This window comes from Lichenostomus cassidix, chromosome 2, assembly GCF_008360975.1.
Source record: "Lichenostomus cassidix isolate B80296 chromosome 2, HeHo_3.0, whole genome shotgun sequence".
Lineage (NCBI taxonomy): Eukaryota > Metazoa > Chordata > Aves > Passeriformes > Meliphagidae > Lichenostomus > Lichenostomus cassidix.
In genome coordinates this window covers 16818790-17972222 of record NC_139482.1, presented here as the reverse complement: position 1 = coordinate 17972222, position 1153433 = coordinate 16818790, and the positions used below count along the sequence as shown (strand labels likewise).

At 40.3% G+C, this 1153433-nt stretch overlaps 12 protein-coding genes, 4 long non-coding RNA genes and 1 other non-coding gene across 53 annotated transcripts; 9 read left to right on the top strand and 8 right to left on the bottom strand.

Moving 5' to 3' along the window:
- Positions 1 to 51715: 51715 nt before the first annotated feature.
- On the bottom strand, positions 51716 to 51789 carry TRNAN-GUU (transfer RNA asparagine (anticodon GUU)). Its single transcript has one exon. It is a non-coding gene; the product is annotated as a tRNA-Asn (tRNA).
- Positions 51790 to 81088: 29299 nt separating this feature from the next.
- Positions 81089 to 84691, top strand: COMMD3 (COMM domain containing 3). Its single transcript, XM_085050543.1, has 8 exons — positions 81089 to 81261; positions 82231 to 82342; positions 82449 to 82512; positions 82594 to 82628; positions 82930 to 82990; positions 83073 to 83129; positions 83231 to 83290; positions 84332 to 84691. Exons 1-8 carry the CDS (start codon positions 81129 to 81131, stop codon positions 84389 to 84391), a joined length of 582 nt encoding a protein of 193 aa, XP_084906669.1. The 5' UTR covers positions 81089 to 81128; the 3' UTR covers positions 84392 to 84691.
- A 1349-nt stretch (positions 84692 to 86040) lies between these two features.
- BMI1 (BMI1 proto-oncogene, polycomb ring finger) lies at positions 86041 to 97016 on the top strand. The gene is made up of 10 exons (XM_085050542.1): positions 86041 to 86709; positions 91789 to 91922; positions 92335 to 92431; positions 93163 to 93218; positions 93341 to 93391; positions 93653 to 93761; positions 93852 to 93897; positions 94456 to 94554; positions 94922 to 95002; positions 95092 to 97016. The coding sequence occupies exons 2-10, from the start codon at positions 91811 to 91813 to the stop codon at positions 95419 to 95421; spliced, it is 981 nt and encodes a 326-aa protein (XP_084906668.1). The 5' UTR covers positions 86041 to 86709; positions 91789 to 91810; the 3' UTR covers positions 95422 to 97016.
- A 9018-nt stretch (positions 97017 to 106034) lies between these two features.
- SPAG6 (sperm associated antigen 6) lies at positions 106035 to 143683 on the top strand. Its single transcript, XM_085050541.1, has 11 exons — positions 106035 to 107311; positions 107404 to 107499; positions 118234 to 118400; positions 121808 to 121991; positions 128602 to 128807; positions 129666 to 129839; positions 131669 to 131821; positions 134154 to 134345; positions 135548 to 135664; positions 138425 to 138570; positions 140761 to 143683. Exons 1-11 carry the CDS (start codon positions 107287 to 107289, stop codon positions 140825 to 140827), a joined length of 1527 nt encoding a protein of 508 aa, XP_084906667.1. The 5' UTR covers positions 106035 to 107286; the 3' UTR covers positions 140828 to 143683.
- Positions 143684 to 158497: 14814 nt separating this feature from the next.
- Positions 158498 to 168268, top strand: LOC146440890 (uncharacterized). Of its 2 annotated transcripts, none has more exons than XR_014849711.1 (3): positions 158498 to 159233; positions 159645 to 161719; positions 162217 to 168268. It is a non-coding gene; the product is annotated as an uncharacterized LOC146440890 (long non-coding RNA). The 2 variants fall into 2 exon arrangements; XR_014849710.1 differs by lacking the exon at positions 162217 to 168268 and having other exon boundaries at positions 158498 to 158821; positions 159175 to 159233; positions 159645 to 162017.
- Positions 168269 to 200296: 32028 nt separating this feature from the next.
- Positions 200297 to 308526, bottom strand: PIP4K2A (phosphatidylinositol-5-phosphate 4-kinase type 2 alpha). 2 transcript variants are annotated; one of them, XM_085050539.1, is made up of 10 exons: positions 308187 to 308524; positions 250648 to 250745; positions 249469 to 249565; positions 232954 to 233106; positions 221091 to 221237; positions 218421 to 218459; positions 209147 to 209260; positions 205379 to 205622; positions 204371 to 204474; positions 200297 to 202602 (listed from the first exon to the last, which is right to left on the bottom strand). In XM_085050539.1, the coding sequence occupies exons 1-10, from the start codon at positions 308325 to 308327 to the stop codon at positions 202522 to 202524; spliced, it is 1218 nt and encodes a 405-aa protein (XP_084906665.1). In that variant the 5' UTR covers positions 308328 to 308524; the 3' UTR covers positions 200297 to 202521. The 2 variants fall into 2 exon arrangements, with proteins under 2 accessions (XP_084906665.1, XP_084906666.1); XM_085050540.1 differs by lacking the exon at positions 218421 to 218459 and having other exon boundaries at positions 308187 to 308526.
- Positions 308527 to 350082: 41556 nt separating this feature from the next.
- Positions 350083 to 414808, top strand: ARMC3 (armadillo repeat containing 3). 16 transcript variants are annotated; one of them, XM_085050525.1, is made up of 21 exons: positions 350083 to 350403; positions 356470 to 356576; positions 357070 to 357113; positions 361504 to 361549; positions 367330 to 367420; positions 369968 to 370085; positions 372059 to 372184; positions 373263 to 373331; positions 373657 to 373832; positions 375156 to 375350; positions 375972 to 376155; positions 381545 to 381697; positions 381823 to 381928; positions 394680 to 394929; positions 396093 to 396229; positions 399635 to 399803; positions 400695 to 400795; positions 404856 to 404924; positions 410110 to 410307; positions 412684 to 412846; positions 414299 to 414808. In XM_085050525.1, exons 4-21 carry the CDS (start codon positions 361545 to 361547, stop codon positions 414497 to 414499), a joined length of 2511 nt encoding a protein of 836 aa, XP_084906651.1. In that variant the 5' UTR covers positions 350083 to 350403; positions 356470 to 356576; positions 357070 to 357113; positions 361504 to 361544; the 3' UTR covers positions 414500 to 414808. The 16 variants fall into 16 exon arrangements, with proteins under 16 accessions (XP_084906651.1, XP_084906650.1, XP_084906653.1 ...); XM_085050524.1 differs by lacking the exon at positions 356470 to 356576; XM_085050527.1 differs by lacking the exon at positions 367330 to 367420 and having other exon boundaries at positions 350084 to 350403.
- Positions 414809 to 416413: 1605 nt separating this feature from the next.
- Positions 416414 to 428141, bottom strand: LOC146440887 (uncharacterized). 2 transcript variants are annotated; one of them, XR_014849708.1, is made up of 3 exons: positions 428026 to 428141; positions 416664 to 416847; positions 416414 to 416543 (listed from the first exon to the last, which is right to left on the bottom strand). It is a non-coding gene; the product is annotated as an uncharacterized LOC146440887 (long non-coding RNA). The 2 variants fall into 2 exon arrangements; XR_014849707.1 differs by having other exon boundaries at positions 416664 to 416850; positions 428026 to 428113.
- Positions 427749 to 437828, top strand: MSRB2 (methionine sulfoxide reductase B2). 2 transcript variants are annotated; one of them, XM_085050520.1, is made up of 5 exons: positions 427749 to 428001; positions 429204 to 429310; positions 430287 to 430363; positions 434271 to 434418; positions 436900 to 437828. In XM_085050520.1, the coding sequence occupies exons 1-5, from the start codon at positions 427914 to 427916 to the stop codon at positions 437005 to 437007; spliced, it is 528 nt and encodes a 175-aa protein (XP_084906646.1). In that variant the 5' UTR covers positions 427749 to 427913; the 3' UTR covers positions 437008 to 437828. The 2 variants fall into 2 exon arrangements, with proteins under 2 accessions (XP_084906646.1, XP_084906645.1); XM_085050519.1 differs by lacking the exon at positions 427749 to 428001 and adding an exon at positions 428121 to 428250.
- A 22206-nt stretch (positions 437829 to 460034) lies between these two features.
- On the top strand, positions 460035 to 461250 carry PTF1A (pancreas associated transcription factor 1a). The gene is made up of 2 exons (XM_085050518.1): positions 460035 to 460845; positions 460961 to 461250. Exons 1-2 carry the CDS (start codon positions 460221 to 460223, stop codon positions 461161 to 461163), a joined length of 828 nt encoding a protein of 275 aa, XP_084906644.1. The 5' UTR covers positions 460035 to 460220; the 3' UTR covers positions 461164 to 461250.
- A 10705-nt stretch (positions 461251 to 471955) lies between these two features.
- Positions 471956 to 474251, bottom strand: LOC146440884 (uncharacterized). The gene is made up of 2 exons (XM_085053939.1): positions 473735 to 474251; positions 471956 to 472604 (listed from the first exon to the last, which is right to left on the bottom strand). Exons 1-2 carry the CDS (start codon positions 473792 to 473794, stop codon positions 472266 to 472268), a joined length of 399 nt encoding a protein of 132 aa, XP_084910065.1. The 5' UTR covers positions 473795 to 474251; the 3' UTR covers positions 471956 to 472265.
- Positions 474252 to 496850: 22599 nt separating this feature from the next.
- On the bottom strand, positions 496851 to 511548 carry LOC146440883 (uncharacterized). The gene is made up of 4 exons (XR_014849706.1): positions 511481 to 511548; positions 503911 to 504045; positions 500204 to 500258; positions 496851 to 497112 (listed from the first exon to the last, which is right to left on the bottom strand). It is a non-coding gene; the product is annotated as an uncharacterized LOC146440883 (long non-coding RNA).
- A 6825-nt stretch (positions 511549 to 518373) lies between these two features.
- Positions 518374 to 520198, bottom strand: LOC146440882 (uncharacterized). Its single transcript, XR_014849705.1, has 2 exons — positions 519746 to 520198; positions 518374 to 519643 (listed from the first exon to the last, which is right to left on the bottom strand). It is a non-coding gene; the product is annotated as an uncharacterized LOC146440882 (long non-coding RNA).
- Positions 520199 to 526495: 6297 nt separating this feature from the next.
- On the top strand, positions 526496 to 529224 carry OTUD1 (OTU deubiquitinase 1). Its single transcript, XM_085050517.1, has one exon. The coding sequence runs from the start codon at positions 526723 to 526725 to the stop codon at positions 528016 to 528018; it is 1296 nt and encodes a 431-aa protein (XP_084906643.1). The 5' UTR covers positions 526496 to 526722; the 3' UTR covers positions 528019 to 529224.
- A 75749-nt stretch (positions 529225 to 604973) lies between these two features.
- KIAA1217 (KIAA1217 ortholog) lies at positions 604974 to 959297 on the top strand. Of its 12 annotated transcripts, XM_085050510.1 has the most exons (22): positions 730036 to 730270; positions 787612 to 787898; positions 855859 to 855939; positions 865386 to 865581; positions 881717 to 881915; positions 886620 to 886713; positions 910033 to 910865; positions 918190 to 918294; positions 918720 to 918772; positions 926012 to 926172; positions 932574 to 932749; positions 939260 to 939390; positions 939630 to 939777; positions 941433 to 941916; positions 942732 to 942912; positions 947282 to 947436; positions 948032 to 948178; positions 951473 to 951592; positions 954529 to 954606; positions 954713 to 956389; positions 956845 to 956967; positions 957691 to 959297. In XM_085050510.1, the coding sequence occupies exons 1-22, from the start codon at positions 730051 to 730053 to the stop codon at positions 958183 to 958185; spliced, it is 6144 nt and encodes a 2047-aa protein (XP_084906636.1). In that variant the 5' UTR covers positions 730036 to 730050; the 3' UTR covers positions 958186 to 959297. The 12 variants fall into 12 exon arrangements, with proteins under 12 accessions (XP_084906626.1, XP_084906636.1, XP_084906624.1 ...); XM_085050500.1 differs by lacking the exons at positions 730036 to 730270; positions 855859 to 855939; positions 954529 to 954606 and adding exons at positions 604974 to 605134; positions 626143 to 626240; XM_085050498.1 differs by lacking the exons at positions 855859 to 855939; positions 954529 to 954606.
- A 4693-nt stretch (positions 959298 to 963990) lies between these two features.
- On the bottom strand, positions 963991 to 1078236 carry ARHGAP21 (Rho GTPase activating protein 21). 5 transcript variants are annotated; one of them, XM_085050511.1, is made up of 26 exons: positions 1077994 to 1078236; positions 1076410 to 1076730; positions 1031661 to 1031843; positions 1025783 to 1025807; positions 1014813 to 1014905; positions 1011021 to 1011099; positions 1005512 to 1005566; positions 997203 to 997232; positions 993751 to 995701; positions 978873 to 979031; positions 978616 to 978718; positions 978491 to 978527; positions 977883 to 978008; positions 976826 to 977110; positions 975669 to 975733; positions 975439 to 975587; positions 973794 to 973936; positions 973554 to 973709; positions 973368 to 973446; positions 972833 to 972906; positions 972658 to 972747; positions 970577 to 970702; positions 970342 to 970383; positions 969909 to 970014; positions 968121 to 968152; positions 963991 to 966568 (listed from the first exon to the last, which is right to left on the bottom strand). In XM_085050511.1, exons 2-26 carry the CDS (start codon positions 1076494 to 1076496, stop codon positions 964835 to 964837), a joined length of 6009 nt encoding a protein of 2002 aa, XP_084906637.1. In that variant the 5' UTR covers positions 1076497 to 1076730; positions 1077994 to 1078236; the 3' UTR covers positions 963991 to 964834. The 5 variants fall into 5 exon arrangements, with proteins under 5 accessions (XP_084906637.1, XP_084906638.1, XP_084906640.1 ...); XM_085050512.1 differs by lacking the exon at positions 1077994 to 1078236 and adding an exon at positions 1077850 to 1077865; XM_085050514.1 differs by lacking the exons at positions 1076410 to 1076730; positions 1077994 to 1078236 and adding an exon at positions 1047337 to 1047441.
- A 25534-nt stretch (positions 1078237 to 1103770) lies between these two features.
- Positions 1103771 to 1147778, bottom strand: PRTFDC1 (phosphoribosyl transferase domain containing 1). Of its 3 annotated transcripts, XR_014849704.1 has the most exons (10): positions 1147707 to 1147778; positions 1143928 to 1144034; positions 1141733 to 1141916; positions 1124549 to 1124614; positions 1109647 to 1109664; positions 1108175 to 1108257; positions 1107712 to 1107758; positions 1107345 to 1107392; positions 1105671 to 1105747; positions 1103771 to 1105031 (listed from the first exon to the last, which is right to left on the bottom strand). XR_014849704.1 is itself a non-coding variant. In XM_085050496.1 (9 exons), exons 1-9 carry the CDS (start codon positions 1147749 to 1147751, stop codon positions 1104984 to 1104986), a joined length of 675 nt encoding a protein of 224 aa, XP_084906622.1. In that variant the 5' UTR covers positions 1147752 to 1147778; the 3' UTR covers positions 1103771 to 1104983. The 3 variants fall into 3 exon arrangements, 2 of the variants coding, with proteins under 2 accessions (XP_084906622.1, XP_084906623.1); XM_085050496.1 differs by lacking the exon at positions 1107345 to 1107392; XM_085050497.1 differs by lacking the exons at positions 1107345 to 1107392; positions 1109647 to 1109664.
- Positions 1147779 to 1153433: the final 5655 nt, after the last annotated feature.

Genomic DNA, 1153433 nt, shown 5'->3' with positions numbered 1-1153433 from the left:
CGCATGTCAGTGACAGATCATTTACGTGCCACCAGCCAGCAGAGACTGCAGTCCTATGAAGCCCCGGGCTGGAGATGGTCACTGTGAAGCCAGGAGGGTCTCAGCTGACGGCAGGGCGTTGCATACTCTTGTGCAGACACAGCAAATCGAACACGGGGCAGGTGAAGCAGGGAAACTGAGCTGCTGGACTGGGACTGACTGTACCTGACCATCATACAAACATCATATATTCCCACTCAACTTTCCTTTAACAAGTTATCTTCTCCTTTGGACTTCGGGGCAAACCTGCCCTATTCTGTCAGTAGATCCAGCTGAGAATGGATCAAGTACTTTTGGTCTTGACAGGAAAAACAAGCCAAAACAGGTCGGTGGACCAGGAGATGCATCTGTGATCACCTGCCCTCTGAAGACCTGACAGAGGCGAGGAAGAGCCCTCTGGATGCTGTAGCTCCTGGTAGCAAAAGAAAGAAACCTGTCTTTGTATTTTTCTGAAATCTGGCATTGGAGGTTGTAGTACATTGAAACACAAAAGGTAAAAAATAGTTCGGTTTTCTGCTTAAAAAGATTGCCTTTTTTATCACTGTTTTTGATTTTGAATAATTTTTACTTATCCCTTGAGTGCATATATGATTGTTAGTGTTGTCTGGTTTCCCAAGAGTATTAAAAAATGTAGCCTAGACTTTTCTGCAATTACAAGCAAGTAAACAGATGTGTGCTGTGTTCAGGCCTGGTAGCAGACTCTGCCCCCACTCCCCACACTACTTTTCCTGTTCACATTGGGCACAGGACTAAAATACCCCAACATGACAATATTTCCATAATTACAGTACTTCCTGCTGTGCCAAAATCCCAGCATCTTTGCAGTCATTTAAAAGTACAGGAATATTGAAAACAAAAACAATCTGGAAAGAGGCAGAAGTGCAGCAATGGGCTGGAATTTCTGTGTGTCTTTGTAGAAAATTTTAAATACTGTTGTACTCACAAAGCTACAGCTGTTGTTCTAAAATTTCACTCCATGGCTCACTGTTGAAGATAATAAGCTCTTAATTTACATTAAAAGACATATTTGCCTATGGAAAAGAATATTCAGTGAACATTTAGCAGCAGTATGTACAGGAAAACACTATGTACACACATGCCATCTCCTCCATATTAAGGACTGTACAAAATAGCAGTAGCACTCAAAGTAAACTGTAAATGGTACTCTCCTGGCCATTGTTTAAATAGGCCTCAGTTATTGTGTTGTTGAGTCTTTCACTCTTTTACTTATATTTTTGAAGGCTGTCTCCTGAAACTGGACCCCACTCCAGAAAATCTTAGATACGTCATCAATCTACATGCCTGCTAATAGAGTGATCTCAGCCTAAAAGGAAAGGAATTAGACTGGTCAGTTTAAATGTCTAAATTGCCTTTAGCCATCAGCTCTCTCAGCCAGAGAGCTGTAATTACCATGAAACACCCGGGGAGGCACTTACCATTGTTGCTTTCTTTTTGTACTAGTCTGTTATATTTGGAGTTATGACAGATTATACTACAGTTACTATAAAGTAGTATTTCCCAAGTGAAAAGACTCTTCACAAACTATTGTCTTTCCTTCTGTTTTCATTTTTACCAGTAAGACACCAAAACATTTGTTAGAAGGAGAAAGAAGCAGCATAAAGATTTATTTTGGAAAAAAGATTTTCTAGCTGAGGAATAAACAAATTGGATCTTACTGTTTTCTGGTTACATTTTGCCTTTTCACAGTAAGTGAAACAAAATGGTGGTTTCTCAGCTATTATGATTTTAGAAATACACTATTTAATTAAATCTTATAGCAAAGTATTGTACCTGCACTCTTTGTGCTTCATGTAGATCTGAGGCTTGCCAAGTTTCACTCAATTAGAAGGAGATCAGTCATTCCAGAACTGAAAACAGTTTTCTGAAATATCTCCATAAAAAACAACATTGAATAACTTAACTGGATGTAAGAACTTCTAAATAGTAAGGCATTACAAGCCAATTTTTAACCCTGGTCTTTTAAATTTGATGCATAAATATACTGTTTCATTTCTTCCTCATTTAACTTCAGAGACAGTCTTAAGTACATAACACCTCTGAACATTAAATAACACTCATGGTAAAAGGCACTTTAAGAAGAATTTTGGTCTGAATCAGCTTTTGCTACACTCAGTCAGTGCTGAGCACCTGATGGAGTAAAACACATGGATCTTTCCCCAGCATTAGTTTCTCTTTAGTTATGATAATGATTTATTGTACTTCTGAATCCTGATTTGGAGCTCTGTTTCACTGCCACCTAAGAAGACAATGCAGTACCAGCAATGGAATAGACACACAAGTAGAAGAAAAGGTAGTGAGTAAAGGATATCTTTCAGAAAGCAGTAAAAACTGCACTATGCATCTAACGTTTCAGAAAATCCCTAGAGAACTGAGCAAAGCAGGACAAAATTTTCTTTTCTATTTCTGAGAATCTTAAAAAGTGGCCTAAAAAATGCTGCTGCTCAGATGCACCAGATCAGACAAATGGCCTATGTGCAGGTGAGAAAGAGCAAGAGAGCTGTTACATAGCACTAAATAAATGAAGGCTATTCTTCAGTTACAGAAAGGTAAAGCTGCAGAGGGTTCAGTTTCCTCTAAGAAATCAAGAAGGAGATGTGTGATGCTGTATTTGGATCAAACTGTAAATCCATAGAGAGATGCAATGGCAAAACAAGACTGAAGGCTTATAGAAAAGTCAAAAAAATACAATCAGAGTAGATTTACAAGAAGTCACATGGAAGATTGCACAAAGGCTTGAAATAAAACATAGACCAAAGCAGCCTTTGGGCAAACCTGTTATATTTGTAACAAGTAAAACAATTCTGCACAAGTCTGTGGACGACAGAAAAGAGGCAAAGAAGGGCTAGAAAGAATCAATTGTAGCAGAAATTTTGCAAGAGCAAAGTCTGGATTATCACTTTGGATATGAAAAGACTATGTATAATTTACATTTGGACACAATACACAAGTGATACTACATTTGAAATCACAGAAAGTCTTTTGAAATTAAATTCTAATTATGTTGAGTACAAACAAGCAAAGGTCATCTCATAGGAGTTGTGCTGTGGGGAATGTGGACTGCAAGTATAGGCAAGACGAAGTTCAGAAAAGCTAACATTTGCAGTGGTTTCAAAAATGAAACACTGTGTCTTTTTTAGGACTGGAAATTACTAAATGACAACGCAAATTCTGAAGAAAAACGCAAGTCCAGAAAGCAAAAATATAAAGTGAAAGCAGAACATATTGAAATAGAGCAGAGAAATAATATAGGAGAGGTAGCTAATCTGAATCTTTTTCTTGGAGATGTGGTTGAACATCACTCATACTGACAGTGTAACTGTATCCAAGCACAGTTAGCCAGAGAAATTATGTCTTGGTGCAAGACACAGTATCAAAGGTATGCCAGACAGCTTGGTCCCAGAAGCATGTAGCTTAGGAACAGCTGATACAAGTCACTCTCCCAAACAAGAGAGAATTCTGACACTATTTGGGAAGGTATTTAGGATGACTATAAAGCATAAACTATAAAAGATGTAGTCCACAGCTGTCTGTTAATTAAGGCTACTATCTCTTTTTACCCTCCTGACTGAAATAACCATGAGGTTGATTTCACTGAGAGAGCAAGAATGGAGAAAGATTTGGAAAGTGTATTACCAAAGATATAAAGACAAGATCGCATGACAGTGAGGACCAATACATCGATGGGAAGAAACTTCGTGGAGTTTCAAAAGTATTCAGCAAATCCAAGTGGAAAACACTTTCCTTGTTGACACAGTGTGGGTATGTCTATGAAGGTCATTCCAAACAAGCTGATCAAAACATCCTGTCCTATAAATCATCATCACACATCAGTACTCTTACTGCATATTCAGCAGGCATGCTGCATGTACCTGCTGAAATCTTCACTGTTGTTTATCAGGGTATCATCAACCAGAGTAAACAGGTAAGCTGCAATCCAGGGAACCATTGCCTACTGCTGACTAAAAGCAAACTCAGCACTAGGAGGCTGTGGCACTGAAAAGAAGTGTTTTAGGGAACTGTACTAAAAGTTTAGGAGTAGTAGAGAAAAACTGCCTTAAGCTATGGAAGAATCACTACAGTCATACATTGGGTTTGTCAACCTGCTGGATGACTATGGTCATGGAAGAAACTTCCATGAGCAAATACTCCTCTGAAAAACCAAGAAATTGTCTATCAAGAGCTATAGAGATAAACAAACTCCAGGGCAGAAAGACTGATTCTTCCACTGGACATTGAAGGCATAGGAGACAACCTCTGCCAGGTGGTAGAGGATATTCACCAAACTGATTCAGTGGACATCTTTAAAAGGATGTAATTTATCATTATGTATCAAAGAAAGACATATATATACCTATATAATAAATTAATGACAGGTTGAGGGGACATGGTCTACACAAGGAACAAGTCAATCTAAGTTCATACAATGTCCCTCTAGCCATGTTAGGGTGGAGGAGTAACATGATAACAAAGCTCTCTCATCATAAAAATGAGTGAGAGACTTTCAGTTTGCTCTTGCGTCTTGAACAACACTGAGGAAGCAGAACTATTTCAAAAGGACAGGTCAATGTTTAAGAAGCCTATGAACTTTGCTTTGTTCATTTGCTTATGGAGTTTGGAGTTTTTCCAGGAATATCTAACAAAAGAGTGGAAAGCCTTTTTGACATCCAGGAAAATAAGGAACAGATTACGAGTCCTCTGATTTCTCTTCTGAAGAACTTCTCAGTGTAAAGGAAGTTACAAGGTAAAGGTAAATGCTGTTGAATAATTGACCAAGTCTCATGATTATATAAAGGAAAACTTCAGCACACAAATAGAAGCTATTTGAAGAGAGAGTCGGTATCGAGGACTTATCTATGAACGACTCCAGAAGGAGCAAAGTGAGTACCATTGTGGATCTCAAAAACGTGAGAGGAACAGCTGTTCTGGAGAGTCTCATGAGTTGCTGTTTCAAACCAGAGGGTCTTTGGAAGACATGGCCTGAGCTAAAGGTGAAGAGCCAACCTTTGTAGACCTACATCTGACCAAACCACATGTTAAGACCCAGCAGTCTCTTTACCAAAAGCTTATTTCTTCTTTCTGGTTGTAGAAACATGAACAATGCAAGAGCTGTCAGCCAGACAGTTTGTTCTCCAAGCTGTTTGACCTTGAAGAACCTTTGGATTTCCTCATTAAGTGTACTCAGAGATAATATCAGTGATCCCCACATGGTCTGAATCCAACTTTGAACATCTTGCCAGGGATGTGCACTTCCCTAGGGCATTTAAGACAACAGCCATCAGAAGTGGTAAAACTGGTTCCCTGGTGATAAGTCCATCAGTCTATGCAAAGTATGGGCATCAGGTAACAGCTGGTGGAGTTCTGGCCAAAAAGAAGCTGAAAGATTGCCCAAAGTTTATATCTACATGCATTTATATTGGTATGGAATTTAAAAAATCCATACTTCATATTATTTACATATGCCTTCTGCCTACATGCATATACCTCTGTATGTATAGGGAAAATAGGGAAGCTATTTTTATAAAAAATTATATTTGTACAGAAATTTAAACAAGGATTTGGGGGCTTGATCCAAATCAGATGGACTACTAAGATGGGGCAACAAAATCCTTCAACACTGAATAACTGAAAAGAGGACAGGACTGCCCGCATTTGTGCATCTCCCACGTGGATGATTTTGCTTTCTCATCAGTACCATGAAAGAGCAGAGACATACATAAATAGGTACTCAAAAGAGAACGCCAAGTTCACAGCAAATTGACAAAAACATAAGACATAATAAGATCATAAAAATACTTGTAAAGTATGCCCAAGAAAAAGAAAGACCAGAACCTGATGCTGGAGACCAAAACGCTGAACACAGCCTTTTCACATTATAATCCCTATTGATTAGGAAATTATATCAGCATTGTTAGTCCTTTATAATGACCAATTAACCAACCACGAGATAACATGCAATATATATACAACAGCAAACAGAGGCTCAAAAGACAGTACTTTCTCACAGAGATAGCACTTGTCACACACAGACTGCAGAAGGGTGAGAGAAATCCACAGTTTCTGACGGAAAAGAAGGAGGAAAATTAGTAAGATCCTAAATTTACAAATTCCAAAGCAGAAGAGACAGTGAAGAAGTCAAAGGATGATCGGCTAATATGAGGAGAAGACTATGCACAGAACAACACATGAAGTGAAACCCTGGGGGTGTTTGCTCTACAAGCATTCAAGTGCAAGCTTGTAAGATGGACACCAAACCAACATTGACTGAGAATTGTTGAAACACACTTCCTTCTTTTAGAAGGGTAAGATATTTGGATGTCAGGCACTGTAAAACTTTCAGCATCCTGCTTTCAAATCGTAAGTTAGGGTCACTGCTCATTAGATGCCTGACAGAATGGGGTTATTTCTCTCTCCCTTGCAAATTTCTCGCCCTTCTCTGTGATAGTTTACTTTTACTTTCAATAAGATCTAAATTCTTCTCTCTTTCGCTAGCACATAAGGATATGGATTAAGTAGCGAAATCTAGTACACCAAAAAATGAAAATATCAACTTTCACTTTTGTATTTCTTTTTTCATAGCTGTAAAATAGGGATAGTAAATTTAACAATACAGCTCACATGATTCATTAGGCTTCATTAAGATTTCCACAGATTGCATTTTTTAGCTACTTTATTATTTTTATCTTTCTGTCTCTGATAAAGGGATTTAGAAGGTCTTTCAGCGTATTTCTTATCACATTTGCCTTTTTTTCTTAGACTCAGACATTCAGAATCCTGATTCTTGAAAGCTCTGTATAATATCTGGTTTGATAAAGCATCTTAAGACTCCTCTAGGATGGTTCCAAGTAATTTACGCATACACAACAATTCAGTTTAAATTACAATACAACCCCAAATCCTGCCTCCTCAGCTGAGAACCACAAATGCATTTGTGCAGATACTCTGGAAGGGCCTGCAATTTATGAGTCTAAATTCACATTCGCTAGAAGATGTATGTAAGGTACATGGTTAATGTTGTAAAGGCAAACATTCAAAAGTTAAATATCAGAATTAGCACCAATTCGGAAATAACTTACTTCCTGTTAACTTGACATTAATGTCTGGATACAAAAGTAGAAGTTATGCACTAGTCACTGAAAAGTTGTTTTATAGGGCTTGCTCACCTGAATATGACAGTACCTTCGTGTATCAGCACAGATTTTTCAATTCTTGGCTAACACTTCTGCTTAATTCAACACACGCACACCCACACCCATGAATGCCATGACAAGCCCACTGTATGCCCTATATATGCCTTTTCTCAAATAATTGCCTTTATTATTTTGATGCCAAAATGAGCAGATACCGTGGAATTTTTGCAGTGGAGTTTTCTTTTGTGCACAATAATATTCTAGACAATGTAGACAATTTTAAGGCTTTAAATCACCAGAAGAACAACTAACAACTCTTTATGATACCACAAAATGACTGTATTGTGTTCTGGCTGTAAAAAGCTGATGTGAAAATTATGGCTGAGGTTTTACCTTGGTTAGGTTTTTTTCATTTGTCTGTTTTCAGGCTAGACTGAGATGATTTTCACCACGACATAACAAGCAGTGACAGCAGTTGAACAGAACATTTCTTTACAATGAAAGTTTATATCCTTCAGTTTTGGCTAATTTTGAACTCAAGGAGTTTCCCTAGCAAAATAAAAATCACAAGAATTTTTTATTGAAACAAGTAAAAAGAATTATAAATAAACATTTTATTAAATATTTTGAGCTACTTTTTTCCTGCTTTCTTTGCTTATTTTGATCTAGTAAAAGCCTTTCATGAAGGAAGCCCTAGCAGGCTGCAGGGATAAAATATTTTCCCTACTTACTGGTCGCCCTCTCAAGCACTATCAGGCTACATTATCAGTTACAGCTTCTCTTCCCCTGCTGTTTTTAACCCTAAAATTTTCCCATTACAGAGCATCCAGTGATGCTCTATGAACCATTCATACTCCAAATTAAGCTCTGCTTCACATGCTTTAGCAGGTCTTAAATGATATACAGACGCCAGCTTGACCTTTTGCCCATTCTGTCCATGTGGGATCACTGGGTGGGTGGATTGTAAAAGAAATCACAAGGTCCCACAGTGCAGAGGACCTGACTCACCCTCCCTCCCCAGCCCAGGCAGGAGCACCCTGAGCAAGCTCCTTGTGTGCTGCCTTGGCATCCTACCAAAGGCACCAGGAAAGGGACAGTAAATACTTCACAAATGGCTGTAAAAACATGATCCAAACTGAAACTTGGAATGTAACATTCAAATCTATATGGCATTTCTTTTTTTTTTTTCTTTTTTCTTTTTTTTTTTTTTTGGCAGGGCGAGGGTGGAGAGAAATCAAATTGCCCACATCTCCAAATCTGGGTTGCTGAGTAAAAGCACCTTTTTGGCATTTTTGAATTTAGATTTTTTCAAAATGCTGATTTCCATCCCTAAATTTATAGGGCAAACTAGATACTTCATTTAGATGAGCAGCTTTTGGGCATGAATGACAACAACTGTTCATATGGATTTTTATTATGCAGATTAAATACTCTCTAATTACACATAGTGGAATACTTCATAACAGTCTGCTGTGTTATGTCAATAATCCATTAAGATATGAATAGATGCTTGGTAAAACTTCTGCTGAAAGCAAATGAGCGTTTATAATCTTATTGGAGAAAGCACAACAATCCTATTGACAAGAGCCTGATGGGATTGCAGGGATGCAGTCTCACAAGCTGCACTTGAAATCCAGAAAAAGGTCCTGTGGTGCTGACAAACTGTAAATACTAAAGAAAGCACAGAATTTCAAAACCGAACTTCTTTTCTAGATTAGTTTCTCGTGTGAGTAGGAGCAGCTCCACTGAGCCTCATGATGCTTTATCTCTCCTTCCCATAAACGTTTAGACCTAATTTTCAGTGTTTTCTGTCTTCATCACATAGCTAATAGCCATAACTTGAGTATCCCTCAGTTCAGAGCTAGAACAAGGACAGTTTGAGTCAGGGGATGATTCTGGAAGAAATCAGAAGGTATCAAAAGGTACCCCTGCTCTCTTCCACTGTTTCACAGAATCACAGACTATCCTGAGTTGGAAGGGACACACAAGGATCACTGAAGTTCCTCTCTTGGACCTGCACAGGACACCCCAGGAATCCCACCATGTGCCTGAGAGCATTGTCCAAACACTTCTGGAACTCTCAGGCTTGGTGCTGTGACCACTGCTATGGGGATAGCATAGTTCCAGTGCTCAGACACTCTCTGGGTGAGGAAGCATCTCCTGATATCCAATCTAACCCTCTCCTGAGGGTTCCTTCATGCTGTTCCCTCAGGTCTTGCCACTGGTCACCAAAGAGACCAGCATTTGCCCTTCTGCTTCTCCTTGTGTCTTCTGTGCCTGCTCTTGCCACCTCTCTGATACTGAGTCAAGCAGTCAGGGAAACCATTTTAAAAGGGTCAGGAAGACTAAATCAGAAAGGATTTAGAAAGGATGGATGATGTTCAAAATACATTAGAATCAGAAACAGATATTTTAGATCACTGACCTGAATTCTAAGCATGAAGAGGTACAAAACAAACAAATCAAATAAAAAGTTATTTGTAGCTTATATTGTCTGACCCAATATCAGCAGAAGACACTAACTTTAAACTTGTCAGCTGCTAATATAACTATCCTGTAATTTATGAAGTCACGGCAAAGCTGCTCTACTGCACATTATTCTGGGCTTCTCCACAATCCTCCTTGCCCATCTAAAATGGGCAATTCCTTGGGAAAATTTTCAGAGTGAATTACTGTGCTACAGGTTAAACATCATGGGCTGTATCCCAAGGAATATTTTTGCCATGAGTAGTTATCTTAGTACTGGTGTAGACACAGGGCCCCAGATGAAATTTTACACTGTAGCCACTTCCTTGGTGATCCTGAACCAGATCACTGCTGTGAACCAGCTGACAGGATGATTCTGTAAGGACTTGTATCAGCCCAATGTGGGGAGCAGTGAATTTGCACCTTGGCAGGAATGGATGTCTGGAGATCAAAAAGCAGGGGAAACAGCAGGAGCATCTTCTTAATGCAACTTTGCTTATGCTTTTGTGTTTGTTTTTTTTCTTTTAATGAAATTATAGATCTAGGAATTCAACAGATCTACAAAAACCAAACATTCACTTTGCAAACTGAGTATGCTCCATCTGCTTATAGCTCCACTGTGACTACAACATAGAAAATGCCTTCCCTCCATGCCACAAAGTATTCTCCTTTGCTTCCAGAAGTCTATGTGGCTGTCACTGAGCATCTAAGCATACTTTTCCCAACTAAATATATGCAGGGAATGTTGTACTTTCTCAACATTAGTTGCTCTGAGGAGGTAGCAAGAAAAAGCAGCACATCCTTTCTGTGTCTACAGTGACTTGAGTTGCTTTCACAGTAGCTGCAAGAGGAAGGAGCCACTTGACTCAGGGCAGAGAGAGACAGCAGCTGGTGGACCTGGCACCAGCCAGACGAGAAACCTGAGGGCAGAAAGTCATGACAAAATGGAGAATGGGAAGCAGGAGAGACTGGAGACTAGCTGGCTTTAGCCTGTGGAGAACATACTGGTCTTTGATGAAGAGCTACATGGAGTGACTAAGTGCTACACAGATTTCAGAGGTGTCACTAAAGGCTGTAAGAAATACTCATGAAGTGAGATTTGCAGTCACAAGTAGTGCATTTAATTAAATCAAATTATGATTGTTTGGAGAAAAAGGGGTTGGACAGAGAGACTCTTCTTTAAATAGAGCAATCTTCAACATTAGGTGTAAGTGCTAAGATTTACTGGACACCCTAGTCAAAATTTAGATACAAGATAATAAAAGACTGAAGTTACACAAAACCCCATTTGTGGCACTTCCTAATTTTAGGGAGCTTGATTTTTCAACTTAGTAGTATTATCATTATTTATGTGTGTGTTATATACCTGTAATACCTGTGTGATCTGCAAAACAGATCAGTGTAAATGCTTAGAGGATACCCCAATGTTTCGAAGGGCTAAATTTGTGATAGTTCTTGAAAAAGACCCTTCTTCTTTGATAAAAGCACTCAGTATATTATGCAAAAATAAAAGGGGGAAAGAGATGATTTGTCTGTTGATCCATCATTTATTGGGTCCCTTACATGCAGCTGCTAACACATGTCAATCGTATTTTATTAGTTGGAAACACACAGCAGTTGGGTGGATCTTTTCACCAGCGTTAAGGTAGGTTACATTTCTGCTCTTACCTCATTAACCTTCATTGCTAGGGCTTTAGTTTAGCAAGACAGAGTTTTTCACTCTTCAATCTCATGTTAGATTAAACAGGATGCTTTGTAGGTTGTCTCATTTCACTGTATTCCTCTCTCTAGCTCAGTATTTTAGTTTGTTACTAATTTTGAATAACGCAGTCTCCAGATGAAACAAATAAAACTTATTTACAATCTATTAGCAATAAAAGTCTACACAAACAAAAAATTCACAGGTTGCTTTTATTTGTCTTTTGATTTCCAAGTCTTTAGAGCATACATGAACATGGCTTGTAGCATTGTTCCACAGGCAGGGACTTCAAATTTAATTAAAGTTGGAATTCCCGCTGTAATCACATGAATTTAAGAGTTGGGGCTGTAAAAAAATTACTAAATATTTTCTGACTCTCAGCTGAATCGTGAGTTATCAACACTGAACGGCAGAGCTGCATGATTCACTGTGAAATTGATTTTATCACATGGTTCCACAATGCATCCTATGGGGGTTTTTTCATATTTTCCCATGCATTTTTAATGTGTTGCCTGATCTTTGGGTACAAATTCCTTTCCCTTCAGCAAATTCTAACTTTCTAAACACCTGAGCAGTTTCAAACACCAGATATTTAATTTTCATGCACCCGATATTTAATTTTCATCGGTCTTCTAGGGAAATATTTTTTCTTCTTGTGGATATTTTTCTGCTAAAATGACATACTTCTGAAGTACGCTATTTCATCTCAAAACATGAGTTGCTGAAGGGCTAAAAGTTAGATCTCTATCATTACAGACAGAAGTAGATATAATATTTTATAGAGCTCAGTCCTTGCTTCTGTAACTGGCAAGACAGTAACAGGTATTCACCATTTAAATGTTTCCACTTTCATTAACAGAAGAACCATAGAAAGTTCTTTTAGAACTTTAGAACTTTTAGAACCATAGAAAATTATTTTAGAATTTATTTGTCTTCAAGTTCTGCTGCTTAAATTCACTCACAGGCCTTAAATGCATCTCTTCAGGCACATTCATTTTATCGACACCAGTGTAATTCCACACTGTAACATGTTCAAGTGCTTTGCAAAATTGTGACCGTAAAAACATGGCCCTATAGGTGAAGAATCCCAAATCATCTTAACTCTAATGTGGCTAAAATTTTGTTTTAAAAAAGAAGTGAAAGTGATTCCAGATATGTGTGTGCATGTGCGTGCATGTGCATAGATATCTATAGAGGTCATATGCCATCAGTTCCTTGTTTATTGTTCCTTGTTTGGAAGGATATACACATGCACACATGACTAGGTGAGTTTTATAGAGGCTCTATCTATTGTCCAATCATACAGTTGGCAAAACACAGCTGTTTTTCAACTATCAGGATCAGGACACTCCCTATTTACTTGGGTAATTGGCCAAATGACATAATTCAGCTTCATGTTTTAAAAAATGAGTGGTCTATGTTAAATAATTTGAGATAAATCATGGACTGCTTGAAGGACTGTAAACAATTAATAATGATAAATAGGCTGCAATTTGTTGAAATAGATGCAAAGAGGTATCTGGGGAGATGCTGAAGACATCAGTGTTGAAACAAATTTACTATAAGCATAAATGTTCTAAAAGGGGCAGTTGATTAAATGAGTAAATGATATACCTTTAAATTTCAATGTAAGCAAACAGAGGGGAAAGAACCCCAGTGATCGAAAGAAAGTACCAGCATGGGGTTACTTCAGCTGAAATGTAAGATAATAATATGAGAAAGATTAAATGCAACCATAATTATCTTCCCCTCACAAAATTATCTTCCTATATAGTTATTGATTAAAATAGATTCAAGAACTTAAGGCACTGCTGGCTTCAGGAGCCTGATACACAGTCTGTTAAAATGAAAGGAAGCCTTTCCCTTAACGTCAGTAACTTTGGATCCAGCCTTACAAAAACTTCTGAATTTGGGATGGAGTTATGTAAAGAGTATTAGAACCCAAAATACATTAAGGAATAAAGTTAAAAGTGAGGTGATCAAACAGCGGCAAAATGTCCCTGTAGTGGCACAATAACACAATAATTATAATTAAGTCACATCACATTTGTGGACATGGGTTGGGGTAAAATGCTTAAAGTAATCTTATATTGCTTAATTTCCTTCTTCCATCATAGCATGAATACACACAGTGTCACTTCTGGGATTATTACTTAACATGCACACTTCAGAAAAACAAGCAATCTTTTTCTATGTATTTTCTTCATGTTGGAGGACAGAGCTACAGGAAGTCAAACAGCTGCAGAGAAGCCTGTGTTGAAATACGAATGTATGAAATTTAATTTTCAAATAATATAATCTTCCCGAGTCTGATGTGCTAAGCATAATAAATGAATAAGCACACAGTACTTTATGCATAAGCAAAAATAAATCAGTGCAAAGTCCCTGCAATTCATCTGGTCAAGAAGACTTATTAGACAAGGTCAAATTATATGAAAATCAATCTTTGTAGACTGAATCTGATTTGCATTAGTAGATAAATGTTTACCATAATTCCAAATCAAGAACAAGACTGTACAGTAATTCCTTCATCCACGCTTATGGTCCATCATACCTAGGGACACATTGGTACTTACACAGGCTGTGCTTGTGCTGGGCTCAGCCAAGGAGAGCTGTGCAGGAATGCATCTCTAAGCAGAGATATGGAAATCATCTTTGTCTGACTTTGGAAAAAAGCCCTGTCCTGAGTTAACCTAAATCTATTTTTTAATCAATTAAAAATAAGTCTAACAAAATGGGTTGTTTTCCTGTGTCCTCTCTTATATCTCCAACAGTAAGGAGATCTGCTCTCCAATCCTTCTCACCTGACCAGATGAGGAGTTTCACTTCATCTCCCATTTCAGAGGACTATCCTAGACATTGCCTTCTGTCCGTCATCCTGCAATAGACCTCATCTTCCTCATTTATGTGGGCTGTACTCAGGTGTGCCTATGAATCTAGTCTGAAAAGGATTCAGGAATAAGTTCAGAAAATGCCAAACTGATCTAATTCAATTTTTTTGTTATTTCCTTTCTATCTTCTTCTTCTTCTTCTTCTTCTTCTTCTTCTCCTTCTCCTTCTCCTTCTCCTTCTCCTTCTCCTTCTCCTTCTCCTTCTCCTTCTCCTTCTCCTTCTCCTCCTCCTCCTCCTCCTCCTCCTCCTCCTCCTCCTTCTCCTTCTCCTTCTCCTTCTCCTTCTCCTTCTCCTTCTCCTTCTCCTTCTCCTTCTCCTTCTCCTTCTCCTTCTTTCTCCTTCTCCTTCTCCTTCTTCTTCTTCTTCTTCTTCTTTTTAATCCAAAGCTATTTGCCCATTTCACCTCACATTTGCAAATAACTTTGGTTGTTCTCAAATTTCTTTTGGTGGCTGAATAAATAATTGAAAATCCTAAATCTCAATCTTAGTTCTAAACACATATTTATTCCCTCATCCTCCCCTTCAGTCCTGGTCTAGGTAAAGGCAAAACCAGCTTGTGGTATAACTCTAGTATAACACCAAGATCCCATATCGTAAACTGCTCTGTATTATCCTGCAGCAAAAGGCTGAGTTCTCCGTTCCAAGTATTAAATTACATTGCACAGAAGACAGAGGGCTGGTGAGGGATACTCATGTGAAGAAACAGCCTTTTTAAAGAGAGCTTCAGCACCCAGGCAGCCATACACCAGGTCCAGAATAAAACTTCCACATCTGAAGTGCAACTGGAGTAAGATTTATGACCACTTTACACTTTCTAATTAGTTTTTCCACATTGGGTTTGATTCTGATTTTTCCTATAGTGGCTTTACACTGATGTAACTCTACTGATGGGAAAAAGAGTTGCTCTGGATTTCACCTGGCATCAGACCTCTCTGAATGATGCTCTTTCCACAGCTGTAACAACGTCCTGGGTCACAGGCAGGCATCTACCCTCTTGAGTTGTAAATTCAACTTGTCACATGAGGTTAGTGCTAGGAGAGATTGCACACTTGCTCTTGGGAAGCCAGCAGGGCTGGAGGGTGCTTATCACCCCCGAAGGATGAGGGTAGCTGGAAGCACCCCCCTGCTGAATGTCTACCATCCAAGCCCTGTCTGGATTCAGCAGTAACAGCTGTACTGAATTTTCTGTCCTAAACTTTTATTAATTAAAAGGCTTTAAAATCTGAATGCGACTCCTTATTTCTCAAATTCAAATAAGAAGGCTTTTCACATTTGGGCCAAACTCTAATGCAAGCTGTCTGGCTGTGACACAAACAGTGGACCTACGCCAATGAAATGTGGTGTGTGTCGCGCTGCAGTCTGGGCTGTCTTCTTGGGAGGCTGGGAAAGCCTGCAACAGCTGTGTCATTTTAATTTGCTTACTCTTTCCAGAGTTTTTCTAGCAGCATAGCTACTTTCTGCTCTATCAAAAACATGATAAATTATTAGAAACTACTTTTAAAATTAAGCAAAAAATGTAATGGACACTGGAAAACTGGTGCCAGAGATCCCAGTCCACTGCAGGAGCACAGATGTTGACCTGATCAGTACTTCCTTGCCACTTTTACCCTTTTTTCCTCCTCTTGTCCCTCCCTCTTTACTCTTTTCTTCTGTGTGCCAAAGAATAAAGTTGATGGCTTGCTAGTCAAACTCACCTCCCTGTCTTGCTCACCTCCCACATCAAAGTCCATGGGCCCTGCCAGGGGTCATGCACTAAACAGAGCCACCTCCTCATGATCTGGGGGGGATTTCTCTGCCTCCATCTCTGACTGACACTCCACAGGATGCTGTTAGATTACAGTTCTATCATTAATGGAGCTAGAAATTGCTTAAGAAAAGACAGTTATCACCTACAACCTGCAAAGTACCCCCTCCAGAACAACCTCTGTAATTAAGAGCCTCCTTTTTTAGCTATGTAGAAGACCATTCCCAAAGCAGAGGAACCAATCCATTTCACCTTGAAAAACAGGCACCTTGTGAAAAACTAGCAGGTCTGGCACAGGAGCCGAAGAATATAGGACATCTGTGCTGCTCTGCTAACAGTTTCTGTGCCTCCTCTTCCCCATGCCACAAGAGAGAATTGGGATGGGCAGGGTTAGAGCAGAAAAGTGGAAAAAAGCCATTGGCAGGGTTAATAACGGTGGTCTCACCCATTTTCTGCTTAGCCCAGCCATCCTGGCTACATCCACTGTGTTTAGTCGCTGCAGCTGTATTCAGACTTAGGTGTGCTGAACCAAATGACAAGGATCAGGTACCTGCAAACCGACACCTCAAATTGTCTTTGCTTTCTCTGGTTGTATCCATGTGTCCTGGTTTTGGCCAGGACAGAGGAAATTTTTGCAGCAGCTGTGAGGAGAAAGGAACCTGGAACTGTGTGTTTGTGTCTAGGTTGTGATTCTATACCACTGACATTGTTGCCAGGGGTGTAAGTAAGGGACTCTTGCTTCCAAGGATGGGGGAATGGCTTTGGGCTGAGAAAAGCGTGGTGGGAGTGGGAAACCTGTCTGCCACTGTTCACTTTTGCCGTGGGAAAAGCATTTTTCATGTAAATCACCCTCTCTTTTTGTACACTTTTGTTAGTAATATTATTGCTGTTACTCTTTGTTTTTCTTATCTCATTGCTGTTTCCAAAAAGTTGTTCTTAACTCATTATCTTTGCCCTTTGTCTCACTCACCAGAGAGGGGAGGGGAGCAGCTTGTGGTTTTCTTTTTAGTGGGAGTACTAAATTGGGAAATACCATTTCTAAACCATGACACCATGCTATATTTTGGCAGAAACAAACCTAGGCTTATCAGTCAATACACTTTTGTATGACATTTGGTACTCACACTATTTTGAAAGCATTGTTGAAACTTCTCTGGGTTGGCTGGAGAAGGCAAAACTCTGCCAGATGTCTTCTTAAACAGAAGGTTGGATATGGCTTAACATCTCCACAAAATCCTTACAGCAGGGAATACACACCTTGCACTACAAGAGGACAATTTCAGATCCTGAGCAACTTATGAGACCAATTTATAACTTTCATTTTGTATTTCCACTGACCAGACAACCTTTGAGGACCGTATCTGTCTTGACGATGAGATGCCATGGGTTTGTTCACATAGAACATTTATCCCAACAAAAAACTTCCAGACAGTGACAGAGATTTACATCTCCTCTGTTCTCCAGATTCTCACATTCTGGGCAGCCAGCACAGCTCCCAGAGATGAGCTCTGGAGAAGGGTTTAAGGGAAAAGCACAGAAGAGATGTAACACTCCAGCCAGTGTACATAGCTGTGAGATGCTGAAGCAGGACAGGGCTGGTGGGTGAGTTATTGACAATGAGTGCAGATGTACCAAGGCCCAGCAGCACACTGGCCAGGCTGATCCAGGCCCTGGGGAGATGGAGCTGGGCTGGGAAAACTGAGCTCTGCTCTGGGGTGCTACTCAGCCTGTGCCTGGGTTTCTTGACCAAAGAACTCTCAAGTTCTCTCTGCCCTGGGGCTAGACTGCCAGCCAGGACCATGGGCAGTTCACCATGTCAAGTGAACTGCCAGTGTAACTCTCTGTATTTCAGGTATTGTTCTCCCAGATCGTCAGCTCCTTCACAAAATATTGAAATAAAGAAGTTTTAAGAGGATACAGTACTAAACCAGGACTATCTCCTTAAATTTAAATCATTTGGCAGCTCTTTAACTAATCCATCCAGAGAGAAGCAGATCAAAAATCCCAACAGTGTCAATGCCCACCTCTGACCTCACCCCCCTGCCACTTCTTTCCAGTTAATTTATGTAAGAGGGAAGGCCCTTGGGAACTGGCCTTTAATACCACAGCTGTAATCTTCTCTGAGGCTAGGGGAGAATCCTACTCAGGGATTTGATGTCTGCAGAGCTGTGTGGTAGTCGTGTCTGGCCTTATATTGTCTCTATATTTTTTAAATTGTTTTATAGAGTCTTTGTCTTATTTAAAAAAAAAAAACAAACTTTTTTTCAAATGAAAACTAAAATGTACATATACATGATTTGCCTAAATAAGAGATCAATACAAATTAATAGATTAAATTTCTGATGCATGTTAGAAAAATAAAGAGGGTGATTAATTTTCTTTAAAGTAGAAGAAAGAGAAGTTACTGACAAATTAAAAACTAGAATTGATGACTTCCTATTGTTGAGGTATCAGAGCACAGGAAGAAACCAGAATTTTCCCCAGACTTCAACATTTTAAGCACTGCAATTGCATTGCTGAAAAATTTGCTGTTCAGCCCCACTGTTTCCACTCTGAAACACAGTGAGTGAGCCCACCATTAAATGTTTAAGACATAAATACTTTATCTTTTTTCCTTTTCAACTAATCAAGAACATTCTGGTTGAAAACCCACATAACTCTCTAACAGTAAAAATTCTGTTCAGATGTCTCGAGCTTCTGCCATCTCCTCCAGATTTTCTGCATGGCTTGAGTGGTGGGCTGTATATTCAAACCATGTACAACAATATTTCATACAGATGTCAAACATATGCAGTAGGAAAATGAACAGTATGGCAGGCTTAGTGACTGTATAAAAGTGACTTTGATGTTAAAGGAAGTCCCCTTGTACAGTGAATAGAAAGAACTGGTAAAGGACTTGGAGCTACAGAAAAAAATATACCACTGCTTGCTGTCACATTTCTGCTGTGTTCAGGGATCAGGACTGTCTGTGCTGGAATTTGAAAAGAATCATAACAGCATCAAAGAAATACATGATTCCATCAGCAATTTCTATTGCAACAAAATACTCTTATGAGGCTGATTTTTGGTTAACCACTCAGGTCAAGTACATGAGTAGTTTTTTTTCTAGGTCATATCTTATTGGATGCCAAAATGTCTTACTTGTTTGCTCCCTTTGACCACAAGTAAGGCTTTTTGTTTCCTTGCTTTAGTGATAAACAGAATCACCGAATATTCTAAGTTGGAAAGTATCCACAAAGATCATTAAGCCCAACTCTTAAATGAATGGCCCATGCATGGATCAAACACATAACCTTGGCACTATTAGCACCAGCCTCTGACCAGCTGAGTTGATCTCAGGGTCTGGAGTGGCTACATTTCTTCACATTCTTGTGAGAAGAACATAAGCCTGGAAGCAATTGCCTGGGGAGGCAAGTCATGCTTTTACCTCTGATGGCTGAAAGTTCACATCCTCCTTGAGATATGGATACAGTGACCTTGGCCAGGTGCTTCCCTGAGGTCTCATGCTGGATGGAACGCGGAAGAAAAAGACAACCAGCACCATACTGGACTTTGAGAGTGAATGCAACGACTTTTAACCTAAACTTGTGGTTTAAAAGGTGGAGCAGAACAGCACAAATTAGCATGAAGTTTCCACAAGTAGGTAAAGGTATTACTAATGTTTTTTCCATAGATTCTGAGTTAAGGTAGCTCAGTCTTTCTGTCTTTGAGCCTTGCATGTGGTCCAGCTTCTGCTGCTCAGTCAGGCTAATCCTCAGTTTTATACACACACCTTAGAATGTATTATGAATTATGTGCACCTCTTTATAAGGGTCTCTTATTCTCACTCTGATTTTAGGCCTTCATCACCTTGTAATTATAACAGGGCCTGTATTGCAGTTTGCTACTGTATTTCCAAACTGCACACAACTTGCACACTATACAATTGAATTTCCTTGCAAATTCCTGCTCCATTTTTCTTAAAATAGTTAATTCAAAGAGAAACAGAAATACAATTTTTGCAACATAATATAATTTATATGCATACATATATTACTTGACCCTATTGCATATCTTTTGTGTGCTAATGTGCAGACTGTACCTCAATCATGGCCTTATTTTTACGCAACAGGAAACAAACTGTTGAGTGCTACACATTTGTGTGTTTCTCTAATAAGTGATTAAGCACAGGATATTACTGATACCTATTTCATTCATATTGGCTCGTAATTAATATCCCACTGCTGTTTATACCGAACACTTGTCTGCTGGTGATTAATTTTAGAAGATTCCACTTGAAAATGTGGTGTTTGCCATGACAGAGTGGGCAAAAAGGCAGTGCTGCTGGAACCCACATTTCTGCTCTAAGCATCTCTGTTCTCCTTCAGCCAAGGACCAGGAACAAAACCTTCATTGCAAGACCCTACACAATCACACCCAATCAAGATGACACAACTCCCAAGCACGGATTATGGAATACATACAGAGACCTCTCAAGTCACTTCATAGCGATTACATGAGTTATGCAAATACAGGGGAAAATGATAAATTTATCAACATGTTTGAAAAAAATGGAGCAGTTCTCATGAGTGCAATGAAAAGGCCAGATCAAAGCAGCAGCCCATGAGCCAGAGTTGGCTGCCAGAACTGTGTCAGTTGGCATATTACCTCCCCAAGCACCTCCACATGCCCAAACACTTACTCTGTAAACTGTCAGCCCACCTGTGCTGGAGGAGAACCCTGCTCTGATGGAGCTCCAGAGATCAGCTTACAGAGGTGCCCCAAAGCTGACATTTGGCTCACAGCACTGAAAAGGCTAAGCTAGCCTAGGCCGGATTTTTATAAATGACTGGCTTACTTTCCACACCTCTTTGTCACCTCCAAATCAAGAATTACTATAATCTTTAAAGATTATTTATTATTAGTGCAACCAGAACCCCTGTTTAGAGACCAAGACCACCTGGCACAAACACAGAACAAAAGACAGTCCCTACTCCAAAAGTTTCTCTGTTAAGCATGTTCCCTGGAAACGGTCTTCCAACTGGATGATTATCAACAAGCTGACTTGTGTTTCTCTATAAATCACATGCTCCCACAAAAAGAAAAAGAGACCCATAAATGATCTGTATTTTGCTATCTGTCAGTGGTGGAATTCTATGACCAACACAGCTGACAGCAGTGAGACCTGATGCAAGAGTATTGTACTTAAGGAAGAACTAGAAAATACTAGAAATGCAAAACCTGGCCAACATTTTTTACATATTTATGCTCTTTAGATCTTTATTTCTCTGAGGTGGCAAAGGACATATGGTGAATCAACATAAAATTTAGCTCTTTACATGCAAACCGTTCTTTTTTTCTTTCCTTTTGCCAATTTAGTTGGAGCAGCATATTTTACATGGTTACAGCTGATAGCAAGTGAGTCAGCTTGATCTGATACTTGTTAATCTGTCAGAATCTCACTAATAGTTATGTATTTTATCCCAACATTATCCTTGTGCAAACAATGGTTAAGCATTTTATTCTTCCCAGTCTCTTTTCTCTCTCCTCTGACCCCACCCCTACTCTACTAGGTACTGCAGTCTACAGTGAGCTTCTTTTTCCTCCTCTTCTCTACTTAGTACTGATGTCCTGTTCTATATTCTTCTTTCTCAGTTTCTCTCTCTTGTGGAGTGCCCTTTCCACTCTTCTTAAAAACGTGAGGGTTTTTAGGCTGTAACTGAATTGATAGTGATGCTTTCATAACTTGCTATCAATATGAAATATACCTTTGCTTTTTGGATTCTAATGAGATGTGGGTAAATAAGGTATGTGCATTATTTTATCTCAGGGCTCAGGCTTCTCTGAAGTTTTAATTTCCTAACAGTTGTTCTTTCAATACCCTCCAAACAGAAAGCTATTGCTCTGGGACTGTGACATTATCTGCACATCAGTAGACTGTATGACTCCAGCACCAAATAATGGAGACTATGGTGATAGCGTTAAGTTAAAATAAGTTGCAAATAAGACTGTTAGCTTTCAAGTACATTTCAAGTTTGGTTTTATGTTTTTGTCCTCTTGTCCAATAGCTGATATAACTGATAAAACCTCATTCATATGCAATTTTATGAATTTGTTTCCATTCTTCCTCTATATCCTAACACCTCCTATTTCAAATACTTCACATTCTATTTTCTCCAAAAGTAATGCTTAGGCTTATGGGAAGTTATTAAATTTGATTGTACATAAAATTTTAAGGCACGGTAATTGTTCAAATGGAAAATAATCAACTTTGTAGGAAGTTATCTCTGATTTTAAGTAATGTTTTAAATTTCTGTGGTTTAGCTGAAACTCAGCTGCATCTCAAGTTCTAAAGGTGTAAAATTTTCCCCATAGCCAGATGAACGTCAGTTATTTGTATTCTTTATGGAGTAATTTATGGTTGATACACTAATCCAATTATCATGACTAGGGAAGTGGTACTGAAAATCTCCTCAGCTGTAGCTCTGGTCATTCAATAGTGTACAAAACAGATGTGCTCCAGGGAATGCTCTCAGAAAGAACTGTCACTGACCTACCCAATCTTCTCCACAGCCAAAGTCGAGGGAGCAAGAGCTTCTATCATCCTAACCAGGAAAATAAGAAATATAATCAAGACAGGAAAGACTTGTATTTTCTCAATATTAAATTAAATGTATGTATCTACATTTTCAGTTTCCAACCTGCCAATCTACACTGGCTGCAGAAAACATCATCAGAAGTTAATAGGGTGGAAACTGAAAGTTAACTTCTGAACTCAGGTCATGATCATGACAGAGAGAACTGATAGACAACTATGTCTAGTTAGAGCTCACGTTTTTAACATGCTGCTAAAATGCTCAGGTACTGAAATAGTTAATGCAAATGCAGCTGTCACAATTAAGTTCCGATTTTATCATTCTGCTGAAATGAAAGCTCCCTATTTTCATACCATCTGCAGGCTCAGGGAGACAATGCAGCAACTCTGCTGTCCGCTGGTGTTTTGACGATTTCCCTCCCAGGAGCACAGAGACAACATCCAGCTCTCTGTGGTTGCACCATGAGTGACAACAGCACTGTCATGAAGCTTGGTTGAAATCCATTGAATGTTCATCAGTGAAAAGCAGCCAGTGAGTAACTGTGACAGGCATCACACCGGTAGGCAGAGAAAAACACCTGGGAAGTTTGTGACCACACCTCAGGCTCTGTTGATTAAGATAATGCTGTTATCTGTCAGGTTGCAGCTAGCAGAGCTCCTCAACTCCTTCTTGAAGTTCTGCCAGGGATGGATTTAGAGCAGCGAGAAATGGAGTAACAATTAAGGGAGTCTCAATGCCTTCATGAGCCTCTGTTATAATGCTGGAGCTGTTTGTGATGTTGTAACAGAAACGAGCTACCTGCCACCACCTCTTTCTCTCCAAAAAAACCCATCTCTGGCCCATGCCCTGATATGTGATAACACTCATGTGCCCTATCTGTGGCTGGTGCTCTGCCACTGGGGTCACCCCACAGCAGCCAGCATGGAGCTGAGGGTCAGAGCTGTGCTCCCTAGGAGGAGAGGGAGGTTACAGGGTGTTTGGACAGAAACAGTCATTGTGGTATAATAGCCCAAGCTGAGAAAAGGGGGCTGCAAACTACAGGGTTTTTTTACTTAAATGAGATTACAAAAGATGGAACAAAGTTCTGCAGCATGATTGGATTCTGCAGTCAGAGGCCCTGAATACTTAGGAGATGCTTAGTACAGTTCCTGCCTCAAGAAAGATCTGAGTGACAATGAAGATGTCACTTGCCCACCTGTAAAGAAATGTTTCTCCATCTTGTATAAAACTCCTCTCAAGCAAAGATACAAACAGCACCAAGCATGAGCAGGAGGGTTCTCAGCAAAAGGCTTCATTTGCAGAAGGCAAAGTCCTTCTGCCCTGCCCAGCTGTGCACTAGTGACCAGGGATCAGCACGTGCTCAAATCTTTCTAGTGAGATAGAAGAGGCAGAGCAAATCTATGAAATAAAAATTATGCCCATTTTATCCCATAGCTTTTCCAAGTACCTTGCACTGTAATATCAGCACATGCATCCTGTGCTCACAATCTCTGATTTAAAGGTCCTCTGGACAGAAGACTCCCTCCAGACCTAACCTTCTTTCTTTCTCCCCTCCAAGCCCTTTTTTCTCTCTTGATCTGATTCGAGGACCCATCCCTCAGTGTTTGTCATCAGGCTCCATCCTGTATCCCTCAGTGCCTTCAGGGTGTCTTCTTTTTTCTCTGTTCCAATGGCGCCAAGGTCATTCACTGCTCCTAAGGGAACCTGGCTTTTTTCTTCAATCCCCAGACATCAGACATCTCTGGACCCCTCTGTCTATTCCTCTGTCTATCTTCCTTCATGGTTCTCTCTTTCAATTTGCAAAACCTTCACTCTATCAAGTTTTAAGCAACAATATTTCAAGGGAATGGACAGGAAATTCCCATGCCCATAATTAAATTTCACATGTAGGGCTGTGTGTGCCTTAGTGCCCACACTGACAAATACTTCTCATAATGAGCCACAGCTAGTACAAATCAAGTGACACAAAACCTGAAACGATCGGAGAGAAAAGAATGTGACTCAAATACGTAGGACCTTTCTTTTAGCACAGAGAGCTTTTCATTGTTAAAAATGTGCTTGAATACAGCATTCAAAACCTGAACAAACTGATTAACCAGGGACCAAGTCAGTAAAGGAGCAGTGGCGCTCTGTGTTATCATGTGAGAGGCCCCGGGTTGGGAATGACAGAGGCTGATGACAAATGGCTGCAGCACGGCCATGATGCCACAAGTCTCTGTGGAACAATACTGGCTCTGCTGCCCTTCCTTGACAGCTGCACTCAAATCTCTGCAAACAAGGATTACTCCAGAAGGCCATTTGCCCTTCTCCTGTTGAAAAAGTTGTCTGGGGAATACACGTGGTCACTAGCTATGGGGATACACTGAAGGGATCTCTGGTGCACAGCTTCACTGCATGACCCTGTCCCCTCCTATTGGGATTAGGGACCTCTGTACCAGGGAATGAGCACAGAGACATTACATTGCCAGTGGAAAATGTGTCTGCCAGGTGATTTAGAAAGCAGCCTGTTTGGTTGTGCCAGCAAAGGCAAGATGTCTCTTAATACATCCCCTTAGGAAAAGGTCATGATTGTCAGATACAGTGCTGGAAGTGAGAGGGCAAAATATTAGTCAACCAATGAAGTTTTCCATTTTATTTTCCCTGAATGATACTTTGTATTTGAGTTCTTTGTGAGCAGAGGCAGGAGGAGACAGAGTAAGTGCTCAAAGTCCACAGCCATCCAAGGGCCATACCATCCAACCTACGGGGCTGACCAGAAACAATACTTTCTTTAAAAAATAATTACAAAGTTTACAAAAGTTTCTGTTTTCTAGTTTTAAGAAATTTTGTCACTTCTCCCCCTCCCCTGCCCTTGTTTTAAATAGATGACAATTATTTTATAAAACAAAAGGACTTTTAGAGAGTCCTGGACTGTGCAGGGTCTCAGCAGAGTGATGTTATGGAGCCCTTTACAGGGGTGCTGTTTGCCCCCTTGCAGATTAACACTCTTCAGACCAGCTCTCTGTCCCAGCACCTGTGTTATCACATGGCAGCCTCAGCTACACCTTAATAACATATTTTCCACTCTTTTAAGTTCTTCAAGTTGCATCTTAAGAAGTACATGGCACCCTATACAGGGATTCAATTGGTGGGTTTAGGCATAGCCAGTGATTAAGGTGGGCATTTATGGCTTTCTCACAGGCAGGAGCCAATCTGTAGGAAACCAATCTGCAGCACAAGCTCTACAGACAAGGCAAAGTTTGATGCTGTAAACCAAACCCTATTCTGTTGTTGTGTTATTCAAGGAGCCCCATCAAATTATTACCATTATTTATACCCTAATAAAATGTAGAGGTCTCTTTCAGGTTTCAGGTTCCATGGTTCTTAATTCCATCCAAACACACAATGAAACATGTCTCTAAAACTAGTAAAATGAAAACAGTTGGAAGAGTTGAACAGAATTCATAATGAATTCTTTTCTGGCATATGGTTGTTTTAAGTGTTTTCTCATAGTTGGTAGTATTGCATGAAAGAAAAAAGACATGAAACCAACAAGGAAATTCATTGTCACTAAGTAGAAAACACAACATAAATCTGATTTAGATAATCCCATGTTACAGTGATGGTGGTAACACTAGTCCTATCCCAGACTGTCTCTCCCACTCCGAAGATAGGGACAAGACACTTCATTCCTCCAACAAAACCGAAGGAAGGATGGGTGTTCCAATTGTGGTATGGCCCACATGCCCTGAGGTTTTACACAAATGGCAACACTTTCTACAGGTGCTTGTAAACATGAAACAATTTATTACTGTTTCTCCTACCCAGTAAACTAGAATCAGAACACTCATTTTGAGACAATGTTTATTTTTTTCCTAACATCTGCAACGCTTAAAAAAAATAACTGTAAGCTTTTTTTCCTTCTCATTTCCAGAACTAAAGCTATTCCCAAAAGTAAAGACATGCACCCCTCTTTCCATTCACTTATGTATATGAATACACATAGCATCTTTTCTGATACCTGGTGCTTCTGAAGAATGTATTAAGAATCTCTAATACTGAACAGCAGCTTTCTCTAAACAAAGAAGCAAAGACTTCTTCAGAAAGTCTTATAAGCATTGAGATAAGTATTGATAATTAAACTACATTTTTTATAATGTTTACAATCTTGATGAAAAATAAAAAGAAAGATAAAGATAATTTTAAAAAAATCAAATATCTCCATAACGTTTAATGCCTTTTTCCAACATCAGGAGGAAAAAAACCACAAACAAATCCAAACAAACAACCAAACCTAGTTGCCACTTTCTCTTCCTTTCCAAGGTTATTTTAGAACATTAATGCTAAATGTTTGTTTACAATTAGTGCCCACTTAATAGGCAGCTTACAAAAATATAGTCGGGGTTTAGCTTGATTTTGGAATATGAAGAAAATTTAAGGAAAGCATGGTGGAAATATTTGAAAATATGAGGGAGTGGGTCAGCTAGAGGTAGCTGCTGGGTCTGCATTTGCACCTTCTGGTTGATATAGCTCCCCAGCAGTATCCCAAGAGGTCTTGCATCTTTCCATTATGTGACACATCCTCCAGGCACTTTAGAATTTAGTTGAGGTACCATGAATGGGGTGAGACACAAAAGAGGCAATTATAAGAAAGAATTATAAGATACAATTATAAGAAAGAAGGCCAGCAAGCCAAAGAATCACATTTGCCTTTCCTGCATTTATGTTAGATCTGACTGGCACAGTGCAGAGCAGGAACTCAGACAGCAAAGGACTCGAAAGTCCTGGTCCCACACCTGGGAACTGTGCTTCTCTCTGGCCACTGTCAGGTGGCCCAGCAGCCACAGAAAGCTGTGGCACAACAGCACAGCTTTTTCTGGCTACTGCAGGAGTAGAGGAGCTGGAGTATATTTTAAAAACTAAACCCTAAGAATATAGAAGTCTAGGCTGTTGAGTGTATATGCTCCTCCAGTGCTGACCTTGTAGCTATGACTGAACCTTCAGCCTCTGATCCACAAAGTTCTTGTTGATGGGTTTGAGACCAGGGCTCCCCACAGTCCAGAGACCAGGCCAAGTCCACCACAGGATCATTGCTCAGCAAGCAAGGTAAGGGCCCAGAGAAGGGCTACACTATGGACTGTACTTATCAGAAACCACTCCTGATACCAGCTGCAGGGAATGCTGGCACGGCGAGGAATGGCAGTTTCCATGAAAGTCTTGCTTTGAGTTCACTCATTGAAAGAGCAACAGAGGAGACCATGGCCATCTCTGCTTAGGAATTGCTCCATGCTGCAGTCAGCAGCTTCTGGCAGACAAGCACCACACAGGGACAGTATCCAGGAGCCAGGCCCAGGAGTGGGAAAGCCCTGCTTCCCTCTACTGCATGCTGGCTACACATCAGAGGAAGAGTGAGAAGCTTATCGGAGACCATCCCAAACTCTGTTAACCTTGAATCAGCTGGGGACCTTTCAGCTATGAAGTAACTATAGGTTGTCTTGCCTGAGGCTGATCCACAATAAAGTAAAAAAAAAAAAAAAAAAAAAAAAAGGGGGGTACAAGATGCTACTGAATAAAAAATGGCCCTGACTGGGATTAAAAAACAGCCATGCACTGGGTGACCACTACCACCAGAGTTGCTTCATACAACATGTGACATGGCTCCACATGCAAAATGGCTCCAAATACATTAGGAATATGTTTCCAGCTTGTGTGTGAGTGTGATCAGTGCATAAGACAAGAGAGCCTGCAAGAATGGCATTGCAGAATCTCCCCACCAGTGTATTAATGGTAGAGTTATGCTAAATTTGTTGTCCAGCACTGATGCTGAATATCTTCCTGTCTGAAACATTCCGTGCTTAAAATAGTGCACGAGGAAACTTGTGTCTTTAAAAAGATAAAAAACACTAAGCAGATTTAATTGTTTCTACAACCTTGTGTACTAGGCATGTTTATCTTAATATAGCTGGGGTGAAGCCTACATCAGATGGATGAAGAGGGAAGTCTAGAGTTGACTGAGAGCACAGATTGCTACACTACCACAGATTTTATTCCCTTTTCAGGAATAAAATTTAAGCAATATGCTGTATGAGTACCTGAGCTGCTTAGCTAGCTGATATAATTTGCAAGCAAAAGACTTGCAAGAGAGATCAGCAGAAGGACTGATGCTTTCTGGTTTGATGCAGAACAATAGTTTAACATTCACAGTTTCTTTTGCACTTTGCTTCTTCAAAGGAATAATCAGTTCCTTCAGCAGCTCTTCAGACCATGTGTTGCCAGTGCAGGGACCTTGCTATCCTAAGTTTATTAAGAAAACCTGGTTTGTCAAGAATATGCCTGGGAAGCAGCTAAGCAAACAAAACAAAAGCATAATGCATTTCTGCCTGAAAATATGCTGCAGTTAATGCTTGCACAGAAAAAATCTTGTAAACGGCAAATACTTTATGACTTTTTTACCTCCACTTGCTGCAGCAGTTGTAGCCTCCTGTTGTAGCATCACCCTGTTGGAATATTACCAGCAGTGGTAGCCTGCACTGGAGCTTTATCCCTTTTTCTGGGCCAGTCCTTTCATCTTTTCTTTTTTTTTTCACTCTGAAGGTTATTTATGCAAGCGTGACATGCAGTTACAGTAAAGTTCCTTGCAATGAATGGAGTGCAGGGCAGTGGTAAATTCCATTCCAAAATAATTTTGAATTCTAAAGGTTCCATTTAAGGGATAATGATGGGAGCAAAGGGCATTTCTCCAGGATTAATCACTGGCTGGGTGAGATGATAGCCCAAGGCAAAGCCACGGGCCATTAACCCCTGCAGGTCACCTTATCCCTACAGGAAATGCACTGGGTCAAGTTCACTGTTGCTATTATAAACTCTTTTTCAAGAAAGGGGTTACACTTCTATGTTTATATATGTCTTCCATTCCCATGTTTGTAATGATAGTGGATAGCTTTTGGCAATGCCTCTATATTGTACCACTGAGAGATGTAAAAACAAGTTCTATGGTTATATTTGATGCCAAAGACACAAGTGGATTTTTAATGTTTACAGTGAAACATTTAAGATTCTTGGAAAAGAATGAAAAATGAAATGACAGGATAATACCACATGAAAAAGACCCAAGGAAATGACATTAGAAACAGGGAATCTCTTTTCAGCTGGTATAAATCATCACATCTCTAAAACCAAAGGAGCTACATGAATTCACACCAGCTAAAGAACTCAGACAGAAGTGGAGGTCGAAATGCATTGAAGAATAAATTTTAGGCTTGGTTCCTATACCATCACATAGGGAACATCACATAAAGGAGCAGTTTGACAAAAATACTTCTAAATAGGATTTATGTGCTTATGAAAACACCATTTTAAAATGCTGCCTGAATCCTCTTATTTACATAGCTCCCAGTCCCACAAACTTTAGTCAGGTTCAAGAGTTTCTAGTCAGAGCGCAAGGCAAAGGCCTTCCAATCAACCCATTGCAAGGGAAAAGCTATCATTGTAGTAGCTCTGTGGGTTGAAGCAGCAGGAATTTTGCTCACTGTGAAGTTTTCCTTTGCTCACATGAACAGTAGCTCCAGAGTTCAAACTCAGATCCAGAATGAGACTGTGCAAAATCTCCAGGATATACACATTTGAAGATCCTCCTGAACAAAGGAGCAGCAGACCAGGTCAAACCAGAGCTGTGTTTATGAGCTTTCTCATGCCTTCCCAGCCTTTCTTGAAATGTATTAAACAATTTTAACTTTCATTAAAGAGCAAATAGTTCTTAGCCCTCTGCTAGAGCAGTGCACTGAGGACATGGGCAGTTCTTCTGTCTCACTGCTCGTGGCAGCTCCTCTCTTCCCTTGGGGCTGTGGTACCTCTATCCTTTTGGGATGCACTGCCTGAAACTCCCTCTCTGCCTCCAGCCTCTCTGTCCAGAGGTGGAGCAGGGATCACTGGTTTTATGATGCCCCTGCAGTTAGCAGCAGTAATCCCTTCTATAAAATCGTTTCCTGACTGAGGACTGGCACAGGAACAGCAGTCTTAGACTACTTCTCTGCAGACTGAAGGGAGTTCAAACACTCTTAGATCCCATCTACAGGGCAAAACCATGGGGGTGCATTTAACCCCTTCGTTTTGAAGTTGTGCTGAAGTTCAGCAAAGTGAAGATGCACTGAGCCACAGGAAGTGGCCAAGAGCACATCTCCAATACCTAACACTGAAGGTGCTGCCTAAAACAGGAAGCCCTCAAGCCCATCAGCTACTCCTGCAACATTTCTGCATTTATCCAGTTATGATCATACTAAAAATAGGTAAGCAGTCCTGTAGCAGCCAGGATGTTACCCTTTCCCTAAAGTAAATAGAAATTTCACTGCAGTACAGGATTTTTCTCCAGCAACACACCTTTCCCTCAGAGACTGTGTCCTGATATGCCTTTCACCCCTGGGAAAGGATCACAGAGCTTCTTGTTGCAAGCTGCAGGTCCTGCACTCACCAAGGAAGCTCCTTCTGACCACAGCCAGGACCTCTTCTGGAGAAAGATCAGATTTCAGATGGAGCCCTGTCTCTCACACTCCCAATTTGTGAGTGTAGGCGGCTTACAGACCAGGAGTTTGTTTAAATCCCACTCAGAGGTGGTTGCCTCTCCTCACGCCCTGTATACAGTGCCCAGACAGCTAACCTGCAGGTCTGATTTCTCTAAAGAGTTTTAAAGTTGCATGGGAATATGCCATCATTTCCTAATTTCAGGATACTACACTTTGCAGCTTTAATGTTCTTTTAATGGAGTTTGTAGGTGCAATACTAAAGGACAAACATTTTCAGCATATGGTAATAAACTGCAAAGTAAATATAATTACAGTAGCTCTCACCAAATTGAAACCTTTTTATTTTACTGTTAATTGACTAAAAGGATTTGCAAATGCTGAAAACAAAACTTTGGCATCAATATTTAATAAAATACAGCAATAAGATACTAATCATCTGGAGGGATCAAGTAGCTAGTTTTTAGATTACGTGATATATTATCAAGTATAGAACTGCTTATGCCCATTGCTCTCTAATTAATGCCTAATCCAGCATCTAAACAACATGAAAGATCTGGATTAGAAAAGCTGTTATAGCCAATCATTTTCTTTACATGTTATTTTGAGGAAAGACCCATTATGTTAGTGAAAAGCAATTTTTCTCATGGCCCTGACCCCTGTGAAGATGCAGACAGGTGTAAGTCAGACTTCAAAAGGAAAAGTCCAGCAATCTCTCTAGAGAGCCAGTCAGGAGGAGCAGTGTAAGGCTGCTGGCTACCTGAAAATGAACACAGGGAGTTTCCCACTGCCTGTGCTCCCACAGGGAGTGCATGGTGATTTCATGGCACCAATGCCTCCAACACAGGCAGAAATGTAGCTTGGGAGTAACTGAGGTACCAGACATGATGTCTCCTCCTTCCCCCACCTTCCCACTTGCTTAGGGAGAGCAAGGGAAAATTCTTGTGGAACAGGAATGCAAAAAGGCCATTGCTGCCAAGCCTGGGCTATCTCCAGCACGTGATCCAGCATAGGAGAGGAAGCACTGGGAGCACTGGGCAGGGTGTTCCAAGTGCTGCTCACAGGTACAGCTGGCATCAGGCCTAGGGGATTTTAAGATGCTGCCATGTCCTGTGCCTGTTCCACTCCTCACCCAGAGATTACCAAGCAGTGGCCAATCTCACCCTGCACAGCTGCACACACAATAAGTGATACCATTGCAACATCTGCCCTGCTCTGCTGTGCCCACATATCCCCTCTCTATATTCTTGTATTTGCCAGCTTTGTGGAAGAGATTCTCTTTTTTGTTATGTGGAAACAGTAACTGAGTAACAGTAACATCTAGTGTCTCAGTGCTACTGCAGTACAGAGCAATCATTATAGTAACAGAAAACATCATGCTTGGAAGATGAAAAAGAAGCTGAGAAAAAAGGTATTATGGTCTTAAGTCTAAAAGAGTTGATAAGAAAAACTGAGAGAAGCAGAATGTAGTTTATTGCATATTTGGATGGCCAATACTTGGAATGCTCACTTCAAACACTCATCTCTTGCAGAGTTTTATTTTTATTTTTAAAAAAATACATCTATATATATATGTATATCAGCAGTTTTTCATCTAACTGTTGAAATACTGTAATGATCACATGCTTCATTTTAAATACAAACTCCTACTGAAAAAAGATCTGGTAGGTAATTTTCTTTCACATCTGTGATGGGAGATGTATTATGCATTTGAAGTTTGAGCCAGAAATTTTGCTTGCTTTTTTTTTTTTCTCAGAAGAGCCAGCAAGAAAGAATGCTTCATTTTACTGCTCTGCAGTTTTGAAAAATGAAATGGGCTGGACCATCATGAAAAGCTGAATAGTTTGATCTGTCTGTGCTTTGGCTAGGTTTTGCTACAGCATGAGGAATTCAGATCTCCCCACAAATAGCACTCTAATGATAGGGTACCACAGCCCAGCCCCAGTGACAGGGGAGCTCTACTTTGGCCCTTACTCACTCTGATGTGTTTAATCTAAATTTTAATTCTTTCAGGAATAAGAGTAGAAACTGTGCAAGCCCGCATCTCTGCCCCACAGCACCAGCTTTATGCTGATTTAACTGTGTTGGATGTACAGATGTTACATCACACCATAGGGTGGGGGCTGAACAGGATCAACACTTTTTTTTGGCTGCCTCCATTTTGTGTTATGTTTGTTTAGCCTGCAAGTTCAGGCTGCGTTCAGAGGAGCAGTTCATAACCTTCATCAAAGTTGGGTTTGTTGATTAACTATTTCAATTTTAAATGAATACAATAAGGAATGTCATCCATATGTTCAAGCAGCAAAGGAAAAATTCTGTGGAAAAGGCAGATCAGCAGTTTTAGCATATACAGAAGGAATTTCCTTCCCTCTTTTCTAGGAGTTCCAAAGTCTTCATTAAAGCATTTGGCCCCATCCTTGACTCACACCCACTGGTACAACCTCATGAGTGGCAGTGGATGTCAGGCCAATTTAAACCAGCCCAAAATCTGGAAATGAGAAATGGCTTCTTTCTATACTGTGAATAACAGCTGAGGCCCAAAAAATATAGGTAATAATTTATGTAAAATGCAAGACTAAAAGAAAAATCCTTTTACATGGAGTACTTGTTTGTTGTTTGTTGCATTACTTATTATGTTGCCAGATGATGTCCAATTAAAATAGCCCCAAATATATGTTTTATAAATATTTTCTGTCCTGCTTGTAAGACCTCTTTTTCTCAAATAATTAATGTGCTCATTTTAATCAATAGGTAGTGTGGTAGAGCTGACACAAGAGATTATTATAGCACATGGCAAAGGAATTCTGCTGCTCTTCAACAATGCTTCTAGGTGATCTTTGTCTTTAAAATGTTCAAGAAAAAACCAACAGTGATAAAGAATTGCATTTTCATCACTGTATTTAGGTTTATATTCCTACTCACCAAAAATGAGAACTTTGTATCTTCAAACAGTTAATGTGAGCCAAATACTTTATCTTGAGTTACTACATAAAAATATTATAGATCATCCAACAACATGACAAAATGTCACCGTATTCATTTAAAATAGCTATCTGTGAAATGTGTGTTACCCTGTTTTGCTTGGGGCAATATATTTCCATGCTTTATGAAATTATTAATTCTCATTAAATTCTAATGATCCCGTCTGAAAAGAGCAGAACTAATTAACTGCTCCATTAAAGTTATTACTTACTCCTGATGAGGCCTGTAAATGTTTCTACTTTGTTAGGCCAGTGAAAGTTTTCTGAACCACAACTCCTTACAAGGAAAATTCCCCATTATTCCATAACAGTAAAATTACCAGCTTCTAACAACACCCATGTAGCCTCTAAGATTGAAGTCCTACACCCTGAAATAAATATTTTCCTCCTTTTACAAAGAAAGGACAATGAAGCTCATGCTGGCAGGAAGGATCTGCAGAACCTGCATCAGACAGTGATGTCTACTCGTGGCCAACACCTATACAGAAAGTAGTTGTTTAAATATCTTTGAGGATTTGGACTGCAGTGGCTCTGTACCTCTGCTGTAAAGCCAAAATGACTTTGCTACCTCACCAGAAGGCTGTGAAAAATTATGCCATCTTTGAAGTTCTCATACTCCAGACAAGTATCAAATGTTTTAATCCATCAGGTAATAATTAAAATGGAGATATATAGTCAAAGAATTTGAAAAAATTATTAGGTTTGTGATCTATTACATTAATTACATTCAATGAATAAATTACTTTTAAATTATTTGCTCAGCTTCATTATTAAAATATTTTTCAAAGTTTGATTTTTTTGAGTTTTTGGGGGGGTTTTGTTGGGGGTTTTTTTTCTGAGTTTACTCTTTTCTAGATAAAGGCTTAATTTTTTTTTTAATTCAATAGTTCTTAATAACGTTCCTGAGATAGTAAATAAAAAGTTTTTTTTAGCATTCAACTCCCACCACTCCCCAATAAACACTTCAGTTTTCAAGGGCTTCTGCCACAAAAACAGTTTTTATAATGGCCATTGATATTTGGGAAAGGATCAGAAGCAAGATTTGCAACCTAAATTGATAAATATACACTGTATTTTGATTCATTCTATGCCAATCTCTGCTATTGAAGCACTGAAGTTTGGCTGAGAGTTTTGGATGCTTCTCTGCAACAAACAAATACAATCTGAAATACTGACTGCTCTGGAAACACTTTTTCCTCCACAATATCATCCCTTCCAATCACAATAATAAAAAGATCAATTCTTATAATTAGCCCCTCGTTCCAGCCCCTTGGAAAATGTTTTGGCAAACATCTGCAGCTGCAACATTTGACAGCACAAGCTCTCCTTACACCCCTCACCCTTCCCTGCTGTCTCATTGCCTCCCTGTGCACTGAGCATCCCGAGGAAGGCACCTGATCCACCATGGGCACAATCGCAGCAGGCTGGTGACCAACTGCACTTTGTTCAGTGACAAACCACACCGAGGGCAATAATGCTATTTTGGGCCCCAAGGCAGCTGTGTGAGGAAGTGTTTCTAAGCAAGGAAATTCCAATTGATTTGGATTTTCTCAGCAGCAGAAAGAGCAGTAGGACCTAAACCACACTCACATCTATCAGGCTGGACTCCTCTGTACAAGCAAGCACCACTCACAGCCCCAGGCTCAGCTGCTTCCTGGGAGAGGATTCAACATTCCTTGGGGGGACCTGGCTCCATCACCCACACCAGCGAGGCGTTTCCACCACCCACATACTCCCCGGAGAGCTGTGCCACTTGCCGAGAGCTTCCAAAATAGCAGCTTCCCAGCCCTTAACGTTAGAAGCTTTTGAAAACATTTGCAACCAATTTTACAGTTAATTAAACCCAGATTTGCTCTATTCAGTCATTTGTTCTATAACTTTTAAATCTTTTTCGGTTTAAAGTTTAGGGTTTTTTTCTAAGCCATGTGCAAGCTTTTGCTGTAAATAGGTTAATTGCAGCTCTGATCTTCCTCCAGCATCTGCCAGTAAAGACAAACAGTTTTCAAACACCCAGGCCTAGCATGGATCACAACATTTCTAGGTGGGACCAATCCCATGGCGCTGCCAGCAGAAAATCCAGTGCCAAATCATACAGCTAGTAAATACTATGGCATCAGTTCCTCAAAGATTTCCATGGCAAGAGTTTTAGGAAAAGATCCAAATACCCCATCAGTAAATCTCGCAGAGTAGGTGAAACCTTTGCAGTTGCCATGTATTTCGAGAGGTCTTTCTCTCACATGTGGTTGCAGTCTACAAATTCAAAGCTTACACAAACTAGATATGCCACCAAGTTTGAAGCTCTCCTCTTTCCTCTGCTCAGAACAAATGTAGGAAAATTGTATGACTCAAAATCATCACTTACTTTTTCTCAGCAAGACAAGAAATCATTATTCATGCTTTTCTTTTAAAATCAATATTTCTACCAAGAAAGAGAAGTAAGTTGTTGTAAGAAAGACTGTCTGGCTTGAGTTTAAAGGCAGGCTTCTCCTAACTAGAGAACAGTTTCCCCAGCAATGTGCATTTCTCTAGCTCCAAAGCAGAACCTCTTATGACTCTTACATTGGGTATGTAAATGAGGAAATCTCAGTTAAACTTAAGCTCTGGACCACCAGAAACCAATTACTGATTTTCTTCCTCTCTTTACTCAATGAATGGAACAGAGAAGATTTTAAAAACCTTTGAGGGAAAAAAAAGCTGTTTAAAAACGTCTACAGTGAATTGTAAATATTAACAAAAGAACAACCATGTCTTGCCTCCATTTCTGGTGAGTGCTGTAATTTTTTCTGAGAAATGAGTGATCCACATTCACTGAATAAGGTCATGCAAACACCCCTGTGCCTTGAAGAGCAAATGGAATCACAAACATCCTTGGCAGCTATGGGCACCTATACTTAGCCCTAGCCCTGGACAAAGGAATTCATCCTACAAAATGTGAGGTAACCAAGTGCATAATATGCTGATATGTCTCAGAGACACACAACAGGTGCTATGGGAGTCACAGGCTGTCCTTTGCAGAAAATAGTCATTGATTTACTAAAAATGAGAGCTTAAATCCTTCCTATATCAACTTGGAAGGTGTGAATTGATGTCCAGTAAAATCAAAAACCATCACGTGAACTCAGAATAATTATCTGCCTGGTTTTGAAAGCAAGCAGTGATTAATTTATTCCTACAAGAAAAGCCTATTTGTGTATTAGAATTATCTCAATGTCTTAAACAAAGTTTCAGAAAAGCTTTCCTCTGTAGCAGCCAGTAAAGTGAAGTGTTGGAAATTTCATTTCTGACATAAAAAACCCCCAAAACTTCTGGTGTCTGGTACTTTCAAATTGTTATTAGGTATTATTATAATTTTTTTTTTTAAACACTGTGAAATTCCTTAACACAATGATATTGGTGTCACTTACTGTCATCTGCTGCTGCTGGTAGGAGACCACAGGGAAAGATCAGAGATGCCAGGAGAGTCAGGCTCAAGGGCCAAAGCACCATCCCTACAATCCTGCCTGTGACAACCACCAGGGTGAGATTTCCCAGACCACATCCAAGCACTGAGGATCAGAGATCACTTTTCACTCATTACACACATTGGACACAATGCCTACTCTCTGAAAGCTCTGCTGCATTCTAGCAGTTTTCTTTCTTCAGTAGCACACCCTCACAACCCCTTGATTTTACGATAGTTGTCTGTATTTTGCAAAGACACCCTTTGTATTTTGGGCAAAATTGCTCTAATAGACCACAAGTACGAGTCAGACAGAATCCCATCCTTCTGTGTAAGTACAGACCATTCCCTTAACTGCTGGACTCAATGCTCCTTGCAGCTCCCTCCCAGTTCAGAACGTTCTGAGTGTGTGTGTGAAGCACACACTGTACACATTTACAGCAGCTAATGTAAAATGTGCTGGTTATACAAAATCCACATCCATCAATAATATTGCCACAATCCTGATATAAATCAACATCCACAGCTCAAGATCCTGGATTACAGTTTAAATAAATTGGAGTTCTGTACAAGGATTAGGCTAACAAATTTTCTTTCTTCCCCTCATTTGAGGAAGTGTGTAGGGCTAGAAGGAAGAATCATATAGAGGGACATTTAACCTTAATTAACCAAAAAAGAAGGAGGAAACCTTCAGATTATTCTATCCAGAATAAACATATTATGTCACTCTCACAAACATTCCCCTTCTGAACCCATTCCAAAATTCAGCAGAACTCATGCTAGGTTTTTCTCCATCTTTCTGCATCAGTGAGACTCCTGACCTCACACACGGCCACTTTCCTCTTTGACATTTTGACATCATCATTTAAAGGCTGTTGTAGTCATGGCAGGTTCTTTACAGCTGGAACAAAGAAACAGTATGGTTTTACTTCTTAGGAAGAACATTTACTGAACATCCTGCAACCACTCTACTCCTAATCTGTGGAAACCAATGGCTTATGTTTTGGGGAAGTCAAAGGATTTGTGGCAAGTTACTGTACAAATCAAGAAGGAAAAAGAATGTAGAGGTTTTTGCTGAAACTGTCACTGATTGCAATTAGATGTGAATTAAAGCAGGGAGACAAACCAAGAATCACCAAAGAGTGGAGTATCAAGTAAAAGAAGAGGTAAAATGTGCATTTTTTTTAAAGAGAGAAGTATTCACATTGCCTTCAAGCTGCTGACCAATATTCCTCTGTAAAATGAATTATATTACTGTAACCTGTTTTAATTCCTGCTTAATTAATAAGAATTCAACCATTCTTCAAACACAGCTTTAGTGGGTCTTTCTCTTCTGTTTTGGATTCTATTTCTGATCAGTGGAAAAATTATTAAATTTTGAAAAATAAATAACAGTTTTATGGGGCATGCTGCATGAAGTACAGTTTCTTTTTAATTCAGAAGAATTTAATTAAATAGAATTTAATTAATTCTATTTTTCCCAGTTTCATTGTTTTCAAAATATTAACAATTTCTATCAATCAGAGATGTGCAGAATTCAAGTTGCTGAACTAATTTTAAATGCTTTATTTTAAAACAAAAAAAAAAAAGACACATCTATAAACATGATTTTTCAGGGAATCTGATAAAAGGAGATTTTCTTCAAAGGATTTCCTGGAATCATTCTGGCTCATTTAGATACATTTTTCTTGTTAATAAGTTTCAGGTACTATGGCCTAATTTTAATTTAACCAAACACCTGCTTGATAAAACTAACATCAAGAGCTGTCATCAAAACTTAAAAACTAATTTTTTAAAAAGCATTGTATTTTTAAATTTAAAAGTTACATTTAAAAGCACAGGAAATCCAAACTGTAGATAAATGCAAAACTGTATTCATTCATGACTATGTTATTTCTAACAAGGACAGGTAACATAATTATATAGTTGTATTTTGAGGTTATCTTTTAGCAGCATCTCTGCCGTTAAGACCACAATTGTGTCTGGAAAAATTTATCAGTAATTTATGCTGACATTAGTAATTAAAGCATTTCACAGGAATGTTGATTTTAATTTTTGTCATACTGTTTTCAATCTCCCTGGTACCCAAAAAAAAAAAAGTCTAGAGAAAATGACTTCTTACCCTATTGCTCTTCAGTGTGTGTAACACCCACATTTCTGGGCACTGTCATATAGCCAGACATACAGGAGCTATGAAATGCACTTACAATTTATTGCCTATAATTAATTACACTCACAATCCTTTACAAGGAAAAAATTGTACCAATAAAATGGAGACCTTATAAAAAGAACTGCATATTACTTCGAAATGACAGGCTTCTCTAGCAGTTTCCCTACTGCTTTTTGGCTAAAATGGTTCTTGTTCAAATAGTGAATTCTCCGCCTGGGCCTGTCCCAGCTCTCTCAGGAGCTCTGACTCCAGGCTGGCAGCAAAACCTGCATTCTTCAGCAGCAAAGTTAGCAACCCCCAGCATTCTCTTGCAAGTCTTGGTATAACATGGCCTTGTGATTGATTTTATTTTTTTTTAAAGCTTCATATCTTGGAATTAACAGATTACATGAAAAATTTAGCTTCCTTTTAAGAAAACTGCTTTTCAACTTCACCAGAGAAAAAGTTGAAAAATATTTTTGTAAAAACTTAGAGATGCAGAAGGCGAATAAAGCCAAGGGGTTTTTCTGCATTAGAGATTTTCTAGGCTGGCATGTTGAGTTTATGTCCTATTTCATATTTTTAATGTTCAAGATTGTCCACATTAATAGTGAGGTTTTATATCAAATGTTAAACACAGCAGAGGAGCAGCCACCCCTCAGAGCCAGAAGGATGTTTACAGATTAGAAGAGACGAGTTCCTCCTGCATCCCTATTAATAACCAGCTAAAAATTCCATTGCTTATATAAATAGTTGTTAAATGGGGAGGGGATTTAGCATAGTAAGGCATTTGTTTTGGGGGACTTGTTCAGTGGAAAGCAAAATCGTAGTTAGTATCAGCCCACTTACTCAAGAAAGTGAACTGGGATAACAGAAATCCCCAAACCAGGAAATCTGTTTCCTAAATGATTTTTTTTAATCTAGTTACAATTTATTTCTAAATGTAATTCCTAGCTTCCCTACTGCAAACCCTGGGCAATCTCAAGCCCCTTGCTGTTGTCCTCTGAGTCTGTAAACAGGCAGAATAAAACAACAGCATCGCTAAGTGCGAACTTTCTCCATTCATCTTAATGGACTGTTAATTATGACCACTTAAATGCCCACAGTGTTAACCCTGTCACCGCTGGCTGCACTTCACCCAAAAAGGCAGTTTATAGATGGTGATTTATCCACAGGCAAGTAGATGTAAAACTCTCCATCGACGCACTGCTAAGTGAACCAAACGATTAATAAAGTTATGAATATGAATTATGCAGCCAGTTGAAAAATCTAATATTCATCTTCTGAAGTTTATTCCTTTCAAGGACTGGAGCAAGGTGCTGCTTTCAGTGTCAACACTGCTGTGCAATTGTTTGAGGGTTGAAGAGTTTCAAATAGGATGTAGTTGGGCTTGAAGTGAGTATTCATGAAATGAAAAGGCTGGTAAGGTGTAGTTAACTGATTGACTTTGCACATCCCAAGAGATGCAGCAATATGTAATGTCAGGATGTAATAAGGCTAGTTGATTTTTTTTATTTCAGAAATTTTTATAGAGCTATAAAATATACTAAACTATTTATTTTAAAAAGTCAGTCAGGCAAATCTTAAAAAAAAAAAGCAATAGGTTTTTTATATTGCTGCCTATAAAGATAATGCAATTAACGGAATTAACAGGTATGACAAATGGAATCAATTCTTTGGACACAAATACATACACCTTTGGAGGGGGCACAAAAATCACAGGGGTTTTGAAGAATTTAACAGAACAGTATTTGGAGTACAGTCACGACAAGAATTGTATTTTTAGTATTGTATCTTTAACACTGTAAGTACTGCAAAAATATTAATTCACAAAGCCTTAGGCTTCATTGCCTCCCAGGTTTTCCATTGGCATCCCAGACTATTTGAGGAAAATCTTATCACCAAAAGGGACCATGTCCATTTCTTCTGCCACACCCTAAGTTTTTCAGTCACTCCTTCCATCAGATCCTACGGTTGTTCCATGCTTGTAACAAATGCCAGCACCTGGGGGTCTGTGGTGGGCTGGATAGCATGGGGCAAAGCAAGAGCTCACAACGTTCCTGACATGCAAACCCCTTGTAATTGTTTTCTCACTCTGTGCTGGTGGTTACAACTGGCCACACATGAAATGCAGATACTCATTTTTGCAGCATAACTGTAGTTTCCACAGTCCATGAAACAGACAACACACCACTCACACCACATCACTAACAATGATTGGAAAACAACAGCAGATCCACCAAGTAAAGCAGCTCTGAAACCAGAAACCATTTTCCAAACCCTGAGAACCCAACAACCATTTGTGCTTGAGCGTGGAGTCTGTTTTCCCCATTTAAGCACTTTGGGGTATCAAGATATATTTTTAAAATAAGAAGTAGTTATAAATGAGCAGTCAGGCCCATGTGATCAGCACATAACGCTGGCAAGAACAACAGTACATGGGCCCATGCATTGGGTCTAGCACCACCCTGGAGACCCCCCTGATAGTTACCATAGAGATAGTAGGAGCCACAAAGAGCTTCGATCACATTACTGGCTGGGAGGGGGTCAATTTGTATGCGCGAGCCCTGCTGGGATTGAAAGAATGCAGAGGAGGACAGGAAAGATAATAGAGAGAAAAATAAGTGAAGGGAGAATGCAAGAAATGAGAAAAATGAAAGAAAGAAAGGAAAGGGGGGCAGGGAGAGATGGGAAAGCAACCAAAGGGAGTGAGGGCTCTCAGAAGAAAAAAATCCAGCAGAAAGACCAAGGGAAAATGAAGAGACAAGGAGAGAAAACACGAGTGAGAAAATTCATCTTGTGCAGACAGCACTCGTGTTGCTGCCTGACAGGAACTGCTGCTCCAGAGGAGCAAAGCCAGTGGCGTGGCCAGCTGCAGGAGCAGCAGGGATGGATGGATGGATGGATGGATGGATGGATGGATGGATGGACGGATGGATGCTTACAGCACCTGACCCACACCAGAAAAACTGCTCCAAACACAGAGCAGTGGAAGGAGACAGGATCACAGAGGGGAGAGGGGGGGTTTGTTTCATATGCCCACATGTGAACATCCTGAAGCTCTTGCCAACTGCACCAGCACCACAAAAGCAAACAAGTTTGTATCTTTCTTCATTGTACTCTTCAATGGAGGGCACTGGGGGCTCAGGGCAGGACAGCTTTTGCCTCTGAAAGCTGTGGCTGCCTGGGCTGGGGGGGCTGGAGCTTCGGCAGATGCTCTGGGGTCTCCGTGAGAACCACGGCAGCCTCCACATTCCCAGCTGCCTCCTGCAGACAACGCCTAAATCCCTACTCCAGAAAGGCTGAGAAGAGTAGTTTGAATCACTAAATTGGCAGAGTATCCCAAATACCAAACCTGGGAAATAATCTCTTAGGGATGACTGCAACCACTGTCGTTCCTGTGCAGGTTAGTAATGCCACAGGCAAATCTGCTTGTCTACCAACAGGAATCTTAGCAAAGCTAGAGAGAGAGAGAGATTTAATATATAATCAGTGACAGTTAAAGAAAAAAGCCTCATTTGGTGGTGTGCTCCTCAGCCCTGTCCCTCCCAGAAGGTAGGGGTGACAAAGAATGTCTTGCTTTGGTGGCCTTACCAATGCCACTGTGCCACAGCAGCTCACCTTGCAGTTCCCAGGACACACACAGCTACACAGCCTCATGCTGCTGCTACTCAGCTGGGATTTCAGTTTGCCACCAGAGGAATGCCCCAGAGGTTGGCAGAGCAGCAGACTGCTGCACTGTACTGCAGCCTCAAGGCTGAGTGATAGGAGAATTTTTGCTGGGGAGAATGACCATCTGAGTTTTTCTAAAACACACCTTTTCTTTTTCTTAGCAGGAGCACCAAAATACTTCTCACCCTGAGGGCCATCCCATTCAGCCCTGGGAGAAAAAGACAACATTTTCTTACAGAGAAACAGGTTTAAATATGCTCAGTGAAAATTTAGCATGGATTTCAGAGATGATCCCCAACTGCCAACAGCTCCAAATGCCCCAGCTGCAGTATCATGTGCTCAGTACACATAGACCAGCCTAGAAGTGAATGTGAAGGTGTGTTGTTTTTCTTTTTAATGAACCAATACTGGGTTTGTATTATTCCACTTTTAAAGCCAGCTGCCAGGCTGACCATAAAGTAGATTTCTCCCTTGCATATTAACACCAATGTCAAGTTACCCCTAAGATCAACAGCATTGCCTTTGAGTTAAAAGCACACAGATGTCTGAATAACAGTAAAATTACTGAAGTATGTAAAAGCCTCTAGAAATGCTGGAAAGCGGCTTTTCCGTGTATAACAGTATCACCACTGTTAAGTCAAATACATTGTGATTTTAGCTTAAAAAGCCTTCTAAAGCAACACAAACTAAATTGAAAACACTTTCCATTCAGAGGAATATACTCTTTACATAAAGCTGCAAACTAAAGCAAGAAAATGGCATGTATAAAACTGCAAAGTGCCTTTGTAGGAAAACCTGAATAGTTTTATGCACAAGTTTCCAAACTGTCCTATGCATTAGAGCTACTATCTTTTTTCCTGCGATTTATAATACAGAATCATTTTTAAAAGAGATGGTGTCAGTCCAGCCACAGATACACTCAAAGATTTCAAAGCCTTTTTTCAGCCCTTGCCTTATCACCACCACACATGTAGGGAGGGGACCCTCCAGTAAGCCAGTCCTGCAGTTCCCATCCAAGCCCAGCCCAGCCTCAACGGCCTCAGGCTGCTGAAGTCATTAAGATTTTTATGAACATCTACTAGCCAGATGAGTCCTCATTTCCAAATCCTTTACAAATTTTTCCACCACAAGAATACTTTCCAAAAGCTGGGTAATAGGCCCCAAACAATTCTTTCAGCACTAATGTGAACTAGAAACTAAAAAACCGTCCAGCAGGTAATTTGTACAAGTCTCTTAAATCTTGAAAATGAGGCTATTCATTTTCTAATAATAAATCTTTAGTGCAGATAATCTTATCTTCCTTCCACAATAAACTCCTAATTATTACCTTTCCAGCCAGCATATCTGTGATTTTAAAAGTATGTGACAGCAGTAAAAGCAAGTGCTGCATCTTAGGACTGGGAAAAAGGGAATAGTTAGGTTAGGCATAAAGAAAAGCCTTTTTTTTCAAGATCTGGACAACGTGATAGAACAAGTTACAAGCTGAGAGTGAACTATTCATACAAGAAAAGTCAAGGACAGCCACAGCCCTGCCAGCTTTGGGGAAACTCCACCTTTGGTGTGACCAGACCTGTGCTGCCCAAAGGAAAACAAAAGAGGAAACGTTCTTTCTTTTTTTTTTTTTCCCCTTCATTTTAAGTTAGACCAGGTCAAACCCAGAATCCATTGCTAAATATTAAAGGAAAACGAATAAAACATTTTTGCAAATATTTGTCTAAACCCAAAACTTTGCACATCATTAATTACAAGTTTTATCTCTCATTTATACTGGAAGTACTTCAGGGCTGGCAACCCTGTGAGGCCCAAGAGTACCAAAAATAGTGTATGGCATGGCACAGACCTTTTCTGCATCACTTTCACTCTGCTGAGGCTAAGCAAATTATGGAGAGCATCTGCAAAGTTAATTTTTGAATTTCAGAATATTTATGTCACCTAAGAAAAAAAAATCAGATCAAGTATATCCTCATATTAAACTGAAGATCTTAATTTTGAGTAACTGCTTGTCACTGCCTATTTTCAATTGAACTATAGAAGAGGAAATATTTAGCAACATGATCTGAAGAACACATCTGTCTCACAAAACCAGAAACGTTTGCAGAGCATCTGTAAAGTGAAAAGGAGACCAAAAATTATCACTGTAATCCTGCCATTTTACTTCACTGCTTTACAATCATATTTTAAACAGTACAAGGGATTCAGTGGCACTGATTTTTAAGCAGAAGTATTTACAAACAACTCTCAGTTTGTTAAACCAATTATTCCTTATCAATATATGCACTGTTGTAGCAAACACTTAATGGTTGCTTGCAGAGCCTGATATGTCAATGATGCAACGAGAAAATAAAATAACCAGAATATCCTGTCCAGACAGAATAAAATCACCAGGCCCTTGGCCTCAGTTATTTGGAAATTCACAGATATTCCTTACTTTTCTGGAAGGTGTAGATGGAAGTATTCCCACACCTTTCCCTGTCTGTTTAATTATGAAGGTGCAATTTAGCTCTCAGGTTTTGTCAACAAAGCAATGATGATGACAAAGGAATACAATACTTTACAGAGAAAAATAATCCTAGCCTATCTTATGTAACAATGTTTTAAGTATATTAGGGCAAATGAACTTCATGAATCAAAGTCATATTCTTTACAGGAAAATATTATACTGGTATTTCTCTTCTTGTGAGTACATTTCTTTGGGGCAAAATATATATTTTGAGTAATCATAAAAATAATTTTAAATTAATTTATATTTTATTGATTTATGATTTTTAATCTACAAATAAATTTATTTATTCAATTAATTTTGACAAAATTTCTTTGTCCTTCAAATCTGTGGCACAAAATACAGTGTTATATCTCCTTGGTCCTTCTTCACACCCTGTTTCCTCCCTGGAACCCCACAAACCTTTCCCATAAATCAGATTTCCATGACATTTAAATGCAGTTCCTTAAGCTTTCAGCAAATGTGACACAGCTTTCCTCTCTGGGCCCTATAGCAATCCCCGGTATTACTCAATCTAGTTGAAATCTTCCTGTTTCTTAGACAGTATTAAAAATTTGAGCTGAGTGTCACTTTCATTTTTAGAACAAGACCTGCCCATTAAGAAGACAATACCTGCTTTTCTAGTTTATTTTTTCTAGTCTATGCATTTTTTTCTCACAAGTGCAAGTTTGTAATTTTAGCCTTTGATGGAGCTTGTCGTTTGCATTTTAGTAATTTTGCTCACTCTGCTTTTCACAAATTTTATTCTTTGGAGATTCCTCTGTGGTACAATTATAAAAAAAATAACTAGGAAGCTGCTTGATTTCATAGTGCCTTTTGATTCAAATAGTCTCAAGAAATGCTGTACAAACTTCAGGATGTCTATGAAAGCGATGCAAAATATATTTTTATGTATCAGTCCATGGGGAGAGTATGGAACTGAGAAATTAAAGCAAAAATGCTCAGATACAGAAAGGAAAGCTGTATGAAGATGTTGAAATAATCAGGAACTGCATGTGGAGTATCTCAGAATTTCCTTGAAAAATTAGAAACTTTAATAAGAAAAATACAGTTCTCAACAGGAAGATTATCCTCAACAACTAGGATTAGAACTGCTGCCCAAATTGACATTAAAGAAATCAGTAAGTGAATAAAATCAAGCAGTTCTGTCTCAAAATCCTATTCTTTAATCTTCAGACAATGCTCTCCAGCCATCCCTGCATTATATTTTTTTAGCTGTCTTTGTTTTGGGTTTTTTTGGGTTTTTTTAAGTGCGTTGTTTCTGCTGCGCTTATCTGTGAAGAAGTGGATCCAAAGTAAGCAAACATCAACGAGAAAAGAAATAAATAAATAATCCCGGGGAAGGAGCCTTTCTGAGCCTGTGGAGCTGAACCACTGACTTATTGTCTCTGCTCTCACCACACCCCCCACTTCAGCCGGTTGTTCCTCTGTAAAATAATAAAAAGAAATCCCACCAAAAAAACACCAACAAAAAAAATTAAAATTTGTGAAGGCCTAACCATATTAACAGCCTTGCAATTCTTCGGGGGAAAAAAAAAAGGATGAAAGAGGGAAGGGAAAAGCTATTTTGCAGTTACATGAAAACAAAAAGCATCTGAAATCAGCATGTTGTATTTGTTTTCACCATCAGATTGAGGTGGGGGGAAAAGGAAAGAAAAAATAAAGACAGCTGTTAAACCCGTTTTAGTAGAAGTGGGGAAAAAAATCCTGGGGACTTTTTAAGCCTAATTTCAGCCTAGAGTGATTTTTATGGCCAAACAATGAATCCTTAGAATAATTGGTTCATATCATGAATACACAACAAACTCTGAACCCAGGGCCTGATTCAATTTCCAGGGTAATTGGTAGGAATACCTCCTTTGACTTTGGTGATGGTAACAACGTACGGTATCATAAAAAATAAAAAATCTTTACCTATGTGTTCTGGCTGAACACAGACCAATTGTTTCTTTATGTTGCATGAGCTCTAAGAGTGTTTTTGCAGCATTACATGTGACTTATGTCGATGAAAACAAATCGATATAAATCGCGGGTAAAAAAAAGCACCATCACTTAGAGAGGTACTAAATTTCCAGACCACAGTATTCAGATTATGATTATTTATTGCCATTGTAGGTGGATGAAAGGCTGTGGCGTTCCTTCCAGTCTCCCTGCTTCGTGCCAGCTGAATTCTGCGAGAGGGATGGTGTTAGAAATGGAAGGCTACAGTAATGTTAACTATGCTGTTTCCCTCCAACATCCATTTTGTTCCAAAGAAACACTTGCCAGAGATTAAAATATTCAAGATGGCTGTTTTCTGCACCCTTTCTGCGAGCTGTACAGTTTTTCATCTTCCCAATACTCCGGGTCCCCGTCTTTATTGAGACCATGAATATTTTATTCCCCATCTTATCTGCCTCCCAAGTCATTAAATATTGGCCAAAGTTCAAAGGGAGTTGCTTCACAACGGCCTCGCTGGCAGCCCGGACACGGCGCAGCGCTCCGGCCGCCGCTCCGCCTGGACGCCGCTCCCGCACGGCCGCTCTCCGCCGAGGATGCTCCCCCGCCCCGGGACACCCCCGGCCGAGCCCCGCTCGCCCCGCGGCCGGGAGGCAGGGCCGGGGCAGCGCCCGGAGCGCGGCGGCTCGGCGGGGGCGGCGTGACCCGCGCCCCGCACCTGGACTTCCGCGCGGCCCCGCGTCCCTGCCGGGCGGCGACTGAGCAGCTGCGGGGCGGGGCGGCCGCGGGGCCCGGGGGGGTGGCGGGGCCGCGGTCCCGCTGCCGCCGGCGGCTGCCGGGGACCCCCGGCTCGGAGCGGCCCCGCCCGCTGGCAGGAGGCAGCGGGAAGCCCCAGCGAGGGGCGGGGGCGGCGCGGATCCCCCCCGCTCCCACGCGCAGCCCACCTCCCCCTGGGGCTTCCCGTGGCGGGGGAAGAGTATTCTTTTGTCCCCGCGTGTCCCCGTGCTCGTGAGTGTCCCGAGCAGCGGCGGGGGTCGGCTCGGGCCGGGGTCTCCAGCAGCTCGGACAGCCGTGTCCTCCCCATCCCCCAGGGCTCCGCTGGACGCGGCGGGGAGGGGAGCGGGACCGGGACCCGCACCCGCGGGGAGCGCCGGGCTCCCTCGAGTCCTCCATCCCGCAGGGCCGGGCTGCGGGCGGCCGGCGGCGGCTCCCCCTCCGCCGAGTGCGGAGCCCCCGGGTGCTGCCCGAGGCGGGGCACCGCGGCTGAGCTGTCCCCTCTGTCCCCAGCCCGAGCCACCGGCAGCCCCCAGCCCCGCGTCCCCGTCCCATCGCCGCGCGAACAAAGAGCCGCGGCGCGGTGCGGGTTGCTGGGGCTTATCCAGGCGCTGGGGATGCCAGGTTGAGACAACAGGCTGTCCGCTGGTTCTGGGTTCTCCCGAACACCTCGACAGCGAGTCTTCCCCAGATGCCTTAGAAATTGGTTGGAATATCGGTTGGAAATATTTACTCCCGAATTTATCTCGGTGTTTGTTAAAGGTCACTTCGAATATGTCACGTCTTTTTCCTAAAAGCATCAGACGATGCAGTCCCCCATTACGTTTAGAAGAGCGTTTATCCTAGACTGCATATAGATAAATGGATTAAGGCAAGAACCGGCTGGTTTGTCTGGGTACATTACACAGCTACGAGAAGCTTTTTTCATGGCTGAGAACTGAAAGCTTCACTGACCCCTGAAAAAATTTTACTTCATACAAAGAAAGCTTCGATTCCCTATCTAGTATCCAAAATCTATCGGGTTTCCCGTTCTCCACAACCTTAATTGTAATTTGTTAGTGAGCAGATGGGATGAGGCACTTCCCATGCACGAGCTTTCCACTTGTACAAAATGAGTTTATCAAGCACTGCCTAAACGTCGCTTTGTATTACCGAGCCCACGATGTGCCTTTGGAAGAGCCTCCTCCTGTACACGTGTCGCAGGATCGCGCTGTGGATGCTCACACCCTGCACCTATTTTAACAGGTTTGACGGCGCACGTTTGCACAGCGACGTGCAGCAACTGGAAGGAGTGTTAACAAACGCCGTGGTCAGCAACAACCAGCCCTATGAAGCGCATCTGTGACTTGCTAAGGAGAGCAAGACTTGCTTTGTGGGAGCAGAAACGCCTGTCCTTCCTCATGAACTACCAGCTAGTTTTAGTTTCTAAATCGTTACTGCATTTCCAGCCACTGCTGCTTCAGACTGACAAGACCAATTTTTTGTTGTTGTTGGTTCCGGTAAGCTCTTGATGCCTGCCTGCTAGCGCGACAGTCCAAGCCCTGGCAAATGCAGGTTTTTAGATTTCATCCCCTGTGAGGCTTTTCTGGCTGCGGTGGATGCAGTGCTACCTGGCTGAATTCATCCTGCACTGCAAACAGAGTAGGAATATCGAGGAGGGAATTTACCTGAACCACTTGAGTTAAAATAAAAATCTCCCTGTCAGCAGGAAATATTTACGGGTTAAGTGTGGCTAACGGTGATAGGTGGGTCCTGCAGAGAGCTACACCTCCCCTGATGCTCAGCACACGGCTGCCAGTTTTTCAAAATGTTTTATGGAAATGAAAAAGATGTGGATGACGAGAAAAAATATATGCTACCACGTCAACGATTTAAGGTTTACTAGTTTCAAAAGATTTTTCAGTGTTTCTAAATACATGTATTTTCTGTGCTCTCTTGGCTAGCGAGGGCCGTATCTTGTCATCGATGGTAAATCAATGGCTCAGCCTGACCTTTAAGAGGGTTGTATCCCTTATTCAAACCAGGCGGGTTGAACAGAAAGATCTGTGAAATACAGCTTCGCTGGGGAAGGGGCATTTTAAATACGGGTCCTGTTTTCTCTAAACTGTAAATAGATCCTCTCAGTGCTGGCAGAGGTCGGGCTGGAAGGCAGCCGAATTTCACGCGACCGGAGCGCTCGTTGCAATCGGCTCTCGGGCTCGGATACGGCGAAGGTGCCAACTTCTAATTGACACGTTTAGGCGAAGCTCCCAGCGTAATTGCTTTTAACATTCATTTATGCAAAGCGGCTTCGTGCGGGCAGGGCGAGCCCGGAGCGGCCGCGCCGCCTGCCAGCAGGGAACGGGCCTGGAGCGCGTCCCGCCCCGGGCGGAGAGGGACTCGCAGGGCACCCCGGCGTTCCGCTCCTGCCCGCCGGAGCCCTGGACGCGGCGGGAGCCCCGCAGCCGGCTCTGCCGCCAGGCTGCCGTGCCCCGCCTCGCTTCACCCGCCTGCGCGGGCTTCGTCCGCCGCGGAGAGACGGGGCCGCCGCTCTGGGCAGTAGCACCGTGCCGGCCGCAGTCGCACTCGGCAGCGATCACATAATCCTCCTCGCAAGCGGCGTTTGTCCCCGAGGCTCGGCTCCCACCCGGACTGTCCGCTGGCGATCGCTCGAGTGCCGGAGCGCCCGTAAACGCCTCCCGGAGCAAACCCCCATCGCCTGGCAGCATCTCTCGTTATCCCGGAGCAGCTCGAAGACCGTATTTTCCTTCGCACCTCCCGCCGCGGGAGCAGGGGGTGCAGAAACTCTCGGGCACTCGGGTCCCCGCCAGCCTCAGGACCGAGCCGGCCGCTGCAGCCGGCGGCGCTGGGGGGCCGCTCACAGGGACCCCATCTCCGCGGGCCAGCAGGAGCAGCTCTCGGGTGTCCCGCACCCCTGGCCCGGGAGCGGCAGGGCACGGCCCTGTGGCCCCGCGGGAGCTGGGGCGCCGTGGGCAGGGCAGGCGCTCCGCGGCGGTGCTCAGGGCTCAGTGCTCAGGGCTCGGTGCTCAGGGCGGGCCCCGCCGCAGCTGGGGCCGCCGCGCTGCGCTCCCCGCCGGGGGCCCCCCTGTCCGGCAACACGCGGCGCCTGCAGGGCCGCCGGCGCTAATCTCACATCCTCCCCCGGCGCACACGCACAAAACGACGGCCGGCGGCGGGGGCGGCGCCGGGCCCAAAAACGGAGCCCGTCCCTGGGTGGGCTCGAACCACCAACCTTTCGGTTAACAGCCGAACGCGCTAACCGATTGCGCCACAGAGACTCCACTGCACCCGCCTCCGCCCTGCTACCCAAGTACTGCGGCACGGCCTCTCCACCGCCTCCGAGCCGCGGTGCTGGCCACTGTCAGCCGCCACGGACACGCCGGTGCGAGCCCGGGATGCTACACCGCGAGCCTCGCCGCACGCCACAAAACCACCGAGGAAACAGAGAAAGGCGGATTTTCTTCTCCTACCTAATAGGAAAGACTAATTCTCAAAATCACTGTTTGCAGCAATGCTCTTTATTTTAGGGAATAAATTCACCAATCAGACTTAAAATTGCTTCTTCTTGGATGCTGTTAATTGATGAGTTACACATGCAACCCAAAATATAATTTACAAATATCATGGCAAGATTGCCCTATTGATATATAAGGAAGGTAATTTTAGATGACTGCAGGGAACAGTCAGACTGTCTAAAACAGGCAGCAGTCCTCTGTGTGTGTAGATTAAATGTATTTACTGTTCTAAGTACTGGAAACAACCGTGAAGAAAAGCTAACGTTCCTATTTGTTATTTTATCAAAATCTTCTTCTCAGAGAACCTTACAGTAAATCTATACCTATGGCTCTCCAAGTATAAAGTTTCACATCCAAACCTGGCCAAATGTTTCCCCTTTGCTTTCACAGACTGATAATTTTTGAACCTGTTTGAAGTCTTACAATATTGTTTGCTTCATGCTGTCCCTATGTCTCCCTGAAGCTCTGCCTGGTGGTTCTTTTGCCCATTAAAAGCCCTTGGAGTCAAGCAGGCACATGGCACCCACAACACCAGGACTGGCACTGACTGCTTTCCAAGCAGCACTGGTTGCCTTCTGGTCTCTGTCCATCCACTGTCAAGAAGTCTCAGCTCACTCCTGAAACCAGGGAGTCTCGAATTTTTCACAAGCCTTTGCTCATCAACAGTCTGAATTCATTCCTCATCCCAGTGAACAACTTTAGACTGACCATTTACTGATCACAGCTCAGCCTTTCCAGTTTTTCCAATACTTTGAAAAGACCTACATAAATGCCAGCGTTATCTCAGGGTGGCTCAATTTTCTTTTACTGTGTATTTTTGGTACCTTTCTGATATTTACTTACTGGTACTTACAACACATTTTAAAACCTGGAAGACAAAGACAAGATATGCCAGCCCTGAAGAGTAATTAAGATAATTATTTTAAATATTGCTTTTTGGGCCACTATGCATGCTGCTGCATATTTTCCAGCCCAGATATCTGCTGTTCTCAGAGTCAGAAGAATCAGTTCACAGGCTGGACCACTTCTGTTTTCTCTGTGCAGGAGGACAAGCAAACAGCTCTGTGACTTTATTCACAGGACCTTAGCCAATGTGTGTTTAGGGGAACAAGCAAGATTTTGGTCTGACTAAAGGCCTAACCCATAGATCCATAGACCTGTAGATCGGGTGTGGATTTTGGGCCCTGAAATGTTTTACTTTATACACGTGAATATTCACATGGTTTTTAATGAATGTAGGCTATTTTCAAACTGTGTCTAGAGGCCAGATCTAAAAAGGATCTTTGCTGTGCTAACACTGAGCACAAGCTCTATCTCTGAGCTGTCTGACCTGTGTTAGACATCCAAGGCTGCCTACTCAATGCACTTGGACAGTGAGAGGAGTGCTCCAGGTGAGGCTACACAGTCACTTGGCACCTTTCTTCTCAACAATCTTCCTCACTGAATCTCAGAGTCTGGCATTTAAAGTCACACAAGGTAAAAAAGAAAATTAAAAGAACAAACACAACTGTGAGTATTACCCCTTCAAGCTTGAAACCCACAGATCAGCAAAAGATCCAAACATGGATGACTTGTTTGACTGTCGAAGCACAAACCAGTGAGACATTGTACCAGAGGGCAACCTTATCTAGCACTGCTCTGCAAATGGAAAAGATTCACTATCTACCCTTGGGAGAAGGTTTCTGACTGTATCTTCAGTAGAAAGGAAGAGCCCAAGTAGTGTTTAGGCATTCAGAAACCAGAAAGGGCTGCTGCTTCAGAATAATCATTCTTCCTATCAGTGTTTTGTTCTTTACTCCTGGACAGCTCTGTTCATTGATATGCTGTTTCTCGTGGATTGTATCTGGAAGTGCTTAGTTCTTTGCAATATCTAGTGTATATAATTGAAATACCATTATTGCATTCACTAATTATGAATCATATTGTGCTCTAGATTTTATTAAAACATAAATGTATAACAATATATTACATATTAATATACTAAAATATAATACTATATAATGTGAAATAATTTATATTTTAGGTAGTAATTTTTTTTATCCTTAAATCTGGGAGCTTAAATGTTCATTGCTTTGACATCTGTGACCTTCTTCAGATACAGTCTTTGGTTCTTAAATGTCAGAGAAAGTTACTGTGGGACAGAGGGTGAAGCTGGTTTTGTTTATGAGATTTATAAACATATCATATATTCATCTGCTGTTCAGAAAAACAAATCTAGTTTTTCACCCGGAACAATTCCTGAAATCAATTCAACAGGATATAGGAGAAACAAAAGAATCTTTCCATTTATATCACAGAATTAGTCATTAATGACCCTGTTTCTACAATTTCTCATGGGAAAGGACCATTTTCCCCCAACAAGCATATCCACTGACTTTATTTATTATCCTGTGTCATTTTTGGTCAGCAATGTATCAGCTCTCAAGTTACAACTCAGCCCAAACTACAACAATTCATAGTCGCAAAAAAATTTTGCAACAGTTGCTCAGTTTCTGCCCAAATATTTTTCTGATGGTTTACTTTGTAACAAAAATCTCTAGCTTACCATTCAAAGATTTCTAGTGTTTTCCTCAGAAACATATGATTCTAGTCCTTACAAGAACTGGGACATTAAGATAAATGGACAGATAATGAAATTCAACATTGCTATTAGAATTATTACAGGCAGATAATAAGATTTCCATCACAAAAGGTTTTTCTTTATGGAGCTGCAAGCATCAAACCATGGAAAGTATTATTCCTGAAGAAGGATTCAAAAGGTTGGATGAAGCAGGTATTGACAGTTTTTTCTTGACCAGATGCAAGACTTCTGTTCTTTTATTCTTCCAATAAAATACACTTAGATTGCTTTTTTTTTTTAGTTGTTTGTATACAAATTTGCTGCTTTTCAAATACAAAGATGGCTTACATTTCTTTAAAGACTTTATCAACTAAAAACTTCTATTCTTGAGTCTGCTAATAAAATCAGAAAAGTGTTACAACTGAAAGGACATCCCTCCAAATCTGATCAACTTACCCTTAAAGCAAAGAACAAGACTAAACAATAGTACTTTACTGAACTGTCTAGTTCAGTCAGGTCTGGCTTCTCTTCTGATGCAAGTCACGCAAAAGATGACTAGGTGAGAAAATCTGGAAATCTTGGGTTATTGTCAACTGCAGACTGTTGGGTAAACTAAGAGTCAACCATACTCCCAACCTCCATGTTTACCAAAAGGAAATGGCATAGGCTGCCTGGTTCTGGATCAAAAAACATATAGTTGTATTTATGTTCAGGAGAGACAAAAAGCTGTTTCACAGTGAGTTGTGACAGAATTAGAGCAGCCATTACTACTATCAGTAATTTGAAATACAGCCTGCAATTGTGGATAAAAGCACCAAAACCCCAAAACCAACAACAGCAACAAAACCAAACCAAACAAAAACAAACCCCAAACCAAGCAGAGAGGGCTGCATTCAGAATTGATCTTCAGTTCTCAACTGACATACTTTAAGGGGAAATTTACTTTGCCATCCCCTGCAATGAATCTGTTCTGAGTGACTACTGAGAGATTGCAGTAATTGTGGCACTCAGTTCAATAGTTTACACACATACACAGACACACACACACAAACCTAACCAAAACTAAGAAAAAAGCAAACAAAAAACCCCATACACAATCAAAAGTGAAAAGAAGAAAATTTTACTGGCAAAAGAAATGAGAAGGGCAATAATGATGCTTCTCACATAGCACTTATTTATCTCAAGCACTTCTTATTATCATGGTAAGAAAGGGAGAAATTTCCTGTCCTTGCAGGTTTTTTGAACTACACCTGCAAGGAATGCTTAAGAGTTTTCAAAATAATAGTGAATATCATGAAAATAAGAACAAGTCTTATGCAACTGAACTTTAATATTTTCTCTATGTAACACACAGAAATTTCCAGCCTGTGTTTTCAGAAGCAGCAACCTATTCTAGCATTTTCTGAAGTCCAGAATTCACATTTAAGTTCTCAACATAGGCCTCAGTACACAATAGCAGCTGTATTCAGGGTAATATGAAAGCATGTGTTACCTTCAAGTACAATCAGATTACTACATGGTATAAAAGTGTTTCCTTAAATAGGTACAATTTCGGGGAAAAAAAAATAAAGGGCAAATTTTATAGTAGACCCAAGCCCATAGTTAGTTAAAAATTGAAAAGAGTACAGGTTTAGTGTCCTTGCAATGCTGAGGAAAACACATCTCCTTAAAAATCTCACCAGAAAACACCAGTTCTAAGTTATTTTGCAGGTGATCACAGTAGTCAGGTTTACATCTAAGTGCTATAATTCAGCCAGAATGTCTGAAGGCAAGGCAGTGAGAAAGGAGAACCTGGGTAAGCTTTGTGGATCCAGTCCAGATATTTCCAAACAGGAATCTAACGTGTTTGGCCAGGCTGCAGTCTCAAGAAACCTGTGCTGACAGGTTGTATTGGCAACACCACTTTTCAAAGAGTAAATAATGAATCAAATTCCGGTATCAGTGCTCTTTTCAGGATGCATTTACAGGCTCAGAATGTTCTTGCATTGACTTCTAGAAGAGCTCTGTGTGACAGATGGCACAGAGGGTTCAGAGAACCATGGAGAAGCCAATATATTTTAGTTTCTCCAGCTACATTTATTTTCAGCTGGCAAAATATCAGCAAAGGTATCTCATCCAATAATTCTATTGCCAAAAGGGAGGGAGGTTATGATACCCCATCCTGAAAACAAACTTGAATTCCTATGGCTACCATTATCTCCAGTAGAATTCTAACTCTCTCAAACACCTCTGATGCAATGAAGATTCTTCCATTGCTGTCCCCTGGCTGGCCCTTGCAACGTGAGCAACATCCTGTAGGACCTCAGGATATCAAACACGTTGGTGGTCTGAATCTTCAATGAAAACCTCCTTCTTGAAGTTATAAGAAGAATGGTATACAGGAGATTTATCTTATTCTTTGTAAATACTATGTGAGTGATACTCAGAATATTCTTAGTAATACACAGCAGAGAGAAACTAGAGGGAATATCTCTCTATATACATTATAACAAATCTCTTTTCTTTATATGGTCTAGAACATGGACAAATGCCACAGTAATGTGGGCCTCAAAAACTAAAAGCAAAGCTAAAACTAGATATTAGTCAGTCTCCTACAATTCAGAGGGAGAGAAAAAAAATGAGGAGGTTTATATTTACATGGGTTGAAATAATGGACTATGTACTTCTACTGTTCTACGATAGTTTATGATCACTTAGCATTGACAGGAATTCACAGGGGTGTTTTAAAGAATAATTTTAAAACCCCCAAATCAATCACCTTTAGGCCCTCAAATTAAATACACCTATCCTAATCCTAAATCCTGGAAAGTATGAGGTAGAGGAAGATTAGGGTAGAGAGAGTAAGGAAAGAAGAGACAGATTAGGGAGAAAAGAAAGAGGACAGCACTGAGTGGGAGGCAAACAAAAGGATTAAAAATCAGAAAAATGAAAGTAAATCTGAATTAGCTAATTTTTGAGTCAGGCCATATTCCTGCTGCTTTCAGAGATTTTTCAGTGGAAAGGAACCACCATATTTTTGCAGCTTCAACAGCTTGCAGTGAGACTGAAGGCAAAAGGAGAACACTGAAGGAACTGACCTGTCTCCTGTTGCTCCTGTCCTAAAGGATGGTATAATCTCCACTACAGCAAAGGAACAGAGAAGGCACTTGGAGAGTTACTCACAGCCTCCTGTCCCCTCCTCCTCTTGGCCCCCAGTTTCTCAGATCTTTCCATTAAACTTTAATAGTGGGGACCCCCTCACTCAGGGCAGCACTGCAGTCATTCATTAGTGTCCACCTAGGGAGCAAATAACTCTTTAGCTGCACTGTAGGTGTCCAGCTTGCTTTGTGCCTGGAGGGGGATTTGTAATCGAAACAGGGAAGTGCAGGAGCAAAGGGAAAAAATGGGCAGTAATAACCCATGGACTCGCCTTTCATTCAGGTAACACACAAGACACATGTTAATGATTTCAGCTTAAGTACCAGCAGACAACTAACTGTACACTAACCAGGCAGAAACCACCTGCATGTGCCAACGACCCTCCTAAGCAGAGACTTCCTGGAGAAGGGACAGCAAGAAGTAACTTCCTAAATTTGCAGGGAATTGTTTTGTTGCATATTTCACAGGACTGCATTAGCAAAGTCCCTTTTCAGCTCTCACCTGAATGGATCAACAAGCTAAGGTTTTTCTCAAGCTAAGATTTTTCTCAGGTCTTGCATTTTAGCCTTTCTGCACAGTGTTCCTGTAACCAGATTAGGAGAACCCATGAGTCTCCAGACAGAATGTGCTGGGATTTCAGCAGCTCTGTTGTCTGATGAAACTAGAATATCAGCCAGTTATGTGCTATCTTAGGCAGGACTGCTTCAGACCTCACAGCCTGGATCATTAAGATAATTTTAAAATACAAATCAATGCAAAGATAGACAAACAGGAAATTGGTTTTGCTTCCTATAATTTCTGTCAAAATGCATGTGTGTGCCAAAGCAATCAAACAGTCTTTATGCAAGCACTGCCTTCATTTGCCTGTTTCAGTTTTTGGTGACTGGCAGCCCCAGCAGGGTGAGGCAGATGTTTGCCCACCTTCCCCATGCCCTTGGATGAACACATCATTGCAGTGTACTATAGGTAGAAGACAGACAGAGAAATACAAGAGAAGAAAGATTTCTAAGAGAGAAGACTGCAAATACCTTTGAGGACAATGTTTCCCTTTTCATCCCTAAATATTTGCAATCAATACAGCTTCAGTATTTCACAAGCTAATCAATAATGCAGTGACAGTGAAAGAGATGTGAGGGTCTTCTTGGCAGCTACAAACTGGCAATGATGCTTTGATGGCTCCTACCGAGGATTTATCATTTCTTGGATAATCTCCTGCAGAACACTGTGGGGTCTGAGAGTATAATGCACAATATGGCTGTAGGAAAGAAACTGGACAGATGATTGCACTTTATCTTAATTCCCTATAGAATCATCTGCCAAGGAAATGAAAGGTAAAATAAAAGCATGATAGATGTCTAAAAGTATGACTACAGTGTACAAAGACTGTTGTTTGGACATTTAATATAGCTAAACTGGTCCATAGAAGGTAAGACAGAGCAAGAGTGTTATGAGGGACCACAATCCTTTTTTGCCATTGTCCTTGTCGTGAGCAACTTCAGAAGGCCTTTATTGTAACTCATATTAGACTATACTAACAATTGTTTCAGAAACATACACAAGCTAGTTGTCTCTTCTTTTCCATATGCATGTAATTCACTTAGTGTGAACAAGATTAGAACTTGCCCCTAAATACAGAATTACATGCACTACTTAATAAAAAAGAACAGAAGAGTTCACATCTCCAAAATTTAATATATTTTGGTCAAAATGACCCTGGTTCAAGTGACCAAAACATTTAATGAGAAGTGCCACCCCTGAGGGGAGGGATCTTCCATTCAGACATCTCTACTGCTGTGCAGAACACTGTCCTTCACACACAGCATAACCCTCCCAGGAAAAGGAAATACAGGCTGTGCACAGCAGCACCTTCTGACAATACCAAAGTCCTCCTCCTTCTCCTTGAGGCAGTGATGTAGGGCCCTAATAATAAGCCCAAGAACAGTCAGACAACATGTGACATCTCTTCATTTCACCTGCCCAGGAACCCTCCAGGCCTGAAAGGTCTAAAACTATTCCTTTTCCCTTCTCCTTTCTCCCTTTTCTTTCATTACATAAAAGCCTTTCTAGATTTCCTCAAGTTTGTTTTGCAATTATTTACTGTCTCCAAACCATTATTGTAAATATATTAAATTCTACTTCAAGAAAAAAAAAGGTATTTTAATAAACATCCACTGTAACACATCCCAGGTACTACTGAAGAGACTCCTAATGATCCAGCATTACAACTTGTTACAGCTCTGTGTTTTTCGAAAGAGCACAACCCAGCATTTTCAGTTTTCCATACAGCCAATCTGTAATTGTAGTACCATGAGCTTTTTCTGTATTTTCACACTATCTGCTAATACCTTGTACATTGGTTCAATTTCCACAACTACCTACCTGAGTGCAAATACAAAATATAAAGAATGCATGATAGCATACAGCATATTTCTAAGGCTTACAGCCCTTCCTACTCTTGTCGTTCTCACTTTAGCTTTAGAAAATTCTGCTAACACTTGGAACATGTTAGCAATTGCTTTCCTTATGTATTCATGTGATTGGCATTTCCAGATTCTCAGAGGTTTAATCTTTTTATTTCTTGCAGTTTATTTAAAAAAAACACAAAACACAAAACCAAACCAAACCAACCCAACCAACCAACCAACCAAAACCACACCAACTAACCAAACACACAAAAAACCCACACTGCAACCCCCCCAAAAATTCCCACAGGTGCACATGAGCCTGTCAATGCTCATGGAAATTTTCAATTTTTTAAAAAATTAAGATAACCAACAAAATTTTAATGTTAAAATCAGTGAGTTCTCAATTAAATTGTCAAGAAACTTTTAAGATAGATTATTTTCTGAAATTCTTCCAACTTTAACTCAGGATTTTTTAGAGCATGTTAAAATATTATGCCAAAACCATCAAGCTAAAGCACATCAAAAAGAATGATGATATTAAGATAAAAATTGTATTTATGCCCTTTTACAAATCACAGTATCCAGTTTAATGACACACAAGAAGATTTATAACAAAACTAATCTCACAAGACTGCAGAAGCCTTTAAAAGCAGCATTTCTGCCATCTTCAACAGGCTTTTGCAGCTTGGTAGGTACAGATAATTTGTATTTCATCAGCTAATGGTCATTGAAGACCCCCCCATATTTTTCTTAAATTGCATAAATTAGAAAATTGTTCATTTCCTCTTCCTCCAGCTCTGTTTTCATGTATGATGAATTTAGGGATGTTTTGCTGGAAATGGACAAGAGATTATGCTACATAGAGATATGCCTGCTGAAAACAATTCAATAAATTAAAAATAACCATGCACTGCGACTGACCTTTCATATAAACCAGGTATCTCTATATTTTTTACATGCCTTAATGATTATTAGAGTTTGGCTCAATGAAAGCAACCAAAGAATAAAATATTTAGCATGTGTTTTAATATTATTTATCATTTCAGTGTTCTGTTTACAGATGTTTACAATCCCCATCCTGGCGATGTTACTCAGACAAGTAATCCAATCTCTTGATTGCATTACTGAATGGAAGATGAATGCTGAGGTATTCTGAATGGAAGGCGCAGGAGTGGCTCTTTCATTCCGATATAAACACGAGGCGAACAGGCAGACACGCCGTGTACATCAGCCTAGGTGGGGGATGCCTCCTTGCTGGAGACAGCGTGTCTGTGCCTGGGCAGGGCTTGCAGGCAGCCAGCACAGCAGTGCTGAATCCTGACATGCTCCGAGAGCTCTGCAGTGCTTCTGATGGACACCCAGTGCAGTCAGCTCTGCGCTGCCTGTGCCCTCCTCCACCAAGACAGAAAGTTCACTCTCTCCAGCACCACTGCGTGCATAAACACATTTTTCAATATTATGCTTCAAGTGCTACTTCTACTCAATACAACGATGACAGTCTAGGATGTATTAAATGTGGGTTTACCTCTAGGAGGAAAAGGAATAGCTATAACATCGTTTCCATCCTAAGTCCAGCTTTTAACTAAATTTGCTGTGGAAATGAATGTTTTGGTCATTTTGATATTAGATGAATGGAAAGTCACAGCTGTGAAAAATAATTAGGTGCCTAGCATCTAGTTTTGGTGCTTAAATTAGTTGTGAAAATTAAATTCTGTAAATATCTATTAAGATACTACTCATAAGGATTTTTAAATAACAAATCCTAGCAACACATGGCATAAGTGGATGTATAAAAAATGTAATTGAAGTATTATGCATTTCTAGTTCAGAGCAGATGCAACTATTGCTGCATCTTCCTCACTGATGATCTTCATTTGTTTGAAGGTTTGCACATGAGTTTCATGCACATGGATCTTCTGACATTTTCAGGACCTGGCCTTACAAACACTCAAGTAACTTTCTCCAGAGGTATAGTCCAACTCTGCTCCAAAGCTTCTCATCTTAGCCAAGCTGCTTACACGTTTGCAGAATGAAGCCCCTGCTATTGACATGGATACACGTGGCTAAATGAGATTTGGCTGCCAATTTCACAATGTGGTATTCTGTATCAGACAAAGCAACAAAGGAAAGGTGACTTGTTCCCCTGTGTGAGCTGTAAATACCAACCATCACACCGCTTAATAGGTTTATTTTATTAATAGCATATATTTAAAGACTTCAATGCAAGTTTCTTTTGAACGATGAAAGGCTGGCAAATTCTTAAAAGATAATAATCAGCAGTGCAGCAGTTCTTTGATGGTCTGTAATTACCCAACTGTCCACTATTTGAATGACAGCAGCAAACTACCACTCACTGTTAGTTTATTTTTATTTATAACTTGTACTTTAGGTAAGAATCCATTAATTACAAGCCAAACAAATTGCTTACTCAAAACACTTCCCACAGAGGCTATTTTTTTCACATGCATTAATCTAGCTGAGATATACATGACATTTTAAATGGAGGTTAAACTGATGTAAATAAATGCAATTATTTGAAAGCAAACAGGATTCAGTTCCATTTATTTCTATGCAGGATTACTGTACTTTCTCCCCTTGTGAACAAGCACTGAACCGCAGGAATTCTGGAAGGCTAAGGGTTTTAAAACTTCCTACCAACATGAAATTCGAGGATATATCACTGTACCCTTTCCTTTATTTTTATGCAATTTGCCTCAGGTGGCATCTTGTGTAATTGTTTTCCAAACAGAACCACTAATCTGGAGAATGGCAAAAGGTTTGGACTTCACACTCTTTTGTTCTTTGCTAATAAAAAAGGCACAGATGAGCCCCCTGAACATCCGAGCCCCAGGCATGGAACTTCTGGTCCCTGCTGGGAGCACACTCTGGTGGTCACCACCACCACGGGAACCCCCTAGGGGAGTCACATCCTGGCCAACCTGCAGTGCCCACCAGTGCCCACCCCACCAGGCCATCATGGGAGCCTGGCCTTCACCCAGCCCTGGAGCACACCACGGCCCTTGACCACCTCCATGGACTACACAACATCAGGGCTCCTTCCCACTGTCTTCCACAGGCTCCATCTGGCACCACCCACCCCATCCCATCCCATCCCATCCCATCCCATCCCACCTGGCAACCTCCGAGCAATGCAAAGCAAGTTCCCCTGACCTAAGGCCATGGTCACTTCAGAGGCAATGGCCAACCCAAGAGACGTGCCAGAATTGGTAGCTGTAATCTTGCCACCCTTTGTAAGGGATTTAAATTTCCAAAGTGAATTTGTACAGTGTGTTTTGTTCCTGCTCTGAGCTGTGGAAATTTCACTGCTGTGGAGCAGCACTTTATGCAGCTCTTTGAGACAAAGAAACATGAGAAATCACTCTACACCCACAGTGACTCTCAGGAGCCACCCAATTTCTGTGCTGGAGGCACTGGGCAGCCCAATCCTGATTCTGACAAAGACAGACAAAAGGGATTTTGCCACTAGTATCACTGACAGTGGGATCAAGCTGCCCACAGCAGCAAGGATCCAAAAACCAGTTACATGGTATGATAAAGACTCTGAGACATCATGATCTTATTGTAGTCAGTAGGGACAAAAAAACCCACCCAATTTAATGCACCAAACCATTTCAACCACTAATTTTGCCTTTTGCTCTGGCAGAGGTTAATAAAATTATTTAACATAATACATAAATATGAGTTCCAAAATGTTGACTTTACATCCTGCCAATTTCAGTTAACGGAAGGGACGATGGATAACCTCATAAAATCTAAACAATAAAATCAAAGTACAGTCAGCCTGAACAACCAGCCTTCTGCTGGTTCTGCTGACCAGCAGTCTTGAGCATGGTTGTTTCAAACTACACAATTTAGGTGTAATTGCAAAAGGGTCAATCTTTCTATGATCAGACTGATGTAGGGATATTGCTGGCAGGTAGCACCTTTAGGAAGGCTGCTCTCACTCCTTTTGTGTCACTGTAGAGGCATAAACATAATCCTGCTGTATTGTTCTGTTGGTGAGGCTATCCAGAGGACTGGGATGCTGAGCTCCCAGAAGCAGAATCCTGTGGGACTGGATCTCACTTGCATTTCCAGCAGTGTTACTGGGTAAGGAGTGGTCACAGGCACAGCCTGGCCCATATACTCCATTATTCCATTAACTTGGGAGAAGCCTATCCCATTTTTTAAGAATTACTTTGTCGCCAGCATTGTAAATCCAGCAATAAACTGTTGCGAAATTCTATCCTCTCTCACAGTTAAAGAGCTTTGCAGAAAGTGGATCTTGAGGGATAGGGAGACACAGGGATATTATTCTCCAAATATTTCAAAGAGGAGATTTTCTACCTGGGACTAAAAACATTTTTGTATTTTTGAATATTTAAGTAACTAGTACATTTTTGGAATGTTATTTTTATCATTATTTCAATAGACCATGGCTTTGTATTGTCAATTCCAAAAAATACAGGCAGGAGTATCTTTGTCAGAGTTCCATATTATCATCAGACATACATATTTATAACTCTCCATTTCCTAGAATGCTCCACATAAATAGATGCTCAGTGCTTGTCATGTAACATGTCTTGCAGATAGTAAGAACAAAAGAAAAACAACAAAGAAACAATACCAAAAATAATTTTTAAAAAATCTGAGCTGAAAACATAAAAGAGAAATGCTCAGGCATTCACTGGTAACAACCACACATTTGAAGCCAGCTAGACTGAGCAATGTTTTGCTTTCCTCATGCTTATGAATATGATTGATGTCATGTGAATGGGAAGAAGATTATTTAAATCTAATATTATTCTTTATGTAAGTGTATTTTATATTGATAGACTAATTCAAAGCACAGTCACCTTTACCTGCATTATTAAGTTCCAGCCTACAGCAGCTCTAGTGACAGGGTAACCTTGATTTCTGTGCTTCAGTCACATGAACATGGCCAGGGTCATGAAGAGTACCTACACCCTGTCATATGGCACAAGGGTCACTATCTACTAATTCCAGTGGCTACTGTTACAATATGCAACCACCAAAAGTTTCAGATCAGAAGCTGGAAGTTTGAGACATTTATGAGTGAGAACAGAGGATCCTAATTTAAAACGTGTGTGACCTTAATATAGCATTTGGGGGTTCAGAATGTTCTTGTGTACTTTGTCTAATACTGCAGTTTTACAATACTCCCTTGCTTCCAGTCGTAAAATCTTATCTGTAAATTTTGTAAAGATGTCTGAGAAAAGCAAATTTACGTGACTATGTGAACCAGTAACAGGCAAAATAGTTTTTCTTACTGCAAAGGCAGAATAAAGAATATGCATCTAACCCTTAATTCCAGGCGTAAGTTGGCATTTTTCACAGATGCGTACATTTTTCAGAAAGTATTATAAATCAGAATGATTCTGTACTTGTCAATGATAACTCTGTTAATGTAAAATAATCTTATAACGGGACACCAGAATAATCTATCTTAATCAAAGACAGATTTATATCCATACAGTCCAGTTACTCACAGACTGTAACAAAACATATAAAAATGTAGATCTGACATCACTGTAGGTCTTGCATACACAATTGCCTTCTTCATGTATGAAATAACAATGAAAAACTAACACCTACTCCTGCTCCCATTGAAATCAGGGACACATTCCCATTTACATCACTGCCAATTGGATGAGAGATCAAAACTAGTGTCCAGCTTTTGAAAACTCCTTAAGGCTGGGTATCACATGTACTGGAATAACTCTGATTTTTCCACAACTCACTGGAAATATAATTTTTTCCTTCATAATTAGCCCAAAGAATTAAAACAAAATTCAGAAAAGGATGGACATGCATAATATTTTCCATAATTCTATCCATACATTTTTCCATAATTACAGCTTAGGTTACAAGAAACCAACTCAGAAACCTGGCTCATCTCAGCATTTTCTTGAGGAAATTACTTAATAAATGACAGTATGAAATAGAAATAGAAAATCTGTAAGCTGTGACATATTTCATTTTCTCTGGTGGGAATTAGTATGTTGCAAATGAACAATATTTGGAGCAAAATCTTTCTTTATTTAATCATGTGTACTCTTTCTGAAGCCAAAAGTCAGTGTATCTACAATACAACTACAAAAACTGTGTCATCAAATATGACCAAACCTACACTCCTTATTCAGCCAAAATATCCATTCTTTACATTATGATTTTGCCTATGGTTCTCAGTCATAATGTTTCTGCAGCTTTTCTGATAAAAGCATTAATAGATGAACTGACAATGGGATCATTAAAGAAGCAAACAAACATATTTTTAGCAGTATGCAAAAGTTTAATGTGGATATAATGATTACCTGGTCAGGTTTCTGTATTAATGTCAGTGAGATTTCAGTATAGGTAGGTAAAGTGAAGAGCAATCTGAATTCTTTATACGGATTCTGGTTCAGATAAAAACAGTTACATTTTATTCAAAGTATTAAAAAAAACACAATAAAGTTTTAGAGAGACAGAACAGTGCAATAACTCAAGAAAATTAATGCCATGAGCAGTTTTTCCTCTCTTTTTGACGGCAATGGTCAACAAAATAAATGAAGAACAACAAGAAAGAATCAATACGAAGGCCTAGAGAGTAACTCCAATTTTTTTATCTATTAATTTTGTGCTCGGTGTCAAAGGCAATGACAGTAAGCACTGAATAAATACAAAACTTCTTTGGGATTGCTGTTTTTTTCAAGATGAAAAATGCACTGGCTTGGAATGTTTATTTGAACCAGCTGTACGGTATTACTATAGAGAGTCAGGAAGTTAATATATTCTTTGGAAGTCCAGTATGATAACATGTTATTCTAGCAGGCACAGTGAATGAACAGAGGACATGCAATGTAACTTGGCAGCCCAGGCTCAGACACTGCAGATGCTCTTATATCCAAGCTACACAACAGCTATAAGTTACCAGCACCATGTCTTGCTGCTGATTAGTAGAATAACTGGTAGAAAGAGGGCAGAATCAGAATTAATATCAACATTTCCTGGCAGACATCATGGGACTGATCCTGTCTGAAATTTACAGAATGAAATCTTCTGAGATCTATCACATAACAGCATCAGGCTCATAACATACTATACCTTCTTTCATTTATTGTAGTACTTTATTCTGGGCATTTGTCTCCTGTGGTTTATGCAACCATATCCTCATTGTTGTAGTCCTGGCAATACAGCAACGTGTTTGATAAGAAGGGCTGGAAAATCAAAGAGATCTCTATTCTGCCAAAAATTTCCATGGCAAGCTGAGTGTTGCAGAGACGGAAGGGTATATATTCAGATATTCCTGTTAAGAACAGCCATGAAACCTGTTTATATTCTGACTCTCTCTCATAAAACCATTAATTGTGAAATCCTTCATAACACTACAATCAATCTCTCTGTAACCATTTAATAGCTGTGTTGAGGCAAATCAAATTATTCTCATAATCAGGGATAAAATGTAACACATTTTGCAATCTATCAAGGAGAAGACCACTTACTTGTACAATTAGTGTCTAAAGATTGTGGTGGGTTGACCCTGGCTGGTTGCCAGCTGCCCACCCACTTTATCACTCTCCTCCTCAGCTGGACAGGGGAGGCAAAATACAACAAAAGGTTCATGGATTGAGATAGGGATGTGGAGAGATCACTCACCATTTACCATCATGAGCAAAACAGACTTGACTTGGGGAAATTAGTTTAATTTATTACCAAGCAAGTCAGAGCAGGGTAATGAGAAAATAAACCCTAAATCTTAAAACACCTTCTCTCCATCCTTGCTTTCTTCCCAGGCTCAAATTCATTCCACATTTTCTCTACCTCCTGCCCCCAACACAGGGACACAGAGAATGGGACTGTAGTCAGTTCATCACATTTTCTTCGCTGCTCCATCCTCCTCAGGAGGAGAGCTCCCTACACTCTCCTCCTGCTCCAGCATATGGTCCCTCTCATGGGAGATAGTCCTTCACCAGTTTCTCCAATGTGAGTCTTTCCCATGGGCTGCAGTTCTTCACAAGCATCTAGGGCACGAGTCCCTTCCATAAGGTGCAGTCCGTCAGGCACAGGCTGCCTCAGTGGGGATCCTGGTGGGCTCACAAGTCCTGCCAGCAAACCTGCTCCAGTGTGGACTTCTCTCTCACAGGATCACAGCTCCTGCCAGGAGCCTGCTCTGGGGTGGGCATCTGATATGGTCACAGCCTCCTTTGGGCACTCACCTGCTCCAGCATGGGGTCCTCCACGGGCTGCAGGTGGGTCTCTGCTCCACCTTGGACCACCATGGTCTTCACCACAGACCCCAAGGCAATCTCTGCTCCCACACCTATAGCTCCTCCTCCACCTTCTTTCTTCACTGATCTTGTTGCCTGCAGAGGTGTTTCTCTCAGGTATTCTCAAGCCTCTCTCCAACTGAAATTGCCCAGGATTTCTTTCCCCCTTCTTAAGTATGCTATCCCAGAGGCTCTGCCATCACCACTGATGGGCTTGGCCCTGGCCAGCGGCAAGTCTATCTTGGAGTTGGCTGGTGCTGGCTCTATTGGACATGGAGAAAGCTTCTGGCATCTTCTCAAAAAATCCCCTCTGTAGCCCTCTCACTACAAAAACCTGGCCAGGCAAACCCAACGCAACAATCAACTGCTGTGTTGCAGAATATTAATGTTATTAAATGAAGTTTTAAGCAAATAATTTAGAGTTGAATTTCAAAGCTAGATGTATATTTTTATGGCAAGATGATGTAGGAATGTAAGTTATGACACCACAACAATTAGAAATAATAGGGTAAGTTAAAGTTGCCATAACAGATGTTTTGATTTTAAGTCTGCATTCCCTTACTCTAGCTAATGTTGTCACAATCTTCTAGTTGCCTAAATATGGATTATTACTATCAGCCATATCCCATCATCCTTAGGCAACTTTCCCAAAAAGGGAAAGGGGAATTTTCTTTGAGTGACAGATGCAGAATAGTGACAGATGCAGAATGCACCAATTTTTATCCTCTGTCTGCCATGTAAAATACAATGTGGAACAGTTCTGGAATGCCTCTTCATTGTAGACAAGGATGAAAACCTCTTCCACAAAGCACCACTTTTACCTAACTTTTTACCTTCATAGAGCAATAGAGACATTAAAAATTAACTGAAATTTTAGAATGTGTAAAGGACCTGTCTGAATTTATTTATGCCTAAAAGTGGGTTAAGCTCTAAGCTGCTCTATCTTCACTTTCTTTAAATTACAGAAACAATTTATTTTCCAAAATATGAACAGAGACACAAAATAGTTTAGTTATTTAAAGCAGTCTAGCCAATAAATGGTACACCTACAGAGATCCCAACAGGGCTTCACCAGATTGTGCTTGGAGAGGCTTTGGCTGATAATTTTAGTCTAATACAGTCCTGTACATAACAGAGTAAGTGAGCAAGTACTCTGGTATGTGCTTACATTTTAAAACACATATTATCTACCTGATTGATATAAGAACACTTCTTAAGTTAATCAGGTATTTTACTATATTCACATATTATTTAAAAACTGCACTAGATAACAGTCCAGTACAGGATATTCTAAATTCTGCCTCTATTTCTTTCTAGAGAACTACAATATCACAATACTACCTCAACTTAAATCATTAGATTACTGTCACAAAATGTGTGCTTGTCTCCACTTCTGTATACAAAATTCTCATGACATTTTTCCAGTATAATGTGGCACAGTAGTCATAGTGATGAGAGTGGATGGTGGGAAGTACAAAGCAGGACTCTATCTCCAAGCCTGAGCAGCATGACTTGCCCAGCCTAATCAGCTCCATAACTTCCATGGAGTGAACAACTTTCAGCATTGAGAAGTTCCAGCACTAGCACAGCTATCCCCAGCATTCATTCTGGGCTAGTCATTCAACCCCAGCATTCTTCCCTTCTTCTCTGACTCCCATTCGTCACAGCCACATCCAAAATATCTTGGACTTTCCGCCAAAAGGTGCTCTCCAGTTTTACTCTGCCTTAAGAAAACCAGGAGAAATCAGGCCAATCCTAATACTAACTGGGGGGTTTTGCCCTCAGAGTCAGGCCAGTGGCTGGGAAGTGAAGGTCACAGTGAAACAGGGCAGAGGGAAAAGGTTTCTGACAGTTTTCCCTGACACTGGGAGAACTCCACAGATGAATGCACTCTTTTCAGTCTCATCATACAGCATGAGAGAGAAAATCCTACCACAGAACCTCCCAGGGTTTCCAGCCTCTCAGATGGGCTTTGCCTCAGAGAGGATGCCTTGACAGGAACAGATGTGATAACAAATGACCTTTAGAATTGCACCCTGAGAGCTGTTGACCATTTCCTGAAAGCTGTTCATCCTCCTGAGTTCCTGGCTTTAGTTTGGAAGCCTTGAGATCCTGGCATGTATAAAAAGGGTCAAGAACAAGAAATAGACAGAGTGTAATACCAAAAGAAAGCAAAGACAAAAGCAGAGTACATACATACTTAAAGACTCTTTCTTTGTTTTTAAAGAGGAAAATAATAAATCTAAATGCAATGCCAAATCTCAGCATCATCTTCATCCCCAAATGAAAGAAAAAATTCTGAGATGAGCAAAAGGCTACCCAATGATAATGCAATCAAAATTGGATTCAAATCTATTTAAATTTTATTCCAATACAAATTAACCCAAATATATAATATTAGATAGTATAATACTTGTATATTTGTGTGAGAGTACTTAGATTTGCTGTGCAACACCCAAAACTGTCTTTCCCAATGACAGCTTGCAGGGTAAGTGGAGCACACAGGGTGCAGTGCACCTCAGGAAATCCAGAGGAGAGGATGTAGATCCAAATGAGTGTCCACAAGAATGAGAGAAGAAGATGGGAGATAGTTTATTTGTCCCTCTTTGACTTCATCAACCAAGAAAGTGACAAATTTCTCAGCACTGACCTCTTGAAAAGCTCCTCAAAATCAAGACTATGACCATATCCCATGCCTGGCATGCAGCAGAAGTCGCATTTCACTCTTATGCTCACTTAGGTTTGTGCTGAGGATTTCAGGCTGTCTCCACTGAGTCTTGGGGGGGAAAAAAGGGGCTGAAAGAATAAAAATATACTCACTGGCATTTCATTTTTAAGGCAAGTTTGGGAAAAACCTGGCCCTGCTAATACGCTGATATGCTACATCTCGTTCATTGCCTGTGAGAGGCAGAGAAGAGAAAAAGGGGAGGAGTAAGCAGGAGACGGAATGAGACAGAAAGCAGAAGCAGAAACAAAGATGCAGCGCTGGGAGACAAAATGAAAGGAGAGATGGCATAGCGGAATGTGCACAAGATGCCTCTTCTTGCATTTGTTAAAAGTAAACATGCACACATACTATAAAGCTGAAATGAAAAGCACAGGCAAGCTTATTTGGTTTAATCCTTTCAAGCAGTGAAATGATTTTCTCTATGATTTTTTTCCCTGTCAGTTCCTGTCATTTCCTTGCAATGCCTTCTCCTTTCTCACTTGTCTTTCCTCCTTTTCCTTTTCAATGCCATCTTGCTTTGTTCCTTTTTCTTTGCTTCTGTCTGCTTCTTTCTTCCTCTTCCTTTCTTCTCTTGCTCTCCCTTGTCTTTTTTGTCTTGCTCTTGCTCTCCCCTGTGTTCTATGAGCACATGAAGAACATGAGCACAAATAGTCAAAAAGCATTTCTTTTCCTGATGCTCTTTTCCTATCCCCATGTGGTTTTGACTGTTGTAGCTCTGTTAGGTTTTAAATGCACGTGGGGAACCCACTTGTAGTCCCATGTGTTTTAGAACTATCTACAGTAGCACACTGCAGGAAAAACATGTGGGAAGGGAATGTGTCAGAAAAGTTTCTTGTACTCCCTCCAACACGTGGGCCACATTTAACAAGGTCAAGGGACAAGTGTGGCTCACAGGCATTAGTTTGACCGGTACTATAAAAAGGATCCTGCATTCTACTTTCTTTTACCTGCACACTCTCTGCAGTTAATCACTCACCCAAATGCAGCTTACGGAGTCTCAATCGATCTACTTTTATTTTTAGGCTAGATGATCAGCTTAACATATTTTAGGAAGAGGTTATTGTATCTTTTTTCCTGATTTGACGATTCCAAGACAATGAATGATATAAATGTAACAGAATCTTTTTCCTTTCCTTCGTCTCCCCTCCTGCATGAGAGCATCATGCACGCTGTGATTGAGCAGACAAGGGTCTGCCTGTTAAGCTGGCTGCTTGGTCCTAAGGCAGATAATCTCTGCTGAGGGTTCCTTCTAAACTTTCCTGACACAACACCAAATTCACACAAAATGTCTGTGAACTGTTGGTTCATGTTATGCACATTTTGACACCTTTCAGCTGGCTTTCACAGATTTTCAAAGCACCTGTTCCAATACAACCTGTCTTTTTGGCAGCAACCAGTACCAGTAAACCCCTGATTTTCTTTCCTCTCTTGCTTAACAATTTCTAAAAACGTACATAACAAAAAATACAATTAAGTGAAAGAAGGCAAATGCTGTCCAGCTCTCCTAGATATCAGACCACACTTCCTGCAGGAAAAGAAATTTTTTGCATTGTTACATAAACCAACTAAACTGTTCTTCCCTGTCACTCATTTCTTAGGGGAAAGGTCCAGCTCACTTGCAAGTGGGCTGCTTGCCATGTGAGCAGATGGGCACGGGGTTTGACAGCCAAGAAATGATGGATCAAATTTTGAAATTTGTTGCTCAGTCTCCACTCTAGTAGTTCCTAATTGGCCTCAATGGAACTTTATTGCTGTAAAAACGGTATAATGGCAGCAACATTTGACTGAACAACCACACGTCCCGTGTAGGTGCTGCAAGCAGACTTCCTGGCTGACAGAATCAGAATGACGCCGTCAGCGAATATCTGCCGCAAGCTGACGTAGCTCTCTGAGCTTAACGTGTTCCTGGGTGAGCAGAGAGTGGAGCTGAAGGGAGCATCTAATACTTATTTTGAAAGGTGGTTTAAGATACAGTCTTTTGTCTGTGAAGATCCTTTTAATAAAAATAGCCATATAAACAAAGAAAAGGTTTAGTTATGTTTTATAATAAGCATAAGGCAAGAGGAGGGAGAGAAGAGTTTTTTCCAGCAATGTGCTTTTAATAATACATTGTCTAAAATTTTTATCACCTATATAATAAATGTAATTCAGGATTTTACATAGAAAATTGACAAAAATTAAATTATATTTGACTGCTACTAAGAAATGAAGAAAATAAATTTGCCTTTAGAAAAACACTGTTTCCTAGATTTCTATGAGCAGCTATGGTAGTATACATTCACCTCAAATTCCTGTGTACTCAATGAAAACATGGGATGTGAAAACAACACGTATGTATCATTGATCTCATTGATGGACTTACATAGTTCTGGTTTGTATCATCAGCAATTTGAATTATTACTGAGTAAGTGTTCACTTTACCTGTGAAATAGAGGCTTCTTAAATTGCTTCACATTGGTTGTACATAGTGTTGTAATTTTAACTCTGCCTTTCTGTTGTCATTTTACCTGTGTCAGCATCGTATTAACTAATACCTGCAGCTGCAAGAGACGATCTTAACATTTTGTTTGTAATTGGAATTTCTTGCCTTGTAACACTTTCTGCTCTACATTTTGACAGGTTACTGATGCATTTGCAAAAATAGTTGAATTCTATGACTGCATAAATAAGAAGTGATCATGTTTATAATTAGTGTTAACTTTAGAAATTGCATTATATTTTTAATAAAATTGCAGATACAGAAAAGATTGTAAAAATCTTTCTAAGAACCTACACAACACATTTCATTAATTTTTTTTCAAGGAAAAGAAAGCAATTTCCCAGGGTCTCTTCCAATTTTTCTCCACCACCTTAGGCCCAGTGGTATTTGGTATGGGCAGATTAGGGTAGCTGATGATTCCTATTGATTTAAATGTCGTGCTAGGAAGCCTAAATCCCCAAGAGCAATAGAATCTCCCCTATCACTATCCTACTGCTTATTGACCTAATTCACTAACCAACCATCAGGGTTTTCTCTCACAACAAATAAATCTTGCATGAAACAGAGAGTACAAGGACACTCATAGTTTTCAGTGCTGTTGCCAGTATAATAAATTTAGGGTCACCAAAACATTCCTCCTTGTTTTCTCAAAGTGATCATAATGTCATTTACCATTTAAAATTAGCAGAAACCACAACTGTATTTTTAATAGCACAACTACTTCTACAGTCTGAAGTAAACTTGATGTCATGTAAATGATGCAGTCAATCCAGCATGTGTAAAATTCCATGTACTTCAATGCTTCAATTTGCCTATAAGTAATTGCTGGAGCAGCTGCTGAACAGGTTTAATGGTTGCAGCATTATATCCACTAATTGAGATACTACTTAGTCCTAGTGTTTACTGCTCAAAATTCTGATAACTAGTAAATGTCCTTTTTTGTTAATTGAGCCAACCAAATGAAGAATGAACCAGAGTTTGTTGTGTTACTCTGGGTCTCACAGGGCAGTCATTTCAACTAAGACTTTTAACTTGGAGCTCTGCAGATGCCTCTGCATCTGAATTCACTCTTGGTGATTTTACTGAGTTGAATAACACATTTGTTTATATGTAAAAGCCAGGACTCCAAACTTAGTTGTTCTGTAAAATGTGACTGTCACAAGATATTAAATACGTGCAGCAGGAGAACACAAAAAACCCCACTCTAGATATAAAAAAAAATTTAAAAAGAGAAAAACCAAACTACTTCATACTACTTTGATAGGCAGATCTGTTTCAGAGGAGAGGCCTAATTCTTCTCACAGTAAAGTTAATTAGAGCAATAGAAAGGTCCTAAATTACTAGTCCTCTCATCAATATCAAGTTAAGCTTTTATCAATGTAATTTGAAGCAGCATTAAAAGCAATAAGTGCTAATTTATAATTGTTGATATTATCAAAGCAAGATCCTTTGCAACCACACGTAACAGTGCCAGATTTTTATCACACTATAAAGGTTAACATAAGTGTTACAAGAAACATCAATGAGCTACGTACACTACGTTTGCTTTTGGTTAGATAAGTATGCTTTGTAGTAGTTGATATTCCCTCTAGATAATGGATATGGGCCAGATTCTCTGCTGACACAAAGCAATGTAAGTAATTTGAAGGCAGATATGCTGATTCACACTAGCTGCAGACCTAGCCCTAAGATCTTTAGATGCAATAAACCATCTTAAGCAAGTCCGGTTCCTATTACTCAGCCATTCCTCACTGTTGCCAAAAGGGAACTGTGAATGCCAAGGTCTGCAGGATTTTATTTATCAAAGCTTCTTTTAAGGCATTTATCATTTTGGCATGCAAGCCTTGCTTTACAACCAGAATCAAACATTTTCACGAAACAACAGGACTAATTCTAGCAAAAAATGCCACGTAGTACTGGTTCTTGCTGCAATATTACAACATCTGTTTCAACAATTTTTTTTATAAAAACTGTTTATTACATTAGCAGAATTAGATACTTTTGCTGCTTGATACTGTGGAACTGTATAGAGAGAATTAAAAATGTTATATTATGTACCTCTAAAGACTGGATTACTGATAACTCATTTTCTGTATTTCTGCTTTTATCTAATTTGATAGGTAACTAAGTGCAGAGCTAAGAAAATCACATTTCTGTTTGTCATATAAGTATAAAATTATTTTACATAGCAAAATTAGGTGTTATGCTAAATAGCATTTTAGTGTAATGACATTAAACATCTGGAGACAAATAGTACCTAAGCTATACAGCTTAATTTTCCTTTGAGGTTCACCTATTTTTACTTACATATCCTGGATGTCAGCTTATAATAATTACTCTTCTACACACAGCTCTAGCACGAATGTGACAGTCTGTGAATGCTTCTTGAAAATAGAACATAATATCCTCCTTACATGTTTCCACCAGCAAGGCTACAATCTTACCATCACATGTATAAACATGTAAAAAGCCTTCCTTAAAACAGTAACAAATTTCAAATGCATTTGGTTTACTGCTAAAAATCCCATACAGATTAGACTTCTCTCAATACATCTAAAACATAAATCTAGATGTAAAGAACTTTGGGTACAATGTGTGACATCTGTATCTGAGAGCTGCCTCAACTTTGAAGCATCTGTAAATTATGTCAGGTCACTTGAAAAGTAGGAAAAATTTCCATTTAAGACCTGCTTCCAATAAATGCTGCTTACAAAGACAGAATACCTATATAATAACTGAAAAGCATTTCCTGGTATTTTTGTGAATATGACAAACTGTTCATCTGTGACACAGGACTAGACGTGGAATTACAATAGTAATTCCAGTAACGCAGCAGGAGTGTTTGTATTTCTCCATCTGACATTAAAAGCAGCATGCTTTATGTAGGCCTCATTTATAAACCTCCATGAATTTAATCAAACATAGGAGAGTTTTATCCTAAGAAAGAGCAAACACATTATGAACTACATAGCCTTATTTCTCTGTAAAAGAAAAAGAAGGAAAGAGAATGACTGAAAAATCAGAAAATACAGGATTTTTTTTTTTTTGTTTAATTATAAAGACTGCAAAATAAGTCAAAAGACATAAAATGACAAAGCTGCTATCCTGGAGGATGTACTATCTAGTATCCTGGAAAATGTACTATCTAGTACCTCACAGTGACTCCAGCTCACATCCACAGATCTTTAAATTCTTTTATTACTCAGTTTTTTGCATGATCTTAGACATAAAGTATGCAAATTATCCCTGTGATTTTTTTTTATTTGGCCAGAAATTATAAAATATAAATCCAAATAAATTTTTAGGGTTTTGAACTGCGTTTTCATAAAATAAGGGTGTAATGGAACTTTCATAATATGTAAGATTTTCCTGAATTGTTAGAAATCAGAGGAACTATGATATTTTAAGCAGTGATATTTCTCTGGTTGCCTCTATTGCTGAATATTTAGATAAGGACTGAAATATTAATAGCTAAAGAGTGGATAATTAAAACGTGAAAGCTCTGTATTTTTTCCTCTTTTTTTTTCTTACAGCCTAGGAATATATGGCTTTTTTCATGAATGAAGGGAAAATCAGAAGTTTTGACAAACAGAAGCTAAAGGCAAGTTGAATAAAGCCAATTGAAAGGTAAATAGATAAGACCTACTTCTTTTTTAATAAATTAATCTCACTTAACTCAAAAAATACTACCTAGTAAAAAAAATGGTTTTCAAGTTAAACAGAACACAAAAAAAAATTAAATACCTGGAAAAAATGCATTCAGCTACTGTAGGTTTTACTTCACTGAAATAAATCAAGGGCTTTCACATATTTAAATAAATCTAATTTCCTTAACTGTTAATCAGAACCATTTGTAAGCAAACAAAGCATGTTTTATTGAATAGTCCTTTTCTCTAGACAAACAATACATTTATTGAAATTAATACACACAAAAAAATTATGAAAGCAAATATTTCCTTTTTAATATGTGACAAGTACTGCACTCTCAGCAGATATGAGGACTGTCTATAATAATCATACCAATTAAATAATCTACATAACTGCCTGGTTCAAGGCAGTATTTTATTTATTCTATTGCACTTTTGTGCCTGCAATTATGAGAGAAATGTTCCTAGATTTTCTCGGGTATGCAGACTCCTGTTCTCTGATTCTATGATCAAGTCAGTGACTGGTAAATGAATATCATGTTTTCTCTTAAGATATTAATCCAGCAAGAAACAAAATTTGTAGAAAATACTTATTTTTACTCTTTTGATCTGTTTAAAACATTTTATTCAGAAAAATATATTTTATAATAAAGAAGACTTGATACTGACTTAAAAGAAATGTTCTAGGGGCATTCCATTAATGTGTGGAAGAAACTCTTGGAATTCAGTAATAATTTGGCAGAAAATTGATGTTAGAATATTGTCTTATATTACTGTCTCTTAACTCTGTGAAAAGCAATACACAGACACAAAAAAATGCTAATCTGAGACTTTTCAGAAATACTTATGCCAAAGCTTAAATATTATGAATTAGTCCTCTAGAGATGCTAATGATTTCCCTTCACTTTGAACAGTTGCATTATTTTGTTTTGACTAACAAAGCTCAAGCTATAAAAATTACTACCCGGCATAGGCTGAGGTAGTTTGTTTCCTTGATTAATTACTATCCAAGTATTTATGCATTTCCTCCATAATTTCTTTATTCAATGTATAGTTTAGATTTCTCTTGGAAATTTTAATGAACAGTTCTTTAAAAAGGGTATATGTTCAGAACAAGTAGTAAAATCTCAAAGCAGTCTGACTGTCTGAATCCATCTCATGTCCTTCTTGGAGGAAAAAGAAAGAAAAAAAGTCTGGCTGAGAGACTAGGTAGAGGACTTGATAATACAAATTTTGTGATGAAATTGTGATGAGTCTTACATGTACTACATAATCTTGCAATGACTCTTCAGCAGTTCTTTTGCCTTTAAAGCTAGATGTAAATTTATAGACTTCAATATGCTATAAATGATAAGGGAATGTCGAAGAAGAAATTTCTGTAATGTCCAATCATACCCTGGATGTACATTTTAATATATTTTAGGAGACAACCCTTTTATATAGCCTTAGTCTCTTTATCTTAGTAATTCTACAGCTCAGAACTCTGTCCTCTCTTGGAATGGTTTTTCTTCTCCTCCATTTTATGCTCATTTTTCTTAGGTATCATGTCTGTATTTGTCAACCACACCAAAAAAAAGAGAAAACCTTATTTTGTCAGCCCTCCTGCCTGTCAACATCCCTTTCTTGTGTATGGCAAAAAAAAAAAAAAAAATTACTGGGACTTCTGTCTGCCAGATTCTGAAGCTTGGAGTTCGTCAATTCAGTGGTATTAATTTTTCTGTATCAGGACAGAGATAGTACTTCAGATCATATTCCAAAACATTCCATGTTCATTCTTCACAGTCTCATGAGGCCTAATATTGCACACGAGAGTTAATTTGAGCTTAATTGGGCACATTTAAGACCCAGGTATACAAATGAGGGCTTTTATAACACCGTGGCCAGACAACTCACAGGAGCCAGGGAAGTGGAGGTAGAATCATTTGATAGCCCATGCTCTGCATCCATACTGAAGGAGATGCTTGCGCTGTGCTGGGTGGCTGGGTTTTATCAATATCAAAAAAATATTAATATGACAAAAAATGAAAAAGATAAAAAAGCTGAGGGATGTTCTCAAATGTAGCATGATTCAAATAAATATAAAAGGTGTTGTGGTGAGATATCTTACCATCCATACCAGGACAAATCTTGAACTGGCCTGCAAAGCTGGATCAAGCTTGTAGATGGCAGATTGTAATTAGTGAGAGAGATGGATACAAAATTCCAAACAGCTTTTTGATTAAATCAGCTACCAGTCAGTTACCATGGATAATTCAGATGAAATTTAATTTTTTGCTCTTTTTGACATTACATAGACATTATTTTAAAATCATGAATCTGACAAAGGCCTTTAGCTTTTATTCATTTTTTTAGGGTTTCATTTTTTAGCTTTCAACATTGGATTTCCCTTTAAGAAATGTTCAGCAGAAACGTTTGTTTAATAAAGAAGGCCAAGTAACACAGAAATGTTCTTCACCATTCAGAATAAATGCACACAAAGAAAAAATGAGATCTAAAATGTTTTCTGTACATGAACTCCAAAGGTCGTATACATCATGACTCATGTAACACACTAAGGCCTTTGCCTTTTTTTGTTACATCAGTCCTAATTTGGTCCTTAGCTGAGATATATCCACACACTATTTCATTGTTTACTTGGACGTTATTAACTCTAGTACTTTTGAGGACTATGGCAATGTTTCAGTATTTAAAGAATAAAATGGTAACATAAGAGGTTAACTGCTCATGGGAGGAATTTATTAGATTTTCGTGGAGATGTTTTCAGATCGCAGTTGTATGCCTTTCCTAAATCACCAGAAAAGGCTGATTTTTCTATTTGTAACTATTTTTTGTATGTCAAAATGTGCAAAGCCTTTTGCCAAGATGCGACGGCAATCCTGGTTAGAAAATTAGTTTAGGAAAAAAGAAATTAGTTTAGCAGTAAGCTCACATTTCAGCTGGCCATAACCACAAGTAAAAACCGTGGTTTGATACACAAATCTATAACCACGGGGAGGGGGGGAATGACTGGTGATACACATGAACATTTTGGAAGCAAAATAACATTCTTTACTGAAAGAGTGGCTAAGCATTGGAACAGGCTCCCCAGAGAGGTGATGGAGTCACCATCCCTGGAAATGTCAAAAAACCCGAGTAGATGGTGGCACTCGGTGGTATGGTTGATCGGCCATGGTTGTATCCAGTCGAGGGTTGGACTTGATGATCTTGAACGCCTTTTCCAACCTCAGTGGTTCTATGATTCCATATACCGAAGGGATAAGACTCTGCTCCTGAGGATGTGACAGCCGGCAGCACATTCATGGGCTGTAAAGCTTCACACCAACACATGCCCTTTAGACACCTATTGAGATGCAAGCGCTTCAGGCATTTCGTGAGATACGAGCTCTTTCGAGATTCATTAAGAGCTAATTACACCCCAAAACACGCCCTTGCGACGCATCTCCCCCGAAAACAGCATCACCTCCATTTCAAAGCCCCAGGAGCGAGCGGGTACACGCTGAACTCCCGTGGAGAGGCCAGCAGCGGTGGCGGGAGGGGCAGGGCAGCGGGAGGAGGCGCGCACCGCCCGTGCTCCGCGGGCGCGCCCCGCCCCGCCCCGCCCCGCCCCGCCCCGCACCGCCCCGCACCGCCCCGCCCCGCCCCGCACCGCTCCGCACCGTCCCGCCTCGCCCCGCACGGCACCGCAGCGGCACCTCCTCCCGCCCCGCACCGTTCCGCCCCGCACCGCCCCGCACCGCACGGCACCGCACCGCACGGCACCGCAGCGGCACCTCCTCCCGCCGCCGCCCCGCCCGCCCGCGCGGCAGCCCCGCCTCGCGCCGCGATCAGCTGCGCGCGCGTCACGTGGGCGCGTGTCGAAGGTCACGGCGCTCACAATGGAGCTGTCGCCGTACGCGCAGGGCGGCTGGCGGCTGCTGGGCGACCCCCGCCGCTTCCCCCGCCGCCCCTTCGCCGCCCTGCTCCGCGCCGCCTTCCGCAGCCTCCTGGATCACCCGCAGGCCGGGTTGGGTGAGGCGCGGCGCGGGGGGCTGGGGGTGCGGGCCGCGCCGCTCCGCGGAGCGCGGGAGAGGGCGCGGGGCTCCGTCCGCCTCCGCGCGTGTCCGCGCCGGGCCGCACGGTGCCCACGCACCCGCGGGGCGCGTTCTGCCCGCGGACGGCTGCGGGGTGCCGCTGCGCGGGGTGTCATCGCTAATGCGCGCCTGCTTCGCTAACGCGCCGAGCTGTCCAGAGCAGAGGCGGCGGGTCGGGAAGGGAAGGGTTCCCCCGAGTGTCCGTGTCCGCGGCGTGCGCTGCGCTAAGGAGGCGACATTCCCTCTCAGCTCCGCTGCCACCCTGGGGGGATTGTCGCGCGTGGACACGTCCTACGGCAGCCCCGGCGCGAGGGTGCACGGCCGTGCAATTAATTTTGCGGTGTTAATGAGTCCGCCGCCGCCTGCGCGGACGGAGGGAGCCGCCGGTGCCGGGCGGGGCGGCGGGCAGTCCCGGTGTCCCTCCCGGTGTCCCTCCCGGTGTCCCTCCCGGCCGGTGGCTCCAGCCCCGCTCCTCGCCATTAAGAGGCTGCTGAGCATCGCGGACGGGGCTCGCAGAGGAAATTGAGGTTTTCCTTTTTTCTTTCTTTTTTTTTTTTCCCTCGCTTTTTTTTTTTTTTCTCTCTCACTCTCTCTCTATTTTTTTTTTTTTTTTTTTTTTTTTTTTTTAAATGGGAAGGAGCTGTAGAGGCGGCGGGGCTCCCGCTCCCCAGCGCCGCGCAGCCCCGCCTGGTACGGCTTGCCCCAGCCAGTGCTTCAGCCCCTCACCTTCTCCTCCGCCTCCTCACACCTTGCCTACTTGCTCCGTCCTTTCGCTCTGAAACACCAAATGTGTTTCATTTGGAAGTTTTTGTGGGGAAGATAGCGTTCAAAGGGCGAGCAGCAGCCTTTGGTACTGTGTGCTGGGGTTTGGCAAAGAAGTGTGTCATCAGTAATTCATTTATTTTAGACGATCCAGACCTGAAAGATATTGACCCTACAGTATTAAAACATTGCCATGCTGCGGCTGCAACATGTATTCTGGAGGCAGGGAAGCAGAAAGCTGACATATCTGCTATAAGGTACTCATACTCATAGAAGTTACACCATTTTTCTAGCAGTTGTTACTTAAAAGTGTACTGCTGAGTTAATGTTAACAGAAAACTAATAAATTCTTTTTCCCCATAGCACATGTCTAGAAGACTGTAAACTGGATAAAGAGAGAATAGAACAGTTTTGCACCGAATATCAGGTTTTTAAACCCATTTTAACATATTAATTTTTTTCCTTTCATAGGAATTTATTGAACCTAGCATTTTTTTTTTCTCTCCAGAAAAACAAGGATGCGTTGGAAATCCTGTTGGGAAGGTAGGTCAGTCACTCAGCAGAGACATGGTTTCACTTACAGTTAGTTTGAAACTGTCCTGGAAAACACTTCTGTAGGTGATTAAAGTAAGTAATTTTTCCTTTTTTTAAAAGTGCATTTTTAACAAACTCTAGAAAACAGTTATTGAAGCTTTTCTTCATTTGGAATTCTACTCTAAAAAAACCTTTTTCAACTTCCCAAGAAGCATTACCAGCATCATGAAAAAGTTCTTTTTTGATGGAGAGCTTGAGAAAATGACCTTTTCTTATTGCATAGGGAACTTGTAACTGTTGTGTCTTTCAGCATAGGCAGATCTCCTCTGCATATTACTGATGTGTCTTGGCGCTTGGAATATCAGATCAAGGTAATTTTAGCAGATCAAGGTGTTTTAGTCTGTTTTAATGCTGAGACCTGACTTTTTAATGTGTTCTTTGTTTTTAATTTAGAACAATCAACTTCATAAAACCTACCAGCCTTCCTATTTGGTGACCTTAAATGTAGAGGTACAGTACTCCCAGCATCCTCAAAGGAAAAAATGCTTTTTCATGGTATTTTTACAATAAAATAGTCATTGCTGTTTCTTTGCTTTTTTTTTCCCCTTCAGAACAGTGATTCAGGATCCCACCCAGATGTTAGTTTTAGTTGTACAATGGAGCAGTTACAGGTACTTTTTTCCTTCATCATTCTATGCTTAGCCCCAGTTGTGGATGCACATGTTTGTAACAACTTGCCAATCAAAATGAAATAATATATACTATTACTTAAAAAAAAAAAATCCAGTACTGGAAGGGTAAGAGAATTTTCCATAAAAGTTATCCGAGTGTATTTTTACTGTCTTTTCAGATAAAGTTGCAAAGTAACCGAATTTAGTTGCGTGGGGAGTGTTTTACATACGTGCATAAATATTTTGTCTGTTTTCATAACTGTAATCCATATGTATATGTGGGAGGAAATTCATCATTTTCTGAAACTCTGATTTCCCGTGCTTTAGAGAAATGACTAAAGATGCTGGTTCAGTGATTTAAATGTCATGATTAAAAATAGAGAAGGAACTGAAGGCTCTTCAGTGGTGTTAATGACATGTAAAAAATGTCCTGAAACAAACGTTGATCTTTGTTTAGCGATTTAAATGTGTAACTGAACAATAGAGGTATTGTAATGCTTGGAAGTGACCAAACTGTGGAGGATCACGAAGAGGGGTTGGTGGGAGAGGAAAAGCAAGATATTAAAACTTAAGGTTTACACCTCCTCTTTTAAAATGTGTTTCAAAAGTTGTCCTTTTGTTACTAAAGAGTGTTTCTAGTTGGTTTGCTGGCATAGAGAAATCTGACATCTTTGGCTGGAGAATGGTCCTAGTACAAAACTACACTCAAAATGTTTTCAATGCTCTAGAAATGTGTGTAGTACTTCAAAACCTGAAGCAAATGTCACATGAACCATTGTGGCAATACCAATAAAATATACCTGTTAATAGTACTGATCTATTTTAGGAGCAAATACGTTACCTTCAGTTCCCATTTTTCTGACTACATTGTAAAATACAGAGCTCTTTAATTACTTGCTTGCACTGTTCGGCAGTTGCAATATTTCTTCGTGTTACAAGGTGCTTGTTTCCCTCGTGTCTCCCTATTTAAAAAAAATCCTGTTCTTCTAGCTGACCTTTTAAAAAAATATGCTTATTCTAAGACAGTATTTCATCTCTTAGGACTTAGTGGGAAAACTAAAAGATGCTGCAAAAAGTCTAGAACGAGCGACTCAGATGTGATTGAAGGAAGGTGTCAGCCTGCTGAAGCACTCTCCTTCCTAAGTGTCTCCTAAATGACAAATGTCTTTCATTTCTTGATGCAAACTGGGTTTTTTTTAAGTCCTTGGATGTGAATTAAGTGAAACAACTTTTTTACACCCGCACTGGGTATTCCTGAGTCATGTAATTTTTTGTTATTAACTCCTGTTAATTATTTGCTGAACTGTCGTGTCATCAAAGTATTCTTTCTGTCTTATTTTGTATATTTTTACAACTGTCACTACTTATTTTTCTCTGTGATCTAATAAAAGTTCATTCGTGCCTGTTGTGCAGTTTCTATGGATGAATTAGCTGTACCCAAAAGTAAGATGCTAAGCGTTAGATCAGCTCATTGAGGCGAAAGTGCCTTCTTCCCGTGCCGCGGCTACGGCGCGTTTGCTAGAATCGCCCGCCGCGCTTTGTCATTTCCAGCCGATCTTAACATCGCTCCTACGGGTAAAGGTCGGACCCCGGCGCGGGGGGCAAGAAAGGATTCGGTTTAGCCGTGTGGACCCGGGGCGCCTCACGGAAAGCCGGCAGGGTCCGCGGAACGGAGCGGATCCGGGTGGCGGCTCCGGCTCGACGGCGGGGCTGCTCCCAGCCTCTCCCGATCGCCTTGGGCCGCGCCCGGCACCGCTGGTCTCCGCGGGGCCGCTCGCTGGCGCCGGCAGGTGCGGACGGGCTCCGAGGTGCGGTCCGTCCGCACCTGCCGGCGGGGGAGAGCGGCCCCGCGGAGGATGCGCGGCGGCCGCCGGTCCCTCACCGCGGAGCCGGGCTTTTTCCTCTCCGCTTCTCGGCGCCCGAGCGGCGTCTTGTCCCCGCCGGAGGCGAGCACCGCGAGGGTTTCCCCGGCTTCCTCCTTCCCGCTCCGGCGGCCGCCCGTCCCGCCCGCGGGGTGTGGGGACACCGCGGGTCCCCGCGAAACCCGCTCGCTCCGCCGCTCGGAGCGGAAAAGCGGCCGCGGGCCCTCGAGGGGACGCGTCACCTCGACGCCGACGGCTCCGCGCGGCCCCGGGCGGGCGCGGAGGCGAGAGGGGCGCGCTGCAGCGCGCACGCGGTGGCGGAGGCGCGAGGCCGCGGTGCGGGTCCCGCGGGGTCCCTCCGCGGCGGGACGGGGCGTGCGGGGCGGCCGCGGTGGGAGCGCGCAACAAGTGCGCGGAGGGAGGCGCGGGCTGCGGGGGCAGGGCGACTGTCGGCGTGTGGGGCCGGCGGGTGTGCGGGCTGTGGGGCTGCGGCGCGGGGAGGATGGAGAGGGCAGCGCCGGGCAGGGCGGGGGGCGCGGGGCGAGAGCGGAGAGCGCAGGGGCTGAAAGGGAGCCGCGGCGCGGGCGGAGGTGGCGCGGGGAAGGAGGGCGGGAGGCGCTGGAGCTGCGCTGGGCGGGGGGAGGCGGGCGGGAGCCGCGGAGCGGGGCCGGGGGTCGGGGCGGGCGGGCGGGCGGTGAGGAAAAGGAGGAAAAGGAGGCATCGGCCGCGCGCGGGCGAGCGTGTGCAGGGCCGGGGGGAGGGGAGGGAGGGAGAGAGGGAGGGAGGGAGGGAGGAAAAGAGGAGGGAGGGAGAGAAGGGAGGGGGGTGGGTGGCGGGCGGGGGAGGGGAGGGAGGGGGGAGGCGGAGGGGGAGGAGGCGGCCGGGTTGCGGGATTGGGTCACGGGGAGGCTGCCGGGCCCCGGCGGCAGCGCCGCTAATTCCCAGGCCGCCCTTAAGGAATGAGGCGCCCCACGTGACGCTGGCGGGGCGGGCGAACTCCGAGCCATTTTGGGGACGGTGTCAGTTTCCACTGTGTGCCTTCAGCGTTGCATTCTTCCCTCCTCCGCCCTCCTCCCGCCCGCCCGCCCGCCCGCCCTCCTTCCCTCCCCGGGTCCCCGCCACCAACTATGAAATAACAACAACAATAATACTCGTAATAATAACAATAATAATAAAAGAAGGAACGCGAGCGAGGCCGCGAGGCGGAGCGGGGGGCAGAGGGAGAGACAATGGGCTGGTGGAGAGAGGACCCATCCGGACCGGGGCGACTGTGCGCTCCCAGCGCCTGAACCGCCCGGGCGGCCAACTCGGAGGGAGCGAGAGAGCGAGGGAGCGAGCGAGAAGGGCCCGCGAGGAGCGGAGGAGACCCGGGCGTTCTGTAACTAAAATGAGCGGAGCGCAGCGGCGGCGGCGGCAATAAGCTTATTGCAATTGACAGCGTCTGCAGTTCATTTCAAGATGGCCGCTTGGCTCACATTCATTTTCTGCTGAACGACTTTTAACTTTCATTGTCTTTTTTGGCCGCTCCGATCATCACCCACCGGCTCCGTTTTCCGGGTACGTATGAAGCGAGGTGTCGCCTTACCAAGGGCGGGGGGCGAAGGGGGCTCGGCGGCGGTTTTCGGCCGGTTTGGGGGCTGCAAAGGGGCGCCTAGGTGTCCCCCGAGCTCTCCGTATGGGAAAAGCGCTGACAGGCTGCTCTAGCCACACACACACATACAGACACGCAGCAGCAGCAGCAGCAGCCTGTGCACTCGCTCGCGTTACGCACCCACATTTGCAAATTTTAGTTCCTTTCTTTCTCCAGACGCCCCCTAAAACCTTTCTGTGCACATGGCCCCCGAGGAGAATATTTATATTTCCCGACCCTGCTGCCAGCCCGGCCCGATCGCCCTTTGTTTAAAGGCAGATTTTGATTAAACAGGGACGTTCGTGAAATCTGGAGCTGCCTGGGTCAAGTGATTTCAGTCCTCCCCGAAAGAAATGTGTCTGGGGGAGGTTAAAATGTCAGATAACGCACCCATTTTATAGAGACGGAGCCAGCGGGGGGTAGCGATCCTCCTGGGGGGGTTGTTAGGCGCCGGGGCACCCAGCAGAAAATGTTATTAACTTAAGTTGGACAAGTACTTCTGTGAAATTGGATGGGTTGTAAGATGGCGGTTCCCAGTTGTTTCCAATGTCTCCTCTTACATTTCTGCTCTAAATGCTAAACTTTAGGGGTTTGTGCCTGCTGGGAGAGGCAAGGGGTAGCCAACGCCGAGAAATAACTTTTTTGGGGGGTAAGGATAGCACTTTGAAAGCGATCTTGGGGAGCTGGGGCGTGCGGTTTGCTGGAGCCTTTGGAGCAAAGGTGATGCGTCTGCGGGACGCGGAGGGGGGGTGGTGTGTGTGAATTTCTTTTCTCTGGTTGGTATTTTTTTTCCCCCTGAGCCCGGGAAGGGTAAATTTACATGAAATCCTTTGTCAGATCTTAAAGATGTCACGAGTGGGCTCCTCGTGCTGCTTATGGGCAGCACTTGAAAGTTGCTGGTGTTATGTTTTTATAATTGAATGGCCTTGGCAATATATTAAGCGGGATGCTTCTGTGTGTTTGCTGTAAACATTTGCAAATAATCAGGTAAAAATAATCAGGAAAAAAAATCGCATCTCCATAAAAGTGAGGTAGTAACTTTTTAGCCTCCAAAAACTTTGCTTCATTCCTCCACTCTCCAGAAAAGTCGAAGAAAACCTGGGCATGTGTGCCCACTTGTGTGTTTGGCGCTAAAAGAATTTTTTTTTTTTTTTGCGTAGTTTGTAGCGGTGAGAGCAGCCTCTTTTGTGGGACTGTCCCTAAGACCAGGGACGTTCTGGAAATACAGTCCAGTAAAGCTACTTTGAGTGACTCTGTTCAGCCCGTCCTGGAAACTGAGAGAGACTTGTGTTGCACTATGCCAGAGACACGAAGCCTTCACCTACCTGATCGCTTAGATATTACAAAGTTAATATTTTAGCGTCTTTTTTTAAGTAGACATATTGTGTCCTACGCCTAGTCCCGGGGAGGCGATTTGAGAGACTGGGGTCCTTTTGCAACACTGTTGCCAATATTCAGGTCTTTTCTCGCTGCAGCGAGCTGGGCAGAGATACTTGAGCTTCGTGTGCCTTCTCTGTAAGAAGTACGGTCCTCTCCTTTAAAACATATGTGGCCATTCTTAAGCGAAAGAGTAATAACAGGCTCGATAGTACAAGTGGCTCTGGCTGATAATGGGTGAAGATGTAGAATGACGGCTGCTTTATTCCTGATGAGAGTTTTCCGAGAGGAGATGGGTGCAAAGTACACAAACCTACCCGAGAGATGCTTCTATTTTTTATGTATGTATTTTCTGTTAGAGACCTGTCGAGCAAGGTTTGATAGCTTATTGCCTTTATAGATTTTTAATAACGTAGCCGATTCTTAGCAGGAGAATGCACTTCTGTTTTTCTTCATTTTGACATAACTGGTTTAAGGCCTCTGTATAATCGGTTGGCTGGCAGTGTTTACTTCTAGCAAGTATTATCTACGTATATTTTACGTTTAGTTGTTCCATGTGTCAGTGTGTAAATATATATTGTCCTGGCTAAGAGGCTGTTTGTATTTCTGTGAAGTGTTGGCATTCACCATGCGATCAGCAGGAGCAGAAAAAAAAACATCTGAAAGGGTTTCCCTCGTACCAAGATATTAAACTCAGGCTGCCGTAGTAAAATGTGCTGCGTTCATGTTACATCCCCGCAGGCACGGACACGCGTGTGCCTGTGCGGGTGGCTTTTGGGGAGAAATTAGGTGCCTAGTTCAGCTCGCTGGGGAAAATCACTGATTTTCAAGATAGCTCATAGAACGTTGAAAATGTGCTAACTTTGGGCAATAAATAATCCGCATTTAGAGGTTGCTTCGACAAAACAGGTTTCACGGTTGAATTTAATCCCCCTCCATTTAGGAAGGGGCTACGCCTGCGTGAAATAAACGCGTTAATGTCTTGAAGGGTTTGTCCCAGTCTGTCAGGGCTGGGAAGGAATTCTCGGTCAGCCAACTTGTGTGACCTCGGTCACTGCTGGGGTTTTGTGGGGTTTTTTTTTGGTTTAGATATTTGTGAATTATAAGGTAGTGACTTGAACAAATAAAACACAGAACCGTGAAAGCAGCCTGTCCATGTGGAAGTACCTAAAGGGGCTCCAGAGCCGCCAGCTTCAGGGCGCTGGGTTCTTCAGAGAGGCGTGCAGAAACCCCGTCTGTGCCTTTTCTGGGAAAAGCAAAACCTCGGTATCAGTTTAAAAGGAAGAAGCGGAGGGTCAGGGACCCTGGAAGCGACATTTAAACTGCAGTACAATGCAGCGGGGGTCTTGCTTTCCCGCATGGTGCTGGGAACAGCTTTGGGGACCTGGTCTGGCTTGGTGCTTCTGGCACGTTGCTTTTCTGTGTGCTAGCCGGCTGTGGTTTGATGCTGGGGAGTTTTATCTGCTGCTCACTGGAGGGTTCTCCTGCAGCAGCCAGAGAAGTTTTCTGGTCGGGGTCGCTCGTTGGCGCTGTGCACACTACTGAGGAATATTGTACCCCTGTCCTGGTCAGTTTGGCCGACGTTCAAAGCTTTTAGAAAGCTTGGTGTGTTGCCTTTTTTTTTTTTTTTTTTTTTTTTGCTTTCCCTTTTTTCTTTTTTTTTTTTCCCCCGCTGCCTTACATTGAAGTTTGCGAGTGGCTGCGGGAAGCCTCGCATCTTAAGATCTTGAGCATACGGTGCTGCGGTGAGACGTGGCTCGCAAGCTTCGCAAGCTCTGCCTCAGGAGGAGAGGGGACCAAGGACAGGAGCTGGTGTGCTGGGAGCACTGACCTAGGGAAATTAATAGCTTGGACTGGAGCAACGTTGTGACATTACATTTTGCAGAATCCGGTTGACAGAAAATAATTTACTCTGCAATTGACGTGGCTGACAGGGTTTTTTCCCCGTGTGTACTTTCCCTTTTATCTCTTATTCCCTCTCATTTTCAACAGTATGTGTGCATCTAGCGTTGGTGCCAGTGCATCCGATGGGGTTTTATGGGTTTCAGACTGTGAAAATGACATTTGTTTTTCACTCTTGTCGCTGCATTGTGTTGACAAGGTGTTGATTTAGCTTTAGGAATGATCTGGTCACATGGTCCTTCGCATGTTGTCACTAATGTACCGTTTAAAGTCGGTTTGGGCTTTTTCCCCCCTCTCGGTGTGCTTTATTGCTGAAAAGAGGAGTTGCTGAAGGATCCGGAGACTTCTTTTCTCCCGTCCAAGCACCTTACTCTGGCGCTGCAAATCTCTTTACACCTTTTGCAAAACTTTGCACCGCGCTCGCCTCGTCCACGGGATGATTTTCAAACAAGCGTTAAAAGGTGGGAGAAGGAAAGAAAGAGAAAGAAAATGAGCTGGGGGAGAGAGAAAGGTAGAAAGGAGAAAAATGAGAGAAGCAGAGAAGGAGGGAGCGGGGATGCCGGCGCGGTGGAGCGGGAGCTGGGCTCGGCACCCCATCGGCGATGCGGGGGGCTCGGTCCCCGGGAGCGCGGCGCGGTTCTGCTCGGCGGAGGGAGGGAGGGAGCGGAGGGGGAGAGGAGCTATCTCAGACCAGCTCCTCGCACCGAGTCGGAGTGGAGAGAGGCCCCTGAGAGGATCCGAAATGGCCGAGGCTCGGGAGGAGCCTCTGGCACTCGCCTCCGCCAGGCTGAGACCCCAAAGCCCGGGGCCGCCCCCGCCGCCCGGGCTGCCCCGCACCGCGCCCGGGCACCCTCCGGGCTGTGGCACCCGACCCCGCCCGGGCCGCTCCCGCCCTGCCCCCCTCCCCTCCCTTCGCGGCCGGGCTCCCAGACCCCCGCGGGCTCCTTGGCTCCTCCACCCCCTCCGCCAGCCCCCGGGCCCCGCGTCCCACCCCCTGGCCCGGCCCGGCCCGGCCCGGCCCGCCCCCCCGGCCGCCCCCCGCCCGGCTCTCGTGTGTTCCCAGCGGTGGCAGGATGCCAAGTGTAAGTGTAAGTTGCTATAGCAACCCCCTCGGAGAGCGGAGCAGATCCGGATCGGCACCGAGCCGCAGCGGCAGCCGCCCGGACCCCCCCGGCGGGCCGGCCCCGCCGCCCCGGTGCCCGGCCCCGCTCCGAGGTGCGTGTGTCCCCCCCCCTCCCTGTCCCTCCCCCCGCCGCCCCTCCCCGCGCTCCGGAAATGCCAGGGCAGCCGCACCGGGAGGCGCTGGTTCCCCTTTGTGCTGCTCGCCGGCAGCCCGGTGCCCGCCGTGTCGCCCCCGGAGCTCCCCGCCGCATCGCCGCCGAGCCGCCCGCGCAGCCCGAGCCGGCCGGAGCCGCCGCGCCGCGGGAACGGCCCGTGCCCGCCGGGGAACGGCGCGGTGGGTGCCGCGGAGCGACCGCCCCTCCGCGGGGCTGCGCCCAGGCCGGCCCGGGGCGGTGCGGTGCGGGGACGCCCCGCCGGCCTCGAGACCGGCCCTCGCCCGCCGCCCGGCCCCGCGCCGCCGCCGCCTTCGTCTTCCGCGCTCGGCGTTCCCCTGCGCCGGGGGATGCGATGCGATGCACGGGGGAAGGGGACGCGCCGGACCGCGGCACCTGGGACGCCGCCGCGCTCGTCGCCGCTGACCGGTCCTCTGTGTGTGTGTCTTTCAGAGCCTCTCCTTGCCACGCCAAAATGCACCGAACAACAAGAATCAAAATAACCGAGCTAAACCCCCATCTCATGTGCGTGCTCTGCGGCGGGTACTTCATTGATGCAACAACCATCATAGAGTGCCTCCACTCCTGTAAGTACGACCGGGCGCTCCGCGTTTTTCCCTTGCCACTTCCCTCCTTTCCCGGCATCCCGGGAACACACACGAAAAAAGAGAAAATCCTCCCAAGCCCAAACCCCCCGAGGGGCTCGGGACCGCTGCCCTCCTCCTCCCCGACGGGAGGGGAAGTAGGTGTTCCAGCCGCGGTGCAGATTTTCTGAGGACGTTCCTACGGTCTTTGTTAAAGTAATAATATATGTACTATAAGCGTCTCCTTTTCATGGTAATTGCAGCTTATTTGGGTAGTTGTTTAGCTTAAGCAGCGCGTTGCTGACAATGGACGATTTGCTCTAGCTTGCATAGTTTAGAAAATCGAACCTTTATCTATGCATATCTGAGCGGCACCTACGAGCATCACTAAAAGCCTGTGGTGTTTGACTTACAGTCTGTAAGACCTGTATCGTGCGTTACTTGGAGACCAGCAAGTATTGTCCTATCTGTGATGTCCAAGTTCACAAAACTCGACCGCTTTTGAATATAAGGTAGGAGAAAGTTACGAAGTGCACACTGCATCTCTCGTTTTGCTTTATATGGGGAGACCAGCAGTAGTCGGTGTCAATGTTATCTCTTCGTCTGCAATTTAAATCTGAAAGGGCTTGTCAATTTACAAGCTAACTCCTGTGTATGTGCTCTCTTTGGCGTTTCCTCACTGATTGAAACTGAAGATGCCTCTAGATGTGAGACAGAAAGTTTTTGTTGGTCGTTTTTAGCATACACCAGTCATTGATGCCTCTTCCCTCTCCCCCATTCTCACGTGTACCACCCCGACAGTTCTTGCCTCTACTTTCTTTATCTCCAAGGCATGCATCACTCCAACCATAGCTCCTAGTCATGAAAACTCCTGCTGCAACTTTCCAAACTAAGAGGCAAAAGCCTTTAAAGTATCATTTGCCTTTCAGAAACCTTTTTGTTGTCAGCACTGCATTTTGCTCTCCGTATTTTCTAGGGAGGACATATAGTTTTTAAGGCCTTCCTTGAGTCTGAGAGAGTTCTTTTACAGTTGTGGTAACACAGATGAGTTTTGGTCCAGAGTGGTATTTAGAGCAGGGTTAGTTTGATTACAAGGTCCTGTAAGTTAACTTTTTATGACTGGCCTACCACTTTTTAGTAGGTGCCTTGTTGTTGTGAAAGTGTATAAATGAGGATCTGCCATTTGGATTAAAATATTGCTTCATCTACTTAATTTTATGTTTTGGGGTTGTTCTTTTTTCAGGTCAGATAAAACTCTGCAAGATATAGTATACAAGCTAGTACCAGGCCTTTTCAAAAGTAAGTAGTTAAATCAGGTATTTTCTTAAGAGCAGAAAAACACAACCAGAGCCACTGTCCTATATCAACACTGTGAGTTACAGAGTAACTACTAAAAGAAAAATATATGCTTTTCCATCTAGATGAAATGAAAAGAAGAAGGGATTTTTATGCTGCTCATCCGTCGGCTGATGGTAAAAGCTTCTCGTTCACAACTTTAATATATGTAGCATTGACCTAGATGTTTTCCTGTTTCCTTTTTAACTTACAAGTGACGTATTACCGTCACAGAATTTTAAGAAGTAAAGTCAGCATAATAAAAGTTTATTGTTTTAACAGTCAGGTAGCTTTCATTCATTATCTTACTGTGAAGATTTTTTTTCTTGTTACTGAGAATTGCCATTCTTCCTGATTTGAATTTCAAAATGTAAATTATTGTGGAAATTTCTGTGCAGCTGCCAATGGCTCTAATGAAGACAGGGGAGAAGTGGCTGATGAAGACAAAAGAATTATAACAGACGACGAGATAATAAGCTTATCCATTGAATTCTTTGACCAGAATAGGCAAGTTCCAGAATGGCAAAATTTTATCTTTACCTGTTTGATAGCACCTTTATTTATTATTTGTTGTAATTGTGTAATTTCTTCTCCCAGACTGGAGCGAAAAGGAAATAAGGAGAAAGAAAAATCAAAGGAAGAGGTAAATAACTTTCCTTTACTCCAGAGGAAACCTATCACACACACACACACACACACACACACACACAACTTTGGCACAGGTTGTAGCTGAGAAAAGTATGTAGGTATGTGCATCTAGAACAAAGGAAGCACACCTCCTATTATAGCACTAGGTACAGAAGAGGTAAAACATTTTCATACTGCTGTATATGCAGGAAACTTTTTAAAATTAAAAATGCCCACAGTATTATTTTTAAAGCATAATCTGATTTTTTGTCAGAGTTGGGGAATATATTTAATAATTCATTAAAAAATAATATGTATTGCATATGTGACCTAAAAAGATGTTAAATATAACATAAATATTTATATATAAATTTAGTTACCATTTTAACTCACTTTCTCTATAACTGTAATTTGCCACTTATTTCTGGTGTGCCCTCTAAGACAGCAGGCATTGTTGTATTACATTTTATAATTTAGTAAGGTGCACTTTTTAAAATATGAAACATTAGAATACAACATTGGTGGGAGTAATTGCTTGTTCTCCATAGTCTGATTTTCTTTACTCTGCCATCAGGTGAATGACAAAAGATACTTGCGCTGCCCAGCAGCAATGACAGTGATGCATCTAAGAAAGTTCCTGCGGAGTAAGATGGATATACCTAACACTTTCCAGGTACCCATGGGGAAAGAGTGGTTTTTTTGTTTGTTTGGGGGGTTTTGTTTGTTTTTTTGGAGGGGTTGTTTTTTGGGTTTTTTTTGGTAGGACCCATTTTCTCTTTACAGCTGGTCCCAGCAAGTGGTAACAGCCAAGTACTTCTGGTGTGTGCCATACCTTATTTGGTTTATTTTTAAAATATCTGTCTGTAAAACTTGGTGACACTGTAATTTTTTTACTGCTGTAAATACCAAAGTATTAAGAAATTGCTCTTTGATGTATTTGTGATATCTACGACAGTGGGGCTACTTTTACCTTAGAGCAATCATGTGCTAGGGGTAGATGCCTGGATGCTCCTTAACGCAAGGGTTCTTATCTTGAACAGATCGATGTGATGTATGAAGAGGAGCCTCTGAAGGACTACTACACCCTAATGGATATTGCTTACATCTATACCTGGAGGCGGGTGAGTATTTCCAGTGTGCCTCCTGTCCTGGGAGGGTGCAGGTCATGGCCTGGGCAGGGCACTTACCAGGGTCTCCCTTTTGTTTGCAGAATGGGCCTCTGCCCTTGAAATACCGGGTCCGACCTACTTGCAAGAGGATGAAGATCAGTCACCAGAGGGAAGGCTTGAATAATAGTGGGGAGCTGGAAAGTGACTCTGGGAGCGACAAGGCGAGCAGCCCAGCAGGAGGCATCCCCTCCACCTCCTCCTGTTTGCCCAGCCCCAGCACGCCAGTCCAGTCTCCTCACCCCCAGTTCCCTCACATCTCCAGCACCATGAATGGCACCAGCAGCAGCCCCAGCAGTAACCACCAGTCCTCCTTTACCAACAGAGCTCGGAAAACATCAATAAATGGCTCCTCAGCCACTTCATCTGGTTGATGTGCTACCATCAACCACACCCTCGCCCCTCCTTTATATAGATCTCTCCATGCCATTACAGCTTTATAGATGCTAATCCATGTGACTATCATCCAAATTGCTTTCTTTTGTAGTAACACTGAACTTGGCTATAAATGGCGGACTAGGTGACATTCAGGATGGACGTTAATGGAAACGCAAGATTGAAATGTAAATTGTTTTCAGAGGACTGGGAAGCAAGCAAAAGTTACACCTGTACTGAATGATGTGGAGTTGTTTCTGTCCCCATCTTCTGGAGACAGGAGTCTCCAGAAAGTCAATACAAATCCTGGGAAGTAGTTTGTTAATCCAGACTAACTCCTCCATTGCGTTCTCTTCGATTGTTATTGTTCTTATACTGTTTTGTGAACCTGTAGAAAGCAAGTGCTTTTTCATCTTGAAATCCAACAAAATTGAAAGAATATGCATACAAAAATGCATATATGTAGCCATGTCACTGTGAATAACAATTTTTGCGTATTAGCCATTTTGATTCTTATGTTGCATCTTTTAATTCTCTGTTGCTGCGCAGAACCGATCAAAAGAAAAGTAAACTTCAGTTTTACAATCTGTATGCCTAAAAGCGGGTATTACCGTTTTATTTACTGACTTGTTTAAATGATTCGCTTTTGTAAGAATCAGATGGCATTATGCTTATTGTACAATGCCATATTGGTATATGACATAACAGGAAACAGTATTGTATGATATATTTATAAATACTATAAAGAAAATATTGTGTTTCATGCACTCATGATATGGTTGTTAAATTTCTAAACTGGTTCGACCCTTGCAGATGCCGCCTGTTTGAGCTTTGCTCATACTGCAAAAAACACGTTGTGTGTGAGAGCTACAGTATTGGGAAAGCACATTCAAGTCTCTGATAAGCTGGAGGCAATTGGCAATCTTGAAAGGATTTTACTTGCTTTGTCTTTTTTTTTTTTCCAAATGGAATATTTTTACTTTACCAAATGTTGAAGTGATACAGTGAAAAAAAAAACATGGGACATGGAAGTTTTAGACCTGTTTGATTACCTTTTTATTATTTGGTGTGGTGGGACTGTGTTTTTAAAAGCACATGGAATCATTACAGAAGCCATAAACTATTTGATATAAATTTTAAGGAACCAGCAAGTGGCTGGATGAAGGCATTTTATCTAAATTTGTTTTAATATATATGTATATGGTACAGTACTAACTTCATTAAAATTTAACAGGTACTTTAATATTTCCAATAAATTGTGGAGAATGCCTTCTCTTTAATGGCCTGCAAGTAGGTGCATTTTATTAGAGGCTTCTAAGGGTGGGGTTTTTTCAATAGGAGGAACTTTTCCACCATAAAATATGAACAGCCCAGAACACTTTTCAGTTTGTGCTTTGCTTTGGTCGAACTTTGTGTGTGTTCATCACCCATCAGTTATACATTTGTGAGGGTGTTTATTCTATATGGATATTGTTTCATGTTTGTACGGAAAAATTGTAGTTAAACATTTCATTGTCTCCAGTCTGCAAAAGAAGCACAATTCTTATTGCTTTGTCTTGCTTATAGTCATTAAATCATTACTTTTGCATATAAATTGCTGTTACTTGTCCTGCTTGTTTTTATAGACCAGGTGATTGCAAATCCTCCACAAGGTTATTGCTTATTGATGTATATGTCTTGTTAAACAAGAGTTGATATTTTTTCCTGTAGTAAACATGTACAGTTCAATTTCAACAGTAAAAACTTCAGTTTTATATACACGAATAACTTTCATTTATAGCTGATCAAAGAAATAAACAAATAAAAGGAATAATTCATTGAAAAGTAGCAAATTAGCTCTGTTGATAATATGGTGTTAAAAGACAAACATCTTGTTCTCATGGAAAGTATTTCTGGGTGTACCAAAGATTTTAGTGAGCAGAACAGGATAGCACACTAAAATAACAAAGAAAAAAAAAACCTAGAAATTGCAGTGATTTGTTTTGGTTGCCTGCCTTGAAAACATTTGCTCTTCTTTATTTGACCCCGATTTATTCTTGAAAATAAGCAAATGGTGCATCCTCACATCCCAGTCAGCCACAGGCTTTACCTCCTATCTGTTCAAACTTAGCCCCTGTTAAGTGGGAAGGGAAGAACTTGATTTTTGTGATAGCAAGTGCCATGTGCCTGCGCTGCTCTGGGTCACTTCTTTAAGCCTTAGTAGAACTAAGTACGTTTTAATATAAAGATACCTCTCAATGCGACCAATTGTCTACCTTGGCATGATTCCCTCAGCTACATGAGTGAATCACACTGTACTGGTTGAATTATTTCACCCACAAACTAGCCCTGAACCTGCAGCAGAGGCTTGTACGTTAGCACACTGATCAAAATGTGCTTAATTTTACTGGAAGTAGCAGTTAATCACGACTTCTAGCATTAATACAGAACTATTCTCGGTCTTTGTGAAGTGCCCGTGAAGCATTAGGCAATTAAACAGGAGTTGGATAATTCCCTTCGAGATTTAGTAAGATCTTAAAGTATTTTCGACATCTCCCAGTTTGACATCTCCTGAACAAGAACAAACGCTCTAGTAGCTCTCTTGCCGAGCTGCAAAAGCCGCTGAGGATGTTTGTGCTGCCATGTGAAACTTTTGTTTTGCTGCTGGCCCTGCGCAGATGGCACTGCGATGCGTGTATACTGCTAAGCTCAACTGGGAGGACGATCAAAGATAGCATCTTGGTGTTCTGCTTGTGAAGCTGCTATGTCAACCTTCCCGGTTTCACAATATTTTCCTTTACATATACATAGTGACAGGTTTGCCTTTCAAATGTACCTAAATTCGCCCTGATAGGAAAGAAATCTCCGCGCGGTACATGTAAGGGGAATCTTTTCATTATCCGACGTTGAGTTTATATAGATGGAGGGTTAAAGGCGAAGTCTGCTGCGTTTTCCTGAGGGTGTTCAACAAGCAATCTGGTCAAGAGTAGAAGCAGGGGTGGTCTGTGCCCGCTGGAAAAGGATGTTTTTCTGCCTTCGTCCGACCAAATTTTCCGCCCTGGTTCAGTTGCCTACAGCTCCAAGCAGAGCTTTTGTGTTCGGCAGGAATGGGGATCCAGCCCCCGAGAAAGCAACAGAGAGGGAGCATGAAAAGCTTCATACGCTTCTGGAGAAGACGGGCAGAAACACGGAGAGGGAATGCAGAAATACGCAGGGAGAGAAAGACGAGCATGACGGGCTTGGTGAGCCGAGATGGTCGTCCCCCAGCACTGACCATTTCTCTCAACAACCTGCGCCGATGACTTCCAGAAAGCCGATGCTGGCGGGCGGGTACCGCCGGCAAACTTCCGACACTGACAGGATCCCGTGGGCAGGAGAGGGGAGCGGCGGGCGGCACCGCCGCGGCTCCCGGGACCCGGGCAGCAGCGGGGGAGCTCCAGGAAACGTCGCGGGAAGACGACGCTCCCCGATTTTTGAATGATGGAGAGCACAGAAACACGACGGCGGAGGCAGCGGCAGCGGCGGGCGCCCTGCCCGACGAGGCGATGTCTTTGGTCCTCTGGCCACGGCCGCCGGGGACGCACCGCCGTCACCTCCGCCGCCGCACCGCTGCCCCAAGAGTCGCTCGTTTCGCTGGGGATTTTCAAAGCGCGGCCAAAGCAAGTCTTCCCATGGCCGGTACCGGGGCGAACTCTCCTTCTTTCCGCCTCCGCCAACCTTGAGCCTCTTTTCTTCTTCGCCGCGGCCCCGAACCGCCGGTGTCTTAGCCCCGGCGGCAGAGTGCTTCTGCCTTCCTAACATCACTTCTGGACTGTTCATCTCACACCGCACAGGAGCTCCTGCAGTTCCGATCTTTGCCACCAAAGCGGCTGACGAGGATCGGGTTGTCTCGCTGCGCCGGGCTCCGGTTTCTGGCCCCGGCGCGGGGCGGTCGGCGGCGGCCCCCGCCGCAGGTAGCGCAGCGGGAGGAGGGCGGCCGCGGCCTCGCCGAGCACCTCGCGCCCTCCCAATTTTAAAACGGTGAAATTCTGAGACAATGTTTACTCAGATAAGTGTTTCCTGTTTCCGCTGTTAATTTTTAACGTTCTCGCTCCTACTCTGGGTACTTGAAACGGATTTCCTTTATTTTACTATAAACAGTTTCTTTTTCATCTTTTCTGCACGTCTCCTAGCCGGAGGACGCCTGGAGAAGAACCTGCCCTCACTTCCCAAGGGCTGCCTATCTCGTCTTTCCGTAGTTCAAAGTCGTTGTCCCGTTCCGGGAGCTCCGACCCACAGTTGATTTGTGTTTTATTAACTCGAGGATGGCAAGGATTCTGACAGCGAGGATTTTTTTCAAGTCCGGCTCCCCCGCTCCCTTTTCCCCCGACCAAGAGAGGACACCCGCCAGGACAACAGAAAAACTTGCAAAGCCCGGTGCGGACTAGGCAATTCTTGGTCTCGCCGTCTTTGGGGATGGGATATTTGTTTTTATTTAAGAGCGACGATGTGGGACAAAGAAAAAAAAACATCAGTGTCGGTAACGGGTAGAACACGAAGGACACGTAACACCCACGGCAAGGGAGGTTTTCCTGGCGGGATTGGGCCGGGGAGAGGGACTTCGTGCCCGCTCGCTGTCGCGAAGCCGCGGCCGCGACGGGCAGGACAGCGGCAGTCACAGAAAGGCCGCGAGCGGCGGTGCCGGAGGCGGGCGCTGCCCCCGGGGTGCGAGGAGCCCGCGGGCCTCCCCGCCGCCGGCCGGGCGTCCGCAGCCCGCCCCGGGAGCCCGGCCGGGAGCTGCGGTTCTGCTACATTTCTCTCCGCGTCGCCTCCGCCGGCGGGAACGCGGCTTCTCGTGCCGGCGTGGAAACGTGGCGCTCGGTGCCGCCGGTGCAGCGGGCGCGGCCGGGCCCCCGCCGGCTGCCCCTCCACGGGCGGGCCGCCCCGCTCCGCGCCCCCCGCGCCCGGGCAGAGGCCATTTTGCGCCTGCGCACCGCTCGCGCCCGCGGAACTTCCCCCGCGCCGCCAGATTCGAACGGCGCTGCGCGGAGCGGGACCCGCGGGGCTCTAGCCGGGCGCTCCGCGCCGCGCCCGCCGCGCACGGGCCTCGCCAGCGCCGCCCCACCGGCCTCCTCCGGCGGCCGCGGCGGGTGCGCCGTCGTGCCTTCGGCACCGCTCGGGCCGTACTGGGTCCGGCCGGGGGGCAGAGGGCACTCCCGGCAGGCAGCACCTCCGGCCGCAGCCGCCCTCCGCCGAGGCGCAGCGGTGCCGCCGCGGGCTCCGCACCGTCCTGCGCCCCGTCTGCCTTCCCCCGCCTTCCGTCCGTTAGGTTGCTTCAGCCAGCCCGGACATTTGGGGATGTGCGCACCGGGACGGGTTTTCCAGCTGCGGGGCTCCGCGGTCCCGTATCTCCGTTCGCCCTGCCGCAGGCATACGGGCTCCCGCTGCGGCCGGCCGGCAGCAGCCCTTCCCGGGCACGGTGCTGCCCCGGAGCTCGCCCACCTCCCCGAGAGATAGGAGGGGGTGGCGGTAGCCATTTGGCGTATCTATTTTCGTGGCCCGCAGCTGAATATCGCACCTCGTCTAGAGAGACAAAGGGCTGTATGTTCCTATGGCCGGGGACAGGCAGATGACTTCCCGGTTCTCAACGGGGGTACATTTTCAGGGGAGCGGCCGGGTGAGAACTCCCCAGTGGCACAGAGGCACTTTCCAATGGCAGAGGCAGCCAGCAGCCCTCCGCCTTCAGCGCCCACCGCCGAGCTCCGCGCCCCCGCTGTCTCTCGGCCGCCGCATCCCCAGTGGAGGAGGCCGAGGCCGGGAGGAGCCGCCCGGCATCTTGGGGCCTCCGCTGAGCGCAGAGCTTCCAGGCACTGCTGCAGCGGTGGCATTTCTTACTCCTCCTCCATGTGTTAGGGATGCCTCAGAGTTGCCTTCTCGACGAGGCACTTTCTAATGTGAGACAAAATCGCACAGTTGATGGAGGCCTCCGAGGTGGACTGAGTCTACAAAAAAAAAAAAAAAAAACCAACAAAAAAAACAAACAAAAAAACCCAACAAAAACTCAACCAAAAAAACCCCAAAACCCAACCAACCAACCAAAACCCAACCCAACCCAACCAACTAACCAAAAAAAACCCCAAAAAACCAAAAAAACCCAACCACAAAAATACCAAACCCGAAATCCAAACACAAAAATCAGAAAAAAACCCTCAACAACGTGACAACAAAACCCCACACTGCATCAAAGAACCCCCAAAAACCCCGCATACACAATCCCAAAACTTTGAAGGAGAAATTAGGAAAGAAAACTCCTACAAAAAAAGCAACAAAATAAAACCCAAAAGACTGCCCAAACAACTAAAACCAAGATGTCCATAAAGCTATGCTAACAAGACACTGAATGGAAGGTGTTGGTATGGCCAGGGTGCAGGGATGCTGAGTGAGTGATGCCCCTGCTACGCGGCTCTCCCTGCGCGGGGTGCGGAGCCTGCGCACACCCTCCGCAGGTTCCCGACGCCGCAGCGCGCAAGCCGAGCTGGGCTGCGCGGTGCGCGGAGCCTACAGCTCCGCCTGGCCAACGGTGCAACGATGCGGCCGGTGGGGACGTGTCCCATCCGAAGGGATGGCACTTCGATTTCTAGGTTGGGTAGGCTGACTGCGAAGGGGAAGGGCTGCGGCTGGAGCCCCGGGGGACACCGCGCTGCTGTTCGCCGGGGCTGGGGCTGTGCTGCCGGGCAGGCGGGGAAGGCCCCCGGGCACGGAGGAGCTGGCAGCAGGGGGGACCGCCGGAGGCGAGACAGGGGCTCAGCGCCGGCAAGGATGCCTACAAGCCATGAGCTGCCATTTTGTCTCTTTTAAGAGGGTTGGCTTTCCCCTCTCCTGGAGCGCAGTGCGCGGCTGTGGCAGCATCTCCCCTTGCCCTGTCCCTCCTCGGCATCCTGCAGGGAGGCGGCTCGGGGTGGCACGGGAGATCCCCTCGGGAAAGCGCCCAGCAGCCCCAGCCTTCCCAGCCCCAGCGCTCTCCCTGCCACCTCCGCCCTAGGTGCTCGGGGTTTGCAGGCTGTTCAGCTGATTTGTTGCTAATAGCAACCACACGACAGCGATTTGCAGCCTTTGCTGCTGCCAGCGCGTCTCGTTACACCTTCTTCTGCAAACCGGGATACGGTCGTCTGGCTGCTGCCTGTCCCCACCCCTCTAACCGCAGCAGCCGGGGACAATAATGGTGCAGGAGGACGGGACGGCCGCGGGGCGAGCTCCGGGCTCCGCTAGGCACCGCGCGGATTTGGTCCTTCCACATCAAGAGCTAAATACTGGTCTGCATTCAGCCGCAGCCGCGCAGGCTCCGCGCATTTCGCTTTGTGTGGTAGCATTGTTGAGAGCTGCAATCCGACCGGCGCGGGGGGGGAGAAGCGCTGCTGGGTTTACATATGTAGATGCGGGCAGCGTTCAGAGCCAAGCCAACACACACCCTCCCCCGGAGCATCAGACACAAAGGAAGACCTCGTTCCTTTCAAGTCCCCAGAATAAATTAAGCTCCGGCTTTGAGTTTTGGAACGTCCCAAAAAAATATATATAGTTTTAATGGCACTGCACAAGCTCTGACGGTTCCGCAGGAAACCAGAGGTGTAACCATATGCACGTGGTAAAAAGGGCTCAGCCCTACCAGCTAATATTTCCTGGTCCCATCCTGCAAGTCAACCTGACATGTTTTGCCCTTTTCCGGTTTATATATCACTTAAATTTTTTATTCAGCCTTTTCTAGTGTAATGGTGACTCACCAGTCTCCACTAGCCAAATCTGTACCGTTTACACGTTTACAGTTACAAATATCTGCTCAAATGCCAGCGTAGTCCTCTTGGGTGAAGAAAAAAGAAGTCCTCTTTCTAGTGCGTCTGAAGTGCCTCGACGTTTCTGTCTTCACCTCACAGAAATAATTTACTCTGTAGGAAGGTCTTACAAACTAAACTCGCCACCGAAAATCCGGAGAAGGGACCTCAGAATGGCGTGAGTCCCTGCAGCCCCGAGCCAAGCTCAGGGAGAAAAAGGAGAGAACTCTTAATTCCTACGGTCTCTCTGACAGAGTTTTTGCTAAAATCAGGTAATAGCACAGCCCAACTTAAATTTGAAAAATAAACTATTCAAGGATGCAAATTAATTTTAGTAGAGGCTACATGTGGAGCTGGAGATTCTTCACTCAGTGTACTCTCTTCGAGAGAGCACTTCAGTTGCCTACCTCCCATTCACTCCCATTAACCTTTCCACGTTCAATGTCCTGGCTTCCAAAATCCCAGCGCTTCCAACTCTGATCCGTGGGAGAGTTTGCGCGGTGCTCTTCCCACCAAATGACTGGAGTCGTGCAAATACGGGATTAAAAACCCTAATTTCTGTAACCCTATGAATATCTCCTCAACGCCTTGAACAATTTGCCAGGCGTGTGGCAGGAGGAGCAGACCCTCCACAGGCAGCCGGGGCGACCCAACGCCCTGCCGACGGGCGCGGGGGGCAGCCGGGGGCGGTCCGACTGCAGCCCGGCTGACCCGCAGCCTCCGCGGGCTGTCCCGGGGCTCTCCCGAAGCCGGTGGGGAAGCCGCCGCACCACGGCACGGGAAGACCTCACCTTTTAATGGGCGTCGTGCAGTTTTAAACCGTAGTGGAACATCCTCGGCTTGACCAGCCGAGGCACAGCGGGGCATGAGCCGTCGAGGGGCAGCGAGCCCGGCGCTGGACGTGCCACCCAGTGCCTTTCCAGCCGGGGTGTCCTGCGGGGGTGACCCGGCAGCTCCCGGAGCTGAGTCACCTGTTGCCTCGCCCCGGCAGGGACGAGACCGAGCCGGGAAAACCCACACCCTCGGCACGGCTCACCCCACAAAAAATTCCAGGAGCAACTTCTTCCTTCCCAGTCTTGGGGAACATGATGCTTCCCCGCCCCGTTCCGGGCGTATTTCCGAGTGGATCCAAGTCTGAGATTAAAGAACACCCACCAGAAAGCGAAGGCACATTATTCATTTTGGATAACTGTTGTCTATTCCCCCGGTGTCCGGTTTATTTTTTAAGCTGACGTGTGCGGTAACGCAGTCATTACTAACACCACCCGCTTAAGGATACAGGTTTCCCACTAATGAGCACCCCTGCAGTAGGCAATGAAGTCTCACAACTACGTCATTTCCATAAATGATTTTCCGTCTTCAGTACTTTTGCGAGAGCTGGTGACATTTCCGTAGACCACATTTGCATGGTGTTTATTCCTCATTATTATTATTAACCATGTGAACAGACTTAGTATCAAGCAACGAAGTGTAACAGCAAGTCTTGGTGGAACTCAGGGTGGGTTTTGTTGTTCCTTATCCAAACATTAGACTTAATTAGACAGATAAATCAATTTATCTGTAATCGACACATCTGCTTTTTTATTTTTTAAAAAAAACCCAAAAACCTCTGGAAGTAATTAATCACCATTTGTTTATTTTTTATTTAACTTAGGAACAGAAATAAGTATAAAGAAATGTGTTTAACAGCTGTTCCCTTCTCAAGTACACATGGTGATAATTTCCCAAAATATTTTCTGTGGCAAACGACCTTCTCACCAATCTGATTTTATTTGTCTTCTTTATTTATAAAGAATAGCACATCGCCTGCTTAATTTGTTTGCTTAAAGAGGTATTTTTTTTTCACACTAAATACTCCTGGAAACACGTAGCTCATTTTAGACCATGATATTGTGTATGTTAGCCCCTCTCTTTTCAGCTGAGCAAACACAGACATTATATTTTTTTTTAATTTGGACTTCTCTCTTACACTTTTCTAAACTTTTAAAAGGCAGCTGAAGTAACTTCAGCCTTCCAACTTTGAGGTATGAGACAAAACTTTATATTAACTATCAGATAATATGTTTTTATAGAGTCAGCTGTCTGATTTTGTACATCTAGAGCTTTGCAGGACAAATTACCAACCTATGAAATTCTGAAGCCACTATGCAATAATGTGTGTCTACAGAAAGCGACATTCTTAATTGAATATTAACTCTGATTTTCTGTTGTGGATCACAATTTCACTTGGAGTAGCCTGATCGATAGCAGAGCTAACTATTACCTTCGTCCACGAGTATCCTGCCTCTTGGGAATCGTCCTCAAAAGATACTGAGAGAGATGTAGAGTCTACTTCTATTCAAACCTTGATAGCACTGATTTCATTTTCCAGCCCCATCGTTTGCATTAGTTGCTATACAGACCTCCAAGGTTGTGCTTACTCGTAGATGCAACCATGTCTTTGCCGACCGGTTATGGAGAGAATTATTGATAATTAGTCCTTATGGCCGGACACCAAGATGGGAAAGAGTGGAAGGCGGTGCGCGGCTTATCTGCCAGAATGATACGCTGTTGGGGGAAAAAAAAAAAAGTAACCCCCCGTATTATAGGGCACAGGAATAACTTGTGTCTGTGCCAGGCAGAGTGAGAGGGCTGCTGCAGGACCATCCTTCCCCTCCGTGCCCCTTCCCGCGCTGCTGCCCCTGCACGGAGAGAGCGGATGCTGCTCCCGGCCACCTGCGGCCGAGCGGGGCGGGGAGCTGCAGCTGCGCGGATCTTCTGCGCGGATGGGTGCGCTCGGGCGGATAACTGCGCTGTGTATTGTCTAAGAAAAGCCTTCCCTTCCACCGGGGCACGGCGTCTCTCCGGCCGCACTTCCCCCGTGGCTCCCGGCGGAGGCGGTGGCTGTAGCCCTTGGGCTCGCCACTGCGCGTCCGCGCTGCCCACACCGCCCCGGCGCCGCCGCGCTCCGCGGGTGGAGAGAGGCTCCGCGGCCTTGCGCGGGACAAGTTCATTCCCCGTGCAGTGCAAAAACCCCCTGCGTGGGTCGTCGCGGCGGCGTAAGGCAAGAGCGGAGATCCCCGAGGGGGAATCGCGTCGGCGGTGAGAAAGGAAAGAAAAAATTAAAATCAAAGGACTTCACTTCGCGAAGAATAAAGGCGCGACGGGGGGCGAGCATCTCCGAGCTGCCCTTTTTTTTTTCGTTTTGAATTTTTATTTTCTCTCCGCAGCCAGGGAGAGGAGGGAAGCGGAAGCCAGGCAGGTGGACCCCAGAGGACCTGCCGGGATATGCGTCGGATTCCGCCGGAGAGAGAGAGATTCTCCCTATCTGCCCACCGGGCCCTTGGCAAGTTGCGCAGCAGCGGAGCGGGACACGGGACGCGCCCCCGGCGGAGCAGCACATCCCACCGCTGCGCATCGGCGAGGCGGCCGCGGCGCCGCTCCCAAATGTCAGCGCGGGCGGGCAGGCCCGGGACCGGCCGTCCGACACCCCTCCGCCAGCCTCCGCTGCGCCAACGCGCCGCGGCTGTGGCCCGGACACGTCCCTGCGCGGAGCCTGGCACCGTCCGCGGGCGCTGCGCCTTCCCTGGCCATCGCCATCCTGCCCCGGCGCTCCCGGGAGCAGCAGCTGCCGGTGAGAGGTGAGTGCGTGCAGTCGCTGTACACTTTTCCATGTCACGTCGTGTTGATACACCCTATAGACGCTGTGTGTGTGCTACAGAGGTGACACAGCGGCGGTGTCCCCTCCGCGGAGCTGCCCGTCCGCACGCCCCGCGAACCTCCGTAGGTCCCGATCCCTACACCTGTACTGGCAAGGAATATGTAAAACACGCGTGCGACGCGCCGCCAGCCGGGCACAGCCCGCCGGGCCGCCGCTCGCCCCGTCCCGCCCCGTCCCGTCCCGTCCCGTCCCGTCCCGTCCCGTCCCGTCCCCTCAGGCACGGCCGAGCACGGCGCGCGGAGCCCCGCAGGGCGGAGCGGGCGGGCGCATGACGTCACGGCCCAGGCCCCGCCCCCGCCGCTCTGCTTCCGCCCGGTTGCCGGGGCGACGCGTCCACAGCGCGGAAATCCCCGCGGGCGCGGAGCCCGCCCGGCGCCGCCATGAGCCAGCGGCAGGTCCTGCAAGGTAGGCCGGGCCGCGGGCCGGGGCCGGGGGAGCTGGGCTGGCGCGGCGCTCGCCCGCCCGCTGACCCGGCGCCCCGGCGCTGTCGCCCGCAGTGTTCGAGCAGTACCAGCGCGCCCGGTCGCAGTTCGCGCAGGCGGTGGCCGACCTCGCCTCCCGCCCGCAGAGCGCCGACAGCCTCCAGAGCGCAGGTACGCGGGAGCCGGCGGGGCCGGGCCGTGCGCGGCCGCGGGGTTTTGCGCGCCCCGGGGAGAGCGCGGGGGCAGCGCGGGGCCGCCGCGGCCTTTCCAGGTCTGCTTTTTGTTATCGCCCTCCTCCCCCGTTGGCCGCTCAGTTTCCGGAGATTTTTTTCCAGTAGGATTTGGCCCCCAGCCCTGCTTGCCGAGTTCTCCTCGATGCGGTGGGAAACTAAGTCGCGCTGGGCAGCTGCAGGTGCCCCGCGTGTCTGTGCGGAGCTGCATGTCTCTGGCTGGGACCTCATGCTTCTTTCAAGGAAGATTTCTCAGTATAACCCTTTTCAAAATTTACTTCCTCACACTTTATGTAAAGTACAGACATTGGAATTCCCGGTGAAGCCAGCACTGAGTTACCAAGGAAATCCTACTTTTAGAATAAACTATTTTTACACTGGCTTTACAAGTTGTTCCTAAATTTTTCGATGCCTTCCGCCGGCAGATTGGCTCATTTTAGGAGGGATTTGCTTTTGTTATATTGGTGTCATGGGACCTCGTGAACCAAATTGAACATTTTTAGAAAGAGGAGCTGCGGGAGCACTTCTACCAGCTGTTGTGCTGCTGGCATCTGGCAGACCCACTCCGCTCGGCCAAAGTTCCTGAGCTTAAAAGAGGAGAAAGAAGTGCTTGGTAATGGATTACTTGAATGATAGTTTGAAAATGTGCTGTAGATCAGTGGTCGTTTGCCGTGTCATATTCATTAATTGATTATGTTTTGGTGTGTCTAGATTTTTTTTTAATACTTGTTTCCCAGATCTAGTAAAGCTGTCAGTCTTTTCTCAAATACAATGACATCTAACAAGCAAACGAAAAGAAAACCAATAGTGTAAATATTTACAACTTTCTGTTATTGTATTTACAACTATTTATTAAAATTGTTCTATTAAAAATTTATCACTTAAATTCTTGCTAAAGAAACATTTCCTTTCATTATGGGAGTGACACATTGACACCAGGCCTTTTGTATTACCTTGCTGTGGCTCTTGATTTTTTTTGTTTTGTTTTCCATCTTTTGGTGAGTTAATGCCATTGCTGTAGTTTATACAAGTGATCTCTGTTTGCCAAAGGGACATCTTGGCTATAGGAATAATTTATGCTTTATTTGTACAAGAGGTCCCTCTCTGTCCTTTTACAGTCCTGGTTTTAGCAGCTCCCGGAGAGAGATCCCAAACAGGCAGGCTTCTTGCAGCTCAGCATTTTGAAAATGCAGGAAGTTTCTATTTTAAGAAAGCAATCAAAGTGCCAAGCTAACTTTAATTGCATTGTATTTATTTTTAAAATAACTATTTTGATGTAATCTGGTTGGTAAGTTTACCTCAAAACTGATTTGTTGCTTGTGCAGAACAAATAATCTGTTCAGAGGCCTGAAACTTTCTTCTGCACACAGCTGGTGTTGGTCTGAAGGTTAATTTTGCAAGGATCAGGCTCTGGATAGTAATGTGGAAATGTACATTTGTGTAGATCATCCTACTTGGCTGTTTCTGGTTCTGAGCTGCTTTTCCATAGGCTTTCATTTTTCAGATGCTGGAAAAGAGGGGAATGTCTGCAAATATGGTTATTACAATTGATTTGGATGGCTCACAAATATTTTACCATCTTGCCCTCATGTGTCTTTAAAAATACTTTGTAGTTATATAATTGCAATGAGAGGTGTTCATTTCAGCCTTTTCTGGATGTGTTAGATACAAATTTTAAAACTGCCTCCTAAATTATATGTGGTTAAGTGTTTTTCTTCCAAACCTCCCATCAAATAAAATGTGATTTGGTCCTTTTATTAAAACACTTATACAAATATTTTGGGACATAGCTGTCTAGCAGATAACTGGTGTGCCTTTTATGGTCTTATTCTAGTGAGCACTGGAGCAATGATTTAAGAAAGATGTCTGTCTGTACTTGAATCTCTATAAATACATATTTAAAAGGATTTGGGCTTGTTTCTTATTCTGGTGAATAAGATTTCCAGCCATCCCTGTTTTAAGGAGACGAGGGAAGTCTTTGCTTGCTGTCATTTTACATTAGCTATAGGAGTCGGGGGCATCTTGCAGGGTTCTTTTGTTGGATCTCAAAAGCTGTAAGGGTTTACTCGCAGAAGTGGAAGGCAAGATTACAGTGACTTGAATTTGAACAAAATTAAGTCTTTAAAATGTGCTGTGAAGTACTCTTGTATTAATGGTCTCAGTTTATATTCCTGGAATAAGAATGAAAGATGAGTGCTCAAGGAATAAAGCATCTGATCCCATTTTAGAAGTTCTTTCGATAAATACTTAATGTCTTATAAGGAAAAGAAATACTAGTTTGAGACCTCATTCTTTGTGGAGGTGTCTCTGCACACCATGTTAACATGATAAAAGAAGGAAGTGTTGAAAAAGTGATTCTTTACCACGCTCTAAGCCCTGCTTTTGTGGTATTAAACCAGGTACAAGCAGTGGTATTGTTGGAAATTTGGAGTCTGCAGCCTGGAGGGGAGCAAGCAGCCAAGATCAGAGGTGAGAGTTCCTCACACTGGCTTGACTGTTGGGAAACCTTAAGGTACCGTTATTGTGGAGACTCCTATGTATGACCTGTAAGGAAAACTGGTGGGAAGCTGAAAAGAAGGTCAGAAGAAGGAAGACTACCTTTTCTTCGGGCATCTGTCTTCTGAGGCTTCTGTGTCTCATCAAGTTCTGGAGCTGCTTTTCCCATTGCGCAGAAATCTCAAAGATGTTGTAACCAGGGAGTTGGAATCTGGCTCTGGACTTTGACACATTTGTGTGGCACTGGCTCTCTCCTGGTCAGGAATGTCCTGGGGGGCTAGTGCCTGGGAGCTTAACAGCTTTCTGGTGGCAGGAAAGTGCAAGGAATGATCAGAGCTTCTTTTGTCAGAACTCGTTCCTGTGTGTTTTCCAACTCTCTGATTTGCTTTGATAAAGTTGTTCTTTATGATTAAATACTACCATGAGTAATTGCCGGATTTGTCATTTGAATGTTTAATTAGTGGATACTTGGGGAAAAAAGTCTGCTCCAAAACTCCTAAACCTTTTCCATTCCGTAACTACACATGTGAAACAATTACAGACATTTTATCAAGTCTTGTTTCTTGAGGGCTGCTGACTAATGGAAAAAGCTACTTTGATAGTAACGACTTTAAGTATACTCTTTAAAAATAAATCTATTCATTTGGCAGCTACTGCTTTCGAAGTTTGGTGCTGAAATTCATTACTCAGCTCCACACCCCCTCATCCTTCCAAAATTTAAAATCCCGGAAACAGGCTATTTTCAGTTATAATGGCAGATGAACTAGAGCTCTTGCTCTTGCACAGAGATTTAGGCAGCTGCCTGTCTTTTAAAAGATTTAGGTGAAAATCTGAAGTGGTTCTAGTATATTTATAAGAGTGGTAGTCACTGAGGGTCTAATTCTTCGTTCTTTTCCTTGTGAAGTGCAGCTCTCTGTAAATAAACAACCCCTTAGAAACTGCATTTTGTTTTGATTTATTTGGAGGCATTTACAATTCAGGATTAATACATGTATCAGAATATTTACATCTGGACATTTTTTAAAATTGATTATTTAATTTTTTTTTATTTATTTATCTTTCGTTAGGACATATGGTGATGAGAATGTTGCTTTTCATATGTGAGTTATTTAAGGCTATCATTGTGATTGAGAAACAGTTTAGTCTTGCAACTTTGACTTTAATGATATTACAAGATCAGCTCTTTAACCCCTTTCTTGGGGCCAATCACATTCTTAAGCATAACGGCTGTGGAAGTTATAGGGAAAGCTGAGTATGGAACATGTAAAACCAAATCTGAAGCTGTGTGGTGCAGCAGCCTGTGTGCTGGGCCCTGCACACCTGGGTTCCCTTCACATTGCTGCTGGGGTATTTTTATCATCTTGGGCAGGTAACTTCAACTGCCATTCCTCTGCCTTGCTGACTTGGTGGCCAGTCTGCACAGTTCCAGGAAAGTTCCAAAATGTCACTGCAAATGAAGATCCCCTCCCAGTGAATCCCTTCCAACTGTCCTTTCACTCCATCAGCCCACAGCCCTGAGCCCAGGTCTCCCTTCCACTATGCCTGGTATCAAGCTGCTTCTCAGGCCTTATACTTCATGACTGAGCCCTCTCCTTCTCTTTTATCTCTGGGCATTTCCTCCTGTACCTGTTCCTCACAGTTCATGTTGGCAAGAGGCTAAAGCCTGGAGGCAGTGCTTGTCTGAATCAGACTAGGGCTCCACCACCAGCCCTTGTGGCATGGCAGATTCCCCCCTATTTTGCGGTCTGTTTTTGTGTAGGTAAAGGGTGATGTCATCAATATTAGTTCTCTCCTGGCTCCAGGAGCTGGTGACAAGTTTTAAAAGCTGTATTTCCAGATCTCTGGGTTGGTCTTAGGAACCTTTATTTTTAAGAAAAAGCTGTTCAAATTCATTTCCCTCCTCCAACTACGTTGAGTCTTTTTGCCCATGCTTTCCTCAACTTTTCTTTCTGATGTATGTATTTTAAATGTACCTTTTTTGAAAGTGACAATTGGACACTTGGCCCAGTGTAATTACAATCAGACTGTGGGAAGGGATTTTAGGATATAGTTCCATATTTTATATAATATCAAAGAATGTGCATTGATAGCACAGTGCTTAATAGAAAGCCTAGTGAGAGCATTTGGACCTTGCAAGTGGATGTGCATGGACAGACTCCAGTGCCTCCATGTAGCCAGTTTCAACACTGGGGTTCACATACCCTCTTTTGTAAAGGATACACACAGCTTTGGGTTGGTGTTTTATTTTTCCTTGGTTTTTTTTTTTGGTTTGTTTTTTGTTTTTATTTTGTTTGTTTGTTTTATTTGGTTTGTTGGGTTTTTTGTTGTTTGGTTGGTTTAGTTTTGTGGGTTTTTTAAAATTATTTCTATTTTGTGTTAAAAGCCTTACTGAGCTTTAGCATCAGGAGAAGTGGGAGAGGATTATGCAATATGGCATGGAAGGCAAAAGGCTGTCTTTGCAGTTGTAGTTCAGGTGTGGAGAATGGCTTTCCCTAAGGCTTGATGACATGGTGGTGCCTGATGAAGGGAAGAAGGAAGCTGCTTTAAGGAAAGTACAAGAGATATGACAGAGGAGAAAATAAATGCAGCTGGAGCTGGAGGATTGACTTTTTCTGTAACTCAATCAACTGAAAGATCAACTGCTTCAGGATACCTCCTCTTCTCAGTCTCCTGACCTGTCTGGAAATTTGCAAGTAAAATGTCAAACCCAGAATTTTTTAGAAATTTCAGTCTCATCTTAGCGAGTGGACATTAAAAAGAAGCAGCTCCCTGTGACCACCTTGGTTTTGGAGTGTCTGTGCATGATTGCCAGACACAATCTGGCAATGGTGGCCACTAATAGCCCTGTAAGGGGTATTTTCAGAAATTTGTCCTCTTGTAACAGGATTAGTTCTGCTTCATTAATGCAGAAACAGGGTCTGGCATCTAAGGAGGAGAAACTTACTGTTCCTCGATCCTTCAGGAATCTTCAGTGATACTGTCAAACTGAATCTGCATTATGTCCCACACCATCTGGTAGTTGCTGTACGAATTACTTGATTACCCAGTCTCTGTTACCAAACTGTATTTATGTTCCCTTTGATCTTTGAAGGATTGTAGTTGTGCTGTGCATGGAACTGTCACAGTGAGGAGTCCCTTTTCGTGACGAGTCACACTTGAGCAGTATGTACTTGAGACTTGCATACTCTGCTGTCTCTGGAAGAGGCTGTGTCAAGATGAGTGTGTGAAAATTCTCTCTCGCTGCTCTTCTGGGAAATTTGTTCTAAGTAGGAAACTTAAAACTCACTGCTATGCAGCTCCTAGAAAAGGGTAGTTGAAGATAGGGTGTTGGGGTGAGGCAGAAATAAATTTCTATTTTATTTCCTTGTTAAGTCAGCTGAATTTGACATGAGGAGCTCTGAAAAATTAAGCTGGTATGATGAATCTTTGAGTGCTAGTGTTAGCTCCGTGAATGTTCTAAATGTAACAGGTAGTGCACAAAAATGAGAAGATGTTATCTTGGTCCAAAGCATAAATTAGCAGGACAGCATCTTCAAGACAAGACTGTGTCCAGAGACAACAGTAGTGTAGAATGACTTTTTTCCCACATTTTAAGCCTGAAATTATTTTTCCTTTAAGGAAGGAGGATAAGGTAGGAGTAGTCATCCTCAGATGTAGCAATGGAAAGAATTTCCAACTAGTGATATTTCTCTGATTTGTGACTAGTCAAGTTTGACAAGGATTTGATGGGGATGTGAGGAGGGTGAAAGTATTCTGCATGAATTCCAGGTTGCTTTCCCCAAGAAATCAAAGTTGCCAAGCAAAGATTGCTATCTCCAGAACAGTGACTGTTTGTTTGCCACAGAAACTCAGAATGAAAAAATTGGAACCTGCTGCTGCCCTGAGTGATTTTTTTTTTGTTTCCCAGATAGGCAGCAGCCTGCACTAGCTTGCTAAAAGAAAGTGTATCAGGCCTGTATGTAGCAGCTCCACTTGAGAAGTGTGTGTTAAGAGTGATTCAGCTTCTAAAGTGTGTCATTCTTTGAAACAAATTTGAGTGGGAAACTGAGGATAGAAAGGGGAATAGTTCCTTGTCCAAGGTCAGTCAAGGTTCTGTGATGCAAGAGAGAATATTTGGCAGTAATTCTCTGTTACTCAGTTTCTGAGTGCTAGTGGGAACTCTTCCAAAACAAATCTAGTCCAATAGTCTAAATGCCTTATTTTGTAGTTTACTTTCTGTGTGGTTGCTTTTGAATTAGAGTTAATGAATTTCCTACTTCTGTCACAACAGACTTATTTAGAAGAAGACCAAAGAGTTCTAAAGTTTTCAGCAGCAAGACACTGCTACTCCCTGATCTGTATGGCTCTATTTGCTTGAGTGAATGGTCAAGATAAAAGGAAGTTGTTGGAAGGTTCTTGCCTATTTTCCTGCTCTAAGTAATGTTAAATACATTTGAATTTAATTAAAAATGCTGATAGGAATCCTGGCTTGGACCTCTTTGGAGGAGTAGACTTTGCTGTAAACAGGATAGATGAAAGGAAGAGATCAAATAGAGGAGGTCACCAAATACAGCTGTCTCTGGAACAAAGAGCTGGGTTGGGCTCAGTGCAGGAAAGCCTTATCCTGTGTCAGGCACATCTGTCCTTTTCAGCACTATGCTCAAAAGTCATAGAAGGAAAGGTTGGATATCTTGGCTTTCCTATTGGTGTTTTAGTGGAGACTACAGAATCTCTATATAGCTGTTTTTACACTGTCAGAATTAATTCTTTTTTTCATAAGTGCTGTAAAGAAAGAAATACTAGGTTTGCTGAAGATGCAAAAATGATGACAATGGTGAAAACTCCCCAAGCAGTTGGTCTTGCAGAGTAGTTGGAGGTGGTGGAAAGCATTTTGACACAGAGAAAGAAAGCAGTTTTAAGAGAAGGTGGGAAGCTTTTAATTATGTTCAATACACAGGCATAATCTAGGCCTATACACTTCTTTCAAATCTCAGTTAATTTGATGTCGATATAAGGCTTGTACAGCAACAGGAATTGATTTTCCTTTGTCTTGTTCCTCTCAAACTCTTTCCATTATAATTATTTGTCAACTGTGTCTTCTTACATTCAAATGTAATTTTAAGAAAATATAGTCTCCCTAAAGACCAGCACAGTTGCTATTATTTCTAAACATGTTTGTTTCTTTCTAACCCTCTTCTAGCATCTTGTGTTCTTTCTTCAAACAGTACCTCCCATTTAATTTTTCATCTCATTCCTCACTAAAAGTTGTACCAGTTAAAGTAATTAGCAGTAGAACATTTTGTGCTGATGCTTAAATGTCATCACCAAACTTTACATGGTTTATACTGTCATGAGATGAGAGGCATTGGTCACGGGGAGGCATGCTGCTTGGAAGCATTTTCAGATTCAAGGCTTTTTGGGCTCTTCTAAAAGTGAAAGCTGTATCAGCTGATCTTGAAAATACGAATTATATAGATCTCACACTTGGAACAACTCAAAGCATACATGTATGGAAACCTTGTTAAATGTGATTTTACATTTTGCAGTGCCTGGGTATGTCACAAAGGTCAGAAACATGTCATATGGTCTGGACCTAGCTCTTGGGTAAAGTGGTTCTAGTCTTTTTAAATTTCACGGGATTTGAGACCATCAGAATTGAACTGTCTGACACATCCTGGCTTAATGTCCCAGCCATCAGGCTCTTGGCTTTTTTAGGGTCAGGACACTGCATGCTAAAGTTTTCCATTCCCTTTCCCACAACCACTTCCAACAGTCTCTTTTATATTAATAAAACTACTTTCCCCCCTTTCTTTTTTTCTTTTCTATTTATGAATATTTTTGTTTTCGTGTTATCTCAAGTTAAGGGCTCAAATGTAGTATCTGTACAGTAAATACTAGTGAACTACTTTTAACTGTTCCTGCTTCACTGAAATACCTTCAGTGTAGATAGTAAAAACAGTGTGAGGTTCCCTTAGGAATTTCAGCAGCTGTTTGATGATGCAACTGATGTTAGAGGGAAGAACAAGAAAATACCCTCCCACAGAGGGTGCAGATGACTGGCTAGAAGATAGCAGATGATACATTGTGTTGACCCCAACTCATATGTTTGTTTTTATTTTCAATTTGTCATATAAAGTATGTAGTGGTTTTTGATATGAAACATAACTTGCTAGTGAGACCATACCTGTTGTGGAGAGTTTGTGAGGAGATGTCACTATGATGACCACATTCTGCACAGTACCACATGAACTCACATTGATCTTACAATACTGATCTTACAATCTATGTTTTGTCATTCGGTATAAAGGAGGCCTCTTTCAGCTCCCAGTGGGTTTAACAGAAGGATAAGCAGGCCCCAGCTATATTACAGACCTCTTTCCATAGGTTCAGTTTACTTTTCTGCTTTTGTTATGTGTCCCCCCGAAACCTGTGTTATTTTGCCTTGTGAACATGCTGGGAGGGTGTATCTCTCATGACAGTGCAACTTTTGTCTGGAGCATTGACCTTCCTACAAATTTGTTACTGGATAGCATGGCCTCCATGGTTAGTTTTTGTGTGTCCTCCTTCTCAGCCCCTGCAGAGCCATATATAAATGATTTGGCTATTTTCTTCTTGCTAGGAGCAATTTGGTTTGGATGTAAAATAAAGGTGAGAATTCTACCGTTGCTCAACTTACTTTTTTCTTTTCAGGGAAAGAAGTATGCTACGGGTGTAACTTGTTATAGCCTTTGGACTATTCCTTCCTCTGAGGTCTTCAGCTTTGCCTTGTACTAGGGTGCCTGTTGAGCACTGGGGGTTTGTTACTTGCCATTAGGCAGTGATGCCCCTGTTGTGGGACTGTCACACCAAAAAGCCTTTGTTCAGTGCTAATAACTATAGGAGCCCTTGAGAAGGGAAGTCTTACTTTCTTTCACTCTCAGTCAACTAGATCTTTGTATTTGTGAAAAAATGAAGTGGAAAAGACTGAGAGAGCTGATATGAAGACACGTGTAGCTCTGAGTGTTCAGTGTTCTGTTGTAGCACATCTCCATTTTCAGAGACCTCTGCTTTCTGGCTGAGGTATAAAGCTCCAAAGTGTTAATTCATGCAGCTGACTTCTACAGGGACAGCACATTTGACGGATCACAATAAAAGTAGTTTTCCCTTCCCAGACCTTACAAATCACATTTTTAATGTAACCATTTGTATCTCATTTCTATCCCTACCGAAGAGTCTTAGTTTAAGAGCTTCCACACACAGATTGGTCATCTTTGATCATCCTTGTTTCCTTTCACTGAACCTTTTTCAGTTCTACATGAGTGGAGGGTATTAAATTGTAGGATACTGATGATCCCTGCTTGGCTTCTACCCCTTTCCAAGTAATCCTGAGCACTCTGTATACTTCTGTGGGTAAAGTTTCTTCTCTACTACTGGGCAAGAGCTGGGATCTTTATGGAACTGTCTGTTCTAACATTGAGATCTTTCTCCTGGTTGGTAGTAATCTCTTTGGGGTCCATCACTGCATGTGTGAGGTTGGAGTTGGGTTCCCTACATGAGCTCCATTTCACTTGCCATTTTGTCATCCAGTCATTCAGTTTGTAGCTTCTTACAGTTTTCCTCACTGCTACTTTCATATTCTTTATGCTTAGCTGATACACTGTGAACTCATCAGTGAAAACACATAATAAATAATAACACTATAAGAAAATCTACAACTCTTCTATGTGGAGCATAATATATTATGGGTATTGGTCTGCAAATCAGTCATTGCTTATAACAGATGAAATGTAATTTGGTGTAATTCAATATAGAGGTTCTGCTGGCATGATGAATGAGGGACATGCCAATGTCTTCTCACCAGGATCTCCAGATGGAGTTTCCTGTGCACATGGTAACACGTGCATTTGAATATGTTTGAATATACCTTATTTTCTCGTGTAAACTTTAAGACATATTTTGTAGATATTTGAATACATCTTATTTCTACATGTGATTTTTTTTATATTTCAGAATTGTTTTGTACCTATGAAAAATGGGCAGAAACATTGCTATATGTCAGCAGTGCTAACCAAGTGTCAGCTCCATGTCAGTGGAACACCTGGATTTCCTACATGTTTTTATTACCTGGAAGAGTAATTTAATATGTTTTTATGAGCAAAGGCAAATGTTTTAAAAAACTTCTGCTTACCAAATCGGCTTTTCTCTCCATGCCGCAATTCAGGTGTAGTGTGTTTGCTGAGACCTCTTTTGCTGGATGTCGTCCCAAGTATTCGTCAGACTACTGCCTTGGCTCTTGGGAGACTTGCTGAATGTGACGTGGACCTTGCAGAGACAGTTGTGAAAGGAGACATTCTTCCACATCTCATATGTTCATTGCCTGAGGAGAATGTAAGGCATGATTGTTCTCTTAAGTAATTTTTTTTTTTTTACTATTACACAGGGAAAGGGAAATCTTTCTGTCTCAGCATCTGCTGTTATTCTAATAGGACATTAAATGTTCTGAAGTCAGAGCAGCATGTATGTTTGAACCCCTGAGAGATCACTGTGTACTGTATGCCTAAGTCTGACTTCAAATAAGCTTGACTTTAAAATATCATATTACCGTTTAATGCACTATAGGAACTACATTCATTGCACTGTAACATTTTTAAAATGTTGAGTGATGCTTTGTAAAAGGTTCCTCTTCAAAAAGGCGACAGTTTGGAAGCTGTGGTGATAATTGACTAGGTTTTGTCGATAATACCGGACACTTGTAAAATACATATAAAAACCCTGAACTTCTGTAGTGAAATACTTAATATCTCCAAACACAGGCTTTTGGAAATCTGTAGCATGAGAAATAACAAATCTCTGACACAGGAAAATATGCTGAAAGGTTTTTATCTTTATATTTGTCAAAACCAAACAAAGTACAGTCACAACTGCAAATCTGGTGGTCTCTTTCATTCCCTTCCTCACATTTTTCTTCAAGCTTTGTGTCTCTTTCAGCTTTTATTTTCCAATGATGCTGACCTAGATTAACAGAAATACTTTCAAGTGAGGTTCCTAACAGCTGGAAACTGACAGCTAAAGGGTTAAGTGCACTGATACCACAACCATACTTAGGCTGCAGCTTTGATTTAGGAAAAGTTGGTTTTCAATGGAAATATAATTTGGAAGACTATATGTTTTCATTTTCAATCTTTTGAGGAAAACAAAGATGTAAGTGTACTCACTGCATACTTTTTGTGCATATAGAATCATTGCCTGCCTATACAATTAATATTGCAAAAGGAAAAGCTAAAGAAAAACTTTGATGGCAAGACACTGGTATAGTATGAAAAGAAAGTAAAGATTTTAACTAGACCAGGTTATAAGCATTTTGGTTATTTTCTTTCTTTTTTTAAGGAAAGATGCAGAACAAAACTCTACCCTCTGCTGGTTTGGAAACTACCCCCTGCTACAACTTGAAATCCTCACTAAATTAGCTTGAATACCCTGAGATAGCTGAAATTAGGGGAAGCAGCAGCAAGACTTGTGTGAGGTCATGGAAAGCCTACTATGCCTTGGTGACTGAGGGCAGGTGAAGGAAACTCATCCAGTTCATGCAGAGTTTAGCAAGCAGACCGTTTGTCGCTTCCCACAGGCAAAAAAACCTTTTCTATTCCACTCTCAGTGTATCAACATCTATATTTAAGGATGAGATTATTTGAGCACACAATGAATACTATTTCTTTTATGGAGATTTATGGAGAGTGGTCACAGGGTAACATCCCAGATCAATGTTTTATCAATTAAACTGAGCAAAATTCAATTTTACAGTGTTCTGACTGTGCCTGTGAATATGGTTTGTTTGTAAATAGTGTGTTTTGAATAATGAAAACAAAGAAGTGTTTTTCTTTGCCAGGAGCATAATTACTTAACAGAAATAACATACTTATATTTATACAGACACAGACTTATGTAAACAACTGTGGATCCATAGAGTTCAGCAAAACTTATAGTAACTTACATTAAGGATTTGACCATTTGTCTGTACTATTTCCCTTAACTTCTGTTTCCCCTAAAAGAGGTTGAATGCTTTGCTTGTAAATTCTGTTTAATGTATCTGCTTGTAGGCCTTAACTTAGAAGACTGGATTTTTGACAATAAGGAATTATGTCAGTACTGGTAAACTAAGGAAGGTCAGAGTATGTGTGGGAGCTCTGGAAGATGACTGTGCTCATTAATCATTAGCATGCTCTCTGATGTGGTTTTACCCAATGCCAGCCATCAAACTACTTGACAATGCTTGGACATGGTTTAAGGGATAGCACAAGGCAGGGACAGTTTCCAGTAGCATAGGTGAGGCTATTGTACTTTGAGGAAAGAGAGTTTAGGTGGATGGATGTGTTATGCTGTGTCACCTTCCTTTAGGGCCAGGGAGTGGGTCTGGGTACATTTAACTTCCTGGGGCCCATTGCAGGTACTGCTCTGTTGCCATAACTTAGTGCTTTAGATCAGGCTTTTGAAGGTGTTTGGGCACCTTACAGGATGCACAAAAGCACTCACGTGGTTCTTTGTTTTTCTGGACTTGATCCAGAAGGGATGTGGGCTGTTCATTGTTTAAATTTTGGGTACCTTGACAGTAGGAGTAGCACTGTAAAGTGCCCAGGCTCCCTATGCAGAGCAGGGAGGAATCAAGCATCTTGGGATGAGACCAAAGCCAGCTGGCATACGGAAAGAGAGCCCTCTAGAGCTTGTCCATAGGGGTGATCTGTCAATGCCCGGGCTGGAGGGCATACTCCAGGCACACAGACACAGCAGTAGGTCACTTGTGCCCCCATGAGTCTTGCCCCTTCCCATGGGAGGGGAACTGTCTTTCTCGCAGCATGGTTTTCTCTGGCCAGAGTGCTTTAGCTGGGCTCTGGATTTTGAAGCTGTAAGGCAGTAGAAGAAACTTAATCTTCAGCTTTCACACCCTACCAGTGGCTATAAAACTGCAGGAGACTGAAATGTGACTTTTTGAGGGAAGACTTAACGGTGCTTTTAGAAGAAATCAGTGCTGCAGTTTACATGGGAACCCCATGATGTGTGCACTGTTGTGTATTATATATGCATGCTGAAAACATGTATTTGGTCCAGCACTAAAGGCGATGGACAGAATTGAGACAAAAGCTTAGACTTTGCTTGCTCTTATGACAGAAGTGCCAAGGTGCTTAGTCCTGTTTAAAGTGAGCTTTTTCTGGACATACGCAGAAGTAAAATTGCAGGATGCTTGGTCGAAATGGAGGGTTATTCAGTATTGGGTGTTTGTGGGATGGGTTTTCAGTATCCTAGCTGTGAGTTTTAGTCAGTATTTAGGCATTTCAGGATTCAGATCATAAGCTCTTTTATTTGATCTAGTTCTTTCTGTCTCAGTTTCCTGTTTGCAAATGTAAGCAATGTTTTCTCATCGGGATGTTACAGATGGGTAGAATTATTTTAGGAGCTTGCCCTGCATAACTTGTGTAATCTGGTTAAATATGTTAAGAGTTACTGTTTTTGCAGCTCTTGTTGTTCACTACCCACTTAAATTTATCTAGACTACTATCTTTTTCCCTTATCCTCTTAGCTCTGACTTTTTCTATTTGTTTATGCACTTACTGCAGATTTGAGATCATGAGCTGTCCCAGAGAACTGTTGGTTCATTGTGTGATGTCTAGTGGTCCTGATTTGGATCTGTATGAGATATTACTGCTACTAAAAAAGTCTAATTTAGGCATGTCTGTATTATATAATGCTTTGAACTTCCTAATGTTAGTGAAAGTTTGTTTGTTTGTTTCTGATTTGTCCAGCGTTACTTCAAGAAAACAGTTGCATTTGTGCTACGAGCAGTTGCTAAACATTCTCCGCAGCTAGCTCAGGCAGTAGTTCAGTGTGGAGCACTGGAAATGCTGATTAATAGCTTGGAAGATTTTGACCCTGGAGTCAAAGAAGGTGCAGCTTGGGCGCTTGGGTATATTGCCCGACACAATCGAGGTAACAAGTTTCACATGTGTTATCTTTTAGCTTAATGTTATGTGATAATTATAATAAACTGCATTATTTTGTTAAACAGAACAAGATGCTTTTCCTTCTCTACTGTTACAAAATTTTAAATTTGGGGTAAAACCCTAATGTAACTGTACCATTCCAGCAATGCTGTACCTTTTTGTGGGAAACCCTTTTGTGGCATACCTGACGCCAGCAGTGCTCAGTTATGAGAGGTGCTTTAAGAGGAGATGTGTTGGGCCTGTGGCCAGGAACAGACACTCTGCTTTATTCCTCTTCATGAAGAGATTTCTGAATCTTTATATATTGTGTATTACTGCAGAATCAAGTTTCTTTTGCTTCACATTAGTTCTTATTTTGTATACACAGTAGAATGGAGAAGCCTGGGGAGAAGCAAGTTTCATTCAGCTTACAGAAGTGTCTGCAGGATAAATAGGCCAAATTTATTGCACTGACTATGTTATCATTAGCCAGTAGACCACACTACTCTCTGAGAGTCAGGAATAGATCCTAGGAATCCAATATTGAGCAGTTCACTGCTGTCTCACAGGCAGTTGTATAACTCACTGGTGGTGTCATGTTCCTATTTAAAAGCTGATCCACGTGGTTGATGGTTCTTTTACCAGCTATTTATATAGTTCAAGTAAAAGTTTAGAGCTGTGAATGAAAGAACTGAGGGAAGAAACTGCTGGCTGGAAGGGGTGTGAGAAATGGTTACTGTTGATATTGTTTAAACTAATTTTAGGATCATAACGTTAACTCATGGTTTTATATTTGGTTTTGGCCCTAAAATGTACATGGACTGATTTTGGAAGTTATTTTCTTTGTTTTTTAATCAATACAGAATGTTGGACTGCAGAAGGCATGGGGAATTCCCCCTTCCCACTTAGAGGGTTAGCTTACTGGGACAGTCTCCAAAGTTGTTAGCACCTGTCTAACAGACTGCATTTTCTGGGGAACAAATTAATTCTTGGGACACCTCTCTGGTAAAGATCTTTTGTCTTTTGGTCACCAGGATTGAATTCCACCCTTGGTGGAAAATAATTATTCCTTCCATCTGAAAGGTATTTATTTAAATATTAAAAGCATTCATTTTTATAGATGTGTCTAGTGTGTGTGTGTCTGTGTTACTCTTAACATAAACATTTCTGCAGTTTTGTTATGTCAGTAAATCAATATTGACTCACTTCAATTGCCCTTCATGCTATTCACTGCATGAATGCTGACTGAGCTTTAGGGTGATCCAGTTCACTCTGTGACAGCATTGTCTGCAAAGATGGAGGTGATGTGGGGGTATTGAAGACAACAAATTCCTTATACAAATTTTTATTCCATGGTTATGAATAATTTATTTGCTGATGGTGAATGGGTGCATACCTTATGTCAATTTACAAAGACAATAAGAGCAGCATCCTCAGAAATCAGGTTGCAATTGTGAGTGCTACCAAGCTGCAAGCATCAGGGCATAAGATCACTAGATAAAATTGGTAAAAAAATGCCTGAACGCCAACAAAAACCCACCAAAAGATCCCTGAAAAAATTGCCCAGCTACAGACAATTTAGGGGATTTACCTTCCTTTATAACATAATCACAGGATGTCTCTAAAATGATTATTGAAACCAGAAGAATTATACTTAAAAAAAGATCCCTCTCTGCGTGATATGTTTCTTACACTGCTACAAGCATGCCTTTGCAACGGATATTGTTGGAGATGGGATACAGACATAGAAAAATGAGATACAGAGACTTGTTCTTATCAATAGCTGGTGTTTACTGTTCAAGAAACTCTGGATTAGACTGACAAGCTTGTGTTGGCAAAATTTGGCACTTATGATTTTCTGTCACTGACTGTCTATGGACACATAATGCAGCTTTAACTCTAAAAATAGAGCTGGATGTGAAATGATTTCCCCCAGCCACAATAGGTTCTTCAGTTTCAAAAATTGGGACAATTCTCAACTGGGACAATATTAAGACAAGACTTTTTCTCTCTCCTGAAAAGATTGGGGGTTAGGAAGATTTGTTTGCCCCAGCAAGAAAAGTTCAATAATTAGGGCATATCTCTGGGATTAAAATCCTGATCTGTTTTAAGCAGGATGTGAACCTTTGTCTTCATGAATGCAATCAAAGGCTGTCACCATTCAGTGATAACTGTTTGCAATGGTGAGGATCTCTCTGCTTTTAATCAGAAATTCCATCCATGATCTAGTAAAGCTACTAAGAACTGCAGTGTATGTTCCCATGAAAAGACTTCCATTTTGAGAAATCAAGGCTTGTTTTTTTCCCCTGATGAAAACATTCTCTGGTTAGCAACTTCTGTACTGACTTCATACAAAAATCTCTTAAAATGCAGTTCCTCTGTGAACGGATGTCTCCAGAAGGCTGGTGAAATTTTAGGTCAAGATGAATGTCTCATGAGTTTTCAAGACACTAGAAATCTTGCCAGGTCAGAGTCCAAAATTCAGGAATCACTCTTGCAGTTTTGCTCTTTCTTTCACTTTGAGCTGAATTTCAGATCAATATGCTGTGATTTTGCCATTCATTATTCCTACTATTTGTGTTAAAAAAGAAGTGTAAAGTCTTTCAAATACCATACAATCAGGTCCATGAAAAATATTTTGTAACATTTTACTTACACCATATTCAGTTACTTCTGAAGTGCAAAATTCTTTTCTTTGAAGTATGCAAATAATTTGCTTTCCATTTTCTTTGTCTACATTAAAGGTGCAATTTATTAATTGTCTCATACCTTCTTCAGTATACTGTAAATTAGCTGGAAAACAGAAAGAAACAACACTGTTTATACTAAAGCGCATTGCTGAGAGCAGAGTTTTGCTCATTTTCTGTCATACAGTGGATCATAGCTCAGCTTGGAAGGGTCCTTGGGAGATCTCTAGTCCAGTTTCCTGCTCAAAGCAGCATCAGCTACAAGAACAGGTTGCCCAGCTCTTCAGCAATTTGAGTTTAACCTCCATCCTCCTAATGAAAGGTTTTCTACTGGTTCCAGTGGAATCTTTAGCACTGTGGGTGTGTGGCCTGCATAAACCTCTGATTTTGAAGTACAGCCTTTGGGCTACTTGTGGGAATTTCTAGAGGCTTTCTTTGTGACCATGACATGATCATACAGTTCTCAGAAAAATACAATATTGGTGGTTGTTTTTGGTCAAAACCTGCTGTTTCCTGTGGATGCACCTCCTACCACATCAGGGTCTGTTTGAGAACCCTGCTCTGAACTCAGACTTATCCTTCCAGCCAGGGGTTTTGCTGCTGCTTCAGTATGTGCATGTAATATTGTATATTGTCAATGTAATATTGAGCTGATTTTCTTTCTCTGAGGATGACATGCACATTCACTTTCTCACCTTCATCTTTTTTCCCTCATCTGTTTTTCTTTAATCCATACTACTTTTGCCAACATGTTAATGTTAGTATGGGGTTTTTTTTAGCCCCTTAAACCAGTTTAGAATAATCCTGTAAGACTTCCCTTTGTTTTCAGTGGGTGTGTAGGTAGAATCTTGACTCCTCTTTGCTGGCTTTCCACTCCTCCTGATCACATTAACTCATGATGAGGTTTCAACTTACTTTTAATTAATTTCTTTGTCCCTGATGATTACTTTTCTATTGACACACACCAGCACAACTGTACTACAACTTCTAGTTGAACTGATGGCGTCTCAGACTTCAAAATCTGTCTTTATTAGTATTTCTTCTACATCCATTTGAGTCTTGCCTGCAGTATCTCCAATAACTAAAATCTTCCTCACGTAGAGCTGGGTAAAAGTAATTATGTTATGGTTGTTTTTGAGCCACAGTTCTCTTGTCTCTGAACTTAGGGAGAGTTAGATTTCCTATTTCCACAAGGAGAAGTTTGACTTTATCATCATGTACTTAGTCAGGTTTCTTGAGCTGTACCCCAACGTGAGTTCCAAGCCTAGGGTTTTCATAACCTTCTGTGGAATTAAATGAGGTCATACATTAGCTTTTCTCTGCTCTCTTTCTCCTCTGCAGCTATGGGTCTTGTCTTTGCCCTTGCAATATAGCCTTGGCATAGTATTTGGAAATTTGTTCCAGTTATTTTAGTTTTTTTTGACTGAACATACGGTTTTAAATTTTTTTTCCTGACAAGTTTGTTTTCTCCTCTCTTTCTCCGTCTTCATTTTTTCCCACCTCAGCCTGTGTTTCTAATTGGATGGCAAAGTTTCACTAATCCTGTGGTGTATAGACTGCATTAAAGAGATTCTACCCATTAGGAAGGTTAATTTAGCCTTTTCTTGAGGAGAAAAAAATACAATTTATAATAGAATCATTAATACTTAGAATTGTAATTTTGGACTGAATTTGCAAGGAAATGTGATGGGAAGTCCTGTATTGTCTTTTTTCCTTGCCTCGGCTTTTCTGTTTTTCTGACAGTCCATTTACGACTTGTCTGTCTTGACACATGGTCCAGCCCTCCATGTGGTAAGTTATTAGCCATGAACCTTATAAACACCACTGGAAGAAAAACCATTTAATTACCCATGACCAACAGTAACCATCAGTATTTAAATGATATCAGACTTCTAACAGCAAGAGCTGACCTAAATTGAATCAGATTTAGTTTGCTCTTCTGAAATAACTTTTACAGTTACTTTTGCGTGCCTGGCTGTAGCTGTGACCTGAAAGTATTGCTGTTTCTCTGTCTGCTTGAACTTCGTGATTTTGGCTCATAAGACATCAAAGAAGCCCATTCTTCTAGTACTGTATCTCTCTTGACATCACATTCTTGATATTAGCATCTCCCAGCAGGCTGTGGGCAATGGAGCTGGTTGGTCTGAGGTTCTGAGGCACAATCAGATGGGTTAATCTGGACTGTTGGTCAGTGTACAGCAGCAAAACACAGTCTGAAGAAATGGAGCATGGCTTTTATCATGAAAGCTGACTGCAGCTTATACCACTTAGATTGATTAGCTAGTTTTCAGATTTGTTTTTACATACATTTCAGGTACATTTCACTTCAAATTTGTAAAACTGAAGATACAGCGTTTGAGTTTGGTTGAAATCTTATGATTTGTGTGTGTTCTGAGGATGCACACGCTACATTTTCAGTCAAATAGTTATTTGAAAAATGAACTTCATAGAGTTAATTTTACAGATTCACAGAATGTTTTGAATTGGAAGGGACCCACAAGGATCATCAAGTCCAACTCTTAAGTAAATGGCCTCTACAGGGGTTGAGCCCACAACCTTGCTGTTATTAGCACCATGCTCTAAACAACTAAGCTAATGTCAGGGTATTGTATTAGTTTAAACGTTACTGCATTATTTAATTTTTTAAAATGTAATATTTATATTTTCTTTAAAATATTGTATCATAACATACATAAATATCATAAATATTTGACTTATCACATGTAGTGTGTGGCTATAACTCACTAATTGAAAACAAATCTGGTTTGGAACATTATTTGGATATTAACAACGTAATGATGACATGACTTACAGATTTCATGAAAAACTATATTAGTCTATGTATATTTAATGAAGTATGCTGTATTTTTCTTAGTATGAAAATCTCTTTATGGATGGACTATAAATCAAAAGCTAAGTTAGAGTCTTGAAATACAACAGCCATATGTTGCCATGGTACTGTAAGTCAAGATAAATGTTAAAGATAATAATGGATATGCATAATAAGGTGTAGCAAAACTGAACGAAGAACCTAATAGATTATTGAATCCCCCATGATTTTTACCACTTTTTCAACACTATTTTAAAATAGCACAGCTTGGTTATAATATAAATTTTGCTCCTGGTATCCAGTAATTCTCAGTCTGATTAATGCTGCATACACAGAGAGAGATAATGAATTTCTAATAGTGTAATTTTTGTCCATGTCAGCTAATCACATGCTCAGATTTTTTTTTTTTAATTTAAGGTGCAGTTAGTTAAGGATATTGTGCTAATCTCAGACACACAATATCCCTGATGGTATTTCTCATTGGTCTAATTGTGTATGATAACATTTTCATGTCATTAAAGTATAAATTCTGTCTTATCCCATGTATGGCAGCAAAGACCAGTTTTGATCAGCAAGTTCCATTTTTCCAATCTTTTATGTAAGATAAATCTTTTATGTATGTTTTTTGTATTTTTTGGTTTTGGCATTTGATCTATGCTAATATCTGCTTATCATTTAAAGAGGGTAAAATGCTCTCTAATTAGCTGGTTGGTAAAATTTTGGTACTTTGGCTTTCTGTGTTGTTGTTAGCCATGCATAAAATGCTTTCCTATTGATCAGTGTAGAATAGCCAGGGTTTAAACAGCTGACATCTGCTTACTTTAAAAAAAGAAAAAGAAAACAGAATAACAAACCATTTCAGCCTAATCTACCTCAAATGTGTGCATGTAAATGGGGGTCCATCTATTGACCTGCATTCTTTTCAGTTGTGGATTGGTCCACACGGTTTATGAAACCAGGAGGGCTGATTTGAAATGCAGATGTCGAGACAGTGAACTACACCCTCCCCTTTTTCCTTTGCTGTATCTGTCAGGGTGAAAAATGGCTTGCACAAGGGTCAGTCACCCATACTCACTTAATTACTTTGCTTGGACCTACAGAACTGTCACAAGCTGTGGTGGATGCAGGCGCTGTTCCTCTTTTAGTGCTCTGTATCCAGGAGCCAGAAATTGCTTTGAAAAGGATTGCTGCTTCAACTCTCAGTGATATTTCAAAGCATTCTCCAGAGTTAGCACAGACAGTAGTGGATGCACGAGCTATCGCTCACTTAGCTCAGATGATCCTGAACCCTGATGCTAAACTGAAGGTACATTTAATTTTTTTTTAAATCTCCATTATAGCAGTCATTACTTGATATTGGATCAAAGACAGGGATGTGCATATTTATTTAGAAGCTCTTGTTTTGGGTGTTAACAAAATGTAATTATGTAGTTAGTGACAAAGAGTTCTGAACATAATTACAAATTTCGCTACTGGATATAAACTGTAGCTCTGTGAGGAACAGCTAAACTAATCTTTAAAGTGAATACTGTGGGGTTTTTTTAGAAATGTATAGTATATGAAGAATGCAACAGATACTTTTAATAGATAAAATTTGCACATTTCAGTTACAAAAAAGGTTTTGCTACTAAAGATGATACAATAAGCTGGTTAATAGTGAATGTATTATTGTGTTTTAGAATGTACTATCTGATATGAATGTCTGTTGTCAAAGGTTTAACCACTAGAGTTTAATTGGCAAAAAAATTGTTTCTTATTATAAATTTTCTGCCTTACTCTAACAAACAGAAGACAACATGAAAATACCACAAAAATTTAATAATATAAGATCTGACAGATCCAACTTATGCAAATAAAGATACTTCCTATAGATTTTACTAAATTTGAAATTGCAATTTTAAATGGTGTGTATATATATTTTCTTTTTTAATACATACAAGCTTGAATGGGATAAAACAAAAGAGAAACTTTTATTCAGGGACCAGTGAATGTTCTGTGCCATTATATTTGTGCATGAATTGACTCAGTGAATTGTAAAATAGCTGTAATTGTTTTCCCTATCCTGCTTTGTTTTCCTTGATGCAATAGATTTTTGTGTGCAGGGGCAGTGTGTGTTGTGGGATGTTTGTATACTATTGATTTTATAACAATTTTTATTTACTAGCGTCAGGTGCTGTCAGCTCTAAGCCAAATAGCAAAGCATTCAGTGGAACTTGCAGAGTTGGTGGTTGAAGCAGAAATTTTCCCAGCTGTGCTCACATGCCTGAAGGACTCAGATGAATATGTCAAGAAAAATGGTGCAACTTTAATTAGAGAGATAGCAAAGCATACTGCTGAGGTAAAACCTTGAAAATGCAAATACAAGGTCATATCATTAGATTTTACACTTTAAATAAAATACAGGATTATTCTGTCATTTGCTTTTCGAAAGGGAGGGCAAATAGCTGTTTGGCATGTTCATTGGAAAATATGGAAATGCTTGCTGATATTATGAGGTGTGTATTGAATATGAATTGGGTTAGGAAACTGGGAATCATAAAATGTATAGCTAGCTACTTCATTCTATGAGATATCAGCACAGAGAGGGAGTTCTTGGCTGACAGTACTGTCAGTCCTAGATATTAAAAATATTATGAGAAAAGCCTCACAGAAGTCATGATACCAGCTAATAAATTGCAAGATCATCCTATAACAATAATAGATGGTGTGTGTCTTTTAAAAAATCTTCAGGGGTGCTGGGATCACATTTTAATTATTTTTCCAATGACAGCAAAGGTCAAAAATTCTCTTATTTATTATTAACCTGAATGTAACTTGAGTTTGTAATTTGATTTTGAGTATTTACAGTGTCTTTGCCCATAGGAAGGTGGGGATGTTTGGCAAAGTCAATAGAAAATAAATAGGAAAACCATATAATTATAACTATGGTAATCTGCCAGACCACAGAGATAATTAAAAAGGCTCTAAATATGACTTTGGAATTAAACATAAGCCATGTATTTGTGGAACACGCTAATGCTGAGCATAGTAATTTCAAAATCATGATACTAACTTAACAACTGAGAAGCGTTTAAACATGAATGTTGTGCAGTTTCTTCAGCTTGCTGCTCTTTAAGCCGGTGATAAAAGTTTATACTCTTGGCACATTTCCTGCTTTCTCTCTGTACCTCATGGGCAATGCAACTTCTCTTCCTCAAAAAGTGAAGGGATTATCATTATCAAAGGTGGGCCTGAGAGTCAGAAGCCAGAGACCAAACTCAGGACTGCAGGTAAAGTAAGAAGAGCTGCCTCAGTTTCATTAATTTAATTTTGACTTTTGAAAACATGTTCCTTTTGCTTTAGAATCTGTAGGGGAAATGGGATACACCTAAAAATGTGGAAGAAAATAATAATAATGATAAGAAATAATTTTAATTTCTATGTGTTATCGATGTCATACATATTCTACTGCTGTCCCTTAAGTGATGTGAGAAGTTTCCTTTTGAAAAAAACTCATTGGTGCATAGCTCAATTATCATTTATAAGCAAGACTATGTAATTTGGCATTCTGGGGCAGACTCCATTGCCCATCAAGTGTGTTCCCTAGACACTTCCGTCAGAGCATGCTGACATGGCAGAGTGGTGCAGCCCAAGTCAGTTTTGCACATCCAGAAAAGGTGTCCTTGGCTTCATGCCTCAACGTGAGGATTCTCAAAGGATTTTACACCATGGAGGTAATTTAGAATGTGGGTGAGAGGAGGAATGGGCCTTTCCCTCTGTCAGTGCACAGAACATAGGATGTTATCTTGGGAATGAGGGGGCACTAGGATGAAGCAGTATCTGGCTCAGTAGGTGCATCTTCCATATCATTTATGTGGTAGACTGTCATTTGCACATTTCTCTGGTGTATGATGATGGAGTTGAGAATATGTCATTCCATGCTATACAGCATCAAAAATTCAGAACCCTGATTTCCTTGCAGTAAAGGCAATCAAAACCAGTAGCAAATTAGCTTCATTCCTGAAAACTTCATGCTGCACTTAGCTCCCAATAGTCTGTACGATACATCACTCTTATTCCAGCTTTATTTTGCAAATCAGGAGCAGTACATTAAAAGACTTCTCTGATGTAGTGCTTTATGCCTGTTGATACTCCACAGTATCTAATCTCTTCTGTTTATCTTTTCAGCTTTCACAGATTATAGTAAATTTAGGCGGACTTGCTGCTGTGGTTGATTGTATTGACAGCTGCAGAGGGACTGTCAGACTGCCTGGCATCATGACACTTGGTTATGTGGCAGCTCATTCGGAGGACCTGTCAATGGCAGTGATTGTCTCCAAGGTTAGCTATCACTTCGTTGTCTTTGTATAGTTCTTCAGCAGTATTCTTTGGTAGAGATACAAATTAACATAGGCAGAGAATGTATTTGGTGACAGGATTATATACTTACTCTTGATGAATGCACTTTCTCTAGTATTGGTGCTTGCTATGACTGAAATTATGTGGTAACCTGATAAAAGGATGTTTTTATGGTGTTGAACCTTTTACAAAAGATCCTGGATTAGTTGGTATTACAGTGCATGACTTTTCTGTGTTGCAATTGCATGGATACAGAAAATAAGTCACTGAATTTCTGTATTCTGCTTCCTCTTAAAACAAATATTTGTGGCTACATCAAAACCTTCTTTGAAACAACTCTGTTTAACGGCATGTTCTTCATTGTGCTAGCATGACTCTGCTAGTACTGCTTGAGTATCTTGCAACAGCAGTCTTCAGACTTGAAAAGACCTCAGTTTCTAATGTAGTATCATTTAATACAGCTGTGCAAGTGACATTTCAAATGAATAGAGTTTTACATTTTCAGGTTTAAATAAATTCTGCTGGGCAAAGATACAGAAGAGGGAGAATTTGCAATGTTTGCAGTAGGTGAAATGAGTGCCTGGCATAGTAGTCTGATGTGAATAATGCTAACTAATCACAGAAGGCAGGAAACAATTTTGCTAACATTTTTGATCCATTTTCACACCCTGTCAGTCATTTAAAATATACTGTATGAGTGGAAACAACAAAACAGTATGAATGGAGGAACAGAAATGTCTTCTAGTAGAAATGCAAGTCAAAAAATGAAAGTTGCTACAACATAACGTATAGTGAGCAGGGAAATTAGGAGTGATCAAAAAATGTTCTTCTGTATTTTAAAACTAGAGAAACAGACACTTTTTGCTTGCCCTCTGTGGAGGCCCTTCTTCTCTGGATGTGTCTGTCTTTCCACTTTCAGGGATGCCTAGAGCAAATATGCTCCTGCTCTTAAGTGCTTGACATTGTGGGATGAAACCAGAATTAAGTTCTGGAGGAAGCTCCTAAGTGTTAAATTTTTGGAGAGTAATAATAATTCCTATCATAATGGAATGGAACTGCAGTGTAGGGATCTGGGCAAACTTTGATGAAATTAAATATGTTAATGAAAGATCCACAAAAGAAATAATAATAAACCCAAATAAACACAAAACCCATTTTAAAAAACTGCTTCAGGAAAAACTAAGCTTGTGGAGTGGTACATAGTGCTGAGGACAGGGCTTGGTAAACTGGAACCATTTAAAAGAAATTCACTCTGGCATAACCATATGCAGTTACACACTGAGGATGTTATGATGTAAAGTGATAGCTCCATTCAGTCATACTATAACCTGGAAAGGATGAATTTTGAACAACGATTTTTAGGATCATACTGGACAAACACTTCATTGTGGCCTTCTGCTGTAGTGCACTGGCAAAAAAAACCACAGCACTTTATTCCTTTGTGGTATGAAAGAGTAGAAGATGAAGAAAAGAGAAGATAATCTATCTGTAGTAGTAATATATGTAGTTCCACTATCTGTATTTGAAAATTATTTTGGAAAAAAAAAGCAAAAAACCAAAGCAGAAAAATGTGCAGAGAAGACTAAAAAAGGATTCATGGGATGGAGAAAAAGATTTTGGGAATAGAGGTTTAGTAGGCTTGCCTTATCTCAAGTAGCATGAAATGTTTCCTATTGGAGTGTTTTGACATAAAATACCAACTACTAAGTAATTGTGAAGAAAATATGAAAACTGTGATCCTGAACCAGAACAACTTTAGTAATAGCTGGATGTGAGATCTCCATCTCTTGATGTCTGCAACTCAAGAGTTGAAACCTTTCTGGAAGTGATTGGATGAGTCAAACATGAACTACTGGAGTCAAGAAGAGGTTGATAAGTTGAAATTTAATGCTGTGGATAATAAAAAAAGAAAAACTCTGTGATTGAGCCCTTCTGGTCTTAAAGTGATTTCATAGAATCATAAGCACTCATATTCTTTTATTTTCAATCTGAGAAAAACCGCAACCTTTACTCAGTACAGGCTGAATTATATTGTATATTCTTTTTATACCTTAAATTTGCATGTATGTTCATACTGCCTTCTGACTTAGAACATTGACTCTGTTTCTCTTTAACTATATTTATTAAGATTTATTAAAAATTCTTGCTAATCATGATGATGTAAAAATATGACACCACTAGCATGCATTCTCTTACAGCTTTTTTTAGAAGAAGAGTTTTAATAGAGAAACATTTTCTAAGTATCTGTGTCTGTTTCGTATTGTCATTCCCTGGTCTACATTTGTAAAGGCTGTGCTTTTGATTAATGCTACAGGGAATACCACCACTGTGTGTCTCCTTGATAGAAGAACATGAAGATCATATTAAGGCAGCAGCTGCTTGGTCCTTGGGACAGATTGGAAGACATAGTGCTGAGCATGCACGTCATGTTGCAGTAGCAAACGCGCTGCCCACAATGCTTGATATCTATATGGATCCACGCAGCTCAGATGATCTTAAAATGAAAGCAAGTATATTTGTAGTATTTGCAGTATGGGATATTAATTGTAATCAAGAGGTTTAAGTGCTTAAAAGCAACTAAATTATATGTGTTTTTATTGATGCCCATTGAGTCACAGCTTTCCTGGGTGCAGGGTGTCTGAAGGCTGTGTCATTTATTAGGGGACTGGCTGGTCCTAAGGCATGTACATATGGTGTATACCAAATCATATGCTACAGCCACTGCAGTCTAATCCCTTATTTTTTTCCCCAGTTTAGATCAGAGTTGCACAGACTCATAAATGCTGTAATTTCTTGTGACTCATTTCTAATTACCTACTTCTTTTTTTGCAAGTATAAGCTCTTGTAGAAAAATATTATAGTCCTTGTAGTAATTTTGCTTACATTTTTATTATTATAATAAAACTGTAACAGCTAATCAAGGCTCTGCTCTTTGAAACAAGTGACTGCTCATGTTTAGGGCAGTTTTTCCTGGTGTGGGAGGTAGTAGAGTTGCAGTTCAGTGAAGAATATTTTTGAGCAACAGTAAGTAAACCAACTCAAGAGTACAATAGGACAGGATATGATCTCCCATGTTGCGCTATGCTTCTGTACATTCCACTGAAATACCACATTCCATATCTGTAAAGTAACTTTTATATAGTAATTTCTAGTGGTCCCAAAAATATTGAAGCCAAGTTAGCTGTACCTGTAACCCTGCCCAAGAAGGTCACTACTGCTTGTATCAGTCAACACTGAGTTTGTTTTCAGAAATGTATACCAATGCACAGTTGTTTCACTCTCTCTTTTCCCCCCTGCCTGGACAGTACTGCACTTTGCTATCCCAGACCAGCAGCCTCTCCTAGTAAGCCACTTCTAAAAATACAATCTTTTAAAATGTGTTTTGATTTAACTTTCTTATTAGAGTATTTCAATTTACCTAAAGGGTCTACTCCACCTTTCATTAGAGTAAAAGAACAATTGCCATTACTTTGACCATAGATAACATAATAAGAATATGATGCACTGGAGGTTTTGAGCTTTAATAAATCTAAGTAGAAAATTGATTCTTCATTAAGTGACCTGATAGATATCATAGTTTCTATTCAGAAATCGCTTGTTGAAAATTCTGATCAATTTGCTTTTTTGATCAGACTTCAGTGATACATATAAATTCTTGTTATTTTCATTGATGTCTTACTTGAGAAATTTTATTTTGTATTTCAATAGACTAAGAGAGCCTTAAAGGTCGTTCTTCAGAAATGCACATATCTTCCAGCACTTGAACCATTGCTTCATGAGGCCCCACCCAATATTTTGAAGCACATTATTGGGCAGTTTAGTAAGGTAAGAAAAGGCTCTGCTTGACGAGTAATATGTTAATTGTTTCCCATTTAGCGAGGAAACTATCTTTCCAAAGAAGAAGCAGTTGCTCTAAAAGTGTCAGTTGTTTTCTCAGGATCCTCAAGCATCCCCTTCAAAAGCAGTTTGGATCCTGTTGTTTTGTCTGATACAGCTGGATACTGTTTCATTTGGAATCTGCCATAATTCATCCTAAAACTGGGAAAACAGTTTCTTATAAGCAAGGTGTTTTTTTCTTCCTTGCCTCTTGAGATTAAGTGGAATATTAACTCATGTGCAAATATTTTTGCTGAGCCAATGTATCACATAAATCCCAGTCACATCTGTTTTAGATAAAGTACAAGCTGTCTGTACAGCAGTGACTTAAGTCAGGTATTTTACAATAATATAAAGGCTTCACTCCTTTTATCCTGATTAATTTTTGGGCTCAAATAAGTGTAAAAATTTCAAATCTTTTCTCATCCCTCTCAAAATTTTGGAAGTTAGTTGTTAATTACATGGTAGATTTGAATGCAGCATGTAAAAGTGATACAATTTAATAAAAATATTTCAAATTTGTAAATAATTGCTAAGTAATTGGGTGATTTGCAGTGTCTGTCATGTTCCCATGTGTTGGGAATACTGGTCAACTATAGACTATGTTTTGTGCAATACTCTGCTGTGTAACCTGTTAGCAGGGTGTACCAAGCTCCATGGGTGAGATGTTCTTTCTGGAAATGGCCAAGTAAAACACTCTTGATACTCAGTTCTGATTGTGCCAGATCTGGAAGCACCACTGTTGGCAGTGCAGATTCTTAATTACATTGCCACAGTTTAATTTGTCCTGTCTTCTTGCTAAGTCTGTACAAAGACTGGAGATTTGCACAGAAACCAGTCCCTTTTGCTTCTCCATGCTGACTGGAGCTATTAATGAGCCAAACGCATAACAATTGGTTATCCAGTGTATATTTGAACATTGCTTGCTATTGAAATGGTTTTGTGCCCTTCATATCAGTTGATGTTTTGTTTTGTTTTGTTTCATTTTTCTCCTTTGCCTATACATTATTAAACTATACTTGTCTGGCATTTGCTCTTCTGAAGTATACTTTTAAAATTAAGTTCTCTGTAGTAAAAGCATTTTTGTCTCCTTTACCATAGCTTGGGAATTTCCTATTATTAGAGCTGTGGTTTAAGAATTACTTTTGTGGGCTTGTTTATAGCACAGTAAAAGTCTTATTTCCAAGCTGTGCTTTAAAGTGGGGTGCTATTTGTTTTTCTTACTGGACTGTGCATTTTAGCATTAGCATTTTAAGGGTTTGTGCAATTCTGTGCTGTCTCAGGTTGGACTGGGGGAAGGGACTGAGTCTCAGAGGTGCTCTCTGTCTTTAGGGCCCCTTCCAAGTGAGTTTTCTGCTGTCTTATCCAGCCTGGAAGTCACAATGTGGAGGAGGAAGGCAGGGAAAGGGCCATATCCTGTCTCCTTGCTGGCTCCTCCTTGGCAGTTCTTGTTGTGGAAGATATGTGAAAACAGACGTCTGTTCAGTTCCCACAACAAAAAGATCACAGTTGTTCCTGACACTTCTGTGGTGCATATAATAGAGAGAAGTCTCTGTGCTCTCCTCCTTTTTCTTCACCTGTCTGTTGATTTTGTACAGTGTAGAGGGACCACAGAAATGAAGGTTGTTTGCCTGTATGCATGGAAGAAATCATGTTCTTTTCCTTCATCCTTTTAGGCAATCTCTTCCTCATTTGAGGATCTTGTTTTACACTGAAATACAGTTAAATTTATGGCTCAATGCCTGACCAGTGTGGAAGCTTACAAAATGATTTTGCCCTAATAATCTGCAACCCTCAGAGTTGGTTTTAAACCCATCTGGTTATGCTGTAGATGCAGCTGATATCTTGCATTATCTTTCTGTCTTTTTCTCTTTCTTTTTTTTTTTAATAATATTGCAGCCCTATGGGCCTATGGACTACACGCTGTCATTCTCCCTTGCCTGGCCCAGCCCCCACCTCCCTCCCTTCATCCCTCCCTCTCTCCCTCCCTCCCTCCAGTCCTCTGGACAGAGCTGCGTATTGGCATCACTCAGGGAGCACAGAATGTTATTGTCTGATCATTTCTGCTTCTCATCCCCTTTGGCTGCAGAAACTTCACGTTTTTGCTTTGTGTGTGTGTTTGTAGAAGGCTTCCATGGCTACACAGTGTATTAAAGGATTTTAATATCTAGGAATTTAATAGTAGCATGTAATGCTTCAAGGCTGTATTGTTCACTTGCAACAATTCTCAGTATTGTTTTCATGCGCTAATCTATACTAGATCATTATAATGATATAAAATTTGGCTCTACAATTAAACTGTGGGAATTGACATAAAAGACCTGAATAACTTGGCTTAAGTGGAACAGATGCTGCTGTTATTCCATGGTAGTGTTCTGTTTTTATTATCTATTTATTCTCCGCAATCTTATTGTCTCTGTAGAATTAATTCAAGAAATCTTACTTATGAAAGGATAAATATTAAATGAATTATTTTATATATGTTATGTATTAAAGTACATGTTAAATAATTTTGTAATCATAAAGGGCTGGTTTATGGGTTTTTTCCCTATACAACTGAATGTTACAATACAGTAGTCATTACAGATGTTGTTTCTCTGATTTTCCATTTTATCTGTCCTCTGAATTAAAAACAGATAAGCAATATTTGAGCCTAGTGGCATATAGATTCATCTAAAATAATTTTTTAATGTACTATTCTGTGTGTAGGTGTTACCACATGACCGTAAAGCACGTCGTCTCTTTGTAACAACTGGTGGACTTAAAAAGGTTCAAGAAATAAAAGCAGAACCTGGGTCAATTCTTCAGGAATATATCAACACTATTAACAATTGTTACCCAGAGGAAATAGTAAGGTAGGGAAAATGAAATTAAAAGAATTTGTACTTATAACATTGTTAGATGTTTTCTACAGGAACAAAACAAAGGAAGGATTTAAAATAGTAATTTAACTCCTATGTGAGTTGAATAAACCAAAGCATAACATTTGGTTAATTGCCCCAGTGGTAACACAACCTCTGGACATATACATTAGAACACTTTCTCTTTTTGTACTTGTAATCAAATTTCTTTGTCTGTAAACAAAGCCCAAATAATAAGGCTCTTGCAGGAAAGTGTGAAGAAAAGTCAGTTCTGCACTGCCCAGACTCTGAGTCTTCAGTACAACCACTCATATTTATGAATGTGTGTGGGAAGTTTAGTTTATTTTGGTAACTTATTTATGTATTACTTAGGCTCCAAAATACAGGTATTGGTGAACCTTTGCATACTTGACTTTCCTAATAGTGTATCTGAACTAGTGTATTCAAAGGCTCCTTTGAAACTTCCTCTGATGTACAGAGGGTCCAGAGGCTCTCCTGCACAATTGGTCTGCCCACAGCTGCCCTTCCTCCCTGAGCCTCATCACGAGGCTTAAGTGTTATATAAAAGGACCATACACCAGCTGTCTGCACCAAGTTGAACTTTGCCCTTAATGAATACAGAAACACTATTAAATAGCTTACAGTCAAAATGTCACCATCCTAAATTGTAATAATGAGAGAAATGCCCTCCTAGATTCTAGATATCCATTTACCAGTCCTTCACTCCATCAACACATCAGAAGGATGTTGTACTCCTGTACTCCCTCTACAGGCTCTGAAAATCTGCATCATCAATTTTAATTATAGCAGCAGAGTTCTTCAGCTAATAGTAGCTGCTACAAACTAAGCCACACAAAATGAAGCCCTGTTTGTCTCCACAAGGAAAAGCCAGTGGCTGTCAAATGGGTAAAAGCAAAGTCATAAGGAAATTTTATTCTGCAGCTAGTACTTCAGAGGGAAAGAGGACATTTGCTTATGCTTTTCTGGATATTATTAATGTTTCTTTGTTATAGGTATTTTTCCCCCTGTAAATGAAAAAAGGTTACTCATCTAGCCTGGGATGTAATAAAGAAAAAGGCCCCTTTGAGCATCTCCTGCATGCCTGTCTGTGCTGCTGCCTGATGTTAGTTGTGCTGCCTGAGGCACAGCAGCTGTGATAGAATCCAGCTCTGGGTTTGTCCTGGAGACCTGTTACTTTAGGCTGTTTGCAGAATAAATACAGTGATGCGTGTAAAGTTAATTTTACTATCAGAGAAGTAATATGAAGTTTTAAAAGAGTTAAATTATATGGAAATTTTCCAGAAAACAAAAATAAAAGTTAAATAGATTTTCCTATAAGGGAAAGCATTGGGCATTTTTTTTTAGCATATTTTAGGCGTACATTACATGGAGGTGTGTTCCTCTCTCTTTATATTTGAAGCTTTCAGGGCTCAGAGGTGGCAATTTAATGTCTGCAAAACCAGAAATATACTGTGATGTTTGTTTTTAGAATAATACAGTATTAAATTTCAGATACTCTTAAACTGGAAAACAAGAACTAAATGCAGCTTTGATGCTTGCATGTTGGATACATGTAGTTGGTCCATTGTGGAAAACCAGCTGAATAACAGCAGGACAATAATGGCACCATAGAGTCCTACTCTACTGAAAACCTACTGGATAATGTCCATTCTTGAATAGCATTAGAGAGAGAAGGTCACTGTGACATTTTTTTTGTTCCAGAATCAGTGTCTCTCACGTGGATGTAGACTTCACATGAATTTTGGGGTGTGTGCTTATGTCTGATGAACAGCAGCCGACTATTGTCATTTGGCAGCCCACAGTTCTGTGTAAACTCATGCTCTTTTATTAAAGGCCATAATTTCAAAAGAAGCCAACACCTACATTTCTCAGTAAAGATAATGCTTATGGCAGGTGAAGCTGAACCTATCTAAAATGTAGCCACTTACCCCCATGCCCTAAAAGAAGCTAAATATATTTTTAGAAACTTGACTTCCAAGTATAAATGATAATGTAAGCTGAAAAGCAGGTTCTTAAGGCATTATAAGGGAGTAACTGTAGAATTCCTTTACTGGTGTTTAATGCTAGGATTTTTTCCTGATCAGTAGAAATATGCATAGTTTCATTACTTTGCACAGAACATGCCTTGTAGTCTAACACACAAACAAAATGTTTCTCTTTCAGGTATTATTCCCCTGGATATTCTGAGACACTTCTGGAAAGGGTGGAAAATTACCAACCAGTTTTATAAACTTCAGTGTTTTATTAAAGCTGCATTTCACATTTATGCCTTTATGACAGTAATACAAATACAGCTGTTGAAAGCTTTGCTTGATTCTGAAATCTTCTACTGTTTGAACTACTGAAAAAGCTCAGCAATTCCAGCAAGCTATATTTTGTTCTTTATAAACTTACTTGTTGCTAAGTTTTTGTTCCTTTCTGCTTTTCTTTAACATTACTACCAGATATTGCCACATATATGAATGGAATTTCATGCAGGGGTGATGATTTATCACAGAGGCGTTTTTAGAATCAGTCATTTCCTTTTCCTTCCACAAGAAAGGTTTGTTATTATCTCATTCAAATTTTAGCCTTCTCAGTACTATTACCATTTTCCCCTTTTGCCTTTGCATATTGTTTAAAGCTTCCCAAGTTGATGAGAGGAAAAAAGCTGGCCCCTGTGCTTTTTCTAATTATGGAATTCTTTCTGCACTGAGATATCTCCTACTGCTGCCTTTGAGGAAGTGTTGTGATTTTACTTCTCCAAAAATGTTAGTAGGAGCTAAATAAAGAAATAATCAGATCTGAAGATGATACAAGGGCTGAATTCTGCATGATATGATAGTGTGGCAATCCTGGCCTGGTAGATAATGCATCTTCTGCAAAAGTCCTCCTAATTAAGGCAGGATTCACTGTGGAGGAAAGGAGCAATACACTGTTTGGCCTGTGCATTGTTGTTCCTCCTGAGAAGGACAGAGTGAACTCAGAACTTCTGTGGACACAAAGGGAAGGACCCTAGGAAGTTTGGCTCCGTGGGGATCAGCAGCATGTTTGTGTGGCTTGGAAGAGAGGAGATTTGCTTGGCAGCAGGAACACTGTTAGCAAAGTTCTGAGAACATTCAGAGGAAATCTGAGGACACTTAGGTCCCATTGATGGGAGGGATGGGGCTTAGGTGGCTTAGGACTTACTCTTCAAGAGCTGAAATAGGTGCAGAGTTGAAACACATTTGGAACTTATGTCTTGAAGCTGCAGATCACATCGACTTAGAGGTATGAGCTCTTTCCCGTTTGTAGAACATCCTGAAACTACTTTTACCTTCTTGTGGAGAGTGAAAACATTTCTACATTCTGCTTACTCCTCTGGTGTATGCCACAGCAAACAACCCTCTAGTCTTCCCTAATATGTAACTGTCATTTACCATTTTTTGTTCTAACCATTCTTCTTTTGCTCATATGCTGCAGTTTTGGGGTGGGGGGAGGGTGGGGGGAAGCGGGTGTTTCTTTTTTTTTTTTTTCCAAAGACTATGAAACATTTTTTGTGGAATGGGATATTGAAATACTGGCAGCCACAAGGAAAGACAATATTTGAAAACCTCCACAGGAGAGAAACTTGCTTACTTTCCTAAACATGTAACTGAATTGGTTTATAAAAGGATAGTCTCATGTATTACTTGTAAAGCAGGAGCTAAGACTGATTGCAGTTGGAAATTATTTAGAATGGCTTTTCTTTGCCAAATTCCAAATGACTATTTTTTTTTTTATTCTTGTCAGCTTATTTTTCAGCGGTTCACAGAAACGTTGGTGGGTTATCCTGTGTTTAAATTTATTTCTACGGAGGGCTGTGCTCCTGCTGTGAAGTACTTGCTGCTGTCAGATTCTGCTTTTCAGGAAGAGCAGGGGACACAGTACCTTACTGTATGGAGACTAAGACAGAAACTGTTGGTGTCATGAATGTTGATACAGAGTCCACACCAGCTGGATTCTTTCCTTAGCCCACAGCTAAGTGAAAAAGCCTTGGAACTGGCTAGCTTCTACCAACTGCCTTTTTGGCTTGGTGTTTGTATTCTGACATTATTAATGCTAGGCCACTAGTGGAACAACTTTGGGATGGACTCTTAACAAGATTGTTTTGTAGTACTCAGTAATTTTCTCACATGTGTTGTGGATATTTAAAAATCAAATCTTGATTTTTACAATCTCTGAAACAAAATGTAATGGGAGGGCTTCAAGACAGCCTGGAAGGATCTGAAGCCTCTATTTTCCCTAACAGAGCTGAAGTGGTGCAGAGGGCTGTGTGCAGATGGGAGGCAGCAGAGGCATGGAGCTGTGTGTCCCCATAGCTGCCTCGTGTGCTCAGGAGCACACCCACACCACACAATGCTAATGTATATGTTTTGTGCAGAGAGAGCAAAGAGGCTTCAGTCCCCTGACAAATGTGCTCCTGCTGTGTCACACTGTGCTACACTGTAAGGATTCCACAGGGTTAAATTTCAATGCCTAAACAATTTGTTCACAGTCTTTTCACAGTCTTTTTCTGATTCCTGACAAAGGAAATGATTGCACAAGGCAAACCTTCAAAGCGATCTGATTGTGTAGAGCACAATCTAAATCAGACCTAGCATAAATACATCTTTACATCGGCTGGGCAGCTCTGGCCTAGGCCAGTGGCTGTTTGGCCTCTTGTCACAAGACTCCTGGTCGATGCCACATCCCGTTAGGCTGTGGCAGTGCAAAGTCCTCTCCCACGTAGTTTGAGACCCCTGCAGTTGTTCTTTGCTGGTAGGCTGCTTCCCTGCCTTGCACAAACACCCTGTGGCTGGAGGCTTCCCTGGAGGTACATGTCTGCACAAGACAGATCTAGCCCTTTACAGCAGAATTATTGCTAATTTGTATTTTACTAATGTAGCTATGGCAAGAGTTGCTTTTTTTCCTGTAGTGTTTCACAAGGTGTTTCTGCAGTGTTTCTATTCCATCTTCTCATCTGGTTTAAGTCATCATCTAAAACTATATTAATGTTTGTAATAGCTACTCTGGCAGGCTTCAAGTGTGTATCATTTGTCTCAATTTCATATAATAAAATGTAGATTTGCATTTTAATTCATTCAAATGCTGTTTTCACGTGAGTATGTGACTGTGGTGCTAGAGAAGATGAACAACAGGCTCATTTTGCAGCTTGTCTCAGCTTACCACTCAATGGTGCCTACTTTGGAGCTTAGGACATATAGGCATTTCAAGTAAGAGTCCCTCTCACAGAGGTGGCTTATTAAGACACACAAAGAAAATTAAGCCAGTGCTTTGGCAAGAAATAAATGTAAGCCCTTAAATCATTTTGCCTGTTCCTTTGACTGCAGCACTGGGACTTTTCAACTCAAGTCTCTAAAGATCTTCTCTGGGGGCCCGAGCCATGATTTTTGTCGACATTACGACAGTTATTATTACATCTACAGATGTAAACCAGGGCCTTGAAAGAACATGTGGATGTGTAGAACTTTTACCATATTTCATTCAGCGGATGGATTAACTGGCCCACAAAAGCTCCATTCTTTATCTGAATGACTGGAAACCTAGAGGATCTGAAAAGGGGAAATTCAAGGAGTTCAACTCTTGTGCATATAATATGTTCTGCATGTCCAGAGGGATTTACCAAGGGATTGCTTTGTCTCATCTGAAGTGATCAATCTGCTGGAGATCTGCAACTTAACAAACAAATGAACAAAATGTTGAAGGAGTTGAATGGAACTGGTGGAGGAAATTAATCTCATTTTGTGAAGTAAAGCATAAAGTTACTGTAATTAGGAAGTGGATGGAGTGTGAGTAGATCTTCAAGTGTTCTTGATTTGGTCTAGGGGCTTGTGAATTAGCTTGGCCAAAGGGCAGATTTAGGCATGGAAAATGCCATGGGATGCCTTCAACTTTGTTGTAAATTGGAGCCCTCTGATTTCTGGGTAGGTAGGAGTGGCAGACTATTGTCTCATCATATGAGGAATCTGTGAAAGCATGCTTGTCTCAATCTCTTCCTTAATGGCTTCTTGGTTTCCAGTATCTTGGTTGCTGGAATTTTAGATCTCCATTCGTGGCCGGGGGGGAAAGGAAATATAGAGTAGAACTGGATTGTAAAGCCAGTCGTTCCACTTCTTGCACTGACATTGGATTGCTTTTATGGTCTTGGATAATTATTACAAATCCCAATGATTCATCATCTTCATCTGTGAAGTATCTGTTGTACTCCTTTGTTAACTTACAGAAATGCTGGGAAAATTAAATTCATATGAGAGATTGATGCAGCAGAACTTAAGTTCTTTACAACTAATACCATATTCAGAAGGAAATATTGTTCAAGAACCTACAAAAATTTACCTAAGAAATCTTGGAGATGCTTCTTTTTAGAACTGGAGTTAAACCAAAAGTCAGTGGATTTTGTGAGTTTCCTCATCTGACACAATTTAAAGGTATCATGGAGAAAGAGGAAATTATTATTTCTTGTGATTATACTAAAACTATTGACATTATTTTTGTATAATACTTCAGTGATAATATTGTTGCTACTATGCTTTATTCTGCAGCCAGCTCTGTAATTTAGCTAGTGAAAATACTAATTACGTTATTACCGCTGCACTGTATTTCTAGATATGGCACAAAAGACTGAGTTAGAAAATACGTATAAGCAATACTAATGCATATTTTGATGATGAGAATGCCTTTTAAACCAGGAAATGGTTTTGTGCTGCCTTTGACGAGAAGTTACTCCTGCTTGGGTTAAACACATTTCATGGCTGTGTCCCTCCCAGCCGGAGATCAGGTCACAAGGCTCTCTGAGTGCTCGGTGGCGTGCTGAGGGGCTGTGAGTGCTGCCCGTGGCACAAACCGGTTGTGTTCACTCTCATGCATCAGCAAGCTATGGAGAGGAACAATGCAAGGGTGCTAATGACAGCCGTTTAGCATATTTCCACGGAGATTTTGAAGGCTTGCTTTTCTTCATATATGCTTATTACTACTTCGAAACTGAGTTAAGGAATAGGTTCCCGGATTAACATTAGCTGTTCTGTATTTTATTCCTTTTGTAACAAAAATTAAATTTCAAGAGGTGAGAAAAGTGCGTTAAGGTATTTCTTTTGATTCCTTTATTGGTGGCAAAATTAGCAACAAAACTCTTCATAATCTTGTGACAAGATCTGTGCCCTTTGCTCTCAAGAAAAGTTTTGTCTTCACTGATGCAGACTAGTGATGTGTTTTATCCCTGTTGTCCTATTTATAATTAGGTCTGATGCCCTCAGTACATGTTCACCTTTCAGTATTAGGTCAGTGTTAAAGCCATTATCAAACTAAAAGGTTGGATTACTACCAGGATCCAGCCTTTGTTGCCCCACAGTGCTATAAATTATATTACAATCTATTGTTAAAATTAATAATATGCAACATAGAGGTCTGATGGAATCATGTTAATGAGAACACTGAAGCTTCATTGACTTGCAATATCATTAGAGCTCTGAGACAGGTTTATAGCCTTGTGCAAAGTATATTTGTGTTGGTTTAGACACAGTATTTATTTGGTCACACCCAGCCAAATGTTTCCTTACTAAATTAAAATAAATGCTGGCTAGTTCAATGAACTACAAAGATATATAGTATAATTTCAGGTTCTTAAGTCACAGAAAATAAGCCCCAACAATGGAAATCAGTAGAGAATCAAAAATTATGGATATACTAGAGTGAATATGAACAAAGAGGGGGAAGGGATTTCACTGGGTTGGGTGCAGTTAATATTTTGTGACTCGAGTAATGTATAAAATTTGGAAAGAACAGCTCCCATTTGTAGTCTGCCCTGGTCTTTATGTAACCCCTCCCTGTATACACGCACGTGCACACTTGCAAGCGTAGTCAACCAATATGTAATCAAAATTATTTATGTCTGTTTTCACAAGACTTGCCTCTCTGTAAAGCAGCTGTAGGGGCTGGTGGAGATCAGGTCATGGGCAGCTCCTCTGCTCAGTAATGCCAGCTTTATGGTACTAATATCCATCAAGGCCAGCAGCACACATCTGATTTCCATTGCAGCGGGAAGCAGGAGCTAGATCTGCATCACCTGTGCTCTGAACAGCTCCAGTTTTTGCTGGAAACAAAGCAAGAAAATACTTCCCTGCTTTCTTCTCCAACAGTGCTTCAAATGAGGGAATGGTAGAGAAATCTTTCTAGAATTGGGGAATGGCTCATGCTGTGTTGGAAACATGCTCTGCAGCCATGCAGAGTATGAGATAGAAAGAGAAGTTTGAAGAATCAGTAACATGCTGGTGTTGCAGCCCTTACCTGCTTTGGGAAATGGATACTAAAGAAGCTTCGAGTTTCCCATCTACTTTCATGGCTAACACCTCCTTGCTGTAGCTGTCCCTGAGTTTGGTCGTGGGGCTCTGCCTCCTGCTCTGGGGACAGGCAATTCCATCAGTGACACCGTGGCAGTGCTGCTTGTGCCAGCTTAGCACCGGATGTGATTCCTACAGACGTTTTTATTTTATGGAAATGCAAAGGAGGATAATTTAAGTGATTCAATAAGCAGTTTAACAATATGAAACTTTGTTCCAGTCACTCCAGAACAAATCCTATACCAGCTTGTCTGTGAAGGCTACAAGGTCTTGGAGCCACAAGAGACAGGGAAATTTGGCAGTGGAAGTCTGAAGAGGGTTTAAGGAGAGTGAACCGTGTGCCTGTGCTGCTGTCACAGCCAATAGAGGTGGAGCTGAAATCAGTCTGTCCTTAATTGCATGGATCAAGATCCCACCCTGCCTTGGAAAAGACAGAGTATATCCATCCCCAGAGCATATACCTACAGGGCTGAGAGATTACAGAGTCCTCTCCCTCCTTCCCATCCCCTATCCACTTGGCATCAGAGCACCAGCCTTACCTAGCAGGGTCTGGCACAGTGAGGACTTCCATCTCCTCAGGATGTCCCAGGGGTAACATTCATTAATGCTTTGAAGTTGAAAACTGCTATGAGCGCTAAGTGTTGTTACTGTTCACCAATGCCATCGATGTGTAGCTGAGCATAACTCATTCTCCTGTGATAAGTCCCTTGGTTAAACTGAAGAAAACAAACTGTTTTGATGACAATGTTTTAAGAAGCTGCCATTTCAGACGCTATAGCTATGCCTGTGCTATATCATTATCACTGACAGAAAGAGCAGAAACCTGGCTTTCCCTCTGAGGTGTGGAACTGGACCATCTCCCCTTATTTTGGGTTTATTTTTGGGGGGTTTTTTTGTTTGGTTTTTTTTGTTTGGTTTTGGTTTTTTGGTTGTTTTTTTTGGTTTTTTTGTTTTTGTTTTGGGGTTTTTTGGTGGGGTTTTTTTTTAATATCAGACATGACCTACTAATAACAAAATCTGTTAAAATTTTGCCATGGACTCAAATTATCATGAGGTCATGAATCACTACTTTAGGCCTAGCCCTTCCACTCCTAAGTGTTTTTTAAAATCCAGATTTGTGTTTATTCTAATGTAGTCGTGCAGTGGGAATGTTTGGTAAAATTGCCATTTAATTTACAATAGAAGACTGCTTTAGCAGCTGTTTTATAGCAGTTTAACTACTCTGACCTAAATGTCTGTTCTTAAGAGATTGAAAAGTAATTGAAAATGTAAAAAAGTCCAGGAACATACTTTTTTTTTTTTAAAAACATCTTTCAAATGGCTTACAAACAATTTGAAATCCTCTGCAGAATTCAGACTAGAGAGGAAAGAATGTTAGTTTACTGGGAACTGTTCTCAGACCACCTGAGAAAAATGAGTTTTTCATCCTCTTGAACATCATCTGGAGTTATAATAAAACATGCTCTCAGCTGGATTCCTTCTGTGTGAAAATAGACAGAGCTACATCATTGAACACCTAAAGGAAGGACACAAAACTACAAAAGCAATCTAAAATCTGGATTTTTCCTTCTTCTCCAAGGCCACAAGTAATTTTCTGTAATTTCAATGAATATTATTTGAATCTTGAAAGGAGGATATACCTCTCCCTTTCCCTCAATGTGAGCAGTCTCAATGAACAGAACTGGAAATCTTTTATACAGAGATAAGTCACCTGTCAGGATCATAGTGTGAAAACCCCTAAGCAATAGCTATTGAAGGAACTGCAAAAAGCCACAAAACTAAAAGGTAATTTGTGAAAATCCACAAGTAAGTTAATAAAACTTCAGCTGAATATTCATTCCAATCTGCAGCAGATGAATGAAATGTGGTGCTGGTGGTGTTGGAATCCTGTGGTGACAGACGCATGAAGAATAGATAAAAGATGCTTGTTAGTTAACTTATGGTGCAGACAGGCAATCCTACTTGTCTGGGGAGCTGGTCCTGAAAACCCTGAGCCAGGCAAAAGCTTTTATTGATTTGAGGGTGACTGTGCACTGAGGGAAGGTTCCAGGCTAGGGCATATGGCAGTCAGATGACAATGGTGCAGCTCCCATGATGTGCTCTGGACTGGTGGGATGGTTTGATGACAAAACTCTGCAACTTCACACAAGTGTGGTGTAATTTGAAGCTGTTCTGCAGGGAAACCTAGGCAGCAAGAGCAATTTCTAAGCCTGATATAAATTCCATACTTTTAAGTGCCACCAGTTCTACTGCTGCAGATGAGCAAACCAAGTGAAAGAACAAAGGAATGGAGAGAATGGAGGCTTCATACTGCAGTTGAAAAACTCCCCATTAGAAGAGCATTTGCCATAGCCCCAAAAGCACAGAGCTCAGGTCTTTGCTGTCCTCTGTTGCCATATTGCTGTGCCCTAAGTGGGCAGCTGGTCCATTTGCTTCCTTCACTTTCTCCAACTGAGCAAAATAGTGGTTCAGTCACTGTCTTCTGGATTTCCATCACCTCTTCTCTGTCTCTTTTTTTTTCTCTTTTCCTTTCTTTAACTGAAATTTACTGATGCAGATGTCTCCTACATGATTTTTTCTGTGAGACAAATGCAGGAATCTCTACTTTAGCTCCTTCCAATGTTTTTCCAGACCTCACTTACTCCCTCTCAGTTCCTTGATTCCAGATTATGATGCACTTAAATAATTTGTCCCCTGTTTTTGTTTATTTGGCTAATCACTCTTCACATCTCCTTCAGCCCTTCTGAATTACCCCTCCACACATTGCTTGTCATAGTTCACACTCCTTTTGTTTGACTTTGCTTTATCCAAGGCTAGTTACTGAGTGTTGGCAGAATTGTTACAGCATCTCACAAACAGCTGGTTTTGCTGTGACAATAGGCTGATGTATGCTCCAGAGAAAACACACAGGCTGCATATTAAACACTTACAGTGTCGTGACAAGCACAACCAAGTTTTTAAATACTTTAAAAAAAAAAAATTAAGATGGAGATTCAAAATAGGAAAAAAAATGGAATGAAATATCCCCAAACAGAGGAGCTGGCATGCTTGAGATGAGACACACAGTATCAGCTGTCAGGCAAATCTCAAATAAGATCTCTTGCAGTAAAAGACTTTGAGAGAAAAACACTGTGGGGCCCATGATGTCCTGTGCATAGGCAATGCAGCATGTGGATACCTGCACAGTTTCTGCTGGGCTGTATCCGAGTAAAGGCATCATGGAGCAAATGCAGCTCTGCTCACCCAGCAAGACAGGGTGTTCTTATTTTACAGAATTGATTTATTTCTTCGAACAAAGTTTTATCAGACAACTATGTCACGATTACACTGAGAGGATATTTTAATGACTGCTTTGGTTTAAAGCTGTGTGGAATACACTGCTGCTTTCATCCTTCTTTCTTCTCTCTGTATCTTTCCTCTACCTCTCCATTACTTTTCCCCATTAGTGTTCGATGCACGCTCTAAGGTATGGCTGTCGGTGGGTATTACTTTCACCAGCCTTTCCTTGCAGTAGTATGTCTATAAATGGCAGACAGCATCATTCCTAATTACATGTTGCCCCCAGATGCTCCAAGGGTGATGCTGATGGATTGCTGTGTGGGTGGTGTTGAAGGGGCTGGGGGAGGGGAGCTGGGCTGCAGCTCCTCTAAGTGGTAGCAGAGGTCTCTCTTCGGGCTGGGCTCATCAGTCCTCCCTCGGTAAAGTGAGCTCAAGAATCACCGAGATCATATCACTGGGCACTGGAAAAGGGGACGCAATGCAGGGAAAGCTTCACAGTACAGCCCCAACAACCGGGGAAGCAGGAGGATCTGGGAGAGACAGAGAAATCACCCTTTACCTATCCCTGCAGGAGGCACACAGCACGGAGGGCTGACAGAGCTCACACGCGGCTACATCTCGCTTCCCTGATGTGGCTTTCCCAGCCCCGGGTTCCGCGCAGGGCGCGGGGCTCAGCTCCTTGCCTTAGAGCTGTTTCGGACAGGGACTCGCGGCGTGGGGTCAGAGATCTCTGGCGTGGGAGAAGGCAGACTAGGCTCTGTAACTGAATCAGGCCGAGTTTGGCTGGCAAAAGTGTGGCTATGGAGCTGGTTGAGCCGCCGGCTCGTACGAGATCCGCAGCCTCTGCCCACGGAAAGCACCGCCCTTCCCCGGCCCAGGGACGGGCATTCCTGCCCCGGCAGGCTGAATGGGAAAAACGGAATGCTGAGTGATCCCGGACCTTAAAAGGATGCTCACCAAACCCCAGAGAAAACCAGAGAACAGTGAGGGGGCGAAAGCCGGCATGTCCAGTCAAGTGTTTGGCTGTTTTGGGCAGACCCTTACTCTGCAAGGTCTGGTAATGGGAAAGGAGGAAGTGAGAGAATGCACGTGTGCGAAAGCACATCTGCAAGATCTGTTTCCTTCTCTCTTTAACTGTTCTGTGGTCCTTGAAGGTGTTTATATTTAGTGTCCCTGGCAGGTCAGCCGGCCAGCTGGGCAGCTGCTAGGAAGACATGGACAGGAATAGGCAGTACCGGCTTTGGGGACTGAAGCAATTGGACTCCCTGGGTTTTTACATCTCAAGCTTAGTGCCAGGCTGAGAATTTGCTCCATCACGATGTGCACTGAAACTGGGAACTGTCTTGGGATGGCATACAGAAGCACATTTAAGAATGTAGGACATCAACTGCTGCATCAGACCAGTGGTCAATCCAGCCCTGAATCTTACAGTGCTGCCTACAGAGAGCAGGCAAACCTGTCCTCTCTGTACTCCCTCAGCATCCCCAGTGGTTGGATTTGGGTGTTAGAGGCTCATCACCACCTAAGCTTTCTAGTGTCTGCTTATAGAGCCATTGCCAACCCATTCAATTGTATGAAGTCCTTCTGGAGTTACTTGCCTGCAAGAGCTTTGTGACATACAAATTTAAGGACTTCACTGTTCACTCCCCTGTTCAGGTACTCACTGAAAACTGAATAAAGCCAGTCCCACCATCAATCCCACAATGTGGAGATCTTGCTGAAGCCTGTTTTCCACTGAAAAGTGGCTGTTAAGCCTTATCTTTTTCTTCATGTCCTGCCTCCAATTTTGTATCTGTAAAGAGTCTTCCCATCAGGTGATGAGTTAGTTTCTCTGTTAAGCTTTGGTATAGAACCTAATCAAAAGTTTTATCAAAACTGGACAGTTCTGTGACTGCTGCACTCACTCTCTGTCTTTACTGGTGCACTCTGAGGGCTGTGGTGGGTTACTGAGGCAGGGTTTCTCTCTGCGGAAGCCACACTGCTTGCTCCCAACAGACCATGTTTATCCTCGTCTGTGTGACTTTATTTTTTTTAGTCCCTACTGCCATTAGTAAGGATGGATGGCAAACTTCCTGGTCTGCAGTTCCCAGAGCCCCTTCTGGAGTCCTTTTTGTGGCTGTGAGTTTCAATGGCAGGTTGCCAGCCTACTGACAGCCTGGGCTACCCTCCCCATCCCATGCAGCCTCAGACTGAGGGGTGTGAATGAACAGTAGTCAGGGACAGAGTGGAACTTCTCTCTGGAGTGGAAACCACCATCCAGAGAAGTGTAGTAACTCATTTATTTTAACTTCAAAACACATTTGCTCAACTTCTGAAGGGAGTACTTAGATGCCAGTTATTTTTCCCTCCTTCCCTCCAGAGGGACAAGGCATTTTACGTGGCTCCTCATTAATGGTCAGCAAAATACAGAGAAGATGTAGAGTTTGGGTGGCAATACAGCTACTGTCATTGGTCTCTTATCTGCTATTGGTGTATAATTGGTACTTGGTGGGATATTCCCTACAGTGTGATGGAAATACCTGCATTGGCAGTGTATTGGAGTGAAGGGTGAAGTGAGAGACTGTAGCTATACTCTGAAATAATGGAGATCAGGATTTAGCAGAAAGCATGAACACAAAACTGAGTAATATAGCTAAATACAGACCCTTTGGGCTACAGAAACAGCACAATGAAAATTTTTTTACTTGACTATTAAAGCAGGTGTCTTACATGATACCTGATGAGGGACAAATGCTGCTAAGGAGCCTCTGAGAGGATACAGTTTGTGAAATAGACTGTAAAGCAGCAGTGTCTTGTGCCTGCTCACTGGCAATGCAGTTTTGCAGGCTTTTTTTTTTTTTTTGTGATCATCACCAAAATGGAAAGAAATGAAAAAACAAAAGCAAAAAAGCAATAGTGAACAGTAAATAAAAACACAGGAGGCAGCAGTAAAATGTCAATTTTTTGTTGTCCTCGATGCAACTGCCAAGGAGCTTTGTTCTGCGAAGAGAAAGTGCCACAGCAGGATGGGAATGCTTGCACTGGATGGGTTGTCATATCTGTCATCATTATAAACATGGACAGATGATGATGATCTCTCCATTCTGTTTCTAGTTTTTCTTAGTCTCCAGAGATGCTCATCCAGCTGTTTTCACCAGAAAATTTATTCAGCTAATTTGTCCACTTTCCTTTCTTGTTTTCTTACAGTGTTCCTTTCCTCCATCAAGCTGGTAACATCTTCTCTGTGCCCACTGCTGCATTAAGCCCTTCCTGTTCCTGGAGACACTGACTACTTTCCAGTGCCTGGAGATGTGCTAGTCTTCCTCCTTCACTGCTTTTCCTGCACAACATGGCATCCCACGCTGCTTGAGGAGGGGGCAAGGTGGGAAAAAAGAAACAGGCAGTGGCTGGGGCTCTTTAAGCAGGTCACTTCTCGTAGATACAGGCTCCTTCCTCTCCTCTTACAGACCAATCCCTCGGGTACTGACCCTACGTTTATTTTCTAGCCTGCAGCAGCACTGTGTCTAAACCCAGGCAGCTGACAGCACAGCTTGGGAGTTCAACTACTGCTGTAAGATTTTGAAGACATACAGGTTTCACAAGGCTGCAGCTTAAGGGAAAGTATTTCTAGAAGCCAGTTCCTCTCCAGAGGTTTCTGGAAAAATGTATATGATCACTGATGCTTTCCAGTCTCAGTTTTTGGTAAGTGAGTCGAAGAAAAGTACTCTAAATTAATTTTTCTTTTTTTCCCCAAATGATAACTAGGATATAACAATTCTTCCCAGTTATGTAGCTCTCCTCACCCTGAGCTTGTCACAGCCTGTGTCTGAGGAGGACTACTTAAAATGAGATTTATGTGCATTTGGTATAATTTGAAACAGACTGAAACTTAATGTCAGGGCATTTCATGGCATGCAGAGCCTTAAAATTGTGACGGAAGTCATCTGGGGCCCTGTCTTGGCAGTGTATAGCCCTTCTCACTGGAGTTGTTCCTACCTGCTTACCACAGCCTGCAAAACAAGCAGCCACCCATGCAATCGCAGTGCAAAGAAAATGCTGCGGTGATGGATGATGTCCAGGTGTGACCTTTCACCTGCTACGGTAGCCAAAAATCTTCATGGGAAGAGTGCTTGATGGAAAATTATGGGACAATGAAATAAAAAAGGATCAGTCAGGTGTAGAATTCTGTTGTTAAGAAAGTATGAACTATTTTTGAAATACCCAGCCATCTGACAGGCCAAGCCACACCTGAAAGGGCGCCTGGTAAAGCCCTGGTTGGCTGAAGAGGTTCAGTCCAAAGGGCAGCTTGCTGCCAGTGGGTGCAGAGCGTATCGTCAGTGAGCTGCTACAATGGATGCAAGAAACCAAGCACACAGTCTATTATCGAATGCATGGTGGAAACTTGACATTTCAGCAGTGTAATGTGCTTGTTTTTCCAGCAGAATGAGACTAATATGCTCCTTTTCTATGCTTGATGCAGCGTCATTCACATCTGAGCAAAATAAATGGGGAAGAAGACAATTTTGATATCTATCCTAGGGATTGCTAATTTTATTGCCACTAAGGAGAGGGATGTTTTTTCCCTTTTTTCCTTTTTTTTTTTCCCCTAAGAAAATATAACAAAGCACATGATTCTTAGAATAAAAATAATTGTGGAGGGCAACATCTCTGCTGGTTCTTTAATACTGGCACTTTGATAGATGCTGTACATCCCTTATGTTGTCTGGAATGCAAACCAGCCATCAAACTCTGACACAGTGGAGTTATGAAATCTTTCCAGCTTCTCTGAATCCCCAAAGCAAACCAGCGTTTGTGTAGCTGAAATAAATAGACAATCATCATGAATGAAACCTTCTTAATTCAGTGCCATCAATACAAAAGATTACATCTCTAGTCTGTGTGCAAGAGGTTTTGAATCCCAGTTTTTGAATCAGTCACCTGTCTCCCTGTGCAGCTCCTCCTTCTACTGTTGTGGTAATTCATTAAAAAACAGGTCTGTGTATTGAAGGAAAACAGTGGAGAAAGGCTTGTGCTTGGCCTAGCTTCTTTGAAATGCATGCAGACATATTTATTTCCCCTATGATATAGCTTCTATTATGTGCTTTGCATCTTTAAATGTGTGAAGCATCATGCCTGCCTGGCAGGACCCTGAGATTCAAGACAGAAGAGAGACAGGCTTTGTTTTCTCTCTCATGGAGATTTTGCTTTTGGTCTTTCTTTACCATTATGTTGGTTTGTTGAGAGAATTAGTAAAAAACCCTATTGTGTTTTCCCAGTTTCTTTACATTTTCTGTGCAGAAAGAGCAAGATGCCCATTTTCCCCCTGCACAGGGAAATGCTAGGAAAAGAAAATGTACAAAACCTCAGTGGAAGAAGCAGTGTCTCCACAGCAGAGCCTTCTCACAGCAGACAGGCAGGCTGCACGCTCACACTGGAAACTGCAAAACAAAGAAAAGGAACTCACAGGCACACATTCTGGAGTGCCTAAGGACTATTTCTATTCCTGCCAACCTGCTTCCAGCCAGGACAAAAATGAAGGCATGCTGCTGCTGGAGACCCCATACATGCCGCTGCATTTTGCTGATGGGGCATTTGCCATCACGTTTTCAGATCCTTTCTTTTTTCTATCTTGTTCATCTATATTCTAAAGTACAAGAAAGTAAGAATACTATGGAAGTAAACCTTTGCCTGAGGTAGATTACTAGTTAAACTGGTTAAGCACTGATCTGATTTTGTGAGTTGTTCCACATGAGCAAGCGGAGGGGCTGCAGCCAGCAGGGAGTGAGGTTTGGCTGCATCTGGTGGGGGTGGCTTTCCTGGCAGGGTGACAAGTTTGAGCCCTGAGTTTTTCAAGAATAAGTTTCCTTCTCCCCACACCTATATGGGCTTCAGAAGCTGCATGGTGGCTGCTTTCTGAGAGGAGGTGAGTCTAAAGCAAGCCAAAGTGAGTGAAGCCACATTAGCCTTTGGGTTTGTTTGTATGGTCAGAGGCTTAACCATGCTGTCAGTTCGGATGAGTTCATGAAGAAGTTATGGCAATTTGTGGGGAGGCCTCCAGGCTTTCACATGAGGTGTGGACTGGCTGTGGTTGGAGCTGCATTCTTTTTTCCCCCTGTGTAAGTGACCTCCTTGGAAAATAAACCCCAGGACTTATGTCAGAGGAGTATTCCGCATGCATTAAACAGTGACACAGCTGCGGTGTGTGTAGCTGTGTGTGTACAGGGAATAGTAGTGCTCATACCAACATCCTCCCTCAAGAATCCTGTTGCAGGAGGACAGTTATAAATAACTCTTTGGCCACTATAATTGTTCTGCCAGTGCAGGCTGCCAGAGAAATACATTGACTCAGCACATGCCTGAACAAGGTCCTTTCCCAGGCAGCACCTCCCACCACACAAACGTCCCTGCAGAGTCGTGTCAGTGCCTGGTGGGGCAGAGAGCCCCATCTGGCTGCTGCTGCAAGCTGGCATAAGCCCGTGCTGAATCAAATTAATGTTTGTAAAAAATGCTGAAGACAAAACAAGCACTGCTTATGCACTAGTTAATATTATTTCAGCGTCCCCAGTTACAATTCTGTTGTTGCAAGAACTGCAGGTGCCTTTCCCTTCAGTGGTTCTCTGGGTGTTTCCTGTGGAGAAATGGACTTCTTCTGCCACTCTCACAGAGCTGCATGAGACTTTACTGAGCCAAGTAAGATGGCCTTGCATGTGTTCACTGACAAGAGGAGCAAAATTGTCCCTCGTGTTTGCATTCTTAACATCTACTGCTGTGATGGTTTTGATGCCTCTTCTGGCTGCCACAGTCTTACCAAAGAAAACTTCCTGGCCCTGTACCAGGTAGGAGGTTACAGCTGAATTTTTATGCTGTTGTTCCTGAAAGGATGTGAATTATTTTTGATAATTACATGGGAGACTCTTTTTCTTATTTTAAAAATTGCTTTCAAAATAGTAAGTAGGAAGCCATCATTGTTCTTTATTTCAAAGCAGGTTTTACATGGAGTAAAGAACCTAGAGATGTGATTTTCGTTTTATCACTTGGAGTACCAAAATGGCTATAAATGAATCCAAATGTAATTTTCTTGGGAAAATAATTCCTCTGTTATACAGGCTCTTTTTCCTGTACATTTCAGGGCCTGTTTTTACCTGTGTAATTTGAAATTATTCAGAAAAAATCACTGCCTTTTTTGTTCATGCAAATATCGATTCTGCATTTTTTATTCTGCTAATCCTGTCTCTGAGACTGCTTTTTTATTAATGTCTACAAGTAATTGCAAAAGACTTACCACCTTCAGAATATCACTCTAACTTTCCAAGAACCTATTTGAAAATACACACTTCCCTTAACTTCATGGCTCCACTTAAACCAGTGCAATTGCTTGGAGGTACATAGGTCTACTAGTGTGTTATTCTTACACTGCTGTATCTCTTTCCTGAAATGGTGATGTATCATACCTTTATGTGAGTAAAAGTGCATGTACAGTATATATTTTAACCAGTATAATTACTTTGGTAAAATAAAATTATACCCTCTCTAATTATAATGGAAAAAACTCAGGGTGTTGACCGAGACTCACCAGTTAATTCTTTATTACAGTATGTTTCCAGCTGTAACAGAATTTAAATATCATATTTTCTCTTGTGGGTTATTTTAATTTTTTTCCATAATGTCACGGATTTATTATTTCTAAATGCAATTACAACATCAGTTACAATGGGAACATTTTTATCTTTGCCCTGTGTCCCACAGAGACAAACCTTGAGAAGTCAAACAGTAAGCTTTCAAAAATGAGCTTATCTGTGAGGTTAAACAAGGTGTGGCAACCCTGACATGGGGCTCCTGCATCAAGAAAATGTAATTTTTCCAGCCCCTTGTAGTGGTCCTTATTCTGTAATGTGAAAATAGTTCTATAGGTGTATTTATGTATTTTTAGCACTGTCATGTACTGTGTTTTCAATGGAGATGTTATATTTAGAAGTTTCTCAAAATGTGGAGCATGTGTTAAGTTTCTTTTGCGTAATCCATCAAGACTAATTTGATTTGAGACCGGTGCCTTTTTTTTCCCCCATCTGTTTGGAAAAGTGCAGTTGTAGAGACATCAGTCATGTAACACTTTCTGTAAAACAGCTTTACTGACAGTTGGGAGTTGTCAGTAACCATGTGGATTTCAAGCTCTCAGTCTGGCTATGATGAGAAAAACCCTCTGACACATAATTTCCACAGAGCCACGGAATTTAAGGCGGGAAAGACCTAGAGTGCTCATCTAGCTGACCTTCTGCCTCGGCAGCCCAGAGGTAAGTCATGTTTCAAGCCTGAAAGCTGCAGAAAATGCCAGCTTTTGGGACAAACATACACTCAATTTAGTAGCATTTGCTCACCAATCACCATTAATTTATTTCAGTAGTTAACTGCCATTATTTATTTCATATATATGTTGTGTACCTAACTGTGGCTTATTTCCTGTTTCAGCCAATCTAGCTTCGACTTCCAGCCTTTGGGAAAGCTTTAAGAGATGCTGAGTCTGTGTTCCTTGTCTAAATATGTAGAGACCAAGCTCTGTGTTGGGAGAGGGTAGGACTGGCAGATGCCCCAGGAAAGCACATTGCTGGAAGCAGGAAAACAGTTCTGCTGAGGTAAAACCATGTCCCTGCTGCCCTTGCCCACAGTCCACTGAGTTTGCTACCCAATGCTGGGGCAGAGGCAGGAGCAGGGGCTTGCAGGACTTGGCACAGGCTGGGTGATCTTGATGTGGGCTTGCAGGGCTCCGCCTTTGTGTAGGAGATGGAGGAAAACACATCAAAGTGCCCATAAAAGCTCTTTTCTTCTCAACTAGGAAGCAGGAAAACTCAGTTTTGCCCCTGTGTTGTTGAGAAATGTGGGATTGTCTCTTCAGAGCAGTGCAGCAATCTGCACTGTGTTCACCTTTAGGAAGATACCATACTGAAATGTTTCCATCTCTCACCGTAAGACATTCTGTACCCTCTAGGACTCTCTCCTGTTCATTGTGTCCCACTCAGGAGGTGGCCAGCAGAACAGCCCATGAGGGTCAGTGTGAGAAGTGACATAACTTACTGCATCATACTTGACATATATCCAAGTCTTCTCCCTAACCTCTGCTCATCAGCACGGGCTCTCCTCTTTCAATTGTTCTGCGTGGCTGAGCTTGCTTTTGGCTGCATTGGAAAGCTTTTGGTCTCAGTGTACCCATGCAAATGATCAAGTTGACTCTTTGCGTTACAATCTTTCCTACTCGTTGCTTACTGTTGCCCCGATTTTGGAGATTTTTACAACATTACTCAGGAATCACTGTATCACATTTTTTGTGCAGTGCAAAAATATGAAATCGTGCATATTAAGCTACCTTCTTGCAAATTGGAAATGAGTCCACTTACTGTTATTTATAATAATATTTTTCTATCATTTAATACTGTTATCATTTTATTTAGTTACTTCCAGAATCAAGGGGTTCATCTAGATCAACATCCTGCTTGCAATGGGGCTGTGACCACCAGTGGATGAGGTCAGCCACACTACAGCTAAATCCTGAAACACCTTCAGGAGCAGAAGTTCCACAGCCTCTCTGGGCAACCTGTTTCAGCAGCCCTGAGCCTTCCCTTGTTCAGATTGAACAGGCTCAGCTCCCTCAGCCCCTCTCATGTTGCTCCAAGCCTCTGATGATCTCAGCAGCGCTTTGCTGGTCCCTTTCCAAATTGACACATTTGGCCTTATGCCCTCTGTAATCCCCAACTCCTTTTAACCAGGATGGCTCCTCAGCGAGGTGCTTCCCAGCCTGGAACAGATCATGTTTCCTTGTTGAACATCATGAGGTGTCTGTTGGCCCAGATCTCAAGTATATAAAGGAGCCTCTGCATTGAAGCTTTGCAGTTTGTCAGTGCAGACAGCTTAAGTCATCAACAAATCTGACTGCGTCACCATCAAGGTATCTGATGAAGATACTGAACAGTGTGGATTTTGGTACTGACCCCTTGGGTGCACCTCTGGTTGCTGGTGACCTGTCAGGCATGAACAGACAGTTTTCAGTCCCTCTTTCAACATGTCTTTCCAGCCCACACCCTCTAAGCTTCCAAATGATATTATGTGGGATGATGTCAAATCCTTGTAGGGTATTTGACACCCAGCACTTTCATCCTCACACATTCAGTAATTTCATCTTAGAAAGCAGGCTGGTCAGCTGAATTCAGTTTGCCATCACTAAGTCCATACTATTTGTTCCCAAATACTTTTTGTCCTTTATGGCCTTAGAAGTGCACCCCAAGAGGGGCAGCTCCCTCATCTTCCAGTTGACAGAGATGATGGTCATCAGCAGATAGCTGCCCAGTTTCCTTTCTTGCCTTTCTAAAGATAGATGAGATGTTAGACTTTTTCCAGACACTGGGGACTTCCCCAATCTAGACAGCTGTCACAGACAGCAGGGTTACAATCCCATTGGCCAGTTCTCTCAGGAAATGGGTATTGTCCCTTATGTCCATCTCTTGTATGTTCCCTTTTTTCATCTGGTTTCATCAAGAAGATGCTTCTGTAGCCAATTAAGTATTCTGCTGGAATTCCACCTTCCTGCACAGCAGGATAATTTTTTGCTGAGCTACTCAGTAAGCTGTATTTAAAAATCATTCAGAACTTCTGGGCACATGGTTGCATCTCAAGGGATTTTATTTAGCAACTCTGTGAGTAAACTGAAGTTTCTTTTTCTGAAATCCAGACTAATTATTCTGTAGCTTACCTTCCAAGCCTTGTTCTGGATCCTGAATTTAATAATGGTGACAGAAGATAAATCCAGGCTGATACTGTGACCACATTCACCACTGGAAGTTGAGTGTAATCCCCAGCTGTCCCCTACAGCATTCACATGATGGAATTATCACTTGTGCAGTATAAGGAGCTCCTGGATTGCCTGGTCATTGCTGTCTTACCCCTCCAGCAGATGCCTGGATGTTTGAAATTCTCCATAAGGATGAGAGCTGAATAGAAGGACATTTCTGTCAGTTTTCTGTAGGAAGCCCTGTTCACAGGCTCCTCCTGGTTGGATGTGCTGTGAGAGGCTGTCCTGTTTCCAGCAGGTCTGTCCCCTCTGCTTCTCATCCAGAGGTTCCCTCCAGTCTCAGCTTTCCTGCTGGAGCTTGGTACAGTCAGGGAAATCTAACACAGAGCACAACTCATATTGTTCATGTTTGATTCACTGTGATTCACATCTTCTTGATTAAGTTTGAATCTCTTGATTCATATAATTTTTGTTGCCTAATCAAGATGTCACTGAGCTCTAACCTTACAGTCAAATGCAGTGAAAGATAAGAAATCGAATTCATTTTCTTATTATCTGGGCTTGGTATAGAACTGTAATAATAATAATTACATGTATTTCTTTATCCTCAAGCTCTTTGAACCTGACCTGCACAGAATTTAGTGTTCTCCAAGTCAAGCCATCTGCACACAATGACATCAGAAGATGAAGTTCTGTTTGCCATAGAGAACTGCATTTGCACCTTAGAATGCTACAGCTGTGAAGATGGAAGGTATTAGAGGGGCATGTGAGCAAATCTTTGTGCTAATGAAAATACTGCGCCAACATTAACATCAGGCTGAACAAGCAGAATTTTTTTCTTTATTGTTTAATCCTCCAGAGCCCCAATCATGGAAAGAATAGACTCTTTTGAATGAAAGTCACACATTAACTTTATGTTTTATATTTTGCTCCCACGCCAGTTGAAAGTTTTTTTCCCCTTTCTTTTCCCATTCATTCATTTGACCAGGTTTTTTCCAAAATAACTGAAGTAAAGTTGGTGGGAGTTTTTTTGTTTTGTTTTTAATGTTGTTGTTGTTTTGGGGTTATGGGGTTTTTTTTGTTTGTTTGGTTGGGTTTTTTGCGGGCTTTTTGGGGGTTTTTTTGTAAGCAGAAAGCTTGATGCAGATCTTGGGCTGTTCCTGCAGCCAGAAGGTGCAGCAGCCTGGCTGCACGGTGACTCATGGCCCTGTGCCACATCGCAAATAATGCTCTTATTAATCTCTCCAGGCTTTGTTCTGGCCCCCCTCCTAGCGGTGTCTGATTTCATGGTGTGGCATAGCCAAAGGTCAGATAAACTACATGATGGCCAGAGTTGCTACTGCAGAAGGAAATCGGAAATGCCTCTCCCAGCAGTTTCAGCAATGAGGATGGAGAGAAAAATAATTTCTTTTAGTACTAACCTGCCTGGTGCATCATTTTGTGTTGCTGTTTCAGTAGAGGAAAGCTGTGGTATAGCAGCAACCCAGGGAAGCAGCCAAGCCCAGCTGTGTTGCAAATGCTTCTGGATCTGCCTGGCGCAGTACATTTTTCAGCAAATATGTTCTTTCTTTAGGTGTTTGATCATTTGCAACAAATGACAGTCCCAAGCTTGAAGAGATACTGAGCTTTGTCCCTAACTGAGCTGGTGTCATTGACTGATTCATTAATTACCCACTTTTCCCCAGATTAGATTCAACATACTGTTCACAAAGAGATAACCAGTCACGAATTAGTCAAGCTGAAGTTTGATGTGCTTGGCTACAGCGCCATTTTTTTGTTACCAGTTTCAGATGAGTGATTACTCATGTGAAACTAGCAAGTGCTTCTTGCAAGTTGTTTCTTTTCCTCCATGGCTACCCAAAGTGTTTTTATTCAAATGAAATGGAGCCCATACGCCCTGGGCTGGGTGCTTTGTGAGCAGCTAGCACAGCCAGATCAAACATGAATGCTTACTGTAAACTGGTGCGTGGTTTTCCTTGCTCTCCTTTGAACCAGGCTGTTTGTGGTTTCTGGTGACTGCTGTCTCCATTCTATGGGCTCTGGCTAATGCTGACACATAGAGGACTTTTCTGGAAAAAGAGAGGGGAGAACAAGACAGCATCACTTCCTGCACACACAGTCCTGCCCATTTCTATCAAAGGCTGAGACCTCGCTGAAGCTCATTACAAGAGAAGCTTCCTGGGTCACATTTAAATTATTTTGGCGGCAACAGAACCTGCTGCTGGCTAGACAGATGCAGGAGAGCAATACGATTGTTCTTCTCAAACCTCATAATTTCATGGGCAGGAATTGCAATACCAGTCTCATATTATGACTTTCAAAGTTACATTTGGGCCAGACTGCAGCATTTGGGACTCTGTTTTTCTGTGATGCAGAGGCACGCTAGCCCTGATCTCCATTGCTGTGCTTGGGCTTTCCCTTGCAGCAGGGCTCCCACTGCCCATGTAGGCACAGGGCTCTGTTGGCCAGAGCCAGCAGTCATATGTTCCCATCTGGAGCAAATGCCAGTAATTGCATAAAGCACAGAAAAGGGGAGAGACTGATCCAAGTGGTCTGTGTTAAACCTGGCCCCCACGACCGCCAGGGCCAGGTGGGGCTTTGCACTGAGCAGGTTTGGGACTCATCAGTCTGTCGCCTGCTTCCAAGGGGAGCAGCCCCCAGCTCATCACCCTGTTTTCCAGCTGCCAGCAGCTGCCCCAGGCCCGAGGCCCTGTGGGATCCTCACCCCAGAGCTCACCCTGTTTGATCCTCACCCCAGAGCTCACCCTGTTTGATCCTCACCCCAGAGCTCACCCTGTTTCTGCACCTCAGCTCACTTGCTGCACCAGGGACTATGGCAGGCACGGAGGAGGTGACAGCCAGGGCCAACCCTCCTGTCTCAGCCTCCAATGTCCCCTTTGTCACTGCCAGCCCCTGGCTTGTCTCAGATTAACCTGATGGCTGGCTGGTGGCAAATTGTGCGGGAGCCCTCCCCTCTTTGGCTCGCTTAGCCAGGGGGGGGTTTTTTGCGGAGCGTGGTTATTACTGCTCTGCTTTTGTTCTTTGTCATCAGTCCTGGCTTATTTTTCTGTGCATTAACTGTTAATAACGACGTGAAGCGCTAAGCTTTGGCGACCAGCAGAGCTCTGCACAAATGCGAGGCCAGCACGGCCGCTGGCACAGGGCTGCTCGCTGCCAGGGTGGGCGGCCGGACACGCGGGGAGCTCGCTGTGGCCACCGCGGGGACCGGACACTTGTCAGCATCGCGACACGGCGGCGGGAAGGGCAGCCCGGCACATGGCGGCACAGGGCTCAGCGCCGGCCTGGCTCCCCTGCAGCCCGGGCTTCTCCCAGCACTGCCCCTTGCGCTCCTTCCCGCTCGCCCAGGCTCCTCGACATCCCTCAGGCAGGCGGGAGGAGGGAGGAGCAGAGGATGAGAGCTGGCTTTACTCACAGATGCTGCTGCTGCAGAGGGGGAGGCACCACCGCGGGAATGTAGACGGACAGGCAGAGGTGATTAATAGTGATACATATTATTTTAATTGAGTCATGTTTGGCCTCTTGCTTTGCCAGTACTCAATTTTTTTTTTTTTGCTATTGTTGTGATGTGAATTTGGAATTAATTTAAAGTATAATAAGAATCCCTCAGCTGGCAAATGCAGGCAAGACTGAAAATTAAAATGCTATGTAAATCTCACAAGATTAGGGCATAAACTGCAGCAGGCAGTGGAATGGCTGAAGCTTCAAGAAGCTGGAAAAGCCTCTCTCCACATTATTCCTGATAATACAAAATCAATTTACGTTGAATGCATTTTTTCCAAATAGCCATCCACCACATTCTATTTGATATTACTAATGAATGCAGAAATTGGATCTTAATACATTCCAGGGAAATATTCTGCAGAGGTTTTATTAGTTCTAAAAATACTTGGTGGCATCGCGGTACTTTGTCATTAAAATTGCCCGCTTTTGTGATATAGATATTGTGGAATTGTAATGAGAATGCTGCGGCGCTGGCAGTGGCAGCATTTTGTTTTGAAATCGCAGGTCCTTTCCGAAGGTTTTCGAAGCACCGTCTGTGAGATGCTGCCACCCCCCTGCTTTCAGCTCTGCCACAGCCGAGAGCACGGCAGCAGAAGGGCAGGGTGGGGATGGGGCACGGCGACAGGGGAGGTGTCAGCCACACTCACGGACAGCACTGAGCTCACAGACACGGCTCTGCCTCGGAGCTGCCTTGTCCTTCCCTGAAGCCGCTGCAGAAAAGGCAACAACAAACAATTCAGTGAGTTTCTCCCAGCCGGGATGCAGCGGAGGCTCAGGGCTGCAGGGTCCCCCCGTGGCAGAAGCTGCTCACCTCGTGCTCTGGGGGGCTGCAGGCGCAGCAGGCTGGTAGAGGCTGCTTCTCCCAGGAATCCCAGCAAACCCCATCCAAGGGAAGGCACCTAGCATGTGGAGGGCGGGAAATCCCAAAGAGCCTGACGAGGAGCTCAGCCCTGCAGCCCTGCAGCACAGGCCGGGCTCACCATTCCTGTGACCACCCGGCCGGCTGCTGAGATTGCCAGGATGGCACAGAGAATCGCTGGGAAATCGCTGCCGAGCCCTCTGCGTGCAGGGCACCCGCTTCGATCTGCCTCCGGTGAGGAGGAGGTGAAGTCCCTGCCGTGGCTGTTGCCTGGAGCTCCATCTGCAGCACTCATGAGGAACGTATCGCTCCTCCTGCGCGGAAGCCATTAATTCCCAGCTGCAGGAGAGGAGCCTGCATGGGGCAGAATGCAGCCGCTGCCTGCAGGAAGGTGCTGCCGAGCGGCCTGGGGCTCCCGGCAGCTCTGTGCCACCGCACGCTATTCCTGACCTGCCCAAAAGCGCTGCTTATCTCTGCAGATTAAGGGCAGCCTCTCCGCGGGGCTGGGCGGCCAGGCAGCCCCTTTCCCTCCCTCCCCTGCTCAGCTTCCTCACCTCGGGAATCGCGATAATCATATCTGCCCCTGGGAGCTGCATCACTTACAGCCAGTGGCTAAAACTGTTAAACCAAGGGAGAGAAAAGGGCAGAGCATTGTTAGGCTTCCCATAAAGATTCTTTCCCCCCCACCCCACCTTTTATTGGTAAAAAAACCTAAGTGAACTGAAAATGAGACATCTGGAAAAGAAAAAAAGCCCTGTGGGATCTAAATAAGACTCTGTTTGTGTGAGGCTTCCTGCTATCTTTAACTATTCTATTGTGCATACCGACAACAAGGCAGCTCTGGTCCCGAGGAAAGTGAAGATCTCCAAAATGAGGGCTGTTGGGGGCAAGGTGGAGAGCTGAGTTACAACAGCAGCATTAATACTTTTTTTGACATCCTTTTCAGATGTGGTTACAGCTCCCATTTATTCTGCTACTGATTAATTTGATCAAACATTGTGAACAAATAATTTGTATTAAAAATTGTGTGAGTTCCACCCTTCCTGTAGTTGGCTTCAGGCAGGTATTTATTGGATAACATAGTCTCAGACTAGTGAATGTTGACATTTAATTAATATGGAAGCTTAGCATTGTGAATACGAAGAACAGAAAAAAGGCCCAAGAAAATCCTGTGATAATGAAAGGAGATGACAACCAGGTTCTGGTAGTCAGACGTTTCTGTTGACATTGAAGGGTCAAACGTAGATATCTGGTGGAGGGCTGCAAATAACACACTGTGGGTCAGGGTTTGCATGTACAAATAGTTCCACACGATGCCTGACTTACACTCGAGCTGCCTGCACTTGCACTGGCAGTGCTAGGGTGGATATTTTCGTCATGACCTTACCAGGAAGATGCTACCAAAATAGGGAGAGTGGCATGACAAACCATTGCAGTCCTGTGAGTGCCCACTATACAGCATATGGGGTTTCTTTCCACAAAATTTAGGGGTTAAAACCCCCCAAAATCAGGCTAGTAAAATTGAATCTATGTTGGGGATTAGGTACTGTGACCAAAAAAAGCAAAATTAGGCTAGTAAAACTGCATTTATGTTAGGGGATTAGCCACCATGACCTACACACCTATGCCAGCAGAACTCTGGAGTATCTCAGAAGAACTTGTGTCCTGTCCAACTTGTGACAGGTAACATCCGTGCCCACAAAAAGCAAACAAACTGCAAAGAACTTGATTGTAATAAAAAGAGAGTGCTTTATCACAGCAATGTACCAGAAATGTTTCTCTTGTCATGCATAAATCACGAGCATGGGGTTGCCTGAATTTTCCATTCCATTAACTCTGCACTTTTTGAGTTGAGATGAAAATAGCTGGAGAAAGGAAATACTCTCTGCTGTACACTGAGAGAATCACAAGACATGTTAAATTGCCCTGTTACTTTGTTGGGCATTAGCCTGCCACTAACTTCTGTTTATTATGTGGTTTACCTTACAAAGTAATTGGGCTCAGAATCCTGTTTATTGCATGTGCAGGAAGGACATTATTTTTTTCTTACATTATTGGGTTTTATCCCCCATACTTTCATCTATTTCATGCTGAAATTTGACAAAAAATAATTTAAAAAGGTGAGAGTGAGTCTTTTTCTCTGTTTCATGTTTAGATTCAACAGAGAGGTTTCCACTTAGTGGAAACAGATACTCCATTAAAAGTCCACTGCTGCTGTATAATTTAAATGCTTTTTCAACACCACAAACTACCTCAAGCCAAACAGCTGGTGTTGACTAAGAATGGTATTTCAGCCTGTTACATGCTGTGATTATTACTTCCCAAACAAGAGTTTATACTTCATTTTCAGTGAAGATTAAATTAATTAGGATGTCAATGTGATATGGGAATAAGGAGGTGAGTGAAATTAACAGTTTTCACCTACTCTGAGGTTTGCTTAATTAACAATTTTCATTTGGAAGTGGTGGTCTGGGACTGTGTTTTAGCAGTAATACCTCTTTTTGGGCAAATAGTACACTTCACAAGTCATGCAGGAAAACACAAGCTCATCAGAAAGCTGATCAGTACTTCCATTTTGACTACGCATGACATACTAAAAGAAAAAAATCCTATTGAACAGATTTAAAAATCTACCTTTTCATAGCATGTATTGAAAATGAGCAGTATCCTCCTATATAAGTACAAGAAATTGTAATGTATGAAGAAATTGTATTCTGCTCTTTTATTATATTTGAAGAAATTATTTTCTCATGTTGCTGCAAAATTGTCACACTAGAGAAAGCTACTAGTTTCTCTTCTCTCCATTAAAATGTAGTCAGCATTCTCCTAAACCATCAATATTATTGCAATGTTTCTCTCTCCACAGATCAGGGACTATTTCTCTCTCATCAATAATAAAGTTTAGTGTTCAAATTCTTATCTCTGCATTCATAATTAATTGTTGATATAAAAAAAAAAGTCTTCACTATCTTTTCAGTTGTCTCAGGATTTCATAAGTCATTTAAAAAAGAAAGAAAAATGGAAAACATCTGCTTTAGAGACCAACCGTTAAGAATGTGATTCTACAACAACGCTGGTTGCCCTCACATGCCCTTAATGACCACTTATTGGCAGTAACATAACTTAAGGTTTTAATTGATGTTTTAGCCAGGCTTTTGACTTCAGAGTAGTATTTGTAAAGATTCTAATTATCATGATATAGTAGAAATTAGAAGGCAATTTGTAAATGTTTAGATCAACGTGATTAATACAGTAAAACTAGAGCAGCCTGAACATGCATACAGCTTTACATAGGGGAGCAATCCGTGCTTAAAAAAATACCTAAAAATAACTGCAGATTCAGGTCTTAAGTGATAAAACACCATCAGTCTGACCAGATTTTCATTTCCACAGAAATGTGGTGTGTAGTATGACTTGTATTCCACCAATCCCACAAATATAATTTGTATTCCATGAATTATATAAACAAAATTAATCTCTCCTCCTATTTGAATTTCAACCACAAATGTATATTGGAGATCTGAATATATTTGTTATTTTAAAATATATAAGCAAGTAAATCTTAGTGTGCAGTTTCTTCATGAGTTTTTGAGAAGCATGTAGACATCTGAGGTATTTTGACTGGACCTTGAGGAATGTTTCTTTCCATGAAACGCATCCCTGGAAACCTGAATTTCCACCATGCACCATAGTAAATTCCAGACTCTCTTTCTGTGCTGATTTTCTCACTTTTGATTAAAAATGTCTGTATCAGTGACTGTCTCATCAAAACTGGACAATATTTTGTCCCTCCGAAGCACATTTGAAAACACTGGATACAAAAGGAATGCAAACAAACTGAAAACAAATTAATTAAATAGCAGAACTGTTTTGTTGTAACATTCTAAGGCATTCTCAGCCTTTTGCCTTAACACTCACCATTTAAGAAAAGCCCAATTTAGAGGTTGCATTTGCTGTTCCAAACAAGTGAGAAAAGCTTTAATTGTGCATTACTTACAGTCATACAGTTCCTTAAAAAATATAGTCATTTAACATTTCCTGACCATAGCATTTTTGCTTATCTCCCAAACTGTGCTCTTTGCATGCAAAAGCCAGCCATCAGGGTTTAAATAGGCTTCCCCTACAATTCTTCTAAAAATTAGTTTCCTTTCATAATTTTTGTACAACCTGAGGCACCTTTATTTCATAGAGGCAGAGAGGACAGAAGCAGTTTGTTTCTGGGCAGCACGGAGTACCTGTTTTGAGTTAGCTCTTTCTTGTCTGACTCCCCTGAATGATTCTATTGATTTCAAGGGGTCCACTTGCATGAGAAAAGTGAGCAGCAGAGACTGGATGCTCGTTTTATTGTTTCATCCAACACAGATTCATTTTATAGGATCAGTTATTCTGTGTGATGAATGGGAAGTGCAACTAAAAAATTGAGCCTAGAAATCTAATGTTAGCAGTGAGCGTATGAAAGTCCGATTGTGAAATATGATCCAGAACACATTTACTAACAGACAAAACTCAGGACTCATTTCTCACACAGGCAGGACTGTTAAAGTCAGTAATACTTTGCTTTTCCATTACAGCCAACAGGATTTCTGCTGCACAAAGGCTAAGCAAAGCAAAGATAGAAAGATCTGGTGCTTGGAGCACTAATGCTTTCATTTACTAAAACCTCTTGCGTGCAGAAGGTAGAATTAATTTAATTGCAAATAAATGTCAAGAAATAAATTAATAAAATAATATTAGATTTTGCTACAAGAATATGTTATGGGTAAGATATTCTTTTGTGTCAGTCTTCCTAAAGAGAGGGAAACAAAGGAAAATGGGTAGGGGAAAAAAAGGCTGTACTGAAAAGCACATACAGAAATCAAACACAAGAAAACTGTTGGGGACTTAATAGTGCTAGAGGTAAATTGGCCACTATTCTTTCTATCAGAAAGAGACTAGAGTATTTGATTAAGTTAAACAGGAGCCAGTTCTTTGTTCCTGAGAACAGAGAAAGCGGCATTTCAACCAGACAACTGAGACAGAGAACCCAGGAAAAAAAATCTATTAAAGAGATAACAAAGGAGAAAAGCACTTATACTAATTCTGTCAAAACTCATGAAGCATCCTGAGAGATTTATAAAGGTGATATTCTTCTAAGGCACGTAGAGACTGCTATGGCAAAATATTTGAGGTAGGTCCAAAGGATTGGTGATTTCTTTACGAGTTAAAGGCCCAGTAATGCCTGTAAAATAAGCTAAAATGCTACATCTGCAAGGGCCAACAAAACGGCACAGCTCTGTGGCTTAGAAATTAAATGTCATAAAGACAAAAGCACTCAACCTCTGTAACACTGAAATTATTTCAAGAGGCTCTGTAGAAAGGCAGGCCAGCAGATTTGATGAATATTTTAGTTGTTTTACCTAGAACAGGCACCCCTCATGTCCTAAAGAAGGGGCTGACACTAGTGTTGATATAAATAAGTAGATAAAAAGGTGTGATTTCTTGAAGTTGGTCATGTCAAATCAGTATCCTTTTATCTCCATGATAATTTATAATATTTAGCAGAGTGTAAAATAGAACAAAATCCTCGCCTGAACCTATATTCACTTAAATCAATGTTCATCTTCAAGCAAAAAATTATTCTAGCTGTCTACTGCTACATATTTGTCAGATTTTCAGATGTGAAGAAACTGCCAGTTATCCTGTAAAAAAATTCTCCTTTTTCTGATAAATTCACACAGAATGTATTTTACAACAGTTCACAAACTAAACACATTTTGTGCAAATACAAAGGTATCTTAGTAGGGCTAATTTAGGGTAGATACTGATTTGAGAGCAAAATATGGCCCATCAGCTTCCATATTTAAGTTAATGCAAAGATTTATTAGTCCTTTAGGTAAACATTGACCTTGGCTTCACCTTGGTCAATATTTACTTCTCAAGTTAATAAATCTTTATATTAACTGCAATTGAAGTCACTCTCTGCTTAAAAGATAAAGACCAAACAGGTCCTCATATGAAGACAACATTCATCAGATAAACTCTGCAGTTTGATTTATCTTTTTGCCCACTTGTCTTAAAAAAATGGTAATCCATAGATGGTGAAAGATGTTCCTCTCTGGAAGGAAAGAGGTTAGGTTTTTTGGTTTTGTTTTTTTCTTTAACCTGCAGTTTTGTGCATTTTACTTACATTTTAAGGTAATGGCACCAGCTTTTTGTCTCTTGCACTTAGGAATCTTCAGAGTTTCCAGGATGTTATTCCAAAGGTTGTTACATCCCTACTCAATCTATTTCCCTACGGGCAAGTCTGGAGACTATTTTACTTAGTGGACAGCCCTCTTAGTCACTGACTTGGCTGCTATTTGGTTTCAATGAGGTGACAGGTTTAACTTTTTGAAATTCATAGCAATTTTGGAAAAAGGTGCTGAGTGGGGGCGATGAGAATGGCGCTGCAATGAAACACCAATAATAAACAAATCAACCAACATGTGAGGACCTTGGAAAAACAGGAAACCTTGAACCTATCAGAAGAGAAAAGACATCAAAGACTTGACTTAATCCAGCCACCAGGAATGGGAATCCAAATTACTGTAAAAGAAGTTGTCTTGAGGAACATTTGGATTAGTAGAGGATGAAGTTACAATTAGAGATTTCCTTGAAATTAGAAGTGAAAAGGAAAACCAGACAATAACAGATTTACACATCTTCTTTTTCCATTATTTTAAACATTATTGCACTGATTAAAACCTCACCATGCTGTTTTCTCCACTATTTAGTTGTGCTTTTAAAAGCCAAATCAAACAACATATGTTTTGGCCATGGGACTCTCAGATTGAGTCCGGGTTAGATTATACCAGATTTCACCAGATTGGATTCTGAACAATACCAAGTCTTCCTGCTTGCACAAAAATTGAGGACTTGCTGAGAAATACTCAATTACAGAGAAATTAAAAATTGAACTTTCTGAGAGAGAATCAATGCAGCAATAACTTCAGAAACTAAATGGCAAAGCTGTTTCTTTTTTTCAAACATATTTAAGATCTCACTTAAATAAACAGCAACCACTTCACTTATGCAGGCATTCCCTTTGAAGTCAATGGGATTAGCCATGGATAAAATTCATCCTAAATTCTGTGTAGAAAGACAGGTACAAAGTCACTGAATCACTTAAATCCCACAGAGTCTCAGGCTTAAAAGCTGCAAAGGTTTCTTGTTAGTCCTTTGGACCAGAGTGCTTCAAAATGTGGAAATCTGGGGGGCAGGATTTGTCCTCGCTGGAAGATGTTTTAAGTCTCTCCAGTTACATTCCTCTCTTCCATCGAGTTGCAGTTTCAACATGCTCTTGTTTTCTCCATGCAGCACTGATGAGTTTACAATGATGCTGTGATGCCTTTCTGCAGGCAGTGCAGGGAAATGGCATGCAAACTCCATTAATAAATCATCCCATTGGCACAAACTGTTTGAATGGCACAGCCAGCTCTACAAGCAAGATAATGTATTTGCATGGTTGTGTGTGTGTACAAAAGTATATATACTCATCTTTCAACCCCCCAAAATCCCTATCCACGTTTTTATTGTTTTCCCCAGCTTCGTTGAAAACTGCAGCTTAGTCAGTAAATGAGGAGGCATACAAAGGGATACAAGCTGTAGAAAGCCAATGGTGACTGGTGTACACCTCTGACTTTCATTGTAAATGATGTAACTATTCAGAGCTGTATTTCTCTCTACATGTTCTTATTACCAGTTCATGAAAATAAAACACAGATAGAATTTCAACATAGTTATAAAATCTGCCAGGATTTAAAAGAATTTTTAAAAGAATAAGCGTGAATAAACATGGTTTAATTTACTGGCATGAGAACTGAGGGCTGGGAATGGAGCTGTTTGAAGGCTATACTGCGAGCAAGTGGAAGTCCTCAGAGAGGGAAAACCAAACAAATTATGGCTGCTGACTCCCAATATTCCACTTTAATTGGTGGGGGTTGTCCTGGAGAAAGATACATGAGCCTTTCCCGGCGGCAACAGGAATTTGTCATATATAAATCCAGGGGCCCATTTGCGTTTCAGTCATTCCCGCACCCGCACGAGAGGCTCGCGCTGGGAGGTGGCCCCGTGTGCCGGCGGTGTCGCTCACGCCGCGGTGCCCGCAGAGCTCGGAGCCCCGCTCGGGATGCGGGACCACCCCGCACCGGGCGCGCTGCACCGCGGCTTTCCCGCACCCGCGGCCCGCCCCGCCGGGGCTGCTCCGTGCGCGGCCCGAGCCCTTCCGCGGGCTGCGGAGCGGGGCTGCGCCGAGCCCTCCCGCCGCCGCGGGCTCGGCCGCCCGGTTGCCATGGGATCCGCTCCGCCGCCGCCGGGGCAGCCGCTCTGCTCCGCCGCCGCGGCTCCGCTCCGCGCCCGGCACCCGCAGCCCTCCCCGAGCGCCGGCTTGCGGGAAGGGGGAGGGGGGCTCCGGGGCGCTCCCGCTAATTTTAACAGCCTTCTCCTTTCTCTCTCCCCGAAATCAAGCGGCCGAAATTGCCGGAGAAGCGCCCCCGCCCCCGCGCCGGGGCTCTCGCCTTTGTTGTGCTGAGCCCGGCACCGGCCAAGGCGCCGCTAAATGAATGGGAAATTGTCTTTAAAAGGCGCTGGCGGGCGATGCCCGCTCCCTGGCGAGCCGGCTGCGGGGGCGGGGGGCGGCCGGTGCCTGGCGCTGGGACACAAGAGGCGCGCTGGGGAGCTTTCAGACACCTTTCTTTCCCCATTTAATCCCCTCTCGCCCTGGCGTGACCGGTTCCCCGACACACTGCGTGCCGAGCGAGCTGGACACACGGGGTAGGCAAGGGCGCATGTGTGTAATTAATAAAGTAAATTAAAGGGTTTTAAAAATTAATTCTACTCATTTAGTCACCAATCTGTTAATGAGGCATGGAAAGCCCCCGGGATCGATAGTCGGGAGTAAAACCGAAGTAGGTGAAGGAGGTGCCTGCTGAATGGTAAAAGCTTTATAGAGGAAGTATCCGTATCTCAAGCGATATAAATATATATAAAAGGATGTGTATAAATCTTTGCCTGCTCCGGCGGGGTCTGGATTCCATCGACGCGATGGAGGCAGCCGCCGTCTCCCTGGTTTATGGGGCTCCGAACTTTCCCTCCGCCGGTACCGCGGGGCTTCAACCTTTGCTCCGCCGCATCCTCCCAGCCACAGGAGCCTCTGGCTCCTACCATAAATATTAATACTCTGCGTTAGTGCGAGGCATAATTATCTCCCCTTAATTGCAAATTCAACCAAAAATTGAGCCTGCTGTCATTCAGGCACCTCTAAATTATTGTAATTAGGGCTTTTTTTATGTCAAGTGAATCCCTGGGCTGAGTGTTAGTTCTTGTATGCAGTAGTGCAACATGTAAACCATATGCTGTGCCGCTGCTCTGGAAACCTCACTGCCGGGAGAAGCCGCCCCCCGGCCCCGCTCCCGGCGAACGTCTCGGCTCCAGGCAGGGTCCGGGCGGAGCGGAGCAGCCCCCGGGGAGCCCCGCGGGGTCTGCCGGCCAGCACCGGGGCGATGCTCCGCGCCGGTACCCACAGCTGCCGCAGCCCCGTTCCGGCACCGGCGTGGCTGCCGCCGGGAAATTCCCCCTCGGAGAACCGACCGGCTCCCCGTTAGCCCCGGCCCTTTGCTGGGGGGCCGGAGGGGCCCGGGGTGGTGTCTCCGAGCCAGGCAGGAGGGCTGAGGGGCGCGGGTTCCTCAGCTAGGTGTTGAGCCAGCTCTCAGCGCCGGTGTGGGGCTGCCGTCCGCAGGTGCTGCCCAGGCTCGCCTCTGCTCCCATCGTCTTGTGGGAGTGAGAGAATGAGTCGACCTCCGACACAGATCCCTTGAGTGACCTGGCGCCGTGTGAGCCAGAGGTGAGGCTATGGGAGAGCACAGCGCAGTGCCAGCGTGTGCAGATCAGCGCTCCAGTCACGCCTCTTTCCTCGCTCAACCTGCCGGCCGAGCAGTGGGCAGAGCTCCACTCCTGTGGCCTGCAGCCCTTCCCGAGGCACCTGGGCTTAGGGCCTTCTTCAGGCTCGTGAGACAAGCTTTGTCTTTCTCCACAGTGCGGTGGTAGCTGAGGACGCTATTCCTGACCGAGCACATGCACCATTCTGTGTGAAGCTGGGGTGTTGTGCAGAAAGGAACACCAGGTTTGTCCAGCCAACAAGACAGACAATAAGAAGGGAGCCCAAAGTCTGTGCTGAGGACCTTCTGCCAGGATGAAGGGAGCCTAGGTGTCTGTCCCCTGTCAGATTCATTCACTTTGAGCAGTAATTCTCATACAAAATACTTAAGCAGCCTTTATGTCAGAAGCTGGAGGTATCCACTTGTACGTGGGCTGCTGTCTGTGAGCCTTAAATGCTGCCTTCCAAGCTGAAAGGGTGAGAACTAATAATTTGTATGGAAACATCACATCAAGCTTTCAGAAAACTGCTTAAAACCACAAGTTTTTAAATTAGTGCTCAGGAAATGACCTACCACAGCACTAGGTACAAGAGCTGTGTGAGCACAACACGTTACCCAGATGGGAAATGCTCCTGCCTCTGGTTGTGATCTCATGTTTGGAGGCAAGGCTGTGTAAGGAGTTCTTCTCCTCTTATCTCCAGTTTATTCATTCCTGTCCTTGTGGTGCCTGCTGTGCTGGACTTGCAGAGCTATTTGTGTGGCTGTCAGTGATGAAGACTGAAGAATTGTTATGGCTATTTTTTATTCCCCCTCAATTCTAGTAACTCGGAACTCTACTGGGAAATTGTGCCCCTCCCTTCCCTAGGCACACTCCTACACTGTGCCTTCATTAGCACAAGTCACACAGGACTCACCTGCAGCTTCTGATTTCCTAAGCCATATGGTGGAGTGCAGGATAGATGGAATTATAATCAGTGAAAAGTTTACTTTTTGTGATGTGTGGCATTCTCAGTGGAAGGGTTTCTTTCTGAGTAAAAAAGTCACACAATAGAACATCATCAAAAGAGAAACTGTATTTAAAATGGAGCACTCAAAAGTAGCAAATGACAGGATGGAACTTCTCCCTGCAAGTTAATGTAGTCTTACTATAGAGGGCTTTTGGTCCATTTAGATGTTGAGATTTTACCTTATCTTTGCTGCAGGACTCTCCCATTTAATGCAAAAGATGCCTCCTGCCCTGCAAGTGAGTTTAGATTGTGTTTCAATCCCCGTCTTTCCCTGCCAGGGACTGCAGTGTTGGGTGGGCAGCTGGAGCAGACAGTGCTTTTCCTGAGGGGAGACCCCACAGGCAGCAACTTTGCCTCTGATGAGACAGCTCATCTGTCCCTTGGGCTGGCTTCTGCCACAAACTTTTCTGACATGGCTGTTCTGTGCTGTGCTTAGTTCTGGCCCTCAAAGGGCAGTTGAGACCTGAGCTGAAGGGGGTCTGATTTGGGAAAAGCTTCTGTTGTTGAGAGCTCTGCTGTGAATTCATGAAATACTACAAAACATGAAGACAACACAAGAATCAGCTGCGAGGGTTTCCAGTTTGGAGATCCAAAACTCCAGGCACTGCCATGTCTCACTGTGCCTGCCCAGCCTCACCTAGGGCCTCCCTGCCCCTGCCCATGGCCCAGGATGCTGTGCCAGCCCAGCCTGTGGCTGTCAGTCCCTGCCCCTGCCCTGCTGGCCCCAAGGGAGCAGCCAGCCCTTATTGCTGCCATCCGAGAGATCTGATATTTCAGGTTTCATTTTTCTCTTTCATTTTACGTCTTGCATATACAACTAAGAGAATAATGCCACCTTGCCTCACAGTGATGTAGTGCAAATAAATTTGTATTTCTAACAAAATGAGTTGGCAAGGTGGGAAGGCCAGAGAAAGCCCCACAGAGAAACTGATGGCAAAGTGAGAGTCTGGAGAGCCCCCACTGGAGCACAGCTACAGCAGCTCCCATCTTAAGGCAAGCACGTGGGAGTGAAGAACTGGATGCTTCTCATTTCACCCTTTGTGGTTGTCTTGAACAGCTAAATTGCTTAAAAACTAAAAGGTCCTTTGAAAGTCACCAGACATGTTAGCTGCTCTGTAAATCTGAAAATAATGTTACATGGTGATATTTTTCAGTCCGTAGCCTGTTACTTGCCTCCTCCCAAAATTTTACTTGCTGACGCAGTTTATGGTGGCAGAGGTGACTCTGTTCTGGCCCTGTTGAAGTCAATGGGAATTTCCCCCTGACTCATGAGTGCCAGTATTTCCCATGGGGCGAAAAAAATTTGCATTCCTTTGCCTCTTGAAATTCAGCCCAGGTCAGTGCAGATTTGGTGAGCCCTAGATGTTGCAGAAAGCTCTTTCCTTGAGCCTGAAGATACTGCCCCTGTTTGAGGTAAACTGACTTGTGTTTTAAGTTCCAATTTTAGAAGCAAACACAGATGTGATAATTACCACCTATGAGCAGGAAACCAAGATGGTGTAAATGGGTCAACATGCTGCCTGGTCTTGAGCCAGAGAAGTGTTTTATTTATGTAACAGAAACCATAATTTGTTTAGAAGGGAAATTTTACACTAAATCATAGTCTTTTAGAGACAGGGATAGTCAGTGAAGCTTGTGTTATTGTTAGTTCTCAATAATTCCGCAGAGTTAACATCTGCTGTGCATTTTATTTGTTTTGTATATTATTTGCAACGTTGTTAATAACATTGTTTGCAAGATTAATAATAGAAGATTTTGGTGAACTTGTGCTGAACTGCATGCAGGAAAATGATTTGGGATAGTACTCATGGGGCCAGTAGCACACCATCTGTGAATTAGCAGTTATTAATTAGCAGGTTTGGTTGGAAGGGCCACCATGCAGGAATGACTGCCCTTGCCCTCTGAGCTCTGCCCCGGGGCAGCATCCCACCCCGCGGGCAGGCAGGGCTGCAGGAGGAGCCCGGGGGAGCCGTCACTCTGACCGCATGGAAATGGCACTCAGATGTCTCCGGCCTGCTTGGCGATGGAGGAGGATGTGAGGGTGATCTTCCAGAGGAAAGAGGACGCTTTCCCGGAAAATATATTTGTGCGCTGATGAGGAGTTTCCGCTGAGTACGTTCGCGGCAAAGCAAAGCGGTTAATGAGATGCAGAGCTCCTCTCCGCCCGAGCTCTCCCAGCGCGCTCCTTGCCAGCATCCAGCCCTCGCTCGCTGTGCTAACATCGCCTCAACCCAGATTTTCCTTGTGCCCCAAAAAAAATGAAAAAAGAAAAGAAGCAATTTTGGGAAGCAAGCCTTGTGCCCCGCAGCTCAGGAGAGGAAGGCGGGAGAGGGACCGTATCCCATGGAAACTGCAGGGGGCACAGTGTCATTACTAGAGGGCCGGGATAATTAGATGCTGTGAACTTCCCCAACGGCGAGCTGAGATGGGCTGTGAGAGGCGGAAAATGCAGCCCCGGCTCTGATTCCCCAGCCCGTACAGGTGCCGTGCTGTGATGCCAAGGCAGCTCCGTGGCTCCCTGGCACGCTGCACAGCGGAGCGAGGCCATGGCACGTCGGGGACACAGCCCGGGCCGTCCTGTGTCACCTTCGCTCCCTCCCTCAGCCGTGCAGGGGGATGTGCTAAACACCCAGCGCTGAAAATCTGACGGAATAGGTTTGCTTCGCCTTTTCAAAAATGTTAAAAAGCACGGAATAGAAAAGAATTCTTATTAACAGCATGCTTTCTGCTAGTACATAAATTGTATTATCATTGAAATATATTAGTTTGGAAGCCGAATACACTCACTGTTAGCTTTGGTGTATTTTTCTTACATGCAGCTGTGAGGCACAGATCCCTCTCACCTGTTCTGGGTCAGCAGGATGAGGCATTTGCTTTCAATGCAGGGACACAGACAGGGCCATTCTAGTGGTATTTGTGGGGTTTTTTCCTCTGCAGAAACGCCTTGTATAGCTGACATCACCAGTTCAGCAGTCTACAGTGCTGAATAATCGTAGACACTTTTGTCCTAGTTATTCCCCTGGAGGATTTTTCCACCTAAGGTATTTAAAGGAACATATACTTGCTATTTTAGAAATGCTGTCATATTATAGTACTGCTAAAGTTCATAGATTTAGTAATTATTTCCCCACAATTAAAACTCCAAAGGTTTTGCCTGTAGATACAGACTTCTTTACCAGCTGAAAATGTTATAGTTGTCTAAGCAAAAACATTTATTTTATTTATATAAAAACATCCTCTCATATTTGTGATCTTAGAACTGATAAATTAGCCCTAGAAATATTTTTTTCTCTGTTGTAGCATCTCTGTGAAATATAGCTGGGTACATAAGGAGTTTGATGCTGCTTGAGCACTTGCTCTTTCTGTATACTTGGAATAGTGTTATATTTTGTAACCTTCCCCCCTCTAATATTTGTCTCAAGGGATCAGAAAAAAACCACAGACTCTTTTTTTTTTCAAATTATATCCATGAAAATAAAAAGTTAAACAAGAGAAAACTACTAACATTTAAAAAACAATATAAGGATTGCTTACTCTTATGTAAGCTTAATCTTTAGGTAAGCAGAGGAAAAGAGAAAATGATTGGGGAAATGATGTTTCCAGAGCTTCTAGGAAGAACTGTTATCAGTTTATTAGAATAGCAATTAATATAATTTCAACAAAATATTAATATTATTTAATAATAATTATAGAGTGATTAGTAATTATTAATTTTAGTTATTTACTCGTTTCATTTTTATCTGGTACCAGTGTTATTTGCAGATTACCAGTCAAATAGAGCATTAGGATTTATTCAGATACTTTATTGCAAAGCTAGTCAATTAAGGAAGTTTATTTAATATTATCCAAAATACACTGTTTATAACAGTACAGTGAGTTGGACCATATATCCTTCTAGTAAAAAAAAAGGGATTTTTTCCCATGTATCTAGTGCTTCTGCATATATTTAACAGCAGAATGATTCATTTAAGTTGGTAGAGGTTTCACCTATATTTAGGTGACTGCATTTTTAGCTGGTAAAGGAGTCAAGCAGAGAAGAACCTGCCAACTACTTTCATAGATGGAATTAGGAAAAGAGTTCAGTGGAGAAGAATCTGCTGAGTACTTTTCATACATGGAGTCACTTATAATCCATTTTCCAGCTCAGCAGGTTTCTGTGATGAAAGGAAACTGATCAGAGAAGATAAGAGCTGAGGATTCCCGCAGGTGAAGCTCAGCTCAACTGCAGGGAAGATGAACTTTCCCCATGATTTCTTCCCTCTGACTTGGCAGCTCCACCTTGCCCTGAGCTAGCCTGCTCTACCCTGGTTGTCCTGGAGCAGTTGTGCCAGGCACATCCCCAAGAGGCAGCTTTCTTCCCCTCCCTTGACTTTTGGCCTGCCAGCACCTTTCTGCATCTGGGGCTAAGCTCTGCTATTTCTGAGGGGAACCAGAACAAATAATTCTGCCTGTCTGCCTTCACCCCTTCCAGCACTTCCTACAGATTTGTGTTTTATGATTGATGCTGAGCTCCTAATGGAACTTTGCTCTGAGTAAACCTTCTCATGGTGTCTCATTTAGTGCCTCTTATCTTGAGGGATTTTACTTCCCCTTTTTCTTGTGCAGGGTGATTAGTCCTCCTTTTCTACCCGAACTCCTGTTCCTCTGGAGATGTATAGGAACCTTGTAGCTCAAAGCAATCTGTACCTCCTTGTTAAATTTGGCTAAAGCTGGCCAGAGAATCTGGATGAGAACTGGATCATACACATACAGAGACACATGGTGCCTTTGCATCTCAGTTTCCTTAGGAAACAAAGTTAAAAAAGACATCCGTATTTTTCCTAAGATCAGAAGCCAAATTAATACATCTGTGTCCATGGGAAAATCCTTCCTTTGTGACTCCTGTACTTAATAGCAGAAAGCTTAAATGCCATACTTGAAAAAAAAAAAAACCAGCTGGCTTTATGGGAGGCTACAAAACTTAGGGGTCTGGCCAGTGTCCATAAAAGAGTTGGGTGGAAAACTAGTTCCAGGGTCAGGAAGGACAACAGCTACCCTGCCCAACTTAGGCATGCAGCTGGTCCTTGGCTCACACTTTTATGAATTGTTTTCCAAAATTTATCACTTTTGTACAGCTGTCTATAAGGAAGATGAGAGATTAAGAAAAGTGGGCATCAGGATTGCACATAGTAGTGGTCTTGGGAGTGAATTGTACTGTAGCAAAACCAATTCCTTTCACTCAATATATCCATTTGCACCTTATGCCACAGGCTTGTGTTCTGGATGGACTTTTCAGTTTCCCTCTGAGAAACTGATTTTCAAAGTAGTCTTCTGTCCTTCCAGCATCCCCTGGATTTCTGATTTCCATTTGACTTTTCTGAAATGTCCTGTAGGGCTGTGTCCATTTATCAGAGCTCATAAGAGTAACATTAACATGTAAGAATAACATAAGAATAACTTTCTGCAGACCTTGGTTTTAGTGCCATGCACAAGCTCTACCGACCAAACTCTCGTGTCATTGAGTAGACCATCAATGAACAGATAAAAAGACTGAGAAAATACTCCCGGGAGCTTCTCCCAGGAGAGGCCCTTTCAGATATTTTCTCATTAAATGACATCTTACGTTTCAATATTCTCCATTAAGATATCTTTTCATCTATATGTGCCTTATTATCCTCTTTCTACTCAGTTGTCCACCGATCAGGCAAAATGGTCGATACCTTCTGAATAATTTTCTCGTGTTTTAAAATAAGGAGATGCAATTTGGCATTTTCTGTACTTTTAAGGGAACTAGGGCTGTCCTGGCAGAGGTTGAGGTGAGAAGCTTGGTGTAGGTACAAGGGCTGTGTGTGGGCCTGAAACACACACTGGAAGATGGGGCAGAAAGGGGTCAGTCCCAGGGAGAAAGACTGGAAGTCTGTGTTGATTATTAAAGCAGGGATAGGATCTGTGGTTTCTAAATCTTGCCCTTCTTTTGCAATACTAAAATAGCTGAGAAGTTTTCTGGTGACTTGTGCCTTGTGTTCCCTTCCAGTGCTGGTCCATGCAGATGTAACAACCTCCTCCTGCTGCCAGCTGCTTTCTTACCTCAAATGGCAGATGTGTTTGTGGTGAACCTAAGGCTGTCAGTCCCAGCGGTGAGCCCTGTGGTTCAGCATCCATCCATCTGATACAATTCCTGCTTTGTTGGGGGTTTACCTTCAGTAAAATGTCTTCATTTGCCGTAGAGGTGGTATAATCATTGTTTAATGATTAAGGCAGCCAAATGATGGTCTGGAGAACTATGACCTATCCTTGCTGCTGCTGCAGGGCTCTACATTTTCCTGGTCAGATTACCATTTAAGACAAATCTCTAGGCAAGCACTGTTTTCATGTTTGTGAAATAAGACCCCTGGGAATGCAAGACACTCAGAGGTGGAGTTGGCATGATGAGAGCTGTGCTTTGAATCTATGAAGTCCTATATAATGTCCAATGCTTTGAAAATAGGTTGCAGGCATCACAAAATGAATATTTATTTTTTGTCCCCTAATCCATCTCCAGTTCATGGTGTGTAAAATGGGAGTAATAACAATGTCTCACATTTAATGTAGGAGAAAAATAATACAAAATTAGAGTAATGATAATTTGATGCAGTGATGAATGTCCATAAGGAAATAAGTCATTTCTTTAGGACAGGAGAGTTTCAATAGCATGTACAAAAAAAGTCTTGGATTATACCTTGAATAACAGGAAGAAAACAGAATGCTGGGCTTCTGTTTGCTAAATTAACACTGTCTTCTCTGCATGGAATAACATAAAGAGCTTGTGGCTGAACAGTGTGCAACCATGTAATCAGTGATCATATACAAAGATCTGATAAACAGATATGCATCTGGAGGCAAATCAAAGTGGCACAGATTTTTTAATTCTATTATTTTCCCAAATCTTGTGTCAGAAATCCGCTAATGTGTTAAATACATTTATTTCAATACGCTGCCCAAAAGATTATTTACCAGAAAAACAACCTAAAGAACATCTCGAGCCGTTCTGTGTGTCTGTCTCGCCATCCTCCCTCCCTGCCTGTTGCCTTATACATGTCGTAAATCCTCTACATTGTTGCTCTCTAAGGAACTGTGCAACTGGTTCATTGTTCGTTTGTCAGTTTGCATATGCAAATGGCACAGCGCCATACATTTCAGCAGCAGAAAAAGCTGTTTCTATAATCAGGAAAACTAGCAATTAATGAGGTGGGAGTAGGAGCAGATATTGCTATAGGCAGGAGCAGCAGGCTTTTGTGCCGTTCCTCCATGACTTTCTGTGTCTGTGCCTGGGTTTTAGAAGTGTGACGTAGTGAGACAGCCCCTGGCCACTGCCTTTCTGGTCAGTTCTGCCTTCCAAGGGCTCAGCACTGTGTAAACATGCAATTGAAAACTCATTCGCTCTGAGAATGAATTTGAAGGTGAGGAGACTTGGTTTGAAAAAAATGGCATAAATGAATGGCTTTTGGAAATGCCATTTTCCCGGGGCACATGCTACTTCCTGGGCTGCCTCACTGCTCAGGGGGGAAAATAACAAACTGCAACAATCAAGGCAAACAATCAGCAGAGGTGAGCATGGGTGTGAGAGCTGGGAGACCCTGCCTGGAGGGACCATGGACAGGAGATTCTTCATTCTGGACATTTGCTCTGCCGTATTTTCAGTGTATACTTCCACATAACCCCTGTACTTATCTAGTAGCACTCTACTCTGGTATAAACTGACATATTTTACAAATGGTTTGGATTGTAGCATGGTATTTAAAAGGAAACACAGATGTTAGAGAGCAATTCAGAGAGGAAATGAAAAGAGGAAGAGCATCTGGAGACTTGAGTCTGGTTCGGAGCTCTGGTTGTTGGTTGATTTAGTACTCTGGGGTCTTTGCAATCAGATCTGGCCTTTCTGCTTTTAAGTAGGTGCTCCAAAGTATTCCCCAGCATACCTGACTTTGTTCTGGGTAGGGGACTATGCACAATGTGAGTTTGAAGCTCTGGAGAAAGGACAGACAGTGGAATTACTTTTATGCCAACTCCATTGCAATATTCACAGCCACGAGTTTTAGATCCCTTTCAGATCTTATCAATTTTCTAGTAACACTGATGTCCACAAACAGTAGTCTGTCTTATGAAAAGTTTGGCAAAGGGCAATCACCCAAAGAGAAGAGATTCTGGGGACTCTACCTAAGGGTTTTGTGTTTCAGTCACTGCTCTGAGTCCAGGTAAAACTGGCAAACCTTCTCCTTTCATAGGTTTACTAGACAGGCCTGTGAGCATCTGCACAACAAACTGTTACACCACCTGTGGCAGTGATAAATATTTTATACTGTGCAGAATTTGTGTCTTGGTTACAATTACTTGCATATTTCTGTTGTGCTTGTGTCTGTTTGCTGAGTTTGTGCAGATGGTATCTGTGCATCTGAACAGGCTTGACAGAAAATTTTTGTGTTATTCATCTTCTCCCAGGCTAAGGAATAGAGAGCTCAGGAGCAGTTTTATGTTGGAAATGTAGTGGTGCAACGTTATTGTAATTCCCTGGTATTTGTTGGGAGAGGTGTTTCCTTAACATCCCCACAGCCCTCTACTTGCTCTCCCTCAACCTCTCTTTGTCCTCAGTGAAATGTGAGATTTAATGAATTCTAAGGCTTATACATAGCCAGTCTCTTTTCTCAGCTAATTTTATTATTTAAATAAACATTTTTAAATTTTGTACCCTTCCATTGACTTTGTCAATGCATAACCCTGGAAATACTGAGCAATTTATCTTTTACTATCAGGGATGTAGTTTATGTCTCCTAATACGTAATATAGCTGTTATCTGTGTTTAATGTAGAAATTTCTTTCTTTCCTTGAGCTTTGGTGCTGTATATTATATGCTATCTAAATCTAGTCAAACTTAAAAGCATCACAGAAGACATTTGATGGAGATCAACCTTAGGGTCAGTTCTTTGTTGTCTTTGGAGTTTAGTGGGAACAGTGTGAAGGAAAAAGTAGAATCAGTGAGATAAGGAGATACAGGGTTTGTTTCTGCAGACTTTTTCCAATTTATATTTAAAGTTATCAGAAAGTAAATTGCAAGACAGAAATTCCCTTTTCTTTTCTTTTCTCTTTTCTTTCTCTTCTCTTCTCTTCTCTTCTCTTCTCTTCTCTTCTCTTCTCTTCTCTTCTCTTCTCTTCTCTTCTCTTCTCTTCTTTCTTTTTTCCTTTTTCTTTTGAGGTAATTCTTCCGTTTTATTTTTTGCTGGAGGAAGATTTTATTCTGCTCTGGGGTATTGACCATTTTAATCCTCTAAACACAATATTCAAGCCTCCTGGAGGTTTCTGCCAGTGCAGGTAATTCAGGCTCCTAGGACTGCAGTGAAAGAAAAATATGGGAATACATGCAACACTTGTGGAGGCCAAAGGTATTAAAGGGTTAGGGGAGGGGTGAGTCCACTGAGGGCTATTAAACATAATGACCCAGATGCAACTGTGGTGTTAGTGGAGATGTGGACTCTAAATGCAAGCTCTTTGGTTAGATCAGAAGATTTTGTAGTATTATATATGTGGGTTTGGAGATTTTTTTTTTATTATATGTCTGTTTTCTGGATAACTAAGTCTCTTGAGTGTTGCAAGTATATCGGTGTTTTTATTTCTCAAAGATAGAAAAGAAAATGTATCCTTTACATAGCTTCCTTTAAACGATACAATATGTAGGAGAGCATAATAGATTCAGCTCTAGGCAGGCTCCACAACACTTGTTTTTGAGGGATTTGTTTTTGAGGGACTTGTTTTTGAGGGACTTGTTTTGTTCTTTTTGGAAATCCAGCAGAATATTATCAACATGAATAGGATTGAACCTTAAATGCTTAAAATTATCAAAGCTAAATACATGCAAATTACATACAGTAATGAAAATATCCCCAGCAGCATTGTGAAGAACTGTACATATGGGTTATGGTGAGCTTTAGCATTTAGAGGAAAAATGATGAAAAGAAAGAAGAAAAGCAATCTGCTTATGGAAATAATTTTCTGGCTATCCTGGGTCATAAATAATCTGTGCCAAAATGCACAAAAAGCACTAAAAATATTTCTTCAATGCAGATTTGAATGTACTAGTATTGGACAAAGCAGCTAAGTTTGCACAACTGCACAACTGCTGTGTGCATAATAAGTTGCCTAATTTTCTTCAATTGTTGTTACCCCTTCTGGTATAATGAAGTCTCTATAGCTAGGACTCAGAAAAGTTTGCAGCCTTTAACACTTTACAGAATTAAAAATAAACTGCGTACATTAAAAAAAAACAATTTAAAAAAATCTTAATTTCTTTGTAAAACCAAATGACACTATTGTTGACTCCATGTCAACAGGAACACGTAGGCTGTTTTTACTCCACGTTCACTGTCTTTTAAAGATAATGCAAGTTTTGATGGTGCCTTTATGTGCCATCATTCTCTTCATATTGTGAAAAATGCTTTCATGTTTCTGATAGGGAAATGATAATTTGCAATCTTGAAGAGATTGTCACATAAAGGAGATTGCATGTACTGAGCTGCATATGCTGCACAGATGAGGTAATGTCTGTGGTGCACACTCGAGATTAACCTGTTTGAAGCACAGAATACCATTTTAATGATGAATTAAAAACCAAAGGGGGGTGTGTGTGTGAACATATTACTTTGGGCAAAAAGGTGAAACCCTTCTCTAAGAAGGTTAAATGTGGAAGAAAAACACTATGCTGCAGAAATGAGCTGGAGAATTAATCCATTGTCAGAGGAAGTTTGGAGAAAAAAAAGAGTATCTTCCCAAGATGACATATGACTCAATGAAGGGCTGAAGAAATGTAGTGGAGGTGTAGAGGGGAAATAGATAAAAATAATTCCTGTTTCCTCTTACCATCAGACTTCCAGGTGTTACATGTTTTCTTTGCCTCTTGAGTCTAATAAAAGACTTGTGGGAGTCAATGAAAATATTTTTGTCTCTGTATTTTATTTTCTCCCAATAACAGAAATTCTGAGAAAAAAAAAATGAAACACCATGGTAGTCTGAAAGGCATTTCTTTAGAGGATGTAGATTGTAAATTATTTCCTTACAGGACAAGCAGTACAATCTTGGGTCATAGTTCATCTTTTAAACCAGTTTTGATCAATTTTCACAAAAAACAAGGCTTTAAGAAAAGTAATTGCCTGACAGATTAAAAATCTACTTACTATTGCATGTGATAAGCTATGTTGAAACATACCTATTTGAAAATATTTGAGATATCATCAGTCCATATGCTACCTGAAATAAACAGTTTTAAATACAAAGGGGGGAAGAGCATGTTTTGTAAACTACTACACTGAAGCTTTAGAAATGCAGCACAGTATTGAATATCTAGATAGATTTAGTAATTGCTGAGACTTTGTAGCCTAATAATTGAGAGTTTTTTCATTTTCCAGATGTTAGGAATTTCAGCCTCTGTTGTGCAAAGAAACTTCTTGCTTTAATTATTATATTTCTTTTAAACTGAAATTGTAAGCTGCTTGACTGACATACTCCATTTATCATGACAGTCTTAAGAGTACACCTTCAAAAATGGATTTTGTGTAACTGCAGAAGTGGAAAGCTGAGAGGTAGTTTTAGTAATTGAAGAAGGTTAGTCTTGTATAGTGAACTTCTCATGTGGGTAATAACAAATGCCAACAAAACTTCCATTGTTTGCTAATCTTCCATTGCCACTAGTTGTAATAATATACATTCTATTAACAGGACAATTATATTAATATAAAAGTCCTTAGATAATTTTTTATAATGGTAGAATCTAATTCTTGATAAACAAGTGGAAGAAACACGTATAATTAAAAAACTGTACATAAATGTTGACAGTTTCATGCCAGGCAGCAAGAGTCTTTCCCCTGGAAAGGCAGCCAGAATTCCAACAGAAGCATGATGCAGGTCAGGACTCTAACTTGAGGATTAATGATATGAAAGTGTGACAGGGGAGGTTTAGGCTGGATATTTGGAAAAGGTTCTTCCACCAGAGGGTGGTTGGACACTGGAACAGCTCTCCAGGGAAGTGGTCACAGTGTTGAGCCTGACAGAGTTCAGAAAGCATTTGGACAACACTCTCAGGCACATGGTGTGACTCTTTGGGATGGTTCTGTGCAGAGCCAGGAGCAGAACTCGATGATCCTGATGGGTCCCTTCCAGCTCAGCATATTCTGTGACTCTTTGTTTGCTGCTTGAAGTCAAACTGCAGCTGCAAGTGATAAGTGATTTCAGTTGATGCACCTTCCTGTACAGCATCTAGAGGAGTGGAGGGAGGAGTTCTTCCTGGATTTGCTTCACATTACCCTTTGGAACAGGGATTAATGTCCTTGTGTCTCACAGGCCTCATCAGCCGCAGCTGCCATGCTCTGTTCATCCTTACCATGGAGCAAAGGCTGCTGTGCCACACTGTGCCCTGAGTGTGAGAGCTTCCCAGGCAGACACTGCTGCACTTGTACTGTGCTTTGTCGCTGTTGAGCCACTAGCAGAGAAAAAGACTCGGATTCTCAGCGTGGCATGAAAAGAGCTTTATTATTTTGATTTCAGCTTATATAGATTTTTCAGAGGTCACCCAGATTGGTCAGTCAGAAACCTCCCCCAGGCCTGATTGGCCAGGCCTGAACTGTCCAAATCTTGAGACACTGTTTCAACAACATCCAAACTTTATCTTTGTTTATAAAACACAGGAAGAATTCTCATGGGAAAGACCTGTGCTAGCCACAGCGCTTAGCCCGTGCAATGAGCCTGAAGCTTCTGGAAAGTGTTGGATTCACTGTAAATGTGCGGTAAATTTAGCACTCAGGAAGTATTTTGGGCTGACAGTGAATGTGTGAATCAGTTGTGCAGCCTGTGAATGGCAGAGCTGAAGCTTCCAGGCACTGTCTGCCCTGTGGGTGTGAATGTGCAGTCAGAGTCACTGACTGGTGGGGTTGGCTTGGGAAGGACCTTTGAAGATTGTCCAGTCCAACCTGCTGTCATGGCAGGGTCACCTTGCACTAGGCCAGGCTGCTCAGAGCCCCTCTGGCCTGGCTCTGGACATTTCCAGAGATGGGATATTCTCAGCTTCTCTGGACAACATGTTCACCTCCCTCATTGTATAAAAACCTACTTTTTATTCCTCATCTAAATACCCCCTCTTTAGAATAAAGCCATCACCCCTGGCCTTATGACAGCTGATGTGGACAAAAACGTCAGGAAATGCATTTCATTTCCTAATGACAAGTAGCTGGAAGAGGAGCCTTGTTTGGGAAACCTGGGCTAAGGCAATCCAGCACAGATCACTGCAGAGCCGGTCAGTGCCTCCTGACAATCAGGGACACTTTAGGCCTTGCCTTAGGTTTGTTGTACCTTTGAGAGGGCTGTGTAAGGCCAGAAAAAAATTTAAAAGTGTTTGGTTTTTTTTTTTCATTACAGCTTTGCATTGTCTTCCCATAAACTGTATATGTGGCAGTGATGGAATAGAGAATGTGGAGCTCCTGGAGACAAAGCATTTTGGGAAAACAGGTATAGGTGTGCATCCAAGAAAGCAAAGTGTGCTTTGCCTGTTTCAATGAATCAGCAGAAAAACGGATTTTTTTTTTTTTTTAATCTCATTGGGAATAATTTTGCTCTCTAGTCTTGAACCTGGAGGCTATTTTTAATTTTAAGAGGATTTCTCTCTTGATGAGGTGATGACTTAAAGTGGCACAGGAGGATCTAACGCAGCATGTTTTCATTCAGGGGCTCTGTTTTAAAGTCAAGCCTAGTAATACAAAAAGGAAGCCTGAAAAGAAATTGTTAACTTTATAGATCCAAAGTTGTTCACTTTTCTGCACATGTGTATTTATGGTTTTGAACATCACACTACAACTTACATGCCAAAGAAATACTTGGATCCCATGTGGTCCTCCAACTGCTTATGTATATCAGGAATGTTGTTGTATATGTAGAAATACACATATTGCATAAAAAGCGTCTTGGAGAAGAAACTAGGGAAAGCTGCCCAGCACAGGACAGGAGGGGATTTGAGGATGGACTCCTAACAAAAAATGAAGAAAGTCATCGAGTCATAGAATTGTTTAGGTTGGAAAAGACCTTTTAGGTCATTGACTCCAACCATTAACCCAGCATTGCTAAGTCCACCACTAAACTATGTTCCTAAGTGTCACATCTACATGTCTTTTAAATACCTCCAGGGATGCAGCGTTGTGAAAGACTATTTGTTAAGCCATAACGACTCAAAACACTCCTCCTCTGGAGTGTTAGGGTGCTTTGTTGAGATGGAGGTGAGCTTTTGGGTGTGTAATGGCTAAACCTCTAAACTGAGAAGACAGGGTGAAAGAATGATGGGCTATGAGTGAGACAGGAGATGATCCTGTGGAGACAGATTGTGCCTCTTGTCCTGCTAAATTGCCCTCTCTTGCACAAACTACTGGGTTGTGGGGCTGCCCCTTGTCCTGTGGGGAACTATTGGGACATTGACTGTGGCCTGAGGGTGTTCATCTCTGCTGATGGCCATAATGGGCCATAATCGACGCAGCTGCTGATGTGATGGGCAGCTGTGCTGCCTTAGGAGGTGTCAAGGACTCCCAAGTGTCTCATGATTAACACTATTGCATCAAGCTCCCTGCCCCAGGGGAGGTACCTGGGCGTTCCCACCTGAGCCTGACTGAATATAAACCCAACAGATGGGGTGGCTCAGAGATTTTTCCCCACTACTTCTGCGGGACTTCCTCCACCATCCGATGGATCCTGCCTGTGATGAGGACTGTACTGCAGCTGAATTTCGTTGTGGGGCCTCTGGGTGGTGAGAGCTTCTGGTCCTTTCTCTTTTTCTTTATTTTATGCTTCATGCTCCTGTCCTTTCTCTGTCTCTTCTCCCGTGTGTATGTCCTTGGACGGTATCGTTGCCCTTTTATATTGCAATGCTTTTATCTTGTCATATTACAATAGATAATAATAACCAAAATGGCTACATACTTGCTTTCCTTTGCAATCAAACTGTTCTACAATAAACCCTACATGTGTATGTTCACAGACACTGGTCATTCAGCATTGTTTCACTCTCATCTGCCCCAAGGGATCTATTAACAAGAACCTGGGCTACCCTCACCTTCTGTGGTGGGTTGTAACAGGACTCTACCACTGCCCTGGGCAGGCTGTTGCAGTGCTTGATAACCCTTTTGGTGAAGATTTTCATCCTATTAGCCAATACATAAACCTCCCACAGTGCAACTTCAGGCCATTTCCTCTTGTGTCACTTACTACTTAGGAATAGAGACCAACTTCCACATTGTGAGTTGCAGTGCCCCAGGAGAAATATGACTAGGAGTTACAGGACTTCTCCCAGATGCTTATAGAAATTTTCATCTGCCTCCTCATCCTGGCTGGGAGCTCTGTAACACACTCCCATCATGATATCTGCCAGGTTCTTAACCATAAACACCCAATCCTACTTGCTACCATCATTAAGCTCCAGACAATCAAAACTGCCTCTAATCTACAGGGCTCCCCTACCTTCTTTCCTTCTTTATCCATTCTGGAGAGTTTATACCCATCCATTGCAGCTCTTCAGCTGTGTGAGCCATCCCACCATGCTTCTGTCACGGCAAACATGTCCCAGTTTTCCTGCTGCACAACAGCTTCCAGCTGCTCCTGGGTGTTGCCTTGGTGCAGATAGATCTGCACTGGTCACAAGGTTAAAGCCCAAACAAAAGCCAGAGGGCAGAAGGAATGTCACCACGTTGGGAAATATGCACTCACAGCTAATGCTGCTGCTGCAGAGGGATGTTTCAGGCACAATAGCTGGTAGCTGTCCCAGAACCAGCACAATTGGTGCTTCTGCCCTACAAGCAGCTGATTGTGGGTGGTGAAATTGCTGCCTTAAAATCAAGCCAGGCCATGAACATCCTTTTTCTTTGCCCTTATTGTTTCTCTCTAGAGTGACTTCCAAGGCATCTTTAATAACCTTTCCCTGGCACACACACCAAAGGTATCTATTTTTTTCACTTTGTTACCAGAACAGCTGCATATTTCCTCCTGTTCGCAGCCCCCACCCTTGCCCCATGGACATGACAGTAGGTTGTGAACTTCTGGAGTCAAGGATCAGTCCCCTAACTACTATAAAAAGTAAGAAAAAAAATCAATCTCAATGAACTTTAGCATATTTTTCTAATTGATGTAAATGAGATGAAAGGGATAGCTGACTTCTGTGACCTCTGCAGGATAATTGTGTATCATGTGTTGCATGAATAAAGGGGTGTGCCATAGCTGCAAAAATGGGAATTGACACCATTCTGCTCTTTACCAACATCCATTGGTGTGTGACATCCAAGTACATTAACAACTCTCACCCTTCATTTCTCTTCTGTTCATCTCCCACATACTTCGTTCAATTGCATGGTGGAACTTGGTGAAAAAGTTTTACAATCGTTGAGACTTTTGTTCCAACCTATTTTCATCAATGTAACTGTAATTATTAGTCTGCTGGTACTCTTCCCATTTTTACCAGTGCAAGACAGCAGGAAAGTCAGCAGAACATCTGAGCATGTTCTTCCTTATCTTGCTGTAGTGGAACTTGGAGGAGTGCATCAACATAGGTCTACATTACAGATAAGACACTTAGCAAAGGAATAGGTTCTTCAGTGGTGCAAACTGCCATTGTTAGGACTCAAACTGCTCTCCAATGTTTTTTTCAATGAAATTATTTAGAGTTGATTTTGTGGTATTTCTTTCTCAATCAAAATTGAGTAGTATTGAAAAGATTTTGAGAAAAATTGGTTCATATTATACGTTTGTGATTTGAAACACTGCTTCTATGTTTTTATTTCATTAAAGCTTTTGTGTCTGGCTGTAAACCAAGCTTCTGCCATGTCTTACTTCTCATGGAAGATTGCATAGCAACTAAAGCTGAAGAGCATCATCTTACTACACCATTTCCGTCAACGTAGAGTTGACATGGTCATGCTTGTGTTTTAAATTATGTATTTAAGCATCTTTTTGAATTGAGGTCTAACACAGACAGTGTGAGCTTGCTTTCCCTTCCCTTTGTTAGGATAGAGAATTCTCCTGTTGCACAGAGAAGCTGCATGGTACTAATTACACTGTAGGAAAACTAGCACATACTCTGTGTGTATACTGGAGCTGGATTTGTTCTGCTCTCATCTGGTCTGTGGGAATTTATTTGACAGTTGAAAGGATGTTTGAGCTGGCTGTTAAGTACTACAGGAGCATCAGACAAATGGAACTGAAGATTCTGTTCATGAGAAGGTCTGCTCAAACATCTGTCTTGCTAACTAATTAGTTATACTCATTAAACCTTTTGGTGAGAAGTTTGACTCTCCTTTTAAAGCTGCAGTTATGCTGTAAAGCTTTTAGTACAGGTACACTCATACTTCTTATGCTGGTACAAAACAGAATAACTTCAATAAGTGTGCTAAGGAAATACTGGGATATGGGCTAACAACATAAGTACTTTTTACCCAGATATACCTACATCCATGGTAAGAAAGACTGGAAATACGAGTTTATGCTGGCACTGTTAAAACAGCAACACCTTTTAGTTTCACAGGGACTAATTTGCTTGAGTCATGGATGATGAAAAGGTTATGCTTGAAGAACCTGGTTCAATAACTATTGAATTTTGATGGAGACTTTCCTGGGCTTTGGATCAAGTTATAATTTCCAACTCAAGTTATTTGTAAGTTAGAAAATATTTCAAATGCCTCTGGATTTCTTTTGATGTGTTGAATGTGTTCCAAAGTGAATAATGGTTTGAAGGAATAACATGTGCTTGACAGAGTGAACTTCAGAAATAGTACAACTTGTTTTTTACCACGGTAAATCTTTGCTATAGGAAAGTAATAGCTGAAGCCAAACCTGATTGTGACTGCACAGGGGGCAGTGAAAAGCAAGTTGGTGAGAGCATTTGCTATTACTCTGATTAAAAACCAGAGCAGTGCGCTCCAGGCTGTGAATTAGTTTGGAAGGTAACATTTTGATTTGTGGAATAAACAAGAAGGAGCTAAAGCACTTATTGTGAGCAGCTTGCTCAAAAACCACATTAAACTACATAGGAGGTCTGTTTAAAATTACTTTGTTTAACAAAAAAGCAACAATTAGAATTAGAAACAGTTTGGCTGTAAACATCTAAAACTAATTTCCTAGCTGAGACTTCATGGCAGTATCTGTATTATATGAAAGACCTAAACCCAAACATTGGTCAAAAAAAATCCTGAAAATGTCCAGAAATAGGTTTATATGTGATCCTTGCCTGGTTTCTTTGAACTAGCTGAACTTTTCCACCTTTTATTTTCAGGAGAAATGGTGAAATGTCGCCCTCTGGTTATGCTTGGCTGTGAAATTGTGTTTCTAGGAGCTGGCAAGTCCCCTAACTCTCTTATGCAAACTCTCTTCTTTAGTTGCCCCATGTAATGAGAAGATGTATGTTTGGAAACATCCCAACAGTTTGAGTACATGGACTTTCTTTCACATCTCTCCTTTCTCCCAGACACAGCCTCTGTATTTATTTATGTGGGTTGTGGCTGCCTTGCAAAAGCTACAGCTGCCCTGGTGCCCACGAGATCCAGCAAGCACAATTCTCTCTGAGCAGGGTTTCAATTCCACTCACAGCTTGTGCAACTCATTTACTCCCTGACTTTGGTTACCCTGATCCTATTATGTCCCAGCTGCATTCTTCACACTGTCTGCCTAAAAAGCATGGATTAATTTAAGCTGGTAATTTTGATCTATAAAGCATTTAACAGCATAAAGCTTAGCTGTTTGAAGATCATCTTCAGCCTTCACCTTCTGGGTATCTGTGGTTGGCCATGGTTCACTGTGCAACATTTCCCACCCTCTTGCTCTAAATTAGGGATGTATACACCTCCTTACAAGGGTGAGACCTGCTTTGTTTCTCATCTGTTTGAAAGAGCTTATTTTTTTAGTTTTAATATGTAATGGAATTTGATTAATAGCAACAGCTCTGTAACTCCTTCCTCTTCTTCTGTGAAGCCATGTTTGTCAAGAATCCAACAAATGCTGTTTCAGTAATAATCTTGGTAGTAAATGTAGAGTTGCTCAGTGGTAATGTAGGGCACTGTGCCTTTGGAGAGGGTTTGGATCACAAATCCTGTTCACCAGCACAAGAAAATAGATGACAGCAGCTCTTCTCTGGATGTTTTTAAGTACAGAACCCCATTCTGGGAAAGCATTTTGTATTTAAAACATTTGTTTTCTAATTCTTCAGAATAACCATATATTTAAAGAATGACCCTTCAGCTGCAATCTATGTATCAGAGTGGGTGACTTCTAGGATATTAGTTGTGATCTGCTCTTCCACTCCAGCATCATCTAATGAAGAGATGAGACAAATGACTTATCTTCTGCAAGAAGGCAAGTTAGAGCCCTGGCTGATAACCTAAAGGCTGAACTGAGGGTTCAAAGCTAACCCCCAATACTTGAGAGGGAAGACCTGCTTCATAGTGGACCTCAAGAGAATGAGTCTTTTCACACCCATCTTCTCATCTGAAGAGCTGTTCTTTTATCAGCTCTCCCGTGCCCAAATGTACACATAAAACCAAGTGTGTTATAGGCCAGACAACTTTGTACTCTGAATGAAGCCACCAGGTGTGTCTGTGGGGACAGAGCCTAATGAAGCTGAGTTAAAAAGGTGGGAGGTACAGGCTACACAATGCATGAGGAAACATTTCTGTCAGAAGAATATTCCATCCAAAGTGTTCCCACAGCCTGGTTTGGGTCACAGGAAGAGCTTATATTGATGACAATGTTCAATGTGGCCATCTTCCTGCTCAGTCTTTTCTGTATTAGCATACTATCATGTGACTCAAGTCCAGCAGTTTAATTATGTTTTACACGGGTATCTCCTTGAATCTTTTACTGCATTGCTTTTAAATACGCTGGGGGTTTTTTTGTTTGTTTTGTTTTGCTTTGTTGGGTTATTTTGGTTTTGTTTGTTTGGGGGTTTGGTTTGTTTTGTTTTTTTTTTTTTAAGTGGTGCTATCATCTGCTCTCTAGGCTGATCAGTTCTCTCTGACTTGCTCTATTTCCAATCTTATTCCATAGTACTTTCCCCACTATTTCAGGTGAGAAGGGAACAATTATAAAATGCTTTTATGGTGTGGTAAACATAATATTTTACGCCTTTCCTTTTGCATCATAATCTTCATGGTCTGAGATTTTTCTCTGCTCCCATATGGGACTGTCCTCCCTGACCCCAGAGCAGATGCAGATAATGCCAGACCCAGGGAGTATGTTCTCTGTAGCTTCTTTGTATTTTGTTTCTCATTCTCAGCTTTATTTCTTTACTGGCCTCAGTACTGTCTCTTTCTTGCTGCTTTAGAAAAGGTTTTTTTGGTTTATGCTCTCCTCTTACCCTAAATTCTTGTTCCTGTAATCTGCAGAACCCCACAGTGACAGGTCCCCAGTCTGATGTCACCCCATTCACTGTAACCCTCTGTGCCCAACCCATGAGCCACTTGCTCACCCACCACATGATGTACTTATCCAGCTGTGAGCTGGACATCTTGTGCAGAAGGACATTGTGAGAGACAGCATTGAAAGCTTTACTGAAATCCAAAAATCTTGTTACATCAACTGGCTCCCTTTGATCAGCTGGGTAGGTTACCAAGGAAAGGAAATCAGGTTTGATAAGCAGAACTTTCCCCTCAAGAAGCTGTGCTGCCTGTGCCCAGTCACTGCGCTGTACAGAAAGCACATTTTTCTCCCTCCAGACCAGGACCCCCAAAAGCACCATTGTACTGCTGTGTCCAGTTTTGAGGCCACAAATGCACTCAGCTTTCTCCCTTTCTTTCAACTGACCCACTGGCATCCCAGTCTCCTGCATCCCAAGGTGAAAGAGCAGCCCAGCACAGAGATGCTGCAGCTTGTGGCATGTGAAACAACTTGCAGACTTCTGCTCCAAAGCACTTTACAGTGTAATCAGATAAAACACTGTAATTCCTCCCACACAGATCTCTGCTGACTGAAGCAGCAGAGCAGTACTGAGCAGGCCAGCAAGCATATAGCTGCTTAACTAAACGCAGATTCTTTCCATTCTGCCCTATGAAGAGATGATGATCATTGTACACTACAATTTGATATTTTAACACCTTAAATACAAAGTCTTTGGAGCAGCTGATGTACCAACAAATTTATATCTAAGATTTACTTCTGAACTAAGAGAAAAGAATAAAACCCTTTAAGGCAGAAAATATTCTGTTTTATTATGCAATTCCACAGTGTGAAGGAAGATAGGGCCCTGAGCCAGAGGGTAAAGCTCAATTTAGCATTACGTGCCTGGTTAAAGTAGGCACTAATTAATCAGACCTACTTGGCAGAAAGGATTCTTATGCATCACTCGAATCCAAGCTGCTGGGATCAACAGGTACATCTTGGAAACACAGGACTTTCTCTTAACCAGAATCAAACACGACCCTGTTATCCTCAGGTGGTGGAAGACAAACTGGGATTGTCAGCCCAGCAACTGGAGCTAGCCCTTCTCTCCACCTTGGTACGACACATGCACTCTAGACATCAGAGGGACTGAGATATTCTTGTGACAAAATAGCTTTATGCATCCACTTAAAAATACCTAAAACGAAAAAGAAAGTAGAGTGCTTTGGCCTTGGGCAAGGTGAAATACCAGAAATGCAATGAGTTAATTACCTTCCAGGCTTGTGTGGAAGTGCTAAACCTCTTCATAACACAAGGCTCTTACACAAACGCTATTTATACCAACAGGACACACATTGCTAAACAAAATGAGTCACTATGAATGAATCAGGTTGAGTTGGAACAAAGTAGGTTTTTATAAGCTCAAAGCATATTGGGCAATAACTAAAATGCCTACAAATATTCAGAGCATTGGGTAAAAATGAATTTATGCCTCCTTGCAAGAAGTATTTTTTGTATCTTAATACTTACAGCCTAATAGTTATTTGATTATCACTAACAGAGATGACACAGGAAGCTGTCAAAAAGGAATATAATGAGAAAACCTAAGATCATGATATGGTTTATGCTGGGAAAAGAGAAAAGCAGTATTTTATTGCAGTTACAGCAACAACTACAGCCAAGCATTAGCTGTGCTTATTTTGAAACTGCATTTTGTGCAAATAGCAATTATGACAATTTTTTTTATTAGATGGTAAATGAATGGCTAGGAAATTCTCAAAACAGAAATTCAAGAAGCACCATTTCAACTTTTTTTTTTAAATTAGGTGTTATAGAAAATGGAACAGGCAATTTTGCCTTGCTCAAACCCTTCTGATAATTTTGTTAAATAAGAGAGAGAATATTCAATTTAGTATGTGCAAAAGCTAATATTTACATTGTTCAGTTCATAGAGGCAGGATCACATTAAGAGAAACTGGAAGAGGAAGAGAATAACCTGTTCTTAGGGTCCACCATAGAACAAATATTAATGAGCTTAAAGTGTAGTAATGCAGTCAGGTAAGGTTTTAGAAAAAAAAATCTCTGTAATGACAGACCTAGTGAGGCATGAGAAGCGACAGCACAGGGAAGCCATGGAACTACCCTCCCTGGAAAAGATTAACCCAATTTACACCAATGTTTATTTACAGTTGAACTTCCCTGGGACAGACTATAACTACTTCTTCAAGTCCTCTCCAGACCCGGTTTTTAACAGTTTTAACAAAGCAATTGTTAATAATTTCATCTCACACAAATGCCCTTTGCCCCTTGGCATTGTAAGGGACATGCTGATTGCCAGAAACAATTCTTGCCATAGACAAATCAGGACAGACTGAGATGAAACAGATTTCTACTTTAAGTTAACTGCTCTCTATTTTTGTATTTTTTCCCCATTAAATATATGAGTTTGAGAGAAACCAAATGGACAGCACATATAGAGAGCAGATATTGGATAAAGGCAGGCTTTGAGACCACTGGAATGAAATAATCCCATTTGATGCAGGGACTTGCTAACTAGTTCTACTTTGGAAGTAGGCACAAGGGAGGGAGCTGGGAATTCATATTATATATTCAGGTTATATAGCTGACACAGCAAATTACTGTTTCCAAGAATTTTTAATTTAATTATTTCTGTTGTTGCAGTCCTTGCATTAACAAGCCAGCTGGATCTCCTATGTGGAACATCCCCACTGCCTTCAGGAAAGAGAACCTTTTCTTTACACACTGCCATACACACACTTCTGCTAAAGCCAGGGTCCTGCAGCTGCTTGCTGCCCACCGTGGCTAATGGTCCTTGTAACTTGAGCAGCATTCCTTGAGCACCATGTTCACACTAAACCCTCAGCAGTTGGAGCAGCTGTGTGAAGTGCAACCTTAGATTACTAGAGACATCATTAAGGGAGTAATTAAGAAGCTGAATCTCTCCTATCACTTCACCTACTTTTAATAGAAGAGCTCCTCAGCCACCTTGTCTTTAGGGTATACCTACATTATCATTAATTCAGTCATGTATTTTACAGGTGATACTGTTGAAAATATTGTCTTGCTACATTTGTGCAATAAACTGAAAACACAAGAAAATGACAAATGTATTAAAAAAGTTAAAAGTTATGACAGAATAAAGACAAAAAGACACTTTTTTGCCATTTGCCTACAATGTACAGCACAGGCTGTATCATGCACTGAAAGTCCTGACAATCAGTCTGGAAATTCTTGAACAGAAGTCCCTCCCTCCCTTCCCATGAAAGTTTGGACTTATTCCCAAATACTTTTTAATAATTGGTCTAGCATAAGATCACAGCTAGCAAAGTTCTGCCAATCCTTCTATCAATTAACTATTGTGGATGATCTTGTTTTGTTATCAACACCAGGATTTAGTCCATATTTGCCAATTACAAATCTCAGTATTCACTCTCAGTGCCAGTCTTGGCCCAAAACCCCAAAGATTAAATGTTTCAAGCTCCTTAAAGTCAGCATGGAAGAAGCATGTTAAAATCTAGTGGAAAAGCTTCAAGTTTAAGTTTTGTTTTACTTTTGTCCTTTGTGACACAGGCATTTAACATCCAAAATTCATCTGTAAGCAATCAAAACCACAGGTGAAACACAAGAACAAAGGATTTACCAAGTGAGTCATCAAAGTGCTTTATTTTATAAAGCCTTGCTCATGTTTGGAGTGTAATCTAAGCACTAACATACACAATAATCAGTCTTCCTTGCCCTGTCCAAAAAACCAGTTTATCAACAAGAATGAGTGACAAAAATGCTACACAGACAAAAAGAATGCTTTGCTGTAAATGTCTAAAATGGTCTAAAAATGTACACTCATTGGCCGCAATTAAATATGTACTCCAAGTACCTTATTTTTACTTCAGGGTCTCTCTGTGGCCTCATACCTTCAGAAGCTTCAGAAAACGAAACTTGGGTGAGAACGTAGACAACCAGGGTGTTTAGGGAGAGGACAAAAAAAAATCAAGCCACAGTACCAACTTATTTAAATACATACAATACAAAAGTATACACATACATTACAGTGCTGCAGACATCACTAAGTCAAATGTAACAAAAAATCCTGTGGGAAAGGTTGGGGAGAGGAAAAAAAATTAGTACACAACAACAGGGATAGTATTGCCTTTGGCCACTGAAGAGAGTGTAATTAAGGGGTTTCTGTTGACTGGGCTCCTCTGAAGTGAACCACTACATAGGTTATGCACAGTTGCAGGCTGAGCAGCACTGACATTAGTTATGGAGAAGGCATGCTGGCGCTCCTGATCCCAGTTAGAAACGATGAGAGGGAGGTTTGACTTCTCTTATGTTGCCTACAAAATCTAACAATTTCAATAAAGAAATTTTAAAGGCACAGCTTTAGCACAGTGTATAAGTAGATAAACTTTTAAGCATATGTAAATTTGTCTCTTTCAAGCATGGAGTCTTTCAGGGAAAAATACAAGAGGAGAAGGAATACAATGTTTAAAAATTTTAAACAAGTTAAACATGATCAGCACAGTTTCAGGCAATGTACTATACAATCAAAACTGAGTAAATGGTAGGACAGGTCATTTTGATGCTGAAAGACAACCTTGGGAAAAATCCCTCTGAAACATCCTTTCGCATTTTATTGTAAAAGAGTCTATCACGGAGGTGAGCGAGACATTCACTTTAGTACACTACTGCACATTACCTCTTGGAAGATGACAAACATTACTTCATTTGTACTGCAAAATAACTTTACATGTAAACTCAAAAGTCATATATTGTACACGGCTCTGAAATTCAGAAATATCCCTGCTTTCCTAATAATGTAAACAGTAAAATTCAGGGTTCATTTTTCAAGGGATAATCTATAATAAAATACCGCTGTTTCAACAGTACAACATAAGCATTTAAACTTCAAATTCCCAGTAAATTACAAGGGAATGGAATTTCTATCAGCGTGCACATCTTTCAGGATGGGTAGAAGATGGAGCTACTATTGCCCAAAACTATGCGCTTCTTCAGATAAGCTTTTTTTCACTTGTAACATTATTAGTTCCTATATTGCAAGAATACAAAACAAATGAAAACTTCAGGTAACAAAGTGAAATAAGCAAAGTTTTCCCTTAATGTAAGTTTACTACAGCAAAAGTGTACACATAGCATGAATTATGTTAGCTCTTTGTAAGGTAAGAGATGCCAGCTCTCAGATGCCTGAGAGGCTGAACTTCCTGACGCAATGTGCTGAAAAGAAGACAAAAACGGGAGAGAGAGGAAAGAAAAGGAAAAAAACCCAACTGCTAGGAACCAAATGGGAAAAGCCTCTGGCACCAAGGGCTGTTGCAGCTGCTTTTTTAAGGAGTGCCAGTGTGCAGGGTAAGTGTAACATTCGCAGTAAGGTCTTCATTATTATCATCATCATCATGAAGAATACTGTCATGTATCTTTTTTTTCAAAAAATAAACTGATCCACAGTTTACAATTTGATATCAATATTGTAGATTTAACATGCATTTACTCTTCCCCACCCCCACCCCACGCCTCTTTGCTCATTAATTCCGTTTCAGCTGGTAGCATCAGAGTATTACTGTCACAGTGCACTCTGAGTAAGCTGTTGTATTTATTTAAATTATTTTAGTTTTTTTTTTTTTGCACACACAAAAGAGTCAGAAATAGCTAGAACTATGCTGGGAATATCAGGCAGCTGTTAAAGCGAGTACTCCACCCCACTTCAGTCATCTTTGCCAGCAGATGTAAACAAAGGGGCTGCTTTCTGTAAGATGAGCGCTTCTCTGAGTTCCTTTTTTTCCCTACACTTGTAGCCACTGCTGCTGTCCCCAGGTCTCGTGTCTGTCCTATGTAACATGAGAGGTTACGTCAAGATGTTGGCAATAAAGTCCAAGAAGCGCTTTGAATACTGTTCTGGATTAACAGTTGAAATTTCTGCACCAGCCTATACAGAGAATTGGGAGGAGAGAAGAAAGAAGAACCAGTGCTTTATTTGATGCTTTTGTCACTGAGGATGTTACTCAAAAAATTTCATGTGCAGTTTCAGAACCAGAGACTAGAAACACAAGCTGTAATGGCCCTCAAGCAGAATCTTACTGGTGCCTTTTCTGGCTTCCCAGGAGTACACTGATAGTCAGTACTCACCACTGTAATAGCCATCTTCCATTTCTGAAACATATTCTTTTTATTTTCCATACTTCTCTTTCCTTTCATTGTACTTCAGTCTTCTAAACGAATTTTTACTGCACAATTAGTCATCCCACCCACTGATTCACCAGCAGATTCTGGTCTCTCGAGCAGCAGTGCCTTCATACAGAGAAGACTGAATTGCCACACTTAGATCTGCCATGTCAACACTTGTGTAATATGTATTGTTATCTGAATGCTAAAAAGCCTGGTTTGAGATACATGGTAACAGTAATACTTTTTCAACATTTGTGCATTTAAATCTGGACTCACTGAATAAGCCATATGATTGCTATTTCAATGAAGTCATGATTTCATACGTATTTTTACTTGAGTTTTTCAGAGCCTTACCCACATTTTTATTTATATTTTTCCTGGTTTACAAAAGAGGGAAGTTGCATGCATGCAATTAATGAATGAACTTCAGTGTCATGTGGCTCAGGATGGAGATAGCAAAATAAACAAAATCGATGTATGAAAGAAATGTTCTGCAATAAGTTTCAATCACAATCAGCTTCAATAATTATAGCTGTTACTCACAATGTATTTCTATCCCTTATTTAAACCAGAAGTGTGAGTTTTTAAAGTCTACTACTTTCAAAGTTCAGTAATAATTGCCAGATAATGGCTGCATATGGTCTGCATCAACTTTCAGCTGCCCAGAGAGCAGAGAGAGTAATGAGAGCATTGCTTTAGAGAGACAAAAAATACCTCCTACAGGCCTTTGCAGGTCACATCCTTCTGTACTGTAACTAAAAAGCCCTGAGCCCTTTTGCCTAAAACTTCCCACAATGCCCTGACCCTTTAGATACTCAGACACAGGAGGGATTTTAGCCTCATGAATGAATACGCTCTTTTTAAAAAGTTTATGAAATTTGAACCTTAAATCACCACAGGAGTTATAATGGTAGATATAAATCTGGAAGACTGGGCTGTTTCACCACAGTTCTTTGGTGTCTGCTGCTAAGCAGCTATTTCAGTCAAAATTAAATAAAGGCAGTCAAAGAGAAGCCTTTTCTGAACAGTCTCTGTGTATTTAATATGTACATTTTATTTTTATGCCTGATTTTGTAACTTGTACTTTTTTTTTTCTGAAGAAGTCTTCTAGAGTGAGCCACATTATATGCTGAAGATCTAACTTTCAGCAGGCTGTACCATATAATGAAACCATCATTAGGGCCCTGCACCTGAAATCAGAGTCATGACAACTGTCACAGAGCAGTGAACAGCTTTTTTTGCAAGAATAAGGTGCATCTCACAAATTCAGGACAAAACCCTAAAAAGGCATCTCTCTAGAGTTCTTTATGGGTGAGAAAGCTGTGCATACAGCTGAAAAAGGAGTTCCACTCTCAGTATGTCATGTGTAGCAGTTACTCTGTACATTTTTATTGCACATTAAACTTGAAAAAAAATCTGATCTATTTCCCCTTTCCCTAGATTTACTGAACTGTCCTGTATCAGGGCACTGAACAACAAACATGCATAAATATAAATGGAGTAAAGAAGAAACCAACCCAGATACTTACCCCATGCTTTACTGTTTTTGCAGCATGGGCAGCTTTCTTTTTTGCATCATAATGAGTAAGAATGTCAATAATGGCCATAAAGTACACTTCCTTCCTGGGTGCATCTGCAAATGGCAAACACAGGGCAGTAAGAATGACTTCTGAAACATTTTAATAATGAGTCCTCTTTCTAACAAAGGAGACTTTGAAAGACTCAATCAGCAGCTAAGACAGGTCAATGTCAGTCATAATCAAGATCTGTAAAAACCACAGGCTCAAGCTGTCCTTAACTGAGAGTTTAACTGCACTCATATATAATGCAAAACCCCCTAAATGAGTGTAAAATGAAAAAATAGCATACACAAAGAGGACTTACTACTAAGTTTAAGTAATGTGGATTTTATCTTTCTTTGTAGAAAAACTATGAAATTTTATATGAAAGGTAATGCTTCTGTGTCAACAAACAAGATCATGTTTTCTTTATGAACAAAACCATGTATTTATCCATGTCAATGAAATTATGGACAAAAAAAAAGGTAACTTTCCTGTCTTGAACAGCCACAAGTAACTAGCTATACTCAGTTTTACACACTAACATCAAACTCAGTTTCAGGCTTCTTACACACTCCTTATGACTCCTTTCTTAGCTGGAACACAGAAATTGGGTATGAGTGTAAAAATTTTCAAAAAGCAACCAAAAAAGTGAAATAGAACTTGGAATGCTGTTTTTCTCATTCTTTTTAGACTGTATTTAATGGTGTTCTCTGCCAGAAAAGACCACTTATAGATACTGGACTTCCTGAAAGGATTGAAAACCCCATGAATTAGCTGCTGAAGAACTGGTAAACCTGAATAGCTAAGCATTATAGGAATCTTCTCCTTTCTGCTGCACCAAAGGGCAAATTTCCTTTTCCACAGAGTGAACTTGTATTTTTCAGTTTACAATTGCTTTTACATGGTTGTGAGGACTTTAGGATTCTGAAGCAAGAATCAAACCATCTTAACATAAAAATATTTCTTAATGCTTACTTTCATGGGATTTTATTCCATAAACATCAATAGCTGGATCAAATTCCCCTGGAGCCAAAGGCAGCGAGCTGTTCAGTGTATTTCCTGGACTGTCTGGAGGGGTTCCAATGGGATGGGTCCCATCACTTTCACCTTCCTCTTCTCCATCATTCTCTTCAAACTCTATTTCTTCCTGTTCAGCTCTTTCAACATCATGAATTCCAACCAGCAAGCTGTAGTCCATGAGTTTTAACTGAGCAAGGAACTAGAAAGCGATAATAAGCAATCTATCAATACTGCTGAAAAACATAAGCTCCACTTACAAACAGAAGTTACACAAAGGTGTCACCAGTTGAGAAAAACTTCTAAGGCACGTCTAAGAGAGAGCAAAAGGAAAGATTAAGTGATAAAGCTGGCAAAGAGATACTTGATTTTATTAAGATGCAGTAACAGCACACAAATTACTTGAAACTTATACTTTAGTCCACTCTTCTAAAATCCTCAGGGAAAAAAATCTGTGTAGCGAAGAGCAGTGCACTTGCAAGCTGATGACTGTTACTCCTGTCTTGTGTTTCAGTTAAATTACAGAATCAGAGAATATTCTGGGTTGGAAGTAACCCCCAAGGAACATCGAACAACTCCTGGCCCTGCTGCACAGAAACATCCCAAGAGTCACACCATGTGTCTGAGAATATTGTCCAAACACTTCCTGAATTCTGTCAGGCTTGGTGCTGTGACCACTTCCCTGGGAGCTGTTCCAGTGCCCCTCCTCAGCTGGCTTCCCCTCAAGGCCATGCACCATCCTCTCTGCCCTCCTTTGGACAGCTTTACATCCTGCTTCAGTTGTGGTGCCCCAGAGCACACACAGCACCTGGGGTGGGGACTGCTCTGTCACTGCTCAGTGTCCAGACCAGCCTCTGTGCTATCAGGTGTGTGGCACGCTATGAGCTGGTGCTGAACCCACCCTCCCACTCCATTTCAAATCTTATTAATCATGAAAAAGTGTTCAAATATTCGTGCAGTGGAAAGCTGCGAAGTTTTACACCCTGAAGACATGAAATGGTGTTGTATTCTCTTCACAGCAACAGGCTCATGATTTAAATCACATAAGCAAAACATGTATGTGAATGAAAGAGTAGTTTTGAATAAAGACTAAGGATGGGAAATTTTAGAATATTGAGAGATGAATACACTCTATGTACAAACAAAGAGTTATTTTAGTTGAGGCAAACAGGATAAGGCAAAAAGCTAAAAGGATGGAAATAAGGAAGGTATAAAAGCAGGAAAACGGGATAAACAGCTCAAGGGGGTGAGGGATAGGCAGGACAGAGCTGTGCTGCAGCGGGAAAGCAATACTGTGATTTTGGACTTGTGAAGTTCACCATGCTTATGATATGCAGAGAGAGTGGCTGAAAATAAAAATTATTTCATTTTTTATAAACTCTAAATGGTTATCAAAAGGAAGTTAGAGCAGACCAGGGAAGAAGGGATTTAAGCAAGTCTTTGGTACAGCGATAGTGATGGTGATGAAAAAGATGAGCATAAAATACCAGGGAATCAGAAACTCCCGTTTGTCAAAATCAGATTCTGAGAAAAGAGATGAACTGGAGATAACTGTAAATTCAAGTGCTAGAAGAAATAATGTGAGATTGAGAAGAGTTTTTAAGAAGACGAAACTGTTTAATGATTTCAGTATCATTTATTTCAATACAATAAAACAATAGACTCTCCACAAGGCTGGAAGTGACCTAAGTTTGAAGAGATGATGTACAACAATATATAAGACAAACAGATGAGACTGGCCAAAGGCGATGGGGTGGAAGAACTTCAGGCATATTATTTGCTACTTGGTAAATACAGAGAAAATAAATCTACCAATAATCATACAGAACAGCATGAAAGAGAATGGACTTTTGGGAGAAAACAGTGAGCTACAAATTAGAAGAGAATGGCTCTTGGAAAAAAGTGTGCTGCTGCCAACAATGAAAAGACTTAAGGAGCTCAGCACAAGGAAAAAATAATTTGATTTTAAATGGAGAAAAATACGTGTTTTTTCTCAGGATACCTGCAATGGAATAAGGAGGCAGAAAAATAGACAAGGGGACATCAAAACAGCAGTAATAATTTGTGTTTGAACACAGGAAGGGGACATGTGACTTGATCAGGAGAGAAATATAGAAACAAAACCTAATGAAAAACAAAAAAAAAGGTATAAAGTCGTATAGCTCAGATTACTACTCCATAATATGTTTTAACTGTAAATACTGTCTGATAAAATTGTAATATACTAAGTGTTTTGCATTTCTTTTCATTGTAATGAAATGTGACCATTTACACATTGATTACAAAGTATGTCTATAATTTATCTAATAAGAGCAGAAGAACCAATAAAAGAAAAAGAAGATTAAAGAACAGCTTGCCATTGTCAAAATCAGGAACCAGATCACTTCGCACTAGTGGTTTACGTGGATATTAAACAATTCTCTGTATAAACTTAAAACCCATAAAACAGCCTCTCAGGACATAATCTGGAATCTGCTGTTATATTCCCAGTCTGGTAAAATATAGATCATACACAATCTACTTTTCAGGGTAAGAAAGTATCTTCCACATTCCTTGCACACACTTAAGATATTATCTGCAACTTACTTACTGTAAAAGCAGTAGTCAGCAACAGCAGTACATGTTAAAAGAGCACAAAATTTTAACCCAAATAAACTTATCTCTAGAGCTATGACATCGGTAGAGCATAATATTTTAAATATAATATAAACACACACTGATATTTCACAAAATATTTATGTTTCCATCATCCTCACCACCACAAATTTCCCATTGTTACTATGATGGGAAATGAGTTTTCCTCAGAAGCAAATTATTGGGTAAATTCTAAAGTAACAGTATTTTGTTTTGTGCAACTAATGAGATACAGATCTGAAGAATTTGAAAAGTCAATTCACAGCGCTCTTTTGATATAAATAGCTGAAAGTCTTATTAAGTCACAGACACAATTTGCTACCAAGCCTCTCCCTTTTTACTTGAAAACAGATTTTAGGCTTTGAGTATAAAGCTGCAAAATACTGTGTTTAGGAAAAATATTTTCAAATACGCAAACTAAAGGCAAGTTGTGTGAGCAAGTTAGTCTGGTATTTATTTTATTAACTGAACAAAATCAGTAAAAATATTACATTAAATTCATATATTAACACTTTTCTTTCAAGTATTTACTATATTCAGCCAATTACAAATTTATATGAAAGACTACATTAAGATGAGAATTCAGTTGCTGTATTCAGATTACTGAAGCACTCTACTGTTGTGGTACTGAGTGATTTAAAACTGGACTACTAATATAAAACAAAAAGGACATGCACAGCAGTGAGTGGGGTGGTGCTCCATCTCTGTTACAGACTACAGACCATGTATAGCCTTCACCCTGCTGGACCTCCATCTGTAAAATACAACTAACAATACTCACCTCTGTCTTGGGGACATTTGGAAGTACTAGGCTTGTAAAGCATTTAAGTACTAAGCAGTACCATCATTTTAACATCACATCATCAAGGCAGGAACAATGTATGGCAACCAGCTATGGCAGCAAGCCATTTATCACATCAGCAAAGCAGTGAGCAACTCCTAAAAGTTTAAATTGTGTTTCATTTAAAACAGTCAGTGCTTACAGAGTTATAAACAAGAGTTTTCATTAATGAATTACATGTATAATTTCTAGGGATATTCATAATTTGCCACACATTTTAATCACAAGTAACTGAACAAGCACATTCTTACCTCAACATCCTTTTTGAGTTTCTCAAGGAACATCTTTTTGTTATCCTCATCAATATGAATCTTTTGGCCATCATTAATAAAATCATTGTCTTTGAACGTCGGCAGCTCTTTGGCCTAAAACAAACCAAAATTCCTGTAAGAGCAGGATTGCAAAGAGGAGTGTGCTGAAGCTGCTGGTCTGGTGCAGCCCCCGCTGGCAGCGGGACATCCAGAGATCCCCTGTGCTCAGAGGACACCCCCGAGCTGCCCTTCCTCCATGGCACACAGCTCTCCTTAATGCACCCATGGAGCTCCTTCCTCACCTTATCCCCCCTGGAAGTGGCCTAGAAGGTGCATGTTGACTGGGCAGCAAAGGTAGCTAGGACAAAATCTCCACTCAATACTGGATTTGCATTGAACGCTGATTTGCATCGAGCTTCTTCCCAGATGTCATTTGTCAAAGCGACTGGCAGTAAGTGAGGTCAAAACACAATCTATACTTCATAACAAAGGCCCTGCATCAGATCTGACAGAGGAAGTCAAACTGCATTGCATTTTGCACAGCTATTGTGAATGTTTACAAGTGCCTAATATCAAATAATTATTGAAAAGCATCAAAAGAACATGAATTACAAAATTCTGCTTAAAAGTAGCAAATGCCAGAGACCACCATTGCCTCTTTATATGTAATTAAATATTCTTCATGTTGGAGCAACTTCATTATCTTCACCTTCAGCTCCCCCATGAAGTGATTTGCAACAGCACTAAGGAAAGTCAGAGCAACCACTGGATTCGGTACTAAGACACCTCAGATGGGCTCTATTTTTAAAGGGTAGTGACAGGAAGTTTACTCAAAAACCCCAGCACACTGACAAACAAAAGAACAGTTCCTTCAGGGCATTTGGTCAAGCAAACTAGAAGTAATAGTAACAGCTGTAATCAGAGCTTTAAAAAAATTGGTCTATTAAGAGCCTTTCTCCCTGCCCCATCTTTAATCAATAGTAGGGAAAAACAGGTTTTCCTTACAAAGAAAATGCTACATAACAACCAGTGCTGCAATTCCTATGAACTGTCAGTGGCCATAAACAGTGAGTACCCTGAATAAAGTGACTTCCCCTTATGCTAGGAATAAAAGGCAGTTAACATCAGCCTATGGGAATGCCCTCTGTAAGTTTAACTAGTCAGACATTGCTTATAGTCTTACTGGAGATAGTATTTTTCACAAAATTTATTTTATTCCTATGACACAGTAAGGAAAAGAATCTGAGAGGTTCTTTCCTCTGCTCCAAAATATATATAATGGAAAGCACAGCACTAAAATGTGAGCACCGCAGCAGACCCTGAAAGGCCGTTATACATCTTCACAATGGCCAAAAGTTCTTTTTGCTGTTGAGCAGTGTGCACTGTGGTGGCCAAAATACTCAGTTCCCCATTAATTAATTTTTGTCTGAATTAATTTTCTGGACCTGGAATTTGCAAATTGCTTGTGATCCCACAATGCTACTTTTGTTTAGAAAAGCAATCCTTTTCTTTCAATAACTGCTTAAGAATACTTAAGAAATCCGTGGCATGATGATACCTGTGAAAAAAATAAGGTCCTAGTCTGGCTGCTCTGAATTATCATTATCTTGCACCTAGAATATTGTGAGATATTAAAATACCCTGGAATACAGTTCCTCTATTTATATTTAAGACAAAAGGAAAACAAACACCCCGGCAGCTGAGATGGAGCTACAACCATTCATCCATCCCAGACTCCACTTCCACGGAGGAGTCGTTCAGCAGTGCTCTCCTGCTTCACTCAAAACCAATGCTGGACACTTTCTGAGGCTCACAATGAATTGTTTACCACAACATGACTGCACAGCAGGCATTGATTTTCTTTCTGGCCTACTCAGTAAGAGGTTTAGAACACAAAAGAGCAGGGGTAACATCAGATAAGCACTCCAGGCTAACAGCTGTAGAGATTATCATACTCAATCAAGCATACTGTCCCATGGACAGGGCTAATTCTGCAGAGGAGGGACTGTGGATCCAGGGATGTTGCCAACACCAGAGGATGGAATCCAGTGCGTGGGATGCTTAAGAATGGAGGGGAGATTTGGATGAAATAATTTCAGATGAAGCAATAATGAAAAGAATGCAGGAAACCAAGCTTCCTTCATTTTTAGCACAAAATCACAAAAAATCCCCCCAAAACCCAGATTACTTTCCCACCTAGTATATCCAAGTTATTGATTAAATTAGGCAGAGGTTAAAGTGAAACAAACCCATTAACACAGCAAAAAAACCCCTACTAGTGGTGTTTAAAGCTGGGGGGTGAGCACGGAGGAAGGATATGCTTGTGGTTAAGAGGCTGAGATGCTTGTTTGCCTCCAGGCTCTGCCGCAGGCTTCCCGCGGAGCACAGCACCAGCCACACCGGCAGGGCTGCGAGGGGAAGCTGCCTCGCCACTGAGGACAGTCCTACGGCAGCAAAAATAAACTTCAATCACAAGCACTGTCTTTTTTGAAAGATGCCAGGGCTGGTAAGCCAGTTGTGCAGGTGCCATACTTTGCTTTAACCTTGTCTCTGATCTATTTTTAATAGAAGCGAGCTAGCGAAGCTGCCGCTGCTGCAGTTCTTGCCTGTCATCACAAGACCCAAGGGGTTCTCCCAAGGACGCTCAGGGCAGTGAGTCAGCACTCCCAAAAAACCAGACTCTTCACTGCCTTGTGTGCAGGTTCCCCCAGTCCATGGTCATCCCTCTGAGGATAGGTAGCTGAGGTAATTTTTATTCATCCAAATACCCAGAGATGGAAAGACTTGGCAAATGTAGACCCACGTAAGTTAAAAGCCAGTTCTGAAGCATGTGAAGAAAAAGGACAAAGTAAAAGCAGTGGATCCCATCTATGAAACTGAAGCTAAAGAGCTCTGTGCCAGTGGCTGCCCTCATCACATTATTTCATAATTTGCATGATGCATCCCAGCCTATTCTCTTCCCTCTTTTTAGGTGTTATTAGACAAAAGCTCTTTTTTTTTTTTTTTTGGTGGGTGTGCTAGGCAATATTATTCTCCCTATTTATTTAAAACTGAATAGTCTTAGGATACTGTTGCAGTCCCATATATGACTAATGACAGCCAGCAGTAGTAGTGATTCTAGTAGTACTTTAACTGAAGCCTATCTCAAAATTGATTTGTGAATTTAAGAATCAAAACCTATAAAATATTCAGCTAGGAGGGGCTCTTGTAGTTACGCAAAATAATACATTCATTCATGTTGAAAAATCCTACTATGTTCATTTTCTTACATACTGAAATAAATAAACAAATAGAATCACATTGTGGCAGTTTAAAACATTATCCGAATGAAAAAAATTGAGACTTTGCTTTAATGAAATAATTGATACGGTTAATTTTTTATGAAGTCTAAAATATTTCCAATGAAGCAAAACCCTTGTTGGAAAAAGATTCTCCTGGAATGTAATTCATTATAATGAACATATTACTGTCATTAAAGAACTAAATATTTTAAGAGCTGCACAGGAGATGAGCATCTAACTACTTCCACTAAATTAATAATAGATTTTCTTTCTGAACCACCTCCACTGTTTTTAACCCTCTACTTAAAGATGCAAGAAAGGCACAACAGATTTTACAAATATAAAATATTTATTAATTAAAAAAACCATGTTATCAGCACACTTCAGATTTGCATTCCAAAGTTTGCCATGGTCACAGAGAATTTTAATGGCAGGAAGATTTCACTGCCTCTGAAAGGCTGAAAATCAATACAGATTTCTTAGTAACTAAGATGACAGAATGTGTAAAGCCTCATTCAAAATAAAAGTATCGTGTAAGAAATGATACTGCTTTGAGTTAACAAAAAATCTTGGAATGTAAGAACCGGGTGAAGTTCTATTTCTAGACAAACATGGGAATAATTTTCATGTATTTCTTAGCACATCTTAATTCAGCATCCTATCCTAATGAGTTGAAATGAATATTTAGCAATTTTGTTTTCCCAGAAGAATTTTGTGTGCATCATGACATCAACAATAATGGTCATAGCTAACATTAATGCTGACATTTGGAAGCAGCTTGCTAAAATAGTCGCAGGTCAGGTAAGTTTCTGAGCAAGTGTTTAATTGTCCTCACAACCTGGCAGCAATTTCTCATCTCACAAAGGCAAAGTTTGGGTTTTAGGAGAAATGTTGCATAGCAGGCTTATTTTTTGTTTGGAACTAGCCACAAGTCACATTATTTGCACAGCTAATCATGGAAGAATTTGGCTTACAATTTAAAACTTTTGAAAATTATATAAAACATCTGCCAAGAGTGGAGGAGGTCCACACCCTGGACTTCTTTAACAAGTGGCCTACATACACCTTAATTTTTTTACGTACTGGGCTTAAAATATATATAGAAGGAGATTTCAGCATATATAGAAGGCAGTATTTGGGAAAGAAAAAGGATATAATGCTTAACATCGTTTGCAACAATTTGGAACGGGTGATTTTGAACTGAATGAAAAGTCTGGAGTCACTAGATCTACAAGATGGAAGAATAACTTCATTTGGAAGGCTGAATTATGCAGCTTTTCCCCTCCAACAGCTGTGTGAGTTGAGTCCAAACTTTTGTTGTACAAATTGCCTTGCCCTAGACAGGGGTTTCTATACAAACAAGGGTCTGCAGCTCCATTTGACTTCACAGGTCTGTAAAAGGCAATGGAAATAGAGCTGTAACCCCAAAATAGGGTTTGAGGGGAAACACTGGAATGACTTTAGTCAGTACAACAAGCATTTTAGTAGGACAAAATAAATTGTGCAGGAGGCTGTGGAAGGGTTAGGTATTTAAGCATGTACTAAAATAGAAACTGTCTTTTCAATGCTCAAGGAAATGCATCCAGAATTATCCCTAGCACTAATGTCTTCCTGCTGCAAAATGAACATGCAACATATAAAATACAACACAAAATTCCCCTTTTCTTTTTTTAAGTTATTTTTACATATGGAAAGCAGACTTCTAAACAAAAACAAAACACCCCCACCCCCCCAAACCAAACAAAGGCAAACTAGTGATTTGTTCTGAGAAACTGTAATTGGGTTGGAGTCATGAGAAGGCTAAATGCTGAAATCAAACCCCTGTATGTCTATTCCTATCTTTGCAGTGTGATGTCTCGAAAGTTATAATCTCTATACATTGCAACCTTGAGATTTGTTTCACAGATAAATCTAAGACACTTCACAAGTCTGTTGTGTGAGACCAGCACATGAAGCAGATCGAAATCACTAATAAGAGATAAGTAAAAATACGCTGTTCTGAAATTAGTAATTCTAAAACAGCAGGAAAAAAGTAGCTCATATTTTGGAACGATCGAGAAAGATGAAATGTGGTGGGCATCAGTTCAGTTAGGTTTTATTTTTCTTCTTCAAATTTCTTTCTGAGCTGCTCACTCACAAGCAACAGCTTAAGTTCTTTTATCAGTACAAGTAGACTCAGCTGTTACTGCTAATTTGATGTCGTACTGCAAGTATGGCATAATTGTGAGCAGCCAGACCACCAGGGGAGTTCTGCATTATCCTCCTTTCACTTAAGAGGGCAAAATTGTCCACAGAATGAATAGAAAATGCCCACTATTAAAATTATGAAAATAAAAAAAGAGTAGTAAAGTCTAAGAAATGAAAAGGAGCAGCTGTCAGAATCTGACTGTTGAAACATACCATTCTTTTAAAATCCAAGGCATCTGTAAGTGCATGTTATGATACACGTTGCCAAGAAAGTGAGGCCTTTATTATTAAAAGTATCATTTGTAACACAAATGAAAGGAATTGTGTGTTAAGGTGAAATTTAAGGGAATGGTACTTGTTTCTACACTGATTTTGACAAAATATTGAAATGACAGTTTTGGAGCTTCTCATCAGTATGTTAGGATATTAAACAGCTGAAGACAGTCAAACAGGAGGTAAACCGCAAACAGGATGGAAAAGTACTATTCTCAATCAGAAAACTTTTCTTCCTAAACACTGATTTAAAAAAAATGTTTGAATACAAATACCTATTTTACATTACCAAACCAGAATCACATTTCTTTCTCCAGTTTCTTATCCATTGAATCTTTTTGCATGTTTGTCTCTTCTTTATTAACTGAGTAAATAACAACTTTCCGTTTGATAGGAAAAAGATTCAAGAACATATATTTCACCAAATTTACCTTTACAAAGTAATTAATCTAAAATTTACTGTCTGCATTAGAATGTGACTGAAAGACTTGCTCTTTTGTTTTCAGACTTTAAGAGAAGTAAACATATTATTCTTGATATTCTGAAAACCATTTGATTACTTGAATGTTGTAATTTGAAATTCAATATGAATTACTTAAAAGCTCATTTAAAAACTAGCCATTGCCAGACATTTTAGCCATACATTTTAGCACCAAAAGCTTCCTTTATTACTCTTTCTCAGATGAGAATAGCCATACCTTTATAATAAGTAATTGAATAATACTGCCATTAATTGAAATTCTATTAAAATTAATGTCATTTCAGGATAATATTAATAAATTGATGATTTAGCTTGCATCTGGCTAAAAATTTGCTAATAATTTACTGTACCAGCTAAGGTTTTCAGATTGTCTGGTTTTGCTTAATCCCTCAGGGCAATTTCTTCTATAATAGGAGACTCCAAAAACTCTTCAGAGAATTTGCTAAAATGCCTTTCCCCCCCACCTCCTTTTCAAGTGAAAAAATTCTAGTTGATTTCAAATCTTAAGATTGACTTGAGATTCTCACAGATAACAAGAAGTTTTAAATACTGACATCTACTTAAGAGAAAACAGAAGTAAAAAAAACATGTTACAGGGCTTCACTTGCCACTTAGGAATAATGGACCATTTACATATTCAGGTCAAGAGTCCTCAAGGTCCTGAAATTAGTAGCACATGTGCAGAGACACATCTCATGACAGCAGCTCTTTAGAACTGCTCAGAGCTTCAAAACCAAACTTTCCTTGTCTATTCATATAAATATACAACACCCTTTTTAATTAAGCCTAGAAATGGTGTGTTAGAAACATTTCAGTAGTTTAAGTGAGTAAATTTGTTGTCATGCCTACTGGAGGAGATTCAGAGCATAGAGATGAGAAATGTTCTGAATATCTGCAGTCCACAGGCAAAGTGTATTCTGGCCCTTTCAAATCAGAGAGCAGACTCCAAAACTTAAACAAAAACCATATAATGAGGAAAATACTAACTTCCCTTTGCATGACACCCTATGAGTCTCAAAGTGTAAAATGTTCCCTCTATGAACGTAGACACCTACCCAATAATTCCCTTTCTTACAAATCTCTGTTCTGAATGCAAGCTTGTAACTTCCCTGCTGCATTGCACTGGGGTTTGAGTGGAATGATGAGTGACAGAAAGCTGTTCTGAAAGCCTCAGACTGTCTGCTTGCAACATCAATAAGCTTTGTGCAGTTCCATCCACAAGAAATCAAACAATTAAAATTGCAGAATAAGAATTAAGAAGATGAGGTTTTTACGTATTTCTTACAGAGAAATACTCAAAATCAAAGGGAAGGCTCTGGATGTGAGGTTGATAAGAATTTTTGTTATCTGCCTTACAGAAGTTATGATTTCACATTAAATTAGAGAATAATTGTTGCATACAGTTATACAAAACTACACAGTTTTGTTTCAACTTAGCTATAAGCAAGTTTAAGAGTAATTTTGCCATGAACTTACACAGGAGCAAATTAAGGCACTGATACTTTGAGGTTCTCACTCAATGTGTTAACTACAGTATACGTCTACTATTATTAACCAATTTATTATTATTAGGTATATTCCTAAAACTGTTCAAACCTACTTCACTAAACATCCGTATAGCATCAGCTCCTGTATAGCTGACTATACATAATATTGTTGAATTTTATGTTCTATTCCAAGCATTAATGTTGCAGCCTGAAGCAGTCCCATCCAAATAATTTGTGCTCCTCATTTCTATCAGATTATTTTAATATTACAGCAGAGGTTTTCAGTGACATTAGGTATTGTTTGTAAGAGACTGAAGGGTTAATTCCTCCACTTTAAAAACACTACAGTTGCACCACTAAACAAGAACAAAAACAGATGAGAAGGAAAGAATGGAGACCATTCAAGACATGATCTTGAGGGCCCAGGACAGCAAAGGAGAGCTAATGCTGGCAGTTGTAACTGCAGCTGGCATGTAGGATGTGGTATTGCCCAATGCTGGAAGAAGAATTTTAAGTGTTCCATCAGTTCCATCATGGCTTAGGAAAGGTGAAAAAACTTGGCACAGAGTTTTGCATGCAGCAAGAACTGATGGCTACTGCATGTCCCTTACCCCTCAGTGCAGTTGTGTGATCTGTAGAAGACTCAGAGTAGGCAGGTGTGGTACAACTAAGGCTTAGGAGAAAAACAAATGATCGGAACGGAATCTGGGGACAACATAAAATGAAGTCTCTTAAGTGAACTGTTGAATGATCTTATGCTAATTCAGGAGGAATGTGCCTGGACAAATTAAGAAAACAAGAGCCATGGGTTGTTAGATTTTACCCAAATTTGAGATGTAAGAAGTCTTAGATGATGGAGACTATGTTCCACTTCCAATTATCTGTAGAATCTCCAGAGAAACCTCTCCTAAAATGCCATCTGGCTATTTCACTAAAACCACAAAGAAAAAGTGATTTTCAGAACATCATATTTTCCAAATGAACTGAAGTTGAAGGTGAAGAAAAACAAAGCGATCTATTTCCTTTTAGAGCAAAGTTTCATCCCAGAATTAGAGGGAGACTGTCTCTCATTATAGCTACATGTACATCTGTCAGTCATTTGCTCATTTGTATGAGCTTTACATACCCAAAGGTTCTCACAATTCAAGGTTTGGTTCATCCTTGCATTCAGTTTAGAAGACATCATATAATTCCATTAACTGACATGGAGTATTCATAAATCTCAGTATTAAAAGAGGAAGAGAAAGAAGATGAAGCAGGAGAGAAGGGAACAAAGTTCTGATGTTTTCCTACCTTCAGGGCAGGCCCTGAATAAACTAAGAAGAGAAAAGGAAAAGGAGGAGGAAGAGGATTGGCTCACTTACCTCTGAAATTTCAACACCTTTGCAAACCAATATTCAAAGGTCTGCAGGAAATAGAGGAAAGATAAAAGAGGGATAAGGTAGAACTCAAGAGGGAAGAATATGGCAGAAAAAAAGGAAAGAGGCAGAACAGCAGTGGTTATGTTGGTTCTGAGTCTAGCTAGCAGGTTAATTAATTGAAAAAGAAACAGAAATGCACCATACCTTTTCTTTGTCACTGGCTTCTCGAGCCACAGTAGAGCCCTGAAACAGAAAAAATTGATCTAAAAATGTGCATATGTCAGAAACTAATTTGAAAATCTTATGATAACAGGTCAAAAAGTGGATGAACTGTATCCTTCTGAACTTGAGAAATGTTTTAAAGAAAGGTGATACAGTAGGTAGAATGTCCAGGACTGCTGAACTGCTGCAATCACGTGAAGAAGATGCATCATGAGAGAAGAAAGATGGATTAAATCCTCCAATGCTCTACACATCTATTATCCTCCTAATTCCTGGAGCTTTTCCTCATCTCTCATCCTCATTTTGAGTATATCACGGTGGAAGTTCAGTTTGCTTGGCAGACTTCTCATCTTTTTGTGCCAATTTAGCTGTATGGACATGGACTAACCTATTCTGTATAACTGTTTGGACATTTGTAATACACATTTGAAAGGAAGTCACACAATATAAACACAAAAAGTATTTAAAAGATCATAAAGTACAAACAAGAACAATGCATCTCACAGCAAAATGGAGAGAAGAGACCCACTGTGGATTCACAAGACTTACAGTGTGCTTGCTGAAGACATTTTGGATATTCTTTTTTAATTTATTTTTTAATTAAAACTAATAGGCAATATTGTGCTTTCTGAATAAGCTAGAGCTGACAAAAAAAAAGACTGTATATATGTCCATACACATTTCTTGGAGCAGGACCACACCTTTAAATAACCAGCATTTGTTTATCACATAATGGCACTGCAAGAAATAGTAACTAGAAATATGGTAACTGGATATTGAAAGATGGGTAGATTACCTCTACTGTTTGTTAGGTGTGCATTGTGTAAAGGAGTGGAGTCCCACTAGTTAAAAGAATGTGAGGACCCTCAACCACATCCTTTTATAGCACATTTTATTCTGTTTACAGAAAGAAACTTAGAAAGGATGGAGAGAAAAGATATATAGGACAGTATCTCTTAGTTATTGTGTATGGCCCAGCAAGCAGGGATTTAATTATATTCTTATCTGATAATAAAGCCTGGTAAAAGCCTAACATTTTTGTTTACTCATGAGACACCTTTTATATTGTATTCTCTGCTCCAACAGACTATTAGGCCAGCAAAAAGATCAGCTGAAAACCAAACTGAAGGGAAAGAAAAAAAAGAGATTCACAACAGTAAAAATTAGGGAGAATGCCAAATTTGACATTTGGCAAAAAAAGTGACATTGAAATAATTTTAACAAAATGCATCCATGGCCAAGAAAATACCTTTGAAATCCTGTGCTGATCTGTGGTCTATTTGTCTTGTATCTACAGAGGTAGAGACTTGTGCTATGAAGTGAGTTCTAAGTTGGTGTCAAAAATATTCATATACCAACAGGGACTCTAAATCTACAACTGCAGATGCCATAGCAAAGAATAACAAGAAAAAATTTTTTATAATATATGCAGTGTCACTATAAATCTGTTCAGTGAAGGAGATTGTTTTGAAGAACATGATATTGATGGTAAATTTGAATTGCATGAGAAATTAAAGCAATGCTGTCCAGCTGGACAAACTGAATAGAGTACAGAAGCATTCACAGAGGTAAATAACAGCAAGAGCTGTTGACACCAATGTTAAGAACATACTATATAATTACTGTTCCTTTCTGTTGTGCTTTCATGCCCTTTTTAATGCATCTGGACATTATGATGCTCTAAACCACAGTTCTCTCAAATTAAAAAAACCCTGACTTTCTCTGGTAGTTACTGCTGCCAATAATACTAAATAACAGAAAGTAAATTGTTGACAATCTAGAAATCAGTTCTTATAAATCAAGTTCAGTCAACTAGCTAAGCAATTGCCAGGGAGACTTGACAGTAGGAAGGGATTGTGCACTACATAGCATTACAAATCTCTTAATAGAGAATGATAAATGAACATCTTAAAACAAGATGCAGATGCACTTAGTGGTTCAGCACATAGAAATCCAATTTATTAGAAAGAAGTAGGTTTCCAAGGGGTTACTTTATGGAGGAAATTAAAATACAATCCTTTAGGTAGAAAGACTAAGACTTCGGAATTTTGGGTATTTGTTGTAAGCACTGTATGTTAACTACTGTCAAAATTACAATGAGCAGATAGAGCTGCTGAAACAAAACTAAAACAGATCTTTTGATAAAAGAAGATATTTTGGTTTTTTTAAGACTCTTCTCCTTTTCACTTGAATTATTTTAAAAATATTGCATAAATTATTAAGCTTTTGAAATAGTGATGTATTTCATTAGTAGCATTTATTGGTTTAAATAGTAGTATTTAGTTGTTTTATAAAAGCCCTCTGCAGAATCAATGGTGGCTTTCCATAATGTTGATAAAAACCTATAAGAAGCAGAATTATTACTGTACTAGTGTGAAGAGTTTTACCTTTAACACTAGCAATGTTTAACAAACATATCTGACTAAGTTGCTGCATTTAAAAAAGCACAAAACAAACAAATTTGTATAATGTCTATAAAACCACCCTTTGGTTTTGCTAAACCTAGGTGCAGAATTAAATCAGTTAATGCTGGCTTTTGCACAACACAATTTTAAATTAATTAAAATTCTAAGCAATATTCAAGCATCATCATAATCTAACATTTATAGTAAAGATTTTCAGCTTTGTCAGTTATCAGCAGTTATTTCTCACCTTTAAATCATATTTTCTATAAACAGATAAACGATGGCTGAACACATTTCTTGTAACAACCATATATACTTCAACTCCATCAACAGTAAGCCGGTACATGCCCAAAAACTGGGGAAGAAGTGTATTCCCATGACACTCCACAATAAACTGCAGAATGAAAAGAAAAAAAACAGAAATGAGGATTGACATATACAATATAAATATATATTTAGACTTTAGATATAAAATACCCAGAAACAACACATTTATTTGCTGAATACTTGTGTGGCCACAAATCTTCAAAAATTATGCATAAACAACCCCCATTACCAGAAGTCCATTCTGCTTTTAGGCCAGTGATTAAAAATTGAAATATTGAACTGCTTAACTTAAAACTTTTTACTTCCACAGACAATCTCACAGAAAGAGGAGACTCCATTGGACAGACCTTTTAACTTCTAGGTTAACATAAAAAGCAAACCTAAGCAGATAACATATTTGGTACTTATGTCAAAACCCAAGTATTTTTTTGAACATCACACTGCTGTAATTTGTACAGTGTTGTCCCAGACCATATCTAAATTGTATGTTCCTCCTCAATACTTGTTTCTTATGATGAACATTTATGGTGTTGTCACCTGCAAGGGGTGTTATTTATTATCACCAACTTTCTGCTACTTCCTATGTGGTGGTTGCATTTCAGGGTCAATAGAGCTGAGCAATGAAGTGCAAATTCCGCGTATTTTTTTATTTACCAATCCTTATATTTCCTTAAGGTCACTATATTCCATTACAAATGGGCTATCAGCCTTGAAAAAATTTGCCACCTGCAACCTGTCTTTCTTTTTTTCCAATCACTTGCCTTACAAGTAATTGTTCTATTAGAAAGTCCACTGGAGGAAGCAGAAAAAGCAGACACACACTGACAGTGGTAACTACTGAAGGATGAATTTTTATTCCCAGAATAAAAATGCCCACACTATAGTAATCCTACTCAAACACATTCACATAATATATTTTGTGGAACCAAAGGAAAAGTTAAGTCACAATGATGCAAACCAGAAAAGGACTTGCCAGCTTTCCTTTCTGTTAGCATCAAGTCTCAAACAGAGGAACTTGGAGAAAATGTAAAAAATCAAGGCCCAAATTTGAAACATGAAATCTAACCCACAGCCAGCTTTTAAATATTCACTGAATACTGAAGCTGCCATTTCTTTTGTGCCAAAGTGACCCAGTTATTAGAAACACAGATTTTAGAAGAATTTAGAAAAAGTTAACTGAGTAAGCCATTCAAATTGTTTAAAAAAGGCAGGTAGTATTTGGTATCAAATAAGGTAACAAAGCTCTTGGAACCCTGGAGATTTTGCAATTTTGGGCTTCTCTGCTCATTTTAAGGATTTTTTTGTCACTAACTTTATACTGGAATCTGCATATATCACAGAGTGACTTTTTAATTGGCAAAATAAAAACAGCAAGACTTCAGAGTCCTGAAAGCAATCCTGTCCACCAAGAAACAAAGAAAATTAACAACAAATATGGAAACTGTTGACTGTGATTTGAAACCAATTTGGACTGATGTGTGAGCCCTGTAGAATCTTGCTGGCACATTTTGGGCTGTAACTCCCCTTTCTGCCTGCCCTGGAGCTGTACTGCAGATTCAAACCCTGAAGCAGAGAACAAAGACACCATGTAGTCGTGCCACTTCACAGCAAAGCATTTTTAAGCTCAAACTGCCTATGAATAGGCAAAACATCCTATGGTGCTGCAGAGACTCAGTGAATACAGATCAGAATGTTAGGAAGGGAGTATGATTATATGCCTCAAAATGGAAACAAAAGTTTGGCAGTAAAAGGCCACAAAAGCAATGTCAGTCGTGAGCAGTGCACAAAGATCCATCAGTTTGCACCTGAGAGGATTCCTGTACTTAAAAGATACAGAAGTTTTAAGCTGGAGTTCTCAAATGGGAGGATTTTCAGTCATAGGGCTGTTACCAACATCACAAAGCACTTAAAACACATTACAAGATATACAGCTTATTTTGACCATGATTTCTCTTAAAGATCCAAACATTAAAGTACTAATCCATACTAGCAAAAATACATTGATTATTTTTTTTATAAACAGCAAGTACTTGGCATACATCCTAAAGGTAAATACTTTTCTAAAGCTTTATAAAAGGTAGGAAGGGTTGTTCCTATAAAAACATTTGCTAAGTGACTTCTACTTTAAGAAGATTATGTTCTACAAGGATGATCAAAATGAATCTAGCTTCCAACAAGAGTTTAGTGTCACAGAATTTCTAGCTGCTCTTTAATGGATTCAGCCATTCCTAAACCTATGGCTTTTAATTACAGAATTTGAATTAAAAAAATACTATTGCTCTAATTTTCCATATGGGGATCTGAGATGCAGAACCTTTATCTGAAATCATACAGTTTGTGCCCTGTGAAGGAATGCCAGCTAGGCCTCTTGAGTACCAGACTAGGAACCCCCTGCCCTTCCTCTCAGCTGTGACTGCCAGTCTTCACACTTAAATCATCTCTTCAGCCCTAGCTACTGCTAACTCTCGGATTTTAACCTTCCTGGTCACAAGCATACCCATCTGTAAAATGGCAATGCCATTAACAGAACATGGGCAGCATACCCACTGTGATATCATAAAATAAATCATCTGGTTAGCATTATACAACCCCCTCCCAAACTGTTCTCTATTATGTAATAAGGACAAAAAGGCCACTAATGAGAGGTGCTTCACTCCTATTTATAAGTTAGGGTTTGCCATTTGCTAGCGCTGTTGTTTCATTTCCATAGTGTGCAAACAAAGCCTTGCAATAAGGCAGTGTTACCAGCATGCAACACAGGCCATGGAAAGCTCTGCTAATACTACTTCTCTTGATAAAAAGGGGACATGGCTGTGTTCTTGCAAGCTTCTAAGAGACCCTCTCAAAGCAGACCATGTAGTACTGCACAGTTGTTTCCCATTTGCTGCTGACTGTGGACACACATGTCATTGCAATTTAAAGAAAAGCCTCTAAAATAATTTCAGTGTTTCCTATGATGTTATTTCTTATCCTGATGGGGAGACAAAGGAAAGAGGGAAGAATGCCACTTGCTTTCAGCATCTACAAGGTTGGTCTAGAACTTCCTACCTTTGAAACTATCAATCCCCCATATCTGCATCACAGAGGAGGCAAAACGTGTCATCTGTTTGGGTGGGAGTCCAGCAGGACTTGCACTGGTGACTGTGGTTGGCAGATTTTCAATTTGTCCATCTTGACATAAAGGAAGTAGCAATTTAGTCACCTCAAGGTGCTTTTAAGGAATGATTTCCTGAAGTTTCCCACTCACAGCTGGAAAAAAAGTGAGCCTAGAAAATAAGCCAGTACATGCTTAACAGGACTGCTAAATTTCAGTGAAAGACCTTCACTCCTTTATGTTAATTTTTTCTAAAAAGAACATTAAAACAATTCTACTAAGCAGACTTGCTAAATAAAACTATAATACTCAGCTAATACATTTACAAGTCCTTATATGCAGTAACAAAATCCATCTTTTTTAAAATGAGTGTTGTAATAAACACCCCATCACTTTTTGTTAATTCAGACAATTTTCATGTTTGTGCACAGCATGAGGACAATATCATTAACATAGTAAAGTAATGTCAGCATATTGACACATTTTGTCAGCTGTGCAGCACAGGTTTCAAATAAGGAAGTTTCTCAGTTGTCTTGAACCCCATGCTTCGAGTTGAAAACTAGTAAGAAATTCTTCATGATCCTATTTTCGCATTAATTTTTGTATAAATACAGCTTCAAGATTCCTTAGCAAGAACAGAGCTTTTCCTATCTCATTAGCTTCTTTCTTCCCTATGACAATGCGAGTCAGGTATCAGATACATAAAAAGATAACATAATGAATTTATTGACGAAGAGGTTTTACTACTTTTGGCTCGTTTTAGAAAAACACAGAGTAAAATTTCTGTTTCTACCATTTCTCCTCCTCCACTTGGAGATCATGTGTGGAATGATTTGACATCAGTGAAGATTAAATCCTGAATTATACCTGTCTTGGTTCTATGTGAAAAGTCAACATTCCTATTTCTCACAGTTAGCCCTATTTTGCAAACATTCAGAAACACAACATGCTCATTCTCTGTTACCCCTTTATATATTGTTTTCACAGTTTTCTATATCATGATTAAGGAAACAGTTCTTGAATTATTCAATGCTTATGTGACAAGCCTACATACATTCACCAGGATACTTGCATTAAAGAAATTGAACAGCAAGTTACATAATTGTTTAAAACCATTTGGGGATGTTGTGCAGGACTAGACATTTATAATAATTTTTGCATTCAACTTTTTCTTTTGTATTCTCTTGTCTGTAATCAGAAATGTCCTTCACCAATGTATTTTGTGCACAAGCATCAACATGTGGAATCACTCCCTGCCAAAAAGATTGAGAACTTGTTCAGAGTTATAAATATTCCACTTATTGCTATTTTCCTGTGCCCTAATAATTTCACAGACTATTATGCATTGGGTACTTACATGATACATTGCAAGGTTTAATTAGCCAAACTACAGCATACCCGAGAAAGGTACAGATTTTCAAGGCATATAAAGCTGTTTTCTTCAAATAAGCCATGTAAGAACATAATTTCATTTAAAGAAGTATTCAATAAATATACAGGTTTTTATATACGAGCCCTGTGATTTGCAGCCTTACATTTCACATTGTTTTAGACATGGCCAGTTATTTTTCCTTCTAAGTGCAGTGTAATCTCAATGTTACCACCACACATGATTATCCAAGCTGCAGGTCTGTTACCAGGAATAGTATACTTGGTATTGCTACAACTGAGCCACTGTGTGGACTGATCTCTTCTGAAAAGTGTTGTGCACAGCATCAATAGCTTACAGACATAAAAACCAACAAATATACAGAACATATCTGCTGGTGAAACCCAGGCCTGAACAGATTGAGTGCAGCCAAGTCCATTCTGCCGTTTTGTGTAGTTATTTATCTATGAAATGTCACACCTTTCAGGGAAGACTTTCAGTGTGTTTTTTGGTTAGAGTTCCAGTTGTGTGGTCCCTTTGCTTATCACCCTTCTGCAATTCCATTTGATGACCACACTAGTGAGTTTCCCATTTTCAGGGTCACCTCTTCTATAGGAAGAGTGGGCCCACTGGATGCAGGTGAAACGCACACTGTTTGCATGAGAACACATGTATTCTCATCTCTAGTTTTTCTGCTTCTCCTGTTTTTTCAGATCAAAGCTGCTTCACAAGTCAGTTATCTTAGCACAGGGCAGAGGCTGTGTTCTGTGCTGCCTCTTGATTCTCACAAGGAACTGCTGAAAGGCTTTTTTCAACTGCATTTCTTTGCAAACCTCACAGAAATCTTCACCTCTTCACCATTACACAGCATAAATCCTTCTTCATTCACATTTGTGTTTAAATAACATTACATTATACTCTCTTGCTTCGCCTTTTTACCTTTTCCCTTCTTTTTGTGATACATATTAGTACAACTCATGCAGGAAAAGCAGGGATGGGGGTTGGGAGGGAGCCACTGATAACCTGTGCAAGTAATGACATGGAGGGAGGATGATACAATCTGAAATGTAGCTCTGCTTCAGCGTGTTAGTGCAAATTCCTAGGCACCTAGTCTCCACTTTCATTTCTGGGATATTCTCCAGACTATGTTGTCACCAATTCTTGGACAAAATTAGTTTTAGCCTACTACAATGTATTTCTATTTCAATATCTACCCATTTAGGATTTTAATTTTTCTCCTATGTTCCACACAACAACCTTGTGCTGTTCCTCGATTCCCATGTAGCCCTGAACTCTGTTTTTGGTGCAATTTCTCCTGCTTTCACCATATTGCCTACATTTTCTCCACTTTCCTTTGCTTTCCTGTTTGTTTCATATTTTTTTTTCCTCTCCAGCAGCTAAGGCCATATTTTTCTGCTTTTGTTTTGTCTTTTATGCTGTCATTTCCCCTTTTTTGCTCATTCTATTCTTTCCTTTCTTCCCGTTCACTTCCCCATCACTCCACTGTTTGCTGCCTCTGGTAAAGGGGCAGTCCCTCTCCTTTAGCACCATTCACTATTTCTGCTGGTTGCCAGGGAGACAAACAGGCAGTGCAATAGGTGTCAGTTCTGCATGCAATTACCTGTGCAGGGAAGAGAATTGTGCCATCAGCAGGGACAGCAGCCTACAGAAAACCTAGAGGGTACCTGCACTCATCAGGAGCATTACGCTGGAAGGTTTGTGCACTAACAATTCCCTCTTGTCCCCTCCTTGGAGATGGCTTCCCTTTGCTTTACTAAAGTTACTTGGGTGTCAGCACTGAGGAATAAGGCATCCCTCTTGAATTCCATTTTAATGAAAAAGGAAGGAGGTGTTTAAAAGGTGTTGGTTTACCTGAGACACTAAAATTGCTTTTGTTTATTTTTTAAAAATTTTTATCCTGCCCATCATCTGTTCTCAAAGAGCCAGGACTCCTCTTTTACACCAATTTATACCAATTTAAGATTTAAAGCAAGTTAATATCACTGGAAAGGGCAGGTTGTCTTGATTCTGACATTTCAGATACTGTAAAATCTGCTGTCAGAATTTTACTAAACTGTTACTGATTTTTGCTCTTGAAAATAATATTCGTACTTTAGAAAATGTCTACAAATACAGTAACATCTACAATATATATTCTATATTTCATATAAATTAATAAAATTTTTGCACAGGACAATATATCCAAAAGAAATATATAAACATAATTTGAATATATTATGAAATAGAAAGTTTTCCTTTAGGAGGATGCAGGTTATTACCCACTCCTTAAACACAGGGTGAAATCCTGACAATGCACTTATCACAGATGACTCTGCTGAACCCTCCCTTAGCAATGCCAAAAGGAGTAGTACGTTTAATTCCATTTTTCTGGTCCATGTTCTTGGGGTCAGGAGACTAGGTTTAAAACAAAATCACACTACATTTGGAGGTATTTCTAATTAATATTTGACTTTGCTCTCAAATACTATTTAGTATAAACATGCTTAACTTGCACAATTTTAAATGGTCCAGCTACATCTGTGTGCCAATAAAGCAATAGTTTTTCTAATATTTGAAACTCTGACCCATTTGAGCATATCAATGCTTCTGATGCATTTGATAAGTAAATGACATTCAGCTGAGTAACACCTAAGAGTGGTGAGAAGAGTTCTACTAATAACTGACAATATACCAATAATACAGGGAGTCCAAACAGATTGCAAACTATCATTAAAATGTGACTAAAAGCAGTATTTCAAACTATGTATCAAAAAATATTACTGTAGTTAGAAACTGGCTAGTGTGGAGACTCACAGAATAAGAACCTAGCATGCCATATATGTATTTGTATTTACCACAACACTTCAAAACCTAGCTCTAGGCCATTTTGTCTTTCAAATGTAGATAGAAGGCTGATGCATACATGATGGACTTTATAGTCTAGTCATAAAACACAGGATGCTTTGCCACTAAAAACATCGAGAAAGGCATTATTCCTCCTGTTCACTTAGTGGTTTGTTTTGCTCAGTGTTTTGCTTTTTTTCTCTTAACTTTGGAAAAGAAAATAATTATCTCTAGTGTTTCTACTCAATACTAAAAGTGTCAGACTCATCTGATGAGTTGACAGAAAGTGTCAGTATTTAGACTGAAGTGTTCACCATCTGTCTGAGGTTGTGGGCCTGACTGCCACTATAAAAAAAGGCATATCAGACAGGGTAAACGAACAAATGCAACTCAATTTTGGATAGCAAGTATAATTTACAATTCTCAGGATTATTATTTACAATTCAACAATTTTAAGTTGGAATCACTATATATACATATATGCTATTTCTATAACTTGTCCTGATACTCCTTCAAGCTCAGTTCACTTTCAGTTATTTACACACACACTTCTAGCATGTAGCCCTAGGCTTGGTATTTATCTTTTATCAGATCATCTTTGATGATTTAAAGAGTACCAATTTAGATTTGGGATTTTTAAACTTAAAATTGTCTACAGGCAATGAACTATTCCCACTCCTTTTGTAAACTCCTACATACACAGACCATGTAACTACAAGCTCAGTTCCTCTGAGCTCCAAAGAACAGACAGGTTATTATACCTTCAGACAGATGGAGACATGAAGGACTAAAAGAACTGGATGGGCTTGTGAACTATACATCTCCATGACTTCCAGTTACTGATAACATAACCTTTATTTCTACTTGACAGTGGCAGTCCACATGTCTCTATCTAACCCTTTGGTGACTTCACCAAAAAATAACTATTACTTGGAATTAGATTTTGGAGGTTCATGGGAAAAGCTGCTGTGCTACATTTCTCTGCTAACCACACAAACTCCCAGATGCCTCACTGGTAGCTCTGTAATTCAAAAAGGTGCAAGGAGAACAACAGTTTCTTTGCAAAAGCCAGGATAAAAACTATTTTGATGAATGAAGGACACATCAAGTATCACTCTTCTGCCTAGTGCTGGTTCCCTCTCCAGCATTCTTTGTTTCAAGATAGCTGTCTCCTCTGGTGTTTATTGTTAAGCAGTTCAAGCAGTCTTGGAAAACATTTGATAAGGTTTGTTTGGTCCCTAAGCAAGGACAGAGGTGCTTTCAAGGTCTAGAATGATTCTATCAGCCTGGTGCTGTTAGCCTTAACAAGGAAACAGGTGAGTAAATATTATGGGTTAAACGAAATTCATTCAGAGTTTCAACCTGGGAAAGGAACCTGGAATGAATTTGCAGAGGGGAAAAAACAAAACCTGAAAGAGATGATCTGTCATAAATGGCATGAATTTCACTCATATTTATGTCAGAAGTAATGCAAGACAATTACTGCCTTCTTGGGCAGGTGAAAGAGGGTGCAAGATGTTGAAAATTAACAAGATACTGTTCTTAATGGACAGATTATCTAATTTCAGTTCCTTTGGGGGGAAAAGGGAGAAAAAGCCTTCTAAAATTCACAGGAATCACCTCCTTAGCCTTCATGCACCTGAAAAAGGCTGGTCTTTCCAGGATGATCCCTGCACTATGTAATTGGGTCTGCACACTCCCTTTTTTGGAAGGCTGAGCCTTTCAAATACAGCTCTGTTCTCAGAGCAGACTGGCACAGGGTAAGCTGCAGGGGTGAGCCACCAGAAGTTCCAAACCATTCCAATCACACTAGGGCTGTGGGCTGTGAAGCACAGTTATCTGGGCCAGGAGTTTTCACATATGTGGTGAGTGCTGCTGGCAATCAGTGAACTGAAATTGGAGAAAAGCTAGCAAGCAGACTTTTCCCAAAAAATCCCATATTTGGCATTCCAGTGGGCAATTAACAATCAAGAGAGATACTGGACAGTAAGGTATGAAAATCAATAGAGGGAACTTGACATTTGCTCCATTGGCAAAAGAGAGTATGCCACAATAAAACCGAACTGAAGAGAACTTGTTTTACAGGAGTACCAGTGCAGCATCTGAAAAGTCTTGTTCTACTGCACCTGTGTCATCCTACAGAAACCAGAAAGTTACATCCACACTGGTGAATTAGAAGGTTCTTGGACTGTCTTCAGGCATCAGTTCCAGCTGGAATGGAGCAACTCACATCTAAGTTATTAAGCTCCCCTCTATAAAAAGGTTGCTTATGTTAAAACTCCTAAGTAGGAATGTAAGCTCATCTTAATTAACACCTTCATTCTTGCAAAGAATTATCTGGGAGATGGTGAGCTAGCCCAAATCAAAACCACAGTAGAGATCATTAATGAGCTCAGGTGCCAGTGGATGGTATCCAGCATTGCATTGTTTGCTAGCAGAAAGGTAGGCTAAGGCAAATCTGCATGGGACAAGGGAATTATCAATACCTTTCCACCAGGACAATGGGTTTGCTAGACTTTGGAAAACAGGTGAAGATAAGCTGCACATGCCTGAAAAACACCTAGAGAAATGGAAGGACAAGCTGCTCTGCCTAGTGATCCCATTCACTTTCCAGCAGCATTCACTTTCCAGCAGCAACACAGAGGACACTGTCAGTTGTCATTAGAGCTAGTGGATTTAATTTAGATCTTGTTCAGTACATTGATGAAGATACTGAAATAAATTTATTTCAATTAAAAAGTCCAATTATTAAACTGTCTTTGTACTTGAATGCTTCTATGTTTACAGTTTTGTCAAGTGCTCTCAAGTTCTGAGAAAAAGAAATACAAGTTGTATCTTTATGAATCTCTTGGCGGCACCAATGAGATCTTTTTTATATGAAAGATTTTCCACTATAAAGTGAAATTAGGCACCTGGTAGAGATAAATTTCAGATCATTATTCCTCGTAACCTAGCCTATTATGAACCCTGATGTTGGAAAGCATTAATGAAAAAAGACTCCAAATTATTAAGTTCATTCATTCAATGTTAGCACTGTCTTCACTGACACTTGAAAGATTACTGTTTTGAAAACAAAATGACTTTTCAGATGGATTAAGTATCAAAATCTGGATCATTAATACTAGCTTCTAATGCCAAATATGAAACAGACTAAAACTTTAATTCTGCTGTACTGCTTCACAGATCAAACCCTTTCAGATCAAAGCTAAAATTTTATGCTTGAAAACTCACATAAAAATTAACCCCAAATTACAGTTAGATAATAGCTTAAAATTTTCTTTAGTAAAACTGTCATTAGATTTCCAAATAGTATTTTTGATAGTTACATTTATTCACATTAAAACAAACACACGATGGTCCTACATGTTATTTAAACATAAGAACACCACAGGAAGAGAGAAAAGAGTTCACATCTAACTTCCTGAAGGCTTCCCGAGTTACTCTGGACTTGGAAGGCCTTCAGAGATCTCCCTTCATGGTGCAGAAACATGGCTGGCAAGACCTTTAATTCCAAGCACCCTGAAAGAATGCTTTGGCCTCCCACCTCAGAAGTTAAAACTGGTTTTACAAAAATAATGTATTTAAAAAAACCCTACAACAAACAAAAACATCGCGAAACAAAAAATAAGCTACGTAAACAACAATTAAAAAAACCCAACCCCAAACATCCTTAAATCTTTACCTGGAATTCCAATCCACAGAAAGTGAGAAGGAAGACTGAAAGAGGCACAAAATCCCCCTCCTATTGTGCAGCATATTTTAGGCGATTTTTTTAGAGGCTTTTCTGACTTCTGCAGCTTTAGAACTAATTCTGAGAGATAAGGGGCTAAGAAAACTAGCACTCATTTTATGAAGGCTTTTTGTAGTTCCCAGGTTCTGCTCCCCTCTGTGCCAACCACACAAACTGTACAGCAGCACAGTATGGCAGCTATCAAGGCTGATCTCAGGGATCTCCACTGCTCACTTTTAACTTCACTGTTGTGTACGAAAATTCACATAATCAAAACAAATTTTTTTAATAGCAGGATTTTAACATTTATTATATCCAACTTTCAATTTCTCGTATCTGTTGTGAAACACAGAACTCTCATTGATCAAACCAGAAAGAAGGTCACCTGCAGCATTCATACACATGTACACAGACATTTCCAAACAAGCCCAGAATAAAGTATCTTCAAGCCTGGGAGTCCACTAGCCAAAAGAAAGACCACCTTCCTAGTAAGGCAAAGGAGCTTATAACCTCCAAGTTATCTTTATCGTGCAGATACACCTTTTTATGAAAAGCCAGCACAGATTTTTAGAGAAGTCTGTTCTTGTGAATTACAGACATACAATAAATTGCTGATGCAAATGGGGAAAAGTCTGAAGTGACTATTTTTCTGTAATTATTAATTTAAAAATTTTAATACTCTAAAGAAGATTGGCATTATAAAATTTAAGAAGACAACCCACACCTCGGTAGAGTTCATATATTACCTGATGGTACTTCTTCAGTATGTTGTGCATTTCTGCTACATCTTCACTTGTTATAGTTTTGATGATATATCTTTTGTCGTAAGATGTATGAAAGCGGGCACCACTGCGTGCTTGGGAATCATTGGCAAGGGGTGCACTTCTTGTCAATGAATTCTGTCAATTGATTTAAAACAAAAAAAGCATCAAGTCAGACAAAAGCACGTAAATTTTATTTAGAGCAAATAGAAACAATTTACATTTATTTTAAAATATTCTCCAATACATCTGCATCAAGCTGAATTCCGCAAAGCTTGTATTCAGACTACATTATCTCGAGAAAATACTTCAAAAATATTCTAAGAAGAAAAGCATGTTGAGGAGGAAGATACAGCTCATCAGTGGTTCAAAACTCATTCTCAACGTTTAATGAGAATTTATTGGACTGTGATACATATACATTATAAGCTTTTGGGAAGAAAACACACAGTAATTAGAAATCCAGAAGGAACACCCTGTTTCGCCAAAATAAATATAAATAGAGGATTCATCCATAGTTACAGTTTCACTTTAAAGCTAGCAGAATTTGCTCTTGAGACAGTGCAAGATCACAGCTACATTTCTGAGTTCTAGTAACAGAACTATTTGACTGATTTCATATCTAGAGTTATGCAAATAATATTGTACAGTGCCTCCTTCTGTAAAACAGGCCTACCTCCATACTGTCTCAAGAGAGGAAAATAAGTTAATCACTATACAGCATTTAGAAGAAAAACTGCCAGACATTAAGGACCATTTTTGACTGAAGTTTAAAATTACTAGTTCTTCAACAGAAGCAAGAGAAGCCCTCTGCTTCTTCAGAGAATAAGCAGTATTCAGGTTAGATTTCTTTATATTTATACAAACAAACAAAAAAAATTAGACTAAGTGGAACAACTTGGTTTTGCCTGGAAACATCTTTCTTTACCTGTAAGAATTTTTGCCAATTGTTATATACTTGAATTGCACCTTAAAAAAAAAAAAACAAAAAAAGTAGTAACAGCAGTAACACAGCCATGAGAAAACAATGACGTTTTTGGACCCCTCATGTATTTCCATAAATATGGACATAGTCTGTAAAGGTTAAACAAGTTAATTATAGACTACTGGAACATTTCTATGTTTATGAAACACACTTGCAGTAACCATCTGGTATATCCCTACTCATAGCAGAGAACCCCAGCTCCTGCTATCATCCCTCATTGTACCATGCTGCACAAACAGCTCTTGCTAAATTGAAATACACCTCCTCTCTTTCCACATTCACATAGCAAAATGTTCTCCCTGCTAGGTGAAAAGCCATTTTATTTTCAAAGAACATTTTAATAAAATTTTATATATATAAATGCAAACTTTGCATATTCCTAAACAGCAAAAGTTCAGCTCCAACAGTTCCAGAATGAGATGTTTGTGTGGTTTGTTAAGGCACCATGAACTAAGTCACAAAACAGATTTACACTGAAAGAACAATGATGCTTTAAGACAGCAACCACCAATAGACTTCATCTACCACACTCAGGTACCAAACCCACACAATTTTATTTTTGTACAACCTATGTTTTACTTGAAGTTTTAACCATTGTTAAATCTGTTCACACACCCTATGGACTTCAGCAGGAGCTGGACATGCAGATTCAGCCCCTGTGACAGAAGGTCAGTAATTATTATAAAGTAATAACCTCAACCAAGAAATTAGGACAACCATAGCCCCCAGTTTAAGAAGACACTTGAACACATACAATTATGTCTCTGTATTTTGGAGATCCATTGATTTCAACAGGCCTTCAAGCACTGTAAAATTTATCCCAACTCTAGGGTGCTTTCTGAAATCAATTTAACATGAAACAAAACCATTTTCCCATAAGGTTACTTAGTTCAACAGAAATACTCATGAGTAGCAGGAATAACAGTAAATCATCTAAAATCACACAGCTCTACAAGGGCTTATTAGAATGAAAACCTTAATTATGACATGTAGGAGAAATAAATCTTTTGCACTTCTTTCTGTATATTTCTATGCTTGTACAATGAGCTAGAATAATTACTAATGTCTATGATAAAAAGTGACATCTTTCTCCATTATCCCCTCTATTCACCAGTGAAAGAAAGGAAGTGGATGCTTCCCTAAGGTTTATAAATCAACAACTTTTCTAGACTAATCAGAACAGAGCTTTAAGGACACCACTGGAGACATTACAGCTCCTTCTCTGTGCTGCTTTTGGACAGCCAATTTTAACAGATATAAGTCCTGGTACACCATCACCACACATGGTATAGAAGAGCATAGAGAATTTAAGTATTACAGCAGTCTTCTTTGCCTGTTTTCAGATATTTTCTGTTGAAATTCATTTCCCACCACTCTACCACTGAAAAGTTTTTACGTACTGAATTCCATTAAAGGGAACAAGTATCACAAACCAATTAAATTTTCTTAATGCTACACTTGATACTGGTACTCCATTAATTTTCAAACTGAATTGTAGAGTTAGTGGTAGAAACCCTTTGTGCTCTAGAGTCACAACTTGGTTTTGCTTCTAGGCCTAAATTTAATAGTTCAAGATGAAGAGCTGATAACAGAAGTTAAAAGCCAAAAGAGAATACAAATTCAGCCTTCATCACAAATTGAAAATATGATGTAATATAATAATTACTTTTATTTTAAAAAAGTGAACACATGGGTAACCATTAGTGTATGTAGTGAATTCCACTACTGCTAAATTATTAGGCTATAATTCAGTTAGTAATAATAAAGGCTAGTGAGTAATTACTTGTTATTGTTCCCAGCAGAAAAGGGTACATTATTCTGAGGTTAACTATTGCAATAAAGCAGTAACCACAGTTTTCTGAATGTATTTTTCACACAGAACTCTAGTCTTCAAACTGTAATCCATATAATATAAACCTTGAAAGTAATTAACTTGGCAGGAGACTTAAGTTGTTTAGCTATAAAAAGCTGCAAAAGAGGGTATTTGGCTAGTCTGCCATGGAACATCTGAAGGAGGAGAAGGAGGAAAATGTGAAGGACCTGAACTCAAATTTTCTAATATTTTTAAGGTGTATTTTAATACCCGTCATGAAAAGATTTTCATATTTTAGTGAAATACAGGCCTGGGTTGTACTGGGTATGAAAGAGATGCCAGCTGACTGGAAGTTAGAAAATGTGATGCCCATCTACTGGAAGATGCAGAAGGAAGATCCAGGGAACTACAGGCCTGTCAGTCTGACCTTGGTGCCAGAGATGGTCATGGAGCAGATCCTTTAGAGTGCTATCACATGGCATGTGCAGGACAACCGTGGGATGAGGCACACTCAGCACAGGTTTGTGAAAGGCAGGTCCTTCTTGACTGACCTGATCTCTTTCTGAGACAGGGTGACCTTCTTAGTGGATGAGTGAAAGATTCTGGCTGTGTCTACCTGGACTTAGTAAAGCCTTTGACACCATTTCCCACAGCATCTCCTGCAGAAACTGGCTGCTCATGGCTTGGCTGGGTGCTGTGTTGGATGGGCAGAAAACTGTCAGGACAGCCAGGCCCAGAGGGTGTTGGTGAATGGAATTGCATCCAGCTGTCTCTGGTCACCAGTGGAGCTCCCCAGGGCTCAGTGTTGGGCCCAGGTCTGTTTAATACCTTTATCAATGATCCAGATGAGGGGATCAAGGGCACCCCCAGTCAGTCTGCAGACACACTGAGTTGGGTGGGAGTGTTGATCTGCTGGAGGGCAGGAAGGCTCTGCAGGGGGATCTGGACAGGCTGCATTGATGGGGAGAGGCCAGAGGTCTGAGGTTCAACAAGGCCAAGTCACAACAACCCCTGCAGTGCTACAGGCTGGGGACAGAGTGGCTGGAAAGATGCAAGTTGGAAAAGGACCTGGGAGTGCTGGTCAACAGCAGCTGAACATGAGCCAGTGAGTGCCCAGGTGGCCAAGAGGCCAATGGCATCCTGGCCTGGCTCAGCAATAGTGTGGCCAGCAGGACTAGGGCAGTAATCGTTCCCCTGTGCTTGGCACTGGTGGGGCCACACCTTGAATCCTGGGTTCAGCTCTGGGTCTCTCATTACAAGGACACTGAGGGCTGGAGAGAGTCCAGAGAAGGGCAGTGGAGCTGGTGAGGGTCTGGAGCATGAGTCTGGTGAGGAGCAACTGAGGGAGCTGTGGGTGTTTAGCCTGGAGAAGAGGAGGCTCAGGGGTGACTTTATCGCTCTCTACAACTGCCTGAAAGAAGGTTCCAGCCAGGTGGGAATCATCTCTTCTCCCAGGTAACAAACAATAGGACAAGAGCAAACAGTTTTAAGTTGCACCAAAGGAGATTTAGATTAAGCATTAAGAAATATTTCTCCACCAAAAGACATTAATAAAGCCATATCTTAAATCATCTTGAGAAAACCTTGAAAAGAGAGACTTTTTACACATCCCTGTTTTTCCAGCAGTAGCTTTTTTTCCCTAATGAAAATTTATTCTGTCTGATTGCTAACTATAATGACAAGTCAATTTGCAAGTACAACTATCATACTGAAATTGTTGCTAACAAGAGAATATAATTTATCTCTGGGTAATTATTTAGCTGCACTTTACTTTTTCTTAGTGTTTTAATGGGTGACAAATAGTGATGCATTTGTTTTTTAGTTGATGGCTATTTTATTATTAGTTATCGGTATCAAGATTAATTAAGAATGCACACAGTTATCATTTTACCACATGCATATTAATATGTCAGAATAAACCAACAAACTTTATGCTAAGGAGCATCTTTCCATACATGCACAGATAACCCAAGTGCCCTCTCTACAATACTTCGACTCTAGTACTAAATTAAGATCAGATGTTTAAACATTAAACATGTTTAAATAAAAAACAATCTCTAATTAAACAACCTCTTTGACACTTTATTTTTACTAACTCCCCACTCTTGTGATAACTTTCTTAATACAATGCACTTTTCAAATACAGAGTGTAGTTACTTTGAACTTTAAAAGCATGTGGAACATGGAAGACACTTAATCACTTAATATTACTATTTTTGATGGTTTTTTTTGATACTTGCCCAAGTTTGTTAAATAAGTGTGGTTTAAAAAGCAAAAAGCAAAAAAAAAAATCTATCATATTGTGCAGATTATTGATAATTGCCCCTTTCTTGCATTAATACATAGCTGAATTTTGTATGTGGACAGTTTTATTTGCAATGGTTAATTCTCACTTCTGTGAACAAACAAAAATTCAAATTCCTTCTAAAACAAAGCTTCCAGGTACCTTGCAAAATACCCTGTCTCTCAACTATACTAGTTATATTTGTTTATAGATAGAAATCAGTCTTCAGTAAAATACATCTACTGTTGCCTGGTGATGACAACAATGAATCTTTAAGTAGAGAGATGACAAGAACTGGCTTGTACTGGTAAATCATCATTAACAAGTATGATCAAGAATCAGCTTCACTGAAAGGATCAAACTAGGAGATTTTAGCACCTTCAAAGAGGAAATTAGATGGCTTTTTAAACCCACTATGATTCCTCCTTTTTGACATAGGTAAAGCTAACTTACTTGTTTGACTCAGACTGTTCAGGCATCTCATGGAGCCAAATACTAACAAGTTAATAGTAGAAATATTGGAATTGAAAAGATTCTTCATTGGAAAATGTTTATTTTGTAAGTTAAGATACAAAATGGCCAAGAAGGTCCTGCACTTTAGCCACTTCGAAGCACAGCCATTAAAAAACTGTGGCTAGTGAGAAATATCAGGAACACCACATGCGGCGTCAAATTTCACTTTTAAGTTAGACTTTAGATATATCCAGATAAGTAAAAAAGTTTAATTTATTCTGGGGTTATTCTGTGCAAGTTTTTAAGTCAATGGACTTCATCTTAATGCAGCCAATGATAAGAAAGTTATGCAGTAGTGCTCATTAGAGATAGTAAAAATATGCATTTATTTGAAATGTACTGCCCTGTTGGTTCACACACCTATTGGACATATTGTACAGACTTTTACTGCTGAATGCAGTTTTGAGATAATATATAGCAGAACACTCCTAGGGATCCAGAGAGCTTTTGCCAGAACACATAGATAAATTTCAGTGATGATTTGTACAAAAAGTAAGAAAGATAAGTTGCACTGTAGACATCTGTGCACAAAATCCTTGGAAGCAAAGCTGATCAAACCTGTCTAAAGAGAGCAGCATAGGGCTGTTCCTCTGCTTCCTTGTGTCCAGCAGTAAACTCATTGAAGAGAGACCCATTGGGGGTCCCTGGCAACAGTATCTCCTTCTTAAGTGAGGCATCTATAGTGAACTAGGGAGGAAATAAATAATGAAACTTAACCTCCCTTCTCCAAAAGGAAAATAAAAACAGGGTTGAGGGAGGGGTAATGGAAAGACACAGAGAGAGAGAGAGAGATCATGGCAAATACCAGATTGAATTCCCTCTGGCTCTGCTTCTTAATTAGGGGAAGACTAAGTGGAATATGAACAGATGGGAAATGAGCCACTCCTCACTTAGCACAGACAGATCTATGAGCCACAAAGCCAGAACAGGGAGGATATCCTTCAGACAGAGACAAATAAATGCCCAACTCTTACCCTCCAAGAGACACAGGTTTGATGCTCTAACCACCCCTGCACCATCCCTTACTGCTATGACACAGCACTTCCCTACCATGCCAGGAGCCAGCAGAGCAAGTCCCTAGCTGTACAACGTTGGAGGCATTAGCCCCATTAAGTTAATAAAAATCAGCTGTTTATACAATTGCATTAGGGAGCTCAAAATTCACAGAAATGAGGGTCAGACTGCCCTGTCCTCTTCAGGTTTTCCCAGCCTTCTCCAACTCTTCCACGGTGTGCCTTGGTCCTCTGGCACAATTAAAACATCTGTCAGCCACGCATACCCTGTTCCACTTAACAGCTTCACTTAGCAACTCACTGCAAGTCTCCTGCTCCGAGTGTGCGTGTTCTGCCAATTCCCCATTCACTTCTCATTTGTGAAGCTTTAATCTTGTGCCTGCTGGTTTTTTGGTCTCAGGAGAAAGAAAAGGTTTTGTACTTTTAAAGTGTGAATACTTTTATGAGGTCACTTAAAGACTACCCTAAATTACTTGTGTAATTACTTATACAACTGAAGACACATTTAACATGCCAAGCTCACAGATACCTCTACTAGTCAAATTTCTCTTTTACATACTTCCCCCTCTTTTCCAAACAGTTGCCCTCTGACAAGTCACTGGCTGGAAGCTTAAGTGCCCTTACATAAATGAATATAAAAAATATCACCCATACTGCACTGAGTAGCAGGCAACTAGAAATATTAATTTGATCTTCAGTGCTGAGAGGCTACAAATCACAAAGAATTTGTCCCATGACACAAAATTAATTTCTGATAAGATAATAGAAGTAAAAAGAAAAAAGTTTTAAATATAAATTACTAAAAGCTACACCATTTACTAGTACTTAACTTCCCAGAGAGTTCTTGATTAAAAAAAAGTGAATCAGCACACGGAAATTACATGTCATCATTTCACCCATGAACAGCATATTCTTTACCAAATTACCTGAAAGGTTGTTTAATTTCACGATAGGCCCACACTCTATCTTCTTTCCCAAACTCTCAGCAATCTGCACAAAGTTTTATTTCCTACAATAAATATGGATTAAGTAATGAAAATTTTCTTTCCATAGGTGCTCTTAGGACCTCATCCACAATTCTGTGACATTCATAGGAGCTTCTTCTGGAGATTTCAACAAAAATTCATAAACTAGCATCCAACACAACTGCTACCCATCAGAAACTATTTCATTTCACCCAGCAGCTCCTAAACTGAACTCCAATCTCTACTTTTGGATTAAGTAAGTTCCAGAAAGACAGTCTTGAATTTTTTCTACCTTCAAAAGAGCATTGTAGTTTTTCAAGTATTTAGCCACTTGTGTTATTGAAAAGGTGAGTCTAATTTTGAATTTTAATTATTTCTTTTTCTGGTCATTCACATTTATTTTTCCTAGTACCTAGTATTCTTCTGCAAAGATACTCACACATTACTTATTTCTCAACTCTAATGTTCTATAATTGCAGCAGGTCAGACTCTGTCACTCCCAACCACATGGCATTCTCTATGTCCTTAAATTCCTTTGACACTTTTTTCATATTTTTCTATATCCAAATTTCAACTTTCCTTTTTAAAGACTACTAGCATCAAAATTATATATAGTATTAGCTTCAGGTATAAAATAAACAGATGTCAAAAAGAAGTTAGACCTCTTTCTGATCTTCTTTTCATGCCTTCTAATTTATCTATCCTAGGGTGCAGTTACTCCTATTCTGAAAGTCTCACTAGTGCTAAATTCTTGTCCTCTTTGTCATCTTATTCCTTCTCAGAGCTACCATCTCCCTGAACATAGCCCTCACCTCTGTAGTTCTGCAAACCTCTTTTATCCATGTAAGTATTCATCTGATTGTATTAGAAGGATCTCATTTGGACAGGGTCAGAATGCCAGGTGATCAAAGTGGGTTTTGTACAAAATCCTTGTCTTTATTCCACTTTGACATTTAAATGGATTTTTCATCCTCTGCAAGGTTCACTACATGAAATGTCAATTGCTCATTGACAATTAAATTTTGACTGTTGTCATTTAATCATCCATTATTTATATAATTTGGGGTTTTTTTTCTTATAAAGCTCTGCAATAATTAGCATTTTTAAAATCCAAGACACAAAATATCAAGGCAAATCCTTTGTAAGAAGCATCCTCAAGAGTCCTTAGAAGCTAGCTAAAACACTACCTAATGCTTTATCCTTTGGAAGTCTATTTTTACCTTGCACATTGGTCAATAAAAATAGCAACCTACTGTAATTAAATAACAGTAATGATACTATTCATAATATTAGTTATACCAATAGCATATATCAAAAAGTGAAGCTAATTTACAGAGAGGCTTTGATTGTTTCTAAGAGCAACAAGTCAAGCTGTTTGGAGCTATTTTTTCCAATTAAAACTATTTTTGCGAAGAAAACACATGGAGCAAAGCCACTAAAGTACAGGAAGAACTTGTCCCCCTACTCACACCATAACTGCAAGCTATATTTATAACTGGAAAAGTATTGCCCCCCTCTTCAAAGACAAACTGCTGGTAAGGCTCTTCCTCCTCTGCCCACTTTGCTTAAAATGTTCACAGCACGAATTTTTATCTCCACAGTGGGAGGCCAAGGATTAGCCCCAGTCTCCAAGAGGGTGGAGAGATTTAAAGGTCAATTTAATTAGCTCATTCTAATCTCTCGCACGCCTAATGTAAATGTCATTGTTTTCTAACTGCTACTTCAGTAGACAAGATTGTATTTTAGAAACTCTGAACACATGAACTATGTGTTGGATGTAGTACAGATACTCTGTGTAACTAATTTAAAAAGGGAGCCTAATAAAAATTGTCATTGAGTCAGAGCTTTCCCTGAGAAAAAGGGTAATAGGAAAATTCTGGTGGTAAAGCATAGAGAGCTTTGGAAGAACAGTAATCTTTCAAACTGACTGGCTTAACAGCTTCTCATTGATTTAAATCTTCCCCATTTCACAATGTCTGGACAAAGGCAAACAACGGTTTCTGGTACTGTGATCTCATCCAAAAGCCACGGAAAACTAAAACGAGCTTCACAAGCTCAACATACCCTAAAGACAAATCAGATCACATCCCAGACTACTTAAGAGTGCCTCTGGGCAAGCTTTGCATGAACAAATAGGCAAAAACAAGTGCACAGATGATGCTCTGTAATGACTGAAATCATAGGTCAGCGGAGAAGCCTGGCAGTGGCTCATCGCTGTTGGAAGATGATGTACACATGGCCTGGCTCTTCTTCTGCAGCAGCAGCAGTTACAGTGGTGCTCTCTGGCCCATGCACAGCTTTCCAACATGACAAGCCTGGAGCTCCCCTCAACCTTTTTTTTCTTTTTACAAGACTTCAGGAATCATGCATATGAAAATTGGACCTGGACTATTGACTAAGAAGCACATCAGAGAGAATGTCATACAACTGACATAGATGCTCCAAGGTTATTTGCTGTAATTTGGAACAAGCAGCCCACTTCTGAGATGATTTTCAGAACACTGTTTTGTCAGTGACTTGTACAGGGAAGAAAGACAAAGCACTGGTGTTTTAATGTAACAACAGAAGCACTAAACACAGAGCTGTCTGGGTTGTCATATAGGGACAGGTAGGGAAGACTTTTGGGTCTATTTTGTATGCTGGCACTGTGCATTCTTGCCATTAAGCAGCCTCCTATCTGGAAACACAGTTGATGAAGCATAACCAGGAAACATTGCTCTCTGACACTGGAAGGTGTGTAAGGAGTCTGATGTGGAGCAAAACATACCTGAACTACCAGTAAGACACGTTACAAGCACATTCAACCTCCCCCCGCCTTGCCAGGTGCATGGACAATTTTGCATGATCATTTCTTGTCAGCTCATAAGTATGGCTCTCAAAAGACCTATGGTGAATGTCATGGGAGCTCCAAAAGATGAAAACAGGACACCACTGGTCCTGTGGTGCACCCATCAGAAATATGGAGCTCCTCCTATGATCTTGTTAAGATGTGGACGTACTACTCCAAACACCTATGAACATTTACAAGAAAATTGTATTCAGGGAGTGATTACTATGGTGAAAGACTTAACTTTGACAGAGAAAGGAGAAACACCACCTTTTTTGCATTGAGCTATCCTTCCAGGAGAAAGGTTATGGGTTCCTTGACTTTGCTGAATGAGAGTTAATGAACAAAACATGAGAGTCTTTCCTAAATCAAGTTATTCTGTTGAGACTGCAGATCTGGATTTGGAGCTGTCAGCTTAAGGCATGCACTTGCTTTGGAACGAGTTAGGGCTGTTTTTCTGGGAGCCTTTTCCCTTTAGCCCTGCAAAGCTTGGCTTGATGCCCTCCTTTCAATAGCTTTGTCTTGTTAGAAATTGGGGAGCACCTATCAGGTTGTTGTTTTGATGTTGCCAGAACATGCCAAGTAACTCTTTTCTAGTTTGAATGCCTGGTTGTGAATAATACTCAGTTTACGCAAAGAAGGGCCAAAAGCAAGGCAAATTAAATGTTTTCTAGGGAAAACTGAGAGAAACCACAAGTTAGAATTTCTGTTTCCATATGTACTAAGGTTAAGTACCACCATCACCGAATAATTATTTGTGCTGACACTTAAGGAACTAAGTCTTAGAACATTAGATTTAGATTGCAAACTTCATTTTTCACATGCTGGAAGGACTACAGACAGCACAGGTTTTGTCACTATAGCTGGTTCAACACTTTACTACCACTACTGCCTGTGCTTATATCAAACAAGATGTCAGCAGTTCTGAATGTCTTGGAGTCAGTGTCATTTGGGATCCACAAACTCTGCTATAGGAATCTCATCTGATAGATGAGCCCAAGAACTTTTCATGCACTGACAGACTTACCATGCTAAAATAAAATGACCAGCACTGGTATTTTCTTTTCAAGACAGTTCTTGCTTCCACGATTTTTAATACACTTTATTAAATTAATTGAAGAGATTGTCTTAGGAATAAGCTCCAACTTTTAACATAGTTGTTGCTGACCTTGCTGTCTGTAGTTTGATGCTAGAGGTGGCTTGTTCTTTCCCAAAACAAGGTGCAAGAAATAAAAGTGTGAATTTCAGTGCAGAAGCACCAGTTGAGAGCTCTGATTAATATTTGTCTGACTGAAGAAACATATCATCTTGGATTGCAAAGTAGTTTTTAAATTCTTAAGATGATGTCTTAGGACTGGGTAAGTCATATAAAATAAAGAAAAGTATTTAGAGATTGACAAGAATTTTGATGATCTGAAGTTTAGATACTTCAGATGAAAATTATACTGAAGGCTGAAATCTAAAAAACAAACCTAGAATTTGCATTGTTTTCCTGATGCCTTATTATGAGTCTGGTCTACAAATCCTTCTGCACAGAAAGCTCTGAGAGATATTGAAAAGTCTCCTTCACACCCTTACCAGAAAAAGGGAAAGATACTGAGTTCACATGGTTTGTTATTATGGAAATTGCTTAAAAGCAGGATTTCTCAATTATTATTTTAGATTTCAATCTTTTATAAGGAAAAATGTTTAGAGGAAAATCAAGCACAGGTAGACAAAAACAAAAAAAAACCCCAAACAAACAAAAAAACCCCAAACAAAAAACCAATAAAAAACCCTTACAGACCCATCTGCTGAAAGGTCTTTATGAATTCTTTGCCCTGTACAGAGAATCTCTACAAACTGCTCCTGCAGACAGGAACAGTCAGATCTGAGCCTGTCTCCTATTACACTGAGTACTAAAACTTCAAGGGAAGTCAGTTGTGCTCTCCCTCATCCCCAGTAGAAGGCTCATTAGGTACACTGGGATGTTGGTGCCCTCTGGTATGAGCAATTGTACTTTATTGGGCAAGAACCCAGTCTTCCTCTTCTGCCTAGCAGAATCCAGATGTAGGATTCAGCAATAACTTTAAGCAAGAACAGATGTGTTGGAGCATAGTAAAAAAAAAAAGTTTCCCTTCCCACAGCAACAGCGGCAGAAGCATTTGTAACAGCAGTAGATCCTATTTTTCTGCAGAGTGTTGGGGGGTGTTAGGTGAGCTGCTTGCCTGTTAATCTCTCATAATTTTGAAGTTTACAGAAGCTAATCCTATAATTCTTCTAACAGAACTGTACTCTTGGATTTTCTAAGGTAACAAAGTATGTCAATTGAGTTGAAAAGAAACCCGGAAGAAAAACAGCTATCCCATTAACTGGGGAGGACATGGGCTGCAGGGGGGAGGAGGGAGAAATTTTTCTGTAGAATAACCTTTACAATATCTCAAGATGAGGGAGAATGCAGAAATTAATATTAATTTAGTGCTGTAGTGAGGGACTTTACAATATCTGTTTTCTAATAATTTTTTCCTTTCTACTAGAAAATACCCTCAAGTATTCTCCTGTGAATGTTAGAAGGATTCTTTTTCAATTAAACAAGAAAACACTAACAAACAAAAATATGTAATTTACCTTATCAAGGCAAAATCTGTCATTACTTAATGCTCTGGCTTTTCGAATTATTTTGACACTTTAAAAAGTTATCTTCAGTCAGAGATCCATTTGCACATTCTCGTAACATCCAACAGTACAAAGCAAAACAATAGTCTCTTTCCCTTTGATAATTTATAGTCTTTGTAAGTGGTTAAAATGGTTTTAAAGTTTTTCCATCATTCAAATGCACTTTTGATTCATACTGACTGATCATCACTTGAGTTCTCCCTTTTAAGAAAAAACAGCCAAACCAGTTTTTAATTTGATGCAGTTACTGTTTCAGAATTTTTTAATATATATGAATAAAGTTTCTTAACCTAGATTAAAGACCTAATTTGTCATAATAAGTTTGTATAGGCAATCTTTGAATAAAACTCAAGGTTTCACTAACTTCATACTGTATTTTCTACATTGCTGTCCGTAATAAAGAATGAATCACAAAAAAAAAAATAAAAAAAATCCACACTCAGTATTAGCAGCCACACATGTGTATCTCCATGAAACTTCAATCCCACTTCAGTACTAAATGTCTCATGGAGATACCCAACTATGAAAGATAGACAGATGCAGGACAAATTACCAAAAATGTCTCAAAAAAGGGAGTTGGTTTTTGTCATGTGAATGAAGGGAGTTCATTCCAGGAACTGTAATTGCCATAAACATTACAGGCTTCCTGTAAGGCGTGACCCATGTACAATTTAAGGAATTCCTCTGACTCTGAAGTAAAGACTACTTGTAGGAAAGAAGAGAGGCAAAAGGAGATCTCTGTAAGAGAAGTTCCTTATATTAACTATTCCACACGTGAATTAAGTCTATGTGTTATTCAGTCCACAAAATTTCTATAAAACAAGAAACACAATGTAAAGAATTAAAATTAGTATAGCACAGTACTTAGAGCTACCTTTTTTTCATGAGGTAGGTTTTGTTTTTTTAGTGCTTACTCATAAGGAAAGGCTATTTGCCCTCTGGAGTAACTAATCAAGGGTATCAGCAGAACACTCTGAAAAGAAAAGCATTTAAAATGAATATTCTTTGAGACTGTGACTGATGTGTCTGACTAATGAACAAGGTAATTGGGTTTATTTATCTAAACCAATCCTATCTGGCTGAATAATAGGAATGACATTGTTCACAATTGACTAGAACTCCCTTCCTGAAAATCATTATATAAGAAATATAATAAGCTATCCAGAGAACGTAACTTGATATTTCTTCCATAAGCTTTCCCTTACTTCTTCACTGCCAAGAATTTTTCAATTTCAGGTTTGATTTTAAAACTATAATTTTAACCAATATTAATTGGAGTAACTTCCTTGCAGATAAAAATCATCTGAAAAAAGTATATATAGTGAAATTCCCTCTGTTAAATTAGATTCCCTTTTTAAATCACAGAGATTGAAACATTAAAATGAAAGCAACTTCTACATTTAATAGGGATAATCCCTATCTTACACATGGGGTGACACAAAATTTTTTTAATGCATAGTTGTGTAAAAGTAATTTAATTTTGAAAATGAGTTCAAAATACATTAATACTTTGAGCACTTAATTTCTTTTCTTTTTAATCAGATTAGTCCAGTAGAAAAAGAATCCAGAGTGATAAATTGCTTGGGCTGAGGAAAAAAACAATAGTGAAGGCAGACATTGCCTTCCCTTAGGTTAAAATTAACTGTCTTCTGTTTTTCACTAAATATACTTTAAATACTAAATAACATTGAGATTTTTTAATAACTAATACATAATTTTGTTGTATCAAAACCCAGAATGTGGCTACATGTTCTGATTTTAGATTGTTGATTGGTTACATTAACAAAAACCCCAAAATACATAGCTACAAAGAAGAATTTTGGTCTTAATATGAAAATACAGTTTATCCAGTGACAGTTCCTTAATGCTGTTTATCATTGTTATCATTAATAAATCCAAACAGCTGTATAACATAGTTACAGCAGGAATTTCTGTTGCAGAACAGCAGTGCAGATGGAAACATTTTACAGTGCTGTGGAATGCAGCATTTTTGATTATGCCAAATTTGCCAGTTTTAACTCACTATAGTATCTTAAGTTTTCTAACATATTTACTGAATTTTAACTTAGATTTTCTAGTAGTGTCAAAAGCCCATGTTCTAAAGATAGGAAGCATGAGTGGACAATTTTAAGAGCATTCATATGTCCACCTTCTTTGACACTCATCCTTTTCCTTTGTCAAGAGAAATGAAAACTTGAGATAAAGGGATCAAGTAACTTCTCAAAAAGAGGATCCTCCTTGGTCCATCAACAAAACTGAACCAGGAATGCAATTTGATGCATCTGTTTAAACTGCTGGCCTCAGTCTCAGTGCATTTCCTTTTCAAGAGTTCTCCATAAACAGGATAATGAAAAATTGTGCAATATGATCACAGCAGCTCCAAAATAAACCAACAATCCCCTTCTCCACTGGCTGGCAAAATGTCTTCGCAATGTTACAGTAGCTGCATACTGAGATTCATAACCTAATCTCCATCTACACCCCCTGCACATTTTAATCCACCTATACATTTCTAACACATTGATCCTAAAAAGGGGAAAATATGTAAAAAGGATTGTTGAAGGAAACAGATACAGATTTTGGCTGCTGCACTTGGTTTGCTCTATTAGCAAGAATGGGAGTGTTATTGTACAAATGCATTTTGTACCATTTGTTTAGCTACTTTAAACCATTAATTAAAAATTCTCTTAATATATCTTAATGGCACTGTAAATGTAACTGCAGCTCACATCAAAATAGTTTAAAGGAGCAAAAGAGCATGTGAGGAAGCAGTGCTGGGTTACACAGCAAGTATTCCATAGGACAGGACATCTTGCAGTGTGACTGCAGAAGGAATTATCCCTGTGACTGAAACGCTGTGCATGACGAACTGTTAACAGAAAAGGGAACTGTCAGTGAGAACTGGCAAATCAGGCTGAAGCAGAGTTCAAGGACTTTCTTTTGCAGAGGCAGAAAGAAACTCTGACTGCACAGAACAACCCTGCTAAACATAGAGCAATTTCTTGATTTGCAGTTTCTGCTTTACACAAGCGATTTGCTTCCAGATCCTACTAACAATGGCAAAATGAGACATGATGAAGCAGGATGAGGCTGGCAGGCCATAGGTCACCCTCTTCTAACCAAAAAGAGCATGAGGGAAGAAGAAAAAAAAGGCTGTAGTCATTTCCAAACCACATCTCATATAGACAGACCACTGAAGCAACTGTTATCTAAGTAACTCAGCAGAATATAGAAACTCTTGTCAGTAGTATCCAGATATTATTTTCCCTCCTTGTTGCAAGAGGCATTACCCTGCAGCTTCAACAATGTGGCTTATGTGGAGGTACTCTAATGGGAAACACAGAGGACTAAAGATGGCAGAAGGGCAGGAACCAGAGAAAGCTGGGGCAGGCCAAAAGGTAAAACAAATATTTCATCAGTCTAGGCTTTTTTGAAGTGAACTTACCTGAAAGTCTTGATCATCAATTCCAAATCTCTCTCTTAGATTACGGAAAACCATTGGACAATATTCCTTAAATTTGAAATGACTTGGCATATTTTCTCTGAAAGAAGATAAAACCAATTCAACTTCATTATTGTGCATATATAATAAATAACTCTAGAGAATTTTGTCTCAATGCTGTTCATAGAAAGCTGAGAATAATCCTCTTACAATCTCTCTTCAAATGCTTTCTTTTTTTTCAATGAGATTGGGTTATTTTGTTTTTCTTCACAATGTTTAATGAATGTTTTTTAGCTTGTTATAACATTATTATGTTTACAACAACGATGAAATGAACACAAACTGTATTTTGACAATTTTGAAATATGGACTCAAAAGCAGAAAAGAATGCTTTCCCACTGCTCTAAATTTACTTCAAAGGTGAAATCTTAGATTGGATTTTACAAGAATTATTATACCATCTGTGACATCAAAAAGTACTAACAGTGCCAAAACGTCGAGAAAATTTGACTCATTCAATACTAATTTTATTTAGACTTATACAAGAGAAAAGTTATTTTGACCTTTGTCACAGAGCAGGAGACTTAAAGCAGAAGACTTTTTCTTTTCCACATATATTCTTGAATAAAATTCAGGTTATACACACACCAACATTAACAGTTTTGTATGTCTGTACATACTGCTCATGGAGCATTTTATTTTTAAGAGACAGTAGATATTACATGAAATGACCTTAATACTTTTGAAGCTTCTATATGATTGGTATGATTTTGTGTTATGGAAAAAAAAAAGCCAAATAAAAAGCCAAATTTGCATTTGACATATGCTTCAGATTCTCATTCTTATTCAAATATTACACTTAAAGAGCACATGCACATGAATTATGTTTTTAAAAATACACAAATAAATGCTTATATCAGCCATAAATAATCACAGCAAGAAAGGCTCACCTTCAATATCTAAGATACTCATAAGGCAATAATAAACCATATGGAGGAAAAATTCTACCCAGCAGCCCTTGCTGTTGCTTTTTAGAACAGCACAGATGGTTATGTTTATCTCAGGATTAACTTAATCATCAAACTTCAGTCCCATGCACTGAAAAATAACAGAGCTCATAGTACTTCATAAAAATATCACTGCCACTATCCACTTCTACACAAAATTGTTACTTGGACTTACTTGTTGAAAAGGTGATTGTCCACCTTTATCTTTGAGTACGCTTTGAAATCATCTGGCATCAACATAACAGGGATTTGAACATGGCTCAGTTCATTGATCTAGAGAAAAGAGAATATATTTAGTTGCTGATGTCTTTGCAAAGATGCTACATATATGTCTTAATTATGAAAGTCTACTGTTTCTTGTGTATATATCCCAGGAGCGAACGCAAGTAACAGAAGAACACAAAAGCAGTTTTATTCTTTCCAGATGAAATGCAATCTCAAGAGTGACACTCTGGAAGAGAAGAAAGAGCATTCCGTATTATACTTGTTTCAGAAATAAAAAAAGGTGCTTCAAAGCACACCTGGAGTGTACTTTTTATGGAAGGTCAACGCGGATGCCAGCAAAATGGTCTCTATACCAACACATTGTTCTTGTTTTGTCAGTCAAGCTATGCTTTCCAAAGATAATTCAACTTCTTCATTTCCAGTGACTATTTACCCCTGCAGCTTATGAAGTAAGCAGGTCTTACATGCCTGTGTCTTGAACCGTTTATAGAAGATAAAGTGAAATTTTGCACCCATGTGAATTCACATACTTTGAACTCAGTACGTACAGGTTTGCCTCTTACAGTAGTGCAAAACTCAGATGAGTTTTTGTAAGTCACAGTATTCAGGCATTTTTTTCATTGTTCAAGTCAGAGAATCTAAATAAAGAGATATATTTTTGCTTAGGAATATATATGTGTGTAAGTCCTAAGGTTTTCCTTATTTTCTTACATTTACTTGGACCATCTACTCTTTGTGGCTTTGAAACAAACATTGTTCAAATCTGGAGTTTTCTCCAGATTAGGATTTTTCCCTTATATTTGAAATTCACTTCTGATCACATCTCTATCATAAAATGTAGATAACTTCACCATAACCTAGGTTGTAGACACATTTTTAGTATTGCATGTATTCATCTACCCTTAATTTACCTAAGTTTAACTAAAACATGATAAATACAAGACAGAACTGTTAAGCTTGCAATGGTCCTTTCAAACCAGGAACGAGACACCCATTCCCACAACAGTCACCCAACACCCATGACACACACATTTTACCCATGTTTTTACGGCACTCTACACCCTGGTCATGCATCTCAATTTACTCAGTCAAATCTTTTTGCTCCTTCAGAGCACATTTTTTCTCTGCAGTTTTCGACAATGTTTAGAGAGAACCCCCAACTATGGATGGAAATGCACACTGGGGGCTGGATGTAGCAACATAGATGTGCTCCTCAGCTCCTAGCACTCCTTATCCACCACTCTTTTCCAACTAGGAAGATGTTAACTGCCTGTAAATGCTACCCTGCTTAAGAGAAGCTTTTGGAAAAACCTTCACTGAAGCAGCTACAGGTTAAAAATACTGTAAGAAAATAAAAACCTCACTCCCTGCAAGTATGACCTTTAGCAGAATTGAAGTCAAACAAAACATGAGAAGAGCAAAGAGTCTTCTAGCTCATAAGCAGAAGAAACCAACCAACACGGGCAGGCAGGTCAGGTGGTCTCCTGACTTTCAATACTTCAAAGCCCCAGTAATGTTCCCTGCCACATCTCATTTTTATCATTCAGATCCTCGCAGCCCACATGGAAACTGCTAAGATATGTTGAATGTTACAGAATGCTTCTCTGGAAAGCCCTGAAAAGTTCTAGACAGAAGCATGGCAGCTATAAGCAGAGTAGAGAAAGGAAGGAGAAAGATGTCTGGGATGAGCTCAAAGTGCTCTACTCCTTGGAGTTGTAGGGAGAACGCTCTTTCCTCATTCCAAAGGGAGAGAAAGAAGAAACTCCAATAAATTTTTGAAAACACAGCTGTACAAGCCTCATAAATCATGATGACACCTCATTAAATACAACATAAAATAACAAAACACTGATTGAAAAGTCACTACATCCAACATACATGCTCTCTACTGAATTTGATACAGCCGTACATCAATCTCACCCTGAAGCCACAAGGCAGTTCACGAGTCTGCAGAACCAGTCTAGCTGCTGTACAAATAAAACTAGGGACATGTAAATATACTACACAGAGATATGAAACTTTGAATTTGTTTTACAGAATTACGTTCTCTTTCAGATTGCCAGATCACACAACAAATTTCACACTTGAACAAAGAGTAGTAGAAACGTACAAGCAGATATATTCCAGATAACAGTGATCCCAAGAACACCTGCTGCTCAACACCATCAAAAATGCTGAATTCAAACATCTTCAACTATCTACAGCAACAGAAAGTTTACTTGCAAATTTGCATTTTAGATTATCAAAACTGCATTGATCAAATTTTTATGGGTACTTGCTTTACTAATTTGCTGATATAAAGTTTCTCTGCATACATCCATAGATTAGCTTTCATGCTGTGAGTACTTAAATTTGTGCTACATAAGGGCACAGTTTAACTTGTACCTGTAGGCCTTACAAGCAACATCTACACAGCAGAATGAAAAAGCCCCACTTTGGGGATTCGTTGATTTTAAGCAAGAATTCCAAAATACTTCTTCTACGATGTTCCCTACAAGATGTGAATGTACACTCCCCCCATTCCCCAGTCAAGTGGAAAAATGCAGACTAACAGAAGGTTTAAGGATTTTGTGTTTTCCAGGAGTGCTGAATTTTTTCAGGGTTTTTTGGCTTGTTTTGTTCTTTTTTGTTTTGTTTTTTTGTTGGTGTTTTTGTTTGTTAGGTTTGGTTTTTTGTTTGTTTTTGGGTGGGGGTTTGTTTTGTTTTTTTGAGATTCATCCAACACTGAAGCAAGTAAAAGTAATTTCTCTAATATTTTAGGGAATTCCTCTCTAGGAGAATAGGAAAATAAAAAAGCAGGTGATGAACACACAGTAGGAGTGACCTTTGGTATAGCACACCAGCTGAGTTATGGCATATCCCAGCAGCACAGGCCACTAATTAATTAATTTAAAGCTTTCAAGTATAAGGTCTGGTTCTTTGTGCAATAGTACATTTTTGGATAGATTTGATGAGGCCAGACCGGAAAATGCACACAAGACAGAAAGGAATACCCATGTCATTAGATCTTGGTGGAAACTGGAACCACATTGTGGGGGGAGGGAGAAGAAACAATATCCAAACTCCCCACAAACAGCTCTTAAAAAGCTAAAAGAAAAGGGAAAGGTCAGAGGGATCAATTCTCCACTTTGCCATCACTGCGTGAAGAAACAGTCACATCTGAAAGACTGTAAATATGAAATGCAAAGAAGACATTTTGAATCTTCCAACTTATCTCAAATGAGTATTTTGCTTCTTTTAATGTGTTTGAAATTTAAGCACAACAGAAAATGTGTTAAGATGCATGTGATACCTTTGACAAGTATTACGCCCATCTCTTCATGTTACCCATTAAATACAGCTAGCTCCCTCAGCAATAGTAAATGGGATGTGTCTGTGAGGATGAAAGTTCAATATTCCCAATTACAACAGAAACTGTGTTACAACAGCTGTAATAATTACATAAGAAATGAGAAATACCCATTTTCCTCTAAGAAGTGCTTTTGAATGTAATGAAATAATAAGCAAGAAACAATTTCCCACAAGAGATAATTGCAAAGCATAAATGAAGCAAAAAAAACAAACCTCACTGGACACAGGACTGAGGGCTCAGGATCAAATATTCATTTAACTACAATTAAATTCTGAGAACCCACATGTATAGCATCTCTATAATAAATGCATGTGCATCATATTGAAAAGGAAAATTCTTTTAGTCCTGCAACCTACATCCTTTAACTGGCTTGAATTATGGTTGCCAATGCAAAATTTTGCTGCATGCAGTTTGTCTTATTTGAAACAGACAATGCTTGCTGTGTCTTCGAGGAATTTAAATCCCACTATAGTCTTAGAGAATGTATTGTTTTAAATACGAATGACTAAAATTTTAGTTGCACAGTAACCATGCATATTATGTATAAATACCTCATGTGTATTAATAACATTTGTAAACACATGCACACACGATATTAGTAAGTGACCCAGAAATCTCCCTTTAAGTAATTAATTCAGTATCTTCTGCGATATTAGTATAAAGGTGGGTGGTTATGTGAGTTGGAAACAGCCCCCAAAAACTTACAAGCTTTAAGACAGAAGAATTTTGAAAGCCTTAGACTGGCGTCGCCCCTTTAAACACATACAAAAAATTGTGGCTGTAGGGATCTGCTCAGAGTGGTGGCTTGGTCATGGGAGGTAGCCAAAGCAAAAAGAAGCTTTCAGGCAAAAAACCGACTGATTGCAACTCATTTTGCTCCTGCAGGTTTAGGATTGAATTCACACTGTCAGGAAAACAGAGGTTGTAATTAAACTGCAAATAAGGGAATAATAAAAGCCTACTGGACATTGAATAAATAGTCAGACTCAGCTGGTAATGATTCTGAAATTAGCACACAGAGAGGTGTTCCCACAAAGCCATCTTATATTGGTGACATTTCAAATAAGCTTCTCTAATTTATATGATTTGAAATCAAGCAATGAATATATCATAAATTGTTAGGCATTATTAATGGCCCTTATTTAATTCAGATACATTCACCCTAAACACCACATTACTAGGGCAATGCATAATTAAGCATTAGTTTTAATTCTGTCAGAACATAAGCAGCAATAAATTGCTTGTATGCAAAGCAGACAATGAGATATTTAAACAGCATATAATAAAGGCAATTTACAGCATATATTGCATGTTTAGCTAGAGGATTCAGAACAAAGATCCTGTTTTCCAACAGATACAAGCTCATGCCTATTGCTATGATGCTACAGCAAGAAACCTGTGTAACACTGCTGGTATTGCTCATTAAAAAATTACTCAGTAATTACTGCTCATATTACTCATTAAAAAACCCAAATCACCCAACCAACCAAAAAAAAACCCCAAAAACCAACCAACCAAACAAAACCAAAAAAACCCCACCATAAAAAACCCCCAAAGAAGCCATGCACAATGTCCATATTTTAATCCCAAGCAAATCACAAATCAGACTACTTAGAAATGCCTAGTGGCTTCTTTTGAAACTTTCTTCCTATTTAAAGCCTTCATCCTCTATGGGGTTTCATGCATTTAACGTTGTAACTTTAGCATAGAGCATAGATACTGTTTCCTTTTAATTTAACATATCAGCCCGCCAGACTCACTGAAACTATGGAGGGATGAGGTGTTTTCACGCTGAACAGCTTGATAAAACATCTCAATTGCAGTTACAGCTCCTGGCAGTTTCACACACAGGAAAATCCCTGCTGCTCCCGATGCTGGATGTGGCTGAAATTGTGGAAGTGCTACTTTCTTTTCAGCTGTTTATCTCCCAGCTCTCTTTCTGTACTGAAAGCTAATTCACAGCAGTCTGGTCTGCTGAGACAAACAAGCTACAACCAGTTTGTTACCCTAAGAGAAAGTCAAATGCATTTTTCACAAATTTATGTATTTCTAAACACTAATTTTGGAAGAAATGGGAGTGGCAGAGACTTTGGAAGAAATAAATTATTTGGGTCTAAAAATAGAACTGAACTTTTAACACCACCAGCAGTTCTGAGATTTTTATGTTCATGGTTTTACTTTCTGCATCACAGTTTCTTCTTTGGCAAAGAAACTTGCACAGAAATCTGAAGAGAAAAAAAAAAACCCAAAGAATATTTTGGGTTCAGACACAGAGTCACCATTTTGAACATGCCACAGACTTCCTCAATGGCACAGTTAATTCATTTACTGGTAGGCTAATGCTTACAAAAGCCTACAGGCTTCTAATGGATTGCTCTTACAAAACAAGGCTGCAGAACAAGAACACAGAAGAAAACCATTTGGGGTATAAAATTTCACATTTAGGAGACTATTACTCCTTGTTCTTCCAGCACCTTCTTGATACTGAACACCCTGCAAGTCTTACCAAACAGAGCATTTTCCCCATCACTAGAGCACAATCACCTAGAAGACAAAGCTTCTTAATCTTATTCATTCCATTGTCCTGTAAAAAGTCATTTCCAAAGCTGCTCCTGTTTTGCAAGGAGGAGAGGTTTAGGTTAAAGCACAACAGGCTGAGTGGTGACAGGCAGAGCTATAGGCACCATTTACATGCTCTCCTCCCCAGATGTGGAACACACTGTGGTATTGCTACCAGGACAGTAAACGCCTTGTGCTGAAGTATAAGCTGAAAGTGAAGTGATTATTTTACAACTCTTTGAAATCTACCTTGAAGGGTCTGAAAAGGGTGGATGAGGTCAGCAGCTAATCAATTTTGTGGAAGACATTTGCCTGTTACAGGGCAAAACCATCATTTGATAAATGTCATTTGACAGTTTAAATTACACTCAAAACCATTCTTGCAAGAGAAATAAAAGGTTAAGCTAAGTTCTGCTGTAGAGAAATAAATCAGTTCAGAAAAATACTCCTTAATTTATTTTAAATGAGGTTTTCATCATTTCAATCACAAAAAAATTCATCTCTTTCCCCTACCTTCCCCCCCTACCCTGCAAGGTAAAAACTAACTATTCAGACTTTTTTTTTTTAAATTTTGCAATGTGCTAGACTTTAGAAGGCACAGAAGACTTCTATATAAGGAATTTCCACTTACCTATTCAGAATCAAGTCCTGAAATTAACGCAATTATATGACTAAGAAAAACAAAGTATAGAACATTTAAGTTTCTCTGAGTCTTCAGAATAATTTCAATTTAAGGTATATGAAGAGAAAAAAGTTAAAAAAAAAAAACAATTTAAACCACCTAGCTGCCAGGCAGCTATATAAAAGCATCTAAGTTTTACAAGTCTCAAAACATCTACCACTAATTACCAGAGCAGCTTTGTATTTTTACAGTTCAGGCAATGCCTGTTATTAGATTTTTGGCTTTCGATGAAATTCAATAATTTAATACTAGAAAAGTAGGCCAACTAAACCAAGAGTATTTCAAACTGCCTGAACGTATACTCTTCCTAAAGTACTAACCACAGAATATCTGAAATACTCTGCAAAAGTACTAAATACAAATCATATATTTAGTAATGTTGAGAAATAAGCACCTCAATTACAGCTCTTACTTTTTATCAAAAAGAGTAGCAAGATCTTTCTGAAGTCTAATGGTCTGCCTTCAAATTAGAAAAACCAAATTAAAAAAAAAAATCACAGTAAACCCCAGATATTTTCATGAGACTTCTTAGCTGCTGTTTTCTACAGCAAAGGGATCTGTTTGGGCAGGGAAGGTCTGTAGTACATGCATCCATGTGGCAAACAGGATATTGTGACATATTCGAGAAAGCTCTGAACAGGATATTGTGACATACCAAATACAGTCCTAAAACAGAACAAAAAAGTGGTTTACAAAGAGCATATATGTTTGGTTTTAAATTTGGAGTATCAGGGTCCAAAAATTCAAACAAAGGGTTTTATAGCTTGGTTATCACTCCTGTTCTGAGAGCTTGGAGTGACAGGGTTTAAAGAAACTGAAGGAACTGAAATTGTGTTCCCTTCACAACCATTTTGATGCAAGCTTTTAAGTCTTTCAAGTCTCTTGGACATTTGCACACTCTAGAATATCCAGACCAGCTGCTGTATACTGTCAGACAAGTGTAAAGTCACATTTGTACAGATTTGGTTAAAGTTCCTGTAAATCTCCTTACACCTTTCAATGAGTGCAAAAATTAACACTTCATAATGTGCCAAATAATCAAAGGCCAAAAATAAATTAAGCAGCTCAGATACAATGTCTGCTGTGATAATCCCTCTCCTAAAAGCTAGGTCAAATGCCATAGTAGGTACAAATATATTAAAGCCCATTGATGATATAGAAAATAGAATAATAGAAATACTACTTACATGTCGTGGAAATTTTTAACAAGCTAAACACTTCTAGTAGCAAATGGCACACAAAAATAAAGTGCAATCTCAGTCCAAAAGAAAATTGTAAAGCACTGTAAGCCCTTCATATTTGGATGAGTTCTGAGGTACACTTTACACATGAGCTCATCCTTGTTTGCAAATGCAGTGGTTAAGAAAACAAGACAAAGCACACAGCTCAGGCAACAAATTGCAAGCTATTAGCTAGTGGGCTTGCCACAAAACTGATAAAAGAACACTTTATTTTTTGAGCAAAAATATCAAATCATCCTCTTGAAACTTCAATTTGTGCTGGGAAGTTGATGCACTTTGACAATCTTTCATACCGTTAGGCATCCTCTATTATTTGGAGTACTGATTTAAAATACACACTTGTCACAAGGTCTGATAGCCATCTGCTCTGTATTTTTCTAATTAAAGAACAAAATGCTTATCTGGCAACAGATAAACTTTTAGTTCACTTGGCTTTGTCTTAAAAGCTTCACCAGAGAATGACTAAAAAGAGGAAGATGGTAGGAAGCACCTAGTATTTATTACGACACAGAGAAAGGTTTAAAGATGGTAAGTTCCATTCTGTATGCAAAGTAAAATATAAAACTCACACACAGATGTTCTGCTAAGTTTCTAAATTAACTATTTATTGTGGGATCTAGAAGAAAAATTCAACAAGGAAGAACAAAATGAAACAAAATTACACTTATATTCCATGGATTGTGTTACTCAGATTTGGAGAAAAACTAAACCTGCCAACCAACCAGAAAACAAACCTAAAGGAGTCGATTAAATAATGCTCATCTCATAATAGCTTTTAAGACTGTATTTTTCAAGTATAGTATTTCTAAATAGGAAAAATGAATCCATGCAATTAAACATAAAATTCCAGTAAGCAGCTGAACAGAGATGCTGTAGCCTTACATGGATGCTATAACAAAAATATGAAAATCAATAGAAAAAAAAATTCTCTTCAACAAAGAAAAGCAAAGTATAATGGGAAAAGAAACCTACAGAACCATTTTGCCTGTAATATTCATCTGCTTAATAAAGAGAAAAGCTTTAAGAGCATCCTGCCTAAGAAAAACAAACTGGGATGTACACAGAACAAATTCCATAAAACAATTTGAGGCATCAGATGGACCTCATTTTTCACAAGTAACAACAAATGTAGAAAAGCCAATTTTTTTGCCTATTTTTACATTGGTATGAAGGCAATGCATTTCACGTTATTACTATTATTAATAGTAGCAACAGTATTAAAGAAGGAAGACCACTTGTGAAGAGGCTTTAATGTGCTGTCATATATTTCAACCTCACAAATACGTTATTATTTAGAAAACCGCTGACTTGTGAAAAGATGACATTAAAACATTATTCCTTCTGGCCGTTTCTGAGTTATGCATTAGGTGAAGGCTGGAGCTGTGAGAAAAATTTTCTGTAAACAGCAGCATTACTATTTGCATTATATAAGTCTAATTTTAAAAGTTAATTAAATGACCGAGAGCAAAACTGGAAGTACATGAAGGTCACACTACCTGCATTTCCGTGCTCTGTGCAGTGGCACAGCAGCTGTTCTTGGTAACATGGACCAACAGAGTAATTGGAGAGCACCAGGGACAGAACTTGCTCTGCCAGCAAGCATTAGCCTGCAGCTAAGTGAACTTTTTTTTTTTACCTCAACCTACATCCTTCTACATCCTTCAGGAGAAGTAATAACTTTCTATGTAAGCACCATGCAAAATATTGTCCTAGAAGTCCAAATGGGTAAGAATTGCATTTCCTTGGTTTAGAGAAATCCCTCCATTCACCTGTCTGATGCATCTTGGCTGCACTATATTCCTCTTGCATTTACCATATAATCTTTTACTTCAAAGTAGCGTAATGCCTGAGATTGGGCTAACAGGTCTGTAGTCACCTGTGAGGGTTACCTGCCTCAGCCTGGAAAACAGCACCTGGGCTCAGCTCTTCCTGGGCTGATCAGAAACACTGTCTGCTCCCAGGAGCTGCTAACAAGCTCCTGTTTTCCTTACGAACAGCCTTGGAAAATTTTTCTTCCTTGAATGGCATAAGGTTCCTGTTCTCAGACTTTTGAAGAAAGTGCCAACCCAAAGTGTGGCAAGGATGAAACACTGCTCTGACTAAAGCCCACTGTCTTGTGACCCTATAAACAGTGGTCCAAAATGGGCCCTTTGAGCTCTCCTGGGCTGCAGCAGGCTCCAGTCAGCAACCTCCCTGTGAGTGGAGCCTCTCAGAGCCAGACAACTCATGTTAGCTATACCTGCAGGATCGCTGAACCATGACCAGTCCTGGGCTGATATCCTCACTCCTCGAGGCCCAACCCTTTGCCCATCAGCAAATGCAGAGCATCCAAAGTGAGCATTTCACTGACCTCTGAGGGGTTTTTTTCACTGGTACCTTGCACTGACTCTTTACACCTGTGTGCATGCAGGTGCACATGTGCTACAGCAAATCTGGGAGAAATGCTGCTCTCTTAGATGTTTAAGTACCTTGGATATCAAAACAAGTTAGGCTTGTAAATAAGCTTGTGACTTACAATTTAAGCGTAATTCTTTTGCTAAGTTGTTCCATTCAATGTAAGTTATAAACTAAGTTAAGCATTGCTCTTTTGCTAAATTGATAAGTAAAACTTCAAAGCTATAAGTTAGGTTAAATGCTATAAGTGTTATTCTTCTGTTAAATTGTCATGGTTAAGTCATAAATTAAGTTTAAGACGTAAGTTAGGTATATATTAAGTGTTGTTCCTTGTTATATTATTAGGCTTAAGGTACAAGTTAAAGCATTGTTAAGTCTGAAAGTGCTGTTAAGTGCTGTTTTAGGCCATGTTCCTTTTTATTCTTGCCCTCACTGTCCTTTTATCACATGCACATAAAGACACACACACACATTCCCCCTTCCCCAGACAGTTCTCAGTTCATTTCTGATATGATTGCCTGGATTTTGTTAGGTTTTGTTGTTGCTTGTTTTTCCTTGTTGTGCCTTAACTGTCCTGTAAGTAGTAGAGTGAGTCTTGCCAATGAACTTTGTTGCGCTGTCGCTTAATATTAAATCTGGCTTTTGCTGACACCCTTGCCAATGATTTCTTTAAGCAACCTCAAACACTAGTTTGTAACAGGATGCCATCCAGACAGTTTCTGCTGTATGAACCCACTGTATGGGTTCTGTTTATGAAAATGCTGTCAGAGCAAAAGCAGAAGCTCTTGCTGGTCAAGACACTATGACATCTGGGAGGAGACATGAAAGGCCTTAAGTCCCAAAGAAACCAAAAAGAGCCCAAGCTGAGTAGCAAGCTCAGAACAGACATCTGGGATTGTTTAAGGGCTGTTTTAGCACTTTCCTGTCCACTTCATGGTCACTAATTTCTCCTATGTATAGTTTCTAAACATACATTAATCTCCCCTTCTCACAGACATTAAAATACACATGCATTCAGATATATTCTCTGCAGCTTCTGGCTACTGAAGCAATGAGTTTATGTGCCCCTTTTTCAGTGTTTGGGAAAGACCAGTATCCTGGTGTGGTTACAGTAAGCTGGGTTTTGCTTCTGCTCTGGATATCCTTTTTCCTCACAGAATCCTAATTTATTTTGGCAGTAATACTATATACAAAATTTTATTAATTTATTATCATTACTTATGAGACATTAACTGCTCAGATGTAACAACTGCAATGTTCATTTTGCTGAAGGCCAAATATTTAAATTACTGCACGTTATTTCAAAACCCCAGAAAGGCTTCCCAGCCCTGCAGAAGAAAAGGGGTGTAAGGGGAGGGTGTAGCAGAGCTACCAGGGGCTCAGTGGCTCCCAAGTCCTGTCAGCCAACTAAACTGGGAGTTGAGATGATTATACAACTCAAGGTAAGCATCCTTTTTATCCCTTAATGTGAAATAAAGTATAATTTGTTAAAAGCAACATAATTGAACAACCTTTCTCCTCAGTTTACAGCTCAGAACTTTGCTACCAGAGGATTTCATAAGCTTAGGGGGACAATAGGACTTGTTCAATAAGCAAGATGACATAAATCCGCTTTCTATTTATACTTTTTATAGCCCATTAATAAAAAGCAACCCCAGTGGTTTTAGTGCTGTTAATCTGAACACACACCAGCATCACAGTGCCTCTGAAAGGAGATCAAACAGAAAATGCCAAACTTGGCCATTCGGTAAGCACGGCGACAACAAAACATCGTTTTGAGTGTAAAGACACACCAGACTGTAATGACACTAAGTTTTCTGCAGCAGTTTCTATTATGCTAGCCATGGTAACACTGCTCCAAATCCAGTCAAAAAGCATTTCCCATGATGAGGTGGTTGGGGACAGTATTTAATCAGCTGCCACTCATTTCCTCTCCTGAACTCAGGAATCACATTTCCAAGACTCAGAGAGCAGAATCAGCCCCCAGAAACTCTCTCTCATCCCTGACATTTGACTCAGGTTATGTATTGCTAATGAACAGTATGAGAAAGAAAATCTAGCTTTTTGATTACCCCATATATGAGAATCCAAATTAAAAACATTTAATGATTTAATTTATCCCATAAGCAAGAATTTCATATACATACATACATATTTTACATATACACATAAATAATTTAATAATAAAAGCCCTGAGCTACCAACACCCATTTTCAATCATTAATGCTAATCTGAACACAGGCAATCCTCCAATTCAAAATTAAAAAAAAAAACTAAGAGTACTGAATAATGCACCCACAGTGAGCACAACATTGCATTTTTGAAGAGCTCAAGCAACGTGGTATCAAACCAAGCAGTATTTTTGCGAGCAGAGGCAGGAGCAGGCTGCCTGCACAGCACAAGGGCTGGCTAACTCAACTCACAGCTGCTTTGCATCACTGCACCAGCACAGGCGATCTGGAATGTGCACCCTCATGCCCTCCACGTTCCTCTGCGCACACATACTCATTTTTCCATTTTCAGTCTAAGAAATATTTTCTGAAAAACAGCGTTAAAAAGGAAATACTGCCCTTAGTTTCCATTTCAATACAAAGACCTGAAAAGCATATTTTAATTTTTTTTTAAAGCAAAACTCACAGTAAAAGCCACTGCCATTTTTCTCAATGCAACTGAGACCACAAGCTGCCATACTTTGTAAAATACATCATAAAATGAGAAGCAACAGTAATCTTCACTAATGACAACACAGCCGCTGATTTCTACTATTAATTTCTACAGCAGCAGAAAAATTAAGGAGCTGCAGAATCAGGTGTGAGGTGTTGACCCTCCAAACCATAAGGAACCAGAGGGAAGCTCACAAGCAGCAAGTTAAGGATAGTGCTTGTTGCTTTTAATCCATCAGGAAACACATAAAACCCATGATGGATTAAAAGTTTCTACTTCAAGCTTGTAAATAAAAGCTCAGGCTTTTATCTCTTGTATTTGATCCCCCTGCTATTATTTATGAAAGCATTTATAATTTTGTACAAATTTGACTGCAAATACACTGTAAACAATGGGGCACTTTCCAGAAAATCTAGAAGAGACACCTCTGTCTAGTTATAAGAAAGCTTTTGAGAAGAAAACGGGCTCAGTGAGCCACTGGTGTTTTCAGAAAAACATAAAAGCCCACGGTTCAAAGAAGTCAGTGTGCCACCATCACCCACAAATGTAACACTTCAGATCTGCCCCATTTTGTCTGCTTTTGCACCAAAATCTTTCCCCTTCTGACCTATGTGAGTGTAGTGGTCGATTGTGTGACAAACCAGAGCTAAAACCCAAACTAAACCTGTCAAAAATGGATTTTTGCTCATTTGGATGTCTTGCCAAACCTGGTCACTGAGAGGTCGCAGGGAAGCAAAGGCAGCAGAAAAATGTTTCCTTCTGCAATTCCTTAACTGAAAGTGTTTGGACTATGAGCTAAAGTCCCTCAAACTGGGAGCACTGTCTGCTGTCTGAGATGTGATTATTATAAAGTGAATAAAAATTCACCCAAAAATGCAATTTTGAAATTTAAATGAAATTTTAACTTCAATACCCCGTAAAACATATCACAAAATGAAAAATAGCAGTAACCAGAACTAATGACTGAACTTCCTGCACATAAACCTACTTTGACATTTGATTTTGCTGCCAACATTTAAGTACTTTAAAAAACCCCAGAGTTTGCTGAACTGCAAAACCAGCTTTGGGTAACTAACTTGTTTTTCAGGTGCAGACAGAATTTTTTCTTCATTTCTGCTAACAAAGTTGAACAGATAGGTCATTCAGAGTTGAGAAACCAACTGGGAGTCAAAAAATTTTTAAAAATTACTTGTTTTCATTTTCTGGCCCTCCAATTAAAAAATGTTATGGAAGATGAGATTTAGTTTTGAAATCTTAAGGCATGTTTGTGAGTTGAACTGATTATAGTCTTCAGATAATACTCCCTTTGTTTAAAAAAAATACTGTGATGTCAAGTATAAAACGTGGTTTGATTAACTTATTTTCCAGTTTGTGTATCCAGGATATTTAAGGCTGCTTTATTTAACTTAGGAAAAAGAATGCTGGTTGAGCGCATTGCTTTGCAATTAATCAGATGGAGCTTGACAAAGGGGATTTAAAAAAGGATCTTTCTTAAAAAACAAACTCTTGCCTGCCAGCCCACTGTCAAGAATCTTCAAAGAAGACTGGCACACAGATAGTACTGCCTTCATTAAATACAAATACAAAACAGAATTAAAATCAGTTACATATTAGTACCAATCAGTCGCTTATCAATTTGAGCTTAATTTAAATTTAAACTTCTGCTTTAGAATTCCCTACAGTCTTCTGCCTCAGGTTTGCTTAAGGAGAGCCTTGTTTGACATGTTTTTTTTTTGTCTCATGCTACCTTTTGGAACCTAAATGGATGGTATTTCTCTAATTCCCAAGTAAACAGAATTTTATCTGTTCACAGCAAGAATATGTACAACTGCTAAGCAGTCATAAGAAAATAGAATAATCCTGAATTCTTGGCTAAGAACTGTCATACCTAAGCATCAACAAGACTGAAAAAGTATACATCATTTAAAACATTCAATTTCTTTTTGCCCTTCTTTAATTCAAGTCTATATGACAAGTTTTCAATATTTACATATCTTTCCCAGGTAAATTTACTGTCTCAATATAAAGGAAAACTTGTAAAAAATTTTGCATATTTATCAAATGCAAGACAAATGTATCCCTTCTTAGACAGCCATATGTAAGAAAAAACCCCACATTTACTCCAATGATTTTGAAGTTCAACAAACCTACATTAAGTTTTTCTTTTTAATACTTAAAGTTCGATGCAACAAATAGTGAAGGACAGTCTTCCTCTGCTTAGGCTTACAGAGTTATGTCATAAACTCTTTATCAGCCAACCAACTTTATATCACAAACTCTAAAACTTGAATTCAAACAGCAGTGAAGCCAAAAGCTCTGCTGAACTTTTGCCTAGGATGATTATCTTTTCAATTCTCATCTCTGTTTCCCATAGACTGAAGACATCTTTGCAGGCTTCAAACATAGGAAGCCTGCCTGCACTGTAAGGATGAATTCTTGTCTTCAGGCTGCCTGTACTGCCTCCCTCCCACCTCTACTGTCTAGTAGTAGATAAGCCCAGAAGGCAAGACAGATCAACTAAAGCCAATTTTCAGAGCTGCACTTGGCACAACGTGAGGAATATGTTGTTTTTATAGGGTCATAATCCAGGGGGAAAAAAGAAAAATGCCAGAAAAAAGGAAAAAAAGAGGTAAAAAGAAATGTTTTGGACCACAACGTGTAAATTCAACGGGATAAAAATGACTCATACAGCCCTGGCTGGTTCAAGTGACCTCAAATACTAACACAGATACCATTAAAGAAAACACCAAGTAAATACACATTCTAAAATAACATACCATCAATCTGCCAGTGCTAAGAATAGCCTTGTACTAATCTCTTGAAATACTGAATGATGGATAAACAGATGCTGTTGTACTGTGATCTCTCTAACCACAGCAGCGATTGTGCTTACCAGACCCAGGACTGAAGGATTTAAAAGCAACCACAAGTATTTTGTTCATGTCTGCCCACTGCCTGAGAGGAAAAGTTCTCCATTTTCTCCAACACAAGGGCTCCTGAGCATCATCTGCAGTGCAAATAGACTCTAGATGAACCAATGTATAGGTATTCACAGAGAATCAAGGTAATTTATCTCTCTCGGTAGAAGCAGAGGTTTTGTTTCTCAGTGTCTTCTCAATGAAATAAAACATGTAAAGAGAATACAGCTAGCTCAGACAAATCCCACATGGAAAGCAGCCCAGTTTCCTCAACAGTAAGGTGGAATTAAGGACTAGTACCAACCAGGAAGGCATTTGAGTTACTTCTTTTGAAGTTTTAGTACACTTGAAACATATACACAGAATATTTTATTCTTATATTTCAGCTTGGTTTACCATCTGGAAATCAGTTTTTTTCATGTTGTAATGCAGTTAGAGCTAGCTCTGCACTTGACAGTGTCACCAGCAAACCACAAAGTAGGCCTAATTTAAGACAGCAAAAAATTGCACCTCTGCCAGCATAGCTTACTTCATCTCACGTGAGGTGGAGACATCGGTACAAGCTGTTTTGGAAGGAGTGCAGTTTCACAAACAAATGGAAAACACAAAACAGCTCTTGTCTATCAACTGTGATTGTCAGAAACCAATTCCCTCTGAAAGGATGGCTGGTGCCACCGGGTCTTTTGCACCCAACCTTACACGGATTTTTGGGTGCCCACATTAGGGTACTTCTCACCTGGTTTCCAGGAGAGCGCAACAGAAACAGCTCCCACTGATTCACGGTGAATTTCAGAAAATCTGTGCTTCCAAGAACTAGCTAGACAATCTTTCTAATTGAGGTTTGAACATGAAGAAAAATAAATCTCTGCTGATAAGGTTTAAGTCAGAGATTTCAAACTGAGGGAGCACTAATTATTGTTGAGATGTCTCTAAATTACAGTCAAAACAAAAATCCACTACAGACAAAAGCTAGCATTAAATGATCAATTTACTATTGATTACTGGTACTGTAAAAGCCATGTTTTATCTGTAAGAGACAGACCTCTTACAGCCTAAAAAATAATAAAAGGTCAGCGACATAAAACAGGAACAACTTTAACTTAAAGTATGATTTTTACTATTTAAAGAATCTCCTGATAGAGCAAAAGCTGGAGAATGTGATGTGAAAACAACTGATGTCCAATTTCCATTTCAGAACCTCTAACTCACAAACTGTCACCAGCTATAAGTTTTCTTTGTTTTTGAAAACACAGGAATAATTTTTTGAACTAAAATCACCGCAAAAACCTCTTTCAGCTCCTGAGACCATCTCATACACCAGACATTTCAGCTCTGTTTTAACGAGTGCTCTGGAGGAAGCAAAACATCCAGAGGGCTTAAGGCTCCATTCAGAGATAAGAAATGCATTTACAGCAAAATTATTGAAATGCTTAGATGGTTCTTTAACAGCATCTATCCCATCTTTATACAATTAGTAATTTTAATATTTTTTATAGTAGATTCTTTGAAAAGAGGGTGCTTAAAAGAAAAATCTTCCTGAGCCCACAAATTACTATAGAAGCTAGGGGAAAAGTATAATTTATCCTTAAAGCATCCACTTCGTTGTTAACACTTTAAAAGTACATTGAAAGCATTTGGTACAACAAAGAGGAAATAATATTCAAAACATTAAGTAAATTGTTTCAACGAAGAAATTTATGCAACTTGCTTTTTACCTTAGTAAGAATTACAGATTGCCCTCTTTCCTTGTGCTACTAATGCATTTAAATAGCAGGCTGAATTTGGCCACAAAGTGCTTTTTAACAGTCCACTTATGTGCTCTGCTTACATTAATGCCTCCAGGCAAGCAGTAAAACCAAAAGCAAATCTGGCCTTCACTAGCTGAGGTGTAAGCACTTCCAAAGCACTTTACTTGTGTGTTTTTACTAAAGAAAAAACCCCAAACAAACTAAAAAACCAAAAAACAAAACATCCCAATCCCAAAACAACCATGAGACACTTCACTAGAATCTACTTACCTGTCAGATTGGTTGTTGTTTCAGTTGCCATGAAACACTTTCCATTCACATGAGTACATCAAATCCAAGATCCAACCAGCCAGAGCATGTTACTGCTCACAGCTATACAGTGACCAAAAGCACCTGAAGTGTTCAAACCAAGTTGTTAACACCCTCTTAACCTCCTCTCTTCTTCATCCATCCAACCAAAATCAGCTTTTAACAACTCCTAGTGTACAGGAAATACAGCAAACACCTACATAATTTTTCACTTGCTTCACTTTCCTTCATCTATCTATCTTCAACAAACTTTGGTCTTCCCCAGACAGAAACCACATTGATTGAAGAACTTAACTGTAGGCTGCTTTAAGGTTCAATGCAACCATTTAAGTTTTAAGTAGTTTTCTGCAACTATAAATCAAGCAGAATTCAACTGAGGTAGATGAGGCACAAGGCTCAGCTGCACTTAACAACTTATCATAGTGGTGACCTAGTCAAAAATAAGCTGGGTCCAGAATGATCTTGCCATGGTCAAGTGTTTAAAACAGACCATAAGATATAATGCCCTTATTGCAGAGAAAGAGATGCTTTAATTCCCAGTGGCATCGAGGGTGACTAGTTCAGCTCTAGACATCTGCTATTGTAGAGGCACAGAGGATTTCACTTATCATTCCTTTGCTGCTCTGCTATTCAAATATTTGCAAAGCACCTACTTACTGGGAACTATTATGTAGTATGAACAGTTTTTGGAGACCAAGGATAAAGATTGTTGACTCTTATGCAAAATACATTTTACCTCGCATAGAATATAAATACACACAGGCAAATAGCAAAGGGGACATAATGAAGGTACTAGGAGAAAAAACCAAACCAGACACACAGCAAGCAGAAGGCCTGTGAGCAGCTGCTCTTTTTGCACGAACTAGACCTCTGCAAGTGCTTCGAACTAACAGTAAGGCTCACTGCAAGCTGAGGAGGGAGAAGAGAAGAAAGAGAGAAAATACAAAGCAGCCTTAGTTTTGGTTTCTTAAACTTAATTTGATGAGACTTTTATAAATAAGCATGTGTCTTGTCAACACATTTCAACATGAAATATGCAGTGTTATTGACAAAAAATATTTTCCTGGCTCCAAGTCTGAATTATCAGTCATTTACACTGTAACTAGTTTGAGATCTGTTCCCTTTTTAAATAAGTGTACTATGTTTCCTGAATATTTTTCTGATGATTTTAAGCCATATTTTACAATTAGTCACAGTTTATTAACTGTTCTATAATACAAGGACAGGTAGGGAAAAGGGAAAAAAAAGTCATTAGCTAAAATAATCCTAGACTAGAAAGAGCAAGTAACAAACACATTTATGCCACCAAAAGCTATTTACTCTTTTTTGAAGTCTTAACCATGCCAGACTTTCCACCTCATGTAGAATGAGTCTAATTTTTTGATTAGTATATAATCATTACCATATGTAATTTCCATGTGAAATCTTTCAATTTCATGCACTAATTTGCCCCTACTTTCACTGTAGAAAGACTCCTAAACACTTCAAATATAAAATCCCGGGTGCACTATTTAACCTATAATCACATAAATTTCCTAACTAAAAATCTGACAAAATCAAATTTGAAGTTATTAAAAAGCAAGAGTGCTGCCGTTCAAGGACAAACCATGCTATTCTTATCAGTCACTGCCTGAACGAAAATATTCAGTTGTAGCCAAAGCTTTGAGAAATGGTTAAGGAACTGGAGATGCTTAACCATACTTCAGGAAAGAGCTGACAGGCCTTAGATCAACTCTTACAAAAAGTAGCACATCTTTATCCTAAGAGCACAGAGACAAAAATCTGCTGCCACATTGCTGAGGAGCCATTTAGCAACACGGTGACGAACAGCACCCTGGAAAGCAGACTTGTGCTAAAAATATCCACATTTTCTTTTTCTGGAAAAATCAAAACACGCTCAATGTCCAGAAGCGCTAATCTGCTTTACAAGAAAAAGAAAAATTCAACAACAATAAAAGTCATAAATACAGCTTCCATATGCAATGCAAATAATTAACTAATTACAGGATGGATATGCTTTTTGAGAGGACCAAAACAATCCCAGGAGGATGCTCTGTTCCCAGCAGTCGCTCACCTCCCAGTGTTACAGCTCCAGTGAAGATCTCTGCTTTTGGGCAAAGCAGCATTTAAATCCAAGATTCTTCATTTCCTTCCCCCCCTCCCTCTCAAACTGTGATCGACAAGAAGCCTTAGACCAAGTGTGACATAAATCTGTGGCTGCAGACATAATCAAGTTGAGCAAGCAATTATTATAAAAGTGCATAAAAGTTTACAGTTGCAAGAAAGTTTCCTTGCAAACGATTTTGGCAGTCAAGAATGGGGAATCATCTCAGTGGTGTCTTTCACAAACGCATGTCAGGGTTTCTTCCAAAATAATCTCTTCTTTTTCTGCTGAATCACCAGTAGCCAAAGAAAGCAGAACAGACTAAACTAGTTTCACAGCAGGTTTTTTGTGGGTAGCCTTCCTCTCTGAAATGCCACACCAAGACACTGGACTAATGACAAAAGAAGCCAGAGCCTTTAAAACAGAAAGAACAAAACAATTCTTTTATCTAGAAGCAGGGAAGGGGAGGTGGAGTGGGGGAGGAAGCCACTGCTGTTTGCACAACAGAATTAATGCTGATGTCAATATTCAGTTTCAATACAAACTAATACTGTATGGAACCTCCCAGGTAGGACAGATACTTTAAAGACAAGACATTTCAAGTGCCTTTGACTTGAGTCTTAGGTGTTCAGACAGATAAGCAAGGCTGAAGAGACCCTTAGTGTTTCTGACTTTGACATAACTACAGCCATGAGTGTCTCAGCCAATACGTAGCAGACTGGTGTCTCCCAACACCAGACATTATGCACAGTCACCACGTTAGAAGCTGCTGCTTGACTTTTTATCCCAAAGGCTGTGGATTAAAAATATCTACAATGATGTCTGTGGAGCTGCCTCATAAAAGCACTGACATAAAAAGGTGAATCAGATGCTCAGTGTTTGCCTTCCCTAGATCCAAAAGAATGAGGGCTGCAGAACTGGAACTACAGTAACTTAATGGCAATGCCCACTGACACTGACAGGTTAAGAGGAAGAAAAGCCAAGAGCTGTATAGACAGAAACTAAATGAAGGAGAGAGAAACACAGCAGTAGGAAGGAAGAAAGAAAAAAAGACCCAGGCAACTCCCAAGGTATCAGCATGACGCTCAACCTAAACTAGCTATTTTTGGAATTACAAGTTGTTCTGGCCACATCATCTGCCCAACTATCTTTGTAGTTGTGCATGTTTCTAAAATAAACATATCAACAGAAGGTTACCTGGCCTTTCATACACAGTGACTTGGAAGGGAAACAAAAGACTGAACAATAATAGGGATAAAATGGAAATTCTGCATTGCGAGTAAAGCACTGCAAATTCAACAGTGTTATTCTTGTTCCAATCTTTTCTGACCCAAATCTTGTTATTGCAAGGAAGAGCTAAGTCAGCTGCTTTCTGAATTAAATTTAACTGCTTTTCTATAAGCTGAACAACAAAAATTGTAAAGCCTCAGTAGGAAGAAATGGCAGAATGCCCTCAATATGGTATTTCCTTTTTCCTGAAAACCACTTTTCATAAAAATCCTAATGTCAAAGCAGTTTTTTTGGTGGGGAGCTATGAAGAACCTGACAATCTAGTGCATGCCCTCTTTGTGCCTCTCCCCTTGCTGAGCCAGAGGAACAGCTACTGTGATTCCTCCTTCTCCTTTCAGTAGGTTAACTGGCTGAAATGGCTCACCACTGCACCACATCAGTGCCACAGCCAGCATGAGAGCTGCATGGGGTGATACATGGCATGATGGCAAGCACTGAATTAAATAGAATATTATACTGTTATACAGTATTTCATTCTGAGCAATGCACAGCATGACCCCATGACAGTCCTTCTGTCCATATCAAGGATTTCCATTCATTCCTGTCAAGTTATCAACTGTATCTAAGCAACTGGTGTCTTGCCTCAGACTGAAGGGGACTTTTCCAGGAGATCAATGGGACATAAGTGTGAGAGTCTAAATTTTTGGGCCACAGTTATAAATAAGCAAATGACATAGCATGTATTTTGAAGCTCCAGAAGTCTGCTGAGCTCTCAAAGCTTTCAAAGACTGAATTAATAAAACTAATTATTTTCATATTATCTTGTATTGCTTAGCTATAACTAGGTTCTAGCATCTGATAATTCTAGGGTATCTTCAGTTAACCAGGAAATGCAGAAATGCTTTTCCTCAATTTAAAAAAAAAAAAAAAAAACCCACAAAAAAGCCCATACAAGCCCCCAGTGAAAACCAATGTTTGTAGCAAATCACTCTATAGCCTGCTTAAACAGGGGTATCTACTACTCTACATGGAGTCAACAGTGTGTTCAAATTTTTACTTTATCTCTTTAGATAATTTCTGCTTACTTGAAAGGCAATAAAAAAACCTTATGAACCACTACATTTATTGTTTGATATTAGCTCATGTAGTAACTACCATTGCACTACCTACATACAGCCATAATGAATGATTAGTATTAGGAAAATCACATTTTGTTAAACAGTTATGTCTCACTGCCTGTTTAAAGACAGCTTTAACACCAAAGAGTGTGGAACTGCACTCCCCAGTAGTAAGCTACCAGTATTTTCCCTGAAAAATACAAAAATCGGGATCCTCATGAGAAATTATGTATTTAATTATAGCATTCATCTTTCTGAAAGTTTAAAAATTAGTTTAAAAATACTGTGCCCCAAGCTGAAAACATGAAATGCATTGAAAGCCCCACAGGTGGCTCAGATCCAATAGATCAGTCCAAAGCAGGTCTTCAAGATATGGAAACACAAAGCAAGTTTTTCAAGTTTCCTCCAGCAGCACTTAAGGAAGCAAGCTGCAAAGCTGAGAACATACACACAAGTAATTTCAACTTTATCAGACCTGAAATTTTACTTAGGTCTACACAGAGGCAATAGGAACTCACACAGGTATATATTTAATTAGACCCCACTGGCAGAACAGTGAAACCCTGCCCACTTAGAGCCTCACCCAGGCCATAAAACCCATCCCAGAAGCTATAAAGCTTGCCCTTCTAGGAAGCACAGAACTATGTGCTGCTCCTGCAGTAGCAACAGATTAGTCCAAGTAAGTAACACCACTGTCAGTGTCTGCAACAGCATTAGAAATCCCTAACCAAGCAAGGAGAAGTCTTGGAGTTAGATGCAATCTTACACTGATGGTTAAACCTCAAAGCAAAAAGAATTAGGACAAAAATAGAAGGGTTGAGCCTTCCTTCAACTGTAGTTATTATTTTAGCACATTTAAAAACCAGTAACAGTGCCTCCAACTCAAGAACTTGAAACTACACAACCATTTTGTTCTAATATTTATCACTGCAGACAGATGCAAGAACCTTAGAGTGGACTATTCTAACAAGTCCTTCTATTCTCACTTAATTCAGTCTTGTTTTGACTTTTGAATAGGAGTTTCTCATATATACAAATCACACTACATTTCTTGAAGATCAGTGAAAAATTCAGCATAAATTCAAGACCAGCATATTTTTTTTCCCCAGAATTGCTAGAGAAGATAACAAGCTCATTTGTGCAAGTCTGCTGGAGCATATTGGCACACACTCTGCCAACTCCTGACTTTTACGCATCCCCACTGTGCTTTTTGAGAACTACAGGGTGCTGCAGCAAAACATGGACTCTCAAGGAATTAAAGGTTTAAGGACTTTTCCTTAAAAAGGACCAAATGCTAAGCTTTGCTAATTATCCCAAAGACTGCAAAGTAACAAAGATATATCTAAAATAGGAATAGTAAAGTCATATCACAAAATACTCTTCCTCTCGCCTTGCATACAGAGATTAGGATTAGAGAAGATGTAGTGCAGCTCTGTGTTTGGCCATACTTTACTGCACACTTTCAAACCAGTGCCTGATAAACAGGAAACTGAAGATCTAGAAAACCTGTATTTTACCGATTTTAATACATTCATTTTAAAGTGCAACATATGAAATTTTCATCAGGCAATATAACAAAATACTGCAGACCTGTTTTTTGTCCTGTCTTACCAAATAACTGTTAAAATATAACAAAGAGCTTCTGTAACTCCCTCACACACTTTGTTTGATAACTAGACACATCAAATGTAAGAAGCTGACTGTTCATTACATGAATCATTTCTTCCAAAGGGAGGAAATTCCTTGATTCCTTTCTGAAGCCCCATCACCACTGCAGTTTGGTACCCCAGGCTTTGCAGAGCTCCTCCCAGTCCTATCTCTTTGCTTCAGCTCCCAGCAAGCACAACACCTCAGGGCAGCAGTTGCTGTTCTAGTTATGGGCTATTGGTCTGACCGATCTGTTTTTATTTTAGAGGAGAAAGCACCATTTTCCAAACTGCTAAGATGACTACAGATGAGATTCCTGTTCCTCCTACAGTAGTGATGACAAGGAAAATGCGGCGGCTTGTGCAGCTCCTGTGAAGCTGTGGATGAGGGCAGTTTTGGGAGATTAACTCCCACGCCACAGAGCACTGCAAGTTGCTGGAATTGTTTTGGAACAGACTGGGCCACTGCCACCTGCCTTGCCACTCTCTTGCAGCTTGTCTTGGTACAACAAGAAAGTGAATCATGACAAGGTCAGTGACAATATCCAGAAATTACCTTAGAAAGATGCAGTGACTTTTTTTTAAAAGCATCAGAGATGAGCGTGGGCTAACAGAAGCAGACTATGCTGCTCTGATCAGCTACTGTACGATGCCAGAATGAAAAGGAGCATTTTTCTTCCCTTCTGCACAGTCCTGAGCTGTAGAGATCACACAATACCACAAGAATCTCTGTTCTGTTTCAAGCCAACTATCATCAGCTGACAGCATGGTAGAAATCAAAGGATCCATTTAATTGCTAACCACTTGTTGTCAGATCAGCTGTAGATACTGCTCTGACAAGGATTTATGTAATTTAAAAGAGAAATATACCGCAACAGGAATGACTTGATATTTTTCAGGGAGATGATGGTGCTTGTGCATGACTTTTTCATTGAAACTACCGAATTTGTTATTTTTGATACATCCTTCAGCCCAAGAAAACAGAGGTCTATTTTGTTTGCTCTGGTGCTTAATCAAACCATTACACGTTCCAAACACTTCCATGGAAAAATGCAAATTGTAACAGGAGCCTTGCCTATTTTTCTTTGGAAGTTTACAGCTCAGTAGCAGCTTACAGCAGCATTCACCTGCCCCAGCATTCCACGTTTTGTCCTTCGAATCTCCACTTATGTTCTGCAATCAGATAACTAAAGAAATCTCTTTACTGGTGATTTGTATCATATAAAGAAACCAGCTTTTACAGACTGTGATACAAGTGTATGGAAGAGTAGCAACAGCAAAGAGAAACCAAGAGGCTTGAAACTCCTGAGGTCTGAAGTGAATTATAAACATGTTATTTGATAACATGTTTGTATCTCAGGGCAAGCAAGGTGTAAGTACTCATCTCAGGGCAAGCAAGGTGTAAGTACTCAAGTCTTAAGCAACAAACACGTCCTGCTAAAACACAAACTACCATTACTGAGTGAGGTTATTCTCCAAAAAGCAGATTCACTCCTAAAAGACCTACTGCTGGTAGTGGAAACAATACCCTTTGTCATTTACTCAGTCTTTTTCATCATGCATTATATTCTCGTAGAAAAACTTCAGAAACAAAGACTAACATACTGATTTTTTCCCTGACTTCACACAAAAGGAAAAACTATTAAACACTCCACTGATAAAACTTCATATGTAAGGAGAAAGCTGCAGAAATAACATAATTACTGAGACATGCCACTTGGTTAATCAATGTTTTTAACCCCTAAAGAAACAGTAAAAGTGGAAATTGAGTGCTGTTTCTAAAGCACCAAGAAAGTTAGGCTGAAAGTGTTTCTTAGGTGTTTGCTGCTCAGCAATATGTATCTCCAAGATGCTTAACCAACGAAAACCATCTTATCATTCATCTAATTCAGAAGTAACCACAACCAGATATCAGAAAAATGAAAATGATTTTTATTCCTTTTTATAATTAAAATAGATATTTACGATAGAGAGCATAAATGCAACCCATCACTAGGATTGCAAACAGACCTGGCCACTAAGGTATATCATATGAGAAAAGACCATTTGACTAAGGAAAGTCTTGGGAGCAAGTTTCTCAGCTGGGAACAGCTCGTTCTTTTCTTTCTGGAGGTGTTTGAAGGAGGGAAGAGGGAGTGCACAAATCTGTTGCACAAATCTGGAATCTCCCACTGAAATCCCATGCACATTGTCACAGCTGCATCAATTCCTGCTGCAGGAGCCCCTGCTATTGCTATTTTCTTCAGAAACGTATTATCCTGAAGACAATATTCACTCTCTGAGCAAGCAGTAACTGATATTCCATTCCACTTCTATTAGGCTTCAAGTCCCTATAAGCTATTTAATTTCATATCCCTAGAATTTTAAAGTTTCCACGGAAACTTGTGAACAAAGGGCTATATTCTAAAAACCAAATAACTTATTGAGTAAAGGGTATGCTACAGCTGGCTTACTATTGTTTCCTCTGGGGCCTCAATATTTAGGGTTTAAAACAAGATTTCAATGGAAATTATTGTGAGTTTGATTTCTTTCATGAAATCAACTGCCTCTTTACACAAGGATGTTTTTTCACAGTAGGAGGATCTGTACTAGCCATTCCCATCTCGGGAGGAACATGGTGTCATTAACTGTCACACACAGTGCTCTGAGGCTGCATAAACACTGCCAGGCTCAGCCAGTTTCTGTTCTTTTCTCAGTCACTATAGAGGCAACTGTTGGATGAAGACTAATTTATGAGTAAAAATATTTAAGTGCTGGTCAGTAAGCTGTATTTCTTTTATTTTTCCTGTCACAAAAAGATGTTTTTCTAAACATTCATCATTTGCAAAAAGCATTTAAAAAGAGAGGCACGATAAAGTTGTTTAGAGCTGCTATTTATGATGCATTTAAAAGTTCAGCAATATTATTTCAATTGAAATTGTAGGAAAAACGTGAAGATGAAATTCCTTTTCATAACTCAAAGGCATGCATTATGAACAGTCAGTAACAAAACTAGATTGAAATGTTTTGAGGGCAACCACACAGAACTGTAATCCTCCAGTCCAAAATGGCAAATTCCAATGTAAAGTGATTGTAATCCTAAGTAGAATCATGGTACAGTCTGACTTTTTCTACTGACAGGGAACACTCCTACCCCTGCAATCCAGTCTTGTCAGTTTGGAGTCAGATGCCATCATAAGAACAACCCTGTACGGACAAGAATTTTGCAGGAAAGCTTGGCTGAGAAAGTAAAACAGACTGCGCTGCTGGGGTCAAGGTGCAAAATTTCTATTCAGTAACACCTTTTTAGGTTCTAATGCCTGTGGATTAAAACGTACAGTTGATGGCAAGTGAAGATACTAGACCCCCCACACCAGTACACCCCAGTTTGTACCAAATCCTTCCCTGAGATTAAGTGGCTAAACTCTGGCTTGAGCAGCAGCATGAGGACCTGAGCTGCAATGGTACTGCAGCACAAATCCTGCTCTACCTGCAGCCCAAACATCTGTAACTGAGTAACCATTGCAAGACTGGGAATTCTCTTTCAACTGAGGGAGCAGTTTAAGCCTGATGCAGGTTGTTTGATAAACCAGCTCTGTGGTCTTTCAGACTTTTTAATAAAAAGGCATTATTAATATGAGGAAATGAAAAGTAAAACTTTCACAGGGCTATAGAGAACAATGGCTAATAATTTTGTTAAAGATTTTGGATTACTTTATTCTTCTCATTTCTCAAATCGTGGTCATGATTTCTTTTTTGCTCCATGGTGGAACCAGTAAGAATTATCTATGTAATCAATCACGAATAATTAGCTATGCTCATAAACCATCTTTACATATTTACACAGTAATATGGATATTTTTGGTTCCACAGAAGTATTAAATACTGCTAAGTCTCTGCTTTCACAAGAAAAAAAAAAAGGTTATTTCCCAGAATAAGGTGCAGGTTTCCTTTCTCCCTGTCCTTATATTTGGCCACATACTGTCTTGCAAATGCAGATCCACAGATAGTGTTTGCTCACTCAGCCATCAAGAACCACCTCTTCTCCCCTGCAAATCAAAGCATTGTTTTTTGGTTTTTTTCTTTTTTTGGAGGTTGGAGGTTTTGCAGGTTCCTGCATCCACTTTAATTAGTTCACAGTTTAATGTGCTTCACATGCCAGTACATCTGGCACACCTCTATTATGCCCCTTGGCATTCCTCACTGCTTTCAGCATGCTCGAGTAATGCTCTAACTATGAGGGCAGAAGGACACCCCTTTGAGAACTCAGAGCCCTCCCATGTTTTACTGCAAATTGTTCTCCAAAAATCTTTTAGAACCAACATACTCAGGCAACAACTTAGGTGCTCTTAACCTCAGTCTTATCCTCAGCTTTTCATCATAAGTGCTGTCAAGAGAAACACTGAAAATTCACCAGGAGCACTAGGATAGTCCATTTCTAGATAAGAATGGCGGAGAAGGTGCTACTTCCCTGTGGTAAGTGCTATCAGCATAACAAGGAGCCCCAAATGTAAGATAATTTCCTTTTTTTGTATAACAAAGACCATAGAGTTCTTAGCTATCCTCCTGTGTATCTACCTACCTCCCTGCCTGCAGAAAGCTGGACTGTAAGTAAAGATATCCAATATTGTATTGCTTTTCCAAGTCTAGGGGTCTCTTAACCCGTTTTTAGCCAACTTAAATTTCACTAACCACTTCAGCTGTCAAAAATAGTAAAATAAAATAGCAGCAAGTCAAATATTTGTCTTCCAAAAAGCTATTGTAGGGGAATTAGCACCATGCAGCCCAAGTACAGTACAAGACTACAGGAAGGATAAATGAAAAGGAAAAAAGCAAGTTGATTTTACACCTTCACACTTTCAGATTTCACTCACTCTCACTCCCACATAATCCAAAGTACCAAGATGTTGTTTCCACCACAAGTTTTGACAGAGGGAAAACAACTATCTAGTCCTCCTGAGATTTTTGGGTTCCCCAACTGGTAATAAAAAAAATTAATTTTAGGGGTTTTTTTTTGTATTCTTTAGGGGTCGCTGATTAATACAGGGTGGTCCTTTGTCTGAAAATCGCTAACCTCAGTCTCAGTGAGGATTAGGTCAGGTTGTTTGTCCATTATCAGGTTTTCCTCCCCAGTTCAGAGGAAAGAGGAGCACACAGGGCATGCTGCTCCTTCATGACTGTTCTCCTGACACTGGGCCTTCCTTTTAGCCTTTTGGTCTTGACATAAACAGTACATTCCTCACATTTTACTGCTACGAATGGTGACCTTGGTTATCAACACAGACCATGTTTTTAACCCTTTTTCCTGCAGTTTCTAGGACCCTTACTATGCACACTTCTATTCATATTGCATTTGGATAAATCTTAATGTTTCTTTTACATAACTTTAATTCCACAACTTTTTCAAATGACCACAGAGTTCATGCTTACATATGCTTAAAGGATTAAGTCTCTAAGATATCTTCAGACTTTTCTGTGGTCTAGTTTTGCTACAGAACACAACACATCTTGCTCTTTCTCCTTTTGCCTCTGCACGCAAATCCCCAATAGCATATATGCACTATTTCAAGCTGAAAAACAAGCTTGGGATGTCACAACTAACCATTTGTAGCCTTGAAGCTTGTTCAGTAATAAAACAGCAAGAGGTCAGAGGAAGAGTCTCTTTCAGGACAGAAGACTACTATTGCATAAAACAGAATGGGTATAACATGAAGTGATGCATCACCTACGTCAAAAACCCCTTGGTTTATATAATACATATTAATCTTAATGCTTGAGCTTTAACTATTATTTTTATTTGCCAGTGACTAAATATACTTTCCACTATATTTATTTTGTTTATGTTTTGAGTAATAAGGTATATGTAAGTACACACATAAACCTGTAGAACAGAGAGAAACTAAAGACTTCCTTGGCTTTTTAGAATATTAGAAAATAGCAGTTGACAATTGTTTATAAAAAAAGCAGCTTTTAAATTCAGAATTTGTATAGTTTACTAAAAAACAGCTTTAAAATGGAAACCACCTAATGATAACTGCTTAAGTTACTTGAGCAAAGTTGCTTTTTTAAAGTTTGCTTTGCTACCCAACCCAGTTACTTTTAATCACTTTCCTTCAGTACTTTCGAGGTAGCATATTTCATTCTCTTATACCTCAGTTTTATTCACACATGGAGCAAGAAAAGAAAACTATCATAATTTTAATCACCAAGCTAAAAATAAGCTTAAATTAAAAAAACCCTCTTGACACCTAAAAATAGACCTCTGCCAGACGAAGTTAATTTTAACAGTTTAAAGTTTGAATCAAGGCACTTGCTGTAAATGAGCATTTATTCCAGTTTAGCATTCTGATCTTTAAAATCTGAAAAAATAAGCATACAATACTTGAAATTTCAACTACTGTAGCACTACTAGCTACAGTAACTACTAACACTAGCTACAGTAACTACTAACACTTCCAGCTTCAGAAAAAGACTGACAATGTTGTCTATTAAACCAATTAAGCATGGAGAATCCCAATTTAAAAAAGGGTTTTAACCATATTGTGTAAGAGATGACTGCTTGCCTGAGCAACTTATTGGCACAAAGGCATTAGATGATGCCTTCATTGGCACCTCCTTGTGAAGCTATTTTTAAAACCCTAGGCAAAAGCTCTTTTAAAATTATTTTTATTCTTCAACCATACATTTCACCTCTGGAAGTATTAGGACAAGTTCCTGTGCCTAGCTGGGGGATCTGGTGAGCACTAGGCTTGAAGTAGAGAGCTCACCTTCCCTAGGCAGCTGGGAGGCACAGGGGACACACAGAAGGGATGTACCTTCACATCTCTGCTTTAAATAAAGCAAATACTCATCCAAGCCACACTTTGCTTTTGCAGTCCAAACTCTGGGTCCAGACAAAGCTGCTGCTAGTCCATTTGGCAGCAGAGTCAGATTTGGGATGAGAAGGGAGTGCCAGAAATAATTTTTACATTGAGTTGGGAGGGAAATCAAGTCCCTTGTGTTCCCAAAGCCATCAGCAAATGGACAGAGTGAGAACCAAAACTCCATTACGATCAGTTAGTCTTATTGATTTAACTGGAAACTAGATAAAGCCTTAGACATCTGATTCTATAACAGTGCTTTCCACTGCGCTTTAGTCAAACCATGGTTTGTTCCCTCAGGAAGCCATGGTACAGCTTCTCATAGGAATCACTATTTTTCTGTCATTTCAATTCTTACTGTATTAATCTCCAGTAATGGTCAATGCATGTCAAATGGGAATATAAATTCATTAGAGAAAATAAACCATATTTATGCTCTTACCACACTCTTCATTCTGCTACTTTAAAATGAATTTATGAGATTATTTGCATGTTCAAGAATGTTTCTTTAATATTAAAAGCTGAGACTCTACTGCTACAGTTTAAAACTGATGGCAACTGTTGCTAAGAAGACCCAGCAGAGCTGGCAATCAAGTGAATACACACTTTCTGCCAAAACACACCCATGGCAAATCCTGGACAAACCAAAAACCATTGCTTGCTGCAGTTTATTCCACTGTTGTTTTACCATGAGCACTACCCCCACCATCTGTTTTGTGCATTCATCTCTTGATAGGTATCTAAAATGGTATAGTTGCAAGAGGTTATAAAACAGTTACTGTCTTCAAAAAGTATGAAAAGTCTTTTTTTTTCAAAGAAAAAGAAACTGCATCCACTATTCCAAAGTTTTAAAGAAAAAACCACAATAGCTACATATACCATACATTAAATACTTACTTGCTCCAGTTACATACAAAAATCCATTACTATTGAATTTTATGGTGCAACAACATTGGTTTGAAGTTAGTAGCTCCTGATAATTTATAAAAGTATTATCAGGAAGTTCAAGTTTCTAGGATCATTGCTGGCATCTGTTTCTATATAAGAGCAAAGTTAAAATGTCTAGTCCACATGGTTACAGAAAGTGCCCATGTACAGAACCCACAGAAGTTTGAAGCTAAAAACAATTATTGAATGAGTTTTAATTTTTTTCCCCAGATCTCATTTTCATGTATCTTGGAACTGACAGTGGTTGTTCTGTCAATACTTAGTCTTTCACATTTTCCACACAGAACTAACCAGTTGATACTGCTTTGTAGGTAGTGGGGACATGAACTGAACTTAAGCCTTGCAACAATCTCCCTCCAGGTTTTAAAGAAGCACTTACTTAAAAACCATTCTGTTAATTTTCAAACAGACTTCTTTACCTCTTGCAACTCAGTCTCTCTCCCAGGAAAAAGCCTGAGCTTCTTGCCTTGTTTGCCTGATGCATTCGATAATCAGCTGGATATAGCAGGATTAATGCAGACCCTCAAAACAACACTACTGTTTTGTAGTTTTGGAGGAAAGGATGTCAGGAAGAAAGAAAAAGTCACATCCCATGCCCCCCCCCCAGCTTCATGTGATATCAGTTAGATTTCTCCACATCACCCTTTAGAAATACGGTTATTTGGAGCAGTTGCAGGGAGGGATTTAAAATGAGCTGCCAAACCATTCTGCTGGGCAACTGCTGGTGCAGCCAGAAGTAGGATGGAATAGATGAGACCTTTAATGTCTTTTCTCATGACAATATGTTTAAAATCCCTACACTATGAACACTGGTACCTAGATGTTCATAAATGTATTTAATGCACTCTCTAAAAACTGAAAGAAACCATCTGAGCTCTTCAGCCATCTGGCAAATGCGATGGACACACTGTTGAGAGGTCTGTGGCATGAGGGGCAGAGCCCATTCTTAGAGAGAAGAAGCTCTCCTTTACAGCAGCACCTCAGCTCACCTGGTTCTGACTTTGCGCATTTTAAGAAAGTTTCAAGGCATCACAAAGCTCTTAAATTTCCTTTTATTTTTGATGCTTCTGTTGGTTTGCTATTCCCCTCTAGACAATGCAGAGTTATTTTGCATTTTGAGGGTGCACTGACAGCTATTATTGCTTGATTCAGGCTGCAAAACATTACAGGGAAATTTTAATTCAACAAAATCTCAAGTGAAAGTATCTGCAGACATAATATCAGGCTTAAACCTTGCAATTGCATGCCTTTGTACATGTGTCAGGGACACAAAAGACAGGAACATAACTTGCTTTAGTATCAGGAAATTATTTTGAAGTTTCCTCCTAAAATTTTGTTGGTATGATTAAATTTAGGACTAATTTGACCTGTCTTATTCTCTGCAACAGATGTTTTCAAATAAAACAGTTTGAAACAGGTGTATTTCTCCCCATCATCCCTGGCCCCAGCAAACAGTAACTAACAGCTGAAGACATACTTGGAATCTTTCAGAACGCAAGAACAGCTTTCTTTTTCCTTAAACTAAAACACATTTACACTTCTAAGCTCCTCAAAATTTTTTCTTAGTACAAAAATACTTGCTCCTTATTGAGGTCAGTTCTGTTGGGGAATCAGTCTTGCAACATCTTCTCCCACACACTTTAGCCATCACTCAGTGAGAGTATTCTACCCAGTCCAGCACTGTTAAATAAAATGTAGCTTGTGTTCCTTCTAGAGAACTCATCAGATCAGACTGTACACACAAGTCACTCCCTTTTCTTAATTATGATAAATAAACTTACACTAAAATGTTTTTCCTTCAAAGCAGCAGAATTAAGTCAAACATAGGAGTTCAACACACTTTTCAGGGATGATAGTTCCTGACTGGACCAACTTTGTCAAGATAGGATTCCCTAACCAGAAAAACAGAGCTGGTATTGCTTCTACCAGATACTGATAACCTTATTGATTTTCAAGAGTTCAACACCTTCTAAAGGTATTGCCAGAATTTGAGACCAGATACCTATTTTTAAAGACAACTCTATTTTCTTGGTTTTTCTTCCTGCATAGATGCAAGAGATAGAGGCAAATAGAGAATAAAACAAAACCTTGTATGGGTGGAAATGATTATAAAGACTTAATGTTACTGGACCTAACTAAATGCATCAGCATATGAGTAAACTACAGGAGTTAGAACTATAGCCCAAGTTCTTTCATATACTTTGAAGCCTTAAAGCAATTTACATCAAAGCGCAGAAACGTTATCAGCTAACTAACAGCATAACACATCAAACCTGTGTGAGGCAAAGGTGTTGCACAACCATAAACTGCCTTAGAGCATCCATTAAGGGGCAAGAGAAAGGGATGAGACTCTCATGACCTTAAAACATGCTCTAAATATCCTCAAGTGACCCTAAAATACACTCTAAATACCCTCAAATCAAACTAGAGATTACAAGTCTAACAATGCAGACAGTATTTTTTCAGGACCACTAAATGGAACAGTTTTGCACATTTCAATAACATTGTGATGCTACTTCATCAAGGAACAGAACCAATGTTGTCCACATCCATGAAAGCTGATGCTGAGGAGCTTGAAGATCCAACTGATAAATTCAAAATAAAACAATAAGTGGGAAACACAGAAAAAAGGGAGAAGCTATCACACAGGAAAAAGCTTAAGTACATTTTTATCTTCTCTCAGGCACAGCAATTAGACTGGCAGGCTGCTGAGAATACATGGAAGTTTATTTATAACAGACCACATATGGTCATATCAAGGAGATTTAAGAGGTTTTATATCAAAGTATGTCTAACTTCCAGCAATATTAATTACTAGTTTTAAGTCATCTTTTCCTGTAAGCTCAGTCTAAGCAATTTATAGTCTTACAGAGCACATAAGATCTACTTTATGATAAGTGGGCAAGTGAATCTGATAGCAAACTATCCAGAAACTACAAGTCCACCAGAACATAATGAATGCAAGGCATTTAAATGTCATGTTGCCATACGAAAGCCTTTTTTGTTAAAATATTCATGTGAATAATAAAAAAGCCTTTCACATTAACAAGACTACACTGAACAGAGAGCCTTTAACTACACATCACGTAGAGGAGTAGGTAAGTAGTCATTAATTGATTTCCTTTAATGCTTTGATGTTTTATGTCATAAAGTCATGTTAGTAACTGCTCAGATCCTGTTAAAGCCAAAGTAAAAGCATCAAAGCAGTTTTACTGTTTTTGTTAGATACTGTAAAGAGATTGCATAGTTTTCACCTCTGACCACTCATTGTAGTTCCTTTATTTCACTTCATCATTACATTTTTTCATTAAGACTCAAACAGAACAAGCAGCAACCTCAGACTTTGATAAAAGGTCACTTCTCATAATTTTGTCCTTTATTCATCTCCTAAAAGTTGTATGAAAAATTAAAATTACAGCTCATTCGTCTATCTCAACACAAAGTAAATTATGATATCACTCCATGCAAGACCAGATTTTAGTTATGTTTTCAAAAAATGGTATGAGATGAAACTAACACAGCACAAATACATATATGCCAAAGGAAGCCAGTGGTCCATGGAAGCAGGCACTGCCACTCCTGGATGATGCAGCACTTGAGGTGAAGTTTTGAAACTCATCAACTGTAAAAATCCTGTATTTAAAAAAGCTAATTAACCAAACTGCCATTTACATGAATTGAATAAAGAAAGCAATCTTTATTGAAGCAATCTTTAATTTTAGCTGACATGGTGTGTCGAGGACAAGGGCAAGATTTACTTCTTATAATAAACTCTTCAGCAGAGCTTTCCCTCCATCTGTCCATTTAAAAGGGTCATCTCTTCAATTATTCAGAATTGCAACTGAAAGCACCAAGATTAGATGGTGAAGTAAAGGTCTTGATTATCAGCTACCTTCCTCACTTTTTGTACAGCATCTAACATAAAACTGACTGAAGTCTTGCAGCTTAAACTGAGGAAGAGAATATTAAGCTTGATCAGAGTAGCATTCCCATGTGAACTTATACAAGTAACTACAAATCAAAATGCTTCTCAACCAGCAGTGGTTTTTTGTAGATTATTTTAACAAATATGAAACACATAACCAAACTTCAACTAATTAACTACGAAAGCCTTTATGGCAAGCAAAAAAGCCATTAAAAACAAAGATAACATTATTTTTGGATTGGTTTCAAATTCACTACAGTAAAAACATTAGAATTCAATTAAGTTTCTGCTGTGATATATTACATTTAAGAATGAACACACAAAATATGATTATTTTTGAACTGGAGCAGCAGCAACAGCTTGTCATTGACAAAGTAGATGTCTATCACCTTGATAGTTTAAAATTCAGTCCTTCTCTTGCAATGTAGACAGCAAGTCTATAGTACATCAAAGATTTGCGATCAAAGATTAAATAAAGAGTGTTAGCTTTTATCTTTTAAAGTCTCAAATTTGCTGCATGAAGAACCACTTGGTGATTTTGAACCCAACTTCTACATCTTTCATGGAAAAAGGCAGAAATTACTTCCTGCCCAGTCCTCAGATTAACTCATGACTTTTGGGACTTCAGAGCTCCTTCAATTATCTATTTTCCATGCTGATAATTCTTGATGCTTAATCAAGTAACTACACAAAAGCTGTTCTGTATTTTTCAATATTCTTCTGGCCCTCAACTGAGCTCTAAGCTCTACTATACCTTTTAGCAGGAGAGGACCACACAAAGTATTCAAAACGCTGATATAAGCTGGATTTACACAGTAACACGGCAACCTTTTTCTAGTTCACCCTGTATTCCTCTTCTGGTAACTGACAACAATTGCTTGTTTGACTCCTACTGAATGATGACACAGTACTAAGACCTTGCTCCTGCATGGTTATGGCCAGTTTAGCATCCATTTCTATACATAAAGCTGGGGCTGTTCCCCTCAGGTTAGCTATCTAACAAATGATAGCACTAGAAATTCAGTCACATGTCTCCTCCTGTGGTTCTCTGCAGCTGCACCTCACCCTTACTACCCCAATTAATTTAATAGCAGTAGCAAGCTTTCTTCCCCACTGGTCATCAGGGCTTTTCCAAGGATAATATAGTGAAGTCCTAGATTCCCACAGCAATTTGTCCTGCCTAGAAGTGACTTTCTCTACTGATACAGCCAAGCATTTATTTCCACCTTATTTTCTCTAGAAATTAAGGAATGATTTATCAGCACCTCTTACGCTATGTCTTATTAACTGCCTTTAAAGCTAGTGAGGGACCCTCTCAAAATTCACATAGAAGTTAAGACACCCAAATCACTTTAACCACATGGTTACTCACCCTCCATCAGCCTCCCTAAAGTTGCAAGAAGGTTTCACTGACCATAAGAGAGAAGGCAGAGACTATAAGAACAGAAGTATTGGATAGCTGCATAAATAACACTACTAACTGGACTGTGCCAAACATTAGTATCATAGCCTTACAAGTGCTATAGTCTCCCTTACCTAAATTTTGGCACCACACCTGCCACAACACAGTAGATTTATACAAAGAATTCAAACTTCATCAGCATTCTGCTATTTCATCTTTGAGTATTTAGAATCAGAATGAATACTACCTTGTCCTTGTACTTTGCTGCTGATAGTATTATCAGCTACATCCATAAATTGTTCTCCTGCCTCTACCATGTTAGACCCACCAGATAAGGAATCCCCCACAAAGAAAAGTTTGGAACCCTCCAGTTTCCTCCCCACTGAACAAAGACACATGTAATTTAATTTCCCTGCAAAAGCTGTATCTACTAAATATGTTTTGTTTACATCCTGATCATCAGCAATTCCTACAGGCAGTGGAATTCTTCTGTAGAAGGAAAGCATCATTATCAGTTTTGATGCCTTTTGTTAGCCACAAACTTTTCAGTGTGTTTCTACTTCTATTTAGATTACCCGACTCATGTTTTAACACACTTGAACATTCCTTCTGCTATTTTGTTTATTTTGAAGGCAGTTGTCTCCATGCTACCCAGGTTTCTTCTGCTCTCTTTTAATTCTGCTAGATAGAACACACTGACACTCTGTTTCTCAATCGATCTCAATGTTGTACCTCCGTCAACTCTGCTCCAGGTCACCTTGAGAGATTCACATTTTAAGGGCTGTCTGGTTTCCTTCCAAGAAGGATATTTTTCCTATTTTTTATACCATGTCTTTGAATGAGATGGACTTTGATACATATATTTGATGATGCACAAAAGACTAGAGTGACTTAAATCTCCCTTTAAATAATGCAAATTAGTCTGTTCTCACCTACCATTTCTTTGAGCCATGCTGTGCGGTGATAAGTGTGTAATAAGCACAGCTGGTCCACACCACATGTGGTGAATGTTTAACACAAGCAGACACTTCCACTGACTGAAGTTAGGCCTCAATACCCTTAAAAAACCAAACCCAAACTTGGGGCAGGGTAGACAATACAAAAAAAACCAAAAACACCAAACAAAAACCAAAAGACAGACATGGCTTTGATAAAGTTAGATTTATAGCTCTCCTAAATCTCTGCCAAAATGTTTTTTGTTTTGTTTAAAACAGAGTGGTAGCTGAACTTCATTTGTTCACCAGCTTACTCTCTCATAGCAAGATACCAGCAGTGGAATAAACCCAGTTTCCACATAAGTAATTCATATGTACCTATAACATTACATTCAAATTATAAAACAAAACTTGTGCTGAACAACAATTTAAAGTCTACAGGATGTATAAAGAACAGTATCATTCAGACTTCATTTCACTCATTTTCCCACCCACAGACTATGCTTCTTATACAAAAAGAACTATTTTTTTTGTATAAAGACTATCACTTCTTATACAAAATATATATGAATAGCTATAATTTACACCACAAGATTGAATTTACATTACCTATAGAATGAGTTCTCATCGGTTTCCAGAAAAAAAAGTGTGTAGAACAAGGCTAAAGCATTTCAAAACAGGTTACTGAGTAGCTCAAGATTACTAAGGCAGGACCTTGATCTACCCACAAGAGAAGATGGAGGTTCAGAAGTATTAGTTCTTCCATCTCCCTCCAAAACCTCATTGTTTAAAACAAGATTTTAGTACTTGGCATATTTAGCATCCAACTGACAATCACATTTGACTTCCAAATATTCAATAGTCCTTCAGAGTAGAACACTTGCTTTAAAACACACTGAAATAGGTGTATCTAATGGTCACCACATCACAGCAACTAACAAGTCACTTAACTACATTTTTTCAGTGAGGGACAGAACATAGCTCCCTAGTTTCACCTCCCTCAGATTTAGTGTTAGTCTCAAAATAATTGATTTTTTTCTAGCTCCTCTGAACAATAAACATTCCCATTTTTGTAAGAATCAAGGTACTATCCTGCACATAATAGCCTCCCCTCGCTACAGAGTCTTCGTTAGTCTCTTCAGCATGAAAAAAAATTCACAGTGAAGACAAAGGAGTCTTGCTTGAAGATATGACACAGTAAGTATTGCTGGAGTTTCATCAAACTCTGGGAAGTTTAGTGGGAACTTTGAAGCCTCGCTACACAAATAGACTTATTGGAAGTGTTGTTGACTTCCAACAATTTGCAAGTAACCAGTGTAAGTAACAAAACTAAGACTGGAGAAAGAAATGCAGCAATAAATCAGATCTATTTTTTCATAACTAGAAAGTAATTATTTAAAATTCATAGATCTCTATAACTTATCACATGTAATGGCACACTAAAACATTGCAAAGATGACAGAGTTTAACAAAACTGAAGGTATCAAAAGGCATTTGAAAGATACTAAAACCTGTCTATATGACATCACTGCAGTTACATCACTGTAGTTTAGCAATGGGAACAAAAATCACCTAATCAAGAACTTAAAAAGGTTTTCCAGTCATTCAGGTGGGTGACTTCTAGTTCTCTTACAGATACAGCCTTACTTGAAGGTTTCTCATCAACAGTTCTGTAAAAGAATGTTACTGAGGCATAGCCATTCATTTTTGTAGACTCTTATGCAGTTACGTTCTTATATTAATTGTCTTAAGATATTTTCTATGAAAAGTATTACCTCACCTTTTACTGCTGAATTAGATTTGACTCTGTGACCTGAATAATTCACAACAAAAAACAAAAAAAAAAAAATCCCGACGTACTTCTACGTAGAGAGCTGAACTAATCCTATATATAGCCACCTACTCTGTGGGATCATACCAGCACTCGCACAAATGCTACAGTAATCTACTTTCCCCTTGTCCCAAACTATTTGTGGTGTCAATGTAAAAAAACATTTGTAGCCTTTTAACAGGAGTGCTCTTGCAGAACTGAACTTGCCTCTAATATGAGCATAGCAATTCTTATGTGTTTATTCTTTGGGGTCTGAAGTTTAAAAAATTCCCCATTTCTTCCAAATTAAATGAAAAGAATAACCTCATCCTAAAGCCACCTTGCTGTAATATGTTCTTCGTTTCACCAGCATGTCTGGAAGAATAAGTGAATGCCCCACCATTCAATTTCTTTGCAACATTTTCAGCTATAGCAAAATGGATGAACAGCCAATCCAGTGGGCTCATGTCCAAACTACCACCCTGAAGTCTTGTCAAAGGCCCCATTGACCACACTACAATTCTACTATATTAGATTTTTTTTTTTTTAATCAGTTAATTATGTCAACTATAGAACACACTTCACAAAACTAATGCAGCAGTGTTTCTTGGGAGACTGCAAGGCTGCCAGCAGAAATATTTCAAGGCTTTTACAAAAGCTAGTTTTTATGGTAGGGCCCTAGAAAGTGTGATGTGGTAGACTGCTGCCTCTCACATGCTGCTGGTGTTTCAGTCTTTACTGTGCTTAACATAAAGGAGAGATCTATGCTGTGAGGATACTGTAGAGCTGCTTCTGAGCATTAAAACAGATTTGAAAATTAAATATTAATTGTTAGAAAAGCGTGCATTAACACATACAGAGACAAGCAGACTGAGACTCAGTGGCCACAGCAAATTTAATCAGAACCCACACTCCATTAACAGCTGGAAGAGTTCCAGAAGCTGCCTGTGCCCTTGGCCATCTGCCAAGACCACTGATTGTGTTTTAAGTCCCCTGAAATTACAAGGATTTACTCGAATATGCCATTCTCCACTCTTGGTACAGTATATACAATTTTCTTTTGTGGCACATATAAAAAGTAGCCATCTACCTCACCACCATTACACTTGCATGCTACAGACGTACACAGTCAGACATCCTTAATGCCACCTAAATTGCAACTATGTTTGGTACTTGTTGCAAATGAACCGTAGGAAAGGCACTAGTGACACCTAACATCAACACACTACAAGCAGCATCTAAGATTTGAACTCAGGTATGAAATTTAATCTGTTGAGACAAAAATGAAAGCTTTCAAGCATTTACCAGTGCTATCTACACATGTTAGAGACAAGCATCAAAATTCTTGTACCAAAAGCTTCATTCAAGTCTACTGCTCATTAGAATCATGGCACGCACTAATACATAGCTCTTATAATAGAATTGTGCAGAAAACCCTGAAAGGAGGAAGAAGTGTTAAAACTAATCCCAATACCTGCAAGTCTTTAACATCAAAATGAGAAGTTAGTTTAGCCACATACCAAGACATCTAGTGAGTATAACATCTCCCAAGAGTATCTGCCATGCAGTCACAATTCTCTTTGGAGACCTACATATGCTACAGCATTTTACTTAGGTAAGGTTTCAGATTATATCCAGATTATGAAAAGAAATAAATAAAAATCCAGGTAGGTAGTGATGACTAAAAACTCTTGCAGAAACAGGGGTAGAAAGGGAACCAGGAAACACCCTACAAAGCACAATACTGATTCAGTTGCACGTCTAGAATATTCTGCAAGTATTTGATGCACATGTCATATGTGGAGTCAATTCAACACTGAATTCCTCAAGCCCACACCAAGATCTGCCATCACTACAGGACGAGCCAGAATATTTGCATAAAGTGTGTGCATTACAACTCACACAGACTGGAAGCTGCTCTTGAAAGCACATCAGTGCAAGTACCTAAGTACTGCCCGGTATGAGGTTTGATGTATGGAAGCCTAACAGCATAAGAAAGGGAAAATACTAATTGTGAGAATAACTCCTTCAAACTCAAAGACTGCTGTACAATACGATGCAGCACTACAGTGCTAACTTTGCTCATTGCCTTCCCCACTGTAGCTCCACGGCAGAGTAACCCAGCTTGTCAGCCAGATCCAGCCTCCCACCCCCTGGCATTCAACACGCCTTTTGTTGAGCTCAGCTGGTGACCTACCCAGACAGTAGCCAGCAGCAAGACCAGCTCAGGCTGTGGTTTTTCCAGCCTTTTGCTTCTCAGCTAAGCTGAATTACATGATTTGCCACTTGGCAAGTGGGAATAGTCCTGCCTCCTTTTCCCCTCTCTACCAACAACCCCTTCGATCAGAAAGCAAGTTGATTCAGCCTGAGAACCCAGCAAAAATGAGAACAAAACAAAAGCCCAAAACACAGAGTTTTTACCAGATTAGTCTCTGGTCTTTTAGCAAGCTGAATTGATTTACTGGATCATCAGACAAATACTAGAGCCAGCATAAACTAAGCAGTAGGAACTCAGCTTCCTTTTATTAAAGCCACAGACACAGCTGAGAAGGGCTTGATCAGAGTTATTTATCCCTGTACCTTAAGCCACAGGTAGCACTGCTGCTCTGCTGCAATTCGTACTGCTGGGACACAGCCCAGCAGAAAGATCGTGTAAGAAAATACAAATAGGTCACTCAGGAGAGAAACCACTTGAATCTGAAGCATGTCTCTTATTGAAGCAGCAGAGAGAGGAGACGTCAGTCTCTGAACAAAGGCAAATTAAAATGGTATGTTGGACCAACAGGAGATGCTGAAGGTCTTTTTTCGTAAGCCAGTTCACAATTAGGTTTATCATGAAAACACACGGCAGTGCACAGTGGCTGCACAAACATATGTAATTTCAGTTAGAGTTCTCTCACTTTTTCACCCATGTAAATATTATACCTGCTTGCCCAAGACACCTATAGAGTAGCACTGCTGTGAGAGTCTACAAGTGTACTCAATATGAGTGAAGTTAAAACTGGGAAGGATGAGACTGAAGGGCTGAAAGACACTAAAGCCAACAGTTCGCTCCTATCACAAGGGGACAGATTCATTGTTCCTGCATCCTGTCAGGCAGCTCTGCCTGCCCTTTTTGCACTGACTGCAGTATTTGTCAGATCCCACCAGAAACTAAGTACTTAATTTCCTAAAGATATTTTCTCCACCCCAGAGAACAGTTTGGCCAAAGGTACAATACTGAGAACAGTGAGGAAAAAAAAAAAAAAATAGGACCAAGACCAACAACAACTGCTGCTGAAAAAGAGGTAAAAGTGAAGCAACATCTAAAAATGAACCACAGGTTATCCCTTCCAAGACACCTACTTAGGAGCATGCAGTCAGAGTCCCTAAAGACACACAGATGCATGCAAGCTAAAATAGCACTACCTATCTGGCAAACTGTAATTCAGCATAGGCATAAATTGTCCCTCAGGGGAAAGATTTACTAGAGACACAACCCTAGACTGGAAGGGGATACAGCAATGGAGGTATAAGTGATGTACATTCAAAAACAGAAGGAAAGAAACTCTAGGCAAGGAAGAAAGGATATAATTTCTGTAAAGACTTTCCATAGTCTCATATAATGCCAGGAAGGAGTCTCATCAGAGGACTAATTGAAAGAAGTAGAATAATTTTCCCATTTCTTGACGAAGAGGCAGGGGAACAGTTTGCTCAGGTTTCCTTATCACTTACTGCAAAACCCACAACATTAAAGCCAGAACAATGTGATGGACTAAGTCCAACACATTCATTTTTAGGTTCAGCTATAGACTAAAACTGGTGTCAGTGTCTCCCATTGGGACAAACAGAAGCATTTCCAAGATACCAAAAGCTACCATGGATGTGGACTATTTGTATTCCACAGGGATTTTTACAAAATCCCATACAGAGACTATACCTTCATTTCCTTTAAATTTTAGTTGCCTAGCACTTGCTGCATATACATTTGAAAACATTTGAACTGCCAATATCAGAGTTGTCAGATTTTACTGCTTCTTAACATAGAAAGTACAATATTGATAAAATCTTAAGAGACTTGGTATCTGTTGTTAGAGGACAACAAGCTCAAGAATAAAGAGGCTTATTAGGATAAGACCGTTGGTAAAATCTGTAGAAACAGAAACTTTAAGCAGCAGCTGACAGATTTCACTTTTTCATCTATTGCTCATCCTCTTGTAACAACCTTCCAAATTTCAAAATCACTATCCTCCATGCAGGGAGAGAAACCAACAGAGTCCCAAAAAGGATCTGGTTCACGGCTGGCACAGACCAAGGCTTAGCCTCACCTCTGCAGCAAGGCATCACACAGCTCAGCTCCCAGTGTGCTCTCTCACCCACTGCTCCCAGCAGTGCTAGCATCACATTCCTGTCCTTTCTACTCCTCCCTGCCTGCCTTCACACAGGCTTAATTTTCAGCAAGCAAGCAGCTGACATGGCTGACCAGAGACACACACTGCTGGCAGCTGGGCTCACCCGTGGAAAGGACAGGTTTTAGGGAGACCCACTCTCACAATGAAGCCATGCTTTTATTTAACAACTTGGCCAGAAATCAGGGAAATACAACTGAAAACCATGTAAACTCCCCAAAGAATTCCCCTCCGTAAGACACCCTTCCTCTTCCACACATGGAAAGTGAAGGTGCAATGCCAGTTTTAGATCTCTGGAAATCTGTAGGAGTGAAGGCATTACACTGCAGTGTCAGGTTAAGTTATTTCATACTTCCTGTCCTTAAGTACACCTTCATGGGGGGGAGAGAAGCTAATAAATAATTTAAATAGTTCATTAGTAAACCCCCATGGAAAATTAACGAGATTAAATGTCCTGTTTCATACAGATGGAGCTAAGTGACAAGGGTAGTGTCACTTAGGTAAAAGATGTTTATACTCACACAGGATATGTTTTATATTTACAATAGAGTCATGCAACAATTTTGCAGTCGTGGCCTGGATAACCAAAGATGACTAACCATGTTGTGGAGTCTTCCTGGTGGTTAAGTTAACTTGGCTTTGAAGTAACATTGCACTGTTTTTTGTTTCATTCAAATTTGTGGCGGCAATTATCATTCCAAAACTTCAGACATCCACAGCATGGGCACCTCTCTCTGATCAGACATCCTGGATGCTTTAAGAGCAGATTTCAAAGTCCATGACCTGGGCCAGCTTGACTGGCCCAAGAGTAGAGCTCCAGGCTGGATTTGTTTGACTGCACTTCTATCACTGTTCCATTTACCATGCCACTCCAAGGTGGCTGCAAAGCTGTCTGCTCACTGGGGGAGCTGTGAAACAGGTACCTTGTGCAACAGTGAGTGCTGCCAACTCCACCAGTCAGATTCTCCTGAGCACTTTCCTCTGTGCATTACTTATGCAAATACATGTAAATACACAGGATCTCAAGGCTTTAGGAAACACTTCAGAAAGCAATAAGTTAATTAGGCAGGAAATCAGCTTTCCTGTCCTGGAAGATACAGTAAAATTCAATCCTTTGGCTAGTCCATTAAAAAAAAAAATTAAAACCCACAAGCTCCCCTCAGTTTTGCAGGGGCAGTGCTGTGACTCACTGCACACTGTTTATTTTATGTTCAAGGAGTCCAAAAGCTGAGCATTTTCACTCCTGGTTTGTCTGGCGCCTTTTGTCCACCCTACCTCAAGTTCTGAGACATTAGATATATCTGAAAACTTAAATAAAGCTACATGTTTTTCAAAGAGTGGTTAAGAAGTCTAGCACAAATCATAGAGAGACTGCTGTATAGCATAACTATATCAACAATTATGCTGCAACAAAGTTCAGCATGCTTGGACTAAAGCTTGAACAACTGAGAGATCATTTCCATAAACTAAGTACCCTATATTGTTACAGCCCACAGAAATATATTTCAAGTATTTGACATATCAAGCACTTGAGGAGAGAGAAAAACATGACTACCCAGACAATGCCTATTAGCCCATATTGCATGGTATGGAAAAACAGGATACATCAAAAGCATGAACCAAAGCTCCAGACACACTCCACAGTACCCAGAAAGCTGAGTATTTGCACCCCTCAGCAGAGCTGCCTGGCATAGAAGGTTACACAGCAACTTCTGTGAAAAACTTACATTCTATCAAGTAAGGGGAAAAACATAGCAAGCATGAATCTGACAAACCAATTCCAAGATCAGACTTGTCAGCTAGGAAAGCAATGGTAAGTGTACAGAAAATGTAGCTCAAGGATCGTGCTTTACTATCTTGGCTCTCAATTGCTTCTTCTGTCTACCTGAAGCCATAGTATTAAATTTCATCATCCAAATGACCCATGCCAGCTTGCACCACTATTTGAAGTCTATTTGCAATAGCAGGTGAAGAAAACCAGGGAAACCTTTGCAGCAAAAATACTTGTCTTCGTAAGTAGCTATACAACTTCATCTTGAGAACTCCACACAACCAAATCCATGTTCTTCCTTTAATGAACGGCCTAAGTTTTTTACTTTTTAAATACAGTGCTTCCCACGTCAGAAATTAGTGTGTCCCAAATTAATTCTTTTCAAAGTCTTTTACCAGCAAGTCCAACATTCACGGAACATTTCAAACTCCTGCACTTTTTTATTACTTTTTTATTTTTGAAGAACAGGCTATATATATTTCAAGACTATCAGCAAGACACAGATGATCCAGGTTCCCTTCAGTTTTGCTCATCAAAAGGCCACTATTAGTCACAATACAAGTCTGACTGAAGAACAAGCAATCCTGAATTATGTGCTCATATGTGACACAGATCTCCTGGATTATGTCTTCATCTCAAAAGGGATCCCATGGCAATACAAGTAAAAACATGCAGGTTACTTCAGGTGTTACTTTCTAAACCTGAGTACAAGGATGTCTATGCCCTTGTGCCCAGGTCTCAGCAGACATCTTGGCCAACTCAACTACATAAAGTAACACACATTAGAATATGATAGTTTAAATCAATTTCACCTTCTAAACAAGAAACACAGGATCCCTTAAGCAGTGAGTGCCGTTTTGAAGTGAATTTTAGCCTTGCTCTTGAGATAATATGATAGCAACATCTACTTCAGTGACTGAATAACTGTCTGCCAGCTAGACATATTTCTATATCCCCCATCTGTTTTTCATTTCTGAACTTTTCTGCGTTGCGCTGCCACGAGAACAGTATGCTATCTCGTGACAAAATCAAACAAGAAGAATGTTTTGATGACCCTAGTAAGTCTTAAGGCACATGGACAAACAAGCATTTTTACATGTCAAATACTGTAAAGGAAGGCTTAGCAACTTCAGCAATACAAAGATACCCTCCAAACTACCATCATTACATACATTTCACTGTCAAATAGTCAGAAACATGGCTTTTCAGGAAAGGGTCTCTGTATTTCCAAGGGCATTTATAACAGAGTGAAGAAGACCTCAGGCACATTGCTCCAGATTAGTTAGAAAGAAGCAGCCCATTGTAAAAGAGTCATCACCCATCAGAATCCAACGAATCTTCATCTTTCAGGTGACCAGCACATCATGCAGGAGCTACCACTACTTTCAGGCTCTTCCAGTAACTTCTTAGGTGCTTAACCTTTAGTTGTGAAGCAAGACATGTTCAGCCAGGAACTTCAGGAAGTCATTCACAGGAAAACGAAAAAACTTGACTTAAATATGAAAGTGGGAGATTTCCTCAACAAGACAGGAATATTAAAAATATCCTATTGAATGACATCTTCCAAGGAGAAACTTGCAATATACCTCTCTGAAAGATTCATCAAGTACAAAAATAATATCTGAAGCGTAATTAGCTTGTAAAGTGAACTAAAAACACCAATACCAACCCCAGGTAACTATTGTAACATGGGGGAAAAAAAACCTCAACAGGTGGGAGAGACCGTGGAGAAGGAAGAGAAATCCACCCCACTCACACCAAGAAATAGGCAAAGTGCACTAGAAATAGTTAAGATACTCCTTAGTTCAAGACTGTTTTGGTTTGATGTACTGCAACAGAACAAGCAGAGGAGGGACAAGGGGTGCAGGATTCTGTGAGCTCAGAGACATCTGAACCCTATTAACATCCCTGAGCCAACACAGCCTGAAGGACATTGCTCACTCACATGAAATAACCAGCCACAACTGCCTGCAGCTGTAGGTAGAAAGAGAAAGCAGCATTGTTGAATCAGCTGAAGCCCAAAGTAACAGCTGGAAAAACTGCTGTATCAGGAACAGAATGGGGAAGAGGTTCCAAAATCAGTGGTTGCAGTGCATTTTGCCTGCAAGTAGGTACAGGGGTTTGTTGACAAGCACTAAGGTTTTGTTTCTATAAATGACTGTTACCACTTTTCTTCTGTGAGTCTGAGGAATACCCAGAAAGCTTTTCTTCTTTGGTCCTGGCCACTGTGTAAGCACAGCAGAAGGCTGGTTAACATGCCACACACTGCAAAGCAAATCGTGAGTCAGACTGAAAACGCATTAACCTGACAATTCTGCTTAAGACCTAAAAGAATTACTAAACCAGAAAATTTCTTTTCAATTCTCCTCTGCTACTGAGGGCAGGGGGAAAACACACATTGAGAGCAGCAGGGAGACCCTAATTTGCATCAACCCCAAGGCACTGCACAGGAAGTTGGTGTGGAGCATCTGACACTTCGTTTCAGTACTGCATTTCAGTTTGAGTGAGTCATTTCTGAGTCCTCTACCTGCAAGTTTGCAGTGACTGAAGAGGTTTGCTATGGGCTTTCCAGTAAAGTCAGCTTATCTGAGACTGCTGTCTTTCCCAGAGAGCCAACCATCTCTTTTAAATAGCCAGCTGAGACAGCATGTGTTGCTAAGTCCTTCCTCTTCCAGAAGTAAAAATAGATACTCCACTCCTCAGTTCAACTGCTTTCTCAATTTTTGGTATTTTGCAACTTTGCCTCCCAAAGCTAGCTCTATATTCAGCTCAAAATACAACAAGTCAGAAAGACCAAAGTGGGAAGCTCAGAGATTAGCAACCTTGCTTTTGTTATGTCAATCTTCTAACTTTAACTCAGCTCCAGGAAACCATAAAACATGAGATTTGCACACTGTAAAGGGTCCAACAACCACACACTTAAACAAGTATTTCTCTCTTAGCTCCTCTAGAAAGTTTTGTTACAATCACCCAGAATCCAGCCCGCAAGAGTCACACCACACCACAACACCAATAAACACTAACTACAGAAAACTTACATTTCTGAGAGAGAAAAAAGGCACACTGAACAAATAAAAAGCACAGCCAGCAACACTGACATCGTAACCTGCTGTACCAAAAATACTTTTGGTACCCACATGACCTAGCAAGGGTCTACAAAACACTGGGCAACATGATTATTGAGGCTTGGCATCACAAGCTAATCAGATATTTCTCAATTTCATTTCAGTATAGTAAAACTATTAACAAGCTACTTTCTTTTAACTGATCTTAGGCTAACGAAGTTGGGTATTTTCCTCTCTCCCCCCTCCAAAAAAACCCCCAGAAAGTCAGTGACTGCTACAGCCACATAGTTGATAGCCTGCAAGAGATTATTTAAGGTAGGATTCTCAAGAATTGTTATTGTTTAGAAGTTCTTCCAGATGTTGGCATTTATCTCGAAAAGCAACCTCAAACTCTAGCCCATAGGAAACCACTACAACTTTTCTGAAGACATTTAGCCTCTGGATACGCAAGTTATGAAGTTAGATGGTTTAGACCATGTTCCAAAAAACAAAGACTGAAGAGATGACCAGAAATCAATGGATACAATATAGACAGCGCTGTTTTTTTCAAAATACATGACTATTTCAAGAAGTTAAAATAGTTGAGAAACGTCTCCTCCTTGAAAGTGCACAATCCATGGTGAAAGTTCTCTACTCAGGTGGGTTTTTTTACTATGGACAACCGTTTAATTTGAGGTTGCTACACATGAAACTGAGCTATAGACAGGAGATCCGTGGTCAGTCAAAGAGCTATGCAAGTCCCTGCAATTGTCCTAAGCTACCATAAAAACTCACCTCAAAGTACACACGCATCACACTCTTCCCCTTACGCTCCCTGCAGTGTTTGCAGTTCCTCTTTTAAGCTGGGACTGACATGAACATGGCCTTTTGTGGTATAAAACCCCTACCCCATTTACTTTTTGCATTTGTTTTTCTGTTCGCATATCTCCCCAAATGAACTTGCCATGGGATCAGATCAGCACCAGAGTGAATGAAATCCAGTCAAGCAGCCCCAGCTGTAGTAGGCTTCAGTATCATGGAGACTGCAGTTTGTCTAACCTTATGCTAACTTAAACTGGCACTTAAAAGGAAGTTATTTTCCTCCATCTCTTCTATTTTTGCATCAACTCCTCATTTTTTGTGCTGGCGCAACTCTTGGCATAGCTGGACCACGAATTTCAATGAATTATGGTCCATCTAAAAAACTCCACAAAACGTATTATTTTTGCTGGATTACTACTTTGGAGCTGAGTAATAACCAATAAGGAAAACAGATATGGCTGAACTTGTTAGCCAGGGAGACTGAAATGGCAGAGACTTGATTGATAAAATGCAAACACAGGTATAGCAGAGCTGTGAGACAGCATATGACTAAGACATCAGGAGGGAGATGAAGCAAAGTGAAAGACTAAATCAGTTAGCACAAGCAGTTGAAAGGTGGTTCTGTACATCTCAATCTCACCAAGGAGCTCCACAGGCTTTCTAATAATGCCACATAAGGGAATGTGATTTTTTTCAGTTTTATCTTACAATCTAAAAGGATCATGCTTACAGCTGTTTTAAGAATATTAGGATTGCCTTGGGAACTTACAGTGCACACAAAAGAGCTGGATTAGACTAATTACCTTGCCTCAGTACACAAGGTAGCTATTCACCAAGCTAGATGAAAATCAAGTACTCTAAAAGGTATATAGCCATTAAGTACTTCTACTGCAAACTATTCAACCCCATCCTTTGAAGACAGAACTAGTGTTTTCTTTCCAGTTTGAGATCCATCACTACAGCATTCAGCTACTTCAAACAATGTTCACAACACCTTTATTAAGCAATTTTTCAACACAAAATGAATTAACTTATTATAGAACAGCCCAGGCTCTACAGGAAGATCATAAGACAGATGATCCCATAGCAAACTACACGCAAGAAGTCACCACCTCAACAATTCAAAGCTAACCCATTTCACCACATACAGGGATGCAGACTATGAGAACTAAGAAGGTTTGTCATTTCCATCCCATAGCAAGGCAGCAATTTCTTGAACTGCTTCAACTATTTTGCTAAGTGCAAACACATGGTTTACCAACAGTGCAAATGTGGAAGAAAAATCAGAACTTGTGTTAGACATTTGTATAGTAAGTATTGAGAGTACAAGAAATGGAAACATGTGGACATATGCCTTGGAAGCAAACATAAAGCAAGGAATTCGTACTGGAGTACGGAGATGAATATGTACTAATTTCAAACCTTTAAAACCTCACAGTTAGTCATCTTGGTTGTTAACCTCCCAACAAATCAAGAGATCCATAAGCCAAAATTACTACAACTCTGAGTGCTTAGTTCTGGCAAGATTACACTGAAGAGCTGTAAATAATTAGTTTTACCTTACTCTAAAATTGTCATGAGCTTGCACAATGCACAGCTAGTGTACAGATCCCTAAGGCACAAGATGTTTTCAAGGAAGAACAGAAAACAGCTCTGTAGAGCAGAAACTGAATAATGGGGTGAGTCAGTTATTGTAAACAAAGTTTGCCACCCTGAAACTACAGGAGGAAAATAAACATTTACCAGGCCCAGGCCAATGGGCATAATACAAGTGTCTGCTTTAATGAGCAAGGAATTCAAAACAAATACCCTAGAGACTCTTAAGGCATCTTGGCGCAGGATACTCAAATAAGACAACTAAAATGAGGCAATGAAACAGTCATGCTGCCTATTTTCTTCACAGAACATTGTCCAGCCCTCTCTGCTGAGGTCAATGAAATTCAGTTTCAAAACCCTACAGGAAAAAAAAATGACCCTAGCCTTTGCAGCATCTTATCTTGTAGATTGGGAGAAACTACACAAAGCAGTTTTGAAACTGCTGTTAGAGCTCTTTCATAGCTCTTCCACTCTCACCCCTAACAGAAGCTATTGTATGTGTCCCTTTCAATAGTTTACAGAAAGATATGAAATATCACTCCCATTTGTATTTCATGGAGGCATGTTTACTCCCTTAACCTAACCATAATATTTACAATTTTTTATTTTTACTAGTCCATTCACTCAGCTGCAAAAGCAGTATCAAATTAACTTCTGCAGTAGACAAAGCCTGACACCCAAAAAAGAGCCAAGTTTTCAATAAATAGCACTTCCTGTTCTGCTTCCTTCTATATGCAAACATCTGGGCTGAGTGCCCAACGGACTATTTTAAAATAGTTTTAATTGCTTTATTATTTGCTCTGATGTAACCAATGCTTTTTAATACATTGTTTCTCCCAGCTTCTTAGAAAGAGCCTTCTCCCACATAGTCTAACACCACCTCCATTAAACAATTCATAAGATGGGTTTGTTTTTTTTTTTTTCCAAGCTCACTGTTTAAAATCTTGATTAGTATCTTTAGTTTTACTTTGCCTTAGTTTTGAAAAGCCACTTAGGACACAGCTGCAGCAGTGATGTTCTGCACTAAATACAAATAGTAAGAACATAGCTGGTAAGTGATGAGTATCCCTTCCCACCCCAAGACAGTTTCCAATCAACCTGTTGTGCTGACAGGCAGTGCCATGAGTCAACATTATGGTTCCATATCCTCAGGGTGTCACCAGTCACATCATCATTTAAGACTATATTAAAAATATGGACACAGAAGTTATCAACTCCTGTTAACTTATGAAGGCATACCACTAGTACTAGTACTGTGGGCTTGTTTTTGTCAACTGATCTCACCCTTTCTTTAATGAAAACTAATCATAAACATGTATTTATTTATTCTAGTTTTCGACTATTTAGGCTTCGTCTTTCTACCGAACAATTCAATAAGACCTTCCAGTGTCACTTTCCTATATGTACAATGTTCCAGGATAAAAAGTTCTTAGGAGAGATGCTAGGTAAGTCAGGACTAAGAAATATGATTTATGCCACACCCAAGAGATTCCACTTTACATAAGAAGCTCTCCAGTGACATGTTAAAACATAAGGACAGGCATTAATAAATGAGCTACTTGTGTATTTTTCTGGATAAAGGTTTATAACAGGAAAGACCAGTATACTAGCTAAGAAAACCCTCAAACTGAAAACTGACTAGTACAGACATTTTATAGCTTTCTGCAGATACGGAACCATTCTTAATGTGATCAAATATAGCTTAGTGCATGAGGCAGGGAAGATGCATTTGCTTGTCATGTTTTTCCCACCCCTCCCCATTTCTTACTCTAAAGCTGAAGGAATCCAAGAGGCACACTGATAGATAGGAGTCCCTGTGCTTTTTATTATTCTATCCTGGTGTTGTTCCACTTCTGTTCAAAAGATCAAGCGAGATTACAAGTGAGAGTGCAACAGCATCAAGCTCACAGTAGGTCACGTGAGCAGCTGAAAAAGGTCATGGAGTTTATTATGTGTTGAATTCTTTACCCACAGAAAGTACACTCTTTCTGATGTACTCCACAAAATGCTGGGGTGGGGGAAGTAATTTCATCCACATATTCTTGTTGCACCACTTGTTTATTAGGCAGCAAGTGCCATTGAGGAGTCAGGCACTGTTAAATTTTTGGATCAGCTTGTAATCATGCAAGAAACAGATGGTGATTACAGATTCCAGGGGCTGGGGGGGCTGTTTGTTTTTGGTTGGGTTTTTTTTAACTTATACAGTATGCTCAATAACTTCATTAGGCATTCATGCTCATCTCCTAAATACATTTAATTTAATAGTTGACACAGTAGGCAAGCTCTCCAGCAGCCTGTTCTTTACCTCAAAATTAGTTACAAAAAAACCCCACTCATATTAGTCTTCTGCAATCTTTCAGGGTGATCCTTTGAAGGACCTAAGCCTACAAATTCCCAGCTTTCCCAACAAGCTCCTAACAGAAGCAGGCAACCAGTTTGAGGGAGAGCACACCCACCATCATTGTGCCTGGGATGATTGTCATAGGATGCAGAAAACAGAATCTTGTGGCTTTCATTTTTAGGCACAGAAAACAAAGATGCAAGAATTACTTCTAAAAGGACTAGGTAACAAGTTACATTGTCACCTTCCTTCCTCTCCTCCTTGCTACGGTTATTGGAAATCCGGCAACAGTGACAACGTAGAGGTAAGAATAAGGATTTATTTGCCACACCAGTTGTAAATTAAATACTACAATTATGTCAGCTAGTTAAAAATATAGCTTTAAGTCATACTAACCACTGAGTTTAAATATTTATTTCAGTAGCATAGACAGATTATCTTTGACACAGGCTAAAAGACTGAGATAAAATCAACTGTTAATGATGCAGATGCCTGCATGATCCAAGCACTGACAATTAGTCTTTGCTGCTACAAGTCATCAGTATTATAATCAGATCTACAAAATGGGACACAGTTGCTTTCCCTTTCACTTAGCAGCAATCTTCATTCCACAGCATATGTCAGAACACCAAGAAATGAATTTACAGCTCCGAATGTGAACACACTTTTTCTTGCTTTGTAAGACATTTGGGTAATGTTCACATGTTTTCCTCTCACATGCCCTCTGAAGTTATTACTGAATTTGACTCCACTACCAAGCAGGATTTTGCATTAGGCATCTCTCTACTTCTACCTAAACAACTGCGGGTTGCTTACAGTTTCTTGAATGGGGGGTGGTGGGGGAGGGCCAGTGTAATTGATAACAACCTTGGGTAACAGACACCCCTCTGCAAATTTTTTCCCCCCTTTAAGAATTCACACCTCTGCTGTCAGCCCTCAGGTTCGTGGCACCAATGTCCAAGGCTTCCCTTTAGAGTCATGTTTAGAGTCATGTTCCCTTTAGAGTCTCCTAGGACTGGAGAGTTAAGAGAACAGTTTTTATAATTTTTTCCTTAACTTCTTCACACATTAAATTTCAAACTCTGAAAATCCTCCAAAACTCAACTATCAAGTATAGTCCTAAAATTAAAACATTAATAAACCTGCAGAAAAAAGAATATTTTTCCTTTTTATCTTCACAAAGTGTTTCCTTCCAAAACATGCAGCAATATCAGAAATGTAGGAACTGCATCTCAGCTCCACTGTTTCAATATATACTTATTCCCCAAGACAGTTAGTAAGACTCAGAGACTTCTATTGTCTCATTAATTGATAGGCACTGCAGGCAGTCTTAAATATAATTTTTCAGATGATTACTATATTCTAAGTTTAATTACTATCACCATGAATGATGATCTGTGCTCAGTTCCTAGTCTAGTCTTTGCTTATGGATTTCTGGTTATTCTGCTAAAATACCAAAGGATCCTCAATTCCTGTTCTTAATTAATCCACACACATTGTTTGTATTTCTCCCATGAGAAATTCTTATTTGTGATAACAGAGTTAAACCACACTGCACACTTATTTTCATTTGCTGGACAGTGCCACATGAAGCATTACGAAATGACAGGAAAAGCATCTAACAGAGGAACCTGGAACACTTCAATGCTGCATTCTTGGCCAAGAAAAGATGTTTAATTTGGATGCATCAAAATAACTTTTTTTTCCATGTTCTCGCATTCAGAGGGATTTTGCTTCTACAGAGCCTCCAAGCATTACTCATGACCACATTTTGCAGCATGGTAAAGAAATAGAATGTTATCTGCAGAACACAACAGATATTCACATCTCCAACCCTCACCTTCATGAGAATGTGAAGCCTCTTTTCTCTGTCCCCACTATGCTGCTGGTGCTGTTTTTTGAGCCTCTCCAATGAAAGGATTTCAGTTCACAATTTTGAATCTTCTGTGCATGAACCAACACACTTTATTACCTTTCCTGCAAGGAACAGTTATGCACAATACAGCACATGATTGCAGGATGGTGACGATCACATATGGTGTTGTGTTTGTCACTATTTACTTGGTTATTATTTGTACTGAAGAAGTCTTTCCTCTAAAAGTAGTGATATTTCCAGGGTGAACTCACAGAGCAATGAGCTGTTGCAACAGGAAGATCTCTGTTTTCATCACTGATCTTCTCCCTCTCTCCTCAGGGAGACAGTGAACAGCTAGCACACACTGCCTTTCAGTACAAGTCTCTCACCCTGAAATTGCCAGCTTGCTTTCTTTCATTAAAGAGGCTTGTTTTGGAATTTTTCTGCGAATAACACTAGCCGCTAAAGAAGGAGCAAAAGAAATTTGTATATTTAAGCCCGGTTCTGGCAAACAGAATATCATGCACTTCCACAACTAAAGATATTTCTGCTTTACAGATAATTAACTACTGTCTTATCAGTTCATGACATAGGATGTCACTGCTCACAACTGACCTACAGAAAACTTGAAATCCTTTGTCACCATTTCCTAGTGACTCCCAGTGCTACCTTAAGCAGACTATTCAACTTCACTAGAGCTTCTCCTCTGTCTGGCACATACAGCAAAAAAAGCTGTACGTACAGCAAAAGCTGATCCCCATGATCCTCACTTCATGCACTGTGCTGTTTAATGCAGCTCTAAGAGGGCTCAGTCTTGATGCAGAGACTCCAGACTTTGGGCAAAAACTACTGAAACATCCACAAGGGGAAAAAACTCAGGGGATATGGATGCGTAGGAAACAAAAGGAATAGCAAGTTAATACTACACGCTGCTCTGCCGGTTTCATGTGGCTGTTACAAAATTTGTAGTCTAATCTCAAATTGCACATTGACATTCTTACAGGCTCGTCACATAGCAGCAGACGTAACCCATGCAAACCCGACACAGGCATCCAGGCTTCGCTCCGCCAGCAGAAGGGAATGCGTTTTTTTCTCAACTGCCCCGATACCCGATTTTTGGCGATCTTTGGGCTCTACACTTTTAACCTGCCACGGCGGCTATTTAAAGATGCAAAGCTGCGACCTGAGCCTCATAATGCCCCAACCATGTGACATCTTTACCAGGCTCCTAATTTTAACGCAGACCAGCGCCCGGCCGGGGGTTCTCTCGGAGCCCGGGCCGCCCGTCCCCGCAGGGTGATGGAGCACTTCGCAAATGGTGCAGTTCTGCCGCCTTACCACGCCAAGCCCTCCCTCCTCCCCTCCCCCGCGCACACCGGCAGCGGACACTCGCCGAAGCGCACCGCACGGACACGGGACGAACTTGGCCACTTCCCATTGATAACCGGGATTTTTCCCAACTGCAGCACATCCACGAGACGCCCGCGCGCGGCCGGCAGCAGGAGCGGAGCCGCTCGGGCTCGGCTCGCAGCACCGTCCCCTCCCGGGCACCTCCCGCCCGCTGCCACCGAGCGGAACCGCGGGGCGAAAGGGAGGGCGCGGGCTACCGCAGGCACCCGGCACGGCCCGCGCATCACCCGCGCTCGGGCAGGGCACCGCAGCCGCTCCCCGCGGCACTGCCTGCGCTCAGTACCGCGCTCCCGGTGCCGCCGGGGCGAGGGGCGGCAGCCGGCGGGGGGCTGCCGGCGGCATGTGCCTCGCCCCGGTCCCGCCCGTGCCCCCGCAGCCCCCGGGTGCGATGCCCCAGCGCGGCGGGCGGGCTCGTGTGGGTCGAACCGCGGCGCTTACCGAGTGGTTGACCCCCCACATGAGGACGCTGAGCAGCGGGTCGCTAGCCCGAAACAACTTCACTTTTTGCGCCACGAAGTGCTTTTTCTTGGTCTTGGTTTTACTCGCCATGACGGGCACGATGCTGCTGGGGGCCGCCATGGCGCCGCAGGCGGCAGAGGTGGAAGGGGCCGGTGCGGGGTAGAGCGGCGGGCGGGCGAGAGCGAAGGGCAGGGGCGGTCAGCGCCGCAGCCCCGCGGGCAGGCGGGCGGCGGGCAGGCAGCCGCGGGACGCCGGGCGCATCCCGGCCTGGCGGCTGAAATGGCCCCGCTCGGCGCGGCGGCCCCGCCCCGCCCCCCCCGCGGGGAGAGCCGCCGCCCGCCCGCCACGCACCGCGCGCCGCCCCACCCCCGCGGGAACCGCGGAGCGCCGCTCTGCCGCCCCACTGCGCATGTCCCCGCGCGGCGCCTGCGCGGCCGCGGGCGGCGGGGAGCGGGGCTGCGGCGCCTCCCTCCCCTCAGGGACAGGCCCCGCCGAGGTGAGCCGCGGCTCGGCGCCGCCCGCGGGAGAAGGTGCTTCTCGTCCGCTGCCCTCCGGCCCTCACACCCATTTCCAGTCCTCCGGGAAACCAAGCCTGCCGTGGCCCTAGGCTTCAGCTTGCTAGTCGCTCGCACCGTAACTTTGTATAGTTTGTCTGATAGTAACTCCCGTTTCCAGTTCCCTCTCTGTAAAGGGACCTGTAGAAATGAGAGGGATCTGCGGCAGGACTTTGCCAGCTTCTCCCCACGCAGCTCGGCTCCCTGAGCAGAGCGATTCCTCACAGCTGGCGTACGGCAAATTCGAAAAGCTCGGTGCCCTGCAGGAGTACTGCACCCCTGTGACCTCACTGTCCTGTTATACCCCCAGCGGAATGTTTCTTGACTGCCTCCATGGCCACAGAGGATGTGGTCAGTGACAGGCGACATCCTGTGAAGGCACATCTGCCCAGCTCAGAAATACCGAGCACCGCATAGACTTTGCTCTGTTGTATAATGAGGAACCTCAGTGACATCTGCCATCACTGTTCGGGGTCAGTACCCACGGGTAACACAGAGCACACATCTCCTGTGCCTTTACAGTAAGTCATCCATCAGTTTCTGAATCATACAGACTGACCTGCCTGCTGCAGATCTTGCTTTGTTCATCACCTGATACCTCAGCAAGGTGACCAGATCCTTAGGGAGAAGCACGAGCAGGGCTGCTCCATGAGGTGAACAAACCACCAGTGAGGGTCATGCCAGTGCAACCAGTGCCCTCAGTGACAAGGCAAGGTCCCAAAGGGCCCACGCTCAGTGGGCAGAGTGCTGGCAACAGCACGCATCTACAGTGCTGGAGACAGCTATTCCTGCAACATAGCTCAGGCAAGCACCTAAACTATGCCCTACCTGAGCTTTAGTGGAAGTCCTGGGCAGAAGTTGTTCCTGAGTGTGGCTGTTCAGGGCAACTAAGGTCAATACATGAGTATGGGACTCCAACGCAGACTTCCATAAATTTAAAAATGTGTAGCACCTCTGCATTTCTCTTTTGGCATTGTGATCTCAACAGCAAAGCTGAAAATCATGCTGGAACCCAAACCAGTAATGTTTAATCTCCCTCCTGCATAGAAACAGTTACTGGGATTTATTTTATGATCCCTTCATCTTATGGAGGGTAGGACAAAACAAGGATCTATTTATTTTTCTGTCCTTTTTCCCCTTTTGTATTTTTTTTAGCAGAATTACTTAGGACTTACAGAGATACTAAACTGTAATTTTTCTTCTTGAAAATAGATTCAACAACAAAAAAACCCCTTATATTCTGCTGCAGTCAATGGAAGCAGCTGAGTAGTCAGCACCTTTGAGTAAAAGCAGGTCACTTAGATGCCTAAATATAGATTTGAAGTCAGACTTTCTGAAGAGTTCAGTACCCATTTTATCCCTTACCTTATGCTTAGAACATGACATCTGAGCATCGTGCAATGCTGCACACATCAACATGACTAACATCTGCCACATACGTATCTTTCATCATCTTTCCAGAGTAAATCCATATAGTGGAGCATTTTGGTTTATAAATAATAAATAATAAATAGCAAACATTTTTAGTAGGTTTGTTATAGGGAAGGCTGAGGAAGGAGGTTGCTCTTTTTTCCAGAAGACTTTCTTGTCATCTTGGCCTAGATTCTAAAGAGCTCTTCCCTGCAAATAGGAGCTCTCACTAAAGAAGGTTGTTTTATCAGAAGAACAAAAGATGTTGACCATAATAATTACAGCAGAATTAAAAAAAATTAAGAGCCTGGGCTACCTTCCTGCCAAGGTCTGAGGCAAAGATTTGTCCTCTTCAGTTTTAAATACCATGAACAAAGATAGTTGCCTGTAGTTGTCTTTCCTGTAGGAACCACTGTGGGCACAGGTTTCCCACTGAATCCTTGATATAGATGCAGCTGGACACAGGGGTCACTTGAAGAGACAAAACTTGATTGCACTTGCAGCCTACAATCCTCTTGGGATGTCTCTTTTCCTCAGCTGTAATCCTACCCCTTAAAATAAAACAGAACACAGGCTGAGGAACCTTCCAGCCAGTGCCCACATTAAAAATTTTCCCAGTCCACTTCTTGCAGCCCAGATTTCCCTTTCAAACCCCATTTAACTCACCTTCAGCTGGAGCTCCAGGGCTCTCTCTCCCACAGTTCTAGAACTAACCCTGAGGGCAAATGTAATTTTATGCTGAGTCACAATGCAGGGTTCCCAGCCATTGCCCACACCAAAACATTGTCACAGCCACGTTCTCCTCACAGTCTACCCTTTCCTTTGAAATGTTCCCTTTTAAGCCCCCTCCATCTGCAGCTCTAGGCTCTCTCGGTCCAAATGCCCACTTTAACACTAACACAGATCTTTAGACCAGGCCCTCCAGCATGTGCCCATAAAAAAAAATTCTCCCTGCCACATTTTCTCTACCCCACACCTTTTTTTAAGAGCTCCTGTCTAACTGTATTTCAGCTGCGGCTCCAGGTCCTCTGTGTCTCTCAGCTGTAACCTTAAGTCTCAAACAATCCATATGCTGGATGTGCTGCCAGTGCCCACACCAGGAAGTTCTTGCTGCCAAGTTGTTCTGGCAGCCTACACTATCCTGGGACAGTCACTTTGTAGCCCTGAGCCAGCTGCAGCTGTTCTCTCTTTCCCTCTGTCAAACATAACCTCAAACCTCACCCTACACCTAGAAGTTATGTTGAGCCTTGGACCATCAGCCATTGCTTCCACCTACAGGTTTTTGCAGCCAAGCTATCCCTGCGGCCCAGCCTTTTCACTAGCAGCTGCTCTCAAGCCTCCCTCCACCTGGAGCTCTAGGCTCTCTTTGGCTCCCAGCACTGGCCCTAGCACTCACACGAGCTGTATGGTGGGCTCCAGACGAGGACTGCTGAGCACCACTCACAACAAAAAGTTCTTCCAACAAAGTTCTTCCTGAACCCCAGGTGTTCTAGGCCTGTTCTAATTGCAGCACTACATTCTCTTGTGATGTCAAAAATAACCTCACCTGTAACTCCAGCCGTAAGAGTAGGCCAAGCCTCAGACCAGGCAGCTCTGCCAAGCTCTCCTTGAATTTAGACTTCTCCTTAAAAGCTCCTCTCTAATTCCCCTCCTGCTGGCTAGGCTCTTTCTTTCTCCCTTAACTCTAATCCTGATGTAAAAATAATCAAATGCTGTCACCCCCCCTTTTAATTCCCAAGCAAAACCAGTCTCCCAGCCAAGTCCTCTTTGCAGCCCACCTCCTTTCTAACTCTCAGTGCAGCTCTAGGGTCTCTTTCTTTTAACCCTAATCATAACCCTAACTTCTACTGGATTTGCATGGCAAGGTTTTGATAGTGTGGGGAGCTATAGGGGTGGCTCCTGCGAGAAGATGCCAGCCCACCCTGGAGCACTCCGCTCCTAAAGGACTTGCATCCTGCAGAAAAGGCCCATGCTAAAGTGTTTGTGAAGAACTACAGCCTATGGGAAGGACTCATGTTGGAGAAGTTAATGGAAAACTGTCTCCTGTAGGAGGGACCTCACACTGGAGCAAGGAAGGACGAAGGAGAAAGGAGCAGCAGAGACAGTGTGTGATGAACTGACTACAGACCCCCATTCCTCCATGCAGGGGGGAAAAGGCAGATAAAATTGGGAGCGAAGTTGAACCTGGGAAGGAGGCTCCCCCTGTCCAGTTGAGGAGGGGAGTGATAGCATAACTTGATGGGCACCTGACGTCCAGCCAAGGTCAACCCATCTCAGCCACATCAATAAACCCAACCAAAGGTTCAGCCTTGGGCTACAATTCACCTTGGGCTAGGTCAAACAGAAAACTTCTGGGAACCAAATTCTCCTTGCAGCTAACACTTCCAGTTATCCATTCTTTCACAGTCCCACTGCAGCAGAAGCTTGTGGCTCTCCCTCTCAAGCCTAACCCTGACTTTGATTTCAGAGGCTGAGCTTCAGACTTGACCCTCAGCCACTGCCCACAGCAAGAAGTTCTTGAAGCCAATTTGTCTTTGCAGCCCACCCTTAACTTTGAGAGCCCTCTTCTAGCCCCTTCCAACTCTAGCCCTTCCCTTGGCTTCACTTTTTCTCAGCCCTAACCATGACCACAAAGTGAGCCTTAGCCCAGGGTACCCCACCAATGCCCACACCAAAACACTTTCCCTTCCAAATTCTCTCTGCACTGTTTTTCTCCGAAGCTCCTTTGTAAACCCATTCCAACTGCAGCAGCAGGCTATCCTTCTCTCAACCCTAATTCTAACTGTACCCTAATCCTTACTGCAGACAGGCTCTCTCCAAAAAGAGCACACAACCCAGGTATTTTTTTCGTTCCTTTATGCCTTAGGGACATTTTTGTGCCGGTGTGAGGGAAGTTTTGTTCATACAGCCTGTCATAACATGGAAGTTGTATTTCAGTCCATTAACAGTTTTTTTACAGCATGACACTGTGAGTATATGTCACAGTCAGCATTCAAGGTGCCTGTACAGAAATGGGAGATGAAAGAACTTCTGGGACAGTATTGAAACGCTTCAGAGATAAGACTAAACCTTGTATTGTGTTGCCTGTAATGCCTATGGAGAGACATCTCCATTAGGAACATGGTTTAGTGATGGACTTGGCAGTGCTAGGTTAATAGTTGGACTAGTTCTTAGAGGTCTTTTTCAACCTAAATGACTCTGTAATTCTATCTCTTTGGTCACATAACTCCACAACTGCATTGATGCTGCATTGCAGGCAACACTGCTTGTTTCACTTCACAGATAACTGGTGAGCAAACTAACTTAGATATTGTGATGATAGTCCAGGCACTGACAGAAAAATGAAGGGCCAAGATGTGACAGTACAACCACTTTTGAGGTTTCAGTGGGTCCTTAGCTGCCTCTTAGAAGTCCAGTCAGGATCTGGTTCCCATGTAAAGCACTTAGAAAAACAGAGAAGGAGATGAATTCTCTGTGCATTTCAAATCCTGACTGGCACTTCCTACTCAACTATAAAGAAATCCACCCCTCAATATATACAAGTATTAGAGACTTGGAATGTCCAGTTTTTTGATAACCAAATGTAAAGCTTTTGTATTCCACAAGGACTGAATAAGAGGGCACAACCAGGCCCAACTCACAGTGCTTGGAAATCTTACTAAAGAGGTGTGATACCACCAGTGGACTAAGCTGATTGTTTTGCAAGCACAGAACATGCTCTGCCTCTCATGAAGTAGTTCACTGTCCTTAATAGAACTGAGTGTATGTAGAAGCATCAATGGAGACCAAAAAGAAAAGCCTCTAGGCTTGTAAAACATTACGAAGTAGGCTTGGGGTAAACTGTTTATTTTGTATTGTCCAGTCTGCTCCATTTTTTCTGCCATTAGTACTAAAATTTCTGCTTTGCCCCATTTTTTGGTGCAAGATACTACCAACTGGAAGCTGGTGGACAAGGGAGAGAGAAGAATTGTAAACAATCTAGCAAGACTATGCTAATGAATGGCTGCCCTTGACTGACTTCATCAGTGGTTAAAATAAATTAAAACAAGAGTGTGAGCTTTCACCTTCAATTTTTAAGAAGGCCTAGGATTAACCACGATTTAGCAAGCTTGCTTCTAAAACCTATGTGCTCTTTTTGATGCTTGCCACAGAGTTTTGTTTAGCATTATTGTTTAAACATAAAATTAATTTGTTACTTTATTTCAGTATGAAGAAGTATATGAATCACTTGCTTTTTCTCTCACTGGTCACCCAGAGCATTTCTGCTGGTGAGTTAGGGTCTCCAGTTTGAAGGTCAGGGATATCACATAGCTTGTGAGGCTTTGCCTAGCTACTGGAAGGTAATATTTCCCTTTACAATTATTTTCTGCAGCTGTAAAGAACAGAAGGCTCACAGAGTTTCCCTGGGCCAACTGCCATAGAAACTAATTTCAGCTAAGGCAGACTCATAAATTGTTCCATTACTCCATAAATTGGTCTGGGCACATGTCACTTCAAGCCAAGCTGGGTTACTTTAAATCTACCCTGTCGTTCTAAAATGCTGCCACTTTTTTTAAAGAACATGTCTTAAAGACATGATGAAAATAAATAATGTCTGAAGTGAGTGAATATTCTACAAGAGCACAAAACATACTAGGATGTCAAATTATTAACCATTCCATTTTTTTGGAAATGCATAAAGACCAGACCAAATATTTTTAATACAAATACTTTCCTTTGTTTGTAAAACAGAAAAGGAGAAATACAAAACCAGTATGTACCAACTATTTAAAATGCAGACTCCTTAACTGCTCCATATTTAGAAGAACAAATGAATCTGTATGGGGGAATGATTACTGGATACATATGTTTACGGGCAGAAAGCATCACCTGCACTTTTCAGATATGCCATCAAGAGCTACAGCATTCACAGAATTTCACATTATTACAGAAGATTCCAAATGGTCTGTAGAACAAAATTTAAAATACAAATTCAAAATTGTTAAAATTGACTTGCAAAGATAAACATAATAGTTTCTTAAGCCAAAAGTATTCTGACATTTAATTTTAAGCACTACCAGTTTATTTTTGTTCCTCAACAGGAAGCACAGTACAAAACCAAAGCCCTGCAAAGAGATTATCAGCTCCAATTTGAGATCAGGCATCTAACATAAGACATGCTTTCTTTTTTTTGTTTGGTTTTTTTTTTCAGGGCGAAAAAATAGCATCCCACTTCAGCCTAGGCTTGGGAAATTAGTACAGCCAGGTGCAGCTCCTGTAGTCACAATCCTAAAAGCAGTGGAAGCCAGAACAGCTTATTTTCACCTTATTTGGCTCTCCATAAACAAGCCAACTAAGAGTGTCCCTACGATCAGCATTCAGCAGTAGCAGCGTCCATTTTAGTTCAAACAAAGTCAATTCTCCGAGGCAGAGAAACACAAAACCCAACTGTCCTGCTCCCTTTGGGGCCCTCTGCTTCCCTTTTATGACTTCCCCACTTTGGCAGCACAGCTGCCGGTTCCACCTCCCAGCAGTTTAACAAGCCACAACTGCCAGGTTTTGCAGCTTATATGGTCTTTAAGGGCTAACCTCTTCCTTTTTCTGTAGAAAAGGCTTTTAACCCTTTTTAGGTTCACACGGCCTACAGTTCAACCTTGTGAGGTGTTTGTGTGCAGCTTTGTAGAGTAACTGGGATTTTCTAGTGTCTCTCGATTGATCCCACTCGTGTTTTATCAGGTGTTATCATCTAGGACGTTGCAGAACTGTTGCTCTACATTGTTACTCCAGCTGGGGGATTAGAGGGCAATATATACAATATATAAACCTTTTTTTTCTCCAGCAAATTCCTCAAACTTACTAGATTTCACTATTAAAATAATTACATTTTACAAAGGGCATCAAATATAAGCTTAATAAGGACATTCTGTATATACATTTTCTTGTTTACTCTTCAACTTGAACGGTGTTTTACTCAACAGGTAATAAATGTCATTTTGAATAACCTATTTAATTTCTCTCATGCCTGTCTAAAAACTTTCTTTTTTTTCCAAAATATGCTCTTTACCTAATTGAAAAGATTTTAAGCTTCTTCTATCTGCTTTTAATAACCCTTAAAACATAAAAGGACACACAATTGAATAATAGATTAAGAAATAAGATGTAGCATTTAATTCTTCAATTGCACATCCCTTAATAAAAAAATGATTGGTGCAAAGTTCATCTTAGTTTGTAAGAAAACCCCTAACACTGTAGGTTCCATTTTCCTCTAGCTGTTATTTTTACAAGTTTCAAAATTTCAGAAGAATTTTTAATTCATAACCCAGAAATACAGGTTTCTTAGCATATGCCATTTCAGCATTTTGTGCCTACCAACTTTTGTGGTTAATCACAGGAACTACAATAGCTGAAGAGCTGTCAAAGAACTACAGGAACTACAGTCATTCTCACATGTTCTAATTTAGAAAATTGTCCCTGGAACTGCAGGTTTTGTTTTGAGAAAAGGTTATACTTGTGCATTCTTTCATTGTTGCTTTAGGACCTTTTAGCATTTGCTGGAGACCTTGAAATGCTATGCTGATAACAACTAGGTTAGCCCTGGAAATTCTCCTGAAAGTCAGGGAAAAGTAAGATAGAGAGTTTTCAAAGCTCAGTTTACAGAAACATCCTTTATTTTGGATGCCTCCATTCAAAACCTCAGATACCAAGACCCTGAGTACTGCCAACAATAACTGAATGCTGAAGCTCTAGCAGACCTTGTGAAAATCAGGTCTTGCACATATCCATACAGTATCTAAACAAAGTTACAGGTAAACGTCTGTCCTACCTACATGTAAAGAAATCCCATGGCCACCATTGCACCACCCATCAGTTTGATTCATTCCCATTCTGAAATCTCCTAAGAAGGACATCCTACAGCCTTTCCAGTATTTGGCCACCTGCACAAGGGAAATATTTTTCAGTATATCTAATAAGAATTCTGAATGGTCCAATTTGTGGCTGCTGCTGCTTGTCCTGTCACTGGGCTCCTCTGCAAAGAGCCTGGTTCTGTCTTCTCTATGCTCCTCTCCCATCAGGCATTTGGAAGCAGCAGTAGTTCCTTCCTTCCTTCTCTTTGCCTTCATTTCTCACAGCTGAACACACCCAGGTCTCTCAGTCTGCTCTCACACAGCACGTCATGCAGCTCCATAGCTGTCCTGGTGGCTCTCCACTGCACCGGCCTTTCTCATCCTGGGTACCCTGAAAAGACACTTCAGATACAGCCTCAGAAGTACTGAACAGAGGGCAATAAATGCTCTCCAGACAAGTGGCTACACTGTTGTGAATATAAACCATTTAATCTGTCCCAGATGCAAGATCCCAATCCCATTTGCAGTTGAACTTCATGAGTTTCTGTCAGATCATTCTCCAGTCTGTCCAGATTCTTTGAACCACAGCTGCTCCCTCCAAGGTCATACTGCCTACAAACTTGCTGAGAGCGCATTCCATCCCACCACCCAGGTCATGAATAAAGATACTAAACAGTGTTAGGAATTCCCGAGGGATGCCGTTTGTACATCCAGTCACCAGTTCTGCCTCATATTGTTGATTGCAACTCTTGCAGCACGGTGGTCCAGCTGATTTTCTACCCCTGCTATCATCCACTTACAGAATCCATAACCCACTAATGTGGCTCTGAGGAGATAATGGGAGACCATATCAAAGGCCTCGCTAGAATCAAAGTACACAACATTTACTGCTCCTCCCTTCATCCCAGAGCGAGTCAACTCATCATAGAAGGCAATCAGGTTGTTCAGGTATAATTTACCCTTGATAATTCTCTGCTGGCTGTTCTCAATCACCTTCTTATCTTTCCAGTGCTTGGAAATGCTTGTAGGAGATTCAGTATGTGACAGTATGTGACATTCCCAGGGAGTACAGCTGAGTGGCCTGTATGGCCTCAAATTCTCCTTGTCCTTCTCAAAGATGGATGTGTGTTTGCCTTTTTTCTTTCTGGCTTCTTTGTAATACATTAGTATTTCAGTCAATTAAAAAAACCTACAATGGGACCCTAATATGTTATCAGAGGGTTAAAATCTATCAGGTCTCTCTTTTATGGAAATTTTTTATACTAATGTAAAAAACTTGCAATATTTAGGTTTCAATAAATTGTGATGTGGTTCTGCTAGAGAAAGTTTTACCCTAGCTAAAAATCTTGTCTCAAATTCCTTTGATTTATATGACAAATACACATTTTCCAAGAAATATTCTGTAAGAAAATGAAAACTAGACATAATAATTTCCTTAAATCACTTTTCATTACTAAAAAACCTTCCCTGATGCCAATAGATATTAAAAATACTACTTTTTATAAAATAAATGCAAACAATCAGCTTGGTAAATACCAGAATACAAAAGGAGAGAAAACAAATTATATATTTGTCCATCTAACTACTTTGTAATTACTACATAAAGCTCAAAGCATTTCAGAGAAGATGAAACGGATTTCTCATGAGACCGGAAGGAAGACTGGTGTAAGAGCTGCTCAGGCAGAAGACCAAAAGAGATTCTAGTGACATCTCCAAGAAACTGCAGAAAATGCTGTAGACCTGAATAAAGGGAAGGGTGTTTGAGCGCAGGTGCTGAAAACCTGTGCTTGGACTCATCTTTGAAAGTACTAAGCAGCTGCAAGCCACAAGGCCATCACTGCTTTATGTGAGGCCATGGCAATGGTTTTGTTCAGTTGACTAAAACTCTTTGCTCTTGTACATGTTTGAAAGCACACATGCATGAGGCCTGATCTACACATTTCTTTTTTTGCTAATGTTTTGTCATTAGATGAGTAGCGTCACTTTTAATGTAAATAGTTACCCAGGTGCAGAGGTGACTGCAGCTGTTTACATGAAACAATTTTACTAGCAAAGGTAGGTTATTTCCTGTTCTTAGGAGAAGTTGCTACACTGTAAGAACACCATTTTACATGGATGACATCTATCCTCAGACATTGTAGTGCTTTGCCTGTTCTGGTTTTAAAAAGTATGCTAAACAGAATGATTACAGCTATACTAGAGCTGAGGATGTGCCTCTGTGCCCAAGGTTTCTTCCTTGATAAGCTTTTGCACTGGACATGGCACTTCCTGGTGATTATGGGGATGATAAGATACTGCTCAGTCTGCATATGTGGCTTGGTGTCAGTAACCAGAGTCCTGGTATGAGATTAATTAGCAGGGATTATCAGTGTAGTCAAGCAATGTGACCTGTGTGCAGACCAAGCTTTGATCATTATACAGCATGATAGAAAACTTCAGAGCAGTCTTCAGCAGCACATCTCCGAGTTCTGTTATCAGAGCTTACAGGTTTAACTTCTCTCATTTTCACTATGGAAGCATGATAATTTCCAGGAATTCAGCTTTGGAGAAAGCCAGTGGTTCTACAAGAAAAAAAGAGCCACTGTAGGTAGGAGCTGGATCTGTTTGTTTGCTCCAAATTGGTTATGTTACATCACTACCAAAATGTAGTAGAGGACTTGGGAAGGTAGATATGACCAAGGCTTTGACCAGCACCATTAACATTGCAGATATTGTTTTGACAAGTAAATGGAAGTAGATTTGTCCCATTTTTCACTGGGGACAAGTTGTAAAAATGGTAAAAATATGGCCAAATAATATGAGTAGTTTGATTTTAAAGTGACACAATATAAGCATGTGATTTATTATAGCTTAAAATTGGTTATTAGTGTATTCTGTTATTTTTAACTACTTTCCTTACTTTTTTTCTTCTGATGTTCAAGAATTCAGTTTGTATTTATTTTGCATGAGAGCTAAATCCAGCAGAGTGGGATGACAATTGACATAACACAGAGGAAGTCAGGGTATAGAATTATCTACGTGAGTTACTATGAGCAAAAAAAGAATGTCTTTTCTAAGCACAGAACATATTTTAAACCCGACTAGTTCCTTTTCTCACAAAAGAGAAAAAAAAGCATAGCTCCTTTAAAATCAAAGAAGCTACAATGATTAGTACCAGGAGAGCATCTTATCTGTGATTAGACTTGGTGATTGATTCATTGGGGAGGTGGGGGTTGTTGAAGGGGGGAAGGACTGAAATCACAGGTGAACAAGTGATATATGCCCAAAGCTTGCTCTCTAAAGTAAATGGGTTTACATGTGTGAGGTTGGTACGATTAGAGAGGAGAAAATGGAAGCAGAAGAAGAAATACCACAAACCACAGTTAATTTGGCCCTCAGCTTTCTTACGCTGTCATTGTTTCTGCAGTGGGAGATGAAGCTGCAGCCACATTTCCTCTGCAAGGCAAGCAGAAAGGGTAGCTGAGAAGCTTGCAATCTGCAGAATCAAGTGCAGTGCTGCAGGAGTTTCCATACTGCTGTTAATGGCAGCTCTTTGATGTTAGGTACTGCACAGTCCTGCAGAATTTAAGGCAGAGTTCCCATCCTGTGTTGAAGAAGACAACAAGGAAGCCAAGAGGCTTTATTTTGCTTTGAAGCAAAGATAAATAGAGGCTGTCTACAAATGAAATATTCACATGTTCCGGTGTGTTTTTCAGTTCCTTGAATAACTATAGTTTGGTTTCAGCTTAAGTTTAAGAAATATCTTAAACTACCACCCCATGGAAGAAAAAGGCTCCAAGGCCTATAGGCTGTGCTGAGTACAGAACCAGAGTATTGGTGACACTGGACCAACACTACACTTACTGCTGCAGACACTACTTGTCAGTTTAGGACCAATATTTACTCACAGAAAATTGTGGGGGGGAAAAAAAATCAAACATGCTTAAATATTTGTGATGGGGCAATAAACCTTTTCCAGCCTACTCACTGTTTGCATCCACTTGGTTTCTGTTCAGGTCCTGCAGGGAGGGAAAAGGGGAAGAAAGAAAACCTGTGACAGATTGTGAAGTCTTTTCTCTTTCCAAAGGAGAAAACAGTAAATATAACTATGTCATCTGACATTTTTTATCCCTTTCTGTATTATTTTGGTGGCTGAACATTGCAAAGGAGAGGCTTTAGCTGTTTTTACACACAGCAAACAGGCCAGCTCTTCTCACTAATTGGCAGGCAGAATCTATTTTTCAGGATCATTATCTGAGTACCAAAGAATAATGTTAAGATGCCATTAAAAATTACAAGAAAATATTAGTCCTTGTCCTTTAGTGCTTGCACAATTAGGCAGAAACACACACACAAATACATGAGTCAGAAAGAAGGACTGTTGCAGTGAAGAGCTCACAAAAAGGGAAATGGAGGAGAGACAAGTACATAATATAATGAAGAGGGAGGGAGGAAGCAGTGGGTGTTTTCTTTCCTCTTCTGCATGCTCTTTGTGACAAGAAAATTACTTTGGAGGTTTAGGCATTAGATATTAAACAAAAAGTAGCAGAGAAACCATGACTGAGACTGTTCTTTTGAAACAAGAATTGCCTTATAAATGAAATCAAATAGCTTCTGCTGGGACAGCAGGTGTCATGAAGCATGTCATCAAAGTGACCTACTCTGTCAGACAGCAAGTCATGTTTCCCCTTTTGCTCAGAGAAAAGAAACAATCCGTATGGCTTATCATGTCAGTATTTTATTAATTTGCTTTCTTATCCACTACTGGGATGTTTTCTATCAGTTACCAGGTTCCTCTTGGCTCTGTCCTTCATTATGTTCATTTGCAGAAAGTAGTGTTAGCTTGAAACAAATCTCTCAAGGAGAAAGGTGTATTTCTCTAAGCATTCAAATAAGCCTGAAATATTGTTGCTTCCAACAGTCTCTAAGGAGAAGTAGGAAAAAAGCCAAGTCAGAGTATCTTTTGGATGAGGAACTATTTAAAAATATTTGTAGTCTTTTTTACCCTAATTTGGTTTCTATGAGGAAAATAGTATTTGCATGCCAGGAAGCACAGTGTAAGGTACAGGAGTGGCGTGTGCTGTCATTAACCCTGGAAAATGTGACTCCCCTCTGTCCCACACATGGAGAGCTACATGGGTCAGCTCTTTACTATGTTTTAGGAGTATCACAGGCACCATTCTCTGACAGGACTCCCTGTCTAGCTTTAGAGTATCGCAGCTGGTACACAAGGAAATTATATGATAAATTCCTAACATTCTGCCAAATACCACGCCACTTGTTAGGTAATAATAGCAGTAATACCTAAGTAGTAATTATGAATATAGCAATACTAAACATTGAAAAGATAAAAATATTCTCCTATGAAATTTATAGGAGAAAGTACTGCAGCCCTGAGATTATTCCCAAGTGTTTCAATAACGATGCTTTAACAATTTTAGGCAACAGTCTAACAAAGTGGATAGATACATTAAATATAAGATGACTGTAGGATACGTGTGAAAAGTTACAGCCATGTAAATAACATGAGCATAAGGCATTAGAGTTGATGGCTGAACCAGGTAAAAGCTTCAGTTTCTAAAGGCACCACTGCTGTCCTGGAGAGTTTCATGACTGATTTTCACATGAATAAAAAAATTTAAGATTTAAAATCTCATGCCTGAGAACTGTCCACAAATGCGCAAGCATATTTTCCATGATGTCCAGGTGAATTTTTTCAAGCTCAAAAGTAATGATCAATCTTAGAAACCAGCCTCCAAATTGAAGATTCCTTTTCTCTTTTTCCCCACTTATCTCTGACACTAGAAGTTCAGCAGCATAAATGGTACCCTCATTGACTTCCCCTGGTGAACTGACTGGACTGGACTTCAGTAGAGTTCTGGTCACACTCAAAGTCCTTTCACAAAGATGAGCTCTGCACTGCAGGAGGCAGTGAAGCACTGTAACAATATTTTAGCCACTTCAGTAAACAGACATCTCACCAAATATACACAAATATACAAAGGAGGGATCTGAGTAGGAAGTGTCATTGATTACATATTTATCACCTGAGCAGAAGTGTACTTGAAAAACATTCAGATAAAAAGAACTACCTGAAAAATAGCTATCCTATGGTAAAACTGCTTCAAACTGGTACCTAAAGAGAAGAAAATGTGAATAATGGCATCTGAGGACCCGTTCTTTAGATTTTTACTCAGGAAAACCACTCTAATTGAGGAGAATTTTATCCAAAGAAGCATGAGATCCATTGGGATTTACTTACACTGGCTTTGGCAAAACTATTTTGCCTCGGAAATGAAAATGGATGGCTTAAAGGAAATGCCATAGTCCAAAAGGAAGAAAGGCCTGGGGCCAGTATGAAGTCAGATACAGCAGGGTCTTGGTGCATAGCAGGTGACCACAGCAAGGGAAGCTGCCGCAATGGAAAAAGAGGGAGCAGACCACAGGCAGCCTTAATGTGTGAAATTAAATGAAACCATGCACCTCCCACCTCTAAGACTGGAAACAACCAGTTTGGGCATTGTTAGCTTCCCGATAGGAAGAAATTTCCAACATTTTAGCCCTTTCCAGAATGGACATTTGCCTGCTGAGCCTTGCTCTGCTGAGAGAAACCTCAAGTTTTAGCTGACAACACATACACAACCTATTGTTAGGTTTTGAAAAGTTTTATGAAGTATCCCAAAGGAAGTTACTAGCATTATTTAGTATTTATGTATCACATTAGCTTTTTAAAGCCTGGAACAAATTACAGTTGACTTCTTAATTAACTGATTCTTAGCAGATGGGGAAAACAGACATTGAGAGGTTAGAATGAATTTGCCATACAAGTAAATGGCGCTCAGGAACATGAGTCAGTATCTTCTGGCAAACAGGACACAAGTCTTTGCCAGTGTGGGACAATATGGGCTAATCTGGTATCCTGTGCTCACTCACTCCTGTTTGCCTCCTGCCAAGAGGCAGTGTTTTATGCTTGCTGGGAGGCCTCGCCCTGGCATGTGGGATGGGCTGGCCACAGTCACTGCTCTACCCCAGTCCTCTTTACACAGTGAAGGACTTCATTTTTCATGTACAAGAAAGCCTTCACTGTTGACTTTTCAATACTTAAGTTCAAGCTTCTTTCTTCATAACACTCTAAAAATCCTGGAGACCTGATCCAAAGTAATTATGATTACTAATGCATTTTAATTCTAACCCCTTTTAATAATTTTCTAAAAAGTTATCTAAAAAGTTTATGAGATAATTTATGTGATTCAAATTCTTTATTTCTTGAGATCTCTGAATTTCAGCCAATGCATTTTGGGTACAATGGACAACTGTTCAATACAATAATCTCAAACAGTGTAACCTATGGCATGGTCTGCTGTCGCTTTGTTAAAATCTGTCAAGTTTTCCCCTTTCAGGCTGGAATCTGTTTTTCAGGTCTTTCTCTGGATGGCACACAACTTTTAAACACCATTTTAAAAAACCCCTCCAATGCCCTCCCTTTTTCTGTAGGGGATGCTCACTTCATTGCCATCTGGCGACACCAACACCAACACTTACCCACTGCTAGGAGGGATGTCATGTTGCAAGCTCAGCTCCTTAGACTTGATTTCTGCCCAACCAGCAGCAGGTCTAATTGTACCTACAGGGACAATTGCTGATGTTAGAGCAGGACTTGATTTGGAGTTCCAAAGCATTGTTGTCTGGATTAAAATCTAGATCTTTGGTAACAGTTTTCCTGAGCTAAAATTGGACTACTCAGTTGTTAGTACACATCCATGTGAGAAGCCCAACTTCTGTGAGTCCCAAATCTGAAGGTTTCTGCAGACATTCAAAGCATTCCACATAAAACCACTCATTACTTTCAGGGAAACAATATACCATCTATCTGTCAGTTTCACATGAATTCACTTTACTCCTAGAAAACCTAATACGGCATAAAAAATTACTCTTGGCATAATTTCAGAAGAACTTCCCTCTTGGAAATATTCAGAAGCCTTTTGGACATGTTCCTGGGCAACTGGCTGTTGGCATTCCTGGTTGAGCAGAGGGGTTAAGCCAGATGACCTCCAGAGGTCCCTTCTAACCTTAAGAAGTACAAAACATGTCACTAACTAATCTTTTATCTTAACTTTCCCTTATGCTGCAGTTCCATCCCAATTTAGCAACTCTTTATCCTTCACCTCTCCCACCCTGTTCCCCCCTTTCCACCCTTGTGCTACCACTGCTGCATGGCTCAGCCTGGGGAGACCCGGTTCACAAAACCAGCATTTTTTCTGCTTGTTTAAGTCCCTGAACTGGTACACTGTGGATCAGATGAGCACCAATGCCAGCATAAGAGAGAGGCGAGGAGGCAGGCAGGGTAAATTTATCAGGGAATCACAACCCTAGGCATGCTCCGAGGTGTGTTTTGGCCACAATAGCCAGGAGCTATCTCATCAGCACTACACCTCTAAAACACCATCTCTAGGAGTATGTTCTCTTTCAGTAGACACATATTCAAGTTGTTTGCTGCCAGATATGCAGAGAGAGTCACCACTTTTTTTTGAGACCCTTCTGTTTCTCTAGAGACACTGTATTTCTCCATCTCTGTATCTCTTTGATTATACTGTGATTAAAGGTGTGGATTAGTTGCTCAGCATCTGTGAGAAGGAAATGGAATAACCGGAAATTTGCTTGAGTGCCTCTCCTGTGATGTGCAGTGTTCTGTTTCTTCCACTCCTTTGTCTTAGGAATAGAAATTTAGACATATTTCACTGTAATTTCACTAATTTTGAGAATCACATGTAATTAAAATGTTGTTACTGTGTGGAAGTTTCAGCCTTTTGAGATTACTGGCATCTTACACATATCATGCACACCATGATGATATGCCAGTTTTGGTTTCATAGGCCAGTGTGGCACACTGCCTCTGCGTCCCATTTGTACTCTTTAAAACATTGCTGCTTTTTTGCACATTCAGAGGATTGGATGCATCCTTCCCTTGCAAAGGGCCAAATTTGGATACATCATTCTCCAAATATTACTATTAAATTCAAAGAGTGCTAATGGCTAAGTAAGGTACAATTCAACATTACTAAATTAATGAGAATATATCCTCTATATTTAGAAATATAGGAATCTGCTGCAGTGCTGGCTACAAAATTGTCAAAAGAAAAGATACTCAAAAGGCATGAAAACTGCATTGATACAAAACTAATCGGAATCTGCCTTAGCCACAACAAAGCAAAGAAGTTTTTTCATGTTTTATTTTGAAGAAATGGTAAAAAGAACCACAAAGACCTCCTTCCCCCACCACACACAGAGTAAGATTATTCCTTACCCTTTCTAAAGATTTGGGAAAAGAACCCAGGGAATGATTCAGTATTAACTGCCATATTTGTGCTGTATAAATTGCTACTGAAAGGGCAGCTCATGGAGCAGATACTCAGGACACTCAAAGGCACTGAGCAGTCACTCATATGCTAACTGTGTTTTTTCCTTCATATTATCCTGCACATGAGTCTCTAGCACTCAAATCTTACTTCGTCCTTTTGTTCTGTTCAGGTCTGATCCCAGTTTTCAAATGGAAAAATATATTAAGAGAATCATAATCATAATGCTCCCTCTGGTTCCACTAGCTTTGGAAGAACTGCATTTCATACATTATACGTAACCAAATTAAAAGGCTCAAATTTTTTGTGTGCAATTCCTGGCTCACAGAGGCTGGGTATAATTATTTCTCCTAGGGTATTGCATTATACTCTAATTTGCACAATGGCCCAAAAGCCTTCCAGTGTGCCAGCAAAATCAAAAACTCCACCACTTTACAGTCAAGTGCAGTGCTGCTGCTCTGCTTGTTTCAGCATGGGTAGACAATTAGATAAATAGGGTGGAATTAACCCCCTCATCCCCAAATTAGGGGTTGTACTAGTATATAAAAAGAAACACTGAGGTTGGAACATAAACCTATTGATTTCATTTCATCAAAAGTCACCAACATCATATTAAATAACATATGAATTAATTATTTTGAAGTGTGCAACTTGAAATGTTGAAGAGGTTCTGCAACAGATTTTCATACTGAGATTCATGAAATTGTTTCCCCCACAGCCTTCAATAACAGAAACCTTTCTGTTCTTCTGTACGTGTTCCTTTCTGTTCTTCTGTATGTGTAAAATTAGGTACCATTGAGTCACAGCTGTCTCGGTGGACAGAAAACATTTTTATTGTGACAAAAAGTACCCTCATATGAAGCATTTCAGTAATGTCATCATTTCAGCTGTCAGCTGATATTCAGCTTGACATTTACAAGGTGACTTCAATGACATTTCTGTAATTTGACTAACTAATGAACCTGAATAATCAAGCGATGATAGCTGAAATAAAACCCAAGCATCTCAAGCACATCTTCTACTTACATTTATGTCACAAATTGCTATGAAATTTTGATGATTCTAAATATTTTTGTGGTCTCTTTAAATCTTGGTTGGATAATGAATATCACAAAAACAAAAAATGTAAAGGAAAATTAATCTCAAATCATTGTTAAATTTGTACACCTGGGCTCACCATTTGCTTCTTACAGAACAGAGTATCTTATTCTTCACATCACAGCCATTTTTAATAACTTATAATAAGCTCAATAGTTTTTCTGCTCCCAGATTAAGTTGTGCTTTCTTGAGATTAGATTCTTGCTGTGAATTGCCACTTCCATTGGTTGAAATGGAAAAGGTAATTGTACCAAAGAGAAGTATCAAAAACGTAAGTTTAACTTTTTTCTTTACTTGTCAAAGCAACTATTTAAGCTCTCATTTAATGAATTTTTGAAGCATTTTCAGTGTTTTCATTATATTCAGAAAATAGGCCAGTTATCCTGCATTATTACCTTTTTTGGATATAGAATATAAATGGTCAGGGAAGCATATAGTACTTTATATTTCATATACTGAAATACATAATTTCTTATAGATTTTCTGTTAATGTTGTGAGTTCATCCAGTACTTACTCTGCAAGTATTATTTTAAGAATGTCTGGATCTGGAAAATTAAGGCATGTCACCATAATGAGTTGCTGTCAGTCATTCTTTCTCTTGTCATAGCATGGCCAACGTCAACACAGCAAGACATTACATCTATTCTCTTAAATATGTTTATTCAGATGTATCTATTTTCTTTTTTCCTTTGGAAGTGTTGGAAGCAAAATATATTCCTCATTATTACAATTTTCTAAAGAAATGCAGTTGCTTTCAATAAGTCAAAGAAACTTCTTATCTCTTCACCACTTTCCTCAAGTTCGTCCCCTCCCCTCCCCTCCCCTCCCCTCCCTCCCTCCTTCTCTCCCTCCCCTTTCCCCTTTCCCCTTTTCAGTTGGAGAGGTTGCAGCTCTCTAAAAGCCTTGCTTTTATGCTTAGAAACACATTGATACTAAAATTTATAAAATAGCAAAGAATAGGGAGATTTCAGCTCCAGAAGAGGGTGCTTTTTTTCAACTCATAAGATGACTTCATCTGAACTAGTACTCTGGACTCCTTTCTAAGCACTGAAAATCCAATGATCACCTTAGCAGGACAGCTGGAGCATACCTGGAAAGTTTCTGTTTCCTCTCAGTGGAATGTGAAAGGAGGTTAGGATGACTTGGTCTGACAGTGACCTCTTGGTGTTGCCATCCAAAGTTAGAGATTAAGCTCTCCCAAAGCCCTACCTCTACATCAGCTATAAAAGAGCCACTGGAAACTGTCAGTTCTGGCTATGAAGAAAGATCAGCCTGCTTTAAAAACAAAACCAAACCAAACCAAACAACACATGGGGAAAGATTTGTTTCTGATGAGGCAACCAAGAAAGAGTAACACTATTAGGCATCTGGCATTTGGTTCCTATTAGAGGGAACAGTATGGACAGGTCAATGATACAACCAAGAGAAATTAATTTCCTCACAGGAAGTGTACTGGCTGTCTTTATAATTACTTCTGTTCCAAATGCTTCCAGTTTATGACTTTGCAAATGTGCACTTTATTTTTGCACTTTATTTTTATACTTCAGTGGGTGATCATGCACCTCTCTAGATGGGTAACTAGAGTGTTATCTGAAGTGTTTTTTCAAGGGTGAAAAATACCCCAAACCTCACAGCATTTTGGAAAACTTATAGTTTGGTATTTTGGGTCATATAGGCATTGTATGGAATAGTCTATATTGGTGCAGAACTTTTAGGACATCACCCCAAACCAATTTGCATGATTATACTGGAATGCAGCTGCTTTTATGTAGCCACCTTCATTCTTCTTGTATCTGTCTCAAAAGTGCAGTGACTGCCTCAGCTAACCAGATATTATAACCTGAGAGAAAAGAGGCCTTGAGTAAACAGAAGAGGCTCAGAAGTCCTCCTGACTGGGAATATTATTTATAGGACTGAGTGGGGATTTTCTGAACATACTGTTTTGCCATGAAATAGTTAATGAAAGAAAAAAAAATTTGCAGGCATATTTGTACCATATTTGTAATGGTTTAGACTGCTAGTCTCCCACTTGCCTCTTGGTTGTTCTGTTGGGTGTTTTTGGTTCATACTTTCCTATCCTGTTGTGCTTTTCTGGCTCATTATCTTTGTCCACTGAGATACATGCCTGGAAAATTGTACAAGCACAGGGCAAGCTTGCTGTCACTCTACAAGTTCCCTAGTAAAATACTCTCAGCTGTCAGTACTTCTTAACCCAGAATTACATATGTTTTGTTATTTATTGTGTATCAATGGATTTCATATAGACAGGATCAGTTTCAAGTTCAGCTTTACCTCTTCGAAAGTATAGCTCATCATAAAGAAAGTTCAGCTTTGTCCCTCAGTCCTCAGGTTGCAAAGATGATCTTGTGAAGTCTTGGCAGTCTTGGGTACTGTCAGACATGTGAGTACCCTAACAAAAGTGGAATTTGCATGATTTTAGTTTCAAAATGCAAATTTCTCTACTGAGCATAAGCAATCTGTGATTTTAGAAGAATTTACAAATCTTACAAGGAGGGAAAATTGTCTGTCTGAATGTGCAAGATGGACAACTTTTTTCTGTGCAAGATGGACATTTTTAGCCCAAACTACTGGGGATGTGCAAAGCTAAAAGTAGCAGGGGGAAAAAGTCTATAACAGAAAGTATCAACTGACCCTGACAACTGTGCTCCTCTCTGCCCTACCTCACAATCATCTGCTGACCTATAGGGCACAACACTTGTAACACAATGAATTAGGTATTTGAAATGTTGTTTATCCATTTGCTATAGACAAAACCAACATTGTGCCACCGTATTAGGCATGCATATTACTCTGCTTCCTTCTCTGTAAGTGTTGGATGTATGCAACAGCTTGACTTTCCCTGCCATCCCCTGTGATCTCTGCTCTTTCTGCCCTGGTCACTCAAAGCTCAGGAGCAATGCAACTTGTGTTCACTGGAAACTTCAAGCTCTTGCCACAAGCTCATCCTTCAGCTTGTAATGTGGGAGGCACACTAGAGTCTTAGATCTGGTCATAGCAGTTTCCTATCCTGGCCACTTCAGTTGATGTTTCATGCATGAGAGGCTACACCTAAGTCTGCATTCCTATGAAGTATCATTTACTGACCCTGGAGCTAATATGAAATCAGCCTTGAAACCAAGGTGGAGCAGATCCAACAACCCTCATCTCTATCAGGGGACACTTCATGTACTGCCAGCATGTAGACCAGAAATGTAGACATGGACAGGGAATGCTGGCATTCATGCTGATGTCACAAAGCAGCATAATATTTGGGGAAAGTATCACAACTAATAACTGATACATTTTCAGGGTGGGTAGGGGGGAGTTTCAATAATGGTTTTCATCACAAATTTTGTAATCTGTTCTCCCAGCATTTTGAAGAGGTTTTTCTAGCATGTGCAGTTTTGGACACCACAATATAGAGCTATTAGAAAGTGTCCAAAGGAGGGCCATGATGAAGGGTCTGTAGGAAGAACCTTATGAGGAGTAGCTGAGGTCACCTGGTCTGTTCAGCCTGAAGGAGAGTGAGGGGAGACCTCGTGGTCTTCAACATCTTCACAAGGAGGAGAGAAGCAGCAGACACTGATCTCTCCACTCTTGCAACCAGTGACAGGACCTGAGGGAGTAGCCTGCAGCTTACTCAGGGGAAGTTTAGATTGGATATCAGGAAAGTTTTTCACCCAGAGGGTGGCTGAGCACTGGAACAGACTGCCCAGGGAAGTGGTCACAGCACCAAGCCTGACAGAGTTCAAGAAGCTTTTGGACAATGCTCTCAGGCACATGGGGTGATCCTTGGAGCGTTCTGTGCAGGGCCAGGAGTTGGACTCAATGATCCTGATCAGTCCCTTTCAACTCAGCATATTCTATGATTCTGTGATTCTGAGATTTTATGTTCTTATCCCTCACATCCCTGCAATATCTTAATTAATATTTTTGTAAAGCCTTATAATTTCAACAAGGTCTACTTCCATGAGTATACCCCTTATTACTCTTTATTGCAACCTGCAAATCAAAGCCAGGCAGCTAACAGAACACTGTACTTGCTTTTAGCCTTCCTCCTATACACACAATTGCATGTAGAGAAACAATAATCTAAGGACACAATGGATTTTTGTCTACTTCTATGGAAGCCTGTACAGCTAGCTAGTAAACAGAAAGCTTTAAACTATATTAATGTCTCTGACAGTCTTCAGAGACTATGTATGGTTATTACAATGAAATATCAAAATATACTACATTAGTACCAGTGTGAAACACTGTAGTCCATGGTCTGATAATATTTTATTTGGCTAAAAAAAAATAAATAAAACCTCACTAAAGACTAACCAAATTCACCCAATAGCTCAGTGAGTCTCAACTTCAAACTTACAATCACTGGTGTTCTACTGAGGCAGGTACAGCCCATGCCTTTAATCTTGTTTGATATTAGCAGGTAGCTAATATAATTCTCCATAGGAAAAGTTTTTGCTTACATTAATACAAATATGTTAAGTAAAGAGAAAGAAAAATGGTGATGCAAGAAAGCAGCATTTAGGAAAAATATGAAGGAGAACATTTGTTTCTCAGATTTGGACAGTGATAGCTTATCACATTTATGAATAATTCCTTACAGTTTTTTATCACTTTCTGCCCCAGAAGCTAAATTAGTTTTACAACTATTAATTGAATTGTCTAACTTCACTACGCACTGGGTGATAGAAAGGATTATTAACTCCACTTTACAGATAAGGAAACTGAGACAGGGAGAGGAAGTGATTAGATGGAGGTCACACAGGGAATCAGAGACAGATAAATCCCAGATCTCTCCATCCAATGTATTAAGCACTGAACATTGCTACTTCTCCACACAAACAGCCATCAGAAATGAGACACATTTCAAAGAGAAACAATTAAAGCAACATTTCATCAAAGATAAAAGCTTCTGAAATTCATCCCACGCTGGTGATCCCAAACGTTGTTCTCTTTTGTCTCTGTCACATTGTTTTAAGTGCAGATTATCCCTCCTTCCTTGCTTCCTGCACCATTAGGCCAGCATGTGCAGCACATGCACTCCCATCTCTCCTGTAGCCCCCCTGCAAATATATGCCCTACCTACCCACTGCACACTGCTGTGCATGCACGTAAGCACCATTCCTATTGCACAAAAGCTGTTTCCAAGTACAAAAGCTGATCATTCCTTAGCACTCCAGTGCATGAAGCACGTCTGCCTCTCCAAAAAGACATTCTCTACACAGATGTAGGACATTTTTTCTATTAAGAAGTTAATGGGCAAGTTTAAACTAAGTTGTGCCAGGTTCAGTTCTCTGAGAGGATGAGGAGTGAGGTGTAACAAACAACAGAGATTTGTTTGGCCTGACCTCACTCACACTCTGGGTGTCCAGGAGAGCTCTGGCATATTCAGCTTGCACAGCACTTTACAATTTCAGCTATCACTACTCTGAATAAGGTACTTGATTAAACAAATTAAGGTGGTGTTTATTAGCTGACAGCCATTAATAAGCAAGCTGGTTAAACACTTCCCACAATGTATCAATCAACAGATTAGAATTTTCTTTGTTTTACTGTAAGCCTACATGTCTTTGTTATAATTATCTTAGTACTTAGATCTAATCCTGAAATTCCATAAATCAACAGATACGTTGCCATTAATTTACACAGAAAAAACACCAGGATCTCTATAAAAAACATTTTATAAAGCACTGTATGTCAGTAAATCAGGTGTCTATATGGTTTAGAAGAACTTTAATTTCTACCTTTAGCACTTCTAAGCGTACTCTTGTTTCAAATTACTACTTGTACACAAATTATTTGCTCCATTTCTAACAGAGTGAATGAAGTCTAGTGACTTTAGTTTAATGGGTCATGTCTAGGCTACTAAAGAAAAAAACAGAATTATTATATAGCATTAGGGCAGGTGTGTAGATTCATATCCAACAAAACAAAATACTTCAAGAGATTGCATTAGCTATTAAAAAAATCTTGTTTGAGATACAGCATTTTTGAAAACCATTCAAGTTTTGTTGTGCAGCATGAATCAAAAATCAAGATATTTTAAAAACAGGTCTTAATGACTGCTAATTTAGTGTGGAAACAGCCTTCAGAAATTTTCAAAGTTAAATAAAAGTATGTTGGTCTGGATTGGTTTCACTGGAATCACTGGGAATATGATCTGATGAACAATTTTCTTAGTATTTGAAGATTCAGCTTAAAAAAACTATCTGGAAATCAAGAAAATGCAATTAGATAAAATTAGAATGACTTACTAATCATTACTGACACTACCACAGTTGTCTCTTCCTATTGCTTTATGTAATTATGAATAGTTTTCTACTGGATTGTCCTGATGTCTCATACAAGGCCTAGAACATGAACACATTCTAATTTACCTATGACATTCCTTAGCTAAAAAGTACAATGCATTCAATTTTAATATTTGGTCTAGATACATAGAAAAGTCTTTATTTTGCTTGTGAGGTCAATACTCTGCCAATTTATTTACAATTGTTCTTGGGGCCAGTTATATTTTGTCAGAACAAACTATAATCTGTAAAGAATGATAGATGAATACTTTAAAAAAAGCCAAAATGAGTTTGGTTTATAATAAGACTTTTTCAGGCAATCTAAGAAAAAGGATTTGTAATAAAAAACTTCTGTCTTCTTAACAACAGCTTTAAGAGTCCTTAAAATCAAAGCCACATGTTTAGATTTCACAGCCATTACACACCTGTGACCTTCTCCCACCATCAGCTGAAGAACTTTCATATTGAATCTTTACCTAATAGCAACTGTGTTGTAGAAAGAATGCAACCCTAAAACAAAAACCAACAACAACAACAAAAGTAACCAAGCAACCAAACAAAAAAAAAACCCTATACCCAAAATTCTGGAATGAAGCACTCCCCCTCTTCCAGGAGGCACTGCCCCTGTTCTTTCAGGCTAGAAGGGGCTCAGAAGCCCACGAATTCTTCCACCAGTTTTATTCTACAGAGGGAAAAATTCATGGTGTATGATCTCATTAAATGCCTAGGGCTGTGTCAAGGCACTGGATGGTCACGTCTGCACACAGATTAATTTTCAAACCCATCTCCAGAAATCCTTCTCATCCTTGCCTCCCAAGTCCCAGTGCAGAGGCTCAGTCTGCTTCAGTTCCATTTTAGATGCCAAGAAGAACTGAATGTTCTGCCACAAAATCCAGGCTACAACTGAATCTCTATTAGTACTGTGTTTTGAGGCAATGCAATTACTAAACACTGGTGCAGTCTACAGAACAGTGTTTACACTAACTGGTTTCCTTTCTGGGATGTCTAACCTGATGGTGGTGCTCAATGTGACCACCAGTTTCACTTCAGCCCTGCTGGGGACACAGAAGCCTGTAACAGTGCTTGCTGCTCCAGGGCACAACAACATTGCAGTGAGTCAGCTCCCATCACAAGTGTGTGTTAGAAGCAGATCTCCTGGCTACCCCACTCTTTGATTTGCACTGCAGAGGGGTCTCAGAGAGACTAAACTGGATTCCTTGTAGGTGAAACTAAACTAGAAAATGCATCTCAGTTTCACCTAGGGCACTGCAGCTACTAATGGACATTCAGTGCATAAGATCAGATGAGATCCAATTTGAAATACACTTTCTGAAACACATAGAGTGTGGTCCTCAGCACTGGCTAGTTCTCTCTGCAGGCCTGCTCGTCTTCCAGCACACTATGTGCTAACTTAAACACAGCCTCGGAGAGTCTCAGACCACATATGTGGTGATGATGATTGTGGGGGTTTGGGAGTCCAATTCAAAAGTGCTCCACAGCAAAACCCTTGGACTGCATATAATGTAGATGTACAGGCCTCAGAACTGTTCAACTGCTCTTTTTTTTGCACCAAATTACTTGCTAATGTAGACATAACAGAGAGCTCTTTGCCATTAGACAGTAGCCTCTGATGCTTAGTCATGCCAACCAGAGGACAGGTGTTTTAGACCTGTGAAAAAATATATGCACTTTTATCATGATTTTTACACCTGAACACTAATGTTCATCTCTCTGTTGCTTTGACTCCATGGCACTACTGACAGTAAGGCTTCAAGTAGGAAGAAGTAGGAGACCTGCCATAAAGACCCTGGAATGGGTTGATAAGGACTGTTGGATTTCATAGCTCTGCATAGTTAAGACTAAAATTCCATCATACAGCTTTTACTGATGGTTTATTTTAAATCCTGCAAATGCAGTTTTATTTTATTAATGTACTGTATATCAGATTAAATTTTGTGTGGTTTTTTTTAGCTCTGTATATGATCTAGAATTAAAAGTAGAGTCACTGAAATATAAATAAATACATAAGTAAACTCAAATCCACCATAATTCTGCTGATTCTGATTTCATGCTAGCATTAATCAGAACTAAAACAACTGAAAAAAAAATCAGAGCCATATACTTCCAGAGCTCATGTAGTGCATCTCACAGAATCAGCATGTCATCTAGCAGCCCAGCAACTTCTGCTGTTGCAGATTGCAAATACCAGACTAAGGAGGAAATCATGATGGAGCCTGATGCAAAGCCCAAGTGAGAACCTCCGTGGTCCTTGTCAAAAGGCAACATGAAAGATTCAACCAAGTATTATTGGTCAGGATTTAAAAAGTGGAAATGAAGGTTTCCACATACCTCTGACCTCTGTCTTGTGATTTCAGTCTGCAATGGAATCAACGTACAAAAGAAAATAAATTATGACAGAACTACAGACATAGACCAAGGCTGCTTTAGATTAAGTTACATCAGGGATCTGCACCAGCTGTTGTGTATTGAAAAAGAATAATAATGTAAGGCACATTTATTTCAATATATTAAGCTTCTTAAGAGCTCACATAGTCCTTTAAAATATGTATTGCAATTAAAGACAAAGTTCAACAGGGGAAACTGAGGGTCCTCAGCATCTTTCAGGAGATATTCAACAATTTCATGATAGCACTGTAAATGGAAAACAAGGCTAATATATATGATTCTTGCCTGAATCCTGTAAAAATAAACACCATTAGTTACACTGTGCTACTCACATATTTTACATTCATATCCTGTAAGTTACAAAGAATAATCTTCAGTCATAATATTTACAGATAAAATTCTGTTATACAGTTTTATGGAGAACTTTAAAAACCAAAATATTTGTTTCTTGTAAGTCATGGATGGACCTACTGAATTTTCATACACTAGACTTCATATAAAGTGGATTTAAAATACATACAGCTTTTTATTTATTCACTGGATATGAAATTCACTTTTTTTGTTGGATTGTATAACTTTTCTCTTATTATTCAGATTTCACAATGTCCTTGCATTGTGTGCCTTGGTGAATTCAGGGGTTTTTTAGCAAAAAAAAATTGATGAACCACCACATATTATCCTTGAGCATTGCAGTTACAGTTTCCTTTATACAATTTAGGCAACTCATCCATGCTGAGACAAGTCTCAGTTATCCTTTTAAATGAGTTACCCAACATCATGATAGATATAAAAGGATCCTAATGGGATCTGGGTTTTTTTAATGATTCTTAGAAACTAGAGTTACAAAGACCATTTCTCTGCAGCTTCCCTGTTTGCTGGCTCTGGCTGTCAGTGCAGCAGCAGTGCTGATGCCATGGCAAGCCACATGAGCCACAGCACAGCCATCTGGCTGACAGAAGGGCGTGGCCCCTCTATTTGACACTCATGTCCAGTTTTGGCAACTCCAGTACAAGAACAGCAGAGCCATACTGGACCAAGTCCTGCAGACAGACACCAGGATGCTTAAGGGACCAGAAACACAACATTCAAGAAGAAGCTGAGGTATCTGGGTTTGTTCAGTCTGGAGGAGAGATGATTAAGTGAAAATCCCATTTCTGCTTTGAACTGCCTTACTGGGTTTACAGAAAAGATGAAACCAGACTCTTCTCCAAGCTGCACAAGGAAAAGATGACAGTCAGTTTGCAATAAAGGGAATTCTGAGTGGATACAGAAAAAATTCCCCCGTGACAGTACTTAAGGACAGGAACGGGTTGTCCAGAAAGAGCAGGAATCCACTCTTGAAGATACTCAGACTTCAGCAGGACTATCCACTGTGACTTGACAGCCGATTCTGCTTTGAGCAGGGACTCTATGTGGTGACCTCCAATAGTCCTTTCCAACTAAATTCTAAGCCTATGTGCATGGGTTGCTACTCCTGCCACAGTAATACTTCTCATATCTAGCTTCTATATCTGCATCTATACACTAAATCTGTCATCTAGATCCTCATAATCCTGCACCCTGATTAATTCAAAACTGCTGCTTCCAGGCCATCTGTTATACATATTCCTTCTGCCCTCGCTCCACAACTGAGTATATATAAGATACAGTGGTTATGATATTCTCTGACCACAATTCTAACATTACTGAATTTTTGTGTCTCATCACAGCATTGCTTATCTCCCCCCACAGCACAGCAGATTTGCTTGCCCATTTGTCAGATTCTGCCACTGGGATCTGCCTGTGCTGGCAGATCTGCATGGCAAATCATAGGCCGTGACCAGTCCTTCTGAACTGGTGCATAAATGCCTTCCAGCCTTCCACATTCTTCTGCACAGAGTTCAATTATTGTGATTTTTTGAAGAAGCTGCCAGATGATGCGTAACTGCAAGGGTTGTGGTGCTTGTCAGTATCTTTCTTTAAAATGATGTGATACAGATTAGAAGATTAGGGAATATGCAGAACATGGTATGTCAGAAACTAAATTCAATTAAATAATTACATGTGTCTAGACAACAATATAAATAATTACAGCAGTTTTTCAAAGTATAGGAGTTCCTACAGATATGGGACATGTTTGGCAAGAGTCTAGATAACAACAATAAAAATACTGCAAAGGATCCTAATTAACCTAAGTTTGTTTTCATTCCGGTGTTCTTTAGGCATTTTGATGATTGTGTTCTGAAGAAGACTGTGGGACATTGGGTTCTATATAGATACATAAATCTACAAAATAAATTTCATCACAAAAGTTTAATTCACATACTTGTACAGGCACATGGTGATCTCTTTGAGATGTCCCAGTTTCTTGCATACCCACCATGGCCTCTACTTGGGCACTACAGAGAGAAAACTAATCATACACTACATTTTGCAGCTACCTGAGGATGCCTGAGATTTGCTGGGATGTCTGAAAAGATATGGAGTACCTTCAAATACGGGCAACTAAATTGGAGGCCTTAGTCCCTAGTTTGTGTGTAACTTGTAAAATAATACAATAACAAAGGAAATAATTCCACAAAATAAACCACAAGTATTAAAAGACAATTTTAAGAAATCCAGTGGAACAACAACAAAAAAATCACCATCAGGTATTCAGTTTGAAATGTTGGATGTATCAGTACTTGGCAAGCCGGAATGGAAAGTGTTGGTGAGTTCAGTCTCTGCCATCATTGGCACAACCTATAATCCTCTGCAAACCCACAAGTTTTGTCCTTGAGCACACATCACCTGTTCTGCCAACTAGCAGCCAAACCTGGTAATCAGTTATAACCTATAGGTATATGTGATACAAATATGGGTTATATTTTCCTGGAAAGATCTACATTTTGATTGTTTCTCACACTCTTCTGGAGTGTGTTTAGGCCATGATTTTAAAGAATTATATCAGTCAAGCTGGGTATCAAGCTGCAAGTTATGAATACTTGTCTCCATCTATCTGGCTACAATGTTGTTAGAGAAAGTGGAAGTACTTGCTAGACAACAACCCTATATTTCTCATGTCTTTAAGAGAAAAACTACAAATAATGACATCTCCTTTTGTACTGCCTCTGCCCATTTGACAATTTGCCCGAACTGACAATCAGGTGTCTAAAAACTGATGTTTGGTTTATAGTATTCCATACAAAAAGAGAGGAAATAAATTCAGGACTGATACATCAACACAAAAACCCAAATTCCTATTTTCAAAGTGGTCTGACAACAGCTTCAGTAAGGGAAGATAAGTAATGCAACTAACAAATTAGGATTTTACTAGACTCTGCCTAATGGGAAGTTAAAAACTTAGAAAGTTAGAGTCTGGACCTCAAACTACACAGCTAAACCTCAAACTACACAGTCAACAGAGCTCAAACCCACTGACTGGAACTGAGATGTGGATTTGATTCTCTTTGTAAAGAAAGGGAGCACTGCTAACTTCCATATTTTTGGTTATCTTTTTACTTGAAACTCTTCACTGGAAAGTTCAAAATAAGACAGAGGAGGAGGAGGAGGACTACAAACTTAGTGCTTCAAAAAAATTAAGGTACTATTCATCAAAACTGTAGAAAGCCTTGTCTACCAGACAACTATGAGGTGCTAGACCATAAATAACTGCATAACTGTGAATATAACCACGGGAAAAATCTTTAGTAATACTGTCTACATTGGTCAAACTATTTGCATATTGAATTCACCAAAATACCCCCAAATGCATCCACATAATCATTATTCAGTACAATATATTAATTACAGATTGAACTTGACAGCTGTGACCAGTTTCATAAAAGCATTCTGACATGAAGTTTAACCCCTCATTTTACTTATAGTAAAGGATTCTTGTCTGGATTTAGGTGACTTGTTATAACCGTCCCTATCTTTTTTTGGGGTATGATTACCATATTCTCTCCTTCCTTAGCAGAGATATTGAAAATATCTGATGGTGTTCATTTTCTTGCTGTATGTTGCTTCTGGCATAATAAGCACAAGGTGGTTACAACCTTCTATCTTTTTTATCCAAAAGGTGTGAGTGAATGTACAAGATGCCAGTCTGTGGTAATCACATCCATTACATAAGTCAATTTAGACTTCAGACCTGCCAAGTATTTCACACTGCTTGCAGGGCTTCCGCAGTTGGCTCCTGCCTGGCCTTCCCTTGCAGCTGGGGATCCAATGCACACATGTACTCAGCACTTACACAGATCCTTTCATTTGGTACATGAGATCATGGAGCAGGAATGAAGCTGTCACAAGCCCATGCCATCTTAATGGAGCCTTCTGCTCACAGAGGTGCTGCTAGGGGATGTGCTCTCTGGATGCAGCCCAGTTTCCCAGCTGCGTGTTAGCCCATCACTCAGCGCTCCCTCTGTCCACTGGCCTCGCACAGCATTCTCACAGGTACTGAAATAAATAGGACTGAAAGCACTGATATCTGATACCACACAATGCACAGAACTTGCAGTTTATTATGAAGCAGACAGTGCAATAAATCCCTCTGTACTATATTTAGCAATGGTATCATTTGTGTCATTCAGGAAAGTGATCTGGATAGTTTTGTAAAACCCCACGGCTTTGAATATATCACTTCCAGAGTGAAGTATTTGACTGATGAGACGCTAACTGTCCTACAGCGAGAAAATTATTCAGGCTGAGAAGATGACAGGTTCAGAGCCTGAAAAACAATAAGCCATAGAGAGGCTGGAAAGAACAACATGTACAAAAGACCAAAGGGCAATTGTCACTATCCCTGAGTAATGACCATAACAACAGGTGCTAAAACATACAATACAACTATATAGTACTAGCCAATTTCTAAGCTGGCAGAAAGCTCAATAGCCAAGTGAAACGCTTTCATAAGCAAGAGAGTCTCATTAGCACAATGAAAGGGACAAATAAAAATGACTAGGTTTTGTTTGCAATACCCATTACAGTCGCCTGCAATGTGAAAGAGCTTCCTGTTTTCTATTTATATTTGATCTCCCTATGCCATAGCTAATATAATGGTTGCCAAGTGGAAAATAAGCAGAATCTGTAGTTAGAATTGTCTATGGCCTTGAAATTGTTACAATTTTTTCATCTTTCTTTTCAACTCTCTTACCAAGTACAATATATAACTATTCCAATTCTCCCTCTCAAAGATGTTTATCCTTTCTTATCTAGCCTGCCTGTCATATCTTATTATAATTTACAGAAATCTGAAATATGCTGTTCTGATAAACCTGTCAGAATAATAAGAGAAACACATATAGTTAATCACTGTGATAGGGGATAGGGTTTCCATATTATTCTGAGAAAGACAGAACTGAATATTATCAATAATGCTAAATGTAATTAATATGAATATATAAATCCTTACCAGTGGTTTCATTTTTCTAATAAACTTTAAATTTCATCAGATACTAATTGCTAATAAGCATGATTCATTATGACATACTACACACAGATTTACTATTTGTGACAGTGAAGTAAGACAACAGATATGGGCATGGAGTATTCCTGAAAATGAATAAAAAGTTGTAGCTATCTATAGGTCTGTCAAATATAAAATAATACTTGTTTTAAAGACCGTCAATATGTCTGTGTTCTTCTTTAGTAACTATGTTACTCTCAGCCTTTTTTAAAATAGAGTATGCAACCAGGCTGAGGTAGCTAGAGATAAGGGTTGGCATCAAGCTGTCATTTGGGGAAATATTGCATCTAGATTCCTTAGGTCCAGTCAGGGAGACCTGAAGGGAGATTTATCTTCTCCTGTAAATTGGTAATGACTTCAACACTGGATTCACGAGTTCTGAGAACAGAAAATATAAACCCCAGAGGATGACTTTTTTGTTTGAAAGGCACATTAGTTGTAATCCTAAGCATATGTCCCTGCCCCTGCACAAATATAGGAAAATAGAACAGAATAAGCAAAACCATTCTTTGATTTATTTCTCTGACTGTTCATGCTCCAGCTTTGTCATCAAGCAATCCATTTCAGCCTCCTCTGTGCACCTTGCATCTCTTCCCATTTTGCTGTTTTTCACTGCAGCTCTTCTTGCTGCTGCCTCTCAAGTAACACACAAATAGATTTAGGCATGAACATTTAATAGCAAAGGCCTTTGAAAATGATAGAACTAATTTTTTTTTTTGTCTAGTTGATAGCTTGCAGCACCAAACAAAACAGAATCATTAAATGGTTCAATGGACTAAGATCAAAGGGAGACACCTGTAAGCAAAATCCTCTATTATCCTTTCACTGTCAAAAGTAATTGTTGCTAATTGAACAAGTTTGTCTAATTGTAATATAGCTCAAGAGACCATATCCTGAGCTGCTGGAAATAGATCTGGTTCTGCTGAAGTCAGCTCTGCTAATCTATAGCAACTGAGGAACTGTCACAAGGAAACAGTTAACCCATTGCTTAACTGCATAGGCTGCATGACCAGCTACTGCAACCAAAAATGTCTCAAAAGTTGGGCTGAACAAGAAAAAAAAGATCACATTAATCTTTGCTCAAGTTTATGTGAGAAGCTACTACATACACACTTTGGTATCAGTAGACTAAAAGATATCCAATACAATTTTACGAAGGCCAAATTTAAAATATGTCAGAAAGTCTAAAATCAGACACCAGCCATCACTTTGTAAATGCTTTTAAAATCTGATTTCCCTTTGCAAGAAAGCAGGCTTCTATCCTACTTGGTCAGGTTTAACACACTACCACAATCAACGCGCAAGCAATGAAAAGCAGTGCTAGTGTACAGATTTAAAAGTTTAGAAAGTAAATAATCCCAAATCCAGCACATCTTCAAATCAGTTATCTTTATAAAAAAAGCTCAAAAAAAAAATGGAATGCTTCTGAGTACCATGGTTTGAGTGTGCTCAGCTTCATATGTCTTGTGTCAGAAACCAAACTTTAGGAACTCTCTGGCTTGCATCCTTCCCCTTCCCCTTCCCCTGCTTTAATTCTGCAAGACAGTTCCTGAAACCCAGTAGTGAAAAGAACAAGATCCCAGGGTACCACAAAGACAGACCTTGTTCCTATGTACAGTCATTTGTGTCTCTCACTAATGATAGGAAGGTAAGAAAACACAATTATATACTCCAAAAGCCTTTTCCAATTCCATTACTCTCTGCATTGGAAAACATATCCTCAAGTCTGGACTTCCCAAGATCTTTGAAAGGTTCCTGCTCTGCTCTGTAAATGAACCACGTAAGGCAACTGATCTCGAATTGTTGCTGTTCTGGACAACAGTTATTTTGCAAAATAACACAGCATTTAGTCCTATTCTGATTTAAGCATAGCAAAAGGTGCATTAGTATGTATCTACTCAGAAATTAAGAATGGGCAAGTACAAAACCTGCAGTTCTTCTGGAGTCAAAGGGAGTGCAAGATACAACAACGCCTAACTGAAGACAGGAAAAGCAGAAGACAAAGAAGGGCTATGTTGCAGGACACGTTAGTTAGCATCTTATTCAGTATCCTAAACTAAACACAGCTCTGAAACAATTCTGTGCAGAAAGCCTACCAAAACTCCTGAACGCACCCTGACAAACACCTAAATTGACTGGACTGATGATCAATTTCCTAACATCCAGAAATAGGTAGCATTTTGGTAGGCTGACAATATGCCAAAGTAATTTTCAACACAAATAATGCCAAACCAAGAATTGGATAGTAATCAACCTGGAAAATGTGTGAAATTCAAAATAGTTTAAAGTAAAAACAATAGTCTCATTCATTTCCATGCAGTTTCAAGGACACTGACTAAAGCACAGCTTATCTTGCTTTTTGTGCTCCTCTTCCACTTTGTCTAGCATTCATAGAAGCAAAAAATATAAGAAAAGCTTGGCTGATTGAAAATGTGAATTACACTATTATACCAGTAAGGCCTGGCACTGCAACCAGGCTTCAGAGACAGCAGTGCTGGCTCCTTCCAAGTTACCCATGGGCTCATTAAGCAGTTGGCCAGCAAGATGCTGGATTCTCATATCTGCTATGAGTCTGGCCAAAGCCCTCCAAAACAAGTATTTGTAGGGTGTGGGAACAAATAGATGCTCTGAATCTTACAAAATTTCCCCTAACTGACTGTGATGGGAAAAGGGAAGAAAACAGCTTGAAGACATTTAGAGAGCCCTAAATACATGTGTCTGACTTTTTGCAATAGTAACAGGCTAATGACATAGTCTCACAACTTAACACCAGAAATTACAATAGAGGTAATAGTAAAGAATGTAATAAATAATAATTAAAAGTAATATATACACCGTCTGCTTAAGGAATATTAAATAAAGAGATAAAATTTCTCTTTTCTGAACCCATTTTCTAGACATAAAGGGAATTTCCAGTTGAAAAAAACCCAAACAGCACAATGAGACTTTCATCCAAACTAGTATCTTTCTCAGGAAAATTTACCTATATGACTCATGCATAACCTCAAGCTTTAAAAAGTTTGTTTCTTTTCTGATATCCAAATTAAAAAAAATCCTTACATAGGGGATTTCTTTTCTCTCAGCTGCAGGGATATTTTGCCTGACGTTTTTAAAAGTTGCACAGTAAGAAAAAGGAAAAATCAACTGTTATTGTGTACTCTGTATTGTTTTTTGAATTGAGAGGGTTGGGTAAAGTACAAAGCAGATTAATGAAGAGGAACTGAAGAAAAGTCAAAAAATTACTCCATTTCCCCTATGAACCTGAAAGAAACATAGGGAGAAAAAGAAAGGGACTAAATCCTCAAATTCTGAGAATTTTAAATCTATAATTAAAAGATCAAAGACTTTGATAAAGAATAATTTTCATTTTGATTGCTGCAGTATTGAATCAACTTAAAAATATTCATTAAACTGTCTTCTTTGTTTTGCGACTCCAGCCTTCAAATGCAAAATAAGAACAGAGTTGTCACTCCTTGCTGAAACACAGCCTTTGGCAAAGCTTCAGAGGATCGGTTCTGTTACAAGAATGGAAACAATGCAGCACAATTTGTCCTGAGGACACTACAGAATATTTCATCTTTAAAGAATGAAGCTGTACATTGAAATTTAGGCAAGTCTTGGGTTTTCTAAACACAATCTGTGTATTTTTTCATTGGTAGAGGAGATTGTGGCCTCTGAGAACACCTGATATCAAACAATCTGTCCAGGATGACACTTAACAGTATCCCTGAGAACTGATTCAGTTTAGCCTTCAAAAGGATCCATGTCTTGGGAAAACAAATTTTAAAATCTATTTGCTAAGAGATGTGAAAATATTTAGGCAGAATTATCTGATCTGTGTTAGATGTAAGGTCAAAAATTTCCTCAATTTCTTCCCTGCCTTCAGTCATTCCTTGCAGTCATCCTTTAACATCTCTGATAACATCTACAGTTTTCAAATACCACTTTAGATAAAAACCACGCTTGTATATGTTCATTTATGTTGGCTGACAGTGGTCATGCCTAACCTACTCTTTTTTAAAACCAAAAAATGTGATAGTCATGGTGACATAAAACACAACCTCATTTTCTTGGGATACATATGCCCTAAGAAACAAGTGTGCCACCTATTGATTTCCCAGGTACTGATTAAACATCCCCTTCCTGATTTTGTAATGCTCCTATGCTCCAGCAACACTTTTTGACGACCTTAATGAACTTCATCTCAAAACACTGTGTATGATGAGAACTTCAGAAGTTCCCAGTTTCATAGGCAGAAATTCAACAATAGAAATACCAAAGTATTTGGTAATTTCTGTTAAACAACTAAACTGATTTAATTTTATGCAGTTTATTCAAGATTTTACAGAAATTTTTGTGGTCTCAACTCCTGGCTTAAAGCTTTCCCTGCTGAACCACCTGTCCTCTTCTAAGAGTCTCTGAAACTATTAAGCATTGATGTGACATACCATGACCAGCCCTCAGAGGACCAGGAGCAAGCTGTGGCTGCAAGGCATCAGTTTCTGAATGATAGTGCTATGCAATTTGCCATTTGCAAACTATGATCACTATATTTGCTTAAAATTATAATTAATTCATTAAATTTAATTTAATTGCTTATAGAAAAGAATACAACTACATTGGGGGAACATTTTTCAATACTCCCCCACCATACACTTGATTCAGGCAGGGTGCCTATGAAAAATGAAGACTTACAAATCTCACTTGCAAGTCAAAAGAAGGAAAGGCTTGTTCTGTGGTTTGATTTCCTTTTTCTTTCTTTCCCTAGAGAAAGAGGTCCATTTACATTGATATTGAGTAATTTAATGTGTGAAGTAATACAGAAAACTGAAATGCCAAGATGATGTGCTGTAAATTCATCACTCCTTAAGCCAGCTGCTTCTTGTCAGAAAAGGAAAGTTCCTTTTAAGTGTCTTTTGAGACTGATATAAAACAAGTTGTATGACAAGACTGTTTGTACTGTATGTCATCAGGTATTTCTTAAAGCATAAATTATGACAGATTTTTTTTAATGGAAAAAAAGAATTATTTCATACAAGCAATCCAGCAAATAGTAATTCTACTTCTGATGTTTCAGGAAATGAGAAATGACTCCCCCAGTGGCACTTCCAGTAAAAGCAGAAAGATAATTTCAAACACCTCAACATGCAAATTTCCAACACTTAAATTCAACAAGTACTTTGATTTGGCTGTAGCTTATTCATTTCAATCACTTTTGAAATGAAATATTTAAAATGTTTTAAAATGTTGTTCCCCAACACTCTTTCAAATATGTTTCTATCCATGCCTGACTTTTTTTTCAGAAGCTTTAATTTAATCAAACTGATTAGCCCTGTCCCTTCACAGGACAGCACACAAATTCTGTAGTGGCTTTATCAAAAGCTTAGTCACAAAATTTCATTAAAATGTGTAGTTAATGAATGTGTAGTTAATTAAGTCCTTTTTCACTTTATTAGGTATTGAGTCTCTAGAAAGTTCTTTTACTTCATAATCTCCTATCTTTAATACAATACGTATTATTTTGGTTTGTATATTTTTTTTGTTTTAGAATAAATGATATTTCAATAAAATATTGAGTTCAAGAAGTGTTTAGACAATGTTCTCAGGCCCATGCTGTTATTCTTGGGGCTGTCCAGTGCAGGTCCAAGAGCTGCACTCAATGATGCTTGTGGGTCCCTTCCAAATCAGAATATTCTGTGATTCTGTCATTTGTGACTATTTGTCTGTCGTGAATCATCATGACATTTTGTAGCTGTTCTCATCAGTCCTCCCTCTTTGCTACCTTATTAGTAAGTTGTTACTTAATGACACCTTCAGAATATCTTCACAAAATTAAAAAAATTTTTTTGATATATTTACATAATTTTGCCAAAATACAGGTAAAAAAGCTGCAATTATTTGTCTCTCACACAGGGCTTGATTGCCACTTCTCATAGCAAACACAGATGAAAATAAAACCAGAAGGTTTTTATTCTGTCCCTGCAGGCTCAACTTTCTCCTGGTCATCTGCTGTTGTTCATCTTCCTTTCTGTCTGTTTCACAAAACAGATTCACACTCTTCACAAAACGTGTGAAAAGTCCTGGCTACTAGTTTGAGACTACCTGTGCATTTCCTATCTGTAGGAGGCACTTTAACCTTCAAGGACAACCAAGCCCATTGCAGTGTGGGTACACTGAAACCCAAGGTGAACATGCACCTGATTACCATGTCCCTCTTCTTCCACAGGCAATCTGCATCATCATGTGCCTTTTTATGTGATCATTCATATGAAACAAGGAAACCATCTAACCAACTAACAGTTGGCCAGAATTATGTTTGAAATAGCAGTAAGAACTACCATTACGGATGACAAGAAAAGGACAAGCTTTCCCAGTAATGGATATCATTGGGTTTGGGATAAGTAGATCCCAGGCAGCAACTAAGCACCAATGGGCTGCTTGATCAGGGTATCTCCACACCCACAGCAGGATGCGGGGCAGAATTAGAAAAATAGAAGTGAGAAATCACCAAATGGCTCCAGACACAGACTGCTTAATAAATGAACAAAAAGTTTTAAAAAACCCCAAAGACTTTCAAAGTCAACCATTCGACACCTCCCACCTGCAGATAAGCCCCCAAGCAACAGCTACCTTGAGAAGACCAGCCTCCACCCCCCAGCTTTATTGCTGAGCCTGATGTGATAGGGCATAAAATAACCCTTTGGTCATTGGGGTCAGCTGTGTCCCCTTCCCAAACTCCTGCCCACCCCCAGCCTACTCCCTGGCAAGGCAGTGTGAGAAAACAGAGGTGGCTTTGACATTGTGCAAGCACTGCTTAGCAATAGCATTATCAACACTGTTTTGGTCACAAACCTACAACATGACAACATACAAGCTGCTGTGAAGAAAACTATCTGCAGCCCAGCCACACCCAGCACAGAGTTAAAACTAAACTTTTGCCTTTACTATTTACCTTCATCTCTCACATTTACAGCACCTACCTGTCACTGTGGTGCCTGAGTCTGTTTAGAGAAAAGTCCATTAAAAGGTTTGGGAAGCTGGTGACTTGCTTCTACCAAAAGTTTTTTACTTCCCTTCCTGCCAGGGTGAGACTCTACTAACCATTGTAAGCCCGAAACATCCATCAGCCAGGCTTTATGGAAAGTTAGTCAGCCAGTCACAAAGTCAGTGTGATTTCTTCTGTCTCTGGAGGTACCAGCCAGTATAAATGGTTCTTGGGTTGTCACCACAGTTGCATTCCAAGGAAGATGACTAAAAATGTCCATAAATTTTGTGTAGGAGTTATGATGTTAAAAGTGGAACGAGATGCCTTCACACGTGGCTCGCCTATGGCTGAAAATGACCCACTGGCTCTTCTGTTATGATGGCACACATTTGTCATAGTGTGAGGCCAGGACCTGCTTCTGTCATGATCTCAACAGAATGATATGGCTTATAAAAACAGAACTAAATTTATCCTTGCAGCATAACATTTTAAGAAATATGGGGAGAATGCAATGATATTTGTGATTAAAAGGAATCACAGGAGAGAGATGATAGCAGCTGTAATTTCTTTGCCTATTACTACCCAACTTTGAGGCCCCAAAATGATATTATTTGCCTTTTTTTTTCTGTTACTTCTGCAGCTACTAATAGCAATTAAGCTGCATTTCAAGTAGAAAATATTACCTGATTTCAGAATTCAGCTTAGGATTCCTTCCAAAATAGCCCTGGGTGGCAAAAGAGAACACTGGAACGAATTATTATTCTGAGATTAGTGCAATTCTCCCCAGGTCACAGCTTCCTCCATCGCCAGCCTGGGGCTGAGAAGAGAGGAGGGCACCCTCGGGCCCTGACAGGCTTGGCTGCACCTCACACTATCTCGTGGAGAGGTTTTATCCATTGCTCTGGAACACTGTTGGCTTCTTCAACTGCTTGGGTTTTTTCCCCTCCATGAACGCTCTCAAATAGTCAGTGAAACAGGATCAAGCAAAATCACAAAAGGAAGGTGTGAACATAGCAAATCGTAATTTTTAGACTGACTGTACACATTTGTTAATTTTCAGAAATTGTCCCTTTCGGTGAGAAAGTAGCCTCTTCCTTTAGTCTGCAGAAACAAATGATTCCTTTTCCCATCGCTACCCAGGGCCCATCAGCATTAACGACTTAAAAGTTTCCCTCTAAGCAGCGTCACCAGCACTTCGGAGTGGGGATAAACCGTGAAGAAATGAACTATCAGCTCGTATCACTGCCAGACCTCTCCCCGAGGACTGCTGGGAATTCACATGAAACGCCCGAAGCCGCAGCCCGGGGACAACTGGGAGAGGGGAGGGAAGGAGCTGCGGGGGCGGCGGGCCTGGGCTCCCTCGGCCCCGGGCTGCCTCAGTCGGGCCTGGCTGCCTCGGCCCTGGGCTCCCTCCGGCCTGGGCTCCCTCGGCCCCTGGCTCCCTCGGCCCCTGGCTCCCTCGGCCCCTGGCTCCCTCAGGCGCGGCCGTCTCCCGGCAACGGCGAAACACGGCGCGGGCGGCGCTGCGCGATCGCCCCCGGGCGGCGCGGGGGCTGCGGGGGCTGCGCTCCGCCGGCTGCGGGGCAAGGGCAAGGGCGGGGAGCGGCGGCGGCCGGAGCTGAGGGCGGCTGGGCCGGGGCAGTGAGCACAAATCGCCGGGTGCAGCCCCGGGGTCGCGGCGGCCGGAGCTGAGGGCGGCTGGGGCGGGGCAGTGAGCACAAATCGCCGGGTGCAGCCCCGGAGCGGCGGCGGGCGGGCGGTGCGTTAGCGGCCGAGCCCTCGGGCCGTGCTCCGCTCCCGGTGGGTCCTCGGCGCTTGTCAGTGAACTGAGGGCCACGTGCCTGTAGACCTTCAAAGTAGTAAGTTAAAGTTTAAAAAGAACCTTTTTTGTTTTTCTTCATTAGTAGCATCCTTCCAGCTACCCGAAGGGAACCTACAGAAAGGATGGAGCGAGACTATTTACGAGGGCATGTAGTGACAGGACAAAGGGAATGCGTTCAAATTGAAAGAGAGTAGGTTTAGATTAGATATTGGGGGAAAATTCTTTCCTGTGAGGGTGGTGAGACACTGGAACAGGTTGCCCGGGGAAACTGTCAATGCTCCATCCCTGGAGGTGTTCAAGGCCGGGCTGGATGGGGCTCTGAGCAACCTGCTGTATTAAAAGTGTCCCTGCCCACGGCACAGGGGTTGGAGCTAGATAATCTTCAAGGTCCCCTTCCAACCATCATTCTGAGATTGTATAATTTCTAAAGGCATGCATTGAAGTTTCCTCCAACCACAACAAAAAAAGCCCACTAAAAACTGTCTGCATGATAAGGGCATCTACCCTTTTAAGAAAAGCAGTTGCAAGATTTATGTTAAAACTATGGTGTTTAATAACAGTTGAAGTGTACCAGTATGAACATAAAATAAAATTTAAACCCAGACAGAGTAAATCTTGCAGTGAGGGGCTCCTGACACTATTTTGTACTAGACACTGGGAGTTTAGGAATTGGTGTCAGCAAAGGTAGGATAAGACATGGGTGGATGTGTTCAGCAGAGGATAACTGCACCAGTATTTTTAGATGTGAACTGGGAAACAAGAAACTGCAGTAGACCTGCCATAAGGAAACTTAGATGGTAGAGGAAAAAGAATTTTATTTAAAAATCTGGATAGATAATATGGAAAAAGAAAAAAAAAACAGTTCAGTTCAGGTGAGATGTGTAATTTTTGTGTGACAGTAACATGAAAGGTATGAAATCTAACTTGTATGTATAATAGATGAGAATAAAAAAGTTGGATATGGAAGTTTTCTCCTAACGAACAGTAACAGGTGATTAGGTTATTAGGTGGGAAACCTCACCTCAATTATTAATATTTCAAAGGTTTTGGGAGTTTTGTAGACAGAAATTTCAAAGCAAAATATAGATTGGCTGGTAGAGAAGTACTGTTTAATACAGAACTCTCTTAAAATTTCTTTGGTAATCTGGAATTATCATTTGTGTGAGGTAGTCTGGTACTTATGCAAGGTAAAGACATCTGCTTTCTATTGTTCATTGACAGTGGGCAAGATCACTTTCACATTTATTGATGGAAGGCACATTTCCTTTTTTAATTTCCTTTCATTTTGTGATTCTTATTATGTGGCCATTTTCTGATTATCTAATAGTCCTCTAACACAATGAATGCCAACATGGGCTTATATGTCCATTGCTTCACTTACATTTGCAAATCTGACCTGTATATTTGTCTTAAACATGGGGGTTTTTTTAACGGTTAACATAGCAAAGCCTGGTAAATGAGCAGTTAAAATTAAACAAGAGGGCTACCCTTGCAGAAATAACCATAAAAATCATGAACGTGATAGCAACACATCTGAGACATTTCCCATGCCGACAAAGAAGTATGAGTACAATTTTGTTCAAGGCAGGAGAGGCTTCATCTGGGACGCTGTGTTCAGCAGAGGTCATCCATGGATTTCAAAAGGTTGACTTAAAAAATGCTTATAAGAATGATCTTTCTAATGCAAAACTGTAGAAAAGGAAACAGCCAATACATTTCTTTGAAGAGAAAATTATTAATAGAAGCGATTTCCATATCCCTGTATTCTTACCGAGTCTTGGAAAAGTAAGGGCTAAACTTAGAGTTTATCTCATTTCCTGGGGTTCTACTTATGTTGTAGTGTTCTTCACTCATAATTCATGTGTGTGTGTGTGTATGTGTTTTGTAGTTGCTGTCTTTTTTTTTTAAAGTCCCCTTTACAGTCTGCAGAAACTCTTTTGTTGCCTTTGCTATGTTGCATCACAGCCATTTCTCAGGAAGTATTGATACTGTTTAAAATAACTTAATTTTCCTAAAAATACTTCATACTTTTCAGCTATACTTTAGTTAGCCAGATGGTGACATATGGCCATGTCTCTTCTTGCTCTTTTGTTTGCACATGCATAAACTACATATTTGCGGTGGTGAACTTCTTTACCAAGAAAGGAAAGAACATAGGTGTTTCAGTGTGAGAAATCTTTTGATTAAGGTTGCAGTTTTGCATCCTTACAATAAACAGAGACTATTATATGTATTTTAATAATATATGTGTTAAAATTATATATGTATAGTATTAATAATTAAAATAGAGATGAGGATAAACATCCTTTTTGTGTTCCATTTAGGATTTTTATTTGTTAAAAGCCTGACTAATCTGTAAAATTTTACTGTAAGATATAATCCTTATAATGTTTTAAACTTTTGATTAAAAGGTTGTTCAATGAATAACATGCTGGTGGGACATGATTTTTCTTTCTAGAGCAATCTGAACACTTCAGTCAACAGTATGTGTCTTCAGAAAGTTTGCGAGGCCCCGTTTTTGAATGTCTTTTTATGTAGATAAGTTTTTAACATTCTGGTTGAATTTAGATACATATTTCTGTAGTTACTTAAATTAAAAGAGGCCCTGCGGAAAGATCTTGAGCACTTAGAGGGTTTGGCAATCACAAGATATATGAAATTGAAGAAGGGCAAGTGTCAGGGATGGGGCAGCCCTGGATGTATGCACTAGAAAAGGAATGTAGACTAGGAAAGGGACCTAGCGGTCCTGGTCAATGGCAAGTTGAACATGAGTCAGCAGTGCCCTGGCAGCCAGGAGGGACATCCCTGTCCTGGGGACGTCAGGCACAGCAGCACCAGCCAGGCAAGGAGGGGATTGTCCTGTTCTGCTCTGACCTGGGGTGGCCTCACCTTGAGGAGTCCTGGGGTAGTTTTGGGCACCACAACATGAAAAAGATATTAAACTATTAGAGAGTGTCCAAAGGAGGGCCATGAGGATGGTGAAGGGTCTGGAGAGGAAGCCGTGTGAGGAGCTGCTGAGGTCACTCATCTTGTTCAGCCTGAATGAGACCAAGAGGAGACCTTGGTCTCCTTGGAGTCTACAGCTTCCTCACAGGGGGAAGTGGAGGGTCAGGCACTGATCTTTTCTCTGAGGTGACCAGTGACAGGACCTGAAGGAATGGCCTTATGGTTTGTCAAGGAAGGTTTAGATTGGATATTAGGAAAAGTTTCTTAGAGGGTAGTTGGGCACTGGAACAGCTCGCCAGGGAAGTGGTCACAGCATGAACATCACAGAGTTCAAGAAGTATTTGGACACTCTCAGGCACATGGTGTGACTCTTAGGGTGGTGCTGTGCAGGGCTAGGAGTTGGACTTGATGATCCTGGTGGGTCCCTTCCAACTCAGTATATTCTATGAGTCTACGTGGGAAATAAGGAATCATTTTTTGCAGGAAATTAGAATTCTCTAAGCTAACAAAATGAAAACTGAGTGGGGGCATGTTTGTTATCTTCAGATAGAGGAAGGGCATGATCAGAGGGCTGGAGCACTTGTCCTATGCGGACAGGCTGAGAGAGTTGGTGGTTTTCAGCCTGGAGAAGAGAAGGCTCCAGGGAGACCTTAGAGCAGCCTGCCAGTACCTACAGTGGGCCCAACAAGAGAGCTGGAGAGGGCCTTTCTACACAGATGAGTAGGGATAGGACAAGGGGAAATGGCTTTAAACTGTAAGGAGGTAGGTTTAGGTTAGATAGTTACCCAGAGGGTGGTGAAACATTGGAACAAGTTACCCTGAGAAGTTGTGGATCCGTCACTGGAAGTGTTCAAGGCCAGGCTGGATGGAGCTTTGGGCAGCCTGGTCCTTGCCCATGGCTGCAGGGTTGGAATGAGATGCTCTTTAAGGGCCCTTCCAACCAAATCATTCTATGTTTCTAAATGAATTCTTATTCTATATTTGTAAATATATGTGGAATTAATATAATAATTAATATAATATAATATAATATAATATAATATAATATAATATAATATAATATATAGTATGTATGGAATATAGTAAATATATATTGTATAGTATAAACATTTCCTATAAATAATGTTTTCCTACGTGCCTGCAAAGAAAGCAATTGATGAATATTCAGACATGACACATATACATCAAACTGTAAACTGAACATTAAAAATTAAGAAAAGGTCCCTGACACTCTGAGCAATTGCTTGTGGAACAACTTTTTAATGAGAGAGGTGAGAAGAAAATATCTAAGGCTTTAAGACACAGTGTAATAGGTATCTGGTGGGATTAACGACACAGTGGCTGTGATGGGGAGGTGAACAAGTCCACTTTTTCATAATGTCCCTTTCCCCTGATGTCCCTGTGAAACTGCCAGGAGGAGGCATTCATTTTAAGACATGTAGATTGGCACAGCTGGCTAAAATCTTAGGAGTGTCTTTAATTTTTTACTAGTATTTCTTCCTAAGTCAGACCATCTTTGCCTTCTGAATGGGAAGTGTCCTACTATTATAGCTCAGATAAGGGTTGTGTAACTACTGTCTCTCATCTGGTTTAGATTAAGTCAATTTTTCTTTAGCCTCTTTCTCATGGGATGAGGGATTTCACTATGCATTTCAGACATTTAAAATCACACATGTAATTTCTAAAAATCTCTTTAATTCAGGTTGTCACAGCTTGGATTCTCCAAGGACAGATCTTAGGTCTGATGTTATTTAATATGTTCATTATAATTTGGAAGTGACCAATAACATAGAGAAATAAAAATTTTCTGGTGAAATAAAATAATTTTGTTACAACTAAGGAAGAGTTGTAGAAACTTCTGAGAGCTCTTCTGCAGTTGGATGAACTGGTATCACGATGACAAATAAAATTCATTGTTGATGAAAGCAATGTACTTTATACTTTCAGGAATACTTGGAACAGTATACTCTTCAGTAGTAAATCTAAATTACTTGTGATCGACTGAGGAAATGAACCATTTTCTATATGTGGATAATGTAGTGAAAATCTTCACAGAGGACATTGGGTAAAAATAAATACCCTGGGAGTTACAGTGTCACTTGAATAAGTCAGTAGTGTTGTAGAATTGATTATGGTAGTTCTGCTTAGGTACGTCATATCTGAGAAAGGTTTAACAGTCACAGTGGGACTCTGAGACAGGAAACATACATGTCTGGAAAAGCTATATGGAAAAAAAAATATTAAGACAACTTAGAAAGGATGTAAATCAGTATGTACAGTGAGTTATAAAGGTAAAAAAGATCAAGGCAAGGCATGTAACTAAAGTTGTAATAGAAAAACAAAGGGTCATTGTGTTGAATTGAATAACACATTACAACTATTTGCATATTTTTAAATCTAAGGAGTAATTCCTTTTACAGTACACTTGACAATTGGACCTGTGCTGTTGCATGTCTGACTAAGAATGAAAAGGATTAGGCATTTATGTGGACAGTAAAAATAGCTACTATTGTTAGGAAGAATGTAAAAACTTTAGGAGATCTAAACCTTGGTACTTTTTAGGGAAATAGAAACCCTGTAACAGATGGAGGAAATCTGACTTTTGGGATTAGTTTCATGCATTTATCAGAAACATTTGTCTGTTGCATTCTGGAGGCTAGATACTGATCAGCCATGTGGAAGACTGTTCTTGTTCACAGAATCACAGAGTGGGTCAGGTTGGAAGGTGTACACAGGGTCATCTGGTCCAACCTCCCTGCTCAAGCAGGGCCATCCTAGAGCACATGGCACAGGATTGGATCCAGGTGGTTCTTGAATCTCTCCAGTGAGGGGGACTCCACACCTTCTCTGGGCAATCTGTTCCAGTGCTTGGTCACCTGCAGAGTAAAGAAGCTCTTCCTCGTATTCAGGTGGAACTTCCTCCTCATTTTTTGACAAATATGCACATGGACACAGATAAAACAGTGGGCAAATTCAAAGGCCTTGACTTAATTGGTCTTTCATATAATGTATTATTTTCATATGGCACATATATCTATATCTGTATCTGCAGGAACTGAATATTAAATTGGACCCCCTATCTCTTTTTAACTCTCTTATTCTATGAAGCCAAGTTTTTTAATAGTGTTCTAATGCTTGCACTGTCATTACAACACAGGGAAAGGAGAGTCTGTTGATCTACATTTAAGGAGTTAGGCAGAAAAAAAGATGAAAGAAGAATTTGGGAGAGAGAAAGGAGTTTCAAGACTATTCCACATTGTTCTGGTAATTAAGACAAAGCTGTCTGAGAGCAATGAGGAGAGTATTTAAGCTGACATACAGAGAACATACTAGTTTATAGAAAGGAGTGAGATTGTCTGCTGATGATACGATTATCTTTTGATTGTATTGGAAAACTGCAGTACTAGAAGGTCCATACAAAAAACAGTTGAAATAATCAATGCTAATGATCAATTCATAGAAAATTTTCACTCTTATCAGAAGAAAAAATTGTTTTCTGTGAGACAAAAATAAACAGCCAGGCTTCACCTAAACTTGCTCAAGTAAATTGATATTATGTAATGATCACCTGTAAGGCAAAAAGAATCTCACTTGTGCATCATTTTCACTAAGAACCTGAAAATTGTGGCTAGGATGTTATAACATGAATTCAGACTGTCTTAAAACATTGGACTGTTAATTTGAAAAGCGTATCATGTAATAAACAACTGGTTAGAAGCTATTTCTAAATCCTTCTCTTTGCACTGCTTTTCCACAGGGGTAATTGCACTCAGAAGAGACCTTTGATTCCTTGATTAAGAAGTAAGTTCCACAGCTGGCTATGCCTTTGACTTATTCCTGTTCTTCATCTCAGCTCTCGCAGTATGTGAAGGGTCCAAGGTTATTGCATCTATTACTTAAGGTTTTAGGAAACAGAAGATGCAAATGGAACAGGTAGTATTTTCTAAATGCATTGTCTGACTTAAAACCAGGAAATATTATGTTCTTTAAGTGTGTGCAATGGGGGTCTGATGGTGTAAAGGAAGTATTTATAAGACTTCAGTATTTCAAATACAAAAACAACCACAAGACTTTTGTCATATTTTAAAGTAAGATTTATAGATTCTTTTTTTATTAAAGCTTACTTGCTAGCCATCATTCTTGTGTTTTATTGGGTTGTTTTTTTTAAGTGTAGTGACTAGAAATAAGTGGGTATCTCAGATTTGCAATCTAAGAAACTATTCACACTGAGAAAAGCAACTATTCACATTAAAGCAAGACAGTAAAATTAAATAAGTACAGGGATAAGGGCCATCATTATCTTATGATCTAGTACTTGGAATCTGCTCCTCTGAGCAGGCATCTGCAGCAACCCTTTCCAAAACGAAATAAATTTTCCTTATTTTATTTGACATGGCAGAGATGTGAGTTCTTAATAAAATAGTCAAGAAGTTAGAGGGTTCCACTTTGAACCAAAAAATCCACATTTATGACCTTACTCAAAATCATTTTCCACTTACAGGCAGAATGTTCTGGTCATAGAGATATTACTGGAGATGTGCCTGTTCTGCAGCCATTTCAAAAAAGACAAGGTGGCTGTGTTTTATTGTATGCCTGGTTCTGCTAATGTTCAGATTGCTATGATAGTGTCTGCCAGGCCTGGCCTGGCATGTGGATTCATGTGGAGAAATGGGGTGATAAACTTAGCTCACAAACTTAGATGTCAATGTAAATGTAAATACATGGGCTAACCACTCTAAACTCTGATTTTAGTCCAAGCAAAAAGTAGTTATTTTTAAGGTGCAATGCCATTTTGGATACCTTCTTTAGGATGAATCTGCCTTGAGAGCTGTTGGATATGCTGACTAGATCTCCATCAATTATCAAGCAGAGTGACTAATTTAGTGCTGATGCTTAATTAAGTTTAGCAAACACTACTCATAGATTCTGGATACAAGTTTAACTTAGAACACTCACACTGGTGGGATTCTGGTCCTATGGGAAAGCTGGAGGTCCTAAAGCTCAGAGTGAAACAGGGAAGTGCCTACTGAGCTCAGGCACTAAGAATAGCCAGAGCTGAGAGAGAGTGTTGGGGATTGTGGTTTTGGAATGGGGATTTGGTTAGACATAATGACTGTCCTGCTGGTTGAGAGACACCACCTGATTGCACCACTGCACTAAAACTGGGTTGGAGGAAAGTAAAGCAGGCTAGTTTGTCTACCACGGAGGCAATAAATTCCAGGTGAAGGACAGGAAGTAGCATAGGATGATAACTTCATAGATTGCTTGACTATGCATTGGCTACATCTGTTAGGTCAAAGTACTTTATTACCTCTGGCTCTACATGATTTAAAACAATCAACCCTTTAATCTCAGAAAACATATGTAGAAAAGGTGTGCTTCTATGATTCTAGCAATATGCAAGACATGAAGTGGAGGATATTGCTCAAATGAGAATTCTATTTTGTCTTTAAGATTTAGAAACATAGAATTGTTTCATTTGGAAAAGACCTTTGAGATCAGCGAGTCTAACTGTTGACCTAACACTGCCAAGCACACCACTAAGCCATGTCCCTAAGCACCACATGTGTTTTAAATAGCTCCAGGACTGGTGGCTCAAGCACTTCCCCGTTCCAATGCTTGACAACGCTTTTGGTGAAGAAATTTTTCTTAATATCCAATCTAAACCACCCCTGGCACAACTTGAGGCCATTTCCTCTTGGGGGTGCCATTGATCTCCTTGTCCAGATCATTGATAAAGATATTAAACAGAACTGGGCCCAACACTGAGCCCTGGGGAGCTCCGCTGGTGACCAGAGACAGCTGGATGCAATTCCATTCACCAACACCCTCTGGGCCTGGCTGTCCTGACAGCTTTATAACCAGCAAAGTGTAAACCCAGCCAAGCCATGAGCAGCCAGTGTCTCCAGAAATTAATTAATTTAATTACACCTAATTACTAGTGAATAGTTTTCATTTTTAAAATAAGTTTTTCAGGTAACATTGAATCAGCATTTGATGGATCAGAAAATTTAAGCACTACTACAATTGTTTTCCAAATTCTAAATATTGAGATTAGTAAACTGAGAATCAAAGATAGTCATACAATAAGCCTACTGAGAAAAAGACAACATGCAATTATCGTGGAGAGAAAGGGATTTGAATAAAAAAGTTTTTTTGTGGATCAATACCTGTACACATTGATTGTCTGTGATAATTACAGTTCAATGAAGAAGACACATTTTTAATTATCAGTAAACCAAAGAATTCTGTGTGCATAATTCCATCAAGTCAGAGAATGATGACTGAATAAAGAGAGCTTTATGGAAACAAAAAAACATACTGCTTTTTAAATTAATTTTTTAATGGAACCAAATATTTCTGAACATTTAAAAATATGTAAAAGTTTCTGAAAAATGTGCTCAGAAGTTGGATGTAATTATACAGAGTGAAGAAACATTTGCCATTAAAATCCTTAGTTATTCTTGGTCGTGAAATATATATAATTTGAATCTGAGAACATTAATTATACGGCATTATAAATAATTTTACATTAATTAACTTTTAAAATTATTTGGTTTAAACTTAATTAAACTCACTCAGAATTAAAGTTGCCTTTCATGAGTGCGGCTTAATTTATATATGAAATTAATTGAGCTGAACTGAGTGATTCTAAGTAAGTGTTCTTATCTCCATACCAGGATTTAACACAATTTAAATAACCCAGATTTCCTCAATGTCTGTCCAAATCTGATTCTTCTATTTGTGCATGATTCTTACTTTCTACAGCAACTGCATAAAACAGAAGGTAGTATGTCCATCACACTTACTGAGTATTACTTACTGTTAGTAATTTGTCGTTACGCTTTTTCTTATATAAGTTAGTTTGTCTCTTGCCAAAGCTGTGCTTTCTGAAACACTGAATTTGTGTGTTTGTGGTTCATATGTGTTTATAATGTGTACAGATGCACAAGGGTAAGCAGATTGGAAATGAAAAATCTTTGGTTGTATGGATATTTCTCTCAAAACTGTTAGTTACTAGTGACCTGCCTATGAAGTTTTAAGTTTCAGATCTGTTTTTAGAATATGCTTATCAACTGCTTTCATTAGTGCTGTGTTACACTTTATTTGTAGAGTCTTGTAGAGGAACAGTACCTGGAAAATTCAAGAAGAGCTCCAAATTTTTGTTGAACACAGCAAACAATAGCCTTGACTTTTGTAACCAGCCAGGCTACAGCTCATGCTGCACTAGAAAATAGTTTCTTATACCAGAGGGAGGCTCTCAGCAAACCCTGAGGGTGAATGTGTGGTCTCCCTTTGAGAACTAACCTGCTATTAACAAGGGGTTAACAAGGGGTACTAACGGTGCACATTTCACTTTTACACAGTGTTAAAACAAACTTGAGTTTGGCATAACTTGGATTATGTTCTATGCATAGCTAGTGCTAGTGGCTCATGTTGCCCTTTACTTTTGCTTGTACCTTAACGGGAAGGCTCTGCTGAAGTTTTGCAAGCCACGTGAAATTAGGTCCACATGAGGTATTACATCCATATGCTTCAGAAGCTGCTATTAGATGCAGCTGAGAAGTTCTTTTTGGTTATGTGCACATGTGCTAATAAAAAAAAAAGTAGAAGAAAAGCTGGATTTTGTGTAAATAAATGTAACTTTTTTAAATCAGTGAAACTTATACTGTGCAGAACAGTTTCTTAATATCTGCAGACCTGAATTTTGTCTCCTGTGAAATATGAACAGAGAATTCAAATTGTATTTGAATGATGTTGTCAAGGCAGAACTTACTTGTATATTCTGCAGTTGAATGGAATTTTTGCCAACATAGAATGTATAGACAAACATGGGGAAATACCCTAAAAGGACTTTCAAGTTCATATATGATTTATAGATGCAGATAAAACTAATTTACAGAAAGGGATGTTCTATGTACTTGGACCACATTGCAACCTGAGCCTGCGATGTCTCAGACCTTTTTAGCTATGTACGTTGTTGACAGATATATTTTACCAAATGCTACAAACAGGCACTACTTTCTGTATAGAAATTACTATGTCAAAGAAATCTTCAGACTGATTTGGTGGGCCAAACGAATAGGCAAGTCTGTCTTACAAGCTTTCCTAAATCACTGGTAAACTGATTCCTAAAACACAGAAGGGACTTTGTTTGTCTGCTTTTATTTTTTTGTTTGTTTGTTTTTAGAATGGGTAAAAAAGTAAAGAAGGAAGAGTCTCCACCCCAGGATGTGGTAAGTTTATAAACAGCTATGTGCTATAAAATAAACATTACACAATTATAGGCCCAGCTCTACCATCCTTACATAGTTCCTTATTCTCCTAGTTTACCCACATTATTCTAAAAATGGCTTTTAAAGATGACTCTGTTTCTGCTTTTCTTGGACAGCATACAAACCAGAGTGACTGGGCTTGTGTAGTTCTTTGTAGAGATTGTTGTCTTTGGCAGGCATTGCAAACAGCAATGTATGAAACAATCCAGGCTTCTTATTTGAAGAACAGTGTTAGCTTTCTCTTTGTAAAAATCAAAGGAGAAAGGAGAAGAGTGACCTGAAATCTGCCTGTCTTTTCAACTGTGAAGACATTCTCTTTCTTTAAGGATGAAAGAGTTAAGAACCTAGATGGATCTGCAGAGTTTTTTACTGAATACAAAATTTGACAAATATTTTGAATAATACTACATACTCTGGCTCTTTTGCAAATATGCACAGTCTTTACAGGCAATTTAGGTTTTTCTGTTGTCATTGGAAGTACAGTGAAAAATACAAGAGTTGAAGCCAAATATAGAATGATGGTGATAGTGTAACTTTTCATTTTCAAAAGGTGGAGGTTAACAGTCTAACACTAGCACACTTTTCAAGAGTTTCTGTAAATTCATAAGGTATTAAGAGACCCCCAAGAAGATAAATGTTCAAAATAGAACTATTTTTTACAGTTTAATTGTTCTATTCAGAAAGAAGTAGAAGAAATGCAGAAACATTGAAAAGAGTGTAGTATAAATTCTGTGCCAAATAACAACCAAATTAATGAAAATGGGGACCTCAATGAGTCCCACAGAGGGAGTCCCACTAAATGCAAAGTTCAGTATACTGTTTGTAAAAAACAATGGATTTATGTGTAAATAGTTGTAGTACTGCAAGAGCTTTTTCAAAGGTCACAGGAAAGTTAGTCAGCAAAAACTACATTACAATTTCAATATTAAATAAGCTAAATAGTTTTGACTGAGACAATAATATCCAATAGCCATGATGTCATGGAGGCATAGCAGTTGACATCAGATTTATCCAATTGCTCTGTGGAAAGGTGAAAATTACAAATGTAATTAATAATCTTAAATCGATAATAAATCCTTATAAAAGGAGATTATATAAAACTTCAACTTATCTGTATAAAATCATCTAGAAAACCAGGAGTCACAAAGAAGGTGTATGTGGATAAGGCTAATTTAAACAGGCCTGAAGAATTAAAACTAAGTATCTTTGCAGTCTCAGAAAAGGTTTGAAAGGCATGAGACACACTTAAGTCATACAGATGAAGTGAAGTAATAGAAGTTGACTTTTTCAGTAAATAGCTAGAAAATCAGTAGATGCAACCCCACAATTTCTGTATCCAAAAGATACAATTAGATTTTCTAGAAAAGAAGTGTGGTACAGCCTACTAGGTACTACCTAAGAATACACAGAAAAAGTCAGTAAAACTATTGGAAAGGAACTAATTTGAAAGAGTGAATTCCAGATGGCATCTACAGCTTTTGGCATAGTTTTTGCCCTTACTGTATTTCAGCCTAGCGTATCTGTTCTGAGAGTCCTAGCAGGAGAAAAAAATCCTGCACATTGTATATTAAGACAGTATTAAACATGTAAATAGATAATTGATTAATTGTAACTGTTAATAAAGAAAATATTACCATGATGAGAATATTGTTAAAAATGATTGTGTAAAATCAAATCTGAAAACTTTAAATTTCACCTGGGTATGGCAGGAAATGAGATGCAGACAAAATAAAAGATGTATTAGCTGTTATCTTCTGATTGATAATCTGTTTATGAAAATGTCAAGTCCAAGAAAAGAAGCCTTGAGATAATGTGGATAGGCTTATAAAAGAGGGCCTTTGTGCACATGGAATGCTCTGAGAATATATGGTATTGCAGATGACCACTAATTTTTAATAGATTTCTAGGAACAGGTGGGAAACACATCTCTTAGCCTAGCCACTGCTTACATGTTTCAGAAAGTATTCCTAAAGATTCTGTTTTCTCTGCCTTTCATAATTTGTCTTTTACTATTCTCTGTTCTGAGAATTGGTCTGTGACAGGAAAAACATTGCTTTAAGCCTCTATCTCTATGTGAATGACTTAAGACAGTAATTCAGTCAGATAAAATATGCTAGATTTGGCATAGATTGATAGGAACTCTTCATATGATATCTGCATTAAGTTTGGTCTAGACAATATTATTATTCAGTCATCAGCTAGGTCATAGACATTGAAAGGGGAGCCTAAAATTATCCCTAGAGAAAATACTGAAGTGTTACCAGTTAAAGAAAGCTATAGATACCTGAGTATTTTTGAAAATGGCTTCATTCACAAGACTGATGTTAAAAAAAAGTGGAATGCATGAATTGGGAGTCAGCTCCTGAAATTGTCTGCACATCAGCACCTTCTTTGGATTAATGCCTAAATATTAATTTGACCTGACTTTAGTGAGGCTTTCAATACTGTCTCTTGTAACATCCTCATAGGTAAACTGGTGAAGTACAGACAAGATAAATAGATAGTGTAAATGAACTGAGAAATAGCTGAAGTGACAGGCTCAAAGGGTTGTGATCAACAGCATGAGATGCTGTCAGAGGTCAGGCACTAGCAATGTGCTCCAGGGGTTGATCCTTGGGTGGATAGTTTAACCTCTTCATTAGTGACCTTAATGTTGGGACAGAGTGCAGCCCCAGCAAGTTCGCAGAGGATACAAAATTGAGAGGAGTGATTGACAGACCAGATGGTTGTGCAGCCATTCAGGGGGACTTCAACAAACTGGAGAAATAGGAAATTGGGAATTTAATTAAGTTCAATAAAGGGAAATGGCCAAGTCCTGCACCTGGGGGAAGAATATCCGGTACAGACTGGGTGATGACCAGCTGGAAAACAGCTTTACAGGAAAGAACCTGGTGATTCTGGTGGACGTGCACCAGCAACGTGAACTTGGGACAGAAAAAGCTAACAAAACCCTGGGCATTTGGCAGAGTGTTGCCAGCAACTTGAGAGAGGGGATGCTTGTGTTTCTCTCAGTGTTGGTGAGTGAGACCACACCTGGAGTGCTGTGTCCTGTTCTGGGTTCTCTGGTACAAGAGAGATGAGGTCTTACTGCAACAAAGTCTTGGAGCATTTGTGGTAGGAGGAGAGACTGACAATTGGGACTGCTCAGTTTCCAGAGAAGGCTTGGAGGGGACTTGTCAGTGTAAAGATTGCTGATAGGAAGAAGTAAAGAAAGCAGGCCAGGTTCTTCTCAGTGGTGCCCAGGGGAAAGATGAGAGGCAGTAGGCACAAATGGAAATGCAGGAAGTTTCATTTTAGCATTAGAAGAAAAAAACCTCTTTTCCTGAAACAATGATGGAGCATTGGTTGTCCAAACATGGCATAGGTTGTCCAGAGAGCTTGTGGAGTCTCCATCCTAGGAGACACGCTAAATTAAACTGTGCACTTGGCCTGAGCTCTAGCTCACCCTGCTCTGCACAGGGCAGTGGGACCAGATAGTCTTTAGAGGTGCCTTATAATATCAACTGTTTGTGATTCAATGGAGTATCTTGGGTTTTATTGTTAGTACTGGAGATCAAACAATCACAGAACTGAAACAATCAGCATGTCCAGGTATCTATTAACTCTGATATTAACTCTGATTATTTTCTAGGTAAAGGCAAAGGAATTAAGAATATCAAAAATATCGGTAGGACTTCTAAAGATTTTATGAGAGGTGTAGGGTTAAAACTGACCTTAAATCAAATTTAAGGGATTAAAAAAACCCCCAGCATGATTAAACAATAGAATAATAGCAGATAAATACGTCCTTCAAAAGGTGGAATTTTCATCCAAATGGGAAAACAAAAAACTGTTTCCACTGCCAAATGAGAAGTAAAAGTACTATGTCACCAATGTCACCCAGCATCAAAATATTTTGGGAGAGAACTAGCAAAGATAGCAATAACTAGCAGCAAATCTTTTTCAAATTTACTAGATGCCAGAAGCTGCTTAGAGGGACACTGACAGTTGATTGCAGTCATGAAAGAAAAGCAAAATTGCTTATTTTTGTATCAAAAGACAAAGCAATGTGGTAATCACTGAAATAAATGTTATAAAATTGCCCAAGTAGGAATAAATAATAATTGCGCAGGTATTGTGCTAAATGAAAAAATAGCTAACATCTGAAACTGTGGTACTGTTACCTATCATATTTAACATGTACCCTTTATACTAGAAGGAGGGTAGAAAATTTCATTTTTGAAAGGAAATACAGCAGTAATTATAGAAAGTTTATCTTCTGTGTTGTGTTAATTGGTAGAAATAATTCTGGAAAACCCCCCCCCAAAACCAAACTCATGGATAAATATTATAGTAATGAGGGAGAACTAATAGTGCTTGTGTAGAGCAAAGTTTGAGCTATGAAATCTACTTGAGTTCTTTGGAGGAATCAGTGAGCAAATAGATAATGGTATTCTGATTGATACAGTTACTTAGCTTTTTCAAAAGTTTTCAGACCAGGCTTTTTACTCACATAAACTTGAACAAGTAAAAAGAAATTCCACTCCTAGGAATAATGTCTGGTTATAAAATAGGAAGCAAAGGTGAGAAAACAAGTTATTGTTCAGATTTCATAATGGAGAGAAGTTGACAGTCATGGGGTTTTATTCTGCAACTGTGTCATCCAGTGTATCAGAATTAATGTGGATATTTTCATGAAAATGGCATCCAGTTCCTAAGTAGGAAAGAGTGAATAAGTACAACATTGCAAATTCCAGAAATAAAAGACAAAACATCACATTACTAGCAAATGCATTATGCATGCACACGAATGCCATTAACAGTTCTGATGTTTCCATCTCAAAAAGGGACAGCTGAACTATAGATAGACAATAGAATGAACTAAGAAAGACAACAAGAGCAGACAGAGTGTCTTCTGTTTTAGGAAAGATCAAAAGAATAGGTTTCTTCATTCCCAGAAGGAATCACTGTGAAGGGGAATATCATAGAAATTCACAAAATTATGAATATACAGGGAAGGCAAAAGGATGTAATTTATTTCACTTTTTCTTATGGTGAATGAACTGTGGAGGACAAATAAAGTTATCAGATGGTATTTTTAAAATGAAGAAGAGGCACAGTTATTTTATGACTCTTGAACTGTGATACTTGTGTCTCAGAATGTTGAGGGTGATTAAAATACAGATGGCTTCAAAATTTATGGACCAAATTTTTCTCAGACTTTTTGAACACAGAGATAAAACCACTAGGCTCTCCAGTTCTCTAGGTTACAGAGTGCTGGAATCTGAGAGGAAACATAAGTAAGATTTAATAGTCTTCTTGCCCACACCTGTTACCCGGCCTTTGTCAGAGACAGGATGCTGAGCTAGATGGGTCCTTGGTCTGACTGGAAACATATTTTGTACTCCATTCAATTTCAACTAAATTAAGTTGATGGAAACAAAAAAAAAACAAAACCCCAAACGAAAACCAAAAGACCCCAAACCAAAACCAAAAGACCCCAAACCAAAACCAAACCCCAAATACTCTTCAGTTTCTAATGGCTTTGAACTCAAGTGTACACAAAAGTCAAGATCAAAGACATGTAGAAGCATTTGAGTTATAGCTTTCTTTTTCATTTAACTTGCTTTTTTCTTAATACAAACTGAATGTTTTAAATGTTGTTGCTTATAAATTAGTTAAATTTCTATATTTAATTCAGGGTTGTTTGTAACTTCAGGTATATTATTTTAGCACATAATGTCCTGTATGTGCCATTACAGGAAGTCTGCAATGATGTATGAAGATTTAGATGCAAGCCTTGATTTAAAAAAAAAAAAAAAAAGGTGGAACAGTAAATATGTTGGCATTATGGTAAGAAGAAGTCATAACCAGTCCTGTGATAGTTTTGATGAGCAGGGTTACTTCCCAGCAAATCACAGAATCACAGAGTGGGTCAGTTGGAAGGTGCTACACAGAATCATCTGGTCCAACCTCCCTGCTCAAGCAGTGCCATCCTAGAGCACATGGCACGGGATTGGATCCAGGTGGTTCTTGAATCTCTCCAGTGAGGGGGACTCCACACCTTCTCTGGGCAATCTGTTCCAGTGCACAGTCACCACTTAGTAAAGAAATTCTTCCTCAATCACTCACCTACTCAGGTCTCTGACTTCTTAAACATACATTAATTTCAGAGACTATTTTTACTGTGTTTTCAGCACAAGACTGCTTTTAATAGGAAAATGCTTATTGAATATTTCAGACAGTATAGTGAATCTAATGTCCAATCAAATGGGTAGAGATCAGACGAATTTCACTCTGCTCATGTGCCAACCGTCATTAAATCCTAGGAATTTTCATTGAGTTGTGGTTTATACAATTACTTGTGAACATGAGAAACACTGAAAATAGAGCAATGCAATTGTGACTTTGGTATTAGATCGATGTATAAGTAACTGAGATTTAAAACTCCTATTTCACCTTTCATTTCTTATTAAACTTCGTCTGAGATCAGTATTGGTGTTTATTTTTCTCTGATGAGCTAAGAGCCTTTTCTAAAACTTGGAGTTTTATCCCACCACCAAGTATTTGACCAGACTCAGGAGATATGACTGTACTTAAATAATAGCACTTAGCTTGAGGATCATCTGTGAAAAGACACAAATGTGCCAAAGTAGAGAAGTTTGAAGGAGGCTAAAGGGACTTTCAGTCACCTCTAAATTCTCCCATGGGTGGAATGAGCTCTGATAAGCTGAGTTTTTTTGCCTCCTTACAGTCCAAGAAGAAAATTCTCATAAAGAATTCCATCATTTTAGGCCCATCATTAAGATGTAATTTGCACCACTATGCTATTATTTGATTTAATTCCTGTTGCGGACTCATTATCAGGCAGAATGACTTATGGTACCATAAGCTGATTATTTTTTCTTTAGAAAGGAGCTTTGTTCCCTGACTTGGCCCATGCCTCCAGCTTGTCACAGAAAACATGAAGTTGGACAGTGTCTTCAAATTTTCAGTCTTGATTGAATCTAGGTAGACCAGCTACGCACATTAGGCAGGCCACCCCTTAATGAAACTTGTATGTTGAGCTTGCTGCCGGCTAAATTGTGTCTTCTGTCTCGTGGAAGGTTAATTTAAATCTAAATTACTTAGATTTAAAAACCTATCAAAAATATGAATTTAAAAGTCTTGGTACTAGTGTTACATTTTGCCTTATTTTTCAGTAAGTCAGATAAGGGAGAAGAAAAAAGCCTTCTCTGTGTTCGTTTTTCTTCTAACACACTCATAACATTTTTTAAGATTTGCTCTCCATAATTTCCTTGCGTGACAACTGATTTGTATCCTCATACCTATCTTGATCAGCTACCTGTGCCTCTGTTGTAGCTATTGGAAGTTTTTTTAATGAAGTAAACCAAATAATCAACGTTTGTAAATATGCATGTATATATATAAATAATATTTTAATTAATTTATATTGCTATCTTATAATCTGCTATATTTTAAAGAGAAATACATTGTTTTTGAGAAACTGCATGGCTCCAGTATCTAGTAGTTTCTGTAGGTAACACAGATGCTCTATAAGCCTGAAATGTGAGGACAGAAGACAGTTTTTCCATAGTAACTAATTACTTTAAATCCGAGAAAGCTTAAAACTTTTTAATTAGTAGAATTTTCAGAAATCCTTGAGTCTTCTTAAGAAACAAAAGGCTTTTTTACAAGATTCCCTTACTCAAGTGATGTTAGTCCTAAGGAGTCTATTAAGATGGTGAAAACTGTCTGATTTGTTGGAAGATTTCTTTCTGCATGAAAGAGCTCAGAAATGGAAGTGAAACCTTTGTATCATTTCTAGCTGGGTGAGCAGGAATTATGTTTTGGAAATACTTCATCTAGTACAGGATCGTGATGAGCTGGTGAACTCAGCTGACAAAGGCACAGAAAGTGTTCTGTTATATTTTAAGCAACCACAAAGTGATACCGGCACAGAGTAACCAAATTCTCTTCCTTGTGCACCACCTGAGTTCACAGGCTCTGTGTAAAGCTGCTCAAGAAAACCTTCTCGTGTCTGGTTCTGAAGCCTCAGAATTCGCTTTTATGTGTAACAATTGCGTAGTTTGTTACCTTCAAAACTTTCTAGATTTGTAGGGAAGTGTCAACGTTTTCCCAAAAGCTTCATATGTGATGAAATCATGGTTGTATTTATTTGGAAGTCAGTTATTCTTTTGTATTTTTTAACAATGTCTCTAATTGTTATTTAAAAAACTGGGGTTTTTTCAGGTTAATAGCAACTCATTAATATTTCTAATTCAGTGTAGATACCAAACAAGATTTTATTTTTTATGAAATGTGGGAGTCTACTGCAGCACACATGAAGACTCAGTATAAATCAAACTTTTCTTTCCCTTTTTTTGTTTTGTTTTGTAGTTTGATCCCTTATTGATTGAAAGCAAAGCACCAGAAACAGTTGTGCTAATGCTTAGTTCTCCTGAAAATGAAGTTTTGGCCAAAGCATGTGATGCTCTATATAAATTTGTATCAAAAGGTTAGTCTCTTTGCAATGAGCTTTGTTTTGCACTGCTTAGATTTTGATAGTAGTTAACAATTCTTCAGTTTCCTAGCATTAAAATCTTACTTTCTTCTCATATGTGTCTATTAAAGTTTTGGGCCTTTTCTGACATGCCTATCCGACCTTTACTTGAAGTAATAAAGAAGTCTTGCAGATTGCATGAAGGAAAATTTTATCATTTTGTTGGAGAATTTAATGTTCACTGTTTAATAGGGCTTGTTTTAAATACAACATAGATATATATTTTTATGAGCAACAGATCTGCATTTGGGAAAGAATACTCTTTTTTTTATACTACTGTTTGAAACTGCTGTACCAGTGTAGTTATTTTAAGGTTCAGTTTTCAGTTAAAAGAGCTTCTTAGCTTTCTTTGGGGTTTTTTTTTCACGAAGTTGTTGTGTCATTATTTCTGTGCAGATGATTTATTGGAGACTGCTCAGTCTCCTTTATCAAGCTTATTTCTGTATGTGTTGGGAATATAACAAGTCTCCAAGATTCCAAATCTTCCAAAGATCCCTTTATAATCTATAGGTAAATGTCATGTTCAAGGTACTCAGGAGATAAACAACTGTATAACAAATTAACTCAAATTTATGTAGCACATTATTTCCTCAATTGTCTCCTACTTATTCCATATTGTTTGATGTTAGTCACTCAAATTGGTATACACTGGTAGTATTTTTGTTCTGATTAATCTGGTTTAATTTTAATTTCCATTTAATATACATTTTCTTTAAAAATTATGCATTTGTATATTGATTTTTATATTGATGTAAATTACCAACACTGCTGAAGTTGTGAGAGAAGAGCTGAAGTCTTTGACACTTCGCATGGGGTCACATGGGGTTTAGGTTCAGCTTAGTATGGCAACCTTGGCTGGGGCATGAAATCAAATTCTGAATATGTGCAGAGAGAATCTGGAGTGTTGGGATACAGCTACGAACCATAAACTCTTGCTGGTTCCTTCCCTCCTGTCCACAGTAAAATATTTCACACTGCAAGAGGACAGATGTTTATTGATTTTATGTTTATACTAAAAGAATAATCCTTTAAATTATTAATGTAGATATTCCTGCAATCTTCCAGAAGACTAGACTGTAACTCTGCAATGTGGCACAAGAGAAGGAGTTGTTTTCAGTTAATTAATTGCAGTTAATCTATCTTTTTGAGTGTTGCAAGTAAATTAAGTCCCATCCCTCAATAAAAAAATACTTCCTCCATTTTAATCATGTCTTGGCCTGAGAATGAGCATAGATCTCCAGTTTCCTCTCACATTGCTCTCTTGTAACCAGGAAGGGCAGGTATGGTTCATTAGAAAACGAATTATAAAGCTGTTGTGGGAACTGAGAATAGGAGTAGGGTTGGGATTTTGTTTCTTGGGGTTTGTGTTTTGCATGAGTAGGAACAGAAAGCTGTAATCACACGAAACTCCTCTGTTCTTTGCATGTCCAGCACCTATTCAACTACAAAGCACTTCATTTTCAGGTGGTAGAAATCTCAGGTAGGAATTAATGATACAAATCCTGGTAGTTGCTTCCCTTGAGGGATATTAAAGATCCACAAAATTAATGAACTGTTATTTTGAGGAAGATGAAATTGGGAGGCAAGAAAAGAGGAAAATAAAATGTATTAACCTGATACTGTTCACCTGTACTTTGCTAAGTAGAAAGCTTTCCTTTGTACTTCCACTGCAATCTCCAACAAACTATTGGAGTGTCCAATAGACAGAAGCATCCTTTGCTTTAAAAATGTGAATTAATCTTAGATACTATTAATCCTTGAAACTGTTTGACACATATTTATTTGAGGTGTAAATTAAGTGAACCTGTCAGTCCTCTGTTCTTTGATTCTACTGTCCAGGAAAAGACTGGAAGTGGTTTTACTTTGATACATTAGAACTGTGAGGTTGCTGGCACTTTTCTTGGACTTTTAACCCAATTGCTTTTCAGGTGATGAAAACAAAGTGACACTTCTTGGTCTTGGAGCAATTGAGCATCTGTATAAACTCATTTCACATGAAGATCCAATTGTACGCAGAAATGCTGTCATGGTATTGGGCATCATGGCCTCTAATCGTAAGAGTCTCCATTTTTTATTATTTTTCAACGTATGGTCATCAAAACAAGAGGTTGATCATGTGAAAAAATCCTATATTAATGCCCCAGAATAAAGATTAAGTGATGAAAGGTTGAATTTCAGTGGCTGTTATTTTTCTAGTGCTTTATAGACCTATATCTGATTATTGTAATTAAACCAGTCTTAATTTGGTGAATGTTCTACCCAGTTGTCTTCCATGAGGATATCCCAGCCACTCTCTAAGTCTTTTCATCAACTGCTACCTGCTTTTCATACTGGACTGGACCTTACCCTCTTAGGTTACTTCTAATTTGGCATTAGCATATAGTCAATGCTGCTGCACAAACATGGATTTGAATGAACAAAGATTTTCCATTTATATTCACATCTTAATTGTTTTTTATTTAAATGTAAATTAAACTCATACATTTTTTCCTTACATTTCAACATGTTGAATAAGTTGATAATAACAACACAGCTCTGTAGGATTGCATGAAGTCTGTCCCGAAGAATATTGTTTGTTTTTTCTGTCCAGTGGTTGTGGTTTTGCTAGTTTGCAATTGGCAACAATAAAAATACCATCTGAAAGTCTTCACTGTGATTTTAGTGAGACCTGTGAAATTCATGTTTTCCATTTGCTGTGTGGGCTGGTATTAGCATAAAATTGCAAAGTGATGGCTTGAAAACAAAATAACAGAAGGATTGCTTTTAGTTTGATAAGTTTAACCACAAATAATTTTAACTATTGGGGTACAACTTTTTTGGCAATTAAAATCATGCAATATTTAATCAGAACCTGCTAGATGCAAGTATTTTGAATAAAGTCTGAATGAAATATAGAGGAACCTCGTATGCATCAAATGTCAAAGGATGTCATCTGCTATTTGAAAGTCTCTTCTATTTTTTCTGTGCCCATTATGATCTTGGTCTAACTTTAGTTGTGTGTCTTTCCCAGTCAGATCTCTTTGTCACTCGGGGAGTAACCATAAGTACATTTTGCTTGGAGCAGATTCTGTTTCTTTACTCAGCCAACATTGCCAGACAAAAGACTTCACATTTGTATTTACTTCATTTTAGATGATGTCAAGAACTTACTGAGGGAACTGGATGTCACAAATTCACTTATATCACTGCTGGCGCCAGAAGGTACCTTACAGTGTTCATTCCTTGAGCAAAACTACAGTCAGAAATAATTCATGATTGCTGTTTTAACAGCCCATTTAATAAAATCTTCCCTGTAACTCACAATTTGTCCTACTGCATGTTAAATAGGTAAATGCATTTATAGGAGTTGCTCTGTAACTCACTGGGTAGTTTTATGTTACAGATGGAACAAGATGTTTATGGACACATTGAGTATGGTTAACAACTATTATTTATTGACTTCAAATAAAGTTTTAGACCTCTGGTTTAGTGAACATGTTCTGTGCTGAATAAAACTTGGTGAAAGTGTTTCTTTTTTTCCCCACAGAAGATGTAGTTATCCATGAGTTTACTACTCTTTGTCTAGCATATATGGCTGTTGAATATACTACTAAAGTAAAAGTATTTGAGGAAGGAGGTTTGGAACCACTTATCAGATTGCTAGGTAGCCCTGATCCTGATGTTACGAAGAATTCGCTCGAATGTATCTACCTTTTGGTACAGGTAAAGTTTGCTCTTGTTTGTTGTCTTAAATTGCAGAGGCAGATAAGCATTTGCACCCCCACCCCTGACATTCTGTGTGGAGTTAATAATTTTAAAATATTTGTTTCCTTTACTCCCCAGTGTTCATCAATGTGTTTGAAACAAGTCATTGCATGTTAAATTCTGAATATAGCTGATTTGACTTTAATTCTGTTGAACTTAATGCAATTAGCTGTGCTGTACTGCAGTATAAGTAAAATCGAGATGAGATTCAGATTTTTAAAATTAAACAATAATTCATCTTCTTAGTTGAAAAATACTAATCTTGGTAATGATAGTTGTAATCTTTCTATCCAAAAGGCTAGGATAATCCTGTAAATTAAAGAACTACCAATTGCATTTTGTCTTATTTTGACCAGCAAGTCCATAGCACATATTTGAACATCTTTTTAATGATAGGTGAATGCTGTCAACAGCTACTTTCCATACTGGAAGGAATAGATTTGTTATTGGCTACTTTCACACTCTGCACTAATGTCATCCATATGCTGCTTAGGAAAAGAATGGTGCATTTGTATGGCAGTTCTCTCCCACGGCTTAAGCGAATCAATTCAATAATGAATTCAGTTTATAACTCTATCTCTTTTGGGGCATCAGAGCATGTCTATTCAGAATCACATTTTACTCTTTCTCCTTTTTTACTATCTCGCTGTCTTTGTTGCAGGGTATATCTGGATAACTGCACCTGGTGCTTGCTTATATTGATAAGGATAATTGCATGCTGCACATGTGCAATAAGCTATTTAAAAGCAAATTGTAATTTATTTATTTATTTTCTTTTTTAATATAATCAACTACTGTCTTTTTATTAAGCTGCACATTCACTGTTTAAAGTTGAAATTTTGAATTGTCATTTTATAATTACTAAAACAAAAGAAGATATAACCAGGCAACCACACCAGAGTGCAAAAACTATTTTCCTCCCACTGAGGTAAATAAATATGGTGAAACTAAATTTAAAAAATTTTCTCCAAGAAACATTTATGTTGAGACACACATGGCAAAATCAAGAATAAATAGGTATCTTTGGGCAGGACTAGATTCTGTAGTGTATACTTCAGTCATGCAGAAAACCCCTAGAATTTAAGGTTTGCTGGGCTTGATTATATTCAGTTTGGTTCTTAGCTTAACAGAAAGAAATCTTCAGAACTGGAAGCTCTGAAGTATTGACTCATTTTTTAATGTCTGAAATCAGATGTTTGGTCTTCTTTCTGTAAAGTGAGGAATTGATGTATTGTTACATTCTCTATCACTAACATTCTTGGTTGGAATATTTTATTGTAGGATTTTCAAAACCGTGCTGCAGTTCGTGAACTGAATGTAATTCCACCCTTGCTGAGACTACTGGAATCTGAATACCCAGTCATTCAGTTGTTAGCCCTTCGAACCTTAGAAGTAATTAGCAGAGACAGAGAAACCAGGATAATACTGGAAGAAAACGATGGATTAGATTGCATTCTGAATATACTGGAAAATGATGTATGGTTTACTTGCCTTACAAGTTTTTTTGTTCTTAATGCTGATGTTTGTATGGCTAATGAGAAATATTACTTATTTTATGGAAGAATGATGTAAGAGAGAGTTCCTTACTTGGAGTGAACTATGATAGAAATAGGATGAGCTAGGATATCTAGCTTACTAAGTAAAGAAGCAAAGACATTCCTCAAAGTGTTTATTATTAAATTTTTATATTGAATTTATATATCAATGGCCTTAGACACAATTCCATACCATTGTTTTTGTTACTATGAGACTCAGTTTAGTGCTTCTTGAGTTCAGGTGTTACAATGGGAAGTATAGTGTGTTGAAATTAGTGAAGTTTTTTAAGTTTCAAGATCACAGGCCCACTCTGAGTATCTGTCTGACCCACTTTGATGTAAATGAGAAACTTCTGGGCATTTTAATGTTTTCAATAAATTGTGTTCCATCCTAAGGCATCACCAAATAAATTATATGAAAATATGAATTTGCAATTATGTACTTTGCAGTATGAATAAACTGTCAAAAAGAAAGTTAGAACAGTTATTGTACAAACTTAAAAGCCAAAAATATTTTAATCCTGATTTCAAGGTTGTTTGTTGTTTGTTTTTTTTTAATTAGGAACTCAGTGACCTACATATTGATACACTTGCTGTGTTGGGAAATTGTCTCAATGATGTGCATACTTTGCAGCTGATTCAGATGACAGGAGGCCTTAAAAAACTACTTTCATTTTTAGAAGAATCTACTGTTCCTGATATTCAGAAGAATGCAGCAAAGGCAATTACTAAAGCAGCTTATGACTGTATGTGACTTTCCAATAATCCATGGACATGAATTTGTTTATGCAGTGAATTTTTATCCAGAATGAGGCCATCTCTGGTTGAGGGTAGTACTTGTGCTGAGGAAAACACTGGCAAGAATTAATTACAGTGATGAGTCTTGCTAATCAGAGCAGCAATTGGATGGTAGGAGATATATATATATATGTATATGTATATGTATATGTATATGTATATGTATATACACAGATGTATGTATATGTGTGTGTGTGTACATATATATAAATGTTAAAGCTTTGCCTCAATTTACTTTTAAATTTATATATTAATATATTCTTGTAAAATGCTGTCCTCAAAGAAAAAAGGAGCTCTCAGAATATGATCCTTGTCTTTTGTTTAGTGATGCCAGCTGACTGCCATCTTAAGCCACCTTTGCTGGCACTGTTTCTTGCTGCTATCTGTTAAGACTTCATTGCAAGCTGACTTCCTTTTGCATTCAACTGCTCGTCTAAATGTCAGGCAATTTCAAATACAAATTCCTTTAACGGAGGCATGAAAGGAAACCTTTCAAATGGCTTGCAGATTAATATTCCCAGGGGAGTTAAATAGTTTCATTGTAATCTTTTTATAATTATTCATCCTATAGTTCTTTTTTATATACTTTTCTTTAATTCACTGAGGAATTCTGAATTAGGCAGAACATGCTCAGCATTTGTGCCCACAAGGATGCTCTTTTAATCAAACTACATTTCAAATTTCTTCGGTATATAAGCTATTGAGTTGCAACATGTGCCAAGTAGTGTTGTGTAACAAAATGCAATGTAGTTAATAACATACTTCTGACTATAGAAGATGTTACTTCTGTCAAGGCTTTTTAATGACAGTAGAATTTAAATATTTCATTCATATTTCTGGCACCTTGTGGTTGAATAATGACTTTAACTTATGTATATTTAAAAAATATGTACTTTAATTTAATACATGGATAAAATAATCTCTCCTTTCTGCCATATTTCAGACTTCCTTTCTTCTCTCCCCATGCTATCTTTCCAATTCTTTTGTCACCTTGCTTAGTTTGATGTCCTGAATATTTGTAATTATTTGGATTGAAAATGATACACAAAAAGAGTGTCCTAGTATTCTGTGGGGGTTTCTGTGCTTTTGTCATTATCTATTGGAAGCTTGGCAAGTCACTGAAAATTGTTTTCATTAATGTTCGGGTATCAAAGATAGGAAGGGACCTTCTTATGTCAGTATTTTCTTTGTGAATTTTCCTATGTTGTTATTTTATTATGCTACTTAGGACTGTCAGTATCATTTTTATAGTCCTGTGACAGGCTTGTAAGTTGTATGCTAAGCAGATTTATATTTGCTCCTACTTCTTTCTGCTGCATCTTACTCCTTTATCATATTTATTTTCAAATAAGCATAGGCTTCTTTTCCTCTTTCACACTTTTTTTCAGTTTTTGTGGCCTAATATTTTAGCAGCTGTTAGTAGAAACATGTCTGAGCACATTTTTAAAGCACGGTGGCAAGAACCACACATAATATATTACAGTACTGCCTATGATCTTATATCATGGGATGTTACCGTCAGTGAAGATGCATCTTCTTGTCATGCTTCTTTACAAATGGAGTCAATGAGGTTTCATTATAAAGGTTTGCTCTCTTCTTCAGCCTATGACAGTTAGTATGGATGCAGCAAGCCAGGAAAATACATCAAAAGAAGATTTAAAATATTTGCTTTCAAGCTGTAGAATTTTGGGGACAAGCAGTTAGACAAAGGGGAACTTGTTGTTCGGTGCAGTGGAAAACACAGTCCAGTAAACTTGCTGCTCAATGTGGGCCCCAAAAGTATTGAATTTTTCAGCTACATAGAGCTACTGGTCTAAAGTCAGCCTTGCAGTGGAAAGAAAAGGCCATTATCAGAAATAGCCCAAGTGCAAAAAGAAAACAGAAATATTTTCAGTTTTTATTTGGTTGGTTGAATTCTGGTTGTAAGCTAATACTGAACAGCCTATCCGAAATGAAACACTAATGTGTGTTATACTGGTAGTTGCCTTGATGTAAATGCAGTGTAGTACAACACAGCTTGAAGTTCTGTAATGACCTTTTCATTAAATTTGTGATAGCCATACAGTAACCCACATTCTTCAGGTTTGATAATCATGATTGCAATTCACCAACATTTCTTCTATACTTGGAAAAAAAAATACTGCTTTTCATTGGAATGAAAAACCTACTTCTGAGATGACAGAACAAGTATCTAGCTGTTTTTTTAATCCTGGCAGCTGAGTTTACAGCAGTATCTGGTTTTGAAATTATTATTGTTGACAGATGGAATTTAGTTTTGGATTGGGTTTTTTTTTTCCTGATAGATGTGATCATAGCTAGTAGTTTTATTTTATGTCCCTTTCAACCCTATGGAAAGGGACTCCTATAACTTGGTGTTGTTATAAGATATATTTATCCCTTAAGGGCTATTCTCAATATCAGAATAAATTACATGTTATAAACATGATAGTCAACTTTAAATAGCATCTTTAGGATGCTGCTCTGTTTAAATACATTAAAATGGATCTTATTCCTATGCATAATCATTATGCCTTTGCCCCTGAATTATTTTTTTGTTCTGTAACATAATTTTGAATTTAATATGTTAATTTATTGATTATTTTGTTTTGTATGCTCAGAATTATAGTGGTGAATTATACTGTGATTCCTGCCTTGCCCACCAAATAATGCAGTCATTTCAGAATGCAAAATATAATCTAATGCTATAAATTATTGAATGTCTGTGAGTGGATTATCTGGACTGTTGATTAAGGAGGGCCTGATTTTCCCCTGACAATGTCAGACACACCAGCAGCAACAAAATGCTGTGGAGTATGTATGGAGAAAGTGATGATTGTGCTCGCTCTGCCAAACTTCTGGTTTGAAGCTTTCCCCGTTTTTTTTTTTGGGTTTTTTTTTTTTTTTATATCTCAATGCATCTCATGCTCAAAGGGAAAGACACTAAAAATGCTCTTTAGTCTGATTAACATGTGCATTTCATTATACAGATCTTTGTTTATCTAGGTTTTCTCAACTCAAGATCAGTGAGAGATCATGATACTATTAAACATTAACTTTTTTTCATTTGAAATTGGTATAGATAATTCCTCAAGGTTGTGACAGTAACCTGAATAGGTAATCAATAGAACTCAGATCATGACTTTGGGGTAAGAAGGGAAAATAGGAAAATATATTGAAAAACAAAAGTTATATCACCATGGGGTCAAGGCATGAAAAACTGGTCACAACGGTTGATACTCCAAACTCTTTTAGTTGTGTGTGCTTTATTTTCCTTCATGTTAAATCAATGTATTCAAATTACTTAGGGTTCAAGAAATTCATCACTGTAAACATGGTGTTGGCACTGACATATGAAGTACTTCAGTATAAACGATGCTTTTCCACTGTGCACTCTTTCTTGTCTGTAGTAAAGGAAACAAAGGAAACAACTCATACACACAGAGAGAGGATCAGCAGAAAATGTTCATCCCTTAAATAGAGTTGGCACCTGGGTATTGAAATATTAATAATTTTCATTGATCTAGCTACATATATATAGCTACATAAATACACATGCATACTCTTTACCATAAGCTGAAATTCAAAATCTGTTTTTCCACATTATTATAAATTATTTTTCTGTTTAAAATATTTTAAATCACTATTTTAACTCATTCAAATTAATTTTTCATATTATTGTTACATATAGACATAAATTGTCTTCAAAATAAAACACCCATCATCATAGCTGCCTTTAAAAGCAAGAATAATTTTTAAGAAAATCTGTGTATTAATAAATAACTTGCTGTACAAAAAAAAAAAATACTGAGGTGTGAAGAACCTCTAGAGATCATTATTTGGGATTATGGACTACTTTTCAAGGAACAGGCCAGCAACATATTTGATAACTTGTCAAACTGGTCTCTGTCCCAATCCCAGTTAAGTCCTTCTCTTGAGAGCTGGCTGATATACATCAAGGTTGTGGCCTAAGTTCTGCTGATGCTTAAAATCCTCTCTGTTTTCATTTGTTGCGTCTTTGTTTTGTGATATCACCTGTGTATCCGAGGATTCTAAGAAAGTTTAAAACTGAGCTGAAGAGAAAGCAACTGCACCTGTCTCATCTATATGCTTTGAGTAATTTCTGCTTTAATTATATTTTCAATCAAACTTGTTTTCTATTGACTTTGCGGGCTTGTATTTGCATACTTTTATTCACCACAGATTCCAATTTATCTAAAAGAATAGTTACAATGTTTTTTCTTTCTTTCTAATTTTTTTATTTATTTTAAGGACAACAATCCAATCAAGGGAATGATCCCTCAGAACAGTAGCAAGCACTGGTAAAATTTCTAAATATGTTGAAGTCCCACTGACTTCTCACTTCCTGAATTTCCTTAATACATTCAAAAATTCTACCATGTAGATATAACTTCCAGCATCTAATTAATCTGGCTTAAATTATCTATATAGTTAAATGTTTATTGACTCTCGTCACTGTGGAGCTTCTTTGCAGTCCAGTGGCTTTCTGCATGAGAAAGTTTCTTTCAGGGATCTTTCTAAGAAACACCTGCATTTCTGACATGATGTGTTTTGGGAGGAGGGAGTTTATCAGTTTGTTATCTACATACAGATGTCTGTAGATACTTTGTAGGTACTGTGTGTTGTTACTTGTGTAGAGGAAGGGGCATCTCTGTCCTTCTGCAGCTGCTGCTGGTCAGTGCAGTCTAGGTCAGCAGTGAACCCTGTGTCAGCATGTTGAACTACAAAATTCAAGTTCTCTGCAAAGGGGGGCATTAATGAAGAACTGTAAGCTGTACAGAATTTAAAATTTTCTTTGTAATTCCCCTTGCCATTTTTTGGCTGTTTTAGTATGTTGAGTGGTGTTTCACCAAGTTCAATTGTACATTTACTGGTATGTTCTTCAATTTTATGCATTTAGACTTCGTTAGCATAACCTGAGTTTAAGCACAATCCTGAGCAAGTATGATCTGTTGCATTGGAAAAGCTGTTTCCATCAATCTTGTATGCATTCTGTGGTTTCAAAGTCTTACAGAGAAAAAACTTTGCATTCTGCTGGGCTATGTGTGTTTATGCTGTGTTTAATAGTCATCATTTGGGCTTGATTCAGAGTTCAATGAAGCCTAATCCAGGAGTTGGACTTGGATGAGCCTTGTAGGTCCCTTCCAACTCAGGATGTTCTATAATGGGATTTGGCTCAGGTCCTTTGTGCACATTTCTTAATGGCTGGTGCCTCTGTTACCAAAATATTTCCTACAACTAAATGAAATCAAATTCATGTCCTTTCACTGATTTGGAAAACAAATGCAGATTAATGCTCTTTTTATTTCTCATTTAAAGCTGAAATCCGAAAAATCTTACATTGGGAAGAGGTTGAGAAATTTCTTGTAAGCCTTTTGGAAACTAGCAATGATGAAGTCAAAGTTGCTGCTTCCCAAGCCATTTCTGCCATGTGTGAGAATATAGACAGTAAATGTGTCCTTGGAGTCCAGGGTAAGTAAGGTGGGAAGGGATGAAATGTGAATTTGTGTTTTTTCTGTTTATAAGGGGAATATTATAATTTTGCAGACTGCCATGGTTTATTTAAAGGTTTATATATACAATTATTTCTTTCAAAGGGATTCCTCAGCTAGTACAGTTGCTAAGCAGTGATAATGAAGAGGTAAAAGAAGCTGCAGTGACAGCATTGGCTAATTTGACAACAGCCAGTCCTAGAAATATAAGGTGAGTCTGCAATAATTAAATTATTATTTAAAACAGTAATCTGAAGTGATAATATTTTGATTTTTAAAGAATGCCTCATCTTGTCCTTAGCCTACAAGGCAAGTCTGTTTGAATTGGACTGTAAGGCGCTTTTTGGTGTTTATGAGTCACCTGGAATAGCTTGGTTCTCATCAGTGTTACAAGAGTTGTGCTGTCTCTACTAATGTTTGCTTCATCAAGGAAAGGTATGAAGCAGATGTAATGAAAGCAGAGATACAAATCATGTTTTGAAGAGAACATATGAGCAAAATATGCCTTATAATCTAAAACATTTGTTGTGCAGTTCTTTTTTTAAATCAAAAACGATTGAGATATTTTAAAACTGATGGTTCATACAACCTTTTTGTCTGGTCTAAATCCATTCTTTGAGGGAGATAGATCTCCTGAATATTGGCATTGTTTTGCTCTTCCTTTTTTTTTAATTGTTTCCCAAGTAATAGAGAATGCTTATAGTGCATTCTCTGAAAGAAGCATAACTTTAGTACCCAAAATTACTGACAAAGGTAACAATGGTTAGCTCACTATATGTTCCAAAACAATGGTATCAACTAAATTCTACTGTCAGCTGCAGTGTTCTTTTATCCCAACACTATTAAAAGTCCTGTTCAGGGAAAAGCAACAGAGCAGCGTGATGTATATGAGCAATCACATTAAACTTACAAAAAACAAAAAAAGAAAAAAAGAAAAATTCCTTAAAAGTTTCCTGGAATATACTTAAAGAAGTTGTAATTGATTCACAGGCATTCTTTGAAGTGAAAAAGTAAAATAACTCACGAAATAAATTATTTGTTTCAGTTTATTGATTCAGCTCTAATAGTCCCTAGTATTCATTTAATGTTACCAGATGGAGCCATAATTTGACACCAGAGAATAATACTCTGTTCTCAGATTCACATAGTACATTTTTTTGTCAGATATTCTGCTCTCCTCATGTGCTGGACTCTTCAGTTGGTGTCAGTGGGAGTCACACACACATAAAACGAGCACAGTACTGGAGTCCAGAGGTCAAACTTTCAGCTCCACTACAGCTGTTTTTCGTAGTGCAGCCCTTTGAGGTTTCACATTGTGAAAAGGGGATCTCTGGGGAGTTTTGAGTTGGTATAGCAGCTTATGCCAACTCATTCCATTTCTTTTGCTAAGGAGATAGTCAGGACATTGTTTAGCTCAACTGCTGGAACAATTCTCTGAGACCTCAGGCAGGGAAATAGCTGTCTCTGTTCCTCTGCATTATAATGAAGTCCGTATTTGTTTCTTGCTGGGCAGAGTCAGGAAATTGTAAAGGTGGCTTACATATACTTCTCTCTCCTCGAAATCCAGCTTCAAGTACAATATGGAAGCACCAGATAATCTAATCACAGGTCTTCTCCGAAAATCAGGAAGCAATAATTTACATTAAATATGTATATTGGATGAATTCCATGTGACTATATAATTACTTCAAAGCTTCATTTCTAAACCAAAACCATTAGTAAGTCATAGAAGAGTCTGAGTGTGACTAGGATCTATAAATGAATATATAGTGTTGAACCCTTAGCTGATACAAATTGGTATAGTTCCAGCTCACTGACTATCAGGCCCATATTTATTTTACATTCACATAACAGGAAAAAAAAATAGTTAGGAGAAAATTCATTCCAGATTGAGTTACCATAATCATATTTCATTCTAGAATGTTTCATTTGTATGTCCTGTAGATCACTGAAAATAAGTGTATAAATAATGAAGATGCTGATATACTCTTATAATAATGTGACTTTGCTGTGTGATTATGTTGGCAATATTCTGATCTCACATGAAACTGATTAGGCTAGTGCCCTTTTATCAGTTATGTATTAGATTCTTGTTATAAACCCTCCAAGAATATAAAATCATAAAGGTAGTAGCAGCAGGTGGACCTTATGTGGCAAGAACAAAATGGGTCCAGCGACAGGGAAAACTATTTGCTCTAAGTGCTTTCACTTTTTACTGGCCAGCAAAATATTCAACCTTGTTGCAACCTCATATGTGTTCTGCTGTATTTCATTTCATGAGCAGTTTTTTCTATGTTATACTCATTGAAGGATATGTACCTTGCCCTTTTATTTGGTACAGTATATACTTGAGGATATAAAGTGAGTACAAGATGTTGCTATTTTTGCTGGAGATTTGTTGTTCTTGTTAAGAATATCAAAAAGTGCTGCCAGCTTTTCATATAATATGGAAAAAAATGCAATTTAAAACAAATTGTGTGTAATTAAAACTCCCACCATAGGTAGCTCGTAAAGATAAAGTCTTCCATTGATTAATAGCACGAGAACAGCATAGGCAATAGGCAATACTACCCCCCACTAATGTATATTAACCTTGACCTTTAGGTGCTTCCCCACAGCAATGAAAGGCTAGTTCTATAGCCCTACCCAATCAATCCTTTGTTTCTCAACTGAGGCAGCTAATAAAGGTGTCAAATATGGTGGAGGTTTGGTAATTAGAACACCTGTTCACGATGAACGGGACAGAGACCAGCTTGTCATTTGACTCAAGTCTTCAAGCAACCATGATTTGGCAAAAATAAATAAATGAATTAATTACTCTGCTTCCCATAGTATTTTAACCAAAAATCTAGAGCAGAAGAGGACATGAGTACCATACAAATGGTTTGAGTTTTCAGGTTTACTGGAAAACATGGATTTTCAATAGCATCTCTACCAGAACACATAGCAATTAATATAAATAACTTCTGAAATATTCCAGCATTTTAGTTTTTGCTGCAGAACTGATGTTGTGTCATACTTAAGTAGCACATAGAAAAAACAACAGTGGTCAAATGCCTCATTAGTTTACAGACTGACACCCCCAGAATATACTTTTATAAGAATTTTACCATAAGGACAAAGTTTTAATGCTGTTCCATATTGATGATAAATCTTTGTAAACTTGTTAATAATTAGGCTAAGTAAAAATAAAATTGCAGAGTACATTGCAGTTTAAAATGCCATGTACTTATTCTAAGATGTTATATTATTATATGTGTGTGTAGCTCTGAGGTCATCCTTGACATATATGTCAGAATTTGTTTCTGTGGTCTGCTTCTGGAAAAAGAGAGAATTTATGTTCAGCTGGGTATTTGCATCCATCTTTTCTGTCACATTTTTTTAATCCAAAGCAATAATTTGCTTTACTGAAAACAGTATACAGTTATGTGGGCAGCAAAATGCCATTTCAAGAATCTGTGGAGCTTTCTGGTTCTGCTGTGTCCAGGCACCGGGCAATGTGGGCGCAGTCACCTCAGTAATGGATGTGATGCACAAATGGAACAATTACACGCGAACAAAGAAACAGCAGCGTCATCTGTTGGGCAGGAAAATAAGTGATTCTGTGCCACACATCTAATCCTGGAACAAATGGCTTACCTCAGCCTCTGCCTATTTTTTCTCATTTAAAGTATAATCAATTATTTTCATTTTTCATGTGTTTAAGATAAGATAATCATGTTAATATAAATATGATACTAAAAGTAGCACATAGAAATAAAGTCTTGAGTATACCAGTTAGTCAGATATTAATTTGATGAGCTCTTCAGTATTGTTGTAGCACAAATGCCATTTCTAATAGCTGCCTTCATAAATTTGGCAATGTCTGAATTCTGGGCACCTAATGGATTTGCCACTAAAGAAAAACATATGCTCTGGTATTTAGAGCTTTGTTCTGGACATGAAAACTAATTAACAGCCTCAATAATATTGGTCCTAAATTGTTTGTTTTAAGTGCAAAATTTATAGCATTCAGTTAGAATTTAGTCTGGGGGAAGAAGGAAAAGGGTGTTTTTTCTTCATCTGTACCAAGGGCTGCAGTAAGTTGTGGTACATGACGGACTTATGACAGAAGATTTATTTTGGGATTGATAATAAGTGTCAAGTGACAAATTTCTGTCTTATATCTGGATTCAAGATAGTAAAATATCTTGAAAATTTGCAAAGTCAGCAAACTTGATGTTACTTATTTTATTTTTTTAATTCTTAAATTCCTCATAGGATTCAGAGAACCTACATAAATTCCCAAAGGTTATATCCATATAGGCAGTTCCAGGCATTAGCACAGCACCTGAATGTATGCCTTCTCAAATGGATCAAGATTGCCAAGATTTGAGAGTAGGTTGGGATAGGGGGAGAGGTTGTGAACTCATTGGTTATGGGCAGTGCCCAGTGAGGAGAAAGTCAGGTGTTCCCTTGACTTTAGTGGATGTTCTAGTTATTCCAAACTGAAATTCATACACTGATCTAATGGCTCAAAATACAATCCTCAGTCTGTTCCAGCTGTAGTGAGGGTGTCTCACCTTTTTAAACTGAGATTTTCAGTACACAACAATTTTTTTATTGTTTATAAGATGAGTATGGCTGTCAAGGAATAAATTTGAAGAACATCCAGTTTTTCTCACATTCCAAATATTGTTGTTATTACTAGGAAGTAATGATTACCATTGCTACCATTAGGTAGTAATATCACTAGGTAGTAATCTTCCGTATTCAAAAATGGGAAACTTAGTAATAGCTTTTCTCTTTCAAGACTGTAGATGGAACCTAATTCACATAAATATTGAAGTGTCAATATAACGTAAGATGATATATTTGCATGAATATACATGTTAACCTCTGAGAACAGGAACACAAATTTCTAGTACAAGAGCTACATTTAATAGCATAAATAGGTGATAATCCATTGTAGGTTTTGCCTTTTTTATGGTTTAATTGTTCTTTATGACATAAGTTTGTTTTTCTGAGGGAGGAAATTAACAATAGAACGCTGCTGGCAGTATTGTGTAGATGTACTATGTTTTAATACTGACCCCTAGTGACAGAATTATATTTTCGAGCTAATGTACTTCAAGGTAAAGGGATTTTTTTGAGTTTTGTGGGTTGTGCTGTTATTTTTTGCATTAGCATCTGTGTCTAGTGCACCCAGTAAAATGCAGTTATCTCATGCCATGATCAGATTTCTCTTTTTGTTTTCTCTTACTATATATCCATATTGTGGGAGGTACTTTGGGGTTTTTTGGGTTTTTTTTTTTGTTTTGTTTTTTGGGGGTTTTTTTGTTAAGTCATTACCCATTATCTTAGAGCTCACAAGATTTTCCTTGCAAGTTACATCTTCACTTCCATTGAAAACTGCAAAATGTTTTGAGGCAAATTTCTCTCTTGGCAGAAAAGCTGAATTAAGTCCTGTGTCTGGGATGTCACTCAGAAATGGGCTCCCACTAAGTCTTTAACATCACATCAGATGACTGATAGACAACCCACGGTCATGGGTCTGTGCCCTGCTGGCAAGTGAAAAATCTGTCATACAGCTAGCTGTTGTATTTTTCTCTTAGATTCGGGAAGGTGTGGCTGCATGAGAAAGTCCTTCTGTAGGCTTAGACACTTAACCTGTGTATTCTTTCCAGTTCAGTTCTTTCACAAAAAAAGAAAAAAGTGAGAGAAAAAGAAAAGAAAAAAGAAAAAAAAAAGTTATGCATTCTCCTGGGTCGATTTTTTTTTTCTTTGCTGTTGTTTTTTAACTTTGGGGTTATATTCAAGACAAAGACCAGTACAGAGCATTTATCTCTAACACAGATCTCATATAACCACATCCTAAAGTGCATGGAAACCTGAGAAGAGCCAAAATACTTACAGACAGAGCACAAAACATGTCTGATCTGCAATAATGATAAGTACATAGAAATTTTACTCCTTGTTGATACAGCAGAATCTTTTGGCCTGTTTGTACACATCTACTTTCAAAGCCTTGCAGTATGACCACTGTTTATCATAGCTGGGGAAAGCTGGAATTTCACTCAGAGCACGTGTGTTGTCACCTGTAACTTCCCATGGTAGATTTCTGTGGGATCAGGTGAAAACTTTTTCTTCCAGGATGGAGCCTCTTAAGCCCAGGAAAGAAAACTTTCTTTTGTGTAGTGGCACAAATACCATGATTACTCTTGAGTGTGCATCCCTGCAATGTCATTCAGTGATATGCACTGAGATAAATTATGCTTTTTATGAATTAAAAGTGGCAAGGGTTATTTTACATATGACTAAATATTTCAGACAAATATATTGGTGCTTTTGCATGCATATTTTCTTCATAGTAGATTTCTAAATTAAATTATGGAAGTGTATGTTTTAACTTATTTTAGTATAGTGTGAAGCTGTTTATTTGAAGTGTCTGTAAGGAAATTTCAGGGTTATGGCTGACCATGCAAACTTAATTCTGCCCTGCTGTGAATTTGACCTGTGCACTGACTGTGGCATGTTGTCTACTTGGACTATCACCTGGTAAAAATAAGCTTTCACAAGTAACCTTAACATTTTGACATGCAACCTTAGTAATTTTATCTTAATGTAGTAGTATAGGCATATTTTCCTAGAGGTGTAATTTAAAGAGAGAGAGCTAAAAGGATGAATTTCTATACTCTCAATCATTGTAAGAGCTTGAGCTTTTAGCAAGGCAAAACAGACTGCTGCCGTTTGAGATACGTTCACAGTTGTCCAGAAAAGAGTTATCCAGAAGTGAAAGCTGAAGTTCACAGTCCAAAGTACTGTGTGTAGAGACTGACTTGGCACAGCTTTTTTATCCTTCCTCCACTCATGCTTCTAAAGATGAAGAAGAACCATGGTCTCCTCACTCCCTGTGTTCAGAGGAATTGGGAAGACCCTGATTTGGCTTTTTCTTTCCTTCCCTTATGCCTCCATGAAAGCTGCTCTGGCAACATTTGCATGTTCCCCCTTATTTTGCCACTGTAACAGTGTGGATTTCAGATTCTGGATATTTGTGCTTAGTTACTGATTGCATGCACTACTTCTTGGGTCAGAAAAAAGAGGGAAGGGGGATTGTGTCATTTTCATGAGCTTATCCTGGCTGAAGGTATATGGGATCTTTCAGGAGCAAAAAGCGTTTCTATTCAAAAAGGGTTGAATTTCAAGCCTTCACATAATAGTGGAAATATCAGAAATTCTTAACAAAGATTGCAAACACTATTATAATTGAAAGTCTCAGATACCATGAACAGATAGTTCATTACCACTACAGTTTTAGAACTGAGATCTGTGTAACTTTGTCAGATGACTTTAATGATAGACATTAAATCTCTGTGAATTGCTAAATGAGAGTCAGGTATTAGAGTCTCTGCTAACCCAGACAGTTTCAGGTTTTATTGCTTCCAGACTGTGAAGTTTATTGAGTTTTGGTTTAGTTGCAGTTTTAACAAGATATTTGTCATTAGAAAATGGGAATAGAGGGTTCAGTTCCTGAAATGAAAAATTAATATGGTTTGTTGATGTAATCAATATTTTTTTTGGAGCACAAAAGCCCCCGAGATTGTAGATCAGAGTCTCTTGTTCTAGATTCCCTTACTCAGAATAAGCATACTGACATTAATTTCCCTTGCACAGTGACGAAAACGAAAGTAATATTAGTCTTTAAATAAAATACGAGTGACTATTTACAACAGTCAATTGCTTTTGCAAATAATTAAATCACAAAGTGAAATTTTTGGTAAGTGCAGAAGACATTTATTGGATGTGATTATTCTGATGGCATAACAAGGCTAATGAAGAATACTAATACATTCAAGGAATAAAATGGAAGCTATTTCTTGAGGATTTTTTAGACTTCTGGTTATGATATTCTTTCTCAGTCAGAAATTGCATAAGAGAGCTGGATCAAAAATGCCATGTGTGAAAAAGAAGTCATGCGATTTAACACAGATAGAGTTGATTTTAAAAAATGTGTGTAATTAGATACATAATTCTTATGCATAATTTACATGCAATTATGTATGAAAATGAGATATGCACAGGCATAAATGGCTAGCTAAGCACCTCACACACAATCACAGTAATTTTGCACAGAAATTAAACATGCAGTTGCAAACACATTTGAAAAAAATGAAGTCCAGTGAGAAGGAAAAATTTGAATTTTTTCTGAGCAGAAATTGTGTTAAATCCTCAGTCAGAAGAGGGGGAGTAAACAGCATAGAAATCAATAAAAATATGATTGAATATAAACCAGTTTATGTTCAGTTGTGGTAGAAGGAACAAAACCAAACATACTTTACCATTTTTATGAAGTGTCAATCTCACTAGTGTAAATTTAGCACAATCCAGAGTAAACGGTGGTGTCAAGCTGTACCACTGCTCTTCCCCTCTATCTCCCCTCCCAGGGAGGTTAAGTTGGGGGTTTGGGGGGCAGTCTCAATGATTTCTAGCAGCTCTTTGAACACTCTTAGTTGCTTTCTCCCTTAGGCTAGACCTTTTCTTCAGGAGGAAAAGCTAGCTGGACCATTCCCAATGCTTTAAGTAAATAATCTGTTATTTTTCTTGCTGTGGCTAGAAGGCTTGGTTACAGACCAGAGCTTTTATGCTGCTGTGATGCCCACAAAGAGGTGGTTCTTGCTGCAGAGTGCATATAGTACTAAAAATAAAATAAAGTTTAAAAAATCTAGAGTTTTCATCAAATATTTAACTGCTGATTGTTTTCACAACACACTCCCAATATCTGAGCTTTCGTATTGCACCCCAGACAACTAAAGCAATCAAATGTTCACTTCAGTGACATTCATACACATCTCCAAAGTGTCTGTTAAAAAAAGTTTGTATTGTGAAGTTTTTGCTAATGGTTTTATTGTAAACTTTTAATTTATTTTTGCAGTAAAAGCAGTAAAGAAAGTGTTTGCTTTTCTCAGCCTCTCAGCATTTATTCTTTTAGTCTTGAATTATCTTTTAGAAAATTTTTCCATTAATAAGTTGTTACAATGTATATCAAAACCAAATAAATATTTATTATCTGAACTTGTAATATTTTTCTTCCTAGTGACAGTTGAAAAAATATTTTAGCTATTCTTGAATACAGTAATTTGAATCCAATTTTAATCAGAATTTTACTGTTTCTCTAAAGAGCATGGTTAAGATCCTTAGAGTACCTGAACGGTGTATACAGTTTTTAAGGTAGATGCTTAACCTTGTTAGGTTAGGCATTCTAAGGATCATAATATGTGCTTATGATTCAAAACATTTGAATTATTTTAACTTTATTTAAACCTTGCAGTTCCTACACCTATCTTGTCCTTTTTTTCTTGTTTGTAGCTCAAATAGGCAGCTTCCACTTTTAAGCAAAAAATGGTGATGTTGCTAATGCAACATCCTTCCCCCCCCCCTTATCATTGTCATCTTTCCTTTTCCCTGACCGTTTTTTTTCATGTTTAGGAAAGTATGTATTTTGAATATATACACAACATGGAGGAAAAAACTTGTGTATTTCTATAATTTACTCCTTTTCCACATCAAAAAGTGTATACTTTTTTCAGCTAAACCAAGGCTCACTTCTTCCTTGAGGATGTAGTTCTGTAGTGGAAGCACTGATGAATTCCACAGTCTCAATAGGATTTGTCTGAAGGAGAGTGTTCTGAAGGCAGGGAGGGATTCTTGTGCTGATCTACATTAGGCAAAGATAGTGCTGGTAAAAGCATTCTCTGACTTTCATTGCCTTATAATAAAAAAATTACACAGTGCATGTCTCTGCCCAAGATAGAAGGGAACAAGGGAACAAGATAGAATACTTAGTGTTTCAGCACTTCAGTGTAGTATTTTAGCACCTTAAATGTGTTCATTCTCTCAGCTCCCTTCTGAGGCCAGGTTCTGTGGCCCAGGGTGACATTTCTGTGCTATACAGAGGCCTGTGGGGTAGGAGTGAGTTGAACTGTGGATTCCCCAGTTTTCCTTCTTCTGTGTTCATCTTTGTTACCAGGGCACAGCACTGGCCTCAGATGTTCATGCCCTCTTGAAAACTTATTCTTAAAAAAACTGGTTACCTTCAACTCTTGTTACCTGCCGTTGTCACTTCCAACAAATTCTTTTTGCCTTGTGCTCAGTTGTGCTACTTGATTAAACTACATGCATGAAACTGTGATTCAAGATGAGTCTGCGCAAAAGTGGAATGCAGGATAGAAATAAATATGTATGATCTTCTAAATCAGTGGTTCTCAACCTTTTCAAAGTTGAGTGGCACTTGAGAAAATTGGCTGTGCTCTGTACCTTGCTGAGGTCAGCTCTGAACACACGAGGAGCTGTCACCTTGCTCTTTTGTTAAGTGCTTGTATACTTGCTGGTTTTATGGAAATTATAGTAAATCTGCTTATAATGTGATCGGCTACGTCATTCAGTGCTGTGTATAATTTTGTAGGCAGTCTGTTAGTGACTATATGTTTACTAGGAACTCCAGTGAGAGAATATGTATATTCCTGGGTGTAGTATAGGAATAGTAAGTTCTGTACTTACTGCAGAAATATTGGAGGCACCATACCTGTGAGATGCAGTGATGCATTTCATGAGTAGTGAATCTACCCCATAAATCCTGGAATTTCTGTGTATGCGTTGTAAAGGAGAAACTGCTTGATTTTATTTTTGTTCTTTTTCCTTCCTGGATAATGTGTGTGTGTATGCACTGCATAGTGCAGTAGATCTGAAAGCTTATGGACACTGTGCCTCCCTGTGTACAGCCATGTGTGTGTGTGTGGTGAGTGTACCCAAGCTGTGCCAGCAGGTACATCATGGCATTGTTACACATTCTGTGTGGTGTTTTCTAGCAAGTCTGCCATACATGTGGTGTATAGCTGGTTCTTGCATGTGCAATCAACATGTCCAGTATTTCTTCATATACAGCAGCCTGGATAGGACTACAGCAGTCCTGAGGCTAAAAATTGGATAAAATTTCATGGGCAGGATAAGACAGTATTAACCAAAGAAGTACATTGGCCTTACCTAAGTAAAAAAACCCAAATCAACCACAAGAAAAAAGCCACCCACCAAAAAAAACATTTTCAGCTCTTCTTCATCTAGTTAAGGAGGAAAAGGGAAGGACAGACAAAGGGAAATCCAGCTACTTGAAGACAGTCAGAGGAGTGCAGTGTGGGACTTCTGAAAACATGGGATTTGCTTCTGAATAGAGACCAAGGTGCTTGCGTTAAAGCTAGTGGTGCACCAGGAGAATTAATTAGGCAACACCAAACTGACCCTTTATCTTAATGCTGGGCCCAAGCTAATAATCCCACTCACCTCCATCCCTGGATGCCTTTTCCCTGGTTTTCCAAGCAGGTAACTACTGCCTGCCTGCCAGACTTGCTTAGATCCATGCTCCAACACTACTTAGCTGCCCCTGCCTTGCACCTGAGGTAGACATGAGAGTAACAAACCCCGTCAGGCTCTGCTGATTCATTCCTGGTATGCTCAGGAGCATCTGTATCCCCCTCTCTGATGATGTGGAGATACTTGCACTAAGATAAGTTCACAGTAAGACCTACATCATGTTGCCCATGTAATGGGATTGTGTGGCACAGGTTGGCATGTATCCTACACTCTGTCCTGTTTGCATAAAAGTGTGACTGTCAGCATTCCTCATGGCGTTTTTTTAATCAATGCCTGACAGTCTTTGATAGTATAACGGTTTCTTTTATATGTGATACTTCTAAGCTTAGTTTATTTTGTAACTGTGAAAGTTATCAAAATGTTAGTCAGATTTTGGTAAGGCACTGTTAACAGTAAAAGTTTTTAATATTCAGCGGTCTTTTATTACTGTGTTCACAGGAATTTGGCAAAACTTACAAAAAGTGTACTCTTTTGTTGAAGAGTTTTTTTTGTTTTTGATGTAGACAACATGTACTAAAAGAGGATATAAAAAGCAGTTGCACTGAAAATTCAACTTGCCATCTGTGCATTCCCATTGCTAACAATATTGCCAACTTTTGTTTAACAAACACGAGTCTAAAGTAAATTTATGTGTCCTCTAACAGTGCAGCTTCTTGCACCTTCTCTTGTCTCCTGCCCAAAGCTGCTATTTCATTAATAATGCTTCTTGACCTGGCTTTTTTTCCTTGACTGTTCTCTAACCTAAGTCCATGAAATTATCCTTAGAAAAAAATCCCAATGATCTTCTCCAATATTATTTGGAAATAGGTTATTTTCCATGTTGAGCTTAGAACTTGGCCACACCAGCATTTGTCCCAGCACTGCTGAGGGGTAGCAGCATTCAGCCATGGGTGCAGTATCATCTGGCAACAGAGGAAATATTTAAACTGGGTCTGCTATTGATAGACTAGTTGATCTGGACTCATAGTCATAGCCAGCCCTGGGCTCTGTTCTGATGAGTTTGCTGTTATCCTGCTAACTCAACTTGTATAAGTCCAGCTCAGTAATTCCTACATTGCACTGAATTGGACCATGTACACTTACACTGTAAGAACGACAGAAACTTGGTCTATGTGTTTATACCACCTAGGTACCTGATCACTGAAATTTACAGAGGCAGGACAATGAAAAATTTGATATTCTGTGCACTATAATCCTCCTTAGAAGTAGTGCTAGAATGTTTATGAAGGGAGGTGGTAAGAGGCTGCAGAAGCATTTGCCTGGAACTGAAGATACAAAAATTCTACACCTTTGAAAACATGCAGGATTTAACTGACTTGTTTCAACACCTCAGAAAGAATCCATGTCCTAGTAAGTTAAAGAATCCAGAAATTTGTCTACTTAGGTTGTACCTCTTGAACTTCACACTGTAAGTCATATATGAACCACACATGTACAGATATATATATATATATGTAAATCTTGAAATGTAATACTAGTTTAGTTGGTAAATACAGCAGACTAAGAAGAAAAAATGGTCCTAAAATAACAAATATTTTTTCTCCTTCTTCATTTGCTAGTATTGTTGCTGAGGCTGAAGGAATTGTGCCATTAATTGACGCCTTGAATGCCCAGAGAGATGGAGCCATTGCCAATGCCATTGTAGTGCTAATAAATCTGTCCACACAAGAGCCATCCCTCACCACTATCCAGAGCTATGGCATCATGAGTGCCCTTGCAGGGCCACTGCGCTCAACCAACAGCCAAGTGCAGAGCAAAGCAGCGTTTGCTGTGGCTGCCTTTGGTTGCGATGCTGGTGGACAAACTGAGGTAAAATTACTCTTTGAGGTTGTGGTTATTGATAATGTTTCTAGATCCTGAGGTGCGAGTTAAATTAATGTGGAATCTGTTGTGTCTGTCCTAGAAGTCCTGAGCTTTCTAGGTAGCTACTTATTTTTTACTTCTGTGATACCTGTTCTGCTGAATTTAGCTCAGTTTTTGGTGAGGTTTTGGAAAAGGGTTTTCTTTAACTTGTATGTTCATGACTGTTTTTGCTTGCACCAAATTAATGCTTTGCAGCTTTTCAGTGCTTCAATGAGCTTTAGCCAGGGCTGTATCTTGATCCGTGTATTTAGGAGCATTAAACATCAAGGTTTCTTTCTGCTGCAACTGTCGGCTGAACTTTGAAGATGAGAAGTTCAGTCCTCTTTACTCTCCCTCAGTGTTCTCTTGCCCACTTTCATGGCCTGAACGGCAATGTCTGACCTTGATTAATGAGATACTGAATGTGCATGGAGTAAATGTATTTCAGACAAAACTCAAAATATAATTAATCCTTTGATCAGTGACATCCAGCAAGTTGAACTCTTTGCTGTTTATGAATTGGTCATAGTATTTTCTTCTCATAAATAAGAATGATGCTATGTACATTCATAAATCATAAGCTGGGGTTTTCTCATGGGTCAAGGCTGTTAATTAGGACATGAATAAGGGGCACAGATAATTAATCTACCTCTTTCAGTGTCCTTAAAATGTCTTTCTCTTCAAAAATCCAAATGAGCAATATTTCCTCCAGCATGTATAGGAAAGATACTGTAGCACACAAGAGAATAGGATGTTAATAAGATTGTCTTACATACAATACAAATTCAAATGTATTGTGATGTAAATTAGTTGCTAGGAGGCACCAGAACACAGAAAAAACTGTATAACTCTCTGTGGCAGCCTTGGGTTGTGTATTCTCTTTGGGTTCCACACTGCAGCCTAAGAACTGGAAAGCAGAGCAGAGCCAGAAGGGATGTCTGCCTTGTACCACTCTGAAGCTTCAGCCTATGCAGAGTTCACAGAAACACAGAATCCCCATAAATTACCTTTTTTCCAGCCCAGTGTAGCTTGTCTAGAAGGCTTGAATATTTTGGGAGGTGAATTTCATGGGCTGTTCTTGCTGGGATAGATGAAAGATGTAAGTAGCAATGTCTTCATTGTTTTTATAGTTAAGAACTGCAGGTGGACTGGCACCACTCGCAGCATTGCTGCATTCGAAGAATGAAGAAGTCAGAAGAAATGCCTGTTGGGCTGTTACAGTCTGTGGAAGTGATGAACTAAATGCTGTTGAACTATGCAGGCTAGGGTGAGTAGAAATAGTATCAAAAGTCAGAGGAAAAGTTTTGATGGGAGAACTCAATTTAAGTCAATCTTTGCATATTTATAACAGAATAACAAAGCTTTCTGATAAGCTGAAACTACGTTGCACCACAGATGATACAGATGAAATGGTATTATTTTTACGAACAGAATTCTTCTGACAAAATAAGCCTGTAGAGAGAACTGTCTGGAATTATAAAAAATTTATTGTTTCTGTGACTGAATTATGCTTTATATTGAAGATAACTTATTTCAGTCAATATCAGGAACACAGTGCCCCATACATTTGAAACTGGAATAAAGGTTTCAGACTGGGTTTAATATACAGTAAATTGTACTTATTACACACAGACTAGATTTGATTTACAAGCTCTTGTTAACTGCAAGTGTGCTGAAGTGTCACGTAAAAGTGGCACTTTTATTCTTTCTTAGAAACTCCCAGTTCCATATATTAGTACCTGAATTACACAAGCTGGTTTAGGTTATAAGAATTATGACACAGGACTCCTCAGACAGGGTGACTCTTTCAGTTACTGTTAAATTAAAATATACGTAATTGCCCTGCTCCCTCTGCTGGGCACTTCTCTGATGACTGCACGGATACTTTAAATCCATCTGTGAAGGGATTTCTGAGACTCTCAGAAATTCGGATCAAGAGGGGACCTCAAAGGTGATGTTATCCATCTGTCTAGTGTAAGACAATAAGGCACATTAACATATTTTGGCTTGTGTAAGCACTGATTCTGAGAGAGTTTCACAACTTTCCGAGATAACCTGTTCCAGTGCTGGCGTATCCTTACATTTAGAAGGGGTTTCTCAGTTTTAAATGTTCCTTAAAATAGGTCATTTTGTCCTGCTTTCAGTGACATTGAATAACCCCTTTTTATAGCAATTTAACTCACCGAATTTTCTCTTTTTCCATGTCCCTCTCTGTTTCTTTTTCATGACACAGTAAAAATGCTAAACAAGTTTTGTTTTGAAATCTTGTATAATTTCATCATACATCTCTTAAAGTCTCTCATTTTTTATGCCATCTCCCAGCCTGGATGAAGTACGTCAGATGAGGTCATACCACCATCAAATAAAGCTCAATAATTATTTTCTGTATCTTGCATATGGCACTATTCTTATTTAATCCCTTTTTGTGACAGTATTGAAATACGACTCTAACTTATGTGTCCTTTGAGTTTGGCAGCATGTTACTGATAATAATACACTAAGCATAGTTTTTCAACTAGTCGGGCACTATTTCATGTTATTTTCATGTAGATCATGTTTCCCTGACTTGCTCATGAATATCCAAATAGGAACATGTGAAAAGACTTGTTAAAGTCAAAACATATATCAAACTCAGCTTGTATCTCACATTTACTTTTTGTGCCTATGTGTTAGGTCAGTTACCCTATTGCAGAAAGGATTAGAGTGACTTTACATGATTTATTATTGAGAAATATATAGTGGCTATTTCTCATCTCTTGTTGCTTGCAAACTGGTTGTTTAATAATTTGATATGATGTTCTTTGGATACTGAAATTTGGCTGAATGGTCTCTATTATAATTTCCTTATTCTTAGTTTTTTCAAATCTAGATAGTATCTTTGCCCTTCTCCACTCTCCATTCTAGGCTAGGCATCTAGCCTAGAATTTTCCAATACAATTATAAAAAGTTCTGATGTTTCTTCTGCAAATTCATAGAGTATATGAGGTAAGTGTCCTCAGGGACTGCTAACCTTGTCTCCTCAAACTTACTCTAAACACGTTAAGACTACTGTTTCTGCCTCCTTGTTAATATTACTTCTAGGCATCTACTTGAAATCTTTCTATGAAAACTGAAGCAAAAAAGGCATCAGACACTTCAGTCTTTTCTGTGCCATCTGTTATGAGTTTTCTTCCCACACTGAGTATTGGGCCTACGTTTTCCTTTCTGACTTGTAGCATATTAAACATTTATTTTTGTTTTGGTTGTGTCTCACTTTGCCTGTGCATCTTTTGGGTTTGTCCGTTACTTTTTCTATTCTGTTGGTAGAGTCACTGTTTCCATTTCTGTTTGAATCCTGGTGGGTTTTTTTGTTGTCGTCTCTTCATGGAATTTTTGGTGCAGCTGTATTTGTCTGGTTTTAGTTTTTCTTTCCTACATATGAGGGTAATGTGTCATTGTGCCTGTAATGTTCTCTGGTTTAGACCCTGCTGTACACACTGGCATTTCTTTATTCATTTTCCCCTTTAAAATTCTTCCCTGTGTTACTTGCTGATTATCTGCAATGTGCTCGAGACATATAGCCTGAACTGCTCTTCCACAATCTTCTCCTGATGCTCTCTTCTATACGAGAATGTTGTCATTTGCCTTTCCTGGAAAACCTGTTCTCTGGAATTCATCTGAATTCAGCCCTTCAGAATTCTACATTGTAGGTGTCCACAGCTGAGGCTCCCTGTGTTGTTCACAGAGAGAAATGAGCAGTCTAAACATGGAGATCATTATATAAATATATATAAAATGTATGTATGAAGTTGATTCCTTGGGATGCGAAGAATGTCTGCATATGTACATAGTCACACACACAGAAATTTGAATATGTACACACACACACACACACATATGAAGATATCATAATGTTTTCATGTTTTCTTTTCATTCCTAAACAGCCCCACAACTGCAGTGTGTGATGTTCTCCTGATCCAGTTTAGTTTATTTTCTTAGTGAGCTTTTCCTAAGTTTTTCAGGTCAAAAGTGGTCAGTATGTGGGTTTCAGCACAAGAAACAGCTTAAGAAATTTATTCCTGTCCTCCGATGTCCCCACATTACTATTTGTTTCTATGTCCATGCTGAAAAAATCCTGCCATTCTGGTGGTGTTGATACAACTGCTTGTGTTTCCGTGCTCATTCATGTTTAGCAAATATCTGTCAGCTGTTTTCCCCTAAACAGTCCTAGACCAGACAGATTCACACGTTCCATAATGCAGAACTGGAATCTGCAAATTGCATTGCAGCTGAAAAGAGAGAGAGAGAGAGAGAGAGGGAGAGAGGTTGCCTGAATGTATCATGTGGTCAGCTCTGATCATTATTCCTTTTACATTTTTTTTTCCTTAAGTTCTCTATGGTGCATTATATCCTTCTGGATAAAAGGTTGTGGCATCCTGTCTGCATTTCTTTATGTAGCATTTAACTGCCTAAAGGAATTGCTTTTGCTTTGGAGCACCACAAGGTATTTTCCTTCCCTAGAGAAAGAATTCTGTGCAGCACAGCCAGTTCCTTGCTGGCCCAGAGGGCACAGGATCAGCACTTGGAAGTGAATCTATCTTGGTCTTGGTAATGCTGAAAACTAACTCTGAGCTGTATAATAACAGTGTATTAATATTTAATGATGAATTAGCCTTTGTATTTTATTTATCAGTGCTTTAGATATCCTAGAAGAAATAAATCTGTCAACAAAGCGTAAAAGTAAGTTTAGTGAAGCTGCTCTGGAAAAGCTACTTGATAACCATCTTTCCCAAAAGTACAGCCGGATGGGATATTTATCATCAAGTAATATCATTGCTAATGGATTCTATGATTGTGGTCAGGTAAGCTATTCTAAACAAATTACTCTGTTTAAAATGAGTCAAATTTTCCTCTTAATTTAGAAAGCGTACCGTAGCAAAAGCCAGAACCTGGCTACAGAAAATTCTTTGTTTTCTTGTCTTCAAATTTCACAGCTGTTATACAGATCTCTTTTGATTATCTTTCTTCATGGATGAAATCATCTTCATGCTATTCCCTAGTTGTGATCTTCCCAATGCTATCTGAGCTGTTCAGACCTCATTCCTTTTCAGATTCTTTCTCCAATTTTAGCTCTTCTGATCTCTCTCCCTGCACTACATTTAATACTAACTTGACATTGAATGACCTATGGACATTGTGTTTATTTATTTTTACATGAGGAAGCAAAGAGTTTGTATTTTCACCTTGGTCATGACCCTTTCTCTCACAAAATAAGTGTTTGTATATATAGACTGACTCCAGTATCACTTGTTAGTGCTGTGTTCAGTTTAAATCTGAGAAGGACTCTTCAAAATACCCAAATGAATTAAAAATACCAGTCTTACTGACAATCAGTGAAATACTTGCTCCTAAAACACTTGGTTGCTTTTGAAAATTCCATCCTGTATTGTAAAGCTTTCAGAGGCAGGAACATTTCCTTATTCCGGAACTTTCTGGAATGCCTTAATAACAGTAACAACAAGCTAAAATATAAAATATTTATAAACAATCTCTTCTAAGAAATATTGATTAAGAAAATGCATATTAAGAACAAAATCATTTCAGATCTTTTGAATGGCTTTATAAGTTTTTACACAGTCTTTGGTTTAATATTAGAAATCTTAAATTACTGTTTAGGTATCTTTTGAATATGTTTTTTCTCTGCATCTTTAACTGACCAGAACACCTTCTATTTTATGCTAATTTTCTTGTAGACAAAACGTGGAGGGAAATTTTTTTCTTTGGAAGAACTAAGCAAGCAAGGGCTTACTGACCGTCGGGCAATAATCTTCATTAATGCTAAACCCCGAGAAGAGTGAGTCATGTTAGATCTACTAGCATTTGTTGTAATAGCTCATCTTTTTAATGGTTTAAATGTTTCCAGTCCCAACTTCATTTTGTCTGTCTATCTGTCTATCTGTCTATCTATCCACACACCTGTATAAAGTAGAGACAACTATTTTATTCCCAGCATAGTGCTTTTATGTCCTAGAAGGCAAAACATTGGTATTTTATAAAATAAGCATTTTGAAAATAAGTTAGTCAGTTGAGTTGCTTTTTTTTATCTTGGCCTTAAAGACTCATTCATTTAACACTCTTTGATTCCTGATGATGGGACACCCAGTGTTTTATTAGTTGTAACAAAGCTTGTCATCTGCTGTAGTAATTATGTCATCTAAGCTGAATGTCAACAGTTGACAATGAAACCTAAGGTTTGATGGTCCTGTTGTACAGACAAATGCATAGAATTTTAAGCACATCATCCCAAGGCAGGGGGCAAAGCCAAGCATTAAGCTCTCAGGTTTGATAAAGAACCTGTGTTCATTTCTTCTCTGTTTAAGTTGAAGCCAGCCTAACAAATCTTCTAAGATTTGAATGCAGGAAGTTGGTATTGGGCTTGTTTAAATGGGAGCCATTTCCTGTAAACAGTCTCACAGATCAAAGATCACTCTACCAATATTTTGCAAGTCCAAAAACTTCTTCTCTGTCAACACATCACATATTTGGTTTACAGTATCATTAGCTTCCCTTTTAAGCTTGTATATGACACCTTAAAGATGTCTGGAAATATCTATGACAAGTTAGACTTCCATACTCTTTGTTGATCCCTAGAGTTGTCTTTAACTATCAGGTTTTCTTTCTTTGACTTTGATACAGCTTCTTGCTTTTGCACTTTGGCAGCAGACTTACTCCCCAGTAACTTTTGTGTCCATCATTGGGTATTCACCGATTTCAGAGGGGAAAAAGAGCTCTAGCACAGGGGCTAGCAGGGCTCATTGGCAGAGCTTTAAACTAGCCTGGAAGGGGGGAAGAGACAAACCCAGTCTGGCCAGTGATAAGCTGTGGGATGGTGTGTCAAAACTTGAGGAAAGAAGCACTGCTGGGATCCCTCAATCTGCCTCAGGATGTGTTAGCTACAGTGGGTACACCTGAAATGTCTCTAAACTAATGCATCCTGCAGGAGGGACAGGCAAGGGGAACTCGAGGCTTTGGCCCAGTGCCACAGATTTGACATCATTGGCACAAGTGAAGCCTGGTGGGACTGCAGTGTCCTGTTGGATGGTTAGAGGCTCCTCAGGAGGGAAAGGCATGGCAGGAGAGGTGAGGGTGGCACTGTCAGTGATACAAGGGATAGAAGGTGTGGAGCTCACAGCTGGCAATGGCACAGCTGAGAGCCTCCAGATAAGAATCAAGGCACAAACAAATAATGCAGATGTGATCCTGGCAGTCTGCTATAGACCTCCTAGCCAGGATGATGACACTGACTAGTTATTCTCTGAGGATCCAAGGCACATTTCCAAATCAACTGCCCTTGTCCTTATGGGGGACTTCAACTTGCCAGAAATTAACGGGGAGCATCACACGGCTGGTACAACCCAGGCTAAGAGATTCCTAGAAAACCTGAATGAAAACATTATGGAACAGGCTTGGAAAGATGCCCTCCCTGATCTACTCCTTGCCAACAGAGGATATCTTGTGAGCAAGTGAAGATTGACCGCCGTCTTGGCCACGGTGACCACAAAGCAATCAAATTTGAAATCTCTGTTAACTGGAGGAAAAGTGCCAAAACCTCAACTCTGGACCTGAGGAGAGCAGACTTCAGACTGTTCAGGGAATTAGTGATTAAGATCCTCTGGGGAAATGCTTTTGCATGTGCTGGGGTTCATCAGTGCAGGTCACTTTTTGAACATCACCTCCTCTGTGCTCAAGAGCAGGCAATTCCCAAAAGTCAGGAGTCAAGCAGATGAGGCAGAAGGCTGGCTTGGTTGAACAGGAATCTTCTCTTGGAAAAAAGGCAAAAAAGGAAAGTGTATGCCCAGTGGAAGAAAGGTTGGGTGACATGGGAAAAACACAGAGATGCTGCTGGCCACTAGGGAAAAAAATTTTATGGCCAAAGCTCAATTGGGGTTGAAGCCAGCCAGAGCTGTGGGGGACAACAAGAAGAGTTTTTTCAAATATATTAATGGCAGTAAGCAGTGTAAAAACAACATTGTCCCATTACAGGATGAGGATGATCTCCTCACAAACAGGGACAGAGACAAGGCAGAGCTGTTTAACACATTCTTTGCCTCTGTCTTCAACAAGGATGATGGACCAAGGGTGCCCTGAGCTGGAGGACCATGACTGCAAGAATGATCAACTCCCAGTCCACCCTGAAATTGAGTGGGATTTGCTGCTCCAGCTGGATCCTTAACAATCTATGGGCCCTAATGGGATTCATCCAGGAATCCTCAAAGAGCTGGATGATGTCATTGCAGAACCTCTCTCAATGATTTTTGGGCAGTCTTGGGAATCCAGAGAGGTCCCAGCTGACTGGAAGCTGACAAATGTCCTGGTTTTCAAGTGGTACAAGAAGGACCCCAGAAACTAAAGGCCTGTCATTTTCACTTCACCAGCACCTGGTAAAGTTATGGAGAAGATTGTTCTAGGAGGTGTTGAAATACACCTTAAAGACAACACAATCACTGGTCACAGCCAGCACAGCTTCATGAGTGCAAAGTTCTGCTTATCAAACCTGATTTCCTTCCCTTGGTAACCTACCCAGCTGATCAAAGGGAGCCAGTTGATGTAACAAGATTTTTGGATTTCAGTAAAGTTTTCAATGCTGTCTCTCACAATGTCCTTTTGCACAAGATGTCCAGCTCACAGCTGGATAAGTACATCATGTGGTGGATGAGCAAGTGGCTCATGGGTTGGGCACAGAGGGTTACAGTGAATGGGGTGACATCAGACTGGGGACCTGTCACTGTGGGGTTCTGCAGGGCTCCATCCTCAGCCCTGTGCTCTTCAGCATCTTCATGAATTACTTGAACCTGTGACCGGAAGGGATACTAAGCAAGTTCACAAATTATACAAAACTGGCAGGAACTGTTGACTCCCTCAAGAGCAGGAAGGCCCTGCAGAGACACCTCAACAAATTACAGACCATATGAAGTTCAACAAGGGCAAATGCTGGGTTTTGCACCTGGGATGGGGCAGCCCTGGATGTACAGACTGGGGAATGAGAGGCTGGAAAGCAGCTTCATATAAAGGCACCTGGGGGTCCTGGTCAATGGCAAGTTGAACATGAGTCAGCAGTGCCCTGGCAGCCAGGAGGGACATCCCTGTCCTGGGGACATCAGGCACAGCATCACCAGCCAGGCAAGGGAGGGGATTGTCCCATTCTGCTCTGACCTGAGGCAGGCTCACCTCAATTCCTGGGGGCAGTTTTGAGTGCCCCAATATAAGAAATATATTAAACTATTAGAGTGTCCAAAGGAGGGTCATGAGGATGATGAAGGGCCTTGAAGGGAAGCCTTGAGAGGAGTGACTGAGGTCACTTGGTCTGTTCAGCCTGGAAGACACTGAGGGGAGACCTCATGGCAATCTACAACTTCCTTATGAGGGGATGAGGAGGGGCAGGCACTGATCTCTTCTCTGAGGTGACCAGTGACAGGACCTGAGGGAATGGCCTGAGGTTCTGTCAGGGGCGGTTTAGGTTAGGAAAAGGTCCTTCCCCCAGAGGGTGGTTGAGCACTGAAACAGCTCCCCAGGGGAAGTGGTCACAGCATCAAGCCTGACAGAGTTCGAGAAGGATTTGGACAATGCTCTCAGGCACATGGTGTGACTCTTGGGGATGGTTCTGTGCAGAGCCAGGAGTTGGACTCAAGGATCCTGATGTGTCCCTTCCAACTCAGCATATTCTGTCATTCTGTGATTCCATACTTCATTTTTGATTCCTGAATTAACGTCTGGTTAATTAGTAGCTATGTTATTTCTTCAATTTATATACCACTATGAATATATTTACTGTCCTTTAAAATCCAAACTCCATAGCTTCACATGCAAATATTAACTCTGCAAATAACATGCAAAAATATTTTACTCTTTTTCAGGGTTGTAGCAGATAATGTACAGGATGTATCACCGCCTGCTTCAATAATAGGCACTAAAGAAAAAGCAAGGTATGGTTTTCAGATTTACTAGTTGTCAGTGTTCTGTTACTGCTCTGATGCTAGAAATGGAATTCTGGCTGAAAATAGTAACAGTTTCTGAACGGAGTACAAATACTTAAATACAATGTTAAACACGTTTTTGGAGTCTTTTGTTCACCTCCTATTTGCAGTAATATTCCTTTGTCTATCTTAGTGATTATTTGTCCTCCCATTCCATGCTGTATTTGAACAGCTCTCACTTAGTTACTCTCTTTTCCCTTCATTATCCCTTGGAAGCAGAGAAATGCTCTTCTTTTACAACTTGACAGCCAAGACACAGGGAAATTGCAGTAGGAGCTCTTCTCAGTTTAGAACCTAGACTTATAAAATGTTCCTACACAGCCTACATGCCTCCTTATTTCTAGATTAAATCTTTTCCAGTGAAATTCCATAGATGACTAAAAGCTGAGAAGGCTGTGCTCAGAGCTGTCCTGATTTTTACACAACTAGCCTAAAAATGCTTCACTCTTGCCGGGCTTGTCCTGACCCATATGATACTCTAGGTACAGTGCTGCAGTCTGTCTGTTCATACCAAGTAGATCAGAACCTCTACTCTTGTAGTAAAAAATTAATTACCTTCTCTTACAGGAAGAGGATTTGAGTCTGCCCCTCACACCTGCAGATAGCTGTCCACAAGATTTTTGGGGTTTAGCAGTCTCTTTGTGGTTTGTTGCAGCTGATCGCTAATGATGAGGTGTAATGAACAGGGCTTTCAGCTTCTGCTGAAAGTGAAACTGGTGAGAGTAACTCTCCTTACTCTCACCAAGACCAGGCTTCTAGTCCTTGTCTAATACAAAACACTTAACCTGTAGTTTGTTCCTGTGGAAGAAGACTGAGCCATGGTCTCCCAGCTGTCCTTCCTGTAAAGCAGCAGCACAGTCATGACCACAGCAGTGGTTTTTGGAGAAGGTGGGTGTACATACCTAATTCCAGGGGAATCCAAAACCAGTCCAAACAGAGCCTCCTTGCCATCAGTGAATGGTCTCTAGTCCTTGATGGGAATGTGATATAACCTACAACACTCCTTGGCTTTTCTGTTGGCTAACATAGTGAGCTGACCATTTATCATGCTGGTTTCTGTGGGTCCTAGTCCTGACTTCCTAGTTTTACTTTCTTTATGGTATAGGGAACCTTGTCAATGGCTCAGAGCTGTGAGTTCTAGTCAGTGGTGGACACTGGAAAAGGCTAAGTGCTGCAGGGCTGGAAGAAAAGGAGAAATGGTGTTTCTGTTGTAGGAGCTGATGTACTGTGTTTCCAGTTTTTATCTTGGAACTCATCTGTGAACTGTGACACACTACTGTCTGTACAGGCATTTTGTTGACAGAGATAATGGCTGATTTCTTACACTGCTTGTATATTTCTGTGTACATTTGTATCTGTGCTTGAGAGAGAAAATATGCAGTCAGAATGCCGGGACAAAACTGAAACCTGCTTTTGATCTCAATAGTTCAGTGGTGTCTCCAATGGAGGAAAAGCGGGAGTTATCTGAACAAGGATGTTCACTCAGTAAAAGCAGCACTGGACAAAAAGGCTTAAAGTATTATACTTTATATTTTAACATGTTTGAGTTATATCAGTTTGTTTAGAACTGACGTACAAATTGTTGACTGATAGTAGCTACTGACTATGAATGGTTGAGATTGTGACTTAAATTAGAACCCAGATTATCAGACTAATCTATCCAAAAGTTACTGACTTACAAGCCAGAGATTCCCATTTGACTAGTTATTTGGACTGCAAGCACTTCTGGAATTCAGTTTAAATAATCTTGTAGTGAATACCTGAAATGGATCATAAGAATTGCGTTGTGGAAGGTTCCTGTTTCAGGATGCACCAGAGTAGACAGGGCAACTTGAGTGTCTTAGGAGGCTTGTCCCAGCTTCTGCTCCCTTGCAGGTCCTCCTGCTGCCCTGCATGCTCTGCTTGTGACCCACTGTGCCTATGCCAGCTTACTCAAAGGAAGCAGAGGCAAAGGGAGATACTGAGCCCCAGTCATGTTTTCTCTGCTCCAGTCAGGGGTTCCTTCACCTCAGAAGATGCTTTAGAGTCATAGGCCATTTTGTATAATCTCAGGAGCTGAGAGACCTGTTCTGACAAGATAATGCATTTGTTTATTACAGTGTGTGATGGGGATACACTTGGATAGTTGCTTTTTAATGTAATTTGTGTCAATTACAGAGTAAATGCTCTGTTTGCAACCATAACTCTTTTGGAAAGCAAAAAATTTTCTTCAGGAAAAAACAAATACCTGCCTCAATTTCCCATAGTAAACCTTGCAGGGATACAAGGACTCCTTTCTTCAAGTATGAAATAATTGCTTTTGAATGTCATGATCAAGTTCTGTGATTTATAACCCCATTGTCATTCATTTTGAATCCATAATTCATACATCATTATTATTATTAATTTGTGAGATATATGGGAGTTACTTGAAGGTCAGTAGCTGACTCCAAGTCTCAAACATGCCTAGACTTTTTCCTACATATTTTTTCCTTTGATCATATGTTTCTGTTCATCATTATTTTGCAAAGTACTACTGAACACGGTTTAAAGCCATTGTTTTGAAAAAGTGATACTACTTTATGTAAACCATAGTTGAAAGCCAAGAGAAAGGGCAGTTGTAATTGTCTGCTGGAAATGTTTGAATTAGATGTAGAGGAAGTGCCTAGTAGATAGTTTGACATTTATTTGCATTGACAGCAACATTTTTCATCAAGCAGTTTCATGTCTGATATACACATTAACAGGGTTAAAAGATTGTATTTAATGTAAACTAATAAATGTGTATTTGTTCCATACTGTGTTCCAGTACAGCATTTAAGGAAATACTTCCCAATGCTCACTTATTCCTTTTCAAAAGAGAACCAGGGCATTTAAGCTATGCAATAGGGGAAAGAAAATAGGTGTCATGGCTGTCTTTTGATGGTAGAATATTGTATTGGCTGCCTTATTCCTCCAGCTGATGCTCTGGTGACCTGTTGGACTCTTGTGCTAAAGTTGCAAAGAATCAGAAACAGCTTGGAGACTATTAAGTGCCATGAGCTCTCCTTTGCAATATTCCTCTGCTTTCACAGCAAGTAGTCTCATGACTAGGAAGACAGCTCTGAGAAATGAGAGTGATTTTTTTTCTGATGTCACAATTCCCACTGGTTAGAAAATGGGGATTTAAAAAGGAGGGCAGGGAAGAAAGACAGTAGAAGTCTGCTGTAGTGGTTACTGGTTATTTTATAGCACTGAGCTGTAAGGCAGCAGCTCCACACTTCCTTATGAGATAAGGATTAGACAGTTATGATGAAGAGTTGAGGAGGAAGGTAGAGACAAGTGTGGAAGACAACCTTAAATCAGCTATTCCACCAAGGAACAGAATATAGTCATACCTAAGAGAAATAAGCAGCAGCAAAAACCCCAAACAAATCACAGTTCAAACCCATCTGTCTCAGATGTTTTCTTCCTGAAAACTGGAAAGGAGGAGAATAAGTGTGATTTGAGTAGATAGGAATAGGGAACAAATTCTCCTATAGCACTGTATTTTAATAGAGATTATTATTCTCATAGAGAAAAGAAGGTACAGAGAGGATAGAAAGGAAGAAGGGGGGAAAGGACAAATGGTGAAGAAACAAGAATTATAGCATTTGTAAAAGTTGTTCTTTTGAAAACCTTCTAAGCTGGACACCAGAGAGTTGGGAATAACTGAGGATTTTTTAAACACGGTATTTTTAACCATAATGGATAAATGGATGAGCAGATAGCTATTTAATCTAACATTATAAAATTCTCTGCCATAGTTAGATAGAGTCAGATTAGATAAAGAAAACTGTTTGTCTGCTTTTTTCCAAGTGTAAGTGTAATTAATAACCAGAACAGTTTATTTAAGAGGTTGGTGAATTTTCTATAATTTTAAGATTAAATCTTAATTGGTTATCCTTCTAAAATAATGTGCTTTTGACACCTATGAAAAGGCCTTTTCTGTGAATATGGTAAATCTCAATAGGTTAAAGAAAAGTTTGCAAAGTATTCTGAAGACAAATTGCTTGAATTCAACTGCTGATAATGGTGTATGCCCTTTTGCTTTGTTCAATGCCTTCCATCTTAAGAGTGCTATTCATATTAAAAATTTTAAGAATAATTTGAAGAGCATGTAATAATGATAGTGTGTCCTGGAGCCATGTACTCTAGTGGTCCTTTATTTCTTTTTTTCTTTTTCCTTCCAAGATCACCAGAAGTATTACAGATTTTAAAAAATAAGTGAGAACTGTTAAATGAAGAAATTTCGTTGTATTTCACAGAATTGTTCAGGATATCTGCTGAAAAAAGACATAATGCTTACAAAACACTAGGTTCATGTGTTCTCACAAATGGAAGACCCTAAACTGTGTGATTGTATAGACCTTAATAATACCTCTGATAAGACACTGATTTTGTAGTTGCTGCACAACTGGTGAAGTGCACAATATTTAATCTAAGCAGAACAAGTATTTCACTTATACTTCTACTGGGTGCTTAAGATGCCTGTTCAGATCACAGTCATTTTTCAGATCCTGAACATTAGTGAAATACGAAGCATATGCAATGAAAAAAAGTCAGCAAAAACACAGATTTGTTATAAAATCTTTCTCTGACAAGCCACGTTGTAGTTTGTGGAATACTTGAAGTACCTGAATTTGCAAGTACAGAGACTGTCTTTTGGAATGTCCTGTCAAGTTTTCATCTGTGATTTTGATACTGTTTGTTCTTTTATTTGAATTCAAGATTTTTATCGCTCATTTGAGTTCATGATTTTTAGTTCATGCCCATACAGAACTAAACCATAACCAAAAATATGTCCTATATGTATATAGTAGGTAAATGTCTCCTCTCCTAGATAATCCATATATGGGAAAGGCATATCAGAGCCATTAACAAAAAAATTAAATGAGAATTTACAACCATATTAATATGGAGCTAGTGGCACTTGCTTCCTAACCACCCCCTGAGGGCATGTTCTCTGCAGCTTTGTAGATTTTGGATATTTGTTATCAAGAGAAAAGATGTCTCCTACCTTCTACCTCTCCCCAGTCAATTTGTCTAAATGCCCTGTTGGAGAACGAATGTGTTTGAATTTGAACTTTAGAGCTAATAATATTCTAAATAAGTGTATAATTTTTTTCTATGTAAGAAAAGGGAAGGGGAAAAAAGAAGAGGAAAAACCAAAAGAAGTTATTCATGTTACAACTGAAGTCCAGGAGGAAATAAAGCCAGAAAATTACAAGTGGGAACCACCACCTGACTTCATTTTAATGGATTACATTAATGATGCTTTCAAAACAATTCTACCACTAACTACTACCCGGGAACAGGTTGTGGCTCTTGCACAGTGAGTACCAAATTATATTTCCATAAGCTGAATTGGTAAAATAACTGTTTTCTTATCCAAGGACAACTTTTCCAAAATAGTTATTTTTCCCATGCTTAAGTGGAATCCAAATCCGTGTTGGCCCAGAATGCTGACATAATCTTAGATTTTAAGCTTCTTGTTTCTAATTTTGTTGCAATTGATTTAATATTTTTAAATAAAGTATCACTTGCAACAAAAGGGTATCAATTTCTCATTTCAAAAATATTCTTATAGGCAATTTCAGGTTCTTTTTCACATTTATACATCTGTACTGATTCTTTCCAATGAACACATCAGCTGCATATAGCATCTGTATGATCAAGGAGCCCCAGAGACCCTGGTTTTGCAAAGCCTAAAAGCGTAATTAGAACCCAAATCTAATAGTCAAGATGGTTGCAAGTTACATGTATCATGTCCTTTCTGTTACCATCTTTCCTGCCTGCTTGGTTTTGGAGCCCCTTGGGACAGCAACTCTGTTGTATTTTGTTTTCTATACAGCCGAAAGCATAAGACAAGTTTTCTAACTTAGCTTTTAAGCGCTCTTGTAATTAATATCCTGATGATTTAATAGTGCCAGAATATTGCAATAGTGCATGTGCAGACTTGTTGCTAATGTGTAATTCACTGACTACTCAGCCTGGGCACCAATCACTGTCACCTCCAAGCAGTGTGTCTGTTTTAATTTTCTCCTTAGTTTAACCTTTATATCTTAGTAGTTTCCTGTCTGCCTTCTGAATCTGGAGAGTTTGGTGTCTGATCCCACTTACTCTCACAAAATTTGTTACTTTTACTAACTCTCATTTTTAATGAACTGGTCTAATGTGATATGAGGAATGACTTTTCCATTGATTGGAGAATTTGACAGGACAGATACTCATCCTTAACTATCCAGCTGTGTATAAATCATGCTTCCTTCCTCAAGGTGGAATCCATAAAATTCTCTTTTAAATCTGCTCCTCTAACACACCAGTGAAATACTTCCAGACACACAGCCCAGTGAAACAATCATAGGAAATTTGAGTAGAATGTTTTCTGTGAGGATTTTTCTGTTTGTGTTCCATTTTGAGTGGCTGCCTGAATAGCATGTGTTGAATAGGAAGTGGGGGAAAAGGCAGCTGCAGCATCCCTCAGCAGCCTGGCAGCCTGGGCAGAGTTCCTCTTGTGCTCACTAGGGAGGGGATCATGCTAGATGAGGGAACATCAGTAATGCTTGATGTCTCCTTTGGAACAAACCCAGCTCACCTTTGTGTGGTGGTGAGCATGTTGGCTTTGTTCTCTTTAATGAGGGCTGGCCGTGGGCACACACAGGACAGGGGACTGCCTCGAGTTCCACACTTTCTCACCTTCACCCAGCAATTCCCAGCTTCAAGACACCACGTCTGACACACTCAGTGACAGCTCCCTGTGCCCATGCTGTTGCAGCCAGTGCCTCCTCAGCCCTAAGTTTTGAGAAGTGAGGCCTTGGAGGTTGCCTTGTTTGTGCTGTGCAGACAGAACATGTTCACAGCTTCTGCAGAGGAGGGGATGCAGGTTTTAGCTCCCTGTCTGAAGCAAGGGCGTTTGATTTTCATGTCAGCCCTGCAACATCTTGTCCAGAGTGAGAGCCCTTATACTGAGGGGAACAAAGGTCTTTAGGCACAGTGACCCTGCCTAGGGGAGGTGAGGATGTGTGTGTATGAGGAGACTTAAAAATCAGGGGTTGATCCTGTGTGTGCAGTCACCCAAAAGTCATGCTTTTTGTCAGAGTTTGCACTGACTGTGAGTTCTGATCTGTTTCTGTTTCTGAGCCATTTGTTTTAATGGAAAATTACCTCTCACTACCAAAGTACTGACTTCAATAAAAGAAAGCACATAGAGAAGATAAGTACCTTCAATGAATACAGCTGCTTTCCTATGCTGGAATCATTACCTATGGCTTTGTCATACATGTTATCATGCCTTTATTACTATTTCAAACAAATTATAGGTGTGGGGACTGTAATATGTAACTCACCTCATGTTACCTGTAAATGTGAACACCAGCTTCTGTAGTTACTTCCTCAGTAATTACACTGTTATTAATGACTTTTCCTGAGGACTTTATGCCTACACTACACCACTTCAGAATCTCTGGTTTTCACCTTTTTTAGGTCTGTGACAAATATGACTGACCTATGGTTATCTGCATTTATCAGTAAGCATATTTAAAATATCAAATACTGAATTAGAAAAAAATAATTAAGCAAACATAGAAAAAGTTTTACAGTCTCACAGGTCAATCACTTCTTGCTTGTATACATTCCATTTTGCCAAATTTTTGTGGTAAGTACAAGAGAAATTATAGATGTAATTGATTCCAGTATGCATTTGGAACAGGTTTGTCGCAGACAAGATGGGTGGCCCTGTTGAAAAAGAGAAACTACATAACTTCTGGTGGGAACTTCTCATGAGCGAAACAGAATTTGAACTGAGATCGAACATGGTGCCTATTGGGAAAATAAAAAAAGGGACGTTCTATCACAGGGCTTTGCTTTTCAAGGTACATTATCATTTATTTTGCAATATAACATATTGATATTAAATGGATATTCTAAACTAAAATCGCATCAGTATAATACAGTATTTATATTTATGTAAAATCTTTTGTATCTAGTTTTAATAATTTTTCACCAGCAAAGTTGATTTCCCAGTGAATCAGAAGCCAGCATCGCTTCTTTCTGTAAACATTCTTGTTGTCATTAAATTGTCTTAAGTGATATCAGCAGAATACTTGATAAATGGCAAAAAGCCAAAGTATCTGATTTGCAGTCAAAACATTTTACATTTTCTGTAAACTGTAAAATATTGAATTATGCAGCTTCCTTCTTTTCCCATGCTGCAAGTGTAAACTTGTTGGGACAATTTTTATTTGGTACCTATCCAGTATTCTGTAATAGTATGCAACAACTTTTATGTTCTAGTTACTTAGACTGGGAAGTTTTATTTCTTCTTTCTTCATATGAAGATGTACTGGTGCAGCCTGGTTATCTGTCCCATCCTTTTTTCCTTGGCTGAATTTTTCTCTATCTTGAATGGAAAGAAAAAGAGAAACAAGGGCCTAGCACATTAAGCAGGGAGGACCTAGGAAAGAGTACACAGGAGAAAGAGGATGACTCTAAATTTATGGTATCCATAGGGAGAGAAAGTTTCCCAACTTATTTTATGAAGTTCTGAGGGCGTGGATTAATTTTGCTCCACTGTCCTAAGAATCTTTTGTAGGTACAGATCATCTCTCTTAAATCCACAGCACTCTAAGCAATGGATATCCATGTCCATTTGTAACAAGTTAAAAATCTTCCAGGATTTCTTTCCTTCACAGCAGATGTATGGTGAGAAAGCAGTTTTGTAGCTGGAAACCATTATAGCTCTGTCTTGATAGTGCAGCCCAGAGGAAAGGCAGGTGTTTCATCTAGTAGGCACTTGCCTCGCATTTCATTGCTTCCCACATTTCCAGGGCTGAAAAGCAAGGAGTAAAGCAACAGTCCTAAACTTACACTAATAAAAATGGTACATTTTTACACCTAATATTTCATACTAGCTATGTATGTGAAGTGTGCCTACACCTCATTGCTTGAATAGATTTCAAAATGTTATTCAGAAGTAAGTCTTCCAAACAGAAATAAACATTGCTGGGTACTGTGGGTGTTGCACATCATTTGAGATCTGAAGGACTGGCTGATGAACAAAGGTATCACTGTTTGAAAAGAGTTAATATTTTTCATGTTGTGCATGTGATAGCAAGAAATAACATTTAAAAACCTACAATTTCTAGGCAGAACCAACAATAAAGGTTTGAAGTTTAGAACAACTGAGAAATTTATAAAGTCTGTTTCAAGAAAGCTCTAGGCCTTTCACATTTTTGTTATGTTTTTAAGCATCTCTGGGCTTTGTTATATATCACAGAAGCTACATGGATGAACAGTGATTAACTACTTTATCTTTCTTCTTTTAGGTGATAGCAGACAGAATTGGCATTGGCTGTACTTTAGTTCGGGGCAGGTATAACAGAGCTTGGAATGAAGTTTCATTGGTTGATGACTCTCCCAAAGGGCATCTGTTTCCTCCTCAAGAGTATGTTGTAGATGTAATGTTTGAACCAGGCCGTTTGATGAAACAAGGAACTGCAAAGGCAGATCAATACAAACGTATTTAATAATCTTGATGAATTTCACCAAAATAAGTATTTTAAACATGTCTGCAGTGCTGTATTTATGAAACATAAAGGGGTTCATATCCAGCTATCAAAAATAAGCATATCTGGTATGTTCTCTTAAAGGTGTGATTAAACATGTTTTTGGTATCTCACTTCAGTGCTTAGAAACTTTGTTAATTTTTTGTTAATTTTGTTAATTTTTTTATTTTAAGACCAAACTGCAAAACTACAGATTAAAAATTGATAATAATATTTGCTGTGTACTAACATTACAATGCTTATTAAATGGGTTTAAATACCAGTACAGCATCGTGGGGTTTTTTTTTATTTTCCTTCGAATCCCGTGCACATTTGTAGGAATTTCATGTCCATAAAGAAAGAAAATGTGACATCTAATTATCTGAAATAACAAGTCACCTATAAACAACTGGACAATTTTTGTGTGAAATAACCCAAGAACTGAATTAGAACTACAATAATGGTATACTTCCAGCCTCTGTAGAAAAAAGTCCCATTTATATTTCTTAGAACCTGGCAGAGTTAATACCTACAGATAATAAGATACTCCAGGTGAAAGTAAATACTGTTTGTCCTGGCACAGGGAAGACAGATGATTGATAAGTTAATGCTTGTGATCTCTGTTTAGGTTCTTTATTTTTCATTTGAAGATAAAATGGACTCTGAGAAGGCAGCAGTTTTAGACAGGGAATTTGTATTTCTTGCAGCCTTGGGTAATATGGTGTTGCTGAAGAGTGGTGATGCTTCTAAGAGAGGTAAAATACTCACTAGAACACTCTGGTAAACACTTCCTGGTGAAACTGTCAGGAATGTACTGGAGTATTTCAGAGAGCACCACTATCAATTGAGTTTACCCTGGAAAACTGTGAAAATGTCCTGTACAGCAGTTAAGCCAGTGCAGGCAACATTGTACAAAACTGAATTTCAGAAGACCAGAACACCTACAACAAGGCATTTACTTCCTGCCCACCAAAAATGTGATTAAAAAATTTGGGGTCTGTGTTCTTGTAGCTTTTTTAAGTTTGTGTAAGCACAGTCACTTGCCTTGACTACTTTGGGTTGTGCTTTGTATCTGTTGTATTCATTACTGCCCATGAGCATGATCCCACCACTCCCTCTCCTTCCTCCTCTGACATGCAGCATGATTTCCTGGTAGCCCTTAGGGGAACGTTTTATCTTTATGTTGTAAATTCACTTATATGGCCTCATGTTCATTTTTTTTTACCTTATGTTCAACAGTCCTCTAGACATCAGCATGAAAACTCTGGAAACAAAATGCAGGATGTTCTGGCAGAACTGAGAGAAAGGGGAGGATGTGTTTCTTATCATTGCTATGTAGCAGGTAGGGGACCAACGGAAAGTCATATGCTCTCACTGACAGGTATGATTCAGTATAGAAACCCACAGCTTTGAAAGTCCAGTAAAATGAAGTAAAATCAGAATTAATTTCCTGCTAGCTATCATTTTGTATAGTTTTCTTACATTGGAATTTCATTATTTTGTATTGGAACCATAATGTTAAAGCATGACTTACTATGTTTGAGGAGGTCTTGAAAAGAAAGCAATTTCTATTGTTTCTAATAAAAATTGATATTTAAAAAAAAACAAACCAGTTTTTCCAAATAAAAATTGGGAAACTTCTAGACATATAAGCTCACTTTACATAAAATAATTATCTAAACAAATAAAACCAAATACTATACCCTCCATTGTAAAATGCAAAATTTGATGATCCAAAAACATGGGATCGAAAAATGTTTTATGTCTTTCACAGTTTTGAACTTTGTACTACCTGAGTTCTGTCTCTTCAAAATTGTAATGCACTTGGATGTCAGAATTAAGATCTAGGTAGAATATAGACACTTCAATCTCAAACTGTTACTTTGAAAACTGCACTTTATTTGTCAAGTTAGTCAAGAGATGGCACACTTTTTTATTTGATGTTAATCAGGGAGTTGTGTCCATGGCCTGGTGAAGAATTTTGCCAGCCTTGGTAAGAGCAGCTCAGCTCACACTCATTCCAGAACTGGATCAGAAAACAAAATGTTTGAATGTTTCTACAGGGCTCAGCTGGGTGAATATTCCCAGGACATGCCCAGCACACACCATTTGGCTTGGGCCATGCCTGAGGGATTTGATCACCTACCTTCATTTAAGGAGCAGATGGGGAAGGGCTCATATTTCCTTTTACATAATAGTTCACTGGGCAGATCAGTCACACAGAAGGAGTCAGGCTTGATGCCTTCCTAAGCATGAACAAAACAGTCTGCAGCTACCTCATTGCAGGATCTGTTCTGGCCAGTAAGCACTCTGCGTCTCTTTTTGAAGATCTGCTGCCATGTAGAAAAGAATGCAGGATTAATAGACTACAGAAACAGAAAGGTTGAACAACCTCTTCAGCTTAATATTTGGGGGTAGCAATGAGGCTTTTCCTTTGGGAAAAAAAAGTCTGGGTCTCCAGTACCCACTTTAGTTTACTGCATAGACATGTAAATTTCTACTGTAAAATGTAGAAACTGTACCCTACCTAGAACAAGATCCTCATAATTAGGTGCTCTCCTGCAAGGTGAAAAGCTGCCTTAAGCAAAGGTAAGAACTGAGACAAGGTTCATTCCTCCACAGCTGTAACCACTGGGCAATGAGACAGAAATGAGCATCACAGCCATCAGCTGTGCAGAATGAAAACCAAATGAGATGTGCTCAGCTTCTTGACAGAGAGGGCATGTAGATGGTTATCCCAGGACAGGGATGGAGACTGAAGATCCTGATTTGAACGAGGCACCTCTGAGTCATCCTCACTGTAGTGTCTGTGCTTGTGAGAGAAGTTGACATGATGTAGTACCCTGCTCAGCTTCCTGCATGGTCTCTTCCAAGGCTTGTGCAAGGGATACGCCACACATGTGCACACATATCCCCCAGACACACCCTGCTACCCCCACTGCTCATTAAAAGGAATTTTCATTTTGATTTGGCATTGAAAAGCACAATGATTAATATATAGCACATCTGCATATGAAGAAATACAAATCTGGACTGTGTTGATAAAAGTTCAGGTATGATTCCTACTTTTCTGATGAATGTGAGCCAGTAAAGCAGCAGACCAAACTGGTGGTGGTGTCAATGGGATTGCAAGTTGCAGTCGAGGTTTTGGCATGGGAGTGTCTAATGCTTTGACCCTGCACCCATCTGCTTTTGCTTCTGTGTGTGCTGGGACCAGTGTGGCTAAGGGAATAATTCCAGGCTCTGCAGATGAGTTTTTGGCTGAGACCTGTTTCTGAGGGGTGCTTCTGGTAAACACCTTGCTTGCAGAAGTGGTCTATCCTTCCCTCGGCAGGCACTGAGGCTGTACAGATTGCTGGCAGCAGTACCACCAGCACTTCCATGCTTCCCTTCTGTTGCCCTTGATCCCTAAGCAGTAGGAACACTGAGGTTAACTTACACTTGTTTTATCTTTATGCTAGCAGGGAACAACTGCAGTGTAATTTATAGAACTGGGACGTTTCAAATAGTTTCTGTTTACCCACTGCTAAACATTGTCAGGACACACTCCCTCAAACCATGCACTACAGTGCATTTAGAAATTGAAATGAGCCCTTTCTCCAGGAAATCTCTGTTGGTGATTAATTTTGGATCCTGAAAGCTCTAGAACAAAATAGGTGTTTGTTTTCAGAACCAAGAGCAACTTTTATTCTGTTACTTTTCTCACTAAACTTGTCTTCAGGTGAAAATAAGTCTTTTATTAATTAATGTGGGCTTTGAATGATAACATATTATTTCATCCATAGCTTCTTTGCATAAATCTGCACCTCTTCTGCTACATGATTCATTTCTCTGTAAATCCAGCTCATTATCAACACAGAGTGTAAGAATGGAAACTGCACAGGCAGTAAACATTTACTGTCCAGTGTGTCAACTTACTTACAATAGAAAGTGCACTGAAACATTTACTATATTCATAGCCTTCTTGCTGGTTTATACAAGAGTCTTCCTCCCAACAACTATTTGGCACTACCTGCTTTCCTTCGGAAGACTGAAAAAAAGAAAAAGAAAAGGAAAAAAAAAAAAAGGCAAAAACCCCAAAAAAACCCCAACCCTCCAAAACCAATCAACCCATCAAACAAAAAAAAAAAACCTCCAAACAAATTCCTATGTAAATAAAAGCCCAAACACATTACAACAAAGTAGAAGAAGAAAGCATAAGAATGGACAGACAGGCTCAAGCCAGAAGTCCATCCAAGCAAGTAACCCATCTCCAGCAATTGTCAGTACAGGAAAGGTAAAGAGCATGGCCCAAATACATTTCTGCATTTCCAGAGTACTCTGCTAGGTTCAGCACTTCACAGCTGAGGGGATTTCTATGTGTCTAGGGATTTAAAAATACTTTTAGATGGAGATGAAATCACATAGCACAGAAATGCATGTAGAGCTGCCCACTGGCACATCCAATACACAAATCCTCTAGCTCTACAGCTGTGCCACTGCTCCTTCTCTCCTCCCAGGCAGCTGCACCTCTTCCCAAATGGCACAGAGGGAAATGACTAAAAGACTCTGCTCTAGCTCTTTCTGTGGCCTTTGCAATACAACTGTGTATATGGGACGTGATTTTTTCAGTTCACCAGTACTGACATTGCAGCAGATCTTTGCAGATAAATTAACAGTCCTTTGGCCCTCTTAATGAGCTTATTATTTTTCTATTATAAAAACACTGTCTCTGACACTGAAAAATATCGGAAATAGTGGAATAATTTTATCTGGCCTTCCTTGTCCACTGTTACCCACACAAAATTTAGAATTCATGTACAGGTAGGGTATGCACAGGAATTAGAGAAATGCAGGGGGAGAGACATACACATACACACACATCCGTGTCTTTGACCTATAAAAATGTTATTTGTAGGACATGGAAGTAAATGGAGTATTGGAGGTACAATGAGCTAGTAAAAGCTTTTCTTTCATGAAGGAGTGAGCTTATTTGCATGCTAATGAACCAGCTAGTTCTTCCAGCTCACTGATGTTTTACTGACATGCTAAGATGCCATCTATGGAAATCTTGTACGAAACATAATTTAAGCTAGTTCTTGCTCGAAGTTGCATAGATGTTGGGGGAAATACAGCAAGATGAGAAGAGCAATCATATCAAAGTAGGCAGCAAGTCCTGTTCTCATGCAGCCCTTTGCCCAGACTACACCCACCTACTCAAATACTGTCCACAACCAGCTCTCCTCAGGCTAGTCCTGCCTTGCAAGTCAGCACAGCCCAGGGTTTCTTTGACCTTGTCTTTCAGCAGACCAAATATTTGGGCTCTGGAGGATCTCTTTGCCTAATTTAGAATAAGAGACAAAAAAAAGCTCTTCAGCAAGAGGTATTCGCTGCTGTTTTTCTCTCCCTCATCCATGCTGCATAAACATAACAAACCTCTCCATAGGCTACATAGTGTGTAACATCTTTCCTTTTTGTGGTGCCAGGGCTGTGCCAGTGTTGTGCCAGTTTGCTAAAAACATGGTGCCAAGTTCTTGTGAAGGAGAAACAGGTCCAAAGTCGTTTCACCTCTTTGTTGCAAGAAAGGTTGAGCTAACCACTGCTGGTCCCACAACTTGCAGTCTCACTGTTCCCCATTTCTTTGTTGCTTTCCTTTGCTGTTTCCAGGAGGTATCCCTAGATTGTCTTACTGTGTCTGGTACTCATCTCTTGTGTTTTCTAATCTACATCCTGTAGTGGTTTAACATCAGCCGTCAGCCCCACAAAGGCACTCATGCACTCCCCGTCCTGTAAGGGAAACGAGAGAATCAGAAAAGTGAGAAAACTCAGTTTAACAGGTAAAAGCTGCACATGCAAACAAAGCAACACAAGGAATTCGTTCACCCCTTGCCATGGCCAGGCAGGTATTCAGCCATCCCCAGGAGAGCAGGGCATCATCACATGTTAATGGTGACTTGGTAAGACAAACACAATCACAATCACAATCACAGAATCAATTAGTCTGGAAAAGACGTCTGAGATCATTGAGACCAACCTTTGACCAGACACCACCACATCTATTAGAACATGGTTCTAAATGCCGTGTCCAGTCTTTTCTAAACACCTCCAGGTTTTTAGGAGCTCCACCAAGACTCCACCACCACCATAAACGACACCACTCTGAATTGTCCTCCCCCTTCCTGCTTCTCCCCCCAGTTTGCATATGGAGCACAATGCCATATGCTATGGGATGTCCCTCTGGTCACTTGGGATCAGTGTCCTGCCTCTGTACCCTCACAGGTTCTTGTGCAGCCCCAGCCCACTAGCTGGTGGAGTGAGGAGCAGAAAAGGCCTTGGTGCTGCACAAGAGCTACTCAATAGTAACAAACACATCCCTGTGTTATCAGCACTGTTTCCAGCACAAATCCAAAGCACAGCCCCATATCAGCTACTATGAAGTAAATTAACTCTATCCCATTCAAAAACAGCACATCTTTTTTCTACAGATCAGCAGTGCTTCCTAGTTATAAGAAGGATTTGAACAAAAAAACCCACACCATGGCATGTTTTTAATTCCTTTTTAGTATGAGCTTCTCTGAGCAAGGTGCTTTTAGTGACACAGTCTGAAAGAAGATTCCTTAAAGGCCAGGTGTCAAAAAGATATTAAAGAGTCAAAAGGCTTTTCAAAATGTCAAGTCATTAGTTTTAATTGGCATTAGGGAACATATTATGAAAGACTGGAGGTCTGCTCAGTGTCCCAAGATATAACAGATGTTGGTAATGATATCTAATTTCCAAAGTTGGAGAATTCTGTGACAAATGGGCACTCTTAAGACACAGTTTATCCACAGTAGATCATACAGAAGAATCACATGCTGTGAGTGCCAGTTTCTTTTCATTACACTATTTTTGCTGCAGACTTCTAATGTAAGTGGGTTTAATCCTACATTCACCTGCTATTAATGGGAGCTGCATTACCAAAGAGAGAACTAGGAGAATAAAGGCTGGCTTCTAGGTATAAATATGTGCAAAAAAGTCAGGGACTGTAAGCCCAAACATTGGGCTATTCAGGTACTACATTTCTTCAGGAATTCCCAATGACAAGAAATTACCAGGAATTGACTTTGCCAAATTTACAGCTGGGTCTAAGTAGCTCACTGCAGTTTCTACAAGCCAAAAACTGTGTGGCATGTGGTACAGGTCTAAAACACAAATAATGTGAAATGCAGGGTGAGCTCAGGATGCAGTGTCCCATGTGCCAAGGATCACACTTGTCCAGTGCTCAGGGTGTCTTCTTCAGAGCAAAACCTCTGGTCAGAAATCTGCAGTTATTTACACAGGGATTGTCTGTAGCTTTTGTTACCTTGGGATAGAGGAGGAATGGGAGTCACAGAATCATAGAATGGTTTGAGCTGGGAGAGCTCCTAAAGTTCACCTCATTCCAACCCCCCACAATAGGCAGGGACACCATCCACTAGGCCAAGTTGCCCCAAGCCCCATCCAACCTGACCTTGAACGCTTCCAGGCATGGGACATCCACGGCTTCTCTGGGCAACCTGTTTCAGTGCCTCATCCAGGGTCTACCACTGATTCAGCGTGTTTTTGTCACTTGCTGAGTATTTGCTGACCACTGAAATTCAGTAGTAAAGAGTAGCACAGAGTTCAATCATGTCTGTGCTCAGTTTTGATACTGAAACACTGCTGAACATTAGATATGGTGGGAAGGTATCTGCGCTTGGCACTCAGAAATTAAAGCAATGTCCTAACAAATGTGCTAACAATACCTGACCTACCAGTATTTTCTCTTGCTACATGAATCTCAGTATGGTGTAGAAATAAGAGGTCCATGTGAAATCTAGAGCCTGCTCTGATCCTTTCTACCCTCTTCCTATATAGCAGATATGGACAAGACAAAAGCATTTACCACAGCAGCACTGACTCATTACACTCTGCCTTTTAAAAGGCTCCTCACCTGAAGGTCCCACAGAATTAGGTTCTCCCCAGAGATCTGGACAGACTTGATATCACATGAATCTGGAGAAGTTTTTGCTCAGCTCAGAGCTGCTCAGATAGGTCCTGGATAGGAAACCCCAACTCCTGTTCCTCTGGGAGCAGGATGTGCTGGGCCAGACTGCCACCAGGCACTTCATTTTCATGAAACGGAAAACCAGATCATGCCTTGAGAACAGATTGCCAGTTTTTCCAACAGATATTTGGTGAGCATACTGGAGACCAAGGACTATAACTGAATCTTGAAGTACTGCTACAAGAATGAGTTTAAGGCAGGCAAAGCACTCAGGTAGTGCAGAACTGCACACTGTGCACCTGCACACCCCTTAGGCAGTTTTTTGAACTAGAGTCTCTTCCACTGCTTCTACCTTAATACATCTTTCTTATTTTTCAGTTCACACATCCATTTGATAAAATCAAAATCTGGTTTTATGTAACTGGGAAAATAAAATTAAAACAAAAAAGCTCCAAAAACACAGATGTCAAATTATTTTTAGATATATAATCCCCTCTACTGTCCATCAACTTTATTAACAGTGCTGTTCCTTACTCTGTAATTCCTTCCCTAGTGAAATCAAGAGGTGAGTCCAACATCCATATCTGGCCACAAGGCAGGTGTCCCTTGCAGGGAGCCACAGAGTGTTTGAGTGCCCCATCAAACCCCCCCAACCCAGGGCACAGCCTTTAGGGGTGCCGAAAGCTCTGCTGCAGACTCTGAGCACAACACTTCGCACTGGTAAGAGGTGCTGGTGGCAGGCAGATGTACCACATAAAAAAACATAACAAACTTCTTAGCCTCTTAACTTTTTCAAATGCATCGAGATTTCCGGAGGACAGATGTGCAAAGAGGTCTTACACAAGTCAATCAGAACTAGAACTCCCAGCTAAGCCATTACCACCACTGGTGACTGGGGCAGTGGCAGTACAAAAGAACTTAAGGTCCTTTGTAGGAAGTGGAGAATGCACACTCAGCTCCCTGCTTTCTGCTTATCTTCTAACCAAGAGCACTGCAGTGAAGGTGAGTTACCTGCACAAAACCAGTGGGTCACTCTACCAGATGTACCTGCATCTCAGCAAAGGTGAGATGGGGAAAATGCAGTCTTTGGGGAATTTTTAAAGAGCATGGTTTTGTGCTTTCCCTGATTAGAAAAAACATTAAAAATAAATCTTTGTGGGCTCACAAAAGAGAGAAGGAAATAAGATTCATAACTTCACTTACATGAATCCCAAATTTAAAAATAAATCTAAGATTAATGAGTGGGACTAAAACTTGTTCTAGCAAGCCCCATTCTTCAGTAATTCCCATTTTTCTGGGGGAAAAAAGGCAATCTCTATTATCACGGAAGTCACTCTACTGAAGAGAGCCAATTTCCCAATCAGAGTGTGAAGCATGACATACCCTACTCTTAAATCATTTATATTTTACTTTTTTATGATGCAATCATGAATTAACTTTTTCTGCATTTGTAATGAGAGAATAGAACAGATGGTCAGGGCTTAGTTCAGGGTGGTAAATCCTTTGAGATAACCTACAGAAAGCTGCTGCTATGGCAGTTGCTGCCAAATAAGTGTTCATTCAGTGCTCTGTTCAGGCTTTGGGTACTGTGTGGAAGAACCATCTCCATTCTGCACTACTTTGGGACACAAGGGATAAGAAATCACACAAAGTTTGTGGAATGTATTATTGCTGTCTGTGTGGCTCAAGAAACTTGGATGGTATGACACATGGGATGCATAGGGCAATGCAGGGAAATAGCCTGGATTTGTTGCTTCCCAATAGCTGCCCCTGAAGATACACATACTCCACACCAGACTGCATGTCTACTTTTAGCTGAACCAGGGGCTCAGTTGCAGAGTAGAGTTTTCTGTCAAGGAGTGATTGCAAACTATCCATTTCACTTTGAATTCATGCCTTCACTTGTTTTGCAAGAAATTTCTCATAGCATTTAGAATCCTAGAATGATTTCTACTGGACAGGACCACCTATGGAGGGCATTTGGTCTAATGCAGCTCAAAGCATTTGTCACAGTGGACCAAACCTGTAGGTCCCTTCTAACTGGAACTATTCTATTCCATTCTCTTCTGTTCAAATTCCACCCTTAGACTCCAACAGAAGGCTCCCGCTTAAGCTAGTCCAAAATATGACCTCTTATTTTCTAAAAATAAAGGTTAGAATAATCAGGTATCCTATAGCTTATGATTAGCAAAAAGAAATATTAAACCATAAAGCAAACAAAGCAAGAAGATGTGTGTTCATTATTTCTGATGATGTCTTTGACCTGAATCACATCAGGCTGCTCCAGAAATGAACCTAAGCAGAATGCATAGATCAGCTTCAGGGGGGTTCAGATCTGCATTCAGTCTCTGTGTGTCACTGGAAACCAGCAATATCCTTTTCCAAGGTATTTTGACACTTCTGCTTCTACCAAATTTTGCCAAAATATCTTTCCATCACTGGAATTCAGCACCAGAGCATTATCACATATCTTTAGATAGTGTTTCCATGTGGAAACACTCCAAGAACTCAGAGTTTCATCACACCTGAGTGGCTGGAGGCTGGCTGTGGAGCTGGATCAAGTCTATTAGAGGAGAGGAAAGAGCCTGCTGAGGAAGGATGTGGAGTTACTGCAGTATTTCCCACAAAAGCATTGAGGATTTCTGTGGGGGCAAACAGAGCTCCCCACAGATAAAACCTATCACTGAAGGGCTTATGCCAGGCCCCAGTTCTTCACTCCCCAGGGACCTGGGCACACAGCACCACTACAAGTGACAGGTCCAAGACAAATTCTTGCATGTTGAGCTCCCACACATTTCAATGGAATCACCCCATAGGTGCATTAGGTATGACAAAGTGAGCAGAGCAAAACTGATTGCATACAAATGCCTACAAAATAAAACCACCATAATTTCAGTGTTTTCTCCCACACATAGTAATGTCAAGGGGCTTTATTAACAAAAGCTGTGTAAGCAGAGGTTTGAATTTGATCAGGGTTCATTTGACTTCTGCACCTCACTGCTTCCTGGCTGACTGCTCAGTATCTGCAGCGTAGGCATTACGTGATGCTCTGCTTGTCCCCAAAGCCGTCAGTCAAGACAGAGCCTGAGCCAGGAAATGGTTAAGGCAGGAATAAATATTAGCAGGATAATCTGGACTGTGACTGCTTCCCTCTTCCCTCCTGCTCTCGCCTGCACATGTGCTGCTGCTGCTGCTGCTGCCTCGGCACAGAGCCACGCTATGGGAGGAGCTGAGGAGCTTCTCCCCATGCACATGTGTCTAATGGGATACTGTGTTTTGGATGAGGATCCTTCCCTGGATGCAGCTCGTGTACGTGCTGGAGTCAGGTGACATTCTTAACAATAAATCTGCTGAATTACAACTCAGGGAGAATTTACTTGAAAATTTACATAATGTAGCTAGGGGAGATTTTTAACTGCTTCCCTTTGTGCATAAGGGAGAAAAAAATAGGATGAAAATTAAGTAACAGCTTAATTGGCTTTTAGAACAGTCTATGGGGAGAAAGGCAGGCCGGATGTCTGCCTAGCTACACAGCTTGGTGTGTGCTGTAACCATGGGAGGCAACATTACAAGCATGACAGGACAATGATTTGGTTTTTCAGCACTGAAGATCTGAAAAATGAATTACATCCAGCTGGGGGGGTTGTTTTCCACTTGAAGAAGACCTGTCATGCTGGTTTGGATGACTGCAGGTCAGGCTTCTGTTGGAGGGGAAAATGGAGGATCTGCTGTGCCATGCACCACCTCAAATGTGGATCACAGCTATTGGGATGAATGGCATCTTCCTCTTCCACCATCACCCTCTTTTTAATCAAGGAGTGATTTGCAATGAGCTGGGTAACTGAGAGGATGATGAGCCTGATGCCTTGTGCTCCTTGTGCTCCCACTGCCCCCAGCTGCATGACCCAGGTGGTCACTTCCCTCCACCAGAACCTGAGGAAAATGGCACAGTAGCAGACCTGTGTTGGTTCAATTCCCATTGCGTCCAAACTGCTGCATTTTGGGATGGTAACAAGAGAGTAACAGAGAGCTGCAAAGAAGATATTGACAGTTCATTTTTTATTTAATTTTGTCTTTAAAAAAACCACCAGTTAAATCAATGTCAATTACATTAAAAGATGCAAGTTTCAGGACTAACCACTTTCTCTCACCCTCCTTCATTTCTCAGATAATTCAGGGAGAACTCCATTGATTACCTGTCCTCCTCAGGACCAAACACTGTCTGAGATCAAGACCAGGAATGTGAGGCCTGTTTTCCACAGATGAACCAGAGACAGAGGCCTGGAGTGACACCATCACCTGCCACCACTTTCCAGCCCTAAGCCACTTGCCAGAACTGGGGGAGTGCCAGATGGGGTCTCTCCTCTCCAAAGGCTCCCTAACATTTCCCAATTCCCTCCTAAACCATGGCTAAATGACTGATACAAGATACTGTAGGGGTAAGCTAGAAAGTGTTCGGAAAAATCACAGGATTGTCACTTCCCAAAACAGCTGAACATGGAAAAATATTGTCCCTCTGCCTATAATATGGATGCTGCCCTCTGCCAGCACCAAGAGCCCTGGCAAAGCCCCCTCTGCCCTGCCAGCAGCACTGTTTTCCTAACACCCTGAACCACACTCCTGAGGACTCACAGGCATCACATCTCCAGGATTTTTATCCAGGTACTCTGGCTTCACTCCACCGTGTCTTATTACACAGGACAAAGCCATAAATCAGCTGTGTGCTGCACTCCCCCCTGCCACTGCAGACAGTGAATGCACCATGTAGGAGCCTTGCTGATATCCATCCTTTAGTGCAATACTCCGTGGATCTGAGCAGAAGCAGTGATTACAGCCATGGCACTGATCATATGCTGTCTTGGATGTCCTCAGCTGCCATGGAACTCACTGTCTTAGGCACAAGGATGGTTCAGTAAAAATGTGTGTATACAGGCCTGATAACACAAGACTATTTTTTAGCTTTGATTTTAGAATTAGGCTAGAAGAATTAGACTAAAAAGAGAGTAATTTTGTATTAAACACCATTATTAGCTTTGTTATCCAATGTAATAAAAAAATTTCCTTCCACATCCTTCGGAAAAGATAAACTAATTCCAAATAAGAAATGGAACTATTGGGGAAAAGCAGACAGTAGCATTAAGGCTAAACCTGGAAAACTAATTTGTGTTGAGGTCTACTTTTAAGGACAGGCTGCCAAGCTAAAACACGTGTCCTATTACAGGTATATTTATAGGCCAAGCCAAAGCAGCTGTGACTGCAAATCACCCCAGGAAAACAGGAAACCCTCAGACAGCACAGCCCCTTCACCCCCCCTCGATCAATAGCAAGAGAGCAATGCCTGTAACATGCATCCAGGACAGCACGAGTATGGCATGCAAGTACCAGACCAGTTCTCCTTAAAAACAGCTTAGAATGGCTGCAAGCAAATGTCTCAACAGGATTTCGTTATGCTTACGGCCGCAGCGAATGCTCATTTTTAAGCTGGTCTCTTTGCCTCTCGGTAAGAAGCGATCGAAACCTTTACCTGCAAATGCCGCATCGGCATTTAAGCGGCTGCTTTATTCATTGCTTTTGTCAGGTGTGATTGTTTAGGTCGAACGCCGGGATTGCACGCTGCCGGCGTCTCCCCGGTGCCGCCCCGGCGCTATGGCGGCTGGCCCGCTGCGGAGGATGCTCGGGAGCCGCGGGCTGCTCCTCCTGCTCCGAGCGCCGCTGCCGAGCGCCGCCCGCGCTGCGCACAGAGCCTCAGGTACCGCCCGGAGCGCGGCAGGGGAAAGGGCATCCCGACCTTCCGGCCGCTTGGAAAGGGCTGCGTTAGCGTGCTGTAGGGGTTTGGCTTGAACTGCAGGGTAAACTGTAGGTTTTTTGGTTAAACTGTCATTTTCAAATTCATCCCCCGCCCCCAGTCTTATCTCTAGCTTGTAAGAGATGAATTCAGGCAAGCGTTTATTCCTCAGGAGCTGTTTGTTTCTCAAGGATCCCGTGCTGATGGGAGGCAGGCTGGGAGGTAGTTCCCCACCTCGGTTTTTTTATTAGGAAGGTATTAAACTATTTTACTCGCTGTTTTTCAGCCAGTCTATTAATTCTTTGCCAATCTCATACACCATAAGTGTTCCTCATGGTGTGTATGGACTCAGAGGATGCTGGAGGTTTGCACCATGGTGGGTGACTTCTGCTCTTCTGTTGTGTGTTCCTCACTGAACTGTGGCCCCATTTCTCTTGGGCTGTAGGTGTTGCTTTCTTCCAGTGCTCCTTCTTAGCACCACTTTTCACTGGAGCCTGTGAAAATTGCCAGTGTTCAATAGCCCATGGATGAACATTAGTTTGAGTTTCTGAGGGTTTCCAAGAGATTTGCCAAGCCTTTCAGTGATACCCAGGGATGAAGAAGGAGCACCAGCAGACCACCAGTTATCCTGAGCCAGGGCAGAGGGCTTCGCTGGGAGAGTGGGTGGTACCTTGGGTCATAGGTACCCATTTCCTTTACTAGCCTTCCCAAGCAGTTTGCTGGAGCTGCTCTCTGGACGTAGCACACCAAATGGAGAGCAGATGCAAAGTCCTGCACTCACCCCTGCTCATGTCCCTGAACTGCCCTCTGTGCTCAGTCTGTACCCCTAGAGCCTTTGGGAGAACTGAGATGATGATGAAAAGCATCAATGGAATCTAACTTATCTTACTAAATTATCTTTCTGTATCCAATTGAAGACACAGGTTCTCTGACTAAACAAGCTGAAGCAACTGTTGCTACAGACTGGAAAAAAAAATTGACTCCGGAGCAATTCTATGTTACACGAGAGAAAGGAACTGAACCGGTGAGCAAAAGTGCTAATGCTGTCCAAGGGTGAGCCACCTCCTCTGTCTGCTGGGCACTGAAAAACCTGCCTTGGGAAGCTGTCACCACTCAGTTTCTTCACAGGATTTCCCCTGCCTTCCTGTGGGTGAAAGTTAGACTCAACATACGGAATGGGGTGGATTTTGTTCTGACCCAGACTGTTTTGCAGATGAAAAACATTCTGCATTCTTTTCATATTTTATTGAGTTTTTTTTTTCTGGGATACTTTGCTGCCAGATCAGCCATCTGTGTAGTAGGAGTAGAGGCCCCTCCAGAGGAGAGTGAGATCATGTTTTTGTCCTGTAGGCTCGGGTTTTTGACCATATGTAGATTAACCATGGAAATCTTAAACACAGCACTCCCTTCAGGAGATGGGTTATCCCTCATGTGCCAGATCACACACCCATATGTCCATGCCTTTCCTCCTTCTGTGATGGAGGCCAGGTAGCATTGTGGGTGGAGTGCTGGTTGTCCCTAGCCCAGAGGCAGATCTTCTGCACACGTGGAGCAAGTACCATGGGATTAGGCCATGTGAACTTTGCCCAAATCCATATCAGTGAAACAAGGATCTTGGACCATGCAGGAAGGAGGAGAGTCCCTTTGTAAAGCCACTTTAAGGTTGTGGCAGTCCATAGCAGAGCCCTGGCCTTTGGGATGCTGCACATTTCACCAGTTCCTTGGAGGTTATGACTCCATGCTTGGTACCTGGATGATTTATGTATCTGACTGGTCTCAAAGTTTGTGGGGGTAGGGGGTAGTCTTCACTACTAATCCAAAGGCATCCTCCCCTTCATTTCTTTGGGCTGCTAATGTTTGTTCTTCAAAGCCCCCCTGCAAAGCCTACTTTTTATGGTTTTTCTCCTGTTTTGAGTCTGATTCTTACATGCTTGTTCCAGATGGTGAGCTTTTAAAGACCTGCATTATTAACTTCTCTTTTTTCCTTCCTATTGTAAAAGCCATTCAGTGGGATCTATCTGAATAACACAGAATCAGGAATATACTGCTGTGTGTGCTGCAATGCCCCACTCTTCAGGTAACATCCTTTGGATTTCACAGCATCTTTAACATGTACTAATTGTGGCAGGAGGGGCAATGTCTTTTCATGAATGGCTTGGAAAGTGTTGGTCCAAAGAACAATCCCTTGGTGCCCAAGTGCTGTGTGTAACTCTTCCAGGATGCCTGGAGTGATACAGATACATGGTAAGCCTTTTCCTTGAGCTCATGAGGATTGCCAGTAGCCAGCACATGATTGTTCCAGTAGGGTCTGCCTGTTTCTCCTGACACACACTGCTCTTTTTGGTTGATAATAATTCTCTGTTTAGGAGGTCCTTAAGCCACAAGCTGCCACAAAATATGTGTATTTATGCATGAGTATCACTGTGTGTTTGCTCTGTTCGTGTGCTCCCCCATACTCATTTCTTCCACTCATGCTGGAGGGACCTTGGTCTGCCTTTTTTCTACTGTTGTGATGTTCTTATTACTTGGTCCCTCACATTGGAGCTGAGGCCTTTGCTTCACCCCCACCCCCTCTTTGTTCCCTAAATTAAATTCCACTATTCTTGCCTTTTTGTTTACATTTACTTTTAAAAACCTGGCTGCAAATGACTGCACGGTTAACCTCTGTTCTCTTTCCAATACTATGTATTTTGCAACTTCATTAACATCTAAGTAAAAGGAAATAGAGTGCCTTGGACTAGGATGTGCAGAGGGTGTTTTGTTCTTGGTGACTGAACCAGGAAAGACAGTTTTTCATATTTTTGGTCTAGAAAATAGCCCTTATTTATTCCCAGCTGGGAGTTGAATGAAATGTGGCTGATATGCCCAAGTTTATGAAGACTTTAAAGGATGAATCACAAATCAGAACTTCAAATGGGATGCTAAGGATCAAGAGATCTGGAGAGTAAGAACAGAGGGGAAAATATAAGGGATGTATTGAAAATAAACCTAAACTAAGCAATTAAATGATAATTGTGTACAATTAGTTTTCCTTTGGCCTAGTGCAGAAAACTATTGTTATGCAAACATACATTTGCTTAAACATCTAATTTTCTGTAGACGATTGCTAATGAACACTTATAAATAAATTTATTTCTGATGTTAGCTCAGCATTACAAAATATCCTGAAGACAAATATAAAACCTTAAAATACCTCTGGAAAATTCAGATAAATTAGAGAAATTTTAAATTATGAAGCTGTGGAAGAATTCCTTCAGATTTTTCCTCAATTTAGGCATCTTTTATATTAGACAATTGATATTGACAGACCAACACGAAGAGAGAGGAGGGAATTGCTTCTGTTGTTAGACTAGTAACAAAATAGTAATATAACCAAGCAGTCAGGCTGCCTTTTCCACTGTCCAGCTCTCAGAGAAGTACTTTTCTTCACAGCACAAGGTAACACAAAGCCTTGTAGACAAAAAAAGCCAAACTTTCGGGAAAAAAAACCCTCAAAACTTGTAAGAAAATTGGAAGCTATTAAATGTGCAACGTGGTCTGAAAATGTATTTTCCATGGAGGTATTATGCTGTGGAGAACACTAGCAATGAGGGGGAGAAAGGGTATTGGATAAGAGATTCATTCATCATGTTTATTTCCTAGTCCATTAAAAATGTTCTTTCTTTTTCAAATGCATTAGATCATTAGGTTCAGGTAAACATGAAGTATTTCTTCCTTTCTTTGAAACATGGGTGTATACATTTATACCAGAATTTATTACCTTCTGCTACCAAATATTCATTTGAAAGAGTTGGAAATACATGGAACAAACCCCTAACCTTTATAGATAGCAAATTGTGGTGCTTTAATGAAATCTCAAACCTTCATCAAATCATAAACCTACCGCTGAGATTCATACAGCAAAAAGCACTTTTTAGAATTATCTGGATTCCATCCAGGACAACTGAAATAGGGATCAAAGTAAATGACATGTGTTGGAGGAATGGTGTGTCGAAGGCTAATCTAATGCATATGTTTAGGGAAAGTCCATTTATCCATAAATTAAGTGGTGAAATACTTCAAAGGACAAATATGATCTTGAACAGCAATATTTTTGGGTACTAAAATGTTTCTATTAGGGAATCTAAGGGATATTACTGTTAATAAAACCACACAGAGACAATTTCTGTTGAGAGCAAGTTTAACAGCTCAAAAGATCATTCCTTTAGCAGTGCAACACACCTACAATAGGTATTGTGAGTGGCATGTAAGGGACAGAGTCAGTCAGATACAAACCCCACACAGTGTTAAAGACCTTCCTTGACTCTGTGTGTTTTTAGAGAGGATCTTTTTGTCTACATGTGAATACGCATAAGGATCCCTGTGTCAAAAAAACAAAGAGTTTTGATAAAAAAGAACAGAGCAGATGTATGTCAGGGAAGCTCAGAAGTCATGTATGGATATGTGTACCCCAGGTTACTCTTGGGGGCTCTGTGGCTGGCAGGTACAGTGCTCATGTGGTTTTGTGGCAGGGAAAGCAGGGAGCTCTCTTTGGCCTGGAGCCCTAAGGCCCTTCACAAACACAGAGTCTGCAAACTGCTTTTGCTTCAGAGTAGGCTGCTCCTGTGCTGTGTCCTGTTTCTCTCTGGATTTATGGAGAGGAGAGGAAGGAGAACATTTCTCATGGCTATTTGTGCATTGATGTATAGGACTAAGCAACAGCTCACACTAAAACTAGCCTTTGGTCATTCTGTGCTTGCAAATCCTCTTTTATTTCCACAGCTGCATTGCTCAACAACAGCCCTGTACAGATGATTATGAAAATGGTGGCTCATGCACTATTCTTTGGGTTGGATTTTTAAAACTTTTTGTCCAGCTTGTTTGTCTTGTCTTTATGAAAGGCGTTGAAATTAAGATTTTCAGATTTTTCTTCACGGTGTTAACAGCCCACCAAAATATACATTATACATACTATATACTTTGTTTAAAATTATGTCTTAACTAACGTTCTAATCCTTTGCTCGAGCTGCTGCTGGTGTTGATGTCTCCATCCACCACTAGATGCCAGTAAGAGCATTGGATTTGGGAAAACCCGTGGGAAACCGAGAGGAAATGGCTGTGGTGAATCTCCAGACCACTTATCTGAGTGACCACTTACATTATGTGAACCGACCTTCATTTCTTGCTCTAACTCACACTGGGTCCCTCTTCGATAAGAGAAGGTTCATATTGCTGTCAAAGCTTGCACAATTTTAAGTAGGAGAGATTATCTCATTTCTATACCAAATCCCAAAAATATCTTCTGATCATATTTTCCAACAAGGTGTAGGTTTTAATATGCAGCTAAACAGTGCTGGTCACCCTGCATGTTAACAGGAGGCACCCACAAGCTGCCAGGCTCTTGTGCTGTTTCTTATGGCTGTGATTATCTCTTGGGAAAAGTAGATCTCTGTGCTGTGAGGATTTGTCATTGGTTGATTGATGACTTGAGCAAGGCTCTGTGTGATTTTCCAAACCAGCTTGATGGCTGACTGCAAGACAAAGCCATCACCATCAGGCACGAGCCTGGTCTGGTGGGCCAGCCCAGCCTTTGTCTACTTGTTTCTTCTTGTAAACGCTCTTCTCTGAGATTGCTGGATTGGGCCAGGCTTCAAACTGCAACTTTGTAGGTGTAATTCAGCTAACCACTATAGCATAGTGTTAGTATAGTGTTAGTATAGTACAGTTATCAGGAAAAACCGTTTCCCAAGCTTTATAAAATACCAACCTGTCATTGAAATAGAAACAGTGAGGCAAAATCTCCTGTTGTGAGTTGATCGAGAATTCCCTTTGGAAAAGAGTTTCCAGCACAGTTTGATGTCAGTGAGAAAACTTCTACTGTGCCAAATATTATTAATAGTGGTACAACACAGGAATGAGGAAAAAAGCCTATGTTCTTAACAGAAGCAGACTCTTTTGTAACATCTCTGTTATTAATTAACAAGAAGATCTGGTTTCCACTGTAGCTCAGAAAAGAAGTACAATTCTGGGACTGGATGGCCATCGTTTTCTGAGGCTTATGGTACTTGTGGCAGAGATGAAAGTAACACCAATATCACGAGACGACCAGACAACTCACTGGGATCAACTAGAACTGAAGTCGTCTGCAAACAGGTACATTTATTTTGGAGATGATGCACAAAGACACAAATCTTAGTAGAGAAGGTTTATTTATGACCATGAATGAATCTACCTAAATACAGCAGTGAGAATTACAGGATCACTGGAGCCATTCTGTCTCAGCCTGGGATGAAGAAAAGTATGTGGCTGGAGAAAGCAGTTGTGTATGTACAGCCAAGGGCTGGAGTTTGGACAGAAAATTTACTCAAGGTGTATGGCAAGGTGTGAAAAGAGACAGTAGAAAGGACTCTGAGATAGGGTCCCTGCACCTGACCCATCACAGGGACAGTTCTTCCTCATTCAGTCCTGTTAAATATTTGCTGTACATGTTCTTAAATTATGCAGAGATTGAGACACCAGCCATTGAAGCCATTTGCAGCCATTACTATTTGCCTTGCAGGGTGGTGGTTGTGCCCTGCATCTCCAAAGCTATTTTCTGTGGATTCTCTTGTTTCACAGAAGTCACCCTTCTATTCTTTCTAGCTATTTTGAATCCCTCAGTCATCTCTTTTCTACACTAGAAAGGTCCAGTTCCTTCAAGTGTTCCTTTTTATGCAGTGTTTTTTAGTGTGCTGATCATCCTATTGCTCTGTTTTGCATTCTTCCCAACTGACTCTTTTCCTTCTGGAAGCAGAGTGCAAAGCTGGACATAGCACTGCAGCTGGGTGCAGCCTGCAGCAGGGGTTAGAGGCTGTTCAGGTGTGTTAGAAATGGTGTTCCTGTCCTTACACCTTTACCTTTCCACAGCCCATATTACACAGACACATTTATTTTGGGATCTGCTGTAATACCCAAAGAATTTCCACCCCTAACCATTTCTTCCCAATCCTGAATCTTTCTTACTTTTGTTAAGGTATAAAAGTATGCAATTGAATTTAATTAATTGCATCTGGATTTTGTTTTTTTCAATGTCTGTGTGTGTCTGGTTTTCTAAACAGTTAAAATTATTCATGCTGTCCTTCAGCATGCTTGCAGCAGGATTAGGTACATCTGCAAATGTAACAAGAATTTACTACAGTCCATTATCTTGGTAGAGTTCACATTTGCAGCCATATGCAGTGAGCACCTTCAAGAGCCCCAGCAGAAGACAGCCTTCCAATTTTATAGTGTCACTGATAGCTATACTGAGTCTAATATTTTCACCTCGCTAGTTTGAGGGGGGAATCCTCAGTTGATCTGTGAGAAGGACCTACAGTAACTTATTAATTAACTTGAAAATTTCATGATATATTGAAATGTCTAGATCCTCTCACTCATTTCCTGAACTTTCTGGCATTAATGCCTTTTGACTTGCTCTTCTGGGATCTGCTTGTTTGGAGGCAGATATTTGCCCACTGACCAGATGTGATTTCTTGTCACTCCCCAGGACTCCCCCACTCACACAACTCAATAGTGATTTAATCATAAAAGTTTCTTTATTCAGGATATCACAGTAGATACCAGCATAATGTTGGTCCATAATTGCAATGGTAATAATGCAGTAACAATGGTTTCTGGTCACCAGTGGAGCTCCCCAGGGCTCAGTGTTGGGCCCAGGTCTGTTTAATATCTTTATCAATGATCCAGATGAGGGGATCAAGGGCAGCCCCAGTCAGTCTGCAGACACACTGAGTTGGGTGGGAGTGTTGATCTGCTGGAGGGCAGGAAGGCTCTGCAGGGGGATCTGGACAGGCTGCATTGATGGGGAGAGGCCAGAGCTCTGAGGTTCAACAAGGCCAAGTCACAACAACCCCTGCAGTGCTACAGGCTGGGGACAGAGTGGCTGGAAAGATGCAAGTTGGAAAAGGACCTGGGAGTGCTGGTCAACAGCAGCTGGACATGAGCCAGTGAGTGCCCAGGTGGCCAAGAGGCCAATGGCATCCTGGCCTGGCTCAGCAATAGTGTGGCCAGCAGGGTCAGGGCAGTGATTGTTCCCCTGTACTCAGCACTGGTGGGGCCACACCTTGAATCCTGGGCTCAGTTCTGGGTCCCTCAATTCAGGAAGGACACTGAGGTGCTGGAGCATGTCCAGAGAAGGGCAGTGGAGGTGGTGAAGGGTCTGGAGCACAAGTCTGATGGAGAGCAGCTGAGGGAGCTGTGGGTGTTTAGCCTGGAGAAAAGGAGGCTCAGGGTGACCTTACTGCTCTCTACAGCTGCCTGAAAGGAGGGTGCAGCAGGGTGGGGGTTGGCGTCTCTTCCCAGACAGCTGGAGACAGGATGAGAGGACATGGCCTCAAGCTGTGCCAGGGGAGGCTCAGGCTGGACATCAGGGGAAATTTCTTCATGGAAAGGTTTGTTAAGCATTGGAATGGACTGCCTAGAGAGGTGGTGAAGTCACCATCCCTTGAGGTGTTCAAGAAGCAACTGGACATGGCATTAAGTGCCATGGATGTGATCAATCACCACTGATCTTTTCCTGAGAGGTCTTTTCCAACCTAAATGATTCTGTAATTCTGTAGCAATACAATAATAAAATGGTAATAATTTCTGTTGCAGTGTGATGCCCATTTAGGCCATGTGTTTGATGATGGACCCACACCTTCTGGGCAGAGGTTCTGTATCAACAGTGTTTCACTAAACTTCAAACCAGGCTCTGGTCAGTGAGAAGTGTCTCTCTCTGACTTGCAGAATGTTCTTTCTCTGTTCATACAGCACGCTTGTGAAAAACTCTCATGCTTTTAATATATAACTCAAATTTTAGTGTTTATTATGTAGTAGCTTTGTTTTCTAGCTGTTATCATTGTTGATAAAATACATATTTTTGTTGCAACTCTTTGGCAGTCTATCTTTTCGTGGCTAATGTGATGTGTTGATCTGCTTATTGAATTTTTTAAATTAAAAAAAAAATCAACCTGTGCAATAGTTCACATTCACAGCTATCATCATTAATGGTATTGAGGCTGCTGAAATCAGGTGCTCTCCTGAACCTGACTGCCTATTCTGAGCAGTACTTGTAGCCCTCAGGAACACAGATATATATGGCTGATCACGGCAGAGCCTGTACTTCTGTAAAATCATCATATCCTTCTAAAGGAAAGCAAGAATAACGTGACTCTTCAAATAAGGTCTGAGGGGTTCTTCCCCCTGATGTGAGAGATCTTTAGCTGAGCCAAGTGACTTTTCTGTGAACCCATAAAAGCAAAGTCCTGAAGCAGGACCTGATTGAAACTATTTCAGGCAATGGAACCAGTGGAGACATGGAGTCTTTCTTCTTTTAAATAAATTATTTTGATTCTGTGTCCAATAGCAGAGCTGAAATAGGGTTAGCTCCAGAAACTTCTCTTACAACAATTATATGATTATAATGCAATGGTATGTGTAATATTTTCAGACTTCTGTTATCACTTGTGTATTTCAGAATCCAAAAATAAAAATGAATATGAAATTTACTGTCTTTGAGAGAAATAAATCAGCATCAAAAACCAGTTTTGGTAAAGTGATGCTTTTGATGCCTTGTCTGTTCCTCCTTGTACAAGTTTGTAAATACTTCTGCATTCCCCCCAGTATTGTCATTATGGTTTGTCCTAACAGCAAAATAAATCCTGTGTCTATTAAATTGAGCTTTCTTTCCTTCAGAATTTTTTCCAGAGAAAATAATCTCTGACTCAGAACATCAGCTTCACTAAACTGGCTGGGTTTAAATGCTTCCCTGCTGAGAGTTACTAGGCAACATCTCATTTGGCTTTACCTACAACAGACTGTTTCCATTCTCCCCACTTTGGTTGCCTCAGTGATAAAAAGTGTGTGTTCATTTACCAGTGTAGTCTTAAAGCTGTTTAGTGTCTTCAGAAAATGGACCTTTGCTGCACTGAATTTACTTCTGCTCCTTCTGTCTTGGAGCTCTGTGGTTTTTCATTCTCCTGTGTATTCTACAGGAGAACTCTACAATTCCATAACTTTTAAAAATATCAAAGAGCCAATGATCACTACAGTCAACCTAAACCAGAATGGCACAAGGGCCACCAGAGGTGTGAAGCAGCATGACTGAAGCAAACACTTGGTGCCACTGATTTTAAGTAGGGTCATAGGTGGTGACAGTCCCATTGCCATCAGATGTGTCTGCTAACAGCCCCAACACAGCTTGCTGTGCTTGTGCTGCATCATGCTCTGCCTCTCAGGGGTGCCCTTGCATTACCCCCTCTATTGCCTGCCTGCTCAGATCTCTGCTCTCGAGCCTTCACAACGTGTACAGAAATCAGTCTTTGCAAGCTCTGAATTCGTCTTCCCCCCTATTCTGATATACTTTCATCCACTGTTTGGTTGTTTGTTTTTCTTGAAATCTACTGCACAGCTACTGAAAGGTTATTTGACCTTTAAAAGCCCTTTTTAGTCAGGAGCTTTCCCTGCTCTCCTTGCCTTTCCCAACAGGAGAGGGCTCTCTCAGAAAGGGGAAGGTGTTCCCACGTGGACTTCTGTGTTCAGCCAAGTGCTGGTGGGAGAAGCCAGCGTCTGCCTTAGAACAATGACTTTTGGCTGGGAAACCAATGGAAATGCTCCTCATTTCTCCAAGTGGCTGAAAGTTGAACAGAACTGGCAAAACACGTTTATTTCCTTTTCCCAGAGATTCCAGGTCTTGCTGACACCTTTTCCAGGTGAAAGTGCCGTACAAACAAAACAGCCCACGAAGCTGACAAAACAAGTATCCACACAGAGCTGTGTGCAAATCACTCTCAGTTTAGTACCTTGGATGGATGTACATGGTTGGTGGAGATAAAGTCTTAATGAACTGGCAGCTTAGTAGCTGCTACTGACAGAGGGAGCTTGCCAGAGAGTACAGAGTAGATTTTACATCTACAAACATCACTACATGCAACTGGACGTTTGGGGTGAGCAGCAGCTGCTGCCTCCTCACTCATGCAGCAGGATGACCAGAGGGAAGAGTCCTGGAATGCCCCAGTTCAGCTTGGGCAGTGTTACTGATACATAATCCTATGAACAGATCCATAGCTTCAGGAGCAGCGCCTGACCTGCACTACACTGATATGTCACCAAGAAAACACAGTGAAGACCCTGAGAAACAGACAGTGAGATAAGCAGCCTTGTTCTGCTTCAAACAGGGAAAGTGGATTTGACCATGTGTGTAAAATCCGAGTAAAGGCACATCACCCTTCAGTGTGGTGTAAACTGTGGGGCATTTGGGACCTCTGAGCAAAAGCTCTTTGGGGCAGTGTACTTTGTTATCTTCTGTGTCTGTGGTGCCAACCACACCAGGACATATCCCAGCTAAAGGCCCACAGTGTTACAAGATCATGAAAAATAAAAAACAATAATACTGGAAGGCATTCTTAAAGAGTGTCATAGGCTACAAGAATTTCCTCATGTATCTGCAATTACTTCGTTCCACCATAGTGAATAAAGAACAGCTACTTTTCTGAGCTGAATATACTCTGCCAGGCAACTGCAGATTTATGTTCCATCCTTCATATCTGAGGAGGTTTTACCATGGTTATTTCATTAATTAGTTTCAATGATGATACTTTTTATCCCATTGTGTTTTTAAATAGCCTTTTTATAAATCGTAATTGGGGTTTCTGCATAATTCTTAAGAGATTTTTACATCTTAAATAAACTATTTAATGACTTTCTTAGTCTTTACAGCATCTCTACAAGCAAGTAACTATTCTCAATTTTACTAAGGGAAGACTTGATGAGAAAAATTTAATTGACTTGCTCAAGATTTCAAATTACATTTGCAGCCAAGCCAGAATTAGACTCTGCATGGCTCATGACTGCATCCATAGATCAGACACTGCTTTTTTAAAACTTGTCTTGGTATTTGATTGTTTAGGGTGGAGAGGAGTGTGAATTATCAAAATAAGGGAGGTAAACTTAGCATAAGGTTTTCCAGCTATGGTATTAAAGCCACATCTAAGCCAACACCGGCAACTTGGCTCATAAAGAGCAACACCTGACCTCTTTCTCGGAGCAAATGTAGTAAGGGCTTGGTTCAAAATTAGAGAAAAGATAGAGAGAAAATGGGAAAGAAGGAGCAGGTTTCTCTTACTAGAAACTTCACTCAGAAGAAAATCAAAATGGGCAGAAATTGTAACGCCCATTATTTTAGCCATGTGTCCACAGAATTGTAGTGATGCTCTTTTCTGTTGCACCATGCTGCAAATAATTTGGGTTCCTTTTTATGCTTGTGGACAGCCTAGTCTGATTTTGGTCAGAACACAAAAAGAAGGGAGACTATTCTCAGTGCAAATACAGGATTTTTGCCATCCCTAAACATGTCCAGCATGAGGTGGCTCCAGATATAGCCTTCATGAGAAGGAGATGGAAAAGTCTCAGCTTGGGTTTCACTTTTTTTCTGAGTATTTAGCTAGTACTCCTAAGCATGTTTGTATTTTCCTGTCTTAAACCTTGGCCTGATGGTGTAGAAGAAATAGGTCCTGTCACCACAAGATTCCACTGCCTCCTCTTTCATTCCCTTAACGACTTTTTGCTTTGGACAGTGAAGTATTTTAAGCCATACTCCTGTGCCTGCCCCACCTCCGGCCATGCCCCAGCGATGAGCTGATGGTAACACTGCCCTCACAGCATGTCATGTGCTGCTCAGCACTCCTCATCCTCACGGATTTCACAGCTCTTCACACACAAATGATGCCTCGCCCCAGCCCTTTGGGGTAGTGGTGAGCCACATGTCACAGAACTGGAAGCTGGGGGACAGCTGTGGGAAGTGACTCGCCCACAGTCCCCTGGGGCAGGGCAGGAAAATCTGATTACAGAAAGAGTTCTCAAAAGCTCTCCAAGTGTGAGCTGCTGCCAAAATTCACAAAGGCAAAGTAGTTTAAAAGCAAAGCTCTTTATTGAAGAAGTGCCCAGATTTTTTCAAGACTAAAAGAATTTGTCTCAAGGCAGGTGTGTCCATGGGGACTGGTTTTAGTAGCACTGAGGAATTTGTGTGGAAGAGATTGGCAGCTTGCCACGGGGCAGAAGAAAGAGAAATGCATGCCCATTATTGCTCTCCCTTTTACTTCTCTTTTGTTGCGGTGTTATTTTTTTCTGTTCCCCTGTGGTATCCTTCCTCGCTCCTCCTCCCTGATCTCTGGCTTTCCTTACTAAACTCATTCTTACCTTTGTGCCTGAACCCTCCAAGCTCCACACTCAGTTCGCTCCCCTTGGTGCCCGAGGGATGAGCAAGCGCAGGGTTCTGCAGCCATTCCGAGTCGGCAGCTCCCTGCCTGGGCCGGGGGTGGCTGCGGGGATCCGGCCGGCAGGCTCCAGGGGATTGGATCTCCGGCAGGCTCCAGGGGATTGGATCTCCGGCAGGCTCCAGGGGATTGGATCCCTGGCAGGCTCCAGGGGTTGGATCTCCGGGAGCTTGGTTCCCCTGCCAGAGCAAACGCCGGCTTTGCTCATCCTGCTCGCCTGCTTTGCACACACAGTTTGACAACATTTACAAAGCGGCTTCCAGAAAAACTCATCAGGGGCAGAGGAGTTGCCACAGGAATCAGGAGGAAGGCAGTAAAAAAGTCATAAGGAATTCTTGCATAACCTGCTTCATTTAGGACACAAAGGCTGTCTGCCCTGCTGTATTACTGATGCATGAGATCCAGAAATGTGGACCACAGGCAGGTCATCTTTGCTCAGGTGTCATTTGTGGAAGATCAAAAGATGGATCCAGACATCTCGTAATAGCAAAAAAGGGAACGGGAAAGAACAGCAACTGTTGTCCAACTGCTAAGAAAGAGGCACAGGCAACACAAAGGAAGGTGTTGGAGTCAGAGACAACGAGAATTCATGTTTTCCTTTTCAGAGGAGTCAGCACTGAAGGATGGTGACACAGCTGGTGGATGTTAGCTGAAGAACTGACTGTGAGCTCTTGGAAATGGGAGAGCTGAGATCAACCCTCCCCGGTGTGAAAGTCTCTTGGGGATAGCTCTGACAGAGACATGGGATGCCTCTGCATTTTCTGGGATTACTGAAGGAGAAAGCCTTGTGAAGGGCTAGGATATGAGCAGTGCAAGAAGCAGGTGTTCACGCTTGGGAAGTTCAGGAGATTGACCTCACTGTTAATCAGAATACCAGGTGCAAAATGAACCCACATACATTCACTGCCCCAGGAATGACCCTATCCCAATCTAGAAAATGTTCCCTCCCTATTTCAGGCTTTATATTTTACCTCTTAGTCCTGGGCCTCTCCTGAATGCACTTGGGTATTCAGGCTTGGATCCATTATGAACAAAGATCGTTAAACCTTGTCATGTACAATATGTCTAGCTGGAGTTTCCTTAGGCCCCCAAAGAAGGAAAAAGGGGCCTCCATGACACTTCTCCTTGGCAATAGCTCAAATAACCTCTGGGCTTGGTCTGTAAGAAGGGCATTTTCCAAAACTGGATCACATGTAACTTTCTATGACCTTGTAGCCTTCACTTAAGTTTTATGAATGAATCTCTATTAAAAGCAGGGGGTAAATGTTTTTCCTTTGTCCCTCTTTCAGTTTACAAATTTGTCTTCTCCTATAGCCAGCTGTTAAAAGATTGGTTCTGCCCCTGCTTTCACCTTTCCTGTTTTATCAGCTGAGACGTCAAACTGAGGGCCTGACCACTTGGTGTTAAAGATCCATGGCTTTTTTTGTAAGGCAGTGGCCTGGCCAACTCTAGACTCTAAATGCTGCCTTGTCTTACAGTTTGAGTTAGCCTCTCACACCCTAAATCGTGAGGCGTCGTTGCCTTGAGCAATGAACAGCTTCTCTGTCCTAATTCAGGGGTGACAGCAGTGAAGCAATAGGTGAAAGAAACCGTGTATTTCTGGTGTATGAGCACTGCTGAGAGGCTTGATTCTTTTAGCTCTTGCAAATTGTTTGACATGCACAGATGAAAAGGGCTGTAGAAATGCTTATGATGGCTTATTATTTTGGTCCTGTTGCTATTTTTATTTCTATTACCCTCGTGCCAATTTATCTTTTCTGCAAGATTTCACCTTCTTGCCCTATACCTGCCTCAAGAATAGCCAGAAATTGCCAGTTGATAAACATTGATTAAATGGAGGAAGCAGATCAACTTCTCCAAAGAGGCTGTAAAACTCCACTCCACACATACTATAGTATTTAACAAGGTCCCTTAAGCACTTCTCCACAGATAACTACACTGATCGGAGGTATTCAGCCATGCTTGTGATGACTTCCCAGCCTGTGGCAACAACTGCAAGGACCTATCCCTACCTCTCATCAGAACCATTCTTCTGGATGGAGAAAGACAAACTAACTATTTGATGGAACCATGGCAGGGTGAGGGGGGCAGCTTGTGTGTGCTGCAGAGAGGTGACACAGACAGGAAGCTGAGACTGGGCTACTCCACAGCAGGAATACCTCGTGGGGTGAGGTGTGATATAGGAGTAGATGGGAATATGAGGTGGAGAGTATTGCATGGAGGAGATGACATTCTGACTGAGAAAGGTAACAGGGTGGAGTTTTGGGATCCTGTCCATGGAGGTATGGCATATAGTTGGGTGGTTTTGGGAGAGATGGACAATGACTACTCAGAGTCACCTCAAAATATATTAAAAAATAAATCTAATATTCCAAAGTGTCTTGACAGTTTTCCCTTGAAACACGCCGCGACTCAAATGACTGCTCTGCAGTGACCTCTAGGGTACGTTTGATTTCAAACCTCCAGCAACATGCAATCGACTCGAAAAAACAGCTTCCCCCAAACATATTATATGGACCTACTTTCTCTTCTAAGAGTGGCTTGTGCCATTGCCAGGCTCAAAGTCCTTCTTCACATAATGCCCAACACAGGGCATGCACAGAGAAGAGAGGCTTGTTATCTCCAGTTTGCTGGTGCATCAAAGGAAGTTGCAGATGGTCTGCATGAATCTGATCCAACACTCTTTGAAGTCAATGAAACCCCTTCGCTCGACCCCTCATTCAGTTCTCCTCTCTCATCTCCTTATGCAAATCATAGTCTATTTTGTGTGTCTCTCCAACAAAACCAACATGTTCCTCCCAAGCATATCCCTTTGTGGAACCTGATAGCAAACGTTTCAAAATTCTTGGTGTTCTCTTTTTCTGATGAAGCGTGACTTGAAAGTAGATTGGTGCTATCCAAAGCAGGGTGGAAGAAGTAAGCCCCGACCCTACAAACCTGTTTAAGTACTAATTACTGACAGCTATTATCACTGACTGCAGCAGGACTGCTCACCTGGGTAACAGCCAGGAGGAATAGGCCTCAGAGAGGAATCTGCTGAAAATCAGACACAATGCCAATGAATGCAGGCCACTTGACAGCAGAAGGTTGTCAGGAAGCCAAACTGGAAAGTGCTGTCCAAGCCTGAAATGAAATTGTCTGCACTTGCTACAAACAAACAAACAAACAAACAAACAGAGTTGATGGATGGAAGGACAGAATGCATAAGTCCTGGAAAACTCAGGAGGAAACTGTTGAAAAAATAGGCCAAAATTCACAGAGGAGGCAAAAACTGGAAAATGGGCAGCCCTAATTGTGATGCCTGGGATACAATCTAATGCTTTGTGCCTTGTGAGATAGTCCTCATGTATTCATGTGCCAACTGCCCCCCCATAACAATTAAAAATCCGGGATGCGGATTAAAGCGATAGCAGGTGGCAATCTAATTACTATCAATCTTACATCTGAATCTCTCATTTGTCGTATAAGCCCAACAACAGCTGGCTCTCAACCCTAGTTATCCTCGTGGCTATCACAACAGGTTCAAAGAAGGTACGGAGGGATGGTCCCTCCTCTGCACGCTGCCGAGGAGCACAGGGAGCAGGGGGTGTCCAGGTGCTGTGGTGAGATGGAGGGGGCACCAGTGAAGCCCCTTCTTGGTTCTCTTGGCAGGAGTCGTCCAGCGGGACTCGGCACAGGGTACCAACCCAGCCTGCACCCTCAACCAGCGCGGGCTGAGCGGCATCCCCCAGGGCTGCGGCCGCGCAATAAAGGCGCCGTTCTTAGTGAGAACAAGAGAGAAAGCAAATTTCATGTTTTCAGTGTCTCACGGTGCTCCAGGCGGCGGAGCCATCCTTCCCAGCGCCGCTCCCGGCCGGCTCCGAGCGGCGTCACGAGGTGGCGGCAGAGCCCCGAGGCTCCCGCTCCAGTCCGGCTTTTCCCGGGACGAACCTGGGGAGCTGGCCTGGGAAAGGTGGAATAAACTGTTGTCTTGGGAGTTTGGGGATGTCTGCGTTCACACTTAATGGAAGCTTGGCCTATTTTTGTATAGTTTCATTATGAACAGGTCACACTTCCATCCCAGATGCAAGTCCAGGCACAAACTTATTTGTAGTCTTGGGAGCTCTGGGTGGCATTTGCCTCTGGAATTCAGAAATGAAAGTTGGCTGTGCCATCAGTATTTCTCTGCCGGCATGTGGTGAGAGACTAACGTTTGAAATGAAGAGGGGTGGAGGGGCAGGGAAGAAGTAGCAAAAGATGATGACTCCAGGGAAAAGGGAGTAGAGAGCAGGGGAGAGAGGGAATGAGATATCCACTGAAGTGAGGTGGTATGGACAAGGGTTTCAGCAGGTAGCTAGGATGAGTGAGGGAACAGATTGGGGTCACATCAAAGAATCATTGAATGGTTCAGGTTGGATGGTACCTTAAGGATCATCTAATTCCAACCCTCCTATCATGGGCAGGGACACCTTTCACCACACCAGGTTGCTCTGAGCCCCATTCAGCCTTGTGCACTTTGAGAGATGGGGCATCCACAACTTCTCTGGGCAACCTGTTCCAGTGCCTCACCACCCTTGCAGTAAAGAATTTCTTCCTGAGGTCTAATCTAAATCAATACTCAGTTTAAAGTCATTCCCTCTTGTCCTATCACTATATGTCCTTGTAAATAGTCTCTCTCCATCTTTCTTGTAGGCTCCATTTAAGTACTGGAAGGTCACAATTAAGTCAGCCTTCTCTTTTCCAGGCTGAACAATCCCAACTCTCTCAGCCTTTCTTAATAGGAGAGATCCTCCATCCCCCTAATTATCTTCATGGCCTCATCTGGACTTTCTACAGCAAGTCAATGTCCTTCCTGTGCTGGGGACCCCAGAGCTGATGTAGCACTGCAGGTGGGATCTCACCAGAGCAGGGCAGAGCAGCAGAATCCCCTCCCTCACCTGCTGCCCACAGTGCTCTGGATGCAGCCCAGGACACCTTTGGCTTTCTGGGCTGGGAATGCACATGGCTGGGTCATGTCCAGCCTCTCACCCACCAGCACCTCCCAAGCCCTTCCAGGCAGGGCTGCTCTTGGTCTGTTCATCCCCAGCCTGTATTGACCCCAGCTTGGATAAGAGCATCTCTGAGGACTCATAAGAGTGTGTAACCTGGATGTGTCTTGTGGCTCAAGCTATTGTTAGTAACATGACCCTTCAACGAAATGGAGATATGTTCACCAGGTAAACTCTATTTGCATCTGATAGCAGTGAAGAACTGGCAATGTTATACCCAAAAAAACACCTTAAAATGTGTATTGTCCCTCAGCTGCTATTCCTAAACAATTGCAGTCCCCAGGGATCCAAAATAAAGGAGACAGCATCTCTGCCCTCCAAAGAGATGACAATCTGGTGTGTGAAACACCAGGCAGAAGCCCTGGGAATGCAGGAGCTGAGCCGTGAAGACCCATGGAGGATTTGCAATCAATGCTGGCATGGCAAAAAGAGGGCACTGAATTCACACGCACTGCCCTAAGCCTTTGTGTGCCAGTGCACAGAGCCAGCTCTGGCTGCCCAGTCCCACAGCCATAATTAAGGGATTCCCACTCGCCATGAACAGGTGCAGCCCCACCCAAACAACGAGGCTGCAGACAAAAGATTACAAATAAGGCCTAAATCCCTCTACTGTACATTGCAGTGGTGAGGGGGGACAGGTGGCCTAGGGTAATTCAGGTTCAGTCCCCATGCTGGGGTGGGAAATTGCAGCAGCTCATTTGGATCTGATAACTCCTTGTTGGCTCTGTTGATTGGGAAGCCGATGGAGGCATGGATTAAATCAAACAGCCTGTAAGATACTGGCAGTGGAACTTTTCCTACAGATTTCTGACAGCTTGCAAATAAAGGCACAGATGATGGAAAAGCTGCTTTCTCAAGCTATCCCTTTCTCACCCATATTCTCTGTCATTCATTCAGCTATAATTGGTCATAAAGATCTTGTACATCACATGAACCCAAGTCTGTGCATGCAGGGCATTTGCAGTGCTCACACACTTTTGGGTCTTGCTATGTCCAGAAGTCTGAAGAATTTTGGTAACAAAAATAATAATAATAATAATAATAATAATAATAATAATAATAATAATAAATTCATCTGATGTGATATTTGCTGTTTTCCAAATTTATTGCATATGTGTATTGCATATTGTTGTGTTAGGTATGTCTTGCCACTGGTGTCTGTCTGTAAATTTGGAGGGAGGTCTGACCCCAGCTAACCCAAATTTCCATTTTCACAGTCGATACTACATCATGCATCTGCCGTGGGTGTATGTGGCTCTCTTACCACAGATCAGAGTGCCCTGCAAGCTTTCCTCTGGTTATCCTCACCTGAGAGTGAGCCAAAGGCTGTTTTCTGCATTTAATAGGTAGGGCTGGATTATAAAATCCTGGATTCCTCTGAATCAACAAAAACACCCGAGCTAAAGTTTAATCAGTGCAGGTTCTCTTGGTAATTGCTAGAGAGCTGTAAGCATGTAAAGATGGTCCAGAAGTAATTTGAAGTAATTAGATTCCTACATAGCATATCTTCAATAGTGCTGAAAAATCAGCCAGACTAAGCATGGACCAGACTGAGTGCAAGGCACTTGAGTACTTCAAAACTCTTTCTAGGCATTTGAATCATTTAAAGGGCAGAATGCCTTGAGAAACATGTAGCTGCCTAAATATTAGTCCTTTAACTTGCAGGTAAATTGTTGTGGTTCCTTCTGTTGCCAGTGAACAAAGAGTGGCATCTTCAATGGCCACCAGACTCCACCTTAAGAAAGTTCCCTTCTGAGGGTGTTTTATTGTACACATCTTTTCCCCTGGACTATTAATGAACACCTTATACTTAGGAGGGTGGTTACTTCAACATTGATGCAGATGCCCTACCTTTTTCTAGATGTTCTCAGGTATCCCACACGGATAACCTGCATGGAAGTTCCAGCTGAGCCTCCAGAAAGGTGCAGGTCTCCTGTTGATCCTGTGTCGAATCTGCATGTCCCAAGTACTACACAGTTTTGGATATTATATAGTATTAACATGGCATTAGACCATACATGTCATGTTGCTCTGCGTAAGGGACTGAATCCCTCTCCTAATTACTGTCCAGCTCTTGGCTGGATGAAGCTAATGAGGACTCACACCCTAAGTGACTTGCTTGAGGACGTTGATGCCAGAGGCATGTGTTTACAAGCCTAAAAAAGAGCAAAGAAGAGGATCCTGGGAAGTATAAATCCATCAGCGTAACCATGATAATGAGAGTCAATTATTAATCAATTTGTAAGCACATAAGTGATAAGAAGGCAGTAAAACATATCAGCATGGATTAATCAAGAACATATCACTTCAAATTAATTCAGTGTCCTTATTTGAAGGACTAACTAGCCAAGTGTATAAAAAGATAGATGTGATATATGTCAACTTTGTTAGTGTCAAAAGAATTTACTCTTTTTATTAACAAAGTTATTTAATGAGATCTAAATAAAATAGGGATTAGAATGAGCATATAAAGTCTGAATCGTACAAAAGTGCTCATCCACCATTCACTGTCAAATCAGGATGTGCCAAGTTGTACCTGCAGGTGTCTGTTGCAGCCCAAATATTTTCAACAAAAAATAGGCTACTGGGAAAGAGAGTGCTTAATTCCTCTTCAGAGAGCACTGGCTGGGAGAGGCTGGGAGAGGATTTGGAGAACAGGATCAGGACTCACATTGATCTTCACAGATTGAAGAGCTTGTCTGAAATCAATAAGCTGCACTGTAATATGACAAGTAGAAAATGCAATCCTGGGACAAAAGACAGATCAAATGCATGATTTGTGAATTAAAGAATAACTGATAAGGCAGCAGTAGTGCAGGAATGGATCAGCTGGCTGTTGTGAACTATGCACTAGGCAAAATTGGAGATGCAGAAAAACAAATGTAATTTGAGGGTATACTAGCAGCAGTGTTTTGGGTAAAACATGGAGGTAATTATTCTGCTCTACTTGGCACTGGTGAGGCTTAAACTGAGTACAGTGTCCCATTTTGGACACTACACTTGAAGAAATGTGACAGGGAAATCAGCAGCTAACAGCATTAAAATGTTAAGATGTTTTAAAAGTGCACACTTGAAGGGATATGCAGTTGCTTAGTCTCAGGAAGAGGTAATTGAGAGGAGACAAGAAAACAATCCTGGTTGAGAGAAAGTTCTCACAGAGTTCTCCCATGCCTACTGGAAGGTGAACACAGGAGAAGAGCTACCAGGCTAGGTAAAACAGTACTTTTAATGTGTGGACAGCTTCCAAAGGAAATGCAGCATCTCCTTGTGTAGATGTTTTTCATGTCCCTGACTTGGTTAATAATTGTCCACAAAGATAAAAGCCTCAGGGCTAAATGGATGCAAAGATGTGATTTTGCAATGCCTAAATTGTAGGTGCTGGGCACACAGCCCCAAGGCACCTGGTATAGTGAGAGGCAGGTGATCAACAAAGAATGTAGGAGAGACCCAGTGGGCTCAGTGAGGAGCCAACAAATGTCTAACTCTGGGCTGCAGAAAAACATAACTGCAATTAGAAGTAGGGTTTGAGGGATCTGCAGTGAAAATCCTTTCCTGGAACTGAACGGCCATGGCAGGTCAGCCATTCTTGTTTAAAGTCATCAACATTGTTTTAACATCATATTACAGTCAAGACTACTGAACAAAACATTAACGATGTAGAGCATTTCCTTGCAAGAGACACTTGTGGGGCTAGATGGCAGCTGATGGGAGATTCCTGAGGAACATGGACCCTTAAGGTGCTTTTTAACCTTTGGTTTTTCCTGCATCTCTAAGTATTATTTTTCCAAGACAGGAATCACTAATTTAAAACTCAGCTCTATTAAATAATACCTAATAGTTTTTAAAAATTACTTGAGTTTTAAAAGCCATTAGACAAATTCATGGAAAGGAGAGAGATGGAAATGTATCAAGAGTTCTTAGACACGTGGATCTGTGCCATGGCCCAGGATAGTAATCTCACAGCTTTCCTGGACTCAAAGAAAATTTTTCATGAAGAATTGTGAACAAAAGAAGGACTTAAAACAACATTTCTCAGTCACAGAGCAGGACAGGCATCCCAGAATGGAAGTGGCTTGAAAAATCATCAGAGGAAGCCTAGGACCATGAGTATCAAAGTAGAAAAGAAAGAAAGAAATACAGTTTTAAGAGGTCACACTTTAGGAACATGTGTTAAGAACCCGTGCTATGGCTTTGTCTTGATAGTTCTTTCCAGGAAGAGGAGGAAAAAGACCTTGGGGCACTAGTTAACGACAAAGTGGTCATGAGACACTGAAGGAACATGGCCATGAAAAAGGTAAATACAACACCTACAGTAAAAAGTGAGAGATTTTGGCAGAAAGGCAAATACTGACGTAATTCCCAAAGGAGCTGTGAGAACTCTCCTGGACAGCTGTGCACCATTACGGTTGTGGTTGTCCCAGAAGATTAACTTCTATAGAGAAAAGGGCAGGGAAAGGTGATAAAGAAAGGGGGAGTCCAATCCTGAGCTTGCTTTGCTTGCCCTGGCAAAATGAGACCTGGGAAGGAACGCAGTGACTGCATATAGATCTAAGGGAAAATCCCACGAAGATTGAGATCTTTAATGGGAACAAACACCCACACCAGGGCAGATGAGCATAAACCAGGGGGGAAGAATTCAGGGAAGGAGGATAGAAAATGAGTGGGGTCTCTAACCACCAAAAAGGATCAATGACTGGAAAGCTTTGTTTCTGTTTAATCTAGAGCAGGTTTTCTTTATAGAAGAGACAATGTAACACGGATGCTGAACAGACTGAAGAAGTGCTCTGTCACCCATTGGGATAGGACTCTTAGCTGCTGGAAACTGTCAGAAATAAAAAATTAAACCCAAATCCCAGCTCCTCCTGCCAGCTGGTGTTGGGGAGCCTTACTGCCCTTGTTACACCGTAAAGCACATTTCTAGCGTTCCATCAGCTGTGCCCTGCCCTGCTGTTTTTCAGCGAACCCTTCTGCTCTTGTGGGGACGGTCTTGCACGGTGTTTCAAAGCAGTGGTCCCGAGTCAGAGCAGGGTGCTGGCAGGACTTGGTCTCAAGGAACTACTTCCCCTTCCCATGACTGGTTTTGTGCCTTGAAAGAGACTCCTTACCAAACATGCTTTTTACATCCCGCTTACCTCCGGAGGCCCCTTTTATAAATTGCCCACGGGGGAGCTGGAGGGACTCCACACCGCCCTTACTGCAGGGCGCGGGATGCGGGGGACACTGGGAGGGTTCTGCCTCCGACGGCTCCGGGCAGCCCGGGGAGCCAGGCCCTGCTCCCAGGCTGCCCACGCCTTCTGGGGCAGTCATGGCCCCATAGAGGACCCGTTCCCTGCGGGGACTGGTTGGGTTTGTTGCGGTCTCATTCCGCTGCGGTGCACCAAAGGAGTCACAGCGCTGTTCCCGTCCTGCAAAACCAGCACCCTCCCGACATCACCCACCCTGCACCTTGGCTGCCTTTTCCTCCGGCTTCCCCATGTCCCGGGCCTGGCAGGGCAGCTCCGGCTGGCCCCGCAGGCTGGGCATAGCCGCCCGGCTCGCACCTGAACAGCTCCCGCAGGAGCAGCCGGGCGGCAGCCTCGAGCGCGGCCATCTCCGTTGATTTAAACGTTATTAACTTTAAGCCCTGCTATTGAAGGGTCAATTTAGAAGCTGATGAAACGGTAAATTGTTGGTGGAAAACGTAGGCAGCTTTGTGCTTTGCCAAGCAGGTGCCGGGCGGTTTTAGTCAAGGATTGGTAAATTTACACGAGCGCAGTGAACGTGCCCTCCCCGGGCTATTGTGAAATTCAGGGGCGAACAAAGGAGAACGTGAATATTCACACAGACGCCTTTCAGCGTGTGGCATTGCTTCGCAATTTTGGAGCGCTGCGCTTTTTTTAATGTTGTTGTTTTGTTTAGGAAAAAAACTACCAACACTCCTCCCCCTCGAATCAGAAAGTACCTGTTTGCGTTTTAAAGGACATGGAAATCATCCGTGAGCAACCATATAATTTGATTTGCTAAGCAATCTGCGAGGCGATTGCACATCATTTATAATGTTCATTGAGCATTTTGCTTAATTGTGTCTCTTTTTGTAAAGGAAGCACAGCCCCCTCCCGGCTGCGGCCGGCACAAGTGGCCAGATTCCCATGGACCCGCAGACAACCGCCGGCCCTGCGCGGGGTTTTTCCCAAGCGGAGCCGTCCCCCCACGCACGTCTGGGGGGCGAGAAAAGGGCTCAGGTACGAGCTCGCTGTCTGAACCCCCTCTGCTCACAGCCCGCGGCTGCGGCAGGTGCTGCCCGTGCAGGCTGGCGGGTGCCCGACTCGCCTGTCGCGGGGCGGTGCGCTCCCCGGGCGGCGAGCCCCGGGCTCCACAGGTGCGGGACGGGCCCGGCCGCAGCCATGCCGGGAGGGGCTGATTCCCTTTGCCAGCCCCAGGCCCGGGAGAGGAGTTCGGAGAGACCTGGAACCGGCACCAGGGGGAAAGGAAAGCCCTTTCATGCACCACTTCGCTGCGGTCCGCCCCATCCCGTTCCCTCGCACGAGTTTTGCTGTAGTCGGTCGCGCCTCCGCACGCCGGGGTCCCTGCGCAGGACCTCGGGGCAGGGAAGCATCGGCCGGGGCAGCGGCGTTTAGAGGGACCAGGGCGAGCCCCTCGCAGCCGGCGGCCCCCGCCTTTCAGGCCCCCGCCCGGAGCGGCAGGCGAAGCCGAGCGGGGCTCGGTGGGAGCGGGGCTGGGGCTGGCAGCCCCTGCGCTCTCGGGCGGAGGGAAGCCGGCAGCCCGCCCGCTGCCCGCCCGCACCTTTTGCCGGCCGCGGCCGCCCAGCAGCACCATATAATTTGATTTTCCCCCGTGCCCGCAGATCGATTGCAGCTCATTTGTTACATTCAGCGGTTCCTCGGGACGGGGAGGGGGGAGAAGGGCGGGCCGGGGGAGCCGGCGGCACAAGTGTTGGGATTCCCATGGGCTGTGCCTGCTCTCCAGCTTGCCGCACTGGCACCCCGGCCCGAGCGGCCGAAGGAGGGGGGTTTGCAGACACGGTGACCTCCGCGATCTCGGTTTGAAAGAGCCTGAAAGGCAGCCCGCTATGGTGCATTACCAGCCCAGCGCCCAGGTACCAGCTCGGAGGGGAGGGCGCGCAGCCGGACCGACCCCGGCTGCAGGTGCCGCCTCCTCCGCCGGGCGGGCGAGGGCCCGGGGCCGCCCCGCCGCCTTTGTGGGGCAGCCGTCCCGCCGCGCCGCGCTCGCCCCGGTAGCTGCGCCGAGGGGGGAGAGCATTTCCCCGCCTTATTTATGAGCCTCACGTGGCGGAGGGGGAAGGGGTGGGCTCGCCGCGGCCTGCTCTGCTCCCTCCGCACCCTCCGGGCCAAGCCTTGCTCCGGGAAAGCCGCCCGGGTCCGGGGCACCTCCCTCCGGGGATGCTTGCGCTACACGGCCCGGGGTGCTGTGGACTGGTGGGGTTTTGCTGGCCCGCGGGAAGCAAACGAGCTCCCGCAGAAGTCTTTGCAAAGTGGTTTTGCGTCTCCAGTACCTGGCAGCTCAGACTTGCCTGGTGTCTCGCCTGCGGAACTCCTCCCCTCCTCTTCAGACCACGAAAGTTGTGTAAAAGTTTCTTCCCGTGAAACACGCAATCCCCCAAAGGTTGCACTGAACAAAGTTTGATTTAAGTTATGCTTTCAGTGGTAAAAAAATCCTAGAAGTTGTTCAATTAAAGTGCCACTTTGTATCGTGAACTGCAATAAGGTTTTTTGTTTGTTTTGCGTGTTTGTTTGGTTTTTTGTTTGTTTTCTCCTTAAATCCTTTCCTGGTGGATACTGGGCAAACTCTGGTCCAGTCTTTTAAAATGCTCCTGCTTCCTCTCTCCATCAGACATTGCATCTCTGAATGAGTGCAGCACGCCAGGGCATCCCAACAGGTGAGCTGCTGAGTTTTATAATCTTGAAGGGAAAAGTGGTCATACTCAGAATTTGCTCCACTGAGTAAATGGACCCGAGACCTCTTGTTTAACTAAACACTGACAGGGTGAGTATGATTATTTGGGAAGAACAGTGGGTAGTGCCTGCATGGATGAAGGTGGAACTGTCCTGCCTTGTTTTCCCATGCCTGTGGTATGACCCCCTTGAAGGGAATTGGATCAACGATAGGAGTCAGGAAAATATGCATGTAATACAAGAGTTGGATGAGAAACCAAACACACCTAGGGACTTCTAGGGACCTGGGGTTTCGCCTGAGTTTTAGCGAGCAGGATTCGTTATTCTGGAATATCACAGGAGTTCGGAGCCACTCGGCAAGACTCCGAACTAAAATGCAGGGTGCACGGTGTGGATCTCGTCCGTCACCTGTGCCTCCCCTTCACCTCGGACCTCATCGCTCGGACTTAATGACACCTGTTATCCATTTTCCGTGCCCTAAATGTTGGGTAGAAGGTGGCAGAAAGTAGAAGCTGGGGTACATGTGGGTTGGGGCTGCTCTGGGGCAGGGGGGGGCCAGCAGCTCCACACGCAGCACTCGCGGGGGCTCTGGGTGAGAGGAAAGACGAGGAGGAGCCCTGCCGCTTCTCACCGTGTGGCTCATCCCCCGGCGGAGGGGCTGAGGAGCAACACCCGGTCCCGTGTTCCTGCTTGTGTGCCCGAAGGGAGACGCTTGCCGCAGCGCCCTCCGCTAAGACAGCCAGGAGCATGGGTGTGCGAAGGTGTTCCTGGGCATCGGGGCAGACCCTTGGGAGGTGCAAGGCCCGCCTGGGCCCGAGCCCTCGGGGACGGCCCGACGTGCTCAGCAAGCGGGCGCTGGGACAATCAGTGAGGCAGGACTGGCGTCCTGTCGCGCTACGTGCAGAGCACCGCAGGGCGCCGTGCGCGCCTTGCAGCCCCTCCGGGGAGAGGGACTGGCCTCGCTTCCCGGTCCCGAGAGACCTCGAGGGGCAACCTAGCAGTGGGAAGGGATGGGTGGCGGCGGGCCAGGCGCGCTTCTTGGCCTAGACAAGAAGAGCCTCTGTGGACTCTCAGTGGTGCTGGGGGAACCCCCGCCCATGGAGGAGATCTTTACCACCTTCCCGAGCCAGGGTCGAGCCCCATCTCTAGATGAGGGCTCGGTTTACTGGGCCGGGGCGTGCACAGGTCCGAGCACCCCAGCAGAGCCAGGGACGAGTGTGCTCTGGGCTCCCTGCATACAAGGTTTGCGCCCTCTCCTTATTCCCCCGGCGAGGGGCTTTGCGAGGTCCCTCGTGATGTCGGGAGTGGGTGCTGGTGGGCCAGACTCCGCAGGCAGCCCCACCCTGGCCCCGTGTCCCGCCCCATCTCTAGACCTTTGGCGAGTCCTGGCCCCCGTAAAGGTGGCTGCCAGCTAGATTTGTCTTGTGGTGATTGATTCTGAAGGAAAGGCGACGCACTTCTTGCCGTGTCGTTCGTTGCTCTCCATCCTCTTCACACTTGTTACTGCCCTCGGTGAATTGAAATAACGAAGTGTCAAGCGCTGTTCACACATACTCATTGCTGGAGAGTGGTGCAGAGAGGTGTCCTCCCCGAGAGCAAAAAGGGGCCCGGTGAGACATCCGTGCTGGACAAATATTGAAAGAAGGGAGTTTGCGACACAGGCGGGGGCGGCCCAAGTGCCATGCCGTGGCCCAGGCTCCGCTTGTACCAGTTCCTGGTTTTTGCAGGTTTCCTTTCGTAATATCTTGGGCAACCCCAGAGTAGCCTTCCCGCTCCTCAGGCGGTTCCTTCGGGGACGGTCGGTACTCATTTCCCGAAGGCAGATGCACAAAACTGGAATCGTTCATCTTTAAAGCCATCACTGGCGCGGGGACGAGGGCTGAGTTCGGCACAGAGAGGGAATCGCTTCTGCCGGGAGTCGCATACAGCGCTGAGGAGCCGGGGAGCCATTAATGTTTCGTTGCCTGCGCATTCCAGCGCACAGGCAGAGCTCCAGCCATGCCCGTAGTGGGATTCTCCCTGCATCGCTTTTCTCCCTGGGACACTGCTCCCGAATGTTCCAACCGTCTGCTAGGTCTGACCGGTTTCAAGACAAGCTCCGAGCTCCCAACAGTATGGAAGCTGCGGATTCTCAAAGCATCCCTCCGCTTCTCTTTGCAACGCACTCTCTTCGCCGACGGTCCCGACGGAGCTGCCTCTCGGACAGACAGCCAGCACAGACTGACTTCCCAGACTACCTGCCTGCGTTTTGTCGTGCCACCTCTACGGTGTGACATTCACATCCTAGCGCTGTAGGACTCACCCTGGCTACACAGTACTGTGGTGCGCCAGAGCAAAACGGGCTCGGGCAACCATAGGAAAGAAGGAAAGACTGGCATGGTAAATGAACTCGGCTCCCCAGTCTCCCTGGATACATGTGGTGCTTGGATCAAAAGGAGAGATCCTCTTCTGCTCTTTCTCACCCCCCAACGCCTTCGGTTAAGGCTGTCGGGAGGATGTTTCAACCACCGCGTTAACGAGAGGTGCCCTGGCGCCTGTCGCGCTCTTGAAGACAGGGACACACTGTGGTCAAAATGCTGCGCTGGGAGAAGGCTGGTGGCAGAGGTTTTGGGGCAAAGAGCCTGCTTGGGGGTGCTACTCCCCCTCAGGATCTGGCGCCACATAGCCTGTCTGCCCTGGGGGAAACGTTGCAAAGTGGGCTATGAGTGTGTGTATGTGATGTGTACGCGAGTGTGTGTGTCTTGAGCGGGGGCAGCGGTACCAGGGGCCACTCGACATGGTTTGCTCATCGGCTTTAAGTGTCCGCCTCCAGACAGAACGCGAAAGGATCAAGGACTCGCACCCCATGGGTGATGACTCCTTGGGCATGCAAGGGAGAGAACAGAGCCAGCTCTGTGGCCAGGAAATTCCCCCGAAATCACCTCAGTGCTGCCACGGTTTTGCTTTCTTCTTTTTCCGTGTGTTTTGCGGCAAGTGTGACATGGATCTGAAAGGGATGCACAGTATGTCTTAAATTTATACTTGTGCTTTCTGGCTATGGTGCTCCACACGTAGCGATCATTCCGTGGCTGCACTCAAGCCCATTTGCATTTGGAAAAGGACGTTCTTCAACCTCAGGCACGCTCGTCCTGCCCCTGCTGCGCGGGGCCACGGTGGGGAAGGAGCAGGCTCGCGTTCAGGTGTGTCCCGGTGGGACAAGAGGGACCGCGGACAGAGCCCCTGTCCCCCGGGTCTGCACAGGTCTGGAGCCCGGGCTGATGGCGGTGACACGAAACAGGGGCGCGGGGACTGCACCTCGGCAGGGCAGCACAGCTGTGGGACCAGCTGTGGATGAGCTGGAGGCTCCTGGGGGCCGTGGGGCTGCAGGAGTGGCCGTGGGCTCCCCCGGACTACCCAGCCCTTCCACCCCGCACAGCAGCCTCAAGGGCTGGGCACGGCAGGTCCCTGCCCTCCACCAGTCCCTCACGCCCGGCTGCCGTGGGGTCACTAAGCATTTACGCCACCAGCGCTGAGGAGCACAAAGGCGGGACAGGGATGCTCGCAGTGTGAGGGGGCAGCGAAGCCCCCTGGGGAGCCCCGGGGTGGGGAAGGGAGAACACCACTGTTCCGTGCGGTGCCGAAGCTGTGTTTGCTCTCCCAGGTGGGTCTTTCGGCTCAACGGGACAGGGCTGCTTCGGAGGAGTGATCCGAGGGCGAGAGATGCCTCCGCCAAGCTACGGCTGGGAACGCGGAGGAACCTCCCTGCCGCCGCGCTCAGCGCCGCTCGGAGTGGTCCCTGCCAGGCTCCGGTGGGCAGCGAGCTGGGCGAGAGCCAGCCGTGTGTCCCGGCAGCACGGAATGCCAGCAGCAGCTCTGAGCAGTATGAACACGATCACAGCCCAGGACACCGAGGGAAGGGATTATTCCCCGCGCTCTGCGTTTTAAGAGACAGCACTCGAGACCGCATCTAAGACTTGCGGGCGGTTTTGAGACAGCCGGTGCAGAAAACAGTGGTGAGGGGCCAAGAGCTGACGGGGCAGAGGAAGCTGGAGCAGCTGCCTGGGGCGGGAAGGCTCTCCTGGAGAGGGGGTGGTTCGGCCTGGGGCAGAGGCAGTGTCGGGGGCACCCGGCAGCGCCGCGGGCATGGGCATCCAGAAGCCTGGCTCTTGACAGAGGTGCATGGTGGGATGTTTAGGGACGGCGGGCATGAATGGAAACAGGAGTCCGGACGCACTCATCCCAGTCGCCTCCGAGGTCCCCGCTCCCGCCTCGCGGATAGACGTGAACGGGGAACCGCACTGTCGTCGCATCGCCCCTCTAAGGGGACACTCCCCTAGTTTCCCCTTTCCGGGACGGTGGAAGCAGTCCTCCGGCCACGCGTGGGCGCGTTCCTGGCTTCGTGCAGAGGTCTCCGCCTTCCCTTCTCGTTTTTTTCGCGTGCTCCGTCTGCAGGCGGGACTTTCCAATAAGTCGCTCTTGCAAAGCTCTTTGTTCCCTCCCGTGACTCACGCGTTTCCCTGCCGTTATCACGGCGATGTCAGCGGCTTTGAAGTCGAGTCATTTATTACCTCCCCGGAGCTGGCCCTGTCTTGCTCTGCTGATAGACCTGGGTACGTTTCCACGCGGAGTTTGATCTCTGCCCGCGCTGGTGGCACACTGGAAAGTCACTTTCGATAAACCTCGACAGACTCTGCCGAACAAACCATTGCAGCGCTAATGACAGAGATAATCCTCTCCTAATCTGGCGGGTAATCCATTTCACTCCAGTGAGAATTTTTAAGGCTTTAATCAGTGAGAGTCAGTTAGGGAATTATTAACAGAGCCTCCTCCGAGCGAGCTGGTCCGGAGAGGGGCAATGGGAGTGGGAAAAGGGAAAACGCAACGGGGCCCGATGAGGTCAAAATCGATGCACGGCCGGGCGCAAGAGCTGACGTGATGTATTTTGATGTTGCGATAGAATTGCCTTCAGTGCGAACGCCGCGAAAAATCCGCCCCATCGATTCCCCTATGCCCGCTCTGACAGCGGCTCTGCTGCCGGCGGGCACCGACGGTCCCGGGAGAGCGGGAAGAGCGCCGGGGGTAAGACGCGCAGGGTGACGCTTCCCGGTGCCGAGAGGGAGGCCGCGTCAAAACCGAGAGGGGCGTTTCGGTGGCGGCTCCTGAGGAGAGGTGCCGAGGCGGTGCGGGGCCCCTCGCCCGACGTGCGGGGAGCCGCGGAGGTGCCGGGAGGTGCTGGGCGGGCCCGGGGGGTGCCGGGGGGTACCGGGCTGTGCCGGGCTGTTCCGGGCTGTGCCGGGCTGTGCCGGGCTGTGCCGGGCTGTGCCGGGCAGTGCCGGGCGGGGCCGGGCGGTGCCGGGCGGGGGCTCCGTCGGTGCCGCCCGCTCCCCCCGCCCCGAGCGGCGCCGCCCCCGGCCGTGCGGCGGTGTCCCCGGCGGGCGGCCCGGCCCCCCCGGCGCGCACTGATTGGCTGGCGGCGGCGGCCCGCGGCACGCGCCCGGGGATGTCGTTATAAGACCCCTCGCGTGCCGGCCCGCCGCGCCAGCGGCTCCGGCCTCCTCCCCGGAGAGCGGCGGCGCGGCCCGGCCTCCCGCCACACAGCGGCGGGCAGGGCAGGGCGGGGGCGGCGGCCCCGCCACCGCCGGGGCGGCTCGGCCAGCGGGCCGGCGACAGCGGCTGCGGGAGCGTCCCGGCGGGGCTGCCCCCCTGCCCCGTCCCGTCCCGTCCGCGCCGGGACCGGGAGCGGCATGGAGACCGTGCTGCTGGAGCACTTCCCCGGGGGGCTGGACTCCTTCTCCTCGCCCCCCTACTTCGACGAGGAGGACTTTTTCTCGGAGCCGCCCCCGCGGGACGTGCTGGCCGCGGACGGGCTGCTGGAGCCGGACGTGGATTTCCTCAGCCGGCAGCTGCAGGAATACTACCGCGACGGCGGCGACCCCGAGGGCGGCTACCGCTGCCCGGCGCCGGCCGCCGCCTTCCCGCCGTCTCCCGCCTCGCCCGGCTTCGCCTACGAATGCTGCGGGGCGGCGGGCGCGGCGCTGCTGTCCCCCGGGGGGCGGCTCCAGGCGCTGGGCTCGGCCAAGCGGCGGCGGCGGGTGCGCTCCGAGGCGGAGCTGCAGCAGCTCCGTCAGGCCGCCAACGTGCGGGAGCGGCGGCGGATGCAGTCCATCAACGACGCCTTCGAGGGGCTGCGCTCGCACATCCCCACTCTGCCCTACGAGAAGCGCCTCTCCAAGGTGGACACGCTGCGCCTGGCCATCGGCTACATCAACTTCCTCAGCGAACTGGTGCAGTCCGACCTGCCGCTGCGCAGCGCCAGCAGCGAGAGCCCCAGCCAGACCAAGAAAATCATCATCTGCCACCGCGGCACAAGTAAGTGGCGGGCCGGCACGGCCCGGTACGTCCCGGCGCGGCCCGACACGGCGCTCCGCAGGAATGCCGGCCCCAGCAATAACCCCCTGCCTTCCTTTTCCCCCCTGCTCTCCAGGATCTCCCTCCCCGAGCGACCCCGACTACGGACTCCCCCCTCTGGCCGGTCACTCGCTGTCGTGGACTGATGAAAAGCAGCTCAAGGAACAAAACATCATCCGGACAGCCAAAGTGTGGACCCCCGAGGACCCGCGGAAGGTGAACAACAAACCTTCCGTCAACGACATAGAGAACGAGCCCCCCTTCGACTACGTGGCGTGAGGCGCCGCGCGGGTGGTCCCCGCCCCCGCCCGCTCTGTACATGCTGTATGTAGAGACCTATATTGCAAATGTAATTTAAGATTCAGACTCTAAGGGCAATCAACTTTATTTATCTATTTATTACGGAGTAGTGATAATGAGGTAGAATCGTCTGTTTTGAATATATAATTTATATAATTTATCTTGATTTTTTTAAAGATATGCAATAGTCTTATTCCACCAGCACCTTTTTTGTTGTTGTTTTTGTTGTTGGTTTTTTTTGTTTGTTTGTTGGAGGTTTTTTTTTAATGGGGGAAATATGTCAGAACCTGTGAAAATAATTTATTGCCGCACGTGGACTCTCCCTGTGTTTGTTAATAATAAAACCCGAATTGTACCTTGTGGAGCAGTATATATGTGGGAAGCGGCTGCCCAGAGCCCCATCGCATCCCGAGGAAGCCTTGCAATAAAAGCCTAGACCGGTGTCCAGGCGGGGTGAGCCCCGAGACCCAATGGCACCCTCGGCCCAGATGCTGGCCCCACTCTGCCCCATTGCCGGCTCAGGCTGCTCTTATAGCGCTGTGGGGACGGGGACGGGCGGGGACGCACTTTCTCCTTCTCTCCACCCCTTTTGACGTCCTCTACTGAAGTGCTTCCAACTGATGTCTTTGTCTATCTCTAGAAGGTCCCCTCCTTTCAGTGCCTGTGCACTGCTTGTGGTTTCCAGCTGGAAGATCCGAGCCCCCAAACACAAACCTTGCCATGGTGTGTGTCTCCCTCCTTGTACCCACGACCCCGCCGCCGTGGGAATGGGCGCGCTATCCGGAGCCGCACAGAGCTGCTCCCGAAAGTTGCCGGGGAGGGAAGGACTAGCCCGGGGCCCGGCCAGGCTTGGGGTTCTGCAGGCTGCCCCTAGCTTTCCGCGGTTCTCCCACCGGCGGGGCCTGGGAAAGAGCCCCGGCGCTCCTCTCCCTGGGGATGCCGCTGGGAGGGGTCGGGGGAATGGCAAAGCTATCGTGCAACTGGTGGTAGAATCGCTCTGGTAGCCCCAGCTCAGCGTGCCCGGCTGCGGAGGGGACGGCTGGGCTGCACCTGCCCGGGGGCGAGGGGTGGGGGCGGCAGGGGCCGGTCGGGCCGGGGGCTGCAAGTGCTCCGGCGGGGGCGGGGGGGCGGCCCGGGGCTGGGGCGGGGGGCTCGGCCCGACGCCGCAGGTGCTGATTTTCCCGTGGCACCCGCGGCTCAGCCCCGACGGCTCAGCCCCCGGCAGAGTCCCAGATGCCCAGCCCGGCTAGCGGCCGGAGCAGAGCTGTCCCCGCGCGGTGCCCAGGCGGATGGGAACGGCCCGGGTGAGCCAAGGTATAATTATAACTCATCATATACTGTACATCTCTCCCTCTCCTTCCTTTTTTTTTTTTTTTAACTGCCGGAAAGTGGGAGCAATATGTTGCATGCATGCTAATTGCATTAACCTAGTTAAACACATTTAGTTCCCTAGCGCGGATGGCATGGATCTATTCCAATAGCAATTAGAAGAGCTACTTACACACACAAACACGCCGAGGCTGGGCCGGGGCGGGGGTTGGGTGGGGGGTCACTGCTTACTTATTTGCTCACTTTTCGTGCCATTCCGGGCTGCCGCGGGGCTGACCGGCCGCAAGCCTCGCCCCGTCCGGCGGCAGGCGGGCGGCACCGGTGTCATTGAACTTAAACGGGGCTCTTTGAGACAGAAAAAGAGCCGACCTATAATTCGATCTTGTCCTGTATTAGGACCTCATTAAACACAGAAAGTCGCTTTTTCACAAATGCTTCCATCAGGCATGTAATCTCATTACACTCATTAGAAAGTCAAATGTTAGTCGGACTTCAGCTTAATTATAAGTTATGGAAGTGTTGTACCGTTTCCTTCTGTGTATAGCCTCGTTCGTCTCAATTGGCTTTGGTGATGCGATCCCCCACAATTAAAACACTACAATCATTGTTATGTGGCACCTTTTCTTTGGCGTGCCACTTTTTTTGTGATTCAATGCTTCAACACATCCTTTAGTATGGTGCAGATGAAGCGGAAGAGCCGGCCTTCGCATGTAAAGCACCAGGGTCTCTATCTTGTCACTCTCCCGTCTTGACTTGGCAAGTCCCTTTAAACGCAATCTTCAAAGAGACTGACAGCTCCTTTTGACTGACTCATCATCCATTCACCCCAGCGCCGCGCTCCTGCGACAAAATCCGCCGCACAGGGCAGGAGGGAACCGCCTGTGCAGGTCCCCCGGCCCAGAGGGACCCGGCGGGACCCGGAGGCTCCCGCAACGCCGGCTCGCAGCTTTTCAGGCAGCTTTGGGGGGTTTGCTGGTGGGGAGCACGGCTCGGCGCGGTACGGACCAGCGTGGGGAAGGCGTGACTGGCAGCCACGCAACCCCGGTTCCCAGCCACCTGCCCCCTCCTCCCCGCCGCCGTGAGCTGCACCTTCTAGCGCTGCCCCGCGAGGCCCCGTGGGCAGTGGCTTCTGCCTCCCTGTCCCGCTCCCAGAGCCCCCGCTGCCCGCCTGAAACCCGCGCCGGCTCTTGTGGGGCCGCCCCTCCGCCGCCGCACTGCCCCGACGGCGCCCCGCGGGGGCGGGGGAGGCCCGCCCGGGTGCTGGGACTGTCCCGCCTCCCTCCGCCGCTTCCCCCAGCCCCGCATCCCCGCGGGAGTTGCGAAGCAGGGTAGAAGAGAACAAAAAGAGGGGAAATCGCCAGCCCCGCTTGGGGTAGGAGGGCGTGTTAGATGCACTTGCAGGCAGTTTGCTTTCCGCAGGCTCACAGGAGGGAGGTGCGGACTCTAGGTGTGCGGGCTGCTGCTGTCCTTCCGGAACCAGAATGACTCGGAATGCCCCAGGTGTAAAAACAACTTTATTACCCAAACGGACAACCCTCCACAAAAAACCCCAAAACCCCTAAACCCCAAACCCTAGCGAAAAAAACCCCTAAAAAACAGCCCCAAACCCGAAACAACAAACCAAACCCAAGAAACAAGCAGCCCCCCCACCCAAAGGACGGGAAGCATTAGACCGCCCGCCTGCACAGCCAGCAAGGGGATAGGAAGGCGTGCGTGACTTCTCGGCGGAGCTGTGCGCAGGCAGAGGCTGCCGTGGGCACTGTGAATCCATCCCGCCGCGGTTCCCAGGGCCTCTCATCTGCCGGCAGTCGAGGGAGCGCCCTGCGAGGCGCGGGGCGTGAAGCCTCCCCAGCCCGGGATCTCATCCCTCTTTCATTCACGCATCTCTCGCTGGCACCGAGTACCAGCTGCGAGGTCGAACAAACACCAGTTGAGTGTCCCCTGGTAAACCTCTCGCTTTCCAAAGCATCCCGCAGCCGGTGGGAATGGTCCTAAATAACTCCACAACAAACCGCGCTGCTGAGACCTGGAAGCGTGGGCGGGAGGCGATTCCCACGATGGGGCCGGGGTCTGGCCAACAGGTGCTCGGGTTTGGCGGAGGGCGCCGGGGGAGCCCGGGGAGGCAGAGCCTCCGCTGCCAGAAAGCAGCCTGCTCCGGCGCCTCCGGCTTTACATGGCGTGGAAGCCGCAAACAATCGCAATGATATCTTTATTGCTAGGTTCATGTCCTGGGCTATAACATATCAATCCCTGTCGTGGTTCTCTCGGATGCACCTGGTATTTCAAACTTGTTCTTTTTGTGCTTCTGGGTCCTGGACTGCAGCTGCCTAAAGCTAGCAAAGAGAGAGGCCCTTACAATGTGTCCAAGACGTGTTGGCATGGTTTGCTTGTCTTTAATGTACCATTAACTATTGTCTTTACACAATATGGGAACTGTAAAGCATGACATGTGTTATAATAAAACACATTTTCAACGATACACTTGGACTCGGCGCTGGGATGCAAGCAAACAAACAGGCCCAAATCTTGTTTTGTCTCCCTCGCTAAGCCTACTGGCAATTAAACTTAAGACCATGCTTTCCCCTGATCAGCCAATTAAATTTTATGTCTCCTAATTTTTCACATAGAAAAAAAGTCTCGGTGCCGGCCCCTAAAGACATTGATTTTCTTGCTATCACCTGGCGCTCAGACCTTAGTTCCATTTATCAAGAAGGGAAACGTCAGGCGTTACATAAAGTGACTCTGTTACCATAAGGCTCTCACCATCCTGCCCTATTGTTTTCCCTTGTTAATAACTCATTACCAGGATTTAACAAATCAACCATTACATATGTTTTGTGTCTCCATATTTTGATCCGTACGATTAAGCAGATGTTACGATTGAAAATTGAAAAGTCCAAGGCTACTCTCGTCTGAAAGAAAGAGGGCAGCCTCAAACAACGAGCTAACAATGAGATTCAGAAGATCTTCAGAAAAACATTTACGACCAATAAACAGACTCCAACCTGCTCCATTTCAACCATTGTGCGCCTTGGGGGAATAATTAAGTTGAATAGGAAGAGGTCCGCGGGGTTTTCAATGCCAAGCCCACAGGTGCGGGGTGGCACGATGAATGATCCGCCTGATTTTTGCCAGGCTCAAGGGCCCTTCTCCTGGCCGGGCGAGCAGATACGAAATATTGTCATTTCTTTTAATTCACAGCGTTACTCTCAGGGCGAACAAAGGGGCGGGGGATGAATGGCTCCGGCTGCAGGCAAGGCGCGCCCGGCCGACGCTGGCCTCTCCGGAGACCGCCCGGCGAGGACGAGCGCGCCGCCTCCGCCGCGCCCGGGGCCCGTCCCTGCGGGCTCGGGGGGGCGTCCGTGCCCCCCGCGCCGCCGCCCGCCCCCCGCGCCGCTCCCCTCCCGCCGCCGCCCCGGCCCCGCGTCGCCCCCGCGCCCCGCGCCGCCGCGCGCCTCGCCGCGGGCCGGACCCCGCGCGGGCGCACGTGCGCCCCGCCGCTCCCCGCCGCTCCCCGCGCCGCCGCCGCGGCCGGGAGGGGCCTGGCAGGGAGGCCCCGGGGCGGGAGCGGCTCCCGGCCGCAGGCCCCGGTGCGGACCCGCCGCCGTCGGGGCCCCGGCGAGCGGCAGCGGGCGGTGGCAGCGGGGCTCTCCCGCCCGCCGGCCCGCGTTGCGCATGGAGGTCTCCAAGAGGGGGCCCGTCTACCGGGAGCCCCCGCGGGCGAGGGCGGCGCCGCCCCTGTGCGGTGGCCGCGCAGGGGGCGGCCCCGGGGGGGCCCCCGCGAGGAGCCGCCGCGTCGCGCCGCGGGGTCATGTCTGGCGGCGCCCACGTCGGAAAGAGCGGGGCTCCCCCCGGGCGGCCCCTGGGGCGGCGGCGCCGGCTCCGGAGGCAGCGCTCCAGTCTCCGTCTGCGGGCGCAGTGCCCGACCGGGCGGCCGGGAGCCGGCCCCGGGGGACCCACGGGAGCCCCCGCCCCCTGCCTGCCCGGTCTCCGCGTCCCCAGCCTCCTCCTGCCGCCCCGGCCCGGCGCGGACCCCCGCTTTCCCCGTGCACCTGCTCTGCGCAACCCGGAACGCCGAGCGGCTTGGAGAAGGCAGGGGAGGCCCGGCCCCGCCGCGTCAGTCCCGCTATGGCGTCCCGCAGGACCGCACTGGGGTGCCCAGAGGCACTTCCTGGCCCTGCCCGGCCCCGCCCGGACGGACCACGGCCGTCCCGGTCCCCCCGATCCGCGCCGCCAGGGATTTCCAGTTGGAACAGCGCGGTCCGAGCCTCCGGCCCCGCCGGGCAGAGGCTGTCCGGTCCCCGAGGATTGGCGACGCTGCGGGGTCACACGGGCGGGAGCATCCGCCGCCAGCGCCCCGCGCCCCGACGGGGCCCCGAGCCCTGTGCCGTTCAGGGGCGCGGTGAGAGGGTCGGGTGGAGGGGGCTCCTCGGCGGAGGAGCTCCGCAGCCCCGGGCGGATGAAGGCGGCTTCCTGCTCTGGGAAAAGTCTTCGCCGAGCGCCCCGACGGCTGCACAGGCCCCCAAGTTCACGGGGAGACGGGACCGATTGAGAGCGGCCGCTCATCGCCCCAGCCTCCCGCGCTCCGGCCCTGGGGAGAAGGTCCCGGGCAAGAGCCACGGGTCGGAGCCGGGCGAACGGCTTCCCAGCGGATGGTGGGCGGGGGACGCCCCCGGGGCGAGATGGGCACCCCCGACGGCGTCGACCCCCACTCGGGGGAGACCAAGGGGAGCTGCCCCTTGCCGCTGAAGCGAGAAGTGGCCCGAGGCGCGTTGGGGCGAGTGGGGAGAGCCCCTGTGGTCTCAACTCGGCTCGGAGAGCCTCTCTGGTGCCTGACCGCCGCCGGCGGGCTCGGAATGGCAGAGTTTTGGGGAAAGGGGGGAAACACGGTGACTTCGGGACGTGTCTGGACCGATCGTGCCCGCCAGCGTGGGGAGCGCGGGGTCGAGGATGCGCGGAGCACTGTGGACCCCCTCGGCGGAGCGCAGCCCGCGACACTGACCTTCCCGCGGGGGGGACCGGGACGAGCTTTTCACGGAATTAGCCGCACAGACGTCTCGCTATAACTTTTGTTCCCTGCCACCGCCCGGACACACCGCACCCGCTCCGCCGCCAGCCCGTCCCGTCCCCGACGGCTCTCCCCGTGGCCTGCCCCGACAATGCGTGAAATGCATCACTGTCACCGGGCGCGGGTGACAGATGAGGCGAAGGCGCGGACCCCTCGCCAAGGTCAAGTTGAAGATGCCGGTGGCGGTGCGGTCGCCGCCGGCTGAAGCCGAGCAAGGCCCTAGCGGGGGCCCTTTCCAACGATATGTTTCTATCTCCCCCGCTTCCCCTTAGCCCGCCGTTTCTCCGGGGAGCTGCGGGGCCGAGGCGCGGTCCGAGGGGCTGGGGTGCTGCTCGGTGCCGCCCGAGGGGGGGTGGCGGCGGCGCGGAATGCCGGGGCTCCGGGCCCTGCGGGTCCGGGTCGCTCCCAGCTGGGCCGTGCTGGGCAGGGCCGGGGCGCGGAGCTCCTGTGGCGGTCACAAGCGCGATCACCGCCTCGAAATAAACTGCAAAACGCTTCGGGGTGAGTTTTACCCCGCGTTCAGAAGAAGTTTTCCAAACGGAGTCTGGTTAAACAAACACTTCGCCCTGCTCCCGGCTCCCTCTCTCACTCGCCCTGTGATGATTGATATTTTTTATTCAGCCAACTTTTATTTACCTTGCAAAAATGTTGGGGACAAATGTGATAAATTACAGATATGCAAATTTCTTTGAATGGCGTTGTAAGTGTGTCTCGCTGGAGCTGAATAAGTCCTTGCAAGTCGGTCTGCGCGCACTCAGGACCCCAGGGAGCTGATCAAAGCACCCTTTCTCTTTCATCCCCAGTATTCTCCTCCAAACTATTTCGATACAATATGTTTCCATGATGCACTTAATGTGCTAGGGACACAGAACTCATTACAACCTAGCTAGTTCTGCCGACCCCTTTGTTCAGAGGCATAAAGTTAAAAAAAAAGGAGGGGTGGAGCGGGGGGGAGCGCTGCTAGTTGCCAGCTTTCTGAAATGTTAAAGCATGCGTCATTTTTCACCAGGTCTCGTCTTGATATCCTCAAAAGACAAACTATGAAACCGGCCTCAGCCCTTTCTGGCATTAATTACGCTGCTGTCCAGCCGATCTGTTTTTCCTATTATATGCATTTCTCAGCAGGGATTTTTTTTTTTTTTTTTTTTGCAAGACTAATGCAGCTGCAAGTCGAAGTATGAATACGTTGTATCTGTATAGAAAAAAAAATAAGTGGAAAGGCTGAAAAAGATGTCAAAGTCAATGCTGATGTTTTTCTTGCTTGCCCCACGTTTGAGACGGTGGCTTTGGAAAAGAGTTTTGAATCGCTTTGTTATATTAACTGGTTTTGCCTCGAATTATAAGCTTTTTAGAAGGGAAAAATATCAGCTGCAGGCTGCTGAAAGCAGGTTACATGTTTATTGAATGCCGATGCGCCCAACTAATCTTTTCTCGCCCGAGAAAGGCTCCAAAGTATTTTGGGAAATTGCTGAAAATTAGAAGCCCCGAGTTCAGGGCGATCCATTTCAAACCCATGGCGAGGTGGCGGCTGTTTGGGGAAATGACTCCAGCGGGATGACAGTAAGAAATAAACTCTATTTCAGCGGATGGCGCGTTTGTTTACGGGGTTGATTGGTTGACGGAAATGGCTGGCAGCCAGTTCTGGGAAAGATTCCAGACCTGACTCCGATTAACCCTCTCTGGTGAAACTCTGCTGGAAACCAACTCACCAGCAATTGCCATTAATCTACTTACTAATTAAGCCAATTCATTTCTAAAGGAGAAAAATTCCTTTCTTTGGCCAAACTGATGGGAGGAAATTTGAAAGAAGCGCCAAACTGTGTAACTGTAATTCAGCCAAGGACTGCTAAAACAAGGTGTTGATATATAGCTGGAGATTTAAAACAAGTTTCTAGGGCAACAATCCTTTGGAGACGGTGGTATATAGTGCATAGTAGATGAAGCTCGAATAATGGTGGACTGCAGTGTGCAATTGTATGGACATTGGTTGGAACCAGGACTGCGTTTCCCAATTAAGCCGCTCAAGGCTGTTACTCCTAATAATTTATCTGTCCCGTTTTAACGTTTCAGCTTTGGGTGACAGCTACAAAGAGCATCTTTGCCGAACCCAGTGAACATGATCATAGAATAATAGAAAATGCTGTATTGGAAGGAACCCACAAGAATCATAGAATTCCAACTCCTGTCTCTGGACAGGGCAACAGCAAAAATCACACCATGTGCCTGACACTACTGTCCAAATGTTTCTTGAACTCTGGCAGGTTTGGTGCCGCAACCGCTTCCTCGGCTGTGGAACTCGACGTCAAACATTTGCCTGGCGTTGGCGACGACGCTCCATCTCCCCTCGTCCCACGGTCCGGATTAGCCCAAGAGGACACAAGGACACACAAGGACCTGCCGGGGTTCTCACGGCAACTTGGGGTCCCGGCGGTGCCGCTCCGAAGGTTCTCAGTGCTACTGAGGTTATCACCTTTAGGCGAGCAACCTTTAGCTCGGTCTGGGCGAGGGAAGAGGAGTCCCAGGGTGACCCCGCCGCTGGCCGAAGCCGCGGTGAGCTGGCCCGGAGGGCGAGGTGCTCTTTTCAGAGCAAGCCGCCACCCCTTGCGCTGCTGGCAGCAGGGCACTTGCAAGGTGAGGGGAGAGGTCATGAGGGGGAGCGTCATCCTTCGAGCGGGCACCTGCAGGAGGAGGAGCAGCCCCCGGCTCCCTGACCTGCTTGCCGGCCTTGCCGCCAGCGTCCCTGCCCGCTCCTGCCCTCGGGGCCTGGCTCGAACAGAATCAAGGGCTGCCACCGTCCCGGGCAGACCCAGAGCCCCTTCATCTTTCGCTTTTGCCTCTCACACAGCCGTGTCCCCCTGCCATTCCCTCCACCGCACCTTTCTCTGTCCCGCACCGCTCGCAGAGCAGCCCCGCCATTGCCCCCCGTCCGGTCCCTTCTGTGCCCCCGGTGACGGAGCGGGGAAGGGAAGGTGCTCAGCCCCAGGCCAGGGAGCTCCTTCGGACCTGCGCCCCCTGCGCCCCCCGCGCCCCCAGCCACTGGGCTTGGCGCATTAAGGGGGCAGGCCCCGGGATCTAGGGCATGAGACACGACACATTGAAGGAATGATAGTCTAAAATCAGTGTAACCATCCCCTCGTTTTTCGTTGCTGTGGTCGTTGTTTGCTTTGGTTTTGTTTCTTTTCAGGTGCAGACAATCGCTATAGGAACAAATTAAGCGTTCGGCGGAGCCGTCTCCGGACAAGGCGGTGGTGGTCAAAGCGCTCGGCGGGAGGCAGGAGGATGCTGAGCCCTGGACACGAACAAACCACCCTCCCAGAAAGCAGAAGCCTCGTGTCATTGCACTAAAAGTACAAGAGCTCATGGAACAGACGGTACAACCAAGTGATGACAGCAGAACTGTGGGCACAAGCTGGAGAGGAATGGGGAAACGTTTCCTCCAGCAGCTGACGGCAAAACTTAGCAGGTGCTGTAGGTAACGCACTACGCCTTCGGATCTCAAGCAAACACTCAACTTCTTCGTTTAAGTCTCTCCCTGAGATCATAAAAAATAGGATGCAATATCCTAAAAAGACTAATGACATTTCACAGGTAATGCAATTTAGAAAGAAACACTTCCATGTTTTCTTTTCCAACAATGTGCATTTTTGTAAACTGCTATAAATTGCAATTCAAAAGCCCTGATCTCGCCATCCCCAATCATTTTTTATACTGATCAAATGAATGCAGATACTCCCATTTGGGAGGGGCGACATGACATTTCACTTGGCAGTTCTAAACAGGTCACAGACCTTTCACAGACCCTAAGGCAGTGGGAGGGAGCTCTTTACGAAACCGTGTAACCAAATCAAACCAATGGTTACCCCTTTTCAATACCATTGGAATGGTTTGCACAATGCTATTCACATAGCAGCAGAGAAACTGAAAGGATGGTCATCCAATGGAAATTTCTTTTCTTTTGTTTAAACTTGTGGAGCTCCAAAAAAAATACTGGAAAACAATTACTTTTTGTATGACAAAAAGCTAAACACTTCTACGTACAGCCGTACGTGTACACCAGGGCCTTCAGTGCGCCTGGATGTTTATACAGATATAGTCACACATCTGTGTGTGGGGATGTACATTTATTGGAGATGTTGCTTTGTTTGAAACCATAGGCACAAAGACACAACATGGCTGCCCTGGAGATGACCTATTGCTTTCAAGTTGCTTGAACACATCAGAATTTCTATTGTTGAGGTTGATTAATTGAAACTGATAAGTTACCATGAATAAAGATTGTTTTTCTGTTTAATGTGGTGGGCCTGATTTGGTAAATGCTTCATTCATGTAGCCTTGCAGTGCAGCATATGGGCAAGATTCATTCAGTATCGCAAACATATACAATTTATTATGCCTGTATGGTCACAACCAAAAGGCCTTTCTATTTTAATGACAAAGTTTGAATGAAAAATTCCATTTAAAGAGTCACTAACATTAAGTGCGGCTTTGTAATTTATTCCTGTTGCCGGCTGCCGGGGAATGGAGCTCCTGGAAAAGCGGAGGCGCAGCGGGCAGGGCCGGCAGCGCCGTGCTCCGGGGCCGAGCAGCCTCTTCTCGCAGGCCCCGGCCGCCCCACGCGTGTCCAGGCTGCTCCTCGTGTCCCACTGTGCCGATAAACTCCTCGCGTCGCACCCTGCTGACAAACTCAGGGCCGCCGTGTCGCGGCTTCAGCGCCACCGCCTCCCCGCGCTGCGCTGGACGGGGCGGACGAGAGACCCGCTGAGCTTCCAGCGCCTCCTCCGCGGGCAAAGCCGCCCCGGGACCGCCAACACCTCTGCCCGGAGCAGTCGGTGCCGGTGTCGGTGCCGGTGCCGGTGCCGGTGCCGGTGCCGGTGTCGGTGTCGGTGTCGGTGACGGTGCCGGTGCCGGTGCCGGTGTCGGTGTCGGTGTCGGTGCCGCTGTCGGTGTCGGTGTCGGTGCCGGTGCCGGTGTCCGTGGCACGCCGAGGGCGCGGTGCCCTCCCTGCGCCCCGCCCGGGCTCTGGCTGCCGAACCAAAGCACGGCACGGTGCGCAGCCGGAGGCTCACCGGGAGCTCTCCACATCCCCACGGAGCGCAGCCCAGCCCCGGCGGCGGCAGGGAGGGCAGTGGGATGTCTGCGGGTGCTGAGTGTGTCCCTCCGGGTGTCATCCCCGGCCGTGGGTGCCACCGCGGGGCGCTTCCACCGGGGAAAGGGCGCGGGAGAAACAAAAGGCTCCGTCTCCAGGATACAGGCTCACCCAGGGCGCTGCGTTGATACTCAAGAGTGAAGTTAAGCACCACTGTGGCCAAGGGGATCATTGCTTCATCATTTTACACCCTAAACTTTCTCTGTCCCCATCTCTTCCTGGCTAATCACCGGTCTAAAAGTTTTCAACACAGGCGACTCTCAGCCTTGACCTCACTGCTGCTTAAGAAGCCTGTGCCGTTTTCTGCATGATCTATTCCTAACTAAAACAGGTCAAAACAACAACAAAGCCTCACCCAACAGGGGAAAAAGAATCTACTTGAAATGAAGATGTGATGAAGACGCATCAGGAACTACTGTGTGGTGTAAATCACTACACTTCAGTCCACATCTACGGGGTACGGTCCTGTTCCTGTCTATTTGAGGGGCTTTGTAAAGCAACATTTCACGAAATCAGCAGCTTTGACAGACAAAGTAGAGCTTCTGCATCATCACAACTAAGCAATTAAATTTGGGGTTGAAATTTAGGAAAAATCCCTTGAAAGAGCCCTTTCAAGCATTTTTTTAAAAAAAAATGACCTCTTAACCTCTTTCTCCTCGATTGACAGAGTAATTTGAAACAGAAACAATGTAATCTATCAAAATAAGTTGTGTTACTTCTGTAAATCAGATATTTATGTTTGAGCTTTCTCCTATTGACAAGCTGTAAAGGCTCACTGTTATTCCAAGGCTTTATCTCTGAGATTCTTGTCTTTTCTGCTCATTAAGAGTCTGTCTACAGATTACAAAGTCAATAGATGCAAACACCGGACTGTGAGAAAACTCTCCCTGAGTACATAAAAATCAACAGCAGTGGATGCTATACAATGGAAAGCATAGATGTTTGTAGGTGTTCGGTTTTATCATCTTTAGACAAGGAAGAGAGTAAATATTGTGGCAAAACTTCACCTTCCAGTGTTGCACACTTCCTTCTGCCACTCCTAAAGGTGGACCTCTTTGCAGCATCATCTTGAAATGGCAGATCTAAGTTTAAATGAAAGATAGTTTACAACCATTTTGAGTTTTCTACCCAAAACTACAGTGTTAATTATGAAGCCAACTAGCAGGTGGTGGGCCTGGGTGAGATAATTTTACAGCTACTTTTATGGATTATCCTGTAAAGGCATGACTGAACCTAGTGGAGCTCCTTCCCATCATTAAAAGACTGAAGGATCCTGGGCCCTGGACAGGCTTCCTCAGTTCCTGAGAGGTGCATCAAGGCACAGATTTTCAGTATTTCCTACACTATTGAGTCCAGTTTACTATTATGCACTATTTTTTTTAAATGCTGCAATGTGTGCAATCTCGATATTCCTCTGTGCTCACATGTTGAAATGAAACTAAAGTTAAAAATAGCCACAGACAAAACTCTCAGCTTCAATCCAATCCACATGAAGGGAAAATTATCTATGAGGAAGCAGAAGCACATGGTCAGACTGATTTTGCCAAGCTTTTAATAATCAAGTATTAACGCCAATAACACTCTTTTATATATCTACAAGAAGTGTTTGGGGTCACCTTTAAAAGCTGGCAAAAACAGAGAAGTGATTTCCCAAGCTTCCTGTGGGCACCGACAGCCCTGATTGGAATCAACATTTCCCGTTTTGCCCAACATCACGGTAGACCTGGTGTCTTCCCTGTCATGAATTTAACTTTAAGAGGGGAGGGAGGTAGAAAATTTCAAGACAGTTTGTGTAACTGCCTAGGTCTGATGCTTTATGGTTGGCACCTCATTTAGTTCTGCTGAATTAACTTTTCCTGCCTATGCTATTGTCATGCACTACCCACTCGGCTGAATGGTGCCTTTTCTCTTCATGTGCTACATGTAGCAGAGACTCCCCAGAGCCCTGGAATTGCCTCCTCCACAGCAGTTTTACACCTGGGTATGTGTGGCCAGCAAGGCTGTGCTTGTGGCTTATATTTGTAACTACTTCACAAAAGTAGCAAAGAATTGAGAAAGTTCTATTTGAAAAAGAGTATATGGATAAGGTGGGGGCGTGTGGACAAGCTGGAGCATGTCTAAGATAAAGGGGTTTAATATGTTTCCTAAGCATTTATAAAATGTTTTCTTTGCAGGATGTTAACCTAATGTATGATTTTCTCTTTTACCTTTAAAAGGTTTAAGGTTCTACATACTACATTTTAAATAAAAATGTATTTGTATGGAAATAAAGAACCTATATATTGAAGCTGATAAAGTCACAATTACCTTTACTATAAATCCTATTGTATTGCTAAACTTGTATGTGGAGGTAGACAATTGGGGGAAGTGATGCACCACTTGAATCCTAAATTCAGGAACTTCAAGAATAGATAAAAGAAACAGTTCACTTCCTAAAATGTACTTGATTTATATTATCATACATTCCTAAGCCTCTGTTTTTTCATGTATTTTCTGAAGTAATTATTTATTTCATTAAACATTAACAAACTTATTCACAGGAAAAAACCGTGCATTAAAACATGTAATTTTCTTGTTTTAAGAATAATTTCCCAAGATGAAAAAATTCTAAGCAATGAGCACACCTGAGATTTACTGCAATCAATTCTACCTTGGTATACAGAATTCTCTGGATTTACCCATGAGATTTATTTGGATACAACCAAGAGATGATTTCACTGGTGCTTTGACATGGAGCACTGAAACTGTTCTCACTTCCATACTGTTCCCCAGTGTCACCAAAGTGATGCATTTCACCCTTTTAGAAAGGAATTCCACATTAATTTCACTAAGTGAAAATTTATGAACTGATGCCAAGAATATTTCCATAAGCTGACAGCTTACAATGAAATCAATCAAGGAGATTTTAAATAGGAATCATAAACCTGACACATTTCTTTATGTTCGCATCATTTATGAGGGCTTTGGTATCTCGAAAAGAAATTCTAGTTTGTCATTCTTGACACAAAACTGATAATTTTAAAATCAAGTACATTTGTACCATTCCTTTCTGAAACTGGGCTAGCAGTGTTCTAAACACATTTCTTTGGAAAGCTTGACCATGCCATTTTCAGTTTGGAACTTTTCAGAATTTTCCTCCCTGAACATGTGATCAGATGATTTGAAGCAAATTCCTTCTATTATTGGAACAGTAAATTATTGCAAAGAAACCCCATTGAGCACCTTCCCATACATACTATGATAGCTGAATATTCAAAATCTTCACAGAAAGCCTGTGGCAACAATCCCTTGAGAGAGGAATGGCACAGTGCTTTGCAAGCATGTCTTGTGATTAATCCTAGGTAGGTCAATAAATAAACTTGGGAAGAGGTGAGAAAGAGGGCTGTTTCTGCTTTAAAAACTGTTCATTTTCTTAGTGTCTTTTGCTCATTCCACCATTCATGATGAGAATGTGGGGGTACAAAACAGAAAATCTGTATGTACAAATAGATTGGATGTCCTCCAGTAAATTAGTTGGACATGGAAGGAGGGCTGAGTCTGATTACTACAGAATACTCAACACAGTTTATCAGCAGTCAAGAAGAGAATCTGCAGGGCAAAGGAGTCATTGAAAATATCAAGGATTCCTTCAGAATATCCCATATCCTCTTTGAGGGGAAACTGTAGGGCAGACATCAGCCAGTGGCACAGGTTTCTGACCAGAATGACGTTACATAGCACTGGTAATTAGATCTATTATTTCTGTATAGCTTCAATTATGCACACAGACATTGCACTCTACAGCCTAATCAACTATTCATGAGAATGATATCAAGCCCTGTGCAGAAGCCAAAACATCACTGTATGTTGGAGGAGTCTTTTGTTGAGTCACAGTTTTCAATATATTCCTTCACATAGCTGAAATGATGAATTTATTGCAATTGTTTTTCAATAACAATAAAGTATCAAGGTTAGGCTTGCTTTAAAGGAAACTAATAATGAATTTATTTCTAAGAATTTGCTCTAATTAAGGGAATATTTTCCTTTCAGATAAACTGATAATGCAGTGAATATTCTTGTTTGGCTAACTAATACTTTTTTTTCTTTCCAAAGTTCTGAAAAGAAAACATTTTACAACTATGCACCAGATAAGCTGATCTTGCTGCAGAAGCAACTTCTGAAGTATTTCAGAAATAGAGATATTCCCACATTGTTTTCCTTTATGCTCCACATCACCCCAGTGAAGGTAGCAAGAATCCTTTCAAATCATCAGAAAGAAGTGACACCCTTGTTGCTAAAAGTGTAGTTTCTTTTTACTTTAACACAATCCAGCTGATAGTCTTTTGGTATCTAAAAACCACCAAAACAAACAAACAAACAAACCCCCCAAATGCAAACATTTTTCTTAATTCAGCCAATATTCACTATTCAGTAAGAGTGATAGGTCTAAAGAATTAAAACAAGCCCATATTATTGTTTTGTAATCTGAAACATGCTTCTGACTTGCTAAAAACGAATGAAGAACACTTTCCATGCCTTTTTGATCATAGGGAAATGCAGGAACATTTTTGTTTCTCTATGGTTTGTTTGGAGCTCTATAGCTTCCCTCTTCCCATGAGACTTTGGTAAGCACGACTTTGAAGAATGCTAAATGACATTTGGCACCTGGATATGGGATGGAATCACAGATTGCACTCGCAAAACCAAAGAATCATAGGCTGTGTAATGCCTGCTTTTCTTCTGTTCATCATCTGTAAAAAGCTCAGGTGGAAATTACTGTAGACATGGTGGTAGAAAGAAGGCAATGGCCAGTCAAGAACCAATCCAGATCAGTCTCACAAGACTAACACCTTGCAGTATTAGAGGTAATACTAACAGTATTAGAGGTAGAAGAAGGGAGGAAAAGAAGGAAGACCATTCAGAAGTCCTTTCATACAAACGAGAGAACAAATGATACAACAGTTGGCTCAAATTCCCAGAGCCATTAGCAATTACCAAGACATGTTAGAAGAAGTGTCTACCTGGACGAGTTTGTGCTTAGTAGGTATTTGCAAGGCTTATGCATTTATTAGATGGTCTTTGTAGAATGAAGGAAACTAGTGTGAAACCTCCAGTCACTGAAGCAATCAGACTTTTATTTGTGTATCATAAATAGAACCCACCTCATTCACAATGAGTCATAAACACTCACACGTCCCAAATGTCCCTTGTCGGCTAGCCAAAATAAAATGTTCTCCTAGAGGATACCTCCAAGCCTTCTGATCCTGTGTCTTGAAGGACAGAATTTTGCCTCTGAGACAACTATTCTTTAACTCAAAATGTGAGATCAAAGAACTCTTATGCTCGCTCCCTAAAATCTCTCCTTCGCTTGAACTTTGGGTCAGATAAAATAGTCACTGACAGCACAAATGCCACCAAATGTAATAGATTCAAGTCCTTTTGAATGTAACCATCTCTGTTCTTTTTAAAAAACACCATACCCATGCTATTTTTGCAGGCCAAAAGTGTATGATTGTAACATACTAAGCAGTTATAAATACTTAAACTTCAGACTATGTTAGTATGCATCAAAATTTCAGATTCACTGTCTTCAAACACCGTCCATTTTTGTTGCATTTGGAAGTCAAATAAATCTTTGTCTTTTTTTTCCTACTTTTCTGTAGTCTGGATATTCTGCGGTTCTATGGCTAGAGGAGTAATATTTTTTATCAAGTTTGGTTAGAAACTATTGGTTGACTAAATAACAAAAAAAGCCAAGTTATAATTAAGTTTATCTGAAACCCAGGAAAAAGATGTAAAATTAAAACTGTTCTGAAAGAAAGACAAAACCACTTTGGAATACAGTAATGAGACTTACATAAACAATTCTCCTGCTTAGCTTAGTAATGTAACTTAGTAAGTTAACTCAATGCTTGAAGAAAACCTCCTGAGAGATATTTGAACTGCAAGCATTTAAGCCAAACTTAATTCTTCAGGGACTATTCTGGGCCCTGACTCATTAAAACAAGCATAAATACATTCACTAAGTTATGAGAACTGGAATTATTTAATACATGCCTTTTTTTCCAGGCTAGAACACAAAGAATTTAATATTTTCCTGCATATTTAAAGATACATATTTATATATTTCAGATAAATATACACAGAAAAGTGCATTTCTGTATCTATATCTGAATCCATATATGTAGCTATGTAATCTATATCTTTATCTGTGTCTATATCATCTGTATTTATACTTACATTTATTTCTGACTTACAGTTGGTTATGCCAAGAATAAAGCCCATTTCTATCATCTTGCTTCAGAACCCAGCTCTCTTCGGCTCAATAATTTAAAGCAGGTCACATGCTCATGGACACAGTGAATCAGAGTCTGTTAGAAACAGACACACCAGCCTACCATGAACACTGTCCATAGCCATCATTTTAAGAACTTAGGCAACTAATAGTACTTTAAAATAATTTCACTTTTCTTGAAGAATTGCTAGGATATTTTCATGGTCTCTTCTGAGAGAAGCATCTGAAGGTCAATCCGTTGTTATTTTCAGAGACTTGTTTAGAGAATTGGAAAGAGATACTTCAGGATGCTTTTCACTGAAAATTGTCCTTTTTTTCACTTTATCTGAATTGATGGTTAAAATGAAAAACTCATTATTTTTGTAACCTTGGTAGCTTTTCTGTAATTACCTATAGCATCCTGAGCAATATCTCATTCTTCACTAGCCCTTACTTCAATGTAATTTTTTTTCCACCTGAATATTTTCTGGCTCTATATTGGCTCCTGGATCCCCACAATCAGCTGTCTAAAATAATCATATAATAAAGGACTTTATGTCCACATTATATGAGATATCAGAATTCCAAACAACAATCTCAGTTGAGTGACATGTATTTCCCATAAAGATTCTACAAACTGGGTATAGAATTCTCCATCCCCTGATAATCTATCCACTGAGACTGAGGCTCACAAAGTAGCAAGACAAATTAGATTCCCACTGGTTCAGCAACTGGTGGTGTTCAAAACATTAGAAACTCACTCATTTCTCATTAAATAATTTTGGTCTTCTCATTTATTTTAGAACTGGATGAAGAAGGGTCACATTGGCCTTGCTACCTGTTGAGACAATACTACTTCAGTTCACATGCAGGTGGTTACAATTGCACCTACCTTTATTTAAAATGGAAGCTGGCAATTACTTGTTATTGCATACATTTGGAAAACACCCAAAACCCTTAGCAAATTTGAATATGTTGAATATTTAAAAAAGAAATAATAACGTAAAGTACCTGCAAGTAATAATTCATATTATAGAGAAAAGGGAAATTCCATTTATATCCATTAGTAAAAGAATTAAAAAAGGATGTAGCGTTTTGCTGACACTAATTGAATATGGAATTGCCACTGTATAACCATTCTTACATCAGGGGAATATGTTTTAACTTGACTGTTAAATTGAATTGCATATCTTTTCCATGAAGAGTTGAATATATTTGCAAGCAAATTTTAAATATTACTTTAATCAGGAAAAAAAGTCAATGCCAAGTACTATTTAATGCAACTCTGATTTGAACACTCATATGCTGGTGATGGCAAACTCAAAATGTTTTCAATTTGACAACCTCCATCTTTGTTCATTTTCCCTGAAATTCTTACGACAATGTCAGAACACCACTAAGTGGGACATGAAAGTAATTATTTTAAGACTGACTGCTATGCCATAGCTGAATTTTGATCCATTTACACCTCCCAGTTCTGTTTTGCCAAAATAAACCCCTTCAAGCCTGGTGTGCTGTATTTCTAACTGAACAGAGACAGGGAAAACATGGACTTGTGCTAGGCCATCCAAAGGACTGCCTGAAGAACTTTCTGAACTCTGGAGCATTAAAATCAAATCCCAAACGACTCAGTCATTATGGACCCCTCTGCCCTGTTCCTGAGAGTAAGCAGACAATGCTAATCCTGCATCTAGACGAGAACTCATCACCCTGTATTTAACATCCCTGGAAAAAAAAAAAAAAGAGGCCCTAATTTCAATCTGGTCTGCTGTGCTGTACCCACCTGCAAAACAGAGGACAGATTTTAGGGGTGGCTCTCCCTGCTGCCAGGACTTGAAATGTGAGCAGCCAATGGAGAGAGTAACATTCCCAACCTCATAGTCCTGATATGCTACGGTCTGTCAGGTGGCTACAGGGACAACCTGCAGTCTGAGTCTGAGTGCAGAAAGTGTCCCAAAGGGTCATCCTATGGCGCATTGTGAAACCCCACCTGGTGGGGTCTGGTCCTCAGCACAGGAAAGCCATGATCCTGTTGGAGGGGGTGCAGAGGAGGACTGTGGAGAAGACCAGAGGGCTGGAGCACCTCTCCTACCCAGACTGGGTGAGAGAGCTGGGGTTGTTCAGCCTGGAGAGGAGGAGGCTCCAGCCTTCTGCATTGCAGCCTTTCAAGTACATAGAAGAGGCTTTTTAAAAAGGGGGAGATTTACATAGGCAGGTATAGGAAAAGGAAGGAACGGCCTTAAACTAAAACAGAGGAGATATAGATTAAATATTAGAAGAAATTCTTTACTCGGAAAGTCGTGAGGCACTGGAACAGGTTGCCCAGAGAAACACAATAAAAGCGGGTTTTTTGTCTCAGGGAGAGACTCACCTCATAATTTTTTTTTTCTTCCTGTTTAGCTGTGGCAACCAGTTAAGTATGAGATTTAGAAAGATGGGCATTGAAAACCTAAGATTTTGAAATTAGGTGCAATTTGCTGCATATTCTGCAGCTGGAAGCAGAGGGAAGGAGGAAGGGGGAAGAGAGTCCCTGACTGAATCTCAGGATTGCTTGCGGCTGGAAGAGCGCCTGCCCAGGAGTTAGGATGCCATGAGGGAGAGACGCTTGTGCCCCCGTGATGGTGCAAATGAGACCATCTAAGAACAAACGGATTTCACTGAACAGATTTATTGAACAATAAATGGCAGGGAGACAGATGGAAAGAAATAGGAGAGGGGTCTCGGGGTGAGAAAAGAAGAGAATCAGCTGGAACTGGATTGTTTTTAAGGTCCTTCCTTACATTCTGGGGTTCTAGAGGATGCGTGGATGTGTGTTTTAATTTGATATTATTTTTCTTATCATTACTTTTTACTATTTCTTCTTCTTCATTTTACTCTTCTTCTCCTTCTTTTTAATTACTGCTGCTGCTTTTTCTTCTTCGTCATACTCTTATTCCTATTCACTACTATTCCTATTTCTTTTTTGTCAAATTCTTATGCTTATTCTAATTATTCTCTTGTTATTGTTATTCTTACTCTATTCATATTCTTATTATTTACTATTTCTTCTTCATCTTCTTATGCCTCTTCTCGTTTCTATTATTCTTATTCAACCTATTATTTTTATTATTATTTTTTCTTCTTCTTCTTTACTACTATTCTTCATCATCATCTTATTCTTATTCCTACTCGTCTTCTTATTCTTCTTATTATTATTTTTGGGGGATGCTTTTTTGGAAGTTTTTTGTATGAGGGGGTTATTGGGTTTTTTTAACTACTACTACCTAAACTCAACTTCCATTTGGTTTGGAACGATGCTGTTTCCAGCACCTCACATGAGTCACGTCCGTGGAGCAACACCTGCTGTCTTTGCCTGTTCCTGACGGATACAATCCCAAAGGACCAGCATGGAATCCTCTCAGGATGAGAGGAAAGGGCCTTTGATTCCACCAGTGGCGGTTCAGATTCAATATCAGAAGCAATTTTTTGGAGCCAGAGGGGTGAGGCATCAGCAGAAGTTGCCCAGTTAGGTGGTGGAGTCCCTGTCTCTGAGGTGTTCAGTTGTCCTGATGGGAGCTGTTTGGGGCCGACCACTGAGGTGGCTTGGGGTGCGGGGAGATGCCCCTGGGCCACTTCAAAGCTCAGCTGGGAGCCACGTCCAGGCCAAGGCTGCCGGTGTGGCTCCCTGGGGCACACATCCCGCGCAGGCCCCAGCACAGCCGCCATCGGCAGGCTCAGGCTGGCCTGGTGGGGCACTACTCCTGCGGCCGTGGGGCCAGGCAGGGGCAGCGGAACAGTCCCCGCAGTGCCCGCAGCACCCGCCTGAGGCGGCCGCGCTTTTTCCTGGGGGGAGCCGGCTGCTGCCTTGGGGCCTGGGCTGCGGGCTGGGGAGCTGAGGGGCTGGGGGGGCTGTGCCTTGGGGCAGGCCCCGGGCTCTGCGGCCGTGCCTCGGGCCCCTGCTGGGCCCAGGCGGGAGAAGCCGCATGTGCCACAGGGCCCTAATTTCAATCTGTTCTGCTGTGCTGTACCCACCTGCAAAACAGAGGACAGATTTTAATGGTAACTCTCCCTGCTGCGTCAGGACTTGAAATGTGAGCAGCCAATGGAGAGAGTAACATTCCCAACCTCATAGTCCTGATATGCTACGGTCTGTCAGGTGGCTACAGGGACAACCTGCAGTCTGAGTCTGAGTGCAGAAAGTGTCCCAAAGGGTCATCCTATGGCTCATTGTGAAACCCCACCTGGTGGGGTGTGGTCCTCAGCACAGGAAAGCCATGATCCTGTTGGAGGGGGTGCAGAGGAGGACTGTGGAGAAGACCAGAGGGCTGGAGCACCTCTCCTACCCAGACTGGGTGAGAGAGCTGGGGTTGTTCAGCCTGGAGAGGAGGAGGCTCCAGCCTTCTGCATTGCAGCCTTTCAAGTACATAGAAGAGGCTTTTTAAAAAGGGGGAGATTTACATAGGCAGGTATAGGAAAAGGAAGGAACGGCCTTAAACTAAAACAGGGGAGATATAGATTAAATATTAGAAGAAATTCTTTACTCGGAAAGTCGTGAGGCACTGGAACAGGTTGCTCAGAGAACCTGAGGCTGCCCTGTCCCTTACAGTGTTCAAGGTCAGGTTGGATCACTGTTTAGGCAACCTGGTGTAGTGGAAGGTGTTCCTGCCCATGACAGGGTGGCTGGAACTAGATGGTCTTTAAAGTCCTTTGCAAGCCAAACCATTTTATGATTCTATGATTCGATTCTATGATTCTATGATTTTATGATTCTATGACTCCACGATTCTACAATTCTATGATTCATTCATATACTGCAGAAGGATGTCATGTTTACCCAGCCAAGGCACAATTTCTGTGCTATTTGTACACACAAATTATGTACACACTATTTTACCACATGCAGCTGAGCATACCCAGCTTTGACAATCTGCCTTTGTTGGACTTACTGTTTTATAATTTCCACTGTTATATGGCATGAGCAGGCTTCTATGTCTTGATGTATTAGAAAGGTTTCTTCTGATAGAAATGAAGCATCAAATAAAATAAGCCTGTTGCCTTGTCTTCACTCACTGTTTCACTGAGATATGCACATTTAAGTGCTTAGTAACTGGTATTGCAGGTTTTTTCCAAGAAACATGTCACTCTTAACCACATGCAGATGGAAAAGAATTTCATATTAAAGTAACCTACATTAGCTTGTTGTCATTCTTTAGAATTACAATATGTAATTAATACCATACTGACATAGAATTCCCAAAATATCAAAATAACTATAATGAAATGGACATTTGATTGATATTCTCTTGAGAGCTGTAAATCTAAGAGACTCTTAAATATAAATGGAGAATCTCAGTTCTTGGTAGTCTCAACATCTCTCATATGAGAAGTGACTCTGGTCAAAAAGTTCTGCAGCTGAATTTCTCTTTGTGAAAGGAATCAATCAGTCTATGAATTATTACCTACTGCTTTGCCCAATTAATAACTCATTCAATACATTCATTAAAATTTTGAATATGAGAAACTTACCTAATTCCTCCATTAATGAGTGTGAGGTTTGGCTTTTTCCTCTCCTCACTAAATTCACTAATCTTCGCCTCTTCTGTGACATATTTTCTATAGGTTTCTGCATTTGTCCAGTTCATTTTCTGTATTTCTATACAATTTCTATACAGTATCATGTACCAGAAGTTTTGAGTTCTGTTCATTCTACAGTGATTCTTGGCAAAGAATTTCTTAAGAATTCATACTAAGGATGCAGTGATAGCAATGTATTTTAACAATGGATACCAGGTCTGTTTGAATGTAGCATTTCTTTTGCTATATGAATGTATGCTACATTTCTTATGAAAAAATAGGTAGAGAGTAACAGAACAAGAATTAAAAAATACATTCCAGTTTTAATCTGATTCCATCGTACTAAAACAACTGTGATAGAAACAAATAAAAATATCAGAAACCAAAAATGAAATACCGGAATAAGCCAGAAAAATACAGACGTGTTGATTGTTTGCATTTCTTGAACATATATATAAATATATCTATGCCATAAATAAATAGTTGTACAAAAGTACCATAAACACTGTGATACAGAAGATTAGGGTATTGCAACAATACACTCCAACAGAACTTTAAAATGGCCAAATCCAATAAAATATAGACAGTTACAACATAATGTATGTTTTTGGTCTCTTCACGCCTCAGGGGAAATAACTAAGAAAATGTTGTAGATCAGCAGAATAAACACAAATAATCAGTAAGTATTTTCACCAATCCATGGAACATACATATATACATTAAAATGCCATTATTATATAACATTAAATATCTGAGCACGATAACAGACCTTATGCAGTGGAAAAATCTGTGAGGAGTAGAACACAGGGTTTGAATTTAAAATATTTCCCTTTCCCATCTGTAAATTTACTATACCTTTAACCACATAGTGCTGATATTTTATCTAATCAAAGAAAATTACTACCTAATTTCTCAAGGCCCAGTTCATGAGTTAATTTGAACAGCTGTAACATTTTTCCTCTGTCTTTACAAAGAAATGCATTACACTGCAGAAACAGGTCTTTTGTAATGAAGGGAAGCAAAACGCCCTCAAAAATAAGAAAAATGTTGTATCATGTGATAAGAATTTTTCTTAGGTAAGAATATGTAGTTTGGATGGTTTGGTGTATTTTCTCTTGAATTCTTGAGGAAGGAGTGGTAAATGGCAATGAAATACAGTTTCTTCCACCTCAAAATCACCTCAGAGTTCAGCTCCAGTTCAGTAATAACTAAAAGACAGCTCTGACTGATGGTCGTATTTGGTCTTATATGATTGAAATAATTTATATATACATGAAGACTTTAAAGATAAAACCCCTGCATAATAAATAAGATCTCCATAAAACTGATTTTACATGAACTAACACCTTTCATACAGGGGACAAAATTATTAGAAATCTTGGAATTCTGTGCTCTGTTTGTGTCTGGTTACAAAAACAGAATTTCATGGGCATTTTAGTTACAAACAGTAATTAAAAAGATATGGAAGAAAAACTAGATGGATTTCATGCAATAAAAAATGAAAGACAACTAACATTAGAAGTGCTAACTAAACAAATTTACACTTAGTGTTCCCTAGATATTTTCAGGCAGTTCCTTCACCAGGCCACATAGTTTTTCATTTTTTCATAAGACACATAGAAGATATTTTGGCCACAAGAGGGCTCACATATTTTATATTTTTTTCTTTTTTTTAAATTAGTATAATAAAATTATTACAATATACAGGCAAAACTCAAGGGGAATATCTGCTGCCCAGATAGTCACACTGTCAGGAAAAATATAATTTGCCTGCTTCTTTAATAAACTGTTGGAAAAAACTGAAGGAAAAATAAGGATGTTCCAACAGTGTATTTATTAGTGTATTAATTAGCTTCTCAGCAAAATTAGTCTATTTCCATTACATTACACATTAGCTATGAATAAATTACACAGTTACCTATTAATAAAACAAAAAATTTGCTTGACTGTGCTAAAAATATCCTCCAGCCCCTACCTATTCAGGTAAGAGAGTGTACACTCTTTAAAGTAGACCTGGCAAGAATAATAGAACTTAATTTTTCTAAAGAGACTTGCATTGTTGCTAAAAACACTGATAACATTGTCATTATATAATCAACAACATAGCGTATTCTCACCATTTTCAGATGAGAAGATAACTTGGGGCTATTTCAATGAATACTGAAGTTACTGAGAAACTATCCATTGACCTCAGAGATATTGGATCAAGCTAAATAAGCACGAAGCACAATACAGAGAGTTTGCTGTGCAATGGATGTGACCTCATTGCACTTCATCATTAGTAGGACAAGGTGTGGAAATAAGGCATTTCCACACCTTATTTTGTGTTATGGAGAAGAAAAATAAAGGAAAAGAACTGTCTGGAATACAGCAGAATGTGCAGTTGGTGGGAAATATTGTTCAGTAAAGTTCAGTATCAGTCCAGATAAATTTGAAATAAACTTGAATTTCTTAAAAAAAATCTTGGAAAGAATAAAATGTGATGCTTGCATGATTAAATAGATTTTTCAGGACTCCATATATCTGAAGTTAACATTTGTCTGGTTCATCACTACAACAGTGGGAAAGACACCACCAAGAACATATTGAATTAAATAATTTGATATTTACTCAGGCTCTCCTATTCAGCCATTCCAGGCAACACTCACACATAAACTGGTTGTAAACCCTACAAGTGCCACATCTTGTCCCAGAGCTTTTAAACCATTTAAAACTGATGGCATAGATGTAGTCCTAGCACACTTGACTGTCCAAGTGCTACTTGCCTAAGGAACGGTAGAAAGCTTTTTCAGCAGGCAAGACCTATCCTGGGACCAGTTTTAGACCAAGGGAATTCATAGCTGTCCAAGGTTTCCAGTCTTCACAGCAAATCAGAGAGCTGTGTCCTCAGTAGTTGTGCTGGAGCTGCACAACCTGGAAGGACTACGTTTCTCATCCAGTCTCTGCAATGGTTAGAGGGAATTTGTGGGTTTTGACAATCAGCAACTTTCAGCCAAAATGTTTCAGGACCTAGAGAGTGAAGATGAAGATTTTAGAGAGGCTGGATAGGGCAGAGAAGAAAAGTGGCTGAGTAAAGAGTATGCAAATACAGGAACAATCATCACGTGAAAGAGAAGAAAGCACTGAGATTCTGGGATAAAGTGTACTGACAGAAAATGGTGACGTATGGAACAAGGGAGATGAAAAACAATTCTGTGAAAGAGAGATCTTAGAAGAGAAGACAAAGAGAAACAAATAGGGTAAAAGAAGTATGCTCAGATTAAAAGCTCTTTCAAGACTTATACAGGAAAGACATTAAAAAGATGTAGTATAACAGCACACAAAACAAGTTCTGTTTTTAAGAACTCTGAGTACTATTAGCACAGTCTACACAATTACTTGTCTGATATACTTATCATTGTTCCAAGCAGTTTGACAGTATACTATTCAGCCCATTAATATTTAATTCAAGTCTTTTAAACCTAGCTATTACATCCTAAAAAGCTAATGACTAGGCAACTGAATAATGTATATAATTACCTTAATTTTCACTAATATAATTTGCACAGTCTATAGGCTTGAAGTATTTTATCAATGCAATCATGCAATAATACCAAACCTGCTCTATAAAATCTGGATTTTCTTTTAAATATTGAATTATTTTGCTCGGATCCCTTTCTAAGATTAAAAAAAAAATTGCAAAGAGGAGAAGTTAAATCATCACAGAGGCTTCTTAAGCATCTTTGAAGCCCAGTTTAGAAGTTTTGGCCACTACATTTCTGTGGTTTGCCTTTCATGTTCTTTATGTTTCTTGAGTTTCTTAGTTTCAGCAGTCAGGTTTGTTTTCCCAGCTTGCTGCTCAGGTACCATGCATGTTATCTGAAAGTAAGTAAAGCACTGGTTATTTTCTTTGCCAGTTACACAAAAACAAATAGGAGGTTTTGTCCATACACAGTGCTATTCTTGGAAAAAGTATTCCCTTTTTGGAGTTGTTAGATTTTCCAATATCCTGTTAAAAATTGAAAGGTTTTGTAACTTAAGTCAGCAGCTGGAAGTTGATTAAATTTGTTTGTTTGTTTGTTCCTAAGGATTTCAACAGGCAGCATTTTGGCAACTATAAGAAAAACAGCATTGGTGGTAATTAAATGCAGTGTTACTGTTATCGATGGCAAAATTGCCATTGCTTTAAATGGATGAGAACTGAAGAATTATCATTACAAATTCCCCATGGAAAAACCAGTACTTTGCAGAAGGTGTATGGCCATGTGAACAGAAAAAATAAATGGACTCCTGACTCAGACCTAACTTGGATTTTCACAGTTGTCTAGACTTGGAGGACCTGAATCCTTCCTAATCTCAGTTTTGTGGGATGCTCTGATCCAGATCAGTCCCAAGTCAGAACTAGGAAAATCCAAGTGCACAGATTAGAGCTGTGGCACATTTCCAGTCTGGATGGTTGTATGGACAGGTGCCCACAGAGCATCCTGCCATATAACTTACACACATCCTGTGTGACTTCAGATCTTCACTCTCCTTTCTTGGAAGCTGATTCCAGTTTCAGAGAAATGGCAGGAGGACTTCTGAAAGGTCCTGGGATAAAGCTGCTACGTGAGTGATTACTACTACTACTTTAGCAATAAAAACATTAAAGATGCAGTAGTTCTGTGAGATCCATAGACTTTAGAAAGGTACATATGTAAATATATATAAAATATATATGGAAACAGAATCACAGAAAGGCTGGGCTTGGAAGTGACCTCTGGATCTATAGCAGGTTCAGCTAGAAGAGGTTGCACAGGACTGCACCCAGGTGGGTTTTGAATATCTGCAGTAAGGGAGACTCCACAACCTCTCTGGGCAACCTGTTCCATTGCTCTGCCACCCTCACACTACAGAATTTTTTCCTCACATTCAGATGGAACATTCTGTGTTTCAATTTGTGCCTTTTGTCCCTTATCCTGTTGCTGGGCACCACTCAGAAAAGCCTGGCTACATCCTCTTGGCACCTGGCCTTAGCCTGTAATAATTAGACGATGACCATGACAGTAAGTTCTTCCATCTATTTTAAAGGTATTTCTGTCTTATAAGGTGATTCTTTTCTGGTTTTCTTTTCTCCTTGGCATTACAGTTTCAGTTTCACTTTGCATTGGCAGATTGGTCATTATAACTTACTTAAACTGCTGTAAACTGACAAATAAGGACTAATGAGAACACAAACCTGTTTTAATTTCCTGTAATATTTTTATTATTTGGTAAAAGAGAGCACCACTGATGAGGCACACTGTATCAAAAACCTGTAAGTAACAAAACAACCTCAAATCTTCTATTCTCTCTCTGCAGGGTGTCAGATATATTACTTTTCCAACTGAAAATTATATTCTTTACAGAGCAGATAAAATCTGAAAGAAACAAAGATGAAATGCTTGTTCTGTCCTCTCCCCAGCTATCTCCTTCTTCACACCTCTCACAAACACACATTCCTTCCCCTGTTACATTTCTACAGGTCTCCACACAGGCTCACTGGACATGAATCTGGTAAATCAAATATACCATCCACCCACCTGTTTGAACAGAACTTCCAAGTTTTCCAGTCAGGTTTTGTATGAAGCCCTAGCCCTAACCAGATCAGGTCCTCATTTTGTTTTTTCAGCTGCAGGTGCATTCCACTTTCTCTCACATACATGTGCTGGTAGCTGTGTGGCTCATTCAGAGGTGTAAACACTAGAGTTAAAGAACAGATAATATTGCAGATACATTGCAGTATCAGGGCTTTTTAAATAAAGAAAAGAAATCTGCAAATGAAATTCACTGTAAATATTCATTATTACTAAATGACTGCAAAATCTATCCCATGGTCAAATTCTCCTTACGACAGAGGAATTTCCTACTGATGTAGCACCCTGGATTTCAGTGTCAATATAGCTGGGCAAATGGAGAGTTTGTAAAAGCAGAACCAGGCCTATTGCAGCTGTACACAAAATGGGCTGGAATTCAAGCCATAATGGTTCAAAGCAGCTTCAAAGTCACAAGGTTTGATTTCCACCTGCTTGAAACAGAAGCATAATAAGGCTTCTGTTGCCCTTACTGGTATCCTCACTGGCTGCTAGGACATGGCAGAGTAGAGAAGACCAATCTAAAGACTTCCCACAATTTGGAGATCCTCAGCTCTTGGGAGGGTTTTATGAGGAAGCAGTGGCTGTTCTGAACTCCAGCTTGCTATGACAGTCAATAGCAGTGAAGGACAGTGCACTGGTGCTTCCTATAACATTTATTGTTAAAAAATGGTAAAAAAGCCCCACTTTAAAACTAATGCTAAGGGCAGCTACATGAAATTTAAACATATCTATTTCCTCCATTATGTTTTTTCATCTCACTTCTTTTCCTCATTGCAAATCACTATCACGTTTCTCATTAGATGACTTCAGTCACTTCTGTGTTTTGATATTCTTTAGATTCTGCTTTTGTTTACTCCTCTGAAATCTCTGTCGTCTCATCTATCCCTCAAAACTGTGCTTTTCGTGTCTGAAAAGAAGAGCAAATTTCCTGGCAGACATGGACAGCAACCATAAATCGGAATAAAATTCAACTTTTGAAGACAAGTGAGACTCCTGAGCCTTTTCAAGGGCGTCTCCAGTGTATTAAGGAGTCTTGATCAGCCGCTTGATCTGAAAAGTCCTTGCTATTTAAACTCTATCCATCAGTTTTAAAGCCTTAGTCAGGCTTAAATAAGATTTTATGCAGATTTATATATAAAAGTGAAAAGAAACATGAAACATCAATGTAAAAACCATTAGGGTATTCAAATTTTTGTTTTTCAAAAGTTTGGAAAGTATCATTCTAAATATATTTGTTACTGTCATTCATTCTACTCAACGCAGAATGATGAACTAAATTTCAGGCTCTTCTGCAGCTGATTGAAGCTAACAAAACAGGTTTCTACCTAATATTGATGTATCACCAAACCTGGGTGAAGGGCTATGAAAGTGTTGCCTTTTTCCTTACATTTGATTTAAACTCTGATGCCTTTATTTTTGTGTTCATAACGCTGTTCAGAGTAGGATACCCCACAAGCACAAGCCTACTGCAGATTTCCCACTGTGAGCTCCAGCTCTCAGCAGCCACCCTGGTGCAGCAGTCACCCTGGTACATGTGCATCATCTTTGGGCTGCCCCAACACATGACCATCTGCCAGCCTTGCATGGTGCCTCCCCACAACTGGGTCGGGTCCTTGCCTGAGGGCATTTGGCTCCAGACAATGCTGGTTTAGATGAACGCTTTGGTTGACACTACAAGTGCCATCTGTTCCACAGGAAATCCTTTCTCTGTGTCATTAATGAAGTGTTCCCAGCACATAACTATATATTCTTCCCCTTATAGAAGCTTTCATGCAGTAGGGATTATGAGAGCATGTTATTTGCAAAGGAATAGTTTGCAAAAATACCAAATTTCATTACACAAATTTGCTTGATACACTCAGCACAGGTGTGCCCTATCTCCTTTTGGCAAAGGAGGCAATTGCTTAGATGGTGTTTCAGCATGGTGACAGCACCTCAGGCAATGTAAAAGAACTGAACCTTGGTCTAAACCTTGCTTCCTGGAAATCAAAATATGAATCCCATTGAACAGATTCCAAAACTTAAGTAAGGAAGTTGAGCTCCTCTAGCATAAGTTAGGATGTTGTGTATTAGCATGGTGATTATAAGAGATATAATTCAGAGAAAAGTTTTCATATATTGTAGATGTATAATCAAACATGAAATTAATTTTTGACAAAATAAGCATGGCCAGAATCTAAAATCTAAACCTTTTCATGTTTACTTAGCTTTTAATCCATTCACACACTGTAACTTATGGATAGGAAAGGGCATTGGCAATTTGGTAACATCTTCCCCTCCTTCCAAGCTAATTTTCATCTTAAAAGGTGAAAGTTTGAAAAGCAAAACATCCTATGTGACTCAGCACAAAAAGCTACTCATGCTTCTCATACAGAAATAGTATTACTGCATCTCAAAAGTATTAGATTTCTTCCTCACTAATTGTCTGAAGAGTTCTAAAATGAAACTCCACAAAGGCTGGAGAGGGATGAAGATACCATGGCTTTATAAACAAGCCCAGAGATAGGTTTTCTCTTTCTGTCTAGTGCAAAAGAGTGTCATAAATATCAGATGCAGTAACCTACTGGAAATCTTTCAATTTAGGAAATTTCAGGAATATTCTTTTCTCTTTCTAAAGTCCTGAAAGTACACCTACTTAGTAAGGGGAAAAAAAAAAGAAAAAAAGAAAAGGGAACCTTTATAGGTTACTGTTCTCTTTTTTTGTAGCAGTTACAGTTTCCACCACTACTTGCAATTCAAATTCATTCCTTTTAGTCTACTTTAGTTCAGAAAGATTTGGCAAACTTATGCCTAACTATAAGCCTCAACAGTATTATGACAAGATTTCAGTAATCATAAATGTTATTTTCCATTACTTATTGTATAATTATAAGGTTTTATTAAAACAAGGAGACAATCTTGAAGAATATAAATATTAAGGAAGGAAACTATTCAGTATGTGCCAATTATTAGGAGTTGACGATTGAATTTAAGGAAGTTAGAAAATAGAATGAAACCAAGAAATTTAGCTACAAATACAACACATGAGGCTCTGAAACAGATTTTGGGAGAAATGTGGCAATTTCATTAGTTGTGACACTGTCTCTGTTTTAATCTTATCCCCTTCCCATCATGATATTGCTTGGATATGAACTATTGCTCTAATGAAAACCACTCACTAAGAAAAGCCTCCCCTTTGATGGGACTAGCTGGAACAACCTAGGGTATATTTTCATCTCTAGTCTCCTGGTTCTGTAATAAGCACTATTTCTTATTGCTGATATCTCCCTCTTTATCAACAGTGCATTATGCAGTCATCAGTTACCACTGAAACAGAGGATAAACAGATATCCTATTATTTTCAAAATCTTAATCTATACCAAAATGGATTTTCCAGTGTAAATATAATCCCTATCTAGATACATAAAAATGTATAGAGGTGAATGCAGGTGTCTCCTGCTCTATCTACAAAAAATATCATACAACCCAACCTGCAACAGTACAAACACAGTGTAAAAGATCAGCTAACACTGTGTGTGTACTTAATAGTAATTGAATAGTAATTGAAAAGTAGCTGATCTTTATTGAATGTGCTGTTGTGTGCTCCTTCAAACCACATTGAAAAATTAAAACCCTCAAACTATACAGCAAGACCTCACCCTATCATTTAGTGTTTCACCCGTTAGCAGCAGATTATATCTTGAAAGCCCTTCAGGCAATGCCAAAGTCTGCCTGGTGTCTGAGAGGCTCCTTTGCCCAGGGCTGCAGGGCTGGGGGCAGGGAATGGGGATGGACATCCCCAAATCCCCCTGAGATGGCCAGCCAGGAGTGCTCAGGTCTGGGCCTTTATCCTCTTGTTAAGGGCCTGAAGGGAATAATTAGGCTTTGCACATTTTAGAAGGGTGTGTGGATGATGAGGAGCCATCTTCTCTCTTGCAGGATCACTGCAGTGTTGCTCTGTATCAATACAAAACCATACAGCTCTAAAAAGAGCATCTCCAACCACAAAGATGACACCTAACAGAACACTAGAAAAACTGTAATTCTTATTTTATCAAGTTGTACTAGAATCAAAGTGGTCACCTGAGGATCAGTCCTTAAAAGGACCAGAAAAGATTTTAGACGTAGTGTAGGGGCCGATTTTTGGTCAAAATTTTGCGTTGTTTCTGCTGAGATTGAAATTTTATGTTGTTTCTGCTGAGATTTTACTGTATGAATGTAGCACTAAGGCAAGTAAAGATGTGGTAAGTATGAAAGCAGTGCATAATTGATACTGAATCCATTAAATAAAGCCATGAATTAATTTTTCAATAACAGGTATTTCTCTGTGCCTATAATGTTTTCAGCCACAAGCCTAAGTAACAAAGAGATAATTGCTAACAGTATAGAAACTTTTTGTTTTAATACAATCAAGTACCACTTTCCAAGATCACACATACTTCAACTAGCCTAGATGGGCACTAGTTCAGTTTATCTCAGCATATGGCTTGTTCTCACCACATGCCATAGATTTCCAAATCTAACTATAATTAATAGGATTTGTCAAATAACTATTGAAGTAAATCCAGACACAAAAAGTGAGGCTGATTAACGCATTGATTTAGATATCAACTTCTAAGCATTGCTGTAGTTGGGTTTTTTCCTATTATTTGAAGTTTCAGGAAGATCAGGGATATTAATAAACCTTTACTCAAATAAAGGCATTCTGATATGTAAATTCAATGCAATTTTAGGACACTACAAATAATTAAAACACCTTTTGTTTTTATAATGGTTCACTACTTTTATTCTGATATAATAAAAATATTCTGAAACAGTTTGAAAAAGTTCACAAATATATCTATACACACACACACACACACACCCACACACACATCTATGTATATATGTATGTACACACACACACATTTCCAGGCAAATACTTTCTGAAATGATTGAAATTTAATTCGTAGCAGAAGAGAAATGCAAAGAGTTTCATTGTCCCCATGCCTTTGGTAAATTACAGGATATAGTAGTATGGATAGATGACAAATTATATTTTTATTTGATTATGATCACTTAGATGATAGAAACCCCATAGTACAGTGAGTTTTGAAATAGCTCAAATAGTTAATGGAAATTGTTATAGATCCATCATTCTTAAGAAGGAAGAAAGTGCATTTTTTTAAAGGAAAACATTCAAATGCTATTTAAATGATAAAAGATTTTTTCTTATTTCTCTCACATGTTCTTTACTTCAAGGATTCTAAAGTTGGGAAGTTTACAGGAGGATTTACATGAGTAACAATTTGTAAAGAGAAGATGAGTTGTATAAAACAGACCACACTTTCTCCCAATAAAGCAAAGAAGTGTGTTTGATTATTCAATGTGAATAAGGAAAGCATAAATGAAGATTTAATCCCTAGATGTCAAGAATAACTCAGACATGTAATTTTATTATAAAGCCAGTTAGACCACTGCTACTGGGATTCCCTCCCCTGACATTTGAAATGAAACTAGAATATAATAGAGGACAAATGAATTTCTTGAATGAACTGCTTTGTGGGCATATTTTTGAAGTACTTCCAAATATTAGGGTTATTACAGGCTTTGGAAAATTACACTAAGCATTAAAACCACCCTAAAAATTAATTATGTATTCATGTGTACTTTATTTGCAGACTCTTCTATATTTCAACAACATTTTTTGGTTTGCATTTTTTTTTTCTCTTTATTTTCAAGAGAATTCAATGATTTCTTAATATCATGAGTACTGACAGCCACAACGCTGTAAGGTCACTTTAAATATATATATTTGTTTGTCAGATTTCCTTCAGCTGTATATATTCATTACATATGTATTATTGTGCCTTGAAGGCTGGAATAAGTGAAGTGCAAGAGTGAGGAACCACACCTCACATCAGGTACCAAAACACAGAGGAACTGGAGGACCTCCACAACAGCTATCTTAGTAATTTCTCAGGAGCCTCCTGGCACCACTTAGGACCCACACAGGTTTTCTTCTGGAAGTTACTTACTCAGATGTCAGCTGTACCCAAATGCCCTAGCAGCACTTTAAACCCTGCTTCTTTCTCCACAGTCCCTACAGGATCTCATCCTACTTAGTCAATCTCAATGAAGTAGAGGAAATATTTTTCACATGACGACAAACATGATTCTCAGCTTAAGCTTCAGAAAGAAAAGCCTTTTCAATACCTGGACTACCTTTTTTTAAAACCTGCTGTATGAAGGCACTACTGTAGCCCAGTAAGCTGTTGGTCTTCTGCAGTACTAGGGCATTAAGGTAGGATTTGTGCTGCTTTTGGTTATGAAATATATTGGTGTTGTGGCAAACAGCAACCATCTTGGCTTTCTGTCCCTGTGATCCATGCAGTTGTGTATTTTTGGTAAAGCACTGTTTTCTGTGAAAAAACTAGGATCTGAGGACTGTTTAAATATTTCCCAGTATTTTAGCTATCTGTGAGGTACAGTGGCAATAAAGGGATTTCTTCCATCAGACTCCTACCTTGTAAATTGAACTGATTTCAGACAAACACCCCCAGAGTGACACTTACCCCCTGACTGTAGCTGTCGAACATCATGAGCCCCACCAGACCACCACCCCGTGGTCTGCCAGGCTCTCCTCTCTAGATTGAAGGGCAAGGATCAGCAAGTAGGTGTTCAAAGAGGCAGAAGGTAAGGACCTAGACAAGAAGTGATGTTATCCAACTCCATTTAGATAAAACAGAAAAAATGGCTGACTGCTGTGTGGTGTAAGGGAAGTATTTAATTACTTACACAATACTCATACTCACATACTTATAAAACACAAATATAGGCTTAAGAGAAACTGGTGGAAAAAAAGAAACCAGACTAAGGCAAATTAAACAGAGTATAACACAGGCACAGCACTTTGCAATATTAAGTAATAAAATCTATATTTTCCATATGAGTTAATCTCATTCTTTTTTCTGTGCCACACTCAGGACACTTTGCACTTTTTCTTGTCATCTTCTCTCTTCTTCTTCTGTTGTTAAAAGAAACCACCAAGAAATATGAACAAACTATGGGCAGAAACCTTTGCAAGAAGTCTAATATTTACCAGCATCATGGTTTATTGAAAAATTATATTAAAATGATTAACAAAGAAGTCATCTGTGAATAGTGTATTCAAAAGGCATAGGACCTTTTCTCAGATATAAAGCTAATTGTCTTAGCACTTTGATCTATGCCAGTAGAAAACTGTTTTTCAGCTCACCATCTGGGGACCTAATAATAACTAGAGGGAAAAATACGCACTTTTTCTTTGAAAATGCTGTTGAATATGAGCTGGGGCTGTCAACAACATTAGAAAGTGACAGCAGCCCCTGGCTTGTGTGGAGCTGTAACAAAGCCAGCTACTTCTGTGCTACTGCTCAGCATTGCTCATGGATTTGTACTACTCAGATGATGGGAAAGCAACAATAATGTTTGTAGGCAGTTAAATGAAACAGAATATTGATAGAATCATTAAAGATGACAAAAGGGGAACATTTAATCAATTGATATTTTTCCCTATAACATTTTTTCAGGATTTTACTATTGATTGAATGTTGAGTACTTTGTTCCTGATTCTGTCTTGTAATTTTTAATTATTTAATGTTAATTTAACATTGTTACAATTTCCAGGATTTAAGCCACTAGAAAAAGTCATTTTCTATCACTAACATTTTTTATTTATTAAAATAAAGTAAAAATATGCAGAATTATATAGTAAGGCAGAAAACATTACATTTATATAATAATCTTCATGAAATTGCTTTAAGAACTTGTTAAAACTTAGAGAAGATATTTTGAGAGCACTGTGCTTTATTCCAATCACACATTCTAGGATTAATATTTTCAGATTCAACCTTACTGACATATTCATTTTTATGTTCTGAGTTCATCCCTCATGAGCACTATGTGCACTGCGAGTGTTTTTATTCTCTTGCATGTCCATCTTTCATTTCCACATTTGTATGCACTCAGAGTACTAACCAGAAGTCCCAAAAGCAGAGCTTTTAAGCTCTCACTGACTCCTCTCCTTCCTTGCTGTTTTCCAGAGGAGCAGCGTTCCACATTCAGTGTTATTTCCCATCCACTGTGCACATTACTGCTCTGACTTACTTGACTTGGCTGCATTACTGCTGTATTTCTTTTGTGCTTAAAACTGATCTTTTTTGACAATCTGCAATGACAAGATAAGGTCCCAAAAATTTTCGTGCTAAATAAGATTAGGGGTTGCAATCAGTCAAGGTATCTTCATTAGTTTTCACATTGGTTGTGAACACTCCCCGTGTTTTGGGGACCTCAGAAGCAGACTCCAAAATATGTTCTAGATATTTAACAACCGATTTTAGAATTTTGACAGCTTGATTTTAGAATTAGGAGGAGAGAAAAGAGTCAGACCAAAGCTCGCTCTCCAGCCTTTGCACAGCCTGGACCCCTGTGCACTCTGACTATTTCTACATCTGTGCAGAGAAAGGTTTGCCCAATTCATCCAAGCGTGTCCCCTTAAAAGACACATTTCTAGATAAAACTTTGAACTAATTCTGGATTAATAATAAACTAGAAGTAGAGGTGTCTAATAATAAATATGTATTTTAAAAACCATTTTCATTCTGAGAACTTATTTTTCTCCTGAATTAATAAAAGCTTCCTAGTATCTAGATTATATCAAACCTGACTGCTTAAGCTTTGATGATAAAGTTCCCCACTGGGATTTCTAGAATTGTCACAACTCAATTTGTGACTTAAAATTATTTTTCTAGGTGCCTCAGAGATGATCCAGAAATGTGTCTGAGCTTTTTTCATGTTACATATCACTTCAGAAACAGATGATGAAGGCCAAGAAAGCCTCAGTTACAGCATCTTACAATAACACCTTCAAATGTTTTTGGTAAATATACCAGTCAGACTTTAATTTTTAACACTAACAAGGACTCTATGCTGGCAGATTCTTATCCCAAAAGATTTTCCCTGAAAGAGACAAGTCTGTACTTTGGTCTGACTTTAGACAAACCAATTTTAAAATATTTTATTTATTATTTCCTGTTCAATGCAGTCCTGCTTACACCTTCAAGTCAAAGAAATTTTCTTAAAATGTGATGAGAATTGTAAAATATTTTCATTATGAAGTGTTTACTAGAATTTATTTAATATGCAACTTACTTGGTAGGATTTTTTTAACCTTCACAAACTGTTTTGAAAGACCTACTCGACAGCATTATACTTTGGTTTTTTGCCCCTAATTTAAAAAAAGAAATGCAGTCCTACAGTACTTACCCAGCCTCACTGAAACTGAAAACTGAGTAAGTACTGCAGGATTGGTCCTCTATTAAAAAAGCCCAAGACACATGGTGCTGAGATTAACAAAACAAAGTAAAGCAGCTATGACTTGGCACAAAGTTTGACAAGCTGCAGAAAAGCAAATGTTTAAATAACTGAAGTGGTACTGTTTTTCTATTCACAACCTTTTCTCTTCTAAACAGTATCATATTCTTTTCCAGCACATTTAGATTGCAAGTCAAGCTGTGTTTTATTTTTTATTATAATAAACCCAGTCAGTTTACTGTAACAAAGACGTACTAGCAGTGATCAGTGTGAAAGCCAGTACGAAATCAGGCTGGGGAAAAAAAGTCAAATGGCAAAATAAAGGACCAGCCGTCTGGAAAGTTCCTGGATCATGTAAAAAGAAAATAAAAGGCAGTGTTCTTATGAGACTAATGCAGAATACAAAAATATTTTCAGACAAAACTCTGTATCATTGCCTATGGCATTTGTAAACAGCAGCAGCAAATCCTTTCAAATAATGTTGCATTTATTAAATATTTTCCAAGTCCTTCTAAACCAAAATAGAAGTGTTTAAAAAAAAAAATTCTAGTAACAATGTTTATCTCCACTCCTTTCAAAATATAATAGGAACAAAACAAAACTGTAAATTATTTTTGCTGTCTTTTTTCACATGTAAAATAACTTTCCTACTTTTAAAATAAATTTATTCAATCTATGGGATATCAAAAGACTTTTGCATATTTTATTAGACTTGCAATGATAAATGATGGTTACAAACAACAATGTATACACCAATATCTTACCAGGTTTTTAGCTGATGGTCTTCTATTTTCAAGTTTTGCCTTGAATTTCAATCAACTAAAATACAGATATGCCAGAAATAGTGTTGGATTTCATACTAAAAACAGGCATAAATTTCTAAAAACATTTTCAAAGGCCAGCCTTCCTGATAAAGAGACTACAGGTACTTGGTTTCTGGCTGGGTTTAAACCTTGACATACATACATACATACATTTGTGTGATAACTGCTAACAGACAAATGTCCTCACTTAGAGTGAAATAGTTTAATGTGGAGTTTAATAATGTCACAAGAGTCACACATATGAAACAGAGTAGAGTGTGATGTCACAGGAGGCAGGAAAATGATGAAATCATGAGAAAGAGAGATTTCAGCGACCTAAACCCTCAGAAAAGTGGGAATTTGTGGAAAGCTGTTACAGCCAGACAGCAGTGGCAGTTTGGAGCTGCAGGAGCAATTCCCCTGTCGTGCTGTACATGTGTAGAAAGACCAGCAGATGTCTGTATCATCTGCAACAAGTTCTAAACATGTCCCTGTGAGACAAACATTGTCAGGCAAATTGCACATCTCTTCTCATCCAGGACAAAGGATTCTGCCTAAAGAGCAATTTAGGCAAAATTCTTTACGAATTCTTTAGAAGTTCCAGAATCAAACTCCTTTAAACAGTTACACTGCATGGCAAAGTTTCCTCGGTTCTGCTGGGCTGGAGCTGTCTGTCAAAGCTACTGTCACTTGGGACTTGCAAATTAAACATCTATATTTTCCAGTGTCACCAGGAGCAGAGTTTGTTACTTACTGAATTTGCATTTTGAACATATTTAAAACCAGACAATGTTGAGTACAACACTGACATTCATTTTCTTTCATAAAAATGGAGAAATGCTTCCCTTCAGCATAATAACCTAGAAGCTAGAATGCTCAGCCACAAATCAGGGCAGCTGACATTGTATGCCGCTGGGAGTTTTATGGGGCTTGATTACAATATCCCAAGTCATGGAAAAGTAGCCTAACTACCCCTCTATGATGAGAATAAGCCACCAGTTCTGCTCAAGCTGTGCCATTGGACACAAAGAATATGAAATTCATGAGACTAGATACAGAATACTCATGCATGAGCTTGATGACATACCAAAGCTGTGACTGCATGAAAAAGGGACAGCCCTGTGTTTTGGCCCAATAAATTATTTATGCATTTTACACTAGACTATGAATTACAAGAAAACAATATACAAAACATGCCCCCTTCCCCCACTCAGCAACCCAACCCAAGCAAAAATACTCAGCAAAAATACAAAGAAAGAAAAAACAGATCTATAGAAAAATCTCTTCTTGTATGTTGAGTATCCCAACATGCATCCTAGAGATTATGGCTCTTCTCGGCTTGCTCTCCCTGTATCCAGCTTTAAAGAAGAACATGGAGCTCTCTTTAACTAGAGTTAATTCATTGCTGTATGGAGCTGTGGGTTCAAAGATCCTCAAGTTCAATGACCAGAGCCCTGGGCAAATGCTCCAGTCTTTGTAACAAACTCAGTCCTTGCCATCTCTTATGATGCTCTTAGGAGAGAAATGAGAGAGGCAATTGCTCTCAGTCAGTGCACAGCTTGGCTGCCTGGGCATGGGAGGAAGATCAAGATTCTAGGTCCACCAACGAGAAATCAATCTGTAATTTCTAGTAAGTCCAAGTGCTTCCAACAGGTTTCATTGTCACTTATGACTGGCTGTGTCTGCTTTGAATCCCATTTTTAAGTGTTATCTATACTATGTATATTGGATACAGGTGCCTGTATCAACTTTGTGAATTCCCTTTCTGGACTAAAACATCCAACTACTGGGCACTACAGCAGTGTATGCTTTCATGCCCAGCTCCTCTTTTTTAAGGTAAAAGCTTTTTAACCAAAGAAGAATTTATGCACATTCTGGCTATCTGGAGGGCATCTTTCAAAGGGATATGCAAAGGATGTGGGGGAAGAGTCAGAAATTTCAATCAATGTAGTTAATCTTTAAGAACTGTAGTTTTTCTTTTGAGAATTGAAATATAATTAGATTAATTATCAGAATTATAATGAGGACTGCCCTAAAGATTTCTCACAACACTTCACCTGCCCTGTCACCTGACAGACTGTGCTGTGACTCTGAAGGGTCTCCTGCACAGGCAGCTGTGCTGGAGGCCATTGGGATCAAGGTGTGTGGTCAAAATTACACAGATAGGGACTTGCAGATCATAAGAGTGGCACATGGAAAAGAGTACCTATGCTGCTGCTCAAACCCACAGACTGAGGTGGCATCTATGGGAAAATACTAAACATTAGACAATGTCCCCCATTGCATGGAGATGAAGGGAAGGGAAGGAAAACAGAGAGTAAGTTTGAGGAAAAACCTCCTGTGAGTGAAAGGGTGAAAAAATACACTTTAAAAATGCTCTTTGAACTTTTCAAATGAACTAAGAAGAAACATTCAGCATAGGAACAGACAACTGGCCTTTCCTTTTGAGCATGAGTCTTCAAACACAAGCAGGATTCGTTAGCATTGCCACAACTAAAAAGAAGATAAAAGCTAATGGAAGACACATCCCTCCTTTAACAGACTATTGCATTAGACAGGCAAATTTATATTGCAATTTTGATTTTGGATTTCCTGTACAAAATCCTTATGAATGTACCCTTTTGGTGCTCCTATAAATATAAATATGTATCACTATTAAAGGAGTAGGAAACTTGGTGGCAGAAGAGATACTCATCCAAGGTTATAAGAAAAGGCAACAAAAGGGATCATTTTAGAAATCCAGTGCCTCAGTCACCACAAAAATATAGCCAAATTTTAAAAACATGAATTTGCATGAGAATTTAGCAAATTTGAACATAGAAGTACCACTGCTTTCCATCACAGAGAAGTGAGCAATCTACAAAACATTTTGGAAATGTGTCACAGAAGGAATGTTTTTTATTGGAAGAGCTCCTGTGTCTATTTCGTAGTTTTCAGAATGAGAACTATACATTGTAGAAAAAAGTCCTTTGAGAACTATCACAACATAGGAAGTCCACTGGGTAGATATCTAGATGTTATACCAGGAAAACACTGAGTGCTGTCAATATTTTATTGAGATCAACTGCTAATTAATAGACATTGGCACTGGAAAGTTTTCTTTAAAAGTTGGTTTTTACATCTTGTTTAGATAGTATTTTACTCAGATAGGATATAAATGATAATTCACATATGTTAACAGATCTATTCAGGAATAGTGGAATATTTAACAAGTCACAGGTTACAAAAATTATACATTTTCTTTTTTGAAGCTTCTAGCAATTCACCTCTACAAATCTTCCCTCCCTCCCTTCAAAAACTTACTGAATGTGTTACTTTTTAAATGTAAGCATTCAATTCTTTTACTGTAGCTTATTGAGGTTAAGAATTTTCATAGTTCTTTCAAGTAATTTTCATTCAAGGAATACCAATTCATTATAACTCTACAATGAGTAATACTACCATAACCCAAAATATAACACAAGTCTAGTTAAAGTCAGCTTTAACATTATTTGGACTACACACTCCAAGCTCATTACTGTTGTGCCAAGTGTAACTTACAGAAGTTAAAATTACTTTGAATCTCTTGAAGTACTCACCCATATCTTCCCATTTTTAATTGCAATGTTTGAACTTGCTTATCTGAAAACAAGAGGGGAAAGAGAAAACCCATGAAATCACATGCCTACATTAATGTATTCAAAATATTTGCATCAGGTCAGTGTCCGAACCCAGCGGAATGCACTGGGATGAGAGTCCTGGCAGAACTGTGACCTTCACTGCCGCCCTTGACCTTCATAGCCTCCTCCCTGCTGCTCTGCTGGCTGGGCAGAGAGATATCAAGAAGTAAATTTAAGTGTGACTGAGTACCCACAGCTTTCCATTAATATTGGTTCTGGACATCCTCACTGCTCAACACACCCAATTCAAAGTGTTTTAGCAGGTGGTTCTTTACGTCTCATATAAAACTACCAAAAGATAAGAGGGTCCACAGGATCAGATGATAAGCAGGAACGAGGAATATTGTCTGTATCAAATAAATCTTGCCACCATTAAAAGTGGTACTAGGTCTAACCTATATGAACATAACAAAGCTAAACAGCCAAATTCAATTCTGTTGCCATAGTTTCTAGGCCTCCGTTAAATGTTTCACTCTGGCAATATATGAGAAGTACCCTGCAGGTTAACACTGTACATACATTTCATCTGGAAAAATCCCTTCTTTTAAGAACTATAATAAAGCACAGGTATCAAAAGTGACAGCTTATTTGACAGAAACTGATTCTGTTACAAACTTTTCCAGAAACACAAAATTAATTCTATGAAGAAATGTACATTTTGCAGAAGCTCAAAAACTAATCTAGGGAGAGAATGGACTTTAATATTTTTAAGATAAAATAGTAGACCATAATTTCAAACCATAACTACCTACATATGACACTTCACTGGATCAGTAACTTTACCATATATATCTGTCACAAAATAAGAAGTCTAGTCACATTGTTAGGCAATATTAGAAGTCTCAAAAGCCACAGCAAATATTCCTTTGTCATAAACTAAAAATATGTAAATATATGCATTAGAATTAGAATAAGTATGTATGAATTTCTTTACAAATACATACAAAATTAGCATTTGATACCAGAAAAAGACAACAGTCCAGAAACAAGTTCTGAAGGGCAAACAATTCCAACTTTAGTGACATTTCTCACATGCTTTTAAACTCATCATCTTGATCTGACATCAGTTTAAAGTTTCACCTAATAAATTTTTTTTTCAGCGTGTTTCAGAGCATTTTCAAGATGAGAAATCTCATTGTGCAATTTAAAAGCCTCATTCTCTTTTTCAAGCATTTTTCTTTGTCATGGTCATCGTCTTCAAAGACAACCTGAAAGATTGTGATGCCTTGAATTCATAAGGAAGGAATCAGGGATTTAAATATGCTGCACTGGTGTAATATTATACAACACAGTATCATATAATTTCTGAATTCTATTACAGAGCCATAATATGAATAGAAAAAAGTCGAGACTCTAAATAGGTCCCCGCTAGAAGAAAGGCTGCAGTACATTATATACAAAGCCCATAACGCATGGGGACATTTTATTGACAGGAATAATGCATATCATACTGTTTGTGTGCCCTCATCATTCAGGTCAATTTATTATGGAGGCTGTGTCCAGGAAGGCAGCTGGGGCCTATCCACCCACACTTCCCCCCGTGTTTATGAAGTGCTGTCCGTAACTAGGCAGGCAGGAGGGACTGTGGACAGGCAACACCAGGGGGTTGCAAAGTGCATGGCTAAGGAGGGGGGCTTGTTGCCTTTGTGTCATTTCTCAGTGACAGTGCTGCCAGTGTCATGAGGAGCACATCACATGTCAAAGCGGTGAAGTTTTCAGGCTGGGAGCCGCATGGAGTCCATCAGGCCTTCTGATATCAACACAGTTGGTTTTCTACTTGGTGTCGGAGCCACCCAGAGGCAATTCATATTCTGAACATTAACATGGCTTTGCATGCCTGTCACACATAGACCGTGCAGGGGTTTAATGCTATTGAAGACTACGGTTTAAATCTCTATGCAAACAGTGATTACCTTGTAAGAAGGTTCCAGGATAACATGCAACAAAAGACTTTAAAGTTATAGTTTTAGTAAAGCAAACTCATTTACATTTTTATTATGCGTGTCCTTTGTTTAAATCTTGCCACGTCCATTATAGAAAAGACTTCTTATGCAACTGAAGCTTATTGGGACAGCTACTCTTTTTTTCTTGTTGGTTTCAAAGCTATTGAAAACATTTGAATATATTGTCTTATGGCTGTCTAGATTTTACTGCCACATATTTCTTTTAAAATTATAGAAAAGCTTTCAGAGCTGGCACAGATCTTTATAGTAATACCAGAATATTAACTAACTCGTGAAACCATTTAAAATAATATCACAAAAGAGAAGACTCACACAACAGTTGCTTTGCCTGCTAAGGAAAATTCAGGATATTATTTGCATTGTTTGGTAAAAATATGAACTTTAAAAGAAGTTACTCCAAATGTTAAAGACCTCCAAAAATTAAATATCAGGGTTTTGAAAGGGCACGTATACTTAAACTATAGTGTAATGATGGATAAAATATAGTTAATAACTATTCGGTTTTCTCTGAAGAAGACATTTTTTGTCTCCAATTTACCAGAAGAAATTACCAATCTACATAAAGTTTTGGCTACAAAGTTTTCAGTGATTTAAAAGGAATTATGTAAATAAAATGTCAAGTGCTTTGCACATTAATTCATATTGGTTTGTGGTTGCCCTTCCTGTACTGAAAAAACAGTAGCAGCTTACATGAAGACCAAGTGTGAATAACAAGAATGTTATTTTAAATAATGTAATATTTGTAATAAATTCTAGTGAAATACTTTATCAATACTTCATTTTAAACAGTGTTTATGCGGTATCAGATTTGAAATTATTCCTCTGAGATAACTATGAGATTGCATGCTTTTACTGAAAACTTTTATCAGATCCTGTGGATTGCCAAATACCCTGGAGGGAAAGCAGTCGTGTTAAGAAAACAGCACATGCAATATTTAGGTAATTAGCAGACGCTCTACTCTGGCAGTGGTCAGCTCTAAACCACCGCAAAACAACCTCAGAATTTCAAAAGACCTTTTAAGTAACTGTTACAGCTCTTAATAGGCTTAAGTATTTGTTCCTCTGCACTGGCTGTGTTTGAGCATCAACAGCAGATGCTCGAAGCAGAACCTTTACATAGAACAAACAAACAAACAAACAAACACAGATTTCCATAAATCCACCGAGCGAGTTTGAAATGCCATCTCAGTGTGATCTGATCTCGCACCCTGTGAAGGGGAGAACACGAGAAGCACAAGAGGCTTTCCTGGCCCAGTTGCCCTTTGCCACCCCCGGCCAGCCTTTAGCTCGAGCGCCCCCGGCTGCCGCGGCCGGGAACTGCAGCTCATTACCCATTCCGTCTCCCGCTGCAATGAGGACACTCATTAGCAAAATGAACAAAGGGACAATTTTCTGTAGCTACAGTCATCTGTTACACTTTGAGTGGCAGGTTTTGTAGCAATGTTCTCCCTACCATCTGCCCACAGCGGTAGCGTTTGGCTTGCTTAAACTGGGGAACTTTTAAGTTGTAAGAAAAAAGGGCTAGAGGTTGGAAGGCTTATACAACATGGCTTAGACACGAGACTTCACAATTTCTCACCTTTTCTGATGTATTGCCTTTATTCTAACACTTTCATTACTTTAAATTAAAAAAATGGTAAGAAAAGTAGCATATTTCAACCTTAATAATTCTACTCTACATTTGCTAAGGTTTTCTGCTGTAAACTTACAATAGCTTTTCTAATAACACTAGACAGATATGCATACAACAAGCTTCAACTAGATTCATTCACTTATGTTCACAGTATTCTAGCTAAACAGGTAAAGGTGAGAAAACGTAGCTATTCCCTATGCAGTTGAGAAATATGCACTTCAGTTTTGGTGCCCTGCAGTATTTAATGTACACACAAAAGAATAATTCATCCTTTTGAATAACCATTATGACTTTTGCACTCTTATTGCAAAGAAATATGATGCAAATTACTGATGTTATCCCACGACATAAAGGAAGAATGTATTTGAGTATATTTCAGTTAAAATTATAAACTAAAGTTGTTAGTGTTGTAGATACATTGGTAATTTTCCTTGAAAACAAATCCATTCTCGAGAATCTGTCACCCAAATGATTATGTACCTCTGTTTCAATCTCTACTTTAGGTATTTTGAGGCCATGCTGTGTGCACACCAGAGGGTGCAATTGCCCAGGATGTCATTAAAAACACTCATTTACAAACACACCCAGTTCTGAGTGAAGAGGGAAATTATAATTTCAATATTAATTTTTATTTAGTTTTATTATACATAACATCTTATATTCCCATGTTTATAATTTCAAATCTTTCACAGTTTATAACTGTATATTTCAAAGAAAAGCAGTTTAAGGTTTAATATGGGAAGCTCCAGTATACAAGCCTTTACTTTACAGTCAGCCACACAGTTATTAAACCCGTATCTTCAATTCTGCTGACAGATATATTTCATTAGGGCTTCCTAGGTCTTGAAGGAGATCAAGATGCCATCCTTCCTTTGACCACACGCTCTAATCAGTAACCATTCTCATAGTGGTTTCATCTTGTAGCCATTGTATTCTATTTTGTCATCCATGGAGGCCTTTTAAATGAAACAAAACATAGACACTGCCCAGGGAGGGACTAACAAGTGGCTACTGGCCCAGATACCTCCATTTAGCTTCTAATGTCATGCCAGAGCTGGAAAGATTAAAGACAGCATAGCTTTGGAGGGAAAACAGGCTTTTCAGAAAAAGAAGAAAACAGTGAACTTTTCGTGTTCCTGTTTTGTATAAGGATGCAGAATTCTCAGAGAAACTGGTGATCATAAATATTTGTTGTATGGATTAGCTAAAGATTGAATAGATCCTGAAGTAATCCTTGCAGCGCAGCCTAAGGATGATGGGTTGGCCAGCCAATTTGACACTAAATGTTTACTGCAACCATCTGTTTTCATCCATTCAGGAGCTGGTCTGGGATGAAAATCAATTAGTGAATTTATGTAAACTGTTATTAAAATACTTCTTGTGACCTGGAGAGAGATTAAGCATTCTCTCAAGAGAGAGATTCCAAACACTATGCAAATGTCTGTAAGTCTTCTCCTTGCAAGGTATTCAGATTCTGTAATCAAGTAATCTCAAACTATATGATAAACAGATTTAAGCTGAATTTTTCAACTTAGGGCACTTTCTCCAGCTCTTAAAAATGTTTTTACTTTTTTTGGTTCACTTCCCTATCTATGCAGGCTAGAACTAGTACTAGTACTCAAAGACTTCAGAGATCTAATGCCTCTTTACACTTACCTGGAGCCTGTTCCAGTACACAACCAGCCTTTGAGTGAAGAACCTTTTTCTAAAACCCAACTAAAACTTCCCTGACACAGCTTTAGGCCATTCCCTGTCACTGGTCACCAGAGAGAAGAGATCAGTGCCTGCCACTCTGCTTTCCCTCACAAGGAAGTTGCAGACTTCCTCTCAGTCTCCTCTTCCCCCAGCTGAACAGACCAAGTGACCTCAGTTGCTCCTCACATGGCTCCCCTCAAGACCTTCACCATCCTCATAGCCCTCCTTTGAACACCCTCCAATAGCTTTATGTCTTATATTGTGACACACAAAACTGCACACAGGACTCAAGGTGAGGCCACATCAGCACAGAATAGAGCAGGACAATCTCCTCCCTGGCCAGCTAGCTCTGCTGTGCCTGTCCCCAGGATTTTAATATTATTAATAATTATACAGTTTTTACTTAAGAGTAAAGTCATACAATGCATTCACTTCCCTTGCTTCCAATAAATTATTTTGTCCTTAATGGTGCCATTTATTGTTCGATCATTAATATATTGTCCATTTTATGGACAAGTCTTTAGTAAAAGCTGTTCTCTTCTTTAGTTTTGAGACTATGCATTTTTGGCCACATAATACTTCTTTTCTTAACAATTTCAGCTTTTCTGTTCATATTATTGTGTCCAGGTTTTAACTGTTGGTCAGTTTTTCTCACCAATATGTATCAAGCTTAGGAAATATTGCATATATGTGCACCAAAACCCACTTGCATAAAAAAAGCATTAATATATTCATGGCATTACTTATTAGCTTCCCATTCACTTTGGCCTCACCTTGAGCCCTGTGTACAATTCTGGGCCCCACAATTTCAGAAGGATGTGAAGGTCCTTGAACATGTCCAGAGGAGGGCAACAAAACTGGTGAGAGGGCTGGGAGGAATGTCCCATGAGGAGCATTAAGGACCTTTAGGCTTGTCTAGTTTGAAGAAAAGGAATATGAGGGGTGACCTCATTGCTCTCCACAGCTTCCTAAGGAGGAGAAGCAGAGGGGCAGGTGCTGAGCTCTTCTCCCTGGTGTCCAGTGATAAGGCACGTGGGGATGGTTCAAGGGTGCCAGGGAGTTTTTGACTGGGCATTAGGAAGCATTTCTTGACTTTGAGTGCAGCCATATACCTGAAGAGGTTTCCCAGAAAGGTGGTTCAAGCTTCCAGCCTGTGTCTTGACAGTGGGTTCATGGGCATTAGAGTGGTAATACAAGTACCCTTGGGTTAAGAGGCAGAGTCCAAAAACTGTATCAAAATCCCTGATGATCCACTAAATAATTCAGCATTATAGCACTAAAATCTACAACTAACTGACCTTGTACCACTAAAAGCTGCAAGGCAGTTTAAGTACTGCCACCAAACTATTTTGAACTCTAATAGCAGTGAAAGGTTTAACATCTGAATTCCAGTGAAGTTACAAACATCTGTACAGGCTGCTTTCTGATCCACCTGGGTGTTCTAAAAGTACTCCCACCAACTCAGAACTTTTAAAAGATAGTGAGGAGTTGACTTTGTATCCCTAGAATTTCACATATCCTCTACTCTAGGTGGCTGCCAGCACAGTTAGATGGCATTTTCAGATCTCATTAGTACTACGCATCTCAATGATACAAAGAGAACAGGGATGAAAAAGCAGTAACGTGCCAGGCTCAGCTAGAATCTCTTTAGAGCCTGAGACTGCTTTTTGTCAGCTTAGGCATATGTGAAGTTTTGAAAAAGTGTTACAGATTTGTCACATTTCAGTGAACTCCAGATGAGCACAGTTAATTTGGGCAAAAGGACATGTTTATGTTCCAGAAGGGATACAAAGGAGATGTATGGGCAATGAGACTGAATCATGTCTCCCTTTTGAAAACTACAAAAACAGGCTAAAAAGCAGGAGAGTTCTTTGCCATTATAACCAGCAATTTACATCTGCATTTGTGTGGGGAACAAGATTCATAATATAGAAGAGCTTCTCATGTCTATTAATGGTTGTACCCAAGTAGCTGTTATAGTCCATGAACTTTGATTGCAGGTGTTAAGAAAAATCAAATGAGGGGTTTTCTATTACATTTTTATACGTCAAATGAAGCTGTATCTTCACTCTATATTTGAAATGCTGATTTAAATGATTACCAACACAATTCTGACTGAAGTAAGAAAATATGTATTTTAGAATTCCCAGAAATAGTATTTCACTACTTCATTGTAAAAGGGAACATATACTATTGTTCAAATAGTCTGCATAGTCTACAGTGCTCTTATAAACTATCTCTGCCTAAAACACTAAAAGTAATTGCTGGAAGATTCATCAATACTCACCAAATCCCCTTGGTTTTGAAGCACTTGGTTTTGAAGCAGAATTGCTTTCTTCAATGGATGGTGCTACAGACCATTATCCAGGAATGAATAACAAAAGTAAAAAATTAACATTTTTACTCTCTGTGAAGTTTTAAAAAATCTTGCAGTTTCTTTCTTTACACAAGCTACCCTTTCCTTCACTGCTAAACCCTTGGTTTTGTTTTCTAATCACCCACTTTAAGCTATGCAACATTCTTGAACTGCACATCATCTTCTGCCACTTGGTCAGTGTTTTCCGCATTCTGATTTCCTCTCACATCTTTTTAAAATTCCTCAGCTTCACAGCTCCTCGTATCTTTTCTGTGAACTTTTCTCCTTTGCTTCACATTTCTCTATCCTATTCTGTGAAACATCCACATGATTAATGCTGGCTTAAACCCATTCAGAAGTGCACCTGTTCTCCTGTCCCTGCACATGTCTAGGAGATCATTCATGCTGTAAAAACACATTCTTTTCTCCTTCCAGGATTCTCTATGAATTTTTATATACTGTATTACACAGTAGATGATGTTAATCTACTGGACACACTTCCCACTACACATCTCCGCTTGACTGTGCTGTGTACAAACAGGAGAATAATTTTAGCTAAATATTTTACCCACTATCTTTCCCAACTACTCACAAAAATAAAGTAATTTAATAATCAGTTTTTTAGATATTGACTTTGTTTCATCAAGAGGTACAACTGTGCATGCTCTGTTCACGTGCAGGAGAAGAAAGAGGAAATTTAGATTCCATGCTTCCTAATGTGCATTCTTTTTGCTGCTCTAGCTACATGCTGAGATTAGTTACCATGAAGGTTTGTGGCACAGGCCCTAGAGGGCACTAGGAAGCCACCTGGAGTGTCCATGATCAGTCATTGGCTACTTGGGAGCCTAAGAGTTCAACTACCAAATTAATTTTTTTTTTTTTAATTGAACCAATCTCCATTTTATGAGATTACTATGCTTCTGCCTCCTAACAGACCCAGTCGCAGACTGACAATAAAGCAAGTTCCCTTCATTTGTTGGGAATTAAAGCATGCTTATCCCTTCATGATTTGACTGTCTTGAGTACCATGGAAAAGTAAGCATTGACTGCATATTTGGGTCTAACCCGACATTGCTTGAGCATTTTGTGGTCAATTTTCACCAGTCAAGAAATTAAAAATTGCAATTTTTGCATTCTTCCACTGGTGAAGAACCTCATTAAGCCTCATTAATGCTGTATTAACAATGTTACTCATCAAATGATGATGTTACTCAGTCTAAAACTATATTCAAGTATGCTAAACTGTACAAGGAGAAAACAATACTTGTAAAAAATATTTTTTTGTTAATTATTTTTTCTATTAGTTTAAATGCCTAGTCCTCACAAAAAATTGAAATACCTTCTCCAGGTTTTGAAGTGCAAAGGTATACTCTGTAACTAGTTCATGACATACTAATACTCAATCCAGCAGTCTATTATCACAATAATGAATAAAACCCATCTCAAAATTGTCCCTGAGATCAGCCAGCATATCACATAGCTGTTGTTGGTAGCTTTGTTGAATTTGGACCTCTTTCTGCAATTCAACTTCTAATAAATCACTGAGAATTTTGATGTAGAGCAAAAGGACAAGAACAATTACAAAACTGAACCAAACTATCTTTATTTGTTCTCCTTTTTTATTTAAGAAAATTAAATCTAAACTCTTCTGCTCAAATAATGTCATGTTCCTTTTCTGTAATGCTTTCTGCATTGATTATTAAAATATTTTTTCTTAATGTTTGTATCAGAAACTTGAATCTGTGGCTTTATGTATATTTCTGTCTTGTAGTGAGGGTGAGATGTGTTAATGCTGGCATGGGTTGTGATTTATTGCCTAACAGTCACTGACTGTATATTAACAAACAAATACATGGGAAAAGAGCTGTAAATAAATTATACACAACAGGGACTGTGCTACTTTTCTTGCCTATTACAATACTGTTATAAAGTATTTTACCAGAAATACCACATGACAATTTAAGAATATTTTTCTTATGGTTGTTAATATGCTGAGCACATTGTAATTCATGTTTGTTCACTGCAAATTTGCAGAAGACACCTTACACAGTCACCTTTAAATCTATATTACTGCTCTTCTTTACTTCTTTATTTCCAATACTACCATGGATTACTTTTCATTAAGTAAAATAATGTTTTAATCTGCACAAAAAGGATATATGAATGAAAACTGGTATCTAGTGAAGAATAACATGTAAGTGAAAAAGAATTTTTTTCTTTACCGATTTATGTAAAAACTCAGTGTCTGTCAGTGGGTCATTTATGCCTTTACAAAGGTTTGGAGCCTGCTCTTCAAAATTTTCTTCATATTGTGCTTGACTGATGCTTCTGCAGATGAACAACTCTGGCTAGAGGGAGCAAATGAGCTAAAAATCAAACTTTTACAACTATTTATTTTTATATAGAAAGCAAGCTGGTCAAAAGAAGAGTATGGCTATTCCATTACTCTGTTCAAGATGCTGATGATTAGATTCAGTCACCTATACCCTGCTGTTCACTTGGGCAGAGTCTCCACACCTGTCAGAACTCACAGCTTCATATCCACACTTTGGACATCTCAGGTTGCCAGCAGGAGTGCTGACAGAGCAAAAGACCTAAATTTAAGCATCTACCTAAGAACAAGTTTCTGCCACAGGCAATAAGGCAAATGAAACTTGACTCAGCTGCTCATGAGCACATAATTTAGTGTCAGAAGAAGCGAGGTATGAAAGATATCTCGCACAGGGCTGGCCAACAAGGAATGGGGCTGAAGGAAACCTGTCCCTTTCTGAAATCAGAGGCAGAGGCCAGGTTGAATAACTTTAGACATCTCCACTGACCAGAAAGGCAGATCTGTACTGACTATTTGGGAAGACACTCCCATGAGACACCTAAATGTATGTTTCCTCCTCTGCGAGCTGATTCTCAACCCAAAATAACAAATTTGACTGTTAAAGTATCATGGAGCCTTCTGCAAAGAAAATAAGAAATATTGCAGTGCAATGTTGTTTGATAAAAAGTAATTACATTAACAAAATTGTAATTTGCTTTTGCAGAATAAATTATAAAAATGTGCCCAAATTAACACATATTGTCAAATCAGAAGTATCAATGATAATCTTTTTAATGCATGTGGTAAGCATTGCTCCATTGCATCACTCCTGTGGATGATAAAAATTTAAAATTAACATTAAGAAAACTTTAACTCATTAAATGGAAGATCTGAATATATAAAATCGAACATATATCTCAGTAGTCCCGTGCAAGGAAAGCATAATGAGAACTGACCCTCAATATAAATATACTTTAATAAATCTACTGGTGAATAAAATGTTCTCTGTTAAACTAAAGACTCCCCCTCCAAACCTTCAGTTGGATTCACTATCTGACAGGCAGAGAATATTTATGCAGGCAAGATATTCAGCTTTCTCAAAAAATAACTAACTTAGGAACACTCAAGTGTCTGCCAGATGGTAACTAGTCAGATTCTGCAAATGAGACCCACACATATGTATTAATACAGACATCAAACTGTAAACCCAGTAAGTGGCCAAAGCTTGTTTATAAATCCTAATTCAACACCCTTCAAAGCATATTTTGATGAAAGGAATTGAAATATCAGCATTTTAGCAAGTAACAGGCGAAGAGTTAAAGGAAGGGTTCTGCTTGCCCCTTGCTCAGATGACCAAAATACGCTGGAGTCTTTCGAGGATTAGAGGTAGAATGACATACTCCTTCTAAAAACAGTACCCAAAGCATTTAATTTAAGTTCTTATCTCTGCATACCACAGAGAACTAAAAAGAAAAGCTTATTCTTTCTAGGAATTTTGTGCGCATGATTACTTTATAACCTTAAGCACCTTCCTATGAAATTTCTTACACCGTAAAGGGATAGATAGAAACCCCTAATTTTGGAGGAACACATCTCCCTCTGCAGGTCTCTAGAGGCACCGTCTGCCAGCACAAATTGCTGAGGCACTTAGGTTAAGCAGATTGCACCGTGCTTCCTTTAGGACTGCACCCTCCCTCCCAAGCCTAAGCACGACATTTCAGTTACACACTGCTTAGGACACACATAACTGTGCAAGATGAATAGGTTATATTATTTGGATATTCTTTCAATTTGCTTTTGTATGTGATTTGCCAAAGCACCGTGCTATTTCACTTAATCTTCTTAGATGTGTGAGATCAGCTAAGCCAAACTTGTAACTCACACTGGGCAAATGTGAATGGAGCTGACAGGCCCACAATTTTTCCCATGCTCTTAGGCACTATTCCAAACTTTCAGAATTCTAACTTACATTTTTTGTACCTAAAGCATTGTTAACCCCTACGTAATTTTCTCTGATTCAGACAGCCAAGCAATCCAGCCTCTAATTAATCTATTAATACTTGCATGTTAATCTATTTTGAAAGCAGGAATCAATATAATTTAGCTGAAATAGGTTTATGAAAACAGAAAAAACCCCAGACCAGATTCCTTAGGGATTGCATACAGAGATGACAGTGGCAAAACTATTACCTATAGCATAAGAAGGATTCTGTTATGATACTTTCCTAATTGACCTTGACTAAAGTTTGCACAGTAATAGGTAGCTCCTTTATTCTGGTATTTCTTTGATACCTGAGTAGCAGTGTAGCACAATCAGTGCCATAACACCCCATCTTTAAGTCACCTGAAATGCAAGGGCTACAAAACCTAAAAAAATTGAAAAAAATCACTTGCAATATTACTTGTATTATTAAAGTGAATCGATCTTCTGTTAATAATGGAAATTCAGAGGCAGTGTCTGTATTTCTTTTATCATTTCACTCGAATCACCTTTTGAAGACAGACGGGGCTATTGGGTTTGCATGGCCAGACTTTGGTAGCTGGATGGGCTACAGGGTCAGTTTCTGGGAGAAGCTGCCAGAGGCTTCCTCCATGTCCAGCAAAGCCAATTCCAGCCGGCTCCAGGACTGACCCAACGCCGGCCAGGGCTGAGCCCACCAGAAATCGCGGCAGCACAAAACTATTGTGCAGATGGAACTGTGCTCAGAGAGGAGTGAGAACATGCAAGAGAATCAGCTCTGCAGACACCAAGGTCAGTGATGAAGGAGAGGCAGCAGGGGCTCCAGCCGGAGCTGAATTCCCCTGCAGCCCACGGAGGCTCACAGGATGCACAGATCCACCTGCAGCCCACGGAGGCACACAGGGATGCACAGATCCACCTGCAGCCCACGGAGGAGCCCCACGCCGGAGCAGGTGATGCCGGAGAGAGGCTGTGCCCAGAGGCAGGAAAAAGAAGGCCGAGTCACGTTAACAGCGTCACCGGTGTCACGGGAGAGCGGCCCGCAGCTACCCTCGCCCCAGAGGGATCGGCGGGAATGTCCCAGAGCGCAGCGCAGCCCGCCCAGCCGGCCCGGCAGCGCAGGAAGTGACGCGAGTCTGGGCCGGGCCGGGGCGGCGCTGGGCTCGGGGCTGGGCCGGGCCGGGGCGGCGCTGGGCTCGGGGCTGGGCCGGGCCGGGGCGGCGCTGGGCTCGGGGCTGGGCCGGGCCGGGGCGGCGCTGGGCTCGGGGCTGGGCTCGGGGCTGGGCCGGGCCTGGCCCGCTCCGCTTCCCGGGTGGTGCCGCCGGGCCCCGCTGCCCTGGGCGGCCGCCGAGCCGAGTACAGCCCGCGCCGAGCCTGCCGCAGCCTGCAAACCTCCCCGAGCGGGGCAGTCGTGCAGCTGACCGCCCCACCTCCCGAGAGGCACAATGCGCTTCGGGTTCCTCCTGTTTGCTGCCGGCCAGCTGTTGCTCCGCGAACACCCTCACTCCTAGATGTTTTTCTTGTTTGACACGTATTAATCTCACTCCGTAGCCTCTCCCCCACCGTAAGCCAGCCTCCTCGCTGCTGGAGCATCTGGCCACCTGGACGCTTCCTGTTGAAGTGAAAAGTGCTGTTAAGTTGTAAATATCAGTGGTTAGATCCTCACTGGAGAGCATCTGGTGAGACTTCGTGCACTCCAGGTCAAGAAACGTTTTCCCCACGTGATGGCATGTTTCAGACAATACTGCACATAATGTGGCAGCAATGCCATGATTCCCACCACACGTAAACCAGCCCCAAGTTCTCACCTCTGTTTACGAATGGACTGGAAGAGGGAGAGGTGGATGAAGTTTAGACGGATTTTTTAAGCTGCAGAAGAATGAGAAGAAAATGTGGAAGAAATAAAGAGTAGTGACTTAGGCGCTGAAGGTAGAAATAGAAAAAATCGGAGGCAGTTTATGGCAGCAGGCTAGAAGAAGGTTGTATCAAATACGAGTATAAGCCATTATGAATGGCCAGTTTTCTTTCACTGTAATAACAAACTTAGACTTTGACATTCTAGTTTTGTGTGGTTAGGAGACAATAATGTGATGGCCCAGAGCTAGGCATAATTTTCTCATAATTATCCCTTGATAGAAGTCAGTCAGAAAGTATGGGCTAGCTGAAAAAACTGTAAAGGTATTAATGTGACTTTGAATACACTGTTTGATCTGTAGTGCACTTTGGCTTCAATAGCTATTAGCAGCTGCATTAAAAATTCCTTAAATTTTGTTTGAACTCAAATTACACCTAGAGAAACATTAAATATTTAATATGAAACATCACATCAACATGGCACACCTCTATAAATATAGAAGCAACTAATGACTTATAGATGATGTAAGGATTTTTAACAGGAAGATTTCTTCTAATGGAGTTGAATTTTGCTAGGATTAATACCTATGCCTGTTCAACATGATACATAATTTTTATGGCTCATAACTCATCATGATTAGATGAATAAAACCGTTCCAAGTTCTGTGAGTCCACAGAAGTGCCAGGGATTCATATGGCTTTTAGAAAATAAAATGTACCTTTATTTTCAAGAATAAAAATTGTACTTTTTCTGCAAGCTCCAGACATAATCTCATTTAATCTACTGAAGAAAGATGGAAAGTGATACAAACTGCCAACATACAATTAAATGCTAGATTTTTTCTCTTCTTTGAGCTCAAGCTGAAAAAGGGATAAACAAATGATCTCTATTGAAATAGAAAAAATTAGAAATTTTACAAGTTACATAGAGTACAGGAGATAAGTCATGAGTACATTGACAAACCTTACTTAAATGAATATAAAGTGGGAGATTTCACTGTTAAGTCAGATGTGCTGAGTAATAGTTTAAATTGATACCTGTAACTCAACTATGCTTCTCAGAGGCTTTCTTTTGGTTAGAAAAATAAGAGTAATTGAGTGAATGGCAGAAATTATTACTTGGCTTCAAAAGACCATTTGTAAAGCCTGTCTTTAGGTTGCCTTTCAACACTAGTAATGTAGGAAAGAGTGCATTTTGGTTGGGGAAAAAGTCTAATTAGCTATTTGAAACTAGTCAAAAATTTATTAAGGCTGTCGCAAAAACTGCCAAAAATTACATCAGTTTTTATGACATGTAGGAATCAGGTTACAGGTTAAGAAAACGTAGTTCTTTATCCCATGTATTGCTTTGATACATATGAAAGGAGCAAGTTTTATCCATTAGAAGTTCTGACCAGAAGATTCATATGTGTTTATGAACACTGAAAAACCCAACACTTATTTATTATATGTTTCATGCTCTGCTAGTTCTTGTCTTATTTTTGGTTACTGTCAGTCTTTACTATTCTGTCTACTGTCTTTATGTTAAGTAACACAGTGCTGCACACCCTAATTACCTACTGCACTCATAATAATCTTGTTTATTTAGAAATGTCTTTGCTCTCCAGCCTGGGCAAGGACAGCTATTGATTCTCTTAGATCATAAGCGAAAGCTGTTTGTTTATAATCTTCATTCTCCAAATTCCCTGAAATTAATTTTATGATAATTTTAACCCAGTTAGAAGCTGCTAGAAAATGGATTTGGAATGGTTCTGATGCCAACTCTAAAAGAATAGTATTTATCGCATAATAAAATACTGTGTTTAACTTTGCAAGATGAGTTTAGTTGTAATCTTTGAGAATGAGATACTACTTGCCTCTGGATGGTTTGTGTCCCATCTCTCCAGGAGAATTCCACTCCAGTCTCTCCAGGAGCATTACTGTTCCACTGTCTGAGGCTTCTGCTTTCTGTGTAGGGAACACTGTGGCACTACAAAAACCCCAGGAAAAAATAAGGAAACCAGGAAACAGACATAAATGGAACAAAGAAGTGGCATGAGATTTGTCTGCACATTAAGATCAAAGTCTTTACCAAGCTATAGCCCTCTGTTATAATTAAACCATAATGGTCCTCATATTCATAGGCCTCCCTGGTTTCACCACGCTGCTGCAAGTATTTTGTTACCAGGTTCCTTTCATAAAACTATTTGCAGTTATGTCACATCTGAAAGCCAAGGCCACGAGTCAGGACTAAATTTATTCATTGCCAGTTTGTATCCATTTCTTTTTGGCCAACATTACCTCTAGCTTAAGGAGCTCTTCTTGCTCCCTAGTACTTATTCTGTGATGTATTTATAGGGATCCCTTCTCAACCTTCATTAGGTAATGCAAACCAAGAACTGTTGTCTCCTCTTGGTAGGGAGCCACCAGTGCCCTGATCATTCTAATTCCCCCTTGCTCTCCTTCCAGTCAAAATTCAACATCCTTTACCAGTAGTGAACACAAATGTATACAGTATTCCAGATTAAGTCTCACAAGACCTTTCTAAAGGAAATACTTATTTATTTTGCATACATACTCACCTGCTGTGTTCTAGGATCCTATTTGTCCTTTTGAAAGTTACATCACATCAGAAACTACAGTGATTCTACCTCTGAATCGCATTTGTGGGTCTTCTGTCCTGATGGTTTCCCACAGCTGAGATTCTGCTAATACCAGAAATACTGACCTGCCACCAGGTGCATGCCCCTTCATTTTGCACTGTTGAATTTCAGATAGTCACATAAGCAGTTCTGTCTCTAGTCTTGAGATGTTTCCCATATGACATTTAAAAAATCTTTTTTAAATGCTGCCCAGCTCTGCATCTTTAAGTCAGCAGCACATGTAGTGTTGGTGTAATTAATGAAAATATTAAAGTCAGCCTTAGGATGGATTTTTGAAGAACTCCACTAGCAAGTTTCTTTCCACGTAGCAATTTCTTGAAATCGTTTTCAGTTGGCTCTCCCCATCACCACTTTTTATTTCTTGTTCTAATCCATTACCATTAGATTGGTAATGACTCATACCATCCAGTATCAGAAACTTTATTTAGATACCACAAGATTAGATATACGGAATTTCCTATAGTGACTTTATATTAAATTCAGATAGACATGCACAAAACCCTCTATGTCCAGATCTGATATAGTAAGATCTGACTGTATTTGGGATTCTATCTCTGAATTACTAATTGATTTATGCTTAGTTTTCATAAAATTGTGCTTACCTATATATCACAACCTGAAGAACGTTTATTTTCATGTACGGATAATGTAGCTTTTACAACTAGTACTTCTTTGTAAGAATGTTAACATTTCTGTTACACTTGAATAAATACTGAAACTCTCAAATTGCTAAAATCCTATCCACTTGAAGCCTCAGGAACACTAATTTATATTTCAGGCTAAATAAACATTCCATTCTGATTGGAGTTACCAATATAGGTATACTGACTGGAGAGTATCTGTCCCTGGTTTCTTCTAATGAAAAATATTTCAGGTTCAGGCTATTGTTATAAATACATTTTTAAAAATTGTCTCTTGTTATATTAGAACTTTTAAAATTCAGATCAGAAAAAATAATTCCATATTGTACATTTAGGTATGGTAAAGTATGTTAAGGAAAGGTTTAATTATTTATGCATACTAGGACATCAGTCAGGATGAATTGATGTCATCCCTCCTCTCTAATGGCTCTACCTGTGTTTTTTTTTCATATTAAGACAGTGGAATTAAATAGCTGTGATCCAGCCTTGCCATTACAGTTAGCTCTGTGCTACACAAATGGAAACAGAGCAGGTTTTTAATTGTGATGAGGTAAGCTCTCTCCCTACATTTCATCAGGGATTTGACATGACTTGCTGAGCTGGTTATGTAGCACATAACCACAGCCCTTTCCCACAGGAAGGACTTGGCAGTTGAACAACAAAGCTGGCTAATTACGTGCTATTCTGTGACTCTCAAAGCAGGAATGATGAAATGTGGTTTTCTGTGACACTTGCTTCTCGCTGCAAAGTGATGATTCCTCCTTTTGCTACTTATTGATGGCAGAAAGGCAGAGAAAGGTGTGCATTGCAAGGTTGCAGAGGATAGAGGGGATGACACTTCCCATGGAATCAGTCTGTTTCCAAAGTCTTTTGGTTGCAAGGCCGCACATGCAAGTGCTGGCTGCTTGCTACCTCACTGGAGTATTTTTTCACTGTAAGAGTAGACAGTATTGCATCTTCTTTTCTACCACAGTTATTTTATGCTTCCAGTTTTTTATCAAGATTAATCTATTAATAATATTTCCTGTAATTGTGAGTGGCGATTTCCTGCTTCTGGTATTTCTGTATTGCCCATTTCCCCTACCTCCTTCACAGTCTGTCCTTGTCAGAGCTGTGTTCTGCTCTTAGTATTTGCCAAATATACTTTCCTCGATCCTAAAACTGCCATTAACCAACATGAAAGGGAGAGAAGGTGAGTAATTTCCTGTAACTGACAAAAAAATAGATATTGTGAACACTTTCATAAGGTTTATAAAAATAGAGAATATAACCTTTTCAGACATCATACACATTATAAAGTTTGTCTATGTAACACTGTTACACCATTATTACCTTTTTTTCCCCCAGAGGAAACAGTATTGTAGATCCCCCCTTTTCTGTTTCCTGGTATCATCTTAAGGCCCTGTGCACAATGGTCACTGCAAATGCCATCTACACTTCTGAGCAGAAATATGAGGCTTGACCTGCGTCATCACTCACATTTAGAGACTCACTTATCAAAGTGGGACACCACCTGGGCCCTTGAGATGTGAGCAAATGTCTATATTTATCACCTGCAGCCCTTTTCCCACAAACTCTTGCCACATGATGTCATAGCACTGGTTACATCTCCAGTGACTGGTGCACCCAGGCAGTGAATAAAATTTTAATATATGCAGAAGCTGAACAACAAATTGTGAGGCAAAGCTCTCTGAGACACAGCCCTTGTATACCATTTCAGATTATTAGTAAAAATTCAACATTTCATTTTCCAGTTACATACAGAAAGTTATTAATTCATTAAATACTTCAGTCAGAAATACCTCTTTCTAAAGGGCTGTTATGTCAGCACAAACAAAAAAAATCCAAAAAAAGAAGCAATGAAATGAATGCTTATTCAGTGTTATTCAATATATCATTTAAAGGAACTTCTCCTTCTGCCTTCACTAACAAATGTTCCTGGTGATGTAATTAATTTCTTCTATGTCAATCATGTATCTACTACATATTAAAGTTAAAAATAGTTCCACTCTCATGCACTTCATTTTACGTCAGTGAATACCACTGCTGTTCCACAGCTGTTTTTGTGATTGTGGTTTGCCTTCTAAACAATCTAAACAATTCCTGGAATGTGCAGGGTAACCAGTGATAACAGTAATGTCAAGAGAAACTTTAACCATGGGAGATGTTTATGCTTTATTACTACAGGGCTTGTTTTGAGATCTATTCCGTAATCGCAAAGGACTGTACATTACCCTTTAATGAGTGAACCAGGAGCTCAGGAATATTACTCTGTGGAAAACAGTGAAGGGCACATCCATACTGTGTTCTTCTCACTTTCCAACCCCCTCTAGTGCTTGTGAGGCCACAACATGCAGACAAAATTGACAGAAGTTGGAAACACAGGAGTACTCTGGAAGCAACTGGTACATGGGTTGTGTTTTAGCTGGGTGATAATAAAGCAAAATTTGGTTTTCCCTTGGAATTAACAGCAATTCTACATGCACCTGAAAGAAATGTTAAAGGCCAATATTCTGGTAGTAAAAGGCACTAAAGGCAGAACCACATCCCTCTGGCTTTTATAGATACCATTGCATTGAAGGCATTAAAATATTTCTTTGAAATTTCTATTTCAACAGAATTGTACTCATAGCACTTGATCATTCCTGCCCCTGGTGGTGGTGGATGTCCCATCCATGGGAGTGTTCAAGGCCAGGTTGAGTGGAGTTTTGAACAACCTGGTCTAGAAAAAGGCTACCAGGAGCTAGATGATTTTTAAGATTCCTTCCAACCCAGGCCATTCTATGATTACTCTCTGGTGCAGACCATGGTTTAGGATGCTATTGTTAAAACCTGTCAGATATCTAAGACAATTACTTTTAGGAAGTGCTGATTCCTGGTAACTCTTAGTATGAGAGTTGAAAGCTAACCATGAGACGATCGTGTGGCAGAAGCTCAATGGGATTTTTGTCCTTGGTCATCCAAAGAGACTGGATTCCCCTCAGGCCAAGTATGTGTGACTAACTCTGGCTGCTCGGTTATTAAAAATGTTAGTTGCATTACATTGTCAGTATTTAATGACAACTCAGGTAAAACACACCAAGGTGAGCTTCTCTTTCCATTTACTTCACACAGGACATAATAAAGATATCAGAGGTAGTATACTATTAACACCATAACAGTGGTTACAATGTTTGTTTTGTCTCTCAGTTACCTAGCAACAGATTTTGATTGTGTTTTAACCTTATTAGCAAGCTTATTATGTGCATTTTAACTGAAAATATAGGAAAGACATATTTGTTTATAAGCAAAAAGAGAGAAAAAAATAACAATTTATCTGCTACAATTACAAAAACCTGCTGGCATATTTAGCATGTATTTCAGGATGTTCCTTGGATTTCTGTTCAGACAAACAAGTTTTCTTGCCCAGAACACGCTTCATTAGAGAATCAGAATACTAGCATGAGGGTAATTACAAAAATCTGTTTCTCTCCTCAAATGAAGCACCACAAACTTCAAGTTGTACCTCATTGTGACTAACAATCAGAATTAAACAGCTGCCCATCCATTAATGTACCACTGTTCCAAATTACCTATGGTTTTGGAGAAGCAGAACAGTCATTAGCAGGAGTTTCTGTAATATCCTAGAAGAAAGAAATTTTCAGTACTGAGTATTCAAAATGCAGCACTTGCTCCTGCCAGAAGTGCTCTTATTCTCCTGGATCCATTTACTGTTCTCTAACAGAAAGAGCTGCCTCTCTCCCTCCCTTCTCTCTGTTACCAGACTATTGAAGACTTAAACCCACCATCCTATATTCAGCTCTGGCATTTATTAGCAGACAGACCATTCACTAAATCAAACTACAGATAACTCTTCTGAAGAAAAACAGAACAAACAAACAAACAAAAAAATGTAGCAGAAGGACTGGTGAGCATTAAGTAATATATATCTTTATAAACAACCAAACCCACAATGAAGAGCAACCGGCATATTTTAAACCCCCTTGGAAGGGGCAATTTCCAGTAGTTTTACATTAAATCTCCTATCAGTATGTATATAAACATATACATGTGAACTTTGAAATAGACACTGTCAAGTTTTGACCAAGAAACAAAACTAGATGGGAATCTCCTTTGTGCCAAGCCTCCATTTCAAGGAGGGAAGATTTCAATTCACTACTATTTATTTGATCAATATCTATTCCTCTCTAAGTAATGATTAGTCCAGAAATAAAGACTCACTGACTGGGCTCACAAGCTATATTTAAAACAAAGTTCTGAACATTCTGAAATACAAGAGTCACTCTGTAATTTCAGAGCAGTTGTAATAGCTTATCCCCCTGTAACAGGCTGCCAGGATAAGGCCCATCACCATTTGTTCTAAAGATATCAACTTTTTGGCTGGCTCTTGCAGGTAACTGAGGACATTTGGGCTTTGATTCATATCTCATATACCTCTTACATTTCAGCTTCGAAGGCAAAAATTTTGAATGTATATTTAGTCTGTAAATTTTCATTAAAAGGTTCCCAGTATTGCATGCAACAAACTGCTGTGTTTTGTCCAGAATATAAAAGATGTATGTAAAAACATTTCCCATAAATATCCACACTACTTTGCATGAAGGATTTCAGCATTTTTTCTTCAATGTGCCATTTAGCTGAGTGAATCAAAATATGTTGTCTGTGTAAAGAGAATGAATTCCGTATTCTGTTGCTGGTGGCCCCAGAATCAGCTTCAGAGACTGAAGATAGGAAGTATATCCCTGAATATGGATACAAAATACAACCAAGGCTTAAAAGAAACAATTATTTTTGACATTACGGTATATTGCAGGTGATCCTCTTATTCTTTTTAATTAATGTAAATGGAATGAGGAAAAGAATTTTTTCAGAATATCCAGATAAAGTGTTTTCTGTTTGTTTGTCTGTTTTTGTAGTTCTACAATCTGCTTGGATTACCAACACTTTCCTGAAGATATTTGAGACTGTGGGATGGAATCCAGAGTTGTTTTTAAGTATCACTTTGAAATTACAGATGTCAATTCCTTTTTTCCCAATTCCCAATTCCATTCTGTTAAGAATGACTGTCTGCATTAACATTTGATCATAGTGTAAACTGGTGTTTCTTGGTCAGCATGCCTGTCAGAACGTAATCAAATCGAGTGTACACAGATCACATCATCCATGGACAAAGGCTTAGGTATGACTTTATTTATACCGCAGCTGAGGCTAGAAGACATGGCTTCATTTTAAGGCGCTACCTTAAAATTAAACCAGTTGTCAATGATCTTGATGACACCCATATTTTAGACTGCGTCTCTCCCGTTAACATGTGCTGGTTTATATCACACACTTTTGCATGCATGCACCGCATTTCCCAGAGCGCTACCGCAGGTGGACAACCAGCGGCTTGCGCCCGGGACGGTGCAAACCCGAGCGAATATGAGCACTGCTGCTGCCGGAGCGGCACGGCAGGCACAGTGACAGCGAGCTCACGTAGCAGAGCAGGGCGGCGCTCGGTGACGCGCCGCGGCAGCCCCGCCCCGCTCCGCGCTCCCGCAGCTTCCAGAAGGGCCGGAGCCCGCGGGGGGGCCGGGCCGGTGGCGCAGTCGGAATTGCCGCGGCCGCGGGGCCCGGGCGGGGCGGGGCGGGCGGTGATGCCCTTGTTTATTTTTACCCGGGCGGCTCATCCTCCTCGGCAGCCCCAGCGCGGCCCCCGCTGCCGCTCCCCGCCCCAGCTCCGACGGCGGCGCCGCCTATAAAGCGCCGCCCGCGGGGAGCCGAGGATGCAGCTCTACAGCTCCGTGATCACCCACTACCCCGCGGCCGCGACCGCAGCAGCCGCCGCGGCCTCGCCGAGCTCCGCCGCCGTCTTCAAGGTCTCCTTGTCGCCGGGACCCTCCTCCGGGGAGGCACCGAGCGCCGCCGACGCCGCGGGCCCTAGCGCGGCCGCCGAGAGCTCCGGCAAGGACAGCTTCGTTCCCGCGGGGGGCAGCAGCAGCGCCGCCGCCATGCCCGCCTTCTCGTCGTGTCTGGAGGTGATGCCGAGCGGCCCCGCGGCGGGCCCGGCCGGGCGGCCGGCGGGCGGCCCGCAGTTCAGCTCCTGCGCGCAGGTCACCGTCAGCCGCCGGCGGCCGCTGGAGCGGATCGTGCCCATCCGCATCGTGCAGCGCGCCGAGGCCGCCGCAGAGCTGGTGCCGGGCTCGCCGCGCAGCCGCGCCTGGCTGGAGGGCATCCTGGAGAGCGTGCGGCAGGCCGGGGGCGACGGCGAGGCCACCGCCGAGGAGCCCAGCAACCGCAGCCTGCGGCTCAGCGAGCACTGCCAGGCGCTGCAGGCGGCGGCCGCCGGCGCCCAGCCCGGGCTGGCTCCCGGCTGCGGCCCCGCGGAGCGGAGCGGCGGTCCCGCGCAGCCCGGCGGCCCCGCGCCCGGCGAGGAGGAGGAGGAGGCGGCGGGGCCCGACGTGCGGCGGGGGCCCGGCGGCAGAGCGGAGCGCAGCGAGAAGCTGGCGCTGTACCTGGCCGAGGTGGAGAAGCAGGACAAGTACCTGCGGCAGAAGGGCCGGTTCCGCTTCCACATCATCCCCGACGGGAACTGCCTGTACCGCGCCGTCTGCAAGGCGGTGTACGGGGACCAGCGGCTGCACGGCGAGCTCCGCGAGCAGACCGTGCACTACATCGCCGACCACCTGGACCACTTCAACCCCATCATCGAGGGCGACGTGGGAGAGTTCCTCATCGGCGCCGCCCAGGACGGGGCCTGGGCCGGCTACCCGGAGCTGCTGGCCATGGGGCAGATGCTGAACGTGAACATCCACCTCACCACGGGCGGCCGGCCCGAGAGCCCCACCGTTTCCACCATGGTTCACTACCTGGGGCCCGAGGACCCGACACGGCCCAGTATCTGGCTGAGCTGGCTTAGCAATGGGCACTACGATGCTGTGCTGGACCGCGTGTGCCCCAACCCAGAGTACGAGGCGTGGTGCAGACAGACTCAGGTACAGCGCAGGCGGGATGAAGAGCTGGCCAAGTCCATGGCAGTGTCCTTGTCCAAGATGTACATTGAGCAGAACGCCTGCTCATGAGAGCGCCTGGGCCGCAGGCTGGGAGCTTTGCTGCAGGGACTGAGACAGAGAGAAGGTGTGCTGGCTGTGATGGTGATGCCTTAATCCTTAATGAAGCAGCAGCACCCCAGACTGAGAAGGACTGTAGGCTGTGGGGGATAAATACAGACGTATTTGTAATATTCTGTTGTAAAAACTTAGCCTCGGGTTATTTGCAAGGAGATTTCTCTGTGTATGTTTGTGTCTCCCCTCCCCACTGTCTATTTTCTATAAGAATGTATTTTTTGCACACTTTTTAAACTGTTACCTCCATCTTCTACATCTTACATTAGTATCTGGCTTTCAGCTGTACAGCCAAAAACGTTTGTAAACAGTTTTTGTAAATAAGGCTTATGATGTAACAGCTATTTTTTGCTGTGTTTTTTACCCATAAACCTTATATTTTTACCAAATGAAGTTGATGTCAAACTGACCCCCCCAAAGGATGAAAATATTGTGGGTATTTTCTTGCAAAATTAAAAGAATGGCTTTTGTAAAAGTGCAGCAAAGTGAGAACAGATTGCTTTTAGGAACAGTTGCTTTTTCTGCCTGGAGCACGGAACAGGTCCTTTTGAGCCAGTTGGAATGCAGCTACACGTGAACAGTACAGGGAGCAATTGACTCTTCTGTATTTAATTACTGTTTTGAGTAAACTGGCCTCTTGTTGCCTGGTTGGCTCACCCTCTGCTCCATTTATATTATTTATCTGTAATAACAGAACATTAACTTGCAATAGAATGTTGTGACTAGATAATAGTCTCCTGCTTTGGCAGTAATTGCCTTGGCTGCACCTCAGTGTTTGTGTTCTGTTTCTGGGGTTATGGTGTCTTTTGTATAAGCCCTGCTTCTTTTTTGGCACTGGTGTTTCACCAACAAATCATTATCTGATCACAACATTTTATTCACTACATTTTCTAATCAAGAAATCAGGAATGGTATTCTGCATTATGGTTTAAAAGAAGAAAACCCTTAAATTGAGGTTTGTATGGTTTGCTGGGTCAAACATTTAAGTGTTTCCAATCTGAATTCTGTCTCTTCTACTTTCTGGTTAACTTGTTAGATATATTTATTAAGTAATGCAGTTTGTACTTTTTTATTTTGTAATATATTGTGATTTTGGATTTATACTGTATTTGTATAATAGGAATATTCACAGCTAAAATGGAATGAATAAAGAATATAATTTTACTTGTGCTCTTTTTTTTCTGCCCTGTGCATTCCTGGTGGGGGGAAGAATTGTGGGTGGGTTCACAGGACCTCTTATTTAGCTTCTCTGCCTTAGTCTCCCTTATTAAGAGGTGGGAAGGAGGGGCACAGTACTTTACAAATGTGCACCTCTGATAATTCTGGTGCCTGTCAGTATGTGAGAGAAAGAAATGCAAGCATTTACAGACCATAGAATATCTGTAATTTTTTTTTTACAGCAAGAGGTCTTAGTATACTGTTTGCAAATGAGAAACAATTTTGTATATTAATACGCTTTAGAAGAAGAGTCCTCAAGCATGGGACATGAGCTGGTGACGCCAGGGTTGGTGATGAGCCAGCTCTCTGCTGCACTGTGCACACTTGGGCTTGGGCACTGTCTTTGGGAACCTCCATTCTGCAGCTAGTCCCAAACTTGCTTGAGATTGGTCCTGTCATTAATGAGACCTTGGCACCCTCTTGTTACTCTAATAGAAGTAATGTCATAAGGAGATGCAGCTTTTTACTCCCCTCTCAAGATGGAAATGCCTTGCAAGTTGTTAAAACGTGTTTACAAATGTGCCTGTGTGTTTACAAATCAGTCCCTGACCTCAAAACAGTAGAAGGCCCCATCCTTAAACAACAGAATAGTACTGGTTAAAAGTAGATTAAAAAGTAACTAAATAGTTGAAATGCATCAGTCTTAATTGAGCATATGTGATGAGCTGCAGGACTGATTTTGTGCCTATTTGTTACTGGTTTATGTGTTACAAAGGGTAGTTTTAAGTGATACATTATTTTCAAGATATTGGTAAATACAATATTTTTGCCCGTTTTCTTTATGCACAGTTGTGCTTTCCTTTAAAGTGCAAACAATGGTGGAAAAAACCGTCTTTCCAGTCCACTACTGCTTAACCACTGAATCTTTGGAAAGCTGAGTTTTGAGGTGAGAGCAAGGCAAAGATGCAGTCATGGATGTGTTCATAAGGATCAGAGGTAGTTTATGGGGAAAATGACAACTCACATGACACTTAAACATGAAAATATTAATACAGCATCAGTAAATATCAGTGATATGTTCACTGATTAAAAAATTTTATCTAGGCTGCTTAGGTTTTGGGTTGGATATGATTAACTCATTTGAAGTTGTGAATATCCCAAACTTTCAAAAAAACTCCAAGCGTTTCTTTTAGGTCTTCTGAAATTACCATTTTCAGCTGTATCATGAATTGTGATCACAAATTCTGTGTTTTGCAGCACAAACCTTAGAAATGCTCAGTAAGCTAAGTGAAAAGGATTGGTACTGCATGGTGTTCACTCTATGTGATAAAAATGATACTAAAATATCACAAATGGAAAAAGTGGTGTTAAAAATGAGCAGTGCAGTACCCTGGGATGGCTTCCCACAGAGCTCCTCAGCAATTTATCTATTGCATGAGTCACAGGGGCATGCAGATAACTTGAAGGAATTTGAAAAAACGAGGTTACTTGTTGAACTAGTTTGCAAAGACATTGGGGCTGTATTACTGAAGCACGTAACAAGGCATTTGTTTTTGCAGCTTGCATTACATACTGCGTCTAAAAGGAAATTACAAAAATGGCATTTCAGATATTTTGGGCACATGGAAAGTGATTTTTTTAAAAAATCACTGTGGTGTTTAAAGTTCAGCTGAGACACTGGGTTCAAATGCAAGCTGGTGTTGTCTTGCTGGAACAGGAGTAGAGGCAGTTTCATGGAGCAGTTTTATGGAAGTAGTGATCCTAATATGCACACAGCTTTACAAAACTGCTTGTAACATTGTCACTTGCTCCCAGCAAAAGCAGAGGTAGATGCAACTTTTCCCTTACTGTCCTCTGTTCAACAATTCCAGTCACATTAGAAGGACAAATATTGTTCTGGCTCATAATTTCAGTGCCTGATTATTTTAACCTTGGCTAATCACTTGCATAACTCAGCTAATCCTTAGACCAGTCTGGGGACTTTGGTCAACAGACTTTTTATTGTTGACAGTAAGTCAGAAGAAGAGCTTGATTTTCAATATGCACTTGTATGGCTCTATAAGTCAGGTAGAAAATGCTTTAATTGTAAACTGAGTAAATGGGAAATTCAGTCTGAGGGAGCATAAACTTTGTGATGCCATCTTTGCTTGTATTTTATAACACAACTGTGAATTAGTTGACATGTTGGATGCTTCATTTCAAGAGTTCTTTATGTTGCCAAGACTATGACATTCTGTCACTATATGTGCAATGGATGTGTTAGAATTTTCATGTGTGTTGAACTGACTCTAAAGCAAGGTTTGCAAGAACTGAATTGGTTTGCAATGAATGAATCCCAAAATAAGGGTGGTGGGCAAGTAGGAAGGGGAAGATTTATGAAAATATCATTGTTTTTCATCTCAGTCAATGGCTCACTCTTCAGAAAGTTCAGGGGATGACACTTTGTGCTTAGCAACTTTCTTAAGACACATAGAAGTCTAAGGCCAGCTACTGGGTTTTATCTGTCCTGTTCTATTTGGCTGGTACATTACATGTGTGCAAGATAAATCAGTTACATTAATGCCACTTGTAAATAAAGGTGCATTTCAGTACTCCTTATAAATGTACAAAATCACCTGAATACAAGTATTTCTTCTCCTGCTTTTGCTTTCATGATGCCAGAATTATTTGATAGGATTTTTGAGGATGAAATTTCAATTTTAGTTCAGTGATCTGTCAGTGTGCTCATGCACAGCTTCTGAATCCAAGCAGAAAATGATGACAGATATCTCACAACAGAGACAAGTACCTGGCAATAATTGGTTTTTGCTTTTAATTTGCTTATACTCTGTTATATTTATATAACAGTTTATTGATATGCAGTGATAAGTGTTCCTAGGATGTTGGTGCAAAATGGTGTGAAATGAAAAACACTCCTCAGCCTCAGTGTTGAAAAGATTGTCCCATTTTGGAATGGCATGGTTGTGTGAAAATATGCAGCATCCACTGAGATGGTGAGTAACTGTTTGAAAGGACATCAGCTCTGCCAAATGCAATTGTGTAGTCACCAGAACTTTTTAAAAGAAGCAGAAAAATTTAAACTTTGAACTTTTTACTAATATACAGGCTGATTTATAACATGTACATGTGTGTTTTAGTTGAAAAAAATAGAGTGGCTTTCATATTTTCTGTTCAGTTTTAATTTATAATCTGTCTTTTTTATAAGCAAGTTTATAGTATTAATGGATAAAAAGATACAGCAGTGCAGTAATATATTGTACTTCAGCCACTTTTTTCTGGAATTAGTTTTTAAAATCTGTTTATACAAGAAAATCCATACACGGTATTCAGACTGCAAATCAATGGAAAGAAACCAATGTCAAGTTCCAGGTTTATGTTGCATGAGTGGTTATTATTCCATCTTCTCATACATTTGTCTTAATTGCTGAGTAGTATCAGTGTGTTTCTCTGGAGAAAAGGTGAGTGTGCAATTGTAAGAGCATGATGCACATACACGCTTGTGAATAGAACTCATCTTTCTTGTGTGATCTTAAAAAATGGCTTTCCTACATTTTTAGTGTGCATTTTAAACCATTATCCTTTTAATCCTTTTTTTATTTCATAGAGATTTTACTGGAAGTTGTAGAAAACTGACTGTTGTGTTCTTCTGACGAGGCATGGTTCATAGTGTTTGAACCTTGAGCACTGTAGCACAGTTAAGCTGCGTACAGAGTGGTGTGTACAGAGAAGATGACAATTTCAGGAGGAAAGTTGGACCTGGGATCTGGTGGTGAAGGGGCCCAGGTCCCTTCTGTCCTTTCATCTCCCTTGCTCACCCACATGCTCAGCAGGGAGAGCCTGACTGGCTGTGATGGGCAGTGGTGCTGCTGGCCTGGTGACAGCTTCAGGGTCACTGCTGCTGCTCCTTGGGGTCAAGTTGTGGAGCTCTTGTACTGCCAGGTTTTGGGGGCTGCAGATGAAGGGAAGGATGCAACACCCATTAAAAAATGGAAAGGATTTCACAGACAAAAACATGGTATTTTTCTTGCCTGTGAACTTCCATTACTGAATTTCAAAGACTTAAAGTATGGTTGAACATCTAAATGGTTTGCAAAGATCAGTGTAATTTTAAAAATTGCATAAAGCATGTTAACAGATTTTTGAGACTCAAATAATGCTGAAATACACTGAAATACTTTTCTTTAAAAATTATTAAATAAATCCATAATCACATTAGCAAAACTGTATTATTTTCACAGGTAGATGGATCCAGCATTTTTCCCACACAAAACTTCCATTTTTGCTGACCATAAAACTTCAATTCCCAGCTGTTTAACTAACCAACATATCTGGGCAAAAAAGTAGTGATTTCAGATTTCTAGGTGGGATTTGGAATTTGGTAAACTCTGTCAATTTAACCCAATACCACTAAGTGCAATATTTCCTCCCATTGCTGATGCTATACTCAAGTTTTGATGTCTGCTTTTAGAAATAACACAATCGTTGGAACTCCAACTGAGCTTCTGTTGATAATTTTTAGGGAGAGCCTGTGGTCAAAATGTACTCCCTTTGTAAATAAACAAGCCAGTATGTTTTATATCTAAATTCCTTGTCTTGCATATGACTTAAGGATTGAGATATGACTAAGCAATCAAGCAGTTAACTAACGTATTTATATGATTTGTTTGCTTTCCTGACAAACTTCAGCTCCATTGGATTAGGTTTCTCACAGGGACTGACCTTGCCTTTTGTGGTTTAAGGTAGGAGCAATGATAAAATTATTGTGTCATTAATTACTAACAGAATTCCTATTACTTCTGCAAACTCTACCTGCAATCTTTAAATTTCTTTTCATGGTTGTTTTTTTTTGATTGTCAAACATATACCTATTCAGGATTAACCTTAGAAAGTAGTTATGCTATAAACCAACAGCTAATTAAAAGGACATTTGAATGAGTTTAGGAGTTGACAGCTGTTTTGCTGTTTATGTATAATCGAGGGAAAGGTGGTGCCCAAAATGAAGTGGTTTTGAAAGGACTTATTTTGCTCTGAAAGGTGGTTATGTCAGCTTATTATGTCAGCATTGTGACTGCTGATGTAAAAGCTTTAATGCACTTGCATTTATCATTTCTTAATAAAGTAATAATGTTATCTCACAGCAAGTTACATTTTTGCTACACTCAGGATGGAGAAACAAGAGACTTCTACTGGTAGATTAAAAAGAGAATAATGTTTTGCTTTTAGAAGTAACTGCCTTTTTTTTTTCCCATTTATCTCCCACCATTCTAATATCCAGTGAAAGGGAAGTTTGGCTTTAGGTAAGGAATGTTTGTGCATGTGGCCTGTGTTCTTCCTGAACTGGTAATATGAATACATGCAGAATAAGTTTTTTTACTTTAGATTTATACCCATAAAAATGGTGAAAAAACAGTTGGCTAAAAATCTACCTGTTATACTGTAGAGGATTTGGCTCAGCAAAGCTGCAGTCCCACTGGGACTTGGATGGGCTGCAGCATTATGACAGCACATGTGTTGCAGATATCTGAAAACCTAATCTCCATTTATTTATTTTGCTTTTAATTTTAAGATTTTTTTGCATGCATGTTATCTTACTTATCAGGAAGTAAATATTTATGGATGTTTTGTCAATTAGGCAGCTGTCCTTTTGGATATACTCATGATAATTCATGTGAACCATTCACGTGAATGTGATTCCTAGTAGATTTCCATTTTCAGTTAATATTTTACAGCAGTTGCCCTGAAGAGGCTATGTAACACCTGAAATTGCCAAAAATTATACCAAACAGTAAATATTCAGTTATTTGATAGCATTTATGTCATCAGATTCTTCTCCTTTTCTAGCTCTGGCCAGAGACAAACATGTTCCAAAATGGATAAATAAGACAACACTGGGCTCTGTCAGGTAAATTAAAGAAGCTTTTGCAGAGGGATAATTACTGTGGAAAGCTTCACCAAATGTGTTATTGCAAAGGGGGCTGTTCGGAGACCGTGTTACATATGTTCTTCAAAACACTGTATTGTCACACTGAAATTGTGACAATTGCAAGCAAACAAAACCTATAAAAACCCCAAACGAAAATGGCAAACAAAATCTCCAAAGAATACAATCTTTTACAACCAAAAACCCAAGGAAAGCTGCTCTGCATAGGCTGTGTTTGTGAGGAACCAGGTTATATAACTTGAACCTTGGCAGTGGCCTCAGCTGTAACATCTACAGGAAATCTGCTGCCAACTAGGTTTCTACCCCATGAGACCAAAAAGGGAATAGTAGATGCTCTACTTCAGTCAAGGGATTGAGTTAATCTCTGCTAAGACTTTTGGTGCTTCCTCAAGCCTTTGAGCTTTATCTCAGTGCTCTCTGGATTAAGCTCTCGCCAGGCAGCTGTATCATATCTCTGTGGGTCACTTGATATCAATAGAGGAGGCAGACAACAGGCAGGTATTGTCTCTGTGTAGAGAAACCTGTGCTCCAGCATATCCCATTGGTGTCTTGTATCACTCCTCTCTAGTATGAAGTGTGAGGAAAAAGAAATTGTATACCACTGGAACATGGAATCAGTTCTGTCTCAGAACACTTAAAAGTTCTCAGATAAAAAAACACAAATCTGTGCCAAGTCAGTTACACTTACTTTTTTTTTTCCCTGTCAACTATAAATAAATCACAAGGAGTTTATAACTAGCCAGTGAGGCATTATACAGCTCCAAAAATGCTGCAGACATTTGGTCACATGGAGATCTTCAGTGGGATGCAATAGGTTTTCTACCAAATTAAATTCTGGATTCAGATTTGTCTCCTGCTTGTATATTAATTTCAGTCTATTTACTATCACCATTATGTATTTAATCCCCTCATAAATTTTGAGTGTTTATTCCCATAGCATAGGGAAGAAATAGTGGGAATTGTTTCCGGTGTCAGTGAATACTATCAAAGCTAGAAAGGAAAGGAGAGTAGCACCTTATGGGAGGGAATGTTCCATGAAGGCTTAAAACCAAGAAAAAAAGTCCTGAAATTTGGTGTTGACCTGAACATTTTAACTTTTTTTTTTTTTTTTTTTTTTTTTTTTTTTGAAGCTGTGATGAGTCCAGGTCTTGTGTATCGATTTTTTTTTTGCATGCAGATATCTGTAAGAATTGTGGATGAGAAAGAAAATAATAAAATAAATAGGAAAAATGTTTGGATATACACCAAAAAGGGAAGGAATGGATTTCTGTTCTCTCACTACTAAAAGGATTAACACTTGGAAAAAACCGTTTCAGATTGACAGGCTTATTTAGAGAGTCTTATTCTTGTTAAATAGTTCTTGTACTGAGTGCATGCTGGAGCATTTGCTAAACGTGCTGAAGAGAGGGCCAACAAAAATGTGCCAACAAAAGTGGAAGAGATGTGTCTGTCTCTGAGATGAAAGTGCAGCAGGCAAGGCAGCTTCGCTTTTCATTGTCCTGACCTGTGGGTTTTACATCTCACTTATAACTTTGCCTTTGTGTCATTGGCATAAAATATGTCCTTTATATGTTTTTGCAAAACATTTCCTTTTCCCACCTAGAGATTAAATATGACCAGAGATCTTGTTTCTTGGGAGTCAAGTCCAAAATATATTTTACAAATTTTCATTTGATAAAACATGATTTATGTATGGTTTTCAATTTCATAGCCTTTATGGTCTGATTCAAGCACACAGCTGTGAAAAGTATGTTTATAAAACAGTATTAATTTCACCTTTATAGGCTTTTAAAGTAAGTGTTTATAGCTGGGTTAGAGTTTGATAAACAGTAAGGGAATTCTGAATGGGTAATATGTGAATAGGATGTTATAAAAATGTGACATTTCCTGTTCTTATGTACTTTGGTGTAAATTTCCAGATTTAATTTCTTTGGGGGAAAAATAATTGAGAATGGAGCTTATTTGAGTTCTTTGCTGCTGTGCTGCTGGGCAAGCTCATCCCAGCAAAACTCTGAACCTTGTCACCTTCCTGAAAGATCAGCCCTTGCCTCTAGTTATTGCAGATGAAGAATTAAATGCAGAGTCTGTTTACACAGATTCTTGAAAGAAAGAAAATCTTTGAAAGGGAGAATGTAGTAGCTACAGCTATATGGAAGGTCAGTCATCACCTGTGCAATGTTTGAAATGCCCTTTTTGACTTGTCTTCCTTCTACACTACCCAGTGAGATGAAGAAAGAAAATTACAGTGCTAGTCCTTTGGGGAATGTTTGCCCTGCAGAGCACAGTGCTGTGCAGAGATGCTGTTGAGCTCAGCAGGGACAGCAGCATCACAGAATGGTGCTTGTTAGAAGGAAAAAGCAGATCTGTGAAGGAGGTGAGTGAGATCCTGAGTGCCAGGGCTGTTTTGCTCTCTCCCCAGTGCATGCACAGGGTCCTGGGCACTCTGACAGGGTTCAGTGTCAACCCTTTGGGAGCATAGGTCGGTTTTTAGGGATTTACCTCTACAGATTTAGTTTGAAGGTATTCCTTTGTACATAGCTGCCATGCAACAATCCTGCAATATCAAGCTGCAACAATTATATGAGGCATATATAGCCCCAGGAGAGAGTTAAAGACACTATACTACATATAAAACTTCTATATATAACCAAATGGCATTTTAATAGGAAGCTATGGTGACTACAAGCAGGAAAATGTTATAGCAGTTGTAAATAACATAAACCACTTCTCAGCAGTTGTGGTGGAGGTGAGAGTGAATTACATAACGACAGCTGCTTTCCAGCCCCAAGCTAATATGACTTGCCCGCTTTGCCAGTTCTTGGGACTCAAAGATCTGAATTGTCACCTCCCACCTACACTAGAACTTCAGAGCTCAGAAGGGTGGTTTAAAATAATGGATGTTCTACAGTCATATTTCTGTGGAACATGCAAACCTGGTTCTGTTGATGTGTTGGGTTGTTTGTTTTTTCGTTTATCCCCTGAAAGTTTAGGGGGAATTTGACTGTTCTCAAAATAATGTGTACACTCTAAAGGTCAAAATACAGCCCCAATGCACATGCAAAAAATGGTTTTTTGCTCTGGCTATTCGAAAAATGTGGCTTTCACTCTCCATTGTCCCAGGCAAGGCTGCTGCTGTCCCACCAGTTTGTATTCCCACCTCTGCATTACCTTTAACTTTGCTCTTACTGTCTGTGTTGCTTTTGGCTGGTGTAGAGTTAATTTTCTTCACAGTGACTAATAGTGACTATGTTTTAGGTTTGTACTGAAAACAATGTTGATAATATAGAGATATTTGTTATTGGAGAGTAGTGCTTGCACAGTGTCAAGGCCTTTTGTACTTCTCATACTGCCACGCTGGTGCCCCCAGGGGCTGGGGATGCTTGGGAAGTTGGGAGGAGACCCAGATGGGACAGGTGACCCCAGATGACCAAAGGGATATTGCATACTATGGAACATCTTGCTCAGTATATAAAGTGGGGGGAAGAAGGAAGAAGGGGTGGATGTTTGGAGTGATGGAGTTTGTCCTGCCAAGTCACCATTAAATGGGGCTCTGCTCTCCTGGAGATGGCTGAACACCTGCCTGCCCATGGAAAGCAGTGAATTAATTCCCTGTTTTGCTTTGCTTGCATGTATGGCTTCTGCTTTTCCTATAAAACTGTCTTTATCTCAACCCACGAGTTTTCTCACTTTTACTCTTCCGATTCTCTCCCACATCCTGCTGGTGGAGGAGTGAGTGAATGGCTGCGTGGGACTTAGTTGCTGGCTGGTGTTAAACCACAACACCCTCTCAGCCCCTTCTCCCTGTCCTTCTGCCAACCTATCACTGTCCTCTGATCCCAATGCCTCTTCCCTCTCCCTTGCTGCATGCATGCATCACTCCCAGTGGTGATTGCCATTTTTCACACCATGTGTCCTAGCAATGTTGGATCTTAAGCCCCTGAGTCACAGAGTGACAGCTGCTTTTCAAGAGGACATAGCAACACTTCTTCTTAACAGCAAGCCTTGTTTTTACTGATGATATCCTACTAAGAACTAGATTCTTTATTAATGATGGGATCTAGCAGTCATTTGGAGGAAAGTTGTCTTCCTCTTGTTTTCATGAGCAGGTTAAACAAGTGACAAGTTTGAATGCAACCACAAACCTTCATAGCACTGCAAATCCCAGTGCTGTTGGCAGAAAGGCTGTAGTGGAAGGCAGGGAGCAGGCAGAGCAGGGGAGCTGCTGTGGCAGGGCTGGCTCTGCACAGCTCTGACAAAGCTCAGCTCTGTCCTGACCCAGGGCCAAGGAGGCTTAGGCAGCATCAGAAAGGTCTGAAGACTTTTTTATTATTTTAAGACTTGCTTTTTCTAAAACTCTACAGTTCTAAATTAATTCAGTTCATTGCATAACAAAGGTGATTTTAGCATTATGTTTGGCTTGCTTGCATTGCTAGAGAGATCAGAGTTGTAGACACTGCAGACAAATGAGCCCAACAGCTATCTTGACGGACCAGAGCCTGCAGCTTGATCTGAAAGGAGGCGAGTGAGACACCTAAGTAAACAGAGCAGTTGGTGAGCTCACTTGTGTCTTATTTATTGCTCCCTGGAAACATGAGGTCTGACAGGCTATATGATGCCTCTCCACCCTTTGGAAGTATGGCAGTTTGTGAGGTGCATAGCATGGTTTTGAAAAGCTGTATTACACTGAAAATTCTTCTTCATTTGAATCATTTTGTGGTCTGCATGACACCCTGTAAAATTGTCATCCTGACTGGGAAGTGTAACTTGAGATCCCTGCAGTATCACATCTTTATCCACAGCTTTGTCAGTGGCTTATGGCTGTGACAGTCATGTAACTGCTCTTGCTCAATTTATGTGTATCAGAGAAGCAAGGAACAACTTTCTCACAGAATTAGCTTGACATGAAGTGAGAACCTAATGAAGTGCAGCAAGGCCACATGCGAGGTCCTGCAGCTGGGTCAGAGCAATTCCAAGCACAAACATAGGTTGGACAAAGCAGCCCTGGGAGGGATTTGAGGGTGCTGGTGGATGAGAAGCTGGACATGAGCCAGCAATGGGGACTCACAGCCCAGAAAGCCAAACGAGTCCTGGGCTGCATCTAAAGAACCATGGCAAGCAGGTTGAGGGAGGGGATTCTGCCCCTCTACTCCACTCTCATCCAGTTCTGCATCCAGCTCTGGGGACCCCAACACAAGAAGGACCTGGGCCTGCTGGAATGAGTCTGGAAGAGGGTGACAAAGGTGATCAGAAGGCTGTAAGAGCTCCCATGTGAGAGCAGGCTGAGAGAGTTGGGGCTGCTCAGTCTGGAGAAGAGAAGGCTCCTGGGACATTATACAGCATCTTCCCAGTACCTAAAGGGGGCCCACAAGAAAGATGAAGAGGAACTTCTTACAATGGCATGTAGAGACAGGGCAGAGGGCAATGGCTTGAAACTGAAAGAGAGAAGGTTTAGAATAAATATTAGGAATAAATTCTTATGAGGGTGGTGAGACACTGGAACAGGCTGCCCAGAGGAGTTGTGTCTGCCCCATTTCTGGATGACCAGGCTGGATGGGACTTTGAGAAACCTGGTCTAGTGGAAGGTGTCCCTGTCCCTGAGGATGAGAGGTTTGGAACTAGGTGATCTTTAAGGTTCCTTCCAGTCCAATCCATTCTATGAGTCTATGATTTCATGATTCTATGAGTTACAACTCACAGGCTTTATAAACAGCAGAAAGTACAATAGAGTTGCTATGAGTCATGGTAGATATGATACATGCACTTTATTTTCCCTTATTTTTCTGTGCTTGTAAATCGCTAGCTCATGATAGATGCAAATGAAACATTTGGCATTTCTAGTTTTTCATTCTGTTAGGTTCCTTTTGCTGTTTTCCTTTAGGCTGTAACCCTTTTCTGTCAAACTTGCTTTGCATTTGTTTTTGAGTAGATACTTATGCATTTGTCTATTTATATAATAAAATATGGCATTCATTTTCAACTATTTAGTAACAGAGAAATATAGCATTTAATCATGGATCTTTGCAGATTAAAGAGAAAACATACAGAATAGAACTAGTTATTAACTGTTCTGCTGAAAACACTTTATAAAAGCCAAAAGAAGTCTATTATGTTCAAATATGTAACAAATAAAATCCCTTAATGAGCATAATACAGTTACATTAGTCTTGCAGTTGAACAGAACAGTGTCTTTAACACAATTTCCATTAAAAATTAATTAATGTAATTATCATTAAACCAACATTTGTTTCAGTGAAATTTTCAACTTTCAAAAAGACAGATACTTGCCATCCATTTCTGGTAGGGCCAGTAATGCTGTTTGTACTTTGGCCAAGGCAGAACAATGTGCCAACTCTTTGATTAATAATAATTTGCAAAATATATTCCCTCCTCTCAGGCTATTTCATATCACAATTTGTTTTACTTTGCTGTATAAAAGATTTTATCTCCCAAACATTAGAGAGAGAAACATGTTCACAAAACCTTTTTTTTAAAGTCCCTAAACTTGTGTGTTGTTTATTGTAGCATCTCTTCAGTGCCTCTGAAAAGTACAAGATTAAACCCCATCAGTATGATAGATTCCACTGACAGATGAGATTGAGTCTTTTTTGTGTCACATAACTGGGTAAACAATTTTGTAGGAAAACAGCAGTACCATCATGTGTTGTTCTCTCAAGCAGTATGTGCATAATCTTCAACATAAATACCTTTAAAAATAGAAAGGGAAAAGTGAGTTGTACTGTGTACCTTTGACCTTTAATTCTACCAGTACTGATAAATATTGAAATCCTATGGTGCTCTGCTATTTCAACCCTGTGGAAAAATTGGTCCCCTGTAAATAAGTGTCACGCATAGGGCTGCATATCATTGTAATAACAATTCCTGCTTTCTTCTCTGATGTTCAGAACTCCTGTTCCTTACAGTGCTGAACCTGTAAATAAATGAATCAGACACCTAAATAATGGGAACGAGAATAATAGTTATGTTGTTCGTGATGTGTCTTGTGTTTCATTACTCTTGGAGCTCCTCACAGGTTTTTCAGTCAAGCAGAACTGCAGCTCAATCCTAACAGGCAATGTGAGCTGAGTGTGCTTTTGGCTAAACTTTACCTTCCATTTTTGTGGACTTCAGTTAGCATGCCACAAAAATCCACAATCTTGAAACAGACACCATCTTCATTTGTTACATATGTCAGTACAAACAGATGCTTATGATACAGGAATTTAGTAGCTTCTTAAAGTGATTAAGAGATTACATTACAGTTTGAGGGGAGCATAATTAAAGGATTAGAAGCCTCTCTTAACAACTAAAAGCACAAGAAGTCTGAGGTGTTACATTGCTTGATTTGCAAAGATATAGGTATGTGGGTGTGCACTTTCTAACCTTATGCGTAGATGTGGTTTTGGCTGATGTGGAAAGCATTATTGGTGCCAGAATTCCTAAACACACCCAGAACATGTGTTATAAACACCTCAAGAGGACTTACTGTAGCTGCTACAGATGGGGAGAATCAAAGTTTAGATTTCCAACACTGAAAAAAAGCACCAGTGTGGTGAACTATTTTTAAGTACAATGTTAATTTCAACAAAAATTGGAATTTACATGGAAAACATTGTGGAAGTTATTTTCAATCATCTGTTAATTTAAGAATGCAATGGATTTTTACTAAGCAGTGTGCTTTTAATGCCAAGTGTATGGTATAGCTTTTAAAGGTCATGGATTTGCTGAAAGCTACATGAAAGTGTGCTTCTTGTAATGTTTGTATTGTAAAAATGACATTGTAATGTAAAACTTGTAATGTTTTTAAACTTCTCATTCATATAGTTAAGACCAAGCAACTCCGTTCCTCTTGTGATGGATAAATGTGTTTGGATAATAGCAGTCAGTGGGGCAGAGCCTGCAAAACAGTTACTGCAACAGCAATCACTTCAAGGAAACCTAACAGGTTTGCAGCAAACAGTTGAGCCCTTTGACCCAAGTGAGCTTTTCAATATTCAGTTTTAACTGAATATTGAAATTCAAATTATTGAATATTTTTTTAAACTTTTTCAATATTCAGTTCTACACTGTAAAAGGTTTTTTCCCAGTAACAACACCCCTTTGAAATGATTGTATTTTTCAGACACTCCCTTGTCACTTAACTTGCCATTAGGAAAAAAAGAAATATCTGCAGGGAATGAATCCAACTGTGCCTCAGCAGCAAAGAAAATAGCACACAGCTGTGACAGTCAGGATGGTACACTCACGTTCTACAGAGAGACAGAGGAATAACTTCATTGATTCAGAGGGGTCAGCAGCACCCCCTCTTCTCTTTCCTGTAGCAACTATAAGTAGACACCCAGAGGGAGGACCAAGGACAGGCCAAGCATATGTGATATTTCCCCCTAAGATTTCCCTACATGTGATTGCTCACAGCTAAGGGGATTGTCTGTTGGGCTGGTCTGTTTGGTAACCTTTTCTCCTGCAAGCATGTCCCAAGCGGTGGGCAGTCTCTATGAGTTCTCCTGCATCTGCAGCTTCCTTTGGCTGTGCAGGGCACCCTTCCATGTCTTGCATCTCACCCCACACACCACACAGGGAAACTGCATGGATTAAGGAGAATCACTCCTGCACTCAGGCAGGAATTCCTGGCTGCCTGCCACCAGCATTTCTCACTATCAGCCACTGCGCTCTCAGACCTCTCAGTTCTGAGCAAGAAAACCTGTTAAAAAGATGAAGCTGAACCTTCAGAAGAACTACAGTTGTCAGTGTAAATAGAGAAAAAGGCTCTCCATCAAGTTCCACAGGCAGTAATGACCTGGAGCTCCCATTTCCCTGTAGGAGATAAACATCTCACCTTCTGGCCTCATTAGCACTGTCCTGGAGACTCCAGTTACCTTTTCTCTCAGATGATTAGCATAGCAGACTGAAATCACAGGGATTTCTTCAACTTGCATTTAGCTTTGAATATCACTGCCCTGTTTGAAGAAAGGATTGACTGCCTGCAAGCTTTTTTTCCCCTCTCTACCAGTTGGTCTATCAAAGATATTCCTCTTCCCAAAACCTCTCCCTTTCTTGTGCCATTGAACATTCATGGTGGTCACAGTTACTGCTAAGAAAATGGCTATCGAAGGAATGGTATTGTTTGAATTACTGCTCACTGTGTTCCATTTTCAGGTTGTATTTAGTGTCAGTAACAAAGACTTAAGCTTTCCTAGCACTGAATCTCGAGGATAGCGGAAGTCAGGGCTGCGAGGTTAGGGTAACTGGGTAAGTAGGCCAATAAGTAATTATGATAAGAAGGTTAAGATAATTAGTAGCAGCAATAAATGGCCAAAGTTATCCTGCTTGAGTTCTCTGTTCTACATTTTGTTGGTGGTATTTTCTTAGACAAATTATGAGAAGCAGCAATACCTTGTTAAATACTGTTGCAGTCATAGAAGTTAATTGATAGCACTGAGGAGAGGTGACTGTTTTTAGGTGTAAAAAGGATGAGGTAACTGATGTTAGCAAAGTGGAATATTATACGAGTGATACTGAATGAGCACTGAAAGCCCAAAACTGAAATTAATCAAATGGAAATAGATGTAAAGCTTAATCAGCAATACATTCAAGGTGAAACATCCTTCAGCTGACTTGACTAAAAAGGGATTTTAAAGAAAAAGACATTGTTAGCAGTTTAGAGCATATATGATTTATATTTGCACACAGACTGTTCTCAGCACAGGAGATAATCCAGTTGAAATGTAGTGCTTGGCTTTCTTTCAATGTCTTTTCTTCTACTATTTTTAGGATTTATGTCTCTTGTGCATGGGCTTTTCACTCCATCTCCTAGAACTGAAGTCTGGGTGACTTTGTGTCTAGGCAGCCTGTGTAGAATAGACTATCTGCTTCCAAGTAGGATGCAAGTCAGATCATCCATAGGCTAATAATTCTTCTGAATCTTTCCAGTACTTTGTTTCAAAGTGGAAATTGTTTTTCTGTAAGTGTCATTGTTGCCTGGTGGAGCATATAAATGCAAAGAACTACTGACATGTGGGTTGAAAGTGTACTGGCAATTAGAAAAAAAGTGTGCAGCTTTGCCATGGGAGGAGGAGACCTTCAAAGAACACATCACAGCTGCATTTTTCGCTTTCTTTCTATTGCTGATATTTTCTATTTTCTGGCCATATTATGCTAAAAATTAAAGTCAGAAATGTCAGTAACAAAGGCTATATCCTTGTCCCTGAGATTCCTGCCTGAAGAACTTACAGTTTGAATATTAGTCTCAGGATTGGCAAATGCATGCCAGCTTTTGTGTTCATTTACGTTCATCATGTATCAATTTCTCTTCCTGCTGCCCTAATTGGATTGTGAGGGGTCCTTTGATTTTAAACTATCGAGCAATGAAATGCTGCATGTCTACATCTGATCTTGTTAACAGCTTCTGAGATCTTCTAGAACCATAAAACGTGTTGGTCTTCAACCTGAAAACCAAAATTGCATATCCTGATTTGATTTAATTGGAAGGTTCTTATTTTTTTTCCTCAGTTTCATAAACCAGAAACTGTGGGGTCCATCCAGTTCTCAAAGGGATAATATTTCCAAGAAAAAAAAAATTCAAACCACTGGTCCTCCTTTTATTTTGCAAGTGTATCTTTCTCCTTGAGAAGATAAATACAAACTCTGCAGGGTTGATCAGGACCTACAGGGTAGATGTATGCCCAAACATGACCTCAAATAAATTGGTGGTTTACATGCTTATACATACTATGTATAGTAGTAACATACAGAAGCTCTGACAAAGATTGTTTTAAGCACTCTTTAAACAGATAAACAAATCCATTCTGTCTGTCAGAAAGCTTGCAAAAATGCAAACTAAGTTGTTGCAGATGAATAAAGTAAGCTAGACAATTTTTCCATATTCTGAGAAGATCAGAACAATGATGTGAATAATTTATTCAAAGTACCAGCTTGCTGCTTGGGGATTCACTTCATAGTTGTGGCATCCATGCTTTTGAAAACAAAGCCCTTAAGTAATGCATGCACACACACACAGATATACACACATGCACAAACACTCAGTTTATTGTCATAGACCAAAATGCATTTGTGTCAATAATTACAGGTTCAGAAATAGCATTGCATTTCTTTAACTTAATAAAGCCATGAGCAAAATTAAATACAAGTTTTACATGATATTTCCTTTTGGCAGAGCTAACAGTTTTCTAAAATTTCATCTTAAAAATTCTTCTTATCTGCTACTTTGTCATGAATTGAAATGTATCCTGCGTGATTAGTAAGGCGTGTTTCACCTGAATTTTTCATACCCTGTGGAGTGTAAAGGATTCAGGAATGGAAAGTATTTTACCCAGCTAACCATTGCCTCTGAGGTTATGCAAGAGGCTGGTATGTTTCCAGCTCTATGGACTCGAAATGTGCTTCAGATTGGGGTGGGGTTGGGCTTTCCATCCCCTTTGGGCTGTCCTTGCTTCAAAAGTTGGGGCTGGGGCCTTTTGCTTCTTTTATGCTTCCATTTAGAACTTTTTGAAGGAAAGAAACATTTTAAAGAAAGTGTTGAGGAAAAGTCCCTACATTTTCAGAGGAAATTGTTTCTTCCTTTAAAAGAAAAAAGGTTAGGAAGTTACATGTGTTAAATGTCATCGCACCTTGATGTGAAAAATAAGAAGCATGGTGACCATTCTGAACAGATTAGATGAGGTTTCCAAGAGGATTTGAGCCAGCTAGGATGGTAAGATAATTAATAAACCTTAGTACTGCTGGTGTTGCTTGGACAGACTGCTTCTTGCTAGGTGTCTCTGCACATCACTATGGAAATAAAATGTTATCATGGTAGTCTTGTTTACTCTTTGGATGATTCTTCCTCTCGTGACTTGTAATCTCTAAGCAGTGCAATGCTTCTCTATGACAGAAGAGAAGCACACAGGGCAAAGCAGTGTGTGATTTTCTTCCATCACACAGTGAGAAAATCCAGACCCATTTAGATTGTTATATTTTTCTCTTGCAAAATAAATTTTTTAAATCTTCAGCTCTCTGAATGGAGAATGACACCTATCAGCTCTAATTGTTCCCCAATACAATGTCAACTTTACATTTTCCAAGCAGGGGGCTGCAAGCAGTACAAGTGTGATGCCTGGAGCAGCTGCAGAAGTGAAACCACTGTGGCTCTGGGCAGGGCAGTGGGAAAGAGAAATGGATTCTCCAGGTCCAGTGCCCAGTGCAGTCATCCAAATCCTGCTGAACAGCAGCCTGGGTGACCATGGACAGTACAAATGCTTTGGGAGGAGTAGCTGGCCATGGCATCCCCCTGTTTGGCAGCCCCTTGCACAGCAGGCCGACAGTCAATACAAGCACTGGAGGTGAGGTGAGGGAAAGGAAAAAAGAAGACCAGCAGCAAAGTCAGGGAAAGTGATACAGCCTCTTCTCTCCTTTTGCTGCTCTCTTCTGCCTCTGTGGTTGACATTGCCCCTGGGAAACCCTTGACTGACTGAAGCCTTATGTTGGACTGAGCAGATCCAGCAGCTGGCCACTGTGCAGGGAGACTGCAATAGTAACTGATTTATGAATTAAACTTGCTTCTTTTCAAGCTTTTTCTTAATGTTGCCAAAAGGGAATTAATGATATATACCATACAAAAAGAGTTGGACATAAGCTAACCATAAAAAACTAGTAATTTCATTATTTTGTTTATTACATTTACATATCAAGGTAGGCTAATCCTGATGGGATGAGTTTATGGCATGTCTGTTCAATTTAGAGGACTCTGAACTGAAGCCTGTGCATATTTGCAGACTGAACAAGGATGAAACACTAACCTGGTAATGAAACCTCTTACTCTAGCATGCACACAAGAGCCATAGTAAAGGTCTGATTGCAGAAAGCAAAAATAATAAAATAATATATGATTTAAAATAAAGAAGCAGGTGGTTGTATTTACTGGATTTTGAACAGGAAACAGAAAATACACAAAGCGTACTGTATTAGAATCCTAATTTGACAGATAATGTTTTCAGGTTGCTCTCTTCAACATGGTCAAGTGTATTTCAACATATTTCAACATTTTAGCAATCACTAACTACCAAAGTTGTTATTTGAAGTTTAAAGTCAATAAGTATATGAGGAAATTGAAAAAGTGAATCATAAAAGATCCTATCCTTGCAAAATATTTGAATAATCAACTATATTGTGAGGGGAAATAATATGTATGACAGCTTAATGTGATTTTTGGTAAACAAATTACATTTTCAAAGTTTGCATAATGCAGTGAGAGCTCTGCAATTGCCCTCTGCTCAAAAGGTTGCTCAACTCATTATCATCATTATTTCATGAGTAATAGCAAGAAAACATTTGTCTTCTACATACAAAGTGGTGGTGAAAATTGTTGCTGCTACCAAGTATATTTGGAAATGAGATTAATTTCTTTTTATGTGGTTATGGGTATAAATAAAAATCTTGAACCATAAATGTCAGCATTAACCTTTAGCTTGAAGGTCTCTCTCATCCTGGAGGCAATGCTGGATAAAACAGAAATAAAATTGAAATAGAATAGACATTCTTTATAAAATGTCATTTTTAATGCAATAGCTTTATAATTTAAGACACTACCAAAACAACACAAATAAATTCATATTAACATTAAAGGTCTGCCTAACTTAACTATTTAAACAAAAGGCCACCACAAACACACAGAAGTGCTGTATAATGAATTAGTATTAAGAAAACTAAGGTCAGTCTCAGATTCAGCTACTTGCTTCCTCTTTTAAAAAAAACCACACATATAGAACAAGAATCAAAATAACACAGTAAATAGAGAGCTCAAATTGAGTAAGATATGAGGAACCATTTTTTTTCACAAAGAAAAAATTATATCTGCAAAGAAGGTAAATTATTACATTTCCGCCCTTATTAGCTGTTTTTCACTGTACTATCATCATTTTTAAAAATCCTGCTCCTAGAATTATTCAGATACCACAGGAACTTTGTTTATGGACATTCTTAAGCTGAATAAATCATTAAGCATTGTCTGTAAAATTCACAGAACCAAGGAAAAGTCTATTTGAATTTATTTTTTAATGGAACATTCCAGGCCTATTAAAGTTATGAGCTTTTAGAGTAATGTAAAGGAACTGCTGCACATTGTGACTCCAGCTTTCATCTGTAATACTTAATGGTCTTAGGCCTTGCTACCATTAGGCTAAATTGAACAAATGATTGGAAATGCTGTTAATTGGGAGAAAAGGGGGAAATGTCAATCACGAGTAATTAATCATTTTACTTTTCATATCTGCCTTTACAAAAGCACAAGCAGAGTGTACTGAGCACTAAGTATGCTTTAATTAGAGCAGAGAGATAAAGCCATAGCTTCATGTTGAAAGAGAGGTGTTTTACCTGCACTCTGGTGAACTGAGAGTAACAGGGCATTAAGACAATTAGTTTTAGAAGGACCCTTCTAAAGCTAATGTTCTTAAGGCTTCCAGATGATCAGCTGATCAATTCTCCTCCTCACTGGGTGGTACTTATTTGCCAGCTGGGGTTAAACTTGCACAACATTTAGACAAAACCTGCTTAAAACAAAGAAGATAGCATTAAAAGCAAAACTCCTACAAGGTTTAAAAAACGAAATCCCTTGTCCTCTGCACAAAAAAAAAAAAAAAAAAAAAGAAAAAAGAAAAAGAAAAAAAAGGAAAAAAAGGAAAAAAAGGAAAAAAAGGAAAAAAAGGAAAAAAGAAGCAGCTGCAGGGTGTTTCCTCAACTGCTGAAGTACCTGAGGCTTCCCAAGCTAATGTAGTGGTTTCAGCTCATTGCAGATGGTAGAAAACATGGAGTTTTTAACACAGACAGGTTCAGGACGGTGAGATTTTGCAACACAACCCCTGATACTTCAAGGACTGCTGTGTGTAGCATGGTATGCACACCAAAATGTTATCAGGATCTGATTACAAGGATAAAAATCCCATCCCCAGTGCTGTCTTTTAATGCTTCTCCCAGCAGCAGAGCTCTACTTTGCAAATTGATGTGCAGGGAATGACTGCTGTAGAAAGCAGAGCAAAGTTTTTGGTGGGAAATGAACGATGGGAAGTAAATCTCTTCTTGTTCTTAATGTTAATTTGTTATTTAGAGTGCCTTGATTTGGCAGCCTGCCTACTCATTGGTATTCCCAAGAACACAGTGGGCTCTGCTCGGTGGGATGGGATGGGATGGGATGGGATGGGATGGGATGGGATGGGATGGGATATGATGGAGTGAGAGGACTTTCTCATCCAGGAGTACTGGATGCTCTTTGCCCTGCTCTTCTGATGGCTGCTGCTTTCTACTGCTTGCCAGTGTGAGGACAGCTTGTGATGTCCAGTGGTATTCTGTTGTACTACTTGTTAGAGCAGTCATTTATTTTGCCTAGTTTCATATTTCAGTAATGAGTCAATACTCGAAATCTTGTGCAATAATCTCTGCCTGAGTGCTTAGGCAGTGGTTTGAATACCGTTCCACTGCAGGAGATGGATCCACAAATGACAAATGTTAAAATACATGTTTTTATTTGTGGCCACTTCCCTGAGAAATGTGCAGTTTGCATTTCTTTCTCAAGGAGCACTGAGCCTGAGAAATCAGTTTAATGTAGTTTTTAATAGAAAGGTCAGTGATGGCTGGCTGTATTTCAGAAATTCCTATGAGAAAGGACTCAGCTTGTCTCTTGACAGAGCTGCAGATGAGCAATGATCCCAGCACAAGAGAGGTCACTTCAACTGCCCAGGGGATCAAGATGGCTCAGATTGTAACAGAGGTTTCTGAAAACTGTGCTGTGGCTTTCTACAAAACAGTCAGCTAGGCCTGCTGTCTGTGGAGAAAAGGAGAAAGCTTTATTCAGAGATTCAGCACTGGGTTTTCTCTAATGATCATTACTCCAGCTACTCCTGAGCACCAGCCACTGCAGTGGCCCTTCCTCCCCACCTCTGTCTCTGCAAATATTGCTTCAGTCCAGCTCTGCTTCACCTGTTGGCCACAGCAAACTGAGTGCTCTCCACTTTGAGTTGGTTACAATTCACTCTGAGTTTGCTCTAAAGCTGTTGATAAATTCTCTCTTCCAAACAAACACCCTCATCTCAATGCATATTTTCAACTTTCAGGGACTTCGTTTCACCAGAATATGGAAATCTCTGTGCAGTCATCTTTGATACCAAAGCTCATGGTACCAGCCATAAAGACTGCTGCAGCCATCCTTGCTGACACTGACCTCTTTTCACCAACTGAAATCAGAATCTCACTTGAGAGATATTTCCTGTTGAGGAGCATTTTTATTCTACTTTTTGATTGTCTCCACTTAATAGAAGTCTTTTCTCATCATTTCCTAGTTTGTCATTTGGGGAGCAGGCATCATCTGCCTCACCCCAGAAAGCAGGTAACAGATAGGTGGGAATCTCCTCCTGGGAGAAAGTCTTTGATTTACTGTGTTCAAATTAATCCTACCAACCTTCTACCTTCCCTGCTGTTGCAATATCCTGTTTTGGATTCTAGGCAATAAAGGAACAACATTAGTTTCAAATGCTTTATTCCCAGGAAGGGTTAGATGAACACTAGGGCATGCAAGGTGATGACCTTTCATGTGGTCCTGACAGAAACTGCTAGTTAAAGATGCCAAACTTCTGAGAGAAGAGCAGAAACCCAGTGGGTGTTTAGAGAAAAATCTTTCCAAGGGAAAATTGGTTCTTGGTGGGTAAGCAAGTGTTAATAAACCCATCTATTTTGTCGATTACTTTCTTTCCTCCCTTCTCATTTCCCCACCTCTAAAGAGATTTTCTTTCTCTGATTCAGTGGTCATGGAATGCTATAGGGCAACGGAAGATAAATACATTGTGCATTGAAAAGTAGCTAATATTGTATGCCAGCCAAGGAGATGTTCTGTGGCATCAGTTTGTCCTATTTGATTTGACCCAGGGACACTTCAGTCAATCAAGCAGTGCATTATCATTTCAAGCTCAAGGAGAGATATACTATTAATCGAAGTGAGCTGCAGTCAGACTTGACAGGCAGGGGAAAAATCCCTAATCAATCTTTTAATCACCCACCCAGGGTGATTTGAATGAAGTCAATTAAGGGATCTTTCATCAGCAGAAAAATCTGTACTCAGCTAGTTGAAGAAACATATGTAAGATCTCCTTTGTAAATGTATCTTTAGAATAAAACTCATGAGTATCTTTCTCTTTCCTCATTCCTTTAGTGGGGTGTAAACCAGATGAGAAAGTATATGCAGGAGAACAATATAAAATTTGAAAATAATATGATCACAGACATATATTTGGAATAAATGTTCTTATTTTCTGGAAGTGCTGCAAATATTCCAGAAAAGGCCAAACTGGAAAGAAACATAAATATTGAGTAATTATTTTCATAAACCAGCTCTGTAAAACATTGTGGTCAAATAATTGGACGCGGTGTTAAAGGACTGATTTTCCTATTGTAGATAGTGCAGAAACACGTAGAGATTTTTATAAATTCCTTTTCCTCTGTTGACTTTTCTGATGCAATTTGATACTAATATTTTGTATTCAAAAACTCCTGCCAGATTGGTTGAAGTACAGGAGGATGGCCACAGAAAGCAAAACTTTGTTGTAATTTCTGAGCTGAGATATTTTAATTTAACTCATTGGGATATGCCTGTAGCTTTTGAGCACCAGGTGGTTCTTCTCCACTGAAACTTGAATTGTGTGATTTGCTTACTGAGATTTAATATTTACAGATCTTTGAACACATGTCCTGTTGTGCAATTTTATTTTGTTCTGGAAAATGTAGAGCCAAAGTATTGTAACCTTAGCATTTTTCATTCCTGTAAATCACATAGATTTGGTGTTCAAAAGCAGTTTAATCTTAAATCCACCTGACAGCCTACCTGCAGCATGATCATGAAAATGTGAGTAAAAACTAAAATTGCCTTCTCAGGGCATCTCTACTGGACCTTCTATTAGTAGGGGGAATAAAATTAGTGAAGGGATTTTTAGGATAAACCTTAACTAATCTGTTGTGGTTGATAGACTTCTTACTCAGCTTGTTTTAAGAGCTTTGTTGGGCTATTTGTGTTCTCTGTCCTTGTTTGAAATGCATCCAAGTTTAAACTTCTGTTGTATGTACATTGGGAGAAATCAAACCTTCAATTCCATGATAATGGGTTTTTTTCCTTCCCTAATAGAGTAATTTTAGTGCTGTATTAGGGACTTAAGTACTAAAGGTTGAGCTGACAAACAATCAACTTTTATTTTCCTCTCTACTTAGATCTCAAACTGAACAAACTCACCAGCTCCTGGTAATATTGTCTCCCATTCTTATCTCTGTAGAAGACTGAGATAAATTTCAAAAGAAACAACCAAAACCTGTTTGAGAGGGGACTTGAGGGATGTGCAGGATTGCAGTGACATTTTCTGTAATCCTCTTTTGCACACTTTTGGTACTGCCTTGTGTGAGCAGCTGAAACCACTTCCTTTTTGAATAACAGGTGGCTTTGCAAGCTGAAGCCCAGATTCATGGGGACTCCTGGGAACCTGACCATACACCTGAAAATATATTCTGTCACAGCTGATGGGAGTCACACATCTGGTTGACTTGAGCTGCCTTTACACATCTGTGAAAAAAGAAGCAAACCTCTCCTGTGCAGTTGGACCTACATGCCTGCCCCTGAGGTCATTGTTCTGGTTTCAATGTAAATTTTGAAACAGGAGTCGAAATCTGCTGGTTGCTATGCATGGTCAGTGGGACATTGGCTGCTGTTTCAGATTTTATTTTCCAAAGAAGGGCAGGAACCAGCACACAGGATTTCTGTTGAAACTGAAGAAGACACAGACCACCCTGAAGGACAGCTCACAGAGTAATGACAACCAACAACACACTACAAAGCTCATGGGAACCATTAGCTGCATGGGGGAAAGGTCAATTAAGGCTCACAAAGCAAAAGTCACTTTTCAGTTTTTCTGGCTTATCTGTTTCAGCTTTCACTGAGTTCAGACAAATCACAATTACACCAGTGTGCTAAGAAAATCAGGGCAGTGGGTCATGCATGCAGGCTATTGACCTGGAGGAGCTGCAAAGCCAATGTGTCTCCTTACTCAGGACCACTTTCAATGCAAGCTCCCTGTGTGTCCCTGAGCTGCTGCCGTGACTCTGCTCTCTTTGCAGGGACATGTACCTCATGACTGGGGCCAGGATGGTGGATCAGATTTGTGCTTCTTTTCCTGTGTTCTGGGTGGATGATCCACGCTGTGCTGGAGCAGTGTGACATGAAGCAGAACAGCCCCAACCTATCTTCTATCTTGTGCTCAGGTTAGGTGACAAGCACAGTACCTGAGAGTGTCTTGCAGAATGTGGGACTGCCTCTATGTCCTATTGTGTCCCAACATTCCACTGAATGAAGATCCAAGTGTGCACTGTCCCTGTGCAGGGTCTGGATTTCTGCAGGAAGGTGACAGGAGCCTGTGGGCCAAAGGGGACCTGAGCTACACCTCAGCCTCTTCCCACTGGAGTCATCTGGGATTTGAGAGCTTAGGAGTTCAGATACAGCCACAGTCCTGCACTCCCTCCAGACTCAGGAGATAAAAATTGCCTCTTATCTTTCACAGGCATAGTTGCTAAAGTCAGAACCCCAAGAGGCAAAACTGAGCACCTCAGCAGTTCACATTCTGCTGCAGGATGTTGCTACCCTCCATTTGTACAGCAGCAGCTCAGGTGGCCATTGCTTTCATGCCCGTTAGGAAGAGAGTCATGGGAGTGAACAGCAGGCCTCATTAAACCTTTTTTCTCTTTCAGTCCACAGCAAGCTTTTGTATCCTGAGGAAATGGCAATTAATGAATGATCACTTGAAATAGTTATTTGAGAGGAGCAATTTAGGTTGTGTGTAGTAGATACAAATTTCAGTAGAAAACAGATTTACTCCTTAGAAAGAGATTAAATTTCATTCTTAATTACATGTCTTTCTGTTATATTACTATTTTTAAATTAAGATTCCTTAAGAATAAATATTCCATAAGTTTGAATAAAAAGTTTGTGCCTAATTTATGCTATTAAAATAAAATAATTATTATTATGGTGTGCAAATATCCAAAATCAAGTGGGAGATAGGAACACAGTGAAGGCACAGAAGACAATATGAAAAAAATCTTAGATTTTTTAGGGAAAAAGCGGGGCTCTGCTCCTCAAAGCCCTATCTTGTGCTAGTCCATTGATTTCACTAGGATCCTCTGATAAGAGTCCATGTCTCTGGGGTCATTCCCATGAGAAGACAGTGTTTCAAATTAGTGTAGCTTTTCTGTTCTTAAACAACAAAAATCTGAGACAATATGTGCAGCTGACTTAGGATTTTTGGAAAGCAGGACTGCAATAAATCAGTAAGATAGTACTTAGGGAACCAGGAGATTAAATAAACTGGGAAATGTGTGCTGGCAGTGTGGAGACTGCTCCAGAACACCATTTTAGAAGTATGGAATGAATGTGTACCACCTCCTAGGGAAGAGTTTTTAAAGAACTGAAAAGAAAACAAAATGTCATCATGATCAAATATCAAGGCATTGGAAACCACTAAGTTAAATCAAAAGCATTTTTTAAAAGGTGGAGGTCTATATCTGAACAAGGAAAATGAAAAAGATCATAAAATGTAGCAAACTGAGTGTCCCACTGCAGCAAAGTAGGCCAGAGAGGGTGCAGAGGGGGAGCTAGGATATAGGTGTGAAAGCTGCTATAAAACATCAAAAAGAAAGCTGACCAGAAAGTCAAGTGGACCAATACATGATGAAGGTGTAGAAAAGGCACCCTATGAAAACAAGACCTGCAGCAGCACTAAGTGATGTATTTATTTTAGTGCTGGTTACAGGAGAGGTCAGTGAGGCTCCTGCTGGGGTCATTCTTTGCAAGAGATGAGTATGAGTAAATGACTGGAATAAATCAGCAACTGAATTTAATCTCTTCTCAGGACCAGAACAAATTCATGCAGGAGCTTTAGAGAACTGCAATTGTCCTGTTTGAGTTATTGCTTAAAGCACTTAAAATAATGGAAGGCTGCAAATGAGACACCAGTCTACAAAAAAGGGATTGAGAAATAATTTGAAAAACTATGGACTAAGAAGTCTGACATCCATACCAAGAGCATTGGTAGAATTGAAAAGACAGTGGGAGATGGAAGGAATCTCCCTTCTCAAACATAAGGAGATTCTTTCCAGGGATCCTTGTCTGCATCAGCAGCCCAAGACAAAAAAGCAAGGACCTGATACCAAAGATATCCCTAAGGACAGACACATAGGGACAGCCAGAGTGAAGTGCTCCTCTCTCTTTCAAAGATGTTGTGTGGCTGGCCTGGGCCAGCTTTACCATTGTCACCTCATGCTGCAGGTTGGATGGAAATGTCATGGGTCTAGCTCTAATGTGTGTTGATGAGTGCTCTGGGCCTCAGCTTGCCCTGATGGATCCCCATGGTTTGTACCCTATGGCACCCAGGAGAAAGGAGGGCATGCTGTAAAGGACAGGGACAAGGCACAGTGGGGAGGAGAGTGTAGGGCATGGGGTTTTGGAGGAGGACTCTGACTGAGCCTGCTTCATGTTCAGGTGTTCCATGGCTGTGTGCTGGAGAAAACAGGAGGTTATTTGTGGGTTATAACCTGATTTGGGCTTATGACTATGCCATTTAAGACATAAAGGATATGGTAAGAAGATTTGAATAATGAAATGAGCAGCAGCAATACAGATGTTAAACCAGAATATTTTCTCAGAGTAGTCTGAAGTTATCCAAGCAGATTTGCAGAGATGACTGATTAATGAAATGGCACATGAAATTCAATGTCAATAATCATGAGGTAATGCTTACAAGAAAAAATCCATCCCTCTAAGTACAGACATAGTCAGTAAGGGATTCATTCCCTAGCACCACTCAGAAGGGAGGCATACGAGTTAATGTGGATGGTTTTCTAAGGCATCAGTTCGATGGTTGTCGAGAGTCAAATGCAGATTGAATCAGACAAGCTTTTAGGAAAGGAACTCACAACAAACCAGAGCATGTGATTATGCTTCAGTGCAAAACTGTGATGAATTGGCACTGGAGTGCTGTGGATGAGGGCCCAGGACTGGCAGTCCTGGTCTGCCAAACCTGGGGGAGACAAAGCCAAACCAGGAGGAGGGTGCCTGCCTGCCTGCCTGTAGGGAATGACCTGCAGGTTTGGTTTTAAATTTATGCTTTTGGTCTCTTGTATCAAACCCTGCATATGTGGCTGATTTCTAAAATGGTTAAAATTTGTGAAGTGGATATGTTTTAGGGTCTGTCTCAGGAGAAATAGTGTAGCAAAGTCCTGTGACCAATTTAACTGTAGGTGCTGTTATAGCAGGGAATACAGAGATAGTCCCATTCTGAATTGACAGCTCAGTTACATACCAAACCACAGACAAACCTTTTACATGCAATTGCTGCTGAGATCAAAGAAAGTGGCTTTTTGGTGAAACTTTCTCTCCTCTGTATGTGATCTTCTTACCTCATGACAGGATTAAACTTTTTTAGATGTTTTTCTTGCCTTGGGGAGGGAGAGAAAGAGGACAAAGCAATCTGTCCAACATATACTCACTTCCTCCTCCCATCAGGGTCACAGTCCTGAGCTGTCTGACCTGTGTCAAGAGGGATGAGCTGGGCTTCCCAATCCAAGTTAGCAATGACATGCAAGCATTTGTCTCACAGACTTCCTGCAGCAAAATTATTTGTTCAGTTTATTCTGCTGCCAAGTTCATATATCTTTCTATATTTGTCTTTATATGATAGACTTTGCAGGGAATGTTTCTTTGGTTCATATTGCACAAAGCTAGACAAATTACAGTAACTCTGTGCTGTGTACTCACTATAACACCAAAGGGGTTTTTTATATATTATTTTATTATATGATTTTATTATTTTATATTATGAGAATATTAATTTCCGTTATCTAGAGGGCTGTGTGGCATTAAAATCAGTGGTAACCTCCTGTAAAAGCATGATGAATCAAGAAATATTAGATTGCTAATAGTCCAAACAGATTAACTATGTGAGTGTACTGTAAGGTTCTTACATTAAGGTAAATCTGTATGTTATCTGATATGCACTGTTTCGCCATTAGTGCTCTGTTGTGTGATACTGTGATTGGCATAGAAATAGAATACTATGTGATGCTCTGCTAGACAAACATGTACTTTTAAAATATGAAGAGCAAAAACTGTTACAAGTAAAGATATGGCCTGTTTTTTTCTACTAATATTGAAACAGGCAGTTTCATCAGTTAGTTTGTCCTTTGTCAATGCTTTAAAATTGTTGCTCATATTATGTTGCAGCAGGTTTGAATTTTGAAAGCAAGGGAGTTTTGTTGAGCCCTTCATCTTCAAAAAGTGCCCTGGAGCTGAGCTTTCAGCTAATCTCTGTTGAAACTCAGCTTTGATTACATTTTGAGAGATTAGGAGCTGTTTGTGGTGTCTTTGGCAATGACAACACCAGGCTGTAGCAGGGGTGTGAGTGTGGTATTCTTGAGAATGCTGCTGTCTCTCCTTGCTGAGATTGTTGAGTTTCCTGAGCTCTGAATGTATGTAAAAGTGGAAGGGATGCAGGCTTTTGCTATCCCACCAAAGTGAGCAGATCTGCTTGCAGGACTAAGGACTGCACAGCCTGTCTTAGCAACCTTGCACACAAAATGTTCAGTCATGAGACACTTCCATCCATTAGACCTTTATCAATATCACCTTGCTGCTAAATTGTAAGCAAGAATGTATTTATCCTTCATAAAAATGTTAATAAATTCCTCTTGCATTCATTTAAGCACCAGCCAAATAGCTTTATGTTCTACAGTGACACTTAACATACCAAGGTAATCGTTTTACTGCAGTGTTTCTACACTTTGAGCAATCCAGTTTGTTTCTTACTTGCTCAGCATTTTGCTTCACTGAATGAACAGGATGTCACTGAAAAACTTGGAAACCTCTAAAGTGTTTTAAAAGACTTTAGATGGAGGATCTTAAACTCACCTTTGTATCTTTCGGTATCTGCTTGTTCTCGTTTTTTGCCTTGAAGCACCAACATTCATACTTTATTTACAGATCTCAACAGGCTTTGCCTTGTCAAATATTTTGAATTCCATGATGAGGTGTGTAATGTCTCTTATATAAGCTCTCATTTGTGCTCTCCTGGGATGCCTTGCTTTTGTGCTTAAATGGATTTGCCTGTGTTTACTCTACTCACTTTACTTTTTACTGAGAAATTAAGGAAAAAACATTTGGCTTATGTTCCCCCACACTTAAAAAACCAAAACCAAAGCAACTCAAGCAGTCACCCTGCTTCAGATCATCAGTTTGGTTTAGAATTAATGTCAGTTCCAAGAAGCAAGTGGGCTGAGTTGAAGGTGGATGAATGTCTCCAGCAGGAAGTGGGTGCGCTCATTTTTCCTGGATGAGAACTTCATTAATACTGTGATGGACTGGATATACAATCTGAGCTACTTCTATTTATGGACTGGCTCTCCAATTCATGTTTTATGAGTTTCCTCCCAGGCAAAGCTGCTCTGTTTGGTTCATTAGAGTTCTGTCAGGAGAACAATCAGGAGGATATTAATCTGAAGCTCAAATACCATGTCAATTAACAGGCAGGGGTTTTGTACTGTGGAGTTCAGAATGTACTTGGCAGGATAAATGCAAATAAACCTTTTATCAATGAGAGAGCCTTAAAGCAGTAGATAAAGATATTTCAGTCCCTTTTCTAAATATGGTCTTAAAATAGTTTACACCAGATGCCATCTGTGAATGACACTTTGTTATTCTCATGTTTTGGATAAAAATATTAGAACAGAACTTCACTTTCATAGCAAATATGTGGATATTTTGGTGACATACTTTGGTGACAAAAACAAACAAAAATCTGTTCTACTTTTTTTTCATGATACAGAGAAGCAAAGAGAAAGGTTACTCCTCTGGAAGCTGATGATAGTTAGATGCACTTTTTAGAAGCCCCACCCTAAGTGTGGAATGTTGGTAGTAATATACTGTGGGAAAGTCCTTTTTTATTGGCAGGCAAAAAATCCTTGCTTTTTCTTGTAATCATTGGTAAAATCCATGTGAAGTCATTTCCTTACAACATGATGGGATAAAACATGAAAGTGTGCTTGGGAAGCTGTGATGGGGATTGAAGCCCAGGGATTACAGACACACATTTGGGGTGGTGTCACCTGGTGCATTGGCTCTGGCTAGTGGGAGGAAACAACTGAGCCTTGGCAGCTCCTTTGGCAACATGTGCTGCATTTGGGTGAAGTGCTTCCATTTCTAGGTTCCTTTTCTAAATTATTTAAATTAAGTACTTCAGTGTTTCAGTCCATTAGAAGAAGTCGGTTTTAATGGAGTTGCATTGAGGTCTGAACTAACAGTGCCAGAAACCATTTTCAACCACTTATGCTGGGGAGTGTAGGCATAAAATGCTAGTAAATAGAAATAATAGTGTGTCACATTCATTTGCTCATGAACACAGCAATGTTAGCTTCAAGGCAGGAGACAACTAAGGCATGAATTTATTAGTTAGGAAAAACCCACATGCGTGAGGTTTGCAGTCACAGTCTCACTGGCCATGTGTGTACTGCTTTATCAGATTGCTCCAGGGGACAGACCCAGGAAGGCATCCCAAGCTGGAGTTCACATCCACATTTTGGGTCTTTACCGTACTTCCCACACACCCCAGATGTGTCCACACAAAGCCGCATGGAGTGTCCTTGGGATTTCCTATGCTACAGTGCCTGTGGCACTGTCAGCAAGAGAGGTGCTGACCTACCATCTAGCTCTGCCCAACTGGCCCCCTTGCCTCTGTTCATGACTGCCAGTAGCAAAAACAGGTAAAGAGCCCTTTTTAAAATTTGCCTGGACCTCTGGATTCCCAGCTGGTCCCACTGCTTCCCCAGAGCTTGCCTAGAGTTGGAAGCAAGCAAAGTCCTGCTGGCTGAGCCCCCAGGGGTTCCCTGAAGCCAGGAGAGGCAGCAGCCTGATCCTTCCCTCTTGCTCTGCTCATCTCAGGCTCACTCTCTCCCTGGACTTTAGTTGTAGCAGTGGTCCCCAGCACCCACACTTGGCAGCAGAGATCCCTTGGGAGATGGGGAAGGCGAGACCCTTCCCCTGTGCCTGCTGCAAGTGGATTTTTACAGCTTCCTGATGGAACTGAGTCATGAGATAGAATATGCGTTGCCAAGTGACAAATGCTTTGGGCAGGACTCAGCCTGGGACACTAAAATTAGTCATCTAATATATTTGTAGATGAGATTTCTAAGCTCCCGCTATTGGTGGTGAAGATCCAGTCCTCAAATATTAGGGGAAGGATATTCAGCAGAGCTGGTGGGGTCTGCAGACTGAGTCTGCCCGCAGTGGGGGATACACTGAGAAGCTCCATTCAGCTGCCCTTTACTAATAGTGCTAAGCAGTAACTCTGAGAAGCCTGAGGCTACCTCAGGCAGCAAGATGGGGCTTGGAGATGTGACACAGGACCTACAGGAGACATTAGGTCCTCTAGAGCAGCAGCTGGAGGCCAGCCAGAAAACTCTAGGATAGTCTTAATGTCATCAGACACCAATACTTTGCAGCTGAATCAAGGCTTAGCTCTCTACTGACAGCAATAGGAATTGAGATGCTGAACTCACAAATAAAGGTTTGTGATTAGGTGCTTAAATTTAGATACCTCAGTCTCAGACTGAATCTCACCTTTGTTTCTGGCAAGAGCCAGAAGCCATTTTTGCACTCTGAATAAATTTACATCTGTAATACACCCACACCCACACCTCCCCTCCCCATAAAACAAAGACAGTTCTCACATCCAACCACCAAACCAGCATCCGCTTGACTTCTCTCTTCTCTGGCCTTAGGAATGCCCAAGACATGGGGCTGCAGCTCTTTCCCTTTCCAGCTTCCTTGGAAAGCTCCTGCCACCTCCTTTCTTTACAGGTAAGTGAACAACAGAGGATCTGCCATGAAGCAGGAACTTCAGCTTTCCTGATGTTGTGGCCTCTTGAAGGCCACATGGTCACTGGCAGCCATGGCCTTTGGCATAGGCTGTGAATGTGCAACACCACCTTCAGTGCCTGGGGAAAAGACCCTGTGAGCACTGCACAAGTGCTGACATGAACATTTCTACTTAATGAACTTTAAAAAATTCTGTTTTCTGAGAAGCTGACCACAAATCCTCTTTATCAGTATGTGGTGTGGAGAAGAGTGTGACTCTGGCTTTACATCCTGGAAATGTTAATGCAGTACTTCTTTGACTTAACCATAGCCATCAACTAGATATCTGCTAGATATGTAAAAAACCAGTTCCAATTACCAAAATTATTAATAATGTATTTCCCATTCCTTGTAGATTCTATTTTTGCATTTGTTAACAAAACAGTTGCTATAGTTGCACTGAATTATCTGCATATAAAATTTATTAATTCCAGGGATAAGCATATTCAGTGAAATGTCAAGTTGCACATGACTTTGCAGGTGTATGTTTGTTATAACTGATAACTCCATTGTTTGATCCTCTGACAGAAGCACCTGTATTTGTTATTGCTTCTGTTAACTCTTATTATCACTATAGCCATTAATGTTCATAGGTCCTTATCTTATATACAGCATACACTGAACCTACCACATTTGTCTGGGTAAACCCCCACCTTCTTACCAATACACAGCCCCATTTATTCTCCCCTACTCCTGCTTACACATTACCTTCTCAGCAAACAACTGATTGCTTTGTCAGTCCAGAAGTGTCCAGAATGCTAGAGTCAATTACCACTGTTCAGAAATGTTCAGATATTACCTCCTGGATCTGAAGAGGGTAGTGTTCTATCAATATGAGCTACTGTCAAAGAGAAACACACAGAAATGCTTTTATTTGGGCCTTCACTAACAGAAATAATAGAACTTCAGAAAATGAAACAGTCTAGGTAAAATTAAGACTATAAGCAAAAAAGGACTGAAGGTGGCACTGTAGGAACAGACATTTCCCTTTTTAGAAAAGAAAGATGGTAAATGCTTGCTTACTCTCTCTTTGAAACAAGAAAAATAAATAAAAAGAGAAAGGTAAAGGAAAAAAATAAAAAGGAAAAGAAAAAAAAAAAAAGATAATGTTGTAAGCCATGAACCTTATTTTCCCATGCATTTTATCTCATTTTGATATTCATCCTCCTTCCTTAGAGTGGGAGGGCTTTGAGGAGAGCTCTAGGGCATTTCTTGTTCTTTCCAGCAGAGCAGACACACATCTGTACCCCCACAGTGGGCAGACTGTCTACAACACAGACAGGGCCATCAGCTAGACGTGGGAAAGTCCAGCCAGTTTGATGCCAGGCTGAGGAGTCATGAACTACAGCACTTTTCTTTCCCACGTGGATCTGTCCTGTGACAGGATATTTACTTTCCACTGATCTACCCCTAACACGCTCTAGAAGGGCACAGAGACACATCTAAACCAACCAGTCTTTACACAAAATGCTGAGGGTTACTACTCAGTCCTGCAACTCTTAATTCCAGTCAAACCTTCAGACTATCATTGCCTAAACTAATCCTCCATCTTTTCCTTTTCCCCTTTGCTCTCACTCTGCTGTAGGTGGTGGCCATGCTGGCCTGCAGGCAGGAAGACTTTCCAAGAGCAGCTCCTTCATCCTATGAGAAATCAGGGTTATGCTGCAGAGAGGTTTATGGTTTCAGAAACTATGGCCTAGAGCTCCAGAGGTGTCCAACATCTGTTTTGGGAACACACAGCAAGCACAGTATCCTGAATATCTGCACAGCCCATATACCATTTAACTGCAGAGTAAAGGCTTAATTTTTTGAATGTTATGGGCCAGGTGCACACATTTCAGAGGGACACTTGTGTGTTACAGACAGCATCTGCATCTACCATAGTGCTGTTTCACTGTTTTAGATTTTTAAGACAGGGATCTGCCTTCTCACTGAGCCACAAGAACCAGACTCATGTCAGGAACCAGCTCCTGCAGTGAGAGCACAGGGGTGACTTTCAGATTTTGCTTGGATATGGTGCAGTTAGTGCCTATTTTTACTTTGTTTTGGGCTTTGACTGAAGGTTCAGCACTTTCTGGTCACAACTTTGCTCCTATAGTTCAGCAAATTAGTGTGGGATCTATTGTCTTGTTTTGTTTTCATGAAAAGGACAAATCATTTGTCATTGTAGGCATAAATAGGCATGGAGGATTTGAAAATCTGGAAAGGGACCTTGAAGTGGGCTCTGCATCAGGAGCAGGGTGCAGGGCAGTGCCCCAGTGTGTGGTGCATCAAAATGAGACAGATCTTCAATCAACAGCAGCTCCAGCACCAGTGAGCTGGTGGAAAACCAAAAAGTACAGCAAACCTAAGCGTGTGCACAGACACATAGCACAATGGAAGATCAAGAAAACAATAGCATACAAAACAAAACAAGACCAGCAGATGTTATTCATTATCAAGACACTACTGAGGAGATGAGAGTTTTTAGATGTGCATGCTGGAAACCAAAGGATACAGTCATTATGTGGAGGATATATGATTTTCCTGCATGCTGCTTTGGTGTGCAGCCTAGGACACCCCATGCCTGCCTCTATGGATCTGGGGACAGCCAGTGACATCCCCAGCAAGGACTGTTGGAGAGGTTTCACAAACATGAGAGCTATGAGAAGCATTTAAGGGCTAGTAAAAACAAGTGTGTACGGGAATTTATTTCTTGTAGCAAGTTGCTACATCTTGAGCTTATGACATGTTGTAACAGGTTTGCACGAGGTCTCCACTTGCCTCCTATGGCGTTGCTACAAGGTTGGTACCACGGAAGTTAAGCATTTTGCCAGGGCCAAATTTCACTCTAAAGAAAAAATGCCAAGGAAAGACTTTGGCAGGGTAAATAAAGCAATGGGAACAGCCCAGCATCCCTAAAGGAAGAGCCATTCCTACCTTCTTGCTTCTAACCTCTGCTGTGATCAGGGCAGGGTCTTTGTTCAGAGGATGTGAATGTGCTGTGCCTCTGAGCCTGGGGGAGAAGTGGGTGTGCACTGTGAGGACAACTCAGGTAGAACATGGGGTGTTGTCCCCAGAGGGCAACTTGCACAGCACTTGTGAAGATTTTGAAGGTGTATCTGATGTACCAGACTGATATTTCCAACTGAGGGGTCTGTTGAAAGGGAGGGATGTCATTCTGTGTGTTTCACTCATGTTGGCATTGCTGCTCTCTGAATGTCTTCAGGAGGGAAAAGACAAGCTCCTTCCATTATTTTAGTAGGACAATCAGTAGTTTTTATCCTCCCAAGGCTGGAGGTGTTGGTGTGTGCTCCAGTGAGCTTCCCTTGCCCAAGGAAACATCCAATTGAGGTCCTGCAGCCTGATGCAGGTTTTAGGGCCCACAGCTTCATCTCTGCCTCTGACACAACAGTGCCCTAGGTCTGAATGTGCCTGGTCAAACAGGAAAGATGAACAAAATAAGCACATGCTGTACTTCCCTAGTGATGCCAAGGAAGACTGTGTTGGTGGGAATCTGGTATCAGCCTGGATATTGTCCCCTTGGAGACTTCTCTCCTTCAGTAGTTCTCAGTTATAGCCCTGATGATCACATGTGAGTACCAAAATCTTCCTCAATTAACCACCACATAAAAGCATGCTTATTTTCCTAGTGTATTTTAACTGCCCAGATTACAGCTTCTGAGAGCATTTTATTTGCATGGGAAATGTGAGGATGGTTGTGAGGAGATACTCGTTGTGGCTCATACCCTGTTTTGCCTCATGTAAGAAATGGGAGATTTACATGCAACACTAACTGTATTTGAGTTATGAGAAAATAGAAATCCCTTCTCTGTCCCTCTCTCACTCCCTCTGACGCCCTCCTGTTTAACAAGTCCCATTATCTTCCATAGGAGGCAATTCATATGTCAGTGGTAGGATAATGGCTGGCTGTAAGGTAGCAGATAACATAATCTGCCTCTTGAAGTTCTACAGAAACTGTCCTTTCTATTTATTTTACTTGACCTGGAAAGAGCAAAGTGCTGTTAAGCCAGCAGGTTTGATTGATTGCAGATATATATCTATACCCAGGAGTCTTGCCTATCAGTAAGTTCCTTTCAAGTGAGGATGGGTTTGATTTGCAAGCTTTGTCCTTAATCTAAACCAATGTGTAATGGAAAGCTAAACCTCAAGTCATAAGCTGCTATTATAAATAAAGGCAATCACTGTAAAACGAAACAAGTTACTTGTTCAGATGATTTGTTAAAATAAATTAAAATATAATAATGTGCTAAGGCTGTTCTTTAGATGCATTTGAACATCTTATATCGCTCTCTGTCAGTTGGTAACTTCATTCAATAGCAATTGATCTTAAGAAGGAGAAAAATACAAATTATTCTTTTGGAAGTTGCTCTCCCACACATTCACAAGCAACATCTGTCTTTAAGAGCTATAACATGTCTGAGGCTATGACAGCTCTGCTCTCTCAAGTGAGTATTTATCACTGACCTGGGGAGCTTGAAGATTTATAGAAAATTTTGAAGCGTGACAATTATGAGACAGCTTGTAGTAGTCTTTAAGTCGTGTAGGTTCATTCTGGTAATGGATTGAGCAGTGGTGTATTTTTTGCTTTCATTTTGAGCCACCTAGTGGTAATATAAATGAGATAAGATTTCTGTGCTGAAGAGTTGTGAACCTTTCTCAGCAACTATTTATAATTTAATGGGGCTAAGCTCAGTAAAGTGAATTGAAACCTAGTATTTTGTCCCTTTTGCTAAAGAACTTTATTTATGTTAGAAAGACAGTAAAACTTTCAATGCCACCTAATAACAAGGAGTTAAAACATTCCCCCAAATTTTTCCCATCAATGGGCTGCTCCAGGACTCTCCCAAAGTTATTTCAAGCCACTTTTAGCTCTGGGAGCCTTTCTGGGGACTTCCCAACTCACCAGGTGTTCCAGTAGTGCTTGGCAGATGTGGCAGAAGGCTGCACTTAGTGCCTCCTTCACCTCAGCCCATTGTCTCTTTTGCCCTGGAGACAAAAGCCTGGGCAAAGAGTCAGGCAACCTTGGGCCATGCCACCCTGTGGTCCTTAGCCAGAGATGGTTCGAGAAGATCCCCCAAAATACTCTTTGACTAGAGGCAGGATTATGAACGGAAATCCCTGGATCTGATCCTGAGCTTCCCCTTGTGTCCTCAGCACTGGCTGCTAGCTTTCATTCGACAGAGCACTTTTATCCAGTGTATCCTAACATTAAAATCTGAAATTAAAAATAGTGTTTTCCAAAATTGAGCAATTTGTCCAAATATTAACCACATAGCTGAACTAGAATTAGCAGGGAGTATTATGTATTCATATATCCATGAGAGAGCTGCATTTTCTAGGCCTGTTGTCTGAATGATAATCAATCACATGTCCTTTAGCACTCAAAGAACCAAAGTTAATTACAGACCTGCTCAGTGGTCTATGAGATGCACTCAGCACCTCAAATATACTGTAGCTAATTTTAGGGTTTCCTAAATGGGAACTGTAGATCAAAGTATCTTTCATTTTGTCTGTGTGCTCATATAACTGTCTCAAGAGCATCCAGATCACTAAATCCTTATAGCTAATCTGGCAGGTTAGAAACCACAGTCACCCTTCATTTCTGTGCTGAATTCTTGTAGCCTTTCTAGTCTTTGACTGTTCCCTGATGCCATGTTGCATACGTTTTCCTTTATTTTCACATGTCACTCAGTTCCCTAAATATAACTTCCAGATGCTCAGACTTTGTAACATTCCAGAAAAACCCCTACATATTATATCCTATATTCTCAGTTATATTACTGAAATATGCTTTCAGAGCAATCTTTAAAAAATAAATTAAATTGTTCATCCACTGTTTTTAATATACAGTCTAGAAAAGCAGAGTTCTTCTTTACTGAGAAGAAAAAAACCTAAATATTATGTCTTTAGTGCTTCCTAAAAGTTAGCAGTTTCATATAATCCCCCGAGCATTAGCAAAGAGAATAAGCTTTGCCTTCCCCATAGAAAGTGAGGCTTCCCCACCCATTTAGCATTTGTAATTTCTGTGGGATACCTCAAGTTGCTGGTATGTCATGTTTCTGTTCAATTGCCCCCAAAATTGGGTACCAGAAGCACCAGGCCTATTAAGCTGAGAGATAGTTACAGGGAGAGTATGGAGACAGGTGCTTGTTAATTCTTGTTCATTCTGAAAAACATGTAGAAAGGATTATAAGAATTCCTTGTAAAGTAGGAGAGGAAGGAAATGTCAGCTGGGGCAGGGAAACCACAGGAGGAGCCCAGATGGGAAGAGAAATTCAGCCAGATGTTTGTTATCATGTTGAATGCAGTGAAGCCAGACACCAGGTTGAGGATGAGCCTGGACAAGGAGAGGGATTTTCTCCCTTCTGCTGAAGGGCTGTGTCCAGAAAAAGATGCATCATTTCCAGATTGCTGCCTGTGTGGTCTAAAAAGAAGCTCGGCGCTTACTGTGCTGTCTGTTTTCAGGGTCAGAGCCAGACAGCTGGGCTCCAGCTGCCAGCTCCGCCAGCAGGGAGCGATGGAGACGGGGCTGGGGACCATGGCTGGCCGCGCCAGCCACCGCCGTGCTGTGCATTCCTCGGACACTGCTCTGAACACTGCAGAGAGAGAAGCCAGGCAGCTGCCCTGGCCCCGGATGAGCAGCTCTGTGCCTGCGGGCTGAGGGTCTGCAGCCTGCTCCTCTGGGTGCAGTGTTAACCCTGACCGCCGCCGCTCCCGGGAGCTTTCCGGCTTTGCAGGGGCGACGAGGGAGAGAAGGAGAGCCGGGCATGAGAATTGACGCCCTGACTGCTTCCCCGAAGCAGTGGTGGAGACCATTCCCCTTTCCACTCCACGGGGAAATACTGACTGTGAAATAGCAAACCCCAAATCGCTGGCAGTTAGACCCAGAGAGGAATTTAGGAATGCCATTCAGACAAAAATCACAGGAATACACAGGCTATCTAAATGACTGAGGACAAGTTTCATTGATTTTCTGTGCTTGAGACAAGGCAGTAGTTATTTAAAACCTGACTTTATCTCCTACCAGGGTTGGTTTGCCCAGAGGAGATGGGAATGCCTCAATATGCCTCAGGAGGAGGCAGTGGGATGGAAACAAACTGCCTCCTTGGAAAGGATGTTCCAGAGTTGCAGCCATCCATGTGGTACAACTTTGGGGTAAAGTCTGCTTATTTCTGACCAGAGAACATGGGGGTGTCTGTATAGAGATGTGTGCAATGAACTTGGGCAGGCAAGTTACCATTGCAGAGGAAAACAGGCTGGGGGGAAAGATAATCTGCCAGCTGGCCTCTTGACACACCATGGATGTCCAAGCAGGGGACCCTGTGCAAAAACACTGCTTGGGGACCTCCTGATTTCTTCTAATGCATTTCCCCAGGGAAGGACTGGCAGTGGTTTTAGATAAGCCCTGCCCAATGGATGTGTGCCAAAATGACTGGAGCTTTTCACCCCTTCCCCGGTCACCTCCTCCCTGCTGTCCAGGTGTCCCTGGCTGCTCTGCACTGGAGGCAGCAGTGTGGTCTGGTGCACAGGCTGGTACAGATGCTGGGAGGGCCCTGGGGTGGCAGGGGGGTGAGGAGATCCATGTCGGACCCATGCTGCTACTGCCAGCAACGCCTGGAAAACTTTCCAGGCTGCCTTCCCTGCCTTTCCATGGACACAGGGAGAGCTGTATCCATAGTTCTGGTGGCACCTCACTGCAAGGCATGTTTCTGGCTCCCATTAAGCAGTGGAGAGGCATAAAAAATAAAGTCAGAAAGGAGCAATAGCTGGAAAATCAGAACAGAAAGTGCTAGACAAGGTCTGCCTGCTCAAGAAAACACTGTGCTAACAGAAACAGTACAGCAAAGGATGGACTGTTTGAGATAAAGCCATTGAATTGCCATATCTGCTGGTCTGCACAGATCTGTGTGTGCTGTAGCTGTGTTCCTCCACCACAAAACCTGTCTTGTGGCAGAGCTTTTGCTGCTGTGCCAGTCTGGTGCAGGGAACAATTTCCGGACTTGTGTTGGTAACTGTAGGGCACCACCCTCCTTTGTCAGCTTTGCCATTTCCTTCAGACCCTTATGCATGTGCAGAGCACAGAAAGGTTGTTTCCAACTTGGAGGCCCACGAATCATGCAGCATGCAGGTATTCTAAAACTTTTAGATGCAACATAACTGTTGGACTGTAGCCACCAAGTAACTTCCATTTGGTCGTGGAGAGAGCTGCAAAAACACTTCAAATGTGTCTAGACAAGGACTTATATTCTCACCAAAGACTTTTACAGACTCACAGGTATGTATGTATTTATCAATCCAAAAATAACTTCAGATGACTGTACTTTGCTCGGAGCTCATGTTCAATCAGTTATGCACAATGTTGCCTGCAGAGAAATTATTTTCTAGACAGTATTAATGCATAATACAAGCCACCATTCTTATTTTTAGGTGCATCATTTTGCTTTGGCCATTTTCAGGATGTGTGTTGCCTGGTACAACCTGCTTTACAAATTGATCCACCTTTCTCACTCTGCATTACTGACATGTCCCCATTCTTTACTACTCACCGATTTCTCTCAGCTGCAGGATAAACTTTACATTTTCTTCCCAGTCATTGATGATGGTGTATAGCAGTTTCTTGACAAGAGGGAAGGAGCTGTCATGCCAGTCTGTCAGGCCCCTATTTATTAACTGCAGCAGCCAAAAGCCCATATTGCTGTAGAGAGGCTGCCTGGCCTTCCCAGCACTGTTACAGCAGCAACACCCACTGTAACCCTTTCCTTCTCACCCACTTTAATTTCCCTGCAAAACATTGATAATGATGTTTTCAATTCCCAGTCACGTTCACAGCAAAGTGATTAAGCTAAAAAAAAAAAAAAAAGAAGTGCAATTGTTTAAAGAGGTATTGGTTTCATAAAAATAGTCGACACTTTTCTGAACTGCATCTGAAAAACAAAGAGAAAGAAACGAAATAATGTGCAACTAGTTAAGAAAGGGCTTTCAGACTTTATTTTGTTGGGAAATGTTTTAACGTTGCTAGTCATGGTTAGACAATAGGGGCATGACCTGAACATCCTAGAAAAATACCAGCTGCTCTAAAAGAAAAAAATTACAAACACATGGTGAAACCAGTATCACTGAAGCATTTAACTTGACAAATTTCACGTAAGTTAATTCCGGTGGTAATGTAGTTTCTTCCGGGAACATTTATTTATTTACACATTGCTTTTCTAAGAGAGTTACATCCAGGCTTTTCCACTGTGGTTCACTGTCTCTGGGGAATGCCATTCAATTTAATGTTGCTCAGAGTGGTCTCCAAATGTACTGCTCCAACTGTTTTTTTAGCAGCACAGTTGTGTCTCTCTTCAACCCAGCCCTCCCTCTGCTATTCACTGTCTCACTTTCCAGACTACACCACAATCTTACTTACTTTCAGAAGGAACTTCCTCCTCCCTTAAACTTTTTTGTTGTTGTTGTTTGATTTACTGTTTTCTTCTCTGGGATATGATTATTTGTCGCTGTTGAGCCGCTAGCAGAGAAAAAGACCCGGATTCTCAGCGTGGCATGAAAAAAGAGAGCTTTATTATTTTGATTCCAACTTATATAGATTTTTCAGAGGTCACCCAGATTGGTCAGTCAGAAACCTCCCCCTAGGCCTGACTGGCCAGGTCTGAACTGTCCAAATCTCCAGACACTGTTTTTAATAACATCCAAACTTTATCTTTGTTTATAAAACCTGTGCTAGCCACAATTATTTTCCTTAAATCAGCCTTCTACTTCATTCTTCAGGCAGATATCTAGAGTTGGCTTTGACATTGCCTGCCTTTCTCTCAACTCTGCCTGATGGGCTGCGAGTTGCTCTACCCAGAGTTGCGTCAGCTGCTGCTCTCTTGAAATCTTTAATTATATCCAAATCACCACCTGACTTGACTGTTGTAATTTTCATTTCTGGTTCTCCTAAATCTTTGGCATCTGAGCTCTGATATTTCTGGGATGCTGCAGCCAGGCTCTTGTTGGTCCTTGGACAGTGCTGCTTCAGGATTTTCTGTGACTGTTGGTGTATTGTTTTGTCTAATACATAAAATTGGGTACATTTTTGGGGCTTTCATATTTTCTACTGTAGATTCATGCAGTCTGTTGATGCAACCTGTAAAAAATTAGTCACCAAGTACTTATTGTATTGGGAACTAAAAGCTGGTTTTATGCTCCACTGTTAGAGGTGATAATGTTCCCTCCAGGTCTAGAGGACTTTGTATTGCTTAGTTTCTTGTTATCTGTCCTAGCTGAAGTTGCTTTTACCCAACCTGCTCCATTAGCACAGGCAACTCCCTTCTTCTGGGATAAAGGCCTGCCTCACTAACCAATTTACTACTGTTCCTGCTTGTAAATTTCACGTGGTTACCTGCATGAGAAAGTGCTTTTTAAGTTTGATACATAGTTCTCTGCGTATCTGCCCAGCATAGGGGTACATTTGCCCTCCTCTGTACAGGGACATGTTGACTACCTTTTGATTTTCTGAAGTCAGTAATTGAGATACAGAGTACATCTATAACTGTGATTTTTAAAAATTTTATCTTCTTTCAAAATTTCATGGGTACTTTATATTCCTTTACTACCAAACACATTATTAAGTTATATTAAAATGAGACAGAAATTGGAGGAGTATGGGTAAGAAAGATAGCATAGATCCATAATTCTGTGTATATATAAAAAAAGTATGCCAGTATAAAAGAAAGAGCAGAAGTATCAGAGGAGAAGTTTCTTCATTGCAGTTTTTTATACTGGATAGTCCACAGCTGGGGCATGGAGAAAAAACACAAGAAATGTGCGAGATGAATGGGAGAGTGGGTGGGAGAGGCAAAGATGTGAGAAGCAGTGGTCCAGACAAGGCTGGATGGTGACTTTTAATCCCTTTTGGCCTGCACAGCCCCTGAGCAGGTCTACCTGTGATGGTGAAGAGAGGTAGCACCAGCCCCTGAGCTGGGGTGATGCTGGCATGAGGCTTTACAGCTGCTGGGGTTTCTGAATGAAAACAAGAGATTTAGCGAGTGTCTACCATAAGCCTCCCTTAATCTCAGACTATTTCTTTCAGCATATGGAGTGCATTAGAAGAGTATAAAACCATTCTCAGTGGAGGTTTACTGTGTATTATACAAAAATTGAATTGTAGTAATAGCAACTGCAATTAACTACCACCTCTAAAGATGTGGCATAAATCTGGGTTTTAGTGCCCCATGCAGTAAACACTTCAGTGGGTAACATTGCACAGTCTGCACAAACAATGTTACTGAGCAGAGCCTCTCTGCTAAAACACATTGCCACCAATCTACATTACAAAATAGAAAGGCCACACCAATTTAGCAAATATATGTATTAAACAAAGCAGACCATTATTAGACATATAAATCTAAGTTGTTGCGAGATGTTGTCTCAGCTACAGCAGCATCATAAAATGATCCTAATAGCCTATACAGCCATTTAGCTTGATTTAAAAATACACATTCCTTTGACACATATGGGAGTGGTATACTGCTACTGTAATTACCTTAATCTGGCAATTGCCATAAATAATTCTCCTTTTCAAGGATTTGAAGATGCTCTGAGTAGTTCCTCTACTTTATTCTTACTACAGCATTTTCCTAGTTGTCCAAGGCAATTATTTAGAATTTTATGTGCCCAGTGAATCTGCTATGTAAATGCAATTTATTGTATATAAATTATTTACTGTGTATAGAAGGAGGAGAAGTAGGAAAAATAAAGACCCAGCATATGATTGTGGTCATATTTTATGCAGCATCTAAGCATATATTTTCTCTTTTTCCAAATTTTATGTCATTTTCCCACATAAAAAGAAGTACAAGATATCCTGATTCTTCTTATATCCAGTCATATGATCTTAGCTTGTAATTTCTGCTAGAAAAATATACATAAAATCAGCTTATTTGAACTGACAAAAGATAAATAAAGAAGAATATTTTTCTTAAAAGTCTGATGAATGAAAAGACAAAATATCACTGAATAGTAGAAAAAATGTTGACACACCTAACAATTTTTTTTAGTTCAGAAACAACTTAAATTTCATTACTGGAATAATGAGGTAAAGTAAATAAAAAAATGCCACAGGGAAGACTTGCTTTAATATAGTGAAGAATCTTGCCGTTCTGTATCTGCAATAGTAGAAACACTACACATTGTTTATATATGTGGTGATTCTGCAAGCTGACACCAGCGACTCCTCTGCAATTTGTAATCCACAAACTGTAAAAATCAAGTCTTTCTCCTTTCACAGGTGAGAAGTACTATTCAGTAGTTCAGTATTTCAATACCTGAAGCTGTGATCCATTGAAAAAAATTGGAGGAACATTATGAGGAAGGAGTTCATGAGGAGATGCGTGAATGAATGAATGAAATCAGAGCTCTCACAAACAAAGGAATCTTCCAAGTATAGACCTGAGTCATGAGTAGGAGGATCCAATCTACAAAGATAAAAGTGAACATCACAATTCTTTGCAATTATGACAATGATTTGAGCCAATATTAGATATAATAGCAGATATCATAAGAAATAATCCTTACTACTGTAAGGGTGACACCATTCTGGAGCTGTATAATACACCACTATGTACTACATTCTTGCATTTCTGTAAGAAGTGTCTGAGGATGTTCAATCTGAGCTAGCTTCTAGGAGCTTAGTAAGATCTGGGGAAATCTGAGAAAAATTAGCAAATGGAATTTTTTCTCTTCTAAAACATGACATACATTAAAATCACACAATAATAATAAAGTCCCCGCTAAGTGTGAGGAATGGTGAATAGGAAGTTGACTGCAGTGTCATATAAAAGCCACGTCTGGACTTGTCAACCGAGTGTGCCCAGGATGGTACCTGGACCCAGAGGGCAGCTGACCCACCTCTGCTAAATTCCCTCAGGCCTTGGGGTAAGGGGTCACATCTGACCTCTCTGATGGGAAGGAGCCCAGGCTGTGCTAACTGCCAAAATGCATCTAGGAATGGTTTGAGAGAGCAGGAGGTGGCACAGGCCAGCCTTGTGTTGGAGGCAACTCTGACAGCTCCAGTGCCTGGGGATACTCTCTTGGACTGTTTAATTTGCTAGTATTGGCACAATGAGAGAGACAGCCCTGCTATAACAGCTGAGTATGTATGTGTATGAGAACTGTAACACAGTCTAAGCCTTACATTTGTATTGTCCTTCAAAGTATGTATGTTTAAATCCTGCAGTCACTCCCTGGAACCACAGTCCCCAGGAACCTGGTCCTGCAGATGGGGAGAGTGAATCTCTGGAGAGCAATTAAGTGAGCAACTACTTGTGGTGAACGAAAAAGCAAGTGTCAGCAGGATTAACATCCAGGCAGCTCTGCTCCTGCGCACAGCCTGCCCGCCCGGCGCTGCTCCTCTGCCTGCCTCGGCTTACCTTGCTGCTGCTCCCACCTTCCCCACAAACCCAGGGCCTCTCTGAGCACTGAGTTGCATCTCCTATCACCCAAGCTCTATTTCTCTACCTGGCTCATGCTCTCCTGAGCTCCTGGTTATGCCTCTTTCACCAATTAGTTACACCCTCTTTTTGCTGCAGACTGTTTTTCCCTCTGGCTCAGGCCCATTCCATTTGGGCAGCCAGTATCCTTTTCTCCTCCAGCATCAATCCTCAGCTTTCCCAGGAAGCTGGTTCCTCCCTTTCTCCTTCCTCTGGCCTTTGAGTAATCTCTGCTTCAGCACCCAGCCCAGAACCCCCATGAAAGACAAATCTGCCTTGGCTGGGTGTTCTGGAGGCTGTGAGTCATGCTGAGGGGACAGTGCCCTCCCAGTCATTGGAGCAGTCTCAGCAAGATGAGAGAAAAGAGAATTCTTGGAAACTGTGCTGTGAGAATAGAAGTCTCCACCCAACAAGAACAAACTGCATTCTTCCACCCAGAAATTAAAACCAGCAAGAACTGGTGAGATTTATCACAGGCCAGAAAAAATGCAGCTCAGAAGCAGGAACCAGCCATTGGGTAAAAACATGGCAGTGCCAGATCTGTCTCTTCTGCCATCAGAAAATTTAATGCTGGTAAAACAACAGATTTCTCCAAGTTTGTATCCTGAAATGATAGAAACATTTAGGCAGCAACACTCAAACCAGACAGTTCCAGTAACAAACACTGCCTGAAGCAAAAACCCAACATAGAAATATCTTAACTGTATAGACACACACTAGAAGAAACCAAAAAATAGGATATATTGAACTGCCAACCCCACTTTCCACATAAAACCATACTCATAATGTAGGTAATATGGATTACTGGAGCCAACCCACTTTGATACTGAGTGGCTGAACACTTGTTATGTTATTTACGCAAATGATGGATACTCACATAGTAAAGTTATGTTGGCTTTTTTTAGCTGATTCTCCCATATCAATACTGTCACATAGCCTAAAGCAATTGAAATGATTGACTAGCAAAAAGTGCTAATAATGTTGATTATCTTCATTTATTTGCATATAATTCTTTGCTAATTTCTCTGCAGTAATTAGGACTGTGGCACATTGCTGACATGACTTTTTTAAACAAGAATGTATAAAGTAATATTCAAACCTCTTTTGTGATTTCCAACTGATGTTTTCAATAAAGACAAATCACCTTCAGTAAAGATATTTCTGAAATGAATATGTATTTCCAGATTTTAAGCAATTATTAGAGGGAGATTTTACTATCAATATAGATGTTCAAAATCCAGAAGACATTTCTCTTGAGGCTACAGCTCAGTCGAGATAGATCACTGTTGCCAGTCAGGTAGGAGTTGTTGCCTGGGAAATATGGAAATGACCCAATGTTCTGCACTCACAGCCCCAAACTGGTTGGAAGAAAATATTGGCAGAAAGAAATGCACTCCTGTAGTATCCCAAAAATTATATTTTGGTTTGCCATTCCACTTGTGGCATTTAAGTAAATCTACTGAGGTTGATAAATTACTTACTAATTATGCATATTTCACTTTGGTCAGCAATTCTCTCTACCAAATCCTTGATCCTTTTTGGGGTCTACTTATGATCGTGCTACTTATAAAAGTATTTAAATACTTTTTTTCTTCCTGTCACCACTTTAAATTGCATCTATACTGTGCATTAGTGAGTACTAGGCACCGAAATATTTTATAGAGATAGCCTGGATGTTAGAGTCTTTTCTTATCTCTTATTAACATCAGGTTAGTATGCAATTCAGAACCTGGTTTTGTGCCTGTGTCCCTGCAAGACAAAAGAATAAAAGTCAAGGACAAAAAGCTGTGTCCTGAAAATCATGACTGGACAAGTGTAAACTTTCCTGAGTGCTTTGCCAGCCACATGACAATTTTAAATAGAAGAAAGTGAACAGGTGAAGAAAGCCATCAAAGTCAGCATTAATGCTGCTGCCTAAACAGTTTAGCTGTCTTTGCTCCATTTCTTCCACAGCTATTGCTGACTGTGACTGCAGATAAGTTGAGCAAGGATGGAGGTCACCAAAACAAGAAATGCCTTAATAATTAAGGGCTCAATATATTTCACAAATGCACCTTTTACTGTATCTGCTGCCAAACAGCTGTGGATCTGTGATATCTTGTAAAAATAAATTAAGAAGCCTGAAAGGCTCTGTTCATAATCTAAATGTGAAACTGGAGATGCAGAATGAGGATGAAACTACTAATTACTCTCTCCAGGCTCATACTTGCAATATAATCAAATCTGTCTACCGGGGCGATCAGCACTTAATCAATTGAAGTATAATATAACCTTGCACTTCATGCTAACATGAAGCTAGAACTAAAAAAAGCCCTGTCATTGTTACAAGCATATTTTCAAGGCAGAGAATTATCAGGCTTTGCTCTCCAAAATAAGCCTTTCAACATTTAATTACCTTTAGTAGGCTGCACACATTTGTTAAGGTCTGTGCAGAGCTAACAGCTGAGCCTGCTGGTGCCAGCAAGCCCTTCCTCTGCTGCCCTGAGAATGGTTTGCTTTAGGGATACCTTGTTCCAGCACACTTCTCTGTTGGTAAAATGCTAACTGCTCTTCTTGTTTTAATATAAGATGACTAATTAAATAAAGAAGCAAAATATTTTCTATTTTCCATGTTGCCATATCTTATAGCCTGAATAAAATGTTAATAATGGAAAAGTTGTAGTTGGGCTTTTTTTATGTTTGGAATTTTTTTGGTTTTGGTTTTGTTTTGGTTTGTTATTTCTCCCCCTTTTTAAACTGTGACTATTCTGATAGCTGAAAACCTCTGTATAATAGCAGCAGTCACTTAAATACTGTGTTTGGACAGTTAGCAAAATTTTGTGGATATGTATTTAAATCTCAGGGGAGCTTCTCTGCCTGTCACATTGGTAGCTGGCAGCTCAAGAGGCAGCTTTTCCACAAAGATTCACTTGTCCTTTAAGTGCAGGGAAGTGAAATAACATCTGTCTGGGCTTTTTATTGCTTCTATTTCCGAATTAAACAGGGAAATACAAGGACATGACAAAGAGAAAGATCTCAGCTTTCTGAATCTGTGACACTTTGGTTAGACAATAGAGTGGAGATTCTGTGTCAGCTCTTGTTTATTCAGATATGCTTATGCTCCCTCACAACTGGTTTTCCTACTCCATGTCCATTTCTGGGCAAGAAGAGCAACACTGTGGAGAAGAACCTGGGCATCCTGGTCCATGGCAAATTGAACATGAGCCAGCAGTGCCCTGGCAGCCAGGAGGGCCATCTGTGACCTGGGGTGTATCAGGCACAGCATCACCAGCCAGGCAAGGGAGGGGATTGTCCTGCTCTGCACCGCACTAGGATGGCCTCACCTTGAGCCCTGGGGGCAGTTCAGGGTGCCACAATATGAAAAAGATATTAAACTATTAGAGAGTGTCCAAAGGACGGCCATGAGGATGGTGAAGGGCCCTGAGGGGAAGCTGTGTGAGAGCCAGCTGAAATAACTTGATCTGTTCAGCCTGGAGGAGACTGAGGGGAGACATCATTGTGGTCTTCAATACCCTCATGAGAGGAAGCAGAGGGGCAGGTACCAACCTCTTCACTCTCATGACCAGTGACAGGACTCAAGGCCTGAAACTGAGTCAGGGGAGGTTCAGGACAGATATAAGGAAAAAGTTTTTCACCCAGAGGGTGATTGAGCACTGGAACAGGCTCCCCTGGGAAGTGGTCACATCACCAAGCCTGACAGTTCAAAAAACATTTGGACACTCTCAGGCACATGGTGTGATTCTTGGGATGTCCTGCACAAGGCCAGGAGTTGGACTCCATGATCCTGGATGGGTCCCTTCCAACTCAGCATATTCTATGATTCTGTGGTTTTATGATTTATGTTCCTTTCCAATCAGCATTTGAGATAGTTGAAATGTTGACAAAAACCATTTTGTTTTTGTCTGTTGTTTCATTTTTTAAAACTGTTCCACTCCCAGACTTTGATTGCAAGTACTAAAACAAAGAAAAATCTTTCTCATCACAATGCTCTGTTTTGAAATTTCTAAAACAAAATTTAAGGATCATGCTCTCCCTAAGGAGAATGATAACATGGCTGTTCTGCTCAAAGACAGAAAGAAAGATCAGTCTGGGGCTCCAGGAGCTCTCCAGTGTATGAGGGGCCTCCTGGCCTCATGTTCATCAGTCCCCATTTCTCAAGACAACTATGGTGTCAGCAACTTGTTTCCCCCTCCTGGGTGCCTGCCTTGTCTCCCTTTTGTCTCTGGACACCATCCACCATGGATACAACTGCTGTCTCGACAAACCCTGGAGAATTACTTACTTGTATGTTATTTGCATTTCATCACTCTTAGGGTTTGTTTAATACTTATTTGTGTTGATTGTGTAATATTACATCTTTGGTTATACACCTTAGGTTCTGGAGAGAGGAGTCAACCTGGCAGCATCATGGTGGAGAAATGAGTGCTCTGGCAGGAGGAGCAGCTGGGATTGAGCTGCTGTGCTGTATGGAACACAAACACACTGGATGGGTTCTCATCTGCTGCCCAGGGTGGGTTATCACTTGCAGCCGTGCAAAGCCAGAGCACCATGATCTCATGCTGTACCTTGCTCTGCTCTGCAGGACTCTGCATTACTCCATATGATGCAAGTGGGAGCATTTGGCCTTATCACCATTTCTGCTGAAAACAAAATCTCTCGAGTGGTAAAGACAAAACACTGCACTGAGAAGCCTTCACATTTTCTGCTTCAATTTATTGTGAAGTCTGCCTTATCAAGGAAGGAAGGAAGGCCAACTTTATGCCACTACAGAAATGAGCAAACTACATTGCTGTGTTCTAAGTTCAACACAGCCTGTGCTCTCAGAAAAATATTCTACTGGTAAGCAAATATGAGCACCAAGACATGATAACTTTGCTCATTTCTATTTTGTCCTATCACTTTCTGTCAATATCCAGACAAGTGAAAAAAATCTTTGTAATTAAAAAAAACACAAAACAACCCCCAAAACAATTTCCTGTTCACTTCCTTCCATGGAATAGGAGGACATTAGAGGAGGTCAGCTGTATCCTTTGTTTCTGGTTTTTTTCATCAGCAAAGCAAGAACATCAGAATTATGAAAATGTCCAAACTCAATCAAGTGTTCATTAGCATTCTGGGGAGTCACTTCAATTAAAGAAAACTCTTATTTTGTCTGCATCACTGGGGAAATCCAGACTAAAATTGGAATGTAAATGGAGTTGTATTTTAGAATGATTTAATGTAACAATCTTCCTATTTGCAAATGGCCCAGCAAAGGGTCACAGTTTAACGTCAATTCATAGAATAAAATGCAAGTTCAAAAACATGTCAGAACAATTTGCAGGATGTTTTTCAATTGTCTGGCAAAGAACACATGGAGATTTCTTACATTATTTCATTTTTCTTTGGGACTTTATATACTGCCAGTTCTGAGCCACAAGTTGTTTACATTCTTAAATTCCTGTTTGGGAAGTTTGCTAAGATGCTAGCAAGAGGCTCTAGCAAAGTTTCCCTTCATTTCCAAACCACTTCAGTGTCTTTTCCCACTGATGAGATAAATGGGCTGAGCATTTTCAGCTGCATCTCAGGTAAAACTAACCAAAATCAAGCCCTTAAGGCTCTGGTTTTCAGAGTGCTTAACACTAACTGTAGCTGAAGGTAATTGGAACGGCTGGGGCACTGTAACCCTAAAAACTTGAAACAATGCTGTCTTTGTGATGAGGACAGTCCTTGGATTGTCAAACTTGCCCAGAGAACTGAGGTAGGATGACTTTGCACATACTGCTTAAAGTAGGACTGTTTTTTAAATTCTGTCTGCAATCTGGTTGATCACAATTTAATGGGCTGTTCCCCTCCCCCGTGCAATTCAGGTTAAGAAAGTGCTCTAGATGCTCTGTAAGTAGGCACAGCAAATACCCAGTAAACAGGTACAGAGGTTCTGCCCAGCCTGAGGCGTTTCCCAGCGTGGTTGGGTGGTAGGGAGATGCTCTCTGCCCCGAGGGGGAGCAGCCTGGTGTCTGTCCCTCCTTGCTGGGGATGTGTGTGCACACACATACATGTGCCAGGCTCCTGTGTGCACTGGGGTCCTGATCTTGTGCCACTGAACACATCCCAGTCAGTCCCCACTTTTCCACTGGCATGAAGAGCAGTGCCTGCTCCATCACACACTCTGCATGAAACAACAGACACGAAGCCAAGCAAAGCCAGGTACATTTTGTAACGTTTGATTTCTTTGGTGGGGAAAACGTTTAGAAGTGGTATTCCCATACGTGTCTTGGTCATGCCTGCTATTATGAAAATGCTACAAAATCCCTGACCTGTTCTCAGGCTCTCTGTACCTCTGCCATTGATATGCCCATTTACAAACCCCTTAGCTGTTCCTCCCCACTGGGACTCCACAAAAGAACCAGGACTTGCTGGCATCAATGCCACAAAATAGTTCCAACATTCAGTATTACTGAATTCAGCAGAAGCAGAGCAAGATTTGAACTCTGAGCTCTGTAACTGACACTTAGTGTTTACCACAAAGTGATAACCCAAAATTTAAGCTACCCTCTTGATATCTGATGTAGTTAAAATGGAGGAGCATTGTAGAATCATAGAATTGTTAAGGCTGGAAAAGACCTTTAAGAACATCAACTAGGTCTCACCATTAACCCAGCAACACCGCCATGTCCACCATTGAACTCAGTCTTCAATGGGTGAGATTAACTGCATTTGCACCTAAATCATTATGCCAGGGTCAACACAATTGGCCATCTCCAGCAGCCATGAAGACTTCAAGACATGCTACAGTTAGACCTCCTGTTGAAGCAGTTCTCCTGTGTCAATTTGTGCATTTATTTCTTTCACAGCTGATCTTTCAGCTTTCAAGTGTGAAACTGTAAAGTGCCACTGAAAAGATACCATCATTGTCATAGTCCAGTGGGGTTTTATGCTCACTGTCTGTCAGTGTGCCCCATACAAATAGGTTTACTGTACTAAACTAAAAAAAAAAAGTGTTTTACTAACTGTGAATCTTAAAAGCTGGAGTGTATTGACTGAGCACATGGGAAAGTCTAATCCTGTGCAGCCAAAATATTAATTCAATTCATTATCTTCTCTCTGATAGCAGCCATCTGTTAATGCACTGAGAGGAACACAGGGCCAGGGAAGCCATAAGCCTTTCTCCAGCACAGTGTCTCAGTTTCTGATGACCCATGGCTCCTGGGCTACACATTTTGTCTCCATATTTAATAGATCTGGATTGACTTATTTACTTATCCTCTTTTGACTCATCACTCTCTGAAGCCTAGAAAACACTGGTGAAAGCCTATGGAATGACTTTTCTCAGCTGACTGTGTGCTTTATTTCTTTCCTTTATTTTGAATTTGTTGTCTTTTGTCTTTCATTGATATTTTCTGATTCTTGCATTAGAAAAGGCAATGAGCACAAGATCCCTGTTTATGTTCACCACAGACTTGTAACTTCACAGAATTTTCTTACAGCCTTGTTCAGTCACCTCTTTTCAGACTGAAAAGTCTAATCTATTTAATCACTTCAGATGCAGAAACCATTATCAAATGACTTTTGTCATTCTAAAACTCCACCTCTGAACCCCTTTCAGACCTGCTGTACACTACAGAGATGGGTAGACCAGAACTGCCCAGAATATTCAAGGTGTGGTAGCCCCACATCTATGCAGCATGGGATGATGCTCTCTCTCTCTCTCTCTCTCTCTCCCTTCTCTTTTCCTTTCTTGATAATTCCTCACATTCAATTTCCTTTGTTTTTTATTACTCCTGAGCATTGAGCTGACACTTTCATAGACTATCTATTATATTTCCAAGATCTTATTCCTGAATGCTAATTTAAAGACTGTCACTGTATATATAAAGTTAGGATTGTTTTTCTTGTACTTGCTACTTTACATTTATCTACTTTGAATTTCATCTGCCACTTAATCATCCAGTCAGTTTCTTCCCTGCATTTCTCTCTCTCTCTCTTTTTTTTTTTTTTTTTGACAGAGTAAGTTCTTATCAGCAGAAAACATAGCCATCTCACTATTCACCTCCTTTTCCAGGTAATTTAGAAGTGTGTTGAACAGGGCAGACCTATCACATACCCCAGTAAGTCTCTATTGGTACCTTCTCTGCATGGAGAAAATTGGTTGTTTATTCCTATTCCTCATATTCTAAACCTTAACATTTTACCTATCCATCCAAGGAGCTCCTGTCCTCTACTGTGGTAGGAAGAGTTATTTTTTGAGAAGGACATTGTCAAATACTTTTCAGGAAGTCCAGAGATTAAATCCCAATCAGTATGTGCAGGATAGGGTGGGAATTGCTTGCTCATTATCTCTTCTTGTACCTCAAGTAGAGGACATTGAAGGATGCTTCTAGAAGGCATATTTAGAAAAAAGAGAAAAATCAAAATTATCCTTCATTCAAGGCATAGTTAGGTTTCAAAGTTCATCGCCACACATAATGTGGACAGTATTTGGTATTTGTGGATTCAAGGGACAGACTGACTGGTCTAGTTCACAGATCACAAATCCATTGAATGTTACTAAATGTATAGAAATAAAGGCTGCCTAAGAAGCTCATGGAAGTTATAATGATTGGAAACCCTAGGAGTACTCATCAGGAACATCTTGTACATCTGTCCTGGCTGTCTTGTCTTTCCTGTGCATTCACTTTTGGAGACAGGCTTCATAGCAAACCCAGCCCAGCTGTTCCTCTGCCTTTTTGTGCCCATGTTCTTAACTGGGTTTATTATCTCATGCCTTCAGAAAATTCTGTCTGGTCTGCAAGACATCACACCCCTCTTTGAAAGCTCCTTCCCTGGGGTACTGCACTTTCCCAACATCCTCTGATTTAAGCCTACCCATGCTCCTGATACAGCTGTCAAACTAGGAGGTGCTACAGCTCTCCAGTTACACATTGCAACTGTTAAAAATTTGTCATCGCTTCTGCCATCCTCCATTCCTGCCGTGCAATGACAGCTCTATTGCCTTGCAGCTTCCTTTAGTAGGTCAGCCTTTAAATCATCTGGACCTGACAATTTTTTACCTTAATTTTGACAATTTATTCTTGAGATTCTTCTAATGAACTTACTCTGAAATAGCTCATTTGACACATCCCCTCAGATGTATGAAGAAAGGTTTCAGCCAAGATATTTCCCCAAACTCCTTCAAGGCTGTAAAAAATCATTTAATTTTCCTCCTCTGCTTTATCTCCTCTGAAAGTTCCTTTTGTACTTTGATCAATTAATGGGACTACAAACTCTATAGCTTCCTGCTCCTGATGTGTTTGAAGAAATGATTAATTATGAGGTTTTTACGCCCTCTGAAAACTGTTCTTCAAACTCTTTTTTACTGGCCGGAAACGAGGAACAAGGGAACTTTGCTGGAGGCATTCATTTTGATCTTTTTTTTTTTTTGTATTTGTACTTCAGTAAAGAAAGGAAAATTCTTATTGATTTTCATAATCCTGAAAATATATGGGTGTGCAACTGAACATACTTCTACACCAAATTTGTTATTCTTTTGACCCCACATACACATCTATAAGAGCAGTTATGCAGTATAATCTGATTTTCTCTTTAAAAACATTTTTATATTTTCTCTGACACATTATTGTATGCTAAATAACTAGATGCCTTTTCTTTGTGTGCCAAGCTGCTTCTGTAAAATGCACAAAATTAGTACTTTAGTCTTCTCTTTCTTTAGCTAGGTGAAACTATGTGCATGCCTTTCCACTCATCTGCTTACATCTGACTTGCAGCTTACTTTATGTTGATGGCTGTTGGTTGCTCCATTGTTCTTCCACAGACCCCTTTGCACCCCTATATTGGCTTCTGGCTGATATTTGCTCTTTAACTCCATGTACTTCTGCTTTGGTGCTTGCCCAGTCCCCAGTCAGTTTGACTATTCCTGGTCATTGGTACCTCCTTTGTTTGAGCATTTCTATGTTGGTAACTTGGCTACTATGCTCAACTTTGGGTATAGAGGCTGTTTTGAATTAAAATAATCTCCTGGCTCTAGTTCTGTGCTAGGGGTGTGTTGTAGTTGGGCACATTTCTGTTCTACCTGCTGATGGCAACAATCTGCTCTTGTGTAGCTTCATCTTTGTATGTGTTGACAGAAAGCTTCTGTGTTTCTCTCTGCCCTACCTGAAATGTTCATATTCTCAAAAATCTTCCCTGTTCATACCTTCATTTCTACTACTTTCTGGTTGTTCACAATGTAAGTAAATTTCCCAGAATTTCCTATTTGCTTTTGGATATTCACAGTCATTCAAATTTTGCTGAAGTTGGTCTTGTTGAAACATTATCTACCCTGTTACTCCTGGCTTTGGAGGTTTATCTCTGTGTGCACAGAAACTGGAAGGAGGATTAAGTCAGTAGCAAAATATGGCTCTTCATGTTTCAGAGAAGGAGCTTCACATTTCAGTCCCAGGAACTTCACAGTATCCCTTTCCCAGGTCTGTCTCATGGGCCTGTTCATGGGCAGCCTGAAAAGCTGAGGCAACAACAAACAAACTTGTTACTTTTTAGTCCTGTCGTGCTCCATTTTTTCACTCATGATTTCTTGTGAAATCTGCCTTCTCACTAGAAGATTATTACTCTTACCTAATTCTGACTATCTTTTGAGGTCACTGTGTTCCATGAAGTTCTCCATCTTAAATGAATATTATTAGAGATGTTGTGCACATCTAGGCTGCTTAATGACACAATCTTTTAAGTATAAGACTTTCCTTCTCTGAAACCTGCTTGTTTTTAGCTACTTGCCTGTGTCTGATTTCATTTGTGATAATATCACTCATTAACATTTTCTGACACTGACACTAATAATACTGTATTTCTCATCTTTCAGATTGCCATTCTTTTGGCAGTTTGACAGTCAAATAATCTTTGACATTAGCAGAAGTAAGGCATCTACCCTGTTGGGCACTTCTAAAACTTCACTGTGATTCTTTAGTTTTAGTTGCATAAATGTATCTAAGACTTTGGCCCCACCTTTCTAGAATTAGTCAATTCCATCTCTTCCTACCTTGCTTTATTGACCTCATTAGGAGAAAAAAATACATACTTAAAAAAAAAGCGCAAATAAAGAAGTACAATTCAAATATTTAACTTTCTTTGAAATCAAACCATTTTGTATTTGCAATTAAAAACCAAAAAACCCCTATGTGTATTGGAATCTAAGCTTGGATCTGAATGTCAGAATGAGATTCATTCCTTCACAGCCACTGGCCATGGGGATTCTGCTGAATTTTGAGGTTTTTGAGTCAAAATGTTTCTAAAAATAGATTCTGAGAAGTTTAGAAGTGTGCTTTGAAATCTGAGATAACAGAAGGCACTGAAGAAGGACTAAACATATTGCCTTCACTCTTTCCCCTCTACTGCCCTTAGATGTGCTAAGCAACGCTAGGGAGACATGCACTTCTATGAAATTGCAGGGGGAGATACTGCAACATGTTTGAAATGTTCAACATTTCAAATGTGGTTCTGTATGGTCTGACAATCTCTGCTGATGGCCTCTTAAGCACGAGCATATTTGCTCCTTTGCCTTTGTGGCTCTGGATATGGAAGCATATTTTTGCTTTGCTCAGTTGGTAAACCTAGCAATGCCTATGCCTAGAAGTGAAAAAAACAAAACAAAACAAAACAAACCCACAACAAAGAAAATCTGTTTGAAGGTACTAGCTTTAGTACTTACTCACTGAGTGCTGATTCAAAACCAAACCAAATTCCTGTAAAACACAATCACCACCTCTGTGGGGCTCACAGGAGTTTCAAGGTTGGTTATCTGAAGCATAAGATGCACTGCTGATCTCTGTCTCTCCAAGAGGTGCAACCTACTTTCACCCTGCCTTGTTCTCCAGCCCCTCTTTTGGTGGCCCTTCCCCTTTGGAAATACTTGGCTGGCTCCTGGAGTGCCAACTGTCAGAGCGGCTCGCTCTCAGCTGGGAGACATCTCCTCCCTCTGAGCCCTGCTCACCATAATGTTTTCTGACAGGGGGAAGCTGGTGGTGGCTCTACACTTACCCACACTGCTCTGCTCAGCTGCACAGAGCATCCTGTGCAGTCATTTTCAGATGATAAAAGTTAGCTAATTTCTAGAGCAGGATTATCCTTGCACTGTGGATGAGCTTTCTTTTATTGCTTTGTTCTTCAGCATGTGTGAGGTGGCCCTGAAAGGACTGGGGTCCCATTAATGTGATATCAGTACAAATCTTAATGAGATGCTGCTCCCTGCTACACAGCTTGCAATCTACAAATGTCTTATGACATATGATGAAAACCAATCTACAGAATAGAAGCAAAGGAATTTAATTGAATGTCATATCTGCAAAAGCCAAAGGGCAAAATCCTGGCATCACGGAGGTCACTGGCCAAGCTCCCGTTGGCTTTAGCAGTGCCAGGCTTTCAAGAGTCTTTGCAGCACAAGTATTTGTATTCCACTCACATTGACCTATTTGAGGTTGAAATTCCCTTTAGCAGTGTTCACTAAGCCATAGGGCTTGCTGGTAAACCTTAACGTGTTTAGCCAATGCAAGCTGACAAGGGCATGACATCATTAGCCAAGTTTCACATCCCACTGACCTTGCCATCATGACTTAATCCGCTGGGGTCTGTCATCCCTAATGGTCTGGTTTGACAGTGCTTTACTGCACTTGTTGTCTGTTCTCTACTATAGTCTGATAAGAAAACATGGATATGCAGAAGCTGCTGTATGTCTCTGATGGCACATGAATTATAGCAAAGTTTAAACATACTTTATGTTGTTTGTTGGACTAGCACATTGACAGCTCTGTCTTGTTTTCTGATATCTGAGTTATGGATTTCTCAAGTCTGATATGAGAACTGTGTCACAGAGAAATTGCCACATTTTGAGAAAACTTGGTACTTCTACTGAGAGGGTGATTTATTATGATTTCACATCTATCATGTTTGTGTTTCAAAATTACACACCATTTTACAGGCATCATTAAACTGATTTATTTTAGAGAGCAACAACCAAAGTTGCATGCTGACAGATCTGACCAGAAAGCATTCTTTCACTGATTAGGTCTCTGTGCTAGCAGAAGGAAGAGTGAGTGCCACATCTCCAGTAAAGAGATGAAGTACTGCAGGACTGTTCTGCAGACCAAGCACAGCTCACTTTCTACTAGGAAAAGCAGGAGCAAGTATCCATAAATTCCAGAGCATCATGTGTACTCTTCTCCACATCTCATGAAAAAACCCAAAACAACAAAACCAAAACAAAACCACCCAAAACAACAAAACCAAAACAAAACCAACCAAAACAATCCCACCCCCCAAACCCTCAAAGAACTAGAAAAGAGAAGAATCAACTCTGCCTAAGATAAATGATTTGGGAGATATCAGGAAATTTGGGAGAAGTTGGGAGAAAAGGAGAATATGGACCTGTACTTCTGACACTCCTATTTGAAACATCTTTCCATGTTCCAAGTAATCTTCTCTAGTCCTGCTTGGCAAGATACATCATGAGCAGGATAGTGAGCATTTTACTGCATAAAATATGAACTAAGCTTTACAGCTATTTTTCTGAACTCTTTACATTACTTTCATTAAAATTTTTTCTGTGTGGGGGAGTTGTTACAGAATAAATGTAGGGGGTGAATTCAGAGTGCAACAACCTCTCTGTACTCATTCCCAGTGTGGGTTAAGCTAAACACACAGGGACAATTTCACTGTGGATTAGGAATGTCCTCCTGAAGAGTTAGTATGCAATAACTATTCCAGCCTATTTCCCCAGGTAGACAAGCCTAAACATCTGATAAATAGGCCTATTCCTTTTTCTCTTAACCAATTAAGTACTTATTTTAGAAGGATAAAATGAATTATCACATAACTATTTGACTGCAATATGTCTTACTTAGTGCATTGATGTCAGAAAAAGCCAACTACTGCCCACAGATTGGAAAGAAAGGTGTTAGTGCTTTGCCTGTACAAGCAGAGATGTCTCTTGACCTTTTTTATTTTGGGTAAAGATTATGATGTATTGTTGTTTTTGCAACACTTCACATTTATTTCACAAAATAAATCACATAATGGGCTGTCATAATAGCCCCAGTAGCGTGACAGGAAAAAAGAATTGGTAGAGCTACACTTCAGTGCACAGTGAAATAGCTAACAATTTGTTAAATATCCCATGAGTGGATTAAATAGGCATATGATCAGTTATGTGGCTGCCAAGCCACAGCAGGAGCCAATTAGAATTCACCAAAAATAATTTAGATGAAAACTGATGAATCTATCAAAACCTAATTAAATTTATGGGAAAAAGCAAACATCTCGTTGACAGATTATATAACCAACAAGTTTCTCTGTAAACAGTCTACAAAGGATGGCCACTGAAAGTAGAGCTGCATTATTTGATCTTGTTTGAAGGGTATTGAGCTTTTTAACATGTAATATTCTTCCTATTTAAGTTTCAGGTAAATCAGTCACGTAAAAGTGAGTCAGCTGGCTTTACATGAAGTAGCACAAAGTCATTCAGCAAATTGTAACTGTTGTTAATTATTTCATGACCTGTCTTGTGTGAAACACCTAAGAGTCTGTGGAGGGAGAGGGATTTGAGTGGAGAGGAAAGGTGCTGTAGACAGGGAGCTCTTTCAAGGATCTGATTTTATATAATGAACTAGAAAATACACTCTTAATTGCAACTGTTAGAGCTGGAGATCTTTAATATTGAGGTATATTCTATGGACCAATGTTGGGGTAGAGAATTGTTTTTACTGAAATGCTGAATATTAGGCAACCAAATGGTGAAGCAACCCTGTGTGAGAATGAGCACTGAGACACCAGTAACAAAACCCAGAAGGCAGAAAGGCAGGACACCTCTAAATCAGAGCTTTCAGCTGCAGAAAATAGATAAGCTGTCTTTAGAAGCAAAAAGACAGGGACTTGCATGGTCATTCTCATTGAAATCCTGCAAAGAATTAGCCAGAAACAGGGCTGCTGAACATCTTACTCCAGCAATGTCAGGATAGATATTTCTAAAATGTACCTTACACTCCAGTTGTTTCTCAGATATCTGCACTGTTCATTCTCCCATGAAAATGTTGTACATTGTGAACTATAACCTGAGTTTTCTTTTCACAGAAATTCAGTTTTCCCAGTGCACCAATGCTTTTGTGCTGTATGTGTTTTGTATGACTAATCAATACAACAAAGACATAGCTGAGTATTACTCAAGACAGAGATTTTCCCCCCCGTGCTATTCAGAAATGAAGCTTTCAGCTGCCAGAAGAAGAAAGGTGATATGTGCTTCTCCTCTGTGCCTGTGCTTTTTTGATGGCCATGTGGGAAACTGCTAGGACAATGTTTGATTCATCTCTCTTGAAACCAGGAAGTTAGCAATGACTTTCCTTTTCCCTTTTCCCCAAACTGAAGACAAGTAAAAGATCCAGTCCTTTACATACAGGTAATAACTTTCTACCAGCTTGAAGAGTCTGAATATTTACAGACTAGGCGTCTATGAAAATCAAAATGCAGAAGAGTATATGTTCTGTCATCACTGCATGAATGTTAACGTTAGCCAGACTCTTGCATTACATAAAGATGTCTGAATTACCTTGTATAAAATATTCTCACAGTCTAAGGAGACATTTTAAAGTGATCATGTCTTAATGCATAGATCCATAATAAGAAGATGTGTTTGCTTTCTCTGGGAAAAAAAGCAGTCACACATGCCTCATTTTCTGATTTTTCTTGCTCCTAGAACTAAAGCTATCCTTTGAAATGAGGTAAAAATAGAATTGAACTGTGCAATATGAAGTCATTTAAGTTCTTGAATTAACTTTAATTAAACTAAAGATAACCAAAAGTGGAGGAAAATGGAGAAACAAAGGGGAAAAAAGAGAAAACTGCAAATGAGAATGAGGATCACTTATACAATCAACTATTCTACTCCCTCTAACAGATGCCTTCCTGACAGTTTGAAGTTTTTTGGGGATGGGAAGTAGTTTGAGGGTTTTTTGGGGGTTGGGTGTTTTTACTTTTGGAAGATTTTGGGTAGGAATTGGATTTGTTGTTTTTTTGTTGTTTGTTTGTTTGTTTGTTTTTGATGGGGGAGGTGTTGCCTCATTTTGAAGGAGGAAGAGGGACTAAAGGCAGGTGGAGAACCTCACAGGGCCCTGAAAAGGGACCAAAAGATTCTGTGGCTTTGAGTGCTTTAATTGCTGTTGGTGGTTTCTCTGCAGGAAGGAGGAGAATTTTGGCACATCTACACCAGGCAGCACAACAGGTGTCAGCACAGGGGCTGCAGAAATGATGTACAGGGTCACACAAATAGATGACACACTCTGCAGCTCTGCACCATGCCTAAATAGCCATGAGTGAGCTTCCTGTGGAAAACACCCAGCAGACAAGCTGTGATCACATAACTTTTTTTCTGAGCACTTAACAAGGCATCACCTTAGAGCTAAAGAGGATTGCAACCCTTTTTCTCCTTGTTCAGACCAATCCCAAGCCATAAATAAGCCCCTTACACTTCTGCAATGTGTTACGAGTGCTTCAAGGACCCGGAAAAATAAGCTTTTGCTCAGGACATGACAAAATGCAGGAGCACAATCTTTCACTAGGAATTTCCCACTGGTGGTTTTATTTTTTTAGGAGTGCAGGGTAACCAAATCTAACAGAAGCTTAAGAGATCCTCTAGAAATGGGGCTGTTTGCTCCTGAGCCTGAGACTTTAAGTTCCTCTTGAACATAGTGTCTGCACTGCTCTGCTCAGATGTAAAGGACAGCCTACTTCTGGGTAAGAAGGAATTAGGTAAAGATTTGTTATGATTATTTTAAGCCCCAAACTAATGTGCTAAAACTTGCATTTTTTATATATTTTGAATTAATGAATATATGAAACATAAATTCCTGACATTCATTTTCACAACTGGATCTTAACTTTTTTTTTACATAAAGGTCACATGACAGGTTGGACATTAGGGGGAATTTCTTCATATAAAGGGTGATTAAATGTTGGAATGGACTGACCAGGGAGGTAGTGGAGTCAGTATCTCTGGAGGTGTTTAAGGAAAGACTGGACATGGTGTGGTCTAGCTGACATGGTGGTGTTGGGTCAGAGGTTGGACTTGATGATTTCAGAGGTCCTTCCCAATTTGTGGATTGATTCTGTGATCCTGTAAATATGAACTTCTATGACACTACAAGAAATATGCCCTTTCCATATCCAAGGGTTAAATTTCATGCTTTGCTCCTGAAGAATGCAGCTCGGGAGGAGCACAAGCAAATTCCTTTAGGCACCCTTAAAACAAATATAATCTTTTCCTGCTGGGGCTGGTGCAGACAGGTGAATAAGGGCTAAGCAACAACAGAAATACATGCATGTCTTGTGGTAGATCTCATATAAGATGGTGTCAATGTATCTTACGTTTATCTCTCACCAAAATTTTTGATACTTCTTGAGGACCTTTTTAATGTTTCCCTCCCATTTTTTGTAAGCAGAATGAATCTCAAAACAACACCACTGCACACTAATAATATGCAGCAGTTTCTTACTAAAAGAAGCTTACAGCTTTGTTATCTATTTGCAGACGTAAACAGAAACAGCTTGGTGTATGCACTAGCCTTAATGTAGAAAATTTTTAAAAGTCTCCTTGATAGAGGCATTACATGGTAAGGTATAAGAATGTATTACAGAGCATCTTTAAATGAGATGGAAAGTGTTCATTTTTTAAAATCACCGGTTATACTCCTGATAGGAAGCTTGATTTATACCAAATAACATCAATAAAACTATAGTCATTGACTTCATTAGAAGGATGCTCAAACTAATTATTTGCCACTGGTTTTACATCTACAATTAATTTTGAACTTAATTTTCTGAGGTACTAAGTGCACTCCCATAACCCATTGATTTCAAGTAATGTTTTGGGTGCTGGGCACTTCAGAAAATGAGGCTGCCTTATCTACAAATTCAGTCAAATTGTTAATCCACATTGGAATTAATGGACTAAGCTAACAGAACCTGCAAATAAATTGGAAGCACTGAATTAGTGCTTCTCCTGATGGTTCTGGAGAGGAGCCTTATCTAACCAGCCCCATCCATTTTTTCACCTGCTCTGACAACAGGCTGCCAGGCGTGGGCTGCTCTGCATGGCAGCAGCCTTCTGCTAGGGCAGTTTATGTCACACAAAAATATATTCAGTGCTTGAAATGAGCCTATTATTAATAAACACCAACACATCTCAGGGGTGCTATTCATCTTAGCACCAACCTCGTAAAATCTTTTTTATTGTTTGTGTGATACATTCTCAAGATATTAACATTTTTGTGTGGCTGGAAAGAGAAGAAAATCCCTGAATTTCACTCTGTGAACTCAAATTCAAAAGTGGCCAGTGCAGAAACTGTATAAAATTGGATAATCTGTTTACAGAAAGAGCTGGATGGGGTAACGGAGTTGGCAAGGACATTCAGCTTTTACATAATTGGCTCAGATACTTTCCAAGTCAGAAGGGTCAGTGAGGCTTTACTGCCTCAAAGTTGCTTTGCAAAACCTGTGAAATAAACTGCACATTTATCATGTAAGGGACATTGCCCACCATAGGAAAAATAGCAACATGCATTACATTATCAGGTATCATGGAAAAATTGTCAGGATTTAAACCAGAGGCAGCCAAATAACAAATGAGATTTCAGGTACTTACAGGATCCTGGAAGATCTGGCGTCAAATGATGATTGGCCTCCCTACCCTAATTGAACAACCAACATTCAGACACCTGTATAAACAGCAATAATTAGCTGTTTTATTGATGTATTTAAAAAAACTGTATTTCAGCATTTTTAATTAACTCTGGGTTGGAATGAATATTCTTTTTTTTTAACATAATAATCTCAACTTCCATTTCCAGCATCTCCAAATACTGCTGACTATTCTCTTAAAATTAATTTTGTCTAAATAATTTCTTAAGAGCTTTAAATTCCATATTTGAAAATATGCATGAACCTATTCTATAATATATAGAGAAACTAGATGCATCCTTAGCTAGGAAAGCTGAAAAGACATGAAGTTTAGAGTAAGGCCATACTTATTTTTCCTGGTTGTTTTGGTAGATGAAGCCACAGAAGAGAAAAAAGCTAAACCTCTGCTATATTAACAGAAGTTAAACCAATAAATTGCCTAGTAAGGATAGAGAACAAGTGAGTAAAAGGAACAAGAAATAGACAAAATACAGCAGCTTGTCTATTTGAGTTAACATGAAAGCAAAGCATCCACATGTGTATAATTTCCCAAAATATTCTGCAAGAGCAAAGAATTTCTTTCCTGTGCTTTTCTGTTCTTGATTTTCAGAGCTAAGTGCAGTTAAGATGTATAAATTTTTGAGTTCTTATTGTTGTTTTGCTCCTATCGTACAGAGAAAGGAATTCAAATCCTTTGGATATTGAATATTCAGAAACAGGTCTTCCTGCAAGCCATTTGGAATCCTTGCAGCTGGGAGGGAATTGCATGCCAGACCCAGGAAAGCCTGGCTGAAATGGAATGTTCAGCAGGGAAGGCTCAGGTGTTGGGACCTCTTCCCTGTCTGAGTGCTCATAAATACAGGATCATTTCCCTCTTGCTTGTGCTGTTTCTGTCCTATACACAGGCATGGAGCAACTTCAGGCTGGATTTTGATTCGTTGCCTGTCCCATAGAGTAAGGAATAACCTTCCTGAACCCACTGCCCCCAGTGGCACAAGGATGGCCAGGGCTTTAGCTTCTACTAAAATGTGTGATGACAGTGATGCAAAACTGTCCTATCACCTGCAATTGCAGCTTTGGTATGAAAGCTTTGACCCCAGTGTTATCTATTAGACACAGACCAATTTGATAGCAGTTATCACATACATAAAACCATTGCTTCCCTCATACTCACCTGCCTCATACCTTTAACAAAAGCTGTCTGCCTGTGTAAAAGTTTGTGCTGACAAAGTCCTGCTTAGTCATGATGTGAGTAATGATTTCCAGACCTGAGTGTGCAGGGAGTCTGTGCTTGAAACAAGTGTTTGCCTTACCGGCATTTCTCCTCAGGATAAGTAGCAGATTTTTTTCTGTTGTTTTTGGTTTTGTTTTCTTTTGTGTGAGAACATCGACTCTTTCCTTCCTTTCAATTGCAGAATAAGTATTTTTAGGGTAAAAGTCACTGTGATAGCATGCAAGTAAATCTATCAGGTTCCAAAATTCAGAAGAAATTCAATACTTCCACAATTTTTAGCAGTCCCACAAGAATGTTTGACAGAATTTGCAACACGTGGAATAGCAATGAATATCAGTCTGCCTTTGGAGAAGGTTTTGGGCAGCAGAGTGCTGCCACAGACAACAAGGTGAGTTTGCTACCAAAGCAGTGGGACAGTGCAGTGAATGTTACCCTTTGTGAGACACTCCATAAGGCAACAGGACATAACCAGGCAGACAAATAGTTACATCTCTCCCCTTTGTATTAAGCTGTGTAGTACCCCTCAGAAGGCCCTGCAGCAAAGGATGATTGATGCACGTAACAGCGAATTTCATCCTGCTCCTCGAGGACAGGAGCAATTGCTGTGCTTTTCCTCTTCATTTTATGCAGTTCACCACGCTCTTTGCTTCATGCTTTTCAAGTCCTTGAGCATAATCAAAATAGTACAGGCTGTCTGTAATCTCAAAGTAAAGCAGATAATTTAGAAAATGTTTTCGCATATCCTTTCTTCCCTGACTTTTCATTTGACCTCAAATTAATTTGGTTTCTTTTTGGCATCTAAAATCAAAGACTATACAGCTAAAGTCAGCCCTTACAAAAGATATATGAAAATCAACAACACCATGTTCTCAGAATGAGAGGGGTGTTTGTCTGGATAGTATAATTTAAAAAAAGTCTCATTTGCCTGCAATAAAGTATTAATCCAATACTTTGCATTAGCTCTTCTTATTTCCTTGTGTGCAGCATTCTTTCTTACAGTTCTGGTATATTCTAAAAATGCTACAGACCTAAGAGGAAAATCATGCCTCTAAAAACGTCTTGCTAATGGAATATTGAAATTACAAGTCAGTCATCTTAAAACTACTGAGTAACAGCACTTTCCTGTTTACAAAAAAACCTACTCTCTTCAAATATCTTTATCCTCCTCTTAGATTTTCCACCTTAGCCTATTGTCCTGTGAAAATAAATGAATAAACAAACAAATAAATAAAAATCATGTGGTGTGGCCAAAACCAGAGTCTACATTAGTTGCCTCTGGGAAGACTGAACAACATTTCACGATTACCAGCACTCAGTACTCACTGTGATTTTCAGCTGAGGCCCTTGGTGATAAAAGGATACCTCTCTAGGTCACAGTAATATCTATCCATAGCAATTGTTAGATGCCCAAATAAATAAGGTGAGGCTTAAAATGCAGGGAAAAAAACCCAGCTTTTGTGTTAACAGAGTTTGCCTTGAGAAACTTAGTAACCTGTATGGTTTCATAAGAGAATGGCATGTACACAGCATGTCCACAAAACCATGTGTGTGAAGGGGGCCTATCCAGATGACAAAAGCTTTTCTCGTCTTGGCAAAATGATTTTGTTTGACAGCTGATATGGGAGCCATTTCAAGGTAGCTGGGCACAGGACACTGCTGGAATTTCTGGTAGTGGGAGAGGTTTCTTCCCATTCCCTTTGGCACACAGTGCTGCTGCAGCTTTCAGCTGAAGCAAATATTTTATTTGGGTTCTGACAAAACTGTTATCATGTAGTGAGTTTTAGAATGACAGAAATTACAGCTTTTGTTGCAAGTTTACAACTGGTTTGTTGGCTGCCTTCTGATTTCAAATGGTGTGTTGTTGGGCAGGGATGGCAAACAAACACACCTGTGCATTTACTGATTTGTGAGGATCAAAAATCTAGGAACCAGTATAAACTGCAGACCAATATAACTCAGTATAGATATTAGAGTGCAAACCCTGCCTATGCAATGTTTCTCCTATAGCTCTAGGCACAAATGCAATTTGAGAGACATTTTCTGCTCAAGAACCTTCAACGTCTTACTATTTGTTATGGATGTTGAATGTACAATTTTTAGCTTTGAATCATGTCATCACTGTCACCATTTAAAAGACAGCATTTCATCTTGGCTTAGTGTATGAATTATGCAGAAACAAAGTTTTAGTACTTTATTTCCTATAATAATCGCATATGCAATCTTGACATACTTCATGTTCTCTTTAGCCTTTTGGAAATAACCATCCCCATAAAGCAAACAGGTATTGTCAGTACTTATAAACTATTCTGAAATGTGGATCAGTAGTTCATCACTGAGTATATAAAATGAAGCTTGTACCACTAGCCACTTTTACAAGAGCTTATTTTTCGGGAGCTCCAAGTGTTGATATAAAGATTTCCTGTTTTCATGATGGTGCTCCATCTTCAAACATTTGCTGCTCAGAGCACTATCTCAGTTACGTGAAATATAAATCAGAATACTCTGTAAATCAAGAAATAAATATATTTAAGGCTGATGTATGCCTGATGTGTTTGTCGTAGGTTTCCATAAGTCAAAACCACACCATTAGTTTTAGCATTTTATCACAAGTGCTTCTCTTTTGATGGCAACTGCTTAATCATAAGGTAAGAGTAACTACATTGGATGAGAGCAAAGGTCCACCTCACTCAGTACACTCTTTAGTGGTCACCAGTGGCAGATCACTCTGGGAAAGTAAGAATAAGCAAAAATGCAACAAATTCATGTCAGTTTAGGGACTACTATGCAAATATTGCATGTACCTCACTATGTTTGACATCTCTCCTTGGGTCTTGGTTGTAAAAAAATTAGTTGATTTTGAAACCATTTGTATTTCAGGCTGAGTCAGACACTGTCTTACTGAGACCTTCTATATCTTTATTTTAAACTTGAAGTTGGGTAATTTCAACTGGTGGATTATAGATGTTGGATGATGAGGGAGAGCAAATAATGATTTCTTATTTTTCATCTCTATATCACCCATGATTTTAATACCTTGGTTGTATCCTCACAGTTACGTGTTTTCCAAAATGGAGACTTCAGGTTGTCTTAGTTTCTCATTGCAAGAAGATTGTTCTATCCCCAGTCAGGAGTTTTACCAACAGAGGCATCGTTCTCTGTGGGATCTCTGTAAGGGCATTATTACAACATTATTAGGCTCTGATTGGCTTCAAATTGTGCTGAGAACTATCTACAGATTTATTCAGCATCTCTAAAAGCAAAACATTACAAATAAAATAATAAAGGGGTTTTAGCTGCATACCAAAAGCCACACATAGTTAAAAACCCATGATGTCTAAAAGACATGGTTTTCCAGGAGGAAATCTGACAGGGAAATCTGAATAGATTCATGTTAGATATTTCAGGACTAACCTTTCTTAGTCCTTATTGTACAGGTGAGGAGAGAATGGGCTTCCTTTATTTGTATTGCTCTTCATAACTTGGTTTTCTATTGAGAATTTAGCTGCCAGCCCTTCCTTGGCAAAGGCATATAAACAGCAAACATATAACCCAAACTTGTACACACACACACACACACACACACACACACTATCCTTTCACTCTGCCATCTTTCTTACACTGCAGAGCAGTTCCTGGTTCATTCCTGCTGCAAAACCATGACTGGCAATGCTTGAGCAGCATCTAAACACATTTATGCCAACAGTTGCTAATGAAGGCAAGGACACAGCATTTGTCCCCATCCTCTATTTTCCCCAGAAACATTAACTAGGAGATTTCAAAATCCTACCAAAAAAAAATTGTTTTATTGTCCAACTCTTGTTACTCTTCTCTCATCTACAAATGAACTTCTACTGAAGCCAGGAGGGGAACACCTGACTTAGTTGGGAAGAGAACTGAGAATATTTGATTTGCCTTCCTGATAACACTACTATGTCATTGTTTATTTCCATTTTACCTAAAGGTTATAACTTTCAGCATTTTAATGTAATTTCAGTGGGCATAGTCTATGACAGGGTTCAGACCTAAAATTTCTTTTATCTGTGGGCTTTTATTTTCTAATATTTTTGTCAACATATTTTATTCAAAACTAGATGATTCCAAGGTCATGTAGCATCAGAAACACAATGTTTTTCAGCAGTGCATAGAAAATATGCAATTAAATTAAACTGTAAAGTGAGTGAAGCTGAAATGCTAGGAAGGGCAGAATATTGCCCATTCCTACTTCAGTGCCAAAATGAGGAGTCAATCAGTCCTCTTTTGGCTAAAACAAAATCAAGGGAATACTTGGGGTGAGGAAAGACAAAAAAAAGTTTCAGTTCTTTGATGGATTCAAGAAGGCCATTTGGTGTCAGAATGAAATGTTTAGTTAGGGGCTTTTCCCAACAGAAGCAGAGAAAAATGCAGATTTGAAACTAACTCCAGAAGGGAGAGCCAGGAGTGTGGCAAACACTCACATCAGAGATATTGCTGATAATGATGCTAGAGCTGGAGATGCTCCTCTGACCCCCCAGCCTGGGCTCTCCGTGTGTCCACTCAGCTCACACACAGGACAAAGCTGGCCACCTGCCACACACTTGACCTCGTGTTTTCCAGCAGTTCCTGGAAAATGCCAGTGCTGCAGAACCACTTGTAACTCAGGGAAAGCCACCATGGGAGAAGCTGCTGCACTGGAGAGGACGTAGTTGGATCGTGCCTGTCTTGTCCTGGGTGTGGACACTGAAGCAGTTGTTTTACACAGGATTTTAGTTATTTTTGATACTTCTGTCTTGCTTTAGAACATTGTTGAATTTGGCTGAGTACTCTGCTACATATTTTTGCAAAACCCTGTGATGATCTTTGATAAACATAAATGGTTTTTTTGTGTATTTTCTTTATTTTTCTGAAAAACCTTTTTTTCCCCATGTTGGTTGAAGCTCAAATGAGTATTGTGTACTCCAAAACGGGAGAATTTTGCCATGATGAGATTTTGTCTTGCAGTATTCTTTTTTTTTTTTTTTTTTTTTAATGCAGGAAGTTCTGAAGGACATTTTTTGTCCCCTGCAGAGCTCCCTCTTGGAGATATGAATTAAATATAGGAAAATATTAATAAAGTTTACAGATCATTCCATAAGAAAGCAATGAAAACAAGTGCATGCTGTAGCCACAGAAAATGTAAAAGACTAAATGACTTCTTCATTGAGGTGGCTGCCAGGTTGTGCTGCATGAGGGATGAATTTGGCTCAGAAGCTGAACTGCAAGTTCACAGCCTCCCCAGAGGTCTGGTTGTGTTGCAGTGTCTCTGTGCTGCTGTGAACAGCGACTTCTGGGAACTGCGCCTTCCCTCAGTAATTCTGCAGCAGCACAATCCTATATTTAATCAATCCAGGTTCTAGAAATACTTCATTGCCCAATGTGAAAGTCACTGCACAGACCCAGAGATCAAGAGAATATACTAAGCCTCCATTCAGAAAAGTTAGACATTCCTTTGTAGAAAAACAGAAGGTGGAATGCAAGTGACAGAAAGAATGAAAATACTGTTTAAAACTTTGGACAAGCTTGGGTTGGCTTTTTCAGTGTTGAGTTGGTTTTTTTTTTTTTTTTGTTTTGGGGGTTTTTTTTGTTTGTTTATTTTTGGGGTTTTTTGGGGGGGTGTGTTTTGGTTTTGTTTTCTTTGGGGTTTTTTGGTTGTTTTGTTTTTGTTGTTGTTTTGTTTTGTTTTGGGGTTTTTTTGGGTGCAGTGGTGTTGTTTGTTTTGTTTTGCTGTAATACACCCTTCCCTACTGGACTCTTGTAAAACAAAAGTGGTTATTTAGGCATGTTGTACTTAGGCTGGTAAGTTTTAGATGTAATGGTAACTTAAAGCAACCTCATGATTGTCTCAGAAAAACAATAGAGTGATAAAACCAGTGAATGCAGAAGTTTTATGGATATCACATCTACAAAAATTCCCTTCATTTCTCATGGTGCAATTAGCAATTAGAACTTTCTTGTAAATGGGATGGTGAATCACAACACACCTGCAAAAGAACTCTATCACAATACCAAAGTAAATCTTCATCCTAGAATAGAATATTTCCATCTGACTCAACATTTTGCTTACTGCTTTCCACTTGTGAATGGCTGCATTTGGGTATCTTCCTGTTTGCAACCATTATGGGAACTGTATAGAACAGCTAACAGATATCAAAGAACTGATTTTACATGAGGACAATGTTGAAAATGGATTCCTTTTGAAAAATCCCACTGAATGGAGAAGATGGTACTTTTTAGCATCTCTAAGGCCCTTATTCTGCCTGCAGGAAAAACATGTTTACTTCGATAGGAATGCACAAAAAAATAAGTACTTGTCTGCGGATGAAAACGCAGTATTTTAATGTAAGATTTTAATTCACAAGAAAAGAATGGCATATGCTTTCTTAAGGTCATCTTAAGTTTATTAATAATGGGTTTGAATCAACCCCAGACAAGGATTTCTTCAGTGCAGTCTCCATTAATATAAATTATTTTGCTGCAATTACATGTTTAGAGGGCTTTGGGCTCTAATCTGCTTGTTAGGCCAGCAGACAGGGATCTTGGTCCTGTACGAAATCTGATGAACATCACTAGGATTTTCCTACAAGGTGAAGTAATTTTCCACACACAGATCACTGAGGGACCTTCAGTCATGCCATTTGGCAAGGCTCAGGGAGCATCCTGTGAGACTGCAGGAGCCCTTCACTGCTGGTGTTGGTGAGAGCAGAAATCATCCAGGATCTCTGCAGCAGGACCTCTTCATGCAGCACAGAACAGTGTTTAGTTGGGTGCTTGAAGGGCAGCATCTTCCATCCAGTCCCTCACAGCTTCCTTATAGGAAAGAAAGAAATTATACAGATTTGGATTTGGTCTCAACTGGACTGAATAGCTTTCTTTGAAAATGCCGAGATAGATAATTTCAGTTGTTTTGGGATTAAATAATCTGAAGCATTGCTAAATGCAAAGGCTTTTTTGTCTCTCTCTAGTTTATTATAAGGATAATCTTACTATTAAGATTGTATCCATTTCAGAAGTTTCCTTTACAGTTACCCCAGTTAGGATTAATCACCATCTCTACTGTATGAACCTATGGCCCAAGAGGCATTATAATTAATGATAATAAACAAGTCCTTAGCATTACTTTAAATGAAAAATTCAAAGCTGGAAAAATGTGTTTAATATTATGATAAAACACTAAGCCATCATTGCCACATTTTACATAAGGGCATATAGGGCATAAAGGTAGTTACTTTTATTTCTGATGTGTAAAGTCAAATGTCATTCAAAAACTATTCCGTTCAGAAGTATCTTCAGTGGAGGGGCAATAATTTGCACTAACGCTTGGAAAACCAAATCTGAATTAATTAATTTTGCAATTCAGCAAGAAATGGGCATATTTAGCAAAGAAGAAGAGAACTCAATTGAAATAGCCTGGTTCCAGGACACCAGCATGAAACTGCACTGAATACCTTTTGCTGCTAGTGCTTAGAGCTGTTGAGAAGAAGAAAACCTCAATAAATTAATGCACCATAACACCAGTCTTACTAAAAACACAGTTTGTACATTTGATTTTCAGAACTGTGCTCAGTCCATCATAGCATCATTTAAAGCAATGCTTGGCATCACTGGAATTGTTGTACAGGCTGCTGGATCAGCAACACTGGCTCTGCAGCCAGCCCCCTCCTGCACGGTCTTGGGCAATTTATTTCACCTTTCTCTGTTTCCCCTGCCATTGCTTGCTTGTCTTATCTGCTTAGCCTAGACTGGAAGTCTTCAAGACAGGCATTCTCTCTCTGTGTTTGGTCAGTGAAAAGCCCAACAGAGTCTCAGTTCAGCTGCAGCCTTTGTGCATTGCTATATTACAAATACCGCCTCTCACCATAGATACAAATTCAATGTATCATGCTTGGCAAAACCAAAGTCCTGGTAATAAGATCTCCTTCTAAAAGCAACAGATACTCTTAAATCTCAGAGAGATGGAGAAACCACCAATTAGGTATTCATTTATATGAGCAAACACGACGTTTGGAAGGATATACACTATTGAAATTTTGTTGCTGCTCTATCTCATGTCTAAGTGGACTATTCAACTTGATAGCTGCTGGTTTTTGCCCAGCACACTGTGCAGCAAAGCTCTGTCCCTTTTGATAGCAAGGTCAAGTTCAGACTGTCTACTTTCCAGACAGAAGTGTCACCTAGTTGGGAACAGGAGGTGCAGAAAGGCAGAAGCCAAAATTGCATTACTAGCTGATTCCATTCTAAACATACCTGCAAAATAAAACCACCGTCCTCCAACAAAATAAACTAAGGCAAGCTTGTGACTTTATAATCAGAGTTTTTAAATTGTGTCTGTCTTGATATTTCTTGCTCTTATCTCTTAAAATTTTCAGAGAAAAAAAATTTACAAGCATAGTAGTTGTTGCAGGAGGTATTGCAAGATTGCAACACCAGTGTGGCTCCATGCACCATCAAGAATCGTTTTTATAATGGGGGAAGAACCCACAACAACAAGAAAAAAAGAGATTAATTTAGTATTTTTCCTTCATATAAATTTCTTTCTGTCTTGAGACCCTGTTTATTTTGTTTGATGTTTTTTTAAACATGCATGAAATTGTAGAAAGTTTCCATAATTTCTTATCCTCATTTTCCATCAGATAACACAGATAACTGCATCCAAGTTTAGGTTCTTGTTTCTGAGCTCTTCGTGCATTTAGATTCTTGCTTAAGATATTTTTCACAGCCCGATTAGAGCATGAAAGCCCAGTTTGTCCGAACAGAACTGCTAATGCAATGTTCCCCACAGAAGATGACAGAGGGCTGCCTCCCTCTTCTGATGGAAACCACTCAAGCCAGCAAACATTCATCTCTCCTTAAAAAGGAAGGTTTCAGGGGCTGGCGCACACGCTGATACCCTTCTGACATATCTCTCCACCTGGCTGTGGCAGCAGAGCCCTTTCCCGGTGTGGAGTCAGACGGGCCAGTGAGTGAGCGAGTGAGTGAGCTCAAATTCCGCCCGTGTGGGACTGCTTTGGGGCTTCGAAGCACAGGAGCGACACGACTAAAATGCTCCGCTTAGCTAGATGCGGCTATTAGAATGCCTAATAAATATTTATAGCCCCTCACCGAGGAGGTGATTGACAGCACGGGGGCAATCCCTACCCTGCAGCTGCAGGCGAGCGGCCGCCTCGGGGAGAGCATCCCGGGGCGGCGGTCGCGTTCAGCAGGGTCGCGCTGCTTCCGCACCCGCGGAGGGGCTCGGGACGGCCCTCGGAGCCCCACAGTTCGTGCCTTCCCCCTCCGGGTTTGCGGGCACCGCCAGGGCAGACTCGCCCCGGCCCGCGGAGGGACGAACGGCCGCTGCGCGGTGCGGCCCGGCTCGGTGCGGGAGGGCGCTGCCGCAGTGACTGCGGTCCCGCGGAAAGCTGCGGAGCCGCCCGCCCCGCCGCAGCCGGGCTGCCTGCAGGTGAAGTGAAAGTCGTCGGGGAGAGAGAGGAGGAGGAGGCGGCGGAGGAGGAGGAGGAGGGAGCGCGCAGCCCGTCCTGCGCGCTGCAGCCGGCGGAGGCTCCGCACCGCCCCCCGGCCCTCCGCGGCGGCGACAGCCCGGCTCCGCCGAGGTGAGTGCTCCCCAAGTTCGCTTCCACGGGAGGGGGTGACCTTGGGGCGATCGCCCCGCGGGCAGGTGAGGCTGAGCGGGGCGAGGGTCGGCGCTGCCCCCGCGCCGCCTCCCGGAGCCGTCAGCATCCCGGGGAGCGAGGGGCAGGGCGGGGAGCGCTGCCCGGGCGGCTCCCGGCGCGGGGAGGCAGCGGCAGCCTCGGCAGGAGCAGCCGCGCCTGAGCGCCGGTCGGCAGCACCGCATCCTCCGGCCCGTCTGGCTGCTCCTGTGCCTGCGAGTCTTCTGCTTGTGAGTAAACTTAGGAATATGGAAAACTTAAAAGTTACTTATTGGTAAGCGTGGAGTACCACAGAAACTGCCTTTCCCCCGAAAAACACGATGGGGGTGTGTGTGTGCATTGCATGCTTTCGCTGTCAGAAGCTTTCAACAACAAAATGACTGTGCTTTTTGGAGGAAAAAAACCCCAACCTAAATGCTTTAAGAATGTGCAGTTTGAGTCGGAAGCTTTTTCTTTGAGCCCCGAGGATGAAAGCGCAGCTCTCCAAGCACTCCAAGTGCGAGGTCCGCAGCCCCGGAGCTGCTGCTCTGCTCGCAGGGACCGTGTGAGGGGCTTGAAGATGCTAGGTGGGGTGTTTTGCGTGCCTTTGCCCATGTGTGTGCCCTGAGGTATGATTTGCTCTCAGCCGAGAGTCAACTTTTTCTGCTGCTCCTGGAGTTCAAGAAAAACTATTGTTAGCTTCGAGAATAGCAGGATTTGTCTTGTTCGTGTTTGGCAAAGTTCAGCCCCTGCATGCAGTGCTGGGCAGTGTGGTGATGTCAGCTTCTCAGGATATTTAAATGTCGTGTTTAGTGCTGCATGTCTGCTGCTGTTTAAAATCAGTCATTCTAAATGTGCTTTTATTTCTTGTTCTTTCTCTGTCCTAATGCCTTCAAAATCCCTCTTTGGATTTCTGCAGATGAGCATTGCACACTGCCCAGGGAAATCACCAGCTGATCGTTTGCATGTCTCTGGTTGCTCAGGAAAGTGCCTGGACAGTAGCTTTTGCTTACTGGGAAGGCACAGTTAGACTATTAGGCAAAGTATTGCATAATATCAAACATTAAGATGTAATCTTGTAGACTTCTGGTAAACTGATGTTCTGCATGCTAGAGATGGATATCAAACCCATAGCATTTATTTTTTCCATCTGACCTTGTGAACTGTGTGAAGTGCAGTGAGTATGCAGTGCATAAAAATCTGTATCTTCTAGCTCTCTAAGAATGACATTTTCATATAGTGACCAAGCTGGATCTCTGAATAAATGTACCAACTATATATTTTTTTTTCACCTATGTTCACCAAGCCAAACCTGATCTCAGATTCTTTTGATAACACCCAAACTAATGCATGCAGGAATTTCTGTACACACAGTTGGTCATGTTGCATGTCCAGCATCCAGCGTGCAGCATTGAAAGTGCACAACTCTTTCTGCAGCCACAACTTCACTCTGATTTCATACTGAAATGAAATGCATAGGCCCAAAGACTTTATATAATGCCACAGTTCAGGCTTGGGTTTTAGGGAACCTTTATTCTCAGATCATTGCACAATTCGAGGAAGAAGTTTAGTATTGAGTATTTTTAATGTTCCTGTGTCTGGAACTGTACATATATACTTTTTTTCCCTGTGTGACAGAAGACTTACTCTAAAACTGTTTTGACAATTTGTTGTAATTCAGATTAGCTATGTTTTCTAAAGCATTCAATGTGGAACAATAAAATTGCCATTAAATAAAACTACTGTATTTGGTTACATTTTTTCCCCCATAAAACCATTGCATTTGTATTCTTATTCATCATTGGTTTTGTCAGGGTTTTTTATTTGTTTTGGTTTTGTGCCTTTTTTTTTCTTAACAGATAGATGTTCTGTTTAGCTAATTTGCTGCCTACCTACTTTCAGTGCTTGAAATCACAATCTCCTGTTTATTGCTTTGTGATACTGATACTCCATGTGTGTAGTTTTTGGTTTAGACTATAGGAAGAGGTGAGAAAAATAATCTTGCTTTTTTTTTTTTTTTTTTCTTTTATTTTTTTTTTTCTGGCATATTTCTGAGGAAGCCAGTGCTCTGGTATGGCAGTTTTGTTTCTTGGGTGAATAAATTCAGTTCTCCTCACTGAAGGTTAAAGCTTGGCAGCTCTTTAGTGTGGAGCCTTGTGTAACAGGGGCTGTCCAGACAGTGGTTTTGTTGGGGCAAAGATGACGTCTAGGCTGCTGTTGGTAACAGTTTGGATTTTGTAAGGTTGCCCTTAATTGAACAGCTCTCTTGTGTTTGACATTTGCTGTGACCTCCTGCTGTCAGCAAAAGGAGACAGTTAATGATTTTGAAGCTTGTCTTTCACTGAGAGTTGAAAATGAGGATGTTTATTTCTAGTTCCTGTTCTCTCAGCCATGGTTCACTTTTTTTTTTTAATTTTTTTTTAATGTTCTATTGCATCCCCATCACACCTGGAATTTTTACAAACATACTGAAAAATTTATGCATGTACTGAGAACCTAGGGATTTAAAGTTTGCTTTAAAGATATAGAAGTCTTAGAGAGAAACGTAGCCCATTTTTACAATAGTTGATTAGTCAGTTAAGGTTTGCAGACTATTGGAAGTTAAGTTAGAAGCAGTGAAGAAAGTAAGGAGGAGAAAGTAGATTGTGGGTGGTAAATATGGGACTAAGAAAAAGGGCCATGCTCTGGAGCAGGAAGCAGAGGACATAAAGCAAGCTGAGAGGGAGGAAAACCAAAGAAATAACTGGGAAAGTGGGGTGGAACTAATGTTAGCTGGCAGGGAAAGAGAAAAAATATGGACTTCTTTTCTATTTAACTCATCACTTATATCAAACTGTAATGAGTCTAAAATCTCATGGAGGACAACGTTATTTTTACTTACCATTCCTTAAGCCAATTCTGTATTTGACACCATTGTGGTGGGAAGAATTTCAAGCCTATAGAGAGGAATTTCATTGCACACCCAGCTTTGCTGGCTTGTGGTAACCACCTAAATAATTTGTGCACTACCCCAGTCCTGGGCTCCTCTGCTGAAATTGTGCATGTGACTGGTTTGTCACAGTGTCTGTGTGTGTTTGCACCTCGGCAGTGGTACCAAGAATGGCACCTTGAGCATTCCAGGGGTGGTTGGTGGTAACTGCTTTGTCTCATAAATAGCCCTGCTGGAATGTAAATTGCTGACCTGGGGGTGAAGGCCTTTCCAGTCCATTGCAATTACTTGAGCTTTTGGGCCTCTTCCAAAGCAGTGTGCTCCAGCTAAGCATCACTGATTCTTTAATTCTGCAAAAAATAAATCGCTTTTCCTTAAATGTGTTGTGCTGTGGTGCAAAGGGACATTCCTCTGTGACACCAAACATCTCAATTCCCCTGACTGGAGAAGGTGTTTTCTTTGGTCTTGATTCTGTGAAGACTTGCACATAACACTTGACATTATATTTATCTCTAAGTCCTTCTAGATTTGTATTCATAGATTTAGATTCACTGAAGATGTCTCAGAACTTGTATACATAGTTTCTATATATGCAAGTCTGCTTCTCATTCTTTTTCTCCCTCAGCACATTTGAATCATAGTGTTTCTATCATTTTTTTATCCAATATAAGCTGGAATTGGCTATATTCCTGAATGCCTCAGAATTCATTAAATAATGCAATGGTAGTTTTCCAAGCCAGCATGAAATGAAATAACTCCAAACATGTACACAGAAAAATAAAATGCTGAGATATTTGTTGTTAACATTCAGGTATACTGTTAGATCTTGGGATAACAACATTGTCTGTCCCAGGATGGTGGGTAATGCTAGGTGAAGAAACAGGTTTTGTGTCAGTGACAGAATGCACTGGGACAGTGCAGGGGTTATTCCAAGATCATCCCTCAGTAGTAAATGGTGGTGGTGGTTTGGGTTTTTTTTTGTTTTGCTTTGGATTGTTCCCTTTTTTTTTTTTTTTTCTTTAATTATGGGGATATTAAAATGATTGTTATCCCTTTTGCTTGATTTTCTTTGGATGGGAGAGGGGAAACAAACCCTTCTCTGGTTCCCCCCGAAAATCTCTCAGGGAACCCTGAGAGGTTGGAGTATCTCCAAATCACTTGATGCAGTGTTTGGGTTCATGTAATTTAGTGGTAAGACTGTAAAATCTTGTGGACTATGTGTTTCTTTAAAATAGGGTAGCTTTTGTATTTGTTACCATATATTCTTTCCCCATATCTCTTCCTTCCTCCTGTAGTATAATGCAACTTTCTACTTTAGCCCCCAAATCACCGAAAATATAAGTTGTGTGTGTGTGTAACTTTATCTTTTCTTTTTTTCCCTTTTCATGCAGTACAGACTAAAATCAGATTTTAGATCTTACGAGATGCAGTGGAAACTTACTTTTCTACATTCCTTCTTTGGGATGGTGAGACATGAAATGGTGCCTTTGCAGAATTGGGTAGGAGTGCAGTTGAGAGCCACAGGATGGTTAAGGTTGACAGGGATCTCTGGAGGTCATCGTGTCAAACCTCCCTGTGCAAGCAGACCCACCTAGAGCTGGTTGTCCAGGTGACTTCTGAGCCTCTCCAAGGATGGAGACTCCAGAGCCTCTCTGCATAGCCTGTCCTCAGTCAGTATTGCTAAAAAAACAAAAACAAACATGTGGATTCCTTTGAGATGGGCCTTTAGAGGAGTGTTTAAAACCTTTGTGATTGGTGATGAGTACTTGATGAAAGATGCGATTTAAACCAAATTAAACCCACCACAAGCAAAAACTTCTGGGTTTGCTTATTGCTAAGATGCTTAATAAAGCTTTATGCTGCTCAAACTCACAAAAGCTGGCATTTTATTCTTCAGCTTGCCTACCAGGTGCTTTCCTTTCATTCAGATTCTTTGTGATCTCTATCCCAAAAGGGTATGAGCACAAGAAGCATTGAAATCCTAATTTCCTTTGCAAGGATGGAGTAGGAAGCCCTGCTTGCACTACTGAATAAAGGACCCCATAACTCTAGAAGAATGCAACTTAAATCATGTCAGATGTAGGAGTTCTGGGCCACAAACACCCCCACATATATGCAATCCTCCTATTCCTTTTCTGGTGCAGGTGGGTGCTCCATCTCCTCTGTCCCTGAGTCTGGATAGGCAGTTCAAACTGGCCTTTCCCTAGCTGGAGTCCCAAGTCTCAGAGAAGATTTTCTGGGAAACAAACAAAACACATATTTATCAATTAATTTATAGTTTGTGGTGTTCACTGTGTCACTAATGTTACTACCCTATTCTGTACTTTCCTTAGAATATATTGAAACTATATTACATAAATTCAGTTTTGCGGCATTACTCAGCTATCATGTACAGCAGAGTATGCACGACTACTTATAGTTAAGTATTTACTTATTGTTTCAGAAATTAATTTTGTATAGATTTTTGACCAAGGAAGGCTTTTATAAATGAAATGTAGCAATACATTTTTTTCATAACTGACTTACTATATTCTGTTTAAACCAACATTTTTCTTGCTGTATTGCATAAAATAGAGTAATAGAAGACTCTCTACAAGCATGTCAGAGCTCAGCATCATGTTTTTGGCTATTGGGAAGCTAATGGAGAAAAGCAACAAGGCTCTCTTGGGATTGTGTAAAACAGAACATGGACTATCAAGATAGTTAGGACTGAAGATTGCTTTAGTAATGACAAGTCCTACCTTGGAAACAGCATTCTGTCTGGCAGGAGTCCAAGTTCTGTGATTAGGAAATATATTCTATCCTTTATTGCTTTGGGAGAGTACTTGGAAAAGTTTGCTGGAAAAGGTTTCTTGAAGTTACTTGTCTTCATTTTGGAATCCGTAAGGATGGATTATACGTATTTGTTACTCAGTCATGGAGTATGTAATTAGTACTTTGGCTGAACATGTATTATGCATTTAGTGAGCAAATGCTTTCCATTGTCACATTTGTTTGAATAAACCACATTTTAGTATGGATAATCCTCTTTTAACATAATTGGAACATGGAGCTAATACTTAAACATCAGTTTAAAGACTGATGGGATAGCTGTAGTATGCTACTGTAGTATCACCAAAGAAATATTGAAGGAGTCACGTACTGTAAGCATGACTACAAGATTTCTGTATTTCATCCAGTCCCATTTCTAGCATTCTCATATGTGGTGGTAGAGTAATTATAAAGACTTTAATTGCTTAAGAGCTTGCCAGCTTGCATTTGCCAACTATGCTCAAATCCTGGCCAAAATCTTCAAAATCATGCAGTAAGCTGCAGTTGGCTCAGAACGGCGGATATAAATAGATGATATGGTGCTGAATTACAATTCATTATTGAAATTCAGCTAGTATCTAATAAATAGCCATAAAAAGGCTACATTGTTTCCCTAATAAGGGCTTTTAAAAGAATGCCGTTTTTGCTTTTAAATTTTTTTTAAATAACTTTATTTATCAAAGTTAGTATTTATCATAAAATTGTAAGATCCAGTTTGTAGTTTGGTGACTCCAAACAAAAATCTTCCTCTGTTCTTGAAAAGAGTTGTGGTCAACTATCTGGTTGGTTCCCAATAGGAACAGTTCATTAGTTTATTTTGGGGTGAGGTGAAATTTGGCTGAAGGCAGTGCATTTTATACATAAATTGCTTTTAAAACGTCTTGCTTCTGAAATGATATTGAAGAACTGCCGTATCTAGTTGATAGTATTTTCAAAATTATTTGTGTTGCATCTTCCCAATAATAAGGAAAACTTGTGCCCAATTGGATCTTTAAAAATGGGAAGATACAATGACTTATTCATGGAATAAATTTTTACTAATCTGTGTGTGGCTCTGTCATAGTACTTTCCAGAGGCTAGAATAACATCAAAGTCCAGTGGCATGACACGTTGTGGCATGGATGGAAAGGACTCATGGGATAAATCAGGCTGGAAGGGACCTCATAAGGTCTCTGGAGTGGCCTCCAGCAGAGAGCAGGGGCAGCTGTGGTGTCAGAACAGGCTGCTAAGGGCTTGATTCAGTCATGTCTGTGCAGGATCCATCTGTTTCCAAATCTCTCAGGACAACCTGTGCTGCTGCTTGACTCTCCTCACAGTGAAAATGGCTTCATGGGTTATGGGTTTCCCAGCCTGTGTGCTAGGTGTGTGCATCTATGTTAGGTCTTGACTCTACTCTTTGTGTTGCCTATCAGGTAGTTTTGCAGTTTGATTTTTAGAAGAAGGGGATCAGTTTCCTGATTTGTTTCACCCAGGTGCTTGGGCTGCTTCTTTTGCACACAGAGAAGTTGGGTGCCTCAGACTCCAAGCTAAAATGCACGTCTTGGGGCAGGAGGTGCAGAGAGTGAGGAAATGCTGCATGTATTATATTTGATATCCTGTCTCCATGGAGCTTAGACATATGAGGCCATGCCAAGTATTGGGTGTGCAAGAAGTCCAAAGTCTAGCATTTGCAAAGCATTATGTGGGGCCAAGATCAGGACCAATCCTTGAAGCTAGAAAAGCTGTTTGACTGAAAAACCACTGCTCCTCTGAAAAATGAGACATGATTTTGAATAATACTTTGGGGCATTTTAGATAATAGACAAACAGGTTAGTTTGCAGCACTTTCAGCAATGTTTCAAGTTACCTTGTACATTGTTGCCTTCAAACTACCAGTTCTTCCACAGTAGGTTCTTCTGTGACATAGTAGGTAATTCTGTGAGTGGTAATTTGAGGAATTCAAATTACTTCAGCCCCTAGATAGCACTTCCAGTATCACTTGGCAGGAAAATGAGAAAGACATTCAGCAGCTCCTCAGCCTAAGTAAGTCTAAACCCACTTCTCCTGTACTCTAGCACTGTAACTTGCTGAGGTCTGTTTATGTGTCTCCTATTAAAACTCTGCAGCTGGATGAACAAACCAACATCCTCAGGGGCAAGAAAGCATAAAGCTATTTCCTTTCTTTTTGACTGATGGCAATGCTGAGAAAAATGGACCTATGAGTGCTGTGCCACTGAGCTGGAGTTCACCGTCTGCAGATGCAGTTTCTCAGGCTTTATCTGTGTTACAGTGAAGTGTGTAGCTGCTGGTGTATTCACTAAAGGTATTAGTGATGGATACATCAGCTGTCAGCATGCTAATAAGCATCATTAACTATCCTCAAAGCAGCTAAATGACACAGCTGTTGAAAAGGCAGGAGTTGCACTCTAGCCTCCTGTCTGAGCTCCTCTTTAGGCTCTAATGGATGCAGCTCACTGAGGGAAAACCTGAGGGCAAAAGCTTGGAGGTGGGTGAGTCTGTGAGAGATTCTTCCTTTTGATGTTTGCTTTAATGTTAACAGAGCACCAGCACGCACTGGAATTGTTTGACTAGAGTTACTGTTTTGTTGTCTAATGACCCATGACAATTTATTAGTTTCTGATGTTATTGTTGTAATTGCAATAAAGTCTACAACTTTCCAAATGATGCAGTGAGGCCACTCTGCCTTCCTTGGTTACTTGTAGGTGCAGATTTACTGGTAGCTTAACCTTTTCATTTTTTACTGCTTTCAAGGTGCTGTCTTGTTTATGCTAAATGCTACAAATTTTCTTTGTAAACCAAGTGTCTCCATGGGTAGATATTAATATCCTATTACCAAACTTCTGTTATTTCATAATGCAAGTCTTGTAACCAATTCTTTTATGGGGCTCTCTTTATGGCCTCTGGCACAGGGCTTGGTCTCTGGATTGCTCAATAAAGACCAGAACTCTGAATGCTTTGTATCATTCACAAAAAATTAGACCATTCACTAGCGTCCAGCACAGCAACTAATGGAAGGAGAGAATCCCCCTCGCGTTTGCAGGAGGATTGAGAAGAGAAAGGGGGCACTCTGAGGTTAGATGGAAGGAGAGCCGCGGCACAGGGAGGAGGCGTTCAGCATCCTGTGCCCGAAGCTCGGTGTGCTGGGCAGGGCTGGCGCAGCTCTCCGCGGCCGCGGCAGGGAGCGCGGTGGCTCCGCGCCGCAGGGCAGGGCTTGTCCTTGGCGGGACATCTGCGCCTCGCCGCTGCCATTCGCGGGGCTGGAGCATCAATGCTATTTTATGTGCCCAGCAGAGTTTTAAAGGTTGCGTAGGGCGTTGTGCAGGGCGAGAACAAGAGTCTCTTTCTTCTGCGGGCTGCCGGCTTCGAGACCTGCTGGCAACTCTCGAAGAGTGATAAAGTTGTACTTTTTCCTACTCGTTTTATTTTTAAGGCTGACATTTTTAAAATTCTGAACAAATATCTGCAAAGGGCGCCAAATAAGCTGAAAATTATTAAGATTCAAAGATATGAAGTACAGTGATGTAAATATTTAAACCACAAGTTTTGTTTATTCTTTCATTTCTTTGGAGGATTAAGCTAGTCGGTGAAAATCTGTCTCAAGTTCTGTTGCTCATCCACTCAACAGGGAACCTCATTTTACCATTCAGCCCTGCTGGACACAGTTGTTATAACAATGGCATTTCTTTATTTGTGATTCTGTACTAAGCTGAATTTTAAGGATACTGGATTTTCTCCCCATTTTCACATTCTGTCACTACGAGGATTTAATTTCTCGAGTGCTCTAAGCAGCCCAAGCCCAGTATGACCAAAAAATATAAATAATAGCTATTTATCAACTCCTTTAAAACATTGCTATTGTTCTAAAATCAAAGTTAACCAGAAAGAGAGAGCAAATAAGTGTTCCAGCCAGTCATGCTAGTTCCTTGGGTGCAATACATAATTTTAATTCAGATACACAGAAGTCCACCTGACCCTCATCTTGCTAATGTTCAGAACAATGTTTCTCACCTTTTAAAATTTGCACAATTTTTCTCCTGATGGGGTTATTTTTTCCACATCTTACATTTGCTCTAGAAGAAGAAATGCAAAGGTAGTGATGAAAAATATAGGCACGTTTTCCTTTTGAGGCTCTGCAATGGTATTTGACATACAGAATTAAAGCACAGAGGTATTCAGACAGACTGTCATTTCATTGCAGCCACCTCTTGGATTCAGTATTTTATTGTGAACCTGGGTGTAAAAGGCTATGTGTGTGAGATTTGATGTGTCCAGTAACTTCTAGCAGGATGTGTAGCAACTTGAGCCCCAAACCCATCTTCACACCTCCATTCCCTTACTCACTTTAGAAAGGTAAAAACATTAAACATACTGTGCTTTTGGAAATAAACCAACACAAATGTACAAACAAATTAGTAATGTGGGAGAAAAATCACTGAGGCATAAAACCTAAAACCTTGAGGGTAGTTGTTCTGTGGTTGAATATCATATGAAACATTCAAATATAGCAAAGTTAGCTATTCATTGTAACTAGGCAGAGCTGAAATACTGTGACTATAACAGTTTACCAAACATCAGGTACTAAATCTGAAGTGATTAAATGTGTCATTAATTTAGCTGATACACTGATTTTGAAGAATTTCAAACTAATATGTGTGTACTAATAAAGTTGCATTTTTGCACTGCAGCACGTATGAGCAGAACTTTTTATTTGTCATCCTTGCCCCCAATTTTGCTTTATACAGCTGAGAAATTGTAAACAGAGACTTTCTGCAATGTGAAAGCAACAAGAAAACTTTGTAGTCTCCTAAATAGCTTTTTTTTGGTCCTAAAGATTTAATATAGACCACAATTTTCCTCCATGGTTAAATATTAAATGATAGCAACTTTCTTGTTGATTGTTGAGAATTGTTAACACAACATTTGGGGCTTGGTGTCTTACTTATTTACTGATTTATTCTCCAAATGAACCTTTTTGTTTCCATGGTCCAAAGGACAACTCTAGCAAGATAGTGACTGATGGAACTGGTGCTTCATAGGTGCTTTTAGTTTTGAACTTTGGAGCTAATGCTAGAAGTTCTCAGGACCAGAATTAACACTTAGCTTCTTTCTGTAATAATAATTACCTATTTTTTGTAGCTCACAGAAGGTGCCATGCTGGACAGGCAATGCTGAGTGCCAAGTGAGGGATGTGCTGCACACATCTGCCTCTTGCAGCTCTTCCAGCAGAGGAACCACGAAGTTTTGACAGTAGCTCTACAGAATGATTGGAAAATAGTAGGCTGAAGAATTCAGTATCTTCTGTTAACTGTGAGAGATTTCTTTTCTTGTGCACAGGGCATCATGACCTACTAATGTGACCATTAACTGACAGGGCCATGCAAGTTGCTTTGTGAAGTGGGGCAGGAAGATGTGAGAAGTCTGTAGCCAATTGTCAGAGATTGGAAGGTGTTAAAATAGAAGTACTCTTCTGAACTTATTATTTCTAAACTTTACTCTTTCTTTTCCTATAGTTGGCTACTATCAGAGAAAAGAAGTGAGCTAATAAATAGTAAGGTTTGATAGGTTGCAGCCTGCTTTGAGTTTTACATAAGGTGGCAGTTCCAGAGTAGTTACAACCCTGACTTTTCTGTTGCTGTCTCCCTCCAATTCTGTTGGTGTTTTAGCTCTGTAGTACAGAAAAGAATCTTTTATTCATATTTTGTCATCAGCTTGGGTTCCTCCTTGTCTTCTGAGACCCATGTGTGAGCGTATTTGAAGAAGAACTTGCTTAATAGTTTCATAACCTGTTTTTACAAACAACCTGCACCTTTATTTCCTTGAGGAATTCCTTTCAGGTGCAGTGTTTATCACACAGGTTTGCCTGTAGCTGAGTATGCACATCCTTAGTTGCACCTATCTTTATCTGAACTGTAAGGGAGGCTTGGTGTGCATTAGCAGTGCTGCTTTTAGAAAGAACAAAGGGCCTGTAGATGCAGACCCTGAGATGGAATTGTATCACCTTGTGCTTGATGAAAGCTTGCTTTGAACAAATGCTGTCCATAAGACATGCTTCTGCTGTATCATTCAGGCTCTTACTAAAAAGGGTTTTTAAAAATAATCTTCTTTTTCACTTTCTTTTTTTTATTTTTTCCCCCCCAGTTTCCATCATGAGCGTGTTCAAGTAGTTGTTGTTGATGCTAAATGTGACAGAAAGCTGAGCAGGCAGTCTGGGACTCATGTGCCATGCTTTGAGCTGCCTTCTGACTGTATGAAATGAATGAAGCATACAGGCTGTCTCTCAGTGCTTTGTGTTTGGTTTTGTTGTTTTGTTTTGTTGGTTTTTTTTAAACATTGATAGAGTTTTATCTCCTAATCTGGGATCTTGTGATACCAGTGAGAGAAGCTGGTGTGACACAAGAGTCTTGAGCTCCATCACTTTCATGCAACACATCTGTCTCATGTACTTGATCAGTCAGTTTATTAGCTTTACAGATGTCAGGCTTTCAGCATAGATTTTCTTTCAACTGTGCCATGTACTGTTTGTTAAACTGTACTTCATGTTTCTTTTCAACAATGATGTTTATTATCAAACATAGTAGTTGAGTTTCAAATAGAAACCAAAATGGTGTAATGAAGCATAAATATTACTTACCTTTGGGGGTGATGAAAGAAAATACCTTTTAATAAAGTGTTTTACTAAAATGAGTAGAGGTGAGATGTGAAGATGGCTTGTGGGCTCAAGATGCTAGAAAACATGCTAGGAACAGCTAGGACACATGAAATCTCACAAACATAGCCTCTGCATCCAGGTTCATAATAAAAGACAACCTGAGAGATGGCTGCAATGTAGGGAAAATCTGTCTGAATACCTCTATGCTTTAATTCTTCATGTCAAATACTGTGGTGTAGCCTCAAAAGGAAAAAGTGCCTATATTCTCACATTGCTGCTGTTGCCTTTCTTGTTGTACAGCAAGTGTAAGAGATGACAAAAATAAACTGAGGGTCAGGTGGACTTGTATGTGTCTCTGTATTTAAATGGTCCATTACACTTAAGGAACTAACTGGCTGGAGCACCTCATCACCTCTCTGATTCTGGTGAACTTTGTTTTTGAAACCATGGCAATGATTTAAAGCAGTTGATAAACAGCTTAATTGATATCCTTTGGTCATACAGCGTTTGGGGTTTTTTGAGCATTTGAGAAATTAAATCCTTGTAGTGACAGAATGTGAAGATGGGGAGAAAACCAAGAATACTTAGAATTCAGTTTAGTATAGAATTATGAATAAAGAAATACCATTGTTATAACAACTGTATCCAACAGTGTTGTATGGCAAAATGAAGCTGTTTGAATTTTTCAACTGAATTTTCATATGTAGCACATTTGGATTCTTTCCACACATAAGCTTAGTTCATTTTCCTGCATGCTGTAAGATTAAAAATGGCAACATTAGGTTTGTTTTATTTTTTCACTTTTAATTCTTAAGGTGTTGTGCACAGATTGATTTCCACAGCGTCACCACTTCCTATTTTGTGTTGCTTATGAGAGAAATATGCATCTTTAAATTTTATTCTTTATATGTGCTAAAGCCTTTTAAATACATTGCTGAAGTGTTTAACTGTTTAGCAGAGTGGTATCCTATTATATTCACAGATGTGCAGTTCTGTCATTTTGTTCACTGTGGTATTTTAGTAGTCTTTTTTGAGTTCTTGGACTTTTGTCTGGAGTTTACAACTGTATAGGATGGACTTTTCAGTAAGTCATTACTGGTGTGTTTCTTGAAGTGAAAATTACTAAGTAATGTTTTTTCTTTCTGAGATGTGTAGGTCTTTTCCAACCTTAATGATTCTATGATTCTACGATCTGGATGCCAACAAGACACAGGATTTATAGTGCCTGTCTACATTTAAAAAGTACTCTTTAGCTGTGAATGGGGATGACTGAAGCACAGCCAGGAAAATTTTGTTTGATATTTGGATGAATGCCGTAAATAGAATTCAGCTAATACATGCCTTTGTCTGTTGTTGAAATTCAACTTTAAAGGGATTAATTTCTTAACCCTACCCTGCTGTGCAGAATCCTGAATATTAACAGCTTTTCTGAAGGTTAGTGCAGCACTGCATTAACTGATTTTTGTTCAGCTATGAATTGCTCTTTAATAGGACCATTTTTGGTACTAAGTGTTTTTAAAAAATCCAAGAAACAACTTTGAGTTCTCATTTTTATATTTAAGTAAAAGAAATAATAATATTACAGTTGTGATAAAATTTTAATTACTTCAGTGGTTAATAATATATTACTGATCATCTTTCTTTAAAATAGAAGTGGCTGTCTTTCAGCAAATTCTTCTATCTTCGCTAACATATTGCAGTGTGCATTTCAGTGTTGGAGTAGCAGCATTTGCAGGTAATATTTGGATTCTACACTGTCCAGTGCTGCATCATCAGCAGAGTGCTCAGATCCTCTGCTGATTCTTCAGAGTGCCAACATGAACTTTTTAATCATTAAGTTTTCTAGTGCAGGTAGAAACCTGGCATCTGCCTTTCCCTGTGTGCTCATGAATTGTCTTGATTTAGAGTTTGCTTCTTTCGTCTGAAGCCAGAGGAAGCTGGAAGGAAGATTTTCTCTTCGGCTGTGCAAAACCATTCTTGTACACACTGCAGCTTCTTTGAAAACCTGCCACTGTTGCTGTAGCATCAGTACAGCTCTGCTGCTGCAAGCAACAGGAGCACTGGTGGGAAGACTTGCTTCCAGTCTTTTACTGCTTCACCATCTACAGGCGCTCTGAATTTACTGTGACAGAGGAGGGGGTACAGCACCCTATTTCCACTGTCCTCTCTTAAGTCCTCTCTTTAGTCCTCTCTTTAGCTACTCAAATGAAAACACTTGATGAAAGTTGGTAAGGATACCAGTTGTCTTGCTGACATACTTTCATTTGAGAGCTGTGTGAAAATTAGTGGTCTAGGTAGTGCTGGGAAACTTATTTTGAATATGTTAACGTCAATGGGAACAAAGGGAAGCAGTCTTTGTGTATTTGTCAATTAATCCCATTATTTTGAGGTGTACTTCAAGTAATTAAATAAAAGCATTGTTTTAGTAAGTCTTTCCTAGCCAACTGAGCACTGGGAAAGACAAAATCAGTTGTGCCCTGCTGATGGCTGGCTGAGGAGTCTTGGGAGTTTCATTCTTCCTATGACTCTGTTTCTGTATTTTCTAGGAGTAGTCAAACTGACAACTTTCTACAAAGTTTTGAGCTGTCTGCATCAAGACTTGTAGACAGTGTATGGTGCCCTCTTTCTCACTTTCACCAAGGCTAGGATTTTCTAGCTCTATGGCTTTTGCCATGCAGTTATGGTTAAATTTCTATGGTTAAGTGGGACTTGGCAGAGTTAGGTTTATGGTTAGATTCAATGGCCACGAAGTTCTTTTCCAACCTAAATGATTCTATCCTGAAGAATTTTGACAAATAACAGAGACTGAAACCATATTAATTAATAATAGCTTTATGACTTATCTGATTGCTGAAAATAGTTCTTTTCTTGGCTACATTACTGATTTCAAGGTACCATAGCTAAATGCAGATGTTCCTGTCCACCGTAGCTAATGTACCACTTGTGTGTATGTGACTTGCTCATCTGAAATGATGCCAAAGGTGCAGAGGTGTGTGAGAAACACCATTTGGATGCTTTCATATATCCAAAATGGAAGCTGTTCTGTTCTACATTGAAATGAATTCCATTAGGAGGCATTCATTTCAAGCAGAAAGTATGTTAAGAGCTACTTTTGCTTACAAAATTGCACATCATTGCTGAAGAGGCTTGGAAGGATTTCAGATTTGCTTGTGCTTTTGCATTAAATGAATGATTTCTGGTGTTTCTATTCCTCTGCCCTTGCTCCACTGCTAATGTGTCTTTTTTTGCATTTTGCCATCATATTCCCTGTTTGTCCCAGGAAGAGTCCTTGAGCCATTTCCTTCCTGTGTGGGTGGCTTGAGGTGTGCTCTGTGTTCTGTTCTGGGTCTGCAGCACCATCTCTCTTGGTCCATGGGTAGGACGTGGAAGCAGGCTCTTCCCAGTTTAGACTGAGCTGTGCAGTTCAATTAGCTACATTTTGTATAGCTCACTGTGGCATGACTTTCCCCCCAGCAGAGCCCCATTCTCACAGGACAGCCCTCTGACCTGCTGTGGTGTGTGTGTGGTGACAGATTTTTGTGTCATTTGCACTTTCTGCAAACTCTTGTGCTTCATGGAAGGGGAAGCAAAGAGGGCAAAACACACTGTTAAAAATTTTTGTGGGTTTTTTTCCCCTGTTTAGTGTGGTGGTGGAGAGGAATCTTCTCCAGGTCCCAAATATGATTTGAGCAACAGGTCCAAATGAAAATCCTGTTCCAGTGCTGGGAAAAACGTGGCTGAGACACAGACAGGCTTGGTGAGCACCCTGGCCCTGCGCCTCAGGCAGGATCTGCCAGCCTCTCTGCCTGGCCACCAGGGTCAAACTATTGTACCTTCCAGGGTTTTCCATCAAGGATGCTGTGTTCCCTTCTTGGAGACTTAATCTGAGTCTTAAAGATGCATGTGAACTAGCAAGGCAAGAGAGTGAAATGCAAAATGTCAATCTTTAAAGACTGGGACAGCTCAGGTTTTCTGAGATGTATAAAGAAGCTTTAACATTTATAATTTAATTTTAATTGTTAATCTCTTTATTTTTATTTGCCATTAATTTAATCTTTAGCTATTCTATTTTATGTTCATTTCCTTTCTTGTCTTTTTATGTCTATTTCCTATGGATTAACAGTATTATTCATTCAAAGGGTATAGCTATCAAACACAATGAACAAATGATTTTACAGTCCAGAACCCTTTTTTAAAATTATTATTTTTAGGAAATAGGTTGAGCAGTTAATAGGTTAGAGTGAGACACCAAGAAAGAATTGGACAACCCATCTCTCCTTGGTTTGGTCTACAGTTACTCCCTCATGTTGCTTACTGTAGCTCTCATCTGTTGCCTACATCATCTTCCAACCCCAGAGTTAACTGTTTCTTTCTTGTGAATAGGAGAGATCTTGGTGAGGCTATTTGGGGACCAAGCCAAGATCTCTAAAGTCACTTTGTGGAAGGCTGTTTAAGCTGCGGCCACTGGACATTGAAGGGTACTGTGTCAATCCCATGCCTAAAAGTTAATATGTGATGCAGTTCTTGTAATGCATAATTTCTCTGCTTGAAAGTTGAAACTGAGTCCATGTTTATACATTTGAATGTCTCATATTTTAAAATAAGAGTAATTATCTGTAGTGGCACACTAAATAAACTGCATTTTTCCCTCTTCAGGAATGCTTTTCCTCTGGAGAATACAGCAGCAGCAGTATGAGGCAGTTGCTCTTTTCAGAATTTGTGATTTCTTTCCTGGCCCTGAACTTTTATCTTGCTGAAACAAATATTTTACGATTAAGAACACTTGGTCACATCTGGTACATCTTAAAAATGGTTGCTTTTCCAAGAATAGCATGCAAACATGAAATCAGAATTACAAGCAGATGTTTGCTAATATGGCCATAGATAACCTTTCAGTTTCATGTTTAATTTTAATAAATAACCATCTGCAAAGAATGCAGATTAATAGAGAACAGAGATAATTTCTGTCACTGTTAATATGTTAACTTTACTGTGTTGCTGATGTTGTGCTTATGACTATAAAATAGCATTATTTATTGTATAAAATTGTCAGCTGCTGGTTACACAAAAAGAGACATTTTTGCCATTGCTCTTTTAAAACCTGGAAATGTTGCTTTTCTTTAAAGAACAGAGGATGATTACCTGGATCAACAAGACTGCTAATTTTGGCTTAATTCTTTCATCCTTTGATAAATTACTTGTCAGAATGCTGTGGAATAGAGGGAATTTCTGGGTTTTTGTTTGCCTGTGCATTTTTAGTGAGCTTGGCATGGCCCTTGCAGTTGAGCTGGTAAAAGTGAGGTATTTGATCCCTTGACTGCTGGCCTCAAACAAGCATATTTTGATTTATTAAAAAAAAAGTCTTTCATGAGGCAGACCACTAGCCTTTTGTTCTCTTCTTATAATATTCTCTTTTTAACTTACTTACATTGCTTTTAGATAGTTCAGTGTACAGATGCAGCTGACAATACTTTTCCTTCACTGAAAAGTCTGCCTGTCACTGCTGCAGCAGGAGACAAAGGGATAAGCTGTGCTGCCACTGCCTCTGCCTTCTAGAAGGGTCCTTGTCACAGTGGGACCTTAATTGGTGACAAAATGTATTCAGATGCCATCATAGGGAAGGCATGACATGGGACAATGTCAGAAGTGTCCCCTAGCAGTAAGAGCTGTGGTTTCTGGATGCTCCAAGCATGAGGCAACTGCCATCTGCTTTCTGCTGAGGTATCCAGTACGTCATGGCTTTAGTGCAGCTCTTGGTGTTTTGGGAGTTTGGGATGAGGGTGACAACTCCTGAATCTCAAAAATGATTGTTGGCAGAGGCAAGTGTGGGGAGGAATGCAAGTTACAAAATCTGCTTCCTCAGAGGATGAACCTTGTAAGGAGGAGAGATGAAGTTCATTGGTGTGGTGCTGCCCAGGCTGTGCCACTTGCAGGACCCTTCAAACCCTCTGCCCTGGCTTCAGAGAGCTGTGCAGGACCAGTCAGCAACTGGCCAGGTGGACAAGGGTGAGGTGGGTTAAGTGCCAAAACAGGTTAATATGAGTAAACAATCAACCCATAGAAGGTGAATGTTTGGGGCTTTTTCTGGTGTGTGCCTTTTTTTAATCTTTAAGTTTAGAAACTTTGAAACATCTCACTTGATGATAATATTGACATTCCTCAGAAACAGAGATGCACTTGAGTACAGCAAGTACATCTCAGCATCCAAATTTGTAGATGACGTAAAAGAACTATTTGGGAAAGATAGCACAGCACTGAGAATTCATTAGAGCATTGCTTGCATTATGGTTGAAATACCTTCAAAGAGAAACTAACAATTGAAATAAGTTCAGAAGCAGAAGAGCCTTGCAGGCATTAGAGAAGGGGTGGGTAGAAGCTTATGTGTTAGCAAAATATCTCCAGCTAGAATATTATTTTACATCCTTTTTCTGTAGTTAGCTCCCTTGGTAATTTACAAATGGAAAATAAAATTTAGAATTATAGCTGATTAGATATTGTGAATTCTCAACAAAGCATGTTTGTGTTCTGTATGCAATTATTATAGAGTTGCTGGGTACAACTTGGTAGATTAGAGTTATCTTTTGTGTTCAAGCTCTTTAGTGTCTTCTGTTTTGTATGAAGAACGAACTATGTTCTCCTCCAACTACAGCACTCTTTAGATAAAGGATATTTTATGTTATATTTTTAACCAGTAATTATTTTTCAATTTTATAGCAAAAATTAACCTAATTTAATCAAGTATAGCCCATACAAAATATTTTGATTTTGCCAGTTGTGATTGTGTAGACTGCATTCAGGTTTAAATAAGCAGTGTTGCTATTCTCAATTCACAAGACATAAACCCAGCTTCTCTCTCTGGCTCCTCTTTCTCCTGGCTTATTTGTACGTGTTCAAGTACTTTGGCTCTTTCAATCCTAGATGTGAATCTGTGGTTTTTACTAATAGACTGTCTGGACTTGTTCTGAAAAAATGCCACTTGTACATGCTGATGTGGATGCTGGAGGCAATACCCAGTTTGCCAGTGCCATGCGCTTTTGATGGGAAACTGGGGCAAGGATAGGCAGAGGCACTGGCATTCTGCCTTTTGCTTTGTCTTGGGGTAGTTTGAGGATCACTAATGAGGCCAACCATTTCCAGATGTGACCAATGATTCCCTACTGTTAAGCAGTGTTCTTAAAACCACTTTTGCTTAGAAATTTTGAAAGAGCATAGGCTGTGTTTATCAGTCTACTAGGCTTTGTGAATATGAAATATTATCTTTAAGTTTGGGAAATGTCACTTAAACCACTGTTAGATGCAAGTTAAAGGACAAGTTGCATAATTATATCTCAGCCTTTCAGTAGATCCACATTAATTGTTTAGTGTACTTCTGACAACAGTCATTATTTCAAGATATTGTTTCCTTGAACCTAAATCACATTAATGGCATTGATAATCTTTAAACTGATACTGTTCTTGAGTGACGGAAATAATATTATTGTTCTTTTTTCTTTTGTTGCTCCTATGTTTTATTTGAAATAACTAGAACTAACAAATGGATATTGGTGAAATATCGCTGAAATAAAATTTTACAAGTGCTGGGAGCTCAGAATTTCTGTGGTCATATGTCAGCTCTACCTTGCAATGACACACTGAAGGGCAGCTGATGCTTTAAGAAGTTGGATCATTTGTTTGCTAACTTGTAGTAGAGAGAAGACTCAGGTGTGACAAATATGACACCGAATATGTGGGTGATTATGGTTAGATCTGTTGCTAATACAGTATCTAAATATTGCCAATGCAGTGTATAATATAATCAGGTCTAAAGGGTCACACCATAAGCAGGTTCAATTAGAAATGTGCAGGTTTTCAATCTTTGGCCTTGCAGAATTCACAATTAGAAAGCTACAAAACACCTCTGTAGCTACTTTTGGATTTCATTTCTGCACGTGACTGGATCTCAGTGCTGTTACTCACCCCCAAATGTGTGTGTTCCCTGTCTTCAGACTGGGTGTACCCTGCAGGCATCTCTGCCTGGGGAAGGGCTGTGGGCACTTCCACCTGGAAGCTCTCTGCAGCTTTAGGAGACTGGTTGGCCCAGACTCACATTTTATACCCTTTTGCAGGCTGATCTGTACCAGCCAATCGCAGTCATCACAGCTTCCCCATCTTTGGAAAGCCTTCATTATATGGACATCCATATAGTTCCTTCTGCAATTCCCACCTGGCATTCTAATCTTAGGGAAAATCACATTGCCAATCAGAGACAATTGCAAGAGAGAGGGGGTGTGTGTGGAGAGTAGGACTCAAAGACCTGACTGTCTTTCCTTCCTGTCACCCAGCTGCTGCAGGGCATTTCTCTTGGGTTAAAAATATTTGGTTTTGAGATCATTGCAATATTTTTCTGAAGGGAATAGCTGTAAAATTGCTCATACTTCCAGCTTTAATTGCATTTTAACAAACGATGTTTTGGTTAGTCAACCTCGATGACGTGTTGTTTGCAGGGTTTTCAGCTGTGGCTGTCTGTGGGAGGCTGTCAGTGAGAACCAATTTCCAAAGGGGCTTCAGTGCATTCACTCCTGACTCACTTTTTTCCTGTTTTAGGTTTCCTGAAGTTCCCGTGCTGTGATGCCCCGGAATGCCTCATGGCAGAGCCGCCCGGCCGCCCCGCTGGAGCGTGGCGCTCCCCTGTAGAGAGCTGGGTAAGTGAAACCTCATCCTCGGCGTGGAAGATGCTCCCTGCCCACATCTCCTGTCTTCACAAACCTGGTGATGGGCTGGTCTCATCAGCCCCTTCTTGTGTGTCTGACCATGCTCTCCTGGCTTCCTGTACATTGGAGGACTGTTTGCTGGGAAGTGGTGGATGCCTGTGTGTCTTATTTCTGATGTGCTTTAGACAGTTTCCTCTGGAGAGGTGATTATATGTTAGATGGATAGGGAGGATGTAAAGGCAGAATAAATAGAAGTTGGAGTCCACTAAGATGTGAATTATATCTTGATTGTTATATATATATACATATATATATACACACACAGAAGGTAAGCATTGGGGTAAGGAAGCTGGGTTAGAGGAAGTGTATCTGAAATGCCCTCTTACTCCCCTCTTTAAAAAAATTAATTTCTGCACAACTTACTTTTTTCTGCCATGGACACTGTTGATTTCCTTCGTGAGCTATGAGCCCATCACATCTTCCATGTAGTGCTAAAACTTGTTAGGTGGGACTACCTGTTATGGGATAATAACTCTCTGTGGGGTACTCCAGGTATCGTTTCCCTCTTGCAAAACTAAGGTGTGGTTAGCGAAGGTGATCTCCTGTTTGAGCCTCTAAGGAAGGCATTCGGCTGTTTTCAGTGCCTGAATTGGACTTGGGCCTTTCTTTATGATTTCATCAGTGTAGAGATCACTATGTCTGCTAGGGAATCTTGCAGAAAACCCTGCTTACAATTCTCATATTTGGGAATAAATCTAGATATTTACATGTCAGTGTTTGGTTTTGGTTTTGTGGATGTTGTCAGCTATTAGACACAACTGTGGGCTTCTGGACCTAGATCCTTCTAATAGCCCTGTCAACAAGTCCCATGGGTCTAAAGGGGAATCTCTAGGAATTAATCCAGCTGTCCAAGAGGAAAGACAATTAAAGTACTCATTGGCATCTGATCATTTGCTTTAACTATTTGTATGGACAGGAAGGAGAGATGTACTTGAAATGAAGAAATATTCTCTCTTGGTTTTTCTACAACAAAGAACTGTCTTGGGCAGTCTGAAGCCTGAATATGCCAAGCACAGCTGAGAAGAAATTATCCTGTTTTATGTAGATAATGCAGTCTGACGCTGGGACAGTTCCTCAGACCTTTGGTTTAGGAGACTTGTAGATTACTGATGGACTGTTGCCTTTTGGATTTCATTTAGGCTCTGACAAGAATGCATTTTGATTCTCTGAATTCCCCAAGGCCAAATACTTACATTTTTGGTCTAATATTGCTTTAGCAAGTGCCAGCTCACTTATCCAGTGGTGCACATTCACTGTTAGTGTCAGAATTAATAGGCAGAGATGTTGCTGATTTTGAAAAATAGTCTGATTCCCAGGAAATGGTCTTTCAAAACTATGTTGTTAATTGGCTATTTCCTGTCTTGTCCCATCATCTTGTTTGGGAGATGATGAGAGCAAGAAGCTTTTCTGTCTAGAGGCCCACAAATTCAGAGGAAGTCTGAGCCTGCTATCCTGCCTTCCCCTGGGGTGGAGTCTACATGGGTGAGACATCTGTTTGCATGGTCAGGGTTAATACATTAATTTGTTAAACTGGACCACTTTGTGATCTTGAAAGCACTGTCTGTGGGCTGTGATTGTGGTGTCTGAGGGCTGGTGCATTGGGGTAATGTCTCTGAGAGGACTTGCAGTGGTGATGGGATTGCTGTTGCTGAGAAGAAATGTGAATTGTTGTGTCATCCAGGTTGACGTGAACCTGCTTGTGAAACCATTGTCAGCAGAGCACCATCAGTACATTGGTAAGGATCACTTGAACTTGTGACCAGATCCTGCTCAGGCAATAACTATGTGCTTCTTGGGTAGATGGTGTCAACAACCTGCTTCTCTCATCTCGAGATCTGACCTGTGGAGTTACCTTGTCATCAGGTTTTGTGACACTATTATCTCAAATGTTTGAAGCTGTTTCTGTTCATCATGCTCTGCATTCATTATTGCCTGTCTTGAGACAGACTGAGTTTAAATTCATCTTACTGCTGTGTTTGTAGTTCTGAGGGACAGACTCTGAGTCTCTGAAAGACACCTTTGAATCTGAAGTACTTTTTTAAAGTAGGTTTAGTACTTGAAAATTACCTCCTCTTTGGGATTTTGCTTCCAGCTCAAGCTGGGAGATAGCAAAGCTTTGAAGTGGAGTCTGGGAAGGTGGTGTCTCAGTCTTTCCCTCTGTCTGGTTAGTGACACTACAACCTTTTGTATCTGCTTTAAGGAAATATTTTTTCAAAATGTTTTTAAACTCTTTCTGCAGTTGATTATTCACTTCATTAATTTTATTTGGAATAGGGTGAATGGTAGGGAATAGGGATGGGAATAGGGGATAGAAATTTGCCTTATAGTTGGTTGTAATGGTGCAAGCACTTTCCAGAGGTAGATATTTTGGGGGTCAGTTGATTCACATCCAGCCATGACTGGCATTCACAGTAGGTTGATCCTTGTTTATGCAAATAACTGATTTTGACCAGTTTGGTTATACCAGATGAAATAGATTTGTTTTAGGCATCCTAATCTCAAAATGGGAGTGGCTGTGTGGTGGGGCAGAGCTGCAGCAGGTGGATGTTTCCCAGCCTTGGCTGAACTGGTGTGGATTCTCAGCACTGAGATGGAGTTTTGCTCCAGCACAGCACAGTGATTTTGGGAGTTGAAAGGAAGCTGCTGCAGTAGCTGGGTTAGCTGGAGCTGAAGGCTGTTGAGCAGCTTGAGCTTCATCATCCTGGCACTGCTATACCTCTCCCTCCCCTGCACAGCTCCTGGGCTTGTATTTGGACAACCACATAAAAGGAGAGGGTTAAAGGGAATCTTGTGATTCTTTACTGCTATTTATTGCTATTTTCCTGCTACTATGGATATTTACTACATGTATTTGGCTAGTTGCATTACATGCTCCTCACTTACCAAACTTGCATATTCAGAAGGTGTTTTTCTTTTCACTTCTGCTTTTCAATTTTTTTTCTAATATTTTTATTATTTTTTTCACTGTGGTGGGGAGCATGTGTGTGCTCTTGGTATTTTTTGCTTCAGATTTTCTTTCTGAGTCCTTATCTCTGCGCACATATTTATGTTATGTGTTTGTATTTTAAATTACCAAGTTGTAAATTGACTTTCCCTGACAGTGTGCATAAGGAATTTGTACCCTGCCTTTCCTGTGCCCGTGTGCATAAGAAAAACAGATGTACCCGATAAACAATTTTCACTTTCTCTCAGTGATTTAAATTATTCAGAATTCTTTTTCTTTACAGATTTTGTCTTTTCCTGTGTGTTGTTCTCAGGACTGTTTTCTCTCCGTGTTCTTTCATGTTGTGTGGTTTCTGCATTTCTCTCCTGCTTTCATCTTTCTTTGGAAATCAGAGGAAACCTCCTAGTTCATGGCATTTCTTTGTCAGCCCTTTCCTCCTTTTTGCTAATTTCCTTCCTTTCTCTCTGGGATAACTGTAAACTTTCCCCATTCTGTGATGGGATACTTGTATCACAGATGTTCTTGCGAGGTGCTTGAATTGTATGGGGGGGGAAACTGCATCCTGAACAAATGCTTAATTTGCTGATCTTGTAAGCTCTACATTGTTTTTTAAAAAATTAATTTACAAAGTACATATATGTGTGAACATCTTTACTTCATCAGTCTGGATTGCTTCTCAGGCCTGGTAAGTCAAGAGACTTGGTACTGAAAGCATTTCCCTATCTCTGCAACCTTTTATATATATGTATTTAGTAAATTTTGCAAAATTATTATTCTGAAGACTGTGACATCCTGAGAGAGGCAGATGTAAAAACAAGTACCACAAGACTCTTTTTACCTTCTTCTCTTTTCCAAGATGTAGTTCTTAGGAGCTCCTGGATCCTGACACGCTGAAGAGAGCTGTGATGAAGAGGCCCCTTGTTCCTCCTTAATTTTTCATGCTGGAGCAGATTCATTCACCACTCACTGTAGCCTCAGTTCTGTAGCCCTCAGCACTGCCCTAGTACATTTTTGGTGTAATCACAAAGATGTCTACCCTAATTGGAGACCTAAATTTATCTGCTCCTTGAGACGATAGTTCCACCCTTTCCCCCCAAAGCTGTAGAAATGCTGTGTCTTCCACTGAAATGTCAATAAGGACACTCTGGGCCACCATAGCAATCTGAGGGGCTGAGCGCAGCATTTGCCATGGGCAGGACTTGGGCAGTGTTAACACAGTAAATATGTGATCCTTCATGGTGAGCCTTGGGGACCATGCTTCCCTAGGCAAGAAGTCTTTTCCTGTTTTCAAGGCAGATGCATTTGAACATGAAAACAATCCCCAGCTTGTAGCCTGAGAAGCAGAGTCCTCACCCAGCTGGGTGTTGATTCCCACCATCAAGAGCTGAGGGTGTGTTATTTTCTTTCTTTCCCTTATTCTATTCGAAAGGATTTACAAGATATTCTGAGGAAGAGAAGAATCTTGTCTTTTCACATATCCAGTCCTCCCCTGAGGTGGTATCTTGAGAAACTGCTTGATTTCTTCATCTTTGTTACTCATGAGCTGCAAAGGTGTCTTGGATTCTGACCATCTGATTACTCCTCCCAAGAAAGATATTTACTTTCCTCTTGAATAGGAAAGGGTGTATTTTGGATGCTTGTGAACTTGAAGTGGGTAGGTATTTTGGCAGTGAGAACTGTAGAAGAATGTGTATTTTTAGCAGTGGGGAGCATGATCAGGGAAACATATTGGACTGCAGTCTGAAGCTGAAGTCCATTCCATTAGTGTAAGACATGAGGGCTGAACACAGGGGGATCAGGATAGAGAGGTTTCCCATTGCTTCTGTGAGGAAGCTTTATTTGCTTAAGGTCCAGCAGTTAATGATCAGCTGGTGTTTGTTATTCCTGCAGAGCTGACATTGGTGTGAATCTGTTGGGATGTACAGGGCCTTCTGCTCAAATCTGGGTGAGGTCTGCTGTCTGGTAAAATTTTGTGTCAGTTGCTTGAACCTGGGACCAACCCCTGACTGTGACATTTTCTCCTGAAGTGTTTTGTACCTCTCTTATTATCACCGTTTTCAGGAGAATAAGAAACATCCCAACCTGCACTGCCAGCACTCCTCTGCAGTGTTTATTGTTGGAAAGGCCTTAAATCCTCCCTCAAAACTCCCAGTTTTGTGTCAACACATCAGTTTCTCTCTGGATTTGCTGTTTGGTTGGTTTTCTACTGCTAGCCTTTCACTTAACTCTTGGGCTGATGTATTCCTACAGCTGTTTAGTTTTCAGGAGGGTCTAGGGATGTGCTGTGAAGCTCCTGATGTTTTCCTGATTGCTGGCCACAGCCTGGGAGAGGTCAGTGGCATCACTTACCCTCTGCTGAACACTCCGAGTCTCCCTTCCAGTTTCTGCCATGAACTGAGCCATTGCTGAAGTATCAAGAGATTATCTGGCCTTTGAGTGTTGAGGGGGGCAGAAATGATTTATCAACTTTTTTTTTCAGATGTCTGGTGAGGTGCAAGGGCCACAATGCAGGGCTGTCAGTGCTACCCAGGTTCAGTGAAACGTGTGGTGGAGCAGTGTGATGCACAAGCAACTGTTGTAAAATACAGCAGGCATCAGTCAGTAACATCTGTTACTGTGTTGTTTTAAAATTAACCTTTGGCATATCCCAGCATTTTGGGGGAAAAAAAAAGTGCTGGAATTTTGATGATGACACATAACACGGGGAAAATGTTACAGCAGTCAGGTTTCTCAGTGATGTTCAAATGGTTTTCTCTGTACCATTTTTATTGCCATCTTAATTTTAAATAAATTGCTCCTGTAATGTATAGTCCTGACTACTTTGGATCATATATGACTTCAGGACAAATGTCTTCAATACAGAGATTCCTTCTGGCCTCCTTCTGGCCTGTTCTTTCTGTTGAAATAATCAAGATTTAAAAAGAATGCATGGAATATGGTCATAGCTTCAGAGTGGATGTGAATGGCGAACAGTCATCATGGCAGTGCTGGAAAATACTTGTGTTAATAAAATGTGCTTTCTTGGGTTTAGGGTGGGTTTTTTAAAAAGACTAAAAGAAACCCTGAACTCACAAACCAGGTAGTTCTAGAAGGCTTGGCAGCATCTAGACTGTACTGATTTTGATGAGTAATTATGGTATTTACTCTCAGAGAAGAACATGGTCAGTAAGGACTTTGTCTTGAAAATTATTTTTAACATGATGAAAAATGTCTCATCTGTCTGTTTCTTTTCCATGTCTATACTATTTGTGTCTTTCATTTATTTCATTAGTATATGAGAGGGGAAAAATGGGAATAACATCAGGAAATAGATGAAGGCACAGTAAACAGTACTATGGAAACACTAAATAAAGTATCTGCTTTTGATTTTTCTGTGAAATCAAGAAGTAACTGGAGCAAAACAGTTGTTAGATATTTTTTAACCTCTATATCTGCTGTCATGCTTCCCCTATTCCTTAGAGTTCCTCTTTTTCTCTTTTTTTCTTCCTTTTCTTAAAACAGTTGCTTCATTGAAACCAAGACTGAAGCCTACAAAGGAGCCATAGTGAACGAATAATAAAGGACAGAGATTGAAATGTTGTTGATCTGGGCTGGATTTTTCTGTTTCCAGCCTGGTTTGGGATCCGGACATGACCCTTCCTGGCAGTGCGCATTCGCGAGGCTGGAGTGCGGCGATGCCTCTGCCTGCAGCTGTGCAGGCACCACTTATCTACTGATGGGAAATTAACGTAACCATGACACCTAGTTCACTGTTTGCACAGATGGAATGGGTCTGTGGCATAACCTAGGGATGTAAACCAGAGGATTTTTCGGGTTTTGCTCGGTTATCTGTTGTTTGGCTCCCCTCCATGCCCCATTCGCACACAGATAAAGGCTCCTGGCACAGCGGAGCAGCCAACATGGGGCTCTGCCTGAAGCTCTCCCTAATCCAGGAATGCATCCTGTTTGGGGCTGTGTGCATGCCTGGCAGGGGCTGGTGGTTAATCCCAGTCCCTGACCATGGGGCAATGAGTAAAGCAGCGCTGAGTCTGAGGGTAACACTGTGATACTGATTTGGAGCCAGGGCACAAACCCGGCACAGCTGCGGTCAGTGATGGGTCCCCAAAATCCTGCTATTCGCACTGCTGCACTTCCTGACACTTCCCTTCTCCTCAGGGATGTACCAGGGAGCTTTGGCTAGTGGATAGATAATTTATGGCTTGCAGATCCAGACTTGCCAGAATGGTATTAGTGAGGACTCTTTTACTATATTTTAGATTTTAGTGGTATCCTAGAGGCTTGTTTGCTGTTCCAGGATTGTCACTGCAAAATGGTATTAGATGGGAAATAAAAATTGAGAGGTTTTTCTAAACATGAAAGATTTGAAACAAATGTTGTGTATCTGTCTACCAACTTTTAATACTTTTATTCCTTTAATAGTAAGGGCTAAGGAGTCTATTGTTTTAGGTTTTTTAGGGAGCTTTTAAAAAGTGAGTTTCTTCTGCAAGCATCAGACTTGAAGAACTAAGACTTTGAAAGAGCCAGATGATATTGTGAGACTCTAGAGGGAAAAATATGATGCTTATAACACTGCAGATAGCTCCTTAAAGTACTCCCTCTGCTTCCACATCCCTTTATTCTGGGACATGAAAGAGAAACCTGAGCCAACACAGGATTACAGAACTAGGTTACAAACCTGAAGCTAGGCTATTTGTAGTTAAAGCATCAGAAATTTATTTTATATGCTTCTTTTGGTTTAAAAATTGTATGCATTTGGAAAACTGTCTCCCGCCCATGAGAATTTCTCCTTTCAAGTAATTAATGCAAGACAGCAAGCAGCAGAGACAATGAATTGCAAAATTTCATTGCTGGTTACAACAAGAATTTGAACCTCATCCATCTGTCATCAAAAAAAAAAAAGCCTTTCAAAAAGCAGATGGTCTTGTAACTAAAACAGATCTGAATTCTGGCAGACAGGGTGAGAAATGTGCATTGTGAGAACAGGGGAAACACTGCACTGGGAACTGTTAATCTTGGTGGAATGCTCCTGCCATGAATACCTTTGCTAATGCTGCTGTGCACAATGCTGATCGTCAGAGGGCAAAATCAGGTACTTCCATTCCAGCACAGCTTGTATGCTCTTTTTCTGAAAGGTGCCATTTCCTAATAGGTATTTATGAGCAACTTAGGTGCGCTTTGTGTGTGTTAATAACCAGGGCTTCTGCATAGGAAGGATTTAATTTTAAGTGGAAGTCATGGATTAGCATTGCAAGAACCTCCTTCAAGATAAAGCTACTTACAGTGCTGTGTTTATGCACGAGTATTTGGTCTTATGGGTACTCTCTAGCAAGATTGTTAAATTAACAAGCCAATTAGTAACTAATGCCAGCTTTCCATCATTTAATGGTACTTTGAATGACAACAAAAAATCCCTGAAACTTGCTAGAGGCTTATTTCTGCCTATTACTCTGCTTTGTGTTTTACCTAGGTGAAGTTGTAGCTGTATAACTTCATTCAGGTTTCATTCTCTCTAGGAATCCCTGGGTTATTTAATCAACTTCATCAGATTCACCAGCTGCGATGGATAAGTAAACTCAGTGCTTCTTGCATGTGTGCCACAGATACCACTGATGATTGAAATTCCTAGGGTCTGTGTGTGCCTCTTGCATGAGGTTTGGAGTTCAGTAGCCCAGCACACTATTAAAAACATTTTTTAGTGACTGGGCACTCAAAATCACATTGAGCCTTCTCTTAGGCAGCAAAAATTCTCTCTGGAATTATTGTAGCCTCTTCGTCGACAGCTAGCAGTTTTTTCAATAATACACAGTAGGACATTCTCTCAGTTGAAAAATACAGTAGCTAGTTCAACACATCCACATTTATAATAGGAAAATCATTAACTGTCTCTGGCCTAGTCTTTGGTCCATCCTACGTTTAAAAACAGATTAGAAATCTGAAGACAGCGTTTTGATAACTCCTTATGTCCTTTGCTATCTCCTTATGTCCCAAAAAACAGGAAGATTATCATGAACAGTGAAGTCACTAGCATCATGTGGAGCCTTTTGGTGAGAGCCTCCTCCTGCCTCAACCTGATAACTCTCTCTTCTGCCTATTTAACCAAATTATCTACATCAGAAAATGTAGCACTTGAAACAGTGCTGTATATATAGAGCCCATCAGTCTTTTTATTATACTCAGGGACCTGAGAACAGTCATAACTCCAGCAATCTTTATCCTCATACATATCCAACATTATACTTACGGCAACCTGAAAGTATGTGAGCTTTTAGTATCACTAAAATATATGAATAAAAGATGTGAATATTGGTGTGTGGGCTTTTCTTGCACTGGTGATATAGTTCTGTGGCTATTGTATCAATGTGCTTTAAAAATAATTCCTCATAATGCATGTCATTACATTTCAATGACCCACAGACTGAAACGTCCTTAGCTTGATAAGTAAAATATTAAAAGGAAGAGATCCATTTTCAAATCTAATCTCTCCCTTACAGAAGAATTAGAACTGTGGCATCTCACCATGGGAAAGTTTGTGAAGCTGTGGCTAGAGGGTCTCCCTCGATGTACTGAAGGTACATCCTTTGGCATCAGTGACAGTTTTGTGGAACGGTGGTATTGTTTGATTTTGTTTGTGGTGACCACTGGGGCACTGCCTGCAACAAGAGACCCCCCTGACCCATCCCTTGTTTTATCAGGGTGTGTGTATTCTGATGCAGAGCCCTAAAGGTGAGGGAGAAAGGGGAGTCCCTGTCCTGGAGCATTTGGTACTCCAGAGCATACTTCACAGGGGTGGGGATATGTGCCTCTGATCCCTTAATGATGGGAAGGAATTGCTAGTGGAAGGTGTCCCTGCCCTTGGAAGGGGGAGTTGGAGTGAAATGATCCTTAACGTCCCTCCCAATCCAAGCCATTCTATGATGTTCTGCACAGCTCTTAAGTTTGGTAGCTAAAAAACCGCGATAATGCCCCAGCTTTGTTCTTCTCCAGCTCCTGTTAGCCAAAGTCTCGCACGTGAGTGAAATGTCACAGGACATGCAGCCATCTGGAGCACAGTCACCTCCTCTGGCTGGAGTGAGCTCAGCTGTCCAGTCTCTTCTGCCTGTGTTGGGACTGGATGCACAGACCTGAATTTCAGGGGCTTCATTTTCCAGCTCAAGTCCTCACCAGTTCCTGCTGCAGCTTGTTCTACAGTGATAATACCTTGTTTCGTGTTGAGGGGAAAGTTTAAACTTAAGGTTTTCTTTTTATTTTGCTGAAATTCCAGCTTGAAGAGCTCCTGATCTCATGTGCACTGCTTTCTATGTGGCACAGCTACCAAATAAAATCAGTAAGAATTGAAGAGCTCTGGGGGTAGTGTTGAGTTACAGTGTGGCATGACTATATTAATATATACCTGCTTTTCCTTTTTGTCTGTTTTATTGTTTCATATTTGCTCTTGTCTAAGCATTTAGCCCTATTTAAAATTAATCTTGCTTCTCTTTGAGATGCTTGTATATGTTGAGCTGCTGTGTTGTTTCTCATGGCAATTTCTTGGTTCTTTTTGAGTAAGCAGAAGTGTTGCAGCTGTCCAGGTTAGTCATCACTGCTGCAGCACTATCCTCAGACTTGTAATGCATGCTGGGTTTTATTGAGGACAAGATAATGAGCAAAGCTTGATTTCTGCCAGAATAGAACAGCTTCCTCCCTCTGCTTTGACTTCTCTGCTGACAAATCACAGTGAACTGCTGTTGGCAGTGGGAGGACTGTAGGGTATGAGGGCAGCTGAGCTCACAGTGCTGCTGTGGGATGCAGAGATGAACCCCAGAGAGGATGTGTGGGGTGGGCACAGCCCCACTTTCCAGATGTGGACCCTGCTCCTTCAGTCACATCTCTGGGATGCTCTGGCAGTGCTTATGCTGAGCAGTGAAGCTACAGAACCCAGAGCATGTGGGTGCTGTGGTTTGAAACTTTCTCTCTAGTGTTCTGTCAAACCAGAGTAAATGTTGCTGTAAGAAGATGTTTTATTTCCATACAGCTCCAGGAGTACCTTCAGATTGCATTTCAGTGTTGTATTTTTTTTGTGGTCAGTGAGAATGTGCTGTGTTTGTCAGAACTCTTTTATTCATGTCTGCTAATGGATTCAAGAAGAAAACGAATTTTGCAATTCTGTGCATGTCTCAGAATCTTCTTGCTCAGACTGATATATCAGAGTTTGAACCCAGCTGCCTGGCTGTTGTCATTCACACCTCTCAAGAGTGCATTTGTCAGACTGTTGATGCAGAAATTTATTGATAATGTTAGTGGGAAAACGAAGTTTGGAGGGAAGATCAGGATTTTAGTCTTGAGATAGTAGTAGTAAAGGAAGGAAGAAGTAGAAATTCACAGGCATTTTTGCTGTCATAAATTTCTGTGAAGTTCTTGAAGGAAAATGAGTTCTAGGTCACATTAAGCCGTGTGGGTTTTTTTCTGTTCTTGAAAGGAGAAAATTGAAACCTTTTGAAAATTTGTTAAAATGCATCATGTCTGAGACCCACAGCCCCTGAAGGATCTCATCTCTCATTTAATTTCTCTATAAGATGTTGTATTATAGAGCTTATATCTATATATTTTCTTGAGATCTTATTATGCATTATTTATATATGCATATTTATACTTAAGATATGTCTGTGTTAAGGGATCTCTAATGCATCCAAGAGCAATTCTTATCTACTAAGTAAATAATACGGTGAATATTTTTCAGAATGTGGTGCTGCTTAGAAATTTTATATCTTTAGTACGTTGTATAGGGATACTTCTGTAGTAAGTATTCAGTGTAAGTTAAATGATGCATTGAGGAGCAAAATCCTGCATTAACAAGCTAAAATTCTGCAGGCTCATTCTTTGCTAAGCCCCAGCCTTTCATGGAAAAGGCAATTGAAAAGGGAGAAAACAAGCTGTGGTTGTCTTACAGCAAAGGATTAAAACTATCCCACACTAGTCTGGGAAAACAGTGTGACCATGAGGGAAAGGGTGATAAATTCAGCTGACTTTAATATGCCAGAAGTCATCCTGTCTTCTCCTTTAATATTAGCTGTTGGAGAGCTGTGATTAAGTGTTCTTGCTCCTGATAAGAGCTCACTGAGAAGTGGCTGACAGGTTGGAACAGCAGCCAAACTGCTGCATGTTTGAGAAGGTGTTTGCTGATGCTCGGCATCTCTTGTCAGCGCTGGTGATAAGCGCTAATGCAAACAGCCACCCAGAATCTGTCTGGCAGCCCAGTGAAGGGCCAGATGAATTGTGCTCTGCACAATGTGCTAATTGCCACAAATTGGCCGCTCTTGGTTGGGAATGACAGGGTGACAGTGCATAGTGGGGTTTTTTTATAGTCTAGTTGTTGCATACTTAGCTTGTACCAGTTTTATCCTGAGAACAGGCATTTAGAATTTTTTTTGTACATTGGCAGCAAAGGGAATTTTTGTTAACCTCAGAAACACTGGTGATGAACTACAGTATGAAATTTTAAGCAGTTTTATTTAAAACTAATTGAAAAGTGCAAGAAAGAGTTCTGGAGTACAATATGAAGAACTTTTTTACTGTTGAAGTGTTTTAAAAATATTTTAGGCAATGTTTATTTTTTCTTTCAAAGACCTTGTAAAGTTAGAAATTCCTTCTATCCAAAAAAGGGACCTGGCTTCCAAAAGCTGACAATAGAGTGACCTTTTACATCCCCTCAGAGGTGCGTGGGATATTTTCTCTCTTCTCAAAAGGCAGAGCCTGTTGTTTTTCTAATTCGCTACCCTCCCCCACCAACACTGAAATACTGTTAGAGCAGCTCAAGCCCACAAGATGGGGGTATAAGGAATCATATACAGGAATGGGCAGGAGAGTGAATGAGTGTGTTCTCCGTGTGAAAGCATTTAGAAGAACGAAGCCCTTCTGTTTAAGGGAGGAGCTGGGGCACTGTTCTGCTCTGTTCGGGGTGGGTGGAGGTGCTTGGGCTGCCCTGATGTGAGTGTTGCCCCTGTTTGTCTGCCTCTGCTTGTCCCAAGCTAAAGACACATAAGAAATGCAGGTTCATGCTACTATCTGCGTGTCCTTTCCCAGCACCTTATGATTTAGATCCTCTGAGCCTGCTGGGTACACTCATTTCTCTTTGAAATACAAAGCTGTTACCTTTCTTCTTTTGTCCAACTGCAATTCAGAAAGAAGAATGAGAGAGGGACACAGACACAGGAGCTGTGAATACAAACGTGAGGGCAAGAATGTTTCATGGTATTGTTCTTTGCTATAATACAGCAAATAATAAAGTGCTCTGTAGTCATAGCACTACATGTTTGCTATGCTGGGAAAACTGGCAAAATGAGAGAAGGAAGAGTATGAAGAGAAAACAATATGTTGGCATGTTTGGTTTCTGTCCAGGAGCCCCAGAAAATGAGGAGAGTGAATAAACAGAAGCAAGAAGATCCTGTATGGTCAAATTGTGCTAAATTCTGTTGTCAATTGAGAGAAGGTGAATGGAGATGGCAGGACGTTCAGAGGGATTTGAACAGCACCTAAGGCAGGAAACAAAGAAAGATGCTTTGCAATTGAAAGGTTGTTGGGGTCTTTTTGTTTGTTTCATTTTATTGCAGTTGGTTCTTTTTCTAATTTTTTTTTGGTCTATTATATTCCCAGTGGTAGAATTCTGGATTGCTCTTTCCTCTAGCAGAAGTGATGGTTACAGTAATCATCAGTGTAATACTGTGTAAAGCATGAGAGAAATGTGAGAACAGTCTGAAGGAAAAAGCAAGTTTATTCTGATTAAGAAAATCAGTAGATGGATTGCCATTCAACTTCATGAAGCAGAGCTGCATGTGCTGTTTATTTACTTCATTTTTTTTCCCCTCTCTCTCTCCCTCCCCCCCCCCATTTTCTAAGGGAGAATATTAAATGTCAGGAAATAATTGTTATGTAATCCTTGAAGAATCATGCTCTTTAGAGTTGCTTGACTTCATAGATTTAATCTGATTTAGATCACAATGAATTCTTAGGTGAGTCCATAAAAGTATTTTCAGAGATATCTCTGACTTTACTATTTATTTAGTTAAGCTTTTCCTAATACAGACTTTCTTTTGCAGTTTTCCACTGAGTTTCCACATAAATAGCACACAAATATTAGAGGTGCACTCTCTTAGAGTCAACCTTTTAATCAGCATTCTTGGCTGCTTAGTTCTGAATTCACCATTTGTGGTGTTTTCTTGCGAGCACTACTAGGCTTGCTGAGGCTTTGTGGTCTTGGTAGTCATGGTGCTCTTTTTAGGAGCCATGAGCTGCCCTGTGGGGTGTGATCTGAGCCTCTGCACATCTTCCTGTTCTCTGGTGGGCCACAGAGAAAGCAGAACCGCTTGGGTTTCTGTTGGAAAACATACAGTTTCTGTGACACTTCCACAAATGCACTTATACCCTGTTGGCTCTGCGCTCAGTGTCTCTGAGTGTCATGTGCATATGGATTCAGGTGCCTAAGCCAGGATTTAGTGCAGCTGAGGTGTTGTTGGCCAAATATATTTGTGTTGGGTTTCTGTCTGTTTTTTCTTGCCCTTCTCAGAAGCTACAGAAGTTCTCAGCAGCAGAGATGCTCTGTGGACAGTCAAAGCTTGGAGGTCGCACAGAGCACTGTTTTTTTGTGAAGGTGTGACTCCTTATCCATGTGGTCACATGGTGTGGACTTTAGAAGGAATTCTCTTCTCTTCTCCAAATCAGATATGCTGGTACTCATTCATGTGCTGGGGCTCTGGTTGCAGGTTGTCAGTTCTCCATCCTGTTACAGCATCAATGCTGTCTTTGCAATGCAGGCGTTCCACCTGTGGGACAAACATTTGCTGACATGTCCTAAAGAGTCATTGGGCTTGCAGTGGGATTGAGGCAGAAATGTGATGTTTCATGCAATGCAGGAGTTGGGACTAAGTGGCTGAATAATCCTTCCTGGCCTCAACCTCTGTGAAATAGTAGATGTGTTTTGCTGAGGGCTTGACTTTGAGGACTGATTTGGTGCTGTGCCCTGCAGAAGGATATGAATCATTTTGGAGGTATTGTGCAGGCTAACTAGCAAGATGGAATAATTTCCAGTTGCACAAATCATTAGAGGCCTTCAGTGGTATTCACAGATTGCTAAAGAAGGTAGAATAAAATGAGCCTTGTCCTTTAGTTGTAGTAGCTGAAAGATTGCCAGGGGGATTCCTGAGATAAAATGTAACCCTCCCATCCTTCTCTTACGCAGTTTTACCTTGAAGATTTATGTTGTTAGAGCTGTACATTAGTTTCCATTTTTGATGAGATTATTTGCTGCTTTTACTATTTTAAAATTATGTATACTTAAAGATATGTAATACTTACATATTTTTAAATATTTTGGAGCATTCCAAGTTGTAGTTTGATCAGATGCCAGAAGTTGCTGCTATTTTACTATAAAACTAACTCATACAGGATTTAATACTTTTATGTCTGAAATTTCACATTAGTTTGCTGAATTTGACATTAGTAATGACATGCAGGCTCATTGCAATGTCCTTCAGAGTGCAATACAGAGTAATTTGATTCAAAACAAAACTTTTATGAAGTGAGGCTGAGTGTAAGGAGGACTCTTCTCTACTCCTAAAGTACTAAGTGATGATGTATTCTGTGTTCTGAATGTCTGGTAGGAGCTCCAGGCTCCTATTCTAATCATTTCCTCATAAAAACCACCACAGTTTCCTCAGTTGGTACAAAAATTCAGGTTTAGGTTCTGTTGCCTACTGTCAAACAGAACTTAAGTTTGGTAATTAACCATGGTTTAAAACTTTTTTCTCTCAATGCTGTTCCAAAAAACCACAATTTTGCAATGTCATTTGCATTTTTTACTGGTTTTCTTTTAAAAGGTTATATTCATGTCTTATTATAATAAAAACATTTTTTTTTGAAAGGTGCCCTCTGTGCAATAAGAGTTACCTCAAGCTATACAAAAATTCCTATTTCCACATTAAAGAAAAAAACCCAAAGAAGTGCAGATCACCAGAAAGAAGAACTGAATTTTTTAGGCTCACTTTATTTTGTCTTGCTGAAGTTAAATAACTGCTTCAGGCAAACCCAGATTTTAGTGGAATTGGGACTCAGTCTCAGTATGCAGGAGTTTTGGAGTCTTTTGACCTCCAAGTGTTCTGCATGCTGCAGCGTTTGAATGAAGACAACAACAAAACTTTGCAAACTTTCACTTAATGGTGAACTGATTTTTCTCACTGGTGGGAAACCATTTTTGTTCATTCTCACTGTAGTTGTGACTGTCAGAACTGTCAGAAAGCAGCTGAGGTGTGCAGGAAAATGTCCATCGTGTATTAGATTCCTAACTCTTCTTTTAAATGGTCTAGTCCAGATGCTATACAATAATGTAAATAGAAAATAGAACATGTATCAAGTATATTGTTATGCAAAGGATAGACAAATCTACTGTGCCATGCATTGGTTTTGTAGTCTTTTTGGCACATGCCAAATCTGACAGGAGATATTTTGAGGTCTAGTAATAATTTTGTTCACATTCTCAAAATCTGTTTGCAGTTTTAACTTGAACTCAAATGATTTTTTCCCAAAAGACAGCTTCACTTACAAGCTTTCTAACATGACAAAGAAATTAGCACTCACCTTGGAAGTCTGGAGAGAAACTAGGTGAACCAATTTGCTGAAAATTGCTTTGGAAATGACTAAGTACAATATGAATGTTGTGCAGTTCTTGGAACTTTCAATGATCCTTATCATTGATTATATTTTGATAAATGGAATTGACTACACTAAAATGGTTTAAATTTTTTTAATGTGTATTTTGTGTGAATCAGTCTTGTCATTACCCCTTGTTGACTGATCTGTTAACTGAGGTCCTATGAAGCCCAAGTACCAAGAAACATGGCTGTGTGACATGGTGAAAAGGACTCTGCTGCTGATGTGTCTACCTAAGTGAAATGGGAAAGCATTTACCACTCTTCTCCTTTTTCTACCTTTTTTTTTTTTAATGCATTACTGGGGGCAAACATAACACATCCTCTCTCTTTGCTGGGGCATGGTCATATTCTGGTTGGCTCAATTTCACGCTGATGTGCAGTGACAGGAGTTCACCATTAGATCTGTCAGTCTTCTTACCCAGAGCTGATCTTGACCTGATTTCTCTGTGCAATCAATTCATATCAAACCAGATGCCAACAATCTGTATTAACTGTGAATTAAATTCTTATCAAAATGAATTGCCCCAATTTGGGGTGAAACGAACAGCCCATGCCACTTGTTTCAAAAAGTTTACCATCTGTCTGATAGAGCTGATTATCTAGAAGTGTCACTAAAAATGTCTCTACATCTACAGAGGAGTGAATAATTTTTCTTAGGAAGAAAAAAAAACCCTCTCACTGCTACTTCCAAAAGTTATGTTGATTGATAAGGTGATTTGTTGTCCAGAATGCCTGCAGATGATTTGTGTGTGAGAGATTGTTGATGGGGTGAGATTCCTTCTCCTAAGGGTATGAGAAGGGCTGATTATGAACCTCTTGTGTGCACTGTACTCTTACTCCTCTTGCATTCCAGCAATACTAACTTCTATAACCATAAAACACAATTATCCCTAAGACATGCCTGGTACTGTTGTGGGAGCAATTCTGAAGCAAAATGACTATAATAAAGCTGAATGAGGAGCTCAGGCAGTTCCTCTTAAAATTGCAGGGCAGGTCATGTTCAAAAACGAATCAAATATTAAATGAGGGGTGAAAATACATTGGAGTAGAGCCTAGATTCTGTAAGTAAGTTGTTGAGGACTATAACCTGGTTTCCTCAATGAGTATTAATCCAAATCGTGTATAGAAGATATGATGGTGAGTAATAGTATTTAAGCTGAGGATCAGGAGTCCAATTTTCATCATGTTTCTAGGAAATATAAGACCTAGTGTTGCATAGCAACAGTTGAAGGTATAGCAATATTTGCATTTGAAAATGTTTAATACTTTGGGAAGCATTAGGTGGCTAATGAGGTAGGTAGTGAGGAAATGGTATTGTTCTCTCTCAGGGTACTGGTTTAAATTCAGTCTTGGTTTTACTGGCTGAAGAACATTAACATCCAAGTAACTAGCTAGATGTCTGCAAAATGAGTTATTGGTCTCAGTCCTGTTTTGAGGGCACCCACATTCACATTTCAAAAACTATTTCTGTAATTGACAGTGTTGTTGGTGTGCTCTGAAGGCAAATCAGATACAAACAGCCATGGAGGCAGCCACAGATCTCTCTGCTACAGAGCACTCCTGCCTGATTGCAGAGGGTTTCCTGCTCTGCTCCTACTGACAAGTTGAGAAATTTCTATTCTTTTTAGCTTAAAACTTTTCTCTACAGCTGTGTGGTGATCTTGAGAGTATATTATTTAAATTTTATAAGATCCTGGTGGTTTTGTTGTATTTTGTGTTAATTGTAAGTGTTTTGAATAAAAGATGCTGCTGAGGATATTTTTCATCTTTTGATATGCTCCTAAAATATTTTACACTCAAGTTTTTCAGAATGAAATGTGAGTTCCCATTGAAGGTAAGAGTTTTTCAGAAATGTGCAAATCTCTCTCAAACCATCTGTTTTCAGAAGGTCTGTGTTTTTCTCAGACCAGGAAACCATTTTACGATGCAGAGGAGTAAAGCTGCTGGAATGACAAGACAAGAATTTGGAGTGCCCTAAATGCAGTTTGGTACATTAGCTGTTTATTGCTCAAAATTTAGCAGCTTTTTGTCAGAAGAGCTTGTTGGATGCTGAGTATGACCTGAGCTGTTGTAGCCAGGCTCAGGGGTGCCATAGAGGAACAGTGAGCAAAGGCATAAAAACTGGCAGCTAACAGCCTATGACAGTCATAGAACTGCTTGCTACATTTTTTGTAAACACCTAGTTTTACATTTTTACATGAATATTTAATATGCTTTAAAGGAAGTATGTGTAGTAGATCATCTCCAGGGTAAAGCCAATACAGCTGAGAAGTGTGGAAGGGCTCAAAGGTGTCCTTCAAAGATTTCACTCAGTGCTGGTTCTGGCTCTTCATTTCCTTAGCTGCCCAGAGTAAGCTTGGTAATTAGCTCCATAAGAACATTTATAACAAGAGAGAGGTCCAGATTTAAGATCTACTACTCTTTAAATAATCACCTAAGAAAATATTCTGTCGTTGACTCCACTTCAGTGCTTTAATATTGGAGATCTCAAGACATATATGAATTGAATGAAGGGCAGATTTACAGGACATCTTAAACTACTTTGTTCCACAAAAATATATCTTTGAATCTTAATTTTAAAATGTTGTGGCCATTTCTGGATAAAAAGATTTATGACTATTCTGTTTATGTTGCTTTTCCTAAAGGTAAGAAATTACGTCTATGTCATTGCACTGTTATGGCAGTAGTAGGGATGAGGAAAGGTGTTTGTCAGTGAGGTCACTTGTACTAGCAAATTAAATAAAGGACAACATACCCCTCTGGACTCCTGTCATGAGGCTAATTCTGTGTATTTTGGAATTTTGAAGGTGTTTGGTAGAAGACTATTCACCCTTCATGAGCTTACCTTTATTATCTGAACACAATGTGAGCATGCCTAGAAGTCTGGAGGTTTCTGCCTGCTCAAATGAGAGGTGAAGAGTAACATTCCGTACTCAAATCTGGGAACATTGCAGCAGATTTTAAAATACATTAGTGATTGTGAACTTCATAATATTTTATGGTACTTGGAACCTAAACAACTTACCATGTCTTCATGAGTACTTAATTTTTTTCCCAGAGCTTATAATATCTTTTTTTTTCCTTTTGACAGTAAAACTTCTTATGGTGCTTTCTTATGGTTTTAAATATGCCTTTGTCTGTCTATTCACTGTGATTCAAGGCAGTTTTCAGCTGTGATTTTTGATTAAGAGGGATGTGATGCCTAAAAAAGGAATTTTATAAAATGTTGGAAATTATTTCCCATCCAAGGCACGTGTGTTTTTCTGGAGGGTGAATTTTGTGTTTAATCTAAGGGGCTATGGAATTTCTATTGCCTTAGTGACACTTATATCCACAACACAATGGTTGTGATCCACTTTTAAATCTCAGGATCATATTCAGTTTACCTTTTTTTTCAGAACCAGTCACATGAAAACTGAAAACGGGAGGGAATATACCTCGTAGGCACAGTTAGGGACAACATCAGCATGTGAATGCTGAAAGGAGTTCATCTTATTTCCAGGTCTTTGGTTTTCTTTAAATATATTAAGCTCTGCAACTTTGGCTTTAGTGGGAGTTCTGCATGCCACATATATTCAGGAAACTAGTCATGTTCGCATAGATTCTCAAATACAGTTTCAACTGAAGTGCTTCTTTTAGGCACCTTTGGGCCTGACTTCTAAGTAAACTAGATCCAAAAAGAAACTGACTATTCTGTTTTCAAGTATCATGTATACAAAGCAGGCAAGTTAGTGCACCAGTTTTTTTGTTTTGTTTTTGCTGCTGGTGCTTCTTGACATTTGCAATAGAAATTGGTAGAAATGTATGCAGAAACTTCAAGAGATTCATAAAATACTTTGTTTATTGGTTGCTATTGTACTTCAGTTGTATTTTCATAAAGTGCCCTAACTTTGAATTAATTTTTTATGATGCAGTTCTAAGGTAACATTTTTTGGTTTAATGGGTTTTCACCTTTTCCAATCAATTTTGTAGCAGTACTTTTGTTTGCCCAGTGTCTAACAGGTCTGCTCTTGTGCCTTTATATGCATAAACTTAACTTTCCTATTATATAAAACTCAAATTTTGATATACATAAACTGAATGCAAGTTCTGTAATTCATGGGGAGAATTTGGTTTTGCATCAATGTATCTGTAGGTGTCTTTCCCAGAGGGGACTAGTACTTAAATGTATAACCCTAGGACTTCTGTTAGCTGATAGAGTGAAAGGAAGATGGTATTTTTCAGTTGAATGAGCTATTCCTAAAATATAAACAAAAAATACCCTCCCCTCCAAAACTCTTGTTAGAGCACTAAGCCTATTTGTGACCTTTAGCATAGATCTAATGTTTATCTTTTTTTATTGATTTGATGCATTCTAAAAAAAAAAAAAAACAGGTAAAAAGTGATGATAGCTTTACCTTTTTCATTTTTCTTGAATTTTCACAATATTCCATCACAGAAAAGAAAAAAGCCCATGTCTTTTGCTTTGAAGTATGTGCTATTGTTGTTTTTGAAAGATTCTACCTTAAATGTGCACATTTAAGATGAAAAATACACTTAACTTTTAGGTTTTGTAGATTGCATATATAATTGAAATGCTATTCTCAGAACGTTCATAAGATAGAATATGATGGCTTTGGTGTAAAACCAAATAACAAAACCCAATAGGAATTTGTATGTAATTTTGTTGATATTTAGCTCATTATACAGATTATATTTCCTTGAGGCTTTGTTAAGGGAAGATATAAAGACCTTGCTAAGCTATGTCCAGTATTTTAGAGCCCAGCATTGCAAAAGCAGAAGGAAGCTTCAGTATTCTGTATTTCCATTGTGAACTAAGGAGTGTGTGGGACAGAAAAAAGCATTTTTAATTTTATGCATATGAAGGTTTCTGTACAAAACACACCAGTGAAGGCATTTTGACATATTCTGAAATATTCTTGACTTGATACATCTCTTGATACTTCTTACTAGATATTTTCTTGATCTATTGAAATATCTGAAGTGCAGAGTAGACAAAGGCTTTGAATGAGAGAGATTTAGACCCAAAATACATGCTCAGGATCATTCAGTTCTGTTTCTCAGCACAGGTCTCCCTGTCTTCTTGAGGAATTATCTGCCACCAAATCCGTGGCAGCAGCTGTGGTGTTTGTGTGTCTGTATGTACATACACGTGAGGCTGTACCTGGGATTGTGCTTCTAAGGAGCTCTCAAAGGAGCTGGACCTTCTCAGCACTATATTCTGTGTGGGGCTTTTGGTCTTGCCCTTCTCCAAGGGAGTACAGGAAGAGACAAAACCTCAGTTTGCAATCTGTGGGATCCTACGGTTGGTTCTGCCTGTTCCCTGGGGGCGCAAAAGTGCATCAAGCAGTGTGTGATGCTACTGCAGATTGTTCTGGATCTTCATTGCCCTCTGACAGCTGGGCTGTGCTCTTTCTCCAGTCCTGGGAGATCAGAGATGGCATTGTGAATGTGCATTAGAGCAAAACTTCCCTGTGAACCAAATTTGTTCCCAAAGTGTTGCTCAGATCTGTGCTCATCAAAGGATGGTGCAGCTAGCAATCTGGGCTCTGGTGTCCAGTTCTGCTTTCAGGACAGATTTTCATGAATGTAAATGGGTGTTTGTTTTTGATTTTTTGGAGTCCTTGAGCAGTATAAGGAGCTTGCAGAAACATACAAGGTCTTTGAGGAACTTCCAAGGTCCTGTCATGTTGTGAAACCTAAAGGAAAGTCTTTCCCATGTTAACCTGATGGGACATCACACCAACAGTGTCTTTATTACTATGGCCTGGCATTCTGTGGGACATGGAAGGCAATTTATAACACACACTGAAAGCTGAATACTTCTCAGCATAAAATCCTGAGGCAAGTGGTAGGCAGGGTGTCAGACTGCCTGCTTGAATAATGAAAGGAAGTGAGTAGGTGCTTATTTCCAAACATCAGTACTGGAGAAACAGCAACATGTGGGGGTGTCAGTCACTGAGAGGATGGAGGGCTGCAAGTGGAAAAATTAGCAGACAGAGAAATGGAGATATATTAGAAATATGTAGAGGGAGCAGCTTCTTGCTGCTGGGGAGGTGCTGGGAATGGTTGGCACCAACAGGAGGAGATGGTGGTAAGGAGGTGGATGGGACATTGCTAACCCAGCTGTGTGGCAGTGCTTTGCCTGAATGTACTGACATTTACAGGCAGCACACCTGATCTTGTGATGTTTATATTTCTTTTAATCCTGTCACTCAGCTTGATGTTCTTCATCCATTGGCTCTGGGCTGTGCTTTTATGGCTCTTTGCTATAACTGTCCTTCTGGTTGTGGTTGGCTGGAAAGCCGTGGTTTGGTGGGGTTGCCTGGCTGGCAAGCTCTGCTAAAGTTGTTCTTGTCTTTCTCTCCTTTGCTGTTCCCTGCTGGACACAGTCCTTGCTCACTCCCCTGCTGTGGCTACACAGAGGTTGCTTTTGGGCAGATTTTCTGCCTAACCCTCCTGGTTTTCTAACCAGAAAAGAAAATAAAGAGAAAAAATGGGGAAAATATGTTGTTGTTAAAATTGTATTGGAGTTTTAAAGTGAATTACTATTTCTGTAGACACCATCAGAGCAAGGCTGTTGCTTGAGCATAGGCAGGACTCACCCCACCCACTGAAGAAGCAGGGCAGAAGCAGCTGATGCCATGTAGAGGCCAATGGCTTTGTCATCTGACCTCTGCCAGCAGCTGCTGCCTTCATATGAGTATTGTTATTACCAGATGCTGCAAATAATTAACTGTATAATAACAGCTTCATGTGGGATTCATAGGAGCATCTCTTCTATTTAATAGCACTGCAAGTGTAGGAGGAGGTGTGGGAATGGGAGAAGCAGACAGTGTGACCCGGGAAACTGGCTCCTTACGTTGATCAAAACCTTCTATGATTGTATACCTCTGGAGAGGATGGGGAAACTTCCTTCCTTTATACTTTAATTTGCACTGTCGTGGACAGCTAATCCTATCATACAACGGAAGAAAATTGGAGACTTTTAGCACCCTATCCAGAGGCTTTTAAAGAAGTCAGTAAAAGCTCATGAAGATGCATTTTGTGGAAGCATAGGTAAGTCAAGCATGAGTTGCTGTAGAGTAGAGAAACCTTTCCATCCCAAAGGATTTAATTTTCCTGGGGTGAAAAGAACAAGCTTGAATTTGGAAAGACACAGATCAGTTGTCATGTTTATGCCTAGTTTTCTGCTTTGAGATGTCTGCAATGTTTGGTTCTGTTCACAGGTGGGCTGAAAAGACCTTCTGGGGAAAAAAACCCCAAGTTGTATTCTCTAAAATAGAGATACTTGAATGGTTTGTGGGGAAGGGTGGTCCTGTGGGTTGCTTTTTTGTTTCTGTTTTGCTTTCCTCATGAGAGATGCATGGTGGAGGAGGAGCTCAGGGCTGTTTGAAGGAACTGCTGAGAGGCATGGGTGGAGGATGCAGAGCACCAGGGCAGCCTCTGCTGCTGGTTCTGGAGCAGCTGCTTGTGTTGGCTGTGCTGGGTGAATAGAGCTGGTTATGTGCACACACAGCAGCGTCCTAGAAGCACAGGGCTGTGACTTAAATTGGATAGCATTTCCATGGAAAAAGGCAAAGGATGAACCATCTCAAATGAGATTTGGCACTACTTAATGTCTTTTGGATGTGGCAGCACAATACTGCTTAATTTGCAGATGAAAGGCCAGCTACTCTCTTCAGTTTAAAACAGTTTCTGCAGACGCTGGCTGTCCTTGTGATAACAGAACAAATTGCTTAATTTACTAACTCAGAGATGTCTGCCTGGTGCTGGAGTTTTGTCTTTTCCTGTTTCTTTAATCCTTTGTGTTTAAGGCTGTGAATAAGAGCGTAGCACATCCTACAGCTGCAGGGCCATGGCACCAGTGATAATTGTTTCCACCGCTTCGCACACAAAACAATTGCTTTCCTTCAGGATGTTGTTTGCCTGTGACTTGAAAATCATCAGAACTCTCATTTAGAAACTGATGGTCTTTCAATTCATCCTAATACACATGCTATCTTTTTGAATGGCTTGTATTACACCCCCTGAGCACTTTTTGATTTTTTTTCCAGATTTTTTGAGTATTATTTCCTGTTCCCTTTAGAACTATGTGTATGCTTTTGGCTTTAGCACTTGATCTTTCTCTGACATTCAGTAATTTTAACTGCAATAGCAGTTTTACTGAGTAACTACTGAGTACTAATATTGTTGTGTTTCCTTATTTCAGTCAAACTAGATCACTTCTGACACTGTTGCAAAGACATTTTTGCAATTTTTTTTCAAATTTTTTTGAGGTGAATGCATTATGTTAACGAACTTTGCTTTCCTCTGTAGGTCATCAAGTCAATACTCGTCAAGGTCATTTTCTCTTACTTGAAACTGCTGTTCTAATAACTGTAGATATTATATAATAATGGTATGAAGAATCATTGAAAAGTTTACTAAATATTTGTATTTGCACTACTGAAAAGGCTTTTAACCTAATATTCAACTTCAGTTTCTTTCAGTGAATGGGGAAACATATTAGTGACACTGATTTTCCATGTTGCTGTGAAAATAAATCATTACCCATCTGTTTTTCCATAGGCCCTAACCATGATTTAATTTTGTTATTCTAGGAGGGAATATAATAAATTTAAAATCACTCAAAACATTTTTGTGAGGTTTTTTTTGGCCCCTTTACCTTTGTAAGATTTATGGGGAACTTTAAAATGTTGGTGCAAACCCACTGTCACAGTGTTTTTCCAGGAAAAAGACTGGATTTGATGTGGTGGGTTGACCCTGGTAGGACACCAGGTACCCACTAAAGCTGCTCCAGCACTCCCCTCCTCAGATGGGGAGAGAAAATGTAATGAAAGGTCATGGGCTGAGATAAGGACAGGGAGAGGTCCCTCACCTGGTCATGGGTGAAAAAAACCCAACTAGGGAAAAGTAGTTTGATTTGACAGGGGGAAGCTTCTGGTGGCTTCTCACAGAAGCCACCCCTGTAGCCCCTCTGTTACCAAAAACCTGGCCGTGCAATCCCAATCCATTTAAAAAAAAAAAAACAAAAAACCAACAACCAAAATCTGTCACAGCTTGATTAATAAGAGATAACAACTAACTTATATTTTATCCTAGGAGAGGTGGTTGGTTTGTTCTTTTTTCTATTTTAGCTGACACTTGTCATTATCTGGTCTGTACTGTAGGCTCCTGTTTAAGCAGTTACATCACCAGGAAACAGCAGGACATTTCTACATGATGATGGTAATTTTTGAAGGAGTTTAAGCTGGAAACCACTCAGCTGTTACCAGCCTGAGTCTGTTGCTCATAGAGTTTCAGAAATACAAGTGCTAGGAGAGTACACATTGGTTTAGAATTTAAAAATAAATATTCTCTGTCCACAAAAGTGCCTTTCTCTTAGTTCAATGTAAAAGGGAGAATTTGATTATAGGGAATTATTGATTTTGGTGCTTGATGTGTTTGCTAATTAAATTAAGAATTTTTTTGATGATACTGTTTGTTCAATATCCTTGCAAAGATCCCTTGCAAGAAGTAGGAGGGAAAAGTAATAGTGACTAGGATTCATTTCTGCAGATAATATCCTACATTTACTGAAGAAAATCCAGTAGAGACAGCCACTATTTTTATGAGTATATTTTATTCATTTTTTGGGGTTTTTTTTTGTACATTTATTCACATACTCATTTCTGTAAATCCAGAACACTTTAAAATATTTGTGAGGGTAAGTTGTTGTCCGTTAAATGATGATTGCTTTTTTCTATTCCATTTTCCCATGCATTGTATGCTTTTCTGTGTACACTGAAAACACCTTTGTTCCAGGTGCCATGTTCCATCCCACTTGACAGAAAAAAAACTTCCAAGCACAGGTTGTAACCTTGTGCTTGCTCTCCTCCACACTTGAATCTTCTCCAAGGAAAGGTATTTTAGAATTGTGTCTCCATGCCTTTGTTGGTGGATGTTGATGGGGGAGAGGGAGGAACAGGCTTCTTGTACTATGGAAAAATATTTTTAAAAGTCCTCCAGGATGCATGGATTAGTAAAGAATCAGCTGTTAGTACTCCTTTATCAATTAGGAAAGCAATAGGCAAACTAAGTGACTTCCTGCCATGGTGTAATTCAGTCTGACTCCTTACAAAATTTACTGATGCACTTATTAGCAGTTCAGATTTAGGTCTCAGTATGTGTCGGTGAGGCAGTGTAAACCTCTTAATAACAGTTAATTATTTACAATGTTTTCTGCAACCTTACAAGATCTATGTAATGCTGTGTAATTTAGTTGTCATAATTGTGTTAAACTTCTTAACATTATCTGTCATAAGACTTTTCAGCAAACAGAGAGATAAGTAGTGTTTTTCTACTGAACTTTTGAACCTTTGTTAAGAAAAGATGTGTGAAAAATACTAAAAAAGTAGAGGCAAATTTATGAGTTGGTAGGCACCAGCAGTCTAATATGCTCGATAGGAAAACACCCCACAATTAAGAGCACTAAATTCAAAGTTTGAATTCTAGCAAAGTGTCTGAAGGCACTCTGGGAAGGAAAAGTGTAAATGTTGCTACTAAAAGGGTTAACATTTCTTGGAACATGAATAGTTGATAAATATGCAAGAGGCAACATGACATATTACCTGGTGAGATACCCAGGTAATGGGTCATAAAAACTGAGTTGGATACTGTTGGGAACTTGAGAATATTGTTGAGGTAATTTCTTTAGCTGTTGATCTGTGCTAGGAAGGTTGATTTTGATTTTATCTCTAATAAAGGCTGGAGTAGTGTATCCTGAGCAGCCCTAGTCTGGTGGGAAGGGGTGGCAAGAGCCACTTACAACATGGTCCAGCGAGAAAGAGGAGACCTCTCATAGGGTTGCAGCTCTTTACTCATCTCTGTACAGACAGTTCATTTCTCCTCTCCATCTCTAATGCTTTAAATTGCATTTATATTTACTTCTGCATCATGTCCCCTCACATGAATGTGAGTGCCTGAGCTCCAGAGGTGCCACTTCTCTCAGCTGGCTCCCCGTGGTCTGGACACATCCTGGGGTGTAGAGTTCGCTTGCCAGGGTAGTCTGCCCAGCTCTCACCCAGAGCGCTGGCTCCATGGCTCAGAAGTGCAGCCACGGGCGCTCAGCTCCTGCAGCCGTGGGTCTCTCACGGTGAGGTGAGGCGAGCACCGCCTTTGGGGAGCAGCTGGCACGGGGCGGGAGGAACGCGACAGAACGGAAAAGGCTGCAGGAGAGGTTTCCCCTTTGGAGCGGAGCGGCGAGAGAATGCACAACAACCAGTCTGCGGTCTCCCAGGGAGATTTATTAAGGGTCTGCGGGTGAGGGTCTGAGGGCGGCGAGAAGGCATGGAGAGACAGGGACCAGCGAAGGCTGGCAGTCCGAAGGCTGCGAGCCTCGAACACACAGTTGCAGGGCAGGGAGGGACACGGGGAGCGGCCAGCCCCGAGGGGCCAACCAGGGAAGTCCGAGGGAAGAAGGAAAGGAGTACAAACCAATAGTCTTTTGATAGGGGGGAGGGTACAAAAGTCAAAAGAACCAATTACAGACAAAACTCGGGAACAGAGGAGAAGCTTCTAGAACTAAATCTATATAAGGAAAGGGGCGATGGGAGAGTGTGCAGGACCAATGATCTTTGGATTAGATGCATAATTAATGTCTCTGCCGCAGGGAGGGGCTCCTTGTTTGTTTCTAAAGGTCTCCATAACTTCGACAGTTGAGGCTGTCGCTGCCTCCTGCGGCTGGTCCTGTAGCTACTGTAACTTGGAGCCACAGGAGTTGGAGCTACTGTAACTTGGAGTGACTTCCACGTTGCTGAAGGGTAAGTATGAGGAGACCTCTTCCACTTGTAGTCAGTAGCAATGCTTCCAGGATGGCTTGCTAGTGTTACAGGAAATCTTGAAACTGTAGACTTTTCAATTTCACTTCATTCAGGCTTGTCCCTGCTGGGAGCCCACTGCTGGGTCCTGGGCTGGTGGTGTGGAGAGCTGGGGCTCACCTCAGTGTACAGCTGCTGTTGAGCAGAGTTGTTTTTCATCGTTATGGTGAGTAAAACTTGGGATCAGAGAAACTCTGACTGTCAGATATGAGTGATTTTTTAGACCATTTAAATGTTTTAATGTTTAACAGAATCTCTCTTTTGGTGCTGTAGAAGATCATGTATATTGGAGCTCAGAGATGTCATTTTTTTGACTTAACAGGAAAAGCTTGAAATGTCAGGCAGTTAAAAAGTTGTCAGCTGAAATACTTTTTGGAAGTGAAGGAGAAACTCAGTTGTAGAAACCATCTCAGGGGTGTCTATGTGTCTTGAATGTATGAACATAATAGTTGTATGCACTCTCATAGTAGCAGCAGTTCTGCACAGAAGCAATTTCTGATTTTCCTGCTCTTTCAGATATCCCTTGCCTCATGCATGCCTTTTTTAATGTCTATGGTTGTCATTCTCTCCCATCCCACATTGTCTTCTTTGTTATTATTGCAGCACTTTCAGTAGCACATTGAAGTGATGGAAATACAATGATAGGGCCAGCAAACAGAAGGCTGCAGGGAGACAGGCAGTGCACATCAGGCTTCATTTTAGACAAGGCTCAGAATAAAGTTTTTAGGCCAAAGCTCTCATAATTTGGGCTCCTTTTAGTGCAATTAAGTGGAGATTACTATTTTCTAGAAGCAGAACTGGAGAAAATTGGTACTGTCAAGCAACTCAAACTTCTTTATTCTGATATGTAATTTTCCTTCTGTCTCATAAAATATCAATAAATAAGGCAAAGAACAATCTTTCTGTTTCATTTGAATGTCAGGGTAGGGTTAATTCTCTGCTGAAATACAGTAATAGTCACTGCAAAACAACTGGCTGCAGGAAAACAGGCACTAAAGCTCAGAAGCACTCCATCCTGGGGTTTACTGGAGAACTTCCACCATTTCCATTTGTCTGCTCAGAAACCTGATTTCTACAGGCTGAAAGTGAACCAGTCAGCTTCATGTATTGGGAAAGTGAGCTTCAACTCTGAGGGAGCACCTTTGGGGCTCTCTGTGGCCTCTATTGCCACTCTCCTGTGCTGTGGTGATCTGGGTGAGTGTCTTCACTTAACTGCTGTGGTGGAAAACCAGCACTGTCCTGGCTGATTGCGAAGTTGAGGAGCTGAAGCTCTTGTTTCAGGAAGGTAACAGGCAGCAGGTGCTCTGGTGTTTGAATGTACCCCAGGGGTTTTGCCTGGTTTACCAAGAATTCCAGGGTTTGAGCCTAGAGGTGACAGGGTATGTATGCACATTCAGGAAATGCCTGAGTGTCCAAGCAGCCACAATCCCCTTGTTAATGGAAACCAGAGACTCACCACTCTTCTTGAATCATCCAGAACTGGAGAATTCAACCAGACCTTCCTATCACTGAGATAATAAAATTACAGTTACCATTTGTCATGGGGCCTTGAAAGAGGTTCAGCCAAATCCTTTGGCAGCTTTCCCAACCTTATTGAGATGTGGGTTTGGGTAAGTAATGAGGCCATTAAAACAGCTGGCTCTAGTAAACAGGCTTAGATTGAGTTCTCACAAGTTAAAATGCATGGAAAGATACGTACAAACATGGATGTAAGGCCTGGGGTTTGGAAAGGACAGACTGCATTAATCAGATTCCTTAGTTTATCTAAGTCTGCTGGGCTGTGCTGCTCAAATAAAAAGTGGCTTGGATGTAGAAGTATACTTTCCTCCGCCCCTTAGGAATAGTACATATCTGGAATGCATATCTGAAGCCAAGGGAGACATTTTGGAGAAAAGGACATTGCATTTGAGTGACATTTTAAAATAGCAACTGAAAAGAACATCTCTAAAAAAATACTGGGGAGTAGCTTTGTAATGAAGGTGTCAAGGGCAAAAAATACAAGTGCTTGTAATATGGAACGCAGCAAATAAATTAAAAGGAGCTAAATATGGTTCTGAAGAGAAACAAGGTACTGTGCTTGATTAGTGAGCTCCTCTGTCTCCAGTTGCTATAATTGTCTTGGTGCTGTGGCATGGCCCAGACCTCAGTAAAGTAAATCACAATCTGAGATACATCTTTGTGTTGTGTCAGAATTGAAACTGGTCCTGTAGGCTACACCTGGGCTAGCAAACAGGACTAGGGCATTGGTGTGAGCTCCAGCAGCTCAGTGTGGCCTGGAATGCCAGCCCTGATTCCCACAGCTGACCAGTTGTTCCCAGTCAGCTTCTTTGGGGTGTAAATGGGGCAGGCCTGTGGGTGCAAGGCTTCACCAGCTCCAGAGGCAGCAGATGGGCACTGCCCCAGATCAGTGCACTGGGGAGGGACTCTGTTTGAAGGGACTTGGCCTTCAGGCTGGGTCAAGTCTGCTGGTGTGATGCTCCAGACTAATGCTGAGCAAGTCTGCTGATGTTTCTTTTCTGTGTCAGCTGTATTCCTGTGGATATGGTTTTCTCTTGATTTATGCAAGAATTAATTAAGTCAATGATTTTATGTGTCCATATCTTCTCATAACATATTGTCTGCTGGTATGGGAAGAAGGAAATGCAGATAATATTTTGCATTAATTAAGTCCTTTATAGAGTAACATGTATAGGTTTTTTAAAAACTCTTATTTTAATACTTCTATCTACAGCTCTATTTAGTCTGCTCCCTGCATTCTAGTCTCTTCTGCTTCTCCTCTCCATGTTGCACAGGGCTGTATTACATCTCTTTTGGCTGTCCAGTGTATCAAGTAATCACTGTAATAATGTCTTTTCTTGTTCTCAGAGTGTCCTTTAACTCTTATCTGAAAATCTGTTCCCCCATGCTCTCTAATGGTGCTCATGTGTCAGTTCAGTGCTCTGGCTTGGAGGTTGTTCTCTGCTGTCACTCCAGCCATGGTGCCAAGGACTGGCCCTTGAAAATGCAATTTCCACTAAATGGGAAGTGTAAAAGCTAAAAGGTCATAGGCTACCCTGTGAGGCCATCCTACCTCTCATTTTTTTAAATGTGTGATTTTCTAAAGATAGAAATGCATCTACTGTTTTTCACATTCAAATCACTTTGCATTTTTGGGGGTAATTGTGATAAGCTGAAGTTAGAGAATCAGTGGTCTCACAGATGGAGGTGATCCTGGAAACCTTCATGTAGATAGAGTAGTAGGAGGTTGGCTGTAATTGATGTCCCTGTGAAGGACAGCAAGAGTCAGGGACGTAGGGACAGAGGAGAAGCCCTTGAGAAGGTTCTATATCAGCTTTGACAGAAGCAAAGAAAGGCTAAACTTGATATATGCTATAGAATACCCCACAGGAGGGTAAAAATAGTGGTTGCTGTTCCTGAATTTCCCTGTTAGCACACTTCAGTACTGGAGTGGCAGCTGTAACCCACTTGTTGATGGCTCTTTAGGATGCTCTTACAGCCAGTGCCTGACAGCTGTATGCCACAACCTCGCAGTAGGAAAGGGGTGGTTTTGGGGTGACTGCATTACACCAGCCCCTCCTGAGGTGGGTATGGATTGTGTCTGCAGTCATGCAAGTCCAGTTTATTATGAAATGGCATTTTTGGCCCTCCGTCTCCCTTTCTTCCCCGTTCTTGGAAAATTCCTTGTAATAATTCATGAGAATACTAAGCAAACCTTTCCCACAGGAAAAAGGGAATTTTTGTCCAACTGCGGTAAGCGAGTAACACTTATTTTCTTCTCAACTACCTGTTTTATGATAGTTAATTTTAAAAGCGTACAAAATCACAAACTCCAGACAGTTTTTGACAAGAACCCCTGATAAAGTAATTCTGTGCTTCTGCTGCCAGATAGTCTGGCTCCATAAGTATCCCTGTCTCGTCGTGGACTTTTAAAAATAAAGCTGAATGACCTCTTCATTTGCATCTGTAACTGGCCTGCTTGGTGATGAGTTATAAAGTAATAATGAAATGCCCTCAAACATAGCTCCCAAGTAATTCTAAAATGTATTCTGTTACGAGATTCCCAAGGAGTTGCTTGCTAAGGCTGGGCACCTCTTTGGGGAAGCTACAAGGGAAAATGTAACTGTCTGAGGATGGAAAAAACAGAGCTCAGAAGACAGTAAAGACTGAGAGTTAGGAAGCTAAGGGAAGTAAGAAAGGGAAGACAAAGAGCTCCACACAAAAAGAAAAAACTCCAACAAACAGGAGCAGAAATAGGAGAGGGATACTGTGAGACTTACATTCTTAAAACCTCTTCCATAGAAAAAGAGAGCTGAATTGGTCTATTTGCAAGGAAATATTTCCTAACAATCATAAAAAAGTTGGAAAAGCATCATAAGTACTCAGTAATGATATTTTCTTGTGTTTACATAATATAAAATGGTCAAATGTTTATGTAATTCACACTTACATTTAGTTCAGTATTGTCTCTGCACTTTCAAGCTTGCAAGGAATAACTGTAGTTTGTTACTGCTCAGAAGTAATATAATGCATTATCTTATGTAGCAATCAATCACCTAATTTTGTTTCACATTTACAACATGGTGAAATAGAAATACTGGCTTTGATTGTTTAAAATTTTGTTGTATTTTTTCACCCTTAAACTTTATTTAATTGAATTTCTTTCTTTTCCTCTTTTTCCCCTCCTTTTTTTACAATACTGACAAATATTAGCATATTTATTTTCAAAGTGGGGAAGACGATATATTTTTAAATAAGTGTTGTTTAAGCATTCATTTTACATTGTATGGTTACTTGTATTACACAAATAACTTGGATTTATCAGTTTTTGTTAAAACTTTTAATTTTGATGTAGTATTTAAAAGTTTTTTGGGTTTTGGTTCTTTTTTTCATCCTAAATTGTAATTAATATCCTAGTTGTTAAAGGTTGGAAAGAAGTTTTAAAATACATATATCCTTCTCCCAGGACCTTGTTTTTCTGGTCCTTTTATGTCATGACTGCTGGTTATTTAATGAGCACTCCTGTCTTCTGGCTCTTTTCATTCCTGGGTGGTTACTTTCTCCTTTTCAATTTCCTTGCATCTTTAAATTTATACCTGGAATCTAGGAGCAATTAAATTATTTGCTTTCTTGAAAAGTTGATAAACTGTGGGATTTTTTTGAGTGGTTAGATGCCCACGAGATGCAGGGCTAGTCTTTTAGGAGTGAATGGTTGGTATCCCCAAACACTTCCCTTTCACTGGGTAAAAAGCACTGTTGGCTGTCTGTGGGCAGGAGGGGAATGTGGTGGCAGCAGCTCAGTCTGGTTGACTGGGAGCTTCCTGTAGGAGCACATTCAGACTGGGCTTTCCCATAACTGCCTGTAATTTACGAGTTGACTGCAAGAGGTGAAGCTAACTTAAAATTAAAACAATCTTCCCCACTGTATTCAAAGCTATAACTATCATACTTTGCCTGATTGTGGGGTGAAGCATCAAAGTCTTTTGGGAAGCAATAGAACTGCTCCATCTGTGGGGCTCTCCCCAGTGGTGGCTTTCCATGTCACTTCTTTTCCTTGTGGCACTTTGAATTTATTCTGTTATTCCTGATTATTAGTCAGCAAGGAATGAATCGATTTTTGCTTTAGATCATGTGTGCTTGCTTACAATTTTTTCAACAGTGGATAGATTTAACATGCTATTCAGCACTGAAAATTGCCCAAAAATATTAATAGGATTTAATGGTTCTTTTAATCTTAATAATTTCTATATTAATATGTGCCAAGGTTAAAGATCTGTGAGGATTATGATTTTTTTCTTTTTAATTATTATTATTTATCCTGAACTCTGCAAATTCATTCAGTGATCCAAGAGTCAAGCTGAGTTCATTCCTTCTCACTCGGTAATGCAACTTTTCTGAAGAAATTATGTCTTAATTAACAATTCCATCATACCCAAGCCTTATCAAGTCCTTGGTGATAACTGTGTAGATCATCTGAGACTAATTCTTACAAAAGAATAAATGTTGAAATGTGTGTAGCAGTTCTGATAATTAATTTCCTCACCCCCCTCCAGCTCCCACCGTCACAGCCCTGTGGAGAGGGAGGGAGCACTGTTTGTGCTGTGCTGACACAGTCCAGGGCCAGAGAAATTGTTCCATCAGGTCCCTGGTAGAAGATTCCTGAGTGAGAAAGTCACGTCTTCAAAGCAGAATAGCCCTTCAGATACCTGAAATGGGACTGACCCAGCTTCAGGGTTTTCTGCACTCTCTTGGACTTCTTAGTGTTTTCTTTTCCTAAGGGGGAAGGGGTGGGGGTAAGAAGAGAGATTTTTCCTTTTTTTTTTTTCTTCTCCCTGGGAAGAAACCTTCTTTGGTGGTTGTTTGGTTTTTTTGGGGGTTTTTTTTTGGTTTTTTGGGTTTTTTCTTGGTTTTTGTGTTTGGTTTTTTTTTGTTTTTTGTTTTTCTACTTGAAGTAGTTAGATGGCATGCTTAATTTTTAAGGCAATTCACTGGATAATAGGATTTCAGGGTTACTGCTTTTATCCTCCTGGAAAACCAGTGTGCACACATCCTAGGTTGAATTAATGCTTTTTACGGTATGTGTTTTGCTTTTCCTGTAAACGAATTCTCCCTGTTGAAAGGCAACGGGATTGCAATGGAAACTCGGGGAAATGCTATTTACTGAATATGTATTTACTAATAATATAGTTACATGTCCTACATATCCCACACCATCTAGTGGAAACTTTTTGCATCAGCAGTTTGAGGTCAAGGACCTGAGGAGATTGAGAGATCTGAGTGAGAGAGACTGTGCAGATTTTGAACATTATCACTCAGCTACCATAGAAAAAGTGCTACATGGATTAATGATGAATTTTTACTCCATCTCCTTGAAAAAAACATGTGATGGCTTATTACTCCAGAACAAGGAACCTGCTCAGGAATATTTGCCCTTATCATTAAACAGATTCTTATTGAAGCCCTTGTGGACAGATGTAAACTGGAAAAAACAGGGGTTGGGAGAGGAGCCAACAAAAAAGGTCTTCAGAAGCCTGAAACGAGCTTTAGGTGGGGACTGGCCATGCTGTATCTTCTGATACCACATGATATTTCTTACAAAACACTCAAACAGTTTTTACAGAAATACTTCTGCTTTGCCAGATACACTCAGTGGGTGTGGCAGGCTTGGTTACAAAGGGGCAGCTCCTGAGAAAGCTTTTTGGATGGTGTCTGATTCAAGCATAGAGCCTGTGGCCAGCAGCAATGGTGACACTACACATCTGACTTCAGGAGGCCATGTCTCTCTTGAATGACCCGTTTGTCATCTCAGTTGCAAAGTTATACAGACAGTGGGACTTAGCTTTTGCAAAGGCAGTATTGCTAGCTGATATATACCAGCTTTGTGTTTAACAGGCTTGGTTTTAGAAACTCATGAGCTGAGAATGTGTCTAATGGTGAGGGATGCTGATTTTGGGGTCTGCAGGTTAGAGCCTGCCAGCGCTTATTTGATGGTGCAGCTTTCTGATGTTGAGGGAGAAGACACTGGCTTGCAGAAAGGGCAGTCACTGGAAGGGGATTGCTAAAATGGAGATCAGTCTGAAAGGGAGGTGGCCTTGAATGCTTCCAGGCACAGATCCACAACTTCTCTGGACAACTTGTTACAGTGCCTCTCTACCCTCACACTTCCTAAAATCTAATCTAATCCTGACCTCTTTCAGTTTAAAGCCATTCGCCCTTTTCTTATTACTACATGTCCTATTCAGAAGTTCTCGTCCATCTGTTTTGTAGACTCACTTTTGGTACTGGCAGGCTGCTCTAAGGTCTTCCTGAAGCCTTCTCTTCTCCAGGCTGAACAAGCCCAGCTCTCACAGCCTGTCTTCAGTGGAGATGGGCTCCAGCCCTCTGATAATCTTTGTGCCCCTCCTCTACACTCACCGCAGCACCTCTAAATCCTTTTCATTCTGGGGCTCCTGTTAGTCTCAGAAGAGAGGTGAGGATGCCCACACATGCAGATATTACAGTAATTTGTACCCATCCTCAGATCTGGATTTTGTTCTGAAGAAGAATCCTTTCTTCTCTTAAGGGCGTGAACAGAGAATGGAAGCAGAAATACAAAAAAGAAAGCAATAGTTGCAACGTGGTCATTCTCCAAATAACAATTGTTGTCTCTTCCTGTAGTGGTAGCAGAATTCATTTGTAGAAAACAATCCCAGCTGTAACACAGATTCTGTGTTTAGACAATAGCCTGAAGAAAAACAGGAGTTTTAGTTTAGGAAGAAATATCATACAGACTGGCTGCAGCAGAAAATCTGCATGACACTACAGTGAAAATACCTTTTTTTTTTTTTTTTTCTCCTCTCTAGAGGTTTTTGAGTCCAGGAGAAAGTAACTCCCTAAGTGTAGGTTTCAAATATGTTAGTTTTTATTTGTATACACATATATGTATGTATATATTTATATTTATTTATGTATATATACACACACAATCAAAAAATACATATGTGTGTGTGTATATACACACACATGTAAAATTCACCTGGCAGCATGTCTGTGGACTACTTTTTCTTTCTTCAAATACAAATTGTACTTCCAAGAGCATTTTCTGTTTTGCCATGTATTTTCTGCACAGAAGTTTCTGAAGAAAATGAGTGTTGGGAAAAAATGTGCTAACCACAGGTTTCAAATACAGCAGCTTGGTGGAATTGAAACTGTCTGTACTTTGATTTCTATACCTGAACATGTACTCTGATATGGAATTGTCACTCTCTGGAGAGGCAGGGTTTGAGTGGGTGAGAACATGGGGGAGGGGGGTTCTTGTTCATGTCCTTCCTTTTAGAAACATAGCTTACTTCCTGAGAGTTGTTAGTCTCATACCTTACAAAAGAATTGTTTTTATCCCGTGTTCTAAGTGTGACTTTTTTTTTCTTCTGACAGTGTTGACTATAAACCTGCAATTTAGTATTTGTAGTGGTGAGCTAAGCTGTTCTGCTGTGTGCTACCTATTTTTTCTGTCATAGAATAGAGAGAAAGATCTGTTTCTTTTTTGAAAATGTTTATAGTGTCACTATTTGGAGCTTTTGTCTGACTTGCATCAAAATCCTTCAAACTGTTTTTCAGGAGATTTTACTTTGCTTGTTCCTGTCTCAAATCACGATCACATGAACCCCAATAGAAACATTTTCACATTTCCAACCATTTTGTGGAATTAATGAAAAATTTTCCACCTCACACAGCCACCTGCTATTCCCCACTGAGGGTTAAATTCATCTCTGCTTTGTATGCTGGAGTGTCCCAGAGTCTATAGTAAGCATCTGCAGGATGGAAAAAGTCTGTCAAAACACAGAGCAGTTTGGTCTCAGAATGCTCAGAGCTTTGCCCCTGCAATGTGTTCTGGGAATGGTTTGCCAAGGCAGCTCACTGCTGGTCCCCAGACCACAGGCAGCCAGTTGGGCGTTGCTCTGGGCTTTTAGTTGGGTGTCAGAAGGTTTCTGGTTTGAAAGTCACAGTCTGCAGCATTTATTAGTCCCTTCTGAATACATATAACAAACTCCTGCTTAGTTTTAATTGGGCACCTCTTGCTGTAGATTTAAAATTACTCAATTTCTGAAATTGCCCCTGAATTGGAAACTGAGTGGTGCTTTCATGTGGTGATGCTAATTTCTAACAGAAGTCTGGCCGCTGTAGCCTGTGATTCTGCTGGCTGCAGTTGAATTTTGAAACATCCCAATGGGGGTTTCCCAGTACCTTGGGGGCTGCTATTGATCTGGGGAACTTTGAAAACTTCAATTTGGCTGTCTTGAAACTGGCAAAGCCTTGTGAGACCAGCATGTTTTAAAAGTTCCGGGTAGTGAGGTTGTTGTTAATGTGAACATTCACAGAAGAGTTGTTTTCCTCAATGTGTGCTTTTTTCTCATAATAAATTGCATTTTAAAAGTCAGTGTTCAATGATGAAAGTGGGAGGAGCTTGAAGAAGAAATTTAGAAGCATGAAGTCCTTTTGAAGGTGAGTATCTGGGTGTCCCTGTTAATAGCCACATTTTAGACTGATTTCCAAATTCAATGTGTGTTACCTCGAAATGTATCATGCCTTTCTGCCACTTCAGGGAATTCACAAATAGTGGATCTGTATATTCTGATTTATAGGGAATGAATGCCATGCATTTGTTATACAACCTTGGCATCTCACTCATTCATCTACGGACAGAAAAGCAATTGACTTCTCATTTCCTGTGTTTCACATTCTTTTATGGAGCAGAAAGAAGCTTGTGATGAACTGTTACAACATCTTTTTTAATGCATATATAAAATCATGATGCTGAAAGTTTAGCCCAGTAAATGTTTCAAGGGTGGTTAGGTACAAGTTGTGTCAGCATCAGTCAGTAGCTCTGTGACACACAGAAATATTTTTGACCTCAGCAATCAGCATAGGAAACTTTCGCATAATTTTAACCTCCTGGGTGTAACTTTTTACCAGTTTGGGTTTGAGGTTTGGGAGCTGATGAGTCTGTGCAGGACCACTAACAAGCAAAAAGTGACAGATGACTTTCCTGGAGAGAGCTATCTACACATGCAGGTATGGCTGTTCTTCATCTTGCTCAGAATAGATCACTTGATGGATAACTCTGGCTTTGCAAAACAAATTTGTGGGAGGTCAGGATGGGTGAGAGTGATTTACTGCAAATAGGGAGTGAAGGTGATTTATGCTATCTGGTCTCTCCACGTGGCAGCTTGGGTCGTGCCTGGTGACTCCACTTCTTGTAATAACTCTGGGCTGTACTTGTATTGCTTTTTAGGATACTTTCTCCTAGTTTTGTCTTCACCTGCTTCCTCTGCAGGAGAGGCGCAGAAGATTGCTAAGTGAGTTGATGTGTTTCATGGATGGCTGAAATTAAATCCTTTGCTGTGAAACCTGTCCTACTGTGCCTTCCTCTCACCCTGACTTTGCTACATCTAACACAACTGCCTTGTTTATTTCTGAGCAAATACAGATATAATTTACATTGTGGCTCTGCTTATGTCCATGAACCTCTTTTTGGTGCCCATAGGCCCAAGTGTGCCACCTCCTTGTCTTGAATTCAACCTCTCAGCTGCAGGACATCCTGTAGTGAACTCAGTGAGGAACATACATTTTATATGAGTTGTCTATTGAATATTTTAAATAATTAATGCACAGGAAGAGTGCTGAAAAGGCCTGTGTGTAGTTGTCAGTAATTATCTACCAGCTTTGATTGCTGCCCAGTGTTAATTATTTTTTTGCTGGAAGTCCATGTCAGTGGCTATCCTTTCCTCATGGGGTACTTTCCAGAAACCACTTTAGCAGTTAGTTTCTTTCCTTTTTCTTCTTTCCATTCATTCAGTAGTTCAAGATAAAATGTTAATAAATTAATATAGTTCATCATGTTCTAGAACATTGTTAGCATTTAAGAATATTTGCATGGAAGACAGACATTTATATCCCTCTATCAACAGGAAAGAAATTGATTGAGCTTCTGCTGTGAAAGCAATAAACTGGGGAGAAAAATATTACAGTTCACTAAACATAGTAATTAGGTCAAAGAGTTCTCTTGCAATGCATTAAACTATCTATTACCTTATAAATCAAATGTAACGTTAAAAAGCTTAAGAATAGGAAATGTTTCGAATCTCCTGCCAAAATCCCATTTAAATGGGTAAGACAACCTATTGTATGTAAAAAATTAGTTTGGACAAATTTAATTCAATCCTTTATCTTATGAGAAAAAGTAATACTATTCTGGTAGTTATAAGGCAAATAATTGTGGATTTCTGTCTCAAGGTAATATTTTTCTCTCCTTGAAATATTTTGGGAGCATTAATTTTTTGTTTCTAGGCTTGTGATCTCTTAATTGTGTATACAACTACGTATTTAATCACTTTTCATCTTGAGTAAGCTATGTTTTTCAATGAAGAAATGATTCTGTTACGAAATATAGTTTTATTTTTCTTTATGTAATTTAATTTTCAGAGTCAAACTTAACTCTTAAATTATATTATCTGTGGCTGGTTTTGCCATGTAGCAAGACATGACATAAGAAAACTAAAATGTCTAAATATGAAGTGTAGAAATACCTGATTTGTTTTATTACCAGCTTATTAATTACTTACCAGTAATAATTATTCATTATTATTTATTATTAACCAGGTTATCAATTCATTGAACATTAATCACCTCATCTTCTATTCATTATGATACACTAGCACTACATTCATAGGAATAGTTTTTTTTTCCTACATTTTCTCTCTGTTTTATTAACTTAGATGGACTAGAATTACTCTCATGTTGGGGGAAAATGTAGCTAAGGCTAGAATCCATATTCAGTTTTCCATTTTTTAATAATATTTTTATTATTTATGTTTCTTAAAACCAGCACACAGGATTTTAAAAGTGATTCTGTGTTGTACCTGGAGAACAAATGGTTAATTCTCTCTTAGTGATCCTGTTGGTCTCAGCAGGTATGAAAATATGGCAAAGAAGGTGTTTTACCTTTGCAAATCAAACATGGCCATGGAATTTTACTCATTACCGTTCTGTAAATCTGGAATTCATAGATTGAAATTACACTGATGCTCTTTCTGGCAAGGTGGTATCTGGGATGTTTATTTGGTTTGTGACTGACTGGAATCTTGCTCATTCTTCTGGTTTGACATGCTACAAAGTTATAGAAGCATCTTTTTCATCAAAGTTAGGAGATGAACTTAGGAAACAGATGTCTTGAACGGGAGGTTGTTGGGTGCTTGTTGCAGGGTTTGGAAAAGGATGGATATTTTCAGGCTCCACACAATGCAGGATGCCCTTGAGTCTATTTCTTCTGTTACCTTGACTGACCTGTGTTGGGATGGTCATCCAGTGACATATTCAGGCTTCATACCAGTAGAGAAAGTTGAAGCATTTGATGATCATGTACTGCCTTAAAAGCTTAAGGACCTGAGAGTATGGTCCCAGATGAGAGTGGGTGCTGCAGAATCCCATTGATGTAACCAACAAATAGACAGCAACACCTGTAATGTCAGATGTCTTTCAAAGCAGCATTTTATTTCTGCCAGAATTCTAACCCCAAATTATGTTAAATGGCCAGACTCTCTCCCAGGTACCAAAAGTCTGGCCAGAAGTATTGGTCTTGACCCAGTTACTTTGAAATAAATGCACAAATTCAATCAAAAGCAGAAGCAGGAGTCACTTTCTTTTTTTTAGTGTTCATGTACTATCTGTCAAAGACGCAATCCCCATCTTTGTCAGTTTGTAAGGAAGACATAAATGAAGACAAAATAACTCTGCTGAGCTGTTTGTACTACACAAACCCATCCAGTTGCCTTTCATGTCCAGATGTTCAGCGTAGTTGTGCAGTGCATTTTTACGGAGGGGAAGGAAAAAAATGTACAGTTTTTTTGTGGTTGCAGATTTCTTCCTCTACTGAAACAGTGAGACATGTAATGGCTGTCATTTTGAATATGGTGATGGTGAATAAGAGTGAAATAAATTTAAAAAATGACTTCTGGAAACTTGAAGTACTTGTATAATTGATGTGACAAAAATTACTTTTTTTCCCCATTTATGAAAAGTTTTACAATTCTCTTGTAAAATTTAGTGGAGGTAATATTTTAGAAAGATTAAACATATAATAAGGGTGAAGAGCCTTCCTAATACCAATTTTGGAAGTGCTCAGGGAAAAAAATGTTCAGTGGAAGAAGGTGTTATGAAATTAATTATAGAAATTTTTAGGAGATACAAGAGGCAATAAAAAAATACTGGTTTTCTACAAATGATAATGGACAATAACTTTGTTAGTTGTGGAAAATACATGGTGGTGGAAAGATAATGCCAAATGAAAAAGTATAAAAGCACTTTCCCCCATTGATATTAAGCACCCGAGTAACTAGAAAAACCCTTTAAGAACCCCGAAGGAGCCCTGTAGATAACATTTTAAACCTTGTTTAGCCCTGTCCCTGAAGACTTGTCGAGATAATGGCACAGTTTAGGAAACTGCCTCAGGACATGCTAGGAAATTACAGGCATTCAGTTGTAAACTAAGCTGTTAAAAACGATTCTAACATGTCAAGTGGGAGAACATTTAGGCACCCACAGCTTTGTTAAGTGTGTGTAGTGTAGGTTAGGGAAAAGAAGTGGTGCTGTAACCAGAGGCAGGGAGGTGGAAGATGAGATACTAATTGGTTAGGACTTGAATTAAATAAATATATATATACACACACTTCTTGCTTTCTGTAGGAAATATGCATGGCAGCCTCAGAATTATTGTGATGTTTTCAACATAGCAGAACAGCCATATGATTTTGTGATTTACTTTAAGATATTCCAGTTGGCTTTTGCTTTTATTACAAAATTATACCTGCTGAAATTATCAGACAATGGCACTGTATACAGTATATTCTTGTGCAGTAGAAAACTTCACTCTTCCTTCCTTGAAGCAGAAACCTGCAGCAGGTGTACACAATAGGTCCATTTTTATGTGCTTGTCAACCATTACAGCTTTTACTGCTCTGAAAAAAAACAGAGTTGTTGTGTTTATGATTGACAGAAATCACACACAAATGGATGAATGAGAGTTTAATGCATATTTAATGTAGGAATATTTTCTAACAGGGATATAATTATGAATTAAATTCCTATTCAAAAAAAGCTGTGTGCGTTTTTTGCTCTTATATTTTCATGGCCAAGTGCTAAATAAAGTGGGGGGAAGCACCACTTGTAGCTGTTTCAGAAGGCACAGAAATTATATTTACAGGATGAAAGTGAACTTGAGAGGTAATTGGTTTTAGAAAAACACCTAAAAGCAAATATTAACCTGCTTCCTCCATCCGAGTCTTGCTGCCTGTTATGAGTTTCTAATAACTTTTGTTGATGAGATAGACATGTCTGTGTTTGTGTATGGAATTTTGCTGTGTAATTATTATTAGAGCAAAGTTTGCATAAAGTCCAGTTTATTTCATAAAAGAGCTAAACACGAAGGCAAAAAAACCCAGAAAATGAAAACTGCATCAATTCCAGTGATTCCTGAAGTCTAACTTTTGAATATTCAAGTAAATTTGATATTATGAAGAGCTGTCACTACTTCACAGCTATGGATGCCAAAGCAATTATGTTTGCAAACCTTGAGATGAGTCTGGTTTTTTTACCCTCTCACTTGGGAGCAGGGAAGCAATTTGGCTGAATATTTAGGCAATTAATGCTGAAATTAGCTCCAACTTTTGAATTTTAAGGAGTTTAGAAAACTATAATCACATATAAATGAACTTTCTGGCACTGTTGAAAGAATACCATTTTCTGAATCAGGCATTACCTTTAAAACATGGGTGGAGATGGGAGCAGGGCTCTGGCAATCCTGACCTTGCTGGAGCCAGGTGCTGTTGTGAGGCAGGAACTGATGGAAGTCCAGCCTTGCTTACAGCACCCAGGACCTTGCAGCTTAGGGGCAAAGTGAGCAGTGGGGTCTGGGGAAGATGATTTGGGAGATTAAATTTTTCTGACCTATACTTACTCTGCTCCTTACTCTGCCCTCCCTTTGGAAAGAAGCTGTTTTCTCCCAGGTGACTTCTCCAATGCTGACATGAGCTGTTTGAGTTCCAGTTGGAGCATCCCATCTGTTGGTGGCCATTATCCTCCAGAAAGTTGCTGGGGATCAGCTGCTAGGGTGAACTCTGTCTCACTGGAGCACAGAGGTGGCAAGGCATGTCTGGGGAAAGGGATTTGTGTTCAGTGGTGTCAAAATCCTTATAGTGTTTTGGTTTGAGAAGGCATGTGAAGGTTTGTACGGGATTATGTCTCCCAAAATCTAGAAGGAAACGTCACAACATGACAGAAGGCATATACCTAAGGTTAAAGCGTTGTTATTGTTGACTTTCACATGAGAGGCAGCTGAGTGGGTGTCACAATCCATCAAAGACCCCCCAAAGTGCTCTCCAGAGGCCTTGCACCACAGGACTGCAGGTGGTGCAACAGATCCAGAGTCTGCTGCAAGAAACTGCCCCCTTCCCCTGGGGGACATACCTGGGCATTGCAACCTGGCCTGAGTGTATCCATGGGATTCTTAGCTTTTTGGGGGGACCATCATCAAGAAGACCAGCTGGAGAGGATAAATACATCATTGGGATCCACGGGTGGTGATATTTTTTTTATTCTGTATCTGTCACTCTTTCTGTCCCCTGTGCCCCCCTATTTTCTATTCCTTTCTCTCTCTCTCTCTCTCTCTCTCTCTCTCTCATATTTACTATCAAATAAAACCCATTCTATTGACATTGGCATATGGTCTCCTTTGCACCTTCATTTGGGCAGAGGCATTTCTAATTACCTTAATAATTGGATCATAACAGCTGGTGACTCAGTTCCAGAGCTCATGAAATATGGCTATGAATTGTTTGCAGATATAAGAAGTTCCTTTCACATTGATGAGCAAGGAAGGAGCTAATACCATCACATTTATTATCATCAATGACACCAAAAAGATCTCAATCTATTGTTTGGACTCAAACCAACCTTTCAGCAACCACTGCCCATTCTGGTCCTCTTTTATTGCTTGTTCCTAAGATACCTCAAAAAGATGGTGATCCTCATATGAGAAACAGAGAAGATACTTCTGTTTTTCCACTCAGCCTTGCAAATCACTTAGCAGGAATTGGTGAAACATTCCAGCACAGAGAAGCCATTCACAGTTTTTGAGGGATGGAGGTTTACACAGTTCAGGCCTGCATTGTTTTAACATACCGTGCAACACTGGTGAAAGTGGAGACAAATGGCCATTTATTTATTGTTCTGCTTTTTTCATTATCCCAGGGCTTAAGTAAACTACAGGCTCTTGTGGCCAATATGTTATTCCTCAGTGCTAGAACTGTCCCAGGCAAGCTTTTTGTATGGATTTGAAATGATCTTCTAAGATGCCCAGGTGAGTTGTTTTATTTGGATGGTTTATTTTTCCTCTTAATCTCATTAGAAGCATTTGGTTTGAAAGTGGGACACACAAAACTACAATAAACCAGGCATTGATACTAGACTTGGAGTTTATAGAATTAGAGGCTGGTATTTTTGAGTTTGGAAGAGATGGTGTAAATTTCAGACAAATTTTTATTGAATGAATGAAGTACTTTAAAAATATATTAAAAATCTGGTCTAATTTCGGAGAAGGGTGTTATTATAAAGCAACTCTGAACAAAATTGTTATATATTAATATTAAAATAGAGAAAAAGGAGTCAGTATTAGCAAAGTAGACATCTGTCAATATTGTCAAAATAGACATATGACTGCATGTAAGCTGGGCTTTATTTATTCAGTATCCAATTATATTATACCTTTCTGATGGACTATGAAGGCACTTTGATTTAGATTTTTTTTTCCCCCAAATTCAAGAGGGTGAAGGTTTGACTTTTGTGCTTAAGTAGGTTCTGGCGATTAAAGGTTTGATTCCCATTTCTGCGAGGAACATTCTGCGTAACCTTGGGAAAGTAATTTCATCATTGTGTGATTTTTAGTTCCTCAATGAATTCTTAAGGATAGTAATATAAAACCTGTAGCTGATACACTATTCTGTTCAGGTGTAGGTTTTGCCTCTAGACACCTATATCTAAACATGAATTAATTATGGAATAGAAAGTGAAAGTCCATTTTGGCAGACAGTACTTGCTGAAGAACAACAGTCTTCAGCAGTCTGTATGTGTCTCATAGTTTTATAAAGTGATATATAATGTTAATAGTAACATGACTGCATTTATGAGAAATACTGTGGAAAGCTTTTGACCTCCTTTGTTTGATTAGAAGATTTTTTATGAATATTTATTACTGGTGATAGAAATTGTAGAATTTGCCAGTTTTTCATGCAAAATGTAGTCCATAATGATTTTTTTTGTATTTTAGTTAATTCCAAAATACCTGTGATTCACCAGACTGTGAGCTTATAAATACATAATTAATTTCAGTCAAGGAGTGAGCATAATTTTTTTTTAATATTGGCTTTACACAGTGACTGGGCAAAAATTCCTCTGAAATCTAAGAGACTGTGATTGATGTGAAGCAGCAAAGAGTAAAAGACTGAACAGCGTTGCATGAAGAGGCATTAATACCTTATGTAAATTGCTTCCTATTTTCCAAAGGCTTAATTTGCTTCCTGTCTAGAAGGAAGGAAGGCACAGAGATGTACAGTGTTGGTAGGAATAAATGGTGGATGATGCTTGCAGGACCTTGCTCTGCATGGAACTATACAAACAATGGACTTTGCCAGTTCTGGATTTGGGGCTGATTCTGTTGCATACTGCATGGTTTAGTGGTGAACTGTGGTCCTGGAGTAACAACTGGACTCTATGATCTTAGAGATCTTTTCCAACCTAAATGATTCTATGAATCTATGATTTGGTGGCAAAGGAACACAGTGAGATGTCACACAGAAGGGGAGGGAGGGCTGTTAGGCCTGTCTGGTGGAGCCAACATGATCTGCAAAGGTTTTTTGTATTATTTGAGCGTTGTTAGTCTCCCTGCACACAGCAGCACACTTGGAAATGGCTGATTTGCAAGGGGTGTGTGGTTTGTCTCTGACCACAGCAAACACCAGTCATGTCCATCACCCACCACAGCCCTGCTCTGCAAAGGGCAGTGCAGAGATCCCTGCAGTTGTCCTTCCTCAGGGCTAGTGGTTTCTACCTCTCTGTATTTTCAGTTCATTTTAAGTGGTAAAAAGAGCAAGAATGAGGATTTCTGTCCGTGCAGCTATGGCATGACAGGTCATGGTGACATCTTGGCCTGGTGGACAAAAAAAGTTTTTGGGAGAAGGGTTTCCACGTCTTTTTCTAAGTAGCAAGGTAGAAACTCAGTTTACCTCCTGAGTTTCTGGAGCTGAGTTAGTTATCCAAGAAAGAGTGTTATTGAGCTAAAAAGTTGTCTTCTTAATCGTTTCGTAGTAATTAAAATCCATATATTAACTGAACAGGGTTATAAACAATCCATGAAGATTGAGAGAGAGGATTTTTTTTGAGGAGTTGTGTGTGTGTATTCCTTTTAGAGGATTATTTATCTCTCCATCTAAATTGCCTTTTTATTTTTCTGCTCTTAATTTAAGCTTTTTTTTTTTCTGTGAGAGGTTTGGATATGTATAATTCTAATTTTTTCGGGAAAATTATGGTAGAACAGCCATGCATTAACACTGAATATTTACAGCCTACAGGAGGCTATGTGCCTGGAGAGAAAGGTTTCTTAGTTCTGTATTCACTATGTTTTATTTACGTTTGTGTAACAAAGGCTCATGCAGTGTATATGTTCTGAACATATGTATTGCTGAAAATTGTATGTAAGCATGTTGCCACAATAGAAGTGCATGACAAGCCTTTCATCTCCTGGCATACCCTTCAACACACAAACCAGTTTGGGGGAAGGCTGGGCTACAATCACTGGAAGTTGCTCAACCACAGTGAGGCAGGGAGTGGCTCTGCTTCCTTCCCTAACGTGCCTGGGCACGCTTCAGCCTGTTGTTGTTCTCTCCCTCTTTTGAATTCAAGCTGATAAGAGCTGTGGAGTTCTCCTTGGGTTTCCTCTGGGCTCTCTATGAGGGCAACATTTGAAAAGCTACGGTAAGTCTGTGGCATGTTTGAGCATATTTATGGTGAAGGTTGGTTCTGTTTCCTGAAATGCTGGTGGTGGTTGGTAGTGATCTGGGATAATTAGGTACTCTTCTTGATAGACATAGGCAAAGCTGCTGGACTGAAGATGTTTACGTTTTGAGTTGTTGATAGGCAGCAGAACTACCCAGAACTCTTTTTATTTCCTGTAAGGCTCTCAATAACAGCAATGTGCAAGGTGGGAAGTTTATATTGCCAGGGTAAGGTGCAGGTTGTACTAGCCCCCACCAGTCTGAGAAGAGAAGATTTCCTCTAGTTTACTTAAAATAAGGGAGGAGCTGTATGGAGAAATCCATTTGACTGTCCTTTTAAAATCAGGAGAGATGGAGGGATTTATCTGCACAGATAAGCTGTTACTGTATAGCACAAACACCTGAATAATGATGTTTTTGTGGTGAGAAGGAACTGCAGCATTCTGTTACGGGTTTGTCCAGCTGGTGAAAAGGGCTTCAAACTGAAGTTGCCTAGGAAGGGAAACCACAGTCCATCCCACTCCTACCAGTTTGATGCCAGTGCCAGCAGGAGATGTCCAGAGCCTGGAGACAGATCACAGGTCAGCAGGAGAGCACCTGAAGAGCAGGAAAAAAGGAATGCTGCCACTACAGTCAGCAAATTGGCTTCATCAGGGGCCCAACTTAAATATCTCTGTGCAAACACATGTAGCATGGGGAATAAACAAGAGGAGTTTGAGATGTGTGAGCAACTGCAGGGCAGTGATCTGGTTGTCATCAGTGGTCAGATGGTTCCTGTGACCGGGGTGTTGGAATTGGAAGGATATGGGCTCTTGAGGAAGGACAGGCAGAGATGAGGAAGGGCTGCTGTTCCCTATGATAATGACCAGCTGGAATGCATGGAGCTCCTCCTTGAGATGGATGAGGAGCTGACTGAGAGCTTATGGGTCACGATTAAAGGGAGGGAAGGGACAGGTGACATTACAGTGGGGGTCTGCTACAGGCCACCAGACCAGGACAACTGAGTGGATGAGGGTCTCTGTAGACAGACAGGAGCATCCTCACATTCACAAGCCCAGGTCTTTATGGGAGACTTCAACCACCTCAACAGCTGGTGCAGAAGGTGAAGCTCAAGGGCAGATTGGGTTGCAGAGGCCATGAAATAATGGAATTCAAGATCTTGGGGCATCAGGGTGGAGGCAAAGCAAGCATGCTACTTTGGACTAAAAGAGAGCAGGCTTTGGCCTCCTGATGGGTCTGCTTGGTAAAATACAATGGAATAAAGCCTTGGAGGGAAAAGGGACCCATGAAAGCTGATTAATATTCCAGGATCACCTCCTCCAAGCTCAGGATCAATATATCCCAATAAACAGAAAGTTCTGCAAAGGTGCCAGGAGGCCTGCATGGATGAACAAGATGCTCCTGAACAAACTCAAACACCAAAAAAAGAAAGCCTACTTCTAGAGGGTGGAAACAAGGACAGGTAGCCTGGGAAGAATATAGAGATTGTCTGAGCAGCCAAGCATTTGGTTAGGAAAGCTGAAGCCCTGACAGAATTAAAGCTGACCAGGGACATGAAGGGTAACAAGAAAAGCTTCTATATATGTGGTGATGAAAGCAATATAAGAGGAAGAGCGGGCTCTCTCTGGAAAGAAATGGGAGAATTTGTTACCTGGGATTTGGAGAAGGCTGAGGCACTCGATGACTTTTCTGCCTCAATCTTCACTGACAAGTGCTCCAGCCACACTGCTTGGGTTGCAGAAGGGAAAAGTGGGTACTGGGAGAATGAGGAACCATCCGTTGTAGAAGCAGATCAGGCTCAAGACCATGTAAGGAACTTGACGGTGCTCAGGTACATGAGATCTGATGAAATGTGTCTGTGGGTTTGGAGAGAACTGGCAGATAAAGTGCCTAAGACATTTTCTGTCATATTTGAGAAGTCCAGGTAAGTTCCCACTGACTGCAAAAGGGGAAACATAATGCCTGTTTTAAGAAGGGATATAAGGAAGACACAGGGAACTACAGTCCTGTCAGTTTCACCTGTGTCTGGCAAGATCATGGAGTGGATCCTCCTAGAAACTGTGCTGAGGCACATGGAAAATTGGAAGGTGATTTGTGACAGCCAACATGGCTTCACTAAGGGCAAATCATACCTGACAAATTTGGTGGCCTTCTGTGATGGAGTTAAGGGTTAGTGGATGAGGGTAGTGTGACTGACATCACCTGAACTTGTGCAAAGCATTTGACACTGTTGAAACCTTTCAACCTAGCACAGGATTTCGTGTGACAGAAGTTGGGTTTCTGCTCAGCCTGTCACACTGGTTTGGGATGTATTCTGCATTGTTCCTGGTGGGCAGGGAACATTTTTCAGTCTGTGGATGTTATTTTTGGCAGGTCTTCTGTCTGGAGTGGTTCTGAATTTGGCTTATTGTATTCTAAAAAAACCCCACATTTGAAATCCTTGAACAGAGAAACAATAGTTCCTAAGCTATTTTGAAGGAACTAGATGGAAAGAACCACCAGACTTCCCTCTGGAAATGTATAATCCTCATATTTCCAGATGGCTTCAGAAATTTGGCCCCATCTGGAAGACGTGAGTTGGGAATGAACTAAGCAAAAGGCAGCATGCTGTTTGTTCTGACAGGTGATACATTGGTAGACAGAGAGTCAAAGGTTCTAATAGAGCTGTCTGACAAACAGCCTGGCACACTCCTTGGCATTGCCACAGGAGCAGCTTTGGAAAAAGCAATGGTAAGGGTTTTTTCATGATCTTTTTCTCCTGGAAAATGCCATTTGGTAAAAATCATATTTCCCTAGTGGAAAAATAATATTTTGGTGATACTTTGGATTTTGTTGTTGTTAGGGGGGAGCAGTGAGGAGGGATGCAGAAGCAGTGTCCTGTGACACTGAAAACACCATATGCAAGGTGTTATGAGGTGGCATGAGGTTTCTAGATTTGCAGTGCCATTTTTGTTTTGTGTGTATGCTCCTTGAAGCTAAAATCACGTGAAATAAAAACTTTTTTATCATACACAATACTTTAATTTACCTGAGATCCCATTTAATTGTTTTATTTTTTGCCTCAGAAATCCCCACTTCTGTTAATCCTGATTTGGAATGTTCAAGATTAAAAATAAAATTAAATTTAAAAAAAAAGTGGAATTTTCCACTGGGATGAACCTCAGTTCTGGAAGATGTTTCTTCATCTCTGTATTGTTCCAGTGTTGAAATAATTAAGTGGGTGCTTCTTTTGTATCTCTAGTATTATCAGGCTAAGTCCAGACTACAATGTCATAACTTTATGGTCTAATTAGGTAGTAATTATCCTGTTGCATTTGTTCTAAACCCACCAAGGATGGGCATTGCAAAATGTCATATCTAAGCCACACCCTTCTTGATTTTTCTCTTGTGAACATGTGCCAGTTGATTAAATTCATTTATTTGAATGTTCTTGATTCCTGCTGAAGACCTTAAAATTGTGCATCACCCCAGTATCAACTGCACATCGTCAGCTATTGAAAGGATTTCTATTCAGAAGGCTTATTTTGTGAGTACTGCCCCTGCCCCAGTACAGCATTATTTGGTGACCTTTAATGAGTGCAGATTAGTAATGCTGAGAAAGGTGAGCTATATTTGTGACAGCAGCCTGTGGTGGGTTGACCCTGGCTAGACCAGGTGCCACCAAATCTGTTCTATCACTGTCCTTCTCAGCTGGACAGAGAGAAAATACAATGAAACATCATGGGTTGAGATAAGGACAGGGAGAGATCATTCACTGATTACTGTCAAGGGCAAAACAGACGTGGACAAATTAATTGAAGTTAGTATCAATCAAAAGATCAGATTACAGGTAAGTAAGAATAAAGGAAAATTAAAATTTAAAGTAAATTAAATCTTAAAAAAAACCCTTCTCCCACCTTTCCCTCCTTCCCAGGCCTAACTTTATTCCCAATTCCCAATTCCCTACCACCCATCTCCCAGCAGTGAGTGGAGATGAGGAATGTGGGTTACAGTCAGTTCATCACATGTCGGCTCTGCTGCTGCTTCCTCCTCAGGAAGAGGAGTCCTTCATCTGCTGCAGCATGTATGCCCTCCCACTGGAGCCAGTCCTGCACAGACTGCTCCAGTGTGAGTCCTTCCCACAGGCTGCAGTTCTTCATGAACTGCTCCAGTGTGAGTCCCTTTCCATGGGGTGCAGTCCTTCAGGAGCATCCTGCTCCAGCATGGGTACCCTACAGGAGCCTGCTCCAGCCTGGGCTTCCTGCATGGTCACAGCCTCCTTCAGGCACTCACCTGCCCCAGTGTGGGGTCCTCCATGGGCTGCAGGGCACAGCTGCCTCAGCATGGTCCTCACCATGGGGCTGCAGAGGGATCTCAGCTCTGGTACCTGGAGCACCTCCTTCCCCTCCTTCTTCACTGACCTTGGTGTCTGCAGAGTTCTTTCTCTCATGTATTCTCACTCCTCCACTGGCTGCAATTACTTTGGCCCATTAACATTTTGTTTTCCTTTTTAAATACCTTATCCCAGAGGCTCTACCACCATCACTGATGGGCTCAGCCCATCCTCGAGCTAGCTGGAATTGGCTCTGTCAGACTCAGCAGAAACTTCTGTCAGCTTCTCACAGGAGCCACTCCTGTAGCCCCACCCCCCCCCCCCCCAAACTTTGCCTGGCAAACCAAAAACACAAGCCTAGACAGTAGTTACTTTAGATAACTTAACTCTCTTGGAATTAATTGTCTTGTATGGAGTATTTTAGGGCTTTGGGATGTTTTTGTCTTTGGGAGGTTTCTTTATACTGCCTTAGACCCTGGTGCAAGAGTGAGCCTTATGTCCAAATACTGCCACGTCAGGTGTGGGATAATGATTATGGATGGGAGCCTGCTGAAATAGGGTTGCTGTGTGGAGTGAAGAAAAATAGGTCCTTGGACCCTTAGCCATCTCTTTCATCCTGCTGCCTGTCATTTTCTTCTGAAGAACAGTGTGAAGCCCAAAGCCAAGAAGTACAGCTCAGAAGCACAAAGGAGTGGAAAAGAACTGTGGAAACATAAATGGTTGGTATTACAAAAGAGGCCAGAGGTACCTTTTTTTTTTCCTCCCTTCCTTTTTTTTTCTTTTTTCTCTTTTTTTCCTGGGTCTGATAATTGCAAATTCTGCTTGGAAAAGATCTTCCTGCTGAAGTGTGGAATTCGTCCAGTGTGGAGTTAAGCAATGCATTGTTGCCTTGAGAGCAGCACTTTAAAAACTGAAGCACTTTGCCAGGGGATCTTACGGGAATTCTGAAACTTAGATGACTTAAGGTGAAAGGCTGTGTATGCTAAGCACTTGACAATACTGTCACTTGAAACTGAGGGTCTTCAGCATCTTGTGGAAAGAGATTTGGAATTAGCCACCTCTCTTTTCAATGTAACTCTCTCTAGAGTTGTCTTTTTTAAAACCAGAGTTCTTAGAGTCATGGTGGTAACTCAGTAGTCTGAGGTAAAATGATTGTTTTCAAGTCAATGTGCAAGTACAAATGAGCAGTGATAGTCTTGCCAAATAAGACTGGAACAAAACCTATCAGACCACTGCTGAAGTGTAGTCTCACTGATGGGTTGGCTGGAGTTACGGTCAGAAATTGTATTACTGTTCATATTAGAATTTTTGCTAAAGAAGATTTTCTAAAAATTGATTCTCTAAAATAAATAAATAAACAGAAGATTCTCTAAAAATTGGCCATCATGTGTATTTGCAACTGGATAAATCTGGATAACAAAGTTATTTGCAGCATATCCTTGAAATGCTACCTCATTGAAATTACTGGGCATATCTAGACTTTCAGTTTTGCTGTTGGCTTGTGCAGCCAACATTTTTTTGTGCATTTTTAGATTCTCTGTCTTCTCAACCAATTTCCATTCTCTGTTGATATTCTCCTCTTTCATGCATCCCCTTTTGTCTCCATCCTTGCTTCTTCTACTCTTATTTCCTCTGTTCTTCCCTTTCCATTAGCTCCATGTCACAGTAATACCCAAACCACAAAAATCAGATGTTGGTGTTCTGTTCATTTCAGTTCAGTGACAAACTTGGCTCCTTGTGGTTGCCTCTCTGTTGAAACGTTAGTAGCAATGTAAAACCAGCCCTGGCTCTGGGCTGGCTGAGATGCTGTGCCTCTGAGCAACATCTGCTGTGTGGTGCAACCATGGGCTGCAGAGCAGGTGCTGCCTGTGCTCATGAAGCATCCTCATCCTGGGCAGGCTCCAGTCTGCTGGTTTTGCTGTCATTTCCCTGCTATTTGGCATAAGATTTCCATGCTTTTATTATTCTATCTAACTATATTAAAAACTCATAGATAACATATTAGTGAACGTTAGTAGATTTTTTTTGTCTTCTGAATATATGTTTCCCATTTTCATTTAAAGTTGATGATTCACAAGTAGCTGAGGAGAGACGTTAGCATACCTTGGTTAATGCAGTGCACAGTGCTGGTGTTCTTGACTTCCACGTGGCTGCTGATTAATCCCACTTTCAGTCTGACCTGTGGGTATTTTTGACTTTGTGTTTATAGTTTTGTTAGTCTGTCCTGACACTGTCAATTCTAAGCAGTAATTCACTGTGCCTGAATAACCCAAGTTTTGAACCTTCTGACCAGTATTATTAAATGGTGACAGAATGGGTCAAGGAGAAAAAAAATCCCTGTTCTTGATGAAGTGCCTAATGCTATTGAATAGGCTAAAATTAGCCCTGTCATTCTTCTTGCTTTTAGGCATCTCAGGGTAATTATAATGGGAAAAGCCAGCCAAGATATAACTCAAATAAGCTCAGGTTTTAAGGCAATTTTTTAATGATTTGCCTTTCCCTCTAAGTAAAACAAAGATCATCAAGATTAAGTTAGTGGTTGCTTTCTTTTGCAGAGAGCATCTCAGGTAAAAAATGAACCAGTGGTAAATTAAAGGCAAATATTCAAGCAGATTAAAACAATAATAAAAAAGTGGACCAGACAGCAAATGCAGCTGATGCTAAGGAGGGTTGGGTCGAGTCCCATTTCTGATGTTTTGGTTAGTTAAAAGCTGTGATTATGTTCCACATGAACTGCAACTTTGTATATGCATTTTGCATTTATTAACTATGTTATGAAGATGATACAGACAGAGACGAAACTGTTATGGAGGATTTGGGATGGAACAAGCATGCTAATGAGCCTATGCAAAAATGCATCTATTAGGCAGATGGTAAGTTACACAGACATTAGTTTCTGTTTACCATCTGTTTAATCCTCAGAAAGAGGCAGGAAAGGAGCTAGAAATGGTGTAGAGAAACAGTAAACAGTGACAGTGTAGTAACCTTCACAACATGTCCTGAATATTGCTTTTCTTAAATAGTTCAATGCAATACCCCTTTCTCGTGTCTGGTGGTAAATATCAAATTACTGCAAATTCTCTAAGTTTCTCCAATGCTTCATTCTCCACAGCATCCCCCTTTCCCAGTATTCCCTCTTGGAAGAAGACAAGTAATCCCTCACCATGAGCAAAGCACTTACCCTGTTTCAACGCAAATTACAATGAAAAAAATGCTTTCAACTGCTAAAAAAAGTATATCACTGTGAGGAAAAAAAAGTCCTGAATGTAGAGCAAAAAAGACCTTAAGGTCAACTATTCCAATCACCTCCTCAACAAAAAAGTGTTTTTAAATGCAGTTTGCAGTCTTAAACTTCTCACATTATGGAGTGACAAAGTCAGGAAAGATAACTGCCAGAAGTGCTGTTGAGAGAGGTCTGTATTCTAGTCAGAAGCTGGAAACCTGAATTGATTAATAATTTGGTTAAGATTCAATTCAGTGTACGATTCAAAGGCACTTAGAGCTTATTTTTCCTTGTTCACTAGAGGGTAGTAGAGAGAATAGTGAGAGCATTCCAGCACAGCCTGTGCTCAGTTGCAGTGAGTTCACTTGCAAGCTTCTATATTCTTAGACTAATCTGGTGCCCTTCAGGCTTTTTGGTAGAGCAGAAAGGGTACATTTGATGCTATAAGTGTAAACCAATAGCATAAAACTTAAGAGCATTCTTAATGTGATTTGATAAAATTAAAAATAATTCTTGGTTTTAGCACTGTTAATAAGTGGTTGTTTTTTTTCAGATAGTAAATACAAGCATTTTCAAGATACACATTTTTAAGGAAGCATGTTTTCAAAAGCACTATATTGTGCATAGGGGACACTGTCATATTTATGTAGGCAGATAATTTTAAAATAATACCAAGACAGTAGAAGGTTACTTCTAGGCTATATTTGTGGACCTTCCACTGAAATAAATGCCTGTGGTCCAAGATTTCCTTCTGCCACCACAATAAATACCTGACAAAACAAGCCATTTTACTCTGCAGCAGTAATGGAGACCTTGTGGCATGTCTTCTTCTACTGCTTAAAATTCAACAGATTTCAGTATGAGTTACCTGTACCCTTTCTGGGCTGCAGATGTCCAAAAGAATATCAAGAGAAGAGTTTCAGAAAGCTGTGTTGAAGAGCAGCCATCTACTCTTATGGTATTAATAGACAAGCCAAAAATGTTGCCCTATAGCAACATCCCCCACCATCAATATTTATTGCTGTGTCTGCTGTCTGGCATTTAAAGTTTTAAAGGTATGCAGTTTTATGAGGTGTTGTTAAAGGTAATACTACCTGACTGAGGCTGATGTCGTTACTCTGTTAAAAATCACCCTTTTCCCCCCCAAAACAATTCACATTGTGGGTTGCTTTTATTTGCCAGTGATGAAAACTGAAACAAAAAAAAACTGCTTAAAAATGTTTGCCTATCTCTTTTTTATGTAGTCACTTGGGCATGAGGTAATAAAAAGGGACCTTTCATTAACTAGTGGGACTATTTGCAACAACGGGAACCATTTGGAATAGTGCTCATTTCCCAAATGGCACTTCAGGTCCAAAGAAAACACCCTTTTGTAATCTCTCTGCATTCTGCGTGTAAAAGAGGAGTATGAACTGAAAAATCTGTGTTGCCATCCTCCCCTCTCCCTTTCTTACCCCATACACATGCAAGGATGTGCCCACTGCACCTCACAACCTTTGAGGCTTTTGTGTGTGCCTGTGTGCCAGCCCTGCTCTGCAGAGAGCTGGGGGGACTTCTTTGGTGCGACCCAACTCCATCAAGTGATTTTTGTAGGGCAAATAAGTATTTGGGAAATCTTTGATTGACTCATCCCTTTGCATTAAGACCTTTCTCAATCCCTACCTCACTTCTGGTCTGAATTCCACAAAAAGACTGAAATCCAGAGAGGGGATTCATAAATGTGCTACTTACTAAATATGGCAAACAGAAAGAAAGCATTTTGGTGTAAAGAACCATCCTCCTTGTTTTGCTGATTCAGGTGTTTCATGATTAAACATTTATAAACCAAAACTGAAATATAAACTCACTTCGTAAGCTATATAAGAAATTTAATAGGGTCCTTTTCGTCAAATTGAATTACCACATCAGTCTTCAAAGGCTTTGCAGGCTTTGGAAGCTTCGTGTTGCAGCATAGCATACAGATGTCTTGCCTAGGGTTGAAGCTTTATTGTGTTTCACTTGTGTGATGGATCATGTCTGTGCTCTCTTCTTTTATCTCTGTTATAGAAAACCTTTTGGACTTTGATTCATACTTGTGAGTGTAAATAATGCAATTGGTTCTGATGTGCTCCAGTGAGAGGGAGCCATGAGACAAGAAAAAGCCAGATAATACCTCATCTTCCTGAAATTTAGATTGGAATTAGCTGCAAAACAAGTTATATTGCCCATTTTCAATTAGTTTCTTATGTCTTTTTAATGAATTCTTTTACGACAAGTTTAAAGAACAAATTTCTACAAAATCATGGCATTCATTTTTAAAGATGTAATGCTAGATATTTATTTTTACTGTAAAGCTGCTCAGGAAACTGAGATTGGCACAGCAGTTCTGGGACTGCCATTTCACTGCAGTACCAATTAGTGCAGGCTTAAGCAACTTACTGCCAGGATCCTGTTAGTGGCTATATAATGTGTATTTGTAAAAATCCCCTCTATACCATGCCCCAAAATAACATGAGCACCAGGTTCTCCCAGTCCAGAACTTTGATATCTCAATCTCTTTCGTGTTTGGGGCTGTAGGATTTGGGGTATCTCTGTGAAGTACTGCCTCCTGACTCAGTTTTTATGGGTTTTTTTTTCTGTCCCATCAACCTATTTTTTTTGCACAGAATTTTCTAAAATATAAGTACCAAGCTTCTGTGGTTTGAGTGCTGTCATCTCAGTTCCTGAACCCTTCAAGTAGGCTGAGGCATTCTCGATTTCTTTGACTTCTCAAGTTTTTCCTCACAGAAATATGTATTTATTGTTTAAGGACAACTCTTCACCAGAAACGGCTGAAGAGTATTTTGCCAGTGTTGTGCATGCCAGGATAGTACCATTCACCTAGATGATGTTAGTATCCCTGGACACTGACACTTTAATCTGCACTTTTCCAGTGGTTTGGACAGTGATGAATGTAATGATTTCTCACTTTTTGAGTGGTTTGACAGTGATGAATGTAATGATTTCTCGTTATCCCTGCTTATTTATCTGCTTATTTATTGGGGTTTTTTTTCATTCTGTTATCTTCTTTTTGTTGGCCAATATGCAAATGCTTTTTTGAAGGTAGGTTTGTCTGTTTATGTTTATAAAATGCCATTTTGCTGATACTATCGAATCATAAGTATTAGTACTGTGAGTCAATGTACATTGAATATACCAACCAATACTTCAGAATTTTGTGAATTTTGTTACACTGTGTTTATGAGCTCCCAGAGTATTTTATGTGTATTCAGGGCACTTCAGTTCTTGTGCTTGATGTAATTAAACTGGACTGTTGAATTTTTTTTAACTAACTAACCAACCTTGATGGCCTCTCATTAATAAACAACTTGTTAAATGAAAAATTTCTGCAAGCATGGACTTATTATTCAAGAAGCTAGTGAAAATAATAGTTTGGAGGGCACAAAGCCATCTACGAATTTATGGTTTATGTAAGGATAGCCTAGACTATGGAAAAGTTTCAGTAAAGACTGAAATGTTTTGAAAGTAGGACAATCACGCAAAATCCTGCAGGGATATAAATGGCAAGTGTGCAGATATGCACAGTATTTCCATGAGCCATTCAACTAATTTTTGCTCAGTGTTGAACCTGTCATCACTGTTATTTCCACCTTCCAGCTCTTGATGCTGCTAATGTGTGTTAACCAGTTATGGATTGCTTGGTCTTTAGAGATGTCTTTGCCTTCCCCTCTCCCCACTGTGTTGGTGATGCAAACATGACATCTCTCCCAATACTGATGACATCTGCTGAATATTTTGGTGCCTGCTCCTGTGATTATCCTCTGCACATGGCCATGCACTTCAGAGGGGGAGGATGGTGGAGGGGTACAGACAGAATTAATCCTGTCATAAGGATGTCTGTCCTCTGCTGCTGACTGTGCCACTGTGAGGCATTAGCTGCATGGTGGTGTCCTTCTTGCCCTCAGTCTTTTTGTTCTCTTTGAAATGGCCTTCTGTAATCTTCCTCCATGGCAAGGCACAATTGGTTACACTGGTTAGTAAGGAAGAGGAAAAGAGAAGCCTAGTTGAACAAAACTCTTTACCTTTCCTAGCCTTATCCACTAAAAACTAAATTAAGTTTTTTTAGAGGATTTTATGTGTTTTTGTTACATGGGTAGTATCTTGTGTCAATTAGGTTTAACACAGAGATGTGTGTACAGCCTCATGCCTCAAGTGTGTGTCCCTGTTTGAGCTTGCTGCAAGTACCCTTTACTTCCATAACTTGTTACAGTGCAGCTGAGTAATAGCATTAAACAGTGTTCAAAGCCCTGCACTTTGAAATAGTCCTGTTACATTGCTTTAGGTGAATATAGATATCCTCTGAATATAGGCATCCTAGGAAAACTAGGACAGGGTGCTCTGTGAGTGTGTGCTTCCATGTAGCTTCTAGAAGCTGAGTTTGGATACTTAATTGGTGTCAATAGTGTAACTGGTTATTTCAGTTCTTAACCTTTCAACATTTTAATGATAAAACCTGCATGTATTGTGATCTGTGAGTGCCTTTAGCATTTGCTAGTAAGAACTTTTTGTGTCTCTACTCCACTTATGTTTTTGGTTAAGAAGAAATGTTGATTTTAAATCTCATAAGCAGGTGATTTCATATAGACTGTATAAATGAGAGTTATGAAAGCACAGTGTGTTTAGCGAGGGAAGGCCCATGCTTATCTTGCCTCCCTGAGGACAAGGAGCATTCTGGATGCCATTCCACAATCTTTCATTTTTATTGGATATTTGAAATATCTTCATTGAGAAGTTACTGGCCTTTGTTACAGATTTCAAGTATATGACCTATGAGGTATGGAGGCAGCATGGATTGTCTGCAGGGTGCCTGGAGTTTTTAGTAATTTAAAGTGTTTAATATACTCTAGCTGTCAGGAATGTCCAGGGGAGGGAGTGCAGGGGAAGTCACTCTTACCAGCAGTGCTTTCTGTGCAGCACTGGAAGATTTTATTCAATAGAGATGAGACAATACTTTGACCATTTCAGTTTTTTAATCTCCTCTGTACTTATGCATGGGGGAAGTTTATTTGGCACATTGTAAGCACTGATTTTCTCAGAAAGAAAAACAAGACAGCATCAAATGAAGCTGCACAACGGACTCCAATCCCTGGGGTTAGAAAGGAAAGTCCTCTTTACATCTATAGGGAAGGAGGGTATTTAGGTGCAGCCTCGCCTGCTTTGTCTGGGTTGAGCATGCAAAACTGTGGGATTAGCAGATGGAGTTCAAGTGGCCTCACACTAGAAGTGGCACAATAGTTTGCTGGTGCATAACTTGTGTCTGTTGACCTGGTTGCTGCTGCCTCTGAGCTAATGCCCAGACAGAGGAGTCAGCAGTCACTTTCACTGTGTCTGCTTTGTAAGAACAGTCAGGGGAATGAAGCAAATGCCCACTGGAGATTAAATCTATACACACTAAGTCTTCATTTGCAAAGTCCTAATGGTGGTGGTAGAAACAGGAGGGGGAATGACAAGGTTTTACAGTCACTCATCCTCTTTTGCTGAGGAAAAAGGCAAAATGCAGTCTCAGGCAATTTGCGTCTCACTGGATGGTTTCTCATTCTCTTACGAATCTGGCTGATTAATAGGTGATGTGGGCAGGGACAGCTTCCTGGTGCACCTTCTGCTTGCCAAAGCCCTGACATGTGAGTACACAATATGCAGAGCTTCCCCATCAGCTCTGAATTTCAGCAGTAATTTGTTTTCAGTCTCTCAAGGTAGAATGCAGCATCTTAATGATTTTATTTTTTTCCTGAACATTTCTGAATTGGTCCTCATTTATCATAATTTGTCTAATCTCCAGTAAGCTTTTGAGTATCCGTGTAGGTTACAGAAGCCTCAAGAGAAGTAAGGCAGTTAACTTCATTGAAACTTTGTGGAGTTTGAACACATGAGTTATTTATGCTCTTTTGAAAGTCTAATTGGTAGGACTACTTGTTACTTTTTCTGCTTTCAAAAGCACAGGGTAGCACTGGTAAGTTTTATGTATTTGTGTGTGTGTGTGTACAAGATACATATTGCTTGCCTCTCTTGGGGTCTGTTTGTGTTGCTGCTCTGACTGCTGTGCTGCAACAAAGAAACTGCTTAATAATGTTAATTCAGTGTTTGGATCGGAAATACTTTTTTCTTGTTTCCAAACAAGAATGAGCTCCTTCCTGTGTTTCCTTGTAGTCCTCTTGTAGAATTACAGGCTCCTTTGTTCTCTTCTGTTCTCACTGGGGAGCTACCCCAGTTTCAGCAGCAAGGCAGATGCTTGCCAAGCCACCTCCTCTTGAGCTGAGCTCCAGAACTACAGACCAACTTTGAGTGGGAGATTAGGGAGCTGGTGCGTTACAGCAGGCAAAGGCAGAGCAAGCTGCAGGGGCAGAAGTGACCTTTTTAAGGCTGTGTTAAAAAAATGCTATTTGAATGTGACAACAGATAGAAGGCATCCAGAGAAAAGGCAATTTTAGATTTTTTCATAATTATTTACACTGATTTTGGCTTTAGCAGAAGAGTTTCCTCAGCTTTCAGAGGTTTTCTGAGGACAGTATTGTTGACTTTCATGAATAAGTACAATGAGGCTAGGGAAAAAGCAGTTGTGGTGTCTTAAACATGCATTACTTTTCAGCTTTTTTTTGTTTTAACAGTGGATCCTCTCCTCTCACATCAACTTTCCTGCTGCCTTCTCAGTGCTCCAGAGGCAACTGTAGTCATTGCTAGCAGCAAGAGAGCAATGACTCCTGCCTGCTAAGGGATGCAGCAGCGCCTTTGATCACAGTCTGGAGGGCAGAAGGAAAACATTGAGGAAAAGTATCTAAACAACCACTTAAAAGAGGGTGCTGGCAATAAAAGGGAGATGGGCAGAGGAACTGGAAGAGTGTCTGTTCAGAAAAAGAGGGAGGCCAGCTCTGAGTCCCTCTGCTTAACCTGGCTGCTTAACTTCTCATCTGCAGGTTTTCCTTCTGGTTACAGGGAGGATATTAGAAAGCAATCACTGAGTGAATGTGCACGTAGGCTTTTTTGTTGTTGTTTTTTGTTTGTTGGTTTGTTTGGGTTTTTTTGTTTTGTTTGTTTGTTGGGTTTTTTTGTTTTTCTTTAGGTGTTTTGTTTTATTTTGGTTTTTTGTTTATTTTGGGGGTTTTTTTAGGGAGAAATAGAAAGGACTCCAACCTATGCTGTTTTTCCTTCCATGGGGTTTTCTCTGTTCAGACATTTAGGGGAACTGTAAAATACTGTAGATATTGTTCAGTGTCATTGTGCTCTGTACCTTAAGTAAACCCTTGGGTAGTTCAGCAAGTCTAAGCCACTCTTTTTTAGGCTTTATACATTCTCACATTTTTATTCTTTGGAGCTGGCCTTTCTTATTGAAAAACATATTGTTCATAATTATTTACATGCACTTTTGTATCTAACTGAAAAGATTAAAACTTGCATGTAAATAAAGTGATATTTTCTTACTTTTTTTCCTATAATTTGTGCTAGGCTTTTGGGAGGCAAATATTTGTATCTGACACATATACAAGTATAAGAAACACTTAAAAAATTCAGATGATGATGGACAGCAATTATTTCACCTCTTGAAGAGAGAACCTTCTGTTTAGTTGATAACTCAAAACAAGATTTTGAAGAACACACAAGATTTAAAGCTAAAGCAAAGTGCCTTATACTTCTCTGGAAGTATTTGACCAGATTTAGTAATCTCATGTGATGACTTCTTGGATGGCTGGGGCTGTCTCTATGTCTGTAACCATATCTGTGGTTATGTTATTTACATATTTTTTAAAGTGTGATTGATATCACTACATCAGAATTCAGTAAAAATTACTGATGGTATTGTTAAAAATATGTTTACATAGCATATAGAGAGACATCATCTGAAAAGATCAATTGTCTTTAGCTACTCTTGAAGTACTCTCAAATTTCAGGAAGTGTTTCATGACTGGATTGGTATCTAGTTCATGTTATTAATGAGTTAATCAGAATATAGGTGTCAGCTATTCATGTTTACATGTTTCTAATTTGGTGTTGTGAAAAATGTCCCTAAGAAAAAGGTGGTGAGGGAGGGAAGGTGAGAATAGCAGTATCAGTTCAATTGTGTGCATCAGTTGTAGCAGCTTCTCCTAGTCCATGCCAACTGCTCCCCTCCACATCAGCTGCTGCTTATCTCACCTCCTGGAAAAGGAAAAATGCATGAAATGGATCAAAAAGAATGGCATGAGCTTTCATTCTTGCCATAAATTTTCTTGTAAAAAGGCTTCCTAGCAATGGCATAGCTTTTTCAGTTGCACTTCTGAAATATTCTGAATGGGTCACCAATTGTCTGTATTTTGGCACAGGTAAAGGCTATAGTTTGTGATCTCAGTCATTCTTTCACTGGTGGTAATAACAGTTCTGATAGTAGAGGCAATAAATTCTGTCAGGTAAGCCTGATTTAGCAAGTGTTTGAGAACATAAATTTTAGTCTCTTCCAACACTTTTATTTAATGCTAAAGGACCACTTTTAAACAGCTCACTGAACTGGGATTTTGGATGTTTTACTTCCCAACTGTTTAGGAATCTCATATACCAAATGTTACCTATTTCTATGACTCAAAAGGACAGGCAATTATTCTGTTATTTTCTGAGAGAAAGAAGGTACTCTGAAAATATATTAAACAAAGCAAATATAATACAAAAAGAACCCCTATACTTTATTTTCTCTTATCTGATGCAAACCTGCCAGCGGGCTAAGCATGTAGCAAAAATTAGGTCACATCAAGTGTTTGCCTATGTGAAGTAAATGCTTATTTAAATTAAAAACATTTTTTAAACTGTGTGTCAGGTACTAAACGTTTGAAACCTCTCCAAATTTGAGTTCTCAAGACCTCTCTGAATTAAGTTCTCATCGTGAATCCCTGGGGATGGTGTGAGTTTTATTATTAATGATTTTAAGAGGTTTTGTCACATCTGTTGTCCTGTGATAAAGCTCCTTGATGCTGAGCATCTCAGGAAAGTAGAGTTGCAACTGATGCCTTGGAAGACACCCCAGCATTATCTGTCTTGATAATAGGATTCACTCTGCTGTCACAAGAAAGGAGAACTTTTTACACTTTTAAGTTTGGAATGTAAAAAAAAACCCACATTTTGATTGAGAACTCTGAGAGGTGAGTGCCAGTTACTGAATAAAATTACACCTTGCATCTGCGTGTTCAAATATGCTACACATTTCAATTTTCTGACTGAAATTGCCTGGGCCAGACTCTGAGTCTGACAGGTGACATAAATGGAGCCATTCTTTTGAGCATCTTTTCAGGACTGGCCATGTAAATTTGTCTGTCTTTTAACACAGAGCTGTCTCACTGAAGTGCATAAATGGTATTTTGCACTGTTCTATCAGTGTACTTCAATTATTGTGACTTTATGCCTGCACTCTCTAGTGCTGGGGCTCTTATTTGCTGTGTTTAACAATGCATTTGTTGTAAGGATACAAATACTTTTAATTTATTAAGCTTCAAATTTGAAAACCATTTGTAAATAAATGTAAGTAGACATAAAAGATTGCAGTATAAAATTAATAAAACAGAAGTAAAATATATTAACATTCTGCAGTGGGCTTACGCCTCATCAAGGCAATTTCTGAGGCTCAGTGTACCTGCAGTGACTTTTCACTTGCATTAGGGATGGAAAGTCTACCAGAAGAATTAAGAAGATGAAGCTCAAACTCATTTTATTTTGTATTGATATTTTTAAGTAAAAGCCTGGTTTTAATTTTAATTTGGATAAAACTTATCTTTCCTTTTCCATTATTTGCTTTCAATAGGCTGCAGATAATGTAACTCAGTCCATGTCACTGCATGGGGAAAATGCTTCCTGGATTTTTTTTTTTTTTTTTTTGTCCTTCAGCCATCATTCACATTCCCAGTGTATGCAAATCTAAAAGGACTATTCAGTTATAAATTTGTGGGTTGAGGAGTTTCTAAGGTATTTTGTAAAACAAATATTAGGAGAAATTGAAAGGAAGGCCTCTTTCTTCTTGGATATTCACACAGTTAAACATGTGAAAACACAGTGTAAAATGAGAATTTTGAAAAGTGTTTTCTTGTCTTTCTTCCTTATTTAGGTAGTGCTTTTTTGATTGTTTAAGATCAATACTTACTGATTGACATTGACTGACATTGACTGAAATGAAGGTATGAAGGCAAGAATGATTATTTATTCCCTCATTATTCTTACAGGTTACATCTACTAGTAAAACCAAGGCTTTTTTTTTGGCGGGATGATAGGGATATAAAAGTTTAAACAATTTTACTTTCCTTTTTCCACTGCATTTGATAATTATATCTCAATCTCAGTAGAAATTGAAAAATCTTTGTTCAATTAACTAATCGTATGCTTTTGCTCTGAAAACTCAATCCAAAATCTGTACTGAATAAGAAAATCAATGTTTCATGTTTATGGGATTCCTAATTAATATTCTTAGTGACCTAGAAAAGAATGCAAGCAGTCAGTTTCTGTGGCTAAAGTAGTTCAGAGACTCTCTGCTTTATTCCGTGTTTAATAATAAATACCAAAAAAGTTGATTCCCCTTCAAGAACATTACGATATAGCACACATTAATTTCAAGTGAGCAGGACTAAGGAACTCTAACATCTGTTCCAGATGTTAAAATAACTCAAGGTGTTGTCATTTGGCTCTCCTGGGATTGCATGGGCACCATTTGGGATGGCATCTAGCCTTTTTTTAGGTATCTCATCTAGGCACTGCCTCACCAGGATTTTAGGTGGCTTTTCCAGGAGGGTGATCCTCTCCCATCCAGCCCAGCACACCTACATGCATTGCCTGGGCAGTTGTTGGAGACCTGCATCCCTGGAGACACGAAATGGGAAATGCTACCTGCTTGCCTTTGCTGATTGCCTTGGTGTGTCAATTGTATAAAGAGCGCAGATACCTCAGAGGAGAGATCCAGACATGAATATCAGCTTGCCATGTCTTGTGTGAGCATCTCAGCTGAGGGAGAGGGAAGTTATAAGCAATGTCCACTCTTTAAGCTGAGTTGGAGTCACTCTGCAGCCAAAAACTCAGTCATGGAACAAATAAAGGTGGAGCCAGGCTTGAAGGTAGGGATTGGAGTGTTTATCCACCTGGTCCCTGTTTCCAAGACAGTTCTTGCTTTTAAAATGCTTATCCAGCACTTCCAGTGGTTGAAAGTGTAAAATGCATGCACGTGCTTCCACCATTGCTGCCACTACTGCAGCATTGGCCACATCTTGTTTTTGAGAGTTTTTAACAGACCTAAGCTGTTTGCTGGAGCCTACATGTCTTGGAGCACAGCTGATCAACAGATGCTTGTCCACCATAAGCAGATGTGTGAGTAATTCAGGTTAATGCACAGGGAACTTTTCCTAGAGACATGAAGTAAGGAGTCACCTATTGAGTTTTAGTGCCGAGGAGATTAGGTAGTTCTGAATAATGAGTGAATTAGTCTGTCATACAACTTGAGTAGGTTTTAAATTTCACCTTCATATTTCATTTTCTTGGCAGTTTTTGTTTCTGCTACATCCGAGCTCTCAGGAGATCTCTTGGCATGTGCTGACTTTGTGGCTTCCCCTGTCTCATCAGCAAGTTATTTGTCATTGCTCATGCCTTATCAAAGGCTGAAATAGCTGTGTGCTTCAGCTGGTTCTGTCTAGAGGTTTTTTAAACAGGATCACAGAATCAGTTAGGTCAGGAAGCATCCTCTGAGGTCACTGAGTCCAACCTATGACTGAACAGCACCGTGTCAGCTAGACCGTGGCACTAAGTGCTACCTCCAGTCTTTCCTTAAACTCCAGATTTTCCTTAAATAGTTCCTTTGCTAAGTCACTGGCTTAATCTGCCAAATCCCATGTGATGGTGTGAGCAGCTCTCCCCTTTCAGGTCACAGGGTTCCCTTGCTTTCCTCTCTAGGATCTCGTGTCTTCAGAGCCCATGGGGATCTTCTTTTCCTAACTTTAGTTTTTTTTTATTTAGGAGATAGTCAAGTGAGGCACATCTTGGCTACATTTCTGAGCTGATATTCCTGGTTTCTCTGATGTTTATCAAGGAAGTGGTTGGCTATGTCTTTTGTCTTGGCCTTGGGAGTGTTATCATATGTATGTGTGGGAAGGAAGGGAAAGGAGAAAATGGCAGGTGGGAAAAAGGGATTTTCTGTGGAGTGAGTACCAGCACTGGCGAATGGACATAATTCAAACTGCACCCAGCCTGTTTTGTGTCCTTTGTTCTCACCAGTGTACACTGAGAGTGTCCAGGAAGATGTTTTGCACTTTCCCATTGTTAACTATTTTGTTGCCATGGGACAGCAGTCTCACTCAGCCTGTCTTGCCCAGGACATGACAAGTAAAGAAATGTGAGCTGGCACATTTCTTCTAAACTGGGAGAAGGCAAGAAGAAAAGCAGCAGTGCAGATTGGGCATTCCTGCTCTGCTGCTCATTCTCTTGCACTGATGCCCACAGATACTAAACATTGAAAAGAGAAACAAAAGAAATGTGTGTGCCTCCATGCTTGTCCAACAGCCAGCAATGAGTGTAGTAGAATCAGTTACTTATTTTGTGATTCACTCAAACAGTTTGTTAGTTGAGAGTAAGGTTACTTGGCATAACATTTCTGTTTCAATTGTGAAATCTTTGCAATGTAGGTAAATATACCTATCACCAAAAGAAATAGTTTGAGAGATCACATTTTGAAATTATACTCAGATATTGTGCCCATCTGAACTGATAAAGTATTAGTTGAAATAGCTGGCCATGATGTACAGATCATGCTCAGGGCATGTATTTTTCCCTTAGGGTCTGTGAACAAAATGATGATTTTGCCGATTTCCTAAAGTGTCAGCAATAAAAGTTCATTAACCAAGAACTGCAAAAATTGTTTTAGGGTTGATGTTTTATCAGTTGTATGTGCTTACTTTTTATAAATAATATTAACTGAGAAAAAAATATCATGTAAATATATGTTATTGGGAAGTAATGTATGAACAAAACTGGAATCTGTTTATCAAAAGGTTTTTTAGCTAGATAATATGTCAAATTATCACTCTGATAAAAAGATAAGTAGGAAAAATTAGATTTACTTTGTAGGAATGTGGTTTGCAAGATTTTTGTCCATCTCCAAACAAAGAGACACCAGATCAGAGATCAGTGATAAAGTTTTGTGCAATTAATTTGTTATCATTTTCCCTTTATAGTAGCCTCAAACTAAAAGGCTTAGGAGTGGAATGTATTTTTAGAAAACCAGTTAATTCCAGTTGAAGTGAGAAATCAGCACACAAGAATTGTGACAGACAGGGAAAAAAGGAAAAAAGATTAAAAGTGGCAGAGGTAGAATAGGGGAGTGGTTTCTAATAATAATAATAATAAAGTAATAATAAAAAATAGGCAGTTTGAAGCACAATGATAACTAGATCATTATAGAAGGTGACTGGGAAAGAGGAGTAAACTTGTCTCTGTTTTTTATACCTTAGTTAACGAAAATAAAATATGTAATTATTCAGTAGCATTATTGCCTCTTTAAAAGTCACTTAATATGTGCAGTAAAAAAACAATGTACACATGGTTTTCCCCACACTGGCCCTTCAGGTAAAACACAATTGGAAGCTAGAGAAAACCATGTTTGCCCAATGCAATCTTATGAGTGAGTGTATGGAGACTGCAATGATGTTAAAGTTGTGATTTCTTAGGTGTTATCCTATCCTCCTTTGGATATTGTTGGACTAGCGATCAGACACTTGTGTCAGAAGAACCTTTCAAGGATGATGTAAGCAGGATAAATTACTGGTAGAACAGGGTACAAATGAATTGTGTTTAACAAATATTTTAGTATTTAAAAATACAAAAAATCAGTAAACTAGAGAATAAAAAAATCCACTCCACAAATCCTATACCAGAGTTCAGTAAACAAGATTGTTAAGATAATACTCTGAATTTCTATCTTGATGCTTTCAAAAATAACATCTAATGAGTCACCCTTTGGACAGATTCTTGAGGTACTAAAGGTTGCTCATTAAGAGTAAACCTCCTGCTTCTGCATTTCAGAAAGGCAAATAATTAAGTTATTTGTTTTAGGACAGGGATATTTTTAACTCCACAGGCCAGGAACTGCTAGCTTTGTTGACAGGCTACAAAAGATGCTCCTGCAGTGTCAGAGCACCATATTTGTGGATGGAGAGACAGTTTCTGTCCCAGCAGTGCAGCAATAGCATGGGAGCATCTTGCTTTGCTGCTCCTGATGCAGACTTTTTTCTTTAGGTACCCTAAATGATGTCCACCATTATTTATTCTTCAGATCTATTAGAATATTTAAATTCAAATTATGAAGGGAATTCCTCAGCAAATAATGTCCTCCAGTTCAGAACTACACTGAAAATAATAAAATGCTTATGCAAAAACAACCTCAGAAAAAAACCCAGCTGTATGGGAATAGAGAATCAGTTGAATTTATTTCCCCAAACACGGTATGCTTTGTGGATATTTCTTCCAACTACAACTTGAAAGGAAGAGAAACTTTATTCATGGGAATGTAGGTCAGTCAGCAGTACAAACTCTTTTTTTTTTCCTCCTCAAAGGCCCCATATTTGACAGTCTTTATATAATAAATAAGTAATGGTTGTGTGTGGACAAAACAAGTTAAACAAGTTACAAAAACTGGAGGAAAACCATATCGATAGTTTAGATCCAGCTGGTGCTTCTGATCCACTTTGAGGTGGCCTCCAGAACCTCTGCTGCAAAAAAACCAGCTAAGGGTCAGCACTCCTGCAGCATCTTCCCTCCCATCCCAGACCTGCAGCCAGCATCTCCATAGCCCAGCTGGGTTTGGCCTTGGCTCAGAGCAGGAATAATCCCCACCAAGTCAGCTGCTGAGGTGAGAGCCCAGGGACAGCCAGGGCTGGCAGACAGGGCTGGTGGGCTCACCTCTCATCTCCCCCTTGTGTCTCTGCCTCTGAGAAGTAACAGCTTTATCCTAACGATGTCATAAGTCAGGGTATTGATGATGACAGTGGTGTGACCCAAGAACTGGGTGGAGATGAGCTGCTGCACATTTCTTGATGAGGTGTCTCCATAGTGATGGAGTGAAGAGGGTTGGGAAGATGAAGGCTGCAGTAATGCAGAGCAAGGTGTGAATGAAGTGTGCATGAAAGAAGGCTATTGGGTTGTATTGGTATCATAATACAGCTGTCTAAACTCTTTAGTGTTTCTTCCAAAGGTGTGTCTTTGACACATTGTGCTTTTTTGTATTCTCCATGATAGGTAACTCCATCCCACTAAATCTCATTCAAGTGAGCTCTTCCAAAGAGTCTCTCTCTGCTGTTTCTGAAACACATTACACCCAAAAGGGCAATGTTTCCAAAAAATACCCTTCTCTTGTCCTGTTTGCATGTCATTGCATTCAAATCCAGTGATTTATCTGACAATAAATAGGTATTACTACTCTGTAAAGTGTGTTTTGGAAAAGGTACTGCATAAATGGACATAGACACACATACTGTACTGTAAACTTGAACTTACTCTGGAGTCACATTTGTACTTAGTCAATCTGGAGAAAAGCCACTGTTAGTGGTTCTGCATAGCATGCTGTGCCTTTTGTGACAGAATACGAATGTGATTGGCTAAGATACACCCTGAGAACTGCTCTGCTCCCCATAGCAGGTCATGGCAATGTCTGTGTGCTGGTGGACAGCAAGCAAATGAGAAAATGTATTAAACTCTCATGGATCTGTACAGTGAAAACTGTGTCCTTGCTACCACATCTCCTACACAATTCCCTGCTTCTTCTGATGAATCATGACAACGTAAAAGGAAGCATTTTGAACTAGAAGGATGTTGATTTGTTGATGTCTTCCACTGAGAGCTTTGGTGACAAAATTCTAACATTATCTTTACCCAGTATTCTCCCAATTGCAGGTGTGTTGTGGTTGGGTTATTCCCTGCTCTTCCATTCTTTCTTTTTTTACCCTGCAAATTATGTATAAACATAAAAAACCCCACCTCATAAACCTTGTGTGTCATGGCCCTAGCCTGCATTCATGTGTATATTAGTGGATCTGTTCTACTCAAGATGAGAGATGTAAGTTTCCAAAGCAGAATAAGATGATGAAGGAAAAGAAGACCTTTATTTATTTACACTTCAGTAAAGCTTCATCTTCTGAAAAACCCCTAAGTAAATTTGTAAATGCAAGTTTGTAATGACTAGGTGTTATTTTTGGCAGTGTCTAACATTTAAGGAAACATCTATTAGAAATTCACTTTTTTATCATGTGCAACTATAATCGTAGATTACAATCTATGATGGTAAGTATGATACAACACTTTAAAATTTATGACATTAATTATAACAACTGTAGTCTTAGCCCTTCTGAAACGTTTGGGGTAAGTTGTGGATCAGACTAAAGAAATGAAAGAAATGGGTGAGATCTTTCCAGCACTGAATGTATGTGAAACAATTTCTGTGTTCCCTTGCATGCTGGGCAAGGCCTTACAAGTTCTTGGTGCCTTGGAGCTAAATGCTCGTGAAATGATAAATCTGAATGAGTAACAAAGCAGCCTGTCAGACAGAGGGCTCATTGTTAGATGTTGATGCTTGAAGGCTGGGAGGGATGGGTTGCCTGAGGAATGATAAAAATGGTGATGTTTACAAGGAGACATGTAAAGCTGTGTAAAATGAGTACACATTTCAAAACAGGAAATTGCACTAATGCAACTTTAAGGTCGTGCTGTTAAAAATCATAGCAATTCAAGGAATATTGAAGAGAAGTGTCCCATGGCAAAATTGGTTTGAGTTCCCTGTGTGCCTGTTTTATGGCCCTGTGTTGCATTCAGTAGTACAAACACCAGCCCAACCTACCCTACAGCAGGTGATGGGCAAGAGGCAAAGCAGAGGTGTCAAATGACACAAGAACCCAGCAGAGATAATGCTGCTTTAGCAACCTTTCTTTTATGTTTTTTGGCATAACCATTAAACCATAAATGTTCTGTAACTATATTAGCTTAGATTTAACTTGTGTAATATCCTATCGTGCTTGTTCTAAAGCAAAAGAAAACAATTGCTACTATCAGGAGGAAGAAAATTATTTTTTCTGAGTAAGAAGTGGTTGTCTCTGGACAGTGCTGAACCACTACTGTTCTGCAGTTACTGGTGGTACTGTTCTGCCCATTCCATTGGAGCAGTTCCACTCCAAATTCATCTCCTTTGGCATGTAACTGAGGAGCACTTCCTCATTTTGGGGTTCTAGACTTGTATCCTTTTGAGTCTGCCTCCCTTTCTGTGGTGACAAAGGTTGAAGTAGAACTTGTGTCTGCCTCTGGCTTTGCTTTGCAGTCTGCGAAGAGCAGTGCAGGCTGAGCCCCAGGCTTCCCTTGCAGCTCAGCAGCCTAGCAGCATAGCAGTGTTCAATTTCTACTGCTGAAACGTCCACGGAGCAGAAGCCAGCCTTTAACTGAGTGATATATTCCAGAGCTTCCAAACTGGAGGAGAATCTATTCTGGTCTTTGAAGTGTCTGGAAAAGTCACTCTCCTACTGACTCTGTAGAATTCTCTGCCATAGCTTATGGAATCTCCCTCTGTCTCTTTTGCGCACCTGCCAGCTGGTACACCTTCATTTACTTTGTGCCCAAAAGCCATCATTTCTCCCCCTGTTTCTGTCTATTTGTTGTTGATTGGGAAATAATTTTACCATTTAAATGAAATATTTCAAGTCCTGCTAGGACCTCTGGAAAACTTTAGTTCTGTTTGTGCATTTTGGATGACAGAGTAAACAGCCTCTGGGAAGCTTATGCTCCATGGATAAAGTGCAGGTTGTAGGTGACACACGAGTAATTTTCTCTGTACTTTCTAGGTCAACAAACACTTCCAGCTTCTCTGAAGCTTCCCTCAAAATTCATTGTATTGCTAAGACATCTATCTTTCTTGAGTTGTAGAAGCTGTATTTGAACTGTGTATTAAAAAACAAAACCAGTCTGGTTCTAATTCTTGGAACAGGTGTTGGCAGTTGTTTGCTGTGCTGAGAGGTGGAGGTATTTTTGCTTCTATCTGAAGTTTTTCAGAAGTAGTCTATAAACGTTTCATTTTCTGCTCAGGTGTTCTACCTCTAACATAAATCATGAGTATCTGTAAACCTAGGTGTTCAGGGCGGGGCTGGGGGTGGGGGTGTGAGGATTGCTTTTGGCAAGAGGAGGAATGAGGGCTACATGCCAGCAAGATGTCTGCTGAGATAAAACATTGGGTGGGTAGGTGTGTTAAAACCTGCCATGCATGTTCCACAAAAGAACAGTTGTTTTGGACTAGGCTCTAAGCTCTAAGCAAACACCCTTGGATGATGAGAGAGGCAATTCTGCCCTGACCCCTTTTATTCTCACTGCAAGGTTACTTTGATCCTGGACACTGATTGCACCCCAAACCCAAACACAGGCAAGGAGGACAGAATAGGGGCAAGCAGCTGGCAGCAAGGGATAGTTGAGTGGCTTCTTTCTTGAGACAAACACTTTGTGTCTTTATTTAGTGTTGATGATTGCTTTTACCTGAATGGTGCAAAATTGAAGATAAATTAATTCAGATACCTGGGTAAAACTGAAAGTTTAATTTTCATCTAGTGGAGAGAAAAAAAAGGTAATGTTTAATTTCTCTAGAGACTCAATTTTTAGAAAATTACATACAGTATTATGTAGTGAAAAGCAACTTTTTCTACAGTATGCTCATTTTCTGATAATGTGCACAGGTATATAGCATGGCTTGGAATTAAGTACTAATTTAATCAGTCATCCTTTTTGAGCTATGGCTGAGGTGTAGTTTAATATGACAAACTTCTATTTTATCCAAAGCATTTTCAATTAAAGTGGAGCATTCAGTGAATATGAAAAGAAGAAATATGGGTGCTTGTCTTCAAATCATTCGTTAATAAATTGCTCTGGAATGTTGATAGATAGAAGATGACTTTTCCCTGGGTTCTGTTTGGAAAGAGACAGAGTGCTGTGGTTAATGACAGAAAGTTCCACACATTGTCATACCTGTCTGTTACATGTCTTTATTCAGGTTTCTATGCCTCATTGCTTAGGAGATAAGTCTTGTGTCGTATGAAAAGATATATTTTCCCACTTATTTCAGTTCTGGCCTTTAATAATATCAAAACTTTCTCTTTTATACTAAGATTTTGTTTGCTGCCATTTCTTCTTCCTGGTCTTTGTGTTGTGAATCTGGGTTTTGCTTGACCATGTACATAACAGTCTCATGAAAAGTAGAAGGACAAGTTTTGGAACTTGTTCTGATTCCTTATCCTTTGACAGAATTCACAATTGGGTTTTTTACTTACCAAAATGTACTAAGTCCAAATGTAGTATTTTGCCAGAATCAGCGAGGATTGTTGACCTACTGCCTGCAATTGCCATGGAGGAGCCCTTCTGTGGAGTTTTTCTCCCTGTTACTAAGTGTTATGCAGTGGTGGTTCCAACCAAAAGTGAAGTTTGTACCTGAGGAAGTGGGAGTGATGAGAGCTCCCTGGTCTACTGAAAGACTGCAGTTTCCCTCTGATTAGTGCTCCTGCTGGCACACTGGGATGGCAGGAAAGCTACTGCTCTTCAATGAGTAACGAATGAGTAACGCGTTACTCTTCATCCAGTGAACTCACTGACTGCTCCCTGTTGCTCAATCCCCTTGGGAGAAGCATTAAGTGACTCTAATTATAGTAGTAGGAGGTGATAACCTCTCTTGTTTGATTTCACAAAGCTCTGGAGTGTGCTGCTGTTCAGTGCAGCAATGACCAGAGGTGCTCTGAAGGTCTGGCAAGAAGTAGCTGGTAGTTGTGGAGTTGTCTTTCATAAGGAGAAGGTACTTCTCACCCTTGAAGGAATTCCCGCATTCAGAGTTAGACCTTGTGAGATGACAAGCTGCAGGGGAAGTTCATTAATAAACTTGATGAGTTGAAAAGTGAGTGCCAGGGCTCTGGAAGCCCTATCTCTGTGCCTTTGTCTTCTTAGCTAACACTTGGAACAAACACAACATGGAGGTGTCATCAGAATTGGTCACCCATCCCACTTCTCTCCCCTGAAAGTCCAGAAGGATGAATCATCAGGAGATACCTAAAATTGGTATCCAGATGTTCTGGAGGCAAAGGGGAGATGCAGCTGTTGAAATGCAGGGAAGCCTGCTGGGGGGAAGCCAGAAATAAGGATAGCTGATGATGAGACAATCATGTGGCATTTACAAGTTTTGCTATATAATAGAGGAAAGCAAGGGAGGGCAGTTTATATTAAATGCTGCTTCATGAACAATGGGATTTAATTTCTTACACTGGAAGTGAGATTTTGATAAAATGCTTTTCTTTTCCAGAGAGAATTTCAACCCTACTCTAAATTAAGTGCTTTAGGAATTAAGTGAAATCAGTGGAAGAGTCTTTCTGTGCCATTTTCTGTTGCCAGGACTGCTCCTGTATTTTTAATTTAAATAATTATCAGAGTACAAATCCATTCCTTTATCTCACTTCAGGTTCTCACTCCAGCCTGTAGAATCCAGCCAAGACACAACGTGAGAGGTTTTTAAAAGAAGCTAGAAACGTTCATGCACACTATCCATCTAGACATTAATGCTATTCATATTCCTATTGTATTGGTGGTTCTGACACATATGAGTGTTTCTCACAGCTGTGCTGCTCCATTTCATTTTGTCTGAGAAACAGTGAAGGTAAGCTTGAGAGTGATGCTGTCCTTAGTGGGCAGGTTTGGAACCTTTGGAAATGATGAGTTAGCCCTGGGGTTGGTGTGAGCACAGGCAGCGCTTCCAGGATTCATCCCTAAAAGGCGGATGAGCTCAGTTAGGAGAAACACTAAGTTTTGAGGGACCTTGCAGATGGGTATAAAAGTCTTTTGGTATTTTATGTGCCTAGGTTAGCAGATGGCAGATGCGATGCAGTACACATTAATGTAGAATAAATAATGAATCTTAGCAAAAAGAATAAGAGGAAACATCTGGTGAATTGAAACAGGATGTATCATATTGACCGAGAGAAGAAGAGCAAGTTACCATGGAGAAATTCTCAAAATGGGCAATACAAAGAGCAAAAAATGCTGTCACTGCAACTTTTCTAAAAGTTATGTCTTTGTTAGAATACAATGTATTCATTTAGGGGTGTATGATTACTGGGCAGGAATATATATTAGTTTGCTGGTTTAAAAAGTTTCCCCTATTTGAACACTGAGTTGTAGGGCACTTAGAGCCATACCATATCCCACTGCCTACCAAGGCTGCATTCCTGAGAAGCGTACCAGTAATCCAACAGAGAGTGAAGCAGCTCTTCCCATCTGGACTAATGTACCGAAAGGGTGGTGGTGCAGAGGCTTAAGAAATACAAAGCTTCGTGTTTAGGGGCAGGATCTAGTTGCTCGTTCTGGTGAATTCTTGTGGCTGAACCCATAAATGAGCCAATTTCTGACAATGCTGCTTCTTGGTAACCGGTGAGGGGTTTACTATAAGCAGCCAAATCATTTGAGTTTTTGGTTTGGTGGAAATGTTACTTTCTAGGGAAACAATTTTCTGGTTCATTGCAGCATTACTGTTGTATATGTGTTAGTGAATTTAATAATTTCTTGGTGTTTCCATTTATAGAATGTAAAATTAAGGTGGCATTGGTATTGTTGACAGGTTCAGTCTCTGTCTCCTTCCTTGTCATGAAATTTAAATGCCTGTGCTGTAACTGATCCTATGTAAGATAGGTAGAAAAGGGTCAATTCCGATCTTGCAAATCCTATGAACTAATAGTAGAAATACTGGTATAACCTTTTTTGGTTTTGAGTTTTAATTTGTTTTGGTTTTGTTTTATGAATGTTAAATCAAAGAAATTTAATACAGTTTTAGTTGGCATTAAGGTTGCACATTAGCCAGGAGAAGATTCATATAAAATTATAAATGGTCACAACTGTATATTGCTATACAAATTTTAGTGGTCATGTAGTATTTAAAGAATGTTATTCTGTTTTCTTTTTCTTTTAATATTTGTCAGAAAAATGCAGTCAGTGCATTTAACCCTTGTGTTCAGGTACTGTGCTTATTTCTATTTTCAGAATAAGTGATCCAGCAACCAGTGAGACTGCAATAAAATCACTGGGTATTTTATACAAACAGACTGACAGGGACTCCAAGATTCCTATACCAGCTTTCCCATAACTGAAGAGAAAAAAAATAATAATGTGACCTTTACATAAGTATACTGATAATTATTGCAGTTCAAATACTTGGGTGCTGATGGAGAAGTACAGAGGATGAAAGGAATATTTCCTGGTCTGTTATGTAGAATGTGTTGCAGTGCAGGGGAGCAGCAACCCTGTGGAAGGGTCTGCACAGATTTCACTTTGTGATACGTTGCCTTGATGACAGGATCAAGTACCCACAAAACTGAGTGGTGTTAAAATGACCTCGATAAGTCAAATGAAAATGTGAAATAGTCTGGAGAACTAAAGGTGCCAAATTCTTCTTAAGACAGAGCTGCTGTCAGCAGCAGCATTTAAAAGTGCTTGGTTTAGTGATTCTTTCCTGTCTGTGGCTTAAAATAAAATCATGAGTTATTCTTTAAAGAAATGAAAAATATCTCAACACCACTGCAATTGTGAGAGAAATTTGTATCTCTCTAGTTTGTCGCCCTGGGACAGGACAATGAGCATACATGGATGTTCTGCAAATACGTTCTTACTCCTTTTTACTTGTATATTTTTCCTACTATCGGGTTTGTTTCTGCCTTTTTCACTTCTGCTGAGACAGAAGGTGGATGTTGCAATACTCATCTCTCTTCTTTCTTGAAAGCTTAATGTGAATTAATTTCTTCATTCGGTCTCCTAATGAAAGAAGTACCTCAAGCTGCAAAGCTATTCACTGTTATCTGGGTAATTTTATGGGCCACTTGCAGTTATGGTAGCTAATCCAGAACATTTCAAAAAACAGAAACATAGAAAAAAAAAAGAAAAAATATTTAAAAAATAAAAAAATTTAAAACAAGTGAAAATTACTTGAAAACTTGCTGCATTGGTATGTCATGTTTGCTTGTCTGGAAAGTGTCCACTTAAATAGAGACCAACAAGCAGGGAAACAAATGTCTGGGATGTCATTCATAATAAACATAGATGAGTATTTGATTTAACATGCAAGGAAAGCAGCCACATTATGGTGTTGGGACAAGAAAATAAATACTAGAACTGGAGAAACATAATGATTGGATAAAGCTAAATTCCATGGAGTGGAATATTGAAAGTTAAAGATAGTAAGATTCTGTGTATTATGAATATTACCATGATTAATAAATATTCTGACAGAAATACTAGAAGGCAGTAAATTCTCAGATTCTGCTGAGAGTTGCGAAGCTTTCCTTGGAGAACAGGATTTGAAACTCTTTTCAATATGTTAAAAGGGGTTACTACAGACCCATAAAATGAGTTTCCACCAAATGTTATTCTATTTTGAACTGTTAATATTTGTGAATTATTGGCAGCTGTGATCTAACAGTCATGCCATCTTTCCTTATTTACATTTCCTGTCTGATGTAAAATCTTAGCAGTTACTGTATATAATTTGGCCTTCTTCAGTGCTTTGTATTTTTCCATATTTATCCAAATCAATGAGAAAAATATTTAAATTGGCATTACAGAATATTCCTGTAAAACAAACATATTTGCTAATTGAATGTAGAGAAGAGTGACCAAGGCAAGACAGTCGTGTTAAAATATCCCTTCTAATGTGCAAAACATGCACATGACATTTTTTAAACATTATTTTACTTGGGTAATTCTGTTTGAGATGTGGCTATAAATAAGTTATTTGAAGACTGAGTTGCCTTTGACACGATCTGCGTGTGTATGTGTACAAAGTGTATTTTATAAATGTATGTGTCCATGGCAGCAAAGGAGATAAATAGCACTAGAGATACATATGTGTGTTTATACAGTTTTGGCAACTCAACTTGCAGTGTTTAGGCCATTGGTCTCATTTTCCCCATTCCAGATCTCAGAAAGGCTTCAAAGAGCTGCTAATTATAAACCAAGCCAAACCTCTGCTTGCTTTGATAGGTATTTGGGAAATGTCTGGGCACTCCTTTTCAGCAGAGAATCCCTACAGTCGCAGTGCCTGAGCTGACACAGCAGGCTGGCAGCAGAGCAGCAGTGAGGCTTTGGGCTGCCTTGGTGCCTGGGGCTGCCAGCAGAGCCCTCTGCAGCCATCAGATGCTCTGCAGCCAGCATTATTTGTTCTGGCAGCAGCTGCTTATTCCCAGTCACTGTCTTTTTCCAGGGATTGTCCCCTGCCCCAGCATCTGCAGTAAATTCAAAAATTTCATTTATGTGATGGGAGGGAGGCCATGGCTGCCTCAATAAGCTGTGCTGTATCTGTAACTGAAAAAACCAGGTTGAATTCAATAAATCATATAAAAGTATTTATATACAGATATTTTTATCATCGTTGTTTAGAGGCTCCAAACCATTTGCTAAAATGAAGATAATCTAATTGAATCTGAATAAGGAGCTGGAGGGTTACTATCAGAGCACATGCCTCAGTCATAAGGTAGCTACCTTATTTTGTTGATACTTTGCTTAAGTCTACTGGATTAATGTTTGTTTTAAGTTGGAAAAGCTAAATATTTGGCTATAGGTGAAAAAGGTGGAGGGTTTTTTGTTCTCCTAGTGCTTTCATTTCCGTGATGAACTTAAGCTTCTACTGTTGTGTTTTATCTTATACTGTAAAGCTCCATGTCTCACAAGATCAGGCTTATTATTACACAAATTTTTACTGATTTTGCTCCCTGGAATTTGAAAAGGGGAGAAAATTGGAGGAACATTAGGTAGAACCAGGAAGAATGTTTTTTAGTGGCTGAGAAACATTACACATAAGTGATTTTATTATTTTTATGTGCAATGTGACATCTTGCCTATTCAACCATTGAAAGACATATTAAATGAAAACTCAGTGAATGTGTGCAAAAATATTTGCAGTTATGGGGTACTCACAACTATCACATCTTTAAATAGTAGGTGTTTTAATGGATTGAGCTTTGGGTAGGGGCTAAGGATAAGTCTGCTTTCATACCACTACTGACCTTCTGTAAATCTTGACACTTCCATTCTCCTGTTCCTTTTCCAATAATTTACAATCAAATAAAAAGGATTATGTCTCTGGAACCAGTAATCAACCCTCAGCATTCAGAGCATGTCCAATACAAAACCCACCCTAGTCTTGACTGGAATTTCACCACCATGTGAAAACACATCATTACCAACCCTACAGTAGGTCCTGAAGGTGGTTTCAGGTTCAAGAGAGGAAATGTCTGTGTAAAACTTGCTCTAAGAAGTTAGAGGATTGTTGTAGGAAAGCTTTAAAGTCTGCAGTGCCTGGCAGCACAATCACTCACGTGTCAAATAATTAATTAATGTTCCTCTTTATTGCATTCTGTGCCCATATATAGAAACAGCCCATACCACAGCCCAGGGATTTTAATGATGTAACAATAAAAGTGTCCTTGACTGTTTTATTCAGGGGTCCCTTCTAGGAGCTTGCCAGGGCTGGTAGAGCCTCCTGCTGCTTCAGTGCAAGACCATGTGTGGCTTCAGAAAGGCCGCAAGAGCTCCTTGGGAATTGAGGAACACCTGGGTTGGGAAATTCCCTTCTTCCTTCAGTTGTTCCCTCCCTTTGTTTGCGTAGCACTGAGCATAAACTAAACCCTACTGCCTGAGTCTGGTCTGTGACTGGCCTGGGAGCCAGGCACTGCCTGTGCAGACATGTGGGAAGTGACTGTCACACCTTCCAGAGCTCATGATCAAAAAGTATTCGATGCCTAGTTAGGATATTGGTATCTTCAGTCTGGTGCCTGAAATTTCTCAGCATAAAGCAAAACTAAATGGAAAATATTGAACATTGTGTTGCTGTGAAGTCAGCAGTCTGTGTGTTACTGCATATGGTGCTACCTAGACAGGTATTTTATAGTCATGTGGATGCAACCTGTTCTTCAGATTTTAATAGTGCTGCAGTAAAGGAAGTCCATCATTTGAAAGGTGCTTAAAATGTATTTGGAGAGGATAAATTGTGGTCTATTGTGTTGCGAGTCAAATAAAAAATGGTTCTCAAATTAGCCAGGCCATGTGTTTGGTCTTTTTTCAGTGTGGATAATCAAAATGTTGGGTTCTCATCGCAATAACAAGCTAATAGTACAGCATGTTTGATCTTCTGTGTTTTGCTTTTGCATTCTCTGCAGAGCAGCAGCCTATGCCTCTGTAGGCATCCATTTCATCAGGGCCAGCTCCTGTCCCCTTCTGCTTAAGCCACAGAGCTGAATCCCTGTAGTTGTTTTTTCCTGTTAAAACACACAGTAGGTAATTTTGTCCTTTCAAATACACTGTTTTGCTATCATTTACTCAGAAAGATAGCAGGAGAGTTTACTTTCTTGTTAGAGCTTAGTAATTTTCATTGACTCCAAGACATTATTGACTTGTTTTGTAAGACCAAATATTTACTCTGATAACTGCTTCTTTCACTATATCAGTTTTGGAGGTGTTTGAAAGTGTGTCCATTTTTGACTGCAGAAGATGGTGGATCACAGTTATTTCCCTGTGTCACCTATTTAATTTCAGAATCCCCAGTGGGTTTCTGTCCTGCAAGATGTCAGGATATTTATTCCTTCAGTTGTCCTGTAAAATTCCTCTCTGACGTTGCTGGAAAGGCTTTGGGTTCATTTCCATCAGGATTTGAGGTAACACACATTCAGTGCTCTTTTCAATGCTGCTGATAGAAACACCCACCTGGTAGAGGTTAGAAACTTATTTTTAGAGACACAGGCCTGACCTAAAGGCAAAATATAGAAATCAGTGGAGCTCAAAATTGACTTTGCTGCTTTTGTGAGTTGCCTGCATGTGCCACAATCCCTCTGTAACAGTGGTCTGCAGGGGGTCAGACCATCAGGTCTGCCTGGTGGACTCCTCGCTGCCCTGCAGAGGCTGCAAGGACAGGACAGAGTCACCGGGCAGCAGCAGCAGGATGGCATGAGGGACAGGTCTGCTCGAGAGCACGGAGCCCACACCTCCGATCTGTGAGTTGGCTTCCTGCCTATCTGATAACTTAGGCCAGGATGGGCTAAGCTTTGGGGGCACAACGACTGCCTCCAGATTTTGGGGGTGCCCACTTTGCCTGCTGGCACGTCCCCAGGACCAGCAGCTGCCCCCTTTTGCTTCTGTTCCCAGGAGAGGTGACAGGACAGGCTAGCATGAGCCCTGAGCTGCCCGATGCTGATGTAAGCTTTCAGCAGCACAGCACTCTCTGGCCTGAAGGCGATTACATTTCTGGCAGAAACAGGATATTTGAGATTAATTCAGAACTCCAATGATTATTAGTGGTGTTGCAGTGAGATAGTGTTTGTGGGGAAAAGCAGTACTTTTCAAAGTTATCACAGCACTAAATGGAGGAGGAATCCCTGGTTTTACTGAGCATCTCCTAGACTTTAGGGTTTTTTAATTATTTTTTTTTTTGAGATTGGTTGTGAGCACCCTAAGTAGGTCAGTGCGTATTTCAAACATTTTACAAAATGCTCAAGCTCTTAAAGCCTGATTAGGAGAGGTTACTAAATGCTTGCTTTCAATGTTTGCTCCTTTGTTCAATGCGTCAGGTTTTAGTTCATGTTCTTTGTATCTTAATATGGCTTTGTTGCTTGTGGAACAGACTGCAAATTATTTTTGCTAATGTTTTTTTTAAAGTCGAAATGGCTTGGGATTTTTCTGGTTTTCTTTGGTTTTTTTAATGCAATGGTTTTTACAACTTGGCAGCATTTTATTATAGAGTGAAGCTTTCTGTTGTTTCTCATTTCTGTTTCATAATACTTTAATACTTTTTAAAATGTCCATTAAGTATAATGATTTTGCTTTACTTACTCCCTATATTGGACTACTGAGACTAATATAATCTTTTCCTTTCCCACTCAATGAGTTTTGTTCTTCTTTTTGGACGTGGATTTTCTTTAGAAGAGCATTTTTCATGTCTGATAGCCTTCTTTGCTCTCTTTCTCATACTGTCTTTTGGAGATGGAGAACTAGGGTAACCTATTAGACTGCTTTTAGGTTTTGGGTTTGGTTTTATTTCTATTCTCTTTCTGTGCTTTTAATCATGTCTTTCTTATATCTTCATTAAGTAGCCTGGCGCAATCACTTATTTTAGTGATTTAATCACTCTCAGGCTTTCTTTTAGCTAACTTCCCCATTCTTATGTAATTCCTCTCTTTAACAAGTAATACAGGGATGGAATCTGTGCATGGGGCCAGGCATTTTCTTCAGTACTGTGTTGAACAGCAACTTGTGCAGGTGGAGAGGAAGACCTGGGCTTGTCAAGGGAAGTGGGAATGCACAAAGGGGAGGGGGATCAGAGTGAGAAGCAAGTGGCAGTAGAAAATACCAGGTTCAGGTTACTTTGAAAAATACAGGATAATTTAGTTCTTGCAGAAAAGGAGAGACAGACAGAAAGAAGAGAAATCAAAAGGGGATTAGAAGAGAAGTTGATAAAGGCACTATATCCATTACATAATGGGTGGACACTATATAGGAGCAGTAGGAATAATGTTCAGTCATCCCTGTTAATACAGAAGTGCTCATAAGATACCATGCAAAGAGTAGGGCTCCCCCGTAGTGGTAGTCCTTTATCTAAGCTTTACATTATAAGTCCACATACAACCTTATTTATGTTTGTCATGAATGGAGGTGCAAAAGCTGTTTAGTAGTAGGACCCTTAGTAAAAGGTTGCTTAAACTTGAATTCACATCCCTGCATGAAATGCTGCTGGTCTGACTCTAGAGTTGAAGGAACTCAGAGTCCTCTGGTGGTCTGAAAGTCTGTATAAGAAAAAAAACATGAGTAACATATATACTTTCATAATATTTATACAGCTGTAAGAGTTTTACTTTACTTAGAAATTTCAGCAACTCCATGTTATCCAGAAATATTTCCATCAGCCTTTTGAACAACAAACTTAAGATGATGTGAATCTTAGCCCAAAGCCCATGCACAAAACACATGTTGCATTGTGAGTTGATAGATGTGAACACCCGTTCCTTATTATTACCTTTATTTTTTCTTTCTGAAGAATATTTTCTTTGCTGCCTTAAAACTCTTATGATAAGCAGATCAGTTGCATCAATCTGTATTCCTGAAAGATGGGACAGACATGTATTGTGTTATGAATGTTATGAAAGTTTGACAAAAAATGTCTCATAACTTCTGTAGTGTTCAAGGTCACAGAACAAAAATTTCTCGAATATGGCAGGAACTTGGTTTTTACCTGTGAGTCATAAAATAGAAGCTGTAAAACAAGTCTGTGAAATATTGTAGAGGAATATTAGTTGTTTTCAACTGACAATTCATTTTGTAGGTACTGAAGTAGACTCAACTCTGTACCACAGTCATTCCTTCGGAGAGAGAAAGTGTATGGTCAGCATAGACTAATGTCTTTTCATGAGGAAAGGTTATTATTCCATTAGTAGAGTAGCTTGTTGAAATAATAAAATATGTACTCTTCACCTCTTATTTTCATTTCCTGATGTATGATAGCCTGAACTGCTGTTGAGTAAAATTTGCAGCAAATGTTCTTCCTTGTTCTCATTTGATATAGTTCACACTCCATTAACACCCTGATAGAGAGAAGGACGTTACTGCGTAACTTTTTATTTTCTTGTACCTCTGAGATGACTTTGGGAGACCACACTGTGACTGCAGAATATCACACAGATTTTAGACAGTGTCAGTGCAGTGGGATGAATTCTGCAGTGATACTCAGAATTGAAATAAATTTGATAATCATATTCTGAATTAATAGTTTTGTTTAATTTTTTAATCATTAGATTACAGCTGAATTTATCCTGTTGTGCACACATCAGCTGGAACACTCACACTGTGAATGCCACTCTAGTTCTGGCAAATACTTTAGCTAAACATACCTGCAACCCTTTGTTTAAAGAAAATTATTTTACATTGGAAAAAAAATCACTTGTTCATGACATTGGAATAGAAAGGTGGTTTTTGTAAAAACAGAATTTACAGTTTCTATTTCAGGTTGATTAATGCAGTCAAATATTATTTATTTTTCAGATGAAGCATTCTTTTGCATGTTTCTGTAGTTATTTCTTCAGCACAGATTATATAAAAGTGGTACTTGTATTTGAAAAATTGTCTCTTATACAGGTAGGACAAAACTAGACTCTAAGTCATCTGATGGAGGGCAGATACTGAATACAAGATTAGTTTGAAAACAAACTATTGTTAAAGAGGTAAAGATCCAAAGACAGATACCAAAGGACCTGTCTGGGTAGAAGAGATAAGGTGACATAGATCACTTTAATGAGTGTTTCAGCTGAAATTTGGAATTAAAGTGCTTAAAATTGGCACCATGAAATGCTGAATGCTTTTCATTCTTTTTAACTGAAATGAAAATAGAACTTCTTTTGTCGTCTGACAGAGTTGTGTTTATCAATCTGAATACATGGCCTGTCAGAAACAATAAGTATTTGCAGATTCCTTTGAGGTCACTGGGAGTTGAGGGATAAGCAGCCCTTTAAACCTGCCCTGAGTGTCTGTGACAGAGTGCATGAGCCTTGGGGCGGGTGGCGCGAGGAAAGGGTTAATTAAACAAGCCCTTCGGAGGGGCCAGCAGCTTATCCTTATCGGAGCATCTGCAGTGCTGTTGGGCTGCATCTGTGGGTGTCTGTGACTCTCTCCAGTCTCTGTCAAGTGAAACAGAGGAAAGGGATTAAAATGAGGCTGGAAGAAGCCTGGCTATTAATGGGAACACTGAGATCAAGCAAACTCAGGGACGGGGTGCCCACGTTTGGAAGATTTTATTTAATTTAGTCTTTAAGTTGCCATCATTCTGTTACAATCAGAAGGGGCTTGGTACCTGCAGAAGGGTGTTCCATGGCATCACATTGGCCACATACTAAACTCGATTCCTTGGATTCCTTTGTGATTTGGGTACTCTAAGACCAGCTGCATGTGCTCAGAGGAGACTTGAACTGAAGCTGCTCTCACCTACCACCCTTGTCCTGTTTTTTTAACTGACTTTGTCACAGAGGCTGCAGACCAGAGCCAAACTCTTATCACGTGTTTGATTCCAAAGCAATACATAAAAAGTGTTTTTTATCTGCAGACAAACTGCAGAATAAGGCAAACTCCTTGGTGATGTACCTGTGCTATTACAGTGTTTGAGTGTGGGTAATGTAAGCAGGTTTTGTCCCTTGGTGTGATTTCTGCTATAACTCACCAGCCAACAGTATTGGTAAGAACTGCTGCTTTCCAAGAAGGTCAAGAACGGGGAAATTAAGGAGACTGTAAGTTATATTTTGCTTTGCTAATAAATGTTTTCATTTCAGTTTTTCTTAAAACAATCCTTTCTAGGGTTTGTATTTTGGATTCCTTATGTCATTTTACAACAAGCAGCTCTTAATTAGATTTGAGAGTCCTGAAACTCAGATACCAGTCTTTTTGGTAGACAAAACATGAGGTATTTTTTGCCTGTGATTTAAGCTGGATTTGAAGTTGATATATTTGAAGACTGACCTGACTCAGCCCTAGTGGGAATAAATCAGATGGTTCTGATATGGGCTTTATGTCACATGGTGCTCAAGATCTCCTAATTATGTAAATCAGAAGCCTTAGAAGTCTCAGTTCGTGCTAGCAGCCATGTGAAGAATAGCTGAGAATTTCTCAGAACCTCATGGGGCACTACAGCCTTCGACTGTTTTCTTGGCACCTTTCTAAATCTGCCCAGCAGAAAGCACTGTGTAGGGAGAAGATTTTCTGCATCCATGTTTTTGATTGTGTTTTGGTTCCTCTTTGGTTAGTTCAGAAAACCAAGATTTTGCAAACATGGTGTCTTACTTGCATCAGTTTTTCATCCTAATTTCTTCAAAACCAACCAAACATACTGCAGAAGTATGGCAGCTCTTTACTCATGTGACAGGAAAGCAAAGACTTGAGCCCTTGTGGAGGAGTGTGTCCCAAGAACATACAACTCTCAGGGGAACTGCTCACAACTCAGCAAGTCCCTGGAAATGCTGTGGAGGTTGGTAAAAAAGCCTTTATTTGACTTCAGGGTTGTGACTGAGCTGTTAGATGAGAATTTGGTTTCATCTTGGGCTGCAGGTAAGCTGCAATTTCTGTTAATAAACAGAAATTGTGTGAAGCTTCTGAAGAAGATAATGGGTCATCCAGACATCTTTAACTGATTTAGGACTTCTTTGTCATTGTCTTAGATTTCTGTGCACTTCATAGGATTACGTAAGAAATAACAGGTGATGTCCTGATTTTTTAAAAGAAACTTTCTGAAAGGTTGGGAGATGTGGCAGACCACCAATTTTGAGCTGATTGCATCAAGTAAAATCTCAGTACTTGTTATGGCCACTTTCATTCCATATACACAATACTACATTTGCTTTCCTGTCTCTGGAAATTTTACTTTTTCATATGTACCCATGATAAAAAATAAGTTATTTGTGCTCTTTGACAGCCTCCTGTGGTTTTAACACTTGCAGCTAACTTAGAGTTCATGTTTTCTTCATGATTTGAAAATTTTCATACTACTTCTGCTTCCTTGCTCTCCTTTTTGTTGTAGTTGTCTACTGTAGGAAAAATGCTTCCAGTTTTATCTGGGGCGATCTTTTAGGAAGCTTGAGTCTCTTTAGAAAAGAACTGAATTTTATTAGGATGAAAATTCTTTTTCCTCTAATTTTTATATAATGCATGCATTGCATTTTGAGTCCTGGAATTTCTGAAATACAACAGATATGGTACTATCTAGAAATTACAGATATCAAGCAAGCAGCCTCAAAGTCAACAGTGCATTTTCTGCGACTGCAAATTTTGAGTCCTTGCTAATGAAGTAGCCCTGGGGAGGCATTCCTTTCCATGACAGCCTTTACTTCTTCTGTCTTTCAGAACATCTCAAAAAATTTTGCTCTTTCTTGCCGTACCTGCTCAGGAAGCTTTCACTTGCTTGAAAATCCTTGCCTGGGAGCTGACAAGCCCTTACTTGTTTGTATCTGGGTATGTGTTTTCAGGAGTGACACTGTGTTGTGGTTCACCCATTCTGCAGCAGACCCCCACATGAGCAGTGTCGTCAGTTTCCATCAGAGCACTGGAGTCAAAGGAGGACTAGTTTGGCTCAAACTGAAAATCGCCTGTTTCCCCAACATTCCCATATGGCATTTACTGTGCAAAAGGGTTTAAATGACCATTTATGTAAGATGTGGCTGAGCAGCCACGTGGATTATGTCAAACCACTACGAAAACGACAATTTTTCATAAGATTAATAATGCTGAAAAAGGAGGTTCAGGCTTTGTGATTGAAGACAGATGTTTAGTGGGGAACATAATCCTGGGGAAAGCTCGTAGGAGCTGAGCCTTGCTCTGTTTGTCAGCTTGGCCTCTGTGCCAGTTCACTGTGGAATGGTGGTGATGTTGTTGCCAAGTGGTGCTAAGCTTGCAGAGTGTTTCTATTGTCACCAGTTATTCCTGGTGACCTGGTAAAAAGGAGAGGGCACACATGAAGTAACAAAGTGGTTGGACACACCAGGTTGTTTCTGGTCTGCTGCTGCACTGGGGGCTCAGAAAGCAGTCTGCAGACTTGTGGCAGGAGCTTTATGCCCTTCTGTCTCTCCTGGACTTCCGAAGAGCCCTTTTTCTCAGGGAAAGTAAAAAGTAAAATTGAAGGTGTCTCATATTGGAGGAAAACATGTACTTCAGCTCTGTACTCCAAAATACTGGGTCTGGCTCATAGATTTACTTGCAATTACAGCACTGTGTATTTTATTGACGTGACTTGTAAATCAGTATTTCAGGCAAAGATCCAGCAGTTCATTTCACTCTATTATTTGCTCACATATGAAGAACAGAATAAAAATCCCAGAGGCACATAGGTTTTGTGCAACATTCTGTGCATAATGCCACAAACTATATCCAGATTCTGTTCCACTGTATTTTTGTGCAAATGTGTATGTTTCATAAGAATAAATGAGTAACAGTGTTCATAATAATATTTTTCTGTTACCGTTTTTAATATCTTACTTATAGTCTTAGATGATTTTCAATTTTCTGCAGAATTTAACAGTCTGAAGAAAAAACGGTGTCTGTGTAGAATAGAATAAATAGACTATTTTCATGTGGAAGAGACCCACGATGATCATCCAGTTTCAACTACCTGACTAATTCAGGGCTCACCAAAAGTTAAAACATTGTCCAAATGCCTTCTAAACCCTGACAAGCTTGGGACATCTAACGTTTTGTGGCTTGCTTTGAAGGTCAGTTGTGAGGTCTGGGTCTAACTTGGAGGAAGGAGAAAAGCAGATTTTGCTTTTAAGCAGTCAGCAATTACCCTGTGAAATATGTGTAATGTAAAACTTGACACTTACAAAGGCAAAAACATAATCACTTATATATTGATTTGTTGTTTAAATGTAACCCTCTAAGTAAGAGGAATATAATGCCCCTCCTTACAACCTCATTCAGCCTTGGATTTTGCATGCACATCTGGTTGTTGTGGTCAATTCCAAGGTGAGAAATTCTACAATATATGTCATGCTTTCCGTTTAATTTGAGATAAAAGTAAATAATTTTCTTTTTTTCTTGATTTTTTTTTTGTTTGTTTATTTGTTTAAGTTTTAACTTTAAAGCTTTAAATTTTTAACTTTATGATACGGTAATCAGATGCACCACATTTTTACTGATGTCAGATATATACCAATATATATATATGTAGGCTTTGAAACCTTCTTATACTGTATAGTTCAACAAGGCATTTGTAAAACTTGCACAGTCTAACCACTGAACATACAAAGGTTCAAAGCACTTGTGCTTCCATGCTGCTGGCAAAATAAGAAAAGCTCTTGAATAAATTCTATAGAGAGCTACTGTTTTAAGAAAGAGATTCTTGTGGTTCTGTGGAAAAAATATTCCACATAGTACAGAAGCTGTGGCTAAGTTAATATGTTTGAGTTCCATTTTAATGTTTTCAAAATCCTGCACATTTTATGAGTTCTGGGTGATAGCTATTTCCCTCTCAGTAGCAATTTTTGTCACACACTCAAAAACAAGTGCATAAAACAAGAAAGTTGGAACAGTCAAATCACATCATCAGCTTAAAAACCTACAACATCCACCAATAAAGCTAAAGCCACAAACACACAAAACTGTTTGTTATCTGGTATATAAACCCAGGACAAGCTGTGTAATAGGAGACTTCCTCTAATAGTAAACGTCTCCTTTCAAAATCTTTTTGAAATTACCCTAATTACACAATGGAAAAATCTGATTTTAGAAAAAATAGAAATGTTAACATTAAAACTATGAAATTAGTTTATGTACACTTTTGTTTTCTATGGGGTTTATAAAGTGTTGAAGTTCTTTTTTTAAACTCACTTCACTCAGTTAGACTATGCATAAGACTCTCATCTAACACAGTTATATCAGGTGCTGGACCAAAGGAAGAAAGCAGTAATCTCCAATCAATTTACCTAAAATGGGTACCAAATAGTTTGTTCTCTTAATAAGAGGATTTATGCTTTTTTCTTAGTGCATAAAATCCACTTCTTCTTTGTCTGTTCACATGTTTAATTTTATACTCTAGCCTTAACATAGCTCTGAAAACACTGTGTAAAGAGCTGGTTCTGGGCAGTGCTCAGTTGCTAATCCTCTCTCTATGTCTCTCCTACAGTTTTTGTGCTGGTAATTGTGCTAGCTCCATTAAATGCTTATTTCTTGTGTCACCTTTAGTTGAAATGAAAAAAAACCATGGTTGTGACTGAGTCAAATGTCCAAATGAAGAAGTGGTTTGTCTGACTGCAGGGACAGCAGTGTCCTGCATCCCATGGACAGGGACACAGCCAAGAGGCTGAGAGGAGGAATCACTGCCCCCTGCTCAGCACTCATTAAGCCTCCCCTATGCATTGCTCAGCTTGCTGCCCTCCAGCACAGCTCACACCATCAACCAGAGGGTCCCAAAGGGGCTGGGCTGGAGCAGCTGCCCTGCGTGGGAAGGCTGCAGCAGCAGGCCTGGCTCAGATGGGGTCAGAGGCACCTTGGAGTGCCTTGCAGCCCTTCAGTCACAGCGAGTCACAGACTGCTGCTGGCTCCAGTGTGTGGTGAGGGGCCAGAGACAACAGACAAGATTGGAATTAGGGAGATTCATAGTGGATAGAAGGAAAACCTTTTCCACCCCAAGAAGGGTGAAGCAGCAGCACAGGTTGCCCTGGGAGGTTGTGCAGGCTTCATCCATGGAGGCTTTCAAGGCCTGAGCAGCTTGTTCTGACCTTGCATCTGCCCCAGTGTCAGCAGGAGGTTTTCCCAGGGGAAGGATTTCCCACAGCTTCCGTCTTGGTGCTCTCCTCTTTGGTGGGGATCCAAGTTAAGTTTTTCTCCTCTGTGCCTTTAGCATCCCTGTTTCCTGCAAGGTCTCCTGCACCAGTGCCACCCTGGTCCCAAAGCCTTTTGCAGCTGTGATGCTGAGAGGTTGGCTGCACTTTTGCAGTGCAGGCATTCCTGAATAATCCTCACACATCTTTCACCATTCACTGTCCTTTTCTTAAGGGTCCGAGTGGTGTTACGTGTTATCTCAAAAGTTGCTTCAAAGCTTGAAAGCGTACATAGAGTGAATTTAAATGAAGTGACATGAGATATTTTCTTATCATTTCTTGATGTGTTGCTGTGATACAGCAATGACATAAGTGGCTAAACGGAAGTAACTTCCTCAAAACAAAGAACATCTCTGGCATCTAACATGGGTGCTGCCAACACTGGTACCATCAAAGATTTCTATTGCTTTTTGCTAAGCTTGAAGTTAATGAAAATTTAATGTGTTGTAATTAAGGGCTGAAGGAATTGAAGATTCTTTATCAAAGTTTCCAAATACTGCTTGGTGAATAACAGTAATTGACAAATGCAAGCATATTGATTTATCCTTTATCCTAATTGCTATTCTGTAAATGGAATGGGCATTTCCCCCCTAAATTAATAAAAGATCACTTTTGGGGGTTTAATTAACTGTTCTTTAAATTCTTTATTCATCTAAAATTAACCTTCTGTGGCAATTATGCACCTTTAAAAAATTACTTTTATGAAACATAAGCTATAGAGGTATACACTGACTTGGCAACCTACCATTAGCTTGCAAATGGAAAGATTTATGGCTGGAAAACACCAGCTGCACCTGTTGTTTTTGCTGAACAAATCACCCTGAAGTACACCATCACTCCAGCCTGCCACTCCATCATTTCTGTTCCTAGGAAAGTGGGGTTTTTTCACATCAATAGTACATATTTTTTAGAAAGGAGTAAAACCACACAGTTCCCCAAAATGCAACTGGTATGTTTATGATTTTACTAGAGTCTTATGAATCATTGGTAAAATAACACACTTGGATTAATGAGTAATATTAGCTAAAAAGAAAATTGTCTTAAATAAGATCTCAGGGTTTGGTGTTCTTAAAGAGCAAATCTGAGATTTGTGCTTTGCAGATTGCATGTCTCCATTAGCACCCTGTTGAAATTTGACCTTGTGTACTTCACAGCAACCAAAGTAAAAAGATTAGCCAATTACAAACTTTCTGGAAATAATGGATGGTAATCACAACTGTGGTCAGAGAGGCTTCAGGGGATCACATTGGTGTGTCACCTGAGCGTAGTTTTAAGTGAATTTTGTGCTGACTTGCTCTGGTCCTGAGTTGTTCAGGGCTGTGCTCCAGAGTGAAAGGAGGGGTGAAGGTGATCTCTTCCCTCATGTTCTGTCAAGCATTTGGAAAGGGGAGTCAAAGCTGCTCCACTAAGGAAATCCCCAGGGCAGCTCCTTGCAATCATGGGAGCAGGCAGATGGACATACCTCTTGCATTTCCAGACAGCCCATTTCTGTAACAAATTATCATCATATATTCTCACCTACTTGAAAATATGCGTAATGTGGTGCAGTCATGATAGCTGGCAGAATTCCCCCCGGTTTTTTATCCTAATCTCTTTCCCCTCTTCTCTGACCCAAATTGCCTCTTTGTCACCAGCAGCTTCTCTCACCATCACATGTCCAGTGCACACGGTGGGTGATACCATGCTGCAAACTGCAAGTCTTCCTTTTCTGACAGGCTTTGTAGTGTATTTAGAACAGTAAAACTTGATGCTCAGTCGAATAAATGGAGACAGCAACCACAGAAGCAACTCTAACTGCAGAGTCTGGTGGCAGAGATAGAGGTGGAACCAAGGCTGATGGAGACTATAATAACTACTGTAAAATAAGCCATAGTTCACTTAAAAAGTATAGGATTAAATCCTGGATCTGGACTAGGCTCTTTTTATGTGGTTAGGTTCCACCAAATTAAAATTACCTGTGCAATTATCTTTAAGTGTAGAAGCCTAGATAGAAGGCTTTAATAACTAGAATGAAATTGTTGTTATTAAGGGATATGTGAATGTGATCTTATTAGCTGCAAAATAGACCAAAAATAGAGGTAGTGACTGCTAGTAGAAGAAGATGGCTAATTTGTTTGTGCTGTAGAAAACTGGAAAGCTTGGAAGGAAATGTTTAGGCTGAAGATGTCCAAAACATTGTTAATCAAAGAAATATTTTTCCTTTTTTTTTCTGTTGTGATGTAACAGTGCTTTTCAAAAGTATTAAGGTGTGTGTCATACTTCTTGGCAGGTGACTGGGAATGGGATTGTTTTATTCAGTGGAAGACATCACTTTATGTGAAATATACATTAAGGTCTCATCTTTAGACCTGAAAGTGTTACTTGCTTAAAGCTATCTTTGTGGTCACTGCCTCCATTTCACCATGTTTTATGGCTGTTAGCACTATAGAGTTATATTTAAAGGAGAAGGCAGTAGTTTTCTTTAGGTTTATGCATTATCTGGGAGTTATTTGAATTGCAAAACTTCATTTTGACATGGGATTAAATAATTTTCAAACTTGTCTTTAAAGTCCAGCAAAGATCTAAAAGATGATTTAATTCTAATATTAAATACGGAAGTTGCTCAGATCCTATTTTTCCCCTTCAAGGAGTCTTTATTGAGGTAAGAAACCTGATTTTTTTGATCCAAGTTATTCCAGTCTTTCCCCCTACAGATCTTTTCACTGAAAGGCATTTTAAGGACTATTAAAATGAGGGACATCATGAAGGCTTGCTCTCAGAATTTGTAACATTAATTTTTAATAGCTTCTGAATTATTCTGTTTATTTTATGTTCATATAATAACATGATAGATTTGGTGGTTGCATTTCAGTGGAAGCAATTCAGGTCAGACTTGCTGATATCTCCCTGATAGCAGACTGGTGCCCATTAAAAGCACTGGAGGTCTTATCAGAGGGGAGTTACTTTTCTTCCTGTCCTTCTTTTCACCTGTTTTCTTTCTGTCTCTCTTTGCATGTGTTTTTAAGTACACATCTGTTTGCTCTTTATGTGGCAATCCTTATAACATCAATTTTATTTTAACCCTTTGGAATCAAACAGGAACATATTGAAGTTAAAGTTTCACTTTATTTGATTAATGCATTAGTACAAATGAAACAACTTTGAACTAAGACTTTATGGTTTTTACATCTTTTAGTCATTACAGCAAACCAATATAGCATCAAGAACAGTCAGATCAGAGGACACTATTTGGTGTAGTGAATAATGTGCTCCTTAGCAAACAGAATATACATTCAAAACATAATTTAACCAATTTCCTTTGTGGTTCTAGGCAGAAATGCTGGTCGTGCCATGCCCTCTTTATTTTAACTTCTGTTAACCTACTTTAAAAGGGTCATTGACCTTTTATAAAAGAAGATTTTACATTTATATGTTGTACTTGACATGGTCGTCAGTTTAGTTTTCCACTCAGAAAATAGGCTGGGGTCCTTAACAACATACTTCATAGGCCCTTATTTTTTATTGATAGGGTTATTAGTTCTTTTCAAAATTTTTCTTGGTTGGAAAGACTACTATTTCAGCTTTTTTTTGCTTCATTGCCATCTGCTATTGTCTGCTGTTTGATCACTGTATTATATTTTCCCTTTATGTTCCTAATGAGCAATGTCTAATGGTGGGGGATGGAGGAACCATCAGGGTAACCTGGATACCACCCCAAATATCTGCCAGAAATAAAGAAAACAACGTTTGCTGCATTCCTAAAGCATGCTATGTGCTGCAGTCTCCTCTCTTAAGTGCTAGTAATTGGGACAAGTTGTTGTCATTTATGTAAATAAGGTAATTTATGTAAATAAGGTAATAAATCATCAAATATGCAAAGCAGGACATTGTCACCTGCATAAAATCTCCACATTTCAGAACGTTTAGTCTCTACAAGTATGGGCAGATTGTAACCAAGAAATACCTTTCCAGATGGCTTGAGCAGGTGAGGATGCACTGCCTGTGCTTTTCAGGGGAGTAGTGGTAAATTTGGACTACCTGAACTGTTATCTATAGCTATAGAAACACAATGAATGGAGTTGCAGCTTTTTTATTGTTGTATAACAAACGTGTTCATCTCTCCAGAGCTGCCCAGACAGCAAGGGATCAAGCAGCTGACTGTTTATAGACAATTTACTCAAACACATGAAGTCAGCATTATAGGGCACTTGTTATTGTGCTGTAAGGACAGTGTAAGTGACAGAAGGGATTGAATTCAACACCATTCACTTGAAATTTTGACACAGAAAATAACCTTGTGTGTCATGTATGCTGTAGTGTGTTAAGTAAAACTGTGCAAAAAGTAAAGCTTGCTGTGCTGTGATTATGCACGTTTTAAAGGAGACTTAGGAGAAAAAGTATTTTTTTCTTTTCTCTGATAGCCAGACCCACACAAAAATCACAGACAGCTGATCAGATTAACTTCTTGAAATATTCATTAATGGGTGCCTGAAAAATATTGCATCTCACAAGTAGAAGAATACATTTTATATTCTGTGGTTCACTAAGTCATCACTCCCAGGACTGCTCCTGAGAAAATGACACTGGACTGGTGGAGCACTCTATGCCTGTCTGCAGTTCAGATGGTGTCTCTGACTAACTACTTTTGCTTTTAGAAAAAGCCCCCAAATGAATGTTATTGTAATACCTGACTATAAAGGGTTCTATATCTGCTTATTTACCTTCCCAGCTTAATAGACCTGTGGAGATTTTCCTTTACATCCAAAGTCTGTGGTGGAAAAATACTGTGGTAGTCCAGGCAAGAGTGCCAGAGCTACGGATGCCCTACAGAGCTATTCCTTCTCACCACTGTCTTCAGAGGACAACCAGTGTCTTCCCATTGTTCTCTTTTCTTTGTAGTTTGCACTTCCTTGTGAGAGCATCCACTGCAGCACTCATACCCAGGTGTTAACTGGAACTTTGGTGGATGAGGAACAGTTACATACTATTATATATACTTCATGTGGGGTATGAACAAATTACCTTCATGCCTGAAGTGTGGAAAGATCCTTTCATTCATTTTGTGCTTACTTTTCATACCTTTTTTCCCCCCTGTGTGGATGATGCAGAACTTCAGGATGAAAGAGGAATATTGAGACAATGAAAATGGCTTATCTGTGCCTTGACCATCTTTGTAGGATTCTGTCAGTCAAGGATTGTGTTTGTGTCTCCTGGCATATCCAATCTGCTCTTGCTTCCTACCTATTTTCTCTTCATTCCAAGATTTTATTCAAACCATCATAAGGGTTGGTTTTCTGGAAGGCATATTTTATCTTTTGTAAAGCTTTAAGCTCTCTGTGTTGCATTTTTGATGTGTTAGAGTGCTTCTAAAGGTTATTCTTTTATTAAGAGGTGGCTATTTGAAAATGATGATGCAAAAAGCTAGAGAAGGCTGCAGGTTATGCTAAAACAAATTAGCAACTAACATTTGAAACTAACATTTTCTTCAGAGCAAAATGTCAGTGTAGTGTTACAAATTGTTTTTCTCCCTCCCCGTTTTATAGGCAATAAAGACTAAGCCAGACATAGTTTCACTTACATAATTTCAGAAGAGATTTTGAAATTTGGACAGTTTCCTCTTTTATCAAAAAACTACTAATGCTATAAATTTGACAAAAGATAATTTTGTGCACATTTTAAAATGCTTTAAGAACCTCATGTGAAATAACTGCAGATGTGGAAAGTAGTATTCATGTTATTTAACAATGAAGTGAAAATAGTGATGATCTGCTGTGATTTATAAATGATGGGTAATCCTTTAAGAACATACTGAGCCTAAATTCTTACTTGATTCGATTAAAACATCAGAACGAGTGAAAAAATTTTGAATGAAGATTGTATAAATTTTAGCTCTTAGTCATTACAGCCAACTAGTATAGCACTAAGAACAGCCAAATCACAGAACACTTTGGTAGAGTTAAGCAATAGTTTAAATATGGCATAAATATTTTAATTTTGTACTCTTCTGTGAGTGGCTGATATAAAGAAAAAGATAACATTCTGCAAAAAGAAAAAAGTATTTGTTACGAGTTGCATGGGCAGCTGCTCACAGCTGACTGTTCCATCTGGAATTCCTTAGTGATTAACATATCTCATCAGGATAAAGTACCCAAGCCTGCCATCACAGTTGGCACCAATTGGAAATCTTAGCAACAATCTTGGCAAACATTTCAAACATTAAAGGCTGTGTTTTCATACAAATGCCCCACTGCTTTGTTCTTCTGATGGTGCACTTTGGTATATGTAGTTACCTGTGCCTGAGTGTGCTTGGGCTCCTTCAGGTAGGGAAGGAAACCAAGTGCAGTTGTCAAAAGGCATCCTGAGGACAGAACATCACCAGGTGAGGGACTGTAGTGATGTGCCTATACTGGTTTAGAAAAACTATAACCTTGATATAGTTCAATATTTACAAACACTTTAATTGCAGACCACAGACCTGTGTACTCAGGTAAACCAGGACTTTGAAGGTCTTTGAACCAAAGCCAACTATAAGATGGAGAAGAGATAACATAATAAAGAAAATTAACTTTTCCCTTATTGATGGTATTTCTGGTTTTGTGGCAGAATAAGTTATTTAGATTCTATAGCTGTAAATGCTTCTATCTTTAAGAAAGTTTTTGCTATGGTTTAATTTTCTAAATTTTGACAAAAAGGAAATAAAGTAGACATGAAGGGTTTTTTCTGATTTAGGTTTTTTTTAAAAGACTTGGAACTGAGATTAAATTTTTATGGCTGAGTAGTAAATCTCTGGAACAGGATTTCCTGATATAAATGACAACTCTGCTTTAATTATAGCATCTTCTAGGCAGCTATTATATTACAGCAGGACCCTTAACAGACTTTCCTTTTTAAGACCATATTCAAGAGTAACAGGACTTGCCATAATTACTGCCTGCTTTCTGTTGGAGGGGTTCACTTGTCTTTGAATGAATGACTAAGTTCCTTTTGCATGGTTTATTTTCCCAGCAAGAATGCCTTCAGATCTGTGTGAAATGTTTTAAAATGGGTCTCAATATATTGAATGTCAAGCATATTTTGTATTATGCAACTATTTCAGAAATCATATATGGAGAAATGAAGCACTGGTACATAGTTCTAAGAAAGCTTTAACATCTGCAAAATTAACTTGTCACTAATTTTGCATGCTTCAGTTACTAGAAAATGTAGCTCTCTGAAGCACCAAGCTTTTTTTTTTATTATTTTTACATTACATACCTATCTGTGACTTGCATCTGAAATTGTTTTCATCACTGATCTTGTTCTTTTGGTGCCTATACATTTATTTCTCATTTCATGCTGAAAATGTTATGCCATCTGGTTACTTGCGTAATTTTGTAAAGAGAAGACTTCATTAATTTGCAGTTTTAACTTCTGCACCTGCAACTTCCATTTACTGGTGTAGCAGTTGTTGCCTGTCAACAGTTTAGAAAGAGTCTGCTGAAGTTGGAATATTTGTGTACACACGCCTTTCTCTCTTTAGATATTTGCAGGCCAAAATTTGATGGGGATTTGGTGAGGCTGAGAAAACACCATATCCTGAACTGTACAGCATCAACTCCCAATTTTTCCTGGTTCACATGTGAGGGATCCTCTCCCCTCCCCAGCTCTTTACGTGCAAATGTAAACTAGAACTTCATGGTTGCCCAAAAAAGGAGATTTCAAGCTTTGCAAATGCTTTGTTTGGATTAATAACATCTATAGTTACGTTTCTTTTATCCCAGAGGGCACAAACATTGCTTAAGTTAATAGCTGTATCGTAACCTATCTAATATGCTATGGTAAAAATGCCTTCTGTTAGCTAACTCGTAACAAATTCTTGTTGTCATACTTCAGCAGTAATTTATTTTCTAGGAAAGAAAGAAGTTAGTTTTCAAACTAAAAGGACAGTGTTTTAAACAGTGTATGGAAAGTGTATGGTTTTCTAAAAATAGTACTCGTTTACATATATGTGATTATTCAAAAGCATAGACTGCACTGCTGGTCCCTTAATATTAATTTCTGCTGTGTGAGGCTGTGGTAGAGTTTATTCATTGGCCCAAAGCACTAGAAAACTTCCTACAGCACTTTACGAAAACCTGACAAACTGAACTACTTTTTGCTTAATGGTATGTTGCATCAATATGATGTTTCTACCTAGCTGAAGCTGGCTATCTAAAATCTAAGGGAAAAGGGGCTGGGATTGTTTTGAACTTTTAGTTTGGTCTTTTTTTGTTTGTTTATTTTTGGTTTTGTGGGTTTGTTTGGGGTTTTTTTTAAAGTAGTTCAAAAGAGCAGCTTGGGGTTTTGTAAAGCCTGGGAGCTGATGAAAGACTTGCTCCCTGGGGAGCTTCATTAAGAACCTGTGGTGGAGAGGGAGGGATTGGCAGGAAGGGACCTGTCCCACAGTCGGGAGGAGCCCAGCCCTCCAGGGCAGCTGGCATGTGGGTGATGGGGAGCTGGCAGCGACCCCGGGCTGCACTCTCGTGCTGTTCCATCCCAAGAACACTGATTTACTGTGTCTACAGTCAGCCAGGCAACCTCAGCTTACGTTCTGGAATGGTTTACTTCAGAGTTTTGGGTGATTTTGGGGTGGAGATTTTAGGTGTTTCGGTCATTTGGGGGGGTTGATTTTATTTTTTTAAGGATTTAATGCTCCTAGCTGGAATCACCAGCTTCACATCTCAGAGCCTTTAAAGCAAACAAACAAGACATTTTTTGGGAACACTGTGCCACAGACCACAAGAGGCTAAAACGGATGAATGACCAGAAAGGAAGCAAATCCTCTCAGAAACGGCAGAGAGTTATGGGATAATTTAATTGCTGTGACTTTGGAGAAAGGCTGTACATCTACTGTTGGACAGATTTTAAGATATTGAAGCTTCCAGGTTATAAAAAGCCTTTGAATAAGTTCAATAATACAGAATGGTGAAACTCAGGTGGGAAGGCACTTATGGAGATTGCCTGCTCCAGCCCCCAGCTCAGGCTATATAGACTCAGCTACAGCAGGTAGGTCAGGGCTGTGCCTGGTTTGGTGTTGCTTATTTCCAGGGATGGAGACTTCCTGACCTCCCTGGTCAACTTGTGCCAGTGTCTGACCACCTTCACTGTATAAAAAGCCTTTTCTTAAGTTCCCCTACTCTGTGTTTCAATTTGTGCTCATTGCCTCTTGTCCTGTTGTGGGGCACCACTGAGAACAGCCCAGCTCCATCCCCTTTTAACCCCACAGCAGATGTTTGTGCACATGGATCAGATGCCTCCTCCAGGCTGAGCAAGCACAGCTCTCTCCGTCTCTCCTCACAGGACACAGTGCCATCAGGCACTGAGATATTACTGAAAATGGTCCTCTTTGACAGGAGTGTTCCAGGAATTTCCCATGTTTGAGGAACTTGTTTTACTTGCCCCATTTCTGCAGGGCTGTGTCTCTGCTGAGGGACAAAGAGCTTCTTTCTTGTCAAAACCAGGATGTTGCTGCTGTCTTTCAGTGCAGAAGTGTCACCTTGGCATCCAAATGGATAACTTAGGGCCTTTCTGTCAAAAGCTGCTGTATAGATCTCCGTTTCCCCATCTTTTTTGCTATGTTGCTAGAGGGAGCCTTAGGAAAATCTCAAACTCAGTGTCCTCGCCTTGCTTAGAAATTAAATTGTTGTCAGTTCACAGGTAACGTGGCCACCTAGTTCCATTCTCCTTCAAAGATGAGGCCATTCTTTCCACGAGCAACCTGTGATAATGCTGCTTAGTGAATGTGTAATGTACAGCAATCTCAGTAGGATTTTGCTTTAGCAGTAGTGATTCAAAAACTGAAATACTATTTTTGTTGTCACTCAGGACTGGATTTTATATCACAATTGTTCTGTGTTTGGAAGAATTAAAATACGTCTTTGTAGTGTCAGAGGCATTATTGTCACTGCTTAAAAACTCCTCTTAAGCATACAGCATTTTTCTCAGCTTACACAATGAGGAATCATAATGGAAGGTATTAAAAATTACAGTTGGTCAAACAGTCGAAAATCTTGAGAGAGAATAACAGTACTCCTTAGGCTCAGTACAACTCAGCTCTCACATACGTACTGGCTTTCACATTGTCTCTTCCTTCTTCACTCATTCCTCACTCCAGTTACATGATTAACTCTCCATTCATTATCTTTTTTCACTCCTGTTTCTGTTCTTCATCATCTTCTGCACAACCTTCTGTGCCTGAGCACTGCTAATGTGCCCAGTTACTCTCATGCCCCTCAGGTCCCTCCTTGTGAGTAGAGATCTTCCCACTCAGAGTTCTTTCTGTATTGATAATATAATATGCAGAATAATATCATGGCAAGGCTTGCTGTATTGCACTTAATCTGGCCCATTCTTGATGGGACAACAAAGCAATAGGCACCATGCTTTATAGAGAAAGCATAAACAATTACCTATTCAACATGGAACTCTCAATAAAAATATGGAAATAACTTGGAAAATGTTTTACTGCATTGCACAATTGCCATCTCAGAAAACAAGGAATGGCTTGAACAATTTAGTGGTGTTTTGCTTTCTTTTTGCTTGTTAAGCATTTCTTCTAAATATCTATTAGTACTTTAGCTTGTGTAATATTGATTTGCTTATGTTTGTTCTACTTTTGAAATAAAATGGACCCTCATATTCTATTATAGATGCAGCATACTGGTTGCCTTCTATATTGAGAAATACATTCTAAAATTCATCATGAAGATTTTACTGTAACTGTAGCTGTTATGTTTTCTTTTGTTTGCACTGTGTTGTTTTTCTTTAGAAGTTGCTTCCAAAATTACAGTTAATGGAATTTTCTTTTCATGTGACCAAATTCTCTTCGTCTTGGCAGCATTCACAAGCACAGAGCTGGCAGAGAAAGTTAGGCAGGATTTGCCTGGGCATTTTCAAAGAAGGGCACCCAGGAACTGAGATTTGAAATAATGTAGCCTGAGGTCAGGAATTTTTTCTTTGGCGAGTCAGTAAAGAACATGATTATCTGTAGTGTGCAAGAAGCCAGGGGTTTTCTAGATACATGTGTACCAGTAGAAGAGGAAACTATAATGGGCAATATTCTGTGCAGTGTTGCTTCCTAAACAATACCAGTTAATAATAAGGGATTTGGGCCATTTTTCAAAGAGAGATCATATTTGCTGTCAATCCTTCCTTTCTTTTGGTGAGTTAGATAATACAGTGCTAGAATATGCATCATTTAATCCAATTTAAGCTTGCCCCGTGCTTAACTCAAAGACAAATGTGCTCTTGACATCAGGCATTTACCATATAGCGCTGAAGCAGTGTGGTTTTGGCACACTGTGAAGAAATCTGCAGGAACAAGAAAGTGTTTGTTTGAGAGAGGAATGCAGGAGGGTCCCACACGCAGAGGTAACCCCGTGCCTGGGTGGTTTCTCACGCTCTACCTGCGTAGGTGGAGCATTCCCCTCATGCCAGGGTGCTCCTCAGTGCACACCGGGAGCTCCAGACAGTCCCTGGGAGAACATCTGCTCCCCACAGCGTGGCTGGGGCTCAGCACTGGGACAGAGTCATCTGTTTTACCCCAGCACACATTTGCATTCCACAGGTCTGGGGAGCTGCGTGACCACCCAACGCTTGGTGTTTAAAACTGATCGGGCTGGCAGCACAGCACTTCACATCCAGCTGCGCTGCACACACAAACTCCCCAGCCTCTGTGCTGGAAAGTGAGCTGCAAAGGATTTTTTTAGAAATTGCTTTCGGAGCAGGTACATTCCTGCACAGGCAGGATGTCCAAACCCTCTCGCTTGGCTCGACCTGTGTCAGCTAATACAGCTCCTAAATCGCCTTTGTCTAGGAAAGAAGATTTAAACAGCCGATCACGAAAAATTAGGCTAGGTGAAAAGATTTTGAGAGCTGGCAGCGAAGGAAACCTGGTTAAACAGCATCAGCAAGAGCAGGTGGAAATCACAGAAGGGCTTGTGCCACGGAGGGCTCCTTTCCTGAAAGGTAACTGGTTATTTCATGCTGCAAAAGAAATAATCAAATGCATTTGCAATCATTGTGCTTTTAATAAACCCCAAACATCAATCATTGTATAACAGGGGGTATATGTGTGTATGTGTGTGTGTATATTGTTTCTAAACGACAGATTGCTGCACATAAAGCATTTGTTTTGAAAATAAAAGGGCTCAAAACATTTTTGTTGTTCATTTTGGGCTGGGTGCTGTATACAAGCTAAAAATGTTGAGCTGTCAAAGTGGTAAATCACAATCTTTTACAGTCTAAATGTGCCACTGTGTTGTGAAGCTTTATTTGAAATAATGATTTGAAATTATTAGCAAGTGTGAGAGAGATTACATAGAGAAAAATAAAGAGAAAATAGACATCAGTGCAGGCTCAGAATCTTTCAAGCCTGCAAGTAAAACTCTTCTTCATGGGTCCTAACAAGGCAGCTGTGACTATTTCTTGTATAAAAACTGAACAGATCAAGTGTATTTGGAAAGGCTTATATGCTTTCAGAATGCAAACAAATGTGGAGGATAATATAAGATTACAATCTACTTTCACTGATCTGTTGAGCAATGGGCTGAAGGAACACTGCCTCTTTTTAACTTAGTTTTTGTGACAGTTCTCCTTAGAACTGCATTTGAAAGTAGCCATTTAATCTGCACGGTGTAAAATGAGGGTAGGTTGCCATTCTATCAGTAGTATTCTAATTGCACTCATCATAGAGTTTATATTTAAATATTAACAAGAAGCAGAATCCTTTCACTACAGTATAGAAATTGCTGTCCCTCCATCCTAAATCCAGAGGAAAAAGAAATGCAGATTATAGACCTTTGTAACTTGAAGCTGTACTTTCATTTCACACACATGGCATCCAAGGTCACAGTTTTTATTCCCGCCTGAATAAGGTTTAAAAGAATTTCTTTTTCCTGCAGTATGACTTTTATTATTTCACAGAAGAAGGAAAAGTGATGGCACCCAGCCTTACTCAGGGAGATGGATGATCTGTTTGTTTCTACAAAGGAAACTGGGTTTGAAGCACTTTATTAATGGCAGAAGAGGGCAAATACAAAAGCTGGAGGTGGGAGGGATTAAATTTCTGATCTCACTCATAGAACATTTTGCTTATTTAGCGATGTATTGTGGAAACTAATTTTTGATCTTGAGATGTATTGCAAGAAAGTAAAACCTTTATTGAAAAAAACCCAGATGTACAGTTCTTTCTGCCCCGGTAACCAATATTTATTGATTTTTATAGTAAATTATGTTTCCTGCTCAAATTTTTAAAATTTGAAAACTTTCATAGAAAATCCTGTAGCAGTATGTTTTTCACTATGCAAAAGTTTTTTTAAACAGCAGTTTATTCCCTTTGTGTTCTCTCATTTATTTGGTGCATCGAGAAAAGGTGCATCATGCAGGATTTACAGAACAGAAAGTGTGTCCTTTTAAGGGGTGTGATTTTTATGGCACTCTCAGTTCCTGCCTTTATTCACTTTATCAAAATGTTGTTGGGCTCTGTAATGCTTCACAGCTTCAAGCAAGGGTTGCACTCACTGCTCAGAGTTTTAGGTGAAATTTCTCTAAAAGAGAAATCTAGTGTCTATCAGCAGTGCTGCAACATTGCTTGTGCTTTTAATATTTATAGCTTACACTTACTGTCTTTTTGAGCACGAATTAAACCCTTTAAGTACTGGCTTTCTGCACTGTGATGGTTGTTGTACTTTAGGCAAGATGTTACTGTGAGTTGTTTTCGTAAGAGATTTTGAAGAACAAATATTGATACTTCCGGATGGAGAATCTATATGGGTGATGGAAATGCAGAGTGTGGGTTTTTTCCCTCTGGAAATGGACTGGCTGGGTGACCCCCAGTAAAGTCTAAGCATTGGCTAAAGTGATTTGTGAGAAGCAGGTACAGACCTGGATGGTGGAGGGGCAGCAGAAACCAAAAGAAACAGTGAAGGGTGTAGATGCCACAAGGCAGTGCCCTGGGGCAAGGCAAGACAGCATGAGCAGTAGCCAAGGCTGTTTATGTGGTCTTGAAATGGTAAAGAGGAAGAGTGGAAGAGGTGGCAGAGGGAAGGTATAGGCTGAATGAGATGGTTAAAGTATAGTGAGGAGAGGCAGAAAGCTCCCATTGGAAGAAGACTGGGGTTTGGAGGAGAAAAAAGTGGCAAAGGAAGATTGACTTTTAGGTGGGTCAAAGGGGCTGTAATGGAGAAGCGGGAGCAGGAGGCTCTGTTAGGTGGGGCATGGGGTCCTGAACAACCTGACATGGAAGAGGGGTTTGACCAAATTTCATTCTTTGTCATGTAATGTCAGTAAAACCCCATGGCTGTATGTGTGTGCTACACCTTAAAATCCTGGTCTGTGCACAGGTGATCAGGCTGGGATGTCTGGATTGATTCCTACTGGTGAACTTTACATGTCTTCATGGGCAACATGACACTATTTCTGCTTGCTTTGAAAGCTCTAAATTAAAACCAAAGAGATAACATGCATGAGTGGCGCTAACAGACAGCAATCCAGCAAAGCTCAGCGCTTAACAGATAGGAAATACAAAACTGTGGCTATAATTTTAATGGGACTGTAAAGCATGATGACTCAATTATATGTTGAGGGGGTTTTCTACAGGATTCTTGCCCTGTGTTGTGCAAGATCAGTAGTGCTCAACTGAGAAGTTGTATTCTATTAGCACAGGGGCAGCTTGTGGCAGAGACAAAAGTAGTCCTTGTAGGTAAAGCCATGAAAGGGTGGAGAGGCTCTCTCTGCCTCTGCCACTGAGGCCTGCGTGGCATAGCCAGGCATACTGCTTCAGCTTTCACAAGGAATGCTGGCTGTATGGATTTGTTTTTTGGTTTAGTTCTTAGATGTGCTAATCTGAGACCATGGGCTCTGATTTGCAGTGCTGAAACCATGTAGCAGTAACTGAAGTCAGTGTCAGCTGCAGTGTTACTGCATGAAGTACTGTCTGATGCAAAGGACTCAAAGAAGGTCATCTCGTACTTAGCTGTTACTCTTCATCTGAATTTAATGGACAACTTTGACCATAATTTCTCTGGATGCCAGGTTCATCTTGCTTAAAGAGGAAGGAAGGAGTAGAATAACTTCTTACTTTATAATGAGAAATACTTAGACCCAGGCTACAAAATTTGTTGCTTGGTCTTCAGACCAAGATCCAACAAGCGTGCAGTGCATGAACCACAAGTCCACATCCAGAATAGCTAAGATGAATCATTGGCTTCCATGCACATGAAATGAGTCCTGTTCATTTTGTGAGGAGAACACGGCGATGGCCATGTGAAGGATGGGATGGGGTTGTGGGTAAGGAAAGTCTGCAATGCAGTGCATGTGCACATGGAGTGGGAAACAGGGTTGCAGAGACAGTCTGAGTTTTGGCTTTTCCCAACTGGTGAGGGACTATCTTTGCAAACTCAAAATCATTTTAGGGTTTGCTGGTTCAGAGAAAAAACGGAGATACGTAAACCTTTATTTTTTAATTTTCACTTTCATGACCGAATCAATTAAAATAGGATTTTTTCACCTCTGGGATGTGTTACTTATTGTAGAACTTTATGAATTTCTGTTACCCACGCCTTCCTCCAAGAAAAGCAGAGAATATACTAATGTCTGTCTTTTCAATTTCCTTTCTCTGTGCCCTTTTATTGAGTTTTGATATTTGCTTTATGATTTGGCTTCACACTGTTTCACTTTGCTTTATTTTTCACTCTATTTTTCTCCATTAGAGTTTCCTCCCTGGTTTCTCCTCTGCACTTTACTTTGTGGTTCATGGTGATTGGAATGCCAGGTCAATACTTTTAAACTAAACCTTTTGGTATCTTATATTCAGTTGGATCCAAAACTAGACAAAACCTGTTTGCTCCATCCCTTTATTAGATGGGGGCCAAAGGATTTTGGGAGTATAGTGGGATTCATAGCTTTGGATTCTTCATGCAAAACAAGCAATAATAGCACCATAGAAAGTGGAGTTAATTATATTTTCCCTATTTTGTTTTTATGACGAACTCCAATGACTATATAACCCATATATGAATTACTAATTATCTCCAAGAACATTATGGTTTTAAACTAAAGACATATTGAATCATGGCCAAAGTTTGGAAATTATTATTTCTGACATTCAAGTAATATCTATGGAATGTTTAAGGCCAAGAACTTTATTTGTCAGGAACTTCCATTTCACAGCATTTCCTGTCAGGGATGTACCTACAAATACAGAACACATGTAAGACTAGGGGTTTGCCATCCAAGGAAGTTCATTATTAAAAGAATAGCAAAGCAAAGAACGTTTGTATTTAGCCTACAGTGGTTTTGTTTCCTCTGCAACTGTTTTAGATTCATCAAGGCAGAGATCACAGGTCTTGTAAGTACTTGTATATAGAAATGGTTTTTATGTCACAAATGTAATGCTAGTTCTCTTTTTTACTGCCAGTGCATTTTTTTTGCTTCAAAATGCAGAATTTTTACTGTGATTTTTAAAAAAAAAGAAAAACCAGAAATTCTACTCTTTCAGAGTAGTCTGAAAAACTACAGTGAAACTAGGGTTCATATCAGTTGTGCAAATCATAGTTAATGGTTCAAAATTCTGAGTTTGAGACACATAGCTTTGATAACCTATAGGGACTATATTGTTTCATTTTAGTATATTAGTATTAGAAATAGAGAAATAACATGGACCATTACATTACAAAATAAATCTAGATTAAAAAATTCAAGCTGGAAAGGAGCATTAAAATAACTCCTGGAATTTATAGTTGCAATGTAGAAATAGACATCAGGTATGAGACTGTAGACATTCTTTCAATTGCCTACATGAACATTTATTTCTATAGCTGCTGAAGTATGACTTCACCTGGAGGATGAATAGGGTAGCTGAACATGCCTCCTTCCAGTTAAGATTATGCAGTATATGAACTGGAGTTATGGTTATTGAAAACTGAATGTCTGGACATTTGTTTAGGTAATGAATGGAAAGGCTTACCTCTGTTCTTATTTGCTGTGAGGTCATGACTCAGACCCAAGCTTAAAGTATATTTTAGCTGGTTTTTTAAGCATGATTTCCTGCAGAAATTGGTCATGTCAAAAATTCCTGGCAGGCTTTCTTTCATTGATAACCTACTTACCTATTATCTGAATTTGTGCAATTGTGATGGAGAGGTAAGGGTCTCAAAAACACTGCATTTCTATGATCTACTGTGTACACAGTAGCTGTGTAGGGTACCCTGTTCTGTACCTGTCAAGTAGTACATGCCTATAGTTTTCTATAAGATAGTGGGAAATTGCTGGCTGGTTGGAGAAGGAAGGCCTGATTGATATTGTGTTCAGGGAAAAGCTGCAGTGTGTGCTCAACTCTTCTTGCACGTCAGAGATTTCACATGTGGGTGACACCTCATAAAAGCCATACCCCAGGGACAAGCTGAGGTTGGAGCTCACAGCTCTCATAATTCACTGGAGAAGAAGATTCAGACTGTGGATGAGATTCAATGAATTCTGATGGAAATGTTTTGGAATTGAATGTATACTGCAGCCTAAGTATAATTCAGTTTACCAAGACAGTAGTCAATCCCAAATAAAAAATAATAAAAGAAATAGCTGCTTTGGAAACTAAGTTACAGTAGTTGCATTGCTTACAGAACTATTTTCCAATTGCAAAGGTATAGCCACTTTAAAAGTTCCTCCTCTGGGATCTGGCAGGAAAAGGAGAGCTCTGTATATCCCCTTGGGAAGCTCAGGATCTTCTGTTTGTTCTACTCTAAGGGCTAATAACAGGGGATGTGCAAAAACTCCACCAATTCTCTCCACAGCTCAAAAAACGCTTAAACCATACAGATAAGGGAGTTTTGGGGAGGCTACAGTTTTGGGAGAAATTAGGTTTAATTTTTTGAAGGTTAATTTTTTTTTAATTGTGTCTTTCTGAAATCTGTCGGAGGTTTTGAAGTTTATATTAAATTAATGGAATGATTAGATGGCACAGATTGTAGGTATTTAAATGCTCCTCATTAGATACTTGTTCCATAAAGCAACTTATCAATGTCATTTTGACATGTTTAGGATGTAAGCATATATTTCATACCGAGTATATAACTTTTCATGTATATACAAAATTTATAAAAGTGTAAGAGTGTCACCTAAGTGACATGACTCAACTGGAACCATAGTAGTTCAGTATTAGAGATTTCAGTAGATGCCAGTCAAACGGCACCATGCAAGTCTGGACTAATTTTGCAAAATTTGGCGGAGAAGGCTCAGAAATATTACTCCTTCTGTCAAAATCCCCTCAAGCCTGGCTGTTTCTGTGAAGCAGTTTTTTCCTATCCAGAATTGACCCCATTAATATAGGATGTATAATTTTTGAGTGTGCCCTTTTATCAAAACAAGAACTAGAGTTTTAATCGAAAGCATAACTTTCAGATTTGTGCATTTATTGAATTTTGTGAATATTCAAGTAGATTTAAAAGTTACTTGTGAGTTCTGTTTTAGAGTTTATTTGTATGATGTCAAGACAGGAGTCGTTCTACAGTTGAGAGGATTTTGATCGAAAGTGGAAAGAACATCATTGAAATGTGATAAAAAGAAATAGCAATGTATTTAACATTCCTTGTATTTGATAAGCTTTTTTGGTGGATGGACTGTAGGATCCTTCTAGGCTGAAGGTCAGCTCCTATCACTATCTGTTGTTATTCTTGTCTGCTAATTAAGTGATGAGATGGATTGAACTTTCTTTAATACGAATGTTGAGGTTAGCTCACATCATCCTCTGAAATGGGATTTTCAAAGCTGGACATGGTACTGCATCACTGAGTGCAGTGGAAGGATTAAGTTACAATTATTGCAGATAAATGTTTATAAATCCTTGTGCAATTACAGGTTTTTTTTGCACAATGGCATGGTAATGTTTTAAGCTTCTGATTAACTCCTAAAACCATTTTTGCTGTTAATCATCTTTTAACTCTAGGCATTGAGGGTTTCCCCCTGACCCAGAAAGGCAGTCATTTCTAGATGATCTTAATTCCTAAATCCTTTCTAGAATTATAATTGTGGACCCAACATCAGCTCTTTCTAAATCTTCTGGTATTTCACCCATCCTGAGTGAATTCAGGTAAATATTAAGAACACAGAAATTTTCATCAGTTAGTTCTTGTAGTACCCTGGGATGAGGTTCATAAGATCCCAGCAGACTGTCTGGCTTCATTCCTTTTCTTTTTAGATTTTCTTGCTGGTATTAATTATGGAAGACATGTGGTCACAGTTGACCCTCTTCTTGAAGTCTGATATGGGAAAGGCATTCAAAATTCTGCTTGCCCCACACTATTTGTTAAAAACTGTCTTCTCCCATTGAGTAATGGATCCATCTTTTCTTTGCCCTCTCTCTGTCTACTAAGGCATTTATGCAATAAGTAGTCACCCAGGCCTGCTGTTCATTTCAAGAAAAGGGAGAAAATTCAGGGCCCAGCCATCAAGTAGTTATGTTGCTTAAAAAAAAAAAAAAAAAAGGCAAAGCTGCTAATGCATAAAAAATCAAAATATCTGGAATGCACAGCTAGCTCGCTGAACATGTCCAGGGTGTTAGTATCCAGAGATTTAAGAACAGGCAAAGTTGTTTTGTTACTGGGAAACGTGTTTTATGATGGCCATCTCCTGCTGACATAGGTTGAGGTTGTCCTGGCCTAGATAAAGTTTATCTTGAGCCTCATACTTCGAGTTTGTGAACATGCTAAGGTCCTTGCTGTAGCTTCAATATGAGTAGCTTCCTGAGCAGTGAAAACTTTGGAGATGTCTCCTCAGCCTCCTGTCTTCCAATACCCAAATTCATCTGCAGCATCTAGATGTGACATAGATAGACTTCATTAATTGTTTGAAATTAAACTTTCTAAGCAGCTGTTGTTGGAATACAGGGGAAAAGAGGTTTAGCCAGAGAAGATGTAGGTGCAGCCCTGCTGTGTGAGGTGCAGGCAGTGCCTGGCTAACATGCAGGCTTCAGAGACAGCTGTGCTGGCTGGCTGCATGTTGGCTGTCACCTTGCAGAGCCTGAGCTGGCAGTCAGGACCTGGATTGTGCATCACCTCCTTCTGAGGCTGCAGATTTATCTTCTGGCAATGATGTTCTGTCAGGGGTTAAAATTAGTCCAGAAGTTTGAGGCCAAAGTCTAGCTTCCCTTAAACACATTTTATGCTGACCTATCAGTTATTTTTTTGTGGCACAGATTTCTCAGTGAAGCCTTGAGTGCATGATAAATGACCTCATTCACATGCTGGACGTTCCAGGCAATGTTAAAATCATGCACTCAGTTTATGCACTAGACATGAAAACTCACAGGTTTCACTCGGCTGTTTTCCAGCCTGCACATCTCACTGTGCAGTTTGCTTTTCCTACTGATCCTGTGCACACTGTTTGTAGTTATCTGAGGCTCATCCACCACCTTGCTGTGTTTCTCACTGTTATATAGTGTATGCACTTACAGGATTCAGTTTACCTCTGTGCTGAATTACCTCTCACATTACCATTTGACTGCAGTTCAGGTAATTATTTTTCCTATTCTTCATGCTTGAATAACTGAAGTATCACTTTGAATGATGTCTTGACCTCAGTGGAACTGACTGACCTCTTCCTCTGCAAGGCTCTGTAGATCCCAGCCCTTTATTCTGCATAGTCCATAGCTGGGCAAGAGCCTTGGTGTGGGGCAAATTGGACTGCTGACATGAAAAGCTATCTCTACGCAACCTCAGAAGTCCTTCAGGATCAAGTAAACAGTTTAAATAGTACTGCCTTTAGTGATGGTTAAAATAGGTCATTCTGGCACCAGAAGATCCTGTGTAATGCTCATGCCCAAGTGAGTATGTGCTTCGACACAAGTCATCTACCTGCAGCTCCCAGGGAAGTGTCTGGGAGGCACGGAGGTGGTAGTTACTGCTGAGTAAATATCAGGCTGGAATTAGCTGCTCAGGAGATAGTTTTAAGTAGGAAAAGAGTGTAACTGGAACTTACTTGCTGATGACTAAATATTAGTTTATAGTGCATTGGTTGGGTTTTTTTCTAATATCGTCAAGCTGATGTGTATCACTGCATGTAAAGTGAATAGAAGTGCAAACAATACTTGTTCCAAGTAATCTACTTCTGTATTTTTAGAGGAGTTAAGAGGCTTATCAATCATACAGTATTTCTCCATAAAAGATACCTCTGTTCAAATGCCACTATGTCCAAATATAATTAGAAGCAGAGTAAAGAGAAGCTTACATAATTAGTACATACTACATACATATTTTGTTTGTTTCCACATTCTTACAAGCTAGTCTTTGCTAGAAAATTGTGATGCAGTTCTAGAGACTCGTTTTAATTAACCCACTGCCATGCTTGTCTTCGCAACTTGTGAAATTAGGGAACAGTGATACTTAGCATCAGGGCAGCTGCTGCTAGTTAGCTGGATGGTTTGTAGCAGACAAAACATTTCTTTCCTGCTTGACTGGCAAGTTATTTTAACAGAGTGTAAATGAAAGATTTCAGTGGTGTTCCTAGTTGCATGAAATCCCCTTGGGTGCCTTATTGACATGACCTCCTCAAACATTAATGCTGAGGTTGTTGCTTGTTCTAGGAGTGTTAGGAGTTGCTGTCTCATCCAGGATGCCATGGAGCTACTCCCTGAAACCATCTAGGAGCTTCATTTAGCAATACCCTCCTTTTTCAAGGACTGAATACCGCTGGCAATAGCCTTGATCTCTCCTTTAACTCATGTGCTAAATCTAAACTAAACTATGCATCTGGAGATAAAAATGGTGGCCTGTAGTCATCTTCTGTATTTAGTAATTCCTGTTCAGCCTTGCATGAAAACTGTAATTTTTCAAGTCAAAAATGGACTGGCTTTTAATTTTAGTCAGCTAATCACTGAAAAATGCAGAAAATTATCTTTTGTCAAAGGAAGGAAATTTCCACCAGTGCAAAGCCAAAAGCTTTAGGAGGAAAATGTGTGAGGCTCCAGGCTCCTTCCCTGGTGCACAGTACAGAACATTGCTCCATCACAGCTGACCCATAAAGATCCACAGAGGTGAACTACAGTAGCAGTTTAATAGTGATTTCTGTATTTTCCTCTCACTAGTAAACCAGGAGTTAAATTTTAAATGACAAGTTACGACTAAAAGCACTGATTCTTCTTTAGTCTCTTTTCTGCCCATAAACACAAGCCTTTTTTTGCAGATGACACGATAGAGATTTTTCCAACCTCTCTGTGAAAATCTTGGTAGAATATAGCAGGTGCAGCCTTAATTCTCACTCTTCATCACAGCGTGTTTAAGCTCACAGTCCCAACACCAGTTGGTTTTTATCTTCCTGAAAAAGTTCTGTAATGCTTATCAGTACATTGACTTAATCCACATTCCTGGCAGTTGGAGCTGCTCTGTGCCGCTCAATGGCATGCAGCAGCTCATATCTTCATATCCTATGGAACATATAGCTATTTATTACATATAATAATTCTGATAAAATGTAATCTCTCAAGCAGAAGTCTTGTCATGTTCCATGTTTGAAAGCCAAATCCAGTATTTACTGGCCGTTTTAGAACGATGCTGATAGGAGGTGTGGCCGAGGAGCTCAGGCGTTCAGTAGTTTGTCAGACACTGTGCAGGAGAGATATGTGAGCAAGTTTGCCCAAGTGTCCTTATCTCTCCAGGAGGCACATTGTGTTCTGTAGCAGTGAGGAAATGCAGCCAGCTGATGCTACTAGATATTCTTGCATCATTAGAAAAGCTAACACATGAGATGAAAGATCCTGTAGATTGTCACAGGACTATTTCTAAAGAGAGTTTCTTAACCCTCTAAAAAGTTCTAAGTAAACTTGTTTATGATTTTCATCTGTATGTTTGCTTAGAGGTCATTAAGGGCAGGTATGAATCCACTTACAGTTGGAATCGTTTTCTGTGCATGTTTGCTGTAGCTGCTATGAAGACACGTGATGAATTAGAGGTGGCTGACCTGTGGGCAGTGTCAGTGTGGAATGGCAATCTGCTTATTGCCAGGACTGAGGATCCCTGATCAGAAGATTTGTTAAAAAAAAATGTATTTTAGTAGGTGGAAATACAGACACAACCTGTGTGGATGGAGCAGTCAGGACTCCCTTACCTCAGCCATGCCACAGGGTGCTGTTTGGGGCAGGGGTTGTGTGGTGGATTAAGGGTGCTGTAAAGGGATGAGGTGTGTGTTAGGAGCTTCTTCAGAAACTGAATTCTGAACAAGTCAGGATTGGTGGCAAAATCTGTGTCTTCATTTCACCATGATGATACATGGTTAAAATACTTGAAGCCCTTGTAAAGGATTCTGAATTTTTTAAATGAAAGGTGATATATAGGCAGACAACATTACTGATATTTTCAATGGAAAAACTGAATAAACATCTGATTATGCTTGTGCTGAGGAAGAAACAAATACTATATAAGATCTCTTTTAAATTACTACAAAATTATTTGTACAGAAATTGATATAAGTACCTTTTTTAGTCTTCAGTGATTTTCAAAAGAATACATTCAGTAACTTCAAAACCAGTTGCAAGTGCTTCGGCTTTAATTTTCAGATTAGATGTTTCCAAAGATTGAAAAAAGTATGTTTGGGCTCTGAGCTTTTCTGTTTTACTCTCTCAGTTCACTGAAACTGGACTTATATAGACTTCAGGTAAACAGAGGAAGCACCCTTTCCACTTACTACATTATGTGATCTTTGCACAGGCAAGCCTTGTAAAATCAGCAGCATGTTTAAGTCCCTTGGTAGCTACACAAGATATTTACATACTTATTCAGAAGGGAAGTGCTGTGAAACTGTCAGAGCTCTTCTGAATTTCCAAAACAGCAAAAAACCTCAAACAACTAAAGAAAATAGTGGGTTTAGGTTGATGCAATCAATATGAATTGGATCCTATCTGCATTGGTACTAAACATTGTCATAAATATTGTCAATTATCACATGATTTTTGCTAAACCAAAGTGGTGTGTATTCAGCAGCTCTATTGAGTGTTGATAGGCAATATTCATAGATGCATGGATTTCAGTTTTTTAATGTATCTTGATATGTGAGACAACCAGCTGTAAGGAGGGGAAGAAGAGTGACTTGTACTGGCAAATTTAGATGGTCACTCACTCTGTATGCAGGCTACAGAGTTCTTTGGCTTTGTTTGATAGCAAGCAAGATTTATGGTTTCTCCCAGCCTTAAAAACACTATTCTACAGTAGGAGTAATGCAATTCCTTATTTATCTGTCTGGTTTTGCTCTCACCTCCATCCATCTATAAGAGCTGGGGCCCCTTCACCTGTCATTTGCTGGCAGCCTGAGCACCCTGTTGCTGTGTGTAATTAGCACTGTTGCAGCCCTCTGGACAGGTTAGGAGCTGGGGAGCACATTTCCTCAGCCAGGTACGTTCTGATGGCTCCCTTTCCACCAGCCAAGGGATGCAAGGACATGTCTCTGTCTGTGTCCCATGGGCAGCAGGGAGTTATATTTGCAGCCTGTCCAACTTGCCACAGTCTTATCTGAGGAACTGAAGAGCTGCAAGGCTGAGCTACGATGAGGACACAAATGCTTTATTGGATGTGGCTGCTGAGCAGGTGTGGACGTAATGATAGTAAATAACATTGACCAGCAACATATCAACGTGCTCAAAGTGTCACAATAATATAACACACTCTGGCTTAGTGTGTATTTACTGTCTCTAACATCAGGTTTAAAATTTGTAGCTAGGTTAATCTAATAGTGTGGTTGTATATTATGAAAGACTTCATATAGTAATGTAAGCATTACCTTTAAAGGGTTCTATTGTTTCTTCCACCTTCTTTCCAATACATTTGACTCCAAAGAAGGCCTTTTTAACTGTTTCTGCAGTTTATAAAGAAATGCGTCTGCTTATTAAATCCAGACATGCCGTTTGTTAAAGGAATTGCATCCTGTGAGACATCCTGGAGAATGTTCCTTTCATCTTTTAAAAACTGCTTCAGCCAAATAAAATGGGTATTCAGTCTCCCTGAGTTAGCTTTAGTGGATGTTGTAATGCTGACTTTAAAATAAATAGGTGTTTGGAAGGAGCATGTTCCTCCCTGCTATGCTGAAGTTCTGGTATTTTCAGTATGGTACAGGATGCCTTATAAATGTTGTATCTGGACAATTAAGCATAATGCATCTAAAGACAATTCTTTGAATTTCATGAAGGTCTTTTCATTATGAATTGTTGGGGAAACAGGAGAAAGCTTTGGGATCATACAGCTAATTCCATCTGGTAAAGTCTAGACTGCATTGAAGGGGTAGTTTAAGATCTGGGTTACTTTATGACAGTACTGATAGATGACTGTAATTGGACTCAGAGACACTAAAATGGGAGAGAAGTAAAGACGTTAAGAATTTTTGGCTGGGCTGTGAATCTGTTTGATGGTAATGTTAATGCATTAAAATAGTATATATGGTATATTAATAGACCATTGTTGTAAAATTACTCCGTGCTGTTCTCTCCTGTTGTCAGCATTTTAGGTGCATTAAATTACAGAAGGAAATTAAAAGAACCGTGTGAGCACAGGCATCCAAGTCAGTTCCTGCATGTCAGATGGATATCTAATAAAAATTAAAGCACAGGTTGAGTTCAGATTGTGATCATTATTGATTACCTGTAGAGACCAGATGGGGACACCAAAGGGGATCTAGAGAGTAAAAAGTTTGCCGCTTGCAAGGGCATGAGATACTTTAACCTGGAAAGAAACAAGAGAGGAATGGGAAAAGTTCTTACAAATGCTATTTTGAGTGAAGAGTGACTGTGAGACTCCTGATGGAGTGGATCAACAAGGACCATAAAAAGATGGAGAATGGCACAGGTGAGAGCTGAGATGATCTCTAGTTGATCTGTTCTGTAGATCATCCCTAGAGAAGATTTTGAAAGGAAGAAAGTTTTAGGCAGTTTCATTATTACATTTCAGCAACAAAATAAGGTCATTGTGAGTGGGTGGACAATATGCAGCTTTGTCATTTTCTGGGACTGATGAGAATAGTTTCAAATTGATGAAATGAGATACAGGAGAAAGTGCAAGAGAGACCCATGTGACGCCTGTACAAGCCTTGAGGGCACAGAGAAATTAAAACTGGACAAATGAGACTACAAAAATGGATAAAGGAACAATGTTCTGTGGTGATAGCTAGCAAGGAAAAGCTAATTCCATTGTTAGTAAAAATTTTGACATAAAGATTTAGTTACAGAAAGAATCCCATCTCATCTGGCTGAGAGTTTGGGTGAGGTCAGTGTGAATGGTGGAAGTGTTGTTGCATCCATGTAAGGATCCAGGCTGGTGCATGGAAGCTATCTATGCTAAAGGGAAAAGAGGTGTTATCCAAAAAATGGCAATGTATCCAGGAAGGCCTCTGTTGGCAAGTGGATATAGTTGGGTGTCTGTGCACATTAAGGGTATAAAGCTTTGAGAAAGGGAAGATGGGATGAAAATAGAACTTCCACAAATAAAGAAAAAAAAATGGAAGAAAAACTAAGAGAAAAGCTTTACTGAGGTAGTATTACAGTAATCCAAAGGTGGATGGGGAGACAGGGGAGAGAATGACTCAGAAACCGACTTAGGTCTGTAAGGTTTCCAGTGGAGAAATATTTGAGAAGTTGCAGGCAGCAGTTAATTAATTTGGAGTAAAAAGTGAAGGCAATACTATATAAGGCAGGCATGAATGTCATCCTGAACCCAAGGTTCGAAGAAACTGCTCAAACTAATAAAAATATATAATTGAGATACATTGTAAAGCAGTTCCCCATATTTCATTGTATAAATAATCAGCCTAAAAATAGTATTAAGCATAAGCAAGGACTCTGAAAGTAATGGAAGGAGGATTGGCCAATGCAGAGAACTGTACCCTAAAAATCAGAAAACACGAGAATGAATTGTAAGTGTCTAAGAATCCACTTAACAAAGATGTAACTACTTTTCTTTAAAAAATTGCAAAAAGTAAAGAATTGAAATGCAGTCAGTGAGAAAAAAAGAGAATTTTGACATTAGTGGTGATATAGATGGATGGATTTTAGATGTAATAGGTAGCACTCTTCATATTTTAATGATTCTATGGAACCTGAGACAAATGCAGGGCTACTAATAGGAATGATTATGCAGAAATGGAAATTCTTACCTCCAGGGGGAAGCAAAACTTAAATTATATAATTGTTTCAATCAGAAGAGACCGTATAATCCACAGCCAAGAACTTGCATAATATTTCAATGCCAAAAGCAAGTACTTTTAATAAATATATCACATCAGTTGGTATTACCTGGGGAAATAAATGAAAAATAGTACTTAAATTGGAAAAAAAAATACTCTATTAAAGAACATTACTGTAATCTCAATACTATGTAAAATCTTTTCCAAAAAAAATGAAAAAAATATTTTAAGGAAAGAAAAGGCAAATGACACAAGACATGATAAGTGAGTTAAGATGCAATGTAGGCTCTCCACAAGGAGGTCGTGCCTGACTAAGCTGATACCTTTAGTTGAAAAAATAGCTAAGCTAATTCTCTAAAGGAAAAAAGAGATGATATATCCATATGGACTTCAGCAAAATACTGTGTTTGTCATCTGCTGTGTAGAGATTTGTTAACACAGGAATTGCGAATGAATTGAAGGAGGGAAAAGAGAATGAAAAAATTAACTAGAAGCAAAATTAGAGCTGGAGGATTGGTTGGAGGTCACCAAAGGATTTCCCAAGGACTGACTATGGGATCAGTCTTAGGAAATGTTTCCATTACTGATTGTACCACAAAAGCAACAATACTGGGAGAAAAGTCTTGATGATACAAATTACCAGAAGGATGATGCTGAAGACTGGAGTTTCATGTAGAAGAAATGGGATGAGCACGTGAGTTGGAAAACAGTGCAAGGAGGATGAAGACTGCAGCCAGAAGTGCACAGACAGGCACCTGGGAGCTTGTATCAGGGAGAGACTGGACAGGCATGGGAGTGCAAATCACAAGATAATTGAGGCATCAAAATGAGACTTTTGTGGAAAGTGGACAGATTTGATTGCAGCATGGATCATCTGACATTTGGCAGTATAAGGAAGCATGTTTCCCATGCAAGGAAGCCATAGTGCTGCTTGGTGTAAGGTATGTGTAAAGTATAGCGCACAAAAATCTGTGCCAGTGTGATCATATATACATAAGAACAGTAAATTCAAACTGTTTTAGGAGTCTAGGCAAGTTTCTAAAATGCCTTAGAGAAGGGAGAGATAGTTTTATGAGGGGAGATTAAAATCCTTGATTTGTCTGACTCTGTAAAAAAGAAAATTGAGAGGAAATACAATTACTGTCTCACACATAGGAGGATTTGTACATAAAAGATAGTTCTAGCACAAAAAGAAATAATTACACAGTGCTCTTGAGAATCTGTGGGGTGGAAATTTAGGCAGCTTTCAAATATGAAGCACAGTGGGACAAGGCACCTGACTAATTTTTAGATTAAAATGTGTTGATTCATGAAAAAAAGTATATAATGGAGTGCCTACAGGGAAGGGATCTGGTAATAAAATGGATTTCACTTCCTAATGAAAGGAGACCCTGGAAAGATGGGGAGGGAAGACTGTTAAAAATAATACTGGTAAAGGTAGCATGGTGGTATACTTGTAAATTGTAAACTCATGTGGTTTTGATTCAGAAGGGAGAAAACCACCATATAATACTGATATCTCAAAAAAATACATTCCACAATATTTTTTTAAACAGAATTATTTCTTGTTTGGGGAAACTTGGACTAATTTGGCCCCTTTTTACTAGGTGGATAGTTTTGTTACATGAAAACCCACCTATATTTCTAAACGTTTTTTATTTTAAACATTTTTTTTTCTACTTTCTTTGAGTATAAGTGATTTTCACACTGTACATCTGGGGAAAAAAAAAGGAAAACCATACTGCAGCTGGCATTTTGCTTAGTTTTTCACATAAAACCTTGATATATGCCAAGTGTGACTGTATTTTGCTGTATATTTATAACAGTAATTATTTTTGATGTTACCTTTCTGTAGTAAAACACAATTTCTTGCAACTTATGGGAAGCATAAACTTTATGACTCTCATATTTAGCATACAGAAGAAAATCTCACAGCAAAAGGGTAGTTAGTGTCTTGTATTAATATTTCTATGATTAATATGAGGAGTTGAGCTGATTATTTTTATAGCCAGATTAAAAAAGTAGAATTGTATAAATGGGCTTTGTACAGTGCTATGTAATGTAATCCTCCTCATGGCAGCAAAAAATGAGGAAAGATTTCTGCTGGAAATGGTGTTTGGTGTTGCTCAGTAATGCAGTCTTTCCTAAAACGGCACAGAGAGATATTGGCAGCCTCAGGCTATGTTTCATATAATGACACTTTAGTAATTCAGGTTTTTTTGGGCTTCCTTTTTCAGCTTGAAGGAATTAAGTCCCATTGAGATGGAAAAGATCCATATCTGAAATAGCGTAAATTGTTTGTTGATTTTGTGAAATGTGTAAGTCATAATGTGAGCAAAAACAAATCTCTAACTTTGATGGCGTGCTGTGAACTTTCTCCTCCGCCAAAATGTTTGTCCTTGGAGATGATACATGGCGGAAGCTTTCTAAGGGCAAAGATAACAATGCAGTGATGTGTTCCTGGAACTAGAGCATTGGGTTAAGTGTTTTGCTTGTTTGTTATTTTTTCTAATTCGTTTCAAGTAAATGACGATCATTTACACAGACTTTCAGAGTTTGGTGAATAAATGAATCCCAGGGAAATATTAGGTGGTTGCCTGCAGTCTTTCTCAGAAGAGACTGTTTTTCAGAGAGGCAGGAGGATTCCTGCTGCAGGGTGGCATTTGTGACAGCTGCCACAGGGCAGGAGCAGCCACGAGCTCTGCTGTGCTGCTGTTATCCTGGCGTTTCCTCTGCAAACGGGTAGTCCTGCTTCACACACAGTGCCTTTCAGAATTTTGGCTCAGTCGATGCAATTGCATTGTTTCCAGCTCAGCTGTGGTGGTGTAGCTAAGATGGGAATGTGGTGTAGGGTGCTGGTGGGGAGGATGCCCTGTGCCTGCCGGCTTGGCCCCGCCGCCCACGAGCAGTGGCATCCCTGCTGCTCTGGGCACTCGGGCTGGGGACGAGTGACCTGTGCAGGGCTCTGCTTGAGCCCTGCAGAGATGCAGAACTCCATCTGGCCTTGGCCTTGATCTGCACCATTCTCAGTCCTTCGGCAAGGTCACCAGTGGGTGTGAGGATGGGGAGAGATTTCTCTGCCAGGCAAGGATGAGTCACCAGTGGGACCCACTGCAGGTGGGAGACTGCCTATTCCAGGAATTACAAACGAGATGCTGGGTAAGGAATGTAGGTGGAATAGGGATGGGCCCAGTATGAAGCGAGCCTAATTACAAGTTTGTGATTTCTCAGTGAATCTTTCTCCTCAATATTTTTATTTTGAAAGTTCGGAACCACTCTGTGTTTCGTAACTGAATTTATTGGGGTTTTTTTGTGTTATTTCCTGCTTAGACATAACTAGGGCATGTGTAGGATCTTGGAGGAGATCTAAGATAGCTGTCATCTGAGATTTCCATCCTCAATTTGCAGACCATGCTGTGTAACAAAATCTGAATATTCATGTTGAACTTTTGGGGTTTGCTTATCTAAACTATTTGAAATTCGCCAATCACTATCAAAGCTAAAACCTTCTTCTCTTCGCTTTAGTTACTGAGAGAGATTGCAAATTCTTACTTGGGAGAGTAGTCAGTATGGGGAGATGCACTACATAGATCCAACTTTGAAAGTGGGACAGTCCAAGTTTAATGTTCTATTTTCTGTTTAGAAAGCCCCCTAAAGCAATGGAGAAAGGACATCTAAAAACTTACATTTCCTTTTTGAAATTTATAAATAGAGGCGATCCTCCCTCAGCAAGCTGTAATAGCCAGCTTTGCCATTTGCTTGTTTATTTGAGGAATGATGAAGTTACATAACTTTTATTTAGGTAATACATTCATCAACATAAGTAAAGTCAGTTCTTGTCTTTTAGACAGTTTTCCCACTTTGCCTTCTTCCTATATATGAATTACATAGTCTTAGCCCCTGAACAACTGAACTTCAAGAGTAGAATATAGTGTCAGTGGAGTATCCATCTCAGCATCCCCTGTGAAAACAGGTTTTTATAATGCAATTTGTGGTTGCCCATGTGTCGCAGACTCTCAAAGTTTGTCTTGTATTTAGGATTAAAAATGTTATTTCTACTCACTGTTGTCATGTTTTTCTTTCCCTTAGCTTTATTTCATCTTACTCTCTTACCTTGTCTTTGCCCTCTCTCAGCTTTCTCACCTCCTATTCTCCCCATTGTAGCAAGCTTTTATTTCCCTTTGCTGCCTCACTGGCTTTAGTTTACGCTGTTTCTCCTCTCCTCTTCTCCATGCATGTTTTTCTTTCTATTAATTTTGTAATATGGACCACTGTCTGTGTTTGGATGAAGTGAGTGAATGAACGTGGTCCTGAGGATGAAAATTTAAAGCTGCTTTGGTGGCCAAGTCCATAGCTGCAGAGATAATGCAGTCAGGTTGAGTGCTGTCAAGGCCAGAAGAACATTTCTTTCTTAAAACAAGGGGTAAGAAGGTTTGCCCATTTCCCCCTGCCATTGCATAATATAAAGTTAGTTGCTCTTTAAAGTGATCCAAGTAGCCAAATGGATTTTGTTCATGCCCCTGGACTGGGCAGTCAAGAAGCAGAGGAGTCCATGTGTGACACAGGAGGCCAATGGTAGGGAAGAAACCTTCGAGAAATTCAGAGGGGAAGAGATTTATCTGACTCCTCAACAGGAAAACTACTGATTCTTGCACTCATAGGTTGCTTCTATGAGATAGTGTGAAACAAGTGCCTTCAGGACCCAGAGCCTCTTTGGAAGGGTTTCCATTGCACTGCACCATGAAATCAAAGGCAGGCGAGGAGAGGTTTTTCACCCTGATTTGTTTAACTGTATTTGAAGAATAGACCTTTGCATGTAATTTCAACTCTGTGCAAAACATGTGTTTAAAAATGAGTGGTAGACATTTCCTTTATTTTCAAATGGCCAGGCTGGTATTACAAAAATGAGGGAATGGAAAAAAATACTCCCCAAATGTACCACAATGGCTGCAGAAGGCTTTTTTTTTGTTGGTTGTTTGTTTTCTTTCTTTCTTTTCTTTCTTTCTTTCTTTTTTTCTTTTTAAGAGAAATTGCTTTGTTTATTTTCTGAGATTGGAGCTGTATCAATATGACAAACCATGCTACTTTGATGAGAATTATTCCTGCGCTGGGCTGTGTGCAGTTTTCCTTTCGTAGGGAAGAGGAATGCTCCTGACAGAGCAGGCAGTGCCCCTTCTGTTTGCGAAGTGGAACATGTTGTCTACAGAAGCAGAAACATATTTGTGATGAGAGGGGAAAAAAATTTTTAATCCTTTCAAGAATTAATTTTCCAGACTATGCTTTTGCAAGGTACTGAGTGTGTAAACTGAAGCTGGCTTATCTTAGATAAGGATAGAGGGGAAGGACAGATGTCTATGGACAGGAAAGAAGAGAAACAGCTAAGCACAGACTCTAGGTGCGCCACAGGTAGCTTTGTGTATTTCTGTAAACTGAAATGTGGTTGGAAAAATGACAAATTACTGATGTGAAAAATTAGAAAGTAGAAAATGATTGTTTGGCATTGAGCAAGAGCATTGCCCAGGACTGGGGATGGCCTGGCAAGGCAGCAAGCACATCCCTCCACTGCTGGGTGTGCATCCCTCCCTCGTGCTCTGTCTGCAAACAGACACCCTGAGCAAGGCAGTTCCTCTCCCCTGGAATCTGTGCCTCAGCAGGGAATCCAAAGCAGGAAATCCTTTTGCACACACAGCTTCAGAGCTCCTCTCCTTTTCTTTCAGATGTCTTCATGCTGCTGTGACATGTGTGAGTGAAGTGGCAATAAATGTCACTGGGAGTACAAGGGAGCCCTTCAAAGGCTCAGGGTGATTCTGCTGCCTTAAATTTTTATCCAGTAGAAAGATATGTATTTTAATAAAAGTTTGTTGTTTTTTTTTTTAAGCTAGAATGGGGTATGAGGAGATATGTAGAAGAATGAAGAAGTTCAAAAGGTTTCACTAATCCCCTAAGGAAAGAACCTCACAAAATAACTTTCAGGTGCTTTATATTTGTTTACTAACTGGAAACTCTGGATTATTTTAACCAGAAAATTATGAGTAAGTACTTTTTTTTGGATGTCTGCTACTGCAAATAAAATGTGAAATACCTTCCCTGTACAGGAAAGAATTTTTTTATTGATCCATAGTTTACTTATGTTTTTATATCAAAACTTATTTTCACCTTTCTCATTATGAAAATGGATAAATTGCTTAAATCTGTGCATGTACATGTAGTTTGTGGGGGGGGTTAGTAAGTTTTATGGTATGGGCTGTAAGCAGGTATCTAAGCCAAAATATTTTATCCTGAAATTGTGTTCCACTCATTCATGAGTAATTAACTTCCAAAAAAATTTTAAGTAGGAGATTAGAGTAATAGGCTCATATTGGTAGTTTTTCAATTATTTTCACTTACACTAAAATAAAATTCCATATAAAAAGAGAATATGTTTAATGTGTCATTGAACAAGAGAATAACTCTCTCCAGATAATGGTCTAACTTTCACTTGCAGCTCTATCCATCAAATACAAATAGAAAGGCAACATGAAAAATTAGAGTAATAAAAGAGAAGATACTTTAGTGACAGGCTGCGAGCTGCCCTGGTGAACATTAGGAAAAAATTGCCTTCTCAAAACTATTTAACTTTAGTATAGTGTGTTAGTAGGCATCAGACTGATCTAAAATAAGAGATGATTGGGCAAGGATTTTTTTAAAATTACTTTCTTATTAATTTATTTTGAATGACTGTGAATCCATAAATATATAGTCTGAAATCACAAATCTTTGACATTTATATTAAAAAAATCTTACCTCTTTTTCCAGCTTTAGATTTTCTTGGTGTTCCAGCTCCTGGAATCCTAAAGGTAAATTGAAAGCTCTGATTCCAGGAAAAGAAAAAAGAATCTCAGCATTAGAGTTACAAAATGAAATTGGTGGAAATATTACCTGCCTGGGACTTAAGTGCTCAAAATCCAAAAAGCAAATGAAGAGTCCAAAATTTATTTTGGATTTTAGTGGGGATGTGGATGCAGGGCTGTGCTAAACCTAAGGACTTCTTAGGTCTTTAGGTTCAAAATACCACAGAGTTTCTACTCTGTCTCCTTCTCGCATCTTCGAAGTAGGATACAGATTTTTAATAAAAGCTCTGTGAAAACTGAAAGAAAAAAATAGGTGTTCTGAGCAGCTTTAATCCTGTTCTTTGAATTCATACAAAGAAGCTGGCTATTTGTCATTTCATTTTTCACGTTGTCTTTCTACCTTCACTAAGGACACCATTGAGCAGCTTCACACCAGATCTAAACGTGAGGAAAACCACAGCCTTTCTGAGAGAAAGTGTCAGTTGTGGCTGGGAGGGTCTGGGGGAGGAGAAGGATCCATTCTATTAACTTAGTTTGTCTTCATAGCTTCTCTTTGAGTTGTCACTGGCTTTGCTCCCACCTTTCCTCTGACACCAGGGGAGGAATGAGATGCCATCCTCTTCTCAAAGTCCTCATGAGCTTCTCCTGGGTCCCTGTCAGGGGTGACACAGTGAAGGTGGGAGGTCTGCAGTGCAGTGGGGCTGTGCTCTGCACTGATGGATGCAGGTTCAGCTGACCCCAAGGAGCCTGCTGAGCCCAGTTGAGCTTGCTCCTTCAGTGAGGCAGCACAGTGCCACCACTCCTGACAGTGGGGATTGGTAAATTGTGGCTTTTTTTTGCCCGAGTGGGCATTTTCTTCATACGATATGAGCAATTATTGAGTTTCAGTGCTCCCAAATTTAGACACAATTACTTATAGGTAAGAAGAAAGGATACTGAGTTAAGATTTTTACAAGAAGGAGCTTTTAAGAGTGAAGTTTGGCTTCTTGTGGTGCTTGGTGGGACCAGTGACCATAGGCAACAATTTTTGGTGATGCTCAGGTGAGAAAGAACAAGATAGATCACTTCTCACCTCTTTCCCCCGGCCACCTCCTAGCACTGTGCTGGTCAGACAGGGCAAGAGCTGTCCCTGTTTCTTGCCAGGACTCAGACTCCCAGGGCAGAGTGGGAGCTGCAGAGGTGCTGGGAATGTGGTCTCTACCTTGGCTTTTGGCCCCATTGAGTGAGTTGCCATCACCAAGGGCAAAAGATGTAAGGATGTGCTGGTAAGAAAAAGGGCAGGAAAAGAGTGATCTTCCCAGAGTGCTGGAGGAGGAATAAACTCCAATATGATCATCCCTGTCACAGATGGAATATTTTACAAAGTATTCTCTCTATAATATAAAAAATATGCTAAACAGCACTATTATGCTGCATTTGAAATGTAGAAATAAAAATAGAAGTTGAAAGGTAGAGCTGTTGTCTCTGCTGGGTTTATAGCATGCTGTCAATGGAAGATATTAACCCTAAAACCTCCTGGGAACAGCTCGTTCACTGTGGGGAAAATGCTGGAATAGCCTTAAGGCTGTTAAATAAATAATAAAATGTAGCAAATTGAATTTTTTACCACTATAGCTGACCATTATTTTTTAAGTTGTGTAATAAATGATTGAGCATGGAATGGTAATACAAATCATTGCAAAAACCAATCTGCATGTTAAATCCCACTTTTGTTTTGAGTGAGGCGGAGTCAGTTATTAACTGCATGATCAGAGCACAGACGCTGAGTCCTATTCTTTCCTTAATTGAGAATTGCTGTTACAGATACTTGACAGTGGTTCATAGTGGCAATAATCCCTTTTGAAAATGGTTGTTATTCTAGTCATAAGTAGCTTGCCTGGGCACTAACCCCAGCTTCACCTCTGACGGTTAGGAAAATAATCTGGTTGGTAGCTGATGATGTTTAGTGATTTCCTGCTAGATAATTGCCAACCTAGCATAGTAAGAAAACATAACTTTTAAAATATTTTACCTTTTGGTTAGAAGGAAAGTGTGGGCTGTGAAAAATACTGTAACTCTCATTGTTCAGAATGAAAATCCATTGCTTACTGAGAGTGCTGACTTAAAAATTCTTGCACGTCTTTTGTTGATCTTGCAGGCTGATGCACACGACCTGCTAATGCGATGCTTGGCTTTCCATACAGAGCCATTCATCCATGTTATATGTGAGTGAAGCTTCCTGGTTTGTACATGTGCTGTGTCACATTCCTCTGGTTTTCTAACAAAGCTTTTAATTGGTATGCTGTGACTAATGAGCATGAAGTCCCAGAGGAAATGGAGCAGAATTTTCCATTATCCACCAAGAAGCTTCAAGCACATAGATTATCAGGGCTTGAACTCCGGGATAAACCAGGGTCAAAGGTTCCAAGTATAATGGAACCTCATAGCTTAATATTTTGCCTCCATAACATTAAATTAATAGTTTCTCAGCAAAACTGTATTGTCTGTCTGATGGCACTGCACAAACTATAACTGGCATTTTGCTAGGCCATCAGATCAAATCCCTGACCCTTTACTGTTAAAGTTCCCACAGCAGTTGAATACTGATGTCCTGCCTTTGTTCCGGTTTGGGTAATGATGTGCTGCATGCTTTTGTGGGATAAATCTCTCTTCACTTGCAAGCAGAAAACTCAGTCTTCATTCTTCTGAAAAACTGTTGTACAGTGTTGCTGACACAGGATTGCTGCCATATGGTGCACCAGAAGTGGTTGCATTTTTGGGCGGGGTTAAGAGCTCTGACTCAGACTTGAACACATTCAGGACCACTTTGGTTTCGAGGTTAGATGAGATTGGATGTAGTGAGACCAACATACTTATAGGCTACCTCTGCCAAGTAGAGCAAAGTAATTATCTTATCTACCTTATGTTCAGCACACCTACTGAGTGGCCCCAACAGGCACAGTATCAAAGAAAATTTAAATTAACTTAAAAGCATAAGAAGGTATTCAGATTTTTACAGAAACTGGTAGGGGAAATGATGGTTAGCTTTCCAATAAAGTACATGGAATAATATTTTTACCAATTCATTCTTTTAGTATTTAACCTGATATACAATTAATAATTTCCTCCTTTCTGATAGTGTGAGTTATGCTTTGCAGTGAAACCACCACCCCAGAGAAAGGAAAAAAGAGATTTTTCTCTTTAAGGTTAATTTCAGCAGGGTCAGTTCCCTGAGCTGTCATGGTTCAGTGTGTGGCTGTGCAGAGGTTTATGGGGACAGGGACTGGAAGTGAGCAGCTGAGAGAAGAAGGGATGTCTTCTTGCAGCAACATTACCACCTCATTACCACCTCAGGTTAAAGCTCATAGAGCTATGGCTTATGTCTTGGGAGCCTAGAATTAAAATCAAATAAAGCTAATTTCTTTTACATGTTTAAACTCCTCCATTGCAGAAAAACATCATGGTGCTGGTGGGAGCTGTGTGGGGTAGGTTGGTCCTTCTTGTGCAGGTGACTCCTTGCCTTCTCAGCAGCTGCAGCTGCAAGAAAGTCCTCTTACACATCTGGTTTGCTTCATTTCCCAGCTCTGGAAAGGTGGTTGCTTTCTGGTGGGCTCTTGTAGACCTTCTCTGTTCTCGTTTTGTGAGGGAGTAGCCAGAGGTGCTGTCACCTCTCATGCTTGGGGCATGAGTGCCCAGGGGTTTTTTGTGTGTGTTTGCAGCAAGGAAAACACAAGGACTTCTGTGGTTCTGTGCAGCTTTTTGAGAAACCATAAGGGAACTGATGCTTCAGAAGTATCTTGGACAGTTGTTTCACAATACAGAAGTGTTTTCTTTTGCTTGCATATTAAAGAAAAGAAATTCTATATTAGCACTGTATTAATACAATATAAAGGTTATATTATTAGATTCAAATGTAACCAGATGCAAATACCAAGGGCAATAAGTCCATTGTGTATTCAGATTGGGATATACTGTCTTTTTATCCTGTGAGGAAGGGGTTTATGCTTCCTCTGCAATCAGGAGTTCTGTGTTCACTATTAACTGGATAGCTGTAAATACTTGTCTGTCCTTTTCTTACAGCCACATATACCAAGGGGACAAACTAACAATGGTACCAGAACATGGTACCTATTACTGCTTTAAAGCCCACAGGAGGGGAAAGGGGAGTGCAGTTTAAAGGTGTTGTATACATTCTCAGTGCAGGTAAGAGAGCACAGATGACATATTCCAGTGTGGCACAGAGTGTATCCATTTACTCATCCAGGTCGCTGTACTTAAAGTGCAAAAAAACAAAGGAGTTGAGGTGAAGGTCAGTACTGCCTTTCATTTTTGTTTGACAGATCGTGCAAAACCCAGAGCATGGATGTCTGCTAACCACTACTATGCTGCAGGTTGTATTCAGTGACCCAGCAGTGTTGCAAAATATGCCAGAGCTTCATCTGTGGCACACCTCCTGCTTTCTGGAGGGCAGAGTGCCTCACAGCCCCTGGGCTGGGGCACAGATACAGCCCCTGGGCTGGGGCACAGATGCAGCCCTTCTGGGCTAACAGGGAGGGATGGTGCCAGGGGCTGCTGGAGCTCCCCAGCCCACATGCCTGGCCTTAGTGCTGCTCTGACCTTCTGGCATCTTGCTTTTGTTGGAGAGTCCACAAGTGGAAGGAAAATTCCTGTGTCCAGTCCAGCTCCCTTGTTCTCCCAACGGGCAGTGTTGTGGAATCACACTCACAGATTTCCAACTCAAAAACCACCTTGATTTTCATACTTACTGTACATATTAGAAAGCTGTTTGGTCCATCATTCCTTTCCCTTGCGAGAACTGTAGCATTTCTGCTGTGCAAAGAACAGACCTTTACCACTCAAAACATCTCCTGTAGTGAAAGGGTGGAAGTGTAACAGCCAGCCTGTTTCTCTGTGTAGGAAAATGTTTGGGAAAGTCCTCCCACAATCCCCCTCTGGTTTTTTGACCCCTTGTGCTCCCACAACAATCTGGAGAAGTCACATTTTTTTTAAATTTTCATGTAGGTGAGAGGGAGGTGATTAAAAGTATGCTTTGGAACCCATGCCTTGGTGTCCCATGTGAAAAGTATTACCAGCAGAACCTCCAACCTCCTGCCTTTAAAAAAACAAACATGTTTTCCTACCAACTTCAACAAGTACCCAAAGGCATAAAAACCTTAAAGGATTGTCAGGCAACAGCAAGAACCTCAGAAATCTCTCTTCCCAGATCCTGCTGCTGTATTCCTCAGAATACTTACACTTTTTGACAAATGAGATTTTGACAGCTGTATAGAAATGACCTCTTTTCAGTCAGTAGTTCAGCTGTTCAGAGAGGTGTGTATGGAGTGATACTACTTGAATAAAATAAATGCTAATATATGCTAATGTCTAATAATTTCACATTTGTATTTTTGGTTTTATTCTTTTCATTAAAAGCCTTAAAACTTTCTTGTGAATTTTATACTTACATTTTAGGTTATTATAAAGCTATAGCCTTTAAGATAGTTACTGCTTTATAAAATGAGGGTAAAGGTGTTTGCTTTTTTAGTGCTTTGGGAGATATTCATATTCCAGTAAAATACATCACACTAGTTAATCTGGATCTTCAGCAAGCAAACATAAAAATCAAACTTTTCAAAAAAGTGAGAAATACTTGAATTTTTTTAACGTCTCTCTGAGACAAGGTGCCATCTATGACTTTTTAATGCTTGGTGTGTTGAAAAGATCAGAAGTACAGCCCTTATTGACTTAGTCCTGTGCTGAGTGTAAATTCACACAAAGAAGAGCAATTTAGCATGTGACTGACCTTTTTCAGTGCAAGATGAAGAAATGTGCTGTTAAGGTTACCGGAGTGTGGCAGGATGTTTAATCAGCTTCTTTGCTTTAAAGAACAGTAGGAAGGAGATGATGTATTAAAGATGATAGGTTCTTGTAGATTTTAACTCGTAGTGCCAGGATCTGAGTACAATAGCAGATTAAATCTCTGTAGGGGAACTTCCTACTGGACTTTCTATTTTTAGATGTTTGTGGCTGCTTCTTCCTTCACTTCTCACTAGTTGGCTTTTGCTCCCTTGAAGAGTTGAGTTGCTTTCTCTGAGATCTACTTCCAAACTCTGACAATGTATTTCTATTAAGTGCAATTTCTTCTTCTCAGTTTTGTAGGAAAGGCAAAAGAAGCATAAATGGAGTCATGCACTTTCCTGTTGTATTTCAGTGCACACGAGGTAAATTCATGGCTTTGAGCACTAAATGTTTGTAACACTCCTATGTGTAACAGCACAGCAAACTTCCATGTAATAATAACAAATCAACCCAGATTTGCTTGTGCAGCTGGGTAAGTAGGATAGTCTGGTGTTCTGTGTTTTCAATTTGTCCCTCATGTTTGGAAACTCCCCAGAGCTGTGTGTGTCTCCTCTGAGTCATGCACGTATCCATAAGTCAGATGGCTTCACCTGGCTGTCTTTTCTTTCTGACCAACATGGACTTGTTATAGAATAGCTCTTTATTTTAGGAACAGCACCTTTTTCCTCTACTGGCCCCTGTGCCCTCTCTTGAGAGATTAATTTACAGTAGGAGTCCTGATTCTAATCTGGCACAGCTGGAGTTATGATATTAATTTTAATTACGATGAGACCTTCTTCCTCTTCTCCAGTGTTCATCCTTAGGATGTTGCAGTTATGTGCATCAAAATCCACCACTTTCTGCCCCTACTATGATCTTGTCAGAGGTCTTGCATTTCACTGTCTTTCAAAGGTCTGGTTTTGCATCCATTCTGCTCTTGGGATTGCACTAAAATGTCCCTTCCAACCCAAACCATTCTATGATTCTATGATTTCTATTCTAATTCAAGCAATGCATATGTATTTTTTCGCAGCAATGCATATGTATATTTTTGGTAACCATTTTTTTATTTGTAATTTGTATTTTTTGGTCATAGGTTTACTACTAATTCTCACCTTTATGCCAGTCAACGATCCTTATTTTCAGTAAGGTATATTAACACAGTAAAACTATTATGATATTACAGAACTACTCTCCAAAGTCTTGTATATTTAGATGAATGCTCTTCTTTTTCACTGTAATGAAATTTCATTTTATTGTTTTTTAATGAAACAGTGTGGTGGGTTGACCCTGGCTGATTGCCAAGAGCCCACCAGAGCCTCTCTACCACTTCTCTCCTCAGCTGGGCAAGGAAGGTGCTCCTGGAGCACCTTCTCCCTCTCCTTTTTTACTGGTGTCTGCAGAGTTTATTCTCTAACATATTCTCACTCCTCTCTTCTCTGGCCACAATTGCTTCTGTGCAATAACATCTTTCCCCTTCTTAAATACATTATCCCAGAGGCGCTGCCACCATGGCTGATGGGGTCAGCCTTGGCCAGTAGTGGGTCCATCCTGGAGCCAGATGGGATTGACTCTGTCAGACATGGGGAAAGCTTCTGACAGTTTCCCATAGAAGACACCCCTGTAGCCCATCTATCCCCCCCCCCACCAAAACCTTCCCAAGCAAACCCAATACAAGCAGCTTCCCAGCCTTCTGTCTCTCTGATGCTTTGTTTTACTTTGGCTGTTAGGCTTTTGCTTGCTTTTGAATCCATTGGTAGAGTTCTCTTTATTCTATTCTAGTGGATTCTAAAATTACAAGTTTTTTACTTGGTTAGTTTGACAAAAGTACTGCAAGTGCTGTGTAGCTTTTGTGTCATTTAATAGTCAGTATAATTTTTCTTTGTGGTAATGCAGTCAGATCAGAGCAAGAATTTAAGTCAAATTACTCTAAAAATCTTGTAATCTCAGAAACCTCGTTTTAAGGCCACAGGAGTGAATGTTTTTACTGACATTCAGCAGTCTTTGTTATGCTGAGTCCCAAGTGATGCCCTTGTCTTCATCATCAGATCTACTACCTGCCTCTAGGATGCCAAATACTCTAGCACAGGCAGTGAGATAGTGAGAGCTGACAGCACCCACCCGTGCATGATGTGTTTTCAATGTCTTGAATCTGAGAGAACTACCTGAGAACTACCTGGGTTCCTGTCCTGTGGTCTTAATCTACTCTTGGGCTAGAGATGCTCCAGGTACTGTGGTGTCACCACAGAACTAGCATAAGTTCGCGTTTTTGTCACCAGGCTCTCCTTGGACTGTTTTGTCCATGGCTTCCTCTTGCCAGGGTGGTGCCCTGGATGCTGGATTTCAGGCTGGTAGAGATGGGAAAACCTCAGCTGTGAGGGCAGAGGACAGAGCTCCAAGAAGCAAGGAAGTGTGAGGAGAAGCAGTGGGATTGCTGCCTGTTGGATATGGGAGAGCCTCTTCCCTCCTCTAACTTCTAGGTATGTCTTGACTCCCCCTTGGATCTGGCTCTGCTTGTCTGAGGATGGAACTAAATCTGTATACAGTTTTTGCTGTCCGTGTCATAAGGATTGTCAAAACCAGAATTACAAGCATTAGTTTGCTAATTTTAAGAGTGGTATAGCTGAGATAAAAGCATTGAAACACTTGTTTCAATGTTTCATCATCGAAACAAATCTCCCCAATGATACTGACACATTACCCCTGCGGAGGACACTTATGAAATTGCATGAGTTACATTAAGTTACAGTGGGTTATTTAAGGGACTGTTCTTGAGGAGTGCAAAGATACATCTTAAAAGGATACTTCTGTAGCAGCAAAATGCACATGCACAGCAGTGAAGGCAAAACAGGGACACACCAAGTTTTTGGAAGAACTGGAATGAAAGTTCTGAGTCTATTTGAGCTGTGGTGCATGAACCTGGCAGCAGCTGCTTCTCTCCACCTACGCTTTGGCTGTGTCCAGGGTGACTCTGACAGAGGAGGCTGCAGTCAGTAATGGCTTTCATTAAAAAAAAAAGAAATAAAAACGGTATTAGCGGCAAAAACCTTCTGCAACTTCATAATCAGAGTTAACATGATCAGTAAAACAAAGATATGGTAAAGACAAAAACTTCATTCACTGCTAAATAGCAATTTTATGCAAAATAGCTGCAGCCTCTTATTGGGTCCTGCTGCTACCCTGCTTCGTTTCTCTTCCAAAGAGAGGCAAAGTTCATGGGTGTAGGAAGGGTAATTGCACTTTTTTCTCCAAAGATGCTTTTTGGGCACTGTAAAATGAGATTTATGTTTTGCAGAGCCCTGCAACAGGCCCTACATAGCTTGGGACCCTGCTTTGGGAAGCATTGTCTTGGACTTCAAATGTGAAATCAAGACAGCATCTGTTTGCATTTAGTCTGCTATTACAATGAGCATGGATTTTGGTACGGCAACCTAATTAGTCTGAGACGGCACTCCTTTTCTCATATGAAACAAAAATCATCAACTGAATAAATCTGTAACAAATTTTATTGACATTTTGGGAGGTGCAAGAATTGCTGGAGTCAATTAAAAGTATTGTCACATGCTTTCCCAGGGCAGAGCTTCAGTATATAAGTGCATTTTCATACCTGCTGCCTCTATGGTAGGAGCACTCACTGCTAATCAGATGGCAGGTAGCAGTGAGCCACCAAACACCTCTCTGTTTCTCCCAGGAGTATTTTTATTTCCCTGCGTCCTAATGAAGGATTTCTTTGCCAGAAAACTTTGTGGAAATATTTTTCCTGTATTTCTTCAGACTTTTCCCAGTAGAGAGTATCTTTCAATTTCAGCTCTTTTCCTCTGTTACGTTGACCTCAACACTGTTCTTTCTGGATTTCCTGCATGCTTTGTTTTTCCAAGTTTCTGTTTTCAGTTTGTGGTGATTTTTGTGCACTGATGGAGCATCTGCCCATAATTTGCGATTCTCTATTGTGAAAAGCCATTTTTTTTACAGTGAGGCTTTGAGTCAGTGCTGAATTCTAGTTCAGTCTGTTATTCTCAAAGATGATTGACTTTAGTCATTTAACTTCAACCCCTAAATGAGTAGCCAGGGCTCCTGAAACAGCAAATAAAACCTCCATAGAGGAGTCCAGAGCACTCTCATCTTCCTGATCATTGATCAGATTGTCTTAAATTGATCAGGGATGGGGGAAGCTATGTCCTTAGGAAGGACTTACTTTGTCTCTTGCTTTTTATGGAAGGTGATGATCCTGTTGTGCTGTAACAGTTCTTCCATCTCCCATATAAGCATTAAAAGGCTAGATCATGGTTTATCTGTTTTCCAAGCCTGCAGCAAGATCAGAAAAATATATGAACGAGGGACTGGTAAATCTAAGAGTGGCATGCTGTATTGAAGAAGTCTGTGATTACCAATCCAATGCTGCATAAAAACCTTATGGATAACTGTTTTTGTCAACAGTTTCCACAGAAGAATCCTGGGAAGTTTGTGAAGGCTGAAGTGCTGACAGCACAGCGGGGTTTCCAACATTCTTTATCAGATCCCAGGGTGAAGGCATGGACTACACAGAGACAGCTCTGGCTTTCCTCCTTTCTTAAGATGCTGGGGCTGCAGCATCAGTCTCTATGCCAGAATCCCTTAATGATACAGAAGGATTGCTGAGTGGGAGTTTCACAGGCTATTGTGCAAAGCCCCTTTCTTCAGCCTATAAAAGAGGAGGAGAGGTGTTCCAGGCTGAGGACATGAAGAAGAGACAGAGAACACTATCTTCAAAAAAACCCAACTAACCCAAACTAATCCAGAAACCAAAGGACTCTGTATTTTCTCAGTTACTGAATTCAGCTAACACCCACCTTTCCTCATTGGTATACGAAGGCTGATTTCTAGGTCTGGCATATGTTTTAGCTACTGATTTGGCCTCCACTTAATTGAGATCTTTGAAATGAGATTGTTCCATGCTGTGCAGTGCAGGTTTCTACAGCCACTTGCTAAATATTTTGCCTTTTCCTTGCCTATTAATGACAGTAAAGTTGTCAGGAGGCTGTTACCCCATGAACTTTTTTGTCGTCTGTCTGCTGACTGTTAACCCTGCCATATGGGGTGCATTCCCAGATTTTGCAAGGCTCTGTAGGGATGATGTAGAAATTTTCATTTAACTTTCACTGCAAAGGCAGTCTGTCCTCTGTTGGCATCCATAAACTATCACTGGTTTGTTTACAAGACTGGCTTATAAAAATACACATAGAGAGTGAGTGAAAACTTATTTCCTTACCACAAGTGATCTTAACAAAGAGCTTTCCGGACTTGAAAGGCAAGACAGGCAAGCATTATGCTGTGATTTAGGTTTCTGCAGTAGGAAGTCTTTTAAAACAGTTCATAGAGATCTTCTTTCTGAAATGGCTGTGTTGACCTTTAATAAAGTGGTCATCAAGATTTTGGGTTGGGGGTTGTTTGGTTGAGTTTTTTTTAGTTCGTGAGGTTGTTCCTGCCTGTAGATTGAGAGTTGCTTCCTTTTGCTGTTGAAATCTGGGGTTGGAAAGGAAGACTTACTGCAATCTATTTCAAGAATAGTCTGAGGAGGAGGAAATTCCCTTCTTGTTCCTAATAACTGGTGCAGAACGCTCTGCTGGAGGAGGAGAATAGTTCAGTAAGTTAAAACATTTTAGTGAAGTTGTGATTTCATACATCTTGTTATTATCTCGAAATTTAATTGTATTTTAAACATAGTATGTTTTCCTTGTTAAGGGGGAGGGACTGTGGGTGTTGTGTAATTGTAATGAATACTAATTTAGTGATATAGCACGGGTGAAATGTTCAGTTAGAAAAGGAAACAATAGCAGATCTGCTACTGCTTGTGTTACAAAGCACCAGTCTAAGCTGCTGGGGAACCTCTGAGAGACATTAGCTGCATATTTCATTATCCAGGATCATGGATTAAGAGACAGAGGTAATTTTGCCCATCCATGCATCTGTAATACCCTTTTCAGATGTTTCAGATAACTTTAGGGTACTTCCACCATCAATTCAGAATCAAGGGCTCTGTTTAAATATCAATAGTAGAGCAACCTAAACCTCCTTCAAGGCAGAGTTAGATACCTTAGGTGAGCAGAGCAGAATGAGAATGTTTGTCTAGATGCATTTCTCTTTTGCTTTAATCAAAAACAGAGAGGTGTTCAAGGCAGACCTTATTCTGTACTTCACCCAGGAGCGTGTGGTGCCATGCTGGGAGCAGTGGGCATGTGGACTTAGGTATGGAGGCACAATGGGAAGCCCTTGTGGTTCTCCATTGCACAGTGAAGGTGCTCCTGTGGCAGTGGGGTGTGTCCTGAAGCACACTGGGACCCCCTGAAGTCCCTTTGCCCTCTGCTCTTCCCCCACAGGGCTGCTCAGGGAGGCAGCTTGGGTGCAGTAAGACAAAGCCCAGGATCTGTCTGTGCCTCCCTGCCTGCTCCTCAGCTGTCAGTAGCAAATTTGTCTTCATCCCAGTGGCTGCAATTCCAGTGCTGTTTATGGGCTCCTTGTAGGAGCTGTTACACAAATGCCAGAGAGGCTCTGCACCCCAAAAGTCTTAAACTGCTGAAAATGCACATTACGTTTGTTCTCCTTTTGCCACCCCTCGGAACTGAGGTTTGGAAGGTAAATTTTTATGCAGGCAAAAACTCAAAGAAAAGAATTAATTTTTAAAAAATGAGAATAAGTTGGAGGTGGAAGAAACATCTTACGCCAGATAGTTGATCAAGTGTTCTCTGCAACCTCTGCTGCAGGTGTGAGTTTGCTCATGAAGCTGCTTGTATACCCAGGTGAGCTATCCTCACACTCTGTCCCCACCATGTACGTGCTAGCCTTTGAGGAGAGACACATTCCAGCACTGAGTGTCTCATCCTATCCCATGTTGTGTTTTGGGACTTGGCCAGGTGGGACTTTTATCTTCTGCAGACAGTATAACCTGCTTAGAATTTTTTAAAGATCTCTGTCAGCTGTGTGTGCCAGTATGTGAAACTATTAATGTTCATTTCAGTCATGCGTCTGTTTCAGAAGATTATTGCTACATTTAAGTGAAAATCAAGTATTTAACTGAATTTCTGCAGTGCATTTTAAAGTATCATTTATTATATTATTAGTAATAGCCTGAAACTCATAGCAGAATTCATTGGACCATTATATCACATGCTGTGCAGGAAATTCTTGTGCGCCTTGATGGAGTTTATAATTTAATTGATGATGAGCAATTTGGGGAGGGAGGGATATGCTGTGAAACATACAGGTGTAGCATTATGTGGTTGTGAATACAGGTGTATATATGGGATAGCTCAAAGTTTAATAATTAATTACTTAGGAATGTCTTCCAGTCTATATAAATTAATAAAATTTTGAGTAGTGTCAAATAACTAATTTTTCGTAAATCACTTTATTTTCCTGTAACTTTGTGCCTTTGTATTTCTTGCAAGTGAAAGCACAGATTTCAGCTTTTAAACTATATGTTAGACAAATTTCAGGAATTCATGTGCTCTACTTTCATTTTCATTCTGCCATTGAAAATACAGGAAAAAAAAAAAGATAATTTGTCTGAAAAACATGTTAGATGCTTTTAGTGTGCTTCAGGTATTCAGAAATTTTAGAATTATCTCTTCCTTTAAATAGAACTGAATGCATTGTCATGTCCAGTGCTGAGAAGTGACATTGTAAGGTGACCCTTTTTGTACATGTAAACAAGCTTCCATATGACAGTGCCTTGAAAATGTTTTTTAAATTGTGCTACATCTGTGTCTGATGTTAAAAGCATGAAAAAACAGCCAAAAAACCAGCCCTCCTAATGGCTCAAACTGCAGAATATATATGTATATTCAAAACTGCCTATCTTTAATTTAAATAGCAAACATAAAATACAAATGCCTTCCTAAGCATCCTCCATGAGCTTTACTGTTTTATAGACTTTCTCTGCCAAACTTCCTTGTTCTTGCTCACAGTTTTCTTGTCTGGGCAGGGGCAGTCATTCCATTCCATGCTTGGACCAGAGCTGTTTTGATGTCACCTCATCTGCAGGGTGACACAGCACACCATTGTGCCTCTTGGTGCAGAACCTGGATCCCCCCATGCCCCCTGCCTTGGCACCCTGGGTATTGGCAAATTAGGCCAGGGACAGGCAGAGAGAGCAGAGGTCAGCAGAGCAATACTGGTTTAAAACTTAAAAAAGCGAATAAGGTTCACTAAAAAATAAACCTAATAAGCAAATTACATTTTCATTTTTTACCTAATAGTGTTTAGAAGTATTGTGTTCTGTGTAAGGAAATTGGGATGTCTTTTCAGGAGACAGTGAAGTTTCTTATGCGTTTAAAGTAGAAGTTAAAACACATTAATAAAGTTATGTATATGTGGGAACCACCTTGTGCAGAGATTGTGAAGGTACATTAAATTTTGCCTTGGCAGTTTAGCTTTGCCATAAAAAAATTGAAAGCAGTGGGTTTTAAGGGGATTTAAGTCAAAGTCAATAGAGCTTTTATGTCATAATTTTGCAGCAAGTTGTGATTTTTATAGATTGGTGAGGTTCAGCATGGTAAGTGGAAATTTGTCTGTCACTGAAAACTATGTGAAAATTAGTTTTACTTATTGTTTGGATTTAAATTGCCTATCTTCTTATTGCTGTACTTATTGATTAATTAAAAGTATAGGAATAAAAATTACTAGGTTATATAACAATGGCTAAATCTTGACAATAGTTTTGTAGGAAACAGACCATGTAAATGCAAAATCAGAATGGTGTGTTTTCCTAAAGCAGTACCATATGTTAGTTGATTAACAAGTTGTAGTGTTATTAGAAGATTTTGGCTGCTGGTAAGAAGGAGCATCTGTTTTCTAAGTCTTTCATCTAATATGTGTAAAGACTTTGCCAAGTCAAGTTTAAGTGTTGTTTTTTTAGGAGGGGGTGGGTATATCAGCTAGATATTCCTTGGGTATTTTTCTTTCCATAGGCAGCACTAATGCATTGTTGGGATTTAAACCTAACCTGTGAAGAACATGTAGTAACATTAAGAGGTAAGGTTCAATATCCCGTGTGCAGGTATTTTATATGATCAGTTCAAAATTCTGCCAGCATCACAGCTTGTATTTAATCTAAAACTTTTATGTTCTGTTTTGCTTTTATCTTCAAGCAGGCATCAACTCCAGTAACTAAAAAGCAATTATTAAAGTTTAGTTTTCCTTCAGAATTTAGCAGCTTACACCGATGGCATTGAAGTGTGTGCAGAGTGCCAAGTGTGCATGCCTGCGTCAGCCTGTAAACACAAAAACAAGTGTCATGAGTTTTACAGAGTAAAATGTACCCCCACTTAGGATCTGTTCCGAGATCTTACACAGTTTTAAGCGGTTAATCAATCTTATGACACTGGCTTGGAGCAGAATCCCTTGTGGTCTAGCCAGTTTTGGGGTGGTAGGGAGAGCCAACAGCTGGAGGCTTCACACTGAAAACAAATGAGGTTTTAGAGAAAGACTGAAGATTTTAAGTTCTTTCATGACTTCCAAAGAGAACTTAAACTCTTCTGTGTTCAAAATCAGGTTGTGGTTTCCAAGTAAGCATCTAAAAATAGCTTTAACTTTTCTTATCCAGGCCTGGTGAAGTTTCTGGACTTTCATATGGGGAACTTGCCAGCTGCAGGGAGCTCGTAGGACATGCTTGTGCATGTTCTTCTTTTGGGACTCATTATGTTTCTTTGAGGGGGAGAGACAAATTAAAGTTTTAAAAAGAGCTTTGAAAAAAAACGTGGTTTGCATGTTAGTGTCTCTATTGTCAAAATCTGATTCCTCTGTTCATCTGATTTCCCCATACTTTCATTAGAAGGCTGTAATTTGAAGCTGTGAAGGAAGTTTTGAAACAGACAATGGGTGGAGGTCAATCTATTTTCTTTAAGCTCTGGGACTTTCCATGGAATGAAACTGTTTAGTTTTGCAAAAATTGCCTGTGTTTCATTGGCAGGACATTGTTGGGTGATGACCACAATGTGAAAACTAGGACAAGTCTTGAGATGAAGTAGCAAGGCGGGAAGTGAATTCCCTCTCCTGCTGCTGGGCTTTGTGTCTTAAGGGACGGTGGCTTCAACACCTGCAGGAGGTGGTTGCCTGCTTTCCCTGTCAGTGCCATGCTGGTGCTGAACAGCCTTCAGCAGCTGTAAACCTCCAGGCCAACTCTTGGCCTCTCACCAGCCCAGCTATCCATTCAATCCAGCTACTGACAGCTTTAAAAACACAGCCTTTTAACTGTGCCTTCATCTCTAAATAGCTTTTCTTCCTGTGTTTCTTAACGGGTGCTAGATGAGGCAAAGTGAGATATGTTGCCTGCAAAATATGCTGAAGACGATGAGCCAAGAGGTGAGAGAAGCAGCAGCTGAGCAGGCAGTGGCAGGGAGCACACGTGTGTTTGCGTGAGAGAAGCGTTACCTCTCCGTGTGGTGCCATATGCTGCACAGCCCTGACATCCTCCGCAGAGCCCGCTGTGGATGCTGCAGTGTGTCTACATGGATTGGGGTCAAAGTGGAAAAGGAAGCTCTGTTTGCAACCCTTCTGGCACAGCCACAGCAAGCACTCATGAGGTGTTACCGACAGAAGTTTTAAGAGCAGGCTTCATGCGTTGGTTTTCAAAGTTTGGACAGGAATCATGCAACAGCTCCATCTGGTATGAGGTTGCAAACAGAAACGTAGTGCAAGGGAAAGACAGACCGTCCTCAGCCTTGTAAAATAGCATTTTATGGTAATGAGAGTCTCCTCAGAATATGATCTGGATTGGATTGTTTTGTTTCAAGAGAGAAGTGTTTAAGAAACTGATTGTCTAGTCTGCTGGCAGCAAAAGAGTATGACAAAAAGTGTTGGGCAAAAATAGAAATAGGAAAGTTTTCATACAGAGAATCTGGAACATGAGTCTGAAGTTTAGAACTAAATAAATGCTTGGCTCTTGAGGAAAACAGTCTACATGGGAATCACTCACAGTGTGGAAATGTTAGAAAGAGTATTAGAAGATATTTCCATGTATAGAGAGTACATATTTTTCCAAATAAAAAATTAATTTTATTGTATTCTCAGAACTATTTAAGGAAGTGTCATGCGATCCAAAAAGCCGTATGTGCAGGTGTTTTCAAGTGATCACCACTACCTGAATTGGAGAGCTGCCCACTGAACAATAAGTGCTCTGCTTTGCTGCATGCAAGCGTCAACTCCTGTAACATTTGACAAGTATGTATGCTGCTGTATAATTATGGAGAGGTGTCTCAGGAGACTAATTCACCCCATCCTAAAATAGGTGTCTAGATTCAGTGCAATGAATTACCTTCAGCAGGTTCCTCTTTTGCCTCTGTGGTTACTGAGTGGATACTAGGTGGACATTTGCTTGTATTTTTGATAGTTGAGAATGAGGTGTGGCAGGTTGGCTTCCCTTCAGAAACAGGAAAGTCTGCGATTCTTTGGTGGTATTTAAGGAGTAGTCCCATCAGCTAGAAAAGAGTACTCTTATGTTCTCTCATTTGCAGTGCCAATATTGCAGATGGGTGTAAAACAGCTCTAGAACAACTGGTGCCTCTGCCAGCCTGCAGGTCACCTTTGCAGGTCTGTGTGCAGAGCCCTGGTCTCCAGCAGAGGACAAATTTGGCTGCTCTGCACAAACCACAGCTTATGCAAGGTGTTATGAACTGTGTGTGCTCCACACCCATGCAGCTTTTGTGATTTTTTTTTTTCTTAACTACTTCAGATTTTCTTGGTCAGGAGTTAGTGAGATACATCACTGTGTATTATGTCATATGTGCATCACTTGAGAAATAGTATTTAATCATGCAAATAAAGTGTTGGCAAAGAGTCTGCTGCAACATACCCCAAGAGCTCCCAGTTACAGCAGTAGCTCCAAGTGAGCGACACTCCTCACTACTCTGATGTGTTTCTGCAGTTAACACACAAGTACATAATCTCAGGTATGAAAAGCCATTGCTTTCCTGTGTGTTTGATAATTGTGTAAGAACTGCTTTCTAAAGTACTTGAATATCTAGTGACATTCTGAATAGGTCTCTTTCAAGTCAGCCAGTCATAACATTCCTTGAGAAATTGCTAGTAAAAAGTTTCTTACTGTGCATCGCTGCTGAATAAAAGGTGTATTATCCTTTGCCCTTGAAGAATGTCTCCTGACTAACAAAAAAAAAAAAAACAACTCAGGTTTCCTTGGACTGAGAAAGCATAGAGGTGGTTACACATCTCAAATAGGAAACAGTCAAAGCAAATCTCCAAAGAACTACAGGAACAAAGCATATGATGCCTTCATGTGAGCAGCAGTGTGAGCAGATACTCAAATTTCGTGCTTATAAACAAGCAAATTACCAATGACCTACGAGATCTTAATGCTGCATTGTTGGGTACTGTGTACTGATCTGCACAGCCTTGCCTGCTGTATGCTAGATCCCATGTCCCAGAGAAATGGGGAAGGGCAGGGGAGGCTTGGTGCCACACTGTGCTTCAGTCTAAGTTATGGCACCTAAAGTCCTCCAGAGTGGCTTCTCAGTAGCAGGGAATTGATGTGAGAGAAAAGATGATCTCAGCCCCCCAAAGCTGTACAGATCCCTTGTTCAAAAGGTTTAACAGTGTTCTGACACCTGGTTGTGTCCAGAGCCTTGGATGCTGATGCCATGTAAGATTTACCCTACGTTGTCTGTGGCCTCTGTGGAATAGCTGAAGCACTGCAAATTCATTCTCTAGCTTCCATTGCACTAACTTTCCTGTGTAGACAATTTTCTACAACAGATGAGACGTGACTTAACAGTGTATTGTATACCATTCATTTTCTCCCGTATCCTCTCTTCAGGAGGAAATTTCCATGCATTCTCACCACAGAGCAGAGTGTTTTGATTAGGTCTGGGTTTGCTATTTTTCTGTTGTAATGTGCTTCTATTTCTTTATGTTTAGCACATATGACAAAGTGTTGCTGTCAGCGTAAGGGCTTCTTGCACCTTGTCAAGTGTAAGAGCAGTTGTAGCAGGCCAAACAGCCTGTCCTGAATGGTGATTGTTACCTAGGGAAGAATGCAGGATCAAGGAAAGTATGTAGTCATACTTCTGGAATATCCTCCCAGCTCCCAGAAATATGCAATTAAAAGATTACTTGAGGGAAAACAAGGATTCTGTCCTTTTTCTTAACAGTGCTCAGTGGATTTTTTTCCATTAACTTGTTTTGGTTTTTTTTTAAACTCCTCTTAACTCAGTAACTGCAATGTCCTACAGCAGGAAGTTCCCCAGCTTACCAGCACTTCCATAATGCTCTGTGAAATTAATAATCACATCTATTTAGTTTTGAATCATTAACTTCTTTCATTTCATGACCTTACAGTCTGTATTGAGAGAGAAAGCAAACAGGCCTTCTCCATTCAACTTCTATCACTCATGTTTATAGACATAAAACAGAGGTTTGAGTCATCTGTTTTCATAATGGAGAGTCCTACATAATTCAGTTGTTCCTTGTACAGAAACTCTTCTATAACTTTGATCATCCATGCTGCCTTTTTCTTAACATTTCTTTTGTATTTTTTTGACCTGGAGTAAATTAAAAATGCATGTAATATTCAAAATGTGGGTAGACTGTGGATTTGTACAGTAGTGTAATTGTATTATTTGCCTTGTTTGCTATTCTTTTCCTAGCATATTCTAACATAGTTTTGGTATTTTAATCACTAATGAACGCTGAGCTAAAATTTAAAAAAAAAAGGTTATAACCTCAAACTCTCTTTTTGAGTGGTAATAGTTTGTTCAATGTCAATGCACATCACTTTACATTTGTCTACATGGAATTTCATCTGTCAATTTACTGCCTAGTCAGTGAATCTTGTGAAGTCCTTGTAACTAGCCCTTGTCTTCCCTGAATATCAGACTGTACTCAATAAGCTCTGCTACCTCACTTAAATCCTCTTTTTCAGCTCACTAATGTTGAGAGCTGCCTGAACCAGTCCACTCTGTGTGATTGGTAATCTACATCTCCAGGGAAATTTGGCTTTTGTTCCTACAGGGTTTTTCCTATCTTTATTCAGTTTTTTATCGATGGGAAGATCTCTTCTCTTTGTTTCTTTACTGAGGGATGTTGCTACATGCCCTCTGGAAATCCAGGGGAGCCTTGTCTGCTGGCTATCACATGTCTGTTCTCTCACTGTATTGGGAAATGGCAGCAGTTCTTGCTTCTGCTTTCCTTGACCTATATGATCTTGTGTTTCAGGTTCTCTCTGCAATATTAAATTGCTAATTTCACAATACCACATTTGGGGGTTGCTATTTGCCTTACACATTGTCCACATGGAACCTGTCAAGAGCCCTACTGGAGAGTGACATATGCTGCTTTCTGAAGTTGGGGGAAGTGTTAATGGTTCTTATTTTAGCTCCATCAGCAAAAGAAAATTACAAGCGATAGTGCCTCTGTGGCTAAATTTGTGGTTTATTGAAACTGTGGCAGAACCCACAAGATGAGGAGAGAAAATAATGTCTGATTTTAAATTTCAGCTGTTGGCTGCAGCTGCAGCTTTCAGAAAGCTTTTCAGCCTGGTTCCTGTCCCATTTTTTCCTAGCTTCCTTTTACTGCAAAGGGTAGCTGAATTGCAGCATTGAACACTCCATTAGGAGTGTTAGGTTTTTTAGTGAGCAAACAGCTTTGACTTTAACTGGCATGGCTTTTAGCATAGGTATTATCAGATGTATATTGTTTAAGAAGGGGATGAGAAAACAATAATTTTAATGAATTTTTTAAAGATTGAATGTGTAGCAATCTAATAGATGTTTTTAAATAAATGGGAGAATTGTTTCAGTGTTCTGCAAGGTGCTGAGTTTTTATGTTCATATTTAATTGGGATGTCACTCCCTCAATGAAATCATAGCATCAGAATTCACACTTGCATGTTGAACAAAGCTGCTGTATTCTTGCAACTGGTGACAACTTCTGCAACATGGACGGGAATTAGTCTCTAACCTGATAAAAAAATTTCTGGCGTGGCAGTCCCATGCTGATAAAAACAGCTGAGAAACTGGAAACACGTTACCTTTCAACAACCAAGGCTTTATTCATTTCTTGGAAACACTCCTGAGATTTACATGGCGCTATGAAGAAAATGTATTTAGTGATGATTTGCAAAACATTGCCACAGTCTTAATGTCTGTGACTAAAATCAAACACAGCGTAAGACCATGTTAAAAAAGGATGTCATGCTGCCCAAGAGGCCTGGGGTAGCCTTTTTCTTGAGAGGAATACTTCTCAGACTCTGAAGTCAGAAGACCACCCAGTCTTTTCCTTGCTGGGTGGGGAAAACAAACAAATTACCTTCTTTGATGGTTGGGAAAAGAAAGTGATTGATAATTACTGCCTGCAGCATTTTACCCCTAACTGTGGTATTCAGCCTGTGTTTTCTGGCTGAGTTCAGGCACTTCTTTAGAAGACTGCAGAAGAGCCAACTAAAAGCATTACATGAATACTACTCACGGGCTGCAAACTCATCCGTCGCTTACTTCTTCTCCCTCTTCCAAGGGCACTCCCGCATTACTCTCTCTTGTGAGAGAGGATTTATAGGAGCTTGTAAGACTGAAATGGAGGCATGTAAGTAATATTGTGTCTTGTCTCAAAGAGATCTTGGTACTTCTTTCCTTCTAGCACTTTGCCCAGAATTTCCTCCAGCTGGTGAAAGGATTTAAATATCATTCCAGCTGCTGTCTTGAAGTTTTATCTTTTAATGGCAGTTCTAGAGCAAAAAAGTGAAAGGGGGGGAAAAAGTGGGAATTTATCACTGGGCCATATTATATTAATTATGAAAGACTGAAGCAATAGTATGAAAATCATAAATAAAATGGATTAAATTACAGAGTTACACGTTTGCAAATGAGTCTCAAAAATCAGAGTATTGGAGTATGTACATATACAGTGAAAGCTGTCTATGTTGCCAATTAGTATTTAATAGCCTCTTCTGGACTGAGGAAAACCTGTCCTTGTCACTACTTACTGTCTGTCCCCTATGCTCCACTGTGCTGTGTATAAAGGCATATGCTATGTTATGAGACATATTTCTATGTCTTGGTGCAGACTTGCAGTTTATAAAAGGACGTACCTAATAAAATGTCACTTTATGTTGTCAGTGGAATGCTCACCTGTGAGTCATCCCATTGTTTGAAAAGTTTTTGTAAGAAATACAGAACAGTTGGAATTAAATTGTCTTGGGTTATATATTTATTCATGAGAGAGACAGAGACTCTACCTCTGAAAAAGCTAAACCTTGTATGACACCTTCCTATGCTAACGTTGCTTATTCTTGTCTTCACCCCAGGCAGTTCAGTATGCTTCTTGTGGCCTGATGAGACAGTGCTTTGTTACTTTTTCTCCCTTTTTATCTTGCACAGGAGCAGCAGACTTCCCCTTGTAGGAAGAATAGGATATGACGTGAGTCATGGCACTGCATCTCACTTGGTGTTTGGTCATTTTACCCTTGCAAAACCTGAAACATTCTTTCCCTTTTTTGGGAGGAGGGTGCTGCGGCCACAGGCTCCCTGTCCTGGCTGTGCAGAGTGCCCCAGCCTCAGTCCCCTTTCCCTGGGGGCTCTGTGTTGTCATGTAGCATCTGGTTACACCAGTGTTTTCAGAGGTAAATTTAGGTCATATACCCTTTTATTACTGCTAGTATATTAAGTTCAGAAGAACAGGCTCTGACGATCCCACTAGCTGTACTGCTAGAAGATGAGAATACTGGAAAGAAAGGGAAAAGAGGCAAAGACTTGTTTTCCAAGAAGAAAACGGAAATGCAAGTCTTATGGAGCTCAGCAGATGTGAGTGCAAGAGGAGCCTGTGAGGTGGCTTTCTCACCTAGCACCCATCCTCCAGGACTGGTGGGTCTGGCTGACAAAAGGGAATAAATCTGATCCTTGGAAACTGCAGTAAAGTCAACTTAACCATGAAGAAATAGGATGCAATTTCTTAGCACTGAGGGTAATTAAACATGAGTCAGTTAACTGTAACATAGCCTGTGAAATGAGAACAGGTATATTTGCAAAGCCTTTGAGGCCAGGTGCAGCAAGAAAGCCTGTGTTTACTGCGTGGTTGTTGCAGGGGGGAGGGCTATGGCAGCCCTGCTGCTGCTGGACGTGGTATTCCCGAGTCAGCAGCTCCATCAGCCGTGTTGCTGGGCCTGCCTGCTGAAACACCCTCAAATAACAGCCCTGGCAGCTCCATATTAAAGGCAGTGATTATAATCAGCTGTCGTGCTTGCACCTTTCAGCAGACAATGTGCATTGCTCAGTAGGATTTGTTCCCTTCTCTGTACATCAGGATAGGTACGTTTTGAAGTGTTTTTCTTTTCAGCTTTTTTTTTCTCGTGTGTAAAAGACAGACTGTGCTTGAGAGAGTAACTGGATGTGTGTATCACAGCCTTGGTTAGGATGATCTGGAGGTTTTTCAAGGTGGTTGTCTCACATAGGAAATTAAAGGCAGAGGAGAGAACTTTGCTCAAGGTTAAGGTCCCTCAGATGGGAGCTTGATGTCCTTCACTTTCTTATGCTGATGGTCTGGGTAGATCTCATTGCACGTCTGATGGGGTTTTAAACAAATGCTAGTGCAGATGAAGCATTGATGTCCTGAGATCAGGAATGTCTTCTTCATCTCATTGAAGCTTTTGGCGTTTGTGTGAGGGTCCCACATCAAATTTAATGGCTTGTGATAGATGGGAAATCAGACAAGATAATCAAATGGTTCCTGTTGCCCTAAAGCTATGAAACCCTCAATACTGAAGAGTGAATTAGTAAGTGTGCATCCCAGCAGAACAGACTGGGCAGGCCTGAAAAAGAACAGCAGTGCCACTGCTGTCAACTCCAATTGCTTTCTTACTAATCAGCTGTCTTAATAATAGCATGAGCATGGTCTGGGGAGGTCAGAGAGGCACTTTGAAGGAGGGAGATATACATACTGTTGGAGAGGTCATTGATACATTTACAGGTTGAAAGGTCTACATTAGACCTCTGCTCTTATATCTCCCTTCAGAGGCTGGTGCCTGACAAAAGGTAGAAATAAAAGTTTTACAAACCACAACCTGTGACCATCCCTGCTGGATTAGAAATCAGATTCTGCTTATACTTTTCTCTTTTCAGCCATTCAGGTTGTCATTTGTTGTATAGTAGTGCCTTTGTAGTAGGAGACAAGGAGAAACTGCAGTAAAAACTATTTAAAATGTCCAACTCATTAAGTTCCAATGGTGCTGATCTCTCACTTGATTTTAGTCTGAGTCTTGGAAAAAAATCTAGTTCTTATCAGTTACATTGTTGAGAAAAGTCAAATATATGATTGGGCAGAGTCCAGAGATGAATAAAATGAAGTGTTCCCCAAAAAAGTTACTTTTTAAGAAAGACCATCATCATTCAGTGAATTGTGTGAGTGCTGTGGGTTGGCAACACTGGTTCCATTTTGTTCATTTCTAATCATTATTTACTGTTTTTTTTTAATTGAAACAGTTTTTTTGGTGGTAGAATATTTCTCGGATATCCTGGGTGATAAGTAAGTGGTTACGGTAATCACACCACAACTTGAACTATTACTGCATTTCTGAACCCAGGCTCCACTGAAGTATACTTTGTATTTCCTGTTAATTCAAGCAATCACCTGACAATCTTACAAACTGGAAGGGTACTTGGTAAAAGCTGAAACAAAGGATCTCTCATGTTATTTCAAAGTATAATTGTACTTCGTGTAGAGCAGCTCTTGATACTTTTGATTACTAAAGCATGTCGCCTCATAAATTTCCAACCAGATCCTGCAGACATCCATGACACCAGCAATAGTGTTTCAGGCAGTAAAGTCTATTCTTCTGGCAATGCTAAAAAGTTAGATCAATTTGAATCCAAAGTCTCAATAAGAGCTCTCTGAGTCAATTCATTCAAAGTGAACTTACCAAAACCAAAATGCTTTATATTAGGGGAAACAGAATTTGAATGTAGAGCGGATGGACTTTAAAGAGACCTTTCCCCCTCCCTTTCTTCCACCTCCTTCAGAAACAATCCCTTGCACTGTTCTTTCCCACCCACATACTGCTTTTTATTCCATTAAACTCTAGTGATTAAAATTTCTGCAATGTAAGGCATATATTGGTTTCACAGAGTAATTTGTTTGGTACCTTACAGAAACATGATCATATTTTCTGCTTCTGAATTCGCAGGCTGATCCTTCCTTACGCTCCTGTAAGAAAATGTGATGTGAGGAGGAGCTGAAGCATGTCAGGGTCTTCAGTTCAAAGCTGGGTGTGCTGGTGGCAGTGTGGTCATATGAATGTTAGTTTGGCATGGGATGGTGGGATGACAGCAGGAGGGTACAAAAGCTGAAATAAGGTGTTGCACTGCACGAGTCAGAAAGATGGATCCTGTAATTATGCTCATTTAGCTCTGTTCCATCTTCCCTTGGGCAACGGAAAAGGAAGTCACGTTAAAGTGTATCTACTATTAGCTTTGTTGAGATTGTCCCAAATTACAGAGGGAGACAAAGTTATTGATGAAAGAGAAGAATCATCTTTTTTTTGTTCTTCTCACTTGAATGTTAGCACTCCTTTGTGATGACCACAGTTCTTTTTCTCAGTTTGATTTAGGGCATGCAGAAGTGTTCACTGCTTTCAGGCCTTTTAATTTATTTTAAAAAATTGGAGAGAGAGGAAGGAAACAAAAATAAAACTTGGAAAACAGAAAATCTAACTTACTTCACATGCTCTCAGTCCACGTGTGAGAGTTATGAACTTGAACAAAATGTCTTTTGGGGTGCATGAAGGTTGCTCTGTTACTTGGAAATGAGCATCTGAAAGCTAGGCAATGCCAAGTGACAGGCAATTATAGCTGCTTCCCAGAGCTGTACTTGAAATGGAATTGGAAGGATGAATGTATCTTCTGCCTGAAGATTTTATGTTCAACTTCTTAATCACTCTTTTGTATAGTTGTTTTAGTGATTTAGTCTGGCTCTTGGCACCACTGTTAGTCTCTGAACTTCTCTGAAGACCTGAAACCTGAAGGTCTGACAAGGCACAGTGAAATTCTGTTGTGGAGATGTGCAGAAAAACCCATATTCAGTTTTCTTTCTTGCTTCAGCTGAGTGTTACCATTTCACTCCTTGGGCTCATTTTTCTTCATAAGTATGAGAGTTTTTAACTGAACTGGAATGTACAGAGTATGAATATTGAAACTCTCCACAGATTTTTAACAGGGAAGGTAATTTCATGATAAATAATCCCAGAAGTTGTTTTAGATTGTTTGTCATTGTAAATTTTGAAATCACATTCAGATGTTTGCCTTTAATTTAAGCACTGAATATTTTAACCACTATGCTTTCATTAAAAATAGGACCCACTTCATTGAGATCTCTTACTGAGTGGATGAGACCAAATGATTATAAAGACCTCACTCCACATCTTAAAACTCTGGAATTCTTTGTACAATACCAAATCAATAGACAATTAATTAAAAAAATTAATCCTCTTTGCCCCCAGATGTATTTACTGGGGTTCACATTGACAGACCTCAGAATTTTTTTTCATTTTGCTTGTACAAACTAGTGGCTGCTTTATATCTTCTTTGATAATATGTTATCTGAACATAGTCCTCTTCTTTCAGAAGTGAGTCTATTTTAGTTTTAAGCACTGAGAGACCACCACCCACCCTGGCAGAAGACGCTGAGGATGAACAGGAACAGAGATGTGCTCAAACGAGCTGCAGCCCTGAAGCTGCTCTCTGCTGTGCAAGGGGGAAATCTGAGCTTTATCACACTCAGTGCTCTTTTCCTGGAGTTAGTTACTTTCTCCATTTCAAATCTGACTGGTTGGTAGGGAATGGCCACCCATGATTCCCTGGAATGTAGAAGGGAGGTTTCCTGACACAATGGTGCATCCTCATGATGCTCCCCTCCTCCAGGGCAGCCCCAGGGCAGTCCAAAGCCATCTCTGGCCATATAAATGCTTGGAGAGGTGCTGCAGTGTGACCCACTTGAGTGCTCATAATCCCTGTCAGGCTTCTGCCTCACCACTCCAGGTCTAATATTTTTGCTGGACTACAGTAGGTTAAACAGTGTCAGGCTAGTTCCTGTGGAGAGCATTCATGACATTTTTCACAGAGGCTACATGATTTCACATGGACATTGAGACAAGTCTTTAATTATGACACACTTCTTATTATTTAAATGTTAATAATTAGCTTCCCAGATCTGAATAATTGCTAGAGCCATGGAGTCATTGTTTTATATTTTGACTAATCGAGTGGAGCCAGTATTTCTTAATTGTTCCTTTTACGCACATGGTAAGTCCAGAAGTGCTGAAGTCGCTCTGGGACATTAATTTTAAACACAATTAAAACATCATAACCTGTTGGCAATTATTCTCTGTGCATTGTTTTGATATTGATGGATCCAGATCTGAGAACAGTAATTAAAAGGAACCACTGTTATTGTTGATCCCACAGATAAACAAATGCTGATTGCGTGCTGTGAACTGGTTAATCAAGTTTATTTAACTTGTCGTTAGTGATTCATCCCAGTTACTGTACTGGGGTGCTCTTTATTTGAGCCTAATAATATAATGGTTCTGGCTGTCTCCAGCTGCTAAAGGAGTTTCACTAATTCTTCTAAAAGACTTCAGTAACATCTTAAGGGATGGAATTGTTAGATACACAAATTAAATCCAGCTTGATACCGAGGAATTTTCCCTTAAAATGAGACATGCTTTGAGACCTTGCTGTCCCAACTGTTCCCTGTCCTAAGCAGTAGCAGAGGTGATTATGTTTTCTGGGCAGTGATTATGTTTTATGGACAGGCTCTTTGTTTTGTTTGATTTCGATGATACCAAAGTGTGTTATGTTTAGTCTCTTCCTTTGCCAATGCTCTTTAATCCTGTTTGAAAAACTACTTCTGCAGCTGCAGAAGTTCTTACAAAGTGACACCCAGTTTCCAAGTCACAGGTCAACAACCAAAAAAACAATCTCTCTTAGACCATCTTTACATTTGGGGTGTCTGATTTGCTCAGGCCTCTTAGCAGCACTATCAATACCATTTACTGTCAGCCTCAGCAGTGGGAGCACTTTGCTGTGGTATGAAAGCAGCAGTTCCAGACCAGTTTGGCACTGTCCTGAGGGGCACTTGGTTGCTCACTGGGACATGTCAGTGGGAGAGTCAAGAGAGCAACTCTTGTCTTGTGCTCTTGGCTGTGGAAACTGAAGGTGCTGGCTAAAAATAGATAGTTAAATTTTATTTATTATTCTTGTTACTGTCATCATTATTTTAGTCTTAGGCTAATTTTCTAGGTATTTTTCCCCACCATGGATGAAGGGAAAGCCTTCTAAGGAGCTAGAGTGCACTGATTCTTATTAAGGTTCTTGGTACAAACACTACTGACCTCCGCAGCTAACCCTGGTTTTGTACAAGGCAGGAAAAGTTCCTTCCTTTCAGGCATTTTACACAAGTATGTTTTGTGCTTTCTTTTGTGTTATTTCAGGATAAGGTCTTTTTCAATGCCCTCAGTTTCTGAACTCTCCGTTTCTGGGCCCTGTCTACAGGTAATGTCTTGGTACAGCTTTCATGGTGCTGCTCCAGGCAACCACACTGGCTTTCTTTTTCCATCAGAGGTTTCTGAGTCACTTTACATTTCTTGAAGTTGGTGATGTTCAGTGTTCACTACTCCTGCAAGGAGCCTCTTATCCTTCCAGCTGGCAGTGAATGTAAATTGCAAAGGGCTCATCACGATTGTCCAGACTCTGGAAAACCTCAGTGTTAAAGGTTAACCTCAGTGTTATTCCTTCATATCACAAAAGAAACATCAGATAAGTGGGATGGCTGGCCATCACTTCTGCTAAAATAGTCCACAATCAGAATGAGCAGGAGGAACCTAGGGCCAGTAAAAACACTCTGCTAAATAAAATCACACTGTTTTCTTTATGATTGTAGGGCAACTATAGGAGTATTCTGCTGGGAGCACTGTACTGCAGACCTTAAATAGCAGTGCTAATGTTTAAATTGCATTTTCATCTTTTCTATGTTTTCCATGCCAGATTTCTGGGACTTTTGCCAGGTTCCAAGACCATATAGAATTAATTGTTAAAAAGGAAAATAAATATTTCTGAAGTGCTAGAGAATATGTATGTCTGATCTAATGAACATTAGCTTTTTTCATTTATCAATTGCTCATTGTAATTTACTCAAATGCGGTTTGTTGGGGTTTTTTTGTCTGGAAGGGGGAGGATAGGAGCATGAGGAGAATGATCCTCCTTGAGCTTCTGTGCTGAATTTATGTATACACAAAACATTTCTGCATTCAATAATCTAAGTAGACAGAATGACATTTTTGCCAGATAAAGATGTAGAAGGAAATGTAAGGGAATTTTCCTAGCCTGTCTGGGCTAGGTGGTTGAGAGGTCATTGCAAACAATTTGGCTGATGTTATAGTGCAGTCAGAGTTGAGGACAACTTGGAAGACCATGTTATTCTAGGTCTGTTTAAAAAGACATCCAAGATACTGTTACCTAGTGCTGGAATGTAAGTGAGAAATAGCCTATTTTTATTAAAATCTCAATTATGCTTTGTTCTTAATCTAATTCAAAAGATGTCTGTGGATAAATTTGCTGGTCTTGATGTTGCAACTAAACACCAAGTTTGTTCCACCATCTCTGGCTCAGTGTTATGATTTGGATAGACTAAATCAGTCTGATACTCTCTACTAAATCAACACATGTGGCATCTGTTGGAATCTGTGGGATTTGATCTCATCCTTCTCAGCCACACTATTTTTTGCCTTCTAGCCTGGTAGATCTATTGCTTTCCATGCAGACCGCTGGCCTCTGATCTGCCAAAAGAGAATTAGTTGTATGTTTCTATATGTTTTGCTACTGAGGCTTCGAAATCCCTCTTAACCGAAGTCCCTGCTTACATATTGCTACCATTCATTTTCATTGGCTTCACTAAAGTTGAATTCCTGTATCTTGATTTTTTCCCCAATTCATTCTCTGAGCAGCTTGAAAGAACCTAACTGAAAACAAAACCTCAAATAGTTTATATAAGGAATTACTTTCAAACTAGACGCTAAAACAGACAGAGGAGCATTTATCAGGAATGTTTGTGGGCTCGGTGGTTACGAGCTTAGGAAAAAAAAAAAACCAACCCACCGTGTGGAAAGGCTTTTGTCCCATGACGGAGATTTAAAAGGCTGCGGGCTCGGATTCCAGCGGAGGCTCCGGCCCGCGATCGCGTTGGCGAGGTTGGCTCTCCCACGATCGCGGGCCGGCTAGGGGCGGCGGGGCGGCGCTGGGCCGTCACCTGCTGGGGCCCGGGCCTGGGGCCTCCGCCGCGCCTCAGCCACAGCCTCAGCCTCAGCCGGGCTGCTCGGGGGGGCTGCGCCGGGAGCACACGGCGCGGCGCTTCCTTTCTCCTCCCCGAGCCCCGCGCCGACCGTCCGGGCGCTGCGGCTCCGAGCTGAGCAGGGCAGTTGAGCGCTAGGCAGGGACAATGGAGGAAAATGAAAGCCAGAAACTTGAGCTGTGCCTGGCTTGCCCAACAGACGGCAGGCAGACGAGGGGTAAGTAAGCGGCGATAGAAGTGAGGCAAAGATGGAGTTACGTTTGAAGCATGTCCCTCGTTGCTGCTTTTTATAACTGGAGGCAGAATGCATGGAAAAAAAAAAGAGCGTTTTTTTCTTGTGCTGATGGATCTGCTGTGCACATTTCCCTAACACTCTGTGAGTTTAACTTTCTCTTGGGAGAGATCTGTGTGTGCCCTCGGGAGCTCCGCACGGCTGTCAGGGATGCGGATCTGCCGGTGCGGAGGCTGAGCGGGGAAAGCATGTCCCCTTCCCTTTAAATGTCCTGCCAGCCTCAGCTATGGCACAGAAATAGCTCTTCCTTCGTAAAAGTGCGCTTGAGCTCATCTGTACCTCGGGGTGTCTGTTAAAAGGGGGAGATCCACGGCAGATTGTGACAGGGTGAGTTTGCTTTGAGTGAAAGCGCTGGGGTTTGTTTTGGAGCGAAGCCAGGGCTGTCTAAGCGGGGTTTCCACGGCAGCTCCGCCGCTGTGCATTCATACACTCACTGCCGCGCTATCTGTATCATATACAGTGAACATAAACTACTTCCTGGCGAGTTCTACGTGGGCCATTCCACGTGGAACATAACATTCAGGTAGCATGACAAACACCTAATCTAGTCTGTATCTGTTACCGTGTTTGTGGGGCACCTGTGAACACTCCCATTTCATGCGTGTTGTGTTCTTCAAAGGCACTTCAGGAAAAGTTGTGTTACTGTGCTTCTGTGAAACAAATAGTGCATGTGGTTTAAAAAAAAAAAATCACTCAAGTTTATGAGCATGCAATACCAACAAATAGTGCATTAGCAACTTAGGAGGGGAAAAAATGCTCTTTTTTTTTTTTAATTGGCTGATCATTAATTAATTGATGCTCTTTTGAATCCCTTAAAAATTACTGAGCATTGCAAGTCACCTGTTTATGTTTAGTGGGACGGAAATCTTCACTTTAAGAATGTGTCTGACTAGGAGAGAAAAAAAAAGCCTTCAGTAACACATTTCTTCTGTAGGGGTTGTGTGAAATTGCCTCAGATACATGTGGAGCTAGGAAAACAGAGGGCTGACCAGACTGATCCTACGGTTCCCAAAAATGTTGAGTGCTGAAAGCTCATAACCAAATGTAGTAGTTTTGGCCCATATCCAACATTTACATTGGAAAAAGAGCTAATTGTAAAGACAGTGAAGAAAATTAGAACAATTCCAAATATCACATTTACTTCTAACATAAATGTAACAGTTTGACTCATGCTGTTAAATCTATATTCTTTTTTAAAGTTTTGGTGTTAAATGGGGTTTGCTTCAAGGCGCACTTTCACAGTATCAGTATGGGTCAGGTCCACACTTGTTCCTTTCTGAAATTTTTCTGAAAGTGCTCTTCTCTTATGTCACCTGGGTTGCAAAATAGAACTATTAAAATCTTCATAGCATTTAAAGTAATGAAGCAGACTGACTTTCCTGACCTTTGTAGACTTCATGGAGGGTGTGACTTAGAAGAATTACATACCATGACATGTCAAAGGATTTTTTTTTTCCTCTTTCTTTTTTTTTCTCCTACCTCACAGCCATTAATCCTTCATGATAATTTTGCTGCTAATCCAAACATAGTAGTACTTCTACACTGCAGACCTGGGCCTTTAATGTAGTAAGGGTGATGTTGGTGATATTAAGAAATCTTTAAACTTGTTTTCAGATCAGAGAAGCAAATCAAGTGTAAGAGTTACTCAAGCCTTTGGATAACCAAATTGCTCCCTGTCAATCAGCAAGTCTTGCTTTTAGTTGCCCTCTAGACTTTCTGCTTTATTGGAGAGAAAGACCTTCAGCTTTTAGCTTCTGAATATGAGGGAGGGAGGGAGGAAGACCAGCTTATCTCACGCCTCTGTGTTTTCTATTGGCTTCTCTTTGCTCCTTTCCCAAGGAGGGTACTTGCGTAATTTATCCTTTTCCTACTCTTAGCGCTCATCTGGGAACCATCACATGATCTTTCACACATTTCACAGTTACCTGTGGAGATTGATTTGCTAGCCCTATTATCTTCTCTTGGAAGATATGGCAGGTTTATCCACAGTATTACTGGGCAACTCCAGAATCCAGAAAACCTCTCTCAGTTTTTCCTCCCTGTAACACTGTGGCACACACAGCATCTGTAGAGCTGATGTGCCTTGAGTTCCACAGGGGAGTTTCACCAGCCCAGTGCTCAACCTCACCATTGAAGTCACTTATCTGTGTCCAGGAAGTGGTCCAAAACATTTTTTCAGCAATTAGTAGGGAAAAGACCCATACTGAAACACAACAGATTATGGTTTGCAAAGGAAGTCATATGCTGCTGTGTGCTGTAATGGTGCAGGATCTGGATCCTGCTGGATGCCCATGTCAGCTCTCTGGCAAGATGAGAAATTAGTTTGCATAGTTTACATTCCTTTCTTTTCACTGGTATTTATGCAGTATTTTCCAAGTATATGAAAGAAAAATAAGGGAATTTGTTGATCTTTCTAATACAGTATAAGAAAAATATGTTATTTTTGATTTCTTTTCAAGGTTTCACCTAATAACAAACAGTGGTAAAACACTTAACTTGATATGTCTCTTTATGTGCCAAATAATTAGCTCTTTCTTAAACTATTGAAATTACTGAAGTGCAGAGTAGGGAAAGACTTTTCATGAGAGAGATTTAGGGCCCCAAATGCACACCCACAAGTTCTAGGTCGTGCTTATCATAGGTTTACCTGCCTTCTTGAGGAAGTGCCTGCCATCACTTCAGTGATTGAAGCTGCTGCTTTGACTGGACTTTGAGGGCTTACACCAAATTGCTGCACTCAGTCACCCACGCTCATGTTGACTCCCTCCAGCTCCAGGAAAATAACTTATTTTATGTCTGTGCCTTTGTTCTGGCAGCCTCAGGGATATAACCTCTAGGCTCTTGGTGCAACAAATTAAAGACGGTAAATTCCATTCAGCCCCAGCCCACCTCTTTTCCCTCCCATGTAAAATCGGTTGGAATGACTGTGCAGCTTTCAGAAACCATTTTCACTAAGTGTATCTGGAGTAGCCACGATGGCTTCTTGCAAGCAAAACTCTCCTGTTTGCCGTTTTTCTCAAACAAGCTCAGTGTACTGTGTGGCTTGGGCTCTGACTTTTCAATAAGCAGCAAGGATGGATGTTTGTTAATTGAGTTGTGCTTGAAAAAGTTGAGTGCATGTGTGTTTGTACATGAAGGTGAGGCTGCTGCTCTGAAGGCTTTTGCAGGATTGTGCTGCTAAGAAGGTGCTGTGAAAAGCACAGATGACATTTTGAATCTGTATGAGAGTAAGACTTTCCTGTGAACCAGACCTGCTCACAAAGTTGTGTCCAGATCTGTGCTCGTCAAAGCGTGGTGTCACCTGCAGTCTGGGCCCCTGTGCCTGCATCTGCTTTCAGGATAGGTTTCCATGAATGCAAACAAGAGGGTGTTGTTGAAAATTTTGGAGGCCTTGAACAGTATAGGGAGCTTACAGAAACATGGAAAGTGTTTGAGGACCTTCCAGGGCCAAGTTCTGTTATGGAACCCAAGGAAATTGATTCCCTATGTGAATTGGTGGGGTGTCACACCAGCAGCGGCTCCCCTGATGGAGGATTTGCTTTATTACCAGGGCTTGATGTTCTATGGCACGTGGCAGGCAATTGACAATGCACACCAGAAAGCTGAGAAATCCTCAGCATAAAATCCTGAGGCAAGTGGTAGGCAGGGTGTCAGAATGACTGACTGAACCATAAAAAGAAACGAGTCGGTGCCTCTTTCCAGACAGTGGTGCCGTATACTGGCAGCGTGCGGGGACAACATCTGTGGGCGGATAAGGGGCTCTGAGGCAAAAAGTGTCAGACAGAGAGAAATAAAGATTTATTCAAAACAAGTAGAGGAAGGAGCTCTCTGCGCTTGGGGAGGTGCTGGGAAGGGTTAACACTCACAGGGGTGTCTGAGTCTGCCTGGTAAAGATGAGGAAGGCCACATCAGACTTGGAGAGGCCTTTTCAGTGCTTCAAGTTTTTGTTAGTTTTTTTTCTTTGCTGACAAAGGAGTGAGGGATTTTTCAAAGGTATTAGGTAGCAAGGCTCCTGTCTACATTTTTGTGAGCACCAGAGGGTTCATATTACAGTTACCTGAAGATAAGCCAGCACTTACATACCCCACAGTGTTTGCCTGTCTCTGTACAAATGTCGTTGTGGTCTTTGGTCTTAAAGCAGATTTTAAAGTAGTAAAATGTATCTGAGGTTTCTTTCAGTTTTTGGAAAAACCTCACACAAAACTTGCTTTTATTTTATTTCTTAAGAGATTGTTTATAAAAAAATGATGTAGAATTTTCCAGCCCACTGTCCTGAGACATATAAAATCCGAGGGAGATCTGTGAAATTTAAAACCAGACCACAGTCACAAATCAGCAAAAAGAGACTCCCAAACCCTCTTACTGTTTTCTAGGTGTTTCAGAACATGTTGAAAACACACTGAAAAAAAAGCTTAAGCATTACAAATCGACTTTGTCAAAGGAATTTTATCAGTTTGGATCCTTAAGGATACTAGTTACGGGGCCATTAAGTGTACTGGACCCAATTGAAGAAATCTGTTTCTTGTAGAAAGCATCCTGTAGATCTTAAAGGTCAGGGAATAAGGGCTCTGTCAGATCTTCTTTTCAAGTCACACAGGTAAAGTTGATACAAAAGGAACATCTACTTTAATGATGCCCAGTTTTCTGTGAGGCAATACTGCAGTTGTGTGTTAAAAGTATACAAGTATGTGCATAGCTTATATAAGGGATTATTTCTGGGCCACTTATTATGGTGTGTATATGCCTAATGATGCAGAACATGCCACTGCACACTGCCAGACTCCTAAAAGTACCTAGCTTTTATATCAATCTTTTTTTCCTTTTTGCTACTAATGCGAATGATGGTGGTTAAGTTTTTATAATACAAACTCAGTTTGGTTTTGGTTTTTATTTCTTTTCAGACCAGGCAAAACCCAGTTTGCATGTAACATCACTCGACGATGCAGAATGTCTCCGATCTAAAGAGCTCCTTTCAAGCCCGAGCAGTCACACTTCTTCTAATTCAAAGTCCACCCGCAACATCCCTCGAAGACATACAGTAGGTGGCCCTCGCAGTTCCAAAGAGATACTGGGAATGCAAACCTCAGAAATGGACAGGAAGAGAGAGGCTTTCCTTGAGCATCTGAAACAGAAATATCCCCACCATGCCACAGCAATAATGGGACACCAGGAGAGACTGAGAGATCAGGTAGGGAAGTCAAATTTGTATTATGTCTTTTGTATAACAGTCCTTATAACTGTTGCAAAATTGAGTGTTACCTCACCACAAAAGGTGAGAATGTTACGAAGTATGAAACAAATTATTTGGATATGGCCTGTGATTCAGATATTGCCTTGAAATTCAAAGAAACAATAATTAAAATTAATCTATTCAATATTACCTTGGAATTCTTACCTTGAAATTGACACTTCTGAAGAGCTTTTCATTTTTTTTAGAGTATACACAGAGAAAGGAGTGAAGGTGAGACTCTTGATCTCAGTATATGAGTCTCAATCTGCTTTTCACAGCTGAAGGGAAAATATGGAACAGCTGTTAACTTCTGTTACACTTTCAGTATTGGCACCACTGCCTGGGAGAAAAGAAAATACCTGTGGAGTGTGTCTGTATGCTTTAGCTGGCTCTGTTACCCTTTCATTTGCTTTCCTTTCTATTTTTGAGTTTTGTAATGCAAACAGAACAGACTTACCCATAACTATCTGCCTCCTCCATGCAGCTTTGACACCCATATTCATCTGTCAGCAGCATAGCTTTAGGCTGGTTTGCCTCTGCCTGCAGTTGCTTCCCAGCAGCAAGCAGTAGGTGCAGGGTCAGAGCAGAGGTGACATGCTGATGTATTTCTCAGAGCAGGTGGAGGCTGCTGGCATGCCAATCTTCTGAATTCAGAGAATGCTGTGCAAGGATCTCTTCCTCACTCTGGGCTCTGGTTTTGGGTGCAATGATAAGAGTTGAATCTGTTCAGGCAATCTACTGTCTATGCCATTTTTTTTTTTTTCAATCAAGCATCAGAATTTGGAGTTTGGTCTAAAAAAATCTTGTGCTCCTTATTCTTGGCTTAACAATTGCTTGAGAGCAAGCCTTTTTGTAAAAGTTTATTTTTCTCTTAGTGGTGTATCAGTATTTCAGCACTAATAGCAAATTAATTGTAAATAAGGAATAAAAATAAGTTGGAAAAATATTATACTGTGTTATGGAAGCTCTTAGTGAATTCCATGGTTCTTTGAAGCTTTGCAAACTTGAGAGGCTTTGAAGATCAGACTGTTACAGGTTTGGAAAGATGGTAATTTGTTAACTCACCCCTAGAACTTCTCTTTTACAGGGTCTCTAGAGATCACAGGTGCTATCACTGTTAGAATCCATCTGTATCCAACTAAAATTGCTGCAAGACTTCAGCTCCAATGAGGATGATCTATTCCTTATTTTTAAACAGCGTTACTCCTTTCTTTTGAGAGTCTTGACTTTTTTTTCTCCCCACTTATCTCTTCCATGAACTTTAGTGACTGTGTGGAATGTGCTGGGTGGTGGATGAAGATAGCACACAAATTAAATAAAGGGGGTGGGAGGGGGGTGAAATCCAGAGATTAGATCTTTTGGAGTCATGTAAATATTTAGTTCCAGTGTTGCAGACACTGCAAACCTAGTTTGAACAGCCTACAGCATTACACCCTACACATTTTGTAATTTGAGCCTTTTCTGAAGGCAATAAATTACAGAAGGAATGCAGTAACTGCTCTTGATATTTGTTTAAAATGTGTCTTCCTTTGTAATTTATTGAGGGTAAAATTCATTCTCCTGCTTCTATTTTTTGGTGATTAGACATATGTATTATATGTGTTGTGTGTAATCAGTTTTTTAACAACTTTAAAATGACTATTAGAGCATCAAAGTATCTTTCTGGGGAAGGACAAAGACTGAAGATTTCATCCATTCAGCATTACTTAAAAAAAAGTGTAAACTGAACCAAAACCACTTTAAAACATGCAGAAATAAGTAATACAAGTTGATTGTAAGAAAGTTGCTTAGTTGGCATGTGATGTATCAGCTGTCTGGCTCATCAAATGCTGTAAGACTATGATGATCATGGCATTGCAGTTCAGAGGGGGATTTTCTTACCAATTGTGTCTCTGTGTGCACACCCACGGATCAGTATTTGGTGTGTGTGTTTGTGTGTGTTTATGTGTAACTGTATATAGATACACATAGGAATGTGTGTGTGTGTTTATATATATATATAGATACACACAGCTGTGTGTGTGAGCATGCATGTGTATGTATAATGCGTGCTTTCGTAGCCACTCCATGGAGAAGACCATAGTATAATATTTCTTTGGAGGGTATATATGTGTGTTTAGCATCCATACTTCCTTTTTTCCATCATTATATATGTATGTGTGTAGCAGTGGCATAGAAGACAAACTACATGGACATGTAGTATGTATGTGTATGTAACATTTACATGTATCACAAACAAAATCTCTAACATGTATGGGAAGACATGACTTAAAATGTCACAATTTATTTTCCAGGTTCCTCTTCTCCCTTCTTACTTTGACAGCTGCTCCAATATCTGGAAAGTGGCAATACTGTCCATGGTGGGAATTTTCCCACTGTAGGACACCTATCAAGGATAGTAGCTAATGCAACACCATTTTCTAATCTCTCCGTGAAATGATGCAGCTGAAACAGAAAACACCCCAGTATTGATAGTCAGGAGGTAGCCCCTGGTATATCATATAATTTCTCTTCTGTGTTGCTCTAAACCCTGTCAGGTCCACAACCAACAGAAAATCAAGATTGGGAATTGTCTGTTTTTTTCTATGTGGACTTTTTTCTCTTGACCATTTTAGCCATCAGTGACTGAGTATGGCAAACTGACTCCTTGTTTGCAGGAAATAAACATTGGGGGTAAAATATTTGTTGCTGTCACATCCTACTGTATCACTTCCACCAGCAAGGGCAGCTCTGAACATTGTCTGCATCTTCCACAGTGCACTAATGGTTTCCTCCAGGCTTCATTTATTCAGATAAATCCCTCCCTGGATGTGCCTCCTGAGGACCCATTCCTACTCTTGATAATCTGCCACAAATCAGAAGTACAGTCATGGTCAGGTAAAATGCCAGCAGGGATTACTGATGGTTAGCTAACATCGTGACCTGAAACGTCCCAGCTGTGCACACAGATAATTTCTCCTCTGAAGGTTTGTTGCCGTGTTTGTGATACCCTGTTCTGGAAAGGAAAGCTCACAGAGGCAGGGGCCATTTTTATTTGCACATGAGGCTTGGGATACTGCTGCAAGGCAAATAGCCTGGAGCTAAGCTGGTCTGTGGTAAGCTGGAGCATGACTTTCTAGCAGCCTGTGGGGTGCAGACATGCCATGCCTTGTGCACCCCAGCACAGGGGAATGCAGCACCCTGTGGCCACGGCTGTGTGACCCACAGCCCGGCATCTCACCCTCCCATTGTAGGTTTCCCCCCTTCTAAGATAAGTCCACAGCTGGGCACCAGAGCTCCCTCCACCTGGAATCCTGTAAAGCCGAGGAACAAAATTTTTTTTTTAGGTAATGCAAGTTTCTGCAGGAGCTTTGAATACGTGATCTCTGCCAAGGCTGTCTGGTTTGTGGTAATGAAAGGAAGGTGCTAATGTAATCCCCAGGAAAGTTAGAAAGGAAAAAAGAAAAAGCAAGAAGGAAACAGTCTGGGATGTCTTCAGCTTCAGACAGTGTGAATCATCTGCTGTGGAGCTCATGGCAGGACACTGTCAGCCACTTAGGTGAGGTTGACTCCAGTCAGCCAGGAAGGAAAGAGCAGGAACAAGTGTAAAAGCTGGGTCTGTAGCTGCAAGGATGAAAAGGAGTTAGCAATTAAGAGGTTAAAATGTTAACCTGGCCATGGCAGGGGGTAATCCCTGCTGTGAACCTGTTTTACAAGTCACCTCTAAAAAAACCTTTCTGAGGGGCAGAGAACAAAAATGAATGTGTAGAAGTTTTTCAGAGCAGGAGCTTGTGAGCCTGGGGTAAGAGAGTGAGCTTGAAGAAGTTTGCCACAGCTTTCTTCAGCTGTTTGATTAGAAAATAGGCTGGGAGGTGTGGAAGGGTCAGGAGCAGCTCTAGTGCTTCAGGCAGTGTTCCGTGAAGAAGAAATTTTCTTGGCAAACGAAATTAGATTTCAATCAATTAAAAACAAAACCCAAATCCTTCCGGTGCCTTAGCAGGGTTGATTGCCTAGAAAATGGTGGTTGAGGGTTTTGTTGTGTTCATTTAGGTCTGAACATGACAGGTAACTCTGGCATCTGGGCAGGTGTGGCTAAGGTTACCATGGAGATCCATGATGTCATGCTTGATAGAGCATGTCAAGACAGCTAATCTAACATGTAGATGTTCAAAAAGTCCCATAGGCCAGGGCTAAGCTTTATGCAAATAACAAAGTTACTCTGCAAAAGGGCGAAAGAAAACACGGCTGAGATATGGCGTGCATTGTACCTGGCAGCTTGAAAGGATTATTACAGACTTCATCATAAATTAAAACTTTTGGAACTAAAAGAAGAAGATTTCAGATCATCTTTGGCCTCACCTGTGGAATCTCACATTTCGGTAAATAAGCCTCTTTCTGTTTCTGCCCTTGCTGTAGAAAAAAATGCTTTTGAAATCATGGAGTTTGCTTCATCACGTTGTTCCTGCTGGCAGCAGGGCTGAGTCAATAAAGCAAGTTTTCTGGCAGGGCATGTTCCCTTTTCTCTTTCAAAAATGAGTTCTTTATTGAATGAACGACGAATTCGGAATTATTTGAAAGTCATTGTAATGTATCATGTTGATAATATGAATCATGCTGCAAAAATTTCCTAGGTAGTGTTTTGGAGGAGAAACTAAGAATGGAGACACTGTATTTATTTGCAGATTATTGCCAGATGTCTCTCCTTTAACTGTTAAAATAGAACCCTAAAATTGTAACAGTATTTATTCCAGGCTTTGATATCTTTTATAATACTGAAACTTTTTGTTTTTTACATGAATCACAGTATCGGTTAAACTGACTTTGAGTGTGTGTTTTGATAACATAGGTAACGTCTGAGCACTTCTTAATAGATTTTTTTCTTGAGTAAAAGTGTATTAGTAGAGGGTAAACACATTTGGGGGTGAAAGTCTAGCAGCAGAAAGCTATTGGGACTTTGGGATTTGAGGTATAAACAAAAGGGGATAGTTTCAGTCCCTCTGGAGGGACAGTAAATGCTCTGTGTTTTCAGTTGCAACCACTTTTGTGCTCACACCAGTCAGGACAGATCAAGTAAACCCCGGTAGGTAAGGGATGCCCCCCGGCACGGCGGGGTGGGATAGTGGAAGCAGCGTTAGGGCTGCAGGGTGCTCTGGGTTCAAATCATTCCGTGTGGAAAGGGGTAGGTCTGGGTGGGAGAGGGTGATGCCTGAGCTTTATAATCTGAAATGAGAAAAATCTTAGTGTTCTGCCTAAGACAGCTGGGAGATGTAAACTTGAGACGAACTTCAGTTTGATGTAGATCCTCAGTAGGATTTAGGGAATGAGGGGGCTGCAGAATTTGGTAAGCACCATATTGCTAAATTCCAGGTGAAAAAACAGGGTATGAAGGTTTTCTGATGTTCTGCATTGCTTGATCAGGCAAGGTTAAATAAACCTTTTTTGGAATGTGTAGTGGCTTTTAAAGGGAAAGAATTGAAAGCAGTACAAGTGAAGAAATCACTGATTTTTTTTAAATTTTTTTTTTAGTCACAACTCTTTTGCTTTTACATCCAGTTATATCTTGAAACTGAGTTATTAATGGGATTTTTTTTAGTATTCATTTCAATTTAACCTTTCTTCCGAAGTCTGAATGTTACTTTTTAGTACTTGCATATGTACAAATAACAGTGTATCAAATGAACTAGCATATTTTGCATTTTTTACACTCTTGGTAGTTGATGCCATGGAATCAGGTAGGGAGAAATTGATTTAGCGTTAATACTTCATGAACACTTTTTTGGTCTGTGCAACTTAAAAAAACAGAGTTAAAAAAATGCATTCAGTTTTAAAATGCAAAGAATGTGATTTTAATCTGGATATATGTTGCTGCAGATTTTTCTGTTTGGGAACATCCATATCATTGAACTGCTTGATTCACATACTGCTGTATTTAATGTGCCACCAAAAAATGCCTATTTTTATCTAAGTAGTTAGTGTCACACAGCTAGAACTTGCTGTTGTGTCGGTGTAGCCTGTAGGTATTTGTTTGGGGGAAAAGTAAAGTTTCAGAAGTTGTTTGAGAAGATTTCTTTGAGTTCCTGCCTCCTCTCCACCAATGGGCACTACCTCCCTGCCCTAATGAGGCAGCAGTTCCCCTGTCCCTGGGCAGTCTGTGTGACCCAGCAGAGCACACTGCACGCTGAGGAAGGGGGGACCCTCCCCAGTGTCCACACATGTCCCCTGTCTCACGTACATCTGGGGCAACAAATTATTGCTTTCCAGGGCCTCTCTGTGTTCAGGGCAACTGCTCATATTTTACACTCTTAGCAGCACCTAAGAAGAGCTATGAAAATGAACATATGCAACATGATTACAAGGTTAAATCTCTGCTGGATTCCAAGCCCTTAGCTTTTGTTTATGGAAGGACATGGGAATGACATGCCGATTTGTTTTGAGTTGAAACATGCTCTTTAGCCCCCAGATAATGCTGTGATTGCAAGATATTTATAAATAGCTTGATAGATAAATGAACAAAGAGCTGGTTCATTAGCAAAGTGAAGTGGATTTACTTTGTATTCTCTCAAAGTGAAAATGCTGAGGAAGAAGAATATTCCTAATAGAATGTCTCAGTGGAAAGTCTTTCAGTTTTCTAGTTTATCAAAGTAAGGCTACCTATTAAGGTACATATTAAACTACTAGCCCTAAGGTATCTCTGGGAGTAAATGAAGTTTAACTAGATTGTTAATACTTGCTTTGATAAACATAAGTTTCTTCATTTATACCTATCAGTTAAAGTAATTTAAAGAGCTGGTTTTGGTTTGTTGGTTTTTTTTTTTTAAGCAAACAAAACAAAGCTGCAAAAAGGCTAATAAAGCAATTGCTTTTCTTTTTCCTTCCCTCCCCCATGCAAACCACACACCAGTGCAGTAACTTTGCCCCAACAGGATTAGTAACTTTTTTCTGTGGCAACGCCTCTGCATTTTAAATAGTGTGTATTGTTTGTAACTCAGATGTCCCAGGTACTTATTCATACTTACCTTTGTTCATGGGAATTTTGTACATATATTTTTCTAATCTAATTTTACGACAAGCAAAAGTATTTTTAGAATGCTTTGTATAGAGCTGACTGAATAAATGCCTGCAGTAATCTTGTTTCAGTACCTATTGTTAAATCCAGTAAAGAATCTAGGACTTCGGTATCCCTTAAAGCATATTTCAGGCAGCTGCATTCAAGAGTGTTGCCCATGGAAACCTCTCCCAGTTAGGATAGATACCTGAGATTCTTTAGGTTTCAGAAACTTAAGCTTTTCTGGCCCAAAATGTCCTGAGGCATTTATAGGTGTGTTTTTGCACATACTCGGTTTAGCCCTTGTTCTTTCTGGGTTGCCTCTGTCGGTGACTGCCAAAAGCTGCACCGGAACAGCAGCAGGGCCCTGCCTGGGGGATGGGTTCAGTGCAGCACTGGCTCCTTCCGCTGGAGAGAGCGTTTGCATGAAGGGTGATTTGCCCCTGCTGCCTATTCCAGCTCTCCTTTTAAATCAAAGCACCTCCAGTCGCTTCCTGCCCAGCTCAGGGATGAACAGCATGGGAGGCATCCTCAGGGCATTCTAGATAGGGCTTGTCAGCCCTAAATCCCAAAATCAATTTCAAGGCCCTTATTAACTTACGAGAGCACAGTAAGTTTGTGACAGAAGTGATAATGAAGCCCTGGAAGCTCTGGTGTACAGACACTTTTGGCCACACTGGTTTTGAGCAGGCATTCTCACTTGGCCATAGTTCTGGAGTTCTGCTACTGGAGGTATGAGGAGCACTTGTCTGGCAGATGATCACAGACAGGCAGAGGTCTTGGGTGAGGGCAACACGCTGTGCTGGTGGTAGTGCTGAGGTTACAGCTTCCCTGGCCACTGGTCAAGGCTCCCTTCTGTAACCTGTGATTAGCCTCAGTTCCTGTGAGTATTTGCTGTGTCCAAAAACTATTGTCCTGCAAATGGTTGTGAATATGCTTGGGTTGTTCTTGTTGCAGCTGAATAGTCCTGTTAGCTTCTCTCTGGGAGCACTTTTGTGCTCTTTGCGCATTGTCACTTGGGATGGGAGCACATATTTATGTCAGTCACTAGCAAAGTAAATGTACCTCTGGACTATTGCTGCTGCTTTGCAGCATTTTTCAGTTGATTTTCCAACAAAGACAGATTGCACTGAGGTCACCTGATTAACTAGTTTGATTTAACCATAATCACTGGGATTTAAATGTCTTTTCTGGGCTCAAATAGGAGAACAAGAGTAAATAAGACAAGCAAATTGATTATGAACATATATTCCAATTTCCTTTCTCTTCAAATGAGTTGAGGACACCAGGACAAACAGTGCTATTGTTAAAATTGCAGCCAACACCTGTGACTCTGACAGCTGCCCCTGAGAAGTGTGTTTCTGACATTCACCCAGTCAGGATAATTGTGCCAGTTGAGTAAATTCAGAATCTGTGGTATTAAGTTTTGCATCTTGAAATAGCAAGTCAGTGCAGGGACTTCGGGTTGGTTGAGATTCTTTTGAAGGGTCCTCTTTTCATCTTATGGATTTTTTTGTCCTAATTAGTACCTTTTGTGTTACTGCATTTTGTGTGGTCTCTTGTGCAGTGGATTGTAGTGATTCCAGCATTCACTAGGAGATTGCTGCCTTGGCAAACATGGAGTAGTGCCATTTGTTTAAGTTTAGGAAAGATTTTCACTGGTCAATACACTGCCATAGGTGCACTTCACTTAAGAAGAAAAAGTCTAAAATTCAAAATTAGTTAAGGAAAGGAAGAGAGAAGCTATTCTCTTAGGTTATCTTTGGTTATCTTTGGACTATGAAATCCAAAAGACAAGTAATGTCTTTCACCATACCTTCTGCCTCTTAAGGGCAGTTTCTTAACACGTCTTAGATGGTGAATGTGGGATAATGAGCCATCATGTATGTTCTGATCTTTAGTAGTTACAGATTATTTTGTCCCATATCTTGAGATTTATCTTCCAAAATTATCCTCTTACTAGTTGTAAGACTGGACCTTCCTGATACCTACATGCATGTCCAGTTCTGTTTTGTATTGCTTAATTCTTGACTATATTAATGTCTCATGACTGAAAATTGCAGAGCTCAATTAAGTTTTAAGAATATTTCAGCTTCCAAGGGGTTTACATTTCTTACACATACTTTTGATAAACTATATTATGCTCTTGCAATTATTTCACTATAAAGACTAGTTGTACTTCAATTTCAATTGAAGCTAAGTATTTCTTCAGTCTGGAGGGAGATACCTGTCTTTCAAGAAAGGAGGAAGGCAGCAGGAGGAAAATGTAAAGAGTAAAAAAAACAGAGTTAAAAGGGGTTATTTTTATTTGAAAGAAGTTGATTCTGATTTTAAATCCTACACGATATATTAATTTCCAGAAACACTTACTGCCAGATGAACAAGCAGAGACTTTTCTAGTTTGCACCTATATTGTGGATATGTGGGTGTCTAAAGTCTGGAAACAGACCTGCTGTCAGTGTTTATGTATGAGCTTTGGGCTTTCTTCCACTGTGCTTTGAAAGCATAATTTCAGCAGCATTTATTAATTTATGGTCCTATTTTTAGTAACACAAAATATTATACATCAGACTGTTGTAATTAGTAACAAACTACTCACAGAGGGAACAAATATTTGACTTTGATTAGAATAAGTAAAAAGAAATGTCACTTGCTTCCTATTGGCTGAACAAATAAACCATTGCATGGTTGGTTGTTTTAAATGAGAGCAAATTGTTTAGAAAGAATAATTATTTTTTAGGATAATGTAAAAAAGTAATTTAAAAGTACACATGTAACGTAAATGCTTCCATTTAAAATGTATACCCCAAAAAATAGAACATTTATAAAATTTCTTGTAGATCTAAACAAAAAGTTTCTTTTTTTCTTTTTTTTAACAGAGAAATGATAATTTGAGTAAATTCTTGATATATTTATATTTATATTATATATTTCCCTAAAAGTCATTAAAGAAAAACCCACTCCAAAACCTCACAGATACTGTGTGCCAGTTTCACTCTTTCATTAGGGATATCACATGTTTGTTTTTTTTTAAAAAGCTATTTAATATTAAAATTGTTTAATAGCTTTGCATTAAACAGACAACATTATGTCAATGTCTACTACTCAGGGATGTGGGAGAGCCTCTGTATTCTTCTGTTCTTAGAATGGAATCGCCACAGTAATGCAAGTACTGTGATTTGTCAGTAACTACTGCAGTATTTTGGGGCTTTTTAGAGGATCTCTGTTGTTGTTGTTTTCATTTGTTTTCAGCTGCTTATCCAAGTTGCCATCTTTTTTGCTAAGTCCAGCACTGGGAATACAGGCAGGATGGTACCTTCTGCCAGCCTCTTGCGTGCTCCTGCATGGGTGAGCAGGGCAGAGGAGAGTTTCTGCACTACACAGACCGGGGACTCTGTTTACCAGAGGCAGTTAGTATGGTGTCTGTCACTGGAGAATTTAAATGAAAACGTGTGATAGAAACAGAATCAAAACCTTTTTGGAAGTCAGTGAAGAACCTCTCCCTTCAGAACACAGCAGAAGGGTGGGATGGGGTGGAGCAAGGAGGTGCAGATCACAAAATGTTTTTCTTGGCTCTCATGGTGCTGGTATTGATGTCAATAAAATGTTCCTGGTGACCAGGGTACAGCTGGCTCAAACCCCAGCGGAGTGTCTGACCGACGTGCTCTTCCTCTGATATCAGATGCAAGCATTTAATTTCTGGCTCGTGTGTACTTCCCTTCTGTTTTATTTTTACCAAGTGTTTTCCACACCGGACGTTGCAGCCGGCGGCTTCCCGCGCAGGCACCTGCTGCTGCCGCCGCTCCCTCACACCCGGCAGCTGCCGGGCACTGCTGCGAGGGCTCCTGGCCACAGCGCCCTAATCCAGCCCTGAGCAACTGGGTTAATCCCAGACAGCCTGGAACCCTACAGCCAGTGGAGTCAGGTTTCTTCCTGAGGCTGCTGAATAGCTTTCAGTAAGGCAGGACCACTGCAGAGGTCACGTATGGTACTCGGTTGTTGCTGTAGCTTAATTCAAGATATTTTGGCAGAGCATTAACTATTTTTATTACTTTGATTGCTCTTTTACATCTTCTTCCTGTGCATGTTTTACCCTCTTCCTTCTTTGCTAACTTGTGACCTCCTTGGTCTTGGGTATTAATCCTGTCACAAAAGGGTATTTTCCAGCCCATGTGCAAATGTATTTGCTCAATCCCCACCCGTATACGAGCATGCACCCATGAGAAACCAGTATTTTGTATATGTGACTCATTCATACACCCGGATGTGTAATGAAATTGCACATCAGATGAGGCTCTGCTGCATGTGCACACCTCAGAAAAAAGCTGCACCAGGAGGTAGAGGGACCTGTGCTGCTCCTGCTTCTGCCCTTGTATGCTGGTGAAAGTCTGCTGCTGAGGGGATGGCTTTTGGGGAGGAGGTAACCCCTCGTGCTCCTGTGGCACAACCGAGAAGAAGAAGGAACCTCTCAGCTCTTTGCTGCTCCTCTGGTGATTCTGCTGCAAGCCAGGTACAGCTGTGATAAAGAGCCAGGGCTTTCTTCTGTGGGGCTCATGCAAGAGAGAGTGGAAGCTTTTGGACAGGCTGTCTTACTCAAAACATTGCTCCCTGTAAGAAGAAATGTCCTTAAGTGTTCATTATTATTATCCTATTGTCCATACATGTTCCTAGGTTGATTTTGAGAGGTGCAGAAAACTTTACGTTACTGCAGTAGTTATCAGATGTTTTTAAGAGGGAGACTGCCAGTCTACAGAAGAAAGGCTTCTCTTGAACCACGTTAAAATATAATTTGATTTTATCTCATGGTTTCAAAATTTGTCATATGCTGTTCAAAAACCAAGATGCTTTCTTCTCTAATTATAGAGAATGTTTATATGCAAGGTTTAATCTTTTTACTGGAAGTGTTCCAGGACTCTGGACTTGTGGGCCTCTTACGAATTGAAAGGTTAGAAAACAGTAGACTTCTACTATGAAGATACTTGAACAGTGAAGATGAGTGAGCTACTTTCTTGCTCATGTCTTCTCTGGCTTCTGCTGTAATGTTTTGGGTTTGACATACCTTTTTAATTTTGCTCTGACAGCAGGTATTGGTTTGTTTTAAAGAAACTGTGAACTCACAAGTTCAGTCTTGTTTCTGCATGACTTAAACCTGTCTCAGAGACATTATTTTGCCAAGAGTAGTTCCACTTATAATATATTAGACAGGTTTCTTTGTTACTGTGGTATATAGGCAAAGGCAGCTTGTAATTTAAGGAAACTTTTCATAGTTTGTGAAAGGAGAAGGAAATGAAGGGGGAAAAAAGCTCACAAGTACTCAAACAGGTCCTTGTGAGATGGTTCTCATAATAGAGTTGGGGGGTTTTAATGTACTTTTGTGGATTTCTCACAATACCTATTAGTGATATTGTCCGAGAAAGGACAGAGGTTTTTTGTGATGTTTCACAGAAGTGTGATTTTAGATGTGGGAACTAAGGCAAATAATTCTGAACTGATACCAAAAAGATTTTTTTATTTAGGGTGACCACTCTCTGTGATGACTGTAAGGAGATCCATAACCTTTTAGATTAGACTGAGTTGCTGCGTAGCCTTTTAAACACACCAGACTAAAACTAATGTGGGGTAAAAACTACAGATGTATTGCGTCATCTGACAAAACAAGGGCAGTTTAGATAACCATTCAGTAGCTTATTGTGGTAAGATAAACATGGAATTCTAAGTATTTTCCACAATAAAAGAACTTACGTGGTCTTTTGATCTGTGCTTTCTGCTGCCACTTGTCAGACTTCCCTGGGTAATGCCAAAATGTCTGTGCTTTTGTCATTGTCCTTCTCTCTCACTTTCTTTTTTTTTTTCTTTTTTTTTTTAATTTTAGGAACATGCTATTAGATTTTGAGAGCAGAATAGCTTTTCTAACTCCTAACTTCCTCTGCAAAAGCAGTCAGACAAAATTTATCAAGCCTTTCAAGTGAGGTTTGTCTAGCCACTACTGCTTTGTTTTTCAGCTTATCTTCCCTGTGGTTTGAAAACTTTCTTATATGTCTGGGTTCTGTGATCTTTCAGAAGTCTTTTAAAATGCAGTCATAATTTCAAAATGTTCATTCTGCCTTCAGATGGTTTTCAGTGGAGACGAGGGTGATGATCTGGTTTTACTTACCTCAATATATGGCAGGGAGCTATGTTTGGAAACCTAATCTTACATACTGTTTGACTGCTCATTTAACCAGAACAGCCAGCCTGATTTCATGTTGCTGTCTCTGCCAGCCCACAAAATCACCTACATTTGTTCACCCAAATTCAGCAAAGAAGCTGAGTTTGGCAGCATTTGATTCCAACAGTCAGATTTAAGTAATTTTATTTGAAATCCAGGAGGGAGGGAAAGTTGAATAAGAGTTATAAGGGGATGAAAAGCCTGTATGAGCCAAGGAGAATATTTTACATAGAGTCCATTCTAGGTGTGTTGGGTGTTGCACTGAAGAGCAAAACCATTAAAATCCTTTTGAAAACTAATGACTGGCACCAACTGCAAGGTTAGCAGCATATTGTGGTATCATGCTCAATAAGAGCACATAGTTTATCTTTTACATGACTAGACTGTCTTGGTTCACTAATAAAGGGAGAATTTCCAGTTTCCTTGTTCATAGCAGACATGTAAGCAGTCACATCCATAGCTCTGCTATTTGATCACTTGAAAGTTCAAGCACCAAGAAGCATTGCAAAGAACAAATTTGCCCAGACTCATAGCCCATGCAATCTCTCTTATCTCTGCTGTCACTTTGTTCTCATCTAAGAGGATCAACCAGTTGTTTCTCATTTAAGCCCCTGCTTCAGACAACATTAGGCATGATGCTCAAATATCCCCCATGGAAGTGAAATTGGTTGTCAGCAATGTAAAAAGGCACCGTTTTTCCCCATTGCCTTTCCTAAGAGCTCCATGTAAATATACAGGCAGTTGGTTTTTAATAACCAAGCTCTTCCTGTTGGAAGGTCTCAGTAAGTAGGAATATACAAACATCAAACTGACTTCACTATCCCAGGTGGGTGTTTGAGTTAACTGCTGTTCATTGAAGATGATTTCAAAAGCATCTGATTAAAATGTTAATACAAGTGCTGTTTTTCAACAGTATTTTTTTGACTGATAGTATGATTGCAATTTGCTTCTGTAAGTCCAAAGTGTACTGATCAAAAGAAAAGTGATGCTGAGATATGGAGACATTGTGGGAGTTGTACTTCTTTTCCACATCCTAATCCAAAAAGACACAATCAAAACAAGTTAATAATTCATCATATTGGAAAATTTCTTAAATAAATACTGCACTTCGAGCTCTGTTTGACTTGAAGGAGAACAGCTACTATACTTCCACTTAAAAGAGAGGGAGCTATTCCTTCTTATCAGCAGAGCTATTTCTTTCCTGCCAGTTTGTTCTGGTCAGAAGGGATAAGGGATAAGATCACAGACCACATAACAAGGCCTTTTGCCCCCTTTTTCATGATTGGTAGGCTGAGAGTCAACAGGACAAAATCTTTATTTCTCTGACACACTACCTTGCTACTTCACATGAAAGCAGTGCAGTCTAAATCTAAGGGGTTTTGTACAATTTGAGTTAATCCAACCATTAAGAAGCACATTGTTTAAAGATTTGCAGATACTATTTCACAGGCCAAAAATCTTCTGAGAGTTTATTCAGCCACAGTATTAGATAAATAAAATTAGAGCAAACCATGATGCAGTTGTTTTGCTTTTTTTTTTTTTTGCAGGGTATTTTTTTTGTCTTCCCTCCTATATTACAGGTTGCCACAAATAATTTGTAGAGTACAGTGACCTTTACAGAAAGACTAGTAGTAGTAAGTGCTTAGAGATCATTGTCTTGATAGCTGGAAGGAAAAGATTATTGTAGCATCAAATCATCTGAATTGTGAAAGATCAAAAAAATACTGATTCCTCCCAACCGCCACCCCTGGTAGAGTAGCCAGAAGTGTATTAATCTCCAGTAGGGCTGGACTACTGGAACAGGTAATCGGTCATGGTTTTAGTTCTGGTCAGTGATACCAGCATAGTTCCTACACCTGCTCCTCAAAAACTGAAATCAAGACTATGATTTACCTGCAGACACAGGCAGGGAAAGGTTCATAATCTGGATTTTTCGCTTTGGAAATTTCAAGGAAAATGATCAGCATGCCTTGAGAATTGCTGGCCCTTGGAACTAGCAGAAGGAGAAGTAGGTGACATTTAACATTTGAAGAAATCCATGGATTGCTTCAAAGTTTGGTAATAAAGTGCTCTCACCTGGTTTGCCAACTTGAGTTTGGTACTCATCTTTATTTTATGTTTTTTGTAAATTTGTGGTGAAATGAGTTCATTTCAGAGGAGGTAAATACAGCTGGAAGTTATGATTTTTCATATAGAAGAATGCTAAATATTGTCATCTCTTGAAACAGTTCTTGGGAATAGATTAAGAGGCAGCTTTTATAGAAGTCTGGACTTCGGTGAAGAAATTAATTCTGCTTAAGCTGACAGCAATTGCAATACAATCTTTTGCCGTAGGAATATGACGTACTGTCCTAGTAGGTACACAGTATCTTGTTACAAAACCAGAGTGTATCCCATGCTCAAAGAGTGTATTTTAATATGATATTATCTTTTGTTTCCTCAATACTTCATCACTAAATAGACAAAGAATTTTGGCAAGCAATTCTGTAAAGATGTGAAGAGTGACAAGTGAGAGAATGGTGATTTTACAAAGAAAATTACAAATACAACAGGCAAGGAAAGATTTTAGTCAGATGTGTAAACATATCCTTTGGGCTGAGGGATAAAGCCAGAGGTAATGAACGGCCAGACCCAAATGCCCACCTTGGGAAGTGTGTACAGTGTTTGTGCACAGACAAATGTGTGCTCTTCTCACAGTTCCCAGATTATTGTTATCCCAGCCAGGATACCACTATCATGGTATGAGTCTGCTGTGGTGGTGCAGAAACCTTCAGCTGCCTGCAGAGTCACCTTTTAGGGCTAAAGAGTAGAGCTAATTATTGATAATGAGCATGGTGTAAATAAATGACGTATGTAAATGTTTAATGTACTGCAATACTACGTAAGTAAAACTTTTCACAGGTTAAGACTTTAAAAGAAGATACTGAGTTGGTATTGAAAGAACCAGCAGAGGCATTATAAACCCACAAGACCAGATGACTTTGCGAAGTTTTGCCTTAGCATTTGAAAACTGTGGTGGAGAAAACTGCATTTGAGCAAACGTGTGATTGTGTGTCATAGTAATGCTGAAATTGAAAAGGACCTCTGGGTAGCATCTGAACTGCTGTGGAAGGCAGAGGTTTAGATTAGGTTATCAGCATCCATCAAGCTGAGTCTTGAATATTGCCAGTGAAGGAGATTCCACTACTTTTCCAGATGGAATTTCCAGGAACAGGGTAAACTGTACCCTGGAAAATGGTAAGTCTGGAAGGGATGTAAGGAGCTTTTGATCTTTCTGATTTCACAAGAGTTCCTAGCGTGATGCTATCGTAAAAGGAAAAGGAGTCATTTTCCAGGAAGACAGTGATTAGGGCTCAAAGATAGCCTTACCTCTGGATGTGCATTGTGACAGGATTGCCTGCTGTAGTTTCAGAGGCAATATTGTTGGAGTGATGTTGAGCCATGGGAGAATTGCAGAGGGACACCAAAAAGGTTTGAGATCTCATGAAATTACTTCTCTCTGAGAACCATATTTTTTACCCATTGACCCAATCGAAATAGAGATCTTCCTTGATTAAGAAATGCAATTCTCTGGAAGCAGGAGAAAATATACTGAATTTATATAGGCTTTTTATAACAGCAATAAAAATTGTAATAGAAACTAAAGGTTATAGTTGGAGAGTTGGGCACATTCAAATCAGGACTAATGCACAATATTTTTCATATAGAAATGATTCATTATTCTGACAAATTATCAAGGGAAGCAAGAAGTTCTTCATCTCCCTAAATCTTTGAACTATGACAGGTTGCTTTTCTAGCTGATGTGCTTTAGTCAAACAAGTTACTGATGAATTGGGTTGATTGGCAGAGACTTACTGGCTGCTCCTTAGCCTTGGTTATGCAACTGAGACTCTTGGCTATTCATGCAATTTTAATGTTTCAAGTGCTGTTCATATGGAACTGAGTTTGACCCTGCTGCTTTTGAATATAGGACTGAAATAAGAATGAGCTGTTCTACCAAAAAAAATTGCTTTAGTATTTAAAAATTTAAGTTACTTGAAAATTTAAGATAAAAGTAAGAGTTGTAAGCAAAATATTACAAGAAAAAAGAATCACAGTGAATAAAATTAAGGTAGAACTAGGGTAAATAGTATTTACCATTTACAATCAGAATATTAATATATATATTATTGTTATCCCAGCCAGGATACCGGTATCATGGTATCATTAACAAGCACAAGAAAGGCCTGTGTGATCACCACTGCAAAAATTTCCTAGCCTTAGATGTGTTTAATTCAGAGGAGTTTTCTACTTTGACCAAAAATTTGAATTTCACCTCAGTTATTCCTTGGGAAAATTCTTGCTTACAGCAGTAAAAGTTTTAGCAATGTTAGACATCTCAGGATTGGTTCACCCTGAAACTGGTACTTTGTAAGGTACCACCAAAGTCCCCCATTGCTTCTTCATGTACTGTCACTTGCAAGTAAAGGATCTGGCTACAGTAAATTTTTCTGAACATGGACAAGACTACAGTACACCTTGAAGCAATCAAGAAATAACCCACAACCAAATTATTTTGGGGCATGGTGGAGTAAGGAGGACACAAAAAAACCTCTTCACTGGAGCAAGATTACACAATGGATAGAAGTGTACCTGAAAATGGGACTTCACACCATTTGACGATTATTTGTGGGCACAGCAGAATGAGGAATGGGAGTCTGTCTGAAGCAGGGTGGTGACAGAAATCAGAATGAGTTTTCCAAGGGAGAATAAGAGCAAAATAAATTAAAGACTAGGAGAAATTTCTGTTAGGATTTGTGTCAGAAACAAGAAAAGGACAAGTGCTATGTTAAAGTAGTATCAGAAATCTCTGAGCAGAAAATAATTCTTGATATGCTCTTGTAATCATAGCAGCATGTAAAAATATGAGGGAAAGAAATGTATTGCACGTGCAGTGCAATAGGCTGGGGACATAACACAGACCTGTCAGAAATGCACACAGAGTTTTGGAAGGGGTTAAGTAGAAGGCTGTGCACCAAAGCTGATTGCAGCAGGAGAGGAGCGTTTTGAACCCAGTGACGGAGGTGTGTGAGTGCTGCACAAAGCTGCTGGTACTGAGAATTTTAATTCTAGTAGCTGGGAAGGCTTCCCTAAATGATGTACAGGAGGTCTGTGTATGTGTGCCTGGGGAATTCAGGCTGCACTTTGGTTGTGTGCAGCCTAGCAGAAGGTGGGTGTGGGGTTCTGAGAGGGAACCTCAGTACTGTTTCTAAGTATCTGAAGGGAAGATGCCAAGGAAATGGATCCACTCACTTCTCAGTGGTGCCAAACAACACAGGACAAGAGGCAACAGGCAGAAACTGATGGACAGGAAGCTCCACCTGAATATGAGGAAGAAATTCCTCACTGTGTGGGAGATGGAGCACTGGAGCAGGGTGCCCAGAGAGGTTGTGGACTCTCCTTTACTGGAGAGACTCCAGAGCTGCCTGAACACAATCCTGTGCCATGTGCCCTAGGATGGCCCTGCTTGAGCAGGGAGCTTGGACCAGGTGACTCACTGTGGCCCCTTCCAACCTGACCCACTCTGTGATCTTCATTCCACTGTATGGATAGTTTGGGGTTTGGCTTAATACTTCCAGAGACCATCTGAACTGTAATTACTTAAAAATACATCTACAAAAGGATATATAATTTCTTTATTGAAACCATCAGCAAAAATTAAAGTTTTTGTTATTTAAAGTTTTCAATCAAACGAGGAATAAATTAATAGTACTGTCAGTTGTAAAGTAGCTATGCAGCTTTGCTTTCTTTCTTTGGTGCGTCTTTCCTTCTTTCTTCTTAGATCTGACTTCTGTTTTGAGAAAACCAAATTTGTAATATAAATTGATAATAGCCTAAGTTAAAAAAAAAAGCTGCCTCTATCCAGTTTATACTTTGTATAGTCTAGACAGTCTGCATTCGTAAGTATCCTGCTATTGCATTAAGCTGTTGCAAGGTTGACAGTAATAAAGAGAAGAACTAATTTTTCCCCATGCTGCAGTGGTGGGCCTTCCAGGTTTGTGTGGGTGACCCCCAGAGGTTTGCAATATCACGGTCAGCTGCATTGCCTCAGCACAAGAAGCAGAAAAATTCATCTCCGGGGTCTTTTACTAGGGTTTAAATGCAGAGGAGGGGAATTTGTAAAAAAGAAATGCAGTTGCCAAGAATTCAGAACAACATTTTCCTGGGTTTTTTTCCTGAAATTTCAGTCTGAATGAAACAAATCAATCTCAGTTTTGTCCCAGTCTCAGCAGGTACCTTTTTAAACTTTAATTTGCTTTCTTTATTTATTTTTGGTTGTTTTTTTTTTTTTTTTTAAAGAAGCTATTTGTTTTAGTGGTATTTCCTAATTCAGGAAGCAGAATTTCTGAAATGCTATGAAGAAATTTTGTCTCAGCCAAAAGGAGGAATGCTGAAATGCTTTGAATGTTAATATTTTCATGAGGAGTAACTACTTTAATATATAGACTGTGAAAATTTGGATCAGTTTCAGATGAAAAGTCTGCCACCTTTATGCAGATGAGTCAAGAACTAAGTGTGTAAACATGGGAGCTCATTCATTAACATGGTAAATATTTAGTTAAACTGAGTCTCTTAAGCTCTGCTCCCACAACATTATTCCTCAAGCCCCTATAAAAAAGCACCTTTGAACTGAAATTTTCCAAAGGATAAAAGTTATTTTTTGTTTCCCAGATAATTGTGATCTAAAACATTTCTTCATATCAAGAGTATGTTAAACTCCCTATAACATTCATTTCAACCAGTAGTTCCTCTCTTTTAAAAGAAATGAATGTTTCATTATATAAAATAGAAGTCTAGTGTACGTGTCACTTTCAGCTCTCCATCTGTCATGAAATAAATAATTTAAAGGGGAAAAAAAGCATCTAGAGTATGTGCTAATGAGTCAAGTGTACAGATGCTTTTATTAGTGTTCTTGGTGGGGCTGAGTATTATTTCACACAGGCTTTTTGAGCTTTGCTGACAGCTACAACTCACCTGTAGGGTGTGGGTGGTGGAGTCAACCAATTAATTACTCAGAAAAACAATGCCAACACTAAAATGCACCCTGACATATGTTATGCTGTACTGGGTTTCCGTCTGTACTTTCCTGAGTTTGGGTCACGTTCTCTACAAAGTCTCCAGGCTGTGAATAGAGGTTTGTGGCTGATGAGAAATGTGCTTCCAATATTTCTTGCTGCCTGACTGGGGTTGTCATCATTTCTGCCTGTAGTTCTCAGGCTGTGGATTGCTAGTGCTTTATAAGCACTGGGAATAATACTGAGTTTATGGAAGACCTTTAAAATTACATGCTACCCAGCAAGAGAGAGAGGGACTCTATTTGTAAAGCTCCTTGAAAAGCACACTGGACTGCAAAAGTGTTTTTCCTCCATCCCCTTGACTCTCCTGCTGTTCCAAACCCAGCATAACATTCACTAATGATCCTCTCTGCAAACACCCACCCTGTGCTTTGTTCCACCTGTTGGTGAAGCCTCAGTTTTGTCATCTCTGGAGGCTTCTGACCATTTCTTCATGGTCTGAAGGGATCAGCTTTGTCTGTGGAGCACCCTTTCTTTCCAGAACTTGAGCTTGGCTTGCATAGCTCCCTCCTGCCACAGAGCACTGAAGTGAGGCCAGCTACCAAATATTTCTCTGAAATGTGTGCTCATTGTATATTTGAATTAACGCAATCTCATATTTGTATATAAATGCTACTTTTAAGCTATTTCCTTCATAGAATAGCAAAAGATTCCTTCCTCCCCTCACTGTGGTGAGGGTGGGGAGCCTGTGGAGGGGAGGCATGGCTGTGAAAGCACGAATGAGTCTGGGGAAATGTCAGGGACAGCCTGTGGACCTGTGCCATCAGCCAAGTGTGTCCAGGCAGCAGTGACCTTCAGCGTCCCTCAGCCATCTCGTGCCAGTGGCCAGGGTCAGTGGAATCACCACATGACCTTTCCCATGGGAAAGCTTTCTCCCACAGCATATTTGTAGAAGTCTGTTGTATTCAGGCTTGGAGAGGAGGGGAGTTTAGCCCTCTGTTTATGCTACGGAGCAGATTGGTGGTTGCTGACAGTGAAGCATTTTGCACAGCATAAAGCTGTTTGGATAATGAGATGCTAAGATGAGGACATCAGAGTTCATACCACTTTAAAAGTCCATGTAATTATTTTAAATACTGGAAATATTACTTGAAGGAGTGTCTCTGTGCTGTTGTGTCGCAAGATTGAAACAATAGCACATTCTACTTGAGACCTTGAAAATATTTTTCTCTTTCTAGAAAGATTGATACAACTTTCCCACCACTTGCATTGAAAGTTGGCAAGATGCTGAGAGGCAGTTAGTTTTACTCTTTAAGTTAACTTGTGCAGTCATGTTTGTACCTGGATGGAGAGACATGATTTACTCAACTGTACATAAGAAAATTTCAGCTGTGGGAAAAAAGTCTTAGAATGTGTTTACTTTTACTTCTTTTCTTTGCTGAAGGTTCAGAAAACTCATACTCCTGATTTAAATGACCATCAAAATTTCATTCAATATCTTGAGAAGAAAACAAAGACATGTTCCAGCACACCTACAACTGGTAGAGAATTTAAGAGAGATTGGAATTATAATACGTGATATTGGTTTATAATGAAGGCAGACACTGTTTTAGAAAAACTAACCCAAGTGTTAAAATCCATGTTCTACCTTGGTTTGCAGTCATGCACATCCAAAATTTAAGGCTTTAAGTTGCATGAATCACAGAGAATTTGACATTGGCACGCAAGGATTTTAAAAGCATTTTTATGTCCTTTAAGAGAGGTGACCAGCTTTATATTCAGTTTTAATATGTAGGGAGAGTAGCATCTGTTGCAGATACTATTTTAAGCTCTGTGAAGTTAGCTAGAACTCATTCAGCTGATGAGCCAGGGCATGAAGGGTTTCTCTGAAAAATAAATGGAGAAATAGAACAAAATCTTCTCCAGATAGAACTGAGCAGAAGGTGACAATTCAGGGCTCTGAGTACAACAGAGATGCATTTAGATACGAAAAAGAATGCCCACCTGCTAGCTTCAAACTGTTGGCCCCAGGAAAAACAAGCTTTGGTCTTAGCTCTTCATCCAAGATCAGTAGGTAGCTGAAGGTGTGTACAGCAGTGTTTGTGCAATGAGAGTTTAGGGCACTGGCCAAGGAGCCTTCCCAGCTTTCCAAAGCATTGCAGGTAGGATTTTGACTCATTCCTCTGACTGTGCAGATGAGCCGTAAGCTCTGACGAGACAGCAGGAATTTCCCCAGTGAAAGGAAATTGCCAGGTGGTTTAAAGCCAGTATGTCCAACTCTACCCAATTTCCGTGTGCCAGTGCTGTAGGATGAGGCAGAAGGGTCATGGCCAGTGCTGTCGCGGCCTGGTGGTCTGTGGCTGCTGGCAGCTTCTGGGGACAGCAGGGATTTGGAAAGGCCATGGGCTATTCATAAATGTGCCAGAGAGGTCAGGAGTTTATTACAGGAGCACAGAGGAAATCACCTGCTCACCTGGCTCCCTAAATTCAGCTAGATTTGTGATACATGTAAAATCAGTCAGGATAATTTTAATAATATCTGAAAAGCTCAGATACTGGTTCACTGAGGCAGAGTAGTTAAATTTGATAGGCAACCAAATAACATAGGATGAGAACAGTGTAAAAACCTTGGAATTATAGGACTGAAAATATCCTTCAGTATTTCTACTGAAAGCAGAGAAAAAAGAAGAGGATGATTTTGCTTTTTTATTAAAAAACAGCAAACAAAACAGATGGAAGACATCTCGGATTTGTATCGTCCCAGTGTGAAGCACCAAAGGGTATTTTTTTCTGTTTTTCATTTTGAACGTGGGGGTGGAGATAGATTAATGGGTTTTGGTTTAGCCTCTAGTTCTTAAATGTCTTGCACTTGAAAACAGTGTTTTTCTCCTCCTTTATACCAGATGTTGCACTCTGGAGAATAATTTCTTACTGTTTTCCAAGTTCAGTGAACTGCCTTGTATTTTAATGATGTTGGTTAGGAAATGTACCAGTTCATAACCAATGATGTACCTAAGGCTGTTTATAGACTTCAGTATGGGATCCATCACAACTGAAATGGCTTAGGAAGATGAAACTTGATCCTTTTGGACAGCTGTGTACTTATACTGAGGAGAGACAATCAAATGAGGAAGGATGACACTGATTTTTTAACATGATGATATGTTTGGGAGCTTGCAGTTATTTAAACAATTCTTCAGGATTTACAGGATCAGAATGATTCCCCCAGGTAGCAGGGCAGCTCACAGTAAGTTCAGATCATTGATGAGATGCATAGGCTGTGTATGTTAACGTAATTTAGATAATATTTGTGAGCATATTTTTTTGCTTTTATAGGGATGGCTTAGTGAAATATGAACAATTTCCTGGTGGATTTCTTTTGTTTTCTCTTTGTGGACAGGGTGTAGCACTAGGCATTTCTCTGAAGCTCTCAGTTCCACTGCCAAGTATTATTTCCAGCAAACTTAATTGTGAGAGTTCATTTACTACTGCTCACTCCATTACACTTTTTCCTTTGTTTTGCAGCATGTTTCTCTGCTTGCTTCTTTTGCTTTCTTTTATGCACCCGTTAAGCCCTGAACAAGCTGCTTGAATAAGTTTGTTCCTTAAGATTTTCTGCCTTTAAATCCCTCTTCCCGACTGGCACATTCCTGTGTGAGATCTGTGCCTGCCATGGCATCCTAGTGGACTAACACGGTGCAGCTGCACGGCTGCTTAGCACAAGCAATCTCACTAATTAACAGAGGCTCCCCTTAGGGAGTGGAATCTCAGTTCAGTGCTCACCCTGAAGGAGTTGTCTAAAATGGATCAGATGACATGTGTCTTAAAAATGCCCCCTGATTTTGAAAGGTGATAAGCTAACACTTAAAAACACCCTGTGGGAATCTACAATGTAGGTGTCCTGGATTAGTGTTAGGGAAGACCAGTGTTTGGATAGTTTTGTCTTCTAAAAAATTGTAATTAGTGCATTGCCATATTTGACTTTTTTTTGTTAAAGTTTGAGCTCTGTGAGGAAGGAGCCATCTAACTTCTTCTTGTACAGTGTTTAATAAGTAGTGGATGCTGTTATGATGTTGGCTAATAAGATTAATTACAATTTTTAGAGCTTTAGGGTCAAGGCTGAGAAAAGCACACGTTACTGGGCAATACAAAGCGTGCAAAACTCAGTTGAAAATTCAGAATTCTTACTGCAGATCCTGCCCTGTGTCATGAATAATACTGAGATACCTAAGGATTTTTAGATAATTTTTTGGAACAGCTTCCTCAATCAGGTTACAAATAGAAAGCACAAAGCACTGTATGGTGCATTTGCTTTACATAGTGACACCGCTGTGGGAGTAGTGCAAAAACCAGTAGAAGGAAGAAAAAAATATAGTTGGTGTAGTTACAATTTGAGGATACGACGATGTATAAAATATCACATAGGGCATAGAATCAAATATTAGCTGGGAAGGATGCCAGAAAGGCTTATGTTTTCAGTTCAGAAGTGCTTTTAGTTATGTCTTTTTTTTGTTTTAATTAAAGTACTGTTTTTTTCTCCTATGGCCTTTCCTTCAAAGGCTTCTCATGTAGATGTTTATTAGTAAACAGCTGCTTGCAATGAAAGACCATTTCTTTAAAGCCACTGTGGTTTCTGATGTTGATTGGGGACTGGTTGAGCTTCTGTTTGTCCTAATATAAACCAGATAAGAATATGTAAGTGTTCTTAAACCAGGCAGATAACTCAAAGAAAAGCTACATAAAGACCAGATAACAATCATGATTATTTATAGAGCTTCTGACCCTTAGAAATCCTTGAAGTAAAACAAATCATTAAAGTGTACCTAAAGCACATCCTTATGTGAAAGCTTTTATTATATATAATTGCTATCTATACATTATCTACCTATATATTATGTGTGTGTGTGTGTGTGTGTGTGTGTAAAAATAATGGCTATTGCAAACATGTTTATTGAGCTCTCATATGAGGTAGATGCATGAGAACACTGTCAAGTAAGATGCTTGATATTTAGATATTAGAATTACTGGTGTTGTCAGTTGGTGTCTTGTTTGTTCAAAATGCTTAAAAGATGGGATTTATTGGAGATTGGAATCTATAAGATTGAATTCTCTAAAAATTCTCTATATAAAAATACAGTTCAAATCTCTAAGATACAAATTCTTTAAGTTACAGTTACATAGTAACCACTCTCATGTTAAAAATTTGAAGCAAGGTACTTGTGGTTGAGTACCAGATATATGTTGGTTTTTAAAATGGGGTGGTTTTGTCCAGTGTAGAGTTGAAAGAGGTTTGACATCTAGAAGCTTAACATTTTCTACAATCTTGAAGCTTGCTAAACAGTTAAAAGATGCTAAGCTGCAACAGTACTTATGTTGGTGATCTGAGTGTATTCTCACAGTGATGGATAATCAGGAAAATATTATCTCTAGGATGGGGGAAATATAACTTAACGCAAATACATGACTATAGCTTTACTTGATTTGCTTTACTGAGGCACAGAGGCCAGTGGCTATAATAATCCAAAAGATGGAGCTTCTGTGAACACCAGAATTAGACTATTAGCTTGTAGATGATTTGTTACGGAAATGTTTTAGTACTGTGAAGGGAAAAAAAAGTGTATTTTTTTTCCTTATATTCACAGAAGTTGAGTAGTGGTCCACGTTTCTCCAACAACAAAATGATGTAACGGAACAGGGGACAAGGAGAGCAATGATCTAAGTTAGGGAGTGGCTCCAGGGACAAAGTGCCATAAGAGGTTAGATGGCTGAATGAGACATGATGGAAGTTACAGAGCTGCAAGTTTCTAGGGACTGGGAGAGAATTCTGGAGCAGCATCACTGTTTGCATCACTGTTCTTACCCAATTTCCTGGGTACCTACTTCAAGCTGGTGGTGTAAACAGGCTACTGGAGTAGCTGGACCCTGGGTCTAGTCCTTCTTATTCCTGAAATAATCTCTAGGCCACAATAACCCCTGGGTGACAAGGATGAAGTACAACATGACACCAGGAGAAGAACCAGGTTTGGGGAAAAAAGTGACAGCTGTGCCATTTGAGTCCCCTGCCATATGCGCTGAGCCCAGAAGGTCTGTTGTTCTCCCAGTCTCACAAGGCTGCATTTTTTCAACTGATCCCCAATATCCTTCTTCAAATAGTTTTTCTTCTTCCTAGGAAATTGTTTTCTTGTCAGTAATTTCTCCTTCGCCATGCTATTGTTTGAATTGTTTCTTGAGGGTGCTTTGACCTTCTCCTCGCCTGACTTGGCTATGTAGTTTTCCAGGCTTTTTCAGTAGCTGGTCTGTAGTACAAATAAAGGCCTGTTTGCATGCAGCCCCCTTGCTTTGTTCCAGGTATGGAAGTCAGAGGAATGGGAGGCAGGAGTGTATTGTTGAAAATTTTTCATTCACATCCATCCTTGTGTCGCGCTAAGTTAGACTGTCACCTGCTTAGTGACATGCAGTTTATATCATCTTACATATGACCTTTGACTTTTTCCTGCTAAATTGAGCTTGAACTTGTGAAACTTTAATGTCAGAAGGCTAGAGCAGGTCAGAGCAGCATAAGAATGTAAGCTACAGTTCACCATACTATTACATTTGAGCTTTACTAAACATAGTACCAATTGCCTTTAAAGAAATGCTATTGACTTAGAATTTGCAATTTGTCTTGGAAGAGTTGTGCATGTGATAAATGAAGATATTAGACAGTATGTGTAGAGAAAATTTTCCTTTGTATTTCAGCTTATTTATCCTCTTGCTGATGTGTTGTACCTTTGGTCCATACATCATCTCTTTGTTTGGTTGATTTGGGTTGTTCTGGGTTTTTTTTTCAGAAGAAAACATAACTGTATATCCACAGCAGTAATAGGTAACCTAGTAGTCATGAACCACTTTTCCTTAGTTGACATCTCTTGAGAAAGACGGTATCTTGATACTGATTTATAAGGGGCTCTGTATTTGTTATAAATTCAATTTAGAATAAGTTAACATTACTTGAAAGGGTATTTTCAATGCTAATAGGATTAAGTGGTCTGACTTCTATTTATCCCCTAATAAAGCATACATGTGCAATAGAATTTTTTTTTGTAATGTATTTACCTAAATACTCTTGACTATTCAGTAAAATTGGTATCCAAGGTATGTGTACATTTGGGTACTTATTTATGGGGGTAAAGATTTTTATTCTAGGACATGCTTATTAGTGTCTCTCTGCTGATTTTCTGCACTTTGTCACTGTGTGTTTTGATTACAAAACATCATCAAAACCCAAATGAACTGGGTAAAGAATTTAGTTGTGACCTATGATCTCTTTCTTTCTATAAACTTACTCAGAACTAAATGTTTCTTTGACAGTGATTGATGAGGGTAGCATGAGGACTTTAAGTCCTTAGAATTTATTTTACCTGAAGAGCAGAAAGAATAAATTTGGTTTTCATTGTCTGCTTACTCATTAATAACTTTGACTGGGATATCTGATTTGAGAGCCTGGAGAACAAGGCAGCGTATCTGAGCTGCTTCTGAGGTTTTGTGGCCAAGTGCCTTTCTGGTTCCTTTTTCTGGAGGTTTTGTGGCCATTGGCTCATAGTGATTAAGAACATTGTGTCAAACCTTTAAAAAGTCTAAACTATGTAGAATTGACAATAGTCTGGTATTTATCTTAGTAGCTTAGTTCAGGGGATTTTTTTGTTATGTAATTGCATCCAGAAGTGGAGAGTTTTCACCTGTATGTAAGGTACATGCAAAATTGATTCTTGGCCTCATGTGCTTTCTTCTAATTCCAACTTGAAAACAGACTTGCTGCATTTTTTTGCCACCATGAGGCACTTCAATTAATACTTTCTAACTACAGAGCTTGTTTTTTCCTGGGACTGCCTCAGAAGAAGTATCAACCAAAGAAGACTGTGGCAAGATTTATAGATGAGGGGCAGCAAGATGTGAGGGAGGAAGAAAAGAACTCAGTAGTTTACGAAAATATAAATAATCTATTGCAATTAAAGGTCTTGGAACTCTTGTCAAAGCTCTTGTGAATGTTGCCATTTAAGTGCACTGTTCATGCCTGCGTACATCATCTTATTTCCAGCACTGTTTGATCACCAGCACTAAAGCTCCAATCTCACCCCTGGGACAAGCAGCATCCTTCTGGCTAGCTTTTATTAGATTAACAGAAGGGAGGCTTACTACTCATGTCCCCAGTGAGGCAGAGGTATTTCTCATTTCTAGAAGAACAGAATGAAGGAAGCACATTCCTCCACTTTTAGCAAGACCTTCTGGGACCTTGTGAACCTAAAGCTTCCTCCTCAGACAGCAGCAGCAGCAACCTATGTGGCCTGGCTGGCCATCAAACCTCTGCCACTACAGAAACCATAAAGCTTTAACAAAGAAGGAAGGGCTAAGCTAAAGTTTTACAAATTCAGTGGAATGGAGTGAGGAGTGTTTTGGATAGAAAGATAGGCTCAGAGACAAGGAACGGAAAGACACCCAGGTTTAATACTGCTTTCTTCCTCCTGCCTGAGAAGAAAGGTTACCCTGCTGTTGGTGGCTCAGTTGTCCTGAGGAGTTCCTCTGGGAGAAGAAGAGGACAGTGACAGGTGGCCTTGCTTGATTTCTGGCTCCTCAGTAAAAGAGTAAGGCTCCAGTCAGTCCCTCAGGCAAGTAATTTTGCTGGAGGAGCAGGTCTCTGGGGAACAAGACTTGGTGGGGGGGGAAGTGTAATAAAGAAATGTAGTAAATGATACAGTAAATTGTTTAGAGAGCAGGTTGTAAATTTTTTAACCTTTCTAACATACTTTATTAATGGAAAAGTCTTTGTAATAGAGAAAATAGGCAGAGGATGCAGCTTAGACTGGAATACTTCACTGCACAAAGGGAAATTCCTCCTTTGTGTAGTAGGAAATGCCATAAATGCACATTCCTTGTGAGGTGTAACCATTGTACACAGCAAATACATATCCAGACTTTTTCAGGAAAAGCATGAGCCTTCAAATAGAAAACGGGGTTAAAGCAAATTAAATTCAATCCCTTTCTTGGCTGCACTGTGTGGATCATTGGCTAGTCCCTGAGGCAGCTCCCAAAGGCATTTTGTCTTTGTCCTTGTGCCTGTGAACATTTGCAAGGTGAAATTGTACCATGTCCTGTGGCTTTGCTAGGTTTGCAGTTTGCAAGGGAGTCAGATGATTTGGAGTCAGGTGATTTGATTGAAAAAGATGTTTGGACATACTTCTGCATACTGCTGTGATCTGGGGTGAATTGAGTAAACCTCTGTTACCTGCTGCTGTTGGAAACAGAGAGGCAATGACTGCAGGGTGGAAATAAAAGGCAAGTCAGAAACTGAGTTACTCACCTCTGTTGTCTTGCTGGCTGCCTTTGGAGCAGTGCTGAGTTGTGGTTGTGAAACTCTGCCCTGCATTTGCTCACGTCATATTTGATTTGCAAACCTGCATGTTAGAGTGGCAGGTCAGTGCCTCTTGCTCTGGCTGGAAACGCCCTCATTCCCTCTTCTCTGCAGCTGCTGAGAGCCTTTCCAGAGCATGCCTCTGTCTGAGAAAGGATGCAGACACTGAAGTGATGATATGTGGAGCGGAAGCACAAATGGGGATTATTTAGTACACAGGGCAGGCAAGCTCTGTCACTCAGCCCTGTGAGAGGGAACTCTGCATTTCCCTTTCTTCAAGAAATTTAATCTGCTGGAAGTGCCTGTACATGACACTTCTGGACTTGCTGGTCCTGTCCTGTTTGTCTGCATATCTCACTCTGGCATATATATTCTTTCATATTGGTCTTCTAAAAAGAAAATCCAATGTCTCTTCACCTTCTAAGTGTTTGCAGTGAAGGATAGTACTGCAGAGTGAATATTAAGCATCTTGTCACTTCTGTAGAAATGCTCCATGCATTTCACAGCAGAAGTTAAAAATGCAGACCTGAAGGAAGGTGATTTCACTTGCCGCAAAGGTGCCTGGAAGGATTGGGAACTTGATCTCTTTCATAAACACACAGATACAGTGTTCAAGATACTCTGTCCTGCACCTGGTGTTTAGGTTTTAAGGTCTGCTCTTCCCTTGGGGCCATGTTTGACATAACTGATACGTGTAGCATTTACGTGCACTATGTCCCTGAGATACCGACATGAAGTGTGGGAGGATGCTAGGCAGAGAAAGCAAGGTTGCTTCCTCCTCTTTTGGAGTTCTTGTTCAGTAAAAGATCACAGGATTGTCTCGAATTTGTTTTACTCATCAGAGACCATATGGAAAGGAAGAGGAATACCAGAACCCTGACAGTGTTAGAAGTAGAAGGTTCTTATTCATGGTGTTCTTCAGAAATTAAAGTGCAATATAAATGTTAAGACCTTAGCTTAAGTCTAACAAGTAAACCTCTATTAGAGTAAAAACAGGCCACCACTTACCAATGATCTTGGAAGCCAGTAGAATGAAGGAGGGGATTCTGCCTTCATGCCAGGCAAGTCCTCAAACATAGCTGATGGTCACTGAGAAGCTTGCTCACTGTGGCTTAGATTGCTCCACACTATAAAAATATATCTTACCAATGTCCCCTGGGGCCTTTTCATTCAGATTCTACCAGAGTGTCCTCTTCAACCAAATTTTAGAAGCTGACCTCCAAGAAGCTGAATCCCAAGTGGCCTGTAATCCACTCTTAAAAATTGCAGAGTCAAAGAGCAGGCAGTTTGTGGAGTTCCTGAGGGAGCAGAGCAGCAGTGAAAGCAGGACCTGGGGCTGTTCCACACCCCAGGGCAGCACTGCAGTGTGGGCAGTGGTGTCTCTGTGGGACCATCGCCCCAAGGGGGCATGGAGAGTCCTTTCCATCTTCTCCTGTAGCTGTCTCAATACAGGGACCACACTGCATGGGAGCCAGACCCAGAGTAAACCTGGGTTTTCTGACCAGGGCCAGTGCCATGGCAAGGGAGAGGCCATCTGGTCAGCCTTGTCATGGCCCTTTCAGACCTTACAAAAAGACTTGTAATTACATTTGAGTTGGATTTAAATAACACATGAAAAGCCAAGTCTGTGATCATGCATTTAAATACAGCAACTACTCTGCTTTTCTGGTTTAGTGAGGGGTACGTGAATCAAAAATGCCTTACTCATCTGCAAAAAGGCTTAGTCCCAGAAAATCATTACTTTAATTACAGGAAATAATCATAAACTACTTTATATGCAATTAAAGACACTTTCTTTTGGAGATATTTTTGTAATTTGTATTTTTTCCTAAAACCAATTATCTAAAATATTACACTTTTTCATGCCTGCAGTGCAACTTTGTCTTGCATATAAATTGATTTTTTTAAATTAAACTTTCTTTATGTGTAATTGAAACTTGGGACTGTTTTACCTTTATCTGGGTAACCGATTAATAGGTCAGATAACACCTGCTGGTTGGTAGTAGCAGCTAACAGTTTTGTGCTACAGTTGCTTGTTTAGATAATTGTATTATTTTAGAATGGAAATTGATACAATTACAGTGGTGGTTTTGAAAATGTCAGTTTTACGGGGGTTTTTAATGTTATTGTCTAATCAGCCTGTAATCAAATGCTGAAAGTGTTTGAAACAGAAAATACTTTTCACACTGACATTTAATGTAATGCTGGTCCAGAGCTCATTAATTTCATGGGAAGCCCAGTGTTGGATTGGGACTATGGTCAAAATTTTATCCATCTATTGAAACAGAATGACAATGTTCAAATCCAGACCCAACAGTGGTGTTGCCCAGATCTTTCACAAACATCTGCAAACAGCAGTGGAGAATTTCATGGCAGTGGTATACTTGAAGGATAGGGAAGATATGTCCTGAAGGATATGTGCCCATGTAGTAGTTGCAACCCATGACTTGGGAAGAAGAGAAAGGTAGATATTTTGTCTTCTTGTGCTCAAGGGAAGATCCTTAACCTGTAATGAATATCTATGAGTCAGGAACAGAAATGTGCTAATCCAGCAAAAGCAGTTATGCCTCTGTGCTTGCATGGCCTTTACAGGTGAGCTGTCCTGGTGCCACCCTCCTTAGTAAATACATGGCTGGATTACTGAGAGGATAGGGGTGGATGATGGGAAAACCATCAGTTTTCTAGAGCCTGCCCTGCCAACCTTCTGCCTCAAAACCCAGTCTGCCTGTGAACTGAGTTTCACAGGACCACATTGCCCTACCAGCTGGTGACACCACCCAAGTGTTGACACACAGCGGGGCAGGAGTTCACACACCTCCAGGAGTACTGCACCTTTTTTTTCATCAGTCCTGATCTATAACATGATCTGGGGAATTTGCAGAATTAAGCTGTCAAAACTATGCAAAACTAATCATAGGCTGGATTTGGCACAAAAGCTTACAGTGTTTTTCCTCAGCATTTGTCTTTGCTGTTGGAAATGCTTCAGCCCATACATCTGTGCAGATAATGCCGATAGGGGAAATCATTAATGAAACATGGTTTTACAGGTGGGTTTAGGTGAATTTTCCATCAACTTCGTGTGCCTGTAGCATAACATGATATTCTTTTCTCAGCTGTGAGGTTTTTTAACTTCTGTTGTGAAGCACGAGACACTGAATTTCTTTTGCCTTTGTCGTTTGCCTCTGTTGCCCTTGCACACGTGTCTGGGTAACACGATGGGGTCCGTGGGCTGCTGAGCAGTCCTCACAAGGGCCCAGAGATGAAGATCCCTGCAGTGAGGAGCAGAGCTCCTGCAGAGCTCTCCAGATTTTGCTTTCTTAAAAGCTATGAAAATGTGTCTGTTGAAGGAGAAAGGCCCAGGTTTCACTGAACCCTGTAAGTCCCAGCTGGAAGATGAAGGTTTCCAGGGCCACTGAATTCCTCTTTCTCAACCTTAGTTCAGCCATTTATCCAATTAGTATAAATAGGCGGTTTTCATTAATTTTTACAGCAGCAAGGATAACAGTGTAAAATTACATGTTATGTCTGTATTGATCTAACAATCCACTATCCTTTTTTTTTTCTCTTTTCCCACACACTAGTTAAAGACTCACAGAAACGGGACAAAACTAATGTGGTGTTAGGGAATGAGAAGACAAATTGTTTCACGTAATACATATGGAGGAAGACAGGGATATGAGGTTGGGATGGGGGCAGGAAAACTGAGGATTTGGCCCTCCCTTCCAGCTATGCTGAGCTGTTAGATCAGCTGAGCCATAAATATATGTCTTCAGCCTTAGATGAGTTCAGGATATAATCCTTCATTTTTGCCCTTCCGAAGGAATCGCTGCTGAAGCTCTTTCACTAATAGCAAAAATATTTATTCAGACACAGGGTAACCATTTGTTTCACTTGTTCCTCCAGAGACACATGAGTAGATCCCATTTAAGTAAATGAGTGTTCTGCAGACCTAATTAGACTCAGAGTCAAATTCATGGTCCTGTGCCAAAATGCTACATCATGAACTAAAATTCATGGAAACTTAATACGGAGTCACCATTTCTTTGCTATATTTAAATCAGACTTTAAACATTAAATGAAAGCCAATACACCCAATAAAAGCTTGTAATCCAGACTGTAATAATAAATCTCATGCTGGTATCCTAGTAGAGATGAGGGTGAAATTGTAAGTGCATTGACATTAATGTCATAGCATGTCTTGACTTCAATAGATCCTGGATTTTTTTTGGTAATGTTTTTAAGAGTCCTAATTTACTCACAAAGTGAGTAATTTAGGATCTCCCATGTCCCCCCTGCCCCCAGTCACTGATGCTGTGATCAGCTCCAGGGACAATACTAACATGTACTCAGCTGGATTTCTCTATCAGCATCAGCCACCTCCTTTTTTTCATCTGCCCCCCAAAGCCACTTCTCTGTTTTCCCTGCCCTGCCTGCAGCCCACAGGCTCAGCAGGTGCACTGCTGTGTTTGGCTTTTAGACTCATTTCCTAGGAGGAGAAAGCTCACATGATTTTATATCTGTCTGCAAAATGGTCTTCAGTTACTTTTTTTCAAGTTTGAAAGGACAATAGCTATCCTAAAGATCACTGAGCAGAGGAGGTGATCCCAAGAGAGCGCCTTACACTGCCCCAGGCTGCCTTGGGAGGGGAGGAGAGGCAGCACTGCCAGCAGCTGCCTGACCGTGGCACAGACCAGCTGCAGCAGGGCTGTCCTTCCTCAGCAGGACGGTGCAGGGAGTGCAGGGGTGTCACTCTGTCCTGGTGGGTAGACTAGGGGACAGAGGACATTAATGAAAGGGGAAACATGTTTCAGAGTTGTGTCCATCGCAGAACTCTTTTTTTTTTTCCCCCCTGAACAGTTTGGTTTCATGTGACTTGAACCCCTTCCACTGGATGGTGGCAACACAATGATCTTTGCCAAAGTGGCTGACTATGTTTATTTAAGAGGCTAATGGTAGAAAATCAGTAACAAAAATTGATTTGCAGCTTTTTCTGTGCTTTGCAAAAGGCATGTGAGTTTCACTTACACTAGTTGGAAGAAAGTGAAAATAGTTCCTACGTTAAGAAGTATTTCTTAGTGTACAGTGATAAAAGTTAAAAAAACTTTTCTTGAAGAAAATTAATTTATATTATTACACATTACGTTACCATACATAAATGGGAATTAATTTTATGTCCTTGGAGTTACAAAACAATATGGAAATGTACATGAATACTTTTGTGCTCAATTTTGGTCATTAAATTGATGTGGAATATCTAGTGTTGCATTTGTTTAGCTGCAGCTTAAAGCTGGGGGTTATGAGCTAGGAAAAAGGTCAGGTGTTTGCTCTGTCTGTACCTTTTATTCCATGTGTACCCATATTCTCATTGCCTTCAAAAGTATTTGTGGATGTGCAAGAAGCACAACATTGGCTACTAATACGCTGGCTATTCCCTTTTATTATTTTGAAGGGTTTAGCAACTCCTTTATATAGGCCTTTTCATTCATTCTACATTTTTTCCTCATCTTACCTAAAGATTTCATTTTGCAATTATCTACTCCTGCCTGTGAGTTTATCTTTGAAGGCACCAGTGTTATAGTACTACAAATGTTTGGCAGGTTTCTTGAAGTTAAGCACGCATGACTTTCTGCAAAGTTAAGGAGAGACAGGGAGACATTGAGCTGCCGTCTGAAGTAAAGATACCTTCATTTTCAGTAGACATGAGAAATTAAATGTTCCTTAGAAGGCTGCAGACAGGTTTCATGCTCTGGGGACTGATCTACGAGCGCTTCTTGTCTCCTAGATCAGAGCATAAGTATGTTTATTCTTATATATCACAGTACAAGGGCAGTGCTGTGGCAAGCAGACACCTGACCAGGAGGGTAAAGGAATGAGGAGAAAATTCATAGTTGTTCTGATTTCTTGTAAACCATGCTTCTGGTTCTAGAGTATCTGAAATTAGGGTACAAAAGAATGATGTACTGGGAGTATTCAGAAATTAGATTACAGTGGTATGTTACTGATGAAGAATTCAGTCATAAAGTTTACTCCCTTATTATTTATTTTCTTCTCTATAAGGGAATCTTTTATTTCTGTTTGGTGAGTAGGATTCATCTGTAGCTGTTTGCTTACACCATCCCACCCCTCCAATCTATGTGTGTCAGGAGAAGGGTCCTGTGTACAACTGCTCCCAAGAGAAGGGTTTGTTGCCTGCAAGCAGCAGTGGAGAGAGCAATTTAGTACTTATATGGTGCCTCCTCTAGAGAATAGCTCCTGCCTCTAAGGTCTTCCTTCCTGTTCCTTATTTAATACCTATTTTATTTTAGGAACAAAAAAAAAACCCTAAAGAGAAATGGGCACTGTTCACATCAACTGTTTCTGCCCTGCAGTTATGAGGGGAATAGTTTCCTTTCCACAGGAAGAGTTGCCAGGAGCCTTTTAGCCAATTACCACAGCAGTTTGTGGACCACAGCAATAGAGGGATTACTTCGCCTTCCGTAGTGAACATTAACCACTGCTGTGCTAAACAAATGAGCCCTTTATATTTTATCTACTTTGATATTTTAAGGAAATGAGAAGTCTTGAAATGACAAGACCCTGTTAATAATGAGGTGAGTTATCACCACAAGGTTATTACCAAGAGAATTTTCTTTTTATACTAGTGTGTGTTAAAGAAGAGGCATGCTCCTTGTTTGCCTTGGAAGTAAAATCATTCAAGTTTACTCTTGTCAGGTTTCTGAGAAGAATAAAACATTGTTTGTGAAAGAGAAGTGCCCTGGTGGAGTCTGGCACACAAGTTGTCTTCCTCGAAGCTGCACGCGATCGCGGCTCATGTCCTGTCTGAGCTTTGTCTGATTCCACCTTCATCCCTTGTTGGGTTCAGCTGTTGGCAGTCAGTTCTGCATTCGTTATATGCAGTAGAGTTACCTTATTTGCAATTAATCAAACAGTGTAAAAAAAAAGTTGGACTTGGGTGTTTTGTGACCAGCACAGACATTACCTGTCAGGTAAGAATTCTTTTGGCAGCGAACCGCAGCACTTCTGTAGAAGCTGGTAATCCTGGAAGATTCTATTTCGCATCCCCAGCATCCCTGAGGTAAGGTTGTTTTAAAGTGTGTCCCTGTTCAAGTCGTGATGTCCTTCATGCTGTATTGGGAGCAGACTGACCATAAAGGGAAGCTCATGTAAAGACAGTTAACTGAAAATATACAATATACTTCAATTTTATAACATTAAATTAGTAGATCACTATTTACTGTGACTTCTGCAATAATCTTGTTTTCATGTAAAACCCTGTAACCACGTTTTGTGCATCAGTCAGTCAGTTGTCACTGGAAACAGCCAGATGCACAAGGACCTTTGCAGTCAGTGCTGTGGTTGGAGTCACCAGCACAAGCACAAACCCATCTGTTTGAAGACTCTTGCAACTTCTTTCTTGAACTTCAAGCATGAAACTACATTTCTGTCCACTGCAACTGTGGGGCAAACCTAGAAGAGCCTGAATTATGCTGTTGTGTACACTTGAAGAGTAGTGTTACATTACTACTTTGTGGTGTCAGCATACTGCAGAAATAATCAGTGTATAAATTAACATGTGAAGTTTCTAGAATTGCATGTGGTGAATTTTAGTTGAAACATAGCTAACAACATGGATAAGGTGGCAAAACCTAATTAAGTATCTGTCTACCTTTGTCCCTGTCTGCTTTTAAAGTAGGTGCTCTCAGAGGGTTGTGGATGTCGTGTATAAAGCTTTTGTGTAACACAGAACTTCAGTAAGCATCTCAGTATACCCAGCAGCCTTTACAACAAGCAAGAAGAGCCTAACTGAACATAAGAAACTTAATGTCTGATAAGGGATTGTTTGACAAGTTTTTTCTGAGAAAAAAAAAGACAATTTCATAAGAAGCTTGTGCTGCTTTAAAGCCTAGAAAAGTAGCACATTTGGATTCTAAAGCTAATTGGAAAGATGATTTTAGAAATTGTATGAGTATCAAGAACAAAGGTACTTAAAAACTGACAAAAAAGGAGTGCAAATAACTTTATCAAACTACAAAAACTTTATAAAATAGACCAGATAGTGCATAGCAGGATATTCTACCATAATGGATCTGAAAGAATTACAGAAGTAGAAACTCTGAAATTCTTCCAGACATGTGAAGTAATGCCTTGCATTATTATGTGGGCAAGGCTGTTTTTCTTGGCCATAATTTAGGAAGACTTTTGTGTGTTATCATCAACGAATTAGAACTTGAATAACAAATCTTGGATATAATCATCATAATCTGTTCCTGTTGGAGAGGAACAGAAGGGGGAAAAAAAAACTTATTGTAAAATAGTTTGAACATATTTGATGAAAAAAATCAGGATAACTCATTTGATTAGAAGAGCTTATCATTTAGGTGGACTTTTTTAGTTGAGTGGTTCATAATCATAGAGTCTGCTTAAAGAGTTCCTAACTCCATCACACTGCATAAGTGAGCTCTGTGTATGGTACTGCTTAGGATCTTATTTCTGCTTTGAGTTCCATACCAGAACAGAGTAATTGAACATGTCAGACTGTCCCATAAAACAAAAATGAGTAAAGCAAAATTGATTGCAATGTGTTCTCCATATTGCATACCTGCATTAAGAAATCACTCTTAATAGAACTTTGGAACACAGTGTAACTGTGTGACATATGCTTATATGTATATATGCATATATGCATAAATCCTTATGCCCATTACTAAATTATTTTTACATATGTCAATAGGTATTAGAAGTTGTCTTCATCTTGCCCTGTGATTGTGAGTGTTCTTTGAAGGTGTGTATGTGAGGGTGTCAGGTAGTAACATCTTGTTAAAACTTCAGGCAGTCATGCTGGGTGGTGTTTGTTAGTTCTCAGTTTAGGAATCTGAAAAGTGGAGCATCTTTTAATTAGGGAAGTGGATAAAATGGAGATTTTTCAGAAAAACAGCTTTTACCTTGTCTGGGTAAACATTGAGAAGAAGGTAGGTTTCTGCTATGTGGGGATGAAGGAAATTATTTTGTGAGCAAGAGGGATGTGAGAGGTGCATGTATTCTTCCATGCAATATATGGAATATCAGACATATCAGTCATTACTTCTGTTTCCTTTGTTTTGTGGGTTTTGGTTTTTGTTTTGTTTTGTTTTTAATGAAGGAAAAAAGCATCATTTAAGTGAAGGCCATTACCTGAACTAGAAGCCTTTAATTTCTTTTATAACCTACATATCCCTCTGCCCAAACAGACTCAAATTCCTCACTTTTGCAGTAGCTTGCAGTTTCTTACTGATGACCCCCACTCGTGTCTGCTTTTTCCCAGTTGCATCTAAACACAAAATCTGCATTCTGATTTGAAAATATTTTCAGTTAAAAAAAAAAAAGTTAATGCATTTGTTTGGGGGAATGAAGTGGCTTGATGAAACTTCTTGTGAGTAACTGAGAGTATAACACCATTAGAAAGACATCCAGAGAATTTGTCTTTAGGTAAGCTTCTTAATGCATGAAGATTTTGTGGGGCCGGTGGTGTGGGGTCATTCTATAATTTCCTTGTTTTAGTGGCTTTTGGTCCGCTGTGTTTCAGGTTCAGAAACATTTGCTTAGTCTTGCTGTGAATCACAGTGCTTCATTATGACATTTGCACTGACAGTTATGGGAGAGGTGCTGAAAGGCCCTAGGCTACATGATCATTTTCAAACTCCCACATGCTTCTCCCCATTTTTATTAGGATCTCCTCAGCTGGTTACACACCCTCTTTAAAAATGTTCTTTAGAGCTCAGGTGTGTCAGGTTGCCTGTACAGCACTCAAGAGTGACTGGGCAGCCGGTATGCTAATTGCTACCTTTCTGAGTCAACCATCATGGCATGTCTTTTTTATTTTTTGGGTTTTTTTGCAACCTTTTTGTGTATTAATGTTTTGTCTTTGACCATGCATTTTAATTATTGTGACGTTGGAGTGGATTTTGCTGCCTGCTTCAAGCTTTTCAATGCCTGTGTACAGTGCTGTACACAATGAGACCTAATCCCCAGCTGGGGACCATCTCTAACAATGCAGTACAAATGCATTATATTTCAACTTTTTTTTTTTGTTTGATTTTGGCCTCATTCAAAAGGGGTTTTGTTGTCATTTCTCAATTTCTATTTGACATCCTAATTTTACAGTGGTATTCTGGCTACTTAAAGGAGATTTTGGGGAAACACTTTCAGTGTTCTGCAAATCATCCACTGCACAACATAAAAAACAAATCCCTGTATATATGGATTAGGATTTGACTTTTAGCATGTCTCTATACACAGGACATGCTAATGTACTTGAAAGTTAAGATGTGTGACTTACTGCAAATCTTTAGCTTTGCAAAACATGGGATAGAAGAGCTGGAGTCTGCTTGTTCGCTTTCTCATGTTGAAGTGGTACCTGTCATTACTGTGTGTTATGGTTTTTAAAAAGCAGGGAGGAGATCATTTTTGCTACTTCATGTGCCTCACACAGCAGGAAAAGTAAGACATCATTTAAAGTGGCTATTGTACAGGAGGTTTCTGGAATGTTTGGCATTGCATGTTCAACTTTGGCATTTTGTCATTAAAAACTGGAACAGAGCACAGGCTCTCAAATATGCAGTCAGGCCTCTTGAGCTCCTGTAAAAATAAGCTGGCAAACAAACCCCTATAATAAAATGCTGATGCTGGAAAAGATATACAGTCATCATTTCGTTATGCTACTTTTCTCAGCATGTCTCATTTATTTCCGAAAGTAAAAAAGAGAGATGATTACCAGAAAAGCAAAAGTCATGATGAGGTGAAATCCTGGCCTTGCTGAGACAGGGGACAGCTCTATCACTGGGTCAGTCTTTGAGCCATGAAATGTTCCAGTGGCCTGGCCAGGTCACTGGTTTCAATGGCCATTAACTTGTCTTTTAGTCAAAGCAGTTGTTTCTTCCCTCCCACTGCTCTTATGATGTTCATTGTTTAGGAATGGAAATGGGGCTTATGATTTCTAGTTTGGGCTTTTAATGACACTGTAGCCATCTAAAATGCACCCCCCCCCTTCCCCCGCAGTTGAGTGTTCTGGGGAGGCAAGAGGAGGCTTCTGGCATTGGGAGCATTGGGGGTTTTGGGTGCTATTGATAACCTGGGCGGTGAGGGTGGTGACCGTGCGACAGTCCTGCAGTCTGGACTTCTTGTGCTTACTGGTGCTGTTATTTTTCCTTGCAAATTTTCTCTGAATGTTTCATTTATAATTTTTAACTCATGTATTTTTTCATTCAAAATCTGTATATCTACTTGCAACATTCTCTTAATTATCCTGTGCTCTTCCCTTCAAAAGGGAAGATGTGTTTAGTATGTCCTGTGCGAGGTGCTTGCGTAGGATAGTTGAAGGAAGAAACAGGAATAATGACAGCCTAGAAAAGTATAGTGTCAGAAAATTTAGTTATTTAATTCATAAATTACAGTTCTAGTTTAAAAAAAATGTATTCTCACATAGACTTCTCAAAGTCTATGTATCATCTGCTAATAATGACAGTAGAACTTTCCTAAATACAAATAAAAGGTGAGGATAAAGAAACTTATTTTAAAACAAACATTTTGGCAGTGCTGGAAATGGCAACTCTAATGATATTACAGAAATTCCAGTATTTTCCTGTCATACCACACTGGCACATGGGAGGCTGAAATAAGGAAAATCATGACATGACAGTCAAAATAATTTGGTAGAGAGGGAGTCCTTGAAGAGACCATGAGTGTCAGTACAGATGCAATAACAAAGCTACTTTCCAAATAGTCTTGTGCATGACAGTGATAGGTAGGTTCAGAAGAAAGCAGGTTTTTGTGAGACTGCGTAGTCTGTTTTCTGTTTCCGAATTAAACACTTTACTACTGCCCTCCCAATTCTCTGGCCTGCTCTACTGGGCACCTGTTGCTGCCTTGGAAAGAGCCTGTGGATGCCTGGCAGACTGAGAGTGTTGAATGAAGGCAGGACCTGAAAAATAGTCTTCTTTCCTCATTCAGAGAGTAATACTGGTTAAACTGCACAGCTTTAAATAAGGAGGAAACAGTACTTCTGATCATGTCTAGTGTCAATCAATCAGTCTTATCTTTTTCTTTGTGCTGTTTAATTACTGGGGAAATATTTAACTGTAAGCAGCTTACATGTTTCTGAAACAACTCTCTGATCACATATTGTTTTGCCTCTTCAGTTTTGGAAAATCTAAAAAGAAAAGTGTACTATCAAGAAAATACTATCATTTGGTCTCTAATCATTAATATGTTTTTAACAGAGTGGAGCTGAACAACATCAGTTATTTGCTGCTTCTTTCTTGATAAATTCAGTAGCTTTGTGTGCCAGGGGACTGAACAGCACAGTTTGTATGTGGTTTCTACTGCTCACATAAGCAGCTCCAGGGACATTTTTTATAGCTGTATCTTTTATAAGGTCCTTGAGCCTGGCTATCTATATCTCACCAGAGAACAGCATGTCCTGTGTGCTACACTCTGCTCATCACGTCTTGGAATTGTTCTGGGTGTGCATAAGCCACTCGTCTGGGTGAGATGAAACGCAGACATTTCTAACATTTTGACTCCCTTTACCCTCTCTGTAGGAGCTCAGCAGGCAGGATGTAAAGTGATTTGGAAATTTCTGCATTGAGTTCCTAGAACAGCTGAGTCAGCTCCAAGGTTTCTCATGGCTGTGTTTTCAGTTGTGTGTTCTATAGATGGTGATAGGACTGTGGACTGCCAGTGATGATAAAAACAAATATATATTTGTGGCAATTAGACATTGATGTATCTGGAGCTAAGCTGTACTATTGTTGGCAGGATTACAAGAGCTGGGTTGTTTGGAGATTTAATGTTCTCATTGTGGCTATTGTAGGGCAAAACTGAAAGCTCATAAAACTGAAGGCAGGTCATATCAAGAGCCCAATTAAAGACTGTGTATCATGGATACAAATGTTTGTGAGCTATACTGCTTACACAGTCATCATTATTTTTGACCTTTCAGCATGAACTCTGTTGATTCCTCATCACTTTTTCATGCAGGATAGTCTTTTAGAGAAAATGCTATCAGACATGACTTCATACAGTCCCTGAATTTAGTTGGATTTCTGCAGTCCTGATTAAAACCAACTTGGTTTTACTGGAGTGATGTAGGGGACAGAACAAGCCAACTTTTCCTTTCTGTGGTTTTCACTGTGTAGGTCATCTGAAAAGATGAAAATTCTTTTCCCAAAGAAGAATACTTTTTCCCATAGGTTTCATTACTAAATTGGAAATTGAGTGGATGATTATAGCATGTGGTTGAGTGGCATTTGCTTTAATTGTGTATTTGCAGGTAGCACTGTCTTCTCTGCCAGGAGACAGGAGAAGGTCTAGGGATTTTATCTCTTAATGACACAGCCACTGGAACAGCAGCAAGGTAGCTCAGTTTGCAACCACAACACTGTTAAAACACAGATAACTTTAAACAACTACATTCCAAACAAGCTTCTGTCTCATCAGTGCCTGACTGATTTCTAATAAAACCAAGCTTTGGCTCTTCTTTGTTGTTTGCATTGAGGCTTGTTTGCATGATGCAGATACAAAGGAAATACCTGCTTTGCTTCACTTTGACATTTCCATTAAGATTATTCTCTGTATAATCTCGTGTCAGAAAAATGGATTCAAACCTATTCAGGGCCTTATCTTGTGGCAGAAAGCTGCTGAGCCCAACTGGTGAGGAGGATTCTTAGTGGCTATGAATTGAAGAGAAAATGCATAGACTTGGAGCTTTTTTGATGTGTCACTGCTTCTCGCTGAAACTAAATTCAGGCAGAAAGTTGGTGCCCTGATACCAGATTGAGAAGATTGATATAGGCTCACTTGTAAATCATAATCACAGGAAAACCCAACTACTGTCCAGCAGACCGACCATCCTTCTTTATGATGTTATGCCTCCCTGTGCTCAGTGGAATATGCATCCCTTACATTGCTGTTAGTCAGGACCTTTAAACAGCATTAAACTATGTTCTTGAAAAACACAACCTGTGGACTTTCATCCATTTCTTGCCAAACCCCTTAGTTACACTGTTGCAAGCTCCCTTTTCCATTATGATTTTCTTTTTTTTTAATACCATGGTAACTAGAACTAGTAATAAGTAACAAAATAAAATATGATGAGCAAATTTCAGCTCTTAAAGCTCACTTTAACGATGTGAAAGCTAATCTTGTGCTTCTGATTTTTGTCCTGCTTAAGTCCCAGCTCTTTCCATCAACTAAAATCGGGGTTTCACCTCTAGAAATATACCTTAATCTTAGAAAATGCACATCTCTACACTTTAGGACCAAACTGATTGCTATAATAACTTTTTTTCCCCTGTCTCACATACTTTTTCTTCTGCATTGAAGTGTACTTTTTTATCAGAAATTTCTCACAGGTACCCATATTACATTATCAAGTCACTTTTTCATATTCTTTTGAACAAAGCCTGAAGGGAGAACTTCTCTGGCATCATCCATAATTCAGAATTTTGTAGCTCTTTTCTGAATGTCCTGAAGTTTTTCAACATTACTTTTGAAATACACACGCACCGGAACTAAGTCTGCGTTATTTTATGGTTCTGTCTGAGTCACATAGAGGAGTAATGCTGCTTCCCTACTGTTACTTTGAATTCCCTTAATATATTGTATTCACGGGCTGCGGCATAGCATTGGGAGTTCATGGTCTGTTGTTGCTTCATTTTTTTAAAAATGTTCTTAAACCATTACATTAGAGATTGCCATTTCTCGATGGCAGAACCAACAAAGGTCTCACAAATTTCCTTAATTATGCAAGGTGGAAAAAATTCAACTTAACTCCTAAGCGAAACTCTTTAATTGACGGCAAGGCAAGTCAATAACCATATAATAAGTAATGTAATTTATTATATCCTTAAGGTTTTCAACAGTTGTCACATCCAATAAGGAACTGCAGTTTTACAATATCCCTATAGACTGGGGAGTAAGTTTTATTTTGAAGCATGGAAACTGAGGCACAAATTTGTCACTGGCCAAAGTGTTCCTATACCTGTAGTGAACCTACTTTTACTGCGTCCACAACCAATTCACTCATCCTTCTTGGGCTGCTTAGGAGAGTAAATGTTTCATATATAATGTCAACCCATCATGATGCTATACTGAAAGTGCTTCCTTACATGTGGACATCATACCTGTTTTTAGGACAGTCCTGTGCAGGTTAGTGGTCTCTTACCAGTGCATGAAATGCACCATGGCAGCACAAATTTAGCTGCTCAGCAAGTCTGCATTCCTTGGCACAGGGAGCAGGATAATAATGCTGGTGTCCAGACCTACTGTTTTCATAGTGCTGCATTTCCTCACTAATAGCTTCAGAGGCAAACATTTAAGTGCTTATTGTTACATATTATCCTTTCATTTCATTATAGAGCAACTGTTAGGGTTGTGAAACTATTTTTTTCCCCCTTTTTAAAAAATAAGATCAAGCAGCAGAAGTTGGAGACTTTCAAGTGTGCACTTTAGGAATTTGTTCACAGGGACTGTTTTGTCTCCTGTGGTTCATTCCTGGCACTTCTTCAACTTAGCATCGCTCGATCAGCAGAGCCTGCTGTGCTCCAGCGCCTGAGCTCCTGCTACACCTCTGCGTCCTCACTGGAACGAATTTGAGAGTTGTCAGACCCTGGCAGATAGATGATCTTCCACCCTCAGAAGTCCTGTCAAATCTACTAAAGTATCTTTTACGGTGGAGAACAGACACTAAATGCTTCAAAGGACTTGCTCAATCTTGCCATCTTTTTTTCTCTGCTATTAAAGATGGGGGACTCAGGTCAAGTTCAGCATGGGACCTTTTGCATCATGGAAACTTTTGTACTGGAAGGAAAAGCTCACCTAGTAGTTAAACTAAAAGAATAGCTATTTTAGGAACGTTGGGTACTTTTGTTGGGCCAGATACTGTGCATCTCGTGGGGAGCAGGTTGTCCTCTTTGCAGTAGGTGTATTTTGCTCCTTTTGGTACCTGCAGAGAGTTTTTCCTTCAGTGTACTTCATGCTTTTACCTTGCCCCGATCACCCAGTATTGCTGTAGAAAAGGACTCTGGGATATTCCTTTTTCTGCTCAGGAGACCACTTGTTCCTCTGATGACAGCTGGTTTTTTTGGAGCCCACCTCAGACTGGAAGCCCTTATCTCATCTGGAAGATGATTGCCCCTCTCTCCCCTTCCCTATGCTCTGATGACAGCCACATGTACCTTGCAGCCTGGATTGGTCTTCCATGCCTGCACTGTCTGGAAGTAAAGGCAGGAGCTGTTCAGGCAGCTGGATATGGAAAGATGCTGGTGCCAATCCAGGAGAAGCTGAAACCATCCTGGTCTGAGATGTTTTCCTCTGAGCTGCAGTTTCAGCCCCTCTGCTTTCCCTGCTGTTGCTTCGACAGCACAAGGCAGAATGAGGAGCTGCCCTGCTGCCTGCCCCCCCACCTCATGGCACGGCTTGCTGCTCCCTAAGGGCAGAGCCATGGACTTTCTGTGGAGCAGGGAAGTGTGGGAGAATCCAACACAGCCTTCCAAGCCTGCCTCCTCTGTGCTGCCCATTCCAGCCTGCTACTCCAGGGCAAGCCTTGCCATCTCATGAACCCCCAGGCTGAATTGCCCAACATCTAATTTGCTTTGAGAAGGGAAGAGTTTTTTTAAATTATTACTTTATGGCTGTTTGTTATTTTTTGGTTGTTATTTTTTTTCTCCAGAATATGCATCAATTTCTAGAGGTCTAGAAAACAGGATCCTGTTCAAAATTACTGCCCTGACTGAGCCTACATCCTCGCCCAGTGATCAGGCCCGTGGCTCAGCAGGTCTGGTGTTAGATGCAGCCCCTAGAGGAACCCAGTCAGGATCCTGTCTTCTGCTACCCACAGAGCCAGGGATCCACCACTGCTAGAAAAAAGCAAAGGTAGTCCTTAGCTCTTTGGTTAGGGAGCGTTTGTTTACTCTGTCCTCCTGCCATATATCCTTGATCATAAGGTTCTTTAATTTTTTTTAGTTTTAAGTGTAATTATTAGAGATGTTCTGAGTCATCTTCTCTTTAGCCAGTGCCCAAGCACTTGCAGAGGGGAATGCCACTTGCTGTGTGGCCCTTTCATACTTGTAGTCACTGCCACGCTGCAGGGTCATTACCCAGTGTTTGTTTTAAATGTCTGAAGTCCAGAGCTATGCTGGTATGTTAGCCCACCACTTCTGTGTAGTCTGGAAATGTTAAAACCATAAATTATTATAAACAAAGTGTCTTTGGGGGAACTTATATATTGTGGTTATTTAAGTAGTTCTAGAGATTTCTGCCTTAGTTTAGTGCTCATAGAATGTATACATGATCAGAGAAATATTCCACAGTTCACTGAAGAACAAAGGTATATTTAACAGAAGATGTATTTCTACTAAATAGATGTTTTTTTAATTAGGATTTTAGCTTAAAAAAATAATATCAACTTGCTTCATCTGCTTTCCATATGTAACCATTTCAGCTAAAATACATAGCTAAAAGTTTAATTGAATCAGTGCCATTGTATAAATACAGAATTTCTGTATATGTACATTTCTCATTCTGATAGCTTCCAAAAGATAGCTAAGTAACCATTAGAACAATTTAACATGAAAAGATTTTTGTTTTATGAGATGTAAGTTCTCATATATAAAATACAACTGGAAAATACTGGAAAATACAACATGCTGGAACTAATTTTCATTGCATGGTTATGGTTAATGGTTAAAAATTTTCAGTCTGTGCAGAACCATTTCCATACCACTGACCCATCTGTTTTAAAGAGACCTTGTCTTGAATAATACATGATATTTGGTCATTGAGGAAGAACTCCCACAGTCCGGTGCATACTCAGTGCATCCTTGAAATTTAGCCCGTGGTTTTGAAAGGTTCAATATTTCAATTGTCTGGCCATCTTTAACCCTCAATGAATAATTTTGCCATAATAGATAAGGTCCAAAGTGCTATAGTTTCCAACCATGTGCAGGAGGAACAAAGCAAGTTAAGGCTGGAGCCTAAAATGTTCAGGCAGAACTAATAAAGCTTCTCTTTGTTGAGGTTTTAGATGTTTCTTTGTTCTCATATGCCCTGGTGAAAAAAAAGTTTCTTTAAAAAAATATTTTGCAGACATTTAATCTTGGTTGCATCTAATGCCTTTCAATATTTTTAAAAGAAATTCCAAGTGGATGAGTTATTTATGTGTTTAGCTTTTCTTTTCCATTATGTCTTTTAATAGATTCCAGATCTCATCCATATTGTAATGGCTTCTGTGTTACGGAGCAACAAAATTTACTGGGTCAAATATCCATTTTTCTTGCCTCTCTGACATGAAAGTGCCATATACCTATACAATAAATTGTTAGCACATTTGTGAGCCTGAAAGGCCTGTGCTGTCACCCTCACTGTATGCAGGCAGGCTTCAGCAGACATGGGGAGGCCCCAGTGCACTTCAGCACACCTGGAAGCACCATGTTATTCCTAGCTCTCAGGTGAACATGCTTGGGAGACATTATGATTAAAGGTTGTAAATGGAGAAGTGTTCAGGCTTGAATTCTTTGTAAATCACTTCCCTCAACCAACATGTTGAAGCACATGTAGAGCATAATTTTATAGACTTGTCTGAGACCTGGGGTATGCAGATGGAATATGTAAGGTGATGTCAAAAAAAGAGATAACCCACATTGCTTTGTTTGCTCTCCCCCTTGCCATCCTGTCTTCCCCATGCATTTATTTCTTTCCTCTTCTGTTTTTCTTCTGACGAGATTTACTTGAATTTCTGGGAACAGCAGGTGTTTAGGGGACAGAACAGCAGAGCGAATGGGTCTGTGCTTTTAGCATCTTGGAACTGCCACCATGAATCCCTGATTTATTTTTTTTTCTGATTTCTGAGACTATAAGCTCCAGGAATTGAAATATAGCATTCTGCACTCAAGAATTATTCCACAGAAGATGTGAGGGAGCCTATAATTAAACACTTGTGCACAGATAGCAGTATTGGAAGAATAAATTTGGTGCCAGTCTCTCCAGAAGTGGTTGAAATCCGTAAATCATGAAGCGAATAGATAATCACAGATATGACAAACTGTAGCTGCATCTGCTGATTATTTTCTCCGCAACCTCTTGTGTACAATTAAGAATTCAGATTTAACAGCTGGGAATGATTTTCAAATGTTGATCTGAAGCAGAAAGTTCTATTCAGAAACTTTAAGCAGTTCTTTTATCTTCCCCGTTCATTATTTTTTCTGGAATACGTTAAAAAAGATAGTACTTGACCTGCTCAGCATTGAGATAGAAAAGAGATCATTATAAATTCAGATATGGATTTATGCTTAATGATCCACTTTCTAGTGTGACTGAGTTCAACAGCAAACAAACAGAGTGACTATCTGTCAACAAGCTAAACTTTCTTTGGTCAAGAAACTTTATCTGTTACCATTTTATTTTCCTAGTTCAGCAGAGAAACATCTTTCAAAAGTTTCTTGTTGACAGTTGTGGCAAAGAAACTAAGGTAAAAAACTCACAGTGAGTGCCTGTCAAATTAGAGACGATACACAAGGAAGAACTATTAAAAACTGAGGGTAGTTACTGTGGCTAGCACAGTTTTTCCCATGGGAAGTTTTCTTGTGTTTTTGTAAATAAAGATAAAGTTTGGATGTTTTGGAACAGTGTCCCAGAACCTGGACAGTGCAGGCCTGGCCAATCAGGCCTGGGGGAAGGCTTCTGACTGACCAATCTGGGTGACTTTTGAGAACTCTATAAATGTGATGAAATCAAAACAATAAAGGTCATTCCTTCTTGCCACTGAGAACCGATGCATTCATTACTCTGCTAGCTGCTCAACAGCGACAAGTTACTAATATAACCACACATCATTATATACACTGGTTAGCATATATTTCTGTAGGTAAATATACTAATACACTGAGTGGCCATATCTGTGTAGACCATGTCTACATATAAAATTCCTACACAAGGATCTCATGCCTGTCACTGTGCTCCATGTGAATCTGAGTTCAAAGCATTTGGCATTTAGGGTGTCAAAAGCAGCTGTTCAAGCTTTAGGACACAGTGTTTATATGTTTATGTTCTGCAATTTTTTTTGTATTCTGCCAGTAAAACCTCTGTTTTTAATGATCCAACAAGCAGGCACAGGAATTTTATCTGAATATGTATGCCCATGGATTTACACGCTTCCTTTACGACAACAGATACTCAAATATCTTTCCCTAGTCTAGTAAAGTGAATTGCGCATCTTTGCTGATGTGGTAGAGGATTTTTGTGATTAATCTTGTTAATTAATTAGTCCAATTAGAAATGGATAAAAGAAGAATTGCATTTTTCATAGGGGTATGTCCTAACAGCGGCTATTAAGGGCAAGTTTACTTATTCTCATTTGACATCAACAATTGTGGTGTATATTTTACCTTCAAATATTTTCTCCTCTGTTATCTGTTCTTTTCGTTCAGACATTTCCAGATGCTTTGCTGTGGTACAAACTTATTTTATTTTTCATCAAAATTTTCCAAGTCAACCATATTGTTTGTGGATCGGCTCTGGGAAACGTGTGAAGTCTGATCACACTACACACGTGTCCCATTTTGAATTTTTGAAAGAAAACCTGCATTATCAGCCAAAGAACTATTATTCTTTAGAGCCAGTATTCTACTGCGTATCTTTCTCTTTATTTTTTTGTTTGCTTAGTTGTGTTGGGGTTTTTTAGTTTTATTTCCTTACAGCAGTAGGTCCATACTTGAGCTTTTAATTTTTTTTCTTTTGTTCCATTTTAAAGTTACAGCATTATGCTCCCTTGTGTAACTCGGTCTTGTTCTCCTGCTACCTGGTCTGAGGAGTTTACTTACATTGACTGTTGCTCAGGTTAAGTTTTCTTCCTACAGCCTTTGTAATTTGAGGGTCTTTTAATAATAGAGACATAACAAATTTTTTACATCATTTTACAAGCTGAACATCAAGAATAAAAGTTGTTTTAGACTATTTCAGTATCAGTTGAAACAACCAGTGTTCCAGGAAATTTGCATAGAATGGAGGAGCTCTGATCCAACTCCACTTATTATTTTAGGCTGGTCACACTACTTTTCAGTGTATCTAGTGATTATGGAAAGTTTTGCTCATGACAGACTGTGGCGTTTTCTTGGGCCTCAGCTGGAAGAAAACAGTAGCATCAGCTAGTGGGATAAGTTAGCAGATGGTATAAGACAGGGAAATAGAGAACAGTTTTCTAAGTACACGATGATCTGCATCAACTGATTAACTCAAAGTGATAATGCAGTTTCCAGTGCAGCCAGATGTCAAGACTTCTGTGCAGGAGCAAAGAACATGGGCCATGCAAGATCCTGAGGACTTGGCCATGTGAAGCACTGACTTCAGAAAAACTTGAGAGCTATTGTTGCATATTCAACCAATCCTGACCTCTAAGGATGACTTGGAGTGGGAGGGCCTCCATGGCCCTTGGAATTTGTAGGAGCAGGGAGCTCTTGAGTAATGCTAGGGAGATGACTGCTTACCCAACTGAAATTTAAGGAGTTACTCCTAATTTTTTTTTCTAGTTCTGCTTTCCCCAATTTGAAAAGAATGTTGAATTGTAAAGACCCAGAGAAGCCTTCTAGTTAACAGCCTGAGATTATTCATCAGAGTAAACAGGATCTCCCAACTTCAGTCAAGTTCCAAACAGCTTGAAATCAAGACAAGATACACACTCTTTGGAATCTGTGTTTTTGCATGAGGAAAGCTATCTGCTTGAATAGATGTTGGTTAGGTTTTTTAGGTTTGGTTTGACTTGTTGCTTTTCTTGTTGTTGCTGTTTTGTTGTTTTTTGGGTTTTTTAATATGTGCTTTATTGTAACAGGAATGAATTTGGATTAGCCCTATTGCCTGTGTTCAGACTAGTGGCTTCCTCTTAACTGAATCTTGGTTTGTGTGTTTTAATTTTCAAGAGGAATGTGAGCATTTCTAATTTTCACCTCTTTTAAAATCAGAAAATCTATAATAACAGGTTGTGGGATACTAGCTTTTCTGCTTCCATGTCACACTTGGAGATGAAATCTTTCCAATAACAGGGTAGCAGACTGGAGTAATAGTCATATGAACAAAGAACTGTTGAACCCTTTGAATTAAAATAAAAGCAATGCTACTCTGCACCTTAATCAATGGAAAGGGCTGTTTGGGCCATAGGGTTTTTATTGTTTACAGATTTACAAAGAGAATTTTCAAAAGTTGTCTTCAGGTCTTCCTTCAGAGCACAGTTGCAATGTAATTACGAGATACATACTGGGGAAGAGAGAGCATAAAGAAAAAAGATAGCAGTGATTATGGTTTTCAAATACTATATTTTATACAGCAAGAAGAAAGTGATTACTAAAAGGTTAGCCCAGATTATTGTTCATGAGTTTTCTGAGCTTTTAAACAAATTGTTGTGCAAATGTTCATAACCTCATCATTTTCTGCCTCACAGAAGGTGTTCAGATCTCCACATGTGCAATAGATCAAGTGTCCTTCCAAAAATAGGCATGTTGTTTATGCTTGCAATTCCAGATGATCTTGTTACAACAATGGAGCCTCTGCGAGGAGTTACTGTGGGCTGTGTAGATCCCTTCTCACTTCAGTTCCTCTTACAGCTGGGAGCTGCTACTGTACTGCAGAAAAACCTCTCCTTTTTGGGCACTGTGCTTTGCTTTCAGAGCCAAATGCAATTAAGTCATCCTGATTAGATCATTAGAGCCGTCAGTGAAATCTGCTCAGTAACATGTCTGAACTTTTGCTGTGGTTCCAAATGAATAATTTTTCGGTATTTGACTTTGCTTTGAAATGTGGAGTGCTCCTTGCCTGAAGGGGTATCTGGTATGGTATAAACATGGAAGGTTTCAGACCATTTGAGGGACACAGTGCAGAATAATTCAGCTGTGCTGAAGATCTGAAGTATTTCAGCAATATTATTAACACTGTGCTCTGTATCTGCTTCATCTTGTTGAAAATTTTACAAATCAGAGGGCCTCCTCAGAAACACTTCTGGTAGAGCTCACCAGGCAGAACGAGCTGAGCTCTCTCCCTCCTGTCTGTGCTGTCTGTGACCCTGCATACCTTCAGCACCAAGCATAAAGGTTTTAAGGGTATCTCCCTCCCCTGACACTTTGCTCCCATGGTACACCATGTGCCTCCAGAGCAGTAACGGAGTGTTGCAAAGTGTGGAACATTGGATATTGAATATTCTCGGTGTCAAAGCTGGCAGGAGGGCACTATTTACCAGCAAAGGTGAATCCTTAGGGAAAACTGCACCTTGCTTTGAAAATCAGAGTCACTTTCACATGCCTAGTGCACTGAGCTACTTTCTGTGGCAAGACTCACCCCTTGTCACAGTGGTCTGTGGGAATGCACAAGTCACCAGATGCATGTGACATGTTCACTTTGCATGTCTTCACAGCATTGTGGGGGCAAGACATGGCCATAAGAATCACCAGTTGAAGAAAAGAGAGGGAAGAATATGAAGGTAATAGTGAGTGATGAAAATACAGATATAAAACTTCGAAGACAAAACATACAGAAGAAATCCCCTAAACATCCAACACCACCAGCTGTGCCTCCACCTACTTAAAAGTAGTTGGAGGTTTCTTGTGAGCACTCTGACTCTGTTTTTGTTTGTTTGTTTTCAGTGCTAGAAATTCAGAGAGGTTTACTGCAGGATTAATCACTGTTCAGCGTGACTTACGCTAGCAGAATTTGACTGCTTGACAATATTTGAGAACTGAAACATGTCTCTGAGTTTAAGTACATGTAGTTAATACCTAGTCTTCAGTTTAGTAAATAGTAAGCATTTGTTGTTTTCTTCTCTGAGACCTGAATATTTATTGGCAGAGTGGGGTTTCTTTTTTTGTTCTGAATAAGACAAGCAGTTACAGCTGAAGTGTAAATAGTATGATGGGATCTACATGCTTTATTTAGCAGGTAACTTAAGGTATGCTAGTGTGAGACCTACCTGTTCGGCAGAAACAAAACAACCACTGAAAATTCTAAGCAAAGCCTGGGAATAGAGCACATTATTTTTTTTACTGTCCATGGCATCAAACTAGTAATTGATAGTTAACATAATTTTAGTGACTTTTGTTTTAGAAGTCAGACTCTTACAGCTACTTTTTTGAGAGCTCCAAGCTTTTGTTTGCATTTTATAGAAATACAACATTAGTGCTTTAGAGTTCACATCAGCTCTGTGCCAGTGAATTTGACTGTATGAATAGCTGATTTCTTCCTTCCAGCAAAATATGTTCTTCACAGTAAGCATTTTTGTGTGCTCCTCTGAACCACTCCAGTTAACAGAAGAAAATCAAGAAAAGGAATGATAGCCTGAAACATAGTTGGCAAACATTTTATACTTTTATACTGCAATGTGTTTCTTTTGCCAGTAAGTTTACTAAAATTCAGGTTTTTTTGGAAGTACAGTGCCTTAGGAAAGCCATAGTACTTGCTAGGGAGGTAATATTTATTAACCAGAAAACAGTAATTGGAAAAGAGATGAAGCATGGTCTGTTTCTTTAGAAATTATTCTTTGAATTGGCCAATTTTCAACTGTAAGGAAGTCTAGAAGGATTCTATCCCATTTCTGCCTCCTAGATATTTTTTCCCAATAGCATATTCATAAAAGATTTTGTGTGAGGCTTTTATTTTTTCAATAGACATAGGAAATACAAATTGCCTCTGGGGTTTTTCTTAGTTCTAATGAGTTAAGCCTAGTCTGGAAAGAATATGCACAAAATGGAGAGATGCAATTTGGACATGTGTTTTGCTGTTAATACAGGATATTGTGAAATAGGAGATTCAGGCATTAGGAATGCAGCACTTTGAGGTGGTAAGTTGTGATTCTACATGCAGCAATTTGCATAGCATTTTCTGCAGGTCTTTATCAGTTTACTTTTATTGCTATTTCACTTCCCATGATAAAGAAGTGGAAGACTCCCTTCCAGCAAAGAAACCTATGCAAATTATGCTGACCAAAGGAAGAGCTGCCCTTCCCGATCCCACTATTCCATTCCTGATCCCACTATTCCATACCCACCTTGAAGATTTTTCAGCATACAGACTTACTGTCTTTCCCTTCTTTGTGGTCTCATCACTTTTGACTGTGGAAGAGATGTGCTTAATCTTACGCCAGAAGATCAGATACTTAGAAGAATTTTTCAAGTGTTTTAATATCTTGTGATATACTTTTAAAATACTGCTTTATTATTGCTTTTAGGCAAAAAGGCAAATATTAAAAGCAGTCAGGAAATACCACATAATTCATAAGACATATGTGAAGGCTAGGTATGGTATATTCCATATACCAGATATCAGATATTCCTAGCTGTGTCCCGTGGATGGTTTGTGGCAGTCTAGAGAAAGAGGAACCTGGCTCTTCACATGTGACTGACTTTTCTTCTCCCTGCATGTGAGTCAAATGAAGGTTAGTCTATCCCATATGCTGCTGTGTAGATTTTTTACCTGTAAGCTATCCCAACATTTGATGCAGCAATGCATGCAAGTGCAGCTGAGGTGTGATCACAGGGGCCATGACTGGAAGAGCTGCTGTGCCATGGGCCAGAGGTCCTTGTTTTGCTTGGTGATCTGCCCTGCATCAACATGAATCAAGTAGCTTGAGAACCAGCAGAAGTTGCTGCTTGTGGATTTGCCCACAGATTTGTGCATAGGCAGCTCTACAGGAGACACTGGGCAGAGGAAGGATGTATGGCTGGAGCTCACTCTCCCACTGCTTGTAGCTCCTTCAAACTGCCCAGTGTGGGGCAATTTAGGAGAGCTCTGTAGTCAGCTTATCTGAGTCATGGCATGGCTTTTATGGCCTCTGTTTCAAGGAGCTGAGGATGTTCAAAGTGGCTGATAGCTGCTCATCTCCATCATCCCTGCAGCCCAAATCAGGCATTTCCCACCTCTTAATGCGTGGTCCGGAGTTTGAGAGCTCCTCTGAAAATCAGTTTGTTCACCTTGTGAAGGTTACCATTTGCTGGGAGATTTTTGTTTGTTTGCTTGCTTGGAGTATACATTTGACAAAGTAACAGGAGTTTGCAAACTGTTTTACCTGTTACTTGGGCCATGTTAACACACCTTTCTCAGTCCTTGCACAATAAACGCTGCAGCTGGAGCTGCAGATTTTAATAGGCTGGTATCTGTTGTAGATCCTCAGAAGAAAGGTCTCAAAGGGTAAGTACTGTTTTGTTCCCTCTTCCCCCCTCCCTATTTTAAATGCTATCTAATAAGGATTCATTTTAGACCATATGTTATCACTATTTGTCTAGCATTTACTAAGGCATAAAAGGAGAGCTGCACAGTTTCATAATAGTTTTTGCTCCAGGTTTCCTTTAAGTATTTCATGCAAACAAGACCTGCAGGTTCTGTTAACTAGATTGAAAGGATTCATGATGGGAGCGTATCTTTCCAAATTAGAATTGCCTACAGAATGCTTTTAAAGACATCTGTGGGGTTTTTTTGTACTCTTAGGCCACACTAAAATATCTTCTAGAATTTTTATTTGCTTTTCAGGCAAGAAAATATAAGAATATGTAGTCAATTTAGAAACATACTTTTCTGGATGTTCTTCACTTATGGTTTCTTTCTTCGTATTTTCCTACTGTCTGCCTTTCTCTCATTCCTCTTGGAAGAACAATTTATGTTTTCCTTCAGCACAGAAGCTATCTTTGTAAAGGTCAGTGGGAACAATACTGCTGGGGAACAATACTGCTGGGGAGCTCTATCCACCATTATTTGTCAAACCTTTACTAAAGAATGGTCTATCTTTTCAATTAAAAAAATCCAATTTTTGTAGATTTTTAGACCATTAATTTATAAATCATGTATTCTGATACTGAATTATCTCTATGTCCTGTAAGTAGCCAAATGCATTTAAACTTCAGACCTTTTGAGTTCTGAAATTCAGCAAAAGCTGTCCTAACAATTATTGTCATTTAGCACCTAAAATTCCTCCTTCAAAAATCTCTTAAAAGCTTTCAATTTTCCAGACAGGGAGCTTTAAATTGAATTTATAAGAAAAAGTAGTAGATTTTGGGAAGAAGCCTAAACTATTAATTATAAAATCAACAAACAGTCCCTCAGTTCACCTCCCGAAGGGGTCTGTGGAATCATCAATTTCTTGAATTACACCACTGTATCAGAAGAGACATCTAGGTATTGCTGCTACTGGGTTCTTTTGTTATGCCCTACTTTCTTCTGTTAGAGCTCTGGCAGAAAGATATATGACATAAAATTACTTATTAATAGCTCTGAACAATAAAATTATTATTTCTTTTCAGAATTCAGTGTTCCTTCAGAAAAATGAAGTATAATCTTACTCCTTTCAGCAATGTTGTACAACTTGCACCCTTGCCTTCCTGGACCCTATTGAAATTACTGGCTATTTACTCAGTTCCTGAGATAAACAGAACTGAAAGCTCAGTCAATGCATGTCAGGGCAGATATGATCATCCACAAGATTCTTTTTTTCCACTTGGCTTTCTTACGCTACCTAACCTTCAGTGAACTCCCTGCAACATCTGCTTTCACAGAATTCTCCTTAATCCACCTTCATTGTCAGACTGGGTTTTCTGTTTGATTTTTAGAAATAGAGAAATAATGATACTTCTGGTAATTTCAATAACTAGAGAAAAATGACTGAGGATGGGAACTCATTTAAGAGGGTTAAAGGCATAACAAGGTAACAGTCAATGTGAATAGAAGTCTTGAATCTGTTAATGTCTTCATAAGAACTTAGTATTTCCTTCTGAGTTCATCAAATCAGAGTACCTCTTCAGTTTTGAATTACTTTAGCCCAGAACCTTCAGGTTCAAAAAAAAAAAAAAAGTTTCTCAGACTCTCTTCACAGCAAACAAATACAAATAAAAGATCCCATAGTATGGAATGTTTGTCACACAATTATTACCTCCTAAATAAACCATCCTTTCTGAGTGGATGAGAATAAGAACTATGTTTTTTAGCTAGTCAGCCTGGATATTATTCCTGGGGAAAATTATGCCTGTCATCAATTTATGTTGTGAATAGCATGTTGAATAGAATAGCACTGCTGAGTGTATCTCAGGGTCATGATTCCTCTCAATCAGAATTGATACAAGTGCAAGCAAGAAGATAATGTCTTGAGGACACTGAAGGGAAAATACGCAGCTCTGCAGTGTACACTTAGATGCTGTAGACCCAACCATCAGAGAGTTTTCCTTGCTAACAATTGCATCAGAGAATAGAAGGCCTTGGTGTTTGTAAAAAGACAATATACTTTTCACTGCTGTTTGGAGAAAAATGCTGTATTTCTATTAAAAAAAAAAAATAGGCAAGTGAAGGATGAGGAACAGAAACAAAAAAAAAAGTAGGTATTGCTCCATGGCCAAAATAGAAATTATTTCCTAGTTTCCAAGATAACACCAAGACAGAGCAGGCAAAAGCTACAATGGAGTATCTGTATAGTATATGAACACATTTATTTTCACAAGATTAGGCACCTTCACCCATGTTCAGACACATCTAAAAGGACCACTGCCAGTATATTTTGCTTTGTGGGTCTTACAGAATCACCTGTTGGCAAGTGAATTGTTCTCAGAAAATTCCTGCAAGAACAATGCATTAGAGCCCATTCTTTCTTCACTTTGAATCTTTCAAACCTGTTTTTGAGACTTAAAGACACGTAAACTGTAGTAAAACACATTCCATGAGCTTCTATGGAGTCAGGATTCCTTTTGTGTGCATACCTGTAACTCATGAGACATGTGCTGTCAATAGGATCAGTAACCAAGCAAATGGATAATCTCAATTACAAACCTACATTATGTTCTGGCTACAGTATTCACTGGGTAGTGGAGGCTGTGTCATGTAATTAGAAAAAACAGACAGTTTTTTTCAAATATTTGTGTATACCTTTTTTTGTTTGAACAGATAACATTTTCTTTTGCTGAATTTAGGAGAGGGAAGGCGCTGAAGGATATGAGGTCATGGAATATTCACAAAAGAGCAGAAGAAGCTATGTACTGCTCATCTGGTTTTGTCTACTAAAGCTTACTTCATTTCAAAGTTTTAAGATTTTATTTGGTAAATTTTCAGCAGCTCTAAGGATACTGTGTTCTAAAACGTGCATATGTGCTAAAAGAAAACTAAATCATGAGAGAGAAAATTCAAATGTACATACTCCTGTCACTGCACCTCCTTCTGATAGGCAGAAAATATATCTATTGGCTCATACAAAATCACTGAATGGTTTGGGTTGGAAGGAACCTTAAAGATCATCTAGTTCCAACCCTCCTGCCATGGGCAGAGACACCTTCAATAGAGTAGGCTGCTCAGAACTCCATCCAGCCTGGCCTTGAAGACCTTCAGGGATATTAGGCTTGCTTTCTCCTAATTTTTGATACTTTATCATTTAAGAGTGATGCCAGCACTGTAGCTACAAAGGTTTTCAGTGAAAAAAAGATGTTAAAATGTAAAGATCCCAACTTGGGAAATGTTTAAACATTTGAAGGGAAGATACACACAGTACAAGTAAACAAGATTTTAGAAAGACATCTCTCTTTATAGCACATAAGAATACAGAACTGCACATTCCTTTCTGCATGAATGTGTTATATCCCCTCCCCCAGGCTGTCCTCGGGAAAAAAACCCTAAACTCTATTGCAATTATTATCCGCTGGCGAGGGGCCTGGCCCCTTACAAGTTGGAAACCATTTCATATGCTGTAGATTCTTTACAGTTTTAAAGCCCTGTGTTGGCTTGTGAACAATGATGACATCAACTCTTGAAATCCAGCTCTAGCTTTGTTCCCTTTTCTGTAAGGTTTATAAAGCCAGTAGCATTTGGTTTTGCTCCCAAATAGGATATATTTTAAATGACATGTCTGATTAATGAGCTGGTGTTATGGTTTGTTTATTATGGGGTTTACATTGTATTGCTTAAGTGTGAGAAGATAATTTTAAGAAGAAAGTTTTGCAGTACATAATAAAACGTAGTGTAATAAGGACTTCTGAACAATATACAGTATTTGACTATCTATATATAAATCTGAAAATTAAATTAAAATGTAAATATCCTTATCAATGAAAACTGAAAGTGTTGCTTTGCAATAGTGATGTCACAATAATTTTCCACAGCCTAAAGTTGGCCGGAGTTAATTAGCCCCTAGCACCATAGCAATGATATCTGATTGTATCAAAACCAGGAATTACTTGGGACTTTGCAGAATCTGTCTGTTTGTGTATAACATTGTATGTACTTCATATTTATCTATCTCACTTATATGAGATAACTGATATTATGAGTTAATAAGACTGACTTATTCTCCTGGATTCCACTCTAATTACTCTACACCTATTCAAGTGTAAGCTGGTGTATGCTGCTCAAAGACATTTCTGAGCTCATAGTTCTCTTGTAATTGTGTAGATGACAAGTATGTGTTTAAGAAAGGGTGGAAGGTAATAAATTCAGTTAATAATAAAACAGGTGGGCTTTTTATGTTTGATGTTGTAGTTCAAAGTTTCACGTGTTTTAGGGGAAAACTGAGGAGGCTCTGCTTAGCAAAACCTCCCTACTGTGCTAAGACAGTGATCCTTACAAGAGGTTAAGAGCAAACTTAATGTGGTGTACAAATGTAATACTTCTCTGTTGCAGTTTTCCCTGCAGTGTGCTGGAAACTGTTCACAAGTTAATTATTGCAGAAGCCATGTAAGCTAAAAAGGTACTGTGAGCTCTGTTGTAGATGGTGGGCCAAGGACAGGAAAAGCGGTTTTGTGACTGAAATGGGAACTAAAGCTTGTTAACTCTCAGACCATAGAAAGCTATGATTGGACCAAATTTATTCACCCATTTCTCTGTGGTCAAGAGAATTCTGATTAAGTTTTAATACTTCAGTATATTGAGAAACAGTTTGTAAGAGAACACTTGCCAATGAGGTTGCCACCACAGTTCTCCAGTGATTTTTCTTACCCAGGTTACCCTCAGAGAATGTTCTCTAAATTGTTTCTGCTCTGCAACGTATTTTCTTAAAAGAAATTAGGAGCACTGAAGTACATATATGAAATATGTTTTGTTTTTTCATAAAAGCTGAGTAGAAAAGCAGGCTACTGGGTGCAGTCCCAGGCATCCTGGCACAGGCAGGTACTCTACTGCATGAACACTTTCCTAAAGTTGTCTAGGGCAGTAGTTAAAATTATGGTTCTTGGCTGAGACCTGCAGTTGCCATCAGTTGGAGCTGTGGGCTTTAAGCCAGTAGAAAAGCTGTCCTTTAAAGTTGTTTTGTCTTCTGGAGGTACACAGCAAAAAAGTGGAACAAAATGTGTGTACACATTTTTGTTTATACTGTCTTCTGAGTAAATACCATATAATTTGTTTTTTTCTTTTGGGGTGGGGGAGCAACTCCTGTAACCTAACCATTTTGAATAGGAAGTAATCCAAATTTTTACCACTTTGTGTAGTTTTGATAAGGTTTTAATGGCTGAGCAGATCATAGCCTAAAAAATTAGGTACCTTTAGTCAATATTAAAGGCCAAAATGAAGTCCAAAAGCAAAAACTTCTAAAACAAATATTACAGTTAAATCTGAGCAATGGAAGATGACAAGTCCAAGCATTTTTCTGCATTTCAGAGGATGTTGTTCTCAGTAGACCATCAGTTGTCATTGCATACACCATACTGTGCTTTTCAGCGATGGTTATTGTATGAATAACCAGGTCAGCCAGTTGTTTAAATAAAGTTGGGAGAAAAATACCACAGAAAAATGAGAGAGAAAACAGCTATGTTCTTTAAACATCACATTTTCTCTATTATTCTTACTTTTCAAAATACTGGAGACAGCTCATGAAAATCTTTCCCTTCTTAGGTCATCATTGTTTCTTAACTCCTATATAAAGAGTTATAATATTTTTTTGTTGTTTATCTTCAGCAATATATTGTGATTCCAAGAAGAGGTGATAGGAGAAAGGGAATGAATAATAGGAGATAGACTATAGGAAACAAAGATACTGCATTTGTCTAATTGTCTCAATTTCTAATAGTGGGACAAATACAGAAAAATGGTAAACAATATTCTTGACATTTAGTAAAGTCTCATCTCTGAATCCATTTTAAAATTGTTGGATATCTCAGATATTACACGTTAGTGGCTGAAAATCTCTAATTGAAGCACTAACTGAAAACTGGTCTGTTTCATGCAAATCCTACCAGAATTAGTAGGAGGCAAAGGGAGGTACCTCCTTGTAAACTCATAAGCCTCATTAGGCAACCAACTCTGAGATCTTCAGCCAGTGTTTTTTCAGTTTTCCATGTCTGTACAATGCAGCCTTTTCACATACAGAGTTTTGCATCACAAAGGAGTGATTCAAGTTCAGGTTTCACGGATTCAAACCAGGTTTGGATTACCTTAGAGAAATTAAGACCAATCATATTTTCTTCAGCCTGCACCAACCAGTCTGGGTTTCCACACTGCAATGCACAGTGACACTTAAATTCTGTAGTGGGGCACAGACAAATCATAAACACAGGACTAATGTCTTTTATGTATTGTCTTGGTTACTTTCATGTGAAATGTGGAAAGAGTCTGATAAGCGCCCACCCCTGTAGGTGCTACAGCCCAATGACAACCAAACTTCATGCCTAACTTCATTAATAAAAATAGTCGCATGGACTTCTTATATGATTATTCCTAATTACGTGCTTAATTATATAGTTAAAGTGTAAAGCCAAGACTGAAATATACAATAACCTGCAGGTTCTTGCTTAAAAAGCGCTAGACTTACAAGTCATCTAAGGAGAACAAGAAGCTGTATTTTCCTTTGACACTGCATGTGAACTGGAGTACAGATACAATACTTTACTCATGTTGAGACAATGCAAAAATAAGGTTTCAACACAGCATCTCCACATGGGTGGAGAGACAGGAAAAAGGGGGAGGCTATGTGACCCTGGAGAACTTCCGAACCTCTTGAATACCAGACTGTTTTTTACTTTAAAGGTGTAACTATTTAAAATCTCTTAAAAAGTATAATTTGGACTATGATCTGAATTCCCTTGAAATTTTTTTGTCTAGTTCTGGGTGTTTGCTTTTAACATTTACTATATATTATATATGAAATTATATAAAATAATATCTTAGCTTTAATCCTCACGAAAATTAAACACAAGGTTTTAGTTACTATTTTACAAGAACAGTGAGGAAGATGAAATCAACAATTAAGAGAAGACCCCTCTCTTTTGTTGTTGTTGTTTGGAGACCAAACCCAAAACAGTTTGCCTGGTTAACAACATTTTCAGTCGTAACGTTGAATGAGTTTGAGCTAAAGAACGTATGCAGTTTGAGAGAGATGTAGATGTAGAGTGTGCTGGGAAACGTAAATCTTGAAACATAAGAAGTCCTAATGTTTTGTGCAGACCTCTTCCTTTGCTATCTCTCTGAGGGCATTCCTGGTTTGAATTCCGCTAGTCTTTTTGTTTCCATGCTTCCTTTTGAACCGTTTGTCACTGGCCATCACCATGTGTGTCAACCCCCACCCTCAGCTGTTCAAGTGCTGTCCTGCAGATCGCCTGCAGTTGATCCTGTACATTGACTGTGTTTTCACGTCATAAAAGACTTCACCCTTTCCCTTCCTTGGCAGATACTTGTGTGCTTAACATTTCTGTTGGAAGAACCTCTTTGGCCTGATCCCAACTGAGCTACTATACTGACCTTTTCCCATCCCAGCATTGTTGAGAATCCCCATTTTCTCACATCCTCCCCACAAAACCATTACGGCCAGGAAATAGGCAGTTGATCCTCATTTCCTTCCTTCAGTTTCAAGCTGTTTAAGAGGACTTATGAGTCAGCATCTCATTTAGTTGTATATCATCATCTACATACTCATCTCAAGCCCTTTGTGTTCTCATTATCATTTCCCTGCAGCTTCAGCTGATTGCATGTCTCTGCAGGATTTCACCCAGAGACTGTAAACCTAAAGAACGCTAATTGTCATCATAATGTCCTGGGGTCCTGGCTTAACCCCCCTTTGCTTCATTCTGTACTCCTGCATTTCCCTGATTTTAGCCACTTTTTTTCTCAACAAGAGTGTCATCTTCCTGGGTGACCCATGATAAATGTAATGTGTTTGATGTATTCTGCTTTTGTAAGGACCTCCCTTTTGAAATCCATCAGAAGCATAAATCACAGGCATATTACACTGACTGAAAAAAAAGGGGAAAGCTTAACATGCTCCTCTTTCGTAGCACTGCCAGTGAAAAGCACTTTGGCTTGTATGTCACTGCCAGCCAGAACAGCAGTGCTGCATTCCTGCGGAGGGAGCACATTGTGCTCCTAACACCCTTCTGTGACATTATTTCAGACTGACTCAGGGGGACAGATGTCTCCTACTAAATCATCAACACAAATGTCTCAAGCATCTGCGTTTTCCTCTGGAGACTTAGAATTTCAGTGTTCAACAGGCCTGATCCTGCTTAAAACGGTGAATGCATTCCTTTGATCTACTTAGTAAGCAGATCCCACAAGGCAGACTTGCAGTTCATTCACCCTTGTTTTGAGGGCTCTGGGATAATGACTAATACAGTCAGTCAGCCCCAAGGTATTAATCCTTGTCCTCCCTAAGCTGCTGTGTATTCCTTTGGGCACTACCTTACAAGTGGTATTCACCAGACTTTGCTTATGTCTTTGTTTGATGACATTCAGCACATTCCTGGCAACTTTGCTTTCCTCCTATGACTCTTGCTTTCTACACCTTTTTCCAGGGCCACCACTTGCTCCATTTAGGTTTAAAGTTCAAAAGCAACATGTTTTGTAGCTGTTTTCTTTGTCTCTGGTACTTCTCTCATTACAATGATGTCTGGCTCCCAAAATCAGTTTTTCTCCATGTAATGCCCCTTACAGCTCATACCTGCCAGCAGTGACACTCTGCAGCTGTTCCTTAGCTGTGAGTTGTGTCCCAGCCCAGGCTTCCACTCTCCTTGGCCTCTAGTGTTTTCCACCTTTTTCCAGAGGGAACTACTTCTGCTCTTTTGCTGATGTTTTATGTATTATTTTTATTTGTCTACCTGCCTGTATTAATCTGTTTCTTTGCATGCCAGTCCAACATGTACAAGCGCTGGTGCCTCTTGTATTCTAACTATTTGCTTTCACAACTCATAAAAACTGAACACTAGTTTCAACAGGAGCCTCTGTGCTCTGACAGCATTGGGTAACAGAAAGTGGAAATCCTTGTCATTTTTTCATCTCACTGGGATGTGACAAGCCCACCTTTCACAGGTTTTCCTTGCGCTGTTCGAGGGGGTCAGGTAATGTTAATTCAAGCCAGCTAAGGATCTGCACTCATATATGAGAAAGAAGTCACAGGCTCTGTACAAGTCCATTTAGGCATGGGATCCTATCTGCTGGCCAGCAGAGGTTGCTCAGAGCACGTTAATTGAGTGTTCTGCACTACAATTCTTTATTTCTTAGTAAGTCAATTCCAGGTTTTTCTAATCTTCTGTGGGATTTGCGCCAACATCCTGTTTGTCCCCTCATGCTGTTTGTTTTGATGCCTCATCTTTCTGGAACAATGACAGAGTTGGTGAGGGAAGCAGAAGACAGGAGATTGTCCCGGGAGCCTGTCCCTGGGCAGGGAGAGATTGCAGCCAGCCCTTGCTGCATTTGGAAATTGCAGTTCTCTCCTTGAATTAATTTCCCATCATTGTGAACTATATATATATCCATATGCATGCCAATAGATGGAAGAAAATCATATTCCTCTACAATCTTGAAGTAAAGGAAAAAATAGATCATTATTGTTTTCCATCGTTAAATACCCCTGAGGTTAGTGGAGTGCTGATGAAGGCATCAGTGTGGTGGTGAGTTTGGATAGAAATGCAGACAGTTAAGAAATATTTTGGAAAGTTCCAAAGGAAGCCATGCTTCAGGTTTGGATTCAGACCCAAATGTCTTCAAGTTTCATTCATAATAAGGTCTTTACGTGGGCTGCAGTCATGGTCTTAATTATATTTCTCCCATACTGGCATGTCTGGATCTTCTTTAGGAGATCTGAAGTTTGCTACATAGCACCATAGAGGCCTTGTGCTCTCCTTGTGCTACCTTATGCAGGAGTTAAAGAAGCCTCCTGCTGGACTGCTCTTGTGGTTCTGGATTTTGGAGGCGTTTCCCTGCAAGACTGTTGTTTATTCAGAGAACATCAGCTCTTAATCTGGCAGCATATCCATATGGTTTCAAATCAATTCCTGCAGGATGAGGGAGAGACTTCTGGATCTAAGGTGGACTAATTTAATGTATTTTAACTGCAAATCTTCATTTATCTACTTGCATTGAAATTAAAATAAGTACTGTGTTATGATGAGAGGAGGGGGAGAGTTAGGGATAGAGGCAACATTTTCTCTGGATTGAGGGTGGGAAGTGTTGCAGGTTTCCTCAAGCATCCTCATTTCCTTACCCACCCTTAGCACACAAGTGATGTTTGCCTTCCTTTGGGACTGGGGAAGTCCAGAGCAAAGTGACACAGTTTTAATTCTTCATGAGGTGACAAGGTGTGAGGAAACAAAGTAGCTCAAGTTGATCCTATGCAATCGTTTGAGGAAGGGTGACTTGTACACTTTTAATGCTGCCATTGGGCAGAGTAATGTTCTTTCTGAAGTGTGGTCTTGATGTGTGGTCATCTTGTGTAAGGATGCCTGAATGCCAAGCAAACATGCAGCATGACTTTTTTCCCCTGGAATTCTTGTGTGTTTGGCATTGAGGAGGGACTTGGTCCTTACAAAATCCTTTTAAAAATTTGTTTAAACAGAATAGTTTAATAAAAGCCAAGGAGGATTTCTCAGGTTTGCACATGTGGGGTGGTAACATTGTAAAAACAGTAAAAACCCCAATACAGTTTCAGTATTACCGAGACATTAGCAACAGACTGTTTTGTCTTTGTGGTTTGGAACTGGAATTTTTCCAGTTGTTGCCGGAAGGCTACATTTAATTTGTACTGTGTTTGCATAAATAGCTTATTTGTAAAAATCACATTTTACTTGAACAATTCTAAATGATGCAGTTATCACAGGGAGAAAAATGATCTATTGTTCTCTTTAAAATAAAGTGGTACTGCCCTTCCAAAGTATCCAATGGGCAAAAGCATGAAAAATCATACCATACTGAGAAGTTGCTTATCTCATTCTCAGAATCAGCTCTCACATGCTCATATCCTCTGGGTTTGTAAAATTCAAAAGATTTTTTGAATTACTCTCTTAATTGTGATGTTGGCATTATAATTACTCGCTAAATAAGATTCTTTAACAATGACGTCCTTGTTGCCAAAGCAGTTGCATTTCTTTGCCTTGTATGAATAGCTGCATGTTCTGAACTGGGAAGCAGCAGTTGTCGTGGGATCCTGACTGTTGAAGGAGGAATCGATTGCTTAGAGAAGGATTTTTAGAGCACTCTACAAAAACCTCTCTTACCTCCACCCACAGCCAAATAAAGGTTAAAGAAAATACAGGACCTCCACCTCTGTGAACTCAAACAGCAGTAGGCAATTTCTCCTCCAATTAGCATCTCATTCATGTGTTGGAGGGAAAAAATCGTTGGGTTTTTTTGGCCCTTAAACCTCTTTTAGCAAATTCTCACATTGTGTGGGGTTTAAGATCAGACGTAGAACAGTAAAGAAACTGATTGGAGAAGAATTTTTTAATCATACCATGGTTTCTCTTATTCTTTTTTAAGTTGTGGTTAATCATGAGTTAGACAGTATTTTTAAGTTCTGCTTGAAGGATTCCGTGTCTCTGTAGTAAGTGTGAAACAAACTCAAGAGTGTAATGACTGCTGCTAACTCCAGCCAAGAGTTGTATCATTTCTCAGGAAGAATGCTTTGTTATTTCTTGTCATTTATGGTTTATATACATACATATATGGGTCTGTATGGCTCAACTTTCAGCCATTAACTCTTATATTAGAAGAACAGTCTTTGTTTCTTTGACATACAACTACATGTAGCACAACTGAACTGAGTCCAGCAAGAGTTCTGAGAATATTGCATATTAAGTATTGACAGAGCATATTGTTCCCTGCCACATGTGCATTTCCTTCGTTATTTTTCATTATCTCTTCTCTCTTCTCTTCTCTTCTCTTCTCTTCTCTTCTCTTCTTCAATATACTTTCAGTATGTACAGGTTATTATTTTTTAATTTCTATAGTTCTCCTTTTTCTTTTCCTTTTAACAATTATCTCTCCCCCTCCCCTTCTTTTCTCTCTTTGATCCACAGGTTTTGCAGTGCATGTTGGTCTCCCTTCATTCAGAACTTGACATTCAAAGGTACATGATGAAAATTGAATCCTCTCAGAGAGTTAGTACTGTACTTTATTTTTTCTGCACTCTGCTGTGAATTGAGTTTGTTACCCTTTAATTGTGTGTGTCTTGCTTTACAACTAGAGTTCTGAAATAAATCTGAATCTGCATGCTTTGTCTCTCTGTATTTCACAGCAATGAAGTATTACACATATAGATTAACTGCATATGGGACTGTGATGCATGTACGTCCTTTGACCATTTTAGTTCTGACTTGTCCTTTAATGGCATGATAGACATGAGATTCTTGTATTACATGCTCTGAAATCCACTAAAATTCAGTGTGAGTTTCCTAAAGAAGTAAGTGCTCCCTAAATGCTGTCCCAGTTCTAGCTTTATATTTCTATTTATACATAATTCAAACTGGCTTAGGTAGTAGAAGTCTTGCTGCAAAGTTAAGGACAGCTCTGTGGGCAGAGCAGTAAATAGTTTTGTGTTGAACACGCAACAAAGCTTAGTTCTGCCACTGCAGAATTATCTTACTTGCACCCTGTGCAGCTCCGAAGTCACCTGTATCTCACCTTTCATCCTGTTGAGCTTCTTCTCCATTTCTAAATGGCTTGAAACGCCATACAAAATGGATGTTTACTATAGCTAGACTTTTTTCCCCCCAGGGACATGCCTTGTAGATACACATGTAAAAAAGTGCCTCTGCATGGTTTCTACCACAGTCTAGAGCGCAATCAGAAAAGCACCAAGATAAAAACATGAGAACACGTGGTGGGAGCAAGGAGGGAGGCCTCGGAGCAGGCAGAGTGCACAGCGGCTCATTTGGACCTGATTTGTGCTTCCACTCTCAGGAGTTAATTAGGGAATAAACATGCCGACCACAGGGGAGGGTGGGCGAGGCAGAGGTGTGGAGAGCAGTGAGGTTTCTACCTCCCTTGCCAAGGAGATAGCCTCGAGGGAGGGAAAAAGAAGCAAAAGAGCAAGGTGACAAGTTGGGAGGCACGAGCAGAGAAGCTTCTACAGTCTCTCTCCGGCAGCAGCCCTTTAACTCTCCCAGGTGCCAGAACAGCACGCTCTAGTAAGTGCTTCATCACATGTTTACTTCCACGAGTGGAGGCTAAAAATAAGTCGGTGCCGTGGGTGTGCTGCCGCCGGAGGTTGCGCCGCTCTGCAGGGCGGCTGTGGATTGTTCTCGCTGGGGACTGGCAGCCCCATCCTGCCCGCAGAGCTCGCTCCTTCTCCCCGGCCCTCACCTCCATGGGCCTTTCCTTCGGTTGTTTTTAAAATCGCATGTAAATTCCGAGCTCCTTCGTAGCTTGTAGAAACACCGAAAAACAGGTTTTTCCAGGACCGCTGCAGTGTGTTCCTTTGCTTTGGGAAACAGACACCACAGAAACAGACCCTCCTCCTGTTTTCCTTGGGGACATGTGTGGGAGAACAGGGATGGGTAAATAATCTTGAATCAGAACTCACTATCCCCTAGGTACATTTAGGCATCTGGTATATATTCTCTCTCCCCCCTTAGTTTTTGCATGTGGTTTTAAGCATGTAAAGATCTTTCCCCTTTAATCAGCATAATGACAGTTTTTGTTTAAATCATCCCTTTTAATCTTCACAGTTCTCATGGCGATTTTGGGGATTGTGTAGGTAGGAGTTACCTCACCCGCTGCTGATGAAACGCAGCCATCTCCCGGATGGAACAAAGGGTCGTGCTGGGTTGTGAATACTTCACAGTAGAGTTTTTCAGGAGGGAAAAGAAAAATAGCTTCCAACTGAAACTGCCATAAGGTTTTAATTAAGACAAATGTTGATGTCCAGGCTGGAATTTATGGATAACTTATTTAAACAAAGTAATAATAAACTGAAGCTGTGATGCAAGAATATGACAGAGACTGTGAAAGATGAAATTTTGCTCTGAGCAAAATTGATGGAGCCATAGATGCTTTTGCAGGGCAAAATAGTGAGGTGATCAGAGACTTTTAAAATTTGATTCTCATGTATAAATGAATTCTTCACATCAGAAAGGGTTAGAATAAAGCAGCGAGATAAATGGTTTTATTTTAAAATTAAAGATTTCTTTCATTAAGTATGACTTCTGCTTTTTCTTACTGGGTGACTTATAGTCTTCTCTATTGTTTTACTTCAGTTTCTACCCTAAAATCTCAGGCAGACATTTGTAGAAAGAGAAAACCTTGGATTTGGACAGAAACATACTGTGAAATATTTTTACACTTTAATGTGGATGGCTTGGGGTTTTCTGATATTACACGTATTCTGAAGAGATGCCACAGCATGTTGCATGTTTCAGTCTGGACTTGTCTGGACCAATTAAGCTGCTCTTAGACGGGCTGTTGAGTTCCTTAGGGCAGCATTTTCAAATGCAAGTTCCTGCAATTAAGCATTTGAATAAGAGGTCTGGCAGTGTAAGTGCTGAGCACCTACAGCTTTTATTGCTCCTAATGAATATCTTTACTATAAACACACAGCTTCCCTGAAAAACAGGTTTCAGTTTATCTAGATGCTTACAGTTTAAAAAAAGAGGTTTGAAACGGTTGCTTTATGTCAGTCATTTATAACAGAGTTTCATGAAAAACTTTTTCTGCTATCTGAGGATCAACCAGCTGAAGAGCAAGCCATGGTCTTGCCAAGGGGGAGCAGCCCGTGGATGTCCTGCTTGGTAATTCACAGCACTCAAGATTAAAAGAAATGGGTTTTGGCAGCTTGCCACAGCAGGGAGCATGCAGCTGGCCACCAACAGGAGTTAGCAAGGCTCGTGGGAAAACGTGCAGATTTTTAGGATGATTTGAATATCATTGCAACCTAAAAATATGGCAGATAAACTCTGTCACATCATTAGACATGGATTTTTCCCTCTAGGTGGAAGAAACTGGGGTCAGCATCAGTGAATACAGAGTGGTGATAAAGATCCTGTAATAAGCAGAGAGGAGTTCTGCCTTCAGATAAATTCACAAAATGGAGTAAAATGGCCACTCGTTGGAGCATCCTGTCCCTGTCACAGTGACAGGCTCCGGTAGTTCTTGGCTGTGACTGAGCATTAGTGGTGCTGATGACTGAGTTATCTTCCCCCTCCTTCACATTCCCAATGGGAAAGGAGAGGAATGCTTTCTTTTACCTTTCTTGGAAAAGTTCTTCTGGGTCTGTTTCCTCCCTTTCTCAGAGCATGAGAAGATCTGCACCGGGGCAGTACCTCGGGTTCACAGTACACTGAATTCAGTGCTTTGCTCAATGGCTGCACGGCAGGTGGCCAGGGCAGGGCTCTGTGACTTGTGCTGTGCTGGCATCACTCCTGTGAGTGTGGTGAGCTCAGGCTTCCCTCAGCACTGCCGGCGGCAGGAGGAGGCTGATGGTGCTGCAGACAAGGGCGACCTGGGCAGCATCCAGTGCACAGCATGCCTCAAAGCCAAGGAGGCTCCAGGCAAGTGGGGTACCTTGGTTCAGTGCTAGGGGTGGTGGGCAACCATGGCTCAGGCATGGCTCAGGCATGGCTCAGGCATAAGACTCTCCTTATCAAGGAGGAAAGAATTCTGGCCCATTCATACCATGGAAATCAATCTTGTCACCAAACTGAGATGCTTGTGAGAAAGAACTGGCTTTGTAACTCGTTGCTGTTGATTCAACAGAAAGCAGTGAAAAGTTGGAGTTTGGAATAGAGACATAAAACCAGAGACATAAGCTAGACCATGAGCAGGCATCAGGGAGGAGCATAACTAACACCTGATCTGGCAGGTGGGCAGTTGCCCTCGCAGTCTCTTCAGCTTGGAGAACAGAGATGCTCTCGTTCCTGCTCCTGGCATGGTACCATTTCCAGCTGATAGCGTCTGAAATAAAAATGCCATAGATTTTTACGTCTCATAGTTGTGAAAAAGCACACAGAAAACAGTGAGCTTGTCATGAGAGGTGGTTTAATGTTGCATTCAGCTGCTGAATCATCTCCTCACCCCCAGTTCCCCCTGTTAGACAGAATATCCAGATACATCCATTGCACAGAGGTAATACGAACTTTAGTTTGTATAGACAGGCATTTAACTTTTCTGGAAAGTGCTGCGGAAAATGCTTAAAAACACGATGATATGGGTAGTATTCACTTTCTGTTCAACAGTAATGTGTCACTAATAGCATGTCCAGACAAGTAAAACCGTGTTGTTGCATTAATATGGAAACCCAGAGACTCTTTATCTGTGGAAAAAGCAGATCCGTCCTTCAGACAATGATAATTTGGAGCTGACACAAATGTGATGAAGTATTCTTGTTGCAGTAGTAAGAATTCATGTGCTGTGGCAATACTTTAGAGTTAATAAACTCATCATAAATGACACACAGCCTGTTTATATGGATATTTGCAGTCTGTTACATATCCTGTATCCATTTTTGGCACAAGTCACAGGACAAATAGCTTACTTGAAGGTCAAGATGGGCAGGCTTCCATTTTTTCTCTCTATTTGAAATGACAAGAAGACTCTTAAATATGTTTGTGTGTGGGTGCCTATGTTCTTTCAGAGCATAGGATTGGAAAGAGATATTTTACTAGCTCTGTATTATTTGTTTGTGTCTTTGTTTACCATTTGTACAGTGCCAGTACTGCTAGCAACTTCCAAGATATGTAAGATTCTTCTCCTGAACAGATAATTCCTTTCAAGATAAAAGCTAAGGAAGTTCCTGCAGACAAGAAATAAAAACTGTGAATTAATCAAGAGATGAAATTAAATCTTTCTTCAGGTTATGCGATTTTTCTTCTTAGTTCTGTTTTGTCTATGGAAATGTGTGAAGCAGATTTTCAGGAGAAAGGAAAAGAAGGAAAAAAGGTTTCTGTTACATAGATTAGTATAAAAAAAACTGGAAATGAGCACAGAAGAACAGTATGAAGAGCAGAAACATAAAACTGAGTAGAACAAAAGCGTGAGAGAATTAGTGTGGACAAATGTGAGCAGAGGACCAGAGGCTGAGGCATGCAGAGAGCTTGATGAAAATCTCTGGTGCTTCGTGACTGCCCATTACATTGGCATCTCTCCAGTAATGCACTTTTCCTTAATCAGGTGCCTTCAGATTTCTTTCCTAATTATTTGCAATTTTACTGCATTTAAAGTCTTGCATTTTTTTCTTTCTTTTTTCTGAGTCAGTGAGAGGACTAAAGCAGATCATTGAAAGTGCATTCTTTTGACAAGCTGTAGCAGACAGCAGCAGATCAGCCATGAGGCATGATTAACTACAGTTTTAATCCTGTGTCAAGTCCCAAGAGTAATTGAAAGATACTGGATCTTCTGTAATTGCTAGCCCCATGTATACCCTGAAAAGGTTATGAGGATCTATATCCTTGTAAATAAAATAGTATATCCTAAGTAAGAGTCATTACAAAGCACTGAGTAATTACATGTAAGTTTTCACCAGTTTTGTCCATCCTTACTTTGGCCTTTCTTATGAGCTTCTAACCCAGAACTAGCACAGACAACATCTTTTATCAGAGAAGTCCTTATGGAGGGTCAGCTCTACTCAGCTGGCTGAAAGATGAACCCTATTGCACAAACACGCAGGGGGTTCCTCCTAACATAGAGCTTAGGGGGAAAGACCAGGGCTGACTGAGGAAATGTAACCTAGCTGGTCTTGGCACAGGGGGGAGAGAGACCTGCTGCCTACTTCTGAACCTCCTTCTGTTTTCTGGCATTTATCCCCGAGGTGGCTTAGAGAGTGCCGATATTTCCTTGGGTTTGTCTGCTTCTGTGGAGTACCTATTTACACATTTTAATTTTGAATAATGCTATTCCTTAGTAGGCATGTCTTGAGTTTTTTCTCTGTTAGATGTGGTGGGGTTTCTTGCTACAGCACCATCCTGACTCACATAGCAGCAGTCTAGACTGGAGTTGGGTACTGTTTGGTCCTGAAACGTGGACTGTTGGGGTGAACATTTATTTTGTGAATGCTTGTACTGTGTGCTAGTGCCTGAAAAGTCCTTAAAATGACACTTTCTGAAGTATTGTTTTAAGCATTTTGATATTAGTGAACATTCAGTGGAAAAAAACTTATTATTTATTTGCTGTTTGTCTTATTTATCTTATTTGATATTAGAATCAACATCCTGAATAATTACTATAAGGATTGGATAATGCTGAAAGTTTCTGCACTGCTTCCTTCAACAATCTTTACAAGTCCTTGTAGCTACAGCTCTGTAAATGTTGCTGGTTCCCTCCCCACTTCATGGGTGGGTTTTCCAAAGAAGTCATACCTAGAAATCCACTTGATTATTAAATAGCATCAAGCATAGTGTTCATTGCCAATAATAAAAATGCTTTCCTATCAAATGCATATTCATATCTCTCAGTTACTTAAATACCCACTGTTGTTGCTGAGTTTCAGATTTTTTTTAGAATCTGTTTAAAATTCACAATCCTGAAATGCAATGTTTACAGGAGTTCAGCATGACAAACAGCTTGAAGCCTTTCATAAACTATGTGTATATATTTGGTGGATCTTTTTTATAGCTTGCATTGGCCTTATGTTTGTGTCACTCCACTTGCTAGAGTGGAACTCCTATGGATTTGAACTGGTGGATTAAGACTCTGCTTTGTATCTGAGCAGAATCCATGATTTGCTTCTGGCTTGCTTCAGAAAGCTGCAGTATTGATGGTGAGAAATGAGGGCTGCCAAAAAAGGGTGTTTTTTAGTGTGGTGGCTTGACCCTGGCTGAACATGAGCTGCCCACCAAGCCACTCTATCCCCCCTCCCCAGCTGGAGTGCAGGGGAGGAAATAGCATGGAAAAAAGTCATGGGTTCAGATACATGCCGTTTAATAAAGAAAAAGCAAAGACCACATACAGAAGCAAAAGTAAACAAGTATTCTCTATTTCACATCAGCAGGTGATGTCCAGCCACTTCCCAGAAAGTAAGGTTTCAGGCTCCAGTACATGTAGCAGTTGTTCAACAGGACAAATGTAGTAACAAATGGTCCCTTTCCTCCTCCTTTTTCTGAGCTTTTATTGCTGAGCAGGCATCAAATGGTATGGAATATTCCTTTGGTCAGTTTGGGTCAGCCCTTCTGACTATGTCCTCTACCAAGATCTTGCCTACCCACAGCCTCCTGGGTGAGTGGGGGAGTCTTGGAGAGAGCCTTTATGCTGTACCTGCCCTGCTCAACAGTAGCCAGAATACTGGTGTGTTGTGAACACCTTTCTGGCCCCCATTACAAAGTACAGCACTATGAGGGTTGCTATGGAGAAAATTGTCTCAGCTAGACCCAATAGATTTAGCTACAATAATGATGTCATGGTCATCTGTGGGGATCTGGAATGCTGTATCTTAGGTCCTGTGGCATTTGCCCAGGGACAGCCAAAGAAACACTGTGTCACTGAGGTTGGCTCCATCTGTGCATTGACAGGACATGCTGGGCAACTGCTCAGCTAAATCTGGCTGTTGATTTTGGTAATGAAGTGTCTCCTTACTGCTGGAATATACATCTGTTCGTATGTGTCAATGAACAATATACATGCAGGTCTCAAATGACATTTGGGGATTATTTGATTGTAAATTAAAAAGAAAAAAATAAACAAAAGCAAAGCAAAATAAGCTTGATCCATATTTTCATATTATCAGTGTATATTTTCTTAAAGAAACAAAAGCAATCTGCTTCCCTACGAACTCTTAAGGTTGATTTTGTTGCCTTTTTTTTTTTAATCTTGTTTTACTTTTAGTCATGGTTTTCTAGAAAGTGAGAATTATATGTCTTCTAGCTCCCTGTTAATGGATGTATACAGATAAGTTTTTAATCAGTACAAGGAATTACAGAGCTGTAATATCTTGGCTTGGTAGTAGTTCCGTAATATGCCTGTGTAAACAAAATACTTCAGCAGTGATGGTTCATGAGCCATTTTAGAAAGTTCCGTTAAGAAGTACTGACTTATCAAATTCTTTTCTGTGTTTGCAGGTCACTTGTCACCTCTGTAACTTTTCCGGCACAAGTCCCTGTATTTACAATGTGCAGACTAGTGCTCACCATGTCAGAGGCACTTCAAAGCATACTTTAGAACAAATGTTGTTAGCTTTAAGTCCTGCATAAAATTCAGTGCTCTTGAACAATTTCATTGCAGGACATTGGATAGTACTTACTATTTTAATATTAGCATTTTAAAAGTGAGAGATTCTGGAGGATTTTCTTTCTTGTGAGGTGTGTCTAATCATTGTAGTTTGTGAGCAACTGCACAACTTGATAACAACAGCCCTCTATAGCCAGCTAATGAAAATGTAATAAAAGTTGAAGTTCTTCATACATTCAAAGTCACATTAGGAATATTATGTGATGCATGCTATTACTGAAATGAGCTCTCTTCATTTCACTTGAAAAACCACTGAAAGAAACTGATGTCAGCAAGATTAGTTACCTTAGCTTTTCAGAAAGAAGCATAATCTTTTTTGGATCTTGACAGCATCTTCAAACCTAGAGTTGAAGTTGATTTTGATACAGGGGATTTTTAATGTAATAGCATCTGACCTTAAATGATAGGGGAGAGAAAAACACGTAAGTTTAATGACTTCTTGTGCCTGATGCTGATTATAGATGTCTGTAAAGTTTGTATTTACACACTGGGTTTGGAACCAAGTAAGCTTGCCTTGCTTTGAATTTCTGCTTTGTATGTTCCCATTTGTTGTGATATGGTTTGACTGAGAGAGACCAGGATATTATTCTTCCAGAGTAATAGTACATGTGGTTGTGAGGGTATTTCACTACACAGTATTGAGTATGCTTCTTAAAGCAAACCCTTTCTGTAGAAAGGGCTTATGATGTCACATACAGTTTGCAAAAATGTTCAGGACATTTTATTTCCTATTGAGTGTGCTTTTATTAGGCAGATGCTACAGTGAACGGTTGGTAGAAGTGCATAAATGAAACCATGTCTCTCCCCTGCTGGAAGAGTTGGGTTTTTTCCCAGCGACTGTGTTTAGCAATTTACTAGTATGATTTCCCAGTAAAAGTCTTAGTTAATTTTGTCAGTTAATGAAGACAGTTCTGATTTATGCTGGTGCAACAAAAAATAAAGTAATTGTTTGTGATTTCTAGGAATGTTGGATGGCTATTTTGGCTTTGCTGCATGACTTGGACCTTGTATAGGTGGCACAGCAGAAGATACTGAACTTGATAGCTTTACAACTCCATTACCGTATTGCTTTTCACGGGATTTTTCTTAGCTGACTTGTTAACGTTAGATTGTGTGTGTGTGTGGACAAGGAGAAGCACATTACTGTACATCTCCTCGGCACACGTCTTATCCTCAGGGCCTTGTTAGCAACAGAATTTGCAATGTGGATGTACAACCATAAAAACTGCAGCAGAATATCCAAGGACACTGTTTTCCTAAATAATCTACACAGGAGTGACCTTCAGCATACCAGTATTTGAAGATGTTTGGACTCCTTCCTTCTTCTCTTTGATTTGTTTTCCTCCCACACTCTGGTTTCAGTAGACTAATAATGAAATATTCTGTTTTGCAGACAAGAAGCCCAAAGCCGTCCCAGAGCCCACTGCACAATTTGGGTGACCAGACAGAGCACCTCTCTGAAGCATTTGCTGATTCCTTAGAGGCCATGTCCGAGGGGGGTTCTCCAACCCCCTTTTCGAGGGGCAGCCGCACGCGGGCAAGTCTTCCCGTTGTGCGGTCAGCAAACCAAACAAAGGAAAGATCACTGGGTAAGATCCTGCTTCAGTCCTTCTCTGTTCTGTGTTCAGTCTGTGTTTTCCATTTGTGGATTTAAAACAGTCTTTAAATAGTTCGGGGTTAAAAAAGTAAAGACTTTGGTAGCACATTATGCTTCATGTCAGGCTGTTCTTTGGAAATTAACGTGGTGTGGGTTACCAAGTAACTTGGGGGAATGGTGAAACTATTTTCATAAGATCTGAAAGTGCGATGGGAGCATAGTAGACATGCAAGGAGAGAGATGCAGGCCCTGACATGAAATGCTGAGTAATGATTAAAACCCAATATTGAAAACAAACTTTTTGCTGAGCGTGCACAGTATGTTTACAATGAACTTAATACAAGATTCTACCCTCATTGTCTGACACATGTTTTCACTATGTCATCTCTTCAAAGCCAGACTTAGTTGAAAGAGACCTAGAGATATTATTGGCTTAGTAATCCATCTTACTGAAAAGGTTTGGTGTTTGCATGGTGGTATGCAAATGCAGGCTGCAGATTTGAATGGATATACTGATGGAGATGCCCTTTATTTTGGGGCAGTGCCCTTCCGTCTGCCCAGTGACACGAGTGATGTGTCAGCCCAGGTGAACAGCTCTGCTTCCTGAGTTCTTCCCATGTCTCAGGGTCGAATTTAGCCCAGCTGTGAACCAGAGCTCCTTTTGTGATGGTGAATTTTGTCTCAGAGACTCTGTGCTCAGCTGATGGATGGTAGGAGTAAAGGCTGTTCTTTTGAGGGAAGACACCAGAGGGCAGTTAAAGCATTATGGGAAGGCACCTAACTCATGTGCAGATTGCTGAGGAAGGCAGGTTTTGCTCATAGGTAATAAACTGAAATGCTGCTTTCCTGTAGGCTCATCTCCCAATATAGAGAGTGACATAAATCGAAGGCTGGGCTGTAAATCTTGCCATGCTTATAAGCTTGTCACGGTGGTTTACTCGTCCCTCAATAATCTAAGACAGTTTCTGTCAAGACAATTACGATATCTGACAAACACAACAAATGTGAAGAAAATAAGGCTGGAAAGACTCCATGCTTCTCCCAGAGCTGGCAAGTGAAGAGCAGTGGGTCTGGAAACAAGGGGCTGTTCCCTGTCTATGTCAGCTCACAAAGTGGTGGCCTCTGCTGGGCCACCAATATGTTGGGCTTTTGGGGGAGAAATTTGTAAGACTTCAATCTGGATAAGACTTTTTGATTTTGAGGTGTTTTTAAGAGCACATATATATGTTTAATATGCATGCAGAGGATTAACCTCTGCCTCTAACTGGCTACTGGCTAGGTCATCCTCAGTATGTCTTACTTCATCCTTGGATTTTCTGGAAAACTTGTATTTGCTTCAGTGTGATGTTAGTTGGCTGAGCCTTTGTAGGTCACTGTGCAACTCACAGCCCCACTGTGTGTGCTGGGGACCCCAGAGCTGATGCAGCACTGTAGGTGGGATCTCACCAGAGCAGAAGAATCCCCTCCCTGGCCCTGCTGCCCACAGTGCTCTGGATGCAGCCCAGGACACCTTTGGCGTTCTGGGCCCATGGCTGGGTCATGTTCAGCCTCTCACCCACCAGCACCCCCCAAGCCCTTCTTGGCAGGGCTGCCCTCAATCTGTCCATCCCCCAGGCTGTGCTGATCCTTGGGGTTGCCCTGACTCAGGGCACCTTGCACTTGGTCTTGTGAAACCTCATGAGATTCCCACATGCCCACTTCTTGAGCTTGTGCAGATCCCTCTGGATGACATCCTGTTCCTCAAGCATGTCAAAAGTGCCACACAGCTTGGTGTCATCTGCACATTTGCTGAGGATGCACTCAACCCCTTCATCTGTGTCACGTACGAAGGCATTAAGTAACACTGGTCCCAATACAGACCCCAAGGGGCACCACTTGTCACTGATGTCCATTGGGACTCTGAGCCGTTGACCACTACCCTCTGGATGTGACTGTCCAACCACTTTCTTATCCATCTAACAGTCCACTCATCAAAGCCATCTCTCTCAAATTTAGAGAGAAGGATGTTGTGGGGACCATGTCAAAGGCTTTACAGAAGTCCACATGAAGGGCACTTGTAGCCCTTCCCTTGTCCACTGATGTAGAAACGCATCATAGAAGGCTGCTGCGTTGGTCAGACAGGACTTGTCCTTGGTGAAGCTGTGTTGGCTGTGCTGTCCATGTGCCACACACATGTGTGGATGTATGATCCTTCCCCCAAGTGTTCTCAGCCTCAAGGTATCTTCAGTTTAGGGATTTCCTGGTTATGGTTCCTGCCTGTATAATAACCATCAGGAGATGTCTCTTCCAGGTATTTGTTCACCTTTGATCCCATGTAAATTTTTCACATCCGCAGCAGTGCATCTGTGACTTTGGCAGCAAGTTGGTTGGTTTATTGCCCAACCATTGCTTTCCCGTTGTGCTTTGGTTTGTATTTGTTTATTGGCTCTAAGTTATGCCCCTTAGTCCTTGTGTTGGAAGTGACAGCAAACATCAGATCGCTATCTGCTTCCCCCAGGCCCTATCTGATTTCTTTGGCCTGTCATTTCCCTCAGGTCATCTCTTCTCCAGGCTGAGAAGTGCTGCTATAACCACTTGTTCCTCATCCAGAAACCATCCTGGACATTTGATTATCATTGTTGCCCTTCTTTGCACTTTTTGCAGTTCAATAGTATCTTTGCTAAGATGAGAGGACCGTAAGTTCACTGTTGAGTAGCTTATTCCTAAACCCTTTTTTTAGCGTCTTTTCATGTACTGAAATCTGTTATCCAGGTCCTAATAGAGGACAGGCACATGAAGAGATACTGTTTATTTAATGGCCAGGATTTCAGACCCTGCAAGGCACCCTGTCTTTCATGTACCAGAGACAAGGCCCCAGCTTACCCCATCAACAGGCCAAGTGCAGGAGAAAGAAAAAAACCACAAACAGGGAAACAATGTAATATGAAGTATTTCAGTCAGGAGTTTTTAGATTTGAAATAAATAAAATAAGCCTTTTTTCTGTGTATTGCAGGCAGAGTCACAGATATGTGTGTGGATTTATTAGCCAAATAGGAGGTAATAGGTTGTCATCATCCCACAATGTTTTTCAAGTTGTTCCTGGAACTAATTAATAAAATAGTTTGTTTTAAAAGAAAGTCTAAAAGAAAGTAAAAAATAGTTCAGTTTTGTACTACTATTGTTATTATTATGTGCATTTCCTTTATAATAATGTCCTTTTCAATCTCTTCTACCGCTGTATTCTAACTACACCATCAATAATGTTCTGAAATTTTACTTCTGTGACACTTGGCATGCTGTGGTCCTGTTTACTTCCACCTGTAAAAGGGGAATGTTTATTTTTAAAAAACAGGATACTGTTTATAACTTCAATTTTAAAAGTGTCATGAAGGTATTTCTGTTCACATGATTTCAAATAAGCTGTATATAATCACCTCCCTTTCCATATCTATTTAATTTAATATAATTTAAATACAAATTATATTTTGATCCTCAACATAATTTCAGTGAGGAAAATAATGAACTTTTGTAAATTTTTATTAATTTTACATTGTCTATCTCAATGCCATTTTAGAAAACTGATGTTTTCTTTTTGAAATTCTAATTGTTCTGTGGGTTCCTATTTTACTAGCTATATATGAGTCAGTTTGTTTTCAAATTGTGGTCAGAATTAACATGGAGCCTGAGAAGGAATAACAGAAATGCATTTTGGCTACCTGACTATCATGGGTTTGTCAGTCAGGAGTAATCTAATAGGACATGGTATTCATGCGGAGTTGACCCAGAAAACAGTATTCCAATTGTGGGCCCATTTAAAATTTCAGCCACAGCTTTTGAAATGGAGGTCTTTCTTAGCTAAGAGGTCCACCAGAAATCAACGCTTGTCTCATCATTGTGCAGCCTGTAGACAAAGCAAGATATTAAAATAAATGAATTCACTGTGCAAGAGAAAATTAAATGTATTTTAAAATACCTGTTTGAAAGCTGGGAGCTTTTCCAGTGTGATAACTGTGGGAAAAAAATTATCTAGCAAAACTGTCAGTGAGAATCAGCTGAAACCTGGAAAGTGCTCAAAAGCTTTCAGCAAACTTCACTTGCAATTTGCCTGGAGGAAGCAGAACCTGCCAAGCATCCAGCGAGGTTACGCCAGCAGCCGCCTGTGCCCGTGCTGCAGCTCGCTGCTGTCCCTGCTGCGGTACCTCTGCAACGAAATGAAGGCTGACAAATATGTTCACTTGTAGTCTCTCACGTGGTACATCTGTCCAAACAACGGGCAGGATCCTTTGCAAGGGCAGGCACTGCATCCTCTGTGGGGATAGAGTGACCAGGGCTGTTGATGCGATGGGTCACAGCCCAGAAAGGCAGGGTGTGATCACAGCCTCCCTCTCCAGCAACAGATCCTTTGGTGCTCCTGCAGGATCAGGCTGTGTGCATGCAGGGTTGGATGAAGGAAGAGGATGGTAGAGGGAGGGATTTTTATAAATGCCCAAAGATTTGGGCTTGAGAAGTGACTGAGGAGGATGAAGCTTTATGGCTCAAGGGTTGTATTCATCTCTTCTGGGTGCCCCAGCCAAGGTGCCCAGACACTTCAGTCCAGATGAATGAGGAGCAAAGGATGACCAGGCTCCCTGCTGGTAAACCTGTGTCTAAAGTTAGGTGGTGTGGAAAGGCCTCTTCAGAAATGTCTGAGCCTGCCAACATTTGCATTTTATTTGCATTTGGTGGGATTACATAAAGAAGTAAAATTATACAAATGCTTAAGGATTGGCATGAGGAGGGTCTTAAGCAATAATGGAGTATTCTGATTATTATTTATTAGCCCCCAAATCCAAGTTTTGGCAGGCACAGATTTTAGTGTCTGATAAATTAGTTTGCTGCCACCTTATATGGAAATGCCATTACTGTTTATAATTGTAACGCCTCAATCTTTTGCAGCATTTCTTGCAGATGTTTCTGAAAGCCTGTTTAAAAAGAAATCCTGGGCCACAGTGACAATTTTACACATAGCAAAACCTTTGCGGAGAGATCATTGCTTTTCAGCTGGTGGTAGAAATAACTCTCTGTTCATGTGTATGCAAAATACTGTATGACACACAGAGAAAAATATAAGTACTAAAACTAGACTTAAATATTAAATTGTATCTTATTAATTGTTACTTACTATTTCTGAGCTAGAAATTAAAATAGACATGTAAAATCAGACAAAAGATGTGTGAATGGCCATAGACTTTATATGAGAAGCCTGTGATTTGCTAGCAGTGGCACTGCCCTCCCTGATTCCTTAGGGCATGATTTAAGCCTAATGAAGTCTGCAAGAACTTCAGTTTAGTTCATGGGAGAAGAACTCCCTGGGAACTGCATTTCAAGTTAAGGCTGAGTATAACTTTAATGTATTCAGTCATCTTAAAGAATTTTCCCCATCTTGTCTTTTTACAGTGTATGCAAAGCAACCAACATGTATAAAGGTCATGTAAATATTTGCTGTCGTGGTCAGATAGCTTAACAGGTCTATAGGAAAAACAGCCTGAAACAACTAGTTCCAATTAATGAATTGAAACACAGACCCTAGGAAATTATAATACTCTAATGTAGCTCAACTTTTCCTTCCAACTTTCCTAGACTTTCTTCTTTCCCATTTCTTCAAATTAAAATAGTTTAAGGTTTTAGACTTGGAAAGAAAAAAACATACACCTCTTACCTGAAATATTTTGTATCAAAAGAGCAAAGGAAGGTAAACGGAGATATTGACATATCAGAGTTTTTTCTGTTTCATTTATTGTCCCTAGATGATATGTGACAGGCAGGTATATGAAAGAATGAAATATATGCCTTCCCAGGCCAGCACTTGTGCCCAGAATTACTGTTTACTTAACAGATTCTTCCTCCTATAATACAATTTCTTGTGGTTACCTGGAACAAATGCTTCCAAGAAGCTAGAGCCTATTTAGTACATACTATCTCAACAGAAGCACATTTTGTCTGCCACTGAAAAGATGATATGCAGCATATTTTAGATCCTGTGTCACAGTGGAGCTGCATTTTTATGTTACAGGTTATATCAGCATGGATCTAATGGGTTCATTGCAGTGATACTGGAGTAAAAGATGTACAGTGTGCTAAACAAAACCATTAGGTATGCAAGTCTGTGTCTGTCACTGCTGTATCTGTTAAATGACTTTTGAATGCAACCTACATTATTTATTTGCACAGAAGTAATACTAAAGGACCTTGACTAGAAACTCTGCCTCACTGTATTGGGTAATACATGGTGACAAAATACTCCTATTTCAGAACTTTGCAACATGAACAAATCAGAACGAAAAGTGGTGAAGATTGCAGGAGAGGTAAGGTAATGAGTGTACAACCTGGATGAACTGAATAAAGCTATATCAGGGTGTCAGTGGCTATTCTCTTTATGCCAAATCATGTCCTCACAGAAGGTGTAATGTCTTTATCCAGCTCTACCATCACTTCATATTCTGATTTAGCAGCAGCAATTTGAGCCTTCAGCATTTGGTGTCTGCTGGAAGAGGGATTTAGCAGATGGAGTAGCTTGTACAGGACAAACTACCCTTCAGAGGAAAGGTAGGAGGCCAGATGGAGCTGTCTCATAGGTCTTATCTAGCACAGGAGCTATCACTCAGACAAATCTGATCTCATTTTTGTGTTAGGTAAAATTTGTAAGTCTACCTCTAATACAGTAAGTCACACAAACACCAGAGCCTTCCATTTGCACGTGGGCATGCAAAGAAAAAAATTGTATTGCAATTCCATGCATTGTAAGAAGTGTAAGACTTTGGCCATTTTGAGAAGCATAGACATTGCATTTAGGATTTGCTGCCAGGGCTGACAGTGAGTCCCTGAATGAGGACAGCTTTTGGATTTAATTGTTGCTCCCAATCCTGTATTTAGGTAGTGGTTCCAGTGCATAGTTACTACGCTGGGCCTGAGTTCAGGTTTCTGTTCCCTGAGGGAAATACTGTCATCTTTGTGGTATCATGTAAGACTGTCGCTTGTTCTCTCTCTCTTTTCTGCATTTCTGGCTACAGAGTAGCCCAATTCAAACAGGGTAAGAACGTAATCACTGCATCAGAGGCTTGTTGATAGCTGGCTGATTAGGGTGCTCTCTTGGGACAACAGGGGCAATGGTCTGAGCAACTCGCAGGATGGCAGCCCCCCTGGATAATTTTTTAACTACTCAACTGTTTCATAGGAGATAGGCTCTTGGTACCATTGCTTTGCCGAATTACGTTCTGTGATGAATAGACCATCTGTGGGTATCTATCCAGAATTGTGGATGTTGTTTATCCAGGCTTTAACAAGGCCTTTCCATCTCTCAGAGCCTCCTTGTTGCCATTGGGGGAGGGAGGGGTAGCCTTCAGGGTGTGTAACTGGCAGCTGGGTTTCAGATGTGTTCCCTAGGGCTGGACTCTGAGGCCAGTGATTTATAACATCACAAACCTGTTTGTTGGCATAGAATGAACCACCAGTAGGGTCAAGTCTGACACTAAGGTTGAGACAGCATTTAATGTGCTGGATGGTCAGATGGCCACTTCACCAGGACCCAATGTACCAGAGAAATGCACTGGCAGGAACTTTGTGAAACTTCAGAGAGGCAAATGCAGCCTTTCATCAGGAGCAGAACAGACCTGCAACAATGCCAGCAGGGGCAGGCTGGCTTGGTAGCAGCTTTGCAGAAGGACTTAGGGTGTGACAACAGGAGACTGTGTGTTAGCAGCATGTCCGTGCAGCAGTAAAAGCTGCATAGCTGGCTATTTAGCCAGCAGGTCAAGAGAAGTGGTTATTCCCCTCTTCTCACCATTTGTGAGGTTGCACTGTGTCTGGTTGTGGTTCCCCAAAACGTGAAAGATACTGACAAACTGGAGGGAATGTAGGAAATGGCCTCTTGGCATTCTTCTTCTTAATCATGCAAACTAAGGTCTTGGGTCCAAGATCCTGTCTAAAGTAGCTTGTGACAACTTCACACAAAGTCAAGCTGTTCATTAGAATTTCTGGTGTGGTGCTGTAACCAGCTGTGCTCTTACATGCTGATGGCTCAACCTCTAAATTTGTTACTGACAGAAGTGAACCTTTTAGAAAATACATAACTTAAGAAGTATTGAAGAGAATTCCTACTGTAAATACAGAACATTTGATAAATGGAGCAAAACTGCAAAGGCATTCACGGCCTACGTGACTTTAATGCTTCATGGCTATGGATTATTAAAATGGTCACATTCTGCCCTTGAGCACGTCAATTCTACCTTGTTTAGGACTAAAAACCAGAGTTCATAAAAATAGTAATTACTTAAATAATGAGTTTGATACAGCTGATTTATACAGAAAGGAAATACAATTGGGTAGGATCTCTCTTTCTTCGTGTTTATTCAAGAGGAAGTACAAATATTCCAAGAAATTTAATTGATATTTTCTTGTCTTGTTTGCTTTTGCCCCTTTAAACGTTACTAACAAAAATGCTCCTGTGTAAAATACTTGATTACAGTGGCCTTAAATGTTTCACATATCTCCATAGTCTTTGGCAGACACATTCTTTGCAACTGTGCTGATCAGCTTGGCACCTTTGGCTGGGAGTCAACCATGGCTTACTGGCTCCTTCAGAGGTCAGGGGCTCAGCTTCTGGTGGACAGAAGCAGAGCCTGCATGGGCACATCCTGTGCCTGTGTGTGTGGAGTTCTCTGATTTTGCTATGCTAAACTAAGGAATGTGAACTGGAGTAAATGCAGCATGGCAGAGCCTGTGAGCCCTCTGAAAAATAGCTCTGGTACACATGAAACTTCTTGTTCATCTGACTGAGTTGTTCAGTTGTCAATTTAAAAAAATCTTTTTCATTAAGTATCATAGGGGTTTTGTGTTCTTCCAAGTTTGCTGGCATTGTTTTGTCAGTTTGGGGGGTGAAAAGTCACCCTGATGGTCAGTTGGGCTATTCTGTGCAATGGAATGCAATTATTGTCCAAAAGTCATCCTGCCAGAACATTGGTTTCCACCTGGGGAACTGGGTTAAACTGAAATGTTCTCTCAGGATGTCTGGATGATAGAAGTAACTGTTTACATTAGATGGACTTGCTGGTATAGGTATATAGACAAAGTTGTCTTTTGGCAATAGGCTTTTTCGCAGGTTTTATCGGGAATCAGATGGGGGAAATACTGGGGGGTTTAGGTTGAAAAAGTTGTCCATTTATTTTTTGGTTTTTACTTATTCTTAGCCAGCTAAATATATTTGTCTGTAGAAAAGTGCTGGTACTTTAGTGGCAGTTAAAATCTTTATTTTTCATAACACATTGGTAGAAAACTTATGTGACTATGGAGTTTTCCATCTGTCTTTTTCATTAAGTAACAAATTATTGCAAGTCACTCTAAATAGCAGAGGAGAATGAAATAGCAGTAAAAAGTAGTACTGAACTAAATTAAACAGTTCCTGGTTTTATTGAAATTGTTATCAAACAGCTTAATATCTTGAACAAATCTTTTCAGACTATTCTGCAAGAAAAAATAAATAATTACTTTTATTCATTAGAAGATTTACTTTTTTTATTCTGTCAGTACTTGAAGACAGCTAAATATATTTATAGACATTTTCTGAATGTGGAGGACAGATTTTCAGGAGGGAGTACTAACAGAAGTTATTATGAGAGCTTCAGGCTAGAAACACCACAAGGATCGTGGCAATGACCTCAGACTAGTTGAAACTGTGTGTGGTGAAATAGGAGAGTTAAGTCTTGAGGGTATGGAAAGTAAGAACTGCATATTGAGGAATTTCTTCCGTGCTGCACAAGTTGTTACTGTAATAAACTTGTGTCTGCATAACTTTGGCAGAATTTGGTGATATGTGTTTGCTCTGTTTATTAGATAGCTGGGGGGGAAGGAGGGATGGAGTACGGAGAACAATATGGGCCTATTCCATCCTTACAGTCTTATATATGACAACTTTGTCAAATGAAAAGCAAAGAAAAATTGGAAGTATCTTGAAATTTTAGTAAAAAAAAAAAATTGTTAACTCCACTTTCGAGGAAAGGCCTAGCAGTTTTTATTGTGACCCCCTGTGGATTGTCCTGAAGTGTCCCAACAGAAACAGTTACCATTCAGACTTTAAAGGTTATCCTTAGTTTTTAAAACTGATGCAAGTCTCAAGTAATGATTTGACATAAATATAAGTAAGAAACAAGGATGCTTTTTAAAACTTTTGCTTGTTACTGTTGCTGCTGACTTCAGCATGAGGGAATGCCCAAACAGAGACAGTGACTCAATGGACGTACGATGGAAGATCAAGCTAAACTAGCATGAAAAGACAAAGATTGCCCATCTTCTCAAAAAGATAAGGTTAACTGATGATTATATAAAGACTGAAACTACTCTAATGGCATTTCCCCCATTTTAGTTATACCTTGCTTTGCACCTTGGATTTCAAGAAGGTCCAGAGCTTCCAATGCATCCAGTTTTTGATTGCTGTAGTCCAACTAGCTTTACTCATTGCTAGAAATTTTCAAATTGGACATAAAATTTCCAGAGGATACATCCAATAGCTATGTTGAAAGACAGTAGGAGTGCCTTGTTCATGCCAGTGGTTTTTGGTTCTGTGGGAAGGTTTCAATGCTCCATGCCCAAGCATCCTACACCAGCCAAATAGAGATATTATCATCAATTAATACATCTCTTCAGCTGGATTAAGGTATTGCCAAATGCCAGTAAGATATTTCAGTGCAGAATTTTGCAAGACATCTTGCCTACACAGAGGGTGTCCTGTAGCTTCACAGAAAAGAAACTCATGAACTCAAATATAAGTTTTAACTGTATTCCATTTCATAACACTGAGGAGTTATTTAACCCTTCTGCCTCAGTTTTCTTCATTATAAGAGAATTATGTGGGAAATTGTATTTTTCCATTCAAAACCCATCATTTGAGAGAATTAACAGATATTTGTAAAGGTCACAGAGCAGGACACAATCTTGTTTGTTTACTTACTCTTGATTTATCACGTATTTAACTTTCCTCTCTTAAATAATGAATTTATAAAGATAATTTTTTTTAAACAAAAGCAAGTTGTGATTAAAGCTCTCCTAAGTATGTAAGCTGCCCTGCCCCGAGATCATTGTTAGCAATATAACCATGATAACGTGGTGCTTAGTCAGGGTTAGGTCAGCACTGTGTATGTGATGGAGATGCTGAGAGATGTGAGCTGGGTGGTTTCCTGACACCTGCATGACATCAGCTTTGCCGTAAGGAGTAAACCTTTGCCAGTTGTAACTCAGGAGTTATGGTCTTACCAATATGGGTGTTGTGCCAACCCTATTGTGGTTATACAGCTCCTTGCTCTAAAGCCAGACTAGACCCCATGAGTTCAGGTGAGATTGACCATTACGCTGTGAGAGATGCGTTCAGCTCCCAGGTGGGTTTTGCAGCCCAGCAGCACTATCTGAGCCGAACACCTTCTGTGAATGTGGTGAGTGTGCCTGAGCTCAGAGCTGTGCTGGGCTGAAGGCACAGGGTGGCTGTGCTGGGCATCCCAACCAAGCGCTGATGGGCCCTGCCACCCACGTCAGGTTAACCCTGCAACTTTCATTGCACTGTGTTGTGTTTCATGTAGGTCATTCCTGAGAGAAATGATAAAATGTTTTGCACATCCAGCCACTGACCCTTGGTAAAGAGGCAGTAGGAAATACTGTGTTTTGAAAGAGCTCTGTATATAGGGAAGGAAAGGCCAGTCATGTGGTGTGTTCACAGGATCATCATCAGATCTGGGTTTGATGCTTGTAAACCTTTCTTTGAACATGTTCTTTCGCCTCTCGGGTGTTTAATTTCCCCTTCTATAAAACATACCTCTTTGTTGTCAAGAATGTTGTGAAGCAATTTGTTACAAGGCTTATGTTACCAAGGCCCACATGTAAATGTTTTCTGCTGTGGCCTGTGTTTAAGTCTGTGGTCTGTTGCTTGTAGGGTGAAGAACGATCAGAAATTCCAGAGGTATTTCTGCAGCTAAGTTATACTGACATGACAAAGGGAATGGCTTAACATTCTAGTTCGTGTTGTAGCTGTAGAACAGCTCAGGGCTGGCAGTACCTCAGAGCTCCTGGAAGTGGGAGCCACAGCATTGTCTGACATACACTTTCAAAATTGTTACATGGTGTCATTCCCTCATTCACAGTCACCTTCATACTTGTTGTTCTAGAGTAGCAGGGAATTCTTTGGTCCTCTAGTCCTCTAGTTCTTCTAGTCCTCTTTGGTCTGTCTTTTATAAAACTAGGCACAATCTTCATGTTTTAGGTAGATCCATTGTAACAGAAGCGTAAGTCCAAGAGGGACTGGGGGGTACAGGGAGACAGGAACATCCCTTGTGTTTAACTGTCTTTCTAGCAGCTTTGCTGGCATATGTGCTGTGCCCTCAGAAAAGCCATGCCTGAGTTATATTCTGTTTCTTCTTGCTTTAATCTCCATGGGAGTGATTTTTTAGCTGAAGGTAAAACACACCTCAGAGCTCCAACAGCTTCCATGAAGTGGAACCTATGGGTATTGTCAGTGTTCAGAATTTCACCTCGGCAATGTGGGGAAGAAAAATAATGTGAATGATTTTAAGTAATGGATTTTGAGTCTCTTTATTTTTGTCATGCTCAAAAGGATTTTTATAAGTGAGTAGTTAGTTCTGTCAAATAGGAAATGCCCTAAAGCATTGCTATATCATGATAGGGATCAGACAACTCAAGAGAAAAGGCAGTAGTTTTTTTTTAAGGGCATGTGATTTAAAGGAGAATAAAGAAAAAAAAGCATTTATTACGGCTTTAAAATACCTTTTCTCTCTGTAGTGATATTGGGGCCAAAACATTTTTCCAAGCTGTATGTTTAAACTGTCTGTTTTAAGGCATAACATACATATTTGCTTTGAAAATTCAAACCTCAAGGACAACTGTAATTTTGCTTTGGATCAATATTTTGTGGGATCATTGAAGCACAGGCAGAATCAAGACTGTTCTGAAATGATTTAGACTTGTGTGTAAGGAAGATTTTTCAGCTCTACCACTTATTCTGTGTTAACAGCTTCAGTAGCTCAATATTCAGTGTGGTTTCAATGGTCTGAAATGCAAAATTAGCATTTCTACGTTTTTCACTAACTTTTAAACTGGGACGAGAAGAGAGTCACACCCAACTGCAAAACTGATATGCAAAGCCTGTCTTCTTAGCCAAAAAAATCTTTTTTGTTTGCTGCTAAATCTAAGAAGGTTTAAATGCCAAAACATAGAAGGTTCCTTATGTTCTTCATAAGAACTGAAAGCTATCATCAAAAATGAGATTGTTCTTGCATATCTTGGAAGAATGAAATAAATGCAATCATTAACTTGCTTAATTTTTTTTACAAATATAGTTAGTTTCTGAATCATAAAGAGTGTTTAGCTGCATATAATATTTGAATGAGCACTAAAAAGACAATTTTACCTAGAAGAACATAAAGAGATGAATGATGTCTCAAATTGTAATAAAAAAGAGAAAAATAGTTTAATAGCTCATTAAATATTGTCGTTAGAAAAAAAAGTCATAGGAAAACTCCTCTCAATCTTTGAAAGAAAAGTAGTTAAATTTCAGTCTGAATAAGTTTTTTCAGACAAAGGAAAATGGGAATTTGTAGTAGGATTCAAACGGGGTTTGATTGCAATATTAATGAAAGAAGTATTAGCTCTTGATAATAATATGAAGATTAAGTTAACAGCTCTATTTTATAAAAGCAGCCTAATATTAAATAATGGTTAGGTAATGTTGAGTAGTCTGTTTAATATCCAGGAAAGTTAACATCTTCCTTCGCCAAGTGCATGCACAATTACCTACATACTGGTTGTAAGAACATCCGACTGTTTGTTCCTTGCTCTGTAGCACCTATGGACAACATAGAGACAAAAATACTAAAGACTAAGGGGAGAGAGGGCTTATCTTGAAATGCCTTCTCTTCATTAATTACCTTTGTATTCTAGGACCTTGGCTTTTCCCATTGCTTTTGCTCAGTGTTTGTCTCTCAGCACCATAAACGGCCCATCCTGTTGCTGATGACTTTCAAGTGTGAATCACTGACCTAACCATCCAAATGTTGTGATTTGCTGAGATTTTCTGATGACTGATGGTAACTGCAGTGAGGACATTGTGTTCCCAGCCCTCCTGTTTGTATTGGTCATGGGAACACAACATTACAGTACATCCATGCTGCAACTGCTGTGGTGAATTCAGGTTGTGTAAGATGCTCTGCCAGGCTTTAGCACACCTGTGTTAATTATTGGTAGATGCTAAGGCATGGAAGCACAGAATCTTCCCAAGATTGGAGAGAATCCAATAGAGGGTCACAAAGATTATTAACTTGGTTGGAGCCTCTTTGCTCTGACAAGTTGAGAGAGCTGGGACTGTTCAGCCTGGAGAAGAGAAGGCTCAAGGGCAGCGATGTCATCAGTGTACAAAAGAACTGAAGACAGAGCCAGGCTCTTTACATTCTTGCCCAGTGAGGAGACCAGAGACAGCAGTCACCAAATGAAACACATGAGGTTGCCTCCTAACATCAGAAAACCCTTCCTCACTGTGAGATTGACCAAGCACTGACACAAGTTTCCCAAAAAGGCCGCAGAGTCTCTGTCCTAGAAGATATACAAAAACTGTCAGGACATTGTTCTGTGCAAGTGGCTGAAGCTGTCCCTGTTTGAGCAGGGTGGGAAGTGGACCAGATGACCTCTAGTGGTGCCTTTCAACCTCATCCATTTTGTGATTCTGTGATCTGCCATCTTTTTACACCACTGCAGAAGCTATACTTGCTCCATCTGGTACAGGCAGCAAGAGAATAAAGGTGTTTCCTGCTGGCACGATGCAGTGTTTAGAGACACCTGAGATGGCTCAGAAAGAGCACAGTGCACTCAACTGGGCTTACCAATCCCCATTTCCTTGTATCCAAACCAGTTCAGCTGAGCACTTGCTTCTGAATCTACTCCCTAGTGCTGTACATCCCAAGAAATTGTTTTGTTTCGTTGCAGTCCTGTGGCAGCTTCTTTCTTGCTGTGCAGGTCCTAATAAACATTCCCACACTGGAGATGCTTGTGAGAAGACCTTTTGGCTTTCTTTAGGAGCCAGGCCTGGCATGGCATCATCAACACCATCAAATGCAGACTGATTTCTTCTGTTGATTGAGATGGCTCTTAGTGCTTTCTCAGGGCTTTGGAGGTGGCGATGGCATGGGGCTGGGCTGTAGCAATGCTCGTGAGCCACGCTCATGCAGTACTGGCCAGTGGAGTACAGGCACCTGCTCGTTATACAGGAGTCAGCATAGGCCTGGCAGGGCCCACACAGGCATCATGGAAGAGGCACTTCGTAACCCTTCACTCGGTCCCTGGTCTGTATTATCCATGTTTCTTTCCAGTGTTGAGCATATCACAGCCTCCCATTCCCTGAAAATAGCTATATCAGAAAGCTGTTCTGTCTTGAGTGAATAAGAATGTCTGTGTTTTGCAGTATAAGATTACAGGTGTTTTTCCCCGAATGCTAAGCATGATTAACAGTCCTGTGAAACTGAAAGGATCCATAATTGCTCTTGTTTTTGTGCGGGACCTCAGTTTTACTCCTGGCAGGAGTTTCACATGAGGGTTTATGCTATATAATGTTAGCAAACTGAACTGTAAATATAAAATTCCTCATCTGAAAATGAAAATCTTGGTTTTATCGATAAATGTGAGGTTAAAATGCAAAATTTATGTATAAGGAAAGCTGGATGCTATAAAAGGATAAATTTCTTCCTCAGCTACTGTTTTTAAAAAGTACCTTGTGATTTGTCAACAACTTCCAATACCAGGCAAACTCAGTGTGTTTGAAATTTTCCATAAGGATTCGTAAGGTAAACTTCTGATTTATCTAACTGAAGTACAGTGAGAGGCTTCTCAGTGCTGGGACTAGCACATTCATCGAGGCAGAACCATATCAGTGTTCAGTGCTCTATTCCAACAGTCTCTTGAAAAGGAGATTGATATTTGTGCTTTATTTTTAAACAAGTGTGAGTTGTTTTTTCTCTTCTCATTATGTGAAGAGAAGGTTTGGTTATGTGTTCCACATAGACTTCGAAACCAGATCGTTAATGTGCACTTAAGAATATGTAACTTCCTATTACATTTGCTTATAGGTGTGTTGTATCTTCAGTATGGAGATGAGACAAAGCAGCTGAGGATGCCGAATGAAATCACAAGCACAGACACAATTCGTGCCCTTTTTGTAAGTGCCTTCCCCCAGCAGCTGACAATGAAAATGCTGGAATCGCCCAGTGTCGCCATTTACATCAAGGACGAGAGCAGAAACATATACTATGAGTTGTGTGATGTGAGGTAAGACATGGAATTATAGCTGCTGGTTTCATGGGTTTGGGGGTTTTTTTGTGTTTTTTTGTTTTGTTGTGCTGTTATAGAATAGAAAGGAGTGGGGTTGATAAGTATCTGACAGACAGTGGCCTGGCACATAAAGGCATGCTCAGTGGTAGCTGAGTAATACAGGAGGTCTGCTCTGATGGTGTAATATCCATTGCACAAGCCAGTGATAAATGGTATACCTTGTTGAAATATTCATACGCTACAAAAAAGTTTACATATTTAATATGTTTATTGCATTTTAACTGAGACACAGTTATTTAAAACACAGAATACAGAATAAATGTTTACAGGAAACCTGGGTTTTTTCTTTGCTGTTAGTGCAAAGCCTGATCTTGTGAGCCTGAAGTAACAAACACGAATGTCACTGATATCCTCACAACAGTGCCAGTTTTGCCATCTGACATAGCCAAAGCTCTGTGGCACTGGTGACCTCTACTGCAACACCACTACCTTCCAGTTATATGTCAGGAGGCAGCAACCAATGCAGCCACTTTCCTTCACTAATTCAGAGCTTGGTCAATAAATAGTTCACTCTTCTATCCTTTATTTTGTGGGAGTGCAGCTTCTTAATTAACCATGTTCCTTCAACAGAAGGACTAGAGTCTCAGGGTCCCTAGCAGGTCCCAAATCATGCATAAATAAGGCTCTCAGGTACACCTCATACATGTTACACTTTATAAAACTGATAAAAATGGACAGAGGAGCATAAGAAAATTAAGGGAAAAGCAGAAAAGCTCTTTGATTTCTGCTAGTCTGCCACTAATGCAGGAAAATTATGTGGAGCAAGAGGAGTGTATTGTCCACTGCTGCCTTGTTTCTTCTGGAGATCCTATAACTAAGATGTTTCTCCATGTCATGTAAAAAGAGCAAGTTGGAGCTTTTCTAGCTCTTCCATGTCCAATTCCCCCATTCCTGTTCTTCATCTTTGAACAGCACCACATTCCATTTTCTCACCTGTCTTGTTCTCCTCAAGCTGTCTATCCCGTGTCTTGTCATTAGCCAGTCTCTTGAATTTCAGTTTCTTTTAATCTTACTTGTCTTGCAGACTCCCACACCCCTGTTTGGCCACTGTAATGCCTATGTGAAGACCCATCTGATTTTTTTCAGCAGCATCATCATCTTTCAACATGTACACAAGTTTCTTATACATCAAACAGTTTATTCACAAGATCAGATGAACTGATTGAATCAAGATAGAGATTACTACATCTCTGTTGCCAAGTGCATTATTGCCAACCATCGTCTAGCCCATTGGCTCCTTCTCTCTCCCTTTATCCCTCCATCTTCCCTTGAGTTTCAGACTAACAGTTTATGACTTCATCTCCTCCCTGCCCCAAAAACGTGGTTGTTGATTATCTTAATGCCACTCCACCTTTTTTTCCCTTGCTCCCATTGCAGGCGTCACTCTGCCAGCCTCAGGCCTGGCTCAATCCCAACATCTGCTTCCTCTGTTCCTATGTTTGTATTGTAGAGCGTTTCTAGAGGAAACCCCATGACCCAGCTGGCTTCCTCCATAACAAAATTCCCTCCTTCTCTTCTGCCAACCTCCTCACTTAGCAGACCTCAGGAATTCCAGGTTAATGGAGTCCATAAAATGCACTACCAGCTGCATTTTCACCACCTCTGAATAATCTCAACAACCATATCTCCATTTCTATTCCTTACTCTTCACAAGATCTTGCCACTGTCTCCCCTCAGAGAACAGATGAAATGAAGCTTCCTTTTTCTGTCCTTTGCTTACCATGTCTTCCTTCAATCCTCTTCTTTCTTTCCTTCCCTTAAACACAGGGGTTTCTGTCAGGCTTTAAGCTCTCTGTCTCCCTCAGAGGCTGCTCCATGTTCTTCTGAGCTTTGCATTAAGCCATCATGCTTTTTCCCTTCTTTTTCTTTTTCTTTTTCTTTTTTTTCTTTTTCTTTTTTTTCTTTTTCTTTTTTTCTTTTTTTCTTTTTCTTTTTTTCTTTTTCTTTTTCTTTTTCTTTTTCTTTTCCTTTTCCTTTTCCTTTTCCTTTTCCTTTTCCTTTTCCTTTTCCTTTTCCCTTTTCTCCCTTTTCTCCCTTTTCTCCCTTTTTTCCCTTTTTCCTTTCCCTTTCCCTTTTTGTTCTCTTTTTTCCCTTCTGCTTCTTTTTTTTAATTGTTTTTTTTTAATCGCTGGGGACAAAGCCTTGTTCTACTTAAGTCCAGTCTTTTTCCTAAAGTGGTTCGGGGCTCTGCATCCAATGTAGATTTCAGATTTTTTTCTCCCGAACATCCCTGTTGTACGGCCTTTCCTTTCCAATCACGTAGAGAAAAAACACTCATGTAATTCTTCAATTTTTTAATAGCAACTGCTGTAATTGTCTTTTCTTGGCAGTTGACACAGGTAATAGGTAATCTTACTTGCTCTTACCCATTCAAATGAAGCAGCAAAGATCATTCTCCGAGTTTGACAAACAGACTGTTCTGCATGCATTTATTTTTCACTTGTCCTCTGACTATATCTTCTCCATCTCATTAAACTACTTGTCCTCATTATGAGGGCTCCTCCAAGCCCACTTCAATGCTACTTTCCATTTCTTGTTGAGTACCAAGTACCATCTGCTTCCACTTGGTGGATAATGCCAGCTTGAATTCTACAGCTTCAATTTTCAAACAAGTGCCTTCCCTCTCTCTCTCAGGCAGCCTTTTAACATGCTTGGAAGATGTCCTCCACAGACATCTGCCAAGCCACTGCCTTGGTCTTCCCACTCTCTCTGTTGGACTGCCTACTCAGAGCATGCTCGTGGTTCCAGGGTTTGTTTATTGCTCCTCTGGCGGGAGAGACAATGATCTTATGAGTCCTTTTTGTTCCCTTATCTTCCTGCAGCTATCCTGTTGTCTTTTGTGACTTCTATTCACCTTGTAAGCTGGTGAAGAGGTTGTCTTCCTGGGGTGTTTACACAGCACACACAGATCAGTGAGGCCTTTGAACATGCCAAGGGCATCTGGGAGCTACAGTAATGCAAATTATAGTAATAATAAAAGTACAGTAATATATAGCTGTTATCGGTAATGTTTATCTTAGAATAGCAACATGAGGTGAAATACATTCATATCAGAGATCAAATGCCTAGTATTTTGGTGCTTTGCCTTGCAGCAATGTTTTACTTTAAAGTGTTATGTTTCTACAAGAAATATTTATGGAAAATGCTTTTGAAAAAACTCCAGTTATTTGAGGTACCATCTCATAGCCGTCAGACAGAAAAGACAGCAGATAGAGTGTATTTAAATGAATAATATGCTGTTTCTTGAACTGAAGATGAGAGAGCTTGCTTTGTATTGAGAAAAACATAGTCGCAGGTCAGAGGCAGACAGTGGTAACTGAGACTCCCAGTGCAGATCTCAAAGCAAAAGGGTCACATTTGCAAGATGGAAAACAGTTTATGTTACCATAAATAATTGAAGAACTTGAACTTGCCACAAGGTACCTATTTTCCTATGCAGTCTACAAGTAAACACTCATAAATACTAAACTTCTTATCAGCCCTCCAGTTTTTAAACACAAGACACTGATCTGTCTCTCAAGCTGCAGGGTTTCTTTAATAACTACTTGACATCTACAACAGCAGCACAAGTTCTGACTAGCTACCCATTCAAAGCAATCGCTGATTGTAATATGACATTGTAAGAAAGAAATTGGACCTGCCCAACAATCCTTCCCTTCATTTTTAAATTATAATCCAAGTGATTAAGATCAGTTCACTAGACTTGTAGCTGCACCTGGAGGAAAGGAATTCAGTCGCATGTGTAAGTAAATTCTCTAGCGATCACCACAGTGAAATGAAAGGAATCGCAGGTTTGAGAGGATGTAAGTGAGCACAGATTGGAGGCTTTGCTATTGATTAAATATGAACCAGAAATCAGCAGAGCTCAGGGCAAGTGTCAAAGCCATAAAATTATTGGGAGGTAGGTCTTGAAACCAAATAGAAAATTGTCATGTCTTTCCTAAATGTAGTAGTTAAAAAATGAACTAATCAATGACAAGGTGAAGAGTCGTAATAAAACAAAAGTATTCTCATAGGGCTTTTGATCTAAACCATTTCTGTGTAAGCTTTCATCAAAAATTTTTGCTAATTAGTTTCTGTGGTATTTACTTTGTCCCTTAAAAAACTGTCTTTATTATAGATAAAGTTTAGAGGAAGAATTTATCTACTACTGAATTTTTAGCTTTTGTGGATTTTTTTTCAGCTTTGTGAGCAATCTGGTAATAAAGTTTCCTCAAGAATAATCACAGTCAGAAAGACTGCTTTTCTTTTGATATTCTTGCTTCTTAGAATAGCAAAAATTTATGTGGGCTGAGTGTACAATAAAGCATGTAAATATTAACTAAATCCTTTTTGAGTGCTGCGTAAGTGTTGAAGTTCTATTGTCTTCAAAGTGTTTTCACTCTATAGCAGGATCTTGAAAGAAACAACACTATCTAATTTTTATGGGTGTGGAGTTGTAGTGAAAGTATGATACTTCCCATGGGAAAGAGAATCAAAGTAGGCTTTTGTTTGTGTGTGTGTGTCTTAGTTATGGCATTTACGCTTTTCTTATAGATCGGCTGCAGAACTACTATATTTATCTGTTACCTGAAACATTCAGGCAACAAAATAAATACAACTGCTTTCATCTGTTGTCATTGCTGATTCTTCTAATTCCAGGAATATTCAAGACCGATCTTTCCTTAAAGTTTACAACAAAGATCCTGCACATGCATTTAATCACACTTCCAGAGCTGCTAATGGAGATATAAGGGTAAGTACTGCTGCTGCATTTATACTTTTTTCCTCCAGCTTTTATACTAAATGTTTAAATTCTTAAATGTAATGTGTATACAACAATTCAGAAAATCAGGGGTGTATGTATGACACATACACAGAAGAGGGAATAAATAATGCTTATTGTAATGTGTCTTAACTGCTTTTCTTTTTCCAATTATTTGCCCTGGGCATTAACTGTTTTTTTGATCTTGTTTAAATGCACTAAAGCATGTGAAGCAAAACATAGCCTTTAATTATGTATTTTGTGACACAGACAGTGCTCAGAGTTTTTACAGCTTGCTATTCTGTGTTTCCAAACCCTTTACAGTGAGGTATGGCATGGTGTTAGTACACTGCAGCAAGGTTTCAGCAGGGTTCGGTTTCCAGTGGCTGAGCAGATGTACTTCATTTGAAGTCTGCTGAAAGTCTTTGTAAATGATGATTTTGGATAGGAAATTCTGATAAATACCATTGAGATGTAAATGGTTTTGTCTTTCTCTGAAATTTTCTACCTGAACTGAAAAAGGATGAGTATATTTGAATTTCCAGGTGAACATTTTGTATTAGGAAACTACAGAGACTGCATTTGAAACATGTGATTTCTCTCTCTCTCTGTCTCTTATCTATTGCTGCACTGTTTCCTCCCACCTTAGTGCCAAGAGGGCAGGAGATGCAGCTGTGTGGCTCCTCTCCCACCGTGTTACCTGCAGCTGGTATTGCAGTAGAGGGTGGTGGTGGAGAGATTACACAACCTCATCTCCTCCCCACCCATCCTAGGTTTGTCCACAGGAAACAGTACAACAAAATTAACTCTGTGGGGCCAGTTAATGGCACTACTGTCCTACCTGCTTCGTGGATTTTCTGTGTGTTCCAAAGCTGATTCAACCGTGCAGAAAATTTCCTGTAAAGTGATTTCCTTAATTGTACATTTGCTACTTGGTTTCATTATCAATTCTGAGCATGTCTCCCTGGTTTATTAATAATATTTTGTGTAAGTACTTCATGTGTTTCAACAGTTTAAGGCCACAATATTTTAGAAAGATTGCAATAGTTGATTTACAGGCACTATTCTCAACCACCTCTTATTTATGCACTTCAATTATGAAATGGTCCTTTGGTTAGGTCAGAAATCTAATTACTTGATTTTTCACACTGCTGCACACCACATGAGAAAGGAAAAGGATGTGCTTCAAAGGGAAGATGTGATAGTTTTTGTGTATTCTGTAATATCCTGAAATTCTTCAGTTCTGGTTATATTCCTGTGGCAGTAACTGGGTGTATCCAATACATCTCATTCATATTCAAAGGCATGACATACTACCATTCTGCATTATGACATTAATGCTTGTAACTGTGGCTTTATAAAGTCATGTTAGATTGTTCTTGTTCCATGTACAGTGGATGCTGAAGGTATCTACTGTGGCTTTATTTGTGTGTTCTAGGCCTGTTTTAAGGTACTTTTTTACTTAACTATATATATATTTTAAAGTAAAAATTACTTCTGTGGCCCTCTTCCAGGAATCCCCTCTGCCTAACAGAGTTGTTTTGAACACAGGTGCTGCTTCTGTGCAAAACCTGCAATTACCTGAACTGCTTATTTTAAAATCCTGTGTTGTACAACAGAAACACACACTCAACATCTTCTGATTATGTCTGAGTTAGCACCTTTGGCCATAACTAATAAACAGTCGTGACACAGTGATGACCTTTGCAGAGGTGGTGTTTTCATGGCAGAATACTTCATTTTACTTTGCAGAAATGCAAAGACGCCATTTTGAAATTCTGTGCATCCAGCAAAAGAGCTATTTTCTCTTTTGGCTTTTCCTTTTTCATTGGCAGATTTCTTGTCTTTCTGGTCTGAGAGGTGAAGTCAGAGCCAGGATGTTCATAGGGGCTTTGTGGAGAAACATGCAAAAAGTCTTCCCTTTGATCTATGTGAACTTCTGCACTTCAAAGTTATGAGCATGGAAACAAGTGATTTCTTGAGCTCCAGAAATACTGAAACCTGTTTATCTAAGGATGTGTGTCTTTTGGTTGAGTTCTTCCTTACACAGCAACACTCAGGCCCTAACTGAGGTTTTCCCCAAAGTAACAACATTATCCAGTGTCCATCCTCTGGGATCTAAAAAGCTGGAGCCCACACTGCAGCTTTTCCTCTCTTTGGCAGAAGTACAGTAGGATCTTCTCTCAAATCTCTAATTTGGCAAAATTTATAGGGACGTAGTAGTCTTATGGTTTCTACTTGTTGGTTAAATCTGGCTGAAATTTGCCTGGGGCTTTGCAGGTTATTCGTTCAGCAGAAAAAAAGCCACCAATAACCAGATGGATTATCTATCTCTCTTTCCTTAGCAAACCAGAGTAAAGGGGGTGAAAATGTGAGGGTTCTAAATGAAAAACATGTACATATTCTGTACTGATATTGCACAGTACCTGTAAGATCGTGAAAAAATCTTTGCTTTTATCTCTGCTTTTTTGTTTGCATGTCTTTGCATTGGGCAAATTGGTGTTCATTAATCAATTTCATATGATATACGAGTGCTAAATTGACTGCAGTGGGAAACAGGGAGTGTGTGTTTGGCATCATGTTTAAGTGTTTCAAAATACCTAGAAAAACATTGAAATACTTAGAGACCATTGAAAAACAGTATTTAGAATATCATTAATTAGTCATTGTAAGTATATTTTTCCATGGTGATACTAGGAGTGTGGTTGTATCTCTTGTCATCTGTGAGTTAAACCTTTGTTTTCTTGATGTTTGGGAAAGTTTTGCCTTTACAGATTTTTCTACTGTTTGCCTTCTTGTCCCTTTGGAATGTTTATCCCTGGGTTTGATGATGTTCAGGCTTCTATTCATGTGATTTATTTCCATGTAACTGGCCCAAAATAGTCTAAGAAAATAATGTTAGCTGCCAGCTTGAACACCTGTTTTAACTACCAAACAGATGTGAGACCTGTATAAGAATTGGCAGTAACACTTGAAGTGTTAAGTATTATCCATATGGACAAGAAGACTCAGAATGTGCAAGAAGAATGTGGGATCTAGAACTTTGTTCTATTGAACCATTCAGCTTTCCTGTCCATTAATTCTAATTTTCCTGCTCTTTGTTTCATGCATTTTCCTGAGTGGGTTGTGTTTGAGTAAAGGGAATGGGCTGAGGCTCCAAGCAAGCTCTAAAGGAAAGTTTTTTCTTGAAACCCTTCTGAGTGCATCACTTGCTTACTGGTATTGGCCATTTACATCTCAGAGAACATGGTCTGTTTGATAGATCTGCAATGTTGAGTGCTGCTCAAGCAAGGAGTAGCCACATAATGCTGTCTCACTGAATATTTGTGCTTGTGCTCTTCATTTTTTATTTTTACTTTCCCAAAATGTGCACTTTAAATCTGCAGCAGCTGGGTTTTTTGAAAAATGTGTCTTCACACTGCTGCCTTTCATTCATTTATTCCTTCACCTGAGCTTGTACCATTTTTCAGCACTTTCTAGCTCTCTGTGCAACACCACTTTCTTCTGACAAAATACTGTCTTAGATGTTTAGATGGTCTATTTATTCCCCCAGCATAGTTCCAAATTCCAGTGTCAATGCATGTACACAGCCGTGCTGGCCTGTGCCCTCAGAATTAACATTTATGATTTGCATGGGTTGGGAGGAGAAGGGCCCAGGCTGCCACTCCTCCAGTCAGCAGTGGTGAATAGACTGAGTGTCAGGACGTGACAGGAAAGAACTGACGGTGGGGTTTTTATGTTGCTGAGTGAATTGAGTTACTTTGCAAGTGTCACACAGCTCCTTTCATGCTGGGATGTTGAGCTGGAGTGATTCCCCCACTGAATGTGCACAGCATATTTTTTATCCTCATTCCCTACACACTCCTTTTCTGGAGTGGCTAAGGGATAGAGAAACTTAAATTATAATCTTCCCCTTCTCTTACAGAAACTAGTCAGTGTTTCTGGTGGCACAGTTGGATACTAATAATGTTGGCTTATGCAGTAGTTTGTTTTGGGCTTCATGTACCAGCCAGTTTTGAGAATTGTGAGGCAATTTTTACTTCATAAGAAACCAGTGGCTATTTTGCTTGGCAGTCTTTTTCATCCCATCCACCTGCCCTGAAGTCTGTGGGGTACACTTCATTTTAAAATGTCATAGACTCACTGTGGTTTTGTCTAATTCCCTGACTTGTTTTGCTTATAATTCCCTTGACTCCCCAGATCTCTGCTGGGGGGGTGATACCAGAGTATCCAAAGAATGCTTGTTGTGGCTGTTGTTGTATTGAAGTATGCTTTGAGGTGTTTTGGTTTTTTTTTTAGAGACTTTCTCCAAGAAAGGACAATTAGGGCAAGTTGAGTCAGAGCTGAGTTGGGGCATTGTGGGATACCTGGAAACTCTGCATTTTTTTGGAGTTAGAGTGGCAAAATGGTGATGTTCCTGACAGCAGTGGGGGTTTTGGCTGCCACGGTGAGAGGAGAGGAGTTAAATTGAGTTGTATAGGCAGATGAGACAGATATTTGGTAAGCTGGGTAAACTTGTGCTGAATGGTTTTTATTACTGAAATTGCTCACCACCAGCTTTTCATTTTTCCCCTGAAAGTGACTGGTTAGCAGGCTGCTAACGTTGTAACTCTCTAGAGCTAGATGTAATTTGTGATCCTAAAAATACCCCAGAAGGGTTCAAACCCCTCAAACAACTACCCAGGAATTTAAGACTTCCAAGGAGGCTGAAATTCAGTGATGCTTTATGGAAAAGATAGGGAAATAATAAAAGCAGAATAATCCTTCTGTGTTTTTAATGTACCTGTAAACATACCTCCAGCTTCTTTGAAATGTTTAACTTCTCTTCATTGGATTGTTTATGATCTTAACATCAGTAAACATAAAAGTTGCAAATGCTGCTACAATTTTATCTTTGCATTGCATACTACAGGTAAAAAAAGAAGAACTCTTTGCACTACTTAGAGGTATTCAGAACAAAAGTATTTATTGGAAAATAATTTAAGCAATAAATTGTGTGAATGCATTTTAGTGCTAGGATGCCTATAGGATAGCATTTATATAAATTGCCATGTGTTTACCTTACTGATCCTATTACTATAACACTTTGTTTCCTTTTGGGAAGAAAGAAAAAAAAAAACGAAATGAAAAGGCAAATGCTAATACCTCTATTATCTGATAGAGACCTTCCAAATGATACAAATCTCATCTCTCCTGCTGTTTTGCTGTCTGCTTTTTCTACTGCTCTTTTTGTCATTGAGAGGTTATGACAACATGAGCCATACTGTATTTATAAACATCACGTGTTTCCTTGATATGACTTGCGGTGTCTGCCAAACAGAACACATGGAAGAAACATTTCTCATTAGCTCAGCATTGGTTTTGGTTATGCTGATTTCCGGGACAGGAAAAATGCCTTCCTTACTCAGATTTAACTTCCACAGAGTAGAAAGAAAGCCTCAGAGTGTCCATGAAATATCTTGAGCAGAGACAGTGCAGCTCTTTTAGGCCACATACTTTGTCTGACGAAAAGAGAAAAAGCAGTTTATTTTAAAGAGCATGTGTAATGGCATGTATTGCTGAAACTAATTCTGAATTAAAATACCTGCCAAAGTCATCTAGAAACAGAGCTCACCAAGAGATGTAAGGTAAGATCATGCTTATAAATAATGAAGGATATCTAATTCCTTTTGTCTTTTTTTTATTTTCCAAGCTAAAAGATATTTTCAGATTAACTGGGAATTTAATGAGAACAGTGAAAACTGTTTCTTCTTCCTTCAGCTGTATGAGAAAGCAAATATTTAATTGCTCTCTGAACCAAACTCTTCTCTTAGATTTTTTGTCTGGTTTCAAACTTACATATTGAACATGAACACTTATTTTCCAACTTGCTGTTACAAATCTTGCTGAGATCTGAACAAAATTTATAAAAGAAGTCTCTGATGTTCTGGTGGGTTTTTTTACTGATATGGATTTTACTACTTTTCCTCTGAATGGGTTTTCAGTAGTTACCAATTATTTATGCAACTACAGACCTGCAGACACTGAGGAGTACCTGCATCAAATCAGACTGTGATGAAAGACTGTAAATGTACCTGTTCTCTTTCATTCATGTGTCCTTTGATATACAATACCTATTGCTGTGGAAAGCCTAAGTTAGTGAGAAAGTGGATAGAATTATAAGGAAAAAAATAATATTTTTATTTTAGCTACACATAAAACAATCTATTAATCTCAAAGATTTTCTAGTCAAAAGCTGTTCTGTTTAAAGTACATGTCCTGTGTTACAGTTGGATGTATACTGCACTGTGGCTTTTTTAATATGATGGCTTTGTGCTTTGATGTATTTTAATTATTTCACGAACACTAGGAATAGTGTAACATGTATGTATAAGGAATATGTGCACGCATAAGGAATATAACCTTGTAGATCCTATTACTATACCAACATTTTAAAGGATACTTTTAAAAAAAAATTCAAATAATGAGGATGGATTTTAAGTTTATATGAAGCTGCCGTTGAAAGAAAGTGTCATGTTCTTGATACAAAACCGCTCAAGGAACATGAGCTTGCCGCACCCATGCAATAATCTCCCAGTTAGTCCGAGAGGTGTGTCATATGGTAGATATCAAAACCAGTTACCTGGAAACTCCCAGAGAGTGGAATTTTTAGGGGGAGGGTTCTCTCTTTCCCACTAAAAGGCCTGCCTGGTCTGCCTTTCATGTTGAGGTTTGCTGAGAGCTTACCCTGGAGCTGATGAAGTCACTTAAAGACAACATTATCTGCTTTGGGTGAAGGTCTTTCCAGCCCTTAATTAAGTGTAGAAATCTTATCTCTCATGTATGTCTGAGATTCTCAGGCAAAGATTTTGCTGCTTTCAGTGAGAACTTGCCCTGAATAAAAACATAAGGATTGGATTTGAGACCATTTTTTATTGTCTACTAGTTTCTGGTTTTATTCTTACTCCACCTCTTTTTACATAATGTTTCCTTGTGCCAATTCTTTAGAAGTTTTGCTCTTTCTTTTTTTTTTTTTTTCCCCGCTGCCCTTGTTTTTAGTAGAACAGTTTGCACTAATTTGACTGCTTACTTGAAATTCCTAAATAACTGACTGACTCAGATGTTGCCGGAGCTCCCTAAACATATTGACAGATGATGGAAATGCTCATGGCTGTGACCTCCCTTACGAGGAGGGGAGGCCCTCCTTTACTTCCTTTGCAAACCAGGTAGCTTGTCAGAATTGCAGGAGTCATGCAAGTCAAAGTCCAGTCAAGTTTTATGACTTCCAGGTAGCTATCCAAATGAGCTGTTACTTGAACAGAGGTTAAAAATCACTTTTTGAAGGTGGGCATTTTGCTACCACGGTTCCTAGAACCATGCGAAATTAGCAACAGTGTTTTTTCTTCTTCAAACAAGCCATTCTTCTTGTCGTGCAGGACCTTAGCTTTTTGAGTAAATTTTTCACAAATCCAAAATGTGTTAGTTCACGGTCATGTCCCAGATTCTCTGCTTTCCACTGAGTCTCCACTTCAGTATATCATTAGTCATTAGTCTTACAAATACTAAAGAGAATTAATTCTGTTCCTATCTTCCTTTTAACAAAGAGAAGTAAACCATTACCTGGTGTTTAAGAGAACACAGTTATACATCTGAGGATTTTGATTCTTCTCCACGTTGGATTGTACTTTTTCTAATAAGGGCTCTGGAAAACTAATCAGACTTCTGAAACTGTGAGCAGTAAAAATATCTTTTCTTGGATACAGGTTAAGATCTGGTGTTAAAAAAAGCCTCAGCTGGCAAAAGCAAGACAGTTGCAAATATCAGCACGCAATAGGACTCCATGAGAAATGATGTGATGCTGAAATTATTTTTTGTCTGAATATATGCCTTTCTTACATCATTGCAAATTTGAACTCCGTGTGACTAAGTGAAAAAACTGAACGGGTGTGTTGGGTAAAGGGCTAGTCCCTGTGTCACTTAATAATTGCTAAAGATAGCTTGACCTTTGGGTAAACTAGATTGTTTACTTCAGCCATGCTGACCAATTTGTATACTTTTGGGATACAAGGAAGTAAAATGGAAAGAAAATGTAGGATTCAAACAGTATAGGAAGAAGTTTGTGATCTAAGACTCTGCTGATGCACTGATAGCACTTCTTATATTTCAAAAGACATACAAGTGCAAATGCTGTTTGGCCTTATAGCTATGAGCTGTGGTGTGGCTTGGACACTTGCATTGCAAAATCCAGTTGAATCTAAGACTTTCTGTGACCATTTCTCCTGCCAATAGTGCTGACTCCAAAAGTCAGCACAGCAACTTACTTCTCACTTTCTAAGTCCTTACATTGGAAGAAACAGGTGTTAACATGCTGCTTATGTCTTTTGACTGTCAGGTCTGTTTTATGATATTTTTGTATTATTTACATCCTAACCCATTACATATACCTGTAATAGGAATTGTATTTTGGCTCAGTTGTTTGGTAATGTCAGATGAGACCAAGGGTTACATTTTCTGTATGTTCATTTAGCTATATCAACTTGTTCTGTTTTGTCTTTAGTGCAATGAGAAGACATACAAATATGGAACAAAAATAAGAGCTGAGTTGTTAGTACAGGGAGTCAGAAAGCCATGCATTTATTTTGACTTATGAGTGCAGTTACTAAAAGTATTTTTCTTTGAAATAGCAGAAATCTGATATACAGCATATTTAAACCAAATAAAAATGCTGATCTGTACCAGAACTGTACATCTTTGAAACTATTCCTTTTTTGGAAAAAAAAGAGATGACCCCATCAGTTCTGTGGTGCCCTGAGGAAGTGCTGAAATTGAGATTGGTCTGAAGGGTTTGGCTCCCTGCATTCGTGGTGGTTGTCTATGTTATGTACATGGTGTCCTTCATCTCTTCAAAGAGAATGAGGAGGGAGGAGGAAATGCTTTCTGCATTTTCATGAATTACATGACTCTGTCTGTTCCCAGAAAATTCTACCATAAAAAGCATCAGTGGAAAAGCAAAAGAAAGAAACTGTTGGTTTGAAAGCAAAAGCTACAATTGGTTTGAACGCAGCACCAGTTATGAGAGTTGTCATAATGTTAAGTTTAGAAAAATAGATCAGTAACAGCTTTTATGTATTCAATCCAAACAATCTAATAGCTTATGGGATGGGTGGGCCGTGCTATACTGATGAGATAAATGTGGATATTGGCAAACCAATGATGTAATTATGTAAATCCGACCTTTTTAGGACTGAAATGTGTTATGTTTTAGTGTGTTTATATTTTTGTCATTTGTGATAACACCCTGAAAAATCTTGGCTGAAATGCCAAGAGGTTTCTTAGTGCATTCACAATGCTGTTCTATCTGCATAGTATGCTAAGGAAGCATAGGAAATAAATAGGAATAAAGCATGAGAAATTTATTAACTTCTCTCTGCTTAATTGGATAATCTAGACATTGTTTTTAACTCTCATATTTCATTTGTTCATAGGAAATTACATACATAAATAGGCAGAAATGAGTGCCTGTTAACTGACCTGGGTGTTTTTCTTGCCAATCAGAAGTAATGCAGACTGGTAGCAGGGAGATAGCTCAAGTGGTGAAATGATGCTGGGGAAATAAACTTCCACACAGAGGCGCTGTGATTTCAGAGAGGCCAATGCAAAATGTGCTGCATCTCATCCATCTTTTTGCTCGCTTTGCCTAAAGCCTGAAGCGTGGCTAGACTGGAAGCTCTCATGGGATGGCTTTGGGTCAGGCTCCAAGTGGCCTTACGCTCCCTTCCCTTCCAAGCAGAGTTCAGCCAGTGTGCTGTCAAGGTTGTCTCACTGACAGCTCATCTGTGACAACAGGTTCAGTGCAGGTATAACCAGGCTAGTCCAAATACAGAGCCTGTTCCTCTAGCTGTATTTGAGATTATACATGTTGTAAGCTTCCCATTTTATGGGAAGAGTGATACTGCTTTCCTCTTTATTTTTTTGTTTGCTTCTTGTTTTACACCTGAAAAAATGGTGACCTTAGCCTGGGAATAGGAAGGGCCATTGAACATGGTGATGGCTAAAGAGCTTTTGAGGTGCAGGTGTTCTTGGGGCCGTAAGTCCATGTGGTCAGGGATTGATAACACGATGGAATTGATAAGGGAAACATTTTTCTGAGAAGTAAGGTCTGCCTGTACACACACATGACATGTCATCAATTGTCAGAGCTTGGTGATGATTTAATCAAACCGGATCTTCTGTTGTCCCCCATTAACAACCAGACATGTACAGAGGGCAGCAGCCACCTCAGCATGCAGTCCCACTGCATGGGGTGTCTCAGAGAGGCTGCCCTAAAATCCCACTTACAGAAAGCTGTTATTTCTTGCAGTGTCTGAGGAGGATGAAGCTGTTTGGAACCTTAACTACATCTTGAGTGGTAATGGCTGAACTAAGTGCTAGGTTTCAGAAGCCATTTATAGCTTTAAGGTGCATTTCAAGTATCTTTGTTTTGAATATTAGAGTGGATTGCAAAGACAACTGATGTTCTTATCTTTGCCCATGTCCTCAAGCATTTGTGGGTCACTCCAGCTGGCATTTACCTGAAGTGCTCTGCTCACTTGTTTCCTAAAAAGCACCATCATGTTCTGACACCTGCCAAAAAACTCACAGCACCTCAGAATATTAAACCAAACTAAAGAAGTTTATGTTGGATGTTCTTCTTTCTTGTCCCTCTTCTCCTTCCTTTCTTGCTCTCTCTCTCTCTCTCCCCTATGCCTGCTATGCTAGGCTACAGCATTGTAATAACAAGAACTAATACAAAATCTTCTAGCACTGAAGAAAATATGCATTATTTCATGTTTCTCCATTTCATACTACTTTTCTTTCTTTCCTTCCTTTAATTTTTGTTGACTTTTTCTTCATATGCTACAGTCTCTTTAACTCCTCTTTTTCTCATCAGTTCCTCCTTCCCAGTTTAAATGTCTCTTACTTTTGTTTCTTTTTTATTTTATCCCTTTTATACTTTACTATATCCCTTTATTTTATCCCTTTTATACTTTTTTATATTATCCCTTTCTTGTTTCCATATTAATTTCTCAGCACTCCATCTCCAGTAGTGCTCTCTTTCATCTCTGGCTTCTTTCACAAACTCCTATTTACTGTCCTTCACACTGTCTCATTTCTGTTTTATTTTGCCTTTTTTTCCTTTCCTCCGTAGTTCTACACTAAGAATTCCCTTATACCTTTCCACATAATTCTTCTTTACCTTCTGTCTCTCTTCCCAGTTTCAGGGAATCACAGAATCATTTAGGCTGGAAAAGATCTTTAAGGTCATCAGTCCAAGTCCAAGTCATGAGTTAAGTGTTAGTTAAATGTTTGCAACACATGATTGCTTCTTTTTATTAATATTTCTGCATTACCTATGAAGTAAGAAGGAAAAAATTCATGCCACAAACTCACTTCTCTGCATTTTAAAAGTTAGAAAGTTTAGGAATAAATAAGTGTACTAATGGTAGGACAGAGGAAGAGGAGAATGAATGTGCTTCTGTATTGGTCTGCTGATAAATAAATAATGTGTATTGCCAGCCTCAGGAGAGAGATGCTTAAATCTTAGTTCAATAAAATAGGAACCACAGGTCAAGGTGGATTCTTCAAGGTGGATCACAGCAATATTCATTGCATGGACCAGCAAGCCACAGATGGAATGAAGCTGTGACTGTCCTTTCTAGTTATAGGATCTCAGCTTTCTTATAAAGAAAGGAGAAGAAAAGGAAAAAAGTAGGATGAGAAACAGAGCAGAAAGTGAGCTAAATGAAAAGACATATGGGCAGGCTCACTACAAAGAATTAGAAAAAAGAATCTAATCCATAAAAGCTCAGTGTAGAAATTGCCGCCCACTGCAGTCAGTGGTGAGAGGCTGGGAATGCAAAAGGACAGCTTGTCCCACCCAGCTCTAGGGGAATGAGCTGACTCTGGAGGGTGTCTGGCTGACTTTCTTTTAATACAACATTAGGTGAGACAAATCCTCAATCCAGAGCAATTAATATTGCTTCTTGACTTTTTTGAGAGGTGTTTAATGCATACATGTCTGTGATACATGCTGTGATACTTTCCTATAGCTAGGAAAGTGTCCTTGCTTAAATCAGTACAAAAACAAGGGGGAAGCATGAGGTTTAAATTACAGAGTAGAGAGACAGACTGCAGACCTGACGTAATAGTTCAGTTTTGCAGAACCTTCTTCATGCAGCTCCAGTGACAGTTGGCTATATATGCTCCAGTAAACTTAAAAAAATTTTTGAGAGGCTTATAGAGTTTCCAGCAGAGGATTTCCCACTTTCACTAGTTTGCCTTTAACTTTTCTAATCCCTAAAAATTTTGGGATTATACTGATCTGCCATAACCAAAGGATAGACCAGAAATTTACTGTTGGTATGAAAACCATATATGTATGTAGCAAAACATATATGTAATGTTAATACACAGGTTACAAGACAACTCCATTCTCTTGGGAGCTCAGATGCTTATCTGTGGTCTGGTTCAAAGGCTTTGTGCACAGGTTGCTCCACACTGCAAGCTCCAGCTGTTCTAGCAAGAGTGAAGCTGTAGAGCTACCTGTCCCCTTCATAATGGTGCACTGTAGCCGCTAGTAATGTGCTCTGTGGTGTGAGAGGGCTTTTTGTTTGTTTGTTTGCATTTATGTTGTAAGAACTAGGGAGTTTGGAATAAGTATAAGAGAACTTTATGGTACTTGTGTTTACCCCAAGGCATATCTGTTTCACTGCATGCCTTTGGAATCAGTAAACAGAGGGAATACAAACAATATGCATGTTTAGGAGAAGATAGTGTGGTCTGCACATAATCTCAAGTCCAGTATGTGTTAGGCAGCCAGAACAGTTCTGTTCCCTCCCTGTTTGTTTAGCTTGGCCTCTCAAATTCAAAGAGCTTCTGTAGGATTTTCAGTCTTCAAGGAAACATCACACACATCCTTGTAGGAATAAGCATAGGCAGTGGTCTGGACAGCTGATGTGAGAAAGTCAAGGCCAATTGGAAAGAGTTTTTCAGGGTCATGGAGAGCAGTGTGGAGTGCAGAGTGGCAGCAGAACAGCCTGGCTGGATGTCGGGATGTGTCACCTCAGTGACTTTACGAAGGACGGCAACCTGGGGGCCTGTGTTCTCCTCCCTTCTTTTTCCCATGGGGAAGCAACTGAGGCTGAGATCAGGATGAGGTAAAAGCACTTTTTTCTTCTTCGCTATTTGGAGGCAAAGCTAAGGGTGGATCACTCCTTTCGTAGAAGAAACTGAATGTCATGTTGTGGTGCCACCCTAAGCAGAGAGAAGAAAGATGCTGATGGCAGTTCCTCAGCTGCCTTCATGAGTCTTGTGTATCAGAGCCAGCAGGTTTAGGAGATCCTGCAGACAGCTTTCCAGATTGGTCTTTGTCATCTCAAACTGTTGGTTTCTTGGATCAAAATTAGAAGCTGGGTGGGCGATAGGACTGGTGAGGTGGCATGAGACCGTTCTTGGCAGGAAAGAGCCCAAAACGCAAATCTGTACCCAAAATCCTAACCCCAAAACCCCCAAACACAGGAGGAAATATGCTTTCCTTGTAATACAGCTCTAGAAGCTGCCATCAGCAAACTGTCTTTCCATTTGGATTCTGCTGGACTGAAATAACTTGCTGAATTTAAGCAAAACCCTATTGACTCCATGACAAGCTTTGTTCCAGAGTGCTGAGAACAAAACCAAGTCCTGAGTTAGTGACCAGCAATCACTGTGTTTCCCTGTTCTCTGTCAAGGAAATAGTTGTTTACAGCACTATAAGGTATTAACTACTTAATTATTTCCATCCATAAAAGTATTATTAAAGGAAGAGTAACCAAAAGTGCTGTTACCAGGAACAGAAAGAGCTTAGATTAGCAGTCAAGCAATAAGTTGTCTATGCCACATGTGTATACCCCGCAGTAGACTTGAAAACATTCTCTGGCTTTATAATTGTGTGTTTCACTGATGTTTGGTCTCTTAAGGTTTTTTCTCCTTCAAAATGAGGGAAACAAGCAGAAAATAAATTGATGTGATGAGCAAATTGATGGAAAGGTTCAACAGACCAATACTGTTAATAATGTAGAAGAAAGGAGGGTGACAGCCATTACGGGTCTGTGGTAACTTGAGCCAGTCATTAATACAGACGTTAACATTGGTTTTAAAGTCCTAAATTAACCTAAACTTCCAGGCTTGGTCTCAGTGAAGCATAGGGTGTTGTGCCTCTTAAGGGCATGCCCTTGTTTTACACAGGGGCTTGAACTGAAAAGGAGCTCTTGTTCAGTACAGTACTTTATAAACAAATATATGACAAGTAATTATACAGGGGATAATACATGGCAAGCTAGATACTGCTTGAGGGCTCTGATAAAGAAAGTGAAATGGAAAGTGGTGCTTGAATTGTTTGTGTGCATTGTTAGAACCTACGAATTAAATTACAGCCTTGGTAATGATATAACTGTGCAATATGTATGATGTTGTCTTGCATATCATGTCATATGTATGGAGAACTAGTTATATCCCAGTCTGATGTTCTGGGATATACTTTGTCATGCTAGAGTCCAATTACTGAAAATGTGCAGTCTACCAGCTTGCAATTAATTGCAGGGAAAATTAGCAAAATGCAGTCATCTTTTTTGCCCTGCATGTTAACATAATAATGTTATTTCTCACTTCAGGTTTGTTAGCCTGTAAGGAAGAGCATGGATAGAAGAATATACTCTGCAACTGCTACAACTGCTGAAAAGCACATGTGGCAATAAAGTATTCTAGGATAATTTGCTTGTATTTTTTATTCTTGATATTTTTGAGTCTGGTTGGTCTGCCAACCTAAGCAGCTTTTTAACTAGGTCAAATATATACATCCATTCATTAAAAGGGGATGCTTGACTGGTTAGTTAAACCTGCCAAATATAAACCAGATGCTTGAATGGTAAATATTGCTTTACCCCTAAACTGCAAGACACAAGCCTAGACTGATTAAATTTGAAATAAAAATAAATAGGTTTAACATTGTTTCTGTGCCATAATAATACTTTATTATAGTGCTAGTGCAAATATTTAATAAAAAAAACATTCTAAAATATTTTACAGTAAAACTGAAAAGTAAGCATTTAAGGCAAAGTGACTTTTTTTTACATTTCTGAAGAAACTTTATATTACACTACGTATAAATTTTTAAACTTCTAGTCAAGATCAATAATGGCATACAAATTTAGAGCGTACGTTACAAATCAGAATTCACAGCAGCTGTCTAGAAAGCTGGAAGACTTCTCTGATGCTGGGCTAGGGGTAGTAAGGGGTGGAACACCTGAATTTTCAGTTTTGGCTACCAGATCTGCTCCTGTTACTTAAATGCTTAGTGCCAAATTGCCCTTTCATAGCAGAAATGAATGATGCCTCCTTCACTAATGGTTGAGACTGAGAGCAGTACTGTGAAACAGAAATGCTACTCCTGTAAGGTCCCGCTAGAACTGATTCTGTACAGCAATATTAGCTCATGATTGTGTGCCTAAATTTTTATTTTTATTCCTTTGAATGCCACTTATGATGACAGAGGCAATTTTTTACTTGCACAAAAGCAAAATCAGACGAAAATCCAAACCAAGAGCAAAAGAACCAACCCCCCAAAACAGAAGATAACTGCAGGACTGGGAAGGGTTTGTGTCATGAGATTTTCCCTTATGATATTTAAGTGTCTTCTGTTTGAGGCTGTAAATGCTGTCTTTTTAAGGAGACCATTTCCGTATTCTCTGGTCTTTCCATGTGAGGGGATAGAAGGAAGTGAAGCATCCTTTCTGTTCTAATTTTTGAAAATATATTCACCTTCTCTATTGTTTCCTCTTAAAAAAAAGCAGTAACAAAACACAACAAAAAATAATAAAATAAAACTACCCAACAACTAATCATAATAGCTTATGTGGTGTGCTGCAGAGGTAACAATGAGATTGATTCACGGGGATGCTGAAGTTCAGGTTAGCGCAGTGGCTCAGGTGCCTGGTTAATGAGTAGACGAGGAGTTTGCGCTTCCTCCTACAATGTCACTACCAATCTGAGGAGCTGAAAAGCTTCCAAGGTTTATACCTGCTGAATATTTTTTTCTAGAATTCTGTCTACTGGGTTTGCTAAGTAGTTGGAGGTCTTTACCTGTTGGGGTATTAATATGTATGTGTCTCATAGCGTTGCCTTTGAAATGCACTCTGTCACTGAAACAGAGGTTACTCACCGTTTTATTTACGGCTTTCACCTTTGTGAGTCTGTTTTGTGGTTCACTCCATAATGTTAGTCTCTTTCTATGCATCTTATAGGCACACATTAAAAAATGATTGAGCGATTGAATCATATAGTGTTGCAGTTTGTGACTGGGTGACATGCCAAGGAGGTTATTTAGTGACTAATTTCAAAGGGGAGGAGAAATCGCAGGCTTGTCATGTGGAAAAGTACTTCAGTCTATTGAAACAGCATTACTTAGATGACCGGATAAAGCAAGATGGCCTGTTGTGAGCAGAGGGAACAAGGAACATTTTTACTGTTTCAAAACCTTTTCACAGAAGATACGGATATACAAAATGTTATACCATAGACCAAGGATTGAGATTCAAAACTGAAAACAGAAAGTGCTTTATTAGAAGAAGTGGAAGGCAATGTTCATCTTACTGCTGTAGCCATTCGAGTGATTTCCTTAAGAAACAGTAAGTGACTTTAATTATTTCAGAGCAAAGATCTTATCAAAGATTGTTTTATTGGTCTGTAGGCAACAGTGTTGTCTAAGACTGTAGTAAGAGTGCTAGTGTTTTAAATAGTGAAAACAAATACTCAGGGTAGCATCAGGATAGCTGAAGAAATTGTGCCCAAAAGAGCAGACTGTGTAGGATTTGGTCTGAAAACTCTCCTCTCTGCTTCTTTGCATGATTCATCTTCAGCATACACATTGACTTAAAGGCAAGGTGAAGCAATCAAGCATTATTTTTGATATTACCATTACATTTGTTTTGTGGTTGGCTTAGAATTTTATGGATCTGTTTTACATTCAGGAAAAAGTGAACTAGGTATTCTTTGTTTTCCCCATGGGAGCTTTAGGATATGGTATGAATTAAGCTTATATGTAGTCAGGGATATAAAAGGACATACTGAGGCATGTAAAATACCTTGAGATAAATGATTTGGATCACTGTAGGGACTGGATTCATACACAAGTGTGCATTAAACATGTATGTATAAAATAAGGGACAATAAGATTAGGGATGTGTTTGATGCTCTATGGCATGGCAAGGGAGATGATACTGTGTCTGAGTTTCAAGTCGATATATTGGTAACCACAATATGGTATCCTAAAAATTCTGCTTTTGAGGATCAGATAGTGCCTTTTCCATAACCTCTGTGCCCACCTGCACAGCTGGGAGAAAGATATGGGGACTGGATGTCACAGTGATACTGAGTAGGATGGTGACAACACCTAATTATGGTTCATTCAGGATGCCTCCTTTCTGGAGGGTCATGTTTACGTCCTCTAAATTCCACCCCATAAGATAGTGAGCATCATCTTATTGTTCTTCTGTTTTGTTCATATCCACTTCTAGCTAGCTGAGCCTGGCCCAAATAGAAAGTAATCTATGAACGTAGAAACTGGAGGTCTGGATGATTTCACTATCACTAACCATCACATGCTCCTTCTAAGAAACATGTTATATTGACTGATTGTGTTGTTGTTCATCAAGGGAAAGAAAAAACCATAGAATTAAGAGCATAAATGGAAGAAGAAAAACCCAGCAAGTGTCTTGACATATCAACCATATATGTAATCAGTCCCTAGAAATAGAAAGCTTCTCTTCCATAGATGTTCTGAGTTTTTATCTCAATTCTCCTTTCCCCATAATATAATACAGAGATGTTTACAGCTGGCATATACCAAAACTGTACAAAACGACCTAAAGAACTGAAACGTAGGTGCTTGCTGATACTGGGAAGTTAATTATAAGTGTTGAGATTTCTCAGGGAGCTCTGCAATTCCTTTTCTGGAAAATTATCCAGTAAAGCATAATGGAAATATGTGAAACATGTTAAGAACAGCTAGCTGTGTCTTAGACTTCCCCATTCATTGGAAGTTTGAACATTTGAAATCAGTTTTGTTTTACCAGCATGTGGTTCCCATAATGAAAAACAATTGTGAACCCTGGCAGCTCCTAGAACCTTGTACTGTGGGGCCAGATTCAGCTGAGGCCAGATTCCAACTTAGGCAAGGTCAGTGGTTTCATGGTCTGAAATCTATTTTTTGGGCATCAGAGGGTCCATTCTTAGCCAAAATTGCCAAGTAAGCTTCTGGTCTGTAAACATTGCTGAGGAGTGATGGACATTGAAACCCCAGCATGTCTCACTACTTGGTAACCCCAACTGCCGAGCACTCGCACTGCTGAAGAGACTGTGGAATAGTTGGCGTCCCTTCCCCAGATCAGGCTCTGACCAAATTGATCCAGGTCTATGAATCTGGAAAGCCAAAGCTCTAGAGCACTCCAGGGATGTCTGGTAAGAAATAACATTACTGTTGACTGAAATCTGCTGGTTGTTTTTTTCCAACTTTTGTCTTTACTGATGTTTCTATGAAATGTTTCAGCTCTCTTGGATTAGACTGGTCTGCTGAAAGTAAATGTCATTGGAAAGTTTCTGATCGCAAAAAGCTAAAAATTATGCTAACGTGTTTGCAGTTTTCAAATATGGCATCAGGCAGCTGGAAGAACCCACAACTGCAACCAACAAGGGTTTTTTTCTGTAATGACCCAATAGAATGGGGAAATTTATAGGAACTAGAATGCATTCTATGAGAAGGCAAGAGCAGACAAGTGTGATGGCCTTCCAGTGATGTCTGATTTGGCTTCAGACAAATAGTTTTGGTTCAGATACTTAAAATTTTCATTTAACTGTTTACCAATTCTGTAATTTTCAAGTGCACTTTTTCTTACTGTAAACTGTCTCATTTTAGAAATATTAAAACTGCGTAAAAGTGTTTGGGTTTTTCGGGTTTTTTTTCAAAAGTGGATTTGTGCTTTCAGCTCTCCAAATCCAACTGGAATGAAAGATCAGTCATGACAGGAGTGTTATCATGTAGTGCAGCTAATGATGAAGCTGAGGGGTTTGGACAACTATTACAGTAAAGCTGTCAATTTATTTTTATGAAGAAAGAACAAACTAATGGATTCTATTGTTGTTGGATTGAGGGTTCTTTAGTTAAGTCTTTCCTCATTAGAAAAGTGAAGGATTGCTTTACTTTTTAGAGGATTTTCTTCTGTTGAGCAATTTTCATAAAAGGTCCCTTTACAAACAGATTAATTTATCAGTATTGTATCAGTACTTAGTGTTTCTGTAGCTTTTTCATGATAGACTGCAAGGTCTCAATAAAATTCTTTGCAGGTGTCCACAGTTTACTGTTGGGTGAGCCAGACTGAGGAGCATAGGTGCAGTTTCCTCAGAGAAATGCAGGCTGTCAAAGGGAGAGTAAGAAAAGTAATAGCTTCACATGGCTGAGAGGTGATTAATGAAGTGTGTTGGGAACTCCCAGGTGTCTCCAAGAGGGTGCGTGGATAACCTCCATCTCGGAAACATGCTCTCTGCAGGTATTTTGGCAGTCTGAAAAGCTTGGGGCAAAGCCAGTTACTGTGTTCTCTGGTGATGTAGAGGAGGCCTAGGAGAGCAGTGGGAAGGGCTGCCAGGTCAGAAACTCTGGCCTACTTTTCACTTTGCCCGAGTTTCACTTTGGGATCATAACAGATAACAGCTTGAGTCAGGCTGCGATCTGGCATGCAGCTGCAGGGCTGGAGTGGTGCCGATGAGTCAGGGCAGGCTTGGGGCTGGGTGCTGGCTGGCATTGCCCTGGTGTGCATGCAGGCACAGCTCTGCTGCCCTGCCTGCTGGCTGCACAGAGACTGGCTCTGCTTGTCCTCGTTCGGAGCCACCAGGAGCAAGACTCCTTGTGTCCACTTGGGTGGATGGATTTGCTGACTTTGTGCGTATGGACATTTTAAAAATGTCGCAAGTTAGTCAGTGTGCCAACAAGCTTTGAAATAACATAACTGGTTTTATATAACATTGACTCTTTAGTATAGAGACTCCATTCAAAAAAACTTACCAATATCTGTATCTCACAGACTTAAGTAAGTCTTGTTAGACTGACCAAAAACCTCCATACGAGATGTTAAAACATCGTGTAATCCTTTTTACTACAGAAAGTGAAAGATTCTCAGTGATGTGATTTTCACTCAAATGTTTTATACAGAAATTGTTGCTAGCTGTTTACCACATTTTAACCTAGTGATTGACAAGTTTCCATTTCAAGGATATAAGGTCTATAGGCATTAAGAACAAGGAAGAGCTATGTGCTAGAGAAAACCACACCCTCCGGCAAATGTATTACATGGCTGCAGTCGAAAAGCACATGATCCTGTGCTTGCCCTAAAAAAAATCTTCCTTTTGCCCTCAAAGCAATTGTGTGTGACAGCACCCAGTATTTAGAGGCTCAGATAAACCCAATATCCTCTTTCTCTGTCCCTGAGTCATGCAAAGTCCAAGAACATGTGGCTCAAGACAGCTTATGTAGTAGGAGTATGGGGTTTTATTGAGCAACATGAGGGTTTTGTGGTGGAGGACAGAACATGAAAAACAGCACAGAAAGTGGGGTATATCTGAGAGAGAGTAGTGTGCCTAGACTATCACACCAAAAATGTACAGATGAGAAGACTATCCTTCATGTTTTTAAACTTACTATTAGCAAAGAATCTGGAGAGTCTGGAGAAGAGAGAAAGGTGAAAAGAGAGGAAAGACAAACCATGTGGCAGAAGACCCTGCAATCCACCCAGTAAAGCTGCCTAGCTCCTGGTGACCAGCTCAGGTCCCTGCCCAGCCCACATGCCCTGGTGCATCTACCCTGGGCACTCTGGACTCTGTGGCTCCCACAGCTCTCCCCTTCAGTGCACTCCAGCCAGGGCCTGAGTCCTGGCTTAAAACAGCAGGGGAACTTTTCAGAAAGGGGTTGGGTGCCCAGGTGCTTGTGCCCTGCCCAGCCCAAGGGAGCCTCGATTGAGGCTGTGTACTCCGAGTTATTTTAAAGAAAAAGTAAACAATGTTATATACATCAGTACTCAGACACAAGATTTTGAGCAATAGCTCAGTCCCATATTCAAATTCTTTTCCATCTTAAAGTATTCCGTCTAAATGATGTTAAGGTGGAAAATAGGAGGTTTTCTTTGACAGATTGCTTTGACTTATGAGCAATGAAAGAGCATTTACAGTAATATGAGGTCCAGAAGTTAGGGGAAATTAAAGCTGTTGCTTTCAAATCTTCCCATGGAAATTTTCTCCTTTCTGCAAGGTAACATTGGAATTTTCTTCTCATTGCAATCCAACATATCCTGCTGGCTATGGTTTCTGTGACAGATACTATTCCATGTGTTGTATCTTTGTCTAAAGCAACTAAACAGTGCATTACATAGCTTGTACAGTAGAAAGCTAGGAGGATTTTCTTTCTCCAGGTTTTTATCTTGGTATTAAACGTATGCATCTGCCTGTCCTGAAGACGTGATTCCAAAGTTGCTCAAGTCAGTAGGAGTTGTTTTGTTCTTCTGGCCCAGGGCCATAGTCAGTACCCACAGTACAGCGTAGTATATTGCAGTGTTTCTTCAAGCCCATAGAAAACTATGTTGAATTCCATCTTATAAAGTGATTAATACTGTTTAGTTATATTTTAGTTATATTTTATTTTAAATTCTAGACTAGACAAATTCTCTCTGCAAATGAAAAACCTATCCTATATTCCTGTTTGGCTTCATAATTTTTGTCTGGCTCATTTATGACCCATCCCGGTGCACACCTTTGTTCTGTTCCACTTACTGTTGCTGTAGCCACAATCAGGTTATCTCCTTTATTCTTTCTGATACCTGATACTCCAGACTGTTGATCTCTGGCCCTGGGTAATGTCATTCCTAACTCCTGAGTGCAGAACCTGCTGTGATAAGAGCAGCTATTGTTTATATACCAACACTGCAATTCTCTTACCAGTGGAACAACCTGTGGTGGGGCAGGAATAATCTCTTGTTTCATCTGCCATGGATCACTGTAACTGCAGTGAATCGAGTCACATTATCAAAGCAAGGAGTGAGAGGGGAGAAAAACTGTGTAGATTTCAGATCAGCAACATCCACTGTTCATTACTGTGTGCTCTGTGACTTTAGGAATGTGGAGTCAGGCTTGGTAATACATCGTTTTCTGCAATCCCTTGGAAGTGATGGAGAGGGAAGCTGAAATGGTCAGCATGAATTTTAGAAACTAAAACTTTTTTTCTTATATAGTTGATACGTAGCTGACTTTTTCATCTCCGTGTTCATCCACCTTACCCCAAGGACACCAGAGCAGTCACATGATGCTTTCTAGAGGGAGAATTTCTCCTGTCACTGACAGTGTTCAGCCATCTGGATAAGTCATGGCTGGGCAGAGTGAGGTTCTACACTCTCAAAAACACACATATCCATTGCAGATTTTTGCCAAGGCATGTCTTAACAAAGCGCTAAACATTTGATATGGAAGTTTCCCCTTTCTTTTCCTTGCTTGCTTATTCCTTACTGCTACTGCTTAAAAAACTATGACAAAATGTTTGATGGCTTTCTGAGCGTGTGCTCCACAAACCCTCTGAATCACTCTTATCTTTGCAATGGCACATGTTATACAGGGTCAAACTGTTTTCGTATTAGTTGACTGCGTTATAGTCAATAAATGTGTGTGGTTTTCTCCTATGCTTTGTTTATCCTTTGTGTAATAAAGACCACATCAAGTTATTAGCAAAAGCTTAAATCCTGCTCTGAAGAAAATGGCCAGTTAGTTGCAATGTTTATTTTCCTTGTCTAAGGACTTCTGGCTTTGTGATGTCAGAGCGTATCAGTCTTTTTATCCTGTTTTGGAATCAGTGAACTCTAGACTGTGTGTCTGATCAATAAACTGTTTAAGTCTGTCACTGGCTATATGTACTTGAAACACCTGGTACCAAAACCCCTGATTTCAGCTTCAGTAGCTGTGAATATCAGATTAGGGTAAGATAGTATTTGCATAAGTAAAAGCATTTTTAAGCCTCTCATATTCCTTTAACATACAGCCCATTTTATTGCTGTTCATAGTTGTTATTTTTTTTAGGCACTGGGGTCCCGAAGGGTTTTGTTTATGCAGATGTAAAATTACTTTGTCTTGAGGGTTTGTTTTTATTTCCTTATTTTCTGTAGACAACCCACATCATGTTCTGCTCATTCAGTAATTTTACATCTTACGTGTTTTTCTTCTTCTTTCCAGATGCAGAGGGAAATTGCTTATACGGGACGAGATGGCCCAAGTGGTTCCCGCCCTGGATCTGTTGCACACCCTCTGCACGCGATGCCCAGCTCTCCACCCTCCACCCCGGTGCCCCACTCCATGCCTCCCTCTCCGTCCAGGATTCCCTATGGCGGGGGCCGGCCCGTGGGCGTGCCAGGCAATGCCACCATCCCCAGGGACCGGCTCTCCAGCGTGCCAGCCTCGCGCTCCGTCTCGCCCAGCCCGAGCGCCATTTTGGAGAGACGGGACGTGAAGCCGGATGAGGACATGAGTAACAAAACCCTGACCCTGATGCGAAATGAAAGTCTGTACGGCGACCCCTACTTGTTTCACGAGGGGAGGATGAGCGTGGCCGCCCCGCACTCTGGACACCCGCTGGATGTCCCCGATCACGTTGTAGCCTACCATCGCAGTGCCATGAGGTCATCGAGCACTTACTGCAACCCCTCCATGCAGCCTGAAATGCTGGAGCAGACCTTGTACAGACAAAAGTCACGGAAGTACCCGGAGAGCCATTTGCCCACTCTTGGCTCTAAAACACCTCCAGCCTCACCCCACAGGGTGGCTGACATGAGAATGATTGATATTCATCCTCACCATGGCACCCACATTCCCTCCCACACCATCCAGCCTGACAGGTCTTCCCCCAGCCGCCAGTCCTTCAAAAAGGAGCCAGGACCACCTGTGTTTGTGGATGTGAAACCACGGAGCGCTGTCGGTCTCCCGGGCATGGCCGAGGCAATGCCCACTCCCACGGACAGACAGGCTTTTGGCTATGGGTCACCTGTGATGCCCAAGGACAAGGAGACAAGGTAAGGCAGAGCTGGGGCCTAATTTATGCAAATGGGAAACCTTCCTAGTCTGCACATCCTTTGTCGTTTAAGACTCAGGGGACAATGTAATGTGTAGGAGGCTGCTGCACCCGGCTGCAGTGTTTATTAGCTGTCTGTCAAGGTAGTTAGTAATTTAGAGGAGATGTGACACCACCCATTATTAATTTGAAAGTATTGTCAACCCATGATGAATCCCTAGTTATTTTTATTTGTGTAAATTTCAGTCATTGGAAAAAATACAATCAAATAAAATGATTAACGGGGATTTTTCTTTCCAGACAGCCAGATCATGTTACAAGAACAAATGATGTTCTGTTCCTGCTAATAAGGGAATATATTTCACCCCCGTTAAGAATGACACTCTGATGTTACAATTTTGGTTCTTTATGGAGTGAAGTTTTTCTCATCTAGTGTTAGGAAATGGGAAGAATTTATCATTACTGTCTTATCTCCTGTAAAACATGAATTTGCATAAAAATAGGACAGTTGTTTACAATAATGTTCCTTGAGGGGAAACTGCTGAGAAGAGCTAGTCTGTCCCAGGGAAGAAATTGAAACACGAATGCTGTTCCAGTGATTTTTCCAGCATCACAAGCAGTTGGTGACCTCACTGTTGTTAACTTTGGTGCAATGGCAATAATGACAGTGATCTCTCCTGTCTTTTTAAGGACCAGATTTACACAAAGGTCTGTGAAGGCTTCTCCTGCCTTAGACCCTGCCCTGGGAGAGAAAAATCATTACACTGCCAGGCGGTTGCTGTGTATTTATATGAGCTGTGTTAATCTCTAGCATATTGTTTGTGCTGTTAACTTTTATAGAGCTCTTTAGGGAAGTGAAGATGAATAGCTGGAAAATGCTGAGCTTACAGAGGCCAAAGGTAACTGTTGACTGCCTTAACCACTGGGAAAATATGGAGCTTCATAGAGACCCCAGGCTTCCCCTCTGTAGGAGCAACTTGCACAACAATTAGTTGCCTCTTGCCATGCTTGGCCAGAAAATAAAGTGTTTTGTGAGGTCCATTGATGGAGGAAAAATGGAAGAAAATAAAGAAAATCTGCCATCCACAAAAATTACAGTCTTATAGCTTGGTAGATATGACACAAAAGTACGAGTTAGGGCATATTACAATCTAAGGTCAGTGAAATCTGATTTTTATGTATCTGTTTGCAAGAGAAAGTTGCAGGTATCTGAAATTTCATTTCAAGCCACCATTATAACAGCAGGAAATTATTTGAAAGAAATTCGCCAATTTTAATCCATTTACAGATTGAAAATTTTACAAAGTTCGTGATAGGGCTTTAAAATAAGGAAGGAACCAAAAACTTTTCAGTTTGTGCAATTTTCTGTCTTCGCTCTGGGCATCTCAGCTGTTCACTAAGCTACAGGGGTATACACAAGACTTTGTGTTTGTGCATGGATAAAGAGCAACTACATACATAGTTCTGCAGCTCCTTAAAAGGGAGTTTTTCACCAGGCGTTTTAGTCCTGGTCCCAGAATATATTAACAATGAAGAAAACAGTATTTGCATAATTGCACTTCCAAATAAATACATGACCTTAAAATTGAGCATGGTGTGTATTAGTCACATGGCACTGAAAGAATCATTCTGAAAGCTGTCTTTGTAGGTTGTGGTGTTTTTCAGCCTTGAGGAAGTGTGACTTTCTAAAAAATAATTGTAAATACCAAAAGCAATTCATGCAAATTGATGTGTTTTCTAACCACTGCAATATTAAGAATTGGGTTTGAGTTCTACAAACACAAAATGCTCTAAGCCATAATTTAGCTTTGTAATAATTTCATAAACTTTGAAAGCAAACACTGTTTAAACCGTACTAAACTAAACAAGGGGTTATCCATGTTGAGGTGCTTTTTTTCTTCTTCAGGAGGGGCTGAAATACTCCCAAGGTTGTTATGGATACCTGAAGGGTGATGTATATAATGGCAGAAAGGTATCCCCTACCTTGTTGTGTAGGACTTAGAGTTTACACCCATAAACAGTATGGGCTTGCTTCTGTGAGTAAGAATTTTTTTGGGATTGGAGAGATAGGGCTGAATTCATTCTCCTCCAGGCATGGTAAAATGAGGGGTCTGCTGCTATCTTGTGTATGTTACCCATTTGCTGGTGCCAAAAGCCTAAAAGCCAGACCACAGGAAGCACATGGCAGAGTGTTGAGTCAGCCTGTGTGCAGGGGTGTCAGCTGTGGGCAGACAGAGGACCTCTTAGACTTGGAGATATTAAGGAGAGAGTTCTTTTGCATCTGTGCACTGTGGCAAGAGAGACTCCCCATCCTGACTCATTCAGAAGCAAGTTGAGGACTCTGCAGGCACCAAACCCATCATCTCAGCACTGTTGTTCCTTTAGTCCCTAGTGGAGTGTGCTGAGAGCAAAGAAAACATCTCTTGTATGATACCTTTGTGGAAATTACCTTGAAGTAGCATTGTCATAACTTCAGGACAATGCAAGTTTAAGTTGGAGGAGAGATTGAAATGGATAGTGACAAAGTCAGAAGTAAAACTGAATCTCACTTCCCATCTCAATTCTTCAATTTTTCCCGTCCAAGGCTGAACTGGGATATCTCTGTACTTTATCAGATTATGTTAGGTATTTAAAACAGATAAGACCTCTCATTGACTGTGTCCTGGTTTTTCTGAAGAAAATGGTTCCATTACCTTTGGAACATTAACTGCAGCAGATTTGGATCTACAAAAGATGAAAACTGGTATTTCAGAGCTCTTCTTTGGGTGTTTGCCATTTTAGTTTGACACAGAGGAAGCCAGTTTCATGTAAAGTGTAATGGCTGTGTGTAGATCATTAGATATTGTTCCCCCCCGAAACCACTTTCTTGTTTGATATGTTGAAGTATGGATGGACTCTCTATACATTAGGAAAAATGACCTCACTTTGTAAAGGAATGAACAGTGAGAGACTCCATCAGCAGTGCACTGTTTTGTTTTGTGTAAGGGGGGCTTTGCAAATACACCCTTTCAGGCACTTTCCATAGGGCCAAAACTGCATATGCCTTTGTAAAAGGTGTTGAATAACCAGGCAGAAAAAGATGAATGCAAATGACCAATACAGGATGGAGGAAAAGTAAACTGTATTTTATCTTCCTTCTGTAAGAGGAACTGTTTGTAGTAAGATGACAATGCAGGCTCTGGGATAAGAATTGTCAAATAGTGTAACAGCTGGCAGAGCTTCAGAGCTTCCTTTTCCCCTTCAGCTTCAAGATGTAGAAAGTTTGAGTTTAATCTTCTCCTTAGAAAACTGAAATATTCACCTGTGTGAATCTTTCTGTGGGAAGAAAGCAGAACACAGAAGAGTTCTGCTGATACTTGGTTCCCTCCCTTCCAGGACATCCACTCATCTGTTTTGGGGGAATTTGGGATAAGACAGCTTCACTTGATTCTAGGAAAGCCATTGGGAAAGTCAACCTACTCCTGTTTCCTTTCTTTTCCCAGTGAGATTAAAAAAAAAAAAATTGTCATGAAATGTGTCTGTCATCGGGTAATATAGAAAAAAAATATGTATTTCTCTGCGTCTGACCCCCTTTTCATTGCTTCATTTGGAGCTTAAGTATAAAATATGAAGTCACTGAAAAATTTTTCTCCAGGAAGGTGTGCCAGTTAGTTCATGGTGCAGACTCTGTGTTTGATTACATCTGTTGTGGGTGATGTGCTGCACAGCTTGGGGTTGGACAGGAACATGAATGAACAGTTACACGGACCAGTTTTATTCTGCATCTGTACCAAGTATCTTCTCAGTGATGTGAATATCAAAGATGTCCCCAGGAAGGGGAAGTAACATGCAAGTAACATGTCATGCTTAAATAGCATTGCCGTGACAAGTGGATACCAATTCAGCAATATACTCTACCCCTTCTTGGCATTACTTCCAGTTAACTGCAGCAGAAGGAATAACATGAAACATCACTGAAGATGTAAGGAAGAAATCTGGTGATGAAATCTGATGTTTCAGTGCACATTCCTCAGAGACGCAAGGGCTTGCTCTGGTTCTGCTGAATTTGGGGGGTTGGATGCTAAGGCAGGGCCCTAATTCCTGGACACTGCTAGAACCAGAGCTGTGGGTCAGGCTGCTGGGGAGCAGAGGGCTGACAAGTAGCCTGTCCCTGCCTTCCTGGCCTAGGTCTGTGAGAAGCCAAAGCCAAGTCTGACAGAGTTCTGCTGGGCGTTGCTTCTGACCTTGTCCCCTCCTTCATGCTGCCACCTCTGACTCTCCCAGTATTCACAAGAAAACAATGTGAAACAATGCCTTTCTGTGCTCAGGCTGATAAAACAGCCATTTCTCTCCCAGCTGCTGGAAAAGGGACCCTCCCTGCTCTTCCTGGGTGGTGGAGAGATGCAGCTTTATCTGGGAAATTAATCTGGGAACAGAGACCGGGTTGGCTCTTCTCGGGCTACCACCCTTCTCAGGGCAGCCAGCAGAAGCACCACTTTGTTCTGTTCTGCCTGACCCTCTGGCCTAGTGCTTCACATCCCAGCCTGCCCTGTGTCACTGGAGAGGCAGCCTGCCCTGTGTCCTGGCAGCCTTGGTCTGTCCCATGTCACTGGAGAGGCAGCCTGTCCCATGTCTGGGAAGCCTGGCCTGCCCCATCTATGGGACTCCAGCCTGCCCTGTGCAGGCAGAGCTGCTGGGACATGTTGTTTCCACCTTTCTTCTCCACAGCAGTGAGCACAGCGAGGGGTAGAAAATACAATATTGAGAACCAAGAATGTAAAATTTGGGTCATGGTAGTGCTGGCATCCCTGATAAATCCTGGCCTGGCACAGCCTGAGGAAAGCATTTTTTTCTCCCTCCTGGAGCAGAGGCTGCTCCAGCTCTTCACGAGGAAGTTGGAAGCGAAGGGGTGGACTGCAGATCCTGTCACTGCTCCTCTGGGGCCTTGTGGTGACAGAACTGGGTGACAGAGCTGGGCCACCAGCCCTCCAGCCATGTCAGCCCAAGTTACAGCCCCACCACCAGGCCATCCTCATCCCTCCCTGCCCATGCGGGAATCTCCTGCCTCCCACCACCTTCAGTCCGACCGCCTCCGAAAATTAGATTGTTTTATTTAATGCCTAACAGGCATCTCCTTTCAGACACCTGTTTTTGAAATGTTTGGTGCTAATGGCCATAACAAGTCTGGGTATTATAGTGAAATGATTGCAGGAAAAATCCTGCCTTGTTTTTAACAGAGTAACTCCAGAGCACATGTGGATTGTTCACATTCTTAATGCTTTTACCATATGAAAAATAATGTGTTCTCTGCAGTTGATTCCAGTATTTCATTCTTTTTTCATCATCTCCTATCTTGGAACATCCCTCTCCCTCTTAAGAACATACTTTCCTAGATTTCATGGCAAAGGACAAAATCAGCTCTGTGTTGCCATAATATCTTTTGAAGCAGAAAATTGTTTCCAGACTATCTAATGTGGGATGAAAAAAACATCACATTTATGGATTGGTAAAACAGATAGACTTCCAGTTGAGTTTAGTTCCAGGAAGGTTTTGTGATGATTATCTGGAAAAAAAAATGTTTTCATTATTAAGTGTCAAAAATGCTGCATTAAAGTTTGTTAAAGTATATTTATCCCTGGGTTTTAGTACTTGTTTTTGTTCCAAAGGTTACTGTAGCCTGCACCAGCTTCTTATTTTAAAACTTTTGTAATAGTGGAAATTCCGTAACGTATTTCTTGGTTTGAAATGAATTCAGTCAGATTCACTAGTCTTCTCATCACCCTTCAAAATACCTTTCAACATGAAGACGGAAAAGTAAGATGCGTGCACTGCATTAAATCGCAGTAAGAACATGTCTGCTGGCTGGGGACTGACTGAGCACTCTCTTCTTCCCTGCTTGTGTCTGTTAGCATCTCATTACTTGTTTTGCTGCCTTGTTTTCTCAACCTCTGGGTGTCTCTGAGTCTCTCCTGGCTATGGTATCTGTGTACTATCCCAGGGAACCTCATTCATTCCCTGAATGTGAATGAAATAATTAGCCTGGATAATCCATCTGTCTGCAAGCAGGGCTGGTTACTTGCTTTGTGTCATGTCAGCTTGCTTTTGGCTGCTATTGGTACCTACACTGGAGTTTACGTGACTCTTACTGATTAATGCTATTGCTTTGGCCACCAAACAGCAACTGCAGCTGGGGTGGCCAGAGTTTGGCCGCTCCCATGTGCAGAGGGTGCTGCAGTGGTGATGGATGGGCCCTGCAGCACACTGAGTCTGTGTCTGAGTATGTCTGTCCCATCTTCTCTCATCAGTCACTGCTGCTGGTCTTAACCACTTGCTTTCTGAGAAGTTTTGTTCCCAGTCATCTTCCAAAACCACAGGCTGCTGTTAGAATTTCCTTCTTCGTGTCTCCCCACACACTTAACTGCTGTAATAGAGGGATGTCTTTTCAGAAGGTCCCAAACTGATGTGTGTCTGTGTTGTGGTGTGTCATTGACATACTGGCACGTTTAAGTAGGGACCTGTGTGAGCAAAAGGCTGGTTTGGAGGAAGTCCCCTGGTACCTGACTAATATATGCAATTATGCAAACAGATACACAAATGTTAGCCTTTGCATCCAAAAAAAAGTCATTGTTCTTGTTTAGTGACCTTTGGTTCCTATGGAAAATGTTGAGTATACTTACTTCACCTTCATCTCTTCTGCTTTTTGGGAATTTCTCGGGACATGTGCATGGAAGAAAATCTGTTTTATTAAAATGTTGCTGTACAGTCTGTGTTTGATGTCTTGTGCCTCTCTGTCATATTTCTGTCCTTTTCAAAGCAGACAGTTGTGATGTCAGGTGCAAAGGATTTGGACTGGAAAGCAGTCAGCTTGGGCAGATTTAATGCTTCCCAGACAAAAATCCTGGGTTTGGGAAAAGTAAAAATAGTAACAAGAAGAAGTGTAAAGTCTTTAATCCTGAAACCTTAAGTACAGGCAAAACGATTGGACCAGTGTAGGTAAAAGAGAAAATGCATGTAATGCTAAAAAAAATTTTTCAGTAGTTCCAAGAGGCATTTACAAATTGTTTTAGGTGCCTGTCTTGTGAGATCATTAGAAGTTTATTATTTGGTTGTTTGTTTTGTTCTTTTTAACTAAGCAGATTTTTTTTTTTAATTGTGCGTTACCATGCAAAAGCTGTCCAATCCAAGATGTGGTAAGCTGCTGCAATAAGGTATATGCAAGCTGGTACCCAATGGCCTTTGCACCAACTCTGTAGTGTTTTTCCAATCCTGTGGTAATAGTTCACCTAGAAAAACAAGTCTGAAAGCAAATATATCTGGCTTTAACAAACGGTTCTCTTGTCTTACAGAGAGAGGATACAAGCCATGGAGAAACAGATTGCCAGTTTAACTGGTCTTGTTCAGTCTGCGCTTTTTAAAGGGCCAAATACAAGTAATAGCAAAGATGCCTCTAGGTAAAAACAGAATTCATCTGTAATGATTTTAGTAATCAATCAACAAAAATAGCTTTGAATGTAATCGTAAAAAAATTCTGAATGCTCAATCATTTTTAAATTTCTTTATCATCTCCTTGAGAATGCTAGGCAGAGAGGAAGAATATGCCAAATGGTAGATGGAGATTAACTGCATTACTCTTCTTTGTGATAAAAAGAGTTATTGTAGCTACATCTCTGTGCTTTCTACTGTATATACTCCATTCCTTGCTTAACTTGTACTAAAAGGTGATTTAAAAAAAAAAACAACTGACAAATTACTGGTGATCTAAATTAAAAGTATATATATATATGTTAGACAAGGCTATTTAATTTGTTGAATATAAACTTCAGTACAGTTTTAATAGTTAGTAAACTAAAACTACAATTTCTCTTTTTATTACTAGTGAGAAGATGATGTTGAAAATTGTGTCCAGCAAGAGCAGTGTTGACACTCCAGGTAAGAGAATTCACTTTTAATTTACAACTTATTCAGGTATATGAATAGCTCTAATATTACAAACATCCCAGCTTAAGAAAATGTCTATTTTACTCAAATTTCCATAGCTGTACTGTCAGAACAGAAGTTTAAGTGCAGGATATGGGAATCGATTACATCCTTAGGAGAGGAATTTCTGACAGGTTGAGATGGTATTTGGAATGAATTTCACACCTGTGCTGAATGGTTTAAATGAGATGCAGAGCCTCTGCATCTGGTGAATTTTCCAGTGACTCATCCCATCTATAGTGTGTGTGTGTATATATATATATCTGTCATTAACCCTAGATGTGTCTAGATTGCTGTAGAAGACTAAATATTTTGTTCCTTTTCTTGTCACTTGAACTTTTCTCTGAGGTCCCTCTGTCACTAGGATACTATGGATGTAGTGATACTAAGAAATTTAGCAGTCAGCAAGACAGCACTTTCCCTAATTAAGCCACATTGATCTGTTACTAATTACTTGCGTGCACCTAAACTATTCTGAGCAAGCACCAATTATGAAGCCAGTAAGAGCCAGTCTTGTTTTAGCATCCCACTTGGAGAGCTGTTACGTGTGCAAAAGATTGAGTTAAGGTGGTTGTGAAAGATGTCCATGTGGTTCAAGCTCTTTGTGTATGGGCTGCTGCTGGAGAAGTCCGCAGGGTATTCTGTGCTTATCTACCTCCTCTTCACCCTTTGTCATGCACTGAATGCAAATAAAGGCACTTCCCTACTTCCTCGTAGGGCTGTTCCCACAGGGAGGTCTGTGCTCCAGCAGGTAGTAAACCACACACATTTATTTGCAAACCTATTATGCTCCTAACTAGCCTTTCTGTTGGAGCTGTTAGCTCACGTTCAGGATTCCTGTTTGTCTGGAATTGCAGTATGTCCTCCTAATCGACAGAAACCAAACTAGACCTGGAAACTATCAACCACATGGAAGAAAGAAAGAGCTGAAGTCCTGGTACTGAAGCTTTGCTCCCAAGCCACTCTCTGGTGCAGTTCCAACTCTTCCCTTCCTGCTGACCTCTGGATGGGGAGAGGAATAGTTAAAGATTTGAAGAAATAAGTTGTAGTTTTTCAGTTTCAGACAATATGCTGAAAAGTCTGTCATTATTCAAAACAGATGCAAAATGCTCTTAGGATTTTTCCCTATTGCAGTGTCATTACAGACTGAGAATTTATGGCATTTCCCACTTGCACAGGCCTCACCTCATATAAAGCACTTACAAAACCCTCACAACCAGCACACACACTGCCTTGTTGTACTCCTCTTTGTAGTGCATTGCAAACAGCAGCCTCTCTGCTTTCCCTGGGATGGTACCAGTTCAGACAAGGGGGCACTGAGTTGGAGGACCTAATCTAAGTGGGCCCTGCTTTGAGTGGGGGTTTGGACCAGATGACCTCCAGAGGTCCATTTAAGCCTAACTTATTCAGTGATTTGTGTGTGCATGTGTAAATGTGCTCTCACTTAAGTGAGAAATGGAATAATCTTTGAGAAAACAGTCTTACATAAAGCAAAGCGTGGATTTCCTGGGAAGTCATGCCCAGCCTGCCAGAATAGCGTGGTTCATCTGACCAGCGGCCATTTCCTGACACTGTTGCTCCCAAATACTTCCTGCCCACTACCTTATCATATGACTGAACATGTCCCTGAAATGACAACATTACATCTAACAGCTGCATGTGCAAGCATGGTGGGGGAGATGGAGGGTGGGGAGTGTAATTTACTGTCAAAGGCCAGATCATGTGTCACCTACTGACAGAGACATTGTCACATGGCCATGTGCCTATACAGCATATGAGTAAGGATTCTAGCATTCACCTTGTGCTATAGATGCCTTTCTCATCTTTTGGGAGAAGGGGATAGGACAGTGGGGACAGCCATGCAGCCAGCAGTCTGCAAGGATCCCTGTGAGTGCTGTAAAGTAAAGTTGTAACTCCAGCGCCTGCATCCCCATATAATGTCCTTCCAACATGACTCAGCCACAAAATTAAATTGTAGCAGGTATGAAAAACAAGGTGTGATGACCCCAATACACTACAGTGTTGTAACCCACAACAGCTATTATTGAAGACTGCTGTATGAAAGAATAGTCTTGTATAGTGGAATATTTTGCTTTTGCACATGGAATTGCTCAGCACATGGTCCAATAAGTCAGTGCAGTCCAGCTTATTTGAAAATTAGGCAATCTGCCAGAATATGCTACAGATTGTTTCTCCTTTTTGTAAATATGCTTGGGTTCAAACAGGCCAGCAGCAGCTAGAAACACTTCTGATGACCGCTGTTTTGTTTTTCAATTCACCCCAATCTTTATTAAGTACAGCCATTTAGGCAGTCGATTCTCTTACTTTACAATTCCATTTGACAACTGTGCACTGAGATAACAGTTTTAGCAATTTCAAAGACTATTTGAAAGACAAAATGGTATAAAATGTTGATTGAGCAGTCCCTTCTAGAGCCCTGATAAGCAAAACTGTGAATTGCTTGCCATTCTAAAAAAGAAAACATCTGTGCAAAATAATATTGCCTCATCAGTGTCGAACCAACATTGTATTTTGTAGTATGTGTTCAATGATAGGAGACTTCCATGCGAAAAATAAAGAACTACCTCCCTTGGGATGGGAAAGAAAATTTCTAAACCCTGGATAACTCTATATAGCTAGATTGTGAATGGTCTGTTTGGTGTGTCATATGAACCAAATTGTTGTATTTAACTTGCTTTTGCTTTGCCAGTCTGTAGAAGCCAGTGGCTTCTTTAGCCCCAAATATTAAAGACCCTGAAGAAACCCAGCTTGTTCACTGAGGAAAATGAGTCTGTAATGACAATGCTTGTCTGCATTTCTTATCTTGTATTGCTTTAGGCTCAATTCTTTCATGGGGGATGGGTTCAAAGAGCAGTAACTCTCCACAGATTGGTTGTGTCTCTTCTACTAATGTTAGGAGAAATCCCATGACCGAATCCTTATAATGATCTTCAGTTCCTGAAACGTGAATGGCATCAAGGAACTCTTCACTTAGGAACAGCATGTGATTCTAAAACCAAACCATACTAGAGTCACCATGAGATTTACTCACTAACTCTCTTTTCTGTCATATTATTGTTCGTCATCTGGAGATTGATTGATAGACTAAATCCTGGATTCATTTATTGAATTGAGATCAGTTGGTTCGTGGATTACCAAAAAAAGCAATAGCTTTTTGCTAATTGCTGCCTTGTTAGAAGAGTAGGAAGACATTTCGGTGTTCCTGAGGAGGGGATCAGGGAGTACAACTTTCTGCACTAACACCACCAATACAAAACAAGAGGAAGATGGCAGCAGGGAGAAGTATTACAAACATAGGGCTCAGATTTGGTTCTTCACTCTTTGTGAACTGTCTTGTCATCTGGGCATGTCTGTGTGCCTTTCTCACTTGCATGACTTTTGCTGTGATGACCTGTGAATTAAATCACTGTGCATATCTGCTTTCTCAGATTCAAAGACAGATTATGCTAATCTTAGAACTCTGTCAGCATTTGCTGGTAAAATATGATCCTGAATTCATTCTGGGTAAATGAGGGGAAGTTGCACATTAATGTATATATAAAATATTTTATTCTTTTAAGGGTGATTCAGTGCCATCTAGTAACTGTCACGTCTCCCCAAATAATGCTTGAAAATATCGTGGCTCTTTAATAAGATTAGTAATTTGTAAAGAAACATCGCCAGGTGTCTTCTTACGGCCTTTTGTCCTAACCTACTTCAAAATAAAATCTTACCATTTTAGAAAGAAAAATAAAATCTGGAAAATGGAAGGAGAGCAGTGTCTTCGCAACTATAGCAAAGGTTAAGTGTCAGGGAGGAGAAGTTGTGTTCCTTACCCCCTGAGCACACAGAAAACCTTTTCTCTTTCTGCACATCAGTTCTCCTTGTACTCTAAAATGGCAGCTTAGTTCATTAGCCTTCGTAAAAAAAGTTAACTTTTTTTGTTTGTCCAGACTATTAGGAAATTACGGTGGGAGGTTGAATTTCCCTTACCTAGCTCAAGAAAGGGTTTATTTAAAAACCCAAGAGCCAATGCTGTTTCTTTCCCTTCAGTCCTTCTGGCCTCACATCTAATCGCAGATCTACAGTGTGGGATTATTTCCAAAAGTGAGCTACACTCCCTAGATGAAGCAGCCTATCATTCAGCTGCCCTTTTATTCTTTCTTGATGAAAATATGTATATCCGAGAAATCAGCTGCTGATCCTTATTGGTCACTTGGTATCTTCTGGTGTTTCACACCCGTTGGAGTCAGGAGTCCCAGGGCATGTTTCACAGGCTCTGAGCACACTGCAGCAGGGACACTGTGGCAGCCAAGAGCACCAAATGGCGAAAAGAGGTGGCTGAGGCAGCAGCGGAGGAGGAGAGCTGCTTTGTAGGGAGTTGGAGACATTTATTGCTTACAGAAGCAGATCACAGTCCATCTACACTAAAAGGAAAGCAGGCACCCCTTCCTGAGAAAATATGTGGATTGAGTGGGGTCCAGCATGGGGGGAGGGACTGGTGGGGTCTGATTCATGCCTTGGCTGCATCATCACAGGGTCGGGGGCTGAGGTTTTGGAGCTTTTGCTTGAGGCAAAGAACAGCAGAAAGGTAGATGTGCTTTCAAAAATAGTCCAGATTTGTGGCTAGGGATCAGAACTGTTGGAGGCTTATCCACATTTTTCAGACTCTCTGGTGGTTTCTGTCTGTAAGGTTTATGAACTAAATACCATTTTCTTAAAAAAAAAAAAAAGGGTGAAAACCAGTGCATGTGGGAGGGAAATAGATGCTTGACTATAGGAGAAACTGCAGTGTACATGTAGACAGATAAGTATTAGCATATATTAGACTGGAGCATAGAGTGGGTACATAATGGCACTGAATAAGGACTGTTTATGTCTTGAGTGTTGCTTTCTGTTAAGGAGCTCTTTGAAAGTCAAGAGAGCATTGAATCATAGTGGAGTATAGCAAAAAAGTGCAGCAGCTTGCTCAGCAGTGTAATGAAGAGTGCTATTGTTGAAGCACCAAGCAGATCTCGCTGGAGCACATTTAGGGAAGATGTAGCATTGCAACAGCCTGCACCAAGCTAGTACAGCTTTTTGTCTGAGCATGTCTCCAGAAGCCCATGGCATGGCACACTCTGTGTAGCATAGATCCAGCCAGAGGGGCCTGTGCTTTTACTGAGCAGAATTGCCAAGGAAGACAAAGTAACAAACACGATTTTTAAAAATCTTTTTTTATAATACAAATAGTCTGGTGTAATTTCCATCCTTTAAGAATGCTTCCCCCGATGAATTTTGGAAAGGCTATATATGAGGTATCCACACCTGTTGGAAAAGGGGTAACAGTGTGTTGCTATGCTGAGCTGTACTCACTCAGGCACATTTGGAGGGATGATTGTAAAGACTGCTAGGGATGAGAGCATTGGAAGAGAACTTCCCACTCTTGGATTCATGCTCACTCCAGTCAGAAGATGTGTCATGCACTTCAGTGCACTGGAAATTTGCCTTCAGCAGGAAAAGCTCACAACACTGTTTTTTGTTTGATTTCATTAAAGTTGATAGAGTGTGTGCTTGTGGGAGCAAATGATGATCAAAATCCCTGTGCAGATCCATTGATGAGCTATTTTCTGTTTCCTCAGCTTTCTTTTTTTAATCATGGAGAAGGAAGAAATTGAAGTAGGGAATGACCTAATCATAGAAGAGAATCATGGAATTATTTAGGTTGGAAAAGACCTTCCAGATCATCCAGTCCAACCATTAATCTAACACTGCCAAGTCCATCACTAAGCCAGGTCCCTAAGCACCACATCTACACATCTTTTAAAGACCTTCAGGGATGGTGACTCAACCACTTCCCTGGGCAGCCCTTTCCAGTCCTTGATGACCCTTTTGGTGAAGAAACCTTTCCTAATATTAAATATCGCTGGGTGTAACTTTCAGCCATTTCCTTTTGTTCTATAATTTGTTACCTGGGAGAAGAGACCAACTCCCACCTCCTTCCACCCCATTTCAGGCAGCTGTAGAGAGCAATAAGGACCTTGAGACGCCTTGTTTTCAGGCTGAACACCCCCAGCTCCCTCAGCTGCTCCCCATCAGACTTGTGCTCCAGACCCTTCATCAGGTTTGTTGCCCTTCTCTGAACACACTCCAGCACCTCAATGTCTTTCTTGTAGGGGGAGCAGCATCCATCTGAGCATTTGAGATCAAGGAATAAGGTGGATTTGGCAGTGTGAGGAGAAGAGTTTGCCGGACTACACAGTGCTGGACTTAAAAAATAAAGTTTGTCGTACTGACAGCCTGTCATTTTGTCTCCTGGCAGTGGTACTGGGGACAAGGGACACACTAGAAAAAAAATTTGAAGAATATGGGTGTGTAAGTGCAAATTGCGAGAAACAGCTGACATTTCTATTAGCTGATGAGCTGGAATTTGCTTGTTCTCTCTAAATAGAGCTTCTTCCCAGGTACTTGAGACAGAAAAGAACAAGCTTGGCATTGTTGCTATGTAGAGGAACAGCATTCTTTAACAAAGAAAGTTTTTTGAGAACAGTGATTGTTATTTTCAGAGTGTGTCTCGGCTCATTTCCTTGTGTTACGCTGTATTCCTTTCTGATGGACTAAAAGGGAGTGGGTGGATGCAACATGGCTGGAGAGCCTCTGCCACACCATCATTTCATTTCTCTGGTTTTATATGGTTGCTGCTGAAGATACTTGCTAGAAATAATGCAATTATTCTTGAAGCAGTGAAGCAAGATTCTCTGTAGAAGTCCTTTCCCTTTATTTGGCAGCTTGACTGAATCCCTCTCCTGTGATGATTAATCAAGCAAATATGCAGTTTAGGAGTCCTGTGATTGAACTTGCATCAACTTGGTCTCAGATGTTTCCTGGGATGACAGTTCCAAAGTTACTTTCAGAACTAATTTGATCTGCTGCTGTTTTATGTAATCTGCAGTTATAACTTAATATCCCATCTCCATTACATGTGGTAGAAAGCAGTGCTAGGGTAATGCAGCGCTCTGATAGAAATGAGGTACAGATACACTCAAAATATATTGAATAAGGAGATGCCAGTGCCCTGTTAATACTGAGCATTGGCATCCATCATGATTTTCTTTTCTCATCCATCTGTGTGAAATACATTTGGATGCAGAGGAAGGATCATGTTTGCACCTTCTCTGCTGTGAGCTCAACCTGTACTGCTGCCTATTGCAGATGCTGCCAACATATCTGGGGCGAAGAACTCCCTGGCAGCTGTGGAGTCAGCTGTCCCCCATCACCCTGCTGGAGCCCCAGCAATGCAAGTCAGCCTGCATGGAATGAAACGCAACGTGTCAGACCTGCGGCTGCAGCTGCATCAGATGAAGCAGCTACAGGTATGATTATCTGGATAATGCTGGGAAAAAAGGTGGGTTGTCAGCAAATGCCTTTTCCCTCCCTCTCTCTCATTTTCACTCTTTTAGCTTTTGTACAAGTGAGTCTCAGTAGCAGAGTTCTAGCAAAGGGCAGACCCATGTATTACAGACACAAAAGCTTGCATAGTCCTTGAGGTGAAAGAATTAGCTCAGTTAAACTACTGCTGCTCAGATACTGAGAAAAAAATTAATTTCTAGCTTTGTTGGATTACTCTAGACAGTAAAGAAATATTTAAATTACAGTAACATCAAGTCTGTGATTACAGTTTGGACCCTGCTATGCTATGTGCTGTATAAACATGTCAAAAGAACCATGTTCTTGCTTCATACTGTTTACAGTTGAGAGAGATTTTAAGTCCTTGAATAAACAACTTCCATGTCAGGAAACTCAAATGTAGCTGAGGATCAGTAGATATGCATTAAGCCAGAGTTTGAGTCCTGTATGTACAGAATCCAGAAAAATAGCCAACTTGAACCGTAAGAAAAAAAGGTATTTCAAATGTTGCTGCAAACGTTTGTTGTATCCTACTTACATTTGCATTTTAGCAATACCTTCCTAATACACATCATTACCTCAAAACCTGCAAGAAACAACATAACCAGTGAAGAGGTAACAAAAGCAGTGTGTTGGCACATACAGTCATGCTGCAAATACAAATATATGCTGTTCATCTCAGACACTCTTTAAATAAGCATATGCAGCTGTCCAGGTCTTCAGCTCTTCACTTAATTGGAAACTGAAGAGCAGTGTGTATTGTCTCAGAAGATGGAAAAGAAGGCAAAGCACTTTCTTGTAAGACAAAGTGGACAGTGGGGGAAGCTTCAATACTCTGCCAGTCATCCTTTCCCAGAAAGTGACATCACATGTTTGGTATCATAGGGGCTACTGCTTTTATAACCAGGGTGATTTTGAATGTTATTAGGTCCACCATGTTTGATTTGCTGATTAATTTTAGAACAAAATAATGGTAATACAAATCAGAATTCAGAGCATGTTTTACCTTCACCTCCTTATCTAAAGGAAATTGAATTACGAACCAGTCATAGGGCAAGGGAGCAGAAGGATGAGGTAAACATCAGGATAGGAAAATGTGGCCAATTGAAGGTGCTGTGATAACATCCTGTGCTCAGTTTGCTGGGAGTGAAGAGATGGCAGAAGGTGTTTGGAGCAAAGAGTTGGGTCAGCCAGCTGACTTCTTCCTGTGATATGGCTTCCATGTATTTCAATTTTCAATTTATGATGAGTATGTTCCAATAGCAAATGTCCCTTTCAAAAGCCATTCTCAGCAGTGCTGCCTACGTGTTCCCCATCTAATTCCAAGACACTGGCATGGTATCCCTGCCCTGGCTCATTATGTATCAGTGCATATTGTTCCACATTTGTGCCGCAAACCCCTGCAGCCCCTCTGTCCTTCTCAGCGCCATGTGCCAAATGCAGCTCTTGGCAAATGCCTGCGGTTTGGCCACCAGCTGTGCTCAGCATGTGGCCTCATGGAGCAGGATGGAGGCTGCAGTGCTGCAGGGAGGCAGGGAGTGCATCCTTCTCACAGGGCCTGCTCACCAAGGAGGTGGCATTTCCCCTGCTGTGCTTTGTCTCCATGGCCCTGCCCAGGGCAGAAGCATTGCTTTTGATCAGACACAACATTGTGGCACACAAGAGTGAAGAAATTTCTACCATCTGCACAAATCAATGCTGCCAAGGAGTTCTTGCGAAGGGAGAAAGGACTTATCCCGAGTGTGCTCATTAACTCTGGCTGGCTTCCTTTAATTCAGAAATTATAGCAAACTTGGTGCATTTAGCTAGTAGGAAGTTGAGAAATTTTGATAGTTCGAAGAATCTGTAGCTCGAGGGGAACTTTGGTATGTTACACATAAATTCCATTCATAAGAGTTTTTGTCATGGCATTCCTAAATTATTTTGAAAAAGAGCTCACAGTTTGTAGGGCAGCAAGTGAAACAGCAAAGGCAGTGTTTTTAAAACTGAAGTGTTGAAGTACCATATTTCTAATGAAGTATTTTGTGCTGTGTTTTTTTTTTTTAATAATTATAAGTTAAAGAGAAAAAGTATTTTTCTGGTTTCCCAGATTGTTTTCATTTTATGTTTGACAGTGCTTCATATTTTTCAATTTCACTGTTTCTCCCAGGCTGGCAGTCAGTTTGTTCCTGTTTGTGTGAATTTTTTATACAGTGACAGACTGGAAGAAACACTTCAAAAAAATTAAAAAGATGATTGTACAGGCACAAAAATTGGCAGGATAACTAAGAAACAAGAACAGGACATAAAACTATGTTTAATAATGTCTATTGTTTAATTTTTAATTGATGTTACCACCATAAGCTCATACTAATTTTCTTAATAGAATCAGAGAAATACATGATAGAAAAGTCCCCTTCATTCATGCATCCTTTGTTTGTGCTGGCAAAATCTTCTTTTGAAACAATATCCAGCAGCAATGGATCCAGATGTATTGATTCACACACCAGATAAACATATGTTACCAGATGCCACCAAAAAATTAAGACTCAGTCTGTGGCTGGGTTTTGAACAGAGATTTTTAGCATACAGACATTTGCCTCATGGCTGTTGCTAGAGGCTGTATACACTGGTTGCTACTACACTAGCATGTTCTAAGTGCTCTGATTTTCAGAGACATCGAGAAACACTAGCTTCATGCTGCTGTGGAGTTCTCCTCATTGCCAGAGATAGGCTGTGACCCAGCCCTGGCCAGATTTGTTACTCTTAAGAATGGAGTCCATGATGAGTTCAGTGGGGTTGTTCATTCTGTGCTCCCAGATCGTGAGAACCCTTAGTAGCAGGTTTGAGCCAAGCCTTAGAGTACATGCACATGGTATATGTCATTAACTTAGATGTACATTGGATTTTTTTTGTCTGCTCTTTCTTTTCTTTAATTGAACTCATTTTAAGGGAGCACAGTTCGATACTATTAATGCTCACCATTAGGAATGTGTATGCATGCATGCTTTTCCTTCACTCAGTGCATTGTTTGCAGGGAAATGAGTGCTGCAGAAAGGACAGAAAATGTAGTAACAACACCATCATAAATGGTACTCAGTCTCAAAAGTGTAACTTTGAGTTAGAAATTCAAATATATATTTGAGCTGCATTAAAGAACTGAAGAGACTACCTTTAATCAATGTATGTTAACAAACTCCAGGAACTACATACTTAGATTCTACAGAGGTCCTGAGCTGCAGGCAGCCAGTTCCTCTTTGTGGCTGTGTGCTGTAGTGGGGAGGTGTGTGGCCCAAAAGCCTCTCCCTGAAGGGCCTGGGAGGCTCCCACTGGACAGGTCATGCTTGTCTCCTAATGAGGAGCAGGGTTGTGAAGTAATCCTTGGGTTTCTACTTACCTGTCTCATAGGTAATTGGTTCAAAGTGAACTGAACTGGTTTTCAGGTTATTCTTGAAGTGGTTGCCAGAGGCAGTGCTGGGGTACCTGTGTGAGAGCAGTGACGAATAATGGCTGGAGCACTAGATGAAGAGGGACAAGGAGGGTATCTGGAGAGATTAGTGAGGCTAGAAGTGAGATCCAAGGATAAAGACTGCATGAGAGGATGCTAGAATTCTAAAAAAGCATGTTAAATTTGTTTCTGTTTGGTTGCTACTTGCAGTTAAAAGTTAACTCTAATTAGCAAGAAATTGTCATTTGGTGGTGACAGGAAACCCTGCATTGCTTTGCCTTACCTTTGAGCACTTGCCTTTGGAACTTGAGTACAGTTTTAAGAGAGTTTCTTTTCAAGATTGCTGATTTGGCTTGTTTTCAAGCAAGCTTATAGTACAAAAGGTTCTACAGCGTGGAACCAGGATAACTGTGGCAGATCCATAAAACGTCTTCTGCTTGAGGTGGTGGAGTAACTAAAAGAGGTGGTCAGAGGGGCAAACGGGATGTGCACCTAGCCAGGGAGTCTCACATCTGATACCTGCTGGCAGAAGAAAGGTAAGAATCAAGTTCAGTTCCAGAACATGGAGGTGAATGTGCTGTGGCAGCCAGAGACTGCCTTCTCCTCCTCAGCCACAGCTCTTCCCCTGTGCTCTTGCTCTCCCTGCCTCGTGCTGTCCTTTGGCTGCTGACTGCCATAATTGCTCCTCTCCCACAGTTCTTCCTTTTGTCTCTCTGAACCCGTGTTTACATCTCCCTTCTAAATCTTCTGTCCCTGTTCCCCAAGCATGAACAAACTCAGGTTTTCCATAACTAGCCAAGTGTTGCATGAATTTTCGTAGAAATAGCAAAACATTTCTTTGATACCAAGATGAGTCATTTCCCAGGATTCAAGAGCTCACTCCAAACTCTGAGGTTTGGGAGTCCCCAATATACAAGCTTTTTTGAAATCTTGCTGTGTTATGTTTTTATTCCCTATTCTCATTATCAGAAATAGATGAACTTTCATGACTGAAACTTCCTGGCATTGTTCAAACACTTAATAAATGGAGGTGACAAGCACTTTAGCTGTGCACATCACCACAATAAATATAGATCCCCTACATACCTCCATAATAGGAAAAAAAAGTGTGCCTGCCATTTCACAACCTCACACACTCACACAAACTCACTTTTGCTATTAGTGGAAGTCCCTGTTACCAGCTGAGGAACATCAAGGACTTAAATTCTGGACACCTGAGACTTAAATCTAACTCTGTTATTGACCTTCTCACTGACATGGGATCAGTTGTTTCACATATCCTAACTCACTTCCATGTGTCAAATTTCCCCACTTTTTAAAGAGCTGTGAATAAATTGTATGACTGAAGCATTACATGCTCATTCACTCATTTATTCATTCATTTAGGGTTTCCTACTTGAAAATAGGACATGATGAAAGAGGTGTGTATTTCAAATAGTTGTGCTGGCCTTGCAGTGAGAGATTTTAATTTATCAAATCCAGACATTAACCCCATAAAGGGGAAAAATACACATATGCATTATCTTCAAAATAATCCAGATAATATTTATATATTTCTGTGCTGTTGACATGCTTTTCAGCTTTGTTTTTTACTAACTGCTAACACTTCCCTTCAGCTGAGTTTTGAGCTAACTCCTCCTGCTTGTCACAGTTCAGATTTTCACACACACACACATGCTTGCAGTGAGGTGTTACCCTTCCTCTCATCACAGTTGTGTAGCTGGAGAAGAAAGTCAGGCTCAGGGACTGAAGAGTTGGGAGTGGGGAGCTGAGTTTGTTTCTTTCATGCCCATACTGATAGGAAAGGATTGTCTCAGGAAAGGCTTTTTCTTTCTTTGATTCTCATGAATTTTCTTAAATCAATTGTAAAGAAGTTTTGCTACATTATACTGTCTTGTAGGTAACCCTTTTTTGGGAATCTTGTATTAGGCCATGGGTTTATTTTGTGTGTTAAAGGTGGTTTGGCTGTTAAGCCTGGATGTTTAGAAGACAGCTGACAGTTCAATTCCTAGTTTTAAAACTGGAATTTTGTCCCCCAATTAACACAGGTGTTTTTTTAAATCTTACAGTATGAGATGGCTTCTGTTGTGTTGTGTTCATGTTGCCTGTATCCTAAAACTGTGACTAGGTGGAGTCCTGTTTATCACTTTGAATCTTGAAATTTACATAACAGACTTAAACAGGTTTGGTTTGTGTGAGCATGGGTCATAGCTGCTCCAGCACTACGCATGGAAGAGTACAGCATAGTTTGCCTTCTCACCTGTGTTTTGCTCTGTGAGCTTAGTATCAGCAAGACAGTTAATGCTTTGGTTACTTAACATCAGGCTAAGACAAGAAAGAAGGTGTGACTTGCAGTTCTCAGTAAATTACCATATTATAAAGGGAGGTTTTTCTGGTGGGTAAAGGAGGTTTTATGTATTGCAGATGAGCAGTATGCCTGTACGAAGTTACACCACATGTTACGACCCTTCTTCTGCCACTTGAGAGACTCAGAATTTCCATTCTGAAAACAGCAGTGCATTCCAGCTGTGACATTAATATGTGGGATTATCCACTAGGCACGTATGGGCAGCGAGATGCACAAGCTTGCAAGGTACACAGAAAGTGGAAGTCAAGCATCCGGCATTCTCGTGAGGCATAATTAATTCTTGATTCATGTTGAACCAGGCAGAATAAAGGGGCCACAATCCTTGCAGAAGTTACGCGTTGAAGATGATATACTGATCCCAACATTTTTTGTTTATCAGTTTGAAACTGGAAGTTATGTGTATACATGGAATAATGTTTATAGGTACAGCTAAAGAGGGAAAGAAGAAGGTAAAAACACTCAATCACTGTAGGGTGATGTTTATCCCAACCTTCTGAGTTCTGCAATGTATTCTGTTGCCAGGGATGTCAGTCAAGCAGGAAAAATTGAAGTTGATTTCTTTTGTGCAACAGCTGCAGAACCAGGAGATGCTGAGGGCAATGGTGAAGAAAGCAGAGCTAGAAATCAATGGCAAAGTGATTGAAACAGTGAAGAGGCTTGAAGATCCTGTGCAGCGACAGCGCAACCTGGTGGAACAAGAAAGGCAGAAATACCTCAGCGAGGAAGAAAAGATTGTGAAGAAGTTATGGTGGGTTGAGAAACCTCTTCGGATTTATTGCTTTTGCCTGTCTTTTTCTTCCATAAAGTAGAAACTCCTACCACTGTCCATTTAAACTGCATCTGTGTATGGTGTTTTAGCTATGTTTCCTTGCTGTGTATCACAATGGCTGTAAAACTGTGTCTGTGTTGTTCAACTCACTGGTCCTGACTGGGAGTCCTCAGCACAGTCCACTGGGTAAGTCCCACAAGTTTCAACCTCTTCAGAAGTCCCCTGAAAAGGGGCAGATGACTGCAAGGACCATGACCACCCTTGTCCTCTTAAAGCCTCTTCCTACCCTAGTACTCTCCTTCAGCCTTATATATTATGCTTTAGGGAAGGAGGGAGGAATTTCCTCAAGAACAAAGGGATGCAAAGGAAGGTAATGAGTTTGGCCTTAAGTATAAAAATCAGATTTCAGTAGTAAGTGCTTTGGCTATTGCATGGGAGAGGTAGGGAAAGCTCAAATAGAGGATTGAAATTTAATTACAGTCAGCAATGCCAGTCCTTGTCTAAAATGGACTCACTGACATTTCCATTTGCTTAGCTGCATACTCGCTGTTGTTGTTGTTGTAAAAAGGGCCTTTGGAAGATTCTGGTTTTTTTCCACAGACCTTTGGCCCACCAAGGTCTGGTGGAATCAACTTGTTTGTTTTAGTCCATTTTCAGAGTCAGAAGGAGGCCAGATAAAGCTGAAATTAACAAACAATTGAACTAATTCTAACACTCACATTTGTAAGATGTTATATAACTAATTATTTCTCATCTCTGTATTTATTTCACACCTGAAGAATTGCTCCATAATAGATAAAAACTTTCTAGTCAGCTTGTCTTTGGAAATTAGGATTGAAGAGCCATAAAGTACAGTTATTGATGGTTAAAGAGAGTAAATCCTTCCTGTTGGTCTATGTATTGTCAGATTAATACTTTTCGTAGTAAAAAAGGTGCATCTGTACAGACAAAGTGGGGTATTGCTAAGGGAGAGTATGTGCAGTAACAGTCCATGCTAGTGTTTGTAATCCTCCCAGCTGGTTTGTAGTCTTAAGTAATGACCTTCCTGTTCCTCACTTTACTCCTGTGTGCCTCATTGCCAAGTTGCTAGGTTTTCTGTTCTCCGTGGAAAAAACAATGTGTGATGGCTGTTTATGGCCTTGCCTCACAAAATGGATATAGAATGAGGCTGAGTGCCAGTGGCATTCACTGTTACAGCTGCTCGTTAAAGATATGGCTTGGATTGCAATATGGTTCTGTTTTATCAGGTTTTGGAATTTTTCCTGTTCGCAGAGTTTCTGCTACTTTTGCGCTACTTCATTGGTTAAAGTTACAGAAAAATGTCATAAATTGTTCAAAAGTTAGTTCACCCCTTTTAGAGACATGCTGGAAACAAACATTTACTTTTCATCACTTCTGTCCAGTGAGATTGTTCTGTCATGTATTTGCTCATTTGCAGGGTCAGAGCCTGAAAGAAAAGCACATCTGACCACAATACTTTAATTTCAGCAGCTGATGGCTGTTAATAGTGAAGAGCATACAGCACAAAATGGCACATCAAATGTCACTGACATATGGAGAAAAAGGTTAATATTCTATATAGGCATTTACAACTAAACTGATCCCACTGGAGATGTACAAACAAACGCAAAGCAACAGGGCACAAAAATTGCCATTTTCTAGGATTTCAGCTGTCACCCTGTTGGTCTTTCCTAAATCATAGGACTAAATCAGTAGACTGGCTTATGTGAGACGCTGAAGCCTAAGGATTACTGCAGTACTTAGAAAAGTATTACATACTTAGAAAAGTTTACTACTCTGAGGTGGTAAATCTTACCTTAAAAATCCTTCTTTCTGCAACTGAAGATTATTGCTTGAGCAGGGAGGTTGGACCAGATGACCCACTGTGGTGCCTTCCAATATTACCCATTCTGTGATTCTGTGAAGTAAGGAAATAAAAATACTGGCAGTTGCAAACAATAGAAATGTTAGTGTACATTTCAGAGCAAGCTTTCTGTTGAGCAGCCATTCATAGTGGTGCCTACAGAAGTGTGCCCATGTGTGTCACAGCTGTAGCAGGATTACAGTTCAGAGATATCTAATGAAATCTGTTAAACATAGTGTTTATGCACACTTGGAACAGTGAAATATACGCTCAGAATTAAATGTGTAGGTTTTTTCTATCTAGTCTTTTGACTCAACATTAGAGATGTTATTTATAACACATTTTATAACTAAATATAGATACCAGACCTAGGACAAATGATGATTCTATGACACATTGACTAATGAAGTATTTACATCATAACAAGCATGTTAGAGGTGTGACCACTCTATGTTGTAGATTATTTTGAGCACTTTAATAGAAGGGTTTTGTAAGCACAGTATTTCAATTATAGCCACATCCAATCTGTTCAATTGGAAGTGATCCATAGGAAGTTACAATTTATACTTTGTTAGGAAGAGTATCCAATTTTTTAATGAGAAAATCCATGCTCCATGAAAACAAAACTTTACTTACAGCTACTAGTAGCAGATACTTGGGAACGAATATCAGAAGAATCTCTTCTGTTTGTTTTTGAATCTTTCATCTGTCAATCAACCCCTAAACTCTTAAATAATACACAGCAGAATATTCACCCTCACCATGCTAGTCATTATGTTACAGACACTCCCCCACTCCCTTTCTACTCCCTTTTCCCCCACTCGCACTTTTTCCAGCCTGAGAAGTCTTAGTCTGCTTAATTAACCTTCTTCTAGAAGCCTTTCCACACATTTCATCATCCTGTTGCCTTACTCTATGCCCTTTCTAGCTCTGGTGTACAACTGAGGTGGGGATGGGGAGACAGGAGAGCCCTGAAACAGCCATGTTGGATGCAGGCACACTGTGACCTTGTGCAGGGCCATGGTGTGACCTCCCTGTCCTCATTTTCCGCGGGGGCTTTACATTAAAAATCCAACATCTCACTCACAATGGATGCTTATCAGTTCTAAGTTCATCACTGTGTAAGACCTTAGGGTTTTGGGAGGTGATTTGTTTTAGGTGGGGGTGATTTTGGTTTTATTTCTCCTCATGAGCAATACTTTACATGTATTAGGAGTTAATTTAATTTTTGATGTTTTCCTGGTCAGTCAGATGGTCCACCTGCAGTTCTCTGCAGCCACCTTTCATTTGCATTTCCCTGAATAATATAATAGCCTTTTGAGATTTTTTTTTATGTTATTCATCCTCTTTTCTAAATTATTTATAGTATGGTGAAAAGCACCAGCCCTAGCAGTGATCCCTGTGGAACCCACCAGCAAAGTACATTCATTGAGTTAGCTGTTCATTGATCCCTTATCTTCAGTGCTTTATCCAGGGGAGAATTTCCTCTCTTGTCCCATAGCAACTTCGCATTCTTGAAAGCTTTTCCTCAGACACCTTGCTGAAAGCCATTTGGGCTATACTTTTTCCCCATACTTCTGTTGTTTCTTTGTGAATTTGTGAGACTTTCATTCTTTTTACACAAACCACATTAATTCCTGCCTAACACAGCATATTTATCCATTGTTCATTGATTCTTTGTTGTTTATTCTTTATTTTGATACCTATCTATTACACCGGTCTTAGTGTCAGTCTCACCAGAGTACAGTTCCCTGGATATCCCCATGCCATTTTAAAAAATTTATTTGTATTATTTATGATACTTCCAACTAATTTGGTGCCAAAGCAGTTTTAATCCACAAGTTAGATGCTTAGCATTAATAGTTCATCTGTTTCAACTTCAAGTTGCTATAGAACTCCAGGGCAAATACCATCTGGTCTGGGTGATTTGTTACCATTAATTTTGTCAGTTTGTTTTGTAACCTGTTCTACTGATACTGCAATCTGAGGTAGATCCTCTGAGGCTTTTTTTGCCTGAAGAAAGATCTCAGCTTAGGAGTTGCTTCCACTACCCTGTTTATAATATAGATACAGAAAAATCATTTATCTTACATTAGCCTTATGAAACTGCCTAAATGTGCATGTCTTGCTAATTTGCTCAGGCCAATCTATAAAGCTAAGTGTTTTCCCCAGTGAGAGAAAAGAAATTTTGGAGACCACTGAATCTGTTTCAGACTTGGGTCCTAAGGGGTGAAGTTTCTTTTCCCTTGCAGTTAGCAACATGAAGCAGTGTAATATGGTATCCCCTGGGTAATTTCAGGGTCATTTGTCTTATTTGATAGTATGTGGAATCAAAGGTGTTTGTGATGACCCTTCCATTTCTGCTCAAAGAACCAATGGGAAAGTGAGCCACTGTCAGCTACCTGGAAGTCCTTCTTTTATCCCTACATTTCAAGCAACAAAAACCTATCAAAACATTGTAATATCGTCCTGTCTTTTTCTTTCTCTTCTTTCCACATTGGAACAAATTTAGGTGTCTTTCTCTCTCTTTTTTGTTGCCTGGTAGATGCAAATATCTGAGAAGCTGATTTCCCAGTGCTGATCTACAAAAGGGAGCAGGGATACCCCATGATTCCCAAAGCAGCACTGCCTAGCCTCAGTGCCAATACCAGGCATAAAGACTAGGGAGGATGCATGACTACAGAGCACTATCCTGCAGAACAGGACCCTTTGCATTATAGTGAGTGACAGAAAGCCAGATTATTTTTCCAGCTCCTTGCTAGAATGTGTCTGTGCCCTTTATTGCAAAGGCAGAGACGGCAGATATCTGCATTACTGCAGCCTCTTCCACTGGAAAAATACCCTTAGAAGCATTCCCTTGCTGCCATCGTGTGGTCCAATGGATTGCTTCCTGCAAGTCTGCTTGTGCTGGTAGGAATTGGGCCTCCCCCAGCTTTCTCAAGGCACAGTCTTAGGGAGAAGTGGGAACAGGATGATTTACCTCCAGTTGTCCGTGATCTGTACAGAAGCAACTTGTGATTCTCAATTCAAAGTCATAGTTTCTAAAGTTCTTAGTCGGTGGATTGAAATGAGCTCTTTGTTGTGCAGGCTTAATGGTGTAGTTGGTAAGGTGGTGTTAGTTCATAGGTTGGACTTGATGATCTCTAAGGTCTTTTCCAAACTAGTTGATTCTGTGATTCTGTGATTCTGTAATGTTCAGATGCTGATCCTGTTTCTGTTTTTCTGTTCATGAGAAATCCTGTTGTATTGCCATGTGTTGTCTGTGAGACTGTGCTACCGATTTCAACTGACCTACATGTACAATATTGCTGTAAGGAATTTTCTCCTTTTTATCCCATTACTGGCCACGTACTTTTCTTCCCCATGTCACTGAGATGGGTCTGAGAGATGGCTGGCTTTGCATGGCAGTGCAAGGGAAATATGTGGAAATGCAGTATTTGCAGATGGTACAGAGGGCAGGCTTCTCCCACCCCTTTCCTGGCAATCAGCTTGTACTTTGGTTCTCTTACAGCAATTGCAAAACTGATCTCTGATAGATGTGAGAAGTGAGGCCCAAGATTAGGTTCAAATGAATAGCTGATTTGTTGGTTCAGAGTTTCCATTGCATTGTTTGTTATCTGCAATTAAACTGCTTCCTAGAATATTCCTGTGAGTAAATTTGGTAGCTTAATAGAAGTTAATTTCTCATAGATATTCAAGAGATTATATTTTTAAGGTGTTTGCATGGGTGTTTGTGCAGTTGCCCATGAAGCATCTCAGGGTTTGGGTTTTATTTTTTGAGAAAATTTGATGTATCTGTATGGAAACTCCAGTTAAAGCAATGTTGTCTCAAGCTTAAATAGAAAGAAGTAGCTCCCTCCCCCAAACAAAAACAGAGTTTATGTATCTGGTGTATTGCAAAATTTTATGTGAAGTATAGAAAGACTGGAAAAAGTATTGGGAAAGGTGAGAAGGAAGCACCAGATGGAGCTGGAGGAAGCACAGAATGGCAGTAGTTGGGAAAAAAACCTCCAAAGTGATTAATTCTTAAATCCAAGTGCTGAGCAAGAGCTGCACACAGTGCCCACTTGCTGTTTCAGTCTGGCTATCCATGGAAACAGGATCCTGTATCCTGTCTGGCAGGACCCAGCAGATAAACAACGTTGTATCAAGAGGCCTTTGGTGCCAGTTTTTGGGTTGTTTCTTAACTGCTGGGCATTGCTCTGCATGTGATCAGCATTGAGAACCCACAAGGTGCACACCAGTACTGGATGCAGTGGTGCAGTGTGTCTGTACCCTTGGAGCACTTGCATCCCCAGAGGGCTGCTGGCTGTTCCACATGTTTGTTTTACCACCCCACCTGCCGTTTGTAGCACAGCTGCCCTGAGGTCAAGATGCTCTGCACCTCTGCAGCCTGGCACAGAAATCAATGACTTAGGCTAGTTACAAGCTTGTTTCTCTGCTCTGAGTGTCCTGTGTTCTCACCTCCCGTCATGGTATCCTGTTGCTTCTTTAGCCTGTGGTGTCAGAATTAGAGGTGCCACAGTTGAGGTTTCTGATTTAGTTTACTCCATTCATTTACATATATTTGCTTGCAATGTGAAAGTCATGCTTAAATTTTCTGTCCACACTACTTCTTTTGCCAGTGAGCTGGAGACATTTGTTGAAGACCTGAAGAAAGATTCTGCTGCTTCCAGCAAAACAGTTACACTGAAAGATGTTGAAGACGGAGCCTTTCTTTTGCGTCAAGTGGGAGAAGCTGTTGCTACCCTGAAAGGTGTGTACTTTTCCTTTTTTTACTTTTGTTTCTTTCCTTTTAACCACAAAGAAGAGTTGCCTTTGATCTGGAGGCATTAACTTTCACTTCCAAAAAGATTTAAAGCTGGGATTAGGGAACTTGCTGCATGGCCCCTGGAGAGAGATAGACGTTCAAGTAATTGACATTCACCCAATCATCTGTTACTGCCCAGGGCTTTTACCATTTCCTGTTCAATTTCACAATTGTTTTCTTTGCAGGAGAGTTCCCGACATTGCAAAATAAAATGCGTGCAATCCTCAGGATTGAGGTAGAAGCTGTGAGGTTCCTGAAGGAAGAACCACACAAGCTGGACAGCCTGCTGAAACGTGTGCGCAGCATGACCGATGTCCTTACCATGCTCAGGAGGTGACTTTTTTTTTCCTTCAAGCTTAAAGAATTTCCTCAAGCAGGGCTGGAACAGCTTTTAGGTTTGTGTTTTCCCCCTCTTCCCTGGCAAGTCTGAGAAATTCAGCTTACTGGCAGTATTTATAGATCATTCGTAGAGTCCTCTCAAGGGAAATCAAATTAGCCTTTCCTGTGCTCTGTGCAGTGAGTCTGTTCTGAGCAACAGCCTCAGTCATCAAGATCTTACAATTGAGAATAGATGCCTCTCACGTCAGCACTTCCAGATTTGGGAAGTACCTGGGTGAGAAAACTTAAGAGTGGCACCAGTCACATATCTGAGCTAATTAACTTCAGGTATTTACAGCAATTTAAGCTGACAGAAATATTTTCTGACACTGAAAGGTTCATCCCCTAAAATGTTCCAGTAATAAATAAAATTGGAAAAGAGTCTAAGAGGGTAATGGTATCCTAAACCTTCTGAACAAATACATTTCTGAAGGAATGCAAATTCTTTTTCTCTCCTTTGCAAGTAAGATGCATTAGAGAAAGCTGAAATACTAGATAAAACTTATGTCCACTAAGTGCCAGTGTTCAGCTATATTTGCCAGAATATATGAACAGCAAATGATTGCTGATTTATATGACTCAATGGGCATTGGATTTAATTCCTGCTCAAAACTGTTAGTGGTGGTGGTCTCAATTTTAATTCAATGGCAAGAAAATCTAATCCATAAGCCTATTGTCACTACCATTTTTCTAAGGAATGTAGGGTTGCCAGGGTTTCCATATATCCTGGAGCATATGTAAAATGGATTTGGCAGTACTGGCAGATGGATAAAATGGTTTATGTAACAGGTTTTCTAGGAGCCATCACTTATTTTTCCATGCAGACAAATATCTATATCCTTTCACATTAGTTTCTTTTCTTAAAAATTACTACAGTTACTTCCTGTCTTGCAAAGAAAAATAGAACAATAAGCTATGCATACCAGAGTTTTACCAAAAGTCATTTTTTGCAAAGAAGTTGCATATTAAGCCTTATAAAGTTTGTTTCAATAATGGGAAAATTGATGGCATTTGATGGCTTGCTGCACTCAGAAGCTCAGACATTTCACAGCTAGCTGCCAGAAATAGTTGCTTCTTTACATCCTCAGCTCATCCTACCCCACTCCTACTCTTCCTACTCTTGACAGGCAAGACCTTTGTGAAGTATCATTTGAGACAGAACCTTCATTTGAAGGCTGTGTTCTGACAATGTGCCAGACTGCTACCTCTCATTATGTATAGCTTCACTTTTCTGTGCTTATAGTCCAGGAACATCTTGTTTAGCTAGATACATTGTATATAGTTTAATTAACTGATTTCCATTCTCGCTCTAAAATCAACCCACTGTAACTCATGGTTTGGTCAGAAACTGCCAGTCCCTCAGTGAAGTTTTGTAAACACTTCAGCAGGCAGAACCATCTGAATTAGAGTAGCCTCTTCAAAATTTTGAGCCTCTGACTCAGGGAGAAAGCCATAAAATCTTACAGCTGAGAGCATCAGGAAATAAAAAACCACCATTTTGATTGTTGTGATGTAGGTACTTTTTCTTTGCAAGAGTTTATGGTTACATATTGTTCACAACTGGCCTGTGTGCTAACCATGTTGCTGTTGTGTTCCATTTGGCTGGGCAGACATGTAACAGAAGGACTGCTGAGGGGTGTGGATCCATCACAAGCCGTGCAATACTCTGCTATGGAAAAGCCCACTGCAGCTGACACTCTGAAGAGCCAAGAGGAGCACAAGGCCACCCAGGGACACGCTCAGCAAAACCTCCCAGCAATCCCATCTGAGTCCCAGGTGTCATCAGTTAAGTCAGAAGTCATCCCCTTCTCAGCAATGACTGTGCACCATGTGCAGAGCTCGCCTGTTGTCATCCATCAGTCCCAGCACTCCTCAGTCCTGCTCAGCCATGGCTCCCAGGGCTCCCCCAGTCACAGCGAAGGTGGTCAGCCCTCAGCCACACCACCAGCCCCCCTGCAAGAGCCCACAGCAGCATCCCAGCCCACACAAGCCACACCAGCACTACAGGTCTCTGTCAATGGCACCACCATGCAAAGCCTTTTCATTGAGGAAATTCACAGTGCAAGTACCAGAAATCGAGCTGTATCAATTGAGGTATGGGGTATTCTATTCAACCTTCTGTCCTCTCTTTGGGTCTGAGCTCCCAGTCTCACTCTTGAGGCTGCAGGTGGGACTTCTAAAATGTATTCTGGGGATTTATGTGCTTAACCCCTATTTACCCTGTACTTCTGAAGAAACCCTCTGATTTTGTCCCTGCTCATTGCAGAAGGGTTGAACTAGATGACCTGTAAAGGTCCCTTACAACACAAACTATTCTATAATTTCAAAATGCAATGGAAAAATTATATATAACCAAAATTAGGTAATCGTGATTTTTAATTATCCTTATTGGAAAAAAAAATAGAATTCTATTTGAGAAATTTTACAATACTTTATTTTTGACCAATACCATATAATTCTCTGGCAACACTTGCATCAGTGGATTTCATTCACTCTTTAAATCTCCATATCCCTTGTTATGGAGAAGTAAAAGTGAAAGAGTGTGAAGCTCCAGTAGGTTCACACAGAGCTACTGAGAAAACCCACAGGTAAACTGTTGTGTCTTATTGCAGACATGCACTTTAATTAATCACTAGTGTGGTATAATAAGGCAGAGACCCAGATTTAAATTTTGCCTTTGTTCCTTTAGTGAGCAGTGGCCACTGTCAGTCTGTCATGTGTTTGTGCCAAATCTGGCACAATACAAGTCAGAGCAGTGTACAATTACTATTCATGTATTTCCTTCAGTTGCTGACTAGAACTGAATCTGTCCATACTGACCATAATGTTTACACATGGATTTTATTTTTAAGTAAGTGATTAGAATGGAAATCAGAAAAATAAATAGATGCTTTACTGGTTTTGTCTAGAAAGCTGAAAAGAAATGGGAAGAGAAAAGACAAAATCTTGATCACTATGATGGAAAGGAATTTGAAAAGCTCTTGGAAGAGGCCCAGGCCAATATAATGAAGGCAATTCCTAACCTGGAGATGCCTCCCCAGCCAGCAGCCCTGCCTAAAGGGGATGCAGCAGAAAAGCTAGAAGTCTCAGGTAAGGTTTGCTAGAGTAAATGGGGTTAAAGAATTGCATATCTGGAAAGGAGAGGTTATTTTTCTGACTTTCTAGAATGTTTTCAGCTTACAGATTTCTGTGATCTTGGGCAAGGACAAAACAATCTCTTAATACACAAAAAACTGCTTTAAAAGGCAAGAATAACTTGCTGTGGGTGGAGAGAACAGCAGTGAATGTTGGCAATTGCAAGCAGGAAGATCCAGGTTAGGCATTTGGAAAAATCCTCATAAAGATCAGGAAAGTGAAGCACTGAAGCTGCACAAGGCAATGAGGAGGATGTAAGATCCCCATTACTGGACAGAATGGCTTAGACTAGCACTGAACTAGAATTACATAGGTAGAGCTACTTTGTGGTAGCAAGATGGTGAGATGTCCTTCCAGTCCTATTTCTTTCCCAGTTCAACATACAAATCCATGTTTGAATTTATTCAAAATCCAAGAAGCAAGGAAGATGCCTCACCCAAACCTTGGATTTACCCCATTAGCCAAACCCAAATCAGTTGTAAAATTCTTACAGTTACATTTGCTAGAGTGCATCCAGTTCAGTCTCTGATAGGCAATTGGAGACACTGTGTGTGGAGAGCACAGAACCTGTCTGCCTTCTGCAGTCTTCCAGTAGTTTCCCAGCACCCCCATGTGTTTTTAAAGGCAATATCTCAATCTTCTCCCTTTCATATCCATTATGGAACTTCTATGCAGTAATTCCTTTATACTTGTTTATGCAATTTGCATCCCCTTGCTGAGGCAGCAAACTCCCATCTTGATGGGAAGCTGGTATGATATCAGAAGGAGCTTTCCTTCATCTGTTTTAAACTGATGTCATACCAGCTTCACTGAGTTCCCCATAGTTCTAACATTCTGCAATTTGGCAATCAATAGCTCTCCATTTCCTTTATAAAATCATGAAGGCAGTGGATAAACCTTTGTCATATCCTGGAGCTCTCAGCCTGCCCCACAGACTTCAAAGAGTGAACTTTGAGCCTTTCTGGTCCCTCCATCCAGGCCAGCTGCTGCCTCCCCAGGCTAGATTCAGTTACCCTTGTTTAACACCACTGTGTGCTGCTGGAGCTGTGGAGGTCAGAGCTGCGTGCTGCACTCAAGGTGTTGGCATGCCAACGTTGTAAAAGGATGAAAAACAATGCTCTAGGGGTTGTGTAGACAAATTCATGTAGAATTTGGGAGGAGTGCTTTCAGATCCAGCATTTTGGTGTACCTTTGACACTGCCAAGTTGTGGCTTCTTGGATGTTTCACAACATACATGTTTAAAATAAATTCTGTTGAACCTCATAAAATAATTTTAGAATTCTGGCACCGTTCAGTGAGATTACTGGCTATCAACACTGTTAGCTTGTATAATATGTGGCATAAATAGAAGAACTCAGTGAAAATAAGTACCATATGGGTGCAGTGAGCTGTGACGTCTTAAAAAGTGCAGAGCACAGTAACTGAGAAGTTTTTTAAGTCGCATAGTTAACTAATCCTCTTCTAGAACACAATTTTGCACAGTGTGCAGCCAGCAGATTTAAGAACAAGTTTGATGAGATTGAGACATTTGCCTTCTGTTGTGCATAATGAATCCTGTAATAGTAACATAAACACAGGAACAGCAAAACTTTTCCTTAATATCTGTTTAAATATCTCACATACCTCTCAGCTCTTCTGTGACTGAGGATGAAAAGTTCAGTACCAGTCTGCTGTAGACTTGAAAACTGAACAACGTAAGAAAAGACAGACCACCTATCTACCAATACAATACATAAAAAATTTTGGCCATAAATCAGCAGAGCCCTCTCTTGGCTTAGCTGCAGAACCCAGATAGGTCATGTTGCCAGTTTATGTTGTCTCATCCATTCTCCACACAGAAACTAATTTTTTTTCTCTGCAGAGCACAAAGCAAAACAAAATTACACACTTTCTACAGTCTTTCAGATGACTCTGTAAATATTTCTTTAACGTCTTGACTCTAACTCATCCTTGCATCTGGATTGTTCAGTGAAAAATTTGGGGATTTTTCCTGCTGTGTACATTAAAAATTGGTCTCCTTCATCTCTCTTTGTGCCTTCATGTGTGAAAATGCACTGATTTTGGCAAGTGATGAGTGCTCAGTAGCTTCCATTAAAGAGAATTTGTCTGACTGCAGAGACTACCACAAGGCAGGCATTATTGTATTGAAACCTTTTGGATTTATTTTGGTGGATGTCTGTATGGTGGGAGCAATTCATTCCAGTCTATCCATGCCTGTTGAAAAATGCTGCAGTTAAGTGAAACAGCTGGTGACAAACAACTCCCATTTTGTTCACAGAAGTGCACCTGTGACACCAAAGAAGGTTCCATAAAGTGTAGGTTTTGTTCATGGGCAGTCTGAGGCTTAGTGAGTTAAACTTGTTAATTTACTCCTCCCTCTTTAAATATGCCAGAAGAAAAAAAACCAGAATAAGATCTTCCCCACGATTTTTTTCCTCCAAAGTTTTTTTTTTCCTTCCCATTTATATTGGGATAATATAGTTGTTTAGTAAAAAAATAGAAATCCAGCTTTGATGTGAGGGGGATTACCCTTCGATAACCACTGCACCTGCCACACTCAGTGACAATATTTCTTGCCTGTGTTCCTTCTTTTCGTCTCCTGTTTTGAAGATGGAGATGGATAAGTGTCTCAGAGATGGTAGGAATTATGTTCCCTTTCTGCCTTCCATGTCTCTCATTCAGCCTTGCTCTCATTGAGTGGGAGAAAAACTGGGAATTCTTGCAGTCAGAGTCACTAGCAGTTTGAGGGTAATGGATGGTGCCCATTAAAAGGAGTAGGGATTTGCAAAGGCCCTACATCATAGTCTTCTTAACAACATCTTAGAGAATTACTCTTGATTTTACAGCAGAAGTACATCTGATGTAATTAAAAACTGAGTGTTGTGTGTTGACCAAAGACGTGGTCTAATGTAAAGTGCATCTGGAAATTCACTCCTCTTGCAATCCTGTAAGTGAGCACCAGATAACCAGGGAGGGAGATAATACAACAAAACACTTCTTTAAGCTTAAGCAGCTTCAAAGAACATTTGAGCTAAGAAGGAAACAAAGATGAGTCTGGGTCAGACAAGGGCTGCATCCAGTCCCCAGGGCCAGCTGGAGCATTGGAGGAGCCTGACAGAGCCCCAGGGTTGGGCAGTTATGCAATAATTTGCCCAGAGGGAACACTTAGCCCTAAACATCTGGGTAATCCCAAAAGAAGGATGTTTTATCTTTCTGGATTATATTTATTCCAGCTGTTTATGTAACACTGAGTAGCTGCAGAAAGGTCATTCCTTTGCTCTTGAAAACAAACACTATAAACAGCAGTGTGAAAACAGTGGCTGTTGCCATATTTATGATGCTTAGCCTGTATAACCAGAAACACACAGGGACAGGTCATGAGCAGGGTAATGCTGCTTCTGGAAATAGTGCTGTCCAGGGACAGTGGGGAGGAGGAAATGGCAGCTGGCAGGGAAGCATTCTCAGGGGCAGTGCCAGTTTGAGAAACTGGTCTTCTCTAGGGAGACTCCTCAGAAAGCAAGGACTGGTCCTGCTTGGCCTTTGCATTTGGTATTTGAATCTCCTTGGGTTACTAAAATATATATAGGGCTATTATATGATAATTCAGAGGCAAAACTGTGCATTCCTCCAATTACAGCAAGTGAAGTGAAAATAAATGCTCCTTTAGAAAAGGAGCAAGTGCAGTTGCCTCTGGTGATTCCCTGCCCTGCTCAGAGGTGAGAGGACTCACTGAAATGCAAAGCTGGCATCTCTAGAGTACTGTTTATATTTTCACTCAGCCTTTGTGTGAACTTAGCTAGTTGTGTCCAACTGTGAGATGGACAGAACTCTTCACTGATTGCCAGCAGCACCTCCCAGGCAGAGCAGAAAGGTGTGCTGGTTGTTTCAGAATTGCTGAGAACAGTGAGAAGCCCCCAGGCTGGTGTCTCACTTGTATCCATCTCAGCAGCCTTGCTTTCAAAGGAGACTGAGGGGCTCTGTCTGTAACTGAGTGCCCAAAACCTGTGCTTTAAATGCTTCTTTACACATGTGCTCTGCTGCCCCCCTTGTACACCGATGGCTGACACCCAGCTATAGTGGCCTGGAGGACAGGAGTTGTGCTGCAAATTTCTGGGTGAAGTGATCCAGTTTCTCTGTGCAAGTACAGCACTGTTTACTCTCATTCGAGGCAGTTACACTTGAATACCAAATGTGTTTCTGTTCGTATATTCAACAACAGGACCTTTTAAGACATCTTTTTCCTTTCCAATTTTGGCAGGTATGCCAATACTATTTTCTTCTCTTTCACCCATGCTTACTTTGTGCTGCTCTTTTTATCTGCAGAAGAAGCTCCTGATGGAGAGCAGGATAATGAGAAGCTGATCAAGTCTCCACCTCCCCCACCGCCACGGCGCAGTTACCGGCCAGGGTCAGGACTGACCACAACGAGATCAGGAGATGTCATCTATACAGCCAGAAAAGAGGCTGCTGCTGTCAAGGTGCGATGATTCATACTCTGACAGTCAGACTGCTGGTGAGAGGTTGGCACAGACACAAGGCAAAGGCTTGGGCCTATAAACCACAAAATAAGTTGAGGCCGAGCTATGTCCTGGAGAGCTTCTGAAACTGCTTACCAGGATGCACTTCTGTCAGGCCAAATGAACAAGTAAGATTTGATCAGTTCTGTTAACAGGAGTCTTGCTGCTCTTATCTCCTAACAATGCAGAAGGCAAGTCACAGGCTGCTTTCATTTAGAGTGGTAAGAAGATTAAAAATAAAAATAAAAAAGAAGCATGCCTTAAACAGATGGGGAAGATCAGCTCAGATTTGAGAGTGTTTTTACAGAAATGTTGCAAATTAGTTTCTTTGGGCTTGTTTTCCCCATCTGTTTTGGGGAAGGAAGTGGAGGGAAGTCCAATTTAGGAAGCCTTTTAATCTGTGAACATATAATTACATCAGCAATATTGGTTGCTTTTGAACTGATGAAGTAGCAGGAGGAGGGACCTTACAATAGGGGAATTACAGTGGTGTTGAATTTTCGGTCTTTGCTTTGCATCAGGTGTTACCTGTCTGTGCTTTCTTATCTCTTTGCAGGAATGCAGTGAAGATGCTGGGCAAATAGCACAATCCAAAGCCCCTAAAGAGGATCAGACATTGTCTCGGAGCACAGGACATGCTGTAGCACCAGCTACAAAAGATGAAGAGGAAGAGGAAGGAGATAAAATAATGGCAGAATTACAGGTATGCCTTTTGGGTTGCACAGGAGAACACCTGTGCCCAGTATCACTTCTAGGGCCTCAGTGCAATTTCTAGCTCAGAACATGAAGGAAAGTAAGTTTGCTAGCCTCACCTGGTACCACTTTGTTGCGCTAAGTGGTACACCTTCTGGAAGTACTAACAAATTTTGTTCAAGAGGTCTGGAGCTGAGAGAGTGGTCAAGAATGCAGTGGCTGCCACTGGAGGAACTTGCACATGCAGGTGGAGCAAGCGAAATACTGGTGTGCATTTGGTGTGGTTGTCCCTGGCCTAGTGTTCTCACCTAGTTCTCAGACTGGCAAGGTGCTGAGAGCCTGCCCTGTGTTAACTTTGGTGGGAGCAGAGAAAAACTGTGTCTGCTCCTGGTGGGAAAAGTTTCCCTGGAGTGTTTGAACATGGAGATATTGCCCATTCCCTGTGGTGTAACTGGTACATTACTCTGCCAGTGCCAGTGGCATAGACTCTTGCTGGTGTTCACTTGACATCACACAGGACAGCTTACCTTAGAAATGGCAATGCTGCAATAAATGCCAACTGTTACAGCCACCATCAGTGAGCTGCAGCTTCCCAGGGGCACCCTCTGTCCTCTGCCTTGCCCGCATGAGGAAGGGAGATGTGGATCAGCTTAACTGGCTATAACTTCAGGTGTTTTAGAGCGCTGTTGCAACATGAGGTGATCCCTGCTGTCCCCTGGCAGCAGGTGGGCTTGGTGCTGCCCAGGGAGCACAGGAGACCTGGACATTGAGCAGTAACTGCTCCATTCCTCAGCTGTCCCTCACCAGTGCTGGTTTGCAGGGAGTGAGGGCAGCAGTTTACCCTGATCCCTGCTCCATATGCTGATGGCCAGTGGGACAGCTGATGGCCCTGGGGACACAGAAGCTGTCACAGCATCTCTGTCTCTAGGAAAGCAACCCTCTGCCTTGCAGCTGGGGACAGTGAAGTGGAGGTTAAGGTCTGGAAAGGGAGGCTGAGAGGAGCAAGGGAGGAGAAATAGGCAGGGTTACTCTACAGGGAATGGTTGTTTAAATGCTGGGTTTGGGGACTAGCATTACTCATTTTAAACCAATACCAAATACCAGGGTATTTTTTAGAAGTTTGACAGAGTGCCATGTTTTGAAAGGGCAAAAACTGCCTGATGTAAGAGCTACAGGCTCTTAGTTTGATATCAGTCATAGGCAGAAAGATGGAAAATGGGATATGGGATTCAATCATTGAAGAACTAAAGGACAGACATAAAGAGTTATGCTAGTAAGCACAATGCAATGGAACAGAGAACTGTCAAAGCAAACAACACCCTTTGATCAAGTAATGGGTTTGACTGGTTAAACTGAATTGTATACCTATAAACATTTTAGTTAGCCATTTGATCAAACATCACACAACATTCTCATAAAAATCTAGCACCTCAGAGTATGCAAAAAAACCTGTATCACAGCATATTTGAGAGCTGTCTGGTTTTGAAATTGCTGACCTTGATGCAGGTGTTCATAAACAGGTCTCAGAGGGAGCAGCAACAGGCCCAGTGTCTCTCTGTATTTTCATCAAGAACCTGGAAACATGTTTAAAATCCTTACTGTGTAAATCATCCTAATTCAGATCAGTGAAATATGAGAGCAGAGGGATGGTAGCAGTCACTTAATGATCATAATGCTTTGCTGAACTAAAGGTCACATGAAGAACAACAACATATAGGCCAGGCCACAACTGCATGTCTTGGAAAGAAACAGGAGTTGCAGTGACAAGTTGACAGGAGCTCCCAGGTCAGTGCTGTTGCCACAAAACTGTGTCTGCTTCAGGAGTGGATGTGAGAACATGGAGTGTTTTTATCTCTGTGTCCAGGATCAGTGGGATCCACACTGTGCTGCTGTACCCATGGCTATCCGTGTGTCCCCCATTTGAAAAGCCTGTTTAGAATGTGAAAGTTCAGAAGAGACTTGAGTACAATTTGAAGATTTTTAATGTAGCAGAAAAAGGCATCATAATAATCAGTGGCTATTTGGAGACTGTTCCAGATATTTCAGAGCAAAGGTGATAAAAAATACCAAAGGGAAATAGCTTTATTGACACTTAGAGCCTGAAGGACTTTGAGGATGCTCAAGTCAAACACACGTCACTGGTCTCACAAATAGGTAAGTTGGGGAAAAGTCCATATCCTGTATTATGCGGAGAAAAACTGTTTTTTCTGTTTGTTTCATGTCACTCTAGTCTGTTAACACATACAAATATGATGTAATGGAACACCAGAAGAAAGTCTACATCCTGATTTTTTCCACTGGATTTTTTTTGTTATCCTTACTTTTCTAATTTTGCATGAACATGCAATACATATGAAGAATACAGTGAAGAACAGGCCTGATTCTAACCTGTAATCAGGGCTATTAATTTCATGAGTTGGCAGGAATCAAATAACCTCCCTAATATATATAAATTTCCCTAATATATATATAATTTCCCTAATATAGATATAATTTCCCTGATACAAAAAATCTAATCTTACTGCATGTCATAGTGTGTCCAACTCATGTGAGCACTCCCCGTCTTTGCTGTGTCCTCCCTGTACATCTCACTGAAGGCAGGCTGTGTGTCAGTAGAAGCCTACAGAAATTCTGGTGAGGCACCTTTGCAGCCTGCCCTGCACAGGGATTGTGGCAATGATGGTTTTGCTCCTCCAAATCTGGGAGCCAGTTGGATAGAGAAGCTCAAAGAAAATGAGAGGAGGATAGCAAAATGAATGGCTGAAAAGTCTGGGCCATGCCCTGGGGGACTCATGGTGGGAAGCCAGTATCCACAAACCTGTGTGTTGGGACAGTCAACTTACGGCTCATTAGCAAAGACTGTGGCAAAGGCACATTTCCATGTTTAAAGTTTTTATAACAGTTTGTATGGGAGAAACGGAGTTATTTAAGTCTTGCATCATTATCAGCCACTAGGAAGGAGGTGCTGTCACCAGCCCTGAGTTTGTCACGGGCTTCCTGCTTGAGTGTGGACAGTCTGTAGCACCTCTGTCTGCCTTCATCTGCAAATTCAGAAATCAGGCTTGTCCTGCTTACAGGGAGCACTGAGGTCAGCATGAGGTTAGAGTCTTGACAGACTGGAGGGAATGCCCTGGTTCTCTTAATCTGATAGTCTAAAATCTCTATCATTATCTCACAAGCTTGTAGATAACATTGTTGAGCTGTGACTGTTAAAAACAAGTACTCTCTTTGTAGCTGGTCATCTCCAGATATTTCTGTGTAAAAGTTCTTGGTCTCCTGATAACCTGCAGTATTTATTTCCTAGGCTTTCCAGAAGTGCTCTTTTATGGATGTAAACTCAAACAGTCATGCTGAACAGTCCAGAAATGATACACATGTTAAAGACATAAGGCCCGGGACTTTAATGCATCACAAGGAAAAGAAGGTAACAAGTGGCAACTGTAGACATGCCACCCGGTCTTGGCATAACCTTCTTTCCTTCAAAACTAATCTTATATCTTGCGTCCTGTTCTCTTTAACCCCACCCACCACTGCCCAGCTGTTTACTTCCTTTTATCTCCATATTCCTCAGAAAAACTCATATGGAACATTATATTAAACTACATTATGTGTCTCATTAGCAATTATACAATGGTTGCATGAAGTTTTATGATTCTGTGAAATCAAAACAGGATCCATCAGTTTCTGTCAGAGATGCTCATACTACTCTAGAACATCCTTCCCCCACTGTTCTGGTGATGGATGGTGAAGCATCTCTCCAAAGCTTGAGGGGAATTAATGGTTCCTCTCAGTCTCTAGAGCCAGTTCAGAGAATTTGTGCTTTTGTTTCATTTGTTGATCCCAGAAACAGTTGTTAGATATTCAGAAATCCCATTCAGTTTATGGGATGACAGCGTCAAAGTGGATGGGAGGAATTTGCCCTTATGCTGAAAGTTCATGTCCAAAATTCAGTCATGGGACTGAGCAGAGGTGCCATGCACTGGGGCTGTGGCCAAGTGGGGTAAATTTCACAGCTGGGCATGGATTGGAGTTGCCAATTGATTTGACTTAACAGGGAGCTAGTGTGCAGGACAAGAAAAGGACAAGTATTTCTCCCCTTGCAGGCCTCTTTTCTACATTTAAGAATAATGAGTTGCATCACTGCTGGGGTTAGGGGGTTGTGCAGCCATGACAAGTTGTCAGCCAAATGCCATTTTGCAATGAAGGTGGGTATGGTGGGGAATGGCACACAGCTCTTCAGCACAGCATTTCAACCTTGTACATTTTCTGCATGTATGCAAATGCTGCCAGGTCAGGGCATTGCACTCAAGGACTTGTGGTGGAGCTGCCCAAACAGCAGTTCTGGTCTAAAGCTGCAAACAACTGGCTGGGTGAGGGTACAGGTCCATGGGTGAGAGGGAAGAAAGAAAAATTGCTTTGTTGTGGAGTGTACGAAAGTGTTACAGAGAAAAAAATGTGTGAATTAATCCTCATTGCTACTGTTGTCAGAATGAGAAGATCATATTTTTATATAAAATCCTGGGTCATCGCTCAGGACACTGCACATCCTGTAGCACAAACATTTCTACATTTCTTTGAAAGGCGCTCCCAAGTAATTGCCATAGACTGGTATTTGTTTGAATAACACAGAGTCCAGGAAATTAGGGTTAATGAGATCTGGTTTTGTAATCTGACATGACAGAGTGTTCATTGGCTTTAAATATGGAACGTTATGGTCACGATAAAATCATTGAGGAAATGAGTTTTGTTGTGGTTTTATTTTTTTAGTAGAAAAGCGGCAGTTCCTAAAATGAGATATATTGTACAAGGACGCCATGAAGGGCTGCACTGATGCTTGGAACTAGAAGAGGAACTTGCTAAAAAAAGATATGCAGTCAGCATATCCAGAGGCAACAAGTGCCATTAAGTGACTTGGCCTAATTCCGCGGGGTCTGACGTGTCATGGGGCTGGGAGGCACTGAGCACGTCGGGGCCTGAGGGATCACATCCCTGGTGTTTGGTTCCTGTAGTGCCCCTCAGCAAAACGTGCAGACAGTGTCAGCCTGCCCCCTGAGGCCTTGCTGCTGGGCTGCTTTGCATGATATCTCCTCCTCATTTGGAAATAAGAGGGATGTCAAGGTATCCACAGAGCAGCTGTTCAGCCTTGCGGCTGCTGAACAAGCTTTTGTGGAGATGAACTGTGGCTCTGGTGTATCACTGACTTTCTCGCTTCTGTGTTTTGATTGTGAGTAAAGTTTATCTGTGTAAAATCCTCCAACAGTACGTAAAAAAATGTCACATAAGGTATAGAAATTATACCTGGTGAACCTCCGTATGCATGGGGCATGCATGCACAGCCACTCTAGGGATTTCTGCACCGTCACTCATCCATCTCAGTTGGGAGAGCAGTGCTCCTGACTGTTATGCACATCTTGATGCTCACATCAGTATAATCTGTCCTTCTGGTGTGTCAAGTCAGCTTCTAGTCTCAAGCAAGCAATGTCAGCATTACTGTTTTTGGTTCACTGCCTTCAGGCGCTCGAGGTGAAATTAATTTCCTTCTTGGTGAGAGCTGTCTTTTGACTGTAGATTTCTCTCTCATTCATAGTCATGGTGTCTCCTCAGGTCATTCCTTCACCCTGATGGTTGATTTGTTTCTCCTAAGTTGTCACTAGCGCTTAAGCCAAGCCCCAGAGAAAAGCCTGGTGGTTATGGAACAGTATTTCCAGAGGTCCTCACTGGCAAATAAAGACAAAAGCCCCCCTGAAGTTTCATTGCTGGGAATACACATACTTTTTTTGAGCCAGTAGATGACCTCCCTGTGTGGTGTTTGGCATTTCTGCTGTAAGTGACTGTAGCTCAGTATTTCATTCTGCGCTTCCACAGCCACCACAGGGTGCCACAGCTAATTCTGAAGGAATACTTTCGAGTTGCAGCAAGGATTTAGAAGTACTCAGACTTTAATGATACTAATTGTGATGGAACAGCACTGCTCAGCTGTGAGCAGTATTAGAAGCAGCAAAATGTACTTGAAAATCAGCTTTTACTGGTATAAAACATCTTGTCAAGGCAAGCCAGACTCGTGTGCTTGGCTCTGGAGAGCCAGCAAGCTGTAGTGCCCTGCTGTCAGCCCTTCCACATCAGCCTCCCTTTGACGTGTCCCAGCTGAATGTGACCAGATAGTGTGAGACTTTCAAACTCAGTCTTACCAAAAGCATGGGGTTTTTTTAACTGGGAGGTGAACAGATCAAGGAGCACTCTGTTGGAAATAAGGTAATTAGTGCTTTTGCATATTCTGGAGGCCTTGTTAAAACAAGGTAGCATCTCATCCTGACGTAACATCATAGCACAAAGCAGTAACATCATACACTGTTCTGCCAGAATTTGGAATTTTGCCCCGAAGAAAGACAGGAATCAGATGACAACTTGAGACATGTCTGTGCAGCAGTAAATGGAGTGGTGAGTTCATGAGGTCTACGCTTCCCCTGAGATTAATCTTGGAGGAGAAAACGTCCTGTAAAGGTAAAAGCCCTGAATAACTAAGTAATCCAACTTTCCCCCTTAGGTGTATGGGGCTACAACAGGATCTCCCACAGATAGTGACCATCCTAAAGAGAAGAGGGAAGGGAAAACTGAAGAAGAATTGGGTTCTGATTCATCCTGTACAGCTGACAGTAAAATTGGCTTTTCAATGAATGACAGTCCTACATTTAGCAAGGGTTTGTTTGTAGACAGTACTGACTATTCTGACAAAAACTTTCAGAGTAAGAGCACAAACCTGTCTGGTGTCAGTTTGCCAGAGGAGGACAAACGAAGAGGGGCTCAAGATCTCTTAGGATCACATTTTCCAGCTGTTGAGACTGGAAAACAAAAGCCAAGCTACAGACTGTCAAGAGACCCTCACCAGGGCGTGCCGCAGGGTGAAGCCTTGCAGAGCACGGGCAAACACATCCCTGTCAGCAGTGTTTCCCCTCTCCTGAGGCACACCCAGGAGGCTGTGGGGCCTCAGCCTTCCTCGCAGGAGCAAGAACGTTCTGCAGTCAACTACAGTCAGGTTGTGCTGAGACCCAAAGCGTCCAGAACAAACAGCATGAGCAGCATTGAGGAGACAGACTCTCCAGCTGGCTCTCCCAGTGAAGACAGCCCACCCCCTGAAAACATTGCCTTCATGATCACTAAAACAGCAGTTCAGGTGCTCTCAAGCGGGGAAGTTCACGACATAGTCAGCCGGAAAGGAGGAGATGTGCAAACAGTCAACATTGACGCGAGGAGGGATGGGGCATCAGAGCAGGGCCTCCCTGAGAACACCGACAGCGAAGAGCCAGTGGTGTGTCTGGACAAAAAACCTGTCATCATCATTTTTGATGAGCCAATGGATATTAGGTCAGCGTACAAACGGCTTTCTACAATTTTTGAGGAATGTGATGAGGAGTTGGAAAAAATGATGACAGATGAAAAGATAGAAGAAGAGGAGGAGGAAGAAAATGAAGCACCTGAAGTACCTGAGAGGCAGAAGGAAGAGTCACAAGTAGCTAATGACAGAAAAGCAACCACAGAGCATTCAGCAGCTCACGGTCCCCAGGGGCCATACCTATTTAACCTTCAGTCTGACTCTTCAGAAAGCAGACCTGCAGAAGAGGAAAGCTCAAAGACAAGTTTTCACAAATACCGTCAGATCTATGGGCTAAACACAGAAGCAAATTCAGACTCTGCTGATCAGTTGGGAAGCAGGCAGGATTCTAAGAAAAAATTTAAGTTTAAATTCCCTAAAAAGCAGCTGGCTGCTCTGACACAGGCAATACGGACAGGTACCAAGACGGGGAAGAAGACCTTGCAGGTTGTGGTCTATGAAGAAGAGGAGGAAGATGGGACCCTGAAGCAGCACAAGGAAGCAAAGAGATTTGAAATCACTAGGTCTCAGCCTGAGGAGAGCGATAAAAGTCCTTCTGGGAAGCAAGAAGGACCCTCTGGAGCTGCAGTGTCCTTGTCTAGGACTGACGAAATTCGACAGAGTACATACAGAACACTAGACAGCCTTGAGCAGACTATAAAGCAGCTGGAAAACACCATCAGTGAAATGAGTCCAAAACCTGTCCCTGAAAACACATACACCTCTGAGGGAAGCACTGTCCCCTTGTCTGCCCAGATAGTACCAGAGACCCCATCCCGAGAGCGTGTAGTGCTGGATGAGAGCCTTGCTGGCGTAGAGCCCCCTGCATCACTCCCAGCCACTTCACGTAAGGTACCTTAGTCTGAGAAATCAAACCTCCAGCTGCTTTCTAAAATCTGCAATAATCACCATTAAACAAGAGGGTCTTGTGATTTGTTTGCTTCCTTTCAGGTGGCTTGTTTGGGCTCCCCACGAGGTGTCTAACAGCTAATAGACCATTGGTTTTTGGGGATTTTTAATCTTTGCTGCTGATTGGTGATGGGCAAATGCAGGGGAGCTGGGTCGAATAATCTGCTGTGTGAAATGACAAGCGTCACTGACATGAGATCCAGGCTGATCAGTAGCTGAGCAGTTTTCTCCGTTTGATTCTGGAAATTAACACCTGCGGTGTGAAGCTCCTGAACTTTCCCTGCATGTAGTACTGTGGCTTTTTGTTTGGCGCATGGTGTGCAGTCCTCTCTTGAAGCCTTCTGGTACTGACCACACCTTCTTGTCTCCCCTCCCTGCCCCTCCACTCGTTTCCGCAGGGCTCCAGCGCTGCCTCCCAGACAAGCCGGATGCCAGTTCCCATGGCTTCAAAAACTAGACAAGGAAGCATGGAGAAACCAGGCAAACAGCACAAGCTGCAGGATCCGCGCCAATACAGACAGGTAGTTTTACCCTAAACCCGGTGTTTGGATGGACATTTCATGTTGTTTGTTTGTTTGAAAACTCCAGTAACTGACTGAGATTATACCAAATATCGGATGCCTGAGGTCTAACTGGACGTCCTGGATCCTGGGGGCATGACAGTACTGATCTTTTCACCATGCTTGTGCATGCATGTCTGCAATAAAACACCTGCTGCTTTTTTGTTTGGTTGGTTTTTGGGTGTGGTGTTTGAGTTTTTTTTGGGTTGGTTTTGGTTTGGCCCTTTTTTTTCCTTTTTTTTTTTAACTGAGTTATTCAGCTGTAATTTTAAGATGTCAACTACCTGTTTACTTTCCATTTGGTAAATGTGGTGGTTCCTTAGGAGAACTGGGAATGCTTCTGTTCAGAGAGTCTTTACAGGAAGCCCTGGACACTAACCTGTTGGTGTGTAGGTGGCAGTGGGTGCACATTAACCCCCGCGGGACACGCGCAGCATGGCCGGCGTAGTGCCTGCTCTGTAACACGTAGGTCGCGCCTCCTCACAAAGCTCTCTCGGCTCTTTCTCTATGCACTCTCCCTTGGGCACTTCGGGTTTTCTACCAGGTCCAGTCCATGGCTGCAGGACTTAGCTCAGGCCTCAAACTGTTAGTTCTGGTTCTCTGTGGGGCTGTTTTCCCAGGTCCTGTTGGTTTATCATGTTACTGGCTTTCTGACAAACTGTCTCCTGACGTCTTTATTTGCAGGCTAATGGAAGTGCTAAGAAAGCTGGTGGGGACTATAAAGCTACTTCTCCTACCCTACCTGCTTCTAAGATCCCAGCCTTTTCTCCCACTTCTGGGAAAAGCAGCTCAGCACCTGCTTCTAGCGGTGACAGCTCTAACCCTCTTAATCCACCTACTAAAACCTCCATTCCTTCCTCCTCCCTTCTTGGTCCTCAGACAGGTCGCATAACTTACTCTACCTCCCTCATCCCCTCTGTCTCTAACGGCTCCTCCAAGTTTCAGAGCCCCACTCACCCAGGGAAAGGTCACCACCTCTCGTTCTCGCTGCAGACTCAGAACGGCCGAGCACCCCCTCCTTCCTCCTCTACCTCGCCCCCCTCCTCTATCTCCCCCCCTTCCCTGAGCCAAGGTATGAAGAGCATCAGGACAATCCACACCCCTAGTTTCAACAGCTACAAGGCACAGAACGGGAATGCCAGCAAGTCCGCCCCATCCACGGTCAAGGAGGCATCCTAAAGGCTAAGCACAGCACACCTGCCAGGTCACCAAGGCTTTTTGTTCACTTTCAAAGAATCCGCAGCCAATATCTTAACCAGGGAATGTAACCATTTTGCTGTTTTGCTGGAGGCTTAATACTAATCACGTGTTAAATACCAAGTTACTACACTAGGTTAGAGTGAAGCTTTTTGGAAAACTGTTGCTGTTGCAATGATAAAAGAGCATTTTCTTTCTATAGGCAGCACCTCTTACAAAAAGTGTGAAGGTGTGTGAGTGAACTTGACATGCGTGTGCACAGCGGTGTACTGAGCATGGAGAATTGTATGGTTAAAAATTTACTAAGTTGTTTTGTATAAAGCTATTTTTCATTATGGAGTCTAGAAGTGAACAGAGATACACGAAAGTGTGATTATATTCAATTGTAAAACTGAAACTAAAGTATTTTTCTTTTATTTTGGTGTTATTTAGCTTTGTTACAGATTTCTATTTTTGTCAACAAATGTCATGGTTCCTTTCGAGATCTTTTTGCCAAAACATTTTGATACTATTGTAATGTACATTTGAAAGTAGTATGCTGGACAGTAAACCTCTGCACAAGAAACAGAACAAGACTGGTCTTGTGTGTGTATGAGGCAACTCTACTTATTGCACTGCCATTCAAATTATATTTAAGAATTTGCCAGCCAAGGAGAAATAAATTGTTTTACACATATAGCTAGTTGCTGATCACTTTTTTCCTTAGCTAAATCCACCCTTTTTCCTTCAGTTTTATTTTACTGACACGTGGTAGCCCATTGCATTGTGGAGTTTAAAATGTACACTTCAGTACTGTTCTGTATACTGGCAAACTTTTGTACATATCTATAAATATCTATAAATAAATAAATACTTATGTGGCTGGGCACATAGAGTAGTTTGACCACACCAAAGTTAATTTTTATGCATGCTTAAAAATATATATGGGGCAGGGTTGAAAGAGATGGATATTGGTTAAATAGAAGAGAAAAAAACTTGCATAGCTAATGGTTTTGTAAATAAATTTATTTGTATAACACCATAATGTAAGATACAGAACTATGATAAGCAAAGATCTTTACAAAAATAAAGGGCTGCATGCTTATATATTTGTATTTTGTCACTAGTAACTTTTCAGATGGTCTCAATTAGCTGTTCAGCTGTTTGCCTGAGGGTGTTAAACCATTAGGAGAAAACCTGACTTTATTTTCCCCAGATGAAGGCCGTACATAGTTATTCATTTCAAAATGGGGTCTTCCAAATTTATGTCGCTAAAAGCTTATTGCTGGAACTCCAACTTAGAAAACCAGCATGCAAAGAAAAACCTTTGAGTGATTGAATGAGGTATCATCATTTCCACCTTGAGGTATTCCTTGTTTTATTTCCCCTTGTGAAGGGGAAGTTTCTTGCAAGCATCATTCCAAGGTGGTGCCCTTGGATGGTACATCACAAGCAGCTGGAGAATGTGAACATTAACCTCTACCTCAGGAACACAACACAGGCTGCTTCCAGCGGGGTCATGCTGGTGCCATCCCCTCTGCTGGCACAGCAGCAAAGGCATCTGCAGAGCACAGGAGCTTCAGTGCCAGGCTGAGCCGAGCCAGGACAGGCTGGGGCACTCCAAGCCAAAGCAAAGTGTAAGGCATGGGCAGAGCGCCCACACAGAACCCCTGGAGTGAATCCAGTTCCCTTCCAGCCGGGGCAGAGCAGCAGGGACTGTGGCTGCAAGGCCTGGTGTGTGCTCTGCTTTCTCTTGTATGGAGCACAGCATTCCCTGGCTCTGAAGGGAACCTGCCTGATCCAATGCCGTAGCTTGTTATCAAGTCCCCATGCAAGACAGCACACACAGAGCACCACAGGCTGGGTACCCTGCTCCTCCTTCACACCCAAAACGGAACCGCACGCTAAATGATGGACAGAGCAGCATTTGTTCTTAAACTGTTTGTCCTGCATCTCCCAATGATCAGACACTTAGGAAGCATGAGGTCTCCCCCATGGCTCTGGCACTGCCCTCATGGCTGCTTCTCAGGGCCTCTTCAGGTGAGGGGCTACAGCAGCACATTCTCTGTATTTGGCTGAACTGAGCTGTGGACACTTGTTGTATAATTAACTAATGACCCTGCACAGCTGCTGGTGTGCACAGGTAGTGAGGCAGTGCTGTGCTCACATGGAAATACTGCTTGTGGTGGTGAATGTGAAAATTGCCATCAGGCAGGGAATGCTACACCCACCTGAGGCCTCAGCGACACTGTGACTTGCGCTTTTGGTGCCCCTGCTCAGTGCTGGGGTGCAGCACCTGCCAGGAAACCAACAGCAGGCTCAGGCAGCTCATCACTCACTGCACTGTCGGGACTGTCATGACTCAGGCAATGTAGGCAATGTTTATTCCCTCTCCATCCTGCTCGTCCAGCAATGAAGTTGTCAGGCTTTCACAAACACAGGCAGGGAAGAGCTGTGCACAGGCTGTAGCTCAGCACAAGGAAATCATCAAGTCTGTAAATAAAATCCTTGCACACAAAAACCAGAACTGGACAGTAGTGAAAAAGACAAGTTTCCCACTGCAAACCAGTTATGAAGAGCAGTTTTAGAGGAGCTGGCTGCTGCTGAAGTTTGGGATAAGCCATGGGACAGATCCCACTGCAACAGCAGCTCTGCACTGCAGCAGCCCCCAGCCTCACTGCTCCAAAATCCAGCAGCCAAACAGCTCACTGAAGGAGCTGCAAGGTGAGCAGGACCTTCCTGCTGCCTGCTGTAGTCAGAGCCAACCAAGGCCTTCCAAGCAGAGTAAGCACCAACACAGGGGTGTCAACCAGTTCCTCCCACAGCGAGGGACTGCAGAAGGCAGAGCCAAAGAGGCTGCATACAGCAGGAAAAGGGAGGGATGTGCAGGACAGCTGAAGTGTACGGGGCCAAAATCCATCTGATCCCCCGAGAGGCAGCCCTTCCTGCATGCTTACAAACTCATGGATTCAGCAGATGGCTGAGGTAGATTTTTACAGTCTCGTGCCTGGGAGCCACAGGTACATGCACTGCTCCAAGGACTGCAGGCTGCTGCAGGGCATTGCCTCTCCCAGCCACACATCAGCCCACACCCCCTTCCAAAGGCTGGCACCATTAATCGGTTGATTACTGTCTAGATGTGAACGGTGTTAGGACCTGGCTTTGGAAACAAATACACAGCTTTCTGTAGTAAATGAGGTCACATTTCAAACCCTTTGGTCCTGCCTGAACAAAGTGGAGAGGGTTCTCAGAGGCTGCACAGGAACCCGAGACCTTTATGTGCAGCTCAGCAAAGAATTTTCCTTCAGCTCTGCAGCAGCACAAAAGATGTTATGAAACTGTCTGGACTGTGGCCATGCCTTAATTCCACATCAACAGTGCTGTGAGCGATACTAATGGGGACTGTAACAAGCCCTTTAAAGTCTTAAAAAGCAGTCACACAACTCCTTCCAGCGACTACACTCCAGAAAAAGCAGCTCAAACTAAACCATTGATCATCACTGACGCAGGAATTGCTGCTAGGAACCATTTAAAAAATCCAAACACTACCATTGCAACCAACACAGTCCATACTTTCGTTATTTCTCTATCAGATCTCAGCTTGTCCTGTCCCTAACAACTTGCAGCTTCACAGCTCTAAAGAGTCCTTGGAGCAGTACTTTCCAAGCCAGTCTGAATCCTTCTGATGAAATACAGAAACAAAAAAAAAAGAACACAAATAGCAATATTAAGAAATTCTGTTTAAACATTAAAAACACCCCTTTTTGCTCTATGACCAAACAGTGACACAGGTTGCCCAGGGGGCTTGTGGAGCTTTCATCCGTGAAAATATATTTAAAGCCCAGTACAGAGCAACCTGTCCTGGCTGCACGTGGCTGAGCTGGGGGTGCACTCGATCCCTGCCCACCTTACCTGCTCTGCAACCCTGTGGAGCTGCCATCCCACTGAATGCAGCTGCCACAGGGAACACTAACAGTATCCACCTCAGGACAGTCTATTGCATGTACACACTTCCCTTCTTGAGTCAATCAATCAGACTGTCATCCTTCTCTTCCACAGGAGGGGGGAAAACAGCAAGAAAAAAAAGGAAAAAAATCCCCAACACAGTAAAAAAGCACAAATAAGGGTCTGAGATAGCTGCTGCTACAATCAGGGTATAGCGATGACTCCTAGAAATGTCTATGTTCTCAGCTGCCACACTGGCTGAAATTTAGGTGACCCCAAACCTTGGTAGTCTCCAAGAAGCAGAAGCATCAGTGTTTTTCCAGCCTGAGATATGCAGTCACCTACTATTTTCTTCAGGGGGAGCTCAGAAACCTCTTCTCCCTGATGCCCTGGCAGATGCTCCCTGCATCTCTCCCCCTCAAGCCATGGGTTTCCCCTACCGGTTCCACACTACCAGTGCAGCAGCACAGAATACCATGGAGGCTGACCAGGTTAAATAAATCTCTACCTGCAGCACTGTCAGTCAATACAAGTCATGTTTTGCATGTTTGTTTTCTACATCCTTCATTTTTCAGAAGATCTTGTGTTCTTCATTTAATACAACAAAAATTCTATATTCTCAAACACAAAAGTTGACAGCCATGTGTCTGGGTTCATAAGTAAAATTATCAGTTATCTATAAACACAACAAAATGGAAATTAACCCATCAAAATGGCTGCCAAAACAGAGTATGATGCAGATCCCCAGACAGGGGGCTCACCTCCCTAAGTATATTGCTTCACTGAGGAGACCTCTGTGACTTACTGTGGATGCTCAGCATACTCCGACAAGCTTCTGAGACTACTGATGGGACAAAATACAGCTCCAGTGAAAGACAAGTGGTACTCACTGATCTACAGCATTAGAGGCATCACAACACTGTATTCAGAAATCCCTTGGTCAAGTACACTTTGCTATTACAACTGAACCAAAATCATCCTTGGTTACTCAGCCCTTCACAAAGCACCTGTTCCTCCCGACACTGCACACTGCCAATGCACCCACCTCCTGTCTGCTGCAGGAGGAAAAGACATTTTAGTTTGCACAGAGACACAGGAACATGGCTCATTTTTATAGGACCTGGTATTAGATGCAACCCAGTTATGTGGTGACAACTTTCACAGAGGTCAACTGTCGTATCCATTACTTTTCTTCATGGCCAGTTTTTATAATGATTTCTCACAAGGATCAAAACCACAGCAGATCAAAGCATGGGACTGTTACAGTCAGTCTGGAAAGAAATGAGGTCTGCCTAAAAGCATGTCAGCAAACACATCCCAGAACCACAATTCCTTCTCCTCGCAGTAATGGACATGTGGGTAGAGGTTTAATCCTCTGCCAAGGAAGAAACAGTGTAAGACACTGGGACACCCAAAGTGAGGAACAGCTGTGTTGTTTTTGAGTAGGTGTGCAAGAACATAAAATAAAAAAACAGATGAGTTCACACAGAGATGTGTTTTTAGGGTAGAAACAAATCTTTTTAGTTAAAATAAAAAGTCTAAGACCCAAGCTACAGTATTGTTCTGATTAGCAGATACCGATGTTCATTCTGACTTCACAAAACTGTGCATTAAACATAAACCCACTTGCTACATCCCTTAGAATCAAACTATGCATCAAGATGAAAATACTTAACCAACTGAATCTCTCTCTCACATGCTGACCTCCACAGTGTGGGCCCCACAAACATATGACTAATGAGAAGTGTCCTTCATCCAGGGGGAACTGCAGGTTTGGTTATCCCAAGAGCAGTTGCTGACTGCAACTTTAAAACATGACATTTCAAAACCATTAATCAGAAAGAATTAGAATCACACCAAGAGTCACCAAAACAATTTTATTTCCAGTGTTTAAGTGGGTATGCACACAGGCATGATACAGGTTTGGATTCATTAGGTCTTCATGCAGAATTATATTCTCGATAAAAGAAACCAGTTCCATCCAGTATCCACTATCTACACGCCTATGTTACAACATTTATATCAAATCTGGTATCTGAAGAAAAGATACACATGTAATATGTACAGTTAAGTTACTTATTTTACAGAAAGATTAGAAATTCAAGTCACATAAAACTCAAAATCTGTATTAAAATCGGAAATATAAAACTCCAATATTTACTGGAATGCCTAAGGAATGGAAGCTCTGTAGCCACCTGTGTTAACATTTGTAAAATGTAATGAAACTCATTAACAGTAAAATGCATTCATTTGTTTGTAATAAGTTTCTCTAATTTAGCAATATGGCACCCTAACAAACCAAATGAATTTATAATGAGGCACTTGTTAGTGACTAAACCAAAAGAGCAATTTTCCTGCATACTAATGTCAGGCCAACTCTCAGTCAGAAAACCATGTATACACTACACAGCATGTTGCATCAGATGCTTTGTTCAACATTTGTATGCAGCCATCAAATATACTTTTTCTTAAAATATATATATATACTTTAACTTTAGTGTTCTTCTGGCTGTGGTAATGCACTGTGAAGACGTTCCACAGAGCACAGTGATGAAACCAGCCCAAATGAAGGCTGCATAACAACAACAGTACAGGAAAAAAATATTTATATATGTACACACACACACACACACGCACGCACACACAGAGTTACTGGGAAGTGTAACAGTAAGTTAATGAATTGCTGCAGTGGACATATCTCCCCAACTCAAAGATACTGGTAGAATCGAGATCTAACCACTTGGGTCCCAGACAGTTTATGAGGATGGGCATCAACTGCTGGGCTGAAGTTGTTTTTGTTCATGTTCTGATAATTTTCACCATTTACCTGGTCTGGTGGCTGAAATGGTCCCGAAGGTGGTGTTCTGTTAATTAAAGTCAAGCTGCTGGAAGAGCTGCCTTCATCTGCCTGCATCTCTGCAGATGAGGGCAGCTCTGCCTTTGATACCTCTGCTAAGTTAGTGTTCTCAAGTCTGGGCTTTCCAGTTTCACCCGTATTAAGGTCAGTTGTGCTAGTGCGTAAACGTTCTCGTGCAAGCCAGTCCGAGATTGAGAGGTCCTGGGCTGGACATTTTGGCTTCAACCGAGTCACAGCTGAAAGCTCAGATTCTCTCTCTCTACTTTGACTTGGTTCTTGAGCTTTCCAGGCATTCAGGACACTTATTTCAGCGAAATCCCTCTGTCCCCCAAGCGTGTGCCTTCGCCTGATATTCTTTCTCTTTGCAGTCTCTGCAGAGTTAGCTTTTTGATTCCCAACTCCAAACATGTCATCAGCAGATGATTTGAGTCGCAGCTTTAACCTATCTGTAATCTTAAGTCTCCATGTAGGTTCTTGTTTATCAGCCTCATTTTTGGCTGATGTAGCTAAACTGCTTGTAGATCTTCCTTTTTTCATGATGTCAAACATTTTGGTCACAGTAGGCAAGTCCTTCTCACTCTTTGCATCCCCTGACCCCTCACTGTCCGTTTTGTGCCGAGCAGACTTTTTCCTGGAGAGTGTGTCACATTCAATAAGTTTGTGTGAGCTGAAAAGTCTGCGACTCTCTAACTTTGGTGTGGAACTTCCCTCAGTACAACTTACTTCGCTTTCTTCTGAGTTCCTCCGACTGGTCTTTACCACTTCTGAAACTTTCCCTTTGGACAGCCTTTCGGCAGCAGCGCTGGTAGCAAAGACAGGGAAGTCACTTTCACTGTCTGTCTCCATCGGTCGCCCTTCGCTGATCAATTCACTTCTTTCATCATCAGCATCTTCTCCCTTGCTTTCTGTCACTGACTGCACCTCAGGGCTCAGCATACTGGCATCTAAACCAGTCAGATACATAGTAGATGAAGTAGTTGAATAATCTGAGGTGATGGAGCTGACATCAGCTGCTAAAAACTCATTGTGTTTAATTTCAGGGCTGGCTACTTTTTTGCATGAGTATCTGTGCTGGGAAGCCTGGGAGGAAGTGCTTAGCATAGTGCCAGAGTCAGACACTGTCTCCTCAACCTGGGAAGAAGATTGTGAAATAGGCATTTTTGGGTTATTTTTCTGCATGGTTTGCAGACAGTTGATATTCAATGATTTTGTACATTTTTCATGGTAAGGCAGTGAAGGTTCCTCCGTCAGGATATTTTCTTTCTTTAATGACTTCTTTTCCTCCTTTACAACATTCACATCTTTTTTACTGCTGTTCTCTTTTTCCTTCAGGACAAACATCCTTTGTTTTCTCCCTATCTCTCTCTCTCTTTCATATTCCCCTTTAGCTGTGTCCTCTTTTGTTGTGTCACCACGAGATTGTTCTGCAAGCTCCTTCTTGAAAAACACATTATCCAACTCATCCTCTGAGCTACTTGGTTGTGGTTTCTCTTTAGTTTTTTTCCGCTTGCGACTAGCTGCTGCAAAAATGGAGGACACAAGCAGTTCCTTGCTATACTGATCCTTTCCAGAACCCCAAGAACCCTGTTAAAAAAAGGGAGAGCGCATAGTTAAAGATAAAAAATAAACACTTACTAGCCTGACACAGTTTAAAAACACATCCTGAGCTTCACAGTAGAAAGTGTGTCTGCATTCAGGGAACATTTACATTCTCTTCCTGTAACTTAAATTACATTGCCCAAGAAGTCAATTTTCATCATGAGCATTCAACTTTTTATCTGAGTCCCTCCAAATTAACAAAGACTAGTTTGTGTAAACAACTATTTAGTTTTTGATTGACTAATAAAGCAGGCCCCATTACAGTAAGAAAACCTTTTCAAGAGTGGTTTGCAACTACTTCACAGATGTGGCTCTAGGAGTTTGGTTTCAAAACCTCCTTTCGAGGTCTTACCTATTCAAAAAGGCTAATTGCTCAATTTTTCAGTTCATCTTTCACCTTTCAGACTGAGTTTGTAAATGGTATCAATTAATTACAGCCAATAAAATGAAAGTTATTCATAACTAGTTTAGAAAATGAGTGAATAAACTTCCTTATTTTAGAGGAATCTATCTTTAAAATGGCACAGAAACAATAAAAGGACAAGCCAAGTTATTCCATTTTATAAATTAAAAACTATTTTCAGTCCACTGACAACATTACCACCTGGCCCCTTCAGAGCTATGCACCTTTCCTACTTACTGCCCCATTGCTACAGGCAGAGTGATGTGGTGTCCTGGAAACTGGGCTGTTTTGAGGAAACAGCTGAGCCACTAAACATCCTCAGAGAGCAGCTGTGTTGGCATCTCCACAAAGGAGCAGAAGGATGCTCTGAGTCCTGCTGTCAGCTCCAAGGGGGGCATCAGTGCCACACCTGGAATGCAGGCCAGCATAAAGCTGTGCCAGGAGCTCACAGCTCACCGAGGTCAGCTGTGTGCTGCCCTGTCATCCTGTGCCAGACACCCAGCGTTAGAACTACTGAACAACAGCCCAGGAGACAAAGATTTGTCCCTGTCAGATGAGAGCTTTGTCATTAAACTGAGCACTGAATGAATGCCCACGTTCCAGTCTTGTTCCCCTTCTTCACGAGCCTGTCCTCCCAAGCACAGCAATACTTCTGACAGAGATTTTGCAGAGCAGCCTTTAACCACAGCCTTTGCCTTCCTCAGAGAGGAGGAGCTATTACCTCCTGAAGAAGAACAGGCTGAATTCTAAGTATACTTTTCTCAGTGAAATAGAGAAACATAAATAGTCTCTGTGGGTTAGTACTACGCGAACAACAACAGGGAACACATATATATACATTTACCTCTGCTAAATGAGATGCAAAAAGGAGGTAAGTGCCCTCAATTGTGAGAGCCTGGAACTAAGCTATTGCTGTGTGCAGCTGACTGCTTTGGTAGATGCAGCTAACTGCAAGCAAGTACTTTTCCAATGTAACACTTCAAAAATAGGTTAAGAGAAAACAAACAGTACTACCACTTACTCAAGAAATTCTACATAAGCTCTATTGTACATCTGCATATCTGCAATTCAATAAAGCAAGCACTTAACAGATTTCAAAAGCTTTTAACTATTTCATATCACAAAATGATTTACCTTAGATTTTGCTGAGTCACTAGTAGCTGAATCTGTGGAAAAATTAAAAAAAATTCTGCTCAGTTCTGTGCAACTTTTTAATTGTTGCTACAGACAATGCTGGACTTATGAAAAAGACAAGCACAGAACAAGATGTGAAGCAAATTAAAACCAGAACAGAGTGAATAGTCAGAGCTCACAAAGATGCAAGCTGCACCACAGAAAGCCACCGCCATGAAAGGATGCTGTGAATTGTAGGCAGAACCAGCTCAATGATAGGAATGGCAAAGGAGCCCTGTTCTTCAAAATAAAAAACAGAAATACTAATGTTTATTCGATGCTTTAAGTATACAGCCCCTGCAAAATCGCAGCTGAGAGACCTTTACAGGATGGCACTGTGTACTCTCCTGAGATTCAGGATACACAAAGCAAAATTGGGTGTCTTAGTACAGTTGGCTCCTAGGTACAAATCATGGTTCTTGTAGTCATACTCTTTTTGGGAGTTTTTAAAGGAATTAAGTAATATTTTGTGTGTAAAACCCCAATTATACATCTCTCTCCACCTCTTACTTCATACAGGTAAAATTTTATTTTTAAATTGTCTAGATGTCAGCAGCTATCAGTTTTGTACTTTCCCATAACAAGCGCTTTTATGAAATGAAAAATGGACACCATAGTTTTACTGTCTCGCAAAACCCAAGATTATACAATTATAAAGGGGGTAGGAAGGGGCTAGCACAATGACTAAAAAACATGAACTTGGGACTTTCTCCCTGGGAAGAAAGAGCTGAGCCCCCTGCCACACCCCTTTTTGACACATGGCTTATGCTTTATGACTAGAAAGACTGGTAGACCATACCATGCTATTTCTCCTCAGGGTCTGCTTCAGAGATAACAAGAAACAGCAGAAAAACTTTTAAAAAGTAGCATTGATCTGTTTAAAATACTCTTAAAAGGAAATTTACAGCACAGATCAACTTGGGGTTTTTTCCATTTACAAGAAACGGGGGTTTCTGCAGACAAGGCAGCTACAGTGTGGGCAACAGTCCTCCTTCTTCCTACAGTTCCAGCTGTCCATCAGTGACATCACAGAATCCACTAATGACATCACCGTGTGATAGACTCCTCCCACTTCGCCTGTTACAACATCAGGACAAAGTGACTGTTTCAGTAAGTGCTGAACAACCCTTTGAAAACTGAAACAAAAGCTAGAGAGGAAGGGGTAACATTCGTGGGATACAACATGCTGGGTTAGTGCAATAGTAGAGTGAAGGGAGAAGGGGAAAAAGTCACCAAAAAAGAGCCTGTAATGCTTATCCTTAGCCACAAAAGAGGATGGCATTCATAAACAGAGGGAAACCAGCTTTAGTATATACATACTGCAACATACTTAAAGTATCCATCACTTGACAAGAAAATATAACTCAATTTTTTTGCATTCCTAACGTTGGGAAGGAGCAATATTAGAACACCACTGAAGATCAGTTTTTCTGCCATCACAACAAACCACTTTATAGCAGCGTATCTGCTTGACCTCACGATGATGATTGCATGGGTTACTGTGAATAAATAAAATACTATGTGCAAACCTCATCTTTTAATGATTAAATTCCTGTTAGACAAAAAAGTTTTCCAAATTGTATCATGCATGATTATCAACAATTCAAGTCTTCAACAAGTGTTAAATGATTTTTTTGGAAAAGAGGAAAACATTTTATTAGTAAAAGAAAATAGGAAGAGAGAGTTACAGTGAGTTAACAGAGTAAGTTATTCTAGCCTATGGACTAACACTGTCCAGGCAAGAGTTACCTGATACGTCTCCAGGAGATACTCCCGTTCTTCCAATGTTGGTGAGTAAATGATCTATGTTTGGCACTGGCTGAGATTCTACAGTGTTTTCCTCCTGAACTGCTGTCTACAGTTAATAAACAAAGATCTCTTCATCATCGTTTCACAAATAGTTCATTACGATTCAACAGCATTTAGAAAACTGCATTATTCACCTGAAGAACACGAGGAAAGCGTGTCCTATTTTCCTTTATGGTTTTAAAACAAATGCATGGCTTGCTTTTTAAAAAAAAAATAGAATTCATTACTACAAGGACTGGAAAACTAAAAAGGTGCTTCTGAAGAGCAAACCATACAGTGACATAGTAAGAAATATACAGGCGTTCTAGAGGCAGCAGAAGCAGATTCTAAACTAAGGCAGTTAGAACACAAGCATTTGTGCCACAATACTTACAAGAGGTTCTTCTGCATCATCTTCTGTGAAAAACCAGTCATGCTAAAAATTAAAATAAAATAGCTGAAAACTCCACAGGAAATAAAAAAACCCAAACGTGGCATAATCTAACATGGATATTACCAAAAGTGAGAGTTTGATGGATAAATATCAGACCCAAACTGGCCCAATGAGAGAAAAGCTGGTTGATCTATGTATGACCTTATTTTTTAAATAATGAAATGTATCCACTTACTTTTTGGATGAGTGTTTCTACAATTTTATATTGGTCTGGCATGTGCGTAACCATGTGTGTCATGTTGTCATCAGATGTCCTCACAAGTGTTGGACCAAATACTATTGCCAGGTTTCTTGGTTCCATCTAAGAAATGAAATATTTCCACATCATACATTTATAATGAAAAAAATACAGTAATATGGGCTAAGTACATTAATATAGTACTATTAGCATATATGAGAACCATTTTAAACAAGGACATAAGAAAGTTTTTTAAAAATACATTATTGACTCAGGTAGGATGTTACACTACACCAAAACTCTTCTATATGCAGATGTAATAAATACACCCCACATTTCTGCAATTCAGAATTCCAACCTTCTTGAACCTACTGCAAAAGCAAATGGCTCTAGAAGCACAAAAAATTCAAGAACTCCGATATATTCTTTACACTTTAAGGGGATCTTTTCTTCTTTCCTTAAAGAAACACACTGACACTTGGAAATATTGATGCTTTAAGATTCTTTTTTTTTTTGGTAAAAAGGCATTGATAGCTCCCTATTTTTTTCCTGAAAATGTTTACATGACACACACAAAAAATTAAGCTGGTAATCAAATACTGTATAATATCTACTGACAAAGACCTCATTCAACTTGCACCAACTTCAGAGGAGACAGCAGAACAAACATCACAGACCCAACACATCTATCCATGAGACAGGCTCAGAGTTATGTGACCAGGTCACCACTTTAAAAGTGAATTAAGTATATGACTAATGATACATCTCTGACAAATAATTTCAAGCAGTAGCAGCAGAACTTACCTTCTATTTTTGCTTACTTGTTTAACTCTGACTTTAGTGTTCTGGTAGAGAATAGACCAGTAATACACAGGAGGCAAGGTCTTTGGGCTTACCAGAAGTAAGTTGCAAACATGACACAAGCCCTTAACACTCTCTTTGACTTCAACTGTGTCATTTGACAAGTCATACAACTGTAACAACACCTCATTCATCTAGCTTTATATATTCTGTGACATTAACAGTACTTAACAACATTTATAAAGCCCACCAAAACCATAAAATGATAAAAAAGCTTCCTTTAGGCAATGCACTTGAAAATTACTCTTACTATAATTTCCTTATAATATCAGCTCAAAATTCACTGAAGTTGAATGTGTTGAATTTTATTTTTTATAAACACACAAATATTTTTCTTTCACATTTAACTACAAGGTAGTATTTGCAGAACCTACCACATTCACCTCAACTGACCTTTTAAATTATTCTAATCTTTTAAAATTTAAGATTGACCACAGGCTCTTCTATATACCATCAATTACATCTAACTTTTTCCTGTACCCTGCGCATTGGTGGCCAAGCCACCAGGTTACCTGCCCTGAGGTAAAGATCCATAAACACACCCATATTATGGGACAGCTTTGTGTTCAGCTACTCCTCCCTGAGAGCTGAAAAAGGGGACACTATGATTTGTATTTATTGTAGGAGTACAGCATGCACAGAATCACGTAACACAAACTACCTCTTTCCCACCCCTATGGAAATGACAAAAAGTTGTACTTAGTGGTGGAAAAAGACCAGGTAATGATCAACTACCACCACGTACAGAGTGAGTTTTCTTTCTTAAAACCAGCCAAACAGCATCTACAGGGTAATCAAATATTCAAGTAACTACAGCAAGTCCTAGTCTTAAAAATTTCTCAAGCATCCAAAAGCAAGGCTTCAAAGAAAGCTGATGTGACAACCTCTGTCAACAGGTTTATTCACCTGCACCCTGCCCAGGCACAGTCTTACTGGTGTCTAGACTAAAAATACAGTAAATTTACAGACTTGGGATAAATATAGGATGCAAGGAGTTATTCCCAGAAGAATGAATACCAGTTTGAATAAACTTAATTCACACTAAACAGGTGCATATTTTCCAGGAGTACTTAGCCTAATCCAAAAACCTTCTCCACACAGCAAAAGTCCCTAATTTCACCTACATCAATAAATTATCACCTTAATTAGAAATAATCCTGCACAAAAATAATACATAATGAAACAACCAAAATACATTATATGTTTCTTTTTAATACCTTGTTCTTTTCTGAGTTCTCTGCTACTGTCTTCAGGTGTGCAGAAAGAAACTTGAGAGTCTCATAATGATGTTCAGGTAAATCATGAATCTGAAACAAACAATCCCTATTCAGAACATCAAACATTTAATGCTAATTCTGTAGTGCACCTACAACACAGTTGATTTCAGTTTACCAGTCTCTTCAGTGTTTTCAGACGCTCAACAGGATCTTCTTTTCTATTGGCATCTATAAAATCTGCATACTTGTCTGTTAAAAAAGCAGAAATTAATCACACATATATACATGAGTTTTTATATCTGTGTATATGTGTATATACACCCCCAACTCCCAGCCCCACTCCTCCCTGAACACAAATAACATATATAAAAAATGATCTCTGGAAGTTACAGATTAGCCCATTGTATCATATGTGCATGTGTGGTATGCCAGTAGGAAAAAAACCCCAGTTTTCACAGAATATCGCAACAGTAGAACTGAAAATTTTACTCTTTTATTTGCATTTTCATAATACCTTCACCATCAAAGAAATCCTATGCTAGCTCTTATTTTTAAGATGATCACCATGAGTCCTCACTCTTGAGGAAAGAGAATGTTTATTGCAGAATGGGGATGATTTCACTGAATTTTTCTCTCAAATCATCTGACTGTTTTAAGACAACTGTTCAACAGCAGTTCCTACAGATGGAACTGTAATGAAAACGACCTACCGTTGGTAAAGAGGGGCTCTGGGAGCTTTCGGAAGAAGGATTTCAGCAAACTGCTTATCACATTCAAGTCACGCCATTTCTATGTGTTTAAAAGAAAAAGTCAGACATGCTTTGTAATTCTATAATCACAACACAACCAGAAGTTTTGAGGATTTTAATATGACAATAGTGTGATCGAAGACTTACATCGTCATGAACATCAATGTCAGTCATTCCTTTGTTGAGCTCTTCTTGCATACTGGAGATGGCAGCATTATTTCCAGGAACCCTGTAAATGCCTGTGTACTCAAGACCTCTTTCTTCAACCAGTTTGCAGCATATATCAACAATCAGAGGAATATACTGAAGAAGAAGAGTTATATGGGTAAGTAATTGATTAAAAAGGTGTTTTAAATTCACAGTGGAAGAAAAACTCTACTTCCATACTTTGTTGGTATGAGCTGGGGGGCAGTCATCTAGTCTAACACCAAATGTTCCTACAGCAGAAGGCTTCTTTTCAAATGTCTTCCTCATAATGCTTGGAATGCCTTTTCTCCACGTCCCCTTGTCTTTTGGTGGGCTTGTCTCATCTTTTGTTGTTAGGACAGTGGAAAAAAAGAAAATAAAGAAGGAAAATAAGAACATTTATGCCATGAAACTGACTGTAAATACAGGTAATAGATTTGCAAAGAGCAAGTGACACCTGCTGCATTTTTAGCTTTTACTGGTCTGGCTTTATGCAACAACTCACTAAACATTAGTCTGTCTTAAACATAACTTCTGTTCCTCTTCTGTGGTTCTAAAGATAAATCTGAACATACTCACAGCCCAGACTTAGAAAATCAAGTAGCTGGATGGTACTGTGGCATTTCAGCATTCTAAGATTAAAGGTATATAAACAACTAAATTTAAACTTAAAATTTATATAAACTACAAAAATTAAAAAAAAATTAAAATCTATGTTTACTAGCATAACACTAAGCCTCTATGAAATCATGCTGCTGCATGAAATATCCATCAGACTCTAGAGCCATGCTCTCACTTGTACAGACTTACTCACTCTTTCAAAAATTATCAGATTTTAGTCACTCCTAAATAATTCCAAACATTACTCACTTAAAGTATTCTCTATCCAAGAATCAGATTAAAAGTTCAGTTGCTCTGTTTACCTCTCCTATAGAATTCCTGTAGCAAATTTCAATTCCCATTTATCCTGCACTGAAGTCACCTAATACAGTAAGTACTTCCTTCTTATTTCTGGAGATATTCTTTCAGTAGATTTGACATTTACCCAACGTGCAATTTAGTTACATGTGTAGCACTGCAGGAGCAAAGGGACATTTGTTGGCAACAAAACCCAGAATTCACTGACAGCTTAAATTCAACACTGAATTATACAAAAGTGGTTGATCAAAAGTGGTTGCTTATCCAGTTGCCTGAATTTGTATAAAACATTTTTAAAACAGTCTGATCTGAAGTACCATATGTTTACACAGTATGTGGAAAAAAACAGAAAAAAAGAAGGAAAAAGAGAATAAATGTCAGCTTGCAACATTATTTGATGGAGTTCAGATATTGATTCAAGTTTGCAGTGCCAGCTCATCAGACTTTTTTAGAACTCAGGAGGCAATAACTTTGTTCTGTAAAAAATAATACAGGTTCACTCCTGTGTTTTAAAAAAATCTGTTCTTCTATACTTTTGAAGCACTTTAGTGGAAAAATTTACCTTGTCACTTCCAAGTCAGCTGGCAACAAAAGTATGAATTACAAATAAAATTATTTCCAAAGCTTGGCAAAATTTTGCTCACAAGAAGCCTAACACCTGTATTTTACTACTGTTAGCCCTACATGGAGCTGTAGGGGGAAAAAAAACCACAAAAACCTCTTGAGAGGGGACTAAAATAAAAAGTTTATGGGATCTGAGATTAAGTAGTTCCTAGAAATGAGTGACTAGAGCTGCAGCTTAAAAACCCCTGGCTAATACTTGGTTTGCACCTGTATATTCATGAATTGAAAAACACCTGAGAAGAGTACCTTGATGGCCTTGCACTGGGGAAGAAGGGAACTAAAGAAATACCCAAAACATACAGACCTTTAGTGAGAAGCTTCCTTTCTGACTCATCCTTAGGAGAATGTGGACTCTGAGTCCTCGGCTCTGCTTTAGTTCCAAGCAGAGTCTGTCTGATACTCAGACTCTGGCGAGGTGTTTTGGGAGATGGTTCTGTTTTGCTGCTTGAAGAACTGAACAAGAGATATTACTTCAGTAAAAAGAAGCTAAATAAGAACTCTACAAAAATTACTGGCAACATGTAATTCACCTACCTCATCATTGTACTGTACTCTTTAATCCTTCGACTAATTAGATCTCTACTAGTAACACCAGTATCCTATAAAACAGATTGAGAAATACTTTAGAATCTTATAAAATAAAAAAAAATTCTTCTTTTCAGAATATGATTAACTCTTCTGGTCACCAAATGTGTATAGAATTCAACATTCCAGTCCAATTAAAAAAAACCCAAACCCTCACCCAAACAAAACATCCTAACAGGCAATTCTTGAGAACAGTAAAGGCAGAACATTTAAAACCACATGGAAAACAAAAGTAATTACAAAACAACTACTGCTATTTATATGGCTTTTTTCAAAGCAGTACAATCTGATCAAATCCTCTTAAACTGAAAGTAAGTTTAAACACAAAAAATGCAAGCCAACACATACTACTACTATGAAAAATCCAATCCTATGTGCACACAGTACTTAGAAAACTAATTGCTACTACAAATACATCTGAAAAAGCCACAAATTCAATTGTGCTTTTTTTATCCATCTGTGTAATACTCTGGATAATTATTTTGAATCTGAGCAGATGTGCATGACCACAGACATGAACATATTCCTCTGTTGCTCATCACTGCAATGAAAATGCACTGAGGACAATATTGGGACAGATATTGATACCTTATGTACAATAGCATATGTGTGCCTTTGGCAATGAGCATTAGTTATTTCATAGACACATCAGCATTTAACCAGAGAAACAGATGTCCTTCAAAGTTTTTAACTACTGAGAAACTCATCATACTTTACTACTGCACACACCACTTCGCAATGCAAGTCTGCAGTGAGACCACACTGGTTCTAAACCTGCAATTATCCTTTAAAATGGATTAGGTATTTTTGGCAGATCAGTTTACTATAAAGTGTATTTTTAGTCAAATCAGCAACAGCATTAACTAATTTATTTCAAAAGTCTATTCTCTGATTATCACTATGTCGACCTTTTTTGAGCTCTATTAACTTACTCAGTTACCTTTCTTTCACCTCATTTTCTTCTGTGCTCCTGTACACATTTTGGTCAATTGGTTAATTAAAAATTATTTCTTCTGTTCAAGTATTAATTATAAGAATATACAATACATTTTTAATTAAAATGCAAGCACTATGACTTCTAGTCATACATTCTAGTATACAATTACCTCATCATTTAAGTTGCTGTTGTCTTGTATTGCTTTAATCCATGCCAACATGTTATCTCTGTCCTCAGCTTGAAACAGATACTCGCGGTCTGATGTGGTGAGCCTAAATACATTTTTCCTCTTGGTTTCACAGTACGAGATGTCTATCAAGCAAGCATTGATGCTTATAGGTTGCTCTTCCTCAGAAAGGGTCACTTGTTCCTTTTTATCCTTGTACAAATAAAGTGAATGCCCTCGAAGAACAACGTACAATTGCTTCCATGGCCGAATGCTCCCACCAACTCGCTGAAAAACAGCAACCGCTGGGTCAGATTGCTTGCTTGTTACAGTGCATGTTTCTGGATTACAAAAACTGCTTCCAGAAGTGTTGCAGAGAAAGACTACCCACCTGGCTGGCAGAAAGGTTACACAAAGCCGGATTCACTATTTGCTCTCCATTAGAGGAGTGAACTTCTCGATCACCTGCCCTCCCAGACCACCCACTGAGTGTAAGTTCACGCATGACAGCAGTAAGAAACAGAATGTGACAAGTCCTGGTCTGGTTTAGGGAGTTTTAGAGTTCCCAAGTTTAGGGAACTCTTGCCTATGCCTTTTAAACTGCCTTCAAGTCAGAATGGCATTTTCACACCACTGCAATTCCAGACTCCCAATTTTCTTTAAGTATTAGTCTATATTTGTGCAGGTGGTTAATTTGAACTCAACTCCACAACATTCACAAAAATTACAACTTTTTTCCTTATTAGGAAATAAGGAAAAAATACAACTACACTGACCAAGGGACTGATTTTTCTTATTAATTATTCATTAGAAATTAGTTTACTTCAACAGATGCTTTGAAATGTAAAACTAAAACAGTTTAGAAAGCCATTTGTGAAAGAAGCTGAGGAACTGACTGAAGTCAATTGTTAACAGGTCTAAAATTTTGTCAGTCTTATTGATGATCTTATCCCCTCAAAAAAATACAAAAAACCTGAACAGGAAGGCTTCAAGTTTCTTATCTTAGTTTGTCACCAGCTTAGTATTTGTCCTAGGTTAAAATCCCGAACATCACAGGTACCTTTCCTTTGTCTGTAAAAAGCTGACGAAAATGGAGCCATCCTTCTTTGGAGGCATCACCAAACACCTCTGAAGAAGAATCTTTTCGGGAACCAGAGTCTTCTGAAGATTTCTGGCTGTCTGGGACCTAGAGAAAACACCACAGAAAGAACCCCACAGTGTAATTCTATACATACATATTTGTCTACAGTTCCTATGTTCAAGATGTTTCTCACTTTAAAAATGTCCCCAGGAAGATGCTCCTGGGAAAACATAATTTCTGAAGTATACACACAACAATAATGACTTTATACATGGCAAGAATACTTCTGAGAAACTTCAGGAGTCTTAGACTCTCATTAGTGAGTTTTTACAAAAGTCCACCACATTTAATATGCTTTGTTTACAGAGACTGAGGAAAATTAAAATCAGGACAATGTAATGAGTCCAGGAAGAAAGAGACCACATTTACTTATATGATGCATACATCAGCAATGCAATTGCAATAAACTTCCTGTCTGTTTAGCACATTACTTTGTGCAACAGACTTGTATAATTCATACAATTTATCACAGCAGTATGGGTAATGTTTAGGAGTTGCTATATATATATATATATATGTTTACCTACCTTAATCCCCTTTAAACTAGATACATGCTTAATGGATCTGTTGGAAGAAAAACAAATGTTAAAATGAGATTTTAGACACTTTAAAAAACAGATGTCCAAATGAATTGATTTTTTCATGAACTCACGATTTCCCCTCTTCTCTGTAGTCATCCAGTCCTTCATCATATGACTTTGATCTCTCCGTTTTTGCGGCAGGCTGGCTATCCAGGACACTAGGCCGGATGGATTCTACAAACAAATAGAAATTTTTGAGTATGCAGGCACCCAAATCACATTTTTGCAATTTATTTCAAGCAATAAAGAGTTTACAATTTTCACTCCTGATCTCCAGAGTGTGAAAGGAAAAAAGTTGCAAGAGAAAAAGAATGAAATCAACGCTCACCATGATCATGTGAAAGTTGTCGCCGAATTAAAGGGATTGGAGATGTAGGACTGGGAGGAACAGTTGTTATAGCTGGTGCTTGAGAAGCAGATGCAGAAATAACAGCAGAAGCAGGAATGTGTGCAATATCATGGTCAATACTAGGACTAGTCGGTTCATCTATAAAGGTAATATGCCATATATTAACATAATAAATGCATTAATCAAATGCTTAAACCAAATGGCTGTCTGAACTTCTCATTACTGATCTCTTAAAAATGAAGTCATTCTAATAAACCAATTACGTGTGTCCAATTAATTCACGCTGTCAAATGGACTCTTTTTTTTTTCATTAAGAGAAGCCTGTTTTGTTTTGTAGGGGTGTTAATTGTAGATTAGAGATAAAGGCAAAAAACCATAGATCTTGTTGTTTGTGAAAGAAACAGGAATTATTTGCTAATATCTCTTAATATTATTTGCAAGTATTTTTGTTTATATGCATAAGCAAAACCCACACATGTTATATCAGTAAATCTGAACTCAAGAGACAGATAAACACAACAAAATATGGGCAGACTACTGAAAGCCATTTGGTTTAAATGAGTTCAAATAAAAGAGCCAAGTTACAAGCAAACAAAAAAAAGCATTTTAAACAGCTATCTAGCAATTCAGAGAACCAATCCCCCCATCCTCCGTACATTCAAATAAAGAAGCAAGTATTCAGACTTTTAAAAGATGGGACTACTACATACCAATCAGTTCTTCCACTAATTGTTCATAGAAACGATTGCATGCCATACATGCCCAGCACCTCTCAGTCTCAATAGCCACAAGGGTCATCATGAAAGATTCCAAAAAGCTTTAAATATTCTACTATTTAACATGTTTCTTAAAAGATGGAAGAAGCCAAAAGATGCATTTTCCATCATTTTGTGAAAAGAGCCATAACATCTTCTAGAGCACATTACTAGTACTAGAAAAATCATTCTACTTCATGCTCTGGGTAGAGGAGGGGATGGAAAAGAAAAAAAAATCAAGTCACGAGCAGGGGCTGAACTGTACTGCCGTAATGAATATGAATGTACTCTAGGTGCTAAGAATTGTAATATGCAGAGCTACTGAAAAGCCTATTGAAATCAATGAACACTCACAGACAGAGGTTTATTCTTTGCTTTGTGCGAACACAACTGCGTGTGCTGCATTGTGCTGTTCCAACAGTCACTAACAGTTCTGTTAAGGCAGCACTTGTACCATCAAAATTTGGCAATGTACATTTAGAACAAGGCAATAAACAAAATACAGGACGGTTTAGCAGGAACATGCCTCCAAATTGTCTGGGGTGGAAAATATAGTAACCTTTGAAATTAAAAAAGCATATCCCAAAAAAACAGCAGCAAACTAGAAACATTAATAAAAAGGAAATGCAAAAGAATTCACACCAAACCATGACTCTACCATTAAAAATTTTCCATGTTTTACTTGCATCCAGAGTGATAAATTAGAAGCATTTACAGATGAATTCACTACAGCAACTAGGATACAGGAAGAACCTCAGCTACACTTCCATTTCAAACCTACAGCAGCTCAATTTCCTATTGCCTTTTTTTTCTGCTCATATTCCCTGAAACTAACATTGACTAAGCAATATAATCACTCACTGTGCAATTGATTGATTTACAGCACACAGACTGAAATTGCTCAGGTTTATTTATGTTTAACGGACCTATCTTGAATGTCACAGTCTCTACTACCAATAGTTATAAAAACACTAGCACTTGAAATAAATCTGTGCAAGCTGTGAACACAAACATGCTGGCAACACTGTAACATTTCCCACAACACTTAAATCCAGAAATTCAGATAAGGAAAAACAGTTTATAAGTCCCTGAAAGCAACAATAATTAACACAAATCGTCATTACTTCACAGTGGATCCTAATCCCCAGATGAACCAAAATTAAAGTGGTTTTAGAAATATGCAAACTTTAGAGGAACTGCAAATGACAGTGGTACAGGAGCAGCATAACTATTCAATCCCTGAAGATGCTGAAGGTCAGCTAATGGCAAGCTTTTACATAACATAAAATGATTATAGAGCAAATTGGGATGCACACCGTAAGAGTTGCTGCCTATTAATTTAATGCACTAGCAAATGGCACTGCTGCTGTATAATAAGAAACAAAACTCAAACAACTACATATATTAATCGTATTTTGATCTTTCAAGTATTTTCAGTATTTGTCTACCTCTTCAGTTTCCTTGACTGACATATCTGCACCCCAAAACTCTTCACACAGCATGTGAAAGGATGGGTTCAGCTCACCAATCAATGAAAATGACTGTGCTCAAAATGCACTGAAGCACACAGAACAAATAAGCCAGAGGAGAAACCACACAAAATAATTCTCTTTCAGTTTGCTACCTCAGATTACTGCTGTCTCTTTAAATATTTGCAACAAAAAGGTCAAAGACTCCATGGAAAACATTATTCTGGGATGTACTGAAAAACACCTGGAGGACAATGCAGTCATTGGTCACAGCCAGCTTGGCCTCATGAGGGGGAAGTCCTGCTTGTCAAACCCAATTTCCTTCTATGACAGAGTAACCCACCAAGCTGATCTAGGAAAGCCAGTAGATGTAACCTTTCTGGACTTCAGCAAAGCGTTTGATGCTGTCTCTCACAGTGTCCTTCTGGACAAAGCATCCAGCTCACAGCTGAAAAACCCCATTACACCATGGGTGAGCAACTGGATCATGGGCTGGGCACAAGGAGTTACAGTGAATGGGGTGACATCAGGCTGGTGACCTGTCACCACTGGGGCTCCACAGGGCTCCATCCTCAGCCCAGTTCTCGTCCACATCTTCATTTTAATGACTTGGACACAGGACTCAAGGAATACCAAGTAAGTTTGCTGGTGATGTGAAACTGGGAGGAGCTGTCAACTCCCTCAAGCACAGAGAGGCTCTGTAGAGAGACCTTGACAAATCAGAGCTCTGGGCAGTCACCAACAACAGGAAGTTCAACAAGGGAAAGTGCCAGATTGTGCACCTGGGATGGGGCAACCCTGGCTGCCTGTACAGACTGGGGAATGAGAGGCTGGAGAGCAGTGCCACAGAAAGGGACCTGGGGATCCTGGTCCATGGCAAGTTAAACGTGAGCCAGCAGTGCCCTGGCAGCCAGGAGAGCCAACCCTGTCCTGGGGGCATCAGGCACAGCATTGCCACCCGGGCAAGGGAGGAGATTGTACTGCTCTGCTCTGACCTGGGGCAGCCTCACCTCGAAGGCTGGGGACAGTTCTGGGTGCCACAATACAAAAAAGATATTAAACTATTAGAGAGCATCCAAAGGAGGGCCATGAGGATGGTGAAGGGTCTGGAGGGGAAGCCAGAGGAGTGCCTAAGGTCACTTGGTTTGTTCAGCCTGCAGTCTGAGGGGAGACATCACTGTGACCTTCAGCATCCTCACAAGGAGAAGATGAGGGGCAGGTAGTGATCTCTTCACTCTTGTGACCAGTGACAGGACTCAAGGAAATGGCACAAAGCCAAGTCAGGAGAGGTCACTTTTCACCTCTGTCTGCACATGAGCATGCAACTGGTCAACAGATGCAACTAATGATTTTCAGGAAGAGCCCTTCAATGCAAAAACATTTATGGGGATAAGACACTGAAAACTTGTAATAAATAGACAACCACAACTAGTTGATCCTCTAGCTAAGGCAGAGAGAAATTCATGTTCACAGCATGCTTGTATTGGCATGCAGCTGGAGATTGGGGAGCTACAAAAATAAGGAGCATCTGTACACAGTGTAGGTAAGCTGAAAAATACTGACTCTGCAGAGACACAGATTTAGACAGAATGGGCTCAGAGGCTGAACCAGAGATTTCAAAACTGTGGGTTTCATGAGGGGAGAAAGCATGACAAAGAGGACATACTATCCCCACTATGTGAATGAGGAACTAAGGAACAAGTATTAACCAATTTATCAGATATTCAAAGGAACAGACACAGAATCACTGAAAAAAACCACAGATCCATATCATAACCTGTTCAGCTGCAACAATATAATTTTATCATTATTAATGTACCATTTCACATGTTTGTTTATTCCATCTCCCAAACAGTCTCTTAAACATTCGGGTTTGAAAGGAACAACCTGAACACAATACGGAAAATCTCAAATGTAATTTAAATGAATCACAGAGTATTCAGGTGGAAGCAAATCTAGGAAGGTCTCTTAGGCTCACACTCTCCACAAAGCAGGATTAGTGCTGAATTCAGACCATGTTGGTGAGCGTACTTGTCCAACAAGTGTCAAATAGAGGGGAAGATATCCCTCAACATCCGGGCTCTATTCTTTTGTATTGATATAGACCAGTACAATATAAGTCCAGTTTGGTGTTGCCAAACTTGATAAGCATATCCCATTTCCTCTCTAGGTCATGAACATTAAACAAGATGGACCCTGAAGAATGCCACTTGTACCCAGCCTCCAGGCAGAATATGAACATTTAGGCATTACCCTTTAGACCTGATAATCCAGTTTTCCTATGTATGCAGCAGGACAGCCATCGAGACTATGGTACAAGGATGAGCTCACTGAAGAGCTCAAAACCCTTGCTAAAGTCAAGGTTGGTGACCACCTTGGGTTTTCCTCTCATTCACAGGTCTACTTATCTCATTACAAAAGACAATCCCATTAGTCAAACACTTGGTAAATCCATGCTATTCCAAATTATCTCCTCCTTACTTTGCCCAGAAACTAGTTCCAAGAGGACTAACTCCATAATTTTCCTAAGGTCTGAGGTAAGGTCAATTGACTGCCTTCCCTGAACTGCTCTTCTCATCATTTTGCAAGATGGATGTACCATTAGCTTTTTTCCAGTTAATTGGGATGTCTTCCAGTCCTCATAATCCTTCAAAGATAGGCAGTATCTGTGCAGTGACACCAGCCAACTCTGTCAGCACCTTCAGATGCATTTCACTGGGTTGCATGGACAGGTATGGGCTGAGCGGGAGCAGCACTGGAGCTGTCTCAAGAATACCCTCTTTATCCAAGTTGGTAATGATTGTGGGTTTGTTTTGTTTGTTTGTTGTGAGTTTTGGCTGGCTTGTGCTTTTTTTTTTTTGGTGGGGGTGGGGAAGCAAGGGAAAGCAGTGTTTAAGGAAATTGTTTAGTTAACTGAATCATACACCCACAGGAAACAAATTCACAGACAGACTTTAGTACAGACACCATCAGGGATGCTTTAATAGGGATTATTAACAGAGAAAGGTGATTTCTCCTTCAATCCATAGGGGTTCAGTTTGACAAAGGTTTCTTCACTGGTAATAAAAAAAATCACTGGAAAAAACTAGCTTCCCAAAGCTAAAGTCATCCTTCACATTTATTCCCCTTGAGGTATGGCAGTCGTGCAAGCAATATTTCAACATCTCCAATGACTGTAAGAAGGAACTGTGTTACTTAATATTGCAGACCACATTACTATTTAAAGCACTAATTGAGCATCTCAATTTAAACAAACAATGTATGTGGCTACAAATCCTAACTCAACAAGTACGTATTTTATCAAAGACTATTATCTGACTTAAAATTCAGATAATAACAATGTGACAGCTGTGTAGTAAGACACACTTAAAAACAGCTTTACATTTCACATGAAGAATGTTGAGACAGAATGCACTCCTAGAAACAAAAAAATTGTCCAACGTACCATTTCCCATACTGCATGCATTGAAGGAGATAATTGTATTTTATTATTTGCTTTCTGACAACCATACCAAATTCTTGGATTACGTATTTGTTTATAGATGCCCCTGTAGCATTTAATGCAATTTTGGTTACTCAGATCTTGTGCAAATGTAACAATGACCAATTGTAAAGAGCCCAGCCTTCTGCAGAGAGCTACAGAGAGGTAGCTCATGCTGCTGTCCCCAAAGCAAAGGGCTAAAAGAGTCATTAAAAACATTATTTTCATTCAACTGAGACCCAGATGTCAAGGCTCCTTATAGAGTCAGATGGCATCTACCTGACAGCCATTACAGTATTATAACAGTTGTCTCTCTATTTCTTCAATAGTTTCCTCAAACAACAGACTATGGCTTTGGGATGCAATTTAAGAATGAATCTTAGATGTCAAATTAATTTGCTTATGTAAGAAAAGAAGGAACAAACTATCAGGTACTCATTAGTAGAATTTTAAAAACCCTAATCTTCTCTTTATGGAAGGACTGACAGGATGTGCCAGCGACCCTGCAGCAGGACTGACTCTAGAGGCACTGCCTTCCTGAATTTCAGCCCTTTGTCAACAACTGTTTTGCACTCCACATCCTTGTCCTGCCCAGGTGCTCCACCATACACAATACCACAACAGGCTCTGCACTGTCACGATGCACAAAAGTACCCTGCTCTGAAGTATTCTTCCAAACTGCAGAAGATAAAAGCTCTAAAATCTTGCCCTGTGTCTAATACCTCTTCTGTGCCTCTCAGGTTAGATTTGCTCCAGCTTGTTCTAGACAGCACTTCCCTTGAAGTACAGCCATGCAGACCAAATGTCCCTTCCCTTACCTTGACAGCAGGTGGGATAGGAGGGGTCAAGAAAAGGCTGCTGAGGCCCAAGTGGAGCAAGGCAGAGCACAGCAGGGAGACAGAGACTGCAGCCAAGTGGCACCAGTGAGAAGAATGCAGAAAGGAAGGAAAGAGCATGGACAAGATAACAGAGGTTACAAAATGGATCCTCATCCACACACAGGCAGGGAAGTAAAAAATAAAGTCTATCTCCAAGAAACCCCAGAAGAAGCTGCCATTAAAGTAAACACAGACACACTAATGTAGGCTGTTTTTCTTAAAAGCCTGTCAGGAAGACAGTTAAATAAAAATACCATGTATACAAATTTAATAGGTAGTGAGAAGGCCAGAAATAACCAATAAACAAAAGTTTTCAATCAAATATAAACTATATGGAACTAACTATCATACATGACAGAATAAAGGACTAATAAATATCCCGCAGCAGTGACTTCTTGTTATGAATCTTGCAGTACAAGCTGCTGCATCTTATACTTCAGCCTGCAAGGGCAAAAAGCTTTGGTATGTATAAACGTCCAAGGCTAAAACACATGATTTCAAAACAAGATAACGCTATTGCCTGGATTCCTCATGACCTGTTGACTCATTTTTTCAAAAAAGAATCTTTAAAAATGTATTTTTTCGCTAGTTTTTAAGTACTTCCAGCACTGGCAGCACTAATTGTCTTTACAAAGAATTTCTTCATATATCTACCTTACGTAATTACCCTCATGTGGCCAAAAGAATAGAATGGAAACATGTCTGCATGCTGAGCACATTCATTGCTCTAAGCCCAGAAACACAGGACTGGAACAAGCCTCCTGAATCATCAAATCCAGTCCTCTGCTAATGCACTCATGTAAATAATATGTTTGTTACACTGACTGACTTTCACACAAACAGAAAAGGCTTCCCAAGGTTATTCTTCATGTGAGACTATTGTGAAAACCGTATCTATGAAAGTCTATTGTTTATTTCGGTGTCAAACAAAAGTTTAACTATCTTTCTACACAAAGCAATTCTAAAGGTTCCTGCTTGCCATATTACCCCACCACACAAAAAAGTACAACTCTCAATGTATTTTTTTTTGCCAAGAACCCTGACAGAATTCCCTTATTACCTGCAATTATTAGTTGAAGTTATAATGATACACTAAGGATGTTTTATGCTTTGAAAATATTACTCATTATCAAACAAATCTGATGCTTCTACTCAATTAAAAACTCTTCTAGATGTTATGAATTATTGCTCCCAATTTTAAGTTTTAATTAAAAAAATATTTTTGAGTTACAGAAGCATTTAAATGGTATTTAAAACACTAATTTGTAATTTTGCGTTTTGGCCGCTTCAGAATACCACAATGATTTAAAAATTGTTCTTTGGATAAGAAACACTGAAATGTTCAGCCTGGAGCAACAGTGATTTGGCAGGCCACACTGTAAAACCCTGGAAAAAAAAATAGAAGACTGATGCTTATCTTAGAAACACTGATGACATGTTAAAAGCTGTTCCAATGCTATCACTATAATAATGGAAGAAATAGTCCTCAAAAATGAACATCTGTCAGCCCTAATCTCTACTGCAATTACATTTATATTTTCATAGTTTGGAATAGCTAGGCAGTAACTTGTGGAAAAGAAAATTATCAGAATTGCTGAAGATTTTCATTTTCATCTTAACTGCTAGCAGTTTTTCCTTAAAACATGCTGTATCAACCATCAGTATTCAGCCACCATTTGCCCTGAAGGTATCTACACGTTCTGGGTTGGCAAACCACAATCTCTGCTGAAGAAGTCTGAGATTTTGAATTTTCTTTCTGCCTGATGCTTTCTCTTCTAATAAGGAGAAAACAGAATGAGAAGGAGAAAACATTCTTTCAAATGTTTCCTTTCTGCATGAGAGACTATTTCTGCTTGTTTCCCCCTAATTTTGTCTATTCCAACCTGCATAACCTTTTTCACAGTGTGTTGTGCAAACATATCAATATCTTTTGTTTCATTTGCATTCAATATGTGTGTATTCACATTGTCATCTTCCAAGCCTCAGCAGCCTGCAGAGAGAGGCATTAAGATGTACCAGGAGGACAGGGAAAGTATGGCACATACTCCACTAAAACAAGACAGCAAAGTCTTTACACTGTCCAAAAAGTACCTGAAGTTACAGACATGACCTAGGATTTAAAGGTAGGTATTGATAAATATTGATTGTAAACCCTACACATCCCCACCTCCAGCCCTAGAGAAGATGAATGCAATCACATGTATAATAAAAGCTGCCTGACAAGTTTAACTTGGTGTTTTAGAATGTTTCAACTCCTAATTCCTTAGTTAATGTATTATAAATAGTAATGACAACAACAACAATGAAAAAGAAAAGCAGAACCCACTGGAAGCCAGGTACATTTACCCTATCTGCTAATCAACAAGTATCCAAGTACTTTTATTTATGACATGCTGGTAGAAAAATAGGTAATGAAATAAAATTTAAAAAAAACCACAAAACCACACAAACAGAAAACCACAAAAAAACCCCAAACCAACACAACAACCACTAAAACCCCCAACTTTTTGTTTTTGAAAACTAGCATGAAGTTCAGCTTTTAAAGCAGGAGGAACAGTACAGCATGCCTGATTGCAAGCACAGAAATTGCTGCACTGGTTTGCATGCACTAAGGATAGAAGCAATAGAGAAATTTATGGTAAGGGTGGGGAGGCACTGAGCAGGCTGCCCAGAGAAGCTGTGGATGCCCCATCCCTGGAAGTATACAAAGCCAGATTGAATGGAGCTCTGAGCAATCTAGTGGAAGGTGTTCCTGCTGATGACAGGGGGTTGGAACTGGATGGTCTTTAAGGACCCTTTCAACCCACACTGTGAATTTAGTCAGCAGGAGACACATTTTAGAAAAACGGACACAGACACACACACAAAAAGGGAATAAATACTATGCAGTTTAACATGCAGTTGCATGTGAAACTCTGTCAAATCTTTATTTAAATCAATACAGGGTATTGGATAATAAAATTTTACTGTAATATGAAAGAGAATAGAGCAATTTATGGTGCGCTTAAAATCACATTTGGCACAGAGATGTTGTAAAGTGCAAATAGTTGGAGAATAGAATGTACCAACATTAAGCATCACATATCCTTGTCCTCTTCTTACACCTTTCCTTAGGTATGAGTTTCAGTCAGAGGGCAAACACTCATGTAATTTTTACAACATTCCGGAGTTATCAAAGTCTAGATATTTTTATCTGGCTAATTTACTCTCACCTATTCACAAATTAATAGTGGAATGAAGTGGCCTAAAATTTTTCTAGGGTAAGGATGTACTAAATATTTCCAAAATGGGATTGTACCTTGGAGGAAAAGCCTTTGCACTTATGTGATGCTACTACATGCCTAAGAAAAAGCTCTATAATAGGATGGCTATGAACTTGATCTTATTTTAAAAACATTTTGAACTTCAAAATTATGTTTATTTAGGGTAAGGTTTTTAACACATATCAATTTAAAACTAATTTTCATGTGACAAGCCACAGTGAAGTTGGAAAGAACATCTACCCAGTAGTAATGGCCAAAGCACTAAGCTAGCCTGAGAGGCAGAGGTGCCGCAATGAGGTTAAGTATTGAAGCAGCATCTCCATTTCACTCCTATGGGTAGCTTATTCAACTCTATATGGGAGTTGAATTAACCTCTTTTACATTTCTTTTCACTCTACAGTAGGTAGTATAAGAAGCAAAAAATATTTTCAACCTTGCTGCAAATCTCAGACATGCATACTAGACATTTATGCCAATGAAACATATTAAAATAACTATATTCTGAATCAGCATTTTCTCAACAGTTACAAAACACATTAAATGGTTTTGGTTGGAAGGGACCCAAGCCCCCTGCTGTGGGCAGGAACACCCTCCACTAGACGAGGTTGGTCAGAAACCCACCCAACCTGCCCTTAAACACTTCCAGGAACAGGGCATCCACAACTTCTCTGGGCAACCTATTCCAGTGCTTCACCACCTCACAGTAAAGAACTTTCTAATAATAACTAATCTAAACCTCAGTTTAAATCCATTGCCCCTTGTCCTGACACAACACATTCTTGTAAAAAGTCTTTCTTCATCTTTCTCATAGGCTCCCTTCAGGTGGAAGGCTGCAATTACATCACCCCAAAGCCTTCTCTTTTCCCGGCTGAACAATCCCAACTGTCTCAGCCTTTCCTCACAGGAGAGGTGCTCCACCCCTCTAACAATCGTGGGGGCCTCCTCTGAACTTGTTCCAACAGGTCAATGTCCTTCCTGTGCTGGGGACCCCAGAGCTGATGCAGCACTGCAGGTGGGATCTCACCATAGCAGAGCAGAGCAGAGCAGCAGAATCCCCTCCCTCACCTGCTGCCCACAGTGCTCTGGACGCAGCCCAGGACACCTTTGGCTTTCTGGGCTGGGAGTGCCCATGGCTGGGTCATGTCCAGCCTCTCACCCACCAGCACCCCCAAGCCCTTCCAGACAGGGCTGCTCTTGGTCTGTCCATCCCCCAGGCTGTGCTGATCCCGGGGGTTGCCCTGACTCAGGGCACCTTGCACTTGGTCTTGTGAAACCACATGAGATTCCCATGTGCCTGCTTCTCGAGTTGTCCAGGTCCCTCTGGATGACATCCCATCCTTCAGGTGTGGCAATACCACCTCTCAAGCTTGGTGTAATCTGCAAAAATGCCAAGGGTGCGCTCAACCCCACTGTCTGTGTCATTAATAAAGATACTTAATAATACTGGTCCCAGTAAGGACCCCTGAGAGACACCATTTGTCATCCATGTCTATTGGGATGTTTAGCAGCATTCTAGTTTCCATTCCAGTGAAGATGAACTCATCCAAAATTACTCAGTAGATCAGAAAATGATAATTTGCTGTTCTCTAGCACGGAAATTGTGCAAAAATTAGAAGTGAAAAAAATGTGTGTTAAACACCATGACTGCTAATATAATCACTGATAGAGCAAATAGGATTTTTATTAGTGTAGAGAACAAGTGAGACCATTTCTGGGTAAAAAGAGTAGACTGTCACTAGACTAACTTGCACAGTTCGAGAAAATAAAGAGCATTTTAAGGACACAGCTTTTCTTTGGACCTGAGATAGAAATAGCAGCTTTCTGAGAACCACAATATCCTGCATTTAGTAGCACATGGAAAGTAGTGAAGCCTGCAATACCACAGTAGGCTTATCTGTAAAGCTGGCAGCTTCATCATCCCCTAAGAACATGTGCTTACCTAAAGAAGAGTTTGAACACACAATATCTTGCCTAATTTTTTCAAATAAATTCATTTCTCCCATAAAAGATATTACAGCTACCTACTAAAGTTTGGTCTGAGCAGATTTTTCATTTCTATTAGTAAATTAAACCCAAAATTTAAATCTCCCTGCTTCTGAACTGCCTTTCTGAAAAGACTAGTTCCTCAGTAACTAGGCAGTTCTTCAGTAACCCACCATGATCCCTGCACAAATCTGCTGTAAGGAAGCTTGATGGAAACTCTGCTTGAATTTTTGTTTGTGGTGCAGGACACTGTGCTACTTACCAGGAGCTAAAATCATCCTGATGTTGAGCTATTCTCAGAAGCGGGTTAGTCACAAAATACTGCTGCAAGAGCCAACTCTTCCTGGCTGAATTTCTACCATAATATGGTCCTGGCCATATCTACTAGTTTTAATAAGCAGAAAGTGGTGATAAAAATAGACACACCACAAACTATTTTAAATGGCAGTAATATGTCACCTTGGAAGACATTTGTACATCTCCCCCCAGTTTCCACTTTTACACAACTCAAAGTATGTACTGTAAAAAAAAAACTTCAGTAAGTGTATGTACTGAATTAATTCTATCTAATGAAACCTAAGAATGCAAAAAACCCAATTGGTATTGATTTAAATATAAGGGAAGTAAAGCAGCTGCCAGCTCCAAGGTATGTCTTCATTCCAAGAAAGATCCTTTCTTTCAGAAAGAAGAAAGAAAAAAACCAAACCAAAAAACCCCAAAAAAACCAAAAAACAAAAACTCCCAGTGATTTTCCATCTGAAGAGTTAAAGAGCCTTTAACTGAATTTCAAAGCAGATCTAGGGTTTTATCCGCCTGATTAAGTATGGCTTTTAACAAGTAAAGTTGTAATTAGGCATAATGATAGCAGAACAAGCAAAGTTAGAATAATGAATATAAATTCTAACTTAAGAAGTGGTCCACTTTCATAACATTTCATGCTCTTCCTATTCAGAGAGGGTTATTTCCCGTTCAAGGTGCCAGAGAAACCCCAGCTCTTTCTACACAGCACCTGTACCCACACCAGAATTCCTTGCTAGGAAGACAGCCACAAGTACCATGCTGGCTCAGAGGGTGCCCAGGCTCTAGAAGCACCAGTTGTTAGTACTTCTGGAACATTCAAGAGGTTTCGTTCCAAGAAGCTTATAAGAATTCAATCCCATGTGGTGCTATGCCAGGAGGCTGCAATGGAGAGCTACAATTTTGTTCCTTCTGAACTGCTCAGCTGCTACCAAATGCAGTACAACTGACATGTGCAGGGCTTCTTTGAACTTTAATCAACATTTCTCTAAAATATGAGAAATTAACATTTCTTTAAAATATGGAAGCAAGTCACATAAATAAAAGTTCATGGGAAATCTTTGTCAAAACCAAGATAGGAGATGGTGTAGAAAAGGTTGGGGCTTGACTTCACCAATCTTGACTGACTTGAACATGACATTTAAACGGTATGCGATTAGAATACTCCCAGCAAACATGGTACATAGCTAAATCAAGAGTCCAACATTGATTTTAGGCAGAGTATTAAAAAATCCTGCACAAAGATCAGTTACATGCCTTACAAACTCGTGCTAATCCTTAAAGAAAGATTGGCTGGGTCTAAAGAAGAATCGAAAATTACACTGGATACTGATGCATCTGGTAAAAACAACAGTGAAAAAAATTGGTAACACTCCCATTCAAAATGGAAAATGAAATGTAAGCAGCATATGCCAGCTAAGAAAGCACTTTTTAATGTCTTAGCAGTATTCTGTCAGAAGAAAAGAATTATTGTTTCTTTTGTGTGATTCCATTCTCTGAGGAACACAAAACTTCTTCTCTGTTTTTTTGGTTACTCACATTCAACTAGCAACAGATATTACAGATAATGCTAGGGGAAGAAATCACTGCTTCAGATCCACAACAGAAGACATTGCTAAGATATTGTACCTGTAATTCCCTTAACCTAATAAGTAAAATTAAAAAAAAGATGGATCATTAAAAGGAGTTATTTTTCACATAGATGAGTTTGAGAATCAAAATTCAGAATTCAGTATTTTCTAAATATTTCTTACACTAAATTCAAGAGCACACACAGTGAGGTATAAATCACCTCCTGTGGAAAATGATCCACAGATATCCAGACTACAAAGGATTAAATCAGCCACAACAAAAGAAAATCCAACCCAACAACAACAGCAGGGCAAAGACAACAGAGGCATTGACTGCTTGAATAGAACAGAAATGCTTTACCACACTTCAGCAGAAGACACTAATTCATCATACATCCAAAATTCAATAAAATGTTTTTTCTACTATTTCCAATCCTTCCTTTAGTTCTTTTCCTCTTCAGCCCCCTTGCCATAAGCTCCCTGTAATTCCAACCCTGTTTGTGTCACAGCACACAGGCAAATTTTTTGTCTTCCCAGATTCTGCTTCCACAAACCCTTTCATTCATATCCACATTAGCATCTTTACTTGCAAATCCACTTCTTGTTATTGCTATCTTTTCACCTGAAACAGCTTTCATCTATTCCCCATCGGTCTCAGAAAGCTTTCACCATACCTATTCAGCTGAAAAAATTATTTTTTTCCCCACAAATCACCCTTATATGGATTTGCATTTGTATTCTCTCTTTACTGGATTCCAAATACGTTTTATATTAGAGAAGTAAAAATATTTGAAGGGTGTTGCAAATGCTAGTTGTCCACATATGTAACAGCAGAACATAATACGGAGTGATAACCAGATGCAGTTATGTAACACAGACTTATCCAGAGGGTTAAGGAAAACTCCAGAAAAATGTTACATCACAGTAGGCTTTTTTACATTCATTCTCTAGGACCCCCAAACAAAACCAAATTTTTTTTTTCCTCCACTGAAAAATATTTCTACTTTTACCAACCTAAAGTTATTCTAGATGAGAAAAATCTCCGATGTCACTCAAACTCAGGGTTTACAGAAATATCAGTCAGCTACCTGGCATGGTGTTCTTCATCACCTTTTTAGGACAGAAGAGCATTTGATGTACACTGAAATAATTTAACTCACCAATAAATGGAATTGAAGCCAAAGAGTCACCAGGTGGGCTGGAACTTGATGCTTTCCTTTCCTCTATTCTTTTTATGTGGACTTCTCTCCGAGCATCGTTAGGTAACCAACAGGTAGTGTCTGAGGCTGCCTCTTGGTCATTTACAGCAAGAATGTAGGACTGATGCCTCAAAGGCTGGGGAGTCTGGTGGCCAGAAGGTGATTTGTCCCGCATGACCACCATGTCTTTGTCATTTCCCTGAACATCCACTTGCAGACTTTCAGACTCACGAACATCTTCCCTTTCAAAACCATGAATCTTTTGTCTGATGAAACCATCTACATTGTCAGAGGTAGTTGAACACTCACTTGTTGGCTGAACAAGTTTGGTGGAAGCTGGAGACAGAGAGGAGGGCTGGATGGTTTTACCAGGTTCTGTTTTGTGATCTGGGGCACCTTCAGCTCGGATCCTTGACTGTTGGTTTAACAGACTGCTCTGATGCAAGTGATTTACTGTTCTTTGGTCTTTGCTGGCAATAGCATCCAGGCCCTGGTTAAGGGGAATTGATGGTTTTGCTGCATAGGGAGCTGAGTTCTTCAGAGAGCTACTTTTAGAACTTCTGGCTGGTGCAAGAGACAACCTCTCTTGAGAAACAGCTGCAGGTTTTGAAACTCCCCCAGGAGTTTGCAAATCACGAGAAGGCTGTAACATTTTAGTATCTGGTGAAACTTTCTGAAAGTGAGAACCAGGCAGAGAAGCTCTACTACCTGTTCTCCTGTTGTCTGAAATATAAGTGCTCGGAGCAATAGGAAAATTTTGACCACGAAGGGACATATGAAATGCATGTTGTCTAGATCTGTCATAAATACCTCGCCGATCATCTTGTTCAGTAAACCCTGTCCATTTGTAAGTCTTTCTCCTATCTCCATTTGCATCTGCAATCATATTGTCAGAATGAAAATTTTCTAGCACTTCACCCTGTTTGCTGAGATAATCCCACGACCGAGCCCTATGATTTCTAGCATTGACCGAAGGTGAAGTTAGAGTATCTTGTGAAGCACTTCGTGGCCATTCTTTCATCAACACAGGATCTTCAAGCCTTTCCTGGGATACACTTCTCTGCCGGATCTGGACAGACTGCGGAACCCTGTCATGAGAGGTGCTCCTGCGCCGTACCTGAGAAGCAGTGCGATTTGGCACCACCTGATTATACTCAGTTGTGTTCTGAGAAGCTGCCCTTAAACTATCTAACCTCTCCTGTATTGTTCGGGAGCCATACATGTGCATGCGCCTATTATCAATGTACTCCTTGTAGGTTTTGTAGGTCTTCCAGTCTATATGCTGGTGGGAGGTTGGAGAACTGTAGTGATTAGTAGAGACTGAGGGCGACTCTGCGGCTTGAGTAGAAGGTCGAGTGCTTGGGATGCCTTCTGGACATACTACATAATTTGAAGCTTTACCTGCTGTTCCAGTTGTATCAACTGGTCTTGTTATTGGAGTCTGGGGAAGTACAATGGCAGTGGACACCAGAGATGGTGGTGATGCTGTCCGTGCTTTTAGACTGGTTTGGTCTTTTAAGCCGTATCTTACTTCCTCTGTCCTGTGTGACGGACCGGCATGATTATTTCTGCAAGATGGCAAATCTACAGCCTTCTCAGAAGGCACAATAACAGTCCTTACAGTTTCATTGCAAACGCACACGGCTGTATTTGATTTTGCAATGTCTGTTGGTGATGGAGGCACTTGTATTTCCATTCTGTAGGCCCTCTCTGGCTGTGTCAATGCCCTGACTGGTCTACTGACTTGCTGTTTCCCCACTGAGAAGTCAGAAGGTAGCTTGTCTCCAGCTTGTGCCTTAGCAGAGGCTGTGGATGTCAGGCGTGGATAACATATTGGTGGTGGTTCAGGGATGTTGTGGGCATTACCACTGTAGGCTTCGTTGCCTTTCAGGTAGGCATCTTGGGAATATGCCTGTGGAGAGAAGATTAAGTGAGTATTCAGTAGTGAGGCAGATGGAAAAGTTCGTCATCTAGTATCTGCATGATCAAGCTTCAGGCGAGGGGAACACAGGTTCAAAATTCATACTCCCTCTAATTTCAGACAAAATGTTAGTTAAAAAGATAAAAACAGCATTCCATTCCCTTAGTGAGCAGAAACAGAACAAGCAACACCATGAAATACGTTCCCTCCCTCAACAATTAAAAAACTGAAGTGATGACCAATTCTAGGAAATACTGCAAGTAGGGCACTGAGGCAGGTTTCTCAAAATCCATGAGCACAAGACGCAGTATTTTTCTCTCCCTTAATATTGCTTTCTAACATGATACTTCACATATTCTTCCTGTTTAAGCCTCCCATTGCTGGAAACTGGAATTTCACAGCAATCGATAGGTTAAAATGCTGCATAATAAATTCAACTAGTACTAGAAAATTCTCTGTTCATTTAGGGTATAAAACGACTCTGTTCACTTAATACAGTACATGCGAAAAGTACAGAAAAATAAATACACACACACTCTCTCTCTCCTCTAAGGTGCCTTCTACATAAAAGCTACTGTTCCTAAATATATAATGAATAAATTGCAGCAGTAACATATTGTTGCGAGCCAACACCCTGTAAGTCATATTTTACAGGAAAGACAGCAAGTACATGATACACAAATTTTACTGCAAAAAATATTAATGATATTTAGCACTTTAAACTTTGAGATACAAATAGTATGAAAATTCATACATATCCACCACGGACCACGCACTATTGAAACCCAAACTGAAATCTCTAATTTCCTTAGTGCACTTTGCATCTTCATGCACAAGAACCTGACTCCTAAGAAAAAAAATGGTTATATTACACTTACTATGTTTATGCAGCATTTGTCATTGTGAAATTAATAGAACGTTCAAAATAATAAATCAATGAGAAGCATACAGCATACTTAAGCAATATTCTATTACTGAAAAACTTTAGCATGACTTTGTTCAGTTTGAACATAATGAAATAAAGAGCCAATGCAGAGCCTGCCAATATAACAGAAGATTGAAATAATTTCTCAGGGCTTTTACACGCTTAGGCGTGGTATCATATCACAGCATTTCCTGTTCAAATCATAACATGCTCAATTCCAGTATATCAATGTGCTCTGTCTTAACAGCAGACAGTTATAAAAGCCCAAGTGCAGCCATAAAATTAACACAGAGCAAAGTAGAGAGGAGGGCGAGGCATTTACAATATTGCTGCAATGTTACACGGAGCATTAGTGAAGTGCAAAACATTAAAGCATACCGAGAGAAAACAGACCAAATAATACAGGCACAAACCACAAACCAAGAGATCAGCATTATGAAGAAAATTCAGCTCAGACTATCTAGCTCATTTCCAAACTTGCTGTTTCATATTCTTGCTTCTCACAAATCATTAAGAAAAACATGCCTTACAAAACCATCAGAGAAATGGCTACTGTACATTTCTTACCAGTGCTGTGACATCCTTTGTAAACTGCAGCTGGCAGAAAACAGGAAAACACAGTAAAAACTGCTTACAGATGTAAAGACAGAATTATCTTGTCATATTGATGTTGACTACAGCAAGCTAAAAATACAACTACACTGATTTCACTGGAAGGTACCAACAGACATAAAGGGCAGTAAAGCATAAAAAATAACTTCACCCTCCTTGTGAGCATGTCCATCTCAGGCTTTTATTTGCTCATTACATTTATCCTGTGCCTTTACAGAAAGCAGAATACATTTGTGCCATTTTGCCTTGGTGCATCCTTACAGCTGCCTGCAGAGAGCTCTGGCTCTGTGCAATGAGACTTCCCTTCCACTACAGCAACATTACTGTCTCTCATTTCCCTGGGCTGCTACCATCCATCCCTGCTTCCTGGTGACGAAACAACGGCTTTATTATGCATTTAAAACAGCACGCCCCTTCCTCACATATATCCGAGCATGACCACAGACTGTCAGCTGACTGCAGCTGCTTTCACGCTGTACATCTGAAATTAGAGGAATGATGCTGCAGAAACACTCTCCTCATGTGATTTGTAATTTTTTTTCCTCCAGTCATAGTAAAAACCAGGACAGGCTGCCACTGACACGTTTAATGGAGGGAAGAAATGTACAAAGATAAAACATTTCTAAACCTTTAAATAAATGGCTATTTAAGATCTCGATGGGCTTTAAGAATTAAATAAAATAATTGGAAGAGATGCTGAAGATCCAGCAAACAGATTAAGTGAGATCCTTCTGGCATGCAAGACAAACAAAAAATATACTGCCCCCTGATCAGAAAATAAATATCAATTTATACAGCTGATATTCCACCTTCTCTGGGATATGCAGACATTAAACCAACAGAAAACACTCCCCATTTATGTTTTTGTAAAACATTCCCCTAACAAACAATGCTTCATTGACTTTGACAGCAGAAAGGCTAAATTTCAAAGCTGGTGTGATCTGATTGCAGCCAAAGACTACAAATGAGTATAAAACCAAGTTCTCAGCTCTTGAAAAAATTTATCACAGGTATTATATCCGTCACCTTCAGAAGACAGCATTCCCAGAGGGTCCAAAATGAGATCTGCTAGGTTTTCTCCTCCCCCAAAAAAGTACACTTCCATGATTGCAGGTATATTGAGACAGACAGACTGCCAGTTCTGTGTAAGACTGGTAGTGGAAAAAAGGTTTTGATGACAGAAAGCATATTTCTCCTTTATACTTCATTTCACTCACTACCCAAGAAATCACTGAAACAAAGCTGAACATACTTCCATGAAAGAGAAAGTTAATAGATGGGACCATGATATTTCTACAAAGAATGTTTGTTATCTTTGTTTCATAACTCTGATTAAGGGCCTACAGAAAATAATACAACTTACAAAGAAATGCATGGATCTGTCCTGAATAATGCCATGCTGAAGGATGCATTATAAGCCTTTTTACTACAAAATATTTTAACTGCTTTAAGCACAAAGTGATAAGATTTTTAGAAGAGGTTTAGAGACTAAGAAATGTGAAATACACCAATATATTTATTAGTTCATACATAGCTTTGACATTAAACATATTTTGCAACCACAGAAAATACAGCTTGAGTGTTACTCTCTCTCTTTAGTTTCCTTAACAATAAATCCTGTGAAAATGCTACCTTAATCTGTATGTGATTGCAACAGGATACAGTCATAAAAATGTCATTAGGGTATGGCTGAATTTTAAGTGTTTATAGTCTTAAAAGAAAAACCAAATCAAACAATATACAACTTAGAAAAAAAAAAATTTTTTTAATATCCAGCTTAGTGATGCTCCTGATTAAGACACCAGCCAAGCCATTTCAGTTTCTACAGAACTGGCTACTCAGCAGTTATTCGTAAGTCCCAACATGATCCAAAAATCAGTCTTGATGTTTTATGAGCTCCTTCCCACCTTCTCAAAACAACAGCAGTTTTAAAAGACTACCATACAAATGCAGCAATTTAGAGCGACATTACCTGCTCTGATGGATAACAGCTCTGCAACAATTACTAGAAGAAAATTGCTGCTCTTACAGTAACAACTCAGTGTGTTTCCAGTTATTGGGTACCACTTCCTCCCACCTTGCAATCTGGTTTTGTTTGCATGAAGTTTGCAAACTCCTATGGTAAAGTATTAATTTCTTACTGTGAATTTGTAGAACCATTAAGGGTTTAATGCCTAAGGTAATACATTCATGCCAAATGTATTACCTTAGGCAAAATAAAGCATTTTAGAAGGTATTTCATTAACCACCTAAACTTCAGCTGAAGTGTTTTGGTTCCACATTTTCCCTATTGATTTTATGCCATTAGATGCTAGAATAGTAACAGCCAAATGCCTGAGGATTCCTCTGGGAAAGAATCATGGTGAAACCCTGTACTTTCAAGAGCTCAAACTGACCATATCCTACAGCCCTTAGCCCAGATCCATGAAAACATGCAGCCCTATATTTCACTGAGGGTGGCTGTGCTTCACTACACTTCACTACAGGATGAATAACAACATTGATTTCAACAAAACTATTCACAAAATTGGTGATAAGCATTTTGATGAATCAGAAGCTAATGTGCCCAACTCCTTGGAAGACTGAGCTCGAGGCATTTTTCTTTCATTCTCCAACTGGTTTGGCTTCAGATTATATTTCTTCACTACTAGACTATTCTCTTCCCCAGTCCCAACTTAATTCAGAGTCGTCATGGGTATGGGAACTGCACAACAGAAAAGGTTTTCAGCTTTCTTAAAAGGAAAATTTTCTAGTTACAATTTGTTCTGGGAAAAATGTTAGTAATACAGCTCAAGTGCTTTCATTTTACTCTGAGACACCCAAACACTACAGTCAGATAACATTATTTGGAAAAACAAAAACCACACACCCTTTCTTCCCAAAGGCAGTGCAGTTTTAGTACAGAAATTGTAATGCCTTAGGCCCAATAAATTTTATTTCCAAATACAAGCTGTGTAAGAGACATTATTGTAAAGTCTAAATTGTGGTTAGGAGGGTTGATGCAAATGGTATTTTCCAACATATGCACTGTTCAATAACAAGGTTTAAGTCTCTTCTTCAAGGTCACTGTGTCTTCATACCACACCCCTCCTTCCACTGTACTTGCTGCCAGAGCTTTAATATTAACCTCTGTGCACATTAGTAACTGTCACTGCAAAATCTGGAAGTAAGAAAGCGCTCTGAGTCTCTGGATTAAATACAGCTAATTAGGAAAACATCTCTACCTTTATTAAAAGATAAAGTGAATGAAAATATTTCACAATTTGCCAATGAAATAGCCATGTTGCTCCACTAGGTCTGATGCAAATGGATGGTCTCAGGAAGAAAAATAATAAAAATAACAGTGTTTAACATTGAAGCCAATTGTGGGCAGACCTGTAGTCACAGAGACATGAGGTTACTGGGGCATGTAGAACTCTAGGATACATTTCCTCATTTAAGTTACTTTTGTTGGTGGTGGAGGGTTTTTCTTCCCTTTTTTTATTGTTTTTAAATTTTAGGTCCACCACTGGCAATTTCAGGGTAATACAAGGCCTTGAGAGTCATCAAATTGCACACAAATTCTAAGTTCAGAAATGATAATGCAGCAAACTCTTCTCTTCTATGCAGATCTCCCAATATACTGAAAACTTCCATATCAGCTGACTAGAAAGAAGGGGAAAAAAAAAAAAAAGAGGAAAGAAAATCTATCCTTCAATTGACTTTTGGAAACTTTCCTGTTCATTCCCATCTAGGATTTTTGGTTCCCCTATTATCTGTGACAAGGGAAACATTTCTGTTCAAATATGGTCAGCTTTCAGTTACTGATCTGCACATTCATTGGGCTGTAATTCTAAGGAATTAACTATTCTTATCTAACTTATCAAAAACATAGTAGTAAACAGCCCCCTTTTATTTCCACATTTACCTTCATTCATAGAATGCCCAATAACATCTTTCTGTTAATGAAACTGCAAAGCTCTTTCTGGAAGGCTAAGGCATATTTCAACAGATTTTTACATTAATAAAATTTAATGATGACAACACCTATGACCAGAAGTAACCTCTTACCTTTTGGGGCAATTCCTGTAAGGAAATGGTTTATTAGAAATTAAACTGTTGGAGGTAGGGTAAAAGTTAGATAAGATGAGCTTCTGAATGAGTGGGTAGTGAGAAAAGTACTAGAAAATGAAAGGTGAAAAATAAGGATACCTTACCTATGGTATGTATGTTTATACACAAGTCAGTTATAGAGATCTACAAAATAATATCTACATATTCACCTATAATAAGCAGTATAAAAAAATTATTAATATGCTACATCACAAATAAGCTTCCAAATAAATGGCTCCAATGCAGATCATATTAAAGATACTATTTTTCAAAGACTGGTATTTTCAAGTGCCTGGTACTTAGAAATTCAGTGATTTGTAGGCTGTATTCTTTTTTACATACATAAGGAACAATTAGCAAGTAAGTAAATTCCAACATGAATATTCCCTGAAAAAATGGTCCAAAAATCCTGCATACTAAGGATGTGCTAGCATACACGTTAGACACAATAAAGTCTACTGACAAGACTCATAATAATGCTCATCTGTAAACAGGCTTAGAAAACTCAGTTTGCTCTATGGAGCACCTTTACATTCGATATTTTCCATGTAGCACAAAAAGCTTTTGAACAACTGAAAAGTTGTCAAAATTTGAAGAGCATTTTTACATTTAACTTGTTATCCAAAGGCTACAAAACAGCAACAATTTCACTGAATACACTTCAGAAAAATGAACTATTTGTAGTTGACCTAAATGTGTCTTCCCATTTGCATGATGTCAGTGGTACTAAAACCTACAAGATACCAAAACTCTGTCAAAAAAGGTTGAGAATGCTACAGAAATTGCATATAGATACATCAAATTTGAAACTCCAAGGATAACATAATAATTCTCCTCTTCCTAGTTTCAAAATGGTCATATACGTAGAAATGCCTCAAAATAATCTCTTTTGATAAATTTAAGTAAACTAATCACAAATTTGAAGAGGAGCACACAAAAAACCCAATAGATAAACAGTTGTCAAAAGTTCAAGTTTTCATAATGGATAGAGATGTTTTAAATACCCTTTTCCCCATGCACAAAACTACATTTTCAACATCATGCCAGTGAACAAAAATGACTGGCACTGGTTTCACTAATGGCAGGATTTCACGTGTAATTCCCTCCCAAGTAAGCACTGTTCACACGCCAGAGAGGTGGTCCTGTGGATTGGACCACCTCATTGTTACTACTGATGAATGGATTTGAAGCCCTGTTTTTAGGAAATTCAATATACCAAGAGGTTCACAGACATATATGGATATTTCTGAAGACTAAACTCAAGGTTTATAAATAGCAAACAAAGGATAGAAACAAGCAACTGTGTTTCTAGCCATCAGTCACGAGCACACGGAGTAAACTGCCAAGTACTATAAAACTTAGTACAACCAGCATCATTCCTGAATATAATGACACTGTTCCATCCTCATTGCACAAGATATACCATTCATTAGCTCATACTACAGTATCCAGTAGTGCCTGGAGATATTCTATTTTTACAGCATACCAGTATTTAACATCTGTTTACAATGGGTGATACTATCTGAAGACTTTTACAGTGATGTGTATGACATATGTCACAGAAAACAACTAAGTTATTTAATATTCTATTATAGCTTATATAACATAACTTCAGGTGTAAGTTTCTCCTCTATTAATACGGGCCCTGTACCTTACCATTTACTGTTCACTGGGCACTTACACTGACAATTACCACTACCAAAGTTGTTATCACTTATTTATACCACCTTTACTTCATTCAAGAATAAGAATTCACTCCAGAATTTATATATATATATATTTTAGATAAGATTTCTACAAAAGTTAATACAGCATTAATCAGAAAGATAAAACCAGAAAAATAAAAAAGTATACAGTTTCTCAGCTGAAAACAAAAAGTTACTTTCTTTTCAAAGGGAGTGAAAGCAGTAACAATCTACACTGTTACTTTGAAAGTTTTTTAAACATAAGTCTTCAGCTTGGAGTAGAGCAAAGACTCTCACCAAATATTGTAAGGAGAACAGTTTATCCTAACCATCTTCAGAGGAATTTTATAGATTCTTCATTTTACTGTAGTTACAGAGAATGCACTGTCTCAAAAGACTGCCAATTATTTTAGAAGCGCTAAAATCTTTCCTCCTCTGTGGTGGCCTGAAACAGATAAAACTACAGGCCACAACTGACAGACTGTTGTAAGATGCAATTCATTTTTGTCATCTGTTTCTTCACAAGCCGCAGCTCAGCCATCAAAGATTAACACTTGGAAACAAATGTACTAAAGTGTTCCATAACAGGACTGAATGAACAAACTGCTGTTATCAGAGGTCATCTCCAACAGGCCCAAGTACATCCAGTGCTCAGCCTTACTGACACAGGAAACACCTGTCTTTTCATGGCTTTCCTCTGGAAAATGCTATGTGGAACTGGAAGCCCTCAAGAGAAGTTCACTTTTCCCCAAACAAATGCATGTTAGCAAACAGTAGAATAAAATCCTTCTGAGTCATGATCCAATGCAACAGTGAACAGCCGAAGGAACTCACACAAACTATAGGGTCAATATAAAACATTTTTTGCAAAATGATGGCTTCACCTCTCAAACCTAATCCTTCTTCTGTCTTCAACAGAGCAGCCTCATATGCAAAATTCACAACTCTATCACATATTACATCTCAAAAGGAACTTTTGTAAAATGACACCTGAAATTTTTTTCATATATCCAGTTGTCTTCTAGAACTTCCACAGGCAAATATTTTTTCTCTTTTCTTTACCCCTCCACCTCCTCGAGGAGAAAAACCTTATTTTCTTTTTGTTAATATCCTTTCCTAACCAAATGGCAACAATAATCTTTTTTTTTCCCTCTGCTCCATCTCACCTGTTGATATAACAAATTATATCCAACCAATAATTTTTCATCTCTACTTTACCTGAAGGTTGCACTTTCTGTTTCACCAGCAAAGAGATGATGTGCCTAAGCCCTTTTCACCCACACAAATACAAACATTTAACTTTAAAACTACAAATCCTGCTTTGCCCAGATTCTTACACTGTTATGGCTACAAGACTGCATTAGAAGCATATGGCATTCAGATAATTTAAATGTTAGCATTATTCCTGCATTTATATATATTCACACATTCAATTAAAAAAAAAACCAAACCAGATAAAGCAACCACCAAAAAACATCCCAACAGCTTTTCTCTCCCACTTATTCGTGCAATCAGAACTCACACCCTGCCCCCAATGTTTTCTGTGTTGGATTGCTGAAATATTTCTTTATCAAACGTTCTCAAAATATCACTTCTATTCTAATAATCTTGGCTTGTTCTCCTAGCTGGAGGGTTCCTGCACTAGCTTCTATCTTCACTGTAATGCAAAACCAATTTTTTCATTTTTTTTCTTTTCCCATTAATTTGATCTCTAATAATGGAAAAGAACTACTGAAACCCATAGTTTTTTCTTAATGCAAAGTCATCTTACTACTTCTGTGTGGATTAGAAAATACACTTTTCCAACTGCTAAGTAAATCTACCCTGCTTGTCATCTTCTCCTTTCCTCTGCTTCCAATTAAAAATGAACTAGAGCATACAAATATATTACGTGTTTTTCTGATTCTTCACAATATGCACTTATGTATCATATTATTCAAGGGTCTTTTGGACTTAGAGAGACTAAATGAGAGCTTAATTATCTTACTACATATGTAGGTCCTCAGTTCAAATCAAGAACAAATAGGCTATCACAAAACATTTACAGGAGTCACAATTAAAAAATTCGGTAATAACCTTCGGCACATTCATCACATTGCTTAATCCATTCACAATTGGTGAGTTATTAACAAAGGCTTCATATGCTAATTTTTCAATTCAAATTCTTTAGAACTGGACAACCTAGTTAAAAGGAGCAATCCGATTCATAAATTCCAACATAAGGAAATTAATCCAAATTACAGTAAAAATATGAACAATATGTATTTTTTAACATGCTAGAAATATGTGAAAACAGTACTCCCTATATTTGGATTCCTCTGAAATTTCAGGCATGGCAAGGAGGTAGAAAAATATCTAAGGAGTGGCAAAGGGATAAATGTTAACTCTAATTATTTGCTGAAAGCACAGTTCAAAGACTTTGTAACCAACAACAGAACATTTTTGTTTAGTCAATATGCTCTCTGAACAGAAGCTTCATAAACATACCAGTTGAAGGATGTCCTCATCTTTTGGCATAACACTAAGTTCCAATACGCTGTCACTGAAAGAAACGGAAAAAATATATATCACAAATGAACTTCTGGAGATTTTCAATTCTTGTTACAAAGATAATCCATTTATTTCCATAGATAAAAACTATGCAAAAACTCCAACACTCAGCCATTATGACAAATACGTGACATGGCAAAAATAAACACTGATTTCCACTAGAATCTTAGGAACTAAGAGTAGAAGAGAAATCTGACTGACCCAGTTTATTGAGCCAACACACTGGTTTTGGCAGTTTTGTTTCCTTTTTTTTTTTTCCCCTCCCTCAAGTCCTAGGGTACACTACTTGTTTGAAGCTTCTCAGACAAAACACTGCTACACATCTGTGAATAAAAGCTAAAACTTCCCTCTTTCTTCAATTCAAAACTAAAGTCTCTTAGCACTCTTTAAACTTGCTGTGGAGAAGTCATAAACCACCACATCATGTGAGAAGAGAAGCAATACTAAGGCCAAGTATTGACTTAGACCTTTCCACTCTAATCACCTCCTCGCAGAATCAACTTAAACAGTCATCCAGATGACATCTGAAATATGGCTGAAAAACGCTTGCTATTTGTAAGTGCTGCATTTGTCACTCTGAGCTGCTGAAACCAAAAGCAACAGCAGCATAAAGATCCAGGAATCCAGATAGTTCAATCAGTGTGACTCAAACACAAGCAAAATCAGGACAACAAATGTACAGTGTACCAGTTACCCAGTTGAATATTTTAAAAAACAGTGAAACCCACAGATGGCATCTACCAGAAACAAGGTATTTTCACAAGCAAGAGAGAAGCATATGCATGTACCATTGGATACAGAATAGATGAATTTATTATCTCATCTGAGATAATGGAATAACCTGTTCACATTCATTAAATGTGAAGTGGAACAGGTGCAGAGAAGGGCTACAAAAGACTAATGTACAGACTATTATAACGAGGCTGAAAAAACAGAAAATGAGGATACTATGACCATTATTTAGAAACTTCACATGTCAGAATTAAAAAAGGATAGCTAAAAAAACCTGACCAGTGTCAGTATAAGAAAAAAAGGCATACAACCTAACTGAGTATGTCAGAAATTGGCTTGTCTTTACTGTTCAGCACAATGCATTAGGTGAGGAAAGACAAAACCAGCACAAAGACAAGCCCAACTACAGGGCACACTGATCAGCCTATGAAAGCACTGGGAAGGACCCCGGTTTATTTCTGCAGAAAAGAAAGCCATAATCTCAAAATGTAACGTGTGATTTATTATCCTTTCTTATATGAAAAATGTTTCTATTTTGTGGTTCCTTTTCCATTTTTTAGCAACCACAGACATAAGGCTGCATTCCAAAACAGCAGAGTAAGGGTATTTGGTTTCACAATCTTTTTAAATCATTATTCATTTTGGAAAAGAGCGCTCTCCAAGCAGCACAAAACTTACTTTAGTCTTAAAACTAAAGAGCGGCAGTGATTTAAGTTTTTAAGTCTACACACATCTAGGAAAAGCTAAGTCTTCAAAAGCCTTGTGAAGATTTTTTTAAAATACTGAATTGTAAGAAACAAGGGAGTATTGACTTTACACGCACTTACAATAGCATTTCCCATATTGACTGAGTGCATGAACAGCTTGAGGCATTTTTAACCAAGTGTTCAGATTTCACTTCTACACATGGATAGCATGTATGTATAAATCATATCAAACAACTGCTTACTTGCAGGATGAAGACTTTGGATGTCAAAATATGATAGGATTGCTCCTCTTGAAGTACTTTTTATACAAAGAAATATAATTTGACACAGAACAAACCATACTCATTCAAATATTTTGCCTCTTTCCCCTCACCCCCCTTTTTTTTAGGCAAGTGACTAAATCCATTTACACAATTAACATCCTTTTAGTAATCATTTACAAGACTAAAGGGTTCCATTCTGGAACAATGTTTTATATAAAATTCAAATAGCTACTTAACCATTCTATTCCAGTTAGAAGAACCACCTTTTGGAAACAATTTGAATCTTCCTACTTTATATTTGTGAGGTGCTCTCAGAATGTTTTTTAATTCTCATATCAGAAACAAAAAGTATTAAGGAAGACTTTTGGTTCATTGTACTATATAATGTAAATGCAAATTATGCACTAAAAAGTGTTACTAAGAATCACTACTCAGAAAGTGATTAGTCTACACTGGAACTCCAGACATAGTACTCAGAACTCAGATATTTATCATTCCAATATCTTTCATTACACATTCTGAGAGTTAAATTTAAATGTATTGATTCAAAGTCATCAAACTGAAGCACTAATCATAAAGACTATCTTCTGATGCATTATTTTGTATTAATGAAACAGATTCAGTAGCTAAAATCTCTACATTTCTGAGTAATTCCTACACTTTCAAGAAGAATTTGCAAAGAGAAACCAGCAGAATGAACAATCATTCAAAGTCCCCAGTTTAAGAAAAAAGGGGAGCGGAAAGAGAAGTTGCAAATCAGAATCTGTTTCTTCTTTTATGTAGAACCATAAATAATTTTACAGAGTTTATGATAGCATTCAACATATCTTCCAAGTCGATTATGTATTTAAACAGATAAGAATAAATTCATAATGGACCAAACTAGCAACTGTTGGTAAAGTGTAGGAAACAGAGTTAAACAGGTAGTCATGATTAATCTTACAGGACTATCGTTAATTCTAGCAACTCTTTTGAGGTGTGCCTTTCATCCCCCAGAGGAAATAATCAGTGTAAGTCTAGCTTTGTTATCTCCAAGCAAAGGAAAATAGAAAACATTCTAGACACTGCTTGAAACTTTTCTGGGAACAATACAAAACATGGCTGAATTATATCCCATCCGTAAGTCCCACTGGAAGATATGGATATCATTTCATCTCAGGCAGCTAAGTTCTGATGTCTGCAGAATTTTATAATGAAGACAAGCAGCTAAAATTGAACAACTTTTTAGAAAACTAATATGCAGCTAGGAAAATGAAGCCATAGGAGTAATAATAAAAAAAAAAATCTGCAAGCCTAAAGAGAATTTTATTGCAAACAGCTGAACACTGAGTGATGGGGAAGCCCTCTCTTTACAGAGAATAGAGGGTAAAATGTGTTGTAACCATAAAAACTAACCCTGAAGATGAGAAAAATGACAAAAGAATAAGCATTTACAGTTCTCAATGTTTGAATGAGTATTTGAAAACAATAAAAATACAGCAACTAAAATGTCTAGAAAACCAACATACAACATACTAAGACTATAAAGAAAACTGTCTTTAGTCATAAAGATTTCAGCTGACAACTCAGCCTTTCAAAAGGCATTACACCAAGTTGTTTGCACAAGACCTACTGAAGAAGCCAAGGTGTGCTGGATGAAAGATCAGCTAAGATACAAACAGAGCAAAAGCTGTGTCACTGGGTGTTTCTAATGTGAAGAGTTCAAAGTACATTCAACAGTGAACTTGTGAAGGACCAACCTATCAAGAATTATTAAATCAAGCAATGAAGATAAAACCTGTGGTTTAAGCAAGTTCCTGAACCAAGGATTCATAGAAAGTGGGCTGGCATTATCTGACCACTCAATCACTATTGTTCTAGTGTTTTCATGGACTTCAAAGAAATCTTTACTGCATATTATCATAGAGGATAATGACATAACAGACCATCAGTCTGACCCAGGTGGCAATGCTACTGCAAGAGCAGCATGCACCACAATGCAATTTTACTTGCCATGAAATGGCAGCATAAGAAGTAAAAAACTTATGTTCATAACAAACTGCTCTGAGCTAAAAAATACTGTTTTCAAGCAAAGAATAAGAGACAGCTGATTCTTCAGTCACACGAGAAGTACTGCCTGTAAGCTACAAGATACACCTGATCTGGAGTCTCAGCTCTCTTTATGGATCAGAACTAATATTTATCTGTTTGTCCTAAGAGGTTCAGCTGTAGACTTCCTGATGGTTGTATCTGGTGTGTAAAATGCTCAAGGATACACATGACCTTTTGTTACAATCTTCTGTGATGTACACATCTGGCTGGAGAAAACAAACTGTTCCCTCCCAACAAACAATAGCATCCCTTCATCCTCCCTGCACTCATGCAAATTAGGGGGACAGATGCAGCAGTGTGCTGTACCATTCCTGGTTGCACAAGATAATCACTGACAAGGCCTTGTTCCGGTGTCCCCAGTGGAACACCCAGACTATCCACAGTGGCCAGGGGTCCAGTTCCACTGAATGGTTCACTACCTACACTCCTTGAATATAAACTGGATTCACAGCACACCTAGAGTTAAGAATCACTGACCACACAGGCCACTCAAGGATGTGACTGGTCTCTTTCTTGGATAAAAAGAGTTAATTGAGTGATCTGCATGGTTGGGCATGTAATGTCTTGGGTATTCGCTATTGTACAATAATGCTGCTTGTAAATATACAACATGAAGAAACCATACATAGCTAGTGTTATGTCCAGTGAAGGAAATAAAGAAGCCCATCTGTCCAGCTCTTGTACAGACTGTATTAATGACACAAAACATGCTTCAGTCTACCTTGCCCATCACATCTCTGAACACAGTTTTGTTGACAAAAACAGAACAACAACAAAAAAACCAGCCAAAACCTAAAAAAACCCCAAAACAAAACAAATCCACAAACCACCTGAGATGTACACATTTTGAACAAAATCTTGAACAAAGACATCAGTAAAATAGGAAGATCAGAACCTTATCTTTCCTACTTCAAATGGTAAGCATATCTAAGTCTTAATATGTGATGAGCCACTAAAAATATGATATGTGAGATGTACTTAGGAAACAATTCTTTCATGCTGATCATAATACATCCTTTTGCCACATAACTCAATATTACATTGGAACTTGTTGCTATAAAACAGAAATTGACACCAAGAAAACTGTAAAAATGGAGGCAGACATGAGACATGAAAAGGAGTATCTAGACTCATGCATAGACATGATTTCACAAGTGCTTGAGAGTTGCAGGAGCAGTAAATATCAGTATTTTCTCAACTCTGTGCAAGATTCAATTTGCTGCAAAACAGAGGAAAGCAAAGACTTACTGCAGATATTCTGCAGATGTGCACTAGCATAAATCCTGTCATTCACCAGATATGCTGATTTCTAGTTCTTAGATCTCTTAATAAGGTAGATTTTATAATCTTCTTTTCCAACTGATACATGTATGAATACCTAATCTATTTCATGTTCAAACTTCCTATATAACACTTGATCTTATTTGCTAACAAGGAACAAGTATGGACAATAAAAGGACTGTGATATAATTCAGCACACCTATTCTCAAACTTTTCTCGGCATTCAGCAAATACATGAAAAAAGAAATAATAAAACTGAATGTGTATTAATAGAATTTTAATAATATGATGACTTTTCAAAACTCCCGTAAGTGGTCATTTTACGCTTAGTATACAAAAAGTGTGGTGCCTAATGAAATGCTAGTATATTACCTGTTCTGTATTAAAGCAATGACTTGAGAATATGTCTTCCCAATAACACTTTCTCCATTGACTTTTATTATTCTGTCACCTGTAGAGGGAAAAGTCATAACTGAAATTAGTTTGTCTTGACATTTTTTTTAAACAGTTTTCATTTTGTACTTCTGTACCTCACAATAATCAAGAGTATTAGTATGGTAAATTCAAGGTTAGGCTTCCTTAAAAATAAAAAAACCCAGAAGATGTGCAATACAACTACACGTAACCCTACACAGCATGCCAAATTTCTCCTCTTTTCCCTGAACATTTTCAGATGGTTATCTTTGTCTAAACTTTCCAATTAATAACCCAGGAAGTCATAGAAAGAAAACTACAAGCAGCTATAAGCTACACCAGAGGCTCACTTATGTATTCCATCTTCACAATAAAGCTGGCAATGTATAGTAACACACACTGACAATTCTGCCCTATTGCTAAATAAATTATAAGTAGATATAATTCCCTGGATTAGCCCAGCTGCTCAGAGCAAGGTGCTAATAATGCTAAGGTCACGGGTTTGATCCCCATATGGGCCATTCACTTAAGAGCTGGACTCAATGATCCTTGTGGGTCCCTTCCAGGTCTGAATATTCTGTGATTTTGTTACAGTGCTTAAACTCAAAATAAAACCAAACTTTAACTCTCCTTTAATAGCAGCAAATACTGCAATTTTGTGCTTCTTTCTTATTAGAAATAAAGAACAAACACTTTGAAAGGCTCCAATTTCCTGCCTTCTCAGAATAATCTGGGCTGTTTCCAAGGCATTACTGTCTGTTCAACGCATCTTGGACAATGGTAAAGAGTTATTTTGTATCCATACAGATCAAGCTTTAGATTTAACATCCCTTTTATAAGATTTCTCCAAATAGTTTGTTACACCTTCCTCATTAAGAGTTTCATACACTCTAATAAATTGTCATATATTGTGCAGAGCTATTTTTAGCTTGTGATGAAAAACCTATCCTGTTCTTTTGACCAAATGGTATTTAAGACATCTCTGATCAGAAAAGCAGAAAGGTATTTTTTATTTCCTAATGAGGAGAAAATAGTCTGAAGGATTACAGGTTGGGAGCTTCAAAAAGCTGCTAGAGGAAGAAGAGCTGAAAGAAAGGACCTGTGCAAAGAGAGCCAAAGGGAATGGCTTTTTCCATGCTGCTTTAGAAACCGAAAGCCCTTTCTGTGTTTCTGGCATGATCAAATCAAAGCAAGGAAAAAGCTGTTCATTCTGAATACTCAGCCTGACTTGAAGACAATAATGCTTTAAATGCTTGTGCTCTGTGGAAGTTCCCCATACAGACTCTATGGATTAACAAACTACACAGATCTGACTTTTTAATCTGGTCTGCACACATAGTGAAAACATGCAAATTAATTGGTGTGATATTTTCAACTTTTATAAAAGTTTACCTGTTCCCTTTCATGCACTGGTTATGACCTTTTTGCTTGCCTGAGAAAAACTCTTTGGGCTTTGTCTCCTGCTTCCTAAGCAATGAAAGAAAGCCTGGTGGCAACAAGCTCTGAACCTGTCCTGCAAAAGCTCCCCAGAACACACCAGATCCTTCTGTGGAACTTTAACTGGCTCTCTTCCAGGCTGCTTAACAACAGCCTGTAATGTGGGCTACATTGCCCACAGATGTAGATCATTACTCAGTATTCCCACTAAAAACTATAATTAGGAATATCCTCACAGTAGGTCATATAATTTTATCTTGTGCAGCTTTTATTTTTCACAGAAGCAGACTAGATTACACACAGCAGTGAAATAACTCTACTTGAAACATGCATCCAATTAACCTGCCTGGTGGGACACACTGGTTACATAAACGACATGAGCACAGACAACTCTGCAAGTACAACTTTGTTCTATTTCAGGTACATATAAAGTATGAAGTCAGTGCCTGTAGTGCAAAAGAGGATACATAAATATGAAGGCTTTTTCTAATACCTCTCCATCAGTCTGGTGGCCTCCTACATACTTTTGATCAAACTAGAAATTAATCAGAATGTTCTTTTCACACACAGTTCTCTATATTCTTGCATATATGTAAATGACAGAATGAAAATCAAGACATGGGAAATGTAGCTCTGTTTTAGCTGTTAGTATTTCAGTTATTTCTAATATTTATGAACTCCCAGATATGTTATTTTTTAATGAAATGCCTCAGAAGTTAAATAGGGGGAAGCATTACTTTCCTAACTCTAACAAAAATGATTTTAGAGGAGTATTCAAAAATACTTCTGAATGGGTTGTCTTATATTTAAGATACTTTTCTAACTTTTTCATATTGCTCAAATTTGCAAGAATATTTCATGTTTTCTGGTGAGTAGCAGCCAAGTAAGATCCTGAAATAGAGCTCATTTATCATGGGAGATGAAACTTATATTGAGATGTTCAGTATTACAAAGGACCCTGCAAAAGTGAAATAAGAATTGACAAACAAAACTTCCTAAACTCATAGTGAATTTTCAAGTATTTTCATTTGTGTGACCATGAAACTGAGCCAAGTTCTATTAGAAAAAAAATAAAAATACAACTGATTCTCCAAGAGATAAATGTACTCAGTCTGTCTCAGAGGTTAAGCCATCTACCTGGCTGATTATTCCCTGAGTGTTTTATAATACCAAAACCGAGATACAGCAATATAGTTCGCCCTAAAATTCATAAACAAGAAATACTGGCATAACCTAATTAGATATAACTGCTATAAGCAGTGTGTTTAAGAATATTCCAGTTATTAAAAATGTATTTTCTTATTTATTTTTTGCTTTTTATTCTGGGCTCCTAAATATCACTTCCATGACTAAAAATAAAATATTCTCTACAGATTTCATCTCTCTCAATTTGGCAAACACGGAACAGAATAGAAATTAACATGGTTCCTCTGTACAGATTCAACATATGCTGCGTTTTATCAAGCCAAAACATTTCTTTATAAAATAGCAATCAAATTTTGCCAAAGTAGCCACTCTCTAAGTAACTATTTAAGGAGGAGTTAAATCCCAAAACCCTTAAGGTTTACAAGTAAGATCTAACACTGTTTTTATACTGATCAACCTAGAAATATTGTATTTATTTAGGAAGAACATACAAAACTTATTCTATTCCAATCAAATCGATGTACATAACTGTTTTTAAAAAAAAGATATCAACATCCCATTATTGACACAACCACAAGCCTTTCATAGAGCAGAAGTTTTGCCATGTTTTTAAGAAATCTGTGTCTATAGTGGTATCCATCTGTGTATGCAACTTTATTGCTTGTAAGATTTTCTATTCTAATACAACCTTTTTCTTCCTTTAGCACTTAAGTAAAGGTATGACACTCTTCAGAAAAAATCCCCATATTTTCTACACTCTGGTTTGATTAAATGAACAACTGATCAGAATTTTGTACAAACAGATTTCCTATTTGATTTAAAGGAGGTAAAGTAGAAAAATTTTATTTAACGTACAAAGACCTGAATGTTTTCAGATTATCAATTTGTCACAAACCAAAAGAAATAGGAGCTTACAGGTATTATTTTCCTTTTTTGCCTTTTCTTCACATTTTTTTTACTCTTTCCAATATAATAAATCAAAAACACTTTAATGCCTTAATAAGCAAAGCAGTGCTTCCAAGGTGAAAAATAGTGCAGGACAACTTAAAAGCTTCTGAAGGAATGAACAAATGAACCAGGTTTAAATGGAAGACAGAACTCTGTGTAGTAGCAACTTAAACTGCAAGTATTTTACATCACATACACAAACATGCCATTGAACAGTACCTGTGCACAGCCCAGCTTCAAAAGCAGGTCCACCCTCTTTAACTTGTTTAACGAATATGGTATCCATTGGCTCCAGTCTATTTCTTTGTTTTCCTGAGAAAGAGAAAGTACCTCTTAATAGCATTTCATTATAATGCATTACAATGTTTTTATTTCAAAAATATTTTGGGATGCAATCCTGCCACATTCATACACATACAGAGAAAGAAACAGCAATGTAATGGAAACTGAAAAAAAAAATTAAATCTTCCCTTAGAAGGAAAAAACGTAACATTAATTTACAGTCCCACATTTAACTTAATTTACAGGACCACAACACTGATTTTCCAACTGTGTTTTTCTGAAGTGCCAAGATGAAGTCTAAAGTTTTCTTGAGGATTTATCAAAGTTTAAAAAGAAATTTGTACTTCAAATGATATGCACAGCATATGTCTGCACATGCTGTACATATCTCTATATCCACAAACTTCAAAGGTCATCTACAGTAAACAGAAACCACATACAACTGTATGTTCTTGCTTTCTCAATACACACTTAAAATTTCTATGCTTCCAGAAACACAGGTATCTTGTGCTTTTACATGCCTGTCACCAATGCTAAGAAAGTCTTTGTTAAGTAGCCACAGCTTCTGAAAATCAAGATAGGAGAGCGGGTGTACGCACAGTAAAACAACCAAAAACACAAACAAAAAACTCCAGGGTTATAATCCATGCTAAAATATAGTGTTGCTGTCCTACATTTGCACATAGCTGGATAAGCCATTTTACGGCATCTACACAGCTTCATTCATGGAATTATTATGCCAGTGAAGTTAAAAAAACCCAAACCACACAATTCCAAAAAACTTTGAACATGCAACAACCCCCCAAAGAAAACCACCCAGAAATAATGATAAATAAATAAATGACGGCCCTACATGGTCCATTGCTTACAGAACCAGTGGCAGAATCTGAAAGGCTACAGCCAGATACACACAGTCTTACAGTGCCACTGCTGGCATCGACAGCCTTGGTCCCTTCCCAACTCTTATCTCCAGTTACTGCCCCTGTTCCACACTCTCAGCTAATGAAATGCCACATTTGGAGGACAAATGATGAGCCAGCCCAGGGAACTGATGTGGCATGAAAATAAGCTGCGTCTGTGCTCCAGTTTAGCAGGAAAGCCTAGCATAGTGGAGAGAGAGGGGTTTAAACTGCAGGAAAAGAAGGAACAACAGGACAGAATAAAGGGATTGCTTAGTACTGGCATTGCTGATAAAAGAAACAACTTCTTGAAACTGGAGAATTGGGTTCTAATCACTTCTGCAATGACTGACCTTTGACTGAGGCACAAATGGCCCTGCTTTTGGAAGTACTTTCCCTACAGCTTTAAATATCCCACCTAAACATGTTTACTAAACCACAGCAGTATTTATTAAATATAAATAAGGTGCCCTCCTTCCCTCTTCTTTAGTTCAGTTTCCATGCGGGAAAAGTTCATTATTTGAAAAACTTTAATAAATTGCAGAAAACCAGCCCTCCCTCTGACTCTGACTCACATTTTTCAGATACTAGTTTTAGCCTAATGCCTTTATTGTGCAGATCCTCAGCATCTTTCCATTTCACCATAAAACAGTTCAACAAAATGGCTTACTCATATGGCTCTAAATGGCCTTCTCAAAATAGTTCCAGATTGGGAGCGAATAATCAAAAAGTTTATTTGATAGAATCAGATAAATACTATATATAAAGCAACTGAATTACAAGTCAAGAAACTCCAGCTGGCAGCTCAGTCCCCAAATACTTAAAATTTGATTAGCGGGATACAGCTACAAGACATACAAAATGCTCTTTGTGAGCCAAAGTTAATATCTGTCATGTTTAATCTGCAGATTTAAATAGACACTGAACATATGATGGGTCTTGTCCTTTAGAAAGCCAGTAAGATTTCAGCAAGTTTAGAGAAGCTCCAAGATTAATCTACTCAGATGCCATGAACAAAAGGTTGTTTCAACCACACACAAGAGAGAAGTTAAAATATGACCTTTTATAGGACCACCAAACATCTTTCCCAATGTTGCCAATTATCTTTTATTGAAGACATATACATTCCCAAAAGTGGTAATAAAAATAAAAATAAAGCTCCCATGGCATATTTAATTTATCACACCTCAGCTTTCTTTATAAAATACATTTTAAAAAAATGTTAGTGGCCTACTGCTAGTTTGCTTAACACTCAAGTGCTGCTTTATGCCTTGTTCATACCTGAACATGCAACTCCAGAGGTCAGGCGGGTAAGGTTACTCTCATTCAGTATGCAATACAGAACTCCTTTAGTACACTTCCCCCTTCTGAGCAAGAGGGCAAATGATTTATGGAGACCAGAGACTGCAGGCTTCCCTAATGTCTGACTTCTGACCTGCCTGTCAGCTACACCGAGACCTTACGGACACTCACCTCACATTTCCACAGCTATTTTATCAATCAGTTCAGAACGCTAACTGCACATTAAACTTGGTTCTTTGTCCTACCTGCAGAAGAAGGCTTTATTAAACAGCCATTCCTACTTCCTATAAAAGGTCAATCACCACCCTAAAGATCAAATTAGGGGTAAAAAAATCAGGGTGAAAGGTTCAAAATATTGATTACATTTGCAGGTTCATTTTACATCTCAGTAATATCCAAATACAAGTAGGAACAAGAAGAAACCTTAGAACTCTCAAGCTCTGGTAGATGAATACATGCTCTTCATTTCTCCTTGATCTTTTACATACTTGGATACAAACCAAATCTTTTTTAATCAGTAACATATAAATGAACTTCCTTGAATACATAACCTCAAAATGTACATTTATACTTTGAGTTTGAAACTCAAGCAAAGCTAAGCAATATTTTTTGACAGTAGAAGCTAACAGTACTTTCTTCAGACCAACTGAGTGAGAATAATTCTTGTAGATGTGCACGCAATCATCACAGAAATAAATCGCAAGTAAAATGGATAATCTAATAACTCACCTCATGTCTCAAAATTTAACATTCACTACACTCTGATTTAATTGAGCCTAAATCTCCATTTGGTCCTGACTGGTCCTGTCTGCACCCAATCATCAAGCAGAAGCAAGATGCTATCTAAAAATGTGAGCTTAACCTTCCCTCCTTCTAAACTCCACAACCTACAACAGAATATCACAGGGAAACTTTCACACTAAGCTCTCCAGCTCTGCACTATGCACTGCCTGAATTTACAATTTTCCTTTCTAACACTGAACAGCCCAATTTTTTGAAGCATGCAAGCAATTCCTTATGAGGTGATCTAACAAAGAACAGTAAGAGCCACTTAGACCTCTAGTTTGTAAGACATGTAAGTCTTATCTGTGCTTTTCCAGTGCTCATTACAACATATGATTTTGCCTCCTTCCTCTCCATATTTTTGTAAACAACTTCGTAATTGAGCATAAGATTGTGGACTACCAGCAAATAGGACAATTTCTCCTGCAAGTGAAAAATAAGACATCATGCACACACAAAAACAGAGTCTGAGCTGCCAATAACACACTCACCTGTGCAAGGAAACATCACAGATGAAAAGTACAACTTATGTAAAACTAATTTCATTTGTACTTCACTTCTCCATAAACGTAGCTATGAAGAGAGATGTAGTCTTACACAAAGGCAATAAAAAGAAAAAAGCAAATGAAGATGGTAAGCACACAACTCAGCTGACCAGAAACAGAAAAGTCCCTAAAGTTGTCCTTTCCTGTATCAGTTTTGTAAGCATACAAAAAATTCCAGCATGAGTAAACGGTCACCAGTCAGGATAAATTAAAAGGCAAGTTATTATCCAGGCAGTAGTGCAGTTTTGCTAACAGAACTAAAATACTTACAGTGCAATGACTCCCTTCAATGATGTTAATCCAAATGAAAATATAACTTCAGCATAAGGAAACTGGTGTCTGAACTTATAATTCAGAGATTCAGCATCATCAGAAATAAGGAAAAAAAAATAAATCCCCAAGTACATAGAAGGCTCAAGGCAAAAATTCATTGGCTTAAACAAGGATTGCAAGGAATCAGGAGAGTCTTAATACAAAGGTCCTTAGTCTAGACAATCAAAGTTAAGAAAAAGTAGTCTGAAAAAGCACAAACACCTGTAAATCAAATGCAAGAAAAATAGAGAAAACCAGTTTATTGCAGCAAGGCTTTTCCAAGCCAACGTGTTTTACGTATCTCTATGCAAATCTTCTAATTAATCATATACTACATGCCACCTTCAGTAACCAGTGAGATCACAGTAAAATCTACAAATTAAAATTAGTGTCTTGTTTTAACTTTTGTTCAAATAACTGCAAAATAAATACTTTTCTCATAATACATATCATGGAATCATTTATGATCTAACCTTTATACTACCTGGGTCTATGAGCTAAGACTTGACGTCAATAATGCCTTCACAATCTGACAGAAGAAATTAAGTTTCCCATTGCAAAGTTACAAGGAAGCTTTCCTGACAAATGTTTAAGAGGCCAGATGTGGCAAAAGGGAGTATGTTGCACTAGCAACCATCACATTTGCAAAATAATAAAATTGAAACATGCTCTCCCTCTTCTCCCTGATAAAATAAAATGTTTAAAAAAATACTACTACTTTTAAACAGTAGAATTAAGACTAGTTAACATTTAAAATTGACTTATATCTGTGAGGTCATATTCAGCAAAGCTTCTCCTAACTCCCCCAAACCTGACATAGAAATTGGTTTTATCTAGGTGCCAATTCTAACTCAGTCCCCTAAAAATCTCGTTTGAAATACAGCTGCTACAAGGAACATAACTAGCATTATATTAAATGCAGTAACTATGACTTAGTTTTTAAATTACTCTTTGCAGACCAGACGGTATTACTGTACTGCTCTATGATTCAGCTGGAAAACAAAACGACAGGCAGGAGTTCTACCATCAAATCTACCAACACACTACAACATAGCAACAAACACTTCATTCCTTTGAAGTCATTAACCTTTTGATACAAAACTCAAATTAAAACATCTGAGTCATAAAGACTACGAAACAGACAACCTTTACATTCTGAACAGGAAAGGAAAAAAGAAAAAAAAAATTCATGCAAAAGTGCTATTGCTGACAGAGCTCTTCCTTTCTTTTGACGTGCAGAGCACAAACCTGCAAGTCTTGGGACACAGTATAATACATACTTTCTTACAAAGTCTCTCCGAACTAGCCACTGCTTAAAAACATACCATTTCTCCTCTTCCTCAAGGGAAGGAAAAAAAAACCCTTCTGCACAGGACAGCTGAACTGTGCTTAGAAAACTGCATAACATAGGGATTCAATAAAGTCTACAGAGGTTTATGAAATAACCTTTCGTAGAACATTTTTACTCCCAGCCCCATGTTCAGCAGACAGCAAAAGGATGACTTTCACTTTTATATTTAAGAAAACAGCCCCAAGAAACACCTTGAATTAGTCAAGACAGGCTCTTATGTACATCCTTCTCTGACTCAAGGAGAAACATTCCTCTTGAGCATGAAGATCTACAAGTATGCTTTTGGGCATCCAAGGCATCTGAACTCCAACAACGCTGAGCAGTACTGATTCTTGGGATGCCTTTCAGGCAAAAGGAGGGGAAATATATAACAGATACAGCAGGGCAAATGCTTCAAATTGATTACTCAATCAAAAACCTGTTAATCATTTCCCAAAATACTCAAAAATAAATTGCTGACAGTACAGCAAAACTTACATTTATTAACTGCTATTTCATTTAATTAAATATCAATCACAAACCTGTTATGATTACATGTAACTGAGGGAGTCCAACTACAGATATTTCTGCATATTTTAATCTACAAACTGAATTTCATACATAGTAAGTATTTCTCCACTGGCAATCCACTGTAGAAATGGTGCCCAAAGGTCCCAGCCCAGCCCCAATAGAGCTTATCTCACCCACTGTCAAGCACAAACCAACTCACCTGGAAAACACTAGCTAAAATACAGTGCCAGGGATGAGCCTCTGACAGAGGACGATGGGTAAATTAGTGCTGTTGAGTCATTTAGCAGAGAAACACCTGGCTTTCAACTCTCTAACACAGGAAAAATACACTCTTATTTCTCAAAGCACCTCTGGCACTTTGATTAGGCAACTCCAAGATGTTATTTCTTCTTTTGCTTACTTTTCTGTTAAATCATTTGACTAATACAACCTCAACCCAATCTTCATGCCGAGGCAGGGAGAGAAGATGAGAAAACAATTTGGCAATGTTATAGAAAATATGTAACACAGTTCCAACTTAGTTACAAACTCTCCAAAACTCTGTTTTCTCATTCCATTATTTGCCATTACTATGACTTTATTCAATTCTCTCAAATCCCAAATGAAACCTTTTCAAGTTTAAAATTTAATCTATTATTAGTCTGGAGGATTTACTATAGAGCAACACAATTTTTATCTGTAGTAGTAAACCTATGGACTCTCCCTTAAATCCTTGGAAATTACATTTTGTGTTTTTATTAAAAGTCGAAGATGATTTGAACTCAATAGTAATCACTGAGAGACATTATACATGTGAAAAGTTGGAAGACGAATCCACTGGACATTCTGGATGTATTATATGGGAACAAGGAATCATCAGGCTCTGGTCTCAGTGGAAAACCAAGTGAGCCCTCCTTTAGCATTCTCAACATTTAGGTGCTAAAAAATTAACTTGGATCATAAATCCACAGAAAAGGGTAATTTAATGTCCTACTATCCCAAAGCATTAGCGTTACATACCTCTTGCCTCTTACTCCTAATTCTACAATCATATACCTTGGACTGTATCACCCCAGCCATCTATGACCTTTCCAAGTATTTACCTTCACATTCATGCTCTTGTCCCTTATCTACCTTGTTCCCATCATCACAGGCACAATATGTTTATTTCATAACAGACTGAGCTGATAGACCGTGATGTTAAAAACCATGGGATTAAATTAAATCCTGGGAGAACACAAACTGCATTACAGATACCAACAGTCTGTTTAAAGAAATTAAACATTAAAAACTCCAGGCCTTATGTAAGCAGAAGTAAGGGAACAAAAGGTTTTCCTGCATTTTTTCCACCCTTCCCTCAAACGCTCTACCCTGTTAAAGCAAATTGACTCTAATACATAGTTAGGCACATTAAAAAAAAAAAAAAGCCTGGTGATCAAAGTTTAATATTCTAGAATATCAGTGAAAACATGTCTAAAGTCTCATTAACAAGTGCATACTGGGTCTCTACAAAAAAGGACACTGAGCAACACACCTAAGCTGCCTTTCATTTTTATGTGAAAAGGAGCTCCTAGCTGCTATAGGTACTTCTACACAGAAATAAAGATAAAAGTACAAAAAAGCATGAACACCATATTAAAAAATATATACTGGATTATAATGATACTAGATTTCCAGGTACTGAGTTAGACACAAAACAGCTTAATTCTTTTGAAAGATCAAATTTCTTTCAGTCTATTTCTTTATGATTATCACTATTCACTTTAATCATGATCACCAAGCCAAACGTTTTAAGGAAAACATGTTTCAGGACAATATACAAGAAACTGTCTTCATACGTACAAAACTTGTATTTTGGCCTCTACAGTTTTAAGTAATGTTTGAAGGTCAACCAGATGCAGAATCATACAAAGTGCACAATCAAATGGCACAAAGACGTTTTTCTCCAGCATCACTTATCATGTGTTAACAGTGAAAGTTTTTAATAAGAATGTTACAGTTTTTAATAGGTAGAGGTATATTTCAGTTTGGCTGCAAATATTCCAAGTATGCTCTCCTGGAAGACTTCTACCTGTGATATACCACTTAAATAAATGAGTATTGAAATAGGGCAACTCCACAAAATAGGAAGACTGGCAAACTGATGGCAAACCATCCTCAAAACACACAAAATAAATACTCCAAGTTATTTCTTGGAGTAATAACTCCCAAGAAATATATGATACAAGCTAGTCAGTATAACAGAAATTCTCTGGAAAGCAGTAGAAACTAAGGTGATAAAAGCTTCCAATCAGCGACCAAAGCATCTATTGTGGAAAATCTGCATCTTCTGATAAAATGCACCTGTTAGAGAAGCATTTCAATGACTTGGCTTAAGATCTACAACCTAGAGCAGCAAAAGTATGAAAAGAACTGAAAAATTTAAAATAATAACTACAAAATATTTAGGGTAAATCAGCTGTGATGCCCTTCCAGCAGCTAACAGGGTGCTAAAGTCCCCCACAAGGAACAGCATGTGCATATGTGAAGCCTTCACTGCTTGTTTGAAGCAAGCTTTGGCTACTTCTTCCATGAGAGGGCAGCAGCAGACACCCACCAAAACACTGCCCACAAATCCTGACCACAGCTCTAAGCCAGCTCCTCCACCCATCCCAAGCCAGAGCTCCATGAATCCCAGCTCTTCTCTCACAGCTGGACCACAAAGGCAATTCCACCTCCAACCTGTTCTTCCCAAAGTGCCTCTTCTCATCCACTGCAGCACCCTGGCTCTCTCCTGTGAGATATCCCACCACCCCTCTGTGATGTGTGAGTGCACAGGGGCTTCAGAGAGCCCCCAAAAAAGGCATGCGAGCCCCATGGTACTGTCCTGTAGGCTCTCTCTTGTTCATGGGGACACTTGGGGTGGTCCCCTTCTGTCCCAGCTGTTGACAATGTGGTGTCTCCTGTCCACAGCACCCTAACCCCTTTGCCTGAAAACCCAATCTTCTGGGCCATCATCTCCCTCCTGTGTCATTCCTAGTTTAGAGCTCACCTAGGCAAATTTGCTTTACCTTTCATTATAAATGCTTTGAAACCTTACTGCTTATCAAAAGGAAGATTAATACAAGCCAAGAGCTTGATCTAACTATACACTAAAATTTTATACCTGAACCTAAAATCATACAAAAATATTTCTTTCACTGTTAGAATACGTCATACAGGGTACATGCTTTTATCTTCTGCCCTCTAGATGTAATTAGGTGCTCTGCTCCTCTGGAAAAATATTCAAGTGCTCTCAAAGAAAGGTAATAGCAATAGAGATGCTTTTCTCCCCACTCACCTAATCAAATATATAAATGCTGAATTTGATAAAACCCCTCATCTTTAACAGGTAAACTTAACCTATGAGAAGGACAAAGCATATAGGGCAGTTGGTTACAAATTTTCACTGAAAACTGATACAAAAAAAGATACTTCTGCACTGGCACACACTGCCTCGCAAAAACGAAATGCTCGCATCCCCTTAGTTCAGTCTTTCAGAGAGGAAAGCTCAAGCGAATTAAGTGAGTTATCACGTACAAACTTCAAAAGCAAAGCGTTTCTCAGCAGGGTATTCTCAGTGAATTCCGGCAGCTCGGCAAGGCCGGCTCGCCCCGCCTGGCCGCAATGCAGGATCGCGCCACCAGGTGGCTCCGGCGCGCTGCTCCCGGCCGAGCGGAGCTGCTCCATGCCGCGCTCAGCGCGAAGCGCTGCGACCATCCCTGGAATAACTGCACACAACTCCTGCCCTACCTGCTGCTGCTGAACAAACACCACTTTGGAGAACGTGCGAAAGGTCATGGGCGCTTTTCCTGATTTTCTCCTCACAACCTGCCCACTCCCCTTACCTGCGAATAGGAACGACCTGCAGCAATGTAAATAAAAACCGTTTCATCCCCCATATGCCCCCAGAGATCGTGCCAAATGCTGGAGAAGTGTCTTACAGACTTCGTCCCATTTTGCTGTTTTGAAAGGTTTAACACAAAACTGGCAGGTTAAGTTCTACTGACACCTACATCCTCTGCCTCACAGTCATTTCTTCTCTTTCCAGGGGGACAAGTCCAACCTTGTCTCCATGAGAACAGTTACCTTTCAGAGCCTTTGTGCCCTCTGATCTGTATTTCAAGGTATACATGCTATAAATAAGCAATAGTTGATGATGATTCTTGAGTTTAGAAGCTACACAAAAATTTCCAAAAAAATAATTGCTTCCACCTTCGCAGGTTTCATAGTGAAGCAAATAAATATTTGTTTACTGATGTTTCTCCACCGCAAAATGCTCCCAAATAACATTTTAGATGCAGACCTACATTACCTCCTTATCTGCCTGAGTTGTCCCTGTTGGAACAAGAATGTCACAGAACTTCTTTCTCTAGACCACAAGTGGTGTCTTCCACACTGGTTTGGCACAGAGCCTCAACTCCCTTCCCCTCCCAAAGGAATCTGCCTTTTCTTTTTGTATGTCAAAACAGGTAATAGATGTTTCAAGTTTGGGGAGTGATAAAAAGTAGGAAGAGATTAACCTTTCACCATTTAACATGCAGGTGGATCACAGAATAGTAAAACTAGGGAGGATGAAATGGATGAATCCATCTGCTTCCAAGAGAAAAGTAAAGTTCAAACAAATTCGTATTTCCCAGAATGCTTCTAATATACCACAGCTTCGCAAAGGAAAGGGAAACAGAAGGTCAGACATATTCTTTGTCTCCCAACTAAAGGAGGTATCCAAAGGTACACTGAAACCAGGTACCATTCTTTGCCACAAATCATAACCTGCCAGCAGAAGCAGCACTCAGCCCATGCTGTTACCCAGCTTGGAGCAGCCCCAACTTCCTTAAATCAACATATTTTTCACCCTTCTATGGAAAAAGTAAGATATCAGCAAAAAGGAAGTATGGATGAGAAAATAGCTAAATACCAAGGAGAAATTTAAATTAACTGGGATGGAGATATAGCATAAATTTATAAAAAAATAAGTTCATGTATGAATTAAGAAAGAAAGCAGACACAAGCAATGTGAGACGGAGAAAGGTATGAAAATGGAGGGGAACTGACTGGCATAACCTAGAATTAAGTGACTGATCAATGAGCTTGATGCTCACACTGAAGTGATTTTAAATTTCAAGCTCTTAGGTAGCAATTCAAGTCTATTACACAGCTGAAGCATTCAATATATTGGATCTATAAGAGAGTAAAAACAAGACATACCTTGTCTATTCCCATTCTCTTCATCCTAAAGAGGAAGAAAGAGTGCATATTAAAAATTCAATAAATGGAAAAAAATGCATAGGCATCTCTAAGATACAAAAGACTTGAACTAGTAAGGTTAAGTCTGTATTTTGGTACAACCTACTTTCTCCACAACTATTCAACTTAAGAGAATTAAGGCTTTTATTCTGAGAATGTAGAATAGCTATTTTAAAAACAACAAACAAGGACAATCCTATGAAACATTCCCCCAGAAACAACATGAACAGCATTATGTGAAAACAAATGTACCAAACCCCATGAAACACTGCCATGAAGCCTAATACTGCACTGTGTGTTGTTGCAAGCATGTTTCACTCTGAAAGCCAGGCAGGAAAGGTTATACTTTAATGATGTCAGCATTCAAAGCTACACGTGCAAGACATACAAAATATTTTACAAGCAAGGTCTGCATATTCTTCCTGAAATTTGAAAGATCAAGTCTGTTTTGCCCTCATTACTACTACTACTAGGGAAAAAGACGTACCCCAAACACTATTTAATAACAACAACCTTGAAGAGTCTCCTTCTGTTCACTGACCCCAAAAACCACACAACAGGAAACTACTAAGGGGAAGTGGCATGCCTGAACTAAAAAAAAAAATATTACTTAAGTTCCTTTCTTGTCAATATTTTGGTATGAAGATCATGGTTAACCTTGTCTACAAAATTTTAATGTTTAAGAAGCAAAATTATCTAAATATGAAAATACCTGCTTGCTTTCTAAACTCTAGCCTTCATGGAGTAATAAATATTCATAAAATTTTTGAGACTAATAGATAGTATTTGAAAAGTATTTCTAACTGTTCACTTCAGCTAATTAGAACAGTTTTGTCCTGAGGGAAAGAAGGAGAAAGGAAATGATCACAGAAATAATTTTCAGCTGGATATTTCCTCCTACTTTTAAATGGACTAATTCCAAATTTCTAGGTATTTTGCATTTAAAGAAAAATCACTGGATTTCATGTTAAATAAGCTCAAGGCAACTACACACTGACCTGAGCAATCCATTCAAGAGAAAAAGACTTGAGAAAGAGAGGAAGTAAGACCTGGACATGAACACTGTATCATGATGAAGAAGAGACAAGTCTGTCCTAGGAGCAAAAAAATTTCTTGCAAGACATACAAAAGTTCTGCTGGAGCTTTGTAAGATATTACAGGAAGAGAACTTTAAGGAAGAAAGAAATAAAGAATAGAAGAACTCCCCCAACCCGAACCATTGAGTTAACAATGATCTAGCACATATGACACTCTTTAAAAGCCATGATAATTATCAGTGCCACCCAAACAGTGTAACTCTAAGTTGGACATCCTGTCTGCCCTACACTTTGGTAAAAATGGCACACTAGAGGGCAAGTACCATTGACTCCTTATCCTTGAAGCCCTGTAACAACAGCCAGTTGGATTTGAAATACAATCAACAGCCAAGAATTAGACAAGGCTAACTTCTTAATGGTTTGAGTTGTGACCCAATCTATCAAGTGAAAAAACATCTTTAGGACTTGAAATATTAGAACTCATAGTCTGGAAAATCTGGATTACATGTATAGGAAGCTACTTGATTTGATGCTAAATAACAAACTTTTTTGCAGAGAAAATTTAGCTAATGTAGAAATGCCATAATTTGTGAAATACTTCAGTGTGTTTGTCAGTTTGTCACTGGCCATGCAAAGCTCTGTTATCAAAGACAGCTGCAAAACATTAGTTTTTCATGGTATCAAGCCAATGAGATCAGGCCTTGAAAAATGGCATGAATGCTTTATAACCCAAGTGTTTTGAAACCAGCTTTCCCTCCTACATTCACCCTTACACGTGGCAAGATGTCAGCATATGCTGCATCCACACCCGAAGAGAAGGTTTCCTTTATTGCTTACTTGCTTCTCAGACAAACAAACTTCACATGCAAAAACAGTGTTTTTCTAGCAAATCCTAATAAACACCTGATGCTAAAAGCATTATGTAAGACTGGCTTTTTGCAATGCTAGCTTAAGGAATGTTCCACACACTTCACTTTCTTAAGGGAAAGGAGGGGTGGGAAGCAAGGACAATACATAAACAGGCTATTCCTGAATGTGCAGCTATTCCCAGTTTGGTGTGTGTCCCATAGAAGCACAGTCAAGTACTTTGGCCAAAATGAAATGTGTTAAACCACAGCCTCAGTTTCAAGGTCATCTGTCCTTCACACAGGGCTGTCCCTCCCAACAGACCTACCAGACAACTTTGTGTTCCATAACCTATCACAGTGTTTATAAATTAGTTAATTAAGGCCAACTACAATGAGAAAGAAACCCTTGATTTGTATTTAAATAGCTGTTTTATGCAGAAACACTGAAAAGGTAGTAAAACTTAGCACAGTATCCTGAATTTGGCCTAGACCTGCAGTACTACATGCATACTGAATGCTAAATGAACTAGATACAATATAAAATATTATGTCTATATAATAAAAATATGAATATTTTAAATTTAATACCACATACTAGCATTCCATTTTAAAACATGCAGAGACATTTCCCTGAATTGATCATAACCAATCATTTTCACATGGGGAAATGGTGTCACCAAAAAAAAAAAAAAAAAATCACCTGAAGTACTATTAGGTGTTCAAGCATCAAGATAGGTGTGTTTTGGGACTCAGCAGTCAGCCTGGTCTTGGAGGCAGATCTGCCTAGATCTCCTTCCTTGCAGAGAGCTCTTCAGTACAATAAACAAAAAGGCTTTCCAACTGAACAGGGGTGTTATTAGACTAATAACTAGAATGCTTAACTTCTCAAAATTTAAAAGCTCAACACCTCAAACACACCTAGGCAGAGAATGGGTTATTAAACATTTCACAAAGTAATGCCCACTCTTCTCCACTCAACACATCCTCTGGCATGCAGTTCTTTGCTTCCAAGAAAATTCACCTCAGTGGCTTTCCAAACAGCAGCATCCTCTACAGCACGTAGAAAGATTATCTTCCAATTCCTATGGAACATCCAGCTGTGGTGTGATCTCTACCTGAGAATATTACGCTCTGTGTCCTAGTTAAACCACTGTTTCCCCCTTGGGAAGAGTCTTGTCCTCCTCTTCGCAGAGGATTCCACCTGACCCATTAACAGCTTTTTCAAACACACAAACTGCAAGCAACAGGAGCAGAACTTTGAATGGAGACATTTTCGCTAGGTATTTCTGAACTGGAACCTATAATAGGTATTAAAAAATCAAAAACATATACATCTATAAAGAATGTGGAAAGATTGTTTGAAGGAAAGCACTTTTAGATACTTTTCTTTATCTTTACTACCTCTACTAGGTTATGCTGATTTGTAGTAAAATTTAAGATATCACAGGGCAAGCTTACCTTGGGGGGTGGGGTAGGGGAACAATAAAATTAAAGGAGCTAGAATGCTTTTTACCCTGGGGTAAACATTAGAGACTTCTGCATTGATCTAGAGTGAAAGCACCAGCATCACATTGGTGCTTGTGATAACAAAAGGGCCATGGCTTTGAGAAACAGGTTGAGGATTGAGTGACTCCAGCTGTTATATCAAGGGCATCCTCAACATCTGGCTGTAATCTCTGCCTTGTATCAGTGGTGACTGTGTTCTAAGGTGTGAAGAAGGGACAAGGCCACTACAAGATTCAAGACAGTCAGAAAACCAAATCATATTCATTGTTACTATACTCCCTTTGAGGTGTGCAAAATGAAACATCTGTGACTTATGAGGCACTTACAATTTTGATCAATAAGGAAAGAGAGAGGAATGATACTTGAGCTTAGAATCGATGACAGAGACTGTAATTAGCTGGTAACCTTATCTGATCAAAGATGCTATTGAACAGCTGAGAAATCAGATTTGCCTCATATTAGGATCAGGCTGACAACAGGTGTATTTCATTCTTCCATACCATAACTTAGGTAAACAGATTCCTACAAAAGCCACCTTACGAAGACTCATTAGTAATAATTTGGAAGATCTGTTCTTTTTTGTGCTTCACCTCATGAACATTAAAAAGAAGAAGAGAATATAACTGTTCAGGTTAATTTACAGAAGTGCAGACCAGAGGTCTGTCCAAATGAACCTTATCATCTTTACATGTAACTGAATCCATGAATAAAGGTGTTACAATATCCAGTCATCTCATTATTACCTTTTCAAAATCAGACAGAAATAGGAATGAATTAACCAGATTCTAACATGTTAGAAGAGAAACAGAAAAAATTAAGAAGGCATAAAGATCTCTCTTGCAGAAAAAGAGCGAGTTAGAGCTTCAAGACGTCTCAAGATTTACAGGTGTTGGGCTCACTACGAACTGCCTGGGTCTCTCAGAAACCATCAAGACTGACATTTCTTTTTTATAATGTCCTTCCCTTGTGCATGTCTCCCTTTACATGTGAAAAACATATTGACTGCCTCAGAGACATCTAGTGATGGCTTTTTTCCAGAACATATCCAGTCACTTCTTAGGTAAGGAGGTTAATCCTGCTCATGCTGTTTATTTTCACCCTCAACAGAAATAGGGTCTCTTGTTGAAATATGCTAACAAGTGCATGTAATTTGTTCTGCTCAAGGCTAAGGGTTCCCCATCCTCCTTCCTCTGTTTCACATTGAATTCAACCAGAGAACAACCTGCTATTACCTGTGCTCAAAGACAGAAATACTGTGATCACCTGATACTGCTAATAGTTTCACTTCCACATAACTTCAGTCACTCCTTGTCAAGGAAAAAATTTGGGCACTCCAAAAAAGTGGAGGCTGAATAGATGAAGTTAACTGGAAAAACATGCCAACTTTCTTCTGCAAAGCTTCTTCTACTTAGAAAGAAACCTTACAGCCACCAAAGACAGGCAAAGACAGACAACTTTATTGAAAGACACCTGCAAGGATATGTGAGTCAATTAACTTCATGCTCTTTCCAGAAAGCTTCAATACCCATTCCCTAGCTTGGTAAGAATCTATTCTTCTGCTTAAGTGAAAAGCAAAAGCAAAACTGAGGGGTAGCTAGGCTCATGAAAACCATTACCCTTGATGCCTTTAAAATGAGAAAATGTTATTTGAACTCACTAGGAAACACCCTCTCTTAATTTTCAAATTCCTCTCATTATTAAATGGACTTTTTCTCAACACCAGCTTTCTAAAGGTCCAGTCACGAAAGAGAACATGTACAGTCTTTGAGCAAGGAAGACCAATTAGCTACTTAACAATTACACCTTCTTGTTTAAAATTTTTAAAAATGTATCCTTTCAGAAAGTTGTCTTTTAATGTAGGCCTGTATATATTTTGTATGTATTTGTGTCTTGATGAACAGAGAACTGCAGATACTCTTTTCAGCAGAAAGAATGTAGCATAGAAACACAATCTGTCTTTCTAATGTACACTGATTTTTAGGATACTCAGTTAGAAACTAAGGCAAACTAATGGCTCTTCATCCCTTAGTATGATGGTATGACAAACATCAATTTGGGAAGAGAAGAACAACAACAAGAAGAAAGAAGAAACCCAAACCTCACACCCTTGACGTCTGCACTTTAAAAGATGTACAGACTAATTAATGACACTGGCTTTGGGTAAAAGAAAAATCTGTACAGAGAAATACACCCATATTCTGTGATGACCACTGGTCTTACCTGCAATACAAATATTTTTAACTGACTGACATACTCAGTCAATTCCATTTTACTGGAACAGATCAGCAAACAGCTATTAAACAATGCCATGAGCCCACCCACCTTACAAGGGACCTTTCGTCTGTGCAAGACAGATCTATAAACACATTTATTTCCAAGTAAGCTGGATTTTTGACCCTAAGAGGTACAAGGCTTTATGAAAAGTGCTTCATTATTAATTCCACTTACTTTAAAAGAAAACTGAACTGCAGATTCCGGAGGGTAAACTATGAAGTGTCTTAAGGTGAAGCCAAAACCCTGAGATGTCCTCCTTAGCACGACAGTTTTAGGACCAGGCCAAGAAAATGTTTCTTCCTCCTCCGATGGTGATACAGCTTCACTCTGCTCTTTTCCATCTTTATTTTTTGATGTCTAAAAAAGAAAAAGATATGCAGAGAAATTTTAATTTGGATCACTGAAAAATAAAAAGAAAACAAGAGTAAGAATTCCTAAACATTCCTGTACACTTGAAAATAGAATTTTTCCCCCCATAACCAAAATAATTTGACGATCATGAATATTTTCAAATGTGTATTGTAAAGCATCACCCCTTACACCACTGCATCTCTGGTCATATCGCACACAGAGTAACTCTTAAATTTTAAATGAGGCTGTGTATTTAAAAAGTTAACATTTAAAAGTAAAAGACTTGAATGAACCACAATAAATGTGTACAGCCTTCATGTTTTATTTGCCTTCTATTTAGAGATAAACACATAACTTCTAGGGCCCCATTTCTGGCTGTATGTATCTCAGACACACAAGTACAAAACAAACTTCTGTCCTCGCAATTCAGGCATGATTTTCTTGACTAGTATCTCCTTACTTAATGCAAGAACAAAACAGAACATGCAATTGGTGAGGCTTCTTCAGCAAGACATTTTCCTCTTGTCATATATATGACTTCACCCTTGCTTTTTCCATCCTTAGCTATTTTCTCTTAACATTTCAGTATGCAAATTCTAAACACAAAAGTAAAATAGTCTCCTTTCCTTTTACAGTCCTACTGTAATCCTCCCTCTCATGCAGAAATAAGCAACCTTGGGTGGTTTTTCTTTCTTAGGGGTAATTTTATATACCTATCACTCAAAAAATGTATTACTATATTTATCTTTTCAGCCTTATATAAAATATTCCATTTCAACTTTCAATGAGTGCCACACCAGCACTCAAAGGCAGGAGACATACAAAGAAAGCATGCAAAATCCTATGACCCTCCTCTAAAGATTCTAGTTCAACGATGCGTGAAACAAATTTAGATACCAGAGCCTATAGCCTATTCAAAGGGTATTCAAACAGAAATAATAGTCTTCTTGTCCTCCAGTAGCTCTGCTGCTGTGGCTCAGCAACTGGCTGATCCGTGTCAGACTTTACTGCTTGGTTTTCTCCCTGTCCTACTCCAAAATAATCTCTTTTGCTTCAGTCTCAGAGCTAAAATCTCGAACTGCAGGGTTTGCTGGCAAGGTGGGCTCAGCCAGCTCCAACATCTACAGATAAGACAGCACATTTCCACTCTAACCACAACTCTAACCACTCTAAGCAGCAACACATATTACTATAAGGAAAATATTGCAGCTCCTTGGTGAGAATTAAACCACCAGAACAACATTTTGCATTCAGGTTTGTAAAACACAGTAAATTTGTCCACAGATGCTACCGTTTGTCCTCAGAAACCTACATCTTGCTATGTCCAACAGGGAGAACCAGAAAATACTAGCCAGTGCTCCAAAGACCAGGCTCCCTACCTCCAACAACCCTGTTTTCAGCAAGAAAAAACAACCATACAAATGGAGAAGGGTCTTGACACTACAGCCAAGCCAAGAAATGGAGCTGCTTCATAAACAAGAAAATAGGGAGAATCAAAAGCAGCCTGACAGGATCCTGCTCTTCCAAACAGCCTGGAAGAATTAACAGCAGATTCTGGAAAGAGCAGTTAAAAATATCAAGGGCTCTATCTCAGCCTAGTCTGTCCTCATCTATCATCTTCATTCATGTTTTAAAGCGTTAGTGTGAAACCGAGAAGACTGTGCAATTAGATGACTAATGAACGAAAAATTAGTGAGCTCTGTGGAACTGCCAAGATGAGTGGCTTGAGTTTAAAGTTCAAACAATGCAAAGATTAGGGTAAAATTTACATAATCCTTTAGCCTTAGGGTGGAGTTTGCTATTGAGGTGTTCCCAACAACTCTGTTCAGCTTCTGAACACAACAGCATTTTATCAGTTCTGTGCAAATAAATGTCCCTTTTCAGGCTTTCAGTCTCAGGATGCAAGCAGAAACTGAAGCCAGTAAGAACATTTTGATCCCAGTAAACTGGCAAAAGAAATAGCTCCCAGAAAAAAAGAAAATCACTGGCCTCTAAAAAATGACAGTGATTTCCTCCATCAAGTGACTCACAGCAACCCATCTATTTAATGTTCCCTTGCAATCTTTTGTTTCTCCTCTCAGATTTTTATAGGCAATACATGATGCAAAGTCTCAAATGATCCAACAACCACAGATATTGAAAAATGTTCATAACCAAATACCCATAGTTCGAAATAGGCAAACAGCAAGCCTAAACGTAGCACTGAAAATTTGAATTCTACAATATACTTGCATCTTCTTTCTAAAAAAAACCACCTTAATTAGCCAAAAGGTAATTTTAGTATGTGTAACAACTGATCACTGTAATTTACAAACAGAAGTACTGCAACCTCAGTTCAAAATACAGCCATACAGAGAATTTCACTAGTTTAGAGAAATAGGAGTTGTAGCATTTCAATGTAGCAAAAGAACCTCTAATTTCCTTGTAATTTCACGTCAACTTTTAGCATTCACACAAATTACTGAACTAGAAGTTATTCATAAACCCCCAGTTAAATAATTATTTCTTGAAAGAGCATGCCAGAAGGGAAAGGTGAACTTCATGTCAACCTTGGACCCCCTGCAAGGGTTGCCAACAGGGTAACAGAAAAAGCTAGTATCAGCAACAAATGTGAGACATGTTCAGTAACAGCAACTTTCAGCCACCACTATGAACAAGCAAGAATCTGATTTTATAAAGAGAGTCAACATCTGTCGAGTAACCCTGTGACACTTCCAACCCATGCCACGCACACCAGAATATCCCTCGCCAGAAAAGACTTTAAAAAGGAACAAGAAAAGTTCTCAAAAACATAAACAAAACAAGACAGCATGCAAGACAGCAAGCAAGAAACAGATGATATTTAGCACAGGCAAGTACACACTACTGAAGGCAAAGGCTCTACCCAGTCTTCCTTGCAAATCAAATATCAAGTTACAAATACGTAAGTGTCTCACATCCATAAGGTAATTTGTCTTTTGGGTGGAGTCATTTGCATTACAAGAGATGAAAAATGAATGCTTCCTTTTTACTTAAGATCTAACAAACCAAAGATTATTGTGCCATATTCCTTATGAAGATCTGTATGTTTATTTCTTTATATATTCAGTCCTCAAAATCAAAGTCAGAATGCATACAATTGAGTTCAAGGACTGAAGAATCCCAGGCTACTGATTCAAGCATCATTTCCCTTGGGAATTTTTCATACAAGGTTTCTGCACAAAGTATCTCACATTATCATTTCCTGTTCTATGCAATTGCAAGGACATACAACAGATGTTTAAGTGCATTACAAAATGCATATCTTGTTTTTAACATTGTATTTAACCCTTCTTTCTAAGCAATGAAAGCATCCATGAAAAAATCAGATGGCACAATGAAAAATATGAATCACTGGCAACTTAACACACAGTAACAAAATTATGTAAAATCAGCAAGTAGCATTAATGTTTGTCATTAAAATTATTTCCAATTAGAAGTAAGTCTCAAAGCAATAGTTTACAGTTATATCAGTCTAAAATAACAACTAAAAAAGCTAACACGTCCAACCTGCGTCCTCTCTAAAGCCCCTCTAATTTTTGATCTTCTGATCAATTTACAGACCTGTACTGAGCAAGCTAAAAATCTTTAGGTGACAGTCATAGGTAACTGCAATCTAAACTATCAATAAAGAAGAGTTGTCTTGACTACCTAAACAGAAAAATAGGTATGGTCCAAGTTCTAAACACTGTCTTCATATGTGGACAGCAGCGAACACAAGAAATAACTGATATATTGCACTATCAGTTCTGGAAAAATCATTCAAGCCCTTTCACAGTTGAGATGCGCAATCAATTTCTATCTTTATTTTGTGTTCAGTACTCAAGTTGAAAATTATTTCTGAATAAATGGGGCACGAGATTCGCATCCAGATTTGCTCTCTTTTTAAACTGTTTTGTGTTTTTTACCATACACAGAACGCTTCACAAATAAATTACGTAAATAAAAGTCTCATTGTCAGTGTAAGGCTTTCCCACACTACAGTTTTTGGAGCTTAAATCTGTATTTAAAAAACAAACTAAAAACAAACAAGCAAAACAAAACATAAAAAAACCCAACTCTCCAGCCAGCCAAACAACCCCCCCCACCACCAGACCATCCAGGGGATTTATCTATCAGTACCTCAGTAACAGAATAGACAGCCTGTGCTAAGCAGCACCTACTTCAGCTGCATTTACAAATGCTCAACTTTTAGCCAGTCTACCAAGAAAAGTGATACCTGATATAGCAGTTCAGCTAGACAGATATATGCTGAATAGAAAATGGGCTGATGTTATCTGATTTTACTAATTCAACAGCAATTGTATGATCTTTTGGGCTTTTTAAGTAACTACCTACATAAACCAGAGCAAAAAAGCACAGTTAATAATCCCTAAAATCTTCCTGAGACACTGACAAGATATTCCAAATGCTCTAATAAATGCTGGACTCACTTGAAAACAGGGTTATTTCTTGTACCGGGTCATGTACTTTCCCCAGTTTATGTACCCAGTCACTATCACTTAGCTAACTGCCCTGTTTAATCTGCTATTGCAGAGAAAGAAGGCTTTTCTAGATCAGTCTGGCCTTATTTTAATGTGACAACACTTTAGGTTCTTTAAAAAGCTAACAAAGAAGAAATAAAAAGGTCTTTTCTGGCTAAGACTGCAGAATGTGTAGCAAAAAACCTGCCTATATGACAGCCATAAGATTATGCAACTTTTTTCTGAGATACATCATCTCCGTCCTCATTTGCAGTATAGGAAGGTATATCCAGCACAACAAGACAGACAATATTTTATCTTAGTAGCATCTGAGAAGCAGGATCACTCACACAAGGTGTAAATTGAGTCTTTTTCTTTCAGTTCTCAAGATAAAAAGCCAAAATTTCAAGGGAAATGGGTTGCACTTATAAAACCAAATTCTATGATCACATACTGAAACAGTCACAAGATGCAGTGAAGAAATTTCTAATGCACCTTTAAATCAAACTGGAACATACGAACAGCAGCTCGTACAGAAGTTATTCCCAGCTGAAGAAAAGTAATTACTGACACAAAAGTGACATTTAAAGTAAATCTATCTTCCAGGTATTCAGAACACAGCCTTCTTCTCAAAACAAATAAATTAGTTCCATCATTTTTAGCCTCAGGAAATCTATCAATTTCTTACTGAAAAAAATGACTGCAAGGAGACCAGTAGGAAAACTGGAACACAGAAAACCCCAAACCCACACAATAATTTTAGGCCTCTGTGTCAAATATCTACTTGTCCAGACTTCTGACTGACTTTTATGCTTACCAAAATTTGTAATCTTGCCCCAAACAGGTAGGATGTTAAGAAAGACAGAAATTCAGGCAGGAAGTAAAACCTGCCAGTATATATAATGATAGTGTCCTTCCCTCAAAGAAGTGTTTCATCATTTTATGTCCTTGGAAAATGGTTAGAGGCTGTAATAAACAATATACTCCAAACTCACAAGGATGGTCAGAAATTAGTCTGCCACACCGGTGAGATTGTGAGGAAATCTATAAAAATCCTACATGTAAGATTGTGGATGGTAGCTGACACCATAAAAAAGGCATCTAGAATTTGCAGAAAGGAAAAGAGGCAAAAAAAAAAAAAAAAGAAAAAAGAAAAATACAAAACCACCAATTGAATATTTAACAGTCGTACATGCTAGACTTGTTAAAAAACTCTAAGCTGAATTCCAAAAATGCATGCAGCAGTGCATGCATAATACCAAAGCTGTCCCTTCTTTACTAACATCAAAATTAGCGTGCACAGCTAATTAACAAATATGCCAAATGTTTCAGTATTTTGGGTGTCAAACTGGAGCATTCATTTTTGCATGCTACTCCAGTGTTACCCTTCACACTAAATAAGCACCAAGGTTAAAAGAAAAATTATTAATTAACACTTAATTTATGTATAGATTTAAGCTGATGGCAGATATATAATAAACATTAATTAGCTGCTCCTACCTACATACTCTGTCTACTTCAATCCAAAAGTACATCTTTTTTCTTGTCTTTACCTTTTAGAAATACGAACATTACTTGGGCTTGGCTGAGTGTAATCAACTCCTGTCAAACTGAGCTTGGCCAAGTAGAAATAAATCACTGTAAGTTAAAAATAAATGTTTCCCTCTATCCAATAATGAGTTGAACTCTTAACATACAGCTAAAATTCAATACAGATTCACAGCCCAATATACTCAACCTAACAGTATAGACCATATATTGAAGAAAACTACTGGAAGGACCTGGTTGCTCAGTGCTTGTAACTGCTGAGCCTGTTTTCGGTAGGAAAACAAGTGTTTCAAGAGGAGGCTGCCTTGCCATGAAGCACCTGAAACTGGAAATTGAGATGTAAACAAACCCTCAAAGCTCGAAAGATCAAACAGCTACAGAACCACACTCACCACAAGAGAAAGACGAGATGTAGAGATAAACACAGCCTGAGTCCACACACATAAACCCATCAGTAGATAGCATTAACAGAGACAGATAAAGCTGGTTTAGTCAGGGCCCTCACTCTGGGGTCATTGCTGTCTGGTTTTGGAACTGAGGGCACAGCTCTTCTTCCATGCTGCAATTCTTATGAAGTGGAGGGGGTGGAGGTGGAAGAAAAAATAAGCATTTCCAGAGGAAGACTTGAACTCCCAAACTCAGGGAAAGTGTCAGCACTCAGTCACCAAGGTCCCCACTCATGTCTTAAAGGGGAGGTGTTATGCATGTATGAAGTGCAGGGTATTTGCTGAGACACCCCAACACTAACATTTCTCTTGCATTGCAGGTGAGTGGGATGCACGAACTGGAAAGGGTATTCAAGGCAAACAAACTGAAGAACTCAACTGTCACTAGAACAAGCACCAAATCCTTTATGACTACAAGTAGAGACTTTTGCTACAATTAATGGTTCAACATCAAACAACAGGAAAACAGAAACAGATTATTAGCGATCACCAGAAGACTAAGGGGAAGATGGGTAATGCCATTCCTCATGTTTGCTGCTCCCCTGGGTTGGTGAGGTGGGACCCAAGCAGTCACCAGCAGCAGTGAGGTGGTCTCCATGAGCAGCTCTCCCTCCCTCAGCCCCCTCATGAGACCCATAAGGAGACAAGACAATTCAGAGCAAGAGAAGGCAATAGAGATGAGAGCATCACTTGGTGGAGTAACCACAAGTGTCCCTCACAGGAGCTCGCTTATTATCTCTTTAATGCACCATTATGGCACTAAGCTTGGGTCCTTTTTGGTGGACTAACCAACCTTAATCCAGGCATGTGTTAGGACATAATTCTGGGAGCACACCTACCTGTCTTTTAGGATTGTGAATCTCACCCAGATGGAATAGAAGCCTGTTTAGTTCAATAACAAAGGCAGTGGCTGCCTGCCTGCAGCAGAGGTTAGTGAGGACACCACACTCTGAGTGCATCTCAGGACTCTAATTCTAATTAGAACACTCTAATTCAATAAAACACATAAATCACATCCTCAAACCAAGACCAGGTAAGGAGAAAAGCAACTGAGATGGTAATACACTACTACCCCCAGTGTATGAAGTAAGTGGGAAATCTGCGACCTTTCAAATACAAAGCATCTGTGCCAGCATGGCAGATGGCTGGGAGGTACAGGGAAGGAAACATGCAATTCTGTCAAGCACCATGCAGGCTACAGAGCTGGCTGGGGTTGGAAGGAGGACAGAGCGATACATGTTTCTGTGTACTTTCTGTATACTTCTGTATTACTACTGTTGTAGTAAATACTATCATTCAAAAGAGAAACAGCATTTTCAAGATAAAGGATTTCAGTTCTCATAAAGGTCAAGGCATACACAGAAAACAAATAGTAAAAATCTCTATGTGTGCATATTACTACACAGCTAAAACTTGCCTTACTGCACTCTACTGTTCATGCAAAACGGCTCCGTAAAGCGGTTGGTGCTAATGTCAGTCTCATCACTACTCCACAAGACCTAAAAAGCAAAGCTAAAGGCTACAGCAAGGATGATCTCAACAATGCTCCCTCCCTGTGTGTCTGTTCAACTGAAAATTTTTCAGTTTACCTGGCTCTGGATGAAAAACAGTGACACTCCAAGTGGTTCTGCAAACTGAGCCTAGCTAGACATACTGGCTTGAATGAAAGCAGCATTCAGCTTCCCAAGCCAGGTGAGATTCAGAAAGAGTTCTTCTACTTGGAAGTAGGGAAAATCCCAACCTACTAACTCTAGCCAGACTTTTTTTTCTTTTTTACACAGCACATGCTCTGGTTTTCTTACACTGCAGTTCTGATAGCTGGACTTTTTGTACAATGCTCTTAACTTCATCAAAACCAAGATCATGTCTGCCATGACAAGTGCTTCACCACTGCTCAGACAGGATTCCTCCACACTTAGCCCCAAACCCCTGAATTATCCACAAACAGACACACACAGACTAGCTTCTCACATCTCCCTTTAAACACTAGATAATACCAAGTTTTTCATATTTCAATTCATTAAAGTGATCCTAATCTACCATACATCAATTTTATTTTTATACACATACATACACACTAAAAATTATACTGTGTTGTGTGTGAACATATATATACATATATTTGTAGCAGCTTGTACACATCCCAAAAGTGTAATAATTGGGTGGGATTCTTTGCAGATTAAGTGCAAAGATTAATTAAGTGCACTTCAGTTTAGACAATATTTTATACTTCCACAGAGTAACAGCCCATTTCAAGCAACAGCACCGAGAAACAGAGTAAAAGGTATATGGACTTCACAGGACAGAGATGCAAACTCTTTTCTCAATGTGTTTTGTTTGTATCTTGAATTTTGTTATTTACAACAACAACAAACACAGAGTTCATAATATTAAATTTAGTCAGAAAAGCATTAACAACAAAGAGAAATTGAGAGCTTCCTTGTTTTCTTATAGACCCATTAGCAAAAGCCTCCCCTCTTAACAGCTACATCCTTAAACTGGAAAGAAAGGAAACATCTGCAGGGCTGGTAACTAGCACAACAGCAAAATATCATGTGATCTTAATTTAGCTAAATTGAAAATTTTCCTTCTCCGCTTGCTCTGTCCTTGCTTGTTAGGAATAGGAAATTCTTTGTCCTCCCTCACCTTATGGTGTAATCTGGAAATATCAGAAACAGGAGAAAGTATGCTTCTGCCCCTCAGAACTGAAGAAATGTTTTGAGGTTACTCCACGCAAGATAAAAGAATCTTCTCAGCTGTCTGACAGAAGTGGTAAGAGTGGCTTACACAGTCACCAGCTGTCAAGAGCTGCCTTACACTGCTTCTTTCAACCTGTAGGAATTTTTCCAGATCCAAGACTATGAGTTGCCCCATGACCTGCTCTGCTTCCTACTAATGAGGACAATAGAAAATGCCACCTATGTCCCCAGGTAAGTACACTACTGCAAAAATAGGAATGAGCTTCAATGAAGTTTGTACTTTTTGCTTTCTAGGGTAACACGGGGTTTACCAAACACACAAGATACCAGATAGCTTCTACTACACTTTTACTACAGTATTACCACAAACCTATTGACACATGAAACAGCTTTGCAGAAGCCTTCAAGAAAACCAAAATCACTGCACAACATAAAATCACCAAAATCACCTGCACAGACCCCATTTCAATAACCTGATGTGCCACAGTTGAAATTTTTACCAGCCCTGAAACTACCTACGTATTTCCTTCACCTCATAGTGTTTCTCTCCACTCTAGCCAGAAACCATGTCTCAAATCAAAAAAACTATTACTTCTACAAGGAACGTAGTTAAAGTTGACCAAACCACCCAAGAGAAAAACCCCTTTTCCACAGCTTCTTTGTCCCTATGGCAAACCTGTGTTTGGACTAAGCTACTCCAGGGTGCAGTTACAACAGTGAGTAAGGGCTTTACTTTGCTTTTGGGCTGAGTAGTGGGACAGTGGTACACCTTACATCTGCTCCGTATTGAATGTAAGCACAAGCCTCATCTTCTGTTACTGAAACTACTGCACTTTTCAACAGAAACAGAATATGCTCATTCCTGTTCTAAAAACAAGAAAATGAGGTCATTTAGAGACTAGACACATCACTTCATCTGCATAAACACATCATCATACCTGCTGGTAATTCAAGCTGTTAAGGCTTAAGCTCATTCAATTCTGCAATATTGCAGCGCTACTTGGGATTTCATTTCATGTACATCAGAAAAGTCTCTGACCTGCCCAAAGCCGAACAGAAGCCTTTGGAAGATCACGGATTTGATCCTTCAATGTCAAAACCTAAAATAGTAACCTTAAAAACATGGTTATTGCAAGTGGGTTGTTATTCCACAGTTTGACTCTGTTTGCAGATTTACCTAGACATATGGGGGGAGTTTTAAGAACTCCCCCCACATGTTCTCAACTGATTTGAGAACAACTGTTTGGATCAAGGCTAAAAAACATCATAGGAATTTTAACACAGAGAACATGGCTCAAAAAACTACAAAAAAGACCAGTGTGTCAAGATTCTTTACCTTCCCACATACACAGCTTCCCTCCTCAAAAATAACCTTTAAATAAATCTACATGTAGCTTAAGATACTCAGTGTTAAAGTTTTATAATACAGTGACTATTAATAAACTCCTTCAAACTCACCACTTAAAAACAATCCTGGTCCTGTGTTTCAAGACATTTAATTTCAACATACTATATTTAGCACAAATCAACACACTTATGTTTCAAAGCCCTAAACTCAGACGTGAAAAGGCTTGTCCTTTGTAAAGTGAAAAAAAAATAAAATTAGCATACACAGATGCAAAGCCACATATCCAAACACCCAAATTAAATTATGTCCAACCTCTAAATTTGTAATCTATTGTGCATATACAACAGAGGAAGAAAAGCAGACTTCAGTGAATAACTTATTTTACAGAGATACGATGCACAGCAGAATGCTTAAAAAAAGGGCTGTGAAGTCATTAACCTGAAAAAAAAGAATCTTAAATCTTTATGCACAGAGATGTCACTAAGAGGATAAAGAAGAGAAAGTTGTCCAAAGGATTTTCAGTTTAACTGCAAATCCAAAAGCTTCTAAAAGTTGACTTGTGATCATATGTGACCCGCGTATTTCCTCACAGTTTGTACTGCATGTCAGTAAGAATGGTTTACATAGATAACTAAATCTACATTTGTTGCTCTGTCTGGAGATTAGAGTGGGGAGAGAGAAGAAATCTATTTTAACACGAATCTGTTTGCTTATTTAAGAACTACTTGTCTTTGCATGCCTATTACTGTGGCTTGAATTGCTCACTGTTACAAAGTTATTTCCCTGTACTTCTGGACATTACAAAATGTTTTCTCCAGCAATGTGAATTCCACAATGAGTTAAGTCACCAGCTATTTCATGCAATGATTTTACACCTTTTACATAAACTGAAAACAGCACACCCTGCACTGCTACCAAGACAGATTTTTATCATACTGCCTCCCTCCCTCTCCAAGGCAGCAGATGAACAGAAGAGCACAGTAAGATAACATAAATATCACATTTCAAAACCATTATCAGCTGCAAATATCTCAGAAGGAATGCAGACACCTTTGTTATTTCATCCTCCAAGTGACACATTTGGAAGACTGAAAAGCATTTTTAACGTTATTGGAGATTCTCCAGAGGAAGGGAAATAGCTGCAGTGCAGCAGCTGCTGCAGTACTGCTGTGTTCTGGGGCTGGAAGGAAGGTGATGAGAGAGCCAGGCTGGCACTGCAACATCTCATTCTCACACTCTGCCTGCAATAATGAGCTCCAGCTAAAAGGACAGAAATCTGACACCTTGAATGCTGTGTCACCACATACTAACAAACTTTCATGCACATCAATAGTCTTTGATGATGCTTCTCCAAGCCCAACACCTGCAATGGTGAGGCTCACCCTGTGCAGTAGAATTGGACCAACTGCAAGTTTACAGAACTTGCAAAATACTTATCCCTGGCTGAAAAACCCAAGATTTAAGTATTTACATGGCTGAAAGAGCATTATTGTTATTTTTAGAGGCTACAGTGCAGCAGTAAGATAAATAAATAGAAGCCTGATGCAGTTCATCAAAGAACCAATGAGAACAGCACATGAGATGATCTAATCTGCTCTCCTCAAACTAATAGAAGTCTGCTCAGAGTATAGTGCTGACCTATGCTCTGTGCTGGTAAGAAGACAACCTACACTCAACTTGTGGTCTAATGTTTCCTACTTAATATTTTAAAGAAAGACATTTGTGATAAAAGGAGGAAAAAACCCAAAACCACTGTATCACCTACTTTATATTACCTACCAGTACTTCTTCCAACCATCTGAAGCAGTGGTATTTATTGTTTTATGCATACTCGCTGTAATATATCTCACCATGGCCACAAGGTCAACTAACATACCAGGCATCTCCAGAGTCTGCTCACATGCTGGAGGCTCATAAAGGGCAAACTTACAAGGACAGAGGGGGTTGCTCCTACTGCATCTGACTGAGGATGAGCCTAGTTTGTATGTTACTGAGGAAAAACATTACCTAGCTCTTCCATACATTAATTGAGGAACTCCTCTTGGACCACAGCTACATGCTAAGCTATGATTCCATGACTACAACTCCATAAACACCAGACTATCACATGAAAAAAAAAGCTTAACTTTTTAAGGCACTTTCCCTCTCATTTTTATTCTTTAAGAAAAAGCACTAAAAATTCCTTGTTTACCAAAACCAGAACATATTAAAAATAGGATCAATCATCTATGATACTGTCAGGGCAAGTACTGTCTGGATAAGCAGAGACATAAATTTGCACATAAAGTTGTATTTACCAAGGTCCCTCATAGGATACATACTTTTTGCCTGCAACTCTGCTTCACTAATTCTACATTTGCAATCATGCTGAAGTTCTGAATTGCCAGTAAGACTCTCACACTTGAATCTACCCCATGTCCCACAAGACAACTGCCACAGATTAACACAAGATGCAAAACACTTTGGTACTTTGCAACAATTTATTTTAAGAAACATTTTAAAGATAGGTAATACAGTTCTCCCATGAACAAAATGCAAAAGATGAAAAACTGCAAGCAATCAAGTTTATTGTCACTGAAGGCTTTTGAGCAAGTATTTATGGCTCACCATGTGATAGCCATCAATCCCATCCAATGTTTGGACTAAAAACTGCAATTCACTGACGCCAACAGAACTTCACTGATTCACCTCACAGAATAATTTTATTTCAGGGGTTTTTGTTTTAGTATGAAAAACTGCATATCCTTTGAAAACATTCTAATACACATAACAGCTTGCTGTATCAGAGTGCAAAGGGCAACTGTGCCCAGCCATAGTAACTTTTATGTCATCCTATGAAAATACTTCTCCTAAAACTTAGATCACCATGGTAGACAGAAGAAAATATGCCTGCTTTTCATACTTGCTCGCTTCCTGTTTTAAAAAATAAGCTTTGGGAAATACACACTGCAGAGCCAAGGGAGTGTGTGGTGAACAATAAAAACAAAAGAAATCCTTAGAATGACTGTGACCTAATTTGAGATATTATTAGTGACACAAACTTCAGTGGTCACCCATCCACTTTCTCACCAGCAGCCTGCCTGGGCACTGTGAGGTGGAGAAGGTGGAGAGCAGCACTGCTATGTGGAGCAGTGAACAACTCCCCCCAAGCCTGGCAGCTTTCACTTCTGCTATGGCATTTCAGTGCAGCAGGAACAGAGCAGCTGCACTGTAATACCCCATCAGTGAACTTCCAGCTTCATCTCAAAGAAAAGTATCAACAACACTGCATTAAACTGTAGAGTTTACAGAGACTGGATTTCAGTTAAAGTAAACAAAACCACCCCAAACACACATAACAATTGCACAGTCCATTTAATAAAATCTAGCAAGATGAAAGAGTTCAGTAACATTTCTACCTCAAGCATGCAATTAATTCAGGGTATACTGATCTAAAGCTTGTTTTTTCTTTCCAGATTGGTAATGAACAGTTTTTAGATTATGTGAATCCTGTTCTGCACTGGGGCAAGGGGATTTTGTGGTTTGGATTTGGTTGGGTTTTTTCAGAGGGGAGGGAGGTAGTTGGGTTTTGGTTTGGTTTTTTTGGAGGGGGCAGTGTTTTGTTTTATTTAAAACCTTTCACTTCAATATGCTCAAAAAACAACCCTCTTTTCCCTTTCTTCTAGTTCTATCAAATGCACTTTAAAACTTTGCAGGACTGCCCAAATCATAAGTCTTTTCTTATTTCTTCTTGATTTCTGTGAAGTATGGGAAGAAACTGTCATATTGATTTGAGTGGACAGGTGAATTCTTACATCTGTGTAAGCAAATGTAGATCAAGTAGCTGAGCATCTGTAAAAATTAAGAGTCTAAGATAATGCATTGTATTTCCTCTGTTTTTTCAAATTCAACAGAAGATACTTCTTACCTGTAACATTAAATAGATTACTTGAAAAACGCAGATACTGTAAATCAGGTTTTGCACCATTAACAAAAGAGCTGAAACAATAACTACAAACAAACAAAACCAAAAACCAAACCACACCACCATCACATAGCAATGTATTTTCCTGATTAAGATGCTTCAGTACAGATGTGACATACAGGGGTTGTAGGCAGATTATTAAATTGCATTTTTAAATGGCAGATTATTTCATAGTACTTCTACATATGGTGGAAAAAAATTCTGTATCCCCTGTCTCTAGTTACTGTACTGAAACTGCAACTTTATAAGAAGTGCATACCTTCCCCTTACACCAAGTAAAAATTAAATAAATTTTCTTCAGTGACTGGCTGAATGTTATATGAGAAATACAGGTGATAGCTAGAGTAACTTTAAAGTTGTATTACAACTGTACACATTATTTAAAAACCTTCAGCAAGTGGATTCTATTTTAAACATTTTCATTCAAAATCCAGGCCAGGTTTTGTTTGTCTGGTTTTTTTTTTCCCCTCCAGTTCTGCAGCAAGGTAGTGAATTAGAATTAAATCTGTCCATATTAAGAATTAAATAGCATCCTGTTGAGATTTATTTAATCCTGTATACTTAAAAAAGTAACAACCTCCCCCTTACACTTTTTTAAATCCTATTCATGAACAAGTATTTTGAAACAGCCAGGATGCTGGGTCTTTTTAAAGCAGGAAAACAAATCAGATTTATATTTATTAACAATATGGTTTATCCTGGCATATCTCCCCCTTCCTGTATGTGATATTTACCTTTTTCTGCAATTCATTAAACAAAAACCCTCAAAGCGTAAGACTCTAAAGAGAACAAACTAAAGTACTCGAAGTGTTAAATAAAGGCAATTATATAGTCAAACCATGCTCTGTATGCTTACTAACTCTAGAAAACTCCTTACTAAATAGCAGCATTTCTAATAGCTCATCCTCAGTAAGCCTGGGGGTGGGGAGAACAGATCAACCGGAGCCTGCTTGTTTTCTCCTTATACTAAATTATATAATCATCTTGTATGTAAGGATAAGCAAACAACAAACCTGATCGCTCCACGCACAGTACAGGTTACATATGAAACTCCAGTTGTGATTGATCATGCAGTCCAAAATCCTGAACTGGGCCATGCCTTGCTGTAGCGCAGAGTGCTGCTGTGCTCTGACTCAGCTTTTGTCCGGGTGATCCTCGAGGATATGAGAGCTATGCAGCAACGACATCCAGGAACAAGGACTTTCCTTCCTGTTCAGTCTCCCTTCCCACCCCAACTATGTGTCAAGTCAACAAGATTAATTGACAGAACTGTGTAACATTCTTCTAAATAATACTTACAAAGCTGACAAATTATGCATTCTTGGGAATATATGGGAAATAAGAACATCCTAAGAAAGCACACTAAAGCAAACAGAAAAGCACTCTCAAGCTGTGCTTGTTCTTTTCCCTACCCCCTTCATTTCTGCTCTTTCTGAAATCACTCTAAATATCAAATATTTAGTGTCATAATTCACATTGTATAAATCTTAAAACTTCCTTAAGCACAGTTGTGATGATGGCTCCCCATACTGTACATGAGATTCAAGATTCAAAAGCTTAGGATGCCTATTTTCCTATTTTAAAACAGCACAATACAAGCAACTTTTCAAAGTTAGGAGAATGTCACAGTGTTCATAAAAATTATATGGGTTTATCTACTTTGTACTCTTAAACAGCAGACTTCTCTTAAAATCTGTAAAAGTACTGTTAGCATTGCCCAGAAATGCTGACTGCCTTCTGTAATGAAGGATGACAACCCTGTTGGTCAGAGATGCAACACCAGAAGGATCCTGAGAAACTGAAGAAATACCAAAAAAGTTCCTTTCTTTCTTCATGTATTCCCTTTTTCCAATCTGCAAACAACAATCCTATTTTAGCATGAACCTCACTGTACCTTGAATGCTTCCCTAGTGTTCCCATTCCAAAGTGAGATTGAGAAATACAGGAAATGCATTTCTGCAGAAACATACACATTTTATCTGGTGACCACATGAACTATTAGACTAGTCACAGAACCAACTTGGAACAACCTGCAGTTTAAATGATATAATTATCTAACAACACACCGTGAAACACAAGAGACAGTTTTCTGTCTTGGGAAAAGATGGAGAATCAGCCACGGGAACAAGTGGCCAATTCACCCTTTGGTTCAGTAATGGCCAAATAACTGAAAATGTCAAAGAAAATGAGTGCTATAAAAGCAGTCTGGAAATAAAACAAACTTGTACATGAAGGTCAAACAAATGATGTGGCCAAAGAGCAGCTCTGACTTTGAAACAGTCATACAAATAAGGCCTCATTTGTTTTAACCAAACCAAATTAAAAAAATCTTGCTCCAACTTCTCATCCAAAGGATCCTGGGAATTAATACCAGAGCCCAAGCCAACCTCTTCCCTTCTTGCCAATATGAATAGTCTGAAAATTTCCAAGACTCAGCTGGGCACAAAAAAACCAATTCTGATTCATTTTAAGATACATGTGGCAGAATGTGGCAGAATTCTCTATTTTCTTTACAACACCTAATTGTGTAAAAGGGAGAACAGCAGTATCAGTGCAACATGGCACAAAATGAATGTGTTCTCAGCTGAAAAAAATTAGAACAATAACATCTCCTCAAACAAGTTAGATAGTCTTCACTGAAGCAGTCTGCGCTGACATGACATGTGGCTGGAAGAAATGTCCTGCTTAGCAACTATTACTAGGTGGAACAGATATACTTCCTCACAAGAGACACCAGAACGATCCAAGCTTGAGAAATCTTGGAGAGGATGTCTGGGAAGGTTTTACGGAGCAGGGGGTTACTGCGGAGATGCCAGAGCAGACTGAGGCAGTGAAGTCTCCAGGACAGCAGTGCTGGAACGAGGAAGGACCCGGCACCCTGCAGGACCGGCAGCAGGGATGCTGGCAGAGCATGTGGGGCAGCCTACACATGGCTGGAAAAGCAGCCAGCTGCACATTTGTTGGACTGTGGAAAGATGCTGTCATCAACTAAATAAGGCAGAGGGAAGAGGGAAAGTAGAGCTGGAAAATTAAGAGAAGACTGCTGTTCTATACTACAATTGACATCAACCAAGTTCTTCTTAAAACAGTATTTTAGCACAATTCTGCAGTGATCAGCTTCACTATAAAATATCTACTTTTAGATTCATAAAATATCACTTCGTATGGATTTCCTATGAAGCACTCAAACTCCTAATAATGTATCCAACATATTAGAAGTCCCCTACTGTATAGTATGTTATTTTAAAAAAAAATCAGTTATAATTCAGAATCAAATTTGTGTAACTCTTTCCATAAAGTCAGCCATTATTTACTCATTACTTTCCATTCATTTTCAAATCTGTTTTAAAGAAATCCTGAACCCATTTTTTTATCTCCTACAATCTCAACAGTGCTTATACACCATTGCAATTTATGCAAAAGTGTCTAAATACTGCAGATAGAAACCCAATCAACAATACAGAGCAGTAGAACATTTTCAGAAACAGTTTTGGCCTGTCAGCTGCTGCCAAAGGTTAGTATCGAAATGCTTGTAAATTCCAACAGGCACAAGAATGAAGTGAGGACCAAAGTTTTTGCAAGCTTGAGTCTTTACTGAAGTGCCTCAGGTAAAAAGAGTTCACAGCCTGCTGTAAGAGCGGCACCTGCAACAGTAAATTGCAGTTATTGCTCCAAATGGACTGTCTCAAAGTTTTTCTCCAAGTCAGTCTTTATACTTGTAAATTTGAATCTGCTGTTACTGAAAACTGTTCCTGATCATCAGCCAGCTTGACAACTGCCCTCATTTACAAGAAACAAATCTCCTTCCTGGCATGATGTTAAATCATATTCCACTAGTTCAGCACTCCTCTGTTCTAACCTTATTTTCTTTACTGTTCACATGTTTTTTTGGAAGACTGTTTTTATTTCTCCTAAGCATGGTTACAATGTATGAAACTTCCTTAAAGGAGACATACAATGAATAGAGGGCTTCCCTTTTTGCCTTCAACATTCAATTTACCAATGCCTTCTTTCAAAAAGTTTAATGCAGAAGCGAAACTGAAATAATTTTTGTTTTAAACATTAAACTTTTAAAAAGTTTTGCTCAAAATTTAAAAGCAAAACTTCCACACTGAATTTCCAATTTGGAGGTCAACAGAGCATTTAAAGATGCACCCATGGCATAACTAGAGAATGACAGATGACATACATCAATATGAGCAGGCACCAAAGAACTCACTGTCCAGTTGCCCAGAAAGCTCCTTATCACACACTGAGCTTTGACCAAAAAATAGATGATGAGCACATCCACATTTTGAAGTTCCACTGCTGGGCAGCTTTCCGCCCCTTAAAATAATGAAGGGACCACTCAGAATTCCAAGAACAGAATAAAGTTGTGTCTAATAAACGCAGTTTACTAAATAAAAACATCAAGAGCCTATCCAATGTCCTCTCACACTTCTGTCACCAAGTCCAGTGTTTTCTCCTGGCATTAAGAAACAGGTTTAAGGTCTCAATATTTTGAGGTAACTAAGCTGGAAACAGGTCAGAAACAACTTCCTCAACTCTTTCAGACTCTCTCTTTCTATGCAGATTCTAGAAGGCTATGAAGGAACAGCAGAAAAGAGGTACAATTTCCATAAAACTGAGCCCCTCACACATCTAGACTTCTCCCCTAAAAACTGCAGTGAGATTTATGGAACAGCAAACAGCTCATGCTCACAGAAAGGAAGGGCTTCTATTTCCCTATAACTCCAGATATTTTCTGTACATGAGCAAATACGCAAGTCATACACAAGGGTCAGCACATCAGCAGCATAAAGTGAAACGTGTGTGTACCAGAAAGATGCTGTTTAAAACTTGCAACACAATGCTTTGAAAGGGTAAATCCTTTACCAAAGTGTGGACTAATAATGATGATGGTGAAGCTGTGGTGGAAACCTGGGGGGGGTTTAGGAAATCGAATTGAGGAATGCACAAGAACTGAAAAAAAGGAATGTGTATGAAAAAAAAGTGTTTTCATTGCCCAGGTCACCAAGACTGACAATGACAAAAGTTCCTACAAATGAAGTCAAGAGCAGGAAGAGGTTGAAATATTATTCAATTATGAATTCTTTCATATCATTGAAATTGTTACAAAAAGCTATGAACATTAAAAAAAGGAAGAAACAGTAAATACAAAAATGATCTCTCTCCATAGGGGAAAAAAAATATCTGGAGTGTTTCCTTCCCTCTTATCAATTCCTTTTTAAGAAGAAACACAGTTCATAGAATGAGAAACACAAGAGATCCTTAGGGGACAAAAATGGAGAGTACAACAGCTGGCATAGTACCACTTCAGGGTGCTTAACACATTCAAACCAGTCTGCTACAACTCTACTGGTATTTTAGTTCAAGTACTGAGAAGCTCAGGGAGTACACAAGACACGTCATTTTTCCTTCAGAAACTAAGGGCAAAAGAAAATAACTGAAATTAGCATAACCGTCATTTTTCTTCTGCATAAATGCAACTTGTATTTTATCAATGTATAAGTTCATTAGGTGAATCCAACCATGTATTTTGTAAATGCATCATTCCATCACCTCACAAACAAATGCACAATATCTAAATCATAAATAGAAAATTGTTCTAGTAATTGATTTAGAAACCCATGCAGTGAGGTACTCATCACTTTGGCTCCCTAGTTCTTCAAAAATTCTCCTGCATTCACTCCCAGGACAACTTCACCATCATGTTTGCTTCCAAGAAGGACATGGGATAGCAGTATTGATTTATCAAGCGTCAGTTCGAGTCACAACAAAAAGTCCTTTGCTCTTGAGCAATCACAGTTCAGTTCACCAGTTAGGCTCAAGTACCACCCACTTCCTTGGATTTTAGCCATAGTTATTTTCAGTGGACAAGTTCTGTGTTTCCTTTCTCTAATCAACTTCTAGCATTTTCTCTTCCATATCTGACATATTCAGCCACAGATCTCTGTTTCAGCGAACCATCAATAGCCAAACAAAAATTGACATTTTACTAGATTCAGCTATAGGAAAGTATCATTTTGTATGTTATCCCATAAAAATGAATATACTGAATATAAAGCAAGATCTGATTCCTCAAACAGAACTCTGGTAAAGCAGCTGGCAATCTTTAGGAACTAGAAGCAATCTTCTAGCACTGTTCTATTTAAGAAATGCACAGTCAAGTTTAGTGGGGACCAAGCAAGAAATAAAAGCTGTATATACTCTTACGCAAAGTATACTTCTGTCACACCATTAAGCACTTGGTAACATTTACGGTGTTAATGAGATCAAACTCCTGAGAACATGTACGTTTACTCAAGCTATCATTACTGCTACCTACAAGCTCAATGTCTGCAGGAACAGATCACTAGCTTTCCATCTGCAAGTTCCTGGATGGCAAATGTACTGCTCTGTGGAAATTCCTGTTTGTCTTATCCAGTGTCCACACAGCTATGTCAGTTTTGTTTCAGTGTCCACTTGCTCTCACTATCCTTAGTTTTTCATGCTGGCAGAGGATGAAAATTGCAACATCTAGCAAAACTTTTACAGAAGTCCATTTGCTAAATGCGTATTAAATCACATTAGTAAAATTCACCTGGTTATTTCATGTCATCTCCACTGTAAGGCAAAATGCAATATGACTTAATTTGAACTTCCTCTACATGGTTATTTTTCATGTCCAAGCAAAATATGGAAAAAAAATACTGTAATGCTTATTACTGCCATAGTGTACCACCCACCACCATTTAATTTGTCATCATGAAAACAACTGTAAGAGACATGACTAAGTGTTTCTAGATCATGTGTGAATCTTTAGAAGACACTGTACACACCAGCAATGATGCAGCCATGATCAGGTTAGAAAGCAGGCAGGTTTTTTTGTCTTTTTTTTTTAACACCCAGGAATGACGGTAAAAGCATCTAAATTGAATCACATCAAATGTAATGGCTTTGGTATCAACAGCACACACATTTTCTTTTACAGAAGGCTTTTCACTTACAGTATTAATGATCCTATCTGGACACATATGGGCTCACAACTGGCTTGAGCACAACCACAGGAAGAATTCTAACAGGGACTTCCTGCTGTCTTCCCATTCTTCACTACACTGCCATGTGATCGATCAGCTCTGCTATTTTCTGATCCCAGCACAAAGCCAGAACTAAGTAAGTACTTGCCTGCTTAAGACTGGGCTTCTAAATCTTAAAATTCCCATTGTAATAAAACACAATCCTTACATACATTAATGTCCATAAAACACATAGGAAAATACAGGGCTAGCTCTGGTGGACATAGAGAAAAACCTTTCAGTTTACCGGGACATTTACTTAGACAGCAAATCTATTACAATACAGTTAAGTCTTCTCAATAATCTAGCAAGCTCTAAACACAAGGCTAGGATAAAGCTAATGTGCAATTGTGACCACACTGAAGCACCTCAACTTACAAGCCAATACCCTCTTATTGATACCAGGGGGTGTTCAGAGGCTAGACTGCTTGTGTACAGAGAACTGCCTTCCTGAAAGACAATCCCAGCAAACAACATCCATGTCACTCCACACAGTGCCAGCCTGGTCAGAACAGCGACATACTCCTCCTTTCTGTGCATTCAGACTGTAAGAAGGCAACCAATTGTTGGTAAACACAATTGTCGAGTACTAAGACTTTTTTAATAAAATTCTCCTATTACCATTAGAACAGTAGGTTCTCAGTACTTGACTACATGGTCTATTTCAAAGCACAACTCTGATATATAGGGAGTAACAGCAGAACTGTCCTTCAACACCAAATACCAATGTCGAAGTTAACACAGCCTCACCTAACTGGCAATCAAAACAGCTGAGCTCTTCCTGAAGCCAGGCAAAATGAGAAAATAAAATCTTCACTGAAATTAAATTACTAGAGCATGTGCGAAGCAATGCAAGTTTATCAGCTAGCAAAATAATCACCTTTGCTTCCCCTGCCTTCCTTTTCCCACAGCTGGATGGCAGTCCACTGGTGGAACAAGAAGGAGACTGTACTGAGCTCTGTCAGAAAGGTAAGCTTCAACTTCAGAAAACTGAAGTCTAATCTCAACTACAAAAAAAAATTTCCTAACATTTCTTTCACTTAACTATCACTGACTGAACCGAAAGACAAAAAACAAACCCAGAAAATCAGTTTTGGCACACTGAAAAACATACTACATAGTATTATTGATCTTATTTTTCATAGAACATCTTTATTTTGCTACTCTTAACACACAGGGTTTTTTCTATGAGTAATGAAAATATATTCTTGTTAAATGATAACCTACCCTTACAGATTGGCAATCTCTATTATTTTCAGCTTTACCATCTGCACTATCAGAGTGAAAAAGCTTCAAACCCAGCACTAGTTCTTCAAGGAGTTAGACTTCAGAATGACAATGTGAGTTTCTTTCAGAATTGCTTTCCCAAAATTCAAGTAATGATCAGAGTCATTGTTTACATGTCCTAAAAACCCTAGAAAAAAAATTGTAAGTGAACATTACATTCCTTAATACCTTCCTATAAGTTTCCTATAGCAGCAAGAGCCCTAAGCTCTTAGAGCAAACTTGTTTAGGATTGTTACACTCCAGCTGGTGAGGCCCATCTATGTTGAACACTCCTCCTCAGCCACTTCACCTCCACACCAAGTGAGATCTTGAAGTACTCTTCATGGAGCCTTTCTCCTGCTCCCACCCGTGGTCTCACAAATGTAAAGCTTGAGTAAAACTCCCACATTCTTAGTGTTATGCAAATTCTACAGAGAAAGGTGCCATGTGGAAACATTATTTACACTGAATTAGTTCAGTCTGAAGTCCTTTGTTAGCACATTCTTTCCTGTGGACACATGGGCAGGGGATGAAGAGTCTAAGATACTGGATTACTAGTGGGCAATGTTCTTCACACCTGCAGTTCTACTTTCCTTTTGTAAGGTGATAAAGTGTAAATATACTAGGTAACATATGCTATAAATAAAGCTATTCCAAATTAGGTTTTCAAATCTGTCAGGCAATTTATTGTATTGATTACAGGCAGCATAATGCAGTACAGAGAAGTCCTGTCACACTCAAGCTACAAAACCCAGGAGAGACAACTATCACCACTTGTCACTCCCAGAGAAGAAGAGTTAAATAAAAACAGCTTATTAACCAATAGAGCTTGGTGACTTATGCCTAGCTTTCTCTTCTGACTGTCCCCAAATATTGTTAACCTGCATGGTGCCAGAGGCTTGTCTAGAACTTTGATGAAGCTTTTGTTCCTTTGAATGAAGATGATGTACCTCAAACAAACAACAAAATCAAACACCCCTATTCCCTGTACATCAAGTTTACAAATAATTTTAGTTTAGACCCTATAACCTTGCTTCCATATGCTGTGTTTTCAGAGGCTTAAACTCTAGTCTTCTTAAAAAAAATTCAAAGATTAATCTCTATAATATCTAGTAATCTCTCTAGGCAATTTACTTAACTGGAAGAGATTCAAAAATTCAGATTTTCCTTCAGCTTTTCCATAATTTTTTCTATGGAGAACAAGCCCAGTTTTGCACAATGTTATCAGATCAGTCACGTGGCATAATGTGAAACTAACTTTCACAACTTCCAGTATTTGTTTTATAAAATATGTGGACTTGATCAAAGCTCTTCCCCACCATTGCGCAAATTTCCATCTCTTCTCTAAAGTCTTCATTCACTCAAAGGCAGATTGACTTGGAGGAAATTACCCTTTAAAAGAAGGTAACATATTTTCCAGGGAGCTTTGGAATTCTAAGAAGGCTTTAGGTTTATTTTAGAAACAAATTGAACATATCAAGTTGCTACATGAGTAGTAGAACTGACTTCTGTCTCATACATCTTGTATCTCCCTCTCATCTTCTTTCGCCCTGTCAGAACCCCTATAAAGGAAAGAATGTTGCTTTGGCAGTCACGCCTGAGCTGACTGGCCACAAGAGCTCCCCCATCTCACCTTCAGTGTGAGGCATTAACCGGGGCTTCTCTTCCACCTACTGAGTGGCTCTGAATTTCCAGGCACTTCATTATCTCTGAGACCGTCTTCCTGCCTTGAAATTTGACCAAAATTGGCCAGGGATCTCAAGAGCAACTGCAGAGCAACTAACAGATGGGCAGACCGATGCCTTGAACAAAAGAAATCAGATTCAAGAATTTTTACTCTTCACTCCAATTACATCACTTGCTTCTGACACTATCTTCTGCCTGAAGAAAATGAGCTTTGCATTTTCATCCATACTGCTTTTTCATGTAGTTCATTCATGTAGTAAATTCAGCATGTAGTTATCCTACAGAAATGCAGATATTGTGATCTTTTCATCAAAAGTAAAAGAAGAAACTTGCAGAACCATAAGCTAGCCCTTTTAATACATTTCAATCCTATAATGCTTATATATATATATACTTTCTTTAGGAAAAAAATATCATAAATGAAAATTACAAAGTCAGCTATATTCTTGGCAAAAAATTATACGAGTACAGGTAGAACAATAAACTTTTTCTTCTGATCAACATACATTTTCCAATAAATTAAACTGCACTTTCCGCAACTTCTGTATGTCTGTAAGAGCTAAAGATCATGTTTTTCTAGGGAGCAAGAGTTCAAATTCACAAAATATAGGCAGAGCAAAGGTAGCGTTGTACTTCACCTCATGGGGTATAGCTCCAGGTCTAAGCATTTAGTTAGGAAATTCAGAACAGTGAAGTACAGACCAGGCAGACGCTAAAAGAGGCAATATATTATGCTGAAGAAAGGAGTACATCCAAAATCCCACTTAAGTTTTACAGCTCAGACAACGGAACATTTTGCAGATGAAATGTAAAAAGCACTATGTAAAATTACTGCAATGCATGTCTAAATCATCAAAGGTGCAGAGAATCCAGGTGTCTGAATTTGCCTGTATGTAACAGGCAAATTACCTGTGGCATAGAAGAGACTTGACATGATACTTAATAGTTCTTTCGTACAATGGAATTTAAAACCTTTTTATTTCCTAACCACAAGATAAAAGGAACTTTTATGACAAAAATAAACAGTATGCAAAATACTACTGTAGCACTGGCAAAGACCTGTTTTTCATCAACTAGAAGCACTGCCCCATTACATTTACAGAGGAAGTCAATGGCTTCACCCTCTGGCCTCAACATTTCAATTACACTGTGAACGCAGGGTAATTTTTAGTGCTTACCACTAAAGGGAAATACACTGATTGCAAAAAACCACAGACTCAACACATGTAGCTCCGCAGGGATGGTATCTGAGTAGATCCTAGTAATGATGTGTCACTTAGAATTACGGTCTTAAACCTCACTGTGCTGGTGGCACAATTCATCGTTCCAAAACTCTTAGAAAAAACATCAGGGCATCCTCTGAAGGGTTAAGATGAAGAGAATGTTTGCTTCCCTAAAATGCAGGAAGCATCTTAAAAAAACAGAAGTTTGCTCATATTAGCACATCACCATTCATCAGCACAAAAAAATCCAACTAATAATAAGTAAGTTTCACTCTCCAAACGATCTCTCAAGCCTACATGACATTTCTAGAAGTGATGGGCTTGGCCAACCTAACAGCTTACTGCTTGCCCCTTCAGTGAACCACTTCAGCCAGAGACTGCTAAGAACATCACCAGAAATGCAGCCAGGCCTCAGAGGAGATGGAAGAATAACTTCCTATGAATTAGAAGAAGCTGCTTTCTAAACAGTTATCATCTTTGCTCAAGCTAATTCTAGAAACAAGGACTTATTCTGATTTTGTCAGTGGGGAGTAGAGATACATTCCCTTAACTTCTAACTCAATCAAATAATTTTGTTTTCCTTTTGACTTTCTATACAGGAGAAAGCTCGGCAAAATCTTTTTTTTTTTTAGCTTACAAATATTTTGGGGTATTTTTTATTAATGAAAGGGTATGAGCAGAGCCACACCAAAACTCTGCCCAACAAGGTTCCACCCCACCAAGTCAAGAGCTATTCACATGTGTATCTCCAACCCTGCACACAAATAGCCACACAACTAATGTTATTTGGAAATCAGTAATAGTATCCACTGAGCACACTAACAAATACAGGCCCAGCAACAAGCCTGTGGTACAACGGCCTAAATCATAATCCCACTATTTCCTTCAAGATTTATCACTCTTGGAAGCACACTGATATGAGATCCATCTTTTCTACTCCTTATTCCCAAGATCTTGACAGAGAGAATCATTTACACTAAGAAGTTAAAGCACAATGAGAAAAAGTATAAAGGGTTTCCAATAATTTAGTTTAAAACACTATCTCTGGAATTCCCCAATATAAAAATAAAGTAAGAAAGAAAATTCTAGAACGCAAAATTGTACCTTAATTTTTCTTGAGCACTGAACCTGAAAAAAGTTGTTAATACAGGAAACACATGGACAGAACACTCCTAAGAAAGCCAACCTGATTCTCATTTTCTTTACCAAAATTTCATCCTCCAAAATTAGGCAATAAAGAGGAACTGTAAATTTGACCTAATCATCACCCTAGTAAAAACTCCATGCTGGATGATGAAAAGCCATGTGCTCTGCAGTCATCTCATTTAAGTTCTTGAGACAGGCTTAAAAACCAAGATCCATGATCTGGCTATTTTCCTATCCAGAAAACACCTTTATCTCTAAAACAGACTAGTCCAAAATAGCACAATTTTGCTGAGCTTTACTTTACACTGAGAACATAATCTTAATGAGGTATAAGTGGGACTCAGGGGAAAAAAAAATTAAAAAAAGCCCCACACCAGTATTTTACAGTGAATCTAATTCCATTTTCCCAATTTTTAAAAAATAAGTCTATTACTTATAGACGGGTGTCTATAGACAGGCACAGACAGGTGTCCTTTTCTTCACCAAATTGTATTAAGAAACACATTGTTTATATTAAAAAGGACATGCCAATAACACTTTTTACAATGTAGCAGGCCAGAAGGTTTTTTTCAAAAAGAAGTAACAAACACACAGCTCTAATCACTAGCACTGGACACAACTGATTAAAAGGCTGCTGAGGTCTTCACACAGTGAAGTCCCAGAAGCCTCCAAAGAGGAAGGTTCCGAGACCTGTCACAGCCTATTCCAATGTTTAATCACCCTCAACAGTATTTTTCCTCCTTGCATTCAGCTGGAGATTCCCTTACTGCAACAGTTCTTCTGCCCCTTCCCTTTCCAGAGGCTGAAGGCTCCATCCAGCTGCCTCCTCAGCCTTCCCTGCTTCAGGCTGAGCAAAGCTGGTGTCGGTGGCCTCCAATCCAGGTAGGTGCTCCAGGCCCATTTTTAGGATGCATGGCAGGTGTGATTGACAACATACAAAGATATACAAAGACTTAATTAAACACGAATAATCTGTAACACCTTAAAAACTTACATCTATATTGAATACTAAACACAAAGTACATTAATGAGTAACAGGTTCCCCTTCTAAAAAAGCTGGATAGAATAAAGGGTCAGGGATTTTTTTCTTATTTTATTTAACTGAAAAGTTCAAGGCTACAGTGCAAAACTAATTACAAAGGTAAAGAATTCCCACTCTACAGACTCCTAGTAAGTATGGAATAAATGTACTAGCACTTAAAATCTCCAAGAAATTTTTAATAACTGAAGACTGAAACAACCAACCTGAGCCAGAAATCCAGGTGCACAAACTCAGGATATGGTACATAAACTGACCTGAGCTAGTATATTCCAACAGACTGAAAAACTGTTCACCCACCAACACATTTTCTGTATGTAAGAGAACACACCACACAAAATGTCATCAACAAGTTCTAGACAGTCTGTGAGAGCTACATTCAATGTCTGAAATTAATGTGCAAGTGAAACTTAATGAAATTACCATTTCAAGAAAAACATACCATTTTAACAACCAAGTCCTAAATCAATCATAACATATCAGGTATCAGACTTCTGACAGCACTCCGGGGAGTATTAATATTACAACCAAAAAATCCTACAAAACAAGTTATAGAAAACTACAACATTCAAAAAGAAATTAAAGAAAAACAAGCACATCTGAACGCGTGGAACAGAGGGAAAAGCAACATACTAGCAGAAACCAAGAAACAAGCAGGCGGTTTATTAGTGGAAAACTACAGGTTGACTATTCACTATAGAACAAACAACATCACGTGAATTAAATTCAGAGCTGCTTACATTTCAGCAGAAAGTCTGCCCTGTGTCACCACAACTATCTTTCAGCCAGCAGCGGGTCTTGATCCTTAACAAAAAATTCACTTGGCATCATATTAAGCTCACCATGTATCTCAGGAATGTCTTTTACCAGTCTTGTCCCAGGTGTGAGCACACACACTGTGACCCATCAATCACAAACTACTACACACATGCCAAGCTCTTCATTACGCAAGTGACAGTAATAGGACAGTGCAAAAATATTTGGTACTAGGGAAGTGGCTCTCTTCTGGAGGCTTTTGCTTTCATTTTTTACTATATCTGTAAAAAGGACAATGTATTTCCTAATCTTGTATTTCAAGTGAGAAATTATTTTTTAAAAAAATCACCATATGGCAACTTCAGGTCAAACAGCAGAACTTCCATGACCTGAGTGAGTTTGCACAAAATATCACGTGGCAAACAATGATAGGAGACGTGCACCCCACTAACATGCAGCAAGACATGAAGACAGCACAACTTACCAAAATACTTTCAATGAGATTTCAAACATGAAACTGACATCAAACAATAACTAAAAACTACTTAACTGTAGGAATGCAAGCTGTTGTTTCAGTTTTATTTAATAGTTCTTTTCCAAACCTCTTCACTGCTTTTCTTATCAAATTTATATCCTGGCTTTCAAGTTATGTTGTATGACAAAACAGATTAATCCTCTAATGAAACTTCCTCTTCTCAACATTTAATTCCCCTGCACAAGTTCCTGGCGAACAGCCTGTAAGGGCTTTACCTTGTACAAGACCAATTCAAAAGGTATACACAAAAATGAATGCAATAAAACATATATTTTTTGAAATAATTTTATTAACATCACACCAGAACACAAGCAATCCAGTAGGTTTCCAGAGTATGCTAACAGTTACTTGCTGACACAGGTGACTGAGATTCCAAAAAGGAACAGGCAATCTACTGTACTCAGTATTTACAGAAAAGGATGAATTATTGGGAGCATGAAGTTTAGAGGCCACCTTGGCTACAATGACTGCGAACAGCAAGATTCAGGATCCTGAGAGTGAAGAGCAAAGCCAAATAACAGCATCACAGGCCTGGGCTTCCGCAGAACAGGACTGCTCAGTGATCAGCTTGGAAGAATTTCAAAGGAGGCTGTCCTGGAGAGAAGGGGAGTCCAGGAGACCTGGTTGATTTTCATGGATCTCCTCCTACAAGCTCGAGAACGGTCCTTACCAGTGTGCAAAGAATCAAACAAAGGTGGCAGGAGGCCTGCATGGACAAACAAGGAGCTTCTGACTGCATCAAATGTAAAAAGGGAGTGGTACAAGGATCACAAGCACGACCCAGGTGATCCAGAAGAAACAAAGATGCTAAGCATGCAGTGATAGGGGTTAGGAAAGCCAAAGCCCACCTGGATTTCCATCTGGTATGGGACATGAAGGGCAACAAGAAAGGCTTCCAAACACACAAAGAACAAGAAGGTGTATTTATCAAGAACAAATCATACTTAATCAGCCTGATGGCCATTTGTAAAGAGTTGGCTGGCTTGGTGGATGAGAGAAGAGGAGGTGTTTTACACCCTAACATCAGGAGGGTTTTTGACACTGTCCCCCATAATGTTCTTACAGATAAACTAATGAAGTATGGGGCAGACAAAAATGGACAGTGAAATAAGGGATTATGAACAACAGCAAGAGGTCCAGCTGGAGGCCAAATATGAAATTAGAAGAGACATAGAAACACACTGAGATAGAGGAAAACCCATTTGCACATAACACCACCACCAACCCCCCAGTTTTACTATAAGCATTATCAAACACTGAAACAAGTTGCCAGGAAAGCTGCTGAGTCTCCATACTTGTGGTCAAAACCAGCCTGGACACCATCCTGGGCAGCCTGCTCCAGTTGACTGAAATAAATGATCTTCAGAAGTGCCTTCCAACCTCAATGATTCACTGATACTGTGAAAACTGGTTTTAAATGGGTGCCATATTTTCAGTGGTGAGAAAGCATTTTACAGCAGCTACACAAATTGTAGCTGCAGACAAATCAGGTTCAGACTATTTTTGGTGAAGTGTTACATTCTAGCTCAAATCCCTAACATTCCCTACCCACTCATGTCCAACACAGTCTGGCAATACCCTCTCCTAACATGCACATGGGACTTTGAAGGTAAGTGTAAAAGTGTACCCACTCCTTCTCTGCCATTCTCATTTCATTTACTGAAATGATGTGATTCATACAATTGCCATAATTTTCTAAAACGTCTGGCTTCAGCAACCAGGATCTACAGTTATAACATAAAATCACATGTGTATATGGAAGGAAGGAGAAAACAGAAAAACAAATTCACCTCAGTATTGATCTCAGAGTGCCAGAAACTCTTGAGTCATAGAAAGATCTAATATGAAAGAGAGATTGCAGCAGGTACAGCAGTGGTTTCCAGGCTCCAGGTAACATCCTCCTGAAGTAACTACAGAAAAAAAAACCATACCAGGAAGACAAAATTCTCTTAAAACAAGCAGAGTTTCTTAATGCTTGAAGGAGACACTACATGAAGTATAATTATACTTTAGTCCATGACTTGTTAGGGAAAGATGGTCAAGAATTTCTCATAGCTTTGCTTTTTTTTTTTTAAGATTAAATTTACATTTTTTAGATTCACAACCTGTACTACATTTACAGCAAAGTCTTATTTGTCTGGTTTTGGAGACATACCTACAACTCTTTCAAGCTGTAGACATTCAAAAAAGCAGGCTCTATGCTTCACACCTTTCCTTTAAATGGACAAGCCTTTTCACCCTCTAAATTTGAATAAGAATAAAGGAGTTGTATAAAAAGATAAACTTTTTGTTCCTGAAACTAAAATATATACTTCCACTGTGTTCAACTTCAAAATACACTTGTTTTTAGAACATTCTTCATATTTTCATGTTGTGACTTCATATATGACAGCAGGTCAGGTTTACCATAGCATATATGGCTTCGCATTATACAAAGAACTGGAATTTGTAGGCTTTTTACTCCTAACAATTGAAGAAATTATAAGTTGCTTGGGGTATTTTTGCTTAAATCCGACACTGAACTCTCCAAAAGGTTTGAAGAAAGTATACAGTTCAAGTTATTTACTCAGATTCCAGCCCATAATACAAAAGCAGTCAGCATTAAAGAATGGAATAGGCACAACTGATTTTCAGAAGAATTAACGATTTTTTTCAAAGACTCATTTATTAGAACCACTTGTCCAGAGCCTGCTAAAGTCCAGAACAACCATCAGCTGAAAGGACTTATACAGGCTATTTATGAAGTATGAATAAATGTAATTTCCCCTTTATTTTGCTATTTTCAATTAGACCAAAAACTTTTTTTTTCCAATTACTAAAACATTTTTACTACCATAAGCAACACAAGATGACTTCCTACATATGTGCTTTTTTACTATTTCTGAAATCATCTAACCTAAATCTGCACTTAAGAATACAAAATAGTCCAGACTTCAATAATTTAAAGCAATAAATACAATAGAACTTCTCAGAACTCACTGGAACTCAAAGTACAAAATAGTAAAATGGAAAAGTAAAGCTTCTACTGCCACTTTGTAACAGCCATTTGTAAAATAAGGTAACAGAGAAAAACAGACTTGTGAAATAACCTGCACTAAAGCCAGAAAGGCCTTATTGAGCAGTAAGAATAAACTGGAAGATCTTTCTGTAATGAGTCATTCTAAAACGCAACTAGTTGTATTTCTTTCCCAAATGAGAAGTGTCTTTTAAAGAAGGAAACCAAGTTCCACAAAAAACAATGCACCATGGAATAAAGAATACAGAGGAAGAACAACCACTGCTCTCCATTCATTGAAAAGGCTATTAACACCCAGTTGAGGACATATTCTTGTAATCCCAGCTTTCTCAATTACAAAAGTAGGGAAGACTACAGGCACTTTCCAAGGAATGAAAGCTCAAGGTATCTTGGGTCCTAAGCAGGAAAGAGAAATCTGCCAGACCAGATTATCCAAGCAGGGGAAGTCACCACAGTATTAACTGAATTTAAGGTCAAGTCACTCCCACAAATCCTGGTTTTAATCTCACACATAATGCCTTCCCCTCAACTCATTTGGTGACATTGGTGGTTTGAATTTTCAAAAAATCCAATAGTTAAAATAAAAAACAACCAACAACAAAAACCACCACATCAAAAACCACCACCGCCCACGCAGCAACACACCACAAAAAATACCCAAACCATACCAAATAACCACAAACAAAAAAAACCCCATGCTAAAACATCATTATTCACTTTTCTGGCACTAGCCAAAATAAGATGATGGTGGTGTTTGTGCTTCATCTCCCCTACAGCAGACACAGAACATAACACAGATAAAATTCTGTTTCCAAACTTCAGAATCCCATTGTGAATTGCAAGGAAGCTTATAGACAAGCATTACATCACTTACTGATGTTGCATCATCCAAAATTTAAGCCACTGAATGCTGGCCATGAAATGTATAAAGGTTAATATGCTGAGGGAGTTGCAAGGGGAGAATCTTTTTCCCAAATTAACTCACACCAGGATAGTGTGAAAAACAGGCATCACTAAATTCTAAACCGAATACAAGATTTTTTCCTAAGTTTATACAACTCTCCGATTTAAATAAAACAAGGAAAAAATGATTCTCTACAGACAAACTTACCAGTGAGGAGTGTTTACCCTGAACACGCCTTGCTGAGTAACTGTCTAATATTACCGCTGTCTCTACTCACTTGCATTAAGGAATTTTGTTTCTCACTCATGAATCACTGATTACAAGAGCAGAAACCATCTGAGCCACAGATGCCTTTTAACATTTTAGATCTAGCTTCAAAAATAGTTTTTGGGGGTGGAGGTTGTTTGTCTGCCCACCAACAAAAGACAAAACCCCCAACTCAACAAAACTATTTTTGTGGCCATCCCATTTCACAGTTGTTTAGGTAGAAGTTTACCTTTTTTTTCTCTTACCTTCTGAATAACAGATTTTCAGGACTGGTGAAAGAGAGAAGTTTTATTTTGCCTGATGGAGCTGCTCCTTCCAGTCCTTTCCCTAGCCATACATCACTCAGTCCCCATGTCTTTGGAGCTATGCAGCTGGCTGTGTAGCCCCCGAAAGTGCTATTTCCTTTCCTTAAGCTGTAGAATTGAAGTGAAAGAGGAGTAACCATTCTACAGCAAACAGAAGTCCCAGCAGCATCGTTCACCACAAAAGCAGTTTTCTACAGGATCTATAGCATTTACTGGGTTTGCTACTGCAATAAGACCTGGAATCAAAAATTAAGTCCTGCAATGCAATGCAGACCACTAAAAAGGTGACATAGAAAACTACTCTACAGGCAAAAAAAGCATTTGCCTGACAGTAAAGAAGTAGAAAACAAATGGAAGTATGACAGCATATGTAACTTCTGTGTAGAATCCCCAGCTACCTTGCATTCTCCTTCAGCTGGGAGGGGGGATGGAGAAGAGATGGAGTGAACACAAAAGGAGGTAGTGGTGCACTTCATTTTAACTTATTAAAACGGAAGAACATTAGACTCATATGATGCAACAACTTTAACAAAATCAAGCAAAACCAAAGACATAAGTTTGGTATCTTCAAGAAGCAAAAATAGGCCCAGTCCTGAATATTTGAAAAACTCAATTTCCTGTTGCTGATCACCAACAGCTGCCTTGTTTCATCAGGATTAGTACAGAACCTCCTGAAAGCAGAAGGAATCCTGATGAGCTATTATGGAATCAGCATTGCAACATGTAAGAACACCTGTAGATCAGATCAAAGATTCAACCAGCCCAGCTCTTACAGTGACCAAATGCAGATAGCTGTGAATAATTAGGAAAGAACACAGAAACAAGCATCACTAGGCTATCCTCCCAGCTTTAATTATTCACAAATCCATAATTCATTCCACTACAAGGGTACTGAGTAACTCCAAAAGTATTGCTCTTTCAAAAATACATCTGGTACACATGCTTTTAGCTTCCAAAATATTATGGTGCAGAGTGACGAGCTTAATTAATTTTTATGCAAAGGACCATCCCCTTTTGCTTGTTCTCACTCTGCCATGCTCATCTGACACCTCCAAGTTCTTGGTGTAGATAGTAAAAAGCTGATCCATAGAAATTCAAGAAGGAGATGGAGAAAGCAACAACATCTCCACATCACTTGTCTGTCTTCAGTCTCCTCTTTCCCAAACTGCCAAGTCCTAGCTTCCTTTTTTGGCTTTGATACAGAAAGAGCTCCCTATATTCAATTATCACAGTTGCCCTTTCTCCACAACTTTTCTGGCTCTACTGTATTGTTTCTGAGATAGGGAAAAATGAAGGGACATGGGACCTAGACACACCAGCTCCAAGTGCACTATGGATTTATATACTGAGGCATAACAGAGAACATTGTCTGTTCAAAATTATTAGGAAATGGATGACAATTTGCTCTTTTGACCAATGTCAAGCATTAAGCTGCTGTTTAATCCTTGGAGTTACCTACCCCAACATTTAAGAATTCACCCATGAGCTCGTTAATCATTACCTCTCAGTATTTTATATGTGACATATTACTTTGACATTTACACACACTTTATGTCAACTAGTGCTGAAGAAGGTCCTTCAGCATTTCTGCACAGACAATTAATCTTCACTAATCTGAGTAACTATCACCAAGCAAAAGTTCGCCACTAAACCAAAGAAAGATAAAAAAAAAGCACTTTACCTCTCCAAAGCCATTTAACTCATGAAAACAGCAGAAAGTTATCAGACTTATTTAGATACACAGCTGAATAGTAGCCTCAGTCACAGTGCAAATGGGGAGAAAATTACTCAAAACCATCTACGGTTTTGAATTCATGAAAAACAACACCTAAAGGGCATGGGCTATGAAATGCTACCTGTATTGGCCAGCATCCATTACACAACATAATGTTTCGTAACGCTTTCATACAGAAAAAAACCCTTTGTTGCACAGACTCAGCTACAAGAACTATTTTGGTACTGTAAGTAGTATTTTTAAGAAGTGGGAATACTACTTCTCATGTTCTAAAAATATGAAAGTGCTGACAAAAGAGAGGCAAGCAATGAGCTTGTAAGATTGCCTCCATGACATCAGGATCAGAATACCAGCTTGCTGAACTACTTACTGCTACTGAATTACTCCAGCATCTCATTCAGATGCACAGATTGCAAATAACAGTGAAGATTATTCATGTTCACTTGTTTCACTCTTACAACTTTCATATTATAGCTAATTTGGCAAGACGGGAAACTTTAATACCCCCAGAGCAGCACACAAGCCATTCATTCTTCTTTCCTTAAGAAAAGAAAGATCGTGTTTAAATCCCACCTTCCAAGCAGCTCCAAAGCAACTTCTCCAAAATATTTTTTTAAAGAAAATACCTAAAGCATACAGAAAAATGTGAGACTGTATTTAGACAGACCCACACAAAAACAGTGTAAGTACAGAGAATGGAGCAGAAGGCCTGTAAAATTGCCATGAAAATTGATTACTCTGGGCAAAGTTTACTTACCTTTTACCATAGTGATTGAGGATAATAAAATTTTAAAATGCATGCAAGAAGGAACAAGTTAGATTTTACAGCCATTGATGAATAAGAAATGTTTGTGGCTATACATGGGAATACTTTTCACTGGAGTCACAGGCTCCCTATTAAAGTTGCATCAAAATTAGAGAGCTGAGAAGAAAAGCACAGCAACAATAACAAAGCATGAACTGCAATGGGAGAGCTTGCTACATGAAAACTGCAGCATTTCTTTTAGAGATAACCCTAACCAGATCTTTATCTTACTAAAAACAGGTCAGAAACCACAGGTAAGAAGTCACCTGCTTGAAGAGCATATACTAGACCTTCTGCTTCTTTTGCCGGTGAAAAGAACAAAAACAAAATGTTTCCGTTTTCAATTCTTGCATCAAAATGAAATTTTGATAGCTTTGCACGCTCCTGCAAGTGCTGACTGACCTCTAGCCCTCTTAAACATTATGAAACTGAGAACATGTAAGTTTAAACATGTCTAAACTACAACACACTTTAATTAAAGAACTGTGTTTAACGATCTGTCAAGTTTCTTAGGAAATCAACTACTTCCACATTCTATTACACCAAGACAGGCCTTGGACAAGTTACAATGTTGTGTTTTCCTCAAAAATAACTGGAATTGTGTTATGGTTTTGAAATCCACATGACTTTAACTCTGTAAACTAATTTTTGAACATTATCTCTCCATGCGCAGTTTTCCAATACAAAACCACAACTTAAGCTGTAGATTGAGCTCAGTTTTAATTTTCAAAATTTAGGAGGTCACCTCAATGCTGTGAACATATCACTGGGCACACTGTATCTAACCACCACAAGCCAAGTGATCTGTAAAGGATTCTAGAGAGTTTAGAAGATTCTCTTCTAGTCCATCCCATGGACAGAACAAGTTGTAACCAAGACACCTATTCATCTCAGAGTTTTAGATCGCATCAATCGCATCAGTATTTGAATTTTAGCCTTTTCTACCTTCACACTTAGACTAATAGAAGTACACGGATATATTCAACACTAACATTTAAGGCAATTTAAGAAGCTATGTTTTTTTTTAAACTTTTTTATTATAGCATTGTTCTTTCTCTTGTGTCTCAAAATTTGTAATACAAAAAGCCCCAGATATTTAGATGTAAAACTAAACCAGAAGAGAACAAAATAAAGTCCTTTAAAGGGTGAGTGGTTGCAATAACGTTTCAATAAGAAGTAGTAAAAGTGTACAAAGAGATACAAATACATACAAATAGGAGGGCACACTGCCACTGCTATTAGGTAAAAAAAAAACAACCAATCAAAAAAAAAACCCAACCAAAACACATACACCCCCCCTCAAAAAAAAACCCAAACACTTGCCCCCACCCCCAAAAAAAAAACCTAACAAGAAAACCAACCAACCAACTAACCAAAAACCCACAACAAACTAACAAAAACCAAAATCCCCACCCAAGTTCAGGTTTCTCTTTTCAGCCTATTTGCACCAACTGCAACTGTTACTCAGAAGCACTTAAAAGCTCTCTCCTCAGTGCAGTTTATACGGTTTTCTATTTGATTTCTTTTCCCTGGCCCTTCAAACAGCCAAACATAAACCTCAAAATTTAAAATACAGAAGATTATGTTATCCAGCCAACTCAGTGATCCCCGTGCAAGATTATTCCCTACAGCATATTTGCTAGTGCTTAATGCAGTCCATACTGTGTGTCCTAACACATTATGCAAATGCCAGACACATAAAAGAAAATGTCTATCTCAGAGTGCCCCCCTCCACCAACAGACAATCTGTAATTAGCCATGTCCTCTAAGGAGGAACCTCATTCACTCTCACCAAAGCAGCAGCTGCTGGCAAATGGAAATACAGAAATTTAGAACAAAAATAAGCCTACTACCTACCCTGCCAAAGGTGTACACTCATGGTTACAAGCCAAAGTCAAAATCTAAACAGCTGTTTGTATTTTTCCAGAATGCCCACGCAGAATCTCTCATGCCCAGCACCAAATATTTACTAGCATGATTTGTATCAGGCTCTCTCAAAAACGCTGTACAGTGAGCTGCAGCAACAGATCCCAAGGCTTCACAAACACTCCTGAACTACAAGTTCTCAATGCAAAAACCTAGAACAGAAAACATAAAGCAGCAACACTTTCTAGTGAGCACAATTCACTGAAGAATATAGAACAACAGGGTACACCAATTCAGAAAAATACCATAGTTCTAGCCCCCCAGCACAGCAGAGATCCACAGAACAAAGGATACAGCTGTGCCTAATCTTTACCATCCTGTTACCAAGTGGTCCAATCGCTAAACTCTAGTATCACCTCCCCAGAAGAGTTTTCTTCAAATCCAACAGCAGTCATCAAACAGTAAATTCAGGAAATTGTTTCCCCATTACTAAGATAAACAACAATTTAGGGAGTAGCCAGTTCCCATCTAACTAGAGTAAATGAATAATGCATTTCACTACGGTTAAAAAAACCAAAAACAACAGAACAACAAAAAGGGAAAACACACCACAGAGGAAGCCTTCCCATTAAATAACCTTTATGTATACATAAGAACTGTATACATAAAACATCTTATCCCACCTTGCAACTCTAAGATTATGCACTTTCAGGTTTACAAGATGTCTCAGGCCTCTGATATGAACATAATCAAAGTCTGTTTGATGTCACTGCTCCCACCCATCATACTTCTAATGCGTGTACTTACTACTGGGTGATGGGCAAAAAAAAAAAAAAACCAAAAAACATGGAAGTGTCTTTGCAAAAACAACAAAAAATATAAGACATAAAAAGGACCTGGACAGCAGAAACGCACAGCACTTAGAATAATCTACATTTTGTATCATAACCAGGCAAAGTGTTACAAGATTTCTGTAAAAAGAAATCAATCTGACCAAACAGCATAACTCACATCCACTGTCTATGTACTATGCTTAGCATAACATATTTTTAGTATATATCTATTATCTACTGTGGCAGGCAGACAAACACTTCCTCCATTGCAAGGCTCCAAGTTCAAGGTTTTGACGAGATCATGGGCTCTGACAGCTTCCACAATCATGGAATTGTGTCTAACAGCCCATCAGACTGACTTCTGGAGTACTGTCAATTCAGACTGTTTTAACACCAGTTTAGAAGCCTCAACATTTATACCACAGCTAACACATGTGTTTTTAAAAACAATGACTCCTGTTCAACACAAGAAATAAATCTTGTTTTCATTTAGCATAATTTTTTGTATCTGCTTCCTATTCTATGCAATTTAACACACAAACAACTGCAAGAAAGAATAGCACACAACCTCTGAATGCTAGAAAACCTCAATTTTTTTCTTCCAGTTATTATCAGAGAAATAAACCAAAACAAAGCACCAGTATATTCCTAACAGCTTAGCCTAACACTGCTACTTAGAAAGGTAAACTTTTTCTTTTAGTAAGGCTCACAGGTTGCACATGTTTATATTATAATCATCATCTACACTGCCACATATGTATGTATTCAGAGAATTACAGAAAAAAAAACCAAACCAGTTTTTACTCTTTTCAGAGCCCATACTGTTCAGTTATGATTTGGTTACCCACCTGCAGAAAGATGTTTTCAAAGATCCAAGAAGGACAAGACCACAAATGCATAGTGTGTGAGATTAAACACCTTGTCTTCCCCAACTGCCCTCTCAATTGTTTTTGTGTGTAAGTAAATACAAATGACATGAAATAACATGACCGAAGTATCAGATGTTATTTTTGCATTTTGATTAAAAAAATTATTAAAAATAGCTTATACAGAGAAAAATGTCAACTCAGTGCTTTGATGTTTGTCAAACCTGCTAAAGAAAAAGTTCAGTAGTATAATGCATATACTGCATGCAGTAAATGCAATTATTGCATATGGACACAGTTCAAGATACTCTCTGTCCATTTAATTTCTCTTGCAAAAATATTTTTTTTTTCAGACAATTATACCAAAGTGGTACAATCAACAAAGTTGTATAATTGGGAAGCAAGAAGTCACTTTAAAAAAACGCATCAAATGCAGTTACGTTTGAAGGCAGATACCTTCCTTTTCTTGAAGGAACTATTTCCTGCTTCATATTGTCACTTATCAAATACATAACATTTCCTCATGGAAGAGGTCCCTGTTTTGTCAAATTATCCCAGGCTTAGGCCGACATAAATCAGAGCAGAAGTCAGCGTTATGCTTGCATGATTAAACAGGATTTGACTCAAGCTTTTTGAACAGCTGCAACCAAAACTCCTGGTAAGGCTGGTATTTATACTGAATTTATTAAACAGAAGCTTTGTGCAGAATTCTTTATCACCCTAAGCAATGCACACTTTGACAACCAGTATCATGTACTATTTGACATACAAAATCTTACAAATGCATTTCTCTAACTCTGATCTTTAACATTGCGATCAAACCTTCCAGCGTCTGAATATCAGACACAGAAAAAGCACCAACACCCAACAGCACAGAGTTCCAGAACAGTTCACATGTTTACAGGCACAATTATGTAAAGATTGACATTCTACTTCAACAGTAGAGAGATGTAGCACCTGAGAGTCACCACTTGAAGTTTACCAATGTCATTACCAGGCTGTTAAAATAGCAAACGATCTATTCATTATTGTTAGCGAGAAGGCAAATGATTTTCTATTTTTAGAGCCATCATTGCCCTTCTCTGGTTCCTGACCCAGCACATGCTTCTCTTCAGTTTATGCAGTTGCGCTCTCTCTAAGGTGTAGGAGTGAGAATATTGTGGGGTTTTCTTCTTCTCTGCAATTGAACAGTTGTGATTATAAAGCAAGTACTGATAAACCTTTCACTTTTTTTTTTTTTTTACAGAAATCTTTGGAAATGTATTCTTAACTTCTGACAAATATAGAAGCTTTTGGGAATCACTAAAGACCATTCACTACTCCTAACAACTCACCTGGCTAAGCAAAACAAAAGCATGTCACAAAACCAACAGAAAAATACCAGTCTTGATAAAAATACTTTATAAAAGTATTTTTAGTATTCATTTTAGTATTCATAAAATGAGAAAACAGTATTGTTAAGAATTCAAATTTGGCTTTTAAAGCCACACACACTGTGGTCAATATTTTTTTCAACCAGCATCTAATGTTCTGAATGTAATTTTAATACAGAATAACAGTAAACTATACCACAAAGAGACACAGCAATTCTTTAAATGCAAAACAGTAGGAACAAAAAAGCAAAAAACCTCAAAAAAATAAAAGCACTTCTTGTTGTGCCTTTCTAGGCAGAAGATGGGAATATAAATTTACACTACTGAAGATACTAGCTCCAGCGTGGAATCTGGACAGGTCTGTAGGTGGGATGTTGTGACTGAAGCAGTACTGCCTGTACCTCAGCAGGGTTTAAACTCTCCAGAAAAACACCGCTACAACCTGACGGAACAGAGATAGCGGATGCCTATTAATCTAAAAGCCAGAAGGAACACGCTCTCACTTATCTGGCCTTATGAACATAAGCCCAGCAATTCTTCCATTTGTAAACGCGTGTCAGATTTCAAACAGAATGGCAAACAGCCCTGAGAGTCCCTGGCCCTCTCTGCCAGCTCCCCCAGGAGCCCAGAATACGTGACCTGTCCCTTTGAACAGGCGCTCCATGTTCAGACAGGAGCCTGCAAGCCTGAATGTGCAATCTTTGTTCACAACAATCGTTTCAGTGAATGCGCTCTGAAAGCTTTCTCACTGGCTAAGAAAGACCACCAGGTACAGTGTCAAAGGGAAAACAACAACAAAAAAAATAGGTGAAAATAAAAATAGAAAACATGGCAAGGCATGACCAAACAGAACTTAATATCAGAGCAGACAGGCGTCCAGAACAAAACATAATTATCGACCAACATACAAGGTACCCAGAGGACTCAAATCGCATGTCCTCTATTCTCCTACCTGTGTACACAAAGATACACAGAAGCACCACTTCTCAGTCAGACATTCCCTTTCTTAGTCTAACCACTGATTCTGAAGCTAGAGAACAAGTTTTTCAGTTCTTTGAGTTTTTAGCTCAAACCTTGATGACTACAGTTGTGCAGTAAACCTTAAACTGGTTAAAAATCCCAATTTCTGTAGCAACTCCCTTGACTGTGGTGAACAACATGCTTGGAATCTTCGTCGTGACAACCTGCTATCTGTAAAAGTCTACAGCTAAAAATTAAATGAAGATGACTTAATTACTGCATTATAATGCAAACACCATATGGGATCCAGTGTCCCAAAACCATAAATCATTTCCCAAAATTGCTAATACCTTGCACATCAGTATTAGAACACTATAAACCCCTGCAACTGCAATTTTTTTGAAAACCTGAACTCCCTTTTTATAGTAATTGTCTTTCATTAAGGAGTTTTCTGATTTTTTAAACAGAAAAGCCATTCTTACTGTTCAGTACAAACAAGAGAGACTTCAGTTAAAGAGACTTGTTCATATATAGCACATGAAGTACTGTACACAGTAACTATCCCATCAACTGAACTGAGAGCAGATGCCAAGCCACAAATCCTCACTCTCTTGGCATTTTACATAAATCTATGAAAATAAAGTTGTAAGGAAATAAACGAAACTTTAAGACATGCAGCAATATTATACAAAGGCAACGGAGAACACTCGGCAACCTTGATCAGACATTTACCGGGGCTGTATAAGTTCAAGCAAAGATTACATCAGGCCTGCTGTGATTAAGGCAATCACCAGTCTGAGCGCATGTTTTCTAGCAGTTACATTTTAACTCCAACATGTAAATACCTGGCAAAACAACAGGCAGAGCAGTGCATTTTGCAATTCCACGCCTATTAGTAGTCCCCAATTAGACAGCTTTAACATCATGAGCTCCAAAAGTGCCACAGGCCTCGTTAGGGCTTACCACCACAGGGAGAGGTAGATTATGACAAGGGCCAGTGCCAAAGACCAGAAGTTTCAATATGACAGAATTAAAAAGCAGATACTAATTTTTACCCATAGACATGTGGTTTTCTCCTTCTTCCCACACTATCTGAATAGTACTGAAGAACAGGTTCTCCAAACATGGCACTGTTTTTCAGCTGTATTTTATCACAAAGTCTTAATATCATCTGTGCTCTTACTTAAGATTCCAATTTTATCCTCATTTAACCCACCTAGTTTTAACAGACTGTATCAATCTCTTAATAGATGTGATACCAGAAAGGAAAATCTTACAATATCGTATGTGCCACTTTCAAATCAAGGCAAAAGGGTGAATTCAAGATAGGCGTAAACTAAAACTCAGCATCTTAAGAAAAAAAAAACCCACACAAAACAAAAAACCAATCCAAAAACCACCCACACCTTTAAATTAAAGTTCTGTATGTTTAAAAATCACTCAATTGTATTTCAATTTCAGCAAACAAAAGGGGGAATAGCTACATAAAGGGCATGTATTTCGCAGCCCTATGGAAACTTAAATCAGCTTTTTCTGCAGCACAACATACTCTAACTTTGAAAAATACAAAATCAGGTTTGTCTTGTAAGTAAAGTTTAAGACAAATTTTAAAACAAGGCTACTGAAGCTGTTATACGTATTTTATTGAATCTGAAGTGAATAGTTGTTTCAGAGACATTTATTATTATTAATAGGGAGCACAGAAGGAAGGATCAGACACGGTTCTGTGTTAAAAACTTTGTCTTGCAAGTCAAAACATGCAATGGTGCCACCATAGGGCATGCTAAGAAGTTTCTGAACTGAACACACAGAGGATCGTTCCAGCAACAAATGCTATGGATAGAAATGCCCTTAATACAAGCTGCTGCGGATATACAAGAGTGGCAAGCACCGGGTACAAGCAGACAGAGGCCAGACCCTTATTTCTACTAAAATCACCACGGTAGCAATGTGACAGAGACGAAGCCGTACCCCTGAGCGCCCAGCGAAGCGCCCCAGTCCCTGCGGGCCGGGCAGGTTGGGTGTGGGAGCGACACGCCACGCCGTGCCCGCGGGGCCGGGGGTGCGAGGGGCCCAAGGGGCGGCCCGGGGAAACCTCCGCGCCGAGGGCGAGGGCGGCGGCGGCTCCGCGGGGCGGGAAGCGGAGGCACCGCCCGGCCCGTGGGGCAGCGGAGGCGCCGCCGCCTCCCGGCCCGGGAGCGATCCCCGAGTGCGCGGCGAGCGCCCGGCCGGGCGGCTGCCTCCCCTCCGCTGCCGGGGAGCCGCACCACTCCCAGCGTCCAACTCCCAGCAACTCCGGGGCGGGCGGGCAGGAAGAGTGGGAGGGAGGGAGGGAGAGCGGGAGGGAGCGGCCATTAAGCTCGCTCCAGCCAAGCCGTTCCCCGCGGCGGGAGGCGGCCGCCCTTGCCCGGCCCGGCCCGCGCCCCGCCCGCCTCCGCCGCTCCTACCTGGCCGCCGGCGCCGCTGCCGCCGCCCGGGGGGGGCTCGTTGTCTCCATCTCCGCCGAGTGGCCCCGCTGCCCACCGGGTCGCCATTATTTCATTCCCGGTTACAAAGGAGGCGCAAATCCTCTGGAGCCCACATCGGGAAAGGGAAGGGACGGGAGGGGGGAGCCAAAGCCAGAGCCACTCGCGCACACCAGGCGAGTCTCGGCCAGCCCAGCCCCACCGCCGGGGGACGGGGGTCGGCCCCTTCACGCGGTTGCCATAGAGAAGAGCGCCGGAACGACCCTGGGCTTCAGCTACGCTCCCCGGCTTCTGCCTTCATGGCTAGAGGAGGAGAGAGAGCAGATGTGTCAGTCCTCGGCGCGGGGCCGCCGCCGCCTCCGCCGCCCGTGCCTTGTTAGGCTAATTGCACCCACTCGTCATCTTCCTCTTCCTCCGGCTCCTCCTATCCAGAGCCCCAGCCGCGGGGAGGAGAGGGCAAGCGGGGAGAGGCGGGAGGTGTCCGCTCCCTCCTACTTCGCTACACGCCGCCGGAGGGAGCGCGGAGGGAGCAGCGCTGTCCGGGCAGCCCCGGCCGGCGGGGCGGTAGGGCCGCTCCCCGCCTCGGCCCAGCCCAACTTTGATCAACTGGTGGAGGAAGAGGACGGGACCGGGGCCGAGGGGCCGCTCGCTCTCCGGGCCGGGCGGAAGCCGCCGCCTGCCCGCGATTCCCGCCCCGGCTGTATCCAGCGGCGCGCCGGGGCGGGGGGCGGCAGACAGAGCGCACGGGCCCCGAAGAAGAAGCGGCAACAAAGACCCCTCCGGCAGCAGCGAGGCCGTGCCGAGCTTTTGTCTCTTACGCGGGTCTGCCCCGCTCGCAGGCGGCTCCCTCCCCCCGTCTACGTAGCCGGAGCCGTTCGCGATCAGACCACCGCGCCCCACGCCCCGCCCGCGCCCCTCCTTCGGGCCTCCCCCCGCACAGACGTCGCTTCGCTTCGACAACGGCAGCCTGCGGCCGCTGCGGCCCCGCCGGCGGCAATTAGGGCGTCTCGGCGCTGGGGCCATCGCGCCGCGCCAGCTGCGCCCCCCGCTCCCCGCCGCGGGCTCCTCCCAGGGCTCCCCCGGCTACCTGGGCACCGGCCCGGCCTCGGCGAGGGGGAGCGGCGGGGCACTTCGGGCAGCGCCCTCCCGAAGGCGCAGGGCTGTGCTCAGCTGTGCCGCTGCCCCCGTGCCGCTCACCGCGATCGCTGCCCCAGTGCCGCTCACCGCGATCGCCGCCCCGGCCCCCTGCCCGGCTGCCGTGCTGCCCCGTCCCGTTACAGCCCATCCCCTCCGCCGTCCCAGCGCCGCACGCCGCCCCCGCCCTGACGAGGCGGTGTGACCACCGCCTCGAGCCGCCGGGCGGGCAGTGCGACCCCGCGAAGGGCGGCACCGCCTCACGGCCCTCCAGCCGGCTGCCCTTACTCGGCGGCCCGCGGGGCTCCTGCCCCTTCCCCCGCCGCGACCCTCCTGGCGCTGGCGGCTCCCGCTGCCTCTGCGGCTGGGGACCATGTCCCTCTCCCCTGCCTCCCAGCTGGCGGCTTCTCTTCCCACCAAAAATCCACCCACCTTCTCCGACGACACGGCGAGGGCAAGAATAGGCTTCCGGCTGCCGTCCAGGGCACCCGCCCTGCGGCCGGGGAGCGCAGAGCCCCGCCAGCACGGCCTGGGGCGGCGGCGTTTGCCGCTCCTTGCCTGGGCGTTTTCGGGGCTGATCACACAGCAGCGATTTCAGACTTTCCGCCCTAACGCAGGGTTTGCTGCTTCTGCCGCCAGCTCCACCTGCACCTGGCTCGGGCAGCACCGGGACAGTGACCGGCGCTGCACGGTCCGGCCCAAGTCTAGGGCCGCCCCTTGGCGAGTAGCGCGGGGAGGGGGAACTGGGTTTTGTTGTAGTCGCGAAGGCGGTAAATGCAAACATTTTCTGTACTTTAGCAGCGTCGGAGTGTGTGATTTTTGATTGCTTTTCTGTTTTTAGAGTGGTGTGTTCCAGCGTAGGGCTGGACAATTAAGGTCTCTGTGAAAGGGAACAAAGAAAAAGAAAGCATTTGTAAGAATTGGTAAAGGTCTGGAGTGAGAGGAAAGGTTGTGTCTAGTTTGTGTTCTGAAAACAATAGTAAATGTTTTGGGTTGTGGCTTTTTTACTCTGCTACCCTTGGCCATGAGATTGCAATCTCTGAGAAGAGGTGACTGCCCTGGTTATCCATCAGCAACTTGCACCATCAGCAGGGATGAATACTGGTATCCGGAGAACTGAGGAAAGAGCTTATCTCCACTAGCTGAAAGTAAAAGTCTCAAGACTCATATGCTAATTATTGTCAACCAAGGCCACATCTGCTAAGTTTAAAAGGGTATAAAGACTCATGGCCTGTCACGCTGATTCAGGTGCTTGCCTACAATACTGTGTGTTGCTGTGGATTTCTTTAGGCATATATATTGTTAAAAATGTGTGGTAGTTTCTGAATTTGAGCTGCTTATAAATTTCTGATGTTAAAGACCACTTGGTGGCTGAACCTGACCTGGACCAGGGATTCCATGCACACATTTTGAATAAGCATACTGCTGTCCAGCTGGCAATCTACAGGAGGGTTATGCCCAGCTCCCTAATAATGTCTCACTGTCTTACAACATTTAAAGATTGAGTTGCCATCCATACCCAGAGAAAACTGTTATAATATAGTTTGCACAATGGTTGTCAAGAAGTTGAAAAGACCAGAATTAAAATCACTTGAGATTTTTGAAGGGTGGAGAAAGGGAACAGTTGGGACAATTCTGTTGAGACTGTTATCAAACAGAACCAAGACGTGTAGCTTTGTGCTTGGCTGTGTACTGTTCTCTGCACTGGAGTCATCATGCCAATCTGCAGAACACCATCAAAACCCCATGATGTATACAGAATCTGTTCATGTGTTCATAATAATTTTTTTTTTTCTCTAGGAGCCACAGTACCGACTCCAAATCTAACTTACTATCGTAACTAATACCCAAATAGAACATTGTCAGATTTACAAAATGTCTTGGAGAGATTAAACTACAAGTGGACTCTTGAGTATAGTATCTTACAAGTATCTATATCAGCATAGCTACGTCAATACAGTGACAAATCCTCCAGTTTTACTTTTTTTACATTGCCAATTTCTCTAGCTTTAGTTTTCAGACTTTTAACAGGGAGATGGAAACTATCACAGAGGAATTTGATCCTAGAATCACGTATTACTTCATTGCTAGGTTGAGGGACTACATCTCATTATTGACTCTGAAAATATTATATTTGTGTAATTATCACAAGAAAATTTAGGCTATGCAAGCCTTTGTTAAACTGTGTACTTAATTTTCTTTCTCATTTTACAGTGTTCTATTTTTTTAAGTGGCAGAGGTTCTTATTCAAGACACTGGAGTGTTCTTAGGACTTTCCTGTGTAAGACTACCTTGCTGCCATTTTTCATTGAAAATATGGTGTCATAGTTACAATAAAAGCTTAAAGAAGAACACAAACTTTTGTAAACATGTTCCATATATTGGATTCATAACACACCAGCAAATCTTTGAGTCCCTTAATCATCTTTGAAAGGGATTTAATAAAAGAGGTTGCAAAAGGAGAAACAGGGTAACCAAAAGCTATAATTTCACTTTCTCGCCTTCCAGTCTGAAGGTGTTGACACATACTCACTTAGCAGGCAGCTGCAGCAGCTTAAAGTGTTAGCACCATCCTACTGTTTATTATCACTCCTTGCAAAAGAGTATCATCCCCACAGGAGAGCTGCTGCAGACATCTTCAAGCGCATTTCAGCCACTTCAGTGCAAAGTCTAGCAGCTAATTTAAATTGCCAAGGTAGGCAGAGTTAAGCCTGTCCTGCAGTCTAGGGGCTAAGGTGTGCTCAGTTGTTCTGTTCTGCCCATTCTGCTGGGTCAGTGGTGGCACAATTATTGGGCTCTCCTTAAACTATCATTTGCTGAATGAACGTGTTGATGTGTTGAGAATATAGATATTCTGGAGGCTAATTTGGTGGCATCAAAACTCACTTGGCCAGGTAGACTGGAGGACTGAATTTCATTACACTAAATATGTTTTAGGTACCTGCCTCCTTTCCAGATGGTTCATACCATCTGCTTCTGGCAGGGTGCAAGGACTTGCCTTTCTCTCTCTTGCTCAAGTGTGTAGACATTTACCTGCATCCAGGTGAAGCAATTCACTTGCCAAGCAGTTCTGTTGTCCTTGCCATCTTGAAGGCTTTCTCATGTCTCACCAATATGTCAGACCTGAGGTGCCACAGGCACTGAGGAGGCTCAGCCATAGCCAGTCCCAAATGCCCAACCTTCAGGTTAGACAACAACACGAGTGGAGAGAAAAGGAACTTAAAGTGAGAGCGGGTTTTTTACAGGACTCTTTAGATTAGATTAGTGTGGAGTACCTGAGTGAAATAGATTAGATAGGCAGCAGTGGGAGATAGCAGTAAATCTTGGATATTTTGTGCTGGGACTTGTCTCCTAAGGAGAAGTCTGAAAAGTTAAGTAGGAAAAGATGCAAGTTTAACAGGGCCTGAGTTTAGGGATGAAAGGAAGAGTGAGTGGGAGGAGATATGCCTCAGGCAAGTAGATGTTTGTGCTGATGTTTGCCTTCAGAAATTGTCACTTGTAGGAGCTGCTGAGGTAATGCTCATTCTGATCAGACTTTCTGCTATAGTCACCAGTGGCTTTAATCTCATGATCAGGGCCTGCTTTGAGAGGTTCAGGCTGAACCTGGACATCTCTCCTATGTCCTCTGCTTTGTACATGAGAAATACTACTGCCTTCCAGGAAGTGTTTGCAAGCACCACATTATGCCTAGCTAAAGGCTTTTCACTACTGGCATCAGCCTAACAGAGTCCCCACTCCCCAAGGATGCTTACAGGTGCCCTGCCCGAGAACGATTCATTACATTCTCCCCAGAATGGGAGTTTGAGGAGTGGATAACACACTCTTCATTCATTAGTATTTCCAAGATACTGCAGATAGTAGTCAGTCCCTCCTAGATATGTAAAAGCCATGAAATCATTACTAGAGCTGCACAGTAACATGACCATTGTCTGCAGCTGCATTTGCTTTACAGGTTTCTGCATTGAAATTCCTGTGATTCAGTCATGATACAGGCATTTGTTTCTTGTCCAGCACTAGAAGAGTATTCATCCTAGACATCAGTAGTGATGGCTGTTTTCTTGGCAAGTGTGCCACAATATTCCCCTTTCACTCTATGAATGTTCCTATTACCTACACTCAGGCAACAGAAATAAATGTCACTGCTGCCATGCCTACACCTTGGCTCCCCTTCCACACTGAACTCTGGCAAACGTGTCTCCTTTCTTTCATTTCAGTCTTGTCTTCACAGGAGATCACACCTGCCTACACCTTGGCCCTGGATACTGATGCTTTTAAAGTGCTCCAGAGCACTACCAAAGAGAACTGCAGCAAGGCCTGTCACTGGGTCCATAGTAAGAGCAGATTTTGACATCCTGAAGCTTCAGTCAGCCATCTCCATCAGTCACAGGGAGTTAGGCAACTCCTCCCAGAAGTAACACCATTTTAAGCACATACAGTATTCTGCAGGAATACTCTCAGGGGAAATCACTGCTTGGGGTGCCAACAGAGAGTAATACTGCAGTTTGGGTGGAAGACTGGGCATCTAGCTCTTATCCTGCTGCACTCTAGGGAGAAAGAAGCCATTTGTCTTCTGGCAGTTGTCCACTTTTGGGAACCAACTCCCTATGCTATGAAAACCAATGTCTCAGATGATGTGTCTTCTACTCTTCAGTGTAGTCTTCTTAGATAAAAAGCTGAGGTGTAAAGGGAGATCTGTGTCTGTCAGGATGTTGCTCCTAGCGTGGACAGGGTGACAATGTCCAAAGCACAAAGAGGAGCCAGGAGTGGACAACGATGACTGTTCCTCCCAGCCAGCAACCCTGTTCCATCGCCAGTCCTCCTGAGCTGGACCCAGAAGTGCTTGTGTGAGGCTACCAGTGTGCACCAAGGCAGGCTGGCACAGCAGTAACCCTCAGTTGTTCACACTAATCATCCCTGCTATTCTGAGCCTGGAGTTGGATACATTTTGGTTTGTTTGAAGCAATAGTATTTCAGCTCAGACCGCTAACTTGGTACTCTGTAAAGAAATACACAGTTGTTCAAGCCTGCAGGAATTTGCTATCATCCAGCCAGGGACAAAAACAATTTCATGTATAATTCAGTGAGCCCAGGAGAATGAGTTGCAGTATAAAATTTGAGCAAGCCAGATTATGGTTAGGAGGAGCCCAGAAGAACTCACTTAATACTTGGGTTCCTAGCAATGAAAATCTACTGACACACTCTGAAACCATGAGCAAAGCAAAACTTGTTTTTTGTGCTTTGCTGTTGGAAACTGTCACTGTGGAATAACAACAGTGACAATGTTTCTGAAGATGCTGTGCCTGTTTATGGAGAATTTCCTAATTTTTTAAAGGTCGAGGGAAAAAAAATCACTCCAATCTTTTCTGTATTCACTTAAACTATCTACATTCTTTCATTTGTTTTAAATTAGAGGAGCCAGAGTCTAACAGATAAAGTCATCGGCCTCAGTTCTGCTGAGGGTTTATTCACTTTAGGTCAAACAATGTTAACTTGTTTGAGAAAGCCAGCAGGGACTATTACATGTGCAGCATTTTCCCTCAGAAACCCTCCCCTCCCACACACACGCAGTTTAAAAGAGTTCAACACAATAAATATTCAACCTATTTAAAACTGGCCATGACAGGAGAGGTTTAAGTGCTCGAATGGCAGAGAAAAGTGAAATGACAATTTGAGTTACCTTAGCTCCTCTACTGAAATAACAGCTCTGTGTTTGGTTCTGTGCTTCTGGCTGGAAGGTAATAAATCAGCCCTATTTTGTAAAATGTTTAGTTTAACTACTGAACTGACAATTTAGCTTGAAGTAGCCAGTGATGAATTGACAACAGTGTAAGCACTCACTCCTTGCTTTATCACATAATCAGCAGCTTGATCCACTGATTAGTGAAGTCTTGTTTTAGTAGTACAGAGGTGCTAACAGCCATTTCCAAAATTCAGGCTACCCATCTCTTATTTGTTCTGACTATCCACAGCTTCCCTCTAGATGGACAAAGTGTGTCAGCTTTCTCCTGTTCTGCCATGAAACAGATCTTCCTCTAGAGCTGGGCTGGATCAAGACAGCTTTCATACACTGAGGAAAAGCTCAGGAGTAAAATTGAGACATATCACATGAATATGTTGATTTCATTCAAACCCTCCCTCCTTCCAAAAATGGTGTGCCCCACCCAAAGGCAGGGTGTCAGTTGCTGCTCTCACATTTTACCTACTCTGTCCAAGGAGCTTTTTACTTCCCTTTGAGCTCATCAGAACCTCACTGCCAGATACCCTGTAGAATCCAGGTATTTGGCTTTTACTGGCTTTTAAACCTGACTTCATGGGCTGCTGCTAATGCCAACTGACCGCTGCTCAGCTCTCTTTTCACTGAATAGACACAAGAGATGTTCTCTAGGACAGCAGGAGTCATCCAAAGGCCAGAAGGTGTCTAAACCTGTAAGCTGATTACTATTTATGGGGACTAGGCTCTGAAAGTGATATTGCACTGGAGTGGTTTGTTTGGGTTTTTTTGTTGGTTGGCTGGGGGGGTGTTGGTTGTTTTGTTTCCTCACTGCTTTCCCACCACCCATCTTTCTGCTGGAGTTTTAAAAAATGAGATGGCAAATGGGGAGACAGCATTCAGGGAAGCACGATCCCCTTTAAAAAAGGAAAAATGAAAAACAAATAAATCAAAAACCAAACAAAAAACCAATCTTGTGAGGCAAGCTGCATTGTATTTATGTCTGTACGGTATAAATTTTCCAGAAGAGACTGGATTAGGAATATCTTTGGTATTTTAACAGAACTAAACTTTTACCATGGTTTCCTGAAAGAAGGATTATAAATTCCCCAGCAAGCTACATCCTCCTTCCAGAGAAAGGATTGTATATGAATGCTGCTTTCAAGAAGAAGAAAATATGAAATTCATTCTCTTTCAGAGTTTTACAATCCCTTTGAACAAATGCTACAGAAGATGCTGGCTGCTTGGAGTTACAGAAACTATCTAATGACTCATTCTGCTCTAGCTTTAGGGACCAACATGGAAGAATTAGGGACACCCAGAATTGGATTCAGGTTCCAAGTGGCTCATCTGCCTTTACAGGAAAAAAAAACCCCAAACAACATAGGAATCCAGCCATGTAAATTATTGCAACTAAGGAACAGAAATTCTCATTAGTTTTCTGTAAACAGGCTGTGTTGTCTGCTTATGCAAACTCTAGTGTGGAAAGAAGAAACATGCTTTTGAACTGACTGAAGAAGGCATTAAATATAACATGTTGCTAGTGTGACTAAATCAATCATCAGGACCCTCCATCAGTTTGTCCCTGTTTGGCAACGGACTTAGAGCTTCAAATCTAGTCAAAAATCAATCCAGAAATCTAATCAGCAATAACATAATGCTGCAGAAGTCGAAATGAAAGTAATGAGGTAAGGAACAAAGCCACGTTTACAGAATATTTTCAGCCCAGTCTTCTGCTGAGACACTCTCAGATGTTCATTTCAAAACTGCTTTCCCAGAAAAAAGCAGCAGCCAAATATTTTAACTCATTAGATATACTTGAACTCTTCACTGTAATATTGTGCTGTTTCACATGCACCAGACTCCAAATGGCTCCATGTGGATGCAAAGTATGTCCACACAAAGGTCATTTGCAGGATTAGACCAAAGAGTTGCAAGGGAGGCAAGGGAAAGCAGTCCAAGTTAATTTAATTCTCAAGGCAGTCCTTAGGGCCTAAGCAAAATACAAAACAAACTCTGAGCATAGTAATGCAAAGCATTTTCCCCTGATGTCTAGGGTCAGGGATTAATATTTTTGATATATTAAGAGTGGTCTTTCCTTTTGATCTGATGGGGATGGACTGTTAGATTTCAGGACTATATGACTTCCCGAGGTGAGGGCCACAAGTATCTTACAACTTTAATAAAGGTAATTAGCCTGAGTAACTGGATCTGATTAATATAAAAAAGATACCCAAAGGGAAACCCCTCCTGCTTGATATGATATATTCCTGATTGCTCTTCTCATCCCCTTTGGGACCAGCTGCAGGAGCAACAGGTTCTATTCCATTTGCAATGTGTCAGGCTGCTCTTTTGGAGACATCCTCTAAGTTTTAGAGAAATCTTGATGAAAGCCAGAGAAAAAACAAAGATTTGCAACACTCGTCATTTTTCAAACTTCTGTATTCGCTAAAACATTTTTGTGCTGCTCGTAGCTTCTAAGTTTATTTAATCTTCTTTTCCTTATTTATTGCTTTCTTTTAAAAAGCAACAATTGTTAAAACACTGGCAGCTCAATAATTTCCTTAAAAATTAGTTATATTGCCTTCTGAATTGTGATTCTTCCAAAGGACAAAAGAGTTAAAGAAAAATAAACAGATTACTGCAACTTTCTGCATTTCAAAATAGGGGTAAATAACATCTGTGCAGAGCTCAAGTCCCTTCCAATAGTTAGCTGCTTTAGTGAAGAGGCTGAACCATGTGGAAACACTGCAGCAGTCATCTTTTGGCATTTCGTCCTGCAAGATGTGTTTTCTGACTCTAGCTCAGAGGATTATGCTCTTCTTGCTCATAACAATATTGTTCTTACAAGAACAAAGATGAGAGCTGAGAGTGAGGCACATTGCTTGGATCACTGGGAAGGGATGGTCCATCTTGTTGCCACCTAAACATGGTGACCTCAAACAACTCCTTGATTTAGGTGCATCTGAAGCTAAATGGTTATTTCACAGACTGCTGGACTAATGGAATAGCGCCCACAATCCTCTCCTTGTCATGCTGCTCTGCTTTGAGAGGGTACAGAAACAACTGACCCAGCTGGAGGAGATGCCAGCTCTAAGGAGACTGGTCCTTCTGAGTGATGGGATTGTGCTGGTCAATGATCCTGCTGCTTGCAGCATCCTCTGCAGAAGCATTGTTGGAGCACCTTATTCCTGTCCACTGTGTCACTTTGTGCAGAGCAGGCTGGCCAGGGTGCTCTAAACCATCTAAGGGTTCTGCCACTCTTCAACAGACAGGGGCCCACTTCGTAGTCAAATATTTTGGTTCTTTTCTGATAAATGCCACAGCCTTGTAATCTGGGGTCTAGTCTATTGTAGCCTTTGCTCATTTTGCATTGGCTTCCTCTCAGCCTTTCCAGTTTCTACTCATGCAATTTCCATTGATTATACATAAGATGCCTGCAGAATCTAAATGTTGCTTAGCATATTGGCTGGAAAAGCTTTAATTAAATGGATCTCATACTCTCTTCTTCTTTTTAATGAAATAACTTCTTTTGGTTCCAAGTCAGAGCAGGAGTACTGCTGAAATATTGAAAACATTAATGGATCATCAAAGCATATGCTGGGTACTCTCCTTCAAAAATATGAATGCGTTACTCACCCTCAATTTAGCTCAACATGAAGACAAGAATGAGGGGCTCTTGTTGCAGATACATGTGTTCCTGCACAGCCACTATTGTTTATTCCAGCAGCAAGCAAATCCTTACAAATCTGGGCAAACAGGGAGCTTAATAACACGACCCCTTAACATCCTGTGACAAAGGGGAGTTTTCTGCTTGCCTTGCGCTCTCCAAATGCACTAGACACTGAGGATGGTATTCATGACACCTGATTTTACCCATCTATAAATTATTCATTTGATCTGAGCTAATCAGCTATGCTCTCTCAATAGTCAATGAAGAGACAAAGAAGCTGGCCAGACACGTTCATACCACATATAAGATGGTTTGCATCAACCTCTGAGGGTTCTTGTTTCTCTCCAGTGACTTCTGGAAAGCCCAGACTACTGCAACTGCAGTGACATATTAGCATATTACTTTCTTTTTGTCCACCCTCATATTGGGAGAACTACGGAAAAAGTAACAATTTATTCTTGTCTGTAAAACACATCCCTTTGATGGCTAGCCAGGGACAGCTGTGCAATTCTGCTCTGTATAACTATACATATAAAAGTATTAATTATTTCTATATTAAGAAATAAATATAACATGAGGTAACTGCAAGGCTTTCATCCAAGTGTGTAGGGGGGATTTTCTCTTGGTAACATTGCTGTTAACCAAGTATATTAACTGAGACATTTCAATTATGTTAATTAGTTATTTTCTAATTCTTTAGCTTTATAAATTGTCATGCCATTTTCTGGGGTGAGAGCAACAGTGTGGCTGGGCTGCAGGATCTGTGTTACTAGAGGTTTGTCTTTAGTAAGGAAGATTTCTTTACTCTGAGCAAGGTACCAGCCTTGAATTTTGAAAGCTTCTGTAGAAGAAAATATTGATTTTCTGTTTAGTTTCATTCATTATGTTTAAAAATTTAGCAGTCTGGCTGTCATAAACTGTACCAAAAATGGTTGTGACCCTGGAAACAATATACCTAATATGTGCATTTTTTTTTTTAACATAGAAATTGGGTGCATTTAATAGTAATAAAGAATTGAACAGTGTGTCCCCTACCACAGGAAGTTTCTAGATCTGTTTCACAACTGACTTGTGTATAAGTCCAGAGAAAAATAAAATATTGAAACATGATATAATTAACCTCTCTTGAGGTGAAGAAACATCATAAACTATGTGCCAAATGCATTAAAACTAAAGTCAAATATTTTCTTTTAAAAACACACACTCTCATGAGGGCTGGGGTTTTTTTATTCATTGTACACCTTATGTCAACATCATAGAAAGACTTTCTGTACAGATATTCTTTAAACTATTCTGTACCAAGGAGTGATAAATCCTTATCATGTTCACCTGGACAAGACAGTGATTGGAGATGTGCTCTTTTCATAGAATTGGGATTGAGAACAAAGGCCACCCTACAGCAGGTTTCTTTTCCATCGTGTGTGGCTTGAACTGAGACCATTGTGGTTATTCTTCTGATGCTGCCAGCAAACAGCATGAAACAATAACTTTGTTATCCAGTCATTGCCACGTTTATCAGAGCCTGGATGCTAATTTAGAAAGCAAATACAACTCAGGGCTTTAACTGTATGTCTGTCTTAAGGCTCAGTATATGGGAAGAGGTCAAAGGTGCTGCTGACTACAGTTATGAATTAGAAAAGAAGTTTTGGAAAGGAGATCAAAAATAAACTTGGTTTTGCGAGTGTTAGCGCTGTAGAATCCATGACTCAGGCATCCACTGAACACATGCAAAAAGCATTTGGCAGTGAGAAGGTCCTTCAGGAGAAAGCATAGTATTTCTAAAGGTGCCATAACACATAAGTAGCTGGGTATGGATCGCCTGGTAGCAACTCTTGCGAAGTGCACTGAAGCCTGTGCATCTCTCACTGTATATTCTCATTTATCTATTTGCCTTGGAGTCAAGAAACAACCTCCCACGAATCCCTGAGTACCAAAATTACAGTTGCCCACTCTCTTGTTATAAAACCTCATTCTGCTGTGACAGCTGTTGGAGCAGAGCTGTGCCAGGGGTGGATCCTGCAGCCCACCAGCTCCTGGGAAGTATAGCAAGGCAGCATCACACTGAAAAGAAGATCTGCACAGGATATGGATCATTATTTCAACATAAGCATATTTGAAATAATGAGTATACTATAGCATATACTGTGTGTTTTCCTTCTTTGTTGTAAGAAACCCTTTTGTCATCTCTGTATGAGGCTGATATCAAAATGCACCTCTGTCACAGGACCTGCAAAACCTTTTTTAAAAGACATTTCATCTTAATTAGCAGGATTTCCAGTATTATAACTATGTCAACAGAGTCAAACTAAGTCAGAAGCCATCTCACACACTTCTGTGTTAGCCTGGGGTCAGATCAGGCCTCATTACTCCTTTCATGAAGGTATAGTGTTATAATCACTATTATAAAGACCTGAGGGCCTTTGGGATAATAGTCACATGTTAGATCTCCTCCCCTATGTTCCTTGTGAATTTCAGTTTTCAATAATTGTCCTTATATGTGGAGAAATCCCTACCAATGTAGGAGCCAATTTCTAGTCACCTAAATGGTCATACACACAACCCATAACTGCAGAATTTGTATTCAGTGAGCTATGCTCACAATGTTTATTTTACCCACTACATAACTGGATGGAAGTACACAGCTCCATACTTATTTCAGGCTAAAAGCATGCAAGTGTTCAGCACTGAACCAGAAGAATATCTTTTCCTGGTTTACCTCCAAAGTAGTTCTGTTATGAAGATCTATTCCTAAACTAGCACATAGATGTCACTTAGAGACAGGTTGTAATGGGAAACATTGGCTTTTTGGCTAGATTAGTGCGTTTAAATGGATCAATGATGTGATGCAGCTGTAGGGTGGAGGCTCCTTAAAAGCTGCACTTCTCAGTGCCAAATATAATGAAATACGGATGACTTTCAGCTAACTTATTGTTGATCTTTATATGAGGGGAAATTTTGCAACATGAGTATTTGATACTGTGAAGCTGCACTGTGGAAAAGCAAAAAAGATACACAGTGATTATAAAGATATGACAGATACAGGGAGGAAGCAAAAATTGACAAAATTGGTAATGTAAATGTGAAATGAGCTGGAGATAATCAAAGAAGAGTAAAATAGAAATTATAAAACTCAGCAAAAAAACATATTAATATAATGGAAAATATAACATAGAGTGAGTAACAAGGAAATTATCAATAAAAGACTGGATGCAAACAGAATAATCATTATATGAGAAATAAATTCTCCTGGAACAAACCATAAAGCTATACAAATTCAGAGCTAAGAAGATTAGCCTGATTCTGATCACTTATTAACACAGATAATTTTTTTTTGCTATGTTGTACTCACAGCTCTTGATTTGGATTTTGCTTTATTACCTAAACTTACAATTTCAGGTAGTTAAGAATGGGAGAGTGATTAAACAGTTCAGATTAATCTTCTTGCTTCCCAAGTAATTCCCTTCTATAAATCTTTCACAGCCATTGTCAGTATATTTTCCTTGTTTCTGACTGTAAAATGGGAAACTCTCAGGCATCTCATGCTAATCCAACAATAGTATAAAAAAAGTCTTTTGCCAACTGAGAAATGCAGCAGCCCACGTGAAGCTGCTCAGCTGAAAAAGAAATAACACACACCAAAAGCCCCTGACCTATTGTCCTCTTCAGCAAACCACAGAAAATGAAGACAGTTCTGGAGATAACAGAACTCCAATATTTTTTTAGTCAGATACTTAAACTTGAAGTTATGTGTTTAATTTCAAAAGAAACCCTCAAAATGGGACCCGGTTTGTATTTAGTTTTCCCCTGTGCTTCAACCCAAAGAATGCAATGCAGTAGAGCTCAGTTTGTTGGGAGAGCAGCTGAGTGTGGACTGAGAGCAATGCTGCTGATGGGATAACCCCTCGTGTTACGTAACAGAAGGCGTGAGAGTGTAAATGGACAAGGAGGTCACTTGTATCTTCTCTGAACTTGCCTCATCACCTTCCTTACTTTTCCAAGCATCTGCACAGCTGTATTATAGCTGATTTTTTTTCAAAAAGTCAGTGTTGCTGGACCCTGTGGATTTGCTAAAGACACAATCATAAATGAACCATGTTTTTGGCATGCTGCTTTTGAGAACTGGAAACTTGAATCGTTTATGAGAAACAATATCCTTTTGGGGCCAAGGCCTTACTGCATTAACTGCACATGGAGTTGGACCATCTCTCACATGCAGCAAAAAGTGAACCATGGCAACAGAAGCTGTTTCTAGCCAGTAGCTCTGAAGAAATTAGAGGGCTGTCTGTGGCAGTCCCTGTTCCAGCAGGGCTGTGTAAAGCATTTTGCATTGTAAATTGCTCCAGCTCTGCCATCTAGGGGAGCTCAGCCCAGCAGGGTATGCGGTATAGGAAATAACACGGAATCCATCAAAAACAAAGGATTTTGGCAGAAAAATCCAAGGACAGTCCCCAGTCAGGCCTGTAATTTGGGAAGGATGAGGGTCTGTACAGGACTCCTCTGGACACCCTGCCAGGCTTTAGCTGTGATGTTGCCACAGCACAGAAAACTGATCAGACAGAGTCACATTAGCATTTCAACCTGGCCATAATGAGTAGAACAGAGTGCAGCTGCAGGTTTGTCAGAGCAGACCCTAAACAAGGCTTGTTATTTAACTTCAGGGGAAGAGAAACTGAGACTAAAAACATCTTTCAAAACTGTCTAGTTCATCCCCTTCCAATTCCAATTGGGCTGTTCCCAAACCCTCTGTTTTTCAGTGATTTATCTGTTCTAATTTTAAATTACTCAAGAGATGGAGTTTCTACCTCTTCCCATGGGAAATTAGTCCATGGTCTGATAGACACAGCCAGGATATTTTCCTGATGTTCAACCTTCACTGGTTTTCCTTTGTTCAGTTTAATCTCATTACTCCCAGTTATTCCCTGTCGGTCAGTGCCAAGCACTCAGCCCCTCTCTTTTGTGTTTACACCTTCACAGTTGGATACAGTTGTCTTTAGAAAAATCTGGTAGGCTTGATTATGTATTGTCCACCTTCTCATGTGAAGAGAAAAAACAAAACCAAAAAAAAAGATGAGCAAAGGATAGTACAAGTTAGTCTTAAGGGATGTTTTTGAGACTTGATCTACTTCCATTCACCAAACCTCACTGAGAGCTGCTCATGTTTTTTAGGTTACGGTGACTGGTGACCCCACACAAACCCATCAGCACTTTCCTACCCATATCAGAACTATGGGAACATAAGTTATACAAGGTGGGAGTAACGGATGTGAGAAACCAAAATCAGGTTTCTATAATAAGAGGACACAGAAGCCCAAGAGTTGCAAGAAAAATGTGTTTAGTGGAGTGGCATTAAAAGATTACCAAAAATATCTGAATGTGACAAATAGGAAGTAGAAAAGCTGGTGAATCATAAGCATGGAGAAAGCTGCCAAAATTGTATTTATGATGAGATCCTTTAGAGGCAAAGTACAGAGTGAGAAGAAGAGGTGATTAAATGCAGCTATTTCTTGAATTTGCAGAAAATGCCGAAAAGAAAATAAGGATTCCTTAACACCTTGTAAGAAAGATTAAAAATGTGGAAGCTGAAATGTATGGTGGAAGCCAAATGAAAGGATGGAGAGTAACCTGAGCAAATCCCTTGAAAGTAGGAAACAGATCAGAGGAGGGAGGTAGTACTAGCTAGAAATAAATCAATGGAGGCTTTTGTGGGACCCTCAGCAGACAGCTGGGCTTTCTGGAATCTTGGGTTGAAATGCAGTGTCAATAGAACAGTCTGTTCCTGCTTTGCACTCATCATAAGGAAGTTGCTGAGAGAGATGCACTATTCCTTCTCCTTCCCCCACAAACTTCAGTCTTTAATATACCTTTATATTACAGTTTAAACATAAACAGTTTAAAATGTTTACAGTGACAGTTTGAAATCAGAAAGAAAGACTCATCTTGCCTCCAGTTCTGAACTTTATGGACATCATGAGCCAAGTACACTGACTCAGTAGAGCACAGGTGGCAGAAGCCAAACCAGGGAAGAGTTAGGTCAGAAATCAAGGAGAAAACTCTGAGCAATGATGTGCTGCTCAAGGAGCAGACCCTCAGCAAGGAGGAGAGAGCACCTGGTCAGACAACTGGAGTCAAGGACAGGTTTTTTAAGGGGGAGAGATTAAAGTATACTTGGAAAGGATTGCTCCTTGCAGCTGCAAATACGCTATTTCCTCTTTTGCAGTGAATGCACTGAGGAGGCAGCAGGAGAATGTAACTTTTGTCAGGGATAATGACTGTAACTCCATTGCACTGACATTATCAGGGGCCACTCCAGCAGCACGTGCACAAGCTCCAGGCTCTTGTCCTTTGCACACGACTGAAAACAAGAACATTCAGATACTAAGTAGGACAAAAAGTTGTTATGGGCTCAGGCATGGCTGTTCCCGGGACACTGCATTGCCTTCCAGCCCATCTGGACTGCAGCGAGGTGTGGAAGAAAATTCTCTGGCATATCTTCATGAGCTAAGTGTAAAGTTATTGTTGTTATGTGATGGGCTAGTGATAGAAACTGGAAGAACGCGTCTGGAGACAGCAGAATCTCCTTTCAACTAGCTCAGTTCAGATAATGCCAAATAGACAGATAGACCCTAGCCAGAGACAATCGGAGTCCAGAGATGTATTTTAAAATATGTAAGACATTCAGATTTTGAATTTTAGAAGTTCAAACCCAATATCTCCTTTTGCCATAGATAACCTTCTGTAATATATATTTTAAAACTAGTTTTCTCTATAACTTTTTTTCATTTTCCCTTATGCATTTTTTCTCACTGGACAGATTGCCAAGTTTAAGGTGGTACAATTTTGGCTGGACTGGAACAAGCTGAAGTGCCTGACTGGGGTCACCAGCACTCTAGTTCTCAGGCAGGAGCAAAGAAAGGCTGCAAAATGGCAAATAGGACCTCAGGTTGAACTTTATGAAGAAGAAAATAAATCAGGGGTTATAAGATGTTAGGAGATTTTAAACTGATTTAGGAGCTGTAAGGCTACATAATTTTTAATTCATCTGGGAAGTAATAGTACAAATATAAAAGTTTTGTCTAGACCAACATCTAGTGATCTTTTCTAATTCTGCATTTTGCAGTGACTCCACCTAAGCCGTTTGTCTTGGTATTACTTGGCTAGACTGTAGTGGTGTGGTATGCAATATCACTTACTTATCCATTTTAAGGATCAGCCTTCAGCTCAGAAAGATAAGAGAAACTGTCAGGACAGACAGCAAGAATCTGTGGTTCACAAGATGTCATATGTTTCAGTTTCTTGACAGGAATTTATGAAACGAGAACCACCTGCTCCTGGTAGTAATGCAGCATCTCTTACTGGAATGGCAAACAGCTATTTCAGTAGAGTCTGGGGGGAAAAAAATCTACAAGAAAGAAATTCTGCCAGAAGCTTCAGCAGCACTCCTGCGAGACCAGAAAGGAAGTGCAGCAGATCTTCAGTCTGAGAGCCCAGCAGAAGGCTGCTGGTTCCAGCAAAATTAAGGCAAAGCAGAGCCAGAAATAAAACAAAAGGTAAAGGAAGACAATAAAAGAAATGTAGAGGGTGAAAACACAGTGGTTTTAGGAAGAGGCCACGGTGCTGCAAGCAGAGTGTGATCTAGCAGTTGACCTGTTGGGCCAGAGGCCAATTAGCTAAAGGCCAGCTCACCTGGCCAGGCTGCGATGGAGCATCCCCCAGGGTGCTGCTGCTGAACAGGACACTTTGTCATGTGCAGTGCCACTGCTGGGATGAAAAGCCTGGACACCTCAGCCCCTACAGAGCATTGGTTTCATTTGTTATGGCACACTCCATAACAGCTTGAAAGTAGTGCTTATACATGTCTCTAAAATCAGGTCTGTAACTTCTCGATTTTTGAAACAGAAAAACTAACTCTGTGTTCTTGCCCACGTCCTGTATTTGTGCTGTGAAAGCCAGCTCAGGCATATCTGCAAAGGCCCAACTTCTAACAGTCCTATCTAAGGCAGTACTTTGTTCTTGGATGTCACTACACTTGGCTATCTACTCGATTAGATGATCTTCCATGTTTTTCAAGACTGATTTGAAAATATGAAGATATAGAAGGGAAGATGATATCCAGAAAGGAGAATGAGGGATGGAATCTGGCCTCCAGCAATACCTGATATTTGGGTGGGAGCTGAAAGCATACAGCTGTTGCTTTTTATTTTAATTGCAATAGAATTTAATAGAATTGTAATTAATATGACATGAAAGCTCAGATAGAATGGCCTGGCATAAACTGAGCCTGTGGTTAGTTTAAACATCTATCACACTGACCTCTCGTAAATTAGGGTCAGGAAACAATGAAGGGGCAGGCAAGTGTTTGTGCTGTTGTTTGCTGACTGGACGTTCAAAGGAATGCTGGAAGAATGTGCCAAGAATCTGGCTTTGTCAGGAAAAAAGTTCTTGTTTTTGAAAAGACTGACAGATCTTTAGAGACAAAGAGGAGCAAGTTGGTGCATAGGTGAAGCAGGCTAAATCCAAAAGCAGGTGCCTGCCCAGTCCAGAGAGGGAAAGCAAACCTGGGGCTGCTGAAACAGCTACTGATTGCAAGGCACTGGGAAAAGCAGATCAGCAGTCTCTGGCATTGCCACAAAAATCCATGGCAGGAATTTAGATGAGGCCCAGCATATATTCTATGCTATTGTCATGACCGGAAGGGCTGAAATGATGAAGGATATTCCTCTAAAGCCAGTTGTTCTCACTTCAAGGCTGCCTTATTGTGCCATAAAATGTCACGGGTGCAAGAGAAAACAATTTTGAGGCTGATGAGGTAATTCAGCACTCAAATGGGAGCCCTGTGATCCACTGTGAACACACCCAAGATGTATTGGAAGAAATAAGGCACATTGATCTGCTGCGGAAAGCACGAGGGAGGGCAACAAGAAAGTTAATTTGGATGAGCAATCTGCATTGCCACCTTTGAAATATACTTACTGGAAGGAGGGCAAGGGAGCATCTTAAGTTAAAACCAGACTTATGGGGGTTCCCTTAACTGGAATTTCTAAGGTCAGTAAAGTAGAGCTAATGAAACACTCGATATGCAATGAAGCAGGAATTCTGTGACTTAAATTTATTGACTTAAAACATTGAACACGAAAGTTCTGGTACAATTCTGGAAAATGACTGAGAATATGAGAAATAGAAAAATACCTTTTAGCAGAGACTTTATTAAAATATGGATAGAAAAAACTGATTTTTATTTTGAGCTGTTTTTCTATGTCTATGTTTCTACTAACAACTGTTATAGGAACATTATAGATAAATAAAAATTACTTTTTTTCTTTCAGAAAGCAATTATTCAGATAGTGACACATGAATGCTTAATTGCATACTTTAAAGCTAACTTTTAGAGCAAATTTGGTATGAATTAACTCAGAAGAGCGATGGCAATTTCTCAAGATTTTTCACCTTAGATGAACCTATACACAAAAGAATAAATCATAAATGCTTGTTTTCCTGGAATGACTAATTAGAAGACTTTTGAAAACAAGCTGGTAGAGGACTTTTGCAAAGTGTGTCAGGGAAGAGGGAAATTTTTAAAAAGCCAGAGCCCCTCCAAACTCTAAATTCTTAAATAATTATTTAAAAGTTTGCAGATCTTTATCTGCTAGCTCTCAGTTTTTATGATCAATACAGTTCTACCTACTGGGACACTACATTTCCCTATATATCGAAACTGTCTGAAGGCAGTAGCTTCTTTCAACAGCAGCAAAGAACATCAGCCAGGCCTTGCTGTCTTAGTGTTTCACGCATCTTGGCACTATAATTTTGATTAAACTTAAACATGGAAATCACCTACTTTCTTGATTTTCAAAATAACTTTTTCCCACTCACCCTGTTATTTCAGTTGTAGCCGTGGGCTGGGAAGGGAGTGGTAGGTCAGGAATGATAATTTTGAACTATAAAATACACATTTATGAAGCAGTCTCAGGCAAGAGTGAGAGCCAGTGGAGGGTGAGAAAAACTGGTTCTGGAAAGAAGTTGAACCAAGGCAGCCAGGGAGAGCAACACAAACCCTCGGGATAAGAGCAGGGATGTTTATAAAGGTAGCATGAAGACATTTTTTATTTAGAGCTTGTTCTCGGTGAAAAGCTAACTCCTACACCTTTACAGTTTTAAACTGTGATCCCATCTGCTCTAACACTGGGAGCTGAGCTTGGAAAATACCAGGAGACCTCAGCAGGGTGCTGGACTTGACACTGGGAGCTGCCACAAGAGGCTCTGAGCCCTGAGGGAGCACTGTGCTTCTGACGAGGTGCTCTGGCTGCTGCATAAACCAAAGGCTGTGGTTGTCCTTCTCATCCTCCCAGCCCAGCCCTTCCAAAAAGGGCAGGGTAAAATGCCACCATCCCCATTCCAGTTCAACCCAAGCCTGTTACCCCACAGGCTGTGCTGATACCCAGTACTTTGTGGCTACTCCTGAGCTACATAACTGATAACAATTTTACATAGTTTAGTGCTTTGGCTGGGAAAGGGTTTCTCTTAGCAAATTAAGGTGCAAGATGTAGAGGTTCTACCTGCTCTGTCAGGATAATGGTTGTGGATGAAACTGTGGCTTTAGGCAGGCCAGGTTGGTCTTGAGGAGCCTCAAGGGAGAAAGCCTTGGAATTCATGGGCAGGTGAACTACAGAGCAGAATAAAGCAGCTGTGCTCTGTGATGATTGTTATGACTCATAAACAAGAACTTATATTCTACTCTTTTTGTTTGACTAGAAATGAGCCTTGTAAATTATTCTGAATTTGGAAAGCCTGCCTAATGATGGCTGAGAACAGCCATGATGTGCCTTTGTCTCCTCAGGTAATAAACATTTACCTCAACAGCAAAGACTTCCAGAGGACATTGGTGGATGAATCTGTGGTGAGCCTTACTTCAAACTGCACCGCTGCTTTCCTGTCATGTTTAGTGATGTATTAAATGTTGTGCCCAAAATTTACATTCTAGTAGTTAACAACAGTATGATCTATTCCTAATTTTAGGCTGATGCCATTATGTTAAAGGAAGCAAAAGGACTGTTTGGATTAACATCCACATTGAAAATGATCCTATTTTCATGTGTACACAAATACTACCAAAAATCTGTGGCTCTGATCTTGCTCAGACTCCATAGGGCTTTAACTCAGGGTGTATGAGCAGCGATGGTCACTTGGTCTGTGTTCCTCTGTAGCAATGGGGATTGTAGGCTGTGGAGTGAGTGTGTCATTCAATACAGAGAGCACGCACTCCTTCTTGAGTAGCTTCACATACAGTTTTCACAACATATCTGGGCTTCACAAAATACTGTTGCCCTTCTGCATAAAATAATTTACATGTCTCGGAGACTGCTGAAGTTGAGACAGTCTAAACAGAGTTTAGGGGATGGAAAATAACCCTGGTAAATCTATTCCCAACTAAATATTTCAGATCTGCCTGGGGCAGTGCCATGATGTTACTTGGTTCCCTTTTTCCCTTCTGCGTAGGAAATGTGTTCTTATGTTTGACTCTTTTTCTATAAATAAACAGACCATAATCAGGAAAACACTGGCTAGCTTTGGACTCCAGCTTGTGACTTGTGTGGGGAAAATATTAAAATATTTTGAGGCATATTTTGGCTAGACTGCTGCGAGATATGGCTGAGGCGTGACAGGATCAACAATGTGATCCAGACCTGGCTGGGATAAACCCTCTTCTGTTTGTCTGAGTACTGGAACTAGAAAGGCTGCAGCAAAGAAGGATGTTTGCTGTGCTCCTTTATGTCTCAATGACAACGGTGGTGGCACAAAATCCTCCCTCTGTGCCAAACAAGACGCTCACCTCCACTCTGATACTTCTGGATACAAAGTCTCCCAGCCGCTACTTAGCCTGTAAATTGGTCAATAGGCTAAGAGGAATTGGGAGAAATTAAGATGTAAGGAATAGGGGTAATGCTTGAGATGGAAGACCTTAAAATCTCAGAAAATAAGACAGAGAGGCTTTGAGGAGCAATACTGAGATCTGTGCAGATGGAGTGACATAGGTGTCTAGTACTTGATTAAATTTGAGACAGAGATTGACTTTACAGGGCTGAGATTCTCTTGTCTACAGGTTAGGCCAAATAATACTGCATGCTTCAGTTGAGTGTTTGCAGTTAAAAGCTTGAATGCAGTTAATAGCATCATGTTATTACGTGAAATGCTTCTGAAGGAAGATAAACAATTTCAGTTTATTATGGTTTTCTTTCCCATATGGCACAAATGGGCCCAGGACCAAACTGGCTCTCAGCAGAAAGCTTCCATCTCCACACTCATTTAGCAGGTCATATTTAACCAATTTTAATATCTTGCCTGTACACCCACTGGTGGATCCATTCCAATCAATACAGATAAAGTTTTTTTATGACACTTCATTTTTTACTTTCCTTGACTCTTCTGCCACTGTTGTTGGATATTCCTTTTTAGCTGATCTGTTTTCTGTCTCTCTGTGCTAATGTTTATGCTGAGTTATTTTTTCCAAAAGCTAAATTTTGAGCACTCTCACTTCATTCCAAATTTCCTAAGAAAGAGCAGAAACACTAATACAATAATTCTTATGAAAACCCAAACAAATAAATCAATTAAACACTTGCATGGTTCAGAAAGACAAAGAGAGATTCATGCCCACATCAACTAATGACACAATTGTACTTGCCTCTCATTTTTGTGTGAGATACCCTCCTGTTTTCCTTCTACATTACTGCATATTTTCCCAGTCTATCCAGATTAGGCAAGAAACATATTTGCAAAGGTACATGGTCACTGAAGGACACTGCTAGGCATCTACCCAAGCAGGTGAAATCCTGTAACATTTTCTTGGATGCATAAGCACCTTTGAAAATCTGCTCTTGAATGTTTCAGAAAAAGGGCTTAACTTTCCTGGTAAACAACAAGCATTTGTGACTGTCCTTAAAAACTACAGGACTGGCAAGGACTTGGTTAAAAGACATTGTGATAGAATAGAGCATAAAACCAGGGTGTAACTGGAGATAAGAAATCTGAAGAAAATAGATTAATACTTCTAGAAGTGTAGGAAAGTGGAATATTGCTGAGAAAAGGCACTTCAAGATAACTCTGTTTTCTGGCACTGCTTTCAAAACATCTTAGCTAAATTCCAATGTTTTTCTATGCAAATTCAACAACTATGAAGGCATAACATATGTCTTCCAGCAATAGCTGTCCCTTGTGTAACCTCATGACTTAATAGCACTGATAAATGTACAAAGCTCTACTTAAGAACAATGGATTTTTGAACACATGTAGTAATGAGTTAATTTAATGAAATTTTGTGTTATGATTAGAAACAAGACTTTCTTACCATTATCAGAGCCCCAATCAAGTAGGTTGAAGACAGACTGCTAGAACTACAGTACTACAAGTAATTTTTGTCTCTTTCTGCTATGGAAAAACAGAGGAAAACTTTCATGCCACTCCTGAAACAAACTAAAGGTCATCCTCTGAACAGTATCCAAAACTTAGTATTAGACATAAATCGCTGTACTGCAGACTCCAATAGTTTGTCAGTAGTTCATTGCTCCATGCAGCAGCAGAAGGAACAAGGCTTGACAGCAAGTATTTAACTAATTGAGTCTAAATTTCTGCATTTGGAAACCCCTTGGTGTTCCAAAACAACTGCTGGCAGCAGTGAAAAGTTCAGCTGCGGCTACGCATGTGTTCATGTGAAGGTACAAAGAAACCAAGCACTGGTTTATTGACAGAAAGGAAGGCAGGGTCAGCCAGTTCTGCGTAACAGCACAAGCATCCAAACTACAGCTGACAGCCTTCAAAGGGCTTATGGAACCTCACCCAGAACTGATGTCTCTTTTTTTCCCTTCTAAAAAATTTTGTGTGTTTTCTGCAAAATAAAGGACAACCTTTCCTCAGTATGTTTGTACTGCCTTCTTTATTTGGGGTGTCTTTCCCTTCTAATCATTTAGAATTGTATAATATTGCTGCTTCTTAGCAAATAATTATCCATTTAACACTACAAAATAATCCCACAGTATAGTTTATGGCTTGTGATCAAACTTGTCTGGCTGGCCAAGTGTTGCTGTGGTGCTGTCACTGCTCTGAATATCCCTGGCAAGCACAGCAGCCATTCCCTAGCGATACAAACACTTCAGCTCAGGTGCTGGGATAGCTGGACATGGCTGCCTTCCCAGAGGAAGGAGTGTGGCATTAAAAAAGCAATTGTGAAAAGTCTATGAAACTAGGATGCAAGCTTTTATTTTCCCTCTACTTTATCTTCAGTTTTTTGGGAGGATGGCTAAAGCACCTGACACTCTGCTTCTCTCAGCTAGGAGGTTTCAAATGGGGACACTGAGACAAGCACAGCCCCCTGAGTCATCTGGAGAGTACAGCCACAGCTAACTTTTGGAAGACTGCACTGAGGTAACACACACCTACAGTAACTTATGTATCTATATTTCTCCCTCCAATTTAAGGAGAAAAATAATTTAAGACACCTTTCCTAGTGCACTGAGATACTGCATTCATCTCAGATCTTTATATTTAGACTATGAGAGGTTTCAGAAAACATTAAAAAAGGTAAAAGAAGGAAAAAGCATCCTCAGATATCATGGTTTTACAAAAGGGCAAGGAATCCCTCTGACTCTTGCTACACAGCCCTGTAATGGTTTTCTTTTGAGACTTGCATTTTTAACTGAAACTGAAAATTAAAGTTTTCGAGGTACCTTGAATCAATTACAGTTTTCATGTGTAAAAAGCTTGACTGCAATCGTGGTTTTCACTGCTATGTTATCTGAGAAAATCAAAATTCAAGATATGCAGAGCAGATGATTCAGCCTTTATCTTCTTCAGTATAAAGAAATACTAAAATTTAGAATTCACAATATTTGTATTTAAATAAATCTTATTCTTACCATAGAACAATAATAATGACTCATGACATAAGTACATCTCAAAGTTAAGCATTTTGCTGTGCATAAACTGTGATGATTTGACTCTTTCACGGATCAGAAACTGTTTTGCAGCTGAATATCACAGTTAGTATTGTACTTTGGGGGAAAATATTGGAATTTTATATTATACAAGTTTATTAGAAACACTTTGAGGATTAATATAACATAGTCAAGAAATATAACACTATTAGCAAGCAATCAACCAACCACACATGATTTTCTACTTTGTGTTCAGCTCTAACTAGAAGAGTGCAGAAGCTGATTCAATTGAAAAAATATCCTAATTACAGACTTTTTAGACTATTTAAATTCTGTCCTTTAGGCAGAAATTTCTAGATATTTAGACCATATCTATGGCTTGTAACATGAAATCCTAATTTATATTCCATTAACCAAGGTGCAAGAATTATTCTTCCTACTTTGACCTTCTCTCCAGAAAATCACTTTTGGATATTTTGGAATTGGACCCAATGTAAACATAAATGGGCTGAATAAGTCTAAAACCTGATGTCTGATAAGTATTTACATCACTTTAAACAAAATTACTGTCCATGCTAATTTGTATTCAACAGGTGGGGAAAAGCTGCTGGTGTTAAGTGCATAAGACGAAAAACTGAGATAAAAACAGAAGCCTGCCCATAAACACAATTTTCCAAGGAAAAGAATGGAATTTAAAGAACATCTTCTCCTCTTAAGTAACAGATGTTGCTGAACTGATTAAAAAAAACCCAAACATAGCTTTGTGGGTCATAGGGTGCAGCCACAACTGAAAAAATGTTTAGTGGCCTTTTAAGGAGTGGAATCAACACTCTTACCAAAACACAAGATAATAAATTCTCTGAGCACACCAAAGAGACTAAGCCAAACATTAATCAGTCTTATATGCATGATTATTTGTTCCCTCAGTTACACTAATGATATTTTGGAGTGTAATAGTTCAAGTAATTGAAAGCTAATTTTTCAGGTGGAAGTGCTTCAAGCAAAGAGTAACATGGATGGCAGCTGAGATACTTGGAGATGCTCAGATACATAAAGGTACAAAATTCAAATATGACAGTGGAAGAGAACAGCCCCCTTATTCACAGTATAATTCCACATGCAGATTCACTAGTGAAATCTGTGTGGTGCTTTTTCACAATGTTAAAAATATGACGACAGGAGGAAATGGAAGTTGAAGAAATATTCCAGTTCTCATATTTTCTAGAAATCTGGTCTTTTCTATTAAGCATATAGATTTTAATAGTCTGAGTCTTCCAATTAAACAATTTTAACACTGTCTGAATTATGTGTATCTACAGTACTTCACATTTTCACACTAATTTTACACTAACTCGCTACGTTTTTGTTGTTGCTGAAAACTGACCATTGTAGCAAGGTGAATTGGATTGTGATTTTTTAAGAAGAAAGGAAAAAAAGTAAATAACCTAATGGATATCTTAGACTTAGCCTAAGCACATTAGTCTATGCAATGTGTCATTACTACTAAATCTGTAGCAGACAGAAGCATTAAGAAAAGCTATAACACTCCAATAAAACAAAAAGGGATTAAACTCTTCAGCAGCTTCTTCCAGGTTCTGTAAAGGTATGCGTGATTCTCTAAAACAGAAGCAGTTTACCATGAGGGAAAGCTTTTCAACAGAACTCTTTTAAAATACAGGTTAAAGGAGTAGAGAAGAGAGGGTTAAGGCATTTCTCAAGCAATCACCATAATTCTTTGATCTTTTTCATTCCCTTAACATAATGAATTTTATCCAAATAACAATAGAATACACATATATGGTGTGTTTAGATTACCAGGCAAATGCATATTTTTAAAAAGCTTTTATGGGATGTGTGAAATAAGCTGAAGCAGGAAAACAAACAACTGTGCAATTTAACTAGTATTCTTAATGTTTCTTTATTAGTTTGTAGGAATCTGCAGCTAATAACAATCTGCCTCTCACAGTTCAGAGCAAAGCTACTGGTACAGAGCTACTTACTTTGCATTGGTTTCCCTTGGGAAGTTGTTAAGAACATTTATATTCAGTACAGAATTCAATTTTGTGCAGTTAATACAGCATGTAAATTCACAAACTTCTTCAAACACAATTATAAAGGAAGCAACCTAGAGTCTACAGTACTCCTGCATTTACTTGTTTTCTGTGTTGTCCTATACATTTTTCTTTTTTTTCTATACAAGTCTTCTTCATCATTGTCAGATCTGTATTCTCGACGATGACAGATGGTTACAAAAAGTCTCAACTTAGACATGCTACAAAAATCAAATCATAACTGAATAATTGTCTGACTAACATTAAACTTTTGTGTTTATGAGGTTTAGTTAAGAATACAAGCTCAGGAGAACACTGTTAATTTTTATACTTGTGTCCTAGAGAAGAAAGGGATACCATGCAGAAATTCAAACCTGCCTGGCCTTGGTTTGTCTTGATTAAAATTCAGCACATTAAACAGGTTACATCTATGTCTACGTGACATACCAGAACCATAATATCTTCCAAGTTCAGATCCAGTGTCTTGCAAAGGTTCATTTTGACCTGCACTCTAATTCAGTGTATTCTGAGAACTAAACTTTGTTTGGAAGAATGAGTAATGAACTGTAACACAGCATAGAACTTCTGCTGAAGGTTTTGACTTGTGGATTTAAATCATAGCAATTCTTTCAATTGGGTAGTAGCATATCTGACCAAAACTAAAGGCATAATGAAGTCAATGAAATCTTGTACAATAATCTTCATGCTCAGAATGGCATTTTTAAATGGTCTTATGCAATACGGTGAAGTACATGAATTGCAATAGGTGGAACAAGGGACTGAGCAAAGAAAAGATGTGTTCACAGTGAGACCTGAGGCAGGCAAGTTATTAGTCAAAAGGCATCTTATGTGGTAATTTTAATACTTAGTAAAGGTAGTAACTGTAAAAGTCCTATGCATCACATTTTAGATAAGAGCTCTCAGACTGTATCTCTAGAGTAAACCCCTTATTATACTGAGTTGAAAGACATACGAGTCAGTCGAGTCGCTCTTCTGGGAGATGCTTGAGGGAGTGTAGTCAAATTTCTGCATCACAGAAATATTCAGGTGTGGATATTACTGCTTCAGACTCTGTATTTTGTTTTGCCATGATCGTTGATAACACATATGTGCTGAAAAAAAATAGAACAGATTCCAAAAGCATGGTTGAGTATATTATTAATTATTAATTATTAATTATTAATTACTTGTTCAGAAATACTTAGGCTTGGCCAGCCTAGTAATCTTACAATTACTCTTTCCTTTCCAGACATCTGGAAGTGAATTCTGATTTCACTTTCTAGCTACAGCAAGTTTTCCCACTTGAAATCCCAGCTTTGAGGTGCACCCCTGGGAGTACCACAAGAAGCAAAGGCAAGGTTTCCACCTTTTTCCACCCTCGCTTCTCTGAGAAAAGGGACAGGCCAAATAGCATTCAGACAACCTGTGTGATCTGTGGCTGTGTTTCACTTTTGCTGCTGTCCCTGCACATACTGGCAATGGTGGAACTGAGAAGTCCTAGGCTCACAGAAGATGGAAGTTTAGAGAACTCGTAGGGGGAAGGATCTGTTCACAGTGCTGAGCTGGGACTCCTCTGGATTATGTGAGGTTTTGCAGGGAGTTCTACACTCACTGAAAGGTTCCCCACCATGTCAAAGACATACCTCCTTAGGGCCCCAAGGAGGAGAAAAATTATGGGGTATTTATGGGAATAAATACAGGAAAAGTAAACCAGTGACTTTTTAAACTATTTTTTTTAATAAGAAACTTACATTTAGATCTCTGAAGTGCTCGTTGTAGTCTAAGGCATAACCTACCACAAATAAATCTGGAATTTCAAATCCATAATCTGTATTGAGACAAATAACAAACACCATCAATACAAGATCAGTGGCAGTTACAAGCCCTTAAATTCATGTCTGGTTCTCAACAAGCAACTCTGCATATATGTAATCAACTGGCGCTATGTTATGAATCTGAGACATCAAGGTCAGCAGCAGCCCCATAACCAGTTCCCAGTCATACAGTACTTGTGACAGGGATGTGAATAGTCAGAGGAGAGGAGAGTGGTGTAAAATTATCACTGGCACATTGTGGAAGGAAGCCAAAATCAGAGCTGGAAAATTCTGCTTGCATTTGGAAGCTCTGTTGGTATATACGTGTGATGACTACTGTTCAGTATCACAGTAATGATGGGAAAATGTAGAAGATTAAATCAGAAGCAACATTCAGAGATTTCTATATTTTCTGCTAAGAATAGCAAAATCCGTCTTGTATTTTATGCTACCAAAATGAGCCAAATGCTTCTTAAATTAAAGCCCCAACCTTATGAAGATTCAAGCACATGCTTAACAAAGTAAATGCATGCAGTGTATCTGAATTATACAACTCACATACCTGAAGCTAAGCACAGACGTGCACCCTTTTGAGTGTCAAGGTCTGTGCAATATCAGCACTTTATAAAAGAAGTTGGACTTTTCCAAATTGTTCACTAAATATCTAGAGAAAAACCCAATATTGCAGATGCAAAACTAGGTCCACATAAAAAATTCTACAGGTATTCAGGTAAGGAATTTATTCAGTTGTTCAAGATTGGAGGTAATAGACACTTTGGAATTGTAAATTTGGGTAAGTGAGGAAATGATACAGCAATGTCAGTGATTTACAAAGGAGATCTCTGATGTTTTATAAAATTCGTCACACTATGAATAAACAACAATAAAACTTGTTTCATTTTACAAGTTAATACATAAAAATACAAAGCTACCCTTCATGAAGTAATTTTATTGCCTCTTTTATATGTTTAACATTAGTGAATCCAGACAAATATATGCCTTAATTTACTGGATTAAATTCTAAATCCTAAAAATACCACTCCACTGTATAAAAATATGTATCAAAAAAATGATCAGGTCATAGTTCAGATTACAGGGCTAAAACCTCAGGGCCATGCCCAACGTTTAAGTCATTTTTGCTCCATAAAGTTTACTTCTCTCCCACATCCCAAATCAAAGCCCTTCATGCTGCCTCCTGGTACTCACCTGCCTACTCTCCTTCTACCCTCCTCCCCAGCTCAGCTGACCAGAGCCTTCTTCAGTAGCAAGTACTGGTTGATCTCTTCTAGATGGATCTATTCTTTTCATATTTAGCCACATACCTGTTATTACATCATTTATTCTAAATAAGTCTAAAATGACAATCGCTTGGTATAGCTCCATTTACAGCTTCATCATAACACAGTACCAGGACCAATAATTTAGAGAGAAGTGGTGCTGGTGTGGTGGGAACAAAGCAGCAGCAGGAAGTTTAAAAAGCCCAATTTATCTTCTGCTTTTTGGGGGGTGGGATTTAATTATATTTTCAATGTTTTCCCTTTGAACAATAATACTTCTTAAAAAGTAATTAGAAGTGTTTTTGTGAATAAAAAATGTAAAACTTGTTAATACCTAGTCACAATAAAACACCTTTCATGCTCAGATGGAATTCTGCAGCTCCTCCAGAGAGATGCAATGAGGAAGGAAAAAGAAGAAATAGAAATTCTCATCGATATTGTTTGTCAGAGACAGAAGATACACTCACCTTCCATTGATAAAATTAAACCCTTTTAAAATTTCCCAATAAAGTTAGTATTCTGCAGAAAACATAAGTAGGGCAGGCTTTCCAAATGACAGTTATACAAATCCACTGTGTCCCACAGACCCATTGACAACTGGTATTTTACAATGCTTCTAGCATTCCATGGGATGTTATGAAAGACAAGTGACAGAGTAGTGGTAACTTTTACTGTCAAGCAGGGATTTTCCCAACACTTACAATCTGGTCTGTACCCATCAGGCCGAGATGTTCTTTTCACCAGCAAACTGTAATTAAAAATAAAATAGACGCCAATTAAATCTAGATATGTAGCTGAATACAACACATAAAAATTATTCCCTCTTATCAAAAATCTTCTGAGCCATGTGACTCCCTGTTCTTGTTCTGCTTCTCTTCCCGACAACATCCTGACTGCAGGGAAGAGGTGGGTGTATTCCCCTCCCAAGTCCATTAGTGCCAGTCTTGAAATGGCTGGAGGGTCATCCCTAAGGCAGAACAATACAAACGCATTTCCCCTCCTTCCCTTCACCCTCCCCATAGTGATTCAGGCAGCTCCTCTGCTCAGCTCCCTTTGTGACACTGTAGCATGGAATTAAAGTAGGATCTCTGAATGGGAATCTACACTGGAAAATATCCTGGCCTGGGCTAATTAATTAGTAAGTCTTGTGATTGTCTTACTCACCTTGCCACTTTAATCATTTTTGGTTTGTATTTTTCTATAGTATTGAGCAGAACCTTCATGGTCCTTCCAGTTCCAACAATATCCTTACAAAACATGAAAAATAAAGTAAGTAAAACACAAAGAAAAGCTGAAAGGAGGAAATCTGAACAATGACTGAACAGTTCCACCTTCTTATTTTGTGGAGATGATTTATTTTTCCAGTGCATTGTAAACCACATCCAAATAAGGTGCTTGAAGCAAGCACTTTCCATTCATAAAATTATCAGTTCAAGGACTGTCCACTTCCTCTTGAAAATAGCAATGTTGCAAGTACTTGGACTGTAACACGGGGCTGGAGATAACTTTACTGGACATTGCAAGGATGCAGGGATTAGACTTTTCATATTATGCTCAAGATCACAGCATGTCAACATGTCTCCATGTTGGGACTAAATCTGCCCTATTTGTTATTTTATTAGCACAGAATAAATGTGGTTTCTCCAGAACTGCCATACCCAGTATCATCTCAATGAGATCAGTAGGTACCTGGTTACCAAACTGACCATGGAGAGCAGCTGTTGATCCTGAGCTCTCGGGTGGATTAGCAACACTAGGTCTCTGCCCTCCAGCTGTTTAATAGCATTAACAAAATTTGCTGTGGACATTTTAAATTTCTGTTAAAGCAGTTAGAACAAGTAAATATGGAGCTCTTAGAAGCTATTCAGGTAACCGGCCATCTCTGTGGCTGATGGCTTTTTTCACATCCTTTGCTAAGAAAAGAAATTCCAATTCCAATACAGTTTATTACACTGTCCAGCTTACTTCCCACTCAAGCAGACTGGGTCTGAACTGCCAGGCAGATCCCACTGTGCTCTCTAGCTGTCCCAGTTGCTTATCCAACATTTTCAAAGACAATCACCTATATTAAGTACATGAGAATTTGGAGCACCCGTGTGGTGGCACTTTTCCCTCTACAACTGAACATTGTTGACTTAGATCAGCAACAGCTCTGTGATGGGCTGTGCCCCAGAGACACTGCTGGGTGAAATGCTGGATGCAGGAGTTGGGGGGGCTTGAGGGAATCCCTGACACTCCCAACCAGACTGTGAACAACCCTGGGGCTGTAAAGCATATGCAGGGCCACTATTTCAAAGTCATACACCTCAGAAATGCAGGGCATCACTGCAGTTGATTCATTGTACTCCAAGGAACAGAACAACTTGCAGAACAGGAGTTGATGCAGAAACAAATACTTCAGGGTATCACAAGGCATAGCACCAATTAGAGTGACAGCAATGTAGTTTGATCTGTCATGCAATTTCAAAAAGACTGAGAGGCCATTAAGAAAATCAACCCTCCTCCCTCTGCACCACCCCCCATGAAAGAAGTGTAAACAGGTTTTAGTGTAGACAGGTTCTAGAAAGTGAACATCCAATCATGATTTGGCTACGTGACTTTATCTAAGTACAATATGACATAAGCACCCAGCTTACCTCTACAATTAGAACATTCTGGAAGAAACAAACAAAAAGGAATACAATTACACTATATTCACATAGTAAAAGAAGCAAATGTTTGAAAAAGGGAAACGAAGATAGGTCCATATGCATATGTATAACACAGTAGGACACAAGGAGTTTCCTGTTTCATTTTTGTGCCCTGAAAAAGAGCCAGCTGTAAGAGCAAGCTCTGCAGTCAGGGACCACAACTTATTCAGCTCTGTCTAGATTATCCTCTTTGTTCAAGAACGGATGTAACTTTGGAAAATAAAATTAGATGGAAGAAATCCAAATAGGATGAGCTTCACTTCATTCCAGCGTCTCTAGCTGTGTACTACAGTGTACCCTGTAGTTCACTAAACTACTATTTCCAATGTTGATCTGAGAATACAGCAATAATATTCTTTCTCTGAAATAAATGCTCTTCCTCCTTCCACCCACACCCAAGCAACCTCACAGTAATGGATTACAGGCCAAGTTGTAACACCCACTCTCATACTGTGAAGCACCCTCTTTCTCTTCAGATACTGCTGCTGAAATCAGTATTATTTGAAGAGGAGGGGAATAGTCCAGCCAAGAGCAGTGATGTCAAGCTTAATGACAGTAACATCACACAGGCTAATCTTTTTGCTGAAATGGTTTATCACTGTTCCAGGAATTACAATGTCTAGGGAGACTTCTGTTCGTCTACTAAAAGCAATAATAAGATGTAATGTCCTTAGTAGAAGAAATATGAATCTATTTATTAGTAGGCATGATCATATGCATGATCAAAAGGATGGACTCCTACAATCTTGCATTAAGATCTATTTTCTGAAGTGAAATGTGCGGTAGCAAGAGGAAAGTTATTCCACAAATACCTTTATCTGTCTATCAATATATACATCTTACATGCATGTGCACGCTGCGTGTCCTGCAAAACCTCGAGACCACATAGTTTCGTATCCATGCAGTATTCACCAGCCTGCTTTACATCCCACTTCCTTTCTGTCACGCTTGTTGGCTTTGCTACATACCTAACATGGAGACTGTCTAACTTCCTTTTCCCTAACAGAAACCCAAGGCTGAGACTTGTAAGAGAGAGACTCAAACACACAGAGGAGTGTGTGAAGGGAGCACACTCACAACCAGCACACCTTTAACAGCTTCATTAACTGATATGTAAATAAATTTTAATCTTCAAAACAGAAATTACTAATATAGATTATCCATATTTATATTCATACTGCAGCTCTTCCTAACAATCACAGTGCTTGGCAGGGAGACATGGCATACTTCATGGATTAAGCACTGCAGAAACATGTTACCACACATTGTATTATACCTGGATATTTCTGAAACGGCAAAACACTTGGTAAAGGTGTGGAGGGAACTCCCGGTAGCAGTTGAGCAGATGTCAGCAATGGAGATATCGCTCAAGAAAGCCACTAATTTAGACTGAGCTCTGGTGGAATGTATATTAATCTTGGAGGGAGGCTCCTTTTTGGTGTTTTCATAACAGGTTTCACTGGTGGTTATCCTGCCTGGCACTCCTGACTTTCAACCTCTCAGCTGCTGACACAAACAACTTTGGATCTCAAACGCCTAGTCCTGTGGAGGCAAAAAGTTAAAGGCCCCTTAACAACAAAAGTCTGAAGATGTGCTGCCTCTAGAAATTTCTTCTTTCAAGAAAGAATAGACACGTGTCAGTTGTCTAGAAAAGATGAAGAGACCAAAACCATGTCCAGGAGAAGCTTATGACAGGTGTGTAGGACCACATTTTTTTGAAGGAAGCCATTTGCATCCAGAAACAATTTGGTTCTCATCTGGCTTCCTGAGTGAAGTCATAAGTAGGAAAAACACTTCTGAAGAATAACTCATGACACCTGGGTCTGAGGCATAAGGAAATCACTTGATTCAGTCAGTGGACACCTGAAGATAATGTGCAGGAGTAATGGCTTAACCAGCCCCAAGGAACTTGTGCAACTGGTGATATATGTAAATATTTATATGTTTATACACACACACATGTACACACACACACCTATATATAATATATATGATATAGGGAGAGAGCAAAAGAGTTGACAAGGAAAGAACCTCACCAGAACTAAAGATGGAAATGAACTCTTTTAGTACCAGGCCCAGTGAGGCTATCCACGATCAAACACAGCCCTCGGATCCCCAGACTGGTCCACAGTGATGAGACAGGTTCAACAAAGTCAGTCTGTGAGTCAGGGTCTGGATCAATGCTTTCAGTAATGTACAGGTTTGGCTGCAGCTGAGCTGAAGGCCAGTACCCATATAGCATAGATCAGGCATGGACTAAGAGCCTAGAGCTGAGCTGAACTGGTGCTCCTGTGCCCACAGGAGTGGGTGGAGCACCCAGGGGACACAGGTCATGGCCATTAGCATCTATTAGTGCACCTATTAGTACACTGTGACAGATTGAGAGAGAAGCAAAGTCCTGGGATGTTTCGTTGGCAGACAAATATGTTTCTTTGCTACCACAGTTGCTTCAGCTATTCTGTAAAGATCAACAGTATGGATTCCCTTGCTTGCTCACAAGTGGAAATCACAAAATCAGACAGAATGAGGGGACAGAGGCTTCCCTGGTTATGGAATTAGGGTTAACCAGTAGGGAGGAATAGACCTCACTATTTAACTTCTGAGAAAAAAAAATCACAGACATTAATAGAAAATGGGCCTGAAGAGACCATGAAAGATCATCAAGACTATTCTGTTGGCCTACAGAATCAACTTTAAACTATCCCTCACAGATATCTGATTTACCTCTTCTAGAACACGATGAGGACTTCACTACTTCCCCAGGGAATGTGTCTCAATACCTCATTATCTAAGAGCAAAAATATAATTAGAAAATTTCTGTTGATATTTGGCCTGAACTTGTTTTGAAGTGGTCATGGAAAAAGCTTTGTTTTCTTCTCTTTTTTCTTCTATATTTGAAGAAAGACATATTTCCTCAACTTCCTCTCCTTCAGATTAAATAACCTCTATTTATTCAACTTTTTCTCGCAAGTTAAATTTCCTAGCTTTCTGATCACTCTTTTGTTCTCCTCTGGAACCTGTCCAGCTGGTCAGAATCCTTCTCCAGTTGTGGCATTCTAAACCAGAGAGAAGCCTTTTCCAGTGTTGAGAGTAATAAAAGGACCACTTTGTATGCTTTACAAATAATCCTTTCTATATATGCCAGTGCAACAGTTACATCCTTTATAAAAATATACTGGTGTCTCATGTGCAACTTGTGATCCACCTATTGTCTCCAGGACTGTTGCTGAGTCAGTCCTCCCTCACTTGCATTTATGTGAAAGATTACTTCTGTATAAACACAGAAGCTGGTATTCGTCTTTATTGCCATTACCTGTCATTCTTTGAACCAAACTCTTAAAATAATTTCTTAAGATCATAATATCTTGTAGTATTTTTGCAGGTAGTATGAGTACCATTAAATGCTAATTCCATCTTTTCAATAATGAATTAAATATTGTATAGTCCCTGGAGAATGTGCTTTAATGCATCTTGTCTGACAGTGAAGCATAATTAACTGTTTCTGGAGAACAGCTTTCCAACCAGTTATACATCTGTCTAATAGAAATTCAATCATCTGTGTTTCCTTATCACAAATGACTCATATGAAGGAAAGAGGATTAATGTGGATCCAGACATGCCTGAAAGGTTTGTCTGTCTACAGGAGTGATAGTCACCTGCGTATGACTTCAGCTGAAGTGTAAAGTCTTGAATTTATTGGCTACCTCGAGAAGGAAGGATTTTGGTGGGCTCTGCCTCTTGTCCATAGAGTCAAGGAGTCCAACTGTTGCAAATTATATACATTGGGAGGTTTGGTCCTTTGAAGTTCCTATAGGCCAGAAAACACAGATGGTATTTTGTATTTTGCACATTCTCATTATTTCCAAAACACTGATGAGGATTTTCTGTGCTATGGACAAATCCTGTATGTAAGGGCATGGTAGTAGAAAAGCCACTCTAAAATATTTAGATATGAAAACATTTTGTACCTGTAAGTAAGCAGGCATCCTAACTGTTCAGAGTGATACTTTAATCTCTGCTTTCTTTATTCAGGGTTACTGTGTCCAAAGTCACCATACTTTTCTGTCATTAACTGCTGCTTATGACCGAAGCATTCGGAATGGTTTGCCATCCTCTGGTACCACAAACCCTCTCCTAAAAATAATGTGATGTGCTGGGAAGCTGACTGTATTGCTGCCTATCCCCTGCCTTTCTATGGTTGAAGCAGTCTAGAGACAGAAGATTTCAGAAAAGGGATGGAATAGCAGAGTAGTAGAGGAACAAACTACAAACTGCCAAGAAATGTTTCAATATACAGTGCCCAAGACAAGAAAGTGCTGATGCCTAACTAAAGCTGGTTGAAATAGATTAGTTTATTCTTGATCAGATGAATAGCAGAGGATGAAAGAAGAATGCAATGGATACAAAAATTAGTACATTATCAGTAAAGTCACCATTATCCTAAAAGCACAGCTGGCTGCATCCAGCATCTCATGTGAGAGGTCAGTTATGTGGAAGACCTTATTCAGCTTCGCTGTGAAATCCACACGTGAGCTGGTGAGCAGGAGTCTGGTAAAACCCATCACCTTGTGGTTCTGCAGTAGTAACTGACAGCTGGATAAATAGGAAACCAAAGGACATTTAAGAAAAGATCTCTCAAGAATGCATACTTGAAGCTCCTGTACCACATAGATCAAGACTGTTTTGTTTTTTCCGATATGTTTGAGGCAATTACAAAGAATGAAACCACATGAAAAGAAAAATAATCCAGCCTTCTGGATTCTGTCTACTTTTGAAACTCAGAGAACAGGAAATAGGAATATTTTCTGATATGTTGACTAGACTAGAGATGGCTTAATTTCTAAGTAGGCCATCTTCACCAATACAGTCTCTGAAGTACATCCAGAAATCTAATAATGGTGCTAATATATCTTACAGTGAGACAGAGTACAGTCACTTTTTTAAAATATGTCCTGGAAAGATTTCATACATAATCCAAATAAAAAGGGATGTTGGCTCTCAGAGAGTGAAACACCGTCCAATTGAGTCATTACAAAAGAATCGTCAGCTGCCATTGCTGATGGATCAGAGGGATGGCTGGGAGCTGATAGATTTGGATGACTGTGATTCATTCTGTGTTTTCCCTTCTTTTCACCAGATAGTTGGCAGAAGGTAGGCTGGGGCAATACAGAGTCATAGAATATCTCAAGTAGGAAAGGACTCATAAGGACCATCATGGCCAACTCCCTGCTCTTTGCAGGACTACCTAAAACTAAACCATATGACTAAGAGCATTGACCAGGTGCTTCTTGGAGCACTGACAGGCTTCAGGTCTTGACCACTTCCCTGCGGAGCCTGTTCCAGTGACCAACGACCCTCACAGTGCAGAACATTTTCCTAATGTCCAGACTGAACTTCCCCTGCCATGGCTTAATTCCATTTCCTAATGTCCTGTTGCAGGTCACTAGGGAGAGAGATCAGCACCTTCCCTGTGTGCTTCCCGCCTTGAGGAAGCTGTCAGCTGTGATGAGGGCACCCCTCAGCCTTCACTTCCCAGGGCTGGACAATCCAAGTGACCTCAGCTTCTCCTCAGAAGTCTTATCCTTGAGCCCTTGCACCAGCTCGGTTGCCCTCCTCTGGACACACTGACAGTCAGAAGTCCTTCTTCCATTGTGGCACCCGGAACTGCCCCCAGCACTTGAAGTGAGGCTGCCCCAGCACAGAGCAGGACAATCCCCTCCTTGCCTGGCTGGTGATGCTGAGACTGATGCACCCAGTACACAGGTGGCCCTCCTGGCTGCCAGGGCACTGCTGGCTCATGTTCAACTTGCTGTCAACCAGGACCCCCAGGTCCCTTTATATGGTGCTGCTCTACAGTATCTCATCCCCCAGTCTGTATGTATAACAGGGATTACCTTGTCCCAAGTGGAGAATCTGGCACTTGTTCTTGCTAAATTTCATAAGATGGGTGATTGCCCAGCTCTCCAGCCTATGCAGATTTCTCTATAAGGCCCCTCTACCTTTGAGGGAGTCTGAAGTCCCTCCTGTTTTAACATCACTGGCAAACTTTCTTAATGTACATTCTATTTCTGAGTCCAGATCCTTTATGAAAACATTAAAGAGAAGTGACCTTAAAATTTTTCTCAGTGGTTTTGAATGCAGAGGGGTGCTGTGATGTTTAAAATTCTCCAGCTTTGAGTGACCAGGGCACACACAACTTGCAACTCTACACATGAACATTTGAACTGAGCAGAAATAATATTTGTGGAGTGAGGATCTGCACAAAAATAAAAGTTGTACTTTCATATTCTTTTCTAGATGGTAGTCAAAATGGCCCATAGCAGCCTGTCTTGGGTCATCTCAAAAAAGAAGGAGGCTTTTTGACAATACTATCTCTATGTAAAATAAAGAAGAAATAATTTATAATCCCCAGATTGCATGTGAATTTGTTTCTCATGCTAAAGAGAATTCTCTGTGAATTTTCAATTTTTTTAAATCATGAACAGAAAACATACAAAAATTGAAAATATTTCATTTACTGTTTTTTAAAGCCACACAAGTTTATACACTGCAAGAAAGTAGGTTGTTTTTATAGTACACATGAAAAAAATCCTGACTTGCAATAGGATGAAAACTACTTTGGCACTGAGTCAATACATTTCTATTGTTTATCTTCCCACAGGTCAGTAATAAATGGAACAATGTCAGCTAACAAGACAAAGCAGAGTAATGAGAGCATGTATGCCTCCTGCCTGACAGTAGTAAGTGCTATGGAAACTATTTTTCACCTTCCTGGAAAAGAATAACGATTTTTTTTCTAGACTTGCATTTTATGTTCTGTTCAGAAGACTGTTTTCAAAGGAAAAATTGCTATGAAATAGCAGTACTTTGAAGTTAGCACTGAATAAGACTTTGAGGAAAAATCTGTCTTTGAATGAATATAAAATGTGAAACTTTAACAAGAAAAGAATTCTAAATTACACATTTAGAAAGGGGGGAGTATTTCCTTGAAAGCTGAAAGTATACTTAAATAATCAAACAAACCACTGCACATAATGCAATACTACAACTAAGAGGACAAACTCAGCCCTCACATGTATAGCAAGAAAACCAGGTAGGCACATTTTCTCCTTAAATGTTTCAGCATCAAATCAGCAGAATAGCATGCATGCACTTTTTTTTTTTTAATAGAAAAAGAAAGAACAGAAAGAACTTAAGCCTGAGAAAAGAAGAATGATTTGAAACCTGAAAAAAATACCTTACAGTGAAGTAAGTTTGTAGCAGGAAGTAATAGCTTTTATTTAATTAACAGCCCATTTCCCAGTGGGGGAACATTTTTCACAAAAGAACTTTGACCTTTCAGCCCACAGCCTCAGAGAGACCACAAAATACCTTCAACAGCTGAGCCTGGGAACAAAAATTCAGAACTGCTGTATGCACTCGAAATCATGGACTGAATAAAACACTGGCTTTACAGCACATTATAATCCTCCACTGCAGCTGCCCTTCAACTCATTTATCAGTGTTCCACAGCTGATAATTTCCTCTCTTATTTTAGCTCAGAGGAATTCTTAACATTTTTATCTGCCCTTCTGGTCATAGGGCAGGTGATTATGTAGGGCAATCGCTTTTCTTATCCCAAACTGTCTGATTACCACATTAGGTTAAAATTAAGAGTTTCTCCCAATCTGTACTTAGCTTGAAGTTTGCTGATTTTATTCAGACCAACAGAAGGATCTGCATGCTTGAAATTTTATTTCTTCCAACTATATCAGTTGCCTACTATTAATTTCCTGTTATTAATTCCACTTTCAAACCTTGTCTCATTGACATCCTACAGTATGCCAGTACTGTACAGCAGGCTCCCAATGGATTAGATTATCTAAAAGAAGCTTCAGTAATAACTGTGTGATAGGCAAATATGCAACCATATGGCAATATAAATTTGATAATGGCAAGCTGCTCAATCCAGTAGGCAAAGGTATTAAAAAAGGCAACAGCAAAAGACAAAAACTGTTCACATTCAGAAAGGAAAATCAGGTTCACCATTTTAGCAGTGATGATGGTTGATTATTGGTACATGCCTGATATATGGAGGAGTCTCCATCAAGTCTCTAAATCAAAATTTTTGGTAGTTCAGAAGGTGCACTATAGGTATAGTGAAGAAATTATCATTTCGGACCCTTCATTCTAATCACCCAGAATTTAAAACAAGATGCTTTGGGCCTTAAGATAAAGGAATCTCTAAACAAAGCTATTTGTGTCAGGCCAATTAATTGTCATGGGAAGGAAAAAAAGAAAAGGGAAAAATGAACCTGAATTTGGCAAGATTGGCAGAATTTTTTAAGGAAGCAATTCAAAAAGGCAGTTGTACCTAAGCCTTGTAATGCTCCTTGAAGATAAGCAGGTAGCAAGCTTAAAAGAAAGAACTTTTTCTTGTGCTACTTAAATATGAAACTTGGTGGAGTGAGACGAGAGGCATAACAAGTGTTACAAAGAGATGACACAGCCATGGATAACAGTCCTAGCACTGGGTGTATTCAAATGAACCTGGATTTTGCCTCTATTTTTGCTGTGTTTCATATATCCTTCCCTTAATACAATTCTGAAGGCATGATACCAGCCTAGAGAGACCTTTCATTCTATCTGATATAGTGATAATGGTGGTCTTACAAGTGGAGGAAAGTCATGTAAATTTGGACTGATGTAAATACTTTTATCTTCAAGTCCCCATTGATACCCTGAGTTCCTTCCTCTCTCTTTCTTGGCTAGAACTCTTCTAAAGTTATTTGGGAGTACTTGTAATATATTGTTAGATATACCACCTTGCAAAATACGCATGAATACACAGTTGCAGGAAAAGGTGAGTTCTTTTATTTGTCCAGTTCTATGAGTGAAAGCATATTTGTAAAAAAAACAAAACCCCCCACCACCTTCCCCCCACCCAATCTCATTTTTATCAATCTCTATTTCTTTTTTTTCTTTGTTTTATGGGGGTAAGGGGATAAAAAGCTATGATATAGCATATTTTCATTCCCTTTAGCTGAAATTCCATTCAGTAGTCTGCATTTTCAGTTAATTTCTCTCTGAAGTCACCATTTCATTCGTACTCCGTACCATCAGAAATACATAAATTGATAATGTGATTCTTCAAACTGAATTTTTAATGGATTATCAGTTTACTCATCACACATGCAGCACTTACTTTCTTAACATTGTATTTGGGGAACCTCAGGTACCACTGGTTAAACATGACACTTTATGACATGCCATAGAGCTGAAGAAGCACCATCAAATAAAAATTAAAGAAAAATTTATGGAGTTTCAGTGAAGAGGTTCAAAGGAAGCTACAAGGACTCCTGTGAGAAGTGAAATCATTTTGTTATGCACACAGGAATGAAATCCACAGATATTAACACTTCATCACAATGTCAGAAAATAATATGAAAGACTTTTGTAAAATGAGACAATGATCTAAGTAGGAATTTTCTACAGGGTTTTGGAAAAGGTCACATACGTCTGATTTTAATCTTTTCTGCTGGGTTCATCCACATCTTATGGCATTCTCGGAAGCACAGATATGATATCTCAAAAATGCTACTTTTTCAGACACCTGGTTTGGTCAGTATCAGCTGCTGATGAGAGCAAATTGGTTAGCATGTTAAGAGTCCACGTATACAAACTTCAGCTATTTAAATTGTGTAAAACAAGTTCAGAATCTCCAAGAGCTAACAGAGTGGGGGGCATAATGGAGGACCTGATGCTTTGCTCTTAGAGAGCATTGTGTCGAATGCTGTACACACTCATGTTCCACTTGCAGCCATCTTCACAGCATCCTTCTGTTGTGCATAAAAAGTAGAACAAATGACCATAATTAATCTAAAAGTAATGCAGGAATGACTCGTCTTCATTTTCTCACTTGTATGAAAAAGTCCAGTCTTCTGGTCATCTGGAATTGGATGAGGATTTTCTGGACATAGGTGAAATAGGATTATGAACAGGTATGATGTAGAAGCAGGCAGACAGTGGCTGAGCAGAGCCCACATGAAAAATGGGATAGGAAGGGTGTGAAGGTTTCTTATACTTTCCTTCCTCCAGAACAACTAAAGAAAATAATGATGAACAGTAGAATGGATTACCTAAGAAAGAAGTGCAAAGAAAGGTGATTGACTTTGGAGAAGGCAAAAATAGTGTCTTGCTTTGGAAGAAACAGTTAAGGATGGCAACTGTCAGAACAATAGACAGTATCAAATCTAATTAAGAAAAAATGCAGAACAACAGAAGTGACTAAAGATGGTAGTGAAGCAGAGGTACTGAAGAGTACTGAAGATGTGCAATGCTTTAAGACACATAAAATCAACCTTTGAAAAGATGAAAAAGGCAAGGCTGCATATCTGATAGGAATACAGTAAGATGTTGAGGTGAGCAAGGGACATGACTATTGCCGAAGTGTATAGTGAATTTGGTATACCTTTATTGTCATATAAATTGTCTCTCATGTACATAATGTTCTAAAGTGAATGGCATTATTGTTTCTGCAAATTTATGGGCATTACTGTGGAAAGGAATAGATATAGGGGAAGAAATCACTACATTAGTCAAGGCAGTGAGTACTGATGGAGAGAATAATAAGAAGTATAGAACCAACTGAATTCTGAGAAACAAACTTGAAATGGTGAGGATAACGTGTATTAATCTAGAGAATAAAACGTGTTAGACAGCTGCCATATGTGTGGTTTATCAAATAGTGAAGTGCTAACATATTTAGGAGAATGATAGAGAAACAGCTCTCAGAGCTGTTCCTGGAGCCTATGACATGCATAGAAAATGGCCCAGTAAAATAGGAATGAAATGAGAGGCATAAGAAAATAAAATAATAATGCTTTGTGTTCCTGGAACATTCTCCCAAATGACAAGCTGGGCAAGAAAATGGTAGGTAGTGGATAAATTGATTTAGGCAAGACATATAAAGGAAGTTTGGAGATTTTATAGCACAAATCCTGCCAGAAGGAAGTGAGGAGTGCTGCATGGAGGATGTCTTCTTCCAAGTGAAACTTCTTTTTGGTATGAGATGATCAATCATTTTGGGAGACCATCAGAGTGGTGATGGAGTGCTCAAACACAATGAAGTGTAGAGAGAACATAGATACTCACTTTCTTTTTTTCTTGATTGCTACTTATTACCTTTTACACTTCTCTGAAAATGACAAAAACACTGGCTGTCAACAAGATGTACTTAATATGAACATGGGGAATTTATACCAAACATAAGCATTGAAAGAATTTCAGAAATTCACTTACTCCATTATTGTATAGTACTAACTGTATAACTACTCTGTTTTCATTTGAAGTTCTTATTAATTTAAAAATTAATAATGATTTTTTTGTTCACATTCTATGTTATATAGAAATGGGGAAAATGACCATATATATTTTGACATAAATATATTATAAAACTGTAATAAGTATTTAATTGCAAAATTATATTAACTTTCAATTTATTATTTTATCTAACTTGTCTCATTTGCAAGGAGACAAGTCAAAGTGGTATAGGAGCTTTTTGAAAGGTTTCAGGACATATTTTACATATGGAGTGATATACAGAATGATTTATGTCAGTGGAGACTTTGGACTACAAAACCAACTCCAAAGCTCTTCAGACAAAATATATGTACACACAAATATAAGACATAAATGGCAGTGATACTCACAACTCTGGTACAGCTGAACCTACTGAAGTTTCTAGATGCTTTAAAATTTACTTTGGTCAAACGCCACAAATACTTGAAAATATGTTAGGAATTTTTACAGTATTATACAGTATGATTAGAGTATTGATACTAAGCAGGGTCATATTGTTTGTTCTTTCACTTCATCTTCATAAATTTTCATTGCCATGTTCCTGTGAAACAGATTTCTGGACAGTAATTAATTATCTCCCCTTTTCAAAATGTTTTCCTCTTTACAAACATTAATGATAAATTTTACCCAAGTGAGTATTTCAGCTTTAAAGTAATTGCAAATGAAGTGACTACTTAACTATGAAATCAGATATTGAGAAACTTTATGTTTACTACTTACATGATTAAAAGAGAGATTTTTAAATTATGTATTTTTTCTAGATAGAAATGGTTACAAAGCAGTAGAATGTTAAGCTTCATCAGGACTCATTCTTCAAGTATCTTAATTAATGATTCATGCCATGGAAAACTTCATTCTTGCCTCAGTGACCTTCTTCACAGAAGAATAATTTCAACTGGAGAATGATTTTCTTCAGGTAGCAATTTGGGCAGTTTAGGTCTGTATGCTAACTCTCATAATATTTTTCTTTTTAAAGGTTTGGGTTATTATATATTTTTGCCAGGCTTATAATATTTTTAGAAACAAAAGCATATTGTAGAGAAATACAGAGGAGATATTATTCTGAAGAGCTATTATCCTTAACAGCCTCCTTTTAATTACCTTTTAAAATTTTGTGCTTTCTTTAAGCTTTCTCGGCAAAAAAAAAACCCCATTATTATACACCAGCACGTTCACTCAGTAATCTGTTTTTCCAATAAGCATCAAAGCATGAACATGCCTCAGTTCTTCATTAAGATTATAGGCTGGCTGAGGTTCCAGGTATTATTACTTAATGAAAGACAGTTCAACATCAAAATTTCATAATCTTTTGTCTGTAAGTTTCAAAACTGTTAACATTTATTGATGCTTTTGAACTTTCCAGAAACTTAATGGAATTTCTGTTCCAAACCACACCAGTGCTTTAGAAAACACCCTCCATGATCAGTAAGTTAATGGGATCTAATGCAGTATATTAATTTTTCAACATAATTACAACCTTTTCTTATTAAATACTCCAAGCAGGCAGAGGAAGAATCCAGCTTGCTCGATAGCAGGGAAGTTGAATTCTATGAGTAAAAGTCTTCTGCTAATTCACTCAGTGACGTTGGATAGTTACTGAACCAGCAGTTTTAGAAGCCAGCAGCTAAAGAGAGGTACTAAAAAACACTTCAAGGAAAGATTTACATGGCCTGTAGGAGGCTCTGAATCAGCCCACAAATGGCTGATTAGTAAAATGTGCTGAATACTTGCACTAACTGCTGAAGTCAGCAACAGATGGAGGAGTTGGCATCTGTGGACAGAAGGCCACTCCTTCACATATCCAACTTTAGACATGTAAGCATGAACACTTGAGCCTAAGCTTTGCATTCCACCTTTTCAAACAGTAAAATAAGTCTTAGGGGAAGCCGGTTCGCCTGTGTTATAGTGAAAATGCTGTTTGACTATTCATACATCAGCTGTATCACAGACAGCCCCACATACAAACAAACACCAAATAGGCCCTTTGAGCATCTGCTCCCCTGGCAGTCCCTGCTCTCCCTTCCTGCTCCACACCCAGCTTCCAGCACTGGGCTCCCTTCCTGAGCAGCAACATCCTTTATTCCCAAACCAGCCACTTCACGCTACTGGAGATCCCAGCCTCCTTGCCCAGCAATCTTAAACTGTCTTACTGCTCAGTCTTCCCTTTGTGCATTTATCTGTGGACACAGATAAATACACCGAAGTCTTGCAAAAAATAATGTTTTGCCCAGTGAATTCAAATGATACTAGAATTATTATATCTGGAAATAATATTGATATCTACAACCATTAATCAAGGAAATTTGGGATTGGAAGATAGGGAAGGAGAGCTGAGCCTGGAAGTTTAGAAAATGTTTGGACTATCTGGGAAACAGAAATGTTAAGTAAGATGAATAGATGCACTGCCAGTTCTGCCTGTGAGGTAGAGAAACATATGCAAAATCATAATAGAAAAACAGGTAACTCCAGTGTTTGAATATTAGAAAGTAGCAAATTAATTAATATTTCTCCAGAATATGATTAAAGCTTTAGTAGTAATTTGGAAACAACACCCAGCAGGAGTATTTAGAAGTGTAAATTGAGTACATACATATCACTAAAATATTCTGAGTATGACAGCATTTTTTAAATTTCAGTTCTAGTTGCATCCAAACCTATTTAATAATAATGAACTATTTAAAGTGAAGTTTTTCTCTTCTTTTTCTTGTGTGCTATAGCACAACAGAACAAATGAGTTTGCTAGTGCTCCATTTGAGTGCTTTGAAGAAACTGATATTATCTAGAACCACCAAATAAAACAGTGACTGCACATACAGTGCAAATAACAAGATAAGTATTATGTTGCCTTAATGCATAAGTAAAGAATCCATTTTCTGACCATTTGCCACACAGACCATTTGCCTAATGAAATCAGCCTTCCTTCCTCTTCAAAGTACTGCTTTGTATTACCATGGCTGGATGAAAATAGCCTTTTCACTGCCTCAAACCACTCTCTCTCTCCTTACCACAATGCTCAAGCATAGTGCAGATTCAGTCATACAGCTAGCCTGATGCTGAAATAAAAAATCCCATTTGATTCTCTGAGTGAAATGTTCCACAATTGAATGTTGTGCAGTAGGCAAAATGGTATTAAACTCATCTGCTGAATTTGACAGGGATATGCACTGTGCAGTTTGCTTGTATGCACCCACTGAAGACAGAAAAAAAACAAGCCTCCATGACATAAACAAGCTCAGGGGAAATGTTACAGCACAAATTTTGCCCACAATCTCACTGGTGGTAGATGTATAACTATAGGGAAATCCCTACACAAGGACGGAGAGGCTACATTCTGACCTTTTTAGGCATCTGCAATCTGAAAGCAATGGCATCACAACAATTTAATACAGAAGAATAAGTATCTTTGATTCCAGTATTAGTATCTGACAGCCCATATGCAAAATTATATAGCTTTTCTCAATTATTTTTAGTGGATTTATTTTCTTACTGAAATTTAAAATTAACAAACCTTGCCAGTGAGCTTTGAAAGATCATCTCCTCCCATTATCTGCATATCTTGCATAGACTGATCATTCTGAAAGAAGAAAAATAAAACCTTGAAATTGGTTATAACTCTGTAAAATAAAAATGAAAATGTTAGCTTTTTTTTAATCTTGATTGCTAGTCTTGGTTACTAATATTTTCTAATGCTTGTTAGTACTGGTGCACAAGAAAACCGCGTTCTTACTTCTTCCTGTGTCTTCCTACATCTCCTGATTTTTAAGCTAACATCGAACTCTAGGCATTACTGGACTAGAAAAAGTTGCATCTTTCTTTTTAAAGTAGTGTTCCCTTGTTTGCTATTTCTTAATATGACAAGTGTTGAGTAACATATTTATCCATTTCAAAATGGGAGGACAGGAGCATCTCAACACTTGACCAAGCACCTGTAAGCACGTTCTTGGTTTGGAACAGTTTTTGGAAACACAGGCTAAATCTGTTTACATCACAGCTGGTTTTGAAGGAATTAACTCCATTTTTTCAGAGGAAAAAAGTTTTGCGAAACTTATGACTTGTTATCAAAAATATTTTCAGTGTGTCTTACAGTTTCCTGAGTTTTGATTATTTTCTTTCAACTGACTCAAAGATAAAATCCTTGAGGTCAATAACTTAAATATTGCAAATCAGTTTGAACTAAATGCAATGGAACAGTATGTTTTGATTTTCCTATTAAAAAGGTTTGGGGTTTTTTTAAATCAGTAAAATTTTTAAATTTTATACTAACACTTCTAGTTGAAATTCATTTTGGTGGAAAATTCTCAACCAGTTGTAGCTCCAATTCATTATCAGCAGAACACAAAGTTAAGATCACATTAGAGAAGATACATGGATGTCGCTGTTGAGCAGCTAGCAGAGTAATGAAGGCACCAGTTCTCAGTGGCAAGAAGGAATGACCTTTATTGTTTTGATTTCATCACATATATAGAGTTCTCAAAAGTTACCCAGATTGGTCAGTCAGAAGCCTTCCCCCAGGCCTGATTGGCCAGGCCTGCACCGTCCAAGTACTGGGACACTGTTCCAATGACATCCAAACTTTATCTTTATTTACAAAACACAAGAAAATTCTCATGGGAAAAACCTGTGCTAGCCACACATGGAAGCTCTGCTTTCAAGGGAAAACAAAAGAGGCCTTTAAGAAGGTGGCAAAATAAAAAACACACAGTCATGGCCAGGCTATATGAACTTTTCAGAAAAAGCAAGAGCAAAAATAAATATAGTTAATGTGGCTTTTTTGCCAAATTGATGCATGTGCTAATCTAATCTCCCAAGCCACAGGAAGATAGCATTAGTCCAATTGTAATAATAGCTGCAGTACCACAATGTGACACTGTGGTTTACTGGTAACACCTGGAAGCTTCATCATTACAAACAACTGACAAAAACACAATACTTGAACACCCTGCTGTTATTTCATAAACCCCGGGCTCTGAAGTCAAATGTTCTTCCACAGGTAAACAGTGGCATATCAGGATTTACAAGGTAGGTGAGGATCTACTGGACTAAGGGGTTTATAGCTCTTCTTCTGCCCCTCCCAAAGCAGGACAAGCAGAGGCAGCACTCGGATTGTCACAGCTGCCCCCCTGTGCAGACGGAACTGCTCACAGCCCAGGTGGCAGAACTTCAGGGACTTCCAAGCATCTTTGCAGATACTTGATCAGAAGCAATCTGGCAACCCCAGGAACTATTTGTGGTTCTCATGGGAATGGATTGTCTAAATTAATACAGCCTTCCCGAGCAACTGTAAGTAAAGGTTGTAGAATTGCCCGCAAGAGAATTTCTCCAAGTTTGCATTCTGCAGCCCACCAAAAGTCTCCCTGGCTTTTACTCAGACTCCATTCTCCACAAAACTCTCACACCGCAGATTTGTAAAAGGTCCTTAGCAGTCATTGCTTTAAAAGACAGTTTTTAGACCTGCCTTCACTTTTTCTGCACTGGATCTGGGAGCTTTAGATAAATTTCATGCTGCTCTGATCCGTTTCCTGGGAAACAGAGCTAGAGCAGCAATGAAAGATACATCCCATATATTTTCTAATATAAGTTTCAATATTTCTTTTACTTTTGTAAAGAACAACAGAAAAAAAAAGTCAAAACAACAACAAAGCAAGCTACTGACTTCCTCAGAAAATTATTTTAAAGCTAAATAAAAAGTGGAGAAGGAGAAGATTTTAAGTTCTGGCTTAAAAGCATACATCTTTTGTTGTAAAGCAAGACAGGTCACTCTTCAAAAGTCAGGGATGTATTCAAGTCAAGACTATTATAAGACTATAAAAAGCAGATTGTTTCTAATATCTACCACAGCATGTGTAACCAAGGCACTGACAAAATATTTTTTCATTTCCAAATGAGAAAGTCTGGAATTTCATTAGCAACCAGCACACAAGCATTACTGAAGAGGCAGTTTGCCCTTAGCTGCTAGTTGAAAAAGAGAGAGAGAAAAAAGATAACACTGAGGTGCAATGATTAATGAATTTATTTATTTTTCCCTAAAAAAAAAAAATCTCTTTCAACAGTATTCACAGCAGCACTGTTTCCTTTGCATTTGGTATTTCTGGCTTCAGCTGAAAGGAAGATGCTGAAATAGCATCTTCATTGCTGGCAAGCAGCTAAGCAAACACAAAAGCCATTGAGAGCAGGGGGATCACAGCATCCTGTCAATCTCTGCATTCACACATTGGCTATTGGGACACAACTGTGCACATTTATGAAAATCCTGGTGTTCTGACTGGAGAACCAGTGCTGTCAGAGGACAAGGCTGAGTATTCATGGTGCCTAAAAACCATATAGTTTTCTATATGGTCTTTCTATATGCAACTCAGAACCCTTGAGCCAAAGTATTTTCAAAAAATTTAAAGAAATTTCCTTGCATCACACTGGAGAGCAATTCTCTTGCTAAAAAAAAAAAAAAGAGTAAATTCAGATAATTGATTTTAATTCCATTTATAACTATCGACATTCACCACTTAACTCATGCTGTAAAATACATACCTGCCAAACAGCAAAGCTCAATACCACAGTGTGACATTACCATGATTCTAATGTTCACATAGATAATTTGCACACTATGGTTGCCATAGAAACCTCTCCATGCATTTTTCTGAGTTCTCAGTTTATAATCTCAAAATAACACTGCACTAAATGTTAAGTATAAAGTACAATGGATGTCAGGAAAGAAAAAAATCTGTTTCATTCAGTACCAATTAATGTCAATTCAGAACTGTTTCTTTAATTTTCATAGTCTCAAGTCATTCAGAGCTTCTTTCTTCCTTTGGGAGTTTTTCCAGCTGATACAATTGAGTCTCTGACATTTATAAATGCAGAAATATGAATTGAAGCCTCACTTTCTGTCACCCAAAGTTCCTCAATAGTTGCTCCCTAAAATCCCTAAACCCTATCAACTCTTTTAAAAAAAAATATTGGACACTAAATACATTGGCTCAGATAGAGACAGCTCTAAATCACACTGTGTTTTGGTTAATGTAGCACAAAATTTATTGCAGCTGTTTCTGACAAGACATGATTCATTGTGTCACATCCCCACAACTCATGGCAAGCTACATTTAATACTCCATTTCTATTTTCTTCCTGTGCTTAATAAATTTGCATTTTCCACAATAAATCTCAATTTCTTTGATTTAATTGCTGTGTTTTGCCTTTTCAGTTGTTCATCTTTACTTTATACTTTTATTTCATTCTAGGAATAGTTGATGAATTAAAGCAAGAATGTTATTTCCACCACCATTTTTCATGGCATACAAGATAAAACGTTTGCTTTCTATGTAGATTGGAAGTATACATATTTAAATTCCATCTATACTAAGTCATGTGTTTTGAACTGGGTGGGGCACAGAATTATTACATCTCTTTTACATCTCCTGAGATCAACATTTGGACATAGTTCAAGTTACAAGTGAAATGAGTTGGGTGGTCTCAGGAAAATTCATTATAAACAGCATTGCTCATCTGAAAATTGCACCAAACTGTGAACATCTGTTACTCTTCTGAAGAAACAGAATCTGGAATACATTAATACTGGGCTCAGTGAAACAAAGATTCTTTAATCATGGCAAAAAAAGTAGCTTTAACAGAACAGTTTAAATGCATGACTAAATTACAAAATATGGACAAAAGGTCATTATCACACATCTAATTATAATAGTCTTCAGAGTTTGTACGGAAATTCTTTAAAAAATGTGGTTACCTTTTTCTCCCAAAATTCATCAGGGAAACTCAAAATGAAGAGGAATATGGCCATCAGGCCTGTTCTATTTTGCTTTTGTTCCCTTGGGTGATACAGCAGATCCTCCAACCTGAGAATTCCCATTAGGATAGCTCTTTTGCATCACAGCATCATTCCATCTCCTACCATTGGGTTTTCCAGGAAGGTTTTGATCAAAAAGAACTCAGTGACAGATCACACAAGCTGTCCCTTGGATCCTAGTATGAAACTAAGTTGCTTTGCAACCTGCCTCCTGAGAAATACTTCAAAAGATGAATATGTTGATTGGGGAAGGGTCAGTATGGCATCTACATGAACTGTTAACCTATTGTTGCTAGTAGATAAAGTCAAACTGATATATAAAATGTAGGCTATGAAATACCCTCGATGAACCAGTAAAAGTGGAGTGGTAATACATAAGATGCTGTGCTTTGAAGCAACATACTCTTGAATCAATACCATTTTGGGTTTCTTGTCTAAAGAACAACAGCTAAGAACTAAAGACCTCAAGGGTGTAGAACATGAGCTGTCACAGTTATCATGGCAGGCAGCTAGAAGGACTATCCAGGCTTAAGCAGCAACATTCAGAGGGCAACTAGTTAGTTCTGTTAAGCTGGAGACTTGTGCAAACGAGTGGGAATGATATGGATCATTTCTCAGTAAAGACTGGAAAGTTTGCCTTCCCTTCCCCAGAATTAAATGCATACCAAAGGCCAGACTGCAACCTCCGGGGTACACCCACATTCAAAATAGTCAAGTGCCAGGTCACTGATACATTTTTAAGAGGTGCCTTGAATACCTTGCAAACAATCCAACAATGCTGAGCCTGCTGGGAATCAAATCCAGTAAACTGGCACACACCCACTGCCAGAACATCCCCTTTCCTGCAGGGAAGTACAGGTACATGTGCACTGAAGCATTGACAGCTCTGTACATTTCTGTAAGTTTTAAAGCTGCCCTCCTGAGCTGACCCCACCACTCACTGTGCTGCACTGAGATTGGCCTTATTGCTATTGCGAGGATAACAGATGATAGCAAATTTTAAACTGGTGTCAGTGTACATCTAGCAGAATTCTAATTACCACAGTGAAAGACATATTTTACTTCGGTAGGGGTAGATTTACAATATAACTAATTTGAAGATTCACTTATTTTTTATTCTTTTTCCTCCTTGTTGTTATTCCTTAACTAAAAGCTCCACCACTCAGGTTTGGAAGTGCTTCAAATTCAGGCTAGTCGATCCAGTTCCAGGGAAGGTCAGAGTTTTGCAATGAGGAAGTTGGCTTTGGACAGAAAAAGACAAACAATGAACTTACTGACAGCAAGGTAGCCCTTATCAGCTGACCTGTGGTAACACCTGGGTATGTTTCTTCTCTACTGTAAAAGCAAGGCAGGTCATTCAGCTTACAAAACTCTCTGGGAAACAGTAAATTGTATATAAATGCAATTTACATACAATCAGTTTGCAATCATCTGTTCAGACATTCAGCATTTTTTTGTGTACCAGGACTCCTGCATGCCTTCTCTGTATTTAAACCAAGGAAGGCAAGGTATCTTAAAAAGGGGCCAAACTGTCATAAGCTGAAGCAGAATTCAGACCAATTAACTTGACTAATAAGGATTATAGATAATAAATTATTTTATTTTTTGTATTTCTGATTTAGCAATTAAGTTTTATATACTTGCTTAGCATTGGTTAAATGGGTTATTTTGTTTAAGAATAAGGCAGTAAGATTGCAGCACCACATATAACCATATAGCACTTGAACACTTAAAAAGATCAGCAAGAACTGGAATCAAGAACGTATGATAACAAAAGTTTTGAACTGTATGTATATCAGAAACACAATAAATCCTCAAAATTCAGGTTAGTTTCCACAGTAGTCTGAGATTTCCTTGCCCTCTAGCTTATTTTTATTCTCTAAGATAATATTTCAAACATAGAAATTAAATCCATGTATGTTCCAGGATGAGAAAAGGTACTAACAATTTCACGGGGCTCTTCAGTCGCATAAGGTAAGGTTCAGATCACACAATTTTTCTCCAGAGATGGGAAGAAAATAAATTTTAAAAGTTACAGGTAAAAGAAAAATTTAAGAAGCAGACCTTCCAGAACTGCCATAATCCTACTCAGGTACTCCTTTAGGGCTGCCAGGAGGCATTGCTAAGTATGTCTACCTTTTGTGATAATAATGGAATACCAGCCCACACTCTTGGTATAGTAGACTTGGGATGCTTTTCCTCCTCTGCTCTATAAGTTTTCCATAAGTGTAAGGAAAATTTTCCTCCTGCTACAGTAATGCAAAAGTCATTAAGGTCATCAGTGAAGCTATGGCCAACTCTACTGGACTCAGGTAAGAAAATGTCAGTTTGGATTCAAGCCCACAATAACTGCAGTATCTGTCTTTTACCCAATTATTGTTTAGCATTAAATGCATGCACATTACAGCAGTGGAACTAGGAGTCATGTTTCCTGGCCTCAACAGAGGAACTCAGCATGCCAGCTGGGACACTACTAGATCCACATGTACGATCTCACCATGTTTTTTTTAACTGTGTTATAAATTAATGATCAAAAGTAAATGAACGTTGTGAAAAATCATATAGCTTTGTACTAAAAAATCATATTTTAACTGTGTACTAAAAACCCTGTCCACTTGGGGATTCTGCAAGCACAAGAAAACAGCTTTCTCTAGAATAAACACAAAGTATTAACCTTCTGACCCTGCCTATCATTAGTTCCTAGGCTCTGGTGATAAAAGGGAGATAGAAGAAGAATTCTGAAGTTTGTCAAATAGCCACAGGCTGAGAAAACAGATAGATAGGTGTAAGCAAATTCACAGAAGATGAGTCTGATAAAAACCTCAAATGCCTAGTACCTTCCAGCAATCTGGAGCTTAGTGTATCATTGACTCACAACTAGTAGCACTCTCTTCCATACCAATGTGTTCAGTCCCTTGGCTAACGACAACTTGGAAACTTTGAACAGCACATATTTTTTTTGTGAATTTTCGTGCAAGGTTATTTTATAGTATCCTTTCTTTATTTAAATATTTTAACTTTTGTCTATCAAATAAGGAGGGAAAAGAATTTTCTATCTGTCACACAGAACAGAACTGTATTCACAGAGGCGTTCCTGTTATTTCCATATTCCTTTAGAGTAACCCTTTTGGTTTACGCCTTATGGCCCTGCTGGGGTGTGACACTGCATGAACACTACACGTTATGATCCGTTTTAAGAAACAGCATTTAAGATGCCTGTAAAGCAGAGTCATAGAATTCCTTGAGAAAAATTAGAGCCCTCCGGCTTCTTTTAATTGATTGTGCCCCATTTTGGATCCTAATATGAAAAACTCACATATTAAAGGGTACTAGTAGTGTCCAAATAAAGCCATATTTTTCCAATGCACAAACATGTCACAGTACTTTCAAACTTATCAGATCTCATTTTTACAACAGGATTAGCAACCATTAAGTTCTGGACCTTTCTTACACATAAGATCCTATCTCCCTGTCACTGTAAAATCCATGAAGCAGAGTGACATATAATATTCCTGCAAATGCCACAGCGTAGTAGTAGCTTGCTTGGTGTATTTTTGGCAGAATATGAAACAAAAAATTTTACTAGAACTAAACTTCAATTTTTTAGACTTTATAAGAAACCACTGCTTTACAACTAATACTGTTTCCAGGGGAATCTAATTCTTTGAAAAGATGAACAGTTGGATGCTTCTAATAAAATCCCTTGATGCTTTGAATCTGTTCGAAAAGTGACCAATTTTTAAAACATCTACAGCCTTAAATGTTAAGATGTTTCAGAAACCTGAACTTCTTAAAAAGATTTAAGCTCACAAAAAAAATTAATAAACTTTAAGAAAAAGGAACTTCAACTCTAAAACTCTTTATACATAGTAGCTCTACCCTATGCAATATACTGTAATCCAAGACATTTATTTCAAATTGGAAGACATTTTTCAAAAGACAACATTACAGCTTGCAAGAAAAATGTGCCCCTTGGGGAGACAAATTTATCAAATAATATTAGAAAATACCTCTGTGGAGTGTACATTAGATCTGAAATCCACAACACAGTACCAACCCACAATATAGGAGAAGTAATTTTTTTCATTTAAAAAAAATAACTCCACAGATAAAAATCATCTATCAGTATGAAGGAAGGCAATACCTAAGTAGGAAACAATAGATCAAAATTTAAAGTATCTTGAAAAAGCATGTAGTTACTTGCTTTAATATGCCCCATAAATGCTTTAAAACAATACTTTGGTATTTCTGAAAAGCTGTAGGACAGCTCAGTATCACCCTGCCTTCAATGCCACATCTGCTCTAGTTCTGTCCCCATGGCAATCAGGCCACTTCCTACTCAGCTCTCCCTCAGCTCAGTTGTTTGGTTCCCCCAAATCTTTCATATGTGAGTCACTGAAACACTTACTCATACCTTAAAAAAATCACTAGGAATTCAGATGGTGCTAACATATTCAAGTGATGTGTAGGTGTGTTATCTGATGCATACAGTTACAAAGATCATCCTCTATGAGTAAGTTTTACATTAGAGATAAACTTGATAAACTGACTGTCTGATAGACTTACTGTGACCTTTCCTGTGACTGTGCCCACAAATTAACACCTACTTACATTATTAGTAGCACCCCAAGACCCTAAGCAGTGTTCAACGGCAAAATACTGTATGTTTTATTTTAAATAACTTAAATCAGAAACAATTTCTTCCTCCTTACAATCAAGACAGCCTTGTGAGGAATTAAAGCTCTCATGTCTCACAACTCTGCCATCATGTTAAATGGAAGCTGCAAATGCCATGAAGGTAAAAGGAGAGCATCTGCCTCCAGACCTAAGAAGTTTCAAGGCCCTGACTTTTAAGTTCACATTTTATTCCACATAGTATGCCCTTCTTCAGTTTATCCTAGAACACTCTGAAAACTAGCCTGATTCACAAAAATAACTTGGGTTGAAATAGCCACACTCCTTCTGATAGCTTTGAGGAGCATCTCTCAGATAAAGCAGAAGGTGGGTCTGAGGCTTTGCACACGTGGTAATTAAGATCCCCAACTATGGGAAGATTCCTTTTTCCAGCAAGAACTGTGCTGACTAAAAAAGTTATTGCCCTCAATCTGTCCCCAGCTGCTTGTAAGTCTCCCTCTGGCAGGGGCAACTGAGATGCATGTGTGCATCTGGGTCACTGAAAATGAATCCAGCAAGCTCAATAGGTCCAAATAGAAAGTCTCTCATAAGTGGTGTCGTCTGGGCTGAAAGAGGTTAGGGAGCGTTCAGAAGCAGCTGAGCTGGCCAGTGTGACTGGCTGGAGGGCACTGCAGTCCCTGAGGAATGAACTGAGGATGGTCACTGTTCCAGCCAGTGCAGATGCAATCAGAAAAGAGACCCACCTCCAGTGTCTGAGTTTTCACACCAAGCCACTCACTGTCTGTACCTGATGTACAGATTAATCTGGCGAGAGAATTTACTCTCAAAGTGCCTGATTTGTGCTGCTACTCTCGTAACACCACCCACAATTTAACCAATGAGACTGTCATTCTTCTCATTACATTTTTGTGAATTTCTTTTAAAAGTTCACCAGCTAGCTACAAGAATAAGCTTTTGGAATGACTTCCACTACTAACACATTTTCGGCTATTTCTCTGAAATGCTTCAGTGTCTCTGAGGCTGATATTTTGCAGTAAGATACTGCTGCATGTTGATGTGGTTTTTTGTTTCTTTCATGAAAAATATTCTATTTTTAAACAAGTCTTAACACTTGAAAAAAAACATTTGGACACAGTTTGGAGAACTGTGAATTGTAGCAACTCCAAACATTCAATTCACAAAAAATATGATCTGTTTCCACCGTTCCTCTCCTTTCTAACCATCTCAGGTCTCAGTTTCAGAAAGCGTAAGAGATACGGAGAGAACATCAGTGCCTGCTTAAGATTTGGAAGTGGCTTTGGCTTGGAGCTGTAAAAGACCTTTTACTTGTTTTAGCAGGTTTGAGCATCTTGTGGAACTTCCACTCAAAAAGATACTACTACTTCAGGATGTTAATGACATTTTATCCATTTATAGACATGAAAAATGCACAGAGATAAAATGTCTTTGGCAATTCTAGGATCAGGTTTCCCAAATCTCTCATTATTTGCTTGCCCATAAGACTTCTCTCTGACAGCACCACCTATAATCAACAGAACATATTTCTCAGAACAGCAACAACTTTAAGGTCTAGATCCTTGACACTGGTAGCTTCTATGGACTAAATTATGTCATATTTTTGTTGCCCATTTGCATCTAGAACTATATCATGCTGCAAAATTCTCTGTACAGTTGTTCACTGTCTACAGTGCTGACTGCAAGACATACATCTGAAAAAGGTTGAGTTTAGTTTTTGAATGTCTAGTACACACACAACCTCTCTCCAAATTAAATAAACCACAAATTACTAATTTCCAAATTAAAGCACATTTTGCCTACACTGAAGTTATTTATTTTCACGTCAAATGTATTATTCACAGATAATTTGTAGTTCAGTCCTGTGAAATTATGGTAGAACTTGGCTTTAAAGTTGACAGGAATTCATTCTACCAGGTAGGCTCCAATCTGTAATTCTTCCATGGCTACTCAGCATCAAGAAGATGATGCAGTCATCAGCTAAACTGTGTATATGAAGCAAAATAAAGGGAACTACCTACAAAGCCAGTAAGTACAAAAACTAATGTGAATTCTCTTTGATCTCAGGATGTACATTTTTCTCAGGAGATCATAAGTTGTGTTTTCCTGTGTGATACACAGGAATGGAGATAAACAATCATTGTGACATTGGTGTAGAGTCAGGGTATAGACATGAATCACTAAATGCAAGCAAGACAGTTGTTTCTTTTGCGTTGTTAAATTAATAAAAATTTTTTTCAGGCTATTTGCTTTTCCAGGGTCAAGATTTCAACATATTGTTTTTAGATGCAAAGTTCTTAGTGATCTTAAAAAAGCCAAGTTCCATACAGTAAAATTATACTGAGTAAAAATAGGTTATTATGAAAAACAGGACTGTACATTTTATACAACTCTGATTATAGTCTGATGCCTCATGCTGTTGAGTCTTTTAGGAAATAAGTACACTCATTTGGTATATAGAAAGGAAACCTGCATGGCAGAAAAAGAAATCGTTTTACTACATTTACCAAGCTTTCAACTTACTCATTATAAAATGAGTTTCCTTCTGTTTTCTTACTCCTACAGTAGTGAGGTTTAGGAAAACTATTTACTGAGATGGCTTCATATAGCAAAAACATTCAGATTTCTACTAAACAATGCTTGTGTTGTTGCTTGTTTTCAGATTCTTGCAGCACTAATAGTCCTGTTTATGCCAAGACTAATAACCAACAGTTATAAATATGTTTCAAACAACTGGAGGCTGAAGAGGAAACAGATCATATCAATGGATTTGTTTGTGAACAGAATTCAATGCAACCATTGTGCATGGATTACAATTCAGCAGTCACATTTTTACATTTTTTTATTAGTTATGTTCTGGAAACCATAAATAATGTACTAATTTAAAAGAATTACATGAATTGACCAAATCCACATCATCCTCTGGAAGTTCCCTCTGAAGTTCATTCATATTTGGCGCATCAAACACATATCTGGGCAAGATGTTCCAGTGCCTCACCCCACTTGATCATAAAAAAAAATTCTCCCTTATATCTAGTCTAAACCTACCGTCTTTCAATTTAAAGGCACTTCCCCTCGTCCTATCATTCCACAGCCTTGTAAATGTCCCTCTTCACCTTTCTTGTAGGCCCCTTTGAGGTGCTGGCTGGGTGCTGTAAGATGACCCCAAAGCCTTCTCTTCTCCAGGCTGAGCAACCCCAGCTGAGTCAGCCTGTTTTGCTAGGAGAGGTGCTCCAGAGCTGTAATCCCCTGTGCAGCCCTTCTCCAGACCCCCTGCAACAGACCTATGTCTTTGCTGGACAGAGGACTCCAGAGCAGGATGCAGTACTCCAGGTGGGGTCCCGAAGTTACTCAAAATAACAGAGTTTGCTGTAACAATGTCATTTCAAAGTAATAGAGACGGCTGGTCCTCTGCCACTTTAGTCCACACATGTAAAGAAACTACAAAAGACTTAAGGAAAAGTACCAATCCCATTCTTAGTTTATCTCTTCATGGTTTTCAGTGGAAAAAGGTTATGCCACCGAGATTCACTTGCTCTTCCCCAAGATGTGAGCTTTACTATCATACCTATTTTATAAAATACAGAAATTAAGAGAATTAGATAGACATCTATGAACAACTATATGGGAATACTAACCATTTCACAAGAACAGGTAGCAATGCATGAAGAAAGCACACTAGTCTGCCTAATAAAAGTGTGTGCTGTTTCTCATCCCTTCCATCAGTCCCCACCACCAGTTTCAACAATGACTCTTACCATGATTCCTTCCCTTCCTAGCTTCCAACATCTATCCACAAAAGAAGTCTTACTTCATATGCATTTACCTTCTCTTCTATGGAGAGATTGCTGAGAACATCTCAAGAAAGTCTGCATACTTCCTCTACTTCTTAATTTTTTCAATTCCATTTCAAGGTTTGACTTAAAGATCACATTTGGCATAGCCATGGAACAGGATTAGGTGATATTGTTGCGTCTCTTAGTAGGGGATTAGACTTGCTAAGCCAGAACATCCTCTTCTGTCTCAAGCTGTAATTCAACCTTTATATTTTCAGCTTGTCCTAAATTGTCTCTTCCACACTGAACAAAGCTCTAATTATTGTTTATAAACAGTCTACTTTTCTGCTACAGTTCTTATAGTATGGTTTTATACTAAAACGTATCCTATTCAGCTCTTCTCTTCTTGACATCCACATCCTTCTATTCTTTTGTTCACTCAGTCTTTTGGATCATCCCCAAACATCCTTTCTTGTCTAGTCCTATCATTTAATTCAAAACACCCTAGTGAAACATCTTACTGATTCCTCTGTTGTACTTCCCTCTGAATTCTTCCTAATTATCTCTTTAATCTCCTAAAGTTATCAGTATCACAAATACATTACAGAATTTCTGGATCCACCATCTCTCCTGCTAGGGTCATATTCTCCTTAGATGACATTCCCCAACTCAACTCCTTCCACCCTGAATTTTCATCTTTGACTTCAACACACCATGCTTCTGAAAATAATTTTGAATTCTCCTTTCAGTCTGAAACACTCACCCCTTTTCAACTTCAGAACTCTGATTCCCTGTGGAGGAACAATCACTCAGGAAAAAATCCAGTATGGTAAAAATTGAGTGTAGTAAATTTTATTCATCCAGTTTTAAATTAAAAAATCTCTACAGTAAATTCCACTGTTCCTGACTTATACCAAAATCCAATATCTTATAACTTAATATCTAAAAAACCACCAAATTCTATCAGTTCTCATGTCAGTGTTTCCAGAATACAGTGTTTTCTCCTAAAACTTGGCATGCATCTTTCTATATATTCATCATATTTCACAGGAGGACTATTGTACTGCATCTTGCTCTACCCACTATTTTTCTTGTGGCTAGCACAGGTCTTTCCCATGAGAAATCCTTTTGTGTTTTATAAATAAAGATAAGGTTTGGATGTTATTAAAAACAGTGTCCCAAGACTTGGACGGTGCAGACCTGGCCAATCAGGCCTAGGGGGAGGTTTTTGACTGACCAATCTGGGTGACTTTTGAAAACTCTATATATATGATGAAATCAAAACAATAAAGGCCTTTTCCTTCTTGCCACTGAGAACTGACTTCCTTACTCTGCTAGCTGCTCAACAGCGACATTTTCTTGCCTTGCTACTCTTAAGTTCATTCAAAAAAGTCTATGTTTTCTCTGCCTCTTAAAACTCAGAGCTGCTGCTTCTCATTCAGATTTCCATCAGGAAAATGGATTCAATTTTCCTCTCCATCTACTTCCTGACTCTTATCCTTAACTCTAAATAATGCTTCCTAGCTTTTTACTCCTGAAATCATATTTTCTAATTCTCATCTTGGTGCTTTCTTTTAATCTGCCCCTTGTAAAATACAAGGAAAGTTTCTCATGAAAATGTAAAAATGTTCAGGCACATACAACAATATTTTGCAAACCAGATAAAACCATCCTAATTATGGAAGTACAAGTAGCAAGTCATCTCATTAATATCCAGAGAATCTAAATGCACTATGCTTTTTTGTAAAATCAATTCATTTGCATGAAGAAATTTAACAAAGAAGATAAATGCCCAGCTTTCAGCTACTTAATATGAAAGCAGATCCTAACATACTAATTAAGTATAAATTCTAAAGCCTAAATTCTGGAATATTATTACAGGTTTGAAAAACAAAGAACCACATAAAGCTGGTCATATTTGCAATCTCCTTTTCCTGTAATCATGTTTGTATGGAAAACATCAAAGTACATTTTCCACTGATACTTGGTAATTAAGGTGCACACCTTAATCACTGATGCCAAGACCGGATTGTGGGTCACAATTACAGACCATTTTTGCTATCCTATTAAACCAAGAAATCCCACTTTGAATTACAACCCCTAAAAATCAACTAACCTTTCAATACTGAAGCTGGAATGAGACAATACAAAAATCCCATGAGTTTGAGCTGAAATTACTTGTTGGATTTAAACAGCTGGAAGGGGGAAGGGAGACATGTCTGAAGGAAGCATATTGAGAGCAGCAGGACTCCCTTAAGGAGAGAAAGAGAGAGCAGTTAGTAAAAGGAAGCAGGATAAATAATGTGAGAAGAACAGTGTCTATAAAATGAAAAAGGGATAAAAAAAGAGAGCAGTAATAAGTCTTACTAGAAAGTGGAACAGAACACACAAAGGAAAGCAAAGGACTGAAACTGGTGATGCTCCAAGATTTTAAGTAAAATCTTATCTCTAAAGCTGTAATAATTAAAATGTAAAACACTGAGAAAGATATGTTATTACAGAATAAACTAACATGGGACATTTGGGAGTTTCATATAAGGCTGGGACAAAGAGTCACCCAAACTAGGTACAGTGAGTTCCTCAAGTGTTCTGAGCCCAGTTACATTGACAAGGGAACATTCTCTAAAATCTGCAATTGCACAGGACACAACAGTAACTCAAGATGCAAAGGATGGCAGGTAGTGGTACTTTAGTCAGCATTGCATTTATGCATATCTCATGGACAGAATCTACCAATATTAATGTAAGTTCAAATTTCTACTGCAATGTCATTCAGTTTCTTAAGACCAGACAGGTATCCATCACTGATCCAAGCACTAAATCAAGGACAGCTTCAGCCTCCAAATACATGACACCTGTTTGGAAGTGCCTATAGGAAAAAAGAATGTATTTTCAAAAAAACAGATGCAAGCACTAGGTCTTGGGGAGGTGTTACCTTTCTCATACAGCATGAGGCTAGGACCCAAAATATGCACAGCCACTAAATGCCAAGATCATCTAGGACTCAGTATTGGTAATTGCACCCTTCCATAATAAATTTTTTGTGCTGTTTCAACTTGATGTAACATGTTTTTACGTTATTTCCTAAGCTAAAGATGCGACAATTTCCACTCTTTTGCAGTACACATTTCCTGCCACTCATTGGTTAGGGGTTAGTCTGGCTAATAAGACTTGACCCCAAGGAAAGAAATTCTAGAATCAAGATATCTTTACCCTGGTTAAGAGATAACTGTATAGGAAAAGCCTATGCACTACCTATAGGCCAGATGCAAAATAAACCCAAATTTAAGTAATTCCACTATTTGCTCAGCAGTATTACTGAAGTGCTATCATAACTATGCAAAACAAATTGAGAAAAATTTCCATGTGGCATTACATGAGACAAACATTATAATTTATTAATTATTTCTGTAATACCGCTGAATACCTAGAAAATACATAATAGTTATTTCACACGTGCTTCATAGAACTAACTAATTTTTGAAACAGACATCCCACGACCAAATCCTAACCAAATGGCTACAAAAGGTTATCATTCACATTTTTTCTACAATGAAAGAAGTCAGACTGGATCTGTGAAAGTTAGGTAAAGTTTATAGTCAGTGGGGTCTGAAGAAAACGCCAGTCAACAAACTGTGGAAAAGGTGTAGTTATTGCAGGAACTACTGGACATAGCAAGTTGCATTTCTGCAAGACACTGTATTATCATCCCTTTTCTTTAGTGTACTTCCTCAGACACTTCTACAATAACTTACTTATAGAAATGCTCCCTCACTATGAAACATGCACTGCAAGGTAGAATATAAATTTATAGCTTATACAATAAAAAACCGTAATTACAGGTTCTAAAAAAAGGATGGTCATCTCACTGTCATATCCTCACTGACACAAATGAATTATTATTGTATAATTTTCTCTGAAGATAGTAGGAGATCTTGATGATTACTTCAACACTGGATTGACTCAATGGTTTGTTTCATTTTCTTGTAGAACACTATCATCATCTGGTGGTATATTTTGCTACTATGTAAACTGCATGCTATGAAGAAGAAAGCATTTAATTTACTTAGCATTAAATATTTAGAAGAAGACATAGATTTATCATTTTGCAGTTATGCCAAACAATGTGGGGGTGGAAATTGAAGTAACATGAAATTAACTTGACAGAACTCCTGAGGATTTTGAGAACAAACAAGACGCTGACATTTTACATGAAAGAAATTTGAATACTTCTCTGTCCAGAAGACAGACTAAATAAATCAACAGAGCTCAAGGATGCTTCATATCCTCATTCATGCTATCCACAATAAGGGATATGAGTTTTTAAAGAAAACCTCACAGGTTTTTCAAACAAAAATATTTTTCACATAGTTTTTTTTTTTAATTGGAAGTGGGGATCTCATATGCAAAAGCAAACTATTTATTACGACATTCAACCAGAATCTATATAAATCAACTGTTGACTTACGTGGTAACTTTTCAGTCTAACAAAATCAACTTTCATGGAGATGAACCTTTCTGAATTTCTGCTAAGATTTTTTATGTGCTCCACAAGATCAGCACAAAACTTGTAGCCACCTTTGAGGACACAGAGAACCACAATATCATTGTCTCCAATGTCTTGCACAATATCTTTGGCCAGTCGTTCTGTCCTGGGCAAAAAAAAATTAAAGATAAAATAACATTAGGTGCAGATGCTCTAAGTTCATGTTACACTTTACAAACAAGCACTAAGATGAGTATAAAGCTTGACTGACATTGTTTAAGTATCTTGACTTCACAGAATCGCAGAGTCATTTAGGTTGGAAAAGACCTCCAAGATCATCAAGTCCATCCTTTGAAGGATCCCCACAATGTCAGCTAGACCCTAACAGTAAGTGTCAATGTCCAGTCATTTTTTGAACACCTCCAGGAATGGTGACTCTACCACCTTCCGGGACAGTCCATTCCAATGCCTGACTGGGTTTGGATCCAGTGCACAGATACAGAGTGATGGATGCATGATGCAAATCACTTGAACCTGGTTAACCTTAAATGCATTAATTCCCCAGCTATAAAAATGGGAGCAACACATCTCAGCATATGTTGGACTCATAAATATGTCAGAGACTCGGGAGAAAAGAATGTGAGTTAGTCTTCCATTTTACCTCACAGGAATTATCAGTATAAAATATACCTGTACAAACCCCTAACTTGCTATGTTAGTTGCTGCACAAGAACAACAATTTCAGTGAAAGATAGGGAAGAGAATTATTTGAAATACTTCACACTGAATGGCTTTGGAAGATGCTACCCCAACAATTTTAATAAAAATATAATAAATACTAGAAAGAAATAGAGCATCAGTCAGAAGCTTATAAAGAGTGCATATTATCACTTTTTTGCACAGCTCACTGTTTTGTACAGCTCAGTGTTTTATACAGCAGAAATGAAGAGTGCAAAGAGCTCCAGTGACTTGTTCAAGGTCACACACAGGAAATAATTGAGCAAATGCTCCAATGAACTTGGAATTGTGGGGTTCCCCAACCTGTCTTCTCTTTGACAATTCTGCATTACAAACACAACATGGCAGATGATTGGAAACAAAAGATACACATTCCTGCCATGCAATGCTACATACGTTTTCAAGATAAAAACAATAAATATTAATCTTAATAATAAATGTAAATAATAAACATTAACCTTACAGATAGCATTTCTAGACCTACAATAGAGTACTGGGTCATTTCTAGATGTAATGCAATATCAACAGAAAACTTAACAATGTCATTTGACGTTTTGAGGAAAAACAGCTCAGTGCATTATATTCTGTAAACACACTGGAAAATTCTTTGATAGCTCTCTGCATTACATTAGTAGTTCAATGAGAATGCATTAGATTAGTAGGTTCAATGACAGTGGACTTGTTGACAGGATAAAATGAATTAAATAATCCTATCATTTATCCCCTGTCTTTCAGTATTACATTTTCCAGGTTTGGCTGGTTTTTTCTTTCTCTACCAACTGTAATACAGAAACCAATTTGCCACTACATAAATACACTGATTGAACTTCAGTGAAATCTGTGCATGGACCAGAGAAGAATAAGCTCCAGACTGAAGATAACATACTAAGTATGAGAAACAGCTGTTGCTTCATTTCTACATCTTTGTACTTTTAATGCTCTAGTAAATTCCATACAGCAATAGTTAGTATATTTTTGATTTGAGAAGTAGAAGCTATTAGAAACATTAGATCATCTCATTTGATCTCAAATATATAATTCTTTTTTGTGTTCTAAGAATGAGGATCACTTACTTTACCAAAGATCAACTAAAAATAGTCTTTTATCATCTTTCATCAAGTCTGAGAATAATGGGGACACCCTCTCATTAAGAAACATTTCTTTGATGAATCCTATTTTTTTATATTGTTCCTCAGATTGATTGATGAGCTGAAATGTCCAAGAATTCCAAAGACTACTTTGTATATTAAAAATGCATGAACTTTAGGACAGACAAAAATTTACTAACTTTAATTTCTAAATAAAAATACCCAAGTTTTTAACTTATAATGTTTTAGGACAAAGATTATACACACACTGTATATGGATGACAGTCTTCATAAAAAAGGATAATCCTACTGACCAAACAATTTATTGAGTAACATTCAAACTACACATACCTGTCAACAATAATGCCATGAGGTATGAGCACGTATTCCAGATCTCCATAGTAGTGCTGAGGATAAGTGAACAAATCCAGACTGTATCCAGGCCAATTGTCTGAAATCTGAATATCAAATAGTACTGTCAAGAACACTTCATGGTGTTTGACATTATGTAACTGATACAAAATCAGCATTCTAGTACACTCTATTGGAGAAATTAATTGTATCCCAAACTTTCTTCCAGTTATAATTTACTCTTTTTCTTTCCCCATTAATTATTTTGCTTCTCAGTATATCTCTGAAATCAAATGCTACAGTTTTTTCCTCACAGAATATGGGAAATTTCACCTGAAATTACAAGCAACTAGATAGAGAAAGGAAATATTTCATACTAAACTAGTGGCAAAAGTAAGTTTCTAAGAACTTTCAATCTCAAAATGCAAAGACAATATTGCCAGTAAGAAGGGATTCTCCAATGGGAGATACAGACAGTGGAATTAAAAGATGCAAAATTCTATATTAAAATGGTAAATTTCTAGTTTGGAATTAGTTAAAACTCTTAAATAAATATATAAGTATTCTACAGATGAAACAGCACATATGGAGAATAATTTATGTCATCATGGATGATATCTATACAAATCAGTGAAAGACTGTACTTCTTGCAAAGGTGAGGTTCTTAATTTAGATGTCACCAAAGATAAGTGATTACAAAATGTTTGCATCTCGCCTCACTATCAAACTAGTCTGTAAATCCATATATTTACAAAAAAAACCCCAAACCAATTACAAACTTAATATACATTGGTTTTGTAAGTATCAGAATACAAATATTACATCTCACAGCATACAATGGTAGTAGAGATTAAGAAGGTCAAAAACTAGCCAAAAGTTGAAGGCTTCAGAAAGCTACGAAATGCAAAGTCATCAGCACAAAAACTGAACAAACTCCAAACCAAAAATTTTCCCTATACCTTATGAAAGACAAGATCTACAGGTTCACAAGGTACTTTGAAATCATTACAAAGCTTTGCTTCAGTACTGCTTCAGAATAAAAAGTGACACTTAATATGTTTTCTTTACAATCATATTCCTCAAGTCACATACTGTCTTTCTACAGCTTGACTGCATGAATTTGGAGTAAAAGGAGAAATGGCGACAAACTTGCTTTTGTGCAGTGCATGTCTTAATGGCATTTTTGCTACAGATAGTCTTTAAAGGACCATCACTGAAACGAACTTCTGCTTATCATTTTACAGCAGAGCAATAAACTGTTTCTCACAAATAGTTTGGCTAACATAACACATTTGATGTCAAGCTGTTCCTCCACATACGCTCTTCTTTAACTCAGACACAGCCCTGCCTCATGCTGTACCGAAACAGTGTTCTGCCTTGTGGATTTTTGTTTGCTTGGGGGCTTTTTTTGCATATTCATTGACAGCTGCAGACACCTTGACTGGCATGTTTTCTTAACTCTACCCAACAATTTCTGCATCAAAAAGAATATTCCGTGGCAACTGCTACCAAACATTTGCCCATAAAGGGCATGACTGAGAGACCACTGGAATCAACGAAAGCTTTTCCCCTGACTTACACAAGCCTTGAAACTGCACAAAAGAAAAAAAAGTTACTTAGTTGTGTTCCTCATTTCCATAGAAACAGGAGATTATAAATATGCTCCTTGGCAAGGTTTTTAATTAGAGGCAAATCTTGCTCCAAAACCACTACTGCAGTTGGCCTGGAAAGACTATTTTCCCATCTACTTTTTCAGCACATGGGGGGCTGAAACTTTTTAAACATTTTGTAGCAATGAACTGTGTGTCCAAAAGTATTCTCATGCAAACTGAAACAATTTCATTAAGTATTACAAGCACCCACTAACAGTCCTTAGTCAGTGTTGCTTACTTCTGCATTCTTGTCAAGTTGCATGGGTTTAGTGTGATGCAGAATATCAAACTAAATGGGTGGAAACTGCTTCAGAACTCATACAAACCAATAACTTTTACTAAGGTTACAATAAGTCCTTCATGAAATAGGATCAGGATGAAATTTTGATTCTCCCATTTATCCTTCTGCTTCTCTTGAATAGCAGAACTTAAACTGCATAACTTTGCAAAATATTGAAATTCTTGTTTACAAGTGCTTGCTGGTATTTGACAAATAAGATGAAATTCACATGTACTTTCAAATTAATTATTTGTCTGATACAACAGACTATTTCATATTCTTTCTTTTGAACAGGCACTTCTCAACAACAAGGATAGAAATTCTCATTTACCCTAAAGCTAATCACAGTGTTATGCTACAAGACAAATTTCAAGTAACCGTAAATTCTTATGACTTTTCTCTTTGAGAATTAAAAATCCCTTGAAAATATGAAGGAAAAAAATTCTGATTGTTTCAGGAAAAAAGCAGCATTCAATTGGATAAGTAAACACATATACTAACTACATTGGCATACTTGTGTGTAAAAAATAGTCCTGCAGTGAAAGGAAGACCTACTTTTAAAGTTCAGGCTTTGAATAGCCCAGCAGATACTCTTCAGCGAGTCTTTAAAAAGTTGATGTGAATGGATACAAAAGGCAATACAAATACATGGCAATAACCAAAAGTGTTTCCTTGAAGCCCAAGAGAGAAGCTGAAGACATTCACTTGCAACACCTTTGGAAGAATGTTGCCAGTTTTATTGTCTGGCAAAGTGAGCACAGACGAGGTTTGAGCACAGTCCTCAGCTCGAAGTGAGCATTAACCAAAATCCAGCTTTTGTAATTTAAATGATGCTGCACTGAACTTACAGCTGGCTGAGTTTTTGGGGGGTTGAGCATAAAAAATTAAACCAGTGCAGCAGAACATGGTTATGCACATTCATGTCCTCCTTTGCAATAACCTCGTGTTGCTTTGGTGTTACACACAGCTGCTTTGGTGATACCAGTTTGGTGATATACATTCCACTTTAGCAATGCCATTTATTGCACAGGGCTCAGGAGAGAAGGTTGATGTCTGGCAGTTTCAGACGGAGACTGAACAGAGACAGATCCTTTGGAAGGGGGATAGAGGGGACGTTGGAGTGGACAGAGTATGACCGCTGCCTACACAGAGGGCTCTGGGCCATGATCTGGGCAGTCCCGGGAATTTTCTGTTAAGATCCTAATGCCACATTAAAATAAGAACATACCTAAGGTGGTGGCAGTGATGGCATTTGCTTCACAGTCGAATTTGGTGTGTCTACCAGAATAAGGATCACATTCATTCATTTCCAGCTCATTTATCCATCCCACAGACACTCCAAACACACTGCCAAGGTTCGGGCTGTTTCCCACCCCAGCAGGACACGGGCAGCCCAGCCTGCTCTCACGGCGCCCTCAGACCCCCAGGGGCCTCTCCGAGCTGCGGTGGGAGCAGGACACCTCGGGGTCCCTGGGGATCCTCATCATTACTCGAGGAGCCTGGTGAAGCACAGCCACGGCCACAGGAGCCGCTCGGGGTGATTCCGGACCGTGTGCTCACGGCGGAAGCCAAAACCGCGGCGCAGCCCAACAGCCCGTCCCCCTCCGGCAGCCGCAGCCGGGCCGGGGCCGGCAGGCGGGGCGGGAGCGGCGCGGGGCCAGGGGATCGCGGCCCAAGCGGCGGCCGGGGGGCGCGGAGCGAGCGGGGGAAGGGGAGGGAAGGGGAGAGAGCGGGGGTTCGGCACAAAGAGCCCGGGGGCAGCGAGGAAGCGGGCCGGGGAGTGGGGAGGGACCGCGGCCGGCGGGGGGCGAGCGGCCGGGGCTGGCCGGGCCGCGCTCCGCATTTACCACAACGCCGCGGCCTCCAGCGCTGCTCCCGCCCGGCCCCGCCATGTTCGTGCAGAGCCCGCCCGCCCGAGGGGCTGCGGCGGGGCGGGGCTGGGCCGGGCGGGGAGCGCGGGGCTGCGGGCGAGGGTGCGGGATGAGGGGTGAGGGATGAGGGCGAGGGGTGAGGGGTGCGGGATGAGGGTGAGAGGTGAGGGGTGAGGGATGAAGGAAGGGTCCGGGATGCGGGATGAGGGTGCGGGATGAGGGGTGAGGGTGCGGGATGAGGGTGAGGGATGAAGGGTAAGGGGTGCGGGATGAATGATGAGGGTACGGGATGAGGGGTAAGGGGTGCGGGATGCGGGATGAGGGTGCGGGATGAAAAAAAAACAAAAGGGTCCGGGATGCGGGATGAGGGTGCGGGATGGGGGTGAGGGATGAGGGATTAGGGGTGAGGGGTGAGGGACGAAGGAAGGGTCCGGGATGCGGTGTGCAGGGTGCGTGATGGAAGCCGTGCAGGTGTGGGTACGGCCAGGATGATGCAAAGGTTTGGGCATGGCCAAGGGGCCTGGTCTGGATTAGTGCGTAAAATTAAGCTGGTGTGGTTTAAACTGCCGTTTTAACAGGATTTTGCTCATAAAACTCCAGGGAAGGAAACAGGCGGATTTCCAACAGTTCAATAATCACGCTTTCCATCCTCGCTGTCTTCTGGAGCTGCTGCTCCTTCCACAGCACCGTGCCCATGCTGTAGCAGGCTGTGTCTTCCCAATGCCCCCAGCCCATGCCATGCTGCCTTTGCTGTCTGTGCAGTTGGAGGAAAACAGATTGGGCACCTGGAACAACGCAGCTTTCTGCCACCCCCCTTCCAGTTCTGTTAAAGTTATTATTAATATTTTGCTTTCACTGCCTCACAGATGAGAAAGAGCATGTTTTTTTCCTGGTTTACTCTGATCATTGCCTACCTTTACATTCCCATGTAAGAAGTTCAAATTTGGAGTTGCTCCATCCTTTTTGTATCCTGTCTTGGGGAAAATGCTAACAGTCTCTCTGCCCACTGTGGGTAAAAATAGAGCTTTTGGCTTTCTTAAAATTGAAAGTTGGTTATCATTTCTGGTACCCATCTGTCAAATACAGAGCTGGTAGAATTCTGCCATTCCTATTCTAGAAAATGTTAAAGGAAGAAAAAGTTGCTCTTAGGGGAGACCTGGGCATGATGAAATATGGTTAGTGGTACCTGAGGGGCTCTCACCAACCAAGTAGGAAACATTTCAGATTGGCACTCTACTGTTCTAGAATGTGGTCTTTGACACTTGTAGGTCACAACAGGTGAATCCAGGGAGCACTATGGGGATGTCTGTCTGCCACAGGAGTCTGGTGTCCAGTGAGGACTAGTTTTAAAGTGCATCCTGTTAGTGCACTTACATTAGAACTGATAGGACAATTCTTAGGAATCTGGTGTTAAGACGGCTTCTGTAAATTAATCACTATTTAAAATCTGGCTAAGCACTAGAGAAATTGAAGATTATCTTGTGATAAATACTTTGTTTTTTATATAAAGCCAGGGGTGTTTGCTTTCTGATGAATTAAGAAATTATTCTTTAAAGAACTATTGCTATTATAGACAACATGTCTGAAAGAACAAAAGACCAGGTTTACAAAGTGACAGAAGTCCACTCCAGAATACATCTGCCTCAAAGTGGTGCCTATATATGAAGACCCAAGTGTGCTGGGAAAATATAGTTCCTATTGACAGTGCTGTGAAACAGTAAGCAGTGAATTTGATAAACAGCATATGTAGACTTGTACAAACCTACATAGAGTAAATAAAAATATTTTTGTAAAATACATAAGAGATTTTCATAATGGACAAAATTCCTGAATAGATTTGCATTTCAATTACATGCCAACATTTCATATAACTATTGAGAAAGTTTAATGTTTCATCTGAACTTTGGGTTAAATGCTCCTAATTTGTATCCACAATCACTAGTTGGGATCTGAAGATTCTTTTTGTCTGAAAGTGGGCAAGAATCCTTCCTAAAGCCCACATTTGCCCTAAAACTAGCACAGTCTGAATTCGTTACCACCAAGTTACCAATAAAGGTGCTGTTGCATTTATATCACAGAACTGAACTCTATAGATCTGAAGCTATTTGGATTACAGCTAGAAACTCAAAGCAATTCTGTCACTGCTGGATGAGGACTGGTTTCCTCTACCTTTCAGACTATTTGGGTTAGTATTTACAGAGCTTTCTCTATTTTTTAACCATATTCTTTATCAGACTACTGCAATATAAGAGATTGTTCTGACAACACTACAGAGAGAAGCTTAATGCTTTGAAAAACATAATAAATATGAACAAGACACTAAAAAATAAATTCCTCCAGCATTGTGCTGAAAAACTTAAGCAGGAGATGTTTATTCTTCCCATCAAGATTGGATGACTGTGTTTGTCAAGTCTTTGTTTTGGTATTCTTATCTTCCAGCAATTTTACAGGGCTGGCTTAAGAAGTGTAATGAAGCGTCATGTCTTGCTAATAACAATAAATAAGAGTGAGGAAATGAAAAACTAGATCAATTTAGCTGAGGTACACTTTGATAGTACTCCTGTCAGCAGCCACATGCCCAACCCACAAAGCTGTTCCTTATGTAAGATTTTTTCATTGGCATAAAATGTAATACGTTTTCTTTAGTTTTGTTGCAAATGAGACAAATTCATGGTTCTGTGAACTCACAGAATTGGTAGAAACCAGAATTAATGAGGTTCTTTGTGCATGATGGAAATGAAGCTGCTAAGGATTTTGTTATGGAGAAATGCATTACTGAATGTTTACAGGTTGGTTTTTTTGTTTTTGGTTTTTTTGTTTTACAATATGACCTGGTATAGAATGAATGAATATACAATAGACTTTCAAAACTTATTTTAATTAAGGCCAAAATATGAGTAGTGAAAACATATATTTGGGGCCTAACTATGAAAAAGCCTGTAAACATTTTGAAGAATGTTCTTACTGTCTTTGTTTAGCCGTTTATGAACTAAAAATAGGACAAAAAGAATAAACATTTCTAGATATACAACCTTGGGAACTGATCAAAGGGGAAAAGAACAGAGAAAATAAGGGTAGATAATACTAACAAGTAGGACTGCGTAGGTCTGGACACATAGCCAAGAGCCATAAAGGAGCAGATGGAAGAAGCGACACACAGAGAAACAAAGCAGAGTTAAGACTTATATGCAAATCCCTTGTGAATTTATTTATGTCTTTGGCCTTTACACAACTTTATAATTTCAATCAGACATCTATTCCTCTTTTACCATGTTACTGACAAAAGTAGGACATGCCCACCCTTTCACAACTCTAATGTAAAGAAATACTGAAAATAGAAGGTTGGGGGCAGGGATATGCCAAGAAAGCAGTCCAAGATAAACATTATTATGGAGTTACCTGTAAGCAACCTTTGCAACTGCATTATGTATTCTGCTTCCAAGAAGCTATAGCAAACATTTGACAACTCAGTTTAATATGTAAACACCAAAACTAGACAAGAAAAGCATGAAAATCCAGAATATTTCAAGAGGCATGGCTTACCTAGGCAAAAGCTTGCCGATTAGGGGATGAGGTAAGAGCTCTTATTCTGGTTCTGCCTGTTGCTGCAGCTGTTATGTGAACAGCAGAACTGTAAACAATCTTATCAAGCATAAACTTGCATTTCTTAGTGGTTACAAGGTAATTGACAACACACACACACCCCAATTGTGGCAGAGAAAGACATTTTTGGGTAAAATGGTTACTGAAGAGATTACTACAAGTGAAAGTCTAGCATATATACAGTAATTTTGGGCAGGCTGGAAGCAATTCTAAATTGTTTTCATAGCCAGTTTTAATATATTCCAGAATGTTGAGTTTTTGTGTTATACCTGAGGCAGTCACCCAGTCCATAAGGTAGCTGCTGGAGACCCTGAGTGCAGCAGAACATATCTGGCAGACAGTGTTACAGACATCTGGGAGAACGTGAAGCAGTATTTCAAACCATTCCCCTACTGTCATGAACACAGGGAGGCCATAAAGAAAGCTGTCCCATTAGCAAGGCTAGGGAGCATCCTGTGATGCACAGCAGAAGAGATGCACATTGTTCTTTGTGACTACTGTACTAGAGCAGGTGACAGAGTGGCACTGCAAGATGGAATCTGCCTCCTGTCCACCTTCAATTTCAGCAGAATTACCACCATTTCAGAGGAACTGGAAAGTTCAGTTTTGAAGCAGTTGCAGCATCTGAGATCTGCAAGGGAAGCTTGGAGAATGTAGCTATCACAGTTAATCTGTACTGGGTCTATGGGACCGACTTAGGCTTTGAAAATTAACTCGGGTAACTTTGATATCAAGAAAATGGCTAAAAGCTGCTATTCAAGTGATGCCTTAATAATTTCTAGTTTTTTGCTCTTCATGTATCTGTAACTTGATGTAGTTCTGTGCTTCTTATAAAGTGCTAAAAACCTCTGTTCCCAACACCTTTAGCCAAAACAATCTCTCTGGATAGAAAATCCAAGGACACATTCGTTGCCCTAGGGCCTGAAAATATGTAAACAATGGTGAAATGGGGGAGAGGCCCTGGGGTGATTAACATCATCACCTAAGGGTGTGATGGGAGAATTAGGGACCAATATGCTAATAGGACAGAACTTATAAAAGGTGAAGAACTCGTGACCCAGCATACATTTTGGGTGTAGTCCCTTTGAGGGGAACTTGGCTTGGCCGAATGTACCTTGAGGGCCTTGAATAAATTTGTCCACTTTTTATACTCCTCATTTGTCTTGGCCTCTGTTTCAGGTAGTCTGCTTTTAGGCATCACAAGATATTAGTCTATTTTTTCAAATATTTATAACCTTCAAATCACTGCGAGGCACTGCTTGACAGAACCATGGGCTTTGACTTATTTGGTCTATGATAAACATCTTTAATACAAAACTACATTTTTGTTTGTTATTAATCTCACTGTGCCAAACTAGAGCAGCGAGAGCTTCGCTTTGCAATTTCCTGGCTCCTGAAGATACCCTTCCTGCTTTTCAGGTTCATGTTATTAATATAGAGTTCTTATAGCTGAAAGAAATGCAAACAGAAATTTCCTCTTGTCCTTTAATACTAGAATAAACTTTATGTTCTTTGTAACATTATGGAAATATTTTCCCCAACCAGCTATTTAGAGGTACTGACGTTTGAATGATACAGCATTATTTTCAAGGAATGCTGCTCACATCATATCCTATGACAAATTCATCATGCATGACCATGAAAACTAATCAAGGGATTGTAACTATATAGTGGGTGACACCCAACGTAATGAATTTAACTGTTAGGTTTTTTTTTAAGGAAGGTTGTTCACTTGGCTTCATCCCTCTCTTTAATCTTTTTTTTCTCAATTAAAACAAATGTGGGGAAGTCTGCCAAACAAAAGAATTCTGCGTGTGTTAACAACTAAACAAGTAACAGTTTAAGGGCTTTTTTCCTCCCAGAATAGCTCAGTTATCTTTGATATAAATTGCATTCTTCACAGCTTGCCTATAATAAACAGTGCAGTAACAAAAGTGTATTGAAAAAACAGCCTGGTCCCAAGAGTTCTCCAGTAGTGTAAGACAGTGAATGTTCATGGCTGGCCAGCCTCATTCTGTTGTGGCACAGAATGAGCTGCTCCCTGAGGGGGCTGGGATGCTGGATTTAGACCATTTGCTAATTTTATTGCTTGTGCAAAAG

Bases quoted from the DNA above. Each gene is read 5' to 3' on its own strand.
- COMMD3 (XM_085050543.1), top strand. From the start codon at position 81,129: ATGGAGCTGTCGCCGTACGCGCAGGGCGGCTGGCGGCTGCTGGGCGAC. The intron at 82,629-82,929 runs GTAGGTCAGTCA...TGTGTCTTTCAG, and splicing joins TTGGAAATCCTGTTGGGAAG to CATAGGCAGATCTCCTCTGC. The intron at 83,291-84,331 runs GTACTTTTTTCC...TTCATCTCTTAG, and splicing joins GTACAATGGAGCAGTTACAG to GACTTAGTGGGAAAACTAAA.
- BMI1 (XM_085050542.1), top strand. From the start codon at position 91,811: ATGCACCGAACAACAAGAATCAAAATAACCGAGCTAAACCCCCATCTC. The intron at 93,762-93,851 runs GCAAGTTCCAGA...TTCTTCTCCCAG, and splicing joins GAATTCTTTGACCAGAATAG to ACTGGAGCGAAAAGGAAATA. The intron at 94,555-94,921 runs GTACCCATGGGG...TATCTTGAACAG, and splicing joins ATATACCTAACACTTTCCAG to ATCGATGTGATGTATGAAGA.
- SPAG6 (XM_085050541.1), top strand. From the start codon at position 107,287: ATGAGCCAGCGGCAGGTCCTGCAAG. The intron at 128,808-129,665 runs GTACATTTAATT...TTTATTTACTAG, and splicing joins ACCCTGATGCTAAACTGAAG to CGTCAGGTGCTGTCAGCTCT. The intron at 135,665-138,424 runs GTAAGAAAAGGC...TTCTGTGTGTAG, and splicing joins TTATTGGGCAGTTTAGTAAG to GTGTTACCACATGACCGTAA.
- PIP4K2A (XM_085050539.1), bottom strand. From the start codon at position 308,327: ATGGCGGCCCCCAGCAGCATCGTGCCCGTCATGGCGAGTAAAACCAAG. The intron at 221,238-232,953 runs GTAATATATGAA...TTCATTCTGCAG, and splicing joins TACTGAAGAAGTACCATCAG to TTTATTGTGGAGTGTCATGG. The intron at 209,261-218,420 runs GTATGGTGCATT...GGTTTGTTTTAG, and splicing joins AAGCCAGTGACAAAGAAAAG to GCCAAAGAGCTGCCGACGTT.
- ARMC3 (XM_085050523.1), top strand. From the start codon at position 357,133: ATGCCTTTGACTTATTCCTGTTCTTCATCTCAGCTCTCGCAGTATGTG. The intron at 372,185-373,262 runs GTAAGAGTCTCC...ACTTCATTTTAG, and splicing joins GGGCATCATGGCCTCTAATC to ATGATGTCAAGAACTTACTG. The intron at 396,230-399,634 runs GTGAGTAGAAAT...TTTATTTATCAG, and splicing joins GTTGAACTATGCAGGCTAGG to TGCTTTAGATATCCTAGAAG.
- MSRB2 (XM_085050519.1), top strand. From the start codon at position 428,148: ATGGCGGCTGGCCCGCTGCGGAGGATGCTCGGGAGCCGCGGGCTGCTC. The intron at 428,251-429,203 runs GTACCGCCCGGA...ATCCAATTGAAG, and splicing joins CGCTGCGCACAGAGCCTCAG to ACACAGGTTCTCTGACTAAA. The intron at 434,419-436,899 runs GTACATTTATTT...TTTCTGTTGCAG, and splicing joins CTGAAGTCGTCTGCAAACAG to TGTGATGCCCATTTAGGCCA.
- PTF1A (XM_085050518.1), top strand. From the start codon at position 460,221: ATGGAGACCGTGCTGCTGGAGCACTTCCCCGGGGGGCTGGACTCCTTC. The intron at 460,846-460,960 runs GTAAGTGGCGGG...CCTGCTCTCCAG, and splicing joins CATCTGCCACCGCGGCACAA to GATCTCCCTCCCCGAGCGAC.
- LOC146440884 (XM_085053939.1), bottom strand. From the start codon at position 473,794: ATGATGCTGCAAAGAGGTCCACCTTTAGGAGTGGCAGAAGGAAGTGTG. The intron at 472,605-473,734 runs GTGAAGTTTTGC...TTGGTTCGGCAG, and splicing joins GAAGTGTGCAACACTGGAAG to CCAGAGCCCGGGCGGGGCGC.
- OTUD1 (XM_085050517.1), top strand. From the start codon at position 526,723: ATGCAGCTCTACAGCTCCGTGATCACCCACTACCCCGCGGCCGCGACC.
- KIAA1217 (XM_085050510.1), top strand. From the start codon at position 730,051: ATGTCCAAACCCTCTCGCTTGGCTCGACCTGTGTCAGCTAATACAGCT. The intron at 918,295-918,719 runs GTAAAAACAGAA...TTTTATTACTAG, and splicing joins AATAGCAAAGATGCCTCTAG to TGAGAAGATGATGTTGAAAA. The intron at 947,437-948,031 runs GTGCGATGATTC...ATCTCTTTGCAG, and splicing joins AAGAGGCTGCTGCTGTCAAG to GAATGCAGTGAAGATGCTGG.
- ARHGAP21 (XM_085050511.1), bottom strand. From the start codon at position 1,076,496: ATGGCGACCCGGTGGGCAGCGGGGCCACTCGGCGGAGATGGAGACAAC. The intron at 997,233-1,005,511 runs GTATGTTTATGA...GTTTTCTGCCAG, and splicing joins ATGAGGACATCCTTCAACTG to CTGCAGTTTACAAAGGATGT. The intron at 977,111-977,882 runs GTACCTGTGATG...GCTGTTTTTCAG, and splicing joins TTTTTACAGACAAAGGAAAG to CGAGTTGGTGGGAGCATTCG.
- PRTFDC1 (XM_085050496.1), bottom strand. From the start codon at position 1,147,751: ATGGCGGGGCCGGGCGGGAGCAGCGCTGGAGGCCGCGGCGTTGTG. The intron at 1,124,615-1,141,732 runs GTAAGTCAACAG...TTCTTCTTTCAG, and splicing joins TTAGACTGAAAAGTTACCAC to AATGATCAGTCTATGCAAGA. The intron at 1,105,032-1,105,670 runs GTAAGTTTCTTA...ATTTTTTTTCAG, and splicing joins AGCACTTCAGAGATCTAAAT to CACATATGTGTTATCAACGA.